The sequence below is a fragment of the Schistocerca gregaria genome, chromosome 2 (assembly GCF_023897955.1).
Source record: "Schistocerca gregaria isolate iqSchGreg1 chromosome 2, iqSchGreg1.2, whole genome shotgun sequence".
NCBI lineage: Eukaryota > Metazoa > Arthropoda > Insecta > Orthoptera > Acrididae > Schistocerca > Schistocerca gregaria.
In genome coordinates, this window is record NC_064921.1 from 507,526,183 (window position 1) to 508,510,923 (window position 984,741).

General features: G+C 41.5%; 3 protein-coding genes across 8 annotated transcripts; 2 read left to right on the forward strand and 1 right to left on the reverse strand.

The window, feature by feature from the left end:
- Positions 1-27,205: 27,205 nt before the first annotated feature.
- Positions 27,206-92,144, forward strand: LOC126328994 (zinc finger protein 131-like). 5 transcript variants are annotated; one of them, XM_049996089.1, is made up of 5 exons: positions 27,208-27,511; positions 56,289-56,473; positions 60,006-60,651; positions 72,583-73,275; positions 89,382-92,138. In XM_049996089.1, exons 3-5 carry the CDS (start codon positions 60,025-60,027, stop codon positions 89,628-89,630), a joined length of 1,569 nt encoding a protein of 522 aa, XP_049852046.1. In that variant the 5' UTR covers positions 27,208-27,511; positions 56,289-56,473; positions 60,006-60,024; the 3' UTR covers positions 89,631-92,138. The 5 variants fall into 5 exon arrangements, with proteins under 5 accessions (XP_049852047.1, XP_049852046.1, XP_049852042.1 ...); XM_049996088.1 differs by lacking the exons at positions 27,208-27,511; positions 56,289-56,473 and adding exons at positions 27,583-27,641; positions 46,853-46,989; XM_049996090.1 differs by lacking the exon at positions 56,289-56,473 and having other exon boundaries at positions 27,206-27,511; positions 72,583-73,369; positions 89,382-89,468.
- A 75,196-nt stretch (positions 92,145-167,340) lies between these two features.
- LOC126329050 (uncharacterized) lies at positions 167,341-375,198 on the forward strand. Of its 2 annotated transcripts, XM_049996093.1 has the most exons (10): positions 167,341-167,668; positions 183,946-184,082; positions 194,247-194,386; positions 211,924-211,975; positions 216,287-216,427; positions 233,757-233,996; positions 257,656-258,009; positions 298,393-298,488; positions 335,479-335,636; positions 372,857-375,198. In XM_049996093.1, the coding sequence occupies exons 3-10, from the start codon at positions 194,264-194,266 to the stop codon at positions 373,640-373,642; spliced, it is 1,950 nt and encodes a 649-aa protein (XP_049852050.1). In that variant the 5' UTR covers positions 167,341-167,668; positions 183,946-184,082; positions 194,247-194,263; the 3' UTR covers positions 373,643-375,198. The 2 variants fall into 2 exon arrangements, with proteins under 2 accessions (XP_049852050.1, XP_049852048.1); XM_049996091.1 differs by lacking the exon at positions 183,946-184,082 and having other exon boundaries at positions 167,397-167,668.
- Positions 375,199-438,487: 63,289 nt separating this feature from the next.
- Positions 438,488-974,356, reverse strand: LOC126329072 (uncharacterized). Its single transcript, XM_049996104.1, has 20 exons — positions 973,944-974,356; positions 627,553-627,771; positions 618,303-618,436; positions 597,666-597,810; positions 586,979-587,190; positions 574,830-575,025; positions 566,880-566,998; positions 547,898-548,184; positions 541,419-541,607; positions 531,517-531,710; positions 520,452-520,661; positions 511,889-512,018; positions 501,290-501,413; positions 491,246-491,360; positions 466,349-466,538; positions 463,312-463,438; positions 457,822-457,951; positions 455,196-455,397; positions 440,942-441,120; positions 438,488-440,647 (listed from the first exon to the last, which is right to left on the reverse strand). Exons 1-20 carry the CDS (start codon positions 974,014-974,016, stop codon positions 440,256-440,258), a joined length of 3,567 nt encoding a protein of 1,188 aa, XP_049852061.1. The 5' UTR covers positions 974,017-974,356; the 3' UTR covers positions 438,488-440,255.
- Positions 974,357-984,741: the final 10,385 nt, after the last annotated feature.

Here is a 984,741-nt window from a genome sequence, read left to right on the forward strand (position 1 = left end):
CAATACTGACCCTGCGAGTTATCTTAGAATAAAGATTAAGGAAAGGCAAACCTACGTTTCTTGCATTTGTAGACTTAGAGAAAGCTTTTGACAATGTTGACTGGAATACTCTCTCTCAAATTCTAAAGGTGGCAGGGGTAAAATACAGGGAGCGAAAGGCTATTTACAATTTGTACAGAAACCAGATGGCAGTTATAAGAGTCGAGGGGCATGAAAGGGAAGCAGTGGTTGGGAAGGGAGTAAGACATGGTTGTAGCCTCTCCCCGATGTTATTCAATCTGTATATTGAGCAAGCAGTAAAGGAAACAAAAGAAAAATTCGGAGTAGGTATTAATATCCACGGAGAAGAAGTAAAAACTCTGAGGTTTGCCTATGACATTGTAATTCTGTCAGAGGCAGCAAAGGACTTGGAAGAGCAGTTGAATGGAATGGACAGTGTCTTGAAAGGAGGATATAAGATGAACATCAACAAAAGCAAAACGAGGATAGTGGAATGTAGTCGAATTAAGTCGGGTGATGCTGAGGGAATTAGATTAGGAAATGAGACACTTAAAGTAGTAAAGGAGTTTTGCTATTTGGGGAGCAAAATAAGTGATGATGGTCGAAGTAGAGAGGATATAAAATGTAGACTGGCAATGACAAGGGAAGCGTTTCTGAAGAAGAGAAATTTGTTAACATCGAGTATAGATTTAAGTGTCAGGAAGTCGTTTCTAAAAGTATTTGTATGGAATGTAGCCATGTATGGAAGTGAAACATGGACGATAAATAGTTTGGACAAGAAGAGAATAGAAGCTTTCGAAATGTGGTGCTACAGAAGAATGCTGAAGATTAGATGGGTAGATCACATAACTAATGAGGAAGTATTGAATAGGATTGGGTAGAAGAGAAGTTTGTGGCACAACTTGACCAGAAGAAGGGATCGGTTGGTAGGACATGTTCTGAGGCATCAAGGGATCACCAATTTAGTATTGGAGGGCAGCGTGGAGGGTAAAAATCGTAGAGGGAGACCAAGAGATGACTACACTACGCAGATTCAGAAGGATGTAGGTTGCAGTAGGTACTGGGAAATGAAGAAGCTTGCACAGGATAGAGTAGCATGGAGAGCTGCATCAAACCGGTCTCAGGGCTGAAGATCGCAACAACAACAACAAGCTGGAGAAGAATGCGCCCCTGCTCCCAGCGGGAGCGTGCAGCGGCGTGTGCAATAGCTGCAGGAGCGACAGCTGGGCGCGGCCGTGTAGCAGTTCCGCTGGGGAAAGGGTGCCACGCGTCCGAGAGCGATAGGAAGCAAGTAAAGTCCAGAGCTCGTGCTCGCCAGAGTGCGTGGCGCGCGACTTCCTCATCTGCGACTTAAACGTACGCACGAAGCGTTCAGCGTCAAGGTTCCACTGGGGTTGGAACGGGCCTGAGGTCAGATAGCGAATGCCATTAGCAACACAGAACGCTTCAAACTCTGAAGACTCGTATTGGGGGCCATTGTCGAAGACAATAACTTCAGGAAGACGTATATGTTCGAGTATAATGACTTTTCTGGAAAGTAGAAATCTACTCTGTAGGAATCAGCATGGGTTTCGAAAAAGACGGTCGTGAGAAACCCAGCTCGCGCTATTCGTCCACGAGACTCAGAGGGCTATAGACACGGGTTCCCAGGTAGATGCTGTGTTTCTTGACTTCCGCAAGGCGTTCGATACAGTTCCGCACAGTCGTTTAATGAACAAAGTAAGAGCATATGGACTATCAGACCAATTGTGTGATTGGATTGAGGAGTTCCTAGATAACAGAACGCAGCACGTCATTCTCAATGGAGAGATGTTTTCCGAAGTAAGACTGATTTCAGGTGTGCCGCAGGGGAGGGTCGTAGGACCGTTGCTATTCACAATACACATAAATGGCCTTGTGGATGACATCGGAAGTTCACTGAGGCTTTTTGCGGATGATGCTGTGGTATATCGAGAGGTTGTAACAATGGAAAATTGTACTGAAATGCAGGAAGATCTGCAGCGAATTGACGCATGGTGCAGGAAATGGCAATTGAATCTGAATGTAGACAAGTGTATTGTGTTGTGAATACATAGAAAGATCCCTCATCATTTAGCTACAAAATAGCAGGTCAGCAACTGGAAGCAGTTAATTCCATAAATTATCTGAGAGTACGCATTAGGAGTGATTTAAAATGGAATGATCATTTAAAATTGATCGTTGGTAAAGCGGATGCCAGACAGATTCATTGGAAGAATCCTAAGGAATTGTAACCCGAAAACAAAGGAAGTAGGTTACAGTACGCTTGTTCGCCCACTGCTTGAATACTGCTCAGCAGTGTGGGATCCGTACCAGATAGGGCTGATGGAAAAGATAGAGATGATCCAACGGGGAGCAGCGCGCTTCGTTACAGGATCATTTAGTAATCGCAAAAGCGTTACGGAGATGACAGATAAACTCCAGTGGAAGACTGCAGGAGAGACGCTCAGTAGCTCGGTACGGACTTTTGTTGAAGTTTCGAGAACTTACCTTTACAGAGGAATCAAGCAGTATATTGCTCCCTCCTACGTATATCTCGTGAAGAGACCATGAGGATAAAATCAGAGAGATTATAGCCCACACAGAGGCATACCGACAATCCTTTCCACGAACAATACGAGACTGGATTAGAAGGGAGAACCGATAGAGGTACTCAAGGTACCCTCCGCCACACACCGTGAGGTGGCGTGCGGAGTATGGATGTAGATGTAGATGTAGGTGTAGAGAAGGCCCTCAAAGCAAAAGATAGACATCAAAGCCAGAATTGTACTGACAGACGTAGTGGAAGACATAGGTACAACAAAAGGGAAGTTGCTGTGCGTATCAACGACTATTAACCAGCGGGTGTCCCAGAAAGGACCCGCAAAATCAATATGAACGCGCTACCAAGGTGCAGTAGGTGTCAGCCACGCAAAGAAGCGCTGGCTGGGAGCAGATTGATGCTCTGCACAAGAGCCACAGTTAGCATGCAAATTCTCAAATTTGCTATCAATGCCGACCCAAGTGCAGTGACGACGCGCTAATTGCTTCGTCCGCACTATACCCCAATGACTAGAGTGACCACATGCAATTGTTTAAAAGGGAGGACAAAGGAAAAGAAAAGAGGACACATCAAACGAGTCAACTGCATATGAGGATACTACCCGTCAGCTTTGGACAAGTCACGTGACTGCCGGGAATTACTGGTAAAACTAGTAGTTAGGTGGTGGTGGTTAAATGAGCAATGTAAAGAAAAAATTAAAAACATTGATTGTGGCGACAGTGTAGCGTCAATTGTTATGTCAACAACACGGAATTGTTTACAAAGCGAAGAACGGAAGACCATTCACCTTCCTTCATTCGATGCACTGCTACCAACTTCTACAATTCAAGCAGCAGCTGACGACATGTAAACTGCACTTTAACCTTCCGCATACAAATAAATCGAATGACTATGAAACAATGAAATAAAACCATGACAGTTAATCTGTCGAGTTATTTTTTACCTTTATTGGCCACAGAGACGTACGTTCCAGACCCATGTATCATACATTACCCTTCAAATTCATTTATCCCTTTCTTAAAGCCGGATATTTGCAGGAAAGGACATCAGAAAATGTACACTTTCGTTTAGGCATAGTCAAATATTTTCGTAACTCTGTTAAAAATTACACTCACAAATCACACGTGCACTACAGGAAGTCAAACCAATACAAAGCGAAGATAGGAAACGAAAATTTTAAATAATCGATATTTGCATTTGCTTATAGATAGAACAACGATAACGTCGACAATCCTGGTGCCACCTACTAACACCGCCTTCGTGCGTGTTTATCACAAAGGCTGTGTCAATAGTTAAACTATTTAAGAAAAGAGCAATAGAACGGGACGAATTGTAAATTTAACTGTATTACGCTCAACTTTGCGAAAAAGCCGGACACTGTAAAAATCAGCCCGGACCCAGGACAAAGGGCTAAAATCAGAGGACATGTCCGTATTAATCCGGATGTCTGATCACCGACCAATGACCAGCGTGCAGCAATCTGAAGATTTCCGACTGCAACGAACGAGGTACAAGCACACGAGACTGATCATTGTCAGTTTGTAACAAGATAACACCGTGGTTTACAGACAAACTGTGACGTTGCGCAAAGTAAAGTCGAGCAAGTTAACCTAACCTAACCTAACCTAACCGGATCTCGAATCTGCGTAGCATATGGAGGCCACTGAGTACGAATATACTGCAAAAGAATCTGCAAAGAAGCATCGGCGGCCGTTGCGGAAGCAATGCGACGAAAATCCACAGAAAAACCATCAGCTAATTCCTTATCTTGCGAATCAATAAACATGCAGGAAGAATCAAACACTTCGTCAGGACCGACAGGTAGACGAGACAAAGGATCAGCTTGCCGTGCTGGGCCCTAGGCCGAAACAAAATTTCGTAATTGTAGTTAGACAAAAACAAATACCAACCTTGCAACTTTTCGACAGTACAGGCCGGAACTGGCTTTGACGGGTGGAACAACGACTAAGGCTTATGGTAGGTGACCAAATAGAAATGCGACAAAAAAATCATGAAACTTAGTTACTCCATAGTTAATAGCTAAAGCTTCTTTCTCGATTTGAGAATAGTTTTGCTGGTCAGAATTGAGCAACTTAGACGCAAAAGCGATCGGGCAATCGACAGAATTAGTGCGGTGCGAGAGAACCGCTCCGATGCTGTGAGGAGATGCATCGACAGCCAAAACAACCAGTTTGGAGGAATCGAAAGGAATCAAACAGCGATCATTCAACAAAGCAGATTTGAGCTTGTGCAAAGCAGCGTCACATTCCGAAGACCAAATAAAAAGAACGTTCTTACGCCGAAGGCGATGCAAAGGCGATGCAAAGGCGATGCTATATGTGCTGCATTTGGTATAAACCGAATATAATATGAAATTTTGCCCAACACAGACTGAAGTTCTTTAAAGTTCCTGGGTGCTGGCAAGTCTCTAATGGCACTGAGATGTGACGGCGAGGGGTGAATACCCTGTCCGTTAATCATATGTCCTAAATACTGAATCTCAGTTTGAAAAAAATTGCACTTGGCTCTGTTACACTTTAGTCCTGCCTGCAAAAGTACAGTAAATAAGGCACGCAAATTCTGCAAATGTTCGTCAGGGGTACGACCTGATAACAACTATATCGGCCAGATAATTTGAGCAACCAGGGACAGTGGCACACAGCTGCTGCAAGTAAGACTGAAAAATAGCAGGAGCCAAAGCACAACCTAACGGAAGGCGGCGAAACTAACAAGCCAAGGTGGGTGTTGATCACAAAATAACGCCGCGACTGTTCGTCGAGCGGAATCTGAAAGTACGCGTCCAGCAAGTCAATCATGGAAAAGAATTTTCCCGCATCAAGCTTATCAAAAATGTCTTCAGGACGCGGTAAGGGAAACGTAGCTACCACTGTCTGGCGATTTACTGTAGACTTCCAGTCAGCACAAATACGGAGACGACCGTTTGATTTCTTCACACACACTATAGGCGAAGCCCATGGCAAAGCAGAAACAGGTTCAATGACACCAATGTCTTCAGAAGCTACGGCGTCGCGCAATGCATGCGGTATCGGGCGTGCCCGCCGGTAAACAGGCATGGAATTGTGTTAAACTACAACATGCGCTGCAAAGTCTGTGGCACAACCAAGGCCATCAGAAAAGAGTTCAGTAAAATCATCGCATAGTGCGCCAACACTGTCTCTGGTCACTAGCGTTGATGCAAAGTTCATTGTCCTGAATTGCGAGGCCAAAAAGTTCAAATGCGTCCATGCCAAAAATGTTCGTAGCATCACTAGAGCGGAGCACATGGAAAGACACTCACTGTACGGGTCGTTGCACCATACGTGGCTTGCAACCTACACACGCCGAGCACTGAGATTTCCTGTCCAGTAAATCCAGTCAGCGTGGAATGCGAACGACGAAGCGGGGGCGAACCAACCAAGTCATACGTTGATTTGTTCAGTAAAGAAACTGACGCACCAGTGTATAGCTGCAAGCGAACAGAACGTCCACAAATGTGCAAAGTGTCAAAAAGTTTCCTCACATAATGCTGAATGCGAGAGGCAGTGTCTGGCAAAACTTGATTCACACTACTAGCCGTTGACGTACGTGAAGCAGAAGGCTTTGAATAAATGGCATTAACGTCCATAGGCAAATGTGAATCATGATCATGGCGGTCGCCGTTGCAGTGACGCCCATGCGAGTCACGCGAACGGGAGACAAGTTGCGAAAGAGTGTTTCTGTTACTGCACACAGCTTGTACATGACCCTTCTTATTACAAAAATAGCACTGCGCTTGACGGGATGGGCAACTGTCCCGTGGGTTTGGCACTAAAACAGTTCGGACATGATTTCAGTTTCTTAGAGGGTGCCTGGTTTGAGCCATGTTTACGTGCGCGCGAGCGGCGCGGCGTGGTTGGCTTGGAGGGCACGTGTTGTGCCGCGCTAACAGTTCACACACCCGGGGTCAAGTCGAACGAGGAGGTAGCCAGTCTAATGTGTCTTGTCTAGCAAGTTCACTACTTCCTGCAAAGACAGGTTTTGAAATTTGAGGATTTGCTCACGGATGCGGTGATCCGCCACATTCTGCGCAATAGCGTCTCTAATCACTATACCCACATATGAGCGTCCATACGAGCAATTAAAGCCACAATCAGAAGTTAGTCCCTGAAGGTCCGCTAACCAAGATTTATTGGACTGAGTAGGGCCACGCCGGAGACGAAAGAATTTGTAGCGTGCAGCTACCACATTTACACTGTCACGGAAGTGGGAGTTCAAAGCGTCAATCACTTCGTCGTAAGTTTTAGTTTCTGGGCGGGTGGTGGGAAAATTTCACGAGCACACGGTACAACACAACACCCTCGTTGGCAATAAAAAAGACAAGCCGCTCTGTACGTGTTATGTCAGAATTGAATGCACGAAATATCAGTGCCGTCGGAGGCGCCAAAGTAGCTGCACTTTATAGTGTGACCAGTCAATTTATGGGAGCAAGCAGCTGTGTCATTTGCTGAGCCTGAAAACGTACAAGATCGGACAGCGAAGCCTGTTCCTGTGGCGAAGCCATGGTTTACACAATTGAAAGTCTTATACTGAGGCTAGCACGAAAAGAAAGCAGTACCGAGCAAAAAAGGAAATGAAAGGGAAACATCGTCGCCAACTTTTGCATGCCGCCTGGAAGGCGGCGCTTGGGAAGGAGCAGGAGCAGGAAAAATACGTCGGTACTACACGTAAGTAAAAGTGGTTTACTGGAGCCTGAATATATATACAGAGGCATGCAACAAGTTGTACAGATGAGCACAGTCTCAAGCTGAAGCTAAGTGTCCCGGCCGCCTACTCTTGATCAAATGGGCTGAAACTGGAGCTAGAGTGCGCTGTTGTCGGTGACTCGTAGTGCCAAATTATGAACCTATGCCGTGGTATCGTTGCTATCGATACCACATCTTTAACGTTGCGTTATGGGGCTCGGCGACCAAGGTCATAATGAAAGAGAAGTTCTGCCAATAGGGTCTCGTTGGCTCAGTGGGGCGGCCCATGTATTGCGATGCAAGGGCAGTGTGAGGTGTCACTTCTAATCGTGGTGTAGAACAGTGCCCTCCAGGTTCTCCCGATTTCGTTTTATTTAATGGTGCTGCACGTTTCTAGGTGAAATTCTATAACAAAATCTGATGGAAGCCTTTACACATTAAGTCGTCTTGCAAGCCCGACCCAGTAAGCTGTGTTATTGGTCATAGATGTCTGATTTGCGAATATCAAGCTGTTTCACTACACAAACGTCTCTGAAGAGGTTGGACTCTGCCCTCAACGATACTAACCGTTGGGTGGCTTGCGGAGTATGAATGTAGATGAATGTAAATGTAATCCGAGTGTTGTTCGTCACGTAGAAACCATACGTCAGGGGAATAGTTACAAAGTGAATATACAGATTAATACAAATTCTTTTGAAACAAGTCTCTGTAGCATCAATTCGGCACCCCTGTAGCCGTTCGCTAACACTGGTGTTAACAACTTTCTTCCACTCTGGGTAGCTGTAAAGCTGGGCAATTTTGTTGGTTTAAATCTAATTGAACACGTTAAAATCACTTTCAAAAATGGTTCAAATGGCTCTGCGCACTATGGGACTTAACATCTCAGGTCATCAGTCCCCTAGAACTTAGAACTACTTAAACCTGACTAACCTAAGGACATCACACACATCCATGCCCGAGGCAGGATTCGAACCTGCGACCGTAGCAGTCGCGCGGTTCCAGACTGAAGCGCCTAGAACCGCTCGGCCACAAAATCACTTTCGATCAGCCTTAAGTTTTCCATGAATCCATATGTCCAGACGTGCAGTGTGCCTGCATTGCTATAGAACATACACTGCAAAGTATTCACACAGTTTATGGCGTACATTTACCGTAAGAAATCAAACAACAGCCGCGCGTAATTAGCCGAGCGGTCTAAGGCGCTGCAGTCACGGACTGTGCGGCTGGTCCCGGCGGAGGTTCGAGTCCTCCCTCGGGCATGGGTGTGTGTCTTTGTACTTAGGATAATTTAGGTTAATTAGTGTGTAAGCTTAGGGACTGATGACCTAAGCAGTTAAGTCCCATAAGATTTCGCACACATTTGAACAAATCAAACAACGAAAGTGAAACACATTTCATCGTAGTTACTCATTATAGCTTGTCTGAAACATATGGATTCCATACGATAAAACTGCATGAATAATCGCTTCTAAAGAAAGAAACGAGATACAAAGCACTAATAAAATTAAGCAAAAATTAAGGTATTTTGATTCGATCACAAAATATAAAATTAATTTCGAATTAATTTGAATATCAGTGTAATGCAATATTCATGTGATTAGAAGAAGATATCTGCCTTCCTTGCTATCGTAGTCCTTTTCTGTGGAGAATCACTCAACATCATAAAGCATTTTATACCATCCAGAGTGATGACCGGTAGCTTACGTTTTCGAGAGTTAGCGTAGCGCAGACACGCGCAGTCACTGCGTTTCCAGTAAATGGGTCCCAAAGAGCTCTGGCACATGTCGTGTTAAAAGGCAGACAGTCTGATCAGAAATCTGTCGCAAAAATATTCTTGGGTGGAACTGGTATTACTAATGGGACAGAAAGTCAAATACACACTTCAAAAAAGGTTTTGCATCACATCGGTTCCGAGAGTTCCGGAACCTGTAGAGAAAAACTGGAGTAGAGATCAACATAAATATACTTTCCGGCCATTTTATTGGTCATGAAAACCACACATTGCATGTTTTACCACCATACAGCGAGACCTTCAGAGGTGATGGTCCAGATTGCTGTGCACACTGGTACCTCTAATACCTATCAGCACGTCGCATGCATTGATGCATGCCTGTATTAGTCGTGGCATACTATGTACAAGTTCATCAAGGCATTGTTGGTCCAGATTGTTCCACTCCTCTACGGCGATACGGCGTAGATCCCTCAGAAAGGTTGGTGGGTGATGTCGTCCATAAACAGCCCTTTCCAATCTATTCCAGGCATGTTCGTTAGGGTTCATGACTGGAGAACATGCTGGACACTATAGTCGAGCGATGTCGTTATCCTGAAGGAAGTCATTCGCAAGACGTGCACTATGGGGGCGTAAATTGTCGTCCATGAAGATTCGAATGCCTCTTCAATATGCTGCCGATGTGGTTGCACTATTGGTCGGAGAATGGCATTCACGTATCGTACAGCTGCTACAGCGCCTTCCATGACCACCAGCGGCGTACGTCGGCCCCACATAATGCCACCCCAAAACATCAGGGAACCTCCACCTTGCTGCACCCGCTGGACAGTGCGTCTAAGACGTTCAGCCTGACCGGGTTGCCTCCAAACACGTGTCCTACTATTATCTGGTTGAAGGTATATGCAATACTCATCGGTGGAGATAACGTGATGCCAATCCTGAGCGGACCATTCGGCATGTTGTTGGGATCTACAACACGCTGCATGGTGTAGTGGTTGCAAAGATGGACCTCGCCATGGACGTCAGGAGTGAAGTTGCGCATCATGCAGCCTATTCCGCACAGTTTGAGTAGTAACACGACGTCCTGTTGCTGCACGAAAGGCATTATTCAGCAAGGTGGCGTTGCTGTCAGGGTTCCTCCGAGCCATAAACCGTAGGCAGCGGTCATCCACTGCAGTAGTAGCCCTGGGCGGCCTTAACGAGGCATGTCATCGACAGTTCCTATCTCTCTGCATCTCCTCCATATCCGAATACAATAGCCACAGTCAACGTCTATCTTCAGGAGTTCCGGAATCCAGAATGATGCAAAACGTTTTTTGATATGTGTACATCGTAGCTGTGTTACTATGACAAACAGGACTTAAGCGTTCAGATGAAAGGTGCTATACAAAATTAGGCAGCGAGTGGTTTCAAGTGCCAGACTTTGCTTTGAGACGACGCTCGGCTTACTGCTAGGCCACCCTTGTTCGTCGATGTAGCATTTGGTCTCGAACAGAAAAGAAAGCTTCTTCCAGGAACTGCCACAACATACTCTGCTGCCAGTTTGTGCAGATAGTCGGACTTAAGTCGAATGTCAGCGTAGCCATGTTATTTGTCACATGTCGCGATCTGTGGGAACTTAGGAGCGGCCGGCTGTCAAAGAATGTACACATTTATGTACTTGATGTTCCTCACTTACTCTCACAGCCCTATTCAGATACACATGTAGTGAGTACACCTGTCATAATATTATGGTGTACAATAGGTGGTCTGGCCGCGTGGGGTAGCCGTGCGGTCTGAAGCGTCTTGTCATGGTTCGTGCGGCTCCCCCCGTCGGAGGTTCGAGTCCTCCCTCGGGCATGGGGCTGTGTGTTGTCCGTAACATAAAGTTAGTTTACGTTATATTAAGTAGTGCATAAGCCTAGGGACCAATGACCTCAGCAGTTTGGTCCCATAGTCCTTACCACAAATTTCCAAAAGGTTGTCTACAAGTCTGTCTGGGTAGTATTTTTGCTATACAACCACTGCTCTTTTCTGTATTGTAAATATTTTTTTTAAGTAGTGAGCTTGTACACTTCGCCACGTACACTGAACAGCCAACGAAACTGGCACATTTGACTAATATCGTGTAGAGCACGTAAAAGTGCCGCAGCACGACGTGGCATGGGCTCAACTAATGTCTGAAGTAGTGCTGGAGGGAACTGATACCATGAATCCTGGAGGACTGTCCATGAATCTGTAAGAGTGCGAGGGGGTGCAACGAGAGGGAGGTTCTGAACAGCACGTTGCAATGCATCCCAGATATAATGTTCATGTCTAGGGAGTCTGGTGACCAGCGGAATTGTTTAAAATCAAAAGAGTGTTCCTGGAGCCCTTCTGTAGTAATTCCTTAATTTGTGGGGGGGGGGGGGGGGGGGGGTTCGCATAGTCCTGCCAGAATTGCCCAAGTCCGTCGGAATGTAGAATGGACATGAATGGATGCAGGTGATCAGATGGGATGCTTAGATGCATGTCACCTGTCAGAGTCGTATCTAGACGTATCAGAGATCCCATATCACTCAACTGCACACGCCCCACACCAATACAGAGCCTCCACCAGCTTGAACAGCCCGCTGCTGACATGCAGGGTCCATGGATTCTGAATAGTGTCAGAATAGGTGGGTGACTAAATATTGGAAACTGATAAATAATTGCTGCTTGAATAATTAAAAAGAAGCTGAATGGAAAGAATAATTGAAGGAAGTTGGAAGGTAGTTTATAAATCTCTACACATATCCTGGGTGACCTTCAACTGGTACTAATATCAACAGACCTTCAATGTCAATACATTTAAGATCAGTATTCATTCTTTGAATTACATAGTGATTCACATTAGTCGTGATTATAACAATGCCGATGAAGGATAGCTCCTCCGCTGCTCGCGCAAGTTCCTGTTCTCTGCTCCGAACCTCCTGATGCAGGATACTCGGCACAGTTGAAATGATGCACAGACGGATGTGATAGATGTGAATATATAAATGAAACTACACTTTCCTAATAAATTTTATGGCATTTTTATGTATGCTTGAAATACACATTTTTAAACAATACTGGTATGACGGAGCCTTTCATACGTCCACCCGCTACCACTTGCAGAAACAAAGAGGTGTAGAGGCAGAAATGTATCAACTGAAGAGCGTATCTCTTCTCTTTTTTTGTATCAAAACATTATCTCTGTCAAAAGGCAAGTCATTAATTTACCTTTAGCTTTGTATATATATAACTTACATGTATAAAAAGAAAAGAACAAAGAAAGAAAAAAATAATATGATCTGTTGTAATTGCCCTCCACTGTGCACTGCCGTCATATGGAGGTGCCCAGTGTCCGACCTTATTTTCCTTTCTGAGGGTTGATAACTCTTACCGGTATGGGTCGAGCCTACATTTTCGATCATTGAAGTTATCCTGTATGATTACCTATTCATATGGGCATGCCAGCTCCTTTTAACACATACATACATAAGTTTCCTCTCCTAACAAAGTGCTTGCTGTAACCGCATAGTCCCATTGTTGTCAGTCAGTATCTTCACAGTGTTTAGCTTGCAAAGTATGCATGCGCAGCTCAACGTCTGTTATTGTCCCATTTCGCGCTTACATGCTCAATAAGAGGCCAGAGTGTCCGTGTCATTCATTTACAGCAACTTTCACTGCACAAATTTGTGAAGCTCGTGTTCAGCGGCGTGATTCTTGTGAAACCCTCGATATAGTGCAGCCCGACATACTGCAGCCCGAGGAATTTATTTCACCTCATTGCTCTCACTTGTTCAGTGGGGACAACATCTGTACATCCGACATCTGCCGACAAGGTAAGTTTCTTGCCGCTCTTACGATGTTGATGAGCACAGAAAATTCATCTTACACGAACTCTTGCCATCTTTAGTTTAACATGCGCACACCCACGTACATCACATGCACACTTAACACTTTGCAGCCAGGTTTCATATGTTTTTGCACTTTGATATTGAGTGTCTTTCATACAGTTACATTACATAAGGTTTCTGTAATATCCTTTCCACATACTATACACATAACAAAAAATGCAAATACAATTACAAAATACACTCACCCTATTCTTTTGCAGACATGCCATTATCATCGCTTACTTACATTATAGTCTGTAACACATTCTCTTCCCCCTTCTATATATATTTTCATTGCTCGTCGTTTTGTTTTAGTAGATTTTGTTAAATTACAATTTCCTTACATTATTCGATTCCAATTATATGAGTACACATATTACACTCATTTGGTTATACATTCTTCGTATAACACTCATACAATAATAGATTCTGTTTTCATTTATGGCCTAAATTGACATACTTTTCATTGCAGTTTACAATGACTACTTGTCAGAGCATATATACCAATTCCAAAGAATTAAAGAAGTAAACAATAGGTACTATGCGCCACTCAGATAACAACACATTGCCTCGCCTCTCTAGCATTCACCAGAAAGATTCTGCACACTACAGGAGTGAGGAAATTTCACAGAAAGGCATTTATGTGCTCAGTCCCACCTCTTTAATAGACTCTGCTGTGATCCCAAGAACAAAATAGGTTGTTGTTTATAAACACAACTCAAACCGGGCGATATCAATCATATCAAATACTTATTCAGTGTTTAAAAGTACAGCTCAGTATTTACTTGTTATGTTCATTGTATAAAGATAACAATTTCATATTCTGAGGTATACAGAGTCGTATCATCAATATGAATGTTACATACAATGAGTGTAAAACAGTGTTTACATATGTAACAAACATACATAAAAATTTCAATCTAAACCAGGTGTTAGATGCTTTCATGGGCAGTTAGATTTCGACTTCTTGATTATTTTGTAGCGCTCAACCTTACTTCAGCATTGTGATACGTGACGTACTACAACTTTTCTTCTTTACATACTTTCACACTATCACATACATACATATCAATAACTTATAAGTAGATTCATTTTGTGGTGTGGTCTTGTCTTATGTTTATATGGTACCTAACTCTCTACAAGCATTTATCTTTTTTCACTTTAGGACATGTCGATGCATCGTTCCCTGGAAGAGAAAAACTTAATAGTAAATTAAAACTAAATCTTCATAGATAAGTGTATAGTGGCTTGATGGCTACTAATAGCTTTTTCATATGTTTGAGCATGTATTAACTTCAGTGTGTAGTCGTGCTATCACAAAACTTATTTAATGTCATGTGTGCATTACTACTTACCTCATAAATCTGAAAGATAAAGTGTATTAGAGGTGTGGCACAACCTCTTAATCAGTTTGCTACTTATACTGCACTCGCTTGTTTACCTGCTGGAAGGCCTTTCCGGTCCATCAAGTGCACTTCCAATACTTATATTTATACATACTGTACATGTATAGATATAATGTATATGGTAGCATAGTTTAAGTAAATATCTCGTAGTCCAGCTGCCCTTTCATATGTAGGTAATCTGTTAACTTATCTTGTTATGTATGTACAGTGTAGGTAGTTGTAGTATAGACTCTCTCTCTTTAATTTTCCATGTTCCTATTTATGCAATAGGCTTTACTAATGCTAGTGCATGCTGTATCTCGTCGGGTTTGTTTGTTCTTGGCGCTCCAACACTCCCAGCTGTGCCTGTCTGGGGCGCACACGCTTGTGGTTTGTTGACTAGCTTGCTCCCCAATGCGCATGTGCTGCATCACTCTTATACCACTTGGAATGTAGATGTAGAGTTGTTTACTGAATTGCATGCTACTATGTGTTTCACAAGTTTGTTTATTTGTTTACAACTGGGCCACGCACAAGACGAAGCATTGTATTTAGAGTATCGTCTGTAGACACCTAAAAGTAAAATTCTTCCACGTTACAACCACTCATCCTAGCGTTTACACATTTGATATATAAGAAAAAACACAAACAAAAATTTTCCTTATCGACTAACAACATAAATTCTGAAATGTGACTTCCCAGCATCCTAAATCTATCATTATTATACATATATACAACTTAGGGGATATACAACCTTGTAATGTACCTGCAGCATGTACATAACGTGCCTACAACATATGTGGCCTATGTTTGTTTGTGAAAATGGACTCAATAAGAAATCTGTGAAATCAGTCATCCGAACCTAACCTGCATAACACTGTGTGTGTGTTGTATGAGTGTCACTTTCACTGCCATTTTAGCCCTCAACAGATCGTTACATGAAAAACTTGAAATTAATGTTTAAATAAGCTATCTGACCGCGTATTTGAATATGAAAAACTACAGGAGCAACAATGAATACCTAAGCTATCTGACTGCATTTTTGAATGAGAATTTTCATGTGATACAGAATCTAGCTTGTGCTACGGAATTTACTGGATTAGACTACATGACATGTTGTGGCGTGTCAGTATCTCTGTTTTGGTCCTAAGTTTTGCACTCACCTCTTTACACGACTTACCCTTTCCAAGTGGTTTACAGCCATTCGCAGCAGCAGCAACTGAAGCTTATTGTTGCTTAGAATGAATTTAATAAAATGGAGTTTGCTTGGATCCTGTTAACCACTAAATAACTTGTGAGAAGGGATTTCATAAATTAAGTCCGTTTAAAAATTTCATAAATCATCATGACAAGTATTAATAATGGCGAAGGCCTGACAATGAGTTTTATCATTATCAATAGTGGCTGAGTATCAGATTTAAAAATTATTTTAATTTCATTGACATTTATTAACCACAGAATATTTATTTGGAGGATAAGGAGGCTTCTTTAACTGACAAGCAAAACATGGAATTATTGCAAACTCGGAGTAACAATTACGAGGTCCCATGTTTCGCCCTCATATCGTTACTATCGATATCTGAGTGCTTATTTATTTCCAATCTTACACAACGCAAAGAATAGCCTTAAGTTGGCTACATTGTTTTCGATACTCAGTGTAATATTTAATCAATGTAATGGACAGTTATAACACACTCTTTACATGCTTCCTCAATATATAAACGTTCTCTGGTCTCTGTGTGGGTAAAAGCGCTTGCCTTTACCCGTGTTCATGTGTGCAATCTGTATGCCTCTGGGTAGGTGATTTTTGTAAATGTATGATACGGTGTATAATAATTTGCTACTAATGTTTCACTTCTCCAACTTTTGTGCATTTGGGATGAGTTCCAAGTAACACCTTTTGTCCTTTATATAAATGTGTTGTCGTTTCAGCTTTCTGTCATAAATTCCTTTGCTAGATTTAGCCCAGGTTTCAAGGCTTGTCGTATTTTATCATCCAGTGATAATTCTGGTATCAGTATCTTGGGCAAACGTTTTTTCCACTCGTCTACTTGTTTGCAATTGAACATCAGCTCACTTGCTGTAAATCGAGTTGATGTATGGGGAAGGCTGTTAATAACTTGTAAGAAGGGAGTGACATATTCGATCCACTTGGAATATTTACAAGGTATGTAGGTCCTCACAAACATGTTGAATTCCTCAAACACCCTTTCTATGGGGGATGCTTTGGGATGAAATTATGATGCTAAAATGTGTTTGATTTGGTTGGAATCTACAGATTCTTTCCATGTACATCCAACAAAATATGAAACATATCTGTTAACATGACATCTGGTTCTCCTACTCTTGCAAAATAATCCTCTTTCGTCTGCCTTATAACTGAACTGGCTGTAATGTTCTGTACCACATACAGTTTTATGTATTTGGTGAAAGTGTCATACAGACCTACTATATATTTTACTCCCTCCTTACCTCTGGGAAAGGGTTCAGCCACATCTAACGATACCTTTTCTAGATGTCTTTTAGCCACAATGGATGTAGTTCTATCTGTTTGGAGATGTTAGAATATTTTGCTTTCTGGCAAACAATACACTTTCTTACCACCTGTAGCACTCTTCATCTAAGGTTGGGGAAATAACAATATTTACCTATTTTGTCAGTGCATTTTGCAGTGTCATAGTAGCCACTAGTATTATGTGTGTATAAGATAAAACCATCTACATATTCCTCTGGCAAGCACATGCGCCTTTGATCTTGTTTGGGATGGTTCCTATGGAACAGAACACCTTTGTGAATAGTGATAAACCTTTTTAACTTTTCATCGCCGTTTTGTGTAAGTTTCCCTCTTACCTAACTCCAGCGTTTGTCCTCTTGCTGTACTTGCCCCATGTGTTTACCCATGTGGATATAGCATAGCTGTAGCGTTTTGTCCTCCGTCAACATAACTCTTATTTCACCTTCCTGACCTAAAAGATCGTTGAATTTCTCTATGCCTTGTAGTAGTCGTGAAAGAGCATCAGATATTATGTTTTGATTTCCTTCTATGTATACTATTTCAAAATCGAATTTTTGAAGATACATACACCACCTGGCTATCCATCAGTGTAGCAATTTACAAGTTAACAAAAACGCTTGGGACTGTTGCTTACAGTATACTTCTGTGTGTTTACCCCAAAGGAAATATCCAAACTTTTCAAAGGACCAAATTAAAGCCAAACCTTCCAACACCATAACTAAATGACCATTCAGCTTCGCATAAGGTGCAGCTGGCGAAGCTAATTACTTTCAGGACGAGATTTCTCTCTTCTTTTACCATTTGAAAAAGTCATGCACCCAGACCCTGAGAAGATGCATCGATGCATAAACAAAAATCCTTCTTCAAGTATGGTTGAGATAAAATATTAGCATTTAATAAGCCTTGCTTGATGTTCCCAAAATCCGTTTCACATTGCTCGTCCCATTACCAAGGTATATTTTTTCCAGGTAAGATGGAGTAAAGCATCACTGTTCATGAGTTGATTAGGGATGAATTTCCTGAAAAATGACACTAGGCCTAAGTATGCCTTTAATTGTCTCTTGTTTTGAGGAATAGGACAGTTCCTAATGGCATCAAGTTGTTTAGGATCTGGCAGTATGCCTTCCAAAGAGATTCTGTGTCCTAAAAATTTTATCTTTTCTTATCTGAAATTGGATTTCTTGAGATTTGCTGTCACTCCATATTCGGAAAAACGGCTCAATACTTGATCAATTAATCTTAAATGTTCTACCCAAGCAAGTGTAACGACTGCAAGGTCATCCATGTATACTGTTACCTTACTCAAAATTCGGGTACTAGCACTCTGTCAAGTGCAAAGATAAATACACCTACATTTACGTTCAATCCAAACAGTAATACTTGAAATTCGAAGCTCCTGCCCCCACATACGAAGGTGGTGTACTTCCCACTTTCTTCGTGTAGTTTTATTTGCCAATATGAAGACCGGAGGTTGATTATAGTAAGAAATTTAACATTGTGGACTTTCATAAGCTGTTCCTGTAAATTGTTCGGACGTGTTCGGTCTGGCACAATAATTTTATTAATGTTATGTGTATTGAGCACCAAGTGCACCTTGCTATTGGGCTTACTCACAGCTATGATAGGACTACAATAAGGGGAAAATGATGGTTGAAGTATGTCCCATTCAAGCATCCTGTTAGTATCTTTCCTTACTGCTTCCCTCTTTGTCCATGGTACAGTGTATGAGGTAGAACAAAAAGTTTGTGAGGATACACTTCCATTGTGTACACGAAATCCTTAGTAGTACCTGGTCTTTTTTTTTCAGATATGTGTATATCAGCAAGTATCAGTTCCCTAAGTTCCGCTTGCTGTTCTTTAGACAAGCACTTTGATTCACTTACCTTTGTGCTTATTGTGTCTACGATTATTTCTTCTGCTGATGGCTGTTCCTTATTGCATGTGTTGACAAATGTAACTATGGGATTTATCAATTGAACTTCAAGGTCGTGGGTAACTTTAGTTTTACATCTATTAGTGCTTCCCCTGATTAGGTCTGTTACAAATAATTGGTTATTTACAGTGAAATATAAATTTGTACTTGGTATGTCCTAAATGTATCCATACTGATTAAACAATCAACTATTAATTTCTCTACTATCAAAAAATTACAATGCACAGAAAATTGTACAGGAATTAAGGCTTGTATCTTGACTCCATTCGATTTCTGACCAGTGGTAGTTTGTACCTTGCAATTTTGCACTGGCAGTGTGGGTATATGTCCACGTTTCTTCAATTCTTGAAAGAATCCCTGTGACATCAAATTAGTTGTAGCACCTATGTCAAGCACAATTGGTAGATCAAGGTCAAATATTTTGTCTTTAATGGTAGTTTGTACCTTGCTCTCTGTCAAGTTTTTCTGTGTACCCTCATTATCTTGATCATCTCCCACATGATTACCATGATCATATCTGATAAAGCAAGTCTCGATTAAGCTCGTGCCCCTGCTCCCCTCCAAGGCCACAGAACGGGAGCCTACCATGATCAGTTCAAGTTTTCCAGCGTCGCGGTGGCATCGATTCTACGTTAGGCGTAACTTTCACTTTGTTGACCATTGGTGCTTGGTTACGAAAATTAGTGTCCTGAGAGGATCTTGACTGAAATTCTCTTTGCCTCTGCGTGTTATTCGGCATATGTGCGTTACTTTGCTGGCCGAATTCCGCTGTCTGTGGGTTATTCGGTTGTCTGTTATTTTTTTGCGTTTGCCAAGCAATCGGCTGGTTATTGCTGGTAGCTTGTGTCTGCACATATTGTACAGGCTGGCCATACGCTACTCGCCCATTGTAATTGTTTTTGCTAAATTTTTGCCCATTTCTTTTATATCCACCTTTGTATTTACAGCTTTATCCATTGTCATTAGGATTACTGTTACCATTGCCATAGGTCTGTATGGGGGTAAGGTTGCTATCCGTGTTGCACTACTAATCCGTTGTTTACTTGTTGTTCAGTAAATCTCTGTGTGGCTATCGGTGTATTAAAATGTTTCATTTGTACTGGTCTCTCTTCTTATATTAAATCTATTGAGTCCAGTACAGATAGGAAGTATTCGGTATCGTGTTCCGGGATGGTAATGAGTTTTTCCCTAATGTGGACAGGAAAACAGCTCTTTAAAACTTTCAGCACATCGACTTGAGATACCAGATTCGTCCAGTATCTGGTTTTATTCAAATATTGAAAATAGACCTTCAGGCTTCCATACTTGCTATTGAATGGTGCTGGGTTGAATACTTCATGTATGAGCCTCTCTTGTACAGCCTTAGACCAATACTTATCCAGAAATGCTCTCTCAAACTGATCATAATAGCGGCAACCTTCCGCCATGTCCATAGCCCATAGCAGAACGTCACCCTGCGTGTATCCAACAACAAATCTAATTTTCTGGGCTTCAGTCCTTGTATGAGCTAAAACATTTCGAAATGCTCTGATAAAGACCACAGGGTGTGTTCTGTTCCCTTCAGAAGTAAATATCGGAAATTGTCGATACCTAAATAATACCTCACCTGTAAGTAATGTTGACAAACACGCCGCACTGTCAGTGCCAGTCGTGTTTATGTTCACTTGTGGGGTAGCACATTGCAACTGCACTTGCTCAACAGGTGCAACTGCCAGCAAGGCTTGTTGCATTGTTGCTTCGCTATTTTCCTTTGATGGGTAACCCCATATTGTGGGTAACCAGTGAAGGTATCTAACATTCTCCGAAAACATAGGTTTGTTTTCTGTCATTATGTCGTTTTGGAATGGCAATAGTTATAGCAACACTGCCTCGTAGCCTTTTCTCTGATTGCTTTAAACCAGAGTCTATTTTAGCTAGGAGTTGACTTTTTTTCTCCTGTAGAGCTTATTCTACAGTATCTACATAAATTTTGTATTCTGACACTACCTTTTCAGCAAGGGTGGTGCTCTTGTCCAGCATCCCAGCTTCAGCTTTTTCAGTTATTTCCTTTACATATGCACATAACTTATCTATCTGTTTTTTGTCAAATTCTGACTCTAAACTTAACTGATCTAGTCTTAGACTCAGCTTGTTTATCTCTGTGCGTAGGTTTTTGCATAGATCTTGCTGTTCACTGACTGTGTTCGTCACATTTTTACCGATGCATCCACTTTGGATTGTGACTCCTTAATTTGAAAATATGTTCCACTAAGGTTTTGCAACTCACCTGCAAGCTGTTCCTGTTTATAATCTATCGATGTTACTTTTTCCATTAATGTATTTGTATTGCGGGACATGTCGGTAATTATTTCTTGATTTAGTTGTTTATCGAGCTCTGTAAACTTGCCAGATAACTCGTCAGATAATTCAGTGCATATAGTTTTGAACACCTCACTCAACTGTTGACTAATACCATTCTTCATATCGTTAAAGACCTGATTTTTCAGTGCAAACTGTTGTCCTCTATTTTTCTGAAATTCCTGTTGTTTTGTAAGCTGTTGTGCTATTAGCTGCACGAGTTGTGTCAAATTGTGTGTATCTCTAGTACTTAGAGTGATTTTTTGAACTGTTTCCTGCTCTAGTGTTCGCGATGTATAGAGCAAATAGAGGAAATTTCGCTGTCGTGCCCCTCAGTTTCACTATTTGGAAAAACGTTTCCTGGTGAGAACTGAGAAATTGTCTGATGGAGTGTCAGAAAAGTGACATCATGATTAATTATATCACCACTGTCATCATTTTTTAATTGTGGGCTGCTAACCTGGTTGTTTTGGTAGCCATTGCCCAGTTCACGATTTGGCACGTTACTTTCAGTTGTTGCCAAGTTCGGATTTCCGCCGTCTTGAAATGCATTTTGTCACGAATTTTCAACAGAGGCCATTTCCTTTGACTCCATTGTGAACAGTGTTTAACAAAATAATGCAAAGAAAAAAATTAAAGATGAAATTTTTTTGTATTGCTTCATTTCAGTTAAAGTAGATTTATATGCATATTCATTAATGAACCTGATATTCTCTGACACAGTCTTACAGAACTTGAATCAATTATGTTATACTTTAATGTTGACTTTACACACCTACCATGAGATGGTGCCAAGTGCGGGCATGTAAGCATACAGCGTAGTAACTTCCTACCTTAACCACTGAAATCCACATTCCCAGAGCATCTCGTTTGTAGGCAGAATTTAATTTTAATTTGCTCCTTCAAGTTTTTAATAGTTCCAATCTCACAGACATGTAACAAATGTAACAAAGGCCTCGTTAGTTTCTTAAACGATAAAATGGATCATTTGTCTCAAAACATTTTTATCTCAACAATTGAGAGGTCTGTTCATATTCTGCCCGGCGCCGTCCTGTCATGGTCGCCATTGAATAGTGGTGGGGGGAATAAAATGAATATATAATGGGAACTGATTAATAATTCCTGTTTGAATAATTAAAAAAATTGAAGGATAATTGAAAGAAACTGGAAGGTACACATATCCTGAGGGAACTTCAACTGGCATTAATGTCAACAGACCCTCAATATTCAATACACATATTGAGCATTTAAATTTAAGTTCTTCTTTTTCTTGTTACTGCCATTATACATAGAGTTTGGTATGACAATACTGGTTCCAGATCACCCCTCTTCTGCTCAGAAAAGACAAAACACAAATAATAATAATAATAATATGTTACATTACAAAAGTGTTCTAATATCGGTACATGGTAGCAGTCTATTATAGTCCAGGTGTTGAGGTGTCAGTAATCGCCACACAATCGCCATTATCCTTTTTGAGGACGAGTTTGATAGCATAAGGCCAGGGACTGATGGATGGCCAAACAGTACTAGCACACAAGAGTTTGTCCAAGACAGCTTCTGCCACTTGAGTTTGTGTGGAGGCAGGCAGAGGGAGCAGTGCAATGGCAAACCGGTGGGTCAGGAGTGGTGTTGATGTGATAAATTGTCCCACATCCCAGATGGTACAAACCGCTTGCAGCCAGATGGGCTGGCGTGGAGACCAAGGGAATAGCGATAGGTGTTATTGTAACACCATCGTCAATGAACAACTCCGTTGCAGAGGCACTGTTAATAACACTGGGTGCGGTCAGGTGAGCACAGTTAGGAAATGGCACTTGACTGACCTCTTCTGAAGTCGTCAGGCAGTGGGTGTAGCTGTTGCAAAAGTGGTGAACTGCTGTTGAGCAATACGAAGCTTGTTAGATATCTCAGCAGTGTGTGAGCCAAGGTCATTGGTTGCTTGCATATCCAAGCTGGAACACTACCGTTTCGAGTGTTAGCATATGTCATGCAGAGCTCATCTGGAATCGTTTACATTTCAAGATAAGATAAAGAGGCCTCTCTAGATGCAAAGTAGGCATGGCGGTATATCACTGGCAGGAAGAGAGTCGCAGATCTTGCTCCTGATAAGCTTTGGACCATTGTGGTGCAGAAGCACAGTGCATTTCGGGTCTGGCACTAAATGATTGAGCCTGAGCACCCAAGACAGGTTCCACCATCAGCCACCAAGAACATCCTGGGCATAGGTGTGTGGTTGCCAAAATCGAGAGTGATGAGGTTTGTGTCAACGACTGGTATCACGGAGTCATTAACTGTTTGCAGTTGCATGGATGAAGGTGAATGTGTAGTGAGAGCGAGAGACATCGGAATTGTGCTAACATAGGCAATGGTGTCGACAAGAAGGTAAGAATTCAGTTGTTACTCGTAAATGAAGAGGCGAGAGCCATTCAGTCGTAAGTTAGACTTGCAGATGCTATCTTTAAGTGGCGATTTGCTGCAACTTGCGGAGCATGAGCCACGAGACAAGTTTGGGTATGACCAAGGCAGTCTGCAACGTAGCATGTCAGAGTCAAAGCAAATGTGGAACCAGCAGAAGCGGTGCACGTGGATGGGTGTAGTGCCCAGCTGATTCACAGTGTTTTGGCTGGCAAGCACAGGTTGGTGAACGGGCGGAGGTGCATTAGTGCCAGTTCGCACTGAAGGTGTTTGTTTATGTTTGTCACCAGGGAGACCACACAGAGCAGTAGCGGGTAATGGCTCAGTGAATCCCGGTAGAAATCAGGTAGCTGGTATCTGCATGGTAGAAGGTGGCTGGGAACGTAGGTGGGGCATTGGCTAGATTCGGTTGGAGTTGTGTGTTGTCAGTAATATAGGTGGACATGCTGTCAGCTGTAGTGCGGTCATGATGAGAGTCAATCAACAAGCTGTGCTGTGCGTGACCTAGCATTTGGTCACCAGGCATAGTTTGAGATCTAGTGGGGTGTCTTCATATGCAAGCATCACTGTTTAAATGCTTTCCAGCAGTTTTAATAGTCATGAAGTCTACAGGGCATGATCGAGGAGAAGGCTCATGCCAATTTGCAGGCAAGGCTTGCACCACATTGCAAAAGGCTTACTGTGACTGAGAAGGTTTCTCTTATCATTAGATAAAGCTGTTGCTCTGGCAAGCAGGATAGAGGTTGAAGCAGAAGTGCCTTGACAGTCTCATACTCGTTAGTTTGCATGTGCACATCAAGCAGAAAATCGATAATGAGATTGGCGTTATCACTGAGGTGATCAAGAAGTACCAGTAATTTATCATTGTTCTCAGTGATGCCTGCAGATAGCATTTTTTACTCATTAACTGCGAACTACAGCGTATGCATATCCACAATTAACAGAGGGAGTTTTGGTTGAGGACATGCGGAATTGTAAGGGCCATGGTTATGTGAGGCTGGCACGATGAAGAAGTGGGCATTGCTCGGAGTGGTAGAAGAAGCAGATGAGGAGACGTTGTGGAGTGGCACTTATGTAAAACAGCAAAGGGCTGCGCCTTATGGTAGGCATGTCAGGTGCTGGAGTTTCGGGATGGAGTGTGCTCTGATCAGACAAAGGTATGTGCAGTGCATTAGACGTGGGCCAAGTATGAAGGTGGGCGTGACCGGCTGGTCCGTGGGAGCTGTCATATGCTGTGAGTACATGATATGCTCATGATGTAATGAATCTGGCAAGGCAGTTGTCCTGAATCCCAGTGCTACACATGCATGGAGGAGTTGCAGTGTGTGCACACTGAGCATAGCAATGGTAGTTACAAGTGAATGCGGGGCCGATGGTGGAGATGTGAAATAACTTAGGTGATGTGGCAGTGGTCGCAACATGATGACGGGGGCGAATGCAGCATGATGACATAGTTCGTGTTGGGTAGTTTACTTTTATGTCAAGGAAGACCATACAAACTCGTGTTCTTTTGTATGGTAGGGGGTAAATAGTCAGAAACTGTTTGAGGATTGTTTAGCAGGGGCTATTGTTGGCCAACTTTCATGGCACTCTTGATGGGTGCAGATAGTTTTGCAGAAATCTGAGAATGTCAATGCATGTAGATTCACTGTCACTAAAGGAGTGTCCAAAGAAATAAGTGTCATTATTTACTGCAAGGAACCTTGGAGCACTATATGTATGATGACTGGGACAGCAGGAAGCCAATGTTTGCCAGGAATCATATTTGTTGTCACTTCAGAATTGTTAGGCAAATAGTCACTCACCATCATTACAGTGCTGTCAGTGATAGGGTGACACTTAGAATTCAACACATCATTGGCCAGTTTGGTGTGAAGTGATGTGACTCTGGTGTCCTAGATGCAGAGGCACATGTAATCATTGTCGTTCGTTAACTACACACTGAGTCTGCAGCTCATGGTCTGGTGGCTAGCATTACTACCTCTGGATCACAGAGTCCTGGGTTCAATTCCCAGCCGGGTTGGGGATTTTCTCTGGCTGGGGACTGGGTCATTGTGTTGCCCCCAATCATTTCGTCATCCTCATTCGTGATAGTGGACTGCTTAAAAAAATGGAGTGTAAAAAAAATTTGGGATTTTGAATGGGTGCTAATGACCGTGCAGTTGAGTGACCCACAAACCAAATATCATCACCAACTACACACTGCTGGATTGGACACTTCATCCAGGTTTCGGCGAAATTGTACCAAACTGAGACCTGGAAAGATCGTGGAATTCACAGGTATTGACGAAGAGGTGAGGCTGCCATCCCTCCGAGCAGGAAATGGTAGACTTGGAGGTAGCTGTGGCATTGTAGGGCATTCGACAAGTGCGGGAAATTTTATTTTTAAATGCGGCGCAGCTGAACTTTCCAGGTCACCACTGTAGGAAGTACGGTACTTGGGATAGTAGTTACATATAACAACAACTAACAGTATATAGGATTCCATTCAAATATATTTTATGCACTACAATGTAAAAAACATGTTGTCACAAACATTGTTTAGAGCGAACTAACTGTAGGTCCAGAGAGGTTAGCTGAGCTACCTCAGGGCAGCAATATTGTTCCAGGAGAGTCCATGCAGCTACATATCCCACTTTTCTTTACACTTCTGCTTTTTATAGACAAGTTTCTACAACATTTTTTTTGCCATCACATCAGAAAAGTAAAACCATACACTAAGCACGAAAACTAAAAAATACCAGATCAATCCTCGAATTTTGGAGTAATAAATCAATGCTCGAATTCTGGAGTAATAAAAGAAGTGACAACCAAAGATATTTTTGTAGGTTTTCTATTGCACTGTTTCATATTGTTGAATTTCTTCTAATTAATTACGTTACAATGACGCTGTATAAAAATCTGCCGCATGCAGAAATACTTAGATACATGTGTGATTTTGAGAACCTGTATAAAGTGAAGGAAATTAATCAGACTTATATCCATATGAACATAGTACAGCCTGCCGATGTGTATACATTGACTGGGAATTTACTTAAACACACTTGAAAATTTATCTAGCACTTGTCTCAAAAACACACTGTCATAAAATTGCAGAAATTATCTTTACAACAAAAGACTATATAATACCATATCTCTATGTTTTTCAACATGTAGGCCTAAAGTGGCTCATACCAATATGACATTTACAATTATACATTTTTTGTATGTACCTATGAAAAGTAACTGGTCCTCCTTTCACATACTTCTCATTACATCCGTAGCGATGATAATACTACGACATAGCTGTTACTTAAACTCAAATATGAAGAAACAGTATAAAAAACAGGGCGAGTAGTATAATATTGAAGTTTCACTATTACCACGAGTTGTAGACACAAGAAGCGTCGTCCCAAAATCTCGAGACGAACCCGCTTTGATGTTGAGAAGATGCGCATAGATTTTGCTTACTCCATAGCTATACATACTCTATGAAGGTCAAAGGCATAGATGTCTGTGATTTACCTGGCTCGTTTATGGCATGAGCATAGACGTGAAGTACATACACCCATGGAGGTATACCTCCATGCAAACACCATAGATAACAGAGCATTTCCAACTCGCAGACATGTATGTCTATGGTCAATTATGTCTTGTATTGAGCCCCTCTATGACATCATTAATGTTAGCCAATCAGAAACCGCGATGCGTGCCTCTGCCCCGAAATCTATCTAACGAGATCACTGGATTTTTTACATCGTTGGCTCGTTACAAAAAAAATTGTTTCTGATCAATAATCTCGTCGTAAACAGTAAAGAAACACAAGTCGTGTATGTGTTGTTATACATGTTTGAAGAATTGTGTGTGACGAAAATAAAACATACGTCCAATGAAACGTTCATTAATTTTCTTTTAGTAATTGAAGTAGTAAATATTAAAGAACTCGCATCCATAAAATGTATTATTAGACCAACATGTGGAATATGTTGACCAACACTCGAAATTAAAGTAGCGGAGACAGTGTGCAGCACGATGTAGTTCTTTTCTAGCAGAAAGGTACAAAAATATTGATCACTAACGCATTATTTTGTATTGTCTAGGCCCGAGACTTCCGCAAAGCGAGGGGACTGCAAGTAATTCTGCTGATGCTAAACTGTTTGCGGGGAAATTCTAGTTTCCGATTCCAGTTTGTATATATTTGTTACGCAATTTTTTTTAAAATATGAACTCGTGTAGAGTTTTTATCCTTCGTATAGTGATCAAATCGTTGCAGTTTGGGAACTTGGTATAGTGTGGTTTTGTAAATACACAACTATCAGTAACGTAGCATTTCAGCGGAAACCATTACCAATGCTGCACGTTGAAGTTACTTATGAAAACACGTTTTAGCCTATGTTTCCCTTTTGATATTCAAATGCCACATGCCGCTTTTGAACGTGATACAAGAAAACGCTGTTTGAGAAAACAGCACAGACGCTAATTGTGGCTGGGAAACAAAACTCCTGACTGTGTTTTCTCATCACTAACATTTTCAGGTGCAGCACATGGCAGAATACCTACTTTACCCCAATTCATAAATTTATTATATAGATTTTATTTTTCATATACAATCCCACCAATTTTTTGTAAATCTGACTTACCTGACGGCACAGTTTATATGTATGCTTCTTTTTATATATTTATTAATCTATTCCTTGTTGCCAATCACGTATTTCGTAGCGTGGAGGAAAATATCCATGAGTAAACTATGTAATATTTTAGCTGACAGACCGTGCTATTAAATTCTCTGAACATGGGTTTCCATACTCTGCACTTTGTGTGGCCCATTGCTTCATGCAAGTCTTCCAAGTGAATGCCATTCCAGTTCTTTTCATACCAAGTATGTTTGGTGTGCAACTGGTGATGGTAGAGAAGAAAGAAGGTTGTATCCAGTACCAGTATTTAGCCCCTCTCCAGTCAAACATCAGAACACCATCTGGTGGGCTACAAACATCCATTTTATGGTCAAGCTCTCAGATGGATGGGCAGTGATAGTAAATGTCACATGCCTGCTCTCTTATAATATACAACATAAAGAAATGTTCTTGAATCCAGGACATTGTTTCATGATCATGAATTTTATGCAGCTACTTCTTGTTTCTTTGGCAGGCAAATATTGGTAATTCTAATTCCTTCATTCACTAAGAACCAAACCTCTGAGTTGAACAGCACTATTGATTTGTACTTCAGTGAGCTATACAATGGAGGTTTGTCATTATGTCAACTACTACAATTACTGATATTTTTATGTGATATCAGTCAGTGGTGTTTATTTTACTCAGTTTATGCTTCAAATCTGTGAAAATGAAATTGTCTGCTTAATTAATTGTATGCTTCGATACTTACTCTAACAAAAACAGGTTTTTATGTTTTAAGGAATAGACATTTCTGTGGTATTAGCACTACCTTTTAGGATAAGCTCTTTTAATTTGGTTGCTGAATATCCTTAACATACATTTTTTGAAATGTCCCAACCTCTTGGGGCAGTCTGACCAAATAAGAATCCTAAAATGAGGTACTGTAATAATACTGGGGGATAAGACACTTTGGGATTTTGTAAGTTTTCTCCTTTTTATAAATGCATGCTAGATCCTAGTGGAATCTCATCACTGAATTGTCACTACTGAGTAGTTTCACTTGTGAAAATCAGTTTTGCAGTACACTGACATCATATTGGGGAGTTGCACCTACCTGCCTGCATTCGTTTTCATTTGACTGTTACATTTAAAGAGAGCTGCCAAATTAAATGATAGTCATTGTCTGCAAATTATTGTACATGGCCAATGAATGTGACAAGAAATAAGTGGCAGCCTTGCCACCAGATAAGAAGCTGCTGCATCCAGCAGTGCCATTTTATATGGTAGTGGCAATTACTAGTATCATCCACTTCGTTATTTTCACGTCAGAAGTGTAACTCGGTCCAGGACACCAAGATGTCAATTTTGTTATTGTTCCAACCAGATTTTGGGAAGTATGTACACTGTATTGCTCAACAGACATTGTTCGAATATACACAGGAAGAAACTACTATAGTTTGATAAACACTGATCACATATGGTATAACTCCAAGTTAATAATTATTTTTTCATCTTGAATGATAAATTGTCCCAAAAAATATACATCCACATTACCAGTATATGTAAACCGGCAGTTATTGTTAACGGTAGATACTGACATTAGTTCAATTTCAGAAAGTCATTATGACGTGAGAGATGCTGTAGTGAGGTATATTTTCAATTGTTAATATGCATGCCCATCAGAGTAAGGAGTCTGCTGGCAGTGTGCACATAATTTTCTTGCATGAATATACAATTGTAATGATGTAACTGCAATCACTCTTCTGTGTATCAAAGCCAAGTCATAAAATATATTCTGAAATCTTTGTAGGAATTCCAAAGTTCTTTGAAGGGCTCTTGGCACGATATTCAATAGGTACTTGGTATTTTCAGAGTGCAGAACTGTGGAGTTAGTTTTAGCCAAGTCATCTTGATAGGCTAGTATGAAATTATCAAGAATTTGTTAACATTTTTCTTTTTAATTTGTCATTCATGCATTTACAAACATTTAATTAGCAATTGCCACTTAATTCATTTAGTTGTTCAGTAGGGTGTTGCCGTGCATTCTTTTCAGTTTCAAGCAGCATGGAATTTTGTAAATGTTCTGCTTACTAATGACTTGTAGACTTTTTTTAATTTGTCCCAATGTACCATACTAGTTTTTGTAATGCAAAGGATAAGTAAAATTGAATATGTACAGACTCAGATTTCCATAGCAGTAGTTGGGTCATTCGAGTGTAAAGGAATGGGAGATTTGCATAACATTTTAACAAGTTTCATATTTCAAAATCAAATTTCTGTTGAAAGACCTCTCTCTCTCTCTCTCACCCCCCCCCCCCCCTCTCTCTCTCTCTCTCTCTCTCTCTCTCTCTCTCTCTCTCTCTCTCTCTCTCTCTCTCTCTCTCTGGCCATAAAGTGGCATCGACCGTAATTGCTGTCTCTGACAGAATTACAGTGTCACTGGAAAAACTCAAGGTTTTTATTGCTTCTCCTAGGACTTTAATTCCTACTCCAAGTTTCCCTTCTCAACCACTGCTTCTGTTTCGTACCCCTTAGCTCACGAACTGTCATCTGGTTTCTTTACAAATCGTAAATAGCCTTTTGCTCTCTGTATTATACCCCTGCCACCTTCAGAATTTGAAAGAGGATATTCCAGACAACACTGTCAAGAGCTTTCTCTAAATCTACAAAAGGTATAAACACAAGTTTGCATTTCCGTAACTTATCTTCTAAGATAAGTCATAGGGTCAGTACTGCATTGCATGTGCCTAAATTTCTACAGAATCCAAATTGATCTCCTCCGAGGTCAGCTTCTACCAGTTTTTCGTGTCAGTATTTTGCATCAATGACTTATGACAGTGACAGTTAAGTAATTTTTGCACCTTTTAGCATCTGCTTTCTTTGGAATACAAATTATGATGTTCTCCTTGAAGTATGAGGGTATTTTGCCTGTCTCATTCATCTTGCTCACCATATGGAAGAGTCTTGTCACGGCTGGCTCTCCCAATGCTATCAGTAGTTGGTGTGCAATGTTGTCTACTCCCAGGGCGCTGTTTTGACTTTCAAATTTTACACATAGTATCATATCTCCCATCTCATCTTCATCTGTATCCTCTTCCATTTCCATAATAGTGCCCTCAATTACATTGCCCTGCTTTCCCTTCTTTGCTTAGGACTGGTTTTCCATCCGAGCTCTTGATAATCATACAGGTGCTTCTCTTTTCTCCAAAGTCTCTTTAATTTTCCTGTAGGCAGCATCAATCTTACCCCTAGTGATGTATGCTTCTATTTGTCCTCTAGCCATTCCTGCGTAGGTGTTTTACATTTCCTGTTCATCTCATTTTTGAGATGTCTGTATTCCTTTTTGCCTGCTTCATTTACTGCATTTTTATATTTTCTCCTATTCATCAGTTAAATTCAATATCTCTTGTGTTACCAAAGGGTTTCTACTAGCCCTCGACTTTATCCTCTGCTGCCTTCACTATTTCATCTCTCCAAGTTACCCATTCTTCTACTACTGTATTCCTTTCCCATGTTCTTGTCAATCGTTCCCTAATGCTGCCTCCAAAACTTTCTACAACCTGTGGTTTTTCAATTTATCCAGGTCTCATCTCCTTAAATACCTACCTTTTTGGACTTTCTTCAGTTTTAATCTACAGTTCATAACCAGTAAATTGTGGTCAGTGTCCACATCTGCCCCTGGAAATGTCTTACAATTTAAAATTTGGTTCCAAAATCTCTGTCTGACCGTTATATAATCTGAAACCTGATTTCTTCAGGCATTTTCCACATATATAGCCTTCTTTCATGATTCTTAAACCAAGTGTTAGCTGTGATCAAGTTATGCTCTGTGCAAAATTTTACTATGTGGCTTCCTCTTTCATTCCTTACTCCGAGGCCACATGCACCTGCTACTTCTCCTTCTCTTACTTTTCGTATTGTCAAATTCGAGTCCCTAATGACTAAAGATTTTCATCTCCTTTAACTGTCTGAATAATTTCTTTTATCACGTCATACATTTCTTCGATCTCTTCATCATCTGCAGAGCTAATTGGCAAATAAACTTGTACTACTGTGGTAGACATGGGCTTTGTGTCTGTCTTGGCTACAATAATGCATTCACTATTCTGATTTTAGCAGCTTATCTGCATTCCTAATTTTTTTATTCACTATAAAACCTACTCCTGCATTACCCATATTAGATTTCTTATTTATAACCCTGTATTCACCTGACCAAAAGCGTTGTTCCTCCTGTCATCATGCTTCACTAATTCCCGCTATATCTAACTTTAACCTATCCATTTCCCTTTTTGAATTTTATAGTCTACCTGCCTGAGGGATCTTACATTCCACACTCTGATTCATAGAATGCCAGTTTTGTTTCTCATGATAAAAATATCCTCGCCCAGAGATCCAAATGGGGGACTATTTTACCTGTGGAATATTTTACTCAAGAGGATGCCATACCATTTAATCATACAGTAAAGCTGCATGCCCTCGGGAAAAATTACACCTCTGGTTTCCCCTTGCTTTCAGCCATTGGCAATATCAGCACAGCAGTGCTGTTTTGGTTGATGTTACAAGGCCAGTTCAATCAATCATTCACATTGTTGCTCTTGCAAGTACTGAAAAGACTGCTGCCCCTCTTCAGGAACCACACATTTGTGTGGCCTCTCAAATAGATACCCCTCTGTTGTGTTTGCACCTACGGTATGGCTAACTGTATCACTGAGGCATGCAAGCCTCCCCGACCAGCCCCACCAGCGGCAAGGTATGTCATTCATACATGGGGGGGGGGGGGGGGGGGTGGCATACAGTATGACTTTGATTAGTATTTGTTTCTTATAAAACATAATGCATTGAAAATAACATTACTGTTTTGTAAATAATATGAACTTCTAGATTCCACTGTGATGGAATATGACAGTTAAGCATACATTTTTTTCTCTGCATTAAATGGTATGTTTCGATTATGAATTACTAATAGAAATACTACAGAATTTATAAAAACACAAATACAGAAAATTAATCATACTATACCTAAGAAAACTTGCCTTCTGAAATTGTTTATTTCTTATTAGAGGATATCTAGGTTTGCAGTCACTGTTTCAAGGTAGTTACTGATTCCCATGTATAATTTTTATAGTATAGGCAACCATAAACTCTGCTGCAACCTATTTATGTACAATAACCAAGTAATTAAAAAATGCTTTTTATGTGGTTAGTTTCACTTTTCATTGGATGGTACTGTTTCATGAATTATTTGTTTTGAATACTAAATTGAAACACCAATGGCAGAAGTAACCCTTTTCTTTTGAAGTTCACTGTCAACATGTGTACCTGTAAACCACTATGAAGTATAAGACAGAAGGTACTTTCCATTGTACTTGTACCAGTTATTAGGAGTGCTGTCATGTATGGAGTGTGAGAGGAATGATTACTTAAATGCTTGTGCGTGTTCTGTAATTAGTCTAATCATATTTTCATGATCCCTGTGAAAGCAATATGTAGTATATTCCTAGATTCCTTAGTTGTTGTAGCTAGCTGTTAGGATAGTTTACTACTGTATTCAGTACTCTGGTAGTTGAGGAGTACACGTAGTTTGGCATTTCCATGATGCTCTGCCATGGATAAAATATACCTGTTACTTTTTAAATGACTTTGTATCTGGGAGGACTTGGAAGAGCAGTTGAACAGAATGGATAGCGTCTTGAAAGGAGGATATAAGATGAACATCAACAAAAGCAAAACGAGGATAATGGAATGTAGTCGAATTAAGTCGGGTGATGTTGAGGGAATTAGGTTAGGAAATGAGACACTTAAAATAGTAAAGGAGTTTTGCTATTTGGGGAGCAAAATAACTGATGATGGTCGAAGTAGAGAGGATATAAAATGTAGATTGGCAATGGCAAGGAAAGCGTTTCCGAAGAAGAGAAATTTGTTAACATCGAGTTTAGGTTTAAGTGTCAGGAAGTTGTTTCTGAAAGTATTTGTATGGAGTGTAGCCATGTATGGAAGTGAAACATGGACGATAAATATTTTGGACAAGAAGAGAATAGAAGCTTTCGAAATGTGGTGCTACAGAAGAGTGCTGAAGATCAGATGGGTAGATCATGTAACTAATGAGGAAGTGTTGAATAGGATTGGGGGGAAGAGAAGATTGTGGCACAACTTGACTAGAAGAAAGGATCAGTTGGTAGGACATGTTCTGAGGCATCAAGGGATCACCAGTTTAGTATTGGAGGGCTGTGTGGAGGGTAAAAATCGTAGAGGGAGACCAAGAGATGAATACACTAAGCAGATTCTGAAGAATGTAGGTTGCAGTAGGTACTGGGAGATGAAGAAGCTTGCACATGATAGAGTAGCATGGGGAGCTGCATCAAACCAGTCTCAGGACTAAAGACCACAACAACAATGTCTGCCATTGACTATACTATTTATTACAATATCCACGTTGAATTTTTGACCTTATATCATTTTCAAGTCGTGGAGCTTAAAACACAATAGTAGTCATTATTAGTGAAAAGACTACAGCTGTCCTTTCAGTATCTATACCCACTTAAAAATAATTTAATGTTAAAAGTGGAATAGAGGATATTGTAATAAATAGTACAGTCAGTGGCTAATATGGAGTCATTTAAAAAATTATGCGAGACACAGAAAATACAATCATGTAAACGTGTGACTATTAATGTATCCCGTGTGTGTGTGTGTTTAATATTCTCTGTTAATCTTCTGCTGCAAGGAATCTCGTTTGTAGCCTCATTGCATTTACCCTGTATTTTATTAGTACCATGTTTTATCCCTACATATTTTTTGCTCTCTGTAATAAGCAGTAAAGGTAACAGCTCACTGAGTATGAGGCATTGGGTTGTTGAAAACCTCATAAATAAGACTGAAAAATTTGCTAGCTGTTTGGTGTGTAAGGCTATGGTTCATTATATAATAGTAGCTCTGCTCTACAGCTCGAGCAGTAGAACTTACGTGTGAAGCTAGAGTTTACTGTTTTACACATTGAAAGTGTTCTCAATCTGTACCAATGCCTTTCTACCGTATTGACCATATTATGAGACACACCAGATATGTATGTTTATTAATTTATTTTTCACTTCTGGTCAACTTATTATCATTTTGGAGCTTCTGTTTCTGCCTTTTATTCAGAAAAGGAAACACAGTGATGAGAAACAGTATATTGCCCATTGATTGAATTGAAATTCTCTGTTATATATCTCTGCAGCTTCACTACAGTTTATTTGCCCTCTCAAAGTAATCCACTTTTTTCACCCTCACTGAAAGAGAGAGACGTTTTTCCTCTTTCCCACTCCCCCACAGTTTTTCTCATTTGAAGTCTGATGTGCACTGCAACAGTTTAAATGTTTGCTATGTCTGTATATATCGACCTAATAATGCCATATAGTTTCTGTAGCAACAGGTATTTAATATATGATTTGATGATGGTAAGTGGATCACACACAAAAAGGTAATGCCTTTTCATATTACAGTACACTAGAACAAGTTTTACCGAAACAACTGTACGAGAGATTAGGTGTCAGAGCTGCATGCTGTACCTAGCTAGTTAACTAGCCAGTAAGAATTCTGATGTAGAAGAATGTGATTATAGTTTACCGGCCAGTTTGCTTGGAAGGTATAGGTTTGATTTCTGTATTTTCTGTACTTAATAGTTTTACATTGATAGAAACATTTACACATAGTTTTTGGTCAGACTTGAGTTGCTTTAATGAAGTAATTCAAGAACTGGTTTCAGTTGTGCTGGGCTTAATTGTGTTTGTATCAGAAACTGAAAAGGTATGACATACTTTTGTGTTTACCCTCTCTTTCTGAAAGAAGTTTCCCTGGCCCTAGTGACTTTACCAGTACTTACATCCCATTTTAGTCGACGTTCTTATTGTAAACCTTATTGGATGTAATCCATTAAGGTAAATAATATGGAAAACAGCTAAAATTATTTTTGAATTTTTCACCTAGTTTGACAGAATTGTCTCCCAGAGGACTAAGTGGGTCTATGAAATGGGCTGCATACACTATGCTTGATGTATAGATCACTGCTGCTGTGTGGGCAGCTTTGCTAGTCTCCACACACATCTGCCACTATACTCTGCAAACCATTGTGAAATGCATGCAGAGGAAATGTCCCATTGTACCAGTTGTGACGTATAATTTTATATATATACATTTTCGGTGCCTATAGTGTCACATCTTTCAGTGGCACACAAATTTTTATTTTTAAAGGGGATCACTTAAGACTATTTCCATGGGTTCGCCCCTCAAATTTTTCCCCTCATATCACAAAATTGTCGTCTGATGTAGTACAAACTGAAAAAAATAAATTCCTTTTAAAGCACAGTTTCGTATATAATTTATATTCAAAACCTTACGTCTGTGTCACAGAACAAATCCTACATCGAGAATACTTTACACAAGTTTAAGGGAAGAAATGCTTCTGATAATTATTACAGTATTTAAAGAACATCAAAACATGAACAGGCTGAAATGAACAAACAGTACATGAGACTATGTTAATCAATTCAACTGTGAAAAGCTAAGGAGCATTTCATTAGCAAAATGAGAAATATGCAAAAGTGAAATGCCAAAATGAGCACTTCTCAATTGGGATTAAATCAAAACAATCAGAGTGGCTGAAACAGAGCAGAATAACATGAGCCATAAATGAATAAGAGCTAAGCAACTAAGCAAATAAGAGAATAGGCAAAAATGAGATGCCAACAAAATGAGAGCTGGCCAAACTCCATTGGCACTTATATACAGTTGCGCTCGTGGCAGCACCTTGCGGGTCATACGCAACAAACGCGCCTGTGATCGAATGCACTCTTAGCGCTCACGGCGGCGTCTAGTGGTCCGTATGCAAGTTGTGCGATTGCTGTCGCAGGTCGAACCTTAATCTATGATGTTACAGTTATTAGGTCTTTTTCCCATTCCACTCTTTTACGGAGCACAGGAAGAATGATTGCGTAAATGTTTCTGTGTGCTCTGTTTTAAGTTTGTTTGACACACTTTCAAAGTTTGTTTTCAAGGAATACTTTGCATCTATCTTCCAAGTGTCCTACATTTCATGTCTTTCAGTATCTTCTTGGTTCTCTCTGATGGCTCAAACAAACCTGTGACCAATTGTGCTGCACATCTCTGTATCCATACAATATCCCCTGTTCTGTTTCATATGGGACCTACACACTTGAGCATTTAAAAGGCAGACATCTCATTAAACAGTGATGGATACTGTGTTTGATGAATCAAGAGCTGCTAAGTGAACAAAGATCATAACCTGATGTCATGAATCAGAAGGATTTGGTGGAAAACCTATGAGAGAAACATCAACCCTGTGTTGTGGTGCACTCTTAGGGGATGCGGGAGCATAAAGACAAAGCAATCATTACTGAGCATGCCCTGAGTCACCTGCCACACTTGAATTGAATTAGGCTTTTTCTGTGTGAATTTCAGTGGATCTATATATGCCATTCACTGATTTACATCTACATGAATAATCTGCAATTTACACTATTTACCTGGCAGTTTGTTCACCAAACCACATTCAGACTGTTTCTGTACTGTTCCACTCTCGAACATTGCATGGGAAAAATGAACACTTTAATCTTTCTGTTCCGATTTATTTTATTATTATCATTTCTCCCTCTGTATGTTGGTTTCAATTAAACATTTTTGCAGAGGAGAAAGTTGGTGATTGAAATTTCATGAAAATATTTCGCTAGAACAGAGAATGCCTTTGTATTCATGATTGTCATCCCAACTTGCTTATTATATTCATGACACTCCCTCCCTTATTTTGTGATAACACAAAGTGAGCTGCCCTTCTTTGGACTTTTTCGATGATGTCTGTCATTCCTTTCAGGTAAGCATCCCATATTACACAACAACACACGATCAGAGGGCAGACAAGTGTAGTGTAGGCAGTCTCTTCATTACACCTGTTGCATCTTCTAAGTGGTCTATCAGTAAAACGCAGTCTTTGGTTTGCTTATGCCACAACATTAACTATGTGATTGTACCAATTTTAGTTGTTTGCAATTGTAATTCCAGCCTTTAGATTTGTGTGATTTATTGTGTAACTGCAATTTAATGGATTCCTTGTAGTACTCGTGTGAGTGGCCTTACACTTTCGCTTATTTAGAGTCAATTGCCATTTTTTACACCTCGCAGACATGCCTTTACTAAGTGCCTGTCATTTTACAGTTGGCTCTGATCTTCTACTGACTTTACTAGATGGTAATGACAGCTCGTCTGCAAACAATCTAATAGGGTTGCTCAGATTGTCTCCTAATTTGTTTACATAGTTTAGGAGCAATGAAGTGGCTATAGCACTGCCTTGGGGAACACCAGATGACTCTTCTGTTTTACTTGATGACTTTTCATTTATTACTGTGAACTGTGTCTTTTCTGACGCTAAGTTGTGAATCCAGTTGCACAACTGAGACTATCCTCTATAGGCTTGCAATTTGATTAGAAGTCTCTTGTGAGGAATGGTGTCTGAGATGGTGTCATAAGCCCTCTGGAAATCTAGAAATATCGAATCAGTTCAAGATCTCCTGTTGAGAGTACACATTACTTCGTGTGAATAAAGAACTAGTTGTTTTTAACAAGAATGATATTTTCTGAATATGTGCTGACTGTATCATTAGACCATTTTCTTCGGCTTAATTCATTATGTTGGAACACGGTATATGTTCCAAAATTCTACTGCATGTAATGTCAGTGATATGTGTCTGCAATTCATTGGATTACTCCTATTTAATTTCTTGAGAATTGGCATGACCTGTGCAACTTTACAGTTTTTTTATGTATAAATCTTATATGTGATTTGTATATGATTGGTCATTATGGAATGATTGCATCAGCATACTCAGAAAGAGACCTAATTGGTATGCAATCTGGACTAGAAGATTTGCCTTTATTAAGTGATTTAAGCTGCTTTACTACACCAAAGGTATCTACTTAAAATTTACTCATTTCATCATACAGATTCTAGTAATTGATTTAACTGCCATGGAACAGCTGCATTAAAACAGTAATAAAGACTGAGTATTATGTTGTCATGGTTAAAATTTATTGACACTAAGAGAAAGTAATAATAATATAATACACATTGTTGCTTAGAACATAGTTATCATTACCATGAGAGAGAAGTGTAAGTTACACATCTGCTCTGGTACTCGGTAAACCTCTGTATGGCGTATGGCAGGAAGTTATGAAATATGTGGTAGCTGAGTGTTTCTTAGTGAGATATATGCCTGCATGGAAGTATAGTAATATGTTCATTGACAGTGGGAATGTCAAGAGTAAATCTTTCTCTAATGCAAATCATCTTTATAGTTTCTGTAATCAACTTTCTTTTGAAATTCAAAACTATTTCAGCAAAAAGCAGGCACCTCACACTCCACTAAGTTGTTATGCAGTAGTAATCTCAGAAGAGTGTGTTTATGGTAAATGTCTAATGTATGTGACAAAGCGGCCTTGCTGTGCTGGTACTGCGAACAGCTGAAAGCAAGGGGAAACTACAGCCGTAATTTTTCCTGAGGACATGCAGCTTTACTGTATGATTAAATGATGATGGCGTCCTCTTGGGTAAAATATTCCGCAGGTAAAATAGTCCCCCATTCGGATCTCCGGGTGGGAACTACTCAAGAGGACATCGTTATCAGGAGAAAGAAAACTGGCGTTCTGCGGATCGGAGCATGGAATGTCAGATCCCTTAATCGGGCAGGAAGGTTAGAAAATTTAAAAAGGGAAATGGATAGGTTAAAGTTAGATATAGTGGGAATTAGTGAAGTTCGGTGGCAGGAGGAACAAGACTTTTGGTCAGGTGAATTACAGGGTTATAAATACAAAATCAAAAAGGGGTAACGCAGGAGTAGGTTTAATAATGAATAAAAAATAGGAGAGCGGGTAAGCTACTACAAACAGTATAGTGAACACATTACTGTGGCTAAGATAGACACGAAGCCCACACGTACTACAGTAGTACAAGTTTATATGCCAACTAGCTCTGCAGATGATGAAGAAATTGATGAAATGTATGATGAGATAAAAGAAATCATTCACATAGTGAAGGGAGACGAAAATTAAATAGTCATGGGTGACTGGAATTCGAGAGTAGGAAAAGGGAGAGAGGGAGGCATAGTAGAAGAATATGGATTGGGGGTAAGAGATGAAAGAGGAAGCTGTCTGGTAGAATTTTGCACGGAGCATAACCTAATCATAGCTAACACTTGGTTCAAGAATCATAAAAGGAGGTTGTATACATGGAAGAATCCTGGAGATACTGGAAGGTATCAGACAGATTATATAATGCTAAGACAGAGATTTAGGAACCAAGTTTAAAATTGTAAGACATTTCCAGGGGCAGATGTGGACTCTGACCACAATCTATTGGTTATGAACTGTAGATTAAAACTGAAGAAACTGAAAGGTGGGAATTTAAGGAGATGGGACCTGGATAAACTGAAAGAACCAGAGGTTGTACAGAGTTTCAGGAAGAGCATAAGGGAACAATTGACAGGAATGGGGGAAAGAAATACAGTAGAAGAAGAATGGGTATCTTTGAGGAATGAGATAGTGAAGGCAGCAGAGGATCAAGTAGGTAAAAAGATGAGGTCTAGTAGAAATCCTTGGGTAACAGAAGAGATACTGAATTTAATTGATGAAAGGAGAAAATACAAAAATGCAGTAAGTGAAGCAGGCAAAAAGGAATACAAATGTCTCAAAAATGAGATCGGCAGGAAGTGCAAAATGGCTAAGCAGGGATGGCTAGAGGACAAATGTAAGGATGTAGAGGCTTATCTCACTTGGGGTAAGATAGATACTGCCTACAGGAAAATTAGAGAGACCTTTGGAGAAAAGAGAACCACTTGCATTAATGTCAAGAGCTCAGATGGAAACCCAGTTGTAAGCAAAGAAGGTAAAGCAGAAAAGTGGAAGGAGTATATAGAGGGTCTATACAGGGGCGATGTTCTTGAGGATAATATTATGCAAATGGAAGAGGAGGTAGATGAAGATGAAATGGGAGATATGATACTGCATGAAGAGTTTGACAGAGCACTGAAAGACCTAAGTCGAAACAAAGCACTGGGAGTAGACAATATTCCATTAGAACTACTGACAGGTGAAATTCCCTCAGACTTAGAGAAAAATATAATAATTCCAATCCCAAAGAAAGCAGGTCTTATCAGATGTGGAAATTACCGAACTATCAGTTTAATAAGTCACAGCTGCAAAATACTAACACGAATTCTTTGCAGACGAATGGAAAAACTGGTAGAAGCTGACCTCGGGAAAGGTCAGTTTGGATTCCGTAGAAATGTTGGAACACTTGAGGCAATACTGACCCTACAACTTATCTTAGAAGAAAGATTAAGGAAAGGCAAACCTACATTTCTAGCATTTGTACACTTAGAGAAAGGCAAACCTACATTTCTAGCATTTGTACACTTAGAGAAAGCTTTTGATAATGTTGACTGGAATACTCTTTCAAATTCTGAAGGTGGCAGGGGTAAAATACAGGGAGCGAAAAGCTATTTACAATTTGTAGAGAAACCAGATGGCAGTTATAAGAGTCGAGGGACATGAAAGGGAAGCAGTGGTTGGGAAGGGAGTGAGACCAGGGTTGTAGCCTCTCCCCGATGCTATTCAATCTGTATATTGAGCAAGCAGTGAAGGAAACAAAAGAAAAATTCGGAGTAGGTATTAAAATCCATGGAGAAGAAATAAAAACTTTGAGGTTCGCCGACGACATCATAATTCTGTCAGAGACAGCAAAGGACTTGAATGACCAGTTGAACGGAATGGACATGGTCTTGAAAGGAGGGTATAAGAGGAACATCAACAAAAGCAAAACAAGGATAATGGAATGTAGTCGTATTAAGTCAGGTGATGCTGAGGGAATTAGATCAGGAAATGAGACACTTAAAGTAGTAAAGGAGTTTTGCTATTTGGGGAGCAAAATAACTGATGATCATCGAAGTAGAGAGGATATAAAATGTAGACTGGCAATGGCAAGGAAAGCGTTTCTGAAGAAGGGAAATTTGTTAACATCGAGTATAGATTTAAGTGTCAGGAAGTCGTTTCTGAAAGTATTTGTATGGAAGTGAAACATGGATGATATATAGTTTATACAAAAAGAGAATAGAAGCTTTCGAAATGTGGTGCTACAAAAGAATGCTGAAGATTAGATGGGTAGATCAGATAACTATTGAGAAGGTAGGACATGTTCTGAGGCATCAAGGGATCACCAATTTAGTTCTGGAGGGCTGTGTGGAGGGTAAAAATCGTAGAGGGAGACCAAAAGATGAATACACTAAGCAGATTCAGAAGGATGTAGGGTGCAGTAAGTACTGGGAGATGAAGAAGCTTGCACAGAATAGAGTAGCATGGAGAGCTGCATCAAACCAGTCTCAGGACTGAAGACCACACCAGCATCAACATGTGACATGTTGTTGATTGACATTAATGATCTCATAGGGCAATAGAAAATAAAGAAGTGACTGAAAAACCATGTTGAGAAAAGTGATAGTGGAACTGTGAAGTACAGCATTGTTCATATGCACAATTAATTCGCAGTGCTACCAGAATACATCAAGAAGTGATGGAAAAACAATGTTGAGAAAAATGATTGTGGAACTATGAAGTACAGCATCATTCAGGCACACAATTAGTTCTAAATGCTACCAGAATACATCGCGTAAGGATTTCTTAATCTCAAAGTACAATCCTGCATTCCTAACTTCTTGCACAACTAGAAATGCTAGTATTGTTGCCATGTCACTTAGCTATGGAAAAGTATCTCAATTTGCTGCAAGTATGGTGAATCGTGAAATGAAGATGGAATGGATTACATATAACCTCTGCCTTTTGTTGACTGCTTAGATAAATGTATAGTGTGTAGAAGAGACTTATAGTTCCATGCTGTAGAATGCAGAACATAAGAACTAAGAATTTCAAATTGACTGCAATATATAATGATGAAGAAGCACCAACAGTTGCTAATTTTCTCGTCTGTTGCTTCTGTTATCACGAAGTCAGCATGCAAAATTGATCAGTACAGACAGATTCTTCCAAAACCATTTCTCGCCATGCTGACGGTGCTCAGTGAAAAGCTGGTGAAGAGCTGAGCAACCATGTGGCATTGAGGTTCTGCTATTAGAAAGAGCAGTCACCTGAAGGAAGCCACAAAAATTAATTGGTAGCAGGACTAGTTGGATACTATGCAATCAACAACTCAAGCTTGAACTTGTAGATAAAGTAGGGCTTGGTAGGTCATGTGAAGTGATGCTGAAGTATTCACATAAAAATCTCTTAGGTAGCTTACAAAATTATCAGTATTGTTGCAGTGAAAGTTATTGCTCTATCATGAGGGATAGGAGGTTACAATGTTCAAGTGAAGACAAGTCAGAGAGAACATCCCAGCATCTGAATTTACAATTCTAATAATTAAAGAAAGATAGTGGCAGGAATTTATATGTGTGAGGAGCACACTAATACCTATTTTTTTTAGGATATGGAAGCCTCATATTGACTACACTGACATTATACAGGCTGAAACAATACATTACATTGGTCTTATCAAAAGAACTAAATTGCACAAAATGTTTTGCACCTACCTCACGTTTTACACAGTTTTTTGTGTGTACTTTTTCAGTACCATTTTTGACCACTTCCGGTCACTATATACAGACACCTGTGTGCTGAAGGTAAAAGAAAACACTTCATTGTCAATGTAATTCAGTATAACATACTGTACCTCCAGTTATGAATGGGACAATTTGGCTTGCATATACTGCTCATTCTGACAACTTGTCTCATAGGCTTAGTTCATGCTTATACTGTGTGTACGTTGTCACTTCATGGTAAGGAGGACTTATTGATATGTGAAGCTGTTTACTGATTTGGTATATGTCACAGCAACATAATTTGAACAGTCAGCTGCTTTCATCAGATGCAAAACATTGAAAATATGCCTTGTAGTGGTTGCCCACTGTCTAAGCCACCAGCTGATAATTGCTACCTACAGATTATGTCTGAGAGGTGCCTAAAGTAGCTTACAAAAGAACTGTATGCTCCAGTTATGGAAGCCAAAGGGAGGGCTCTGTAAATGCATATAGTATGCAAGTCTTAAAACGATCAGTCTGTCCTTAGCCATCCACTATGAATAGCGGTACAAGCTCTCCAGCAGTGTGGTTCATGAAAAAAGGATGAACAAGGGAACATTTGGAATGGGTCCTGTATAGTGGCTTCAGGTTGTATTCGTTTACAAATGTAGGCTTTGTGTGACACTTGATCATTGTAGAAGTATGTGTGGATGGCCAGTGCAAGGGTTCATTTATATTTTAAGTTACTTCATTGTGATCTTCAGCTCAGAGTAGTCTGCAAACCCTTGATTTGTTGAATATTCTTATTATCTGTAGAACAACTTAATTTTTTCTAAAAACCAGAACTTGGCAATTATGATCTTTTGAGGCTTTAAATACAACACATATAAGATGATGAGTATCTTGTTGTAGGAGATCTTCTGGATAACAAATAAGAAGTGTTTTTTCAAGAAACACACACACACACACACACACACACACACACACACACACACACACACACACACACAGACTGGTGCAGAAGACTCTTTGCTGACCTTGATTGCTTTGCCTGTCAGGGCTCCAAAAACACCTTCAAGTCTCTTAGAACAGCATCGAAACCATGCGAAATACATCATGCGAATAATAAAATACACAAAATAGTACTTATCCCCTAATAAGTTTTCTTACATTAAATTAAAACTTTATATTCTGAATGATTATTATGGATAACAAAAATACATAAATTCTACTGGTAAAGCTTGTTCATTTATATTCGAAGTAAATATGAGATTTCATTTGCACGCAATGAAATTATTTATTTCTGAACTTTGGCTACAAAATATCTATAAGGAAAATCTTGTATGCTCACACCAGGTACCTGCAGTCTCATAGGTTCAGGAGAAATATGGGATTTGGTATCTTTAGCTGGTCTCATACACAGTTGTGGAGAGTGTCTCATCGCTGTTGAGAGTAATTTGCGGGCAGTACAGTATAGAGACAGGCAGGGCTGGTGATCTGGTGACAAAGTGTGTGCATTGAAAACTGAAGCTTGTGAAGTCGAATCATGTTCAGACTGTGGAAAATTTCAGTCCACCTTTAACCTAGCCTTCATATGTCAGTGATTTGCCAGAAATGACATATGATTTGAATTTCACATTAAACTGTAGGTGCTGTTTACCCGTAGGAATACAGGGGTTAATTAGGCAAGTATCAGGTGGCATTTAATTTAAAGATTTACAACGTGCAATTGAGCCACTGTGATTATCATCATCATTATCATTTTCTTCTTCTTCATGATCAAAACATCTTCCATCCAATTGTCTAGCCCTACAGTTAATGTTTTGATGTTGAGTTCATCTTTCAAGATGGCAATGGATGAGCACACTGTGCCCACCTCATGAACACCTTCCCCCAGGAGGGAGCAATCAACTTAATGAAAGGACCTGCATATGCAGTTGACATGAAACTACGAGGGTAATCCCAACTTACTTAGACCTGTTTATTTCTACAATGGCTGACATCAGTTTACAGCTTGAACATTTAGCTATTTTTCGACAAAATCGCCATTTCTGTCAATGCATTTTTGTAGATGCTGTTACAGTTTTTATATGCCCATGTCATACCAGCTGGCTGCCATGCTGTTCAGAAAGTAACGAACCTCTTCTTTCACCTCGTCATTGGAGCTGAATCACTGGGACCACAATTAACGCTGACAGGTACTGTGAGACTGAAAAAACTCAAACGGGCAATTCAGAACCGGAGAAGAGGAATGTTGAGCAGGGGCATACACATTCTCCATGACAATGCTCGCCCACACATGGCTTGGAAAACCATTGCTCTCCTGGAACGGTTTCAGTGGAACATAATCACCCACCCACCCTATAGTCCTGACTTAGTATCCAGTGACTATCACCTGTCCGCTAGATTAAAAGAACATTTGGCCAGAAAGCGATTCAGCCCCGACAACTAGGAGAAAGAAGAGGTTCATAACTTTGTGAACAGCACGTCAGCGAGCTGGTATGACATGGGTATACAAAAACAGCCACAGTGTCTAAAAATTGCATCGACAGAAATGGAGATTATGTGGCAAAATAGCTAGATGTTCAAGCTGTAAACTGATGTAAACCATTGTAGAAATAAACAGGTCTATGTACTTATAAAAAAATAGGAGACTTTACTTTTGGGATTACCCTCTTAATTGAACATGCTTGGGACCAGCTGAAACATGCAGTGTGCTGTTGCATGTATCATCCTCATTGACAGAATGACCTCAGTAGTGCAGCATCGAAGAACGGGCCATGTTCCAACAACAATGTGTTGATAATATTGTGAGCAGCATGCCAAGGGCAATCGAAACATGTTACATACATGTGGTGGAGCAACATGATACTGAATACTAGCCAACAGCACTTTTTATTTCACAGTTGTGCATTTTTGTAGAGACTGCATTAAGTTTGGTTATTGTTTTATTTTTATTTCACAGTAAAGTTATTTTTTTGGTTCCATAGGTAGGCTTATTATTTCATTCGTTGCTGTCCTTGAAGGATTGCAACTACGCAGAGGCTACTTTTTTTAGCTGCTTAGTTAGGATTCAGCCTCCCATTACAGCAAAGGGGCAATGAAACAAAGTTAGGATTTCATTTCCAACAGTGAAGAGGGGAATAACAGATATTTCTTCATTGCAGAGCTGGTGTCCACTCTGTCTGACACTGTAAACAAAGTACTTTGCAATAAGCAAGTTCATTACCCCGTATCAGACAAGGGTAACCTGTCTTGTTCTTTTAATATTCCATGGATTAAAAAAAATGACTTCTCAAACCAGGTAAGAACCTTAAATCACTAGCTAACTATTACAGTATTACTATTAGTTGCAGCCCAGAGGAGAACTAATGAATAATGTGCTTTCCAAAATTGAAAGGTCTCTTAGTTTCTTCCAGCATGGTTTCTGGAGAAATGTGAATCCTGATAACTGGCCCTACTGGAGACTGTTATATAACAGGATTTGCTATGTAGATAGTACATTTTAATTGTTTTATTCAGAATAAAGTTTATGATATTACAAAGAAGCATAGAATCTTCAAACATCTCGTAAAATATGTTCCCAGATGACCCTCTTCATAGAGCTCTTTCTGTCTAAGCATTTTTTTCCAGTTTTAGCATGAGCTGCCCAGCCAGTTAGAGTACCTACCTACCTACACACACACACACACACACACACACACACACACACACACACACACACACACACAGAATGGCTGATTTTGTATTTGGCAATCCCAGTTTTATTGAGCAGAACACTGGTACATGCTACTCATCACATGTAAACCATTAACTTTTCTGTGTGATTGAATATTCACCATGTGTCATGGCAGTGGAACATTGTGTGTCACAATGAATGGGAGCATGATTTAACCATCAAATTATATTGGCCTACCTCTTTTTTTATTTTTTAAGTTGTATTACATGCTGATGGTAGTAGAATGCTGTTGTGGTACAGTTGTTAGCTGGCAGCCTTTGGGGCACCTGCTGCAGACCAGGTGTAGAAGGCATATTCAAGTTCTGTCTAGTTTGATTATTACTATACATCCCTAGTTAATTGTGAGATTGCCATGGCATGTAATTCTACATATAATAAAAAAATCCAACATGATCGGATCAAGGAGCAATAAACCCACTCAACAAAAAGGGCTTCCAATTACTCAAGGCAACCTTCACCTCAGAAAAGAATGCCGATGAGTAGCTGGACGCATAACATGACTCAACTGTATTCTTAATTGTTAAGAAAAAGGAAGGTGGTTATGAAAATGTGTCACCTTGCTATAACAAAGGCTGCAGTAAATTAAAATATGTCAAGCTCTTGAGAAATGGCACACTGTTGGTAGAAACAGCCATTTCTAGCCGAACATATAGAGAAAGGAAAAGTGTTTTGTGAGTACATGATTGTGACCAAATTGTACAACACATTCAATTCTAGCAAGGGTGTCTTGTCATGGGAAGATTTAATGCATATATATTTTAAGGGAAATGTTGACATGAATAGAAATAAAGCACATTGTGAAGTTAGTAAATGAATGGTGAGCTTGAAAAGATAACAATGTTCGTTCTGATGATGTTTCTCCAGGCGAGGTTTGTTTGCCCTAAAGTGAGACCAGTTTTTCCTATTGGAATGCACTGGTCTCAAGTATCAGTATTATGGACACAGTTTGCCATGGATGTGCAATGTAGTAAAATGTGACCAAGCTGCTCGTGAAGATAGTAATCCTTGTTCTGTTCCTCTATTCTGTGTGAAGTGCAAAGGAACCTGTACTTTTTCGACTCTTATTTGTGTGAAAACAAAGTTCTGGAAATGAAAGTAACGAGGAGAATATCGTTTCCATAAACTACATAAAAAGTTTGACTCATGAACCATCAACCTCCGCAATGCCATTTGCTTCAGTGGCCAAAACGGCAGTTTAGAAAAGGGTTTTTCAACACATCTACTACTAACTGAAGCTGCCACAAGCACCTACACATGAATGTACACTTGCAATGATGAAGTTGCCATGGATACATATGATTGTGATTATGATGATGATGATGATGATGATGATTTGTAGCTGAGGGCACTAAAGAGCAAGGTCATCAGTGCCCTGCCATGGATACAGTTATTTTCCTTACATGGCCAGCAAAGCTCACAGAAAAAGCTGCAAAATCCTCTATTGATGCAGAACTATCAAAATTGAGCAGTTTGTCCACAGTGTTAGAAGTCATCTCCAGTGATTGAGAAAGGCATAGTGAAGAGACTGAGAACAAAAAGAAATAACTCAAAGCCATCTGTCTATCCATCCATGCTATTTGTGTAGTGAAGAACCTGATGAAGAGGAAACTACAAATGATGTAGAAATTCAGAGCTGCTGAAGAGAACTAACAAGTCTCACCATAAGACACCAAACATTTCCACCCCTTCAAGATAGGGGGAAAGATTGAGTGAGACGATGTTGTGGATAGCACACTTAACTCGCATTTGGAAGCATGGTTATTGTAATAGCCAGTCTGTACACTCCTGTAAAATTTTCTTTGCTCTAGAAAACTCTGGCAAATGCAGGGATAGTTCCTTCAAGAACACCAATTTTATTCTCCGCCCTTCTCCCAAGTGAAGCTGGTGCTCTGTGGTGTTAATACCTAGGCAAAGGAAATAAAAACCTCACTGATAAGATGTCTGCTATGTTAAAGTGGAATTTAAAATGGTTCGGGATACATGTGGAAGAAGTCAGCCTGATAGGATAGGTCAGATCTTTGTGCTTGCGTTTAGATGCAACAAATTTTACATTATTTGTAGCCCTGTGCTAAGGCGTTGTATCCATCATAGGAAGGACAGTCGCACTGGAGAGAGAGCTGAAGGAGAGAGAACTGGAAGAGGTGGAGCCATCTTTGTGTGCAATGTGTACAGCTTGTCAACTCTAACCTACAAATAGTTACTATTACAGCGTTTTTGCGTGCATCATAGAGTAGTTGTACATTTCCTCTACCTGCCTCAGTATATCATATGACCAAGAGTCCCTCTAATATTATTAAGAACTCTGCAGCCATTCCTCATTTCTCCACATGACATACTCTGTGGCTTTTCCACTATCTGCATCTGGGGTTGAGTTGTTGAGCATCGCTTGGCTGGAGAAGAACTGTGTCATCTGAATGTGGGACGGAACACACAGTTCAGCTCTGCTGGGTTCAAGTGATTGATCTTTTGTTATGGCTTCCATGTTTTGTACAATTTGCTCTGCTGGAAGTGGTCAGTGATCTACTCTCCAGCTACCATTTACTATCAGGACACCTCTGCTAGACAGAGCAGTTCTGTCACCAGTATGGCTGCTTAGCAATACAAACTGGATGTATAGCCAGCTGGTGTATTTCAATGTAGAGATCATTCAGAAATGTGATATTGTCACCAGTATGGCAAAGTTTTCAAGACAACTATGATGACATCCTGTACCGTGCTGGAGTGAAAAGTGCTGCTCCACAATCAGGGACAGGCACTTGGCATTGTGGAGGCTCAAGTGCAGGCCATCACTTGAGAATCTCACAGTCTTCGTGGAAGTGAGAGCAAAATGCCTTCGTATTATAAAATGAAGCAAGAGGAGAATGTGCAGGAATTCCTAAATTCCATATCACATTCTAATAAGCCAACAATTTTATCAGAGACCATCAATTTCTGTTTATCTTTTATCAGTTTCTGTTTATCTTTTATCAATTTCTGTTTATCTTATTGATATTGCTTAAGTTCCTTATGTATTCTATAGTTACATTGATAACTGTCTCTTCTTTCAATTGATTTGTGTATCACTCTTCATGTTTCATACCTCCTGATGTGGCCTTGTCTAGTACTAATTTTATTTTATTTTATTAGTTTTGTTTATTAATAGAAACTGTTATGTAGGCATGCTATTCCTATTTTGTTTTAGATGTTTTCCTGTCTACTCCATTGTTATTTATGTACTGTTCAATTTTTACTTTTTCATTGCATTACCACGACACTGCCAAAGATGTTACTTACTGTATGTTTCTACTTCAGTCTAGACGTGTTACTTCTCGTCCAATGTTGTTTGCAAACATTGTAACTTCTTTGCTGATAATACTCAGTAAATGTCTGAAGATGGCCTTGTAAGCCGAAAAATGGTTAACAATAAAAGTAATATCGTACAACAAAAGCAAACTGGTGCTTTTCATTTATTATAATGTTGTTCTACCAAGAACCGACAGAAGATTCTGTTAACCATCAAGAAGATTTCAGACAAAGGTACCTGGTGGAGAAACTAAAAGTTTCTTACTTTTAAATGTTAACTGGCAGTACTTGGAGTTGATTCTCCTGTAAATGAATTGTAGTCAGATAATTTTTATATTGATACAAAGAATTCAGTATGAAACAACGGAAAGTCCAGAATGGAATAACAACAATGTGAAAGGATAGATTGATAATCACCACATAGAGGAAGCATTGAGTTGCAGATTGGCACAATGAAGAAGATTGCTAAACACATAAGATTTCAGACAAAATAGTCCTTATTCCAAAATAGAAAAAGAACACACACACAAGCACAACTTGTGCATGTGTGGCCATGTCTACAGTTGTGTGGCCCAGACAAATTTTTCATTGTGCTTGTCTTCGACTCAGTGTCTCCTCCATGTGGTAAGTAGCAATCTATCCTTTTAATATTCTTGTTAAAAAAATTCAGCATGATTTTTTTTCTAGTCTGATCCATTCCATGCCTTATCTTAATTTAGTCTTATGATATTCTAAGTAGATGAGCAGTCACCAGAAGTGGTAACAGTTTTATTTTTTGTTTCATTCTCAGTCAAAATTCACACTTAACAATAAAAAAAAACAAAAAACACTGAGGCATGGAAACAAGAATTTTATGATGGGTGGATGCTAATGAATTTACTTATTTAATGATATAGCTACTCATTTCATTTGTTTTCATGAGTATAGTAATATTTTTAAATTCTGTTCTTGATTTTCCAGACAGGTAAGCTTGTCGAAATGTTGCAACTTTTTGATGAGCTTACCTGAATCGAAACTCAAGAAGTCAATATCAGACATGTATTTCTTTAGCTGAAAATAAGTATCACTTGATAAAATGAAAGGACATTGGACAATATACTTTGCAATCACATGGGCTGAGCTAAGTGGTGAGTAATGGAAAACAGATGCAGTGCTTCAATAGCCATGTTAGAATGCTATGACGTATTTAAATGAAGCCAAAGACCTGTTGATATAAAACACTGGAAGTGTAAACAGAGCAGGAGGAGGAGCATTCAGTGAATTCAAGAGTAAAAATCTTATCTACTGCTCTGATAAAAATTCCAAGGTATATTTAGTTTTACATAATTAGTAAATTGACAAAAATCATTTTTCCAATTGGTGTGAAAACAGAGGACAACAAAGAATGTAGAAGTACTTAAATATGTCATCCCCATTTTTTTCACTAAGAATGATCAATAGTATGGTTCCTGCTTCTGATTGTAAAATATATAACAAAATCGAAATGACAGGTATTGAGATCAATATTATCAGCAGAGATGCTGAGTCAAGGAACAACAAAAAGATTTTCACACTTAAAGCTTTAGGCCAATGGCTCTTGTCAACACACACACACACACACACACACACACACACACACACACACACACACCAGCAGCAGCAGCAGCAGCAGCGCCAGTGCATGTGGGAGTAGCGGACAAGGAGAGAAGTAGAGAGAAATAAAAAATATTATTTTATTTTATTTTTTTATTTATTTCTCACCTCTTTCTCTACTTCCCACCCCCTCCTCACCTCTCCTCTGCCTGTCGCCCAAAATACAGCACTTCACTGTCTGCCATCCCTGCCATACTATCCCCCCCCTCCCCACCTCAGCCTCCTCCTTTCCTCCACCCAATCACCACTCCCATCATGCATTGGTGCTGCTGCTTGCAGTGTGGTTTCAGTTGCCTGAGACTGCAGTCACATGTGTGAGTTGCATTTGTGTGAGAGTGTGTGTGTGTATGTGTGTGTGCCTATTGTTGACAAATGCCGTTGGCTGAAAGCTTTAAGTGTGAAAATCTTTTTGTTGTGCCTATCTGCAACTCAGCATCTCTGCTATATGGGAAGTAGCAACTTTCCTTCTCAGAATATTGTTACATTCCATCCTGGATTTACCATTGCTCGTTAGGTATTGAGTTCAGTGATTATGAAATGGTAACAACTAAAATTACCCAAGAGAGGAAAAGCCACTGTATCTAATAGGATACCTGTTTGGTTCAATGTAGATTATTTGCAATAACTGGCTCTTTTTGTGGTATGTGTTTGTCATAGGTTACTGGAGGCACTCAAAGTTGTTAAAAAAAAGTCACTGGCCATTTTCAACAAGAATTGTCAGACAAATGCGTGTAACTATAAATCTATATTGCTGACTCTGTTATAGGATTCTGGAAAACGTTTCATTCTAGCTTATTATGCATTTTTTATGACCAAACATCTCATCTGCAGTAAGCACCATGGTTTCCAGAAACACCAGTGTAGTAAAATTTATATTGCTTTGTTCATACATGAAACTGGAGAGGCAAAATGTACCTAGCTTGGGTTGATTGACTGTTACTTGGCGTGCGAAAGTGTGTAGTACTGTTCCACACTTGTGAGTAATAAACAAAATATTATCTTGTGGAATAATTTCTGAGATTTTTGTCTGGATTAAAAACCTCTTAGCAAATATAAATCAATGGATATGAAAGGAAGTTCATCAGTACTTGTAGTGGCAGTGGTGGTGGTGGTGGTGTTGGTGGTGGTGGTGGGGGAGGGGGGGGGGGGGGGAGGCTGTTACTGGATAATTTCTGCATATACATTAAAATGGTGATGTAGATAGCATCAAAAGCTCATAAAGGCTGCTTATGGATGATGCTGTTGTATATAGGAAAGCCAAAACACCAGTAATTTGAAGGGAAATGCAGGAAGACCTGCTAGAGTCTGGCTGGTGTGGGGTCGGAAAGTTGAACCTCTACATCAACATCTGTAATTTATTGTTTGATTGTATGGATATGTAATTCAGCCACAAAGAAGGCTTGTTATATCATTCTCATTCAACCAATTTAGCAACTGCTTTCCGTTCTGGAGCCCTAACCAGGTAATTCAGCGATATACTTCATCAAGGAATAATTTAGTAACAGCAAAAATGTTAAATCTTTCTGGCAGATTAAAACTGTGGCTGGACTGAAACTCAAACTCTGGACCTCTGTATTTTGTGGGCAAGTGCTGTGCTGACAGCTACTCGAGTGCGACTCATGACTGGTCCTCACTGCTTTAGTTCAACCAGTACCTCATCTCCTACTTTCCAGACTTCACAGAAATTCTCTTGTTCATCTTGCAAGAGTGGCACTCCTGGAACACAGGATATTGAGGAGATGTGGCTTAGCCAAAGTCTGGGAATGTTTCCACTGATATATATCAGTGCACATAATTCTGCAGAGTGAAAATCACATTCTGGAAACATGTCCAGCCTGTGGCTAAACGATGTTTCTGAAATATTCTGTGTTCCAGAAGTACCAGTTTTCCAGGAGAGCTTCTGTGCAGTATCGATGGTAGGAGATGAGATACTGATGTAAGTAAAAGTGTGAGGATGGATCATGAGTTGTGTATGGGTATCTCAGTCAGTGAAGCACTTACCCGTGAAAGACAAAGGTCCAAAATTTGAGTCTCAGTCTGGCACACAGGGCCAGGAAATTTCACATCAGCACACACTCTGCTGCAGAGTGGAAATATCATTCTGCGAAAGTTTTGTGGATAGCCTCATCCAACTGCAGTGGTAAAAGGGTATAGGAGAGGCAGTATGTAATAGGGAGGGACATACCATTATAATTCAGAGAGTGTATGTCCCAAGAAGACAAGAAGAGACAAACAGGTAATTCCTTTCTTCCACATATATCTCTTGAAAGATGGTAAAATCAGAGGTCACATGGAGGTATATAGGTCATATGGAGGTATAGACAGTTGTTCCTCTTAGGCATGATTATCTAATGGAATAGGAAACAGACAGGTATATATCGAACAAGGTGGCACAGTGGTTAGCACACTGGACTCACATTCGGGAGGACGACGGTTCAACCCCGCCTCTGGCCATCCTGATTTAGGTTTTCCGTGATTTCCCTAAGTTGCCCCAGGCAAATGCCAGGATGGTTCCTTTGAAAGGGCATGGCCGACTACCTTCCCCGTCCTTCCCTAATCTGATGAGACCAGTGACCTTGCAGTTCGGTTTCTTCCCCCAAACAACCCAACCACCCAGACAGATATGCAGAAAGTTATGGAAACTGCTATAAAGGTTAATTACATTCAGTGCTATGTGCTTAATTGTATGGAAGTTTCTTCTATACCAAATAATTTACCGTTTGTACAACTGTGTGGGGATTACTGAGTGTGAACCCATTGAAATAAAAATGAACATTCCAAGAGACAGGGTGTTAAGTCGGAGCTAAAAATGTTGCATGGCATTACAGAGGTCTTCAGATAGAGATGTGTACTGTAATTACTGAAATTAAACAATAATATTAGAAGAATTTTGTTTGGAAGAGTATAAGGGGTAGTCATATTTATTTTTTAATCATCAACTAAAAAAATAATTAATTTTTTGTTTATTGGCAAGTATATGTCTGCAGTCCTGGTACACACTGAAATCTCTGTCCCACAGTATTATCACATGATACGCTGCCAGAACAGAGAGATGCAGCGTGCTAATAAAGTGTCTCATTTTATTATGGCTCCTCTAGTGTTGTGCTGTGGTACTGTGGTGCAGGGATTTCAGTGTGTATCAGGACTGCTGATATATACACCTACACACAGATGTGAAATTAATTACATAAATATTATTTTTTGTAGTGGTAATTAATCCTTTATGACTAATCTTCTTATGAGTGTGTCACTCATTGATGAAAGGTATGTGTCAGCTAGGAATAACTGTCAGCAGAAAGATAGTGCAAAAAGTATCAAATTTTCTCCATTTTCAGGGTGAGAGTGAATCTGTGTTTGTGGGGTGATAATGATTGATCAAAAATACAGTTCCATTATTTGATAAAATAGGTTTTGATATTTCAGCAGACCACTGTTAAGTGACAAGAGTTGAAGACAGTAAGTTGGAGCTTATCAGATATATGATGGATATGGCAATAACCTTCTACAAGTTTGCAGTTAGAAATGACCTACAGCTGTGAGATGATAGATGTACTCGGAGTAGAATGTGAACAACACATTAATGTAATTGTTCGTATTAAAACTGAAAATACATAAATGGGAACACCATTTCTAACCTGTACATAAGCCAAAGACAGATACTGAAATAGAGAGTGTACAAGGGTATGTTGAAAAGTAATGATTAGAAATGTTTTATTCTGTTCTCAATATCAGTTGAGGTATTACATGTCATGTATATTAATTGATTGACTTTCCCACTATGCTGACACAAGTTGCAATCCTCTGCTGTTAGAGGACTCCAAAGTGTAGGGTGTAACATGGTGATGTGTAACATAACTGTGTCAGTGTATGAGAAACAGTTGGCTGTAATTGAGTTTCTGAAAGCACGAAATCGAAGAGTTCATCCACACATGGAGCACCCTCTCTTTTAGCATGACACTGCCAGACCATCCACGAGTACTGTGATTTCTGCAACAGTCTGACATCTTGGGTTCACTGTCATCAGTCATCGTCTGTACAGTACCAACTTGCCTCATTCAATTTTCATCTGTTTGTAAAACTTAAAGAATGCCTTCGAGGACTTCACTTTGATACTGATGAATTGGTGCAATCAGAGGTAAGATTGTGGCTCCATCAATAAAGTCAAATGTTCTACCATAATGGTATCAACAAGCTGTTCTCTTGTTGGGAGAAATGTGTTCGTTGCCAAGGTGACTATGTTGAGAAATAAACATGTATGCATGGAGAATAAAGATGACTGTCAAGAAAGTTTTTTTTATTTAAAAAGCTTTAAGAGTTTTAACATAAAAAATTTGGAGGCATTGCTTTTCAGCGCACCCTTGTATTTAAAGCAACTGAGCATTAATCAGTGTCATAAATGGGGATTAAAAACGAATGTGAGTAGGGCCGGAATAGGACAATAAGTACTGAAATGTACTGCACGTAAAGTGAGAAACTAATCCCAGGCTTAATAAAATTTTCATATTTTAGAATAAGTAAATACCCCAAAGTTTTTTTCATAACATCTTCATAGGGTGCTTTTAACCAGGCCGGAGCAAACATCTATTCTAAAGAAAAAAAGCACTTTGCAACAGATTCATTAAATACAGCTGATGTAGAAGAGTTTCAAATTGCAAGCTGTATTGTTCACTCCTTGTGGGCTTTAAATTATTTTGAATCTCTAAAACTTCATTCAATTGACAAAAAACTGCTTTCACATTCACAGATATTTTTATGCTTATGTACAAGAGGTTACATCAGTTTCCTTGCTATTTGTCAAGCATACTTTACGGCTTTTTTCAACAACACATATCACCCATCACCATTTACAGGTGAGTGAATGAACAGTTTCAGAATATGTTTTGAGACCTCAGAAACATGTAACCATGAAACATAGAGGCATATATTACCTAGTTGTTGTGTGTCATCAAAAATTTATATTCTTATTTATTTATGTGTCATCTGATGACAACAACAAATATTAAGAAATACTTGTAGTTTGCAATTAAACATTTATGAATTTAGGACCAAAGCTAATATGTTTAAATTGTGAAAATTAATAATTCAATAATACTAAAAAAAGTAGGACTGTTAATTAAAACAGTCAATTAGAATTCAACATCTATTGAATGAATCCAATTGATAGCAGCGGGAGCAGCATCAATAAAGACACTAATGGTCTGGGTTCTTTCTCAGAGAGCGGCCTCTGACAGTATGCCAGATGGTTTGTTGTTGGGTCCCACAATCGCAGGTTGGAGATTTTGGGGTCTCCACTTGCACATCATAGCATTGCACCTGGTGTGACTGGTTCTTATCCTGTTCAGTGTTGTCACTTCGCTTCTGATGAAACCCAGTAGACTGGCAGATGGATCTTGAACACCTTGATGTTGTTGTGTTGCCGCATTTCATCTCTTTTACCACTCTTCTTTAAGGTAAAACTTCCTGTTGTTTCTTTCATAGTGCCACAGTTTAGTGTGTGATATCAAGCAGTCTGGAGGAAGGTCATTTAAGACTGTATGAATCTGAAAGGTCTTGGGGGTAGTCAGGGTGATGCAGCTTCTTCCATTCTTCATTGGTTGCTTCTTGGTGTCACAATTCAGGTGGCAGAATGTTACTGATGGTCTGCAGCCAAGGAATTGGTGTGGATTTTAATATACTCATAATAATTTTCATTGATTCATTCACATGGATGTCTAGTTTCCTTGCATGAGCATTGTGTTGCTGTATTCAGGTACTTGGTATGTTAGTGACAAAGCTGCAGTCAAGAGACTGGATGCTTCAGCACCACAGGTTGTGTGCCTGCTAGTTTCTTTATGATGTTATTTTGTGTCTTACAAGGGGACTCTCTATACTGTAAATCATGGATTTTGATGCGCTTCAAATATGTGGTAGGTGCAGTGAATACCTGGCTATCCAGTGTTTTAGCAACAGGTCTTGGTTTTTGAGGAAGTCGATTTTGAAGATCATTGCATGCATTGTATATCCGTTACATTACATATATTTCGAGCAAGTCAGCGTAGCGCAGCGGTAAGGGTTTGTGGCCACCGCTGTGGAGGTACCATGTTCGAATCCTGCTCGTGTACTTTTTTTTTCAAAATTGACTGAAATTTTTCAATTTTATTTCAAAGGATATCAACAAACAGTGGAAGGTGTGCAAAATTATAAAGATATGTTCAGTTATCAATTTTTTCCAATATTCATTACGTTTGTGGTTTGCAGTTGGAGTTCCAAATGTTCGTACAATGGTCATTTCTTGTATTACCTGAAATCGATCTCCGCCCATTATCGTCCCTCTCACATGAATACCGTTATCCGTAATGGGAACCTCAGCTCCTAAAGTAATGAGGATGTGAGTTGCATTCCTTTAGGTTTGCTGGCATCAGCTGCTCGCAAAGCGTATCTAGTGCCGAGTGTTAGAAAATTTTTGTGAAATGGAAGAACCAAGTGTTCCTGCAGTAGTGCAGCCAGCAGAAGATCCGCAAGTAGAGGAGTTGAATGAAGAATCAAAAGGCGAAATCATGAATGCATTAAATACATCGAAAATCTACTCCATGATTTGAATCTCATAACAAATACACCGCCAAGCATGATCTCTGCCAATTCCGTTGCAATTGGCAGTGAGATATGTATCACATTACAGGATCTCTTGGCTGAAAGACAGATCATTATTGATTATGAATTGATAGATTTCAATGAAGAAGATGAATTGGGAGAATATGAAGCGAACCACAAGCAGAATGAATATTTGAAAAACATAATAACTGAATGTATCTTTATAATTTTACACTGTTTGCTTATATTTTTTGAAATGAAATTGAAAAATTTGGTCGGTTTTTGTGGGGGGGGGGGGGGGGGGGGGGGGAAGGTACATGAGCAGGCTTCGAACTTCGTACCTCCACAGCAGTAGCAACGAACGACATTACCACTGTGCTACACTGACTTACTCGAAATATACAACATGTGCAATGAACTTCAAACCGGCAATGAACCGGCTGCAAGCCTGAAATTTGTTTGAACAGTCAATTCGACAGTGAGATAGGTAACTTTGTAGTGGATCTGCCACCTCTGTGTTAGCACTCCACTTGTGCCGTAAGCTTGAGAGAGTCGTGTCCAACTTGAATATACATGGATGGTATGAGAATGTTATCAACTATGTGTATTTTATCAAGTGTGTGTTTTTTATCAAGATAGGTGTACATGTGGATCACCTTTTGTGCTTCCATAAGATCAGATGATGGCACTATAAGACTGTTGAAACTGGTCATCTTGGAACAGTAAGAGTTTCTATACTGCAGTCAAAGCATACAAAGTGTGCGCTTCATTTACAGCTGTAAAGATTGCCCCACAGCACAACATGAAGTCTTTACATAATATTTTAGAAGTTACAGTCTGCCAACAAAAATTTCCTTTTTAGTTCTTATTGTTGCAGTTTGGTGGTGATAGGTAAGATTTAAGACTTCATTGAAGTTGCTTAGAACGCTATGAAGCATAGCAAAAACTTCTGGTTTTGATGGGAATAAGTTTAATCCAGGATTATTTACTTATGCTTTTTGTATGTGAGTGTCTTAAAATAAAAAAAAATGCAATGTTTGTCACTTACATGCTTTTGGATTTCAGTGTAAATATAAAGCAGTTTCATTGTGTTACAGGTTTTGCTTCATCTAAAGCATGGGCAGCAGCCACTTGCATGTAGTTTGGGACAATCATATCTCCAATTTGCAAACAGTTCTCTACGAATTCTACAATCGTCATAGCTTAGCTGACGTCACAATATCATGCAAGGATGGTACTTTAAAAGCACACAAAATAATTTTATCTGCCTGCAGCCCGTACTTTGAGACTGTTTTTCAGGAAAATCCATGTGAACATCCTGTTGTTATACTAAAAGAAATATCATGTTATGAGATGCAAATATTACTTCAGCTTATGTACCGTGGGTCCACTGATATTCCGGAAGAAGATATTTCTGGTATCATACAAACAGCAAATGAACTTAAGGTAAAGGGATTTGTTCAAGCTGCAGTGAAGAATGTTACAGAAGACACAGACAGACTAGAAAACGATTCTGGAATGGATCAGCATAATTCATCTACCATGTTGCCCACTAATGATGATCATGAGTATCAAGATGAATCTGACTTACATGTTCTGAAAGACACAAGACAGAATGGAGAAAATTATGGTTTAGAGGATGATGTGGAAGGCAGCAATGGGCTTGTGGACACAAATGACCAGGTTGACAACTCTACAAGTGAGGTGGATCAGGAAATAATGGTATCTTCACCATATTCAGTGGTAAGCTATTCTTTTTTCTATTCTAGCTGAAAACATTTTGCTATATATGGTTTTTGATGCATACAGAAATGTCACCTGCAGAAAGTACACAGATAATTTGCAGAATTATTTTATTTGGTCTACAGTTTAGTCAATAATTAACATCCAAGCTTTCTGTTTATAGGAACGAGGAGAGAGAGAGAGAGAGAGAGAGAGAGAGAGAGAGAGAGAGAGAGAGTGAGTGAGTGAGTAAGTGAGTGGGAGGGGGGGAGGGAGGGGGGGGTTAACTTTGGAATACCATCAACAATTTTAACTACACAGGGTGTAGTGAAACATCAGGAAAAAATTCATTTATAGCCTTCTTAGTGAAAAGGGTGGGGAGAGTGGGATTAAGATAATAGAAAACAATCAGTGTTAGTGCTGAGTCCACATTTTTGCAATTACTATGCTGATTGGTGACAGTCCCAATGATATTTCTTCTCAAAGAATTTGGGTTATGATGGGAAGAGAATGACATATAAAAAAGAGGCATTTTTTAAAAATACTGTAGATTAAATTAGAGATCAACATGTTCTGCTACAGTTAACTTATGTTTCTTGCTAAAGCGTTAATTCATCCAAGAATTTATTCTTGCCACTGGATGGAAACTAAAAATGATCTTCACAACAGAGGTTTGTGCTGAGTTAATCTACATCTACAATGATAAACTACAAGTCACCGAACGGTTCATGGCGGAGGGTACCCTGTACATCACTAGTCATTTCCTTTCCTATTCCACTTGCAAACAGTGTGAGGGAAAAATGATTGTCTATATGCCTCTGTATGAGCCCTAGTTTCTTGTATCTTATCTTTGTGGTCCTTATGCACAATGTATGTTGGCAGTAATAGAATCATTCGGTAGTCAATTTTAGATGCCAGTTCTATAAATTTTTTCCTCAGTTTTTCTTGGAAAGAACATTGCCTTCCCCCCAGGGATTCCCATTTGAATTCCTGAAGCATCTCCGTAACACTTATGTGTTGCTCAAACCTATCGGCAACAAATCTAGCTGCCTGCTTTTGAATTGCTTCAATGTCTTCCTTCAAATTGACTTGGATGGATCCCAAACACTTGAGCAGTACTCAAGAATAGGTTGCACTAGTGTCTCATATGTAGTCTCCCTTACAGGTGAACCACTCTTTCCTAAAACTCTCCCAATAAACCGAAATTGACCATTTGCCTTCCCTACCACAGTTCTCACATGCTTATCCCATCTTATATTGATTTTCAATGTTATGCCCAGATATTTAAATGACTTTACTGTGTCAAGCAGGACACTAGTAATACTGTATCCAAACATGACATGTTTGTTCTCCCTACGCATCTGTGTTAACTTACACCACATTTAGGGCTAGCTGCTATTCATCACACCAACTGGATATTTTGTCTAAGACATCTTGTATATTAAGTGGGAAAGCGGCGGTAGACAGGCACAATAAATAAAACACACAAACACACACACAGAATTTCTAGCTTTCGCAACCGACGGTTGCTTCTTCAGGAAAGAGGGAAGGAGAGGGAAAGACGAAAGGATGTGGGTTTTAAGGGAGAGGGTAAGGAGTCATTCCAATCCCGGGAGAGGAAAGACTTACCTTAGGGGGAAAAAAGGACAGGTGTACACTCGCACATACATACACACACACACACACACACACACACACACACACACACACACACACACACACATATCCATCCGCACATACACAGACACATGCAGGTCTGAAGCAGGGCTGAAGCTCTCGAAGCCTCAGAAACCAACTGGTTGTACCTGTAGACACCAATAGAGCATGTTGACTAAAACTAACTCTCATGACTTTTTATTGAATGGAAGTTGTGACTATACCTCTGACAAATCCAGTTTAGACAAATGGTGTCCCCTAGCCATTTTGTCATCAGTTCTTCTGGATGTGGGATGTGGTATGTGTTGACCATAGACTGTGCATTAATAATAACCTTGAAATAGCCACATAGATGGAGCTTGCCAGTAAGTTTCTTGGTAATCCCTAACAGTGTAGCTTATTGGCTGGGCTATATAGGTTCAGTGAAATCCAAAGCAGTCAGCCTGTTGAGTTCTTCCCTGACTTGATCATGAAGTGCAAGTGGTACTTGCCTAGTCCTGAAGAAATGAGGTTGTGCTTTGGATTTGACAGTAATATGCACTGTAACATCTGTGGAATTACTTAACCCAAGTGAAAAGAAGTCCAGATATTCCTTGCACAGTTTATCCGATTCCTAATATGGCACAAGGTCAAAAACCAGGTTAATCGAACCAGCAACTGTGAGTCCCAATATTGTAAAAGCATCCAAGCCAAACAAAGTTTCTGTAAAAATACTGTTCACTACAAGGACGGACAGTTGCTGGATCACCGTCTTGTATACCATCTTCATTGTATACTGTCCAATAATAAAGATTTTTTTGTCTGTTATAATTGAAAGATGGAGCAAGGTAGAAGACAATGAAGGAGAGCAGAGGCAAATAATATATGTTACAATTAATAAGTGATCCTCTGTGCCCGTATCTACTTGTAACCATATGGTGATTAATTAATATGCACATTGATGAACAGCTTTTAGAAACAGAAGCAAGAATGTCACATTCAGGGCTAATGATGTCCATGTCCTTAGGTTGAAAGATTGAAACTGTAATCAGTCCTGGCTGTTCTTGGCGTACTGCCACATTGTGTCCTTTCTACAGTGGTGGCAAGAATACTGATACTTTGCGGAGCTGTTTGTCTGGAATGTGGAGTTTGGACATGCTGTACCACCACGATTTCCACTTGCAGAGCTGTACTGGAACATGAGTGCCTACCATTGTCTAAGTTGATAGCAGCTACGTCCATCCAGGAATCTGTCAGCCTGCTGCAAGAGTAATGTCATACAATTGTGAAATGGAGAGGACTTCTTATAAAATGGGGTCTTCAAATTACAGTGTCCATTGGTGGACCTCTTTATTGAGAGCTGATGGAATGATTGCACCCAGAATCATAGTATCAGCATAAGACTCCTTAGACTGGGCAGTAATGAAATGACTTGCAACTCTGCACCCCAAGTTTGATGTAATTGACAGGATTCCTTCCTGCATTGGTAAAATTCCCATGTCATGGAAATAACTTGGCTATGTTGGTGGTAATACGACATGAACAACTTACGCATTTCATTAAATGAAAAGAATGCAGGACACTGAAAAGTGGCTAACTTTCCTAGTAAGCAGTACATTTGGGAAAAGATCTACAACAGGAAGAGTGCTTTAATGAAATCATCATCCATTACCTTGAAGGCCATGAAGTGTTGTAGTGGACATTTTTCATGTGCCTCCCAACCCTCAATGGCCTCATCATAGGTGGGGAAAGGTGATGTGTAAGCTAGTGAGTGTTGAGGTCATGCTAACAGGCTGATCGAAACACTGTCCAACATGGCCACGTGCTCTTGATACTGCATTTCCAGCTGTTGCTGCAGTAAGTTTTGAAGTGCTACCTACAAGGATGTGCATGTCGAGGTCATCACTTTGGCAAAAATCTTGTGACCATTCAACTGAACTCATTGCCATTTGTGTAGTAACTACATCCACAAATAAGTACTCACAAGAATGAAAATCATGCCAACAAAAATTGTTTAAAGGTTCCATGCATATTCTGAGTGCAATGCCAGGTCGAATCTGATATTATATACTGAGAGTCCTGAGAGCAGGGTCAAGTGAACACACCTTAATAGAATGATGCCTGTGCCTACGGTGTGTGCCGCCAAGGTGCCGGGATGGTCCAAGTGTTACCACATTAATGAACTTCTCAAAAACATTAAAACAAATACATAGGCCAAAATCTGTACAAACTCTTTAAAGTTATATTTACGTCAACACTGCTCTTACTCCATTGAACAATATTTAACTGAAATGTAGTGTATATATGAGAATGACATGCAGTTTAAAAATGTAAGCTTAGAAAAGTAACTATTGTAATGTATTGACTTTTCCATAGTCTCGTACATTAACTGCTTTCGTAAACAAATGAACAATAAAAATACAATACAGTACAATGCTGGCATGTTTCCAAAATCATAGATAAGATTGCAAACAATAGTGTGTCCATTTGGTGTTTTTCAAAAACAAATCATATTTATGTGCAGATGTTTCACCTTAAAATATCTCACTGATACATTTTGTTTCACATGTTGCTGCCACAGTATTTTCTCTCATGCCCGTGTCTCTTAGTGTGGATTTCATTATATGGCTTCTTGTTCTTATTTCTTCAAAAATTGTCAGTGTGTCATCTTTTTTTCTTTCTGATGTCTTTTCTTCCCTATTACCAGCAAATATCTTGTGATTAAGATAGCATTTTATGTTTGTAGTCTTGCTACTCAGTCTTGTGCACCAACTGGATCAAATGTCATGTCTTGTCACTCACTGCTTCCTATGTCGTTGATATGTGTTCCATGTTTTTTGTGCTTTGTCCTCTCCCTGTGTGGTTTTTGGTGTCTTGTTTCCAAAGTTAATTATCTTGCAAAAGCTGATTTCAATTCTAGGTAGCTTGTTATATCCTTGATAGTATGTTCATCTCAGCTAGTCCTTCTAAATAACTGGGTTATGCACTGGATTGTTTTGCTTTTAAGTCACATTTATGGAAAAGTGCCTTTAAAGGTAGGTTAACTGTTTTCTAAATGTAGATTCCTCGTGGAATAAATTTGTAAAATCAGCACTTGGTTAAATAATATTAGTTAGATATTTAGATTTATGCTTACACTCCCATCACATTTTACACAATTCCTCAATCATATTTCTTTCTTAACCCCCTTCCTTATGACTGCCATTACTTCTATTTGTTCCTTAAATATGCTTTAAGTGTGGATTTTTTTGTTCTCACAGTGGTTCATGTATTTGGCATTATTCTATGTTGTCTTATGCCTAGATTTCTCTTTCTCTACTATTGTCATCTGCTCTTCCATTCTCACTTTCTGCTCTAGTTTAATCTGTTGTTGCCTCTTTCTATTGTGGTTATATGTTTTGTGTTATGCGATATTGCTTTTTTATTACTAGTTTGAGTTTTACGTCTTTTGTCATTCGTGCGTGAATTATGTCGTAGTTTTCACTCTTTATCTACACCTTTATCAATTTTATGAGCTTTCCTTGAATGTGAAATTGTTTTGATAGCATCTTCAATTCTGGTATTCTTGTCCATTACATTAATGCCCAACAATCCTGATTGCTGCGATTCTGATTCGATTTTGATAATACATATTGTTTTTTTCCCACTCTGATCTGACTGTTATAACTCAACATTTCTGCAACATTAGCTATAATTATCATCATAGATCCAAAAATATGGTTCATACAAACATCAGTAACTGCATAATTAACAATGTTATCCTCCCAAAGACAAAAAACAGTTCTATGCCAAAGTGCACATACTTTTCATAACGGTTTGTTCTTTCTGTGTTAACTGCACTGGCTTCTATTTAGTCTACTAATTCTGAGGCATGATGATTTTTCTAATATGCTTATGTGAGCTGTAACCTTTCAGTACTAATAATCCTATTTGATATTGTATCTCATATTACAGCATGTAGGCTCAACCACATAGTTTTTAACACACTTGCTGACTTGTTATTACTAATACAATCCAATCCAAATTTTCATACACTATAACTGATACCTAGCACAGCCTCCATCCCAGAGCTTTTGTTAAAATTTTGCCTCTCTTCCTTTGCATTTTCTCACCATAAAGTAAGTTTATAGCATGTTGCACTTACAGTAGTTTTACTACTTATTTCTTTATTCAAAGGAAACCATGGCAGTGACATCTTCCTTCTCTCTTCCTCCTCCCCCTTGTTTTCTATTTTGAATAATGGAAATGTACTCACATAGTCATACTACTAGGAAAGAAGCCTTATCTGTTATGGGCCATACCAGGTTGAAAATTAATGACTAATTGATCCAAAACTGTGGAGCTGTTCCACAGTACCATTAGGAGTGCGATGCTAGGCTAAAATCTGGTTCATGGCAGGCAATGTTGAAAGTGCTTTACAGATGTGTGACTCAAACTGTTTTCTCTGAAACAGACAATCCATTTGTGAAAGTGTGTCATGGGCACAGATGCTGCTGTTGCACCTTCCATTGGATAGGCCTCAGGTCAATGAGAGAAATGTCCAATCTATGTCAGGCAGTAAAATATCTTTCAATGCTTGTAAAGGTCTATTGATTTCAATATGAACATGCTCAAGTCATTGACTAGGTTCAGTGAAAATACTGAGTGGAGATGGTAACATGCTGAGTTATTTTGTTGTCCTGATAAACTGCTAGAACCAAGAGGCTCTGTTTACCCTGTCCAAATCTTTAGCTACTAAGGAGGCTGCCACGTATAGGCAAAAGTGTCAGAGCTCCCTGGCTACCACATCTAGCCCATTGTATCAAATCTTGCCTCTCACAAGTGGCATGATTTTTGGAGTTGATGTTATGCTTAATCCTGGTAAAAACTAGTACTATATCTCTGTCTCAACATACATACAGGGGCCAATATTACAGGCAAGCAGAAGATGTAACCTTGCCAGTACGTTCATGGAGAGATTTGAGGAGAAGTCATTAGAGATGGCTAGATACAAACCATATGTTTTGTCAGGAATGTGGATGATACCTTTGGTGATGTGGCCTCATGGTAGGGATAGGCTCACCACTGATTTTCTGGAATATCTAAACTCACATCACTCAAATATGGAACTGGAAAAGGATGGCCAGTTGCCATTTCTGAATGTATTTGTCAAGTGGGGCATAAATGCTTCATTTGGACACAGTGTGTATTACAAACCTACACACACTGATTTATACCTGCAAGCCAGCAGCTGTCACCACCCAGCACTGAAAAGTGGAGTTCTGAAGACATTGGTCCACTGGGCACACACCTTGTCAGACCCAGATAGTTTGCGAGTAAAAGTAGAACATGTACAGTCAGTGTTCTGCAAGAATGGATGCACAGGCAAACAGATTCAGAAGACTCTTCAACCAGCCATGCTGCCACATGATCTAGAAGAAGAACAAGATGAGGCAAAGACACTGGCATACCTGCCGTATGTGGTATCTATTTATGCAAAAATCAGAGGGATTCTCTGGAAGCATAACATCAAGTGTGTGTTCTGTCTACTTGCCAAAATAAGAGGACTACTGAGAAATGTGAAAGATGATCTGGGACTATGAAAACCAGGAATTTATAATACTTTGCCAGTGTAACATGCCTTACATTGGCCAAACAATAGGAAAGTGGACATCAGATGCACATCTGATTAAGACAGGCACCTAAATCAGCCATTCCTGAGCACTGGCTGAAACTCAGTCATTCCATGAACTATGATGAAACAAGGGTTCTGACATAGACCATCAGACACTGGGATAGTGTTATAAAAGAATCTATAGAGATAAATGTGATGAAGAAGACACTAGATACTCAATAGAGGTTTGGATCCTGCTCTGGAGTTGCTGAAAACTCAAAGGGAACAGCAACAGAACTCCACAAACAGAAGAACTGATGGCATGTACAGGAGGAATGAACCCCAGACAGAGCACCAGGTGCAGTGCACAGAAGATGGAATGTCGCAGGACACTTGTAGTGCGAGAGGGCCACATAGAGAACACTTAAAGCTGCACTGGACTATAGATGAAACACCAGCACACAGATGGGGGACACTGGACCAAAGACATAACAGCAGCACTCGGCCTGGTGCACCAGACCAAAGAGGAAACGCCGAAGAACATTTCTAATGGGAGCAGGTTGCAGAGAGAAGGCTTAGAACCACAATGGAACAAAAACGGAATGCCAATGTACAGATAGGTGTATCGGACTGAAGACCAAGGATGCTGCTAACAGTAGCTGATGGCAAACAGAATATATATATATATATATATATATATATATATATATATATATATATATATATATATATATATATATATAATGATGTAAATAGAATAGAAAGAAACTTCCACATGGGAAAAATATATTAAAAACAAAGATTCCAAGACTTACCAAGCGGGAAGCGCTGGTAGACAGGCACAATAAATAAAGCACACACACAGAATTTCTAGCTTTCGCAACCGACGGTTGCTTCTTCAGGAAAGAGGGAAGGAGAGGGAAAGACGAAAGGATGTGGGTTTTAAGGGAGAGGGTAAGGAGTCATTCCAATCCCGGGAGCGGAAAGACTTACCATAGGGGGGAAAAAGGACAGGTATACACTTGCACACACACACACACACACACACACACACACACACACACACACACACAGACACAAGCAGACATTTGTAAAGGCAAAGAGTTCGGACAGAGATGTCAGTCGAGGCGGAAGTACAGAGGCAAAGAAGTTGTTGAAAGACAGGTGAGGTATGAGCGGCGGCAACTTGAAATTAGCGGAGGTTGAGGCCTGGCGGATATCAAGAAGAGAGGATATACTGAAGGGCAAGTTCCCATCTCCGGAGTTCTGACAGGTTGGTGTTAGTCGGAAGTATCCAGATAACTCGGATGGTGTAACACTGTGCCAAGATGTGCTGGCCATGCACCAAGGCATGTTTAGCCACAGGGTGATCCTCATTACCAACAAACACTGTCTGCCTGTGTCCATTCATGCGAATGGACAGTTTGTTGCTGGTCGTTCCCACATAGAAAGCGTCACAGTGTAGGCAGGTCAGTTGGTAAATCACGTGGGTGCTTTCACACGTGGCTCTGCCTTTGATCGTGTACACCTTCTGGGTTACAGGACTGGAGTAGGTGGTGGTGGGAGAGTGCATAGGACAGGTTTTACACTGGGGGCGGTTACAAGGGTAGGAGCCAGAGGGTAGGAAAGGTGGTTTGGGGATTTCATAGGGATGAACCAAGAGGTTACGAAGGTTAGGCGGATGGCGGAAAGACACTCTTGGTGGAGTGGGGAGGATTTCATGAAGGATGGATCTCATTTCGGGGCAGGATTTTAGGAAGTCATATCCCTGCTGGAGAGCCACATTCAGAGTCTGATCCAGTCCCAGGAAGTATCCTGTCACAAGTGGGGCACTTTTGGGGTTCTTCTGTGAGAGGTTCTGGGTTTGAGGGGATGAGGAAGTGGCTCTGGTTATTTGCTTCTGTACCAGGTCGGGAGGGTAGTTGCGGGATGCGAAAGCTGTTTTCAGGTTGTTGGTGTAATGGTTCAGGGATTCAGGACTGGAGCAGATTCGTTTGCACACGAAGGCCTAGGCTGTAGGGAAGGGACCGTTTGATATGGAATGGGTGGCAGCTGTCATAATGGAGGTACTGTTGCTTGTTGGTGGGTTTGATGTGGACGGATGTGTGAAGCTGGCCATTGGACAGATGGAGGTCAACGTCAAGGAAAGGAGCATGGGATTTGGAGTAGGACCAGGTGAATCTGATGGAACCAAAGTAGTTGAGGTTGGAGAGGAAATTCTGGAGTTGTTCTTCACTGTGAGTCCAGATCATGAAGATATCATCAATAAATCTGTACCAAACTATGGGTTGGCAGGCTTGGGTAACCAAGAAGGCTTCCTCTAAGCGACCCATAAATAGGTTGGTATACGAGGGGGCCATCCTGGTACCCATGGCTGTTCCCTTTAATTGTTGGTATGTCTGGCCTTCAAAAGTGAAGAAGTTGTGGGTCAGGATGAAGCTGGCTAAGGTGATGAGGAAAGAGGTTTTAGGTAGGGTGGCAGGTGATCGGCGTGAAAGGAAGTGCTCCATTGCAGCGAGGCCCTGGACGTGCGGGATATTTGTGTATAGGGAAGTGGCATCCAATGGTTACAAGGATGGTTTCCAGGGGTAACAGACTAGGTAAGGATTCCAGGCGTTCGAGAAAGTGGTTGGTGTCTTTGATGAAGGATGGGAGACTGTATGTAATGGGTTGAAGGTGTTGATCTACGTAGGCAGAGATACGTTCAGTAGAACACCTTCAACCCATTACATGTTGTAAATTTGTTAGTGGCAATACGCATTGCTGATCCCTTACTCACTGACATAAGTCTGACATACGATGTAATGGTCCTCAGAGGTACGTTTAGAAAACACTTCACACACACACACACACACACACACACACACACCCTGGACAGTGAAATCTGAGTAGGAAAGGTTGCTAACATCTGAAAACCTAATGATAGCTAGAAAATAATGAAGGGAAGAAATGAAATGAATGGTCATCACATAGACAGAGTGAATACCAATTAAAATCTATTCAAATGTTTGCAGGCAGACACAAACACCTGTCAATTTTATTTTCAGCAAATTTTTGTCCTATTGGAGCTAAGTAGGCCAGCTGTTCATTCTCATTGACAGTTCCAGATTTTCTAACTTCATTTCTAATTTTTATCAGGTTTGCTGTAATCTACTGACTGAAAATGCCAACTATGTTCCTTTTTAATATGAAAAGCTGTCATGACACTAAATCTTAATAATATACCATTGAAAGTGGGAATTTATACTGTATGTTCTTCTGTACTATTATGGTGAGACATTCTCATCTTAATGTTACCTGTGCACCATTAAATCAAGACTTAAATTGATAATTTTTCCAATTCCTGTATAGCTTGTAAAGCTATCTAGAACTGGTTAAACTTCTATTGTGTAATATCATCTATTCACAGAAGCAATGTTTCATTTATGCCTCATCTTTATACACAAGGCTAAGTTGTAAGAGGCCATTGTAATAACATGCATTCTTTCTTTCTACACTGTGCCACATTACTTATTACACTTAAGTCTCCAGAAATCTGCAATGCATATTCAAATTTTTATGCTGCCCTGCAATTTTCCTCTCAGTTACTTCCTCCTTTATTGTAATAATTACCCAGAAATCTGCAATGCATATTCAAATTTTTATGCTGCCCTACAATTTTCTTCTCAGTTAATTCCTCCTTTATTATAATAATTAGCCCTGGATTCCGTTAGAGAAATTTTGCCCATCTATGCTTTCTACTGGCAGCAGTTTTCTAGCTTTCATTTTCAAGATGTTCTTTCTTCATATATTGTATCTAAAACATTTTCATTTAAAATTTAATATGCTTATCTAATTATTAACATGTTTCTGTACACCCTATTTTACATGCTTCCAGTTTTCTCTTTACTATCTTTTATGTCCATCCACTGTTGATTAATATCTACAGTTTCAGAAAGTCTTCAATTGGACTAGTTCTACAGGAAGAAACCAACTCTTAAGTACTGAAGAATGTAAAATACTCAACACTGTCTGGACCTTTTTATTTTATATCTTCAAAAATAGAATCGGCTTAATTCTGTATTTATAGACCAACAAAGACTAAGTGATAGGTAGTTGCACATGTTTGTACTTTCAGAAATAATTATTATGACTCAGGTTCATTTTAGCAAATTTCCAAGCCTTCATTGAAAGAATCTTTTCCCTAGAAAGAGCAACATTAAGTCATTCAAAACATCATTTTTTGCCCAAATATAGTTAATACATGGAGGTTTGTGTTCAAAAAAGGGAACATACATTTTGAAATTGTAATGTTGCGGCACACAGGTTAAAAGTACTGGCAGTGTGGCTTCTAGTGTTGATTGTTTAATTTCATTCAGCAATACTTTACATTTAGTACAGAGTACCTGGAATGTTCAATGGCTCTGCTTCATAATCAATTTTGTAGAGAAAGATGTGTGAATAAATAAGTGTCATGGTTGAGTAAACTGCTGAAAATAGGAAATTTGTATACATCATTGTAAAGTTAACTTAATTTCACTCAACAGGCTAACTGGTACAGCTATAGAAACTTTTCATTAGTATCACATCTGTATTATCAGATACTCTCTCCTTCATATATGTGCTCCTATTGAAGCGTATTTATTTCCTTCCAGGTTTAGTTGTACTGTTTGGAAATCTGCTGTTAGTTTTGCTTATTGTAACACATTAATATCATTAATGGATGTGCATTTCATTCTTGACAGGCAGAACTGAAATGTAAATCCATGAAGCGCCATCGGAGGAAAAATGGTTTGAAAACTCGCAGAAAGGCTGTAGAGATTCAGGATTCTCTGTCATGGAGTTCAGAAGATGAAAAGATGCTTTGTGATAGACAAAGATCTAGACTGCGAAGCAAAAATGATGACTCTACATTAAATGCTTTAAATGATGTTGATACTCCATTGCAACCACAGTCAAATTTTACTGATAAATCAGCTATGAAAGAATTGCGCTGTAAAACTGTTGATGACAAATTTATTCATACAATCCCTGAGATCCAAATAAAAGAAGAACAGCTAGGTGCAGTGGATTATAGTGTGATGTCAACACAATGTGATACAAGGAATTATAAGGATACCTATAAGGTGAAACAGAGTGTTTGTGACAATCCTGTCAGTACCTATCTCTCATGCAGTGATATTTCTGATGTTACAACATTAATAAGGAGAAGTGAGATTGCAGCAAAGCCACATGAATGTGAATACTGTGGTTTATCGTTCAGTCGTGCATCTCACCTTGCCAGACATCGCCGTGTCCATACTGGAGAAAGACCATTTATTTGTGTTTTGTGCCAACGAAAGTTTACTCGTCAAGATAAACTTAGGCTGCATGTGATGAAATACCATGCTTTGGATATAAAAGATAGGAAATATCAGAGTTACATATTAACACAAAAGGTACTGAGCTCTATTTGTATAATTTTTGGACAAAACTATTTTGTGTACCCAAACATGTGCATGTTTCTGAAGTTGTAAAATTAGAAATATTTAGGTATGTATGAAATTAATCATGTAATCTTTTAATTGTCATTTGTTACTTTATTCAGGTTTATTTTGATACAGCAAATACTGTTACTTGTTACATTCATCTGAACACATAACTGTGACCACTCATATTCTAGGCAAACACAAGATAAAATTTCTAATACACTGACCCAAACACATGCACATAATGTCCTAAATGCAATATACCACCTTGATAAGCAGCAGTATGATCTGCTGAACAATTTGTTACTTTTCTTTTAGTGATCCAGAGACACAGGTCGATGATGCAGAGTACTTTTCATACCTCCTAAACACTATTATGAATACCAGTTTTAAAAGTCTGAGTCATTATTAAATATTACAAGTAATTTTGTGCTACAAGTTTTGATGTGGAAATAAAAAGTGAAGCTTTATTTTTATTTGGATGTCATCGAAGGCACATTTCTGTCATCCTCCTGCTGGTTGAACCTTACTGATCCAGAATCATGTGTTCAACATTTTTTATAGGAGATTGCTGTGATAGGTGTGCTTTATTATAACAGCTTTTAGCTGGTGTTATCTGGTCTTTGCCTCTTGAAATATCCTACTTTAAATGATTAATTTACATAATGCAAATTGAAATACAGCAAAGAGAAAGAAAAGAAAATTCAAGCTTTGTGTCCTGTCAACTATGGCGGCATTAGGGATGGAGCACAAGCTTTGGCTGGGAAGGAAATTTGCTGTGTCCTTTTCAAAGGAACCATCATTGCATATGGCTAGGTGATTTAAGGAAACCACAGAAACCCAAATGTTGATGGCCAAACAGATATTTGACCCTCCTTTCTCCCATATGTGAATCTACTGTCATACCATTGCATCGCTTAACTCAGTGAAACATAGCAGTTTTCTTTGTGTTGTTTATGAACCAAATTAGCATTAAATGACTGAAAAATCCACATTAAAAAATTCTGATGCAGTGTTTGTAACAAGATAACCTTCGTGAAAAAGAATTGCAACACCAAGGAGCAATTGGGCAACATAACAACATAAAAAAAGAGTTAGTAAGTGTGTTTCTACATGTGAAAAATGATTTCTATTCCAATTTTGTGCCAGTCGCATAAGAGTGGTTCTAGCAGCACCACAATCGGAATGCCATTCAGGTTTGCTTTAAATACGTGCTGTAATGGTCATAACCTTTGAGATTGTATGTGGTGAGCAGATGTTGGTGAACAGTGCCTTTAATGTCACAAAGACACCATTATGAAAAGCTGGGTGTTCCTTCTACAATATTGCAGGAAGAGTTGGCAGGAATGTAGCCACTGTACATGATTGATAGCAGTGGTAATCATTAGAATGTACAGTTGCAAAAAGACCATGCTCCAGATCGCCATCTGGTACTACCACGAGGGAATACCATTGTGTTTGGTGTATGGCTCCAGAACATCGTACTGCATCTGCAGCAGCAATTTGAACAGCAGTTGGCGCCACAGTGGTACAACGATTACTTCAAGGACAACTCAAAGCCAGATGCCCTGCAGTGTGCATTCCACTGATCCAAAATTATCTCCATTTGCGACTTCAATAGTGTCAAGCAAGAGCTCAATGGAAAGCACAGTGAAGGTCTGTTGTGTTTTCTGATGAAAGCTGATTCTGCCTTGGTGCCAGTGATGGCTGTGTGTTGGTTAAAAGGAGGATAGCTGAGAGCCTGCAATCAACCTATCTGCATGCTGGACCTGCACCTGGAATTATAGTCTGGGGTGCGATTTCATATGACAACAGGAATGCTTTTGATTATCACATGCACCCTGACTGGGTATTTGTATATCAATATGGTAATTCAGCCTGATATGTTGTTGTTCATGAACAGCATTCCCTGTAGAATTTTTCAACAGGATATTGCCCATCCACATGTTGCTTTTGTAACACAACATCCACTACAGAGTATCGACATGTTGAATGGGCCTGCTCAATCACCAGATCTATCTTCAGTTGACCACATACGGGGCATCACCCAACAACAGCTCCAGCATCATTCACAAAACAAAATTAACTATCCTTATATTGACTGGCCAAGTGCAACAGGTATGGAGCTCCATGCCACAGACTAACATCCAGCACCTGTACAACACAAAGCATGCACATCTTCATGCTTGAATTCAACATTCTGGCAGTAACACTGGTTATTAATTACATTTGCAATGGCTTATCTTATGCATACATTAACCTATCTTCTTGCAATTTTAGTCACTTAAATATGATACCTAGACAAACATATTCCCAAAATTTCATTACTCTACATTAATTATTTTCTGGTGTTGTGTTTTTTTCCATCTGTGTATTTCTGATTGATGTAAATAATGAGAGTAGTGAGTGACAATATTTGTTGTACACCTTCAGGTCAAAAGAAACCTTAATTCTGAATTTTTATAACTCTATTGCACTTGTTTTCTTTTTCTCGAGTCCTGTGTTATCAATCCAAGGATTACCTCAGAGCCAGTGCAGAGTGTTTCTCTGCCAATATCAAAGTTTATAGTCTTGCACCAGCAAACTTGGTCCCTCAATTCCGACTGCAGTTCTAGTTAAGGTAATGTTACCACTATTGACAGAGTTAGTTAACTGTTCCTACAGCTGGGTATTTTCCTACGTGTTGTCAGTACAGATTACACATAAGGTACAATTATATGCTTAGTCACACTCATTACAGCAAAGCTGAACTTGTGGATCCATATTGGTGTAGTGACGTTGGCTGAGTCAAGAAGGGCTGAAATCCACATATGCCATCTAGTGGCAAAATGATGAGACACTAGCTCATCCCAACCTAGTCAAAATATCTGTATACATTGCGGAAAAATACACAGATCAGCCAGAACATTATGACCAGCTACCTAATAGCTGGTATGTCCACCTGTGGCACGGATAACAGTGGCAACGCATTGTGACGTGGAAGCAATGAGGCTTGGTAGGTCGCTGGAGGGAGTTGGCACCACATCTGCACACACAAGTCACCTAATTTGCTTAAATTCCAGGGTGGGGAATGATGAGCTCTGATGTCGTGTTCAGTCCCAACCCATATGTGTTCAATCAGGTTCAGGTATGGGTGGTTGGAGGGGGGGGGGGGGGGGGGGCACCTCATTAATTGGAACTTGCCACTTTGTTCCTCAAACCACTCCACACTCCTGGCCTCATGACTTAGCACATTATCTTATTGAAAAATTCCACTGCCATCGGGAAAAGTGATCGTAATGAAGGGGTGTATGTGGTCTGTAACCAGTGTCCAATACTCCTTTGCCATTCTGGTGCCTCACATGAGCTCCACTGGACCTATGGGTGCCGATGTGAATGTACCCCAGAGCATAATGCAGCCGCCGCTAGCTTGTCTCCAATCCACAGAACGGGTGTCAAGGAGCTGTTCTGATAAGTAAAGTTAAAGTTGTGCATTGTGACTCTAGACGGGCAATTGAGCCTGACTAGCTGCTGTGTTAGTCTCTGCCAGTGGTATCATTGGATGCAGTGTGGTGGGGTATATGGTCAGCACAACACTCTCAAAGGTGTTGACAGGTTTCTTGACCATGGAACTGCTAGTACATGCACGAGTAGCTCCTCAGTTGGGCTCATGAGGCTGAGTGGAACCTGTTACGTTCCTACAATGAAGGAAAAATTCTTGGCAGTATCAGTACTCGAACCTGGATCCCCCCATGGCAGTCAGCCACACTTAGCACTCATCCACAGAGGCAGCTTCCTCAGTTCCAATTGTGGCTGCTTAATACCAAAGGAATCTCATAAGGTCTCTGTCACCAAGACAAAAATGCTTTTAATAAAACTTGTGTGATATGTAGGATATTCTCAGAGTGTCACAAACAGAATTTATGAAGTACTACAGTTATGAGTGCAACCTGTTACTGTGCTACAACCAAAGAAAAATTCTTGCCAGTATCAAAAATTGAACCTGGACTCCCCCCCCCCCCCCCCCCCCCCCCTCCATGGCAGTCAGCGACACCTAGCACTCATATACAGAAGCACGTTCCTCAGTTCTAACTGTAGCAACTTAATACCAAAGGAATCTCGTAAGATCTCTGTTACCAAGACAAAAATGCTTTTAATAATGCTTGTGTGATATCTAGGATATTCTCAAAGTATCAAAAACATAATTTTAGAAGGTAACTGCAGTTACTTCAGAGAGAGATTAGATCCAGTTTGTGAGACAGCACTATGTGATGAGGCATCTTCTCTGTGCAAAAACTGTTGAGTATGACCTGCCATTTGGTGTTCCCTTGTTTCTCCTTCTTAACTGCTTAGTGGAGTAGATAAAAGATGCCTGTGGACATCTTAGTGGCAGCTACCTCAATGAGTTCGCCAAGCTAAGATGTGAGAATCGTTTCCACAAAGACTGACCCTTGTAATGTGCCTCTTTAATGCTGCATATTGAATGACTTATCCTTAGACCAGATGTTAGTCATCCGATCTGCATCGAAGGACACTTCCATGTGTAAAAATATGAAGTTGTACTTAGCTTACCTTAACGATGACTTTGTTGTCTTCTTTCAAGGTATTATAATTTCTGCAGGTTTATTTCCAGAAAGAAAATTATCTAATGAAAGGATTGTGAAAATCAGGCAATTCTCAAAATACTAAATGAAATGAAGTGTCTGAACATTTAGACGTTTCTGTTCTGCAACATGTCACGTTTTATAAAGGCACAGTTTAAAGAAACGAAACAAAAAATATGTCCACTTTCTGCAGCCTCAAAAAACAACTCACTTTTATAAATGTAGGCTTCCACAGCCATTGTCACATTCAATAAAAATTTTCTGGGTTTGTGACCACATTGTCAATATATATAAAAATTCTGACATTTTGGTTCCTGTTGTAAGCGACCTCCTCCAGGTTGCACCCTGAGGAAGGTCACTTGCAACAGGGACCGAAATGTTGGTAGTTTTATATATATTGACAATGCGGTCATGAATCCAGAAAATTTTTTATTGAACTCAATTTTATTTTACAACCACTTCCCACCAAATTTGTACACAAACAAGAAGAATTTAAATACTATGCAAAACAAAGAGTTTAGATCTTTGTTGGAGACAGTGGCTGGTACATACTTAGCAGAATTAATAAACTTGAATTAAAAAAAAAGTTATGCTATAACTTCAACATTATTTCAAATACATGGAATGTAAATATTTTGGCATTAAGCAATTGATTTTTAAGGACACACTTTCTTAGATGAATTTTTCTGTATGTATACATAGATACCGACACCCGCTGGTATCATAGGTTTTTAATGTATCATCAGCTCGAATCCATTACACAGTGTTGTGCTCCTAGGTGCTCCTAATCTGCATTGACTTCTACAGCTTCAAAATCCCAGAATTTTCAGTTAGCATCATCATATTTTGGCTATAAAGAAGCCAAATCGATGAGAATAACATAAGAGTCGTATTCTTTTTCTTGCTCATTTGTCTAACATTGGTGCAGTGTCGGTGTGGTTATGAATGGATTTGGCATGGTTAGTTTAAGAGATGGCTTCATGTCCTTCCTTACATCACTCCATTAACCCCTCCCCCCTAACCCCCCCCCCCTAACCCCCCCCCCCCCCCCACACACACACACACACACTCCTGGGATGGAATAAGTGCAACACAACTGTCTGCATGCAATGTTATCCTTGTGAAAGTGAACAAAAGTTTTCTAAATGTTTGCAAATAATGTAACTGAAGTGGGGCTTGGTTACCAGCCCAGTATTCACCTAGTAAGATGTGAGGAACTGCCTAAAAACCACATCCAGACTGGCCAGAACACTGATCCTCATTGTTAACCCACCAGGCAGATTCATTCTGAGGCTGGTGCACCTCCGTGTCCCATAAACAGAGCTGCAACGTGTACAGCTATGCAAGCGGTTAGATTAATGTAAGAGTGATTTTCTAAAAGCCCTAGGTGACTTTCTACTGAGTATCAAGAAGGATAATGAATGAGATATTGATTTGTAGAGGTATCATTAACTATTTTTCAATAACATGGTCAGCTCTTATAAGTGGCTCTTTGGAGAGGTCATTGTTTTATATTGAGTCTGTTTTTGGGGATAGTTGGATGTGTGAAACATCAATGTATGCACTCAAAGGCAGTGACAGTTCAGTGACTGTTATTACATGCACTTCTTAGCAACATCCATTGGACCAACAGAAGCCAAGAGTTGATCAGCTGTAATTTTAGACTGACAGTCAAGGTTTTCCTTATGTAAGTGAACCAAATCTTGGCATCTAGAATACAGCATGTTTGAAATCATAAAATAGTGTCCCATCAGAAAACATTTCAGATGTAGAAATACGTGAATTGCTTCTGTGGCAGAAGCATTTCTTTCTGTCACCCTCTTAAACACTTAGTGAGATGTTCAAGAACATTCATCTACACCAATCAATGCTTTCTTGCTGCCCCAGGCCCAAACACCATGAACTATCGATAGTGTTTACTTTGTTACATACAAGCCATAACATACACAGTCCAATTACTTTGTAATATGTTTATTTATTTATTTGTTAAGCATCCATTCATCAAATATATGATGTGGGATATAGCTTACTTTGTACGTTAGTACACAATTTTAAATACTGTTATGTAACAGTCAGATTGATTCAGTGACATAAATAATTTAAGCACATGATACAGTACAGTAAATAATTGAAATGAAATGCATTAATAGAATAGTACAACCTAATATGTAGTACAATAGATAATAAAAGCAGTTTGAGATACATAATATAAGAAAGGAAACAATTTAAATTTATGTCAACAGATATTCATTTACCAAAGGAAATTGTTTAAATTTATGTTAACAGGTATTCATTTATCATATAATAGCACCTGTCTTGTAAATATGTGCCACTTTGAATTTTTCTTGATGTTGTGAGGAAGTTTATTGTAAAGTTTTTTTGCCAGTTTGCAGTGGTCCACTTTGCCTGAGAGTTGTGCTTGCATGTTTGCTGTGGAAGTCTGATTTTTGCCTGATGCTGTGTGTGTGGACTGCTTGATGTGTACATACTAAGTGGTTTTTGGTTTCTGAAATTTTCTTTATGTATGAAATTATCTCAAGATCGTGCAGGAATAGTAGTGTTAGTATCTGGAGTGCTTTAAAAAGGGATTTGCAAAAATTTATGGGAGTGGCATTTTCAATTGTCCTCATGATCCTCTTCTGTGCTACGAAACAGCTTTTGCTTATTGGCGAATTTCCCCCAAAAATCATCCCATATCGCAGTAGTGATACTGCCTGGGCATAATACACATTTTGTAGTGTTTCTTTTGTTTACACCTAGCTAGTATTTTTATGTTATATGATACTGTGCTAAGCTTCTTGCTGATGTATTTGATGTATGTGTCCCACTTCATATTGTTCTGAGTCCATAATTCCAGAATTTTTTTGAGTTTACAGTTACTAAGTTTTTATGAAATAGATTTATGGTGAGGCTTGATGGATGTTTATTGTGTGTGGTATGAAGGTGCAGTGCAACAATTTTCTCTGTGTTATTAATAAGATTATTTGTAATGGAACATCTTGTAATGTGTGTGTGGTGCAATATTGTACAAAATATTGTAGTTCTGCAGCACTTTTGCCTTTTACCAATACATTTGCATCATCTGAAAATTTTGTATATTTTCTGGAATAGCTAGATGATTCTGTGCCATTGATAAATATTAAGAACAGCACTAGGCCCAAGATAGAACCTGGGGCACACCATACTTAATTTTTTTCTTTTAGATTGTTAGGTGTACATAATGTTTTCATCCTGATACATGATTACAACTATCTGCTCTCTGCTTTTCAGGTATGATGTCACGCACTCTTGTGCCAGGCCTCTCATTCCTATATACCCCAATTTTTCAAGTAGTAAGCTGTGGTTTATCACATTAAAAGCTATTGTGAAGTCCAAAAATATTGCTGATTTGTGTTCTTTCTGTTCTATTGCATCAAGGCTTCATTAACAAAGTGAAAAATGGCAGTTTCTGTTGATTTGAGTTTTTTTGAACCCATGTTGGGTATTTGATACAAAATTATTGTTTTCTATGAATGAAATCAGTCTTTTGTAAAAAACTTCTTCCAGTATTTTAGAAAAACCAGACAGCCAGAATATTGGTGTGTAGTTTCTTCATTTGTCTTGTCTCCCTTCTTGAAAAGAGGTCTTACCTGGCCATTTTTAGTTTTTCTGGGAAAATACCACTACACAATAAAGAGTTTGCAAAGACGAGTTATGGGCTTAGTCAGCGCTGTTGCACATTCTCTTATAGTTAAAAGAATGTGCAATGTAATCAGGAACATGGTCTGTACCTGAAAAAAATTTTGATTTTAATTCCGTTTTAATATTCATTATTTCCTTTTCATCTGTTGGATACAAAAAGATTGCTTTTTAATTTAAGTTAACTTTTTACCCATCTCTGTCTCCAGAAGCTGTTTTTGCTGTTGTTCTATCAATGTGTTCGCTGTTTCTGTGAAATATACATTAAATGCATCAGCTACTTTGTGTGGGGTCACAAATTTTGTCTTCGTTTTCAAGGGAATTAGTGTTACTGTGTCTTTCCTGTGTTTTGCCAGTTTCTGTCCTAACAGTGGCCCACATTGCTTTCATTTTATTTGTAGCTTTTTCCATGCAGACATAATTTGTTAGCTCTTTTGACTTTTTGGTAACTTTATTTAGGATCTGTTTGTCTCTTTTAAAATACGCATCAAATTTTGGAGTTGTTTTGGTTTGCTTGGCTATAGCAGCGAAATCTTTTTCCTATTGGTGAAACTTTTTTTGCCTGAAGTTGTACAACTACTTTTTGCATGTTTTCCCTGATTTTCTTTTTTCTGTTTGTGAAGCACAGTTCAAAGGAGTGCTGGAAGGTGCTTAGGAATTTATCAAATTTTTCATTATTGTTGCTACAGCTGTATACTTCCCCCATCTCTTTAGTTAAGCAGTTAATAAATGTATTTATGTTTTGTACACTGAAATTCCTAGCATTGGTTACTAATGGTTGGTTGGTTGATTGGGGGAGAGGACCAAACAGCGAGGTCGTTGATCTCATCAGGAGGATGGGGAAAGAAATCTACCATGCTCTGTCAATGGAACCATCCGGGCATTTGCTTGAAGTGATTGAGGGAAATCATGGAAAACCTAAATCAGGATGGCTGGACATGGGTTTGAACCACCTTCCTCCCAAATGTGAGTCCAGTGTGCTAACAACTGCACCACTTCGCTCGGTGGTTACTAATGTTTTGTTAGGATTTACAGGGTGATCTATTTTCACTTATATTATCTGTGCAATATGATCTCCAAAACCTGTGGTGAAACATTTTGCATTACATTTTGCAAGAATACCCGTAAATATTTGGTCTATTGTTGTGGCTGAAGTGTTTGTTATATATGTTGCTGTTTCCATTGTAGATTTCAAGTTAAATGTTAAGAGGTGGTTCAATATGTCAGTTTGTTGTTTTGATTCTACAAAAAAATCAATATTAAAATCACCACTAATTATCCGACCTCTGTTCTTTTTTCATAATTTATGAAAGAGGAATTCTAAATTTTGAGTAAAGTGTTCATGTCACTATCGGAGCCCCTGTACAAACAGATTATGTCCATATTTTCATTTAACAGTTCAATACCTGATATTTCCATATCTCTTTCTCTGGGGATATCTTCCGGGAACTGAATGGGCACAAATTTGATGTCACTTATAATGTATATACAATTGCCGCCACAACCTTTTGCTTTCCTGCAGAAAAAACTACCTCGTGTGATGTCTGGAAGATATACTATTTTCAGTGTGTCTTTCTGCAACCAGTGTTCAGATATACACAGGACTGAAACATCTTTAAGTTCATTCTCTTGAAGTACTTGAAATTCATCAAGTTTATTTGTTAGGGACTGCACATTTTGGTGAAACACTACAAGGTCACTACAAGGTCCTGAAATTTGGGGCCTACTTTCTTCCGCTGCTCCATTTTATGAATCTTGGATGAATGTGGTGCTGAGTCGGCATCCTCCTCCTTCTGAGATGCAGTAAAGTTCTCATACTTCATACAGGCTGTTTTCAATCTTCCACTGGGTTGCCAAGCAATGGGAGGTTCTTGTGTGCAAATGATGGCATCTCTGTCTTCTTTTCTGGGAGTGAATGTCTGAAAGGATTGTGGTTTCTTCTTCCTTGAGTCTGATCTTTTTAGCTGAGTGTTTTTGCGTAAGAAACACACACATTTTGTTTAGGTGTCCCTGTGTCTTCCTCCAATAGTTGATGCTGACTTTGGGGATATTTTCATTTCTTCTGCAGCAGCCAATTCTAATGTTAGTACTGGTTTCATATCTTGTTTGGGTTTTATACAGGGTGTTACAAAAAGGTACGGCCAAACTTTCAGGAAACATTCCTCACACACAAAGAAAGAAAATATGTTGTGTGGACATGTGTCCGGAAACGCTTACTTTCCATGTTAGAGCTCATTTTATTACTTCTCTTCAAATCACATTAATCATGGAATGGAAACACACAACAACAGAACCTACCAGCGGGACTTCTAACACTTTGTTACAGGAAATATTCAAAATGTCCTCCTTTAGCGAGGATACATGCATCCACCCTCCTTCGCATGGAATCCCTGATGCGCTGATGCAGCCCTGGAGAATGGCATATTGTATCACAGCCATCCACAATACAAGCACGAAGAGTCTCAACATTTGGTGCCAAGGTTGCGTAGACAAGAGCTTTCAAATGCCCCCATAAATGAAAGTCAAGAGAGGTCAGGAGAGCTTGGAGGCCATGGAATTGGTCCGCCTCTACCAATCCATCAGTCACCAAATCTGTTATTGAAAAGTGTACGAACACTTCGACTGAAATGTGCAGGAGCTCCATCGTACATGAACCACATGTTGTGTCATACTTGTAAAGGCACATGTTCTAGCAGCACAGGTAGAGTATCCCGTATGAAATCATGATAACGTGCCCCATTGAGCATAGGTGGAAGAACATGGGGTCCAATCAAGACATCACCAACAACGCCTGCCCAAACGTTCACAGAAAATCTGTGTTGATGACGTGATTGCACAATTGTGTGCGGATTCTTGTCAGCCCACACATGCTGATTGTGAAAATTTACAATTTGATCACATTGGAGTACATACTGACGAAACTAAAATGAGCTCTAACATGGAAATTAAGCATTTCCAGGCACATGTCCACATAACATCTTTTCTTTATTTGTGTGTGAGGAATGTTTCCTGAAAGTTATGCAGTACCTTTTTGTAACACCCTGTATATGCAGATTTCATTTGATTTATTGCACTTGGTTGATGAATTTTATCTTCTTCTGTGACTAGTTTTATCTGTGGTGGCTGGCTATAGTTACACTTTGTTTCCAATTGTATATGTCTACACAGCTTTTCTGTTCCCTTCATCACCACACACAAACCATGTTTTATATAATCACTTCATCTCAGGAATGTGTCCACATTTACAGTGTTGACATGACTGTGCTTTGGAGTCACATTTAACAAACAGTTGTTGATTTGATATAGTTTGTTGTTACAGTGTAACTCATCAAATTTCTATGGAATTGTACAGAGTATGACTTTAATATGTTTTGTTTTTTGTAATAAATCAGCAACACTCTCTGTGAAGTCTTGAATCTTGTTTTTGATATCATTTGCTCCACCCATGATGATCAAATAGTCATCTTTTGTGAAATTTGTGATCTTGCCTTTCACATTGTTCATGACTTCTCTAAATGGTGCATTTGGTTTTTTCAATGAAAACGTGTGAGAGTTGGGCTGTACTTTCTTGTTTAAGAGTCTCTCACGATGCCGCCTATGACTGTCGGCTAACAGAAGAATTTTCTATTTCGTACCTCCATTTGTCTTTTCCATTTTTTATTTTATTTATTTATTTATTTATTTATTTTTTTTGTGCTGTCCTCACCAGCTGAGCTTTGTTGACTTTTCGAATTTTTATCAAATAGTCAACTTCTACAAACTGTAGATTTTCACTGGAGTGTTTACAGTGTTTGATTGCTATTTCATTCCTCAATTTGTGTGTAACTTTGCACTGTTCATTGTATTCATTTTTGTGGATAACAAGTTCAAGTACACTAACTTTAGATTCCAGCATTTTGAGTTTCTTCAAAAGGCCACAGTTTTCTTTTTTAGGCACTCCTATAATTTCGCTTTTTCTTGAAATCTCATGCTGTAACTCAACAATGTTGTGTGATTCACTTTTATTACTGATACAAGCCTGCTTTGTTTCCAATCTTGTAGCAATTGGACTTATGTTTTTTAGTTTAAGTACACATGCACTGCAAGCACTTACACCTTTTTGGCACAACTTTTTGCACTTTACACATAAGATACTCACATTTACACAGTTGTTTTGAACACAATCTACTGACCATATTTTGCTCGTCATTGTTTGACATATCAGCATACTAGAAGCTGTATATAACAGGTTATAATAAGAGACTATTTAGATGATGTATTTTAATACCCATTGACTATATATGGTCTAGCTGAATATGATTGGCAATAATGTGCAAAACTGGTTCAGCAAAAAAGTTTGAGTAAATAAAAGAAAATAAATACATGCAGCTTAGGTTGACATTAAAATGTTAAAAATAACCTTTATCACATACATGTAAAAGCTGCACTGGACTCAAGATTCAAAGTTCTTCATCATTCATATATAGTTAGCAATTGATGAAATGATATAAGTTTTTAAAGGAATATTCAAATTTAGTGTATTGTGTGTTGTACACATGCTTGAGAAATTTGTTGACACTGTCAACACAACTGAAATTTGAGTTTATGTCAACAAAGTAAATTAAGATGAAAGTCTCAGACAAGAATGTGGGACTTATTGTTATAATATTGAGCCAAAGTGTAATTATGATAATGACCACTATGTCAAAAAAGGCATTAGTTACGCCCAAGTTTTAGTGACTTTTGAGGTATCCTTTACCTCATAAAATCTGGCCCAAAATCAATTGATAAGTTTAGAATGTTGTGTTAAACTAAAATTTATCATTTCAAACCACAATGAATATGAATGGAAACAAGATGCCTGAAAAGACAAGTGCCAAAGTTCATGACTATACTGAGAGGTTGATGAGATTGGCTTCTCCCTAGAGTAGAGGCACAGAGAGGGTACAAAACTGACTGAAAAAAAAGGTTTAAAAGTTACACTGGCATGATTTTCTGTTGACTCTGATATATTACTTATGAAAATGAAATAATTAAATTTCTAATGTAATGCAATACTACCTTAAAAGAAATAGCATTGCTTCATCTGTAGATTAGAGAAGTTATCATGGAAACGTATCCAATCTGGCGTTCTGTCCTTGATCTGTACTCTTTTCTCTCTGTGTATAAATGAAATTTTGTCTGTGTTGTAAATAATTTAGGAGTAAAGGTAACAACTCACTGAATAGTAGAGGCATTGAGTCTTTGACAGGCATGCAGGGCATCAGAGAAGACTGAGATCTTCACTAACTTTTGGACGATTTCTTTTTTGAGCTAGAGTACCATATGCACACATACACATGAGCATGTGTGTGTGCATACACCCATCCATCCATCTATCCATCCATCCATCCATCCATCCATGCACAATGCACACCCACCCACACCCACCCCCACCCCCACACCCACACCCACACCCACAATCACAATCACACACACACCCATTCTACCACCCAATCACACTCACCCACCCACACATATAGCCCCCGTCCTGCCCCCCCTCCTTTACACACACACACACACACACACACACACACACACACACACACACACACACAAACAAACAGAGAGAGAGAGAGAGAGAGAGAGAGAGAGAGAGAGAGAGAGAGAGAGAGAGAGAGAGGTGTAAATGCATTATGTCAGCCAAATACACAATGCTAGGATGGCAGTTTTGGTAGGTAACCAAGTGTAAGGAGTGAAGAGAGGTACGAAATTGGATGGAAGGTCAGGGAAGTTGAGGAAGGTTGGCTGACAGTTTAGATGGAGGCAGCAGATGTATGCGATAGGAATGCAGGAGGAAGAGGCAGCAATTGCCCAAAATAGAAGTGTGACACAAGGGCACTTTAACCACTAAAAACATGCAGTGCATGATGATGATGATGCTGTCAGCGAGTGGCTTGGGGTGAGATGACAGAACAGAGGAAGGGGACACTGAGAAGTGGGTGACTCGATCCATACTTCTGCCCATGTCAAGTCCACTAACAAGCATTACTATGGGAATTTTGACAGCTGTCATCTGTTTCACACCAAAACATCACCCCCATAAAGTCTTGCCACACCCATAGGCAACACATCTGTGATGATGAGAATTGCCTTGCTCAATATGTTGTAGGTCTCATTAAGTCCTTCACAGACAGGTACTATCCCTCAAATCTAGCCTATAAACTGATTTCTCACACCACATCTTCAAGCAGCCATAATCCTCCCTCCCCTTGGCAGAACCAGGTGCAAACAAACACCCCTCATCACCCAATACCATCCCAAACCATATGCTTTGCTATATTTTTATCTAGCAATTTGCTTGGAAATGAGAGACAGCCTACTCACCATCATTCCCACGCTTTCTAAAGATAGAGAGTGACTGAAGACTTTGCTAAAGATGAGGAAGTTGTTGGAGCAGTTGTTGGAACTAGAGTGTTTCATAACAGTATTAACTATGCAAAGAATTATATTGAAGACACATTGCCTGTTCATTGTTCTCTTGGGATAGTGTCTTATCCCAGAGATATCTCAACATAAATGTTCCCAGCTGGTAGATATCACTGACACAGAGCCATATGTTTCAGATCCTTCCATGTTATGACTTTGATGAGTTAGTACTTAATTTTCCTTGTTTATTTAATTATTTCTCTAAAGTGAAAGATGGGCCATGTTTTGAATTGTTTCTACCTCACTTCAACAACTGTATAGTGATTCAGACATTCCTGTTCAGTTACTGTTTGGTGTCTGTCAGGAGGCAGTTTGTTTTCTGAACCAATCATGAAAGGAAGTATAATCAGGTTATAGTTCCCACCCAGAATATACTACAAACACAGGAGAATTGTTTTTAGTGTCTTTCATATGCTAGTTCTTATAGTGAAGAAAGAGGCTTTCATTTCAGGGAAGCATGTTGTTCCAAATGTTCCTTGAACTTTTCAACAAACCATTCCTATCATGTAAACAGGTCTTTTATAATCACAACAACATACTTTTGAACTGCATCACAAGTACACACCTTTTGTACTTCTTCATTTTTAACAGAACTCACTACTCACTACATGTTATGGAAATAATATGTAGATCACTCAAGTTTCAGTGACACTTAGCCATGAGCAATAGAATTAGCAGTGATAAATTTGAATTTTTACCCTGATTTATAGACTGATGCATTACCTCTATTTCTGACAAACTCTCATTGCCCTATTTCCTAAACATAAGGAATTCTTTATGTCTTCACAGAAACTTAGGAAGTTCCTCCAAGTAATGGAACAGGAAAAAGACCCCAATAACTGGTACACTGGGATGTACTGTGTGCCATGTACTTCACAATGGTTTGCTGAGTATAGATGTAGATTTAGATGAAGTAATCAGGTGACTGTGTGATACTGTGTGGAATATCTTGGAGGAATCTATGCAGATTAAATGGGAGATAGATTTGAGACACACTATGAGTGTAGAAAGGCGGTGATGTAACACACAATTGATCTTCTTAGCACTTTTTGTGGTTATTGGGAGCAGAATCTTTTCTTTTTGAAAGAAATCATTATACTTGTATTTGAGTCCCTATTTACATATTTTCCCTATTCTGCCACTTGATATAGGATTAGTTTCCATCTTTTCATAATTTCACATAAATTTTTCCATCAGATTTCATTATTTAGTGTACTTTTGGTATTACCATTTATCTATGATTTGTTGGTTCTTCTTTTGCTTATTTGTTACCTTTATTTATGCTTAGATTATGAAAACGACTGTAGTAACATGAGTTACAGGTTTATTAGCACTTTCTGTGAAGACTGACACTGACTTATTTTTCAGGTTTCCAGTGGTGCAAATAATGCAGTAACAGAAGATGAACTGCGAGAAATAGGAAGAGGAGAGTCATCACTTCCATTTGGAGATACCAGCTATTTATCATCACTTTCATTTGGACAGCAGAAACATACTGATGCAACAGTCAGTGCAGCAGAAACTTTAGACTCAAATACAGATGAACTGTTATATTCTGTAAGACAACTTGGGGAGTGTACTATCCAGGCAGTGACTAAACAGGAAGTTAATTCTTAATGCATACTGTACTCTGAACTTTTCATATATTAAATGTGAATGTGGCAGTTAATACCAAAGATGATAGTGATAGTGAAAGATGTGATTTTCTTTTCTTTTGGTCATGGTTTAATTGTTTCTTAATTTTATTTGGCCTTTGGCAATGTAACACTATTTAGGCATGTTGTTATGGTTTGTCTTTATTTCCTTTGTACTGCTTCATTATTACCTTTGTGTGTGTGTGTGTGTGTGTGTGTGTGTGTGTGTGTGTGTGTGTGTGTGTGTGTGTGTGTGTGTGTGTGTCGAGACTGTCCATTTATCAGTACACTGAACCCAAATTTGGGAGGTGTGGAGTCAGATTCCCATCTTACCATCTAGTTGTAAGTTCTGCATGATTCCATTGTTCCATCTTAGCTTGTATCCCATCTCTAATGATCTCATCATCTTCAACCTTAGCCCTCTTTCCTTCTGCTTCTGTCTGCTCTGTAATGCTTTTTCTATGAAGTATTGTGACAAGAGGAGGTATCAAAAAGTAAAGGAAGTTAATGAAGGTTTTCCAGAAGATGTGTAATCAATACATAGAGGAATGTAAACAGTTTGGCAATGTATGAAACATGGTGGTGGCTTTAAAAATGAAAAGTGATTTAGATAAGGAAAACATGGACACTCACAGGTGCCATCAGCTCTAGTTGCATTGATGGACTTTTAGAGAGAAAGTCTGCAGACCATTAGAAATTTAGCAATTTAAGCAGTAGCCCAAGTGCTGTGACTGGTGAAACAGATGCCATTATTAGTAGATTATTTTTATTGTGTGTTTTATAAATATTGTGTTATGATATGTTTCCACATACTAAGCATTGTTCCCGAGCTGAATTAACTATGCCCTTGTCATCAAAAAAGCAAATTAGCGTTGTTTTGGTGTTTGATGTTACTTGACGACATTTTTTTGGATGGGCGATGGGGTGACCATGACATCTCCCTTTGACTTTGACTGTTGCTTTGTTTGTGGGTTGTAACCATAACACCATGACTCATTACCAGTAATGATGTTTGACAGAAAATCTGAATCAGTTTCATGTTGTTGTTTCCAAGCATGACAGGTTTCAACTCGACATTTGTTTTGATTGCCAGTCAGAATCTAAGGAATGAACTTGGCAGCAACCTTTTTCATTCCCAAATCTTCCATTAAAAACGGCTGAACCGACCTCCGAACTAGCCCACTAATCTCTGACAGTTGGTCAATTGTCTATTGATGGTCTGTGAGCACAGGCTCTTGAATTTTTTCAATATTTCTGGTGATTTGGGCAGTTGACGGGCGTCCAGAATGAGGTTTGTCATCAATCAACATGTTGCCATTTTTAAATTGAGCAAACACTTTTACACTTGAGTTTTCAGTAGCCTCATTTTGGTAAGCTGTTTCCTACAATAAAACAGTTTCAGCAGCATTTTTACCGTGTAGAAAAAGAAATTCACAGCTGCATGTTGTTCACTTAAACTTGCCATTATAAAAAATGAAACAAGAATGAAACAGTGCTAGCAAATAAAATCACTGCAGGTGAACAGAACAAGCCAGGTTGACAACACGGGGACACTGAACTGGCAATGAGTTGCACTATACACACCTAGTGGCAGAAATACATACTACACAAGCTCCACTAGTCTGTTTTTTGGATACCCCCAAGTTTATCAAGAGACCCTTCTGGCGAGCACAGTCAGTTAATATTTTTCTATTACCAACCAGCATGGCCTTGTCACTTCCTTCTTATACGGGTAGCCTAACGGGCATGACTGTAGCAGGCAGCCTGTGTGTTGGATAATACAACTGTAAAACAGTGTGTCTGAACCACCTACCAGGAAATTGTACCTCTACAAATTGGTTTTATATCACTTGCATATTTGCATTTACATTCTTTTAGCAGATGATGCTCTCTCAAAATTGTCATGTGTCACCAGTTTTCAAGTAGGAGTAAAATTTTAGTTCTCCAGTTCATTATTTCATTTTGTCAAGAACCATTCTTCCTTTATTCCCTTCATTGATTTCATGTTACTCAGGTTATAAGAATAGTCTCATGTATTCAGACTGAAAAGAGTCCCTCAAAATTAACTGTACAAAACGGTCTGCATTGCGTTTCTGAGATAATCTTTGCTTCATCCAAATACTGTGCCTCTACATCATAACATGAAAGTAAGACCTTTGCTATGACACAAAACTATTGTGCCTTGGAAAGCTTAGGTATTATGTCTGCTAAGGTGTACTCTTTTCTTTCTTACTTGTAAGGAAACTATAATTTGTTAATATGCCATAGTTAAACATAACATAAAATGCAAATTGAAATATTGTAACTTTTGAGAAAAATACTACTAATTTAGTATTGTCTTATTCATGAGTGTTTCTTCTTTATAAAAGATACTCATTTCTTTAAGGCATATATAGGTTTGTCTTGCTGTGGTTTAATGTTGAATTTTGTAAATTGTGGATTCCTTTCCTTGGATTCTAGATTAATGTTTTACACTAATAAATTAATTGAGAAAGTATTTACAATCTGATTTTAATAGCCTATCAATACTTTCCTTGAGAGACATTGGTTTTGATTGGTACTCAGATTTAAAATTTTTAATTACCATCATGTACATGCACATGTAAAGTTTTGCACTTCAAAAATGAAAAGACATAGAGCATCCTTTGACTATAATATCAGCGAGTCATTGTTGGAATTCGCCAACTCATACAAGTACTTGAGTGTAACACTTTGTAGGGGTATGAAATGGAATGATCACATGGGTTCAGTTGTGGGTAAAGCAGGTGCTAAACTTCAGTTTATTGGTAGAATACTGGGAAAGTGTAATCAGTCTACAAAGGAGATTCCCTACAAATCACTTGTGTGGGAAAATTCCATATGTGAATGGAACAGAAAGAAACTCTAATATCTGGTACAATGAGGCATACCCTCTGCCATGCATCTCACAGTGGTTTGCACAGTATAGATGTTAGTTAGTTACGTGTTCCATTGATCAATGTCATGATAACCATTATGTTGTGGAACTGTGGAACATGTCAAGTGCATAAAATATGCACACATGAATCAAGTTTTTTTTAAAAAAGCTTAAAATTTTTATTACTTACACCAGTCCCTTGTATGGAGAATGTATTTATTCCTATTCAAGAATTTATCTATGGTATAGAAGGAGTTGTCAAGGAGATATGATTTCAATTTGTTTTTGAAACTATTACTGCTGTCTGTCAGACATTTTATTTCATCTGATAATTTATCGAAAAGTCTTACAACAGCTTATTTTACCTCTTTCTGTGCCAAAGATAGGTTAAGTAGAGGATAGTGTAAGTCTTTCTTTCTTCTGGTATTATAATCAGGAATGTCACTGTTGTCTTTAAACTGGTCCATGTTTTTTTGTCTTTAAACTCATCCATGTTGTTGAGAGAACAAATTTCATTACTGAATAAATGTATTGTGAGGCTGTTATAAGAATTCCTAAGCTTTTAAACAGCTGCCTACAAGATGTGTGACTATGAGCCCCAAACATTATTCGAACCACTTTCTTTCCAGCAGCGAATACTTTATGCCTAAGTGTTGAGTTACCCCAGAATATTATTCTGTATGACATCAGAGAGTGAAAGTATGCAAAGAGTGTTACCTTGCTAATTTCTGTATTCTCAAAATCAGCAATTATTCTGATTGCAAAAGTTGCTGAACCTAGTCACTTTAGAAGATCCAAAATATGAATTTTCCGATTAAGATTCTCGTGTATGCACACCGAAAAACTTAGTATGCTCTACTCTGGCTTGACTTCTGTTGATGTGTTATATTTATTGAAGGAACTGTACTCCTACCAGTAGAAAACTGGATGTAATGTGTATATTCAAAGTTCAGAACAAGCAATCCACAGAAAACCAGTCAATAACTTTTCCAAAGACATTATTTGTATCATTTTCTGTTGCAGTTTCTTTTACTGGATTAATAATGATGCTTGTATCATCAGGAAACAGTTTCAGTTAGCTTTTTGTGTCAGATAAAAAAGGTCACTCACATGCATCCCAGTTAGATGAAGTGGGAAACTTCCTCAAATCATATAATCCATATAGAGAAACTTTTTGCTTCACAGAAAATTCCTATTGGTGACATTTTACTGTTTAAAGACTCTATTATGTGGGCAGTGAAAGTGTATTTTGCTGTTTCAGTAGAACAGCATTTTTGAAATACAAACTATGATTTACTGAGTATCCTAGTAATGTTGAGTAGAGCATACTAAGTTTTTCGGTGTGCATACACGAGAATCTTAATCGGAAAATTCATATTTTGGATCTTCTAAAGTGACTAGGTTCAGCAACTTTTGCAATCAGAATAACTGGTGATTTTGAGAATACAGAAATTAGCAAGGTAACACTCTTTGCATACTTTCACTCTCTGATGTCATACAGAATAATATTCTGAGGTAACTCAACACTTAGGCATAAAGTATTCGCTGCTGAAAAGAAAGCGGTTCGAATAATGTGTGGGGCTCATAGCCACACATCTTGTAGGCAGCTGTTTAAAAGCTTAGGAATTCTTATAACAGCCTCACAATACATTTATTCAGTAATGAAATTTGTTCTCCCAACAACATGGATGAGTTTAAAGACAAAACAACATGGACCAGTTTAAAGACAACAGTGACATTCCTGATTATAATACCAGAAGAAAGAAAGACTTACACTATCCTCTACTTAACCTATCTTTGGCACAGAAAGAGGTAAAATAAGCTGTTGTAAGACTTTTCGATCAATTATCAGATGATATAAAATGTCTGACAGACAGCAGTAATAGTTTCAAAAACAAATTGAGTGGTACTCTTGAGTAGATTACTTTCTCAACAATTTTTGAAAATGCTGTAAGCAAGGACACTGGCTGGTAGTTATTGACATCTGTGGTGTCTCCTTTTTTGTTGAGAGGCTTGACAGTGATATATTTTAACCTGTCTCGGAAAATATCTTGAACTAGTGATGCATTACAGATGTGACTCAGGACATCAGTGTAACTACTCCACATTGTTTAAATACATTGTTAGAGATGTCATCTACTCCAACAAACATTTATTTTTCAAAGATTTAATGATTTTTCTTATTTCACGAGAGGTTCTTAGATGAAAATTAATCTGACAAGGATTTCTCAAAACTATCTCTTACATGTACTAGTTGGCTTTTTATTTTGAACTATCTTCACCAATTTTTTCACCTACACTTAAGAAATGGTTGTTAAATACATTAGCTACTTGTGTACCTTACTTAAGATTGTCTCATTCTCTTAAATATGTATGGTACCTACCCCAGCAGTTACTTTTCCTGTCTCTCTTCTAACAACATTCCATATTGATTTGATTATATTGCCTGAGTTGTTAATTTCGTCTCTGATATACATATTTTTGGTTTTGTTTTGTGTAAATGGCTACTCCTCCTTTATCCATGCAAGATCTGCAAGTGTAAGATGCTAAATTATAACCATATATACTGACACTTTCTGTCCCCACAGTTATATGGTGTTCAGACAGACAAAGTATATCAATCTCATTCTTATTTTTGACAATGGAAAATCCAGGATGGAATGTAACAGTATTATGAAAAAGAAAGTTGCTACCCACCATACAGCGGAAAAGGTGAGTCGCAGATAGGCACAACAAAAAAGACTTTTGGCCATTGAGGCCTTCAGCAACAGTAGACACACACACACACACACACACACACACACACAAAACTACAGTCTCAGGCAACTGAAACATGCTGTGAGCAGCAGCAACAGTGCATGATGGGAGTAGCGACTGGGTGGGGGTAAGGAGGAGGCTGGGTTAGGGAGTGGAGAGGGGGATGGATAGTATCGTTGAGGGTGGTGGACAGTGAAGTGCTGCATGTTAGACAGAGGGCGGTGGAGAAGTGGGGTGGGGGGGGGGGGGGGGAGTAGCAGAAAAGGAGAGAAGTAAAAAGACTGAGTGTGACGGTGGAATGACAACTGTATAATGAAAGGGAAGGGGCTGGATGGATGATAACAGTGACTAATGAAGGTTGAAGCCAGGGGGGTTATGGGAACATAGCATGTATTGCAGGGAAAGTTCCCACCTGCGCAATTCAGAAAATCTGGTGTTGGTGGGAAGAATCCATATGGCACAGGCAGTAAAGCAGTCATTGAAATGAAGGCTGTCATGTTTGGCCACAGTTTGTCGGAGGCCATTCATATGGACAGACAGCTTGTTGGTTGTCATGCCCATGTAGAATGTAGCGCAGTGGTTGCAACTTAGCCCATAGATTAGCTCACATGACTGGTTTCACAGGTAGCCCTGCCTTTGATGGGATAGATTATGTTCATGACCGGAGTGGAGTAGGTGGTGGTTGGGGGATGTATGGGACAGGTTTTGCGTCTAGGTCTATTACAGGGGTATAAGCCATGTGAAAAGTAGTTGGGAGCAGGGGTTGTGTAAGGATGGACGAGTATATGGTATAGGTTCTGTGGATGCCAGAATACCACAGTGGGAGGGGTGGGAAGGATAGTTGGCAGGACATTTCTTATTTCAGGACATGGCAAAAGGTAGGTGAAACCCTGGCGGAGAGTGTAATTTGTTGCTCCAGCCCTGGGTGGTACTGAGTTGTGATGGGAATGCTTCTCTGCGCCAGACTGTGAGACTTTGGGAGGTGTTGAGAGACTAGGAAGATAAGGCATGAGAGATTTGTTTTTGTACAAGGTTGGGAGGATAATTACAGCCTGTGAAGACTTCAATGAGACCTTCGGTACATTTCAAGAGGGACCGCTCATCATTGCAGATGCAATGACCACAAGTGGCTAGGCTGTACACAAGGGACTTCTTGGTTTGAAACGGGTGGTAGCTGTCGAAGTGGGGGTATTGATGGTGGTTAGTAGGTTTGATATGGAAGGAGGTACTGATGTAGTCATCTTTTAGGTGTAGGTCAACATCTAGGAAGGTGGCTTGTTGGGTTGAGTAGGACCAGGTGAAGCAAATGGTGGAATGTGGAGGAGTGTCCTCATCTTTGATCCAGATTGCAAAGATGTCATCAGTGAATCTGAACCAGGGGAGGGGTTTAGGATTCTGGATTTTAGGAAGTATTCCTGTAGATGGCCTATTAATAAGTTGGCATAGGACAGTGCCATGGGGGTGCACAAAGCCATACTCTGGATTTGTTTATAGGTAATGCCTTCAAAGGAGAAGTAATTGTGGGTGAGCATATAGTTGGTATGGTGATTGGGAATGAGGTTTTCGGTTTCGAGTCTGTTGGGTGATGGGAAAGATGGAGCTCAGTAACACTAAGGCCATGGGCATTAGGAATGTTAGTGTACAGGGAGGTGGCATCTATGGTAACGAGCAGGGCATCATGTGATGAAGGCACAGGAACTGTGGAGACTCATTAGAGGAATTGGTTAGTATCTATTATGTAGAAGGGTTGGTTCCGAGTAACGGTTGAAGGTGGTGTTCTACAAGAGCAGAGATTCTCTCAGTGGGGGCACAGTAACTGGCCTTAATGGGGTGCCATGAGTGGTTAGGTTTATGGACTTTAAGAAGTATGTAGAAGGTAGGGGTGTGGGGAGTGGTAGGAGTGGGTAGAGAGATGGACTCTGGGAGAGGTTCTGGGGTGGGCCTGAGGATTTCTGTCCAGTAATCCAGCAGGATATCTGGTCACTACTCAAAACCTTCAGGAATTACACCCTATCTTCCTTGATGTTATGAAAAATGTTAAGAGGAATTTGTCATCCCATCAAAATACATCCAAGTAATTGTAGCTTGCTAATCTCTATCAACTTGGTAAGTTTGGTTCAGCAGCTAACTATCGCTACCACTGAATATTTGAAATGGTTTAAGCAAGGAGATCCATTGGTACCAATAATATTCAACTTTATCTTTTAAAAAGTAAGCCATGACACTGACTGAATCATAGAAATTGAGCTAGTGAAAGCAGATGCAATCCTGGCATTTGCTGGTAATCTTGTGATTGTAGGTGCCAGCCTTGATAAGTATGCGCTGTTCCTTCCCGATTTCTCCACAATGCGAAGAAAACTGAAATGGTTGTGAATGATAACAAAACTAGATATCTCATTGTATCACACTGTCAGGTTTTCATTTCTTCCATTGTTGTTGATGGTCGTACCTTTGAACAAGTTTAAAAATTCAAGTGCCTCGGATCCATTCTGGCAATAAAAGTGAAGTCACTAAATAAGTCCATCAACAAATATTGCTAACTGTAAATTCTTTAGCCTGGGCAGTTTATTCAAGTCATGACTGATGTCACAGAAGAATAAGATCCAGCTGTACATGACACTAGTACAGCTGGTACTTTTATAAGGTTGTGAAATGTGGCCAACATCAATAACAACTGAAGAAGCAATCTGTGCCATTGAGAGGAAGGTACTTTGAAAGATCTATATACCCTTGTACGAATACATAGAAAGTAATTTGTGAATGAAGAACGAATGAAGACTTGTCCCAGCAGTTAGGAAAGCCACACTAGGGCACAAGAGACTACAGTGGTTTGGCACATCCTTTGACCTGATAGATCATTCCCATACTGAGTCTTCCATTCTTAACATGCTGGAAAATTCCTTAGGGGACATCCAAGTACATGATGGAGGGATCGAGTATTAACAATCCATAAATAAGTGGAACTGGCAGCAGTGGAAGATGAAGCTAGAGTTCGCCAATGATGGATTACCACCTGCAGTAGGTATCTCCTTTGTTCTGACTGACCACCCTTTTTTATTGTGCATTTTGTGATGTGATTTTTCTTAATTATGTATAGTGCACTGTTTTTTTCCTTTTGTCCTGTATTTTGTTTTTGTTTTTCTATGTAGGCCTAAGTGCAATAATTGATGATGATGATGATTGTGATAACAGTGTATTCATAATAAAATTATCAATGCAGGAGAAATACATTGTAGGACTACAGTTGGCACAGAAGATATCATAGGGTCTTAACACGTTGACAAAATTAAACTTATAGTATATTAGCATTTTATTTTGACAAACCTCCATAACCTGCCATAACTTGTACCTACAGCAAGACACAGTAGTACATACAAAGACAGCTAAGTGGTGGTCCTCTCAAGCAATTGCAAGGTTTTGCTAAAACAACAGCATATCTAGAAGAATCACTGTATTTGAGTGACAATACTTGTGGTTATAAAATTATAGCTTGTTATCTGCCCTATTTAGAGGTCTCTCTTTCTGGAAAAATATTCAGTACTTTAATCCCACATGTTATGTGTCCCTAGCCCACTGCTTTTATTTAATTTTACCCATACTTATTTCAGACAGTAGTTTTAACTGTGAGTTCACAAGACATGTGTCTTTCCAGTAATAACTCAAATTAATTTTGCAATTTATTAGATATGAGTGACAAGTATGTACTATAGAAAAACAATTTGAAAGCATGTATTGATGCATTTTGAAATGAAAACGACAGAATAAACTAAAAATAACACTAAATAAATTAACTAATTAAAATAGAAACAAAAATATTTTTGAAAGCTTGTTCTTTATGAGTGGAGTGCTTATCTGTAATTACAGTAATCTATTAAAGTGTTATGCCCGACTGATTGTTTTTACTCATCTGATGCTGGATGGCCGAGCTGATTGTTTTTACTCATCTGATGCTTGATGTATTACATATCCATGATGATTATTTTGTGTCTCACACATGGAGTATGTATGCAAAACAGACAGTGTATACCACTGTAGGTATATTAAATAGAAATTGTGTCCATTCTCTTTTGGCACATGGAGTTTTTCAGTTGATAGGAGGACAACTCAGACCTGAAGGACTTGCAATAGGAATGTAATTTCACATACCTGTTTCTAAGAAATTTCTATTTATAAATAAGTAGAAAGCAGAAAACTTTAGTTTTTTGCTGAGAAAACAAATATTGAGGCAGTGATAAAATGAGATAAGATAACATTTCAGCAGTATTTCTGATAACTGTTATCTGCATATGTTTGTATATTTTGACAGATTATTTTATGCCAACAGTTTCTTAAAGGAGCTGCAGCAGTACTGTTGGATAATCTTATGGTAAGGAGCTCATTCCCCTCTGCACTAAAATAAGTGCTACATGTAGATCCTTTGCCCGGCTACTGTTTCATTGTTTGCAGTTTTTGTGAAGTTGTCTCTTTCCAATTTATTTAAGCAAATTAACTGTGAATTAAAACCAATATTATTCTTATTTTGCCATAATTTAACCACCAAAATTTATATTACTCTGCAAAAGATGTGAAATTGACAAATGTTGCAGTTTCTTTTGCCTGCAAATATATCTTTAAGAATAATATCTTTATCTGCTTCAAATTTTGGTATAACACAGTATTTAAATATCTTCCCATTCCTCTTCAACTGTGTGTTTGCATTATGTGTTAATTAACTAATTATTTTAACTATACTTCTAATTATTTAACTGATATTTGAAAATTAGTGTGGATGTTTACAGCTTGTTTGCCTGAACACATTTCACTTCTTCTCCAAATATTTATTTTTCATATTTCCTCTTTTTGAGTAACAACTGATGCAATCATCGGGAGATAGTATGGAACTGACTTAGTTGCCCTTATCCAAAGCACTCTCTGTGCATGAAAGCACAACATAGGTGGTCCTTTTTGTATATGATTTTTGCTGTAAGTAGTAAACTTACATAAGTGTCAAAAAGAGACACATATGAACAACACTTCAAAGGAAAAATAAATGCTGGCTTTCAAGTGCAGATTTTTTTGTTTTCCAGTGAGTGTAAGGAAAGACATAATAGGAACAAAACTGTTTCAACTTAAGAGACAAAACTTCTTGAGACCCAGAGCAAGGCCAGGCAGGCCAGGATTGGAATGGAGTAAAATTTTAGTTGTTTATTGCTAGGTACAAAATCCTTATTCACTTGTTGCAAGGAATTATTTGAGTTTACAGTTCAGGATGTGATACCCTTTTAATTTTTTTTTATTTTATTTTATTTTATTTTTTTTTTTTTTTTTTTTAATATACAGATGCACTACCAATAGGTAAATGTTTGTTTTAACCACAAGTCAAATGAAAAGAATAGCCATACTGCATGAAACCATGGAAAATCCAGGATGGAGTAATGACAATATTGTGAAAAGGATAGGCTGGTAATCACTTTACAGAGTAGATGGTGAGTTGCAGATAGGCACAGAAAAATACTGCTTTCAGCTGAAAAGCCTTCTTCTAAAGTAGAAAATACACACATTCACACAAACAGAACTCTCACACATATGACTACTGTCAGTGGCTGCTGAAGCTAGATTGCACTGTGCCAGAGGCCAGATACAGTGGTCATGTGTGTATGAGTTATGCTTCTGTAAATATATGTATGTCTTTTACTTTAGGCCTTTTGACTGAAAGCTTAAATGTATAGCAGCCCTTTTGTTGTGCCTGTCTGTGACTCAACATCTTCATTATATAGTGACAGAATCTATCCTTTTTATAATATTAGTGAATAATTTATATTTTTTCCAAAATTGTTGATATTCCAGACTGGAGTTCCCATTGTTTGATAGCTTCTTTTTGTAATATTGTACTACAAGAAAATATTATGTGAAACTTGCAGTCTTAAATGTTTTAGGACAATAAAATTATGTCAGCTCTGGACAAACCTCCAGTGCACTGATTTATTGTTTCCATTCTGGCCAGTAGTTTTGTATATGGAGAAATAAAAAAAAAATTTGAAGCAAATGTTTGGTGCAATGTTCTGAAAACTTTGAGATTAATAGAACCTTGAATGACAGTGGCACTATGCAGGCTTTCTTCTGTTCCATTTATCCTTCCTCCTGCCACGGTTATTTTGGATTTATGATAGTTTATAGTTGTATCAAAAATAATTATATGATGTGTTGTGCAGGTTACATCAGTTTTAACCCTAGCTATTCCATTAGTAATTGGTGCACTAAGAAAAACTGTTGGATTACCTCGATAGAAACTGAAACTTCTTTAATTTTACTGCTGTGATCGTTCTGTGAGAAAGACGTATTTGGGATCAAGTAATATGCATCATAAAATTTTAAGAATAAGCGTTCCTACTATGTACTGTGTTTTTCTTGTCATATATCTTTTTGCATACTGTCAGACGATTGTATTCATTAAACAACAAGAAGGCAGATGCTCACAGATAGTGACAAAATAACTCATTTTTGGAACCAGATATTCTTCCATCCAGCAATACAGACAAAAAGGCAAGGAGATGTGAGAATAATGAAAAATTAAGTATAAAAGTCATTCAAGGCTATAAATAATGGGAGGAAAACCAATCTATGGTGGGATGAAATTTTACTTCTCTCATTCTCTGTGCACTTTTAACTAATACCTTTTCACTCGCATCAAATCATTGTCTACCATTCTATTTAGTTCTTCCCTCTTCCACTCTCTTAAAAATTTTGCAAATTGTCATACTGTTTTTTTCTTGACGGTGCATTCTCTATCATTTGCTTCTAGTTCTGATTGACTTGCATCTGTTCATTGTCATTCCATAGTCGATTGTCTTCATGACATATAATATTCTCCCTTTTTCATTGTAACTCATTTTTCCAAATGTCATACATTAATTTTTGATAACCCTTCTTCCTGTCAAACTGGGGCTATGTACTCCAAAAATTGTGGACAAATTACATCTACATCTGCATTTACTTCTATACTCTACAAACCACCATGAGGTCCATTGTACCAGTTATTAGGGTTTTTTCCTATTAGATTAATGTATGGAAGAATGATTGTTTGAATGCCTCTGTGCATGCAGTAATTATTCTAATCTTGTCCTCATAATCCTTATGTGAGCAATGCATAGGGGTTGTAGTATGTTCTTGTATAATCGTTTAAAACTGACTATTGAAACTTTGGTAATAGATTTTCTCAGGATAGTTTATGTCTATCTTCAAGAGTCTTCCAGCACAGTTCCTTCAACACCTGTATGACACTCTCCCATGGATTAAACAAACCTGTGACAATTCATGCTGCCCTTCTCTGTATATGTTCAACACCCCATGTTAGTCCTATCTGTTTTGAGTCCCACACACATGAGAAACATTCTACAGCCAGTTGCAAAAGTGATTTGTAAGCAATCTCCTTTGTAGACTGATTACAGTTCCCCAGTATTCTACTAATAAACCAATCAACCATGACTGAACCTATATGATCATTCCATTTCATATCTCCATGTAAAGTGCTACACCCAGGTATTTGTATGAGTTGGCTGGTTACCACACTGACTCATTGATATTATATCATAGGATACTACATTTTTCATTTTGTGAAGTACAAAATTTTAAATTTCTGAACATTTAAAGCAAATTGCCAATTCCTGTACCACTTTAAAATCTTATTAAGATCTGATGACTCTCCATCCATGATAATATGTTGCATCTTCCTTACCAAAAAGGTCCTCAATCCAGTCACAAATTTCACCTGATACCCCATATGACAATAAGCATAGGTGTGGTACTGAGTCAAATGTTTTTCGGAAATCAAGAAATGCAGAATCTATGTGATTGCCTTGATCCAAAGCTTTCAGTATGTCATTTGAGAAAAACGCAAGTTTAGATTCACATGATCGATGTTTTCAAAATCTGTGTTGGTTGACATTGAGGAGGTCATTCTGTTCAAGATGCATCATTATGTTTGAGCTTAAAATATGTTCTAAGATTCTACAACAAATTGACGCCAAGGATATTGGGCATCAGTTTTGTGGAACACTTCTACTACCCTTCTTGTAAACAAGTGCAATCTGTGCCTTCCTCCAGAAAATGGGCACAGTTTTTCATTGTAGTTAGAAGAGAGGCTAACTCAGCCACAAATTCAGTGTAGTATCTGACAGGGATTCCATCTGGCTTTGTTCAATTTTAACGATTTTAGTTGTTTCTCAACACCTCTGATACTAATACTTATTTCATTCATCTTTACAGTGGTACGAGGGTTAAATTGAGGCAATTCTCCAGTGCTTTTCTTTGTAAAGGAGCATTTAAAATGGAGTTAAAAGATTTCAGCTTTTGCTTTGCTCCCTCAATTTCAGTTCTTGTCTCATTCACTGGGGACCGTACACTAACTTTGGTGCCACTAACAGCCTTTATGTACAACAAGAATTTCTTTGGGTTATTTAAAAGATCACTTGACAATATTCTATTAAAATAGTCATTGAAGGTATCATGCATTGCTCTCTTGACAGCCAAATGTGTATCTATCACCCTCTGAAATGTTTTACACCTATTATGCCATAATATCTGTTTCTTTAGAAGTTTCTCTACAGTAACTGCTTACCATGGAGGTTCCTTCCCATTGTGAACTGTTCTACTGGGTACACTGGTATCCAGTGTGTGGTCAACTATTCTTTTAAAAGAATTCCTCTACATGCTCCTGCCCTGTGCTGAAAGTTTCAAGTTCCTCATTGAGAGATGCCACAACCGATTTTTTTATCTAGTTTACTGAACATACATATCTTCCTGCTAGTTTTAGGTGTCCTTTGTACTTTGGTAATCATTGTTGCCTCAACCCTATCATGGCCACTGATACCGGTTTCAATGTGGACATCCTCAAAGAGGTCAGGTCTATTAGTTGCCATTAGATCCAATATATTTCCATCATGAGTGGGGTTCCAAACTATCTGTTCTAGGTAGTTTTCAGCGAAGGCTTTTAGTAAAGTTTCACAGAATGTTGTACGCCCACCACTAAAAAAAACTATAGTTTTCCCAGCTAATTGTTGGATGATTAAAGTCTCCACCAATGATTATTGTTAAGTTAGGGGACTCACATATGAATGTATGACCTGAGGATTTCTCTAAAGTTTTTGGTTACATCAGGAGATGAGTCCAGTGGGCAATAAAGGAGTCAAATAATCATTTTACGCCCACCCCTGATACTGAGTTTTGTCCAAACAGTCTCACATGCAGCTTCAGTTACTGTCTTGGTGGATTGGATTTTCTTGTATACTGTGACAAAAAACCCACTTTCGTATCCCATTTGCCTATCCTTTAGATATACAATTAAATTTTCCCCAAAACTCACTGCTACCAGTTTCAGGTTTCAACCAGCTTTCTGTACATAGTGTTATGTGAGCTTCACTGCTTTTCATGAGTTTTTCAAAGTGTTAGTTGCGTTTTGCATGTCCAAAGTTTTTGAAGTTTCAGCTTGTTCACAAGGAAGAAGTATTTCTGCTTGAAGCACTTTGTCATGTTAGAGCTCAGAATATGTTCAGTGATTCTAAAAAAAAATGGATGTCAGCGATATTGCATGGTAGCTTAGTATACAACTTCTACCACCCTTCTTGTAGGTGAGTGTGAGCTGTTCTTTCTTTCAAACAACTGGCCCCAGCTTTTTGTTTGAGGGCTCTGTGGTATATTATAGTTATGACAGGGGCTAACTCAGCTGCAAATTCTGAATAGAATCTGACAGGGATCTTGTCATCCCCTGGGGCCAGCTAGTAATTTAGTTATTCGATCCCTCATGCCCTCCCTGAAAAGTGTGCATGTGCACACTCGCACACATGTGAAAACAACACACACACACACACACACACACACACACACACACACACATGCTCTCTCTCTCTCTCTCTCTCTCTCTCTCTCTCTCTCTCTCTCTTCCTACTACACATTCAGAAATGCTGTATTCTGTTTTTTGATTGTTGACAACAAACTTGTGTAATAAGAGTGGTTTTAGCCATTGTTTTGCCATCTTTAATGTTAGTTCATTTGGGCACTAAATTTGATTCCCCTGACAGCCCTCGTGTATGACTAGAGTTTGTTCTGGTTTTGTGAGAGATATTTTGTGTGTTGATAAGAGTCTGATATGGTAGTCAATGAAGGATTCACACATTGTCCTTTTGAAAACACATTTATTTAACATTTCTTTGTCTATAACTCTATGCTAGAACTTTCAGAGCAATTATTGCTGCAACTCCTTCATGGGAACTGATACCAGTTTCCACTTGGACAGCATCAAAGAGGTTATTATGCTTGTTAACATTAGATCCATTATATTTCCGTCATCAGTGGGTCTTCAAAATATCTACTCTAAGCCATTTTCAGAGAAAGGTCTTAGAAATGTCTCACAGGGGGTCTGTTGTGTCCACCACTTATAAAACTCTAGTTATATCATTAAATTATTTGATGACTGAAGTCTCATCTAATGACTGGGGAAGGTGTATGTTTATATTTGGGGGTGAATGTGTGGTCAAAAGAAGGCTCCAGTTATAATAATTATAATTTTATTCTGAAACTTGATAGTAAATTGTACCCAAATAATCTCATATGCACTTGCAGTTTCCATGTCATTGGATTTGAGTTTCTTGTCTGGTGTCAACCTCTATTTTTCCAGCCAAGCTGTTTCTTTGTCCCCACAGATCTCAGCAGTGACAGGACATTTCATTCTTTTTCCACACTTTGTGATGCTCGCAACACACCAATTTTCTTAAGGCACATATTAATGTCGTGACATCCAGCTACATTTTAGCTCTTGAAGAACCAAATGTGAAAGATACCTATGAAATGATGTTCAAATTTCAGTGGGTGTGATTGCTTGAAGTAGAAATGTAGAGTTCCAAGGCATGTATGTCACTCTAAAACAGATTAATAACACTTGCAACTTCCATCTCTACATCCATACTCTGCAAATCACTGAGAAGCAAATGGCAGAGGATGCTTTCAATAGTATCTGCTTTACTGGCAGCTGAGCCTGTGGGATCATTCCACATCAGATCCCTGCAAAATGTTGCACCCAAGTATTTGTGCAGGATGACTCTGTGATGATGTTGCAAACTTTCAGTGTGATGTAGTTATCTATAATGAAGTCCTATCTGAAAACTGATACACTAATATGCAGTTGATCTTGAAAAGATTTTTAACTGGTGTAAAGGTCGGCAACTAATTTCAGAAATGTGAAAATATTCCGTCCACAAAACACAAAACTATATTACTGGTGTCCTATGACTACAATATCAGTGAGTCACAATTTAAATTAGTCAACACATGTAGAGTGATTTCATGATGGTAGAGAAGGGTAAATGTATCAGTTTAAGGCAAGGGACAGTGGTCAAGTTGAAAGTTAAAGTTATAACCAAAGATCGTTCTCATTCCTCTGACTGCAGAATACATGTACCATTACTGTTGTTGCTAAGACTGTAGGGTATCAACTTTCAGAGGTGGTAGTAAAGATCAAAACAAGGAAAAAACATTTAGTAAACATGGGCTCTAAAATGCAGTTGTTGATCTTTGTTACCGTGAAACACATCTCTTCTACCGACAGAAGTGCCATAGCTCTTACGTAATGCATTGTAGAGTCAATATTTACGATTTTTTTTATTTTTATTTTGTGGTCCATACTATGCCCACCAAAAATATGGAAACTAAAGAGCTCATAGCAGAAGAGATATGTTTCACAGTACTGAAGATGAATGAGTGCTCATAGTTATTAAGATATGCATTTTAGAGCATACATTCACTAGACATTTTTGTCTTGCTTTGGTCCATACCACCAACTCTGAAAGTTGCTTACCCTACAAACTTAGCAACAACAGTAGCAGCACACATATTATACTGTCAGAGGTATTAGAAAGATTTTCGCTTATATCTTTCAACTCTTGTTATTTCAGGCCATGGTTCCTCAAACTGATACATTTACCCTGCTCCTTCCTTATGAAATCACCCTATATGTATCGACTAATTTAAATTGTGACTCACTGATATCATACTTGTAGAATACCAGTACTACACTACTGGCCATTGAAATTGCTACACCAAGAAGAAATGCAGATGATGAACAGGTATTCATTGGACAAATATATTCTACTAGAACTGACATGTGATTACATTTTCATGCAATTTGGGTGCATAGATCCTGAGAAATCAGTATCCAGAACAACCACCTCTGGCCGTAATAACAGCCTTGATACGCCTGGGCATTGAGTCAAACAGTGCTACAGCTGCCCATGCAGCTTCAACACGATACACAGTTCATCAAGAGTAGTGACTGGCATATCAGCCACCATTGACCAGACATTTTCAATTGGTGAGAGATCTGGAGAATGTGCTGGCCAGGGCAGCAGTTGAACATTTTCTGTATCCAGAAAGGCCCGTACAGGACCTGCAACATGTGGTGGTGCATTATCCTGCTGAAATGTAGGGTTTCGCAGGGATCGAATGAAGGATAGAGCCACAGGTCATAATGCATCTGAAATGTAATATCCGCTGTTCAAAGTGACGTCAATGCAAACAAGAAGTGACCGAGACATGTAACCAATGGCACCCCATACCATCACGCCAGGTGATACGCCAGTATGGTGACAATGAATACATGCTTCCAATGTGCGTTCACTGCGATGTTGCCAAACACGCATGTGACCAGCGTGATGCTGTAAACAGAACCTGGATTCATCCGAAAAAATGACGTTTTGTCATTCGTGCACCCAGGTTCGTCGTTGAGTACACCATCGCAGGCGCTCCTGTCTGTGATGCAGCATCAAGGGTAACCGCAGCCTGGTCTCCGAGCTGATAGTCCATGCTGCTGCAAACGTTGTTGAACTGTTTGTGCAGATGGTTGTTGTCTTGCAAACGTCTCTGTCTGTTGACTCAGGGATCCAGACGTGGCTGCACAATCCGTTACAGCCATGCAGATAAGATGCCTGTCATCTAGACTGCTAGTGATACGAGGCTGTTGGGATCCAGCACGGCGTTCTGTATTACCCTCCTGAACCCACCAATTCCATATTCTGCTAACTGTCATTGGATCTCGATCAATGCGAGCAGCAATGTCACGATACAATAAACCGCAATCACGATAGGCTACAATATGACCTTTATCAAAGTCGGAAACGTGATGGTACACATTTCTCCTCCTTACACGAGGCATCACAACAATGTTTCACCAGGCAATGCTGGTCAACTGCTGTTTGTGCATGAGAAATCAGTTGGAAACTTTCCTAATGTCAGCATGTTGTAGGTGTTGCCACCAGCACCAGTGTTGTGTGAATGCTCTGAAAAGCTAATCATTCGCATATAACAGCATCTTCTTCCTGTTGGTTAAATTTTGTGCCTGTAAAACGTCATCTTCATGGTGTAACAATTTAATGGCCAGTAGTGTACATTCCTGTATTCTGTGAATTGCACAATTTTACATTTATGGACATTTAAAACCAGTTGCCAATCTGTAAACCACTTCAAAATCTTTTCACAATCATCTGAAAGTTAGTGCATCATTTTTCAAATAGTACTTCATTAGAGATAACTACATAACTACACACACCTCCCTGGGGGATGCCTGAAGTTAATTCCACAACTGTCAATGACCTACTTTGTAAGGTAACATACTGTTTTTGTGCTACCAAGAGGTTCTTAGTCCATACACTAATTCCATTTTATACGTCACATGATCATACTTTCATTAATATAAGTGTTGATGTACTACTGAGGCAAATACTTTTTGGAAGTTTAGAAAAAAATGTATCCATGTTGTTTCCCTGGGCCATAGCTTTTAAAATGCCCTCTAATAAAAGTAAAAGTTGGATTGTAGTTAACTGATGTTTCCCAATTCAATCATTCTGTTTTAAGATACCTCATTATGCTTGAGAAAGGAATATGTTTTAAGATTCAACATCAGATAGTTGTCATTTTTACTCAAATGATAGTTTTGTGGATTAATTCTGCTACCCTTCTTGTAGACATTTGTGAGCTGTGCTTTCTTCCAACTGCTGGGCTCAGTTTCTGTTTTGGGTTTTTATGGTATATTATGGTTAAAAGAGGGGGCTGGCTCGGCCACAAATTCTGTATAGAAACTGACAGGGATTCCACAGCATTTGGTGTTTCATTAACTTTTCTCAAATCGGTGTGGCAGTGGCCCTCACATAACATGAATAACAATCAAAGTTCTCTGTTAAAGCTTCTGGGCTGAGAGGCTGTGGTTGATTTATATAAAATTGTTTCCTGACTCCATTTGACTTCTTCAGAGGTAAAGCAGCAAAAAATTATTTTACAACATCATGTTATGACAGGACGAGATGTAGAATCTTTTAAACACTTATATGACATAGATAGCACATTGTCATATTTTGGCAAGCGGTATGCATCCACGGCGATCAGAAACAAAACATTAGGAAATAGTTTTTTGTATTGACTACAGCCTGTCAGCCCAGAAAATTTAACTGAAATAAACACCAGCTTTGAAAACATACTTTGCATGAATAATCACAGCCATTGTGTACATTGTTTTCACCAATACATTTGTAAATTTACATTAGCAAATTAAATGTTTAGATAATTCTTGGCACCCACCAACATGTTTTACATTATTTTCTAGAGTTCTATAATGCAAATTTTAGCTAAATATTTGTACTAAATAATTGAACTGACATTAAAATGAATAAATATACTGAAATGAAAAGTGTTTACTGAAAGAGTTGATTTCTACATTTTTGTGACTTACTATATGAAATGTTGCAGAGTTGTTAAACTGCTTTAAATGATCTTAAACAAAGATTAGTGTGTGGGCCTGTTAGAAACATAATGGCAAGTGTTGCTCAACAAAATAAAAATATAGTGTATCAAATACTCAAGCAATCTCAACTAACGCATAGTTCAACTGAAAAATATATTGCCTACTACTACTTGAATCCATTAACGGGTATTTTGTTATGTAAATCTCCTATTTTGGCTGTCTCATCTCGATGCCTCTTCCTGCCTTATAATCTTATGCATATGAGAAATAAGAGAGATTATGCCAGCATCAAGATGTAACAGTTATGAAAGTTAAATGAATTGATCCTCTTATGTCAAAACTGAAAACCTGTGTTTGCGTGCATTATAACATTTTGTCTTTAAAGAAGCAAAAATATTTTTTTGTTTCAAAAGAATAATTTTCTTGAAAATATATGTGTGATTTATAGACTAAATGTAATGATATTGAGAAAGTGAGATCCTTTATCTGAAATTTTACAACTTTTGAATCACATACATCTATGCATGTGCATATTCTTAGCCCCAATCCATATTCACCTACTATGTTTCCTTCTCTCCCTTTTCCTACACTCGAATTCCAGTCACCCATTACTATTAAATTTTTGTCTCCCTTCACTATCTGAATAATTTCTTTTATTTCATCGTACATTTCATTGTCAAAGCTTTTGACAATGTTGACTGGAATACTCTTTTTCAAATTCTAAAGGTGGCAGGGGTAAAATACAGGGAGCGAATGGCTATTTACAATTTGTACAGAAACCAGATGGCAGTCATAAGAGTCGATGGGCATGAAAGGGAAGCAGTGGTTGGGAAAGGAGTGAGACAGGGTTGTAGCCTCTCCCCGATGTTATTCAATCTGTATATTGAGCAAGCATTAAAGGAAACAAAAGAAAAATTTGGAGTAGGTATTAAAATTCATGGAGACGAAGTAAAAACTTTAAGGTTCGCCGATGACATTGTAATTCTGTCAGAGACGGCAAAGGACTTGGAAGAGCAGTTGAACGGAATGGACAGTGTCTTGAAAGGAGGATATAAGATGAACATCAACAAAAGCAAAACGAGGATAATGGAATGTAGTTAAATTAAATTGGGTGATTCTGAGGGAATTAGATTAGGAAATGAGACACTTAAAGTAGTAAAGGAGTTTTGCTATTTAGGAAGTAAAATAACTGATGATGGTCGAAGTAGAGAGGATATAAAATGTAGACTGGCAATGGCAAGGAAAGCGTTTCTGAAGAAGAGAAATTTGTTAACATCGAATGTAGATTTAAGTGTCAGGAAATCGTTTCTGAAAATATTTGTTTGGAGTGTAGCCATGTATGGAAGTGAAACATGGACGATAACTAGTCTGGACAAGAAGAGAATAGAAGCTTTTGAAATGTGGTGCTACAGAAGAATACTGAAGATAAGGTGGATAGATCACGTAACCAATGAGGGGGTATTGAATAGGATTGGGGAGAAGAGAAGTTTGTGGCACAACTTGACTAGAAGAAGGGATCAGTTGGTAGGACATGTTTTGAGGCATCAAGGGATCACAAATTTAGCATTGGAGGGCAGTGTGGAGGGTAAAAATCGTAGAGGGAGACCGAGAGATGAGTACACTAAGCAGATTCAGAAGGATGTAGGTTGTAGTAGGTACTGGGCGATGAAGCAGCTTGCACAGGATAGAGTAGCATGGAGAGCTGCATCAAACCAGTCTCAGGACTGAAGACAACAACAACAACAACAACAACATCTATGCAAATCTGTATATTGAACAAATATATTTTTTGTAGCCGTTTTAAACTAATATATAAGTACGAAATTAATGATCTTCACTAAATCTTTGCAATATATGTATAAATATACAGTTTCAGCTTCTCTGAAATTTGTGGCTTCTTAGTTTCAGCATAACATTCTATTATTGATTAGTCATCATATCTAGTTATGATAGTCTCTCTAGTATAATATGTTCATTACATTTGTCTTTTGTTCGAGTTATCAGCAGTTCCTATCAAAGTAACAGCCCTAATTAGCTCTGATACTCAGTTTTAGAACACAATCATCACACATCAGAGGTAAAATAAATGTCCAGCTGGGCATCAGGCATCTTAGATAAAATAAATGTTCAACTGGGTTCGGCAAGGTTTGAACAGCTTCTGTCTTTTCTTTCTGTATTATATGAAAGAAACTTATGTATATATCATATAACAAATTATGCATGGATACCAATTTCATCACACTCAAAATTCAGAATCAAACAGTGCCTATAAAGTATAATACATTTAGAACTTGCATTCTCTCATAATAATTGTGTTTTTGTCCTTGTAACCTTCATGGCATTTGTAATCATAGTCTAATAAACACTCGTAAATTCTCGCCATAGAGATGACACACTGAGTTGTAGACAGGTGCAACGAAAAGACTGTTACACAGTGATCTACCAGCCAGTCATCTTCAGAAAAGAGAAGAAAACACACACATTCACACAGGTAAGCACACTTCGTACACGCTTGGCTGCTCTCTCTTCAGCAGCCAGAGAGAGCTGTCTTGTGTGCGTGGGGTGTGCTTTCCTGTGAGAATGTGTGTGTGTGTGTGTGTGTGTGTGTGTGTGTGTGTGTGTGTGTGTGTGTGTGTGTGTGTCTTTTCTTTTCTTTTCTGAAGAAGGCTTTGCTGAAAGCTCTGTGTTTAACAATCTTTTCATTGTGCCTGTCTGCATCTCAACATGTTATCTTTGCAGAGAGCAGCAATCAGCAATCTATCCTTTTCATAATATTGTCTTATTCCAACCTGGACTTTCCATAGTCTAATGAAGTAGCATAATAAGTGTGTGCAAGTGTCATGTAACCTAGACATGTCTGAGAAAGCATCATGAAATTTTATCTTGGACTTAAAACATATGTGTCTCAGTATGATCAGTATCATTAGGATAGAAAATATTTTTGAATGAAATTAGGGAAAAATGATTATCAGTAATCAGACATGACTCATTCAAGAAAACATAAAATTAACAATCTTGAAAGTATGCTATTACAAAACTAGATACATGATCTTAGAATTTCCACTTGTGTTTTCAGACTAAAATTATACTACTACCTAAAGTCTAAATCATGTTGTAAATAAATGTTAACTAACAAAAATTTGATCATATTATCCACATTATTCCATGACAGTAAAAATTTTTCATTGGTACTGATGCCAAAATCCCAGTACTTAATGCACATTTCAGATAATATTTTTACTATGTCATTCCTCGTTATGAAAACAGATTTATCATTAACACATTGCATTTCATGTTGTCAATAAACAGACTTACAATTACATAAATTACTAATACACAACTTAGTGGATAGAATCCAATATGTTTCATGACTATTAGTCCCTGACTTCATCATTACATTCCTTATATACTTTAGTCTTTTCACAGTCTCCGACTATATAACGTAATCATAATCCACACAGAACCCTAACATTTCATCACAATAATCTACCAAGAGTTCTAGAATTTCATAACAATCCTATCACCTCACATTAATCATCATTACTTCAATTCTCAATTGCCTAAGTACGTCCTGAATCCCCCTAATCATGGCTTCTTCTGCAGACAAAGTATTCTCAACATCATAATGAACACATTTTTCAAAATTGGTTTATACAGTTCATGACAAAAGACATTCACTTTCCCAAAGATTTTCATTACATTACATTACATTGCCTGTTTTCACAACACCAGCCTGTGCGCTATGAAGAATCTCCACAATAATGTGGCAACAACCGGCAGCACCTCTTCAGCCCAATATTTGGGTGGGGATTGTTTGTGAATGCCTCATGAGACCAGTCATTTGCACACAGTGCCTTACAGGTGGGGCATACCTACTTTTCCTGTGCCTGGCCCTGCCTTCCCTGCTGGAAGACGTGTCTTCAGTGACATGTGGTTATTATGTGATGCTGCTCCAGCACACTGGCCTCTGTAGTGTGGAGCTAAAACACTAGTACAGGCATAACATTCCCACTTGATTGGTGTGTTCTCATGTATGCTTTCAATCATTGAAACATGCACTGTCAAAGACCTTTATATCCAACTTCAAGTGGGTATACCACCCTTGGAACATTTTTGTGACCATATTCCCATATGACTTTCCTTGGTCCTTACCCTCTCAGCGATCATTTCATGCTGTTTGTCCTCATTTAGTGAAATCAACTTGTATTGGCTACACAGAGCTATAACTTTACATGTGCCACCCCCCCCCCCTCCCCCCCCCCATACACACACATTTTAATACGTGTTTAACAAAAAAAGTGATAAAATGTTTACACCTAGCCAATAATCTCATCAAAATCTTACATCTAAGCATAGAAAATCATTGACATGAAAGAAGAAAAATTAGAGAAAGTCAGATTGTACAGGTCTTCTGTGTCCTAACTATTCAGGATGCTTTCAGTTGGGTTCATTCCCTACATGTCTTTTTAAGTTCTCATGCCCTCTGTGTTATATAAATGGTACTCATCGTGTCTTCACAATGCAATTCTCACTTCATCAGCTACTTTCTAAAATCTACCATTCTGAACACAATTCGGAATTGATACTTACCAGGTGTAGATGTATGAAACCAGAATTTGGTTGCAATAATTACACATCTGATATTTGAAACTGATAAGTAGTATTTTATTCAAAATAATCTCCATTGCTGTTTATACATTTCTCCTATCTGTCTGGCAGATTGTGAATGACACACCAAAAAAATAGTTCCTCTTTTGAAGCTAACCAGTCAGAGAGCCATTTTCATCTGAATTGAAGTGTTGTTCAGGGAGAGCATGTCCCAGTGATGCAAATAGATGATAATTGGAATTGGACAGAGCCAAGTCTGGAGAATAAGCCGCATGCCCTAGTATTTTCCAAATGAACACCTCAATCATTTCCCTCACCCATTTCTCTGTGTTTGATGGGGCATTATCATGGAGCAATATGACTTTGCATTGCCTTTTTCTGTACCCTGGTTGTTTTTCATGTAATGCTCAATTTAAATTGATCATTTGCTGTTGGCAGTGATCTTTATTAACGGTTTCATCAGGTTTTAGTAGTTCAAAAATAGATGACACCCTTCTGATCCCACCAAGCACAGAGCATTGTGTTCTTTCCAAAGTGATTTGGTCTTGCAGTGGATGTTGATGGTTTGCCTGGTTTCATCCATGATTTACGTTAGGATTCTCAAACTTTCATATCTAGCAAGCAGCACTTCACAAACGGTCTTTCAATTACCTTGCTGTCTTTCATTCAGTTCATGCAGAACCCTTTTCGCATTTTCAGCACCTTTCCCATAGCTTTCAGCTCAAGAGAAATGGTTTTCTGCATCACATTCAATTGTTCCGCAAGTTCTTGTTGAGTCTGAGTATCATCTTCATCCAATAAGGCCTGCAATTTGTCATCTTCAAACTTTTTCAGTGGTTTCCTTCACTCATAGTTTCTGATGTCCAAATCACTACTTTTGAATTTTTGGACCACATGAAACACTGTGTTTTCGCAAAAGCTTTGACAAGCAATCACATCTACATCTACATTTATACTCCGCAAGCCACCCAGTGGTGTGTGGCAGAGGGCACTTTACGTGCCACTGTCATTACCTCCCTTTTCTGTTCCAGTCACGTATGGTTCACAGGAAGAACGACTGTCTGAAAGCCTCCGTGCGCGCTCAAATCTCTCTAATTTTACATTTGTGATCTCCTCGGGAGGTGTAAGTAGGGGGAAGCAATATATTCGATACCTCATCCAGAAAAGCACCCTCTCGAAACCTGGCAAACAAGCTACACCGCGATGCAGAATGCCTCTCTTGCAGAGTCTGCCACTTGAGTTTGCTAAACATCTCCGTAACGTTATCATGGTTACCAAACAACCCTGTGACGAAATGCGCTGCTCTTCTTTGGATCTTCTCTATCTCCTCCGTCGAACCGATCTGGTACGGATCCCACACTGATGAGCAATACTCAAGTACAGGTGGAACGAGTGTTTTGTAAGCCACCTTCTTTGTTGATGGACTACATTTTCTAAGGACTCTCCTAATGAATCTCAACCTGGCACCCGCCTTAACAACAATTAATTTTATGTGATCATTCCACTTCAAATCATTCCGCACGCATACTCCCAGATATTTTACAGAAGTAACTGCTACCACTGTTTGTTCCGCTATCATATAATCATACAATAAAGGATCTTTCTTTCTATGTATTCACAATACATTACATTTATCTATGTTAAGGGTCAATTGCCACTCCCTGCACCAAGTGCCTATCCGCTGCAGATCTTCCTGCATTTCGCTACAATTCTCTAATGCTGCAACTTCTCTGTATACTACAGCATCATCCGCGAAAAGCCACATGGAACTTCTGACACTATCTTCTAGGTCATTTATATATATTGTAAAAAGCAATGGTCCCATAACACTCCCCTGTGGCACACCAGAGGTTACCTTAATGTCTGTAGACGTCTCTCCATTGATAACAACATGCTGTGTTCTGTTTGCTAAAAACTCTTCAATCCACTCACACAGCTGGTCTGATATTCCGTAGGCTCTTACTTTGTTTATCAGGCGACAGTGCGGAACTGTATTGAACGCCTTCCGGAAGTCAAGGAAAATAGCATCTACCTGGGAGCCTGTATCTAATATTTTCTGGGTCTCATGAACAAATAAAGTGAGTTGGGTCTCACACGATTGCTGTTTCCAGAATCCATGTTGATTCCTACAGAGTAGATTCTGGGTTTCCAAAACGACATGATACGCGAGCAAAAATATGTTCTAAAATTCTACAACAGATCGACGTCAGAGATATAGGTATATAGTTTTGCACATCTGTTCGACAACCCTTCTTGAAGACTGGGACTACCTGTGCTCTTTCCCAATCATTTGGAACCTTCCGTTCCTCTAGAGACTTGCGGTACACGGCTGTTAGAAGGGGGGCAAGTTCTTAAGCGTACTCTGTGTAGAATCGAATTGGTATCCCGTCAGGTCCAGTGTACTTTCCTCTGTTGAGTGATTCCAGTTGCTTTTCTATTCCTTGGACACTTATTTTGATGTCAGCCATTATTTCATTTGTGCGAGGATTTAGAGAAGGAACTGCATTGCGATCTTCCTCAATGAAACAGCTTTGGAAAAAGGTGTTTAGTATTTCAGCTTTACACGTGTCATCTTCTGTTTCAATGCCATCATCATCCCGGAGTGTCTGGATATGCTGTTTCGAGCCACTTACTGATTTAACGTAAGACAAGAACTTCCTAGGATTTTCTGTCAAGTCGGTACATAGAATTTTACTTTCGAATTCACTGAGCGCTTCACGCATAGCCCTCCTTATGCTAACTTTGACATCGTTTAGCTTCTGTTTGTCTGAGAGGTTTTGGCTGCGTTTAAACTTGGAGTGAAGCTCTCTGTGCTTTCACAGTAGTTTTTGTTGTTGAACCACGGTGGGTTTTTCCCGTCCCTCTTAGTTTTACTCATCACGTACCTGTGTTTCCGGAGATTATACTGTCTGTAACTTCTCGATCTTTAATTAGTTCATATTGTTCTTCCAAACTACTTACATTTATAATGTCAAATTTGGCTATTTTTCCTTTAAAGCTTCATCCTATATTATTCACTCATGAACTGACAACTTCTGTACTGACACCTGTAATTTGCAATTGGACTATAGGAATTAGTTTGTCCTGCTTTTCAACATTTCCTTTAAAGTGTGTAACCTTTGTTTTACAGCATCAAATGTAACACTATATATAAATTGAAACGATCCTAGTTTTTTGCTCAGTTCTATTTCTACATTGTTACATTTATCATCAATGTCAAATTCTAATTTTTTAGTTAAATCTTGAAGTTGCTCATCCTGTCTCCATTTAAATTCAGTAAATAGTTGATTAATGTGAGTATTCAAAGAACTAGTGAGTTCACTCTTTAAATCTAACTTCAGATTTTCTACCTTATCATTTTAAGAGTCAAATTCAGTCTTTAATAAAACTATATTTGTTGCTTGACTAATCAGGGTTTCACTTTGATTACTTAAAATTTCATTCTCAGCATCTAATTTTTCACTTAGCATTACATTTTGTGCTTCTAGTTTTTCACTTAAATTCACACTCAGTTCATCTCTCAAGGAATCATTTTGAGCATTTAACTCTGTTGTCTGGTCATATAATTTAGCATCTAATCTAGAATGTACTGAGCCTATCTCCTTTCTTAAAGCAGCAATTTGAGCAGTTGCACCTGCTGAATCTGCTCACTGGGCTTTAATTAAATTCACTAATTCAGACCAGTCTGGCATTTCCTTAGTCACTTCATCAAGGTCTGTCCTGTTTCTCTCTTTGTCCTAATGATTTCATACAATTTCTTTTTCCTTGCAAATGATGATTTGATTTCTTTTGTAATCTTAGTCTTTTCTGATATCGCAGTGATGCCATGTGCTGTTTTCTTGGGAAAGCAACTGTTAAAGATTGGTAGAAAATCATCTATACATTCATGAAATAGGGAACTGATATATGTCACATCATACACATTCCTTTAGTCAGCTTCCCACAAGGGTGTTTTGACATTTTCTCTTGTTTTTTCATTAATTACTATAAACATCAGAAAGATTATTCATTACATAATAACCATTTGATATCATTGATTAAATGTAACATTTTAACACTGTTGTGGATGTTTTTACATGCCTTCTGATTTCACCATGTAGAAGAGGCAACACTCTTGTCAAACTTCATCTTCCCTCTGGGGTATGTCTGGGTGTGTGTGTGTGTGTGTAGGGGGGGGGGGGGAGGGGGAGGGGGGAGGAGGAACATTTTCTTCATCTTTTGAAGGCACTATCATGATTGTATATAGCATCTCAGCAGTTTGAGATGTCGTAATATAGAGCAGGTCTCCTCTTTACTTATCCCTTACTTTGTTCTCACCCTGTCTCAAGCTCAGCTGTATATTCTCATTGTTATAAGCTTTAGCACAGGGAGATGTCCAAAGTTCAATCAGTTTGTGTTTGAAGTTTTCAGCAACATTAATCCTCTAAGCTCTGACACTTAACAAGTATACCACACAATTCTTTCATACTTTCATTTTATTTATCTATTTATTTTTAACTCCATGTCTCTTTAGGATACAGAGCATTCAGATTATCAGAGTAAATGGTCATAAGGCTTACAGTCAAAGTTATATGTAAATGTATGAACAAAAATTGAGGTTCAAGTGCTCAGATATTAAAACTGTAGTAATAATAGTAACACAAATAAATTATAGGTGTCAGTCAAGTCAAAACTGAGCATCCATCACAATGGGACAATGGGATGGTTACATTCAAAAGTATTTACCACATATGTTGAGATATTGATCCCACTGGGAGACGAGATGAACAATTCCTGTTTCATAGAATGTGGTCAGCCACAAATATGCCTACTCTTGCAATTTCTTGTATGACTGAAACTGATATCCACACTTGTCTTTCTTCATGTTGCCAAAGGTGTGCAAATCATATGGTGAAGGATCTCTGGGCTGTATGGAGGATGTTCCAGTGTTTGCCAACCAGATCACTGAAGCATAGCCTTCAACTATGTTCGAGGAACTCAATGAGCAGAGGGCCCCTGCAGTTGGACAAGGTGGTCATAATGACCTCACTAGAACTTGTTTGAGTAGCTCTGTTTTTTTTTGTTGGGGTAGATGTGGGATATTTCCACTGATGACTTTGCCATTTGCCCTCGGGCTGTTGGATGGAATCATTCTGTTGCATGATAATATCTGCCACCACACTGCCAACCAGACAAAGGCTACACATCAGCGATTTGGTTGGGAAGCAGTGCAATATCCTCCATACAGCCTGGATCTTTTCACCATGTGATTTTCAGTTCTGAAGTGGCCTGAAGAAAGAATAGTATGGACATTGGTTTCAGTCAAATGAGAAAGTGCAAGAGTGGATGCGGTTGTGGGTCCATCAGTGACCAACCACATTCTCCTTTAACCAGGAATTGACTGTGATGTCTCCCAGTGGGATAAATGTCTGAACATGATTGGTGACAAATTTTGAATGTAGCTGTTTCGTGGTCCTATTGTGGCGGACATTTTGTTTACATTTGACTGCTCCTCGTATAAGACTTACATTCTAATAATTGTATTAAACTTTCTGTCTGTACGTGAGATATTATGCTACATACTAAGTTCATATAGCAGTGCTTAAAATTAAACACACTTCAAAAACATTCCTATGCAGAATGGAAAGCAGGATCCAAAAGACAAAGTTTTAGCTGTTTTTTGAATTCAGAAGTTACTCAGTGATTGATTTGAAATGAACTGAAAATTTAATGTATATCTTTATGCTTGAATAATGTATTTCTTTCTGTACTATGCTTTGATTTTTTTAAATATCTTTGTGAAAGTCATGTTTACTTCTTCTATCATGCTAAAGATATAACATATTTATTTTGTAAATTGTATGATTCTCATTAAGAAATCTCATAAATGGAAAAAATGTACTTGAATGGCATGGTGAGAATCCCCTGCTGTTTGAATAAATTTCTGTGAGAACATATTTATGATGAGCGTCTTCTGTGACAGAAAGACATTATTTGCTTCAGAATCAGGATCAGTATTAGAATGTTATTGTCCCATGACGTACATACATAAATCATATATTTAAAGTACAGGACACTAGCTAATATAGATAATGTGCTGAGAGAGGAATACCAACAATATAGGGAAAGGCAGATTGCTACTTACCATAAAGAAGACACATCAAGTTGTAGACAGGCACAATTAAAAGAAACTTACATAAAGCTATCAGCCACAGCCTTCATCAATAAAAGAGGGATGCACACCATTCACATACACAACCAAGCACACCACATGCACACAAAGCCACCAACTCCAGCATTTCTGGCCTGAGATGCTGCAGTTGGCGGTCATCTGTGCATGAGAAGTGCTTGCTTGTGTGTATGAATGGTGTGTGTCTCTCTTTTACTGATGAAGGCTGTGGCCAAAAGCTTTATTTAGGTGTCTTTTAATTGTGCCTGTCTACAATTTGGCATGTCTACTTTATGGTAATTAGCAATCTGCCTTTCCCTACGTTGTTGATGTACCAGAGATACATACAGTGTGTCAAACAAAGAACGAAAACAATCCAATTTACAAAAATCATATAAAATTTGTTTATTATTCAACAAAGAAAATTTTGTAACCTTTTATAAATTTCATGAATGAATAATAACATTTATGCACTTGGATCACATGTTCTCTTATCTTTAGTAAACCTAGTTCCAGACTATGAAAGTTATTTATTTTTAATTTATTATAAATTTTCATAGCCATGTAATGAGGAGTTTGGGAGTAGACTTTTAGTCTATGTTAGTTAGTTAGTTACTTTCATGTTCCAGGGATCATTTTGCATGATAAGTCATCATGATGTGGAATGAGTCATTTTACATTCATACTGAAAATTAATTTGTACATCTATTTGTACTCTAAACATCACCATATAACTATTATTTTTTCCCCCTGAAATAGAATAAAAAAAAGAAATACAGGTTGAGTTAGGAATTCCTACCCACCACCTTTTATACATTACAAACATAGAAATTCTTCTATGGAATAGATGGAATTCTCAAGGAGAAACTTTTTCAGTTTATTTTCATGTTTGACTGTGCTGTCTTTTAGACATTTTATATCACTGGGTAAGTGGTCAAAAATTTTTGTTGCAGCATGCTGTGCTAGAGACATCCTTAATGCTGAGTAATGAATGCCATTTTTTCTTCTAGTATTCTGACTATGTATCTCATTGTTCCTTTTGAACTATAGTGGATTATTTACAAGAAACTTCATGAGGGAATAAATATACAGTGAAGCAGTAGTCTGAATGCCCAGTTCCTTAAACAGATGTTTACAAGATGATCACAAGTGAGCACCACATATTATCCTTAGAACATGTTTTTGGTCAATGAAGACCTTCTTTTTTAAATATGAGTTACCCCAGAACATAATTCCATGTGACATTAGTGAATGAAAATAAACAAAATATGTCAACTTACTGGTTTCTCTCTCCCCAAAATTTGTTATGATTCTAGTGCAAATGTGGCTGAACTAAGTTGTTGCAGGAGTTCCAAAATGTGTTTTTTCCAATTTAAATTCTCATCGATATGAACACCTAATAATTTTGTAGTTTCCACCCTGTGATGTCATGTGACTAGGGCCTCCTGTCGGGTAGACCATTCGCTGGATGCAAGTCTTTTGATTTGACGCCACTTCAGCGACTTGTGCATTGATGAGGATGAAATGATGGTGATTAGGACAACACAACACCCAGTCCCTGAGCGGAGAAAATCTCCGACCCAGCCAGGAATGAAACCCCGACCCAGCCAGGAATGAAACCCGGGCCCTTAGGATTGACATTCTGTTGCACTGACCACTCAGCTACTGGAGGCATATTATTTCATCACCATGTGTTACACTCATCACTGGTGCAGTATGCCTAGAGGTGCACAACTGAATATGATGTGTCTTTGTGAAATTCAGGGTGAGACCATTCACAGAAAAACAGTCAATGATACTTCTGAGAACTTAGTTCACCATATCTTCCATTTCTGTATTTATACTTGGAGTGATTACAATACTGGTGTCATCCACAAAAAGAACTAATTCCATTTGTTGTACATTAAATGTAGATCATTTAAATGTATAAGAAACAGTAGTGGCCTCAACTTTGAGCCTTGGGGAACCGAATATGTGATTCCTCCCCAGTCAGAATTGTGTCCCTGCTTGCATTGAAAATAATGTTTCAGCAGCATCTTTAAAGTCAAAGACAGTTGCATACATTGGAATTACATGGAATGATTTGATAGCTTTAGCTGATGGAATTCCTGAGGGAAGTACTGCTTGGCACAATGACCTGGCATCTTCTAGTGATGAATGTTTGAAACATTTGCTCAATGATTTGATACTTGGAAAAATGACACCTAGAATGTGTTACATTTCGAATCTTCATATCCACAAAGACGTTTCAAAAGTCATGCAATTGTAGAAAATGATGAGCATATCCAGTGCAGAAAAAGAAATATCTTATAATGACTTGGAAGTTCACACCTTGAGCTATCAATGGAATGAGTCACTTTCCTCTGACTTATTTGTTGAAAGACTGAAATGTACAATAATAGTACTGATTTGTAAAACTGGAAATAAGCATAAAATTTCCACTTACTGTCCCATTTCATGACTTCCAGATTTTCCTCCAGATCTGAAAAAAAGTTGAGCTATTATGGAATATGTCAACAGTCCCATTTTCCAGACAGTGACTTTAGTTAGCTCTCATTTTCATTTATTTATTTTTCATCCTTGGATCACTTTTGGTAGTGCTGTTGGATAAATGAGGATATACTTGGATATGTTACAAGGTATTTGGTAAGTGCATAAAAGCAATGATATATACAGTATTTTGAGACATTTCTAATGATATTAAGAGTTTACAACATACAAATAATATTACACATATCAGACAGAGTTAAAAAGAATACATACAGTTGTGCTTACTTACAGTGACAGAACAATGTCTTTATATTAGTTACATGGAGTCTGCAGAAGACTATTATTTAAGAATTTTGTGCTCTTGCATCTAAGAAACTCCTTTACACTATTATGCTTCCATCTAAGAACTCATTTACACTGTGACAATGAACTGAGACCAGATGGCCTTCTGGTTTTTGCTTGAAAACAGATACTGTTTTTTAAGTTTTTAATACTGTTTGGAAGTTTGAACACATGTGGTAATTATCATTACATCTAGTACTGTAGTTATGTATAATTGTGTTCATCAAAACTGTAGAGTTTATTTCTATGTATGTAACTATTTCATATATATACAGAGCAGGCACTGTCAATATTTGCAGTTCTTTTAATTTATTACTGCAGTACATTCTTGGTGACAGGTTTCCAATGTGCCTACTCACTTTCTTTCAGAGTTTAAGTAATGTGCTTATGTATATATTAGCTATACTACCCCATACAGGTATACAATAGAGATATGTGGATAACTTAGAGCATGATACATTTTTAGCGAAGTGTAGTGATCAGTTTGTGACAATTTTCTCATGAGAAATATATTTGTGCTAATTGTTGAGCATCTTTTATCTATATGTGTCTCCTATGTCATGAGACTGTCCACCATCAATACCAGAAATTTGTTGCAATGAACTTTTGAAATGCTGGAATCAGCAAGCATAATATCAAGATCATCTGCTTTGACAGCTCTATTTGCTTGCATTCTCATGTAAGTTGTTTTATGTCCATTTATGAAAAGGTTGCACCCCCAAAATATTTTTATGTCCTATCTCTCTCAAAATGCTTATTGATAGACAAAGCCATATTTCACCTCAAAAATGATATTATGATGTCAGTTGCAACCAAATTGCACACTCAAACAACAGATAATCGCATTTATGGCTTAAAAATCACTGCAAGCAGTACTCAATTTATGGAAAATTTAATGTTTTTCATTTAGAAACTTTAATGAGAATGATGATATCCTCAAAAGAAGTATTCTTTGTATCATCTTCCTGTCTGTTTTCTACATTGGAGGAGAATATGATGTGCGCAACAGCAATAAACAGCTTGTTTCCCCCCAAAGGCTGGCAGTGTAGTCAGATCCAGATAAACGCCTATGTGGCATCCCCTGAGACTTTTGACAAGAAATATGGAGCGGCCACACCCATCTGCCATAACCACTTTCCTGTATTACACTAATAAAATGCATGCTAATGACTTGCAGCAAAATTCTCACTGTGTTTGTTATGAATGTGCATGACTGGATCTCATCGTTATTGCAAGGGCCTGATGATAGATATTTTCTTACCTGCAGGAAAAAAAGTGAATTTTTTATAGACATGCAAAAGACAATATATTTGTGAAACTATCAGATATCAAGTATAAGAAATAGTATAGAAATGAACATATTACATATCTCCATAGAATAGAACTGAGTAACTACGCTTATTGTCAAAACTATGCTCATACGAGGCATCAACAGAAATTTGTGATTGGATTGAGGACTTTTCGGTAGAGAGGATGCAGCATGTTATCTTGAATAGAGAGTCATCATCAGATAGAGAAGTAACTACGGGTGTACCCCAGGTAAGTGTGTTGGGACCCTTGCAGTTCACGTTGTAGACTGATGACCTTGTAGACAATATTAATAGTAACCTCAGACTTTATGCAGATGATGCAGTTATCTATAATGAAGTACTGTCTGAAAGAAGCTAATAAATATTCAGTCAGCTCTTGATAAGATTTCAAAGTGGTGCAAAGACTGGCAACTTGCTTTAAGTTTTCAGAAATGTAAAATTTTGATCTTCACAAAATGAAAAAAAAATTTAGAATCCTATGAGTATAATATCAATGAGTCACTTTTGGAATTGGCCAACTCATACAAATCCATGGGTGTAACACTTTGTAGGGACATGAAAAGGGCTGATCGCATAGGCCCAGTCATGGGTAAAGCAGGTGGTAGACTTTGGTTTATTGGTAGAATACTGGGGAAGTGCAATCAGTCTACAAAGGAGATTGCTTAAAAATCACTCGTGCAACCTGCCCTAGAATATTCCTCATTATGTGGGACCTGTACCAAATAGGACTAACAGGAGATGTTGAATGTATACAGAGAATGGCGGCATGAATAGTCACAGTTTGTTTACTTCATAGGAGAGTGTTATGGAGATACTGAGGGAACTGAACTGGAAGACTCTTGAAGACAGATGTAAACTACCTTGACAAAGTCTATTATCAACTTCTTAAAACCATCTTTAAATGACAACTCTAGGAATATACTAAAATCCCCTATGTATTGCTCACATAGGAATTACAAGGGTAAGATTAGAATAATTTCTGCACTCAGAGACATTCAAACAATCATCATTCGTCCTGCTATCCACACATGAATGGAATGGGAAGAAACCCTAATAACTGGTACAAAAGGGCGTATCTCTGCCATGCACCTTACAGTGGTTTGCAGAGTATAGATTTAGATGTAGAGTAAACTAATTATTCACCTTTAAACATGTTCGCATGTAATTGGTGTTGTCATATGCAGTTTATATACATCTATAGTTACAATATGCTCCTTCTATGGCTCATTGTGGAATTAAGTTATAATTATGTTACAAGATGGCATTAACCATAGTTATTACTTTAGCAATGTACCTTGTTATACAAGCTGACCATTTTTTTACAAATCTAATGTTCACAAATCTAATACAGGGTGCCATGGTAAACCATCATATCACATTAAAAACTTTATAAACTATTACTAATTATAATTTCATATTGATACTTCGGATCAAAATTTCAAGTAATTTTTCAAATCTCGCATAAATTGCTGTACCTTTCACCCATTTGGTTATTATGTTTTTGAATTGGCTTGTCAGTTGCATGTCCATTTTTTGTTTTGTAGTGCTGCATTGACATCCTAAGGTCAAAGTTATCCAGGTTTTCTTTAGCGTATACTAGGCAACCATAAACATAAATACTTGGCACTGTCATATAATTCATTTTCTCAAAGTAATATCTACATTATTCTCATGTTGTTAGTCCTACTATGCATCTGATAGTCTCTTTTTGCTATTTAAGTACCTTCTTTGATCCAGCCCAGTTTCCCCATAACATAATTCCACATGTTAGATGGAAACTGAAGAAAGCAAAATATGCATACAGAAATTGTTTTACTAACATGGCTTCTTGGCTTTTGCAGCAGATAAATCACATATGAGCATCTGGTGCACAATTCAATTTTGGGGTATTTAAATTAAAAGTGTTTTTTTCCTGTTTGCTATTATTTATGTGTATTAGCCTGAAACCATGACATACACCTATCTATTGCTACTGCTACCATATGTTTAACTCATTCAGGTGGTATTCTGAGGAATTAGTGTGATCTTGTACTGTCTGACAGTGATAAACAGAAAGAGTGTAAGAAAGGAGCCTTGTGACACACATTTTCCAAGAGGTTATATATTTTATTATTTACTAATACTAACTGTTTCCTATTGCTTAGGTATGACTGCAATAGGAGGACAGTGTTCTCCCCTATTCCATAATACTGTAGCTTTCATATTAGGATATTGTGGAACACTGTATCAAAGGCTTCCTTAGATCCAGCAGTATCACACTGTTTAGTGACATATCCACAAAGCAGTTATATATATTTGTTATAATGTAGTCAACAACTGCTTTTGCAGTAGAAAGGGAAGATCTAAAGCCATATTGCACAGCACATATTACATTTCAATATTCAAAAGATTGGGTCATCTGCTGGTGCATCAGTTATCCTATAAATTAACAGGAGAAGTGAAATGGGTTGATAAACCATTCATTGTAAATGTATGGCCTCATCTCTCTATTGTACATTTAAGTAGAGTTCTTGCAGTTAATTAAATGTAAATTGCTTACTGTGGGACACTTTATTTAACTGTTACACCCAGTTTCTTCCATAATCATATATATTCCATCTGGGGTCATGTGTGACAGCAGCAATTTCCACATGTATTATGTTCTTAAAAATGAATGTATTTTATTTATTTAGTTGTTTTTATTTTATTGTTATTTCCTGTGTTTGCTGTAGTAAAATAATTAACAAGTTGATAAACAAAATCACTGGATTATTACATGAAGTCCAGATATTTTTAGCTGCATACTTATATGAATCATGAAAAGAACTTTGCAGGAAACACTGTACTACAGTGAAAGAAATCGTGGAACAATTATAGGATAAATATTAAAGGGAACATTCATCACTTTATCATCCTAGTGTTCATTTCAACTGCTCACAGTCCTAGTTCACAGAATGATCAGTATATTTATTACAAAGTGTTTTTTCGATTAAATGATCATTACATACAAAGTCATCACAGTTATCACATATTTGATTTGTTTTTCTAGATTTCTCATGTGGGCATGAAACACATCTAGATCTCTTCTTCCCCATTCTCTTCTCTGTGAGAATTCTTGCTTGAGATCCTATCAAATGATGAAATCCACATATTTTTATTGCATGTGTTATGGCCTTGGTTCTTTTCTGTGGGTTCTGTAACCTTGTTCTTATTTTGGGTGCTGTTATTTCATTATCAAGGTCTATTAGAAATTGTCTCCTTGTTCTGCTCTTTTTTCCATGTGTAGGGATTATGCTCATGTACAGAATATGAGCACTGATGCTTGCTATATCTATCATGTCATAAAAAAAAACTTCAGGCGGCCATTCCCTGTGCTTAGTTGAATACTGCTTTGCGATCGTGTCAATGGTGTCTACTCCAGACTTTATGCTGTTGTAGAATAAAATAACTCTTGGATTTTGCTGATAATTTGAACTGGTGTTGAATTTTTCATGCAGTGTAGACAGCAGAATGATGGCTTTATTTTTCCTTGGAACATATGATACCATCAGTGTATTTCTGGCAATCCAAAAGATACTGGAAAACTCTTCTCTAGCCCTGGGTGGTAACATTTCTTCTGGTATTTCTCCATCTTGACCAAGTTCACAGCTAGTGAAAAAATTATCAGTCATGATATTTCTTCCACTGCCTCTCAAGTGATCTATCAAGTTGTTTACAACTCTATTACCTTGCTGGGTCTCTCGAATGCTGCCTACAAGACCTGTGTACATTTATTATGTACTGTGCCTCACAGGCTACAGGAGCCTCTAATTTGATAACATGTTTTCCTGGTTTTGATGGTGTACACACTTTGAAGCCACACCTTCCTCTAAACATGCACAAATGCTCATCCAATGTAGTATTAGTCCCTGGTATGTGTGATGAAATACAAGTTTCAACAAACATCTCAAATATGGCTCATATACGCTCTTCTTTATTTTGTGAGATTTCTTTTTTTGTGCTGCATGTATTGTTATCATCAATTTCAGGCATGGTAGTAATCCCCAAATAAAGAGAGTTCATATTCAGGAGACCAAAACTCATGGAAGAGGCCTACCATTGTCTTTCTGTACACAGTACAAGATCAGAAGGCTGAGAAAAGCTGCCAATTCTGTGTCATCTATCTCTTGGCATATTTCAAGATAAGAATGTTTTGCCGTCAGCTTTTTTTCACAGTTATTGGTATTATCACATTAATTTTTCTCATCTCCACAGCAAAGAAGCATAACAAAAAAACTTTTGTCTGTTGTAATTATTTCTCTTATTCTTAGAAGCACTGAAGCACTCTGCCTAGGAATGTTTCTGGAACACTGTTTCTTACTTTTGAATGAATAGTACTGTATATTTCACCATTTGTACTGCAAGTGACATGTCTAAAATTTCAAATCCCTCACCCTTATTTTCAGCATTGGTAACATCATAGACTTCTTCCTGTATTTCAATGTGGTCACCCTATGCAGTACTCTTTGTAAATTCTTCATTTCTATTTCTCAATCGTCTACATATCATTTATCAGTAAATATTCAACATATCTAACAACAATTTTTGTAAGGAGAAAATACAGGAACTGAATGTAATCAACAATTTATTCTGCTCCCTGTTAATAAATTTGAATGCAATAGTCATGCCAACAATAACAGCAGAATTGGTAAAATAAAATACACTAAGAAATAAAAATATTGTAATTCTTGTAAGGGATACATTATGGCCCCAGTCTCATTAAATCTTGTGAGTGAACATAACATCAGTATTTATTCATGTACAGCATGTAAAATGTTTCCAGAAGGGCATATCTCTAGTGTGAAGATTTTATAAATAGAATTATTTTTTATTTATTGAGTTTCCTCTATACAAGGCTTTTTCTCCAACATAACAAATACCTGGAAATTATAAAATGTGGTACATAAGATCTTAATTTATCCCATCAGGATGTCCCTCCAGGTCTTTTGGTCTTACATACCTTCTTCCTCTGTGCCAAGTTTTCTTACTGTTAATTGTACATTTTGGAGCAAGGTGGTCATAGGGTGTCCTCTTCTCTTCTTTCTCTCCGTTTCCCATTCCAGGATCATTTTCAGAATTGTGGCTTCTTCCATTCTTCTTACATGCAAATACCATTGTAACTTCCTTCTATCCATCTTGTTATGTATTCCTTCCATTTTCTTTATTATTTCATCATTGCTTACTTTTTCTTTTCTAGAAGTTCTTGCTGATCTTCTCCAGAAGTCAATTTCTACTGCTTGCAGTTTCTCTATGTGTTTCAGAGCAGTCCATGTCTCCATTCTCTAGAAAACTATGCTCTCTCATATCAATTATATGTGATTTTTTTGGTTCAGTTTATTACAGTTTTGCTCCATAAGATTGAGTTGAACATCCCAGTGACCTTCCTTCCACTGCTAATTTTCTCATTAATTTCTACCTCTGATTTTATCCCCATCCCTAAAATGGGTCCTAAATAACAGAAAGTACTGACCTTCTTAATTTTCTTTGCCTCTATATACAAGGTGGTCCACTGATAGTGACCGGGCCAAATATCTCACGAAATAAGCATCAAACGAAAAAACTACAATGAACGAAACTCGTCTAGCTTGAAGGGGGAAACCAGATGGTACTATGGTTTTTCCCACTAGATGGCACTGCCATAGGTCAAATGGATATTAACTACATCTTCTTTTTAAATAGGAACCCCATTTTATATTACGTATTCGTGTAGTATGTAAAGAAATATGAATGTTTTAGTTAGACCACTTTTTCTGCTTTGTGATAGATGACGCTGTAATAGTCACAAACATGTAAGCACAAGGTATCACGTAACGCTCCACCAGTGTGGATGGTATTTGCTTTGTGATACATTACCCGTGTTAAAATGGACCATTTACCAATTGTGGAAAAGGTTGATATCATGTTGATGTATGGCTATTGTGATCAAAATGAACAACGGGTGTGTGCTATGTATGCTGCTCAGTATCCTGGATGACATCATCCAAGTATCGGGACCGTTTGCCAGATAGTTACGCTATTTAGGGAAACAGGAAGTGTTCAGCCACATGTGAAATGCCAACCACGACCTACAACAAATGATGATGCCCAAGTAGGTGTTTTAGCTGCTGTTGTGGCTAATCCACACATCAGTAGCAGACAAATTGTGTGAGAATCGGGAATCTCAAAAACGTCGGTGTTGAGAATGCTACAACAACATCGATGGCACCTGTACCATATTTCTATGCACCAGGAATTGCATGGAAATGATTTTGAACATTGTGTACAGTTCTGCCACTGGGCACAAGAGAAATTATGCGATGATGACAGATTTTTTGCACGTGTTCTATTTAGCGAAGAAGCATCAATCACCAACAGCAGTAACGTAAACCGGCATAATATGCACTATTGGGCAACAGAAAATCCACAATGGCTGCATCAGCAGGTGCAATGTGTGCTGATTTCCTATGTAATGTTCTACTGGTGTTACTACAAGATGTTTCACAGCATGACAGAATGGCGATGTACTTCCAACATGATGAATGTCCAGCACATAGCTCGCATGCGTTTGAAGCAGTATTGAATAGCATATTCCATGACAGGTGGATTGGTCGTTGAAGCACCATACCATGGCCCACACGTTGACTGGTTCTGATATCCCCAGATTTCTTTCTGTGGGGAAAGTTGAAGGATATTTGCTATCGTGATCCACCGACAATACCTGACAACATGCATCAGTGCATTGTCAATGCATGTGCGAACATTACTGAAGGAGAACTGCCCGCTGTTGAGAGGAATATCGTTACACGTGTTGCCAAATGCATTGAGGTTGATGGACATCATTTTGAGCATTTATTGCACGTAATCACGCTGTAACAGCATGCATTGTCAGAAATGATAAGTTCACAAAGGTACGTGTATCACATTGGAACAACCGAAATAATATGTTCAAATGTACCTATGTTCTGTACTTTAGTTTAAAAAACCTACCTGTTACCAACTGTTCGTCTGAAATTATGAGCCATATGTTTGTGACTATTACAATGCCATATATCACAAAGCGAAAAAAGTGGTCCAACTAAAACATTCATATTTCTTTACATACTACACGAATATGTAATAAAAAATGGGGGTTCCTACTTTAAAAAACACAGTTGATATCCGTTTGACCTATGGCAAGTCCATCTAGCAGGCCAACCATAGTGCCATCTGGTTTCGCCCTTCAAGCTAGACAACTTTCGTTCTTTGTAGTTTTTTCATTTGACGCATATTTCATGAGATATTTGGCCCAGTCACTATCAATGGACCACCCTGAATAAGTCATCTGGACCATTAGTGAGGTATTCTGTTTTCTGGTAATTAATTTTCAATCCCCAGTTTCTGTATTCCATTCCTAATTGGTTACATACATAATGCACACTCTCCCCATCTTGTGCTATAACTACTTGCTCATCAGCAAATAGTGGGTGATGTAAATTAACTCCGTCTTTATTTTCTAGTACCATCCCATTGCATTTACGAGACCATGTCTTAAGATTGATGTCCATATAGATTTTAAGCAATGTTGGTGACATGGGACAGCCTGGTAACAGACCCTCGTTTGTTCTAAATTTCTGTGAAAGTGTACTACCGATTTTCACATGACATATTTTATCTTTATTTATTTCTTGTATTATTTTAACTGAATGACCCCTTATGTTTGCCATATGTAATGCTCTCCAGAGTAGTTTTCTCAGGGCAGTATCATATGCTTTATCTAAATCTATGAATATCAATTGTATTTTATTTGATTTTTCCATATGTTTCTCTAAGATATGTCGTAATGTGAAAATATGGTCTACGCCTGATCTACCAGCTGTGAAGCCATATTGCTCTTCCTGGGTTTTGAAATTTATGACCAGCTTATTTTTAATTGTTGTTGTTGTTCTGGTCTTCAGTCCTGAGACTGGTTTGATGCAGCTCTCCATGCTACTCTATCCTGTGCAAGCCTCTTCATCTCCCAGTACCCACTGCAACCTACATCCTTCTGAATCTGTGTAGTGTAATCATCTCTTGGTCTCCCTCTATGATTTTTACCCTCCACGCTGCCCTCCAATACTAAATTGGTGATCCCTTGATGCCTCAGAACATGTCCTACCAACCGATCCCTTCTTCTGGTCAAGTTGTGCCACAAACTTCTCTTCTCCCCAATCCTATTCAGTGCTTCCTTATTAGTTATGTGATCTACCCATCTAATCTTCAGCATTATTCTGTATCACCACATTTCGAAAGCTTCTATTCTCTTCTTGTCCAAACTATTTATCATCCATGTTTCACTTCCATACATGGCTACACTCCATACAAATACTTTCAGAAATGTCTTCCTGACACTTAAATCTATACTCGATGTTAACAAATTTCTCTTCTTCAGAAATGCTTTCCTTGCCATTGCCAGTCTTCATTTTATATCCTCTCTACTTCGACCATCATCAGTTATTTTGCTCCCAAAATAGCAAAACTCCTTTACTACTTTAAGTGTCTCATTTCCTAATCTAATACCCTCAACATCACCCAACTTAATTCGACTAGATTCCATTGTCCTTGTTTTGCTTTTGTTGATGTTCATCTTATATCCTCCTTTCAAGACACTATCCATTCCTTTCAACTGCTATTCCAAGTCCTTTGCTGTCTCTGACAGAATTATGATGTCGTTGGCGAACCTCAAAGATTTTATTTCTTCTCCATGGATTTTAATACCTACTCCGAATTTTTCTTTTGTTTCCTTCACTGCTTGCTCAGTATACAGATTGAATAACATTGCGAAAGGCTACAACCCTGTCTCACTCCCTTCCCAATCACTGCTTCCCTTTCATGTCCCTCGACTCTTATAACTGCCATCTGGTTTCTGTACAAATTGTAAATAGCCTTTCGCTTCCTGTATTTTACCCCTGCAACCTTCAGAATTTGAAAAAGAGTATTCCAGTCAACATTGTCAAAAGCTTTCTCTAAGTCTACAAATGCTAGAAACATAGGTTTGCCCTTCCTTAATCTAGCTTCTAAGATAAGTCGTAGGGTCAGTATTGCCTCACGTGTTCCAACATTTCTACTAAATCCAAACTGATCTTCCCTGAGGTCGGATTCTACTAGTTTTTCCATTCGTCTGTAAGGAACTCGCGTTAGTATTTTGCAGCTGTGATTTATTAAACTGATAGTTCAGTAATTTTCACATCTGTCAACACCTGCTTTCTTTGGGATTGGAATTATCATATTCTTCTTGACGTCTGAGGGTATTTCGCCTGTCTCATACATCTTGCTCACCAGATGGTAGAGTTTTGTCAGGACTGGCTCTCCCAAGGCCGTCAGTAGTTCGAATGGAATGTTGTCTACTCCGGGGGCCTTGTTTCGACTCAGGTCTTTAAGTGCTCTGTCAAACTCTTCACGCAGTATTGTATCTCCCATTTCATCTTCATCTACATCCTCTTCCATTTCCATTGTCCTCAAGTACATCGCCCTTGTATAGACCCTCTATATATTCCTTCCACCTTTCTGCTTTCCCTTCTTTGCTTAGAACTGGGTTTCCATCTGAGCTCTTGATGTTCATACAAGTGGTTTTCTTATCTCCAAATGTCTCTTTAATTTTCCTGTAGGCAGTATCTATCTTACCTCCTAGTGAGATAAGCCTCTACATCTTTACATTTATCCTCTAGCCATCCCTGCTTAGCCATTTTGCACTTCCTGTCGATCTCATTTTGTTTGTATTCCTTTTTGCCTGATTCATTTACTGCATTTTTATATTTTCTCCTTTCATCAATTAAATTCAATATTTCTTCTGTTGCCCAAAGATTTCTACTAGCCCTCGCCTTTTTACATACATGATCCTCTGCTGCCTTCACTACTTCATCCCTCAAAGCTACCCATTCTTCTTCTACTGTATTTCTTTCCCCCCATTCCTGTCAATTGCTCCCTTATGCTCTCTCTGAAACTCTGTACAACCTCTGGTTTAGTCAGTTTATCCAGGTCCCATCTCCTTAAATTCCCACCTTTTTGCAGTTTCTTTTATTTTTAATTATTTTGTCAAAAATTCCCATTAATGTGTTTCTAACACAATTTCCTCAAAAGTTGGAGCAGCTTTTGAAATAACCTTTCTTAAATATAGTATTAATATAATCCATGTTCATTTCCTTGGGTACTGAATCTCCATGTATAATTTTATTGGATAACCATGTTATTAGTTTCACAATTTTGTCACCACCAACTTTTAAGTACTCCAGATTGATACTGTGTGGTCCAGGTGATTTACCATTTTTTTCTGTTCTTAATACCTTACTCACCTCATTTTCTAAAACTTGGATCTCCTCTCCTTCCTGTTCCTTTTCTTCCACTGTTCCTTTCTCCAGATACTCTTCTCTATTCCCATTTAATAATTTCTGGAAATATTCTTCCCATTCTTTTGCTGTTATCAGTCGAAGACTGATTTTGACTTCCATCTCTTGTCAAAGTCCTTTTAATACTGACTATGCTTCTTTCGCTCTCCCAAATCCTAGTTGTCATTGACATTGGAACATGTCCTTCCCTTGTTTCATTCTTTTATTTTTTATCACTTTATTCTTCTTTTTCTAGTAGATTGTTCTTGTTACTTTTGATTTATCATTCAACTACTGGTTGACTGTGTTTCCCTTTTCTTTAACTGCCACCTCTATTTCCTCTGACCGCCATTCTGCTGTATGGCTATGGTTGTTTCCCCTTATGCCCAGCACCTCTGTTGCTATACTTATAACACTGAATTTTGTGTATTCATATATTTTCTATGTACTGCCTTCGATTCTTCCAATGTCTTTTTTCCCATTCTGGCAGCAAAGAATGTTTGTATACTTTCATTTTGTAGGCTGTAAATACTGAAGTGTAGATTTTGGACTTTCTCAGCACAATTTGTTTTAATGTCATTAGAATCATTCTTTGATGGCCTAAAAGTCTTCATGTGTACTAAATAATGGTCTGATCCACACTGGTCTCCTCTATAAGATCTAACATCAGCTGCCTTGAAACTGCTGGTCTGTCTAATGATAAAATAATCTATTATTGGACAAAGTTCTCAAGTTTTCTATTGCCAATTATATTTGTGAATATACTTCTGTTTAAAAATGTGTTGGTGATTTTCAGATCAAACTGTTCACAAATTTCAATCAACCATTCTCCATTGTCATTATATTCTGTCTCTCCATGCTTCCCCACTGTTGAGACATGATTCTCTAATTCCTACTCCTCCACTCAAGCCCCCATGATAGTCAGTTCCTTCCTCCTTCAGATGTTTTCTATAGTCTCCCTAAGGATTGTCCAGTAATGGTCTCTTGTATCATTTGTGGGTGCATGCACACAAATAATTACAACTTTCCTGGCAAATGGAATCATATCTACCACAATAATACGTTCATTAAGAAAATTTCCAATTTGTGATTCTCTTTTTCCATGCTTTATTTATCATAATGGAGACTCCTGCTATGGCTCTTACCACCTTGGATACCCCACTTCAGATATGTTCATTATTACCGTGTTCATCTTCTTTGCATTTCCTCTTGGTCTCAGAGAGTACAACAACATCCATTTCAAATCTGCCAAATTCTGTCAGTAATATATTCAGTTTTGTGGAGATATCATGCACATGCAGCATCCAAATGCCATTTTCCTTTTTTCTTTTCCAGTTTGTCATCCAAGATTCCAGTTTTTCTGATGCATATTGTTAGGTTTTTTAGCATGTTAATTTTTTCATTGAGTGAGGAGCTGGCCCACTGCACAACTCCCAGCCTGGGGGACCAGATAATTTATTCTCAAGGTTTTCTTCCTTTAGACTCTGATAAGCCATTATCATGCTACAGGACAGCAGCCTCAAGTTTTGTTCCACCATGGGTATTTTATTTCCCCGATACCCACCATATCTGGTGAGCATTCCCCTATCTGTCACCTGGGGAGGCACCCAATGGGAGGCTAGCAATTCCACACAAGGTAAACAGAATTGAATACATTCATTAACTTTCCTATCGATGTTGGGTCAGAAATGACTCCAAACAGGGTACAAGTATTAAATGTAAGAAGGTGTTTGAGAGAGAGCAAGAATAACTTTTCAAAGATTAGCAGAAGTTTCTGAAGATGACTGATGCTGCCTTGCCTAATTACAGAACTGGGTGAGCATTTGTCTATAGCTATGTGGACATCATGTGCTTGTCTACAGGCATACAGATAACATGCACTTGCATTCATTTTTGATAGGCTGTGAATCTGCAGTGTTCACATGTATGGTGTTCTTCCACTACCACCAGAGCTGGGCAAAATTTATTTGAATGATGGAAAATGAAAATGAGCGTTTGGCGCCATTGGCCGGGAGGCCCCTTATGGGGCAGGTCTGGCCACCTTGGTGTAAGTCTTATTACATTCGACGCCACATTGGGCGACCTGCACACCAGAAGGGGATGAAATGATGATGAAGACAACACAACACTCAGTCCCTGAGCAGAGAAAATCTCCAACCCAGCCGGGAATCAAACCCGGGCCCCTTAGGACCGCAGTCCGTCACACTGCCAATTTTTTTTTTAATTGCTCTCATTTTGTTCTGGTTTGTTCAATGCAGATGTCCGATGACACCTGTTCAAGGTCAGTGTTGAGCCGTTGACTCAGTTTTTTTTATTGCAGAGGGCAGCTAACCATCTGATCGAACAGGCTGTGCTACCGTGCCGGCATGAATCAAGCTGTAGTTTGTAGTTTCAGTGTGAACGCCACATGGGATCGAAGCATGGGCCCCATGGGGGTTCCCAGCACGCTCCACATGTCCTAGGCTAGTGCAGAGAAATATGAAAATTCCAGCGAAAGCCAGGGATAGAACCTTGGCCTGGGGGGCCAATAGCCCCAGCCGAGGTGCTGGAACACCCAGACCCTCTGACTACTAGATCACCAAGGATTCCCAAATGCTATTCATTACACTTTTTTTCCCTGCATTGTTCATTGTTTATGGTCATAGTGGATGTCATGTGATCTCCCTTGAAGGTCATTGTTGATCGCTTCACTCAATTCTTTTATTACAGAGACCAACCTGCTCTTTGATCGAACATGCTGAGCTACCGTGCTGGCGCAATTCAGATATTGAGGCAGATATTTGAATGATGAATAATGGATACAGATAAAATTATTATTCATTGTTCATGAATAGCAAATAAAAGTATTGTTTCTAAACATTATTTATTTACACAAATAAAAATGTTTATTCATCATCTGCAAACAAAAGGAATTACAAAGGATAGGTACATTTGAAATCCATTTACATTTATTGCTTCAGTTATTCATCATTTATTAAGCAAATATACATTTTGTTGTTCTTAAATTAGTTGTCAGAACTGTTATATTCAAACATTTCATCAGCAAGTTTGTTTGCTGTTTGAAGTTTAACCATCTTCAAATAGGATACTTGTGTGTTATGTCTCCTAAAATTGTCTTTATTTCAGTATAATGATATAAGACTTCCAAATCACAATGTTGTTTAGCAAAAACTGAGAAATCAATTCCGCTGTAGATATTGGCAGATAATTTCACTGTGATTCCATGTTAGCTCCACCTCCTGTATCACATTCAAAATTAATTTACTTTCTACATTTTCTTTGATATATTTTTGGCTATTATATGACTTAAGTTTTTTGTAAGCCTCCCATGGCCTTGGAGAGCAAATACAGGTGAACTATTTGTTTGTAAATGCTATAGTTATGGTTGATGTAGAAAGATGAAAAAAGTTTTCCAACATCTGCAGACACTTTTTTTGACAGCAAAGTTGGCAGTGAGCTGCAATATGAACTCTATTTTGTATTTTTTTAAATGTTGTCTCTTCCAAAAGTTTTCAGTCCCAAAACTTTGTGTAGAGACATATTGGACCGAAGAACTATTGCATCTTCTAATGGAAAGCTTACTCAGAGTCAATCCTAAAAAACTTTCAGATGACTTTGAATATCCAAAAGTATTTCACAAACACTTTAGAAGACTTTAGATTTAGTCTGTTGCTGTTAGTCATTAGCAACAACTGAGTTCTTAACTACATACATAAATGGTTTGCATAATTATACCAATGAGACACCCATATGCAATAGTGTTAGCAAATTTGGTACAAATGAGAAAGGTTTTACAGATTAAAGAGTTTATGTTCATTGTATCCCCATATTTGGCTACTTAATGTTTTGCATGTTAGCAAGAGCAGGGGGAAGTAATTGCAAATGCATAGTCAGCTGAACTGGTCTGCATCGGTAGTGTAACTGCTAAAATAGGCCATCCACCAAAGCTGGCAACACACAAATAGACTTCTGTGCCAGACCAGAACAGTGGGCCATTTCTGTGGATATTTTTGACAGATCTGGCCCGCCCATCTCAGGCGTCACCAATGTGTAGGTCTGACTCATCAGGTCTTGTATCTCAGACCTGCCTGGAGGCTGAGTCTATCAGCTGGCTAGATATGAGGGGTTTTCTGTGATGAGCCAGGACTTTGGGCCAGGTATGCAGATATTTTTGATGGATCTGTCCTGCTGATCTCAGGCCCATCTTTTCCCACTAACATGCAGTCCCTGTCTGTTGGATCTAGTCCCTTGGATCTACTAGCAGACCACAGAAGAAGAGATTTCTGAAATTGGGAACAACTGTGGGCCAGGACCATGGAAATTTTTGGAGCTTCTGGACTGCCAGTACCGAGCCCATCATTTTCTACTAATGAGCGGGCACCACCTATTGGATCTAGACTCTCAGATCCATCTGGATGCAGGGTTTGTTCATGTGTGGAATAAATCAGCGGATTTTCATGATTTATCTGCAGACCCAGGACTGGGGGGCATTTTCAACTGGCCAGAAGCTACAGGCAATGGATTTCAGAAGTTGTGACTGTGTCTAGCTGAAAGTATGTTGTACAGTGCAATAATCATAGGGTTTATTATAGCATATTTTTAGATTTTGAAACTCATTTATAATTTCCACAGGAAGTTAGTATGGCTAATAGTAGGATGAAAACTGTGTTAGTTGCTGGCAATATATATGTTCTCCACTCATATATTTCTTGAAAGAAAAGTTCCACAAATTGGATAAGAAAATCGGTTGCCAAAAGGCAACATTCCAGGCATATGGAACTGGTTCAGAATCACGGGCATTCCTCTGAAAATTGTGGGCATTTGATATGGTAAGATGATGGCACTCTTGATTCTTTGTAAAGTATTGGTGCATTAATTCATAACGCCTGTAAAATAATGCACATAACAAAAAACACAGTTATGATGAGCACAATAATGAACATACTATAAGTAAATTGTTAATGACATTCACCACACTGTTTCTGTACGCCACTCATTGCCCCACCCCCCTGTCCTTCCCGCTTTTCTACCTCTTTGAAGAAAGTTGGACATTTCTGAGCTCTTTTCTGAAATTATTGGAGGTATTTTAAATTCGTCTTAAAAAAATAAATAAAAAAAATGCATATCTTTGTCACCAAACCATCAGTGGCCTGCAGTGAAACATATTTACAAGTTGGGTTGCTTTCTAGATCTAAAAACAGTTTGTTACAAAAGCTGTTGATTTAACTTATGATATTTTGTGTTTGACTTTCACTCTCATCAGGAAATGCCATCTGCTTGCATATTTTTGAGATTTCCCTCATTTGGTACTGTAGGCCTAGTTCTCCATCTAATCCCACATTGCTTTATGTAGGTATACATAATGCAAAGTGTTTCACATAGGCAAAAACAACTGTGCCAAACAAGGGTCTACCTCAGAAATGTGCAAATAGACTTGATGTGAGCAAGAATTGGACATAGAATGCTGTAAGTAAAATTAACATATTTTGTAACAAACTGTTTTTATATACAGAAAACAGGCCAGATTGCAGATAGTTTCTTTATGTTACACACATGATGTTTTATTTCAGTAACACAAAATGCATTTGATGATAAAAATATACACTTTCTTGTAGTTGCAAAGATGGATTTAAAATACTTTCAATGATTATAAAGCAACTACAGACAATATGATCGCACAAATGAAGAATTTCTTCACAATTTGTATATTTGATTTTATTACACTTTGTTCTACTGTTGGAATGCCATTCAGAAACATTTCAACCATCTTTCTGTATGCCCTATTTTTTACATACTTGTTCAAGTATGTTCATGTGCCAGTTTCCATGAATAAGTTCTTTTGCAGTACAGTTGTATAAGTTTTCGATTTGGACATTGGTCCACCTCTTCATTATAGTTGTAGTAACTAAAACTTGCTGTCTTCTAAAAACCACAGGAAAACTTACTGACTTTCTGAACATGGCCCATCACAGAAATCCACATGTGTGTGCCCAGCTGGGGATGTGAGATCATTGGCTCCAATAATTGCAGGCAACAGGCTGCAGTTCATGCCTCCATTTATGCACAGGCGTGTCCTACTGATTTTGCAGAAAGCATTAGAAACATACGTTGGCCATTGATAAAATCCTCTCATGTGTGACCAGCTTATGAAGTACTTTTATGTTGCATTTCTTACACTGCAATGCAAGTAATGCTGTGCTCAATCTGTAGATTGGTTGGAACAATACATTGCTTTATTAGGTGTGGTCATGTGCCTTTGATTTTTTCCTTCCTCTGAACTGACTTATACACTCAGCTAGAGGGGCACCTAAGACCAACACATACTCTTAAACTTGGTGGAACTTGATTTGATATTTTTCTCATTGTTAGAGGTCAAAAAAGTGACAAGTAACAGATAAAGTCACAAGACCAACAGGGGCTTGTACCTCTAACCTTTAATGTTGTATTCTTATTTGTAATCACATTTGTTTTATCAAAAACTTTATTTAACAAAATTAACATTACACAAACACATTACAGAAACACTGAGCTACTGATTTCCATTTCTGCACAACACAATGCGTTAATAAGTTATTTATCCAACAGAAAGTGCAATGAGTCAGGGAAACAAATACCAGTAACAGAAAACAAAACTTCCTGGTAGGTTAAAATTGTGTGCTGGACTGAGACTCAAGCTTGGGGTCTTTGCCTTTCACAGGCAAGTGCTCTACTGACTAAGATACCCAAGCATGACTCATGATGCATCCTCACAGCTTTGATTCCACCAGTACCTCATCTCCCGCTTTGCAAACTTCACAGGATCTGTTGTGTGAAGCCGGCCGCGGTGGTCTCGCGGTTCTAGGCGCGCAGTCCGGAGCCGTGCGACTGCTACGGTCGCAGGTTCGAATCCTGCCTCGGGCATGGATGTGTGTGATGTCCTTAGGTTAGTTAGGTTTAAGTAGTTCTAAGTTCTAGGGGACTAATGACCACAGCAGTTGAGTCCCACAGTGCTCAGAGCCATTTGTTGTGTGAAATTTGCAGGACTAGCACTCGTGGAAGAAGAGATACTGTGGGGATATGGCTTAACTGCAGCCCAGTGGAAGTTTCTAAAACATCCTCCATGCTGAGGCTAAGCCATGTCTCCACAGTATCCTTTCTTACAGGAGTTCTACTGACTACCTGATGGAAGGCTCCCACCAATTGTCTCACTCTTCCACCTATAAACTCTGCCACAGTGATTTCCTCCCAGAAGTCCAACATAACTGCTAGTCCCTGCTTAAAGCCTTGGTCTCTTCCCAAAAATTCATTCAATGGGAGCACCAACAACACCTCCAACTTTCTACCTGAAATCTAGACTCCCACATCAAAGATGCCAACCCCTTCCTTCACCAATTCTCTACTGTCCCCTACCCTTTACCTCCAGGATCCCTACTCAGCACTGTTAACATCCCTTCCCTATATGCTAACATCCCTCGTGCCCATGCTATTGCCACTTTTGAATGCTACATCTCCCAATGACCTTCACAATGTAGACCCACAGCCTCATTCCTCATACACCTTACTAGCTATAACCCAACACACAACTGTTTCTCCCTTGAAGGGAAATTATTCAAACAAATCAGCAACACAGCTGTGGGGCCAGTCATGGACTGTGCCAGTCATGGACTGTGCGGCTGGTCCCGGCAGAGGTTCGAGTCCTCCCTCGGCATGGGTGTGTGTGTTTGTCCTTAGGATAATTTAGGTTAACTAGTGTGTAAACTTAGGAACTGATGACCTTAGCAGTTAAGTCCCATAAGATTTCACACACAATTGAACAGCTGTGGGCACCCACATGGCAGCCTTCTGTGTCAATCTGTTTTTGGGCCATCTATAGGAAACCTTCTTGCCCCCTGTAACCCCAAAACACTTGGTACAACACTGGTTCATTGATGATATTGTAATGATCTAGCCTTAGGGCCAGTACACACTATTCTCATTCCATCACAACCTCAAATCCTTTTCTCCCATACATTTTACTTGGTCCTCCTCAACCCAGCATATGATCTTCCTGGATGTTGACCTCCTTCTCTCTGATGGTTCCATCCACACCTCTCTCCACATTAAACCCACCAACAACCAATAACACTTGCATTTTGACTGCTGCCATCCCTTCGACATCGAAAATTCCCTCCAATACAGACTGACCACCAATGTACAGTGTATCTCCAGTGTCAGGGGCTCCGTTGCACAATATATTGACGCTCTTACAAAAGCCTTCACAGACAGGCACTATATCACAGGCCTAGTGCACAAACAGATTTCCTGTGCCATATCCCCATACATCCCAAATCCTCCCACCAGCCCGAACAACTAGTTACAAAGGAGCACCTCCTTCATCACCCAGTACCAACCCAGACTGGAACAACTAAACCACATCCTTAGTCAGGGCTTTGATTATCTATTGCCATGCCTTGAAATAAGGTGTCCAAAATCCCTCCTAAAGTGGTGTCCCATCACCCACTCTTTCTCCACAACATGTTAGTCCATCCCTATGCTACTGCCAATCCCAACTCCTTGTAGCAGGGATCATATCACTGTGGAAGACCAGGTGCAAGACCTGCTCAATACACTACCCGATACTTGCTATTACAGTCCTATCAGAGGCTGAACCACTTGCAAAAGCTTTCATCTCATACACCAGATATGCTGCAATTACTGCTCACTTTTTATATATTGGTATGACTACCAACCAGCTATCCACCAGAATGAGTAGCCACTGCCAAGCTATGGCCAAGTGCAATGTGGTCCACCCTTTGGCACAATATGGAGCAGAACACAACGTGTTTGATTTGAATGGCTACTTCACTACCTGGGCCATGTGAATCCTCCATCTACCACTAGCTTTTCTGAATTATGCAGGTGGGAGTCGTCCCTACAACATATTCTCCAATCCTAAAGCAGTCTCGTCTAAATATTTGGTAACTTACTGTCCCCACACCTTTGACCTAACTATTTCCACCCTCTCTGTCCTGTCACCTCCACACAGTTCAGATTGTCTCACTGTTATGTTCCTCTTCTCATACCCTACCCTGCTATACCTCCCCTTTCTCTGTCCAACTACATATTGTTTCTCCCATTCCACAGATTTAAGTTGGATTCTGGCTGGAGACAGTGGTCATGCATGTGTCAGGTGTACTTGGTTATATGAATGTGTATGTGGTTTTTCCATTCTGAAGAAGGATTTGGCCAAAAGCTTATACATAATAGTCTTTTCATTGTGCCTGACTGGAACTCAATGTGTCACCTTTACAGTGAGTAGCAATCAATATTCATAATATTGTTGATATTCCAATGTGGACTGTCCATTGTTTGTTACAAATTTAGATGAAGTCACAGAGAGTGGTTTCATTATGTAACACATTAATTTTGCAAAGTATGTAAGTACTCAATGGTATAGACAAATTGTGTATGAACATAGTGAAGAAAAGACATAAATACATTAATTAGTAGCGGTAAGAGGTTTTGAGAGAATAATTCAACAAATTTTAAATTGTGTTTATATTACAGTATATACAATATGAGTTTTCGTAATCTACATTCAGGAAGTTGAAATAAAACTTTGAATAGTATAGTTTTGTATAAATTTTCAAGGATTAGTTACTGTATTTCTCATTTTACAATAAAGTGCAAGAATACCCTCAGCATGGCTTGTTTTCTCATTATTAATAATGGGCTGGTATTCTTGTTTCTATGTGCAATTTCTTTTCTTATAATTGTCTCATAGACAACCTCTCTTTCAGTTAGCCTTGCAACCATGTCTTCCGTTCATGAACAGAAAGTGCCACCATCGAGTGTCCCACTTCTCACAGATTCCGTCAAGAATCTTGTGGATTAAACTATTAGCAATTCCCTGAAATGATGCATGGTCCTCATTAGAAACATATCTAATCAGAGCACAAATAAAAATTGAAAGAAGTATCTGTCTAACAGTCAATGTGCAGTAGAACATGTGCTGTCACCTATTTGTAAAAGTTGTTGAGCAAAATGTGCTGTTGTTTCCACTTTCAATAGTTCAACTCTCATATTTTTTGTTAGTTACAGTATTTGTATGTGAGGTCAGAGAGATGTGATTTTTTAAAGCATGCATTGATCTCGTCTGCTCATTTTATCTTGGGAATAACTGGAAATGTTTGTCAAAAATCTCCTTAGAGTATGCGTGGAGCTCCTACCATTACTTCGGAGTGTCCTCACAAGTCTTATAATGTTCTGACCTAGGCATCATGTTATTTTTTTATATGCCATTATGCATTCATCCCAGGGGATAGTTTTAACTTGCTGTAGAAGTTCACCCCATCCAGGTACTCTTGAGATTTTACACCCTGGGAACTGTTCTTCTGCTACATTAAACAGTACTTGTAGTAGTTGTAAGGCAGAATGGGCCTTCCACAAGTGTGGCTGCAGTGCTGGCTGATACCAGTGCAAGTGTGTGTTGTTTAGCATGTATTTCTGCCAGCAGTAGATTTATTAGATACATTCTCCTGGGGCTGTCTAGTGTGTCAAGGTAAATAATTCACCCACGCTGTTTTTGATCCGGTCCATGATAACATTGTAAATTTCCTTTTCATTGTAACTGAGGAGTGGTTTGTTGTGAGCAACGTATTGAAGTAGTTTGTTGATGTTGTAGCTTTTTTCCTTTGTAATTTCAAGGTTTAGCATACTGATAGCATCTTTTCATGGTGCTTGCATCCCAACTTGTACAAGTTCTGATTGTTCACTTTTAATCATTTATTTTCTAGCTAAATGAGTGTTTTATCGAAGATGTCATACTCTATTTGAAGGAGTTCCATACTGTTTAGGATTTGATGGGTTACATATTGTTAGAATTACTGTGAATAAGTCTCTCATTTGTTCAACTGGGGCTGTGACTGATGCTTCCTGTAGTGTTAATTCCCATTGGAAGTCATTTTCCAGTAGTTACAAACATTGGCATGCTTCTGTGTGCATCTGGTATAAGCAACCATCAACAGTGTTGAGATCTGTGAAACTTGATGGGTCCCCTTACTTTGTATAGCAACATCTGGAGATAGAAACAATCAGCTTTGTTCATATGTAAGGTGTACATAAAGTGTACACTCAGCCTAGTAAACCAGTTTTTGTGTTTCCTGGACGATCTTCTACTGGAATTCCTTGTTTTCATCTTTGAAAGATTTTTCTTGTGTTGTTCCATGTAAAATAGGTAGGGACGTCGACATATAGCAATGTTTTTGCGAATGGATCCATTTGGCACAGTTGCTAAAAAGCTGTTAATGAAATGTTTTGAGTTGCTTCACTTGCAATTTTTCTGGTGGTATCTTTTGTGAAGTAAACTCTCTGTTGTTGCCCAAATGTACTTCACAGTTGGTCCATGTTTGCTTAAGGGAAACCAAAAATCCATCATGCAGCAGCATTACTGTTAGTGTGTCTTTCTATTTTGACAAGAGAATCTTGTCATTTCTGTTTTGTTGTTCGCTGTCTTTGGCTATTTGAAATTCTGCCATGTCACTACCTTTGTTCACATCTTTACAGACATATTTGATGGATTTCACTGAATTGCAGTATCTACATTTGTGTGTGCTTGGGACGTTTTGGAAAGTAGTGTGTTAGATGTTACTACCCATTGATTATCTATTTCCAGTTTGTTTCTGACTCATATTCGTATTTTTGCTGTGAAGCCACCATGTTTGGATGATTGTATCCTGAATTTGGGATAGGAATCAACTCTGGTTTGTGTGATGTCCAGGTATGGTTTTGGGTACTTTTTTTTGTACATTTTCCATCACTCAAACATGCAAATTGGGGCGTAGTGGCCCACATGATCTGTGAATAATTTTTTTCACTAATATGTCATACAGTTTCAGGTCTTCTTGTGGATTGGGAAATATGTGCGGAATGAAATCTATCATATGAGATTATGTGAGTGAGCCAGTCCTCATTTTTGCAATTCAGTTGTGTACATCCAGCATCGAATGATTCAAAATTTGTGGTATTTTGTGATGATTTCGATAAATCTCATTTATTTTTGTCAGAAAACTTGAGCTATTATGTCATGTCAATGCATGGTGATTTTTTTCACATCTTAGTTGCTCTTTGGTTTCTGGCCATGACAAATGAGTTGCATTTGAATGTTATGAAGAAGGCAGGCCATCCATATTTTCTTATATAGGTCATGACACCTTGAGTGTATTCATGTGTGATGTATTCATGTATGATGAGGGTAAGATTACCAGTGTTCCAATGTCATCAATGTTTCTGTCATTTATGATTGCATCTCAAAGATGGATGTATTCGTCCATGCATAGTTTTCTCTGATTCAGTCTCATGTAAGGCAGCCATTCTGCTTCTACTTTTGCATACATATCTACCAGGAATTGTTGTGTGGTGACGATAGGTCATATTGACCATGATTAACACTATTTTTCAACTCTTATTGCTCTGCCAAGCCTCCATGTTAGTTTTTAATTCTGTTCTGTATCTCAATCTGTGTACACATTTATGAATAACTACAAAATATATCTCTATGTGGAATTTAATAGGGATAGTTATTGCATTCGACTGATAATCGTATACTGTTCCCATACTGGTGACTGCGAAGTTTCTATGTCTTCTACGACTTCTGTGCTGGGTGTTGTAAATCAACAGGTTATGCACACGATGCCATGGCTACCTCACCCAATGCTTTGTTCGAAGATTTGGAGGGCCAACTACGACAACCAGGCCACTCCAATCCTTTGCCAATGGCCGGCTTTCCACTAATCAACAGTGATTCGCAATCTCCAACCAAGTTAACCTCAAACTTTGTTGTCCTACAATGGTCGAGTGCTGCACCGTTAACTCAAACAATGGATTCACTTTTGTGTCACTGGACTGTGCTCACCAACATGTGAAATGTGAAGTGGATAATTTTAAGAACTGTGTAACTACCAATCGATCATGTAGTGTTCAAAGTGATCTACATTTGCACTCGTACTTTGAGTCTCAATGGGCCGCAACGTTGGTTACAGTCTTGATATGTGCAATGCCATCATTTGTGCAAAAACACACACACTATCAACTGCTATCAACCTATTCTGGTTTTGCCTCACTCACAAACTAACGATGGACATTTTCATGCACCAAATTCCATTTGCTCACCTTCCAGACATGGGCTCGAGCACATCTTATGGTGCTTTGCCTCGCAGGAATGTTTTGCAACAATGTGATACTCAGCAAATTTCACCAGTAATTTATAGTCTGACCACAAAGGGTGTGTTCCCGATGTGCACAGAAAACTCACACTGTTGTCGTATGAAGTCCCCCCCCCCCACACGCACAGGGGGCCCTGAGTCCCACCGTTCAGGTGCTCGCCTCTCCCACAGTTCCGCCTGTGTCTGATGCGCTGGCCTTCCGCATCATTTCCAAGGTGAACAATTTCAAATCTGTACCTCTAACCTCCGGTCCAGTTTACGGAACCACCACACGTGTTGTGCATCTGCTCGTTCCCACAAAACAGACCGAACTCCATCACAACTCGGGCACCGGCTTCGATTACTTGTGAGTGAACATAAGATGCCGGACGTTACTCTGTGGATGGCATTGTCCACCAGTTTTCCTACCGACCTACAGATTTACCTGCTACTGCACTCCTTCGAGTCAATCACCTCTAATCTTCACATCGCAGACCAGCTGTATGCACTGCTATGACAACACCAACCAACACACCACTCACCCCTGGTTGGCACAACTGCTCCTGTTTACCGACTGTCTGCAGGCAGAGGAAGAGCTCACTCCACCTTCATGCCATCTACAGCGCCTGGCAGTATCCACTTGCTCTCTCCTCTGTCCGAGCACTCAAGAATCGCCCACGCACATACGTGGCAGTATACATCCTGGAACAAATCAACGACGATAAGCCTCCTCCACTGCTGCAGTCGCCGCTGCCACCACCACCACCACCACCACCACCACCAGATCTGGCTCATCCGTATTGTTGGAACCACAAGATTTTTGGCGATGATACCAAGAAGTGTCGATTACCTTGACAGCACCCAAACACCAACCACAGGATCTAGAAGATGACGAGTCCTGCAGGGAACCTCACAGGCATCCTCACACATTGCACCCCATCTACTCATCCACCCAGCCGAGCGGTTGTTTATACGTGACCAACATTTTGTCACGGCTCGTCTTCCTAGTCAACACAGGCACTGACGTGTCTATCATACCCACATCATTGGCTCCTCCCGGCTTTTCACTGATGAGGTCACTTCTACGAGCTGTCAACGCATCAACGTTACAAACCACAGGCTCTGTCAAAGTTATGGTGCACCTATCTCCTCTGTGTTTTCTGTGGACACTCTACATTGCTAACATCGATGAACCAGTTTTCAGTATGGATTTTTTGTCACATTACTAACTCTCTCTGAATGTGGTTCAGGGCTCAGTGCTACATCCTCCCACAAACACTCAGATACTGTGCTCCCACACTTACGTTCCATGTTCTGTTTCTCTTGCGACATGTGAGTTAGTACGCAAGTGCTCCACCCTCGCGGGTGACATTGTAGCCTGCGTCACTAACCTACTGTCAGAACACGACTCAGCGGCACAACTCTGTCGGGAAATGATGAGTGAAACAACGAATAGCACACACTTACAATGAGCTTGTCACGGCTCGCTACTTGAACTGCAGTCCACAGTGCCACCACCTAATCATGTTTCTCCAGCACACACCAGCTCGGACACTCAGCAGGTTAGTCCAAAAAGATTAATTGCGTGTGATGATTCACATCTGGTAGACACTGCACCCCTGATGCACTCACCAAGTTCAGTGCCACATGTTTCAAACAGTTCTTCTAATGAGTCGCGCACACAATACAACTATGCCCACTACGCATGCAGCCACCCTGCGTGTTGATAAACATTCCCCCTCTCTGATGCACCAGCCATGTGACTCGGCAGCCGTTGCTGTTCCCCTGTGCGATGCCAACGCCTCTGTTGCCCGCTCTGGTTACCCAAGGCAAGGCTGACAACAGAGAGTCGCTGCACGTCCTAACCCGCTACACAGTGCACGTGCAGCTGACCTCTCCAAACAAGTGCATGCCATTCACATTATGGGCATGTGCCTTCCGTGCTGCCTTTTCCCACTCACGCGAATGGTTACGTCTTGTTGCGAACCCACTCGTCCAAAAACTTCACATCAGGATGTTGCTCAGTCTCGTGTGTAGTTCTCAGATTCTTACGTCACTGACAAAATGACACACAAGATAGTTACCACTGCCACCCCTCGTATTAGGCACAAGGTTAGACGCCTCAATCCCATTAAGTTGCGCATGGCCCGGCAGCAAATTAACAAACTTTTGGAGGCAGGTATCCTGCAACCGTCGGACAGCAACTGGTCTTCACCGATTCACCTCATCACCAAACATGAGTGTTCTTTCTGAATGTTACAGATGCTTAAATGCTCGTACCGTCATGGACAATTACCCAGTGCTGATCATAAACGTTTTCACTCATATGTTATCGGGTGCCATAATCTTCTGTGCTATTGACCGTAAACATGCCTACGCCTCAATCCCATTAAGTTGCGCATGGCCCGGCAGCAAATTAACAAACTTTTGGAGGCAGGTATCCTGCAACCGTCGGACAGCAACTGGTCTTCACCGATTCACCTCATCACCAAACATGAGTGTTCTTTCTGAATGTTACAGATGCTTAAATGCTCGTACCGTCATGGACAATTACCCAGTGCTGATCATAAACGTTTTCACTCATATGTTATCGGGTGCCATAATCTTCTGTGCTATTGACCGTAAACATGCCTATCACCAGATTCCTGTAGCACCAGAAGACATTTCAAAGACAGCTTTTATCATGCCACTTGGTTTGTTCCAATACAACTTCATGCCATTCGGCTTCAAAAACGCGGCACGAACATGGCAACGTTTCATTGACTCAATCTTACGACAGTTCGAGTTTTGCTTTGCATATCTGGATGACATACTCATTTCCAGAAACATCCTCACTGATTTTTTTTCTCGTGGATCAATACTGTCTCACGCATCATCGACTTATCCAACATGGCCACTCTCCAGGCCTCTGACAAGGAATCTCAAACTCTCCTCACAGATCCTCAAATATATCTTGCATTTACCAAAATCAAGTTCCCTAGCATTTAGGATGAGATGTGGTGTGATTCTTCTACCAGCACCCTGCAGCTGTTGCTCCTGCCCACATTGCTCTGGCAAACATTTGACGCCCTGCATAACCTTGCGTACCCTGGCATCCATACCACCACATGGCTCGTATCTGAGCCTTTCGTTTGAAAAAATATTAAACGGGACTGTCAGACCTGGGCACACATCTCTGTCTCCTGTCAATGCAACAAAATTGGCAGCCACACCTCCCCTCCACTAGGCAAGTTTGACATTCCACAAGGAAGATTTTGTCATGTACATGTCGACCTTATCGGTTCACTACCACCATCGGAGGGCCACAGATATATTCTCTCCACAATCAATGGCATGCCTCCCTGGGTAGAAGCTTTTCCTTTATCCAACATCACCGCTGAAACCATGGCCAAAGGTTTTGTCTCCTGATGGATTTCCAGGTTCGGTTACCCGACCACCATCACCACCGACCAAGGTTGGCAGTTTGAGTATGCCCTGTTCACCATTTTATGTAACATATGCGGCATTAAAAAAATTTATACAACAGCCTACCACCTGCAAAGCAACGGGTTAGTTGAATGGTTGCACCGCACCCTCAAAACTGCCCTCAGGTGCCATGACTGCCTCTGGTCTGGGGTGCTTCCGTGGGTGTTACTCAGTCATTGTTCAACCTTTAAACCAGACTTACAGGGGACCATCCCTGAATTCGTTTTCGGGGAGAACCCAGTCCTACCAGGGGAACTTAACCTGCCTCAACGACCCGAGGATTTCCCCCCTCTCCAGATTTCATTAGTCGCATGTGCACTCACTTCAAACATGCACGACTACAACCAACTATCAGCCATTCCCCGCTGGACACTTACGTGCCAACCACACTCAACACTTGCTCCCATGTGATGCTCACGGATGAGTCCGTTAGACAGCCCCTGCAATCACCCAACCTTGGCCTGTTTAAAGTACTCTGGCGGAGCGCGACAATGTTCGACATTATGGTTAAAGATCATCCTCAAACTGTTTCATTGCACAGGCTCAAACCTGCTTTCGTGGACTCCGACACCCCTCTGCCATCTCAGTCAGACCCTCCTGACGACTTTTCCACCGTGGAGCCTGAAGATACTTTGTCTCATCCCACAGCGCTGTTTTCTCCAACACATGATTCATCATCACCATTTGCAGGTTTTCCAGGCACGTCGCCTTCCACCTCATGTGCGGGTTTTGTCGTTACTTCACTGACTGCAGAGACTCACTCACCCACATTCAACCTGTGCTGCAAAGTGCCACCACACTGCATGGACGATGTGTTGATCATCACCTTTGATGACTGTGTGCTCGTGCTCCTAACAGACACCGTGGCCTCACCCTCCAATGGGCAGTTAAATATCAGTGTAGTGCGTAGCCTGTCCCTCCGCTGTGAGTGAGACCCCATCAGAAATTTGCACGTTCATCTCCTCAGACTGCTCGATCTGCATTCAAGGCAGGCATGCCTGCACCGCACCACAGGCCATTCCACATGCCTGCGCTTGGGCCGGCCAACGCATCGTCCGCCCCCGCTGGTTGACTGACTATGAGGTGGACCTTCTGCCAATCACACCGCCTCTGCACTCAGCCTCGGCTGAGATGGAAATCCCGGTCGTGCGCCTGCTGCCTCACACCACTACTACTGACGCCGATGCCCACATGACCTCCACTCAAGCCTCAAAGGCGGTACTACGTACTGTGGAACTGTGGAAGGGGGGAGGGGGATGGGGTGGGGGGCCGGGCTGTGTGGCATCAATAGGTCATATCGACCACGATCAACACCATCTTTGGACTCTTATTGCTCTGCTGAGGCTCCATGTTAGTTTTTAGTTCTGTTCTGTCTTTCACACGAATATGTCAATCAAAATACTGTAGCACTTTTATGACCTCATTACGGGGTCTTGGAATTTCTGTCTGAGGAATGCAAAGTAGATGTCCTGGGCAGTTTTAACATAAAAAGATTTTTCATTTAAAACTGGAGTTATCCTGCAGGTCAGTCAGTTACATCTGCATTTGCATAGGAGTGCTTTCAACTGAAACAGTAAATGGTCTTGAAAACAGCTCAAAAACAGATCTAAGACTGACAGTGTTCTCAAAACTTTATAAAACTATCCTTGTAATTCTTTCAAGGCCACAATGAATTCTTGAAACCTTGTGTTTTCTTTAACACCAGTGAGCTTAGGGAACTGGACTGTCTTTGTCACAACATGTTCCTTTTACAAAATGATTTTCTTTTTAAATGGATCCCCAACAACCTGGAGAGAAGTTACCTTGCAATATGAACTGTAGGAGTGTGCAGCCAAGAGCACTTAAAATACAATACAAGGTCTGCAATTCATTCTGGACGTTCTAATTTTCGTTCTTGCACTGCTTTTTACTTCATAAATTAAACAATAGCAAGCTTCATATTGAAAGAACATTTGAGGCATACCCCATGACTCAACCATCATTCTTTGCTGTAATATATTAAGTCTCCATGCTTTTTGTGCAATCCTATTGAAACCTGTTGCAACTTATAATGAAATAATCTGTGCAACATCAGAAGTTTTCCTATTCATCCTACCAATTTCTTCACATGCTCCATGCCTGCAAATTTAGCACAAAGTGCTTCTTGATGTACAGAACAATCATATCCCTTCTGTCAATTGTAAATTTTTGCTTTTTCATCGTCAGCTAAATCTCTAAATTCTTTCTCCACAGTACTGTCAAGTCATTTCATAGCAAATATGCAGTACATTTTGCTTATACAAATTCAAAATTCTCATCCCTCTCTTCAGTCATTCCCATTTTTTTAAAGGATTGTGATGACAGATTGCTAAACAGTCTATTTTTTTTGCAAACAGCTATCGGACCTGTGAACGTCCTTCATACCACAAACAAATAGTGAAGGGTAAACAGCACTGACACCATGCTTCAGCCAAACCCAGAGAGATGTACTGATCAAAAATTGCTGCACTGCAATGCTAAACAAAATGTCACACTGTTCCGGGTACTTCCGGGAAGGCAGAGCATAGCTGAGTGACAGGATTAGATTAGATTACATTAGATTAGTTTTTCGTTCCATGGATCCGTGTTGAGGAGATCCTTGTGGATGTTGAACACGTCACCTCTTTTTTTTTTTAAAGAAAAGCTGAAATAACAATACTAACAGTATAAATATATACAATACATCATTTGTTTCTATTAAAAAATTGGTCAACGGAGTAGAAGGAGTTGGCCACTAGTAAGTCTTTCAGGCTCCTTTTAAACTGTTATTTACTTGTAACTAAATTTTTTATGTTTGCTGGCAAATTATTGAAGATGAGTGTTCTGGAGTAGTGGACCCCGTTTTGAACTAAAGTAAGTGCTTTTAAGTCCTTGTGCAGATCATTTTTGTTCCTGGTATTGTATGTATGAACTGAGCTGTTTGTTGGAAAAAGAGATATATTATTTTGGACAAATTTCATTAAGGAGTCAATATACTGAGAGGCAGTAGTTAGTATACCCAGTTCTTTGAAGAGGTTTCTACAGGATGTCCGTGACTTTACTCCACAAATAATACGTATTACATGCTTTTGTACTCTGAAAACTTTTGTTTGACTTCAAGAGTTACCCCAAAATATTATACCATATGACATTATGGAATGAAAGTAGGCAAAGTATGCAAGCTTTTTCATTTTTATGTCACCTATGTCTGTTAACACTCGAATTGCAAATACAGATTTGTTAAGGCGTTTCTGCAGTTCTGTGGTGTGCTCCTCCCAACTGAATTTATTATCAAGTTGTAATCCCAGGAATTTAAGACAGTCAACCTCTTCTATCTGCTCTTCTTCATACTTTATGCATATGCTGGGTGGAAACCTCTTACAGGTTCTAAATTGCATATAGTGAGTCTTTTGGAAGTTTAATGTCAGTGAGTTGGCTTTAAACCATTTATTAATATCCATGTAAATATCATTAGCAGATCGTTCTAGAACTACACTTGACATACTATTTATTGCAATACTTGTGTCATCTGCAAACAAAACGAACTCTGCTTCTGGCAGTGTAACTGATGAGAGATCATTAATGTACACAAGAAAAAGCAATGGCCCTAAGATGGATCCTTGTGGGACACCACATGTAATTTCTTCCCAGGCTGGGCCTTGGCCCACAAACGCCTCACACACACTGCACACGTGAAGTTTGGTTGACACCATAGCTGACCCTGTTGTACATGCTTTAAAGAATCTCAGTAGGCTATTGTCACCATTAATGAAACCATAAACCTGTCTATAAATTTCATCAACAAGGTAGTGTGGAAGCTTATTTACAAATGTGGCTGATAATGCCAGCTGTAATGAGTGGCATATACACTTTACTAAAATTAAATTTGGCATATCTTGTGTCAACTTCTGATATACTCCATTAACAATACCTACATTTACACTACTATTCTGTACTCCAAGTGCTTGTAGATTAAACAGTTGAAGACTCTATTTAGTTAGACTGTTCTTAATGCAAAATACATAAAAATTACATGCCTTTTTCAAAACCAGAAAGTTAAAAAAAAACTGAAAAATCATCCCATAGTTCTTACTGTAGTACTAAATAACTATCGCCAAATATTTGCTTATGCCAATGTCTGTTGACTCATCAATAAGTAAACTGAAGTGATTATAACCTATATCTTTGTGAGATTCTGAGTGAAATGACTTCCAAATAATAGCACTACATTTAGTGTGGTGCATATGAATCTGTTTGGCTGTGTTACTGTTTGGGAATTTTGAACAGCAAATTTTATCACGATGATCAATTGCTATTACAGCAGTATGTGTGCACATGAATAGTGCAAGAATACCCTCAGCATGGCTTGTTTTCTCATTATTAATAATGGGCTGGTATTCTTGTTTCCTTTGGAGAGCTACTGAGAATGGTATCATAGCAGCACAACATTTTTTTGTTTTAGCATGGTTCTGAGGAGCATATCTTTTTGCTACAGGTTCACAATAACACAATTAGCAGTAACCATTTGTTGTGTCACTCATAACATCATCAAGCTAATCTTTAACTTGTGCCTCTTTAAGGTATGACCTTTCATTTTATTGGTTTTAACAGTCAGAGAGAAAATATATAGATACTCAAAAAGCCAAACTTCTAGAAAGTGCAAATGCATAAAAATTTAGAAGTGAGCTTTGTGCATCTCATTAGGAAATAGTTTCTGAATGCACTTTTACACTGAATGCAGATGTAACAATTTGAGATTTTATTTCTACAATATGCATATAATAAATAATCCCATTTTTTAAACCTTAATATTCTGATGCAAGAATGTATTTAAGTAAAATACTTCATTTCACTTTCTTTCGTGCACAGCATTCTTTTTCTCACAATAAAATAATGTTTTTGATAGGTACTTAAAGGACAAGCTTCACAATATTTTGTTGTTGTTGTTGTTGTCTTCAGTCCAGAGACTGGTTTGATGCAGCTCTCCGTGCTACTCTATCCTGTGCAAGGTTATTCATCTCACAGTACCTACTGCAACCTACATCCTTCTGAATTTGTTTCGTGTATTCATCTCTTGGTCTCCCTCTGCGACTTTTACCCTCCATGCTGCCCTCCAATACTAAATTGGTGATCCCTTGATGCCTTAGATTATGCCCTACCAACTGATCCCTTCTTCTAGATAAGTTGTGCCACAAAAAGTTCTCTTCTCTCCAATTATATTCAATACCTCCTCATTAGTTATGTGATCTACCCATCTAATCTTCAGAATTTTTCTGTAGCACCACATTTCGAAAGCTTCTATTCTCTTCTGGTCCAAACTATTTATCATCCATGTTTCACTTCCATACATGGCTACACTCCATACAAATACTTTCAGAAACGACTTCCTGATCCTTAAATCAATACTCAATGTTAACAAATTTCTCTTCTTCAGAAATGCTTTCCTCGCCATTGCCAGTCTACATTTTATATCCTCTCTACTTTGACCATCATCAGTTATTTTGCTCCCCAAATAGCAAAACTCTTTCACTACTTTAAGCGTCTCATTTCCTAATCTAATTCCTGCAGCATCACCCAATTTACTTCGACAACATTCCATTATTCTCATTTTGCATTTTGTTGATGTTCATCTTATATCCTCCTTTCAAGACCATGTCCGTTCCATTCAGCTGCTTTTCCAGGTCCTTTGCTGTCTCTGACAGAATTACAATGTCATCGGCGAACCTCAAAGTTTTTATTTCTTCTCTGTGAATTTTAATTCCCAATCAAAATTTTTCTTTTTTTCCTTTAATGCTTGCTCAATATACAGATTGAATAATATCGGGTATAGGCTACAACCCTGTCTCACTCCCTTTCCAACCATTGCTTCCCTTTCACACCCCTCGACTCTTGTAACTGCCATCTGGTTTCCGTACAAATTGTAAATAGCCTTTTGCTCCTGTATTTTACCCCTGCCACCTTCAGAATTTGAAAGTGAGTATTCCACTCAACATTGTCAAAAGCTTTCTACAAGTCTACAAATGCTATAAACATAGGTTAGCCTTTCCTTAATCTATTTTCTAACAGTAGGGTTGTAGGGTCAGTATTGCCTCACGTGTTCCAACATTTCTACGGAATCTTCCCCTAGGTCGGCTTCTACCAGTTTTTCTTCGTCTGTAAAGAATTTGTGTTAGTACACTCCTGGAAATTGAAATAAGAACACCGTGAATTCATTGTCCCAGGAAGGGGAAACTTTATTGACACATTCCTGGGGTCAGATACATCACATGATCACACTGACAGAACCACAGGCACATAGACACAGGCAACAGAGCATGCACAATGTTGGCACTAGTACAGTGTATATTCACCTTTCGCAGCAATGCAGGCTGCTATTCTCCCATGGAGACGATCATAGAGATGCTGGATGTAGTCCTGTGGAACGGCTTGCCATGCCATTTCCACCTGGCGCCTCAGTTGGACCAGCGTTCGTGCTGGACATGCAGACCGCGTGAGACGACGCTTCATCCAGTCCCAAACATGCTCAATGGGGGACAGATCCGGAGATCTTGCTGGCCAGGGTAGTTGACTTACACCTTCTAGAGGACGTTGGGTGGCACGGGATACATATGGACGTGCATTGTCCTGTTGGAACAGCAAGTTCCCTTGCCGGTCTAGGAATGGTAGAACGACGGGTTCGATGACGGTTTGGATGTACTGTGCACTATTCAGTGTCCCCTCGATGATCACCAGAGGTGTACGGCCAGTGTAGGAGATCGCTCCCCACACCATGATGCCGGGTGTTGGACCTGTGTGCCTCGGTCGTATGCAGTCCTGATTGTGGCGCTCACCTGCACACCGCCAAACACGCATACGACCATCATTGGCACCAAGGAAGAAGCGACTCTCATCGCTGAAGACGACACGTCTCCATTCGTCCCTCCATTCACGCCTGTCGCGACACCACTGGAGGCGGGCTGCACGATGTTGAGGCGTGAGTGGAAGACGGCCTAACGGTGTGCGGGACCGTAGCCCAGTTTCATGGAGACGGTTGCGAATGGTCCTCGCCAATACCCCAGGAGCAACAGTGTCCCTAATTTGCTGTGAAGTGGCGGTGCAGTCCCCTACGGCACTGTGTAGGATCCTACGGTCTTGGCGTGCATCCGTGCGTCGCTGCGGTCCGGTCCCAGGTCCACGGGCACGTGCATCTTCCGCCGACCACTGGCGACAACATCGATGTACTGTGGAGACCTCACGCCCCACGTGTTGAGCAATTCGGCAGTACGTCCACCCGGCCTCCCGAATGCCCACTATACGCCCTCGCTCAAAGTCCATCAACTGCACATACGGTTCACGTCCACACTGTCGTGGCATGCTACCAGTGTTAAAGACCGCGATGGAGCTCCGTATGCCACGGCAAACTGGCTGACACTGACGGCGGCGGTGCACAAATGCTGCGCAGCTAGCGCCATTCGACGGCCAACACCACGGTTCCTGGTGTGTCCGCTGTGCCGTGCGTGTCATCATTGCTTGTACAGCCCTCTCGCAGTGTCCGGAGCAAGTATGGTGGGTCTGACACACCGGTGTCAATGTGTTCTTTTTTCCATTTCCAGGAGTGTATTTTGCAGCAGTGGCTAATTAAACTAGTAGTTCAGTAATTTTCACATCTGTCAACACCTGCTTTCTTTGGGATTGGAATTATTATATTCTTCCTGAAGTGATACATCTTGCTCACCACTCGATTTAGGTCTTTCAGTGCTCTATTAAACTCTTCATGCAGTATCATATCTCCCATTTCATCTTCATCTACATTCTCTTCCATTTCGATAATATTGTCCTCAAGAACATTGCCCTTGTATAGACCCTATCCCATGGTATGATGGATGATGATGCCACAAAAGTTACAGAAGGCACTCAAGAGTGAAGATTCAAAATGATGAACCTGAGCAGTTCTGACAGTATCTGGTCAACTGTCATGGGATATCCATGCCACCATAAAACTCGAGCCATGCCATGATGTATATGACCGGCACAGCTTCCAATTAGCATGAAACATAATCACTCAAAGAGAGTAGATACCTATGCCCCATTGACTCTGGAAGGGGTTCAATGAGATTCAAGTGTATGTAATGGAAGTCACTCCTAACGATAGGCCAAATGAAGCACTCGGTGACAAGCGAGATCATCGGTCAAACTTCCATATGAGTGAGGTTGTGGCGATGATGAAAGAATGGCCATCCTATGTGGGGAGAGGCAGTTGAAACCTGTGCTGAGATACAGTGCAGAGAATGCTGGCATCCGAACCAGTAATTGATCGACGTTTAACATTGAAGCTGGAAGAATTCCTGAAGACACAGATATTGTTGGGTCTCGTTCTTGTTCCTCAGACAGTCATCTGTATTTGTGAATAAGAGAGATCATGTGTATGTGTTAGAGCTAATTGGTGACAATGTTGTCCACTCCATGAAGAAGACAAAAGTCAGTGGAATACTGGGCAACAAGATTGAGATCACAAAAATGTGGTGGACTGACAAACAATGATGGGTGATGTACCGCAGCTCTCAGTGGTTTGTGGTCAGTGTAGATGATGACATGATGATACACGATGTGTTTCCAGAAGTTGCACACAACGTTGTATGTAGCAAGCGACTCTTGATTGAATGCAGACCATTTTGTTTGAGGGCCTATAAGTTTCTTGGAGAAGAAACGGAGGTTTGTGCATGTTGAATGCTACCTGTTGCTGGAGGACCACCCCATTGGCTGAATCACTCATGCCCATGGTGATGGTAAGCTAGATGTAGGAACAGCCATTGTGAGACATTCCTTAAAGTGGTTGAACATTGTTTGTATCACCACAGTCCAGACAAGTTTCCATTTCTCCTATGTGTGTGGCCCTGCAAGGTCATTGGTCAGGGGTGCTCAAACCTGACAATGTGTGGTAAGTGTTGATTATAGAAAGTGAGGATTCTGTGGAACCAGCAGTTGCAGCTGTTGACTGAGTTCACCATGGTCTGGCGTTGATTTGATCTCAGTAGCATTGAGGGTGTGTCCAAGAAATGTTGCTTGTCACTTCTGCAATTGCATTTTTCCTCACTGATCATCACACATGCATCACAGAAGGCTGTGAGAATGAGTCCAAGGTGTTGTTCATGGCTTTGAGAGTTGGCAGAGAAAATTAAGATATGGTAGAGGTACATGTAAGAATAATTGCTCTTGAAAAGCACTATGTCAATAAATTGTTGCTGCTTTTGAGCTGTGGTCTTTGGTCCATAGGACTTGATAAGGATCTCAAACAGGCCAACAGGTGTGATGATAGCAGTCTTGGCGACATTGTCTGTGTACATGGGGATTTGATAATAGGCCTTATGTCAATCGATCAAACTAAACATGTTATCCTCCAAAGGGGAGAATGTGTGTGCCTTGGATGTTCAGCATGGTGAAGCTATCTTGGTGAAGCTATCTTGAGTAGTGTGAGTCCTGTAAGCACCACAACTGTTTTTCTTAGGGGCCAGCTTTATAGGAGACCCCTGAGCACTGTCTGAAGGACAAATGATACTCGAGTGCAATAGTTTGTCTACCACTACCTTAGCTGCATGGAGGAGAGCAGATACAAGATACCATACCTTGTGACAAATAGTGGACCTCAGGTCATATTGATACAATGTGTCATGCTGTTCCTGATAGCATACTCACAGAACCTAACCTGGAATGTTTCATGCGGGAGATTGGAATGAATTTTCTGAACTGGGCAGGGTGACGAGCAATGCACTGTACTAATCTGTGGTGTGTGTCATCACAGCATGTCATGTGGTATGGTTTCACCTGGCCAGGACAAAGGGGTGTGGGCAAATATTGTGGCCATGGTCACATTGTTCAGGGTAGCATGTGAATGGCATCAGAGCTGCTCACAGACATACAGCAAAAAGCCCTGGGATGGCCTGGTGTGTTGCATTGTGGAATAAGGCAGCCTGGTTGGGATTGGTATAGAGATGAAATCTGTAGAAAACATCAACGATGAAGTAAGTCCAATGGCAGTCTAATTTACCTGTGAGTCCTATGATGTGATCTGCAGTGCTATGCCTGCAGATACTAGTGTAGTTAGCTGCAAACCAAGGGCTTCAGAGTGTGGTTTGAACATCTGTGAGGGCTCTGTGCCACACATCTGGACCTGTGTCAGTAACAAAGTACATGTTTGTAAATTGATCATGAATATATAGACATTCTTCAGCGGATGTCAACATTATGGAGGAGAGAAACTTTATGTTGTGCCATGAGCCATCACGCCTACTGTGACCCACGTTTGTTGTTTGGCAGTGAGCAGGGCTGGTGGAAGTGTGAGCAGTGGTGCTAAACTGCAAGTGCTATCAACAGTGGTGTGTCCACAAGGTGGTGGAACCAGCTGACATGGTATTGTCTGCTAACAGTGGGGTGCTGTGTGCATTCTGTGTTACAGCACTCGGTACAGGATCTGTGAGTCTGCTGTGTGAAATTAGGTGGGGCCAGGTTTGTTCAGCGTGTGTGCCAGCCAGTAGGGTGGCGGGAGCAGGTCCACTCACACTGATACGGTGCCTGTGCTACATAACCATAAACTATCTGTCTGTTAAGGTGAGTTTCTTGTCCAACGATTTCCACCCCTCATGCGTGTTCATTGCTAGCTTTTGGTGAGGTGGGAGTTTGAAGGTCTACAGCATCCAGAATGTCAAGTCTTGCATCAAAGCAGGTATCACCAGGGAATGTAGTTGGTGACACCAGTGAGAAGGAGACTCCCCCTGGAAAACTATTCATAGATCACTTGGCACACATGTTGCTCTGGGGTGCGAGCAACCTGTTGTAGCAAGGCTGCCTCACAGCATCGTACTTGTTACTACTGCAAGGGATGAGTGTGGTGTCACTAATTAGTTCAGAATATTTGGCAGTACAGTAGATTAGCACAACAAACTTCGAATTGTCCTCCATTACGCCCAAAAAAGAAAACACACACTCTACTGTTGCAAACTGTAATGTCACTTGATTGGGACGGAAAAGCAGATGTTTGGGTTGAGGTGTAGATTGGCACTGTGCTGTAGAGTCTGATGATGTTTGCCAAATAGTAGGGTGTGACCGGTGCCACCAACTGCTATGTGGTTGTAGCACCAAACATGGTGTTGACATTGCGCAACTGTTGTGCTTGTGAAGAGATTGTGTCAGACGACAACAATCGTGAAGCGGTAAGTGCAGAAGATGTGGTTGTGCAATATCTGTCTAAACGAATACTGAATGCAGAGTACCACTGATTCTTGCCAGAGTAAGTTCGAAGTATAAGTTCATTAATAATGGCTTCGTTGATGCCCACTGCTGTATTATGCTCACCATGTCTTGCCAATCACATATGCACTAGCATCCTAGTCAGTTCTTCACAATGGCTGGTGTTGAAGACAATGAGAACACTGAACGATGATTATGAAAAAGGAGCAGTAAAGCCGAGTGCGCGACCTAACAAAACAGGTTTCATGTCCAATGGCTTCATTTTTGTTATACAATATGGCATCTGTGGACGAAATTTCGTTATGTTCACAGTAGTCAGGGTCACCAAAGTATGAAGTTTCCCTCGTATAGGACAAGGGAATGCACCGATACCAGTAATACACTGTATGCGATACTAGAACATTAAACAACACACTGTGTACACCTTGTAACATGTTCTAAAGTGAACTGCCTGTCCCAGTCACAGATAATTCCACGCTTAGCTAGTGACCCTTTTTGTTACAGTGACCCCACAGATTTCTTTACTAAAAACGTAGCATAGCAATTAAAGCATCCAGTAGTTTACTTAGGTGATCCATGGATTCTTACACGCTACACTGTGAATAAACATTGCGAAGTGACCATGTATGAAGACTGCTGACAGGCAGGAGTGGGGGGTCAGCATTTCATTATTGTGAATGCAGAATTTAATTTCGTGTTCTCTTCCTCACTATGGCTGCAACAGGAAAACAACCTGCTATGTACATGGAGATGTGGACAGAAAAATAAAAACAATATGGAGTGACAAAGAAATTCCAACTCCTGCTTATTCTATAGTCAGATATATGAATGATGTCTGTTCGCACAACTCAAGATATGGACGGGGATTGCACTGTTTGCCAGTTTCAAGCGACGATTGCCATAAGCGCATACACGTGCTCTGTGCTAGAAAAAAGCGTGTTTGCTGCAAATTATGATTCTCACTTGCCTGTGCGGAATTTGTTGCTTATATCTACCATCAACTGTGACAATTACATAGGACAATATCCCACAATAACTAAAATGCAAAGGCAATTTAATGACGATTATATAACGCTTTTTAACTATCTGTTAAGGGCTGAAAACTGGGAAGGGGTCTATAAAGAAAATGATGTAAACTACATATTTAATTCCTTCCATGAAACATTTCTCCACCACTTCAATACTGCATTTCCAGCCAAAAAAAACGTGACTTAAAAAATCACATGAAACACCATGAGGTTGATGATCAGTTTAGGTCATATTGAAAGACCTATTTTGCAATCTACAGAAAAGTTATCCAACAAGCAAAAAAAAAAATATATATATACAATGATAAATTTATAAAGGAATCTAACAATAAAATGAAAGGCTTGTGGACAGTTGTAAAAAATGAAATAAACAGTATGCGGCATGTTATAAACAAAACATTAAAACTAAACATAAGAAATCACATCAGATCCCCAAAAATAGTAAATGGTATTAATGACTATTTTAGCAAAATAGCAGAAAACCAGATAAAGAACAACTGCCACAGACCAAATACTCAACACCAAACACTAATAGAAACCATACCAGTAAAGACATCAATGTTTCTTCACAAAGTCTCCAATACCGAAGTACTTACAGCTATAAAAGGACTAAAGAATAAGTACTCCAGTGGTAGTGACAACATTCCTGATGTAATTGTAAAGAAATGTGGAGAATCCATTGTAGAACCCCTAACCCGCATAATAAATGCATCCTTTACAAATGGAGTTTTCCCTGACCTACTAAAGACTTCTAAAATTACCCCACTTCACAAAAAGGGCTCTAAAAATGATGTAGCCAATTACAGGCCCATAGCACAACTCAGCTCATTCTCAAAAATATTTGAAAAATTATTTTACACCAGATTGGAAGATTTTACTAATAAACTATCCTTATTAACAAAACACCAGCATGGTTTTAGAAAGCAAAAGACAACTACCACAGCTATTTATGAGTATCTCAACAAAACCTTAAAAGCACTGGATAATAAGGATATCACTACTGGTATCTTTTTAGATTTATCCAAAGCCTTTGATGTAATTGACCATACCATACTCCTTAAGAAGTTAACAAATAAAGGTATAAGAGGAATTGCAAACAAATGGTTAGAATCTTACATGTCAAACAGATTTCAAAAAGTTGAAATTAATTTTGAAAAAAAGAATACAACCACCCATCAATCTACTGTCCACTCCTCTGACACAATGTCTATTAGATATGGTGTGCCACAAGGCTCAATCCTGGGACCCATACTGTTTCTGCTATACATTGATGATATAAGCATGAAGCTTGCTACAGGACATACCGCCAATGACACAAGTATACTAATAACAGGTACTGATACAGAGGACCACAACCAAAAAATTAAACCACTTATGCAACCACTCAGCAAATGGTTCAACGAGAACAAACTGATTATAAACATACAGAAAACAATGTACATCAACTTCAGACTCTCATCCCAAAAACAAGAAATCCCTGATGTGATTCCAAATAACCAAGAGCTTATGTGTGTGGACTCTGTCAAGTTTTTTGGCCTATGGCTTGAAGAAAATCTTAAGTGGGAGACACACACAAATTATATATCCAAGTTTCTTGGCCTATGGCTTGAAGAAAATCTTAAGTGGGAGACACACACAAATTATATCTCAAGAAAGCTCTCAACTGTGTGTTACATTTTAAGGATACTCAAAAAATCAGTCACAAAATCTGTTCTCATACATGTATATTATGCTTACTTCCATTCTACATTACAGTATGGAATCATATTTTGGGGGAACTCACCTGGAAGTAGATATATTTTCAAAATGCAAAAAAAGGTAATACACGTAATATGTAAGCTAAGACATAACGAATCATGCAGACAACATTTCAAAACAAATGGCATTATGACATTGCCCTCTGCTTACATTTATAATATCGTCTCATTTGTCAAGTCATACCTGTTAGACAATGACTGCACACTAAACTTCAATGGAGATATTCATAACTATGCAACAAGGCAGCAATCTGACCTACATATGATTCAGTCCAAAACTACCTGCTACCAAAGAAGTGTTTTAAAAGTTGGGATACAAATGTATAATAATTTACCCAATGAAATCAAAGCAACAAAGAACCCAAGAGCCTTCACACATAAGTTAAAAAAATATCTCTTGGACCACTGCTTTTATGCAGTTGATAATTTTTTTGAAAGCGGTTAAAAATGTAAACAATATGATAAATGTTCAGTTAGGTCTGAAAATTATATACTGTGCATGTCTATGAAATATACTGGATTATTATATACTGTGCATGTCTATGAAATACACTGGACTACTTTACTACTACATTTGTATTGGCTGTTTGTACTTTACCATACAACATTTGTATTTACTGTTTTGTTAAAGATAGCTAACTTCCTCATTGCAAAATAATGTAAAATCAATGTCTTAGAAATTACTTGCAAATATGTTCTCTTGACCTGTACAATATCGTATGTACAACCTTACAATTCTATGATTTGTATTAACTGTTTTGTTTAATATAGATAATTTCCTTGCTACAAAATAATGTAAAAATCAGTTTGTAAAAATTACTTGTAAATAGCTCTTTGACCTGTCCAATATCATATGTACAGCTGTACAAAAATGTGATTGCCTGGATCAATAAAAATACAATACAATACAACTGGCAAGAAATGGAATAAAAGTTCACTAAATAACTCGCTACGGTCGCGTTTAATGCTCACGTTGGCAACCACTTTCTCAGCAGAGATCTGAGAACAGGACTGAACGCATATTGGCAACGCCACACTATAGTGAAAAAATCTTGCAAGGAAAGGTTCCCTTCCTACTGTTCCTAGTTCTGCCACACAGTTTCTATCTAAATTCTATAGAACTGGTCTGGAATCTTGGAATGAGTAAGATCTGTAATTGTAATGCATAGAGCATCTCGCTCACTAACCCGAAAAAATAAAGGCTCATGCTTCTGCTGTTAAAAAATGTCACCTATCCTAAAGCAAGCCTTTCGGCGTAAACCGTTACGTCAGCGATTTGCGTGTCAGTTATGCTCCTTTTATATTCAAGTAGCTTTTCTGTTGGTTTCCCAAGGTAGAAGGAACCCCCTTCCAGATATTTCCACCACATAAAAAACTTAGGTGGGGTACTGGGAATTGAACCCAGAACCTTGGCATTACTAGCCAAAAACTACAATCGTTACACCACGACGTCGTCAAGAAACTTTCGAACAGTGTGACTATAACTAACAAGTATAATATGGATCAAGACCGTTACATACATAACAATGATGTGTGATAATTATTGGAGAAGAAATATTTTGACGGGCAAGGGAACTAAAACTATAACAAAATCACTCGGAATAGATTCAAGCAAAGTATCGGCAGTATCATTCGCGACGAAACAACATTCACAGCTATGAAAACTACATAACCAGAGAAGATAGGTTAACTGTGGTTTTGACGGATGGTGCCAGTGAAGACTCGCTAGCAGCTAAATTAAGGTATACTGTTATGAACTGTTTCTGTTGTCTTAAATGGGCACCTCTTTCTGTGGCGCATACAGACATGTAGCGTCTGGCAACACTCCAACTTCTCAGATCACTGAAGTGTAGGCTGTGATTATTAGAGATCAGAAATGCAGCGAACACCAGTCCGATCTCAGGGGTAGCATACATTAGAAATCAAGTCGGCGCTTTTACATTAAGTGCTGTACTGGCCGTGCAAACGTATATTCAATTTAGTTTGACGAGTACCGGTAATGGTAACGCAGGAGTTGCTTCCTACTCGTCGACAGTGGTAAACTGTTAAGGCCCCAGTAAACGATCAAACAATTTGTCAAATTTGGCCATGCTTGCCAAATATTTGACCGTATATAGTGGTGTTTGACTTGTTTGTCAATCATAGATGTTATGACGCGTTTGTAAGGAGCTCCGATTGACGAAAAGTTTGACTAGATAGCGGACGTTGTCTGTTTCGTTGTTTTATCGTATATGTTTAGCGGAAATTTGATTTATTAGAATTTATGTCATTGTTTCGCGAGTTTCCGCAACTGTGGAAACTACGATAAAGTATAACTACAAAATGCCACTGACAGTTACCAAAATTTGTAGAGGTATCGCAGCTTTTCCAGTCATGTATCACGCAAAAAGAGGTTATAGAATGAAATCAGTATTTTACGCAAACAGTAACATACAAGCGGGAGTGGACTGGATAATTTAGGGAGGGGATCAAACATTAAGGTAATCGCTCTTGGGAGTGGAATGAAATAAAATAATCGAACGATTCTTCCCTGGACGATGTGGGCTATGTGTTCCCAAGCTGTATTTTAATGAACTTTCATTAGCGACCGCGTAGAAGATAATAAATTTTCGTATGGTTGTGTCTTCTTTTTCAATGTGAATGCTCAGTAACGCTAAACAAGTTAATAAGCGTTTCACTGTCCATCAGCAGAAAGTTGATGTAATCATCAGGTTCTGAGTGAAACATTTCCATAAATAGGTTTTCAGTTGTATTTTTCTCTCTTATTTAAACCATTCGCTGGACCAACGTCGTATTTGCGTCTTCTTTTAAACAGTATGCCATACCGGTAGTCAATGTTGTTGTTGCGATCTTCAGTCCGAGGGATGGATTGAAACAGCTCTCCGTGCTACCAGGCTGTGGTGCTACTAGAAATGCTTTATCTGCATTTGTAGCCTTTTCCCACTAGTGCCCAAACATAGCATACACGAAAATCGTGTGCTTCCAAAGTAAGGTTCAACTGATAAGCATTCTTGCTACATGTACAGTCTTGTTTTGACACATCCGCAGCTAGGTAAGAGCGAACTTGACAGACAAGTTTGCCCTTCCAGGACGGCCTTAACAAGCTTTAAATGTTGCTTTGTCCATTCAAAGAAAGTTGATGTAATCATCGCGTTCTGAGAGTAATATTTCCTTTGGCAGATTTCCGTGGGTAAATCTCTCATTTTAATCATTCCCTGGACAAGGGTCATGTTTTCTTCTTCAAACACAGCGCCAAAATCAATGCCAGGGCTGCTTTGTGTGCATTTGTGACCGTTCTCACTACTGTCGAAATACTCATGAACACTAGCATCGTCTGTTTGAGAAGCTAAACTGACAAACATTGATGGAACGTGGCTAGATACAGGGTGTTTCAAAAATGACCGGTATATTTGAAACGGCAATAAAAACTAAACGAGCAGCGATAGAAATACACCGTTTGTTGCAATATGCTTGGGACAACAGTACATTTTCAGGCGGACAAACTTTCGAAATTACAGTAGTTACAATTTTCAACAACAGATGGCGCTACAAGTGATGTGAAAGATATAGAAGACAACGCAGTCTGTGGGTGCACCATTCTGTACGTCGTCTTTCTGCTGTAAGCGTGTGCTGTTCACAACGTGCAAGTGTGCTGTGGACAACATGGTTTATTCCTTACAACAGAGGATTTTGCTGGTGTTGGAATTCCACCGCCCAGAACACAGTGTTGTTGCAACAAGACGACGTTTTCAACGGAGGTTTAATGTAACCAAAGGACTGAAAAGCGATACAATAAAGGATCTGTTTGAAAAATTTGAACGGACTGGGAACGTGACGGATGAACGTGCTGGAAAGGTAGGGCGACTGCGTACGGCAACCACAGAGGGCAACGCGCAGCTAGTGCAGCAGGTGATCCAACAGCGGCCTCGGGTTTCCGTTCGCTGTGTTGCAGCTGCGGTTCAAATGACGCCAACGTCCATGTATCGTCTCATGCGCCAGAGTTTACACCTCTATCCATACAAAATTCAAACGCGGCAACCCCTCAGCGCCACTACCATTGCTGCACGAGAGACATTCGCTAACGATATAGTGCACAGGATTGATGACGGCGATATGCATGTGGGCAGCATTTGGTTTACTGACGAAGCTTATTTTTACCTGGACGGCTTCGTCAATAAACAGAACTGGCGCATATGGGGAACCGAAAAGCCCCATGTTGCAGTCCCATCGTCCCTGCATCCTCAAAAAGCACTGGTCTGGGCCGCCATTTCTTCCAAAGGAATCATTGGCCCATTTTTCAGATCCGAAACGATTACTGCATCACGCTATCTGGACATTCTTCGTGAATTTGTGGCGGTACAAACTGCCTTAGATGACACTGCGAACACCTCGTGGTTTATGCAAGATGGTGCCCGGCCACATCGCATGGCCGACATCTTTAATTTCCTGAATGAATATTTCAATGATCATGTGATTGCTTTGGGCTATCCGAAACATACAGGAAGCGGTGTGGATTGGCCTCCCTATTCGCCAGTCATGAACCCCTGTGACTTCATTCTGTGGGGACACTTGAAAGACCAGGTGTACCGTCAGAATCCAGAAACAATTGAACAGCTGAAGCAGTACATCTCATTTGCATGTGAAGCCATTCCACCAGATACGATGTCAAAGGTTTCGGGTAATTTCATTCAGAGATTACGCCATATTATTGCTACGCATGGTGGATATGTGGAAAATATCGTACTATAGAGTTTCCCAGACCGCAGCGCCATCTGTTGTTGACAAATGTAACTACTGTAATTTCGAAAGTTTGTCTGCCTGAAAATGTACTGTTGTCCCAAGCATATTGCAACAAACGGTGTATTTCTATCGCTGCTCGTTTACTTTGTATTGCCGTTACAAATATACTGGTCATTTTTGAAACACCCTGTAAGAGCGATTTTGTCAAACACGTTGGATCATTTACGGGGCATTTAGGATAACCGTGACGCAGAACGGAAGTTGAGTGCACGATCTTACCGTCCTAAAGTAGCACTGGCGGGACGAAAATGACCTATTGGAGGAATCAGATGGTCTCTAACGGATCTGTATTTTGTGAGACTGTGGAAGATGTGAGACAAAAAGTAAGGATGCAGAGTATAGGTCTACAGCTGCAAATGTTATCCAGAGGAGGAAGAGTGCTGTCTGAAAACAGAACCACGTTATACTCCTCACTTCAGATGAAAAACATACATGAACCGTCCAAAGCAAACAAAATGGGTGTATTCTTTATTACATTTGCACCATGAGAAAATATATGTGGTCTGTCAAATGAGAAAAGGGCATTAGAGAAACGTCACTGTGAAATCCTTGTGAGCCGAAAACGAACTGTAATGTGTATTGGTTATATGTCTAGGTATGGCGTATAAATGTCACCCAATGACGAGATTATCAATCAAAACTTGTTTCTGTCAATTAGTCAGTTTCACACATTCAATCGTGGACTGCTGAAGGTCTAGTACCTATTGTTATTTTGACCTAAACATGACTCAAGCTCTGAAAAATACTACAAATTTAAATAAATACTGCTTGTATCTGTTCATAGCTGTGCTGGAGTTACAGGCAAAACTATGGAAAAAACCTAATTAGTTAATCAATAAATGTGTTCTTATGTATGGTGAAACAGAAACAAAATGTGTGTAGGTACACCATATGGTAGATACAAACTGTGTAAAGATGTATGATGTTATTGCATTTAAAAATGATAGACCTTGTTAATAAAGCAGTGTATATGAAGATTAACATTATGAAAAGAATAAATTGTTACTCTCAGTATAGTGGAGACATTAAATTGCAGATTAGCACAACAAAAATACTGTCAGACAAGTAAGCTTTCGGCCAAAAAGGCCTTCATATGAATGAGATAACGTACACATGCAAACTCATGAAAACACAACTCAGATACACATGACCACAGTCTCTGGCTGCTGAGGCCAAACTGCCAGCTGCAGCACATAATGGGAGAAGCAATTTGGGTGGTGGGACTAAGGAGGAGTATGGGGTGAGGAGGGGGAGGGATAGCACAGTAGGGGTGAGGGATGATAAAGTGCTGCTTGAGGGAGCATGCAGTAATGAGGTAGAGAGAGGGTAGGGCAGCTTGGCGCAGTTGGGAGGTTACAAGGATGGCGGGGGATAGGGGGAAGGGCACAGAGAAGGAAAGAAGTAAAAAGACTGTGGCTGTGTTGGTGGAATAGAGGGCTGTGCAGTGATGGAGTGAGAACAGGGAAAGGAATAGGTGAGTGTATGACAATGACTAATGAAGGTTGAGGCCAGGAAGGTTGCTGGAACAAATGATGTATTGCAGGGAAAGTACTCACCTGCACAATTCAGGATCCAGATGGTAAAGGCTCTGGAGCAGTGATTAAAATAATGATTGTTGTGTTGGGCAATGTGCTCAGCAACTGGATGGTCCAACTGTTTCTTGGCCGCAGTTTGTCAGTGGTCATTCATGTGGACAGACAGCCTGATGGTTGTAATGCCAATGTAAAGCACAGCACAATGGTTGCTGGTTAGCTTGTAAGCCACATGACTGGATTCAAGGTAGCCCTGTTCTTGATGTGATAGGTGATGCTAGTGACTGTACCAGAGTAGTGGTGGTGGGAGGATGTATGGGACAGGTCTTGCATCTAGGTGTGTTACAGGAACATGAGCCATGGGGCATGGGATTGGGAGCAGGGATTGTGTAATGATGGATGATGATATTGTGTAGGTTTGGTTGGCAGTGGAAAACCGCTGTGGGAGAGGTGGGAAGGATAACGAGTGGGACATTCCTCATTACAGAGCATGACGAAAGGTAGTCAAACCCATGCTCCAGTCCTGGGTTGTACTGAGTCACAAGAGGAAAGTTTGAGAGGGCAATAATGATCTGTGAAGGCCTCAAACAGACTCTCGGCATATTTGGAGAGGGATCACTTGTCACTGCAGACATGGTGCCCATAGGTTGCTAATCTGTGTAGAAGGGGTTTCTTGATATGGAATGCATAGCAGCTGTCAAAGTGGAGGTGTTGCTAATGGTTGGTAGCTTTGATGTGGATGGAGGTACAGGTGAGTGTCCACACCAAGGAAGTTGACTCATTGGGTTGAGGAGGAACAGGTGAAATGAATGGGGGAGAAGGTGTTGAGGCTCTGGAGGAATGTGGATAGGGTTTTCTCTCACTCAGTCCAGATCATGAACATGTCATCAATGAATCTGACCAGGCGGGGGGTTTGGAATTCTATGTGGTTAGAAAGGATTCTTCTGTATGGCCCATAAATAGTTTGGCAGAGTATGGTGCCATGTGGGTGCTCATTGCCATACCCCAGATTTGTTTGTAGGCGATGCCTTCAGAGGAGAAGTAAGTGTGGGTGAGGATACAGTTGGGAATGGTGACCAGGAAGGAGGCTGTAGGTTTGAAGTTCATGAGGTGTTAGAGAAAGTTGTGTTCAATAGTGGCAAGGCCATAGGCATTAGGAAAGTTAGTGTAAAAGGAGGTGCCATCAGTATTGATGAGCAGGGCACTGGGTGGTAAAGGAAAGGGACCCTACAGAGTCATTGGAGGAAATGGTTGCTATCTTCTGTATAAGAGGGTAAGTTACAGAAAGCAGAGATTCTCTCAGTGAGGGCACAGTAACTGGCCAACACCTTCTGCCCCATTCACTTCATCTGGTCCACCCCTACCCAACAAGTCATGTTCCTTGATATTGATCTCCACCTCAAAGATGGCTGCATCAGTTTCATCGTCCATGTCAAATCTGCCAACCACCAGGAATACATTTGCTTTGACACCTGCCACCCATACCATCCCAAGAAGTCCTTTGCTTACAGCCTAACCACCTGTAGCTTTTGTATCTGTAGTGATGATCCCTCCTGAAACATACCAAGAGTCTCTCTGAGGCCTTCACAAATTGTAATTGCTCTCCCAACCTTATAGAGAAACAGATCTTCGATGCCTTATCTCTCCAGTCATCCTCCACCCCTCAAATTCACATTGTCCAGCCACTGAGGAGCATTCTCCTTGTGACTCAGTACCACTCAGGACTGGTGCAACTGAATCTCAATCTCCCCCAAGGTTTTCATACCTCTTGTCATGTTCTGAAATGAGAAATGTCCCATCCACTATCTTCCCCATCCCTTCCAAAGTGATTTTCTGCTATCCACAGAAACTACACAATATCTTCGCACATCCCTACACAATCCCTGCTCCCAACCTCTTGTGTCATGGCTTATATCTCTGTAACAGTCACAGATGAAAGACCAGTCCCATACATCCTCTCACCACTACCTACTCCATTCCGGTCACAACCATCACCTATCCCAGTCTCATGATTTACAAGCTAAGGTGCAACCACTGTGCTGCATTCTGTGTGGGCTTAGCAGCCAAAAAGCTGTCTGTCTCCATGAACACACCCACAGTCTTCTTACTTCTCTCCTTTTCTGCTGTGCTTTCTTCCCTCCACCCCCCTCCCCCTCCATCTGCCCAAAGTTTAACCTCCCTAGATGCCGTACCTTCTTTCCACCTCATCCCTGCATGCTCCCACAAGCAGCACTTTACTGTCCCCCACCCCACCCTGCCATCCTCTCCCTCCTCACCCCAGCCTCCTCTTTACCCCCACCACCCAAATTGATTCTCCTGTCACATGCTGCTGCTAGTAGTATGGCCCTGGCAGCTAGAGACTGTGGTCATGTGCATATAAATTGCATTTGCGAGTGTGTGCATATGTATGTTGTCTAATTTGGATGAAGTCCCTTTTGGCTGAAAGCCTATTGTTTGACTGTATTTTTGTCTTCCATATCTGTGACTCAGCATCTCTGCTATATGGTGAGTAGTAATCCATCCTTTTCAAAATTCTGTCATCATTCCATGTTGTATTTTCCATTGTTTGATTTTGCCTAATGGATTTTATTCCGTTTCCCCACACTTCGTCTATTCTGTTCTGCTCCTGAGTTTACCTATGTATTTTGGTGTATTTTATGAAATTTTTTCGCATGTATTTCTATGTTATTTACGCATTGTTTTGCATTTTTACCTCCACCGTGGATCCTCACTCCTTCCATCTGCACCAGTACAGAGGCATTTCCTTATTCTTAGCCAAAACCCAGTCCATGTACTGTTCCTGCATTGTTGCTTGGCTCTTGAAATCCCCCCAAATGGCCTTACCACTAAATTACCCCTTTCCAGCTGTAATTACTCCTTTCAAAATGACCTTCATCTGTTCAGATTCTGCCAGTCCTAAACCCTCAGCAACATAGTCCTGCAAAAGCATGTCAATCAGGCCCAAACCTCATTTGCAATACCTCCTCTCCATGCATAAAATTCTGCTGCTATGTAATCCCTAATTCCTGGATCCTATATCGCACATGGAAACTCTTGCTCTCCAGAAACTAGAGCAGCATGTACAACACCACCTCAAAAAACTCTCTACCCTGTTCACCTTCTACTCCCACATTGGACTATCACTATCCATCATCTCTACAACAACCTCCAAACCTGCCCACATCCCGCCCAAACTGACAAATCCTGCCTTGCAAACCTACTATAGTTATCCCACCCTCTAAAACTACCTCCATACAGAATCGAGAGTCTAAGCAGACCAAGAACACAGTCATGAACCTTTCCTTCAAAAGCCTTAGCCCCACAGAAGTATCAGTCCATTCCAAAGGCCTCACATTTTGACCCACTCCCAAATTCAGTCAAGCTGAACTTGCTAAAGACCTTCTCTCCTTCTCCCGATCAGTGCAATGGAAACACCAATGCTACAAAACAGACTCAACCACAGCCCATTGTTGAACCCTGCCCAACTCAGCTCACCCCACTATTTTTTTATTTATTTTATTTACATGTCAAGTTCCGTCAGACCAAATTGAGGAGCAAATCTCCAAGGTCATGGAACGTGTCAGTACATGAACTAACAACATAAAAGTAATAACAGATAAAAATAAATGTTCATGAACCTGAAAGAAAATCAGTCCATAAGTTTAAGCAAACACTATCAGCAATACAATGAGAATCAACTTAATTTTTCAAGGAACTCCTCAACAGAATAGAAGGAGTGACCCATAAGGAAACTCTCCAGTTTCGATTTGAAAGCACGTGGATTACTGCTAAGATTTTTGAATTCGAGTGGCAGCTTATTGAAAATGAATGCAGCAGTATACTATACACCTTTTTGCTACTCCCCTTATTCCGTAATGGTCGAACTTCTGGAGCAATACTGTGAGATCAACACAGTCAAATGCCTTTGTTAAATCAAAAAATACGCCAAACATTCGAAACTTTTTGTTTAGCCCATCCAGTACCTCACAGAGAAAAGAGAATATAGCATTTTCAGTTGTCAAACGCCTTCTAAAGCCGAACTGTACATTTGATAGCAAATCGTGTGATATAAAATGATCAATTAACCTTACATGCACAGCCTTTTCGATAACTTTTGGAAACACTGATGTCATAGAAATAGGTCTAAAATTATCTACATTATCCCTTTCTCCGTTTTTATAAAGCGGCTTTGCTACTGAGTACTTTAATCACTCAGGAAACTGACCATTCCTAAAGGAAAAATTACAAATAAGGCTAAATACAGGGATAACATGTGCAACACAGTACTTTAATATTCTGCTAGACACTCCATCATAACCCTGAGAGTCCTTAATCTTCAGTGATTTAATTATTGACTCAATCTCCCTCTTGTCTGTATCACATAGGAGTATTTCAGACGTCAATCTCGGAAAGGTATTTGCTAAGAAATTTATATGATTTCCTGTAGAAACTAAATTTTTATTTAATTCATCATCAATGCTCAGAAAATGGTTGTTAAATACTGTACATCTATCTGATTTATCAGTAACAGAAATATTATTACTGCGAACTGACTTTATATCATCAACCTTGTGCTGCTGACCAGACACTTCCTTCACAACTGACCATATGGCTTTAATTTTATCCTGTGAATTAGCTATTCTATTTGCATACCACATACTTTTTGCCTTGCTAATAACATTTTTAAGCACCTTACAATACTGTTTGTAATGGGCTACTGTAGTTTGATTGTGACTACTTCTAACATTTTGATATAATTCCCGCTTTGTTCTACATGATATTCTTATACTGCTAGTCAGCCAACCAGGGCCTGTCCATTACTGCTAGTACCCCATTTAGAATGTTCTAATGGAAAGCAACTCTGTAAGAGCATGAGAAATGTGTTATGGAAAGCATTGTATTTATCATCTATATTATCTGCACTATAAACATCTTGCCACTCTTGTTCCTTGACAAGTTTTGAAAAACTCTCTATTGCTGTTGGATTAACTTTCCTATGTAGTTTGTAATTAAATATGACATTGGTTTGAGTACAAAAACCTTTTAGTGTTAAAATTTGTGCATCATGGTCTGAAAGGCCATTCACCCTTTAACTAACAGAATGCCCATCTAGTAATGAAGAACGAATAAAAATATTGTCTATGACGGTGCTACTGTTCCCCTGCACCCTAGTGCCCCCAAATTACTCCTGTTGACTTTCCAGAGTTTCTTAACCTCGAACCTGGTCTCACCATCATTCCTCAAATCTCTCAACATGCAGGCTAACCTTACATTCTCAGAAAGAACCACAATCCACGACCTAAAAAGTCATATAAACGTACCTGCTGACAAAGACTCCACAACTGTTGTTTTGAACCACAAGGACTACCTCGCAGAAGGACTCTACCAGCTGTCAGATTCATCCACCTACAAAACTAGTCACAGTAACCCCAATTCAGAAATCCAGTAGGAACTCCAGTCTCTTCTCAAATCCTTAGGTCCATCCTAGAACCTCTCCCTAGAGTCCATCTCTCTCCTCACCCCTACCACTCCCTCCACTCCTACTATCTATGTGCTTCCTAACTCCACAAACACAACCACCCACGATGCCCCATTGTGGCTGGTTACTTGCCTTCACTGAGAAAATCTCTTCTTTCATAGAGCAACGGCTTCAGCCTGTCATCTGCAAAAGATACGAACCATTTCCTCCACTGACTGCACAGTTCCTGTTCCTTTATGACTTGGTACTCTGCTTGTCACTGTTCATGCCACCTTCCTTTAGACTAACATTCCTAAAGACCACAGCTTTGACACTATCGAACACTACCTTTCCCAATACCTGATAAATTCTAAACCTACCACCTCTTTCCTGGTTACTATGACCAACTGTATCCTCACCCCACAAGTGCTTCTCCTTTGAAGGCATCACCTACAAACAAATCCAGGTTACGGTAATGGGCACCTATATGGCATCATCCTGTAGCAGTTTATTCATGGGCCGTATAGAGGAATCCTTCCCAACCACCCAGAATCCATAACCCCTCACCTGGTTCAGATTCATTGATGACATCTTTGCAATCTGGATCGAGGATGAGGACACTCTATCTGCATTCCTCTACAATCTCAACAACCTTCATAAATATGTATATACATAAACATATCTAAAAACAAAGAAGATGTGACTTACCAAACGGAAGCGCTGGCAGGTTGATAGGCACACAAACAAACACAAACATACACACAAAATTCAAGCTTTTGCAAACCAACGGTTGCTTCATTAGGAAAGAGGGAAGGAGAGGGAAAGACGAAAGGATGTGGGTTTTAAGGGAGAGGTTAAGGAGTCATTCCAATCCCAAGAGCAGAAAGACTTACCTTATGGGGAAAAGAAGGACAGGTGTACACTCGCACACACACACATATCCATCCGCACATACACAGACACAAGCAGACATTTGTAAACATACGTACATACACCATACACAGACACATACATTCTCACATATATACATTCTCCCTCCTGCCCCCCTCCCCTTTCTCTCTCTTTCTCTCTTCATAATTCAGAAAAACTGGTGTTTGAGGGAGAATAGAGATGGCAAGCATTGTGAAGCAGCCATTGGATTCAAGCATGTTGTGCCATTGGATGGTCAACTTTGTTCTTGGCCACAATTTGCCTGTGGCCATTTGTTCTAATGGACAGCTGGCTGGTTGTCATGCTGACACAAAAAGCTGTACAGTGACTGCAGCAGGATGCTCCTTTCACAGGTGGCTCTGCCTCCGATGGGATAGGAAAAGCCTGCAACCAGACTGGAGTACAAAGTGTTGGGAGAGTGAACTGGCACATGTCCCTGGGTCTTCCAGGACGGTTATAACCCCTGTGGCACAGGGTTGGGAATGGGAGTGGTATGGGGATGGACCAGAAAATTGAGTAGGTTGGATAGACAGTGGAATACCACTTTAGAAGGGGTGGGAAAGATCTTGGGTAGGATATTCCTGTTTGTGCGCCTGTCTAAGACTCAGTTATATGATGATTTTTGCCTTTACTTATGCCATTATTTGTTTTCTGCCTGAGGGTTCCTATAATATTTTTAATGCTATAATTTTCAGCATGACTATGTTAGTTTCTCAACTAGCTTATATTTGTAAGGAAATTTAACTTTTAATCCAAAATGACATTTACATACTAAATGGAGAGTTATAATATTGCCAGGTAAGTGGAATATGCACCACCCCTTAAGCCTCGAGATGGCAAACCTGTGTATAAAGTGCGCCAACTGCAAATAAAATTGCTTTGCACCACTTCATTGTTGTTTCACAATTATGAGCCCATACCTATTCCTTCAATCCTTCAACATTGTTTCAGCTAACACAGTGATAAACTGTGTCATCATACATGGAAGTGGGCAGCAGTAACATAAAGAACAGTAGGCTACCAGTAGGTGAGAGAAAATTATCTTGTGTGGGGAAAAAAAAAAAAAAAATACAACAGAATACAAGCTTGCGGCACAAGCCCACAACAAGATAAGATAATTGGTAATCAAATAAGTAGTTATTTCATTACTGTTTAATTAAACAGTGTTTTATCTCATATTGTATTAGTTTATTTTATCATTGTTTAGTTAAACTAAGATTAAATAGTTTTGCTTATACATGTTTACCTTGGTAACATAAAGACAGCTATTCTTTACATGTGTACAAAGTATGCTGTGCACCTGCTAATGTTATGAAAAATGGCATGGCTGCTCAATGGCTAAACTTCTCTATAGTGTGGTTGACTGGGTAAGAGTTATGTTATAATGTACTGAATTTAGATGGTATAGAAAATTTTCTAATTTGTCTCTTTGTGTGACCAAATTGTAAATAGAAAAAGGGCAAGCTGTCTTCCAAATGACTGATTTCATTGCTTCATTTTTAAAATGTTCCATCTGCTGGTTGTGATGTCAGGGATAAGATGTTACCCTATTGGTCTTTTTATAAAGTAGCATTCACCACCCAAGAGAAAATACACATGGCTAAAAACATGCCTAAAGAGGTCTGTCATTAATTGTTCTAATGATTAGCTTTACAGATTCATCTGGTGTGCCAGGCAATTAGGACCATATCAAATGTTGGTGTATCAGTGTCATGAAGTTAAATTGACTAAGCCACAGTAGAAACACCTGTGAGCTATGGACATGGGGTTTGGATTGGGAACATACATAATGAGAATGTCCTTCTAGTACTTTGAAAGACCATATGTGGAGCCCCAAATTTGCTGATTATGGTACAAAGGAGTACACATTCTTTATGAATTTGAGAATACTTATGTGTTATTTGAGGCATAAGTCCTTAAAGACATAACTTCCTGGTTGCCTCTTTCAGCAGATCAGGCACCTGAAAAACTGTCAACATTCTCTTGTAGACATTCTTAGTGATATCTTACTTTGATGTGCCATTGATAGGGTTGGTCATAAAGTTTTTCATCTTTTCCTTGTAGAGCTCTTTTTGTAGCAATGTGGACTCATAGCACTGGTTTGCTGGAGGAATGATCATACATTGTCTTCCCTCAAATCCTCAAGGCTGCCTCCTCTGTTTCTTGACATGCTGATCTTTGTCAGTTAAGCATAAATGTAAGAGTTTTTTAGCTGCTTTAGGAGAATGTCTAGCCACAGCTTGTGTGCTTTTATTGCTGGGGACTGACAGGGAGTTGGTATGTGGTTCTTTGGTGGCTAAGTTGATGACCATCCTTGTGTGATTCTTTGAGTTGCATGGTAACCAGTATTCAAGAGATTTTTATGCTGTGGCTGTATTCTTAATGGACTTAGCTCTAGACCACACAGTGCTGTCCACCCACTCCCATGCACAGGGACTGAGTCTGCTGGTCAGGATGCTTAATTCTATCTGCTCTTGGTGTTTTAATGTGTGTTACTGATGCAAAGATTGGTACAACTTGTTTACCACAGCACATCAGGAGAAAGGAGAGAGTATTAAGCAGTCATTATTTCTTGTGGTGTAATTCATCAAGTTTTTTCAGGATGTAGCACACCTCCTTTACACAGTTGTTGCAGAAGTGAGTCTTCAGTTTTTCACAAGTTATATCATGAATGTTAATAGCAATGAAATTCCCAATTCTGAGTGGAATTTTTATTGCAAACATAGGCTGGACACTCATGACATTAGTTTCAAAGCTGTCAGAAATAGTTAGCAAATGCTTCTTGTGGAATCGCTTGAAGCTCCTTGGCCAATTGTTGTTGGATATCTCTATGTCTGCGAGGTGTAAGCCTTTCAGGGCTAATTTAAGGTGAAGAAACAAAAATAAGTCTGCTGATGCCCAAACTGGAGAATAAGGAGGCTGTACAAGAACAGTCACATTGAGTGAGAACGTAGACCACATGGATTGCACTGTGGGAATGAGTGTTTCCATGGAGGAAATTCCACTGTACACTCCTGCTCAGATCCTGTCAAAACTACCAGATGCATTGCTACAGTCATTTAAAAATTCCCTCATAAGCTTCTATTTGATAGTTTGACTCCCAGGTAGAAATTCATGATGGATCAAGCCCTTTGCTCTCAAAAAATGTATCAACATCATCTTAACCTTCTTGGATTTTACCAGTCGACTTTATTTTGGGGGCAGGGAAGATGATGATCACCATGCAATTGACTGTTATGCTCATCCATTACGGATATTTTAAAGCCATGACTGTATGTTGAATGTAAATAAGTTATACACAACTGCAACCAGTCACTTTTTTTAATAATAATGCTTTATTCCATAAACATGGAAACCACTTCAAATGGTTTCGGGAGGATCCGGGAAGTTACATCATTACTGGTAGTAGCATAATGCTGGGTGCTGGTTCTATGGCAGAAAGATGGGTCATACTTTAATGTATCGCCATGACTATAGCTTATCTGTCGATATGGATGTAAATTTAGTTTTTACTTACTGTGACAGTATAGGCGGCTTTTTTAGGATATGTCTGCCTCCATCGTGTGAAAGTGTTCTGGACATCAAAATGGAGGCAGACATATCCAAAAAAAAGCCGCCTATACTGTCAAAGTAAGCAAAAACTAAATTTACATCCATATCGACAGATGAGCTATAGTCATGGCGATACATTAAAGTATGACCCATATTTCTGCCATAGAACCAGCACCCATTATTATGCTACTACCAGTAATGATGTAACTTCCCGGATCCTCCCAAAACCATCTGAAGATGAACCTGAAAAGGTTTTAAAACCGGTTTATGGAATAAAGCATTATTATTCAAAAAAGGGACTGGTTGCAGTTGTGTATAACTTATTTACATTCAATTGACTGTTGCTTGGTCTCCATATTGTATTGGTAGCATCAGGTCTCATCTCCTATAATGATGGTATTCATAAACTGTGGATTACAGTCATGCATTTTTCCAGTTGGGTTTGTTTCAGCTCATCTGTCAGCATGTGTGATACAAACTGGGCACAAATATTCCACCTTTTTAGATTATCCTGAACAATAGTGCTTGCACTGTATTTCCTTATCTTCAATTCTTCTGCTATCATTCTCAAAGATTGATGCCCATCATCGACAAACATCCATAAAGTCTGTTCAATGCTGTCTGAGATTGTGCTTGTTGGTTGTTGACCCAAATGTGGCTCATCTTCGACAACTTCTTTTCCATATCTAAAGTGTGTAAACCACTCAGACACACACTCCTGCTCAAAGCATCAACACTGTATACTTGCACTAATATTTCATGAGTCTCCATCACCATTTTCCTTAACTTGAACCCAAAATCTGTATCAATGTGTTGCTCCATTTTGCACTCCATTTTGCAGTGACCTTAGTAATTACAATGACTCCATTAGTGACCAAGCTACTACTTTTCTTTGGTGATTTGCACACTTGCTGACATATCTCTCAATGGGTGCCTCATCTTAACAACTGAATTTTTTAACATATGGGACCATTCACCAAAGTTTTCAGACACATCTTATGTAATGCCTAGTGAGGTTTAGTATGGAGCTCAAATGTGAAATAATTTTGTTGGAGATAAGTGTTGAAGGTGGATTAAAAATGATAATTGAGTGCTTTTATGGATCACCTCTAACATTGCTTCACTTACCTGTTCTAATACCTTTTGGTTATGACCAAATTTTAGCACTAGTCTTCTATCTTAGTGTATCTCAATCTGGACAAAGTGAAGAAGGAGTAGCTGAATTAACTGTACTTTAATTACGATGTCGAAGTTTTGACAGTAATCTCCCACGCTGCTGCTTCTTCTTCATGTGCAAGATTGTAAAATGGGTCTGGTAGCAGGTTTATGTTTGACATTTGCCTTTAAATAAATAGTCTTGGCCATGTTGTCATTTTCCATCAGATGGTTTAATTCCAGATTATGATACACTTTTGCAAATGATTAGGATATTCACATATATTAGCGATGGTAACAGTTTATAGTGTGATCATCAACACTTTAGCATACATGACAATCAACTGCGTCATCTGCATCATTATGTCAAAGACCTCGTAAAACCTCCTGGTTCAGGCTGGAGTTGTTATTCTGGTTTTAGTTTACACACTTTTGAAGCAGGTTAATACCATTACAAAAACTAGAAAAATGTGAAACACACAGATTGAGAATAATGTCAATATTTATTTATAGGAATATGATGCTTATATCATATTGACAGTGTTATACTTAAATTGATTTCAGTATGTTTTCCATTCTGATTGTCAAACAGGTGTTTTGCAGTTTTGTGCTTTACTACGAATATTTCAAATCTAGCTATTTTCTGGTTGGGATAGAACTGACGAAAACTAGGAAGCATTTCACTGTTTCTGTCTCCCAAGTTTTCAGATGAGACATAAAGTTCCAAAGGTAATTTAATTAATAATTTAACATTTTGCACAATTTGTAACTTTTATCTTTTGTTTTGTTATTGAAATTAACATGGCTATTTCCATGATTTATTGCTCAGAGGTTTGTTTACATGTAATATGCATTGTGTCTGTTACAGAATTTATGTTTCTCAATAATTGTTTAGTTCCAAGTTTTGTTGTAAGCCTTCATTGAAGATATTTTTTGATAATCTGTAAAATCCATGTTATAGTTCTTGTATATAGAATTTATAGGGTGCTTACATACATTATCTTTCAAAATATTGTGTAAAGGGCACTGTATCCATACTGGTATACAACTGCCTCGGGGAGAATAGTGGCATAACGTTTCAGGGAAAATCTGAAGAAGCTTGGCTATAAATTTTCTGGTCATTTTATAGTATTAGGGTAAGATTTTAAACTTACCAGTGTAGACTGGGAGACTTGAGTGATTATGGCAGGTAGCAGGGACAGGGATTTGTGAACTTGTTCTCAACCTTCATCTGTTAATTCGCTTCAGCAGTTATTCAGAGAACTGACTCATTAGGGTAACATTTCAGTTGCCTTCATTACAAAAGGCTTGAACTATTTGACTCAGTTAGTGTAGAGCACAGAATGATTAATCATAAGGCCGTTATATCATCACTGGCTAGATGTTGTGTCTTTGGGAATGGAAATAAAAATTAGATGATATTTCTGCTTAGTAAGTGCAACAAGAATCAGATTGAAAATTGCTTGGGCAGTCAACATTAAGAATACATCTGTGAGTGAGGCTGAACAAGTTGAGTGTAAATGAACAAAGTTCAAGATTGTTGTATGATGCACTTTAGACAATGGAAAATCCAGGATAGTATGTAACAATATTATGAGAAGGAAAGTTGCTACTCACTATATAGCAGAGATGCGGAGCTACGGACAGGCACAACAAAAGGACTCTCACAATTAAAGCTATCAGCCATTAAGGCCTTCGTTAACAATAGATGCACATACGCCCACAGGCACACTCATGCAAATGCAGTGTGGTTTCAGTTGTCTGAGACTACAGTTTTGTGTGTGTGTGTGTGTGTGTGTGTGTGTGTGTGTGTGTGTGTGTGTGCATCTATTGTTGAGAAAGGCTTAATGGCCGAAAGCTTCAATTGTGAGAATCTTTTTGGTGTGCTTATCTGTGACTCAGCATCTCTGCTATGTGGTGAGTAGCAACTTTCTTTCTCATAATGTTGTTACACTTTAGACAAGTATGTACTGAGCAAGAGGATGGAAAATACCCACTGTCGTTTGACAGCAATGTTAGAAAACTGCACCAAAAACAAAGAGAGCTTCTCTACAGATTTAAATGCAGCTAAAGCCTCATTGATAAACAAAAACTGAATTTAGCAAAAATTAACATTTAACAAATTTGATAGTTAAATTCTGTCACCAGTCTGACAGAAAATCCTAAGAAATTATGGTGTTATATTGAATCCGTAAATGGATCAAAGAGATCTATCGAGACCCACAGTGACTATACTGGCACTGAAATGGAGGATGATAGAGAGAAGGCCACAATACAAAGTTCCTTTTTCCAGAATTGTTTCATTGAGGAAGAAGATACTGAGCTTCCTCCTTTAAATTGTCACACAAAGGCCAAAATAAAAGATGTTAAAATAAGTGACCATGAACTAGAAAATCAACTAATTCATCTTAACAAAGGAAAGGCATTTTTGCCTGTCAAAATATGTTTTATATAGAATATGCAAACTCTTGTAGCGTCTGTTTGCTGTAAGTCACTAGAGGAATGGGTGTTCTAAGTGATTTCAAAAATCCACAGGCTATTCCTGTTATCAGAGGCACACACACATACACACAAATATTGGCTTATATCATTGACACCAGTCCATTGCAGAATTTTAGACCATGTCTAATTCTTGTGTATTGTGACCTTGTGGTGACTGAAAATCTCTTCTGTTGTAATCAATATGGAGACCTAAAACAGTGATCATGTTGAGCACAGCTCACCCTGTTTGTACACAATACCCAGAACCCGGAAGGGGTAGATAGTGGTGCCGAAATTGAAGCCATGTACCTCAACTTGCAGAAGGTGTTCAGTTCAATTCTGCACAGTCACCTAATGAAAGAAATTGTGCTTAGTGTGGAATATGAGACCAGCTTTGTGATTAGATTGTAGAATTCCATGAAAATAGGAAAGAATATGTTATAGGACCATTACTGTTCACATAATATATAAATCCACTAGTAGATTACATCAGAAGCTAATGCACTAATAGATTATATCAGAGGCTCCATATGACTGTTCATTGGTGACACTGTTCTGTATAGAGATGTCACAACACTACGAAGTTGTTGCAAAATGCAGGAAGACCTGCAGAGGATCAACACTTGGTTCATGGAATTGCAGCTAACCCTAAACACAGGCAAATATAACTTATTGTAAATAAACAGGTGGAAATACCCGCTATTGGATGATTATGTGATTGTTGGACAGTCTTTGGAAGCAGTCGTTAAATGCCTAGGAGTATGCAATATGTGACAATTGCAAGTGATAGGACAGCATAAAACTATCACAGAAAAGGCTGATGCCAGACTGAAATTCATTGCAGCAGTACTTAGGAAGCATAGCAGTTGTGTGAGTAGCTGCACGGTTTGAGGCACCATGTCACGGATTGCATGGCCCCTCCCGCCAGAGGTTTGAGGCCTCCCTCAGGCATGTGTGTGTGTTGTTCTTAGCATAACTTAGTTTAAGTACTGTGTAAGCCTAGGGACCGATGACCTCAACAGTTTGGTCTCTTAGGAATTCATACATATTTGAACATTTTGAAACATAGTCCATCCATGAAAGATGTAGATTACAAAACACCTTTTCGTCCAGTACTTGAGTATTGCTCATAATTACTGGACCCTTACCAGATAGGATGGAGTGATGAAATAGAGAATATCCAAATAAGGTCATCATATTTTGTCACAGGTTTGTTTAGTAAGTACAAACGTGTAACAAAAATGCTCACTCAACTTAAGCCGCTGAGATTAAGAGAGAGACATTCTGCATTTCGATGCAGTTTACCATTAAAATTTGGAAATATATGATCCTAGAAGAGACAGCAAATAAATTGTTTCCTCCTGTGCATATTTTGTGGAAAGACCATGAAGGCAAAATTAGTGAGACTTACTAATGAACAGTCTTCATGCAAACAATTTGCAGCTGATACCACATGTATAGATATAAAATAAAAAGTTATTGGGCTGTAATTTTACCCTCTTTTTAATTTTTAGTGTGTAATCAGTTATTTAACAAATGCCTCAGTTGTGTTAAGAGGAAGAAAGGTGGGGGAAGGGAAAGTTTACAGTCAAGTCTCATTCTATATTTAATAAAAAAAATATACTGTGCATCTAACTTACTCTGGAAACATGTCTATAATAAAGTGCACCTCAATTTGCACATTATTTCTGAATAGGGTGAACAACATCCTGGTTTATAGGGAGATGTGTGAGGAATGTTTCCTGGAAGTTTGGCCATACCTTTTTGTAACACCCTGTATTGTGAGTGGTAACTATCCTTTTCAGAATATTGTTGTTATTCCATTGTCAAATGTTTTAAAATGTTTGGACAACACTTTTCCTATTTTTCTACCTCTCAACAGCGTAGAAAATTTACAATAGTACCTAGAATTAGCAGTGGTAATTTCTGTAAGAATACCTGTTATAAAACTTGGTTTGGGCATTATTACTCCACTATAACTGCTAGCTCCTTCAGTAATTTCTGTGGAGATGCATTCACCCCCCTCAGTCTGTAGTACTGTATATTCCACATATTTGTACAACAGGCACATTAGACTATAGTTATCTATGGTTAAGATGAATGGTTTCTCATAATATCCCATTCCCCATTCAGTATGGCATGACAGTCACTTCATAGCATCTACGGTATGTACAAATACAGTACTGTTAAGACTGCTAATGTTGGCTGGGGCCTGACACAAAGTTCCTATGGCCCAAAGTAAATACAGAACAAGCAAACCCTTGTTTGCTGTGAACAAACTGTATACTTTCATTTTCAATAAAGCACTCTAAAACAATGTCAAAATTACAAAAATAAAGAAAATACTGCACTTTAAAATTAGGCCTCAGAAACTAAAATGAAAACTGGCAGACATAACAATAGATCTGCAAAAATAAACATTAAATTGACAAAAAATAACAATGAAATTACATATAAATTAACACAATTTTTCATGTTATTAACAATGAGTAATTAAAAATTCTTTCTTTTGATCCTTGAAGATGTCTTTCTGGGTATTGCTTTATAATGTTTTCCTGTAATGACAAAGTGTTGCCTGCCAGGAAAATGTATAGTAGTGCCTTTGTTCCCTGAAGTAAGCATTGGTCTTCTGAAAAGTTCAGGTTTCTTAAATCTATTTTGAAGAACTATATATAGGGGGCTGAAAGATATCTCAAATATTTGTTCTTGACCTTTGGTAAGTAGTCTTATAGGGATGACTGGCATCTGTCTTCAAGCATCTGGCAATTCAAGATCTGGGTTTTTGTGTGCTCCCCTGTGAGTCGAACAAACTAGTGACCATTCATGCTACCCTTTGTTGTATCTTCATACCCTTTCAACGAGCCAGGTAGGGTGTTTATGAACTGTTTGCCTCCATTTTCCTCTGTCTTGATATATTTCTCGTCTTAATATTGTTTCCTATTTTTCACCTCTAGTCTTCAGATCTTCCTTCATATGATCCAGCCATATTTTTCTGATTTGTTCTATTGATATTTTTCCTGCATATTTCTTTCCAAGTATTGCTTTGGTAGGCAGTTATCCTTCATCACGTTCAAATATCCAAATGACATGAGCTGTGCAGTACTCAGTCCCTCTGCTATTGACAGATCCACTTGTATATCTCCTGTGATGTCTTCATTCCTAATTTAATCGTGTCTAGTCCTTTGCAAGGCTGATTACAGAAACTTCACTTTACATGTTTGCAACTTGCTCAAACCAGTCATGTTAATCACACGGCACTCCAAGCTGTATGTTGTAACCAGCAGGAAATGTGCTTAAATATGGACTGTTTGGTTCTCACCAGAACTCCCCTGCCATACACAAGATGTCTGCACTAGATAAAAGAATTTAGATCCCTATGAGGTCTGATCTGTACTTTTAGTTTGGCAGCTCCATTCCTTGGTATTGTACTTCCCAGGTAATTGGAAGCTTCCTCACATTCAGTTCTCTCTCCATCTGGACTGGTGTCTTCCTCATAATGATTACTATAGTTTTGCTCTTGCTCACTGTCAGCTGGTACTTTTACTCATTCATCTAATCTCCCCTGTATGTCTAGTTCTATTTCTCCCCACATAGCTACATCACCATAAATTTAATACATGTTGACATTTATACATTTTTGTATATCTATACGGTAGTGGATTTCTGGGTTTTGAGTCTTCAACTTGGGAATTGGTAATTTCATATGATCCAAGATTGGTTAGTACATTTGTCTCTACTAGAACCAGTTTTATTACAATATGGTCACTGGTACCAGCATCATTGCACAACTGATTCACCAGATCCAGCTTGAAACTTCCTGGCAGATTAAAACTTTGTACCAGACCGAGGCTCGAACTCGGGTCCTTTGCCTTTTGCGGGCTAGTGCTCTACCAACTGAGCTACCCAACCATGACTCATGACCCACTTTCACAGCTTCAGTTCTGCCAGTACATCATTTCCTACTTTCCAAACCTCACAGAAGAGCTTCATATCAGCACACACTACACTGCAGAGTGAAAATCTCATTCTAGATCCAACTTGTTTGGCAAATTCCTGAAGGCCACAATTTGATGCCTTTCAAACCTGCTCATTTGGCTGTAGGAAACATGAATACATCTCTGTGGCATGGTTGCCTGCTTGCTTAACATGTCTGCATCATAGTGAGTCTTTTGTCTGTGAGTGTTCACGATTAAAGGCTACACACAGACGGCACTGTGCCTTCTGTTGGTGGATGCTGTTGAAACCACTGTCAGAACACTACTGTCCCCTTGATGGCTTATGCTGTCATCAGTTCAAAATCAATGTCATCTGTCCAGGTATACTAACATTATTTCTAGCAAATATAGATGATCAAACAATGGATTGTCACAATGTTTGATCATCTATATTCTGTAACACACTTGCTTTGTTGGTGAAGTCCTATATTCATGACTTGCAGTTTCTTCACTTGTTGTATATGGCATTTTGGAATTTTTGAAACTCTATATACACATCAAAATGCTATTTCTTCTCCAGTGTCAGTCATTATTCCTCTCAGATGTGTCGGTATGTATTTCTGTTAAGTCATCATAGTATTTTTGCATGATGTTATCATGTAATATGCTTGCAAATGGTCCATTTTTCACTCCTATTACATTTTCATTAACCAGTGTTTTCTTTGACCAGTGTATAAAGTTAATTTACCTTTCTTTTGTGGCAACTTAATATTGTTCACTGGATTAATTGAATTCTGCCTATTGAAGTCTGTCATTATTTAATCAAATTCATTACCAAACAAAGCACCAGCCTTGCCTGTGCTGTGTGTTCTGCTGTAATGCATCAAGGCTAGTTCACCAACTTTCAGATGGTGCAAGCTGCTGCATATGTAATCTCTCAGGTTTCCTTAGCACGACAGATTAACTGTGTGCTTCTATGTATTCTGACAAGTTGTTTTTTCCATTCTGTACACAATATTTTTATGACTGACCCAGACATCTTCAAGTGCTGCAAGTTCTGCTGTTATGTCTAATTGCTGCCAGAACTCTAGAGATTCTGTGAATTATTGTTGGTCTTGTGGAACTGTTTATAGCCATGTTTGATTTCCCACACTCTCTGTGTGTTTTGATGCTCTTTGTTTTTCAGAGCTCAGACTGATAATATGTGAAACAGTAAATACATCTACATCTACATTTATACTGCGCAAGCCACCCAACGGTGTGTGGCGGAGGGCACTTTATGTGCCACTGTCATTACCTCCCTTTTCTGTTCCAGTCGTGTATGGTTGATGGGAAGAACGACTGTCTGAAAGACTCCGTGGTGTTCGAATCTCTCTAATTTTACATTCGTGATCTCCTCAGGAGGTATAAATGGGGGGAAGCAGTATATTCGATACCTCATCCAGAAACGCACCCTCTCGAAACCTGGCGAGCAAGCTACACCGCGATGCAGAGCGCCTCTCTTGCAGAGTCTGCCACTTGAGTTTGCTAAACATCTCTGTAACACTATCATGGTTACCAAATAACCCTGTGACTAAATGCGCCGCTCTTCTTTGGATCTTCTCTATCTCCTCCGTCAACCCGATCTGGTACGGATCCCACACTGATGAGCAATACTCAAGTATAGGTGGAACGATTGTTTTGTAAGCCACCTCCTTTGTTGATGGACTACATTTTCTAAGGACTCTCCCAATGAATCTCAACCTGGAACCCGCCTTACCAACAATTAATTTTATATGATCATTCCATTTCAAATCGTTCTGCACGCATACTCCCAGATATTTTACAGAAGTAACTGCTGCCAGTGTTTGTTCCGCTATCATATAATTATACAATAAAGGATCCCTCTTTCTATGTATTCGCAATACATTACATTTGTCTATGTTAAGGGTCAGTCGCCACTCCCTACACCAAGTGCCTATCCGCTGCAGATCTTCCTGCATTTCACTACAATTCTCTAATGCTGCAACTTCTCTGTATACTACAGCATCATCCACGAAAAGCTGCATGGAACTTCCGACACTATCTACTAGGTCATTTATATATATTGTGAAAAGCAATGGTCCCATAACACTCCCCTGTGGCACGCCAGAGGTTACTTTAATGTCTGTAGACGTCTCTTCATTGATAACAACATGCTGTGTTCTGTTTGCTAAAAACTCTTCAATCCAGCCACACAGCTGGTCTGATATTCCGTAGGCTCTTACTTTGTTTATCAGGCGACAGTGCGGAACTGTATCGAATGCCTTCAGGAAGTCTAGGAAAATAGCATCTACCTGGGAGCCTGTATCTAATATTTTGTGGGTCTTATGAACAAATAAAGTGAGTTGGGTCTCACATGAGTGCTGTTTTTGGAAATCCAGTGTTTTCTGCTGTGGTGGATCTGATGGCTGGTGAAAGTTTAATAAATTGAGTGATGGACCCTAAATTTCATTTAAGTAGAAACCTCTGTCCCTGTTTACTAATTCACTAATGTCTTTATTTTGATAGACTCCTTAATTATGCTGTCTCAGAAACTTGTCATTTGCTTCATGATACTGATTTCATCGTATTTAATTTCATAATTATATTGATAGCAGTGCTCAGTGCCAGCTGATTTATATGACTGTTTTAGTCACATGTATCACTGATGTTTCTTGCATCTCTCCTTGACTGTTCCAAAGGACTGCCTCACATAAAGACTTACCACAATCACAGGGAATGCAATAAACAACCTGATTTTGGAGACCTAGATCATTTTTAAGATTACAAAGAATATTTTTGTCTTAGTCGAAGGGAGTGAAATACACTGGATGCTATGTTTCTGTAGGAGTCTGCCTATCTTCCTGGATGTAGGGCCAGCGGACAGTAGAAAAGTGGTTTTGTAGCTTTTCTTCCTCACTCACAGTCTCAACTTCTTTCTAAAGTGTTTTGATTTTGATTTCATTATCCATTTAGTTTGACATCAAGTTATTTCCTATTCAAATGAAAATATTATAAACAAACTGATCATGTGGCAATAGGTGTTCTGTTATCACCTTTTGTGGAGAATCTCTACATGAAACACTTTGAAGGGAGGGTATTAGAACCTGCCAAATTGAAGCCAATGTTTCTGTTGTTATGTGGACAGCATGGTTGTGGTGTGGCCACGAGGAGTGTTCCTTGAACATTTAAACTCTATCTATCATGAAGGATCTTGAAAAACAGAGCCAACTACCTTTCCATAATGTGTTACTTAAGAGAGCAGCAGACAGATTCCTGTGTCACAAAATGTATGTAGAAAACCTACGCATAAAAATCTCTGTATCCATGCCTTGAGGCATCACTACCCATCACAAAGAAATTCAGTGTGGAAAACTCTAGTCTATAGAGCTTGAACACTTTCAGACAAGGATAGCCTTGCCAAAGAATTACAACACCTACAAATAGTGTTCGGAAGGAATGGGTACTCAGATCATCAAACTGAATGGATGATGAAATCAAAATCAAGAATATCTGAGAGAGAAGTCGAGATTGAGACAGAGGAAGAGAAGGCAAAAATTGCTTATCTATCTTCTGCTGTCCCAATATCTGGAAATGCCAGCAGTATCCTATGGAAATATAGCATTCAATGTATTTCACTCTTTTCAGCTAAGATGAAAAGTATTCTTTGCAATAGTAAAGGTGATCCGTGTCTCTGAAAGCTGGGTGTGTATCACATTCATGCAAATGTAGCATGTCTTGTGTTGGGCACTCTATCAGGACAATTTAGGAGAGATGTAAGAAACATCAGTGACACACTTGACTAAAACAACCAAGCAAATAAGTTGTTGGCAAGCACTGTCTCGAATATGATCATGAAACAAAATATGGTGAGACCAGTAATGTGGTGCAAATGCCAATTTTATGGTATAGTTTAGTTAATGAATCAATTGAAATAAAGATGTCAGTAAACATAGTGAATAGGGACATAGTTTTCAATTTAATTGACGCTTGGGGTCCGGCACAATTTAGAGCAGGAAAATACGGAGAGCATTTGTGTTTCATAGACTATCTGCGCAAGATCTGCAAAACAGAATACCCACACATCATTAAGCTGCTTATGTTGTTTTACAGATACAGATAGCCATTAGACCCAGTTTATTACACTGGAACAATGAGAATGATAAAAAGGAAGGTGAGAGTGTGGATGAATGATTAAAAATAAAGTATAATTTTTAGTACTTTGTTTAATTTTAGGAGTGTGCAATTCAGGATCAGAATGAATTTATCACTCCAGAGCAACAGAGAAACTTTCAGGCAGATTAAAACTGTGTACTCGACCAGGAATCTAACTAGAACCTAGTCTTTCACAGAAAGCTAGGATGGAGAACTGTTTGACACAGCCTAGGTTGAGATAACTTTTTCTTTTTTTTACTGTAACAAGAAAATTTATTACTGTGTTTAACATTCAATGACTTCTCTTATACATATGTTCCAGGTATTCCCATTGGAAAGATGGAATGGAAATTCATAGGAGCCTGTTTCTTTCTAATATGGATGGGTGAGACGAACAGCCTTGAGAGTAGAAGCAATTTATGTAGACCTCGACGCTCTTATACTTTAGACTGTACTCATCAGGTAAAGTGATATTTATATTTTGATTTGATTATCTGTTTATTATAAATACAGTGGAACTTTATAAAGTAACCTACAAATTACTGTGGCAGGCCAAGTAAATTTTACTGAATGCTGCACTACACTTTAGAATGACACATATGCATGACATTATTTTTCAGACAATGGTCACAATGACCTACCTGTCATTCAGTTCCTCAAAAATAGAAATCTGCTCCTTGGTCTTGGAGCCATTTAAGAACTGTTGTATGAGTGTCCTCATTGTTGGAAATCTCTTTCCTCACTATAAAATTCTCTCTTAATTTTCAGGGTTGCAAATGTCAGTTTTAAGTAGCATTGTTTTGAAATGTTAAACACTTTATGTGCAATAAAGGTAGACAATGTTTAAAAAAGAATCTTCACACATACTTTTAACTGTGTGCTGAACTTGCAAATGGTGTCAGCATCTAGGGGTTGTGAAAGTTGCATAGTCTTAATAAAAATTATCAGAACCATACTTGTTGAACAGATAAGGCTGGAATTTTTTAACTTGTTTCTACTGGTAAATTATTTCGTATTAATGTCACATGCCACAGAGTCAAAAGCACTGTTCATTTTCATGATATATCACAGAGCATTTTGCGAACAAATGTACTGCATAGTGATACCTGCCAAAGACCCTAACACAGTGTTCTTGGTGAGAGGCACAAAATGAGAGAGATGCCCACATCTCCAAAAAACAGTATATGGATTGCATTTTGCTCTAGAAACTTCCAACCACTCTCTAATACTTGTGAGTAGTGTCGCAGGTAGAATGGGTGTTATTGACTGAACATGGGGATTGATGACATCATTCACAGCATGCTCTGTGGTTTGTAGGGTCTGTATTGCTGCCAGAGGTGTCCACACCCCATACTGAGGGCATTATCAGTTGTCGGAATACCACTATGGTTGCAGGTTCAAATCCTGCCTCAAGCATGGATGTGTGTGATGTCCTTAGGTTAGTTAGGTTTAAGTAGTTCTATGTTTAGGGGACTGATGGCCTTAGAAGTTAAGTCCCATAGTGCTCAGAGCCATTTTGAGCCAGTTGTCGGAATGTGTGTATAAATCTGTTAAGTTGCAAAAAAACAAAGAACATTTTGTGTACCATTATGCATGTTGCAGTTGTTTACATTTGTTTCTACTTTACTATCACCTGATTATACTGATTTTTGACAACATAAATGCAAACTTGCAATATTTCAAATGTATATGAATCAAAGTTTTGCCCAAGTACTAACAAACTTCATAAACATCTAAAAACCATGAAATAGTTACTTTATAAATAAAAATAAGTTCAGACATGGCTAATAGTCAAGTTGTTGTTATGGTCTTCAGTCCTGAGACTGGTTTGATGCAGCTCTCTATGCTACTCTATCCTATGCAAGCTTCTTTATCTCCCAGTACTTACTGCAACCTACATCCTTCTGAATCTGCTTAGTGTATTCATCTCTTGGTCTCCCTGTACGATTTTTACCCTCCAAGCTGCCCTCCAATGCTAAATTTGTGATCCTAAAATTGTCAAGTAGTATCATAGATTTCCAGAATTAAAAGTAAATGCATCAATTTTTTATTTATCACAAAATCCCCCTCACACAATGTTGCACATAAAATCTGTACAAGATGTGTGACTTCGTGAAAAGGCATGAAAACTAGTTCTTTTTAAAAAACAACTTAACTATTTGTGAACTTTCTGGATGGGATTTGAATGTGGAAAACCCTTTTGTAGTGCTAAGTGATAATGTAATGTGAGTGGAAATATTTGTCATTGAAATACCAATTTTGCTCTAACTGTTGATTGATAAAATAACAATAAAAATAATCAGTTATTAGTGGATGGATAAAAAAATCTACTCACGAAGCAGCTGGAGGGGAACCTACACACAAAAGGGTTAATTTTTACAAGCGTTCAGAGCAAGTGGCTCCTTCTGGCAGAAGCATTGAAGGGGAATGAAGAGGGGTTAGAGATTAGATTAGATTATATTAGCACTTGTTCCATAGATCATGAATATGACACTTTGTAATGATGTGGAACGTGTCAGGTTAATGAAGGTCTCTACACAAGACATTACATTACACAAAATATTACATGACACTCAATATTTTTAATTTTTTTGTGGGGGTTGGGAAATTACCCACTTACTATATTCAAAAATTCATCTAATGAGTAAAAGGAGTTACCATTAAGAAACTCTTTTAACTTCCTTTTAAATACTATATGGCTATTTGTCAGACTTTTGATTCTATTAGGTAAGTGACCAAAGACTTTTGTGGCAGCATAATTTACCTCCTTCTGAGCTAAAGTTATATTTAACCTTGAGTACTGAAGATCATCTTTTCTCCTAGTGTTGTAGCCATGTACACTGCTATTACTTTTGAATTCGTTCGGATTGTTAACAACAAATTTCATAAGGGAATATGTGTATTGCGAGGCTACAGTGAAGATTTCTAGCTCTTTAAATAAGTGTCTACAGGATGATCTCCAGCAATTATTTTGATTACATGCTTTTATGCAATGAACACTGTTTTACTCAGTGATGAGTTACCCAAGAATATGATGCCATACGAAAGCAGAGAATGAAAATAGGCGTGGTAAGCTAATTTACTCAGATGTATATCATCAAAATTTGCAATGACCCTAATAGCATAAGTAGCTGAACTCAAACGTTTCAGCAGATCCTCAGTGTGTTTTTTCCAGTTCAACCCCTCATCAATGCATACACCTAGAAATTTTGAATATTCTATCTTAGCTACCAATTTATGATCGAAGTCTTATATTTATTAATGGTGTCATTACATTTACTGTGTGGAACTGTATATACTGTGTTTTGTCAAACTTTAATGAGAGCCCGTTTGCAGAGAACCACTTATTGATTTTCTGAAAAACATCATTTACAATTTCACCAGTTTATTCTTGACTGTTGGGTGTGATAGCTATACTTGTATCATCGGCAAAAAGTACCAGCTTTGCATCCTCGTGAATATAGAATGGCAAGTCATTAATATATATTAAAACATGAATGAAAAGGACTGGAGAAGCTTAGAGAAAGGTGTAAAGTTCAAAAAATTCACCCGGAACCCCAGGTTAGGGAAGGCTTATTGGATGGGATGAGAAGGAAACACTGATTGTTGGGGACTTGACCAGACAAGATTGGAAAATCTGAGAGCTTAAAGGTGGAAGACAAGGTAATATCCAAGACAGAGATTACTACTAAAACATTGTGCATGTGTTAATAAGAGTGAAAAGCTAAATGCATTGTACGTAACAGGGGTTGGAGGGGGGATAGTGAAAAATAGACAAGGCAGAAAATGAAAGAAGTAGAAAACTAAAATGGAGTGAAGAAAGGAGTAGTTCCTGTGAATAAAAGCTGGGATGGAAGGAATTAATGTTAATTAAGGGCAGGTGGGTGGCAAGAACCAAGGAGATGTTGTAGTGCAAGTTCCCACCTGCGGAATTCTGAGAAACTGGTGTCTGGGGAAAGAATCCAGATGGAATTTGTAGTGAAACAGGCACTGATGTCATGACTGCCGTGCAACAGGATATTGTGTGTTGCTGTATATAGCCACTTCCTATGTCCATTCTTCCTGACTGAAACCATTGTTAGCGGCATACATAGTAAATGTCTCCTCTGCTGTCTGCTATCACCATTAACCCTATAATTGCCTGTCTCCCACCTAGCATCTCCAGCTCCTTTCTCATTGACGATTTTGCCATCTATTGAGTTCTCCACAGACTTGTCTCCATGAGTGGTGTCTTCAGCATTGTCTCAGTTGTCTTTACTCATGCAGTATCAACAATCACTTTCACTTTTCCACTGACAAAACCATTTGTATGAATTTCTGGTGGCAGAATTAGTTTCTTCTTTACATCTTGGGCCTGTTGTCTTCTGCTAGTTGAAACTATTAAATTCCTGGGGCTCATGCTCAATAGGATACTTTCTTAATCCTCCAAGGTGTCTTACATGACTGCCCACTGTACCTGGTTCCTCAATGCCCTATGTGTCCTCAGTAGTACTTCCTGGAGGTCGGATTGGACTACCCTCCTCCACTTGTACTGGTCACTTATCTGTTTGAAACTAGTCTACAGGTGTTTTGTTCAAGCATCTGCACATCTGTCCCTCTTATGCTGTCTCAATACTATCCACCATTGTGGCATCCATTTGGCCACTGGTGTCTTTTTACACTAGCCCAGTTGAGAGTGTATGCAGAAGCTCTCGAACTACTGTCATACCACCTGATTTTCTCATCAGCCAATACTTATTCCTAACTGCCCATCCTACACCTCCTTCTTTGATGACTCTTTTGATTGCCAGTAAGGGTCACATCCCTCTTCTCTATTACCTCCTGGAGTTTGCTTTCAGCTATTGCTCCAACAGCTTAACTTCATGCTGCCTGCCACTTTCCCAGTGAGTGTGAACCCTACACCATCTTTGCTTCGTGTGGCAGCCTGTGTCCATCTTGGCCTACATTCTCTTTGTAACAATACTTTCTGAGCTTTGCTTTACCCCCATAAGTTTCTTGACCTTCACATAGAACTTCACAGTAGTACCTTTGTCCACACTAATGGCTCTCGGACTGACCACGGTGCTGGATGTGCCTTCATCACTACCACCAACATTTTTTGGTATCGGCTTCCAGAACACTACTCAGTATTTACTGTGGGGCTCTTTGATCTGCATCAGGCCACACAGTACATCTGGAGACACAGGCTTTTTAGTTCTGTCATCTGCTCCAACTCTCTCAGTGTCCTTCAGCACGTCTGTTCACTGTACGCTGTCCATCTCTTAATGCAACAGGTTCAGTAAAGCTGGCACTTGCTCACTGCAATTTAGGCATTTTGCCCCACAAGAATTTTACTCTTTCACATACTTCAGCTTTGAGTGTTTTCCTTTTTTTTTCCCCACTGCCACACTGTGATGAACGTATCATCCATATACCATAGCACCATAGCAGAACATTATCTGCAGGAAACCAAGGCATATACTCTCTTCTGGGTATGTGTCATTCTTGTTGCACAATGTTCTTTGCATGAGATACCATGTGTAACTTACTTTATGATGGCCATATGTAAATATCTTTCATTCAGAGAGAAGTGTTTTAATTAGTAGCATAGACATGGCATAACAGGAAATTGGAATAGCCACAAGTGTCCATGGAAGAGCCATAGCTCAGGTGAAGGGCCTTAACCTTTTGGCCTGCAACAAGAAAACTTTCATTGTGTTTAGTAATTAACACATGACCAAATTTTTGTGATGTCAGATGGCAGTAAATCAGAAACCCTAAAATTATGATATTGTAATCAGTGATAGTCTGATAAGAAATCCTGTAAAATTGTTTGTGATGTAGCACATGATGAATGATTAGACAATTTGATATGCCCTGGAGAGAGGTGGTTCAAATATTATCTGAGTAGGAATGCTTTATAGGACATAAAAATAAATGAAAAGCCCTATGGAAAATGGCTGGAATTTAATTTCAGGACGAGAGGAGGTTGGTTAAATATTTAAATGTTTAAATATTTTTGTAGTTTACTTCCAATAAAATTTTTAAAACAATTCCAATAAGCTTCTGTGACATAATAGTGTGATTGGATAATTCAGTTTACAATGAATCATTTAAATTGTACAGTTGTCCCATAAGGTGTGCTGGAAGATGTTAAGAAACTAAAAGATTTCGAGAAAGCAATTAAAAATAAATAGTTCTGGGACCTGCATCACATGATAGGCCAAAGTGGGCAGGAGACAGACTGTCTTTAGAGTGCTGCATTTTTACTAATGGAACTGTAGTGATAGCCAGCTCTCAATTTATCCATCAACTGATGGGGCACCAAGCAGCCAATATTAGCTCATCATTAATCTACGATTGATAACACATCCCTACAGTATACCGTTTGTTCAAATTGAACTACATCCAAGATGATAAGATATAAATTAACTTAGTACTGAGTGTTTCTGTCCAGGTTTATGTAATCTCCCACAGACACACAGCTTAGTCTTCAATTCAATAAAGCTTATGCTCATCCAAAAGCATATAAAAATTCTATACTTTTGAAACATAAATAAATTTTCCTTGGATGTTCAGTGTATGGAGAGCACAGTGTAATTTTTGTAATCACTGACTACAAGCAATATTAAGCAAGTCTATTTTCTCTAATGTCTACTGTTCGAGTAAAGTTCAGTGCTACCATACATAAACTAAAATTGTTCTGTGATGTTTACTGAAAATACTGTGATACTGTGATCTCTCCATTTGCTGTTTAAATCTTTATTTGTAATGCGGGAATTTAAGAAATTCAAGTTTTTGTTTGAAGGCTTTTACTTTTTTGGTATAGAGTAAGATACTACATAGTATTGGACATATTTCTCCAAGAGATTGTGAAATCAGTGCTTTCTAGGGAGACCAAAACATTCATCTGTGGTTGTCTTAAGACATCTGTGGGAATTAGCTAGAAAGATTTTGAGTTAGAAGCAAATACCCAAGTTCATACACATTTTCTATAAGAGACCACATACGGGAAAGATGAAATTATCATGAGCTTGAAATCAAAAGGCTTCAAAGGAGCCATTGTCAAGAGATAATTTTCTCTTTAAAAGTGCAGGCTAAAGGAATATGGATGCCAGTACTTATTTACAAGAATAATTAGACACAACTTAATGCTATATTCTTTAAGATTAGCATGCTGTGGAGCTAAAAAGTGTGTTCTTACCAATAGATAATTTTATTAAATCATACACTTGAACTAAAGAAGCTGTCAATGTTTGTTTGATTGCTCAGCATCTCAAATTGTTTAATATTTTACCGTATGTACTATGAGACATTGTAGCTGAAGATTTCTGTGGGCTTCTACATAGTAGCAGAGGTGCTATTTTAAATGCTTTTGTTGTCAGAACTAATGATTTAATTTTATTTTATTTATATGCTGTGCATAAGACTACAACACTTACTATGATTGGATTTTTATGAAGTGATAGTTTGCCAAACTGATCCATATGATGTGCACTAACCACCAACAGAGCTTCCTCTTTGACAGCTGTCACTTATTCCATGTCAGACAGTATCTTCCTTACAGCCTCACAATCCCTGATTCCCCCATCTGCAGCAGAAATCAGGAATTGTCGAAGTATACTAGTAATCTTACCAGTGCCTTTACTGACAGACATATCATACATAGCTAATCTGCCAAATCTCCTGTGCCATCTGCTCCTTTGATACCAGTAAATCTGTTAATCAGCTACCAGCTAGCACTCTTCTGATCACTGAGAATCACCCTGGCCTTGAAAAGCTCAACCACATCTGCCATCAGGGCTTTGACTACCTCACTTTGTGCTCTGAGATGAGGGCTATCCTACTCAAAATCCTACCAAGATCTCCCAGAGTAGTGTTCTGCCACCTATCCAACCTACAGAATATTGTTGTCCATCCATATTCCAATTCTATTCCCAATCCTGCACCAGATGGGTCATTCCCTTGTGGATTGCCAAGGTGCAAGACCTGTCCCATGCATCCAGCCGACACCTCCTGCTGCTGTCAAGTTACAGGCATTTCCTACCGAATAAAAGGCAGGATCACATCTTATGTAACTGCAATTACTCCTATGCACACATGACAAGTAACCAACTATGTACTTGCAATGAATGTCCCATCATCAAACTGTGTCAAATTGCAAACTTGACCATCCAGTTGACAAACATGGTATACACCACAGTGCAAAAGACTTCAACAGCTGCATCACTAAATATGCCATTTGGATACTCCCTTCCAGCTCAAATTTCTCTGAACTATGCAGAGGACTATTGTGTCTCCAACAAATCCTACACTGTCACAATCCCCTTAGCCTAAATCTCTGCTAACATGTTCCCACTGCCTTACCTTGCCTTTTCCCTTCCCTCTTTTACCTGTACCACACCTTCTCCACCCATGTCATGCTCTGCTATCTCCCACCACTCCTTCTTCTCTCCCTTCCCCCTTGTGGGCATTCTCCCTCTGTCTCCCTTCCTCTCTCCCCCCTCCCTCTCTCCTGCTCCCTTTTTCAACCCCTCTCCCTTCTCTCTCTCCTCCCTTTCTCCCTCCTCATCTTTACCCATCTGTATTCTTCCCCCTGCCCTCCCATCTTTTCCCATTTTCCCCCTCTCCCTCTTCCCTCATCTCTTTTTGTTGCACCCTCTGTATTTTTTTATATTGTTATATAACTGTAATATCATCTGTCCAAAGACCTGCCTCTTTCCCACCACCCCTTCCTTTTATCCTTCTCTACCATCCCCTCTCCCCTCCCCCCTTCCTCAGATCAGAAAACTGCTTTCAGTGATCAAGTATCAGTAACTAATGTTACTGTAGCTTTGGGAGTGTACATTTGAATTTCTGTGTGGTTGTGTATCTGAATATATGTGCTGTTGCTGGAGACAAGCTGTGCTGGAAAACTAGTATAAATGCTGTTTTTTGTTATATGTTACTATGCTCCACACAACAATCTGTTATGGTTGTCTTTCCATTGATTTACATACTGGGAAATATAAAACTAGACAACAATATACTCTGGGTGATTGCCAAGATTTTTTAGTTTTGTGAGATGTAAGCTACATTTTAAAATCAAGATACTATCTTCAGATGAAACTACCAGAGTACAGAATGAAGGAACTTGGTTGGCTATACCATACACACTGTGTGAATAACCATTTTAAGTCTGTGCAAATGGTCCAAGAGTTTGAGCTAATTTTAAATGACTTACAGTACCTCATTTCATCACAAGGACAGTGCCATTTGAAGTAATTTGTTGCCAGATAATAGGAGGGCTATTGCTAGGATGGATACAATGGTTTCAACTAGAAGGTATTAATACTGCTGCAATGAATAGTGTAGTAAAAAGCAATCTATTGTATTCTGGGAGGAGCAAAATAAGATGCATGGAAAAAACGTCTTGATCTTCACGTAGAAGAACAAGTATAGTTGAATATGCATCAGAGTATTAATAAAGAGGAAACACAAGTTTGGGGTTGCAGTAGTAGTTAACAGATTTTAATTTGTGTTTCCTTTGAAGGGAAATTAGGTTGCTGTCATAAGTAAGAGATTTACTACTTTCAGACACTTTTTGTTGGCATAAATATAATTTAAGTGTAGTTGCATTATTTGATGTGTTAGCATTTGTTTAAACAAAATGAAATGGTGCAAAGAGTGCACATTTCTTCTCATGTCAGCATATAGATTTCTAGACCCAGTATGACTCATGAGAAATGTTTGTAAACTGTCATATAATTTTTTATTTCACTAAATCTACTCTTTTCATGTGATGAAATCTTGTGTTAGTTTTATAAAAGCTATCAGCCAGGTGTTTCTGGGAAATGATGGTATGTAAAGGATGGAGGAATGGAAACTTTGTTAACAAATTTAGAATTTAGTAAACCTTATACAGATAGAGATGAATGTATGGAATATATAGTGCATGGTGCATAAAAATAGTGCTGAAATCTTTCAGAAGAGTTGGGGTAAGGAGGGAGAAATTAGGAAAAGACGAGTTCAGTTCTTGTGGCCATGGAAGAGATTTAGTCTGGCAGCTACAGGAAACGTTAGGTTCAGGATAGAAGGTGGTGAGTATTGTGAAACCTAGTGCTAATCTTAGTTACAGGAAACATAGAAAAAATCTGTAGAGGTTTAACAAAAGATAATTTGATACTGATATGTGGGGGAGCCAGAAACACTAAGGCTGAAAACTTCTATATCCTCTTCCATAATCTGCAACCCACCTGATGGTTTGTGGTGGAGGCTCTTCTGGTACCATTAATTGATCCTTCATTCCCTGGTCCACTCATGAATGCCACATGGATTGAATGATTGTGGATTGAATGATTGTCTGTAAGTGTCTGTATTATCTCTAGTTTCCTGAATTGTTTTCTCATGGTCATTTCATGAGATGTATGTGGGAGGAAGTAATGTGTTGTCTGACTCTTCCCAGAAACTGCTCACCCAAAATTTCAGTAGTAATCCTCTCTGTGATGCACAATGCCTCTCTTGTAGCATCTGCCACTGAAGTTTGTTGTGCATTTCTTTAAGGCTCTTGCAGTGACGTAATAATCCCGTGTTGAAATGCACTGCTTTTTGTTGGATATTCTCTATATTTTCTAACATTCGTACCTGGTAAGAATCTCAGATTTCTAAACAGTACTCAAGAGTCAGTTGAAAAAGTGCCTTATAAGCCACTTCTTTAGTGGTTGAGTTACATTTGTTTAAGATTCTTCCTATGAATCTCAGGCTGTCATCTGCTTTTCCTACTATTTGTTTTATGTGGTCATTCCACTTAAGATTGCTTTGGATAGTTACTCCTAGACATTTTACTTTATATTGGTTTCCAGCAATTTATCATCAGTAGTGTAATTGTGCAGTAGTGGATTTCCTTTACTATATGTCCACAATATCTTACATTTATTTATGTTCAGCATCAACTGCCAGAAACTGCAACATTCATCAGTCTTCTGTAGGTCATTTTTCAAATCAATACTGTCTACTGGGATTGCTAATTTCTTATGGAAAACCGTATCATCTGCAAAGAATCTTACAGAGCTTCCAACACTTTCTACTTGATCATTTGTATATTTTGTAATTAGTGACAGTACTATCACACTTCCCTTTGGTATCCCAGAAATTCCCTTTATATCTGTAAACTTTGTTCCATTAAGAATAACATGCTGAGTTCTGTCTGCAAGGAAGTCCTGAACCCAGTCACAAATTGGTCTGATACTTTGTGAGCTGTGTGGAGCGACCCAGTCACAAACTGGTCTGGTACTTTGTCAGCTCATTTTTATCATTAGACGGCTGTGTGGAATGGTGTCAGATTCCTTCCTGAAGTGAAGGAACATGGCATGAATCTGAGTGTGATTGTATACAGTGCTGTGGATCTCAAGGAAGAACAGAGCAAGTTGAGTTTCACAAAGCTCTGTATGCAAAATCCATGTTGATTTTTATAGATGAGATTTTTGTCATCCAATTCTTGAACATGAAACATGTTCCATAACTACAACAGAATGATGTCAATGATATAGGCCTATAATTATGTGCATCTGTTCTATGATCCTTCTTATCTCAATGATATAATCCTATAATTATGTGCATCAGGCCTAAGACTCTTCACAAAAATGGGAATGACATATGCTTTTTCCAAGTTGCCAGGAACATTTTATTTCTCCAGTGAACTATGGTAAATTGCTACTACAAGAGAAGCAAAGTTCTTCCACATAATCTTTGTAGAATATTACAGTACTAGGGCTGACCTGAAAAAAATGAGCAGCTACTGTTCACACAAATGTAAGTTTTTTTAAAAGGTCAGGTTGCGCCATGACCAATTTTAGGTTAACTCATGTGAAGTGAGTAAAAACATATGTGGGAATTCTCCTTTGAGTGGATATGAGACCTCATGTAGGTGCTGTTCCTGTGGGTGCTGTGAGGAGATTGGGATAACTCATCATGGACCACACCTCAATACAAGAGGTAATGACAAGTTAGAAGATCTATCATAAGAAAGCATGAGGGGGTCTAAGAGCATACAAAGGCAAATCCCTGTGGTTATTGGGGCCAGGTGAGAGGAACATTGTAGGTTATATTAAAGAGTCACACAAAAAGTATTAAGGGAAATTAATGTTACAGTGACTCTCATTTCATCAGATAAGGGCAGAGGGAATGAAATTGTTTCATCAGAATATTAGGTGTATAAAAAATAAATTAAATGAGTTGTTAGTTTGTTTGGAAGATAGTAGTTGGAAAGAAACTGATGTCCCTTGTCTGTCTGAACACCATATAACCAATGGGGGTTCAATCTTGTAATAAATGGTTACAAATTAACTGCATTGATTGATAAAGTAGGAGCTTCACTTTCATAAAAATGAATATAAATTCAAAAATATAGAAATCAGTAAATTTTATATGGGATAACAATGGGCACTGTAATCTTTTTTATTGTTCTAAATTTTCACTGGGTAATTGGGAAATTTTCATGATGGAATTTGATGTTTTATTGTGCTGTCTTTCAGAATGAAAGAACAGATTATTTGTTTGTGGCAACTTCATTGTAAATTTCTTAAAATAATCTCACAGAAAATGTACTTTAGATAGGTTCCTGGGCACATGTGGTTTAGTGTCAACCATAAATTTCCTTTCATGAAAAATCAAGAAAGTAGTATGAAAACTGGTTGATTTTATTCGGGGTGCTGGGGCATCTGTTATTCCTTGTTCTTTTGGCCACAAAACCCTATTTTTCAACAAAACTCTATTCAATGTGATGGCCTTAGACCAACTTACTGAGAGGGGCTCTATGTTTGCTTGATACCAGTCTAATTGTCATTGCTGGTGCCAACACCTTGCTGCACCACTAGTGTTCCCGTCATTCATGTTCTGCTTCCCATGGAGTGCATCCTTCATTGGGGCAAACAGATGGAAGTCTGAAGGTGCAAGGTATGAGCTGTAGGATGGATGAGGAAGAACAGTCCTATGAAGTTTTGTGAGTTCCTCTTCAGTGTGCAGACTTGTGTGTTGTCTTGCATTGTCAGGGAGAAGGAGAACTTCATTTGCATTTTTGTGATGACAGACATGTTGAAGTCATTTCTTCAATTTCTTGAGGGTAGCACAATGCCTTTCAAAGTTGATCATTCCACCATGAGGGAGGACATCAAACAAAATAACCCCTTCAGATTCCCAGAAGACCATCTTCATGACTTTACTGGCTGAGGCTGCAGCTTTGAACTTTTTCTTTGGAGGAGAGGTAGTGTGACACCAACCTATGGATTGCCATTTTGTTTCTGGTTCGAAATGGTGAACCCATTTTCATAACCTGTGATGATGTGTGACAAAAAATTGTCACAGTCAGCCTTGTAATGCACAAGAAATTCTGCACAGATGGTCCTTTCTTGCATTTTATGGTCTTCTGCTAGGCAGCAAGAAATATAGTGGTTACACACCTTTGAATACCCAGCTGGTGCACAAGTATATAAGCACCACCAACAGAGATATCCAGATGAGCAATGAAATGTTTAATTGTAATCAGTAGATCACCTCAAATGAGACTGTCCATACATTCCAACATTGCAGAAGTCACAGCTGTGCACAGCTGGCCAGCATCTTGGAGATCAGACAGGTTTGCTCAACCTGGTTTCAATGATGACAGACACCTCACTCAATGACTCACCATGGTCTCTGTAGACATTCTGCAAGCACCAATGAATATCTGTAATGCTCTGGTTTTCCTCCAAAAGAAACTCAATGACAGCTCTCTGCTTGGAATGAACCCTGTTACAGACTCCATTTTGGAGGCTACATATAGCACCGCCACCTATTAGAGCTTCATGAGACTGTAAGAACTGAAGTGGGAATATTACATGATGTCTCACAACTATTTCTGCATTTTTTCAACTGAAATTGGCTGAGAAGAGAAATGTGTTGCATTACTTATTGAATGGCCATTATACATTGGAAGATAATGTATTTGTACAAAAAGCAAAGTTAAACAATAACATGCTTACCTAGTTATAAATAGAATGACAGATAATGATACCCTGTTAATCACATTACATAACTTCATTACAAGTACATCCATAACACTTAATGTAAACAGTGAGGATGATTAATGACAAAACAGTGGAAAGTTTTAAGGTAGGCTTAAAAATGTTCACTAGGGTGAATTGTAAAGTGTACCTAATGCCAGTTATAAATTCAACCTTTTTTTAAAATAAGTTTGCAGCCATTTTTGAAAGCATTTTTCTGAAGAGAGTAATTTCTGTAGGTATTAAAGCATGTGTGAGATCAGACAACGAAATGAAATCTACGTGAAATGTTGTTCAAAGATAGCCAGGAAAATAAGTCTAAGAAGATAACACTACATCTATTAAAGAAACTGAGCATTACCTTTTTATATACACTTATATAATAATTTGATATTTTGTAGTGTTTTAGACAATATTTTGTTTTCCTTTAATCTGTGGCCTATTATTATAAAAGCCATGGTATTTTGGTAGTAATAACACATCAGTTTCTCCCAGTTGTTTTAAAGCATTTTGTACATTTTGTTGTAGTACTTTAGCCATGTGGTGCACTTGTCCACTTTAGTGGACAGCACTTAATGTTGCTTCTTTGGCATTTTTAATCAACCCTGAGCATGCACACTTCAGTGGGCAGCAGAAAGTGTTGCTTCTTTGGTGTTTTTAATCAATCCTGAGTTTGCAAATACAGACAGGGTGCAGTGCTAGTAGGGAGTATCCCCTGTAGCAGACTGCATACATTTGCAGCCTCAGGACTGATGAAGAATGCCAAAGAAGTGACAATATCAGGTGCCCACTGCAGTGGACAGCTGCATTATAGAGCTAAAGTTAGTGTCTTTATCAGTATTTCCCTGTAAACAACATAGATTATTTTAGTAGTAGTTTACTTTTGCAGGCTTGCATCACATAGAAATGATGTTCTTTTTAAGACACACACACACACACACACACACACACACACACTTATTGTGTGAACAATACGCTTGTGCAATGTAGACCAGAGATTAAGGGACTTCTGATTTTCCACCTGTGCAGGTACTTACTCTCACAAAGTTACTGCAGTCACTGTCCCACCCTGAAGAAACGTGTTGTCCCTTGGCTTTGTTCTCCACATGCAAATGAAAGAATAAAACTGTGCAATAGTTGTGCTGTCCACTAGAATAATTTGTTTTATAATTTTTCATTTGTAAGTATCATTTGTTGGTAAGAATGCACAGTGATACACACCACTCTTCCGGAGTGATATATAACACTGAGTCTTAACAGCTGTTGCCAAATTCTCGATGATTTTATGGCATACTGTAAGCAAACCTAACAAAATCATACCTAGCAACTACACAGGTTGAATGGCAGAAACAAATGTCACTTGGGAACTTTTCAAAATGCAATATTTCATAAATGACTCACAATAGGATCTGCAACAAACACTTCTGACATTCTAATTCACCCTACTTTTATTTTGTTAATGTTAATAGGCGTTGTTTCATTTAAAAAGTGTATGTTTGCACCAAAAATACACTTTCTAAGTATTATTACAATCTGTTTTTGGCTAACAATATGAGATCCTATCAATTGATTGTGTGAAAACTGCACAGTAATAGCGATTTCCATTTCCGTAATATCTGTGGTACAATTCTTAGGTGACTCATCTTGTATATTTCTTCCACCTTTCAATTTTGCCCTCTTTGCTTAGTACTAGTTTGCATCTGAACTTTTGGTTTATATACAGGTGCTATTTCTTTCTCCAGAGGTCTCTTTAATTTTCCTATAGGTGGATCTGTTTTCCCCTATTTATACATACTTCTGTAGTCTTGCATTTGTCCTCTAGCCATTTGTGCTTGGTCTTGCCATGTACCTGTTTCATAATGTGCTGCCTTAACTTCTTCATGTTTCAAAGCAGTTCGTCTGTCTTTTTCTGTATTCCTTTTGACTGTATCAGTCAATTCTTGGCTAATGCTCTCTTTGAAACTCTCAACAACCTCTGGTTCCTTTGACTTAGCCAGGTCTGATCTCCAAAATTCGTTACCTTTTTGCAGTTTCTTCAGTTTAATTGTAATTTATGGTCAGAGTTTAGATTTTCTCTTGTAAATATTTAACAGTTTAAAACATGCTCCAAAATTGCTAGTTATCATTATAAACCATCCAGTGTCTCCTGGTCGCTTCTCATATGCAGCCTTCTTCCATGATTCTCAAACCATATGTTTGTGTTGTGTAACTTATGCTTTGTGCAATATTCTGCTAAGTGGACTCCTCTGACATTCCTTTCCTAAAGCTTGTATTCTCCCACAATTTTTTGAAAGATTATATGGGATAAAGGAAATTATTCAGGTAGGAAAATTCAGTTGAGATCTGCAACTAAAATACAATAATAGTAGTAACAGTAATTCAATAAGTACATTCTATGTTCTATTCATCTCTTCCTTTTACTGTTATTGAATTTTAGTCCCACATCACAATATTCTATATTATATTATTCTCTTCCTTTTACTGTTATTGAATTTTAGTCCCCAATCACATCTGAATTTTCCTATCTGAATAATTTCCTTTATCCCATACATTCCATGAATCCTTTCTTCATTCATGGAGCCTGTAGGCGTACGAATTTGCATTGCTGCTGTAGGTTTCTGCCTTGGCTGTTATAATGAATTCATTATACTGTTCATAGTAGCTTACAAATATTCCTATTTTCTTATTCTTTGATAGACTTACTCCTGCATTACTCCTGTCTGATTTTGTATTTATAACAATTTACTCACCTGATCAGATGTCATGTTCATCCTACCACCAAACTTAATTAATTCCCAGTATATCAAACTTCAACATATTCATTTCCATTTTTAAATTTTCTGATCTACTTACCAGATTAAGTGATCTAAAATTCCATGCTCCGATCTGTAGAATGGTAGTTGTGTTACTCCTGATGATGACATTTACCTGGTAGCTCTTGTCCAGAGACCCAAATTGGGGACTGTTAACTTCTGGAATATTTTTACCAAGAAGATGCCATCATCATTTAACCATACAATAGAGGTACATGCATTTGCTTTCAGTCATTCACAATATCAGCACAGTAGGCACCTCCAGTATGGCTAACTGTATCAGTGAGGAGCACAACCACCCCATTTTGGTAAGATCTGTCGCTTGTGGGCAATACGTAATTTATTACTTCTTAGTTTGATACACTTCCCTGTTCATTAACAAATTTTCATAATCTTGAAGAATTGTTGAAACTGATAATTGTTGGTTGATATAACCATAAGATTTTAATGGTGAATGTTAATATAGGACAATAACTAAAGAATGTGTATTCTCTAACTCTAACAAGGATGCTGTGACTTACCAAACGAGAAAGCGCTGGCAAATAGACACAATAAAAAAACACACAAGCACGCACACAAATTTCAAGCTTTCGCAACCCACAGTTGCTTCATCAGGAAAGAGGGAAGGGGAGGGAAAGACAAAAGGATGTGGGTTTTAAGAGAGCGGAAAGACTTACCTTAGGGGGAAAAAGGGACAGGTATACACTCGCACACACACACATATCCATCCGCACATATACAGGCACAATATATATATATATATAAAAACAAAGATTCTAAGACTTACCAAGCGGGAAAGCGCCGGCAGACAGGCACATGAACAAAACACACAAACACACACACACAGAATTACGAGCTTTCGCAACTGGCAGTTGCTTCGTCAGGAAGGACTGACGAAGCAACTGCCAGTTGCGAAAGCTCGTAATTCTGTGTGTGTGTTTGTGTGTTTTGTTCATGTGCCTGTCTGCCGGCGCTTTCCCGCTTGGTAAGTCTTAGAATCTTTGTTTTTAATATATTTTCTCCATGTGGAAGTTTCTTTCTGTTATATATATATATATATATATATATATATATCTGTGTGTGTGTGTGTGTGTTGCCTTAATGCGATAGAATGTTATCATTATTAGATATAATTATGAAAATTGAGTGTACTGTGCCATTTCATTATGAGGTCTGTCTTTTATTTCAGATGGGCATAAGTCAAGGTGGATGCAGTGCTGTAATTGAAAGAAACAATACAGGTAAATAACAAATACTATGTACTTGAAAAGCCTAGAGATTCTCAGAACAGAAAAAACCTAGATGAGGCTGATAGAATGAAAACTGGAGATAACCTGCCATTGTTTGTGATGTCATCTTTTGCCTTGTATATTTTTGATCTAGAGGTGTGCGCAATGGATTGAGTCAAAATAATCAAAGTATGTATAGTGGAGACACTGAGTGATATTTAGTTACATACTCGGTAGCTGGAACATAGTAAACACCTCATAATCACTTGCAGTTGTTCAGCACACGTAAAGATACAGACGCACACTCTACTATGTTGTTCAATTATTGAAGCTCAGAAATTTGCAAGCTGAACAAGAACCTTCCAGCCGTTGTTTATGTGCTTATGCAAGCTAACCACTTCAGCTATATAGTTAGTGGTTACATTTACCTGTAGCATTGTAATACATGTAGAATTTCTAGCATCATGTAGGCTTAAATCATGACTTTCAGCACCTTCATTTTGTGTTTGAATATTTTAAAATAAATGCAGTTTGTTTGGTTCGCTGGAAGATGATTGCTAACAACTTGCCTGTCTCACTCTTTTTATTTATCCCTTAGTTTAGACAATGAAATGCTTAGAGTAGTTTATTTTTATTGGTAAAATAAAACAATAGAAATTCCAGGTTGAAATATCAACAATGCAGGAAAAGACAGAGTGCTATTTACCATAAAGATGACATCTTAAGTTGCAGACTGGCCTAATTAAAAGACACTTACACATTAGCTTTCAGACTTAATCAGAAGAAGAAAGAGAAACACACACCATTCATTCACACAAGCAAGCACACCTCACACACACATTACCGCCAACTCCAGCTGCTCGTACCAGAATTTATTGGTAAGTCATGTTTAAGATATAGACCTGTAAATAATACTGTGTGAGCAAAATAAATCTGTCCCAGGAAATATTTAGAAGACTGTGAGAAATTGATACATGTTAATGAACAGGAGAACTGCCTGTCAGAGAAAATACTGGAAATAGTGAGTTTAATATACCAATTGGATGCTGTCTTTTGTCTTTGTACATGCATTTTCTGCACACTCTGTCCCAAGAACTTCACTGTGTCATTATGTTTGAGTGATTGAGAGGAGCAGATATGTTTGTCAAACAGTTAAGTGTAACAGGGAAAGGTGCTCCTGATAAAACAGCACATGTTCATTGTCAGGTATTACACAAATCACAGTTACAGGAAAAGTGCATGATACTGTATGTGCAAGAGTCTAAGACTGGAAGTGTTTTGACAAAACCTCAAACACAAATATTAGTGGCAAAATGGTGTGAAATCGGCTTTGTAGTGAATAAAAACCATAACTACATGAAAAGGATTTGAACACAAGGTAACACTGTTCAAGTGCAGAAAATACTGGAACAAAATCTGATGGAATGCCAATGCCTTTTATCTATGCAAATGGGAATTAAGAGATTTTCCTGTCAAAATATTGTTAAAACAGTTCTGCTGTTCTTAAAACTTTACTGTTTTGCATTAGTTAAAGTATGCAGATGAACTTCCATCCATTTAACTATGTAAGTGGTTTTTTAGTGAAGTGGAATCAAGACTTTTGGATCCCCTGTTTCTCATTTTTTCAGATGAGGCCTGATTCAGCTTGTCAGTGTATATGAATTCACAGTATACGTGACATTAAAAATCTCCATCAGTGTGTGTGTGTGTGTGTGTGTGTGTGTGTGTGTGTGCTACAACAAGTGTCTGTTGCAGTTGTTACTGCTGCTACAATGGCAGGTTATCAAGATTTAAGTGAATTTGAATGCAGTGTTGTAGCCAGCACATGAGTGATGGCACACAGTATATCTGAGACAGTGATGAAGAGCAGATTTTCCCATACGGCCATTTCATGATGTACTGTGAGTATCGGGAATCTGATAAAATATCAAATTTCTGACATCGCTGCAGCAGGAAAAAGATCCTGCAAAAACGGGAACAATGATAACTGAAAAGAATCGCTCAACATGACAGTAGTGCCACCCTTCTGCAAATTTCTGCAGATTTCAGAGCTGGGTCATCAACAAGAGTCAGCATGCGAACCATTCAATGAAACAGCATCAAAATGGGCTTTTGGAGGTGAAGGCCCTCTCATGTGCTCTTGATGACTGCATGACACAGAGCTTTATGACTTGTCTGGGCCCATCAATACTGACAGTGGACTGTTGATGACTGGAAACATGTTGCCTGGTTGGATGAGTCTCATTTAAAATTGCATCAAGTGGACGAATGTGTATGGGTATTGAGACAACCTCATGAATCCATGGACCCTGCATGTCAGCAGGGAACTGTTCAAGCAGGTTGAGGCTCTGTAATGGTGAGGGGCGTGTGCAGTTGGAGTGATATGGCGCCCCTGATACATCTAGATATGACTCTAACAGGTGACACATACGTAAGAATCCTGTCTGATCACCTGCATCCATTCATATCCTTTGTGCATTAGGATGGACTTGGGCAATTCCAGCAGGACAATGCGACACCCCACACATCCAAATTTGCTACAGAGTGGCTTCAAAAACACTCTTCTGAGTTTAAACACTTCCAATTGTAACCTCCCTCTCACTTATCGACCTTAATGACAGTGAAAAATTAAACCGCGTGTACCTAATGGAAATTTGGGAAAAGCAATCATCACCGAAGTTAATCTGTCGGTAAAGAGGGAGGAAAGGGTTACATCTAAATGAATGGAAAAATGCAAATGAAACTGGTGGAAATTAATTTTGAAAAGAGGTAAAGTTAATAAAGAAAGTAAATGTGCGGCCGTTACGTTAACAATTAACTAGTGGTAATTAGATATTTGAGATTTGGGGAAAATTACGGTCGCCAGTCCTATGGACAATTACTATAGTAACTGAGAAAGACAGGTTATTGCACATATAATTGGCACTAGAAGTGTGGCAACTGAAGGTTGACATGTTTAGTGTGAAAACTGAAAGTTTGTCAGAAGTAATAAATTTCGCTACACTCTGACTTAATTTAGCAAAAGAATTAATAAAACTGGAAAATTGAAAGTTAATTTAGTGACTGTAATTAATAGTGAGCTTCGTTTCTGAAGAACATCAAAATTCAGTCAAATATGGTTAGTCTTGGGCTACCTCCACAATAATTTCAAAAGCTACTTGAATCTACGCAATTTAGAAATAAGAGATTTAACTTTGAACTTGAATTAAATGATTCTGAACAATTGACAATAGTAAAATTTAGTACGTACCAAGCTGAGCTGTAGTCAGAGGTAAGCTAAAACATGGTAACAAAACTCGCACTCATAATTTGTGCTTGTGTAATCTAAATATTGTAGACAGCTATGAATACTTTAACTGAACTTTGAAATTAAAGCAGTGAAATGGAATGATATTACTTTAATGCTGGCGTTTGAATTTCAACGACACTCGAGTTCATTTCGGAAAAGGAAGGGACCCTGCTTGGTAATGCAATTGGGACAATGTCGAGCACAATTACATGCTGCCAAACCCCGAAAGCGCGGCAACTCGCGGGAGCGTCACACAACACACCTGCTCTAGTGCACTACTCCAGCCAGCCCCCCCCCCCCACCCCCCCTTTGCCCACGCTCCACGTGACAGGTGACAGAGTTAACACTGCCAAAGATCCTAAACACTTTGGTTCTCCACATGACCTATTGATGTATTCGTTCGATAGCATAGTTTTCCCTAGGCCAGACCCAGTGTATAAATACAACTAATACTCACAAAACAAACCAACATACAAACAGTAAAACAATTACAATATATAAAGACAAAGAAATGTCCTATCTTCAGGTAACAAAATAAGGAAAAAGATTTATAGTGCAGCAAATGGAAATAGGAGGATATGCATTTCTGGCGTTACACACTGGCCACTAAACTCCACACACTTGAACATTATTGAGCATATCTGGGATGCCTCATAATGTGGTGTTCAGAGTAGATCTGCACCCCATCATACTCTTATGAATTTATGGACAGCCCTGCAGGATTCATGGTGTGAATTCCCTCCAGCACTACATCAGACATTAGTTTAGTCCATGCTACGTCGTGTTGCAGCACTTCTGCATGCTCACGGGGGCCCTACACGATATTTTTTTGGCTCTTCAGTGTGTGTGTGTGTGTGTGTGTGTGTGTGTGTGTGTGTGTGTGTGTGTGTGTGTGTGTGCCTGCATCACAACACAACACTTAAAAGTTTATGTGAGTGCAATCATTATTATGTTCTAAATTAATGAAAACTATATTTCCTTCTATAAAATGTAATTGCAGAACTGAAAATCAGCTCAACTAATGCTTTTTGCAGCATGCTGGGATATGAGTTTTCCTTCATGGAACAGTCCACCCTTTGATGGAAGACATTTCAAGCTAAAAACATACTGCTACAATAATGGTGCTTATCAACGGACAGGCCTTAATGCTACAATAAACTCAGGAAGTTGGACAGGTTTGTGCAATCTCATGTAGGGCATAACCATGACATTAAATTAATATTCTTTTATTATTAGGGTCTGAAGTGCTACTCACCTTTTTGATGCCTCAAAAGTCAAAAGAATTTATTTTTGTCTCCCCATTCTGTGATTATTTGATGTGGTGAACAGTTATTGAATAAATGTAAATGACACTGTAGAATTTACATTTTCATTCTTTTCCCATTTATTGACACAAAACTTGGTTCCAATGATCATCTTTATTGTAATATATTAACATCAATTTTGTGGAACAAACTTGATTATGAGTGGTCACACAAATTCAGTTGTGGGAAAGATTAACATAAGAAACATGAATCTTGAGTGTTCAGTCATGACTTAAAACCATATTTACAAAATACTTACTGCAGACTGATTAAAACAAATAACATAGTGTCAGAACTGTTTGAATACTTGCCCACCACTGATTGTGGGTTTTTGCGCAACAAGTTGTGCAGATGAGTGTGGTATATGATCATCATCATCATCATCATTTAAGACTGATTATGCCTTTCAGTGTTCAGTCTGGGGCATAGCCCCCTTATAAAATTCCTCCATGATCCCCTATTCAGTGCTAACATTGGTGCCTCTTCTGATGTTAAACCTATTACTTCAAAATCATTCTTAACCAAATCCAGATACCTTCTCCTTGGTCTGCCCCAACTCCTCCTACCCTCTACTGCTGAACCCATGAGTCTCTTGGGTAACCTTGCTTCTCTCATGCATGTAACATGACCCCACCATCTAAGCCTGTTCATCCTGACTGCTACATCTAGAGTTCATTCCCAGTTTTTCTTTGATTTTTTCATTGTGGATACCCTCCTGCCATTGTTCCCATCTGTTAGTACCTGCAATCATCCTAGCTACTTTCATATCCGTAACCTCAACCTTGTTGAGAAGGTAACCTGAATCCACCCAGCTTTCGCTCCCATACAACAAAGTTGGGCGAAAGATTGAACGGTGCACAGATAACTTAGTCTTGGTACTGACTTCCTTCTTGCAGAAGAGAGTAGATCGTAGCTGAGTGCTCACTGCATTAGATTTGCTACACCTCGCTTCCAGTTCTTTCACTATGTTGCCATCCTGTGAGAATATGCATCCTAAGTACTTGAAACTGTCCACCTGTTCTAACTTTGTTCCTCCTATTTGGCACTCAATCCGTTTATATTTCTTTCCCACTGACATTACTTTCGTTTTGGAGATGCTAATCTTCATACCATAGTCCTTACATTTCTGATCTAGCTCTGAAATATTACTTTGCAAACTTTCAATCGAATCTGCCATCACAACTAAGTCATCCGCATATGCAAGACTGCTTATTTTGTGTTCACATATCTTGATCTCACCCAGCCAGTCTATTCTTTTCAACATATGATCCATAAATAATATGAACAACAGTGGAGACAGGTTGCAGCCTTGTCTTACCCCTGAAACTACTCTGAACCATGAACTCAATTTACCGTCAACTCTATCTGCCACCTGACTATCCATGTAAAGACCTTTAACTGCTTGCAAAAGTTTGCCTCCTATTCCATAATCTCGTAGAACAGACAATAACTTCCTCCTAGGAAACCGGTCATATGCCTTTTCTAGATCTATAAAGCACAGATACAGTTCCCTGTTCCACTCATAACACTTCTCCATTATTTGCCATAAACTAAAGATCTGGTCCTGACAGCCTCTAAGAGGCCTAAACCCACACTGATTTTCATCCAATTGGTCCTCAACTAATACTCGCACTTTCCTTTCAACAATACCTGAGAAGATTTTACCCACAACGCTGATTAAAGAGATACCTCTGTAGTTGTTACAATCTTTTCTGTTTCCATGATGGTGTGATTACTGCTTTTGTCAAGTCTGATGGAACCGGTCCCAACTCACATGCCATTTCAATTATCCTGTGTAGCCATTTAAGACCTGATGTTCCACTGTATTTGATGAGTTCCGACTTATTTTCGTCCACACTAGCTGCTTTATTGCACTGCAATCTATTGACCATTTTCTCCACTTCCTCAAATGTGATACTATTTCCATCATCATTCCTATCCCATTCTACCTTGAAATCTGAAACATTGCTGATCATATTTTCACCTACATTTAGCAACTCTTCAAAATATTCCCTCCATCTGCCCAAGGCATCCACAGGATTCACCAGCAGTTTTCCTGACCTGTCCAAAATACTTGTCATTTCCTTCTTACCTCCCTTACAAAGACTGCTAATTACACTCCAGAATGGTTTTCCAGCAGCTTGACCCATAGTCTCCAATCTGTTTCCAAAGTCTTCCCAAGATTTCTTCTTGGATGCTGCAATTATCTGTTTGGCTTTGTTTCTTTCTTCAACATAACTTTCTCTGTCTACCTGAGTTCTAGTATGTAGCCATTTTTGATACACCTTCTTTTCCTTTTACAGGCTGCCATGACTGTGTCATTCCACCAAGCTGTTTGCTTCATCTTACTTTTACACACTACTGTTCCAAGACATTCTTTAGCCACTTCTAGTACTGTGTCCCTGTACCTTGTCCATTCCTTTTCCAATGACTGTAATTGGCTACATTCAACTAACTGGTACCTTTCTGAGATTGTTGTTATGTACTTGTGCCTGATTTCCTTATCCTGAAGTTTCTCCACTCTTATCCTCCTACATATGGACCTGACCTCCTGCACTTTGGGCCTCACAATTCCAATCTCACTGCAGATTAAATAATGATCAGTGTCATCAAAGAATCCCCTGAATACACATGTGTCCCTCACAGCCTTCCTGAATTCCTGATGTGTTATTATTTAGTCAATGACAGATCTGGTTCCCCTGCCTTCCCAAGTATACCGGTGAATGTTCTTATGTTTAAAAAAGGAGTTTGTGATTACTAAGCCCATACTGGCACAGAAATCCAAGAGTTGTTTCCCATTCCTGTTGGCCTCCATATCCTCACCAAATTTACCCATAACCTTTTCATACCCTTCTGTTCAATTTCCAATCCTGGCATTAAAATCACCCATGAGCAGAACACTGTCCTTGTCCTTTACTCTAACAACTACATCACTGAGTGCCTCATAAAATCTATCCATCTTATCTTGATCTGTCCCTTGACAATGCGAATATACTGACACAATCCTAATTTTCTTGCTAGACACTGTCAAATCTATCCACAACAGTCGTTCGTTTACATACCTTACTGCAACTACACTGGGTTCCATTTCTTTCCTGATGTAAAGCCCTACACCCCATTGTACTATTCCTGCTTTGACTCCTGACAGGTAGACCTTGTATTCTCCCACTTCCTCTTCTTTCTCACCCCTTACCTAAATGTCACTAACAGCTAAAACATCCAGCCCCATCTTACTTGCAGCCTCTGCCAGCTCTACCTTCTTCCCACGGTAGCCCCCATTGATATTAATAGCTCCCCATCTCATTACCATTTGTTTGCCACGTCATATGTCAGGAGTTCCTGGTTTGTCAGTTAGACGTGGGACTCCATCACCTCCAAAGGTTCGAGGCATTTTGCTCTGATTGTTGCCAGCATCATATTTAAAATATCAGGGAAGCAGGTTGCTAGCCTTACTTGCCTCAAGTCCCATTGTGGTATAAATATTAAAAAATATGAAAATACAGAGCTGTTACATTTGGATATTAACAGAAAAGACAGCAAAAGTAAAACATACAAACACAATCTAGAGAGGGAATTTATCTTGATTAGCTATTAGCTGTAGAATCTGAAACTGGGAAAGTTATAGGCACTGGGTATGCAGCTGGATAATGTAGTCATCTTGATACAATATTTCAACAGACAAACTGGCCAACATCTTTAGGTGAGTGTGCTGATGCACAGTCTTGCTGCTAATTCTCATAAAACACAGTTCCGGCAAGATTATGCATCAGCATACTCATATGAAGATAGAGGCCTGTTGGTCCATTGAAATACTGAGTCAAGATGACTACATTATCCAGCTGCATATCCCAGAAGAGTATTATCAGTTATTACACAGATAAATCTATTTAATCACATATAGATGTTGTTTACCATGATGTGGTAGTTGTAACATGTATTGGGATTTACAAAGCCTTTAAAGAATAGTTTAGAAAGGTAATTTCTATAATTTGAATATTTTATTAATTAATAAATTATTTTAGTGAAAGTATTCATATTTGGAATCAGAGTAATTGCAGCTAAAAGCTATTACAGTAGAATTTTGAGGTGACAACATTTGAAGTTTGGAGGAGCCTGGAAAATGAAAATGTTGACAATGAATAACTTATGAAATACTGAATAACAACAATGGAAATTCTTGGATGGAACAATACATAAAATAAGGGAAAAGCAACCACTCACCTTTAGCAGACTTTTGTGTGAAGTGTAAATACATTTAACAGTAAATGGTATTGACTAGCTTTCCAACTGTGGCTCTTTTTCCAGTAAAAGTACACAATTAATACACTCCAACATACGCTCTCACAGCTGCATAAGTAACAATTTTGCTGTTATATGTACATGTGGTGTATGAATTGCATTTGTAATGGACAAAAAATTATGTATTTAAGGAGCAGAACTGTAGCAAGATGGAGTTATTTCAGCTTGCTGCATCTCATTACCACTCATAGGATTATATAGATAGACATTGTAAATAGCTAGCTGAATAATCCATTTTTTAAAAAAAATCACAATAAATATTTAGTTCAGTTAAATCATAACGAACCACAGGTTGTCACAAAATATTAAATATACAGAAATTTTGACCAGGTTACCACTGACAGTTACATATATCATATATTTACATATTAGATGTTGCAAGATATGGCAAGCTAATCATGGTCATGCAAAATAAAATTTTAAAAAATGTTCAAAAGTGCAGAATTATCAATTGCAATTTGATGCATACATATAATCTGTTTGTTGAACATTTGAGGACTTCTGCAATTTTTTTTAAATTGTCGAAAACTTGGGAACAATTTTACACTGTCATTTTATATGAAGCCACTTTTTTCCACTGTTTTCATTAATTCACCATTTCTACTATCCTTGTCACTAACTATACTTAGTTTAGTTTCCTTCTCTGAGTCCATTTCTAAGATTGTCCCCAGCATTTACACGTCCTTGGATTGAGTCCCTTTTGCTACCACAATTCAGTGTCTATTTCCTCAATGACACGGAAAAAATAAAGAGAATTCTCCATCTGTAAATATATATAAACCATGCTAATTATTTTCTGTTGCTCGATAGTTGTTCATATTATATAAAAAATTACCTTTGAAATGCAATTAATTAATCTTTTCACGTCATTTAATGCCTACTATATTAATTCAATATTAATGTCAATCTATGTTCTTTAAGTTCAGTTTCCCATATGATTTTATACCAATAAGTCTTAAATACTTTATAAGATACACATAGAGAGTACAAAAATACCCAAATTACAAGGAAGATTATGTTCATGGTGTACTATTATTCTGAAAGAGGGTACATTCTAGTAATTTCAATGAAAGAAAATTAGTCCAAAATCATGCCATAATAAATATTTACTACTTTACATTATATTCATTTTATTGTCTTGATCTATCTGGTGATCTCTCATTCTGCCATGTCCTTGCTTCAATCTGATGTTTCTTAGCATATTTATCCAATTCTTTTTTGTGAGAAGTTCATTTTTAACTTGAGCAACCATTAAAATGAAAATGTGGACAGAGCATATTGAGGCTTTTCTTTTTTTTAATGAGTACTAATCTGGCTATTTTGCAAATTACCAAGTGTGTTAACTTGTTTGTGTGACAGCATACATAAGGATTTTACGTTGTTTACTCAGTTTTACCAGTTTCTGTGGTGCATAGTATATATTACTTTTAATGAGTTGACATATTTATATCATTTTACTTTTACTTAATACAACCCCACATTCTTATACCTTATGATTAACCACTGACAAGGTACCTAACAAAACCCTAACATTAAAAATTACATACTATTCCTTCATATTCTTCAATTATTATTTTGTTAATTCTGATATGATAGTTCTCATATTACATTATCTGTCAAAAATGTGAGGAACCCAGAGGACATGTACAGATGTTAATGTAACTTCAGAACTTAAATGTTTAGTGTTGCAGTTCTCTGTGGGAGGTAGCATGGGCCCCACAATGTATTAGTGCTGTTCATGGTTAGTGTTGTTACTAGGCTTGGTGGGGTGTGTAAGATATGAAAACAGCATCAGATGCTGAGTGATCACTATGAAGGACGCGGAGAAGATGTCTGTGCATTTGAGCTGTTTGCAGCACCTGACATAGTTTGAGAGGGGCCTCAGTGTTGGTCTCTGTTTGACTGGACTATTGAATTGTGTAGTTTCCAGATTTGTGGTGCATTTGGCTGTGACAGCTGTCTGATGTTGGTCAGCGTGGCAACATCAGGGCAAGCATACTCTAAAGAAAGAAAGGAAGGAAGATTAGTGTTTAATGTTCTGTCAACATCAAAGTCATTAAAGGTGGAGAACAAGTTCAGAATGTTTCAAAGACAAAGAAACGTCAGCTGTGCCCTTTCATAGGAACCATCCAAGCACTTGCTGAGGCAATTTAGGGAAATCAGGGGTAACCTGAATTCGGATGGACAGATGGGGATTTGAAGTAATGTCCCCCAAATGTGAGTCCAGTGATCTAACCACTGTGACACATTGCCTTGTGCAGGCACACCTGTCATCATTATTCTCATCAACTATGTCTGATCAGCACAAAGGAGAACAAGTAATGGTCTCCCTGCAAAATTCATTGTAACATGTTCCATTGGTTAAAGACTAGTAGCAACTGGACTGTGGAATTACCATCCCATGTGTAGGCTGCTGTTGACACCACAACAAAAATAGCTGCTTTTGGAGTGATGGTCTCACATTTTTGACAACTAAGAGTGTGTGAAGCAAACGTGCAAACTTCTCACTTCTCTTATACGAGTCGACTTACTTGGTGTATATAGCTGATCTTCTTCTCTGGATAGCTAGCTTCTGGAATCCCTCTTAAGTTCTTCTCTGAAGAAAGACGCTAGTTACAGGAACCTTCAAGACTCTCTCACCACTTGTGAAATAAATCGATACTCGAAGAATACTTTTCAATAACTATTGGTATATTTGAGCTTCATAAGAACACTTCGCACATAAACATTTAACTTCTCATAAGTAACTTGTACGTCTCGCATTAGAAACAGATTTAAGTCCATTTAGAAAAGAGTTGGATTTACAACCATGTCTCTACTATAAACATTTCATAAAAATATGTCTTGCCTCCAGCAAGTCGAAGATAAGAGTTATTTTCACAATTCAGAATCTCAATTGTTCTTTTGTCACCAACAAGAGTCACAATTACAAACAGCACTGAATGACACAGAAGTTTCTTGGTTCTTCTGTGTGTTTTCGCTACGACTTCCATGGATCGCCCAACAAGTCGGTGCTGTTCAGCCGCTGTGTCGACCTTTTGCTCGCAACTGATTTCGCACCTGCACACACAGACAGGTGATGCACAGTAGATAGGGTATCGTTCTCCCACTCACATCTAAAATATTGTATGTTCAAGATGGTGGAAAGCTGAGTGCTTCTAGAATCTCGAAACACTGAAACACTACATATCCCCTTCCCCCTCCCCCCCCCCCCTCCCATATCATAGCAATATACTCCTCATAAATGTTTCTACATGCATCTTTCACTTCAACAACAATCTTTTTTTTTCTCTAGAATGATCTTTAGCTGAGCATTCCTTTATTCTGTTCTTATTTCACCTTGATATCAAGACCTGAAATTTTTTTTTTAATTTTAGTCATCTTTTATAATATTTAAGAATTGTGAGGACTCTTTCCTTATTTCCAATCGTAAACTTCAGGTGTTCATGACAATTGAGTATTCTATTATTTCTATCCTTTGTACTACCTTTTCTGTAGTATGTACTAGCTTCATTATCAGTTGTAGTTTGGATGAACTCTGGGCAAAATGAAAGTGTGCTTTTTGACACCCGTGAACTTACATAAAACGTAATAATGCTCGTTGTGCCTAGAATTCAAATTTTCCAGAATAATCCCTACAAAATTTTGTGACTTTCATCATGATACTGCCCCTTTCCCCTAGGATCAGTACCAATACCGTGCTTGTGGGTTGACCTTATGAGAGCACTTCCTCTTTCTATTCCAGTAGGTATGCCCCTTTATAAAACATTCTTATTTTTTCAGGCCAAGGGTAATCCTGTCTCCAAGTAGCTACGCCTGCCTCATATACTTAGCAAATGCTAGGTATGCCCCTTTATCCTGTCTGAGTAGGCCTCATGGTTTATTTCCCCAGTTTATGTTTCTATGTATACTATAAATAAGTACTTTCCGGTAAAGTTACAAATCTTCTCTACACTCCGCATATACTTTTTAATACTTTGTCTAATCCCTAGAGTCCTCCTCTACTTATCAACTCCTATACTTCCAGTAGATACCATGTCTGTATACACTATTCAGTAGATAAAATGTCCCTGATGTTATTCAGTCTATATATTGAGCAAGCAGTAAAGGAAACACAAGAAAAAATTCCAGTAGGAATTAAAATCCCTGGAGAAGAAATAAAAGCTTTGAGATTCGCCGATGACATTGTAATTCTGTCAGAGACAGCAAGGGACCTGGAGGAGCAGCTGAATGGAATGGAGAGTGTCTTGAAAGGAGGATATATGATGAACATAAACTAAAGCAAATTGAGGATAATGGAATGTAGTCAAATTAAGTGGGGTGATGCTGAGGGAATTAGATTAGCAAATGAGACGCTTAAAGTAGTAAATGAGTTTTGCTATTTGTGGAGCAAAATAACTGATGATGGTCGAAGTAGAGAGGATGTAAAATGTAGACTGGCAATGGCAAGGAAAGCGTTTCTGAAAAAGAGAAATTTGTTAACATCAAGTATAGATTTAAGTGTCAGGAAGTTGTTTATGAAAGTATTTGTACAGAGCGTAGCCATGTATGAAAGTGAAACATGGATGATAAATAGTTTGGACAAGAAGGGAATAGAAGCTTTTGAAATGTGGTGCTACAGACTTCAGCAATAGAAGTTACTGAATATGGAAAGAGGGAAAAAATAGATAGGTCCTCAAATGAGAAGTAAGAAAGGAAAAAAAAAAAAAAAAAGAAATAGATATGATTGCTAAGATCGAAGAAGAGAAAGAAGACAGCCCCAAAGACAGGAAACCCTTCCCACCCCACTTCCCTAGGGTCCCTACCTCGCAGGTACAGACACCCAAGGAGCTTTGCTGTTAAATCATCTACTACAGAATGGGCATTCACACCTTCACCCTTGAGGTCCCTGAAGGAAATCTTAACAACCTTATGGAAACGGCAAATGGTGAAGAATCAGGGACGCTTGTTTGTGAGGGTTGTCTGAAAGGTGTGATGTGTGTTTTGTGTTAGCCATGTTTTATCTTTTTGTGTAAATGAACCTTTCATGTATATTAGTCACCCCTTTCAAACTTTATACAAACCCTCCCATCTAGATCACATCTCATAAAAGGTATAAAAAATTCTATACAAAGTAGAGAATTATACACTACAGTATAACATTTGTTCAGTTCGTCACATAATATTCTTATTTCATTTATTTAATCTAAATCGGTATTTGTTTTTTTGTCATATCCAGTTTACCAAGTAAAGAGTATAGGATAGTTTAAGATTTTAGAATAGAGTACAGTAAAGGTTACAGGATAGTTTAAGATTTTAGAATAGACTACAGAGTAGTTTAATATTTTAAAGGAATTCAGTGCAGGAAAACTATATTGGAAGTAACACCAAAAACACCTCGGGATCCGACGGTTGTCACTCCGCCCGTTAACTCAGAATGTTAACATCCCTGGGGGAGGGGGATTAGATGACTCCGCTTGGATCTCACAGATCTGATATTAACTTCACTTGAGCAAGTGCAGACCAGTACTTCTCTTTAAACTTCTTTTGAAAGTCTCCTAACTGCAAATCATTCACCACTTCACTAGTTAACACCACATTAGGTGAAGTTACTCGTTTTTCTACTTCCTCCTGTATAAGTTTGTTTTCTCTAGAGTTACTCATTTTTCTACTTCCTCCTGTATAAGTTTGAATTCTCTCCAGAGTTTGTCTATGTCCTTCCTGGTATCAGTAAGTTCAGGCGAAGCCATAGGCAACATATTTCCAGATGTTATTTTCTCTGTGACTTTTCAATCTATGAGCCCTTCAAATTGTTCTTCCATACTACTTACATTTATGATATCAGGGTTTGCTATTTTCTCTTTAAAGCTTCTTTCTTCATTATCCACTCGTGTACTTACACCTGTAATTTGCGATTGAATGACAGAATTAACTCGCTCTGCTTATCTACAAGTTCTTTTAAAGTACTCAGTCCCTGCTTTACAGCATTAAATTTAACATTACACACATTTTTGAAAGATCCTAATTTTTCATTGATTTCTGATTCTACATTATTACATTTTTCCTCAACATCAAGTTCTAATTTTTTTTGCTGAATTTTGTAATTGACAGTTCTGTTTTTACTAAAGTCAGTGAACAGTTTATTTGCATGAATGTCCAATGAATTGGTTAATTCTTTGTTTAAGTCTAATTTCAAATCCTCTACTTTACTGTTCAAGGTGTCAAATTCAGTCTTTAAAGCGCCCATGTCTTCGCATAGATTACCAAATTCTTTGCTCTGTGAGTCGACTTTAACATTTAACAATCCTAAATCCATTGTTTGGACATTCAATTGGGACTTCACTGGGTCCGGTTCTCTACTTAAAGTTGAACTCTGTGCACCTAGTTTAGAATTTAACCGCAGACTCTGAGCATTTAAAGCTTCAGTTAATTGAGCATTTACTGAGTCTAACTTAAGACTCTGGAACTTCAAAGATTCCCTCTGAGCATTTGAGCTAGAATGTGCTGAGCCTGTCTTAAGATTCTGAGCTTTAATTAGATTTACTGACTCAGACCAGTCAGGACCTTCTTTAGTAATTTTTATAGCCATGGCCGGTTCTGATTTCTCTCCAGCTTGCTGAACGTAATCCATAATTTTACAAGCTTTAGACCTTGTGAGCATTATACTTTAAGTATAATAACTACATTAATAAAGTTCATTAAAAGGCTTATACCACGTTGTTCTAGTCCTCCCTCGGGCATGGGTGTGCATGTTTGTCATTAGGATAATTTAGGTTAACTAGCGTGCCAGCTTAGGGACTGATGACCTTAGCAGTTAAGTCCCATAAGATTTCACTCACATTTTAACATTTTATACCACATTGTATTAAAACAATAAAGTTCTGTTTTACACTCACCCGGAGTAGAATCTGGGCTGCGTTGATGAGCGGATGTGTAATCAGCACCGGTGAACAACAACTGGCACCAGTGGCGTCAGTTGTTGGTTTCCACATAGGCGTCGGTTAGTGGAAGGGGAAACAGGTCATCACCAGTGAACAGCAACTGGTGCTGGCAGCGTTGGATGTTGGTTTTTACGTCTGTGTCTCAATGATGCATGTAGAGCTGTGTACTCCCTACACTATATCTTCTTAATCAGAGTGATCTCAGTGTATATCTTCTTAAAGAAACACACTGGAATCTTCTTCACTATTTCTCAATTCAAATTTTTTCTCTTTTGAATACTCGGTCATGTCGCAAAGTTTCAGAGAAAAATCTTTATTGCATTTTGTGTGGCTGCTATGGAAATATGCAACATACACCTTTCTCGTTTTTGGTCTTATAATTCCCATTTTTAAAGCCCTGTCATGGTCACCATGTTCTAACATTTTTGACGACTAAGAGTATGTGAAGTGTATGTGCACTTCTCTTATATGAGTTGACTTACTTGGTGTATAAAGGCGATTTTCTTCTCTGGATAGCTGGCTTTTGGAATCTCTATAAACTTCTTCCCCGAAGAATGATGGTAGTTACAGGAACCTTAAAGACTCTCTCACCACTTGTGAAATAATTTGGTACTTGAAGAACATGTTTCAATAACTATCGGTATATTTAGCTTCGTCAGAACAAAATTCGCACATCACACATAAACATTTAACTTCTCATAAGTAACTTTTATTGTCACACATTACAAACAGATTTAAGTCCATTTAGAAAAGAGTTGGCTTTACAACCATGTCTCTATCACAAACATATCATAAAAATATTTCTTGCCTCCAGCAAGTCCAAGATATGAGTTATTTTCTCAATTCAGAATTCAATTGTTCTTTTGGCACTAACAAAAGTCACAATTACAAACAGCACTGAATAACACAGAAGTTCCTTGGTTCTTCTGTGTGCTTTCACTACAACTTCCATGGGTCGCCCGACAAGTCAGTGCAGTTCAACCGCTGCGTCGACCTTTTGCTCGCGACTGATTTCACACCTGCGCACACAGGCAGGTAACACACAGTCAATAGGGTTCCTTTGTCCTGCTCACATCTAAAAGATCATGTGTTCGTGATAGTGGAAGGCCGAGTGATTCTAGAATTTATGCAGAAATTCTCAAAACACTACAGTGGTATGACAAGGAAGCATGAACTGCTGATGAATGGTATTAGATTATGCTCAGCAATAAATCATGATTCTGGACTGTTCTGCAAAACCATAATCAGAAAGTATGGCAGTGACCTGAGGATAGTTCTCAGTCTTCCAATGTTTTGGAGAGGCACGGTGTTGTTACAGCAGGCATCATTGTGTGAGGAGTTATCAAGTATGATGACAGGTCACAGCTGGTAGTAACTGAATGAACTCTGACAGCACATCAGTACATCATGGATGGCTTGCATCATCATGTGTTACTTTTAATGTTATGGCTTATGCAACAGCATTGTGGGAGTATTTTGCAAAAGGACAACGCTTACTGACATGTGACACATGTCTCTATGAGCTGTCAGTGTAAAGTTAAGACACTCTTATGACAAGCAAGAACCCCAGATCTGTCCCAGACAGAACATATGTGGGACCACCTCAGACATCAACATTGTTCTAATGCCATATCAACAACAGTTAAGAATACTGTGAGGCAGCTTATGTCAGAAGGGGATAGAACAGCTTTATGACTCCCTTCCCAACCAGATAAGATCATGTGGCCAGGCCAGAGGGGGTGCAACGTCATAATTATAAGTGGGTTCATACTTCTAGGTTCTTTGTAAATGTGACTTAATTTCATAATCACTTAAATAACAGTATGTACCCACTCAAACCATGAAGTTTCATTTCATGCCCTCCTCCCCTCCTAGTTGGGCATTGTAATAAATAATTTTCCTTCCACATTTCGCCAAAATTCATAGTGCCTTTTCAGCTGCCCTTAAAGCTTCAGCAGAACACACTATCATTAACTTTCACTCTTTCTTACAAAGAAAATGCATCTACTTTCAAAATGTATCTTACTAGATACTGGCGATAACAGTATTCCAAGATATCCCTCACAATTTCCATTTACCTCACTCCTTTGTGAGTGCTGAAGCCCTATCAAAGAGTGTGGTTCAGTTGTTCCACCATGAGTGGTACTGAGTTACAAGAGGAATATTCCTACTCTAGTCCTGTCACAGGCAGCTCCTATTCCATCAAGACAGGGCCACCTGTGTGAGCAGCCATGTGATCTACCACGTAAGTTGCAACCACTGTGTTGCATTTTACAACAACTTACAGGCTGTCTGTCTGTACAAATAGCCAGAGCCAGAATGTGACCAAGAGACTGCTGGACCAATCAGTTGCTGAACATGGTGCCTCTGACATGAGGTACTATAGAGAGAGTAGAGGTAAATGATTTTGGGCATGTGTGACATTTGGTTTACACACACAGTACTGCAGAGGTTGCTTGGAATTGCACTGACAGCGTGCAGGATGGGTGCAGCAGACCCATGCAGTGAGGCTGGGAGCATGTGGAATTACAAATTCCACTTGCCATTCAGACCTGATGTCATGTCCACCTGGCAACACCCACAAAGAAGTGTATAGCATTGTATGTGTTTGTGCACATGCAGCACAAACCATAGCACTTACTCTAAAGTGTGACTTACCATTTAAGGAGGAGAAAGAGACTATTCAACAGATTTGAAGATATACCATGAAAGTCAATCAATGGAAAACCCAGGCTGGAAAAGGATAGTTGCTACTCACCATATAGCAGAGATGCTGAGTTGCAGATAGGTACAAGAAAAAGACAGTCACAAAATAAGCTTTTAGCCAACAACACCTTTTTCAAAAATAGATGACACAAACACACACACACACACACACACACACACACACACACACACACACACACACACACACACCGATACTGACAAATGCAACTCACATACACGAATGCTGTCTCTGGCAGCTGAAGCCACATTGCAAGCAGCAGCAGCAGTGCATGATGGGAGAGGAAACGGGTTGGGGGTGAGGAGGAGGCTGGGGCAAAGAGGGGGAGGGATAGCAGGGTAGAGGTGGGGGACAGTGAAGTGCTGCCGGGGAGCATGCAGGGATGAGGTGGAGAGAGGATAGAACAGCTAGGTGCAGGGAGGAGGATAGACAATGGGCAGTGGTGAGGTGGGGAGGGGAGGGGGGGGGGGGGGGTAGATAGCAGGAAAGGTGAGAAGTAAAAAGACTGGGTGCTTTGGTGGAATAGAGGGCTGTGTAGTGCTGGAGTGGGAACAGGGAAGGGGGTGGATGGGTGATGACTAATGAAGGTTGAGGCCAGGAGGGTTACTGGAATGTAGGATATATTGCAGGGAGAGTTCTCACCTGCACAACTCAGAAAAGCTGGTGTTGGTGGGAAGTATCCATATGGCACAGAGTTTGAACCAGTCATTGAAATTAAGATTGTCGCATTGGGTGGTGTGCTCAGCACTAGGGTGGTCCAGTTGTTTCTTGGCCACAGCTTGTCGGTGGCCATTCATATGGACAGACAGCTTTTGGTTGTTATGCCCACATAGAATATGGCACAGTGATTACAGATTAGCTTGTAGATCACATGACTGGTTTTAAAGGTGGCCCTGCCTTTGATGGGATAGGTGATGTTTGTGACCAGACTGGTGTAGGTGGTGTTGCAAGGATGTATGGGACAGGTCTTGCATCTAGGTCTATTACAGCAACATGAGCCATGAGACGAGGGACTGGGAGCAGGTTGAGGATGTAGTTGATCATGGTGACGTGGTGACACCCAACAGATTCCAAACCAACTACCTCCTCCCTAGTTGCCATCTGGATCAAGGGTGAGGGCACCGTATCCACTTTCTTTCAGAATCTCAATTACTTCTTCCCCATTCACTTCACTTGGTCCTACGGAACCCAACAAGCCACCTTCCTAGATGTTAAGCTCTACCTCAAAGATGGCTTTATCAGTATCTCTGTCCATATCAAACCTTCTAACCACCAGCAATACTTCCACTTTGACAGCTGCCACCTGTTCCATACCAAGAAGTCTCTTCCTTCTCACCCCGTATGCTAAGTCTCCCCTGACCCACAGTTCTGGGTCACTTCCCCAAAATCTACCCCTTCTCCTAGACTTCTCCAGTCCTTTTCATTCATCCTTCTTCGTTCCCCTTCAACCCTTCTGTGTGAAGGAGGAGTCACTGGCTCTGAAAGTTTGCCAGTCACAACAGTCTTTTATGTGTGTGTTCTGCCATAACTTGGTGAGTAGATTTTATAACTCACAGAAAGGTACACAAAGCAAGAAAGTTAAACAACACACTGTAAAACAATTTTTACATTGATATAAAATGCCGTCAGTAGTATAGACTTATAAAATGAATTGTGTAAGATACACAAACTCATTATACTGAATCAAAATTATGGTTTTTAACTATATTTGGTGTCACGAATGGTGGCGGTTGAGCTTAGGCATGTTCTGCACAACTACGTCATGCATTCTCTGACAGCCAGTGAGCATTCAGGAGTGTTCTGAGCACTTTGCTCCGAATGCTGTAGCTAATGCAAGCATTAAACATGATTGTAGTGAATTGTTTAGTGAATTTTTATTCAATTTTTTATGACTTATCATTGCTGATAGTGATGGTAAGTGATACATTCCGCATAAGCAAGGGAGAGACATAATTTGTTGGATATATAGCTTTTTCAAGCAGAAAGTAAGCACATGCACCTACCACAATTGTTGCTTGGAATTGTCAACAATGCAGTCCTCGTCTGTGCTTTGACATGCGCAAACAGCCATTGTTCATAGATCTGACTATAGTGACATTTCATTTAGCAAGCAATTCAGCGATTTTGCAGCACTCATATTAATTTTGCAATAATGCTGCATTCTTCCTGCATGACTTCATGTCACAATTACAACACCTGGTATTTATTTTCAAAAATTCATTATTTTTATTCAGATATTAAATACCTGACAACACAAAGTATTATTTGTTTTGTTCTTAATTTCTGATATGTTTATTTATTCGAACTTGTGGCATGCTGGAACAGCTATTGGTTAACAACTTCTGTTCATCAGTTCTACAAAAACCAGTCCAAAGTTGCGAATTTCACTTTCACTCAATGACTAGTTTGGTCCCAGGACCCATTTACAAATTGCCATAACATGGTCAAAAATGATATTTCTGAAAATGCAAAAGCCAAGCACATTTTTGACATGGTTTTTGCATATTTTGAAATACCATTTTTGACTATGTTATGATGATTTGAAAATGTGTCATGGCCCGAACCCAGTCACCAAATGAATTAAAAAACTGAAATTTGCAACTGATGTTTGTTTTGGTTTGCTCTTAAGAATGATTTTTCTGTTGCAACAATTCTGTGCTAGTTTCATCAGTGAATCAGTCCCTTCATTAACACCTAAGCATAGTTTTAACTTCTTTATTATTGACCAATGCCTCACTTGATGCTTTATGCACTTGTATAAAACTGATAATTATAAGTTATCATAAAGTATATCATCATACACTAATATTTTGTTCTGTTAACATCTACAATAAGTTATAATGTAAACTCAACATATGAAGTGAAGTTGACCCATATATTTCTGAATACAGATCATGATTAATTGATGTAGCATTTAATGATTATTTTATGAGCAATAACTTCATATAAGTAAAACATTGTACAGCCACTCTTCCCACTTTTGAAGTCCTAGTAAAATTTTAAACAAAATAACTATTGTAAACCAAATTACAGTAATTTATGGTTAATAAATAAAATATGATTTTTTTTCAGCGACATTATTAATTAAAATTATAACAGTACTATATTATAAATCTCTGCTGAGGATTGTGTACTTTTTTAATTGTGTGAACAGTTGAGTACCAATAATTACAGTCTTTACATTTTATAAGAGAAATACATTTGAATGAACTCAGCTTGACCTATGTTCTATCCCTTATCATATGTTTCTTTTCAGAAGCAGCCTTTAGATTCAAAATTGAGGGGAAGAATTATGTTTCCTGCGTACAGTTTATCCATAATGCTAGTATAAATGACAACTTTATGTTGTTTTATGACTGCATATGGCATGAAAATGATCTTTATGGAGAACAAATGAAAGTAGACTACTTCTTGAAAGACCAGAACAGAGATACTATGGAATTTGGAAGTTTCCACTTTATTCTTCCTCAGTGTCACTTTAATGATATAGGAGATCGTATGTATGATTTTATTTTACTTTTCATTTATTCTAAGTATGGTGGTTAGTTCTCCTGCAAACATAGATAGTTAATCAGTTTTTGACAGGAGTATTTAAAATGGACATAATGCTATGCATCACTGCTGAATTGGTATTAACAGCAAATAGAATGGAAGTACTTACCAGAGGCTTGGAAAACACTCAGATTTATACCCAAGAAGGAGAGCACTGAATATTGCAACAGCAAGAGTTTTGTTGTTTTTGAAGCACAGCACTGTCACATGATACATTTCTAGCAATGTTTACACGGTGATCAGAACATTTATTCAACAATATACCCTGCACACCAATATTTTGTGACATTTATTTACATCAGTTTGTGCATCAATCAACATTTTATCTAAATGAACCAACAGCAGGTTTAATTCCAGTGCTTTGATCTTTTGTAGAATTCTGAGTCCTATATGTAACTTTTTTAATATGTTGCTTTAAAAATCTGTAACCACTAGATACAATAATTTTTTGTGATGTAATGTGGGCATACATGCACATTTAAGGTGGTGGCTGCTGACCACAATAATAAGGTGATGATTCTGGATTGTGTGGGTGCTCAACAGTTGTTGTTCAGGACTGAACTTTTGAATTATTTGTTGTATTGTCACTTATCTATTCTCTGTTACAATTCATGAGAATCAATGGCTAACCCCATTATAAACACATTGTTGCTCATGGAAGATGGACTTTTGTGGTGGTTGACTTACCGAAATCAAGCTACTCGTGGTACACTCTTGACATAGTGGCCCATGAAAATCCCAGTGGTACATGATTTCTGATACTGAGTCTTGCACAGTCTCATGATTGCTAATAATGTGTTTGTGGCATTGTGCGCTTACCTGCCGTGTTAATGACCACTTCATGGTGTAATTTATACATGTTTCAAATTTTCTGGTGGATGAGTTATTATACACCTCATAAGATAACTCCTAGGTTATGATGCTTAAGGTATCTGCATTTAGACTTGGACATTTGAAACATGTTTTGCACGTAATATATGTATACATAATCTATCCTAAACAGATGTTGTACAAAGTTAAACTTTAATCATTTTTTAATATCAGGTTCTCAAAATAAATCATGTATATTAAAGGGAACGTTAATTACTAATCTTATATGAGTGTATACAAAAATGAGGCACAAAAAGAAAAATCTACTGAACAGTATCTGAAATGAGAGAAATTAGATCACAGTTGATAAAAGAAGTTCAGAAACAGAACATGTTCAGAAACACAATTGAGTATGACACATTTTCTGTGTTCAAAAATGGCTCTGAGCACTATGGGACTTAACATCTTAGGTCATCAGTCCCCTAGAACTTAGAACTACTTAAACCTAACTAACCTAAGGACATCACACAACACCCAGCCATCACGAGGCAGAGAAAATCCCTGACCCCGCTGGGAATCGAACCCGGGAACTCGGGTGCGGGAAGCGAGAACGCTACCGCACGACCACGAGATGCGAGCCATTTTCTGTGTTAAGAAAAAAAGTCAGTGCTCTCTGCATTCTGTTGTGGATTATAGTAAATTAGGCTAGATGCATTGTTTGTTGAAGCAGGTGACTAACATGTGATGGATTATGCAGCTAAAGAAGTCACCTGGTTTAGACTGAGACAGCTGCAACATTTCAGCTTCTGCCTTGGTTTGGTGGTCTATGGTATCAACATATGTCATGTTCAAGAAATGGAAAACTTATCTGTGACTAATTTTCACCTTTTTCACTATTACCTAAATTGTGATGGACTGGTGTTCAAGTGTAAGGCCCTCCACTTCAATTCTGTTACTGGTTCTTCACATAGAGATGGTCTGATTCTTTATTCTTGATCAGTCAACTTGCCTGACCACACTGGAAGCATCTGCTGCCCCCCCCCCCCCTCGCCCCCCGCTACCCTTCACCCTCCACCCCGCTGCCCACCTTGCCAACTGTTGTGTCATGTGGTAGGGAATTGTTGCTGTATACTTGTACAAATTCATCATGAATTATTGCAGCATTTTTCCCTTCCAGATACAGAAAACAAATTACTGCCTGATACTCCACTGTATCAGTGATCTGTGCCATTTTGTTCTGGCTCTTCTAACAGTGTGATGTGGTATTGTGTCATGAAGATCTTAATGTTTACCAGCACCACAGACATGTATCAGCAAACAAAAAAATTGTAAACTATTTTTCAAGGTTATGATTATAGCTTAACAATTATGCCTCATGTGAGTATGCGTATTAAAACATCCTAGAGTGTGACGACAGACTAAAATAAAAATGTTCCAGACATTGGCTTTAGTTATCTTTCTCTCTCTGGAACCATGATTTGCATCACTGGGTACTCAGTCTAAACATTTCCTTTAGCCTCTCTAGCATACGTATTAGTTTTGCATATAGGCCCTATCAGTTCCTAATGATTGAGAAATGGGAACGCATGAATATTATGGAAATGCTAGATCAGTTCTCACCATATAGAGGAGGCGTTGAGTCATAGACAGGCACATGTAAAAGGGTGCTGAAATATTTTTGCTTTGGGAAAAAGCCTTGCTTCTGCATTAGAAAACATGCAGGTCTGTGGGTGGATACGTGTGAAGAAAAGCGGCAGCATGTATAATTCTATTAGAAGATGTCAATATGTGCGTGTTTGAATAAGGGGAGGTGGGACAGGGGGAAGGGCATGTTTATGTGAGGGATATAACAAAGTTTGTGTGGCCCAGGAAAGTATAGAAAAACATGTAAAAATTGTGAGGGTGAAGGGAGGTAGCATGATCAATTTGAAGCCCCAGAAATAGTTGTATCAGCAGGAAGAATGTGGGATATGAGATGCTGCACCAACAAGTGGTGTGGTCGCATAGCCTTGTGTTGTGCATGGATAAGATTGTTGATACTGGGTGTCATGGAAGTCAGTTCATGTGCAGATCAGAAGGCGACAATCAAACATAAGAAAGAAGGGAAAGGGAAGGACAGACATTAAGTAAAGTAAAATGTTAGAAAATAATAACAAAGAGAAACTGCACTGGGTAGTGGGATAGATGGAAAGCTATTTGACACATTCGATATTGAAACAAGATGTATCTGAAAATGTTAAACATAATACTTGTGAAGACAAAAAAAAGTAACAGTAAATTTACTACATCAAAATATCAGAGGTTTAAAAAACCAAATTGATGAATTTCAGATCTGTTTAGATGAGCTACAGTCTACAAATCCTTTTGATATTATTTGTATTTCTGAACATCATTTAGGTAGTGAAATTGAAATGCTTAATATGGAAGGGTATACCTTAGCTTCAAAGTATTGTAGAAAAGAGATGGAAAAGCAGGAGTTGCCACTTACATTAGAAAGGGTCACAATTATAAAAACATTGACATTCTTAAATATTGTAGTGATCAGCATTTTGAAGCATGTGCCGCACAAGTAGAAACACACAAAATACAAATAATTATAGTCACAATATACAGGGCTCCAACTGGTAATTTCCAGCTATTCACTAAACATCTTGATGCAGTATTAAAATTCTTAACTTTTAAAAATAATGAACTCATACTTAGTGGAGACTCTAATTTAAATATTCTGGAGGATAGTCACTCAAGATTCATACTAGACTTTCTTACCATTTCTTATAATCTCATTCTCTTAGTACAGTTTCCAATCAGGGTTATGGGTACCAGCAGCACTGCTATTGATAACATTTTCATAGATACTACTACACTAGCGAATCATTGTATAAGTCCAATATTTAATGGCCTTTCAGATCATGATGCCCAGTTGTTTCCATTTAATATAGTGGGGTCTGATGCAACTAATAACAGGAAGTGGGAAACTATATGAATAATAAATGAAACAAGAATTGAAGGTATAAAAAACTGTTTGAAGAATACAGTCTGGAAAGATGTATACAATTCACCCAGGATATATGATTGAAAACTGCTGTCCTAAGAAAGTAATCAAAGCAGATAGATTAAATGTTTCAAAACCCTGGATTACAAATGGAATAAAAGTATCTTGCAAAACAAAAAGAAGACCGTACTTAATGTCAAGGGAAAATGATGACTACAGAGCTAAATCACATTACAAATTATATTGTAAAATTCTAAACAAATTAATCAGAACCTCAAAATTTATTTATTTTCAAGAAAAAATAAATGCCTCTAATAACAAGATAAAAACTATACTGAACATAGTGAAATGTAAACAGGAGAAACAAATCAGGCAAATGAGGAAATTATGTTAAATGTAAATAATGAGTTGATTAGAGATACCTCCAAATTGCAGACACTTTCAACTATTTTTACCTTTCATTAGCAGACAACTTAGATTTTCTTAGTTCCTCAGAAGACAGCTTAAAATATTTAAAAAATGAAGTAGTTAGTTTATTTGGCCTACTTCTATTCACTAATGAGTTATGGAATCTTCTTTTGGTGAAACTCCTCTCACAAAGATAACATTTTCAAAATTCAGAAATGAGTCATTAGAATTATATCTGGTGTCAGTCCTAGATCATTTTGCAGAGACCTCTTTAAGAAACTTGGTATTCCAACTTCTTCTCAGTACATATACTCATTGATGTCCTTTGTCATTTCCAACATGTCTCTTTTGACACACAGTAGTGGAAAACATGACTATAATACCACAACCAAAACAATCTGTATAAGGACTATAAAAGCTTAACATTAGTACAAAAAGGAGTCAAATACATTGGTACTAATATATTCAGTAACTTACCAGAGCATATCAAAGGTTTTGTAAGTGATAAAGATCAGTTTCTGAGTGAATTAAACAGCTTCCTATTGGCCAACTCCTTCTACTCCATTGATGCATATTTTCACAAGGATTATAGCTCATAACTCTGATGGCATTAGAATTACACAATATCCATATATCTGAGTCAGGAAAAAAAATATAGCTTTGACTCTTTCCACATCCCTGAGACTCCTCTCCAAGGGATCCATGGAAAACGATAAACGTAATGTAATGTAAATGTCTGATGATGGGCTTGTAAGATGAAAACTGGTTAACACAATGAATTAATACTGTAGAACAAATGCAGATTAGTGCTTTTCATTTATTATAATGTTGTTCTAGCAAGAACCTGTGGAAGATCCAGTTGACATGATGTAAACTACAATATGGCAATAAAGGATTCAAATAAGAACAACTAAATGTAGTGAAACATTCTGAAGAGCTGTCTGGTAATTTTTCAATGTCTTAGGAGAACTGCTTTCTAACTTCAGTAATTATAAAACTGTATCTACAGATACGCAAATAAAATCCATCCCTTACAGCAAGAGTCAATATGCATGACATCTCCATAGATAATTTAAATGGCAAGTGTCCAAAAGCCATCCAACCTAACTACAGGTCAAAAGTATTTTAGAAATAATTATGGCCATTAAGTGTGTGAAATATAATGTAATCAACATTATTTGCAATTTACAGTAAATAATACTTGAAAACAATGAAAAAGTATGCATGTAAATGTAACTCTATCAAATCTGAAAACCAACAAAATGGTTTCATTTACAATGAAATCTTTTAAGCTTTTGGCAAAAAGGTCTTCTTCTTAAGCAGAAAACACACACACTTTCATGCAAGCACATATCAAAGTCACACATGAATACTGTCTCTGGCCACCGAGGCTGGCCTGCGAGTGACTGTGGTTGATGGCAGATGCAGTCCATGGGAAATGGGGGTAAAGAGAGGGCTGTGTGGTGAGGGGGAGGGGGAGCATACAAGGATGTGGTGGGGATGGGGTAGAGTTGTAGAGTTGCTAGATACAGCAGGAGGTTTGATTTTTTTTTGTTTTGGGGGGGGGGGGGAGGGGAGGGAGGTGGAAAAAAAGAGAAGTAGAGGAGGAGAAAAAGGCTAGTGGATGCTTTGGTGGAATGGAAAGTTGTGTAGTGCTGGAGTGGAAGCAGGGAATGTGGTGGGTGTGTGGAGGGCAGGGAATAGTGAAGGTTGAGACCAGGGCATTACAGCAGAGTTCCCACCTGTGCAGTTGAGAAAAGCTGGTGTTGGTAGGAAGGATCAAGATGGTGCAGGGACTGTGAAGAGTCAGTGGAGGAAATGGCTGATTTCTTTTATGCATGAGGGTAGGTTAAGAGCTATGGGCTGAAGGTTTTGGTTCACAAGAGCAAAGCTTCTCTCAGTGGGGGCACAGTACCCAGCCACCTTGGGGTACTCTGGGTGGATGGGTTTATGGACTTTCTGTCACACTTATAATGTAGAAGTGTGGGGAGTGGTAGGAGTGAGGAGAAAGACAGCCTCAGGGGAAAGATCCTGGGCCTAGGAATTTGAGGAGACACTAGGTATCCTATTGGATTTCTGGAATGGGGTCACTGTGGCAGTGGACGAATCTGACAACTGGTGAAGTTCTTCTATATCTACATCAACATCTATACTCAGCAAATCACCATGAAGTGCATGGCTGGGGGTACATCCCGTTTTCCCAGTTATTATAATTTCTTCCTGTTCCATTAACATATGGAGTGCAGGAATAATAATTGTTTGAATGTGAGCAGTAATTATTCTAATCTTACCCTCATAATCCCTATGTGAGTGATACATAGTGGGTTGTATATTCCTAGAGTAATCATTTAAAGCTGGTTCTTGAAATTCTGTTAATAGACTTTCTCAGTATAGTTTATGTCTATCTTCAAGAGTTTTTCAATTCAGTTCCTTCATTATCTCTGTGGCACTCTCCCATGGATTAAACCTGTGACTATTCATGCTGCCCTTCTTTGTATACATTCTATATCCCCTGCTAGTCCTATCTAGTATGAGTCCCACACACTTGAAGAAATTCTAGAATGGATCACATGAGTGATTTGTAAACTATTTCCTTTGCAGATTGATTGCATTCACCCACTATTCTACCAATAAATTGAAATTTACCACCTGCTTTATCCACGACTGCATGTATGTGATCATTCCATTCCGTATCCCTACAAAGTGTTACACCCAGGTATTTGTATGAGTTGGTTGATTCCAGCAGTGACTGATAGTCATAAGATACTACACATTTTTGCTTTGTGAAGTGCAAAATTTTACATTTCTGAACACTTACAGTAAACTGCCAATCTCTGCACTACTTCGAAATCTTATCAAGATCTGACTGAACTTATGCAGCTTCTTTCACACAGTACTTCATTGTAGATAACTGAATCATCTGTAAAAAGACTGATTGTACTATTAATATTATCTTCATGGTCATTAATATATGACTTGAACAGCAGGAATCCCAACACACTTTCCAGAGGCATACCCGAAGTTACTTCTACATCTAATGATGACTCCTCACTGCTAAAAAGTTCTCTGTCCTTGTCACAAATTTCACTTGATACCTCATATGATCATATATTTGACAATAAGTGGTAGTGAGCCAAATCAAGAAGTACAGCATCTACTTGATTTCCATGACCCAAAACTTTCAGTATGTCATGTGAGAAAAGTGTGAGTTGAGTTTCACATGATCAATATTTTCGGAATCCATGCTGGTTGGCATGGAGGAAGTCACTCTCTTCAAGATATCTCATTATGTTACAGCTCAAAATATGTTCTACGACTCTATAACACATTGATGGAAAGATACTGGACAGTAGTTTCGTGGACCACTCCTAATACTCTTCTTGCAGATGGGTGTGACCTGTGCCTCTTTCCAAGAACTGGGCATGGTTTTTTGTCCAGGGGATCTGCAATAGATTACAGTTAGAAGTGGGGCTAACTCAACCGCAGATTCAGTATAGAATATGGCATGGATTCCATCAGGGTCTGGAACTTTGTTCACTTTTAATGATTTCAGCTGTTTCTCGACACTACTGATACTAATACTTATTGCATTCATCTTTTCAGTGGTACAGTCATTAAATTGGGGTAATTCTCCTGGGTTTTCCTTTGCAAAGCAATATTTGAAAATCAAGTTAACCATATCTGCTTTTTCTTTGCTACCTTCAGTTCCAGTTCCTGTCTCATTCATTAGGAACTGGGCACTAACTTTGGTGCCACCAACAGCCTTTACATATGACCAGAATTTCTTTGGGTTCTGTAAAAGATCACTTAACAATATTCTGCTACAGCAGTCAATGAAGTCATCACACATTGCTCTCTTGACAGCCAACTGTGTTTCATTCAGCATCTCTCTATCTATGTCACTATGCTTTGTTTTAAATCTATTATGCAGTAACTTCTGTTTCTTTAGAAGTTTCTTTACAGTGAACGTGTACCAGGGAGGGTTGCTCCCATTATGAAGTTTTCTACTGGGTATGTATCTATCCAGTGCATGATCAACTATTCTTTTAAACTTGAGCCAAAGTTCCTTCACATGCTCCTGTCCAGTGCAGAAAGTATCAAGTACTTCATTGAGGTAATCCCTGTGACTTTTTAAATACAACATGACAAGAAGATATGACCCTTACTCCTCATCTTGTCATTTCACAATTTTAACATAATTGCAATCTTGTCTAAACACAATATAGCAAATATTCAACTGAAATTCAAATCACTACTATAACGTACTGTCAACCTTAACAAAGCATAATCCCAATCCAAATTAAGTGGGCTTACCACTTTGTGCACAAACATGTTCTAAAGAAAAACATAAGATGTGGGATGAATTTCAGGAACTAGTGAAAATTTTCATGGGGTACTCTAAATATAATTAAGGTCCTAGCACATGTGCAGTCATATAAATGTGAAGTGCTGCACATGTAGCTCATTCATTACCAGTGCCCAATAAACAGAGAATAGATGTGCAGTAAGAGACAGCTTGGAAACATGGACAGAAAAGATGATGAATGGATGCTGCACAGAAATCGAAAGGTATGAACATCACTGTATTGCTCTGAGCCCTGTAAGAGAGTATGCCCTCCTTGGGGCTGAAAAACTATGGCACATTTCAAACATCACTATTTTCAACATCATCTGCTTCTACTTCTAATTCAAGTTTTTTTTACAAGTATTTGTTATAAAGGCTCTTTAAAAAATGTGAAACTGGCAAACAAAAGACTTTTTTTAAACCATTATCAGTAAAATTGCACCCAGCAAGAGAATCTCTTATTTGGACATTACACAAATTCACTCCGTTATTTCAGGTTTCCCAAAAAAGATTGTTTTTATTAAACTCATTTGTAGAATAATCATTTTCATTACTAAATAAGACTGAGTCAAAATTTTAGTAGGACTTTTGAGTCAAACACATCAAACACATAAAATCAGCTCACATTTCACACTTGTTAATATTTTGTGTACTTTATATTCAGAAGTACTGGGGTAAGAAGTAGAGACAATATATAACATATTATTTTTGGACTCTGCTTGTGTGCTCATCAGGTGGCATCTGTGTCTACCAGAGTCAGTATCTTGGGGAAGGAGATGTTCTCCATCCTGGAAGTGATGGGTCAGTTTTTCCTTAATAGTCCTAAATGGGGCATGGCTAGAGCCTACATGGCTGGCTTTAACATTTGAGTGATTTACAAAGGAAACACTAATCACTGTTTCTTAATATCCATTGGGAAACAAACTTTGGAAACTGTCAGCGAGCCTACATTTTGTTCTGGAGGCTGATTGGCCCAAAATCTGCCTGCAAAAATAATTTCTACATCTACATCTACATACATACTCTACAAGCTACCATATGGTGAGTGGTGAACAGTACATTCTACCACTAATAGTCATTCCTTTTCTGTTCCACTTGCAATTAGAGTGAAGGAAAAATGACTATCTATGTACCTTCTCATGAGCCCTAAGTTCTCTTATGTTATATTTGTGATCTTTAAGTGAAATGAACGGTGGTGGCAAATTTTCCCAATAGCATTTCTCAAAAAGAACACCACCTTCCCTCCGGGGATTCCCATTTGAGATTCTGAAGCAACTCTGTCGAGCTTGCTTGTAGATTGAACCTACCAGTGACAAATCTAGCAGCTTGCCCTGAATTGCTATGATGTCTTCCTTTACTCTGACCTGATGGGAATCTCAAACAGTTGAACAGTACTCAAGAATGGGTCGCACTGGTGTTCTTTATGTGGTCTCCTTTACAGGTGAATGACACTTTCCTAAAATTCTCCCAATAAACCAAAGTTGACCGTTTTCTTCCCTATTTCAATCCTTGCATGCTCATTCCATTTCTTATTGCTTGGAAGCATTATGCCAAAATATTTAACCATTTGGCTGCTGCAGCTGCAAATCCAGTTGGCCTTGAGATTCCCAATTCATTTACCTGTGCTAACAACCATTTCTGTGGACTGCCGTCTGTGCCTGAGCTCTTTGTTCAGCCAACTTTGCCCTGTGATGAGTATTTCTGGAGTCAGGGTGAACACAGCTGTCTGGCAGTCTGAGTGTGACTGCCAACGATACAAATAAACACAATGTATCTGGATACTTATTCTATAGCTTCGAATCTGGGTAAGAAACGCTTGACAGACACACTTGACAGACACACTGAAACTGCTTATGCTGTGAACATGTAACTCCTCATGAGAGGCTTTCATTCATTTGCAAATAGTTCTTGCAAATATCATAGGGTCTCTGTACACATCTTAGTTTCATTTGACATACTGATACTTAATTATCAGCTTTTTGTACACACCTTATGATATAAACACTGGAGAATTCATAATGATTAAACATTGATGTTCATTTGTACTAGCACAATAATTCGACAGAAACAACTTTCAAGGGAAGCATCTGGACACCGAGACCCACTTTCGAAACTAATCACTATATTTTGATATGATTAATGCAATAAATTATACCCAGGGAAACTTCAAAACCAAAAAGCCAATATTTCTGAATTTGTTTTATACAGGACACAATTGTTGTTATACAGTAGAAATAAATGATTATGTATAACTATTATTTAAGAATCCCATAAGGAAATACTAAAGCATCTACACTACCTAATTAAACATTACCTTCCATTCCTAATGACTTTTTGTGCCTCATGTGTGCAACTGACCATCATGTAATGAAGTTAATCTTCATATAGTGCATAAAAGAAAAGTTCAGAAAAGTTGTCCAGAAAATTGGAAAATTCTGGAAATACTGAAAGAGCTTTTTTCTATGGGATTTTCATGATTTTCATTATTCATGATTGAAATGATCAATATGAAGAATACTCCTTTTGTTTTGTCCATTATGGTCTCAGAATTGAAGCATCCAGTCTGTATTTGTCAGCTCGGACTGGATGTTTCACATGTTCATACATAAGATGTTTGTCAGCAAAGTAATTCATCTGGGGAGGCTCTTCAAGCTCACATAATGTGTTTTTGGTTATTTATTTATTTCTTATAGTGTTATATTTCCCATCCTTCTTTCTCATTCTGGCTTCAGATCAGCAGTGGCAAAGTTAGAAAACAATTTTTTTTAAAAAAATTTGTACTTATTCTTCTTTTTTTAAAATTTTTTAATTTTTAATTAATTTTTTCAGAAGTAAGAGCTTAACTTCATCTTCCAGATGTAGCAACTTAGCTGTAAGTTCTTCTTTGTGTGGTATGTTTCCAAACATGGTACAACACACAAAAGTACATTGCATGTTTTGCATTCATTTTTCATTTCTTGCCGCATATACTGTTTTCAGCAGACAGCACATCTACATCATAGTCTACATTTCTTGGACTGGTCACTTGGAATGACATCTTACAGTAAAGTGCAGAGGATTCTTGTCATCAGAGCATCTTTCTTTCCTATCTCTTCTCCAATATGTAGCAAATTTTTCCACAAGTTCTTGTACCAGATGTAAATGAAAATCTGCTAATGGTATTTTTCTCCCTTTTGTCAATGATCTGTAAAGAGCATGAGCATTCAAAACACAAGGGTCCACAATGCACAAAAAAGAACTTTTTGTATCATTTAACAGATTTATCCACAGATCCAATCAAGCTTAATAGAATGTTCTACTGCATTCATACTTGCATTGTAGTCAACAACACATTGTAGCTTCATTACTTTCTCGCCAGTCTTCATGTCTGTCTTTCCCATGCCACACATATCTATAGTGTTACAGGTAGTCAACATCAACACTTCTCTCATGTCGCACCACTTGATGTCAAGCACTGTATCAGTTGACATAAACTTAACTTCTCCTCACCCATTGCTACATACAGTGTGCATACTGCTGTTCTGTGGTTGTCAGGCCAGAGGAACAAGTCTGGACCTGTGTGCCAATTGTTCTCATTCACTGTGTAGCTTCATTAGTGTTGTCATTATATCACCAGATTTCCTCAAATTATGGACTTCAATTTCTGTTATGCCTGTATATACAGTGAAATTCAAGATGTATTCAGTTTTACAATCGGACAGCACAAATGTTTTGATTCCAAATCTGCTTCGTTTCAAAGGAATGAATTGTTTAGAAGATAAGCAACCTTTGAACAATAATAGGCTTTCATCGACACAGAGCTTTTTGAAAAGATTAAACACGATGTTGAATGCCACACAAACTGTATTAATTATTTTCCTAATTTTAAACAAACTGTCATCACCACAAATGACCGAGTTGTCACTAAAATGCAACATTCTCAAAAGTAACAATACGATCATGGGACATAGCTTTGCTGAAAGGTTGAGTGCTCAGAAGTACAAAGTAATTATAACTAAAGTTAAACTTTCAAACTGCTTTAGAAGTAACACCACTGGTCACAATGACATCAAATTGCAACAAAATATTATCGGAGATGGGGGAAAACATATGGTAGAAGAAAAATAAATAGTTAGAAAATATAGCAATAGATGGTGCTTTTGCTGTAAGCATAATAATTTCATAGTGGTCAACTACAAATTACAAATAAATCATGCAACAATGCCTTAGGTATACATTTGACATTAAACAAACTGTACTACTCAGTGTGCATGGGTGTACAGGTGTGATACTGTTAGTTATTAAAGCTCATCTACTGTGGCAAGGTCATATCACATTGGATGGGAAAAATTAGTTTTAATTGTCCTGAGGCCAAAAACTGCATAAAAAACATCTATCACATCAGTTTTTAGTTGTCCTGATGCCAAAAACCACATTAACAGCATCAATCAAAATCAAATCTGAATATTGATTTCCATGTGACTGGTGCAAAACATATTCAATATTCTGTTCACAATTTCTGCAACAAGTTGCAACCGAGACACAGCATGTTCCACAACTGATCGAAGTGTTTCAGGGGTCACATTGAGAATGTGTTGAGCAATGCATGCCTTCTGTGCAGATAAGTTTGCAATCAGAACACTGAACAGTCTTTCAGATATCCACACAGCCAGAAGGCACACAGATGAAGATAAAGTGATCTGTAGGGAAATGGTGGCTGATAATTCTAGCATTTCCAAAATGGCAGAGCTGTTTAACTGGATTTGCAATGTACGGAGGTGTACCATCTTGCATAAAAATGTTCCCATCCACACATCCACGCTGTTGGAGAGCTGGAACGATGTGGCTGCACAAAAGACACTCATAGTGCTTACCAGTGACGGTACAGGTAACAGGATTGGGAGCACCTCTCTCTTTAAAACAATATGGCCCTATGATAAATAATGCCCTTAAACCTGCACCTCACAGTGACCTTTTTAGGGTGAAGTGGTACTGGTTGATTTACGTGTGAATTTTCCGTTGGCGATATTCGACAATTCTGTGTATTGACATATTCTGTCAGATGGAAGTGTGCTTTGTCTGTCCACAAAATCTTCCACAGCCAATCATTGTCCATTTACATGCAAGCAAGAAATTCTAAAGCAAAGGGCTCTCTTGCTGGCAGGTGAACAGGAAGCAACTCGTGCACATGTGTAATTTTGAATGGATAGCAAAAAAAGATGTTTCATACGATTTTACGCACTGTGTCCAAGAGTATGTCCTATGTTTGAGCAGTTCTCCATGCACTACACATTTGCACAACACCACTTGTTTCCTCCTGCATTGCTATGGTCTCTGCTTTCACTGACATTAAGTCAATTTGTTTCCTCCCTCTACCAGGTTGCACACCAAAAGAACCCATCTTTTCAAGTTCCCAAATCATTTTCTCCAGATCCACGGCAGTCATTGGGACCTATGCCTTTTTTTCAAACCTTTCAGTGTCTGGAACTTCTGCAGAGCAATGTTTGCTAAGTCACCATTCTTGTAATACAGCTTTACAAGCAGAGGAAAATCCTGCATTGAGACAGTCATGGCAAATGTCGCAGATGTGAAAGGAGGAAAAGCCATGTACCTGGCATGTTTATAGCAACTTCACTGGGTTGTGCACATGACAGGTGTTTTCATTTATCTATTGTGACACATACGGCACAATCTACTGATCAATTTTCACACAATTTTTTTTTCTTTTGCCATACGTTTTCCCTGTTCTCTGATAATATTCCTTTGCAATTTGAGATAATTCTGACCAGGGGTGTTATTTCTATGCATTTTGAAAGTTTAACTTTAATGATAATCACTCTGTACACACCTGGACCAATACTCCTTTATTCTCAACTTGGGCCATGAGAAGCCAAATACCAATGACACAATTCAGTTCCTCAAAACCAGTATCTTTCCTGGTGGGCATTTGAAAATGAACTGATTCTGATGTATTTTCTGTGGTGACAGTGTAAATTCAGTTCATTTCAAGTGCTATAAATTTCATCAGATTTTATGATTGAAAGAGCATGAAAAAGGATAGAATGCTTAAAGATGGCGCTAGTTGGCAATTTTGCCCTGAGGATGAGTCATCAAATCCTTGCAGAGCTGGACTGAAATTACGCTTTTGACAATGAAATCTGTTGCTAGGGCATGGCCTTTTATGGACTGATTTGTCTCCACTTTCAGAATCTGAAGAACTCTAATGGTGAGCTCTACTGGGTGAAGCACGTGGATGAATTTTACTATGAGATTTTTCTGAAGAATCGTCATCATCACTACAGTCATTGAAGATGCCACACTCACTGTCACTCTCATTCCTTGTGAGTACCTCCAGTATCTCTTCATTGGTGCAGTCATGCTGACATGTCAGTTGTCTGTGGAGCTCAAAAGTGATAGCACTCCAATTATCCTGATGAATAGGCAGTAAGCTAAATGACACCACAGAAACAGAATGCAGATGATCACACAAACTGGCTGTCATGAAAGTTGTAGAGCAAGTGCAAAATTTGATGGAAATACCGCTTTAACGACACCACAGAAGCAGAATGCAGATGATCACATGAACCAGCTAGCACGCATGTCAAACAGCAACTGTGAAATCTGATGAAAATACTGCTGAGGGGCTATGGATCTCTGTGAGACCGCAGGTAGTGGAACTGGCTAACAGTAAAAGCTGCCATTAGGATTCTGGTACTGGCCAGGCCGTGACAGTGAATGCCACGTGCAGCACACTTGGGAAACACCACTGCAGCAGCTAACGACAGCTGCAGCCCCATGGGATTTCTTGTCTGTGTGCTCAAAGGGTTAACTGAAGTGACTGTGTCAAGCAGCTCATTACCGATACTACATTCAAACAGTACGGGTTTATTCTTCCTACCCAAATGGATTAACTTACGTTTTTGTAGACTTAGAGCTAGATGCCACCAATTCACCAACTAGAAATTTTGTGTAAGTCAACTTATATCATCCTATAATGACTTAATGACAACATCTTCCCATAATCCACAGCATTATCAGCAAACAGCTGCAGGTTGCTGCTCACCCTCTCTGTCACATCATTTATGTATATAGAGAATAAGAGCATTCCTGTCACACTTCCCTGTTGATATCCTTGTCTCTGTTGAACACTTGCTGTCAGGAAAACATAATTGGTTCAATTATTTAAAGTCTTATCCACTCAGACATGTAAGATCATATTCTGTGTGCTCAAACATTTGTTGACAGTCTGCAGTGGGGCATTGTGTCAAATTGTTTTCGGAAATCTAGGAATATGGAATTTGCCTGTTGCCCTCCATCCATGGATATCATGTGAGAAAAGAACAAGCTGAGTTCTGCATGAGCGATGCTTTCTAAAGCCGTGCTAATTTTTGGATGAATGCTTTTCCATCCCCAAGGAATTTATTATATTCAAACTAAGAATATGTTTAAGAATTCTGCAGTAAACTTATATTAAAGATATTTGTCTGTTATTTTATGACTCTGAATAATTAATGGAAAATCTCATATAAAGATGTGAAACAAATACTAACAAAGAGATAGAGGGGCTGGCCAGTACTTACCTCAGCTCAGTACAGCTGATAGATACACAAAAACAACTGAAAATTTACGTTCCTAGCTTTCGGAATAAATTTTCCTTCATCAGGGAGGAGAGAGGAGAAAGAAAGGGAAGAAGGGAAAGTCGATTTAGTTACTCACAACCCAGGTTATGAAGCAACAGGGAAAGGAAAACAGGGAGGGTAGCAAGGATGGAGGCATGGTTGTCAGAGGGAAGCCAAAGATATTCTACTGTAAGTACTGAGACAGCTTCAAACCAAAGAGGATGCATACAGAAGTAAAGAGGTATATAGTATAAAGATGTAGGATGAAAAGATGCATGAATGGCTAAAGAGGAAAGGGAAAGAGGAGAAGACTGAAGAGTAAATGGGAGTGAGGTTGTTTAACGTAGGTTCAGTGCAGGGGGATGGCGGGATGAAAGGATGTGTTGGAGTGCAAGTTCCCATCTCCGCAGTTCAGAGGGACTGGTGTTGGGTGGGAGAAGGCAATTGGCACATACGGTGTGGCAGTTTCCTAGGTCCCTAGAATTATGCTGGAGGGCATGCTCCGCTACTGGGTATTGGACATCTCCTAGGCAGACAGTTCGTCTGTGTCCGTTCATGCGCTCAGCCAGTTTAGTCATTGTCATACCAATGTAAAAGGCTGTGCAGTGCAGGCATGTCAGCTGATAAATGACATGTGTAGTTCCACACGTGGCCCTGCCTTGAATTGTGTATGTTTTACCAGTAGCGGGGCTGGAGTAGGTGGTTGTGAGGGGATGCATGGAGCAGGTTTTGCAGCGGGGTCAGTTACAGGGGTAGGAACTGCTGGGTAGAGAAGGTAGTCTGGGAATATTGTAGGGTTTAACAAGGATGTTACGGAGGTTAGGGGGGCGACGAAAAGCAACTCTGGGTGGTGTGGGGAGAATTTTGTCAAGGGATGATCTCATTTCAGGGTTGACTTGAGAAAGTCATATCCCTGGCAGAGTAATTTATTGATGTATTCGAGGCCAGGATAATATTGGGTGACAAGGGGGATGCTTCTGTGTGGTCTGAGGGTAGGAACATTGTTGTTGGACGGGGAGGAATGTATTGCTTGGGAGATCTGTTTGTGGACAAGGTCTGCAGGATAGTTGCGGGAGAGGAAACCACTGGTCAGGTTATTGGTGTAATTGTTGAGGGATTCGTCACTGGAGCAGATACGTTTGCCGTGAATACCTAGGCTGTAGGGAAGGGAGCATTTGATGTGGAATGGATGGCAGCTATCAAAGTGAAGGTAATGTTGTTTGTTTGTGGGTCTGATATGGACAGAGGTGTGGATGTGAGTTTCAACAAGATGAAGGTCAACATCCAGGAAGGTGGCTTGGGTTTTGGAGAAGGACCAGGTGAAATTCAGATACGAAAAGGAGTTGAGGTTATGGAGGAAATTAAGGAGTGTTTCTTCACCATGAGTCTAGACCACAAAGATGTCATCTATAAACCTATACCAAGCCAGGGGAAGCAGCTGTTGGGTCTTCAGGAAAGCCTCCTCCATGTGGCCCATGAAGAGGTTGGCATAGGACGGAGCCATCCTGGTTCCCATGGCCGTTCCCCTGATTTGTTTGTAGGTCTGGCCTTCAAAAGTGAAGTAATTATGGGTGAGGATGAAGTTGGTAAGTGTGATAAGGAATGAGGTTTTTGGAAGATCTTCGGGTGGGCGTTGGGAGAGGTAGTGCTCAAGGGCAGAGAGACCATGGGTGTGTGGGATGTTTGTGTAAAGGGATGTAGCATCTATGGTGACAAGAAAGGTTTCAGGTGGGAGAGGAGTGGGAATGGATTTGAGGCATTCTAGGAAGTGGTTTGTGTCCTTGATGTAGGATGGGAGTCTGCGAGTGATAGGTTGGAGGTGTTGGTCTACCAGAGCTGAGATACGTTCTGTTGGGGCTTTGAAGCCTGCTACAATGGGACGGCCAGGATGGTTCTCATTGTGGATTTTGGGTAATAGGTAGAAGGTAGGGGTACGTGGCTCAGGTGGAGTGAGTAAGTCTATGGAAGCCGTTGTGAGGCCTTGTGAGGGACCTTGGATTTTTAGGATTTTCTGCAGCTCAGTCTGGATGGATCTCATTCCCTGCATCCAGACTGAGCTGCAGAAAATCTTAAAAATCCAAGGTCCCTCATAAGGCCTCACTAAATTATGAATATTTCAACAATTTGTAAATAAAATTGTGACAGATTCCCTGGAGGGTTTGGGGGGCGGGGGAGGAGGGGGGGGGGGGGTAGTGCTGTGGAGTGTATTTGGGAAGTTGCAGTGAGCAGTGAAGTAGATCCCCCCTCCCCCTGTGTGGAAAGTTTTTAAAGAGTTTGTTAATGTGTTCCTGCAGCAAGTTACCAATACAGATTGATTTGCTGAGGATGTGATTCATCATCTCGTTTACATTTATTATCAGGGAATGGAAACTCTGAAACTCATGATGATATTGATCATGCTTATGGAATCATTTCTTTTTTAAGGCAGTTCTACACAGTATTGGTTTACCTAGGATTTTACTTGGGCACTTCTATGGCTGTAAGCTGCTGATGGAGATGCATAACATAGCTACATCATGATGCCAATTTCTTAAGCCAGATCTGTGTGGCATGAATATCTTCAATGTAGTTTGGCTTGATGAGATGTGGGTCAGTTTTGGTCATGTTATCAAGCAAGGCTGGAAGGGTGACACAAGTAAAGGAACAATGATAATGCCTTATGGCAGTGCGGACAGACTTATTCTTTGTCATCCAGGCACCTACAAGGTTTTCTCTTGAAAGGTCTCCTGATTATTAAATCAAATGAGACAGGAGGTTATCATGAAGAAATGAGCCATGTTATGTTTACAAAGAGATTAATAGAATCACTAAATAAAATATCTGGAAAAATTATCATCAGTTATTCTAGATGATGCACCTTACCATTCAGTTTGTGAGGGTTCTCTCCTTCTTGATACAAGCTTCTTATTTGTTTCAGAGGGATCCCCACTTTCCACCAGATTTCTCCTGTGAAATGACTTAGTATAACAATAATGTCAAATTATGAGTTATATACCTCTCTTGTTGGATATATTGAGTCAGTTTTTGGTAAATAACTTGACACTAATATTCTTAACTTCAATTTATTTGAAAGAAAAATCAGTCACCATATAACCAGTCACCAATGGCCTCTGTCAGTATGCCTTTGTGTCTTTCAAGCAATTAGAATGTGATATTACATTATTAAATGCTCACTTGTCAGTTATAATTAACTTTACTACTTGAAAATGACTTTACATAATTTGTTACATTGGAACTTATTTAACTTTTTCTACCATATAAAATAATGGCATAATGTAATACTTTTCCTGCTGAAAATTAGTGCATTTTACGCTCCTTCTAATTTCAATTTTATATTATTTAATCCCACCCATGAACCATGGACCTTGCCGCTAGTGTGGAGGCTTGCGTGCCTCAGCGATACAGATGGCCGTACTGTAGGTGCTACCACAACGGAGGGGTATCTGTTGAGAGGCCAGACAAACATGTGGTTCCTGAAGAAGGGCAGCAGCGTTTTCAGTAGTTGCAGGGGCAACAGTCTGGATGATTGACTGATCTGGCCTTATAACAATAATCAAAGCGGCCTTACTGTGCTGATACTGCGAACAGCTGAAAGCAAGGGGAAAATACAGCCGTAATTTTTCCCGAGGGCATGCAGCTTTACTGTATGGTTAAATGATGATGGCGTCCTCTTGGGTAAAATATTATGGAGGTAAAATAGTCCCCCATTCGGATCTCCGGGCGGGGCCTACTCAGGAGGACGTTATTATCAGGAGAAAGAAAACTGGCGTTCAATGGATCGGAGCGTGGAATGCCAGATCCCTTAATCGGGCAGGTAGGTTAGAAAATTTGAAAATGGAAATGGATAGGTTAAAGTTAGATATAGTGGGAATTAGTGAAGTTGGGTGGCAGGAGGAACAAGACTTTTGGTCAGGTAATACAGGGTTATAAATACAAAATCAAATAGGGGTAATGCAGGAGTAGGTTTAATAATGAATTTAAAAAATATGAGTGCAAGTAAGCTACTACAAACGGCATAGTGACCGTATTATTGTGGCGAAGATAGACACAAAGCCCACGCCTACTACAGTAGTACAAGTTTATGTGCCAACTAGCTCTGCAGATGATGATGAAATTGATGAAATGTATGATGAGACAAAAGAAATTATTCAGATAGTGAAGGGAGACGAAAATTTAATAGTCATGGGTGACTGGAATTTGGGTGTAGGAAAAGGGAGAGAAGGAAACATAGTAGGTGAATATGGATTGGGGTTAAGAAATGAAAGAGGAAGCCGTCTGTTGGAATTTTGCACAGAGCATAACTTAATCGTAGCTAACACTTGGTTCAAGAATCATAATAGAAGGTTATATACATTGAAGAGCCCTGGAGATACTAAAAGGTATCAGATAGATTATATAATGGTAAGACAGAGATTTAGGAACCAGGTTTTAAATTGTAAGACATTTCCAGGGGCAGATGTGGACTCTCACCACAATCTATTGGTTATGAACTGTAGATTAAAATTGAAGAAACTGCAAAAAGGTGGGGATTTAAGGAGATGGTACCTGGATAAACTGACTAAACCAGATGTTGTGCAGAGTTTCAGGGAGAGCATAAGGGAGCAATTGACAGGAATGGGGGAAAGAAATACAGAAGAAGAAGAATGGGCAGCTTTGAGGAATGAAATAGTGAAGATAGCAGAGCATGAAGTAGGTAAAAAGACGAGGGCTAGTAGAAATCCTTGGGTAACAGAAGAAATACTGAATTTAATTGATGAAAGGAGAAAATACAAAAATGCAGTAAGTGAAGCAGGCAAAAAGGAATACAAACGTCTCAAAAATGAGATTGACAGAAAGTGCAAAATGGCTAAGCAGGGATGGCTAGAGGACAAATGTAAGGATGTAGAGGCTTATCTCACTAGGGGTAAGATAGATACTGCCTACAGGAAAATTAAAGAGATCTTTGGGGAAAAGAGAACCACTAGTATGAATATCAAGAGCTCAGATGGAAACCCAGTCCTACCAAAGAAGGGAAAGCAGAAAGTTGGAAGGAGTATACAGAGGGTCTATACAAGGGCGATGTACTTGAGGGCAATATTATGGAAATGGAAGAGGATGTAGATGAAGATGAAATGGGAGATACGATACTGCATGAAGTTTGACAGAGCACTGAAAGACCTGAGTCGAAACAAGGCCCCAGGAGTAAACAACATTCCATTAGAAGTACTGACAGCCTTGGGAGAGCCAGTCCTGACAAAACTCTACCATCTGGTGAGCAAGATGTAAGAGACAGGCAAAGTACCCTCAGACTTCAAGAAGAATATAATAATTCCAATCCCAAAGAAAGCAGGTGTTGACAGATGTGAAAATTACCGAACTATCAGTTTAATAAGTCACGGCTACAAAATACTAACAGACGAACTGGAAGAACTGGTAGAAGCCGACCTCGGGGAAGATCAGTTTGGATTCTGTAGAAATATCGGAACACATGAGGCAATACTGACCTTACGACTTATCTTAGAAGAAAGATTAAGGAAAGGTAACCTACATTTCTAGCATTTGTAGAGTCAGAGAAAGCTTTTGACAATGTTGACTGGAATACTCTCTTTCAAATTCTAAAGGTGGCAGGGGTAAAATACAGGCAGCGAACGGCTATTTACAATTTGTACAGAAACCAGATGGCAGCTATAAGAGTCGTGGGGCATGAAAAGGAAGCAGTGGTTGGGAAGGGAGTGAGACAGGGTTGTAGCCTATCCCCAATGCTATTCAATCTGTATATTGGGCAAGCAGTAAAGGAAACAAAAGAAAAATTTGGAGTAGGTATTAATATCCATGGAGAAGAAATAAAAACTTTGAGGTTCACCGATGACATTGTAATCCTGTCAGAGACAGCAAAGGACTTGGAAGAGCAGTTAAATGGAATGGACAGTTTCTTGAAAAGAGGATATAAGATGAACATTAACAAAAGCAAAACGAGGATAATGGAATGTAGTCGAATTAAGTCGGGTGTTGCTGTGGGAATTAGATTATGAAATCAGACACTTAAAGTAGTAAAGGAGTTTTGCTATCTGGGGAGCAAAATAACTGATGATGGTCGAAGTAGAGAGGATGTAAAATGTAGACTGGCAATGGCAAGGAAAGCGTTTCTGAAGAAGAGAAATTTGTTAAGATCGAGTATAGGTGCAAGTGTCAGGAAGTCGTTTCTGAAAGTATTTGTATGGAGTGTAGCCATCTATGGAAGTGAAACATGGACAATAAATACTTTGGACAGGAAGAGAATAGAAGCATTCAAAGTTTGGTGCTACAGAAGAATGCTGAAGATTAGATGGGTAGATCACATAACTAATGAGCAGGTATTGAACAGAATTGGGGAGAAGAGGAGTTTGTGGCACAACTTGACGAGAAGAAGGGACCGGTTGGTAGGACATGATCTGAGGCATCAAGGGATCACAAATTTAGCATTGGAGGGCAGTGTGGAGGGTAAAAATCGTAGAGGGAGACCAAGAGGTGAATACACTAAGCTGATTCAGAAGGATGTAGGTTGCAGTAGTTACTGGGAGATGAAGAAGATTGCACAGGATAGAGTAGCATGGAGAGCTGCATCAAACCAGTCTCAGGACTGATGACCACAACAACAACATTATTTAATCTTGGCCAGGAACAGGCTCCAACAGTTGCCCAAATGTATATAGTGATTCATCATATAAGTAAAATTCCAAACAATTCAGTTTTTTTTATAAACTAAACTTTGTATTGCAGAAACAGTGAAGTATCCTATACATGGATATTTTTAGCTTATTGTATACATGCATATTTTTGGCTTTCACCCTAAACTAGTACATTTATGGAAAATAATTTCAGAATAAAAAAATCTCATATTATCACTCACAATATGTTATTAAAAAACACAAAACCACGTTGATAAGCTAAAATACCAAAGAATGGAAATCCAGGATGGAATGTAACAATACTATGAAAAAAATAGTTACTACTCACCGTAGTAGAGTTGTCAGTTTACTGATAGGCACAACAGAAAGAGTGTCACAAAATGAACTTTCGGCCAACAAAGCCTTTGTCGAAAAAAGACAGCAGACGCTCGCACACACACACACACACACACACACACACACACACACACACACACACACACACACAATATGACCACAGTCTCTGGCAGTTGAAGCCAGTATCTGGCCTTGTTGGCCAAAAGCTCATTTTGTGACAGTCTTTATGTCTTGTGTATCTACAACTCAGCATCTCCGCTATATGGCGGGTAGCAACTATCCTTTTCGTAATACTGTTAAAATCCCAAAGAGACCTTCTCCTGACTCCTTTGGAAAATAATAAATATATGGATGTATCAACTACTTCACTAATCCATTGCATCAGTTTCTACATTAAACTGTAGTTATGACTAACGTTTCAAAGCATTTTATTTTTTTATGCTTTTTAATTTTTTTTTTTGTTACAGATGTTCTAGATATTTCAAGACATCAAACTTTTATCTATGTTGATGAAAAAGCATCATCATTTTCAACAATCCATCTTCAGAAAATGCCTGTGGACTACCAAGTCAGCTCTTACATTATAAAAAAATGTCACACTTGTCAAAGTAATTTAAACAAAACAGTTGAATGTTCAAAGGCATACTGTACTACTGAAGAAAAAATCAGGACAGATATAAATGAGGAAGAGATTGTGTTAAAAATACCAAATGGTAGAAATGAGACTTGCTTCTATGTCACTGTAGAAGCTGTTTGTCATAATTGCTCTACCAGTAACTGGTGTGTGGCTCGGTCTGTTTTGTTGATACCAAGCAAGACAGGTAAGTACCAGTAGAAGATGTGAAAGACAAAGGTGTAGAAGGCTGAGGCAAGAAATATAATCATTGGTCAATATTATAAATTTTACAGCTGTGATTTTAAAATGTTAAATTAGTGAGAAATATGCTCAACATGAGCCAAATTCCTTGTGGCCTATTTATACCATAAAGAAATGTTTAATCCTTATATATCATATTGAAATGTCAGATCTTTTTGAAGCATAGACAGTGTTAGACTGTCTGCCTAAATTTCTAAAAGAAGTTTTTAGGCATAAGATAATGAACCTCGCATGTACCACGTACTTTGCCATTGGAGGGGAGACCCACATGCCTCACTGATACAGATAGTCATATGGTAAGTGCAACCACAATGGAGGGGTATCTGTTGAGATACCATACAAACATCTGGTTCCTGAAGAGGGGCGCAGCCTATTGCAGGAGCAACAGTCAGATGATTAATTGATCTGGCTTTGTATCATCAACGAAAACAACCTTGCTGTACTGATGCTATGTATGGCTGAAAGCAAGTAGAACTACATCCTTAATTTTTTCCAAGGGCATGTAGATGAGCTTTATGGTTAAATGATGATGATAGCATCCTTGTGGGTAAAATGTTCCAGAGCTAAAATAGTCCCCCATTCTGATCTCAGGCGGGGACCACTCAGGAGTATGTCATTATCAGGAGAAAGAAAACTGGAGTTCTACAGATTGGAGTATGGAATGTCAGATCCCTTCATTGGGCAGGTAGGTTAGAAAATTTAAAAAGGGAAATGGATAGGTTAGAGTTGGATATAGTGGGAGTTAGTGGCAACAGGAACAGGACTTCTGGTCAGGTGACTACAGGGCTATAAATGCAAAATTAAATAGGGGTAATGCAGGAGTATGTTTAATAATGAATAAGAAAATAGGAACATTGATAAACTACTACAAACAGCATAATGAATGGACTCTTATAGTCAAGATAGACACAAAGGGCACATCCATCACAATAGTACAAGTTTATATGCTAGCTAGCTCCACAGATGATGAAGAGATTGGAGAAATGTATGATCAGAGAAAAGAAATTATTCAGATAGTTAAGGGAGATGAAAATTTGATAGTAAAGGGGGACTAGAATTCGATAGTAGGAAAAGGAAGGAAAGGAAGAATAGTAGTGAATATGGACTGGAGGAAAAGAACGAAACAGGGAACTGCCTGGTAGAATTTTGCACAGAGCATAATTTAATCATCACTAACACAGTTTAAGAATGATGAAAAAAAGTTGTATATGTGGAAGAGATATGGAGATGCTGGCAGATTTCAGACTGATTATATAATGGTCAGACACAGATTTGGGAATCAGATATTAAGACATTTCAAGGCACAGATGTGGACTCTGACCTCAATTTATTGGTAATGAACTGTAGATTAAAACTGAAGAGATTGCAAAAAGGTAGGAAATTAAAGAGATGGGACCTGGATAATCTGAAAGAACCAGAAGTTGGTGAGAGTTTCAGAGGGAGCATTAGGGATTGATCGACAAGAATGGGGGAAAGGAACACAGTAGAAGAAGTATGGGTAGCTTTGTGAGATGAAAGAATGAAGGCAGCAGAGGATCAAGTAAGCAAAACAACGAGGGCTAGTAGATATCCTTGGGTAACAAGAGGTATTGAATTTAATTGATGAAAGAAGAAAATACAAAAAGGCTGTAAATGAAGCAGGTGAAAGGGAGTACAAACATCTAAAAAATGAGATTGACAGAAAGTGCAAAATACCTAAACAGGGGTGGCTAGAGGACAAATATAAGCACTTAGAATCATATATTAGCAGTGAAAAGACAGATACTGCCTACAGGTAAATTAAAGAGAACCTTCTATATGAATATAAGGAGCTCAGGTGGAAAACAGAAAGCAGATTGGTGGTAGGAGTATATATAAGGTCTATACAAGGGAGCTGTACCTGAAGGTAATATTTTAGAAATGGAAGAGAACATAAATGAAGATGAGATAGGAGATATAGTAGTGCACAAAGAATTTGATAGAGTGCTGAAAGACCTAAGTTGAATCAAGATCCCAGGAGTAGACAACATTACCTTCGAAATAGCCTTGGGAGAGCAAGCCACAACAAGATTTATGAGACAGGAGACAGGTGAAATACCCTCAGACCTCAAGAAGAATATAAGAATTCCAATTCCAAAAGGAATCAGATGCTGACACGTGTGAATATGACCAAAATATCAGTTTAATAAGTCGTTGCTGCAAAATACTAACATGAACTCTTTAGAGAAGATTGGAAAAACTGGTAGAAGCCGACCTCGTGGAAGATCAGTTCAGATTCAGGTGAAATGTAAAACACGCGAGGTAGTACTGATGCTATGACTTCTCTTGAAAGTTAGGTGGAGCTAAGGCAAACCTGTGTATGTAGCATTTTTAGACTTAGAAAAAGATTTTCACAATGTTGTGTGGAATACTCTCTTTGAAATGGGAAATTTTTTATCTAGATTGTGGTTTATAATATATTTCAGCTTTAACCCTAACTATTCTGTGTTTGTCAAATCTGTGCCAAATGTTCTCAATTTGTCTTTTAAGCAAGTTGATAGTGACTGTCTATTAGTTCCACCAAATACAAATACTCTCCTATTTCTCTTGATGGCCTTTCTGCTGTTGGTGATCATAGCCCCCACAATATAATAATGGTAACCAACCTCTCTCTCATTGATGACACTCTTCAAAAGGCTAGTCTGTTTGTAACCAGAAGTTCTAAAAGATTTCCATTTCTTGTTGTCAGGCTAGTTGTTCAAAGCAGTTGTTAGATAATGTATTCAGTATAACATAAGAAGACTCTTTGTCCTTACCACCGATAAAGTGTACATAGTTTTCTCTCTCAATACTGTGCAAGTAAACTTGTGGAGATGCGGGTAAATAATCAAGATTGTCAGTGTTTCATTATGTCATTATGCAAAGACACTTAAATTGGGTATGCATGCTTTACAAATACTTTTGATGTTTACAAGAAGCTGAAAAACTATTTTTTCAGTCAGCAAGAAAGTGATGGAGAACATACTAAACATAATTTCCAGTCTGAAAAGTCCACATTACTCTTTATGCCCACTGAAAGAAAATAGTCCTGTTTGTTATCTACTCAGCAGGGTCAGGAACTATGACTATAAATAACAGCTTTAAGTTTTAACTGATTGATATATTTTGCATAAGTTCATACACTTGCAAAATATAATAATATCCCTAATAATAATAATAATAAACCCCGTGGAGGACCGGGAAAAGAATAGGCCTCCGGTATGTTCTGCCAGTCGTAAAAGGCGACAAAAAGAACAAACCACTAATAGGGACAACCACCCTTTTAGTGTGATTAGTTGGTTCAGTACAGAACTAATGAAGCCTCAGACAAGCGCTGTCATGGTTGGGGACGACGCTTGAACCCTGTGCCCGTCCACAATGTTAATGACGCTGCTAGCCACATGGAAAATGATTTAAATCCAAATAGAGGTGTTTTGCATTATATGCTTCCTGCAACCACTCTAGGAGGAATACAAAGACAGAGGATGAGATGGTCAGATGAAGTTAACCGACACCTCATGTTCTGTTATTACCAAGTAACAAACTTAGGAACCAGCACAACTGGATACAGATCACAAGTATACACAAAATTTATTACCAGATACCCAGAATTAAAATTTGTAACAGAACAATGACCAGCTGATTAGATCTGTATAATAATCAAAAATAACAGGATACCCCAGTCAGAATTAGAAAACATCAAACACCAAGTACAACAAATGCTGGAACAAAATAATGTGCAATCAGAAGAAGAAGAAAATACAGTAATGGACTCAAACATCTCAGAGTAAACAAACAAAGAACAGCACACGTCAATTAAACAATCAGAGGAAAACGAAATGTTAGGACAGCCACCAGAACAAGCACAAATAGAACACGAAGTGACACACATGTTAGATATAGAAGAAAAATTTCAGCTGACATATATAGAATACAAAGACACAAATACAGACATTAGACCATTCTTGCATAGACCCCCAAATAACCCACAAGTTGAAACAACAATAACAACTATCAACACAATCATACATAACAAAATAAATGAAAATACAACTATGGAAGAGTTACAACTACTGGTTTATATAGGAGCACTCACTACACTAGATATACACACTAGGCAGAGATCAGAACCAACCAACACACAGAAGAAACCCACAAAACCAGCATGGCTACAGATCAAAATAGAAAAACTGAGAAAAGACATTGGAAGCTAACACAATTTATAAGAAATATCAGACAAAAAAATGAAAAAGGCTAGGTAAAATCTCACAACAAGAAGCGATAGAGCAATTAGATGAAAAGAAGCAGAAGTTACAAGCATTGGCCAAACGACTTACAAGATACAAAAAAAGTGAATATAGAAGGAAACAAAACCAAACATTCAACGCAAACCCAAAGAAATTTTATCAAACAAAAGATAACACACACATTAAAATAGACAATCTACCAAACATAACAGACATGGATCACTTCTGGAGCAACAAATGGTCAAACCCGGTACAACATAACAGGCATGCACGGTGGATACAAGCAGAAACACACACATACAAAATGATACCACAAATGCCTGAAGTGATAATTTTGCAACATGAAGTCACCCAAGCAATTAATTTTACACACAATTGGAAAGCCCCTGGAAAAGATAAAATAGCAGATTTCTGGCTAAAGAAGTTCACCTCAACACATTCACATCTGACTAAATTGTTGTTGTTGTTGTTGTGGTCTTCAGTCCTGAGACTGGTATGATGCAGCTCTCCACGCTACTCTATCCAGTGCAAGCTTCTTCATCTCCCAGTACCTACTGCAACCTACATCCTTCTGAATCTGCTTAATGTATTCATCTATTGGTCTACCTCTATGATTTTTACCCTCCACGCTGCCTTCCAGTACTAAATTGGTGATCCCTTGATGCCTCAGAACATGTCCTACCAACTGATCCCTTCTTCTAGTCAAGTTGTGCCACAAACTCCTCTTTTCCCCAATTCTTTTCAATACCTCCTCATTAGTTATGTGATCTACCCATCTAATCATCAGCATTCTTCTGTATCACCACATTTCGGAAGATTCTATTCTCTTCTTGTCCAAGCTATTTATCGTCCATGTTTCACTTCCATACATGGCTACACTCCATACAAATACTTTCAGAAACGACTTCCTGACACTTAAATATATACTTGATGTTAACAAATTTCTCTTTTTCAGAAACGCTTTCCTTGCCATTGCCAGTCTACATTTTACATCCTCTCTACTTTGACCATCAGTTATTTTGCTCCACAAGTAGAAAAACTCATTTACTACCTTAAGCGTCTCATTTCCTAATCTAATTCCCTCAGCATCACCCCACTTAATTTGACTACATTTCATTATCCTCAATTTGCTTTAGTTGATGTTCATCATATATCCTCCTTTCAAGACACTCTTCATTCTATTCAGCTGCTCTTCCAGGTCCCTTGCTGTTTCTGACAATGTCATCGGCGAACCTCAAAGTTTTTATTTCTTCTCCATGGATTTTAATACCTACTCCAAATTTTTCTTTTGTTTCCTTCACTGCTTGCTAAATATAGAGATTGAATAGCATCGGGGATAGGCTACAACCCTGTCTCACTCCCTTCCCAACCATTGCTTCTCTTTGATGTACCTCGACTCTTATAGCTGCCATCTGGTTTCTGTACAAATTGTAAATAGCCGTTCGCTGCCTGTATTTTACCCCTGCCACCTTTAGAATTTGAAAGAGAGTATTCCAGTCAACATTGTCAAAAGCTTTCTCTGACTCTACAAATGCTAGAAATGTAGGTTACCTTTCCTTAATCTTTCTTCTAAGATAAGTCGTAAGGTCAGTATTGCCTCATGTGTTCTGATATTTCTACAGAATCCAAACTGATCTTCCCCGAGGTCGGCTTCTACCAGTTCTTCCAGTTCGTCTGTTAGTATTTTGTAGCCGTGACTTATTAAACTGATAGTTCGGTAATTTTCACATCTGTCAACACCTGCTTTCTTTGGGATTGGAATTATTATATTCTTCTTGAAGTCTGAGGGTACTTTGCCTGTCTCTTACATCTTGCTCACCAGATGGTAGAGTTTTGTCAGGACTGGCTCTCCCAAGGCTGTCAGTACTTCTAATGGAATGTTGTTTACTCCTGGGGCCTTGTTTCGACTCAGGTCTTTCAGTGCTCTGTCAAACTCTTCACGCAGTATCATATCTCCCATTTCATCTTCATCTACATCCTCTTACATTTCCATAATGTTGTCCTCAAGTATATTGCCCTTGTATAGACCCTCCATATACTACTTCCACCTTTCTGCTTTCCCTTCTTTGCTTAGAACTGGATTTCCATCTGAGCTCTTGATATTCATACAAGTGGTTTTCTTTTCTCCAAAGGTCTCTTTAATTTTCCTGTAGGCGGTATCTATCTTACCCCTAGTGAGATAAGCCTCTACATCATTACATTATTTAACACTTACATTGCAGACCCATACATAGTCCGTGATACACTTGCACAAGGAATAACTTATCTGAAACCTAAAGATCAAGCAGCAAGACAGCAAACCCAGCAAAATATTGCCCCATAACATGCCTACCAACAATATACAAAATATTAACTTCAGTCATTACACAGAAATTAATGACACATACAACAAAGAACAAAATTATAAATGAAGAACCAAAAGGCTGCTGCAAAGGAGCACGAGGATGTAAAGAGCAACCGATAACAGATGCAGAGGTGACATATCAAGCTAAAACTAAACAAAGGTCGCTACACTACGCATACATTGATTACCAAAAAGCTTTTGATAGTGTTCCCCACTCATGGTTACTACAAATATTGGAAATATACAAAGTAGATCCTGAACTGATACTGTTCCTAAACATAGCAATGAAAAATTGTAAAACCACACTTAATATCCACACAAATTCAAATAATATCACATCACAGCCAATACAGATTAAGTGTGGAATGTACAAAGTAGACTTATTAAGTCCTTTCTGGTTCTGCCTTGCTCTGAACCCACTATCAAACATGCTAAATGCTACAAAGTATGGATATAATATTACTGGAACATACCAACACAAAATCACACATTTGCTATACATGGACAATCTGAAACTACTGGCAGCAATGAATCAACAGCTCAACCAGTTACTAAAGATAACAGAAGTATTCAGCAATGATATTAATATGGCTGTCGGAACAGACAAATGTAAGAAAAATAGCATAGTTAAGGGAAAACACACTAAACAAGAAGATTACTTATTCGGTGACCACAGCGACTGCATAGAAGCGATGGAAGAAACAGATGCCTATAAATATCTAGGATACAGGCAAAAATTAGGAATAGATAATACAAATATTAAAGAACAACTAAAAGAAAAATATAGACAAAGACTAACAAAAATACTGAAAACAGAATTGTCAGCAAGAAACAAGAAAAATCTGTAAATACTTACGCTATACCAATATTGACCTATTCATTTGGAGTAGTGAACTGGAGTAACACAGAACTAGAAGCACTCAATACACTTACATGATCACAATGCCACAAATATAGAATATATCACATACATTCAGCAACAAAAAGATTCACATTAAGCAGAAAGGAAGGAGGAAGGGGATTTATCAACATAAAAAACCTACGTTTTGCACTGGTAGACAATTTAAGAAAATTCTTTATAGAACAAGCAGAAACTAGCAAAATACACAAAGCAATCACTCATATAAATACATCGGCTACACCATTGGAATTTCATAACCACTTCTACAACCCTTTAGATCACATGACATCAACAGATACAAAGAAAGTAAATTGGAAAAAGAAAACACTGCATGGCAAGCACCCATATCATCTATCACAGCCACACATCGATCAAGACACATCCAACACTTGGCTAAGAAAAGGCAATATATACAGTGAGACAGAAGGATTCATGATTGCAATACAGGATCAAACAATAAACACCAGATATTACAGGAAGCATATTATTAAAGATCCCAGTACCACAACAGATAAATGCAAACTTTGCAAACAACAAATAGAAACAGTAGATCACATTACAAGCGGATGTACAATGCTAGCAAATACAGAATACACCAGAAGACATGACAATGTAGCAAAAATAATGCATCAACAACTTGCCATACAACATAAACTAATAAAACAACACGTTCCCACATACAAGTATGCACCACAAAATGTACTGGAGAATGATGAATACAAATTACACTGGAACAGAACCATTATAACAGATAAAACAACACCACATAACAAACCTGACATCATACTTAACAAAAACAAGAAGAAATTAAAACAACTAATCGAAATATCCATACCAAATACAGTAAATATACAGAAGAAAACAGGAGAAAAAATTGAAAAATACATCCAACTGGCTGAGGAAGTCAAGGACATGTGGCATCAGGATAAAGTTGACATTATACCAATTATACTATCAACTACAGGAGTCATACCACACAATATCCACCAGTACATCAACGCAATACAGCTACATCCAAACGTATATACACAACTACAGAAATCTGTAATTATTGATACATGTTCCATTACTCGAAAGTTCCTAAATGCAATGTAATATATTAAAAACAAAGATTCCAAGACTTACCGAGCGGGAAAGCGCCGGTAGATAGGCACAATGAATAAAACACAAACACACACACAGAATTCGAGCTTTCACAACCGGCGGCTGCTTTGTCAGGAAAGAGAGAAGGAAAAGGAAAGATGAAAGGATGTGGGTTTTAAGGGAGAGGGTAAGGAGTCATTCCAATCCCGGGAGCGGAAAGACTTACCTCAGGGGGAAAAAGGATAGGTATATGCTCGCGCGCGCGCGCACACACACACACACACACACACACACACACACACACACACACACACATCCATCCAATATACACAGACACAAGAACAGCACATGCAGGTGTTTGACTTTTGGTTTTTAATAAATAAATTGTGAACTAATACAGGTAGTTTATTGGTGTCACACATAGCAGGTTTTACATGTAACTTAGGTTAAATATGAATTTTAATAGTTTTTAGTCTGATGTTAAGTGCCATCAATTTTTTGTAAAAACACAAATTTTGACCAAAATGTTGCTCTGATCAACTTGAGACTTGCAACTTTGAATTGCGACATAGTTTTGCATATTCTGATCAGTTTTAGCTTTCTGGTTTTATTATTTAGTGCCACTTATTTTTTCTTAATATCATATATTTTGCCTGACATATTCATTTGATCAGTCTGATACTTTAAAATGTTATTGTTAATATATCTAAGCATACACTGACAAAGTTTGGGATTTTTTTAAATTTTTAATTATGCCATTAGATTATGGTGCAATCCTTTGTATGTTAAGCACAGTTGCGTTATCATGCCGTGGTGCTGGTAGTAGTGAACTGGGGTTAAGCCCCAGCACATTCGCTGCCTCTGTACTTCTTCCGATGATACAGCACTTGTTTCACCTCCAACTATTATCATATGCTTGATGCATTTATATTCTATCTACTTTAAGATATATTCAGATGACTCTCTAAACTGATATGTCCCAATCTGGCTATCTGTAGAAATTTCCATCTACTACACTATGTCCTCTGACCCTGGTTATGCTTGCTCATGTTAGTTCACAGTCACCCAGATGGAACTACAGCTTCTACTTGTTACCATGAACACACCAACACACCAATACACCATCATTTAAAAGAGTGGACTGATTTCCACTCTAAAGTGCATACTTGATCTATCCAAGATGACTTTACAAATTTTATTATGTGGCATAGTTCAAGAAATCAATAGGTGCTCTCATTATAGAACTGAAGGAGCCTGTGGTTTAGACTATCCAATCAGCTGCAGGCCAGATGGCCTTCATCACTCCTGTACTAAGGCTGCACATCAACAGCTATGCAGAGACATCATGAGTGAGGCTAGCTGTCTTCACCATCTCCACCAGTCGCTAATACAGAACTGGAAAGGTCTCTGAACCCAGATGACAAATATCACAAGTGCTGACACAAGTGACAATCTGCCGCTGACTGTAAAATGTACTGTGTATTGCTCCAGAACACAATCCTCACACTAAGTGCACGTTTGGGTCTTCTCTCTCCTATGACACTATTTTCCTAAAAGATTCCATCATGTGCCTAGCAGTGAAGCTGCTTACATCTAACAAGCCCATCTTTCCCGACTGCAGGTTCCCAGACCACGTCAGAGAAGAGAATACTGCACAAGCTGGAAAGGCAAGACCTCTTGGCTACATCTAGCTGTCAGTGTGAGAAATACCTGACACCTGTTATCTAGAGGTATGGGTAGGGGCCTAGTCTTTTGGCCATTAGTCATAGACAACATCCCTCATGAAACAGGTCCAGATCTGAACACGTCTTGCTTGCCACCATCAGGTGACTGCTTGATGCTGGACTGGGTTCTCTGCAAACCATGACAGCAATGAGAGTAGCTTGCTACTTCTGTTGCACATCTGCAATTGGAGGCTGCAGTGCCATGCCATCCAGAGCACCATTGGCTTTGGCTATGTGAGTCAGGTCAACAGTGGTCAACACAGCTTCCAACTGTCCATGAACAAATGCCAACACCTTCATCACAGTCTTGCAGTGATCACAATTCCTGAAGATTCATACTTGAACTTAGATCTTTAAAGAGCAAATGAGTTAAGTCAAAGACTAGGATGTGCTTACATAAAAACTAAACCAGGAGCAGTGCACGAACTTCAGACTTTAGGTGTTCAAGAATCATTGTGCTTAGTGCTGTCACCATTGGCTATGAAGCACTACTGAGTGTTATTTTTTTATGCCGACTTTTTTGAATTGAATCAGTGGCATTAGTAATGGCATCCAAATACATTACTGTGTTACTGTGTCTAATATACATGAGACTGTTTCTGGTAAATACAAAAGCCAGTACATGTTGTAGTTGTTGTTGTGGTCTTCAGTCCTGTGACTGGTTTGATGCAGCTCTCCATGCTACTCTATCCTGTGCAAGCTTCTTCATCTCCCAGTACCTACTGCAGCCTACATCCTTCTGAATCTGCTTAGTGTATTCATCTCTTGGTCTCCCTCTACGATTTTTACCCTCCACGCTGCCCTCCATTACTAAATTGGCGGTCCCTTGATGCCTCAGAACATGTCCTACCAACCGATCCCTTCTTCTAGTCAAGTTGTGCCACAAACTCCTCTTACCAGTTTGTATATTTTAGTAATTTCAGCATCTATAAACAGGTGTCACACACAAAAACTTAGTCTATGAAGATCAACATTGAACTCAAACACAATCTATCTTTCATCATGCAATTTTTAGTTAGTGGTGAACAAACATTCAATGAGAATAGATGCCATGTTATTAGTTTGGGTCTGCTATTCAAAGTGTACAGTCATTATGTCATTAGTCAGTTAGCGCCAATCAATTAAAATGTGAAGTTAGTGTCTTAGTTCATTACATGTAATGAAAAAGTGTACATTTTGTGTGACACTATGTTATTCAGAGTTTGCAATTTCTGTTATAAAGTAACTATGTTCATTATCCATATTACCACTTAAAAACTCTACTAAGCCACTAATGGATTACTACTCTGCTAAGCCACTAATGGATTACTTGAAGTTCAGGCATGTAATATGTTACTAATTAAAAGCAGATCATCATTGGCTTAAAGCAATAAATTTAAACAAAATAGATGTTTACTTGACTGTGTTGTGATATTGAATCTGTATTTACTCTCAACAAGCCTGTTAATTAGCTGATGAAGATTTCTGAAAGTGAACTGTTCAATGAGGCACAGTAACAGGTCACTAACTTTACACCCTGATTTCTCATTTCTCGTCTTTGTGGTCATTACTCCAGGTACACACTAGTGGCAATAGAATATCTGTGCACTTTATTGCAAATTCTGATTGTCTAATCTTTCTCAATATAATCAAAATATCCACGGGTGTACTGCCGGCAGTACACCCGTGGATATTTTGATTATCAAATACGCTGGGAGAAACTCAAGAATCACATCATACACCTTTACGGGGAAGAGATGTATCGCAGCATGAAGAAATTTGAAAAGTTGCGCCACCGTAGATGTCGTTTGCTAAAAAAACCGGCAGTACACCCGTGGATATTTTGATTATCAAATACGCTGGGAGAAACTCAAGAATCATTTCTCAATATAGTTTCTTGAAAAGAGTGTCACCTTCTCTCCAAGAATTTCCATTTTAGTTCATGGAGCATATCTGTAAGACTTGTGTGTTTATCAAACTTATCGATAACAAATATAACAGCATCTTATCAAATTGCTTCAATGTCTTTCTTTAATCCAACATGGTGGGGATATCAAATTCCAAGCAATACTCAAGAATGGATTACACAAGAGTTCGTATGCAATCTCTTTCTGGATGATATGCATTTTCTGAGAATTTTCCCAATAAACTGAAGCCAATCATTCACATTCCCCACATGCTTGTCCCATTCCACACTGGTTTACAATGTTACACTTAGATATTTAGCAGAAGTGACTGTGTCAAGCTGCACACCATTAATACTGAATCTGAACATTATATGATTGTTTTTGTGCTCATCGGCCTTTTTCCACAATTGTAGCAAGCTGCCATTCATCACACCAAATAGAAACTCGATTAATTCATTCTGTATCCTCCTACAGTTTTCCATACATTACAGCATCATCAGCAAAGAGTCGCAAATTGTTGCCCACCCCATGTGTCTGATAGCTTATATATATAGTAGAGAACAACAGCTGGTCTGTCACACTTCCCTGGGCCTCTCCTGGTGATACCTTTGTGATGATGAACGATTGCCATCTAGGACAACATACTGTTATGTATTAGTTGAAAACTCTTTGAGTAACTCACATATCTGAGAATCTATGCTGGAACCTTCATTAACAGTCTACAGTGTGGCACTGTGTCAAATGCTTTCTGGAAATTTAAGAATATGAAGTATGCCCGTTGTCCTGCATCCATGATTTGTAGGATATTGTGTGAGATTGAGTTTCACATTTGTAATGCTTTCTAAGTCTGTGCTGATTTGTGGACAGAAACTTTTCTGCCTGAAGAAAATTTGTTATATTCAAACTCAGAATATGCTTGAGAATTTAACAGCAAAACAATGTTAAAGGTATTGCTTTGTACTTCTGTGGGTCTTCTATTTTACCCTTCTTATACATATGGATGCCACCCATGCCTTTTCCCAGTTGCTTTGGGCTTTTCTCTGGGCAACAAACTCATGACATGTGCAAAGATAGTAAGGGACCAATAGAAAAGAGTACTCTCTGTAAAACCAAATTGAGATTCCATTTGGCACTGGATACTTATTTTTTATCAAAATCTTTCAGCTATTTTTCAACACCAGGAATGTCTGTCTCTATATTGTTCATACAGTAGTTGCAGCCAAACAATAGTACGTCAATATGATCCTCCTGCAAGAATGATTTTCTTTAAAAGTGAAATTTAAAACTGATCTTTTCTTTTGCTGTCTTGTATTGACACACCAGATTCATCTGTGGGTGCCCAGATAGAAGTGTTCGAACCACTTAGCAATTTTAGGTAGGAGCAGATAATTCTAAGATTATTGGCAAGATCTTTCACAAATGTATGATAGTGGGAGTTGTTGTATGCTTTGAGCACTGATCTTTTTATAGATGCACACATTACTACTAACTTTTGCCTGTCACCAATTCTGTGTTTAGTTTTGAACTGAGAGTGCAACAACCTCTGTATCCTCAGAATTTTATTTGTACTGATCTAAACCACAGTGGGTCTTTTCTATCCTTAATCTATGCACTTGACACATACATCTCCAGAGCATGATTGACAATCAATTTAAACATTGCCCATATCTCCTCTATGTCTATCATATGCATTGAAACTAAATGATATTGCAATGTAATAGACTGAGATTTGCATATTGAACTACCCATTAAAGCTGTTTGCTGAAGATAATGGTATAATGTAATTTCTTTACATAAACATATATTTATGGTTATAGCTACATTTTCAACTCACTTTAATCATTCTATGATAGTGAAAGGAGTAATAATAAATTTATAAAAGACTGTAACTTAATTGAATTATATTTAATGATGAAATAGATTGATCATATTTATAAAAGACCGTAACTTAATTGAATTATATTTAATGATGAAATAGATTGTTCATAATGTAAACAATTTTTAATTTGCTGGCCTTCAGTACATATTGCAACCATATTTTTGTATAAAATTATAAAGCATTAGTGTATTACTGTTAAAGTTTCCATTATTGCACTGGCTAAATTACCACTTTCTTTTTAATGGAATCAGCATATTTCAGCATTAATTGACAAAGGAATTAACATTCCAAAATTCATCATAGAAAAACTATGCAAGACAGAAAACAGTATTTTGGAGATATGATTTTGTTCTCATTACATTTCATTTTTTATTTGTCTTTTTAATCATTTGCTGGACAAAGTATACAATATGTTATTGGACAAATTGTGATTTACAACACACATTTTAAAATTATACAAGAATATTTACATTGATTTAGGCTTAATGTCAACACAGCTGAAAATTTAGCTTTCATACATAATATTTAACACAAGTAATTCAATCAGTTTTTCAATGTAAAACTTTTGATTAGCATTTTGTTCATTCTTATTTTAATATTGGGAAACAAATTTTTATGTTTAAGGATATTCATCTATACTATGACAACACTATTGCAATAAATATTTATGGACAGCAGTTTTAAATTTTGAAGTAAGTTTTAGCATTTTAATGTTATTAGTAGCTTACTGCATAGTCTGTTTCCTGTTTGCAGTGCTCCATTCTGTTTTAGTGTTGTGCATACAACATAAAATATTCTGTTTTCTCCTTGTGTTATACAGATGGGTACCCTGGTTAGTTGATACAAGATTGTTACTATTTTATAAGATTTTCCTAACAATTATTATTGCTTGTAAGATACATAGATATGGTAGTGGAAGGATGTGAAGTTTATTAAATAAGGGCTTGCATGAACTTCTTGAGGCAGTATTTTCTATGGCTCTTACAATTTTCTTTTGGCATATAAAACAACTTTTGATGGCAGATGCATTTCCCCAAAAGATTATGCCATAACACAGTAAAGATTCTGCCTGTGCAAAGTATACATTTGTGGCAACTGGTTTAAATGCTTCTTCTGTGGATATACATTACTGACTATTAAAATTGCTACCCCAAGAAGAAATGCAGATGATAAACCGGTATTCATTGGACAAATATATTATACTAGAACTGACATGTGATTACATTTTCACTCAATTTGGGTGCATAGATCCCGAGAAATCAGTACCCAGAACAACCACCTCTGGCTGTAATAACTGCCTTGATATGCCTGGGCATTGAGTCAAACAGCTTGGATGGCGTGTACAGGTACAGCTGCCCATGCAACTTCAACACAATACCACAGTTCATCAAGAGTAGTGACTGGCATATTGTGATTAGCCAATTGCTTGGCCACCATTGACCAGACGCTTTCAATTGGTGAGAGATCTGGAGAATGAGCTGGCCAGGGCAGCAGTTGAACGTTTTCTGTATCCAGAAAGGCCCACACAGGACCTGCAACATGCGGTCGTGCATTATCCTGCTGATATGTAGGGTTTCACAGGGATCGAGTGAAGGGTAGAGCCATGGGTCGTAACACATCTGAAATGTAACGTCCATTGTTCAAAGTGGCGTCAATGCGAACAAGAGGTGACCAAGACGTGTAACCAATGGCACCTCATACCATCACGCCGGGTAATACGCCAGTATGAGGATGACGAATATACGCTTCTCATGTGCATTCACTGCGATGTTGCCACACTTGGATGTGACCATCATGATGCTGTAAACAGAACCTGGATTCATCCAAAAAAAATGAAGTTTTGCCATTCATGCACCCGGGTTCGTTGTTGAGTACACCATTGCAGGCGCTCCTGTCTGTGATGCAGCATCAAGGGTAACTGCAGCCATGGTCTCCGTGCTGATAGTCCATGCTGCTTCAAATGTTGTCAAACTGTTCTTGCAGATGGTGTTGTCTTCAAAAGGTCCCCATCTGTTGACTCAGGGATTGAGACGTGGCCGCACGATCCATTACAGCCATGTGGATAAGATGCCTGTCATCTTGACTGCTAGTGATACGAGGCCATTGGGATCTAGCATGGCATCCCGTATTGCCCTCCTGAACCCACCAATTCCATATTCTGCTAGCAGTTATTGGATCTCGACCAAGACGAGCAGCAGTGTTGTAATACAATAAACCACCATCATGATAGGCTACAATGCGACCTTTATCAAAGTTGGAAATGTGTTGGTATGCATTTCTCCTCTTTACACGAGGCATCACAACAACTTTTCACCAGGCAACGCTGGTCAACTGCTGTTTGTGTATGTGAAGTCAATTGGGAACTTTCCCCATGTGAGCATGTTGTAGGTGTCGCCACCAGCGCCAATCTTGTGTGAATGCTCTGAAAAGCTAAACATTTGCGTATCACAGCATGTTCTTCCTGTCAGTTAAATTTTGCATCTGCAGCACATCATCTTCATGGTGTAGCAATTTTAATGGCCAGTAGTGTATAAGTAGCATGTGGCATGCCATATGTGGTCAATGAAGACATTATCGATACTGCACAGTGGCTACCCAACAGAAAAGTGAATTTCAGAGATGTTGATGAAATGAATGAAAATCACAGATGGATTTGACACTGATATGTTTGCATGTTAATAACTAAATAGAAACTGACTGAATCATTGTTCAGTACAACTATTTATAGAACTGTGTAAGAATAACATTTGTAAACCGTTATTCTACATTACTTTATAGCAAGAAGCTACCAAATTAATTGATATGGAATTACAAAAAGCAAAAGAGTAACATAATTTAATTGTGGATTGGATAACTGAGAAATTGACAGTATTATGACGACTACATTTTGAATAAGATATGTATTTCCATGGGGATTCACAACTCCCAGAAAAACTGTTAAAATATGAAATTTTATAGATCAGGTAATTAGCAAAATAACATGTATCTCTCATACAAGTGGGCATTTTTGCAATCAAAAAATTTAGGGCTACAAAACAAGTCAACTGGTGTTCGGAAATAATTGCCAGTTAAAATTATGTCATTCTAGAAGATGAGAAATTTGATTGTGAATACTATTAGAAATTGGAGGTTTTTGAAAAAGTAAGCTATTTGCTGAAAATAGGGACCCAAGGACTTTCAGATGATGTACATTGATTCAATCAAAGCCACATATTAGCTTACTCCAAATTCTGTCTACATGCATTTGTGTTGATCTTGAAATTATGGATATTTATTCTTAAAAATCATTTCTATCTATATCTACATATATACTTTACAATCAGCCTTATGATGTGTGGGAGAGGGTATCCCATACCACTACTAGTCATTTCCTTTCATTTTTCACTAAGTAAAAATGGCTGTCTGTATGCCTCCTTATGAGCCCTAATTTCTTGTACCTTAGCCTTATGTGCAGTGTACGAGGCATGGTTTTTAAGTAACTACCATTTAAAAAAAAAAAAAAAAAAAAAAAAAAAAAAAAAAAAAAAAAGAGAGAGAGAGAGAGAGAGAGAGATACTAAGATATCTCAGTAATTTTATTTTTACATGAAAGCCTGTACCTTAGTCTACGCACTGACACCATTACAGTCTGATTCTTTCTTCTTTATGTTGTTTACTGAATAATTTAAGATGCCTCCGATAATCGTGAGTCCCACCGACTGTGAAGTACGGGCTGTTATAAGATTTCTTAGTGCTAAAGGCCTAAAAGTGATCAATATTCATCGTGAGATCTGTGCAGTTTACAGAGAAAACATTATTAGTAATGGAATGGTATGAAAGTGGGTGAGAGCATTTAAAGATGGCCGCACAAATGTGCATGATGAACAATGGAGTGGGTGTCCTTCGGTCGTTAATGAAAGTTTGGTGCGGGAAGTTGACAATAAGGTGACAGAAAACAGATGATTTACAATTTCCTCCTTGCATGATGACTTTACTAATGTTTCCCATAGTGTTTTGTATGGCATTGTGACCGAGCACTTGAATTACCGAAAATTTTGTGCACATTGGGTACCAAAAATGTTGACAGATGTGCACAAAACCAAACGTTTAGACAGTGCATTGACTTTCCTTGAGTGGTACCACAATCATGGTGATAATTTATTAAACCAAAGTGTTATGGGCAATGAAAAATGGTTGACCTATGTGACACAAGTATCAAATCAATAATCCATGGAAGTTGAGCAAGGCCATCGTTTTGCTGCAAGACTATGCCCGTCTGCATGTGGTGAATCAGACCAAAGATCTCATCACATCTTTTTGATGGGAAACTCTAGATCATCCTCTGTACAAGCCTGTTCTTGCATCCAGTGAGTACCATCTGTTCCTGCAATTGAAGAAACATGTGGTCAGTTGGCGTCTTCAAGATGATGATGAAGTCAAAACAGTGGTGATGCAGTGGTTAACAAGTCAGGCAGCAGACTTCTCTGAGGAGGGTATTCAAAAACTGGTACAACATTATGACAAGTGCCTCAATATTGACGGAAATTATGTAGAAAAGTAGATTAAGGTATAGGCTTTCATGTAAAAATAAAATTATTGAGATATCTTAGCACATCTTTTTTTAATTTCAAAATGGTACTTACTTAAAAAATACGCCTCGTATGTTGGATGTAGTAGCGTTACTCTGCAGTCAGCTTCAAATGCCATCTCAGTATTGTTCCTTGAAAAGAATGTCGCCTTCCCTCTGGGGTTCACCATTTGATTTTCCATAGCATCTCTGTAACACTTACATGTTGTTTGAACCTACCAGGAACAAATCTAGCAGCCCACCTCTGTATGGCCTCAGTGTCTTCCTTTAATCCAACACACTTGTGAAGTACTCAAGAATAGGTCACACTAGCAGGTATGTAATGTCCTTTACAGATGAACTGCACTTTCCTAGAATTCTACCAATAAACTGAAGTCGACCATTCACCTCACCTACCATAATCCTCACATGCTCTTTCCATTTAATATCACTTTGCAACATTATGCTCATATATTTAAACAATATGACTATGTCCAGCAGGACACTACTAATGGTGTATCTGAACATTATGGAATAGTTTTTCCTACTTATCCATATTAATTTCAATTTTTCTACATTTAGAGCTAGCTGCCAGTCATCACAACAACTAGAGATATTGTCTAAGTCATGTTGTATCTTACTAGAGTCACTGAGCTTTGACGCCTTAGTGTACACTACATCATCATCAGCAAACAACTGCAGATTGTTGCCCACTATGTCCATTACATCATTTCTGTATATAGAGGATAACAGAAGGCCTGTCACTTTTCCCTGGAGCACTCCTGGTGATACCCTTGCCTCTGATAAACAGTCACTATCAAGGACAATATACTGGGATGTATAACTTAAGAAGACTTTGAGGCATACACATATCTGTGAACCTATTCCAGATGCTTGTACCCACTTAAACAGCCTGCAATGTAGCACCAAGTCAAATGCGGTCAAGAACTCTAAAAATATGGAATATGCCTGTTGCACTTCATCTGTAGTTCTCAGAATATCATGTGAGAAAAGTGCAAACTGAGTTTTGCACAATCAATGCTTTCTAAAACCATGCTGATTTGTGGACATAAGCTTCTCAGTCTCAAGAAAATTGATTACATTCAAACTGAGAATATGTTCAAGGATTCTGCAGCAATCTGATGTTGGGGATATTGGCCTGTAATTTTGTGTGCCTGCTCTTTTGCCCTTCTTATATATAGGAGATACCTGCACTTTTTTCCAGTCACTTGGGACTTTGCCCTGGGTGAGAGATTCATGACAAATGGAAGGTGGGTAAGGTGCCAATGGCATAAAGTACTCTTTGCAAAACTGAATTGGGATTCCATTCAGACTAGGTGATTTATTTGTTTTCAACCCTTTCAGTTGTTTCTCTGTGCCAGGGATGCTTATTACTGTATCATCCATATGGCAGTCTGGTCGATGGTCAAATGACCGTATTTGTATGAATCTCATGAGTGGACTATTTCTTGAATGTGAAATTTAAAACTTGGACTTTCATTTCTCTGTGTTCAACTGCCACACCAAACTGGTCAATTAGTGACTGGATGGAAGCTTTAGACCGACTTAACGATTTTATGTAGGACCAGAATTTTCTCAGGATCTCTGCCAGATCTTTTGATAACTTATGACCGTGGTAGTTGTATGATTCTGCATAGATCTTTTCACAGACAGACACATCTCTACTAACTTTTTCTGTTTGTCATCATTTGTGCATTCTCTTTTGAACTAAGAGCACAACAACTTCTGGTTCCTCAGCATTTTCTGAATCCTGTTATTAAATCATGGTCTTTTCTGTCCTAAATCCACTTACTAGACATATAATTCTCCAGACCACGATTTACAAATTGATTAAACTTTGCCCATAATTAAGCTATAAGCATCAGTGATCATGAAATTATCTTCTAGACAATAAAACTTTAAGATTCTCTGCTTAAATAAGAAAATAGATAATTTATATAATAAGTGTACATCTGTTATTCATACAATAGGATCAAAGAAAGAAAAAAATAATACTACTGTCAACTGTGGTACTAGAACAGTTGGGATGTGTCCACCTTGCTCCTGTGCATTACCTCACGTTTGGTTATGCAGATAAATACTGAAAAAAATATTCAACTGAGTAAACCATTGTAAAAGAAACACCTACATACTACAGTCATTATCTTACCCAAAAATTTTGAAATAAGGAAATATTATGAGATAAAGCATACAAACATTCTTTATAATATACATAAATTAAATAATGTATGTAAAGCTCATCAGCATTTTACAAAAAGTTTAGTAAAAAATTTTAAAAGAACTACAAATTTCAGAATACAAATAAAAAAATTTTGTGTTTTCTAATTTGTAAATTTTTCAGCATTTTTATACAAACAATCTGAAATGACTCAGTTCATTCCTTGTTTGTTGTGAAGCTAAAACAATGAAGTTGACATTTTAATTATGTCTAGGTTCAGCTACCAAGGCAAGAGAGGAATATGCAACAGCTGGAGCAGCACCAGCAGTTTGTGTTGGTACACGATGTTTAGTTTGTGACTTTTTTTCTTGAGCCTCTGCCAAAAATTGAATATTATATGTGTTTTTATTTGATGGGCTAGTGTTTATTTAATTTAGAGCTTGCATATTTATTTCGTGCAGTAGCTTTTGTGTGAGATGAATCTGTTGTGTAGTTTCACACTGCAATTAGCACCACTGTAATTTGATTCACTTTGAAACTTTGAAAGTGCAACTATTGTAAACAGTACTAAATTGGTCAGTCTAAGTCCAGTTACCCAAATGAGGGGAAAATTCAGTAGCAGCACTGCCAGCAGTTTTTGTTAGTACACTCCTTTTACTTCAATTCAGTGCTTTTTTTCACAAGCTTCTGCCAAGAAGTGAATATTATCTTTGCTTTTATTTGATTGGCTAGTGTTTATTTTCAAGGGGAGTTAACTAGTAATGCACCACTTTTTTCCTGGGCAGTTTTTTTTTTAAAAAATGTGGAATTTTTTTGTGGAACATCATGGAATATTTCCACTTCAGTCCCTTTAGTTTCATGAAGTCCTATGCCTGTAATGGACATCTATGCTCAGGAAATTGAAGAAATGACTTCAGTGCATGAAAATGTGAATGAACTTCTCCTTTTCATAACAACGCAAAGCCTCATGCAAGGAGTCTCATGCAAGGGGTGCTTGCAAAACTTCACGAGACTGTTCTTCCTCATCCACTCTACAACTCTGGTATTGCAGTTTCTGATTTCCATTGGTTTGGCCCAAAGCAGTACACATGTGATGAACATGTTATTGCAACAGCAAGATGTTGAGTCCGCTGTCAACCATTAGAGTGGTACCATGTAGACAAATGGGCCCTCCCAGAAAGGTGGTACAAGGCCATCACATTGAATGAAGGTTATGTTAAAAAATATGGTTTTTTAGCTTTATTTTCTGCATTATCCTTCATGCACGCTGAGTTTCTTCTGAAAAATAACTACTGATACATCTGTTTTCAGTAGTTATATCTGTTTTAATAGCCTTAGCATATAGTGAGCAGATTTTCATGTTTGTTTGTTCTTTTCATTTATACTTCAGCAGTACCACTGTTTGGTAATTTTCTCTTTTTTGGTGGTCTATCTGTTCAATTACAATTAGTTCTGACTGCCTTGTTTGTAGACTTTGATATTTTATATAGTTTTTACACCATACTGTATGCATAGGGGTTGTACTAGTTGTGTGTGGACACAAAGGAGAATTGTCTGTAAAAGTCTGGAAGCTTTGTTGGCCAGAGTCAAGAGGCTTCATGCTACTGCCAAATGCTGCAGTGGCATGAGGGCACCAGTGATGACACCTGCAACACCTTTGATACCATTGGAATACCATGGTAACCCTCTGTTCCTGCATCTTTTGATATGCAACATCTGACTTGTCAGCCATTACATATGAGTGAGTGGTGGGTTTTCATGACTTTGCCAGAGGGCAAAAGTAGCAGTTAGTGTTTAACGTCCTGTCGACAATGAGGTCATTAGAGACGGAGCGCAAGCTCGGCTTAGGGAAGGATTGGGAAGGAAATCGGCCGTGCCCTTTCAAAGGAACCATCCCGGCATTTGCCTAGGGCAAAAGTGGGAACTGGCCATACTGCTGGTTCCTTAGCCTTAGCAACAGGTATGAAATGCTACTAAGTGTTGATAACACTTCTCAGATAGTATGGGATGTCTCTCCTGTTGGGCCAGTGGCTGATTCTCCTGCCCAATCCAAACAAGCACAGAGAGCAGGTATGCTAGCCATAGGGAACTCCAATGTTAAACAGATAATGTAGCCTCTCAGGGAAGTAGCAAGTAAGTCAGGAAATAATGCTAGTGTGCACTCAGTATATTTGCCACGGGTTCTTACCCAAGATGTGGACGAGGCTCTGATAGTAGTTATCAAATGCACTGGGTGCAGCTGGCTGCAAATCATGTTTCATTTGGTACAAATGACACCTGTCACTTGGGTTCTGAGGCCATCCTGATTTCCTATTGTTGGATGACTGATTTGGAGAAGGCAGCTAGCATTGCATGCAGGGAGGAAGCTAAGCTCACTATTTGTAGCATTGTACTTGGAGTTTACCATGGTCCTCTAGTTTGGAGTAAAGTGGAATATCTAAACCATAGGCTCAGATAATTCTGTGATGGTATCGGATGCAAATTTCTTGACTCCTGCTATCTGGTGGAGAATTATAGGGTTCCCCTTAATGGGTGAGGCATACACTGCCAGCAGGAAGTGTTGCAGAGTATGTATGGCATGCACGTGGAGGTCTCTTGGGTATTTAGTGATGAGTTGCCTGCCAATCTTGAAGATAAACCAGCACATTATTCTCAGAGAAATGTTCATCCTTGCAGGTTAGAAATAGAGATGTTGATAAGTTATTAGTAAACCACAGCAGCATCCATGATGGGGTCCCAGAATAAGTATCATTTATTAAAGGAAATGATGCCCAGATATTATTAGGAACAGGAAGGTGGTTGAAACCAGTACCAGACAGCAATTAAATTCAGGTTGGAATATGTGCTGCAAGGACTGGTTAGACATCAAAGGTAGTGGCATATTTATTGGAGTAAAGAATTTGATAATACCTAGTGAGGTTGGCATGAATTCTGAATGTGAATTAATTTAGGTGAAGCTATATATTAAAGGTGGGTCAAAAATGGTACAATGATGCATTTCTAGACAGCCTGCATTAGGAACTGTAGTGGCAGATTCCTTCAGTGAGAACTTGCTGAATTTTGTGAATAAGTTTACTGAACATTCTGTTGTAGTAGGTCAGCTATAGAATGTAGAGTCATGCAATCAAAACTGGTGCAAGAGACATGGATTTGTATTAAATTATTCTGAATGTGTTATATGATAGTTATTTTGAGCAGATAGTTACAGAACCAACTTATGGAAGTAATGTCGTAGACCTCCTAGCAACGAACAGACTTGAACTTTAAACTCAGTTATTGTAGACAGGATTTCAGTAATCATAAGGCTGTGATAGTATCAGTGATCAAGGTCTTATGACTGTTAAGAAAGATAGAAAATATTTTTTCTTAGCAAAAATGACAAAATGCAAATTACTAAGTATCTGGGAAGTTAACAACAAATATTCAGTGCTGAGGATGAGGATGTGAAGCAAAAATGAAAGATTTTTGTCAGGGTGCCTTAGATAAGTATGTTCTGAACAAGGCCTTAAGGGATGGGAAAGTCCCATGGTGGTTTAATTGCCATGTTAGTAAACTGCTACATAAATGAAGAGAGTTTCATTGCAGATTGAAGAGAAGTCAAAACCTAGCTGACAAACAAAAGCTGAATGAAGCACAAGTGAATGTAAGGAGATGAGTCAGAGAAGCATTGAATGACTTTGAAAGGAAATTTTGCCAATCAATCTGACCAAAAAACCCTAGAGGTTTTGCTCTTACCTAAAATCAAAATGGTTTGAAATCATCTATTCAGTCACTCAGTGACTACACTGGCATCAAAATGGAAAATGACAGAGAGAAGGCCAAAATACTGATCTGGTCTTCCAAAATTTTCTCACCAAGTCATATGATAATACAGTTCCTCCTTGTAATCACTGTATGAGTGCCAAACTGGCAAATATTGAAATAAGTGATCATGGAATAGGAAAACAACTATAGTGGAAAATAATCTGGAACAAATGAAACACTCATAAGATTCTATCGAGATGGTCAAAGAAACTTGCTCCTCCTATAGTAACAGTTTATCATAGGTCACTGTAGACACTCTAGTGACTTTAAAAAAGTGCCAGTTATTTCCATTTTCATGAAGTGTCATAAGACTGACACACATAATTGTAGGCCTATATCACTGATGTAAGTCTGCTGTAGGCTTATGGAACATGTTTTTTGCTCCTCTACAAAAATAAACGTTTGTGCCATAAACAAACACCTTGTGAATCAGCTCATTCTGTTCATTTATGAGATCCACAGCACAGTAGACATGGACATTTGGGTTGGTGCCATGTTTCTCTTCTTCAGATGGCATTTTATACTGTCCTGCAATGACAATAATTACAATAATAATAATAATTTCAAGATTTCCTTTCAAAGAGAACTCAACACATCACTCTTAAGAGAACAAAACTTACAAATGTGAAGGGAATTTCCAGAGTAAGTACCATAAGTAACTGTGATGGGTCCGTTGCTGTTTAAAGCATATATAAGTGATCTAGCAGAAAATGTCAAAAGCTTCATACAGCTGTTTGCAGATGATGCTGTTGACAATGTCAGGAGCCTGTAGTGATAACTGAATGGTGCAGGGACTTGACCTTGAATGTAAATAAATCTAACATATTGCACACAGATAGGAGAAGAAATCCACTGTGGTACAATTATGCTATTTATGACAAATTGCTGGAAATAATGTGTCCCTCAAAGTATCTAAGAATAGCCATCTGGAGATATATTAATTGGGATTACCACATAAAACAAATATTAGGACAAGCAGATGCCATAGATTCATAGGAAGAATCTCAAGGAAATGTAACTCATCCATGACAGAAGTGGTGTACAACACATTTGTTAGACCAAATCTTCAGTACTGCTCACCAGTCTTAGCAGCTAGGACTCAGAAGAGAGAGAGAGAGAGAGAGAGAGAGAGAGATCCAAAGAACAGTAGTGCACTTTATTTAGTCAATGTGAAGAGCATTCAGAGATGCTCATCAAACTCCATTAGCAGATAACACAAAAGAGCCATTGTGCATTACAGAGATGATTACTTGTGAGATTATGAGAGAGTACATTCCAGGAAGAGTCAGATAATGTGTTACTTCCTCCTACATATGTTGAAAAATAACCACAGTGAGGAAATTTGAGATATTAGAGCTAATGCAGAGGTTTACTGACAGTCTTTCATCCCATGATCTGATGGTGAATGGTGAAAAGTACACTGCCACACACCATCATGTGGTTTGCAGAGTATTGATGTAGTTTTAGATATTTCACACTCACTACAAAAGCGAGTTCCTTTTCAGAAATCCTCAACCACTGCCATGTGGTACCTCTTTGTAGATTGTCCTTTCTAGTTCTTCATGGCACTGTTATTATATTACTCAGTGTCCATATTGCTGGGTACTTGGTAAAACAGACAAATAAACATGTATCAGCAACCAGTGTTTTAAAATTACAGTTTACATGTGATAAATAGCAGTTCTTATCACACACAGATAGTAATAAAACACTGAAAAATCCAAGATGGAATAATGACAATATTCTGAAAATGATAGGTTGCTACTCACCATATAGTGGAGATGTTTAGTTGCAGACAGTGACAACAAAAAGAGTACTAAATAATTAAGCTTTTGGCCAAGAAGCCTTCTTCTGCATTAGACAACATACACACACAGTGACACAAAAACAGCACACACACACTCATGGCCACTGTCTCTTGCAGGCATATAGCTAGGATATGGCAAAAGGGGGGAGGGGAGAGGGGTAGGAATGATTTTGTTAAAGAGGACCTTAAAAAGACTCATGTTTTTCATTTATTCTGAAAATTTACATGAAGAATTACAAATAGTTTTATTTAACAATGATCTAGGAGTATTCAAAAAGCAGTGAAATAATCTCATTATTAGCGTTTCCATGCCTGGATGATACTGTTGATGCTGCAACTGCTGTGTAGTTGATGAAATGCCACTCCAGTTGCTGTTTTTACAATTTTGTTAAGTTCACATGACCAGTTTTGGCCATTATACTAGGCCATTATCAAATGTATGCTATAGAGAATCAAAGTCAAATGAGGTCATTTGACATTGCTTCTCTACAGCCTAACTTTCAGATAAAGTTAATAATGGCCTAAATTAAAGGCCAGAACCAGTCTTGTGAACTTAATAAAGGTCTAGAAAGTAAGCTGGTGCACTGTTTTGTTAGTGAAATAATCTTGTTACTTAGAAATACTGTGTTTTCACAAAACACTAAAAAGCTGTTATGCTCCAATCTCCATTCTCCTTCCAAGGTCATTTTACACTCTTCTTCCGTCAGTCTGGATATGAGCTGAGGAAGTAGTCAGGAATGGATGAGTGTGAATTTTTGGGACACTGTAATCATTACCAACAGTGTTGGAGTGTGTAGCTGTGGTTTGGAGGAAAGCCACTGACTCGCATAGCAGAAGGTGCAGAACCAATCTCTGAAACTGCTTTGCACCTCCCAAGGCTGTATTCAACTCATCTGATGCACAGAGACACTGGAATTCCCCTTTTGTAGTGCAGAATCCAGCCGAGTGCCCATGTCTTGTATGAAAAGTGGGTCGATCCCACAATTGCCTCAACATGGAACGGGGCCACCAACCATGCCACAGGCCAACAAAATTTTGGCCTGACCTGCTGTGAGAATAATTTTCTCTGCAGCAGCCTGAGGACAACTCACCTCCATATCATTAGAGGCCAATTGTGCTGTAGAAATAATTTACTCTACAGCAGCATTAGGACAATAACTCCAATCACCTGAGGCCAATCCAGCAAGTCAAGTAAAACATAGTACCACTCTTAGAGGTTCAGCAGGAATAACATTTTAGTGTTCAAGCTGTACACATTATGAGCAAAGAATGCTTGACAATAATTATGACTGTGACTGCCACAACTGTTACAGTGAAGAGATCTGTGTCCATCAGAGAGGCTAGAAAACTTTTTATGGCATAAATGCATAGGTTCTGGAATTATTCAGCCTTGCAATTTCCCACATTTCCTCATTTAAGTGTGCATCTATCACTTCCTACAATGTAGAAAGATCATTTTTTGCATTAAAGAATGTCTCGGCAGACAAACACAGGAGCCTATACAAGAAAAATTTGGATTGTTGTTTATTTATCTTATGGCCTTTAGTGCATGGTGTCTCCAAAGAGATGTTTGGGTTGCCTTCAATGCTGCTCTTGTCATTTAAGCAGAGAGGCTGTATCTTTAAGGGAATTGGAATCTGACAGGAAAGTAATGAATTCAGAAGGGATGCCTGTGACCTACAGTAGCGGACCAATCCCAGAATTTGCCTTAATTGAAAATGGCAAACCACACAAAACCATTTTCAAGGTTGCCAGCAGATGGGTACGAACCACCTTGTCTTCTGAATCCAGGGATTGCTAGCTCAGGGGCTCAGTGCACAGAGCCACTCCAGTCGGTGCAGAATTTGAAAAAAAACTGGTTGTTGTATATTGTTTTAAAGTAAAATAAAATGCATTACAAGAAAAGATGAAATTCTGATATTGTATGTTCTACCTTTAACTGTGCATGTTTGGTCATTTGCTAGTGCATGCATATTTTAAGAGTTAATTGTGCATGAAATTCCAGTCATCAGTTACTATAGTATTGAAACAGTGTAAATATATTGTGGGTGAAAGAAAAGGGGGGGGGGGGCATACATGCAGGATGCAGTTGGCTCAGATGATCTCAAGCAGCCACTGAAAAAATCTTTTAGAAACAAATGAACTATATATAGACTGTGCTGTCATCACCTACCCTTTTCACTCTCCACAAACCGCACCCCATTATTTTATATCAGAAATGGTTTTCATAACAGAGTACCACCCTGATGACCAGATTGGGCAGTATTTTCCATGTGGGCTTCTAATGATAGAATGTTTAGCAATTTCTTAAAAGAACTGCAGCTATTGCCATTTGGGCGATGTTTTTGTTGATCAATGTGAGTTTTGGGTGACACAGACAAACCCAAGTGCATTTTAGGCACTGATTTTAATTTAACATTATTTGTAATGATGACTCCAGTGATAATATTTAAACTACCATTAATAGGTAATTAGGCTGTTACTGTGGTGTGTACATATTTTTAAGTTATGATAACTCTAGTGGATGAATCAAAATTGGTTTTCCTCTTCTTCCTTGTTACAAACTTACACATGATTAGAAACAATAGTACACAGAACAAAAACAATAAATGGTAGCACTTAAATTGAATTAAATTCCAATTAAGAACTGATCCGATTAACAAAACAATAACTGAGGGCAAGTATGGCTAACAATGTACAGTAGTTTGTCTTGGCAGGGATGGGCAACAGGCAAGTGTGTTATTAATATACAGATATTTCGAATCTCTATTTGGCCTTTCATTGGATGATTGAAAACAAATATATCTTTCAGTTTCACTAGACAGCAGCTAGTTTGAGTGTACTTTTATTTAGGTGAAAGGGGAGTTCAGATTCCTTTGGCTGCATCCTTGTCTCTTGCTGCCAAACCGAGACTGTGAGCAACAGTGCCTGATGGGAGAAGCAGTCTGGATGGTGGGAATAAGGAGGAGGCTAGGATGGGGAGAGATAGTAAGGTTGGGTGGGGGATGGTAAAGTGCTTATTTATTTCATCTTCAAACATGTTGCCTGCTAATGATGTTAACAGCTTGTATACATTGACTAATACATAATGATACAAATGATTATAAAGGAAACAGTGAAATCAAACAATGGAAAATCCAGGATGGAATGTAACAATGTTGAGAAGGAAAGTTGTTATTCACCAATAGCAGAGATGCTGAGTCACGATAGGCACAACGAAGAGATTCACACAATTGTAGCTTTTGGCCATTAAGGTCTTTGTCAGCAATAGACACACATACACACATGCACACACTCAACCTCCAAACCTCCCCCACATCCCCTGTCTTGCAGACCTACTACACTTACCCCACCCTCCAAAACTCTCTCCCACCACCACACAGAACCCAGAACCTAAACAGACCCACAACACAGTCATGAACCTTCCCTCCAGTAGCCTTAGTCCCACAGAAATATCAGTCCTTTCCAAAGGCCTCACCTTTTGCCCCACTTCCAAATTCAATCAAGCAGGACTAGTTAAAGAACTTCTCTCCTTCTACTGGTCCCTACAGTGGAAACACTTTTACCACCAACCCGACCAATCAGACTCAACCAAAGACCAATATTGAACCTTGCCTAACTCATTTCACTGCTCTATCCAACCATGATCCACCCCCACTGCCTCCAAACCATCCCCTGTTAACTTTCTAGAATTTCTTAACCTTGAATCTTGCTTCACCATCATTCCCAAATCGCTCAACATGTAAACTGCCCTTACATCCATAGAAAGAACTGCAGTACACCATCTAAAAGCTGATCCTGACCTTTCAATCCTACCTGCAGACAAAGGCTTCACCACCATTGTTTTGAACCACAAGGATTACATGGTAGAAGGACTCTGTCAGCTGTCAGATACTTCCACCTACAAACCTTGCCACAGTGACCCCATTATTCCAGTAATCCAGCAGGATATTGTGTCACTGCTCAAATCCTCAGGCTCATACCAGAACCTCTCCCCAGAGCCCATCTCTCTACTTACTGCTATCACTCCACACACTTCCACCTTCTACATGCTTCCTAAAGTCCATAAACTCAACCACCTAGGACTCCCCTTTGTGACCAGTTACTATGTCCAATGAGAGAATCTCTGCTCTCTTAGACCAACACCTTTCAACCTATTACCCGGGACCTATCCTCTTATATAAAAGATACCAAACATTTCTTCCACCGACTCTCCACAGTTCCTGTCCCTTTACCAGACGGTGCCCTGCTCGTCACTATTGATGCCACTTCTCTGTACATTCCTAATGCCCATGGCCTTACTGCTATCAAATACTACCTTTCCAGATGCCCTATGGATTCCAAATTGACAACCTTTTTCCTACTCACTAACTATATCCTTACCCACAATTACTTCTCCTTTGAAGGTATTACCTACAAACCAATTCGGGGTATGGCTATAGGCACCCACATGGCACCACCTTATGCCAACCTATTCATGGGCCATCTAGAGGAATCCTTCCTACAAACCCAGAATCCTAAACCTCTCAACTGGTTCTGATTCATTGATGATATCTTTGCTATCTGGATTGAAGGTAAGGACACCCTATTCACATTCCTCCAGAACCTCAACAATTTCTCCCCCATTTGCTTCATCTGGTCTTACTCTACCCAACTTGCCACCTTCCTAGACATTGACCTCCACCTCAGAGATGGCTACATCAGTACCTCAGTCCATATCAAACCTACTAACCACCAGCAATACCTCCTCTTCAACAGCTGTCACCCATTCCATACCAAGAAGTCCCTTCGGTACAGCCTATCCACCTGTGGTTGTTGCATTTGCAGTGACTAGCAGTCCCTCTCAAAATATACCAAGGGTCTCACTGAAGCCTTGTACAAAAACCATTCTCTCGTGCCTTATCTTTCCGACCTCTCACCACCTCCCAAAGTTCCACAGTTGGGCCACAGAAGAGCATTCCCCTCGTAACTCAGTACCATCCATGACTGGAGCAACTGAATTACATTCTCTACCAGGGTTGTGATTACCTCTTGTCATGCCCTGAAATGAGAAATGTCCTGCCCACTATCCTTCCCACCCCCTCCTACAGTAGTATTCCGTGGTCCACTGAACCTACACAATATACTCGTCAATCCTTACACAACCCCTGCTCCCAGTCCCTTAACTCAAGGCTCATACCCCTGTAATAGACCTAGATGAAAGACCTGTCCCAGACATCCTCCTACCATCACCTACTCCAGTCAGGTCACTAACATCACCCATCCCATCAAAGGCAGGGCTACCTGTCAAACCAGTCATGTGATTTACAAGCTAAGCTGCACCCACTGTTCTGCATTCGATGTAGGCATGAGAACCAACAAGCTGTCTGTCAGCATGAATTTCCAACGTCAAACTGTCGCCAAAAAAACAAGTGGACTATCCTGTTGCTGAACATGCTGCCGAACACGATATGCCCTCATCTCAATGACTGCTTAACAGCCTGTGCCATATGGATCCTAACCACCAACACCAGCTTTTCTGAATTGCGCAGGTGGGAACTTTCCCTGCAATACATCCTCCTGATCTCAACCTTCATTCCTTCATTAGTCACTGTCCTCCCCCATACAACCCACTCCCTGTTCCCATTCCAGCACTACACAGCTGTCATTTCACCACCACACCCAGTATTTCTCTCCTTTCTACTACTTACCCCCCACCCCCCCCCCCCACCCTCACAACCTTCTCTCCTGCCCTCTGTCTAAACTGCAGCACTTCACTAATCACTACCCCCACACTACTATCCCTCCCACTCCTTCCCCCAGCCTCCCCTTTACCCCCCCCCCCCCCCTCTCCCAGTCGCCACTCCCATCATGCATCCTGCACTGGTGCTGCTGCTCGTATTGTGATTTTTGTTGTTCAGTTGCCTGAGACTGCAGACGTGTGTGCAAGTTGCATTTGTGTGAGTGTGTGTGTGCGTGTGTGTATGTGTGTCTATTGTTGACAAAGGTCTTAATGGCCAAAAACTATAATTGTGTTAATCGTTTTGTTGTGCCTATCACAACTCAACAGCTCCGCTGTATGGTAAACTGATAAATCATGTAGAAGTGCATACAAACATACAATGAGTATAAGTTAAAATTTTAGATCTTGCTTTACACAGTCAAAACATTCCCATATGGCAAAGAAAGCTTTTATTTAAACCCATTTTGTAGAACATTTTCAAAGACTTTTTAATGAGGTAGTGTGGGCTTCTGGTAGCAGTGCGTTGAACAATTTTACTCCAAGGTATGTAGAGCTATTGTGAATCTTGTTTAGTCTTGTAAAGGTATGATCAATCTTTTCTTTGTGATGTTTATTGTAACAATGGAATGATTGCATCAATCTGTAGCTCTCTTGGTTTTCTTTCATGTAGAATAGGTTGTTGTTGTTGTGGTCTTCAGTCCAGAGACTGGCTTGATGTAGCTCTCCATGCTACTCTATGCTGTGCAAGCTTCTTCATCTCCCAGTACCTACTGCAACCTACATCCTTCTGAATCTGTTTAGTGTATTCATCTCTTGGTCTCCCTGTATGATTTTTAAACTCTTCGCTGCCCTCCAATACTAAATTGGTGGTCCCTTGATGCCTCCAAATTGGCCTACCAACCATCCCTTCTTCTAGTCAAGTTGTGCCACAAATTTCTCTTCTCTCCAATTGTATTCAGTACCTGCCCATTAGTTATGTGATCTACCCATCTAATCTTCAGCATTCTTCTGTGGCACCACATTTTGAAAGCTTCTATTCTCTTTCTTTCTAAACTATTTATTGTCCACTTTTCATTTCAATACATGGTTACCCTACATACAAATAGTATCAGAAATGACTTCCTGACATTTAAATCTATACTCAATGTTAACAAACTTCTCTTCTTCATAAACGCTTTCCTTGCCATTGCCAGTCTACATTTTATATCCTCTCTACTTCGACCATCATCAGTTATTTTGCTCCCCAAATAGCAAAACTCATTTACTACTTTGAGCATCTCATTTCCTGATCTAGTTCCTGCAGCATCGCCCAATTTAATTAGACTACATTCCATTATCCTAATTTTGCTTTTGTTGATGTTCATCTTATATCTTCCTTTCAAGACACTGTCCATTCCATTCTGCTGCTCTTCCAGGTCCTTTGCTATCTCAAACAGAATTGCAATGTTGTCAGGAAACCTCAAAGTTTTTATTTCTTCTCCATGAATTTTATTTCCTACTCCGATTTTTTCTTTTGTTTCCTTTACTGCTTGCTCAATATACAGATTGAATAGCATCGGGGATAGGCTACAACCCAGTTTCACTCCCTTCCCAACCACTGCTTCCCTTTCATGCCCCTCGACTTTTATAATTGCCATCTGGTTTCTGTACAAATTGTAACTAATTTTGCTCCCTGTATTTTATCCCTGCCACCTTCAGAATTTGAAACAGAGTATTCCAGTCAACATTGACAAAAGCTATCTCCACGTCTACAAATGCTAGAAATGTAGGTTTGCCTATCCTTAATATATTTTCTAAGATAAGTGATAGGGTCAGTATTACCTCATATGTTCCAACATTTATACAGAATCCAAACTGATCTTCCCCGAGGTCAGCTTTTACCAGTTTTTCCATTCGTCTCTAAAGAATTCTTGTTAGTATTTTGCAGCCGTGGCTTATTAAACGGACAGTTCGGTAATTTTCACATCTGTCAACACCTGCAATCTATGGGATTGGAATTATTATATTCTTCTTGAAATCTGAGGGTATTTTTCCTATCTCATACATCTTACTCACTAGATGGTAGAGCTTTGTTAGGTCTGGCTCTCCCAAGGCTGTCAGTAGGTCTAATGTAACTACTCTGTCAAACTCTTCATGCGGTATTATATCTCATATTTTGTCTTCATCTACATTCTCTTCCATTTCTATAATATTGTCTTCAAGAACATCATCCTTGGATAAACCCCTCTGTATACTCCATCCACTTTTCTAGTTTCCCTTCTGTGCTTAGAGCTGGGCTCTTGATATTCATGCAAGTGGTTCTATTTTCTCCAAAAGTCTCTTTAATTTTGCTGTAGGCTGTATCTATCTTACCCCTAGTGATGTGTGGCTCTACATCCTTACATTTGTCCTCTAGCCATCCCTGCTTAGCCATTTTGCACTTCCTGTCGATCTCATTTTTGAGACATTTGTATTCCTATTTTTCTGCTTCATTTACTGCATTTTTTTTGTTTTTCTCCTTTCATAAATTAAATTCAAAATCTCTTCTGTTACCCAAGGATTTCTGTTACCCCTCATCTTTTTACCTACTTGATCCTCTGCTACCTTCACTATTTCATCTCTCAAAGCCACCCATTCTAATTGAACTGTATTTCTTTCTCCCATTCTTGTCAATCGTTCCCTAATGCTCTCCCTGAAGCTTTCTACAACCTCTCATTCTTTCAGTTTATCCAGGTCCCATCTCCTCATATTCCCACCTTTTTGCAGTTTCTTGAGTTTTAATCTACAGTTCATAACCAATAGATTGTGGTCAGAGTCCACATCTGCCCCTGGAAATATCTTACAATCTAAAACCTGATTCCTAAATCTCTGTCTTACCATTATATAATCTATCTGAGACCTTCCAGTATATCCAGGCTTATTCCATGTATACAACCTTCTTTCATGATTCTTGAACCAAGTGTTAGCTATGATTAAGTTATGCTCTGTGCAAAATTCTACCAGACGGCTTCCTCTTGCATTCCTTACTTCCATTCCATATTCACCTACTACGTTTCCTTCTCTTCCTTTTCCTACTATCAAGTTCCAGTCACTTATGACTATTAAATTTTCATCTTCCTTCACTATCTGAATAATTTATTTTATCTTGTCATTCATTTCATCAATCCCTTCGTCATTTGTGGAGCTAGTTGGCACATAAACTTGTACTATTGTGGTAGGCGTGGGCTTCGTATCTATCTTGGCCACAATAATGCGTTCACTATGCTGTTCATAGTAGCTTACCCATGCTCTTATTTTTTTTTATTCGTTATTAAACCTACTCCTGCATTATCCCTATTTGATTTTGTATTTATAACTCTGTATTCACCTGACCAGAAGTCTTGTTCCTCCTGCCACCATATTTAACTAATTCCCACTGTATCTAACTTTAACATATCCATTTCCCTTTTTAAATTTTCTGACCTGCCTGCCCTATTAAGGGATCTGACATTCCATGCTCCTATCTGTAGAACACCAGTTTTGTTTCTCCTGATAACAACGTCCTCCTGAGTAGTTCCCTCCTGGAGATCTAAATGGGGGGCTATTTTACCTCTGGAATATTTTACCCAAGAGGATGCCATCATCATTTAACCATACAGTAAAGCTGCATGCATCCAGGAAAAATTACAGATGTAGTTTCCCCTTGCTTTCAGCTGGTAGACTAGGTAACTAAGTATAAATAGTGATGAGACTGTCATGACAACCAGTTTATTGAAAACTGGCCTAGAAGAAACAGTGTTTTTGAAAATACTTGCTACACATCTGACAGCCTTTTTGTGCCACATAAAAACTCTTGTTGCCTCATTGGAGCTGCCCCAAAGCAGTACCATATGCAGTGTGCTATATGGCTATGAAAAAATGCTTACTAGGAGCTGAGCATCATGTTTCCACTCACCCATGCGCTAAGTCTGTGTAACAGGTACATGACTCTTGATAATTTAGTGCACAGAGAATCTATGTGAAGGCCAAGTTAATTTGGAATCCAAGTGTATACCAAGAAGTTTAAAAGACATTCAGTCTTTATTGGTATTGGTATTGCATTTCGGTTTTATTTTGATTCACAGTTTATTTGTTGTCTTTAAATCCATCCATTTCCCTTTTTAAATTTTCTAACTTACATGCCAGATTAAGGGATCTGACATTTCATGCTCCAATTCGCAGAGTGCCACTTTTGTTTCTCCTAATAACAACGCCCTGCTGAGTAGTCCCTGCCCGGAATTTTACCTCTAGAATATTTTACCAAAGAGGCCGACGTCCTTTGACCATACAGTAATGCTGCATGCCCTTGGGAAAAATTATGGTTGTAGTCTCCTCTTGCCCTCAGCTGTTCATGCTACCAGCACAGCAAGGCCAATTTGGTTAATGTTACAAAGCCTGATTAGTCAATCATCCAGACTGTTGCCCCTGAAACTACTGAAATGGCTGCTGTCCCTCTTCAGGAACCACATGTTTGTCTGGCCTCCATTGTGGTTGCACTTATGGAATGGCTATCTGTATCGCTGAGGCATGCAAGCCTACCCACCAACGGCAAGGCCGTTGGTTCATGGTTTTTGTATATAATACATAAAATCAGAGAAATCATTCACTCATGAATAGTAGGCATATGTGTGGAGCATGGAACGCATAATAGAAAACAGTGTTCACTAGGTTTTGCTCTCTGACTCTTTTTTTCATAGAAAGTACGCACAATGACATATACACCCAGATACACACTATCAAAGTCTCAGTGACACCGGCGTGATTATTGCTTATTGAGAGGTGTTGCTTGTGCTGATGGATATGTGGAAGTTGGAATTTACTGTAACCACAGATAAAGACTTTAATCATTCAACAATCAACTGGAAAAATTGCAGTTCTGTTAGTTGTGGCTGTTACAAGACATCTTGTGTAGCATTACTAAATGCCTTCTCTAGCACAAATAGTTTGGAACCCCAATCATGATGGAAATACTTAGAGATAATGAGAACAAAGAAACCTGAACTCTTTGAGGATGTCTCGATCACAACTGCTATCAATGGCCAAAGGAAGGTGTGGAAACAATGATTACCAAAGTACAAAGGGGAATTAAAACAAGTAGGAAGATATATATGTTCAGTAAACCAGATTAAAAATCATTAGTGTCACATCTCAATGAGGAACGTGAAAGTCTCAGCACTGGACAGGCACATATAGGGGAACTGTGGCTCAAGTTTAAAACAATAGTTAACCATGACCTGGACAGATATATACCCAGTAGAACAGTTCATAATGGTATGGAACCTCCATGGTATACTATCATTGTAAAGAAACTGGGACTCCTGCATAATGGGTGTAAAACAAAGCATATGGGTATAGATGGAGAAATGCCCTTAAATGAATTTCATTGAATGATCTTTCACAAAACACAAAGAAATTCTGGTCATATGTAAGGCCTGTTAGTGGTGCCAAAATTAGTGTACAGTTACTCATGACTGAGACATGAACTAAAAATGAGGGTAGCAAAACAAAAGATGAAATGATTAACCCCATTTTAAAAGGTTTCTTTACAAAGGTAAAACCCAGGAAAATTGCTCCAATTTGATCGTCATACCACTGAAAATATGAGTGAAACAAGCATTAGTGTCAGTTGTGTTGAGAAACAACTGATTTCATTAAAATTGATAAAAGCTCCAGGGTTTGAGGGAATCACTATCAGATTCAATACTGAATTTGCAGCTGAGTTAGCCTTTTTTTTATTTTTTTTATTTTCTATTTTTAACCATAATCTGTTTTAGATCCCTCAAACAAAAGACTGTGCTCAGTAGTTGGAAGAAAGTAAAGGTCATCACCTGTTACAAGATGTGATGTACCAAATTACTATCCAATACCTTTGGCATATATTTGTTATAGAATATTAGAGCTTATCCTGAGCTCAAAGATAATGAGATATCTTGAACAATATAACTTTGTCCATGTTGACCAGGATGAATTCTGAAAACTTCAGTCAAGCATAACCCAACTTGCACTTTTTTCTTGTGGCATACTGAAAGATTTAGATCAAGGCAGTCAGGTAGATGCAGTATTTTTTTGATTTTGTACAGAGCATTTGACTCAGTACCACATCTACACTTATTACCAAAAGTACAATGATATGGGGTATCAAACAAGATTTTTTAATAGTGAGGATGCAGCACTTTATCTTGGATGGAGAGTCATTGTCAGATGTGTAAATAACTTTATGTGTGCCACAGGGAAGTGTGTTGGGACTCTTGCTGTTCGTGTTGTACATTAATGACCTTGTGGACAATATTAATAGTAAATTAAGAAATTTTGCAGTTCATGCTGTTGTCAAAAACAAAGTACTGACTGAAAGAGCTGCATACATATTCAGTCAGATGTTCACAAGATTTCAAAGTGGTGCAATGATTGGCAACTTGCTTTAACTGTTCAGAAATGCAAAACTGTGCACTTCACAAAGTGAAAATAAATGTAGTGTTCTATGGCTATAATGTCAATGAGCCACAGATGGAGTTGGCCAACTCATACAAATATCTGGGTGTAATATGATGTCAGGGTATGACATGGAATGATCACGTAGGCTCAGTTGTGGGTAAAGGAGGTGGTAGTCTTCACAGCACACTTGCGAAATGCAATAAGTCTACAAAAGGAATTGCTTACAGATCACTCATGCGACACATTCTAGAATATTTCTTAGGTGTGTGGGATGCATACCAAATAAGACTAGCATTGAACATAAGCAAAACATGAACATTGAACATAAACAGAACATGAACATTGAACATAAAAGAGAAGTGCAGTACAGACTGTCACAGAGATGCTGAAGAAACTGAACATGAAGACTCTTGAAGATAGATGTAAACTATCCTGAGAAAGCCTACTCACGAAGTTACAAGAACCAGCTATAACTGATGACTCTTAGGAATACACAACAACCCCTACATATCACAGCTGTAGGGATTGTAGGACAAGATTAGATTAATTACAGCATTCCATATGTGAATGGAACATGAAGAAACCATAATAACTGGTACAATGGGACATGGTTTGTGCTGTGCATTTCACAGTGGTTTGCAGAGCATATATGTAGATGTAGAAATGACGAAACTTAAATTATGGAATTTTTGTGATTAGTGAGCTTCTGGAAAAGTTAGACTTGTTACTGTAAAGAAAATTGGGGCTGTCCAACAAACTGTCAGTTCCCTCAGATTTACTGATTAGCACATTACTTTTACAGCAGCATGGCATTATAACAACTTCAGAAGTTTCAGATGTTTGTATTCCATTTTGCTTCTTTGTCTGTTGCAGTTTTGTATTTTCTGTTTTTGTCAGTTAGGCTCAATATTTTCTGTGTTCTTCAAATATTTCTACTGTATCTTGTGTATCTGCCTATTTGATCCTCTGATGTCTTCATTATTTCATCTCTGACACTACCCATTCATCTCACATCATATTTGTTTCCCCTGTTTACACCAATTGTTGCCTAATTCTGTCTTTGAAACTCTCAATAACATAGGCTTCTTTCAGTTTATACAGATCCAACTTCTTTAATATCCCACCTTTGTGTGATTTATTAACTTTTAATCTGCAGGTCATACATAACTAACAAACTATGGTAAGAGTCCACATCTGCCTCCGGGAATGTTTTTATGTTTAAAACATGGTCTATAAAATCTCTGTCTTATCATTATGTAATCAGTCTGAAACCTTCTGGTGTCTCCTAGCCTCTCATACTTATACAACCTTTTTCATAGTTCTGAATGTAATGTATTAATCTACCGACCTGGTAACTGAGAGTAACTGGGTTCAATTTCTCCTTGACCATGTAGATGGTTCTCCTTAAATATTATATGTGAATGTCGGGATTATGTGTTGAGAGATGCTGTAGCTGAACTATTTCCACATCCCTGTTTCACTGAGAGAGTATTATGCTCTGTTACCAATGCCCTTAACATTACTGCAACATTAAATGACAACCTCCCTCTTACAATCTACTGTGTAGTGTGCAGTTTAGTTATTTGATATTGTCTAGAAACTGTACCATTTAAAAATGAAACAAATTAAGATGTTGTTTAAATATTTATTTATATACACACTTTAACTGTTGTACAGTTGTAACTTGTTTATTGAATTACAATAAGAATTAATAAATGAGCTTCAGTATTTATTGGAATGTGGTTCTTATTGTTTTGGTAATGAGCAACTTTTCTTGCAGGTCTCACAGCTCTTCCTTTCATTGTGGTTCCATTGTGTTTCTTAGTTGTGTTGGCATTGTCATACATATATTGCACCACAAAGCACAGAACAGTGGGTATGTTGCTACTGAATTATATTTTTAGCATTTAATATTTTGTGATGTACCTGAGTTTGTTGCCCCATACAGTCGTGTAAAATGTACAATAGCTTAATAGATTTGCCAGTTATTTGCTATTACATTTGCTGCACTCATATAAGATGACAAAACACACCTGTGTTACATGCAAATAATAGTGAATATGTACACGGTGGATTGTGAACTAGATCAGGTATAATAGCATAATGAGAAAATGTCTCATTATGAAATCAGGACTGTATAACTAATCAAGGCTTTGAATGAATAGGATTTTTGTGCATCAGTTTTTGAGGTTTCCAAAATATGTTCCTATTTAACATGATGTGACTGAAAACCTGCATAAGTGGCATGAGTGGGTATCACTAAGGACTACAGTTTGTTGGAAGGACTATAGGAGGTCTGTATTCAGCAGTAGATATCTTGATGATTGCAAAATAAATGTAAAGTATTAAAAAAAAAAAACCACTGAAAGTTGATTTCAGATGTCTCAACAAATGTCTAATCATCCTGTTCCTTCTAGTTAGTATTTCCACATACTCTTTCCTCACTGTTTCTGCAGGCAACATCATCATTTATTATCTTATCAGTCCATTTAAATTTGATGATACTTTTGTGATACCAATTCTTAAATACTTCTTCATCTCCAGTTTCCCAGTGATCAAGCTGCTGAGATCCATATAGATGTTCTCAGAAATTTCCTTTTCAAGTTAAGGCTTATGCCAATATTAGTATACTTCTTTTGGAAAAGAATGTTTCTTTTTCCTGTGATAGTCTGCTTCTTACATTCTGTATCATTACTAATGTGTGATTACTGGATTGCACTCCGGCAGAAGTTAATTGAATTGCTCCAAATTGGTTTTATGATAAAATCTCAAATATCATACTCAGCACTACATTTAAATACTTTAATTGCTTTGCACAATTATTAATATTCATAGCAATGCCAGGACCAGTCTCAGTTCTTACAAAAGTATATGATAGGAATCACAGGTAGACACATACAGTAACATCTAAATTATTCTGACAGTGGCTACTCAATGTTAATTATAATGTTAATGTGGATTTCTCACTGTCATGGTAACTGTAGATTATGGAGGTAGCATCACTTCCATATATGGTTGCCTTATTTAGTTTTCCTGGTTTTGGCAAGTGAGAGAACAGCTGGAGTCGCAATATGATAACAGGAATGACTGGAGTGGCCTTGACAATGGTACAACAAAGAGCTTCGTCCTACAGGTTATCTGTGCTACCTCTATGTGGCTGGGTTTAGCAAACTGCTGCCTCCTGTCAACTGCATTTGACATTAACAGATGCCATAAATCCTTGTATCTATTCTCTTAATATTTGCTGTATAAGTAGTGCTAGATCCTGGTACTCTCCCGTGACAGTCATCGGAATGACATTCAAAAGTATGTCTGTGTGTTTTTGTATGTCCTTTGCTGGTGCATTGCCACATTGTGCTGGTACCATTGCCCTGCTCGTTAACTCAAATACCATGGAACTTATTTCATTACTAGGCTTCTTGCACAATAACTTCCTGTTCTCTATTCCAAACTTACATGATATTATCCTTAATAATACACTTTGTGTGTTCATCTTCCTTCTCCTACTATATTCAGCAGCACAAGTGTCACTGAGGTGGTTGGTATGACAATAGTCATTGTCATGTCTTCCAATACTGATTTTCCTGATATAAATTTACATGAGGCAATAAGGTTTCCATGGAGACTCGTCCCTCATACTGATTAAGAAGCTTGTTTATAGACTACATAAATTCTGACCATAGAGATTGATTTAAGCTGGTTAGGTTTTGCAGCTCGTCTGTATTTTGAAAGCAATATATGAAGACTTCCCTACTGGCTTGCTAGGCCTAACGCAAGGAAGGATTTTCTGTTGGGGTTGTCTCCCTTAGCCTTTGGAGTTTCTCCTCCACCACAAGGCAGTGGTTCCCTTCTCATTTAATCCCCAGAAACGAGGGTTGCCTCATCTGCCAGGTATGCCATTCCGAAGTCTTCCTTCTCTGCCATCGCTGCCATTAAGGTCTTCACCCGTAACCCTGAGCATGGGTTCCGTGTTATACCCCACGGGATGGAAAAAAGTTGGGAGTATAACAAAAGGGTGATAATGGTTTTTATAGACATAGAAAAGGCATGTGACTCAGTTGACAGGGAAAGACTCTGGGAAGAACTGAAGAAGACAGATATAGAAGATGGATACAGTAATGTTATAAAGACAATGTACAGAGGCCACAATTGTAGAATTTGAACACCATTGGGGAACTCTGAATACTTCAAAATAAGACAAGGACTTAAGGAAGGAAGTATTCTATCTCCTGCACTTTTTAATGTTGTGATGGAGGGAATGAATAGGGCAGTTAAAGATATAGTAAAAGAACAAGACAAAAAGATGATTTTTGAAGATGATATGGTAATATGGGGTGATAAAGAGGTAGATGTACAGTTACAGCTTGATGCGTGGAAGGAAATAATGAAAAGGTATGGATTAAAAATAAATCAAGATAAGAGTAAAGTAATGGTATTTGGAAGAGAGAAAGGAATCAACGGAAATATTACCTTGAATTGATAACCCCTCAAAGTGGTAGAAAGTTTCACTTATTTAGGGAGTGAAATATCTAGGGATGGAAGAATAACTAACGAAATTAATAGGAGATTACAGAAGGGAGGCAATTTCTACCAAACAATAAAACATCTGATTTGGAATAATGAAGTTTCAGAAAGAGCAAAACTCCTTATGTATAAAAATTATTACATCCCTATTGTCACCTTTGGTGGAGAAACATGAACGATGACAGAAAGGGACTGGAGCAGACTGCAAGCAGTGGAAATGAAATTTCTAAGAGCAGTTAAGGGAAAAACAAGAATGGTCAGAGTAAGGAATGTAGAGATTAGAAAGGACCTCAAACAAGAAAGTATGAGAGAAGAAATTGAAAGAAAGAGATTAAGATGGTATGGGCATGTTAAGAGGATGCATGGGCAGAGACTCCCCAAAATTATGGAAGAACTAAGGATGGATGGGAAAAGACCTAGAGGGCACCCAAGAACACGGTGGAAAATGGGAGTGAGAGTATCTGTTGAAAGGAGAGGTGTGACCTGGCAGCAAGTGGAGGAAGAAAAGTGATGGGAGGATCGAGCCAAATGGAGAGGACTCGTCAGCACCCAGACCCGGCAGTAGCTGGAGCGGGATTCAGCCCCACTCCCAGGTTCAACCAAACTGCCCTTGTCAATGATTTACTGTCCTACACTCGTAGTCTCTGCTGGAAATATCACTTTGCCACGAAGAAAAACAATCCTGATCCCACTCCTAATGATCCAACTCCCCAAGACACTATCCAAATTGAACCTTGCCTGCAACAGTTCCGTCCTCCATCACAGCGGGACCCACCTCCTCTTCCTCAAAATCACCCTCTCCAAACCTTCCAGGAATTTCTCACTTCCAGCCTTGCCTCTCAATCTTTCTTGAAAAACCTTAATCCTACTCCCAACATCACCACAGCCGAATCCCAGGCTATCCGTGATCTGAAAGCTGACCGATCCATCATCATTCTTCCGGCTGACAAGGGTTCCACGACTGTGGTACTTGATCGTCGGGAGTATGTGGCTGAGGGACTGCGTCAGCTTTCAGACAACTCTACATACAAAGTTTGCCGAAGTAATCCCATTCCTGATGTCCAGGCGGAGCTTCAAGTAATCCTCAGAACCTTAGGCCCCCTACAAAACCTTTCACCTGACTCCATCAAACTCCTCACCCCACCATCACCTCGCACTCCTACCTTCTACCTACTTCCTAAAATTCACAAACCCAAACATCCTGGCCGCCCCATTGTAGCTGGTTACCAAGCCCCCACAGAACGTATCTCTGCCTACGTAGATCAACACCTTCAACCCATTACATGCAGTCTCCCATCCTTCATCAAAGACACCAACCACTTTCTCGAACGCCTGGAATCCGTACCCAGTCTGTTACCCCCGGAAACCATCCTTGTAACCATTGATGCCACTTCCCTATACACGAATATCCCGCACGTCCAGGGCCTCGCTGCAATGGAGCACTTCCTTTCACGCCGATCACCTGCCACCCTACCTAAAACCTCTTTCCTCGTCACCTTAGCCAGCTTCATCCTGACCCACAACTTCTTCACTTTTGAAGGCCAGACATACCAACAATTAAAGGGAACAGCCATGGGTACCAGGATGGCCCCCTCGTATGCAAACCTATTTATGGGTCGCTTAGAGGAAGCCTTCTTGGTTACCCAAGCCTGCCAACCCAAAGTTTGGTACAGATTTATTGATGACATCTTCATGATCTGGACTCACAGTGAAGAACAACTCCAGAATTTCCTCTCCAACCTCAACTCCTTTGGTTCCATCAGATTCACCTGGTCCTACTCCAAATCCCATGCCACTTTCCTAGATGTTGACCTCCATCTGTCCAATGGCCAGCTGCACACATCCGTCCACATCAAACCCACCAACAAGCAACAGTACCTCCATTATGACAGCTGCCACCCATTCCATATCAAACGGTCCCTTCCCTACAGCCTAGGCCTTCGTGGCAAACGAATCTGCTCCAGTCCTGAATCCCTCGACCATTACACCAACAACCTGAAAACAGCTTTCGCATCCCGCAACTACCCTCCCAACCTGGTACAGAAGCAGATAACCAGAGCCACTTCCTCATCCCCTCAAACCCAGAACCTCTCACAGAAGAACCCCAAAAGTGCCCCACTTGTAACAGAATACTTCCCGGGACTGGATCAGACTCTGAATGTGGCTCTCCAGCAGGGATACGACTTCCTAAAATCCTGCCCCGAAATGAGATCCATCCTTCATGAAATCCTCCCCACTCCACCAAGAGTGTCTTTCCGCCGTCCACCTAACCTACATAACCTCTTGGTTCATCCCTATGAAATCCCCAAACCACCTCCCCTACCCTCTGGCTCCTACCCTTGCAACCGCCCCCGGTGTAAAACCTGTCCTATGCACCCTCCCACCACCACCTACTCCAGTCCTGTAACCCGGAAGGTGTACACAATCAAAGGGAGAGCCACATGTGAAAGCACCCACGTGATTTACCAACTGACCTGCCTGCACTGTGATGCTTTCTATGTGGGAATGACCAGCAACAAACTGTCCATTCGCATGAATGGACACAGGCAGACAGTGTTTGTTGGTAATGAGGATCACCCTGTGGCTAAACATGCCTTGATGCACGGCCAGCACATCTTGGCACAGTGTTACACCGTCCGAGTTATCTGGATACTTCCCACCAACACCAACCTATCCGAACTCCGGAGATGGGAACTCGCCCTTCAGTATATCCTCTCTTCTCGATATCCGCCAGGCCTCAACCTCCGCTAATTTCAAGTTGCCGCCGCTCATACCTCACCTGTCTTTCAACAACTTCTTTGCCTCTGTACTTCCGCCTCGACTGACATCTCTGCCCTTAACTCTTTGCCTTTAAATATGTCTGCTTGTGTCTGTGTATGTGCGGATGGATATGTGTGTGTGTGTGTGTGTGTGTGTGCGTGCGAGTGTACACCTGTCCTTTTTTTCCCCTAAGGGAAGTCTTTCCGCTCCCGGGATTGGAATGACTCCTTACCCTCTCCCTTAAAACCCACACCCTTTCATTTTTCCCTCTCCTTCCTTCCTTCCTGACGAAGCAACTGCCAGTTGCGAAAGCTCGAATTCTGTGTGTGTGTTTGTGTGTTTTGTTCATGTGCCTGTCTGCCGGCGCTTTCCCGCTTGGTAAGTCTTGGAATCTTTGTTTTTAATATATTTTTCCCATGTGGAAGTTTCTTTCTGTTTTATTTACATCGTCATTAATTTGAACCCAACAATTACGTTTGTTATTGTCTCTGTTGCATTTCAAAATCTTCTCTATCGTCTTACTTTCTCTTTTCGTTTGTACAAGAAGTTCCACTTTGTATTCATCTTCCATTTTTCCGTAATCTACCATACATTTTATCCTGCCCAATTATACTCAATAATACGTAATTTACTTCCAAACCATAACCTAAAATTTTCAACGCTTTCAACATAACCGCTGCTTTAAAATCCATTGTTCCAAGTTTACAAACATTTCGTGTAAACTCGTGAATACTATTTCACAGCTTCAGTTCCTTTCACCCATTACACAACCATCTCAGTTTTTTTTTTTTTTCCAACAACTTTCGTTTTATTTCCATTCCCGTTTTTCCCACAAAACCGATCATTTTCTAGCAGCTTCCCACAGGTTTACACGTTATTATTTCTTCATCAAACAATTGTTAGCCTCATTATCATAACCTGCCAGTACATAACCAGTCCTTTGAATACATTTACACACATACTCTTCGAGATTTTATTCGAAAATTTTTTTCGAATTTTATTTTTTCGCAAATTATTTTTTCGAAACTTTTTTCGAAAAAATTTTTTTGTCGAAATTTTTTTGAATTTCTCGAAATTTTCTTGAATTTCCCCACCCTTTAACGTGATCTGGAGACAACATAACTACCCAACCTTTGCACCCATTGTTGTTCACCAACCTAAGTTCAGCACATGATCAACATAGCTCATCTCAAACCAACACTTTTTCGACTTTTTTCACACCTTTATCTCTCCCTATATAAATCTCTCTTTACTTTCACTTTAACCTCATATTACCCTTTCCACCTACCAATACCATGTCAACCTCACAACATCCCTACAACGACCCCATTAAATTTTATTTACATTCCCTCCGCAAACATGCCTTCACCCTAGCCAGATTACGCTCCCATATTTTATTTACTCAGGCTTGTCTGACATTTGGCATTACTCCCAAAGGCCTCACACTTAAAGTTCCCATCTCTGGCTGCAATCCTTCTTTCCATCAGTCCTTATACCAGTTCCAAACAGCACAATCCATAGCCCTCACCCGCCTAATCCTTCACCTATACATCGACTCGGCCAATGAACACACCCGTCAACTCCTATCCCAAATCAAAGTCCTCAATCTTTCCTCTCCCACATCCACACCGGCTGTACATAGCATCCTCCTACAGGCCAACCGCAAATTAGAACAACATGCCACCCTCCACCTCAAAAAACTATCCAATCTCCTGGTTTCCCACCTCCAGAAAGGCAACTCACTCACCCTCCACAACCTTTCCAACAAACCTCAACCTCCTCTCATTGCACACAGACCCAGTCTCTCCCATCTACTCAATCTCCCACTTCCAGCCCCACTCCCCCCAACACCTCAAAATTCTAGTCAACACAATCTGGAACCACAACACCCCAATTCAGTAGTTAACCTTTCCTCCAAACCCCTCTCCCAATCCGAAACCTCTGTCCTATCCAAAGGCCTCACCTTCAGCCCCACTCCCAGGTTCAACCAAACTGCCCTTGTCAAGGATTTACTGTCCTACACTCGTAGTCTCTGCTGGAAATATCACTTTGCCACGAAGAAAAACAATCCTGATCCCACTCCTAATGATCCAACTCCCCAAGACACTATCCAAATTGAACCTTGCCTGCAACAGTTCCGTCCTCCATCACAGCGGGACCCACCTCCTCTTCCTCAAAATCACCCTCTCCAAACCTTCCAGGAATTTCTCACTTCCAGCCTTGCCTCTCAATCTTTCTTGAAAAACCTTAATCCTACTCCCAACATCACCACAGCCGAATCCCAGGCTATCCGTGATCTGAAAGCTGACCGATCCATCATCATTCTTCCGGCTGACAAGGGTTCCACGACTGTGGTACTTGATCGTCGGGAGTATGTGGCTGAGGGACTGCGTCAGCTTTCAGACAACTCTACATACAAAGTTTGCCGAAGTAATCCCATTCCTGATGTCCAGGCGGAGCTTCAAGTAATCCTCAGAACCTTAGGCCCCCTACAAAACCTTTCACCTGACTCCATCAAACTCCTCACCCCACCATCACCTCGCACTCCTACCTTCTACCTACTTCCTAAAATTCACAAACCCAAACATCCTGGCCGCCCCATTGTAGCTGGTTACCAAGCCCCCACAGAACGTATCTCTGCCTACGTAGATCAACACCTTCAACCCATTACATGCAGTCTCCCATCCTTCATCAAAGACACCAACCACTTTCTCGAACGCCTGGAATCCGTACCCAGTCTGTTACCCCCGGAAACCATCCTTGTAACCATTGATGCCACTTCCCTATACACGAATATCCCGCACGTCCAGGGCCTCGCTGCAATGGAGCACTTCCTTTCACGCCGATCACCTGCCACCCTACCTAAAACCTCTTTCCTCGTCACCTTAGCCAGCTTCATCCTGACCCACAACTTCTTCACTTTTGAAGGCCAGACATACCAACAATTAAAGGGAACAGCCATGGGTACCAGGATGGCCCCCTCGTATGCAAACCTATTTATGGGTCGCTTAGAGGAAGCCTTCTTGGTTACCCAAGCCTGCCAACCCAAAGTTTGGTACAGATTTATTGATGACATCTTCATGATCTGGACTCACAGTGAAGAACAACTCCAGAATTTCCTCTCCAACCTCAACTCCTTTGGTTCCATCAGATTCACCTGGTCCTACTCCAAATCCCATGCCACTTTCCTAGATGTTGACCTCCATCTGTCCAATGGCCAGCTGCACACATCCGTCCACATCAAACCCACCAACAAGCAACAGTACCTCCATTATGACAGCTGCCACCCATTCCATATCAAACGGTCCCTTCCCTACAGCCTAGGCCTTCGTGGCAAACGAATCTGCTCCAGTCCTGAATCCCTCGACCATTACACCAACAACCTGAAAACAGCTTTCGCATCCCGCAACTACCCTCCCAACCTGGTACAGAAGCAGATAACCAGAGCCACTTCCTCATCCCCTCAAACCCAGAACCTCTCACAGAAGAACCCCAAAAGTGCCCCACTTGTAACAGAATACTTCCCGGGACTGGATCAGACTCTGAATGTGGCTCTCCAGCAGGGATACGACTTCCTAAAATCCTGCCCCGAAATGAGATCCATCCTTCATGAAATCCTCCCCACTCCACCAAGAGTGTCTTTCCGCCGTCCACCTAACCTACATAACCTCTTGGTTCATCCCTATGAAATCCCCAAACCACCTCCCCTACCCTCTGGCTCCTACCCTTGCAACCGCCCCCGGTGTAAAACCTGTCCTATGCACCCTCCCACCACCACCTACTCCAGTCCTGTAACCCGGAAGGTGTACACAATCAAAGGGAGAGCCACATGTGAAAGCACCCACGTGATTTACCAACTGACCTGCCTGCACTGTGATGCTTTCTATGTGGGAATGACCAGCAACAAACTGTCCATTCGCATGAATGGACACAGGCAGACAGTGTTTGTTGGTAATGAGGATCACCCTGTGGCTAAACATGCCTTGATGCACGGCCAGCACATCTTGGCACAGTGTTACACCGTCCGAGTTATCTGGATACTTCCCACCAACACCAACCTATCCGAACTCCGGAGATGGGAACTCGCCCTTCAGTATATCCTCTCTTCTCGATATCCGCCAGGCCTCAACCTCCGCTAATTTCAAGTTGCCGCCGCTCATACCTCACCTGTCTTTCAACAACTTCTTTGCCTCTGTACTTCCGCCTCGACTGACATCTCTGCCCTTAACTCTTTGCCTTTAAATATGTCTGCTTGTGTCTGTGTATGTGCGGATGGATATGTGTGTGTGTGTGTGTGTGTGTGTGCGTGCGAGTGTACACCTGTCCTTTTTTTCCCCTAAGGGAAGTCTTTCCGCTCCCGGGATTGGAATGACTCCTTACCCTCTCCCTTAAAACCCACACCCTTTCATTTTTCCCTCTCCTTCCTTCCTTCCTGACGAAGCAACTGCCAGTTGCGAAAGCTCGAATTCTGTGTGTGTGTTTGTGTGTTTTGTTCATGTGCCTGTCTGCCGGCGCTTTCCCGCTTGGTAAGTCTTGGAATCTTTGTTTTTAATATATTTTTCCCATGTGGAAGTTTCTTTCTGTTTTATTTACATCGTCATTAATTTGAACCCAACAATTACGTTTGTTATTGTCTCTGTTGCATTTCGAAATCTTCTCTATCGTCTTACTTTCTCTTTTCGTTTGTACAAGAAGTTCCACTTTGTATTCATCTTCCATTTTTCCGTAATCTACCATACATTTTATCCTGCCCAATTATACTCAATAATACGTAATTTACTTCCAAACCATAACCTAAAATTTTCAACGCTTTCAACATAACCGCTGCTTTAAAATCCATTGTTCCAAGTTTACAAACATTTCGTGTAAACTCGTGAATACTATTTCACAGCTTCAGTTCCTTTCACCCATTACACAACCATCTCAGTTTTTTTTTTTTTTCCAACAACTTTCGTTTTATTTCCATTCCCGTTTTTCCCACAAAACCGATCATTTTCTAGCAGCTTCCCACAGGTTTACACGTTATTATTTCTTCATCAAACAATTGTTAGCCTCATTATCATAACCTGCCAGTACATAACCAGTCCTTTGAATACATTTACACACATACTCTTCGAGATTTTATTCGAAAATTTTTTTCGAATTTTATTTTTTCGCAAATTATTTTTTCGAAACTTTTTTCGAAAAAATTTTTTTGTCGAAATTTTTTTGAATTTCTCGAAATTTTCTTGAATTTCCCCACCCTTTAACGTGATCTGGAGACAACATAACTACCCAACCTTTGCACCCATTGTTGTTCACCAACCTAAGTTCAGCACATGATCAACATAGCTCATCTCAAACCAACACTTTTTCGACTTTTTTCACACCTTTATCTCTCCCTATATAAATCTCTCTTTACTTTCACTTTAACCTCATATTACCCTTTCCACCTACCAATACCATGTCAACCTCACAACATCCCTACAACGACCCCATTAAATTTTATTTACATTCCCTCCGCAAACATGCCTTCACCCTAGCCAGATTACGCTCCCATATTTTATTTACTCAGGCTTGTCTGACATTTGGCATTACTCCCAAAGGCCTCACACTTAAAGTTCCCATCTCTGGCTGCAATCCTTCTTTCCATCAGTCCTTATACCAGTTCCAAACAGCACAATCCATAGCCCTCACCCGCCTAATCCTTCACCTATACATCGACTCGGCCAATGAACACACCCGTCAACTCCTATCCCAAATCAAAGTCCTCAATCTTTCCTCTCCCACATCCACACCGGCTGTACATAGCATCCTCCTACAGGCCAACCGCAAATTAGAACAACATGCCACCCTCCACCTCAAAAAACTATCCAATCTCCTGGTTTCCCACCTCCAGAAAGGCAACTCACTCACCCTCCACAACCTTTCCAACAAACCTCAACCTCCTCTCATTGCACACAGACCCAGTCTCTCCCATCTACTCAATCTCCCACTTCCAGCCCCACTCCCCCCAACACCTCAAAATTCTAGTCAACACAATCTGGAACCACAACACCCCAATTCAGTAGTTAACCTTTCCTCCAAACCCCTCTCCCAATCCGAAACCTCTGTCCTATCCAAAGGCCTCACCTTCAGCCCCACTCCCAGGTTCAACCAAACTGCCCTTGTCAAGGATTTACTGTCCTACACTCGTAGTCTCTGCTGGAAATATCACTTTGCCACGAAGAAAAACAATCCTGATCCCACTCCTAATGATCCAACTCCCCAAGACACTATCCAAATTGAACCTTGCCTGCAACAGTTCCGTCCTCCATCACAGCGGGACCCACCTCCTCTTCCTCAAAATCACCCTCTCCAAACCTTCCAGGAATTTCTCACTTCCAGCCTTGCCTCTCAATCTTTCTTGAAAAACCTTAATCCTACTCCCAACATCACCACAGCCGAATCCCAGGCTATCCGTGATCTGAAAGCTGACCGATCCATCATCATTCTTCCGGCTGACAAGGGTTCCACGACTGTGGTACTTGATCGTCGGGAGTATGTGGCTGAGGGACTGCGTCAGCTTTCAGACAACTCTACATACAAAGTTTGCCGAAGTAATCCCATTCCTGATGTCCAGGCGGAGCTTCAAGTAATCCTCAGAACCTTAGGCCCCCTACAAAACCTTTCACCTGACTCCATCAAACTCCTCACCCCACCATCACCTCGCACTCCTACCTTCTACCTACTTCCTAAAATTCACAAACCCAAACATCCTGGCCGCCCCATTGTAGCTGGTTACCAAGCCCCCACAGAACGTATCTCTGCCTACGTAGATCAACACCTTCAACCCATTACATGCAGTCTCCCATCCTTCATCAAAGACACCAACCACTTTCTCGAACGCCTGGAATCCGTACCCAGTCTGTTACCCCCGGAAACCATCCTTGTAACCATTGATGCCACTTCCCTATACACGAATATCCCGCACGTCCAGGGCCTCGCTGCAATGGAGCACTTCCTTTCACGCCGATCACCTGCCACCCTACCTAAAACCTCTTTCCTCGTCACCTTAGCCAGCTTCATCCTGACCCACAACTTCTTCACTTTTGAAGGCCAGACATACCAACAATTAAAGGGAACAGCCATGGGTACCAGGATGGCCCCCTCGTATGCAAACCTATTTATGGGTCGCTTAGAGGAAGCCTTCTTGGTTACCCAAGCCTGCCAACCCAAAGTTTGGTACAGATTTATTGATGACATCTTCATGATCTGGACTCACAGTGAAGAACAACTCCAGAATTTCCTCTCCAACCTCAACTCCTTTGGTTCCATCAGATTCACCTGGTCCTACTCCAAATCCCATGCCACTTTCCTAGATGTTGACCTCCATCTGTCCAATGGCCAGCTGCACACATCCGTCCACATCAAACCCACCAACAAGCAACAGTACCTCCATTATGACAGCTGCCACCCATTCCATATCAAACGGTCCCTTCCCTACAGCCTAGGCCTTCGTGGCAAACGAATCTGCTCCAGTCCTGAATCCCTCGACCATTACACCAACAACCTGAAAACAGCTTTCGCATCCCGCAACTACCCTCCCAACCTGGTACAGAAGCAGATAACCAGAGCCACTTCCTCATCCCCTCAAACCCAGAACCTCTCACAGAAGAACCCCAAAAGTGCCCCACTTGTAACAGAATACTTCCCGGGACTGGATCAGACTCTGAATGTGGCTCTCCAGCAGGGATACGACTTCCTAAAATCCTGCCCCGAAATGAGATCCATCCTTCATGAAATCCTCCCCACTCCACCAAGAGTGTCTTTCCGCCGTCCACCTAACCTACATAACCTCTTGGTTCATCCCTATGAAATCCCCAAACCACCTCCCCTACCCTCTGGCTCCTACCCTTGCAACCGCCCCCGGTGTAAAACCTGTCCTATGCACCCTCCCACCACCACCTACTCCAGTCCTGTAACCCGGAAGGTGTACACAATCAAAGGGAGAGCCACATGTGAAAGCACCCACGTGATTTACCAACTGACCTGCCTGCACTGTGATGCTTTCTATGTGGGAATGACCAGCAACAAACTGTCCATTCGCATGAATGGACACAGGCAGACAGTGTTTGTTGGTAATGAGGATCACCCTGTGGCTAAACATGCCTTGATGCACGGCCAGCACATCTTGGCACAGTGTTACACCGTCCGAGTTATCTGGATACTTCCCACCAACACCAACCTATCCGAACTCCGGAGATGGGAACTCGCCCTTCAGTATATCCTCTCTTCTCGATATCCGCCAGGCCTCAACCTCCGCTAATTTCAAGTTGCCGCCGCTCATACCTCACCTGTCTTTCAACAACTTCTTTGCCTCTGTACTTCCGCCTCGACTGACATCTCTGCCCTTAACTCTTTGCCTTTAAATATGTCTGCTTGTGTCTGTGTATGTGCGGATGGATATGTGTGTGTGTGTGTGTGTGTGTGTGCGTGCGAGTGTACACCTGTCCTTTTTTTCCCCTAAGGGAAGTCTTTCCGCTCCCGGGATTGGAATGACTCCTTACCCTCTCCCTTAAAACCCACACCCTTTCATTTTTCCCTCTCCTTCCTTCCTTCCTGACGAAGCAACTGCCAGTTGCGAAAGCTCGAATTCTGTGTGTGTGTTTGTGTGTTTTGTTCATGTGCCTGTCTGCCGGCGCTTTCCCGCTTGGTAAGTCTTGGAATCTTTGTTTTTAATATATTTTTCCCATGTGGAAGTTTCTTTCTGTTTTATTTACATCGTCATTAATTTGAACCCAACAATTACGTTTGTTATTGTCTCTGTTGCATTTCGAAATCTTCTCTATCGTCTTACTTTCTCTTTTCGTTTGTACAAGAAGTTCCACTTTGTATTCATCTTCCATTTTTCCGTAATCTACCATACATTTTATCCTGCCCAATTATACTCAATAATACGTAATTTACTTCCAAACCATAACCTAAAATTTTCAACGCTTTCAACATAACCGCTGCTTTAAAATCCATTGTTCCAAGTTTACAAACATTTCGTGTAAACTCGTGAATACTATTTCACAGCTTCAGTTCCTTTCACCCATTACACAACCATCTCAGTTTTTTTTTTTTTTCCAACAACTTTCGTTTTATTTCCATTCCCGTTTTTCCCACAAAACCGATCATTTTCTAGCAGCTTCCCACAGGTTTACACGTTATTATTTCTTCATCAAACAATTGTTAGCCTCATTATCATAACCTGCCAGTACATAACCAGTCCTTTGAATACATTTACACACATACTCTTCGAGATTTTATTCGAAAATTTTTTTCGAATTTTATTTTTTCGCAAATTATTTTTTCGAAACTTTTTTCGAAAAAATTTTTTTGTCGAAATTTTTTTGAATTTCTCGAAATTTTCTTGAATTTCCCCACCCTTTAACGTGATCTGGAGACAACATAACTACCCAACCTTTGCACCCATTGTTGTTCACCAACCTAAGTTCAGCACATGATCAACATAGCTCATCTCAAACCAACACTTTTTCGACTTTTTTCACACCTTTATCTCTCCCTATATAAATCTCTCTTTACTTTCACTTTAACCTCATATTACCCTTTCCACCTACCAATACCATGTCAACCTCACAACATCCCTACAACGACCCCATTAAATTTTATTTACATTCCCTCCGCAAACATGCCTTCACCCTAGCCAGATTACGCTCCCATATTTTATTTACTCAGGCTTGTCTGACATTTGGCATTACTCCCAAAGGCCTCACACTTAAAGTTCCCATCTCTGGCTGCAATCCTTCTTTCCATCAGTCCTTATACCAGTTCCAAACAGCACAATCCATAGCCCTCACCCGCCTAATCCTTCACCTATACATCGACTCGGCCAATGAACACACCCGTCAACTCCTATCCCAAATCAAAGTCCTCAATCTTTCCTCTCCCACATCCACACCGGCTGTACATAGCATCCTCCTACAGGCCAACCGCAAATTAGAACAACATGCCACCCTCCACCTCAAAAAACTATCCAATCTCCTGGTTTCCCACCTCCAGAAAGGCAACTCACTCACCCTCCACAACCTTTCCAACAAACCTCAACCTCCTCTCATTGCACACAGACCCAGTCTCTCCCATCTACTCAATCTCCCACTTCCAGCCCCACTCCCCCCAACACCTCAAAATTCTAGTCAACACAATCTGGAACCACAACACCCCAATTCAGTAGTTAACCTTTCCTCCAAACCCCTCTCCCAATCCGAAACCTCTGTCCTATCCAAAGGCCTCACCTTCAGCCCCACTCCCAGGTTCAACCAAACTGCCCTTGTCAAGGATTTACTGTCCTACACTCGTAGTCTCTGCTGGAAATATCACTTTGCCACGAAGAAAAACAATCCTGATCCCACTCCTAATGATCCAACTCCCCAAGACACTATCCAAATTGAACCTTGCCTGCAACAGTTCCGTCCTCCATCACAGCGGGACCCACCTCCTCTTCCTCAAAATCACCCTCTCCAAACCTTCCAGGAATTTCTCACTTCCAGCCTTGCCTCTCAATCTTTCTTGAAAAACCTTAATCCTACTCCCAACATCACCACAGCCGAATCCCAGGCTATCCGTGATCTGAAAGCTGACCGATCCATCATCATTCTTCCGGCTGACAAGGGTTCCACGACTGTGGTACTTGATCGTCGGGAGTATGTGGCTGAGGGACTGCGTCAGCTTTCAGACAACTCTACATACAAAGTTTGCCGAAGTAATCCCATTCCTGATGTCCAGGCGGAGCTTCAAGTAATCCTCAGAACCTTAGGCCCCCTACAAAACCTTTCACCTGACTCCATCAAACTCCTCACCCCACCATCACCTCGCACTCCTACCTTCTACCTACTTCCTAAAATTCACAAACCCAAACATCCTGGCCGCCCCATTGTAGCTGGTTACCAAGCCCCCACAGAACGTATCTCTGCCTACGTAGATCAACACCTTCAACCCATTACATGCAGTCTCCCATCCTTCATCAAAGACACCAACCACTTTCTCGAACGCCTGGAATCCGTACCCAGTCTGTTACCCCCGGAAACCATCCTTGTAACCATTGATGCCACTTCCCTATACACGAATATCCCGCACGTCCAGGGCCTCGCTGCAATGGAGCACTTCCTTTCACGCCGATCACCTGCCACCCTACCTAAAACCTCTTTCCTCGTCACCTTAGCCAGCTTCATCCTGACCCACAACTTCTTCACTTTTGAAGGCCAGACATACCAACAATTAAAGGGAACAGCCATGGGTACCAGGATGGCCCCCTCGTATGCAAACCTATTTATGGGTCGCTTAGAGGAAGCCTTCTTGGTTACCCAAGCCTGCCAACCCAAAGTTTGGTACAGATTTATTGATGACATCTTCATGATCTGGACTCACAGTGAAGAACAACTCCAGAATTTCCTCTCCAACCTCAACTCCTTTGGTTCCATCAGATTCACCTGGTCCTACTCCAAATCCCATGCCACTTTCCTAGATGTTGACCTCCATCTGTCCAATGGCCAGCTGCACACATCCGTCCACATCAAACCCACCAACAAGCAACAGTACCTCCATTATGACAGCTGCCACCCATTCCATATCAAACGGTCCCTTCCCTACAGCCTAGGCCTTCGTGGCAAACGAATCTGCTCCAGTCCTGAATCCCTCGACCATTACACCAACAACCTGAAAACAGCTTTCGCATCCCGCAACTACCCTCCCAACCTGGTACAGAAGCAGATAACCAGAGCCACTTCCTCATCCCCTCAAACCCAGAACCTCTCACAGAAGAACCCCAAAAGTGCCCCACTTGTAACAGAATACTTCCCGGGACTGGATCAGACTCTGAATGTGGCTCTCCAGCAGGGATACGACTTCCTAAAATCCTGCCCCGAAATGAGATCCATCCTTCATGAAATCCTCCCCACTCCACCAAGAGTGTCTTTCCGCCGTCCACCTAACCTACATAACCTCTTGGTTCATCCCTATGAAATCCCCAAACCACCTCCCCTACCCTCTGGCTCCTACCCTTGCAACCGCCCCCGGTGTAAAACCTGTCCTATGCACCCTCCCACCACCACCTACTCCAGTCCTGTAACCCGGAAGGTGTACACAATCAAAGGGAGAGCCACATGTGAAAGCACCCACGTGATTTACCAACTGACCTGCCTGCACTGTGATGCTTTCTATGTGGGAATGACCAGCAACAAACTGTCCATTCGCATGAATGGACACAGGCAGACAGTGTTTGTTGGTAATGAGGATCACCCTGTGGCTAAACATGCCTTGATGCACGGCCAGCACATCTTGGCACAGTGTTACACCGTCCGAGTTATCTGGATACTTCCCACCAACACCAACCTATCCGAACTCCGGAGATGGGAACTCGCCCTTCAGTATATCCTCTCTTCTCGATATCCGCCAGGCCTCAACCTCCGCTAATTTCAAGTTGCCGCCGCTCATACCTCACCTGTCTTTCAACAACTTCTTTGCCTCTGTACTTCCGCCTCGACTGACATCTCTGCCCTTAACTCTTTGCCTTTAAATATGTCTGCTTGTGTCTGTGTATGTGCGGATGGATATGTGTGTGTGTGTGTGTGTGTGTGTGCGTGCGAGTGTACACCTGTCCTTTTTTTCCCCTAAGGGAAGTCTTTCCGCTCCCGGGATTGGAATGACTCCTTACCCTCTCCCTTAAAACCCACACCCTTTCATTTTTCCCTCTCCTTCCTTCCTTCCTGACGAAGCAACTGCCAGTTGCGAAAGCTCGAATTCTGTGTGTGTGTTTGTGTGTTTTGTTCATGTGCCTGTCTGCCGGCGCTTTCCCGCTTGGTAAGTCTTGGAATCTTTGTTTTTAATATATTTTTCCCATGTGGAAGTTTCTTTCTGTTTTATTTACATCGTCATTAATTTGAACCCAACAATTACGTTTGTTATTGTCTCTGTTGCATTTCGAAATCTTCTCTATCGTCTTACTTTCTCTTTTCGTTTGTACAAGAAGTTCCACTTTGTATTCATCTTCCATTTTTCCGTAATCTACCATACATTTTATCCTGCCCAATTATACTCAATAATACGTAATTTACTTCCAAACCATAACCTAAAATTTTCAACGCTTTCAACATAACCGCTGCTTTAAAATCCATTGTTCCAAGTTTACAAACATTTCGTGTAAACTCGTGAATACTATTTCACAGCTTCAGTTCCTTTCACCCATTACACAACCATCTCAGTTTTTTTTTTTTTTCCAACAACTTTCGTTTTATTTCCATTCCCGTTTTTCCCACAAAACCGATCATTTTCTAGCAGCTTCCCACAGGTTTACACGTTATTATTTCTTCATCAAACAATTGTTAGCCTCATTATCATAACCTGCCAGTACATAACCAGTCCTTTGAATACATTTACACACATACTCTTCGAGATTTTATTCGAAAATTTTTTTCGAATTTTATTTTTTCGCAAATTATTTTTTCGAAACTTTTTTCGAAAAAATTTTTTTGTCGAAATTTTTTTGAATTTCTCGAAATTTTCTTGAATTTCCCCACCCTTTAACGTGATCTGGAGACAACATAACTACCCAACCTTTGCACCCATTGTTGTTCACCAACCTAAGTTCAGCACATGATCAACATAGCTCATCTCAAACCAACACTTTTTCGACTTTTTTCACACCTTTATCTCTCCCTATATAAATCTCTCTTTACTTTCACTTTAACCTCATATTACCCTTTCCACCTACCAATACCATGTCAACCTCACAACATCCCTACAACGACCCCATTAAATTTTATTTACATTCCCTCCGCAAACATGCCTTCACCCTAGCCAGATTACGCTCCCATATTTTATTTACTCAGGCTTGTCTGACATTTGGCATTACTCCCAAAGGCCTCACACTTAAAGTTCCCATCTCTGGCTGCAATCCTTCTTTCCATCAGTCCTTATACCAGTTCCAAACAGCACAATCCATAGCCCTCACCCGCCTAATCCTTCACCTATACATCGACTCGGCCAATGAACACACCCGTCAACTCCTATCCCAAATCAAAGTCCTCAATCTTTCCTCTCCCACATCCACACCGGCTGTACATAGCATCCTCCTACAGGCCAACCGCAAATTAGAACAACATGCCACCCTCCACCTCAAAAAACTATCCAATCTCCTGGTTTCCCACCTCCAGAAAGGCAACTCACTCACCCTCCACAACCTTTCCAACAAACCTCAACCTCCTCTCATTGCACACAGACCCAGTCTCTCCCATCTACTCAATCTCCCACTTCCAGCCCCACTCCCCCCAACACCTCAAAATTCTAGTCAACACAATCTGGAACCACAACACCCCAATTCAGTAGTTAACCTTTCCTCCAAACCCCTCTCCCAATCCGAAACCTCTGTCCTATCCAAAGGCCTCACCTTCAGCCCCACTCCCAGGTTCAACCAAACTGCCCTTGTCAAGGATTTACTGTCCTACACTCGTAGTCTCTGCTGGAAATATCACTTTGCCACGAAGAAAAACAATCCTGATCCCACTCCTAATGATCCAACTCCCCAAGACACTATCCAAATTGAACCTTGCCTGCAACAGTTCCGTCCTCCATCACAGCGGGACCCACCTCCTCTTCCTCAAAATCACCCTCTCCAAACCTTCCAGGAATTTCTCACTTCCAGCCTTGCCTCTCAATCTTTCTTGAAAAACCTTAATCCTACTCCCAACATCACCACAGCCGAATCCCAGGCTATCCGTGATCTGAAAGCTGACCGATCCATCATCATTCTTCCGGCTGACAAGGGTTCCACGACTGTGGTACTTGATCGTCGGGAGTATGTGGCTGAGGGACTGCGTCAGCTTTCAGACAACTCTACATACAAAGTTTGCCGAAGTAATCCCATTCCTGATGTCCAGGCGGAGCTTCAAGTAATCCTCAGAACCTTAGGCCCCCTACAAAACCTTTCACCTGACTCCATCAAACTCCTCACCCCACCATCACCTCGCACTCCTACCTTCTACCTACTTCCTAAAATTCACAAACCCAAACATCCTGGCCGCCCCATTGTAGCTGGTTACCAAGCCCCCACAGAACGTATCTCTGCCTACGTAGATCAACACCTTCAACCCATTACATGCAGTCTCCCATCCTTCATCAAAGACACCAACCACTTTCTCGAACGCCTGGAATCCGTACCCAGTCTGTTACCCCCGGAAACCATCCTTGTAACCATTGATGCCACTTCCCTATACACGAATATCCCGCACGTCCAGGGCCTCGCTGCAATGGAGCACTTCCTTTCACGCCGATCACCTGCCACCCTACCTAAAACCTCTTTCCTCGTCACCTTAGCCAGCTTCATCCTGACCCACAACTTCTTCACTTTTGAAGGCCAGACATACCAACAATTAAAGGGAACAGCCATGGGTACCAGGATGGCCCCCTCGTATGCAAACCTATTTATGGGTCGCTTAGAGGAAGCCTTCTTGGTTACCCAAGCCTGCCAACCCAAAGTTTGGTACAGATTTATTGATGACATCTTCATGATCTGGACTCACAGTGAAGAACAACTCCAGAATTTCCTCTCCAACCTCAACTCCTTTGGTTCCATCAGATTCACCTGGTCCTACTCCAAATCCCATGCCACTTTCCTAGATGTTGACCTCCATCTGTCCAATGGCCAGCTGCACACATCCGTCCACATCAAACCCACCAACAAGCAACAGTACCTCCATTATGACAGCTGCCACCCATTCCATATCAAACGGTCCCTTCCCTACAGCCTAGGCCTTCGTGGCAAACGAATCTGCTCCAGTCCTGAATCCCTCGACCATTACACCAACAACCTGAAAACAGCTTTCGCATCCCGCAACTACCCTCCCAACCTGGTACAGAAGCAGATAACCAGAGCCACTTCCTCATCCCCTCAAACCCAGAACCTCTCACAGAAGAACCCCAAAAGTGCCCCACTTGTAACAGAATACTTCCCGGGACTGGATCAGACTCTGAATGTGGCTCTCCAGCAGGGATACGACTTCCTAAAATCCTGCCCCGAAATGAGATCCATCCTTCATGAAATCCTCCCCACTCCACCAAGAGTGTCTTTCCGCCGTCCACCTAACCTACATAACCTCTTGGTTCATCCCTATGAAATCCCCAAACCACCTCCCCTACCCTCTGGCTCCTACCCTTGCAACCGCCCCCGGTGTAAAACCTGTCCTATGCACCCTCCCACCACCACCTACTCCAGTCCTGTAACCCGGAAGGTGTACACAATCAAAGGGAGAGCCACATGTGAAAGCACCCACGTGATTTACCAACTGACCTGCCTGCACTGTGATGCTTTCTATGTGGGAATGACCAGCAACAAACTGTCCATTCGCATGAATGGACACAGGCAGACAGTGTTTGTTGGTAATGAGGATCACCCTGTGGCCAAACATGCCTTGATGCACGGCCAGCACATCTTGGCACAGTGTTACACCGTCCGAGTTATCTGGATACTTCCCACCAACACCAACCTATCCGAACTCCGGAGATGGGAACTCGCCCTTCAGTATATCCTCTCTTCTCGATATCCGCCAGGCCTCAACCTCCGCTAATTTCAAGTTGCCGCCGCTCATACCTCACCTGTCTTTCAACAACTTCTTTGCCTCTGTACTTCCGCCTCGACTGACATCTCTGCCCTTAACTCTTTGCCTTTAAATATGTCTGCTTGTGTCTGTGTATGTGCGGATGGATATGTGTGTGTGTGTGTGTGTGTGTGTGCGTGCGAGTGTACACCTGTCCTTTTTTTCCCCTAAGGGAAGTCTTTCCGCTCCCGGGATTGGAATGACTCCTTACCCTCTCCCTTAAAACCCACACCCTTTCATTTTTCCCTCTCCTTCCTTCCTTCCTGACGAAGCAACTGCCAGTTGCGAAAGCTCGAATTCTGTGTGTGTGTTTGTGTGTTTTGTTCATGTGCCTGTCTGCCGGCGCTTTCCCGCTTGGTAAGTCTTGGAATCTTTGTTTTTAATATATTTTTCCCATGTGGAAGTTTCTTTCTGTTTTATTTAGATAGATAGATAGATAGATAGATAGGTTTTGCGGCAGGTAGTGCTCCCATAGGCTCCTCTGGCCAATGCAAATTAGGCTACAGAATATTCAGGTGAGTTATCCTTGAAATGATGGTGGGCAGATGGAAAGTAGGCTCCATTACCTCACATGCTGTTCCATTTAATAACAGACTGCTCCTGTTTAATTCTAGTCTCTTTGCAGACATAAGCTTCCCCTGCTAGAAACAACTTGCCACTACTACAATCTTGTCAAAAGTAGTGTACAACTAATGGGCCTTGACCTGCTGGAAGTGAAATTCTGGCTTAATCACTTCTTTATTACATTCTCTTACCTCCTTTTGTCTCATTAGCAATTTCACTGTGCAGGAATCCTGCCCCTCTCTTATTTCCATATTCAACAAACTGTTATTTGTCCTTGGTAGCATTTTTTGTAACTTTGCTTCTTTCATTTCTACATATCTTCCCTTGTCATTTACAATTAATAGTAGTCATTGTTTCTACTCTTAGAAATTTCTTCAATGTGCTCCACTTAACAGGATATGCATGAACTATGTAGCACTTGTGACATGCTTGTTTCCCTGCTACTGGTTTAGAAATGTAATTGTAAATTTTCACTCCATCACTTCTCAGTGATACTGTGGCTACCTCAAAATAAAAAGATAAATTTTTGTGCTCAGGTTCTAAAACAAACTCCAACTCTGGCAGAAGATCTTTCTGTGCTTTCCTTAGACCATCTAAATAGCTTACTGGATAGCCTCCTGTTGTTACTTTCCCTCATGCCTTCTAAACTCTATCTTCTACAGACTGCAATCATTTTGTCATTACTACTTTCCTATCTAAGACTTCTGCTTCAGGTTGTAGTGCCCTGATATTCTGATTAGCTGCTTGTTCTGTAGCTCTGATACACTGCATCACTTCTGCAGTCAGTTGTTGTAGTAGTCGCGTGTTATTTAATATGTCCTTCTCTAAATTTGCAATCTGCATAACGTGCCAATCACTCATGGCTTTGTTACCTTTTGCCCACAAGTTAACGTCTTCTATGGTGTGGTTCACCTTTCGAATGACTTCCTCATTAGCAGTGCCAAATATTGTTTTCATAAACGTCCAGCGTTGATCCAAACTCTCTTCCTTTGCATGTGTGTAATAACCCCCAGTACCTAGGTCATCTCACTCTGTAATTTCTCATTTGCCCCATGTATTCTCTCACATACCCTGCCAGTTGCTTTGAATATGCCATTCCTTTCCATTCCCTGATGGAATTTGTCGAATGCATCTTCCACTCTTCCCACCTCATTACGCATCTGATATGCACTGAATACCACCTGTATCATCCAGGGATGACTGGTGGCCACTACATCTTCCTGCTTGGCAAACTGCATTCCTCCTTCCAGGTGCTGGTTCTGCAATGTCCACCCTGCTGGAGTTCAGTAGCCCTCTATGAATCACATCATCTCGCCTTCTGTGCAACTCACCTAAGGACAGGAATACCTACTACTTTCCTCCCCCTTAAATTCATTGCTCCTCCACGGCTGCTTATATAAGGGCTCTTCAGAAAGTAGGGAACATTTCGGAATTAAAAAAAAAAAAACCGAATGCAAGAAATACATGTTATTATATACATCTGAAAGAGTGACTGACATACTACTTTTCCACATAGTCACCAAACACATTGAGGCAATTATCATAGCGGTGGACAAGATTTGAAATACCTTCATAATAAAATTCTGTTGCCTGAGACTTCAGCCAGTGAGTCACACCCTCCTAGCTTTTGAGTTCCAACATCAAACAACAAAGTCTGCAAAACTCGTGGAAAAGAAAGCGAAAGTTCCGTTATTGTGAAGCAAATTATTTCATCAACTTTTGTGACAAGATTGTCAGTCACAATGCTCAGGCATCCACTCTTCTCTTCATCATGAACATTGGTTCAGCCATTTTTAAACCGAATGCACCATTTATGGATGGAACATTCACTCATTACATTGTTGCCGTACACTTCGCACAGTTCACGATAAATTTCTATAGGTTTTAGGTTTTTTGCCAACAAAAACCCTATCACAGACTGCACCTCACAAGTGGCAGGATTTTCAATTGCAATGAACATTTCAAATTCAAATATTAAAAAAAAAAAAAAAAAAAAAAAAAAAAAAAAAAAAAAAAAGAAAACCAGACACACAGAGATGTTCCTGCTGTCATTGATGGATGCCGACCGAGCTGCCGAGCATGCACATACCAAAACATACGCGATTGGCGCGCACCTAGCGGCATCAGATGGAAATGTTCCCTACTTTCTGAATAGCCTTCATACTAATTACACTAAAGCGGTACCTAATCCAAAAAATATTAAATGACTATTTCCTAGGTCTTAATCCATGTGTGTTCCTCATTACCATTTTATTCACAACTCCTTGTTCATCTTTTAATACCTTCCTCCTCACTCTCCCTTTTTGTTCTGCATTCCTATCCCTGGAATAACTCCCAGACTTTCTTGAAAAGGTATCAACCACCCTACATGCACGATTGTTGTTCTTGTCAGCAATTGAATCTTGACATTTATGGCAACATAGTCTTTGCCACATGTACAGGCAATGTAGTCTCTACCACTTGGTATGGCCCCTAATACTTTGCAAAAAAACTTTTTTGTCTTTCCATTTGGCGTATATGAAGTTGATAGCATCACCCACTGACCAACCTTATATTGGGGCATTCTTGCCGCATGACCTACTGCTTCTTTCTGTTTCTCTAGTGCTTATGTATTTGCTTTCTGTACTCTCTTCCAAATTTCAGTAATCAATCTGGCAAATTCCTTAATAGTCTCTCCAGTCTCCCCTTTCTTCTCTTTCAAAACATTGAATGGTGGTGGTATTTTATGACCATATACTACTTCATAAGGTATTTTTTGCTGTTTTGCGTTGTAGGCGGAGACCACATACCTTCAAGTAGACATTGCAATTGGTGTGATGAGAATCAGTGTAATATCCAAGCATCTTCCCAATTGTACTATGCACTCTTTTGTCCTTCCATTGGCTTGTGAATGGTCAGGACTCATCCACAATTTCTTAACATTCAGTAGCTTACACAATTTCTTGAATAGATCTGACATGAAGTTTGTTCCCTGGTCCATTATTATTGTTTCAGGCACTCCAAATTTCAACATCCAATTATTCACTAGTTCTTGTTCCACTGTTGCTGCCTGATAGTTTGGCATCATGACCATCTCTAAGTTTCTCAAAAATTACCTATGATTGTGAGTACATACTTATCCTTTGCAGGCATAGGCGCCAACTTCTGAAAATCTTGGGATATGCTTATTATGTTACACTTTAAAACTCATAATTCCCCACTATATAGTTACAGTAAATGTAAATGTTGCAAAATTAACTTAAAATATGTGATCAATCGCCTGAATAGGGAGAGGCAGTTGTTTTGCTGATGAATTACTTAAAGGTTCCAGTTTCAGTTCCCTTGTGAGATTGGAATGAATGTTCACTGATGCTACATGATTTAAGTGTTCTTGGTTGATGATTGGCGTCAAACATACAGTTTGGTTTTAGAAGTGGTTTAACAGTTTAAATTGCTATATTCTCTTTTCTCTGAGAAACACTGGATGGATTAAACAAAAAGTTGCAAACATTAGGCATCTTCTGAGACTTAACTAAGGTGTTTGACTGTTTTGATCAGAAAATATTACTATAGGAGTTGGACCATTATGGAAAAGGAAGAGTAGCACACAATTGGTTTCTCTCATACTTAAAAGAACAGACAGCGTTATGTTATTCTCCACAATAATGAGAATGGCTGTGAGGTAGCATCTGATTGGGGCATGGTTAAGTGGAGTTACCTCAGGAAGTTGCCTCAGGTATTATTGTTGATAGAACAATGTGTGTGTGTGTGTGTGTGTGTGTGTGTGTGTGTGTGTGTGCAGAAAGTTCTGGTTGAGAATTATGAATTATTTAGGAATAAAGAAGATGACTCACCAAAAGGGAGAAGCACTGCATCATCAACAGGTACGCGAACAAAAGGTACAGAGCTTTGCTAGCCTTTGGAATAAACTTCCTTTCTCGAGCTTTTTGGAAAAACATGCACACAAACACACATACTCTCAGTCACTCATATGCACACACCTGTCTCCCTAGATTGCTTTAAACATGTATAATTCTTGGTGGGCTTATGTTATGCTATGATCATAAACAAAGCACAAGGCCAGATGCTGCATATTGCTGGCATGGGCTTTAGTATCAGATGCTTTTTGCATGGACAGTTCTATGTGGCTGTCTCCCATGTTGCTGAAGCAAACAATATCTTCATTCCTGTCCCCAATCATATTACTTCAAACATTGTTTATGTAGAAGCTTTGTAAGTAAAAAATAAATTCCATGTGTATGAAGTCTTGGGCACGTATATAAAAAAATACTCAGGAAGTACTGGGTTTCTCAGCTAGTAGAAAATAAATGTATGTTAAATCACATTAAGTTTCAGTTTCTAACACACATTTCAGCTAAAACTGACATTGTGATTACACAGAATGGGTATATGATTAGCGAGCCTGAACAATTCAAACTCATCAAACTCATAAGTGTTCAGATAGATGGTAAGCTGTCACGGAAAGCTCATGGTCAGGGTTTAGTTCAAAAACTAAATGTTGCTATACTTACCATCAGAGCGGTATCTGAAATAAGTGATAGCCCAATGCAAAAATTAGTCTACTTTGTTTATTTTTGTTCACTTATGACATAAGGTACTACAGTCTGGAGTAACTCATAAAAAGTATTATTGATTCAGAAATGGGCAGTTCGAGCAATATGTGGTGTAAATTCATGAACCTCTTGCTGAGCCCTGTACGACAGTCTGGGAATTCTGATATTGGACTCTCAAGAAGAATTATAAGCAGCTTTCACTCACTTAATAGTAGGAAGAAATCCAATCTGTGTTTGGACCATATATCATTGACTCCTGTGGACAAAGGCACATATTATTCTGCTGCAGCCATTTTCAATAACCTAGGACAAGAATTTAAAAAATATTAGTAGTAATGCCCATTTTCAATAACCTAGCACAAGAATTTAAAAAATCTTAGCAGTAATCCCCAAACTTTCCACTCTAACTTGAAGAATTTCCTCATGAGTCCCTCCTTCTATTCTGTCAGAGAGCTCCTGGAAAACATTTAAGGAAGTTACTGTCATATGTTGTTGATTATGCTAATATGTACTCAGCAGCTTGTCATCTCCACAGGACTCATATTTTATTTTATTTTGTAGTAAATTTTCTCATGTAATTTTATGTACTGACTTGTTCTATGATGATGGAGATTAGCTCATCAAATTGGTCCTATCAAACTAGAGGTATAAACAAATAAGTAAATATGTTAAAAACAAAGATTCCAAGACTTACCAAGCAGGAAAGCGCCGGCAGACAGGCACATGAACAAAACACACAAACACACACACAGAATTACTAGCTTTCGCAACCGATGGTTGCTTCTTCAGGAAGGAGAGGGAAAGACGAAAGGGTGTGGGTTTTAAGGGAGAGGGTAAGGAGTCATTCCAATCCCGGGAGCGGAAAGACTTCCCTTAGGGGAAAAAAAGGACAGGTGTACACTCGCACACACACACACACACATATCCATCCGCACATACATGGGAAAAAAAGGACAGGTGTACACTCGCACACACACACACACACACACATATCCATCCGCACATACACAGTGTATGTGCGGATGGATATGTGTGTGTGTGTGTGTGTGTGTGTGTGTGTGCGAGTGTACACCTGTCCTTTTTTTCCCCTAAGGGAAGTCTTTCCGCTCCCGGGATTGGAATGACTCCTTACCCTCTCCCTTAAAACCCACATCCTTTTGTCTTTCCCTCTCCTTCCTGAAGAAGCAGCCATCGGTTGCGAAAGCTAGTAATTCTGTGTGTGTGTTTGTGTGTTTTGTTCATGTGCCTGTCTGCCGGCACTTTCCCGCTTGGTAAGTCTTGGAATCTTTGTTTTTAATATATTTTTCCCATGTGGAAGTTTCTTTCTATTTTATTTACAAATAAGTAAATACCAACATAGTGTACATGTCTACACTCAGTAAGATCACCTAATGTGAACTCCATTATCTTAATTGTCTTGCCATTTTCTCCCCCCGCCCCCCCCCCCCCCCCTTTTTTTTACTGTCTCCAATTCTCACAAGACTTGCTTTTCTGCATCTTTTCATCCAAACTAACTTACCACTGTCTCGTCATCCTAATTTACTTCCTCCTTATCTGCTCATCAACTGCCCTGCTAAATTTCTTTTATTTTGAATCTCTCTACATTTGTTCTTAATTGACTTTTCTTCTCTTATTTTTGTGTTATTTCTGTTTTTGGATGCACCAGTCATGAAATTTTTCTGCCTTTTGCCTCCTCATACAGTAGCTTGTATCACATAACATCTGAGTTTTCCAGACAACTTAAATTATTACAACTGTACCTCCAGTTGACTGTAACTCCAGAGTGGCGAGGTGAAGGGTGCACCACAGGACTGACACAAAACAGCATTTTCAGTGTCCTGGGAATGCCATTCAGATTAAAAAATGCAACTGTAATATCTCAGAGAGTGTGGGATGGAGTACTCAGAGGGTTAAAACCATGATAACGCTTAGTGTATCTTGATGATATAATTGCCTATGGGAGTGTCATGGAACAGTATATGCAGTGATTAAGGAAAATATTCCTAAGGTTAAAGCCCCAAAGTTAATATTGAGTACAAAGAAGTGTAATTTTATGATGGAAGATGTAGCATACGTAGGTCGGGTTAAGACAGACCCCAAGATTAATTAGAGCTGTATTTGATTTTCCTGTGCCAGAATCTGTAAGAGAGTTGCAATCATTCTTGGGACTCTGAAACTATTACCAGTGAGTTGTATGAGGATTTGCAGATATTTCCAGACCATTGACACAATTGTTAAGAAAGGGTACTAAATTTATGTGATCATGGTTTTGAGGAGCTAAAAGAAGCTTTAACATTGAGTCTGATATTGGTATTTTAATTTGTGATTTTAATAGAGAATTTGCTTGATCATTTAAGGCATTAAACCATGCACTTGGCTGTATTTTGTCATCACAAGAGGTAGAAGGCACAGAGCATCCAGTAGTTTATGCTTCGAAACAACTAAATTATATGGAAAGAAATTATTTCATTAGAGTGAAAGAGATGTTAAGCTTTATTTATGGAATCATATATTTCAAATGTTATCTGCACAATAAAAAGTTTAGAATAATAACAGATCATATGACATTAAAATGATTGTTGGGGTTAAAGGATTCTTTTACTAGGTTTATGTAATGGGCAGAAAGACCAAGTGAATTTGATTTTGAAGTCGCACATAAATCTGAGAAGAGGTATGGAAATGCAGGTGGCTCAAATAGAAAAGTATCAGTATTACATATTGGGGGTGATGAACATATGGGATGGCAAACTGCTCAGAGAGTGGATGATGAATGTAAGCAGTATTTTAAGCAGACACAGTTTTGTTTGCAGGATGGGTTGCTATGAAGAGAAAGGAAATTGGGATCATTGGTAGTGGTACCAGTGAAGCTAAGGAATACATTGCAACAAGAAGCTCATTGTCACATATTAGTGGTTCATGAAGGTTGCAGATCTACCAATAGAAGAGTAGCAGAAAGGGATTGATAAAAGAGTAGGCAGACAGATGTAAACCTGTAGGCGGGAATTGCATACAATGCACACAGGGAGCAGAGTCATGTCAAACAAGGATACCACTGTAGAAGTTATCTGAAGCATTAACAGGATTCAAATTTCTAGGGATTGATGTTTTATGGCCATTCAATAAAACTACTGCAGGCATAGGCACTTGCTACGGGTATGCTCAGTTGCTCAAGCAATCCCCAAAATTTGAGTGGATCTGCACAGCATACCTCATTGAAAATTGCAGTATTCTTTTTTTTCTTTATGTTACAGTTCTTTAAATATATGTATATATATGTACACATTTTCATCTTACCCAACTGGACTGACACGATAGAGGTTTGCTTCTTGGCTGTAACTCACTCACTGCATTGATGAGTGGCTGGCTTTTGTAACACAGTTTTGTAAAAAGGTTATCTTAAAACAAACAGCTAATTGAATTTGTGTAGGAATTAAAATCCACATTGACATATAAGTTAAGTGACCATTTTCTAAAAAGTCGAAATATTAAGGGAATACTGCTTGTTAAGTCAATAGTGTAAATAGAAGGCACTAACATTTAATTATTATATTGCATTAAATAATTAGAAATGAAACTTGTTGGGTATGATATGATGAAAACGTTTATATTACAAAGTATGAATTTTATTTCTACTTTCTTTTGAGATAACATTTTGATTCAACCACATATATTACCAGTGAGCTGACTTACCTGCTGCAACGAGTACCCCATCCCTTATAGCTAAAAAATTCAGTAAATGGACAGCACTTACAATAACTTGGTGAAGTTCTTTGTGCTTTAATTGACAGCTCTGCAACAATCATGAAATGTGACATTCAGCAAGAGATTTTTTCCTTGTGAAATGTTGGATAAGGTGTAACTTATACTGAATTTGAATTTCCAGACTTCAACAAGCGAACAAACAATGAACTAGTCAGAAGTCAGAAAATGTAGATCACTAGATGTTAGTTTGTGTTCTGTTTGATATGTGCTTGAAATTATATTATATCTTTAGTCTTGCATGTCAAAATTGCTAAAATGGATAAATATATAGTGAAGTAAATAAAACAGAAAGAAACTTCCACATGGGAAAAATATATTAAAAACAAAGATTCCAAGACTTACCAAGCGGGAAAGCGCCGGCAGACAGGCTCATGAACAAAACACACAAACACACACACAGAATTACGAGCTTTCGCAACTGGCAGTTGCTTCGTCAGGAAAGAGGGAAGGAGAGGGAAAAATGAAAGGATGTGGGTTTTAAGGGAGAGGGTAAGGAGTCATTCCAATCCCGGGAGCGGAAAGACTTCCCTTAGGGGAAAAAAAGGACAGGTGTACACTCGCGCACACACACACACACATATATCCATGTGTGTATGTGCGGATGGATATATGTTTGTGTGTGTGTGTGCGCGAGTGTACACCTGTCCTTTTTTTCCCCTAAGGGAAGTCTTTCCGCTCCCGGGATTGGAATGACTCCTTACCCTCTCCCTTAAAACCCACATCCTTTCATTTTTCCCTCTCCTTCCCTCTTTCCTGACGAAGCAACTGCCAGTTACGAAAGCTCGTAATTCTCTGTGTGTGTTTGTGCGTTTTGTTCATGTGCCTGTCTGCCGGCGCTTTCCCGCTTGGTAAGTCTTGGAATCTTTGTTTTTAATAAATATATAGTGAAATACAAAAGGACTTTGACTGGTAATCATGATGGTGATAGTGATATTGAATCGACAGCATTTAGCAGTAAAAGTGACCCATCTTTGGTAGTCTGTGACAATGAAATCCCTGTTACTATTCCTGGTAACTCCACAAAAAATAATATCAGTACTGAAAATGGCAGCCTCAGAGGCAGAACTTTTTTAAAACATTGTGTAATAAAATATACATGTATTCAGTATGACAAAAAAGATGACAGAGTTTATTGTTTTGATGTGTATGTCTATGTGTGAAAACAAGAGATTGGCTTGAAAAACTGTTATATTACTGGTACTATTGTTCAAAAGAAATACTATTTTTCACATACAAGCACACGATGCAAAGAGGTCCTTGAAAAATAGCCAGCTAATCAGCATCTTGGTATAGGAAGTTTCTGAAACTTCCTGGCAGATGAAAACTGTGTGCCCGACCGAGACTCGAACTCGGGACCTTTGCCTTTCGCGGGCAAGTGCTCTACCAACTGAGCTACCGAAACACGACTCACGCCCGGTACTCACAGCTTTACTTCTGCCAGTATCCGTCTCCTACCTTCCAAACTTTACAGAAGCTCTTCTGCGAAACATGCAGAACTAGCACTCCTGAAAGAAAGGATACTGTGGAGACATGGGTTAGCCACAGCCTGGGGGATGTTTCCAGAATGAGATTTTCACTCTCCAGCGGAGTGTGCGCTGATATGAAACTTCCTGGCAGATTAAAACTGCGTGCCCGACCGAGACTCGAACTCGGGACCTTTGCCTTTCGCGGGCAAGTGCTCTACCAACTGAGCTACCGAAACACGACTCACGCCCGGTACTCACAGCTTTACTTCTGCCAGTATCCGTCTCCTACCTTCCAAACTTTACAGAAGCTCTTCTGTGAAACATGCAGAACTAGCACTCCTGAAAGAAAGGATACTGTGGAGACATGGCTTAGCCACAGCCTGGGGGATGTTTCCACAATGAGATTCTGCAGAGTGAAAATCTCATTCTGGAAACATCCCCCAGGCTGTGGCTAAGCCATGTCTCCACAGTATCCTTTCTTTCAGTAGTGCTAGTTCTGCATGTTTCGCAGAAGAGGTTCTGTAAAGTTTGGAAGGTAGGAGACGGATACTGGCAGAAGTAAAGCTGTGAGTACTGGGCGTGAGTCGTGTTTCGGTAGCTCAGTTGGTAGAGCACTTGCCCGTGAAAGGCAAAGGTCCCGAGTTCGAGTCTCGGTCGGGCACGCAGTTTTAATCTGCCAGGAACTTTCATATCAGTCCACCCTCTGCTGCAGAGTGAAAATCTCATTCAGGAAGTTTCTGAATTGGCACATTATTTAAATGGTACTGTGATATACCAATAATGCCAAGGCCAACATATTTAAGTTCCTTAACCTTATCTCCAGTACCTGTATGAGATGGAAATGTATGCTAATTCCTTCAGGATTTTGATGCCTGTCCTATTTTGAAGACAGAGACTTCCCTTAAGCAAGGATACCCATCAGCTGAATTTAGTCTAAAAGTATGCAGCTGTAATGCCAACTACTGCAGGAATTTTCCCGTGAGTGATCCCCCACATTCCAACTACACTATCAACAATAAACTATGCCAATGTCCTCTTCCCATACCTATTGAGCTACAAGCCGTGCCTAGTGGAATGCAAAATCCATTGATAGACTCAAATGGCACCACTGCAATGTGAGGCATACCTCTCACCATCAGTGCCTTATCAAGACTCATGTTAATATGCCTAACAACAGTATTAAGATGAGGATGATCATGATACTGAAACAGTTGGATGAGCTACACATCTGCCACCAACATGAGTAGCAGTCTTTTCCAGGGCAACACCTGTGCCCTACTCCCTGTACCTGTTAAGGCTATTCCCAGCTCCACCCACAATCACTATTTGATCCTCTTTTGTAAAATTCCTGCATGACTCCCATATGTTACCCACCATGTGAACCAACCCTGCAGTAGGCTTTACAGTGCTGGTGACCTGGTACTCACTGTCCAACATTTGCTGCAATTGATGGCCTCACCACTCCCATGAGAACTATCTAACAGCAGAGTCTTCTCCTTTCTATTTGAATTTATATCTAACTTCTTAACTGTGGATATCTGCTGCATTTTTCCTACACTTACAGCTGCAAGAGACTGCTCTGCACTAAACTGTAATGTTGGGCAAATACGTTGGTGATACACAAAATGAAATTGTCTGAATATGTCATTCTCTTAGCAGCCTTATAACCAACTGCCAGTTCCCAATCCCAGTCCCTTTCTCCCTTATAATCCTATCTAGTTCCTAACTTCCATTTCCTGAATGCACCTGATAGGCGCAGATCTCACACACTTCTGCTCCTCAATTTATTTATTTTTGCTGCATATCTTGCAATTCCAGGACAGGATCTCAACAGAATGCCCCTTGGATTCCTCACTGCATTCAGCTAAATAAAAATACTTTGCACAAATATCACATTATTACTACAGTAAAACAATTTTATAATCTAATGACAGTGATTACAAATTTTACTCTCTAGAAAGAATATAACTATTACTACTGAAGTGTTACTATTTGGTTGGTTGTGTGGTTACACTCCCTGCATGATCTGTCACACTGATGTGTGTGTGTTTGCTTTACCTCTTAAATAATTTCTGATTTCCTTTGTTGAAGTTTATTACTTTTATGATGATTTTACTGTGCAGTGCCACGGGGACATGCTGTCAGACTTCTTCACCTTTTTATGATGTACAGGTGCTAAAAGAGAGCTTGAATCTATGCAAGCTACTGAATGACAAATGCAGTTCTGCGTGAGCTCTTCTATATTTACAACAAAATCTTAAACTTTATTGCAATTTACAGCAAATAGTTCTTTCATAATGAATAGTCTTCAGGAAGTCACAACATGTGCATGTAATGCTTGTAATATAGATCACTAAATCAGAAGTAACAATTCTCAGAACTGATTTTCAGCCATTCTGTCATTTTCATTCTTGCCATCCTCTTTTCCTCTGAGACTTCCAAGACACCACCAATCCATGAAGACAAAGCACAATTGAGCCACCACAGCATGTTGAGACATGCAATCCCCATTATGCCTTGCCAGGTCTGGAACAGGTGGCTTTTGCACCCCATCTGTGCCCATTTTAAACCAAAGTATGTTTCCCACTTTCCCACTTAAAACTATCTAAAATATATTTTCAGTTACTGTGAACATGTATCGTCAGCCTAAGAGGATAAAGGTGTAACATGTATTCCGAAGAATACCATGTTACACCACACTAATACCACTACAACTCAATTACTAATGCTACTACAACTCAACTACTAATGCTATTACAACTCAACTAGTAATGCTATTACTACAAAGACTTCACATGAATACTTGTCTAAAACAAAAATTTCAAATGCCCACTGATGCACTCAGCAAAACAGATTACTACACAGTGGGTGAAGTTTTCAAAAGTTTTATCTATAGATATTTCACAAGAAACAGCAAGAAGTATCATTTGAAAACCTCTAAGATAAATAACTGACTGCAATACACTAAAAGATTTATCAGTACTTAGCTCTCAGATCTGCTCCAAGACTAACTGCTTGCCATGAGATGTAAACACATTCAGTTGAGAGACTTCAATGCAAAACATAAACACAAGGATAACCGACCATTCAAAACAGTAGCATCATAAGATCAAGATGAGTGTAAATCAACTAATAAATTACTTTTAGAACAAATATTATCACAAGCAATTGTTAAAAAAATGTATCTGGAACACGAAGTGCAAGTCAGAGGTGTAGATTTCTTTTAAAGTGATGTAGGCAGACTTTGTGGCATTTTCACTTCCACTATAAGTGTCTGATCTTAAGACTTCAGTTTGTCAATGCAGTAGCCTGAAAGATTTACAATAGTAAAGGCTAGAATATAGGATGGCAAAGTACTGCAGTAATGTTATGAACAAAATAAGAGATCAAAGTCAGGACTTGTGTCAGTGTCTTGAGAAGACCAAGGAGTTCTTCTGTTTGGTTGTAGTCATGGTTAGCTTATACCAAGTCATCATTATTTTGCACATGATCTACTGTAGAGTGAAATATTCTTTCTGGGTTTTAAGAAACAACAAATAACAATAAAATTCAAAGAGCACTTCTCATATTGAAACCAGTCACTGCAGAACAATAAACCACAACAAAAGAGAATCAAAAGTGCATAGAGGATATTTCAGGGCATTTCATAAACATTTGATTGGCTATTAAATGTAAACAAGTAATTGTAGCTTTAAAGCATTTTGTGGTTGGAAAAGAAGACCCTGGAGGTCATGTTGTGTCAGTCAGCTGTCTGTTTTGTTTGACAGTGTGTAGCAGCAAGTGACTGAATTGGATAATATTATAAGAGCCACCCACCAATTCTGAGATACTTTCTGCCATTTCCTTTCTGAAAGCAGTAGGAGCCAGTGCTATTGAGATTCATCATTAGTTGTGTTGTGTGTATGGGGATGGGGTTATGAGTGAGAGAGTGATGCAGAAAATTCAAGGCTGGTCACACGATATGGCTGATGAAAGTAGTTGAGGAAGACATTCAGATGTGGTTGATGAACACATGAAACAACTTGATGAAATTGTATGTGATATCAGTTTACAGTTTCTGAAATTTCTGAAGATTTGTCTCAGATTTTGATAACAACACTCTTTAATATTATCACATAAAATTAGGTTACTTTTAAGCCTTATGCAGGGTGTGTTATGAATTACAAACTCATTGGTAGTTTTCTTAAGATACAACAAACTTCATCAAATCTTGAATAAGCTTATCATGACATCGGAAGAGTATGACAAATGATAAGATAATGAAGGAGGTGATAGATTCCATTTGGTAGAATGAAAGGGTAACCAAACTGATGAATATATGCATTAACCTTGACAACATGCTTATCGAAGAATGGATCAGAAACTCAAGAAAATTGTTAGGGCATGGAGGGCTGGAAGAAGATAAGACATGAAGCAGTAATGTATGTTACCTAAATCAAAACATAAACAATCTGTACACCTGCAAATGAACATTAAACTGGGAGAAAACTGAAAGCTGTTATAATTTTCCGTGTTTGCTTAAGAGTCTTAATGGCTTTAGATACAAGTATCATAGCAATGATTTAGCATCAACAATTTCCTGTAGCTTTTTTCACAGATTAATATCTTTGTTTCAATTTTTTAGATGGTAACAGCTACAGGCGCCCAACAGTCCTACTTGTCTACAACCCAGTGCATGATATTCATGTCCAAATAATTATGGGTGTTGTGAAACTTATGACTCACTGTTGTGGAATTGATGTGTTGTTTGCTGACACTGATATAGCAAAATCAAAAGAAAAGGTGAGTATCAAATGGAAAATAATACTAGATCTGTACATGTCATTTCTGTGATACATATGAATGTTCACAACTGAAAACAATTGTACCTTCAGTTTGATTGTAGAAGAATAGTTTTAATGATAACTGACATTCTATATCACATGAGTTACTTAATGTTTTGTACCATCATTGCAGCTCCATTGCATTATTTGCAGTTAATTTGTTCATTAAAAAATTTAGAGTATTAAAAATATCAGTCAATCAAATTTTGCTTAATTTTCTAACTTCTTTTACCATGTATGCTATGGGTTCATCATCTGGAGACATTTACGAATACGAAGGTATTCTTTGTTGTCTGGATAACTATGTAGAGTGTCTCAGGGAAATCATGTCATAGTCTTTTAAAGCAAACTGAAGTACTGACAACTGCTTCCAAGAATATCATGAATCATTTACTTAGTTACAATTTTCATTACCAGATGCATGATTAGAGATTAGATTAGATTAGATTAATACTTGTTCCATAGATCATGAATACGACACTTTGTAATGATGTGGAGCGTGTCAGGTTAATGAAAGATGTCTGTACAAGATATTACATTACACAAAATATTGCATGACACTAATGCTTAAGTTAGTTTTTTTCCCTCCCTTAATTTATATCTAAAAATTCAGCCAATGAGTAGAAGGAGTTGTCATCTAGAAATTCTTTTAATTTATTTTTAAATGTTGGTTGACTATCTGTCAGGATTTTGATGCTGTTTGATAGGTGACCAAAGACTTTTGTGGCAGCATAATTTACCCCCTTCTGTGTCAAAGTCAGAGTTAACCCTGCATAATGAAGATCATCCTTTCTCCTGGTGTTATAGCTATGCACACTGCTATTACTTTTGAACTGGGCTGGATTATTAACAACAAATTTCATAAGTGAATATATATATACTGTGAGGATCCCTAGATCCTAAAATAGATGTCTGCAAGATTACCGTGGGTGGGCTCCAGCAATTATTCTGATTACACGTTTTTGAGCAATGAATACTTTTCTACTCAACGATGAATTACCCCAGAATATGATACCATATGAAAGCAGTGAATGAAAGTAGGCATAGTAAGCTAATTTATTGAGATTCTTATCACCAAAATTTGCAATAACCCTAATAGCATACGTAGCCAAACTCAGACGTTTCAGCAGACCATCAATGTGTTGCTTACAGTGTAACCTCTCATCAATGGACACACCTAAAATTTTTGAAAATTCTACCTTAGCTACAGACTTCTGTTCAAAGTCTATATTTATTACTGGAGTTGTGCCATTTACTGTATGGAACTGTATATACTGTGTTTTATCAAAATTTAAAGAGAGTCCGTTTGCTGAGAACCACTTAATAATTTTGTGAAAAACTTCATTTACAATGACATCACTTAGTTCTTGGTTTTTGGATGTTATTACTATACTTGTATCATCAGCAAAAAGAACTAACTTTGCATCTTCATCAATATGGAATGGTAAGTCATTAATGTATATCAAGAACAGTAAAGGACCTAAGACCGAACCCTGTGGGACCCCGTGCTTGATGAAAGGTGCCATGATCACTACACGTGATGAAACATGAGAGCTATATTTCATCCTATAGGATCTTCTACACAATATCAAATGTTGAAAAAATACTTCATTTAAAAATAATCTTTAAACACTTTTGGTTGGTAGTTCATCAACTACTAGGAGGTAGACTATGCTACATAATTTTTTCCATGTTTCTCATTCCAGTAGCACATTTGTTAAGCTATTTGAAAGATGAATTTCGCCGTGTGTAAATAAACATGTGCTCTGTACATTAATACTTCAATAATGTTCTATTATTTGTCATTCCACTTTGTATAATACTCATAATAATGGAATTATGGAACCTATATTCAATATAGGACAAAATTCAGATACCTAAATCATAAACAGTAATGTGCTGAGAATCCAGTGTGGCTATATATAAGGTTAACAACTTGCTCTGACACACGTTACAAGGAAACAAGTGTACAAGGGTAGGGACATATTAATTGTTGACAGTTTAAATGTACAGCAAATAACTTTCATTTATTTATTTACTCATTTCATCTTGTAAGATTAGGGACGTAAAGCCCTCTCTTATGTCTAACGAGACATCCTCAGTGAGTACCCGTTGCAGTTTCTGTGGTACGTGAGCAGTATATAATGATGATAGTAATAATAATAATAATAATAATAATAATAATTGTGACAAAATGTATAGTGATGTATATATGTAATTTATGAATATCAGTCTTATTACCAGTAAGCAATTTCCTCATTATATTTTGTCAAATATGAGTAGCCACATGTAGTAGAAGTAAATGACCAACAGTACAGAAGGAATCAGTGTGAAGAAGAAATTGACTGGTCAGAAGAAGAGCAAGAAATATTAGGGTAAAGTGGTCTCTCAGGTTTTCTTGGTGCAGTTCATTAGTAGTGCACTTCTGTATGTTCTGTAAAATTGTTGTTTCCATTTTACCAACAATATTGTGGTGGCAGATCCAGCTGTGCTCTACAGGTGCTGTGAGTATTGCTGTTTTATGTACTCGCTGTCTGGAATCCTCCAGTCTGTGAGCTATTGTTGGTCTCACACCATTATTTATAGTTGAATTTGATTCCTGACACCTATTTTGCCCTTTGATGTTCTTTTATTTTTCAGATCTCATACTGATATTATGTGTAACATAAATTCTCTCAGCATTTTCTGTCTCTGGTGAATATGATGGCTGGCCAGCTTTTATACCTAACATCATTAAAGGTCTTAAAACATGAGCTGCAGTGCCACTACAGCTGTACAGCCTTCCTAAGGTACAGAATGAAGCTATTCCTCTAAGACTCATAGTTAGTAATATTGGTGCACCTATATACCTGGAAAAATACCTGAAATAGGTTCTCAGAGTATACGTGGGGAAGTGCAAACACCACATCTGCTCCTCCACTGATTTTGTAAACTGCTGTAGTCAACTGCAGTCTGAGGATACAGATATTATACTCAATTTCAATTTAGTCTCCCTCTTTACAAGAGTTCGACTTTCTGATTCTTTGGAACTAACCTCAGAAAAATTTGATGATTGTGTAACAGAACACAATATATAGATCTATGGAACGAAAAACTAATCTAATCTTGTCTCTAATCTAATGTTTTAGACGTGTTGTGACATCTACTTATTTACCATTTGACAGAAAATATTATGAACAAACTGATGGCATGGGATTGGGTAGTTAGTTATTGCATGTTGTGATGAACCTATTCATGAACTGCTTTGAAGCACCTTAATCCACCAAGTTGAAACCAATGTGTTTCTATTGGTACACAGATGACACATAAAAAGTGTGGCCACATGGTGCAGAAAAGCTTAAAGAGTTCCTGGAGCATTTAAATTCCACACATTTTAATATTAAATTCATGAAGGGAGTTGAATCAGGAGGCTAAGTATCCTTGCTTCAATGCGTTAGTTAAGAGAAGAACAGTAGGATCCTTGTGTCACAATGTATAGAGATAACCTACACACATTGACCTCTGTCTCCATGTCTTGAGGCATCACCATCCATCACAAAAAAAATTCAATACTGAAAACACTGATCACCAAAGAATTACAACACCTAAATATAGTGTTACGGAAGAATGGGCACTCAGATCATCAAACTGAATAGGTGAGGCAGTCAAAATCAAGAATGCCTGAGAGAAGGGTTGAAACTGAGACCGAGGAAGAGAATTCAAAAATTGATTATCTGCTTTCTGCTGGCCTAATATCCAACAAAATTATAATTTGGTAGACTCCTACCGACACATGGCATCCATTGTATTTCACCCCCTTCAGATAAGACAAAAAGTGTTAAAGATGATCTATGTCTCCAAAAACTGGTTGTGTATTGCATTCCATATGAATGGACACATCTTTGCAGACTATCAGAACAGTCAAGCAGAGATGGAAGGAATGTCAAAGACATATTCAGCCAAGTAAATTAGCTGTCACCAAACACTGCCTTTTAATAGTCATGAAGTATGATGAGACCAATACTGCAGTGCAAATGCAAGCTTCTGGTACAGCATAATTAAGGAGTCTGTCAAAATAAAGAAAATAAATAGGGATGGAGGTTTCAGTTTAAATTTATTAAAATTTTGGCAGCCAACACATCCACTATAGTTGGAAAACACTGAATGAATTTACATTTCACAGAATGTCAGTATGAGCTCTTAAAAGCAAAAGAGAGCACAGGGTGTAGTGTGTATCAGAAATCAAGCTGAGCTATAGATAGTGGAGTAAGATCAATAGTCTGGTTGGAATCCAGACAGTGTGTACACATAATAACAAAACTCATAGTTCCTGAAAAAGATGGGTAGGTCACTTATCAAAATATTGAGCATGAAATGGAAACAACCATCTGGAAGAACAAAGGGAAGCATGCCAGGAATATTAGGGTAAAATTAACAGAAAGATGAAAAGAAGAAAATAGAAAGCATTGAGGAAAGCATAGTGAGGGAAGCTATACCAATTATTTAAAAAAATGAAGGTTTAATATTCCCTTGAATGCAGATATGTTCTGGATAAGACACAGGTTACAGGATAATTTGTTCCACAGGCGTGTGACTGAAAAGGAGAAGGAAATGGAGAAAGAGTTAGTGTTATGCAAACATGCAGCCAAGATGCTAGATGTATTTGATCTTTTATTGTACTTGTAGTATGATGACAGAAGTCTGATGTATTAGAAGACATTTTGAACACACCAATGACTAGGAAACTGATGAAGGAAATAGAGCATTTGAAAATCATGCCATCTACCAATTACCATCCATCCAACTGAGCATAGGAAGGACTGATATAATTCACAGATATCTTATGTGAGCATTCATTTCCGGATGGCGCCATGTGGAGTTTTCCTTATCAGTGCCATGTCGAACTATATCACAGTGGTAAATACTAAGCAAGATTAAAACTGGACATATTTTCCTAAATTTTTGTATTTTATAAAGATAGGAGAGAGATTTCTTTTACCTGCATAAATTTGGGCATTCCAGTTTAGATGCTCGTCCAAGATTATTCCTGTTTCTTGAAATGTTTACTGGCTACCATTGACAAGAATAGAAGGGACTTACACAAAAATATTGACTAATCAACTTTTGATGAGATGTGAGGATGACCTGTGACTTCTTAGGGTTTAGTTTAAGACCCATTCAAATAGAAAGATTGTGATTCACACTTGATCGAGTGGCAGTTTTTTTCTTAGTGCTGGCGCTTGTGTACAATTGGATACCACCAGCACTTGAGTAGTTAAGAGAGTAAAGCACTCATGAAATATTGGTATAGAATGAGAAAAGCAGTGGTCCAGAGTTTGAACTTTTAGCAATTCCAGTGACCACAGTTAGTGGGTTAGATTCATTTTCCATGGATCATTTTGCACGAATCATTATAAAGATGTTTTCCTGTGATGAGTCCTCTGACTGACAGATGACTCTTTGACATCTTCTTTTGAGGTACCTGTCAAAATATAGTATTGCACTGTTTGAGAAATTAAGTTGTTTCATTTTAATAAGTAATATGTCAAACTGAGCACATCAAATGCCTTCCTGAGATTAATCACTGTTAAAATTTTAAATTACGACTTTATATCTGTCAAAGACATTTTTGATGTCAGTCACTTTGATTGATGCAGGTGCCACACTGTGGTGGTTTCAAAGCCTGATAAGTATTTTTCATGGATGCTATAAGTTTTAAGGTAATCTCTCAGCTATTCATGAACAGTTTACTTCAAGGCTGGTAGTGTTTCTGAGTTATTGGCTGAATTAAGCTTTGCTTCCACTCAGTAGGAGGTGTACCACTAATAGGACAGAGACTGAAGATGTTTGTTAGAACTGAAATACCATAATAATGTAAAACAATGTTTTTAATCATGCGTGTGCTTTCTCCATATTTATCTAGTACCTCCAAAGGGATTCTCACATGGTTGCTTTCTATACTTTGTGTGTAGAAACATATTTTACAGAAAATATATCTGTTTAGATGATATTATTTTGCGATTGATATTTTATCACAACTTGAGAATTGACTGCTGTTGAGAAAAAGATAATTTAATTCAGCTGCAGAGGCTTGGGTGTTGCCTTTTCTATCCTGAAGGGAAATGACCTTAGGGAAATGGCAACAAGGGATGGGAAGGATTATCTGATATTCATTCAAAATATCGAATAGACTGTGCAGGCACTCATTGAGGAAAAGAGGTGCAACCTGCTACAGATTAAGGTATATGTTGGAAAACAAGATGCCCGTCATATAGAATCTGAAGTCCAACTTGGATCATTCCAATGACTGGCAAAGAAGATTGAGAAGATCAGCACATTCGTGGAATTTCAGTGAAGCTCACAATTTACACCATTGTCCCCAGAACTGATTGTGGCTCATTGGTTCTGAGTTAAATGGAAAGTTACCAGAGACGTCAAAACTTCTGTGACAAATTAGGCAATGAATTTTGTGAATGGAATAACAGAGGAGAAAATTGTAAAGTACCCCTAAATAGGCCGTGGTTGCACAACACGTCAGAAACTGCTAGCCGAGGAGCTGACTGTGTGTGGAGTGCACAGAAGGGTTTCTTAGATTTGAGCACTCTCTGTATGATCCAGAGCATGACAGTTGCAGGAACCTGAAATATTAGTGTAAGACCAAAAGAAATCCCTCCCCCCCCCCTTCCATAAACACACACACACACACACACACACACACACACACACACACACACACACACACACACACAAAAGAGACTATCATAATCCTTGTCATCAGCTACCAAAGCAGTTGCACCAAAGAACCAGACTTTGAAGCACCTGTAAAAAGCAGTGAAGCTGGCTAAAACTGAGAATTGACAGAAGTGACATTTTTGGTTTAAATATGAGTGCATATTGAAAGGATAGGATAGTGGAAAATAGGTATGATGTATTTGTTGCAGTGGACAGGTAAAACAAATACACCAAGACAGAAACTGAAGCTGCTTGCAAGATAATTTGGGCCAGATTCAGTATTGAGGGTGGGCAAATACTTACAATTCAGTTCTCTCATAGATCACTAAACAGACTCACAGAGGTAACAAGAAACCTTAGAAAAAAACTCAGCTTGCTAATACATAATTTCCCCAATCATATTGCGGTCGTTGAAGGAGACTTGAAGCTCCAACAGTTGATTGGGCCAATAAGATTTTTGTAAGTGATGAGTGTGACAAGATATTCTGCAATATAAAATGATACACTCTTTCTGAACACTATTTAGAGCACAATGTTCAGGAGCCCATCCATGTAAGAAATATATTACATCTTATATCCACAAATAAACTTGAACTCTTTGTAATGCTCACATTGCAAGTTGTATTATTTACCATGATTCAGTTGTAGCAGCAGTGACTACTAATATAAAAAGAACAACTCAAGGAGAAAGATTTACAAGTTCAGTAAACTAGATAAAAAGACAGCAATATCAAGTCCCATAGTGTAGTTTAAAAGACAGCTCTGGGTAAGAGCATGTAGAGAAACTCAATTCAAATTTATAAGAATATTTGACCAAGCTCTGGATAAATGTGTACCTAATAAAACAGTTAACAATTGGAGGGATCCTCCTGTATACAGTTTTCATAAATAAAATCCTAAAGATTAAGTGACTAGTCCACAAGCGGCATAAAACAAAGCTATATGTAGTAACACGGTTCACGTTTTCTGTCGCACTTCAAAGTAGACCAGGAACTGCCTCATACGCATGCCCAATGTGAACTCACTGGGCATGGCCTGTGCTGCCTGAGTTGTTGTTGTTGTTGTTGTTGTTGTTGTTGTTGTTGTTCCACTGGCAGAGGTCACGGCCGAATTCTCGCGTGCCCTCTGGTGGATGGGACTCTATTTGTGGCAACTACCGTTCATGACACACCGTGCCGATGTGCACCTCCCGCAATCTTTCTGGTGGCTACTGCACTCCTCCTCCTTTGGGGAGTGAAGCCACTATGATCCACTGCATTGGAAGGTGGAGCGTCGTGCAGGAGTGATGACCTACACGTCCATTGGAAGGCTGGAGTCGAGGGGATCTGCCAAACTTCGAGCAGGAACCTTCGAATACGGCTGGAAGTGACCCACATGAAGAGGCCCCCGTCATCCCACCACTGGAACCCAGGACAGAACGGGAGACAGGCCGTCGAACTCTGGATCCTGGTCCACCCCGGGAGGGGCAAGACCCAGTGGCAGGGACGATGGGGAAGGGACGACCACAGGTGAACCAGCCTGCTGAGAAACCGGGCCTGCGAGGGTGGCTGGTTCTCGCTGGGGCATCGCTAATGATAGCGATGCCAGTGCTGGAGCTACTGGAGGTTGCCAATGCTGAGAGCCATTGTTGTGCGGCGGAATCACAGGGGGGAGGGGTGGTAGTGTCCCCTGAGAAACCAACACAGGTGCTGGCAATGGGGAAGCCGGTGCCCGAGGGGTAGGAGGGTGGGTGCCCAAAAGTGGTGACGACATACCTCCCCCGTCTGCAAGGTATAGAGCCAGTGGCCATTTCGGCGCAGGACCACCGCCGGTATCCAATGTGGATTGCGACCAAACCCATGTGCCCAGACCGACATACCCAGTGGAAAGCCGGGTACTCTGTTTTGCGAAGACTGGTAAGGACTGGGCCGAAGGAGGTGCAGCAGAGTCCTAGGCTGGCGCCCGTGGAGGAGCTCTGCGGGGCTGCGTTCTTCCATAGGTGTGGTCTGGTATGCCATCAGGAAAAACGTCAATGCCTCCTCCGCAGGAAATTCATGCACATACTTTTTCATCTGTGTCTTAAATGTGCGCACCATGCGCTCATCTTCCCCATTAGATTGTGGGTGAAAGGGGAGAGAGCAAACGTGCCAAATACCGAAGCGCATACAAAAATCCTGGAAGGTCTGCGACAGAAACTGAGATCCATTGTCCGAGACCAGAGTGACTGGCAGACCTTCCACAGAAGAGATTTTTGCTAGTGCCTGGATTACAACCTCTGAAGTGGTTGAGGAGCAGCGAACCACATATGGAAATCGGGAATAAGCATCAATGACAATGAGCCAAAAGCCATTGAGAAACGGGCCCGCAAAATCGATGTGAACACGTTCCCATGCCTGGGTTGCAGGCAGCCATGAAGTGAACGCTGACCTGGGAGACGCCTGTTGGCTCACACACTGGGAACAGGCGGCCACCAAGTGCTCAATTTCTCTGTCAATACTGGGCCAGTGCACATGTCTGCGAGCCAAGGTTTTAGTATGGGAAACACCCAAGTCCCCCTCATGTAATAACGTGAGGACTTCCCTTTGCAAACTTGCAGGAACAACCACTCAAGGAGCTGTATCATTGGTAGCCAGAAGGAGAACTCCTTCCAAGACGGAGAGGCGGTCTCGTAGAACAAAATAATTACGAAGAGGGTCCGGGGCCCGGCCTGGAGGTCGGGATGATCTCCCCTGCTGAATGAGGCGAACTACTCGTCGGAGAACCGCGTCAGCTGCCATTTCCCTGGCGACTCTAGAACTAGTGATTGGGAAGCCATCAACTGCTTGGCGGGACGCCATATCCATATGAAAACACATAATCTCCTCTCAATCGAACTTAGGATCCAGTCCCACCGGAAGACGGGAAAGAGCGTCTGCATTGGCATGCTGTCTGGTAGGGCAAAAATGAATGTCATAATGGTACTTAGAGAAGAACAAGGCCCAGCACTGTAGTCTGTGGGCCACCCTATCCGGAATCTGAGAGGCGGGGCCAAATAACGAGATTAACGGCTTATGGTCAGTGATTAACTGAAACTTTGTGCCATACAAGAAAGGGTGAAACTTGGTAACAGCATAGACAATGGCCAAAGCCTCTTTTTCCACCTGGGAGTAATGGGCCTGTGTGGGACTAAGAGTTTTAGATGCAAACGCCAGTGGCTGCTCGGAACCATCTGCGTTGCGATGGGCCAGGACCGCCCCTACCCCATACTGCGAAGCATCTGTAGCCAGGACCAACGGCTTATGGGGGTCAAAAGTAGGAAGCACGGTGCTGACATGAGGAGGCCTTTCAATGAGGTGAATGCTCGCTCACATGCAGGTTACCAATCAAAAGGAACACCCTTGCGCAGAAGGCAGTACAGGGGGTGGGCGATGGTGGAAGCCCTGAGAATTAACCGGTGGTAATAGGCAATCTTGCCTAAAAAAGCTTGTAACTCCTTCAGTGAAGTGGGCCGTAGAAGGTCAACGATACCTTGGAGCAAACTTCCTAGTGGCTGGATGCCGTGCCGACAGATTGTGTAGCCCACATACTCAATGGACGGTTGGAAGAAGTTTGACTTACGCAGGTTGCAACGCAAGCACACGGACCTGAATTTGAGAAAGAGGGTGCGAAGGTTGTGCAAGTGATCCTTCGTGCTGTGGTCCGTGACAATTATGTCATCCAGGTAATTAATACAATGAGGGATTGTCGACGTGACGTGCTCCAGATAACGCTGGAATATTGCCGGGGCACTGGATATTCTGAAGGACAACCGCTGGTATTGGTAAAGGCCAAACGGGGTGTTGACAACCGCCAGCAGATTGGAGTCCTCATCAAGAGGTATCTGATGATAAGCCTCCAAAAGATCGATTTTCAAAAAATATTGGCCTCCCGCTATGGCAGAGAACGATTCATCAGCACGAGGCAAAGGATAGGTGTCCACCACCAATTGGGAATTAATGGTGGCCTTGAAATCGCCACAAAGACGTAATTTTCCCGAGGGTTTCCTGACAATAACGAGGGGCAAAGCCCACACACTAGAAGAAATGGGAAGAACGACCCCTACGGCTGTCAGCCGGTCTAGCTCTTCTTTTACCTGATGGTGGAGAGCCAAGGGGATCTGCCTCGCACGTAGAAAACGTGGGTGATCTGACGCCTTCAACATTAAGTGAGCTTCAAAGTCTGAAACACGTCTCTGTCCCTCCTCAAAGATATCTGGAAAGTCAGAGATCAAAGATTCTAATGATTGATCGGGAACGTCTTCGGAGACCAACTGTATAGTCTCAGTGATAGAAAACCCGAAAGCTTGAAAGGCATCCAAGCCAAAAAGGTTAGCGCAGCTTGCATCACTGACAACAATAAAAGTAATAGACTGAGTGACTGATTTGTAAGTCACGTTGGTAGTGAATTGACCCAGTAGGGGAACAAACTGTTTACCATAACCGCATAGACGCCGGTAAACTGGCGCCATCGGGGGCGACCCAAGGTTGGAGTAAGTTTGTGCATTCTACAAAGAAACTGCTGCGCCCGTGTCTACTTGCAGATGTAATCAGCATGACCGAACCAACACCTTGATAAAGAGTTTGTGGGCCAATGCGTCGGGAGCCTGGGTCGATGAAACTTCCTGAATGTCAACGTCCATGTCCACTGTAACTGCTTCCTTTGATTCTTTCGAGGCTGAGCAGCAAACTTTAGCAATGAGTCCTTTTTTATTACATTTGTGACAAATGGCCCAACACTGGGCTCTGTTTACGCGCTGTGCGGGAGCGGCCGTAACAGCCGGATTGTACCGCTCACACGTCGTCCACCCTGGACACAGTGGACCGGCCACACTGCCCTGAACCATCGCAACATCGCACCATGCTTCCAACTGTTGACTGGCGGTGTGAGAGACTTCATATGATTGAGGAATGGACAGGACTTCCTCGAGGGAAGGGCCTTCTAACTGCAGGCCCCGTTGCCAGAACGAACAATGACACAGCGCACCATAACGTGGGCATACAACTCTCGTGACTGCTGCGTGAGAAAATGACACTTGTCACTAAGACCGTGCAGGGTAGCGGCCCACGCCCGATAAGACTGATGGGGCTGCTTCTTGCATTGATAGAACTCGACCCTAGCCGCCACAACATGCGTGCGGCGGCGATAATATGAAGACAATAATGAATACAATGCGTCAAAAGACAAGGACGAGGGTTCCTGCAACAGCGCTAGCTGCCGCAAAACTTCATACAGCGAGGGAGATATCCAAGACAAGAAAAGAGCACGACATACCTCTGCATCGGCAACATGAAACGCTTGGAAATGCTGCCGAAGGCGATGTTCATATGCGTCCCAATCCTCCGCTGTCTCATCATACGGGAGAACGGCTCTGGAGCAGACAACATGGAGAGCAACGCCGGAACAACGACGCAACATGCGAAAGAACGACCCTGCTCGTCGCCAGTTGTGTAGTAACACGGTTCACGTTTTCCGTCGCACTTCAAAGTAGACCAGGAACTGCCTAATAGGCATGCCTGATGTGAACTCACTGGGCATGGCCCGTACTGCCTGAGTTGTTGTAGTTGTTCTGCTGGCAGAGGTCGTGGCCGAATTCTCGTGTGCCCTCTGATGGATGGGACTCTATTTGCGGCAACTACCGTCTGTGACGCACCGTGCTGATGTGCACCTCCCGCGATCTTTCTGGTGGCTACTGCACTATATGTTTGTCTGTCAGATGGACAATGTGTGAAGCCTTAAGTGACTAGTGGAGCAGAATCTTACAAAAAAAGCTCTAACAAAACCCAAAGAATGTGCAGTTATATGTTAAGGTGGTTCATAACCAGACACTCATAGATGACACAAGAAATAAAACTGAGGGCAGCAAAACAAACATTGTAATACTGAACTCCATTTATGTGTTCCTTTACAAAAGGAAATCTAGAAATACTGCCCCAATTTAATTCTTGAATCTTTGCAAAATGAGTTATATACAGAGTGAACTCTAAATCCACTGACAAAATGTCAGAGATTGTTTGGTATAGTTTTTGAGCTTTTGGTGATATGGGACCTGTGGTCTCCAGTGGCTTATGCAGGAGTAATTGCATTTTTTTTGCTGGAGTAATTGCATTTCATTTGATTTCTTACCTCCATCTCCAGTGTTTCACATAGAAACAGTAACTGTGATGAAGTATCATATAGTCTACACTTCTGGACTTCTTTCCCTGCATTTACCATATACAGGTGTTTCTTGAAATTCCCATGGCCACTCATTCAACCTGCCATGAGTTTAATTTGCCTCCTCTTCAAGCTCAGGATTATAAAAGTTCTCTTTAATCATGGTTGCAGCAATAATTAGCTTCTCACATTTATGTTTTGGGGTTTTAGTCCAATGTTCCGTTTGCTGTCTCCCAATCTGTCTACATAATTTAGATTTTACCATTACATTAACAATGATTTGGACAGCAGGTTCTGGTCCAACAAATACACTATACAGAATGAGATTTTCACTCTGCAGCAGTGTATGTGCTGATATGAAACTTCCTGGCAGATTGAAACTGTGTGCTGGACCAAGACTCGAACTCGGGACCTTTGCCTTTCGCGGGCTAGTGCTCTACCAACTGAGCTACCCAAGCGTGACTCACACCCCATCCTCACAGCTTTACTTCAGCCAGTGCCTCGTCTCCTACCTTACAAACTTTACAGAAGCTCTCCTGCGAACAGTTTCCAATACACTATAGTCATTCTCCTCACCCTAGCAGGTCCATCTATCATTCATTGCCACTAATTCCTGAGTTACTAGAGATCCATATCACATTTACCCTGTTGCTTTCCCCTAGCCACACAAGGATTTCACAGCACTCTGTGATGATCATTGAGCTCATTACAGGGGTAACAGAGATTTCAGAACTGCTTGGCTGTCTGAATTGTTGCGGTGAGATCATTCATACGAAAAATAAGGTACAAGATATTTCCAGTCAAAATAGTGTCATCACACAGTCCTTGGTACTGGAATCTCAGACCACGAGAACATACACATATAAGGTAAGCTCACAGACTACCACACAACTGAGTGTTACTAACAGGAAACTAGAAATTCTTGGCATGGCCAGACATTATTGCAAACATTGTACAACTTCCCATCAACCATATGCTTTCATAAGAGGTTACAGTTATAATGCAACTTCAACATATCTGTCCAATTCATCGATGGCAAAGGTAATCATACAACTGTCCAACATGCAGAGCATATTGCTGTATAGAACCAGAGGACAGAATGTACGATCAAGTCTGCAACACAGTTTAAATTACTCTGTCAGGACACGATCTGTAAATGGTAACTAGGAAATTTGGATGCTCTCACACCAAGACACAGCACCTGTTTCAATCAGAAACATATATGGGTTAATTCCGTGTTTCAGACTTGAGTAAACAGATTGTAGTCACTGCAGGCTGCATCTCCTCCAGCCTCCACACTGCTGCAGTCTCAGTGTATGTGAGTGGCCAATAAACATTGTAGTTAGTTGCATCAAATATTTTCCTAAGGCTGGTATTACACTATCAAATTTCTTTGTCAAATATCTCTGTCCAATGTCTTTGTCAAAGATATTTGATGGTGTAATAGGGAACTTTGTCAAATGTCGTCCAATACTTGATCAAATCTAGGGCCTCGTTGTAGATTTGATCAAAGAAGTTGCTTGTCTTCTGTTCACTGCAATGTGACATGTTACCACATGGAGCACTAGCATTGCTGTATTCTGTCATCTGTAGTGTTTTTATAAACATTTCGAGTAAATATAATTGGTGTGTGCCGACGACTACAAAATTAATAGAGATGTATGAAGCTGATGAGGCACTTTACAACGTGAGGCACGCTGAATACAAAAATAGATTATGAAGATTGGAGACCTGACCTGACCAAACCTAACCTAACCCTCTCCTGTAGCAAGGAATCGGAGTGTTACAGTGAGCCTGTCTTCTGCAGATGTAGCAGTTCTTAAGTGAATATTGTGCTTTGTGATATGAGGATACACTTCATTGAGCACATACAGAAATGTATGCTTATCCATTCTTAAGTAATCGATGTACGACTTGACGTCCTTCACTATAAGCTCATGTAACAAGTTTTGTTGAATGCTTTTTTTCGTGTCGTCATAAAACCCACAGCTTCACCCAGCTATGTTTCCTTTTTGTTCCCCTGCTTCTCTTCTGCATATGCACACAGTGCAATTGTGGTACATGCAACTGCTGTGGTTAATAACAAGTTGTTGTCAGCCATCTTGAACTTTGACGAAAAATATGACGACAGTGTAAAACCCCTTCTAGCGCTACATCAAAGATCTTGGTCAAATATATTTGACAGAATATTTGATCACATCTTTGATCAAATCTTTGACAAAGAAATTTGATAGTGTAATACCGGCCTAAGTATTTTCCGTTCTAGTTTTTCTAGTTGACTGATACATGTATGCCATAGGATTAGTGTGGCCTCTGCTGCATATAGTATCTTGGGGAGCTCCACCATTTCATAGTGGCATAATTTGGCTTTTTGTGAGATAGACTTCTTGTTGTAATGATGCCACACTACTTTGTATGCCTTGTCCAGTTTAGTTTTTCTTTCTTCATTTGAGTCTCTGTTATGTCCACTCGTTTGCAGTGTTTCACCAAGGTATTTGAAGTTTGCCATTTTGTAAATCATGCCGTACTTTGTGTTCAGAGATGAGAGTTTCTCTGTGCTCATAAACTGTGTCTTTTTGTAAGGGATCTGTAGTCCAGTTTTGGAAGCAATTTTGTTTAGTTTTTCAATAGCATCTTTTGTTTCATTTATACCTTTTGTGACAATTGCCAAATTGTCTGCAAAATCCAGGCATTTAATCTGTAGGTTTCCTAAACTTATACCCTGTTGTGATGTTTCCCATTCTTTTATTACATTATATAACACTAGATTGAAAAGGAGAAGTGAGAGGCCATTGCCTTGTCGGATACCTGTGCAAATTTCAAAGGGCTCTGATAGTTCCCCACAGATCTTTACTTTGGAGGTCGTATTGGTCAAGGTTTGGTCTATGATAGTCCATGTTTTGCTGTCTACTTTGTATTCTGCTAGAATTTTGAAGAGAATTTTCCAGTCAGTAGAGTCATATGGCTTTCTGAAGTTGACAAAGGTAATGATCAGGTTCTGTTTGTGTTGTAAAATTATTTTCAGGTTCCAATTTGTTCCACGCAAGACCGCCCTTTACGGAAGCCTGCTTGCTATTCCCCATTCAAGAGGTCAGTCTGGCATTCTAGTCTGTTTAGTAAAGCTTTATAGAGGGTCTTGTATGTGACCGGTAGTAGAGATATTCCTCCGTAGTTGTTCAGGTCAGTCTTGTCACTTTTTATGTGTAGTGGGTGTATCAGGGCAGTTTTCCAGTCATCAGGAATTTTCATGGTCTTCCAGATATCTTCCAAGATCCTGTGGATGTCTTTGGTGAGTTCTGGGTCTTGTAACTTCCAGATTTCCACGGTGATGCCATCTTTCCCTGGTGCCCTATGATTCTTGAGTGACTTGATTTCTTTAACTTCTTTTAGAGTTGGAGGTTCACTATCTGGATTGTACGTGCTTGTTTCTGTCATAATTTCTTCCATAGGGGGGTCTGTGTTGAGGACTTTTTCAAAGTACTTGCCAGAATGTCACAATTGTTTTTGGTATTGATTTCTATGGTTCCATCCGGTCTTCTGAAGCACAAGTTGGGTGGTTAATATTCAGTCATATTTTCTCTGAATGTTCTGTAGAAGTTTCTTGTATTGTTCTTCATGAAGTCCGATTTGATCTCCATCGGTCGCCATTTATCATATTGTCGTTTTTCACTGCGAATGATTTTGCTTGATTGTTTCTGTGTTTTCAGGAATTTCATACAATTCTCTTGGAATTTATGGCTACTAAATTTTTCCCATGCACTGATTCATCGCTCAATAGCTTGGTCACATGTGTGGTTTCACCAACAGTTTTTCCTTGTACACTATGCTTGTGCTAGTTTCATGGCCTCTCGGATTCTTACTGAAAGTTGTGTCCAGTCTGTCGTTTTCTCCATTTTAATTTTGTCTAATATTTATGTCTGGTTTAAAGTAAGGTATTCTGGATCTGGTCTAACAATTTTGTTCTTCTGGAGCTTTTTATTGGGCAAAAGACGAATCCTGATCTGTTGTAGGTGGTGGTCTGAGTTGAAGTAGCCTTTATGTGTGTCTATGTTCAAAATTTCGTTTTGTGAGTCTTTCTGGACTATTACATAGTCTATTTGTAGTTCATGCTTTCTACTGGGGAATTTCCATGTGGTAAGTTCCCGTGTTGGTTTCTTGAATTTTGTTGACATAATGCCGAGTTCATGGCTTTTGAAAAAGTCTATCAGGTGTTTTCCATTTTTGTTTGTGTCCTTGTGTGGAGTATGTTTTCCTGTGGTACATCTTTTCTTTTCTGAGTTTAGCATTGAAGTCTTCCAGTATTATTCTGACTCTATGTGCAGGAGTTTTCCTGATAGTTTCTTCCATTGTTGTGTCCGGAAGTCATCAATTTCGTCCAGGTTTGTCCTGTTGTAGTCATTAGTCAGTGCATGTGCATTGATTATTGTGTAGGATTTGTTGGCTGATTTCACTGTGATGGTGCTGATGTCCGTGATGGACTTGTGTACTGAAAATCCTGTGCGAAAAAGCCATATGTTTTTCAGTTCTCTCGATGGTTTTCCTTTGTATATTCTAAAGTTCTCCATGTTGAAATGGTCTTCGTCTGTGAATCGTGTTTGTCTGTGAATCGTGTTTCTTGCAGTGCACATATTTTGATTTGAAATTTTTCGAGAGTGTCTGTGATTTGTTTCATCTTTCCTGTCTTCATCAGTGTGTTCACATCGAGTGTGCCGATGTAGTGTTTGCATTTGGTCATGAGGGAGTTTGAGAAGCTCCGATTCTTCTCATGATGTCTGTGAGCCCCTGAAATCCGATGATCACGACGGTCCCAGTCTATTGACTGGGGCCCGGGTTAATGAGATTTTTCTTGTTGTACCATCATGATGTTTAGTAGTTAGATATATGACCTGCTGCCAAGTACAACCTGACTTTCCAGATCAGGAGGTTGGTTGAGGCTGCCACTGACATGTGGAGCAGATGCCTTATTATTATTATTATTACTATTATAGTTGTTTTAGTTGATGATGATGGAAATGTGGAAACATAATGTCCATTACTATTAGGAAAAAGAGTAATTCTTAAACGAGTGTTACACAATTGGCAGTGTCAATATGAGTCACACTTTACAAAAGCTGTAAGAGAGGTGATGCATGTTAGGTGGAACAGCCTGCTGTGACTAATGACAAGTTTAAACTGTATGTGCTGTTCACCAGACACAGACTAGCTGGTAATGGAGTAATGAACCTGTGACAGACTCCATGTACATCCATACACATATCGTATTTTCTTCTTCTGTAATCCTAAAACTGTGTGGCAGATGTATGGCATGCACAAACGATGAATATGTGAATATGTTTCTAGTCCTCAGCGCATTTGATAACTGGGCTGGTATTTCTGCTCATGATTTTTCTGCTAGCTATTCTTGTTGACATCATCCAGATAAAAATGTGTTTCATCATCTGGAGCTTCACCTTCAAGAGACAGGTCCTCTTCATTCACCATTGCGTGACGGAGGTCCTCCACAGACTCGCCGTACTCCAGCTTCTGAGGAAGCTATTCAGGAAGTCATACACAAAGAATCGCAGCAGAGTACATTTAGCATAGCAAGGCAGCTTGGTGTCTCACACCACATAGTCGTTGATGTGCTGTACGAGCATTGGCTGCACTCCTATAATTTTTTTTTAACACAACACCTGCGTCCTGTAGATGTTGTCTGTGGATGAAATTTTGTGAATGGTTCCAGCAATAATAGGAAGCCAACCACAACTTCATAAACAGTACAATATAGTCAGAAGAAGCAGCATTCACTTGTGACGGTGTCTTCAGTGTGCACAATGCCCACCATTGATATGACATTAACCCGCACGTCACCCGCGACTGTAAAGTTCACTTTGGCATTAACCTCTGGGGTGGAATATTGGGAGATGGGAATTTGGGTCCCTGCTCATTGCCTGACTGGTTGACTGATTGTGCATTCCACTCAAGCTGTTTGCCCAATGTACTGGAAGATGTACCACTTCATGTTTGACAGAGGTTCTTCCAACATGGTGGTGCACCTCCACACTTTGGAATTAATGTGTGATAGTATTTAGACAGAAAATTTCCAGGGAAATGGCTTGGATGGGGTGGTCCAGTTGTATGGCCTCCTTGTTCATCTGACCTAAATCACCCGGATTTCTTCCTGTGTGTTCTATTTCACTGACACGTGGAAGAACCAACAATGCATGTTTGTGCTGCTCTTGTATCTGTGGATGCAGCCATGTTGCGATGAGTCCGGAGCTGTATGATCCAGCAGACTGCACAATGTTTTGACATGCAGTAGGGGTTGCTTTGGGCATCTGCTCTGAGGACAACGTATTTATTTGTAAATGTCATGTGGTCATTAATATGGAAATTATTATTGTCACTCGTTGCTAGTGTGTGTTATATACGAGCAGATATACCGCATGTATTATAAGTGACTAGTAGATGTTAAGTTAGTTAACTGTGCAGTCATCTCTAGAACCTCCAAATTTATTTTGTTACTGTGTATTTCTGACTTGCCTGATCACATTTTCATTATCTTCAGCATTACAAAACACTGCACTATACAGATGTCAGATACAGGTTGCTTAAGAAATGGTATATACTACAGGATTAAATGGCAGAATGAACCTGAAAAATAAAGTCAAATATGCCATGATCCAGAGTCAAATTCTCAACCTCCTGCATGGTCACCCAAAACACTATCCATTGCACCAACTGCACAGTGCTGCTGCGATTTGCTAACAGAGATAACTACCATGTATGTGATTACAGTGTTGCCAAATTGTTTGTCTTTAACATCCATTTACCACCAGAAATATGTGCAGGATGAAATTTTATGAGAGGCATATTTGTGTTGCTAGTATGTGAGGAATCACCCTTCAAAGTCCGAGTGCATCCTGTATAGTTTAAAACTAATGCAATTAAAAATAGAAAAAAATCCAATTGCAATACAAGGGTAAGCATGAAATTGCTAAATATATCCTGTGTGCCCAACTCAATTTTGAAAAAAATTGTTTTACTAAAATGAAGGACATTTTGCAAACCACCGTGAGTTGCGTGGCAGAGGGTATATCCCATTGTACCATTTATTAGGGTTTCTTGCTGTTCCATTCACATATGGAGTGCAGGAAGAATGATTGTTTGAATGTCTCTGTGTGAGCACTAATTATTCTAATCTTATCCACACAATCCCTGAGCAAGTGATATGTAGAGGGTTGTAGTACATCCCTAGAGTAATCATTTAAAGCTGGTTAGTGAAACTTTGTTAACAGAGTTTCTTGGGATAGTTTACATCTGTCTTCAAGAGTCTGCCATTTCAGTTCCTTTGGTATCTCTGTGACACTCTCCCATTGATTAAACAAACATGTGACCATTCATGCTGCCCTTCTCTGTATACATTCAGTCCTATCTGGTATGGGCCTCATACACTTGATCCGTATTCTAGGATGGGTCACATGAGTGATTTGCGTGCAATCTATTGCACTTCATCAGTGTTCTACCAATAAACTGAAGATTATCACTTGCTTTACCCATGAGTGAACCTTTGTGATCATTCCATTTCATACCTCTACAAAGTGTTAACTCCAGGTTTGTATGAGTTGGCCAATTCCAACAGTGACTCATTGGTATTGTAATAGGATACTATGTTTTTTTCGTTTTGTGATGTGCACAGTTTTACATTTCTGAATGTTCAGAGCAAGTTGCCAATCTCTGCACCATTTTGAAATCTTATCAAGATCTGACTGAATATTTATGCATCTTCTCTCAGATAATACGTCAATATAGATAACTGCATCATCTGCATTTTACTATTAATACTGTCTCCAAGATCATTAATATACAACATGAACAGCAAGGGTCCCAACACACTTCCCTGGGGCATACTCGAAGTTACCTGTACATCTGACATTGACTCTCCATCCAAGATAACAAGCTGTGTCCTTGCTACCAAAAAGTCCTCAATCCAGTCATAAATTTCACTTGATACCATATATGACCATACCCTTGACAATGAGCATAGGTATAGCACTGAGACATTTTCTTTTTAGAAATCAGGAAACAATGCATCTACTTGGTTGCCTTGATCCAAAGCATTCAGCATGTCAAGTGAAAAAAGTGTAAGTTAGGTTTCACATGATCATTATTTTGGAAAACCATGCTACTGGCTTTGAGGAGGTAATTCTGTTCAAGATATCTCATTATGTTTGAGCTCAGCATATGTTCTAAGATTTTGCAACAAAACGATGTCGAGGATATTGCATGGTAGTGTTATGAATCACTTCTGCTACCCTTCTTGTAGATGACCTGTGTCTTTTTCCAAGCATTGGCCCCAGTTTTTTGTTTGAGGGATGTATGATAGATTATAGTGAGAACAGAGGCTAACTCAGCTGCAAATTCATTTTAGAATCTGACAGGGATTCCATCAGAACCTGGAGCTTTCATAAGTTTTAATGATTTCAATCATTTATCAACACCTTTGACACTAATACTTATTTCATTCAGTTTTCCAGTGGTATGAGGATTAAATTGGGGCAGCTCTCATGGGTTTTCATTTGTAAAGTAACATTTGAAAACTGGGTTAAACATTTCAGCCTTTACTTTGCTGCCCTCGATTTCAGTTCCTGTCTCATTCACTATGGACTGGACACTAACTTTGCTCCATCTTTATATATGGCCAGATTTTTTTTGTGATTTTTGTGAAATGGTATTTGACAGTATTGTGCTATGGCAGTCATTGAAGGCATTCATTGCTCTCTTGACAGCCAAATGCATTTCTTTCAGCATCCCCCTATCTATAGCCCTATGCTCTGTCTTACACCTATTATATAGTAATCTCTGCTTCTTTTGAAGTTTTCTTACAGTGACTGTATACCATGGAGGATCCCTCCCATTATGAACTGTTCTACTGGGTGCATACCAATCAGTGCGTGGTCAACTGTTTTCTTAAACTTGAGGCAGAGGTCCTCTACATGCTCATGACCTATGCTGAAAGTTTCAAGTTCCTCAATGAGATATGATGTTACTGATTTTTTATCTAGTCTGCTAAAGATGTATATCTTTCTGCTTGTTTCAGTTCTCCTTTGTACTTTGGTAATCATTGTTGCACAACCTTGTCATGGTCACTGACACTTGTTTCAATGTGGGGATCCTCGAAAAGGTCAGGTCCATTTGTTGACATTAGATCCAATATATTTCTACCATGAATAGGGTTCTTAACTGTCTGTTCAAGATAGTTTCCAGAGAAAGCATTTAGTAAAGTTTCAGAGGATGTCTTATCATGCCCATGACTAACAGAATTGTAATTTTCCCAATTAATTGTTGGATGATTTAAAGTTTTCACCAATGGTTATAGTGTGATTGGGGAACTTACATTCAAGTGAACTGAAGTTTTCTCTGAAGTTTTTGGTTACATCAGGAGATGAAACTGGTGGGTGATAGATGGATCCAATTATCTTTTTATACACACCCCTGGTGCCCCATTTAGGGGGATCCTACAGCTATTCTCAAAACTTATGGCACAAGCCCACAAAGTCACAGTCTAGCTTGTCACAGAACTTTCAAAGTCTCTGGTTCAGTCTTTCCACTCAACTCATATCCAAAAGCCCATGATCAGTTCTGGAGACAATGCTGCAAATTATGAGCTTTGTCGAAACTCTGTGCTCAAGGCTGGTATTCTGAACCTTCTCTGCCAGGCACTGGAATGACACAAGAATTACCTCAGAGCCCAGACGATAGGCATCATTTTTTCCAGTGTGTGCCACAATCTGCAGTTGGTTGCAGTTTGTTCCCTTAATGACTGCTGGAATAACCTCTTCTACATGTCAAATGAGGCCCCCAGGCATACACACTGAGTGCACGTGGTGCTCTTTTCTGTCATTTCCCTAAGAGATACCATCATTTATGATATGTTTAAACTGCCAATGATTAATAGACCCCTAAAAACACTTAAAGTGAGTCCCACGGGTAAGTTTCAGTTTAATTGAAAGACAGCACCACAGACTTGTTTGTTAGGGGGTTCGGTACAACACCCTGAGTCCTCCCTAGTCCCGGTCCACCTTGTACAGGACACATACATCAACAACTGACGTGCCTCTCACAGTCAAGAGGACAGGAATGACTGACCCTGTACTTCCCCCAGAGGAGACAGGATCCATGGCAGAGGATAGTACATTAGATATCTCCATATAGGCATCACAGGTACATGAGTCTCAAGAGTTCTTACAACACACCGGTTTGCAGGATCTGTCAGTCGTATGACAGTAGTCAGGGTGATTTAAAGTTACTTATGAAAGTCAACCAACTCATCCCATCTAGGAATGTTGTAGCTGTGGCCTCTCATAACATTTTGTGGTTCCTGGGTGGATGAGGAGAGGGTGGTATGAAAGGTGGGTGGCCGGTTTCCTCTCACTACAACCACTACAACACAAAATGCACATGTAGTTAAAATACACTTCATTGCGGGAACCAGATGGAGAACTTAACTTCAGTGATGTCCAATCTGAAGTTCTGTGGTTAACAGCAATTAAATAACCTGTACTAATTCTTGAATCTTGTCTGTATCCATATCACAACTGTATACAATGACTAACATTTCCTCACAGCTAGCTAAGGTGCAAGGTGATGACTGTCACTGTGGAAAACTAGAGCACTATTCAGATGCAATGCAGACTGAGTCCTGAAGTGGCGTACTGAGATTCTGAGATTAAGATATTGAGATATTAAGACAGTTCGTTTGGCAGTAGCAGCCTATATGCATGTGGCCCAGGGCATTATCGGCATGTAGCCTGGGGACATGTCTTGGTCTTCTCTTGTCATAAGTATGCTTAGTTTAGTGCCTGATATACAATTTTTCTTATTGCTGGCTAGTATGCTGGCAAAGGTGTACGCCAGCACATTCTTCCCCCTCAAAATGCCGCACCGTTGTGATGTACTGGAGATGTGAATGACAATGGCTGGGTGGGGGGAGAGAGAGGAGGCAGGAAGCTGGATGTAGTGATGAGCCGGGAGCCGTACTTGTGGAGGATGGTGTACTCCTGGCTGTATCCCGCCATCTGGCTTGTGAGAGCAGAGGAGCATCCTCCCAAAAACACTGCTCAGGAGACACGTTCAGTCCTGAGGGCATCTTCTGGGACAATGACAACAATGGCACATGCAGGTCCATTGATTCAGGTAGTAGTAAGAGCAGAGATGAGGATACAACAGCCACTGACTTGCTCTGTGGTGCCATGATGGCACCAGTGCATGGCTGCGAAGGATGGGTGGTCCCTAGAGGTCCTGAATCTGAGGAAGAAGAGCAGCAGAATCATGTGGCAAACAACAAATGCAAATTTGATTCTGGTGATGGTACTATGAACCATCAGGACTTGCAGTTAGATACATATTTGTGGCAATGTGTTTCTGGATCTCTACCCATTCCCATCACTGACGTTAGCCAAAAACACTATAGAGAATGTGGTGCAAAGTGATACTTGTGGACCATAGGCAATGCTGGATGCCATGGTGGGTGCAGCAAGTGAGGCTGTGTTTGATGACAGTGGCCATGCAGAAGGTCCACCAGTGATGGTCCGTCACATGAGTGGGAGTGATAGGAGGTGAGAAAGAGTTACAGTGCCTGTTCCCATGTGTGAAAGGTGTGAAGCCTACCATCTGTTGTTTAAAAGTGCGTACAAAGCATTCTGCTTCTCCATTAGACTGAGGTGAAACAGAGCACTTGTTAGATGATGAAAGCCATTTCGTTCACAAAACTGTTCAAAGTAATTGATGTGAACTGAGATCTGTTTTCCTAACAATAACTTCAGGCAATCCTTCAAATACAAAAAATTGAGAACAACACTTGCTTAATGCTATGTGAGATGATAGAGTTCATAGGCACTGCAAATGTAAACTTGCTAAAAGAGTCTACCACTATGAGCCAATGAGTGTTCCAAAATGGGCCAGCAAAGTCTATGTGCACTTGTTCCCATGGGAATTGAGTCTTAAGCCAAGCTGAGAATGTCTGTGATGGAGCAGATTGGTTTTCTGTGCATGTGCGACACTGTGACATCATCTGTTCAGTGTGGGTGTCCATGCCCTGCCAAGTACAGTGCCAGCGCAATAACTGTTTAGTGCGAACAGTTCCCCAGTGTCCTTGGTGAAGCAGCTGTAACACATCCTTTTGCAACATTGTGAGAAAGAGCAAATGTGATTGTCCACTGTCAAGAGTGTACTAAGAGCACACCTTTTTGTACTGAAAGGTTATGCCGATGAGCAAAGTATTGGCACACTGCTGAATTCTGAATACTGTTCAATGAGTGAGGCCAGGACATGTGAATGTAGTGTAACAGAATATTCAGATCAGGGTCCCCTTCCATGCCCTGTGCAATTTTTCTGTAATTCAGTGGAAAAGATTGCAGCAATTCAGAGGCCTGCATGTCAATCTGGCAACAAGATGCATCAGTGGAATCAATGCTGTGCTATAGATCTGTACACAAGTTCGTACTGATACTGGGGGAGAAGCAATGCCCACTGTTGCAGTTTTTGAGCAATATGTGAAGGAACTGGCTTTGATGGGTGAAACAAGGACTGCAAAGGCTTGTGATCTGTCACTAAATAGAACTTGAGACCATACAGATAGTGATGGAATTTTGTCGCACGATATATGGTAACAGGAGTTTCTTTTTCGGTTTGTGAATAATTGCCGTGAGTTTTAGTTAAAAACTTTGACGCAAAAGCAACAGATCTGTCTTTCACACCAATTCAGTGCAAAAGCACAGCACTGATCCCATAAGAGCAAGCATCTACTTGCAAAATCACTGGTTTGGCAGGATCAAAATGTACTAAACATCTGTCATTGAGCAAGGCATTTTTCAGTTTCTGAAATGCATTGTGACACTCTTTGGTCCACACAAAAGGAACATATTTCTGATGTAAGTGTTGCAATGGAGCCATGATATGTGAAGCATTCATAATGAAAGGTACATAGTATGCCAACTTGCCTAGCACTCACTGACTGCAGTTCAGATACATTGTGAGGAACAGCCAGGTCATAAACTGCAAGCAAATGAGATTGGATGGTAGTACTCACTCTGACTGTTGATCACTTGACCTAAGTATTGTAGTTCTGTCTGAATAAAGTAATGCTTTTCGAGATGACATTTGAGTCCTGCATCTGACGACACTCAGAAAAGAGTACGCAAATTGGCAATGTACTCCTCTGGCATATGACCTGAGATGACAATATTGTCCAGATAGTTCAAACAGAACAGAACTTGAGTAGTCAGCTGTACCAAGTAACATAAAGAATGGTGGGTGTGGAGGCACTGCTGAAGAGCAAACGCAAATACTTGAACAGGTCTAAGTGCGTCTTACTAACAAACACTTTCTGTGAGCCTTTATCTAGTGGTATCTGCAAATAAACATCATGCAAATCTGTCTTAGAAAAGTAATGGCCTGCGCCAAGCCTGTCCATAATTTCCTCAGGGTGAGGCAATCGATAAGTGTCAATTATTGACTGTGGATTGACTGTAGTTTTGCCAAGTCAATGCGAATTTGATCAGAAGGCTTGGGCATCAAAACCGATGGACTTGCCCAGTCATAGCTTGTGATGGAGCAATCACACAATTGTATTGCAGTTCTTTTAATTCAATGGGTACTTTGTCTTGTAAAGCAATGGGAATGGGCTGAGCCTATAAAAACTTAAGCTGTGTATTGTCTTTCAGGGTAATGTGGACTACAAAATTATTAGCTTTTCCAATTCCATGAGAAAAGAGTGCAGGAAATTCCTTAAACAATCTAGCTACACTGTCTTTTGGATTAAAAGCACTCACTGAGACTACATTGTCTTCGATGCGGCCAAACAAGTCAAATGAATCTAAGCCAAAAATAGTTTCACTGTCTCTTGATTGCAACACAGTAAATTTCGCTGCCCTACTGTGGGATTTGCTAGTGGCGTGCAAACTACACTGTCCAAGTACTTGGATTTCCTGTCTGTTGTATGCAGTGAGGTGCGTGCTAGATTTTGGTAGGTGTGGGGAACCTAACTGTTTGTATGTGGCATAATTAAGCAAAGCTACCGAAGCACATGTGTCCAATTGGAAGTCAACACGATGGCCAAACACTTAAAATGTTACAACTGGTTTGTTAGAATGGCATTGCACTCCACTGGGGTGAGATGAGGGCACCACCTTACTTGGATTACTGCTAGAAACTGTAGTTGGTTTTGAAAACACTGCACACGCAGAATAAGCATCAGACCTGTTGTGAGAGTGGACAGAATTGGCATTCTTCTGCCGTTGCAAGCAAACTGCCTGGACATGACCTTTCTTCTGAGTAATGTCATGTTGCATGACAAGGAATCTTGCCACTTATAGTGAGCAAAACAGTGATGACAAGACTTCACTAGATTTACAGGCCTGGCTGCTTGTTTACTAGGCTGTCTGCGCATCTGTGTGTGTACTCCTTCTGGCAGCTGAATAGGGCAGTCGCAGGCGAAATGCAACTCAAGCCGACAAATCAGGACCTGATCAAATGTATTGGCAGCTATGGCGCTGGAATCAATTTGTTCTAATATTTGCAACACTTGATGCAGCAAAGGATCTGAGTACTTGGGAATCTGTTCTCTAATGCTGCTGTCAGGGACATTGTATGTGATCACATCACAGATCATCATGTCACTTTAAAAGTTGCTACAACCACATTTGAATTTACACTTCAAAAAGAATGGGACAATGTAATCAGTATACTACTGATGGTACATCTCTTCCGGCTTTTTCTTAAGGCAAAACATCTGGCTGCCATGACCTGAATCTGTTGTTCCTAATACTGACTTAATGCACTCACCACTTCATCATAGGGGAGTGTGTCTGGAGATAATGTAGGGAAGAGCCTTTGAATTAAGCAAAACACAGGGGTTCCTGCAATAGACAGGAAATAATGAGATTTCACAGTGCCTTGAATTCAATGGACTTGACAGTGGGCCTGGAGCTGGATGAGATATTCAAGCTGTTCCTCTTCATTTTCATTGAAATGCTGAAATGGTGGGATGTTGTCTGGTGGCACTTGTTGAATCGGTTGGTTGGATGGTTGGGCAGCTAACATAGCTCATGCAGCAAGCAATTGCTGTACAGTAGACAGCAATGTGGTGATCTGCTGGTTCTGAGACTGAAAAATCTGATTTATTTCCAGAGCAGGGGGAAATGTAGCCATTCTAACACCAACAAATTACAGCAAAATATAAAAAGACAAATAGAAAAGCAATGTGAAAAGCCTTTAAAAATAGTAATAGATTAGTTCTGCAGCTCCCCTCCTTTAATACACGCAACAAAAGAACAAATGAGCAAATAGAATCAGTGTAACAACAGTTCTCCTGCAGCAACCTCGAACACATGAAAAGCAACAAAACTTGTTGATCAGACTCATTGCCATTTGTTGTGGTTGTGCTCTCGTGTAATGTTTTGCGGTTCCTGGCTGGATGGGGAGAGGGTGCTATTGTAGGTGGGTGGTCAGTTTCCTCACATTACAACACAAGATGCACATGTGGTTAAAATACACTTTATTACAGGAACCAAATGGAGTACTTAACTTCCATAATGTCCAATCTGAAATTCTGTGGTCGAATAACATGTACTAATTCTTGAATCTTGTCCATGTGCATATCACAACTATATACAATGGATAACATTCCCTAAGGTGTGAGGTGATGACTATCACTGTGGGAGACAGGAGCACAATGTGACGTATTGAAATGTAACGCAAACTGAGTCCCGATGTGACATACTTAGGTACTGAGATTAAGTTATTGACAGCTCGATCAGTGGTGGTGGCCTATATGCAATGCTGCCCAGGGGAATTATCAGCATGTGGCCTGGGGGCATGTTTGGTCTTCTCCTGTCGTAGGCATGCTTAGTTCAGCGCCTGGTTTACAATGTTTCGTAGTGCCAACCGGTGTGCTGGCGAAGGCATGCTCCAGCACAAGGAACATGCAAGGAACAATTTCTATTCTGTATTTTATGAATAATCCACTAAAATGTAATATGTATTGTTATAATTACATATCTGACTATTTTTATTCTGAATGAGACTGCTTTATAGTGAATTCCATACCTTATGTAATGTAATTTTATTTTATAATTTATTCACTGTTGTTTAATGTACTGTTATCTATCAATATTATTTTTAATTCTTTAAATTCTGGTTTTAACAATTAGAACATTGTAGCAAAACCTGTATAAAGCCCATATGGAGCCACTGTTGTATGCTCAGTTTTGCTTGAAGTATTCATGCAGCACCAGTGCCAATCAGTTAACATGTAATCAGTTCCAAATGGCACAGGCTGTGCCAACTTTGTACAGTTGTCCTCTGAAATAAACAAAACTTAAGCTCAAAACAAAGTGTGGCATGAATTAATGTGGGCATTACAAGAAACTTGGTCAGTATATGTACCTCCATGATGTAGATTTATTCTTGTTTTCTACAGCAACTGCTACAAGATAGCTATTCAAGCTAACAACGCTGCTTAAGTGTTTGATTTTATTTAGCAGCTTCTCAATGTACAGGGTTCTGTGGTGAAAGGAATTGCATAAGCAATTCAGTTTCTGTAAAAAGAGTTCAAAGTCTCCAGCATGAAGGTCAGGAAGAGGGGTGGGGGAAAAATTCATCTGGGACCCTCAGCAACTCTTCATAGACAAGCTGGGCCTTAGAGCAACTGATACCCTCTTTTTACAGGAGTGTGAAGGTGTTAAAGAACCATAGTTTAGGTGTGAGGCCAAGAAACATAATGGCATGTCAGGGCCATCTTTAAAGTATGGTGTAGGTGCCCTACTATCCCATTACTGGTGAAGTGGTAGCTCATAGTACCAATGTGACCACACTCATACACATGCATAATCTTGTCAAACAAAAGGCAGCCAAATTGACTACCTTTGTCAGTACCAATAATCTGAGGGGTGCCAAATCATGAAACCAAGAAGTAAGCAGGGTTTGGGCAATGGAGGGAGCAGAAATGTTTGTGACCAGAAAAGCCTCAGGCCACCTTATGAATCTATTATTGTCACTAGGTAGCAGAAACCATAAGAGGGGGGGGGGGGGGGGGGGAAGGAGGCCGACAATATCCAAGTGGATGTGTGAAAATCTTCCTGAAGGGGAAGGCAAAGAAGAGAGAGGAACAGAAACATGGCAAGCAGATTTTGAAGACTGACATTTGTGACAACCACTGCCAACAATCCCTTTGCAGCACAGCCTAGATGACCTTATCAGCCACTAATTTAGTGCTATCCATGATACCTGGGTGAGACAAGTTGTGAAAAATGTCAAAAATGTAGTGGTGCCATTTAGTCAGAATAAGGGAGTGAACACTTTTGCAGCCGTACCTTTCTGTGAGTACCTTGCAGAGAAAGGAGTTCAAGACCAAAATCAGTTGATTATGGATCCTGGTGACATTGATGAAGGGAGGGATCTGGATCTTGATCAACAGCCAAGGTATCCCAGTCCAGTCAATAGCTGCAATCAATGCAATAGTTGGTGGTGACGTTGTCCTGGCCAGAGGTGTGTCAGATGTCAGTGGTAAATTGTGCAATGAAATCTGCCTGCCGAGACACTGACACAGGGACCTGAACTGTATGACTTAGTGCAACATTGATGTGAGAGGCTTGTGATTCATGAACACAGTAAAACAAATGTCCCTCAAGCCACACCCAGAAATGCTTGATGGCCAAGTAGATAGCTGACAGCTCCATATCAAAAGCACTCCAACATTGCTGTTGTGATGACAGACCTTTTGAGAAAAATACCAGATGTTGCCAGGAAGAGGAAATACATTGCAGCAAAACATGGCAATCTGGCTTGTGTCAACCATTGAAGAAATGGCTGCCTTTGCAACTGCATTTATGAGCAATGTGGCATTAGCAAGTGCATTCTTCATGGAGTTGAAAGCAATTAAGCTTGTGGAAGTCCACAGGATATTTTGTTTGCCTGATGAGTTTTTGCTAGTAAGTAAGAGGTTAAGAAGATTTTGAGGCAAATGATGTTTGTAGGACATACTGGAGACCTTTGGAGATGGATGCCAGTGACAGCTACATAATGTCATTCACCTTTTCAGGCATCAGCTTAATACCAGCACGTGAGACTGTGTATCCAAGAAACTGAACCTGTTGTCTGGCAAATGTGTATTTCTCTATATTTATTACAAAACTGAATTCTGTAACCTCTTGAACACTTGATGAAAATGTTGGTGGTGCTCATCATGGCTCTTCAAGTAGATAAAAATATCACCCACACAGCAAAAGGTGGATAGCAACCCATGGATGACCTCATACATAAAGTGCTGTCAAGTTTGTGTGGCATTATGTAAATCAAAAGACATAGTGTTGTGCTCAAAAAGTCTGAATGATGTTGTAATTGGTAGTTTTATGTTTGTCCTACTTGGTCATTGGATTCCGAAAAAAGCTTTGGTGCAGTTGGCAACACTGAGGACACATGTCAACCACATTGCTGTTAAATCGGCTCTGTTTGGCACAGGGTATCCACCCAGGATGGCACGGGCATTTAACCCTCTGTAATCACCACACAAATGACAGGAACTATTCCTCTTTTTTTACCATGTATAGTGGCAAACTCCATGCACTGTGAGATTGAACCACGAAACCATTGGAAAGAATGTTATTAAATTCTGATTGACCTCAAGGCAGCTTATTTGGAGTAGGCATCTTGGCTTTGCAGTGACAGGATGACAAGGGTAGTGGGAATGAAATGTTTAGTTAAAAGGCAGCAGTTACACCTAGCCAAGTATGGGTCTGTAAGCACCAGAAATTCCCATAGCAGCCAGAGGCCAAGGTAATTGTCAACTATCACACTGTTAGCTGGAAGAGAGGGTGCATCAGCAACACACTTGTCTCATGTAGGGCCATACAGTGGAGGTCATGCAGCTGTTTGGAGGCCACTCTCAGTTGTTTGGAAATGGTGGAGATCAGCCAATACAATGAAGCATTGGCCTTATGCAACAGCATGATGGAACTCTGTTCCTCCTTGCAGAGAGCTTCGACCTCCAAGATTTGCACTGCCATCAACTGACAACTCCCCTGTAACCCAGTAACAGCGGTGGAAACATCTGTACAAGCATTGTAGCAATAGCATCAGCTTGGTGTCCAAGTTCATCTATTGGCAAGATCTGTGAAGGCTGATAAAATAGCCCTACATGCAGAAGTAAACAATGGAGCCATAACAGTTGAGAGATTGTTCTGACAGTAGGACCTGTCCAGCCAGCACACACAGTGAATGGAGCACTTGGGAGGGAGAACCACTGACATTTGCCTTACCATCAATGATCTTAAGCAGCTGTGATTCTGCCAGCTGATGCAAACTTGTTTCCTTTAGAACTGCAAAAGACTTCCGATGGAATATGTCTGCTAGTTGCCCACTAACACTTAAGTCAAATTATGCAGTAACTATTGTGAATTGTTCCATGCCGAACATAATGCCATGGAAACAGAAGATGGCTTCTACTTCCATTAACAACAATTAAGCACTTGTAGGCCAAAATGAGTAATCTTGATGTTCCTGTTGGCAATGTGATTACTGTTGCTTGCAATCATTGCAGATGTTATAGTAGAATCCTGCTGTTGAGTCTGAGTTTCTTCTTTTACAGAAGAGAAGTTGGTGGAAGCCATGTTGTGAACAGTTTGTAGCTATACGCTTGTATAAAATAATCTTACAGTTCTGGGTCACCATTGTGGGAAATTTATGATTTCCTGTTCAGTAAAAGAATGTATACTGGATGTGATGCACTGTACACTTTATTCTTACAATTAATACACATTAACTGAACACATGTATAGACTGCACAGAACAACACAAACAGAGAACCAAACTTGACTGTCAAAGAACAAAGGTACAAAGATAACACACACTTTACAAAAGATCCATAAAATTCAATGTTCACATAGTTTTGCTTACATTTTTCTTATTGTCTGAAGACACCACAATGTATGTAATACATGTTCCTAAAATCCATATTGAAGGAGACCTCAGGGATGTAGAACATGTCATAAAAACAAGAAATACATACTTAAAAGAAAGAGATGTTGAAACAACCACGTCGGATAATACCACTTGCACTAACGTAAATACTATTTTTTTCTTTTCATTTTTCTTATCTAATCCAAAAACCATATTTGCATAAAATCTTAAATTCTGTTACATGATTTATATTTTGGTCCTTATTCAAAGAGTAATTCACATTTGATTGATTATAATGTTTTAAATATTCTGTATATAAATATTTTTCTTGAGGAAATCTTCAAAATTTAATATACTGGAACAGTAAAATCATGTGCACTTATAAAATCTGACTCCACTAATAAATATTTTTTTTCAAGACTGACACATCTCAGCATAAATCCATGTTTTTCTTCTTGTTAAAAATATTTTATCTTCCTTCAATGTTCGGTAGTTCAGGAAATATTACTCTTCACAAATATTGTGATCTGAAGTAACAAAGATTTTTGGAATTTAAAATGTAGACCTTTAAAAGTCCATTACTGTCCTTTTGTATCCCTGATCTCTGTATACATAAAATATTTGGTATTACTGAGAAAACATGATGAGTTTTGCATACCTACAAATTTACTTCTAAAAATAGCAGTAGTTTAATGGACACAAAGCCAAAAATGAAACAGAATAACTTCATTGCCAAATATAAATTAGTATTGCAAACAATTCCTGTCTTTTGCCAACACCTGTATTTCAACATTATGTAAAAAAATTCTTTCACAAATCTTTAAATGGACATTGGGTATAGTACCACAATCAGACATTGATAAGCCACCTTTGATGTGTCAACAACCAGCAATAATCATCACTAAACATTTATTTCACATCAGTTGCTGGTAAGCTATAGCCATGTTCAACCAGATGTTGCCAAACACCTAGTAATTTTGTTTTATTAATCAGAATACAAATAGTTTTGGAACAGTCATTGTAAATTGACTCTAGCATAATCAGGTTATATTCCATGGAGACTATGTGAGTTACTGATCTCATTTTGAAGAAAAATGGTGATTATGTTTCTGTGTTTGAGAGAAAAAAATGTACATTGGTTGCAGTTTATACATTGAAAATGTCACCTTGGTCGTTGAAAATTTTATTTCACAAATGAACTACAGAGAAAACGTTTTGCATGAGGCACTTATAAACAATAACTTTACAACCTGCAAACTTTCCTTCCTTTGATCCTAACTGAACTGGTCCTCAAGCATGTGTAATAAGTAAAAAGACTTGAAATCTAATTCATTTAAAAGTTAAAATCAAACTTTTCACAAACATATAAATGTGTGTATACTATAACTACAAAAAAATTAATTATTGATGAAATGATGTGTCTGTTATGTGCAGATGGATGTGTGTGTGTGTGTGTGTGTGTGTGTGTGTGTGTGTGTGTGTGTGTGTGTGTGTATTGGAATGATTCCTTACCCTCTCCCTTAAAACCCACATCCTTTCATCTTTCCTTCTCCCTCTTTCCTGATGAAGCAACCGTGGGTAGCGAAAGCTCGAAATTTGTGTGTGTGTTTGTGTTTGTTATTGTTTCTATCAATGTACCAACGCTTTCCTTTAGTAAGTTACAGTATCTTTGTTTTTAGATATATTTTTCCCACATGGAATGTTTCCCCCTATTATATTCAAATTATTAAATTGGATAGATAAAAAATCTACTAACCAAGCAGCGGCAGAACACACACATAATAGACTGGGGACAAGCTTTTGGAGCCAGGGCTCCTTCTTCAGGCAAAAGGGTTGAAGGAGAAGGAAGAAGGGTGAAGGAAAAGGACTGGAGAGGTCTAGGAAAAGGAGTAGATTTTGGGAAAGTCACCCAGAACTGCAGGTCAGGGGAGACTTACCATACGGGATGAGAAGGAAAGACTGATAGCTGGGGACTGCATCAGATGAGATTTGAAAAACTGAGAGCTTAAAGGTGGAAGACAGGGTAATATACAGGTCAAAGATTACTACTAAAACATCGTGCACAAGTTAATAAGAGTTAGAAGCTAACTGCATTGTACATAATGGAGGTGGGAGGGGGCAATGAAAAATAGACGGGAAAGACAATGGAAGAAGTAGAAAACTAAAAGGGAGTGAAGCAAAGAGTAGTTACAGTGATGAAAAGTTGAGACAGAAGAAATTAACGTAAATTAAGGGCAAGTGGGTGGTGAGAACGAATGACATGTTGTAGTGCTAGTTCTCACCTGCAGAGTTCTGAGAAACTGGATATTGCTAGTTGCCAGTATATACCCTCTGCCTATTCATCATAATTGAGGGTATAGGCAGAGGGCATATACTGTCAACTCGCAGTATACTGTTGCAGAGCATGCTCTACAACAAGACTTTCATGACCTCGGCATCTGTTTCAGCACGTACGCCATCTGGATTCTTCCCCCAGACATGAGTTTCACAGAACTTTGCAGGTGGGAACTAGCACTACAACATATCCTTAGTTCTCGCCATCCACCTGGCCTTACTTTACGTTAATTTCTAAAATTCCAGCATTTTTTCACTGTAACTACTCTTTCCTTCACTCTGTTTTAGTTTTTTATATCTTTCATTGTCTTTCCTGTCTTTTTTCACCACCCCCTCCCATCTCCCTTATGTACAATTCAGTTAGCATCTCACTCTTATTAACTCTTGAATAATGTTTTAGTTGTAATCTCTGTCTTGCATATTACCCTGTCTTCAATCTTTAAGCTCTCAGGTTTTCAAATGTCATCTGATGCAGCCCTCAACAATCAGTCTTTCCTTCTCATCCTCTACGGTAAGTCTTCTCTGACCTGTGGTTCTGGGTGACTTTCCCAAAATCTACCCCTTTTTTTCCTAGATCTCCCAGTCCTTTTCTTTCACCCTTCTTCCTTCCCCTTCAACCCTTCTGCCCGAAGAAGAAGCCACTGGCTCCAAAAGCTTGCCAATCATAACAGTCTTTTAAGAATGTGTTCTGCCACTGCTTGGTGAGTAGATTTTTTCATCTATTCAATTAAATATGTATATACTATATTGCACTACATAATTCTTAGGTTGTTGTAGCCATGTATTGTCTAGTTGTAGTCTCAAGAATTTAACACCATCGATTTCCTTTATCTGCTTATCATTATATTTAAGTCATAAACTGGGAAGAAGCTTATTAGAAGATATGAAGTGCATATAATATATATTTCCAAATATTAACATGTTTTTAAAAACTAAACTTTTTGTGCTATTTATCTGCTTCATCTGCAAACAGAACACAGTTAGCACATGGCAGTGTTATTGATTGAAAGGTCTTTATTTCACACAAGAAGAAGTAAGGATCCTAAGATGGAATCTTGTGGTATAGCAGATATGATTAGTCGCCAATAGGATGCTCTAATAGCATAGTACAGAGAATTTTCCTAGTGACACAGTTGTTTCCTGTTAGTGAGAATGTTTTGAACAATTGAATGGCATTTCCTATCATACTATAGTATTTTAATCAACTTAAAAGACAGACCACATAAAATAGTACTAGATTGTAATTAATTATCTAATGAATTAAGTACATTCTTAATGTATATCTAAATAGGCTTCTGACTGTTTTCAGCGTCAGAACCCTGTAGGAATCCAAATTATACTTTTACAAAATTTTTGAGGATGCATACATAATTGACTTGGCAGAAGTTTGATGATGTTCTTTTATCTCCTTTATTATATAGGAACTTGATTTTGGCATATTTCAACCAAATGGGAAGCATTGTAGTGATGATCTATGGGTTACATAAATAACTTAATATCTCACTAAATCCAGAAGAACAGTTTTTATTTTCCTTTGTTGATATTTTGTCTTATCCACTAGACATTTTTCACTTTTTATAGATTTTGTGCTGGATATTACTTCTTCTGCCGCAGAAATAGTCACTTACATGTTACTGAAGCTATTTGTAATGACTGCTCTAAATTATTTTATGGCAGAATTAACTGAGCCTGAAAATTCCATTTTTTCAATGCTAGTGACAGGTAAAAAATGCTTGTTATAAAGTTTTACAGCACACAGCTCAACTGTTACCAATGTATCATTTACTTTTAAAGCTATTACTCCTCCTGTTCTCTGACTCTATCAGTGTCCTCTTTCACTGTATCCAATATTGCCTTTTTTTTGTTGCCTAGTGTATGTAATATTTTTGCTTGTAACGAATTTGTTTTTTTGTCTGTGTTAAATTCTTCAATATTTTCCAGTTTACCTTGAAACAACACTTCAGATGTTTCTGATTGTGATTTAATTGATTAAGAATGTTTTGACAACGATGCTGACCAATCTCAAGTTGCTGTTGTACTATGTTTCAGAATCCATTGGTTTGGTACAACAGGGCAGTTTCAGAGGTGGACTACATTGCAGTTGTTTCTGCACTGTCATCTCTAAATAAAAGCTGTTCTACTTATAACAATATTTTTCAAATTGGTATGACAGTTGTAGAGGAAACAATAAAGAAATGTCCTTCAGCTGTTAAATTTTTTAATATTAGTTTTCCATATAATTTGAAAAATGATGTCCCAATTAAAACAAAGTGTCATGAAAATTTCCATTTGATGAAACAGTTTGATGATATGGTTATATATGTACACAAAAGTGTGAGCAGTGTAAGAGGACAACCTTTAAACTTAAAAGTGCCTAAAAGAGTGAATAGATGGACAGGATACAAGTCTCTTCCAGATTATTTAGAGCTGTGTAAGAACATTGAGACCATGAAGAAACTAGTTGCACAAGAAGAAAGTGTTAGCTTAAATACTATAGAGGATAATTTTGTTATGAATGCTTTTCTTGAGAGAACAGTACCTGTTCATAATATTGCTGAACATATTAGTAATATCACAGAGGGATCAGTTTCTGCTCCTGCCCATAATATTGCTGAACATATTAGCAATATAACAGATGTTCCTGTGGAAGAATCAAGAAGTGATTTAGATCAAGAATACCAGAGCTTGCAAGAACTGCTTCAAAGAAATGAACACAGTACCCATTCCTCAAGAGAAACTGTCGATGGAGATTCTAAGCATCTTTCACATGCTTTCTCAAGAGATGCTTTTGTTACTTCTGTAGATAAATTTCTTGACCTGGATGGATTACTGTAAACTCCCATAACCCACAATCCATTCCATTTAAGGCCAGTACAATACCAAAGAAATGTTTCTCAAATTTAATGTTCACCATGTAGCTTAGAGTCATGTTAATTTCTTATTGTACATATCCTGATCACACATGTGGTTACTTCCACATTGTAGTGTTGCATGTAGATTTTGCATGGCTTTTAAAGAAAATTAATTTATATTTGTGTCCAATTATATCTCCTTTCATGTTCATTAATACAAAAGAGGAAGCCTGAACATTGTTTGCCACTAATAACAATCTCTATTTCGTCATTGTTTCATACTCATCAGCCATAGACTTTCTGGTTATACTTAGATGTCTAGTAGGCAATGTAACATGTTATTAATATCTCATGTGAATTATATCAACTATAGTTTTGAAATTACCATCAAATGTATGTTTCAGAGAGATTTTTAAATTTAAAAAATACAAATCTTTGAATTGTGATGGCATTTCTCCTATTTTTCAGTTTGTTTTTACTCTGTTATGGTTTTGGACTTTTTTCTTAAATGGTTTGTGCTTTTGCATTATTTTATTTATTTATTTTGCTCAGTTTGTTCAGTCACAATATCACACTAAAAATATAAACAAATTTTGTCTCAAATAAGTAACAGTTCAAACAAAGCACACCACATGCAAAACTTTAAGCACCACATACACATACAGAACTCTCCAACTTGAACAAATTTCTGTTAACTGTATTTTTTTAAAAGTATATAAAATATATTTTGCATCAATAGTAGAGTGATATAGTCACAGAAGCAAGGTGTTTTACTGGCTAAATGATAAAAAATAAAGTAGTAATTGTATTAACTTGTTGTTAAATGAGTTTGTTACTTTCTAGATGGAATATGGGAAAACATCAGCAACCTGGAGTCTGTTAGAATTAGCTTTACATTGGTAGGATAACATGATTTTAGCAGTTTGAGGTTAAAAAGTAATTTTTATGTATGTGGTTTATTCTTAAAGAAGGAAGTACATGATTTAAATTTTCCATTGAACTACTGTCACAACCAGAAGAACTGATGTTGTTTATGTTCAACTCATGAAAATGAACCAAAACAATGCTGTGATTGCACTGCATACTGATTATTGATATTATGATATTCCTAGTGCATCTATAGATCTGAGCTCTCTACGTACTTGTTACTGTATATCTGTTTTGGCATTTTGTATATGTTTTGTTCTTTATTATATTAAGAAAACTGTGGCATGAGAGTGTTATGTGAATAATGTTATTGTTTATGGTGATTGCTTGGCAAGATTATCAATTTCCTTGTCAAGTTCTTTACTATTGTGACCTTTTACCACAGGAAGTTTATTATTACATCTCTCCTATAATATTTTTCTAGTTTTTTTAGCAATATTTATGGTGTAAACAGCAGAATTGTTGTTTCATTTATGGTTCTGAAAAGCGAATTGTATGCAATAGTAATTTCTTATGCATATGTGTTTTTTGGGTACAAATTTCTTTCGCTGCAGCTGTAAATTCTGTAGTATACTTGTAAACAGATTGTGGAAATATATATTTTTCTTGTTATACAGGTGTAGTACAACTGTTGTAGATTACCAGTGGAATGCTCCCAATTTCTGTTTTATCATTGAAGGTGGCATAATTTGACCTGATATTGGGTTTCTAGGTATTATGTTCATTCATATAATTAACTGGAAGTAGTTTCAGAGAGTTTATATACTGTTGATCAAATACTGACACTAGTTTAATCAAAGAGAAAATATTTTCATGCTATATAACTATAGTATATCATGGGGTATTTGTGTCCTGCACTAAATATGTAATAGCTTAGTGCAGTTTTTATCACTTATAATGTCCTAAAAACATTTACCTGCTAGTATTTGGTTCTTTATATGCAGTGGTTTTTCTTTGACATCCACCAGCAGAGCATTTCCTGTGGTAAATCTCAAAGCTCCCACAAGTGTGTGCATAATCAAACTGTAATATATCCAGTTTTTCCAAAACATTTTGGTTTTTACTGTAGTGTAAGTACTGTAATGCAGAGTACATCCATATTACTTTTTGGAACTTATTACTGAGATGTAAAATATTATAATTTGGGGGTGTTTACCAAAGTCAAATTATTGATTTAATGAATTGCTGATTTTATTACAATTATTTATAAGGTTAAAAATATAAGGGATCTATCTCAAATGAGAGCCAAATATCACTCCCAGCAGATGGAAGTGAAATATTATACATAATTTGTCATCTCCAATCAACATATGACTTTGGGCGATAGTAAATGATTTGTCAAATACAACTGCTGTGGGTTTTATTGCTGGTATATTCAGACCAATATCCAAGAAGAGTTTGTGATGGGAAGATTATATTAGCTATAATACATGTTGTTGTAGATCTGTGTAGGGTGTGCCAAATTGTAGATAAGTTGATATATGAACAGTAATCAGTACAGGAACAGTAGACTACAGAAAAGTGGAGGGTTAGTGTTAGTATGTCACAGTAGGTGTTGATAACTTGCACTGATCATTTGTGATGATCACTTCCACAGATGGTGATACAGAGAACAGTGAAACAAATGTAATTCCATGTGGCTGGTCATGATATAGTTCAAAATAAAGTTCAGAATACAGTGGAATATATTGTAAATTCTGTACCGAGATAGTCATAATTGCGAAACAGAAACAAGAAGGGTCAGGCACTGAAAAACCATTTAGTACATAGAGAAAAGTAGCATGTACCAAATTAGAGAGTCACTGATGGGCAACCAGTCATTGTTTTTATCAGTGGTGCAGTGGTATTGTGTCAGTGCCCATATGCACCTCACATGCTGACTGCACTCTTCATGGGACTGCACCTTTACTCAATGGCTATACAGCCAGAGGTTCTTAAATTGGGTGACTGTAATGATACTTGGGTTCAGCAGAGAATCTGAACAACTATCAGATGAAAAGGACCGAGTTGGTAGATCATAATTTTGTCAACAGAGCACCACTGTCTTTTTCGAGTTGGATAGGGGGTTGTGACTGGAGCCTGAAGTGACTTATGGAGCAAAGATTTTTTCACCTCTATTGGCTCCCATCTTTGTGCACTGTTGACCTCCAGCTTGTAATGCAACTGGTCAGAGCCTTATTTTCACTAGAACTGGAATAAACAACACATGCAAACAACTAGAGTACTCCGCAAAAATAACTAGAGTACTCGACACATACAAATACTCAAAGTATCCAATACTCTAAGATGACTAGATCACACTATACACAGACATTTCCTTGCAATTATAAAAATATTTAGTTCTTATTTTTCTAGTAAAGAGGTCATAAAATACGTGGTCAGTAAGTATCACAACTAACTAACTATGTGTTTTCTAAGTTTTGGAAAGATATTTAAATTAATAATTATTATTATTATCATCATTATTTCTGTGATTTATTTTCGGTAATAATTTGAAAACATTAAGAAATTAAACATATATAAATTCCTATGAATGTAAAAATCTACGTAAGATTGCTGTGCTGACAATTTCGTATCTCTGTCTTCTTGGCTTAACATGTTTTAGTGCATGTTTATAGTATTAGCCTAGAGTCTATTCTATTGTTTTGTATGTTGACGTTGGAGTGTGTGCTTGATAGGAGAGTGTTGTGGTTGTTGTTGACAAGTATTTGTAATTTTGTCAGTATGGAAACATAAAAATATTACATTTTAAGCACCCAGTGTCCTCATCTCAGAGGCGAAAACCTGGATTAATCTGCATAGATGAAAATCATTCGTACAATGAGCCACATTGTTGCATAAAATGTAATTTATTACTGCATGACTTTCTTTCATACAGGTTTATTAGTTGCTCTATGCTAGTGTATCAGGTGCCAAAAAAATGTACTTTATATGATATTTTTCAGATTTGAAAATTTTAACAGTTATTCACAATAACAGGGAGTCAGTCATATGGGTGTTCTCTTCAGGATGTTTGCAGATCAAGAAAGAGAAATTATTCCATGGGAAGCAAAGTCAACGAAATTGCTGTGGATGGATTGATGCTAAATATAAAAATTAGTTGTAGTTGACAGTAATACAATGACCAATAGTCAACCTCTCCACTGGACTCTTGAGTGCTTGGACACATCAAGATAATACAATGATTTATTTATGTCATCTGGAAGTATAGGAACAATGACAATTGCCAAACACAGATCTGATGCAGCACTGGGTGGATGTGAGAATTTAACAGAGTTGTGAGACCTTACCAAAACAGTTAGATGAGATTTAGAAGATGGTGGTGATAGACCAGTGCTGTAAGGCATCAATATCCACAAAAAAACCTGTGTACTACGTTTCAGCATGTGAGGAATGTGAAAAATGTGTTCAGAACGGCGTCATTTGTCTGAAAAGTAACTTCTGGTGGCATGAAAGATGTGCAAAAGTTAATTTAAAATTTATTAATAAGGATTTTTTGTGGTTGTGTAATGACTGTGAATGTGAAAAAAAGTTGGAACTGATGAAATCTGTGAGCTCGAAAAACAAAACCATTACGCAATTAAATAGTGATATGCAAACTCTCATAAACGAAACTGCGTTATTAAAAGAAGAAAATGTGAAACTTTCAAGAGAGAAGAAAACATACTCTGAAGTTGTTAATGTAGGACTACAAGTGAAATTCATGAAGAAAATGAGAAATTCTGTTGTGAAAAATGAATGTATACTAAACCCTATAAACAAAATATTAACCATTCTCTGATGATGATGCAAAATGCAAAAAATAATCCTATGAATGCTGAAAATGAAGAAAAAAACGACTCAAAACATATGAAACCATCAAAGATATACAAATGGAAAAATGAAACAAACATAAAGAGAACCACTAATTATGAAGAGAAGCAGTGTATCGAAAACAAATTTCTGTTACTTGGCGATACTCTTATGAAATGAATCGATGTCTCGAAATGTAAAATCAGTGTTCAACATGGAACTGGGGTACATCAGATGACTAAACACCTGAAAAACAATTTCAGTACCAACAAAAAGTAAAGGAAGGTGAAACAACAGCCAGCACTGAAATATGTTTTTGTCCATGTGGGGATGGATTCTCTTCGCAGCTGCAGTGAAAGTGAGCTAATTAACAAACCAAGAAACATAATCAGAACAACCAAAAATACCTATCCTGGATCAAAGTGGAATTTTACTCAAAAGATCAGTGGGTGATACCTACATAGACAGGATAAATGACTGGGTGTGAAATCTGTGTGATACTTTAGGGACTGTAATTATAGATCTTAATCAGTTTGTTACCAAAAAGTGTCTAGGACAAGATGGACATCATCTGAAAAGATTAGGCACCCAAACTTTCAGTAAAGTGTAGGCTGATGTGTGTGCTTTCATAAGAAACAAGAGAGACTAAAGGGGGTGATAATTTACAAATAAGACTAAAAAATATGAGATGTATTTCCGCCAGTAAAACAGATCATCTAATGGCACTAAAAAAAAATGAAAAACAGAAGTCAGAAATACAATGTGGGCTTTCACGATCAGCATTGTCGTCACTTAAAACTTCTGGGCTGATAGGCCATGGTTGATGTATAAGTCTCTCCCATGACATTTCGTCTCCAACTGCAGGAGACATCCTCTGAGGTAAAGCACCCAACTGCAAAGAGAACTTAAGGAAGCGGTGATTATATAGGCACAGTCCATCACATGGTGTTGGCTATGAGACTGTCTCTGGTAATGCCAACGTTCCTGACTGAAAGTAATTGATTGTCATGCTTGCGGTGCAACCCTGACATTCAAATTTTATACATTTTAACACCTTAATCTTCCCTGTTAAAATTATTATGGTGTTTATCAATCTAAATAGCCTCTCTATACAAGCACACATAATAATGCTAGGTTTTAGATATGGTGCCCATCTTGCTGAATTTTATTTCGTGATCACCCTCCTGGTAAACATGTTCTGCTATGGCTGATTTATCTGTGTGACCTAGGCGGCAATTCCTCTATGTTCAACAAGATGTGTGTTCACACTTCTCTTTGTGGTACCAAAATAAACCTGTCCACAACTGCAAGCTATTTTATATACTGCCATTGTAGCCATAGGGTTTCGTACATCTTTTGTCAATCTTAAATATTCTTCTATTTTCCTGACAGGTCTGAAAAAAGTCTCCACCCCCCCCCCCCCCCTACTTGCTTAACACTTTTCCAATGTGATCTGTGACCTTACTAATGAATGGAAGAAAAACCATGTCTTTGGGCGATTGTTCGTCATTGCTCCTGATTCTCTGCTTAGAGTGAAGTGCTTGATTTATATGCTTGCTAGAATAGCCATTCTTCATGAAAGATGACTGTCTCATTTTTCAAATAAACAGGATCACAAATTTTGTACACTCTGCCTACCAAGGTTTTCATTACACCTCTTTTTTGTCTAGGGTGGTGGTGGAGTCTTTAAGCAGATAACCACCAGTATGTGTGGCCTTTCTATACACCTTATGGCCAAACATTCAGTCCTGTCATTTAATCACAAACACATCCAGGAAATTCAATTGCCCATTACTCTTTGCCTCTATAGTAAATAGGATTTTTGAATTAAAGCTATATAAATGTATCAGGAAAGAATCCAACTCATCTGCTCCATGTGTCCATACTACAAACGTGTCATCGACTTAGCGATACCATCTGGCTGGTCTCCTAGTGGCAGTGTGTAACGCCCATTGTTCAAAAGCCTCCATAAACAAGTTAGCCACAGTAGGACTAAGAGGACAGCCCATAGCCACCCCATCAATCTGTTTGTAAAAGTCAGTATTGTATTGAAAGTAGGTTGTGGTGAGGCAGGGTCTATTAGTAGGAAAAATATCCACTATGCATAAGATAGCTTTTTATATATGAAGTCTTCACAGGTTGTCAGCCAAGTATCATCATCGTTTCATAGCAACGTTTCGATGGAATGCATCTTCATCATCTTCAGGCGAAGATGATGGAGATGCATTCCATCGAAATGTTGCTACGAGGTGACGATGCTACTCGGCTGACAACCCGTGAAGACTTCATATATGAAATTTGCTCAGAAAGCCTGCACTTGCATATAAGATAGCTTTGTTTACAGGAGTCATGGTAAATAATGACACAGTATCAAAACTGATGAGGATATCATCTAGGCCCATGCTCATTTCCTTTAACTTGTCAATGAAATGAGCTGAATTTTTAATATGACTATCCATCCTACCAACATAAGGTTACAGCAATGAGGCAAGGTATTTAGCTAACTCATGTGTTGGTCCATCTATTTTCAGACCCACCAGGAAAATAAAAGAATATTTAAGATCGGCAAAAGATGCGTGACACCCTTTGGCTACACTGGCGATATATAAAATTCCTCGTGGGTGTGGACAGGTTTATATTGGTACCACAAAGAGAAGTGTGAACAACTGTCTTGTTGAACATAAGAGGAATTGCCGCCTGGGTCACATGGATAAATCGGCTGTAGCAGATCATGTTTACCAGGAAGGTGATCATGAAATAAAATTCAGTGAGATGAGCTTCATATCTAAAACCTCACATTATTATGCACAAATATATAGATAGGCTATCAAGATTGGTAAACACCATGATGATTTTAACAGGAAAGACGAAGATGTTAAACTGGATAAAATTTGGATTTCAGCATTGCATTGCAAGTGTGTTGGTCGATTACTTTCAGTTGAGAATAGTGGCATTACCAGAGACAGTCTCATAACCAACACCACATGATGGACAGTGGTGCCCTCTGTACTGCCTATATAATTACTGCTTCCTCAAGTTCTCATATCAGTCTGCCGCTTTAGCTTGGAGGATGTCTCCCACAGTCAGAGACAAAACATCAGGGGAGAGTTTTATACATTGACCACAGACTATCAGCCCAGAAGTTTTAAGTGAAGAAGTCAGAAAGCAAAGCAAAGGTAAGTGCTCAACCTAGTAACCCAGAAAAAAATGGCTCATAATTATATGCTGTTCCATCAGAAAGTTCAGTCTGTGTGCAATAAATTAACAGAATTGGAAATAATGCTTCAAATGAATTAAATGACACTTCTGTGCTATGTCTTAATGAGCACTGGTTAAGAGAGGATATGTTACAAACTATAAACATAACAAACTATGAACTGGGAGACTACACCTGTAAAAAGCAACTTCATTGTGGTGGAAACTGCATCTTTGTCAGAAAAGGAATAGCTTACAAAAATATGGAACAACTAAAGGCACTAAATAGGGAAAGGATTTTAAGATATCATCCATAGAATTACCATTACACAAATAACTGTAGTATGCTTTTACAGACCTCCTGATGAAGACATAAAAAACTTCCTTCAACATATGGAAAAAATGTTAATTCTAACTTTAAAAAATAAACAAACGCTCCTCATATGCAGTGATTTCAGTATAGACTTTAGCAAACCTCATAAAATAAGAACAGAACTATTGAATCTCTTAGTTCCTTATAACATGAAAATCACGATACATTCCCCAACATGAGGAACTTGCTCTACAAAATCCACAATAGACTAAATAATAATTAACCATAATCAACAACATTACAAAGCAGAAATAATAAACACTGGACTTGGAGACCACTATGGACGAACCATAAGTGTCAATATTGAATGACACATATAAGACCAGATCTTACAAAGATCAGAACATTTAAATATTTAGAAATCATTTAAAGAAAGAATCATGGGAACAAATTTATGGTGCTGGAAATATATCTGACAAATTTAATATCTTTATGGATACAATTAAATATCATTTTGATGTAGCATTTTGATTTAAAATTAGGAGGTCAAAAATCACTCACACAAACAAATGGATCACTACAGGTATCAGAAAATCATGTGCAGAGGAAGAATTCTGCTTCAAAGTTACAGAAACATGACACACAACACCAGAATTTGATAGGTATTCTATAAACTATAAAATAATTCCGAGGAACGTAATAAAAAGTGCCAAAATGATGGGAAATGACAGATAGATAAGAAATGCATCCAATAAAATGAAAGCTATTTGGAATATTATATAGAAAGAAACAGGAATAACAAAACAAAAACTAATAATATACAGTTGAATGAAAATTCTCACACTATTTGCAAACCAAAGGAGGTAGCTAATACATTTCACTGTTACTTAGTAAATGTGGCATAAAAATTTATTGAGCAAAAGGTCACCCATAAACATCCCTTACAAATAACATCAAAAATTGAATAGATAGAAAACACAATATTTCTCATACCAACTAATACACGAGAAGTACAACAAGAAATCAAGCTTCTAAAATCAAACCATTCATCAAGAGTAGATATCATACCAGATTGTGATGTAAAAAAATCTGTGGGCTTAATTTCTGAACCATTTATGTATCTTGTAAATGTGTCCTTCTCATCTGGCAGCTTGCCAACATGTTTAAAAATAGCTTTAGTGAAACCACTACACAAAAAAGGAAGCCAGGAAGAGATGTCAAACTATAGACCAGTTTCTCTACTGTCTGTGTTTTCAAAAATTCTTGAGAAACTCTTTTGTAAAAGACTGTCAAATCTCATAAATAAATATAATACACTAATGGCATTTCATTATGGTTTTAGCAGAAATCACTCTACTGAAACAGCAATTTTTTCTTTTCTGTGTGAAACTCTACAGGCCCTAGATAGGCAGGAACATACCGCAAACATGTTCCTAGGCTTGTCGAAAGCATTTGATACCATCAGTTATGATAAATTACTAGGTAAGATTCAGAACTGGGGTATTAGGGGAGCAGTGCATATCTGGATTAAATCATACCTCCATGAAAGAAAACAGCTCATAGAGATAACACATGAAGTACATGGAACAGTCAAACCTCACGAGTCAGATCTATTAGTGGTGAAACACGGAGTTCTACAAGATTCCATACTGGGCCCAGTACTCTTCTTACTATATGTAAACAGTTTACATACAAACAGTAAAAACAGGAGGCTATATCAATTTACAGATGACACCTGCATGTTAATTACAGGAAGTAGCAAAGAAAACTTTGAAAATGACATTCAGAACATCACAGGGAAGATAGTACAATTCTTTGATGAAAAGAGTTTGATCATAAATCTTGAAAAAACTGTTGAAATGAACATTTTCACCACCCAGAATAGGACACCACCAAATCATCCTGCAGAAATAAGTGGACAAAAATATTGAGAAAACAGGGAGTACAAAATTTCTCGGTATATAGATTCAACAAAACATGAACTGAGATACACATGTGGACTATGTGAACAGAAAACTGAGCAAAACATGTTATGCAGTGAGAGTAATAAGAAACTGTATATCACATGATAATCTCAGGACCATATATTTTGCTTGTGTTCATTCAACATTCAAATATGGTGCAGTGCTTTTGGAAAATTGAGGAGCTAGTCAGAAATAGTTTAGATTGCAGAAAAAGATTATTAGATTAATGGAAGGGTTAGGTCAAAGATCATCATGCAAGCCACTATTTACAAAAAATAAAATATTACTACTTCCATGTATTTATATACTTGATAATGTAATTATTATAAAAGAAAAACTAAACAGTGGCAGTCCGAGAAGCACCCATGATGAATCTGTACATAGCTACCATGCAAGACAAATAAAGATGTACATGTACAAAAGACAAACAGAGCACCATGACAGAAAGGCATACTCCACCCTGGCATCAAATTGTACAATGTGCTACCCAAATCCACAAAAATAATAATGGACTTAAACAATTCTAATCAACTGAAGGATTATTCAGTCGAACACTGCTTCTATACAGTAAGGGAATACCTAGAAAAACAAAACTGCCTCACTGATTAAGATTGTTGTTATAAAATGTGGAGAGTAAGAAAATATTGTCTAATTTTATCTTTTGTCAAAATGATATCTGAAAAAAAAGAAAAAATCAAGGAATGTGTATAGTAACTAATGAATGGTCAATATCTTTTGTACACTCTACAGTTGATGATTCGAAGGACCAAAAATAAAATAAAATAAAAATGAGGAAAAGAAATAATATTAAAAATAAAATAAATAAATAAATAAAATGAAACACATTATGTTTAAACCAGTTAGTTAGTTTCATGTTCCATGAGTCATTTGCATGATAAATTGTAATGATGTGGAATGAGTCATTCTATATTCACATTGCAAAGTAATGTGTAAATATGGCAATATGCTGAATATTTATAAGTTTTTTTTCTCTCCTACAGAATAGAATGAGTTGTCAAGGAGAAACTTTTTCAGTTTGTTTTCAAATTTTACTTTATTGGGCAGGAAGTGTTGAGTGCTATTGACAAGGGATTTCAGATTGATTCTGTATTTCTGGAAGGCTTTTGACACTGTACCACACAAACGGCTTGTAGTGAAATTGCTTGCTTATGGAATATCATCTCATTTATGTGACTGGATTCATGCTTTCCTGTCAGAGAGGTCACAGTTCTTAGTAACTGAGGAAAAGACATCAAGTAAAACAGAAGTGATTCCTGGCATTATAGGCACTTTGCTGTTGCTTATCTATATAAACGATTTGGGAGATGATCTGAGCAGTTGTCTTAGGTTGCTTGCAGATTATGCTGTCATTTATCAACTAATAAAGTCAGCAAAAGATTAAAAATAAAGAATGATTTAGAAAAGATAGCTGTATGGTGCAAAAATTGGCAATTAATCCTAAATAACAAAAAGTGTGCCGTCATCCACATAAGTGCTAAAAGGAATGCACTGAACTTTGGTTACATGATAATCAGTCAAATCTAATGGCCATTAATTCAACAAAATACCTTGGAATTACAAACAACTTAAATTGGAAAGAACACATAAAAAATGATGTGAGGAAGGCTAACCAGAGACTGCATTTTATTGGCAGGACACTTAGAAAATGTAACAGATCTTCTAAGGAGACTACCTACACAATGCTTGTCCATCCTCTTTTAGAATACTGCTGCATGGTGTGGTATCCTTGCCAGATAGGTTTGACAGAGTACATTCAAAAAGTTCAAAGAAGGGCAGCATGTTATGTATTATTGCAAACTATGGCAGAGAGTGTAACTGAAATGATACAGGATTTGGGGTGGACATAACTAAAACAATGGTGTTTTTTTGTTGCTGCAAATTCTTCTCACAAAATTCCAGTCACCAGCTTTCTCTTCCAAATGCGAAACTATTTTGTTGACACTGACCTACATAGGGAGAAACTATCACCATGATAAAAGAAGGGAAATCAGAGCTCGTACAGAAAGATATAGGTGTTTGCTCTTCCCGCTTTCCATTCAAGATTGTAATAGTAGAGAAATGAGAAGGTGGTTTGATGAACCATCTGCCAGACACTTAAAAGTGATTTGCAGAGTATCCATGTAGATGTAGATGTAGATATTGTATGTCAGACATTTTATATCACTGGATAGGTTATCAAAAATTTTAATTTCCACATTGTGCACCCCTTTTTGTACTAAAGACAACCTTAATGTGGAGTAATGAATGTCATTTTTTCTTCTGGTATTATGTACATTGTTGTTCCTTTTGAATTGCAGTGGGTTATTTACCACAATTGTTATGAGTGAATAAATGTACTGAGAAGCAGTGATCAGAATGGCCAGTCATGTTAAACAGATGTCTACGAAATGGTCATGTGTGAGAACTACATATTATTCTTACAAAACATTTTTGAGCAATGAACACTTTATTTCTTAAAGATGAGTTACCTCAGAACATTGTTACATTCATTATTATCAACTGAGCATCCATTTAGAACACTCATACAACACAGTACATAAAGAAAACTTTACACTTGCCTCATATTGCTTATATTTCAGTGCTCAAACTATTTAGTATATACCCATGAAAACTCGCAACACAACAAAAGGGTGTGATGTAATGAATATGAACACAAATATTTTAAAAAGCAAATTACATGATTTTCTGATTGGGAGGTGTTATTACTATGTGGAAGATTTCATGAAGAATGAAGTGATACTTTGATCTGGATCCCTAAAATGGAATACAAATTTGTGATAGTTATAGTGGTTGTAAATATTATAAACAGCATAAATTTTACAAATTTTAAATAAATAAATTCTTCACAAAGTAATATTATAAGTGTCACAAAATTTCAAATAAGTAGGTTGTAATCCTGACATGTCTACTGTACATCAGACATATGTTCTGAAGTGCTGTACATTATGAGATGAATAAAACACATTTCACATAGGATTTCATAGAAAATTTCTTCCCCAAGCAGTACTGAATGCACCACACTTTTTGAAGTTATTAAAAGCAAACATATCTTGAAGTTGAAATGGACACTGCACAAAGGCGTTTAACACTATAAAGGAAAATTTTAAAAAAATCACCTATACTATTTCACCCACACATCACATTACCATTCCACCTATCAGCAGATACATCCAACTACAGTCTGGGATTCTCTTTATTTCAAGAACATGTTGTGAAACAGACATTAGGGGACAGGCCAATAGATTTCACCAGTAGAATGCTCACAAACCATGAAAGGAATTATACTACCACAGAAAAAGAAGCGTTATTTCTAGTGCGGGCTTTCAGGATGTTTAAATACTTATTAGTGGGCAACGAAAATATAATACATAGTGACCTTAATGCAATAATATTTCTGCTAAAAAGCAAACTTTTACACAGTAGACTCACCAGATGGGCTCCCTTTTTGCAGGAATTTACGTTTTCTATTAGGTGCATTTGCCTCTCTTTTTGCAGGAATTTAAGTTTTCTATTAGGCATGTGAAAGGGAAAGACAACATAGAACCTGATGCCTTATTGAGAGTAGCTGTTAGTTTACAATCAAACAAAGATGTAAAGGAAAGAGGAACATTGGTATACATTACTTGAAAATTAATAAATATGAAAAAGATATTCGGTGTAATTGCATAGAAAAAAATCTGCTCACCAAGTGGTCGCAGAACACATACATAAAAGAAAGTCGTAATTATGCACATTTTTAGAGCCAATGGCTCCTTCTTCCAACAGAAGGGTTGAAGAAGAAGGAAGAGGAGTGAAGGAAAATGACTGGAGAGGTTTAGGAAAAGTCACTCAGAATTGTGGGTCTGAGGAGACTTACTGGACAGGATGAGAAGGAGAGACTGATTTTTGGCGACTACACTGGACTAGATTTGAAAACCTGAGAGCATAAAGGTGGATGACAGAATAATATGCAAGACAAAGATAACTGCTAAAATTATCATGGATAAGTTAACAAGAGTGAAAAGCTAAGTGCATTGTACATATCAGAGGTGGGAGGGGGATGGCGAAAAATAGACAGGTCAGAAAATGAAAGATTTAGAAAACTAAATCAGAGTGAAGAAAAGAGTAGGTGCTGTGAATAAACGCTGACATGGAAGAAATTAACATAAATGAAGGCCAGGTGGGTGGTGAGAACCAAGGGCATGTTGTAGTGCTAGTTCCCACCAATGGAGTTCTGAGAAACTGGTGTCTGGAGGAAGAATCCAGATGGCGCATTTGGTGAAACAGGTACTGAGGTCATGACTACCATGTTGTAGAGCTTGCTCTGCAACAGGACATTCTGTGTTGCCAGTAAACACCCTCTGCCTATGCCCATTTATCCTAACTGATAAACTGGTGGTACTCATGCCACTGTAAAAGGCTGAACAGTTTTTACAGAACAGCTGGTTTACGACATGTTGTTCCACAGGTGGCTCTTCCTTTGAAATTATATGTTTTGCCAGTTACATGGTTGGTAGAGGAGGGTGCATAGGACAAGTCACACAGCAGGGATGCTCACAGAGATAGGAGCCACAGGGTAGGGAAATAGTTGTGGAAGGAGCATAGGGTCTGCAAAGGATATTGCAGTGATTGGGAGGGTGACGAAAAGCTATTATAGGTGGGATGGGCAAAATCTCAGAGAAAATGTATCTCAATTTCAGGCATGATATTAGGAAATAATGGATCTGGTTATGATTGTTGGATGGATCAGTAGTACCAGGATTCTATGTGATGACCCAGGAAATCTGCTTTTGAACTAGGCTGTTGGGGTAATTATGTCCAGTGAAGACTGAGGAAAGAGTGATGTATTGCTGTAAACAGCCTGCATCCAAACAAATATATTTGCCTTGAATGTCAAGGCTGTATGGGAGGGAATATTTGGCATGGAAAGGATGGCAAGTGTCAAAATGTAAGTAATATTGTTTGTTAGTAAGTTTAATGTGGACAGAAGTGTGTTATTGACCTTCAGTGAGTACGAGGTCAAAATCAAGGAAAGAGGCATGGGATTAGGAACAGGACCATGTGAAATTTAATTGGGAGAAGGTATTTAGATATTCCAGAGATTTTAACATGTCAGCCTCACCACGAGTCCATATAGAAAAGAAATTAAAATGCTGAGTTGAATGTTAACAATGCTACAACACCAAGATAGTGGTTTAAATAGACACATTCAAAATGTGCAACAAAACAACTCAGATCAGGATGAAAATTGGAAGATACATGAAGAAATTTTGTTTCATAAGAACAATACTATGCATTCCTAAATACAATATAGAATTACTTACTTTGTGTGTAAACTTTGGATGAAATAAATGTATCATGCATATGAAAATGTACTGTGGCTTTAAAAACATGAATTAACAGGTGAAGAAAATATTATGCTCCTGTGAGATATGCCAAAAGGTAAAAATAAATACTTCGGGTGTACACACATTGCTGGGTACTATTATTCCAGGAGATATTTGGGAGTTGTTAGCAATGCATTTCTGTATCCCAGTGCATAAGGGCCATGAGGAATGGTATTCATCCTGGTCATTTTTAAGTGTTTCTTTAAGTTAATGAAGTTGTACCCTCTAAGAAAAGCCACAACAACAGCATAGTAAATTAGATCATTGTTTTAAACAAGTTGGAAAAACCTAAAAAACTTTTAATGGACAATGGGAGCCAGTTTACATCCAAGATATTCAAGAAGTTTTTGACTTGTGAGAATGCAAACCATATTTTGATTTCGCTCTACCATCCACAAAGTAATCCATCAGAATGTGTTGTACATTAAGTGGGGGTTTTGTACATTAATTGGAACATTTGCTCTGAACTTACTGCTCGACTGAATGCTCCAAGTGGACAGAATAATCCATCAGAAAGGGTTATAGGGTAACTGGGTCTGTTGGTCTGAACTTAATGCGCAACTGAACACTTGAAGTGGATAGAATTAGTAAGTGTATTGGAATTAGAATTCAATGAATTGTCACATTCAGCCTCTAAGATGTCACCAGTAGAGGTAATAGGACAACAAGTAGAAGGGGAACCCTTCTTGATATGGGTTAAGTGGCCAGAAGAAAACTCTGCCCTCCAGTCGATGCCAACAAAAACTTTTAAAGAAGAGATGACTAGGGAAGCTGTAAAATGGTAAAAGGGATGGGCAAAAGACACCCCTATATCATAGATCATGGGAGACATTGTCTTTGTTAAAAAGTTCCAAGAGAAGTGACAAATGTAGAAAGACAATGAGCAAATTTTTAGTATAAATTGACTCAACAACCAGCAAAGAAAAGTGTATATATAATAACCAGGATTTATGATCATTCATAAGAAATTAAAGAGTGATTAATTAACAGTCCATTTTTCAGAATTGTAAGGTGTAACAAGCTTATTAGGCACTTTATAATGAATTAATTAATTCAGAAATAGTATCTAGTTAGTTTAGCGGGGTTGATATAATGATGGTAACCCACTGATTATATCAGAGGTAAGGCTAATGTATGCTGGTATGCTATGGTATTAATGAAATGGTGTGAGTTTTAGATGCCCTCACTGAGTGGTAGCAAGAGGAAGGTGATTATGTTATAAGTACTGTTCTTGATTATGAAGTTGTTATGCATGCTTTAGGTATGCCAAGGGCATACAATATATTGAAAGAGGTGTATATTGTCTATGTTAGTATTAATACTGACAACATTGTGATGAGCAGAAACTAAACCTTCCTCAGTTTGTCCACTTATAACCATGTTATGAGTTGCTAAATATCATTTCTGACTTAGAGAAGTTTTATCAGGAATGGGTTATGAGAAATTAACATTCACATGACATAAATTGTTTATGATATGTTATTCCCTTTTGTATATGACTTTTTATTTGGTTTTGGGAGTGATTATACTGGATTTTAAAATGGAAACTAAGCTTCATAAGGACATCCCAAGAAGTGTTATGTGAGTCTTTGGATGCAAATACAAACTGAGATCCTTGGGTTCTGATATTTGTTTAATGTGTTTGCTAATGATAATTACCACATCTGCTGTACTAAGTGACTGAAGTATTTTAAGTGATACATTGACTGATAAACTTAAGGCTGTAGAGGTACAAACGTTTCAAACCACAAGTACAGGTGTTTACTACTCCTGTAAGACGTAAAAAAGTAAAACAAATAAATAAAAGGTTGACTTATCACCTCTGAAGACAAACTGAAAACCATAAAGGAAGAGTTCAATGTCTTCATAACTTGATTTATTGTTTCACAATATTGTAAAAGTATTTCTCTTTTATATATGTTGTTTTTTTTTTTTTTACTTCCTTTCCTGCTTGTTCATTTATTAGGGGTGACATAATTAAGAATACAAGGTCTCCCTTACATATGTTGATTTTATATCCATGTTGTGTAGCTTCAAATAAATGAACAAGTAGAATGAGTTGAGAAGTAGAATTTTTCTTGTTAAGGAGGTAATTAACTTAATTTTGTTTTTAGAATTGTTTCATTTTCATATTTTGCCGTTGCTGTATTCTTCTCTGAGGTATTCCTTTTGAGCTGTGTGTCACAAACAACAGGCAGGCAGCCTGTGACATCATTGCAAGTAGTATCATAGAGACCCCAGGCTGCTCACAGCTCCCAAGGAATGCTGAAGACCTAAACTCAGATGTCATGTCTTGTTATGTCTCACTTATTGACTTAATACCATTTTCATGTAACAATGGCAACTCCACGTAGGAATATCAGCAACATAGAAGAAGATCAATTGCTAATTACCATAAAGAAGACATATTAAGTTGCAGACAGGCATAATTAAAAGACACTTACATAAAGCTTTCACCCACAGTGTTTATCAGCAAAAGAGAAACACAAACCATTCATACACACAAGCAAGCATACCTCATGCACACATGAATGCCCATTCCAGCACCTCAGACCAGAATGCAGCATCATGTGGGATGCAAGCAGCAATCTGGAGCCAGCAAGGAAGTAGAAGGGATAGTAGTGTGTGAGTGGGGAGAGACAAAAACTGTCTGGCAGAGTGTACAGGCACAGTATCAAGAGGTTGTGGGGCAGGGAAGTGGAGAAAAAAAAGGAGAGAAGCAGGGAAATGTGTGGGTGCTTGGTGGCAGACAAGAATGGGGGAAGACAATAGAACAGAGGTGGTGGTAACAGTGTGTTACCACAAGTTAAGGTCAGGATAATAATGATAGTGTGTTGTAAGGATAACTCCCATCTGCACATTTCAGAAAATTTGGTGGGGTGGGGGGATGATCCAGGTAGTGTGGGTGGTGAAGCAGCCTTTGAGATCAGGCATGTTATGTTCAGCTGCATGTTGTGCCACAGGATGGTTTACTTTCCTCTTGGCCACAGTTTGGAGGTGGTCATTCAGCCCAGTGGACAGCTGGTTGGTGGTCATAACAGTAAAAAAATCTGTATAATGGTTGCAGCAGAGCTGGTACATGACATGGCTGCTTTCACAGGTGGCTCAGCTCCTGATGCAGTAGGATATACCTGTGACAGGACTGGAATAGGTAGTACTGGGTGGGTAGATGGGGCAGGTCTTGCACCCAGGTCTTCCACACAGATATGATCCTTGTGGCAAGGGGTTGGGATTGGGAGTGCCATAGGGATGGACTAGGATGTTGTGAAGGTTGGATGGGCAATGGAACACCACTTCAGGAGTGGTGGGAAGTATCTCAGGCAGGATGTGTCTCATTTCAGGGCATGATTATAGGTAATCAAAGCCCTGGTGAAGAATGCAGTTCAGTTATTCCAGTCTGGGGTCATACTGGTGCTGAAGGGGACGCTCCTTTGTTGCTGGTTCTTGGTTGCAGTGGGAGGATTAGATTATTGTGTAATTACTTCGCACTGTGAATTGTCATGACTGTGGTAAACTTTGGCAATAATGTACTGTTATAATAACAACCAAATATAGCAATAGACAGAGTTAATTAGTGGAAGCATACATTTATTGTACAATTCCCTTTAGTTGTGGTGTGTCATGGTGTGTCTGCTCAGCTTGGAAGACACTGTGTTATCCTAGTTGGGGATGTGTTGCCATTTTACATAGCATTTCAGTCTGTAATGATAATGGTAATTATTCTTATGCCACACCAAAACAATTACTAATTATCTTATTGAAGTTAGATCTACTGCTCTGTGACTGAACAGTAAGAACTATGAGTTATTGCAATTAGTTGCTACTCATTTATCTGTATTTATAGAAACTTATGAGGCTGGACCTGCCCATAATAGGTGACTTTCAGTTGTATAAATGTGGTACTAAAAGTAAATGAAATTGAACTCTTAATACTGTGTGGATTATGTTATTGAAGCTGTCCTTTCACCAATGGTTTTCAGTCAGTTTCAAAGATCTAGAAAAGAAGCACCAGCTACATAATGTAACTAAGCAGCTAATGTGAATTAGTTACAAGGTAACAACAAACAATAAATGAAAGAAACAATCATGAAGATAAAACAAATTACAGCACAGTATGTAATTTTTTTAAATGATGCACTGATTGGCACTTTTATAAAGGAAAAATTTAATTTTGTATATAATTAAATAGGTAAAGTGATATTGAATACTTTACAACATTTTGACATTTTTATGCACTTTGGGAATTTGTACTATATTGTTAAATGAAGGTATATTTGTGTTATGGAACTGTAGTTTGCTATGCAAGCTATAAATTAAAAAAATTTCCAGTTCTGGGGAACTGAAACAATTGTTGTGGAATGTTGTAATACTATTTTATGTAGTTTATATTTTGCTTCTGTGTCTGATTGATATCCATTTTTGCTGGTTTTGCATTACACTATTATGAAACATTGTGTTAAGTTTCGTGCACTTCCCTGCTGTATAAATGCAAAACTGATTATTTGACTTATTTTTATTTTTTCTTAATTTTCCTAGTAATGTAAACATAATGAAATTCTGCACAGAATTTTTAAAATTTTGCTGTACTTTTTGACAGATATTATGATAATATGCATGTAGTACTCATTTTATTGTGAGGAGCTTGCTTAATGTTTTTCAGTTTCCACCATTTGCAAAATTACTATTTAAATGTCTGAGGCCAAGGACTGTGAAGTTTACAAATGTAAATATAATCATTTTACAATAGAAAACTTGAAAATGTCCAGTTTTAAAGTTAGAACACTACTGAGCGAGTATACAACTCATGTCTTAGAGAAAAGGTACAAATGTTTCATGTAATTAGCCATTTCAGTATTTATGTAATTTTTTCGGTTCAGCTAAAATTATTGAAGACCCATTATTCTTGTGTTAGAATTTTGCCTCCATTTTCATGTGAGGTGCAACACCTTATAATCAGGAGTTCATTTATTCAGCTCTTCACACAAGTAAGGCTTACACAGAACTGGATGGCCGAACTACACAAAGATAATGTTTTGCTCAGTTCAAAGATGATGCTCAGATCGATCCCATTGGTACCACATAGCCCCCTCCCCCTCCAGTCAACCCTCCCCCCTGCCCGCAGTATGGAGTACTACTGAGAAGCTGGGGGTGGGGGTGGGGCCCGACTATGGTGTCGGCAGGGATGGTCTGCGGGAGCCGGATCATGGTCAGCTCGACAGCATCGTTGGGGAGCTGTGTGGGTAGATATCGTGAAGGAAGGTCCGGCCACCGAACCTGGATGTCGTCGAAGCGTGCCGGGCATCGCACTGGGTATGCTGGTCGTGCGGCAACAAGTAGGCTGGAGGTTTGTGGGAGGAACGGAGCTACGACAACGATGTCTCTGGTGGGCATGGCAAACACACAAAGCATGTCCAGGCCGACGTCGGGCGAGAGGGGAAGACACTTCACCAGGTGGCAGGGAATGGCGGAGGTTGTGTCATGAGCACCAGGTGAAGGGAAACACATGACGAACAGTGTGTCATTGCATAGTATTATAGAGATGTCATGGATTATGTCCAGGGGGACAAGCACAAACACCTGGAGCAAGGGCACGTTCAAGATGGGGGGGCGTGGGAAACCTCAACCGGGTGGGGCAGGTGATGGGGGAGAGGTCAAAGGGACTGGAGAAGGGCCAGGCGGCGAGGGCGTGATCGTAGGTACGCTCAACATGGGGAGCATGTGATCACTTGACGAAGTGTATGAGACCGGAGTAGAGGGTGATGTCGGAAAAGAGCTTGACAATTGGAGCTGGAAGTCACTCGACTGAGTGAGTAGGTCCATCATGGAGGTAGTGATCGGTGCATCGTGAGCCACGAGAGTGAGTGGCGTAGTCGTGACCTGAAGGGGTGTAGAAGTGGGGTCAACATGAGCAGGCTTAAGTCTGTTGAGAGAGACAGTAACAGCTGAATCTTTTATCTGGGTGTCATAGGCGTTGGCTGAGCGCTGAAGGACTTGGTATGGCCCAGTATATGGGGGTTGGAGGGGAGCACGGACAGTGTCATCTCAGAGCATGACATACTCACAATTGTTCTGAGATTTTGGGACGTGAACCTTAGGGCAGGAATGGCTGGTGGGCGGAGGGATGTGGAGGTTGATGAAGTGGTGTCTAACACAGTCCATGAAGGAAGGTAAGTCAGACTGAGGGAGAGAAGCAGAAGGACCTCACAAGTTCGCCAGGGAGAACAATGTTCAGACCGTATACAAACTCGGCTATTGTGCCTTTGAGGTCTTCCTTACAGATCACATGAATGCCGAATAGCACAAGGAGAAGGGCCTCTGTCCAAAGAGAGTTGTGGCATTGAAGAGCCGCCTTGAAAGTGCAGTGCCAGCACTCAACTAGCCCGTTACTTTGCGGGTGATATGCTGTGGTGCAGATGCGCCGGATGTCACAAATGTTATAAATCTCGTTGAACAGGGCTGACTCAAATTGTCTACCCTGGTCACTTGTGATGATAAGTGAACATCCGAAACGCGATACCCATGACTCGACGAAAGCTCGAGCAACAGTTTCTACTGTGATATTGGGGAGGGGGACAGCCTCGACCCAGACAAGAGATCATAACAAAAGCCATTAGAGGGGGATAGAGGGACGACAATGTCAATGTGAATATGCTGGAAATGCCCAGGAGGGAATAAAAAGGCGCAGAGGGGGGGTGAAGTGTGCTTGTGTACTTTGCAGTGTTGGCACACGACTCAGGAGCGTGTCCATTGCTGGCAATCCTTGTTGACATTTCTCCACACAAAACACTCCTCTATGAGGTGGGCAGATGGACAAACACCGGGATGGGCTAAATTATGCAGTGCATTGAAGACAGCTCGACGGAGTGTGGTTGGGATGATGGGGCGTAATGTACCCATACTGTCACCGCACCAGATCTCACCAGAAATGCCAGGGAAGGTGGCGCGGACAAAGTGTAGTGAAGAGGTAGAGTCTGAAATCAGGTTTTGTGTGTCCTTGTCAGTGGGTTGGAGGTAGGGTAGTTCAGAGAGGTCTAACAGCAAATGAACGGCATTGACTCGTGAAAGGAAATCAGCAACTATATTGTTAGCACCTTTTATATGTCTGATATCGGTGGTGAACTGAGATATGAAGTCCATGTATCTGAAACAGTGAGGAGGCGGGTCAGCTGGAAGATTTGAAATGGCTGCAGCCAGGGGTTTGTGGTCTGTTAAAACATAGAAAGGGCATCCCTCAACGTCGGTCTTAAAATGCTTGATCGCTTCATAGACCACGAGCAACTCCCTGTCAAATGCGGAATATTTCCATTGTGCATTGATAAGCTTGCGCAAAAAGAACTGCAGAGCCAAAGTTTGGCCATTGACTTTCTCGCTAAGGACAGTGCTGATGGCAGTATCACTTGCGTCTGTGGTGATGAAAAGCTGTGCATTGGGATGAGGATGTGTGATGGTGCAGGCCTTGGCAAGAAGATTTTTGAGGTCAGTGAAAGAGTCAGTCATAGCAGGGGTCCATGGAAGGGGATGAGATCCAGAAGTCTTGTTGCCTGCCAAGGCGTCTGTCAGTGGAGCCTGAATCTCCACAGCCCGAGGTAGGTGGCGGCAATGATAATTAACCGTCCCCAGAAAGCACCAGAACTCTTTGAAAGACGAAGGTCTGGGTAGGTTTAGTACTGTTTGTACTTTGTCAGGGGGCAGTGAAATGCCGTTGGCAGAGACCCGAAAACCAAGAAAAGTGACAGCGAGTTGATGTGGCTGCAATTTGTCTTGGTTGGTCTCCATGCCTGATGCAGCGAGAGTGTCCATAACAGTTTGCACATGTCGAATGTTGTCCTTGATGGAGGAGGTGAACACAAGAATATCATCAAGATATGCAAAGCAGAATTCTAGTCCGAATATCACTTCATTGATGAAGTGTTGCCAGGTCTTGGTTGCGTTTTTCAGGCCGAAGGGCATGAATCAAAACTGAAATAATGCGATTGAGGTGGTGATTGCTGTCTTCTCGATGTCTTCAGGAGCCATGGGGATCTGGTGGTAGGCCTGTTTGCAATCAGTGACAGGGAATGTGGTCGCACCTGTGAGGGAACTGGTAAAGTCGGCAATTTTGGTTATGGGGTAGGTGTCCATTATAGTCCATGCGTTTAGTCAATGGTTGTCTCCGCACGTGCGCCAGGACTCATCTTTCTTGGGAGTCATATGAATGGGCATAGACCAGCTGTTGGCAGAGGGTTCGATGATGCCAGAGGTTAGAAGCTCAGAAATCTGCATTTTAAGGTCGAAGAGGCACTCGGGACAAAGTCGACGTGGTTTACTGGAGATTGGGGGGCCTGGCGTGAGGCAAAGCTTGTGAACTGTGCCATTGGTGACGACGGAAATGTTGCCCCCGGCACCGGAGGCGGGTTATTTACAGTGTGAGGTGGGTGGGGCAGGTGAGGCGAAGTCGTGGTGTTCGGTGTCACTCGACGGGTCTGATGGGAGCTGAGGCAGTGAAGTGTCCCAGGAGATGGCCGCCGGCCCGAAGCAGTGGCACTGTGGTCGGGTGAGCTCGGTAGAGCTCGTGAAGCGTTAGTGAGTCCATTGCCCAAGTGCGTGGCCTGTGGCAGTACGGTCGTGGGCAAAGCGCTAGGTGCGAGTGCACTGTTTGTGTTGTCAGTGGCGGTCGCATGGTGGCATGCAGGAGCCAAAGTTGCATAGTTTGAGGTGTTGTCCGTGAGGGGAGGGGTAGGAGCTGTTAGTATGGGAATACGTGACACTCATCGCGGATCCGCACTCGTGTCCAGCCAAATGTCAAATGCTGCCATGTTAGGGGGGTGTGGTCCTGTGGAACTGTCAGTACACGTTATGGTAGACTTGATAGCACACTTGCGAGGGATAGCGGGAGGTAAGCACACGGAGGCTCGATTGCTGAGACTACAAGCAGATTCAGCACGCTTACTGACCTTGCTCTGTCCTTGCTGCAGTGTCAGTAATTCCTTTGCTGCATCAGATAGCTGGAGCTGAGTTTCATGGAGCGAGAGGGAGAGCTCAAAATTTGCCTTGCGTAGGTGAGTGACATTTTCAATCTCGACAAGGCACTTGTGCGTTGTTTCTTGTAACATTGTCGACAGAGCCGAGCATGTACAGATGAGATGAACCCGGACTGACATGTCACAGGAGGGTTTGATAGACGGAGCACAGGGGAAGTGAGTTTTGGATGGGTGATGGAACATGGTGTTTCCCACTAGGTCCGGTGAAAGTTTGTGGTGTCACAAGAAGTCAGTGCCTAGTATAGGTTCCTCAATATTGTACGCTCAAAAATTCCACTCAAGTTTGCAGAGAGTGAGACGATGTGGGAGGCTGAACCTGAGCATTGTAGTTTAGTAGAATTCACAGCTTGCAGTGAAGTAGGATAAGGGTGGATGTTTGACAACACTGAGGACGTAGGCAGCAGCGAAACATAGCCCCTGTGTCCACTAGAAAAAAGTATCCTGACAAAATGTCTTTAATATAAAATCGTCCGTAATTATCTGATTGTTCCCAGACAGAATGGAGCACTGGGAGGTGCCTTGCATGTTGTGCGCAGGAGGCGGCACCTGGACCTACCAGCAATTTGCATTTGGGAAGTAGCAGGGTGGTCTGCAGTTCCGTGCTGCCTCACCAAACCATGTATGGAAGTAACAGTATGGGTAGTGCGGTTGCATTTCCTGCAGAAAGTTTGTTGCCAGAGGCGGTGGCTGCAGCCAGTTCGGTTGCAGGAGGGGGCTTGACTGACGATGGAGCCAGTGACGCCCCAGCTGTTTGTATACTGCATCCTGGAGTGAGCAGAACAGTCGGTACAGTGTGGCCTCAGCCGTGTCCGGCCGCAGGACAAGGAGCCTGAACCTGAGACTTGGCAGGTCTTGCACCCGGGTCTTCCTCACAGACCTGTATCCTGACGAAATGATAGGCAGTGGCTGGCAAAATAAAGTAGTGATGAATCATGTAGTTCGTGAGCAATTGTCATTCGTTGCTCGACAGGTTCAGGAGACCTCTGAGCCAGAGCAAAGTGGACGTGGGGAGGTAGGTTATCTGTCCAGATGGCAAGGAGAGCTGTGTCAGAGAGTAGATCGTTGCTACCAGGGCTTGTAGCCATCTCCAAAGTTGTGAAGGTTTTGTCGTTGCCTATTTGCTTGACGTGGAGCACTTGCCATATTGTTGTCTCAGCTGAGTGCGCAAGCCGATGTAGAACTGTCTGTTTGGCTAGAGTGTACCGGGTAGCCAAGTCCGGGGCATCGGCAATCAAGTCCTCCTGGTTGTGCAGGTGGGTGATAAGGCACAGAAATCTGGTTGATTCATCGAGTTTCAAATGGTTGAACACTTCATCCACAATTTTAAACCAGGTTGTTGCCCTGTCGGGATTGAACGATGGCAGCATCGGTAAGTGTTGTAGAACATTCGGAAGAACAGGGTGAGTTGAATTCATCAGGGCACTGCCTGAAACGAGCTGTTGTTGCTGCAGTATTCCAGGAGAGTGTGTCTCGAGGGTATGTGACGACAATGGCTGGTCAGGTGGCAGTGTGAAGGTGACGCGTTGTGATTAAGCGCGATCCATTGCGCCACGCGGGTGTGACACCGTAATGTGTCAATTGCTGTTGCAGAAATTTGACAAATTGTGGATGTGTTTGGATTGACGTGTCATGGAAGACCAACGTGAATGAGGCACTGAGATGTGCTGAGAATGGGTGCGGAAGCTCGACTGGAACCGGCACGAGGGCGACAGGTGAGAAAAAGTTCAAAGTTTGAAAACGCGTGCCAGTCCATGGAAAACTCGACGTGCGATCAGAGTCGGAGCCACCTGTGTTTCAGGAAGGCTATGGAGGTGCAGGCTGTCCAGAAGCACAGTGAGGAAAATGATGTTGAACGTTGGGCGGAAAGTATGAATGTTCACTGTTCATAGACACTTCACTCAGAACGGTGTGCGGGTAAGGTGAATGATGTGGCACAATACACTGAGGCATACCAGTAGGACGGAGGTGGAGGTCAGGTACAGATAACAAGCCATTGTTCCTGTTGCAGGCCAAGGTATTGAAGCAGGAAGGCAAGTGCTGATGCTGAACCGAGGCAGGCACACACGTGGTCGAATGCTGAGGAGGTTGACATGTGAACAAAGCAGTTCCAGCCATGTGGCAGGAATCCGCATGGTACTGCACGGATTGTGGCATGGCAAACCGTTGTCCTGGAAGTGGTAGATCATCCAACAAAGCATTTGCAGAAATTGGCATTGATCCCACACTGCACGGAGATCCATAAGAGGTAACTGCACCGTCAATGAGGGAGGGCACATGTGGCGCGAACAAAGGCATTTGATAGCCAGAGTCATGCACACTCCTAACCTCACTTATTATTGCAGGCACGTCTGGCAAAATTGGTGTAATCGACGAGTGTGAGGCATCGTGTTGCAGTCCTGGCGGGTGTACATTGCCCGCAACATGATGCATGACGATCACATAATCCGGCGTTAGATGTTGGGCTGAAGCCTTTGTTCTAATATTGTGTTGATGTAATATATGTGAAAATAACTGCCGCAGAGGCCGCGGACACAGTAAAATGGCGAAAACAGAAGACATTACAATTTGGGCTCACCAGTGAGGTTGATGCTCGGGTGAGATACAGCAAACCACACCTTATAATCATGAGTTCATTTAATCACCTCTTCACACAAGTAAGGCTTATGCAGAACTGGATGGCAGAACTACACAAAGATAATGTTTTGCTCAGTTCAAAGATGATGCTCAGATCGATACTGGTGTCGATCTCATCAGCGCCACACATGCTTACAAAATAATTGGTGGGCTACTGCAATACAACTGGTCAGTGGCCCAGTTTCCACCATGGACTGGAATACTTTATACACACAAATAATTGTAGTACTCAATACACACAAATACTCAAAGTATCCATTACATTTATGCAAATAGATCACTCTATATACTGCAATTTTTCTGAAATTATAAAGACATTGCTTCTTTATTTGGTTAACAGATCATAAAATATTATTCACATTCTATTGCAAAAGTTTATCACCAGGAAATATCACAAATTTTAGTAATTACAATTTTCTAAATTTTGGAAATTTATTTAAATTAATTATTATATTTGTCATAATTGCTATTTCTATAATTTATTATTTGCACTAATTTGAAAGTATTTGTAAAAGAAATAACTAACCAGATATAAATTTGTCTGGATGTAAAAGTTGAGTCTTTGTAAGATTTCTATGCTGTGAGTTTTTGTATCTCTGATCTACGTGAGTAAGAAATTTTGGCATGTGTTTGGAGTAGCAGTCTGGAGCCTTTTCTGTCCTGCCATAAATTGAGTTTGGAGAATGTACTTGATGGAAGAGTGTTCTGGTTGCTGTTTGTGAACATCTCTAATTTCGTCACCATGGAAGCATAAAACTATTGCCCGCATCTTGTGGTCGTGTTGTAGCATTCTCGCTTCCCGCGTCCGGGTTCCCGGGTTCGATTCCCGGTGGGGTCAGGGATTTTCTCTGCCTCGTGATGGCTGGGTGTTGTGTGTTGTCCTTAGGTTAGTTAGGTTTAAGTAGTTCTAAGTTCTAGTGGACGGATAGTGCTCAGAGCCATAAAACTATTACTTTCCAGTGATGCAGTGTGCTTAACTCAGAGACAAAAAGTTGACCACCTTTCTGACGAGGAGCACAAGATGCAGTTGAGTAAAATGTAAAATGTGTAATCAGATTATAAATGTGGACTTAATTTGATATTTTTCCAATTTGAATATTTTAACAGTTTTTGTTTTGCTTTGCAATAACAGAGGGAGAGTCATTACAGCATGTCACCAGAGGAGAGAGTAAACCTCATAATGATAGTGGAAGATAGGCTGGTGGGTCGGTTCATTTAGATAATATTGGCATCTCAGAACCCAATTCATCTGTGGCCAAAGCTTACTTCAATTTTGGATCAGGTTCTCATCAGTTCACTCATTTATTACCCCTTAATGCTGATGAAGTTACTTTACATCCAGCCAAAATGATCATCAACACTTGGGGTCCCGTGTAATGATACTAACTGCAGCAGTCTAGAAAAATTGATGTGTACTGTTTGCCAGTGCTCAAGATGGGGCCAGGGGTTGAAATTTTATGTCATGGCTGCTTGGTTCTGGGTACTGCCCTGTCCTGGCAGTTCTGGAATGTATGCTCTATGACAGCATCAGCACTGGGTCAGTAAAAATGACACTGTGCTAGTCCCTTCACTCTGCACATCCTCAAGTGTCCTTTCTGTATTTTATCTTTGGAACTGTGTGACCTTAGTGTAATCTATACTAGATGTCTCTGGTGCTCACTGCTGCATATATGCCAAATGTATGACGCATCCACATAGTAGGTTCATGTGCGTAGGTGGGTGGGCATCCAAAACATCAATACATACCAGGGATGTCATAACTTTGCTGGTTATGTAGAGGAGATAGGCAGAAGAGTTGGAAACATGATGATCAAAATTCTAACGATTGCAAATAGAGATTTTCAGCTTCCCTTGAAAACAGTCGGAGTAAACCACCAATCAATACTAGTACCAGTCTAGGATATAGTGTAAAAATTTGGGGGATTGCATCTAGTGAAGCCAGCCTCATTGGTGAGAAGAATTCAACAAGGTGTGCTATTAAGATTAATGGGCCCCTACTGCATTATCCTGAGTCTTGCATTTTAGAATATGCCAATTGAACTTGAATACTAGGAAAAAGGGGCTCCCTTTATCAGTTAGAGAAAGGCAATCAAACGTAAGCATAAAAGATACTTGGAACTGAGGCCAATACAAAAATGTTAATAAAAGATCACAATTTACAACTGTGGTAAAATGTATGGGACACTTCAGGCACAGGCAGGAGAACATACAAATTTCTTCCTAACATCAGGGAGATACTAAAAATGAGATTTATTAACCAGTCTAGTGGACCAATACACTACCTGACTGCTACCTGACTGGTGATGGCCTGTATGCTATGTGTGTATTCAAAATCAAAAGACAGGTGAATGATAGTTGCATCTGGGCCGCGTAAGCACTCCAAAGCACATACTGTGGGAGCATACACTTTATGAAGATGCAGTAGGTAATGGTCGTCTGGCATTAAGAATGTTAGATCCAAAAGCAGCACCGAGGAATGAGAAAACCTGATGCATCTTGAATGCTACGGCAGCCTCAGTATCCAGGAAGGCCAATGAAAAACCTCATGAGGCATTCAACCACACATCAACATGCTACCATCCTGGCTAGACAACATACTTGAGAGAAGACAACTAAGGTTGGTGGCTGCTGAATGAAGTGGTTTCTCATGAATTGCATTTTATTGGTGCAAGTTATCACAAAATCATGTATTAGAAGATGCAACAGTCAATTGTGGAATTGTTTGTTGTAGTGGACATAATACTAATGTGCTGCCCTATGCTCAAGGAATCCAGAAGACAACGGGTGTTGACTGGGTTAATATGTGGGCAGATCCAGTAGAGAGAACAGCAGAAACACCCATCTACAGTTTAAATGCACCAAAATAGAAGAAGAAAAACAAAACAGATTCTGTAGTGCTAACAGTAGTATTAGTAGTTGGTTAACGGGTTAAGGTTTTGCTTTGTAATTTTGCAGCAGCATGAGCAGTTGTAGTATTATCATTTTTGTAGTACGGGATGGGAGATCTGGACAGTGTACAGTATGAAATTTGCACAAGAATTACTTTACTGAAGCACTGTATTAGGTTGTTGGAGAATGATAAATTGTTACTTAAATCCACATGGTGCTGCATGATTGTTAGCTCATTTTTACTCAACATGTGATCTAGGTATTTTATGCTCAATTAAAAAAAAAGTAATGTTATTGAGCCAGTCATTCAGAATATGGACTTCAAACTGCTTAAATAGCAATATTATGAAAAGGATAGCCTGCTACTCACCATATAACAGAGATGCTGATTCATAGATAGGCACAACAAAAATACTATCAAACAAGTAAGCTTTCCGCCAAAAAGGCTTTCATCAGAATTAGACAACACACACACACACACACACACACAAACTGTTGCAAATGCAGCTCACACACACATGACCAAAGTCTCTGGCTGCCAAGACCAGACTGTACGCAGTAGCACATGATAGGAGAACAATTGGGGTGATGATGATGCGGGGGGAGGAGTGGGATAGGGGTAGGGGTGGGGGATGGTAGAATGCAACCTTTGGGACTGTATAGAGATGAGTTGAAGAAAAAGTAGGGCAGCTAGGTGCAGTCAGGAGGTCATACAGACAATGGGGAAGTGGAAACAAAGAGAAGTAAAATGACTGTTGGTGTGTAGTGTTGGAATGGGAAAAGGGAAGGGGAGAGGTGAGTAAAGGACAATGGCTAATGAAGGTTGAGGTCAATAAGGTTATGGGAACATAGGGGATATTGCAAGGAGAGTTCCTACCTGTCAGTTGAGAATCAGAGAAAACCACCGATCTATATTAGCATCACTCTAGAATATGGTGTAAACATTTGGGTTCATAGATTGCAACCATTGTAGGGAGCCTCATTATTGAGAAGAGATCAACACCCTTCTTACAAGCTTTTGTGAAATGCATGGGTGGAAACTCTTCCTGCAATATGTCCTATGTTCCCATAACCCTCCTGGCCTGAAACTACATTTGTCATTGTCATCTACCTATCTATCTCCTTCTCTTCTCTGTTCGCATTCCAGCTCTACATAGCCATCTATTCCACCAACACACCATCAGTCTTTTTACTGCTCTCCTTTTCCATTGCCCCTTCTCCCTCCTTCTACACTCCTGGAAATTGAAATAAGAACACCGTGAATTCATTGTCCCAAGAAGGGGAAACTTTATTGACACATTCCTGGGGTCAGATACATCACATGATCACACTGACAGAACCACAGGCACATAGACACAGGCAACAGAGCATGCACAATGTTGGCACTAGTACAGTGTATAACCACCTTTCGCAGCAATGCAGGCTGCTATTCTCCCATGGAGACGATCGTAGAGATGCTGGATGTAGTCCTGTGGAACGGCTTGCCATGCCATTTCCACCTGGCGCCTCAGTTGGACCAGCGTTCGTGCTGGACGTGCAGACCGCGTGAGATGACGCTCCAGTCCCAAACATGCTCAATGGGGGACAGATCCGGAGATCTTGCTGGCCAGGGTAGTTGACTTACACCTTCTAGAGCACGTTGGGTGGCACGGGATACATGCGGAACAGCAAGTTCCCTTGCCGGTCTAGGAATGGTAGAACGATGGGTTCTATGACGGTTTGGATGTACCGTGCACTATTCAGTGTCCCCTCGACGATCACCAGAGGTGTACAGCCAGTGTAGGAGATCACTCCCCACACCATGATGCCGGGTGTTGGCCCTGTGTGCCTCGGTCGTATGCAGTCCCGATTGTGGCGCTCACCTGCACGGCGCCAAACACGCATACGACCATCATTGGCACCAAGGCAGAAGCGACTCTCATCGCTGAAGGCGACACGTCTCCATTCGTCCCTCCATTCACGCCTGTCGCGACACCACTGAAGGCGGGCTGCACGATGTTGGGGCGTGAGCGGAAGACGGCCTAACGGTGTACGGGACCGTAGCCCAGCTTCATGGAGACGGTTGCGAATGGTCCTCGCCGATACCCCAGGAGCAACAGTGTCCCTAATTTACTGGGAAGTGGTGGTGCGGTCCCCTATGGCACTGCGTAGGATCCTACGGACTTGGCGTGCATCCGTGCGTCGTTGCGGTCCGGGCCCAGGTTGACGGGCATGTGCACCTTCCGCCGACCACTGGCGACAACATCGATGTACTGTGGAAACGTCACGCCCCACGTGTTGAGCAATTAGGTTGTACGTCCACCCGGCTTCTCGCATGCCCACTATACGCCCTCGCTCAAAGTCCGTCAACTGCACATACGGTTCACGTCCACGCTGTCGCGGCATGCTACCAGTGTTAAAGACTGCGATGGAGCTCCGTATGCCACGGCAAACTGGCTGACACTGACGGCGGCGGTGCACAAATGCTGCGCGACTAGCGCCATTCGATGGCAAACACCTCAGTTCCTGGTGTGTCCGCTGTGCCGTGCATGTGATCATTGCTTGTACAGCCCTCTCGCAGTGTCCGGAGCAAGTATGGAGGGTCTGACACACCGGTGTCAATGTGTTCTTTTTTCCATTTCCAGGAGTGTACAATCCTGATTGCACATAGCTTCCCTACCCTCTCTCCATCACATCTCTGTACTCTCCCACAAGAAGCACTTCACCACAGATTGTTGCTCCCACCATGCGCTGCTGCTCACAGTCTTGCGTTGGCAGACAGTGACTGTGGTCATGTGTGTGTGAGTTGCTTTTGTGTTAGTGTGAGTGAGTGAGTGTGTGTGTGTGTGTGTGTGTGTGTGTGTGTGTGTGTGTTTTGTCTAATTCCAGTGGAGGCCTTTTTGGTGGAAAGCTTACTTATTTGACAATCTTTTTACTCTGCCTATCTGAAACTCAGCATCAGCACTATATATTGAGTAGCAATCTATCCTGTATTTTCCATTGTTTGCTCACAGAGTTTGGAGGTGTTGTTCCCACTTAGCACCTATTTCAGTTATATCATCTAAATATCAAAATATTATTTGTCCCCTGGAAACATCACATAATGCCATGTAACACTGCTCCACCCTTGATAACGTTCTCAATTTGATGAGGAAATGAGTTTATAATTTTATTCAGATATGCCACATCCAGCTGAAGCCACTCATTAACAATAATATCCTGTGAAGCTACCAGACTATGTGGATGTTTATTGCTATGTTTCACCTATTGTTCCAAATAATAGCAACCAGCCTGAGTGTTTGTCAAATCAGAAATGTATGTGTTGAGGCCTGTGAGCACATTTTGATCTTGAAAGTCTGGAGTGTCCACAGCACACCCATCATGAACATTTAGAAGGAAGGACAACGCTTGGTTGAAATGAACTTCTTGTTTCGTGTTCAAGTAACCTGAATGTCTGGACACAATTGTTTGTTTGCAAAACATCACAAAACCATCCCCAGCCTGAAATACATCTTCAGTGCACTGTGGATTAAATTATTGGACCATTAGTCCACTCCATGCTTTATATGTAAAAAATTCCATTGACTTACTTACAGGTGTAGTTTGTCAAGGATGGGACAGACAGTCAGCCAAGTTTTTGTAGTAGGAACCATTGCCAAGAATGTAGCCAAAAAGGAGGTCCAGGAGGGTCTGGACGCAGTCATTTTTATGAAATTACATGTCACCTATTTGCTGTGTAGTGAAACTGAAAGATATTTTGTTTTTTAATGATACAAAAAAGGGCTTTGTATTGAGCTAGTCAAGAATGCCCTCTTTAGAGGTAAATTATCAATACACAATCATTTATCACCCATTAATACCTTAGCCAAGACCAACTATGGCATATTGATGGCTGTTTTGTTGACTAGTTCAGTTATTACTGGCTGGAGTTTATTGCTTTTTTCCTGTGTGCTGCTGTGATAATTTCTAATTACAGCTAATTTTTTAATGAGAAAGTAGAGAAAAACCAATTTTGATTCCTCCACAAGGGTTTCTTAAAAAATAAAATTAAAAAAAAAAATGCTAACTCATTCAGCTTATCTTTAGTGTGCAATTCCAATTTGCAAGGAAACTATTTAACAATGTAAAAGGCTAGTGCATCACTCCCAGTCACTCTACACACACTATACACACATTGTTCCATGCTATAATACAACACAAACTTTCAGCTAACATAAGGACCATAGCAATGATATTTTTGTGTATCACAACTTCCCATTTAGTAGCCTGAGAAACTGAATCAGCATGTCTCTACAGTGAGTGAGATGCTGAGCTCAGAAAGATGATAAGGGGCTAGTATTACACATTAAATAGATTTGGAAGTAAGGTTTCTCTAGAGGCTTGTAGAGATGATTGAGAAGACCAGCATTCATCACAGAGTTTGAATGAGTTCATAATCTGCGCATTTTTCCTCGAAATGATGGGGTGCTCTGGTTCTGGGTTGAAGAGAAAGCTTGAACTAGACATTTTTGAAGGTTCTATGAGAAGCATAATTTAATGTACTGTGTTGTGTTTGCTGATAGGAGGAAGAATTTGTTCTACTGAGGGCCTTACTCTCCATTTTAGATGACAGCGAAACAATGGGCAACAATTGTTAACATTTTGTATGGCATCAGGACTCCTGCACTGTTTAATTGTTTGGAGGTATCAGTGTGGTTTTTAGGGGCTGGCCCAAGCTTTTAATTCCATGAACAAATGGTCTTCTTACTGTTTTATTAAATTTTTTACATGTGACAATGATACAACTAGAACTATTGGAACTTATATGTGATATTTTCTATTGCTGTGGCTGTCATTATATGACCTTTGCTTTTTGTTTTAACAACAGTGCTCCTCATTAACCAGTACAGCAGTAAGGGTGCAGGTGACCAAGCTGTTTCATGCCCAACAGTTTTAAATACATCCCTGTATCTACGACAAGCTAGCCTGTTGCTTCCTGGATTGTTTGTTTGATAATTGCAGAGCCCTCCTAAATGGGTTAGAGGTGTATTACACATCAGAGGCTGTAGCCCACATAGCTGAATGTATGGAGTGCACACAAGGACTTTTTTTTAGCTTAGATGCCTCCCCAAACATTTCAGATAATTATAGCAGTAGGATACCTTGAAATATTATGGTAAGATTCCAAGAAATGGTCCCCACAAATAAAATGATTAAAATACTAGTGATCAACTGCTGAAGTATTCACAACAAAGTCCCAGAGTTTTAAGTGCTCCTAAAAAGCAATGGGACTCATATAATATTAAGGTTAAAAACAAAACTGATAACAGTGAGATCTTTGGGGTAAATCTTAGTGTGAATTGAAAGCAAGAGCTAATCAAAAATGGAGATCATGTAATTCTCATTGTAGACAGGAAACTGTAATCCACTGATATAGAAACTGAAACACTATGTCAGACTGAAACTTCCTGGCAGATTAAAACTGTGTGCCAGACCAAGACTCAAACTCGGGACCTTGCCTTTCGCGGGCAAGCACTCTACCTCTGAGCTACCCAAGCATGGCTCACACCCCGTCTTCACAGCTTTACTTCTGCCAGTACCTCGCCTCCTACCTTCTGAACTTCAAGTCTGGGTCTGGCACACAGTTTTAATCTGCCAGGAATTTTCATATCAGCATACACTCTGCTGCAGAGTGAAAATCTCATCCTATGTCAGACTTTTTGGACCAGACTTAGTATGAAGGGTGGGCATAAACTTGTAATTGCTTCATTCAGCCAACAGATTAAATCCCTGATGTAATTGAAAACCTTAGAGGAAACCTCAGCCCACTCGCAGATCGTGCTTAAGCCATGTCTCTGCAATACCCTTTCGTCCAGGAGTGCTAGTCCTGAAAAACAGAACTTCTGTGAAGTTTGGAAGATATGAGATGAGGTAATGGCAGACGTACAGCTGTGAGGACAGGTTGTAAGTTGAGCTTGGGTAGCTCGGTCAGTAGAGTGTTTGCTCACAAAAGGCCCTGAGACTGAGTCTTTGTCTGGCGCACAGTTTTAACCTGGCAGGAAGTTTTGTATCAGCACACACTCTACTACAGAACAAAAATTTAATTCTGGAAACATCCCACAGGATGTGGCTAAGTTAGGTCTCCACACTATCCTTCCCCCCAGGAGTAGCAGTTCTTCAGTGTTTGCAGGAGAAATTCTGTGTAGGTTGAAAGGTGGCCGATGAGGTACTGGTGGAAATCACGCTGCAAGAATGGGCTGTAAGCCGTGCTTGGGTAGCTCAGTCAGTAGAGAATTTGCCCACAAATGGCAAAAGTCCTGAGTTCGAGTCTTAGTCCAGCACACAGTTTTAACCTGCCAGGAAGTTTCATATCAGTGCACACTCTGCTCCAGAATAAAAGTTTAATTCTGGAACCATCTCCAGGTAATGGCTAAGCCATGTCTCCCTAATATCCTTTCATCATCTTCTGTGAAGTTTGGAAGTTAGAGGATGAGGTACTGGTGGAAGTAAAGCTGTGTGGATGGGTTGTGTGTTGGGCTTGCATAGCTCAGACATTAGAGCACTTGTCTGTGAAAGACTAAGGTCCTGAATTCAAGTGTCAGACCAGCACACAGTTTTAATCTACTAGAAGATTTCATAGTGGTCCATACTCTGCTGCATAGTGAAAATTTAGTTCTGGAAACATCCTCCAGGCTGTAACTAAGCCATGTTCTCTGCAATACTCTTTCTTCCAGGAGTGCTAGTCCTGTAAATTTTGCAGAAGATCTGTGATGTTTAAAAGGTGGGAGATGAGGTACTGATTGAAGTATGACTGTGAAGAAAAGTCATGAGTCAAGCTTGTGTAGCTCAGTCAGTACAGCATTTCTTGTAAAAGGCAAAGGTTCCAAGGTAGAGCACTTATCTGTGAAAGACTAAGGTCCTGAATTCAAGTCTCAGTCCAGCAAACAGTTTTAATCTTCCAGAAAGTTTCACATCAGTGCACACTCTGCTACAGAGTGAAAACGTTATTCTGAGAACATCCCCCAAGCTCTGTCTAAGCCATTTTTCTGCAATATCCTTTCCTCTAGAAGTGCTAGACCAGCACATTTCACAGGAGAACTGTGAAGTTTGAAACGTAGGAGATAAGGTACTGCTTGCTTAGTGACAGATGTTTCACTGCCAGGCCAGAATAGGAACATGGTGTTAGGCATAAAGATCAGCTGTGTCCACTAGTGGTCACACAACAGTCAGTGTGTTAAGAATAGCAATTCAAAAATTGCTTTTGTGATTGCATATTTTCTCTGAAATTAAACATCATATCTTTCATGGCTTTAGAAGAAACATATTATTTGAATTACAGGGAAGCTAATATGCAGCAAAGCCACCTATTTTGTTACTCTCGTATTTGATTTCATAATTCAGATAAACAGTCCAAAATTTTGTTTATTGAAATGATTAAAAGAAATGGAAGCTTGTAGTTTTGAACTCTGCAACTTCATACCACTGCTCCACACTTCTAACCATTATGCAAAGAGAAGTAGATGTAAGAGTAATTGCTCATGAAGGGTGATGTTATGGCTTTAATCTTCATTCCAGAATCTTCAAAGCTATAATTTCAAGTTTAAAAACAAGAAGATAAGTGAATGTAGTAAAAAAAATCGTAGCTAAAGCTGGTGTTTCATTTGTAGTTACCTCTCATTAGTTAAATCTGAATGGGAGATAGTGAGCCCCTATAAGGTGCATTCTCAATGTTTTATAGCATCTGTGCCTCATTTTTGTTGGCATTTAGCTGTTGCCGCAACAATCAATCATCCAGTCTGTTCTGCGTGGTGAGTCTCTAACTATTGCCACCAAGAATAACTCTGAATCTATGATAGAAACTGAAAAGGTTGTGGGACAAATGATGCAAGGGTTTTTTGATTTTAGGTGGGGTCACTTCAGAGATGTGAAGGTCAACTTTTTTTTTAAATGGTATGCTGTGGTTTGGTACTTCTTTTCTGATAGCAGCTATAGAGATGAATCCAATGATGTGTAACAGTAAGCTCTTTGAAGGTCAATGAAGATCACAAAGGTGGCATGAACTTCCATTAACAGAATCTGTTTGAAGTGATGACCATTGGTACCAATGCAGTGCTGCAATCTTCTTATCATGGATTGAGTGGTATTCCTAATCACATGAGCACTTATCGAAGCACATTTTCTGACAATTCTCTCTCGCATATCTTCAGTTGTAGTTGGACTGTCTTTATAAACAATGTCTTTTATGAATCCCAACAATAAAAAATCCAGAGGTGTCAAGTCTGGTGAATGAGTTGGCTACGACACATCTCCTCCATGTTCAGTCCAATGATTTGCGAATTGTCTCTAAACCTAATTTCTAGCTATCAGCAAAAAACGTGCCGGACACCCATCTTGTTGATATCACATTCTGCTCCTTGTTCCTAAAGGTATTTCTTCCAATCACAGACCTGGTGTTTCTTACAGGAATGAGGTGTACTTCCTACCATTAAGATTTCCTTCGATGAAATATGGGCCTATAATTCTGTCCTCCAAAATCCCACACCATACATTCACCGACCACGGTATTTGGTGTGCAACTTACTGCAGCCAATATGGATTTTCAGTTGCCAAATTATGCATGTTATGCAAATTAACATTTCCATGGTTCATGTATGTAGCTTCATCAGTAAATAAAACCAAATTAATAAATGTGCCATCCCTCTCAATCTGAACTTGAGCCCCTCGGCAGAATTCAATGTGATGCATACAATTCATACCAGTTAATTCTTGGTGGAGACTGATATGGTAAGGATGATATTTATGGAGATGCAGAACATGAACAACACTACTCTGGCTCATGCCAGATTCCCTTCCGATCTGATGCGAACTAACAGAAGGATCTTGAACCACAGTGGCAAGAGTGCCAATTTCCGTTTCCTCATTAGTAACTTTCCTTTGCTAGAGATATTTCCGGTTATTCTCAAGTTATCATACACATATTTAAATGTATGATGTGTAGGGTGAATATGTTGAGGATATCTTTCAGTGTATAAGTCTCTAGCTCTCACTGAATTACATTGGAATTCTCCATAAATGAGAAGCATATCAACTTTTTCTTTGAAGGAATACATCATTCACATTCACTTGATTTGATGATACTAGTCTTACCATTGCTATTAGTGTTGTGTTGTGAAACCATTTAATGGTATTTACATGTCAATGGTACGTTAGATGGATAGGCCGTATTTGGTGAATATTTATTATTTGCATGATATATGAGAGAGAATTGTCAGAACATCTGCTTCGATAAGTGCCGAAGTGATAATTGATAATGAATACCACTCAATGCATGATAAGAATATTGCAGCACTGCATTGATACCATTGGTCATCACTCTGAAGGCCTTCTATTAATGGATGTTCTTGCCAGCTTTCTGACCTTTGTTGACCTTCAAAGACCTTACTGTTACACATCACTGAATTCATCTTAATAGCCACTATTAGAAAATAAGTGCCAAACTATAGCATCCCATTTTAAAAAATAAAGTTGATCTTCATATCTCATTCCCCATGAACCATGGACCTTGCTGTTGGTGGGGACGCTTGCGTGCTTCAGCGATACAGATAGTCGTATCGTAGGTGCAACCACAACGGAGGTGTATCTGTTGAGAGGCCAGACAAACGTGTGGTTCCTGAAGAGGAGCAGCAGCCTTTTCAGTAGTTGCATGGGCAACAGTCTGGATGATTGACAGATCTGGCCTTGTAACACTGACCAAAATGGCCTTGCTGTGCTGGTACTGTGAACAGCTGAAAGCAAGAGGAAACTACAGTCGTAATTTTTCCCAAGGGCATGCAGCTATTCTGTATGGTTCCTGTACTTTATTGTATGTTTAAATGATGATGGTGTCCTCTTGGGTAAAATAATCTCCCATTTGGATCTGCGGGCGGGGACTACTAAGGAGGATGTTGTTTTCAGGAGAAAGAAAACTGACGTTCTACGGATCGTAGCATGGAATGTCAGATCCCTTAATTGGGCAGGTAGGTTAGAAAATTTAAAAAGGGAAATGGATAGGTTAAAATTAGATATAGTGGGAATTAATGAAGTTCGGTGGCAGGAGGAACAAGACTTTTGGTCAGGTGAATACAGGGTTATAAATACAAAATCAAACAGGTTGTAGGAAAGGGAGGAGAAGGACATGTAGAAGGTGAATATGGAATGGGATTAATGAATGAAAGAGGAGGCCGCCTGGTAGAATTTTGCACAGAGCATAACTTAATCATAGGTAACACTTGGTTCCCGAATCATAAAAGAAGGTTGTATACATCGAAGAAGCCTGGAGATACAGGAAGGTTTCAGATAGATTATATAATGGGAAGACAGAGATACAGGAATGAGGTTTTAAACTGTAAGACATTTCCAGGGGCAGATGTGGACTCTGACCACAATCTATTTGTTATGAACTGTAGATTATAACTGAAGAAACTGTAAAAAGGTGGGAATTTGAGGAGATGGGACCTGGATAAACTGAAAGAACCAGAGGTTGTAGAGAGCTTCAGGAAGAGTATTAGGGAACCATTGACAAGAATGGGGGAAAGAAATACAGTAGAAGAAGAATGGGTAGCTTTGAGAGATGAAATAGTGAAGGTAGCAGAGGATGAAGTAGGTAAAATGATGAGGGCTAGTAGAAATCCTTGGGTAACAGAAGAGATATTGAATTTAATTGATGAAAGGAGAAAATATAAAAATGCAGTAAATGAAGCAGGCAAAAAGGAATACAAACATCTCAAAAGTGAGATTGACAGGAGGTGCAAAATGGCTAAGCAGGGATGGCTAGAGGACAAATGTAAGGATGTAAAGGCATTGTTGATAATTCTTCTGGGTTATATGGCTGTGGTCCATATAACCGGGAAGAATTATCAACAACAGTACCATCGGGTCATGAAAGCCTTCATTGTATCATGTAGAGGCACATATCACTAGGGGTAAGATAGATACTGCCTACAGCAAAATTAAAGGGACCTTTGGAGAAAAGAGAACCACTTGCATGAATATCAAGAGCTCAGATGGAAACCCAGTTCTAAGCATAGAAGGGAAAGGAGAAAGGTGGAAGGAGTATATAGAGGGTCTACACAAGGGCAATGTTCTTGAGGACAATATTATAGAAATGGAAGAGAATGTAGATGAAGATGAAATAGAAGATTTCATACTGCGTGAAGAGTTTGACAGAGCACTGAAAGACCTAAGTCGAAATAAGGTGTAGACAACATTCCATTAGAACTACTGACAGCCTTGGGAGGGCCAGGCCTAATGAAACTCTACCATCTAGTGAGCAAGATGTATGAGACAGGCGAAATACCCTCAGACTTCAAGAAGAATATAATAATTCCAATCCCAAAGAAAGCAGGTGTTGACAGATGTGAAAATTACCTAACTGTCAGTTTAATAAGCCACAGCTGCAAAATACTAACACAAATTCTTTACAGACAAATGGAAAAACTGGTAGAAGCCTACCTCAGGGAAGATCAGTTTGGATTCCATAGAAATGTTGGAACATGTGAGGCAATACTGACCCTACGACTCATCTTAGAAAATAGATTAAGGAAAGGCAGACCTACGCTTCTTGCATTTGTAGACTTAGAGAAAGCTTTTGACAATGTTGACTGGAATACTCTCTTTCAAAGTCTAAAGGTGGCAGGGGTAAAATCCAGGGAGCGAGGAGGCTATTTACAATTTGTACAGAAACCAGATGGCAGTTATAAGAGTCGAGGGACATAAAAGGGAAGCAGTGGTTGGGAAGGGAGTGAAACAGGGTTGTATCCCATCATCGATGTTATTCATTCTGTATATTGAGCAAGCAGTAAAGGAAACAAAAGAAAAATTCAGATTAGGAAATAAAATCCATGGAGAAGAAATAAAAACTTTGAGGTTTGCCAATGACATTGTAATTCTGTCAAAGACAGCAAAGGACCTGGAAGAGCAGCTGAACGGAATGGACAGTGTCTTGAAAGGAGGATATAAGATGACATTCAACAAAAGCAAAACAAGGATAATGGAATGTAGTCAAATTAAATCGGGTGATGCTGAGGGAATTAGATTAGGAAATGAGAGGCTTAAAGTAGTAAAGGACTTTTGCTATTGGTGGAGCAGTATAACTGATGATAGTTGAAGTAGAGAGAATATAAAATGTAAACTGCCAATGGCTGGGAAAGTGTTTCTGATGAAGAGAAATTTATTAACATCAAGTATAGATTTTAGTGTCGGGAAGTCGTTTCTGAAAGTATTAGTATGGAGTGTAGCCATATATGGAAGTGAATCTTGGGCAATAAATAGTTTAGATGAAAAGAGAATAGAAGCTTTTGAAATGTGGTGCTACAAAAGAATGCTGAAGATTAGGTGGGTAGATCACATAACTAATGAGGAAGTATTGAATATAATTGGAGAGAAGAGAAATTTGTGGCACAACCTGACTAGGAGAAGGGATCAGTTGGTGGGGCATATTCTGAGGCATCAAGGGATCACCAATTTAGTATTGGAGGGCAGCGTGGAGTATAAAAACCATAGAGGGAGACCAAAAGATGAATACACTAAACAGATTCAGAAGGATGTAGGTTGCAGTAGGTACTGGGAAATGAAGAAGCTTGCACACGATAGAGTAGCATGGAGAGCTGCATCAAACCAGTCTCAGGACTGAAGACCACAACAACAACAACTTCATATGTCTGACATGACCCCACCGAGCAAGAAAAAAACCATCATATTGTGGCCCCTGTTGTCACATCCAACATTTGTCCCACAAACTTTTCAACTACTATCATTCTCTCAGCTTATTCTAGGTGGCAATAGTTTATGACTCAACCTATAGAGTATGTACCTTAACCCCTCAAAGAGCACTTTTTTCCAGTCAGTCAAGTAAACAATCCTTAGCACATGTGGCATAGGTGAATACAGAGTGAGCACCAGATATCTCGTATTTTCTTAATCAATGACCAGCTTCCTTTGTCTGGCGTCACACCTTGGCCCAGTTTTTCTCCTGATATTTCCAGATAGTCTGATTCACTGCCTTTTTGTCTACAATGGCACAATGTTTTTTGCTGTTGAGTATGCAGTAACAAAAGAGGAGCATCTGTTAGAAACTAAATCAGTATGGTGTATGTATGATGTAAATAAAAACTTTGCATATGTGAAAAAATGCAAAAGGTATGCTCACACTGAAATCAATCATCCCAAGTGACAAATTGGACATGAAACACATTTAAATGGAAATAAATTAAGATGAGATAGCATGGATAATGAAGCAATAGATATTCTCTTCTGTTCAGTTAGTAATGGAAGAGGCTGAGCTAAAACAGCATGATATCAGGAAGGATACAGAGCTACAGGTGTCATCAAACAGGGTACCTGTATGAAAGAAATTTTAAAATACTATAATTATAGTAACTAGGTGCTGCAAAATCAGTGCACAGTATTTTCAGTGGTGCAAATGGTATATATAAAAACAAGCTTATTGAAGCTGTGCAAACACTGAAGACTGTCTTCAACAGAATACAAGATCAAAATTCACAAGCATGACCTAATGGAATGGTCTTGTGTAAAAAACAAAACCCAGAATGGCAACAAGGCTTACCAAAAAATGTTTTCTTTCTTGATACAATTGGTTTGGAAACAATGTGCTACAGAATATATAAAATGCATTTAAACAAGAAATGCAAATCCTGGTTATGTAAAAACAAAAACCCTTCATGAATTAATGAAAACTATTTACATAAACAGTGAAATAAATCATCCAATTCCACTGGAAGGAACAGAAGGTTCAGACAGAAGATGCTCCACTCAAAAATGCAACCAACAACATACAATTGAAGATAAGCCTGCCCTGCTAAATGTAGATGCCACAGAAGCCACAGCTGCAAATGAAGCAACTTTAATAACAGTGGCAGAAGTGGAATCCATGTCAGCATCACTAGCTACAACAACAGCAGTAACAACAAGGAATGTAAACTGAGAGCAACAGAAAATCTAGGATATGGTGAAGTGGACAAAAGGAGAAGAATGGTGGTGATGGAGCAGCATCATTACTACAAATAGGGCAGAAATCAACAGCTACAGCAGCAGTAACATTAGCGGCAGCAAAAGTAGAACTAGCAAGTAGCAGTGTGAGTACGAGGACTGTGGCTCCTTCCTACTTAAAGGATTTTTAATGGAAGAAAGGAAGGAAGAAAAAGTGCCCCACATAAGGAACTTATGTAACATTGTTTCACCAGGATGTTCAGTTAAGAGGAAAGAGTGTGCAACTATTAGAAACTGAACTGGAAGCCACAGATAGCTAGTTTGTCAGTGTTACTCAACACTGGTGCAAAGGATCTGGAATTGAATAAACAGTTATACTTTCTTATAAATTAACTTGTTACTATGGCAGAACATTAATGGAGGGTGTAAGATCATGTATTTATATTAAAAGAGGACTTCAGTTCATAGTTAGAACTGATATTATTTCTTTGAGTGAAGAAAAACATTTTGAACTCTCAGTAGTAGTGTTAAAAGAACAGTTAGAAGTGATATTATTTCTTTGAGTGAAGAAAAACATTTTGAACTCTCAGTAGTAGTGGTTAAAGAACAAAATAACTTAAAAAACTATTTATACTGTACTTATATAGGTGCTCTAATGGTGACATTAAAACATTTTTCATTAAGTTAATACAAGTGATGGACAAGATATGTAATCTTAAAAGGTATATTATTATTTGTGAAGCTTTAAATATTAATATGATGAGAGTGGATGAAATCAGCAACAGATTGTTGAATATCCTGTGCAGTTATGCCATCTAACAATGGGTAACAAATGCTGCAAGATTAACCAAACACTCATCCTCAGTTATTGATCATATTCTAACAGACATCAACCACAAATGTTGTATGGTAGCTGTTAAAAACCTTAGATTATCAGACCATTTTGGTAAAACTGCAGAACTTAAAAATCTACAAAGAAACAAAAAAAGTGATTAGCTAGAGAAGAGTGTTTTCAGAATCAAAAAGGTACGAATTTGCAATGCAGATGACCAGCCAGACATGGCCAGTAGTATATTCAGGAAAATATGTAAATGAAAAATTCAACAAATTCATGAAGCAAAAGCAAACAATGGAAACTCCTGATAGTAATGTATCTATTCAAAAAGTAACATTTGAGGAGGCATTGTCTAGTACATTCTGTTGAGGAATCTAGTTGAAAGAACTGGGTAACAAAAGGTATTGGAAAAACCCCAAAAACTTCCGACCATCTAAGTTATATTAAAGAAAACAAGAGTGATCCAGCCTGCCTACAGTTCTTTCTCAAATACAAAAGGACATACAGAAAACTGCTGCAGGAACCAAAAAGAATACAAAATGATAAGACCATGCAATACTCAAACAATAAAAGTAAAACCATATGCAATATAGTAAAACAAGAAACTGGTAACACGAAGTCAAAGCAGATGAAGATAAAAAATTAAAAATAAACATCTACATCCACAGCTATACTTTGCAAACCACTCTGAGATGAATGGCAGAGGGTATGTCCCATTGTAGCAATTATTAGGGGTTCTTCTTGTTCCATTCACGTATGGAGTGCGGGAAGAATGAATGTTTTATTGCCTTAGTGTGTGCAGTAATTATTCCAATCTCATTCTCACAATCCCTGTGTGAGTGATGTGTAGGAGGTTCTAGTATAATCCTCGTGTAATCATTTAAAGCCAGTTCTTGATACTTTGTTAGTAGACTTTCTTGGAATAGTTCACATGTCTGTTTGAGAGTCTTCCAGTTCATTCCTTCAGTATTTCAGTGACACTCTTCCAAGGATTAAACAAACCTGTGACCATTCATGCTGCCCTTTTCTGTATACATTCAGCATCCCCTGTTCTATCCGGTACAGGTCCCACACACTTGAGCATCATTCTAGAATTGGTTGCAATGAGTGATTTGTAAGTGATCTCCTATGTAGATTGTTTGCACTTCCCCAATATTCTACCAACAAAACTGATGTCTTTAACCTGATTTACCCATGATTGAACATATGTGATCATTATATTTAATTCCCACACAGTGTTATACCCAGGTATTCACATGAGTTGGCCAATTCCAACACTGATTCACTGATATTATAGTCAAAGGATACTACATTTTTCTCATTTTGTGTGATACACAGTTTTACACTTTTGAATGTTTAAAACAATTTGCCAATCTCTGCACCACTTCAAAACCTTATCAAGGTGTGACTATGGAGCTTCTCTCAGATAGTACTTCATTACAGATAACCACATCATCTCCAAAAAGTCTGATTTTACTATTAATATTGTCTGAAGCATCATTAATATAAAACATGAACAACAAAGGTCACAACATGCTTCCCTGGGGTACACACGTAGTTACTTCTACATCTGATTATGACTCTCCATACGAGATAACATGCTATGTCCTCCTTACCAAAAAATCCTCAATCCAACCACAGATTTCACATGATAACCCTTATGCTCAAACTTTTGACAATAAGCATAGGTGTGATACTGAGTGAAATGTTTTTCAGAAATAAAAGAATACTGCATCATGTGAGAAAAGTGAGAACTGGGTTTCATGTGACCAATGTTTTTGAAATCCATGGTGGCTCGCATTCAGGAGGTCATTCCATTCAAGATACCTCATTATGTTTAAACTCAGAGTATGTTATAAGATTCCACAGAAAATTGATGTCAAGGATGAAACTTTCTGGCAGATTGAAACTGTGTGCGAGCCTGAGACTCAAACTCGGGACCTTATATCCTTTCTTCTGGGAGTGCTAGTTGTGCAAGTTTTAAAGGAGAGCTTCTCTGAAGTTTGGAAGGTAGGAGATGAGGTACTGGTGGAAATGGAGCTTTGGGGACAGGTTGTGAGTCATGCTTGGATAGTTCAACTGCCTGTGAAAGCCAAAGCTCCTGAGTTCGAGTCTCGATCCGGCACACAGTTTTAATCCTGCAGGAAGTTTCGTATCAGTGTACACTCCATGGCAGAGTGAAAATTTCATTCTCATGTTAAGGATATCGGACAGTAGCCTCAGATCCAGTTCCTGTCTCATTAGCTAGGGACTGGACGCTAACTTTGGTGCCATTAACAGCCTTTACATACAACCAGAATTTCTTTGAGTTCTGTGAACGATCGCTTGACAATATTCTGCTATGCTAGGCACTGAAGGCATCATGCATTGCTCTCTTGACAGCCAAATGTGTTTCATTTAGCTTCTCTCTATCTATAGCAGATTGTGGTAGCAAATTAAGTTGACATAAGGTAAAGGAAATTTATAGCTGTATGCTTTGTTGTACACCTATTATGCAGTAATCTCTGTTTCTGTAGGAGTTTCTTTACAGTGACTATGTACCATGGAGGTTCCCCTCCATTATGAGCTGTTCTACTGGGCAGACATCTATCCAGTGCATGGTCAACTATTCATTTACACTTGAGCCATAATTCCTCTACATCTCCACCCCTGTGTTGAAAGTTCAAGTTCCTCATTCAGATATGACATTACTGATTTTTTAACCAGCCTGCTGAACATATATATATTTTTGCTTGTTTCAGTTGTCTTTTGTACTTTGGTAATCATTGTTGCCACAAACGTGTCATGGTCACTGATACTAGTTTTGATGTGGATATCCTCAAACAGGTCAGGTCCATTTGATACCATTAGATCCAATATCTTTCCATCATGAGTAGTGTTCCTAACAATCTGTTCTAGGTAGTTCTCAGAAAAGGGATTTAGTAAAGTTTCAGAGTATGTCTTATCACACCGACCACTAACAAAACTGTAATGTTCCCTACTAATTGTTGGATGTTTAGTTTCCACCAATGAGTACAGTATGACTGGGGAACTTGTGTACAAGTGAACTGAGGTTCTATCCAAAATTTTCAGTTACTTCAGGAGATGAGTCTGGTGGGTGATAGAAGGATCCAATCATGAGGGTGGTTTGAAAAGTTCCCGGAATCACCATAAGAGGTCAGTGCTATTGCAACGAACTGTTCATGTGATATTCATTGGACTGTTTCCTGTAAACATGTGCCACGTCAGATGGAGAGCTGTGGCAGTGACATGGCTCTGTTGTTGTTCATGCATAATGATCTATAAAGATGAAAAAAATCGAGATTTGAGTAGTGATTAAGTACTTCATAAAGAAAAGTATGAAAGCAAAGGACATTCATGCCGATTCCCAGAATACACTGGTGGACTCTGCACCTTCATATTCAACTAGTGCCAAGTGAACAAATGAATTTAAATTTGGTCAGGAGAGCTTAGATGATGATCTGCATTGTGGTCGGCAAAGATGTGTCACTACTCCAGAAATCATTGCAAAAGTGCACAAAATGGTTATGAAGAATCACCAATTGAAAGTGCATAAAATTTCTCATGATTGTGAGATGTCATCTGAAAGGTTATATCGCATTTTAATTGAAGAATTATAAATGAAAAAAATATGTACAAGACAGTTGCGAAAACTCTTGACTCTGGATTGAAAACGCATGGGAATGGACATGTCGGAACAATGTTTGGCACATTTTAGGAGAAACGAACAAGAATTTTTGCCCCAGTTTGTGACCATAGATAAAACTTGGGTGTATTACTATATCCCAGAGACAAAACAACAGTCAAAGCAGCGGAAACATGCTGATTCTCTGCGAGCAAAGAAAGCAAAGACAGTTTCTTTGGCAGGAAAGGTCATGGCATCAGTGTTCTGGGAAGCAAAGGGGATTCTGTTTGTAGATTACCTCCCCACTGGGCACACAATTACTGGATAATACTATGCTAACCTCCTGGACAAATTTCAACAAATGGTACACCAAAATAGACCAGGTTTAGCAAGGAAGAAAGTCATCTTCCATCAAGACAATGTGTGCCCACACACTTGTGCCATTGGCATGTCAAAATTACATGAACTAAGGTGTGAATTGTTGCCACACCTACCTTATTCACCTGATGTGGCTCCATAAGATTTACATCTCTTCCAAAAACTGAAAATTTTTCTTGATTCACTTCAAACAAAGAATTGATGACCAGAGTTGACGACTATTTTGCAGGCATGGAGGAAACTCCTTTTCGAGATGAGATCAAGGCACTGGGACATCATTGGACCAAGTGCATTAATCTACAAGGACACTACACTAAAAAATAAAAAAGTCAGTGATGTAAGTACTTTTTTTCTATTCCATTCCAAGAACTTTTCAAACCACTCTGTATTATTCTGTCCCCATCCCTGATATTGAATCTTGCCCAGATAATCTCACATGCAGCTTCAGTTTCTACCTCAGTGGATCTGAGTTTTCTCATTTTGCCTATCATTTTGATATACACTTAAATTTTCACCATAAATCTCACTGCTATCAACTTCAGGTTTCCGCGAGCTTTCTGTACCTAGTATAATGGGAGCTTCACTGGTTTTCACGATTCCTTCAAACTGTGACACTTTGTTGTGAATGCTTCAGCAGTTAATCATTAGGATTTTAGTACTATCACCTGTGGGAGGCATTTCTTTCAATCTTACACTGACACTTCTGGGTTTCCTACAGCTATCGTTATCTGTATTTGATGGAGTGTTGTCTAATCTTAAAAAGCCGTTGTGTGCACTCTGTAAACAGTCAGCTACCTGAGTAGCAGCCTCTGATGTGTAGTGCACACCTGATCCATTTAGGGGGACCCTACAGTTCTCAAGCCTATGGCGCAAGCCCAGGAAGTTGCAGGTTAACTTTTCACAGAACTTTTGAAGTCTCTGGTTCAGTCCTTCCACATGACTTAGAACCAAAGGGCCACAATCATTTCTGGGGACAGTGCTGCAAATTGTGAGCTTAACTGAAACTCCACGTGGAAGGCTGGTCTTCTCAGCTATCTCTGTTAGTCACTGGAATGACCCAACGGTGATTTCTGAGCCTGGATGACAGGCATCATTTGTTCTAGTGTGTGCCACAGTCTGCAGTTGGTTGCATGCTGATCCCTCAATGGCTGCTGGAATAATCTCTTCAACATGTTGAATGAGCCCTGAAGGCATACACACTGAGTGCACCTGGTGTCCTTTTCTGCTCCTTACTGCCATTTTCCTAATGGTACCATCATTTTCCATGTGTTTGAACAGTCAACAATTCATAAATTCATTTTTTTGCATTTGTCTCCTCCTGAGACCAAACAAAGAAAGTTTCCCCAAAACAGGTGAGCTGAGTATCACTGGCTCATTTTCAGTTTTGGTAAAAGACAGCACCTTAGACTTGTTGGTTAGAGGGCTCAGTACAACACCCCGAGGCCTCCCCAGTCGTTGTCCACCCTGTACAGGACACCTTAGATTTACCATCGACGCACTCCTCACAGTCAAGAGGACGATTGATGACAGATGTTGTACTTTCTTGAGATGAAATGGGTTCTGTAGGAGAAGATAGTAACTGACATACATCTGGTTAGGCATCATAAGTACATGACTTTTGGGAGCTCTGTGAACACACCAATTCATAGCAGTTGGTAATAATTTGACAATAGTGAAGGCAATTTCCAACTGCTTATGAATATCAACAAACTCATCCTGTGTTCAAGAACAGCATTCACAGTGGGGCTGCATTTTGGCTGGTATTGTATTACAAGGCAGTAAACAAATAACTCTAAATTAAGTCGTCTGATTATCTTTTAACCTGTTGAGCTAAAAAGTTATACTTAGTTTAACAGACAACATTTAGGATCTGGCCAACTTTGTAAACAGCTACCTTAGTAATATAGCTACCAAACTGTAAGAAAGCTTCTTAAAATGCAATATACACCTACAAATAACTATGTACCTTACAAAATGCGTCTGCTTCACACCACTGTGGAGGAAACCAGTAGGATTATGCATATATTTGAGAGTAAAATGTCCAAAGGTCTAGATGAAGTTCCAATGTGTCTACCAAAAGACTGCAGTAGCAGCATAAAAGTTCCCATAACAGATATTATAAATGAGTCAATCTTATCAGGTTGCTTCCCTGATTACTCAAAGCATGCAAAAATTCTTCACGTACATAAAAAAGTGATAATGAAAATATAAGGAATTACAGACCATTTTCATTACTGTTTTCTTATTCAAACATAATCAAAATTGTTATGAAGAACAAAGTTATGGGTTATTTAAATAAATAATAACTGATATGCAAAGAACAGTTTAATTTCAGATCTGGGAAACAACAGACAGGCATTTTCCTAGATCTTAGTAAAGCGTTTGACACAGCTGATCATGAAATACTAGGTAAACTTGAAGCACTAGGAATAAGAGGAGTGGTAAATAAGTAGTTTAGGTTTTACCTAGCAGAAAAAGCGCAGAGGGTAGAGATATCCCAAATTTCAAGTGGCTCAAATTATGATCAAGAACGTTTGAACACCGGAGTCCCTTAAGGGAGCATGTTAGGCCAAATACTGTTTCTCATTTACATTAATGACTTACCACTGTGGGTTACACAAGGAGAAACTGTGTTATTTACTGTTGACATGAATATAATTATTATATATAGGACATCATAAATGTTGGAAGCAAAAGCTGAAAGGCACTTATGGCAGTATGCAATTGGTCAAATAAAAACTAAGTACCTCTTAATGTAAAAGAGACAAGTAACATGAACTTCTACATAAAAGAAAAACCTAATATAACAAAACCTGAAGTACACAATGAAACCAAAACAAAAGTTTTAGGTATTTATGTTAATCAACTGTTAAAATGGGATGAACGTATCAGGGTACTTGAAAAAAGAATTAGCACGGAATGCTGTGCCTTACGAAGAATAACCACAGTGTGTAATAACTCATGCCTGGAAGCAACATACTATGCACACATACATTCTATGCCATAATATTCTGGGGTGCAAATGCTCAGAATGTGGAAAATGTGTTCAAACTGCAAATAATAAGCCATCAGAATAATGAACAAGAGTTACAAAAGGGCCAATCAAAAAATGAGGTATTCTGAGAGTCCCTAGTCAATTCATACTTCAAACTGCAGTTTTTACACAAAAAGAAACATTGAGTAATATGCAGCAGACAGCTCCACACATGATCATCAAACCAGATACAGCAATTACTTTTATGCAGATAGAATGAACAGAGCAAAAGACTCAAACCACTATGACTTCTGAAATTTTCCCAGTGTATTTGTTCTTCTAATAATTTCCGGGTATGCAGCTGGATCCCATCGACATTCTGCCACGATATTTCAGCCCAGAGACGTCCGGCCATCATCAGGTTAGTACACATCTACTGAAGAGCCCAGGTGCAGTCGCGGTATTTATGCCGAATCTTGTTCATGCGAAATGTACTGGCATCCTACAGCTCATGCGTCACGTGTTGACATGCGTGGCATAGCTGAGTTGTGCGTGCTGCCCTCGGTGGTGAAAGTAAAAGATCATCTAGTCATTGAGTATCGAATGACACTGCCTATTCCACTGTGAATGTATAATTTTAATAACAGGATTTCAATTTTCATCCAGTTGAAAGCCATTGTCACGATTTATAAGATTATTGACAAGACGTATTTCCACTGATTCCTTGATTACGGAATCCCAAAATCCGGAAACCGGAGCTAAATTTTTTGTTCCATTGTATTCCATTGAATGTCCCGATCCGTGGTGAACGTTACAGAGAAATCGTTTGATGATGCGATGATGTCAGTGCTTGCGAAAGGTTTAAACTTCGCCCCTACTCCTGCTTCACTGCCTTTAATGGATTTCATCTGTTCCATTGAGGAAGCCATTAGATGTCTCCCTGCGGATACTGCAGACGAAATTCGACGTGAATCTTGCCGAACGTTGTTGAAATGTGCGTCACAAAGGAGTAACATCTCGCCAGCTGAAAGAGCTGCTCTCTGCAGCCTCAGAGAAGATACTAGCACAGTCGTACTGCCTGTGGATAAGGGTAACGCCACAGTTCTTCTGACAAGGGAAGCCTACAACGAGAAGATATATTGTCAGCTAAATGATATCACGTACCGCAGAATTGAAAATGACCCAACAAGCTGAATATCAAGGAAAACTGCTACCCTTTTGAATGAGTGTTCTCTACCTGAACAAGTTATCAAGAGATTGAGACCACACAATGCAGTACCACCAAGACTCTACGGTCTTCCCAAGATACACAAGGATGGTGCCCCACCACGATTAATAGTGAGTAATATTGGTGCTGCCACCTATTCTACAGCAAAATATCTGGCCTCACTACTAAAGCCGTATGTGGGTAAGTGTTGCCACCATATACGTAATTCCGAGGATTATGTCAGTCGCTTGAAGGAAGTTAAGCTTAGCAGCTCGGATTTATTAGTCAGCTTTGATGTGGTCTCACTATTTACCAAAGTGCCTTTAATGGAATCGTTACATATTATTGGTAACTTATTCAGTGGAGAAATGATGGCCTTGTTTGAACATATACTCTCCTCAACATACTTTTTATTCAATGACGAATTCTTTGAACAAACAGACGGCATCGCCATGGGGAGCCCTTTGTCCCCTGTGGTAGCTAATCTCTTTATGGAGGACTCTGAGGAGAAAGCACTTGAGTCTGCTGTCTTAAAGCCTATGGTCTTCTGGTGGTACGTAGATGATACTTTTGTTGTATGGCCTCATGGCAGACAGGAACTGAAGAAATTCCTTCATCATTTAAACTCTTTACATGAGAACATCAAATTGACGATGGCGATTGAAAAAGATGGCACTTTACCATTTCTGGACGTGCTAGTACGCTGTAAAAATGATGGGTCATTAGGACATTCTGTGTACAGGAAACCAACTCACACAGATCTGTATCTCCAGGCATCAAGCTGCCACCACCCAGCACAAACAGCTGGTGTTCTCAGTACCTTAATACATCGAGCGCATGTAATATCGGATGATGAAAACCTCCACGCAGAATTAGAACACTTGGAGAAGGTTTTTTAAAGATAATGGCTACACTTCACACCATATAAGAAAGGCCATGCACAACTGCCATAACAGGAAGCAGCGCACTGAGGACGCTGATGACGACTTTAAATCAACTGCGTTTCTTCCATATGCCGGGAATGTGTCGTCAAAAATAGCCCGATTACTGAAGAAGAATAAAATCAAGGTTATCTTCCGTCCACCAGCAAAGAACTGGGCCCTGGCAGGATCTGTTAAAGACGATTTACAAGTAAAGAAAGCAGGCGTCTACAAAATTCTCTGTGAATGTGGCTCTGCATATATTGGCCAGACGACAAGAACTGTCCATGAACGATGTACAGAACATGAAAGATACACTCGTCTCTGGCAACCGTCAAAATTGGCAGTAGCAGAGCACTGTATTTCATTAGGACATTCAATGGAATACAATGGAACAAAACTTTTAGCTCTGGTTTCCGGATTTTGGGATTCCGTAATCAAGGAATCAGTGGAAATACGTCTTGCCGATAATCTTATAAATCGTGACAGCGGCTTTCAACTGGATAAAAATTGGAATCCTGTTATTAAAATTATACATTCACAGCAGAATAGACAGCATCATTCAATACTCAATGACTAGATGATCTTTTACTTTCACCACCGAGGCAGCACTCGGCTATGCCACACATGTCAACATGTGATGCATGCGCTGTAGGATACTAGTACATTTCGCATACGCGAGATTCGGCATAAATACTGAGACTGCACCTGGGCGCTTCAGTAGTTGTGTACTCACCTGATGATGGCCGGACATCTCTGGGCTGAAATATCGTGGCAGAATGTCAACGGGATCCGGCTGCATACCCGGAAATTATTAGAAGATCAAACCACTATGTTTTACCAAGGAGTCAAGATATATAATTAACTGCCAAAAGATATCAAAAACATATAGGAACTCTATAAATTTAAAACATATCTTAAAGAATGTTTGCTAAAAAACAGTTTTTACCCCATTGAAGAGTTCATATAACATAAAATTATTACCATAAAATTATTACAAACAAATAATCAGGTGGACCAATTACAAAGAGGATGGAGTAAGTTTTAAGCAACATTGCATGCAGTCTGAGACCCATGTATATTGTCAGAAGAGTCTTATGATGATTCATTTCTCTTGTTTGAAGCAGGCTCTTTCTGCCTTATGTAATTCAGTGATAACAGTAAGAATACTGTGTAATTTGGGCAATGTCTGTATCTTTTTCCATGTACATAATGACGACTTGAATGAAATACTTCCTTAATGGAACCTTACTATTGAGAATACTTAAAAATCACATACAAACTGTTAGTTCCAGTTATTTCACTGGAATTACTTCATGAATGGATATTGACTGCCCTTTATACCTACAAAGGTATAAAAAAAAGTTGATGATCTGACATGTTGCTAATTTCATCTTGCTGTATGACATAGGTATTCAGTTACTGAGCTCTGTAATACTTGTGTGAGTGTGAACTTGATTTGTGTAATAACAATCATCCATTTCATTATTTTAAACCTCATGATGGTGAACATCATCTTTCCAATTTTTGTCTAAATTTATTTAAAAGCTAGTTTTTTCACAAGTTACTGTTGTGGCATTTTTTTTTTTTTTTGTAATGTCACCTATAATACAATACTGTGTATCTAAAACAAATGTGAAACTTTGTGCTGCAAAATGTTGGCTACTTCTACAAGTAGAAATATTATTTTGATAAGTGCACATTGCTGAGTACCACAGATAAAAGTTTCAAGGACCATACTGTGAATGTTTACATTATTAGACTATTAATCATGCTAGATGAGTGAAAACATTTACTTTCATTTTTACTCTAGTAAAATTATAATTTTGGCAATATTCAAGGGAGAAAATACTGTCTCTTCTAATGTACAAAATATTTAATCATTTATAAAATACAAGTATATGTAGCTGTTATAAATATGAATGTCCTATACAGTCTTCATGAAACACTTAAGATACTGACAATATTGCAACAGTACTGAGCTACTCACTTTACAGCAGTGCTAAATACACCAGCTGCTTACAACAGTATTTATTAATATTATGATAAATGATATATTTGCAATGAATGGGACGATGAGCATAATAAACATTATCACTATATTACATTTGATGAATATTGCTGGTATTATTGTAACTGATGTCAGATTCATATTCTGGTGATTGATACTATATAATTTAAATACACTGATACAGTAAATGACCATAGTTAATATTTCACTTGACAGTTTAGGTAAAGGATGCAGAATGTTGAAAGATTTCTTTTGTGTGAATTTACTTCACAGAAACGTAAACATAACCTAAAGCACATGATAAAATATATAGTATGAACCAGTTCTATAAAAGTATAGGTACATGAATGTTTGTGGCTGTTGGGTGTGACCACCTATACATGATACAGTGCTGACAGATATAAAAATGAAGAATATTCTATAATTACACACACACACACACACACACACACACACACACACACACACACACACACACACACACAGATCTCTGCCCATACTCTTTGCCTTTAAATAAGTCTGCTTGTGTCTGTGAATGTATGGATGGATATGTGTGTGTGTGTGTGTGTGTGTGTGTGTGTGTGTGTGTGTGTGTGTGTGTGCTCGTGAGTATATACCTATCCTTTCCCCCCCTAAGGCAAGTCTTTCCACTCCTGGGATTGGAATGACTCCTTACCCTCTCCCTTAAAACCCACATCCTTTCATCTTTCCTTTTCCTTTCCTCTTTCCTGACGAAGCAGCCGCCAGTTGCGAAAGCTCAAATTCTATGTGTGTGTTTGTGTGTTTTATTCATTGTGCCTATTTACTGGCGCTTTCCCGCTTGGTAAGTCTTGGAATCTTTGTTTTTGACAATAGAATGAGAAGGATAATTCAGAAACCAAAAGAGGATGAAGGAAAATGTTGGGAAGAACTCAAGGATGGAAAGACTAGTATAAAGTAAGAACAGGCAGATGACTGGAGCCCACTAGATGTTCAAACACTAATCCCCATCAGTTTACTCACAACAGTCTTCTTCAGTCTCTCAGGAGCATATGATAGTACATAAATTCTTATACCAATATACAAACTGTTGCTCTAAGAACTGCAAATACCTTCATCACAGATGTGTATGGGGCATCTCATACTCAATGGGCATAGATTTGTTTCAGAAATGAGCTGGTGAGCTCATGCGCAACATTGCTAGGATTCCTTTATAAGGCAGTCCTTTGTTCCTCATCATACACCATATATAAAATCTGTTCATTTCAGATTGGGTACTTGGTGAACCATTATTATCTGTGGAAAACATGCTCTTTTCCAGATAACAATATAATGAAAAGGAAAATTACAAGGTCTTCATCAACAATAGATGTACACACACACACACACACACACACACACACACACACACACATACACAACTCACACACACGACCGCAGTCTCAGGCAACTGAAACCACACTCTGTGATTGTGTGTGTGTGTGTGTGTGTGTGTGTGTGTCTATGTCTATTGTTGACAAGGGCCTTAATGGCCGAAAGCTTTATTTATTTGTAACAGTCTGTTTGTTGTGCCTATCTGCGATTCAGCATCTCCACAATATGTTGAGTAGCAGCTTTCCTTTCCATAATATTGTTACATTCCATCCTGGATTTTCCATACTTTGATTTTTCCATATGTCATATATACTGATATAATATAACATTTATTCCACTAAAATATCAAGTGAGGTGGCTCAGTAGTTACCACTTTCGACTCATATTTTTATGGATGATGGTTCAAATCTGTGTCTGGCCTTGAGATTTAGGTTTCCCATGATTTCCCTAAATCACTCCAGGCAAATGCCAGAATGGTTCCTCTGAAATTAGACAAAATACACTCTCATTACTTTAGAATATTGGTTGTAGTGGCTCTTTCAACACTGGCCAGTTCTGTGCTCCTGGAATCAGTGGACATGCCTCTCCTCAGAAACATGTGTTCTTAGCAGATAAATTTATAAATGTATGCTACATTGATCAAACTCTAGATGCTCAGTTTCTAAAATTAAAAAATGCTGATCTATAGGAGCATTTTCCAATCAGTAATTAATTCCCCATTGGAAAAAAAAGTGCTGCTCAATAGTAACTTCTATGTAACTGGAATGCCTCCTTACTGCCCAGTTTACCAGATGAATCAGCACTTTGAAATTCCTTTTTTTCTTACCTCTTCAATACTAGCTACATCCATCTGCTTCCCAGACATAAAACACCAAATTGGCAACATATTCATGAAAATGACGTAAGTGCAGTGGCCAGAGATGATTATAATATTAACTGTTGTGTTGTAAATAACTGATCAACCATGTGTAGGTAACACTTTCTTTGTTCTGGTCTCCCACCAGAACAATCATAGTGTCTTGCTCAGGACATATTAGTGTTAACAACAGAGGCAATGTCCATTTTTTGCCCCTTGGTTTGTCATGCCAATTGCACTTAACAAGATCCTGATCATATCTGATTTTTTACATGTACTATTGACTCTCAGCACTCCAGAAACATGGGAGAACAAAAATATTCTTCTTACAAATGTAATGTAGAAGATAGTTGAGCTACAGTGTTATGCTACTTTAATAATCTTTCTGTGGACACAGGTGCTCTAAGGCATACTGTGAATTGGTCAATGGACCTCCTTCCAAAGAATGTAATGTACAATGTGTACTTGCTTATCACGAGCTCCAGTGCATCAAGCCACGTTCCTGAAGTTAAAACAATAGTAGAGTCTGTGAAAGAAGATCCCTGAGAGCTTGCAGTTCTGTTACCAGCTTTCAACTGCACAGTGCAAATGACCGCAGGTGAAAACAAGGGTGTATACAAAATTGCATTGTGAGATTGGCAGTTCCTGACTGTACTATAGGGTGTACAGCACAAGGAAAGAAGAGTGAGAAGAAACATAGTGACACTGAAGATACTCCCAGTGTTACAATCTACAATCTGCTTCTCCTACAAGATCATGGTTTGAGGACTAGATACATGGTACATTGCACCTAACCTCCTCCGAAGGTTTACTCTGCCATTAACAAAACTTCCCCAGTCAGCTTCAAAGAATAAGTGCCAGATAAATCCTTTGTTCAACTAATTTGACATCAGGAAGTGAATTAAATCGCCTATTAATTTCATATGAGTGACATCATGATCAACAAATTACTTTGTGCAAGACATCAAACAAGCTGACATAGCAGTTTCTAATTCTATCACCACTATCTTTACATTCAGAACAAAAACATCATGGCCTTTTTAATAGATTATTTCTTTTATTCCAGTCCCAAAAAATGGTCCTCAGACCATTTATTTTGGTCAGTGGTGAGCATCATCAGATTTCCAGAAAAGCTAAATGCAACTAATTGACAGTCTACAATTTGTAAACATAAAGCATGGCACAATGAAAAGTATTACTTTCATACATGTAGAATATATGTGTTTATAAATTTGATGAGGCACACATGTTTAAAATTTATCATAAAATAATAAAGACACAGTGGTATCAACAAGAGATACAAACAAAATCAGCTAGACATCATCAAACATAACTAAAAATATGAAGTGTACTAGGCCACAATGCCAGCAGAGTCATCATGTGAATGGTGATGCTGTTCACAGCAAACTGGAGTCAGTTGTTACAAAAAATATATTTGTGACATAAGTTCGTTATATGTAGCTATTGTATGCATATTTGACCAACATATAATTAAACAAAAGTATAATTAAATAAAAACAAGCAATTAGGAAAAAATCTATTCTGGGATTACAACATGTTGAGTGAAGTTAAACTTTAAAATACTACAAAAGGAAAAAAAAAAATTGATTCTGAAATAATATTGTGATAATTCTAGATAACCATTAATAACATATCCAAGTGTCAAGCTTAAAGATTTAACAAAATTACATAATATGATAAAAGAACTAGTGAAAAGAAGTAAGTAATCAGTGTCATCTGTTGGTGTATCTGCTGAATGCAAGACAGCCAAATATTGACCAAAGATATACAGCCATCAAAGGGCATAACAAATCATCATGCCAGTCAATTAATAAGATCACTTAGCCAATGAAATATATTATACAAACAGAGAAGAGATGTCAAACAAGAGGGAGACATGAGCACTACAAAAAAATAAAACATATATGTGATGCACTCTATACTACGTATTTACAAGGGAAGGTATATGTAGCAGATGTGTGAGATGACTAATGCAGTTCATTGTCAAACAAAGCAATGCAGGCATTGGGCACAAAATTACTTTGTCCACTGAGCAATTTTCGTGGATCTTGCTTCTTGCTTTCATAAATTTCAAGTTCTCCAACTTATTGAGAACATGACCTTTCAGTGCTCTATGTAGAATATGCTTACTATTCTCAACACTTTCTACAGTATAGTTGGTCTGCAATAATGTAACTCTAAGACAGTTTTGTTACATAGTGTAAATGCTCCTTAAGCCTTACATTAAAAGAGTGGTAAGTTTAGCCAATATAATACTTATGAAAATTATTGGACGCATTGTGCCAATTGTTTGAGCAAATGCATGAACGTCATTAGTGTCACTTTCTATCAATAATAAAATATTGTTAATATAACATTTATAATGAAAAGCTCTTTTTATCTTTTAGCCATGTAAACGTGGCAAAAAATTTACATTCTACATCATTCACAAAAATGTTTGATAAATTACCAGCCAGACTATTATCCATTCAAAAACTGTCTTTTTGATAATATATTTGGTCATTAAAGGTAAAAGATTGTAGTCTAAAACAAATTATAAAAATTCAATTAGCTCTGTACATCCTGCAGTATTAATCTTCTTATGGGTTAGCAGGTTACATCTAATAATTTCATGCTTTTCCTTTATTGTAGTGTTACTGTAGAAGTAGTTTTTTTTTACATTGGGAGATATTAGCATCACATTATCTGGTATAGGTATAACCTTGACTGGATATGCAAGCTCACAACTGTTGTTAATCCCAAAATATGTACTGATCTTGGAAACCAATTTAAGTATTTTGTTACTTAGTCTCTAGCTGGGAGATGACATGTTGCTCACAGTCAGTTGAATAAGCATATTGCTTTTGTGTATTTTAACTTGAAATTTATGCTGGAGAAGTTTTTCAGTCATAACTTTAAGCAATTTCTTTTTGTATTTGTTAAGAAGAAACTGGGAGCTGTTTATGTATTTATGCAGGATGGTTTGGAACTTCACAGAGAGAACTTCTCAGTTGGCTCTCAGTGAACTTCTATTGTTACATTTTCTGCAAATAACTGTTCTGTCTCCCTAGATTCTCATCTTCATACACTGTTATGGTACTGCTGTATTCCCCCTATCTGCTCTAATTTAAGAGATGGTTACCTGTACATGCTATTGCAAGTATTCCCACAGAGTTTCTGTACCATCCAAATAGTGTCATGTGAAAATACTTTATCTATGTGTTTCTTAATATTTATTTAATGGAAGCTACAATATAATCAGAAAATTATGTTACAATATTACTCAGAACAAATTAGTGTAGTTGTACTATGATTTACCATTTTTCTTCATTAATCTAAAAATAATTGTATTTGTTGCTCGTTGCCATGATATGGTCTATTAAAAACAACTAAGTGATCTGAACATTCTTGCACATTCTTTAATCCTTGGGTGTAATGGTAGTAATTTAATAAGATACTGGCTGCATGGTGCAAGCACTGAAAACCAATAAAAAATCGTAAAATAAAAAATATATTCCACAGGTATTGGGTGTTGCCTATGTGGTGTGAAATGTCTCACCTGCAATGACGTTATTAGAGACAGAGCACTAGCTCAGACTGGGGAATGATGGGATACATAATTGACTGTATCCTTTCAAAAAAATCATCATGGCATTTGCCTTGAGTGATTTAAGTAGACATCTTGGTTAGTGGTGTTGCTATTTACACAGTTTGCCTGGGGCAATACATTATCTATGCTAGATAAATGGCAATTTTTCCAGCATTACATACAAGACAGAATTCACAGACCAGTTCACAGATCATGTTTTCTCTTGTTTGTTTCTCACTGGTAGAAATATTGTACACAATACTAATAGTTTCTATAGACTGGGGTTTACAATTGTCCCATTCACATATCATGGGATACGGCGACTTGATTAAAAGTGACAGAAAGCCTAACAGGTATGTTGCAGTAGTTGGCTGGATGGTGAAATTTCGTTCTGGGATGATATGGGGGAGATGATGGATTTCAGACAGTGGCAATGTCTGAACAATGTGTAGCTTCATAAAGTCTAATCTTGACATAGAAATTAAATGACTCCAATCTGGAGCTCAAATGTGTAATGAGACAAATAACTTTTACTGATTTTGATTTGAGTTGCAGTACAGGTGTAGAGTGTTTAAGCATGAACAAATAATTGGAAATGAGCATATGGCATTGCTGGCCGAGAGGCCCCATTCGGGGAAGTTCAGCCACAAAGTGCAAGTCTTATTTCATTCGACACCACACTGGGAGACTTGTGCACTGATGATGAGGATGAAATGATGATGAGAACTACACAACACCTAGTCCACGAGCACAGAAAATCTCCAACCCGGCCGGGAAAACAAACCCGGGCACACTTGTATGGGAGGCAAGCTCGTTACCACCCAGCTAAGCAGGCAGACTCAGCATGCACAGTAATTGTAAGATAATCTTGTGTAGGCTAAATTGGCTAAGAAGGTGTTGCCTTCTAGTTGGGCAAGACCAGTCCCTCGGCTACATACAATCTATGATCTGAAAGAAGTGTAGTGAATGTCTTTTTTGCTGAGGGGATCATAATGGTATGAACTCTTTTCAGTGTCTAAATGCTACTGCTTTGGCAAAACTTAAAATGTTGGGATTCTGAACTAATATGAGAAAGACTAGAATTGCGGGTAGTAAGGAAATCCTGAAAGACAATTTCTGGATGTTTCTGGGAATGTGGCAGGGACCACAAACTGATGTCAAAGACATTGTTCAGTAAATGTTTCTATCTGTTATTTTGATTGCATACTGTGTATGGGTTCAACTTTAGTCATGTTTTGTTCTAATATTTGAGTTTTCAGTCAGCTACAGCTTGTTATTAATAACACTTAAGATTTTAATAAAGGCTGTGATTAATTCCATTGCTACCTCATAGTAATTTCCTACATTTTAAGATTTTGCTAATCCAGACTGTGGAGAGTGTTGCCTTTCTCTTAATTTTTTTTATGTATGCAAGGTGTTTCAAAATGTTTGTGAGTAGCATATGGGGTGATAGGTCACATTAGGGGGACAACTTTTGTTAGAGACAAAATGTTTGTTGATACTTTCTGGTAATGATAGGCATCATTTAAGACTGGTTATGCTCCTGAAAGGCAGTAGGGCAGAAGTATTCTGCGGCTTGTGTGTGCCTTTTGTGATGCCTGTCATCCAGTCATCTGCTCCATATGAAATGTGGTAGTCCAAGCCAATTAAAATTCCCGATTTACTTCTAAAATTTCTTTTGTTAAAAGTCACTATCAGTTTACTGGGGTACATAATATGTTGCACAACTGGTTAGTAGGCACTGCTAGTTTGGTGAAATCTCATCATAGAAGGTCCAGCAAACACTAAAGTATTTGTAGCATTGCTGGAAGAGGCATAAAGGAACATTTTGTCTCTAACAAAAGTTGTTCCACATGACATGACCTATCACCCATACATGTTTGTTGCACATACTGTGACACAGGCTTTATGCCTTTACCTACACTACCTTGTGTCCATCATATTGTGGGGCAACAGGCAGCAGGTTAGGATGTATGCTGCAGAGACAATGGTCTGAGACAGTTTCTAGCCCACCCCCAAGATATGAAATATGTGGCACACTGTTCAATGTGACGGGGCTCTTTGAGTACCCAGTGAGTGTGGCATGAGGCATTGTACTGAGCACAAGAGAAATATTAAATGAAGGGAACTCGAGAAGTCAACCATAGCTGAGAAATGCCTGGAAAATGAACAGAAATTACAATTTGAAAAGATGAGAGTCTTGGCTCATGTGTCACCATTTTGAGATTACATTATAGAGGATGAAACCAATGCTAGATTAACCAACAACAATTTTAGCAGAGAACAGGGGTATACAGTAGGGAACTAGGGTATGCTTTGAATATCTAGCAAAAGCAAATATTGATGCTTGACACTTGTAGGGAGGAGGGAGCAGCAATTTCAAATGTGGTGCTGATCCCTCATTGATTTCACAAGCAACTGGAGCTGCTGCAAGCTGCGCAACTTGCCTTCCACACATGCATCACTTTGGTCGTCTTTGATTGATTCCAGATGCTGTAGCCATCCCTATATAAGCAAAACACCCTGGTAGCCATAGAAGTCAGTGGCTTTTTACTCCTGATGATGATGATGACAGAGATAGCGATAAAAATGTGTGTGTTTTTAATTGAGATGAAGCAGCTTGTAAACTGAGTTCATTCTGCTGCATCTTGTTGTGACACACAAATTTCATAAATTACATAAAGCTACAATCCCAACAGATACCTACTTTTTGTGTCATTCCTTCACTTCCTGTTTCAATGATTGCTGTGTAATCACTTCTCTTTGGTTGCAAATGAACTAAAAACTAATGAACTCCATGATCCAGCCCTAACCAACTGCAACATCACAGCATTTGGATGTCATTTGGAGTGATTCATTGCTCTCCAAGCCATTATCAGGTTTCAGATATTGGAACTGCTATCTCCCATTCTAATAGATTCTCCGTTAGCCTTACCAGTCTGAACTCAGGCAGTACAAGTCCTCCCCCCCCCTCCTCACCCCCTCACCCCCACTTCCCCCACTTCTTGAGAGAGTGCCAGGAATCTGATACAGTACCTTGCTTCAACCACTGAACTGTTAGAGGCAGTCAGTAGACAAACATTATTTATGACCATATTTTAATTTTGAATAGGTATGTACCTATTAAGATATGGACAGTGTCTTTCATACTTGATCAAATATTCTCTAGCTTTATGTGATGACAAGTACAAGGCTTCTGTTAATTCTTGACCCTCTTATTGCCAATGGGCTGACTGTTTGTTGCAGTTTGTTGAATACATCATTTATCACCACTGTCTTTATGGTTACTGCACATGAAATATTGGAATATATGTAAACTGATATTTCTTCTTCCTGTTTACTTCATAATGCCTTATAAAAGTAACAAGTGGTAAGACATTTCTACGTTGAAGAAACACATATGTAGCATTTGCCTCAAAAACCACCAAGTTCACAAAATGATCAGAAAAGTCATCTTGTGATGGCAGTTATCTGCAACTATGCATACAATTTTTGTATGACAGAAGCTGTCACAAGCAGTCATGTTTTTGTTGAGTCAGGATTTCAGGTGATGGGGCACAGCAACACTATTGTAAGCACAACTCCCATACAAGACTGTGGGAACCTCTTTTGTGTGAACTTACCAACAGCTTTGGTTTATAAGATTACATTAATATATATTAGAACTTATTTGTTAATTTTTGTTACTGTATTTACCTGTGAAAGGTGTGTTTTGGGAAAATCAACAATGGCAGACTGCTGGCATCTTACATTTCATAGCTGATTTCACTTTTGTTCTGCCCTAATGTTCCTCCTTAAATTTTACTTCATGAGTGGATTCCCTATTTTATTCCATATCTGTGTTGTTTCCTTCAAGCTTTTCCCTCTTTTTCTGGGTGAAAAAAACTGTTTAGAAAACTCTAAGCTTTGCAACTGTACATTGATATCTATCTGTGCTGCTGCTTAATAGGAAAGAGAAATATTTATCTATGTTTTCAATTTGGTGCTTATTTTACTAATGAGTAGAATTGAAATTTAGAAATTTTTGAATAAACAGTTTACTGTTTTATAATTCAGCAAGGTATCTTGTTGCAACAAAGGTTTATATAATTCATAATTATAACTATGAAGCTGTATTTGATTACTGTGATGCATTTGCCTCCATATAACCATCTGTCAGGTATTTTCCATGGTGTATTAAGTGCCTCACGTGCATTTAAAATTTATATCTGTGAATGAGTTCAGCCTCATATACTGGTGTGGACTATTTTCTGCTACAGCTCTCTTAGGTTGAATGTGTTATTTGCTTAAACTTCAGTTCATATTCTCATGCCAAAACAATGATTTTGGTCTTCAATTTTTGATGCAAGAAGTGTGGTAACACATATAATTAATAGTGTAACAAAGATATGGTTCTGTTAACTTGTTGTTGGTCATTATTTGAATTTTCACAGATAACTAATGATAAAAAATAAATGAAACAATATTACTTCAGACTTTAAAAAAAAGAGGTAAATAAAAACTTGAATATTAAAAATTTGTCTATGCTACATATATGTAAAGTAGGCAGTAAAAAATTTTTCCATAGGAAGAAGGTATGCTACATTATTATTTAATTTAAATTACCTCAACTTCCTAAACAGGAAATAAGTTTAACATTTATAATTCAGTGCTTGAAATCAAGATATTAAATATAAATGCTGTGCCTTGCACAGTCTAAGTTCAAAGTTTCACAGGGCTTCTCATGATCCTCAAGAGAAAACCCCCTGAAAAGTCAAATAACTTATGTTTCCTGTATTCATACTCATAATGGTGTCACTTTTGAGGAACAGGAAGCAGAGCAACTGCTGGAAGAACTACAAAACATAATGTTATTTGTTGTTCCAGACTGTAGCTGTTCCGGATATACACTGTCAGTCATGTTGACATATGCTAGCATTTGTCCCTTGCTGCTGTGCACTTGTATTGGACTCAAGTAACTGTTTTGTTCTGTAGGAACTAAAGATAAACATTCTTCTTTGCTTGAATTGTTTGTCAGTATTTTCTGATTGTCTCCCGTTATGTGCCATAATTGTTGTCTTCGAGACAGGCCTGATTGTGCTGTGGACATTAGGTAATTTATAGAGTCTGTTGGTAGAATGTTTAGGTTTCCATATCCAATGTCATTATCACCATCATCACTACCATCACCATAATCTGAAAATAAAGACAGAAAAGGAAATTCTGTGTTACAAGTATAAAGTTTAGTCCCAGAAAAGTAACTTTGGCATGAATTCAATATTAACTTATTTCTACAAAGACAATAATAGTGGTAGGCTAAATACAATATTATAATATATTACAAGGTATCATAGTTGCAAGACACTGAGAACAACTTACATGTGTTAAATATTTGCAAGACTTTGAGCAAGTTCAACATATTGCTGTAACACAGGTATCCATTATTCCTACTTCAACAAAATGTGTGATTTTGATTCAAAAGAAACTTACTTAATTTCTCTTGAGAGTTTGATCTTGAACCAAAGTAGCCAGGATTTTGTACAATACTGGGATTTAAATCCAAATACTCAGCACTGTCTTTTAGCATGCTCTCAAATATGGCTGTTAGTTGCTTGAAACTTGGTCTTTCAGAAGGTTCCTCCTGCCAGCATTGTCTCATCACTTTATACCTACATACCAAAAGTAAAATGTATAACTAATGTCATCTTTTACAAATGTCTTATAAAGATCTGTAATGCTATGAATTATTAAACATTTACCACAATCTTAAATTTCAAAAGTATGTGCAAAGAGATAAAAAGGTGGAATAATTTGAAAGAGTGCAAATAAACATTACAAAAAATGAAGTAGATGAAGATATGTGAAACAACATCTACATTGTGATTAAGCCATTTCCCCACAATATGCATATAATCATTCCCACAAATTACAAGATGTTGAGATTAAAAAATAAAAAAAAGAAACAAAAATAAAAATTAAAAAATTAAAAAAGGGATTGTATCATGGCAACACTGTACAGACTACATCATGATTGGATCACCTTGAGGGTCATCATATGTAGGGAAATCAGTATGATTGTGGTCAATTATCTTGGATATAATGATTCTGATTGTACATTGTATGCATTTGATACAGCATCTGAGTAATACGTAAGAAGATTGGCACAACAAACACATCTGGATAACATTAGGTTGGTCAGATTCAAAACTGATCTAATCAGCACAATATAGGTCGGAAACTGAATATCACTAATAGTGTAATTTCACAGTCTTGTTAAAGATTCCTGGAGAGAACAAACAAACAATGGCAGTCTAAGCAAGTTTGACTACCTGCTACATTACCCTGCCTTAGGTACCTGGTAGAGATGCACAGCACCTGCCCCAGCTATGCATATTTTAGTAGCTTTATCTCCAGTTAGATTGCATATTGTTGTCTTGAAGAAGCTGTTGTGTATGCTTGGTGTCCTAATAGATATGGTCTTGTTACACAAAGGCATGAATGTGGTGTCTTACCTACCCTGGGGATATGGGAAGTGACAATGATAATAAGGGTAACAGTCACGCCGGAGAAGCTTAAGAAAAGATCGGGCCCAGGGCGATGCTTTAACTGCCTGGAGTGACACAGGAAAAGTACATAGACCAGTTGTGACTAACATGGACTGTAATTCTCATCTATGGCAGTGCCATCTAGCAGGTCAACCATGGTGACATCTGGTTTCCCCCTTCAAGTTAGACAAGTTTCGTTCTTTGTATTTTTTCGTTTGACATTTATTTCGTGAGATATTTGGCCCAGTCACAATCAGTGGACCACCCTGTATAATGACACCTAGTGGTGAACTTGCTCTCAGTTACTGCTATGTGACTATGCTTTACAAGTGAATTTTGACCACCATTACTGCCTACAGGGTCTGATTTAGACTTGCAATAAATAGTGTTCCAACTAATGAATGCATGATTTCCACAACAGCCTCACTTGAGTGAAACTTGGCTTACTATTATAATGTCAGTATGCATGTATAATGAAGTACTAATGTTTGGACTTAAATAAAACTCACTCAGGAATGATTGCTTACGTTAGTTCCTATCAATAACTATTATTACTTGGTTTCATAAACTAGCAGACATATTTCATTTGTTGTTACAGAACTTTATTTGTGTTCAATAAATGTTGTTGTCCCAAAGTGAGAGTTATAACAGTCTGCATGTGTTTTGGTTTGGTGACTGCTGGAAGTCTATTGACTTTAAATAATTATTCAAAACTGAAACTCTGAAATTATTCGTTAAAAATATCAAAAAATTTAAAGATTCTGCCCTGTTTTAAAATGAGGAAATAAAATGAAAGGATATAGCTGAATAATTGTATCCAGTTGCCTAAATACTAAAAAAATGTATTTTTTCAACAGCAGTGTGCACATTACATAGATTCATTACAAAAAAGTCAACGATACTCATGATAGAATGATGAAAGATTATAATACAACATGTATGTGTTGATTAAAAATGAATCACCAGTTCAAATTGGATTGGGATGATGATGTAAATTGTCTTTGGCCTTTTCAAAAGATCCACTCAGGCAATTACCTCAAGTGACTGAAGAAAGCTGTGAAAACTCTATATTTAAAGAATCAAATGAGGATTTGTAGCTCCACTGCTCCTGAATGTGTGGCTGTTGAATGTAAGATGTCTAGAAGAAATTAACTAACTTACTTTTCTTGGATGTACTGACTCTACAGTGTTCACCTTTAACATGATAGTACAATAAGTGACACAAAACCTGTTAAGTACAAATTCCATGCAATAAACTTTTATGTATGCATCAACTTCTGGTATTCCTTCATGTCTGACAAGGGAATGGTCCAATAAGACATGCTGAAACTTACTCTTAAATTTTACACAGGAAGAAGACAATGAAAGAAATGCACTGTCAAAACTTTAGCTGCTAAGAGGCACTGCAAGCATTAAAAAAAAAATAATAATAAATAAATAAATAAATATATATATATGCTAAATTCATAGTGCATTAGGCAGGGGTTGAAATGTACACTGGCACTGGAGTAACTGTCCATGTGTAACTAAACATACACACAGCCAAGGTCAGTGGCACATTTATAAACAGGAAACATGACACAACCCGATCGTAATTTGTAAAGGGTGTTTCAAGTTACTATTCGTTGATAGTTTCTCTGACACTCAGTTACTATTCTCTCGAATTAGCCACTCAAGCAACATCTATTACAAATTGTCAGTTGCTTTTTGCAGTATTGGTAAGTATTGACAATATAGATGAAGCTGAATTAATATTTATTGTGATTTTGTAAGGCATGCCTGCTAATAGTACTTTTTTTTCTTCCAGTTTCACAGTAATGTGGAATCCATTTAACATTCTCAATTTATCAATGATGAAATATGAAGCATGTAGTTTGCAGCCAAAATCATCTACTTCTCCTGAGGACATTTGTTAGTTGATTATCTTGACATTCATTCGAATGCTATAGACATTTCATTTGAAATTGTGGGTACGTTAGAAGAAATAGGAAAAAGCTGTGACATTTCCATGAACTGTGGTTTGGATAATCTCACAAATGTACTGCAACAGCTTTCAGTGGTAAAGAAAAGGCAGTGAAATATTGATTAAATGAAGGAGGCAAGAAATGCTTGAAGATACACAGTGTGCAAGGGCATTTTCGTTTTGTAAAATCAGAGCATGAACTGTACAAATGGAAGAATGAATTACATGAAGCAAAAAATATGCACCAAGAGGAAACCTGAAACCATTTGAATGAAAAACTGTTTGAAAGATTTAGAACTGCTTGTGAGAGGCTATGCACTGTTGCCGACAGAGATCTATGAGATTGGGCCCTCCAAATTGCATCTGACATGAACATTGCTAATTTTGAGGCTTCATCAACCTGGCTACACAGGTTCAAGAAATTGTGCAGAATAGGAAGTCACTAAATTACCAAGTTTACATCATGTAAACATGTAGAGCACTTGCCAGTGATAGAAAATGGTATAGAGAAATTCACTGCTGACATAAAGACAAGACTTGCTGTTATACCCGCAACTGATGTTTATAATGCTGATCAGAAAGGGTTTGTGAAAGAACTGCATGCTCACCGCACTTTATCATTTCGGGGTGAAAGAAAGATGGAGTCATTTGCCCAATCAATGAATTTAATGACACATTCATATACAATAATGCCAATGATAAGTATGAATGGTTTACTGTTTCTGCAGCTGTATATCTGTCTTCAAGAATCACAAGGCAAATTACAACCATAAATAAAAAAAAAATAATTGTTTAGTTGCAAAACTCTTGTTATTGATGCATCAAAATCTGGAAAAATGAGAAAGAATAATTTTCAACATCTAGTTCAAAATGTATTCCTACCAGCTACAGAAACTAATGCATTGCTTTTGTTGGATTCATGGTCTGGACATAACGATGCCTCTGTTTTTGTGGAGGACGACGAAAAATCTGTAGATGTAATATGGATTCCACTTGGAGCTGCCAGTGTGATTCAGCCTCTCGCTAAAGAATTTTTTGACAGTGGAAAGCATTTTTCAGGAATTTATCAGACAACATAATTACCAGTACCTCTCTCTCATTTCAGATTTGTTAGTGGAATAGATTCTTAAGCTCCAGTCATTTGTGGATTACCAGTTTTCTTCACCACTCTTTATGAATTTGATCAAGTACGCCTGGTATGCAGTGCAATAAGCAGAACAACTGCTGGGGCTTTTTCTGACCCCATCCCAGTTCTGTATAAATAAAATTTCTGTGAAGTGCCTGACTGCATCAATTTTTCCTTTGTCCGGTGTGCCTGGTGCAAGAAAAATGTTAGTTTTTGTCATTCAGCAGACACTTAACATTTTTGTGATGACTACAGAAATTGAACAAAGACCTGTTTGACAGATAGTCAAATGTACAATGTTCAGACATTATTATAAGAAATCGCTGACAGGAATTGTTATAAAATCTAGTACTGCATGACACATTTTATTTCAACAAACTACAAGTCCTCATTGACGGAAGTTGTCTGTGACATGAAACACTGCCATGATTTTATTTTTTCTGCTTTCCACTTTTATCAGAATTACTTGTACATGTGCAAGAATTGAACTGTTGATATGTAGTTATTTAAATAATGTTTGTGTAGTTTAAGCCAGGTTTCACCTGACGAACAAGCTAACATGTATGACCAAAAGAAAATTCTTTCTGGTATACCCGGGAGGCCTCTTGCAGGTCTTTCAACTAGACACAACTGCAGCTATTTACATGTCCCTAACCTTTCCCAGTTACCTAACTGGAGAATGGAGACCTGCTGTTTAATGTGGAACCATGTGTGTTTCATAGCCACTCCAACATCTGTGAGAAGTGAATGCTCAGTTAAAAATCACAGTGAAAAAGTTTTGGTCTGAAAAGGTGCTTTTTTTAAAATGTCCATTTTCGCTAAGAAAAAGAACATGTCCATTACATCTTACTACACACATAGTGGAAATGCTATCTGTGTAACCTCTTGAGATGATGCTCGAGATTGTTAATTTGTGTTCTGTTTATAAATTTTCCCTCAATGGTAATGAGAAGCCAGAGAAAAATGGCAGCTGACATGCAAGGAAAATTTTGGACCAGTGCTAAGGAGAGATGGAGATACAATTCCATGCAAAGTGTATAGTCTCAGTTGTGCGACTGGATTCATGATTTCCTGTCAGGAAGGTCGCAGTTCGTAGTAATAGACGGCAACTCATTGAGTAAAACTGAAGTGATATCAGGTGTTCCCCAGGGAAGCGTCCTGGGACCTCTACTGTTCCTGATCTATATAAATGACCTGGGTGACAATCTGAGCAGTTCTCTTAGACTGTTCGCAGATGATGCTGTAATTTACCGTCTACTAAGGTCATCTTAAGACTAGTATCAGTTGCAAAGCGATTTAGAAAAGATTGCTGTATAGTGTGTCAGGTGGCAATTGACGCTAAATAACGAAAAGTGTGAGATGATCCACATGAGTTCCAAAAGAAATCCGTTGGAATTCGATTACTCGATAAATAGTACAATTCTCAAGGCTGTCAATTCAACAAAGTACCTGGGTGTTAAAATTATGAACAACTTCAGTTGGAAGGACCACATAGATAATATTGTCGGGAAGGCGAGCCAAAGGTTGCGTTTCATTGGCAGGACACTTAGAAGATGCAACAAGTCCACTAAAGAGACAGCTTACACTACACTCGTTCGTCCTCTGTTAGAATATTGCTGCGCGGTGTGGGATCCTTACCAGGTGGGATTGACGGAGGACATTGAAAGGGTGCAAAAAAGGGCAGCTCGTTTTGTATTATCACGTTATAGGGGAGAGAGTGTGGCAGATATGATACACGAGTTGGGATGGAAGTCATTACAGCATAGACTTTTTCGTCGTGGCGAGACCTTTTTACGAAATTTCAGTCACCAACTTTCTCTTCCGAATGCGAAAATATTTTGTTGAGCCCAACCTACATAGGTAGGAATGATCATCAAAATAAAATAAGAGAAATCAGAGCTCGAACAGAAAGGTTTAGGTGTTCGTTTTTCCCGCTCGCTGTTCGGGAGTGGAATAGTAGAGAGATAGTATGATTGTGGTTCGATGAACCCTCTGCCAAGCACTTAAATGTGAATTGCAGAGTAGTCATGTAGATGTAGATGTATGATCTCCACACATGTCGTGCTTCCATACAAACTGAGATGCTTGAATTCTTCCTTCCCTGTGCCATTTCATCTACTTCATCAAGAACAGTGCACTCACCATACAAAATAATCCTCACTGAATAGCAAACATTCACATTGTGGCTCTACCAAGCTAGAGTTGTATCCTGCCTACCATTTAGCTCCAAAAACCAAAAACTAATAACACAGCATTCATAGGGAATGTTTGCTACCTCATGTTCTGTCCTATTCCCTCTTGTGCAAATGATTCTGCCCATGTACAAGTGAATGGCAATGAATTTTCCACAAATGCTCATGCACACATGTTTGCTTCCATTCACTCCATTGTAAACCAGGCTTTAGGTGCTTAAATTTGGTGTCTTTGAACTCCAGATAATTCTGCTATACAGCGCTGCATGAGTGATTCACTGAGTCATGCACTAGGTAGACAGGGCTGTACAAACTGCTGTTATAAGCTGTTTTCCGCATGGCAAAAAGTGTAGCTCCAACATTTTTTTACAAAATACTTGCAGTGCCTCTTAGCAGCTAAAATTTTGGCAGTGCATTTCTTTCGTTGTCTTCTTCCTGTGTAAAAAAATTTCAGGGTAGGTCTCGACATGTCTTATGGGACCATTCCCTCGTGAGTAAAATCATGCCAGATAAAGTTGTCTGAAAAACTTAAGTCCAGAAACTTCACATAAAATTTAGAAGTGATTTTTGTACTGAATTTTTGAAAAATTATGCATGTTTTTTGATATGTTGCATACTTTTGTATGTTGTGTATGGCAAAAACATATTTTGTGCTATATATTCAGATGTAATCAACAATTGTCCTATGTACAACTTTAGTGTTAGTCTCCTCATTCAAAGAATTGTTCATCCCAAATTTCAGTGTATATCAGTATGAATAAATGTACTTTTTTGCTAATTTTGGAGGTAATGAGTTGTGCATAACATATTTCACAGTAAATTGACATTTGACATTTTGTTACTGTAGCACATATTATCACTAGCTTATCGTGTTGCATTTAGTTTTCCCTTTTAACAGTAGTGTGTATTGTCTTCATTTACCAGATATTAATACTGATTTAGTTTACTAGTGACTACAACCTCAAAAAAACCTGAGTTAGCTGACATTCATAAGCAAATGGAAATCACTCTGATTAGTGATTGCTGCTGCTGCTGTGAATAGGTATGTTAGAAGTTATCTCAAGAGACATGTACCAGAGATAATAAATGTATCTCACATGCCATCCTCACCTGTGGAACCTGTCTCATCTACAGGAAGTTTGGGGTCTATCACTACAGGTACACTGGACTGTGGATGGTGTGTATGTAGTAGGGCTAGGTACTCTGTAAAGAGGACACAGAGACTGGTGAGAAATCAAGGTGTTATACTTATCTCCTAAACCAACGAGTTTGAAGTGCTCTCTTCTACCAAAACTGAAACTGAACCATTAACTCTCACTTCACTTGTTAGAAAACCTGCTATGTTCTGTGTCAAGAGGGTCAAGAGGGGTCAAACACAAGAGGATTAAGTGTCATCAGTTCAAATAAACAGTAAATAATGGCACTTAATGTGTACACCTGGGGGTCTCATTCAATATGCTGAAGAGGCACACGTTGAGAGAACAATATGGTACAACTGCAGAGTGTGGAGCACTTTTGAACAAACTATGCCTGCCATCTGGGCTTGGAGGTCATACTTGGATAAATCCACTGAGTGGCAAAGAAGGTTGAAAAGATGGGTATAGCTCATGAAGTTTCAACCAAGTTCACAGAATGTATCATGGTCCAACAGTTCTGAGTTGAGTGAAAGGACTGAAGGAGAGACTTTGAGGGTTTTGTTGCCAAGACTGCAAATTGCTGGATTTGTACCATAGATTTGAGAACTATAGGATCCCCTAAATGGGTCTCGTATAAGAGGCTTCTATCCGGGTAACTGACTGTCTGTGATGGACATGAAAGGATTTTTTTTCTTTTTTTAACTAGGCAACTCTCCTTCCAATCCAGATAAAGACAGTTGTAGGACATCTGGAAGTGTCAGTATAAGATCCAATGAAACACCCCCTGATTATCTGGTGAAGCATTTGCAACAAAGTGCCTGAGTTTGGAGCCTCCCTAAAATTCAGTTGAGCTCACATAATACCAGGTACAGAAAGCTGGTTGAAACCTAAAATTGATAACAGTAAGATTTTTGAGGAAAATTTAAGCACATATCAAAAGAAGAGGCTAATTGTAAATGGAGGTGGCGCATTTATCATAGAAGACAAGAACCTAAAATCCCTTGAGATGGAAATTGAAACTGTGTGCAAGACTGTCTGAGCAAGACTCTGCATAAACATATAATTGGAACCTTCTATTGATTGGCAGTAAGTTTCCCAACCATATTGTCATCTTTGGAGGAAACATTAATCATCAAAAAATCAACTGGAAAATTACAGTTTTGTAAGTAGTGAGTATTACAAGACATCCTGCAAAAGATTACTAACTATCTTTTATGGAACTATTTGGAACAGATTGACAGATTGATTTTAATAACAACAAACACACCTGGCCTCTTTGAAGATGTCAACATAGAAACTGGTGTCAATGATCATGAGGCTGTTATGGTACCCATTATTACCAAAGTACAAGGGGCATCTAAAACCAGCAGTAGGATTTATATGTTCAACAAAATAGATAAAGAGTAAACTGTTCCCAGGAACCATGCTTTAGTGATTCATACAGTTTGATTTGTCATCTCATTTGTGGTCCATCAGTGTCAATGAAATTCAAAAAAATTTTTCCTTGTCAGGAAAATGAAGCCTGAAATTTATGTTAGAATTGGCATAAAGAGTAGAAAGTTCATGTAAGAAGTCAATTACAGTCAGTTACCAGCTTACACATTCTGAAGCATGTTCAACAATATGATCCATTTCTTTATTGTAACTGTATCAGTAGTTGTTCAGTCTTTATTGTAGATGGTTAACTGATGTTTATGATTATCTGTATTCAATTTTCCTCATAAAATGGCTAGTAATAAAAGAAAACTGAGTGATGTAGAACTTGAACGGCTAGCTAACATGAATGAACCGGAATATGGTGAGTTCATGGATGAATTCTCAGGTGGTGGAAGTCTCTACAAACCATCTTCATGTGAACATTTAAGTGGGGATTCAGATGCAGACAACAGTGAACACAATGAAGAAGATGAGCAGGTTGGTCCAACAGCAAGCACAATGAATAACAGTGATGAGTGGAGTGACTTCCTCAAGAGCCATCAGTATTTGTATTCAACATGAATGTGGGATTGAAATCAGACTTTTAAAATTCTGGTGTCAATGAACTTGTTGCTCTTTTTCTGAAGCATTCCTAATGCCATTGTGTGAATAAGCAAATGTAAATGTGAACCAGGAAGCAGAAAAATGCAGGAGGAGAAGATCAACAAGCCTTTCAAGATGGAGGGATACAGATTTTGTGGAAATGAAAGTATTTCTGGGGCTGTTGCTGTCAATGGGACCTTGATGTTTTCCATCAATAGAACATTATTGGAGTATAAGTCTGGAGACATGTTATGAGTAGAAACAGATTTCAGTTGTTACTGAGATATCTACATTTCTCATACAGCTCATTGCAATCCAGTGACCATCTCTACAAAATTAAACCAGTTTTTGACCATTTCAGTAGCATCACAAGTAATAATTACATTCCAGATAAGAGTCTTTGCAGTGGAAAATCTATTCTTTTGTGGCACAACCATATGTTTTTCAGACAGGAGATATCAAAAACAACAAAGACAACTCTAGTGTAAAATTATCTGTGAATGTAATAATGTGGTTCTCAAAATAAAAATCTACTGTGGCAAGTCACAGGAGCAGGCTAAGTTGGGTCATACATCTGAAGTTGTTTTACATGTGAGGGAGGCTTTCTTGAACAAAGGATATCATGCTTCATATGGTCAATTTTCATAATTCTATATCACTTATAAAACTGTTGTTGACTTATAAAACCTATGTGTCTGAACATTATATAACAACAGAAAGAGAATCCTGAATTTATTAGTCTCTGTCAAAGTAAAGAAGGGTCAGATGGTGTTGAAAAGAGAGGACAATGCCATCGTTTGCAAATGGAAGAGCAAAAGGGCAGTTCTGATCATTTCTAATATGCACTGTGCTGAAATGGTGTCAGTTCACAATCGAAATAGCAAAGCTGCCTTGAAACCAGATGCAGTCAGAGTCTGCAACAGCAGCATGGCAGGTGTTGATCAGTAAGATGAAATGGTGCCACATTATTTAGGATTTTAAAAAACTATTAAACTGCTGAAAAAGTTTGCCCTACATGTAATGGAAATTTATCTGCACAATGCCTACTGGTCTTATAATCAAACAGCAAGAAGGAGTCTTAAGTCTCTAGCTTTTAGAGAAAAATGTATTTAGGCATTGATTGGGGATAAGATGAAAAACATTTAGTAGAAAATCAAGAAAGATGGCAGCTTTAATTATTTAGAAGGCAATACCTGCAACTGAGAAAAAAGTGTGAGCAACAAAGCTGTGCAGAGTATGCACACAACAAAAGAAACACTGTGAATCATGGTACTTTTGTCTTATGTGTGAAGAAAAGCTGATTCTTTGCATGGAAGAATGCTTCAAGACATATCATAAAAAAAACTTTATTTTCATTACCATTGGTAGCACTACATACACATTTTAAGTCTAAAGATAAAATATTTGTATGACCTTTTGTATACACTTTTCTGCTAGGTTATTCCAAGTCTGCAAATAAAAATTAAGTTCCACCAAGCCCAGATGATTTACTATTCCTATCCTTGGTGCCAAAGACCTGTAAATCACATGTATTTGCTACAAATGTTTTGGTATCTGACTTTTTGGAGAAACACATTTCCTATGAATTAACTTGTAGTGGACGCCAGTGGCCAGGTCATCAGGTATGAGATAATTCATAGTTGGCAGTCAACAAGTTAATTGTAACCTCAGACTTTTCATGAATGTTGCAGTTATCTGTAATGAAGTACTGGACCAAAAAATCTTCACAAATATTCAGTCAGAACTTGGTAAGATTTCAATGTGATGAAAAGTTTGGGAATATACACTACTGGAAATTGAAATAAGAACACCATGAATTCATTGTCCCAGGAAGGGGAAACTTTATTGACACATTCCTGGGGTCAGATACATCACATAATCACACTGACAGAACCACAGGAACATAGACACAGGCAACAGAGCATGTACAATGTCGGCACTAGTACAGTGTATATCCACCTTACACAGCAATGCAGGCTGCTATTCTCCCATGAAGACGATCGTAGAGATGCTGGATGTAGTCCTGTGGAACGGCTTGCCATGCCATTTCTACCTGGCGCCTTAGTTGGACCAGCGTTCTTGCTGGACGTGCAGACCATGTGAGACGACGCTTCATCCAGTCCCAAACATGCTCAATGGGGGACAGATCCGGAGATCTTGCTGGCCAGGGTAGTTGACTTACACCTTCTAGAGCACGTTGGGTGGCACGGGATACATGCGGACGTGCATTGTCCTGTTGGAACAGCAAGTTCCCTTGCCGGTCTAGGAATGGTAGAACGATGGGTTCGATGATGGTTTGGATGTACTGTGCACTATTCAGTGTCCTCTCGACGATCACCAGAGGTGTACAGCCAGTGTAGGAGATCGCTCCCCACACCATGATGCCGGGTGTTGGCCCTGTGTGCCTCGGTCGTATGCAGTCCTGATTGTGGCGCTCACCTGCACGGCGCCAAACACGCATACGACCATCATTGGCACCAAGGCAAAAGCGACTCTCATCGCTGAAGACGACACGTCTCCATTCGTCCCTCCATTCACGCCTGTCGCGACACCACTGGAGGTGGGCTGCACGATGTTGGGGCGTGAGCGGAAGACGGCCTAACGGTGTGCGGGACCGTAGGCCAGCTTCATGGAGACGGTTGCGAATGGTCCTCGCCGATACCCCAGGAGCAACAGTGTCCCTAATTTGCTGGGAAGTGGCGGTGCGGTCCCCTACGGCACTGCGTAGGATCCTACGGTCTTGGCGTGCATCCGTGTGTCGCTGCGGTCTGGTCCCAGGTCGACGGGCACGAGCACCTTCCGCCGACCACTGGCGACAACATCGATGTAGTGTGGAGACCTCACGCCCCACGTGTTGAGCAATTCGGCAGTATGTCCACCCGGCCTCCCGCATGCCCACTATACGCCCTCGCTCAAAGTCCATCAACTGCACATCCGGTTCACGTCCACACTGTCGCGGCATGCTACCAGTGTTAAAGACTGCGATGGAGCTCCGTATGCCATGGCAAATTGGCTGACACTGATGGCGGCGGTGCACAAATGCTGTGCAGCTAGCGCCATTCGATGGCCAACACCGCGGTTCCTGGTGTGTCCGCTGTGCCGTGCGTGTGATCATTGCTTGTACAGCCCTCTCGCAGTGTCCGGAGCAAGTATGGTGGGTCTGACACACCGGTGTCAATGTGTTCTTTTTTCCATTTCCAGGAGTGTACTTCAGATGTTCAGAAATGTGAAATTGAGCATTTTCCCAAAAACAAAAACAAAATAAAATAAAATAAAAAATAGTGTCCCATGTCTGCAGTATTAATGAGCTATAGTTGGAATCAGTGAAATAATGCAAAAACCTGTGTGTAATAATTTGCAGGGATATGAAATGGAATGATCACATAGGCTCAGTCATAGGTAAAGCAGATGACAGATTTCAGCTCATTGGTGTAAGGGGTGATCAAAACGTTTCCATTCAAATACTATACAGCCAAGAATGAGTATGCCAATAATGCAAAATCACCATGAGCATTGAGACAATCATCTGACTGATTCACTAGGTTGAAGATACCTGTTTGGTAAAACACTGTGTCCTCCAGTGCAAAGAAGTCCACATCTGCCTACTGCACATCCTCATCTGACAGGAATCATTGATACTTCATAGCCTTTTTTAAGGGACTGGAGGCTGATAAGCACATGGGGATCAAGACTGTCGCCAGGACTTCAGTGTCTCCCATTTGAGTTCATGTAACATTTGTGATATGGGACATGTGTTATGATGAAGCAGCAGCACCCCTTGGTGCACCATTCCACAGTAGTGGTTTTCAACAGACATGCTACTCCATATATATTCCTCTTGGATGTCTACCAGTGTTTGTCATTCAGTGTCCAAGAAAAGAATATCAGTATGTCGTCCCTGTTTGGATGCATTAGGTAATAATGTCACAATAGTTCATGTTCGTGCATTTACAGTATGCAGATACAAATGCCACACTAATGCCTTGCCTACTGTCAGTGCTTATATACCCACATCAGAGTTGTGCTATGTTGCATATACACTACAGAAACACCCTCAAATGGAAACCTTTTGATTGTGCCTTATAAAACACTGAGCAAATGCAATCAGTCTACAGTGGAGATTACTTACAAATCACCCACGTTGCCTATCCTACAATATTGCTCAAGTGTTACAAATCACCGTGTGACTTATCCTACAATATTGCTCAAGTGTGTGGGACCAGTACAAAAAAGGATTAACAGAGGATATTGAATATTAACAGAGGAGGATGGCATGAATGGTCACAGGTTTGTTTGACATAGATGAGAGTGTCACAGAGAGGCTGTGAAATCTGAAGTGGAAGACACTTGAAGATAGACACTAACTGTCCCAAAAAAGTATATTTAAAAATGTTCAAGAACCAGCTTTAAACCATGAATCTTGGAATGAACAATATATTGCTCCCATAGAGAATGTGAGAAAAAGATTAGATCAATTACAGCATGCTGAGAGACATCTGGACAACCCTTCTTCTTGTGCTCCATACATGAATGAAATGGGAAAAAGCCATCATAAATGACATGGTGGGAAGCATCCTCTCCCATAAACATCACTGTGGTTTGCAGAATATGGATATAGATGTAGCTGTATAACACGTTCCACACCATAATGGTTTTCCATGCTATTGATCAATGGAACACATAACTGACTCATTGAAAACACAAACAAAAATGATAAATAATTTTACAATAAAGTCTATGCTTAAGGAAACCAGTTTACGTACAGTGCTGTTGAACAATTTTCAGGACACTCCATACGGTAGCCAGCTTGCAGAAGGTGGAACAGATTGTGAACAGCTACACCAGGGTAAGGTGAGGCACCAAGAGTGACCAGCTCCCAAAGCACAACACCAAAACTCCATACATCAGATTTGCTGGTGTACACATGATCCATGAGTGATTCTAAGGCCATCCACTTTACAGGCACTGTAAAGTAAGAGAATGCTCCAGCAAGGATATTCAGTAACAAAAGTTTACAATCACATATTTGCTGCAACTTTATCCCAGATATGATACACTAGGAAATAAAACAAAAACATTTTCCTGTTATCATTTGAATCTATTTGATTGAAAGTGTAAGAAGCATGATTCATGGCCTTCAAATGCACTGAGTGATGTGTATATTATTTATTTTCAGTATAAGAAAAAGCAAAGTTACAGTTTAATGACCTGCAAATATCAGTACCATTAGATGGGGAGCAGTAGTAGAGTTTATAAGGATACAGGTGAGCTATGGGTTCAGAGCTGGAACTGCTCAAAAGTTGACTGAAGTTATTTGAGTTAACAATAAGAAACCATAAGTAGTTGGATCAGATTAAAATTTGACTGAGCTCCTTGTGAATATGGACCTAATATCAATGTGTCTATATCCATGAAATACTCTGATGATACTTGGCACAAACAGTTATTCTATTAGTTTACATGAGTATTATCTTCAATGGTTGCACTGAAAAACTATACAAAGGTTTTCCTTTACATGCGCTGTTCTTAAAGGTAAAAGATAAAATCAGTCAATCAAAGTAACTTTATAAGCTGCTTAGATATGCCCTAATCATCTGTTTACTTTGATAGTGACATGTTAACTTTCCTGACATTAAATATGAACTTCATTTCCTGAAATACAGAATAAAATGTAAGTGTAATACAGTACTGAAACCATTCTTTAACAACATTAAAACTGGAAAGAGAACAAGCACATGTTTGTGTCACGTATATTATCCAAACAATCCTTCTGTAAGTGTACCTTTGATGTGACCAGAGAAAAAGAAAAAGACTTTTATTATTAACATTTGTGGACAGTAATCACGTCATTAACCATTGGCCATATTGCTAAGGAATAGACTTCATTATTTGTGCCAAAAAATACAACACATAATATGTACTGTACATGGTAATACAACATATTACAACAACAAAGCATTGCTTCTATTCAATGCAAGAATTTTGAAAATGAAAAATTTTAAAAATCATTAATTAAGTACTGACAATAAAATGTAACCTGAGTTGCCAAACATGAAACATCTGCTTCCTTGGAAAATACGGTGATTGAGTGTAGAATATTTGTAAGCAAAATAGTAATCTATAATTCTACAGTACACAAGTATGTTTCAGTTACACTTCTCAAAATTTTTAAAATACTTTTTATGTAAGTACACCTTTTATTACTAGTAAATTTTGTTGTCAGTGCATTTTCAGTGGTTAATTTCATGTTTCATGTATTTTTAAATTTTATTATCCTTCTACCGCATTTCCAGTGGTCATTTTCATTATTTCCGTATATAAGTAAATATTTGTGTAATTTATTGAGTAGCAATCCATTACCTACAAATTTCTTAGTTGCTCATATTCATTTGTCTGTATACTCTTTGTGTTACTACATTCATCAGTGAGCATTTTTTCTGTTTCCATACTCACTTTGTGATTTTTTTTAGAGAGAATAGTGTTCTGAAACTGCGTGTTTCTTATTGAAAAATGACTTGTCCTATATTGTCAATACTTTTGGTGCAACATGTTATCCAGAGGGTAAATAAAACAATACTAATATAAGTACAAAACATTTTAAAAGATAATTACACTGTCATGGTAATTATATTGTCATGCATATCAAAACCTTGTCATTGTTGTTTACAAGGTTGTCTAAAAGTCTGTTGTGTAAACTTATTTTTAACAGATTTTAGCAGTATGAATCAATGAGACCAGACTGATAATTTGTTGCAGATTATGAGTGGGTTTGCTTTGCAAGAATTTTCTGTTCTCTGTAAATTCAAACTAACCTTTGAAATTGATGGAATTTTTCCTTGACAACAAGTTTACAATTATTATTTTGAACAATAAGAAATGAAAACATGGATGTACAAATTTACAATTGTAAATACTGGTAGAAAGGAGATGTCAGTGCTCCAGGCAATTCCTTTTATATATTACACAGAAAATCATTTTTATGTTTTTCAAATGTTAATAATATGAGGGGAATTTTACAATAAAATCTGGCCACATGAAATACATGATGGGAATTGTCTGAAATACAACACTCGAACATCATCGTTGCCCACCATATCTTTTAGTTTACACATAAGCCACAATATCAACCATATCTTTTTCACAGACAGTTTTTTTTCCAATACAGGTTGCTGTCAAAATGTTATATGGATTAAGTGAACTATCTTTTTGAAAGTGACTGTGGTAGGTGTGATAGTTTCCGAGTAAAACCCATGATGAATCAACAGTGCAGCTCTGAGAAAATGTTTTTTTATTTCTTTAACAGAGGTTATAAAGGGATGATTTAATTCCTCAATGTCAAGCAGAGCCATGAAAGAATAACAGTGTTTATAATTGTGATAATAATTTTACCTCTGCCTTTGCTCTTCTTTAAATAAGTATCGTCTTCATAGACATCTCTAGTAAGCCCAAAATCCGATACTTTACAGATTCCACCAGCAGCTACAAGGATGTTTCTTGCTGCAAGATCTCTGTGAACCAGCTGGGGAAAAAACAACCCTGATTATTATGCGTTAGCTATTCTTATCTCAAAGATTATTAATAATTTTGTTACCTAATATAAAAATTAAATAAGAATTCATAATTCACATTTTATTTCTTTTTTGACCTACCTCTGTATAAAGGTCACTTTCTTAGATGTGTAATGTTTTCCTATCTGTTCACTGCTAGCTTATGAATCCTTTCACTGAACACTTCCCCAAGCATTCCATATGCATCTAAGGTAGCATTAAAGCTGATATAGAAGGGGTATACAATGCATAAGTGCAGTGCTCTTTTGTGTGTTCATCACATTTTCATGTCTGTGTGATTTGTTTTGCAGCATAAATGAAAGACAAGTCCTAGATTTCCATCAGTTCAATGTGGAATGAAAAATTACAGGACTAGAAAAATTTAAACTGATCACAGTGAACACTTGTGGTGTAATAATAGAGTTCTCATTCTGTGGGTGTTGTCTCTGCCACAGTGTCCAACAACTTCTGTTTTAGTATGTGCAGTATCTAGCAGATGACAGCTCACTAGACTGTCTGTTTGTGTAAAAGAAAACAAGGAATGCATAGTTAAAAGATTAAAAAATTAAATATTTTATGTAAAATTTGAAAGTTAATGGAGATATTTCCACTATATGTAAATTATGCTTCAGGGAACTGTGTGTATGTGTGTGAGTAAGGGAAGTGAGAGGGGCATTAAATTCACAATCATCAAGATTTGTACCAACATATTGGCTCAAATTTCATATCTCTTCACAGAGGCTGATGAAGTGAGGGCACTTGACATTATTGATCATAATTAACCCTTTGAGTGGGGATGTTAAACTTAGTGACCTCCTTGTTGCTGTTTGACAGGAGTAGACAGTTTATTGGCACTGTGTTTCACTCTCACTTTCTCTCATTGTCAACTCATAAATACAGTCATTATGGTCACTTAAGAAAAGCAGCTCCAGTTTAGTTGCCTGACATGCAACTCAAACAAGTAGCATCAACTAGAAAGGTTAGTTGCAGGATATGACCCACTTAAATAAATAATGTAGTAATTAAATGTTAAGAGTGTAAATGTCAAAAATTATAGAGCAGCCAAGGTGTAAGAGTATGTGTATCATTTACTTATAAAATTTTATTGCCACTGGAAAATTTCCACATATTCTAGCAACCGGTTCCTCACTCTGAGGGGTTAAATACATCAAAATGCCCTGATTTAAGGCCTGTGCTCTAACTTGAAATTACATGTAGCTATAAGATGTCCATGCAGTCTCACCTCTGATGAGCAAATGATGCTCAAAAATATGTGGTGCCCTATTATAAAAAGTAACACACTTCCACAACCCTACCACTGTTGATCCCAAGCTCTGGACCTAATCTTGCAAGTGATAAGGAAGGAGGAAGGGGAGGGAAAAAAAACTGGGTCCATCTGGCTCTTGAAGGTATCACCCTGTGAGGACCTTTGCCTGTGGTTGTGGGTGAAACCCTAAAATTCAGACATGTTTGTGTCATAGCCACAAGTACTCTGGTCAGCATCTGTTGGTTCTGTGGGCTCAGCTGTGATTAAACCATCTGGAGCTCAAAACTCATGTCAAAGTTATGTGAGATCCTTTAACTTTCACCATCAATACCTCAACACAAACCAATAATCATGACAGAACAATGGGAAAGAATCCACTAAACTGGGTTCCAGTCTGTAAGACCGGGTAATAGACATAGTAATCAGATTCCAGGGGATTGGGCATGTCATGAAGAGAAGAACTGTAGTTTCTTAAAGATCCTCAAGACTCAGAGAATATTTTGCATGGGAACACTCAGTAAGAACACACTAATGAAAGTAGGATAACTGAAACAACTGATGAACGCCGAAGATAAATGCAATATAAAAATTCTGGCAATACATGACACACAGTTCTCAGATGAAAACTACTTTGACTTAGAAAAGTATAGAATATACAAGAGGAAACCAGCCACTACCTTTACAGGAAGGAATATCAAACTCTTTGGAATAGGATTTGTGACACAAAAATTGATGCTGGATTCTGTAATAAATTTCATTTCAAAATCATAAAAAAATGTGAACAATCAGAGTCTGATCTGGAAACAAAGCCTCTATCAATGTACATGCCCCCACAAAAAACTACAACAAGAAAAACACACAGCTGATAGAAGATTTTTGGTAAGATATGGAAGAAACCACCAATAAAATCCCCCAAAACATGTGAAAGTGTTACTAGGAGTTTTTGATGTCCAATTAGGCAGGGAAAATAAATCAAAGTCACAACAGGGAAACACACAGCCTAAAAGAGGACAAACAAGAATGGTGAAAACTGGTGAACTTCTGCAGGAATTTTGACCTCAAAATCATGTTAGTGCAACTCCAGGAACCATACAAGAAACTACAAACTTGGAAATTCCCCAACAATGTCCAGAGAGAATTTCAGATAGACCACATACATGAAAACCATCAGAAAAATTCTGAATGTAAGAAATGAAAATATTTTTCAAGTATGATCATGACCTACTCCTAATCAAAACAAAATTTGTACCCAGCAGACAAATCAAAAGGGTCAACATGGCTTTCAAACAGACCCAGAGTACATATGATTAAACAAGAAAGACTTAACAGAAAAAGTAAGAAAATTGACAGTAATGACTAGAACGAACTGCCACAAAAAATGAAGGAACTGATATAATTGGAGCAGCAACTCGGAAGAAATGGAACACACAGTGGAACACACCTTGTGAGAAGGTAATGGAAGACAGAATGCAAGCCTGGAAAAATGTAACAGTTATAGTCACATAACATCCAAAAAATGGGAGTAATTCAACAGGATACAGAAGAACATTGTAAAAATAATCTATAGAGAGAAAAAGAGCTTACGAAGACCACAGATTGAAGGAAGTAGAAGAGGACTTCAGCAAAAACATTGCATAAAGTTTTTACAGAACATTCAGAGAAAATATGACAGAGCATCATCCACAAGCTTATGCTTAAAAAGATAAAACAGAACACTGCAGACAAACACAAAAAAGAACTGTGAAATATTTGCACAATACTTCAACACACTACTAAACATTGATAAACTGGCACAGAGCCTACAGTTCTAGAAGCCAGAACCTAATCTTAATTCCAAACCCCCAACACATGAGGAGATCATGAAAATAATAAAATTACTGAAAAATAATGGAGAACATGAAGAAGATGGATTGATTTCAGAAATCTGGAAATTAGACCACAGAAACATTATATTCAAAATACCCAGAATCATCAAAAACATCTGGGAAACAAAAAAGATGTTATAAGAATGAAAATCAGACCTAATACACTTCCCCCTCCCCCACAAGAAAGTAGACACAACAGACCGTAATAACTACTGCCTGTGACATACAAAGGTTTCCCCAAAGCCCTGTTATACAGGCTAGAGCCTCAGATAGATCCATATGTAGGTGGATACCAAAGAGAGTTCAGATACAGAAGATCATGGAGTGAACAGATCTGGTGCCTGAGAACAGTATTAACAATGTGAAAGGGTAAAATAACATTCATCACCTTCATGAAGGCCTACAACTCCGTAGGTGGAGAAACGATGGAAGAAATGAAGATAGACAACAAGATCAGAAACTTAATACAGGAAACATTAAAAAATGCAACATCTATAATGAAGTTTATGGGTGAGATCTCAGAAGCTTTCAGACTTAAAACTTGAATGAGACATGGAGATTGCCTGTCATCCTTTCTATTGAGCTTGCTTCTGGAGAAAATAATCAGGACATGGTATAAAGAAGGCAATGGGGTAAAGGTGGGGAGACATAAGGACAGAACAATGAAAATAAAATGTCTGGGCTTTGCTAATGGTATAGCCTTCATAATAAACAAAAGAAGTTAAAGAAACTCTATAGACACTATAGGAAATCTTGGCCAAAACAGAACTACAAATCTCATATCAAAAAATACAGTACATAGACACAGAAACCACAGACAGGCACACACTGGTAATTAAATATGGAAAGATGAGATGAGCAGGAAGTTCAAAATACCTAGGACAGATTACACAGAAAACAGGAATGAATTCAACATGCAATGAAGAAAGGATCATATAGCTACAAAAAGCACACAGATTTACACAGAACCATTACAAGAAAAGAAGTATATCCATCAATGCCAAATTAAAACACTACAGTACAGTAGTCTTACCAGGGGTCTTGTATGCCCCAAAAACAGCAGTAATCAAGGGAAAAATGAAAATCAAGATAGTGGGAAAAAAAGAGAATGAAATCCTGAGACAAATCTAGTTCAGAAAGAGGGGATCTGGATAAACAGAATAACAAAAGAACTGTGAGATGATATCAAACAACATCAGGAAAAGAAGGGCACAGGATGCATGAAAATAGACTGACCAAGAGGACTTTTAACATAGTGATGACTAATACAGTGAAGACCAACTGGATAAAGAAAATTGTGGAAGACCACAATAAACTGAACATCTCCACAGAAGATGTGACAGGCAGGGAAAAATACTGAAAAAAAATCAGAAAAAAAATTTCAGCAAACAGCCAAAGAGAAGAAAACAGGAAAGAAGTGGATAGAAGAGAGGCAGAAGAAATGCAATGAATATTGTGAGAGGTTTCTGGGAAACAAACAAAAAAGAGACAGAAAAATGCCTTTAAAATCAATCATGTTTTAGTGCTCTCACAATGGAGGAATTGATGATATGACAACAACAATAATAATAATAATAATAATAGTAATACACTTTCATATAGGCATGTTGAATACATTTTACTCATGTTAAAACAATAAACATATAAGAGTATACTATTATGAACTGTCAGCCTGTATTTAAAATTTTGTATAACAAGGATTTCAAAATAAAGTCTGCAGCACAGTGCTTTATGTTCTCCAGTCGTCCTGATATTGCTTGTTTCTACTAATTAGTAGCAAATATGGTTATCCAGACAGGAAATAAAATAAGATTACAATTTAGTTTCTTGTAGAGGTCATTACAGATGGAACACAAGCACCACTTGTAAAAGGCTGGAGAAAGAAATTGTGCATGATATTGCCCTTTTTAAGGTATCATCCTAGCATTTGCCTTAAAATGGGTGACAAAAAACATTAAATTTAAATGCTATTTTTTAACTGAGAAACTCTCAAACTAAATTTCAGAAGCTGGGTGCAACTCTTCTGTGGCAGTTTTTCTTCCCTCTATATGACAAACAATCCTTTGTCGTGATGTGATATTGAACTTAATGTATAATAAAAGAGATACCAACACTTTAAAGAAGTTTGAACGTACTGAATATTAATACATTGCAATTATTATGAGCAAATCACAGTGATCATATAAGCTTAGTGACATACCTTCATATCACTGAGATAAGCCATCCCCTTACAGATCTGCCATGCAAAACTGAGAATTTTATGAGGAGTTGTTGGTGTGACAGGTAATGCACTTGGCTCAATATGTCGACTTCTGCGCAAATAATTTCTGTAAAGAACAAAGTGTGAACCATAATTGAAAATCTCCAAAATACAGTGTTGGCAGTGGCTCAATGACTTAATATGAAAACATAACTATCACATGCACTGATGTAGATATTATGTACATTTCATTTTCACATAAATGTGTATTATTGCAAGCACATTGAAAGGTGTTCCCTGTTCTATATGGAGTAGATAAATCCGATACAGGATAAACGAAAAATTCACAAACTTTATAAAAATAGTGCTACAAGGATGTGCTAGAAATTCTGAAAGGCCAATTGAAATAATGAAATGATAGAAAATTGTCACACCTGAGCCTAACATTCTTGAATCAATGGCTCTGTAATATTTCATTTTTTAAAGTTGTCTCTTTTATTGTGGCCTTTACCACAATTTTTTTTACTAATTTAGCAGTAATGAAAGCTGCGAATGGAGACACTTAAAATGACCTTTTAAAAATTAATTTCTTAATGCATGAGAGATTATTATGTTCTAATCTGAGAAGCTTACTTCACAATTAATCACCTTTTCCTTTCTATCTCTGACAGCATTTTACCATGTGGCTTCACAATGGTAAATACTTTTTCCCATTTTACTATGAGGGAAATATCTTCTGACTTGACATAATTTGTATCCTAGATCTTCATACAAATATTACAAAATATTTCTGAAGATTACCCATTCACAAGGCATACCGTTAATAATTACTATCCATAGGAGAGAAGCAAAACCATTATTTAGAGGGAAAAGTAGAAGATTTGCAAATGCAATATCAATTTCAAGTAATGTACTAATATGAGAGTTATTTATCGCTAAAAAATAACATGAGTGTATGTGTGAACACCAGTGTTGTTATGAATCAATGCTTTTGGCGAGGTGACACTAAAACATACTTCTGTACACATTATATGTTTCACCTCACTGAAAATCAGTGTAAGATAACTACCAAAGAGTGTACCAAAAAGTGAAACTAAGTGTGATTGATGCTGATGGCATTTAATAGGTTTTAATTGGCATCCCTAATTATTTTATGGACCTCTGGTCACTCCTTTGTCATTTTTGAATTGATAAATGAGAAGCACAATTTTTTACATGTGCTAATAACTATAGGAGGAAGATCAGAGTATGAGTCTTGGAGGCTTGTCAATTATGAGAGATAGTTTTGTTATGCTTCAGAAGTGTGTGATTTTCAAAATACCACATGTATTCAGCCATCACATGATCATAATCAATGCTAAGAAAGTTTGGTGTGTGAGGCTATAAGCAGACCAGTCACAATCAGCTTCTGTTTAAGTCAATACCAATCCAAATACAAGTATTGCAGCCAAGAACTTGAGCATAAGTCCTGCAGTAGCTTCTTCTCACTAAACACCAAGAGACATTGTAGTGGAAGAAAATGAGTGGGGAACAGTTTGGCAGCCCCACTCTTGTCTAAGGTTGACAGTGCATCATTGTTTTGTGATCTTCAGTCTAAATGCTGGTTTGATGGACTTTTCCACACTAGTCTTTCCTTTACATGGCTATCCTCCCCAAATACTTTGATCAACCCAGATTGACAAGTCCTTGATGATAAATTCAGTTAAATTGAACAATTAAATGGAAAGTGCTCCATTACTCTACTGGTAATTAAAACTGGAACAACATGAAGGTGGCATGTGACAAACATCTCTTTCTCTCAAACAAGTTAACTGATGCTTTTATCTAATACTCACAACAAACCATATAGGTAACTGTACATGGAACACTATTAGCTGTCTATATATATGACTGATCAAGATCTTTTTGACACTAACAATGGAATCAAGCAGAATTTACATGCCTAAATATTCTGATAAGTTGTAAAATGAGTTTCTAGTAACATTTTCTTCTATGGTATGTCATTTTTGAATATTGGACAATTTTCAGTATCTCCTTATGTCTATGCTAACATGTTACAATGTTCTCTAACAGAATATAAAACTTTATTCTGAATCCTAGATAGAGATGTACAGTATGCATGGAAATTATTTTTAGTTTTGTGATTACAATGTGCACAGTTCATCCTAAATTCCCTCTTCTTGCTAACTGCAAATACTATCATGAAATAAATGTATTAGCACATAAACATGTAAGGGTACAAAAGCTTGGCATTGACATTTTTGTCATCAGTTGTAAGAGTTATTGGATGAGGCCTGTTGGATATTTTACAATCTGTCTTCCCCACATTTTTTTCCTGCTATTGCTCCTTGTAGAATCACAGAAATTATTCCATGATTTAAAGCATGTCAAGTACAACTAATGTCTTATTGTACTAAGCAGCAACGTGTGATATGTGTTTACAGGCCATTGTCGGTCAACCAGGAGGGAGCCACTGAGAAGGACTTAGTAGTGTGTAATATCATAAGGTTCTTGAATGATGTCACAACTAATTATCAATGTTGAATCTTGCATATTGTTTTAATGAAAGTTCACAGTTTTTCATGAGAGTTCAATATGAGCACAATTGTACATTGCATATATTATGTGTTCATAAATGATGAATAAAATCTGAACTGCTGGTGAATGTTAGTTAAAGAGGAAATATTTACTATATATGCTAATGTCTGTTGTCACCATTTAAAAGGAAGTGACAGACTGACGCAGACATGAAAAGAAGGGAAGCTACATACAAGTCTGATGCTCAGTACATAGTTGTTAAATAAGTTTGATAGAAAAAAAATTCTCAAGTAAATAATATTTAATAAAGAAAAATAACAGGAAGTGTTAATCTCTCAGAAGAGTAAGAGTTGTAAAGTCAAGGTCACTGCATGATGTTTAGTAATAAACTATACATAATATGCTCACTCCAAGCATCTATAACGTAAATACTTATTTGATCATACAGCAAAACTGGTAAATGTGTCAGCAGGAGAAGTTTTCGTAGGGGAGCACGAACCTGAGGGAGCCGTGCTCAGCAAACTCTATGATTAGGTAGAGTGGGCCACCAGGCGAAGTGCAGGCACCCAGCAGGCGCACCACATGAGGGTGTGACACAGTCTTGAGCAGTTCGTATTCAGATAGCAGGTCCTGCTGCTCACTCGAGCCAGCACCCTCCTTCAGCGTTTTCACTGCCACTGTTGTCGCACCTGCAAACACCACAAGTGCAGCAAGTTCATAATTTATTGTACTGTGTTCATAATTGCATATCCAAAACCAAAGAATATGTGACTGAACACCATAGATATGGCCAAGCTTAGTCACCCTATGTACACACATATGGCACCCCCCCCCCCTCCTCCACCCTCGCCCCATCACACGGACACCTACCTCATCTCTGTAGCTTCACATCTGATATAATAGACTTAAATCCAGTAGCTAGCACCTGCTATTAGCTTCTGGTGATACACTACTATTTAAGACCCAGTAGCTAACATCTACTACACATCCAGACTAGCTTCTAGTGAGACACTACTATATATGATCTAGTAGCTGACATCCATACTATTTAAGATCTAGTTAAACCTAATGCCTAATGCCATATAAATTGATTTACTTGCTTACAATTGGTTATGTTGTGACTCTGCATTGTGCTTGTCAACATGCCTCTCATGTCCTGGGTGTAAGAGCTGTTTTAATGGCCAGACGTTGAAATCTCAAGGAAATATCTGGAGGAAACTGACACTGATACTAAAATGCAGAGGGTGCACCCTACTTACGTTGTGTAGCAGACAGTGAGTTATGGCAGTGTTGTATGGCAGAAAATGCTTCACATCACTGTTGCATGGCAGAAGGTACTTCATACTAAGTTGTGTGGTGGAGGGTGCTTTGTATCATGTTGCAAGTCCGAAGGGCGGTTTTACAATGTTGTGGGGTGGAGGCCGCTCCTTACCAATTAACTATGGCAGAGGGTGCTTGGCAACTATGTTTTTTGGCAGAGGGTGCTTTTTACCAGTGTTGTGTGGCAGGGGGTGCTGTGTACTGGTAACGTATCATGGAGGGAATCACTCATTTCAAATTGGCTTGACAGTTGCGCATAGTGGGTGGCACTGTAGCTCTCAGTTCCCATCAATGCTATTTGATGACACTTCAAGTGCCTAATAAATATGGAACAATAACATCTGTGCCTCCTGAGAATTTTCCTCATGAGCATTGCTTAAATCATTTAAGTTCTCTGAAAGTGACGATATTCAGGTATGTAACATTCTTCCATGAATTGCTATAATAACCCTACATAGTGGCCTGAAAACAAAATTACTGTTATATCAAACAAGTCATTTGGCTGTACATATTTTGAGTTACTTTTACAAAGCTGCAACGGGTTGCTAGAATATAATAAGAAATATTTGTCCATTCCACACATCCCAGACACTGCTACAAAGTAATCAAATATGAAATATTGTAATCAAGTGGAATTCTTACATTCCATACAGAAGGTGATGAGGAAAGCATACTGAAGGAACAACACAAAATTGCTAGGAAAATATTTGACCCGAAGTTGACAGAAGAGGGATTAAGACTGTATGCTCAGAAAAACAGAGAGAAGACATAAAACCTAGCAGCAGATATCAGGAAAAGAACACCATGGGTCACACAAGTCAAACCTGAACTAGAAGGAGTACAAATTGATCCAACAGAAACTGAAGACAGACATATCGAGACAATATACAGAATTGGAATGTGATGTCAGAGACTGAAGCATTTCAGGGACAAAGTGGACTGAAGATAGAAAGAGCCCCTATGAAAAAAAGGAGAATCACTGAAGATCAGTTAAGATCAGAAAGAATGCTTGAATAAGGCTTTTTTTATTGTTTTCAGACTGGTTTGATGCATATCTCCATGCTGGTTTACCCTGTGCAACCCTCATCATCTCAGGATAACTATTGCAACCTGCATCCATTTGAATCTGCTTACTCTATACATGCCTTGATCTTCCTCCACCTATTTTAACCCCCCACACTCACTTCCACTATCAAACTGATTATTTCCTGATGTCCCAGGATGTGTTTCATCAAACAACCCCTTTATTGGGTTCAGTTGTGTCACAAACTTCTTCTTACTTCAGTTGGATTTAATATCTCTCACTAGCACTCTATCTATACCAGCACATTTTAAAGCTTCTATTCTCTACAAATAACTTCAAAAAAGACTGCCTAACACTTAAATTTATATTTGATGTTGACAAATTCCTCTGTTTTATATTTGTTTTTCTTTCTATTGCCAGTGTGCATTTTATGTACTCTCTATTTTGTCCACTATCAGTTAATTTGGTGTCCAAAACGAAAAATTTGTATATTACTTTTACTATTCATTTTCCTAATCTATTTCCCTGAGCATCACCTGATTTAATCTGACTACATTAAACTACCCTTGCGTTACTTTTAATGATGTTCATCTTATGCACTCTCTTCAAGACACTATCCATTACATTAAACTTCTCTTCCAAGTCCTTTGCAGTCTTTGGCAGAATTATGTACAACGCCATTGGCAAACTTCAATGTTTTTGTATCTTCTTCCTGAAATTTAATTCTCTTATGAAACTTCTCTGTGGCTTCTTTTACCGCTTGGTCATTGTACAGATGGAACAACATCCTCACTCCTTTCTCAGTTACTACTTCCCTTTCACATTCTTTGACTCCTAGAACTGTAGTCTGACTTCTACACAAATTGTAAATAACCTTTCATTCCCTGTATTTTATCTCTGTTGCCCTCAAAATTTCAAAGAATGTGCTCCAGTTATCATTGTAAAAAGCTTTATCTATACTTACAAATGCTATAAATGTAGCGGTAAGCCATAGAGATAGTGTCGCCTCATGAGTTCCTACATTTATTCAGAACCCAAACAAATCTCCCCCAAGATTGGTCTCTATAAGTTTTTTCCCTTCCTCTGTAAATAATTCATGTCGATATTTTGCAGCAGCAAAGTATTAAAGTGAAATTGGAATTATTACATTCTTTATGAAGTCTGAGGATATCTCCCCTGTGAAATACATTTTGTTCAGCATTTTCATGGCTGGCTCTCTGAAGCATCTCAGGCTACATTGTTTGCTCCTGGGTCTTGTTTATACTTAGGACTTTTCAGTGCTTTGTCAAGTTCTTCTCTCAGCATCAAACCTCCCATATTATGTTCACCTACTTCCTCTTCTCATTCAGTAGCACTGTCCTCAGGTTTATTTCCAATATATGAATCCTCTATGTGTTCCTTTCAACTTTCAACTTTTTTCTCTTTGACTGTTACTGACTTGTAATCTGAACTTTCCGTATTCTTGAAGGTGCTTTTGCTCCAAAGGTCTCTGTCTTTCCCCTAGATGTGTATGTTTCTATAGCTTTGCATTTGTCCTCAAGCCATTCCTGCTTAGCCATTTTGCATTTCCTGACAATTTCATTTTTTTAGATGTCTGCATTCACTTTTGACTGCTTTTTACTGCATTTTTATATTTTCTCCTTCCATCAATAAAATTCAATATTTCCTGTGTTATCCAAGGATTTCTAGCAGATCTTGGCCTTTTATGTATGTGGTTCTCTGCTGCCTTTACTACTTCATTTCTCACTACACACATTTGTCATCTATTGTACTGCTTCCCTCTGTATCCATCCAGTTCTACCTAATGCTTCCTCTGAATCTCTCAACAGCCTCTGGTTCTTTCAGTTTATCCAGGTGCTATCTTTTAAACTGATACCTTTTTTGTAATTTCTTCAGTTTTAATCTGTGATTGATAATCAAAAAAGTATGTTCAGAGTCCACATCTGCCTGTGGAAACATATTACAGTTTGAAATCTGATTTCAAAAGCTCTATATTACAATTATATAATCAGTTCAAAATCACCCAGTTCCTCTGATCACTTTCACCTTCACATGATTCTTTCATTTCTAACCAAGTGTCAGCAACAATTAAACTATTTTTTGTGCAAAATTCTATTGGTGGCTTCCTCTTTTATTCCTTTCCTCCAGTACACATTCTCGTACTACTTTTTGTTCTTTTCCTCTTCTATCATTGAATTCCAGTCACCCATTATAATTAAAAAAACTCCAGAAAGAAAGTAAGAAAAAAGTTGTTATAGCAGCAGCCTTCAACTTAAATGTCTTAATTGAAAGCAATGTTTCCACAAAATTTTGTGACTTTTCTGAAGGCACTAGAGAAAACAGCAGTCAGTGACCTGCATTGATAGTATTATTACCAACAACAAATTTGCCAATAGAAATAAACACAAATACTGCTTAGAATGGGTATTTCAGATCACTCAGCTCTGTTTATTGAGCACCCAAAAGCAAATAACTTAAAGCCTACAGAAGTGTATATAAAAAGGGATCTCAGTAAAAGTAAAATTGATTTATTCCACAGTAAATTAAGTATAATAAGCTGGTCTGTAGACCACAATAGTTCAAGCTCGATAAACTATGACAAATTCTTAAATTGTTTCTTAGAGATATTTAATGAGTCATTTCCTCATAAATCTAAGCGAAAGAAAGTAAATGGTAAACTCAAATGGATTGCAACAGGAATAAAAATTTCTAGTGCCAGAAAGAGATAGCTCCACAATGAGTTAAAATCAAACAGAAATCTGGATTTTGTTACTTATGTCAAACAGCATAAAGTTGTATTTAGGAAACCTGTAGTGGCAGCTAAGAAAATGGCAAATAATAAATTCATAAGAGAACACAATAATAATTCAAAAACAGTTAGGAGCCAAGGTAAAAATTTATGAGATTTTGAGAATTAGATGTAAAAATGAAATTATAGTATACCCTGTTCAGATGTCAAGTTGTTTCAACGAATTCTTCCTAAATGTAGTACGGTCAGATGTGGATATGACATTCTAACAAGGCATCACATCTTTTAAATAATTTGAAAAAAAAAAAAAAAAATTGCTCAAAGGGATGTGGAAAAGTAAATATTGTCTCTAAAACACAAAACCTCACATGGGTAAGATGAAATAACCACATCTGTAATCAAGTGTGTGTATGATATTATTTCTCAACCACTGTCAATTATTATAAATCACTCTTTGAACAGAGATGCTTTCCAAATGTATTGAAATATGCTAAGATCAACAGAAGATATGGGGAATTACCTCCCTATCTCTCTTTTGCTGGTCATCTCTCAAGTGTTTAAAAAGATTGCAGCAAAACAAATTAATAAATTTCTTCCTGTAAATGATATAATTTTTTAAAACCAGTTTGGATTCCAACAGGGTAAAAGCATTGTGAATGTTATAAATGAGTTTATTCAAAAAATATGCTCCACATAAGATAAGGGTAGAAAGGTCACAGGAATATTCTGTGATGTGACTAAAGCTTCCGATTCAGTGAACCATGCATTACTCCTCCACAAATTACAGATGTATGGAATTGGGGACACTACTTTAAAATGGAAACAGATAGGAAACAAAGAGTAATTTTGACTTCAAATGGAACCAATAATTCCTCAGACTGGAAAACAGTTCTCCAAGGAGTCCCAGAAGGTTCAATATTGGGTCCCTATCTGTTTCTTTTTTAACACTTTCTGTTTTGACCACAACTACAGCACTCACCACAGAGATAATTTCAAACTTCCAATGCATCATTTAAAATGTTATGACCAAATGCCAGAGTAAATGGGGTTAAAAATTTTCAGTAAAATAAAAGCCAGTAATATACACTCCTGGAAATTGAAATAAGAACACCGTGAATTCATTGTCCCAGGAAGGGGAAACTTTATTGACACATTCCTGGGGTCAGATACATCACATGATCACACTGACAGAACCACAGGCACATACACACAGGCAACAGAGCATGCACAATGTCGGCACTATCCACCTTTCGCAGCAATGCAGGCTGCTATTCTCCCATGGAGACGATAGTACAGATGCTGGATGTAGTCCTGTGGAACAGCTTGAAATGCCATTTCCACCTGGCGCCTCAGTTGGACCAGCGTTCATGCTGGACGTGCAGACCACGTGAGACGATGCTTCATCCAGTCCCAAACATGCTCAATGGGGGACAGATCTGGAGATCTTGCTGGCCAGGGTAGTTGACTTACACCTTCTAGAGCACGTTGGGTGGCACGGGATACATGCAGATGTGCAGTGTCCTGTTGGAACAGGAAGTTCCCTTGCCGGTCTAGGAATGGTAGAACAATGGGTTCGATGACGGTTTGGATGTACCGTGCACTATTCAGTGTCCCCTCGACGATCACCAGAGGTGTACGGCCAGTGTAGGAGATCGCTCCCCACACCATGATGCCGGGTGTTGGCCCTGTGTGCCTTGGTTGTATGCAGTCCTGATTGTGGCGCTCACCTGCACGGTGCCAAACACGCATACGACCATCATTGGCACCAAGGCAGAAGTGACTCTCATCGCTGAAGACGACACGTCTCCATTCGTCCCTCCATTCACGCCTGTCGCGACACCACTGGAGGCGGGCTACACGATGTTGGGGCGTGAGCGTAAGATGGCCTAACGGTGTGCGGGACCATAGCCCAGCTTCATGGAGACAGTTGCGAATGGTCCTCGCCGATACCCCAGGATCAACAGTGTCCCTAATTTGCTGGAAAGTGGCAGTGCGGTCCCCTACGGCACTGCGTAGGATCCTACGGTCTTGGCGTGCATCCGTGTGTCGCTGCGGTCTGGTCCCAGGTCGACGGGCATGTGCACCTTCCGCCGACCAGTGGCGACAACATCGATGTACTGTGGAGACCTCACGCCCCACGTGTTGAGCAATTCGGCGGTACGTCCACCCGGCCTCCCGCATGCCCACTATACGCCCTCGCTCAAAGTCTGTCAACTGCACATACGGTTCATGTCCACGCTGTCGCGGCATGCTACTGGTGTTAAAGACTGCGATGGAGCTCCGTATGCCACGGCAAACTGGCTGACACTGACGGCGGCGGTGTACAAATGCTGCGCAGCTAGCGCCATTCGACGGCCAACGCCGTGGTTCCTGGTGTGTCCGCTGTGCCGTGCGTGTGATCATTGCTTGTACAGCCCTCTCGCAGTGTCCGGAGCAAGTATGGTGGGTCTGACACACCGGTGTCAATGTGTTCTTTTTTCCATTTCCAGGAGTGTATTTAAGATGGAGGTTGGTCCACTGAAAAGATTGCTCTTTAGTCTTCTGGTGGAAAAGTGTTATTATTCTGTCAAAGAATTCATTGAGGACACCTTCACAGTCTGAACACAGGGATTGTATTACATGTATTATTATATGTACTTGTGTAGCTGTAACTTAGAAATGTAAAATATAATGTAAACTTTTGTACTTCTACTTAAAAAGAGAAAAAAGTTTCTTTTTGTAAACCTTGATATGTCTGCTGTACATTAAGTCAAATGATTTGAAAATTCTACATAAAGAGATGAATAAATCACATATCACATAAATTTACATCTCTTTCTTCTATCTGGATGATTTCCTTTACCACATAATACGTTCTTCTGTGGAGCTAGTGGGCATGTGAACTTGTATTAATGTGATTCAAAATGTTTCAAATGGCTCTGAGCACTATGGGACTTAACATTTGTGGTCATCAGTCCCCTAGAACTTAGAACTACTTAAACCTAACTAACCTATGGACATCACACACATCCATGCCCGAGGCAGGATTCGAACCTGCGACCGTAGCAGTCGCGGGGTTCCGGACTGAGCGCCTAGAACCGCGAGACCACCGCAGCCGGCATTATTGTGGTGGGTGTTGGTTTGATGACAGTCTTAGCTATGACAATTCATTCACAATACTATTCATATCAACTTACCTGCATTCTCACTTTATTATATTTTAGACCTACTACTGAATTAATCCCTATTTAATTTTGTGCTGATAACTCCATACTTATCTGACCAAAATTTCTGTTCTTTCTGCCACTATACATCACTAATTTCCACTATAACTTCAAGCAGTCCATTTTTAATTTTAAATTCTCTAACCCATTCACCCATCAAGGGATCTAACGTGCCAGGCAATGACTTTTAGAGTGCCAGTTTTGTTTTTTCTGATGACAAAACCTTCTTGAGTCTCAGGAATTTTTTACACTAGACATTGTCATTAAGCTATATAGTAGAGCTGCATGCCCTCAAGGGGAAAAATAATGCTTCCAACTGTTCACAGCACCAGCATAGCAAAACTATATCAGCTACTGTTACAAGGTCAGATTAGTCAGTCAAGTGGACTGTTGTCTCTGCAATGGGGTCAGGAGGACCATACTCAGTGCGGTGCAAGATCTCAGCTAATGCTCATGCAATGAAGTCTGAATGACAGGCACAATGTGCATGTTTGTTCAGCCATGTCACCTACAGGGGTTGGACAAAAATATGGAAACAATAAAAACACAACACATTGTGATGCCAAATACGGTATAGGAAACCATTTGGCATTCAAAATAGCTTTCAGCCATCTCTGAATGTATAAATACAAGCCCTAAGCGGTTTTCAAGAGAATCTTATACCATTCTTCTTGCAAAATAATGACAATATTGGATAACGAAGATGGAGATGGACAGCAAGCATGCACCCTTCTCTCCAAAGTAGACCACAAAGGCTCAATAATATTCAGATCTGGTGACTATGGTGACCAGGAGAAATGTGAGAATTCATCCTTGTGCTAGTAAAACTAGTCCTGGATGATGCAAGTTGTATGAACAGGGGCCCTGTCATCTTAGGAAAAAAGCATCAGCATTGAGGTACAAACATTTTACCAAGGGATTGACCTGATCAGCCATAATGGTCATATGACCCTTGGCAGGGATGCAACTCTGCAGAGTAATGACAGGGCTCATGGAATACCATGAAATGGCTGCCCAAATCATGACTGAACCCACGCCATATTTCACTCTTGGGATGTAAACTCAGCCAGAGGTTGGAAAGAGTATGAAGCAAGACTCATCTGGGCAAATGACAGTCTTCCAGTGCTTCATAGTCAAGGTGTCCGCCCCGATAGCTGAATGGTCAGTGTGACGGACTGCCGTCCTCAGGGGCTTGGGTTCGATTATCAGCTGGGTCGGAGATTTTCTCTGCTCAGGGACTGGGTGTTGTGTTTTCTTCATTATCATTTCATCCCCATCTGGTGCGCAGGTAACCCAATGTTGCATCGAATATAATAATACCTGCACCAAGGCAGATGGACCTGCCCCGTAAGGGGCCTCCTGGCCAATGACACCAAACATTTGTTTCCATTTTTCTTTCAGAGTCAAGGTTTTATGGCTTTGGAATCACGTTTCCTGTTACAGGTATTTGGATCATAGATGAGCAGTTTTGGAATTCCAGCTCACCTTGCAGTTCCCTGATTATTAATTTATTTATTCATGTTCTATTGATCCAGTATACAAGAGAGCTGCACAGATATGGAACGAGTCATACTTATATATGAAAATGTACTTATAGATGCCAATAAACACAAATTATAATATGTGTATAGAAACAAAACATGCTAATAATTACAGGCTTAGGCATTTCCTACAGTTAAGGGAGGTATAAACCAATCAAATAATAAATTACAATTATTCCAAGTTACAAATTACAAGTTTGATGGAACTGAAGTACATCATTAGCCTGAGTGAAAATTTCCATGCTAATGTAGATTGTTGTATTCTGTTAGAAAGTGGTAATAACAAATATTACAAGTACAATGTGTCATATCTAAGTTACAGTGTAGAAACGTCTACACTAAAGAGTTCATTAAGAGAGTGAAAAGAGTTTTCCAGGAGATAATCATTTAATTAACTTTTAACCTGTGGCATTACACTGGTAAGATTTTTTATGTACAATGGGAGAGCATTAAGCAGCGTTATGCTTGAGTAGTGTACCCCCTTTTGTACTAAACTCAAGACTCAAGTTTTTTTCTGTCACCATGCAAGGTGTATTTTGATCTTGTGTCATACAGTGAAGAGCCAAAGAAACTGGTACATCTGCCTAATATCATGTAGGGCTCCCACAAGCATGCACAAGTGCCACAAAACAACATGGCATGGATTCGACTAATGTCTGAAGTAGTGCTGGAGGGAATTGACACCATGAACCCTGCAGGGCTGTCCATAAATCTGTAAAAGTACGAGGGAGTGGAGATCTCTTCTGAACAGCACATTAAAAGGCATCACAGGCTCAATAATGTCCATGTCTAGGGAGTTTGGTAGTCAGCAGAAGTGTTTAAACTCAGAAGGGTGTTTCTGGCACCACTATGTAGCAATTCTGGAAGTGTGGGCTGTGACACTGTTCTGCTGGAATTGCCCCTTGGAATGCACATGAATGGGTACAGGTGATCAGACAGGATGCTTATGTACATGTCACCAATCAGAGTCGTATCTAGAGATATCAGGGGTCCCATATTAACTCCAACTGCTCTTGCCCCACCTTATTAGAGAGCCTCCATTAGCCTGACCATTCCCCTGCTGACATGCAGGGTCCATGGATTCATGAGGTTGTCTGCATGCCAGTACACATACATCCACTTGATAAAATTTGAAACGGGACTTGTTCGACTGGCAACATGTTTCCAGTCATCAACAGTCCAGGGTCAGTATTAGTAGGGATAGGTGAGGTGTAAAGCTTTGTCTCATGCAGTCATCAAGGGTACTTTAGTGGGCATTCATCCCCAAAAGCCCATATCAATGATATTTTGATGAATGGTTCCCTTGCTGACACTTGTTGATGGCCCAGAATTGAAATCTACAGCAATTTGTGGAAGGGTAGCACTTCTGTCATGTTGAATGATTCTCTTCAGTTGTCTTTGGTCCTGTTCTTGAAGAATCTATTTCTGGTCACAGTGATGTCAAAGAGTTGATGTTCTACTGGATTCCTGATATTCATATTATACTCGTGAAAATTCCCACTTCATCGCTACCTCAGAGATGCCACGTCCCACTGATAGTGCACCGACTGTAACGCCATGTTCAGACCCACTTAAATCTTGATAACACATCATTTTAGCAGCAGTGACTGATCTAAAAAATGTGCCAGACACTTGTTTTATATAGGCTTTGCTGACCACAGTGTCGTATTCTGTCTGTTTACATATTTCTGCAATTAAATACACATGCCTATACCAATTTCTTTGGTGTTTCATTCTAGTTATGAAATGTACTAGTGCTTTGTGCATAGGAAGGTTGTTAATTAAGAAGCACATAAGGGATAGGATGTATTGTGAGGTCATTGTTAATATCTTATGTATTTTAAAAAGATTTCTGCATGTATGATATCTGTTAACTCTGCTTAGAATTTGGATTGCTCTTTTCTGAGTGACAAATATTGTTGGGAGGACTCGAACCTGCAACAGGGTGCGCCACGCGAACCGTGGCGAAGCACCTCAGACCCCATGGATACCCCGCACGTCTTTGCATACTACATTCTATTTGGGATGATATCTTGTTGATGAGTTTGATTAAACATATGACAAAGAGTTAAACAATTGGCATTATGACAACCTTGGTGGAAATATTTCCAGAGCCAGATATTTTTTTTTTTTTTTTGCATTTTAGCGATGATCCTTTTTACCTCAATGAATATAACAGAGGCTTTGTTCAGTTGACTTATTTTGCATAATCCATTAGTTGTTAGAGAATGCTTATCAAGGGAACTTGCAACTGCATCTGTTTCCTTGATCAAATTACCACAATATTTTTATTTCTATGCTGGATACACTATCATCTTTTTTCTGCAGTACTCCTTTGATGACACTCCATATGGTTTCTGTTTTGTTATTTGAGTTGTTTGTTTAAGATTTAATGTGTAAGATTTTAGAGCACTTTATAATTGTTTTTATGATTTCACAATATAATCAATAATTTTCTCTTACTGTATGTTCATCAGAAGTACTTTGTGATATGTAACTCTTTTTTGTCTTACATGAAATTTTTATCTCTTTTGTGATCTCGAGTTTCATTTTGAAAGCCTGGGGATTAGTTTTTATAGTTGTTTTTTAATACTGCTTCATCTGGGTATGTGAGTTCATCTGTGAATAGGTTAAATTTAATATTTGTGTTTCTTTCTTTATATACGGGGCTCTGCTCAGTTTGGTAATGAGCTGACTGAAATTTTCTAATGTGTCATTCTAAAAAAAAGTAAAAACTGCTTTAGGTTTAGTGTTTCCTTCCTGTCATGCTAACAGGAATTGAGAGTGTGACATTCAGTTCTACAGTGACTTTGCAGCTGTCGACCTGTTATTTTTCAATTATTTTCTTGTAGTATCTGGGGTCCACAGCTTCTACAAACTTTTTAACGGATTTCAGTCTGCTGTCAGCCGATACAATTTTGTTTTGCGATTGAAATTTTGACATTAGGCCATTTTCAAACATCTAAAAAACATAATACAATTTAATGAGAATGATTTACAAAGCGATTAACAGAAGGTACAGCCAGTTTTTAGTTTTTTGGCATTCATGTACAGCATTTACAAGATTTTTGGAATACATAAAAACGTAATACGCACAACTGCACATCAAAGAATGTCCAGTCAGCGATACTAGTCAGTGTTACATTCTATGTGTTGCAATTTTGACTGGATCGTACGTACCACACAATTACAGGTCTGAACTTGCAATACATTAGAGTAAATATCTAAAACAGCCGATAAAACTTATATTTCTGAAGTCTATTTGCTCACTGACTATGTATTGTGGCTGTTCTTTAGAATTGCTACAAATTTCAATTTGTTCTAGAGTGTCCATTAATCTGCCTTTACCTTCATTGTGTAGTATCTTCAAAGATTCCTCTATGACGTTTCGTAGATGTGCACTTTCACCATATCTTATTTTATAAATCCTTGGCTGTGCAAATGGTTTTGTTTTGTGGGTTGTGTGTCTGGTTATCGTCCCTACTTTGTTATTTGTGCAAAACCCAATTCGTACATTAAATTGAACAAAATTATCGGCTATTGTGTCTGATAGGGCACTATAATAAGGTAAAGCAACGTATCCCATTTTTCTGGTTCTCTTGTTAATGTCATTTTTCATCTCTATTATTGCTTTTGTCATGTAATTTGATAGTATACATTTTGTCTACCTCATCAGCACTGTAGCAATATTTTTCGCCACAGTCCACTGTAATAACCATCTGTCCTGATCACTCAACACATTTTGGTCGTGTTGTGAATTACTGGATGATCTTTGATACGATGCCTTTTGGAACACCAAATGCTTCGGTTATGTTGGTTACAGGAGCGCCTACCATATGAGCACCATATTTGCCCATGATCGAAACCACTGAGCTTCGACATAACGTACTCACAACTACACAGAACACTGTTATGACCACGACGGACAACACTTGTAATGTTTTCAGGGCATTTGCCAGGTGCTGTTTGTGGAGAAATACAAAAGTGCATCCCACAAGCTTGGGTGGAATCTGCACTTATGCCCAAGCATGCAATCGCGGTGTTTCCATATTTTTGTCCAACTCTACTTGTTTGTGGCAAAACTAGTATCCACATGGATAGGATGAAGATTGCCTGCAAGTGACCACTGTTCTGACTTCCCTCGATGCATCAGCAGTACTGGACGGACAGCAGGCGTCACATCGTTCCAAGCCTGCAACCCCTGAAAGATTTTCTGTGTTATTTTGATATACTAGGCGTATACAGTTTGCCTTCTTATCCCGATCACTTAATCTTACACATTTATATAGTGTTCTTGCCCTTCTCCTTAACTCAAACACCATGGAACTTATATTCGTTACTAGGCTTGTTGCACAAAACTTCTAACTTTTTGTACCAAAATTACGAACTCTTGACTATGGTGCTCAAGGCATGTACTCCAAACACTTGTGACGAAAGGCTTCCGTCCTTCTGCACCAAACTGCAGTGTCCGCTATTATTGTACGCTCATTTCCACGAACAAAGAGTGACAAGAGGGCAATCAGTGTGTCCTGTCTGTCCGTCACTGCCATTGTCTTCATCCATCTCTCTCTCTTTCACTGACATTTCTCTCTCCCACCATCACTGTCTCCTCTCTCTTTCTCTCCCACTGGCACTGTTTCCTTTCTCTTCCATCGTCACTGTCTCTCTGCCATTCTCTTTCAGTACAAAAAAGCGACAACATGTTCGAATGCCACAATTTTTGTCGATGATGACTGAATGGGTATTGAGGCAACTGGTTCCAAACTTATTTGACAGTCTTTAAAAGGGAAACATACTCGCTTTTTGTGCTCCAACAGATACATTTTTCCACTGTTTCCTTTCTTTTCCCTGCGACAGCTTATATGAAACGAATTATATTGGTCAATTAAGTTTAACAATTTATACACTTCGATACATTTATTTACTTTGACATATATAAGCAACAAATAGATACATATAATGAAAGGTTATCAGAAAATCGTGTGCTTTACGTTTTTTCTCAATACTTTGCTTATCGATCACAATTCATCGGAAACGCCGAATTATGACATGTATTATAAAAGCGTAAAAACGTTATGAGACATATTTCACTGAATTTGCTGTCTTTCCAGTTTTACATAATTTTTTCCAGTCATTTAAAGTTTTTTCTAGGCATATTAAGATCTTTTAGCCCGTTTTTTGTTACTGCAATATCACTTTGGGTGTATTTATATAGGCGTGAAGTGCCCATTATACAGATGCAGTGCACCATACTGGAGAACAAATGCTGACTAAAAACGTAATACGATGACGTAAGAACCCTTCTGATCACCCTAGAATCCATGCCACGTATTCACAATGTCAGCGAAAATTATATTTACGCATCAGACTGGATATTACGCGCATATTTGACTGCTTAAGTACGACAACTACGAAGCCTGGATCTTGGTAACGGTTAACTATATCGAAAAAGGTTTCGAAGTTCCAAGAGAATATCGTCTTAAGAACATATCGTAAGGTTGACGATCTGCCATCAACAGATATTATAGAAGTGGCCATCGCCACAGTTGGTACCTTTCTCGCTTGAAAAAATCGTGGGTTCGGGGATTTTCTCAGGAATCGTCCATGAACAAATGTTGCTTTCATAAGCCGCATAAAGTCCGTCCTAGAACACACTTAATGCAGAAGGACCAACTGATTTGTTCCATTTGCCTGGGCTGGAGAAAGTGTGTAATGTTTAAATTTTGGCCTTGTGCTGCAATGATAGCTATAGTATGCTAGTTCTTCCCACAGGTAAACAGTTACTAACCAAAGTCTATTCAAAACAATTGACCTCTTATCTCTGTGATCAGTAGAACCCAAGATACGACCCCCTGAAAAGTCACATTTTCACGCGCGGCTTTGTGGAACATGTTACCGTGAACGAACCTATTACATTTGTGAAGGTATGTTTGGTGTTTAATAAGAAGTTATATTTTTTCTGAATTTCATACCAATGCGTATTTTTGTGTAGGCCCAATATTCCCCGAATTGCGTTGTGTTTAAATCATGTCAAATCTTATATAAAAAAACGATAAAACTGGATTGCTATATTTGGAGATGGGACCCAGTCACACATCTTGCCCCGGGACCAGTCTTGGCTCACAGCGCCCCTGCAGATCGCTCACGACCGAGATTTTCTTCTAAGAAAAATTCACTTCAGCAGTACATGTGAGAAGAGTGTTTGCTGTTCAGTAGTACAAGATAATGCTCACAATGTGAACCTGATCCATTACAGACTCTCTGATCCTCAATGTAAAGAAAAATTTCGCGCTATTGTTACGATGTATACGTGCAGTTCTTCAATGACGCGGTAGTCGCTGTGGATGTCCACCATGTGCAGTGGATACTGCTGTGGTGCGCCCTCCGTCAAGCGCCGACAGCCGACCGTTCGCGAGCCCCATCATTTAAACTCACGCACTACCCAGCAGCCGACCTTCGGACCGCAAGAAGTCGGCAGAAGGCCGTCAGAGGAGGGTACGAGCGGCCACAACCAGGCCAAGCAATCTATGTGCGCACCAGCCAGACTGCGTTATGCACCCACCGACAAGGGAATTAGCCAATAAGAAAGTTGTTGTCATACGCGCGGTCAGTATTTTAAGACCGCGTTCTGGCCGTAACCGGTAGTTCGTCCACCCGCTGAAGACTATGTTCGTCTCCGAAGTCGCCGCCGGCGCCGTCCGCTTTCGACGTCGCACTTCTGGGGACGGGTGCTGCTTAACACGACACTTTCGGACTTGGAGAAGTTTTGAGTGGTGATTATTGAGCTTATACTTTGATCGAAATTACTCGATAGTTGACACTCCATGCGTTGGAGCTGGTTTTCTCCAATGAGACCACTCAACGTCACGCCGGAACCGTTCGCTATTGCCAGACTGTCACAACAATTGGTCAGTTCATCTCCAGTTCCTTGAGAGGCTTTCTTCCTTGATGTGTTCGGATCCAGAATTACAGGTATCGCACTTTTATTTTGTATTTTATCAGCCATGATTAACACACCACAAACAACACATACACGCACACACACAGTCACACATGCTAATGAAATACAAACGTTTCATACACAGCACAAACTAAACACTACTGGATACGTCCGCACAAGATGTGATTCAAGGTCACATGTGCCGTTATCATACTCACAGAGATCGTTTTACATGAGATAAGCTTCGCACGACATTGCATGAAACTGAGTTTTTGAAGGCTGTAGTTCATCACTGCGACTCGGTGATCACAGTCAACAAAATAACAATTTGCAATGGTTAGGATATTAACAAACCATGCTGAAGGTCTTAGCTTCGAATGTCGTGAATTTTTTTATTTCTAAATGTAATTAAAAGATATTGATTACTATATTTATTCAATTAATTGATTATATATAATTTTTTATTTCTAATTCTTTGACACGTCATTTTGATCATCGTATTGACTTTTTTATCTGCTCTCATTTTTATACCTTTCATTCTTTTTTGTCTGGAATCTGCATGTGTCGCTCATAATCTGCAACCAAGAACCAACGAGGACTGCCCATCGGCTGGTAAGGGGCAGCTCGTGTGGCCAGTGAGAGGATAGTTTTAGGTAACCAGTGATAGCGAGAAATTACAGTTGCTTTTATCGCTGAAACTGAACTTTTTGCGTCTTGAGTTTTCTCGTACGGATTAGCGTTAATAGCTGTGAAGAAAACTATCGAGAGTTTAGCTCTGTTGCTGATTGTCGACCATCGCCTTTCCGGATACATTACACATCACGAGATTGTGGTAAGCTTAGGATATGGGTTTAAATTCACGACTACAAAACGCGTCTGCTGCCATAGTTTTGTCATTGTGTAATTAAAATGAGATGCCAACAGAGAATTTCGTATTTTCCGACATACCTTGCGGCGGCCGCTTCCAACACAGCTCCGGGTTACAATTTAATAGCATTTGTGAAGTGACTTTCCATGTTTCCATGTTACGTTTAACAGAGCGGCAGTCGGTGGCCGATTTGGGAACGCCGTAGCGGCAAGTGACAAACGTCAGCTAACAAATAATTTTAAGCGGACTGTAGATAGATTTTCATATCCTGTGCTGGACACGGACTTTCGCTCAGCACCAAGACAGGACATAATAAGCGTTACGGTACTGACCATGCCTGTTTTTGTTTCCAAGTGTTGGTTGAGTCTTCTGCTAGGAACTGACAGATTTTGTTCTTTGGATCTGGACACTTCAAGAAGATATGATGATGGTATCCAACTTACTGCCCGCACACTACATTTGTAGTGCCCATGTCCACTATACTTATTATTCGCGGCAGGCAGTCTACCGATTCCCGTAAGAGTTCGGGTAATGTGAGTGCAGACGCATTGAAGAAGATCATTGGCCGGTAAGCCTTATCTATATGAAGATGGTATCTGTTATTTCGGACAATGGATCTTGCTGCTTTGGTCAGCACTACTACGGGGTTTTCTATTACTGTTTCTGATCACTGATCTCCCAATATTTGAACTGATAGGACCTGCTATCAGTGTGATGAGTTTTTTAAGACCGCTGTCGACGTTAGACTTCTGACAATGGCAATAACAACTGTAGGCACCCGTATGGAGGACATGGTAATAAAACACTGCTGGTGTAGAGGAACTGAAAGACTAGAAAACCAATAAGTCAGCAAGTTCTGATGGAATCCCAGTTCGGTTTTACAAAGAGTACTCTACAGCATTGGTCCCTTTGTTAGTTTGCACTTATAGCAAGTCTCTCGCCCAGTCCAAAGTCCCAAGGGACTGGGAAAAAGCGCATGTGACTCCTGCATATAAGAAGGATAAGCGAACGGACTCGTAAAACTACAGACGAATATCAGAAACATCGGTTTGCTGCAGAATTCTTGAGCATATTCTCATCTCAAATACGATAAATTACCATGAGAGGTTTTAGAAAGCATCGCTCATGCGAAACTCAGCTTGCCCTTCTCTCACGTGAGATCCTGCGTACCATGGATGAAGGGCAACAGGCGGATTCCATATTACTAGACTTCGGTGAAGCGTGTGACACGATGCGCCGCTGGCAACTGTAAACAAAGGTATAAGTATACGGAATAGATTCCCATGTATATGAGTGGTTCGAAGTTTTCTTAAGAAGCAGAACCCAGAATGTTGTCCTCGACGGCGTGTATTCTTCGGAGACAGGGGTATCGTCAGGAGTGCCTCAGGGAAGTGTGACAGGACCGCTGTTACTTCTCATACGTGTAAACGATATGGCAGCAGCGTTCGTTTGTTTGGTGGTGATGCTGTAGTGTACAGGAAGGTGACGAAGTTGTGTGACTAGAAGAATATAAGATGACTCAGACAACATTTTTAGTTGATGTGATGAATGGCAGCTAGCTCTAAATGTAGAAAGATGAAAGTTAATGGGGATGAGTGTGGAGAACAACCTCATAATGTTCGAATAGTGTGTTAGTAGTGCTTGACACTATCACGTCGTTTAAATATCTGGGCGTAACGTTGCAGAGCGATGTGATGTCGAGGGGTAGACTTGGGTTCACTGAGAGGATTCTAGGAAAGTGTGATTCATCTGGAAAGGAGATTGCGTATGGGACTTTAGTACGACCTCTTCTTGAGTACTGCTCTAGCGTTTGGGATTTTCACCAAGGCGGATGAAATGAAGACACTGAACCAGTTCAGAGTCAGGCTGCTAGATTTGTTACCAGTAGGTTCAATCAATACAAATGTATTATGGAGGTGCTTCGGGAACTCAAATGAGGATCAGTGGAGGGAATGCGACCTTTTACTCGTGTAACACTATTGAGAAAATTTAGAGAACTGGCGTTTGAGGCTGACCGCAGGGCGATTCTGCTGTCACGAACGCGCATTTCGCGTAAGGACCATGAAGATAAGATTAAAGAGATTAGGGCTCCTTCGGAGGCTTACAGACAGTCTTTTTCCTTCGCTCTATTTGCGAGTTGAACAGAAACGGAAATGACTAGTTGTGGTACAGGGTACCTCCGCCACGCATCATACGGTGACTTGCGGAGTATGTATGTAGACGCAGAACTGTAACCACTGCAATGGGTATTGCTGCGGCGTCAACCCTGTTTGACTCAAACTGTGTGATGAAACTGTTAACAGCCCATCACGGGAGCTGCATATAATTCCTCAGAGGAACTTTTTTGGCAGTGTGTAGTCAAGTTAGAAAAAAAAAATTAACAATGTCGACTTGTTGTTGTTGTTGTGGTCTTCAGTCCTGAGACTGGTTTGATGCAGCTCTCCATGCTACTCTATCTTGTGCAAGCTTCTTCATCTCCCAGTACCTAATGCAACCTACATCCTTCTGAATCTGCTTAGTGTATTCATCTCTTGGTCTCCATCTACGATTTTTACCCTCCACGCTGCCCTCCAATACTAAATTGGTGATCCCTTGATGCCTCAGAACATGTCCTACCAACCGAGCCCTTCTTCTGGTCAAGTTGTGCCACAAACTTCTCTTCTCTCCAACCCTGTTCAATACTTCCTCATTAATTATGTGATCTACCCATCTAATCTTCAGCATTCTTCTGTAGCACCACATTTCGAAAGCTTCTATTCTTTTCTTGTCCAAACTATTTATGGTCCATGTTTCACTTCAATACATGGCTAAACTCCATACAAATACTTTCAGAAATGACTTCCTGATACTTAAATCTATACTCGATGTTAACAAATTTCTCTTCTTCAGAAACGGTTTCCTTGCCATTGCCAGTCTACATTTTATATCCTCTCTACTTCGACCATCATCAGTTATTTTGCTCCCCAAATAGCAAAACTCCTTTACTACTTTAAATGTCTCATTTCCTAATCTAATTCCCTCAGCATCACTTGACTTAATTTGACTGCATTCCATTATCCTCGTTTTGCTTTTGTTGATGTTCATCTTATACCCTCCTTTCAAGACACTATCCATTCCGTTCAACTGCTCTTCCAAGTCCTTTTGCTGTCTCTGACAGAATTACGATATTATCGGCGAACCTCAACATTTTTATTTCTTCTCCATGGATTTTAATACCTACTCCGAATTTTTCTTTTGTTTTCTTCATTGCTTGCTCAATATACAGATTGAATAACATCGGGGAGAGACTACAACCCTGTCTCACTCCCTTCCCAACCACTGCTTCCCTTTCATGTCCCTCGACTCTAATAACTGCCATCTGGTTTCTGCACAAATTGTAAATAGCCTTTCGCTCCCTGTATTTTACCCTTGCTACCTTCAGAATTTGAAAGAGAGTATTCCAATCAACATTGTCAAAAGCTTTCTCTAAGTTTACAAATGCTAGAAACGTAGGTTTGCCCTTCCCTAATCTAGCTTCTAAGGTAAATCGTAGGGACAGTATTGCCTCACGTGTTCCAACATTTCTACGGAATCCAAACTGATCTTCCCCGAGGTCGGTTTCTACCAGTTTTTCCATTCGTCTGTAAAGAATTCGCATTAGTATTCTGCAGCTGTGACTTATTAAACTGATAGTTCGACTTATGAGAAGTGATACAGAATTTGTATTAATCAGTAGCATAACTGAAAACAAAATCTGACAAAAAATACTCACGAGGCATGAAATAGGCGGAGCCAGTTTCCTCCCCCCTCTTTCCCCCCACATAAGCGAAATTCCTCTATCTATAAGGAAATTTCGAGGAAAAGTGATTTTCAGTGCCAGTTTGAGCTTTCTTTTAAACGATTAGCCGTGTCATGTTCCTCTGCTGGCAGCCTCATTTCAAATTCGCTATTTATGACGATTATTTACCTGTGATTGTGATAGATACGAGAGCAGCAACACGTGTGAGGTGTGTTGGAACGTGACTCTTTGATGAATGAAGTGGACCGATTGTATCAGTTAAGGTACTGCCCGTCGAACAGGATGAGGCGCCGTCAGCAGTGGGCGAGGTTGACAAACAGGACCACACATTCTCTCTCTTATTCTTTTCCTTATTTGTTATTTCAACTCCCTGCGAGGAAGCGTGTAAGACGTCTGTTAAGCCTAAGTGTTACAAGTTTTACAAAACTGTACAGTATACTGCAAGGCGACAAATTTACATTTTAAAGCACAGATAGTAATTTGGTGAATTTTTGGCTAATACCGACGACTTACATAATGTTTGCAGCATACACAGATCATGACGTTTGTGGTTGGTGCCATGATGTGATGATGGTGCTGGTGATGAAGAGAAAAATTAGTTCATGATAGAGATGAAAAGATGTTTGCAGTAGTGAAGAAGTACAAGAGGCGTGGAATACTGAAGTGGCGGAGGGGGGATGGAGGGCTGATGGCACGAGAGAGAAACGATAGGAAACGTTAGGATACGACTGGTATGGAGTATTTCACACTACAGTTGACTATATACTGGGAAACAGCAGCAAAAGGGATAGCATACTGTAAGCTAAAGTTGGTTATTGATCGAGATGGATTTCAGGGTTGGATAGCGGGAGTCGTTTGAAGTTCTTGCGGGAGAGGATGGACAAGGCATAACGGTGCATGAAAGTTGCAGTATGAGTGTAATGGTGCGGCAGAGTACCTGGATGAAAGTGAGAAGGTAGGATATGTAATGTTGGTATTGGATTTTCGGGTTTGAAGTTTCCCTGGGAAGAGAAGAAGTGAAGAAGTTGTGGGGAACTGGACGAGTCGATGCAGGATGCAAGTTGAAGAAGGCAGGAAAGTGAGGAGAAATGCATATCTGTCGAGGCTTTCAAAGGGTCTGCCAAATTTGGGGTCAACGGAAATCCAGGGAGAGTCGGCGTACATTAGGATAGGGTGGATGAGGAATTTATAAGTGAGGACGTAGGCAGGAGGATGTAGCCCACATGAATGCCTGGTAGTAGTTTTAATAGGCTTCAGGCTTTATCCCTTCGGCTGCTACAGACGTGCTTTTGAATTTCGTGCTGAGGGCGGCTTCTCTAAGGGCTGTACTGGTTGCCAAATGTTGGTGCATAGAGCTGGTGCTGTTGGTGCTGAGAGCATAAAATTTTTATCGTCCGATTTTCCGAAAAATATTAGGTGAAAAACTTGCACATCTTACAACTTGGTATCTTCACCCGATAAAGAACTGAATATCGTTTCGTTGTCCGACATACTTAGTGCACTGCACCAAATTAAGTAAAACATTTCGCCGAATTTTAAAGAGTTTGCAAAGATAAAAACGCACTGCATAAACTTTGCGTATGGTTGATTTTAGCTCATATTTTACAGTGAATGAAATGTAAATAAGATATTTAAATACACTCCTGGAAATTGAAATAAGAACACCGTGAATTCATTGTCCCAGGAAGGGGAAACTTTATTGACACATTCCTGGGGTCAGATACATCAAATGATCACACTGACAGAACCACAGGCACATAGACACAGGCAACAGAGCATGCACAATGTCGGCACTAGTACAGTGTATATCCACCTTTCGCAGCAATGCAGGCTGCTATTCTCCCATGGAGACGATAGTACAGATGCTGGATGTAGTCCTGTGGAACGGCTTGCCATGCCATTTCCACCTGGCGCCTCAGTTGGACCAGCATTCGTGCTGGACGTGCAGACCGCGTGAGACAACGCTTCATCCAGTCCCAAACATGCTCAATGGGGGACAGATCCGGAGACCTTGCTGGCCAGGGTAGTTGACTTACACCTTCTAGAGCACGTTGGGTGGCACGGGATACATGCGGACGTGCATTGTCCTGTTGGAACAGCAAGTTCCCTTGCCGGTCTAGGAATGGTAGAACGATGGGTTCGATGATGGTTTGGATGTACCGTGCACTATTCAGTGTCCCCTCGACGATCACCAGAGGTGTACGGCCAGTGTAGGAGATCGCTCCCCACACCATGATGCCGGGTGTTGGCCCTGTGTGCCTCGGTCGTATGCAGTCCTGATTGTGGCGCTCACCTGCACGGCGCCAAACACGCAATCGACCATCATTGGCACCAAGGCAGAAGCGACTCTCATCGCTGAAGACGACACGTCTCCATTCGCCCCTCCATTCACGCCTGTCGCGACACCACTGGAGGCGGGCTGCACGATGTTGGGGCGTGAGCGGAAGACGGCCTAACGGTGTGCGGGACCGTAGCCCAGCTTCATGGAGACGGTTGCGAATGGTCCTCGCCGATACCCCAGGAGCAACAGTGTCCCTAATTTACTGGGAAGTGGCAGTGCTGTCCCCTACGGCACTGCGTAGGATCCTACGGTCTTGGCGTGCATCCGTGCGTCGCTCCGGTCCGGTCCCAGGTCGACGGGCACGTGTTGAGCAATTCGGCGGTACGTCCACCCGGCCTCCAGCATGCCCACTATACGCCCTTCGCTCAAAGTCCGTCAACTGCACATACGGTTCACGTCCACGTTGTCGCGGCATGCTACCAGTGTTAAAGACTGCGATGGAGCTCCGTATGCCACGGCAAACTGGCTGACACTGACGGCGGCGGTGCACAAATGCTGCGCAGCTAGCGCCATTCGACGGCGAACACCGCGGTTCCTGGTGTGTCCGCTGTGCCGTGCGTGTGATCATTGCTTGTACAGCCCTCTCGCAGTGTCCGGAGCAAGTATGGTGGGTCTGACACACCAGTGTCAATGTGTTCTTTTTTCCGTTTCCAGGAGTGTATTATTTAGTTGAGAGCAGAGTGATGGGCGACCATTCAGGTCCCTGCGCATCGCAAATCATGTGCGAGTCAAGGTATCGAAGCTAGGGTCCTTTTTTTTCCCTTCAAATGATAGCACACAATGAGGCACATATGTTCTGTGATGAATACTCGAAACTTTTCATTCACCGAGGTATTGAAATAATTAGTCAACAGCAGTGAGAGGTCAACGGCTCAGAACCCATAAACATGACCATACCACTGTAGGAAAACCCAAACGGTGCATGTCTACACATCCACAGCACCCGAGGAAAGACGTAGTAGGATGTGTATACGCGTCCACAACAGCGGAAAGGATGACTTATTGTAGGCTAAAGTGGGTATATATTGAGACGGGTTTCAGGGTTTGGGGCGGGTAGTTGGGTGAAGTTCTCGTGGAATTGATGGACAAGGCAGGTAAGGTGCAGTATGACAGCAATGGTGAGGCAGAGCATCTGGATTGAAAATAAGGAGGTAGGATACGTAATACTGGTACTGGATTTTCAGGTCTGACGTTTTACTAGGTAGTGGAGAAGTTGTTGCAACTATACGAGTCGGTATGGGATGCAAGTTGGTGACGGCAGGAAAGCGAGGAAGAACGCATATCTGTCGAGGATTTCAGGGGAGCTGTAAAATTTTGGAGCGGGGAAGATTCAGGAAGCACTGGTATAGGTTAGGATGGGGTGCATGGTGATTTATTGGTAAGGATATGGGTAAGAGGACGTAGCACCAAGGTATTGCCTGTAGAAGTTTTAATAAGCTTCAGGCTTTATGCTGAATAGTGATGGGGTCAAACGATCTTTGTTGGTTTTACATTTGGGTACTGCAGATTGTTCGTTTTGTTTCTGAACTGTAATTCGATCGTTTTGGTGACGATTATTTGTGTTCCCCTCCACGCTGTCAGGGGCTTACTCTAGGCGAGCGCTTAGATGGTGCGCTGGCTGGCGGTCCTCACCCGTGACGCCAGCGATGTCGATGGCTCTGGCGCGCAGCACGCGGCCGAACTCTCCCTCCCCCAGCGTCTTCTCCAGCAGAAGGCGAGAGCGCGGAAACTCCCACTGCGGGTCCACCTGCAGCACAGCCGTCACACCCCGCGTCGCCAACTCTAAACTCCGTTACAGGAAGCAGGAAGACACATAATTTGTTGCACTAATTATAAGGCATACTTATTTATACTTTGCCGGAAAAATCCTCAAGGAGGTGTTCAGTGACACCAGGGTATAATATGTGTGTATTGAGGGGTTTTAGTGCTGGTGATTCATTCGTCACAGTCATCGCTTATGAGAAGGCTCTCAGGAGGCCTATCTGAACACCATTTTTTGACTGAGTAGGCAGTAACTGTGCTGAATTTAGAGGTGAACAGTTTTTGCAACATTGATTCTAGGTTACACTCATGCCCCACCGACGAGTAAGTACTCCTGTTGGACAGATCCAGCCATTTGAATGGAGTCGCACTGTGGGCCTACGGGAAGGGGGATGGATGTGTGGACGGATTGCTCTTCATGTTGGCTGCAATGTATCGGTGGTCTGTTGCTGCCTGTGGAACACTCCCACAACTGTAGATCAGGTTCTGGACGTCTGTGGCAGCACAGATGCACGTGAAGATCGACGCATTGTGCGAGCAGCGGTGGCCGAGTATAATCGAGGGACAAATCCGGGCACATGTTGCACCCACTGTGCCATCAGCGACCGTTGGGAACCGTCTGACTGCAGCTGGATTACGATCACTTGTGCCAATGGCCAGGCTACAACTCACTCTATGATGCTGCCAAGTATGGCTACTCTCGTGTCATGAAAGAGTTGACTGCAGAGTGCAGTGGCGCTCTGATGTCTTCAGTGATGAGAGCAGGATCTGTCTGTATCTGAGTGACGGACATACACTTGCATGGCGCAGCACTGGTGAGCTGCTTATGCCAAAGTACATTCGCCTATAGCACACACACCAAACTCATCCCATCCCAGGTGGTATGTGTGTGTGTGTGTGGGGGGGGGGGGGGGGGGGACGTTGAGGCATCAGTTACAACTCACCTTTGGTTTGTCTGCCGGGTACTGTAAGCAGTGCCCACTACATAGCACAAACTATTATCCCTTTTGTACTGACATATCTTTGACAGGAAGTTGAAGCGCTTTTTCATCAGGACAGCGCAAAACAGCTGCTGCGATGACATGCACTCTTTGTGATGTAGAACAACTTTACTCTCCAGCAAAATAACCAGATCTCATGTCGATTGTACTCGTTTGGGACATGATGAAACGGAACTAGCTCTCCATGGCCTGCAAGAACCATTGCGTATTGCAATAAAAGGCACGATATGCTTGGGATAATTTGTCGTGGAGTGCCATTCGGCAACATTACGATCGTTTTCGTGCGAGAATACACGCTTGCGTTGCGCCAGAGCGGGGATAAACTATGTATTGGTGAGAAAGTTTGGGTACGCTTTCCTGTGAGGTGTGTTTTTCATTTGGTCTGAATTTGTTATCATATACTCCTACAGTGATGAACTACCTGTCACCTCACTTGTCAATCAAATGACCTTGGTTTTGAGGGTGCTGCACTTTTTCCGACACTGTATGCTTTAGAGTTTCCTAGGTAGTAAACGTTACAATTTATATGGTACGCGGGCAGTATATAATAATAATAATGTTAAAACGTATGGTAACGAATATTTGGAATTTAAGAAATGTCTTTCGTATTAACATAGATACACAGTGTCTCATCAGTCTTAATGTCTTAACATGTAAGTGCAAACTCTTTAGAATGTACTCAGGTGAGTAATCGGTTTGCACTTACATCTCACGATATTAAGACTGACACGATACGGCGCATCTATGGGGGCGTGCTGAATAGCAATGCTTTCCATTTTTTATGTGAAAATTCTTTAGGATTTCTAAATAAAACAAACGTTATTAACATTCTACATTTTTATTCCTCATGTACACATTTTTGCAGCTCTCTGTCGCTAGAACGCTCCGAATTGTAGCGTGTAACATGCTGGTGTGCAGTATGCCGGCGTGCAATGTAATTATGTCTGTGCATCAGAAACAGCGTGCTGTAATCGAGTTTCGAATTTGAAGGTTTCGTCGACACACGGCGTACCCACTCCATCAGTAAGACAGCGCCACACCACAGGTGAGTGCTGCGGCATTTGCAGCAATGCAATTTCTTGGTTTCACTCTCATCAGTTATCCTCCATATGGTCCCAACTTGACTCATCCGATTTACATCTGTTTCCTTCTCCGCTGAAGACGAACTCCTTAACCTCGTTCAACTTCTCTCCCTCCAGCTCAACTCCTGTTCTGCCATTTTTGTTTCCCTTGACCTACAAAATGCCTATGGCCGTGTATGGCATCCCAGTCTCCTCTTTAAACTCCAAACCTACGCCCTGCCTATCAATTTTGCCCGTGTGGTCGCTTCCTTCCTCTCGCGCCATACTTCCTATGTCACCCCCCACAACACCAACTCCCGTATCATTTATCCCACTGCTGGCGTCCCCCAGGCCTCTGTCCTCTCCCCTTTGCTTTATCTCTTGTATATGGCTGATATGCCCAAGCCAACCCCACCTGTCCACCTTCTCCAGTGTGCTGATGACACTGCCTTCCTGGCTCTCTATCCTACCCTTCAACAGTCCCAACGCACCCTCCAAACCAACCTCAACCAGGTCAACGCTTGGTGTAACCAGTGGTTCCTCCATCTCAACCCCTCCAAAACTAAGGCAATCATCATAGGCCGCACCACCCGCTTCTTTCGTCTCCATGATTTCTACCTCCCCCTTTATGATCATCCCATTCAGCTCACCTCCACCCTGAGATACCTTGGCCTCACCCTCGACCGTCACCTCACCTGGACCCCTCACCTCCAGACCATCCAGCAGAAAGCCCATTCCTGCCTCTGCCTCCTGAAACTCCTGTCTGGCCAGACATGGGGATTGCATCCTTCCACCATCCTCCACAACTACAAATCCCTCATCCTCTGTTATGCCAGCATTGCCTGGATCTCCACACCCAACCGCTTTTACAAGGCCCTCCAAATCCTCGAACGCCATGCACTCCGCCTTGCCTTCTGTATCTGCCTTCCTTCCCCCACATGGCTCTCGCATGAACTCATCCCCTTCCCCCACCTCCTCCTGTTCCCCCTACATCTCTGCATCCTTTACATTGTCCACAGGCTTCATCCCCCCTCCCCCACCCTCTGGTTTCCTCCTTCCTCTCCACCCCTCATCAGTTGCTGCACCTCTATTGCTGTATCCCTCCCTCTCTCCACCTTCACACCCTCCATCTCCTTCATCAGGGCAATTTCCAGCACCTCCCCCTCCCGGAAAATGAATTTCATCATGCCATATACTCTTCCTTCCAACTATAACCAGGCCTTGTTCCCCCTCCCCTCCCCAGGGCTTCCTTTTTCCTCTCCCCTCCTTCTCCCAGAGCGAATTTTTCTCTGTCTCCCCTGAGACCCTGCACCCCATCCTTGCCTCTTTCCCACCCACATCCCTCCCTACTTGGCCCTCTTCGGCGCCCTCCCGCTCATCTCCCCCCTCTCTCTCTTATTCCAGTCTCCCTGATCTCCTTACGCCTAGCAGCTCCTCCGTTTTGAAATCATCAGTGTGCCATGTCAGTGTTGTGTTTATTGCTGTTTCTTCTGTGCGTCGAGAGGTGTGATTTTAATTGTGTGCTGGCCTTGTACTTAGTGTTACTGTCAGTGATTGTTATGTGCTACACCATCCATCAATACTTTTATGCTCCGGTCATACTGTGCCTTGTGTTCTTTTAACTGTCCCAGTGCATGGTTTTTTGTGTGCGCTACTTTTTTGCCGTTTTTTATCTCCTTTTTACAGTCACCCCTTTTTTTCTATTGTCTTCCATGATGTTCCCCCTTTTTTATATCTATGTTCATCATGCTTCCTCCTTCTATTGTTTGTTCTATGTCTTCTATTGTTTGTTCTGTCTTTCGGCTGAAGAGCACTGCATATGCTACAGAAGTGAGTTTGTGACTTCGTCAACAAAACCAAACATTGTACACTGACGGTATCAACAAACTGGTCTCTCATTGGGAGAAATGTGTTCGTCACCAGAGTGATTTCGTTGAGAAATAAATATGTAGACATGACGAATAAAGATGCAGAGTGTCAGTACCGTCAGTTTTTTTTAAAAAATCTACATAAGAAATTCGAAGGCATTGCTTTTAGCACGATCTCTTATATATGTTAGCCCAGTCAACAAAGGCAAAGTAGGGAAAAAATTCATGTAGTCGCAATTATTTGTATAGTTGTAGGAGGTAGAGTCATAAACAACATACTAATAATCCTGACCAATTATCACTTTTTATGTTTTTATTGAATTACTCGAAAACCGAAGCTTATAGCGAAAATATTTCCTAGTCCAAAATTGAACTGCATTGAACTTCCTACAAAACATGTCCTATTCAATTTACTGTAGGACTTACAGTTTCCTCATTGCATGGAATGGAAGTAACGCAAATTATTAAAACTATTGTTTTAACTGTATAAAGTTAGTGTTTATTTTTAAATGAAGTGGGTAAAAACCAATATTAAATGTATGTCCAACATATAAGTGCAATACAGCCGTATTAAGGGATAAATTGTGTTCTGGGGAGTAACAGGGTGGAGGAGGAGGGGGGGATGTGTGCGGCAGAAGCTCGAGGGAAGGCTGGTCGCCGGATTGTGTTCCCTCTCCATAGGCCTACAAACTGAAGACGGAGCAGGTGATTCCCCATTCTGTGTACCCTACTACGTCCCAGTAAACTACTAAAGGGTGTTTCACAAAGTTACAACGACCCTCCACAGCGTGCCTCATGAGTCACTTGCGACACAGTGCTTATTTGCCACAAAACGCGTTAACGCTACATGGAATGCAGACAGGACTCACTAATAACACTAAGGCTAGAAACGCGCACGGACTAAATCTATGTAAATCTCTGCACACTGTCCTACAGCAGTTGTAGTGTTCTTGTGCGAAAAACCTGTTCCTCCATTACGAGCGCTGCTCGCTTTCCGATTTACAGACAGACTATTACCCCTCCCCCCCCCTCCTACCAGTATTTCATGCTCAGTTCTCTTACGCGAGAAAACAAAGCAACTGCATTGGGCACGTGGGTAAGCAGTGGAGTTGCAGATTATTAAATAAGTACTTATTTGCAGTTGTTAAGTGAGCATTTATGTAAAATACACTCCTGTAAACAATAACTGAGAAGTGTTTCTTGGAAGTGTGATGTTGTCAGTGACCTATGAAGTGTTGGTGGGAAAGAGATTGGATTGGTAAATGTGGCACCTTGCCGCTGTCTACCGTTGAAATCGTATTGTTAAGTCATGTAATCCGTTGGCGGGGTATTAATGAATCACCATAAAGCTACTGCACTTCACTCACCATTAATCGTGTGACTGGTAGAATGCATATATTTTTCAATTCAGAAATTACTGACACTTATAGTGTGGGATGTACTGTGTGGATCCACTTAACAAACATCCACAATGTATCTTCAAAGATGGGTGTGAATATGTCTGATGGAATCGGACTGATCATGTTCAAGTGTGGAGCGGTAATCTACTGTAATGTGCTGCTTGACTTATGATGAAATATCAGAAGTTCTGTAACACCTAAAGACCTTGTTCTGTTGCAGAGGGAGACAGTTTAAATCTCTGGGCTTCTTCAGATGTCGAGAGAGCTGAGGCAGGGGTGATGCATTGGATACTCCTCATGTTGCGAAAAATATTCTAGATACTGAGAGTGCAGACATTAAAGTCGACGTTGTCGAATACATATTGACAGCATGTTCCACTTCGGACAGGCTCTTCAGTGTGGCAGTCAGCTCCAGCTGTTAAGCCCACTTAAAAACTCCAAATAAGTAGTCATTTAAAACAATGGAAAATATATCTGTAATATACACATGTGCTCAGTGCAGTTATTTTGCCTGCTCATACAAGAGAATTGGAGACGAAATATTAGGGAAGTATAGTCTGTCTGTAAACTGAAAAGCGAGCAGCGTTCATGGTGGGGGGAAGTGGTCAGTCCCAGAGGAACACTACAGCTGTCGTACAGGATGAACGAGAATCAGTTTCCTCTCTAGCAATGTACAGAAATGTACAGAGGGTTACGTATTTCCTGCACACATGTATTTCTTGCGTTAGTGTTATTAGTAACTCATAAGTGAAATCAATGTAATGTCAACGCATTTTATGGGAAATAAACATTGTGTCGCCAGCGAGTCATAAGACACCCTGTGTAAGTTCGGTGTAGCTTTAAGAAACACACTGTAGTTGCTTCTTGGGACGAAGTGGTGTTGACAAAGTATGGAATCACCTGCTCCAGTCTTCAGGTCTTGTGTTACGCCGTCGCCAAGGTAGCCCCTGCAGGCCGGCAACACATCTAACATCACACAGGACTGAGGTTATCCATGCCCAAGGCGTAAGCAATGGTAAACATCGGCTGTTCTGGAAACAGACCTCCCGCACACTACTTCCTGCAGAGGGAGTTCGAGATGGCCTGCAGGTAGTATTACTACAGCAACATCTGACTGGCTGGCCAATACTGTTTACAGGCTAGAACTAGCACTGGACGTCAGTTCACGTCGAATACCGACCTCAAGGACGTCTCCACGGAAGATTACGTCTTCGTCATCCGAATAGGACTTGGCATTTAGTGTATGTGTGCTACCTCGGACTCTTGCGGGAAATTTAGTTGTTATCTTTTGTTGCCTCTAGTAGGAAATTCTTACTGGCTTTGTGATTGTGACTTTTCGTTGTTATTCAGTCATTTCCATGTAGACTCACGCAAATAAAAGTTGTGTTGTAAAAACTTGCAAAGCGTCAGTTACAACACAACCTTCCCCCGCGCTTCTACGACACACATCCCCTCCCCCCCCCCCCCATCCTATTAAGCACCTGGAACACAATTTATCCTTTAATAGGGCTCTATTGCACTTCCAAGTGATACACACATTTAATATTTGTTTTTACTCATTTCATTAAAAGATAAATATTAATTTTATGTATTGAAACAAGATTTTCAACGCTCTGCGGTTTTTCCATCTCCTGCAACATGAAAAAATTACTAGCCCTACAGAAAAATGAATAGGACCTTTTTTACGGGACAGTTTCGAAGTGGGAAACATTTAAAAAAAGTGACATTTGAACGGCCACCTCAACCACCACCGGAGCTACGATATTACCAAACCGGTGCAAAAACGTGACAGTGGCGTCAATCTCTTCCCCCGCCCTCTCCCCCACCCCCTCCCCCTCGAGCGTTTGAGACATGAGGTCAAAAATTAAAAAAATTGGTTTATCTTAAATGTGTTCATTTTGTAGCTCACTTCTTTCTGTAGAGTTTGATGTACATGACATATATATTCGAGTAAATGTAAGACATGTTATTTGGTCTTAAAAGTGTGCCAAGGCGCAGTGCCACGCCTCTTCACACAGCATTCTTCTGTCGCATGCCAATGTATTTCGCTCTGTGTATATTTTATAATGGACGCCATCAAACCTATATTCAAGACAGTGGAAATTAAAATGTTCTGTAATGCCTCTGCTGCTCCTGGTCGGACGGTATGTTATCCTACCCCCTACCTCCCCTCTTTAAAAAACTCACAATTAATATTGAGTGGGATTATTTGTAACCGGGAGGATAAGAAATCTTCAGAAAATCTGCACTCTTTGTTGCCTGTTAGCTAATAACTTTCTCTTTTGTGTGACATAAAATAAAATACAGGAAACATTAAACCAGTAAAGACAAGAGACAAGCAAAACACTACACATTCCTTCAATCCTTAGGTCCCAACATTTTTTTTCTTTCTACTCTCGCTACAGCTTTACACTGCGTGCTTTCCTTTGTGCGAAAGAATGTATTACCTCATCAAAGTTCGTCAGAAGTTATGCTAAATGAAAAATCAAAATGTCGTTGTCTAATACTGAAAAAGCTTTTATATGAATAGTACTCAATACCGGTGTGGTTCTCGATTTGATTACATTTATTTTTTCATTGTCTGCTGGATAAAACGAAGTACGCCTTTCTAATATTGCACAGTTGTAGCATACACCAAATAAGCGAGACTGTTTTTGCGCAAATGGTCATTTTTATCTACCACATTTACAGAAATAACACGACAGAATATAATTCATAAAGCATCAATACCAAATGCCTATTAGCCCTACTACAAGCGAAAAGTTTTGTCTTAGAAAATAGTTTCATATTTATTCGTACGACCCGGTTTCTCAAGCATGAGATCGAAAAGCAGTAGTACGAAATTTTTATATAAATTTGGAAACGTCATATTCTTCCATATAATTTGGTGATGTCTTCGTTTCCTCTCGTTCCTCGTTTTCGCAAAAAATCTTGTCATCGCTAATTCTGTAACTATTCTTGAAAGTGAAAAAACGTATTCCAGTTAACTTCACTAATTCGCGAATCACAGGTTCAGTTATCCAGTGTCTATCACTCCGGTTACGCGTTATTACGTGTTCGTAGAATGCGTTTCCCATGCTATTTCGAGAATAGAACTTAAGTGGCTGCTAACCGGGAACTGTACAACTGTCCCTTAGAAGTGCAGCGATCTAGCAAAATTTTCAGTCAAAATTTAATTTTCTTGGATACACTGACAAGATTGATATGTAACCTTTCTTACCTGTTATTCCTGTTAGTCGTTTATTTCCAGTCTGGCAATCTCAATCTATTGGTTACGCTAATAATTGCGACAAGGCTGATCATTCGCGCACCCAGTTAACCACATAAACAAACAGCGATTGACGTTGATTCGTTCGGGTTTATTCACGTCAGCTCGTACAGCCCCATACCCTTTTGTCTTCGGAAAAGTTTTTTATTTATTGTCGGGTATTCCCTGGCAGAGATATCACGCACACCATGCACAAATTCAAAAATCGCCTGATGATTCGTTCAGAAATCAGCTTATAATGTGTTCAAAAATGTTTAAAGACCAACTGGGATGCGTTTCAAAATCACATGAATAATCGTTAGCCCAACGTGCGCTGGATGATAAGCACTTTGTGAAACAAGATTTTTTTTCTTCACGAATATGAATTTGGCGCCCCTTGAAATTCTCGCCCGGGGAAGATACCCCGGTTTGCCCCCCCCCCCCCCCCGCCCCCTCATGCCCCCCTTCCTAGACCCAGGCCTGACATCAACGCTCAGAGTCCATTGGTCAGGATTGTCAGTTTGTTATTCATGGCACTCCTTCCTACTATTGCACACAAATTAGTGACTACACGAATTTTTCTCTCCAAAACAAACTTTTTTGCTCTGCGTTATGTTGGACTGATTCATTTTCGCTGCGTGAGCCCTAAGACATTGTGTGGCATATTCCCTCGCTCACTACCACCAAACTGTTAGTAGTCCGACATAAATTATGAACACAGCCTTTTTGTAGTAACTTTAATGTTGTTAAATTTTGTACTGGATTACGTTTCCGCTAGAGGCCGTAGTTTAAGAATTATTCCAGAAAAACGTACAAAAGCTACCTTCAAGCGCGTTTTTCTTGAATAACTCGAAAACTGTGGCCTTCAGCAAAAACATATCCCAGGACAAAACTTAACTTTGTTACATTTTCCACAAAAAGGCCCTGTCCATTTTTTTTAATTCTAGGATTAAAAGTTTGGGCGTAGCGAGGGAGAAAGTATGAAAATCCCATGCATGGTTTTTGTATGCGTTGCGGGTTACATAAAACCTATCGGTAGTGGTGGTTCAATCACCCTGTACATCCACTTTATTATAGAACCTTTGAAAACAGTGTAACGCCGAAACGCGTAAGATGTACCAAAGTCAATAAAAGCTGTGCCCCGACTTTGGTGTTGCTGTAGTGCAACTACATGACGGCGATATCTCAGAAAGCATTTATACAAAATATCTCTAGGACTGTGATCTCTTTGAACCGAGCGAGAGTGTACGGAAGGCATTACTCCAGTTAGTGACATTGTGCCGAACACGGATATGGTGCCGAAGACGTGGTGGTGACAGGAGAGTATCTCTCACTCACCGGCGGGCGCGCCTCGTGCGCCAAGAGGCGTGCGTCGTGCTGCGCAGCGCTCTGCACGTAGTCGGAGGCCGTGGTCCCGCCAGCCGCCGCCAGTTTGCGCTCACGCTGCAGCCGGCCGCACCTCCTGCAACACAGGCCGTCGCGTCGCTGCGGTCATCTCGTAGCCAGTGTTGTAAGTTCTTCAAATAACTCACAGGAATGTAGCAACGCAGCATTGTCCTCGCCTAACGCCGATACTTCGACAGGTGATCATAACTTCATTTTAGACGCACAAAACTAAAAGTCATGGCAACACATTTACCAGTCAGTTGTACACATCAAAAGTAACATTGGCAATTACTGCACAAACAGCTCTGTCCATGACCATGCAACAAGAGATAGACTCAACTTACATTTACCAAGAAAAAATAAACATAAAACTCAAAACAGCATTTTCTACCAAGGAATAAAACTGTACAATAAATTACCAAAAGAGATTAAAGAAATTTCAAAAATACACTTATTTAAGAAGGCAGCTAAAAAGTACCTGTTATGCAATACATTTTATACATTGAAGGATTACTTAGATAAAGCAGAGTAGGGGTTTGATAAAAAAATGTTATACAAACAAATAATAATAATAATGATGATTATAAAACATCCAATATTCCACATAACACCTTCACTTTATTATTTTTCTTCTTTTTTCCTTTCTAGAGACACTCTCCCCTCAAGCTATGCATAGCACAATACTAACACCTCTTCCTCTTTATGAGCTCAACATCTCACTCATTATGAAGGGATGCTGACTCAGTTTTTCAGGATAGCAAATGGGAACTTGCAGTACAGAAAATGGCCCAAGGATCACCTGTGTGTGTGTGTGTGTGTGTGTGTGTGTGTGTGTGTGTGTGTGTGTATGTAGTGAGTGAAGTGTTATGAAACAATGTGTGTATAGTGTGTGCAGTGACTGATAGTGAAATATGAGTGAATAGTGTGGCATTACATTATTTAATGAGTTATTTGTAAATAAATTATTGTATACCAGGAGTAAAATCTAATGATTGTCTCTAACTAGAAGTCTGTAAATATATGTGTATACGAATTAGCTTATTGTAAATTGATCTAAGATTGTAAATACTTTGACATGTCCTATATCCTTGTAAAAAGAGATCTACGGATGAATAAAACTACTACTACTACTACTACTACTACTAACTTAAAAGTCTCAGTGGGCAGGCCAACTGCAATCAGGAAACAGAAGCCGGCGTAATAAGAAGACAAATGTACACAATAAACAACTAGCACAACGACGCAGCCGGCCGAAGTGGCCGAGCGGTTCTAGGCGCTACAGTCTGAAACCGCACTACCGTTACGGTCGCAGGTTCGAATCCTGCCTCGGGCATGGACGTGCGTGATGTCCATAGGTTAGTTAGGTTTAAGTAGTTCTAAGTTCTAGGGGACTGATGACCTCAGAAGCTAAGTCGCATAGTGCTCAGAGCCATTTGAACCATTTTGAACAACGACGCAACAAAAATGACCAACGTCAGACGTTATCGATAGTGAAATAACAATATATAACCCAATACCGCTAATTCTGCCCCTCTGCTGTTTGACCTGGGCGAATAGAATTCCTAGCAAAATTTAAGTAACAAATTTCTCAACAACATTATCCTAATAACTAGTAGTGCACGCCAGAATCACTTTGTTGTTACATTCCATCAAATGACAGGTACCGAGCTAATTTTCTGCAATCGGTGAACTGCGCGACTTTTGTAAGCGAGTGTGTCGCTTCTGCTCTACGCGTCTGTCTCCCACGGGCCTGATGGTCTGACTGATATGTAACATGTGACCACTGCAGGGGATACGGTGAACATGCGCTTTACACAAATAGATAACTTTCCTTACACTCCATAATAGGGCTTTAGTCCTATACTCCATCCAATCAAAAATTCCAGCCACTCCTATGAAATGCGGAATCGATCGCCAAATTCTCGAGAAGCTGTTCCACCAGTACGAAACGAGGAGAGGAATATTTTGCTGTGATCCCAGTTAACTATATACGCCTTCAACAGCATCCTACTTACGTCACAATCAAGCATGCCTGACCTCCCATCTTTCACCCCACTGCAGGTGTGCCTCAGGGCTCTGTCCTTTCACCCCTTCCCTTTCCATGATTTACACTGCAGACATTCCCGAATCGCCATTCCTAACATACCTCCTGCAATATTCTGACGACACCCCCTACCTAGGCACTCACAACATCCTTTAAGTCTCCCATGCCTCCCTCCGACGCCACGTGAATCTTCTAGTCGAGTGGTGTAATATATGGAAACTTTTCTGTAAATCTACCGAAAATCCAAGCCACCATCTTTGGTCGAACCACTCGGCTTTTCTATCGTCCACATCCTTACCAACCAACACAAAGCCCGAAACCGAATAAAACTACTAAAACAGGCCGCAGCTGGGATCTACACTCATGCTCATAAATTAAGGATAATTGCAGAATGTGGTGCCACACAACGTGTCACTACACAAAACTGGCGCTAATAGCATAGGCACATAGGGAACACACACGACACAGATCTGTAAGTCCACGGTATTGGTGATAAGTTGAGAAAGCCGTCCTACACATGTGCTACAAAACGCCACTGTTTTCTGCGCATGTACCCGACATCAATATGCGATGTGTTCACCATGCAAACGTACACAGGCCACACAACGGGTTGGCATACTCTGGATTAGGTGGTCGAGCAGCTGGTGGGGTATAGCCTCCCATTCTTGCAGCAGTGCGAGTCGGAGTTCCTGAAATTTCGTACGGGTTTGAAGACGTGCAGCGATATGTCGAAAAAGAGCATCCCAGACGTGCTCGATGGGGTTTAGGTCTGGAGAACAGGCAGGCCACTCCATTCGACTGATATCTTTTGTTTCAAGGTACTCCTCCACGATGGCACATCTGTGGGGCCGTGCGTTATCATCCATCAGGAGGAAGGAGGGACCCTCTGCACCCCTGAAAAGGCGGACATACTGGTGCAAAATGACGTCCCGATACACCTGACGTTATAGTTCCTCTGTCAAAGACATGCAGGGGTGTACGTGCACCAATCATAATCCCACCCCACACCATCAAACTACGACCTCCATATAGGTCCCTTTCAAGGACATTAAGGGGTTGATATGTGGTTCCTGGTTCACGCCAAATGAAAGCCCGGCGAGAATCACTGTTCAGACTATACCTGGACTCGTCCGTGAACATAACCTGGGACCACTGTTCCAGTGACCATGTACTGTGTTCTTGACTCCGGGCTTTATGGCCTCTCCTGTGACAAGGGGTCAGTGGAATGCACCTTGCAGGTCTCCGGACGAATAAACCATGCTTGTTCAGTCGTCTGTAGACTGTGTGTCTGGAGAGAACTGTTCCAGTGGCTGCGGAAATGTCCCGCGCAAGGCTACCTGCAGTACTCTGTGGCCGTCTGCGGCCACTGATGGTGAGATATCGGTCTCCTTGTGGTGTTGTACACTGTGGACGTCCCGTACTTTAGCGCCTGGACACGTTTGCTGTCTGCTGGAATTGTTGCCATAACCGTGATATGACACTTTGTAGCACACGGAGGGCCCGTGCTATGATTTTCTGTGTTTGACCAGCCTCCAGTCGCCCTAGTATTCTACCCCTCATAACGTCATCAATATGTGTTCTTCGAGCCATTTTCAACACACAGTCACCATTAGCACGTCTGAAAACGTCTGCACACTTACTCGCTGCACCGTACTCTGACATGCACCAACACACCTCTGCGTATGTGGACTGCTGCCAGCGCCACCGTGCGACGACCGCAGGTCAAATGCACCGCATGGTCATACGTCGAGGTGCTTTAATCCCCAAAACCGCCCACCAGAGCGTTGTTTCACTATGTACCAGCATTATCCTTAATTTATGAGCATAAGTGTACATCCCTCTACCATTACCCTCACCTATAAGTCCCTCATCCGCCCCATCATAACCTACACCAACGTCGCCTGGATCTCTGCCTCGCCTAAGTTCTGAAAGTCCCCTGAAAACCTGGAAAGACATGCACTCCGCCTCGCCTTCAGCATCCTCCTATCTTCCCCAACTCACATCCTGTTCCAACTTATCCATCTTTCCACACTTTCTTCTCTTCCTAGAGCACGTTCGGACCCGACACACTGGTCACAAAACCCAGCTCCAGCACCCAATTTCCCGCCCACCAATCACCAATGCAGATACCCTGCAGCACCATTACATCCACCTTCCATGGACCTCCACGCCTCTTCCATCCTCTCTCTCCGGAATTTTAACCAACTCCGACTCCCCAACGATGAAATCTATCGCGATATATATATCTCTTTCCAGCTGTAATCACTACGCTTTACCTCACACCATCCCTTCATCCACTTTGCTTACTTCTAGTCGCTACCTGCAGTTCTACAGGGTCCCTTAGTCATACTCACCTTTGTACCTTCATCATGAAAATTTTTTCATGTGTCGCCCAGCTTCACCATTATACCATGGCATCACTAACATTCATCAGTGATTATATTTTAACTGCAATATAAAATAATCAAACGAGTTTTAAAAACCATCAATAATTTTCATGTATATGTATTTTACAGAATACTATTTGATTGTCACTCGTTTTCACGTAAAAATCGTCAGTATCGTCCACCTAAGTATTTTTTACAAAATCATCAGTTGTTGTCACCTTTTATATACAACGATCTTTAAACACAATTTATGCAACCTTCGGTTGAAGAGCGGTTTTTATCTGCTGTCAGCCCGTCCCCGTTGTAGGGAACTGAAATAACAGAAAGGAAAAAAATCGTGTTGCCAGCAGAGCTCAGTTAGTTGAACATACAATGACACAGCGACAAACTTGCTGTTTACGTGCACAGCTGAGGCAGCTGTCTCGATCACACCGGAGTCGAGACATCGCCCCACCAGTGACCTGATCGGCCGCTACACCGGAGAAGGACTTGACAAAGTCAGTAGGAACATCGGAAAGGATGACTGGCGCGCGAAACCGGATTTCGAAAACGATTGCAACACGGATTCAGTCAAAGAACACATGGAAATAGAGGTCTCTGCCACGACCTCCAGATACAAACGGAGTGACGCATTTACCGTCAGCAAGGCACTTCACACTGCTGCAGCAAGCGACGGAGGATTTACAAAACTGCCACGGATGAAGCAGGCGAAACAGAGAAGAAGTGTGCAAACACAGTCGACAGAGACAATAAATACCTTCGTCACATTGTAAGATGGTGACTCTGGTCCAGTTAGCAACGTAGCAGTGCTACAGCTACAGCAGTATTCACGACAACAAACACAACAGCAGCTGCCAGCAACACCAGCAGCGCCACCAGAAGATACCGTCTATCGTTCTCCTATATGCGGAAAACTGCCAGACCTTGTATAATTGGCTAAAACAGAATCTTCAACAACCTCTGCCAAACAAGCTGAGGGTGAAAGGTTGAAGCTATTCTGTACTTTTACCGTCGATTACGTAACACTGATGATCATTGCGGAAATGAATGGCATCCTCACTTCCCGCCACGAAACCGAAGATAATTAAAGAAGCTATAAGAGACGTTCTAATAGAAATGGGTCATGTCGAGGTGAAGGAAGCACTTAAATACATGGGCTTCACCACATCAGTCGTCGACTATCAAAGGTCTCCAGGGTCACAGAAGCAAACTCCCTTACACTAAGACCGAAAGGAAAATCTTCGCCGCGCGGGATTAGCCGAGCGGTCTCAGGCGGTGCAGTCATGGACTGTGCGGCTGCTCCCGGCGGAGGTTCGAGTCCTCCCTTGGGCATCGGTGTGTGTGTTTGTCCTCAGGATACTTTAGGGTAAGTAGTGTGTAAGCTTAGCGACTGATGACCTTAGCATTTAAATCCCATAAGATTTCAAACGTATTTCAACATTTTGAAAATCTTCGACGTGGGGTGACTCTGCGCATTCACTGTCGGCGTGGAGGAGTTACAGCATGCGCAGCACCATCGTAGTGCTTCGGGTGCCAGGGAACCTACCATGTAGCCCGGCACTCCGTTGCTTGATTGGTTGGTTGATCGAGAGAGGCGGCCAAACAGCGAGGTCATCGGTCCCATCGGATTAGGGAAGGAAGTTGGCCGTGCCTTTTCAAAGGGACCATCTCGGAATTTTTCTGAAGCAGTTGAGGGAAATCACGGAAAACCTAAATCAGGATGTCCGGACGCTGGTTTGAAACGTCATCCTTCAGCGTGTGAGTCCAGTGTGCTAACCATTTTGCCACCTCGCTCGGAGCAAACACTCCGCCATGCCACCGAAGTGCGTGAAATGTAGCGGCGACTACGACAGTCGGGTATGACCACAGTCAGAGGAAACTGCCACCAAGTACTGCAACTGCGGCGCCACGCGGCACAACTAGCTGCATAGACTACATCGCGTACAAAAACACACGCCAGAGGGGCCTCGATCCGATGACCTTGCAGGCCCGCGAACAGGCACGGCAAGCATCTACTCCGCAGCCCAGCCTCCAGCGGGAATTACAACCGGATCGTTCACCTCTCCTGGAAGTTCAAGCCGTCATAAAGGTGAAGGGCGGACATGCCCCATATTAATGTTCACTAATAGGTGTCCAGATGCTTTTGAACGGACAGTGTATGGTGTTCTAACTACACAATTTATATCTGGTTGCCTCAGTAACAGGCCAGTCCTGTAGAAAATGCTACCTGCATAAATACAAAATTGTCACTCACTCGATTTAATATTTGTAAAAGCGCAATACGCTTGTGCTCTGTCTCCCTCTATACTCATTGGAGAGAGCAGACTTCAAAGTTGGCTAACTCAGGTGACAAACTTTCATGCTGACAAACTTTAAAAATCAGAAGATTCTGTCTAAGGCGACTTGGCGAGGGCATTTAGAGCACGCTCCCCTTATATCTATCTCAGAAAAGCCCAACTGTCTTGTCCACGTCATTTATGGACAGAATAAACAAACCACATTCTGTAAATAGCCTTCACGGGTGTGCCACCGGATGACGTCGTGCAAATCCAACAATATTTCTTCGGAGCAACTGTCCGACATCATCAGGTGGTTGAACCTCGCTGGAGCCTAGGTACGACTGACAAGATCTGCATGTCGACGCCGCTGTGTATGGAGCACGCGCGTGAAGATTGCGCAGGCGCGTGAACCACTCATGCGCAAAAAATTGCAGATACACGGCGCCAACATCAAACGCCCTCTGTCGGAAGTCGCAGAGCGGTCGTTCTGCGCGTGCGCTGATGCTGTGTTTACTAACATGCTGTCGAAGCTATGACGGGTCTATTATCGAAAGCTCTTTGCTTTCTCGTCGTGATTTAACAGTAGCCAATGCAGGGTTCCAGGCTGCACTCAATTGAAATCCCGCATCCCTGTTGATAAGGTTATCAGCTGTACGTATATGTATTGCCTCCTTAATGACGCAATCCCAGAAAGAGGATGCTGGGGATAAAACTTCCGTCTTTTCATAAATCATGAGGTGTCCTGTGTTCAGACAGTGTTCTGCAGTTGCCGACTTCTCCGGTTGGCGTAGGCGTGTATGACGCTGATGTTCATCGCAACGGTCTTGTACTGTGCGACATGTCTGACCTATATATGCCGCCCCACATTGACAAGGAATCCTGTACACACCACGTTTCCTCAGACCGAGGTCATCCTTAACCGAACCTAACAGGTTCTTCAGTTTTGCAGCTCGTCAGAAAACACACTTGATGTCATATTTTTCGAGGACTCTTCAGATTCTTGACGACATGGCACCAAAGTACGGCAAGAAGGCCAAGGTGGTGGGTGTCTTCGTATCTTCATTCTGCTCCATAGATTGAACTCGCTTGGGCCTGAATGCATTACGTATTTCTCTCTCAGAATAACCGTTTTGACGAAAGACCGTCCTCAAATGTTGCATCTCACTCGGCAGGCTTTCAGAGTCAGATACCACACGCGCTCTATGAACTAGCGTACGTAATGCACTACCGCATTGTGCTGGATGATGGCAGCTTGTGGCCTGCAAATATAGATCTGTATGCGTTGGCTTGCGTTATACGCTGTGTCCCACGGTTCCATCTGCTTTCCTTCGTAACAAAGCATCAAGAAAAGGTAGAGTGCCTTCTTTTTCCACTTCCATAGTGAAGTTAATATTTGGATGGAGCGAATTTAGATGTTGAAGAAACGTAGGTAGAGTATCCAGTCCATGTGGCCACACCACAAACGTATTGTCAACATACCGCAGAAAACAAGAGGGTTTGAGAGTGGCTGACTGTAGTGCTTTATCTTCAAAGTCCTCCATAAAATAATTGTCCACTACAGGAGAAAGAGGGCTCCCCATGGCGACACCGTCCACTTATTCAAAATATTGATCTTGAAATAATTAGTATGTTGAAGTAAGCACATGTTTAAATAGTGCCACTATGTCCTCCTCAAACTTGTTACTAATGAGCTCTAAAGAGTCCTGCAAGGGCGCCTTCGTAAATAAAGACACAACATCGAAACTTACTAAGAGATCCGATGACTGCAGTCTAAGAGTTTTCAAGCGACTTATGAAATCCTCAGAGTTGCGAATATGATGGTCGCACTTGCCTACGAGAGGTCCCAATAGTGAAGTCAGATATTTGGCAACAAAATAAGTAGGTGCTCCAATATTGCTCACGATAGGGCGCAGAGTCACCCTATTCTTATGGATCTTGGGTAGGTCATAGAGTCTAGGAGGAACTGCAGTTTGTTGACGTAAACCCTTAGCAACTTGCACTGAGATCGAGCTCTTCCTGATGAGTTCCAGTCTTCCTCTGGATCCTACCCGTCGGATCACTTTTTAATTTACTGTATGCAGGATCGTCGAGCAGTTTGTGCATCTTGCTGTTATATTCTGTACGTGAGAGGGGAACAGTAGCGTTTCCTTTGTCAGCAGGTAAGATGACGATGTTTTGGTCTCTTCTCAGATCTTGTAGTGCAGTTCTTTCAGCTGCGGTAATGTTAAAGCTGGTCTTCTTAGGTGGCACCCGAGTCAGGATGCGGCAGGAATCACGCCTAATCTCTTCGGCAGCTTCCTTAGGAAGTTTCAAAACAGCCTGTTCTATTCCACTAATCAGGTCTCGGATAGGAATGGTCCCAGGTGTAGCAGCAAAATTCAGACCTTTCTCTAGCACCGAAACCGCAGCGTCGTCCAGCGTCTTTTCGGTGAGATTAAACACGGTGCGTCTTCTTGGCATGTTTTCTTGCATTCGGGCTTCGAGTCGATCGAATTTTGCCATTTGACGAACCTTGGCTTGCTGTTCAGTCCAATCAGGTTGCGTCCAAGTGGCGCTATCTACCCAGTTCCAGGATACCGCTGAAAGGTTCGCTGAGATTTTCAGATGGAGTGATAGTATCGTCTGGACACCAAGCACAATTCCTGACGTGTATAGCGTACCCTTTCTCTCACAAGTGCTGCACTCGCCCGTCGTTTGATTCTAACGGCAGCCTCAGAATTTATATGGTGCTTAAATTTTGCAAACGCAGGGATGGTTTGCTTGTCACGGCATCTCAGTAAAAACGCGAAGGTGCTTAGCAGTCTGCCTCTCTTCAGACGTAACTTGTCAAATTCACATACGTTTCCTGCCATCTCCTCTCCGTAGAGGTGCCAGTGTTCTGACCTCGGTCTGACGAAACGTGGTGTGTACCGGTTTCCTTGTCAGTGTGGAGCGGCATATATAGGTCAGACATGTCGCACAGTAGAACAACGTTGCAATGAACATCAGCGTCATACACGCCTACGCCAACCGGAGAAGTCGGCAATTGCAGAACACTGAACACAGGACACCTCATGATTTATGAAAAGACGGAAGTTTTATCCCCAGCATCCTCTTTCTGGGATTTCGTCATTAAGGAGGCAATACATACATGTACAGATGATAACCTTATCAACAGGGATGCGGGATTTCAATTGAGTACAGCCTGGAACCCTGCATTGGCTGCTGTTAAATCACGACGGAAAGGAAAGAGCTTTCGATAATAGACCCGTCATAGCTTCGGCAGCATGTTAGTAAACACAGCATCAGCGCAAGCGCAGAACGACTGCTCTACGACTCCTGGCAGAGGGCGTTTGAGTTTGGCGCCGTCTATCTGCAAATTTTTGCGCATGCGTGGTTCCCGCGCCTGCGCTATCTTCACGCGCGTGCTCTACATACAGCGGCGTCAACATGCGGATCTTGTCAGTCGTACCTAGCCACCAGCGAGGTTCAACCACCTGATGATGTCGGATAGTTGCTCCGAAGAAATATTGTGGAATTTGCACGACGTCATCCGGTGGCACACCCGTGAAGACTATTTACAACATATCCGCCGGGAAAGCCTGAAGAGTCACAAACCTCATTCTGTTCAATAAGAATCCCCTTTTCAAATTTAAATGGGTGGACACTCCTCGCTTGGTGCGGCGCTGCCTGGTCAGAAAGGTTGAATTGCTGCAGCGTACATCAGCACCAATAGCTGCTTTCAGATTAACATGCAAACCTACAGTGCACGATGACAGGCAGGTACAGTCTGCTTCCAATGTTAGTGTGTACTGAGTGCGATAGCAACTGAAGTGAGCTCTGTGTCCAATGGTGCACTGACCTGTACCTCCAGTAGAGGGTGGCGACGGCGGCGGACAGCAGCAGGGCGCTGCCCGCCACGACGGCCATCACGCAGACGGCGCCGCAGCTGGCGCGGCTGCCGGTCGCAGACACCAGCGCCACCGGGGACTCTGCAACCACACAACGCTCCCGTCACAGCGTGCAGGCCATCCGAGTGCGAGCAGAAACAGCACACCAATCTAACACGTTCATAGGGGAAAAAGGAGCTGGGCAAAATGATGCGATACTAAAGTAAAATCGTTTAGCATGATTGTATGGGAGTCCCCAGAGGGCAGGGTCAGCCAACTGAATTGGAAAGGTGTTTTCTGTCCTTAGGCACCTTTCGTTCGTGAAGTGTGAAGTGTAGGTGATGTTAATGTGCGTGTGCGTGTAATGCGGTGTCAATCATTTGCTGGAAGATAATAAGAGGTCATAAGATAATAAGAACAGCAGCGATAGGGTAGCAAATTTAACGCTGCGGTCACAGTGGCTGTTGCCGAACGTTACCTGATAACATCGGCCGACAGCTTGCTCACTGTGCGTCCGATCTCATTCGTCAGTTTTTGATGGGATCGAGGTGGATGGGTTAGGTCGGAATCTATTTTATGTATGAAATAGGTTATATTTTAACCTCCAAGAACGGGAGGGAATCCACGACGCCTCTGTGCTTGGAGACGAGTGCTGCAATGCGGCTTTAGCTATTATGAGAGGCATGTAAATGAGCTGCATCTGTACCGGAACGAACGTGGCGAGTACCGTACACTGTCCTCAGTTACTGAAATTACCAGTCAACTTTTACGAATATACGAGATTCGGAAAAACACCACGCCACAAAAGTTTAAAATGTTTAAACGTTGTGGCGTCACTTTCCTTCTCTCACCAGCGATTACCTTCAGAAGGGATCACCACCTTAGAAACTAACAGGCAGTAATTGATGTTTTTGTTATTTACTAATGATCTCTCCAAAACACATTGTTCAGAGTGTGATTTTTTATGCTACAGTGGCGGAATGTGCGACTTTGGTCTGTAAAGTTTTTACCAATGAGGTTATGAGCACATAATGCTTAATTGGTAAAAGTACGTGTTTCTATTATATGACGCAAAGATAAAATTTGTACGTAAGTATTATCTAATTAATGAAAGGTAAATTTGTGGTTTCACAGCAGCTCAGTTAATGCTAAAAATGGTAAAAATTAATGCACTACCGGGTGGATATTCAGGTGGATTTGAGAAAGGAAGTAACAATATTCCTAGTGGCAGTATTATTTCAGATTGAGTGTTACTTTTAACAAAGAAAATCAATATTAAAGCGTCAAAATTCGGTTTACAAAAAATAAAAAATTTCGTAGAACAGGCATTTGAGGTACAAGAGTGAAAATATTAGATTTTAAATTAATATTTACAGCATCGTAAGAACATGTAACATATCACATAAAAATTTTGAAACTGTACTTTTCAGAATGTGGTATAGGCCTAATTATTAGAGAGATGTAATCCATACATGTCAAACATCAAAGTGTCACCTCTTGTTTTACTTGAATCAGAACTGCATCTTTATTGTGAGAACTGGATTTCGTAATAGATTTAGAATCACACCGCTACAAGTAAGGGCTTACTCGAAATCTGTTGAATGACTGTCATTCAGTATACGTGTGAACGAGAAAGTTTAGTGTCAGATACTCATAACACTGAAGCACTGAAAAGTCGAAACACATACGTACACCATATTTGCAAACCACTTAACGTAACAGAACTTCTTCCTACTGCCACAAAAACAACGCCAGTAGGCAGTAATAATAATTTGTAAACAGCTGGTGTCCATCTACCAAAACCCAAAAGGATCCACTACAGTAACTTCAAGCAGAAGATAAGCCATCCTTGTTACCTGAAAAAATTATTTTTCCAGTCTATAATCCCACATCTATAAAAGATTTCCTGTCCCGTAGAGACCGTGGCGAGTACTCTACACTCTATCCTCAGTTAGCGAAATAATCAGACACGTTTTACGAAAATATGAGATGACGCCAGAAACGTTCTGTTACATAGTCGAGATAATTCGTGGTGACCTTGAAATGTAAGTTATAAACACTCTGTTTCGCTGTATTTATTTAAAGTTGTGCCGACAGTGCAATTAAACATCAGAGACTGTCGTTTACCACACAAGTGAAAGACAAACAAAGTGTAGCATAAGGTACTCTGAAAACCTAATGCACTTAAAAGTGGAAAAACATACCGTACACCACATTTGCAAACCACTTCATATTAATAGTATCAGTACCTACTGGCGTAAAATGCCAGTAAACAGTAATAATAATTTGCAGACAACTAATGACAACGTCCTACTAAAAAGACCCAGTAAAGTAGCTATAAGCATATAAGATAAGCCACCCTCTTCACTGGAACAAACTAATTTTTGAGGTTATAATCTATACGTAAAATTTCCAATAAAGATTTTGCCTGTTTGAGGTCTCGAATAAACCTGCGATTTCAGTCAGTAGACTCCAAACTATATCCCGATTATGATATTTTGATCCTCAGGATGCCACAAACTCACTCTTTTCTTCGACGAAACTTATCAGTTTCTCACGCTCCATATTTTGTGTGCGAGAACGTCGGTCGATTTGACCGACGAAACCAAACTGATTTGAATTCCACCGATTGTTATCCGAAGTCTGTGCGTTCGGGAGACAGGATCGGCTATAGTGTGACCGCACACGTAGTAGCGTACTGATTTGACAAGATCGGCCGTCTCCGGCGGATGTCGGTCGTCGGTGGAATCAACCGATATCGGAGCCACTGTGACCGCAGCCTAACGGACCACCATCAACAGTGTCGCATGCCATCACCTCATGAGACACTGCAACTTAACCCAGGACAATGACGCAAAGACTGGCGATCATGGAGTTTACGCCGCCGTTCCTCCTCACCACTAAGCCAAAAAGGCAATGTCAACAGAAGCCGCGTGGCCCGACAGTGGTTAACTTCAGTGATCTGACGCGAATTGGTGTATCCTTCTCGACACGGACACTGACAATGGTGTGGTAAACACTGTGTCCAAGGCCAATTCAGCAAACGCAGCGGATTACGGTATGTTGATAATTTTTGCTTGTAGGCCGTCTAATTACGACCAAGACACAACATGTAGAACAAAATCCACGGAATTTGCCGCTGAACACGCCTTGCAAGGAATGAAGGCGAAATGCGTATGGCACGAAAATTGTGTTTCATTCAGTCGTAATTAGACGATCCAAAAGTAAAAAAAAAAAAAAAAAAAAAAAAAAAAAAAAAAAAAAAAAAAAAAAAAGAAATCGACGTACCGTAATACTACACTCAACTGAAGACGGCAGGACTACAAAATTTGAAGATGTAAGTCCAGTGGATACACGTTTATCTGGATAAGGTGGGATTGTACGTCATCAAGATAATCGAAAATTCGGATAAACTGGAATTTCATGAAAAGTAATTAGAATAACTCGAGTTAAACGCCATGAAGACAAACGCGTTAGTTATACGCAAATTACTCGCTATTTTGGCAGGTATTTTGATCATATATTGAAAGAAAACTGTGAGTTTTCTACACTTAAATAATCAGTAGGTTTCTTTTGAGATAGCTTATTGCACCATTTCTGTGCAGTACAGACAAACCGGCATCTACATCTACATCTACATTTATACTTCGCAAGCCACCCATCGGTGTGTAGCGGAGGGCACTTTACGTGCCACTGTCATTACCTCCCTTTCCTGTTCCAGTCGCGTATGGTTCGCGGGAAGAACGACTGACGGAAAGCCTCCGTGCGCGCTCGAATCTCTCTAATTTTACATTCGTGATCTCCTCGGGAGGTATAAGTAGGGGGAAGCAATATATTCGATACCTCATCCAGAAACGCACCCTCTCGAAACCTGGACAGCAAGCTACACCGCGATGCAGAGCGCCTCTCTTGCAGAGTCTGCCACTTGAGTTTGCTAAACATCTCCGTAACGCTATCACGCTTACTAAATAACCCTGTGACGAAACGCGACGCTCTTCTTTGGTACTTCTCTATCTCCTCTCTCAACCCGACCTGGTACGGATCCCACACTGATGAGCAATACTCAAGTATAGGTCGAACGAGTGTTTTGTAAGCCACCTCCTTTGTTGATGAACTACATTTTCTGAGGACTCTCCCAATGAGTCTCAACCTGGCATCCTCCTTACCAACAATTAATTTTATATGATCATTCCACTTCAAATCGTTCCGCACGCATACTTCCAGATATTTTACAGAAGTAACTGCTACCAGTGTTTGTTCCGCTATCATATAATCATACAATAAAGGATCCTTCTTTCTATGTATTCGTAATGCATTACATTTGTCTGTGTTAAGCATTTCACAAACAGGCATTTCACAAGCATTATTTCGACCAAAGTTTTTACCACCTCGTTGCCTCTGTACGTTTCATAACGTCTTCATATAGAAATAAAACTTCGTCAACTAATCCACAATCACTGTGGTTATTGTACACTGAAGTGATAAATTCGTCTACATCTGCATCTACATAGAGAATCCGAAGCCGTCGTACGGTGGGTCCTCGTACCGTAGGGTCGGAGGGCCTCGATCACAACGTCCGCATGTTGTTCGAACGGTAGTCCGAAGACTTTCGTTTTGAGACCAGTATGGCCAACGGTGACAGGTCCTACGATGCCTTCAGAGGGACAGAAGCATAGACCACGGTGGGCCTTTCGTATAATTTTGTCACATGCCGCGTCGTCAAGTATTTTCACATAGACGGTACTACTGACTATGGACAGATGGATTACTATGATATCGTTCGGCAGTATCTTCGCTTCGTAGCGCAGGAATCATTCAACATCGAGCGCCTGGGGGCGGGCGAAATCGGGGCAAAATGTGAATCGCAGAATCGTTTTACGGTAGTTGCACTCTGTGATGTGATGTTTTGAACGGCGACACGCGGTTACGACCGCAGTAAACGCAAACACCGGCTAGCTGCGCCTCGCTGCGGAAGACAAGACACGTATCCGCAATGTAGCACCGCCTAAGGCAGAATGAGGCGGGCATTTGGTAGCTGGCTGTGGAGATATAGCCGATAAACTTATTTTTGATAGCCGTGGCAGCATAATTCCGATCAGTAAATGTCGCAGTCCTCCTCGAAAGTTCGTTTTTGTACACTAACGAAACATAACCACAGATAGTTCCTTGATAGAAAGTAATAAAAAGCCGTATTAGGCAATCAATAACCTTAATTATATTTTTCCTGATGCATTATCATCTTCCTCCTGCATTCTGAAACACATTTAAGATGTAATAGTTTAAGATTCACTAGTACTGTCAATCTCTTTATGTAGTTTTGTTTAGAAATGGAAATAACATTGACATAAACATTGTGTGTTACTGATGAAGCATACATAGTGTGTGTGTGTGTGTGTGTGTGTGTGTGTGTGTGTGTGTGTGTGTGTGTGTGTGTGTGTGTTGTATGCTTTAGTATTTTTTAATAAATGACACAGACGTTTTAGATGTCGAGAAACTGTGAGCTACAAAAGTATTGCCAATATCTTCCCATATTTTAAAGTGGAAATAATATTTATGTAAACATTGTGTGTCGCTGATGAAGCTCACATATTTTTGATAAATAACACAGACATTTTATAGATGTAGAAATACTACAGGCTACAGCAGGTCTGCCAATATCATTACGTATTTTACCCAAGGAAATAGCAATGACAAAGGTTAAGTGTGAGTTTACAGATTTTTGATGAGGCACATACGTTTTAGAGTTGGAAACAGTGTAAGCTGCACAAGTGTTTTCATTATCATAATATATTTCTAATAAATAATACAGGTCGCTCAGACACTTTGGAACATGGCGCCAATTTCTGCAGTTCAGATCGTTCGGATACTTTTGAACGTTACCATGATGGTGGCTCGTTTTAATGGCTGTGATTGGGACCTCTACGTGTGTGTGTGTGTGTGTGTGTGTGTGTGTGTGTGTGTGTGTGGTTCTCTCTTTGGCCAATTGGTGTGGCTTAAGATGGAATTGAAAAAAAAAAAAAAGAATTTGATTGGACACTAAAATACTAGGCTGACGTTGGAAGATCTGATTGGCCTGCCTCCAAGAAATGGGAGTGACTTATGAGGGATTAGGGATGTGATGATACCATAGAGGGGCACGCCATGAGTACCGTACAGTAAACATATCCATACCGAAAAATACTTGAGGATAAGCTTGACAATACTATGATATGTACTATAAGCTGAAATGTTTTAAAAAAGAAGAATCTAAAAGCTATATGAATTTTCATTATGTATGGAAAACGCGAATGAACTTCTATCCCAACAGATAGATCAGTAATAGTAAACTAAGACACTAACGAAAAAACGGAAATGCACTCTAAACACTCTTGTAATGACAAACTATATTTTTATAGTAAATGCAAAAATTCAATTGTGGTATCGGTAGTAGGCGACTTTGTTATTTCGATTGAAATTCCTTCCCAATGTTTCAGAAAAAATATCAGTGTTTCCTCCATAAAATAAGAAAATCGTTATTTCCAGAAGCTTCATACTTGTCTCACTACACTGACAATTTTGTTGCCTTGGGGTTCGATTCTCATTACGTTTTTGCCAGGACTTATGGATTTATGAGTACCTGTAATGGTGGTGTACGTCTTCAAAAGCAATTTTTCAAGGAAAAATCTGAAACCGCCACACCATTTAATCACGTGAGTTTGCAAGATTTTATTTTTTACTTTTCACTTAAAGTTTTCTGTGAAAAACCAATTATATTGCCTGCTGACATTTTTTATTTAATTGTATCCCAAATCAGAGCGATTGCTTGTCGGTCAAAATGTTAGGAGGTAATAACACAGAAAACCGCTTCTCTGTTTGAATATTACCACAGAGTGGACAGTTGACGCAGAAGCTTAGGAAAGACAGCGAGACTCAACTGAAATGGGAAGCTCAAGATAGACAGAAAGGGAAGAAGCTGCTGGAATCCTATACCGCATGCCGACCCAAAGTCTTCACATCACCAAGTGACTGAACTGACTTTGTTTATATCATACACTAGGTAAGTACCCGGCGGTGCCCAGGTATGTGTTCTATTAGTACACCTCCTGCTTCCCTACTCTGCCCATCTGCTGTGCCCTCTCAGTCTGTCCATTCCTCCTCTGTTTTTCCTGTGTCTATCTTCTGTTCTCACTTCAGTCTCTGTCCATTTCGTTATGTTCCTTTTCTCTTTCTTCCCCTCCCCTCTTTATGTCCATCTCCTCCTACCTGATACCCGTGTCCATATCTTCCTTCCCTCTCTTGGTCTGTCCGTCTGTTCCTCCCCTTCTCTCTCCACGTTATAACTCCCCCAACCCAACAGACTGATACTGGTACTTGCTTCCACTTTATTTCCGTCCGGATAGTAAATTTTGTGTGTGGCAAGTTTGGCTGAACTCATTACAATGGTTTTGGGGAAATGTGGAACCTACACACTTTTTTTTGCTTTATTGAGATTCGATTCACCCCGAAGGGGGTAGGCTGGCAGCAGCTTAGTATGCTGCTCTTCAGCCTACAGAATATTTTTTTTTTTTTTTACAAAATGAAGCTAGTAAATAATAAAAGCAGGCGATAAAATTGGTGACTTAAATGGTAAAATTGGGGAACTTAAAAAATAAAACAAATGGTTGGCGATGCTAATAAAATACAGAGGAAGCAGACAGGTAAAATAATAGACAGGTAATTAAAAAACACGGCGACAGTCTGGTTTCTGTTTGGAAGAGATAAAAAATTCACACCCAGCGACAGCAAGATTTCTGTTCGCAACACTTTAGAAAAGACGCACAACACTGTACACTTACTTGAACACTGCACTAAAAAGTTCGCACAAATATGACACACAACAGCCGACTGCAGATGGGGGGAACCTGGACAGATGACGGAGAAGAAATGGGGAAAGGAGAGGAAAAACGAAGTGGGGGGGGGGGGGGGACGGGGGAAAGGACGTGGACTCATAAGAGGGGAAGGGGGAGGGGTCGGGGAAGAAGGGAGAGGGAGTGGAGAAAGGCAGAGGAGGTGAATCCAAAAGGATTCGGGGCAGGTGGGGGGGGGGGGGGAGGGGGAAGAGACGGGAGGCAGAGAGAGGGCAGGCGGGAAAAAAACAGGATGGAAAGGGGGGGGGGAGGGAACCTACACACGTACACTCTTGCACTTCATTTGGATACATGATGTTTCACAATATCTATTACGATATGGGTTTCTAGCGCTTGTAGAGGATATTCAGTAGATAGTTTTGGTAAGGGACCCATGTCCGGGAAATTACCATTTGGGTGTAAAATACGAGGGGCCTTCAATAAGTAATGCAGCACGTTGTTTTCTCGGCCAGTTTCGGTTGAAGAAATGTGGGATTTGTTGTGGTACATCGTGGAATATTCCCGCTTCAGCCACTACAGTTTCACCAAGTTCCGAAAGATGTCAGCACTATACGTAACCTTCAAAACGGCAGCGAAAGCATTAATTACTGAACACCCCTCGTAGTTTAAAGATAGGAAAGGCTGTGAGTTGGCGCGGCCAGCTGCTCACCTGAGGACGGCGCGGCGGTGGTGGGGGAGTCGGTGGGGGCGGCGGTGGGGCGGGCGCCGGCGGCCGCCCCCGCGGTGCCGGCCTGCTGCGGCCTGCCGGCGTCCGTCTTGCACTTGCAGGACTCGGGGCGCGCGCCCCAGCACACGCCCACGCCGGCGCAGCTGTAGAGCCCACGGCCCTGGCCGCCGATGCCGCTGGCGAACGACCGCCCTGCACACCGCACAGCCGGCGCTCACTTTCGTACTCTACCGTACCCTGTCCAAAAGGTGGTGAAAGGAAGCCGTGGCATAGGGTTTACGAGGAATGCATGGCAGACATTCAGCCAATCCTACGGCTCCTGCAACCACAGCAAACACCAGCAGTTGCCAAACTGTCACCCCAACCATTACTGCACTTGTCATTTGCACTAGGCTGTCCTGTCGTATAATTTACTCCGTAGTGAGATCTTTGTTTTTGCTATTTCTTACAGCAGGGGTTCCAAACAAAATTTTCTCGAGGACCCCGTCATCGAGCATGATTCGTACCTTGTCATATCACAGTATCAAGTACCTAAAAAAGCCAAATGAATCTTTTTGTCCGTTTTCTATTTTTGGTACTTAGAAAAATCATTGACATATTCATTATTGAAAAAATATTGAGATTAAAACTTTTTCAATTTAGCCATCATTGTTATTGTTAAATTTTTGATTACTGCCCAAAATCTTTGTCTTCAAATCTAGGTGTTTGGTATAACAAACTCTTTAAAAAAATAAAAATTGAGTTGTTGTGGTCTTCAGTCCTGAGACTGGTTTGGTGCAGCTCTCCATGCTACTCTATCCTGTGCAAGCTTCTTCATCTCCCAGTACCTACTGCAACCTACACCTTTCTGAATCTGTTTAGTGTATTCATCTCTTGGTCTCCCGCTACGATTTTTACCCTCCACGCTGCCATCCAATACTAAATTGGTGCTCCCTTGATGGCTCAGAACATGTCCTACCAACCGATCCCTTCTTCTGGTCAAGTTGTGCCACAAACTTCTCTTCTCCCCAATCCTATTCAATACTTCCTCATTAGTTATGTAAAAATTGAGTATGAAATCAAAATTACAGGAAAAATTAAAACTTGAGTGTATTGGTCTTTCAAGTGTACTACACTTGAGATTGCATTGAGTAGACATGCGTGAAAAATAAGAAAACACTAATTTCATACAAGGTATTATTTATTAGAAAAAATACAGTTACAACAGAGTACTCCATCAGTATACAGTTAGTTTTAATTTTCGGTTCTTAATGAGATGAGTTCAATCTGACCTTTGAGTCCATTATTTCTGAATTATTAGGTTCCAAACTTAAAACTTTCACTCTGAAATCCGACCGCATGTCGAGCCGATTCCTATATTTGTTTTCCATGAAACACATGGAAGAAAATACTTGCTCACATCCATATGTGGTTGAAAATGGAAGGATCTTTTTCATAGCCTTATCCCCAAGTTTCTTGTAGTCCTTGCGGGCTTATGCCCAGAAGTCAGTAATTTTATCACCGATGTGTAAAGTGACTGTCAGTTGTCAGCTGCAAAGAGGCAGCGCGCGCAGTCTAACGGCATACAGCAGAACTATTTGCCTCTATCTAATTCTAGTTTTGCACCAGCGTGTGCTAGCTTCAGTTGGCTCTAGGAAGACGCTAGACGCAGAAGTTAGCTTTCGTTAAAGCTCTGCTCATTCACGAAGCGGCCAAAACAAAAAATCTGTTATCATACGAAATATATTTAATACATTTTTAATTCTAATAGCATGTTGCGGAGCCCTGTGGCATAGCTCGCGGACCCCTGGCAGTCCGCGGACCACCTGTTGGGAACCACTGCCTTACAGTGTTGACGTTAATGTTTTGTTTGTAAAATGTAAGCTTACACTGCCGGACGTACCACAGTTAATCAGATGTTCCAGGCTGTTATGCCCTGGTCGAATGAATTTCACACTTACAGACAACGTTTCGGCTCCATCTGTGGAGGACAATTTCATGGGGGATCGTAGCTTATTTGAGTGTTCGATTCAAACCCTGGCTCGCTACTGACCGTGGTGTAACGCCATATGCTTTGAATACCTCAGCACAATTGGCCGTTGTCAGTTGCTGTCGTGCGCTGTTGCTGTCACCCTATGATGGAAGACAGGTACACATCTTTTTCAGCAGCGGGTTCCAGATGTCATTCAATTTCCCGCCCTCCTGTTTCCTATTAAAATTCATAGGCGTTTAACGATCTCTATGGCATTTTTGTATATCCTTTCATGGTATCCGCTTGTGGCTACCGATACTCGAGTCTTACCAGTTCTACTGTAGTCAGTATCTAGCCAGGGTGTGAATCCCTCACTCAAAGAAGCTGCGATCCCCCATCAAAATGTCCACCGCAGATGGGGATGAAACATTGGGTATTAATGTGAAACACATTCGACCATGGAATAAGAGTCAGGAACATTTTAATCAGTGTGACATTTCCGGCCGTAAAAGTTTACATTTTACAAGGAGAATTTTTCCTCTAATAATTTTCCTATGAAGGTCGATTTTGTACCTATTTTATGACTGACATTTTATCCGTGTACCAGTCTTAAACCACAGGGCGATAGCAACAGCAGATAACGGCAATCGACAACGGCCATTTGCACTCGGGTATTCAAAATACGTGATGTCACACCACTGTGTGGGAGCACGCGTAAACGGAATGTCGCTGCAGTCAGTAGCGAGTCAGTGTGTGTATCGGACACTCAAAGAAGCTACGACCTATCTTGGAAATGTCATCCGCAGATGGGGACGAAACTTTGGGTTTCAGATGGTTCAATTGGTTCTGAGCACTATGGGACTTAACATCTGAGGTCATCAGTCCCCTAGAACTTAGAACTACTTAAACCTAACTAACCTAAGGACATCACACACATCCATGCCCGAGGCAGGATTCGAACCTGCGACCGTAGCGGTCGCGCGGTTCCAGACTGTAGCGCTTAGAACCGCTCGGACACTGCGTCCGGTGAAACTTTGGGTTTAAATGTGAAATCCAATAGACCGTGGCATAGTAGGTTGGAACATTTTATTAATTGTGAATATTTTCTTCATTATTATTGTTGTTGTATGACAGTGAACAATATCAGAAGGCACTTCGTCAATTTCTCTGCCTCGTGATGGCTGGGTGTTGTGTGATGTCCTTAGGTTAGTTAGGTTTAAGTAGTTCTAAGTTCTGGGGGACTGATGACCATAGATGTTAAGTCCCATAGTGCTCAGAGCCATTTGAACCACTTCGTCAACTGCTATTCAGTGGTGAAGTTCCATGTCGCTCTCTTAGCCAGGGCATTGTCGTATGAGGCCAGTCGAGAGAAATGGTCTGGCCATTACGTGCCCACACCGCCAACAATTGTTCATGCTAATGCTTTCAACTATTTTTTTTTTTTCATACTCCGCAAGCCACCTGACGGTGTGTGGCGGAGGGTACCCTGAGTACCTCTATCGGTTCTGCCTTCTATTCCAGTCTCGTATTGTACGTGGAAAGAAGGATTGTCGGTATGCTTCTGTGTGGGCTCTAATCTCTCTGATTTTATCCTCATGGTCTCTTCGCGAGATATACGTAGGAGGGAGCAATATACTGCTTGACTCTTCGGTGAAGGTATGTTCTCGAAACTTTAACAAAAGCCCGTACCGAGCTACTGAGCGTCTCTCCTGCAGAGTCTTCCACTGGAGTTTATCTATCATCTCCGTAACGCTTTCGCGATTACTTAATGATCCTGTAACGAAGCGCGCTGCTCTCCGTTGGATCTTCTCTATCTCTTCTATCAACCCTATCTGGTACGGATCCCACACTGCTGAGCAGTATTCAAGCAGTGGGCGAACAAGCGTACTGTAACCTACTTCCTTTGTTGTCGGATTGCATTTCCTTAGGATTCTTCCAATGAATCTCAGTCTGGCATCTGCTTTACTGACGATCAACTTTATATGATCATTCCATTTTAAATCACTCCTAATGCGTACTCCCTGATAATTTATGGAATTAACTGCTTCCAGTTGCTGACCTGGTATTTTGTAGCTAAATGATAAGGGACCTATCTTTCTATGTATTCGCATCACATTACACTTGTCTACATTGAGATTCAATTGCCATTCCGTGCACCATGCGTTAATTCGCTGCAGATCCTCCTGCATTTCAGTACAATTTTCCATTGTTGCAACCTCTCGATACACCACAGCATCATCTGCAAAAAGCCTCAGTGAACTTCCGATGTCATCCACAAGGTCATTTATGTATATTGTGAATAGCAACAGTCCTATGACACTCCCCTGCGGCACACCTGAAATCACTCTTACTTCGGAAGACTTCTCTCCATTGAGAATGACATGCTGCGTTCTGTTATCTAGGAACTCCTCAATTCAATCACACAATTGATGTGATAGTCCGTATGCTCTTACTTTGTTCATTAAACGACTGTGGGGAACTGTGTCAAAAGCCTTGCGGAAGTCAAGAAACACGACATCTACCTGTGAACCCGTGTCTATGGCCCTCTGAGTCTCGTGGACGAATAGCGCGAGCTGGGTTTCACACGACCGTCTTTTTCGAAACCCATGCTGATTCCTACAGAGTAGATTTCTAGTCTCCAGAAAAGACATTATACAGCAGATTTCTAGTCTCCAGAAAAGACGTTATACTCGAACATAATACGTGTTCCAAAATTCTGTTATTGTTGATCAGAGGCCTACCATGGTAAAAGGAAAATGGGGGACGATTGGTTAGCATCACACGTACGCCACAGTAGTACTGATAAGGACTTAAATTTTACTTTGCCAATAATAATTATAGGTACGCTGTCTGCAATCAAACCATACACCAACTCAGCTCTTTGTAAAGTCAAATCAGGGAAGTGCGAGGAAGCCGTCAGCCATATGCACCGCATCATGGGCAAAGCTTCGCACAATTAAATTAATTTACAGAAATCGTCATAAGAAATGATCATGTCATTAAAAAAGGACAGTGCCAGTGTGGCAACTGTGATAGAGTCAGTAGAGCTTTTCCATTGTTATATTAGAAAAGATGCTTAAGAAGATTGAACTGAATATTTGGTGTGAGCTTTTGATGTACGTGATTAGAAAACTTATGTTTTCACAAGTTTTGACTATTAATTGCAAGACTGTGACTAGCGACTGATTCCGAATGAAATTATCTCGGGAACTCAGTATTAGTTACACAAAGAAATCCCACTCACAGTTTGAATTATAAATATTGTAATACTGAGGTAATCTGTTTTCCATTCTGCCTTCCAAATAGACGACAAGGTTTCTTTTTTACCTCGATTTTTCGTTATGTTACAAATAAGTAGAAAGTTTGATCATAAAACGGCGAGCGACCACTGAGATTTTCACCCGCGAAAGCAGCATTATTCCTGAAATATTTAACTCAAATTATCTCGTCCTAGAGATCTTCAACAGAATTCTAGTTTGGAGCGAATGATAATATGATGATGTATTGTTAAGATAACGTATGCATTATACCTTGACTTAAATTCCACAATAAAAGATTTCCCCATAAGTCCAAAAGTATAATCTTAAAATTTTGCTACCGCAAATAGAACCGAAAAGAAATGTAGTAGAGCTCTTCGAGAAGACACTTGATCTCTGTACATCAAATAGCTTCCGAGTTTGATTGAGTGGAATGAAGTGTTAGGTTATGTTCATATTCTGGCCAGGACGTGGCATGTGGCCGAGCGGTTCTAGGCGCTACAGTCTGGAACCGCGCGGGAGCTACGATCGCAGGTTCGAATCCTGACTCGGGCATGGATGTGTGTGATGTCCTTAGGTTAGTTAGGTTTAAGTAGTTCTAAGTTATAGGTGACTGATAACCTCAGAAGTTAAGTCCCATAATGCTGACAGCCATTTTAGCCATTTTGAACCACGGCGTGGCATATGGTCCACGCCCCCACGTCACTGCTAAAGTAATCTCGAACACACTGTAGAGACTGTCCGACGGGGAACGGTCAGTATTAACCGATATAGAGGAACGATCATTGGAGGCAAAAAGGTCTCGTAAACATGTGCTCTAACGTGCATAGCTTAAGAGCTATGCGTACTTGTACAGTATAATAGATGTGTTTCACAGGAGCGAAGATGAACAAGTTCTCATAGCTCATAAGGTATTCATTTTAGAGCCCAATGTGTATAGGAACTTTTTGCTTCCATGATCGTTCCCGTCATATCCCTGAATATTGACCGTTCTTCCTGTAGAATGCACAGTGCGCCATTTTGGACGCATTCCAAATTCCTGACCTTTTACCTTTCCCACACATTGGTTTACGTATTCTAAATTTACCAAGGAGACGAGATAACCGTGGCGAGCCACGGGACAGGAAGGAATGAACACAGAGTTACCAAAATGTATAAGATCACTGCAGGAAATACACTTACTGAAAGCAATTAATACACTTCTGGAAATGGAAAAAAGAACACATTGACACCGGTGTGTCAGACCCACCATACTTGCTCCGGACACTGCGAGAGGGCTGTACAAGCAATGATCACACGCACGGCACAGCGGACACACCAGGAACCGCGGTGTTGGCCGTCGAATGGCGCTAGCTGCGCAGCATTTGTGCACCGCCACCGTCAGTGTCAGCCAGTGGCATACGGAGCTCCATCGCAGTCTTTAACACTGGTAGCATGCCGCGACAGCGTGGACGTGAACCGTATGTGCAGTTGACGGACTTTGAGCGAGGGCGTATAGTGGGCATGCGGGAGGCCGGGTGGACGTACCGCCGAATTGCTCAACACGTGGGGCGTGAGGTCTCCACAATACATCGATGTTGTCGCCAGTGGTCGGCGGAAGGTGCACGTGCCCGTCGGCCTGGGACCGGACCGCAGCGACGCACGGATGCACGCCAAGACCGTAGGATCCTACGCAGTGCCGTAGGGGACCGCACCGCCACTTCCCAGCAAATTAGGGACACTGTTCCTCCTGGGGTATCGGCGAGGACCATTCGCAACCGTCTCCATGAAGCTGGGCTACGGTCCCGCACACCGTTAGGCCGTCTTCCGCTCACGCCCCAACATCGTGCAGCCCGCCTCCAGTGGTGTCGCGACAGGCGTGAATGGAGGGACGAGTGGAGACGTGTCGTCTTCAGCGATGAGAGTCGCTTCTGCCTTGGTGCCAATGATGGTCGTATGCGTGTTTGGCGCCGTGCAGATGAGCGCCACAGTCAGGACTGCATACGACCGAGGCACACAGGGCCAACACCCGACATCATGGTGTGGGGAGCGATCTCCTACACTGGCCGTACACCTCTGGTGATCGTCGAGGGGACACTGAATAGTGCACCGTACATCCAAACCGTAATCGAACCCATCGTTCTACCATTCCTAGACCGGCAAGGGAACTTGCTGTTCCAACAGGACAACGCATGTCCGCATGTATCCCGTGCCAGCCAACGTGCTCTAGAAGGTGTAAGTCAACTACCCTGGCCAGCAAGATCTCCGGATCTGTCCCCCATTGAGCATGTTTGGGACTGGATGAAGCGTCGTCTCACGCGGTCTGCACGTCCAGCACGAACGCTGGTCCAACTGAGGCGCCAGGTGGAAATGGGCTGGCAAGCCGTTCCACAGGACTACATCCAGCATCTCTACGATCGTCTCCATGGGAGAATAGCAGCCTGCATTGCTGCGAAAGGTGGATATACACTGTACTAGTGCCGACATTATGCATGCTCTGTTGCCTGTGTCTATGTGCCTGTGGTTCTGTCAGTGTGATCATGTGATGTATCTGACCCCAGGAATGTGTCAATAAAGTTTCCCTTCCTGGGACAATGAATTCACGGTGTTCTTATTTCAATTTCCAGGAGTGTACTTGGTAGAAAACGATAGCAATGATATACTCCAGACCAACAGAGGAAGTAATACCGCCTTACAACAAAGCGTATACCAATAAAAGGAAAACTACTAAGGAATAAGCTTTCTTAAACACTATTATTAATTATTCATACAAAAAACCTACAATTGTCTTAAAAACATAGTTGAATCACTACTATTAGAGCAGCAAAGTGGATTTCGGAAGGAAAAGTCTTGTAGTGGCAATATTATAGTAATAATTCAGGTGATGTTGAAGGAATTAGATTAGAAAAATTGAACACTGAAAGAATTAGATGAGTTTTGCTATTTTTGCAGCCAAATAACTTGCGGTAGCCGAATTAGAGAGCATACAAAATTAAAACTTGCTAAACCAGAAAAACAGTTTCTGAAACCGGTTTTTATTCATATCCAATACAAATTTATGTGTTAGGAAGTATCTTCTGAAGTTATTTGTTTTCAGTGAAGCTCTTAGGGAAGTGAAGCGTAGACGATAAATTCAAAAAATGGCTCTGAGCACTATGGGACTCAACTGCTGTGGTCATTAGTCCCCTAGAACTTAGAACTACTTAAACCTAACTAACCCTAAGGACATCACACACATCCATGCCTGAGGCAGGATTCGAACCTGCGACCGTAGCAGTCGCACGGTTCCGGACTGCGCGCCTAGAACCTCGAGACCACCGCGGCCGGCGACGATAAATTGTTTGCACAGTAAGCGAATAGAATAGTTGAATCGTGGTGCTACAAAAGAACGCTGAAGATTAGATTGGTGGATCGAGTAACTAATAAGCAGGTACTGAAACACATTGGGGAAAAAAAGAAGTTATGGTTCAATTGGACTAAAATAAGGGATCAGTTGGCAGACATACTCTGAGGCATCAATGAATCATCAGTTTGCTAATAGACGGAAGTGTGGGAGGTAAAAATTGTAGAGGGAGACCAAGAAGGTGAGTAGTGTAAACGTGTTCAAATGTATGCACATTGAATCATCTACACAGAATGAAGAGGCTTCAACAGGATAAAGTAGCGTGCAGAATATCGAACATAGGTCCCGACTAGGAATGTTAATATTTTTAAAAATATCGGGAATCCGCTACATCGATATTTAAGATGTATCGTTACTGGTTCACTGCGTGTCGGATGAAGAATAGATATGTCGACGGTAGAAAATATTGACCTATAGGCCTATAAAAACAATGGCTGCACACTTTAAATATGTATGTTAAAAATTGTTTTTTAACGCAACTGGTGTGTTGTTTCTTTAGATCGGAAACCTTGTTGTTCCATTCACACCACCACCCCCCAGCACAGTCGGACTTCTGCTTTGTGCCATCTATACTTGCTTCACACAGTCAAAGAGAGAGACTAGACTTAATGAAAGTTCAAAAAGTAGTAAGACACCTTTTTCGTTTGTGGTAAGTTCCTATGGGATCAAACTGTTGAGGTCATCGATCCCTAGGCTTGCACACTACTTAGTATATCTAACTTAAACTAACTTACGCTAAGGACAACACACACACCCATGCCCGAGGGAGGACACCACCTTCCGACGGGGGGAGCCGCGCGAACCGTGGCAAGGTGCCACAGACCGCGCAGCTACCTCTCGCGGCTAAGACACCTTCCCACAATGCAGGTAAAATTATGTTACACTACAATTTGAAAAGAACAATTTCAAATATTTACCGAAAATAGAAAATATATATATTGTGAAATAAATATATCGGCCCTCAGTATTGCAATTTCGATAACGATGTATCAGGAAAACTAATGTCTCTGAAATACATCGGTACTTTTTGGAGAAAATATCGATGTATTGATATTTTATCGTCAGCCCTATTTCCGACTGGAAACCACAACAACAACAACAACAACAACGAAAGAAAGTATACAAAAGAGGAAGGCGTTGAAAATTTTCGACGAGTCAGCCAACATATTTTATGCAGTATTTTAGCAAGACAAGTGTACCCCAGGCACTTAATACGAATTGTTGAAAGCCTATATAAACAAACAAAAATCATAAGATACACGAGAAGAAGGAAGACTGGCGCCTAACAATTAATAGGAGTAGCTCATCGTCTACGCTTTAGTATTGACGTAGCCAAAGAAAATCAAAGCCAACCAGGAAACAAAAATAGGATCAGATAACTGGGTAAACGTCAAGATGCAAGTTGACGACCAAATAATTTTACAATAGGTGGAGGATGATCAACAAAGAGCAATTCTTTGCCTAGGCTAGATACGCAAGGGTTACAGTTTCAGTATTTCTCACAGAACTACTAACAAAAAATTATGGCTCTTAAGGGAAATAATGTTAAATGGTAATGCTTTAGGGAAAGTTTTCGGTTTTAACTTCTTAGGTTGTGAGGTTAGCTACCACCTGAAAATGACATGCACAATAAATTTAATAAATATCAAATTATTCGTGCTACAGTACAAAGAATGCTAGGCAGACAAGTGCGGAAGGAAACGAAAATAAAATTTGCTAAAGTGATGGGTACAACTGTCTTGATATACGGCTCAGAATCGTGGAAAATAAGAACGCAAAATAAAACAACAGGCGATTATAATTAAAGTGCAGCTACTCACGAAGGTCCAGTATGGGCTGTAATTACTATATTGTAGCGGAATTTGGTAGGTATGCTAATAGGTTAATACCGATTAGGCTGGAAAAAATTAGTTCCAGTTTTGGCCACCAGATGCAAACCTGGTGTTGTACAGCACCTCGTCAACGTTTCCGTTGCTCGTACTGAGCAAATTGTGTAAATGGCAGTTAGTATAAAATCAATATTACGCCTTTCTCTCTTGTTTGATCTTTTCTGCCTGCATCCCATTCCTAATCACTTACATATGGAAACATTCCTGTACGTCTTCCTTGCATCCACAAAGACAAAACTGCGCCTGGTGGCCAAAATATGAACAAATTTTTTTCAATAGAAATCAGTTCCGCGTCAACGCATTAAAATATCTACCAAGTTTCGCTGCCGTACGATAATTACAGCGCACACTGGCTCTCTGTGAGTAACTGCACTTTGATTATACCCACGTGGTACGTGTACAAGCCACTGGAATGAAATCTTTGAGATAAACGAAATGTTGCAGTCGAAGGGACCACATAAGAAATGAACCATCACTAAGTTCTTGCTCGCAGCTCGATATTTTCTCAGAGGTGATGGTCAACACTTTGGTACGTCTTCGTGGCAAAGCGCGTGGCGGCTGTACTCACGGACGCAGTCCTGAGGACAGAGGGCAGAGATGTTCTCCAGCGGGTCGCAGAAGCCGTCCGGACAGTGGTGGACATCAGGTGTGCAGGTGGCGTAGTGGGGGATCAGCTCCGTCGAGAAGTTGGCCTTTGCGCCCCGCCACGCGCAACCGCCAAGCGGCGCCACCTCGGGACGCCCCGTAGAGTTCCTGCCCTCGCTGTAACAGGGAGCGGCACGCTGCACTGGCGGTCAGGCAGGGAAGGCAGCAGACACAATGCAAAATGTGTGGTGATGTTCACATGGAACACTCCGCAGCACCCGACCTCAAAACAAGTTTGAGAGGCTTCTTGTTACGGGCCATAAAGTGATATTTTAATTCTGTTGTCGTCATGGTAGCCTTTGAGTTTTAACCTATTGGTGTAGTAGCGCAAATTGATGATACTATGGGTTAAATATTTATTGTTTTTTATTGTAATGTCACTTACACTGAGGTAAGAAAAGACGTGGGATACCTCCTAATACTGTATCTGACCTCCTTTTGCCCGGCATTGTGCAAAGCTCGACGTGAAATGGACTAGACAAGTCGAAGGTCACCTGAAGAAATATTGAGCCATGCTGCTTCTAAGCTGTCCATAAATGCAAAAGTATTGCCGGCGCAGGGAGCTGTGTACGAATTGGCCTCTCTGTTCTGTAACGTAAATGTTTTTGGGTCTCATGTTGGATACCTGGGTGGCCAAATCATTCGCTGAACTGTCCAGAATGTTCTTCAAATCAATCGCGAACAACTGTGGCTGGTGACATCGCTCAATGTTATCCATAAAAATTCCATCGTTGTTTGGAAACATGAAGTCCATGAATGGCTGCAAATGGTCTCCAAGTAACCGAAAATAACCATTTCCAGTCAATGATCAGTTTAGTTGGATCAGAGGACCCAGTCCATTCCATGTAAAGACAGGCCACGCCATTACGGAGCTATCACCAGCTTGTACAGGTTCCATGGCTTCGTGTGATCTACGCCATACTAGAGCCGTGTGTTTGCGATGGTGACTTTTAAGAGTTGCACACACTGAGAGGAGAGTGTTGTTGGTATGAAGAAGTGGAATGTTATACCGCTTTGAGTAACGGTCACTCAATTTGCAATATTAGACACTGAACTGCTACTAGAAAATTACGGAACATAACTATTTATTGATTGTACAGTGATGATAACCTGTAAACTGTCCTTATCATCCCCGTGACTATAAACAGTAATCGACGGGAACCATTTATACACGCAAGTAATTGCATTGTCATTACTTTCGTCTGCCTAAGTGGCAAGTGACCATTCACTTAGGTAAAGACAGTGCGTGGCGGTTTGCTAACTGCTGAAGACGCTTAAATTTCGCTCTGATTGTATAGATTCAGGACCTAAAGTGGTGGTGGCAAGTAGGCTTTTTGTTTTTACTCGCATATTTGCAAACATGAAATCGCTTCACTGTGGGACAAATTTTTTATGACATTCGTCTACTATCGTCGACTTCTTTGATGTGAGAACGCTATAGTGCCTATAAGGAAAATGAAATTATCTCCAAACCATACTAGTTTAATGCCAGAGGAATGAAAAGAGTGAAGACAATATTTAAAACAATGGACATTTACTCTAGAAGATAACAAATATCGAAAGGAGTACTTCATGGGAAAATCTTTTTGAAAGAAAATGAAGACATAATAGGGAATAAAATATTTGTTTTGCATCAACTCAAAATAGATCGAAACGTTGTCGAGAAAAATTGCATCGTTGGCTAAGGATTCAGTTATTTCTTTGGTCTGAAATGGTCGGCATTTATTCACAAACTGAGGAGAAGCTGTACCATTACGTAACATGCGAGTAATGTACTGTCAGAAAAGGTAATTGACTAAGCGGTAGGCATGCTCTGAATCAATATCGTGAAAAGGCTGCATAAATCTCATTCATAAAATCTTTGGTTGAGGACAAATGGTAGATAATGCGTAGCAATTATTTCACGTATCTTCTTGCATTTCTTACAGTACATTACTCGCATGTTACGAGAAAAGGGGCTACAATTTGGGCTGTCACATCTGCATGACTGTCCTTCAATTCACACTTAAGTGTCTCGGAGAGAGTTCACGAACCACCTTCAGCCCATTTCTCTACCATTCCAGTCTAGAACAGCGTATGAGGAAAAGGAACACTTAGATGTTTCCATGCGAGCTTTGATGTCTCTTATTTTATTATAATGATTACTTTTTCCTATGTAGGTTGGAGTCAATAACATATTTTCGCATTAGGAAGAGAAAGTCGGTAACTGTAATTTCGTGAGAAGATCCCTCCGCAGTCAAAAAACGTCTTTGTTTCAATGGTTGCCACCCCACCTCGCTTATCGTATCAGTGACACTGTCTCCCCTACTTCGGGAAGCTGCCCTTCTTTGGACTTTTTCGATGAGCTCCGTCAACCCTGCCTGGTAAGCATTCCATACCACACTGCAGTACTCTAGCAGAGGTGTCGTGCAGGCAGTCCCTTTACTAGAGCTGTTGCATATTTTTCGAATAAAACGCAACCCTTGGTTTGCCATCACCACAACGTTTTCTATGTGGTCTTCCCAGTTTTAATGGTTCATAATTGTATTTCTTAGGTATTTAGTTGAACTGACAGCTTTTAGATTTGCTTGAATTATCGTGTAACTGAAATTAAAGGGACTCCTTTTAATACTCATGTGGATGACCTCAAATTTTTCCTCACTTAGAGTCAACTCCTACTTTTCGCGCCAAGCAGTCATCGCTTCTAAGTTATTTTGCAATTTGTTTTGATCTTCTGATAAGAATATAACGTTTGCCGGCAGACTGACGCCAGGGACATGCAACTGTTAGCTGTACTATGGGGCTGCGACTTGCCAACTACGGAAGGTGCTTTGGCACCCCGACATGGACAGGTAACCACAGCCAGGTGGTGCGGGACGTATTTGTGGAGCGACTTTAAAGAAAACCGCCAACGTCTCGTTGTCAAAGAAGGCACTTGCTTAGTCGCTCTTACTCCTTCTCGATCGTCACCGCTGGATTTCGTTGGAACCACGATAACATACAGGAAGCATTACCACATGAGGTGTGCCCGTTTCATCATTGACATCCTTCCAGCGTTATCCTTTCCCTTGTTTCCTGTTAGGCCCCTGCTAAATTACGCTTTTGTTGACTACCTGCTGATGAGCATCGTTTTTTCAGTAATTCCCTAAAAATTTCCGTCTGTGTGCATCCAGTATTTTTTGTACGAATGTAAGGCAACGTTTTACCTAACCTAAAGTACGTGGTTCTGGTAGGCCAAACTGCTCTGTGCTCTCACTAACAAAGGCGTCAGTAAATTTGTTTTCTGTTATAAATATAAGTTTTTATGTAGGCTCATTGCAGAAGAGAAGAGATAGAACTATTATATTACACGGTCAATAGGAAATACGCTGGCCGAACGAAATTTTGATTGCCTCCACCTATCCGGCTACGAGATGTGCCCAGAGGTCCACCCATCCCACTAGCTTCAACAGAAAACTACTACGCACTGCAGGCACGACCGTAAAAAAGAGAAGTTTGGAAAATTTTCATTTGGGTCACATTTCACGCACACCTTTTGCGTAACGTGGGGAGTGCGGTTCATGCATGATGGGGAGCACGGCACATTTTGCTGCTGACGTAAGACGACATGTCGTTACAGTATGGCCAAAGGTGGATAGGTCGCCCATCTCGATTTTTCTGTCTGGGACTGTCTCAAAAATGAAGTGCACAACACTCCCGTTGGTAAGCTTGAAGAAATGGAGCAGTGAACTGTCTTATAGATGTTTACGAGATGGTCTGGCGGAATTTTGAAAGAATTCGTAACTCACTGCTGAGCCGGGATCCGTATTGCATTCAAATACCTGGATGAAGCATTGAACACTACTTTGAAAAACATACGAGTGTACACTAATTTGGAACACGAAACTTGCTGAAGTATTCATTGTTAAGGTAGGCTATGGATGAAATCTGAAACTAATTAGATGGCGAATTAATTGAAAAGCTTGCATTTAAAATAAATGTTTACTAACTAGGTCAATATTTCATGCTGAAATCAGTGGCAGCTTGCAACCACACATTCACAGACATCTTCGAAACGGCTCGTCTGCGGACCCATGGTTTCTGGAACCTTTCTCTTCTATTATTGTCTGCTTTCACGTGACTCAGTTTCAGCTATTAATTATGATACATCCTGTTATTGCTGGCATCCCAGTGTCCGCCAGATCGGGCGAGCGAAATGAAATAATAACGAGGAACGTCATGAGGCATTACTCGTCCTTTGCGCTTCCAGTGTTGCAGCAGCTCGTTATAGCCGTTGTTCGGGTTCAAACTTGGCGCGCGCTGTCATTTTGTAGTATTGGTAGACTGAGTATCTGAGGCTGGACAGGTGCGACGGACTCTAGTTAACGTTAATAGCTGTAATGATGACCAGAGGGAGAGATGACATATTGTCGCAGGAAAAGGTGATGCAGTGTCGCAGGAAAAGATGATGGAGTGTTGTTACAAGAGATTAAATGTTACAAGACGACGGTGGGTACAACACAGGGCCTGGTAATAAGTGGAATATCAGTTTTCTCTCTCTGTAGGAGAAATAAGATAAAAAGTTTACTGCTCAAGCCGTATTATAACTACTCTTTGCCACATGTTAACGATAGTTAGTAGTGCTATAAATATCCACGTAGCACTAGGAACAGAATCTGTAACATTTCATTGGACTGGTTATCTCATTAATCGTTGCAGTGAGTGCCAATTATGTTCCAAAAACTGGGAAGTGTCTACATCTAAACGCCGGGCTGTTTGCGTTTCTCCCAAACCGTGCATTAGTGGCACGCGGCAACCCGCAATACCTTCGCGCGCCGCCTGCACACCGTTAGGCACCTCGCCGCCGTGGACGCTAAGAAACGAGTGCTTTTGCGAACATCATTTCTTACGCCAGGATCCAGGTTACGGTTGTGGGGCGGTGGCGGAGGGGGTCGCAATTTTTTATGCCGTCCTTCATCCTCTCCCGAAAATATAATTTGCCTTCGTCACCACGCTTAACCTGACGCAGATGACTGGGATTTTAATTACCTTATCTTCTTTTCCCTAGAAGACTCGTGTATCACAGGGTGGGAATCTTGTTCTGGATCTGGATCTGGATCTGGACCATCCAGTCGCCATCCCCCCCCCCCCCACTCCTCAGCCATCACAAGGATGGATTGTGTACACCCCATCTGTTGCGACTAGCGTTAAAAGTTTCATATTGTTTGCGAATCCTGTAACTGATACTGGACGTGGGTACCTGTCCGATAGTTGTCTAGTCCGATGTGGGAAACGACTTAAAAACCACACCCATGATCGCCAGCACACCGGACCCCATCGTTAATTCGGTGGGCGGAATCGATCATGGCCGGCGCTGCACCCAGAGTCCTGGAAACAGTGTGTTAACGGGCGTGGCTATCTGGGTGCGCTGCTTAGAATTTTAATAATGATAATAAAACGCTAGACGCGCCTTCGCTGGTCATCTGGCTCAATTCGAACCGAGACTCACCACTAAGAAAGTTCTACTCCAGTCAATGAGATTCCAGACTGGGTATGCCCCGGACAGTGGTGGGATACCAACCAGAATTTCGTCCACCGTAATCCCCTACAGCCATGAGTGATAGTCCGGCATGCCATTTTCTTTTATAGCAGGACACCTTTTGCTGAGCCCAACCTACATAGGTAGGAATGATCATCAAAATAAAATAAGAGAAATCAGAACTCGAACAGAAAGGTTTAGGTGTTCGTTTTTCCCGCTCGCTGTTCGGGAGTGGAATAGTAGAGAGATAGTATGATTGTGGTTCGATGAACCCTCTGCCAAGCACTTAAATGTGAATTGCAGAGTAGTCATGTAGATGTAGATGTTGTCAACGGTGGCACAGCGGTACGTCAACGATATTCTACACCCCGTCATGTTGCTCTCCATGGCAAGCCATCCTGGGCTTGCATTTCGGCAAGATAATGCCCGCTGGCAGGGCGAGAGTTTATACTGCTCGTCTTCTTGCTTACAAAATCCTACCTTGGTCAGCGAGATCGCCGGATCTCTCACCAGTTGGGAACATTTGGAGCATTGTGGTCAACAAGGACCAGCACGGGGTTTTGACGATCCAACGCGCCAATTCACAATTTGGCACGATATTGCTGAAGAGGACACCCAACAACTCTGTCAATCAGTACCAAGCCGAAAAACTGCTCGCAAAAGGGCCAGAGGTGGGCCATCGCGTAACTGACTTGCATAGTTTGTGAAGCTCATTCTCTTGAATTAATTATTCAATTTTTCTGAAACTGTAAGCATTTGTTTGTCTGTACATCTACATCACATCTACTCATTTCCGTCCCATTCGGATAATTCCTTCGTTGGGCGCTGTTTTCTTTTGCCTTAGAATACATGTCATACTTGGAGATGGCGTCAGTGCACATTCAGAGCATTAGGAAGTCATATTTACGTATAATCTAAATATGCAGTTGAAGGGATACCAAGTTGAGTTGTACGAGAATATACAGTTTAAGGGATACAAAGCATTAAAGACATCATGAAAACGTCTTCTTCCATGCCAAAATGTTGCTTTGTCAGTTCACATGTCTTTGTCTTTTTATGTATTTACATCTTGAATTCAGAGCTTTACGATTATATTTTGGTATTATTTAGTAGCTGACTATGGTAAATGCAGACTGTAAACGATTTACAGAGTCATGGCACCATAGGTCCAATCAGTAAATGTAGCAACCTTCCTCGAAAGTTCTTTTCTGTGCATAACCTCGAATAGTCCTACATTAAATGTAATTAAAACAGTATTAGCCTGTCAACATCATCTGTTATATTTCTCTAGTATAGAACATGATGCAGTACTTTTTCTCTCTTAAAATGATACTTGGTGAAATGACGCACTACTGACAAACTTGCAAAAATGTCAGTTGTTCATAGTTTGATTTTTCTACTATGACTTACATAACCTCATGTAAAGCTATGATACTTTAGACGTGAAGAAAGCATTGTAACACATGACTTAAACATTGTGTGTGTTATTATCTTCTTACCTCTTAAAACAGCGCTTGTTCAAGTTTGTTTTTGTTCATAGTCTGATTTAGGTTCAAATGGTTCAAATGGCTCTGAGCACTATGGGACTTAACATCTGAGGTCATCAGTCCCCTAGAATTTAGAACTACTTAAACCTAACTAACCTAAACACATCACACACATCCATACCCGAGGCAGGATTCGAACCTGCGACCGTAGCAATCACGCGGTTCCGGACTGAAGAGCCTAGAACCGCATGGCCACCTCGGCCGGCTCTGATTTAGGCATATGATGGATATGTCAACTGGCTGCTTAGCATGCTACAAATGTTTTGTACACTTATAGAACAGTTTAGACGTGGAGTTAGCATTATGGTAATTAATTTAAGAATTCACTGGTTATCACAGTATTTTAGCCACTATGCGTTTTGAGAAGTTAGAGGCTTTGGTCAGGTGCGTTTTTGTACATAGCCATATGGATGACTAAAAATGAAAAGTCAGATGCCTGCTTAGCATGTTATTTTATGCCCACATGTGACAGCATTTTAGATGTGGAAATAACATTTAATATGAGGGTCCATTGTTCTGTACACAAAATGTGGTTTGGAGATTAAACATGACTGTTCACAAGTGATATGAAATTTAATGAAATATGATATGATATGATATGAAATTTAATGGTGACGCAGAATTTCAGGTGCTATGTGTTTCTGTTGGTAATACTGTAAGAGAGAATACTCATCAAAATTTTGGAAAATTCAGGTATGCGCGCGCGCTTGTGTGTGTGTGGTTTTACGTTGTGTGTGTGCCTGTGAGCTGATTGGTATGGTATTTGACATAAAAATTCTGATAAATATTGCAGATCATTTCACTTCTTTTAAACATTGCGCTATCATGGCAGCTAGAACACCTTGGCCAGTTCCACCATCTTAAATTCTGTTAAAATTCCTACCAGAGCCTTTTTGCATGTTTTAAAATTTTCTCATCAAAGTCATTTCGCAAGTATTAAAATTTCTTACAAATACTATTCTGGATTTTTCAAATTCTAACTCTCACCATGTTGCACTTTTTTAAATTTCATACCAACACAATTTTAATCTTTTGAATTTCTCGCAGCACCATGTTGCATTTCTGAATTTTCTGGAACCATCATCTTGGTTTTTTCGGCGGCTGCAGTGAAAATTAGTGGTGGGCGCTTCAACTGTGGTCTGTAAGAGCCATGGATATGACCATCTATCTGATTCATGAATACAACTGTAGTCCAGTATTTCACATGCAGAAACATGCATACAGTCCTAAACATCTTTAAATGACGTAGAAGCGAATGGTACAACGATAAAATGGTACAGTAAGATCAGTTTCAGATTCTTTTCCCAAAAATATTACACATAAAGATTACTACACGAATGTTTCCAATATATATTGAAAGAACGTTGTCCCTATTCCTCTATTAGTTGTTTGCCCTTTTGGAGGGCAGCGAAATTATGTCTAAAAGTAAATTACAGGATACGACTCCCATTAATGATAAAACTAATTACACTTTGTCTGATATAAAAACGCTAAATACCTTAGGAAAAGTCACGACTTGTAGAAGAGAAATAATACTGGATCAAACTATGAATATAATATAACTCTATTAATGACTGTTTTTATAGCCAGTCAATCAGAGAAATTCCCTCATTCAGAGGCTGCTCATTGACGACTAACGAGGAGAATATAGCAAGTGCCATAACCTGATTTTCTAGAAACTTTGTTCAGTGGAAGAGGAGTCAAAATAAACGAACATGTCTCGGCTTATCCGTAGGTACTCGACCGTTTCTGAGAAAACGACCGTCGAAATTTTCGAGGTATTGTATGTGACTTTTAGCGCCGAAATGGAGCCATTGCATCCTCTCAGTTTGGCGCTCCGTCTTTGAAACCCGACTATTGTTTTTATTTATTTTTGTTCATTTCTCTGCCCATGCACGTAGAAGATTTCTAAACGATTGTCTCTTTTCAAGTTAAAGGATACAAGGGCGCTAAATTGATTGTCAAATTACAACTGTGTCTCATAATGAATGCCATATATTTATTAGATAATACATCTGTGTATGGTTTTCTTGAAAGTTACAATCTTTTTAAATTATCATAGCTTATGTTTAAGTCTTATATTTTATTCTTATGTTTGTTCTTGAGGAAGATTTTGTGAATTCCCTTGGACGACACTGACCGTAGAATCTTTCAAAATATAAAAATTCTGGACACCATGAATATCGTGCGAAGGTAGGGTTCCCACACTGACATTTCTTCGTACGAATCTGACTAGGGAAAGAAACGATGTTAACATTTTTGGTGACTTCACACGCCGTCAATAATTTCGCGCTTATCTATGCATAACGAATCAGTTAACCGAAAACTGGTTCTTGCAGCTGATTATGAATCAAGATACACCAGGAATTTAATTAAAATAAGTTTCAAATAATTTTCTCATGCCGTTACTTATTTTTTTTATTAATTCACAGGGCAAACAACTAATAGAGGAATAAGGACAACGTTCTTTCAATATATATTGGAAACATTCGTGTAGTAATCTTCTACAGACGTGGGGAGGTAAATGAAAATAAAAAAATTAAAATTCTGATTCGTAGAAATTGTGCCACCGCTTCGGTTGTACTGTTTATTCGCTGAAAGGCTCGAAACCTTTGGCCGTCGTTTTCTCAGAAACGATCGAGTATCTACGGATAAGCCGAGACACGCCTTCTCTTAATTTGGCCCCTTTTCCACTGAACGAAGTTGTTGGGAAATCGCGTTGTGTCACTTTCGGCGTTACCCTCGTCGGTGAGGTGGAACGGCAGCGCGTGGTGTACTCACTGCACGTGGTTGACGGTGACGTTTCGCGCGCCCGTGCCGAGTCCGCAGAAGGCGTTGCAGTCGGCCAGGGACTCCATGTTGGCGCACGGCCGGCGCTTCCTGCTGCCCGCCTGGCAGGCTTCGGAGGCGCCGTCCAGCACGCGCACCCTGATGCCGGCGCGGCCCCTGGACCCCCACGTCACCGTCACACTGCAACGTCGCACACACTGTGACCCAGCAGCTACACCGCATTAAATGAATGCAAGCACAGATACCGCGTCAACGTTTTTGGCGTTTCACTCATTTTTAGTGATATTCTTTGTGATATCTAGCATAAATTATAGAGAAAAATAACCAGATAATACACTGAACTGCCAAAGATATTTGTACACCCATCTACTATAGTGCAGGGCCCCCTCCGACGCTGGGAGCCGCGCGAACCGTGGCAAAGCGCCCTAGACCACACAGCTATCTTACCTTTAGGTAAATAATTTTTTTAGTTTCAATTTTTGTATAGGAAGCATGAAATATAATATACACAGACAGAAACGAATCGCAACTCGAAGAAGGATTTGTGCGACATAAACTGAAGTTGGTAGGCGTGTTTCTACGTCTGAAAGATCACGTCTGTTCCGATTTCGTACCAGTCGCATAAGAGTGGAGCTAGTAGCCTCGCTATGAGGATACAAACCGGGTTTGCTTTAAATACACGCTTCGACGGCCGTGAACGTTAGTAATCTTTGAGACTGGACGCGGTGAGTTGGTGCCTGTTAAGAATGCCCTTAAGGCGACAAAGACGCCATTACCAGTACCTCACTGAGTTTGAACGAGGTCGTGTAACACGGCTACGAGAAACTGGATGTTTCTTCAGTGACATTGCAGAAAGACTTGGCAGGAATGTAGCCGCTGTACTCGATTGCTGGCAGCAATGGTCAAGAGAATGTACGGTCGCAAGAAAACCGGGCACCGGACGGCCACATGGCACTATCGAGAGGGAAGACCGTCGTCTTCGCCGTATGACCATGGCGCATTGTACTCCGTCTGCAGCAGCAGCCGGCACTACAGTGATACAGCCTACTGTTACAAATCGGTTACTTCGAGGGCAGCTCCGAGCCACCGCGCCCTGTAGGGGTTCCACTGATACCAAAATACAGCCATTTACAGCCTCAATGGTGTCAGCCGAGAGTGCACTGGAGGGCACGGTGGAGATCTGTTGCGTTTTCTGATGGAAATTGGTTCTGCATCGGTGCCAGAGATGTCCTTGAAGTAAACGATTTGTACCAGTTTGCTGTGTCACTGTGGGGCCTAACGCTTCTAAAATTGCTGCCGCAGATGCAGTATGACGCGTCAGAGCCGTACGCCGAAAACGATGGTGTCCCTTCTCAGCAGTGCCGCGTGGCTGTCCACAGCACGGTTCTCTTGCGACGTACATTTCTGTAACCATCGCTGCCAGTAATAATGTACAGAGGTTACGTTCCTGGCAAGTCTTCCTGCAGTATCGCAGAAAGAACATCCAGCTTCTCGTAGCCCTATTGCAAGATCTCGTTTTGTCATTCAGAAAACGAATTTTAATGTTGGTGATTTGTGTGAAGATCGTGTTCTACGTAGTACAACCATGAACAGTCACAATCAGGTTATTTCAAGGACAGTTCCGAGGCTGACCCACTGAAGCGCCCGTTTCACTGATCCTAACCACCACCGTTTGCGACTTCAATGGTGTCAAGCGAGAGTTGATTGGGGGACAGGGTGGAGGTCTGTTGCATTTTCTTATGAAAGCTGGTTCTGCTTCGATGTCAGTGATAGCCGTTTGTTGATTAGAAGAAGGGCAACTGAAAATGGTTCAAATGGCTCTGAGCACTATGGGACTCAACTGCTGTGTTCATCAGCCCCTACTTAAACCTAACTAACCTAAGGACATCACACACATCCATGCCCGAGGCAGGATTCGAACCTGCGACCGTAGCAGTCGCACGGTTCCGGACTGCGCGCCTAGAACCGCGAGACCACCGCGGCCGGCTAAGGGCAACTGAGGATGTGCAACCAATCTCTCTTTGTGCTTAACACACTGGACCTGCTTCTGGAGTTGTGATCTGGGGTGCGATTAAGTATAACAGCAGGAGCACTCTCCTGGTTATCTCACGCACACTGACCGCAAAACTATGCGTTAGTTTGGTGATTAGACTTCTTGTGCTGCCACACATAAACAGCATTCTAGAGGCGATTTTCAAAAGAGTAACGCTCCCCCACACACCACGGTTTTAGTCCAATATGCTCTACGGAGTGTCTACGTGTTGCCGTGACTTGCTTGATCACCAGATCTGTCTCCATTTGAGCACATATGGAACATCACTGGACAACTCAAACGTCATCCTCAAACAGCATTAACCGTCCCTGTACTGACCAGCCAAGTGAAACAGGCATGGAACTCCATCCCACTAACTGACACCCAGCACCTGTATGACACAATGCGTGCATGTTTGCATGCCTGCATTCAACATTCTGGCGGTTACATCGGTTATTAATGTACCTCCAGTTCAAATTTGTAATGGTGTATCTCGTGCATGCATTAGCCTGTGATCTTGCAATTTTAATCACTTAAATGTGTTATCCAGACAAAAATGTAGTCACGAAATTTCATCACCCTACATTAATTATTTTTTGGTTTTGCGATTTTTTGTCGGTGTATTTATTACGCTGATTATTTTCAAGCAACAAATTATTTGTTTTTCAGAACTGTATCTGTTGCTTATCAATTTGATTCCTCATTTCTCCATTTCTCGCTCTTCATAAGGCTATGAGAATGCGGTCATAAAATTCCCTTAAATTATTAGTTAAATTGTTCTTAATTACCCTGATTACTTTCAAGCAACTCCAAACTCCAAGTTTTTGCAGAACTAGACCTTATGCTAACCAGTTTGGTATCCCGCTTCCCACTCTTCGTTTGGTTATGAAAATTCAAACAAAAATCCATTGTGTAGTTTCTAGTAACTTGTGTTTTCGCTTCGCTCACTGATTTGTTGACAGTGAAAATCACACAAACGTAAGTGTTTATCCATAAAATAGCTAAGCCTTGAAGATATGAACTTCTTGACACTTCATTTACATAGCTAGCAGCAATTGGTAGTGGAATATTACGGTTTTTCCTCAAGTCACTAACTAAGTTTTCTGTACTAACCCTGATTACTTTCAAGCAAATAAATACTTTTTCATGAAATTAGATCTCACGCTGGTAAATTTAAAACCTCATTTGGTCATTTCATATTCTTCATTTTTATGTGAAAGTTCGGATAAAAGTTTTCCCCAATCACTAATTAAGCTTTTTTTAAATTAGTTTGTTTACTTTCAAGTAACTGAATATTGTTTTGAAGTACTAGACTCACGCTGATCAGTTTGATACCCAATTTGACCATTTACAGCTCTTCGCTTGGCTATGGAAATTGGAACAATAACCCATTGTTTAATTTCTAAAGAGTTGCCAATAAACACTGGGAAAAAACAGATATCAGCCAGAGATTTACTGGAACTGTAATTGTTACACGGGAGAAATGGTTTACAAAGCATTTGCTCGATTGATTCACGATTATTGTTAGTCATCAGTCTGGGATCCTCACCAAGTAGGATTTATAAAAGACATAGACAAGGTCCAACGCAGAGCGACGCGTTTGTGTCTCAGGTTCGTATACTCTGCGCAGGAGCGTTGCAATGGAGGCAGTGAGCCTCACGGAGAGGTTTACTGTTCGAATTTCCAGAGCGTACGTTTCAAGAAGACTCACGTACACAGTCCTTTCTTCTACGTACGTTTAGCGAAGTAACCAGAGAGATTAGAAGTTACCAGAGGGATTAGTAATTCGTGAATTAACTGGTGAAGGGGGAGAAATTAATAGATCCAGAAGCATTCTTCCTCTCAAACCGTAAGATATTTACATTTATATCTACATATATACTTTGAAAACCGCTGTGAACTGTATTGCAAAGGATACGTCTCATTTTACCAGTTATTAGAGTTATTTCCTGTTCGATTCATTTGGATAAAATAGTTGTTTAAACGCCTCATGCGTGCTGTAATTAAATTAATATTGTTCTCATTATCCCTATGGGAGCGATACGTAAGGGGGCTGCAGAATATTCTAGTCATAATTTAAAGCCGCTTCTTGAAATTTTATAAATAGGTTTTCTCGGGATTGTTTACAACTATCTTCAAGTATCTGCCAATTCAGTTTCTCCAGCGTCTATGTGAATCTCTCCTATGTTTCCAACAAACCTGTGACTATTCGTGCTGCCCTTCTCTGTATACGTTCAGTATCGACTGTTAGTCCTCTTTGGTATGGATCCCAGATCCTTAAACAATATTGAAGGATGGGTCGCACGAGTAATTTGTAAACAATCTCATTTGAAGACTGATTGCACCTCCCCAGTATTCTACTAATAAACCGAAGTCTACGACCTGAGCCTATGTGCCAATTCCATTTCATATGCGTAAAAACTGCTGCAACCAGGCAGGAGTTGCCCCTTTCCATCCGAGACTCAGTGACGTTATAGTTGGGGGATACTACGTTTTTGTGTTTTGGAAAGTGCATAAATTAACGTATAAGAACATTTAAAGCAAGATGCCAATCTTTGCACACCTTTGAAATATTATGAAGATCAGACTAGATATTTATGCAGCTCCTTTCAGACAGTACTTCATTATAAATAACTCTGAGTGCCCTAACACACTTCTCTGGGGCACACCTGAAGTTGCTTCGATATTCGTTGATGACTCTCCATCCAAGGTAACGTACTGTGTCCTCCGTACCAAAAATTCCTCAGATCACAAATTTCGCTTGATACTCTATATGACAATAAGCGTAGATGCGGTACAAAGTCAAATGCTTTTCGGAAATCAAGAAATATTTCATTGAACTTTATCCAAAGCTTTCAGTACGTCAGATGAAAGAAAGTGTAAGTTGGATTTCACGTGATCGATGATTTCGGAATCCATGGTCGTTGGCAGAGAGAGGGTCATTCTATTCGTTGCATTTCATTATGTTTGAGCTCGGAACATGGTCTAAGGCTCTACACCAAATCGATGTCAAGGATATTGGACGGAAGTTTTATGGATCACTTCTACTACGCTTCTTTGTAAATGGCTCTGATCTGTGCTTTCTTCCAACTATTGGTCACGGTTTTTTGTTCAAAGGGTCTACGATAGATTACATTTAAAAGAGGGGCTACTGAGCCGGAAATTTAGCATAGAATCTCATAGGGATTTGATCGAGCCATGAATCTTTGTCCAGTTTTTCTAGGCGCTACAGTCTGGGGCTGCGCGACCGCTACGGTCGCAGGTTCGAATCCTGCCTCGGGCATGGATGTGCGTGATGTCCTTAGGTTAGTAAGGTTTCAGTAGTTCTAAGTTCTAGGGGACTGATGACCTCAGATGTTAAGTCCCATAGTGCTCAGAGCCATTTGAACCATTAAGCGAAACCTAGCAATACCAACGCATTTTTCATAATGTTCGTAACCAAGGTGGGGTGGGGGGAGGGTCGCAAGTTACGCCAACCAAAAGAATCTAACAAACTATCTAACTTCGCTAACTGTTATCGGCTTAAATTAAACATAATCTCTTAAAGAGATCCTAATATGTTAGCAAGATTCACAACGCGAAAATATCTTCTAACACACTCTTAGGAAAATCAACACATTTTCAGTTACTTGTACTACCAGGAAAAAAGGGAGGACGTCTTTATGCCAAACCTAAAAACATTTAAAAATGCAAATTTCGCTAGTTGTTGACTTTTACTCACGATATAATTGTGACGGAGATACTCATGTGCAAGTACGATCCGGAAACTAAAAATATTAAATATGACATGCACTACGGAAAGTGACATCTACTGCTGACACTTATAATTTTTGGAATAAATTTAAATGAAGAACATTTATTGAATCAGGTAGAAGAATTAAGAAGAAACAATATAAAGGGTAGTCCATTGATCATGACCGGGCCAGATATGTCACGAAATAAGCGTCGAACGAAATAACTACAAAGAACGAATATGTAATAAAAAGTGGGGGTTCCTATTTAGAAAAACGCAGTTGATATCCGTTTGACGTATGGCAGCGCCATCTAGCGGGCCAACCACGGCGCCATCTGGTTTCCCCCTTTAAGCTAGACGAGTTCCGTTCTTCGTAATTTTTTCGTTTGATGCTTATTTCGTGAGATATTTGGCCCGGTCACTATAAATGGTCCACCCTGTATATGTTATCCAAAATTTTAGATACAATGTAATTGGTCAGATTAAAATATTTTGTGAAGGAGCATCTCAAAATGGAGTTAGGCATATCTACTTTCGCTTTCCTACCTGAGTGTCAGTTGCTATCTCATCTGGGAGTGATATTAGGTCGTTAAGTTGTTGGCTATAATGACCGGCTCCTCCGCCATAGTGAGAGTTGTTACCCACAAACACTCGAAAATTTGAGGACGAGTGGCTTCTCGTGATGTTTTACCAGAATGTGCTTACTTGTAGAGAGTGACATTAGGATCCAGCTGCTTGTGGCCCTTGAGGTAGAGGATCCCGCCGACTGGAGTGACGGCGAAGGGGTGGACGGGCGGCGACACTTCGGCCAGCTGGAAGACGAGTCCGCTGGCTCTGTCGAGTTCCGCCATACGGTCCGGCTGCGCCACGCGGCTGTACGGCATGGCGCCGCTCAGCAGCGTCGCCTCGCCTGGGTAGGAGACGGCGGGAGGCGCACCGCGCTGCGCCGCCGGCTGTGGGCCCGCCACGTTCAGCCGCACCTCGGCGTCCGCCTGCGCAACACAAGAGGGCGCCGCTGCTCAGCGGTCCGGACAGAGCGGCAGGAGGCGCTGGGAAGGCAGGCGCGGGTCGGCAACCCGCAGCGCGCAGAACGCAGCCCGGAGTGGCAGATCTTGGGACGATTGGTAGTGGTGGGGTTATGGATAGGTGGACAGCGTGCTATAAGGGAGAAGTTGAGGACTGGAGGAGAACTGCTGTTCTAAACTGAAGCCTAGGCTCACATTTGTTGTAAATATTAAATGGAGCCTCTCCATACTCACACATGCTTGGTAACCATCCAAAAAGGTCTACTGCTACCTCTGTTTTGGTCAGTATCTAAAAAAAGAAACACTGAAAGTGAAACAAAAGCAGTGATTTATTTTCGTCTGACTTTCAGAGAAGTGTCATGAGTGGCAAATTTCGAATAAAACCTACATTTAGCGTGATACCGTGTTAAAATTTGCTTCTTTGGCAAAATACGGAGGAGTTTACGTCACTAACATATTGTGCAGACGTAATTGCGCCAGAACAGTGGCTTACTAAGTTTATTAAGTGAGAAAGTGAGGAGAAGTAAGGTCAGTAGCTTATGAAAAAACATATCTTCGGTTCGAAAATAATCGTTTAAGGGGGCTAGGACGTCAAACAGACCGACTTGGGGCAGGAGAGGCAGCAGAGGACATTTTAATTTCTACTGTCTATACTTTTACAAATAAATTCATAAAACTTTGTCGCCAGCTGGGTGGCCCAGCGGATCTAGGCGCTACAGTTGGAACTGTGCGATCGCTACGGTCGCAGGTTCGAATCCTGCCCCGGGCATGATTGTGTGTGATGTCCTTAGGTTAGGTAGGTTTAAGTAGTTCTAAGTTTTAGGGGACTGATAACCTCAGAAGTTAAGTACTATAGTGCTCAGAGCCATTTGACTTTGAACCAAAACTTTATTAGCATGACCAGGAAGGATTGAGGACTCACACTCATAGCAGTGGAAGTTCAAAAACGTAGCAAAATACCTTTTTTTTTCATGTGAAATTTCATCATTTTTCAGTTACTACTGGCTGAATTTGTTTCTGTAGGTACACTTTTCTCCCTAAGTAAGAGAGATTCTTCGATGAATTTTGCACAGCATACAAGCAGTACTTACAGGTGTTTGAAACTCTAGAATTTTCCAAATCTATTAAAAACTGTGGTAAAAATTGAGACAATTAACTATAAAATTTTAGTTTTTTCTAAACATGAAGTTTAAAATGTCACAGTTCATTCATTTTTCATAAATTAAATAAACTCTAGAGTTTCATACGCATGTAACTATAGTTTGTATGCTGTGCAAAATTCACCGAAGAATCTCTCTTACTTAGGAAGAAAAGTGTACCTATAGCAACAAATGCAGCCAGTAGTAAGTCAAAAAAATGATGAAATTTCACATGTAAAAAAATGTATTTGGTTACGTTTTTGAGCTTCCACTCCTATGAGTATGAATCCTGAATCCTTCCTGATCATGCTTTCAAAGTTTTGTGAACTTATTTGTAAAAGTATAGACAGTGGAAATTAAAATGTCCTGTGGTGCCTCTCCTGCTCCAAGTCTGCCCGTCTGACGTCCTACCTCCCATAATGTAGTCATTTATGATATTTAACCAACCATAGACTTAAAAATTAAATTCTTTCATCGAAAAAATCTATAGACAATAAGACTAAGATAATAATCTATAAATAGATTATAAGACAATGATCTATAAATAGTAAAACAGATAAAGAAGTTTCACGTAATAGCTGCACGCCCGCCGGGCTAGAGGTCTAACGCGCTGCTTTCATCTACATCTACATGACTACTCTGCAATTCACATTTAAGTGCTTGGCAGAGGGTTCATCGAACCACAATCATACTATCTCTCTACTATTCCACTCCCGAACAGCGAGCGGGAAAAACGAACACCTAAACCTTTCTGTTCGAGCTCTGATTTCTCTTATTTTATTTTGATGATCATTCCTACCTATGTAGGTTGGGCTCAACAAAATATTTTCGCATTCGGAAGAGAAAGTTGGTGACTGAAATTTCGTAAGAAGGTCTCGCCGCGACGAAAAACGTCTATGCTGTAATGACTTCCATCCCAACTCGCTTACCATATCTGCCACACTCTCTCCCCTATAACGCGATAATACAAAACGAGCTGCCCTTTTTTGCACCCTTTCGATGTCCTCCGTCAATCCCACCTGGTAAGGATCCCACACCGCGCAGCAATATTCTAACAGAGGACGAACGAGTGTAGTGTAAGCTGTCTCTTTAGTGGACTTGTTGCATCTGCTAAGTGTCCTGCCAATGAAACGCAACCTTTGGCTCGCCTTCCCGACAATATTATCTATGTGGTCCTTCCAACTGAAGTTGTTCGTAATTTTAACACCCAGGTACTTAGTTGAATTGACAGCCTTGAGAATTGTACTATTTATCGAGTAATCGAATTCCAACGGATTTCTTTTGGAACTCATGTGGATCATCTCACACTTTTCGTTATTTAGCGTCAACTGCCACCTGACACACCATACAGCAATCTTTTCTAAATCGCTTTGCAGCTGATACTGGTCTTCGGATGACCTTACTAGACGGTAAATTACAGCATCATCTGCGAACAGTCTAAGAGAACTGCTCAGATTGTCACCCAGGTCATTTATATAGATCAGGAACAGTAGAGGTCCCAGGACGCTTCCCTGGGGAACACCTGATATCACTTCAGTTTTACTCGATGAGTTGCCGTCTATTACTACGAACTGCGACCTTCCTGACAGGAAATCACGAATCCAGTCGCACAACTGAGACGATACCCCATAGCTCCGCAGCTTGATTAGAAGTCGCTTGTGAGGAACGGTGTCAAAAGCTTTCCGGAAATCTAGAAATACGGAATCAACTTGAGATCCCCTGTCGATAGCGGCCATTACTTCGTGCGAATAAAGAGCTAGCTGCGTTGCACAAGAGCGATGTTTTCTGAAGCCATGCTGATTACGTGTCAATAGATCGTTCCCTTCGAGGTGGTTCATAATGTTTGAATACAGTATATGCTCCAAAATCCTACTGCAAACCGACGTCAATGATATAGGTCTGTAGTTAAATGGATTACTCCTACTACCCTTCTTAAACACTGGTGCGACCTGCGCAATTTTCCAATCTGTAGGTACAGATCTATCGGTGAGCGAGCGGTTGTATATGAGTGCTAAGTAGGGAGCCGGAAGGCGTGCCGGTCTCTGGCACGAATCCTCCTGGTGGATTAGTGTCGAGGACCAATGTGCCGGTCAGCATGTGGATGGATTTTTAAGGCGATTTTCCACCTATATCGGCGAATGCGAGCTGGTTCCCCTTATTTCACCTCACTTACACTACGTCGGCGACTGCTGCGCAAACACTGTCTCATCGTAAGTGTACACCATAATTACTCTACCACACAAACATCTTGTATTACACTTGTCTGGTACGAGACTTTCCCGGGGGAGGGGGGGGGGGGGTCTACTGTGGGCCGAACCGCACAATAACCCTGGGTTGGTTCGCTGTGTGGTGGCGGAGGGGTGGGTGGACTGCTGTAGCCTGTTAACCACTGAGGGCTACAATGGGACAAAGCCTCCCCGTCGTTTCTAGTCCGAGGTTTAAATGCACAGTACTCAGTACAATAACTATATGGCAAAATACTCTTCTCTTTCATGCTATCTTTTCCAAAACTCTTTTCGATATCTCAAATGGTGTATGATGTTTGAGAAGTGTTACGGATATTTTATCCTGACGTTATCGCAGGGGTGACGCTATAGCAAATGAGTACGCTACATACAATCAATTTTTTCGAGATAGAGACCTCCACCTAAATAAAAAAAAATTCAATATGTTAACTAAATTTCATATTCAACAAAATACAATGTAGTATTCGCCAAACGACAAATCATAGTGAGTTCTATTTTTCATTGCACACTTTTTCGAATGTCGTGGTGTGTCTTACTTAAAAGTAAATATCACAATAATTATGACTGTTAACGAAATGATGGGCACGTCGTAATCAGACTCACATACAAAGTCGTAAGCAACGCAGAAACGAAAGTGTTTTTTTTTTTTTTTTTTTTTTTTTTTTTTTTTTTTTTTTTACCAGTCAGCTTATGCAAAATCGTTTGAGAAAGATACCAGGGCGTGCGCCTAGATTCTATCAGCGCAGCATCCCCAACCGAGCGAAAGCTACCAGATAATGTTGGCCTTCCGTTTCGAACAAACGAATGAACTCGTCCAGCGCTTTGGACGAAAATTGGTCAGTGTGCACTGCCCACCATATCCTGTGACAAAACTTCAGTTTTAAATCGTAACTGATAACACAGGTATTACAATAATGTTTTTAAAAAATAAGTTAAAGTTAATATTTATTTCAAATGTTCAACGCCATGGTTTTTCCGAGCACTTATTCACTTCCCACGGAACACCAGCGTTCCCCAGAACACTGTTTGGTAAATGCTGCCTTAGACGGCCAGTAACACTACACATTTCCAGAAGTCCACTAATAATGAACGCTTAGGGGTGAGACTGAGACGTCCTGCAGTAATATTGAGAACATAAAAAAATTTTGAAATATACTGTGCTGCCCGGGAATATTGTTATTCACATCTTTGCGGATATCATTGTGTGCACTGTTATTTGTTGTTGTGGTGTTGAAAATATTCTCGAAACAAGAGGAAGGAGTGTTATGATTAGAATGCATTTAAATGTATAAATGATTGTCGTCATTGTGGGATGTTAGGGCAGATGAGTAGCGAAACAGAAATTTTATGAATGAATCGTACTATTTATTGCTCAGAAAATGCGAGAGAAGGCTACGGAAGACGATATTTTAAAAATTAAAGCCTTCGAAAGAATGCTAGTGGCAAGGTATCGTAGCATAACAGTTTAACGCTGACTTCGTGAAATTACGTCTCTCACTGTAGTATTTTGTGTTTAATCGTCTGGTGGCAAGGGATGGAGCTGAGGTAAACTCAAAAAATTGTCATTTCTTGAAGTAAATGAGTTGGTCTGTTTTGAGACGTATCATCACACAAGAACTAAATAGACGAGACAATGAACATTTTAGCCAAAGGAACTACTGGTTATCCAGGCAGTATTTTTTTTACACATACAAGAGTTCGCTAACGAATTTAAAACAACAAACAAACTGTTATACAGCATATGCTAAAGCCATAGTATCGTCTCACTGCGATCAGCGAAGCAGTACTACATTTGGCTAAATGAGAAGTTCAGCGGTATCATGGGAAACACTTCGTAAAGTGTATAAGGATTTTGTAATCAATAGATACACCGTACTGTAGAGTCCAAGGGATGGGGGAGGGGGCAGGCAAGGGCCTCTGTATGGGGACGCCTATGTACGCTGACAACCATTTCCAGTAATGTCTCAGACGTTGAGCCATCAACAAGTAAGAGATTATGAACATCTATTTTTTTTCAGTCAACTGAAAATCCATCAACAAATTTTAGTGAGTGATCTTTGAAGCTCCTTGACCCAATTTTCCATTAATCTTTTTTTCTGTTTGGAGAAATGTAGAAAAATCACATCGCTACCGTCAGTATTCCAAACCACAATATTATTGTGAAATAATATTGATCTTCTATGAGACACTTAAGGTTGGTCGATGATTTACTATATTTAGAAAATATCAATGTGGTCGATGTTGGCAGTTCACAATTTTATGTTTCATCATCGAAAATGAAGTCTTTCAAACGTCATCACATTGATGTTAAAGACACAATATCGACCTTCGATCGTGGAGAAGCGGGTTACTTATTGCCACTGTCAATACTTTTTCGTCATTTAAAATGTTCAAATGTGTATGAAATCTTATGGGACTTAACTGCTAAGGTCATCAGTCCCTAAGCTTACACACTACTTAACCTAAATTATCCTAAGGACAAACACACACACCCATGCTCGAGGGAGGACTCGAACCTCCGCCGGGACCAGCCGCACAGTCCAGGACTGCAGCGCCTTAGACCGTCATTTAAACTTGTTTCATAACAACACTAGTGCGACACATCTACAATTTGTCAACCGCGGCCATGGAGGTGTGAAAAGGGTGGGGGCAATATTTTTGAACGAACTAAGACAAGAATATTGGTTGCTGTCGTAGCTAAGCGTGGACTAATGAGTTTCATTTTCGTTCAATTCACGCTTACGTGGCGTACAGTATTTTTAGTTTAACTGATAAAACTGATACTTCGGCTCGTGAAAGTGCATTTTCCATTTATGGTACGTAATATGAGATGTTAGCCACTTAAATATTAGAGTTTTAATAAACAAACCAACACATTCCAACAATTTCTCAGATTTTTGTATTGTGTCAGGTCTCGAATAGATTTGCTCTTTTGGTTTGTTATTTCGAAAGTCAATTATTACGAATAACAAAAGCATTCAAGAATTTTTCACTCAAAAGAGGTCTGTGTAAACATTGAAGATTATTAAGAAATCATACGGCGACGAGCGATGTCAAATAGTCATTGATACTTTGTTTTCTATTTTTTGACGTTTACATCGTTACTAAAAGCATTACAACATCGGTGAGCGTGACATGTCACGCTAGATGTAAAGTGAGCGGTAGTACTTACTCGGCAATTGAATCTCAATGTAGACAAGTGTAATATGTTTCGAATACATATAAAGATAGACCTTTATCATTTAGCTACAATATAGCAGGTCAGCAACTGGAAGCAGTTTATTGCACAAATTGTCAGGGAGTAGGCATTAGGAGTGATTTAAAGTTGATCATCGGTAAAGCAAATGCCAGACAGATTCATTGGAAGAATCCTAAGGAAATGCAATCCGAAAACAAAGGAAGTAGGTAGGTTACAGTACACTTGTTCGTCCACTGCTTGAATACTGCTCACCGGTGTGGGATCCGTACCAGATAGGGTTGATAGAAGAGATAGAGAAGATCCAACGGAGAGTAGCGCGCTTCGTTACAGGATCATTTAGTAAGCGCGAAGGCGTTACGGAGATGATAGATGAACTCCTGTGGAAGACCCTGCAAGAGAGACGCTCAGTAGCTCGGTACGGGCTTTTGCTGAAGTTTCGTGAACATACCTTCACCGAGGAGTCAAGCAGTATATTGCTCCCTCCTCTCGAAGAGACCATGAGGCTCAAATCAGAGAGATTAGAGCCCACACAGAGGCAAACCGACAATCTTTCTTTCCACGAACAATACGAGACTGGAATAGAAGGGAGAGCCGATAGAGGTACTCAAAGTACCCCCCGATACACACCGTCAGGTGGCTTGCGGAGTATGGATATAGATGCAGGTGTCGATACCTGTATCATTACTACAAATAGGCCTGCCAACAGGTGATAAAAGATTAAGAAAGGCCCACTCAGGTTTAGACCACAGTATATGTCTCAATCAATAACGAAGTGCTTCGAGAGAGCGTTGCATTTTAAAAATTTGTTAATGTCATAACGAACAAAACAATAATAGACGTTGCGAGTGAATGTGTTAATGATACACTCACTTGATGATTATTTTATCAGTTTATCGTATCTAGAATTGATTTATAGCTTCAACTGAAAATCTAAATTGTCTATGAGAAGCAGCTAGAAAGCGAGGTTCGCCTCAAACACCATAACAAATTTGCACTTGCTGAGTGTGAGAGGATGTCAGGGTCGTCGGCAGCGCCTCCTGCCCCCGCAAGAAATTAACTCCGGCCCCTGGCTGGCGCTGAGGGTGGAGCGCCGGCTTGCGTCGGGAGGGACGGAGACTGCCGGCAGATTAACGGATTCCCCGGGGGATTAATCGCAGCACTGCGGCGACGCGGGCCCACCTAATAAGCAGTTAGTCGACAACGCTTCCCTCTTCCTGTAACAAACTATTATCGCCGGCGATTTGTCTCAGTTAAGTGTGTGCATTCACTGGGGTCATTCTTTCCCTGCTGTGGAACTGCGTGGGATTCTAATGAGTTGAGCCTGCGAGGGAGCTTCCTGCAGCATTCAGAGTCGTGCGGTTTCTGTTCCCCTGCTTCCTGCAGAGTGCCGCTGGCCGTAGCGGGAGAGTGCGAGTCGAGTGATTGGCTCCTGATAGCACCCCCGCAGCTGTTGTAGTGGTATCGAGTAATTTACGACATTTTTACATTTCCTTACTGCTTAATAGGATGCTAACTTGATTTATCTCGTTATCAACGGGAAATACCGAATTAAAGATGATACGAATGATTAGACGAGCGTCAAGCAGATGCTCAAGATCTAAGAGAATAGCAAACTGACATTCGTCTGATGAAAGTACTTCCGTTGCGTATTTTTGTCCTACGGAATAGTCTGTGTGATGCTCTTACGTTATTGTAGTGAGATCGCTTTTCACAAGGGCTTGGGCTTCAAGCACGTGCGAACGAGAACTGAATGAGTTTATCCATTAAATCTGCTACATAAATTTCTGGCCCTCTTTTCTACGTTCAGTGATTTCGCTAATCTGAAGAATAACCTCGTACTGTGTCACGCAAAAACAGAACATGTGTCATTGTCTTTTTCCTGAAATGTGATAGCGTGCTTAACTTAGAAAAGGGACAGAAATATCATGTAAGATCATTATCTCATGCCTCTATAGACTAAAAAAACTGTCAAGATCATTATAAAAGCGAATAAGATTGCTTTGAGGAGAATATTACTTGTGTATCGACCTCCAAGGGGATTTATGCATCAATTTAAAAGTGAGTAAGCAGGAGTTACGAAACTTAAGTGCACATGCATGTGAGAAATTTATACCAGATTTATCATTTCATCACGATGTATTAGTCGTCCAGCAAAGTGCATGCATATGCATGAGCTAAGACATCTTCGAGATCCACGACACAGGCTGAGACGCAGTGATAAAAGATGCCCTGAATCCACTGTGACTCGCTGCACGGCGGTGTGGACACAACGTATGCTCAGCAGTAAATGTGCTGTGTCCGCCTGCTTAGCTGAGAGTTAACATGTTTGCCTATCATGCAGAGGGCCTGGGTTGGGCATTTTCTCCGCTAGTGGACTAGGTATTGTGTTGTCCTCGTCGTCCTTTCACCATCATCATCATCATCGACGCGCAAGTCACCCAATGTGCCGTCACGTCAAGACTACCACCCGGCGGCCGAACTTCCCCGGATGAAGCTTCCCGGCCAACGCTTCCACGCGGTCATTTAATCATGTGCTCTGTCCCACTGCGAATATGATGCTCTATGCAGAGTGTTTCAAACAGATTGATCTGATTTCATGGGATTCATATTTTGCAAGTATGCACATACAACCTTGCGGACGTTTTAAGCAGTGTGCCTGTAAGTACCGCATTTAGTTCTGTTGTTATTCGGCGTCGTACTGCAACGAAAGTTTCTCAAAGGAGAGCTTCATAGACGAAGTCTTTCACAAGTGCCGCCCACAAAAAAAGGAACTGTAGGGGTGGTGAGCGAGTTGCATTTCTCTGTGGACTGGCAGTATTCGCAGCTTAAGACAAAGTGACAAAGGGAGGAATGAAATCCAGCCTTGTGGGCTTCTTTTTTCTTTTGCTGGAAGTAGTTGCAACGAGAGGTTGGGGGCTCTAACTCTGTTTTTGAGACTTGTATGAGCCATATGCACCAAAGTGAGTACTGTGTTCAAACGGCTCTAATCACTATGGGACTGAAAATATGAGATCATCAGTCCCCTAGACTCAGAACCACTTAAACCTAACTAACCTAAGGACATCACACACATCCATGCCCGAGGTAGGATTCGAACCTGCGACCGTAGCAGCAGCGGGGTTCCACACTGAAGCGCCTACAACCGCTCGGCCACCGCGGCCGGCTGAGTATTGTGTCAGATACTGTGTTCAATACTAAAACTATTAACTTGTTGCTATAAATAAAATAGTTCCTCACCTAATTTCTATTTGCGTTTCCTCATCGGTAGTTCATCTTTTTTTCGGATGGGTTTCCAGGTCTTTAGATGTAGTAGCTGTGTTCTAATATGGACATAGTCTTTATGTGTGCTGTAGTTACACACGGATGGAAGAAGTCAGGCTTATCATTCAGTACTGTTTATTAAATGTGTATGTTTAAATCAATTTGTTGCCGTCAGTTTTCCGACGTCGATATCCCTTTATTGAACAGATCCTTCGAACCACTGCTTTGTCCTCGACATATGGGCAATCGGAGGGCCCTGGTGACTTCTTCTTAAGAGATTACCCTTGTCTTACGGAGTGAGTGTTTTACAGTGAGAGAGTTCGCTGAATTGGTTCGTGGTGTTTTAGGCAGCTGAACGTGTATACATTACTTAGGTCACTGTAAGATGACGTAGTACTACACAAAACCACATGTTAAAATGAAAATGTTAGTTACAACACACACAAGCTAGTTTCTACAGAATATAGTGAAGTCACTAAAAATGGCAGCAGTTCGAGAATAGATGAAACAAATAGTAAATGCCATGGAAGTTCAATATATCGTTACAAATGAAATGTTCTGTACGAAACTACCAAATGCAAACATGCGGTACTGCAGTCTATTTGCTGGATTTTTTTTTCAGCACACAAATTCATGTTTGTGAGTGAGGCTGCTAAATGATTCTGTATGAACGAGAAAAGGCATGTGAGATTTCCTAGTTGGTCGAATTTCGAATATCGGGGAGCTATTACGTAGTGGTGGGATACCGGCCAGTTCGAAGCAGCTCAAAATTGGTAAAGAGATAACATGAGAAGGTTCGGAAAGCCGTTAAAAATTCAGTACCGCTATCCTCATTTTTTTGCTCAGAACATGTTCGTATTTAAGTTTGCGAATAGGTATTTAAACCACCTCCAATAGGTCAAATTTATTTCCTCTCTGAACACGCAAACAAGGGTTATAAATATTTGAGTTCTTAACGGATTTTCAGGCCCTCTATAACGCAAATCTAAAACAACGCCCCTTTGTAATTTGTAGTTATAATAGATAACAGAAGTATTTATAGAACTTCAAATTCTCTAGTGGTATATCTAAAATAAAATAAAGCGTAAGTAACCAAATGACAGCATTTCTACTCATTCGAATGTGTCTCACACGTAGTTTTACTGGAGACATAGAAAAGTACACTTCACTGCTCTCGGGTTGGAACAGGATCAAGTTAAGATTGATTAACAATGGAAGTGGGCCATTGAGAAATAAGACGATGACTTTTTGTGCAAAATGTTTTGTATTATGCGTGTTTCAGTGGATTTCTGAGAAAGTTTGAATATCTGTAGTTCAATAATGAAAGCCTTGACTTTCGAAAGCGCGTTGCTACGTTATGTGTACATTGCTTTAACGCTTTAACATGCTTTACTAAGGTATAACGAACGAGCAAGAACAATTCTCTCCTCGGATGAATCTCGATTTAGATCACATAGCAACAGAAGACATACATTGTCCATCAGTGATTCGTCAAAGGGGAGGCTTTCGGAAGAAGCGATGTGTATCGATGGTAAATCCTAAGATGAACGCACAGACGTACTGCGACTCGCCACGTCTGTACAGATATCCTTGGTGTTCAGACACGTCTCCACGCTAGTGAAACAGACACTACAGGAGAACGACGTTCGGTCACTGAGGCCTATGTCTTAAACAGCAAAAACATTTCTACGTGAACTTCGCAGCACAACTATGGCGGTGCAGTTGAATGATCTGTCATTGTTAAAAATCTCGGCTTTATTCTGAGGATCTTACACTGATTTCTAGGAAGTAAAATAACCTGCAGATAGCTGTTTATGAATTGAATAAAACAAGTTACGAATACAGCTTGAAAATTTCTGTGCTGGAAACTAAAACTATAATTTTTATGGGCAAATACCCATAACAGATTAATATTTCCATTAACCATAAAATAATGGAATAAATGAAATGCTTGGAATATGTCGGCAGTGGTATAACAAATGATTACGATGAAGTCACACAAAACTGAAGTGAATATGTTAAGTAATATATACGCTACAATCAGCAGGAATCGAAAAATAAAATTTTGAAACAAGTTTGATTTAAGTTTTGTAAGACTGTTACTCTGGCGGCACTGTCGTATGGAAGTGAATCACGGATGAGAAATCAGAAGCAAGAAATGTGTAATAAAGAGTGAAGATTAGATTTCTACTCGTAAATAGTCTGAAGAGAAGTAAAAGAAGAAACAGTATCACAAATGTTAACATCAGAAACTGATTAAACACATGTAGCACGAAAGAAAAGTTAGAAAAAAATCGAAAAAGTGCTCTCCAAATTTCTACAAAGAATACATCATAAACGATTACTTATAATAATAAAGAATTACAAATCAAAAGGGACGTAAGGCCCTAGAGGCCTGCGGAAAAATTGGGAACCTCAACAAACAGTGAGAGAATAAGTTGAAACCCTACTGTAATTTCAGTTGTTGAAATAAGATGACATATCTGGCGCTGATAGTTATTCTCTTCTTATTAGCAGGAAAACGTTCTTAAAATCGAGAAACTCTTGGAGTATTGCCACTGCTGATTCTAGAATTCATAATAATATTTGTCTAATAATTAATAATGAAAATTAATTTATTGCTATTTATGGTTTTGTTGTTCCTAACAGTGTTAATAATAAGCATCTTGCTATATATTTCCTGCGAGCTTCACAAATAATTTATTGGAATTAAATAACAGCATAAATGTACTTTTATTTTCGATCCTCACGACCGATTTTGGCCACCAAGGCGATTTTCTTGTGGTTATCTGACGTCATTGCGGAACAAAGAACAATGGAAGAGGTTATATGAAAGACGTAACAACAAACATCATCAAAACACGCTTATTAAAATAAATAATGATGTATAACTACTCGTCTACAAACACAAGTAAAGCAGCATAGCAAAATAAAGAACTTTGTAATGACTCAAGCACAAGTTAAGAAATATGGAAACATAACATGAACTTAAAAGTCAAGATTCATGGAACTACGTAGACATATCGGTGAGGCATGTGAAGAGGCAATACTTAAATAGGGGATGGGTGGGCTGTTGAGACGTTCTGCAAAGGACGGGGAAGGTGGATAGGGAGAAGCAAATAATAATAAAACAAGTGCATTGCTTTAAAAGTAAGACAAAACACATAAATACATGTTGTTTAAAAGATTTACATTTTACTGTTGCTGTTATTTGCTTGCAAGTAATTACTAAGGTGCAGATCTTGTACCATCATGTTTCACAGCTGAACAAGAAATCTGCAGACAATGCTTCTAACTGAATAATATTTCTAATTGTTTCAATTAATTCTGTAAAAGGTATTAATGGAAGTTGTGTTCCTTGAGGTACTAAGAGTGGAAATATAGGATTTGCATGATTAATTCAAATAATACTAATCTTAGTCATATTTGTAAATCAGTGCCAAATGCTAATCCTAAATGATTACTTCTTAAGAGAATGTAAGAGTATAAGCTTAAGAAGTTTGAAAGGGGTCAGCTATTCACATAGACTTCTTACACAACGCGCTGCTCTCCAGTCTTCTGTTCCCTTTCAAAGTACGGTACAACTCACGCGCTGAAATGCCTGGCTCTGTGCAGCATTTATCTATGCGTAGCAATACGTGAGATTTCTCGTGGAGGTCAGGGGCTTCTGAAGTGCGGGAACGAATCAGGTGCTCGCCGCAAAAAATTCAGTTTGTCAAGCTGGTCGCAACAGGAAACCACACTCTGGACTCAGCTTTCGTGCTGTGGGAACACATTGGTGCTAGTTTTTTGGTGAATGCTGCAGATCTTCAGTTTCAGCATGCTGTTTCATAGACTTGGGTAAGGTCACTGCAAGTTCTTGGATGAATCTGCGCACTCCAATGTTATCACTCTCGCTTCTCGTTATATCGTATTGGTTTTGAGTCTTGTTTATAAAGATTAAATTTTCGCGACACATATTTGTTCAGATCATAAAGAAAATTAGCATTTTTAGTGATCACTTCGGAACCATGTGCCCAAGTAGGTGGCGACATCCAATCGTGATTAAAACATCCGTGAATACTAGCGCCACTCAAACTCTCTCTCTCTTCCTCCCCCCTATCTCTCTCTCTTTCAACTACAAATAGGAAGAACGACTAAATTACATTATATTACATTAATTGTTGTTAAATAACTACACCATTGATGATTATTGTGCGGTAGTGATACGAACTGTAATCGGCCATGAGGGTTACCTATCGTGTGAACAAAATTTTGGAACTTTAGAATATCTTTCTATCACAATTTTCGTTCATCTTTTCGTTGCATTAAATGGTTTCCATAGTTTGAAATTACAACCATATAACGATTTAAAACAGCACTGTGTTTCGTCATGGTAACTAGCCCCTTTCAACTGTTTTGCTTCGATAAGAAATGCACCTTCTTTACTCGGTCACGAACTCTTCTGTTTTCCGTAACATTTGCAGCTATCAGCTAAGTCGACGTGATGCCGTTTGTTGGTGTATTCAGTTTGGAGCTGAGGTTTAGTCAGATGAGTGTATTAAACATAAATTTCGTCACTGTTTGTTAAGATTAGAAATTTCTTGTTCAGGCGCTTAGTTTCAGATCGTAAAGGCTGTAAATACATTGTCTTGCATGATTTAAGTCTACAAGATGAAGCTCATTATACATCTATTCATTAATGCCATAGGATTCCTGGTTGAAACTTATTAATCTGTTCCCTTCAGAAGCTTTTAATGAATTTTTCCAATGAGCTTGAGAAAGCGCTACCGTCGTTATTAAAAAATTTCCGAGTCAGATTGCGTTATTAGGGAACTGAGCTCTAAAACTACCTGAAGATGAGAGTAACATTTGGTTTAAAATGTTAATTAAATATGTAGCATAATTTTTCAAGGCGACCGCAGGTTTTCAAGCTATTAATTGATAATATTGCAATAAAAATTCAAATGAACAAGAATGTTGTTGCATTAAATGAGTGTTGCCCTAGTGGTGTTTTAAATATATAATGCAAGGTTAAACTTAATTTGTTTCCAGTGGTTTTAACTTGCGCTGGTGTTACTCAAAATAGTGAAGGAATTAATAGCAATCCTAAGAATATTCTAGTTTAGTCTAAAAGAAAATTGAAGGTATTAACTGAAGGACCAAACATTGAGAATAAATGAATCTTTTCAAGTTAAATTCTTTCTTTGAATTATTCCTAGATCTAAGCTACACGGGAAAATATTCGATTAAACAACATTAGTACAAAGCAAATCTTTACTAAAATTATGAAACTGAAAGGACATCAACAAGATTTTCACCAGTGGTTCCGAACATTTCTCAGACCATTACCTCCCCCCCCCCCCCGCCCACTCCTTACACACACACACAATATCATTCGGACCCCGTCCCCCATCATCATAATTAGTGCCTAACGTAACGTTAGAATAAAAGAAAACTTTTTTGAACTCTCTCATTTCTGAAATGACGAAAGATACGGAAATCATATTTAGTTTTTGTAAAGATTTTACTAAACAACGGACTAATAAGTCAATGATACAACAGGTACTGCTTATTTCTGACAACCTTTTTTAGATAATGACGACGCAATTGTCAGTGCATTGCGAGAGCTTCGTGCAGCTCCTTTGTACCGCTCCTCTCCCTACCGACAATTTCTTCACGTACAGCGCGCGCCCTATTTAAAATAAACCAAATTAAAATGAGAGCTCAATGGCAAGGCCTACTGCTTGTAAAGCAGTACCCCTGAACTGCCAAAAATAGGAAGACTTTAAGCTGCCAATGCTTTGTGCGATAATAATAATAATATTAAAAATAGTAATATTAATGCAGTGTACATACTACGTAAGTGTAGCACTTATTACTTAATTACTGTTGTGTTGTCAGTTGCTTTTTTTACTGCAGCAATATCTGAAAAACTGTGAAAACTACGTAAAAATTGGAGAAGGCATATTTATACATGGTACAGAGTCCTGTGTAGATGATGTACTCTGCGAGGAAGATGTTGTTCATACATTTATTAGACAAACTGCAACCTGCACCACATTGTGCCACACATTAATGTTAGTATAAAAATGCAATTATTGGTAACTTTTGTAATTAGTACTACAGTCTAATAAAACAGTGATAGCAATAATGATACATTAAAAATAATTTAGTCTCGTGACTGAAATTTGTTAAAAGCTTTATTTTTAGCCCTTCAGAAAATAACATTTTAGCTGTCACGGGGTAGTCACCGCCATGTTGGGAAACATTGATCTACACAGACAGTAATTGATCTCAGAGAAGTAAACATCCACATAATGGACACACTTAACAGGAATTTTTTTAGGAACAAAGTTCAGAACATGGACCTCAGGGACGAATAAGAAAGAGAAAGAAAACAGCCTCACAACATCAAACAGCTACCGAAGCAGAGATCAGATCATATGAAACGAATTTCGGCGACGAGAAAAAAGAATGAACACAGCAAGAATTGAAAATTGTTTTAACGTGTTGTGGAAGAAGTTATTCGAATAAATCAATAAATAAAAATTAGTACAATAAAAATACAACAAATAGAGAACATCACATAAGAAGTCGTATTGGAGGGGTTTGGATTTAGTTCTCCATTAGAAGGAAGCTTTAAGTATTGTTTTTTATATTATTAATAGACATTACATTGTGGGCTGTCTGTGACCATAACTTCTATTAGGGATGATTAAGTAACAATATTGCGTCGTCAGTCACAATTTTTTTGATTTAGCACATTCTGTCCAATTCATTTCGGGGCTTCAACTCCATTTTCAAGAACTGTATGGATATACTAGTCGTTACATCTACATCAGTTTTTTACCAACGTTTGACCAAGTGACTTTCGTCTTATGCATTAGTGAAAAACTTAGTGATTACTGTGGTTGAATTAAAATGCTAAATAGTTTCAAAATGTAAATGCATTAATGTTTTTGTCTGCAAAACTGTAATTGTTAGTAACTTTTGTAATCAGCACTGCAGTCTTACGAAACAGTCATAGCAGTAATGATATATTAAAAATAATTTACGATCATGAGTGAATTACTGTTCAAAACATTTGTTTTTACTCCTCAGAATATTACATTTTGCCCTTGAGGGGGCAATTACAGTATTGTAATAGCTGACTCTTTTGCCACTGCAGAAGACGAAAGTCATGTGGTCGAACGCAGGTGAAAAACAGAAGCAGATGTGTCGGCCAGTATATCCATGGAGTCCTTGAAAATGGAGTTGTACTCCGAAATCCAATTAGAAAATAAAAAATTCTGACTGAGGAATAATATTATTGTAATAATCACTAACCTACTGTTTTTTGATAAAACAGAAAGTTATTTTTAGCCAAACCTGACGTTCAAAGTGTATTAGTATTTCAGTAATTTCCTTTTTATCAATTCTCTGATGTTATATTATTGACTGTGTCATTAAATTATGTTAATCCGTTAATAAATTTATTTACTGCATTTCTACAAATATTAGTTTAGTATAAATCTATAGTTTGTTCCACAAATTTCTCAACATTGACCAAGGAATAATCCAAAACAATTTATTGTAAATGTTCCTTGGTTTAATCTTACTCGTGTAGCATCAGTCTTAGATCCTAGTGCTGCTACAGTTCACGAATTGTACGAAGCCTTTGGCTTCGGTACTCTATAGAACGAAACTTCTGTGGAAAATAATCATCTTGGGGTTGAAGCACCTTTTTCCCGTGTTTGCTTTAACAATACATATGTTTTTGGATAGGATCCGCCTTTAGCAAAACACAGTTTTGTTTTTAACCCAAACATGATTCACTGCAGCTGCAGCATCATGAGTGGACTTTTTATTTTATGGCTGTTAAAGATAAGGAATGTTCTTTATTGTTTGTAGACATGTGACTATTAGTTTTTAAATCATAATTACAGATACTTGAGAAAACACATAAAATTATGAATTCATACCTTTTTGCCACATGGTGTGATTTTTCTGATGTTTTGTTTTTCTACAGTGACTGATTTGTCCCACAGTTTTGTCATCTGCAACCACTTACACCTTAAAGTAGATAAATTGTTTAAGCCAAAATTACGATTTGAACACTCTTATTTCTGTGCCTGAAATTAATTAATTCTATGTGTGTGTGTATTTACATTATGTTTCACTTACATTTTCTTTTTCCTCATCTTCATCACTGTCAAACATATACATTGAGCTGTCACTGTTTCACTGTTTACCAGCTGTAAAAACAAAAATGGCGGACAGTGAACAGTTGAAAGTGTAAAAACAAGATGGCTGATGATGGAACAGTGGAAGGTGTTACTGGCAGTTGTTCTGAATCTTTCAGAGGTGTCTGTGCATAAATTTTGAGTGTGTGTGTGTGTGTGTGTGTGTGTGTGTGTGTGTGAGAGAGAGAGAGTGAGAGAGAGAGAGAGAGAGAGAGAGAGAGAGCGACAGAGACAGAGCAGGTTTGGGGATTTTTCATTATCATTATTATTACAGGAAATTTTTTTCTGTGTGTTTAGTGTGTGAAAAGGGGGAGAGAGAAAGAGAGAGAGAGAGAGAGAGAGAGAGAGAGAGAGAGAGAGAGAGAGAGAGTGACATTAGGTTTGAGGGTGTGGGCGGGTGGGTGTGTATGTGTGGTGCAGGGAGGGGGGGGGGGGGGTGAGGGCGCTATGGGTTGGTCTTGTCAAATAATTCTTTGAGGGCAGAGAACAGAGTTCCATTGAAGAGAGGCGTGGCAAACGTAAGTAATGGCTTGGGGATGTTAAGAACCTCACGATTGGAGTGGCCGGTCGTGTCCGCAGATATGAGTAGGACGGGCACAGCTGCAGTACTCACGTGCGCGCTGTCGCTGTCGCTGTTGCTGCCGCCGCCGCCCTGCAGGCCAATGTCACTGAGGCGCAGCAGCGCGCCGTAGCCGTCCCTGGGCAGCTCTGCATCCCGCGCTGCAAACACTCCTGCCGACACACGGACCACGTTGCGTTCTGTGCATCACTTTTCGGCCGCTGCATAGAGCAACCTTTGGGACGTAGAAGCTGATGAAGGGTATGTTTGCATTTCACATTACAATAACTTTGTCTACGCAGCAGTTTCACTTGCATGAACTTGTATTTATTATCGAACAATGAAGGCTTTCACAAGTGGATGCCATGGTTGCCGATGAACCTTCCGGACTAGGTGGCCGCGATGAAAACAGCTTTTCAGTTGCTGACGTTTCGTCCAGAGCTGCACTGGACATCTTCGGAGGATCTCCTCACGACGCTGACACTTGGCGACTGACGAGTCAGGCCTCTTAGAGTTACAAAGATGCTGTGTAAAGCAGGCGTGTTCGAGTTAACACTTAATCATCAGAGATAATCTTTTTCAGAGATAATACTTAACTATCGATTGTCGCCTATCAAGGATAAAAACTTTTCTATCCATTCTGCAGAGCCAGTGTTTATATATTATTGAGTTTCATGGCTTTTTCCTTTCTGTTAAAATTATCACGATGCTTATATTGTATATTTCGATGGCTTCTCTATGTAGCTTTGGATAAGAAATTGTGACAGTAGATAAAATTTTGGTTGAGGAAAACTTCACTTCATGACTTCCTGACTGAGGACCACGCTTTGCTACTGCTCATTTTTCTGTTTTCTCTTGTCTGCAAAGAGTTTTATGTTCTTTGAGTCTTGTATTCATGCTTCTCCTAGTAGTTCCAATGCTCTCCTTTCGATGAGTGCACGGAATCTTGTATACTCCACTTCCTGACAGTGGATTGCGTTTTGCTTTACAGACCGGAGTGCTTCACAAACTTTCTTCACTAGCATCAAAACCGTTCCGATGCCATGTTTCTGTAAAATCTTGCCGACCTCCTCAATTACATTTTTTATAAAACGGAGAGAAAGTGTGTACTTCCATCGCTCGGTTTATCGTTATCCTTTCTCTTAGTGTTACTCGGTCGCAGAATCCCATTAATTCTTTTTCTGAATAACTGCTCTTCCCAAAAGCCTGTTTCATATGTTTTAATTCTAGGTCCAGGAGATATAAAAAGACAACGCAGTAACCTTCTTGGATGTTTTAGTTATGAGGGAGGCTGATGTTGAAACATAAGATTTTTCGGGAAACCGCACATACTGGTAGATATTTGTATAAGGACAGCCATCGTGTGCAACGAAAGAGTGGTGACATTAAAAGTCTTACTGACAGGGTCAAAAGAATTTGCACAATGGAAAACCTGGACGTAGAATTAAATCGTGTGAAGCAATCTTTTGAGAAGAATGGCTGCCGGCAGGAGTGGCCGAGCGGTTCTAGGCGCTTCAGTCTGGAACCGCTCGACCGCTACGGTCGCAGGTTCGAATCTTGCCTCGGGCATGGATGTATGTGTCGTCCTTAGGTTGAGTTAGGTTTAAGTAGTTCTAAGTTATAGGGGACTGATGACCTTAGATGTTAAGTCCCATAGTGCTCAGAGCCATTTGAAGAATGGCTATTCAGGCAAAAAAAGAAAATAGGATCCTGCGGCCGAATAACAGTAGGAAAAAGAATTACGATAAAACGCTGCGACGGAAGAACACGATTTCTGTCCGTTTTGTTATGACATAAGATCGGTTTCAGACCACCTAAGAAAATATGCCTGGCACTCCGATCTGTAAAGGAAAAATTCCATCCTCTGTCAGCAAGTGGAGTATACAAGTTTCCGTGTACTCATCGAAAAGTATACATTGTAACTACCAGGAGAGGCATGAATACAAGATTCATAGAACATAATAGTCGTTGCTGGCTAGGGGAAACGGAAAAATCAGCAATATCAAAGCATGCTTTCAGTCAGGAAATCATGAGTTTTCCGGAAGCAAAATTTTATCCACTACCACAAACTATTATCTAGAACTATACACAGAAATTATCGTAATATATAAACACATTGATAATTTTAACAGAAAAAAGAAGTCATGAAACTCAATAATTTATGGTCAGTTTTATCTTTGGCAAAGATTATCTCTGCTGGCTACAAGTAAACTCGACCACGCCCGGTTTACTTAGTATTTACGTCGCTCTCCGACGTCCGACTCATCAATCGCAAAACTCAGAGCCGCCAAGGGCACCTCCGAAGTTGTCCAGCGCTGCTCTGGCGGAAACGTCAGGAACCGGAAAGTTTCTTCGACCACAACTATACAGTCCGGAAGATTCATTAGCAACTATGTATTTACCATCCCAAAAATACACCGCTGTCTATTTCTTAGGTTTTATTGTTTGTATACATTATAGTCTTGTATACCGGTATTTTGTGAGAAGTGCTTGAAATGAACCAGAACTACACCCGCAAACTTTCAGAGATTCTTCAGAGATACCTTCTGTATACGAGGGTCACTCCAAAAGAAATGCACACTTTTTTGTTGTTGTAAAAATACAGTTTTCATTCTGCATGTGTGACAGTTTTACAGTGTGTAGATACATCCTTCCCGCTTGATTTCAAACTTAGTTCAACCTGTTCCCGTGAGTGGCGCCGTCGCAGCATATCTTCACGATGAGTGCTACACTTGACGTTCGTCAGAAGCAACGTGCTGTCGTAGAATTCCTGTGCTGTGAAAACGAGACAGTGGGAAACATCTACAAGAGGTTGAAAAAGGTGTATGGATCGCAGTACAGTTAGTCTGTGGGCAAGCAGGTTACGTGATGAAAGCGGGCACGGCAATATTGAGGATTGTCCTCGCAGTGGCAGGCCTCGTACTGCACACACTCCAGACAATGTGCAGAGAGTTAACGAATTGGTGACTGCTGACAGACGCATCACAGTGAACTAATTGTCACGCTGTGTTGGGATAGGGGAAGGAAGTGTTTGCAGAATACTGAAAGTGTTGGCATTAAAAAAAGGTTTGTGATAGGTGGGTTACCAGTATGTTGACAGTGGCTCACAAAGAAACACGAGAAATGGTACGCAGCGAACTTCTGGAACAGTACGAGAATGGTGGAGATGAATTTCTTGTGACAGGTGATGAAACATGGCTCCATCATTTTTCACCAGAGACGAAGAGCCAATCAATGGAGTGGCATCACGCAAATTCACCCAAGAAAAAAAAATCAAAACCACACCTTGTGCTGGAAAAGTTATGGCTACGGTGTTTTTCAGTTCCGAAGGACTCATGCTTGTGGACATCATGCCAAGTGGAACCACCATAAATTCTGATGCATATGTGACGACACTGAAGAAACTTCAAGCTCGGCTGAGTTGTGTTCGACTACATCGGCAAAAGCAGGATGTTTTGCTGTTGCACGACAATGCACGGCCACATGTCAGTCAAAAAACCATGGAAGCGATCACAAAACTCGGATGGACTACACTAAAACACCCACATTTCAGTCCTGACCTGGCTCCATTTGGCTATTATCTCTTTGGGAAACTGAAAGACACTCTTCGTGGAACAAGGTTAGAAGATGATGACTCCTTTGTGCACGCTACCAAACAGTGGCTCAACAGGATGGTCCAGAATTTTACTGTGCGGGTATACAGGCGCCAGTTCCAAGACGGCGTAAGGTAGTTGAGAGGGATGGAAATTAGGCGGAGAAATGAAAATATTGTTCCTAAAGTATGTATCTACATACTGTAAAACTTTCAAACATGTAGAATAAAAGATGACTTTTAAAAAAAATAGTGTGCATTTCTTTTGGAGTGATCCTCGTATTTTGGTGCAAGGGATCCACGGCCTCCAGCAGGTCGTTTAGAGTGATAACGTAATTATGACTTATTCGGTTTCCTTCCGCAGTCCCCATTGTTTCTGTGAAAATACCTCCACAACAGTGAAGAAACCTGTGACTTGCAATAACCAAAACGTAGAGTACACAACAAAAGCACAGAGTGATGCAACAACCCTTAGACGCAAAACTACTGTGACGCGGTTGCCGTCGGTGCAGGAACAGCGCAGCGTAGCGCCGTGGTACCGCTCCTACACTGTATTCAGTGAACCCGTTCACAATATGCATGTTGGACAGCTCCTGGTCGGTAAAGTTATTCATAGTCCTGCAGCGTATCACGCACAACTAACACTGCCGGGAAACACCACCCTAGATAGAACTGTACTGTATTGAATGCAAACTTGAGAGTAACAACTTAAAGACGGCATTGCTGTTGCAAACAACAGGTAGCGTGAGCGAATGGAAACAAGACACACAGTGCTTACCGTCGACCATGACGCTGTTGTGCACTCTCTTCAATGTAACACTGATACAACGCTAACTGGAGCAATCACTGTGTAACGAACTGCCGGGACGAGGGCTCTTTCTATCAAATACTCAGAAGGTATCACAGATCAACCTCTGAAAATGTGTCAGTGGAGTTCTGGTTTATCCTGTATGTAGAGTGTTTGCTTTAACTTGAGACAATCAAACATCTCGGAAACTACGTATCGTACGAAAAAAAAGTTCTAGGTGAGAAATTAATATAAGTGAAGTGAACATCTGTATGTGGTTCAACTGGCCACAACCTAAGCACCCCTCCTCCGTGGGTAAGGTCAACTTTATAATTTCAAATGACGCCCCCCCCCCCCCCATTTTATTGCACATTCGGATTCTACGACAGGAAATACGTACGGTTTACTTAAACCAATGTTTCCTATTCTTGCTTCCCATGGCGACATAATCGGCAAACTCAAGTGCGCCTGTTTTTGAAAATTGAGAACCGACGCTTCTGATTCTACATTTAATTAACGATGCACATGTAAACCTTTGCGTTCTAACGATTGATACTGATATTGAAACACTACTTGAGTGTCGTAAATGTGATTGTACAGTGTAAATAATAAAGCTAGACATTGGCATTTGTGGCAAATAAGCCAGAAGAATGGTAAGAAAACTGAGGATGCGTTAGATGAAGACCAGTCGCTTTAGGAAAGTTAAAGGCAGTAGGGGGACAATTCTGACGTTGCGGTTGATGGAAACAAGATTAAAGAAAAAGACACGATCATAGGGTCTTTCGACCTGGAAAAAGCTTTCGACAATGTAAAATCGTGCAAGACATTCGAAATTCTGAGAAAAATAGGAGTAAGCCTTAGAGAGAGACGGGTAATATACAGCATGCACAAGAGCCAAAAGAGAGTAATAAGAGTGGACGACAAAGAACGAAGTGCTCGGATTAAAAAGGGTGTAAGACCGGGTTGTGGTCTTTCGCCCCTACTGTTCAATCTGTAGATCCAAGAAGCAATGATGGAAGTAAAAGAAAGGTTCAGAAGTGGAATTAAAATTCAAGGTGAAAGGATATCAATGATAAGATTCGCTGATGACATTGATATCCTGAGTGAAAGGGAAGAAGAATTACATGATCTGCTGAACGGAATGAACAGTTTAATGAGTACAGAGTATGGATTGCGAGTAAATCGAAGAAAGACGAAGGTAATGAGAAGTAGTAGAAATGAGAACAGCAAGAAACTTAACATCAGGATTGATGGTCACGAAGTAGATGAAGTTAAGGAATTCTGCTACCTAGCAATTGCTAATAGTAAAGTTCAGAACTCCACCACAGAACACTGATGGACCATGCAGGACGACTTGTGCACCGACATAGCTCTCCGTATTCATAGCAATATTGTCTATTGCTTTACATACTGTGAGGCGCGTACGAGTTCTTCTCCTATAATATTTTGGCATCTTCTGTGTGAGCGGTCCTATGCTGTTGCACGAGCGGCTGCACGAAGACTGACGCCTTCTTACCAAATTCATTCCTTATATAGGAGAAACTGTTGCCTCCTTGAGCCCGTGGTTCTCGATGTACGCTTAGCGGTTCTCGGCTGACGCTGTGGATCCGAAATTTTCATAGTCCAAAGTCGGGTGGATATCCTGGACGCATGCTGTAGTCATCCTAGCAGCACGCGTCTCATTTGGCTTCTCATGTTTGTAAACACAGAGCGATAAGCGGTTGCGTAATGACCAAGGTCAACGCTCACACAGAGTATCTCGCATATGGTTTGTTTGTTTGATATTGTTATTTTTTGTAAGGAATAGGGAAAGGAAATACTTTATTTAATTTCTATAATAATGGTTAAGATCACCCACGAGTTTAATTTTTGTGCAATTGTCAGCACCTTTAACCCACACTGGCACAGATTCGGATTCATTTATTTTCCGACGATACCTGGTCCTGATAACGAAAGGCATTGTCGACAGGTAATTTGATTTACCCATATCCCCAATGACGGACGGAGAAAAGAGGACATGAAAAGCAGACTAGCACTGGCAGAAAGGGCATTCATGGCCAGGAGAAGTCTTATAATGTCAAACATAGTTCTTAACTTGGGGAAGAAATTTCTGAGAATGTACGTTTGGAGAACAGCATTGTATTGTTGTCAAACGTGGACTGCGTAAAAACCGGAACAGAAGAGAAACGAAGCATTTGAGATGTGGTGCTATAGACGAATGTTGAACATTATGTAGACTGATAAGGTAAGAAATATGGAGGGCTGATGTGGGCATCCTGATCACATTGATTTTCTCTGGTAAGCGACTGTGCTATCTTATTTTTGGGTAAGGCATGTCAGAGTACGGTGCAGCGAGCAAGTGTGCAGACGTTTTCAGATGTGCTAATGGTGACTGTGTGTTGAAAATGGCTCGAAGAACACAAATTGATGGCGTTATGAGGGGTAGAATACTAGGGCGAGTGGAGGCTGGTCAAACACAGCAGGTCGTAGCACGGGCCATCCGTGTGCCACAAAGTGTAATCTCAAGGTTATGGCAACGATTCCAGCAGACAGGAAACGTGTCCAGGCGCTAAAGTACGGGACGTCCACAGTGTACAACGCCACAAGAAGACCGATATCTTACCATCAGTGCCAGCAGACGGCCACGGAGTACTGCAGGTAGCCTTGCTCGGGACCTTGGGACCCTGGTCACATGAGAGCCCGTAAAGCCTGGTGTCAAGAACACAGCACTTGGTCATTGGAACAGTGGTCCTAGATTATGTTCATGGACGAGTCCAGGTATAGTCTGAACAGTGATTCTCATCGGGATTTCGTCTAGCGTGAAGCAAGAACCAGATACCAACCCCTTAATGTCTTTGAAAGGGACCTGTATGGAGGTTGTGGTTTTATGGTGTGGGGTGGGACTATGATTGGTGCAGGTAGACCGCTGCATGTCTTCGACAGAGGAACTGTAACAGGTCAGTTGTATCGGGACGTCATTTTGCACCAGTATGTCCGCCTTTTCAGGGGTGCAGTGGGTCCCACCTTCCTCCTAATGGATGATAACGCACGGCCCCACCGAGCTGCCATCGTGGAGGAGTACTTTGAAGCAGGAGATATCAGGCGATGGAGTGGCCTGCCAGTTCTGCGGACCTAAACCCCACAGAGCACGTCTGTGATGCTCTCGATCGACGTATCGGTGCACGTCTCAAACCCCGACTACATTTCAGAAGCTCCGACAGGCAGTGTTGCAAGAATGGGAGGCTATACCCCAGCAGCTGCTCGACCACCTGTTCCACAGTATGCCAACCCGTTATGCGGACTGTGTACGTGTGCACGGTGATAATATCCCATATTGATGTCGGGGTACATGGGCAGGAAACAGTGGTGTTTTGTAGCAAACGTGTTTCGGGACGGTTTTCTCAACTTATCACCAATACCGTGGACTTACAGATCTGTGTCGTGTGTGTTCCCTATGTGCCTATGCTATTAGGAGCCCTCACCCGAGCTTGCGCTCCGTCTCTAATGACCTCGTTGTCGACGGGACGTTAAACACTAATCTCCTCCTCCTCCTCCTCCTCCAAGAAATGTTCTCTGCCGGCATTGCAGCGGGCAGGTGAGTGCGGCCGACTAGCTGCATACGCACCGCATCTGATGACCGTCATGACGGCGTCGGGCTTGAGCGAGGCGCGGCCCGCGGCGCCGTCGCCGTCTGCGCCGACCGCCTCGGCGGAGCAGTTGGCGGCCAGCAGGCGGCGCGAGTCGTTGAGGAAGCGCCAGCGGTAGCGGTTGGCCGCCGGAGAGTCGGCGTCCTGCAGCACCACCGTGCCCAGCGGCTCGCCCTGCCGGCCACACCACACTCGCTGCACATCACACTGAGTAATGGATGTCTAGTCAAACAGCTTTCAGTCGTCTAGTTTCCAAACATATTTCATTTGGCTATCAGTTTCGACGATTTACTACGCCATCTTCAGGCCCCCGACCGACGTGTAGGAAGATTCCACCACGGTTCTGGTCAAAACAGGGGCCAGCAATACTGGTATCAGTAGACTTCGGCTTGCTGTAGCGATCACTTCCACTCTCACCTGACGACCAGTGATGATTTGAAGTGCTCGCCACAGTAAGCAGAAATATACTGATACCAGTATGGCTGGCCCCTGTTTTGACCAGAACAGAGGTGGAATCTTCCTACACTCGGTCGGGGGCATGAAGATGGCGAAGTGAATCGTCGAAAGCGGTAGAGAAAAAAGGTTTTGGAAAGTAGACGGCTGAAAGGTGTTTGATTTGACATCCTGTGTCGAACAGCTCAGTCCCGCAACCATTTCTGGAAAAATGAACTTACGGAAAACTGAATAGTGCATTCATAGTAGATGGTCCTAATCCTGGCACGGGGCAAATTTTCGTCGTTACTATTTGGTCCGCGAGGAGAGGACGTGGCAGGTATAACATTACTATAACGTCTATGTATGTGGCAGACGACATCCTAGAGACTCTCTGAAAATAACTGAAAGATTTTATTGCCACATATCGATTGTTTTTACTGGAAATCTATACTCTTAGATGTTGTTTCCTTACGCTGCATGTCTTCAAGAATTTTTCTATGTACGTAAAACTAAGTAACGATATTTCCTTAAGAACAGCGAAATTTCCAGTTAAACAATAATATTAGAATGCCAGAATGCGCGAAACTCTTAGATATTGTTGTTATTTTGGGGAGAGTAGTTTGTATGATGACAGTGTGGTCGAAGCAGAGCAAGTGGTGAGGGGTACAGACACATGTTTCTCGTTCTTTTTCCGTTGGAGCAGTGCTGGAATGTGGATGTGATGGCCCTACCCGCTGCAATCAATTAACAAATCGATAAATAATGTTAATACCGGCAAGGAACTAAGTGATATCATCTCTAGAGAGCCAACATGTTAACCGAAAGCGTCGATGAGATTTTAGCAGTGACCAGGGCCAATTAAAGTTACAAACAGCAAACAGACACAAGTATTGCAAATTTTGCTGTCAAATGTTGGAACGGAGCAAAACCAAGACTCCGTAGAAATTACCAAACGGATTTTTGTCTAAATATTCATAGTGGAAACTTCACAGATGGCGAATCGGATTGACCAGCTGAGGTCTAGTTAAAAAAATCGTCTTAATGTAATCAGAGTAATTGAGGAAAAAGCAATTAATGATCTGAGGCTAAACTGAATGTTTCACAGACAGCCACTGTTAGCTATGTAAATAAAATGTAAAAAATGTCAATAACGACCGATATTTAAATGTAGACAGACGGAAAATAAAATCCTAGAACCGAGATGTAATTTATGTAGAGCAACGACATTTCTGAAATATGCTTGTGTAGGTAAATTATTTAAGTAATTAACGTTGCACGTTCACAGGTTACTATATTTAAGTGAGAAACCACTACAAATGTGAAATGCTGGTACACTAATAACGGGTGTGGTGTGTCGTTCAGGTGCCTAATGTTAATTTTTGCAATGGAGATTCATGTCTGTTGCCCTTGGTCGGCCAATACACGGACAGTTAATGGTGGTTGAGGATGATGCTGCAGTTGCCGTTCGATGATGCTCCATTTGTGTTCGAATGGAGACAAATCTGGTGATCGAGTAGGATCTGGTGATCTGGTGATCTGTAGGGAATATTGGGTTACAACAGCGGTATTTGGGTGAGCGTTATCCTTTTGGAAAACACCCCTTGGAATGGTGTTCATGAATGGCAGCACAACAGGTCGAATCACCAGACTGACGTACAAATTTGCTGCCAGGATGCGTGGCTTAAGCACGGGAGTGCTCCTGCGATCATATGAAATCGTAGCCCAGACCATAACTCTAGAATCAGGTTCAGTGTGTCTAGGTCGCAGACAGAGTGAATGCAGGTGCTCACCTTGCAACCAACACAAGCCATCACTGGCACTGAAGGAGAACCGGCTTTCATCAGAAAACGCAAAAGACCTCCACCCTGCCTTCCAATGAGCTCTCGTTTGACACCACTGACGTTGCAAACGACGGTGGTTTGAGGACAGTGGAATGTACGTTACAGTGGTTCTGCCTCGGAACTGTCGTGTAACAGTTCGTTGAGCCACTGCGTGGCCAACTGGTGCTCAAATTGCTGCTGTGGCTGAGCGATATGCCAAACACGACGACGGTCTTCCTTCCGAGACTACATAAACAAAAAAAGAGGGCTGCTCACCCTCTAATAAAAAAAGTGAGTAAAGGAGTCAACGATCAACTTGAATGGATGTCTTGTGACGTCCGCCCAGACCAAACGCAACGAACAATACCGAACAAAACGAAGAGATGAAAAAAAAAGCGGTCTAGGGGGGCTGCAGTCATAGACTGTGCGGCTGGTCCCAGGGAGGTTCGAAGCCTCCCGGGGGCATGGGTGTGTGTGTTTGTCCTTAGGATAATTTAGGTTAAGTAGTGTGTAAGCTTAGGGACTGATGACCTTAGCAGTAAAGTCCCATAAGATTTCACACATATCTGAACATTTTTTTCTTCTGCAGCGTCTTGGAAGGAACATCCAGCTTCTCATGGCCCTGTTACACTACCTCATTCAAACTCGGTAAGCTGTTGATAATGGCGTCTTTGTCGTCTTCTTGACTAACATTAACTCACTACATTTAATCTAAAAGCTCACTACTGCTCACAACGCCACAACTCGTGTTTAAAGCAAACCTGATTTGCCTCCTGATAGTGACGCTTCTGGCGCCACTCCAATGAGAATGACGCGAAATTTGAGTAGACGTCATCTTTCAGATGTAGAAACACGCCTAACAACTTTCATTTATTTTCCAGAGCTCTTTCTTGGTTGTGTGATATTTTTCTGTCTGTAATTCATGATTTCTGAACAAAACTTGAAAACAAATAAATAAATTTTTTTTTTGAAAAAAAAGTCAAATGTTTTGTGGAATGATTTACCTAAAAGTAAGAAATAAAATACATTAGAAAAAGATTTGACGCGCCTTTCAGTTATGCTCAGAATCGTGTACAGAAACTGAGGAGGGGAATGAGAATTTAAAGTCCAACGTGTAACTCAGAATGTTAGAATTTTACGTAATTACGAGCATCATTCGAAGGCAAATCAAAAGTTTTTCTAGTCTATTTTATTTCTTACTTTTAGAAAATTCATTTCACAAAACATTTGACCGGTTTCGTTTCGAAAATTTTGTATTACCTTCGTTTGTATACACTGTTGGCCAATAAAACTGTGATACTACGAAGGACTGTAAACATCGAAATTTTACTTTTTGTGTGTTGTCAGTACAGCAGGTGATTCGGGGCTTACGTGCTGCGAAATGTGGTTTCGAACTCAACAGAGTTTCTATCTCTTGAGAAAATTATTAGTATTCTCTGTCGAATCGAAGACAGAATTTCATCTTTGAATTTCTTGTACGGTTCATGGAAGGCAGGAACAGTTGCGGTGCGGCGAGCAGGAAACTAGGAATTTTCATCTGACAGAAAGCGTGTCCGGATGGCTACGCGCTATCCGAGGCCCGCTTACTCACCAAATCTCTCTCCAATCTGACACATATGGGACGACAACTTCAGCGTCATCCACAAACAGCGTTAACCATTCCTGTATTGACCAACCAAGTGCAGTGGGCATGGAAGTCACAAACTGGCATCTGGCACCTGTACAACACAATGCGTGCCTAGTACTCGAACTCGTCCAAACTGCACGGTGTGTTAATAACAGCGACTTTGTCACCTTAAAGGCATTCTTGACTGACATTAACTAACCAAGTTTAATCTCAAAGGTAACTAACGCTCACGATCCTTACAGCATGTATTTAAAGCAAACCTGACTTGCATCCTTATAGTGGCACTACTGGCGCCACTCTTTTGCCACTGGCGCGAAATATGAGTAGACGTCATCTTTCAGAAGTAGAAACACGGCTACCAACCTTTGTTTATGTCGCAAAACTCCTTCTCGGTGTCGCTATTTTTTTCCGTCATTGTGTGTCTGTAAATTGCAGTTGCACGTAGAAAGCAGAAGGGAAGTATTGTAAGGTTAGGTGATGTTATTTAACAGTTCCGTCCCGTCTTTAGGAATATGTTGCGCCACAGAATAATGTTTAAGGTGGATATTAAGAAATGATCGAAGTTCTTCCCTGGCAATGCCACAGGCAGAACGCAATGGGTCAACGACCAGGCAAAATACCAGCAAGACACAAATGCTGAGTTGCAGCAAATACGGAAGATACTGTAATACTCTGGACGGGCTGAGTGCTCAAGAAAACAACGTAGCACAATGACATCATGGCGACAGAGGGATATCATTATAATGTTGACTGTGCAAAGTGTCGCAAGAAAGCTCAGATTCAACATAAGATAACCTATTCAGTTACTGACATGGTAAAAAAGAGCTTCTGAAAGGCGAAGCTGCAACATCCTGGAGTGAGAAAGAGTGCTGACGAGCTCAGAAAATTACATCACATTTAGTCAATCCCACCAAAGTATAATGTCATTCGCACCGCCCGACAAGTACTTATACCCTCATTTCTACAGCTTAGTTCTCTGTTGTAGCTCGGTGTTGTAGCCACAACAGAACCAAGGCAGAACCTGTGATCCTTCACGCACCGCCTACTGAAAAGACTACAGTCTGTGTGCTACCACATACCGCAAGGTGCTATGCTCAAGTCTGTAGAGGTCAAAGTCCTGTCCGTCTGTAATACATCTAAATATACAAGGCTTAAAAAGAAAACTACATATACAAAATTTCGGAACGTTTAAGAGGTGGTCAAAATAAATACTTTGTATGACCCCACAGGGCCCTATATGAAGGTTTCGACGCTAGTGATGTTCAGAGGCAGTGTACAGCCTGCTGTGTAATGAATATTCTTATAGAGATGCTGCAATATTTATAAAGTGATTATTAAAAATACTTGCGACTTGTGAATTATCAGTCACAACATTGTCATTCAGTTTAACTGTTTTGTTATCTTGTACGCTGACTAGTTATCCTGCCTCCCATTTCACTGAGAAACAACTGTTAAGAAAAGGAAATCGTTAAGTTGCGTAGTTTTCGAGTTATTTAGCATTATGTTACCCAATCTGGTCGTCGTGCATGCAGATTCAAGCAGCATGCCAGAGGCACTGTCGCCCATCGTGTCCCTTGTTTGGTTTCCTCAAACCGAACAAAGGTAGCTTTTTCCCAACTAGCTTAAACGGTTCAAATGGCTCTGAGCACTATGGGACTTAACTTCTGAGATCATCAGTCCCCTAGAACTTAGAACTACTTAAACCTAATTAACCTAAGGACATCACACACACCGATGGCCGAGGCAGGATTCGAACCTGCCACCGTAGCGGTAGCACGGTTCCCGATTGTAGCGCCTAGAACCGCTCGGCCACCAATGCCGGCCAAACTAGCTTAAATTTATCATTTTCGTAGCTGCGGTTGCACAATAAAAATTTCTTCAACTGTATGAAGCCGTCACTTAACATTTAATTTAGGGTCGCCTTGTGAAGTTTACCGAAATGTTTTTTTTTCAACCTACGTTAACTCATAATTTTTCGTTTATTAAATGGTTTATTGGCTGTATTTCATGTTGTATCGCTTTCTACCAGCTGTGTCATTCACCCCTTCCTGTATTTTATATAATGACGTTTTTATGCTTCAAACTGTACTTCTAAGCTCTGATGCAGACAAAATGTTACTTTATCTGTTGGTGTTAAAGAAAATATTGCTTTTTACATTACGCATTGAACAATATTCATTATAATTTTCGTCTGTCTACACTTGAATGCTAAGCAGCTAAGTTGTACCTGCGGCTACTAGATGGCGCTCTCGATGCAGTGTAATGTTCACCTGCCCGCACTTGTTAACGCGGGCGCCTCAGTCCGTTGCAACCTGTGGCTGTACAGGTACCAGCAGCCCATAGTGGCTGACCTTCAAGCATTCCTTTTTATATATTTTGTGACTAAAGCCCTCCTGGCCTCTAAATTATTTTATATGTGACATGTAAATACTGCGTCTGTCTTTTATTGGTAGTCAGTACTTACACATTTAGTACAAAAAATATCTTTTCCTATAAATTTGTAACTATGGTATAGGCCATTTTAATTGTTTGAATTATGATAAGGCACTCTTGGAAGTGTTGAAACCTGGTCAATAAGACTAAAAATAATAGTGACCGTGGGCTGCTTTGTTTCAATTTTAATTTAGCCATGTTTAAAACTTAAAGTATGTGTATTTTTGCATTTGCTTCGTTTCTTAGAGTGTGTGGGAAGGAAGTGTTGCTCAGATTGGAGTGCTGAAGGTGCGGCCAGTGCTAGGAGCCCGTATCGGAACACGGAACATTCCTGGTATAGAAGCGGGGTCGCGGATGCCAGCTGCTAACAGACATTGCGCGCATACCCAAACCGTGCACCCCAATCGATTATAATGCGTGCCACTGCATCCAACTCAGACCTCATAACGGTTGACTCTGAGCAAATAAAACGTATGTTAGTCTCACATTTTCAATTTGAGAGTTATTCAGTTTTGTTTGTCTTTTGGTGGCAGGGGAAATTGTTCTCTGGAAACCGCAACAGATTTTCGAAGATATGATAATGTTTAGTTCTAGGATAGAGCACGAAACGTAATTAATTGATCAGTATCATATTTCAGTACTGGAGGCTTATAGCAGTTTACATTACTTATATAATATTTAGTAACTGTTTGCATGTTGAGACGCACCCTTTGATGCAGCGTGGCATGAGACCAAATGAGAGTAATAAAGACAACAATCCAGGATTATTACACCTCTCATAATTATGTTTGGCAAAAGCTAATATTTACGTGAAAACTATCCATAATATTCGAAGCAACAACAGTGTGGATATACGAAATTCTGCCTAGTAGCAAGAATCTGGTGACGACGTGATCAGGAAAAGGATTAGAGACAGGACTGAAAAACAAAATACAGGAAATAAGAAAACGAGATGGAAGTTTATGGAGAAACGTTCGCTGGCGACGTTGTCGCTACAGATGGAATGCGAAGGAAGTCGAGGAAGTCAACAGCGTCTTTTACAAAGGTACTATCTCAGTATTTGCCTAAAGAAACTACGAGAAACTTATATACGGATGATTGGGCGTGAATTTGAACCACTACCCTCTACAATACGGGCCAGGCACCATCTCTGTCGGTAATAGTAGGAAAGCAAAACTAGACATAAGGTCAGCTGAAAATAATGATACAACGAAATAAAGAAGAAATAGAACTGCTTTAGAAGAGGGACAGCAAATGAGGGGAGATGTTTTATAACGCTGTAAATCGGAACGTAAAGATTAGAGCTAATGGAGTAGAAAATAGATTTTTGGTTTTAGCATCGCTATAGCCAAAACACTATTATACACATTGTGTTATAACTTCTACAAGCTGACGTACATCTATCATCTCAAGAGTGGTATGCAACAGTATGCAGCTTGCCAAACCGCTTACGAAGACAATTTGATAGCAGTATCATTTCTGTCTTATCTTTCACCGTTCTTGGACGTAAGTGGCTGTGTCATGATCAACTAAATAAACATAGCACACCCATGTGCCGATTTCACATACATTTAGAGCTAAATTTTAATCGTCTGGTGTTTTCAATATTTGTAGCATGTTTGCTAGATAGAAATACGTTAATAATTTGGAGTTTCTTTGTAAAGGTTGTATTGTGGAAAGTTTTATGTACAGTCATGCTGGGGATTGATAGTAGTGTGGTACAGAAGTTTGACGTTGATCGCGTCGGTTGCTTCTTGCTGTGTGCGTGAGGAGGTACAATGGGCACTAGCCAAGCACTGTGGTGGGAGGCCTGTCAGGAGGAAACGTAACAGCAATCTCTCAGCATGGGAATAATGCTGTATCGTGCACTAGTATGGGGGTCGAGAAGTTAAAAATGGGCGACAAGACGAAATCCACGGAGGGGAAACAGAAAGTGCATTAATCTTGACAACGGACGAGAGGACTCGACGACCTTGAGACATGTACTCAGAACCAGTGATGGTCCTCGAAGATGCAGTGGGTTACCTGAATTAACTAGTCATGATACTACCAATCAAATAAGTCGTGACAAGCTAGTTTATACGAAGTCTGTACAAGTTCAGTGTTTAGGGTATAGAGCTTAGGGTAGAACATGTGACTAACATATTGAGATCTAGACTGAATTTTCACTCTGTTGCGGAGTGTGGGCTGAATTGAAACTTTCTGGCAGCTTCATATTATGTGAAGGACCGTCACTCAAAGCCGGAACCTCTGCTTTTCGCGGGAAAATGCTCCATCACTGAGCTATCCAAACATGCTCCAAGCTTACAGCTCTACTTTCAACAGTATCTGTGTTCACAATCGTTCTCTCGTGTATCTTGCGGGACCAACATTCATTTCCTTCAGGAACGCAGTCCACATTTTTCTATCGCTTTGTAATGGTTAAACTGCAGCTGATATTAATAATTAACTTTCTAACAGTAAATGTTACCTAAATCACGAAAATGAAAAACTGCTGGCTAAAATGTTTCTTAATACTGGCGAAGCTACCAGATATTAGAATTTGTACACTCGTGACTTATTGCACTTCATAGTCGTATTTGATTAATGTTTCTATCATGTTTCTGTTTGTGCGAAGTGTGCTTGTGGCACTGATGCGAAGGTGCGCGTTTGAGTGTGATTTTATTCCACTTTTCTCTACGTACTATTCGTGGTTTTCGTTGTCGTCATCAGCTTGATTTGTAACCGATGTCGTTATCATCCCTGTTGTATCAGGATATTCCATACTAATGCTTGTCTTGCCAAATAAGTAAGGGAGAAGAACATTTATTCTTTTGTTTTGGGTTATAAACTTTGATTCAGTAAACGCTACTCAGATTCGTCGCTATGGGTTCTGCTACCGATTGTGATGAAGAATTTGAATTAGTGAGAACAGCAGTGGAGATTTATTCGTCAAATGATATTTTACATCCGACTACTGCAAATAAGTATTGTAGCTGATACGGACTGCTGCCTTGGCCTATTCACAAGCCTGCCATCCTCTACATTTCGTGTTAAATGTATGCAGATTGAAAGTGCAGTGGGAACGTTGACGGGAATGACTCAGCTAGACAGAGCACGTGTATTTTTACCAAACAGCGACTTCAAAATTGTTGAAGTTTTCGTGGCCAACTTGTTGACGCACTGTTTGTTGGAATTTGTTTCGGGATCTTTGGCCGACGTTTGTTCTGACTTTTTCCGATAGCACGAGTAGTTGCCATTGCCAAACGTTCGCTTTCCATGGCTGGTGAACGCATGACTTACGTAACAAGGAGTAGATAAGAAGCAGACTAGCATAGGCAAAGAGGGATTTCCTAGCCAAAAGAAGTACTAATTCAAGCATCCGCCTTCATCTATGGAAGAAATTTTTGGGAATGTACTTTTGGAGCACAGCAATGTATGGCAGTAAAAGTTAGACATTGGAAAAATCAGCAAATAAGATAATCGAAGCATTTGAAAAGTGAAAATTTAGGTAGACTCTCAAGATAAGGAATGAGGAAGCTCTCCGCAAAATTACCGGAGAACTTAGAAGAAGGGGCAGGATGACAGGAGATATGTTAAGACGTCAAGTGATAAACTCCGTGGTACCAGAGGGAACTGTAGAGAGTAGAAACTGTAGATGAGGGCAGAGACTGAAATTTGTCCAACGGACTAATTCCGGATATAGGGTGCAAATGCCACTCTGAGATGGAGAGGATGGTACAGGAGAGGCATTCGTGACGAGTCGCATCAAACCAGTCAAAAGGCTTAAAACATACTGTTCGAGAGATATCTTTTGTTAGTAACTTAGCCAATAGGTATCAGTTGGCATCGACCGGTATTGTTGCTGTCTGGTAGCGTCAACAGTACTAGGTAGCTGAAAACATCGTATTTAGTGCGGCTATTTCTCTGTGTCGTTTACTTTTATATTATCTTATTTATGGACACTATTACATCACAAAGGTAAGTATTTACAGGTCCCTTATTTATCTACGTTGGCTTGCTGGGATTATTACAGCTTCACCAGAGGCCCCATTTGCCGCCACCCATCCGTAGGGCCTTCGCAGTTACAATAACAGTCATGGGGCAGAGTTCCACATTGCACCTCACGCCTACAAAAACAGCCCTACTTGAGACCGTAACTAATCTCCCAAAGAATTTACAGGGGATTGGACTTCCGTAGAAGAGCAGGAATTGAGAGTATGAAGAGAGAGAAGAGGATGATTGACATGGGGAAATGGTCAGAAATAAGGAAGTAACTTTTCATAGTGGTGATGGATGGTATAGTTACACAAGTAGAAAGAGAGGTAGGAAACAGGATGTCAGTGTCGTTTGCTGATTATTTGATGGCATGGTGCAGCAACGAGGAAGAAGTACACAAGCAATTACATGTCTGTGAAGAAAGTGAGTAACATTATGGATTAAAATTTAGTGCATTTATGACTACACACTGGTATTCATGATCCAAGGTTTTTTCCTTACTTTTAAATTCCCACGACGCGTTTTGGGTTACTCCATGATCAGACCCGTGACATAAATATATAATCTAAGACGAAATAGCGAAATGTAAAGTACCATGAAGCAATGAAGCTTAGAACATAGCTGTAACATCGATACATGGCATCTTATCACTTACAATCATTCCATTACAATATCAGTGCACAAACTGGCTCAGGAAATACACAAATTAGAAGGTAAACAATCTTCGCCATTAGGTGGCGTTAGTGATAATATCAATACGCCTACGGCAAGAGGCATATTACATTGTTTTCTTATGTCACAGATATGATTACGGGGTAAATGGGAACGTTGCAGGAGAAGCTAAAAATAAAAAAAAGTTTTGGCGACCAAGACAAGTGTTCAGTACAATCATTAGGTCAATATGGCCCAGATCAGCTCGAAGACTAATTGTCTAAGGTAATAAAATATAATGCTATGAAGTGTGAACAGTTGGTCACAACAAGAGAACGGAAGAGACTTAAAGTGGACTCTGGCTGGTACCAACAGACAACAATAGAAGCTTTAAGTACGTAAGGAATATAATAAGGAAAATGGAGGGAATGACAAAGAGATAAGTGAATAACTTCGTAAAAATGTGATCAAAGAAGTACCCCAAAGTAGTCAGGACACCAAATGTGTTATCCACCAGGACTGTTACACTGCACGAGCGTTCTAAGGCGCTACGGTCATGGACTGTGCGTCTGGTCCCGGCGGAGGTTCGAGTCCTCCCTCGGGCATGGGTGTGTGTGCTTGTCCTTAGGATAATTTAGGTTAAGTGGTGTGTAAGTTTAGGGACTGATGACCTTAGCAATTAAGTCCCATAAGATTTCACACACATTTGAACATTTGTTACACTGCAGAAATCTGGATCACGAATGAAAGGGAAAAACGTAAGGTGCGAGCAGGTAAAATGAAGTTTTTGAGAAGATGGACCTGATAGAAACGGAAAAGATGAGATAACAGTTAGGGAGATAAGACAGGAGAGAAACTTCAAGAGAAGTTTAAAGAAAAATATGAAAATGGTATGTGTGTGTAAAAATGAATGAGACAAAAGTGCCTAGGGAGCAGGACAAAGGGAAGTTAGACATCACGAGATCAAGAGAAAGGCCACGGGAGAAGTAGCTGAAGAGAGAGGAAGAAAACGGTCGGCCAGAGTAGAGACAGGAGGTGGCGGAAAGCACGGAGAAGATGGAAACGTTTGTCTTCCAAGCAGACCCTACCAGAGGCTGGAAACTACACATGGCGGTGGTGATGATGATGGCGTTACAAAGTGTGGCATCGGTGGTCTGTGCGGCAGCTGCATGCGCTCGCCCACCTTGCGCAGGAGCCCGGTTGGCTCGTGCCTGCTGAGGTGTCCCTCGCTGATGATGACGGGAGGGCTGTCGTCCGCGTCCAGCACCTCCACGTGGAGGCGGTGGCGCGCGTCGCCCAGCGGCAGCCAAGGCTGCCTCTCGCGGTCCAGCGGCCTGCTGGACCACGCCTGCAGCGCGCCGCCAGAAAACTCCACCCGCACCGCCTCGGACGACTCTGCGGTGAAACCACGCGCAGTACAGACACTGAGTGATCTGGCAAAACTTCTAGGAAACACACAGGGGATTATTTTGGAACACGCTATTGAGAGAAGATTTAAAGTACACCGGAGAGACAGAGGAGGAGAGAATAATGGTGATGAAGAATTAGGCGATGAGAAAAAGCAGATAAAATTGGCTCGCTGGACAAAATATGAGTTATCTCTATAAAATAGCCCACTGGTCGGATTTCTACGCTGTGGACGATCTACATCTGCAAATCACATTTAAGTGCCTGGTAGAAGGTTCATCGAACCACCTTCACAATTCTCTATTATTCCAATCTCGTACAGCGCGCGGAAAGAATGAACACCTATATGTTTTCGTACGGGCTCTATTTCCCTTATTTTATCGTGGCGATCGTTCCTCCCTATGTAAGTCGGTGTCAACAAAATACATCTACATCTACATACATACTCCGCAATCCACCATATGGTGCGTGGCGGAGGGTACCTCGTACCACAACTAGCATCTCCTCTTTCCTTTCCACTCCCAAACAGAACGAGGGAAAAATGACTGCCTATATGCCTCTGTACGAGCCCTAACCCCTCTTATCTTATCTCAGTGGTCTTTTCGCGAAATATAAGTTGGCGGCAGTAAAACTGTACTGCATTCAGCCTTAAATGCTGGTTCTCTAAATTTCCTCAGTAGCGATTCACGAAAATAACGTCTCCTTTCCTCTAGAGACTCCCACCCGAGTTCCTGAAGCATTTCCGTAACACTCGTGTGATTATCAAACCTAACAGTAACAAATTTAGCAGCCCGCCTCTTAATTGCTTCTATGTCCTCCCTCAATCCGACCTGATAGGGATCCCAAACGCTCGAGCAGTACCCAAGAATAGGTCGTATTAGTGTTTTATAAGCGGTCTCCTTTACAGATGAACCACATCTTCCCAAAATTCTACCAATGAACCGAAGACGACTATCCGCCTTCCCCACAACGGCCATTACATGCTTGTCCCACTTCACATCACTCTGCAATGTTACGCCCAAATATTTAATCGACGTGACTGTGTCAAGCGCTATGCTACTAATGGAGTATTTAAACATTACAGGATTCTTTTTGCTATTCATCTACATTAATTTAGATTCATCTATATTTAGAGTTAGCTGCCATTCTTACATCAATAGCAAATCCTGTCCAAGTCATCTTGTATCCTCCGACAGTCACTCTACGACGACACCTTCCCGTATACCACAGCACCATCAGCAAACAGCCGCACTTTGCTGTCCACCCTATCCAAAAGATCATTTATGTAGATAGAAAACAACAGCGGACCTACCACACTTCCCTGGGGCACTCCAAATGATACCCTCAACTCCAATGAACACTCACCGTCGAGGACAACGTACTGGGTTCTATTACTTAAGAAGTCTTCGAGCCGCTCACATATTTGGGAACCAGTCCTATATGCCCGTACCTTAGTTAGGAGTCTGCAGTGGGGCACCGAGTCAAACGCTTTCCGAAAGTCAAGGAATATGGCATCCGTCTGATACCCTTCATCCATGGTTCCCGAGGTATCATGTGAGAAAAGGGCGAGTTGCGTTTCGCAGGCGCGATGCTTTCTAAAGCCGTGCTGATGCATGGACAGCAACTTCTCTGTCTCAAGGAAATTCATTATATTCGAACTGAGAATATGTTTGAGATTCCTGCAACGAAACGAGGTTAAGGATATTGGTCTGTAATTTTTTCGCATTCGGAGGAGAGAGCTGGTGATTGGAATTTCGTGAGAAGATTCCGTCGCAACGAAAAACGCCTTTCTTTTAACGATTTCAAGCCCAAATCCTGTATCATTTCTGTGACACTTTCTCCCATATTTCGCGATAATACAAAACGTGCTGCCTTTCGTTGAACTTTTTCGATGTACTCCGTCAGTCGTACCGCGCAGCAGTATTGTAAAAAAGGACGGACAAGACTAGTGTAGGCAGTCTCCTTAGTAGTCTTTGATTAGCCTTCCCCACAACGTTTTCTATGTGTTCCTTCAAATTTAAGTTGTAGGTAAATATAATAGCTAGGTATTTAGTTGAATTGACGGCTTTTAGATTAGACTGCTTTATCGTGTAACCGAAGTTTGAGTTCCTTGTGGCACTCATGTGGATGACCTCATTTTTCTCGTTATTCATGGTCAACTGCCACTTTTCGCACCTTTCAGATATTTTTTCTAAATCGTTTGCAGTTTGTTTTGATCTTCTGATGACTTTATTAGTCGATAAACGACAGCGTCATCTGCAAACAACCGAAGACGGCTGCTGATTGTCTCCCAAATCGTTTATATAGATAAAGAACAGCAAATGGCCTATAACACTACCTTGGGGAACGCCACAAATCACTTCTGTTTTACGCGATGACTTTCCGTCAGTTACTACGAACTGTGACCTCTCTGACAGGAAATCACAAATCCAGTCACATAACTGAGACGATATTCCATAAGCACGCAATTTCACTACGAGCGGCTTGTGTGGTACAGTGTCAAAAGCCTTCCGGAAATCCAGAAATATGGAATCGATCTGAAATCCCTTGTCAATAACACTCAACACGTCATGTGAATTAAGAGCTAGTTGTGTTTCACAGGAACGATGTTTTCTAAACCCATGTTGACTGTGTGTTAATAGACAGTTTTCTTCGAGGTAATTCATAGTTTTCGTACAAAATAGATGTTCTAAACTCCTGCTACATATCGACGTTAACGATATGGGCCTGTAATGTAGTGGATTACTCCTACAACCTTTTTTGAATATTGGTGTGACCTGTGCAACTTTCCAGTCTTTGGGTACAGATCTTTCGTCCAGCGAACGGTTGTATATGATTGTTAAGTATGGAGATAATGCATCAGCATACTCCGAAAGGAACCTAATTGGGATATAATCTGGACCAGAAGACTTGGTTTTATTAAGTGATTTAAGTTGTTTCACTACTCCGAGGATATTTACTTCTACGTTACTTATGTAGGGAGCTGTTCTTGATTCGAATTCTGGAGTATTTTTAAAGGCGTTTCGGAAGACTGTGTTTAGTAACTCTGCTTTGGCAGCACTGTCTCCGATAGTATCTCCATTGCCAACGCGCAGAAAAGACATTGATTGTTTCTTGCCGCTAACATACTTCACATACGACCAGAATCTCTTTGGATTTTCTGCCAGATTTGGAGCCAAAGTTTCGTTGTGGAAACTGTTATAGATGTCTCGCATTGAAGTCTGCGCTAAATTTCTTCTGTAAAAAGATAGTCAATCTTGGGGATTTTGCGTCTGTTTAAATTTGGCATGTTTCTTTCGTTGTTTCTGCAACAGTGTTCTAATCCGTTTTGTGTACCAAGGAGGATCAGCTCCGTCATTTGATAATTTATTTGGTATAAATCTCTCAATTGCTGCCGATACTATTTCTTTGAATGTAAGACACATGTGGTCTACACTTATATTATTAATTCGGAATGAGTGGAGATTGTCTCTCTGGAAGGCGCCGAGTGAATTTTTATCTACTTTTTTGAATAGGTATATTTTTCCCCTATTTTACTGGGATTTGGGGTTTACAATATTCAATCTCGCTACGACAACCCTGAGTTCACTAATCCCTGAATCGGTTTTGATGCTCGTTATTAACTTAGGATTATTTGTTGCTAAGAGGTCAAGTGTGTTTTCACAATGGTTTGCTATTCGCGTGGGCTCATGAACTAACTGCTCGAAATAATTTCCAGAGAATGCGTTTAGCACACGTTCGGATGACATTTTATGCGTACCTCCGGAATTAAATATGTATTTCCGCCAACATATCCAGGGTAAATTAAAGTCACCACCAATTATTATCGTATGAGTCGGATACGTGTATGAAATAAAACTCAAGTTTTCTTTGAACCTTTCGGCAACTGTATCATCTGAATCGGGAGGTCGGTAAAAGCATCCAATTATTATTTAATTCCGGTTTCCAACAATGACCTCTGCCCATACTAACTCACAGGAAGTATCTAATTCAATTTCGCGGCAAGTTAAACTACTTCTGACAGCAACAAACACGCCACTACCAACCGTGTTTAGCCTATCCTTTCGGAACATCGTTAGGTTTTTCGCAAAATTTTTCGGCTGAGCTTATATCCGGCTTTAACCAGCTCTCAGTGCCTATAACGATTTGAGTATCAGTACTTTCTATTAGCGTTTGGAACTCTGGTACTTTCCCAACACTGCTACGACAATTTACAACTGTTATGCCAATGGTTTCTGTATCTACGTTCTCCTTGTGTTAAGCCTCCACCCTTTGTGACTGAAGCCCTTCTTGTGTTTTTCCGAGACCCTCTAACCTAAAAAAACTGCCCAGTCCACGCCACACAGGCCCTGCAACCCGTGTAGCCGCCTCCTGCGTATAGTGGACATCTGATCTATTCAGTGGAACCCGAAACCCAACCACCGTTTGGCGCAAGTCGAGTAACGTGTAGTCTACGCGGTCGCAGAACCGTCTGAGCCTCTGATTCGGAACCTTCACTCGGCTCTGTACCAGAGGTCCGCAATCGGTCCTGTCGACTATGGTGCAAATGTTCAGCTCTGCTTTCATCTTGCAAGCAAGACTGGCAGCCTTTACCACTTCTGTTAGCTGCTCGAAACCACAGAGAATCTCTTCAGACCCAAAGCGACACACATCATTGGTACCGACGTGAGCCACCACCTGCAGTTGGCTGCACCCTGTGCTCTTCATGGCATCCGGGAGGACCCTTTCCACATCTGGAATGATTCCACCCGGTATGAACACGGAGTGAACATTGGTTTTCTTACCCTTCTTGTCATCCAAGTCTCTAAGGGGCCCCACAACGCGCCTAGCGTTGGAGCTCCCAACTACCAATAATCCCACCCTCTGCGATTGCCCAGATCTTGCAGGCTGAGTGATTTCCTCTGAAACAGGACAGGCGACGATGTAGAACCAATGCCAAGTGGTCATCTGATCCTCTACCGCTGACGTAAGTCATGAGAGTGCAGTGATGTGAAGTGTACGTAACACTTAGATGCACGGAGTCATTAGAGCTTGAAGACGTGACAGAATGCCAGAAAGGAGCCATCGTTTTTCGACGTGCGCTTGACCATACCGTGAATTACCTGATTTGTTGCTGAATCTACGCTGATTATCCGACTTGTCAGCAAGGAATGGTGTACCGCTCTCAGTTACGTAGCACGATTTACGAATAGAAGTTGGGAAAAAAGGACAGTCATGAATGGCTACTGTCAGTGAATGCTGCTCCATAAGTCAGTTCCCGAGTGATCATTGCTACAGGAACGGCATGCAACTGTAGTTTCTAGTCGGGTATCAGCAGAAGGCCTCTGCTTACAGCGGCGCATAAAACTTCAGTGGGGTAAATAACCTAGAAACTGTAGTCACTCGAGGAGTGTAGTGTGGTCTGACGAGTTGATATTTTGCCTGTTTTCAAATATAGCAACATGTCGAGTGCACCGACAGTGCAGAGCAAGTCAGTGGCTTGTTGGCTCACCTCTGGCCGTTGCGCAAGCAAGTATTCGGCTTGGCATTAATTGATAGAGTTATTGGATGTCTTCGACAGAGAAAATTACATGGGAAACAGCAACTAGGAAAGAGAAGGAATTAATATGTTAGTAGGTAGCCTACTTCTGGCGATCACTCACGTTATTAATCGCAAGTGTTAACAGTTCTGTTAACTGATTGGAATGAAGTTCAGGTAGTAACCGGAAATGCACATCATAACGTGCCAGTCCAGCAATAGACTGACGTGTATCAATAGCTACTGCAACCAGCATTCGCTTCAGCCTCATAACTTTAATCGGGCCTTGATCTACCTTCACATTACCAAAACGAAAATTCTTTGATGCCTCAGTAAGCACCCCATCAATTCTTTTACTCAGGCTGTCCATTAAATTTCATTTTTCCCCTGTTGGATTTAGTATTTCTTCCTTAGTTGTTAAGCCTACCCTACTAACCTTCAGCATTCTTCTGTAAAGCGTATTTCAAAAGCTAAAGTTCTCTTCTTGTGTAAAGTGCTCATCTTCCACGTTCCAGTGCATTACTGAGAAGCTCAAACTACGAAGTTTATTCGTGTTGATGCTAGTCAGAACCTCCTAACTCTAAAAAAAAGTAAAAATGGGAGGGAAATCGGTGAATGTGATGTACATGTACACACAAACAAATGATTACAATTTCAGAAAAAAAAGGATAATTTATTTAAGAGAGCTTCACAAATTGAGTAAGTCAATAACACGTCGGTCCACCTCTGGCCCTTATGCAATCAGTTACTCGGCTTGTTATTGACGATAGAGTTGTTGTATGTCCTCCTGGGATTACATCGTGATAAATTACGTCCAAGTGACATATCAGATCGTCGAAATTCTCATATGGTTGGAGGGCACTTCTCATAATGCTTTAAGCGTTCTCAGTTGGAGAGAGATCCGGCGACCAAGGCCAAGGTAGGGTTTGGGAAGTACAGAGACAAGTAGTAGAAACTCTCGCCATGTGCAGGGGGTTTTTATCTTGCTGAAATTTAAGCTCTGGATGGCTTGGCTTGACGGCCAGCAAAACGGAGCGTAGACTACCGTCGACGTAGCGCTTTCTGTAAGGGTGCCGCGGATGACAATCAAAGAGGTCCTGCTGTGAACCTCAGACCATCACTTCTGGTCGTAGTTCTTTATGGCGGGCGACAGTCAAGTTGGTGTTCCACAACTGTTTGGGCGCCTCCAGACACGTCTTTGCTGGCCGTCGGAGCTCAGTTCGATGCGAGACTCATCCACGAAGACATTCCACTCCAGTGAATAAGATTCCTGGCCGAATAAGAGTCTCGAGACGCTCTGGACAGCAGTTGGATACGAAAGTGATTGCCGCCTACTAAAGGGCCCGACAACCAGGAGTTATTGCCTGAGGCGCCATTTCTTTTCATAAGAAGACGCTTTGGTTGTCATCCGCGGCACCCTTACAGCACAGTAGTACGACGATATTCTACGCCCTGCTTTGTTGCCCTTCGTGGCAAACCATTCTGGATCTGCATTTCAGCAAGATAACGTCCGCCCACACACGGCGAGAGTTTCTATCGCTTGTCTTCGTGCTCGGCAAAACATGTCTTGGCCAGCAAAGTCGTCGAATCACTGCGCAGTTGAGAAAGTTTGGAGCTTTATGTGCAGGCCCTCTTACCAGGTCGGGATTTTGACAATTTAACGCACCATTCGGACAGTATTTGCACGATTGGCAGGATTTGGCACGTGATAAGCCGGGCTCGGTACAATGGGCCAGACCGGTGACCTGATGATCGGACCAATCCCCGTGGGGGCTGCGTCCCGCCTTTTAAGAGGAAAGGGCGAGGCGAGGCGACTGCACAGAACAGGTAGCAGACGGTGCCCTGAGAGACGTGACCATTATGAATGATGACTTCTGCGAGTTGCGTTCTTGCAGTTTTTCGCTACTATCACAGAAATCATTAACGTAGCTTGACAAGGACACGCACTCACAGAGAATCTCAGTTTTTGCAAGCAACGCCATCTATCCAATACACACTTCAAAGAAACCTTTTTTTGTGACAAAATGTTCCATTCTGGAAAGGCTATGTGAGAGGCAGTCAACAGTAGATAAATATCTCGTCACTCTGTGAGAAGCGTCTGTGCTCTATGTGAACGAAATTTCTTTTCTCTTTGTAAAACGGTAGCCCGACTTTCTGTCGCTCCTTTACGAGTGATGAATAAGTTGTTGCCCAATCTATAAAAAAATTTAAAAAAATGTAAAGGAGGAGCAATCATGACACCAATTTCGAGGTGTGTAGGCTTGGAGGCATGTATATTGAGGAGTCTTAGAATTGCTTAAGAATTGCCCTCGTAGGTGTGTAACGATTGGTTGATGTAATTTTTTTCAATGCGGGGAGGCAATTGTCTTCGTAACAAAGTAACCACTGGTCAGCATCTTTGAGGGTCTTTTCACTGGCGCAAGTGAATTGTGTGTACTTGCAGAGTGGTGAAGCGTATCTGTGTTGGTAGAAAATGCACTTCAGGATAAGATAAGGAAGAGAACACTCTTCGGCTTGAGGCACGGTGGATAAAATTGCGTCTGGGGAGCCAATGGAGAGCTGATGCGTCTCAGTTTGTTGCAGGTCGCGGCGCTCACTGTTTTACACGTATCCGAGTCCCGAATGTGTTGAGAGATCGCGGCTTAGGCAAGAAGGGTACAAGAATTACCGCGCATTTGTAGGCGTCCTGTAAAGATGAACCACATTCTGCGAATCTAATACTTTTCTCAAGTGTTTGTACACTCATTCGTCAAAAATGATCAATATTAGTTGCATGCGAAGTTTTTCATTCTTTTGGGGAATTCGGGAAATCACTGCACGACCACCGCGGATTTATCTTCCCATGGTTGCAGTATATATCACGGTATAGTCCCATTCATCTAACCCATACAATCTTCGACGGGATATTCCAGCGTTAGATTAATACTTTCTCATGTCAACAATTGTCAATTCGTTAGTTTGTGATCGAACAGAAGGTGTAACGATTTATTATTTATGTATGTGAGTAGCACTCCGTCTTCAGGCCACAAGTGGCCCACCGGGACCATCCGACCGCCGTGTCATCCTCAGATGAGGATGCGGATAGGAGGGCGTGTGGTCAGCACACCGCTCTCCCGGTCGTTATGATGGTTTTCTTTGACCGGAACCGCTACTATTCGGTCGACTAGCTCCTCAATTGGCATCGCGAGCCTGAGTGCACTCCGAAAAATGGCAACAGCGCATAGCGGTCCGGATGGTCATCCATTCAAGTGCCGGCCACGCCCGACAGCGCGTTAACTTCGATGATATGACGGGAACCGGAGTATCCACTGCGGCAAGGCCGTTGCCTGTATGTGAGTAGGGCACTTTGAAATACGCGGAAGTGAAAAGTCATGGGATAGCGTTATGCACACATACAGACGGCGATAGTATCACGTACACGTGATATGAAAGGGCACTGCATTGGAGGAGCTGTCATTTGTACTCAGATGATTCATGTGGAAAGGTTTCCGACGTGATTATATCCGCACGACGGGAATTAACAGACTTTGAGCTTGGAATGGTAGTTGGAGCTAGATGCATATGGCATTCCATTTCGGAAATCGTTAGGGAATTCACTATTCCGAGATCCAAAGTGTCAAGAGTATGCGAAGAATACCAAAATCCAGGTGTTACCTCCCACCACGGACAACACAGTGTCCAACGGCTTCACTTAAGGTCCGAGAGCAACTGCATTTTCGTATAGTTGTCAGTGCTAACAGGCAAGCAACACTGCGTCAAATAACCGCAGAAGTCGATGTGGGAAGTAGGACGAACGTTCCATTGGGACAGTGAGGCGAAATTTGGCGTTAATGGGCTATGGCAGCAGACCAGCGACGCAAGTACCTTTGCTAACAGCACGACATCGGCTGTAGCGGTTCTCCTCGGCTCGTGACCGTATCGGTTGAACCCTAGACGAGTGGTAAACAGTGGTCTGGTCCGATGAGTCCTGATTTCAATTGGTAAGAGCTGACTGTAGGGTTCGAGTGTGGCGCAGACCCAACGAAGCCATGATGTTGGCTGTGTTCAGTTGGAATGGAAGGAGTCCTGTGGTCCAACTGAACGGATCATTGACTGGAAATGGTCATGGTGGACAACTTTGAGACGATTTTCAGTCATTCAACAACTGAATTTGTATGCATGACAATACCCCACGTCAACGGGCCACAGTTGTTCGCGATTGGTCTGAAGAACATTCTGGACGATTCGAGCAAATGCTTTCTCCATCCAGTTTGCTCGATATGAATCGCGTCGAGTCTTTATGGGACATAACGTAGACGTCAGTTTGTGCACAGAATAATGGGACACCTTCGCAGCTGTGCGTGGCTATAGTGGCAGCGTGGCCCAATGTTTGTGCAGAGTGCTTCCGACGACTTGTTGAGTTAATGCCACGTCGAGCTGCTGCACTACGCCGGGCAAAAGGATGTCGGACACGATACTGAGAAGCATCCTATGATTTTTGTCACGGCGGTGTAAGCAGGGACGTGGAACATTGTTTCGTTTCATAATTTTGAACAACCTGTTTCTTTGCGTTGGTTGGGATACAACAGCCATGTGTCATGTTTGCTAGGGTCGCTCATGAGCCGTTAGTTTTCCATTGTGCGACAGTTTTTCCGCTTAATCAAACTAGTCGATGGGGGGGGGGGGGGGCGGCCTGACTATAGTGCAATCCAATCGACGTGGATTATTCCGACATCCTCTGGAGTATGTCGAAGGTTCGTTTGTAGCCTCACAGTGTGCAGAATGCAGAGATGAAGATGGTTGCACGGGACAGACTAGCGTGAAAAGCTGCAACAAACCAGTCTCTGAACTGAAGACCTCTACTACTAAACTTTTTTTTGTTTTTGTGGCGCGGTAGTAAGTCTTAAGAGACCTGCAGGGTGGGTATTTTGTTGCATAACGATGATTAATGAGAGGGCGTGCTTACCGGTGAGGTGGGCGGCGACGGCGTCGCAGTGGTGGGCGGGCAGCCCGCTGGCGGGGCACGGCGGCGGCCCCAGCGCGCCCAGCGGCGTGCCGGCCGGCGCGTTCTCTCGCACCCGCAGCACCGCCCTGCGCCACAGGCACCGCTCCTGCAACCACACAGCCCGTACTCGGACACTCTCCTCGCAACGCGCTGCTAGCATCTGCAGATGGCGTGCTGTTCCTTGTAAGTGGTGACTCCAGAAGATTTTATGCGGCGCTCTACGGACTTGAAGGCTGATATCAAAGTGTTGTCACTAGCACCTCGCCGGCCGGTGTGGCCAAGCGGTTCTAGGCGCTACCGTCTGGAACCGTGAGACCGCTACGGTCGCAGGTTCGAATCCTGCCTCGGGCATGGATGTGTGTGATGTCCTTAGGTTAGTTAGGTTTAAGTTAAGTCCCATAGTGCTCAGAGCCATTTGAACCATTTGAACTAGCACCTCACAAAACAACGTACCTCCTGCTGAAGGGAATCCTAGCAAGAAACAGTAAAATAAAATGAAATGAGTAACGGCTAAGAAACATTTGGAAATTTCTTGTACGTTACTATCATAACGGCCGGTAGAGCGGTGTGCTGACCCCACGCCCCTCCTATTCGATCCTCTACTGAGGATGACACGGAGGTCGGATGGTGCCGGTAGGCCACTCGTGGCCTGAAGACGAAGCTGTAAGTTCCTATGGGACCAAACTGCTGAGGTCATCGGTGTATAGGCTTACACACTACTTAATTTAACTTAAACTAACTTACGCTAAGGACGACACACACACACCCATGCCCGAGGGAGGACTCGAATCTCCGACGGGGGGAGCCGCGCGAACCGTGGCAAGGCGCCCAAGACCACGCAGCTACTCCGCGCTGCAGCGACTAGAAGAAGAGCAGTAACGAGAAATCTAGGGGTATTTCTGGACAAACGTCGTAACTTTGCACATCATATAGAGGAAGCATGCAGAAAAGGTATAAGCGTGATGAATAAAATTATAACTAAATGAAATAGGTTGGTTTGTGGGATTTAAGGGACCAGACTGCTACGGTCATCGGTCCCACCAAATGAAATAACACAATTTCACAGACTTTATTGGTCTCTACAGATATGATACCACGTTCGATGCTGAGGTACTACTCCATTACATAGAGAGCCTCGGAAATTCTTTCCGTGTATAAGGTGGAATTAAAGTAGACTGGGGTGGCAGTGAGAATCTGGATCGAGGAGGGAGGCGTGCCACGGTAATTCGTGTAGGCACGTCAACCACTGTGCCAAGGTAGCTTGTTGGCTAGCGCACCTGCCTAGTAAGTCAGTCCGCTGTTAGCAGCGGTGGGGCAAGGTCGTCGTGCCCGTGTCCCCCTGTTAGCGCACCGCGCGCCAGTGTTTACTGTTTACCTCCCGCTGCGGCGAGTGTCACACGTCCGTGTCTCGGTAGTGCCATGGCGCACTCGTATCGCAAATCCACAAATAAGATCACATTTCAAGCGGTCTACGCAAGACCTCGAGCACTTGACGTTGAACGTTTCATCCGAGAAGAACTGCATATTGCACCTCAAGACATCATTGGGATCCACTTTTCTATAACACAAAGTTTCGTCTACGTAAAAATGATCAATGAAAAGGCGTGCACTGATGTTGTGTGCCGACACGCTCATGGACTTAAATTTAAGCATTCTGATGGTCACATAGGAACTGTCACGATCGACCACGCTGGATTAGGCCTTCGAGCTGCCATTCGAAGTCCCGCCAGATGTTGTGATGACAGCTTTCAAACCGTACGGCAACGTGCTAAGCCACTTGGCTGAAAAATGGCAAACGTTTGAGACGTACCCCGTCTTAAATGGAATGCGACAAATTAAAATTGAACTAACGAAGCATGTGCCATCCTATCTAGTAATTGACGGCTGCAGAGCCATTGTCATGTACGACGGACAACCGCGTACTTGCGCCGGCTGTGGCCAGGAGGGACATGTCCGATCGGCCTGCATTCAACGCCGACTGACTCAGATACCGGTTGGTGAAGTTCCATCCTCAGCGATGCCTACTTCACTCCCCATCACGTATGCAGCGGCTGCAACCGCAACAGCTGTTCCTACCCAGGATCGTAACACCATATTGCAGTCAGTGGTCGATAACAGTGTGGCGGACAGCATATCCCCCTCTACGACGTCATCGGCAGACTTGCCTCAAGAGGGTGATCAACTGTGCCAACTGTGCCACCAAGACGAGCCTAAAGAGAAGATGGAAGTAGAAACTGAAATTGTCCCGACCTCTGCCTTCCTACCAATGGAGACCGCATCAGATGATTGTCGCCCGCACTCTGACACAGAACAACATGTCCGGAAACAACGGTCCCCTCGAAAACGCAAGAAACGGCGCCATACGCCATCCGATGATTGCCTGCTTCTGATGTGACCCGGACGAATATCCGGCGTCGGACGACACTCAGGACTCTAACACCACAACTCAACCTTCCCATCACGATTCTACGGCGGATACAATTTGTGAGCCTCGGTCTGACAACATCACTTCTGCTACTGAACATACGCGCAAGCGCTCGACTGACAGCACTAATCAACAGTTACCAATTGCTGCATCTGATTCTTGGGCGGATGATGTCGAGGATGAGCCACAGCACCAGGAGGATGCTGAAGGCAGAGATGCTCCCTCGGCTGTACCCAGCACCAGCCAACAACAGTAACTACGGCTGTATCGTCAGCCTCTGTGGGGCCGCCCCTGCCGCCCACACCTGGCCTCCTACACAACCCAGCTGCCGACCTGGCTGACCAAACATACCGTCTAGCGACGATTAACATCAACAACATACGTTCCCGACATAAACTAGCGATGCTACAGGATCTACTCAACGCAGCAGACATCGACATTGCGCTCCTTCAAGAGGTGTATGTCGCCGACTTCAAGGGACCCTATGGCTACCAGACTTGGGTCTCACGTGCGTCTGCCAATGGCAGTGGTGTGGCGATCCTCCTCCGCGAAGGTATATCCGCAGAAGACGTCGAATATCTCCCTGACGCCAGAGGCATGGCTCTTACTATCCAAGGAGTCAAACTTATTAACATCTATGCACCGTCAGGATCTGGTCGGCGTCGCGAACGATCCACCTTTTTCGCTCTTACAATCACGCCCCTCTTAATGGGCCGTCAGGACGCCTTGATAATGGGAGGGGACTTGAACTGTAGCCAAGCACCTAAGGATCAGTTACCACATCATTCTCTCTGCGCAGAACTTACGACAATTATAAATAACCTTCAATTGGTGGACTCGTGGGAACATGTTTGTGGCGATCGGCCCGGATTTACTCACTACACCAGCCATTCCTCCAGCCGCATCGACCGGATTTACATCTCGCGCTCCATAGCTGTGGGGACAAGCGCTGCCAAAGTTTGGCCCACAGCTTTTTCTGACCACGAGGCCTACATGTGCGCTATTACCCTCGGCCGCCACAAGGTATTGCACAGCCGTGGTCCTTGGAAGTTGAACGTCGCCCACCTAGCTTCTCAGGAATGCCGGCGTCTTATAGAGAACACGTGGGACTCTTGTAGCCACCGGCGTGGCACCTACCGGTCTACACTGTCGTGGTGGTTACTCTGCGCCAAACCAGCCCTCCGGAAGACCATGATAGGCTACGGCCGAGATGTTGCAGCATGGAAGAGACATACCATGGACTTTTACTACAGCATCTTAAGGGAATGTACAACACTGCCGTACTCACCTGCACGGCAGGTGACGGTGAACCGTGCCAAGGCACAGATCATCAGATTAACACGTTGCCACCTTGAGGGTGCGATCGTCAGAGCGCGCACTCAAGACAGAGTGGCCCAGGAGGAACCGTCTATGTACCACGTCATTGCAGAACGACGGCGCCGACGCAGGACACTGATCCAAGCTATCAGGACGGAAGACGGACGACGCCTTGATACCCAGCGCGACATAGGAAACGCCCTTCATGCTCACTACACCAGGCTGTACTCGGAACATCGACATCCCCCTGAGGTGATCGCCGAAGTCTCTCAACTCACTTATGGCTCGATCTCTCCGACAGCGGCGGCGGATTTGACTGCAAATGTAACGGAAGAGGAAATCATTGAAGCAATACAGGCTGGGGCTGCTCATACGTCCCCGGGACCTGATGGCCTTCCTCTGGAATTTTACCGGACGTATCAACAATTGTTGGCACCAGCATGGACCGATATTTGCCGCGATCTTATGTCTCCCACGACGCAGATACCTGGGGCCTTCCTAGAAGGACTGATTGTGCCCATACACAAACCACGAGGCGGATCCAGGATCAGTCACTATCGGCCCTTGACCTCACTCAACAGTGACTTGAAGATTTTCACCCGGCTTCTGGCGGCACGCCTAAAGCGATCAGTACGATGTGTTGTGTCGCAGGACCAGGCATCGTTAGGTGGTGACCATAATATTCGCACTGCATTGTGCCGATATAGAGATATGATCGCGCTAGCCAAAGCTCGCCAACTGCCAGGAGTTTTGGCCTCGCTCGACTTTAGCCAGGCCTTTGACAGAGTCGACCACACATTTTTGATGGAGGTACTGCGACACATGGGGTATCCGGACGTCATAGTTAATGTACTGATGCGTCTCCTACGCGGCGCGGCGTCCAAGTTGTTATATAATGGCCGTCTTACGTCGCCGATACAGATCCAGCGATCGGTGCGAAAATGCTGCCCTCTTTCGGCTATATTGTACGCCCTCGTCTTGGAACCACTGCTCTGCGGCCTCCGACAACGCCTGACTGGGATGCCCCTTGGTGGACACACTTTTTGCTGTACTGACTATGCGGATGATCTGGTAATCCTTCTTCGCAATAATGACGATGTTCGTGCAGCGCTGGCGTGGGTGGTGACCTACGGCGCGGCATCGGGGAGCCATCTGAATCACAAATCACACGCTCTGTCTATAGGCAGAGGCCTACACGACGAGAGCGTCGCACCGCTACGAATCAGTGACACAATCCGCTGTCTTGGCATTGATTTCACATCTGACATGAAGCGTTCAACAGCCCTTAACTACAGGCGTTTATTGAATCAGATGAGGGCAGGAATAAGTGACCACCGTCTGAGACATCTAGACCTCCTGCAACGGACACGATATGCTAACGTCTATTTGGCGTCACGTATCCCTCATTTTGCACAGGTACTCCCCATACCACCTACCCTGGCTCACCGCATGTTGGCGGTTTTGGGATCCTTTGTTAATACGGGCATGTTATTTAAGATTCGTTACGAGTCCCTAACCCTCCCGAGGAGCAGAGGGGGTTTAGGCCTTTGTCATGTTCAGAACAGAGCGAAGACCCTGTTCGTCAGCTGTGACCTGCAACTGTGGCGACGAAGTCCGACGTGCCTCACAAGTCTCTTACTGGAAGCTTTACGACCAATCTCACTCGCACCCCCTGTGATGATATCGGACATCCCAGCACCTTTCTTCTACATTAGCCAATTCTTCCGTGAATTAAGCTACATCCGCACCGCACTACTACCCACACGCTTGATGATGACGAGGGCGATATATGCTGCCATGCAAATGAACAGGATGCCGAATGTGACTGAAAGCAAACACCCCAATAGAAAGTGGCGCGCTGTGTGGCAGGCAGTGAATGCCACCACCCTTGATACTGACGTGCAATCTGAATGGTACGTAACTGTTAATGGGAAACAGTTGTGCCAGTCCCGCCTACATCACATCCACCTCGCTGATTCACCCTTGTGTGCCACATGCCAAGTGACTGACGCGGAGGAACATCGTTTCGAATGCGGGTCGGCAAAGGACGTTTGGTATTTGGTGCGTCAGATATTGGCTTTTCTCCCACGCACGACTCCCGACAGGATAACTACCCGATCACTTCTTTTCCCCGGTAAGATTTATTTCCCAAGAGCAAAATCGAACTCTGTGACGTGGATCAGAGGCCACGCTGTTCACTACCTCTTCGGTAATGGTGAAAAGACAGTACCCGATTTTTGGTATTACCTCAACGGACAACATTGTGCGATCGTCAAGAACCCTAAATATAGGCAATATTTTTCTAATTTCCTTTGGAGCGCATTCCATAATCCGCCTCGCACCTGGATTATCGATGACATGAGACCATAGCACCTCTTCCCAGTTCCTTTTTTTATGAGATTGAACAAACAACGGAGACAACACAGCAACGAGAAGACAGTCATCGAAAAATTCGCAGCGGGCTATAGTATGGAGCATCCTTTGTCGTAACGGGACGACTTCCTATTATTCTGTTTATGTAGCCGAAGAGGAACTGCCTTCCTTTTATCCATTTCTATAAAAATAAAATAAAATAAAAAAGTAAGCAGGAAACCAAGGTTCGATTCCCGGCCTTGGTACAAATTTTCTCTCGTCGCTGCAGTCCATCTACATAAAATAGTAACCATATCAAAAAGACAATTTCGGCTTCCCTTGAAAACAATCGGAGAGAATATCACCAGTCTGTATTAACATCAGTTGTAGGATATGGCGCGAGCATTTGGTCTCGTAGATTGCAACTACTGAACCCAATAGTGAGAAATGTTCAACGAGGAGTGCTATTAAGATTAACGTGCGCCTACTGCACTAACCCCCCCCCCCCCCCCCAAATAATGCTTTGTTGATAATTCTGAGAATATGCCCTTTGGATTTGGAAATGAGCAAAAGAGCAGCCTTTTATTAAAGCACAAACCAAATGGTCAAATGGAAGTACGATGGATGCTTGAAACGAGGCTATTCGAAAAAGTTAATAAAAGAACTCATATTACAACTATGGCAGAATCAATAAGGCACTTCGCGCGCGGGCAGGGGAACATACGAATTTCTTCCTAACATCAGGTAGGGGCTAAAAAGATATTTCTTGACCCATCGAGTGGATTGACACGTACCTTGACTGGCCATTGCGCGTATGATACGTATCTATACAAAATCAGAAGACTGATGAATGGTACTTCTTGGCAGATTAAAACTTCGTCAGACATTTCGGATGTTGGATCCCGAAGCCGATCTAAGGAGCCGCAGTATCCAGGGAGGCCAAGGAAGGCTTCAGGAGGCATTCAACCACGCATCAGCAACCTGCCATCACGGCTACGCGAAACACTCGGGGGGAAAAAAAAGAAGTTTCAAATGGCTCTGACCAGTATTGGAATTAACTTCTCAGGTCATCAGTCCCCTAAAACTTAGAACTACTTAAACCTAACTAACCTAAGGACATCACACACATCCATGACCGAGGTAGGATTCAAACCTGCGACCGTAGCGGTCGCGCGGTTCCAGACTGTATCGTCTAGAACCGCTCGGCCACTTCGGCCGCCAACACTCTGCAGATGGAGACAAAACAACTGTGGTCGGCCCCTACCGAATGAAATAGTTTCTCAAGGATCTACACTGCGCTGGTGCCAGTGATCATGGAAGTGTGGAGTCTACGAGGTAACAGCGACTAGTGGAATTGCTTGTTATAGTGGCAACGCTGCAGACGTGCTCCCCAGGGCCGAAGGAATCCAATAGAAAAAAAATGAACTAACACAGAATAGATTCTGTAGTGGTCATCGTACTATTAATAGCTGGGTAACTGTTGAAGACTTTTATTGTAGTTTTGAAGTAGTACTACTAGTTGTAGTATTAAAAACATTGAGTATCAGAAATAAATAGTTAACGTATAAATTTACCACTACCCAAGAAAATATGATTTGCGTGGCCTATTTTAGCTTTTCAGATAAGAGGCTATTATTATGAAGAATAAATAAATAAATAAATAATCTCACGACACATGTCTGATATTCATCTAGTTGTCGTGCTACAAGATGCTGTGCTCATGATGATGTTCTTATCAGCTCCGGAACTAGAGCCCTACTTGGCTCAGTTAAAGATTACCTAGGACTGAGCAAGTTTGGCGATTAAAAAAGTCGTCAGCCATTGTGGGAAAACGTATATTGGCCAGATAGTTCACACCCTTCATGAGATGTGTTGAGCACCATCGCCACACACGAGTAATACAACCTGAGGAATCTGCGGTGGTGGAGCGCTGTCTAGTCGAGGGAAATAGAATGATGCATGATGAGACGCGCCAGTCTAGTAGGATGCCCCTTCTACATCTACATCTACATTCACACTCCGCAAGCCACCCAACGGTGTGTGGCGGAGGGCACTTTACGTGGCACTGTCATTACCTCCCTTTTCTGTTCCAGTCGCTTATGGTTCGCTGGAAGAACGACTGTCTGAAAGCCTCCGTGCGCGCTCGAATCTCTCTAATTTTACATTCGTGATCTCCTCGAGAGGTATAAGTAGGGGGAAGCAGTATATTCGATACCTCATCCAGAAACGCACCCTCTCGAAACCTGGCGAGCAAGCTACACCACGATGAAGAGCGCCTCTCTTGCAGAGTCTGCCACTTGAGTTTGTTAAACATCTCCGTAACGCTATCACGGTTACCAAATAACCCTGTGACGAAACGCGCCGCTCTTCTTTGGATCTTCTCTGTCTCCTCCGTCAACCCGATCTGGTACGGATCCCACACTGATGAGCAATACTCAAGTATAGGTCGAACGAGTGTTTTGTAAGCCACCTCCTTTGTTGATGGACTACATTTTCTAAGGACTCTCCCAATGAATCTCAACCTGGTACCCGCCTTACCAACAATTAATTTTATATGATCGTTCCATTTCAAATCGTTCCGCGCGCATACTCCCAGATATTTAACAGAAGTAACTGCTACCAGTGTTTGTTTCGCTATCATATAATCATACAATAAAGGATCCTTCTTTCTATATATTCGCAATACATTACATTTGTCTATTTTAAGGGTCAGTTGCCACTCCCTACACCAAGTACCTATCCGCTGCAGATCTTCCCGCATTTCGCTACAATTTTCTAATGCTACAACTTCTCTGCATACTACAGCATCATCCGCGAAAAGCCGCATGGAACTTCCGACACTATCTACTAGGTCATTTATAAATATTGTGAAAAGCAATGGTCCCATAACACTCCCCTGTGGCACGCCAGAGGTTACTTTATCGTCTGTAGACGTCTCCCAATTGATAACAACATGCTGTGTTCTATTTGCTAAAAAACTCTTCAATCCAGCCACACAGCTGGTCTGATATTCCGTAGGATCTCAGCCCGCATCTCGTGGTCGTGCGGTAGCGTTCTCGCTTCCCGCGCCCAAGTTTCCGGGATCGATTCCCGGCGGGGTCAGGGATTTTCTCTGCCTCGTGATGGCTGGGTGTTGTGTGTTGTCCTTAGGTTAGTTAGGTTTAAATATTTCTACGTTCTAGGGGACTGATGACCATAGATGTTAAGTCCCATAGTGCTCAGAGCCATTTGAACCATTTAAACCGTAGGCTCTTACTTTGTTTATCAGGCGACAGTGCGGAACTGTATCGTACGCCTTCCGGAAGTCAAGGAAAGTAGCATCTACCTGGGAGCCTGCATCTAATAATTTCTGGGTCTCATGAACAAATAAAGCGAGTTGGGCCTCACACGATCGTTGTTTCCGGAATCCATGTTGATTCCTACAGAGTAGATTCTGGGTTTCCAAAAACGACATGATACTCGAGCATAAAACGTGTTCTAAAATTCTACAACAGATCGACGTCAGAGATATAGGTCTATAGTTTTGCGCATCTGTTCGACGACCCTTCCTTCAAGGAATCAATTGCAATGAGACTGACAGATAATACGAGGGCTATTCGGAAAGTAAGTTCCGATCGGTCACGAAATGGAAACCACTGTCAAATGAAAAAAGTTTTATTTGCGACAGTTAACTATACCTCCCAGCCATTTCTCTACATAGTCACCGTTCTGACACAGACATTGGTCGTATCGCTGTACCTATTTTCCAATACTCTCGTCATAGAAGGCAGCCACCTGTGCTTTCCGTCAATTCTCTACGCTGATTTACCGCTTCTTGCCTGTGCCAAAGTATTGTCTTCATAGTCAGCAGTTCATGTGAGCAGAGATGAAACTCGGTGGGAGCGTATTACGGGCTGTATTGTGGGTGCTCAATCACTTCCCGTCGAAAACGCTGGAGAAGCATCTTAATTAGCCATGTAGAGTGCGACCGGCAGTTGTCAAGAACAAGGAATAGTATGACTTATATTATGTGGGCTGCATGACATCTGGCGAAATATCTCACCAGACTCTCGTACTCGGCGGGAGACACTATTTATTAGGCACCGTGCGTTCAGAACTGAAACGTGCGATGTGACTCGATCGACAAGCATGCTAGAGACACTGCCCAACACATATATGCGAAACTTAATGCTCACAATGGTTTCTATTTTGTGACCGATCGGAACTTACTTTCCTAATACCCCTGGTATTATAAACACAGATGAAATTAAATTGCTTGGGATTCGCATATGACTTAACAATACTAGCTAATAACATTCAGGAAGTCATAATTCAAACAACAGACCTAAAAGGTATAACACAAAAACTGAGTCTCGAGATATTTTCTGAAAAGACTGAGATAATGCAAATTCACTAGTAAATAGCCACATAAAAGTGAGTAAGAGGAAAGTAAAAACAGTGGAACAATTTAAATAGATAGGAGATATTAAAGGATACAGCTTGGACGAGAAACCCGCATGGCAAGAAAGAACCAATAAAATGACGAAAGCTCAAAAATTAATGTGGTCAGAATACAATAAAAATAACTATCGGTCAAACCTAAATTGAAATATTACAAGGCGGTGCTGCAGCCGCAGTACGTTGCAGAGATAATGTGCACTACGCAACGGGCACTGTACTTGCACCCTGCACTAGGTTGCTCTCTTCAGAGTTAATTTGTCTCATGCCTACTCTATGAATAATAAAAAAATACCATACGGGTGTTCTCGCCCACGCTGTGGAAATATCTGTTCCAACACTGAATCAGAAAATGCTTCAGGTAGAAAATATTTGAAATATGCTGGGTACATGTTATTAGCTGTGAGAGAAGTGAATGTGGTGAATTGTACAGACAATATCGGGAGTTTCAAGACAAATTTTGTGGTTGTTTGCGAATGAATAAAGTCGTTCGACGTCCTCCTCACAGCTATTACAGAAAAGCTACAGAAACAAAATTATTTAATTACAGAGCCAGTGTATCTCCTGAGTATATCTCTACGAAGTGGAGACGAAGGTGATTGTATCACCAGCTCTTCGAACTTTACTGAACAGTTGCATTTTAAAAAAAAGTGCTATAATGATCTCCGAATACAGAGACTGTAGTAGTTTAGAAAGTGAAATCCAACTGACAGCAGATGAAAATGGTACGCTGTTTCAACCTCCGCAGTCGGCAGTTTTCTTTTATTTATTTTTTTTTTTTTTAAAAGGAAGACATCGACAGAAGCTAAAATTACGATCTTGACGATCTTTCGTTCTTCCAGAGTTTAACATATGTGCCTGAAATTGCAACTTTGTAAAACCTTATCGATGGTAGACAATGAAAACCTCCTAAATGCATCTGTTTCTGAAAACTCATAATTCTAGTAACCAGTTACTCCATAATCACAGTTAGGTATGAAAGTGTATGTGGTTGTCTAACCTATCAGTAACTAGGCTTCTAATTAACAGTTACACATGTAGCAACTTTCTTCACCACTTTATATTATTTATTTAAGAAACCGTTTTTGCTTCACCTGCAAAATATAACAAAATGGAATGGAATGGAGGTTTTCGTTGCCTACCATCGTTATACTGCGAAGAAAAATTCAAAATTTAATTGCTGCAGAACTTCAGTCGGCTCAAGATGTTATTTTCCTGTCGAAAATTGCCGATATTAATGCATCGTCATCCATGGTAGAGAAGGAACAAAGGAAATTACGTAATCAGTAGCGTTTGTGATGTAGTATAATCTTCGAAGCTACTAGACGATACGCCAGATAGAACCAACATGATCGTTCCTCTAAACACACGCCAGGTGACTAGCTTAGTCTCCTAGTGCTGAGTGTGAGGACTCGAACCTCCGGCAGGAGGTGCCGCGCAATCCGTGACATGAAGTCTCTAACCCCGCGGCCACTCCGGGCGGCTTTCTGACGAGTCGTGAGGTACCGAAGCGCCAAGCGAAGCGCGTCCGGTATGGGGCTAGCATAAGACAAACGCTACATTAGCATTGCACAAGCAAACACTGAACTTACATACAATTATATTCGACAGATATGTGATAAAAGCTCGAAAGATTTGTGTTACTTATTTCATCTGAATCCACGTTCATTCTTCTTGTTTATTAGCTACTAAAGCAACTATCAGCTAATCAGCTAATACAGCTAGGTTTTTTTTACAAATGGTAAATCGTCTGAACAGCTTATCAAGCGATGAATAAAGAAAAGTCCACTTCATTAGCCCACGTTTGATTCCCGGCCGGGTCAGAGATTCTTCCGCTCGAGGACCGAGTGTTGTGTTTTCCTCACATTCGTATCGTCATAATTGACATTACTATTGAGGTGACTGCATGGTTACAGCCCGAAAGCCAATAAATTGGAAAAAATTCTCTGTCTACATGTACAACACTACATACCTGAAGGTCAAACTGCCTCTAAAATCCCCGACGTTGATGAAACATCAAACTATTCTTTCCTCCACTGTCAGCCTGCTGCAACTCCTTCGGACGGGAACTGATGCGAGTACTATTCCAGTTCCTGTTTCTGGCTCTGGCGGACCACTGAGTGCCGACAGTCACCTGGTTACCCTCTAACAACGGCATGATTCGCGGACGGCACGGGGTTGTGCGGTCAGCACTCCGCCCTTTTCTCCGTTGTCAACTTCCCACACCCTGCAGTCGCCACTTCTTATACGTGTAGCTTTTCAGCCGGTATTACAAGGCTGAGTGCATCTCAGACCAGTCCTCCCTCCAAGGAAAAACTCCTGGCAGTACTGTACGGCACGGCAGTCAGACACGGCAATACGAGAAATAAAGGAAAAAGCTGAAAATTGATTTGGGATCGCTTTCAAACAGAATCTAAATCTAATTTACATGTTGAAATCTTTGCCTGCCCATAAAATGTTTCCCAAATGTTCCTTACAATATCCAGGTAATTATCCTCGGGAGATGTAGCAGATGTCAAACTAACCCGTAGCTCTTTCTAGTAACTTCATTTCATATTGTGTAGCCATTTCAGATTGTTCTACTTTTCCCTATACTAATTTCCCTACGCTTAATTTCTGTACAATGACGTGGCCGTGCGGAGTGGCAGCGCAGTTTGAGGCGCCATGTCACAGACTGCGCCGCCCCTCCCGAACGAGGTTCGAGTCTTCCCTCTGGCATGGCTGTGTGTGTTGTTCTTAGTATAAGTTAGTTTAAGTAGTGTGTAAGTCTAGGGACCGATGACCTCAGCGGTTTGGTCCCTTAGGAATTCACACACATTTGAAAATTTTCTGTACAATGATGTACTCCAGACGTACAGTTTTCACAATATTTTCCTTAGTTCCATGTCAATATTGGTCAATGCTCGTTTGTGAAACCTTTCTATGCCTGCATCAGTCTGCCTGCGATGTTTACCTTGCTTCCGTCATCTTGTATAATATTCCGTCTTCGATATAGCATTTTATTAAATTTTACCGCCTACTGAATCTCTGTTACCATTTTTACTACTTTTCGCCTTTTCTGCCCTCGCTATTTTACCTGTAATACATTCCACGATAAAAGAAAGAAAAAATACGACGCATCACGAAGGAGTTATGCAAGTTGGTCACAAATTGCTATTCATACATGCATCGACGTAAAATGCAAAACTGTAAAGTTTGTCGTCCAATGGATGAATGTGTGACGCTGCATCGCAATTTCACTGCACAGCTGACAAGGATAGTAAACAGGGACAAGACAATACCAGGGCAGAAAGCCTTTGTGAATTTCATTTCTTGTACTCAATAGGACAGTAACTATGACTCGCAGACAGACAAGTGAACAGCATTTGAGCGAAAGCGTGTAGTTCGGCTGAAAGAAGCCGGCTGGAGTAGTCGATGAATCGCTCGACATTTGAATAGGAGAGATGCTACTATTCGACGATGTTGGCAGCAACTGGTGAACCATGGCCGAAGATAGCGTCAAGAAGGAAGCGGTCGACCTCGACAGACGACAGAACGAGAGTATCTATCAATCGTCTGAGAGGCACTCAGAGCCCCGGATTCATCACTACCCTCGATCCGACGTGCAACTCCTGTTTCGTTGGAGGCTAAACTCACGGCACCCCTTGTGTGACTACATTAACCTCTGTACACTAACAAGCCTATTTGCAGTGGTGTCGGGCACATTCGGCCTAGGATCTCATTGACTGGAGTAGAATTGCCTCCAGTCATGAACTGAGCCCCGATTTATTGCGAAGAAGTGTCTGGAAACGCCCCAGAGAGCGCCAAGATACAAGCCTAAATGTTGCCCACCATATGGCCCGACAATCAGGTGTGATGCTCTGGGGGGACATTTCATTTCATAGTAGGACCCCTTTGGTTGTCATCTGTGGCACACGTACAGTAAGGCGCTTCGTCAACGACATTCTACAAACTGTTTTGTTGCCCTTCGTGGCGACCAATCCTGAGCTTACATTTGAGAAACACAATGCCCGCCCGCACACGGGAAGAATTTCTGCTGTTTGTCTTCGTATTTATCAAACCCTACCTTGGCCAGTAACGTCGTGGGACCTCTCCACAATTGAGAAAGTTTGGAGCATTATGGGCAGAGCACTCCAACCAGTTCGAGATTTTGACGATGCAACGCGCCAATTGATCGGAATTTGGAACTTTGCTCCTCAGGACATCTAACAATTCTGTCAATCAATGCGAAGCCGAATAACTGTTTACAGAAGGACCAGAGGAAGACCAATTGAAAGAAAGGCAGCACATTTTGTATTATCGTGAAATATGGGAGTGTCACAGAAATGATACGGGATTTGGGCTGGAAATCATTAAAAGGAAGGCGTTTTTCGTTGCGACGGAATCTTCGCACGAAATTCCAATCATCAACTTTCTCCTCCGAATGCGAAAATATTTTGTTGACACCGACCTACATAGGGAGGAACGATAACCACGATAAAATAAGGGAAATGAGAGCTCGTACGGAAAGATATAGGTGTTCATTCTTTCCGCCCGCTATACAAGATTGGAATAATAGAGAATTGTGAAGGTGGTTCAAAAAAAAAAAAATGGTTCAAATGGCTCTGAGCACTATGGGACTTAACATCTGTGGTCATCAGTCCCCTAGAACTTAGAACTACTTAAACCTAACTATCCTAAGGACAACACACACATCCATGCCCGAGGCAGGATTCGAACCTGCGACCGTAGCAGTCGCGCGGTTCCGGACTGAGCGCCTAGAACCGCTATACCACCGTGGCCGGCAAAGGTGGTTCGATGAACCCTGTGTCAGGCACTCAAATGTGTTTTGCGGAGTATCCATGTAGATGTAGATGTAGCGCGTTACTGATATGCTGAATTTGTGAAGCTGTTCCTTTTGAATAAACCATTCAGTTTTTCCGAAAATGTAATCATTTGTTTGTTCGCACTTGTACATCACATGTACCGATTTCCATCCCACTCGGATAATTCTTTTGTGGGTCGGCTTTTATTTTATTATTTTTTTTATTCTATAGTGTACATCGTCTGTGATAATTGACTCGTACTGTCCAGTGGGTACTTCTTCTCCACTGGGAGCTACGTCACTTTTGGTCAGTAGCGTCGGCAACATATCTACTTACATTTTTATTGTCTGTGTGAATTTTTTTTAACTTCTTCAGCTCTCCAAAGGTTTCATTTTAACCATGTGTTATTGGTGGTATTGTTTTGATGTAAAGTCGTAGATAAATATATGATGACTTTAGCATCGTAGGAATTAAAATCGGAGCTAATTACTACGTTGAAGTGAAATACGAAGCTGCACTAGCACATTGTTACCCGTATGAAAAAGTGTCGACGGAAGTATTTTGAGGACACGGTTGCAGTGCTAGTTATTATAAGAGAGATTAAGCTAGCAGTAAAATGCAAACGAAAAGTTGTGGTGCAATTGGCGGAAAAGGACTGTGACTGACGGAAAGGCTGTGCTCCTTCGCTGGTACTGATCACAGGGAGTGCTGGAGCAAGTGCGAATCCGAATCAGCAGCGGGCCGGCGTGAAGGCAGCGTAGCGTCTGCGGCCCTGCTAATGGCGTGTCAGCCGACGGCAACCAACTTACTCGCGTTGCCACTTAGTGTAATGGCTGCTGCTAATTACGAGACCAATTTTGTTTCTAATTAATGGGCTCCCTCGGCCAGGTGGGCGGCGGGCCGGTGTCTTAGCCGGCTGTTGTCAGAGGGCGGGTCATTAGCGGACTGACGCCGCAGCGCCGCCGCCGAACCTCACCCGGCACGACGCGGAGCTGAAGGCCCTGCCGTGTACTGTGTTACTTACGTCCGTACCGCCGTTTCAGGGAAGTTCCCTCAACCTGCGCAGTCATTTTCCTTACGTATGACAGTCGCGATTTACTGCAGCACGAGTAAATGTAGCAGCAGTATCTCTTCTGTACGGAGAATCTAAGCGTTATTTTGAGAGCACGCTCACCTCTCCCCGACCTCCTGGTGTTATTAGATCGCTTAGGTTACGGATATGAATTCAAGGAGCGGCGTCGTACGAAAGCCATCTGCTGTTTGCAGTAAGCGTGTGGGAGGCCCTGGCAAGATTGGTAGTTAGTTAGGACCCAAAGACCACTATAATAGCCGGCCGGTGTGGCCGTGCGGTTCTAGGTGCTTCAGTCTGGAACCGCGTGACCGCTACGGTTGCAGGTTCGAATCCTGCCTCGGGCATGGATGTGTGTGATGTCCTTAGGTTATTTAGGTTTAAGTAGTTCTAAGTTCTGGGGAACTGATGACCTTAGATGTTAAGTCCCATAGTGCTCAGAGCCATTTGAACCACTATAATATATGGAAAATGACGTACAAACAATGTTGCGGTGTATGCTTCTAGAAGGACGGCTACTGAGTTTCTCAAGTCCTCCACAGAGATCTGTTCTGCATCCTGAGGAGAGCATAGTACTGAAAACTCAAGAGTGATCATAGAAAGACCGAAAGCTTCTCCTCTCTAGAGGCCCTGTTTCCCACTAAAGAGCAGGCGACTTTAAAGAACTGCACTAGCAGACCATCTACGGTGTGCAAGAACCAAAGAGAGAGAAAAGAAAAGCAGTATCGGAGTCCCGATTATAATGAGGATTCCCGTGTTTGCGGTAGTATCACAGACAGACGAGTAAATCTGGGATCAAGTAACATACAAACCTCATGAAATGTTTTCACAGAGTAACGTACCCAACACGATCCAATCTGTGACTGTTGTACTGACCTTAGGTTTAAGTGAAAGTGTGAATGATTATGTAATTAGCAGATTGGTAATGTACCACAACCGTTTGCATCACCCACGCTATTACGACCTTCTCCTGTGGCCTCTACCGCTATCCATTGAGATGTCGGCAGCGGTGATTGCATACAGATTGGCATCTCAACGCTTACATATTTCTTAAAAAACTGTCGTATAGGCCTTCTGTGTACTACATGCCACTTATTTCTCAGTATTCTATTGTTTTCAGGACTTACCTTCCAGTAGTCCTTCACTCTTCATTGTGTTGCTTGTCCCTCTTCTCTGTACATTTTGAAACAGTTTTGTTTTCTTTTTGGCCTTGGAGTCTTTCCGTGTTTGTAGGTCTTTCTCGGCCTCTTGAATATATTTTGCAGTTGACTTCTTTTGCCAAAGGTGTCTCAAGATCTGTTTAATTTATCTGTTATCGTGAATTCCATATAAATTACAGAAGACTATCAGTATCCTCGTTTTAATTGTTTGGGTTACATTTTGCACCTTCTGATATATTCCGGCTTTACGTCTTAATTTCCAGGAGCCTGTCGTTCTTAATAGACCCAGCATTTTTCTTACAATTCTTTTCACCAATAATTGTATTATATCTAACAAACTGTAATTCAATGTTTAGCGTTCACTGGCATATAGGCCTCTGGTTTCATCACTGTACTATATTTTAAGATTCTTCAACGAGCTTTTTTCTTAGTTGTAAACGGTCTTCATTATACTATAAACTTTTTACAATTTGTAGATCTGTTCCCCCAAAACAAATTTTTCTAAACGATTCTCTCCGATTATTTTTCATATACATTTGATATTTTCTTTACTTTTTCTGTTCGACGAATATAATATACAATTTTGCTTACCTTTAATATACAAAATTTCCAAAATACTATTAGATTTGGATTGTTTAAGATAATGAAACGATTTGGATAATGTATTTCTGAAGCGCATTGTGTCGAGTATCTTAAATATGTAGCGGCGCGGGCAAGCACGAGTCACCACTGCAATAATTTGCTGACTGCAGTAATCAGCTGACATAGCATTTTGACACTGTACCCGCCCTAACGGGCATGAATGTGTGTGATGTCCTTAGGTTAGTTAGGTTTAAGTAGTTTTAAGTTCTAGGGGACTGATGCCCTCAAATGTTAAGTCCCATAGTGCTCAGACTCATTTGAACAATTTTTTGCTACTGTATGTATCACCTGGGGCATCTGCATGTCAACACGCCTGCACGTGGTGCGTGGAGGTACTGGGTGCCGTGTGGCCTGGCAGAACATCATCGTTTTACTACAGTCTGCTAATGTAGTCGTCATCGTCCATCATACTCTATGGCCAACTGACAAACGGTTCAGCTTCAGCTCCATTGGGCTGAGGGTTGAACTAGGAGCCTTCTAGCCACTCCAATCCACTTGGCATCTACAGTCGCCAGGTGCAGCCAACCACACGTCGGGGGCTGAGATTTGCCCCCCAAATAGAATCGTTTCTGTCAGCAGCCACTTCTGGGACAGGCAGCTGCAGACCCAGGTCGCACAATGGGGTGATCTGCATAGCCAGCAACTTGTGAAGCTCCGACCGCTGACTGAGAATGCTCACAGTCATTCTGATCTGGGGGCGCGTAAAGCGGTACATCGGAATCAAGGACCTTGGTTTCGATGACACCCACGCCTCTGCCCCCTCTCCCCCTTTCCTTCGCTTACTGGAATTGGGCATTGGATCTCTGACTTACGTAAATGAATCACCTAGTCCGAACCTGAATGTGACTGGATTTGCTCCCGCGCCCAATAGAGAACCTGCATGGATGGAGTGAGGTTTGTTAAAGGAGGAAGATACGGAGGGTTAAAATTGTAAAAGGAGCCCTAGCCTTGAATACTTGAATACCGTAAGAACGGATGTGGGTTCCAGTATTTCTTTTCTTTATTGTTATTTCATTGCTCTGTGCCACATATTGGGGGGGGGGGGGGGGGGGAGGGAGGTGGACTGTCGCCGGGACAGTCAACCCACTCTTCAGCCAAGTGACAACAAAAATAAATGAACAGAAAAGCAGGAAACAGGAAGCTGAAATATTTACAATGAGTTTGAAGATTTTTGAAGGTGAAAAAAAAATGTAAGTTTTTATACATAAGAGAGATATAACTTTTTGCGCCTGTAGTTTAAAACGGTAATAATAGTAGATAAAACAAAACACAATGAGAGTAATTTAAAAACATTTGAAGCCCAAACACTGATATTTAACAGTAGCATTTTCGTGGCACTAAAACTGGAAGGACCTAGCCTGGGTTAGGTAGGGGAAAAAGTTGGCCAGTGAGGAGGGTAAGAGTGTTGCAGCATAAGAGTGGACGACAGTGCATAGTATCGATGGGATAGGAGTGGCTGTTGTGGCAGAAGAGGGGTAGACTAGAGGGGGCGGGGGTATTGGTGAGACTAATAGTTAATGGGGAAAGGACGGCAGGAAAGAGAAGCAGAGTTGGGAAAAAAGGGGGAAAGTAAACTTGGGGAGGGGAAGTAGTCCTGATGAGGTGGAGTGAGTGGGGTAGACTTACAGCTGGTAGAATGGGTAAATGCTGGGGTGGAGTTCATGAGATCATTGAAGTTTCTTTGGTAGAGTATGTGGAGGGTATGTAGGCGTGGGGTTGATGGGATGTGTTCGTAAAGGCACGAGCATTGTAAAGTAGAGAGGAATCTATAGGATTATTGGCGTCGAGTTTGCGGACGATGCAGATTATTCACAGGTGTTCAATGTGGTGAGGAAAGGAGGGAATTTGATGAGTTGGTAAAGGACCCCTGTGAGGGAAGGCAAACGACTGCAGTTAGCGAGGCGGAATGCATGGCGTTCCAGGATCTTAATAGGACTTGGCCTTCTAGAACTTTGGCGGGGCGGAGATCCATGGAAAATTCGCATAGCAAAGGATGAGTCTGATCAAGGTTTTGTAGGTGTAGAGAATGTGGAGGATTGCAATCCCCAAGTTCAGCCAGTTAGTAGTTTAAGTCTGTTTTAGACTTTTCATTAGATGGGGAGTGGATGCTGTTTCCACATTAGTTGCCAGTCGATTGTTGGTCCAAGATATTTTAGCGTATTATGTAGCTGCGTAGGACGATCGTAAATCGTAAGGCAGAAGTCATGAAGACGGAAGGTGCAGGTGGTGCGTTCCATAATCATTACCTGGGTTTTACTAGGTTCCAGTAGTTTTTGGAAGTAAAAGAGGAGAACTGCAACAAACCAGTCCTGGGACTGAACAACACTGAGTCAGGCGTTATTTGGCAATGGTGCGGAGCGCAGCAGACGCACCGCGAGGCGCGCGGCTGACCTGTGGCGGGCGGTCGCAGGCGCCGCCGCCGTCCTCCTGGGGTAGCAGCCGCAGCCGCAGCGTGGCCGCGTCCCGCACAGAGCCGCGGGCTCCCTCCTGCACGGCCTGCACCACCACCTCCACGCCAGGCTCACCTGCAACCGCAGACCACGCTCACATCCACTATTGTCCACTTCAAATTATATGACGTCAATCAGTTGCCGCTAGCCGGCCTGTGTGGCCGTGCGGTTCTAGGCACTACAGTCTCGAACCGAGCGACCGCTACGATCGCAGGTTCGAATCCTGCCTCGGGCATGGATGTGTGTGATGTCCTTAGGTTAGTTAGGTTTAAGTAGTTCTAAGTTCTAGGGAACTAATGACCTCAGACGTTAAGTCGCATAGTGCTCAGAGCCATTTGAACCATTTTTGAACCAGTTTCCGCTACAGTGTTGCCACATCGGCTGCCGGCTACCGCCCGATTACGGGCCAAACACAAATACGGCGGGTCACTTAATAAGCGCTGATACTTAATGTATAACGCGGAGCGATGCTGGACGCGGCAAACGTCAGGTCTGTCAATAGGTGATTTTAAGTGACCCATAACTGTACTGCAGCGAACGACACCTTATCGTGTAGGACATACAGAAAAGGTACAGAAGACCCAGCGAAGAGCGGCGCGTTTCGTCAAGGGATCGTTCAGTTGGCGCGAGTGCGTTACCGAGATGTTCAACAAACACGTTGTGCGTCACGGACAGATTTACTATTGAAATTTCGAGAGAGCATTTACCGGGAAGAGTCCGACAACATACACTCGATGGGGGAAAAAAGTGGCACACCACGAAGGAATTATTCGATTCGTACAGAAATTTGTAGAAGTGATGTACATGCACAGACAAACAAATTATTAATACGGTTTCAGAAAATTTCGATGATTTAGTCACAAGACATAGCTTCAAAATTGAGCAGTGACCCTTATGCAAGCCGTTATTTGGCTTGCCATTTATTGATAGATTTGTTGGATGTCCTCCCAAGAGATATCGCTCAAATTCTGTCCAACTGGCTCGTTAGATCGGTAAAATCCCCATCTGGTTGGAGGGCCTTGCCCGTAATGCTCCAGACGCTCTCATCTGGGAGAGAGCCGGCGACGTCCCAGGCAGAAATTAACAAGTACGTACAGGACCAGCGGAAACTCTCGACTTGTGAGTGCGGACATTATCTTGCTGAAATGTAAGCTCAGGATGGCTTGCCTAGTAGTGCAATAAAGCGCGGCATTGATTACAGCCGAATACCGGTGTCCTGTACAAGGATGTCGCGGATGACAATCGAACGGATCCTACTATGAAATGGAATGGGAGCCCAGTCCATCACTCCTGGGTGTCGAACCGTACGACAGGCGGCAGTCGGGTTATTACTCCACCTCTATCCGGGACGTCACCGGACGCGCCTTCGGCCTCAAATCTCATCGACTGTAGTAGAATTATCTTCAGTAACGAGTCCCGCTTCGAACTGAGTCCTAATGACCAGCAAAGAAACGACCCAGACAGCGGTGCGATACCAACCCGTCTGTCGCCCGACAAACAGGAATGAGTGGGGTGTGATTTCTTTTCACACCAGCACATATTTGAGTGTCATCCACGGTACCCTTAAAGCACACGTCGACGATGTTTTCCCCCATGTTTTGTTGCTCCTCCATGGCAAGCTATCCTGAGCTTACGTGTCAGCAAGTTACTGGCGGCCCACACACGGCGAGAGTTTCCGCTGCTTGTCTTCGTGGTTCTCAAAACTTACCTTGGCCAGAAAGTTCGCCAGACCTCTTCCCAGTTGAGACCGTCTGGAGCACTGTAGGCAGCGCCTACCAACCAGCTCGGGGTTTTGGTGGTCTAACATGCTAATATGGCAGAAATTGACACGACATTCCTCGGGAGGACATTCGGCCAAATAACGGCTTGCGTAAGGGCCGGAGGTGGACCAAGGGGTTATTTATTTACTCAGGTTATGGAGGTCTTTCTTTTGGATAAATAATCAAAATTTTCTGAAACTTTAGCCATTTGTTTGCGGTCTGTCCTTTTTTCGTCTTAATGTGTATTTTTCCTCTCACAAGCATCTCGCGTAATGACCACAACGAGTAAATTCGAGAAATTAGAACTAATACAGAGGCTTAGCGACAATCATTCTTTCCAAGTGTCGTTCGCGAATGGAACAGGGGAGGGAGGATCAGTTAGTGGTAGCAGAAGTTTCCTCCGCCACATACCATTTGGTGACTTGCGGAGTATGATGTAGATGCGGATGCCGACTCTAACCATGAAATGAAATTCATATCCTAACCGAGTCACAACCTAGTGATGTGTAAACGTATCCGAGAAAACGACGGTCCACAATGAGCGGCAGAACTATTAAACACGCTTGCTTTGTTCACTGCGATTGAAGCTAACACCTATGAGCAGGCTTAAAAAAAATTAGAAATTAAAATAAAAAAAATACAGATTGAGCTCTTATAGCAAACTGAAATTTCTCGCATTCATCATTTCTTACTTGAAACAACGATCACACTGGATAGACGAGGTGCCGTGTCACCAACCGATCAGCAGTCCTGGTTACAAGTTATAGGCAACATATACAGGGTCCATACGAAAAAAGAATGATAAGAACAAGTAATACGAGCAATAAAAATAAAAAAGTCGATAAGATGATTAAAATGCCACGACAAAGTGCTAGAAATAAAAAAATACGTTTTAACCAATTAATTGAATAAAAGTATTAACAAAACACATTTTGGTAACATTTACAAAAAAAATTTCAACGTCTATGATGAAATTCGAACCCGCACCCCTTCACGCGTTAGGACCATATCCTAGCCACTATACTACACCACTAGCCCGCGGAGCTGTGTTACATTTATGAGGTTACAGAACCAGTAGCAAGAATGATTTGTTGCCTTCAAAAAGTTTGCCCACGTCCGAAGCTTATCTGTCGTAGATGATCCCTGTGATGGTATATGTGACGCCAAATCGCGTCTTGGCGAAAGAATCCAGTAGTGGTTGTTTAATGCTGTGTATGAAAGGTGAATACTTCGTTGGCATCGTTGTATATACATGTGTATGTGTATGTGTGTGTGTGTATGTGTGTGTGTGTGTGTATATCAAGTCTGATGAAATGCGGAAAAAACGTGCATGCGCAGAAATCCGGGTCCAAAATTGCAAACTCATCAAGAAGGAAAGCTGACCAATTGTTGTGGCAGTTTGGCAACGGTGAACAGTTCAATCGTGAGGTTGAACGCTCTGATTAGAAGGAACCTCTAACGCATGAAGTGTCAACTAATAAAGTAATTTTAATCAGACTATAGGCTCGTTTCAATAACACATTAACACATAACCATCCAAATTCAACCATAACTTCTGCCTAAAAACTGGAGAGAAATTCCTCTTCGTGTAAAGCACCATTTTTTTTATTTTCGCACTGTCGAAACAGGTGTCAACCTTTCTGTCCTATCTTAAGTGAGTTTTTATTTATTATTCACACTTAAATTTATTATATATTATTTTGTGCATGTTATATTCTATCCAATAAAGACAGGCCGCCGCGCTTACGTCACGAAGGTCGGCCTGAACTCGCTCGCTCGCTCAGCTCAGCAGGCAAAATGCGTTTCTAGACCTGTTAACTCGCAGCTGGGCGTGCACGTACTAACGAGAGCTGCATCTTCTACTGGAATCTGCTATTATGAAGTCTTACTGACTAACAGTATTACATCAAAATTTAGATAATACGCTTATTGTATATATAAAAAGAAACATGTATTTCAGGCCACTGATGATGCTTCCCAAATAAATGAAGCGAAACGCGTATGGCAACAAACAAACTGCCTTCATTTAGTTGCATAGACGGCACATACCTCCACGAATTTAATTTAAGATCAATACTCGATATAAATGGTGTAGAAGCTTGTTTGTAGCACTTACTCTCATCTGCTTGGCAGTCTCCATTTCAAACAAGAAGAGGTGCCTTATGTAACTGTAATCACTTTGGCGTGATTTTAATTTTACTGTCCTCCAGTACAACCGTAACAAATTATAAGTACGCCTATGGACTTCCAATCATTGTAGGACTAATAACAGTAAGACTCTGTAATATTGGATTCCAGTAGAAGATGCAATTCTCATTTGTACCTACACATCTAGTTACGGGTTAACAGGTGTAGAAACGTAGTTTGTATGCTGAGTTGAGCGAGCGAGTGCAGGCCTGCCTTCGTGACGTACGCGCGGCGGCCTGTCTTTCTCTTAGGCCCCGACGTCCGTCACACTTTCCCGTTTCGCGCAAACGGCGTAATATTACGTCAACCGCACGCTAAGTATGAATAAACCTTATGTTAACAAGCACAAATGCGATGATTGGTAAACAGCCGTAGTACATGTACGCTGGTGCTGTTACGCTCTTGCCGTCCGGTGGGGCCGAATGGTTCTAGGCGCTTCAGTCTGGAACCGCACGACCGCTACGGTCGCAGGTTCGAAAACTGCCTCGAGCACTGATGTGTGTGATGCCCTTAGGTTAGTTAGGTTTAAGTAGTTATAAGTTCTATGGGACTGATGACCTCAGATGTTAAGTCCTATAGCGCTCAGAGCCATTTGAACCATTTATTACGCTCTTGGAGGCAAGTCCTACTTATCTATTACATATCGTTTACTATGTTACAGCAAATAAAACTTTACGATATTCTAGCGCATTAGCAACCACAACGATTTTCTTACTCATACTTTAGCTATGTAGTTTTTATTTCAAAAGTCGTTGTGCTCTGACTGTCGCGCTGTTAATACGTAGTGCGAAAATGACTGACTGCTGCTGCTGGTGCTCCTAAGTGAAACACGCACGTGGCACCCTGTTAGAAAGTGGTGAAAAACAGGTTGTTCTTAATGTTTTTTCACAAGTTTACAGGAAAAGGTATCAACTTCGAACTTTTTCGTATTTACTTATGAAATGGCTGTGTAGAAGATGGGATGGATAAATGAATCGGTAGAGTTGGAGCCTGGTGCGCCACTGTAAATCATTGAACGAGGGTGAAAAACTCGTTCCAGCCGTTCTTTTTTTCGTTCAAGTTGGAATACCTACATTTTTGAAATGTAAAATTTATCAAATACATGGGAATTAAATTATATCTAATCATAATTTTAATTAAAAATACACATATTCTTATTTATAATTACATACTGCAGGTAAAATTCCAATTTCAATTGCAGTTCAATGAACTGTCGACAAAGCCCGACCAACAGGCGTTACATACATTGACCAAAGATGATAGTGCATTGAGAATGGCGAGTTTCTAGCTGAAATCTTGATCTGCCAATAAAAATTCCAAAGGACGACTGATAGCTGAAATCTATTATTTACATTTGAAAATAATTTATTTTGCCTGATGCACCACAGCTTCCCTTATAATCTCTGGTCCTGCAGTGGAAAAGTACACCGTCAACAGCGCTTACGTTACGAGTCTGCTCTGCTGTCTGGCATCTCGGAAACTGGAGAAAGGACCACATTATGCTAAGCTAGAGGATGTGAGCATTGTCCTAGTATGACCCAGAGTATGAGACTTCTTGTTTTAATATGAGTAACGATGAAGATAGGGTGAAATAATCCTCAAGGAAAAGGACTAAAATGTGTGTTTACCGTCCAGGTTGGGAAGAAACATATTCCTGGATTCGTCCAGTGAGAGATAATCATTTCAAAGTCTTCTGTTCTACCTGCAGAGGTGCACAGGTGCGCAAAAAATGTGCCATCGTCCATATAAGAGCAATTTGCTAGTAACAGTGTAAGTAGTCTGTATGTTGGCAGCGCTATAGACTGCATTAATATCACTGACAGCGGTCTGCGTCCTCGCTAAGAGATTCTGTGGCTGGAAGGAATGGCAGTTGAGAGTTAATAGTTAGCAAGGATGGAGGTGAGCAGTGTTAGCACGAGTGGACTGTTTGGTCGTGTGTCCGTCATGGAGATTTAATAATGGTTGGACATGGGTTGTAAAATGATGATTGATGTATTTGCTAGTGTTTAGGAAATGGAATTATTGACGATTTTATAATTTTGAAACTAGATGTCACATGATTAGGGTAAAATCTGCTAAATACATTGTTTGCTCTGCAACATCTTTCCTTTGGTAATGACATGTCTACTAGTAGTTAGAGCCTATGGTAGTTAGAAAAAATTTTATTTAGCTGGCTGTTTGCTTGCTGTATTTGCTGTAGTTCGTGTCATGAAGATTTTCTGTGAGGTAAGTGAGTCATGAAAAAGTGTAGATTACTGTTAGGATTTCTTCTAATTCAGGGCAATTTTTGTGTTAATTATTTGCAGTTACATTGCGCTGCGCTTTTATACTGCGTGTCATAAATGAATAAGATAAGTTTGAGTGGTATTTGTCAGAGAAAATTCTGTACGTCAGTGTTGAAATGTAATGATAAAAATTAAGCAAAGAGACAGTACGTCCCGTTGCACTCAGCAGCATTCAGTAGGCCCAGTTGCATTCAGCAGTTTATGTAAAAACGTAGAAGTTTCAACAGTGAATTTTAATTTTAATTGTAGAGAAGTCTTTATATATGCAAAACCGAATGATCCTTTGCAAAAAGAAGCAAACTTTATAAATAAATACACGCAATAACGTAAAATATAGTATGTACTCACATTTTAATTATATTCCTACTGCTGTCTATAGAAAACACTATTTCAAATGTTTACGAAGTGCTATCCAAAATTTTCGGGCCTGGTGCTGTCATCTGTTCAAAACCTGACCTTTGGACTAATGGTCACCATCACCCTCGAAGTAGTTCCTATCCGCATGTACACGCCGGTCCCAGTGCTTCTGCCATTGGTCAAACGTTTTCTGGAAGTCCTGTTCTTTGAGGGTGTTTATCACCGGCAGAGATGCTTTTTGAATCCTCTCTACAGTGTCGAACCGACGGCCTTTCAACTCGCGTTTCAGTTTTGGGAATAGCGCGAAGTCGCAAGGTGCCAAATCTGGCGAGTACGGTGGGTGGTGTACAAACGCCATGTTGTTTTTTTTTTTTTTGCCGAAAAGGTCCTGGTGAGCAAGGACGTGTGACAGGGCGCGTTGTCGTGATGCAGCAGTCAGTTCCCTTGACGCCAAAGTTCGGGCCGTCGTCGCCGCACGTTTTCACGGAGCCCTCGCAAAACGTCACAGTAGTACGCGGAATTCACTGTTTGGTTGGGTGGGACGAATTCTTTGTGCACAATCGCCTTGGTATCAAAGAAAACGGTGACCATGTTCTTCACTTTGCTCTTCACCTTTCTCGTTCTTTTATGTCTTGGAGAGCCCTGGCTCTTCCATTGGGACGATTGTTGCTTTATCCCCCAAACACTTGTTGAATCATTGCAAGGTCTCCGTAGCACTTTTCCCGAGATACGCACAGAATTTGATACACACGCGCTGTTCTGTTCGCGGATCCATCGTAAAATCGACACACACCAAACACAGAGTATTGCGGAAAGCACTGTGGACACGCAACACGTCATCCCAGCTGAATGACTCTTCGCACACTGACTCATCAGATATGCAGCTCTCGCCACGTAGCGGTGCAAAGATCTATTACTCCTACTTTCCAGATGGCAGCACCAGTCCCGAAAATTTTGGATTCCACCTTGTATTTTGTTGAGTTTCTCCTCGATAACTTATCTTCTCTGTAGAAAGCGTGTAAGCCTATTCTTATGGCGAACATAGTATATTATACGGTGTTCAGTTTTTTGTAGTATGAAATTGAGTGAGCTTTATTTTCTGTACTAATGCTTCTTGAGAATACTACCTTTATAATACGCAAAAGACCTAATTGTACCACCTGATTCAAATAAAACGGCAGCTTCTCCCTTACCGCCTGCGCCCGTCCAGACCGCCTCACCCCCACCCTCACCTACCTTGGCCTCACCATTGACCGTCACCTCACCTGGATCCCTCATCTCCGCTCCATCCAATCCAAAGCCCACAACCGCCTCTGACTCCTCAAACTCCTCTCTGGCTGGACTTGGGGGTTGCACCCCTCTGCCATCCTCCACACCTACAAATCCTTAATCCATCCCATCCTCTGTTATGCCAGTCCAACCTGGATACCTGCCCTCCCCCCCCCCCCCCTCCGAAATTCTATAAGTCCCTCCAGATCCTTGAGCATCATGCACTCCGCCTTGTCTTCCGTATACGCCTCCTGTCCCCCACGCGGATCCTCTATGACCTCACTCCTTTCCCCCATCTGCTCCTATTCCTCGAACATATCCGCATCCTCTAAACCTCCCGCCGCCTTGATCCACCTCACCCCCTGGTTGCTCCTCTTCTCTTGCATTCCCACCCCCTGCCACGTCTTCACTGTTGTGTCCCGCCTACATCTCTACACCCTTCATCTCCTTTCCCAAGGTGACTTCCATCAACTCCCCCTCCCAGATGATGCCCTCTCTCCCTCCATTTATCCCTCCTAACAACTCTGATCTTCATCCCCCCCCCCCCCTGCTTTCCTCCATCCTTTTCCTGGGCTCCCTCTGCCCCCCTTCCATCCTCTTTTTCCCCACCTACCCTCTCTCTGCTCCCCTTCTCTACCCCGAGTCCTTTTGCATTTCCCTCCTCTGTCTTTTCCCATTGCCTCTCGTGTCTGCCCTGCCCCTCCCCCTTATGAGTCCTCCCCCTCCTTGTTTTCCCCCTCACCTGTCCAGGTCCACCCCCATCCCATGCACCTCCCCACCCCCTCAATCTGCCCTCGGCTATGGTGTGTCCTCTTTGTGCCGACATTTTAGTGCAGTGTTGGTGAGTGTTCAGTGTTGTGTGTCTTTTCCGAAGTGTTGCGAACGGCCATCATACTGTCGCTGGATGTGTTTTTTATATCTCTTGCGAATAGAAACCAGACTGTCGGCATGTTTTTTAATTGTCTGTCTACTATGTTACCTGTCTGCATCCTGTGTATTTTATTCGCTTTGCCAACTCTTTGCTTTATGTTTTAACTTTCCACAAATTTCCGGCGTTTTACAATTTAAGTCTAAGCTTTATCGCCTGCTTTTATTGTTTCTTAACTTCTCATTACGTTTTAAAACGTCTGTGGGCTGCAGAGAGCGTAATAAGCTGCTGCTAGCCCGCCCCCTTCGGGGGAAATCGAAATACAATATAGGAAAAAAAAATTGGCAGCGGTGGACTACGAATTGAGCCCAGTGGAACAACTACTGTAATTCCTTTTCACCCAGAAGGTGTGGCGTCCCCCTGCGAATTGAAACGAGCACTGAGGATTGTGTGTGGGATGCCCACCTGTGGATGAGAAATCGGGCGCTCCGACGAGCGAGATGTGGCCGGTGAGCGCGTCCAGACGCATCCAGGGCGGCAGTGGGGAGGCGGCGCGGAAGCGCACGGCCGTGCCTGCGGGAAGCGCTCGCACCTGCAGCAGCGCCAGGGGCAGCGCAGGCGGCGCCAGGGCCCGCGGCAGCGACGCCGTCACCTCCGCCGGCGTCACGTACACCTGCGGCGCTCCTGCAAACCACACGCTCGGCGTCAACCAACTCCACAACACGCGCGTAGTACAGTGCGCCCATACAAAAACCTGAACCAGTCGTCGGAAACATTTGCAGTTTTGGGACCTCATAATACACTGTTGGGAGATTACATACACTACTGGCCATTAAAATTGCTACACCACGAACATGACGTGCTACAGACGCGAAATTTAACCGACAGGAAGAAGATCCTGTGATATGGAAATGATTAGCTTTTCAGAGCATTCACTGAAGGTTGGCGCCGGTGGCGACGTCTACAACGTGCTGACACGAGGAAAGTTTCCAACCGATTTCTCATACACAAACAGCAGTTGACCGGCGTTGCCTGGTGAAACGTTGTTGTGATGCCTCGTGTAAGGAGGAGAAATGCGTACCATCACGTTTCCGACTTTGATAAAGGTCGCATTGTAGCCTGTCGCGATTGCGGTTTATCGTATCGCGACATTTTGGTCAAGATCCAATGACTGTTAGCAGAATATGGAATCGGTGGGTTCAGGAGGGTAATACGGAACGCCGTGCTGGATCCCAACGGCCTCGTATCACTAGCAGTCGAGATGACAGGCATCTTACCCGCATGGCTGTAACGGATCCTGCAGCCACGTATCGATCCCTGAGTCAACAGATGGGGACGTTTGCAAGACAACAACCATCTGCACGAACAGTTCGACGACGTGTGCAGCAGCATGGACTATCAGCTCGGAGACCGTGACTGCGGTTACCCTTGACGCTGCATCACAGACAGGAGCCCCTGAGATGGTGTACTCAACGCCGAACCTGGGTGCAAGAATGGCAAAACGTTATGTTTTCGGATGAGTCCAGGATCTGTTTACACCATCATGATGGTCGCATCCGTGTTTGGCGACATCGCGGTGAGCGCACATTGGAAGCGTGTATTCGTCATCGCCATACTGGCGTATCACCTGTCGTGATGGTATGGGGTGCCATTGGTTACACGCCTTAGTCACCTCTTGTTCGCATTGACGGCACTTTGAACAGTGGACGTTACATTTAAGATGTTATACGACCCGTGTCTCTACCCTTCATTCGATCTCTGCGAAACCGTACATTTCAGCAGGATAATGCACGAGCGCATGTTGCAGATCCTGTACGGGCCTTTCTGGATACAGAAAATGTTCGACTGCTGCTCTGGACAGCACATTCTCCAGATCTCTCACCGACTGAAATGGTGGTCATTGGCGTCTGAGCTAATGCCTCTCCACAATACGGCAGTCACTACTCTTGATGAACTGTGATATCATGTTGAAGCTACATGGGCAGCTGTACCTGTACACGCCATCCAAGCTCTGTTTGACTCAACGCCCAGGCGTATCAAGGCCGTTATTACGGCCAGAGGTGGTTGTTCTGGATACTGATTTCTCAGGATCCAAGCACTCAAATTGCGTGAAAATGTAGTCACATGTCAGTTATAGTATATTTGTCCAATGAATATCCGTTTATCATCTGCATTTCTTCTTGGTGTAGCAGTTTTAATGGCCAGTAGTTTACATACGAAATCCTCACAGAAAATGTTGTAAAAGCCCTATTTCAGCATTGATACACAACTATATTCCTTTCACCATATCCCGTGAAATGTATTCTCAACAATTTTGCTTGTTTCGTGTGTAATGGTTTGTGTTCTACAGTTGTCCGTGGTCTATTCTCGTACGCTCGACGCATAAGACACCCTTACAAGAAATAGTCCGGAGGATTAGGTCAGTTCGTTGAGAGGGGGGGGGGGGGCTAAAATGTTTTTGAAAGTTTGAGGTCACCAAAGAAACTGGTTAAAAGTTGCATGAAAGCATTAGTCGTGAGACACATTGCTCCACCCTGTTGGAAATAACCTTCCGTAAATTCGACGGCATCCAACTGCTTCACAAATGTACTGAAGGTGTCCTATAAACTTCTTCGTTTACAGTCATGTCAAAGAAAATGGGACCAATATCCTGGAAGCTGCCCACACTTCAACGTTTCCATTATAGAGTGCTATTTCGTGATTGATATGGGGACTTACACCTGCTCAGTATCTGTTGTTTTGTGTATTGATGTAACCTGATAGGTGGAACTATTCCTCATCCGTAAACCAAGTTACAGAGAGAATATCTGGATACTGAATAAGAAACACCTGAAGCCATCGATGGTAGCGCATTCTTTTCTCATTGGTGTTTCTTGCAAGGCTTGCGTCATGTGTACGCTGTATGGTTGCAGCGCGATTTCTTCTCTGCTCTCTGACGTGTGCCATATGAAATGCCTGTCTCGTGGCTCAATCGACGCAACGAATTGCTTGGAGAGTTCTCGAAGCGTCTTCGAATATTTTGAATAATCTCTGCATTGAGCGATTGTGTATGTCTACCACAATCACTGTTTCATACACCAGTTGTCTCCAGCTTCCTTACAATCAATGAAATTGTTGCCTTTGTTGGAACGTCGTGCATCTAAATTCTCTCCGGCATGCCCACTGTGTTTTAACTAATGAGAGTAGCTTCCAATAAAAATTCGTTCTCGAAGTGTGTACTGCATGTTTCCGACAGCTAAGGACTACGAACGTATCATTAATTTGCTCGTTATTGTCACCCGGTCCGAACTACAGACTCCGGACTCCACAAAAGGCGACCGACGTGGCCACGAATGAATTAACACGTGCCGAATTATAGCGGACAAAGGTCCTCATGCGCAGAGACAACTTGCCAACAACTTCAGATTCTCCCAGAGCTATTGAGATCATTAAAACAACTTCCCCGTTTCTATGAACTTTCGGAGGGAAATTGCGACCCACTCAAGTAGTTTGAATTTAATGGCTCACCCTGTAGTTACAATTGCACAAGCTGTGCATTTGGACACCTACACCAGCCATACATTTCCACGCGGCGTACAGACGCCACACTCACCAGTGGAGAGAAACACCCACGCAGACCGAAAACCGGCGGTATGTCTCCGGTAAAATGCCTGACAGCAGATGCTTAAGAAAAGGAAATAAGGAAGGAAAGTTGACGTCCCCAGAAAAAGATCATAAGACACAGAACACGATCTCGGAATAAGGAAAGAAATCGGTCGTGTGAAAATGGTTCAAATGGCTCTGAGCACTATGGGACTTAACATTTTAGGTCATCAGTCCCCTAGAACTTAGAACTACCTAAACCTAACTATCCTAAGGACATCACACACATCCATGCCCGAGGCAGGATTCGAACCTGCGACCGTAGCTGTCGCGCGGTCGGTCGTGTCCTTATCAAAAAAGGTCCGTGCACGTGCATAAACTTTAGGCGATCTACGGAAACCGAATACGATTTGAGAAATCTCGATGACTGGGGGGGGGGGGGGGGGGGGAGAGAGACCTGAACTGATGGATATGATGTGTATACAGTTTCTTATTATTGCGCAACTTCGCTCGACGCAGCGACACAAAAACTGGACCAAACCCCAGGACGCTTCAATAAATCCAGAAAATTTTTACGAGATAGAAGCGGAAAATCATAGGTAATTATAATTTTAAAAAATGCTCAGATAAGTTTACGCAATTAACTTTGGGCACCAATAGTCAGTCAGTTTCCTCGGTAAATCAGAATTAAATTCCTTTAGTGTGTACTTATATTGCGTGAAACTAAGTTTCATGATTATGCATCACAGTGGCCGATTCAGATGAAACGTACGACGCGAACCTGGCAATGCAAGTTTTCCGAGCCTATCACTAATGTCTCTGTTATGGTGCGCTACTGATTAATAACGAATTTTTATTATGAATCACTTCTCCATTCCATATGTGACTGAATGATCAATACGAGGGATATTAGGAAATTAAGGAACGATAGGTTCAAAATGGTTCACATTGCTCTGAGCACTATGCAACTTAACTTCTGAGGTCATCAGCCGCCTAGAACTTAGAACTAATTAAACCTAACTAATCTAAGGACATCACACACACCTATGCCCGAGGTAGGATTCGAACCTGCGACCGTAGCGGAAGGAACGATAGGTCGCGAAACGGAAACCACAGTGAAAAACAAAACTGTTTTATTTGCAACAGTTAGCTACAACTTCAAGCTACTTATCTCCATAGTCGCTGATCCGACTTAGACATCTGTCGTAGCGTTGTACCAACTTTCCAATACCCTCGTTGTAGAGGGCAGCCGCCAGTGATTTCCGCCAATTCTCTACGCTGGCCTACAGCTCGTTGTCTGTGCCAAAACGTTGTTTTCATAGCCAGCGGTTCATGTGAGCAGAGGTGAAACTCAGAGGGAGAAAATTACGGGCTGTATTGTGGGTAATCAAACATTAGGAAATGAAAGCGAGGCAGGAACATTTTCATTGCCTCTGCTTAATGTGGCTGAGAAATGTCTTGAAGAAGAAAGCCCACGACAGTTATGTAATGTTGGCTGCATAGCTTCAGGCGAAATTTATCACGAGCCCCTCGTACTTGGAGGGAGACACTACTGTTCTAGGTATCTTTATGTGCTCCCTGTCTGCTCAGAACTAAAAAGAACGATGTAACGCGATCGACGGGTATACTAGAGACACTGCCCAACACACCTGTGCAAAACTACATCGGATTTTCACTGTGGTTTCCATTTCGCGACCGATCGTTCCTTACTTTCCGAATAACCCGCGTATTTCATACGAAAATGTGACTATAAGGCGTCAGCATTTCGCAGTGGGAAACAGGCTCACTGCGGCTCTTAGCTACCGGGACGAATCGGTTTATTTACGATCGACTTAAGAAAGTGGAGAAGAACAAAATAAATACATTTTGAAAAAATTGTGACTAGAAAAGTCACAGCACATTTTTTAAAAATGGACGAAGATAAGTACCTGGTAGCGAAGAAGCATTTTATTTTATAAAAGCAAACTATGTCCCCGGAGCAAACTGAGATTAAGAGAGTTTATGTACCACCGTTGAGAAATTTTAGTACTGGATAACTGAATTTAAGCTGGGTCGCATTAGAACACTGCAAATACTCCGGCGGAAAAAAATGCAACACCCTGCAAGACTACGTTCAGTGGCGCCAGTGTATAATATGTGCGTACTCACTGATTGTAGTGTTAGTGATTCATTTGTGACGGTCATCGGCGATATCAGGTGGCCCGCCTGTGCACCCTCTGTTTTGACTCTGTCGGCAGTAATTGTGCTGGGTTTAGAAGTGCACAGCGTTTGCAACATTTATTCTAGGGTATAACCGGGCCCCACCGACGAATACGTGCTCCTGTTGAAGAGCTGCTGCCATTCGAACACGGTTACACTGTGGGCTGCACGGACGTATGGACAGATTACACGTAGTGTATCGGTGGTGTGCCGCTGTTTTCAACAGTGGTTTGTCGAATGTTTCTACACTTGCAGACGACGTTCTGGACGTCGACAACTTCGGTACATTGTAGGAGCAGCGATGTTGCATCTGGTGTGTCGTCGGGGACCATGAGAACCGCTTGCTCTTAGCGCGAATATGATCACGTGTGCCTCTGACCAGACCGTCTCTGGCACCACGACACCGCCGAGCATGTCTGTTCTGGTGTCGTGGAAGAGTTGACTGGAGAGTGGAGTGGCTCTCTGTTGGCTTCAGTGATGAGAATAAGTTTTGTCTGTATGCGACTGATGGACGTACACGTGTATTGGGGTAGATCTTGTGTGCCGCCTATGCCAGAGTACTTTCTCCCACGATACACACATCCCAGGCTCCATCGTATGTGTTTGTATAAGCGGAGACGGGGGATGGTGGTGGTGGTGGGGGGGATAGGAGGGGGGGGGGGACATCAGCTATAACTCGCGGTCACATTTGATGTTACTGCAGGATAAAGTAAATAGTGCCCGCTTCATCGCAATGGCTTTTATCCCCGTGCCACAGCCATTTCTTCCAAGGACGGGAATGTTCTTTTTCAACAGAACAGTGCACGTTCACATACGGTTGGGGCGACGAAACGTGTACTTCCTGCTCCGGCCAGCAAGATCACAAAATCTCTCTATTATTGATCACATGTGGCACATAATGTACGGCAACTTACTTGTTCTCCCGGTCTTTGTAAGAACCACTGCCGAATGGCAACAAGGCGCAAGGCGCTTTGGACACTCTATCGCAGGATGTCGTTCGGCACCTTTAGTATCGTTTTCATGTGAGAATATAAACATACGTTGCCGCCAGAGGGGCGGGAGCACTTTGTATTGAAGTCACTGTTTGGGCATACTTTACTGTGAAATATGTTTTTCATTTGGTCTGAATTCCTTATGATATACTCCCACAGGGACTAACTACCTGCTACCTCACTTGTCAATAAAATGACCTTGCTTTTGATGGCGTAACATTTTCTTTCCGGCAGTGTACATCGCGCCCAGGTAGCTACAACGAAGTTTATTCTGAGGATGGCTCGAATGGCTCTGAGCACTATGGGACTTAACATCTATGGTCATCAGTCCCCTAGAACTTAGAACTACTTAAACCTAACTAACCTAAAGACATCACACATCACTCAGTCATCACGAGGCAGAGAAAATCACTGACCCCGCCGGAAATCGAACCAGGGAACCCAGGTGCGGGAAGCGAGAGCGCTACCGTACGACCACGAGCTGCGGAGTTTCTCTGAGGAAATATCGATGTTATTAATACTACTGTGATCTTAAATCCCGCGGTTTAAGATTAATGAGAATTTTGAGATGGCAGGCATCGCGTACGCTAGAGGTGCAAAATATACCATGTGATATTCTACAAATGAAATTTGCCGTACTCGCTGGTTGCGCATGTAGAATCCAGACCAAAGCTTGGCGATAGTCTATCTTATTTATGTGATTGTAGACAAGCAAATATACCCCAGCAGGAAAACTAATAAGACCAGTGGATTGACGAAGGAGAGTGTACCGAAAAAGCGAAGGCGTTTTGTGCGAGAAAAGGCCGCTGTTATTTAGAATTTATAGTTTATTTTCCTGTCTAAGTTGCACGTGTGCATTCGTGATATGACTAGTTCCAATTAGAGTTGATCAGTATCAGATTTATATACACTACTGGCCATTAAAATTGCTACACTAAGAAGAAATGCAGATGATACACTGGTATTCTTTGGACAAATATAGTATACTAGAACTGACATGTGATTACATTTTCACGCAATTTGGGTGCATAGATTCTGAGAAATTAGTACCCAGAACAACCACCTCTGGCCGTAATAACGGCCTTGATACGTCTGGGCATTGAGTCAAACAGAGCTTGGATGGCGTGTACAGGTACAGCTACCCATGCAGCTTCAACACGATACCACAGACCATCAAGAGTAGTGACTGGCGTATCGTGACGAGCAACTTGCTCAGCCACCATTGACAAGACGTTTTGAATTAGTGAAAGATCTGGAGAATGTGCTGTCCAGAGCAGCAGTCGAACATTTTCTGTATCCAGAAAGGCCCGTACAGGATGTGCGGTCGTGCTTTATCCTTTTGAAGTGTAAGATTTCGCAGGGATCGAATGAAGAGTAGAGACACGGGTCGTATAACATCTTAAATGTAACGTCCACTGTTCAAAGTGCCGTCAATGCGAACAAGAGGTGACTAAGGCGTGTAACCAATGGCACCCCATACCATCACGACAGGTGATACGCCAGTATGGCGATGACGAATACACGCTTCCAATGTGCGCTCACCGCGATGTCGCCAAACACGGATGCGACCATCATGATGGTGTAAACAGATCCTGGACTCATCCGAAAACATAACGTTTTGCCATTCTTGCACCCAGGTTCGGCGTTGAGTACACCATCTCAGGGGCTCCTGTCTGTGATGCAGCGTCAAGGGTAACCGCAGTCACGGTCTCCGAGCTGATCGTCCATGCTGCTGCACACGTCGTCGAACTGTTCGTGCAGATGGTTGTTGTCTTGCAAACGTCCCCATCTGTTGACTCAGGGATCGATACGTGGCTGCACGATCCGTTACAGCCATGGGGATAGGATGCCTGTCATCTCGACTGCTAGTGATACGAGGCCATTGGGAACCAGCACGGCGTTCCGTATTACCCTCCTGAACCCACCGAATCCATATTCTGCCAACAGTCATTGGATCTCGACCAACGCGAGTAGCAATATCGCCATACGATAAACCGCAATCACGATAGGCTACAATCCGACCTTTATCACAGTCGGAAACGTGATGGTACGCATTTCTCCTTCTTACACGAGGCATCACAACAACGTTTCAACAGGCAACACCGGTAAACTGCTGTTTATGTATGAGAAATTTTCCTCATGTCAGCACTTTGTAGGTGTTGCCACTGGCGCCAACCTTGTGTGAATGCTCTGAAAAGCTAATGATTTTCATACCACAGCATCTTCTTCCTGTCGGTTAAATTTCGCGTCTGTAGCACGTCATCTTTGTGGTGTAACAATTTTAATGGGCAGTAATGTAGTTGCGCAAGCTACCCGTCCTATCTTTCTGGACCTACACGTCGAAATAAAATTTTATGATGTGTGATCCCATCTAGATAGATTGGATTTCTTACGTAACTACACATATATGAGGATGGTCATCTTCCATCGAAAGTAGTCATATCATAAAGGCAACGGCCTTGCTGCCGTAGCTACACCGCTTCCCGTCAGATCATCGACGTTAAGCGCTATCGGGCGTGGCTGGCACTTGGATGGATGACTGTACGGCCGCCATTCGCTGTTGCCATTTTTCGGGGTGCACTGAGACTCGTGAAGCCAATTAAGGAGCTACTCGTCCGAATAGTAGCGGCTCCGGTCAAAGAAAACCGTCGTAACGATTAGGTGAACTGTGGGCTGACCACACGCCCCTCCTATCCGCATACTCAGCTAAGGATGACACGGCGGTCTGATGGTTCCGATGGGCCACTTGTGGTCTGAAGACGGAGTGCTAATAATAAATGTTATATCATAAAAGTAAACGTGCAACTGAAACTGCAAAATAAAGGATAAATTTAAAATAAAAACACAGTTGTAGAATCTTCGCAATGAATATTTCGGCAATAGTGAATGTGACAGCTAGTTTGGAACCATGGGGAGTAATTATGACTGAGTTTTTGAAAACTGCAACTGTACCATCTTACGCAAAATTATCTCGGAAGTTGATTTAGAAGCTACCAAGATTAACACCAAGGAAACAGCTCTTTCACGAATGTAATGCAGCTGATGACACACTGCCGTTTGCGATGGAAAAATGAAGCTGTACTTCGAAAGAGTTCACTTCGAAATAGTCATCCACCCCCCACCCCCACTCCCGCAATCCTATTTTTTCAGGTTTGGCTCTATGTGACCTTACACATTTCCTAACTTCAAGTAATGGCTAGGAGGACTGAAATTTTCCTCGACTGAAGAAGTTGTCAATATATTTATTTATCGCAAATTTAGAGATCTGTTACCAGATGTTTTGAAACAGGTCATGCATATTTCAATTTTCGTTTGTCATCTTATTTGTAGTTTTTTGTTTTGTTTTTATCTGCAGTACTTGACACGGAATAAATACTTAAAAATACAAATAATTTGAGGTGGAATTATAAATAAAATTTTGTTGTTTTAAGAAGAATATAAAAAATGGTAGTATAGAGGAGAGATTTGGTAGTGCCGTCACCTATTGTGACTGGTGGTGAAAACCTCGGAATTGTTTCTTCGAGGTGTTGACCACCAGTCACAAAAAAATAGTTTATTGTTAGCGGTAGAGAAATAGTTTTATTAATCCATTGCATTAACATTAAGTATTAATCCATGTACACCCGCTAGATTGGCTAGACTTACAGCACCTTACACAACATGTATTCTATTATAGGTAATCCGTAACTGTTATTTGACTGATATGTACAATTTCACGGAGTATTTTAGAAAGTTATGTTTGATGTTTACTGCTGTCGGAGTATATTAGAAAGTTATGTGTGCTCCTCCTCCTCCTCGCACTCTTCAGTGTCACTGCTTTCGTTGCAACTGTGGGTGTCGCTGTACACCCTCTGAAGATTGTTGTTACGTTTTACACAGGCGAGTCTGTTCTGTTATGTCCTCAGGTACTCTTCATGTTTTGTTTTTAAAATACTGTCTGTTAATGAATTTCATCGTGTCCATTGTTTTTGATCACTTATGACTGTGTATATATGTATTTTTATTTCTGTGTTGTATAAGTGTAGTGTGCCTATGTCTATTATTCTCGTATTGCCCGCAAAGGAAGACAATGTGTAGTGGGGAATCTTCTTCACCGCATGTGCATGTAAGTGCCTGTCTAACTACTTCCACATGAGTGAAAGTAGGATGAGGTCTGTATCCAGTTAAGAAATGTATCAAACCGCAACTCGCATCGACAAGTTTTATTCTCAAACGCTCCCTAATGTCAGGGAGGAAGCCGTGCAGTCTACGTCCCTATCACTTACGTCCCACTCACTTTGCCATTCATCCAAAAGCCAACTTTTAAGCAAGGTGTCGTCTGTATCGACACACCAGTTACTGTGTGTGCTTTATCTAGGCTCCCAATCTTTACCCAGTACCCTGCAGCTCTGTATTTGATCGTAACATCTGTTGGGGATGTTCGTAACCCCACAGGCAGTGCATTCACTGCGTGATGCCGAAGGCTCTAGATAGCCTAAGTAGGACACTTCTCGGCCGTCTTCTAACTGATGCTTTGTTGGTGACCAAGTTCAGCCTGTGTGCGAACGGGCTAGCTGCGAAGCTGAGTACCAATTTGAAGAGTGCACACTGGTGTATGACTGATGGAGGAAATCTGTACTGTTTTTTGCCGTTATAACAAACGACTATTATATAGAATGAAATTTCATTCCGCAGCGGTGTGTCTAGTTATTTGAAATTTCCTGACAGATTAAAACTGTGTACCGGGCCGGGACTCGAAACTGGGAATCTGTTGCGACAAATATGTCTGCAGTGATGAAACTGACTGTTATTTGGGATCCATAGTGCACAATTACGACTGAGTTTAGGGAAACGGCAGGTGGACATGTGTAAGATAATAGATGAGAAACTCGTAGGAATAAGTGTGTGATAGTGTGCCATGGGTCGCTAATGGATAGCCCCGTCGGTAAAGCACTTATCAGCACCGGCCGCTGTGGCCGAGCGGTTCGAAGTGCTTCAGTCCGGAACCGCGCTGCAGCTACGGTCGCAGGTTCGAGTCCTGCGTCGGGCATGGATGTGTGCGATGTCCTTAGGTTAGTTAGGTTTAAGTAGTTGTAAGTCTAGGGGACTGATGACCTCGTATGTTAAGTCCCACAGTGCTCAGAGCCATTTGAACCATTTTTTGAACTTATCCACGAAAGGCCACGGTCGCGGGTTAAAGACATGGGCCGGCACTGAGTTTTAATTCGCCAGGAAGTGTGTTACATAGATTTACAAAACAAACGTCTGTTCTGAGAGAATAAAAACAAAATCTATGTATTATTGCAAAACTGTTACGAAGGGAATTTTCATAATTTCACGATGATTCGTTGGAAGAGAGAACATTTTTAATGCGTTATGTACCTTCAAAAAGAATCGTTTTTTTTTTAAGAAATCTCTTTTTTCTCAGTGACTCTGACATTTCGATTGCTACGCGCTTAGATATTCTCTTAAATTTTGTAATCAATAGCTTTACTCAAATTTTAGTGAGTCGTGGAGTTAGAAGTAGCTGGTAAGGATAGTGGAAAGGAACTGATGTCAACTGCGAAATATACGTTTTATACGTGAGCTTAATAGGTTACTACACGAATTTATGGAGCTCTGTAGTATTGCACAAATCGTGTACTTCGAAACATGGGAAGTGACAGATATCCACCAAAGCACGAGTAAAGAGTTTCATCTGAAATCTAAGACCATCCGGCCAAAAGTTCCCAGAATGACTTTATTCCTGACGCATAAGCGACTTCATCTTAGTAACTACAGAGGCAGCTTGAACTAACAACTGTATGTGTATTCGACAAGTAAGTTGAGAGCAGGCAGTGGTACAGTCAGTTCCACAAGACAGTGTACGCCGTTATCTGTATGAAATAAAAGGCACTATTATAAATATACGTTTACATGAAAATACATGTTATTACGAATTGCACAATCAACTTATAGTTAATACAATCGCTACCATTGACGATTATAACCTGGCACCTTTTTGGCACGCTTTTTACGAGATTTTCTGCATATTCTCTAGGTCCTGATTTTATATGACAGCCGCTCAAAAGTAGATACTGGCTTTCCTGTAAGCTGTATCTTAATATATGACCAAACATTTTCGATCAGATTTGTGTCTGGATACACAGCAGGCCAATCCATCCTGGACACACTATTGTCTTGTTTCCACAGAGAATACTGCGATGTTTCGGATCATTATCCTCTTCAGGCACACAGTTTGCCTCTTTCGAACCTAATAGCTTCTTAACGGACCTCAGAGGCATTTAAATAAATATTGCACATATTTTCATCGTTTAAATTGGCTATAAATAAGTGCAATATCCAAAACTGCAACCGACGGAACAAAACATTCAACTCTCACACTGTTTAACTATACATTGTCCAAAAGCGCATTGAGTACAGATTCGAGACCACTACCAGAGATGTCGCTGCAGACGTCGCATTTAAAATTATGGCGTACACTTTCTTGTGGAACTGAGTGTAAGTAGTGAGCGTGAGGACGTAGTGTGCCGACACTGTTGTGTCACAAATTGCAATGGAGCAACATCTCTGCATCAAGTATCAAAGACATTCTCCACAATATTTTGAAGAAGAGAAAAGTGTGTCCAAAGTTTGTACTTCACGCCTTGACTCCAGAACAAAAACAGGGAGCTGGGACACCTGCCGTGACTAGTTAGTAAAGCAAAACGCGGACAGTTCTTTTCTAGAAAACATCATCCTGGGTACGAGACTCGATGTTATCAATACGGAGCTATTACAAATCGACGAAGTGCATAGATACATACGAAGGGTCAACTCTTTACGACATAACCAACATTCAAGCAGATATGACGCACTAGATCAACTACGAAAAAAACGACTTTTCTGACAGATAATTACATGGTTGAATGAACGTTCTGGGAGTTGCACTCAAGAGGGAGGGGTAGCGGGATGAGCCTATGTAGAGCACGTGAAGCGTTTTATAATAGTTGCTGATTTAATACTTTCGTGAGTGAATTAATTAAAATTTGGAGTATTAGTGTAAAAATTTGTTTCCTGATTCTGAAATAGATACTCAGTCAGGCCACGTTTTTAAATTTTGATTCTTGTCTATTCTTTAATAATTATTTTAACTGGGATTTGTATGCTCTACTGAACTCGAGGAAGAATAAATGGTTCCCTAAATTTATTCCTCCTCGAGTACTGCGGAACGTTATGTTCCCCTAAAATAATTTTTCGACCAGCGATTAGGATCTGTAAAAAGAGGAAAGTAAATACCATTAGTATGTCAAAAAAATTTGTTTACACACAGCTGAATATTTTCATGAAACCTTTCCAAACATGGCTCAATATAAAGTGGTGCTACTCCCGAGTAGCTATATATGAAATTAGTCCGCATCTCTTGCTTCCGTGGGCTGTGTTGGTTGTCTGCATGGCATCCTTGTGCACCTCGCTGGAAAATGTTATTCAGCGGCATACAAGCGCACAGCATCATTCGTGTGTCTGCACTAAAATGACCAGATAATAGGCCAGTTACAGTTTTGTCGACTGCTCATCACCCGAAATATATAAGGTTCGTCACAAGGAAAAAAATAGAGATCGTACAACCGCAGCTATAACGTGCCCTGTATTCACAGCATAGTACATAGCTGTAGTGGGAGCTGTATACCGGTTCGACCTGCAGAGCGAAAGATATGCTATTGGTAGAAAGTCACCCAAATGATGGCATCGTCTTTTTTATTTTCTTTTGTACGTCGCAGTAGTAACCAGTTTCATCATGCGGAACTTTCTCTTCACTTTGCTTTTGTAAGGCAGCTTTCAACTGGGAGGAACATAAAGAAAAGGGGAAGGCAAGCACTCATCGCAAAAAACAAACCAACAATTTATGGAGTTCTCCGTTTCGTATCAAATCAAGGGAACTAAAATAAGATTACAGCGCCGAATAATATACATAATTGTAAAAGCTCTGACTCAAAAATGAACGAAAGGCACAAATTTAAATTCTCTACATACACTGGCCCAAGACAAAACCATTGAACGAATTTAAGTCTTTTATTAATAAATATGTGGACAAACCTGTATATTTGTAGCAAACAATGTAGAAAAAGGCATTAAATGCCCTTACTAAGCTTATCTATTGATGACAGGAAAAAAATTCCATAAAACAATTAAATGATATCTCGCACATTAAGTGCCAAACAAAGAGCCCGCCCATTCCAGACAGTTGATAAGCTGGATCGCAGTTCCAACCAAATGTGGATTTTCATATTCCTTTGGACTCAGGGAAATAAATTTGTATATGGGACTCACATGGCCCTCTGTTCATGAAGCGGTTAAACATCTATACGTTACTAGTAGTGTACTGGGTAATTACGTGAATTTCCAACAAATTTTCTGTTACCAGTTTCCAGCGAGAGAATAAACACGACATGTTAAAATCGTAAAATTCTCTCTGAGAAACGATAATGAAGGTGAGCTTTGTATTAGACCGGTACCACGTGACGCTATGTTTCCTCTGCAAGAGATGTTTTTGTGATATCGAGGCATGGTTACTTTTGAGGTTGGTACTTCGGCAAAAAGTTGTCGTTCAACGCAAAGTCAGGTATCGATCTCCTCTAGTGCATTTAATGTGATTACAACTCCCACCTCTGAGGGTGTCACGTGGCGCCGATGGAGGGAGGGGAGGGGGGCGGGGAGCAGACTAAACATGGCCCTGCTGCAGTTTGTTTCGGAAGTGCGGCGGTCAAGGCAGATTTGGTGTCCACGAGAGACGCGTTGGCGGTCGATACGGGGTCACGCGAGTGCGAGAGGTCTGCCCGCCACGTGCGACGCATGCCTCATCGATCCCCCCACGTGGCCACAGCCGGACGCGTTCTGCACCTTCGCGGCGTCACCGGTCTTAGAACTCACGCCTGCCATCTTTTCTTAGACTAGTTTTCGGCTGCTCGACGTCATTAGGTCCTCACAGTTGTTTAATGTTCCCCACAGTCTTTTAATGAACAAAGTAAGAGCAGATGGACTATAAGACCAATTGTGTGATTGGATTGAAGAGTTCCTAGATAACAGAACGCAGCATGTCATTCTCAATGGAGAGAAGTCTTCCGAAGTAAGAGTGATTTCAGGGGTGCTGTAGGGGAGTGTCATAGCACCGTTCCTATTCACAATATACATAAATGACCTTGTGGATGACATCGGAAGTTCACTGAGGCTTTTTGCAGATGATGCTGTGGTGTATCGAGAGGTTGTAACTATGGAAAATTGTACTGAAATGCAGGAGGATCTGCAGCGAATTGACGCATGGTGCAGGGAGATGCAATTCAATCTCAATGTAGACAAGTGTAATGTGCTGCGAATACATAGAAAGATAGATCCCTTATCATTTAGCTACAAAATAGATCAGCAACTGAAAGCAATTAATTCCATAAATTATCTGGGAGTACGCATTAGGAGTGATTTAAAATGGAATGATCATATAAAGTTGATCGTCGGTAAAGCAGATGCCAGACTGAGATTCATTGGAAGAATCCTAAGGAAATGCAATCCGAAAACAAAGGAAGTAGGTTACAGTACGCTTGTTCACCCACTGCTTGAATACTGCTCAGCAGTGTGGGATCCATACCAGATAGGGTTGATAGAAGAGATAGAGAAGATCCAACAGAGAGCAGCGCGCTTCGTTACAGGATCATTCAGTAATCGCGAAAGCGTTACGATGATAGATAAACTCCAGTGGGAGACACTGCAGGAGAGACACTCAGTAGCTCGGTACGGGCTTTTGTTAAAGTTTCGAGAACATACTTTCACCGAAGAGTCAAGCAGTATATTGCTCCCTCCTACGTATATCTCGCGAAGAGACCATGAGGATAAAATCAGAGAGATTAGAGCCCACACAGAAGCATACCGACAATCCTTCTTTCCTCGAACAATACGAGACTGGAATAGAAGGGAGAACAGATAGAGGTGCTCAGGGTACCCTTCGCCACACACTGTCAGGTGGCTTGCGGAGTATGGATGTAGATGTAGATGTAGATGTAGGACAGTGAGCTATTTTATCAGTATTACGGTAAAGTATGTAGGAGAAGGAATCAATTAGCGACGTTCACAATGTGAAACAAACCCATTTGCCACGACCGCTAACGTTAAGACAGCGAAAACTGTGCCGGAGGAGTCAGGTGATGCGCTGCTGTGAGGGGAAGTCCGTCAGCTGCCCGAAAAATACGCCGCACAGTGGGCCAGAATCTTGAAAACGAGACAAAAATTGCAAAATCTGCTCCGATATGGACAAAAATAGACATGGAACGTTTCTGTATCTACATGACTACTGTATCCACATGACTTCTGTATCTACATGGCTACTTTAGAATTCACACTTAGGGAATGACCCTTCTGATAACGATTTTTATAACAAAACTGAAATATTCAAAATGGCGGATCCAATATGGCGAAAAGAATCTGGAAAGCATGAATGAAGTACGCACAAAAATATTTTTGGCGAACAATTATAATGTTGATGGGAATTTTATTACAAAACTGCGTCTATTGCTGTTTTTGTTAGAGAAACTATGTATATTAATGACAAAAATTGAAAGTTTTGTAAGTACTATCTTCTTCCTCTTGTGCTTCTTGTTCCTCATCTTCATTGCCTTCTTTATCTTCTTCTTCACCGACATTCGTCTCTTCTTCACAATTCCCACTATTTGATTCCTTGTAATTCTCTGCATCAGGAACCAAGGGGGCAACAGCTTCCGACGACAAGGTTTTCTCTATCTTCAGAGATGGTTTCCGCAAAGAAGAAATATGTAGTAATAAAATGTAATTTAACAAAATCAAGGTTGTCAAGAAAAATCTTATGGTTATGAAATAATGCAATTATTTTATAAAGAGTTCTTTTTATATTTCTAATATATTGCAAATATGATTATATGATTATATGTGTATGTGAGTTTTATTCGTCTTTTAGTAAAAATTTCAATAATATTTTCTCGGAATAAACAACGGCATTTTGAACTTGTCGCTTAAAAAATGGCTCAGAGCTGGCGTTGAGGGTATTAGCTGGAGTTTAAGGCTGATTTGCGAAGATAATAGTACATACTTAAGGACGGAATGAAAATAAAGGCGGACTCTTGTGGTATCTAAAACGTATCTCTTTTTTTGCTCGAGTTTGGGTAAGAAGTTAACTAACAAAAACCACCTGATAATTAACGTTTTAAATAATGAAATAAGTGGCCGCAATTAAGCACATACTTTCTGGAAGTGTGTCCATTTAAAAAAAATATTCGGCCTGTTTTCGCTGAACAAATATATTTCATCCGCACGAAATTCAACCTTCGGAAGAAACAGCTGGGCGCATCTAAGATCGAGTTTCTATTGTCCCAACTTTACACTAGCCAACCTATTAAATGAAACTTCTTGTCTCCAAAAATTATGGCCATTTTTCCGGGATTCCATCTAATTTGCTCTGGTGAGCGATCATCTCGCTTCAGAGCCTGACTAGCGGTTCTGTTCCGCCGCTGGGTTCTTAGCACGCAGATCATTCGAAATACAGCTCTTACAGTTAGGCGACGAGCACTGGCTAGTTGCAATAAAAACAGCTCGGGTTTCTGCCTATGTCGATTTGCACTGTGTTCGCTACTTCTTTCAATTTCAAGACACTTAATCTTCTTCCATCTTCTGGCGAAGTGGCGAGGTCTCCATTTGAGAAGGAATCCTTCCTAGGTCGAGTAGATGGCACGATTACAGCTGAGTGATCGGGCGACGAGGTGGTGTTTTGAGCCGAAGAACGTGCCTGCTGTCTACTGCAGGAAATAGTGTTGAGTGTCCAGCTCATTGAATACTTGCTATACAAAAAGCTGCAAAGTTTTCCAACGCCACAAGCTTAGTGCACAAAGCGGCTCTTTCCATATATTGCCGAGACAAGGAAGCTAGCGATGTACCGGCACCCTAGCGCTGTTCTGCGCTCGAACGTCGCAAAAGCTCGCATTCTTTTCGAAACAGCGTCCAATGTTATCAAAGTTTGAACGTCTGCCACAGGACTAGACTGGGCACTGACCAGAACAAGAACTTGTTCAGGACCTGGCGTCCTAACCTCATTAACTACGTGCAGGAGTGCAGATGTTTTAAAAGTAGTTGTCGATAGATGTAAGGCAGGGGTTCTCAATAAACGGACTCGCGGAACAGGTTGTGAGCTGCAAGGTAGGCCTACGACCACGGAGCACGGTTCCTCCACTGTCTGCACATCTCACACTGAGTGGGAGATGTATGGAGACTCGAGAGGAGGACACAACAGCTGCCGTCGCTCGTTCATCAGTCAAATTCATCCCGCGACCAGCTGCATAGAAATCACTATATGAAATACTATTGTTACAAATGAAACAAATAAACAAAAATGCACACATGCCACATTATCTTCTTAACGTATATTTATATGATTTTCTTAATTTACTTCCTTAGTTGTTTTACAAAAAATGAAGTCCTTAAAGTATGAGATTTTCAGTTCTCTTGCACTTTTCCCCCTTAACAATTGCTTCTTTGTTCGGAGTAATTGTTCCTCTGCATTATAGACGCAGCGAGCAGTTTAAATCGCAACCAGACAGCGAATTTCTCTGGTGTATCTTATTACTTTTCATTGAACAATTGTTCAATTGGAACGAAACATTATTATTGTAGTCGCTTGTTTGCAGAAACGTGGATATCACGTCCTGAGGGACACGTCTGTACATTTCCTAGAAGTTTCTGTTGTACTGGCATTTGTCATTGTATTCTCTGTCACACCATACGTCAGTAATTTCTAGTTGCAGTTCAGGACGAATCTTCTCAATATTCGCTGAATACGTAGAGGCGCACACTGTTGGCGCATCTTCCGTGTCGTCGCGACTGCACGTTGCGCGCGCATTCCCCCCACTTCCCACTAGCCGCAGCTGCTCCGCTCGCGAGTTAAAAGAGCGTCAGCAGGCGCGAGTGCTCACACTCAAAATCTGCGAGTTGTTAAGCCCTCTAGTGAGGGAACAGATGCCCGCCTGGTTAGCCGAGCGGTCTAACGCACGGCTTCCCGGACTGCGAAAGAGCGCCTGCTCCCCGACACGAATCCGCCCGGCGGACTTGTGTCGAGGTCCGGTGAGCCGGCCCGTCTGTGGTTGGTTTTTAGGCGGTTTTCCATCTGCCTCGGCGAATGCGGGCTGGTTCCCCTTTTTCCGCCTCATCTACACTATGTCGGCGATTGTTGCGCAAACACGTTCTCCACGTACGCGTACACCACCATTACTCGACCACGCAAACATACAGCTTACACTCGTCTGGTGTGAGATGTTCCCCGGGGGGGGGGGGGGGGGGGGTGAAGTGGACTGCGATTGTCGTCGTGGGGTTGTGGACCACTGTGGCTGCGGCGGGGACGGAGCCTCACCGTCGTTTTTAGGCTCCCGGTTAACATATAATACAATACAATACAAGGGAACAGATACCAGTCCTGTTCCTAGCGGGTCGAATCTACCCTTACTCATCTTTGCTCTACTGAGGTATCGTCGCTGAAGAAAAGTCCCGTTATACGGACATTGGTGGTTTTGGCGCCTGTAGACATCCGGATGGGCGACTGAGCCAGCCACTCCGGAGTGAGTAGGGGTTCAATTGCCCAGGAAAATTTCACAATTTCCAGAACTGACTGTATTACATTACTCCAGAGATTACATTTAATTCAACGGCGACCGTAAAGTACCGAATAGACTGACTGTGGCTGTAGAACGAGTGATAATTAATACCTAGGGGCATTTACATGCGACTAAAATACGAGAAATCGAGTGCTTTTCAAATCAATGTTAAGATCACTTAATACACCATTTTAATGCTAGTATTTTGGCGATAATTCTGGACAGAGTTTTAGAAGAGAGAGATAGGATACATGCCTGTAGGCTCACTGTCAGGGACTTCCATGGCCTGGCACGTGTACCGTGGATATGAGTTCGTCCTATCTGCTGTCAGGTTGTCTGACGCCCATAGATTTCAGACAGCCAAATTATTGCAAGCATTTTCAGTCAAAAAGGAGGAGCAGTTTACGTGTAACAATTAGTAAGATGTGCCATGGATCGGCACACTGTCTAATTGGTTAACTGATCAATGGTTTCATTAATTCTTGCAGACATAATCAAATTAAATTTGATGCATAATCGTGCGCACTGAATGTTAGAGTGATGAAAGTTGACCTCAATCATGACGGATTAGACGCACAGTTGATACAAGGCATTTTATGTCCTTCGTAAGCTACATAATATTACATGCTTAAAAGCATGGATGACAGCAGAAACTGTATACAAAGTTTCATTAAGTGATTAATACAGTCAACTGGTTACATAAAGTTTAGGAAGCAAAAAGCCTTGATCCGTTTTCAGTACCACAAGGGTAGCTCTTTCAGAAGATATAAAGTCACCTATTGTAAAGTTAACATCTAAAATACCAAATATATAACGAGTACATAAATTACATTACGTTAGAAATGTGAGCATACGAGAGTTATTCGGAAAGTAAGGACCAATCGGTCGCGAAATGGAAACCACAGTGAAAATCCGATGACGTTTTGCACAGGTGTGTTGGGCAGTGTCTCTAGTATGCCCGTCGATCGCGTTACGTCGTTCGTTTTAGTTCTGAGCACACAGGGCGCACTTAAAGATACCTAGAACAATAGTGTCTCCCGACAAATAAGAGGGGCTGATGAGAAATTTCACCTGAAGCTAACATTACATAACTGTCGTGCGTTTTCTTCTTCAACACAATTCTCAGCCACATTCTGCAGTGGCAATGAAGATGCTCCTCCGTCGTTTTTATTTGGTAATGTTTGATTACCCACAATACAGCCCGTAATTGTCTCCCTCTGAGTTTCATCTCTGCTCACATGAACCGCTGGCTATGAAGACAACATTTTGGCACAGACAAGGAGCCGTAGGCCAGCGTAGGGAATTGGTGGAAAGCACTGGCGACTCCCTTCTATATCAAGGGTCTGGGAATGTTGGTACAACGCTACGACAAACGTTCAAGTCGGAAAGGCGACTATGGAAATAAGTAGCTGGAAGTTGTAGCTAACTGTTGCAAATAAAACAGTTTTGACTTTCAATGTGGTTTCCATTTCGTGACTTATCGTTCCTAGAGCACTTGCCCGCGAAAGGCCAAGGTCCCGAGTTCGAGTCTCGGTCGGGCACACAGTTTTAATCTGCCAGGAAGTTTTCTATAGTTCCTGTTTGCGTTCGACAGAGGGATTGCAACGAAAGAAAGAAGTTACATGTTTAGAAAATTTCTACGATAACACAGGGAATGGGCTACAAAAATACATTCTCTTAAGGAAAAGAACAGGTCGTATATGGCTTAGGGCCCTAAAATGGAATTATTAAAACTGCAATCTCATATAAGAACTCGTGCATCACACCGCGAGTGGATGGGATGATCATCAAGATATAGAGAATGAAATAAGGGAAGTTAGGGTCATAATTATCACCTACATCGAGTATTATGGAATGATAGCATCTTCAGAGATTTTAGTACAAAGAAGAAGGAGCATGAGACATTTTATGGAAAACGACATATCATATGGGGGTAGATGAGGACACTGACAAATAAAATTATGGAGAACATTCCACGCATTGGAAGTGACATATTGGACAAAGTGTTGGAAAACTGTAAAAATCGTTTGGTATGTAATAAAGTGATCAAGCAAATGATGAGGACGGATACAACATTGGTATAGTGGCCGAACAGGAAACAAGTAGAATGGCATGCCCGTATGAGACGTATGGTATGTAATAGAATACAAATAAAAACGCGCTAATGGAGACGTTCTGAAAGGCAACAAATACCCAGGATGCACCGGACTGCAGAAATTGCAAAAGCCATCCAGGAAAGAGAAATATCAAAAGGTAGAGTGGCTTGAAGATTGGATTGCGGCACGCTACCAGCCTAGCTGCAAAACAAACCTGTAACACGATCGAATAATAATCTCAATCACTATACAGCGCTTACCTGATGTAGTCTATAAAGAAACATCTGAACAATAACACTGAAGCCGGCCGCGGTGGTCTCGCGGTTCTAGGCGCGCAGTCCGGAACCGCGCGACTGCTACGGTCGCAGGTTCGAATCCTGTCTCGGGCATGGATGTGTGTGATGTCCTTAGGTTAGTTAGGTTTAAGTAGTTCTAAGTTCTAGGGGACTGATGACCTCAGATGTTAAGTTCCGCAGTGCTCAGAGCCATTTGAACCAATAACGCTGACGAAAAAAAAAAAAAAAAAAAAAAAAAAAAAAATCCGAAGCCAAGAAATAATTGATGTAGAGTAGTGAAATTTTCGGAATATGTTTGTCTAAATAAAATATATAACTGATTAACGTTGCAAGTTCACAGGCTAATACAAGAGCGAGAAAAGCCATTGAAAATGTGAAATGCTGATAATTAATAACTGACGTAACTTCCAGGATGTTGAATGCAAGCATACAAATGTGCATGCATTGTGTCGTACAGGTGCAGGACGTAAGTTTATGGGATGCAGTTTCATGCCTGTTGCACTTGGTCGGTGAATACAGGAAGAGTTAAAAGTGGTTGAGGATGACGGTGCAGTTGTCATCCAACGATGTTCCATACTTGCTCTGTTAGAGATAGGTCTCGCTATCGCGCAGGACGAGACAACATGTCGACGCTCTGTAGAGCATGTCGGGTCATAACAGCCGTTTGTGGGCGAGCGTTATCGTGGTGGAAAACATCCCTTAGAATGCTGTTTATGAATGGCAGCACAACAGATGACCTCACCCGACTGACGTACAAATCTGCAGTCAGGGTGCATGGGATAAGGAAAAGGGTGCTCCTGCTGTTAAATGAAGTCGCATCCCAGACCATAACTCAATATGGAGGTCAAATGTATCTAGGTCACAGATATGTTGGTTGCAGACGCTCATCTGGCCTCCTTTTAACCAACACACATCCATCACTGGCACCGAAGCAACCAGCTTTCATAAAAAAACACGACAGACATACACTCCACCCCATAATGAGCTCTCGCTTGATACCACTGTAGTCACCACACCAGCTGTCCCCACATCCAAACATGGATAGGCACATCCAGGGCCTAACCGTTTGTGTGTGGAATGCGAACAGCATCAGAACCCAAGCGGGAGAATTCCGCCAGTTCCTGCGTGATGAGCACGTGGACGTTTGCCTCGTCACCGAGACCTGGCTGAAGCCAGGCGTGGACGTGAGGGCTCCAAATTTCCGCTGCTACCGCACGGACCGGGCAACCCATGGAGGCGGAACGGCGGTGTACGTCAAAACGTCGTTGCGCCATCACCAGGTTCTACTCCCAGAGACGCCGACTCTGGAAACCACGGGCGTCGTCGTCTGCACTTCCGCAGGCCACGTCACGTTCGTGGCAGCGTACCGACAACCGTCGGGACACCTGCAATCCAGGGACATCGAGACGCTGCTGTCGATGCGCGGGCACCTCTTCATCGGCGGCGATCTCAATGCTAAACACCCGGAGTGGAACTCCAGGGTCACCACCATCAGCGGCAGACGACTACTCCGGGTCGCAAACCTCCACGACGCCATAGTGCTGGGTCCCTTCGACCCCACGCACTACCCGAAGCGTGGCCGTCCCGATGTTCTAGACATCGCGATCGTGAAAGGGGCAGCTCACAACGCGATCGCGACCACGCGCTGTGCCCTGTCCTCAGATCACCTGCCAGTGATCTTTGACATGGACACAGACGGGATGGCCCCACCTGAGCACCGCAGCGCCCGCCTCAACACCAATTGGGCGCACTTCCAACAGCACCTAGCAGAGACGGTCACCGCCACACCCGATCCGGACGTGGAGGGGGTGGACGCCGCGCTAGCTGCGTTCACCCACTACACACTCGCGGCGGCAGATGCGGCGGCGCCACAGCGACCAAGGAAGCCGATGGATAAATCCAAGCAGCTTCCGCCGGATATCTTGATGTCCATCCGTGAGAAGAACCGGGTCTTCCGTGAGTGGCAGATCACGAGAAGCCCCGCCACCAAACGCCTGCTAAATCGCCTGCGCCGCGAGATATCGGCGGCCGTCAGCCACCACCGAAATCGGGACTGGGCTGGCAAAATAGCCACGCTCAGAATCGATGACGGAAGCGCCTGGGCCGTAACTAAGAGCTTCCTGAGGAAGGGCCAACGCATCCCGCCGCTGCAAGTTGGCAGAGACGTCGTCGCGGAACCAGATGCCAAGGCGAGCGTCCTTGCGGACGCCTTCGCGGAAAACTTTACACCGGTGGACGACGTCGTCGATGACGACATGATCCGCGAGGTGGACGAGCGCCTCCCACTGTACCTGACCCAGCAGGAAGAGGACGACATCCTCACAGAGACAACAGAAGAAGAGGTCCAACATCACCTCAACTTCCTGCAGCCCAGGAAGGCAGGGGGATGTGACAAGATGGGTAACGCACTGCTGAAGAAGCTGCCGCCGGAAGCAGTGCGTGTCGTCACAGCGATATTCAACGCCATCCTTCGCACTGGCGTCTACCCTGCTGCGTGGAAACACGCAGAGGTGGTCGCCATCCCGAAGGCTGGCAAAGATCCTAGGCTGGCGCAAAGCTATCGCCCAATAAGCCTCCTGCCTTCCCTCTCGAAAACCTTCGAGAGGATTTACTCGATCCGACTGCAGCGCCACGTCAGTGAAGAAGGCCTGCTTCCTGACGAGCAGTTCGGATTCCGCCGCGGTCATGCTACGCAGCATCAGCTACTACGACTGGTGGAGCAGGCAATGGGGGCCCTGGAACATCGCGAGTACCTCGGGGCGGTTTTCCTTGATGTTTCTAGGGCCTTCGATAGCGTGTGGCACGACGGCCTCCTGTACAAGCTGCTGGTACAGGGGGTTCCTGTGTCGCACGTCCGCCTTCTCCAGTCGTACCTGCGCGGGCGCACCTTCCATGTGCGCGCTGACGGTGGCGTGTCAACGGCGCGCCACATCCGAGCAGGAGTACCGCAGGGGTCCGTGCTTGGCCCACTGCTGTACTCTCTGTACACCGCCGACGTGCCAAAGACGACGCCGAGGGTGCACCTGGCGCTCTACGCGGACGACACCGCCATCTACACTCGCAGCAAGGACGCGCAGCTAATGCGCCGCCGGCTGCAGCTCTCCTGCAACGAGATTGGAGCCTGGGCCACCAAATGGCGGCTCAAGTTCAACGCCGGGAAAAGCCAGGCGGTGATATTCACGCGCCGCCGCATTCCCGACGCGCTGCTGCAAGTGCGGATCATGGGAGGCCCCATCCCGTGGTCGCGCACAGGAAAATACCTCGGCGTCACCCTCGATCGACGCCTGACGTGGGGTCCACACATCCGGGAGCTGAGGGGCCGAGCGCTCGGCAGGTTGCGCCTGCTGTACCCGCTCCTCAACCCAACGACGACACTGCCCCCCCACTGCGGCCTCTCGCTGTACCTAGCACTCATCAGGCCAGTGCTAGAGTACGCGGCCGTGGTGTGGGGAAACGCGGCAGAAATGCACATCCAGACGCTGCAGCGTGTGCAGAATAAAGCCCTTCGGCTGGCTCTACACCTGCCGAGGGACTACGGCACACGCAGGCTGCACGACGCCGCTGGAGTCCAGATGTTGGAGCGCCGCTTCCGCGCGCTCGCTACACCATTTTATGAGTTGACGAGGACCTCCGAAAACCCGCTGGTCAGGGGGCTGGGAAACCAACCCCACTGGCGCCCAGCGACCAGATGGCCAGACCTGCTGCTGGAGTAATCCAAGCAGCAAGAGAAGAAAAATTACGAAGCGTGAAGACGTGAAGACGAACAAAACGTGAGGACCACAACGACAAACTGCGATCTCTGACGCAGGAACAGCAGGCCCTGCTTAACCTGCCCAAAACGTGCAGTGAATGCACGAGATGTCACGCACGACGACGACACTGTAGTCGAAAACGCCGGTGGTTCGGGATCTGTGGAATGCACGCTGTAGGGCGTTTGGATCGGAGCTGTCCTTGAAATAACCATTTTGTAACGGTTCGTTATCTCACCGTAGTGAAAACTGTTGTTTGAATTACTGCTGCAGACGCAGTACGACGCGCCACAGCCATACGCCAAACTTGACGATCTTCACTCTCGGCAGTGCCACGTGTGTGCCCAGAGCCCGGTCGTCTTGCAACCGTACCTTCCTGTGACCAAGCTGCCAGCGATCGTGTATAGTTGCTACATTCCTGCCAAGTCTTTCTGCAGTATCCCGGAATTCCAGCTTCTCGTAGCCATATTACACGACCTCGTCCAAACTGAATGAGCTGCTGATAATGGCATCTTCGTCGTCTTACAGGTATTCTTGACTACCGTCAATTCACCATGTCCAATCTGAAAGTTAACTAACGTTCACGACTGTTATACCGCGTATTTAAAGCAGACCTCATTTGCATCGTCATAGTGGTATTGTTAGCGCCACTCTACTGCCATTGGAGTGAAATCTGAAGAGACGTCATCTTTCAGATGTAGAAATGCCTACCTGCTTTAATTTATCTCGCGCAACTCCTTCTTGATGTTGCGATATTTTTTTCTGTCAATCTACATACGCCACCTGTGCTATTCAAAATTCAATGTATATTAAAAATGAAGAAATTCCTCCAGCTGTATTGAAGGTGTCGATTTTATTGTGGGAATTAGTTTCAACGTAGTAACAACGTCATCTTCAGGCCGGAATAAAATCGACACCTTAAATACAGCTGGAGGAATTTTTTCATTTTTAATATAAATTTATGCCAGCTGACGTCTCACTGTCCTCCATGTCAACTATGAATGTACGAAGACAAAATAAAAGGAAGTTATACTATTTCAGTATTATCCCTCATTATACAAACAAATATGAGCAATCTTAGTATGAACAATATTGACAATTTGTGATACCTGTGAAGCAATGTGGTAACGCCTATCATTAAACCGTTTCTGTCGTTTTAGGTCGCAGCTTTCTCGTGGGAAATGAAGCTAAGGTTCTTCTCTTGTGTCGTCTGTCACCAAGTGATCGCAGAATATTAATTCATCGCACAGTATAAAGTGAGCGAATGCTTCCGGTAGGCACGTGTTTGTGTTTGGGGGCTCATATATACATCTAAATTTTGGAGTAGTTGGGAGAAACTATTCTCCAGCTTGAAAAGAATTATCGTCGTCCAGTTAGGCAATTGTATTATGTTCCTCCGGATGCAAATTTCGTAAGTAAACTGTAGAACCGTAATCAGTAACGTATTCACTTGTGGCAGTGTAAATATGTAGTGTATGCAGACGTTTCGGCTGTTGTTACAGGCAGCCATTGGAGGGGCTAGTGTTTATGGCGTCTGACTGCAGCCATCTTTATTCTACTAGGCTCCTGTCCATCTAGTTATCATACGAAAAGTTCAACTCGGCAGCTTGGCTGAAAGAATCGGTGAGTTGGAAGGCCAAGTAATTTCTTCTTTAAAACGTTTTGATTTTAATTTCTATTAGTTATCAATGAATGATAAGTTCTTGAACTCTCTCCTGCAATAATCATTTAGGAAACCAAGGATTATACGGAGTCGCTCTGCTGGGTAGAGACTAGAAACGACTGTACAGTCCCCTTTACCTAATAAAGAAAAGCGATTATGTGAGACTAAATAGAAGCAGAAGTAATAAGGAGAGTACGTAACGGAAAACTAAAACCCAGTGTGTATCTCGAAGGTGGAAAAGTCGCCGCTTTCTGTTATTGCGGGTGCTACATTCGACAACCGAAGTACAGTAGATACAGAAACCAGTCTAACCACGACAAAATAAAACAGTTAGAGAAGAGATTAATGTTCGGTATGTAAAAGAATTGTTGACAGTCAGAAGCACTTTTCCAAAGGCTTCATTCGAAAGGTAAATGTATAATGCACACAAATTTTGATAGAGGAGATTGAATGCCAGTTGACTTATAGAGGTTAGTCACTACTAAAGAAAAGACTTGGAAGCGAGTGCTGATATTTCAACTATCTCAGAGAGATAGCCGTAACTGTAAATGCACTAAAAAGAATCACGAAGAAAATTTAACTGACTCTCAAGCCGTCATGGAGAAATACCTACAACAAGTAAATCTATATGTTGAAGACATCAGAAAGAAAGAATACCCGATGCATCCAAAATAATGGCGAAATGCGGTGCTGGCGGAAGCTTGTGAAGATGTGTAAGAGTAACAAACAAGGAAGTGCTGAAATGAACTGATGCCGTTCTGTATAAAGCGGAAAACTATGAACGACGATAATGAGATTTTGGGAATTTTTTTTATGTTGGAGAGGTTCTCAACTTCCAAACATTATTTCCCTTCCGCATACGTGGAACAAGACACCTAAACGTGGCGCCGTGAAGTTCTTTGCGGTGAGCTGGCATGGAACGCCATGGAAGTTGGTGGTTTTGTGCAAAGCCTGTCGCCTTAACGTCTGCTATCAGCAGCGGCGCCTGGTGGGCAGACTTCCTGCGTCACACGCGATAAGTGCCGGAGCCGAGGCCCTCCGCCTAAGTCTCTGAAACTTGTACCTCACGTCGAAGTCACGCTCCCACCGTCACTCTCGCCGAAACCCAGCACACAAGCGAACGGTCGTTGCATCGTTGGCAACACATGCATAAGGCTATGTTCATCGAATAGATAACTTTATATGAGCACATTATTTAATGGAGTACTTGCTATGTAGCCAGCTTCATACTTAAATATAATATTGGACATATTCAGTACAGCAGTAAAACTAAACAAACAGATTTCTCAATTTTCATTGTCTTGGGCATGCGTACAACTACATAATTTGTAAATATGGGTACATGCGAAACATTTACATTTTTTTTGAATAAACATACCGATGTCTGTTAGTAATTTGCTACCCGCCACCTTTTAGACACTACAATATCAGAAATTGCTGCTGCTGCTGCTGTCTGAAAGATTCCATAGAAAGGAATTCAAATTCCTCATAAACATTTCAAAACATTACAAAACCTACATGACTCAACATTTTTGAACTTGTTTTCTGTCCTAATATACGTAACAACTCCTCCTTTTCCCATATTAGTTCTGCATGAGTAAGGTACTAGAATGTAATTCTTTATACGTAACTTATCTAACCCTGCGGTTAAGTGGTGCTCAGATAGACTCAGGACATCTATCTTTTCAAAGTTCTCTAAATTTTCGAGACAGACGAAAAGCTCTTCTGCTTTATTACTCAGTCTTCTAATATTTTGATTCAATAAGCTAACCTTATTTTCCTGTGTATTCTTAAGTATTTTATGGGGCTCTTCTGTTATTTTGGCTTCTTTCAAAACAGGATGCTTGCTACAGCTACATTCTGAAGCTGAGAAAAGCCGTCACAAAATAATTATGAAAAATCCACCTCGATTGCACAAACTATCTAGTGTTTACCTAGGTTTCAGCGTGGGTAACCACGCCTTCTTCAGAACAAATGTAAAACAGCTTGCCTTAGGCAAGAAAGCGTGGTTACCCGCGCTGAAACCTAGGTAAACACTAGGTAGTTTGTGCAATCGAGACGGATTTTTCATAATTATTTCGATACTTACGACTGCTGTCGCACTGCAATGCTGAAAGTTCTTAAAAGCCGTCACACCTGTCGCAGTTCTAGATGCATAAAGTATTCTGACGTAATATATAAAACCTTAGCTTTCTGATAGTTTCAAGAAAGTAACTTCAGTGTTCGGCGAAGTCGATCGCGGAAAACTCATTTTCGGTAAGACATACTTGCAATATGGATTGGTGCGTGAAATGGATATATTTACATAAATATTTTTTAGATAACTTGTCTCGTAATTCCATATGTGGTAAAAAGGTCAAGTTTGGGGTGCAAGCCTGTGACCAGACTGTTGTCTGACTGCACGTATAGCGCAGCCTTTCTTCCTCACAGCACTTCGATGGAGAGGGTGGAGGGCACATCGCCCCGGCCGCTTTTTATCCCAGGAATGATCACCAATACAGGCTGAGTGGACCTGGGATCGCCCTGGAGGTAGTGGTACGAGGATAAATTTCCACCCCCATTCGAGTTTCAACACGCGATCTCCGGGGCTGGAGTCTGCTTCTCTAACGAGGGACTACCAAGGTCACTCCATACGAAGTAACGAATAACACAAAATTCAAAGCCAAAAGTAACGCTCAAATGATATGTCACTGCCAAGTAACACGGGTTGATGAAACTTGGAGCATACATAGCAACATCTGCTACACTATAGTACAGAGAGAAACTAAAAACAATACTCCATGAAACGAACAGAAATGACACTTTTATTCAAAGAAAATAATTACACTGAATTCACCGCGATTCATAATGGTCTCCTGGACACGGGAAAAGTCGGGACGTGGTTCTTAATAGAGTGTCTGGTCACCACTGACGGCAACGCATACTCTGCAATGTGGACCCCTGCGACCACAAGTTGTACATGTGGACGTGCTGAAATACGTCTCCCCAATACATCGTACAAGGTCTCAATGGAACGAGCAAGCGAGTCCATTCGCCGAATGGCCTCTCCATCTAAGATATCTTCCACTTGCGTTGTGCTATGCGGTCGCTGTCGCGCATTATCGTCCATAAAAATGAAGTCAGTGCGGAATGCACCTCTGAAAAGACGCACGGGGGGAAAGACTAGTGTCACAATAACGCTGACTGGTGAACGTACCGTGTTTAAAGATCTGGAGGTCCCCACACCATAAACCGGGATCACCAAACCGATCGTGTTCGGCAATTCTGGACATACCGTCAAGAGGCGAAAGGTGGGAACATGTAAGCCGCATTGGAACATAGTCGAACATGATCGTTTTGGTGGTTTAGGTGTTATGATGTGAGAAGACATCACACTGCATGAGTGTACATCAACCACGGTCTACCCAGCTGTCAGCTTTATTGTGACGCTGTACTCCTTTCTCACGTATGTCTTTTTAGGGGTGCATTCAGCCCTTGCTTCATTTTTATAGACGTAAATGCGCGACCGTATCGAACAGTGGAGATGGAAGAGTCTCGGAACGAGAAGATATTCGACCAATGGGCTGGCCCGCCCGTTCCCCCGACTTAAATCCCGTCGACCCCTTATGGGACGTGTTAGGAAGATGTACTGCTGCAATTCCACATGCACCGACGACCATCTGGCAGTTGTCATCCATGCTGGCGAAGGAATGGAAGGCTACAGCACTCGAACTTTTCACCAAAATGAAATTTTGTGATCTACCAACTTGCCCGCAGAAGGCAAAGGTCCCGATTTCGAGTCTCGGTCCAGCACAAAGTTTTAATCTGCCAGAAAGTTTCAAATCAGCGCACACTCCGCTACAGGGTGAAAATTTCATTCTGGAAACATCCCGCAGGCTGTGGCGAAGCCATGTCTCCGCAACATCCTTTCTTCCAGTAATGGTAGTTCTGCAAGTTTCGCAGGGGAACTTCTGTGAGTTTGAAAGATAGGAGCCGACGTACTGGCGGAAGCAAAGTTGTGGGAGCAGGTAGTGAGTCGTGCTTGGGTAACTCAGTTGGTAGAGCACATACCCGCGAAAGGCAAAGGTCCCGAGTTCGAGCCTCGGTCCGGCACGCACTCTTTACCAACCTTGTGGCCAGAGTGGGGCCACGTTCCAGAGCGTGTATTGCCGTTCGTGGTGGTCACACTTTGTCATTTCTGTTCGTCTCACTGTGTATTTCTTTCAGTCACCTTATGTACTATACTACAGCAGTTCTTTCTATGTACACTCCTAGTTTGATCGAGCTACCTGTATGTTACTTGGTAATGACACATCATACTATAGTTACTTCCGTCATTATGTTTTGTACACCGGTTTATACTCTACAGATATGTAGTGATCAATGAATTTTATAACTACATTTGAGCTTTCACAATTAAATAATTTTGGTACGTCCCCTTCTTTAAATTGGTGTCTTGGTGTAGCAACACACAATATATAAGGGGGAGATAAGATTTCCTATGGATGGTACAAGTATTTCTACTCGTTAGTTTAGTTCAAAAATAGTACGTTTAGGTGTCTAGGTTTTACAAGCCTATAACCAAGCTTTAACCTTGTCTTAAACTTGTGCTACGGGTCTACGAAGGATCATAAGTTAAAAATAACATATCAGGATACAATGCAGGTGAAATTCAGTTGATCAGAACAGTATGCTTTGTATTCACTTCATATGGAATATTGTCGCTTGCGCTGTGGCAATTCGGAATTGTGTCCTGTATCCCCCAGTAGAAATATGCCGACTGCTGTACAAAGAGAGTCATAAAACACTAACGATAATGGCTTTCCGGAGAGTGACAGCAAGACGGATGTTTGCTTGGTGCCGCAGTAGGGTAGCAGCTTAACAAAGCGAATCGATTTCTGATCGTCGTAACTGTAGACTCGCGTGACTCCCTAAAATAAAGTCTCACGAGGTCCGTGCAACCGTAGACACCCAGTCAGACGGAATTATTAACTCCCTTTCTGAACACACGATACCACGTCTATATTTGACATTAACACACAGTCAGAGAGATTTAGCCTTCTGGTAGTTACTACGAACGTGCTGTCATTTCCGGCTCTTGTCTCGAAAAAAACATGAAAAAGAAAGATTATTCTTTAACGTCCCATCGTTTGTTTTGAAGAAACTACAAGAGAAATTTAAATATTTTCCTTTGCCTAACGGTTATTGGAATACTGATTACGTTTCACGACCACATGCCCTCGTTATATACATAATATTATACATTAACGTTGCAGCAATAAAGCCGTAAGCCGTATCGTCCAGAGTTTTGGGAAGATACCAGATTTGGGATTTCAGTTATACTCTTAACAGTCAGTCACGTAATTATTTCAACAAAGCCATCCTCAACTGCAATATATTTTTCTTGATATCTGATTTCAAGATCCGAATTTCTGAGAAAAATAAATAGACTACACTTAATTTTATAAATATCTGTAAGTGGTACAAAATTAAGAATCTAGTTCCCTAAATTGAACCAGCGGGTAAATAAATTGTGCTCACTCTTACAAACTATATCCCAGCGCTTAAAGATATGTACTATTATCCATTTCATAATACTTGACCCCTGAGTTTTAGCTCATATTCTGTCACATCGCTTGACGATGTCATAGAAGTCGGACCACAATTAGGAGAAAAATTTCCTTTGCACTGTTTAAAGCAATAACCATACACAACTTCCAAACGAATTGTCGTTGCTTTCCAATCAGCCGTTTTGTCCTAATAATGCTGGGTGTAAATTGCTATCATTCGTCTAATGGTGACACATATTATTAAAAAGACGAAAATTGGAAATGGAGGTTCTGTCGTTGCCTCTCACCACTTATGTTTTTATCTACCTAAAGCGCTAAAATCACATGTTTACCTGCTTTTGCGTTTCGATGCGCAGCGTGCTCGCGTGTTCTTTGTTGCCGGACCTCTGAACAGTATTTCCTCTTCATTGCTCATTGCTGCAGTTCTTACATCGCGGTTTCCCGTAAGATAGGAAACAATTGTACTTTGATTCGTTGTTATGTATTGGTGTGAGACAGTGCTCTTAACATAATTGGTTGCCATGTACTTGTGTGAAAGCATGCATCATTTACGGATTTGTGAAAAATCTATGGTGATCACTGTGTATTCTTATTTGAGACTGGAAAGGAATAGGGCGCGAGCAGTTCCGAGTCACAACCAGTAATAAAGACATTTCTGAATGTATCGATATTAGTGAACTTACAGTGAACCGAATTTCGAGAGAATATGAAAAAACTTCATGTCTTTTATCACCATAAAAGAGTTCTGGCAGGTGAAAGACGTTTGTATTGGACGAGTCATAAGAGAAACAATCCACGACTTCTATGTGGAAAAGCAGTTTCCAGCAGACGCATCCGTGTTGGAAAAGTTGAAGATCAAAGTGGAAGATATCAATACATAAGTGAAAAAAAAAGTTTCTGCGTATTATTCGAAAATTGGGATTCAATTACAAAAATTCAACAAAAACCTGTGGTGATGGAAAATAACCAAGTAGCAGGAAAAAAAGACGAGTTCTTGCGGGAAATAAGACACTTGCACACCTCTAGACTGACTATGGTGTGGTGCAAATCATTCCGGAAACTTTGGTTGACAGGAACGAAACATGTCTTATGCATCAGAAAATGTATACGATTATCACATAGGAAGTGTTCAAGAGTGGAATGGCTGGAAAGGAGGAATCAAGCAACGACCGGTTCTGGAAAAAGGATTATAATAAGCCACATTGGGAACGAAGATGGTTTCATACAAAATGCTGGCTTATGTTTTATTGGGCAATAAGGAGTTGCAGGTTATCGTTCTAGAAGAACGCCACATACTGCAAAAAGTTGTTTAGGCGCGTTCTCGAAAAATTGCGAAACAGATCTGCGATTATTTGAGATCAGGCTCCAATCACACGATGATGAATCCATTTTAACGAAATCCATCAAGGGCATGGAGAAAGGATTCTATTATTGAATGAATCAAAAGCAGTAATGTAGAGCTTCCATCTAGTGGCACATCATATGAGGAATTACTGAAACTGGTCTACTGGACACGATTGGCCGTACTTCAGGGCGCATTAAACCTTTCGGAAAGTATAATGCGATCAGTGGACAAGGGTATTAAACTTCTGTGATTGCCCGTAGTGCACTGCAAATTAAAAGTCAATGAACGTATCTGAGCATTTGTCAACAGGTAGGAAAGCAGAACAAAAACTTTAAAATAAATAATACTTTACAGTTCTGTCACTCCGTTCTGGCATGTGTTCTTCAAAGTGTCTCGATGAATTCAGTGAGTCATGTACACAAGCTTGAAAACAGTTATGCACAAAGAGCCCACGGTATTGACATTGCAATAGAACCGTTGCTGAGCCAAATAACGAGACCTCAGCCAGCGGCGAAAAGCATTTAAGATAGGTTTTATTTCAGTCATCATTCTTTACTGCAAAAAGTATTCGAGCTAGTTGACTTTTCCATTAACTGTTGAAATGTGCTATACCAATGTTCATTTATTGTGAGTTGGTTGCATATCGAGCATTATTTGCAATGTCTAATATTATTTCTCTCTGAACACAACAAAAACGGAAGGCAGCAGTGCTGTACTGGAATGCGACTACGAAGTTGCCGTTCTTCGCAGATGAAAAAGCGCTTGTGGCGCATTATATCAGTGGCGGCGCGCTGGTGTGACAACTACGCTCGACCACAGCCTCGCATATATTGCAGCTACCAACACAACTGCTTCATAAACTCTTAACTAACAAACACGAGAAGTATTCATTAGTAAAACACATATGAAGTAACCAACAAAAGTTCAAGCTTAACACCAGTGCCTTCTCCGTCACAACAGCTACAATGATACGCTCAGTCGTCGCGTCTTCCTTTGGCATTATAGCGATGAAACGAGTAATCAGAAGATAACGAAAATCCACCTGTAAGTAGGACAAGGCTGTATTCTTAAACTGCTCAAAGGAAATTTTTCTCCTAATTGCGGTCTAATTTTTGTGCGTTCTTGTGGTTGACACTCGCCGGAAAAAGCTAGAAAAAGCACAGTTTCTCATAAATATTACCACATTTATCGCCCCATTTCAACTAAGATGTAATATTCACACACCAAATAAAAGTAAAGCTCTCCACGATTCCGGCGAGGTCTAATATATCGATGTTCGTAAAGCAATGTGACGAGAATATGAATTAAGACAGGGGTCAATCATTATGTAAAAAATAATAGTCAAAGTTTAACGAAATGTTCCTTGTTTGAGATCTTATATCACTATCCACAGGTATTTCAATATAATTTTTTGACTTATTTTTCCATACATGAATACTCTGCATGAATCCACAGTTCATGCAACTGATAATTGGTAACAGTTCTAAAACACTCCATTTCCACAGGTGGAGATGGAACTGTAGGTTTCTTATCCTTTCCTTCGTTTTTATTTTCTCCGTTTGGGTTGCTCGTCATCTCACAGTCTCCTTGGTTGGGCCTTGACCTTTTGGTTGGAGCCTCCACCATTCTCCTCCAACTCGGCGACATGTCTTGGATGAACAAATTCAGCCCACTTTGTGCCTGACATAGATTCTCCTGTATTCAAATTATGAGGCAATCCGTTTCATTTCCCAATGTCACGCGCAGGTTCTCATGGTACGAAATACTTAAATCGAACATCTACTGTTAAAGTGTAAAAACATGCGCTTCGTTGGAAAACACATTATTGTAGCTAAAAGTTTTTATATCTCCGTTTGAATTTTTTATTTTCAGCTTGCCTCTAAGTTGTCAGCTTAGGCACATGGTATATGCGTGCACCTATTTCATCAATGATCTCCATTTAGGTGCACTGTTACAGCTGAATGAAATTCACTTGTGCTCCACTTTCCATAGAGCGTTTCTGAGGCCTCTCTCTAATATAAAATAATTATTTAATTAATAATTTACGAAAAAGAACACATTAGAAATTCCGTCACATCGTTTCTAAACATTACGTTACGCTAAAAGCCTATTTAAAGCCCACAAGCGAGCAAATTTCTTAAATTGTTCAGATGCAATAACGAAAATTTACAACGGTACATTATGAATGGTTCAAATGGCTCTGAGCACTATGGGACTAAATTCTAAAGTCATCAGTCCCCTAGAACTTGAAAGTACTTAAACCTAACGAACCTAAGGACGTCACACACATCCATGCCCGTAGCGGTCGCGCGGTTCCAGACTGTAGCGCCTAGAACCGCTCGGCCACCCCGGCCGGCGGTATATTATGAGCAAATGTCGCCATTTTCTCTTTGTGATTTTCGTACAAAAGAACAACAAGGGACAAAGTCTTATGACTGTCTGAAAACTTACGTTAGTTCATGTATATTCGCCCATAAAACAACATTATGTTGCCCCTTAGCTCATAAAAATAATTCTCTTCGCCATGCACCCAAAAAGTTAGTTGAAAATTACAACAAAATCAACAGTATCTCCAGCATGTTTCTCAACATACAGAACTGGCAGCAGACAAGATGGCTCCAAGAAGCACATAGCTGAAACTGAGCTCACTAAACTTCGGATAGCGCAAGAAACGAATTCTGTAGTCGCGGTATACTCTAGGAGCCAGTACGATACAGGCAACCGTCTCTGTATTTTTTCTTTATTTGTGCCACCTGCTAACGTTTTAGACACCTTATTTGTTATGGCACTTCATAAAAGTTGGCCAAGCGCAAATAAGAACGGCGCACTGCAGGTTTGCACAAACTTAATTATGTATACAGAAGGTTCATCCAATCCGGGAATCGAGCATCTCGACCATTTTTGCCTGTTAACGACATAGGTACTGCTGAAATATTGTTCCCAGGGATCCCAAGACTTTCGAGAATGTTTAATTTCAATCATATAAAAGGTGGCATAGTCATACAGGAGAAAACGACCATTATTATAATTATCAATAGTCCTACAGTTTGGTTAAATGGGTCACAATGCTAAAAGGCGAGCACCAGGCAAGGAATGCGCATGAAGCGTTTCGGAATTTATCATCCGATTTCCGGGAGCGACTGCTCCACGTAGATATGACGTTTGAAGATGTATGTGAAACAAACATTCGCAGATTAATCTGCTAATATTTGTTTCACATACAGCTTCAAACACCATTTCGACGCCGCGCGGGTTGGCCGCGTGGTCTTAGGTGCCTTGCCACGGTTCGCGCGGCTCCCCCCGTCGGAGATTCGAGTCCTCCCTCGGGCACGGGTGCGCGTGTTGTCCTTAGAGTAAGTTAACGTTAGATGAAGCAGTGTGTAAGCCTACGGACCGATGACTACCCACATCGTATCTACGTGCAGCAAACAAACATTCGCAGACTAGTCTGCTACTGGGAATCTGATGATGGATACATCCCGAGACGCGTCATATGAGCAATAAAGTCATTCCTTACCTGATGTTTGGCTTTTTCCATTGCGACCCAGTCAGTCAGAGTGCAGAAATACTGACTGTTTTAATTTCAAGTTCGACCTCGAATAACAAATGACAAAAGAATTTTTTTCGTGTGACATAACTACAAATTAACCACTTTCGGATATTTTTCCTTTACTTGTACAATGAAACCTTGCTTCTTTCACGATTATAGGTCAACAGGAAATATCCTATAGGTTTCTACGAGCGAGTTTGGAAGTGTCAAAATAGGTGACATAAGTAGCCGTATTTTTTCGCTGCATTGGCTTAAAAACCGCCAACGGACCATTGTATTCAATATGTGATATAAATTTCACCTCGATACGTTCAGTCATTCCTGAGGAAAAGTGTTTTTAACAGTCGTACGAACAGGCAGACAGACTTTTTGACTTCAGTGTTATCCTATAAGGGTTCCGTTTTACAGATTGAGCTACGGAGCTCTAAAAAAAGTGAGCCAATGTGTGTAAAATACGCGAGAGTCGTGTAACATGCGTTTTACGGAACCCAAACCTCCATATTCGACACTCAGTTGTTAGATGAATCGATAAATGAAGAGAATAAATAATATCTCTTTTTTGAGAACGTAAATGCACTGACTCAATACATTGTTTCGGGACGAACTTTAGAGACTTTTACCAATAAACGACTGTTGCGACAGATGCTGTTGTCAGCTAATAGCTTATCACCTCCTATGGTGTCATTCTGTACTGTCTTTGATTTACTGAAAGAAGAAGTAAATTAAGTAGAATTGCATGTACTTGGAATATTCACAAGTAGGAATTATTAAAAAATGATCGAGAGAAGTGACACAAGGATTACATCAGTGGACTCGTATTCGGGAGATTAACTTCAAACTAATGTTCGGCGATTCAGCTTTAGATTTCCCTGTGATTTTTCCAAGACAATTCAAGCGGATTCTTCACTGAGGCTACGTCACGTTTCCGCTCAGTCATTGTGCAACGGTACTACTATTCTGTTCCAAGTGGTGACGTCCACTGAAATCAAACTCAACGCACCACAAATAAAAAACAAGATATTTTATCACTGCAGTTCATATACCATAAATAGAGGCACAATCAAAAATTTTACATAATTTGAGGAGTACAGATGTGAGGTCCACACTATACGAGTTGTCGAAAAGACCAGAGTTCTCTCCGCACAACTTTGAAAGGGCACGGCATATAGCACTGCAGCACGGGGATGGCCTACAATGGATGACTTACCCATCTGGAACAAAGAGTGCAATGGAGCGAATTTATGGTGGCCTGTCACATTGGAGGTCGACAGCGACAGGCAGATCAAGAGTGATAAAAAGCATGCCAGACGAGTAGCGGATGAGCTGCGAGGAAGACACGCCTTCATGTTTTATTCAGTCGCTGAGCCAGGGTGTATGAGATAACGACCGCCATTAGCGCCCCAGTGACCCGGCATCTAATCTTCGCATCTGAGAACATGGATGCGTGTTAAGCCAGGCTCTTTAAGAAGTCAGTTCCGCACTAGATTCCAGACTTAGAGAGAGAAAGCCTCTGACGACGATAACTTCTCAGTGTTTTCAGTACTTAATGTTAGTCACTTGGCCACAAATTAGTAAAGGTTTTAACCACTTCAAATAAATTTCAGATTTAAATGTCAGTAAAACAACATTAATTGGAACCTTGTCTTCGATTTTTACAGGAACCATTTAGAAATTTTGAATTATTCCTGGAAGAAGTGGCTGTGTAACTTTCTTGTGACAAATGGACGTATTTGTCAGATGTATAAGTGAAGCTTAAATGTGATGAATATGTCGTGAATAAAGATATATGTCAGACCTGTCAGTACATTGCATTGTCACAATATATTTACAACACTACGAGTTCAGCATTTCTGACCGATACCGACATCACTTCATGTCACTGAATCTGCGACATCTGCATCTACATCTCCATCTTGCGGTGTGTTGCGGAGGGTCCTTTGTGTACCTCTGTCACTCTCCCCCTTCCCTGGCCGAGTGCTGAATGGGTATGGGACAGACTCTCTAATTTTTTCTTCACGATCTTTTCGCGAGATTTTCGTAGGAGAAAACAACATATTGGTTGGCCCTTCTAGGGACGTACGCTCTTAGGGATCTGTGAGAAAACCATACCGCCATGCGGTACGCTTCCCTTGCAACGTTTCCCACTGGAGTTAGTTGATCATCTCTGTTTCGCTTTCGTTCTTACTAAGTGATACTGTAACGACACGGGCTGCTCTTCTTCGGATATTCTCTAGATCCTCCATCAATACTATGTGGTACGGATTCCATACTGACGAGTAATTTTCGAGTATTGGGCGGATGAGAGTTTTGTAAGGTACGTCCTTTGTTGACAGACTACATTTCCTGTAGATTTTTCCAACGAATCTCAGTCTGTCAAACGTCTTTCCTAAAATTTCCTGTAGATTTTTCCAACGAATCTTAGTCTGTCAGACGTCTTACCTAAAATTACAATACTGTCCATTAAAATTGCTACACCAAGAAGAAATGCAGATGATAAACGGGTATTCATTGGACAAATATATTATACTAGAACTGACATGTGATTACATTTTGACGCAATTTGGGTGCGTAGATCCTGAGAAATCAGTACCCAGAACAACCACCTCTGGCAGTAATGACGGCCTTGATACGCCTGGGCAATGAGTCAAACAGAGCTTGGATGGCGTGTACAGGTACAACTGCCCATGCAGCTTCAACACGATACCACAGTTCATAAAAAGTAGTGGCTGGCCTATTGTGACGAGCCAGTTGCTCGGTCACCATTGACCAGACGTTTTCAGTCGGTGAGAGATCTGGAGAATGTGCTGGCCAGGGCAGCAGTCGAACATTTCCTGTATCCAGAAAGGCCCGTACAGGACCTACAACACGTGGTCGTACATTTTTCTGCTGAAATGTAGAGTTTCGCAGGGATCGAATGAAGGGTAGAACCACGGATCGTAACACATATGAAATGTAACGTCCACGGTTAAAAGTGCCGTCAATACGAACAAGAGGTGACCGAGACGTGTAACCAATGGCACCCCATACAATCAGGCCGGGTGACACGCCAGTATCGCGATGTCGAATACACGCTTCCAATGTGCGTTCACCGCGATGTCGCCAAACACGGATGCGACCATCATGTTGCTGTAAACAGAACCTTGATTCATCCGAAAAAATGACGTTTTGCCATTGGTGCACCGAGGTTCGTCGTTGAGTACCATCGCAGGCGCTCCTGTCTCTGATGCAGCGTCGAGGGTAACCGCAGCCATTGCCTCCGAGCTGATAGTCCATGCTGCTCCAAACGCCGTCGAACTGTTCGTGCAGATGGTTGTTGTTTTGTAAACGTCCCCATCTGTTGACTCAGGGATCGAGACGTGGCTGCACGATCTGTTACAGCCATGCGGATAAGATGCCTGTCATCTCGACTGCTAGTGATACGAGGCTGTTGGGATCCAGCACGGCGTTCCGTATTACCCTCCTCATGCCACCGATTCCGTATTCTGCTAACAGTCACTGGATCTCGACCAACGTGAGCAGCAATGTCGCGATACGATTAACCGCAATCGCGATAGGCTACAATCCGACCTTTATCGAAGTCGGAAACGTGACGGTAGGCATTTCTCCTCCTTACACGAGGCATCATAACAACGTTTCACCAGGCAACGCCGGTCAACTGCTGTTTGTGTATGAGAAATCGGTTGGAAAGCTTCCTTATGTAAGCACGTTTTAGGTGTCGCCACCGGCGCCAACCTTGTGTGAATGCTGTGATATTTCCATATCACAGCATGTTCTTCCTGTCGGCTAAAATTCACGTCTGTATCACGTCATCTTCGCGGTGTAGCAATTCTAATGGCCAGTAGTGTAGTTTCGTGTTGTCGTCCCACTGTAAATAGTTCCGTATCTTCATTTATTTTATTCCGATCGATCCATTCATTTCATTTCAGAGTAACTAATTCAGCTGATACACATCCCTGTGGTAGACACGGGAACGCCCGTCACCAGCGCTGTTCCCCCAGTGGTGCTAGTCCCACATACCTCTGGTTCTAGTGATGGGATAGCATAGGTGCAAACATAAGTGACATCGAAGGATTGAGTACGACTTGGAGGCGCGCTCATATAGCACGCAGTGAGCAGGCGTGGGGCTCCGACACTGAGGCGTACCGCCGGGCCGTGTTCAGCGTCACCCAATGGCCCGTTATCATTTTAAGATTCAGTACTTCGAGGAATAATGTAGGTAGAGAAGTACAAATTGACAATCATAGATGAAATGGCATGTGGTTTTACTGAAACAAAAAAGTGCACTAAATGACCAACAGATGGCGTTCCATATGATACAAAGGTAATAATTAGCTTAACAATTGGTTTTTAGCAAAGACGATGTTCCTTAATAAATGCTCAACATGTCGGCTGTCATACATCGGTAATATCTGTAGTCGAGAGGGAACGTTGCGAACAGCACTATCAGTAGATATGGTGAGAAATTAGCGTCGGATGTTATCTTTCAGTATCCCTAATAAGGTTCGCCGATCTTGCTAGAGTTGCTATTTCAGGTAACACCACAACTAATAATAACGAGGACTCATCACGCGATCCTCACCAAACGACCTGCACATGAGATCTTTCGCACATGTGGTAATATGGGGTGGAGGGCCATCCTACATAAAAATCGTACCTTTCAGCAGGTGTTTATCAGTCAGGCTAGGGATGATGCGATCCCGTAACATTTCGGCGTACCGGTGTACCTCGGGCTCGTCACGCTGACAGTCTGAAAAGCACCACACCGATGTTCAGAGCCATCTGTTGGTCATTTTTTGCACTCGATTGTGGTCTCAATGAAACTCCATGTCATTCCAGGATTGTGTGTCAATTTTTACATCTTAGCCTAGATTGTTCTGTGAATTAGTGCATTTTCATTTTGAGTCATCCTATATATCAAGTTCACAGATACGATCACAGTGGAACCCAAGACTGCACCATCATAAGAATTGTTGAAGAAGTCAGGCCACTCGCCATGAGACCTCCGGTCAGTTAAGCACTGCCTAGCGGGCAGATTACATACTAGCGCAATGTTACCCAGAAGTAGCTACATAAAGAAGGAAGACATGACATGTGCCATCCTATGAAATTACGATATCTGTCAACGCGATTACGTACACAAGCAAACATAAAAGAAGTATCCAGCACAGGACTGGAGAAATATTTGGCAAACTACGTATAACAGATCTTAACGACCCTTGTCACAGCGACTTGATAAGACGTATTAATAGTAATAATTCACACAGGCGAAAGACTTCACATTATCAAACAACGAAGTAGCCCAGATCATCCATCTTCCTTGCCTCACGCCTTTGCCTGAAAAGGGCTAGTCCGGGTTTGAAATGAACGCAATAAAAACTTGCAGTCCCGAACAGAACCACTCAGCTTACTGTCAGACACACAGACATAGAGCGCGTTGCTTATGTTTCCAATAGCAAAGTACAACAGTTACACTAGGCCAGTCCTATATTTTCTCTAGTACACAGTAACCACCAACTACCCTACGACATGCAGCTATACCGCGACGAAGAACGCCAGAGGCTCGAGTAAAAGTGCAAGGGAGACTACAGGAAAATAACCAAATGTCAGATAGGTCACGAACCAAAGCGTCATGGTATACTTGAAATAGAAATCACCTACAAAACAAACCTGAATGGAAGTTGCCTTCTTTTTTTGGACCCGCAGCATGACATGAAATATGAGATTCTGCGGTGTATCAGCACAGATAGCTAAGCCACTCCAAAGCATGGGAATAATGTTACTTTTATTTTGTTTCAGAGGTCGGGCGCAGCGAGTGATAATTATGTTGTACTCATCTTATTTTGGAAAATAGAATTTCACACTTGTCTTTTTCTTGGAATGCAGTTGAATTAAACCAAGCGATGTTTAGGGATTTGGGTAAGGAGATGAGACATTAAAAGTGGTAGTGAGTTTTGCTATTTGTGCAGCAAAATAAATGAACATGGCCAAAGTAGAGAGAATATAAAATGTAGTTTGGCTATAGCAAGAAAAACATTTACGAAAAAGAGTAACTTGTTAACAGTGAACATAAATTTAAGCGTTATGAGGTCTTTTCTGAAGATATTTTTTCGAGTATTGCCTTGGACGGGAGGAAAACGTGCGTGGACTCTGCTAACCCAGTTCAGATAAGAAGAGACCAGAAGCTCTTAAAATGTGAAGCTGCAGTAGAATGCTAAACACTAGATGGCTATATCTAGTAACTAGCGACGGTCTACTGCATGGGATTGGGGGAAAAAGACATTTTACAGCATAACCTGAATAAAAGAAGAGATAGGCTGATAGGACACATCCTGAGGCATCAGGGGATCATAAATTTGGTAATGGAGGGCAAAACCAGTGGAAGGGGAGGAGGGGGTCGGGCCATGAGTACAGTAAGCAGCTTCAAATAGATGTAGCTTGCAGCAGCTATTCATAGAGGCCTGCAAATCATTTATTATCGTGGAAAGTTACTTCAAAGCAGTTTTAGTACTGAATAAAAAACAATTTTTTTATTTGCATTGCATTTCTTCGCGACTTGTTTCGGAGTCGCTGCCCCATTTCAAGTGCTCGTTCTTCTAATCAGCTAATGTATCGAGCTGGAACAGGGCATCATATCACGTCACAGATACTCATTGTGACCAGTGGTGATGTCAAATACTAGTTCGACAGATTATAAGGATTTAGCTTAACTAGTCGCAAAGAAATGAAGTATAAATAAATAAAATGAAAACAATGTAGTATAGTTGTTGAACATCTATACCGAAAAAAATACTTTAACAACGACAGTCTTGCAAATAGTACTTTCTTTCTAAATAATGGAGAACGTCATGAAATATTCCAGAGAAAATTATTATTTTAATAGTTATAGATTTCGAATATTTAACCACGAGCAACACTAACCCAAACCATTTGTTAGAGAAGCAATTTGTTACTCGTTCGCAGAGTGACGCGTTATTTATTTTTTGTTATTTTATGTACAGGAGGAGTGCAGAGACAAGCAGACTTCGATGTGGCACCGTGTAGAAAGAGAGCAGGGAGCAGGGCAGGAAGATGAGCATACCATTAAAAGGCTGACGCATAAGGCATTTTGGTGAACGAAAGTAAGGGATGGAAGGGAGAGAAAATAGACCATAAAAACAAATAAGCCGTATAAGATGCGGTGAGCAACACTAAGGAAAAAAAGTTTGACTTCTTCCCGTGACAAAAAGAAAATCCGTGTTTGAACCCCGCATCCATGAGCGAAACTTCACTGATGTTATTTCATTACCCATTGAATTTTCATTGATTAAATCCACTTCGACACATTCATTTCATTTCAATGAATCTAATTCAAAACACGTAAAATAGCTTTGTTTTATTTTCCCTCCGAATTCAAACGTACACAATTATTGTTTTCTGCTTCAGTTCCGAGTTATATCTCACTTGTCAGTGAAGAACCCACTTCCCTTAGACTTGGGTAAATTCGGAAAGCAGTGTCCTGACAACAGGTAAGCTATAATATGTCGTTGCTATTTCATTACATTCAGTTTATTTCTGTTGATAATCACGAATGAAACAAATTTTTCGTTATACGTGTTCAAAGGCTCTAGAATCGCCACCTCACAGCATGTCTGACTACCGAAATTCCCACGCTCTGCATAATATGCTTGGTGGCAGAGGCATTTCTTATATCTCCACATACTGCAAAACTCACAAAAAATGTAAAGAAAGGAATCAATAATTCTGATAGCTTAGGATGTGCAGAACTAATTTCTTTTCGTAAGTACTTAACAGATTTTAAACTTCTACCCCTTCGGTATCCGTGTAGGAAGTCTTTGTTATGTAAGTATCAGTTTTAATCAAGAAACTAATTTATTCAACCTGTAGATTCTTCGGTTACAAAAATCATGCCGGTTCGAGGTTTGTATCACTGTTCGTAGCAATGAAGCAGAACTTTGTTTTGCTTGTAACTTCTCTTTTTGTGCATGTCTCACGTAAACGACAGCTTATCGACTTTTCTTTTCTTTTTTCTTTTCTTTTCTTTTTTTGCTGTTTTCAGTAATAAATTATACGTTCCACGAAAAGGATGTCAGCTATAGAAGTGAGTTATTTAATTTCCCACCGCCACAAACATTTCCGGGAATAGGTAGGTTTTGGTGCTGTCTTTTTTTCCCTGGGAATACATTAGTGAGATTTGGATGGAGAATGAGCGAACAGCGACGCATTGATGCCCGACTCATCACAGAGCTTTTCTTAAAACGCCGATATTCGCAGCAACGGCGTTGTATGTGAACAGCTGGCGTCCTTCTCAAAGCAGCTCCTGCGTGATACACATTACGGAAACAGCTCTCGACCATGACTGCCTTTTCTTCAGCCGTCGATAAATAAAAGGAGCGGAAACTTAGAAAATGAATGAAAGTTCTTTTGTTACTCTTTGGTGCAGTTGGGCGCAGTTGCCATCAGAAAATAACTGTTGTTCACCACAGTCACTTTTATGCGACCTCCCTATCAGTTTATCAAAACAAGGATTTTTCGCTGTGCAAGAGTAGGTCAACTCCTGGTCTCTTGCACTTGCTTCTTGTGCTCTTTGATAATGTAAATCCCTTTTCCTTTTACCGGACAGAAGCTATGAACTCTTCGTTGTGGGTACGACCTTATTTCTCCAGCATAACAGAATAGGAAGAAGTCCAAAAAAATGTCAAAAAGTCCGAAAAAATGTCATGATCTCCCCTCCCCTCATCACCTTTCCCATTCTACAGGCTCAGAAGATTCCTTAAACCATGTGGTCGTCGTTAGTTTGAAGAAAGAGTCGGCATGTAGTACTAACACAATGTGACAGTATGCATCGTATGATACCTAACAGTTTCACCTCAAAAATCATTAGGCAGATTACAGATATCAGTAACCTGTAGACGCTTGTAAAATAATGACCACCATGTTTCGGTAACCTTATTGGCCACCGAGAAAAAGCATCAGTTTCGCTTTTTCAGTGGAACTATGGTGTTCATAACAGTCCAATATTTCCGTTCTCGACTAGGTGAATTTCGAGACGGCAAAGTAGTACGTCTTCCAACCTATACTCCCGATAAAAGGAAGTTAGTATACCGTTTTAGAGGTTTCCAATGCACTCAAGATTTATTGTTGCAGCAGTGCATATTGAGAACATGAAATGATTACGTTTATAGATCAGTAGCACCAGCGGTTCTGAGGTACCTAGTATCGACCAATATTGAGGCACCCATATGAGTACGTGATGTAGCCTCCACGGACGGCAGTGCAGCGCTGACTCTGATATCCAGTCGATGGTACAGATGGCGAATACTGTTCTGGGATACGTTATGCGACGCCTGCTCGAGCTGTTCACATCTATGACAGTTGCACGAGTCATTTCTCATCCCACCATATCCCACACGTGCTCGATTGGAGACAAGTCCAGAGATCGTGCTGGGCAGGGAAGCAGCTGCACATCTGTTAGAGCTCGTTGACTTTCATGGGCGGTGTGTGGGCGATCATTATCCTGTTGAAACAACACATCCCCTTCCTGTTACAAGAACGGCAAAAGAACGGGTCTAACAATATTCTGCTCATACCGAGCGTAAGTTAACGTCCTTTCCAGAAACACCAAAGGTGAACGAGAGTTGTAGCTTTCTCACTACAGAGCGTAAGGCCAGGACGAGTGCACTCTACGGGACAGCGCTCAGCAGGTCTACGGGGTAGGCGCAAATGACCATCACTTACGTGAAGGCAGAATCTGCTCTCACCAGACTCGGTCAGCCAGCTGTACGAAGCACGAGTTAGTCTCCATGGCCTGGCTTCCTGGCTGCTTCACACGTCTGCACCATACTGACACTTCTGGCTGTGAATATATCCTATTAAGTGGTAGACACAGATAGCGCTATGGTAGCTAAGCCACTACGCTATTTATTGGCGTAAGACGTTGAAACCATTACGAGCATATACTATCTCCTAGGTGGCACATGTCGTCATCAGATTCAAAATTGACGTCGTGTTTCCAGAGATACTAATGTTTTTTTATGGAGTGAAAATGGATTTACTATTAGCAGTCTCCGCTGTTGTTTAACAAGATTTCAACGTCACACCGCCGGTAATTGTATGCTACTCCCAACAGAAATGTACGTCACTAGAAGCAGCTTGATGAAATATGTTTGGCCTGTTAGATGACATACATGTAGAGCAGTCGAACCATTATCTACGAAGTTGTAAAATATTCCAGAATCGTGGAAAGGAAAACGATTCGTATGTGCTCCACAAACATTTATTGTTTCTTCCTTTCTCCTGTTTAGGGGCCTGAAAATTACCTACGGGGTTTCTGGGAACAGTTATAGTGCTGTGGAATCTACAAGACTGACTTCTCACTTGATTGTGAATTTCCTATACTTCTGGTGTAGTCTAACGGCAGCTGTAGCGTAATTCAACATATTGTTTATCGTACTGACATAGGCTGAACCCGTACGGGTTCTGGAAGCAGTGAGTTTCTAGTGGTGCAGTCGTCTGAGTAGGCATTATCGCTCGCACTCAGTGCCTGCCGTACGGATGTGCGCTCTATGGTGCTCCGACGGATGAGTTCAAGTCGTACAGAAACTACCTGGTGGGTCAACACTGTGCGCTGGACTGAGACTCGGGCCAGGGGCGTTTCTGCGGCAGTGAGCCCACCACCTGAGTAACGCGGGAACGTCTGTAGGTGGTTGTCCAGCGAAGACTGCAGGGGAGCCTTTGGAGAGTTTAACAGTAGACTCTACGTACCTACAATTGGTACCCTGAACTAGGTGGTTTTTCGACTAGTCAGTTGGATAACGAGTGCCACGTTAAAGGAAAGGATTCTGTTTCAATTTCCAATGTTGCTGATAGTTTTTCTAAACGAGAAAATTTATTTACAGCCAATGTTGCACTGTCGACTAAATGATTCGTGCTTGACACTGTGTTTATTGTTCGAAGAGATTTCGGGATTGCAGCAGGCCGTCGCATATTTTACTCCACGATATTTCAAATGGACACCTGCCAGTCATCTTCAAGTGAGCCATCGAAGACTGACAAAGACTTTCTCCACTCCATCTTATAGACCGTGCTTATAGTATTGCCACGCATTCGTCAGAGTCACGTGACAGAAGGACCACACCACCCTGTGGCAGCGCCTTCGCTGGTGGAACTGCAAGGATCAGCTGTCTTCGGGGTTGCCTCTCGCCTCAGTCATCGGAATATTCTGATCTTTTCGTCGGGAACAAATCTCGGAGATGACGGAATTCCATGCATTATCAAATTATCCGCGAAGACTATTTCAATGAATTCTTTTATAATGGAGTCCCAAAAAATGATGCTGTGGTCAAAATTAATGCTTTCTCACAATCCACTAGGGACATTGCGGGCTCGCTCTGCTCTTTATCCACTTCCCGGTTCTTAGTTTTAGCTGACTGTACGTTACATGGCTGCACCTAGATTTACCAAAAATATCTTTTTTTTTTAAATTTCCTCTCCCCCAAAATTTTGTTTTTCATTTAGACATCTAACAGCAAAACATATGACATCGAAAACCAAATTCATCCGTATATGATGAAGTGGTATTCAAAGGATGCATTTCTATATCAGTGTATGCACATCCACATATGATCTGTGTCAGCTCCAGCACCTACTGTCATGTTGGGTTGTTTAATAAGTTTTTTCATATATATATATATATATATATATATATATATATATATATATATATATATATATATATCATCTCTCGCTTGTGAAGCCCACCTCTTTATACCCAGAATATATGTCAGTGCGGTACTGATATGTCCACATCAATTTGTGATTTATGCAATACACAAACAATGGGAAAGAAAACGATCAGTTTAGTTTTAGAATGGAGATATTATGAGAATAAAAATATTTGATATGTATACAGATTTTCAATATTAGTGTTCTTTAATTTTAAACTATTTCACCACTGCCACTGAGATTATAGGTTTTGAAGAAACTTGCCAGCGTAAAGACACAGCTACAGAATCGAAAAATATTTGCGCGGTGAAACATGGCGGAAGTTTATTACTTAACAGTGAGAGTATTCTGTTCCTTGTTCACTAATCAGTGCATTAACTCGCTCACCTACCACTGTTTGCTTAACATACTCGAGCATACTGATAATTGTTACCATTGACTACATGACGTAGACTTCGAGGTCTATTTGCCATCATCATTGTTAACTATGTCATCATTTCTTGAATCTAAGAAAATAGGAAATTTTTCTTTCCTTTTCTTCTGAATTTGTAATGATTCGCAGTATCCTACCTATTGCCTGCAGCCAGTTTGTTTACAGAATGTTGCGCCAGAACAGGGAACCCCAAAATGACCCAAAACGAGCACGCAAAGTCTATGTGTACAGCATTTATGTGCCTCCTGCAGGGGATCTCAGATCGTGTGAAACAGACATTTATTACTAACCTTAGATACCAATAACGAGTACAAGAACTGAGAAGCGAGTGTAAGAGAGTAATATTTTAATAGATTTAAGCAGGGACTGTTTTAATTAAATATTTCTTATTATTCGATATTTCCTAAAAAAAAATCTTATATAGCCCGCCATGCGGTTCTGGCGCTGCAGTCCGGAACCGCGGGACTGCTACGGTCGCAGGTTCGAATCCTGCTTAGGGCATGGGTGTGTGTGATGTCCTTAGGTTAGTTAGGTTTAAGTAGTTCTAAGTCTAGGGGACTTATGACCTACGATGTTGAGTCCCATAGTGCTCAGAGCCAAACATCTTATATACACCAATGTCCATGAAAAGTGAAACATGTCAAATGAACATTTGTGTTTGCAAATCAACAAAACACTCAAGAAAATATCGCGCAGAGCTTACTCCTTCTTCGATGTACAAATTGAACAGTGTCGGTGGGAAAGACCGCATCCTTGCCTTACGATATTTTTATCGGAAACACTTCTCTCTTGTTTTTCCACGTTTATTGGTCTATATTGTTTATTGTACATAATGTATATTACCTGTTTTTCTCTACAGCTTAGCACTACTTTTTTGAAAATTTCAAATATAATGCACCATTTTACGTTGTCGAGTGACTCTTCAAGATCAGCAAACACAATGAAAGTGTCTTGGGTCTCCGTAACACTTGTGTCTGTTATCAATTGCAACGTCAGAATTGCCTCTCTGGGCCCTTTGTCTGATCTAAAGCGAAACTGATCGTTATCTAACAGACCCTTAATTTTCTTTTCCATTCTTCTGTATATTATTCGAGTTAGCGAGTTACACGTATGAGCTGGAAAGCTGATTGCGCGATACCTCTCATATTTATTTGAATTTCATATCTTCGGCAGCGTGTAGATTTTCTCCGGTAGTTCTTTATCGTCTTTCAATGATCAATTATGTACGACAAGAACAGCCCTGTACCCGAAGCCGGAGGTCATTTCACACCGCATTATGAGATTCTCTATGTTTTATTTAGCTTTGCTTCTATGACGCACTTTTCCTGATATGTAGGTTGAACTACATCTTTTGAAGGCACGTCGCATTAATGAATCAATATTTTTTATACACTACACACAATAGTGAACCGAACGTTCACGGAAAATTCATTATTGCGAACACAAAAATTATAGGTTTCTACTCAGTTCTTTTCGCCTTATGCCTTTAAATTTCAGATACAATACTTCTGTTATGAAATGTAAACAATAGAAAACTTATATATCTCAAGCACTGTCTCTAACTAGTACACATGTTTCACCTTGCTTCTTCGATTTTTTAATGCTTCTCAGGCGCCGACGACGACAGACAACGATTCCTTTAGCGCTCACTCTCCTTGTAACATCCGAGCACTCTACTCCCTGAGTGCTGAGTGCGGCAGCTGATGGCCTAAGCCCGAGCAGCTGATAGTGGCTCTGCACGTGTCAGGGGGGGAACAGGCGGAGATGGAGAGAGACAACTAGTATCGCGCAACTCGGCGTTTTCCGTTCGTGGTGAGTAACCTTCCTCATTTAAATTATTCCAACAACACTGAGGATGCTCTAGTCACTCAATGGCTGTTAATGTTCGTTTACAAAACTAGGACATAAAATCTATATGCACACGGCACGAATCGTTCTAGAATTACATTCTGGAAACAGTCCCCTCGGTTATCGCTAAGACATTTAACTGCAACTAGCTGAGTATCCGGCTCGTTGCTCGGGTATGTATTCAATTAGTCCATCTCCTCCTTCCCCCTTGTCTGTCTATCACCACTTTCCCCCACCCCTCTCTCTGTTCACCTGCTCCACCGCCTCCGCGCTTTGTCCACCTCCTCATACCATTCTCTCTGTCCACATGCTCCTTCCCCTCTGTCCATCTCCTCATCCTTTTTCCAATTCCATCTACTCCTCTCCCTCTCTTTGCCCATCTCCTGCTCTCCCCTTCTTTCTGCACATTATCACTCCTACCCAACTACGAGTCTAGTGGTTCTTACTGCAAAGTATTTTTTTTTCCATTCGATTAAAACAACAGTCCGACCGCAATAACATCTGTTTATTATTACCGGTTTTGGCTTATGTTAAAGCCATCACCAGATTTTTAGGTCCCCATGGCAAATACGTATAATATTCAAGTTTCGCTATTATCGCAAATTGTAGACGAGCAGCGTCGTCCCAGAATCACGTGACTGGCCCTGTTTGATGTTGAGAACATGTGCGGTAGACTATGCTCACTCCGTACATATACGTACTCCATAGCGTGGACGCGACCACAGGACCAAGGGCGACGGTTCCCTCCTCTAGCGTACGTTACGATCACCATCACAGAGGTGAGACCTCGTTTCGCATTTGCGTGAAGCTTAAAATTCTGCCAAATCGGCGCCCGGGCCTCTCACGACGAGGAGAACAACCTACTCCTTGAGCCGATGAAATCGACTCGGGTAGAAATCGATACACACATACCAAAATCCAACATCAAAAATCGAATTTCTCCACAAGTTAACACGAAGGACGTTGGCACACGGGCACTGTATATAATGCTATGTGGTATATTGCTCATTTATGGAGCGGCAGCTCCTTGGTTCTTCACGTGTCACCACGATCGTACACATTTTTTGCCAGATCGTAACTAATATTTATCCCGGATTTGGTTGAAATCGTTTCAAGAGCTTAGGATGAGCTTCTTTCCAGTGATTTTTCCCGACCTGCAATTTCATTTTCACGCTGCTCAATGTCTATGACGTCATATCCCCTGCACTATGTTTTCTTACAATGATATGTTTTTGTAGGTACTTTCATCGACATATTTGGATACTGTGTGCGAAATGTGTTGCGGATGGAGTTAATAGCAAGGACGTAATAAATTGATGGTGCGGCAGTTTTTCACACACATCAGTGATTATGACTTCATATCTCCCTGAACTATGTGACGTACAATGATATAATTTTGCTGGTGCTATCAATGGTGTACGTGAATACTGTGTGCAAAATGTGTCGTGAGTACAGTACGTAGCAGAGAAGTAATAAATTAAAACGTCATGCTTCATGTGATAGTTTTACCGTAGGCGATAAACTTTTTTTTTCCTTTCATCTTTTTGTGGGGATTGTCAGTGAGAACAAGTTTCGTAAAGGTTTGAAATTATGTGAAAAGTTTGTTGTGAGTCACTAAGTGCTCATACTATCAAATACAGAACGAATGAAGTGCGGATATTGCCAAGTCATAGGCTATTCTGCTTTTCCTCCCCCATACCACCCTTTTGATAGATAGGTGGTTGTTACCTCCACAATGATTTGCAGACCGTAAGTGGTACGTGTACCAACTTTTGCTGAAATTGGCACCGTGGTTTAGGAGATATAGAACATACATACATACATAAATACTTACATAATACATAATACATACATACATTCTTTATAATATATCCTGATACCGGTTCTTTCGGGAGTGCCATTCCAGCGAGCTGTGCATGAGAAGTCCTGTAAAGTCTGGAAGGTGAGGAAGAAGTACTTGTGGAAATAAAACTGTGGCGTTGGATCGTGAGATGTACCTGGATTGCTCAGCTAGTTGCCCGCGAAAGGCATAGGTCCCGGGTTCCCTTCCAGCACACGTTTTTAATCTTCCAGAAAGTTTCCGTTGTAGACTGGTCTGCATACCTCCATGCTGGGAGACAGCTGTTTATTCGTCTCTCATACATATGCATGCATTCGTTCGCTTTTGCTTCATGCGTGTTGTTTCTTTCAGATCTCTCATTCTTGTTCGAACAAGCTCTACAGCAATTCATTTCCAGGTAACTGATTTCCGTTATTAATAGAGAAGACACTACTAGGAACCACAATGAAGCAAAGCTACAGTTTTGCATTGCAACCATCAGGCTGCCTGGTATGTTTGTCTTCAAGGAATAGCTTATCACTTGCAACAATGTAGCACCTTGTAATTCGGGAGGAACGGGCTTGAAATACCAGCCTGCGTCCTTTTATTTACGTCTTCCTTAGATGTAAATCACCTCACGTGAATGTACGAATGACTACTTCCAATATACTTTAGCAACTCGCCTAGATTTTCCGTTCCTAATAACAAATTTCGCCAGGACGCTAAACAGCAACCTTTCTCATCCTGATTCTATTTGTGCGGTATAACAAGAACGTGTTTAGCAAGTGGAAAGATTCTCCACAAAGGAGCAATAAACCACATAGCATTATATACAGTGCTCGTGTGCCAACGTCCTTTGTATTAATTTGTGGAGAAATGTGTTTTTTGTTATTGGCTTTTGATATGTGCGTATCGATTTTTACCCGGGTCGATTTCACCGGCGCAAGGAGTAGGTTGTTCTCCTCGCGATGAGCGGCCCGCGCGCCGGTTTGGTAGAATTTTAAGCTGCACTCAAGTGCGAAACGAGGTCTCGCCTATGTAGTAGTGAGCGTAATGTACGCTGGAGCAGGAAACCGGCGCTCATGGTCTTGTGGTCGCGTCCACGCCATAGAGTACGTATATGTATGGAGTCAGCATAGTCTACTGCACATGTTCTCAACATCAAACCGGCCAGTCACGTGATTTTGGGACTATGCTGCTTGTCTACAATATGCTATAATAGCGAAACTTGAATATTACACGTATTTTCCTTGTTTTATATGCGTTTCTGCACGTTTTAATGTAAGTAACAGCTGTGGTGCAGTATTGTCGTTGTTACGGATGAAAAGGGAGTTGCTTTTCATAGGTACGTACAACAGATGTATAATTGTAAATGTCATATTGAAATGAGGCACTTTATATGTTGAAAAATATTGAGACACAGTATAATAAAGTCTTCTATTTTAGAGATAACTTCCGCGATTTTGTGTCCATGTGTTTACGAGACAATTGCTAGATAAATTCGCAAGTATGTTTGAACAAGCTACCAGTCAGTGTATACAGAATGGTGCTACATTAATATGCAGATAAAATTTATATATGACAGTCTGATTAATTTCTTCCAAGGTACGCAGGTTCTCAAATTCTTGTACCTCAGAATTTCTGCATGGGACAGTTTCCTAGGCAGTGTCAGTGTAACGCAATTAATTAGAACAGTTTCGGCAATATGAATTACTGCCAATAGAAAATGACTGAAAAATCTTGTTGGCTTTCACTTCTTTTATTACTCCAAGTTGATCTTGCATTTTTTATTTTTTCATGTATGGTGCATGGTTTTACTTTTCTGAGGAGATGTCGAAACAATGTTATAGATATTTTACTTGTACATTAAAAGTAGAAGGGTAAATAAAGAAAAATTGAAAATGACAATGGACAAGCAGATGGCGCAAATCGTTTACCACATTTTCTGTAACAACTTCATAGTTCCAAATACGTTATTTCTCGTGACACTTCGGTGCCGTCTGCAATCTCATTGTACCGTAATCAATTGGAACAGAAATTCGACAGTATGATTACCCGTTACCGAAAACTAGTAAATAAAGTGGAATCTGAGCTACGATAATGTGTCAAAAAATCACAGTACCACTGCTCTTCACATCTTTAAGCCAACTTTAGTTCCTGGAACCAAATTATCAAAATTTCTGTGAAACCCGTACACAGAGTTTCGTGGTACTTCTGAAGATGTTCTGCCAAAAAGCACTAAGCTCTACATGGGCTAAAATGCGCCGTCCGAAAATCGCGTGTCTTGAGCTGCAGACACTTTGGCGCCGTCTGCAATGTCATTGTACCGTAATAAATTGGAACAGAAATTCGACAGTATGAGTGTAATAGAAAAGGTAAAAAAGGAACATTGTTGGCTGTCACATCTTACCCGTTACCGAATTCTCGTCCTGCGCATCCGAATGGTCACTCGGTAGACACACATACTCTACAGTCCACGTTCGAGGCCGATAGTTAGTGTGTCATGCGGTCTTAGAATGGCCTCTGTGCGGAGGATACACGACAGAGAGAGAGAGAGAGAGAGAGAGAGAGGGAGAGAGAAGAGCGCAGCGGGTTGTCCTTTGTCTCTGGTCCAATGGGCCCTGGCGCAAGGAGTGTAAGACGCATTGGAGTGAAAGCCGAATTTTCGCTCTGGTGCCCTACCTCTGCTCAACGAAAGGAATGCGCTGTATATAGCAGTCAAGTTAAGGTTTCAAAATTTTCTTGACACTTAAACTCACTTGGCTGTTAGAGCGTCGCATATTAGTGACTAGACAGGCAATTATTCTGAGCCTTTGATTAAAGCACGGTCTTACAGATTGCGTCCAGCGAATATTTAGGTATCAGTGCGCGCTCTGTGAGCATTGAGCTATAAATACTCATTCCATTTCTATTGACGAGCTGTTGACCAATGCGATCGTGATTTGTTTCATTGTCAATCGTTCTCGCAGCCTGCTGCACCCATTTGCTCGCTTGGGCGAGCCGATAGTGTTAACCCTCGCGTAATTAACTTGTTTTATTATGTGTAATTTAACTGTGCTTCTCTTTCAGTTTCACAAACCTTCTAGTATTTGTGAACATTAAATTAATTTGGGACGGCGCATGACACACTGGTGGACGACGCAAGTGGTTGTCGGAAAATGTTACTTTGGCTAGGCTTGACAGTGCAGGCGCCATTTTCCTGAACGTGTGCCCCTGAATGATTATTTGTGCAGCCGTGTAAAACGCAGTGTCGGATGTCAATTCAGCAACATATTGTATTTATGAATGTTGTTGTTTATTAATGTTGTTATTTGCCAGAGCTTTAGGTTAATATCTAATCTGTAAACTGGCAAAGTTTGGTTAAATAATGGGAAGTAAAGCGTGGCCGCGGACCACGGACCATTGCTCTAAGTTCTCTAGTGAGCAGGGATGGCGGTTATCAGTGAAATCACAGGTTTTCTGTTATATAATTTTTTCCACTTCAGTTAACCTGACTGTTAAAACCGATCAAAATAACAGGTCTCTGAAATAATCAATGTTCGATTTTTTATTCCTGCTATTTCCTGTAACAAAAGTAGAAACCGACCACAGACTGAAAAATTTTGACTCTGTCAGTGTCAAACTACACAGAATCAAAACATTAAAAGGCAGATAACAGAGAACTTAATCCGTCCGCCGTCCGCTACTTTTCTGGAAAACTTAAGTGGCTGAATACCACAAAAAATCACCAGCGTTCTCCTACTGACTAACTTTTTGAAACTCTACTCAAAAATCGTGTTGTAATAGGGCATCATGCAACTATTTGGGTATTACGAATAGTCAGTGCTAAATGGTGAAAACTCAGGTTGAAGAATGAGTGGTGTTTCATTAGAGGTTAGTTTTGTCGGCTAAAAATTACGACAAACAGTATTTTCCACTCGGTGACACATAAAAGGGTGCAAAGGAGTACCAAAGGAATCAATCCTATGGCGGTGGACATAAAACTTTTCTCCAGTCAGTATCTTCAGTTTTCTGAAAAAAGGAAAACTCCTCCCGAACTGGCCATGAAGGCCCAACGCTACCGGCCGGCCACCGTGTCATCCTCAGCCTACAGGCGCCACTCGATGCTAATACAGAGGCGCCTGTGATCAGCACACCGCTCTCTCGGCCCTATGTCAGTTTAAGAGACCGACTTTTCTGGAAATCCTCATAGCTGAAGGGCAGTGAACTTAGGTATTGCTTTATAGGGGGAAAAACTAAGAATAGCTGTACAAGACAATCTACTACTGTTTCTGTTTTTCCTCTTTTTCTTCTTCAATATTCGAATCTAACTGTGAAACCCAGCGCTGCGATATTATTTACGGTCATGTTCAGAAAATACAGAACACTTTGAACGTCTAGAGATAGCGCGTTCGTATTCACAGCACCTGTACATTAGTATGTTCTGCAGAAGTGATTAGCATGTCAGTCACCTCGGTTCAGCATGTTCCTGTTGCCTAGTAGGCCTGACACCTTGTTGCATGCATGACAGCATCAACGCGTATATGGCGCGAATGGCGTCCTGTCGTATGGCCATCCATACTCCATTCACATAGTTCCAAAGTTTATCTGTGGTGGTTAGTTGGCATTAGTTGCACCCGTCGTTCCTCACATCCCACACATTTTTTATTGGCGACGAGTCTAGTCATCTGGCAGGCCAGGGAAAAAGCTGACATCCTGTGACACCAAGAAGGCACGTGAACATGCAGCAACATTTGGTATTGCATTGTCGTGCTGAAAAATGGTGTCTGGACAGCTGTGCAGAAAGGGTATGGTTATGAGTCGCAGGACGTTATTCACTTAGGTCACACTGGTCGCACTGCCATGAACACAAACCAACTGCGATTTGTGGTTGTAGCCAGTGGCACTTTACATCATAAGGCCTTGAGTTGGCGCTGAATGGCTAGTGCGAATGCAGTCGCTGTGAGCCTGAGGCCCCTGTCCAAAATGCGGCCCTTATTTTCAAACAAACAGAACCTGGATTCGTCCGGAAACACTATCTGATGCCATTCCTGTCCCCAGCGATGTCGTTCCATACATCATTGCCGCCTAGTATGTTTCTGCACATTTATCGAAAGTAGGCAGAGAAGTGAACGACGCGCACACAACCCACCCCTTAGTTAACGGCGACAGACTGACACCCCTGACAATGTACCACGTGTTCCACTGTTGCGCAAGAGCCAAGGAGGATGCAGATCTGCCATGCATTGCCATTCGGATGAGATGTCGATCTTCTCAGGTAGTGGTCTGGGTGGTGCGACCTGACCCTATCGTCGTGTTCTGTGCCATTCTGTGAACCATTCTGCACAATGGAGGTGCACTGCCGAAACACTTCGTCCCACATGTGCAGTAATTTCCCGGATGGATGCATTACATTCTCTCATGCCAATAACTGCCGTCTTTCAAAGTCACTGATTTGACGGTACGGTTCGCGCATACGTCTGCAAGGCGTCCTGCATCTCTGCTCAAGTCACGCTGATCTATCATCTTCGATTTACAGCTACATCGAGAGCCGCAGGCACATTTTACCAGTACGTGGTACTGCGCCGCGATATCGGTGTTGACTTTGAACCTGACCGCCGACATGGTTCAAATGTTAATCATTTCCGCACAACATGCTAATGTACATGTCTTGTGACTATGAACAGCCTATCTCTAGTCTCTCAAGGTGTTCTGTTTAGCCTGAACATGAGTCTAGTTACCTCTACTAAACAAATTAGTATCTGCGCTCTTTCAAACCTCATGTTTTAAATGGGTCAGATTACGTTAAATGCTCACACTTTTTCATTCTCATCGCTCACTGCCTACCGTTATTTGGCCATATCTCCATATACATGCCGATCTGCCCTACGGTTATCTGGTCAGTTTTGTTCGATTCGACACTCCCCTACCCTGATCTAATCTTATAATCAGAATATGAATGTTCTGTCTCTAGTAAATCACAGTGTTCTATTTTTTCTGAACATGGGTGTATTTATAGCAATATTATCAGTTCATCTGCTCCTCCCTGTTTGAGTTGTGCACGGTTCGCATTTATCCCATTTATTGTGTCATCTTTTATTGCGGTACTGCTGCCTCGTTTTTTTATTCCATTTACTGGCGTCACTAACTTCCTGACTTACTTTCCCGTGAGTGGCAGCAGCAGTGCGTATCGATAAGTGCACTGTCGTACCATCTCTGGAGCGACTGATAGTATTTCTGGGTCGTCGTGTGTGTAGCAGTCAGTTGGAGACGGACCAGCAGTGCAGTCCGGACGCGGCAGCAGTGAAGTCAGGGTGAAGGCACCGGCGAGGCGCCGACAGCCAGTGCTCACCGACCGCTGGCGACACACATCAACTGTGCGACAGAGGGAGAGTGGAAGGGCACGACCGCTGGTTGGTCGTTCGGTCGGTCGTCTCATCGGGTCACGTATACTTGGTCCTTTCACCGTTTCTGGGCCTGGGCAGTTGGTCGGTTGGTGTGGAGCAGCGAGGAAATCTCCACGGCGTTTAGATTGGCCGGGCCCGCTGACGGCCTCTATGTGGTGTCGTTGTGTGGGGTGCTGTTCCCATTACTACGAGGTTCGTGGCTCACCGATCCTGGACATGAAAGTTGAGTTTTGACTTAATCTACCAGTAAGTCACGACTGTCCACATTGCGTCGTTTGGAGTTCGTTGTCCGCTGTTGGGGTATTCCCGTGAACAACAATGTGTGTTTTCAAGTTGGAAAATTTTAGCCACCCTCCGGTGGAGTTTCACTGTATTTGGTTATTTGAATTGAAGTGCACCAGCGGATTCTTCTGCCTTGTGGCCGTTATCGTTCCGATTACATGCCCTGGCCGTTGACGTAAATTCAGGCAGTGTATTTTCCTCACCGTGTTGTCGCTGTCCAGCACGCTGTGTAGTTTGACAGCTCACTGTATAATTGGTTGTAGGCGCCAGTACCTTCTACGTTGTTCCATAGAACTCCCTGTTGTGTGTTGGTCGGGTGAAGCGGAGGTTAGCTTGCCGGTGGGTCCGTTGACTGACTGTCTGTTGGGTTGACGTCGGATCGACAATGGTTGGGCCGACTGCCTGTCTCGCCTAAGCGAGCGTTAGTGTTTGAATACCAGGCCGACCCTCGGAACTTCTGAGCGACCTTGGTAGTACTGCATTTTCTTATTTTTTCTTGTTGTTTGTACTCGATGGCTTCTAGCCGATTTTTAGATTAAGGTTGTTTTGCCCTTAAGGCGTCAGATGGTTTGGGCCTTCGGCCTAATTTAAGAACCGTTTTACATAAAGCCTTTGGCATTTTTAAATTTAATATTATTGAGTCTAAAGTGCTGAGCAATCACCGATTTTGAATTTAAGTCGTTTGCTCTTAAAGTGTCAGATTCTTTAGGCCTTCAGCCTAATTAAGGAAGTGTTTTAAGATAAGCTTTGCCTTTTAAATTTCTGATTTTTGGTTCAGCTTTAAGTTAGGCTTTCAGCCGTTTTAAAATTAAAGTGGTCTTGTCCTTCAGGCATGATATTGTACGGCGCATTCAGCCGATAATTAAGTTCCAAAACTAAAGCTGTGTGTTTTTCTTTAAATTTTTCCTGGCTCTTGTTTGATCAAATAAAAGGTTGTATGTTTGAGTGTGATTGAGAGCCGCTTATTTTGGCCCATTTCCACAGCTTAAACTACCTGTCCTGTCCTGTGGGTTTAACAGGGCGTCTCACTATTCTCTATGTTCATTTTCTCCTCCCCCCTTTCTCTGTCAATCTTCTGCTCCCCCTCTATTTAGCCCTCCTCCTCCCTTCTCTCTATCCATTCCCCCTGTCTTTGGCCATCTTCTCCTTCCCCTGTGTGCATCTCCTCCCACCTCACTCATCAATCTTCTCCTCCCCCTCTTTCTGTCCATCTCCTTCTTTCTTCTTTATCTGTCGATCTCCTTTTCCCTCTTCTATGTACCTGCCCATCCTCCCTTCTCTAACTACAAATTAAAACTTCATGCCTCATGTGACCACCAAAACTATCATTTTCGACGGTGTTCCAGGATGCGTTACGTGTTCCCAGATCTCGCCATTGAAGGGTGCGTAATGCGACCAGGAAAATTGTCGAACATGATAGTTTTGGTGACCGAGGTGCTATGGCGTGAGCAGACGTAATGTTGCAAGGCGCACTGACCTCCAAATCTTTGAATACGGTACACTCACCGCTCAGTGTTATTGTGGCACTGTACTCTTCCCCCATGTACGTCTTTTCGAGTGTGTCCAGGGGACCATTATAAACACCGATGACTTAAGTGTAACTGATGTCTTTCTGTTCCTCTCATTGCGTAGTTCTCTTACTATACTGTAGGAGTTCTCTCTATGTATGGTCCAACTTTAATTGAGCTATGTTTCTTAGCAGTGACACATCATGCGAAAGTTACTTTCGTCCTTTAGTTACGCACACCAGTGTATACAGATATGTTGGTGGTGCCACGTTTATTGACACGTAGGGCAGCTACTTCTAGATACAGATTTTAACTACTTACAATATTTTTTTATAGACGAAATTAATCTTATAAATGCTAAGAAATTAATCGGAGAAAGCTGTTAGATTATTTCGAAAAGAAATCAACACCAGTAAAAAGTATTTGATGAGTCCACCAAAACTATGGATCGTTTATAAGGAAGTCAATTTTGGAATGACAGATGATTCATTCGGGAGAGTCGGAAGGCAGTTTCACCGCTAAGTGGATGAAATTTAGTATAGGTACACGGTTCAAACGACACAGTCATTGAAGTTACTAAACATGAAAGCGAAAGTTTTACCGTGTGACGAGTGTCTTCCGGAAACATTATCTGTTAACATAATATTTAAATACAAACGTTGAGATTTACGGAGGTGAATAGTACTGCGACAAATACGGTTGTGCGAGCACCAAACACGAGAGGAGTAGGCGTACTAAAATAGCTACTATAAAAAGCCCTGTACATATGGGGATGTGTAAGTTTTAAATGAAATTGTGCTTGTTCCACAGTTTTAAAGAGAAACTGTGATTTTATTGCGGGACATGCAAGTAACCTTTAAATGAAATAACAAAAGGTATTTCAAACTGGCAGTAAATAATAGCAATATCATTACAGATAATGCTACACAGACAACTGATATCTCTTTCGCAGGTAACTTGCCAAATATGACCAGAATGTAGCAGACCCAGAACTGACCTGTTCCTGTTCCTGATCTACATAAATCATTTAAGAGACGATCTGAGTAGCACTCTTAGATTGTTTACAGATGATGCTGTCATTTACCGTCGCATAAAGTCATCAGACGATCAAAACAAATTGCAAACGATTTAGACAAGAAATCGGTTTGGTACGATAAGTGGCAATTGATTCTAAGTAATAAAAGTGCGAAGTCATCCACATGAGTGTTAAAAGCAATTCGCAAAATTTCGGTTACATGGAGATTCAACTAAATACTTTGATTACAATTATGAGTAACTTAAGTTGAATCTATCTCATAGATAGTTTTGTGACTAAAGCAAGCCAGATGCTAAGATTTATTGGCAGAACACTGAGAAAAAGCAACTGATCTACTCAAGAGACTGCTTACACTGCGCTTATACGTCTTCTGGAGTTTTGCTGTGTGATGTGGGATTCGCATCAGATACAATCGACGCAGGAAACCGAAAAAGTTCAAAGGAGGGCTGCTCATTTTGTATTATCGCGGTATAGGGGAGAGAGTACCACGGATATGATACATGAATTATCATGGCAATCATTAATCTTGTACCAGGATCTTCTTGTGAAATTTCAATCACCAACTTTCTCCTCAGAGTGTGAAAATATTTTGCTGGCGCCCACTTACATAAGGAGGAAAGATCATCATAATAAAATAAGAGAAATCAGATCTCGCTCAGAAACACTGAAGTGTTTGTTTTTCCTATGCGCTGTTAGAGAGTGGAACGGTAGATAAATACCTTGAAGGCGATTTGATGAACCCTCTACCGGGCACTTAATTGTGAATTGCAGAGTGATCATTTGGATGTAGATGTAGAGTTTCGAGAGACAAACATCGACAACCTTAAGTTTTCAATTAGAATGGCAAGATCTAGATAAGAAAAATGATACAGTATACACAACTGCCACCAGCGTTCGAAGGAAACCAAGATCTGCGTACACCAGTACCTGATGAAGAAAAGAAATAAGAATTGTGAAGATTTCATCAAACTATCTCCTAAAGACCAGATATGTGTTACAACGAGCTATGAATCTCTGTTTGATACTTAAGATACTGGCAAGAAATTGCGTTTAGTTACATCTGCGCTTCAATAGGAAAGCTGTCTGCGAGAATCGAGGAAAAACAAATATTTTGTCAATTAAAAACCCGTTGTTGACAGGTACTTTGCCATAATTGTTAATGTGAACACAGAAGCAGTTAGAAACTGACAACGCAAACGTCAATGAACTCAACCGCTGGTGTACAGGAAGGCATACTTTGATGATACGAAATGCGGTTGTTTTATGCACTGACGACAGAGCATAGAACAAGGAATTGTCACAGAACTCTTATTGTGAACAATGTCGATATTATTATCAATCACGCTGTTTGTTCTCCAAATGTAGACTCACATGTGCAGAGTTTAGAAGAGCAACGGAAATGAAATTTCAAAAGAAATTTCCTTTGTGGTTATGCAAAGCCTTTATGTAAGTGACAGTAAGTCTGTATGTCCTACTGGTCATTAAATCTGCAATTCCACGTAGATTATAAAATTACAAAATTTTACTTATCGTTCGGATACAGGTGCAGCATAGAAGGAAGAATACATGAATCAAGTCGTGAGTGATGTGGTGCTACACCAGATGTGAAATATAGTACACAACGCTGCCACCTGTGACAGCAGCAGCCGCTCCAGTCTGGATGAATGTCGGATCAAACTGACCTTGGATGTCACTCTATGATGCTTCTGCCATTTGCTAAGGTTTATCAGTCCTAGTGGCTGGCGGCTGATGGCGTTCTAGACACTCATAAACTCACGACCTGATCTATACAATGACCTACAGAGACCTAGAGAACGAGTTAAGAAGGGCAACAAACGAGCACCCTCTATACCGAAGTAGCTCTGTTCTTTCGTTATTTTGTTGAAAGATGACATCATAGATATCTCGAAGAACAGCCAATAGCCTTAAGACGTGAGAAATGTAATGCTTGCAATCTAATGTGCCGGCTATGAGAGCCAGAGGTTCCCCTGTGTGACCCAACGGAGCACCATCCCAATGTGCCATATGCCGTATCACAATAACGATTTCGACGTGACACGTTCTCTCTCGGAGCCTCCACAAATGGATACGTTCATCGTGATGCTTTATTTTGAACCGGAACTCCTCTGAAAATAAAACGTGGTGCCGTTTCTGCATCCATTGATGTCATTGGGCGCATTGTCAGTGTGCCTCCATCTGCTGTCGCCTCAAGGAAAGCCGCAACAATGATCACCGCGCTGATGTCCTTAGTGTTCCAGATATTGCAAAACTGTCACTTTGGCTACTAGTATTGTTACAGTCAAGCCAATTTCCGGACTCAGCGTATGTATCATGGCTGCACGGTCTGTTCTCTCGGGCTCTAGACTTTGGGGCCTTTGGAATAATTTTTCCTTCGTGGTGCGTCTTTCTTTCCGTAGAGAATGTAATCGTCGGATTTAGTAAGTCTATACTAAATGTCATGTGGGCATGACGGAAAGAAAGACGCACCTCTATGGAATAATTATCCGAATGATTACAATTTCTGAAGAATTTGATGATTTATGAGGAAGAGCTTCACAAATTGAGCAAGTCACGGACGCATTGGTCTACCTCTGGCCCCTATGCAAGCAGTTACACGGCTTGGCATTATTGATGGTGTTGTTGGATTTCTTCTGGGGGATATCGTGCCGAATTCTGCCGAACTGGCGGACTACGTCATCAAAATCTCGAGATGATTGGAGGGCCTGCCCAATATGCCCCAAACGTTCTCACTGGGAGAGAGATTTGACCATCTTGCTGGCCAAGGTAGGGTTCGGCAAGCACGAAGACAAGCAGTAGAAACTCTCACCGTGTGCGGGAGGGCAATATATTCTTCAAATGTACGCCCAAGATGGCTTACCGTGAAGGGTAAACAAAGAAAAGTGAGAGGTCATCCACATGGGTACCAAAAGAAATCCGATAAATTTTGGGTATACGATAAATAGCACAAATCTAAGGGCTGTCAATTCTACTAAATACCTAGGAATTACAATGGCAATCAACTTGAATTGGAAAGACCACATAGCTAACATTGTTGGGAAGGCGAAACAAAGACTGCGCTTTGTTAGCAGAAGACTTAGAAGATGCAACAAACCCATTACAGAGACAGCCTACATTACAATTGTCCGTAATATTGCTGCGCGGTGTGGGATCCTTACCAGGATGGATTAACGGAGGACATCGAAAAAGTGCAAAGAAGGGCAGCTCATTTCGTGTTATCGCGCAGTAGGGGTGAGAGTGTCACTGATATGATACGCGAGTTGGGGTGGTTATCACTGAAACAAAAGTGGTTTTCTTTGCCGCGAGATCTATTTACAAACTTTCAATCACCAACTTTCTCTTCCGAATGCGAAAATATTTTGTTGACACCCACCTACGTAGGGAGAAATGATCATCATAATAAAATAAGAGAAATCAGAGCTCGAACGGAAAGATTTAGGTGTTCATTTTTCCCACGCGCCGTTCGAGAGCGGAATGGTAGAGAAGTAGTATGAAAAGGGTTCGATGAGCCCTCTGCCAAGCACTTAAGTGTGAATTGCAGAGTAACCATGTAGATGTAGATGTACTATGAGTGTGCGCGCATGATAACCAAGGAGGTTTTGCTATGAAAAGAAACGGACCCCAGACCATCACTCGTGGTTGTCTATCCGTATGGAGGGAGACAATCAGGTTGGTATCTCAACGCTGTCCGGGGCGTTTCTAAAGACGTCTTTGGCCTGGAATCTCATTAAAGGGAGTAGAATTGTCTTTGGCGATGAGTCCCACTTCGAACTCAGCCCCATGACCGGCGAAGACGCGTTTTGCGAAACCCCCGACACTGGTGGTATACCAACCTGACTGTTGCCTCCCACACTATCCGACAACCAGGAATGTTGGTCAGAAGTGCCATTGCATTTCATAGCAGAACTCCTTCAGTGGTCATCCACGGCACTCTTACAGCACAGAGGTAGGTCGACGACATTATAGGCCCCGTTTTGTTGCCCTTCATGGCAAACCATCCTTGGCTTACATTTCAGCAAGACGACGCTTGCCCACACATAGTGAGAATTTCTGCTGCTTGTCCTCGTGCTTGCCAAACCCTACATTGACCAGCAAGGTCACCCTACCTATCCCCAATTGGGAACGTTTGGAGTGTTATGAGCAGGGTCCTCCAACCATCTCGTGATTTTGCCGATCCGACATTGCAATTCGACAGATTTTGGAACGACATTCTTCCGGAGGACATCCGAGAACTCTCAAAACCAGTGCCAAGCCGTATAACTGATTGCATAAGGACCAGAGAGTACTTGCTGAATCAATGAAGCTCATTATCTTGAATAAATCGTCCAATTTTTCTGAAACTGTAATCATTGGCTTGTCTGTACACGTACATCACATCTGCCGGTTTCCGTCTCATTCGGATAATTCCTTCGTGGTGTGTCGTTTTTTACTTATAGTGTATACAAAATGTAGATGCCATTGCTCATTTGCTCATCCATTTGACGTTAATGTCATGTTTGTTGCATGCCGCCTTTATAGTGTTGTAGCTTTAATCGCCTGCACCGTACTTCAGAAAGCGATATTCCGTCCACAGCGAAATGAAGATAATCTAGTGTACGTTAATTATTATATTATTCCAGCGCCGAAGCACGCTGTGCAGAAACAGCGCCTATCGCAAGGCGGCCCACCAGAGGCGCCCCTCGCGCACGAGTGCAGGGCTTATCGTTATCAGCGGCTCCGTGGCACGCAGACCAGAGCCCAACGTCAGTCCTACGATACCGCGGCCCTGCCGTGCTCCCCACCTACGGATTCACTCAAAGCCTCTCGTCAGTAGTCTCGTGATACAAAATGAATTTTTCAATAAAGGAAGAAAATGAAACAACAAAGAAACAGGGAAATAGATATGTCGTCAGTAAATCACTTGTGTTTGATGCGTTACGCAATCAGGCAAAGTGAATGAAAACACCTCCATGAAAAGTTCCGATGGGACATTATCGACAAGTACCAGTGTTATCACGGAGAAAGAATAACGAAAAAGAATGAAAAGAATAAGGACAGAGGTTAACATCTCGAGAAATCTTCATTATTCTAAGGTGTAAACTAGGTTTTCCTGAATGAGCCCTGTTTTTAGCTGTCTCGGTGCCGAAGTTGTTGTACGTTTCAGGAAAATCCCAAAGTTTTTGTGTAAGAAAGTGTGATTTCAGTGTTCACTTTTAGAATCACTAATTTTCTACAGCTGGTGGACGTTAATAATCTTGTTAATACGTTTCCCTCGCATTTCAGGAATATTATATGGAGCAACTAAACAAAACAAAAAAATGCACATTTTAGATTACTTGGCGACAAACTGATTCCAAATTCTTACAAAACTGATTCTGAGGTAGCAGTGAAGAAGACACTGCAATGTAATACAGTTGTGAAGTCAGAATTCAAGAAAGAAAAAAAAAGCAAAGGCTCAAGGAAAGGAAACGGCAAGCAGACAGACAAATCATTACACAATGGGAAATAATTATTTTTGTTACTTCAAGTCAACCACAACACCGAAACAAATATAGTTTAGCAAAAGTATAAAATTATCCAAATAATAAACCTTTTTAATATAACACGTTTTTAAAATAATTTCTCTTAGCTCTATACGGATTCCTAACCGCATACAGATAGTCCTGAAAATTTGTGCTTGTGAATTTTTAGAAACTATAAAAATGCTTGTAGAATTTAAAACGAAAAACTTGGAGCGCATGAAATAGATAATAATAAAGAAGTGACCTTTCATGCTTCAGTTAGGTATTCGATTTAAATTATACAAATATTTTCATATCTATTAAAAAGCAGGAGTGTATGTACGGGTTTAGGAATCTGTATGGTGATAGGAGAAATTATTTTTACTTTTTAGTACAATACATTGCTTTCTTCTACCTCGACGGTAAAAATTAGAGAGAATCGTGCTTACACGGATACTTACCAGCAAACGTTCTTAACGCGAAAGATCTGTAAGTGGAAGAGGGAAACGGGGAGACAGCAGTGGTACACAAAGCACCCTCCGCCATACACCAGATACGAAAGCTGATCAGTATTGCTTTGTCAACGAGTTCTGAGCTACGTTGAAAGTTTCAAGTTCCCGGAAGTACTATCGGTCGCTCCAGAGATGGTACGACATTGTGCTTATCGATACGCGCTGCTGCTGCCACTCACGGGCACGTGAAGCAGGAAGTTAGTGACGCCAGTAAATAGAATAAGAAATCGAGACGGCACTACGGTAATAGAAGATGACAAACAATTAATCTGATACACAAGATCCGTGCACGGCTCAATCCTATGCCGAAACATACTGTAAAAACCAAATAGTCCATCATATTATATTACATCATATTACTTTACACATTCAGGTTCAGAAACTCGTGCTGAATATATATGTTGATGTGGTCTTCAGTCCAGAGACGGGTTTGAAGCAGCTATCCATGCTACTCTATCCCGTGCAAGCTTCTTCATCTCCCAGTACCTACTGCAACCTACACCCTTCTGAATCTGTTTAGTGTATTCGTCTCTTGGTCTCCCTCTACGATTTTTACCCACCACGCTGCCCTCCAGTACTAAATCGGTGATCCCTTGATGCCTCAGAATATGTCCTACCAACCGATCCCTTCTTCTGGTCAAGTTGTGCCACAAACTCCTCCCCAATTCTGTTCAATACCTCCTCATTAGTTATGTGATCTACCCATATAATCTTCAGCATTCTTCTGTTGCACCACATTTCGAAAGCTTCTTTTCTCTTGTTATCTATACTATTTATCGTCCACGTTTCACTTCCATACCTGGCTACACTCCATACAAATACTTCCAGAAAAGACTTCCTCACACTATATATATATATATATATATATATATATATATATATATATATATATATATATATATATATAATGAAACAAATAGAAGCCCACCGGGGTCCGGGGTGGCCGAGCAGTTCTAGGCGCTACAGTCTGAAACCGCGCGACCGCTACGGTCGTAGGTTTGAATCCTGCCTCGGGCATGGATGTGTGTGATGTCCTTACGTTAGTTAGGTTTAAGTAGTTCTAAGTTCTAGGGGACTGATGACCTCAGCAGTTAAGTCCCATAGTGCTCAGAGCCATTTGAACTACTTTTTACGTGAACAACAAAAGGGAGAAACAAACATTAACGAGATGACTAATTGTGCACTGCCGTAAATAACAGCTACGTTCTCTAAAGTAAGTAATTTTCTATCACATGCAAAAGAATTCGTTTCTCTAGCAACCGCTGCTCATCACTCTCCTCTGTAAAAATTTAGCGCTGCACCTGACTGGAAAAACAGATCAGTTGTTTGACGCATAAATTACGTCGCTCCAAAACTATACAGATCTAGAAGTGGTTTTTAGAGCCTTAAACAAGGAAAGCAGAGGAATATGTGTCAACTGAGCGTATCTTAATGAAAGTGGCCGTGCTAATCACAAAGAAGTGCTTGTTTCTTCTATAACTACATTTCTTTAATCACTGGAGAAACTGAACACAGCAATTTTGCAAATAGGACTGGAAATCAAAATAATGTACGCTAAACACATCGAAAATAAAATAGTAGACACCAACAACGCATTCATAGATCAGGCTGAGAGATTTTTGAATTTGTGAACGTTGAAGACAATGATTGGACGCACAGAAAAAGAAATCAGTACGAAATTGTTAAGGCTTTCGTCGTCATTTGTTGGCATTGCCTTTTGGCTTCTGTCTCGGATTCTTCAGCTGATGTCTGTTTGATGATTTTTATGACGTTTTGCCAGCTCCAGCGGCTGGCATTGTCAAGACTCCTTCGTCACTTGCTGGTGGCGGTCCGCAGTTCGTCAAATAAACAGGTTCTTTACGTTAACTAAGACGATTTTAAAACCGAGATGGTAGTGTACCTGAGGCAGAAAGTTTAAATCGGTGTGTTTTACCAGGTTTCACTAACGGCAATGAGCCATGGACTTTAAATGTGAAATCCATTTAAAACCTGAGGCTTGCTCAGCAACAAGTCAGGAGATGCGTGTTGAAAATTACGAGAATACAGGCGGCGGCAAGCAAATGGATCAAGTGACAAACTGGACTGAGATGACAATGAAATGGAGTGCTGGAACTGTAGCCAGGCGAACGGACAGCACTGAAGCTTACAGCTCATGTTCTGAAATAGCGATTCATGGTATAGCCATTTTTCTGCCTCGCTTGGCTATTGGCACAAACACTAGTGTTGTCTTCAATCACAGCAGAGCGCGCTTGTAATAGCAAAGTAGCCGCTCACAGCGCCACAGCAAGGCATAGAGAGGTGTGCTGTTGCAGCAAGCAGCACTCTAGTGTACGGAAGTGAACTGGCGACATCAAACTGGTGCCAGCGCCGTTGCGATCGTGGACTGGGGCAGACAAGTTTTCGTGTTCAGTGTCAGGCCGTGCATGCCGTGCCGGACGAGTTTGTTTGTGTACCAGTGACAGCACAGCTCTGTGTTAACGGGGGACGAGGCAGTCACTGACATCATCAGTGATGGGGGCTTGGTGGGCCACAGAAAGAGTTTCAAAACGGCGAATTAGAAGGCAAGACAACTACCGAGTTCCGAAGAGAGCCGCCTACTGGAGGTGGCGAAGAGGGAAGTCATGTAGCAAAGCATCGAGGCAGCCTGGTGGACTTGTAGTTGGGGCTGGCGGTGGTTTGCAATCAATACGGCGCACCGCTCTAGTGTCGAGCAGCTTATGATGCTTCGCTTCGTCGACTTACGGAGTGCAGCACAGCCAAAATTCAAGTGTTGCTAGGCGTCATGTGATTCTGGCTACACAGTTACAGGAAATTGTGCCGGTAGTGATCAGTGCAACCTTGTAGTGCAGACGAATGTATCTGGGTTGGCTAAACTGACTTACCAAGAGATCACAATTTTTAACTACGACGAAGCAGCTGTAGGATCTAGTGTATTAAAGATGCAAAAGTTTATTTTATTGCTCTCGTTTTCGGTGAAGCTGTAATCTGTCATTCTTCCTGACATTCAATATTTTGTTGTTTGATGTATTGTGCCCTGCAGAGTGTAACTTGGGCTTATGTATCCCACTATTGATTATCACTCTCCTGTTAATTGTTGTTTAATGTTAAACAGGATATCGGTGATTGGCTGGTATAATATTTCTTGTCGCGTTTATTGTAAAGTGGGTGAAATTCAAAATGGCTGTTTATTTTATCACGTGTTCTACTGTGTTAAATATGAAGTATTAAATGTTGGTGAAAGAGCACTGAACCCTTTATCACTCGCATCTTGTATGTGCACTCAGATTTGTAGAAGTTTGTTAATAAATATAATTAAATAATGTCAAGGATTTAAGCCCAAACAGTCTCCACCCACTTTCCTTTCCCACAGTCCCTTGCGCCACAAGCTGAAGATAGTAGTGCAGAGGAAAGTCTACAGGAGGCCGTTACCAAACGTCAGATGTCACATTATTGCCGTTGCTGCTGACGATAGCAGTAGGCTGCTGATGGTAGCTTTCTTGTGCAGCTGCGTTAGGTGGCGCAGTGGTAAGACACAGCACTCCTATGCGGAAGGGCGGCAATTCGAAGCACTGCCCGGCCATCCGGGCATGCACTTGTGCTACTGATTGCCGCACTTCGGTACGCAAATCAGCATCGCAATGTTGTTGACACCTGCTGAGAAACGTGTCTGAGTTTTGGGATGACTCTCGCATGCTGTGACGTAACAGGAAGTAGTAAGGCTGCGTTGAGCGCTGAGTGATCATAATTTTAAAGCTTTTATTTAATAACATGGCAGAGATTTCATATTAGAAGCAATATTAAAAGTACTTATAAGAGAAAAACAAAAGTGGCTGCATAACAACAAATGTTCAGTAATAAACTGATATTCTCCCAATTAAGGCAATATGCAAAAACCATGAGAATTATTTGAAATAAAAAATAGGTACAAACCCCAATGGTACTGATGTAAGCGTCTACGGGTCTGCACGCAGCCGTACAGTACATAACATGCGCTCGCCAAGCGACCTATCTTGGAACGCTGACAATCTGCTCGGTCAGCAGACGTACGTCCGACCGCAGTGCGCCACCGTACAGTAAGCCACTGGCCGCCGCCCGCAGCGCGCCGTATAAGTAACGCGCGTGGCCTCGGGCGCCAATATGTCTCTTTTCTTAGCTCACCAAGGAGCCTTTCGCTTCGACCGTAATTGACCGGTGTTGGGATGTCAGACATAGTGATGATGTGTGCGCGTAGAGTGCGTGTTTTATAATCAGTCTTTTGTTAAGAAACTGTTTAAACTTACTTCTCGGTGTTCGCGTATTCTGTACATCAGGGACCCACTGCTTACGAATCCTGACAAATATTTCATGTAATTATCATCCGGAGGTAACAACACAAACGACCTTCTTATACTAACTATAATATCAAATTAAACAATGTAATGAAATTGCATTGGGGCAATCTACGAAATGAGAAGAATTTAAACATGCGTAACATATTCAAAAATGAATCGCCTGCACATGGGTCAAAACGAGAAATACAAGCTTACGATAACAGAGAGGACATAGACATTGATGTCTGTTTGAATAATAGTGCCCACAGTCTCTGCCAAAAAACACAGGACAAGAAAGCAGACGTATCACAAGGTGTGAGGAAACTCGTTACAATTAAAAGTATCAACAGGGTGAAAGAATGCTTCCAAATAACTTCCCAAAATAGTTTTATACCTTGTACTCCAAACCGGCGCCATGCGGTACAACATTAACAAGAATATACAGACAGATTGCGAAAGGAACTACAGCAGTAATAACAGCAATACTATGTTGAAGGACCAATGTATACCAAGGGTTTGCTTTCCTTGGACATGCTTGTATCGCCTGGCAAAAGCTACAATAACATAACATGGTGGTCCACTGTGAACCACTACACAAATGCTCACAAATGATTACAGTATTCAGAACTGGGGTAAATAACACTGCCTGCTCTTTCCTATAAGCATGATACCGGTCATGTAAGGGTGGGAGTTGACAACACCTTGCACCAGACATAAGAGGAGCACTGTATGATAAAACACTCTCACAGGTCAAGACGCTGACCTACGTTGCGCTTTCCAGGAACCGCCAGGACTGCTGTAAAGCAAACAGACTGCTCTATGGCAAACAGCACTGGGCGTGCCATGCTTTCACTGTTCGAGCGGCACACTAGACCATGGCTACCCAGGCGTCCGCTCACACCGGCCCTGTTCGGCTGTTCCGCAGTAGTCCAGGCTTCCCTCTCAAGTTACTCGCTCAGTCGCACTCCCAGTTGTGCCTGGCGTGTCCAGCCGGTCTCACATGTGGACTCGCGCCAGCACTGGTGTATGGGGGCTCTCGCTCGCAGCGCCCTCACGGAGGCGCGCTGCTGCAGAATCAACTCTGTTTGTGCGGATTTTTTAAGTGCCGCAATTGAATGATCACTCCTGACTGCACACAAACCTTTCAGGAGGGACAGTAACAAATATTTCTTGTGTTGTGTTGGTAGAAGGGCCAACACCGTGTTACTAGAGGATGCCGAAATGCACGCGTCTTAGCTCACGCAGGCTGGTGTGAGGAGGGAAGAACTGTACTGACGTGAGCTCTGGAACATGACAAGGAATTATGTAAGGTGTCAGACAAATCCAACACCTTCCATGAAAACCCTGACATGATAAGCAAATCCAGCAGTAGGCCACATAGCTCAGAATAAATCGTGACATTAAATTAACCAATGTAATACGATTAACGAGTGAGCAAATGGAATACCACAGACTCACACAAGAATGCCTAAATGCATGTCATACCTTCCCACCGTGAAACAGACGCAGTTACGAGAGGAGAAACGAGAACAGAAGCCAAGAGCACAACCGTGTTAAGCTAGAAGGCCCTATGGTAAGGGACGCACACCCACGTTGCCAGCCAAGCGCCAGTACCACATTGTCAAAAGCTCTCCCTAAGTCTACAAATCCTAGAAATGTAGGTTTGCCTTTCCTTAATCTGTTTTCTAAGATAAGTCGTAGGATCAGTGTTGCCTCACATGTTCCAACATTTCTACACAATCCAAACTGATCTTCGCCGAATTCGGTTTCTAACAGTTTTTCCATTCGTCTGTAAATAATTCGCGTTAGTATTTTGCAGCTGTGACTTATTAAACTGATAGTTCGATTATTTTCACATCTGTCAACACCTGCTTTCTTTGGGATTGGAATTATTATATTCTTCTTGAAGTCTGAGGGTATTTCGTCTGTCTCATACATCTTGCTCACCAGATGGTAGAGTTTTGTCAGGACTGGCTCTCCCAAGGCCGTCAGTAGTTCAAATGGAATGTTGTCTACTCCCGGGGCCTTGTTTCAGCGCTCTGTCAAACTCTTCACGCAGAATCGTATCTCCCATTTCATCTTCATCTACATCCTCTTCCATTTCCATAATATTGTCCTCAAGTACACCGCCCTTGTATAGACCCTCTATATACTCCTTCCACATTTCTGCTTTCTCTTCTTTGCTTAGAACTGGGTTTCCATCAGAGCTCTTGATCTTCATACAAGTGGTTCTCTTTTCTCCAAAGGTCTCTTTAATTTTCCTGTAGGTAGTATCTATCTTACCCCTAGTGAGATAAGCCTCTGCATCCTTACATTTGTCCTCTAGCCATCCCTGCTTAGCCATTTTGCACTTCCTGTCGATCTCATTTTTGAGACGTTTGTATTCCCTTTTGCCTGCTTCATTTACTGCGTTTTTATATTTTCTCCTTTCATCAATTAAATTCAATATTTCTTCTGTTACCCAAGGATTTCTACTAGCCCTCGTCTTTTTACCTACTTGATCCTCTGCTGCCTTCACTACTTCATCCCTCAAAGCTACCCATTCTTCTTCTACTGTATTTCTTTCCCCCATTCCTGTCAATTGTTTCCTTGTGCTCTCCCTGAAACTCTGTACAACCTCTGGTTCTTTCAGTTTATCCAGGTCCCATCTCCTTAAATCCCCACCTTTTTGCAGTTTCTTCTGTTTTAATCTACAGTTCGTAACCAATAGATTGTGGTCAGAGTCTACATCTGCCCCTGGAAATGTCTTACAATTAGAAAACCTGGTTCCTAAATCTCTGTCTTACCATTATATAATCTATCTGATACCTTCTACTATCTCCAGGATTCTTCCATACATACAACCTTCTTTTATGATTCTTGAACCAAGTGTTAGTTATGATTAAGTTATGGTCTGTGCAAAATTCCACCAGACGGCTTCCTCTTTCATTTCTCTCCCCCAATCCATATTCACCCACTATGCTTCCTTCTCTCCTTTTTCCTACTCTCGAATTTCAATCACCCATGATTGTTAAATTTTCGTCTCCCTTCACTACCTGAATAATTTCTTTTATCTCATCATACATTTCTTGAATTTCTTCTTCATCTGCAGAGCTAGTTGGCATATAAACTTGAACTACTGTAGTATGCCTGGGCTTTGCGTCTATCTTGGCCATAATAATGCGTTCACTATGCTGTTGATAGTAGCTTCATTATTAAACCTACTCCTGCATTACCCCTATTTGATTTTGTATTTATAACCCTGTATTCACCTGACCAAAAGTCTTGATCCTCCTGCCACCGAACGTCACTAATTCTCACTATATCTAACTTCAACCTATCCATTTCCCTTTTTAAATTTTCTAACCTACCTGCCTGATTAAGGGATCTGACATTCCACGCTCCAGTCCGTAGAACGCCAGTTTTCTTTCTCCTGATAACGACGTCCTCTTGAGTAGTTCCCGCCCGAAGATCCAAATGGGGGACTATTTTACCTCTGGAATATTTTACCCAAGAGGACGGCATCATCATTTAACCATACAGTAAAGCTGCATGCCTTCGGAAAAAATTATGGCTATAGTTTCCCCTTGCTTTCAGCCGTTCGCAGTACCAGCACAGCAAGGCCGTTTTGGTTAGTGTTGAAAGGCCAGATCAGTCAGTCACCCAAACTGGTGCACCTGCAACTACTGAAAAGGCTGCTGCCCGTCTTCAGGAACCACATGTTTGTCTCGCCTCTCAACAGATACCCCTCCGTTGTGGTTGCACCTACGGCACAGCCATCTGTGTTGCTGAGGCACGCAAGCCTCCCCATCAACGACAAGGTCCATGGTTCATGGGGATAGGAAATTGTAGTAAGGAGAAGTTAGAAGAGAGTTGCTTCTGAGACGTCGAGCTGTACGGAGCTGCGCCGCCCGCCGCCCTCTGACGCTGCCTAACGAACGGCAAGGTAATGAACGCACGCGATGCCGCATAACAGCGCATAAAGCTTCACTCAGAACTGCAGAAGTCTCATCTGTTACACCCCCTTTTTACGTAATACTAGTGTCGGTCGTCAATTAAATCTCATGGTGCTCACATTTGCTACTTGAAGTAGAAATCTGAAATGCGATGATTTTTCTGTTATATAATTCTTGAGAAGCCACATCAGCCACTGTAATTTACGACAAGTTAGATAAGTAATTAAAGATAACTGAGGGTCACTGTAGACCATTTTCATAGTTTTCTCTTTTGTGAAATTTAATTTACCCCTAGATTATAGATGTAATATGGCATAGGTCATCCTTCGATCCATTGTAGAACTTGGAAACCCATTCAGGGAATATTCGTTCACATTTTTGTTGAACGCATTTTGTTTTTATCATCCTGTATTAAATCATTTCCTTTTATCAATAGTGCAATATATAAACAATGTTTTGTGAGTAGAATAAAATATCTAGTAGTAAACTTAACTGATTTTCGACGTTATTTTAAAAAAAATGGTTGAAATGGCTCTGAGCACTATGGGACTCAACTGCTGTGGTCATTAGTCCCCTAGAACTTAGAACTACTTAAACCTAACTAACCTAAGGACATCACACACATCCATGCCCGAGGCAGGATTCGAACCTGCGACCATAGCAGTCACACGGTTCCGGACTGCGCGCCTAGAACCGCGAGACCAGCGCGGCCGGCGACGTTATTTTACCAGATAACTAAAAACAGGAAAGCCTTGAACCCTTTCCCCTAAATTTAGTTAGTATTAAGATTCTTTTACAAGGAGTGCAGTGGAGCTGATTCTGAAATCATTAAGTATTTGGTTATATCATCGCTAGTCTTACTGAGCTCTTCTGAACTCTACATGTCATGTGTGGTCTGACGTCTCCTTACTAGCAACAGGTCCCAGGTTCAAACAAGTCAATTCCCTAAAAACCACGCTCAGAGCGTCGTTGCGCGAAAGTGGTAGGGAGACACGACTTAGAACAAACAGACACCACGCAGAATGTTAAAATTAAAATTCAGAAAGCGGACGTAAGTAGTTTGATACTTAACTTTAATCCATTAATGATGAACGTCGCACTTGACGGTACATGATTCACAATATTATCTGTTCAGATTATTGTAACTGAATATGGCGCCTTGCTAGGTCGTAGCAAATGACGTAGCTTAAGACTATGCTAAACTGTCATCTCGGCAAATGAGATCGTATGTAGACAGTGAACCATCGCTAGCAAAGTCGGCTGTACAACTGGGGCGAGTGTGGCGGCGCTCGGTCTGCAGTCACTGATAGTGGCGACGCGCAGGTCCGACGTATACTAACGGACCGCGGCCGATTTAAAGGCTACCACCTAGCAAGTGTGGTGTCTGGCGGTGACACCACATCTTGTATAGCACATGATGCAGGAAATTACTGCCAGTATTTTCTGGACACAACTTAGGGAAGAAACTAAAAACTGCTGTACTTCTTTTCACACGTTTTGTGCAATGGTCGCAGTACTAAACGGAGAGGAACGTTTGCTATTACGGCAACATTTAACACTCTTTTACACCACTTCCTTTCGTGTGGCATTTGGGACAGTTGTTTCGGACAAAGCAGGTAACGTATGATTAGATACAATTTCCTAACGCAAGACACAGCTCATTAATTTTTCTCTTATCCAATCATGCTCCAACATTTTGTACGCCATCCTCAATGGATCTTTAACTATTATACCCAAAAATTTTTTTTCTTGCTGCTTCTATGGAAGTTTCTGTGAACCTCTTGACCAAATGGCCACGGGATGCAAACGGGAGCGTAGACAATATTGTGTAACTTGCAAGGACCTGGTCATGAGTGTTACTGTCTGATACACTCCAAAATATTCCGCTCTCAAAATAGACGCTTCTCCAGATTGACACCAGAATCTAATCTTATCATCGAGGACACTTTTGCGCCACTAACCCTTATACTTTTATCCTTCGTTACACCAACGAAGTTGTGTAAAGAAGTGAGTAGATGTGAAGAAAGCTGAGATTACAACGAACAGCTGCTGATGCTCCTAGCCGACATCTCGGCTGCCACATTAATGTTGCGGTCAAATAACGATCAGCAGCGGCTACTCTTTTGATGCAGGGGTCCAGGCCTCAGTGTACGAGCCGCTGCTGCCTGGAACCGAGACGATGTACATGTGCGCATTCTTTGGACCACCGGCAGCAACGTGGATGTGCAGTACAGTTATTCATTTGCAGTTTGTATGGCAGTTCTTCAAATAGACCATTCAGCAGTTGGTAGATGCACAATACCATTTACGCTGAAATTACATTGTATGTACAAACAGTGCTAGACGATACCATTATGGCGTATCTACAGCGTCCATTAGTCCAGTTCAGGGCTCGAAACTGCAAGCGACTCTTTCAGTTTCTTTGTTAAACTTTTACGCACTAAGCGTTTTCATCTTTAGGCCCTTTCAAGGACTGCTCGGAGGCAGGCTGTTGGCTGGAGGAAAATCTCATCGTTGAGTAAACGGAAGGAAATGCAGAAAAGCTTGCACAGAATTTCCATTTGGTTTAATAAATAGTAGTTCTGCTTAAATACAGGATAATTCCAAGAACAAAAAGAACCCGATAGTATCCGGTTAAATGAATAGTGACAAACATTTGCAGCACGCCACACCGACTAACTGTTCAGGAGCGATACTAGGAAGCGGTACGAAATACGACGGCAGTGAAATTCAGTACAGAGGGACGTCAATGGAAGGGTTGTGGTGAACTAAGTTACAAGAAAGACTCTAGTGCACCAATTCTAGAGTACTGTTCCTGCCAATCAGACAATGCAGCAGACATCGGTGAAGTCGGAGGCACGCTGCTTGGATACTAAAAGATCGGCAGAGCTCATATGTAAAAGTAACAGGAACACTCGGCCAGTTTAATAATGGTTATTAGTAGAAAAGCGACGTAGTAATCGTGAAAGCTTGTTGGAGAAACTTAGAGAACCGATTAAAGCAATACTACCCGACACTTCTGTTCCAACCATGATATATCTAGCGTAGGATTGTAAGACAGGAGATAATAGGGCACTTTCAGAGGCACACGGACGAATGCTGCTCCCGCTGGATAGATGAATGGAACGTCACAGAAATTCCTTAATTTGTTATTCGTTAATTCGTTATTTGTACGAAGTATTCTCTGCTACGCACTGTAAAGTATCTTGTGGAGCATACAGGGGCCACCTCAGCTCTATTTACAAGATTGCTGTGGTTATTCAGCGACATTTTCTGAGTATTTTGGTGTAGAACAGCAGGGGTCACCGGCCGCTTGTTACAGAGTAATTCCATTTCGCTGGATTTATTACTTCCATTTTTCGTTACTCATGTATCACACTGCAAATAACTTAACCAGTTATGTCACCTTTAATCTTCGATCTCAAGACTGCATACTTCGGCTCCCTTGGTTGCGGAAGTACCAGTCATACGAGCACCAACAGCGTGCCACGATCAAATTCGTTAGCTCAAACATAATGAACGGACAACTGTGCAGAGCGCTGTTCTGCTCACTGTTGACACTTGTAACGTACTGCGGACAATGCACAGTTTTTTTTGCTGGTCAGATACAACAGCACAGTCACCAAGCCAGGCTAGCACCTGCATTTACTCTAAGGTGACAAAAGTCATGGGACAGAGACATGTACATATGCAGATGTATCACATATACAATGTATAGAAGGGCAGTGCGTTGGCGGAGCTGTCGTTTATGGTCAGGTGATTCACGTGAAAAGGTTTACGCCGTGATTATGACCGCACGACTAGAATTAACAGAGTTTGAACAAGGAATGGTAATTGGAGTAGACATATGGGACATTCGATTTCGGTTATCATTAGAGTATTCAATATTCCGAGATCCCTAATGTCTCAGTATCCCGAGAACACCAAATTTCCGGCATTGCCTCTCACCACAGAGAACGCAGAGGCCGACGACCTTCACTTAACTGTCGAGGGCAGCGGAGTTTGCGTAGAGTTGTCAGTACTAACAGACAAGCAACACTGCGTGAAATAAACGCAGAAATCAATGTGGTACGTACGACGAACGTGCTCTTCAGGACACTGCAAAGATATTTGGCGTGAATGAGCTATGGAAGCACATGACCGATTCGAGTGCCTTTCCTAACAACACGACATCGCCTACAGCGTCTTTCCTCGGCTCGTGACCGTATCACTTGGACCCTAGATGACTGGGAAATCGTGGCTTGGTCAGATGAGTCCCCATTTTAGTTGGTAAGAGCTGATGGTAGGGGTCGAGTGTGGCGCAGAGCCGACGAAGCCATGGACCCAAGTTGTGAACAAGGTGCTGTGCAAGCTGTTGGTGACTCTGTAATGGCATGGGCTGTTTTTACTTGGTATGGGCGGGGTCCTCTGGAAACCATTTGCAGCCATTCAAGAAATCCATGTTCATAGACAACGATGGAATTTTAATGGCTAATAATGTGTGATTTCATCGGGACACACTTATTCGTGACTGATTTTAAGAGCGTTCTGGACGTTTCGAGCGACTGATTTAGCCTCCCAGATCGCCAAACATGAATGCCATCGAATATTTATGGCACATAATCGCGAGATGAGTTCGTGCATAAAATCCTGCACTGGAAACAATTTCGTGATTATGGACGCCTATAGAGGTAGCATGACTCAGTAATCCTGTTCAGGACTTCCACTGACTTGCTGAACCCACGCCACGTGGGCTAAAACGAGATATCCCATGACTTTTTTATATATATGTGTGAAATTTATGGGACTTAACTGCTAAGGTCATCAGCCCCTAAGCTTACACACTACTTAACCTAAATTATCCTAAGGACATACACACACACACACATGTCCGAGGGAGGACTCGAACTTCCGCCGGGATCAGCCTCACAGTCCAGACCTGCAGCGCGTGAGACCGCTGGCTAGTCCCGCGCGGCTAATGTCAGATCAGTGTATGTCAAGCATGAATTTCTTCCAGTGTTTCCATTTTTTTCCACCTTCTGGTTTTTCAGATACGAATTTCCTTCCTTGACCTGTTTTAGTATTGTGTGTTGGCGTGATGCTCGAACGGTATGACTTTATAACTGCGGATCGTTAATTTTTGAAATTAACACTACACAGCTTCAGAGAGCAAATCTCTTGTCTCGCTTGTGGGAGTTGCAGCGTGGTGCAGCACGTGGCGCAACGCGGCCCGCAGTGGGTCGCTGTTTGCAGAGCAGCGCCGGCCGCGTGGGAGGCAGCGGCTGGCTTGCGTCACGCGGCGCAAACAGAGCGGCTGTGCCGCCCCGCCTATCGACTGCCCGCCTAAATGACTCGCGCCACTCACCGATAAACGACGTGCCGCGCTAGCTGTCCGGTTTGCCGCAAACAGCATCGCCTACTGTCTTACCTGCCGCGTCAGACGTCGAGCTGCCACATTTTTCCGCCGGGAAAAAAATTAGTACATCTGGAAAGATGGCGTCTGTTTTGATCCTATGACGGCATATGGCTCCCGGGGGCTAGTAGATGTAATTACTGAACATATGTGGCTACCCTTTAATAGGGAATGCTCACAGGTAGAAGGCTCAGTGTGGTGCAGACGTGTGAAGTATGAAGGCAACCATGACACAGGCGCACTCGTGTTTCCTACAGCCAACTGAGCGAGTCTAAAAGGAGTCGGATTGTAGCCTTCCGGGTGACGGGATGGTCCTTTTGGAGATTTGCCACACAAGAGGGACGTGTTGCGTCAGTTGTGCAATATGCTGGAATCAATGGTCACTTACACATTGTCACGTCCGTAGATGAAGTTCTGGACGTCCACGCAACACAGATGCTCGCCAGGATGGTCGTATTGTAAGGGCAGCATTGTCAGACCGTGCAGCTACCACAGCAGAGATAAGAGCGCTTATGAGCCCAGACGTGTCAACGCAAACTGTTGTGAACCGGGAATTAGCAGTGGGACTACCGGCACGCACACCTTTAGCCCGCCTTCCACTCACGCCACAACATCGACGTGCTCGGCTCGCCTCGTGTCGTCAGATCAGTCAGATAGAATGGAGCACTGTGGTATTCAGCGATAAAAGCAGACTCTGCCTGACCGCAAGTGATGGGCATTTCCGTCTACGATGTAGACATGGTGAGCGCTATCTCATAGAGTGCATTCGTCCAAGACATACTGGTCCCTGGCCCAACCCAAGGCCCTATGGTGTGGGGTGGGATAAGCAACTCTCGTTCATCTTTGGTGTTTCTATAGGGGACACTGACTAGCCCTCGGTACATGCAGAATGTTGTTAGTTCCATTCTTTTGCCATTCTTGCAACGGGAAGGCGATGTGTTGTTCCAACAGGATAATGCTCGCCTGTACACTGCCCGTAAAACTCAACGCGCTCTGCAAGATGTGTGCAGCAACTTCCCTGGCCAGCATGATCTCTGGACTTGTGGGGTATGATGGGACAAGAAGTGACTCCTGTCCCTCCAGGTCGAGCAGGCGTGGCATAACGTGTCCCAGAACAGTATTCGACATCTACTCGTATTTACGAGTCAGCGGCTGAATTGCTGCCCATGGAGGCTGCACCACGTACTACTAAGTGTGCCTCAGCATCGCTCAATGCCTGGTACCTCAGAACCGCTTGTACTATTGATCTGTAAATGTAATCATTTCATGTATTCCATATGTACTGTTGCAACAATAAATCTCGAGTGAACTGGTAACCTCTAAAAGGGTGTAGCAATTTCTTTTCAGCAGTGTATTTCTCCTTCCCTCCGGAACTGGAGGAAAATTCTTCAAGAAAGAAAACAATTAGTTGGTCAAATGTTTGGGAATTGGTTCATGTGTAAAAGCAAGAAATAGAATACAATAGAGTACCATTTGACGTGCCATTGAATGATGCTCGAAATCTCGTACAGCAAATGTGATAGTACGGTCTATATAATGCAGCAGAATAATATCCCCATCGGCCGGGCCGTCTAGATGGACCATGACCATGGACGATGGAAATTCGGTGACGACGACCCAGGCTACGGACGCGGCATGATATTGAATGAGGCGAACGGAAAAAGGGTAGGGCCTGGGCCCCAGCGGTGGTTGGTAATCCCAATTCCCCTAAATCAACGATCGAGGTCTGGAATCCGCTACAGTTCCACAGGAAAGAGAGACACACAAGGAACACACACCACACCATCTTCCAACATTCCACGGACTGTAGACCAGGGAGAACAGCAAATAACAAACAAGGATCGAAGAACACGAGGTCAACTGGAGCGTAATGGTTCAAATGGCTCTGAGCATTAGGGGACTTAACATCTGAGGTCATCAGTCCCCTAGAACTTAGAACTACTTAAACGTAACTAACCTAAGTACATCACACACATCCATGTCAGAGGCAGGATTCGAACCTGGAGCGTGGTATGGCAAGACGAAATCACGACATGACATCACCATGATGAGTTTTCTGGTTCTGACCACGAACCAACACCAGCTACTGAATCTGATTAGGAACTTCCCCAGCTGTCGGGCAACGTCGAACGCGAACGATTTTAACTTGTCCGAACAAACCAACCAGACGAAAGAGGAATAACTCACAAGACATCTCTAACGCCACCAAGTGGTAAACTCCACTGCCAACTTCTAACCTATTCGCCCCGGTGCATTTTGAGGGAACTAATTTAACTAAGTTGTGAACTAATGGAAGTGACGCCTCAACTAGGAACGGAAGATGCACGACAACCTACCACCTCTGGCGCAAACCAGCTACCTAAACTCCCAACAACGGAAATTCATCCAATAGCTGTACAGCACACAGGCAAATACTTTTCATTAAACTCCGAACTGGAGAGACATGTAGCTGGATCAATGAAGAACATCTATAAAGGGGAATCAATCAAGTAGCACATTAACGATGGCGGAGCAACGGAAGGCACTACAGTTCTTCAATAACGTAAAAATTCCGTTCTACACACCAACCTCCAAGTGAGAAGATGCTCAAGATCGTCTTCAGATACCTCCATACCGAAATTACGGCGGACGAAGTCGAGACAGAGTTACATGCCAATGGTTTCAAGCTGTGATGCACCTAGACTAGACAAAGGACGCCAAGACGAATAGATTAATAACCTAACCAATCTACTGAGTGTCAGTTCCTGCTGGTCCAACATGTGCATCGATTTACGACATCCGTCATATCATGGAAAAGTAAAGGTGTAAATTTACAAACCTAAGCAGGGTCCTCCATGATGAAAACGCTGTCAGCATTATTTGCATACTGCAAACTACTGTTCACTTCCCGCCAAGTGCCTCAGACATGGAGGCCCCACAGCAGTCACAAAATTGCATTAAATATCCAACTCAAAAGCCAACATGCACAGATTGCAGCAATGAAAACCCAGCCACTTGGAGAGGTTGCGGCATGTTTCAACAAGCTCTGCACGTCTACGCGACCCAAAGCCAACACGCACGGGTACGAAAACAGCAAGTGGCGAAAGCAACTCCACCACTAGCTCCCAATAGTACAAAGGTCTTCTCAGGACTCCTGAACCGACAGGCTCCATTGGCCTCCTCATCCCGACTACACAGAACTTCTGAAGGCTTTCTCAAGCATTTCTTACTTCCTCTCTAAGTTACAACAACGGAACATCTTTACCATAGTTCGGACTGTGTTGAATAAATTTAACGAAGCATCATCCATTATCTCCAAACTGATGCTATTCTACGAAGGAACCATGGCATTGTTCGCACGTAGCTACGGTCCGTAGGCCCACGATAGCAAGAGACCTTTCACTTTGTGTATTTAACGCCATTTGATACCACTGGAGCTTTAAATAAGAGGAATGAGTTGGATTAATTTATGCTCCATTATCTCGTGGACTTTCCATGTGTCACTGAAACACACATGTGCCCCACAAAACCATTCAAGTTATGCAACGTATCTGCTGTACGACAAACCGAGCCAACAGTCGCGGCTACTTTTATCAAGAATCCCATCACGCGTGCACAGACGACTCTCCCAGAGCAGGAACCCTTGAAGCCACAGCCATCACCATTTCTACTGGCTGCTGCACCATCACATTTATCTTTACATACTTCAGTCTCAATAGGAAATTCGCTGAAGAGAATTTTCTAGAGATATTTGACCGATATCAGAAAATCTTGATGTATGGTGATCTCAACGGAAAGCACTTCGCTTGGTGCTCTCGACTCAACAACCCGTGGGTAAGAGGATCTGTGCCTTGTAAGAAAGACTTGATGCTATAACGTTCGCACGTGAGGACTCAACGCATATTCCGTCGAACTCATATCATAGACCAGATGTCCTAGACGTCGCGATGCTTAAGCATCTGAGACTGGATTTGCAAATGGGGACAATTTAACGACTTGACCTCCAACCACCAACCCCTTCCTGGGCTTGATCACAAAGGCTTTGCACACGATGTGACATCCTTCGAAAATATCCACACACTGGGGTCAATTTGAGTGGTACAAAATAATGTCCGAACCACTGCAGACATTTCGTCTGCAGCCCGTATTGATGAATCAATTGACAGACTAACTGGGAAAGTTCGACGAGCATACAAACAGACACCACTCACCACCAAATATCCTGTGCTTTATCCAGAGTACCTCTCTCCACTCATCCAAGATTTGAAAACTCTCAAGAACAGGGAGGGGCATTGGTGACAGTGCAATGACAGCCCAGAAGATTGGAAGAAAATGAGACGCTTCTCACGTGAACTTCACCGAAGTGTCTTAGAACATTGAACTGAGGTGTGGGAAGTCAAAATGTCCACCTTCTTGCTCCATTCCCAGAACTAGTGGAGTCTTGTCCGCACCGTACGGAATCCACGACCTCTGAATCCGGCGCTTCAGGCTGCCACATGACCGATGTACGACCTGCTCGCCGAAGCAGAACTTTTCGCTTCGACTTACGAAGCTCAGAACGTTTTGGATACCCCAGAAGGTGATGGTGGTGCAAATGGGATAAGCTAGAGAGCTTGGATAATCAGGGAGAGTATCCAGCAAGCAGAAAACTTCTCACAACTAAAGAGGAAATCCACCGAATTTTCAACCTTGACGTTCACTCTGCTGGGGACCAGATAGAATCACTCATGACCAAAGTGATGCACATCCCGTGGAAGCCATTGGTTTTGCTCACATGCGTCTGCAACGGCTACATGTCATTGGGGTACTCCTCAGAACCTTGGAAGATTGCTCAGGCGGTGTCTATTCCTAAGGGTGCATCAGATCTAAGCCAGCCCTCCAATTATCGACCAATTAGTCTCTTGCCGACAATGTCCAAAATTCTTTAATGACTGTTACTCTACCGTATACGAACTTTAATCTGCGATCAGGACGCAACAAGGCCGGCGATAGTTCACCTTTCAACTTCGGCTTTCTCTGAATTACAACCTCTACGCATCTCGAAGTATATCGCCTACAATATGAATGAGTTTAACTTCACCACCACCGTTTTTTTCGATGTAAAAAAGACGCACGACCTGTTCTGACATGACAAGTAAATCACCGAACTGCAACACCTTCTCGTCCTTCCTGACTATGCATCAAGTCGATCCTCAGCTTTTTTCAGGACAGGAAGATAATAGTCAAGGTAAAAAGACAGCACTCCAGTTCTAAACACTTTTCGGAATGCATTCTACTGTTATCGATTTTTTTCACCAATTCTCTTTGTCATACACTCCTGGAAATTGAAATAAGAACATCGTGAATTCATTGTCCCAGGAAGGGGGAACTTTATTGACACATTCCAGGGGTCAGATACATCACATGATCACACTGACAGAACCACAGGCACATAGACACAGGCAACAGAACATGCACAATGTCGGCACTAGTACAGTGTATATCCACCTTTCGCAGCAATGCAGGCTGCTATTCTCCCATGGAGACGATCGTAGAGATGCTGGATGTAGTTCTGTGGAACGGCTTGCCATGCCATTTCCACCTGGCGCCTCAGTTGGACCAGCGTTCGTGCTGGATGTGCAGACCGCGTGAGACGACGCTTCATCCAGTCCCAAACATGCTCAATGGGGGACAGATCCGGAGATCTTGCTGGCCAGGGTAGCTGACTTACACCTTCTAGAGCATGTTGGGTGGCACGGGATACATGCGGACGTGCATTGTCCTGTTGGAACAGCAAGTTCCCTTGCCGGTCTAGCAATGGTAGAATGATGGGTTCGATGACGCTTTGGATGTACCGTTCACTATTCAGTGTCCCCTCGACGATCACCAGAGGTGTACGGCCAAGTGTAGGAGATCGCTCCCCACACCATGATGCTGGATGTTGGCCCTGTGTGCCTCAGTCATATGCAGTCCTGATTGTAGCGCTCACTTGCACGGCACCAAACACGCATACGACCATCATTGGCACCAAGGCAGAAGCGACTCTCATCGCTGAAGACGACACGTCTCCATTCGTCCCTCCATTCACGCCTGTCGCGACACCACTGGAGGCGGGCTGCACGATGTTGGGGCGTGAGCGGAAGACGGCCTAACGGTGTGCGGCACCATAGCCCAGCTTCATGGAGACGGTTGCGAATGATCCTCGCCGATACCGCAGGAGCAACAGTGTCCCTAATTTGCTGGGAAGTGGCGGTGCGGTCCCCTACGGCACTGCGTAGGATCCTACGGTCTTGGCGTGCATCCGTGCGTCGCTGCGGTCCGGTCCCAGGTCGACGGGCACGTGCACCTTCCGCCGACCACTGGCGACAACATCGATGTACTGTGGAGACCTCACGCCCCACGTGTTGAGCAATTCGGCGGTACGTCCACCCGGCCTCCCGCATGCCCACTATACGCCCTCGCTCAAAGTCCGTCAACTGCACATACGGTTCACGTCCACGCTGTCGCGGCATGCTACCAGTGTTAAAGACTGCGATGGAGCTCCGTATGCCACGGCAAACTGGCTGAAACTGACGGCGGCGGTGCACAAATACTGCGCAGCTAGCGCCATTCGACGGCCAACACCGCGGTTCCTGATGTGTCCGCTGTGCCGTGCGTGTGATCATTGCTTGTACAGCCCTCTCGCAGTGTCCGGAGAAAGTATGGTGGGTCTAACACACCAGTGTCAATGTGTTCTTTTTTCCATTTCCAGGAGTGTATATGTTGACGACCTTCCTGTTCTGCTGCGAGTGGTGCTTGCTATGTTTGCTGATCATACGGCTTTGTTGACCAACAGCGGACCAGCTAATGCCGTCATCGACCGCCTCCGGCGACAACCCACGTTAACTGAACAATAGGCGGCGCAAAACTGTATTCAACTCAATGCAGAGAAGACGAAGGCCACAATGTTTACATGTCGATACTCCCATCCCTGTAATCGCCTAATTCTGCTCAATCGACCACTCCACTGGACGAACAGAGTTTAATATCTTGGGATTATCCTGGGCCATAAGCTACTGTGTAACACACATGGGCGAGAGAAGCGAATCACGTTGCTACGCCTTCTCCACCAGATCTACTGTATGCTTGCCAGCACAGAACTACGGACCAGCTCCGTGTATACTCTGCAAAAATCCTCCCGGCGCTACTTTGCAGCTGCTCGACACGGCCCACAGTTTGCCCCTCAACCTTAGGTCTCCTCCAGGTAGTGCAGGATCGGTTCTTTAGCGGGATACTCGACGTGCCTCGGTGGGCACCGATCCAGGACCTACAGCGTGAACTTAGCATGCCGCTTCTCAATGAGCAGATTCGGTTATCCATTATGAAACTCCCCAGCAAGATCGATGCTTTATGCAAGACGTCCAGACAGCTTGAGGATGGAGGCTCTGTAGCACGCGCATGGTGGTGCAGGGTCAATGTACCCGGAGTAATAGTGGAAGGTTCTCCATAATGACATCGACTCGAAACCAAGTTAAGACACGGAAAACGAAATAAAAAGCAAATAAATAAGGAACTACCACTTTACTAGGGTCCACACACACACACACACACACACACACACACACACAAAGACACACAAAAGTGTTGAGCTCGTGAAATCTGAAGCTATCCTAGGTGTAGGAGAAATGTGGGGGACCCTTTGCAATGGACGTCATGTTCACTTGTAATGTGCCATAGGAATGAGTGAAGGACGACATCGGGAACAGTGATCCTACAGTTTTCCCCGGTTTTTGTAAGCGAATTTGCTGCTTAGTACGTGCTCACTGGTCTGATCGATGGGAGCTTTGCATTAGACAGTGAAATTCGTAGCTAGCTTAACGAAGTGCAGAGGGAAGTAGACGGACTTCATGAGATTCAGTTAAAGTCGATATACTGTATTTTTTGCCGTAGAGAATTTGAATTCTTTCGATTCTGTTGTGATTCGTTGTATACATAGCTTTAATTGTAAATCGATTCTGAATTCGAGGAGAGTCCTGTGGCAGGAAGAAGTTGAAGGTGACGCGTTCACTGTTAACAGTGTGATTTTTCTAATCCAGTTGTCTTAGAATCCTTCCAAATGCAGTTAGATTACTAGGAGACTTATATCTCTGGTGACAGCTAGCTGAAAATTGTCTCGGGGCGAAAGGGAGCCTGCGATTAAATCAAGTCTGTTTTACAGATGTTCGAATTCTGAGAATATCGGTGCAAAAAGTACCTTAATTAATTAGTGGTTCAGTACGTGGCATAGGGTGGTTCGCGCTCCACAAATGCTAGGCACGTGTTGTAAGGCAGCGAATGAGAGGCGCGAGACCGCGGGAAACGCCACGCGACTACGAAGAGCGAGGGAAAGAGCGCTTCAGCACAAACCAGCAGTTCCTAACTGCACTCTCGACATTTTTTCTGAATCACTATCCACTGTCCATTTGTCCAAGTTGAAGATCCACTCTACAGTCGCACTGCCTACTCGAAGTATAGCAAGGATACCAGTAGTAACGCAGGGGAGGACTCTGGTGGAAGGAACTGGCCGCTGATCAATGTCTTCGAATGACTGGTCCACAGCCCGCCCCTGTTTCTCAAAGGAAAACCATGTGGGGTCTCCGTGTTCCGTTACAAACGCCATCTTCATTTCCTAATGGCACACTCACAGATAAATCATGTGATAAAGGTCTGTCACGCCTTCCACAATGAATTTCCTCTTTACAGAGCAATGCGCGCTAGTGTGAAACTTCCTGGCAGGTTAAAACCCTGAACTGGCCCTGGCCTCGAACCTGGGACCTTTGCCTTTTGCGGGCAGGTGCTTCACCAACTGAGCTACCGAAACAAGAGTCCGATCTGTCCTCATAGCTTTCCTTCCGTCTGTCCCTCGTGTCCTGCCTTCCATGCTTCACGGAATACTCCTGCGTAACTTCCAGGACTAGCCCTCCTGGAAGAAAGGAAGCTACAGCCTGGGAAAAGGTTTCCAGAATGAAATTTTACTTTGCAGCGGAGTGTGCGCCGATGTTAATTATGCTCTTATAAGTGCGTATTAATCAACGTCAGCAGCATCATCACGAGCAGCACTTGCTTCACAAAGGCCGCCTTTAGCTGTACTCATTCATGTTGCTCCTGCGCGGGACGGTAAACCTTAATCGTCTTCTCAGCAGCTGCACTCGGACAGCTGGTTCCAAATCCTTGTGCAGTGCTGCTGTGTACTAGACGCCGAAAGTCAGCTATGTATTGCCTGCTGCACTGGACACTAATCGTAGTGCATCATTTCGATTTTATACAACACTTACGCGACATTTCACATTGCTGTTTATTCGTCAGTTAACATAAAATATGCTGCAGTATATCTTTAACTCTCTATTAGAGAGCGTACTAATGAAGAGTAAATGAATCATTTTTTCAATGATGTTGAATAACATACTTTTTAAATTGGTGCCGTGGAGGTAATTTACTCTACATTTCAAACCAAGGAACCGAATGCTTACTGACACTTAGTAAACACTTCAAAATCACATCCCTAGATATAATAACATAACAACACTTATTCAAAATTAAGCTTTTAAGATTGGTTGTTTTAATTACAAAATAACAACCGCTTCTCAGAGTTCAAAGACTCTGGTCAACAAGCATTCTTTGAACACTTACTTAACCAAAAGAAAATTATAAAAGTTCTTACACCAGGTTACATCAGTAACCAAATATACAGAAACGGAAGCAACATAGGCCCCCTCAGTTACACCACATGAGCGTAACTACCCCGAACGCAGTGACAACAAGCAGGTAATCACAAAAATCTTGCCCGACACATGGACACTTCACGCGCACCGTCACAGCTCAGACTTCGGCAAGCACGTCCTTTGCTGTTGCCGCTAGGTGGTCCCCCATCCAATTGCCAGTGACGTCCACCGCTTCGGGCCCTCTCGCAATTGACTGTAAAAGTTAATCAATAAATGGATCCACATTTGATGTCGCTATGCGAAAGAACAAGTGTCTGCACGAAGTCCTTTGTAAAATATAAGTTCTGTAAATAAAAACCGCCATTTTCCTGCTGCAGTGTATTTTACTTACTCTGGACGCGTTTTGTTTTGATATGAGATATTTGTAGGATATAAAAAAATATCACATCTTGCTTTCCAAGTAAATAAGTAAATGATTAATTACAGTTATTCGAGTATTTGGCTAGCAACTGCGTTTGCTGTCGTTTAGTCACATGCTATAGGTCGAATTATGACTTCACTTACGAAAACATTAGCTCATGTTCAAAATGGTTTAAATGGCTCTGAGCACTATGGGACTTCACTTCTGAGGTCATCAGTCCCGTAGAACTTACTACTTAAACCTAATTGACCTAAGGACATCACACACATCCATGCCCGAGGCAGGATTCGAACATGCGACCGTAGCGGTCGCGCGGTTCCAGACTGTAGCGCCTAGAACCGCTCGGACACCTCGGCCGGCCTCATGTTCACATTACGAACTTTTTTCTTCGCAGTTTTCATGTTCTTTGTTTGTAAAACTTTCCACGTGGTCTGCCTGCTGGAGCATCATCATTCATGTCTGTCATGTTTGTCATGTAGAGAAGAATAAATGTCATCCGTCTTTTGCGGAGTACGTTTGTTACTACCTACATGATAAATATAATTAAAGTAGCAGCTGAGGTAGAATATTTGCAAATAATAATATCATGCAGTTCTTTACGCAACAAAATCAAAACACAATGCCTGAAAAAAAAATACTGAAGCGCCTAGAACATATGTATCTTTGGACACGTACGCACCACCGACGGGACGTAAATGATTATAACTGTAATTCTCTGTGATAGGTAGAAAGACCCCCAGAATGCGTTAGTGTTGATCTTGTTGGGTGTTGCTGGTGTTTAGTGTTGTTACTAGGCAAGGAAAGGCATGCAATGAGCATGAACAGCGTCCAAGATTGAGCGATCGCTGTGGAGCACAGGGAAATGATGGGTACTCGTGTAGACCACACGTGACCACCACAAGGGAGGGCCGCTTCACTGTGCATCATGCACACACTAACCCCGACACCTGCCACCCGAGATCAAGTAAATCACTCCCTGAACCATACTAACGGCAAGCACGGGCTGCTGATGAATGACGTCACACTTTCTCCAGTGACCGCCGTCGACGAGTGTCTCGGAAACCTGAGGAATGATCCTATTCTTCCAGTATTTTGGAAAGGCACAGCGATGTTCCTACTGGCGGCCTTTATGAAGCAAGTGCTGCTCGTGATGGTGCTGCTGACGTTGATTAATACGCACTTATAAGAGCATAATGAACATCGGCGCACACTCCGCTGCAAAGTGTAAATTCATTCTGGAAACCATCTCCCAGGCTGCGACTTCCTTCCTTACAGGAGGGCTAGTGCTGGAAGTGTTCTGTGAAGCATGGACGGTAGACTGATGGTGATTGAGAGAACTTTGACAGTACAATGGTTCGTCGGCACATCGTGGGTCTTCAAGTATTACCTTTATGCTCTGTATCGTACCATTTTTCAACATGGTAACTATCTCTATGAACTGTCTGTGTGATTTCAAGTTACTTCCATAGCCAGCACGATTCCCAGACCTGTTCTCGATAAACATATGAGAGACCAGCTGGGATGGCAACTACGTCCCAGTTCCACTATCCAGGATATATAGGATCAGTTGTGTGCCAGTTGTCCACGGATTGGATACAACGGGTTTACGACACCATTACAAACGGAATCATTTGATGCATCGAGAACAGAGCCGGTGTAACGTTATAGTGATAAATAGAGGCATACTGCCAAGTTGTTTATCAATCTGACTCGATTTTGTAATGACTGAAATAACGTTATGTACCTCTTCAAACAGTAATGTTTCATTCCGTTTCGTCCTCCCCTCCTGTACGCTTCACTTTTCTTGTCAGGTACCGGGTGGTTATAATTGAAGTGGAGCTACTCACGGAGATTCAGTGTGGGTTGTAATTATCATAGGGCAGCTAAACTTGGTAGATATGATAATGCATTACTGCGGATCTGGTTTAAGCCGGAAAAAAATTAGTTTCAGTTGTGGCCATCAGGTGCAAATCTGGCGCTGTACTCTTTTTGTAAGACGGTATGACATCCACGCTGTCATTTGAGACGCCATTACGTGACCGAACAATATAGCTATCGAGAAGAGAGACAATTCGCTGTTAGTGAAGCTGTGTTATGTGGACTGCAGCAATTACTTGGGTGAACTTGGTGCCGCACGTGGTAGAGGAAGGCGCCCTATCCCAGTGTGAGTTTTTGACGAGGTTGCTGTTGCTGTAATTAACCGTGTGCAGCATGTGTCCCGGGGTAGCTCTAGTGCTCGTGCAATGCCACGAGAATTGTCCATCCCGTGGTCAATAGTACGGAAAGTTTTGCCTTCTATTTTGCACTGGTATAATATCCGGACCGCGCAGTAACTCAAACCTCAAGATCTGTAACAACGTCCTGAATTCTTTTTTTTTTTTTTTTTTTTGGTTTCTGACCGATTCAGAATTAATGACATGTGGCCAGGCAATATTCTATGATGTGATTATACACTTTTTACACTTAGGGTGCTGTGAACATACAGAAATGTTGAATTTCAGGTGCTGTTACACCGCGTATTGTTGACGATGAGCCATTGTACGTGCCGTATTTGACTGTGTGCTGTGGCTTCACAAGCATCTTCATTCTCGGAACGATCTTCTTTGAAGAGAATACACCCACAGGGCCTGTCACATATACTGCCATGTCTGCACCTTACCGAGACTTCCTTGTACAGCACGTGATTCCTGCTTCGGAAGGGCGCGTGCTTTCTAGATGTTACTGGTTTCTTGCAAGATGGTGCATTATCTCATGTTGCTCACACGGTGAAAGATCAGCTTAATGCATCCTTAACATCTCCTGAGGTTTACCAGATGCATGGCCTGCCAGATCACCTGATATGAATACGTGTGATTCTTGGCTCTGATGAATCTAAAAGAATGTACACTCCTGGAAATTGAAATAAGAACACCGTGAATTCATTGTCCCAGGAAGGGGAAACTTTATTGACACATTCCTGGTGTCAGATACATCACATGATCACACTGACAGAACCACAGGCACATAGACACAGGAAACAGAGCATGCACAATGTCGGCACTAGTACAGTGTATATCCACCTTTCGCAGCAATGCAGGCTGCTATTCTCCCATGGAGACGATCGTAGAGATGATGGATGTAGTCCTGTGAAACGGCTTCCCATGCCATTTCCACCTGGCGCCTCAGTTGGACCAGCGTTCGTGCTGGACGTGCAGACCGCGTGAGATGACGCTTCATCCACTCCCAAACATGCTCAATGGGGGACAGATCCGGACATATTGCTGGCCAAGGTAGTTGACTTACACCTTCTAGAGCACGTTGGGTGGCACGGGATACATGCGGACGTGCATTGTCCTGTTGGAACAGCGAGTTCCCTTGCCGGTCTAGGAATGGTAGAACGATGGGTTCGATGACGGTTTGGATGTACCGTGCACTATTCAGTGCAAAGGTGTACGGCCAGTGTAGGAGATCGCTCCCCACACCATGATGCCGGGTGTTGGCCCTGTGTGCCTCGGTCGTATGCAGTCCTGATTGTGGCGCTCACCTGCACGGCGCCAAACACGCATACGACCATCATTGGCACCAAGGCAGAAGCGACTCTCATCGCTGAAGACGACACGTCTCCATTCGTCCCTCCATTCACGCCTGTCGCGACACCACTGGAGGCGGGCTGCACGATGTTGGGGCGTGAGCGGAAGACGGCCTAACGGTGTGCGGGACCGTAGCCCGGCTTCATGGAGACGGTTGCGAATGGTCCTCGCCGATACCCCAGGAGCAACAGTGTCCCTAATTTGCTGGGAAGTGGCGGTGCGGTCCCCTACGGCACTGCGTAGGATCCTACGGTCTTGGCGTGCATCCGTGCGTCGCTGCGGTCCGGTCCCAGGTCGACGGGCACGTGCACCTTCCGCCGACCACTGACGACAACATCGATGTACTGTGGAGACCTCACGCCCCACGTGTTGAGCAATTCGGCGGTACGTCCACCCGGCCTCCCGCATGCCCACTATACGCCCTCGCTCAAAGTCCGTCAACTGCACATACGGTTCACGTCCACGCTGTCGCGGCATGCTACCAGTATTAAAGACTGCGATGGAGCTCCGTATGCCACGGCAAACTGGCTGACACTGACGGTGGCGGTGCACAAATGCTGCGCAGCTAGCGCCATTCGACGGCCATCACCGCGGTTCCTGGTGTGTCCGCTGTGCCGTGCGTGTGATCATTGCTTGTACAGCCCTCTCGCAGTGTCCGGAGCAAGTATGGTGGGTCTGACACACCGTTGTCAATGTGTTCTTTTTTCCATTTCCAGGAGTGTATTTACCAGGTACACCTTCCGTCTCTACCTGATCTGAAGGCGAGTATACTGTAACTGTTCAGATTCCACCAGAACTGATGCGAGCAACTGTTGATCACATTTTTTTTTCGCATGCTGCAGCTCGGCGATATCGACATTTCTATGCGTCCCCCTTGCATTTAAAGCAACAGATTTGCTCCTGATGGTCAAAAATGAAACTAATTGTTTTTCCAGCGTTATTGCTTCTGTATTAACGAATAACAATCTCTACCGAGTTTCACTGCATATGATAATTACAGACTACACTGTACCTCTGTGAGTAGCTGCACTTTAATTGTAACGACCTGGTAGCTTACATGTTTACGATGAGTTTTATTTCGTTGCATCCTGCCAGTTTATGCCACACTATATGAGCACGCTTCATTTCGTTCGGGTTCGCATTCGTCAGTAATGGTAAATTTGAGTGCAACGTTACAACGTAATTACTATTGATCCGGTTCCAGCAACAACAGACAATGACATCAAGATGGCCACAGTGTGTCCCGGCCCTTTATCAGCAGTCTGCATGCTGCGCTCCGCGGAGTCTCTTTATAGGTGGCAGCACGCACGCACTCACGTCACCACACACGCTCGCTGCCACTCTGGGAATAAATGAAAGTCCTAATTACAAACTAAACTGACATCGAGCCGGAGGCATTGGACGGTTAGAGTACAGCATACCATCGCTGTCTACCTAATTAGAGACGCCCTAACTCAACCGGACAAGTATAGAGCATTTATTGGTCGAAGCTTTTTTAAGTTACTAAACCAGCCTAAAGTGATTTAGGAAACGCAAGAAATTCATGATCAGTGTGGTTGCACTGGTATTTAGTCATGCAGCTTTTAAATACAAGTCCTTTGTCTGAACTACCACGTGAATTTTTGACACTGATACTATGGAGCTGTATTAAGTTATCTCTATTTACATATGTTTTCTTTGTACTGGAGCATTTCATGGCATATATCTCTGGTCTGACACTCGTTGGCTTGTTTATGATTTATCCGACGAACAGATGTAACTCAGCCTCTACACCTAATACGCTACCATTATCCTCCCTCTTGATTACGGATTGGCTGTTGGATATCCCTCTTTTTGTGGGTGTACCAGATGACCTGTAATAAAGTATGGACGTCTTATAATCACTTTATAAGTTGAAACATAACAATGAGTTTTTTCGCTTCCATATTCATAAGTACTGATGAGTTACAAGGTAGTATTAATAACCTTTAACTGACGGAGACTGACATGATATGTAATTAACATATAATTTTTTGGAAGTACTCGTTTACAGCCCCAAATTTGAGCTGAATGATTTCTGTGCACTTCTGTTCGTTTTATGCCAGTTTTTGCCATTTACAGACACCGTGGAGGCAGTTGATAACCGAAATTGGTTGTTATAATAAACATAGTCTGCTGCGTGTGATGCGCTTCCTAAAATACAGGTATGCAACAGCTGCTGGCAACAACCCACTAACAACTGATTGCTACCTCGCCCATCCTGAAAATTTCAAGTGTTGTCGTAATTCCTCTGTTCCACGTGCCTTCTTCGTCGCATTCCTTTAGCGGCATCGCGAGATTCCTCCTTGTCGGCTTTATTAGGTGGGTACCTGACTCTTTTCGACTTCGTTGTACTAGATATTCCACTCATATTAGTTGATAATGCTTATGTTATAGTCTGCTTATAAATAATATGCTTCCAATGGCTCTTTTATTTATTTATGATTTTTTCGTAAATTCGAAATTAAAATCCAAGGGACAGTCTCCTATTGATACAACTTCACAGCGTCTTCAATCATTTACGCCGCTCTTAATCCGTTTCTCTTACCGATCTGTTGGGGTGTAACGTTTCAGCTTCACGATCTCTTTAGAAACTCAAAATAAAAGTAAGAAATCGAAAATATTAAGAAAGAAATTCACACTTCCTGAACACTAACCACATAGAAAGACTGTGTATATAGGTTATGATTAAGAATATTTAGTGAAATTTATTGCTTGTTATATTACTGATGTGATATTACCGGGGTGCTTTCTGTTCACAGAGGCAGAAAACGAAAAACTCTAAAAAGAACAAAATATTCGGTATTTATGAGATAAAGTGAACAGATCCCCACATAGTTTCTTGCACTTGCTTATTTCGCTTCCTTAATGACGGACGGAACAATGAAATGAACATAATAAATTAAATATCCATCCAGCCGACGTCGTGTGTTGGAACATTTTATAAACATATTTGTAGGCAAAATATTTCTTCTCATAAAATTTTAACTGTCGCTATCGTGTGATCCTCGTTTGAACATAAACTCTTCTTTATTTTCCTTCCTTACCACATATTCCTGTTGTTTTTAGAGCTGTACAGTTTGATTTCTTAGAAACGCTAAATGTTCAAGAACATTTTATTCGCCATAATATGGAACCAAGCCGATTTCCCACGTTTACGTGTACTCGTTCCCTCTACTATGCATTTTTGGTGCATCATACAAATTTATACCATCATTAACTTCAAGTTAAAGTTGCCATGATAATTCTTTTAGAATTAGGACGAGCGAAGCATTTTAGGTGGACGTTCTGCAATACGCTTGTCCATTCAGGCTACAGAAATGTTGCCTGTGTTTTCATGAATTATTTTCGATCGATTTGTTTATGTGGATATTAAACAAGTGTAGAAAGGGAATATTAGAAAACTCTTCCATTCATTGCCTGTATATATTGCTTCGCATGAACGAGAACACACTTGAAAAATAATGAAACCGAATTTTTTACGTGAAAACTCTTAAAGCATTTTAAATAAAACTTTTTAAAATTCTGCGTCTTTAATCTACATGTTTACATATTTATTTCTCAATAGTCACTCTGGCGAAGAACACATTTCTCCCAAGGAGAGACCAGTTTGTTGATATCGTCATTGTAGAATGTTTGGCTTTGTTGACGGAGCCGCAGTCTCGCCTCTGCTTGCGCTGCTTCGTCATTATCAAAGTGAAGTCCTTGAAGGTGTTCTTTAAGTTCTGGGAACAGATGAAAATCGGATGGGGTCAATTGGAGACCTATGAAGATGATCTGCGACAGTGAACCTAAGCTGTATGATTGTTGCAGATGTCTCGTCGCTCTTACGTGGTCCGTCATTGTCAATCTGAAGGAGAGAGAGAGAGCTCCATGTGTGTACGAACGTTATCTGCGGTTAGAAACTCGATTACGACATGCGCTGTGTAACCCCCCCACCCCACCCCGTCACTTATCTGGTTTTCGTGTGCGTTCACCCCAAGTAATTGGCTAACAGATCAACAGAGAGTGCAAAACTGCCGCAATATCGGATAACGCAAAAAAGGAATATGGCCCTCTGACTCCTGATTGAACTGCAGTGGCAGTGTTGACATTAATTTATTCAGCTATTGAACACCAGATGCAAATGTTGAACATAAAATTAATTAAGAAAGTGACTTGGGATTTCAACTACTTGATTGAAAACAGATGCAGTCGATTAGCACAAATTTATTTTAACTCCTGACCTTCAATCATCATATTACAAGACTCTCCTATCAGGCAGTGGTAATAAATTGCGCTTGCATGGAGTAAAGCACGATAACTCAAAAGTAATTCCTGTCGATTGACCCAGGCATAATGCGAAGTGCGAGAAGAATTCTACAATACACGGCCCATGAAACCCTCGTGGAAACTTTGGCGACGTGATCCAACAAATTAATCAGTGGCCGGAGTGGGAGCAATATCACCGAATACAGCGTAGCAGAGCGGCATCGTTGTGTGGACGTCGGCCGACCTCGTGGTGCTGCAAGGCTGAGCTCGTCTATTCACTCCTAGCTATCTTGCTCAGTACATAGCTGAACCAAAACTTTCTATCTCCAAGCTCAATCGTTCCATTTGCTAAGTCCTAAACTACAGAGATGCTCACTCTTTCTCAGGCAAGCTGAGTAAAGAACGCCACGACCGCACTCTAGGCAAGCTGGGAACGGAAGACCACTATGGAGACTTCTCACAGTCTGCTCTTTTCGTTCGGTTTCCTCTCCAGTAAAATCACTTACACCAATTGCAGCGCAAGTCGCGTTAATTATGCATCACTTCCCAGTGCCGACCAATGCCTGCACTGGGAAGTGAACAAATTCCCACAAAATTTCCCTTCCTCTCAACTTCTGTTATTTAGCTGCTCCCAGGCCACCCATCAAGGTTAGCGGCTGCACAACACCAAGTTACCCGGAATTGTGACTCGCAGCAGAGTACTTCAAATTCCTTGGTCCTATGTTCCCATCGAAGGCCGGCATATTTCATTCTGTCGCTCTTCACCTGATTTGCTTAAGACTCTAAGGACCGTGAATTCAGCGTAAAGTTGCTATAGTCACGAACACGCATATTTTGACCTCTGTTGACTGCTCCACCATAGCTTTGCATGGCTTTCTCACATGTTTCACAGAAAACGGGACGACAGACATTTATCAACAGGCATACAAGTTCTCCGTCTGTTTCCTGGTACACCAGCAACCACCCACTCACTGTCACTCGTCTTAAGGCAGCTGGAGGCCGTGCACCATTACCGCTTTCTCAGAGCTTGAGCCACCCTAAGCTGCCTATTGTCGCTTCCTTAGCCACTCCCTCGGCGGCCACGGCCAATTCTAAGTACTTCCCTGGGGTAAACTAGCCTCCAGTAAATCGATGCATTTCCACAAAGTTTTCATGTCGTGTGACGTAGTTACGTACATTACACACTGCCATGTTCCGGACGTAAGTCAGTTTGAATCCTGGTGGTGATAGTATCTCATGAAGTGAGGGTGATTGACACTTGATGGTGGTTGGACAGACCACCATCAACAGTGTCAATCGCCTTGGATGGGATCGTTAAACTCGACGGTCCAGTTGCAGCTATTCGCAAGAAGTAGGCTACGAGTCGGCCTTGGGTTTCATTCTCTCCCTTCTGTCATAATCATCATTATTATCATCACACAGAACTGCCTTACACTACACACACACACACACACACACACACACACAGACAGACAAATGTTGTAATGGATGTTACACGCTACAATTCGGAGCCCTCTACCAGTAGTTTATTGGAACCTGCGTCAGCGAGGCGGGAAATTAATATGTAATACGCGTGACATGCCATATCATCTTAACCGATATTGAGAACAGAATAATATTAGTGCCAGATACTGTAGCATATTTGGCCTGACATTGTCTAACTTCCAACAATTTTGGTGTAATTGTGCAATGTGACCATTTTATTTTGTGAAGATTAATGTTTCGTCATGTAATTTTTGTTGAAGGAAGACAATTGGTCATTGCCTCAAACGGACATCTGTTGTAGTTGAAAACGGTGTTCCAAAATAACACATTCAGATTTTTCAATATTAATTGACTATTCCGTAATTTTTGATGGAATCTTTTATTCATTACGAATGAAAAAACATATGACGCGAGTGTAATATTCTATAACATTTATTATTTTACAACTGGTATTTCACTGTTATGCTGTCGTCAGGTGAAACTTTTGTACGATCAAAGAATTTAGTTTCCAAAGACGACAATTGTAAATGTTTGACTTAGGATTGAAACGAGAGTGATTGTTTTAGTAAAAATGTTATTCAAAATTATTTAGCTTGGTGAAACGTGTGACCCACTCAATAATGAGCTGCACTATAAACGATAAAAAAATTCTGAGAGGTAAAAATTATTGGAGCAATGAACAATATATAATAAAATTTAATGACATTTACCGAGTGGGCGACTGGACAAGATAATCTCTGCCCTGAAAAGGTCCAAAATTACAAATTGGTCCTATATGAAAAATAAGACGAAACGGAACTGTAGTTATATAAAGTAAAATTGAACAGGGCATGTGAAAGTAGAGTAACTGAAATAAAAATCCGCTTCAGTTTCCAGTAATTTCTTAATTTATCCCACTACCGGTTTCAAAGTATAAAGCTTACTTTCTGGTGCCACCAAATAATTATGGGAATACGAATGTGTGACGGTTGGACCAGTCACACATGGGGGTCACACACAGTGACTAGCCACTTCTGCGTCGTAGTGTCCTGGCGGGCGCTGTGGTTGCTGGTTCTACGCCCCCATACGTTTGTTTGATGTGAATGTGACTCCCTTGACTGACTGGCCCGCCAGACACATATTTATGTCTCGATATTTATTTGGTGGCGCCTGAAGATGAAGTTTTATGCTTCGAAACCGGTCGTGGAATAAAAGAAGACATTGCTGGCAACTGAAGCTAATTTTTATCCTACAAATGTATTCTTCAATTGCGGATGTACACGCAATCAATTTTTTTAATGAAGGAAACAGTAGGGCTTATGACTAGGAGGGGTAATTTACAAAGTAGTCTGGATAGCACTGTTAGCAGTATTCTGCATTTAGAAGCGGCGAGGAAGGAGACTGTCTGATCATTCCGTACTAAGCCTGGGAAAGTGATACTATGTTTATTTATTTCCAGTGTTTCAAGATAGCTCATCTTCAGTTGCAAGGTGCAGCATTAAGTCTTGCATAACATCCACAGAAGAAGGACCGTTTTCGGTAAGTTTATTTTCAAATAAAAAGGAAGATGTTTATTTCTGAAGGACCTGAGTTGCTGCCTGGTATTTGCTTTTAAAATTGTTACGTGAAAGCCATTTTCGGGAAGCGAAATTATCTCCTTGGTAACTAGGCGATAAACGGTAAGTTGACATTGACAATCGGGAAATAAAGCGGCCTCCGCTCTATTTTATTCGAAAATCTTGGCGATCGCCTAAAGTCGAGTGCTAAAACTGTTCAGCCAAGGTTCACCAGAAAAACAGAGAGTTAAAAAAAGGTTCAAATGGCTCTGAGCATTATGAGATTTTACTTCTGAGGTCATCAGTCCCCTAGAACTTAGAACTACTTAAACCTAACTAACCTAATAACATCACACACATCCATGCCCGAGGCAGGATTCGAACCGGCGACCGTAGCGGTAGCGCGGTTCCAGACTGTAGCGCGTAGAACCGCTCGGCCACGCCGGCCAGCAGAGAGTTACAGTATCAGCCATTGCGCCGTGTGCAGATTACAACAGCCATTTGCAGTAGAGATATCATACAACAGTATTTGAAACGGTGAGTCGATGCACTGTCGTTACTTCGTAAGATTTCCTTTTGAATTCGCTCACGTCTTTGCCAGCCACTGTTACTGACACACCTCTGTGAAACGCTAATGGCGCAACTATTTTTTTCGAATTTCTTTCCAAGGCTGGTCCTGTTTCATCAAGTTCGGTTCAAACCGATACGACGCCAGTTAGAATCCGAGGAACGGGAGGCAGTGCATGCGGCTGTCGCAGCCTTCCGCCCCGCTAATAGTTCCCGCGTGACGCTGTTCTTGTGTCTTGCACGAAACACTTTGTTTCGTTAAAATCACTAACACTGATTTTTGTCAAATGAAACTGTACGGTTCCAGAGACCTTTTCAGGTCTCAAACATCTATGAAGCATATATCCAAAGTGAAGTAACGAATGAAAATTTGTACCGAGGTTGGGATTCGAACCCAGGCTGCTGCTCACTAGGCAGATGTGCGATCCACTACACCACAATGGCACAGTGGCTTTGCATGGCTCCACGGATTACCCTAGAATGCCTCCCACCTCAATGGGAATTTGGATGCAGGAGGGACGCTAGGGTAATCCGTGGAGCCGTGCAAAGCCACTGTGCCAGTGTGGTGTAGTGGTCAGCACATCTGCCTAGTGAGCCGCGATATAGGAAACGCCCTTAATGCTCACTATACTAGGCTGTACTCGGAACACCGACATCCCCCAGAGGTGATCGCCGCAGTCTTTCAACTCACTTGTGGCACGGTCTCTCCGACAGCGGCAGCGGATTTGACTGAAGATGTAACGGAGGAGGAAATTATTAAAGCAATACAAGCGGGTGCTGCTCGTAAGTCCCCGGCACCTGATGACCTTCCTCTGGAATTTTATCGGACATATCAGCAATTGCTGGCACCAGTATGGACTGATATTTGCTGCGGTTTTATGTCTCCCACGACGCAGATCCATGGAGCGTCCCAAGAAGGACTGATTGTGCCCATACACAAACCAAGAGGCGGATCCAGGATCAGTGATTATCGCCCGTTGACTTTACTCAACAGTGACTTGAAGATTTTCAGCCGGCTTCTGGCAGCATGCCTAAAGTGATCGGTCCATTGTGTTGTATCGCAGGGCCAGGCATCGTTAGGAGGTGAACACAATATTCGCACTGCACTAAGCCGATATCGAGATGTGATCGCGCTAGCCAACCCTCGCCAAATGCCAAGAGTTTTGGCCTCACTCGATTTTACCAAGGCTTTTGACAGAGTCGACCACACTTTTTTGATGGAGGTACTGCGGACACATGGGGTATCCGGACATAATAGTTGCGGTGGTGATGCGTCTCCTACGCGGCGCGACATCCAAGGTGTTATATAATGGCGGTCTCACGCCGCCGATACAGATCCAGCGCTCGTTGCGACAAGGGTGCCCTCTTCCGGCGATATTGTAAGCCCTCGTCCTACAACCACTACTCTGTGGCCTCCTACAACGCCTAATTGGGATGTCCCTTGGTGGACACACTTTTTGCTGCACTGCCTATGCTGATGATTTGGTACTCCTTCTTCGCAATAATGACGATATTCATGCAGTGAGAGCAGGAATAAGTGACCACCGTCTTAGAAATCTAGACCTCCTGCAACGGACGTGATATGCTAACGTCTATTTGCGCCACGCATCCCCTATTTTGCACAGATACTCCCGATACCACCTCCTCTGGCTCACCGTATGTTGTCGGTTTTGGAATCCTTTGTTAATACGGGCATGTTATGTAAGATTCGTTACGAGTCCCTAACCGTCCCGAGGAGAAGAGGGGGTTTAGGCCTTTGTCATTTCAGAAAAGAGCTAAGACTCTGTTCGTCAGCTGTCACCTGCACCTGTGGCGACGAAGCTCAAAGCGCCTCACAAGTCTATTATTGGAGGCCTTACTTCACTCACACCCCCTGTGATGATATACGACATCCCAGCACCTTTCCTCTACATTAGCCAATTCTTCCTTGAATTAAGCTACATCCACACCGCACTACTACCCACACGCTTGGTGACGACGAGGACGATATGTACTGCCTTACAACTGAACAGGACGCCGAATGTGATTCAAAGCAAACACCCCAATACAAAGTGGCGCGCTGTGTGGCAGGCAGTAAATGCCACCACCCTTGATACCGAGGTGCAATCTGCTTCGTATATAATTGTTAACGGGAAACTGTTGTGCCAGTCCCGCCTACATCACATCGACCTCGCCGATTCACTCTTGTGTGCCACATGCCAAGTGACTGACACGGATGAACACCGTTTCGAATGCGGGTCGGCGAAGGACGTTTGGTATTTGGTGCGTCAGATATTGGATTTTCTCCCACGCACGACTCCCGTCAGGATAACTACACTATCACTTCTTTTCCCAGATGGGGTGTATTTCCCAAGAGCAAAAACGAAAGCTGTGACGTGGATTAGCGGCCAAGCTGTTGACTGCCTATTCGGCAATGGCGACAAGACAGTTACCCGATTTTTGGTAGTACCTCAACGAAGGACATTGTGCGATCGTCCAGAACCCTAAATACAGACAATATTTTTCTAATTTTCTTTGGAGCGCCTCGCAGCTGGATTATCCATGACATGAGAAGATAACCTTCTAACCTCTTTCGAGTTCTTTTTATTAATGACCTTGAACAAACAACGGAAACAACTCAGCGACGAGACTACAGTCATCGGAAAATCCGCAGCACGGAGTCTCCTTATGTCGTGAGGGGACGACCTCTATTATTTTGGTTTTGTCGCCGAAGAGGAACGGCATTCCTTCATCCATCTGTGGAAACAAAATTTAATAAATAAAATAAAAAAGACATAAAAATTTTTAAAGAATGGTCACGGTGACCAGCTGAGGGATTGCTGGCTCCGGTTCGATTGCAACTCCTGCCAACACTCTTTTTCATTTCAGTTTATTCCTCGTGTTATTAAACAGTTAACTACAAAATTTAAATACATATAAACAGTTCAATTAGTTATTCAATTTAAGTATGCTGCTACCCAGTTAGCCAAAAGTTGTAGATGGTCATAAAAAAATGAAAAAATAAAAAAAAGTGGTCAGCGCGAAAAAGAAGGTGGTAATCGTCGCGAATTCTAAACTTAGAGTCGCGTATTCCCGTCCAACTGTACTTTTTTTTCTCTTTTTGTCACATTTTAACCCTCGTAATAAAAAGAAAAGGGGTAGGATAAAATAATAGTGTAGTGTTTATGATGGTAGATTAAACAGAAGAAAACCGCTGGCCACACAAATCTAAAAAAAAAAAAAAATGAGTAGGTGGCCCGGGTTCGAACTCCAAATCTTGGTACAAATTTTCATTCGTCACTTCAGTTTGCATATATATATGTAATGTTTTTATCTTTCGTATTGAGTGTTAATCACTAAGAAATAGTGGGTGACGCTATTTTTTGTTATCATATTAGAGTTCAGCACGCCAAAAAGCACAAGAATAAACCACTTTCATTACGAAAGTATTTTCGTAGTTGGAGTGTTTAATGTATAAAATGAAAGGAAAACAGCACACGGAGTTTGTCATCTGCGTCAGGTTGGCATCAGTGAAGTACTTACCCATAGGAGGCCGTAACAGAATACGTCTAAGGGATTGAGGCCTGCTGCTGCGACGGCATTGCTGCATCGTACATGACGTTGTTCCCTGCGTCGGCGTCTGACGCAAGGAGACGGGGGGTGGTTCCGCGAGTACGTCGGCAGGGGCGGCGGCGGGCGCTGAGTCACGCGCCGCCTGCGGCGTGGGCGTGACGGATGGCGTGCGGCGGCCGTGCGCTGCCGTGGCAAAGGTCAGCCGTCGGCCCGCCGCCACCCCGGCCGATCCTATTATCAACACGGCGGGCCGCCTCCTCAACCGGAAGCGGCAGCGCCTGCCGCACGCCAACGCACCGCTGCGTTTGCGCTGTCTGGAACGGAACAGCTGATTCATTCACGACCTCGCCTGCTTTCTCCTTATGCGAATCCCATTACCCAGTTTCTCACATTAGAATGTTATCAAACGTTTGTAGAAACGTGTTTCCCAGAAATTACGGTATTTATTTCACGGACAGCGCATTCCTTGAATGTTTAATGGTCTTTTCAGTAAAAGACTTCCGTACTGCCGTATTTCTGGGTTCCCTGACTTTCTTTTAGAATTTTTGGAAGCTTTTAAGAACCTATTAGCGTTTAGGGCTTCCAGTTTACTTAATTATTACACTAGTTTTTATGATCTGCCTGCATATCCGCGCGCGTTACCACGCCGTTTCCTGGATTCGGGGAGGCGCTGTGACCTCGGATCGAATCAGTCCAGCAGATTAATGACGAGGGCCAGTGTGGCAGCCATCCTTCATGTAGTTTTCAGGCGGTTTCCCACGTCCCAACGGGTCAGTGCAGGGTTGGTACCCATGCCCCTCCACAGTTACACGACCCGCAGTCACTTCGAAAATGTTCTCAGACTTTCACATGGATAAAGCTAGACAGACACAGATGGGGCACACAAATTCGGTCCTGAAGAGGGAACGTGTAGCGACAGGAAGAGCATGCAGCCATGACCTTTGACATTGCCCAATCTAGGTTAACATGTTGACACCTGGAAGATACGGCATAAGGCTAGGGAAAAATGCTTGTACTAGTTTTTATAAATTAGCCTGAAGCAGGGGCATTGATCCACTTTCGTCATATGTTATATATACAAAGAACAGTGTATGTGTGTACTACTGGAATCTCCTCAGACTCCTAGATCGATTTCAACCAATGGCAAAGAAACACCAGACCTCAGGAGTTTGAGGACTGTGATGTTTATAGCCTTCTAGCTCCCGTACGGAGAGATATGAAGGGAAAATTTTGTTTTTTCCCGCCCCTGACGTTAAGGCTGCCCTGCGCGACAGGCATGTAGTGTGGGAACACTAAAGGCCAGCCAAATAAACCTGCTTCACATGTGAGAGGCCCGACAAGTAGGCTGCCCTCTGTGACAGGTGTGTCGTGTTGGAACAGTATAGGCCCCATTTTAGAGACCTGATTTGTATTGCAGCTTGTACATCAGGAGCAAATAAATGATTTTCAAGCCCTAATGTGTAGCCTGCCCTGCATGTCAGGCGTTTTGCTGGTGTAGTATCAGCCTTGTTTACTGACGGTATTGCAGGGGCTATATGTGCTGATGAGAATATCTGGGGACAGGTTGAGATGTGCACAGGAGGGGATGGGCAGAGCAAGGGGGAGGAGGAAAAAGACACAGAGAGAGTATGAGGATGAGATGAAAGAGTCATGTGGAAGGTGTAGAGGGATAGTGGGTTGGAGGAAAAGGAAGAGGGGGATGTGGATATGGAAAGGGATGTGGGGAGGAGAATATGGTCAGAGGGACAGGGGAGGAATATATGGTCAGAGACAGGAGTGGAATAAATTGACAGTGGGAGGGGAAGAGGAGATAACGAGACAGGGAGGGTGAGGAGGAGGAGATGGATAAAGGTGAGACGATGAGGTGGACGCAGGGAGGGGGAGGAGGAAGAGGTGTTGGTTGCATACAGGCAAAACTGTGTAGGAAAGACTAGTTTCTAAAAATACACAAATATACAAATTCACGTTTGAGAATGAGACAGCTGTTGCAAGTGCGAGAATTGTTTTAGACACCTGGTATAGCCGTCCTAGACAAATAATGTCAAGCCTCATTTATCTGTGGAACTGACGCGGAGTGCCGTCGGCTTACTGGACGGGGATGGGCAGGCATGGGCCTGTGTTTAATGTTTATCAAATGATGCAACAATTACGGATTCGAGTATCAGTCCACCACTCACACTTTATCTGGCCCTGGATTTCATTGCATAACTATCTTCAGTTTCTCATATTATTATTCATCAAAACTAGAAAAAAATCCTTATAAATATGTATGCGGAAGCGAATACTTGTTGAGATATGGGCCATCGTACTTGAGGCGAGAACGGTCAGTAGCCAGTGGTGTGGGCTGTCTAGCTGATGACGTTCAATGCTCTTTTCCTGCTGGTTGCGTCTCCTTCTCTCTCTCACTCACACACACACTCACTCTGTTTTCAATTTCCTGTCAGATGTAACACTCCTTTTTCAGACAATCTATATACTTGTAACACTGTGCTGACACCAGAACAAAATGGCTAATTCTGTACAGTACGAATGAAGTAAGCAATGAAATGGAGTCCTTTTATTCAATGTCGGAAATGCAGACGTGGTATTCTATTATGCACTGTCGGAAAGCAACGTAGTACCATCGACAACAAGGTCATTTTATTGATAAGTGAAGTGACAGATAGTCCAGCTGAATACATGGTGTAACCCTTTCCCCCTCGCCTCCTTGTATTCTCGCATGCAAATGAGTAGAAAGAAGCCAAATGACATCCCTCGATAGACTGTCCAAGCATCTTGCGCCTTTTATTGTAATTCAGTAAAGGTTCTTGCGAGACCTGGGGAATGAATAAGGTCCCCCTTCATCAAGTTCAATACGTGTTTTATTAGCGAGGGATCTGATAATCTTGCTGTCTATGGAAGTTGTGGTACATAAGGAAGAGACCCCGCATCTCGTGGTAGTGCGGTAGCGTTCTCGCTTCCCACGCCCGGGTTCCCGGGTTCGATTCCCGGCGAGGTCAGGGATTTTCTCTGCCTCGTGATGGCTGGGTGTTGTGTGACGTCCTTAGGTTAGTTAGGTTTAAGTAGTTCTAAGTTCTAGGGGACTGATGACCATAGATGTTAAGTCCCATAGTGCTCAGAGCCATTTGAACCATTTGACATAAGGAAGAGCACATTGCGTGACAGTAGTCGTATGTTGACGCGCGTTGTCGTCTGAAAAAGCACGTCACCTTCCTGTCGAAGAAAAGGCACTAGCACAGCCTGTGCAGTGTAACGGAGACTGATGACTGTAACCTGTAGAAACAGTGGATGGAACCGCTAGTTGTAACTAATGGCACCCCATATCATGATGCGTGGGAAAGGACCTGTGTGTCGCGGGCGAATGCAGCCTGGAATAAGTACTTACCTCATCTACACCATATACTCGTACGTACATTATTTGCATATAGACAAAAGCTACTCCCATCACTGAAGACAAAAGAGCGCTTTCCACTCTCCAGTCAACTTTTTCACGACACCAGATTAGCCATTCGTCGCGACGTCGTGATTTCAGTGTATCCTGCGAAGAGACATACTTCCTCTGCAATCAGACGATTTCCAATGGTCCCTGATGGCACAGCAGACACGACATCATTCCGAATTTCGTCCCTGGATGTCGTTCGGCCAGCCACCGGTGCTCGCACAATGCGTCCATATTCATGAGTGTCTGTACTACGTGGACGCTCAGAACCTAATCTACAGTTGTGGGAATGTTCCACAGACCACTGCTGAAAGCGAAACAGTGCCGATACATTGTCACCAACAGAGGTCCCATGTACACCCCTGTAAAAAAGAAGCCAGAAGAAGCTGTAGCAAAGAGGAATCTATTGAATAAGAAATAAAAGCAACTGAGTGGACTGAAGAGCAAGAATGGAAAAGCTGTACGAAGGAGCTTTACTGAGAAAACAGAAAAGCTGGAAAAGAAATCCAGAAGTAAGGAGGAAACACCAGAGTCATTAGAGTCATCGAATGTTTCCAATACTTGTGATGATGACGATGACGACGATTGCGACCACCTGTTTACTGGCTCGTTGAAATCACTACCTACACGTAGTAAAGGATCTTATGAGCTAAATTGTTTCTGTTCAGTAGCAGGCAGAGCCACTGGACTGTGGTACAGGTAAGTTGGGCGCTCTGGAGAAATGTTGCATTTACTGCAGAAGACGTCTCAGATGTTTGTGATGACGGCTTACCCAAGAAATTAACATTCTAAAAGTTAGTGGAATGTGAAAATGAAGGTGATTACACATTTAATGTTACTATTTCAAAACACTGCAATAATCTGTTTTGCTAGCATGAAATGACAAGTAGAAAAATGCTCCATTCGGAGGACAAATAAAGCTAATATGACCCTGTTTCAAAAGACATTGACTGAAAACTGGGGTTCTAGCTGCCTCATTCTGCCTTCTGCAGCACCTTTGAAAATTTTCGAAAAAGTTTTGGCATGCGAACATATTGACCACTTTACAGCATGCAACTCCCGAGAACTCCCGCTAACTGTAACTCGCTCACACTCACTAGCCCATACCTGTAAGTCGCTCATACCTATCCACTCACAGTTGTTCTTTCCCACTCACTCATTCCTCCCCCCATGAACCATGGACCTTGCCGTTGGTGGGGAGGCTTGCGTGCCTCAGCGATACAGATGGCCGTACCGTAGGTGCAACCACAACGGAGGGGTATCTGTTGAGAGGCCAGACAAACGTGTGGTTCCTGAAGAGGGGCAGCAGCCTTTTCAGTAGTTGCAGGGGCAACAGTCTGGATGATTGACTGATCTGGCCTTGCAACATTAACCAAAACGGCCTTGCTGTGCTGGTACTGCGAACGGCTGAAAGCAAGGGGAAACTACAGCCGTAATTTTTCCCGAGGACATGCAGCTTTACTGTATGACTAAATGATGATGGCATCCTCTTGGGTAAAATATTCCGGAGGTAAAATAGTCCCCCATTCGGATCTCCGGGCGGGGACTACTCAGGAGGATGTCGTTATCAGGAGAAAGAAAACTGGCGTTCTACGGATCGGAGCGTGGAATGTCAGATCCCTTAATCGGGCAGGTAGGTTAGAAAATTTAAAAAGGGAAATAGATAGGTTAAAGTTAGATATAGTGGGAATTAGTGAAGTTCGGTGGCAGGAGGAACAAGACTTCTGGCCAGGTGCCTACAGGGTTATAAACACAAAATCAAATAGGAGTAATGCAGGAGTAGGTTTAATAATGAATAGGAAAATAGGAATGCGGGTAAGCTACTACAAACAGCATAGTGAACGCATTATTGTGGCCAAGATAGATACGAAGCCCACACCTACTACAGTAGTACAAGTTTATATGCCAACTAGCTCTGCAGATGACGAAGAAATTGAAGAAATGTATGATGAGATAAAAGAAATTATTCAGGTAGTGAAGGGAGACGAAAATTTAATAATCATGGGTGACTGAAATTCGACAGTAGGAAAAGGGAGAGAAGGAAGCATAGTGGGTGAATATGGATGGGGATAGAGAAATGAAAGAGGAAGCCGCCTAGTAGAATTTTGCACAGAGCACAACTTAATCATAGCTAACACTTGGTTTAAGAATCATGAAAGAAGGTTGTATACGTGGAAGAACCCTGCAGATACTAAAAGGTATCAGATAGATTATATAATGGTAAGACAGAGATTTAGGAACCAGGTTTTAAGTTGTAAGACATTTCCAGGGGCAGATGTGGACTCTGACCACAATCTATTGGTTATGACCTGTAGATTAAAACTGAAGAAACTGCAAAAATGTGGGAAATTAAGGAGATGGGACCTGGATAAACTGAAAGAACCAGGGGTTGTACAGAGTTTCAGAGAGAGCATAAGGGAACAATTGACAGGAATAGGGGAAAGAAATACAGTAGAAGAAGAATGGGTAGCTCTGAGGGATGTAGTAGTGAAGGCAGCAGAGGATAAAGTAGGTACAAAGACGAGGGCTGCTAGAAATCCTTGGGTAACAGAAGAAATATTGAATTTAATTGATGAAAGGAGAAAATATAAAAATGCAGTAAATGAAGCAGGCAAAAAGGAATACAAACGTCTCAAAAATGAGATCGACAGGAAGTGCAAAATGGCTAAACAGGGATGGCTAGAGGACAAATGTAAGGATGTAGAAGCTTATCTCACTAGGGGTAAGATAGATACTGCCTACAGGAAAATTAAAGAGACCTTTGGAGAGAAGAGAACCACGTGTATGAATATCAAGAGCTCAGATGGCAGCCCAGTTCTAAGCAAAGAAGGGAAGGCAGAAAGGTGGAAGGAGTATATAGAAGGTTTATACAAGGGCGATGTACTTGAGGACAATATTATGGAAATGGAAGAGGATGTAGATGAAGACGAAATGGGAGATACGATACTGCGTGAAGAGTTTGACAGAGCACTGAAAGACCTGAGTCGAAACAAGGCCCCCGGAGTAGACAACATTCCATTAGAACTACTGACGGCCTTGGGAGAGCCAGTCATGACAAAACTCTACCAGCTGGTGAGCAAGATGTATGAGACAGGCGAAATACCCTCAGACTTCAAGAAGAATATAATAATTCCAATCCCAAAGAAAGCAGGTGCTGACAGATGTGAAAATTACCGAACTATCAGTTTAATAAGTCACAGCTGCAAAATACTAACGCGAATTCTTTACAGACGAATGGAAAAACTGGTAGATGCGGACCTCGGGGAGGATCAGTTTGGATTCCGTCGAAATGTTGGAACACGTGAGGCAATACTGACCTTACGACTTATCTTAGAAGAAAGATTAAGAAAAGGCAAACCTACGTTTCTAGCATTTGTAGACTTAGAGAAAGCTTTTGACAATGTTGACTGGAATACTCTTTTTCAAATTCTGAAGGTGGCAGGGGTAAAATACAGGGAGCGAAAGGCTATTTATAATTTGTACAGAAACCAGATGGCAGTAATAAGAGTCGAGGGGCATGAAAGGGAAGCAGTGGTTGGGAAAGGAGTGAGACAGGGTTGTAGCCTCTCCCCGATGTTATTCAATCTGTATATTGAGCAAGCAGTAAAGGAAACAAAAGAAAAATTTGGAGTAGGTATTAAAATTCATGGAGACGAAGTAAAAACTTTGAGGTTCGCCGATGACATTGTAATTCTGTCAGAGACGGCAAAGGACTTGGAAGAGCAGTTGAACGGAATGGACAGTGTCTTGAAAGGAGGATATAAGATGAACATTAACAAAAGCAAAACGGGGATAATGGAATGTAGTCAAATTAAATCGGGTGATGCTGAGGGAATTAGATTAGGAAATGAGACACTTAAAGTAGTAAAGGAGTTTTGCTATTTAGGAAGTAAAATAACTGATGATGGTCGAAGTAGAGAGGATATAAAATGTAGACTGGCAATGGAAAGGAAAGCGTTTCTCAAGAAGAGAAATTTGTTAACATCGAATATAGATTTATGTATCAGGAAGTCGTTTCTGAAAGTATTTGTTTGGAGTGTAGCCATGTATGGAAGTGAAACATGGACGATAACTAGTTTGGACAAGAAGAGAATAGAAGCTTTCGAAATGTGGTGCTACAGAAGAATACTGAAGATAAGGTGGATAGATCACGTAACTAATGAGGAGGTATTGAATAGGATTGGGGAGAAGAGAAGTTTGTGGCACAACTTGACTAGAAGAAGGGATCGGTTGGTAGGACATGTTTTGAGGCATCAAGGGATCACAAATTTAGCATTGGAGGGCTGCGTGGAGGGTAAAAATCGTAGAGGGAGACCGAGAGATGAGTACACTAAGCAGATTCAGAAGGATGTAGGTTGCAGTAGGTACTGGGAGATGAAGAGGCTTGCATAGGATAGAGTAGCATGGAGAGCTGCATCAAACCAGTCTCAGGACTGAAGACAACAACAACTCACTCATTCAGCCCAACTCCCTGTCATTAGGTCTTTGTGCCTCTCTGTCACCACCTCCTGTCTCACAGCCTCAGTTTCCTTTGTTCAGTCCTACTACACTACCTCCTTCACTCTTTTTTCTAGCACTGTTCTGTCAGTGTCAGCTATGTTCCACTGGCACTTTCTCTCGCATTGCCATTGTCTGTTTCGCTCTTTCTGTATCACAACGATTGTCCACCATCTACCAGTATTTATTTCTTTACCGTCTCTCCCCCACTGCCACTGTTTCCTTTTCTCTCAACATAAAAAAAAACGCAAATACGTTCGCATACCAAAATTTTTGGGAAAATTTTCAGAGATGCTGAGAAAGGTAGAATGAGGCAGCTGGTACCGTGATTTTCAGTCAGAGTATTTGAAAAAGGAACATATTACCCTTCTTTGTTCTCCAATTGGAGCATTTTTCTGCTGGGTCCCTTCCTTTCCCTGCGACAGGAGAGCATGTCACTCACATGAAAAGAACTTGATGGGTCAGTGAATTTTTGATAGTTCATTTATGTGGAATTGAAATAACGCAATTTCACATCTCAGACCGGATTTTACGTGCACAAAAATTTAGCGTGTGCTTCAATACTACGATATGGAGTTCCCAGAACCCTTCTGACGATAACTGAGACACTTTGCAGCATATTTCTTCGTGCTACGTCACCTTATAAACCACATCTTCCCCTCACATCGGATATTACGTGGGTATTTTACGTGTACAAGTAGGGTAACTTTGAACCTCTGTATCTCACGAAGGGATAAAGGAATCAAGACAATTTTCAAGGAAACTGGGATCTTAGGAACACATTGTAAAAATTCCAACCACTTATTGCGCATAGCCGACTTGGCTCGTTTTGGTGCCCAAAAACCATGAACTAAATGGTCTTCTATAAGCCTCTTAAGATACACCATAGACCACATATAACGCAGAAAGAAACAACCGATTTGTGCCATTTACCTTAGCTGCAGGAAGTGTGTAATATTCAAACTTTGATCCTGTACTGTGAGATAGTTACAGTAATATGATCCTTCTGTTGGGTATACAAATGGTCCCTAGCCCACGGGCTGTCGAAAACACCTAATCCTGCCTTTCCGTCACCAATAGAAACCCTGTAAAAACCCCTTTTTTGCGCAGCGTTTTGGAATATATTAGGTAGCTCATGATGTCGTATGCATAGCAATAAGCTTCCCTTGTCAAGTACACAATTCCCAAACCACTGCAGATACTTGAAACATGGAGTCGAGAATCCTGCACTGTTACATCTTTGTGATATTCGCATTTAAACTTCATTACGCTGTTTTTTAGCAATGAATTTGTTTCGTACAGTAGCCTCAGAAAAATTACAACAATTTTACATCCAACTGGAAAATTAAAAAAAAAATTGCTTAAAAACTGCGACCTTTTCCCCGACTTTTCTTGACACTGAATGTACCAATGTCAGTGACGGATCTCATAAAAATTTTGGTACTGGTGACGACGCATAAAGTCAAGTTGCGGATGTCCGTCGTGTGGCGACCCGCAGTGGCGACCGCTGTCCGCTGCAGGCGCCAGGAAGCAGCGGCGCAGCCGCACACCAGGCGTGACGTGCGGCGCCTATCAGCACAGACGGCCACCCAGTCCTATTTCTGACCCTGTCCGCTGACTCGCGAGGATAACGCTAACATATCGTCGCCCTACCCATAACGGTCTCATTTCATCTCCAAACGCTGCCGTGCACGTCGTGGTCCGACAAGAGAGCTACACATCCGCGTGACCCCTTATCTCGCTGCAAGTTAACAACTGTAACTACAATTCACAGTACCGCAGTCGGTTTCCCGAGGTTGGAACGTGCGCAGAGGGGCATGTTCCTCAGACTGACTGGAGTCTTTGGCACCAAGCCAATCGATGTTTTACTGCTGATCCTCGAAATCTGCCGAGTAGATATTAGAAACTGGCCAACAACTATAGGAACTTTTAATATACAGGGTGTTACAAACAGGTACGGCCAAACTTATAGGAAACATACTTCACACCCAAAGAAAAGATGTTATGTGGACATGTGTCCGGAAACGCTAAATTTCCATGTTAGAGCTCATTTCAATTTCGTCAGTATGTACTGTACTTCCTCGATTCACCGCCAGTTGGCCCAATTGAAGGAAGGTAATGTTGACTTCGGTGCTTGTGTTGACATGCGACTCATTGCTCTACAGTACTAGCATCAAGCACATCAGTACGTAGCATCAACAGGTTAGTGTTCATCACGAACGTGGTTTTGCAGTCAGTGTAATGTTTACAAATGCGGAGTTGGCAGATGCCCATTTGATGTATGGATTAGAACGGGGCAACAGCCGTGGCGCGGTACGTTTGTACCGAGACAGATTTCCAGAACGAAGGTGTCCCGACAGGAAGACGTTCGAAGCAATTGATCGGCGTTTTAGGGAGCACGGAATATTCCAGCCTGTGACTCGCGACTGGGGAAGACCTAGAACGACGATGACACCTGCAATGGACGAGGCAATTCTTCGTGCAGTTGACGATAACCCTAATGTCAGCGTCAGAGAAGTTGCTGCTGTACAAGTTAACGTTGACCACGTCACTGTATGGAGAGTGCTACGGGAGAACCAGTTGTTTCCGTACCATATACAGCGTGTGTAGGCACTATCAGCAGCTGATTAGCCTCCACGGGTACACTTATGCGAATGGTTCATCCAACAATGTGTCAATCCTCATTTCAGTTAAAATGTTCTCTTTACGGATGAGGCTTCATTCCAACGTGATCAAATTGTAAATTTTCACAATCAACATGTGTGGGCTGACGAGAATCCGCACGCAATTGTGCAATCACATCATCAACACATATTTTCTGTGAACGTTTGGGCAGGCATTGTTGGTGATGTCTTGATTGGGCCCCATGTTCTTCCACCTACGCTCAATGGAGCACGTTATCACGATTTCATACGGGATACTCTACCTATGCTGCCAGAACATGTGCCTTTACAAATACGACACAACATGTGGTTCATGCACGATGGAGCTCCTGCACATTTCAGTTGAAGTGTTCGTACGCTTCTCAACAACAGATTCGGTGACTGATGGATTGGTAGAGGCGGACCAATTCCATGGCCTCCACGCTCTCCTCACTTCAACCCTCTTGACTTCCATTTATGGGGGCATTTGAAAGCTCTTGTCTACGCAACCCCGGTACCAAATGCAGAGGCTCTTCGTGCTCGTATTGTGGACGGCTGTGATACAATACGCCATTCTCCAGGGCTGCATCAGCGCATCAGGGATTCCATACGACGGAGGGTGGCTGCATGTATCCTCGCTAACGGAGGACATTTTGAACATTTCCTGTAACAAAGTGTTTGAAGCCACGCTGGTACCTTATGTTGCTGTGTGTTTCCATTCCATGATTAATGTGCATTGAAGAGAAGTAATAAAATGAGCACTAATATGGAAAGTAAGCGTTTCCGGACACATGTCCACATAACATATTTTCTTTCTTTGTGTGTGAGGAATGTTTCCTGTAAGTTTGGCCGTACCTTTTTGTAACACCCTGTATTACGAGCAGGGGAAAATAATACACTGTCCTTTTGCAGCGCGAGACGTGCAGGAAGCGAGTCACTGAAGGTTCGGACGGTACCAACAGAGATGCGGAGCTACGCCGCCGACGGTGACGTGGCCAGCTGCGTTAGGTCACTCGGATGAGGAGCCACAGTGTGAACAGCCCGATCGAGGTGAATCTAGAGATTCTCGACTTGCTTTAAATCCGAGAGTTTGGTGACCAGGGAGACTCTCGGTCAACTCTCCTGTGCTATTCTAACCACGCACGAAAGTGCTAGCTGTGTGACACTTTACGTTGTCCTTCAGGTATATATAGTCGTGCGAAACGCACTGTATGTATGGATGGACATGGTCCTGAAAGATAAATACATACTTGTGATAATCCATTGTGCCTTCTAGAATGACGAGTTCATCCAGGGAATGCCACGAATACATTCTCCAGACCAAAATTTTCCATCCTGGTTGCAGAGTGTTCGCTTTCAGGCGTTTCACGCCGTACACGCCAACGGCCATACGTTCAGTGGAGCATAAAACGTGACACATCTGAAACGGCCATCTGTCGTCACTCACTGCGCTTCCAGTTGCGGTATCGCCGTGCAAACCGGCCTTCGTCGCCGATGAAAAGCAGTAAGTAATGGTACATGAACCAGGCATCTGCTGCGACCGCTCATACGCAGCAACATTCGCTGAACGATCATTGAGGAGACACTGTTGGTAGCCCCTTGGTTCATCTGGGGATTCAGTTGCTCAACTGTTGCACGTCTATCAGCCCGTAAGAATCTCCGCAACCGTAGTTCACACCTCTCATTTATGACCTTTTGTGCATCACAGTTTCTGCGGCGCCGCTTTTGGAGAGCACTGTTTTCCCATGCATGATATACTTAAACTACAGCGGCACGCCAACAGTTTACAAAGGCAGCCGTTTCGGAAACGCTTCCATCGTTGGCCCGGAAGCAATGATCATGTCCTTTTGTACGTTAGAAATATCGCTCCGTTTCCGCATCATGACAACAACTGCACTATTTTCCGCGGCCCCCGACACGCTTTATATATCCTCCACTGTTAGCGGTACCACCCGCCATCTGTGAGTGGTCATTGCACGATGACGTCGAACAATGGCATTGGTCGCATTAACGTGACTGGACAGTGTACACAACGATTCTAACGTCATTTCCCGGCATGAAAAAGACAAATTTGCCACGGTAAGGCAATTGAAATTCTCTCCATTCCCACACGGCATCATTATAAGAGCGTAAGTGACAATAACGAAGTCCTGGTGAGTGTTGTGAAGGATGTGAATTCGAGTTTTGCGCTACAGAATGTGCGAGTGCAACACCATAGGAGATAGAACCCACAGTACAATATCAGCACCACGTCGGCACAGCACCCATTTCCACTTCAGCGACGGTGACCGGGGAGGTGCGCGAAGGAGGGAGGTGCGTAACACATGAAGTGTAATACAGTGCCGTAAACAGTCCAAATGCTTTTGCGATGCTCTGTTCAAGTACAAAAAACTGTTACGGGAAAGATAGAACGGTGATGTGCTCTGTCGTCATCCCAGAGTATATACACATCTATATAGCAGCTGAAAAATACTCCTGCAAGCGCAAAAAAATGTCGTATACGCTCCTCATTAAAGTACTCGGACAGAAAAACGAGGAAGCAGATGCCTCTCTACTCATTCCGACTTCCTCACAAAAAATTTGGCATGCGAGCATATTCTAGCTCTCACAGAACATACCAAATCCTTTTTCCCCTGTCTGTCAGCAGCTCCCTCTCACTCGTACTGTCTCATTTTCTCCCATTGCCACTTTCTCCTGACTCTCTCTCTCACTGTCACTGTCTTCAGTCTCCTTTTCTACCAATTTTACTGCCGGCCGCGGTGGTCTCGCGGTTCTAGGCGCGCAGTCCGGAACCGTGCGACTGCTACGGTCGCAGGTTCGAATCCTGCCTCGGGCATGGATGTGTGTGATGTCCTTAGGTTAGTTAGGTTTAAGTAGTTCTGAGTTCTAGGGGACTAATGACCACAGCAGTTAAGTCCCATAGTGCTCAGAGCCATTTGAACCATTTTGAACCAATTTTACTGTCTCTCTGTCCCACTGACAGTACCTCTCTCATTCTTTTTCTATCCCATTGCAACTGCCTCTGTTTTCCTCTCGTTTTCAGTCTGCTGTCTTTCTCTTAAACAACGGTTGTGTCCAGAATGAGATTTTCACTCTGCAGCGGAGTGTGCGCTGATATTAAACTTCCTGGCAGATTAAAACTGTGTGGCCGACCGAGACTCAAACTCTGGACCTTTGTCTTTTGCGGACAAGTGCTCTACCATCTGACCTACCGAAGCACGACTCACGCCCGGTACTCAGAGGCAGGAGACGAGATACTGGCACAAGTAAAGCTGTGAGGACCGCGCGTGAGTCGTGCTTCGATAGCTCAGACGGTAGAGCACTTGCCCGCGAAAGGCAAAGGTCCCGAGTTCGAGTCACGGCACACAGTTTTAATCTGCTAGGAAGTACCGTTGTGTCCTCTCCACACATGTCCCTGAGGATTGTTTACTCCGATTTTTTCCCCTAGACCTTGAAAATTTAACATGAGGGAAAGTAGGTAAATTTTTTCGTGTTAAAGTTCGCTTGTCTGGGAAGCGAGACGGGGAGAGGGAGGAGGTGGGGTAGAGTCCAGACGACTTACCCTCTTCCCCTTCCCCCCAACCGATGCATGGTCTCCCATCATCTTTATTTTTCATTTCCACTGTCTCCTCGATCCTTTGTTCCCACTACTACTGTCTCCATCAATCTTTTTCTCTCTTTTACTGTCACTGACTGCCACTGGTCAGCACTATCTCCTCTCTCTTTGGCAGTTGCTATTGTCTAAACCCATCTCTTTTCCCCCTTCATTATTACTTTCCCTCTCCCACCATCACTGCTTCCTTTCGCCTTCTCTCCCACAGGCACCGTCTCCTTCCTTTTCCAGAGACACTTTCTTTCTGCTTCTCTCTTTCAGCACAAAAATATATGAATAAGTTCTCATGCCAAAATTTTTGGTGAGATATGGAACGAGAATTGAGAAGGAGGAGGAGATTAGTGTTTAACGTCCAGTCGACAACGAGGTCATTAGAGACATAGCGCAAGCTCGGGTGAGGGAAGGAAATCGCCCGTGCCCTTTCAAAGGAACCATCCCGGCATTTGCCTGAAGCGATTTAGGGAAATCACGGAAAACCTAAATCAGGATGGCCGAAGACGGGATTGAACCGTCGTCCTCCCGAATCCGAGTCCAGTGTGCTAACCACTGCGCCACGAACGAGAATTGAGGTAGTTGGTTACCCATTCTTTTGTCAGTGTTTTAAAGAGCAGCATATTCGTCTTTTTTGTCACATTTTTCAACTGGTTCCCTTTTGTAACCTTTTGCACCGGAGTCTGCTGCTTATGTAAAACGAATTCTGTAGGTCTGTAAAATTTTGACGGTTAATTTGTATACTTCAGCACATTTGCATATCGTACTCTCGTTTTTTGTGACTGTATACGGAACACTGGACAAGTATAGTTTTAAAATTTTTCCATCTTTGTTTTCCCGACGCTGGTTCGGAAAAGTAGGCAGACATGAATTTAATGCAACTTTAGAATAGTTACTTGAAATATAAGATGAACTCCGAAGTTGAACTGGAACATATTCAGCAATGGAGACCTCATCTAGAGAAGAACGTTTTATGCTGTAATTTCACCTTAAGAACACTGTTTTTTTTTCAGACTGTACGAAACATGTAGCGATATGTGTTTTATATACTGCACTTGAGAGCGTAGAGACAATCTCAAAGTCTATCAGCCATTCAAGAATTCAGAATCCAGAATTATTCTTTAAGAGATTAATATTTAACGAAGAGTAAAGAATGCGCTTCTTCTCTCTTTCCACTTTTCAAGCGAAAAATTGTAGCCTCAGTTTTCTAGATGGCTATCGATTTGGTATTTTTGGCATAACATCGCCCTGTTAGCGCATCAGTCTGCCTCCGTAGTCGTGCTCTCTTATGGCCCGGTACCGAGTAGGAGGTCGACACGCCACTACCTAGCCCTGTTCCAAGGTAAAATATTATTCAATTCTTTGTTGTATGGAGTTAGAACAGTCAGCAGAAGAGTCGGCCTGAAGACGCGACAGAATGTCAGAAAGGAGCTGTCGTATATGGACGTGCCCAGAATCATATCCTTAATGAAATTGCCCGATTTGTTGTTGTATCAACGCGTACTGCCCAACCTGTCTACAAAGATTGTTATACAACATGCAGCTATGTACGGCGGCGTAAGAACAGCGACTGTAAAAACATTCTAACCGACAGGGAACAGACGCAAGTGTCTCACCTTATCAATTACAATCGGTTTCAGACCATACATGAATTGCTGCTTTCTGTAATGAAGGTCCATGTAAAATCTCCGAACAAACATTCCGTAGTGAATTGCATGCAGTACAATTTTTTGAGTCAGTTGACAGTGGAACATGAAACTGCACCTCTTCAGTGTGCCAAACGACACAGAAAGTGATTGACTGGAGGCATGTGGTGTGACAAGTCGCAATTTTTCCTCCTTTCGGATTATACAGTGTATTGAGATCACCGACGGCGCCATGATGTGTTTAACGCACAGTGAGTGGTTGGTGTAAGTCAGACCGGATGAGATTCTACGGTATTTTTGGGATTTTCTACGTACCGTGGCTATTCTTCACTTATTCAGATCACAGTGAATATGAACCGTCGGCATTCTCTGACCAAGTGTTGCCTGTCGTTCTACTACTTGATGATGATTATGCTACTAATACTTTACTTTCCAAGGATAACAACAGATCTGTTCACAGAGTTGCACCCATTCGTTTTTGATTTGACTAACATTCAGGCGCCTTGTCGCGTCCTGGTTGTCTTCCTAAGTTTCCCGATCTCAACTCCCCCTCCCCCCCCTCCCCCATCCCCTACCCCACTCCCTCCCACCTCTCCCACCCCCTCCCTCCCCCCCTCCCCCCACAAAATATTTGGGATAATTTGAAGCAGTGGCTGCGATGCAGAAGTCAACATACTCGCAGTTTATATGAATATATGGAGATGGTAAATCTATAAGAAGATACCATCTTCATTTAGATAAGGCTTACCGGCCAATGATCTTCTTCAGCCGGCCGGTGTGGCCATGCGGTTCTATGCGCTTCAGTCTGGAACCGCGTGACCACTACAGTCGCAGGTTCGAATCCTGCCTCGGGCATAGATGTGTGTGATGTCCTTAGGTTAGTTATGTTTAAGTAGTTCTAAGTTTTAGGGGACTGATGAGGTCAGAAGTTAAGTCCCATAGTGCTCAGAGCCATTTGAAGCCATTTTTGATCTTTTTCAGTGAGGATGCACTCACATTGTTCAAACTCTTACGGGAATCAGTAGATTGACTACCGCGAGTAGTGAGTATAGTGGGCAGGGACACTACGAATGGAGTGTGTGGACAGTAATCTGGAAGTGTTGGTCTCACGAGGAGCGTGCCAGAGATAATTCCCTGCAGTCGCACTACCCTCTGTGTCCTCGGTGGCTCAGTCGGATAGAGCATCTGCCATGTAAGCAGGTGATCCCGGGTTCGAGTGCTGATTGGGGCACACATTTTCAACTGCCCCCTTGATATTTATCAACCCCTGTAAGCAGCTAATGGCCTGGATTTCACTGTAATTTCATACTTGCAGTGTGGCTGCTCTAGGGGGTATAATCATCAGTGAGTGGCTTCAGAAGTATACGGCATGCATGAACGATCTTATATACTAGAGTCGGCGCTGAATGGTATTAGCGTGGTACCTCCTAGGGTTGCCAATTTTTTGTCCACTGTGTTTATAATTTTCTCCAGTGTTTGCCCCTGAGGAGCAGGAGAAGTCGGAACACTCATACATTTTCTTACCATCAGACTGCGGGCGAGTGTCATGACCTGCATCCGAATTTCTCACAGTTATCGTTCGATCGTTGATATTGACTGCCTGTCGTACGGACACCTTGCCTTCGGCCATTTTCTGCTGGTTCTTAGGAAGAGGAGACTGAGACCCGGTACCGCTTTTTACTGTATCCTTCAGTTTCATTTCTGTTATCAATTACAACAACAAAAACGTAACATTAGACTGCAAAACTGCTCACCGCAGTCTCTAGACAATACTGTGAGGAGGACCTTTTTCTAACGGGCTACCAAAAGGCTTCCGTTTGCAGGCGTTGCTGCAGCATATATGCAACCCGGCGCGAGATGTAGGCAAGGAGTTAGTGTGTCATTCGAAGGGAAACTTTTTGATCGCCCCTTATGCATTAAAGCGCCAAAGAAACTGGTATAGACATGTCTATTCAAATACAGATATATGTAACCAGGTAGAATACGGCGCTGCGATCGGCGACGCCTATATAAGACGACAAGCATCTGCCGCAGTGTTTAGATAGGTTACTACTGCTACAATGGCAGTTTTATCAACATTTAAGTGAGTCTGAACGTGATGTATAGCCGGCGCACGAGGGATGGGACACAGCATCTCCGAGGTAGTGATGAAGTGCGGATTTTCCCGTACGACCGTTTCACGAGTGTACCGTGAATATCAAGAATCCGGCAAAATATCACATCTCCCACATCGTTGTGGTTGGAAAAAGATCCTGCAAGAACGGGACTAACGACGACTGAAGAGAATCGTTGAACGTGACAGAAGTGCAACACTTCCGCAGATTGTTGCAGATTTAAATGCTGGGCCATCTACAAGTGTCAGCGTGCGAACCATTCAACGAAACATCATCGATATGGGCTTTCGGAGCCGAAGGCCCATTAGTGTACCCTTAAAGACCGCACGACACACAGCTTTACGCTCCCTGGGCCCGTCAACACCGAAATTGGACTCTTGATGACTGGAGACATGTTGCCTGGGCGGACGACTCTCGTTTTACATTGTATCAAGCGGATGGACCCGGCATGTCAGTAGGGGAGTGTTCAAGCGGGTAGAGGCTCTGTAATGGTGTTGGGCGTTTGGAGTTGGAGTGATATGGGACCCCCGGAACGTCTAGATACGACTGTGACAGCTGACACGCACGTAAGCTTCCTGTCTCATCACTTGGAGCCATTCATGCCCACTGTGCATTCCGATGGACTTGGGCATTTCTATCAGGACAATGCGACACCTCACACGTCCAGAATAGCTACATAGAGGCTCCAGGAACAATAATCTGAGTTTAAACACTTCCGCTGCCCACCAAACACCCCAGACATGAACATTATTGAGCATTTCTGGGATGCCTTGCAGTGCGCTGTTATACCCCTCATACTCTTACGGAATTATGGGCAGTCCTGCAGGATTCATGGTGTCGGCACTTCTGCGTCCTTTTGTGGACTCTACACCATATTAGGCAGGTCTACCAATTTCTTTGGCTCTTCATTGTAGGATGTCCCACGAATACCTACGAAAATAAATGGATCCCGCACTGATGGAGTTCAGTACTAGAACCAAATAAGGAATAAGTCCGATATATTCACGGACACACTATAACTTGTTAAAGAAATGAAACGAGATTCTGTGCATAACAACACACGCAGTGAATTTCCGATTCTTATTGCTGAATCTTTTCTTAAAGTTAAGAAAAAACTAGACAAATATAGGTGGAGATACGCATAACAAACCGAACTAAGGAAACAATACATTGATATTCTTTTGCATTATTACCGGATGAAGTAAGAAAACACTTTTTTTAAATCGCCTTTCCGACATCCTGGAAGGTTTTCTGTCACCATGGAGAGCGGGTAATTTGTTGTAATACTGAACGTATGCGTGGTCTTTACACTCACAGTACCATCTTTGACGGAATAAAGAAGCATCCAACTCTGGGCTGGATATAGAAATTTCGTCACGCCTCGAAAGACAGTAATACTAGCTGTGCCTTTCGGTCAGGTAAAGGGAAGGATTGTCTTCTATCCCCAGAATTCTTGGAAACGCCGAATAACGGTTACCTTGAACCAAAGAGACTTTAAGAAAATTCAAAATTTAATTAGCGTATCCGCTTTGTCACTGCACAAAAGGCTTACAGCCTCCTCCCTTAGCTTTAATTGACGGGGAAGCAGAGACAGGAGCCACCCAGAATATAATCCATTACAGGAACAAAAGGGAAATTTACTTCCCTATTAGGAACTTTTGCAGCAATTTCAGGGAACATTTACTGGCGTCTTATGTCTAACGGTGGTCTTGGAACCATGAAACTGGTGTAAAACAGCACTTTATGATTGAGCTAATTATTTTCAACTTCGTTTGCAAAATGATGCTTTGTAACGATGAAGAGGGTGTGGTGAAATTTCTTTCAGATTAAAACTCTGTGCCAGATCGATATTCGAACACAACTTTTCTCTTTCGTTGCCTTTTTTTTATTCGTATGTTTTATATCATAACTCTTTAGTTTTTACTTCACGTGCCAATTAATTTTTGAAAGTTGTTCCGTAAAAGAAAGTCTCAGATCATGTTTTGCCACAACTGATGTATAACGTCCTCTCATCGTACCGAGTGAGGAGTCCCTGAGGTGAAGGCACGTGAATCGTGTTTGGGACGACCACGTTTCGGGTCTTCTTTCAGTCGCCCACATTTAGGGTTGCTGTGGTGCCCCCAAATTACTGAATGCAAATGCCGGGATGGTTCCTTTCTAACTAGTCATGGATGAATTCCTTCCTTGAGCGTGCCCATTTTGAACTTGTGCTTCGTCCCTTATGAAGTCTTCGTAAACGGGACATTTAAGCCTTATCTTCCTGCTACTGCATTATCTCTAACCTAGTTAGAAGTCAGCTTTTTCCTCTTGTGGAGGGACATACATTTTTTTGTAATCATTCTTGAATTTATGTGACAGGAAATAATTTGTTGTTTCCTGAGTTTCATGTCCTTTTATGTGTTTCATTGAACTCAGGTGAAATGATCGACAATCAAGTGTACAAGATATCTATTGCGATCAAAAGAGCGAAATTGGCAAGTGGCAGCTGAGTTGGCCATATTGAAGAACTAAGTTCTGATTGTCACTTACAGTTTTAAGCGAGATTAGGAAATCAATCAGCCCGTCACACACTCTCCTGAAAATCTATGTCGTTGTTGCGCAAGAATCGGTTCCCAATCAGATTTGTATGAAATGTGCCATTATTACATATGCAGTTCGTTATAATAGAGTACTTGATTGTGTGGAATTTGCAGGTGAATTGAATTTATAAAAGAATGTCTTGTTTTAATACATTTGACTTTTCCAGGAAAATATTCGCCGGTAAATTTGTGTCAACTCTTAGCACAATTTCGCTTGTACGTCACGAAACATAGATGTAAGAGTCCTAAATTACAGCGTTTCAGATGGATTTACTCTGCAAAAATAAGTTCAATTTGCATTCACGAAAGACCATTTCGCTGTTGAATATGAATTAACTAAATCAGTCATCAAGAGGAAATTAGTAAACAAAATATATTCTTCTAAAAGTATTTTTAGATTAAGAAACAAACTTGAGACGTACAACCAACCACTGCTGTACTATAAGTTCTGCCGTTCTGGACGACACTCTGGAATTTTGCTGTTTTCATAGGGTTATCATTTATTAAACTCTATCTTCCTACCGGTTCCATGTTGCACTACTCTTTCCATCTTCCAATTCTTTATACTGAAGTAGGTTTCACTACATCTGTGGACGTTCATCGGGATCGTGTATTCGTAAATACCGTCTTTGCCATAACCGATAATCTATATTTTGCTTCTGGATTTGTAAAATAATCCTTTCAAGGGAATGTATGCCACTTTGCTTTCGAATCATTACCAAGATCTAATTTATTCTCATAAGAAATTGGAAAGGTTGTGATAGAACGTAGAATTTATTTTCTTCCGAAACCAGAAGTGAAAATGAAGGTTACCATTTGTGGTGATGCACAGTCTCAAATATTCATACATATTTACTACAAGACACCATACACAGACTATACTCTGTTATAAACGTTTAAGTTTTGTGCTAGCTCTCAGAGTGTGCCGGTAGTTTACTTCTTCCAGAGCTAAAGTAACTATCGCAGATGCCATACGCCGTACGCAAATAAACTGTTCGTTCTTTTGACAAGAGTTTTCTAGGGATTTTTTCCTCTCTTATTGTTTTTAGTATCTATTTCCCTCTTTTATCAACTCAGTTAATTTTTGACAAGTTTTGTTCGATTCACTACTAGCGATCCGTTGCGTTAAACAGTCTCAACCACAAAATATCTAGCAGTATGGATCTGGAGTAATTATCTAAAACTAGCTGTTGTTGTTGTTGTGGTCTTCAGTCCTGAGACTGGTTTGATGCAGCTCTCCATGCTACTCTATCCCGTGCAAGCTTCTTCATCTCCCAGTACTTACTGCAACCTACATCCTTCTGAATCTGCTTAGTGTAGTCATCTCTTGGTCTCCCTCTACGATTTTTACCTTCCACGCTGCCGTCCAATACTAAATTGGTGACCCCTTGATGCCTCAGAACATGTCAGAAAACATGGCTCTGAGCACTATGGGACTTAACATCTATGGTCATCAGTCCCCTAGAACGTAGAACTATTTAAACCTAACTAACCTAAGAACAACACACAACACCCAGCCATCACGAGGCAGAGAAAATCCCTGACCCCGCCGGGAATCGAAACCGAGAACCCGTGCGCGTAAAGCGACAACGCTACCGCACGACCACGGGATGCGGGCCTTCTGAACATGTCCTACCAACCGATCCCTTCTTCTGGTCAAGTTGTGCCACAAACTTCTCTTCTCCCCAATCCTATTCAATACTTCCTCATTAGTGATGTGATCTACCCATCTAATCTTCAGTATTCTTCTGTAGCACCACATTTCAAAAGCTTCTATTCTCTTCTTGCCCAAACTATTTATCGTCCATGTTTCACTTCCCTACATCGCTACACTCCATACAAATACTTTCAGAAATGACTTCCTGACACTTAAATCTATACTCGATGTTAACAAATTTCTCTTCTTCAGAAACGCTTTCCTTGCCATTGCCAGTCTACATTTTATATCCTCTCTACTTCGACCATCATCAGTTATTTTGCTCCCCAAATAGCAAAACTCCTTTACTACTTTAAGTGTCTCATTTCCTAATCTAATTCCCTCAAAATCACCCGACTTAATTCGACTACATTCCATTATCCTCGTTTTGCTTTTGTTGATGTTCATCTTATACCCTCCATTCAAGACACTATCCATTCCGTTCAACTGCTCTTCCAAGTCCTTTGCTGTCTCTGACTGAATTACGATGTCAACGGCGAACCTCAAAGTAATTATTTCTTCTCCTTGGATTTTAATACCTACTCCGAATTTTTCTTTGTTTTCTTCACTGCTTGCTCAAAAGGAACAAACATTAGACTGACATACTGTTGTTGTGGGCTTCAGTCCAGGTGCTGGTGTGGTGCAGCTGTCCACTACACATTGTTCAGCGGAGCCTCATCAGCTCCACATAAATACTGCGACCTGCATTCAATTAATCCTGCTTCTTGTAGCCAAGTCTTGATCTCCCTCTGTAATTATACCACGCAAAACTTCCTTCCATTACAAAATTGACCAGTCCTTCACACTTCAGAGAGCACTCAGACAGCTGATCCCTATTTTTTACTCAAGCTGTGCAATAAATTTCTTTTTCTCCAGTGCGATTCAGTACCTATTAATGAGTTATCCGATCATCTTGTAGATATCTATTTAATGAGTTGGGCATTCTGATTGCTGCTTCACAGTATATCTATTTCCTGACGAAATATGTTGTAAATAATCCACTACAGTTTAAAACGAACAATGACATTCATTACTCCATATTAACTGTTTCGGCTACTGCCATCTTCAGATTATGAAATTTTATGATGTATTATCAACGTCGAACTAAATATGCACCTACATATTTAGTTTGACGTTGATACTACATCAGAATATTTTATGATCTGTAGATGGCAGTAGTCGAAACCGGTAATAGTAAAATATACAAAATTGTATGATAAAGACGGACCTGTAAAGTAAAGTGCCAAAAACATGATCACGGACTCATTTTCAGACTTTATGTCTTCAACTGATATTCCATATTAAGGTTCTGCTTAGCAGAAAAACAGTTCCACAATGCTGCAACAAAATTTTTGATCACTTACCCAATGATATAAAATGTCTGACTGACAACAAAGTAAAATTCAAAAACAAACTGACAAAGTTTATCCTTGACAACTCCCATTCGATAGAAGAATTTGTGCTATTGTTATGTGTAAAATGTGTAAAAGGTGGTCGGTCGGAACTACACTCCTGGAAATGGAAAAAAGAACACATTGATACCGGTGTGTCGACCCACCATACTTGCTCCGGACACTGCGAGAGGTCAGTACAAGCAATGATCACAAGCACGGCGCAGCGGACACACCAGGAACCGCGGTGTTGGCCGTCGAATGGCGCTAGCTGCGCAGCATTTGTGCACCGCCGCCGTCAGTGTCAGCCAGTTTGCCGTGGCATACGGAGCTCCATCGCAGTCTTTAACACTGGTAGCATGCCGCGACAGCGTGGACGTGAACCGTATGTGCAGTTGACGGACTTTGAGCGAGGGCGTATAGTGGGCATGCGGGAGGCCTGGTGGACGTACCGCCGAATTGCTCAACACGTGGGGCGTGAGGTCTCCACAGTACATCGATGTTGTCGTCAGTGGTCGGCGGAAGGTGCACGTGCCCGTCGACCTGGGACCGGACCGCAGCGACGCACGGATGCACGCCAAGACCGTAGGATCCTACGCAGTGCCATAGGGGACCGCACCGCCACTTCCCAGCAAATTAGGGACACTGTTGCTCCTGGGGTATCGGCGAGGACCATTCGCAACCGTCTCCATGAAGCTGGGCTACGGTCCAGCACACCGTTAGGCCGTCTTCCACTCACGCCCCAACATCGTGCAGCCCGCCTCCAGTGGTGTCGCAACAGGCGTGAATGGAGGGACGAATGGAGACGTGTCGTCTTCAGCGATGAGAGTCGCTTCTGCCTTGGTGCCAATGATGGTCGTATGCGTGTTTGGCGCCGTGCAGGTGAGCGCCACAATCAGGACTGCATACGACCGAGGCACACAGGGCCAACACCCGGCATCATGGTGTGGGGAGCGATCTCCTACACAGGCCGTACACCTCTGGTGATCGACGAGGGGACACTGAATAGTGCACGGTACATCCAAAGCGTCTTCGAACCCATCGTTCTACCATTCCTAGACCGGCAAGGGAACTTGCTGTTCCAACAGGACAATGCACGTACGCATGTATACCGTGCCACCCAACGTGCTCAAGAAGGTGTAAGTCAACTACCCTGGCCAGCAAGATCTCCGGATCTGTCCCCCATTGAGCATGTTTGGGACTGGATGAAGCGTCGTCTCACGCGGTGTGCAGGTCCAGCACGAACGCTGGTCCAACTGAGGCGCCAGGTGGAAATGGCATGGCAAGCCGTTCCACAGGACTACATCCAGCATCTCTACGATCGTCTCCATGGGAGAATAGCAGCCTGCATTGCTGCGAAAGGTGGATATACACTGCACTAGTGCCGACATTGTGCATGCTCTGTTGCCTGTGTCTATGTGCCTGTGGTTCTGTCAGTGTGATCATGTGATGTATCTGACCCCATGAATGTGTCAATAAAGTTTCCCCTTCCTGGGACAATGAATTCACGGTGTTCTTATTTGAATTTCCAGGAGTGTACTAACACACATCTGTACATGTCTTTTTCGTTTTTCTTGAGAAAAATAAAATTAAAAAAGTAGCTTAGAAATGTTCATCATGTAACCATATGTACAAATACACATTTCTTCGCGATGTGATTGTAAAATGACTGTTTCCAAATCATTACGATTCATCGAGCAAAATGCTCCATGGAACATGAAACTAACTCACTGTACCCGTCTAATCCCCTGCACTCTTCCGTAGTATCGCATCTCAAAACCGACTATTGTCTACTTGTCTGTACACCTTATCGTTTACACTTCATTTAATTACAATGTTGCACTCCTAACAAATACCTTTAGAAAAGAGCTCCTAATATTTAAATTTACAATCGATGTTAACGAATTACTGAATTTCTGAAATTATTTTCTTGCTGTTACCAATCTTCATTTTATATCGTTTCTGCTTCGGCCATCGTCACTTATTTTGTTATCCAAATAGCAAAACTCATCTACTATTAGTGTCTCATTTTTTAATCTGATACCCTTAGCAGCTCTTAAATGATTCGACAACACTCTTTTATCCTTATATACTTTTGTTGATTTCATCATAGAGTTTGTTTTATTGAAATAATCATGAGGACTTGTAATACATCACCAACTTGAACAACTCGTGAATATAGCCCGTTCAACTGGTCCATTGCCAGGGAGGGTTAACCAGTAAACACTCGATTCTTTAAAGTATGGCTGGCCGTTGTGGCAGAGCGGTTCTAGACGCTCCAGTCTGGAACTGCGCGACCGCTACGGTCGCAAATTCGAATCCTGCCTCGGGCATGGATGTGTGCGATGCCATTAGGTTAGTTAGGTTTAAGTAGTTCTACGTTCTAGGGAACTGTTGACCTCAGATGTTAAGTCCCATAGTGCTCAGAGCCAGTTGAACATTTAAAGTATCCAATTACGATGTACAAAACAGCTTGAAACATCTGATTACTTTATATATGAGTTTCTGTATTAACTATTGGACGTTAAGCGTATCAGCGACTAAAAATCTACGAAAGGTTTGAAATTACGTTTAACGCTTGTTGGGAGTCGCTAAGTGGTCTTATTACCAAACACTAGATGAGTAGAATTTTGTAATCTGCGCTCCGTTTTGAGCGAAAGTTACTTTTGACGCATCTCCATATTTGTGATGTTATATCTATATATTGAGCAAGCAGTAAACGAAACGAAAGAAAAGTTCGGAGTAGGTATTAAAATCGATGGAGAAGAAATAAAGACTTTGAGGTTCGCCGATGACATTGTCATTCTGCCAGAGACAGCAAAGGACTTGGAAGAGCAGTTGAACGGAATGGACAGTGTCTTGATAGGAGGGTATAAGATGAACATCAACAAAAGGAAAACGAGGATAATGGAATGTACTCGAATTGTCTGGTGATGCTGCGGGAATTAGATTAGGAAATGAGACACTTAAAGTAGTAAAGGAATTTTTGCTGTTTGGGGAGCAAAATAACTGATGATGGTCGAAGTAGAGAGGATATAAGGTGTAGACTGGCAATGGCAAAGAAAGCGTTTCTGAAGAAGAGAAATTTGTTAACATCGAGTATATATTTAAGTGTCAGGAGGTCGTTTCTGAAGGTATTTGTATGGAGTGTAGCCATGTAGGGAAGTGAAACATGGACGATAAATAGTTTAGACAAGAAGAGAATATAAGTTTTCGAAATGTGGTGCTACAGAAGAATGCTGAAGATTGGATGGGCAGTTGAATAGAATTGGGGAGGGGTTTGTGGCACAACTTGACTAGAAGAAGGGATCGGTTGGTAGGACATGTTCTGAGGCATCAAGGGATCACCAATTTAGTAGTGGAGGGCAGCGTGGAGAGTAAAAATCGTATAGGGAGACCAAGAGATGAATACACTAAGCAGATTCAGAAGGATGGAGGCTGCAGTAGGTACTGGGAGATGAAGAGGCTTGCATAGGATAGAGTAGCATGGAGAGCTGCATCAAACCAGTCTCAGGACAGAAGACCCCAACAACAACGTATCTGCCGAATTGCAATGCCGGAAAAAAAAATTAATACACCTGGAAAGGCGACATGGATTTTGATCTGATGACGGCATATGCCACTAGAGGGATAGCAGATGTACTGGTAATGGTTTCAGAGTCGTCCACCAACAGATAGCTTAATAGCATAGCTACGAGAGCGCCATCTGTGTCAACCCTTTGCCGGCCACGCTGGCCGAGCTGTTCTAGGCGCTTCAGTCTGGAACCGCGCGACCGCTACGGTCGCAGGTTCGAATGCTGCCGCAGGCATGGATGTGTGTGATGCCCTTAGGTTAGTTAGGTTTAAGTAGTTCTAAGTTCTAGAGGACTGATGACGTTAGAAGTTAAGTCCCATAGTGCTCAGAGCCATTTGAACTTTTGTCAACCCTTTAATAGGGAATGCTCACAGCCAGAAGGCACAGTATGGTGCAACCATGTTAAGCAAGCAGGCAACCAAGCCACGGAGACGCCGTCGTGCTTCCTACACCTAACTGAGTGAGTCGGAAAGGGGCCGAGTTGTGGCCTCCGAGTCGCAGGACTGTCTTTCCGCAGAGTTGACTCACGTGATGGGCGTACTGCGTCAAATGTGTAACGATGCTCATATCAGTAGTCACGTGAACATTATTACACCCGTAGAGGTTCTGGACGTCCACGCAGCATAGATACCCGTCACGATCCCCGTATTGTAAGGGCAGCTGTCGCAGATCGCACAGCTACCACAGCACACCTAATATAGCTTGTGAGTCCAAACGTGTTAACACAAACTGTTGCGAACCTGTTGTTAGCAGAGCACCCATGCGCACGCATCCCTCTGGCCAGTCTCGAACTCACGCCACAGCATCAACGTGCACGGCTCGACGGGTGTTGTCAGAGTACCACTTGGAAGATGGAACGGTGCGCCGTGGTCTTCAGCGATGACAGCGGATTCTGTTGCACGCAAGTGATGGTCGTTTGCGCATACGACGTAGACCTGGTGAGCGCTGCCTCGCAGAAGACACACTGGCCCCAGCCCAGGCCCGATGCTGTGGAGTGCGGTATTCTCGTTCACCTTTGGCGCTGTTGGAGGAAGCCGTTAGAGCCCTTCTTTTGCCGTTCTTGCGACAGGCAGCTGATGTGTTGTTGCAGCAGGTTAAAGCTCGCCCGCACACTGTCCACGACACTCAATGTGCTCCTCAAGACGCGCAACAACTTCCCTGGCCAGCATTGTCTCCGCCAGCGCGTGTGGGATGTGATGGCACGAGTAGTGACTCGTCAGCCAAATGGTCTTACAGAACTACATGAACAGGTCAAATAGGCTTGGCACAACGTATTCCAGGGCAGTATTCGCCATCTGTACGATCGGTTGGACGCTAGTGTCAGCACATCCATTGCCGACCGCGGGCGCTGCACCACGTACTGCTATGGGTGTTTCAGCCTTGGCGTTTCAGAATTGCATTGTGCTACTGATCTGTACATTTAATCATTTCATATACTCTATGTGTATTGTTAAACAATAAACTCTGAGTAAATTGGAAACCTCTAAAAGGACGCACTAGTTTTTTCCGGCAATTTATGTGTCGTACAAAGATTTAATTTTGCAGATACTTTCTGTGGTATGTGTCGATAGGACCGAAAAATGTGTTGCGTTTAGAATAAGTAGTAAATAAATAATCAATTAAAACTTCATAATTTACTGCTCGAACAGCGAAAATGTAGCAAGCGATAAACCTTTTTCTTTTCATGATTTTTTTTGGTGTTGTTAACAAGCGAACGTTTCGTAAAGGTTTTAAATTATGTCTAAAGTTTATTGGAAGTCGTCAAGTGCCCCCATTTTCAAATACCGGATGAATATTGTCCGGGTAAATTGCGCATCCTGAGCTATGCTGCCTCAAGAATTATACATAATTTATAACACTTATCCTTGACTTATTGGGTTAAACCAGAGCTCGTACGGAAAGATGTAAGTGCTCGTTCTTTCCGCTCGCTATACGAGATTGGAATAATAGAGAATTGTGAAGGTGGTTTGATTAACTCTCTGCCAGGCACTTGAATGTGATTTGCACTGTAGCCATGTAGGTGTGGATTTAGATATTATCATACCTGTTAATGAATAAATAAAATTTAAGTTGCCCCTGGAAGCCATCAGATAGCCAACCTGTAACTGAGTCTCTGTACCAGAGCCGCTCAGTAACATAGATAAGAGAGCCGAAGAAGATCCAAAGAGGAGCAACACGTTTTTTGACGGGTTTGTTTAGTAAGCACGAGATGCTTATCCAATTTCAACGGCAGACGGTGCTACAGAGGCGATGAGTGAGACGGACGGGTTCATTGTTGCATTTTTGGGAGCACCTGTTCCAAGGAGAGTCAAAAAAGATATTATATCCTGCCACATATGTCTCACTAAATCACTGTGGATGTGAAACAAGGTAAATTAGAGAGAAACGTAGCTGTAATTAAATTTTAAGAGTGTACGATTTATATCTAAACTTTTTGTGAAAATTGAGGCAGACGACAGATCTGCACCGAGCGCCTTCACGTAGGAACCCATAGCATAAGTACACTACAAGGGCAGTGAGAACTTGAATGAGCAACAACATGGAATAATAATATTGTGGAGGCTGCACGGCTGCACAATAGACAATTCAACGAGGTAGCTGCTCGTTACCTCCAGGTGATTACAGACGTGTCGCTTTTTTTTTTTTGTTTTTTTTTTTTTTTGCAGGTTACTAATACACAGCGTCACCGCTGCAGAAAGCAACGGCTGAATAACAGCCGAGCATAGCACTTTGAAGGTGAGGTGGTGGAACTTTAAGTTCCGTGCCACCCTACGATGGTGGATGGACAGAGAAGGGGTGCAGTAACGCACCAACTCTATAATCAAAGAGAAAAGTGGCTGGACGTGAACGGGCCACTGCTAGTGACGCACTAAACGGGCAGAAAAACGTGGTCGTATTGGGCCTATCATAGCCCGAATCCGAGTCCTCCAGGAAGGTGAGCGAAATGGGGTGTCGGTGCCAGCGACGTGGAACTGTAGTACCGATGGTTTGGAGGCCAGCGATTGTCTCACGGAGGACGTCCACTTTTCTGCACAGTTGGCGAGCCTAACGGCGGATGGTCGTCTTGAGATGGGCCGTATTTGTCTCCTCATGCAGAGTGACAATCCTTGACGTGTTGCTGTAGAGGCCCACCAATGTGTAAACTGGCTCGCAACAAAGAGCAAGCTCCAAGGGGTGGGACTGTAATGTCCCCGTAGACGAATCATAGAGCACGGCGACATCCAGCGCCAACTAGCGGAGAAACGGGCACTGTCTTCGCGTGCCGGACGCGGGAAATGCGCGGCCTCAAATCGCGGCCCTGTGCACGCGCGGTCAAAGTGTTGGCACCCGCTAAGTGTACGGACTCCGATTCTCCTTCTCTGTTGACTCAAATTTCTTCGTCTGTGGCTGGTGATGCCTTAGTACCACCAGTTCTGGTTCCCATGTCTTGCTGAGTTGAAATCCCGTGTCTCTATTGATCAGTTCATTACTTATACTTATTTCGACTGCTTCTTTAATGATGGAGTCCCAATACCTGGAAGCGGACGGAAGGATCTTTGTTCGTAATTTGCTGTGTCCCGTGTCAAGAGAGGGTTCATCCACAGCAGACTTATCTGGCTGACCCAGTCTGGTTTGACGCCTATGTACAACGCGTCTATCCTCAACAGTGCGAGGCGTCTGGTCAGTGTGCGATTTCCCACAATGGCTCGTGATTTTATATATCCCTGGTCTCAGTAGACTCGAGTTGTCTGTAACGAAACACTGCTTGGTTTTCAATCGCACTCGAGGGAGCAAGACAAATTTTATTTCATGTTTCTTGAACAGCCTGCCAACCTTAAGCACATTATCCGACGCGACGCCAGTGTGCCAGTTTAGCAGTTCTTACGTCAGGAAAATCTCAAACAGCGGAACATGAAAAACTGACCACGGATACAAGCAACAGCATCGATCTTCGTTACTCCTAGCCGCCACTGTAAAACAGCTCACCACATGGATTAATATCAATTGCTACATTCAAGGAGAAATCGAACCCGTAACGCATTGGGTATCGACTAACCACATTTTTGAACACCGGTACGGTATAGGAAGAGACTAAAATATACATTACAATTGCTTGCAGTGTTTATAGCCGAGAAGAGGAGAACCACATCCACCAGCCAGCCTTTCACTTGCGGTACCCATCCTTTCGCTGTTTTCGTGTAAATCATTTATTGTGTCTCTTCTGTCTTACAGTGACACTAAGGTTCCAATGGAGTCACTCTCACCACGACAGCAGTCGACATGTTTCGTTATAGATTTAGTAATGCTTGTATCTTAGGAATCAAAATGTAACTCTACCCATCTCTTGCGATACACCCCGAATTCAATTGCAATATCCTCATTTTCGTAAGGTTACTAGATGTTAAATTTTTAAAGCAGGACATTTATTATTGAAAAGGAAGACAATTTTTAAAAAGGGGGACGTTCTAATACTATGTGAAGGAATACAAATTCTAATTAGCTTCTCAGCTTAAAGGAAAAATCTGCACTCCTAGTGTCACTCGAGAACCCCACTGACAGCTGGTGCGGTGTTACATTTCCTTGTATATCCGTCATTGGCGCCCACTTTGGTAACAAGTGGTGAATTTGTTTCCAGCAATATGTAATCACAAAACTCTTCACAAGTATGTCTTTGAAATAGAATTTCACCATTACTGGCCCTTAAGCCATCTGTTAAAAAAAGCGGTTTCGTTTTTTAGCCCACTGAGAAAAAAAACCTTTTAACGTTTGCTTTGTGACTTCGAATAGGGAAACAGAATCGCAAATATTCAAAAGATTCAGTCCTTTTACCCCATAAATATGTTTCACTTACAGCAAATAATAGCAAATAGAAAGAAACATGACGTTACGTTTTTTAATAATAAATACATTGTCCTTTGTAGCCTATAAAGTGCTTTATTAAAGTTGTTCTATTAGCAAATTTCTGCCGTGAACTATTATCAAGCACTTTTGGTAGGACATGTATTACATACAGTGCTCATAACATTCTTTTATGTCACATACATAAAACCAGAAGCACGATTTTAATAAAACACAAGGATATTTTTGCCATAGTTTATCTGAATGTATATGCTTCTTCTTCTTTTAACTGTTAGAAGCACTGCTCAGAGGTACCGAAATATTTTAATTCACTACAGATAGTAATTATGTGACATACGGTACACATGTATGTCACACACTTAAAATCAGAAGTTCTGGTCTTATGTGTGTGACATAAAATAATGTGATGAGCACCATACGTAATATACGAGGGTTGCACAGAAAGTAATGCACTGCGTTGTTTTTCTTCAACAATGCTTTATTGCATATAAAATTACACACACGAAAGAATAGTGTTTTATCTACACCCCATTATTTTTCCACGTAATACCCATCGCTTTCTATGCCTTCCTCCAGCGCGAAACAAGGGTATGTAAGCCCTTTCTGTAACAATATCCAAAGTGCGGATCATTGCGTCCACACTTCCATTGCTGATTGGCAGACGCGGCGCCAACTGCCGAGTCGTTAAAGCTTCTGTTCTCGCGAATGACAGCATCCGCTCGCTGCACCATGTCACGTGTGACAGCCGGGGATGGTCTCCCCGAACGCTGCAAATCATGGAACTCCGTCGATTCGCCTTCTGATGACTTCACCCAACGTGCCCAGCGACTAACTGTACTTCTGTCGACAGCAGATGCTTAATACACTTTGCACAAGCGTTTGTGAATATTCTGCCTCGGGCATGGATGTTTGTGATGTCCTTTCTGTAACAATATCCAAAGTGCGGATCATTGCGTCCACACTTCCATTGCTGATTGGCAGACGCGGCGCCAACTGCCGAGTCGTTAAAGCTTCTGTTCTCGCGAATGACAGCATCCGCTCGCTGCACCATGTCATGTGTGACAGCCGGGGATGGTCTCCCCGAACGTTGCAAATCATGGAACTCCGTCGATTCGCCTTCTGATGACTTCACCCAACGTGCCCAGCGACTAACTGTACTTCTGTCGACAGCAGATGCTTAATACACTTTGCACAAGCGTTTGTGAATATTCTGCCTCGGGCATGGATGTTTGAGGTTAGTTAGCTTTAAGTAGTTCTAAGTTCTACGGGACTGATGACCTCAGAAGTTAAGTCTCATAGTGCTCAGTGCCATTTGAACTATTTTTGTTTGTTTGCGAAGATTCCCCACAGTTTCTTCCTCTACAGTGAGAAATTTAATGACGGAACGTTGCTTGTAACGTACATCTCTTACAGACGCAATTTTAAAACTATCCTGCAGCTACGCTATCTGTCGGAAGTGGCAGGAACTTATCGCGCTCACTCAGGAGACTTCAAATAATACGTACGTAACGTTTCGCATTCATAGCATTGTTTTCGGCCGAGAACATTACTTTGTGGGCGCCCCTCGTAAGACGTATAAGACGTGCATGACAATGCTCATGGCCAAAATTAACTAATAACACGATTTTAATAAAGCACAGTACAGTCTACAACGGATAAAGCATTCTTTTATTAAACATTTAGAAGCTGTGGATCCCCACGGAAGCAAAAACTGCAAGCCTTTTTTCTTCTACTTCACACCACAGTCTGACTCCAAAGATGGATCAGGTCTCTAACATTGAAAATCTACCGTTTGGAAACGGTGCTTCCACACTTCAAGCAGTCCTGGCTAGAATCCCACAATAATAAATGAAAATTATATGTCATTGTTAAAAAATAAGAAGATTATGGTCGTAATATGAAATAAACTAAATAAAACTATTAAAAATTAACCCAAATATTTTAACTACTTTCATATACGCGTACTATGTTTCGCAATTAAATCGTTGCAGCCGCGCGGGATTAGCCGAGCGGTCTTTGCGCTGCAGCCATGGACTGTGCGGCTGCTCCCGGCGGAGGTTCGAGTCCTCCCTCGGGCATGGGTGTGTGTGTTTGTCCTTAGGATAATTTAGGTTAAGTAGTGTGTAATCGTAGGGACTGATGACCTTAGCAGTTAAGTTCCATAAGATTTCACACACATTTGAACATTTGAACAAATCGTTGCAGGCAGATATATCTTTAGTTACAGCGCCGGGCCACACTACCTATGAAACGCAATTTTATGTATAAATGTCACAGTTTTTCTAGATAAGTAATGCTGCAAGCCGTTACGGATTTGGTTAAACGGCAAATTTTTCCGTGACGCCAGTTTCTCGGGCTGGCTGCCTGCGCATGCAGCCGGACAGAAGCGCAGCGCTGCTGACGTCACGGCGACTTGGTGGACGTTCCGTGACTCGCCACTGTTCTCGCGTTTCTGGCCGCCCCTTTAGTGAGACCCTGGCTGGTCACGATAGCCCAAAATAAAGCCAGGCCTGCGTGTTTCTCGAGCCCGGAATTAATTTGCTTCGGCGCGGGAATAGCTGTAGTTAGCCTGCTTCTTGTGAACACTGCAGCGATACCATATCTGCTTTCTTATCCTGACGGTGCATCACAAAACCGACGAGAAAATACTGCTGAATTTTGCCCAGTCAGTTCCCAGAAGTACTTCTACCTATTTTCATTGCATAAAACTATCGACTGGCCAGCGGTCCTTGTTTTGAGGAACTGTATTCGGGGAACAATCACATTATTTTCTTTGCGTGTGTAGAAAAGTAATAACATAATGGACTGTTTTTACCTGGCAGCTCTCTCAGCAACGACTGTAGTTCCTTAATATTACCTCTGTTTCGTTCCAAGAATACACAGGGGATGAGGAATTATGGTTCTCAGTGCTGACTAAATGAAGAAACCATGAATCGATAGTCTTCAAATTGGATCATTGTCATTCCAACCAGCCGAAAAAATGCTCAGAGAGTAAAAAATCACGGAATTCTTATGGAAACAGCTATAAACTACATGATTCAAACTCTGTTATTGTGTGATTCATTCCTGAAAATTTAAAAACTACATTTTGTAAGCTTATAAAATCATTACAAATTATTGGTTGATATCAAATAAAGATGCATTTCCACCAACACTGACGCAAAGTACTTATATAGTTGTCTACGAATCAGGGAGACAAGCTCGTTGTTTCGATTGTGACATTTGATAGCACGTGCCGTCTAAAGTATGCACGTCGAGACAAGATTCCTGACAGTTCAAAGTGCACCTTGAGCGGACGCTTAGCGAGTCTACCACGACTAGAGCTGCACTCTACCAAAACGACGGTTCATTAGTTTTGGTACAGTACATAAGCGACGTGGCAAGTGGTACAATTACCGGTATTATCGGCGTCATTGGTTCTGAGCACTATGGGACTTAGCATCTTAGGTCATCAGTCCCCTAGAACTTAGAACTACTTAAAAGTAACTAACTCAAGGACATCACACACATCCATGCCCCAGGCGGTCTCGCAGTTCCAGACTGAAGCGCCTAAAACCGCTCGGCCACTTCGGCCGGCCTCGGCGTCATTAGCAGGGAAGAAACATTAACGAGTACGTGTGAGAGAAACTGCGAGCCGACGACCTTTTGTTTCTACTTTGTTTTGCACATAATTAGAAATGATTCAGTGTTAGTCCATTGTGTATTTTATATCCTTACAAAATACAAACTGAATTTTATATGCAGTAAAAATTAGTTAACCAGCGAAACTCTGCACTTTTGTGTAATCAAAGCAGTTACTTTTGATGCAAGTACAGTTTACGTGCATAAACATAAAAAACATCTGTATAACTGTTGTTATTTTGTACTCAATAGGACGTTCTTGATCAGAGTCAAAGTCAAAGTTTCCTGTTACAGTTGATAAGTACTAACGTTGTTTATGATTAACGGAAACATGTTTTATATAAGCTCGATGAAGTACTGAGATGATGTTTGATGTGTTTTTCTTCCGAGAATTATTTAAAATTTTACCCTTTTTTGTGGAAATGCGTCCGTTAGCGCTATATGACAAATCTGTAGGTTTCTTCTATTTTTACTGCAGCATCCCTCTGCAAAATTTTCGAATAAAACCTGAACTGAATACATTAATTTCAAGTTTGTTTTAAATTCTGTTTATTTTTAAGTGATAAATCGGAGGCCAACTATGTACAACAAAGATGTTCCGTAAGTTGCACGGCTGTTTGTATATCCTCATTCAGTTTCTAGACAATTCAACACTTCCAGTTTCTAGGCGAATCTAGTACGGCACTGACTGCACGCACAAACAAAGTGGTCGGAATGTTTATTTTTAAGTGATAAATCGGTGGCCAACTATGTACAACAAAAATGTTCCGTGAGTTACGCGGCTGTTTGTATATCCTCATTCAGTTTCTAGACAATTCAACACTTCCGGTTTCTAGGCGAATCTAGTACGGCACTGACTGCACGCACAAACAAAGTGGTCGGAATGAGGCAACGCTCGATAGAAATGCAACACACCTAACGTACTGTAATGCAGATACCGTCTTAACTGACAAAGACTATTAGAAGAACTAATTGTGTTGGTCTACGGCAAACTACGAACTCTAACCACGACCAGGTAACGTACCGCGAATTTGTTTACGTTTCCATGGAACATCTCAATGCTGACGCAACTATAGGGGAATTAGTTAAGTTCGATGGCAGGAGGAACAAGACTTCTGGTCAGGTGAATTCAGGGTTGGCATGAGTTGGGTTGTCTGGGGAAGGAGACCAGACACCGAGGTCATCGGTCTCATCGGATTAGGGAAGGATGGGGAAGGAAGTCGGCCGTGCCCTTTCAAAGGAACCATCCTGGCATTTGCCTGGAGCGATTTAGGGAAATCACGGAAAACCTAAATCAGGATGGCCAGACGCCGGATTGAACCGTCATCCTCCCGAATGCGAGTCCAGTGTCTAACCAATACGCCACTTCGCTCGGTGCAGCTTTAGGCAAATGTGGCCGTCACACAACACCACTGTCAGTTGTCACGGACCTTCTCTCGCCGTACAGAACGCAGTAGTAGCAAGTGTCTACGTTCTTTCTTCTTGAATATAGGAACGATACCGAAAGACCAATTAAATTCGTAGGAAGCTGAGTTATGCCATTTTGATGTGCATCCATATGTAAATAAAGCGTCTTGCTTGTCCTGGAAAGTTGTTTGGTCGATTGCGGGACAGAAAATGGAGTCAGAATGAGTGCGTCAAAGCTTAATAAGAAGAAATTAGTGCAGAGATGCATTTATAAGTTTTTGTTACTAACAAATTAGCAAGAATGATGCTACGACAGAAATTCCTATGCATCCCATACAGACATAAAATAACACATAAATTGCAGTTTGATGTTCGTATCAAGAGGTACGCGTTTTCTTAGAATGATTGATTACTGTAACGCAATGGTATATTTTTGAGCGTTGAGGTACAAGTGCATTAGAGACAGCCAGAGAAAAATCAAGAGGCTTTAGAATCGTGTGAGTCCTACAGCACGCACGGCTGGAAAGGCCATAAAGCGTTGCCAGGCAAACTGGAGGGAATGCAAATTATCCAAATTAATTTGATTTTACTCCAGAGATTTCTGAGCAGTCCGTGCCGGCTTTAGAAAGGAGGAACTCCGAGGCATGCCTTAGCTACTGAAAACAGGCTACAGCGAATTGCTGTCCATGGATTATGAGTGTGCGGCGATGCGCAGAAGGTCTGATAAATGACTATATTGATGTTATTCTAATTATATTATGAAGTAAGTGACTGCACTGAAACTTTTTCGTTGAACACAGAACGTCCTAATTTTGGCAGAGGTAGTCAACGTAAAGGGACGATAAGATATTTGGTGTTGTATGGTAGCCTGAACATGACGTACAACGTGTGACAATAAAGTAATCAGACTGATGTGAAAAAAAATTTTGCTTGCCGCTTTAGTCAAGTTTAGTGTTGTCTCCTTCAAAGTAGTTCCTTTCTGATTGCACACACTTTTCCCAGCGCTTCTACCCTTGACAGTAACATTTCTGGAACTCATCTTTTGTAATATCCTCCAATACCCTCGTCACAGCTTTTTGGACATCTTGTGTTGTTTAAAAATTGTGTCCCTTGACAGCCGTTTTGACTTTTGGAAATAGAAAAAAGTCGCACAGAGTGATATCCGGTGAATAAGGTGGCTGTGGTAGTACTGAAATTTGTTTTGAGGTTAAAAATTGCTGTACTGACAGAACAGTATGGGATAGCGCATTATCATGATTTTTGCACAAATCTTTCTCGTACGAAGATGTTCAGTTATTATTAGACGAACTGTTTCTCGATTGATGTTCAGTTCTTCTGCAATCATTTTCACGGATAATCTTCGATCAGATCGTACGAGCTCACGCACTCTGGGCAAGTTGACATCCATCCGTAGTGTTGATGGACGTCCAATGCGGTCTTCATCTTCAACATTCGTTCTGCCTTCACTAAACATTTTATGCCAACGAAAAACTTGAGCTCTTGACATAACCTCCTCTTCAAAAGCCTTCTGAAGCTTACCGTAAGTTGTCGTCGCGTTTTCGTCCAATTTAACACAAAAACAAATGGCATACCGTTGCGCAATATTATGCTGTTCCATTTTCGCGACGAGACACAAATACGTGTTAACTTATACAGCACAACACACGACTGAGCAGTTGCATCGATGTACCGCTTGGACTAGAAGCAGCTTATAGACCAAGGTCAAAGATATTGTGCCTATGCAAGCCTGCAGGGTTGCCACATCTTGCAAAGAAAATCAGTATCATTACTTTATTGTGGCACCTTGTATATGTGGTCTCTCAAGGAACCCCTTGAGTGTGAAGTAGCATGTTTAATCTTTAGTAAGGTTCATTTGAAAGTGTTATGTTAACAACTACGACAGGAAAAATATTAGCATCAGGAGGGCAACAGAAAATGAGTGTCCAGGAGGTGCAGAGATCGACATTCTATGACCGTTAACTTGCACCATGAACACTGAATGAAAAATGGCGGCCCTTAGTGATTTCAAAGATCGAAGGCGAACTCCTTGCGAGCTACAAGCCATACAGGACGTTCAGCTTGGTATCCACTATTAAAGAATGCATACTGAATCATGTTGGTGTAATGGGCTAATAAGAATTGGCGAAATGTGATGGTATGCAACGGAATGCTAAACAGTCTGTTGTAGAGCTTATCGTGAAACTGCTATCCTTTAAGGCGTAACTGCAGGTAGTGCGATAATATGTATTGAAGGCACGGAAGACACAAACATCCAAAAGCTGAATTTGTGCAACGGTTGCAAGTAGTATGAATTGCAATGCCACATACTCTTAAAGAGTATGATTTTATACGCACCTGGAATCAAACAAAAGCATGTTATTTCGACCAGCTATTGGCCAAAAACAGTGCTCATACCACAGTTATAGTTCTCTTATATCCTTTGTCCCTCTCTTGATTGCTGTGAAGTAAATATTCCTAACTGACCTTGGAAGATCACGCAAGAATCGTATTAGACAGAGCACCTTCCACTTCTCGCAGCAGACTAAATAACTTCCCAGCCAATTTATCATATAGATTAGGAAGTCGGCATAATTGTATACGAATGTGACAGGGCACTGACGTTAGTTGACCTTGATATAACTCTCTTGATACCTCTAATTTCCAGGGTTCATTTCGTATGTATTTCCTCTTAAAACATCGATAAAGAATTGCAATATAACTCCAATAACAACGCACTTTCTAGAGTGCGCAGAAATCCTTCCGTCAAGAGTTTTACGAACGTGGATCAACAATTTAACGGTTTGAACAATTTCGAAAAAGGATCTCTCCTTTAATTAATGGAAACTAAGGTCACGGTACAAAATGTCTGCCAGCCACTTAAACGAGTACTCTATTCGCTTCGCAGCACCGTGGAACTGCCACCAGGCAGTCCCCATGTAAGTATCTGCCAGACTGCGGCATGGAATTCGTCCAGTAAGTCGGAACGACGTGGAGTCATGAACTACAGCGTTTGGATGTATTTGCTGTGTCCTGCCTGGTAGCACACATTCAATAACTGATTGTCTCAAGTCTTAGACAATTGGCTTTTATTCTCAGTCCACACAAAAATAGCAAAAGTACAAACGAACTTTTTCAGCACTGACTTAATGTACCGACCGGATTTAACCACAAATTAATGACTGATATACGATAAAGATTATTTAGTCTCTGTCCACGAACGCGCTCGAAAGGTTAAAAGTTCCGCAGAACGAATCACGATGGTGGGAGTCGTTGAACTAGTTTACGACAGAGGTAGTAAGTCTTACGTTCAGTTAGCGCTAGTCCCTACTCAGGTAGTGCGAGAAAGTCAGTGTCCGTTTGGTAGTGCAGGGACGGCAGTGACAGAGCACAGTTGACAGTGTAGGTTCCACGAAAGCGTACAAGTGTTGGAGCGACAGGTCCACAAAAGGTCAAGTCGGAGGATGAGAAGTTCGCTGGGTGGCGGCTGATCGCGCTGCTTGGAGACTGCTTTCAGCGGACTGAACTGCGGACAGTGGCCAAGTACCATCATAAATACACGTCCGATGCTTGGCTAACTCGTGAATCGCAGAGGCGAACTCGAGCTTCTGACAGTGGCGCTGTTGCCCGGGATGCGTGTGCTGGTGGCCTCGAGGCTGGCGCTCAAAAGCAGGTGACAGTCAGGGCTGTCAGTAAGGAAACGGAGGAGGCTGCCAAAGAAGCGTCTCCCATGGGGCCGGAGCACGGGCAACTAGCAGACCGTGGGTTTAATGCGGTTAGCTGTGGTCAAGGGCGAAGGTCTCGGATATATCAGTATTCTCGACTACAAGATCAACGAAGCTGCTCCATTTGTCTGTGTATCGACAGACACTATCCAACGTGCCTTCTAGGAATGGTGTACCACTCACAGCCACGTAACACAGTAAAAATATCATAACTGAGAACGACTGGTGACAAGTGTCACAACTTGTTAACAGGTTTGAAAGGGACTGCTCTTATCAGTTGATGCAGTTCAGTTTCCGAGCAGCCATTACGTCAAACTGCATGAAATGGGCACTTATTAACGGTTACTTCGCAGAAGCGCCATTTAATGGTGCACGTCTTCAATGAGTCAAACAATACAGAAGCCGGAAAGCAGTTGAATGAAGTATCGCTATTTCGTCTCTTTTCAAGTGATGCAATGCACCAAGTTCTCCAGCGGCTAAATAAAGCGTTTGACCAACAGTGAGTGACAGGTGAAGTGGTCATTTTGTGGTATTTCAAGGTTGCTTTTCGTTCTACGGATTGGGCCCAATCATTCAAGTCAGCGTAAATATGATCGAAGATCTTTATTTCGACATTCTCGGTGGCCAAGTGCTGCCCTTTCTTTTGCGCTCCCGCCTGCAAAAAGGGTAACAGCCGTATAAACAGCGCTACCTGCGTACGTTCCCGGTTTGATGACCACCCAGTCACCCTATCGCACCTCGCTAAATCACTCCACCGTAATACTACAAAAAATGTCTGGTGCCATTTGGAACAGTGGATGGACCGTACCACTCAACATCCTCGTGACTTGATACCTCTATCGGATTTAATCATAAAGAGTGGCTTTAGCTGGACGAGACGTACATGAATAAGGCAGGGGACGCCCAGTGAACTGAGTCTGTTGCCAAAGTTACAGGCGGTGTTACACTGTACAGTCAACCTGTATCCTGCAAATGCTAATGTTTTGTCTCATGTATTCACATTACTTCCAAGTATTGTTATCAGATGGCTGCGACTGCAGGATGAAGCTCGTTGTGGACTGACACGGTGGATGGCGGAGAAAGCGTCGGGGTATTATCGTCAGATGAGGTTATGTCTCACGTTAGCAGTGTTTTCAGTAGACATAACTGCCATTATTGGGTTACTGAAAATCTGCGAATTTCTAGTGAAAACGAGCAAGAACATCTGGAGGTAGCATTCGTTTGTGGGGCTACAGCATAATCGATTGCTGATTCTTTTCTTCAGTTTATTTGATTTTACGTCACAACGAAATATACCGAGAAAGATCGCATGTCCATTGGTTGACATCTACTTCACTCAGCATTGAGCACCTTCACAATTCTCGAATGTTTACATAATCGTTTTCCCGGTATATAGATTGGCAGACGTGGCCTACATGAATATGCGCTTGGTAATTATAACAAACCAAGATTATGGGCGTTCCTATGTTGACTAAACAATCCTTAGTTTCTGAAAACTGCGATCTTGTCTCTTGCTTTCGGTAATTTTCATTATAAATTGCAGTTACAAAGTACAGGATTCATGCCTGTTGGACAAATACGTTTTGCTAAACTATTTACGAAAATTAATTACTTCTCCAAATTATTTCGAAACATTTAGAAACTCTATTTATATCTTTCAATGTAAAAGTTTTATTCATAAAAATTAGGTACCCAATAGGCCTCAGATATCCAATAGACCTCACTTTATTTGAGCTATAGAAAATGCCACCTGGATCGAATATTTTTCTAAATATTATTTGCTAAACAGAAAACTTATGTTACGTTGCAAAAATACGCTTAAAGTTTTCGTAAATAATCCATTGTGTTGTTAAAACTAACTGTTACTACCCTTTACACGTGGCATGCTTTAGAATCCCTAAATTTCTATTTTGGAAATTTACAAAATAGCTTTCACGTTATTCTATTCCTTTAATTTTTCCGTTTACATAAAATTTTTAATAACACAGAAACCGGATTTATGTCACTCTCCAGTCTGATGTACTAAAGCTTCGAAAAACTTCTGGATGCAGTTGGTGTGTGACGATCAGACTATTTATGTATTGCACATATGGAAGAATCAGGCAGAGAAAGAGTTTTGTGTGCTAGAATTTGTTCGTTGCCAACCGGCAGTGATTGTACGAAGAGCTTTCCCTGACGAGTTTCGGAAGATACCACCAGCATAATACAGCATAGTGAAGCGATACAATAAATTGGAGGAATATGGTTGTTAGTGCTATGCAAAATATTTGGGCAGAAATGGCGTATCAGAACAGACAGAGGACTGTGTGAAAGACGCGATGTTGCCAAGTGCTACAATGTCTACCTATGGAGCTAGTGCAGAGAGGAACATCCCTCAGCCACCACCTTGAAAAATCCGTCGAAAGCGATTGAGAGTGAAGCCTTAAAAGTGCAGCTTCTGCAAATCATAAGCCACGACAACAAATTGCGCCGTGTGCAGTTCTGCATTAATATGCAGAACCATCTTGAAAAGGACGACTTCGCAAACAAAGTAATCTTCAAGAACGTGTTTTGTGGCGTGTCCAACAAGACAGACCTTTCTTCTTCATTGAGAGAATTGTGTGTTGTCCTTAGGTTAGTTAGGTTTAAGTAGTTCTAAGTTCTAGGGGACTGACTGCAGACACATAGTCGACACATATACCACCGGATGTACCTGCAAAATTATATCATTGTACAGCACATAGTTCAGGAGATACGACGTAATAAACATTGAGCTGCGTGAAAAAGAAATTGCAGGACGAAATTTTGTTGACTTACAAGTGAATAATGTGTACAAATATGAGTGAAATATGTTAAAAACTTGTGAAATATATGTGACAGGTGCGTACGGGGGCAAGGCCATGGAGAAGATTTTACTCATAACCCCTGGATTAGTTTCAGCCACACGTGGTACACATACACACTAAAAAAAAGGGGGTAAATTTGATGTATGATGGTACCATGTGTCAGCGTTTGTTCTGGTTCTAGATGCATGGTACACGGGAAGAATGACTGTTTAGGTGCCTCTGTGAGTGCTTTTTATTTTTTATTCTTCTAGTTTAATGTAGTCTAATTTCGTCTTCACGGTCCCTACGTGAGCCGTGTGTAGGAGGCAGAAGAATACATCTGTAGGGTGTTAACATAATATTGGTTTTTGAATTTTTAATAATATGCTTCCTCACTATAATTTGTTTCTATTTTAAAGAGTCTGCTAATTCTGTTTTTTCAACTTTTCCGTGACGCTACCACCAGTCACCGTTTGTGCTGCCCTTCTTAGTATACATACAATATCACCTGTTAGTTCTATTCGATATGGGTCCCACACACGTAAAAAGTACTGTAGTGATTGTTTTGTAGTAGACAGTATACATATGACAAGTAACGAAATGTACCTAGGCTACTAGCGACGGCTGTCGGTACCTGTCAGCGAAACGTAATGGCAGAGCGCGCCGTCTCGGTGCCCTGATTAAAGTGCGTTGCGGCTCGGCTCGGCTCGGCTCGCGTCACTCTGCAAACAGCCGGCGCCCCGCCCCGCCCCGAATTACGCCGGCGTAACACCTCGGCTGACTCACGACTCGTTACGTTACGTTACAGCGCCTCACAGCCCGGAGCACAGGCCGTATAACCGCCGTAAGTGCTCGTTTTGTCGTTGATTGAAAAGCTACGGGTATCACCTCGGAGGTTGTCGGTGTCAGAGAAACTGTGCTATCTGAATCACGAATAGCTAACAAACGACCTTGTCTTGGATTGGCAGTTAAGTTGTTACCCGCCTGTTCAGGGATGAAACAAACGAGTTGGTTCAAATGGCCCTGAGCACTATGGGACTTAACAGCTGAGGTCATCAGTCCACTAGAACTTACTTAAACCTAACTAACTTAAGGACATCACACACATCCATGCCCGAGGCATGGACCGTAGCGGTCGCGCGGTTCCAGACTGAAGCTCCTTGCTGACTTCAGACAAGCGAACTGCACTAAACAGCGCTGGCAAATCAATTGCTTTCTGTCATATATATCCATCTAGACTCAAATTAGTAAGGAGATTTAACATATAGTACATGTTTTCTGGTATAGTAGTAAGTTATCAATAGTAAACTATTCTTTTGTGTCCCTAAGTGCATTTGGTATTTGTAATATAGACTGAAATTTGGAGCAGCTTGAGGCAGTATTCTAGTAGGAAAGTAAAACATTTATCTTCAACTTTTGTAGTACTGTCTTCCCCAGTTGCGTGTAATATTACGGTATATTGATAATTTTTACTTATGGACCGTCTAACAGCAACTGAATAAAACACAGTTTTAGTGCCATACGCGTTTCGCCTTTATTTTCTGCAAGGTATCATCAGTGGCAAGTTGGGTGGACAATTTCTTACATATCACTATCCTGTTGCATTTTTTGTGTTGTTCTTCTTCTTATGAATGCCAATTTGCGGTTTTTTCCCACATTCCACAGCACTACGAACTGAACGCTTGTTTCAATGCAACGTTTTGGCATTGCCGATCCCGCAGTTCAACAGAAGCCAATACATTGCATTGAAACAAGCGTTCAGTTCATAGTGCTGTGGAATGTGGGGAAAAAACGCAAATTAGCATTCATAAGAAGAAGAACAACACAAAAAACGCAACAAGAGCGTAATATGTAAGAAATTGTCCACGCAACTTGCCACTGATGATACCTTGCAAAAAATTGTGTTTTATTCAGTTGCTGTCAGACGGTCCATAAGTAAAAATTATCAAAATACCGTAATAAAACATTTATTTTCTGAGAAAAAACGCTCTATCTGCAAAACCCGTATAGTAACTGATTATGAAGAAAAAAAGCACAGATGGCGTTAAAACACCAGTATGTCAAATTTGTATATGTAACAATGACGTTGACCCAGCTGGCATTAAGGAGAGGAACACTTTCAGCCTTTTTTGAAGATCAACATCAACGCTGTCTCATTGTTTCTATACTGAGCGACAGCAGATAATCGTGCATTAATGTATCCATAGTCGTGACTGAATTAATTAAAAATGAAAGGTAGCAATCCTTTAATTAATTAATAACAGTAGGAGACATGCCTTCATTACTTGCTGTCTTTAAAGCCATTAGTTTCTATGGATGAACTGCAAGCCACTGAAAGTGCAATATCATACGACATGACTACAGTGGCTAACCGTATCATAGCACTCTATACAAGGTGGCGGCCAGTCAGGTTTTTACAAGTTTTCTCCCCCAGTAGCTTCGGCTGTGCCTACACGACACAAGCTGCATGTCTTTCAGAACTGAGGCAGTTCTGTTCGGTTAAAGTTACTAATAAGAGGCATCTCCAGCCCTCTGCAGAAGGTGTTAGTGAATTCGTGTCATCGGGTCAGACAATAGCGTGCGTGAGAGGCAGGTCACTTGTGTAGCCTCTGGATGATTCTGGGGTGCAGAACACAGCTGTCTCTATCTCTTGTGATCCAGACTTCGAGTAAAACAGACGTCTTTCTCGGGAGGCCTCAAGACCAGCCAACAACTGACAAAGTCCGCCACCTCGCCTACTGCCCACGTTTTTCAGTTGTTCCGTCTCCTAAACTGGCACTTGGTAACTTCCTGCCCTAGGCGCGCCCTGTGTTGTCCCATTTATTTGGATTAATTTCCTGTTCCATCATTTAATATCAGCTCTGGACGCCCACCTGATAAGTCCGGACCGCTCGACTACATGTTTAGCCGGCCGGAGTGGCCAAACGGTTCCAGGCGCTACACTCTGGAACCGCGCGACCGCTACGGTCGCAGGTTCGAATCCTGCCTCGGGCATGGATGTGTGTGATGTCCTTAGGTTAGTTAGGTTTAAGTAGTTCTGAGTTCTAGGGGACTGATGGCCTCAGAAGTTAAGTCCCATAGTGCTCAGAGCCATTTGAACTACATGTTTATTGTCGTCAAAAATGGGGTGTACCAACATAACTCTCTTCGCACGTGTACAGCTCAAAGACTCGCTCTCCATGACGTAAAAACTGATATCAGTTGGTAAGGACAAAGACATACATTGTCTACTATACTGCATAGCTGCTGCTGTATCACAGCTGCACAGAACTAACATAGAATAACCATTTGTGTGGATCAAGGGCCATGCATGGGTGGTGGGTAATGAGAAAGCTAGCCAATTACCTAACGACACGACGATTGGTATACAAGAGTAATGCATTCCATCGGATGATCTAATTACTGTAGTTAGAGACATGGTCAAAAGCGAATGGAACAAGGCATGGGAGACTAAAGATCTGCACAAGGGTACCTGATGCAAACAAATCCACCTGAATTGACTAAAGGCCCAATAGTATGCTGAAAAATGGTCTCTGAAACGTAATTCAACTGACACAGTTAACGAAAGACAGTTTGGAAGAATTATTTCCAGGTTGAAATTTAACCACGGCTTTTACAGACAACAGCTCCATAGACTCCACATCATACCATCCCATCGCCATACTGCCACTGTGTGGAGAACCAAGGCGTCAGCCACCTTTACTTTGGCTCTTGACACAAAAGAGAATCAGGATGGCTAATTATGAAACTGGTCCACATGTGTCTAGAATTTCCTTCGCATATGTTAACACTCTGTTATTATGAATATATACAAACTGCTCGTAGAATTCATGTTAGACGTTGGAATTTAATTTTAACCATTAAGAGTGTGTGTGTGTGTTTACGTAGAGACCATCGTATTTTTTTTTACATGTTGCTCACCATGTCACTGAAGTTTCTTTTAAATTTCTCAGGAGCTGCAGCTACGATAGACTAATGGGTTTAAAGTGTAAGCAGCAACGTGAGTTTGGACTGGCTGTATGGGTGTTCAAATGTTCAAACGTGTGTGATCTCCTAAGGGACCAAACTGCTTAGGTCATCGGTCCCTTGAGTTTCACACTACTTAAACTAACTTATGCTAAGAACAACGCACACACCCATGCCCAAGGGAGGACTCAAACCTCCGGCAGGATGTATGGGTGTACCCAAAGGTCAACAAATATCTCAAAAATCTTAAAACCTTTGGTGCTACATGTAAATAAGGCAGAGGAATGAGTCGCGTGGACATAACGTCTTGGGTCCAATGGGACACGAAACACTGGCGGTGCAAGTAATAAGTACAATCTGAACGAACCTTAAGCAAGCTAATATTTTGAACATTACATAACAGAGAAGGTTCATATCGTATGCGAATAATTACTATGAAGAGCTGCAAAAAAAGAAATACAAACATAGGGATGAAGATTTTTAGAGCCCGTGTTTTTCTTCTTCTATGTGTGAGTATGTGTCCTGAAGGCTGGCCTTACTTTTTCTTTTTTTTCCAACTCTGGATTTATCTATAATACCACTGACCAATCCTTTTATTGTTTCCGCCACAGGACGGTGATGTGCTGTCGCAACAGAGCACCATTCACCAGCCCTTGGGCTATGTGGAAGACTCCCGTTGCTGTTGGGGCTACGTCCTTAGCAAAATGTGTGCGATACATGATACTATACACCCAGCCACTCAGCTCAGTGACACACCAATTTCAGAGTTGGACAGAATGGTCAACAATCGGAGTGGGGTAAGATATTCATGGATAACATTCGCAACCTACAAAACTACAGAACAGAATGAGTGTCTTCCTCCTGAAAAGGCAATGAACAATATTAATATAGTTTCAGAATGTGTAATAGCTATATGCCATATGACATATAATGCACACAATATCCTATACATAAGGTCGTTTAATGTTGCGCAGTGGTAGCGACTTGGCTTACTGCAGAAGGGTCTGATATAATTTTCGGTGATGTCGCACTATGCATGTTACAGGCAGGTGAGGTGAAATTGAGCGTTTATGTCTCATTGGCTGAGAGGAGCCCTACCATATATTGAAACGAAGCTAATGCCAGACCATGATTGGTCTAAAGGATTTTTTGCGGCTATCAGCCAAAGAACTCGATTGCATGGCCACAGTGAGTCGAATGGGGGGGGGGGGGGGGGCGCCCCATCCTTATGGATGCATGACGAACGCGGTCTTCACAGACTTCTAAGTAGCAGTTAAAGATTAAAAGACGACGCGGTAAATTGCAATCGAATCGCGATAATGTCGAGAGAATCTATTACGAGTGTGTATCAATGACTGTACGATCTTAATGTAGTGTTCAATTTGTATGCTGGATTGTGGCAAATGGTGCAACGTCTTTCTGCAGTCAGATCTGCAGTACATCTGGGTTAGCACCCAGCATTAGATGTGTGGCATCCCTAAAATGATTTTGTTTCGTTACATCGGAGCGAGTAGTACGTTCCTCTTTGTTCGATTTCACAATCTGCAGGATCTTAAGTGCCACGAGTCAGTGTCTTGCGCTACCTACTGCGACGGAGGGACAACTGGTAGAAGCTTATACAGAAACACCTTATGGGAAGTCTGACGGACTTTTACACTTACGCTCAGACTAGCAGAAACAGACACCATAGCACGTCATACTAACATAGGGGAGGATCGCAAGTGCTGTTCCCACTCCTCTCATTGTTGCGGCACCAGTCTCAGGCAGACCACAACAGACATCAACGGGGTATGTGGGCTAGACACCGGCGTGACTTTGCAGCTGGGCGGGCGTAGTATTCTATAGCGCAGCGATGTACAGTAACAGCAGTAGCGGCGGGCTGGATTTGCTACGTGTTGTAGCGCAAAGCAACGTTTCACTGCCAGCCACGGGACGTGAACCGAGCCTCTGTCACAACAAAGCTGGCTCGGGCAAGTACACTGAGATGTCAAAAGTAATGGTATAGTGATATGCATTGATACAGATAGCGGAAGTATCGCGTATGTGAGGTATAAAAGGGCAGTGCCTTGGCGGAGCTGCCACTTTTACCAAGAAGATTCATGTGGAAAGGTTTCCGACGTGATCATGGCCGCACTGCAGGAATTAACAGACTCTGAATGCGGAATGGTAGTTGAAGCTGGACTCATGGGACATTGCATTTTGGAAATAGTTAAAGAATTCAGTATCCCTAAATACCAAGTGTTAAAAGGGTGTCGAGAGCACCAAATTTCATGCATTCCCCCTCACTACGGGCGACGCTGTGGCCGACGGCCTCCACTTAACAACCGAAAGTAGCGGCGTTTGTCTAGAGTTGTCTGTGTTAACAGTCAAAAAGCTCTGCGTGAAATAACCATAAAAATCGATGTGGGACATACGACGATCGCATCCGTTGGGTCAGTGAGGAGAAATTTGACGTTAGTGGGCTTGGCAGCAGACGACTGACGCGAGTGCCTTTGCTAACTACATATCGCCTGCAGCGCCTCGCCGACCGGAGTGGCCGTGCGGTTCTAGGCGCTACAGTCTTGGCCGAGCGGTTCTAGGCGCTACAGTCTGGAGCCGCGAGACCGCTGCGGTCGCAGGTTCGAATCCTGCCTCGGGCATGGATGTTTGTGATGTCCTTAGGTTAGTTAGGTTTAAGCAGTTCTAAGTTCTAGGGGAGTGATGGCCTCAGAAGTTGAGTCCCATAGTGCTCAGATCCATTTTAACCATTGTTGCAGCGCCTCTCCTGGGCTGGTGACCATATCGGCTGGACCCTAGACGACCAAAAAACCGTGGCCTGCTCAGATGAATTCAGATTTCGTTGATAAGAGCTGTTGGCAGGTTTCGATTGTGGCGCCGTCCAACGAAGCCATGGACCCAAGTTGTTCAAATGGTTCAAATGGCTCTGAGCACTATGGGACTTAACTGCTGTGGTCATCAGTCCCCTAGAACATAGAACTACTTAAACCTAACTAACCTAAGGACATCACACAACACCCAGCCATCACGAGGCAGAGAAAATCTCTGACCCCGCCGGGAATCGAACCCGCGAACCCGGGCGCGGGAAGCGAGAACGCTACCACACGACCACGAGATGCGGGCGGACCCAAGTTGTCAACAAGGTATTGTGCAAGCTACTGATAGCTCCATAAGGGTGTGGTTTGTGTTCACGTGGAATGAACTGGGTCCTCGGTCCAGCTGAACTGGTCATTGACGGCAAATAGTTATGTTCTACTACTTGGAGATTATTGGCAGCCATTCATGGACCTCATTTTTATGGATGACAGTTTGCCATGTCACCTGGATACAGCTGTTCACGTGATCATAGAATGAAGGCTTTCAGGGCAGGTGTTGTCATCACTTAACACTTCCGGGCTGAGATGTCGTGGTACATACATAAAGCTGTCCCCTGACGTTTCGTCTTAGACTACGGAAGGAATCCTTGGAGGATGCCTTCCGCAGTCGAAGGCGAAACCTCATGGGAATGTTTTATGTATGGACCACGGCATCTAAGCCCGGAAGTAATGACAGCTGTTCGCGGTTGGTTAGATGAACGTTCTGGACAGTTCGAGCAAATGATATGGCCACCCAGATCTCCCGACATGAATCCCATCGAACATCTATAGAACGTAACTTAGAGGTCAGTTCGTGCACAAAATCTTGTTCCGGCAACAGTTTCGCAATCATGGACGGTTATATAGGCAATGTGACTCAATTTTTCTGCCTGGTGCTTTCAACGCACATTGGGGTATTTCATCCAAGAAGCTGGCCAAAATTAGTGTTTGGTATTTTCTGTACTATGAGACGGAAGAGAATATATTTGCGGGGTAAAACTGTATGTATATATAGTTTAAACATGAAATAAAGCAAAATTTACTTATTCTTAATAGATTCTTTGTATCTTAGCTACAATATTATACCGATGACGCCTCACAGACTGGTTCATCTGAGCAGACTGTTCTATTAGGGGCTTCTCTTCATCGTCTTTTTCAGCATGATGGATTATCTTTTTCAGCTAATCCATCCTTTGCTTGAGAGCAGTAAAAGCAAATACCTCTTTTAGGAAAGATTTGCTGGTTTTCTTTGGCTTCCGTTTCATACCTGTTATTAATGGATCGGATGTCAGTAATAGCCTGTTTATTACGTCCAAATTGTACTCTTCTGGTGAGAATTTGCTGGAAAACGTTTCTCTGCACAGACAAAAGTGGTTATTGTGAGCCTCGGCTGCTCTTCTGATAAACTGCCTCTGGGTGAGAGGATATGTTCAATGTCAGTTGGGCCATGCGCGAAAATTTTGTGTGCAGATGGTGGCACAGGATGTCACGGATATAAACCAATATTCAGTTTTACTGTTTCACCAGTAATAGCAGCAAAATTGTCTATGTCTATCTTATGATCACTGGAAATAGCTTCTAGAATAATTCAGAACAGATGAGTTGCAGACCTACACGTGTTATTTCAGCTGATGTTTTAGGATCTGGAAAAAATCTTCTGCTATCATCTCTCTTTCCACAGCCTTGCTTGGCAACATCTACAATTAACGTCAATCGTTTTCGAAACATTTCTTGTGTCGCTTTTTTCCTGTCTTGAACAAATTCCTTTTCCTCTTTTGAATGGTTTTGCGGCTTCATGTTGTTAAGTCCATGTGAAAAAGCAACAAAAATTCGAAACATGTGATTCTGGCGTGGAGCGTAGACAGACCGAAGTGAAGAGTTTCTGTATTTACTGCTTTGGTTTTGGACAATCCATTGAAGTCCTTTGAGGTAGACTTGCAAACGTAGCATCTCACTGCCGATGCTGTCTCTCTTGCTCCATTGCAGACCTTTGCATCTACCATAGTCATCATCAATTTGTGTTTTATGGATAAATTTCATAATGTTTCAATTTGCCTGTTGATATAACTAATTTCTCATTAGTAACTTCAGCTGTTTCATGAATAATCTAATTCTTAGCGGTTTGCAATAGCATGGATATGATGTGCGATTTCTCCAAACAATTAGGTCTTTATTAGTGCGAATAGATACTTGGAGAAACACTAGACATGGCTGAAATATATTCGGATCAGAACCATGACTGTTTTCAGATTTTGGTCTAAACTAAATTCGTTCTGAACCATCACAGTCCATTTATAGGTAAGTTCCAATAAGTTTATGTCGTCATTTGGAAGACCATTTAAAACCTCTTCCGAATATAGTATTAATCGCTCAAATATTTGATTAAGCAATGCTTGAAGTTGAATCTCCGCACATGTGGCAGTCACCTCATAGGACTCAGTCATAGGTTAGCACTGCTTTTTTGCCTCTTGAAGGAAACTGTAACAGGGATAGACCTTCTTATCAGATGTTCCTATTTTTCTGTATTGTTTCCTTGTTGGCGAGGCTTCCACAAAGATTGACAAAGCTCGGATGTATGAAAGTAGTTTTTGTGCTTGGAAGTCTCTGCGGTTCCGATCTAATGACCGTCTGTATTTAGCTCACCGTGTAGGAGGTCAATAATATCTTTTAATCATTTGGAACCTTCAACATTTCGAGAGCGTCGACATGCGTCAATTCTGTGGCTCCAAACTTAATTCTCAATAGCTGTGTCTTACGCCTCTTACTGCGTTCTCTTAACTCTACGAACGACTTTGGTGACCTATCATCCTGAGTTTCGCAACATGGAATTTTAATAGTACTTTGCAGCCAACTATGGCTATTTTTAAGAAGGTATTTTGAACTTTGTGAAAACCAGGCTACCATTTCTTTAATTGTGACTTTATGTAAGACGGTTTTTGTTTAAAAGCTTTTATTTTCTTCATCAGGGGAGGTAGGACGCGATAACACATAATTTTCCAAACATCTCTTCGTAAAGCCAGAAAGGACTTTTCTTGTCATAATTTTGACTTTCAAAGGACCTAGCAGAAAACTAAAATGCTTTCAGAATTTCAGAATTCATTTCCAAAATTACATTATTTATAGCTGACAGCTCATTAACGTAAAACAATCATTTGCGGTATCCAGCGGCTACGTTTTTAAATTTCCAGTGGGGGAACGATTTTTCTATCATGCTGTATTAACAAATATGTAGGGAAACACCCCAATATAACAAAAAGAATGGTTGCTAGTGAAAGTAGTAAATAAGATGAACGAAAGTAATTGTAAATAACGGTACATACCCGGGTCTTAGGAATCCTAATTGATTTTCCCCATACTTCAAGTAAAAAACACAATTTAACACATTCACCAACGCAGAGTGATTTGAAGGCAGTTAGGAAGACTCAGATGCACGACAAGCGAGACCTACATGCAGACTAGCTCTGGCGCATGTTAGCGCAGATGACACACTGCCTTAGCGGTGTTCCATCTATCAGACTATTACAGGAAGTTATGCGTTCCGGGAATCACTCCCATTTGAAAAATGGACTGTTGGTCAGATTTTATGGAAAGACACTCATATGTGCAACGACTTGTTGAATCCATACTACGTCGAGCTGCTGTACATATTGGCAAAAACACGTCCATCGGGCGAGGTGGCGCAGTGGTTAGCACACTGGTCTCGCATTCTGGAGGACGATGGTTCAAACCCGAGTCTAGCCATCCTGATTTATGTTTTCTGTGAGTTCCCTAAATCGCTTCAGGCAAATGTTGGGATGGTTCCTTTGAAAGGGCACAGTGGACTTTCTTCCCCACCCTTCCCTAATCCAATGGGACCAATGACCTCGCTGTTTGGTCACCTCCCCCAACCAAGCAACCAAAGGGGGTCCGACACAGTATTAGAAGATATCCCATGACGTCACCTCAGTGCTCATACACCCCCTCCCTCCCAGTACAGCCAGTAAAGGCAGATTACATGAGGTATTTGATCGACATAGTCCTTATTAGTCGAATGCGCAGCCCAATAGCTACAGCTTCATCAAGCAGCACCATCAACTAGACAAAGCCACTAGTCTACGAGCTGTCAGCTGGCCTCTTCTTGAGTACCATCGTGTGACGCTCTAGTCGGCCTTAGAGACTTCTGGCTACGACTAGGCGCGTCTGCACATACCTGCCACCGCCTGTGCATGTGGCCAGAGTATGTTAGCCCAGCCGCTAGCGAACTGTGCTGTGGAGTGGACTCCTTTCGTGCGTCAGCTACGCCGCGATCGCCGCCTGCTACTATTATACTGTCTCGGCGGATTCATTCGCTCCCGCTGGTCACGGTAAGCACGTGGGCTGCAGCTGTCCACCAACTGTACGAGCAATGTCGAATAATAAAGAATGTTTTATGGGACCAGCACAGCACAGCACTGGAAGCTTCCAACCCAGCAGTTTCCCTTCACATGCCATTCTGTGGGCAGAACTGGCCATGGTATCACCGTAGTGGTCAACCCAAGTACCATAAAAGGGCCGGCTACGGCATTCCGAACGGAACGCGAGTGCGATGTGCGGACCGCGAGCGAACGTGACCTCGGCCTGTCTCAGCTGTGCTCGGTCCTTCAGGGAAGTATTCGACGCAGCATTGGGATGTGGCATTTTTTGTTCGGCACGACTGTCTACAGTTTGGCGGAACCGCTGTGTCACGCTGTTAAGCTTTCGCTATTTGTTCGTGGAATTACAGGTGTTCCCAGGTCCAGAAGCTTTTCGCACAAAAAGAGGCAGTCTAGCGATCTATTGTCATAATTCTTTAAAAATCAGTGTGAATGACTGAAGAGATGGATGAGAATTCTTAGCATCTTTTATGCAGTTGCGTTATCGATGTTGTTGTTGTTGTTGTAGTCTTCAGTCCTGAGACTGGTCTGATGCAGCTCTCCATGCTACTCTATCCTGTGCAACCCTCTTCAACTCCCAATACTTACTGCAACCTAAATCCTTCTGAACCTGCTTAGTGTATTCATCTCTTGGTCTCCCTCCACGATTTTTACCCTCCACGCTGTCCTCCAACACTAAATTGGTGATCCCTTGATGCCACAGAACATTTCCTACCAACCGATCCATTCTTTTGGTAAAGTTGTGCCACAAACTTCTCTTCTCCCCAATCCTATTCAATACTTCCTCATTAGTTATGTGATCTACCCATCTAATCTTCAGCATTCTTCTGTAGCACCACATTTCAAAAGCTTCTATTCTCTTCTTGCCCAAACTATTTATCGTCCATGTTTCACTTCCCTACATGGCTACACTCCATACAAATACTTTCAGAAATGACTTACTGACACTTAAATCTATACTCGATGTTAACAAATTTCTCTTCTTCAGAAACGCTTTCCTTGCCATTGCCAGTCTACATTTTATATCCTCTCTACTTCGACCATCATCAGTTATTTTGCTCCCCAAATAGCAAAATTCGTTTACTACTTTAAGTGTCTCATTCCCTAATCTAATTCCCTCAGCGTCACCTGACTGTTAGACAATATTCCATTAACCTCGCTTTGCTTTTGTTGATGTTCATCTTATATGCTTCTTTCAAGATACTGTCCATTCCGTTCAATCGCTCTTCCAAGTCCTTTGCTGTCTCTGACAGAATTACAATGTCATCGGCGAATCTCAAAGTTTTTATTTCTTCTCCATGGATTTTAATACCTACTCCGAATTTTTCTTTTGTTTCCTTTACTGCTTGCTCAATATACAAATTGAATAACATCGAGGAAAGGCTCCCTTCCCAACCGCTGCTTCCCTTTCATGTCCCTCGACTCATAACTGCCATCTGGTTTCTGTACAAATTGTAAATGGCCTTTCGTTCCCTTTATTTTACCTCTGCCACCTTTAGAATTTGAAAGAGAGTATCCCAGTCAACATAGTTAAAAGCTTTCTCTAAGTCTACAAATGCTAGAAACAAAGGTTTGCCTTTCCTTAATCTAGCTTCTAAGATAAGTCGTAGGGTCAGTATCGCCTCACGTGTTCCAATATTTCTACGGCATCCAAACTGATCTTCCCCGAGGTCGGCTTCTACCAGTTTTCCATTCGTCTGTAAAGAATTCGCGTTAGTATTTTGCATCCGTGACTTATTAAACTGATAGTTCGGTAATTTCCACATCTGTCAGCACCTGCTTTCTTTGGGATTGGAATTATTCTATTCTTCTTTAAGTCTGAGGGTATTTCGCCTGTTTCATACATCTTGCTCACCAGATGGTAGAGTTTTGCCAGCACTGACTCTCCCATGGCTGTCAGTAGTTCTAATGGAATGTTGTCTACTCCCGGGGCCTTGCTTCGACTCAGGTCTTTCAGTGCTCTGTCAAACTCTTCACTCAGTATAATATCTCCCATTTCATCTTCATCTACATCCTCTTCCATTTCCATGATATTGTCCTCAAGAACGTCCCCCCTGTATAGACTCTCTATAAACTCCTTCCACCTTTCTGCTTTCCCTTCTTTGCGTAGAACTGGGTTTCCATCTGAGCTCTTGATATTCATCCAAGTGGTTCTTTTCCTCCAAAGGTCTCTTTAATTTTCCTGTAGGCAGTATCTATCTTACCCCTCTTGAGATAAGCCTCTACATCCTTACATTTGTCCTCTAGCCATCCCTGCTTAGCCATTTTGCACTTACCGTAAATCTCATTTTTGAGACGTTTGTATTCCTTTTTGCCTGCTTCACTTGCTGCATTTTTGTATTTTATCCTTTCATCAATTAAATTCAGTATCTTTTCTGTTACCCAAGGATTTCTACTAGCCCTCGTCTTTTTACCTACTTTATCCTCTGTTTTCTTCGCTATTTCATTCCTCAAAGCTACCCATTCTTCTTCTGCTGTATTTCTTTGCCCCATTCCTGTCAATTGTTCCCTTATGCTCTCCCTGAAACTCTGTACAACCTCTGGTTCTTCTAGTATATCCAGATCCCATCTCCTTAAATTCCCACCTTTTTGCAGTTTCTTCAGTTTTAATCTACAGTTCATAACCAATAGATTGTGATCAGAGTCCACATCTGCTCCTGGAAATGTCTTACAATTTAATACCTGGTTCCTAAATCTCTGTCTTACCATTATATAATCTGTCTGACACCTTCTAGTATTTCCAGGATTCTTTTATGATTCTTGAACCAAGTGTTACCTATGATTAAGTTATGCTCTGTACAAAATTCTACCAGACGGCTTCCTCTTCATTTCTTTCCCCCAATCCATATTCACCTACTATGTTTCCTTCTATCCCTTTTCCTACTCTCGAATTCCAGTCACCCATGACTATTAAATTTCCGTCTCCCTTCACTACCTGAATAATTTCTTTTATCGCATCATACATTTCATCAATTTCTTCATCATCTGCAGAGCTAATTGGCATATAAACTTGTACTACTGTAGTAGGTGTTGGCTTCGTGTCTATATTGGCCACAGTAATGCGTTCACTATGCTGTTTGTAGTAGCTTACCCGCACTCCTATCTTTTTATTCATTGTTAAACCTACTCCTGCATTACCCCTATTTGATTTTGTAATTTTAACCCTGTATTCACCTGACCAAAAGTCTTGTTCCTCCCGCCACCGAACTTCACTAATTCCCACTATATCTAACTTTAACCTATCCATTTCCCTTTTTAAGTTTTCTAACCTACCTGCCCAATTAAGGGATCTGACATTCCACGCTCCAGTCCGCAGAACGCCAGTTTTCTTTCTCCTGATAACGACGTCCTCTTGAGTAGTCCCCGCCCGGAGATCCAAATGGGGGACTATTTTACCTCTGGAATATTTTACCCAAGAGGACGCCATCATCATTTAACCATACAGTAAAGCTGCATGCCCTCGGGAAAAATTACGGCTGTAGTTTCCCCTTGCTTTCAGTCGTTCGCAGTACCAGCACAGCAAGGCCGTTTTGGTTAGTGTTACAAGACCAGATCAGTCAATCATCCAGACTGTTGCCCCTGCAACTACTGAAAAGGCTGCTGCCACTCTTCAGCAACCACACGTTTGTCTGGCCTCTCAACAGATACCCCTCCGTTGTGGTTGCACCTACGGTACGGCCATCTGTATCGCTGAGGCACGCAAGACTTCCCACCAACGGTCCATGGTTCATGGGAGGGGGGGGGGGGGGGGGCGTTATCGAAGGGCACTGGAAATTTGGTACGGAACGACGTTGGAACACCACGCAGCAAAAATTAAAAGACTTATTTGAGAATGACAAAGCAGAAAATTACAAAGATCGACAGAGTGAGTTCATTGCTTTGTACACAAGAAGCACTTTGTGCTAAATTAGCAGGCATGGTGCATGTGATGAAACGTAACTAAATTTCTTCAGTGGCATGAGTTACTCCGCTTTCTGTTGCAGCAGCTGTCAGTGGATTCGAATGAATAGTGCGCAGACTTCGTACATTACTGCAAAGTACGTTGGTTAAATCAAGGAGCTTGCCTGGAACGATTTTTCGAGTTAAAGACCGCTGTTATTTAATTATGCGGGAAAACGGAGTGCAGGAACGAAAATCTGAACATCCGGAATGGTTTGCAGTCCTTGCATTTTAAGTAAGATTGACTGCCGATTGCCGACAAGAAGACATTGCAATGTGAGAAACAACTTACTTCTGATTTGATGCAAGTCTTTTTCCAAAAAGTCGGCCGTGTGGAAGAGCGGTTCTAGGCGCTTCAGTGTGGAACCGCGTGACCGCTACGGTCGCAGGTTCGAATCCTGCCTCGGGGGTGGATGTGTGTGATGTCCTTAGGTTAGTTAGGTTTAAGTAGTTCTAAGTCCTAGGGGACTGATGACCTCAGATGTTAAGTCCCATAGTGCTCAGAGCCATTCGAACCATTTTTTCCCATAAACTCACAGGCGTTAAAGGAATCATGGGATTTGAGGAATTAATTGTGGCCTTTAAATAACGAAAAGGTCAGTCCTCTACTCTTTTTTGGGGACACTGCCAGTCTTACAGCAGTTTTTGAACTGTTTTTGAGACCGCTTACCGTTTTAGTTGAAAGCGCTCCTGTGTACGTGCAAATGTAACTGATAGAACTGCTGTGTAATTCGCATTTTAAAGGCAAAACGTTTTTCCTAAAAAGTGTCTAGGTCGTGCGCATTGTTTTCCTCAGATACGCATCTCGATAATGAGTTTGGAAATGTAGCAAAATATTTCGATCAGATACGTGCGTGAAAGTGTTTTTTTTTCTTTTTCCATTATTAAACCAAGTAAGCCATGATTACGTCACAACCTGAGTGGGAAAATTTCTGGAACTTTCTCTGTCTGCTGTACGCCGACAGTTTGTGCCCGATGAAAGTTGTGTCTTCAGTGCATGAAAAATAATTAAGTAGAGCGGACAGTTTTTTTCGTCTGTGATCTATATCGCTGAGAAATTTGAAATATGTAACCAAGTCGAATGCAGTACGATTACATTGCTATTTAAACACCGCGCGTTCTCACCCCCCGCACTCTTCCCTCTCTTCCAACTCAGACAGCGTGGCGTGGTGGTCTGACTGCGGCACGAGGGGCAAAGCATGGCTCTCGAGCTGAATTTTAGGCCACCCCTGCACTGCACCGTTATGTTATGGGAGTGGTTCCCACATGGAACTAAAATTGGAGTCAACTCATATGCGCACCTACAGTGTTGAGTAAGGTCTTTTTCTCCTGTTGTTGTGGCTTGCGGAAAGCGAGAGTGAAGACGAAGAGAGTGTTATGTGTTTTGACAACACGCAGCTTGTTGACGGAAAGAGCAGAGGCGACGGAAGAAAGCGAGATTACCGCCAACGAGGGAAGTGGGATTTCAAAGGCCCTTGTGGCGAAGGGCGGCCATGCCATTACCCATGACAAAAGGGCCGGGAACAATACGCACGCACCCCACCTTGCGCCTGCCAAGCTGCCGGAGCTGCCGGCTACAGCAGTGAGAAAAGGTCGTCGCGGCGCCTCTTGCTGTATGGCTGTAAGCCCTAACTTAAAAAGGGGGAGTCGAAAACGTTTTCAAGGCGCCGATGGTACAGCAGAATGCTGTCACTAGAACATCCCCAGGTCTTCAGGCTATAAATGAGGAGTGCATGTGGGAAACGATGTAGTGGCAAATCTCACATGTGTCAGGAAAATGAGAAAAAGTTGGCTAGGTGCGAGTAGGACTCGCGAGCTGAGTTTTCTGTACAAACTTAGTTATGTATAGAACAGTCCATCCGGGAATCGAGGATCTCTAAGATTTTTCCCAGTTACCGACAGTGATATTGGTGCCAGGGACTCCAAGACTTACCAGGATGCTTTAATGTCAAGTTTTGAGTCAAATAGTAAACGACAAAAGAAATGTTTTTTGTGTGGTATAGTTACAAATTAAACATTTATCGGATTTTTTCGTTGGTTGTAGTGTGAAACCTTGCTTCTTGGTAAATGTCATGATTCTAGATTAATGGGAAGTACCTTATAGGTTTTGATGAGTGAGTTAGCGAGTATCAAAGTATGTGACACAAATAGGGGTACCTTTTCATTACGTTGACGTAGAAGCTTCTTATAAGCTTCTTCTTCTTTTTTTTTTCATCCTCAGGGGCAAAAGGCCATAATATGTGACATAAACTTCAACTTGATACATCTAGCTGTACCGGAGAGAAAGGCTTTTGAAAAGTCGGACAGAGAGACAGACAGACGGACAACAAAGTGATCCTATAAGGGTTCCGGTTTTACTGACTGCGGTACGGAACCCTACAAACAATGTATCTCTGTCTGAACATAATTTATTTGTATCTACGAAAAGTGAGAAAATATTATTATAGCAAACAATTATCCCGTTCGCCGCATCATTGAAAAATATGAGACACATTAAAAGATAAATATATTATTAAGAAAGCTCTAAAAGCCATAAGCTGTCTGGTTGTACGCGTCAATAACAACGTTTTTACAAACTGATTCTTGCAAAGAAGAAAACAACAGCCAGCCACTACACTACTGGCTATTAAAATTGCTACACCAAGAAGAAATGCAGATGATAAACGGGTATTCATTGGACAAATATATTATTCTAGAACTGACATGCGATTGCATATTCTCGTAATTTGGGTGCATAGATCCTGAGAAATCAGTACCCAGAACAACCACCTCTGGCCGTAATAAAGGCATTGATACGCCTGGGCATTGAGTCAAACAGAGCTTGGATGGAGTGTACAGGTACAGTTGCCCATGCAGCTTCGACACGATACCACAGTTCATTACGAGTACTGACTGGCGTATTGTGACGAGTCAGTTGCTCGGTCACCATTGACCAGACATTTTCAGTTGGTGAGAGATCCGGAGAATGTGCTGGCCAGGGCAGCAGTCGAACATTTTCTGTATCCAGAAAAGCCAGCACAGGTCCTGCAACATGCGGTTGTGCACTTTCCTGCTGAAATGTAGGGGTTCGCAGGGATCGAATGAAGGGTAGAGCCACGGGTCGTAACACATCTGAAATGATACGTCCACTGTTCAAAGTGCCGTCACTGCTAACAAGAGGTGACCGAGACGTGTAACCAATGGCACCCCATACCATCACGCGATGACGAATACACGCTTCCAATGTGCGTTCACCGCGATGTCGCCAAACACGGATGCGACCATCATGATGCTGTAAACAGAACCTGGATTCATCCGACTAAGTGTCGTTCTGCCATTCGTGCACCCAGGTTCGTCGTTTAGTAGACCATCGCAGGCGCTCCTGTCTGAGATGCAGCGTCAAGGGTAATCGCAGCCATGGTCTCCGAGCTGATAGTCCATGCTGGTGCAAACGCCGTCGAACTGTTCGTGCCGATGGTTGTTGTCTTGCAAACGTCCCCATCTTTTGACTCAGGGATCGAGACGTGGCTGCACGATCCGTTACAGCCATGCGGATAAGATGCCTGTCATCTCGACTACTAGTGATACGAGGCCGTTGGGATCCAGCACGGCGTTCCGTATTACCCTCCTGAACCCACCGATTCCATATTCTGCTAACAGTCATTGGATCTCGACCAACGCGAGCAGCAATGTCGCGATACGATAAACCGCAATCGCAATAGTTTACAATCTGACCTTTCTCAAAGTCGGAAACGTGATGGTACGCATTTCTCCTCCTTACACGAGGCATCATAACAATGCTTCACCAGGCAACACCGGTCAACTGCTGTTTGTGAATGAGAAATCGGTTGGAAACTATCCTTATGTCAGCACGTTGTAGGTGTCGCCGCCGGCGCCAACCTTGTGTGAATGCTCTGAAAAGCTAATCATTTACATATCACAGCGTTTTCTTCCTGTCGGTTAAATTTCGGGTCTGTAGCACGTCATCTTCGTGGTGTAGCAATTTTAATGTCAGTAGTGTATTAATAATGTTCTTAATTTACACAAATAGCGTCGTTACCAGTTTCGAACGGACAGGTTGAGCTCCACATTGCTGTTTACGTTAGTTGCTGGAAAGGAAAACAGAAAGCAAATGATGTTAACAAGAAGTAATGTAATACAAACGACAGCAGCCGTGTGAAGATGAACCTGTCGGTTCGAAATCGATAACAGCGCCATTTGTGTAAATAAACAACATTACTAGCAGTGACTGGTTTTGTTTTCTTCTTTGCGAGAACCAGTTTGTCTTTTGTAGCTAACCACGCTCTCAATTTAGTTTTCAGCATAATAGTAGGAAGCCAGTTTTTCTTCCGAGGTTCAGTAATACTGAAACACTACATTTTATTTGTGATAACACAAGTACAGCAATACAGCATTATGTACTGTAGACAACAAAAACAACTTCTCATATCTTTTCAATTTTGGAACTCCAGAGGGAAGCACGGTTTGGCACAAAGACGATGCACCATCCCCTAATGCATGTTTGAATGACTCCCTTCATGGTCTGGCACCTAGATCTAGTCTAAAGACATGCAACAAAGTACCGAGAACACGACAGCATTGAAAACGTGTTGATCGAAATTACTTATCAATCAAGAGTACTCTCTGCATCTACATCTACATGACTACTCTGCAATTCACATTTAAGTGCTTGACAGAGGGTTCATCGAACCACAATCATACTATCTCTCTACTATTCCACTCCCGAACAGCGAGCGGGAAAAACGAACACCTAAACCTTTCTGTTCGAGCTCTGATTTCTCTTATTTTATTTTGTTGATCATTCCTACCTAGGTAGGTTGGGCTCAACAAAATATTTTCGCATTCGGAAGAGAAAGTTGGTGACTTAAATTTCGTAAAAAGGTCTCGCCGCGACGAAAATCGTCTATGCTGTAATGACTTCCATCCCAACTCGTGTATCATATCTGCCACACTCTCTCCCATATAACGCGATAATACAAAACGAGCTGCCCTTTTTTGCACCCTTTCGATGTCCTCCGTCAATCCCACCTGGTAAGGATCCCACACCGCGCAGCAATATTCTAACAGAGGACGAACGAGTGTAGTGTAAGCTGTCTCTTTAGTGGACTTGTTGCATCTTCTAAGTGTCCTGCCAATGAAACACAACCTTTGGCTCGCCTTCCCGACAATATTATCTATGTGGTCCTTCCAACTGAAGTTGTTCGTAATTTTAACACCCATGTACTTAGTTGAATTGACAGCCTTGAGAATTGTACTATTTATCGAGTAATCGAATTCCAACGGATTTCTTTTGGAACTCATGTGGATCATCTCACACTTTTCGTTATTTAGCGTCAACTGCCACCTGACACACCATACAGCAATCTTTTCTAAATCTCTTTGCAGCTGATACTGGTCTTCGGATGACCTTACTAGACGGTAAATTACAGCATCATCTGCGACCAGTCTAAGAGAACTGCTCAGATTGTCACCCAGGTCATTTATATAGATCAGGAACAGTAGAGGTCCCAGGACGCTTCCCTGGGGAACACCTGATATCACCAACTGAGACGATACCCCATAGCTCCGCAGCTTGATTAGAAGTCGCTTGTGAGGAACGGTGTCAAAAGCTTTCCGGAAATCTAGAAATACGGAATCAACTTGAGATTCCTTGTCGATAGCGGCCATTACTTCGTGCGAATAAAGAGCTAGCTGCGTTGCACAAGAGCGATGTTTTCTGAAGCCATGCTGATTACGTGTCAATAGATCGTTCCCTTCGACGTTTTTGTTTCATGCCGATATATTTCACACTGAAGGATTTGTTTAGCGAGCTGTACGCTTCCCATTGGAAACTCGCTAGTTAAATCAATGCATCTGATTAGTGTGTGCAGCTGTACGACAATGTATTTATCGCCGTTTCGTCCGTCTTGTTGAAAATGTGCCCACTGAGAGCCTGAGTATAGAGGTGGTTTCAGTTAGCGTACGGGCACTGGAACTTCACTGTGCAGTCTTCAAGGTTTGAACATTTTCAGACTATTTTGAAATGTTTTTTGTAGCATGTGTTACGGCAATAGTATTATTGCTTTCAGGAACTATCGAATGCCTTAACAACTAAGTCGTATTGATATCCAACATAGTTGGTACGATACCTAGGCACATAACACAGTTGCGTGATGCCCCGTTCGTGTATTCTCCCTTCTCTAAAATTTATTCATATGTCTTACACGAGTCGCGGAATATTAGTTCAGTGAGACCATGGTACTGGGAATGTCACATATGCGAAAATTGTTTTACACCCAGAAGATTTTTGCAAGTCTTCAGGAGCATAAACGGTCGACCGAGCGAGGTGGCGCAGTGGTTAGCACACTGGACTCGCATTCGGGAGGACGACGGTTCAATCCCGTCTCCAGCCATCCTGATTTAGGTTTTCTATGATTTCCCTAAATCGTTTCAGGCAAATGCCGGGATGGTTCCTTTGAAAGGGCACGGCCGATTTCCGTCCCAATCCTTCCCTAACCCGAGCTTGCGCTCCGTCTCTAATGACCTCGTTGTCGACGGGACACTAACCACCACCACCACCACCATAAACGGTCGAGATTAAAACAACAAAGGGAAGGGTGAAATTTGAACAACATGAATTCACATGGTGGTGGTCAAGTGAATTCTCTGTTTATGGTGGGACAATTACTTTCCGGAGAGAGTCGTACAACATATAACTTCCCCCGCACATACATCCCATGAAACGGCCAAGAAGAAACAGTTTGAGAAATTAGTGCTAATATAGAGGCTTGTCGACAGTCGTTCTTCCCACATGCCATACGCGAGCGGAACAGAAAAGGGAAGAACAGTTCGTTGTACAAGTACCCTCCACCACACACCGTCAAGTGCCTTGCGGAGCATTGATGTAGATGTAGATCATCCACTAGCGCGTAGAGAAACAAAGCACGTAAAATGGATGACATCTGAACGTGCGCTAAACTGTCGTAGTCTAGGACAGATTAACTCTGTGTATTTAAGAGTAAATCAGTGTTACCATTCATTACAAAGAGTATACAAAAAAGGATACGAAACTAAATTTCATTTAGTATCTGAACACCTAGCGAGGTAGAACAATGTATAAGTCAGCGGACTTGTATTCGGAAGATTGGTAGTTCAAATTCCCGTCTGGCCATCCATACTTAGCTTTTCTGTGCTTTCACTAAATCGCTAAAGGAAAATGCAAGGAAGGTCCATTGAAATAACTTGGTCGATTTGCTTCCCCATCCTTCTCCTATCACGGCTTGAACAGCGTCTCTAATGACCTAGTCATACACGACACGCTAAACCTAAATCTTCCTTCCTGCTTTTCTTTTAGTGTCTCATCATTTTGTCCCTTCTGAAGAGGGAAAAAGAGTATTTTCTTATATTTTTTATAGTTACTTGTCAAACATCATCTGACTACAAAATGATATAAATTCTGCGACAGAAAAAATACGACGCACCACGAAGGAATTACCCGAATAGGACGGAAATCGGTAGATGTGATGTACATGTACAGACAAATAAATTGTTAGAATTTCAGAATAAGTTGGATGATTTATTCAAGATGTCCACAGCTCGTGGTCTCGCGGCGCGGTCTCGCTTCCCAATCACGGGGTCACTGGTTCGATTCTCGACGGGGCCAAGGATTTTCACCCCGCCTCGAGATGACTGGGTGTTTGTATTGCCCTCATCATTTCATCATCATTCATGGAAGTGGCGAGATTGTACCGAGCAAAGGTGGGAATTTGTACGGGCGCTGATAACCGCGCAGTTGAGCTCCCCACAAACCAAACATCATCATCATTTATACAAGAGAAAGATCTTCGCAAAGTGATCAAGTCAAGAACGCATTGATCCAACTCTGGCACTTATGCAAGCAATTATATGCCTTATCATTGACAGATAGAGTTTTTGGATGTCCTTCTGAGGGATATCGCGCCACATTCTGTCCAATTAGCGCGTTTGTCAAACTCTCGAGCTTCTTGAAGGGCCTTGGCCATAATGCTCCAAACTTTCTCGATTTGGGAGAAATTCGGCGACGTTTCTGGCCAAGGTAGGGTTTGGTAAGCAAGAAGACAAGCAACTAAAATTCTCGTCGTCTGTGGGCGGACGTGGTCTCTCTGAAATGTAAGCCCAGAGTGGTTTGCCATGAAAGGCACAGAATGTCGTCGAAGTACCGCTGTTCTGTAAATATGTCTTAGATGACAACCAGAGAGATCCTACTGTGAAATGCAATGGCAGCCCAGACCATCACTCCCGATTGTCGGGCCGTCAGGCGGACTAGAGAGAGGTTGGTATACCAAAGCTGTACGGATAATCTCCAGCCACGTCTTCGGCCTGTATTCCCATTGAATAGAGTAGAATTGTCTTTAGTGGTGGCTCCCGCTTCAGACTGAGCTCCGACGACCAGCGAAGTCGTGTCTGGAGGCGCCCCAGACAGCGACGGCACACCAGCCTGACTGTCGCCCGCCTGAAGGCCTAACAACCATGAGAGGTTGTCTCGTTGTATTCCTAGGAGGTCCCCTTCGGTTGACATCCGCGGCACCCTTACAGCACAGGAGTACTATCGATGACATTGTATGCCGAGCTATGTTGCCGTTCATGGGAAAACGTTCTGGGCTTATGTTTCAGCAAGGTAAGCGCGCTCACACACGACGAGAGTTCCTACTGCTTGTCTGAGTGCTTTCCAACCCTACCACGGCCGGAAAGCTCGTCGGATCTCTTTCCATTCGAGAACGTTTGGAACACTATTGGCAGGATGCTCCAACCATCTACGGATTTTGACGATCTAACGAGGCAGTTGGACAGGATTTGGGACATTATTACCCAGGATGGCATCCTGCGCCGGCCGGAGTGGCCGAGCGGTTCTAGACGCTTCTGTCTGGAAACGCGCGACCGCTACGGTCACAGTTTTGAATCCTGCCTCGGGCATGGATGTTTATGATGTCCTTAGGTTAGTTAAGTTTAAGTAGTTCTAAGTTCTAGGGGACTGATGACCTCAGAACTTAAGTTCCCTAGCGCTCAGAGCCATTTGAACCATTTGAAGACATCTTGCAACTCCATCAATCAATGCCAAGACGAATAACTGCTCCCATAAGGGCCAGAGATGGACCAACGCGTTATACTAAAAATAAATGTGTGTGAATTCCTAAGGGACCAAACTGCTAAGGTCATCGATGCCTAGACTTACACACTACATAAACTAACTTATGCTAAGAACAACACACACACACACACACGCCCGAAGGAGGACTGGAACCTCCGGTGGCAGCAGCCACGCAATCCGTGACATGGCGCCTCTAACCGAGCGGCCACTCCGCGCGGCAAACACGTTATTGAATTGCTCAATTTGTGAAACTCTTTCCCTTGAATAAATCATTCATTTTTCTCTGAAACTATAAAAAATTTGCTTCTTTTTACATGTGCATCGCATTTACCGATTTACATCGCTGTCGAGTAATTCCTTCGTGGTGCGACGTTACTTTCTTTTATTTTTTTTAATTTTGTTTATTTTTTGTCTTAGGCTGTACAGGATAGATAGTTACAAAGGAACAGCTTCGGGGAATATCATTCAAATACTGTTTTTTTATGGAACAGGAAGCAAAGCCTTCGCGATATATGAGCGACATGTCTGCCCCAGCCGTCCTGACAATGGAGGTGAGCCGCTGCCGCGAGCAGGACAGCAGAGCAGAGCTTTGCCAGCTGGCTCTCAGCATTCCCCGCTGTTTAACCCGTGAACCGCAGAATCTCATTTACATCTATAACATCGGCCCATTTCACACTGAAGCGCGGTAATTACTACAGGCCGTTTGACGACGTCTCTGATGGCCGTCGCTTGCCATCGACACAGCAATCGAGCGAAAGCAACGCACTCCCGTCTACTTTGTGCTTTGCTTTCCACTACTTTCCAAACCTGTGACAATTAATTTAGGCCGTGTGCGAGTAATCCTTAGCATGTATCGTTACTCTGCAAAACACTGGTGGATACTAAAACTGACCACAATCAAATCTCTAAGGCTGCACACAAATCCTGCACAGAATGAACGCGGCTCAGCGGTTTTCAATAAACGTGTTGTAAGAAACACGAATGAATCAAAACAACGCAAGAAAACCTGAAGCTTCGTTTTGACCCGCCGCTTCAGTGATAGGTATTGTGCTACTGGAGGTTACGTGTCTTTTCTTTCTTCGAACTTGACTTGTCAGTCACTTATACAGTGAACTACAGTTTAATGTGGAATATGAGCCATGGAATAATTTAGTTTTTTACATATACTAGTATTGTAAATGCTGAAATTCATGAAAGTGTCTGAAAGTATTCCAATATGGACGAATTATCAAATCCCAGACTTATAAATGACAGAATAGCAAGTAATTGTAGGCGTGTAAACACTTTAGAACTTCAGAGGGTTGCTCTTAAAATTAATTTAGAACAAAAGCTATGATACGCAGAAGGAGGTAACGTCAGGCAAGAGGTGAAATGGGGAAAATTAATTTAGAACAAAAGCTATGATAAGGAGAAGTGGATAAACAAATGAAAGAGTGCAACGAATGACAAAATGCGAGCAATATGAACAGAACCAGGAAGCAAAGCTACACTTGCCAGATGGGTGATGGGGTGTAATTCGAAAAAGAAGTAGAAGCTGTTGTGAGAGTACCAACGGATTGAAAACGATACAGTAGGATTAGAATCAGTAAATATACGCATAAATGTGTGTAGGAAGACAAATTATCTATGAAAATGAAATCCTCCTCCAGAAAGTTACATGTAAGTTTCATAAGGAAACGAGTGAATTAATAACTTATTTTTATTTGATGAATGTGTGAAAGTTTTGTTTTCTGTCGTCTATTTCTAAGTATACTCGCTTGTAAGATAAATAGTAATGAACATAATTATCCCATAAATTCAGGTATCTCCATCAGTAGTTCAGTACCATCTGTGCGTAAGAATTGTATGAGGTATGCTCTACATTCGCCACACATCTGTTGTTCAACGAATATTATTAATTTATTTCTATTCGGCAGTGTAGCAATGAAGGTAAAGTAGACAGTATCACAGGACTAAACATATACCAAAACCGTACTCCTCTAATCCGTAAAGCTATCTGAGGCAAAGGAAACATTATAACTAGAAACTTCCTTATAAAAAATAAATATTTGAGACGATTTTATATGACCTTTCTCTTCGTCAGGTTCACGTTTGTAAAAACTTTTGAAATTAACACTTTACAGGAAACATCGTACGTGGAATTAAATAGTCCAGGCTTCTACTATCCCATGCGCTCAACGTAGTGTTGTTGCTGAGATTGGGAATGGCCGTCGTAAGACAGAGTACGCTTGCAGTACAAGAATAGCACAGGCGGAAGGCAGTGCTGAAATTTTTCTGTGCCTGGCATAACAATCTAACATAAGAATTTAAGATCACTGTGATAGGTAGCTGCAAATTCTTGCACAAACTGATAATAATTCCTTTCCGATCACGGCGGACTTTAATTATATTGATCAACATATACATAGACAGTCCCACATGACGTGATGACCCTGATAAAGTTCTCTGATGTGCACTTGGCGACTGTTCAGTTTTTGTTTACTTTCTTTATTGAAGAACGCTTTAACTGGCACAACCAAGAGGTTCAAATGGTTCAAATGGCTCTGAAAGCTATGGGACTTCACATCTGAGGTCATCAGTCCCCTAGACTTAGAACTACTTAAACCTAACTAACCTAAGGACATCACACACATCCATGCCAGAGGCAGGATTCGAACCTGCGGCCGCAGCAGCAGCGCGGTTTTGGACTGAAGCGCCTAGAACCGCTCGGCCACAACGGCCGGTATTTATTGAAAGTACAATAAAATCATTAAGCTATACAAACCAGGACCAAACATAACTTGTTACAGAAGACATTACACGTGATTGGTTTGTTTGCGTGGCCATCGTCCACAGCATGTATATAAATATTCGCTTTACACATGTAAACTCCTTTTTCTTACCTAAATGTATTTTTCTTGCTCCAGACGTGTCTTGCCTTCTACGCTAAGGCGTCTTCAGTGTATTTAATCCGGAATACTACAGTTTTTTTATGTGCTATGTTTGTAGGTTAGAAAACAGTTAACGTCCTCCTTTTTACACAGATAAATTACTGCTTACAGCTACTCATTTTTCTAGCTAAAACCTGCGTTTCCTCCCATTTGGTCTATAGGTTAGAGGTCGCACTGTCACTTCACTTCTGTAAAATCGACACATTTTCACGTCACGATCTTTATGTTTCATAGTTTTCATACTTTTTAAGCTGACTTCTGTAGAAAACTGTTACTGGTCTTCCACTGACTGCAATTTTTTTTAGGGGAACTGTGATTTTTGTCGTAACTATGTGTGTTCACTTGATGTCTCTTTTCTTAGTACGTGTTGCCAACCTAACGAAGTACTTGATGAAAACATAATGACTACTTTCTCTCTGCTCTCTTTTTCTTTCCATCTCTGTACGTTTGTGTGGATTGAGGTTAGTCAGTGCGCCGGTTATAGAAAGTAGAATGTGGATTTCACAGTCGTACTCATCAGATAGAAAGCATATAAATAGATCTCTATGAGAACGATACCTCTTCACCTCACAGACTTACGTATTTGTTAGGTACGCAGTACCCCAACGCTGCAGTCTCATTTTAGTACCGAACAGGGTACAGACAAACCATACATTTAGGAAATTGTTCAGGTTCATTTTATGAGTAGTTTTGTAAGACGGCAAGAACTATGCCCCTTACATGAAGTCATTGAAGATCGCTTAACTCACCTTGAGCAAACAGTAGGGCTGAACAAAAACGACTGACAAGGCACAATGCATCTTGTAGAGGATATAGTATGGACTTATTGCAATAATTAATCTCGGATGATGGTTTTAAAGTGATTCACATGACATGAAAACTTTGTGAAAACGCGTTGATTTACTGAAGGCTAGTTTATCCCAGGGAAGTACCCAGAATTGACCGTGGCCGCTGGGGCAGCGGCTAAGGGAAGTGACAATAGGCAGCTTAGGGCTGCTCAAGCTCTGAGAAAGTGGTAACGGGGCGCGGCCTCCAGCTGCCTTGAGATGAGTGACAGTGAGTTGGTGGTTGACCCCATGCTAGCTTACCGGGAAGCAGACGGAGAACTTGTACACCTGTTGATAAATGTCCGTCGTCCCGTTTTCAGTGAAACATTCGAGAAAGCCGGACAAAGCTATGGTGGAGTGCTCAACAGAGGTCAAAATATGTGTGTTCGTGACTATAGCAACTTTACGCTGAATTCACAGTCCGCAGAGTCTGACATAAATCAGGTGAAGAGTGACAGAATGAAATACGCCGGCCTCCAATGGGAATGTAGGCCAAGATATTTGAAGTACTCTCCTGGGAGTCAGAATTCTGGAAAAATTGGTGTTTGTGCAGACGCTAACCTTGGTGGGTGGCCTGGGAGGAGCTAAATAGCAGAAGTTGGGAAGAAGGGAAATTTTGTGGGAATTTGTTCACTTCCCAGAGCAGGCATTGGTCGGCGCTGGGAAGTGACGCATAATTCACGCGACTTGCGCTGCAATTCGCGTAAGTGATTTTGCTGGAGGGGAAACTGAGGCGAAGAGCGGACTGGTAGAAGTCTCAGTAGAGGTCTTCCGTTCCCATCTTGCCTAGAGTGCGGACGTGGCGTGCTTTACTCAGCTTGCCTGAGAAAGAGTGAGCATCTCTGCAGTTTAGGACTTAGCAAATGGAACGATTGAGCTTGGAGATAGAAAGTGTTGGTTCAGCTATGTACTGAGCAAGATAGGTAGGAGTGAATAGACGAGCGCAGCCTTGCAGCACCACGAGGTCGGCCGACGCCCACACAACGATGTGGCTCCGCCATGCTGTATTCGGTGATATTGCGCCCGCTCCGGCCACTGATTAATTTGTTGGATCATGTTGACAAAGTTTCCACGAGGGTTTCATGGGCCGTGTATTGTAGAATTCTTCTCGCCCTTTGCATTACGCCTGAATCAATCGATAGGAATTACTTTTGAGTTATCGTGCTTTACTCCACGCAAACGCAATTTATTATCACTGCCTGATAGGAGAGTCTTGTAATGTGATGATTGAAGGTCGGGAGTAAAAATAAAGTTGTGCTAATCGACAGCATCTGTTTTCAATCAAGTAGTTGAAATCCCAAGTCACTTTCTTAATTAATTTTGTGTTCAACATTTGCATCTGGTGTTCAATAGCTGAATATAACATCAATGTGCACCCCTTTTTAATTAAAAGTGATCAATTCTGAATAAATTAATGTCAACACTGCCACCGCAGTTCAATCAGGAGTCACAGGGCCATATTTTTTTTTTTTTTTTTTTTTGCGTTATCCGATATTGCGGCAGTTTTGTCCTCTCTGTTGATCTTTTAGTCAATTAGTTAGGGTGAACACACACCAAAACCAACTAAGTGACGGGTGGGGTGTTACAGTTTGATAATAGGGACCAGTTGTCTCCAGTGATTCGTTACAGAGTAATTTAATTTGATTTCTTATCCTCCAGTATCTTTGAATGTGTACTGCACTGAACATATCTGAAGAAGAGTGCAAATGTCGATGGTGTGTGCTGTTTGTATTGCTTGAGAGCAAACGTATTCCATTCCATCACGGCTGGCGAGAGTGACGGCGGCTTTACTCTTCGCCCTCAAGCTCACAGTCAGTACTACTCAGTTGCGTCTCAAGTTTGTTTTCCTTGGAGTGTTGGTTATACGTCAACAGTGATAAACGGGTGTTGGAAAACGGTATTCCATATTTCTAAAGGGGCCAAAACAAGATAAATGTACGTATCTAATAAACGCGGGCTCTAAAATCCATTCCTTAAGAGTTATGAGCAATTGTTCAATTTACTTCTGTGGAACACATGGCTTCTACTTTGCTATTGCGAACGACCTAAAGAACGCAATTCACAAACGAGTAAATAAATGACAATAATATTATTCAGTTATTGTGAAACAGGAAAGTTTTTAGTGTAGTCTCCTTTTATTACATAGAATCTGCATTTGTGAGCCATCTCCAGAGGAGGTGCTCAATATGGTGTCCATTCATTGTAAGGCTTGCTTGTATCCGACGTCTCAGGAAACCATGCATTTTATGAAAAACTTCAAGTTGATCGCAGATGTGCTGATACGCATTGATGACGCTTTCCTCTAGTGTTTTTTCATCATTACAATAGCGCTTGCACAGACCAAAGATGTCAAGAATCCCCAACTCCCCACAACAAAAAATCCATGGGATTAATAGGGGGGGGGGGGGGGGCAATTGCCACAGGTATTGACCATTAAATGGGTTAGTGCTCCAAAGCGCACGAACCACATCTCCAGATGTCGTTGCCGCGGTACCTTGTCTAGCATGACAGACAAGTAGTTTTATAGAAAATGTAGATGCCTTGAACCAAGCAACCTGTTGGAATGTATATAGGCCGTTCGTAGAGCTTGCTTGGAAGTAAGGTGTTTTCACAGTAGCGAAGGTGAACAAGTGCTCATTGCTCTTAAGATACGCATTTTCGGGACCATATTTAGTGGACGTATTTTTCTTCTATCGGTCCATAATATCATCTCTCAAAATACACAACATCTTTTTAAAACCCTGAATTAAGAGGTGGCCAATGTGCACATCGTGTCTGGATTCACTGAATGGAACGGAAGAGCAGAGCCTGTGTAGGCACGGTAGCTCAGCGTGTTGGGTCAGGGGTCTGGCAACCGTTTGTAGTAAATGGTGCAATAAGAAAAATGTCATGTGACATCCGCACAGAACCGCCGACGAAAAAATGCCGAAGACACAGATCGAAAAAAAGTCAGTAGAGCACTTGGGCGCGAAAGGCAAAGGTTCCAGTCATGCGAGAGTCCCTATACGATACAGAGTTTTAATGTGCCAGGAAGTTTCAGTTTATTTCACTGATGTGAAGATATTTTCAAAGCAACAAACATATTAGTGTAACAGTCCGAAAAGTTAAAAGTTATAATTACGTCTACTCTGTAATGAGCCATCGGAGATCAAGGGTCCCTTGTATCACAATACGCCGGGGGGGGGGGGGGGGGGGGAGGGGGTTGGGAGGGGAGGTGGCAGCAGTGAAAGGCCGACCTGTGCCGAGGTGTAAGCGAGCTTCCCTCCAATTAGGTTTCGAAATTTTGTCGATGGAGTCATGCTTGACCCTGTAAACACTGTCACTGAGACCTTTCAACTAGCGACCTTATAAATTCATCACACCAGTTTACAATTGAGACGAACACGCACCGGTGATGCTTCTGTGAAAGGAAAACAGACGTTCTAGTCTGTGGCATTTATTTCGGCTATGGCCTAAAGGTCGATGACATACTAAAGAAACTGCTCTGTGGTAGTGCGTGAATCTGTTGCCATACCAGAGAGATAACTCAAGTTCAGGAGAAGAGACGATAAGGGAGAGGAAAGGGGGGAGGGGGAAACAATCGTTGGGAGGGGAGGTGGCAGCAGTGAAAGGCCGACCTGAGCCGAGGTGTAAGCGAGCTGTCCTCCAATTAGCAGAGTCAACAGCCGCCCCTCCCAGCACTCGCCGTCCGGCTCCCGTGAGTGCCAGAGCGGGTAGTTTACCGTCAACACCACAACACCACCACAAGAGGGAACAGAGCTCTCGGCGTAGCAGTCGGACAATGGGTTACGTAGGCCCCCCTTTAGGTCACTGCACCATCGGCAACGTTTTTGCAGCTAGCACATTACATTCGTGATGTGCAGTTCTGATCAACTTCAAAATAATCATCTACGACTGTCATATCACTTCATTACACGCGGAACATATATCACCCACCAATTTCTTTAGCTGTCGGAATATGTGCAAGTAAGAAAGCGCAAAATTTGTTAACTGGATGTTACAGTTTCTGGACCCTCCAGCTCTCTTCTGCCAAACACTATTTCAGTAAGCTGTTGTGATAGTTTTCTTTTGAAATGTATTTTTTTATCATTTTTCTAAATGCTCCAGAAGACATGCATGGTATTTGTGAATTACTGTTCCTCTCTTTGCAATGTATCCGATAAGGATAATGTCTTTTGCATCCCCAACGATGCTTGTCTCACAATATATCCAGTGGATGAAGTCTATTTCATATTCATTGGTGTAGAGTCGAAACAAGGCCCCCGGAGTAGACAACATTCCATTAGAAGTACTGACGGCCTTGGGAGAGCCAGTCATGACAAAACTCTACCAGCTGGTGAGCAAGATGTATGAGACAGGCGAAATACCCTCAGACTTCAAGAAGAATATAATAATTCCAATCTGTGGCGATACCTGTAAGACACCGCTAGCCCACGCCTCTCGCGGTGTGCGTTTAACCCCATTTAAATGACGCGCCAAGCGCGCGCCCAGCGGCAGTACGATTAATTAAATAATCGGCGTGCTAATCACAGTTGAAATCTCTGGTCCAGAGGGATGTGAAGAGGCTGTGGTCCAGAGAGAGAGTAGAGTCAGTCGAGTCTTGTTCAGTCTTAAGAGTCAGTCGAGCTAGAAAGTGTCTTGTGAAACGATCATTCTGTGGATAATATTAGTGTGATGATTTCTTTTATATGTGTTGTGTTGTCTTCTTCGATGAGTAAAAAAAAAAAAATATAGGTAAAATAAATTTTTGTGATGTCCATCAATAAGTTCATTCCAGTAAAAATAGAACCACTTCCCTTCACCTTTATTCACCCTTTTTTCTTTCTTTCCTTTCAACAAAAATAAAAACAAAAAATTATCACCCCCCTTTTTTTTTAATTCCGGACATCACAAATCCCAAAGAAAGCAGGTGCTGACAGATGTGAAAATTACCGAACTATCAGTTTAATAAGTCACAGCTGCAAAATACTAACGCGAATTCTTTACAGACGAATGGAAAAACTGGTAGATGCGGACCTCGGGGAGGATCAGTTTGCATTCCGTCGAAATGTTGGAACACGTGAGGCAATACTGACCTTACGACTTATCTTAGAAGAAAGATTAAGGAAAGGCAAACCTACGTTTGTAGCATTTGTAGACTTATAGAAAGCTTTTGACAATGTTGACTGGAATACTCTTTTTCAAATTCTAAAGGTGGCAGGGGTAAAATACAGGGAGCGAAAGGCTATTTACAATTTGTACAGAAACCAGATGGCAGTCATAAATGTCGAGGGGCATGAAAGGGAAGCAGTGGTTGGGAAAGGAGTCAGACAGGGTTGTAGCCTCTCCCCGATGTTATTCAATCTGTATATTGAGCAAGCAGTAAAGGAAACAAAAGAAAAATTTGGAGTAGGTATTAAAATTCATGGAGACGAAGTAAAAACTTTGAGGTTCGCCGATGACATCGTAATTCTGTCAGAGACGGCAAAGGACTTGGAAGAGCAGTTGAACGGAATGGACAGTGTCTTGAAAGGAGGATATAAGATGTATATTGAGCAAGCAGTAAAGGAAACAAAAGAAAAATTTGGAGTAGGTATTAAAATTCATGGAGACGAAGTAAAAACTTTGAGGTTCGCCGATGACATCGTAATTCTGTCAGAGACGGCAAAGGACTTGGAAGAGCAGTTGAACGGAATGGACAGTGTCTTGAAAGGAGGATATAAGATGAACATCAACAAAAGCAAAACGAGGATAATGGAATGTAGTCCAATTAAATCGGGTGATGCTGAGGGTATTAGATTAGGAAATGAGACACTTAAAGTAGTAAAAGAGTTTTGCTATTTGGGGAGCAAAATAACTTGATGGTCGAAGTAGAGAGGATATAAAATGTAGACTAGCAATGGCAAGGAAAGCGTTTCTGAAGAAGAGAAATTTGTTAACATCGAATACAGATTTATGTATCAGGAAGTCGTTTCTGAAAGTATTTGTTTGGAGTGTAGCCATGTATGGAAGTGAAACATGGACAATAACTAGTTTGGACAAGAAGAGAATAGAAGCTTTCGAAATGTGGTGCTACAGAAGAATACTGAAGATAAGGTGGATAGATCACGTAACTAATGAGGCGGTATTGAATATGATTGGGGAGAAGAGAAGTTTGTGGCACAACTTGACTAGAAGAAGGGATCGGTTGGTAGGACATGTTTTGAGGCATCAAGGGATCACAAATTTAGCGTTGGAGGGCAGCGTGGAGGGTAAAAATCGTAGAGGGAGACCGAGAGATAAGTACACTAAGCAGATTCAGAAGGATGTAGGTTGCAGTAGGTACTGGGAGATGAAGCAGCTTGCACAGGATAGAGTAGCATGGAGAGCTGCATCAGACCAGTCTCAGGACTGAAGACAACAACAACAACAGAGTTAGACGACTGACTGCGGTTTCGTTTTCGACGCCCCTTATTCTATTACAAATTATCTCAAGAATGCCGAACCTTTTTTCTTAAAAGGCCCAGGTATCACTGAAAAATTCGGTTCTGTAGTATTATTACTGTCGTAAACCGACAAATGAACGAAACTGTCTCATCGCGAATTCTTCGTTCCGCCGATATGTCACGCCTTCAGGTATTTAACACATCTTTATCAGCTGATTGCCCATTAGCATACTGTGCGCTGTCAAGGTGGTTTCATCTGAAATTGCAGTTTTGAGACTCACTTCAGGAGGACGCCTTCAAAGCAATACGGCTACTTTTAAATTCAACAGCTTATGAAGGAGAAAACTCCGAAAGAGATTTGCAAACTGTGGTTTAATCGCTACAGGTAATATAGTGTTCATAAGAAATAGCAAAAAGGTGATGCACGGCATTTTAGTTAACCCATTTAAACGAAGTATTCACAACACAACTTGAAAGCCGTAAAGGTGAAACTGTTTTAGAAAGCAAGTTCACAATTGACCTATATTGTTGTGCAATACGAACCGGCATAACAACAATAATTGCGCCAATGTCAACGCCATGTCTACCTCCCGCGGGACGCTAGTTTACGTAGCCACTTTCAGAACCGAACGGGTCTGAGGGGTTGGGGGCTTGCGCTCCTCAGTGAACCTGAGGGCTATGCCGCCGACAGCGTAGCTACTGATAGGGCCAACCAAACGAGACTGGTTTTAGCACAGGGTCCTGACGAAATGTGTCCCATACTTTAGGGACGAACGGTAGAGACTGCTGATCATAAGGGGGGAAAAAAGCGTGTACTTAGGCCAAAGGTGGTATCCCTATCAAGCACTCGGAAATGTGGACACACAATGCGCACGCCTTAAACCACATTGTTAAAGAAACTTAGGACAAACGCCATCGGTGTGCTGGGCCAAATGCTTTTCGCTTTTCTCTCACACGAACACAGTACTCAGCATAATAGCACTCAACTTACAAATGGCTCTGAGCACTATGGGACTTAGCTTCTGAGGTCATCACTCCCCTAGAACTTAGAACTACTTAAACTAACTAACCTAAGAACATCACACACATCCATGCCCGAGGCAGAATTCGAACCTGCGACCGTAGCGGTGGCGCGGTTCCAGATTGTAACGCCTAGAACCGCTCGGCCATCTCGGCCGGCCTGTACTTATACTGAGGTGCCAGAAGTCGTGGTATATCTCCAATATCACGTCGTACCTTCTCTTTCTCGGTGTAATGCATCCAATTGATGTGACATGGACTCAGAAAGACATTGAAGTCCAATGCAGAAATATTGAGCTACGCTGCTTCTATAGCAGTCCATAATTGCGAAAGTGTTGCCGGGCAGGATATTGTCCACGAACTGATCTCCCGATTATGTCTCATTAACCTTCGATGGGATTCATGATGAGCGATCTGGGTGGCCAAACATTCGCTTGAATTGCCTAGAATGTTCTTCAAACCAATGGCGAACAGCTGCGGCCTGGTGACAATTCCACCGTTGTTTGGAAACGTGAAGTCCACGAATGGTTGCAAATGGTCCTCCATCTAGCCAAAAGTAACTATTTACAGTTAATGATTGGTTCAGCTGGACCAGAGAACCCAGTCCATGCCCATTCTGTATAAACATAATGCACTCCATTATAGAGCCTGAACCAGCTTGCACAGAGCCTTCTTGAAAACTTGGGTCCATAGCTTCGACAGGTCTGTGTAACACTCTAACCCTACCCTACCATCAGCTCTTACCAGTCGAAATTGGGACTTGTATGACTAGGGCACGGTTTTCAGTCGTCGAGGGTCCAACGGATACAATCACCAGCCCAGGATAGGCGCTGTAGGCGATGTGTTGTCAGCAAACGCACTCGCGTCGGTAATCTGCTGCCACAGCCCATTAACGCCAAATGTTGCCGCACACTCGTAACGCTTACGTTCACAGTACGTCCCACATTAATTTCTGCGGTTATTTCACGCAGCGTTGCTTCTCTGTTAACACTGACATCTCTACGCCGAAGCTGCTTCTCTGGGTCGTTAAGTGAAGTCCGTCGGCCACTGCGTTGTCCGTGGCGAGTGCGATAAGCCAAGTAGCAGCGCATACTTTCGTACAGAACGCCTGGGACTTCGGCTGAAGATTTCTTCCATCCTTGCAACATTCCCTGGTGTGCACACGCATTTTGCGCTCGCCCTTTTTTTTCGCTCCGCACCACCTTTTTCCTCGAAGTTTTGTAGGGAAACTTAGATAGCTTCTGAAGTGAATGAGTGTAATGAGCAGGAGATAAACGCTGCGCGGCCACATAGCTGTCGCTGCTGTCGGTGTTTTTGTAAAACGCCTTCGCGTCAAAAGCGCGTTGTTTACCGTTGCACGACGCCATCTACATTGAACATGGATGTCAGGGTCAATATAAAAGGTTTTGGTATCCCGATAGCATCACTCCAATTTCCTGATTCCTAACAAAACATGCTGTTTCAAGGGTCGCCAAATCACCTATTTCACTACCGCGCCTGATACTATGGAGAACACTATTTAACAGACAGATTGGGTGTCTTATGTCATGAGGACGTGGGACTAATTAAAAAACGGATGGTGAGTTTCTCAACCGCCGTGTTGCGACACATTGGTGTGTAGCAAATACGTGCCAGGTGTGTCGCGAGATTTTTAATGTCTTTTAATCTTCCGCAGACAAAATTTCTGGAAGATAAATTTATCGCCAAATTGTTTCTTGGAGTAGCTAATTTTGCAAGAAATCGCCCTTAATTTCCATTATTATACGTGATTGTACGCATAATAAAAAATGCGTTGTATGTACTTTGTATATTTGCTTTTTTACGTCTAGGGAAAAAATCATATGGAGGGTGTCGTGAAAGTGTGAAACGTGCTTTGGTGCGTCCCAAAGAAAAAAAGGTTCAGAAACGCGGATACAGACTATTGATAAACATCAGCTATGCCAATTTGGTTGGCTGATGTCACAGCAAATTTTTCAGAAATGTATGGTCTACAGGTTTTCGGGTATTTGAGAATGCCCTATGGCATAACTTGTACAATTGTACAATAAACAAAGTAAAACAGATAGTTGCAAGTGGGATGTTATCATTTAAACAATTTATCGCAAGTGTGGACCCAAGCTGAATGAAAATGATTATTATATTGGATAATAGTAAGATATATTTGGAAGAACTGAGGAAATAATTAAGCGCCACAGAAGCTCAGAAGGCAAAATATAATTAAAGAAATACTTTAAAGACGGGGAGCATCGTAAAATGCAAAAAGACTTCTCACCATATTTCGTCCTGGACTGAAATATATAGTTTCTAAAAGCATTCCTGTACAAATGTTAAAAAAATCGCTGTTCTTTAAGACTAACTTGCCTGCCTGAAGTTTCAACAGAGCACTTCCTCCAGTAGCGACAGCTAGATTAATTCATCACTGCAGGGCGCGGTGGTCGGGACAATAAACGGTGATCGCGAGCTCTTGGAGTTGCGGCGTGGCGTGTGTACCGCAGTGAAATTGTTTCCTCTCCGTGCGCGAGAGAGCTTGCGTCACGGGCCCCGAGGGGGGGGGGGGGGGGGGGGTAGACGCGTCCCTCGCTGCGTTTTGCAGACCCGAGCGCGTGGAACTCCACTGGGCCGTTACTCAGCGGCCGGTCTGTGATTGGCGGCTGTTTGGTCTGCGGCGCGTAGCCGCCTGTGTATTTGTTCGCCGATCGTTTGCTGATCCATGAATCACTGTCCGCTGCATCCCCGAAAGGAAGGCCTCTCGCAATTACTCTGACTCGTTCACAGTTGCTGATTCATCCGACAATAAGAGTGCTGGCGCCTGCCAACAATGCTGTTTATTGAATCAGCAACACAGTTTCTGATAGCCAGCTTGCTTTGCATCATAGACTCTACGCTTAATACAATATAACACAGGAGGCGTTGGTGTAAAAATAAAATGTTACCGTCTTTTGTGTCTTGCACTGTTGCACTGTACATCAGTTCGCATTTATATGTTTTCTAGGAAAACTAGTACAAGTGTCTCAGCGGGGCTGCTTCAACTGTTCGTTGTGTCACTCAAGCGCAGTGTCGGTGACTTTTGGGGAGGGGCCGTTTGTCAAACAGTTGTCGTGAAGTCCTCAACTGTACTGTCCAGTTTTATGGGTAAAAATTAATTGCAACTAGTTTTTAAAGACATATAGTAATACTTGTAAGCTGCCCCATCGTTTGGACGATTTTTATAAACTTCATTTGCTTCGGTTGTTGGATGTCGTACTGCTACGGCGTCGGGCTACTTGTAGACATTATTACGGGATAAATTGCTCACGAGGTATACTTTTCACTGTAATAGTCTCTATAAATGAGTGTCTGTTACTATTGCCACTCTTAAATACACCCAAAGAAAAGAAAGGACGGCATGCCACTAATGAATTATCGGAATGGAAAGGAAATCGATTGATGTCAAGTACAGACAAACAAATGATGACAATTTCAGAAAAAATAGATAATTTATTCAAGAGAGAGAGCTTCACGAACTGAGTGAGTTAATAACGCATTGGTCCACCTCTGGCCCTTATGCAAGCTATGAAATGAAATGACACCCGAGACCATCACTCCTGCTTGTCTGGCTCTATGGCGAACGACAGTCAAGTCCACTGTCTGGGCCATCTCCAGACACGTCTTCGCTGGTCATCAGGGCTCATCTCGAAGTGGGACTCATCACTGAAAACAATTCTACTCCAGTCAGTGAGATTCCAGGCCGAATACGTGTCTGAAGTCACCCTGGACAGCGGTGGGATAACAGCCTCACTGTCATACGGTCCGGCAATGAGGAGAGATGGTCTGGGGTGCTATTTCATGTGCTAGTGTCTGTCATCCACGCCAACCGTGCACTATAGCGGTACGTTGACGATATTCTATGCCTCGTTTCTTGCCTTTCATGGCAAGCCATCCTGGGCTTACATTTCAGCAAAGTAACGCCCTCCCGCATGCGCCGAGAGTTTCTACTGTTTGTGTTCGTGCTTGTCAAACCCTACCTTGGCGAGCAAGACCTCCGGATGTCTCCCCAATTGAGAACGTTTGAAGCATAATAGGCAGGGCTTAACTACCAGCTCGGGATTTTGACCATTTAACGTGCCAGTAGGCAGAACTTGGTAGGGTATCCCTCAAGAGGTCATCCAACAACTCTATCAATCAATTATAAGCCGAATAATGACTTACATAATGAACAGAGATGGACCAACGCGTTGTTGAATAATTCAATTTGTGAAGCTATTTCTCTGGAATAAGTCATTCCAAAATATGGAAACCGAAGAGCTTGCTGTGGAAGAGATGTGTTTCACATAATCGAAGATGAAGGAGGAGCTACATCTTAGAGTCCATGTTTACTACACTTTCTTCTTTTTTTCCCATGCTGCCACCCCTGAAGCATGTCTACCCTACAAATTTAGCAGCAATAGTACCGCTACATGTATTCGAATGTCAGAGGTATCAGCACGATATTCGGTAATGACTTTCGACTCGGTCGTTTCCGAACCGGGGGGTCTCTTACCTCTAATTGGTACATTTACCCTGCTCTATTATCTCTGAATGTTGGTTACATCACAGAATAGCCCCGTGTAAGTATAGAGAGAGTCTATGCAAATCAGAGCCTGCACTAGAGAGCAACTATCAGTTCTGCTTACTATAACTCAAGTGCATCGAGGGTATGACGAAATAGACTACCTCTAAGGGGACAGACATAGAGGGAGCGCAAAACTGATCGCAACAAAAAGATCTAGGAAAGAAATCTAATTTGAGAAATAAGCAGGAAGTCCACAGATTATCACGAAGAAGTGACTACTACCGAACAGCCGTCTATCTCTAGAAATAGTATAGGTGGATACAGTGCGTTTCGTTCACACAATTATCGATTACGCAGTTCATTCGTATTCAACAATGGAGTTTTTGTTGCTATGTCTTTTTCTTTGGGGGGGGGGGGGGGGCGGGTAATCAGGCTTCTGACTCTTTTGATGCGGCCCGCCACGAATTCCTGTCCTGTGCTAACCTCTTCATGTCAGAATAGCACTTGAAACCTACATCCTCTATTATTTGCTGGATATATTCCAATCTCTGTCGTCCTCTACAGTTTTTGCCTTCTACAGCTCCCTCTAGTACCATGTAAGTCGTTCCCTCATGTCTTAACAGATCTAATATCATCCTGTCCCTTGCCAGCCGGTGTGGCCGTGCGGTTCCAGGCGCTTCAGTCTACGGTCGCAGGTACGAATCCTGCCTCGGGCATGGATGTGTGTGATGTCCTTAGGTTAGTTAGGTTTCAGTAGTTCTAAGTTCTAGGGGACTGATGACCACAGATGTCAAGTCCCATAGTGCTCAGAGCCATTTGCCCCATCCTGTCCCTTATGCTTGTCAGTGTTTTTCACATATTCCTTTCCTCTCAGATTCTGCACAGAACCTTCTCATTCCTTACCTTATCAGTCCACCTAATTTTCAACATTCGTCAGTAGCAGCACATCTCAAATGCTTCGATTCTCTTCTGTTCCGGTTTTCTCACAGTCCATGTTTCACTACCATACAATGCTGTACACAAGACGTATATTATCAGAAATTTCTTTCTCAAATATTTTGATATTAGTAGACTGCTCTTGGCCAGGAATGCCCTTTTTGCCGTTGCTAATCTGCTTTTGATGTCCTCCTTGCTCCGTCCGTCACTTGTTACCTTACTGTCTAGGTAGCAGAATTCTTTAACTTCATCTAGTTAGTGACAATCGATCCTGATATTAAGTTTCTCGCTGTTCTCATTTCTACTACTTCTCATTACCTTCGTCTTTCTTCGATTTACTCTCAGTCCATACTCTGTACTCATTAGACTGTTCATTCCATTCAGCAAATCATGTAATTTTTCTTCACTTTCACTCAGGATAGCAATTTCATCAGCGAATCGCATCATTGATATTATTTCACCGCGAATTTTAATTCCTGTCCTGAACCTTTCATTTATTTCCATCATTGCTTCCTCGATGTTCAGATTGAACAGTAGGGGCGAAAGGTTACAGCCTTGTCTTACAGCCTTCCATTATTAACCGCATCGTCAGAATTGCCTCTCTTGTGCCTTTATCTTTCCTAAAGCCAAGAGGAGATAGTAAAAGTGGACGACTAAGAGCGAAGATTGACATTTAGCGCATTCTCAATTTTATTTTCCAGTCTTCTGTATATTATTCTTGTCAGTAACTTGATGCATGCTCATGGAATTCTGATGGAATGCTATATGTATCTTGAGTCCTCCAAATTTATTTTAAATGCTGATTGTAATACTGGATCCCCTGTCTCTCCTAAATCGACTCTTGTTTCTTCTTCTGTCACATCAAACAAATCTTCCCCCTCGTAGAGGCTTTCAGTGTATTCTTTCCACCTATCTGCTCTTTTGTCTGCATTTAAAACTGGAATTCCGTTGCACTCTTAATGTTATCAATCTTGCTTTTAATGTCACTGAAGGTTGTTTTGACTTTCCTATATACTGAGTCAGTCCTACGGACAATCATTTCTTTTTCGATTTCTTCACATTTTTCATGCAGCCATTCCGTATTAGCTTCCCTGCACTTCCTTTTTATTTCATTCCTCAGCGACTTGTATTTCTGTATTCCTGAGTCTCCGAAACATTTTTGTTCTTCCTCTTTTCATCGATCAATTGAAGTATTTCTTCTGTTACCCATTACGGTATTACAGAATCTCAAAGCTCCGCAGGCAGATGCCAAGGTAAAACGCATTTTGATCGAAGGGCGCCGATTTCTGCCGACTGGTAATTGGAGCCAGAGGCGACATAGGAGGAAGCAAGCAGAAAAAGTTGGAGGGTATATGTAGTTCCTAGATAGACTGACCACATTTCAAAGAGAAAAAACCGGGACACTTGCGTTTATATTTTATACATAACTTCATTACTGGACTTACGCTTACCTTTCTTGTCAATTATCGATATATTCTGAAATCGATATTATGCCTATGACGATGCAGCAGCTGATAAATGTATCTTCATTTTATGAATAGGGAAGTAAAATGTAGGTATATTACAAATAAATAAAATTATTTTCTCCAGAAATAAAAGACTGATATATACTTTTTAACAACCTAACAACCTGGATATATTTTCTGCAATGTTTAGTTGCTTGCTAGGTACATGTTGCAATTTGTGAATCCTAAAGACTATGTACTACTATTAACCAGGTATCAGATACAAATTAATCGTTTCATACTAAAATTTAAGATTTCGTTTGACTGCAAACTGTTAGGGCAAGAGTGCATATTTGCCAAACAATATTTAACATTCACTGTTAACAGACGCCGTATCATTCACATTCTTCATACAGTTACGTCCATATGGCTGCAGTCCCGTTAGGAAAAATAATCTAAGTAATGCTTCATTGCAATTCCTCTAGTTATGGTTTTACTGGTGTCGAGGGCTATAAAGTGGAAGTTTGCAAGTTAGAGACGGGGTAGGTAATATCTGCTTTTCTGTTCAACATATCTGTAGGCAAAAGACAAGTTAAAGCAAATGCGGTAGGCCTATATATTGTTAAAAGATATATTTCTTTGACGTTCTCCTTCTATGAAACTTATTTCTCACAAATATTTAATTAAATGAGAAATATTATTGCACTCAGTTAGTTTCTCGTTAAAAAAAACCAGGGCAGTTACGTATCCCGAATGGTTTTCTGGGGACATCAGGACATTTTTGTGAAAACCGAACTGTCTCGTCGAAAGTGTGTCTGACCAGTTTGTTCCCAGACCCTCTAGGCGAGTGCCTCTCAACCGTTCTGAGAGCATTACACCTGAGTGCAGTCAGATAGTGGCTAGTCCCGCATCTCCTCACTGCCCTTCCCTCACTATCATCAAAGTTAGAACCTAACTAAACGCTAGAAGGAAAAAGAATTTTCTTTGAAAATTTGTGTTTTTAAAATAAAGAAAGATAAATGATCATTAATTTTTGTAGGCGTTTTATTAAATCACTAAATAACTGGTCAATGAGACAATTGGTACCATACTACATATTTCTTATAACCTTTTTCCATAGTCTGACGAAGCAATTCTTAGTGAATTGTAAGTGGTACCTACAAACGTTCCTCAGAAAAGCAAGCTAGCTACCCTCATAGAGCATAGGCACTTGTTACAAAACATTCTTCCTCTGTACCATTCCTCTTTCTAGCGACACTTGCTTCACCCACAACACGCTTCCGCATTTAAAATCAACCAAGTGAAAACGCGTGCACTGCTTTCGCTGTTTGTCACATGGTCGCTGGTCTCCTTACTTGTGAAGGCAGAAATGAAAAGATTCCTGGCTGACAATGCATTGAGTATGACCACTGCCAATAACAATAATACTGTGAGGCCCGGCAATAATTTACTAGCAATTAAATAGTTACTGTTGTGTTGTGCTGTCAGTTACTTCGTTTATGAGTTGCTAAATGAATAATGAAAGAGTTTCTCGTCCATTGCGAGAACTAGCTATAACTCGGAGGAGGCATAAAATTTTTCGCTTTGACTGCCAGTCGCATTTACAAAGTTACACAGTACTAAATTGGTAGTGGGTGGACTATATGGGGAAGAAGGAAGATGTTGTTAATACATTTGTTTCTAATCTCTACTATACTGCATCAGGCCGTCAGGTGGTAATTCTACTATCTGAAAAAATTCAGTTATTGCTAATCTATGTAATCATTATTACAGTGTTTTGAAACAGTGATAGTAGCAATGATCTTTTGAAAATTATTTAGATCTGTGAACGAAACACAACCAAACGCTTTGGTTTTATCACTCGGGGGGTGATTACCCCCACATTGGAAACTACTGTTCTACACAGTACCTTTGCTTTGAAACTTAACCTCCCGGGGTTCAAATGTTCGAATAACGTAGGTGAATGCCACCAGACAACATCCTCGACAAACACTGATATTTCGACAAGTCAGTACCCGTCACTTTCAAGGTATAAATGAAACGAGAGGTTGCCGTGCAAAACTACGCTATTACTGTGGTAATAGCAGATTACAGACACAAAACAATTACTTTCTTAAGCCAAGAGGAGCTGCCATAAGTCAATACTAGAGACAAGATGTTGAGCTCGAAAACCTCTCATTTGTCCTTGAGCTAGTGTTTGCTTGTGTACTTCGCAAAAATGTCCACAGGACGGGATACTGGCTTTGGGAAACGCGGTTGCTCTAAGCTGTGTTGGAAGGTTTGTTGCAGCACGGCTGGCCCATTACAGATCTTCTCAGTAGGCTATTGGTGTCCTCACTAGGCGGCAGCTATAAAAATAAAGTCGGTATATGGCTTTGATTATAAACTGTTAGCACCAAAAGGGATATTATTATTTAAAAGGTTATGAATATTCTTAATTGTTAAAACGTCCCATCCGTAGAAGCATGTGAACTGAACTTGCTACTTCCTCTTCATGAGCCATTGAAAACAGATTGTTCTGTTTGGCGTTGATTGAGGCTAACTGAATAAAATGAGTCATTGTTTGTAAAGCACGACACTAAGTCGCCATACAGAAGTTTACAATAACTTGGTTATTAAATATGTATTCAACCGAGAAAATCTTAAAACTGTTGCACTTGTAAGTAGGCTGTTTAGATTTTTTTATTGGTAACGCCGCCGCCACGTAGCGCTCTGTATAAAAAAAACACTGGCTGTGCTGTGTGCAGTCAGTGGCTGGTTAGCATTGTTGCAATACTCGCCATTGCAGTGTTGGGCAGCTGGAAGCTAACAGCGCGTAGCGTTGCGCAGTTGGAGGTGAGACGCCAGCAGTGGTGGACGTGGGGAGAGAGATGGCGGAGTTTTGAAATTTGTAAGACTGGATGTCATGAACTGCTATATATATTATGACTATTAAGGTAAATACATTGTTTGTTCTGTATTAAAATCTTTCATTTGCTAACTATGCCTATCAGTAGTTAGTGCCTTCAGTAGTTTGAAACTTTTATTTAGCTGGCAGTAGTGGCGCACGCTGTATTGCAGTAGTTCGAGTAACGAAGATTTTTGTGAGGTAAGTGATTTGTGAAACGTATAGGTTAATGTTAGTCAGGGCCATTCTTTCGTAGAGATTTTTGGAAGTCAGATTGCGTTGCGCCAAAAATATTGTGTTTCAGTTTAAGCACAGTCTTGTACAATATTTCGAAGGGGACGTTTCACACTGTGTTAACCACAATCAAGGGCGCCCATACGAAACCTTGTAGCGTGGAGGCAAGACCTCAGGGTATTGAGAACTTTTAACATTTTGGAAGATGAATGACGACTTTTAAGTAGCTACAAAAGAGTTCCAGTTCCGCCCTGCTAAAAACCTGCGTAATACCGACTTCAAAACTTTTTATTGAAAGAAAAACATTTGGCTACATTTTTTTTTCCTTCTCCTGAGAGCTAGGGACGTGGACATTCTTGCCTCAAAGTTTAGTTCTCATGTGGCGGATACTGTTGTTGTGGTCTTCAGTCCAAACACAGGTTCGATGGAGCTCTCCCTGCTGCTGTATACTGTGCAAAGCCTCTTCATCTCCAGTAACTACTGAAATCTACATTGCTTTCTATATTCATTTCTTGGTCACCCTCTACGAATTTTATCCCGCACACTTCCCGCCAATACTAAATTCGTGATCCTTTGCTGTCTCAGAATGTGTCCTATCAACCAATCCCTTCTTCTAGTCAGGCTGTGCCACAAATTTCTTTTCTCATCAGTTCCATTTAGTACCTCCTCATCAGTTATGTGATCTACTCATCTAATCTTCAGCATTCTTCTGTAGCACCACATTTCGATAGCTCCTATTCTCTTTTTGTCTAAACTGTTTATCGTCCACATTTCACTTCCATACATGGTACACTCTACACAAATACCTTCAGAAAAGACTTCATAATACTTAAATCTATATTCGACGTTAGTAAATTTCTCTTCTTCTGAAACGATTTTCTTGCCATTGCCCATCCACATTTTATAGCTTCTCTACTTTGGCCATCATCAGTTATTTTGCTGCCTAAATAGCAAAACTCATCGATGTCTGACAGAATTACAATGTCACCCGCAAACCTCAAAGCTTTTATTTCCTTCCCCTGAACTTTAATTCTTACTCCAAATTTTTCTATGGTCCTTTACTGCTTGCTTAATGTACATATTAAATATCATCGAGGATATGCCATAATCCTATCCCACTCGCTTCTTAACAACTGTTTCCCTTTCGGGCCCTTCGACTATTATATCTGTCGTCTGGTTTCTGCGCAAGTTGGAAACAGCCTTTCTCTAGCCGTCCTTTACCCAGCCTACTTTCATAAATTTAAGAATGCATTCCAGTCAACATTGTCAAAACCCTTCCTTAAGTCTATAAATGCTATAAACGTACGTTTTCCTTCCGTTAACGTATCTTCTAAAGTAAGTAGTAGGGTCTATCGGTTAGCCTATTCCTACATTTCTCTGAAATCCAAAATGAACTTCCCCAAAATCGGCTTCTGCCAATTTTTCCATTCTTCTGTACACAATTCACACCGCTTAGCACTCGCGTTCTTTGTAACTGCAGTTATTACATTCTTCTTGAAGTCTGATGATATTTCGCCTGACTTATACATCTTGCACTCCAGATGGAATAATTTTGTCATGACTGACTCTCTCAATGCTATCAGTTGGACGTAGTACATCGCAATAATTTTTTTATACGGCCATATTATATGTACCATACGATTATGGTTGCTAGTAAAACCCATCAGCTCTACCGTTCATTCACGCTCCAGGCTGTATGATGAAACGTGGATGTCAGGAAGAGAAAATATCAGGAACACAAATAAATATTTCTTGTACTCAAGCCAGACATGCTAGTCATATGATGTAGTGTGAAGAGTGATCAGCTTTGGGTAACGTTCCATAGTTTGAAACTCTTTACATGTACTATGGAAAAAAATTGCTACACCCAGAAGAAGTTGTGCGGGATAAACGAAAGTTGGTAGGAGGATGCAAATCAGACTGCATCAAATATACAATGTAACTGGCATGGGCGTTAGTTACCTTTGACAGTGGATGTGGTGAGTTGACGCTAGTCAAGAATGCATTTAATGTGACAAAGACGCCATTATCAGGACCGCACTGAGTTTGAACGAGGTCGTGCAATAGGACTGCGATACTACAGGAAGACTTCACAGGAATGTGACGGCTGTACATGATGCCGTAACGGTGGTCACGAAAAGTACCGGGCCCCGGGCGGACAGGTGGCACTACCGAGAGGGAAGACCATCGTGTTTGGAGTATGGCGCTGGCGCATCGTACTGCATCTGCAGCAGCAATCTGAACAGCACTTGCCACCACAGTAATACAACGAACTGTTGCAAATCGGTCACTTCAAGGACAACTCCAAGCCAGACGACCTCTAGCGTGCTTCCATTGGCCCCAAACCACCACCATTTGCGACTTCAGTGACGTCCAGCGAGGGCTCACTGGACGGCAGGATGGTGGTATGTTGTGTTTTCTGGTGAAAGCTGGTTCTGCCTAGCTGCCAGTGTTGGCCGTGTGTTGGTTAGAAGGAGGCCCGTGGGGAGCGTGAAACCAACCTGTCTGCACGCTAGACGCACTGATCCTGCACCTGGACTTGCGGTCTGGGGTGTGATTTCGTGTGACAGCAAGAGCGCTCTCGTGGTTATTCCACGCACCCTAAATGCAAATTTGTACGTCAGTTTGGTGAATGGGCCTGTTGTGTTGCCATTCATGAATAGCATTCCAGGGGATGTTTTCCAACAGAAAACGCTAGCCAACATACCGCTATTGTAATCCAATATGCTCTACAGAGGCCGGCCGCGGTGGTCTCACGGTTCTAGGCGCGCAGTCTGGAACCGTGCGACTGCTACGGTCGCAGGTTGGAATCCTGCCTCGGGCATGGATGTGTGTGATGTCCTTAGGTTAGTTAGGTTTATGTAGTTCTAAGTTCTAGGGGACTAATGACCGCAGCAGTTGAGTCCCATAGTGCTCAGAGCCAGTTGCTCTACAGAGTTTCGACATGTTGCGTTAGTCTGCCTACCACTAGGTCTTTCTTCACTCGAGTACATAGGGGACATCATCGCACGACAGATCATCCACAAACAAAAGTAAACGTCCTTTTACTGATCGACCAAGTGCAACAGGCACGGAGCTCCAACCCCCAAACCGACTCACATCCGACACCTGTACAACACAATGCATGCATCTTTGCATGTTTGCATTCAACATTTTGGCTGTTATCCGATTACTAGCATTGCGCATTTGCAATGACTAATCTGTGATGTCCTTAGGTTAGTTAGGTTTAAGTAGTTCTAAGTTCTAGGGGACTAATGACCGCAGCAGTTGAGTCCCGTAGTGCTCAGAGCCAGTTGCTCTACAGAGTTTCGACATGTTGCGTTAGTCTGCCTACCACTAGGTCTTTCTTCACTCGAGTACATAGGGGACATCATCGCACGACAGATCATCCACAAACAAAAGTAAACGTCCTTTTACTGATCGACCAAGTGCAACAGGCACGGAGCTCCAACCCCCAAACCGACTCACATCCGACACCTGTACAACACAATGCATGCATCTTTGCATGTTTGCATTCAACATTTTGGCTGTTATCCGATTACTAGCATTGCGCATTTGCAATGACTAATCTGTGATTTTGCAATCTTAATCACTTACATGTTAACTAGACAAACGTATTCCGAAATTTTACTACTACACATTAATTATTTTTTGGTGTTTCAATCTTTTTCCGTCATTGTAGAACGCATGATAGATGTGATATTGTAACAACAATATGAGCTGTGGGTGGCAATAACAGACCGCCGCATCAAGAAAGTCGTAAGGATAACAAATCATAGCTTTTCATTCTGGTTACCATGATACTGCAGAGAAATGGCAATGTTTCCCCTGACGGTGCAGCTTCCTCCACGGCAAAACAGGACCCACTATTTCTACGGGGTCTCCGTCCAGGGTGGTTGAATACGTGTAAGTGGCGTATTCATAACTCCGCAAAATTATTCAACAGTGAGTCTGGATACGACGTTCACTGTGTGCAAAACAGCGTCGTCCGCTCTGTACTATGACACGACCTAATGACGTAGATACGCTGTTAGCGAAGCAAGTCGCATACTTTCAAAGTAGTACCTATAGCTCGGTTTTATTGGTGGTAAAGAATGTGCTTTTATTTGCATCGCTATTAAACACATTAAGATACTATTTCAGATTTCCAAATTTTTAGGTTAGTGTTTGTGACACAAGAGTATCGATCATACATACCTGCTGTTAGCTCTTTTTGCAAGCTTGTGAATGTACTGAAAACAGAAATTGTCTAATCCAAAAGTAAGAGTATAGTGGAGGAGGTTTTGATGTGGATGGCACATGAGACTTAGAAAAAAGGCGTCAACAGTAACGGAAATGGAACTGAAAGATGTAAACGAATTCACAGGAACATTCTGATCGCAGAAATTGTCGCAGTATTCCTCAGCCAACGGATAGAAGTGGGAGATGTCGATGAACAACATATAATCTGTTTCTGCTGGTAATACGAATGCCTATGAAGCAAATCCGAGGCAACTTTTTCCGCAGATGCTTATTACTCGAGTATTTCCCGTGATCTTTTTCAGAAACCATTTGTCCTTACAGTCTCTGTAGAAGTTCTCAGACAAATTAGGCTCCTCGAATTCTTCTCACACACGCTTTGAATAAAGTTACAGATCTCGTAGGAAACATATCTACAAGTTGATTTGACGCTCGTGTAAGTTTGAATTTTGCATCATTTTTACTCTATTATTTGCTCTCATGCACTATGTTTTTCTTTAAGCGTCACACTTAAAAATGAAAATGGGGTTAATTGTTTTCGGATCTTGACTAATGTGCTTGGTAAGAGTTATTTCTTTATCGACAGGGAAATTTCATCTATAGACGTATGTTCTGTTTCAAAGTTATGGTTAATGAAATATAGTAAGTTTTCTCGTAAACCTCTGGACTGAAACTGATGGTAATTGGTCAGCTTATTCATTATAAAGACTGATTCAAAAAGAAAGAACAGATTCAATTGTTTATTACACACAAACATTGAAAGGTAGAGCAAAAAATGGTTCAAATGGCTCTGAGCACTATGGGACTTAACTGCTGTGGTCATCAGTCCCCTAGAACTTAGAATTACTTAAACCTAACTAACCTAAGGACTTCACACACAACCATGCCCGAGGCAGCATTCGAACCTGCGACCGTAGCGGTCGCGCGGTTCTAGACTGTAGCACCTTGAACCGGTCGGCCACCGCGGCCGGCAAAGGTAGAGACACACTGCGCATGTCACTGGTCAGAGGAAGCTTCGTAGCTCTGTGTTTGTACAGACATGTACCACACACTCAGTGTGAGCACCACGCGTTGCAGGAGAAACGTCGAAACGATACTCCATTTCATGACTCACACGAATCAGTAGGTCATTGTTTATTGAATTGAAAGCTTGAAAAATTCGATTTCTCAGATCTTGAAAAGTAGCTGCCACAGGAGAGACAAACACCGTTTTATATAACTCCAGGAATAAAAATCACAGAGAGTGACGTTTGGTGCCATTGTAAGCAGGCTGTTTAGTTTTTTATGTTGGTAACGCCACGTAGCGCTCTGCATGATATCACTGACTGTGCTGTATGCAGTCTGTGGCTGGTTGGACTCATTGTTGGAATATTCACTTGTGTAGTGTTGGGTAGTTGGATGTGAACAGCGCGTAGCGTTGCGCAGTTGGAGGTGAGCTGCCAGCCGTGGTGGTCGTGGGGAGAGAGATGCCAGAGTTTTGAGATCTGACGATCTGGACGTGTGTCCGTCAGAAAAAGGAAATTTGTAAGACTGGATGTCATGAACTTATATATATATATATATATATATATATATATATATATATATATATATATATATATATATATATACTCCTGGAAATGGAAAAAAGAACACATTGACACCGGTGTGTCAGACCCACCATACTTGCTCCGGACACTGCGAGAGGGCTGTACACCCACCATACTTGCTCCGGACACTGCGAGAGGGCTGTACAAGCAATGATCACACGCACGGCACAGCGGACACACCAGGAACCGCGGTGTTGGCCGTCGAATGGCGCTAGCTGCGCAGCATTTGTGCACCGCCGCCGTCAGTGTCAGCCAGTTTGCCGTGGCATACGGAGCTCCATCGCAGTCTTTAACACTGGTAGCATGCCGCGACAGCGTGGACGTGAACCGTATGTGCAGTTGACGGACTTTGAGCGAGGGCGTATAGTGGGCATGCGGGAGGCCGGGTGGACGTACCGCCGAATTGCTCAACACGTGGGGCGTGAGGTCTCCACAGTACATCGATGTTGTCGCCAGTGGTCGGTGGAAGGTGCACGTGCCCGTCGACCTGGGACCGGACCGCAGCGACGCACGGATGCACGCCAAGACCGAAGGATCCTACGCAGTGCCGTAGGGAACCGCACCGCCACTTCCCAGCAAATTAGGGACACTGTTTCTCCTGGGGTATCGGCGAGGACCATTCGCAACCGCCTCCATGAAGCTGGGCTACGGTCCCGCACACCGTTAGGCCGTCTTCCGCTCACGCCCCATCATCGTGCAGCCCGCCTCCAGTGGTGAGGCGATAGGCGTGAATGGACGGACGAATGGAGACGTGTCGTCTTCAGCGATGAGAGTCGCTTCTGCCTTGGTGCAATGATGGTCGTACGCGTGTTTGGCGCCGTGCAGGTGAGCGCCACAATCAGGACTGCATACGACCGAGGCACACAGGGCCAACACCCGGCATCATGGTGTGGGGAGCGATCTCGTACACTGGCCGTACACCTCTAGTGATCGTCGAGGGGCACTGAATAGTGCACGGTACATCCAAACCGTCATCGAACCCATCGTTCTACCATTCCTAGACCGGCAAGGGAACTTGCTGTTCCAACAGGACAATGCACGTCCGCATGTATCCCGTGCCACCCAACGTGCTCTAGAAGGTGTAAGTCAACTACCCTGGCCAGCAAGATCTCCGGATCTGTCCCCCATTGAGCATGTTTGGGACTGGATGAAGCGTCGTCTCACGCGGTCTGCACGTCCAGCACGAACGCTGGTCCAGCTGAGGCGCCAGGTGGAAATGGCACAGCAAGCCGTTCCACAGGACTACATCCAGCATCTCTACGATCGTCTCCATGGGAGAATAGCAGCCTGCATTGCTGCGAAAGGTGGATATACACTGTACTAGTGCCGACATTGTGCATGCTCTGTTGCCTGTGTCTATGTGCCTGTGGTTCTGTCAGTGTGATCATGTGATGTATCTGACCCCAGGAATGTGTCAATAAAGTTTCCCCTTCCAGGGACAATGAATTCACGGTGTTCTTATTTCAATTTCCAGGAGTGTATATTAAAAACAAAGATTCCAAGACTTACCAAGCGGGAAAGCGGAAAGACTTACCTTAGGGGGAAAAAAGGACAAGTGTACACTCGCACACACACACATATCCATCCGCACATACACAGACAGAAGCAGACATTTGTAAAGGCAAAGAGTTCGGCAAAGATGTCAGTCGAGGCGGAAGAACAGAGGCAAAGAAGTTTTGAAAGACAGGTGAGGTATGAGCGGCGGCAACTTGAAATTAGCGGAGGTTGAGGCCTGGCGGATATCGAGAAGAGAGGATATACTGAAGGGCAAGTTCCCATCTCCCGAGTTCGGATAGGTTGGTGTTGGTGGGAAGTATCCAGATAACCCGGACGGTGTAACACTGTGCCAAGATGTGCTGGCCGTGCACCAAGGCATGTTTAGCCACAGGGTGATCCTCATTACCAACAAACACTGTCTGCCTGTGTCCATTAATGCGAATGGACAGTTTGTTGCTGGTCATTCCCACATAGAAAGCGTCACAGTGTAGGCAGGTCAGTTGGTAAATCACGTGGGTGCTATCACACGTGGCTCTGCCTTTGATCGTGTACACCTTCCGGGTTACAGGACTGGAGTAGGTGGTGGTGGGAGGTTGCATAGGACAGGTTTTACACCGAGGGCGGTTACAAGGGTAGGAGCCAGAGGGTAGGGAACGTGGTTTGGGGATTTCATAGGGATCAACCAAGAGGTTACGAAGGTTAGGTGGACGGCGGAAAGACACTCTTGGTGGAGTGGGGAGGATTTCATGAAGGATGGATCTCATTTCGGGGCAGGATTTTAGGAAGTCGTATCCCTGCTGGAGAGCCACATTCAGAGTCTGATCCAGTTCCGGGAAGTATCCTGTCACAAGTGGGGCACTTTTAGGGTTCTTCTGTGAGAGGTTCTGGGTTTGAGGGGACGAGGAAGTGGCTCTGGTTATTTGCTTCTGTACCAGGTCGGGAGGGTAGTTGCGGGATGCGAAAGCTGTTTTCAGGTTGTTGGTGTAATGGTTCAGGGATTCAGGACTGGAGCAGATTCGTTTGCCACGAAGGCCTAGGCTGTAGGGAAGGGACCGTTTGATATGGAATGGATGGCAGCTGTCATAATGGAGGTACTGTTGCTTGTTGGTGGGTTTGATGTGGACGGATGTGTGAAGCTGGCCATTGGACAGATGGAGGTCAACGTCAAGGAAAGTGGCATGGGATTTGGAGTAGGACCAGGTGAATCTGATGGAACCAAAGGAGTTGAGGTTGGAGAGGAAATTCAAGAGTTGTTCTTCACTGTGAGTCCAGATCATGAAGATGTCGTCAATAAATCTGTACCAAACTTTGGGTTGGCAGGCTTGGGTAACCAAGAAGGCTTCCTCTAAGCGACCCATAAATAGGTTGGTATACGAGGGGGGCATCCTGGTACCCATGGCCGTTCCCTTTAATTGTTGGTATGTCTGGCCTTCAAAAGTGAAGAAGTTGTGGGTCAGGACGAAGCTGGCTAAGGTGACGAGGAAAGAGGTTTTAGGTAGGGTGGCAGGTGATCGGCGTGAAAGGAAGTGCTCCATTGCAGCGAGGCCCTGGACGTGCGGGATATTTGTGTATAGGGAAGTGGCATCAATGGTGTGTGCGAGTGTACACCAGTCCTTTTTTCCCCCTAAGGCAAGTCTTTCCACTCCCGGGATTGGAATGACTCCTTACCCTCTCCCTTAACCGTCGGCTGCGAAAGCTAGAAATTCTGTGTGTGTGTTTGTGTGTTTTATTTATTGTGCCTGCCTACCGGCGCTTTCCCGCTTGGTAAGTCTTGGAATCTTTGTTTTTAATATATTTTTCCCATGTGGAAGTTTCTTTCTATTTTATAATGACTTCTGAACACTATTAAGGTAAATACATTGTTTGTTCTCTATCAAAATCTTTCATTTGCCAACTATGCCCATCAGTAGTTAGAATCTTTTATTTGGCTGGCAGTATTGGCGCTCGCTGTATTGCAGTAGTTCGAGTAATTAAGATTTTTGTGAGGTAAGTGATTCATGAAAGGTAAAGGTTATTGTTAGTCAAGGCCATTCTTTTGTAGGCACTACTGAAAGTCAGATTGCGTTGCGCTAAAATATTGTGCGTCAGTTTAGTGATGATCAGAATAAGTAAGGAGAAAACTGTCTGAGTACGTTGAGTTTTGCTCAGCTGTTTGTAAATCAAATAACGTAAGAAGTTTACCAGCACAGTAATTCATAATTATCCTAAGGGGACATTTCATAACATATGAGGTCAAAAACAATAAACAGTGTCTTGTTGCCCACCCCTTTCAAACCAACGTTGTGCGGTGGTGTTAAAATAACGCCACAACGCAAGCTGAAAGTGAGACGGGACTCTGCCACACATAAAAATGTTGAGGAAACAACCAGTTTTGCAGCATGTCTAGATATGACATTCCTGTCAGAGTTTTCTCCTCAAAAACGGAAAGCCCATAAACTTTAAAAGATTATAAATATTACTAATGAACTCGAAGTAATTGTTAAAGTGTTCTATCCATAGAAGCATGTGAACTAAACTTGCTAATTCCGCTTCATAAGCCATTAAAAACGGACAGTTCTTTTTGGTGTTGCTTGAGGCTGACTGAATAATACGAGCATTTGCATAATGTCCAGATAAGAAATTCCTGTCACAGTTTCCTCCTCAAAAAAAAGGAAGGCCTATAAACTTTGTGAACAGAAACGGCACAAAACACATTCAGTTTCGGTGAGTCTCATCATGTTCGACAATGACGCCAGGATTTTGTGACCTCCCAAATTCTTACATTATAGCGGTTTACTATACTATACTATAGATGAAACGTGACTCGTCTGAATAGACAAGTCGTTCGGAAAAAGTGTGTTCTGCCGTATCCTGGACAGTTGAAATCCAACGTTCGTATCTTCTGTTATGGTCGTCGGGACGAAATTGCTTCTTAACTGCATCCTGTTGAAGTTCAAGTTCCCGGTCTGGACATCTTTTGGGCTTCCGAGAGCTCCGTGTGAAGGCATCTCTGATACGCCCATCAGATGCGCTTCGTCGAGCAGTGCTCTTTCCTTTTCTTATGCGACCAGCTTCCACGGAATTTTTATGCTAGTCATAAATCTGTTTGTGTAGAGGCGGCTTCTTGCCGAATCGGGCAGAGTGCACGTCGAACTTGATTCAATGGATTGACTTCGCGCAAATTCCAACTCACAAAATGATTTCTTTTGTGGCGTAGTCGCCATGTTGCTGGAAACGAACAACAGCTTAACGGTGTCAAAACTTCGAAACTTTCTCTATCCAGTGACATGCGCAGTGTGCTTCTATCTTCCATTGTCTGTCTGCAATAAACAACTTAAATGTGCGCTTTTTTTGAGTCACCCTGTATATCAGTCTGGGCTTCAGTACTAGCTCATATACTTTAACGAATTAAATTATGAGAAGTGTTTCTTCAGGGCGGCAAATCGACTGTCAGCCTGCTTTGAATTTTGTGAGTAGAGAGAATGTAGAGGATGATCTGTAGTCCTTACATCACTTAGTACTATTTTCATATAAAAATTTTTCTGTATCGTCTCTATCAAAAATGGTTGAAATGGCTCTGAGCACTATGGGACTTAACTGCTGAGGTCATCAGTCCCCTAGAACTTAGAACTACTGTAACCTAACTAACCTAAAGACATCACACACATCCATGCCCGAGGCAGGATTCGAACTTGCGACCGTAGCGGTCGCTTCTATCCCTACTATATTTACTCTGCTAAAGTAGTGTTCTGTGAGTCTAGCGAAGCTTGTAAGTACAGCCTCTTGGGGATGGAACTGAGCGACGTGCTGCAGTGATGAGAAGTGCACTCTCATTCCGAAGGACGGCGGTTCAGATCCTCGTTCAGCGATCTCATTTCCTTCCTCAGCCTACCCCCTACCGCAACGCGATCTTTCTCTCTTTCTCTAATGACACACAAGAGACATTAAAGTCTAATACTCCTTTGTTCCTTCCGTATTCTAAGGACAGCAGTAGGCTTGTCGCTCGGGAACTTCTGAAGAACAGTGATGTTTTGAGAGCTCCGTAGATAACATTGAATCGATAGGCGTCTTAGGATGTCGTTCCACCAGTAATAATGAAGCAAAGCCAAGAGGAGGGGGATCAATAACTGGTCCCGACCCTCCCACGGATTATAGGCTCAACCTTTTGGCGTTTCGCCAGTGCTCAGTTATCAAGAGGTGAGTTACGACGGAGTTGTCAGTCGATTCCTGGGAGGCACAATATCGCAGGCCACGAAATTACACTGTCTCCTAAATATCCACACAAACAAAGTTTATTCTCAGAAAAAGGAAGGCCGCAGGATCTGCTGGCTTGTCCTTTAGCTTCTGTATTGAATTTACGGAGGAAATAGGCTCTCTATTAGCATTAGTTCACCGGAGGCTGTTGGGACAACGCTGCTTACTAAGCGACGGGCGATGCAGGGGTGAGGGGAGGGGGGGGGGGGGGGGGGGAGTGCAGGTCATTCCAGTATGTAAGAAGGCTAAGACCATCGAATTGCACCTCTAGCATGGAGAGCAAATAACGAAATTTTACTTATGTGTATTTACGAGGGGCGTTCAATAAATAATGCAAAACATTTTTTCTCTGTCACTTCCTGACGAAAATATGCGAAATTTTTTGTAGGACATTGTGGAATATGCTCGCTTCAATTCCTATAGTTCGATGACGTTTCGATTATTCGTTGCAACTGACTGACACAATCTGCGACAACGGACACATAGGCTAAAATAAACGATGGTACTTGGTGCCCACTGTATACTTCGCTGTACAGAAGCTATTCATGGCTTTTGACATCATATTGTATGAATAATTACGATTAATAGAAAGGTGTGTGGTTTGAGAATGGGTGTGTCAGTCCGAAACCGGTAAGCACTACAGCTGCATTTCATATCAAGGCAGCTGAGACGGAAGAAGCAAAAAATTATCCAATTTCCTCAGCACTGGACAGTAGCAGATTTATCATCCCGTGGTAGCATTCCTGGAATAACCAAGGGCGTGAAGGCTGACTTACGCTGCAAGACAATTTGTAAAATCTGACGACGACAAACGCTACGGTCGCAAGTTCGAATCCTGCCTCGAGCGTGGATATGTCTGATGTCCTTAGGTTAATTAGGTTTAAATAGTTCTAAGTTCTAGGTGACTGATGACCTCGGCAGTTATGTCCTATAGTGCTCAGAGTCATTTTTCTGACGACGACAAAGCTTTGCTAACGTGAGTCGCAATGATGTGACGGAAAATTGGAGGGTGGTTTTCTGTAAATAATCACGTACAACAGCTTATTTATTCAACAGATATTGTGGTATTTTAATTGTGTAGTTGTTGTATATATGATTGTAAATGTCTTATAAAAGCAGTAATTGTTGATTAATTCGGTAGTAATTCTTAATTCTCGTGGAAAATAATTTGGATTCCAATATAAATATTAAGGTGCAATAAACAATATACCAGAATTGTTCTGAATCAATAAATGTCTGTTTTAAAAGGAATTTCTCTCTCTCTCTCTCTCTCTCTCTCTCTCTCTCTCTCTCTCTCTCTCCGTCCGTCTCTCCCATTTTCTTACATTCAGATTTTAGTACTAATATTTATGAGCTACGTGTATGTTTCGGCATGTATCAAAGACAAGTAGTTGTGGGGAAAAAGAAAACAGATTTAACTGAATTAAAACCGATATTGAAAATTATGCCACATTCATAGGCAAATGGATTTTTAATATTCCAGATAGAATGTCTCGAAAACTGGTAATCTTGATTAAAACATGCATATAATATTCTGTGAGTAGAAGAATATCATTCGCAATATTTTTTGTCATAATAAATATCTTCGGAAAATGAATATTTTTGTAAAAATTGAAATAAAAAGGTAACAAAATTGAATTAAAGAGGGGGGGGGGGGGTAGGGATGCTGATAGACTAGGGGAGAGTACTTATCTGTTTCTTACTACTACTGCCTCTAGAAGTGTTACCGAAAAGTTTCCAAAATTATAAATTATATCTCTCATTTTTCCTAATTTGGCGGGGGTGTACGCAGTCAATTGTGCGAGCTGGACAGCTGCTAGCACTTTGGAACTCACGAGTGATTCTTTCCGCTGATTACTTGCGATGTTTTACAACCACTCACCGCAATGATCGGCGGTCCCTCTCCATCAGTATGTAAGGTCTACCTGATCTTCGTTTAGCTGTGTCTGTTCCTTTGCGTTATTCCCACTTCACAGTCACGTCACCAAAGTCGACTTGATCAGTTTTAGGAAGGTTGAAGTGAATCTGATGAATTTGTTCCACAGGAGACATCCAGCAACTAGTCCACGCTGGAAGTCATCGACGCCTCCAGACCGACCCGTCCTGTCACTGCTTCTCTACAGACAGCGCAACACTCCCCGTCTCTTTTTATACTGGCGGGTCCGCCTCTCCTGATATCTCGGGGTCAGTTCCGCGTTGCTGGACGCTGTCTGAATGCATCTGATCGGACAGTGTATAGCTCGCTTAACGAGCAAGAAGAAAAAAATTAATGTAACACGGGGCAATACATAAGGGTACCGGCAATCTTACACGGAGCGCAGCGTACGGAAGAGGAAGGTGAGAAAATACACTACTGGCCAGTAAAATTGCTACACCAAGAAGAAATGCAGATGATAAACGGGTATTCATTGGACAAATATATTATACTAGAACTGACATGTGATTACATTTTCACGCAGTTTGGGTGCATAGGTCCTGAGAAATCAGTACCCAGAACCACCACCTCTGGCCGTAATAACGGCCTTGGTACGCTTGGGAACTGAGTCAAACAGAGCTTGTATGGAGTGTACAGGTACAGCTGCCCATGCAACTTCAGCACGATACCACAGTTCATCACTAGTAGTGACTGGCGTATTGTGACGAGCCAGTTGCTCGGCCACCATTGGCCAGACGTTTTCAGTTGGTGAGAGATCTGGAGGATGTGCTGGCCAGGGTAGCAGTCGAAAATTTTCTGTATCCAGAAAGGCCCGTACAGGACCTGCAACATGCGGCCGTGCATTATCCTGCTAAACGTAGGGTTTTGCAGGGATCGAACGAAGGATAGAGCCACGGGTAGTAACACATCTGAAATGTAACGTCCACTGTTCAAAGCGCCGTCAGTGCGAACAAGAGGTGACCGATAAGTGTAACCAATGGCACCCCATGCCATGCCGCTGGATGATACGCCAGTATGGTGATAACGAACACACGCTTCCAATGTGCGTTGACCGCGATGGTCCAAACACGGATGCGACCATCATGTTGCTGTAAACAGAACCTGGATTTATCCAAGCAAATGTCGTTTAGCCATTCGTGCACCCAGGTTCGTCGTTGAGTACACCATCGCAGGCGCTCCTGTCTGTGATGCAGCGTCAAGGGTGACCGCAGCCATGGTCTCCGAGCTGATAGTCCATGATGGTGCAAATGCCGTCGAACTGTTCGTGCAGATGGTTGTTGTCTTGCAAACGTCCCCATCTTTTGACTCAGGGATCGAGACGTGGCTGCACGATCTGTTACAGCCATGCGGATAAGATGCCTGTTATCTCGACTGTTAGTGATACGAGGCCATTGGGATCCAGCACGGCGTTCCGTATTACCCTCCTGAACCCACCGATTCCATATTCTGCTAACAGTCATTGGATCTCGACCGACGCGAGCAGCAATGTCGCGATACGATTAACCGCAATCGCGATAGGCTACAATCCTACCTTTATCAAAGTCGGAAACGTGTTGATACGCATTTATCCTCCTTACAAGAGGCATCACAAGAACGTTTTACTAGGCAACGCCCGTCAACTGCTGTTTGTGTATGAGAAATCGGTTTTCCTCATGTCAGCACGTTGTAAGTGTCGCCACCGACGCCAACCTTGTGTGAATGCTCTGAAAAGCTAATCATTTGCATATCACAGCATCTTCTTCCTGTCGGTTAAATTTGTCTGTAGCACATCATCTTCGTGGTGTAGCAATTTTAATGGCCAGTAGTGTAGTACTGGTGCACTAGCTACTCTCTGCCATACAGCCGCGCGGCTGCCCCCATCGGAGGTTCGAATCCCCACTCGGGCATGGATGTGTGTGTTGTCCTTAGCGTAAGTTAGTTGAAGTTAGATCAAGTAGTGAGTAAGCCCAGGGACCAGTGACCTCAGCAGTTTGGTCCCATAGGAACTTACCACAGCCGGCCGGTGTGGCCGTGCGGTTCTAGGCGCTTCAGTCTGGAACCGCGTGACCGCTACGGTCGCAGGTTCGAATCCTGCCTCGGGCATGGATGTGTGTGATGTCCTTAGGTTAGTTAGGTTTAAGTACTTCTAAGTTCTGATGACTATAGATGTTAAGTCCCATAGTGCTGAGAGCCATTTGAACCATTGAACTTACCACAATTTTCCAATTTTCCTGCGATACATCGTGTGTGGCTGGCCGAGTGCAGATGCAGATGCAGGTACAGGAGCAGAGAGTTCAACAATAAGTACTAGGTAAGAATAATATAGACGTAGACGAACGTAAGCAGTTAAGGGATGATAGTAGCGCTTCGCAGAGGTCTTTCCTATTATTAGTCACCACGAAAATAAATTTTGCTGCTTATAGTTTTAGCTACTCAAGACAGCTTTTTAATAAGCCACAGGTGTTCGCTGATTCAGCATAGTAAGCGGAACTCTCCCGTTCAGACAGTTTTGGTTCTTACTGTGCCTTACTCGCAGCTGCTCTATATGCATTGATTTATGTTGAAGTGCCTTTCCGGACAGATACACAATGAAGTGTCGTTCGAAGTTTTCAGTGTTGTTGGGCGTTCTGTACGATGAAATTTATCTTCCACTGACATGTTAAACGCTTTGCATTGTGGTGTCCATTATGCGTCCATACGGCAGTTAATAACTAATTACCGAGCAAGGTGGCGCAGTTGTTAGCACATTGGACTCGCGCTCGGGGGGGAAAACGGCTCAAACCCGCGTCCGGCCATCCTGATTTAAATTTTGCATGATTTCTCTAAATCACTTCAGACAAATGCCGTGATGGTTCCTTTGAAAGGGCGCGGCCGACTTCCTTCCCCATCCTTCCCTAATACAATGGGACCGATTACCTCACGCCGCGCGGAGTGGCCACGCGGTTTGTGGCGCCGTATCATGGATTACTCGGCCCCTCCCGCCGGAGGTTCGAGTCCTCCCTCGGGCATGGGTTAGTGTGTTGTTCTTAGCATAAATTAGTTTAAGTAGTGTTAAAGTCTAGGGACCGACGACCTCAGCAGTTAAGTCACTTAGGAATTCATAGACATTTAAACTTTTTGATGACCTCGCTGTTGGTCCCCTCCCCCGAATCAACAAACAAACCATAACTAATGAAACTGGTAGTCCTTGGAAAACTCAGAATTTCACTTAAGGGCCTTCCACTCGAATACGGCGTTTTTGCTATCCTATTCATTGTTGTACTCCATAGGATATTGAAATTAAATTAAATTTCATTGAATTAAATTTCATTATTAACAGGTTTTTCAATGTACTTTATTGTCAAATAAAGTTTCTGAATACGTACTGAATAGACGGATAACAAAGTATAAATATAAATATCGTATGGAAGAAAATCATCTGCAATAAAGGATAACGCATATGAGGCGGTCAAAATAGTGCAGAGAGGAATGCGGCATGAATGCCGTTTAGCGGTCTTTGTCATGGTTTCCAGTGGACAGCTCTTTCTTAACGGTAATCCGTAAAGTTAGATGCTGGTTTTATATGTTAGTGCAAAAGTGCACTTTTGTGTTCCTCACTGCTTTGGATATCGACTTCATTCTCTCTGTTTTTGCCGCATACCACAGAAAGTTAAAGTGCAGTCCAAAAGTTTAAGAATACGCACGGGAGTAAGAAATGTGTCAGTCCAACAATCCAACCAGTGGTCTGCATCCTTTAGAGAGAAACTCTGAGACCTATAACCTCTGTAGAGGATGTAAACCACGCTGCCTGTAAACTTGCAAAGAAATTACTTCTGCTCGGTTCAAAGACTTTGCAAGACGCCACTTGATTACTGCTAAACACAAATAGTGGCTTTGATCTGAATCGAATGAACCTATTCGATTGTAGCTTACCCCTCCCCCCTCCTACTGCCCAGGTTTATGTAATAAATTGTTCGCAAAGGAAACGGAAAGAGAATGGGTGGCCCTGACAAGTCAATCGAGGGTGTGATTCTTGTTGAAGTTAATAGTGATAAGTAGGATCAAGTCTCTCTACCGGAGTGAAGGGGCGGTAACATAGACCGCCGTTTATTACAAAATATTCTACTCGACAAACAGGAGGGCTTCATCTCTAAATGCCAAAGTGAAGGGATGGTAACTTAGACCATCGTTTATTACAAAATATTCCACTCGAGGAACAGTACATGAAAAACAAACGTAAAAGTTCATTCACACATTGGAGATCAGTACAAATCGTAACGTGAAATCAGTAGAATTAAACAGTTGCTATCAACTTACTGGTAAAGTCAGCAGGGAAGTGAACAATATAGGCTGGTAACGAACTCACGAGGTCACTCAAGTAAATGAAGTATGTGGTTTCGCCTCGGACAGGATGTTTGCGTCGCTCAGGTGGTATTAGGAAGACACATGCAAAAACCAAAATAAATGAATCATGGTTAATCTATCGAATGCTAGAGCATGTTTTAAAGCAAGATCTCCCGTGATTTCACTGAAAACGTGCCTTATCCTGCCCCATCACTGACATATTACCTTCCGTTGGTACGAGAATTTACCAACTTTAAGTGGCAAAAAAGACGAATTGCGACCTCAGTGCGCTGCAAATGCTGGCACGACCCATGCAGAAGATGAATTGACGTATTTTGTCTAATTTACTGCTTACTAGGTGGCACTGAGGTAAAACACAGCATCCCAATCTAATTATCTATCGACACGGCAAGCGTTATAGCGGGTTGTATGCCACATGAAAACGGGCCAACGTATTGAAGAAGATGATTGATATGGACGTACCACGTCTGCCGTCGCGCAGTCCAGTTTACTCACGTCGTATGTCTCCGAAACTTTTCCCGTAGAGCAAGCTATTGTACAAGTTTTTGCGTAAACAGCAAACATCAGGAAACATATGTATCGTACACAATATTTGGCTAAGGGCTGGCACTTTTATATCTGGCGTGGGGTCGCCATTAAAGTGTTCAAATAAATGCAGTCCCAATGGTTGCGACGCAGCCCAAAGATATCTGCGTTCAATGTATGTGGATTTATAAAAGCACGAAACTTACGCGTTAGTATGTGACTTTCGGATGTTATCTTACCCAATAACGAAGAAGACTTTGCCGAGTAAGCTGTGGCACAAGATGTGAGCAAAAAGTCAGTCGTTAATGTCACGTGATTGTCATAAATTCCTGTTTCTTTTCTGAAGCCATTTTCGGTGCCTGGCAGTAAGTAAATGTATTCCAGCCTCCATTCCAGAGTTTTGCTCAATCAAGAGCTTAGAGCAATTGACCTATAAATCTAGTGCGTGAACAAACACTTGTTATCAAAGTGATAAAAAAGAGATAACAATATCATCCTATTGAGTTTGTGCTGACTTTCCAGTCACATATCGGAGTGAAAGATGAAGGACGGACAGATCACCAGTTGAGGTTATTGGGTAAGGAGAAGGTTCTGTCGTGGGTGAAATGTCGTTCAACAAAATCAGGTTTCGGTCTCCGATAAGATTAAGAATAGCTGTACCATGCTATAACAAGAGCACTTATGTCATCGAAAACTGTGTAAGTTGGCTGGGTATTTTCGAAAATTTCCTGCCGTACATCATTTAATACGACTAATTTAACATTTGCAGTTCCGCTGAACCACCAATGAAGACAAATTAAAATGTAAAGCTCACCATCTTGTACGAACTGCTTTGTACCTTAGTTTGTCGTGAAAGGGTCGTGTCTAAGTCCCTTCCATGTAATTGTTATCTGGAATATTTAATTTACTTTCAGTTGTTCTAGATAGCTAAGAAAGAGTACTGCGTAGGGAACCATCGTTTATATATTTTATTTTTCTCTAGTTCACATCAGCAACCTATCCAAAGCTCTCTCCATAGTAAGAGGATTGCGTTGGGAACCATCGTTTACATATTTTATTTTTCTCTAGCTCACAAAAGCAACCTGTGCGGTTCTCATGACGGATAAGCTCTATAACGTGTGGATGAGCAAGTAATGCGATGTGCTCTTGTAACTGGAGAATCAGCGTAGTTTTGTCTTTTTTTTTTTTTTTTTACTGTACGATGGTAACTTTCCGTTGAATTTTGTTTTAAAACCTGTCTTGTGGCATGGGCGGCCAGGGACAACATGCGTCTTGATTATTTTAGAAGTACGGCTTACGACTGGTCACGGGAAAACCCACGCAGGAAGCTGAGGAAGTTTGCACCGCAGACTTTGTCCAGCAAACTTGATTGGGAAGAAGGCCGTCTGCTGGCCCCCACCCCACTGGACACGCGGCTGCCGCCTCATGAGCGTTTCGCCGAATGGGTGGCCAAAGTCGCCACTCTGTCGAAACGAGCTGCTCATGGCCGCTAACGTACACTTATAAAAAGTTGGAACACAGTGCTCTTACTGTGTCGCCGTTGTGTTTAGGCCGTGAATGTACGAGCTCATACAGTGTAAGTCCTTTTCGGTTGGATCCGTTAGTTATTTCGTAATTAAATATAGGTCATCATTGCGTCATTTAAATTTAACCACCGAGAGAATAAATGGTCTTTCGTAACGTATAAAGCCACGATTTTTCTAAGACCTCTTGCGTTTCTGTATGAAAAGTGTGAGGATAATCTCATCGACCAAATCGTCATGATAACAATTAATCAGAACATTCTTAGCTGAGTAAAACGAACATATGGATCGATATCCATGTTAGTGTGTGCCGATTTTTACCAGTTTTCCTATGATTTTGACGGATCGAACTTAAAGTGACGGATCATCCACAGTAATGCCATACCATTGTCTTCCACGCAAATTCTTGATCATAACGAATTCTTGAAAGCCAGGGGAAATGTTAGTAATTTAGGATTTGTCAGAATTGTCGGAATTTTATCCAACATTGTGAACTTAGTTTCTGCCCTCTTTTTGATCCACCTGTAATGATGTTGCTTATTTTTGTAATATCCTATGTACCTTCCTCCTGTAGTTCCTTTTAGCTGGTATATATGCTTGGCTGTTTTTTAGATGTTAGAGCTTATTACATCCCAAAGTTCATCCACGAATCATTTCCTGTGGGCGAAGATCCCTTGCTGACGATGATATTTTCTAGTAAAACCGCACTGCTTTAAGGAACCCTATCAACAAATTTATTTTGTTTTTGGTACATGACGAGAAAGTTAAGAAAGAAAGCTTACCGAGCTAATAAATGTTTGTCATAGAACATAGTACGATTTTCGTTTTCCCCCATGTGCACTCTCCCATCTTCCTACATCCCCAGTGCAGTCAATAACAATAGCACTCCTTATATGAGAAATTATTATTTAAAGGTTTGATATAATCCATTCCCTGGAACGCCATGTCTGAATCATTAGATAAATTTTCATTGGCCACTTGACGAAACTTCGTGGGCCGTATTCCTTTGAAGATTTCACACGACATTGACTCAGTTGAATCAGGTTATAACGATGCTTTCCCGACTCTTAGCGGTTCAAAAAAGACTAAGTGGACACCTTATAGTTTATGTTCTGATTACTGGTAATTCTTTGACCCTGAAGACTGAACTTTGCTCTCCGGTGATTAGATTTTAATGTGATTAACAATGTAAGTATAGGCCATTTTAAAGTGATTAAGATTATAAATATAGGCCAGTTCAGTATACTCTTTGAAATGCTAGATCACAATCGCACCTTAGGCCATCGAGCCCTACGCCTAAAATTAAAATGATATAACTGATCTAGGTAAGCAGTGAAATGGTATGACTGTAAGTGATCCATCAGCTCGGATGGTGATCGTGGCGCATGCAGACTCATTAACAGATGGTACGCTATAGTTTCATTGACAGAATTATGTCGAATCTTAAGGATCCAGCCTAGAAGCTGGACTTTAACGGTGTCTCCGTGTCTCAGAAATTGGCAAAATCGTGGATAACTGGTGAGCATCGTACGGAGTAGCGGTTTAGCGCAGTTGTTCTTCTCGGCTCGGGCCGATCTCGCCGATCGTAGAATGACATGGCGTGACATCGACCTGTGCGACGAACACTGGTTCACTGACAGCCTGTCCTGTTTCGTGAAATTCTTCCGGTACGGATTTCTAAAAGTTGATGCCAGAGATAGTAGTTGCGGGATTGCAGAAACGTTCATATAGGGTTGGCACCCCGACTCCGATATTCCACCCTCGGCGCGTATGCTACCATACACCGTGTGTTACTGATGGAATCGAAATCCTAAAATCCTAAAACTTAGGTGCGAGTGATGAAATGCCGCTTACTGAAGCAAAAGCACTCACTTTTTCGGAATCGATGAGAACTGACTAAGGGTCTGTGCCTGCAAACGATGCGTACTCGATTACTTCTACGCAGAATTGACCCTAAATAATTCCGAAGATTAGAGCAGCGAATTTCGATAGTAACATACAAATAACGACTGTTACTAGGCAACTGAATGCAGTTTTTCCCGCATACTATATATTAACTTCTGTTTCATAGTCTTAACCTTCGACTCATTCTGAAGATGACTGAAAGGAATGCAGCCGAAAATATCAGTGGTAACAAAGGCCGGTGCTACGGTCGCAGGTTCGAATCCTGCCTCGGGAATGGATGTGTGTGATGTCCTTAGGTTAGTTAGGTTAAAGTAGTTCTAACTTCTAGGGGACTGATGACCACAGATGTTAAGTCCCATAGTGCTCAGAGCCAACAAAGGCCGGTTACGGTTCTGAAAGCTCGTCAATCACCAGGAAACACTAAAGTTCACTACGTAAGCTGATTTTTACTTTTATGGAAGCAATAGCAGACTACGTAGATCGCACTTTATGCAGAGGATTACGATCACATTGCAAGTGTTTGGTAGATATCACGTGGTTAATGGCCCAGATAACACGGTATATTATACTCTAACAGTCCTCTCCGCCTCCCACACTCCCACTCCGAAGGGGCAGCGGGATGGGAAATCCCTCGTCCGCTCATCACATGGTCAGCTACCTTTCGCCCCTCCCTACTGTTCATCCTCCCTCTCCATACCCTCCCACCCCCCTCCCCCCACACACACACCAACGTGCACACGTTGAAAATTCCTACACAAATACTTAAACAGTGGTCTCTGAGTTGTCCTTCCTTGATGTGCGTCACATCCTATTCGGATACAGAAGCAAAGTACACGTATGGGCCAGTTTTACTATATTTTCAAGCTCTGTAGCTAATTATCGCATATACTCAACAAGGGCATTGGCTGTAGAATTTCTTGTCTATTTCAGAGAAATATGCGTGGCTGTAAGTTCCAAATATTGGTTTTAGTGCTTCATGGAACTCCCGTTCGCTTAAATGAATATAGTCATAAACTTTCCTAGCACTTTTATCAACCTCCTGCATGATGCAGGAAAAATGGGTCAGAAAATTACTTTTATCAAGACTATTATTTGTAATTCTGTCTAATTTACGGTGAGAAAAAGCCTTTATTTGAATCGACTAGTTTTGGACTTGATGTCCATTATCAAACCGTGACCTTCATCATAAGAGTTGACACATAATACAATCAGTATATTTGCAAACAGCAATAATCGGCAAGCATGAGTAACAATTACAAAATCATCTACAGTGTATTATTAATGCTAGTTGCCAGACAGCACCAGGATAATTGGTGCCGAGTTTTTACATGTCACTCATGATTTCCGATTGCGGCTGTTTGCAAATGTTCTGGTTGTATTACGTGCCAATACTACGATGGTTCGATAATGAACGTCATGTTCGAAACTAGTCACTGCATATAAAAAGCTTTTTTCACCACATCTGGGACAGAATTACAAGTAATAGTTTTAATATATTCAGAATGCCGCATCTCATTCATCGACTGCGTTTATAGGGTCATATGTCCCCACGTCCTCCCAAGATATAAATGAAATCGCCTAGAGCAGTGTTTTTCATTCTTTTTGAATACGCGACCCCTTTCCAAATAAAAATATTCTAAAAATATTCTGGCGACTCTCAGAACCATAACACAAGTATGCCAGCGATTTCAAAGGCAAGGTATTTAATTTTCTTTCTATTGATACTGTACTGATAGAGAAATCAAGTGCAATGTGAAAACAGGTCGCAGTGCTTTGTGGGCAGAGATATAACTATCTATATTCTTTGCCGCGGTAGAGGCGTGGGTGTGAGAAGGCGTCAGCGGGGGCGTAGTCGCGCGTTTTCTGTCGCTACAATCAGTTGTTCGAGTACGCCATCAAGTACGGACGTGATTATTGTCTTCGCACTTCGCTCTGAGCGATCACAAAATTGAAAAGTTTCTTAAAAGATCTGTGCAGCCCTCAACGTCGGGTATATGTGGTAGTGGCGGAAGCGAATCAAAATTGAAAAAAATAGACTTTATGAGGATGTGGTCCATTCCGTCTCCCTGCAAACCTCTCAGAAATAAATACTGTCTATAAAAGATTTAGCGACTCTCGCCGCTGTAGTTCCATTCTGCAGAAGTTGGATGAGATCGATAGACATCGTGTTGCTTCTCGCTGCTGCAAGTGTTTGCGTATTTGAACTCCTCCAACAGGTTTAAATTAAATTCTTATTCATTATTATAAAGAATACCAGATCTGAACGTGAGAGAATTTGTAGGGGGCTTTCACAAAACCTTACGTGTGACATTTATACCATAGCAGATGATCGTCATGAAACATACGTTAGAAGCCATGCTGCAACTGCTTCTCCTACGACCGCGCCCCTCTGAGCAAGACTGCGATCGCCCAGGGGTCACGACCCACAGGTTGAAAAACACTGGCCTAGAGGATCATGGGAACTCAACAGTTTAATTTGGAATCTGAATCACCCAGCTACCCCATATCCACACACACAAAACTTTTGAGATAGATGAATTCATTTCAAAGAAAATGGAAAATTACTTTTGTCGAATATGAATTTATATAGAGATTATTGAACTACTGTTTACCATCTTAATTCTTTGAGCTATTAAAATATATAGGGTGTTACAGTCAACATCGTTGTTGTTCGGGGCCTTATGTGTTTCAATTTTGCGTATATTAACTCTTAATTGTTGGTATAGGGACTAGAAAGCAGCAATGCTCTACGCATTGTGCATTTTGGAAGTTAGTGTTATTCTGGTTAAGAATGAAAAAGAACTTAAAGAATAAGGTGTTAGATGAAGCCAAAATTGGCAGACGAACTTGATGTTGCCGCATCGTAGAAAAGCCATTTTCAGTGTTGTGTGAGGTCTGCAAATCATAAACACTGTGGACAGATTACGGATTTAATAAGAGTTATTTGTACATACGCAAGCTCTTGGAAACTGTACGTTATATTTTCTCCTGGACCGATGGTACAGCAAGTGGAGACAAAAATCACTTACACCAATAAAACTCGGACTGACTGCCTCAACAGCGAATGTCAGTAATGGTGCTGTACGTTTTGGTTTACAGCAGCCATATTCTGTAGCTTCCGACGATGAAATGTGCACGTGTTGTTTGCTGACCTATCCTCAGGCTCACATAGGATATGATCTACTAACACCTTGCTACTGTAACATGTTTCTGTATTCTGTTAATGTATCACTTCCTCCAGTTTTTTCAGGTACAATAATCTCTAATCCCTTGTTTCACTGATAATTACATTGACAGTCACCAGTTTGTTAACAAAGAACTTCATTTGTATAATTTCCGGAATCTAGCTTGCTTTACTTCCAATTTTTCAGAGATTACTAATTTATGAGACTTGTTTTGTTGTCAACAGCATTCTTCCACAACTTAGTTCGTAGTCCATGCTACTGATGAATACGTACAGCCTTTAAGACATACCAGCATAGATTTCAGAATAAAACCTGTTAAAATGATAATAGAAAAAAGCTATAAGTGAGTTTCATCAGGACTGTCTTTTAAATATTTTCAATTAACTTTTCTGTAACACCTGCGTATGCAGCTTTGCAACAGAAGTGATACGCTGTCTGTTGTAGCTTTCGTTCTACGGATACAGATCGTTTCAGAATTGATAGCGTATAATTGTGCTACGGAGAAACAGTGAAATCTTTCGGCTTCTAATGCAGTTTCCCAGCCTCATATATTTCCTTTGTTTGATGTGCTCCGGCAATTTACATTAATTTTTGGTATTGTAATGAAATAGATTACTATCAGTCGACTTCTGAAGTATATGGCTCTCACTGTCTATGTAAAGCGTATTTATAGGTTGTGTTTTATAAATTAATAATAAACCGACTGTTGATTTTATTTTTATGGGCGCTGCGGTGGGTATTGCGGTGAAGCGCGGAGTCTTTTTCTTTTTTTACGGGAATAGACAGAGGGGAGAGAGGGACGGAGAGCAACGGTTATGGGCACTGCAGAACGAACAAACGTGCAATAATTTATTGTCTCACAGAAAAAAACGCGAAAAAGGCTTTCGCAACTGTCCCAGCGACCTGTTTGGTATTATATTAATCTCTTTTGAAAGTTATTCATGGCAAAAACGACTAGAGCGAATGTTTTCACTTATGCAGAACTTGTGGAATGGGGTGGCAGGAAAAGTATGGTTGATGCTGTAAATAGCCAATGGCCGTGGTTCTCAGTTGGTACGAGATTTTCAGACTGTCATAGTCACGAAAGTATGCCCCTATGCGGAAGCACCATACAAGGTAGCATGGATTTAACACTAGACGGAATAAGTGTGTCTTACAAAACAATCAGAATTCAGACATATAGATTTACATTTAATTTACTCACTGGCAATATAACTGTTATGTTTAAGCGACTTTTATGCTTGCATTATTTAATGATACAAAAATATTTAAATAGTGTAATCAGAACTAGGTGGTCGGACACTTTTATTCATTGTTGCTAATAAGGTAGTCTGCCTATTTATCTTCTTGTGATAGACAACCGACTTTTATGCTTGCATTATTTAATGATAGAAAAATATCTAAATAGTGTAATGAGAACTAGGTGGTCGGACACTTTTATTCATTGTTGCTAATAAGGTAGTCTGCCTATTTATCTTCTTGTGATAGACAACCTCTACCTTCTGGTTTGAAATGTTTGTGACGTACGTGAGGTATCTTATATACACTCCTGGAAATTAAAATAAGAACACCGTGAATTTATTGTCCCAGGAAGGGGAAACTTTATTGACACATTCCTGGGGTCAGATACATCACATGATCACACTGACTGAACCACAGGCACATAGACACAGGCAACAGAGCATGCACAATGTCGGCACTAGTACAGTGTATAGCCACCTTTCGCAGCAATGCAGGCTGCTATTCTCCCATGGAGACGATCGTAGAGATGCTGGATGTAGTCCTGTGGAACGGCTTGCCATGCCATTTCCACCTGGCGCCTCAGTTGGACCAGCGTTCGTGCTGGACGTGCAGACCGCGTGAGACGACGCTTCATCCAGTCCCAAACATGCTCAATGGGGGACAGATCCGGAGATCTTGCTGGCCAGGGTAGTTGACTTACACCTTCTAGAGCACGTTGGGTGGCACGGGATACATGCGGACGTGCATTGTCCTGTTGGAACAACAAGTTCCCTTGCCGGTCTAGGAATGGTAGAACGATGGGTTCGATGACGGTTTGGATGTACCGTGCACTATTCAGTGTCCCCTCGTCGATCACCAGAGGTGTACGGCCAGTGTACGAGATCGCTCCCCACACCATGATGCCTGCTGTGTGCCTCGGTCGTATTCAGTCTTGATTGTGGCGCTCACCTGCACGGCGCCAAACACGCATACGACCATCATTGGCACTAAGGCAGAAGCGACTCTCATCGCTGAACACGACACGTCTCCATTCGTCCCTCCATTCACGCCTGTCGCGACACCACTGGAGGCGGGCTGCACGATGTTTGGGCGTGAGCGGAGACGGCCTAACGGTGTGCGGGACCGTAGCCCAGCTTCATGGAGACGGTTGCGAATGGTCCTCGCCGATACCCCAGGAGCAACAGTGTCCCGAATTTGCTGGGAAGTGGCGGTGCGGTCCCCTACGGCACTGCGTAGGATCCTACGGTCTTGGCGTGTATCCGTGCGTCGCTGCGGTCCGGTCCCAGGTCGACGGGCACGCGCACCTTCCGCCGACCACTGGCGACAACATCGATGTACTGTGGAGACCTCACGCCCCACGTGTTGAGCAATTCGGCGGTACGTCCACCCGGCCTCCCGCATGCCCACTATACGCCCTCGCTCAAAGTCCGTCATCTGCACATACGGTTCCCGTCCACGCTGTCGCGGCATGCTACCAGTGTTAAAGACTGCGATGGAGCTCCGTATGCCACGGCAAACTGGCTGATACTGACGGCGGCGGTGCACAAATGCTGCGCAGCTAGCGCCATTCGACGGCCAACACCGCGGTTCCTGGTGTGTCCGCTGTGCCATGCGTGTGATCATTGCTTGTACAGCCCTCTCGCAGTGTCCGGAGCAAGTATGGTGGGTCTGACACACCGGTGTCAATGTGTTCTTTTTTCCATTTCCAGGAGTGTATAATGGTAAGACAGAGATTTAGGAACCAGTTTTTAAATTGTAAGACATTTCCAGGGGTAGATGTGGACTCTGACCACAATCTATTGGTTATGAACGGTAGATTAAAACTAAAGAAACTGCAAAAGGTGGGAATTTAAGGAGATGGGATCTGGATAAACTGACAGAACCAGAGGTTGTAGAGAGTTTCAGGGAGAGCAGTAGGGAACGATTGACAAGAATGGGGGAAAGAAATACAGTAGAAGAAGAATGGGTAGCTCTGAAAGATGAAATAGTGAAGGCAGCAGAGGATAAAGTAGGTAAAAAGCGAGGGCTAATATAAATCCTTGGGTAACAGAAGAGATATTGAATCTAATTGATGAAAGGGGAAAATACAAAAATGCAGTAATTGCAGCAGGCAAAAAGGAATACGAACGTCTCATAAATGAGATCGACAGGAAGCGTAAAATGGCTAAGTAGGGATGGCTAGAGGACAAATGTAAGAATGTAGAGGCGTATATCACTAGGGGTAAGATAGATACTGCCTACAGGAAAATTAAAGAGACCTTTGGAGAAAAGAGAACCACTTGCATGAATATCAAGAGCTCAGATGGAAACCCAGTTCTAATCAAAGAAGGGAAAGAAGAGAGGTGGGAGGAGTATAGAGGGTCTATACAAGGGCGATGTTCTTGAGGACAATATTAGGGACATGGAAGAGGAGGTAGATGAAGATGAAATGGGAGATATGACACTGCGTGAAGAGTTTGACAGAGCACTGGAGTGTAGCTAGCGAGCGCAGAGGTTAAATGGTCTTAGACACTAAATACCTATTTGAAAGTTGAAATTCTCTTTACAGTTTTCTTTGTTTCCGGGTGAATGTTGGAATGAGTTGGTCAACAAGATCACAGTTGATTCTCTTCCCTATTCGTTTCCATTGAATGATCTCTTGTCTTGCCTCCTTTCTTCGTGTAATAGTCCGTGTGAGGCGCTGTTTGAGCTGGCCGGTAGGAATGCCTCATAAGTAGGGTGACCAGATGCAATTGTTTAAAAAGGAGGACAAACAGTTTCAAAAGTGAGGACAAAGGAAGAAAAAAGAGGACACATCAAACGTTTCAACCGCTGATGAGGATACCACCCGTCATCTTTGGACAAGTCACGTGACCCCCGGGAATTACCGGTAAAACAAGTAGTTAATTTTTACTGATGGTCAGGTGGTAGTTAACTGAGCAATATAAAAAATTTGAAAACATTGACTGTGGTGACAGTGTGGCGTCAATTGTTTTGTTATGTCAACAACACGGAATTGTTTACAAAGTGAAAAACGTAAGACCATTCACCTCCCTTCATTCGACGCACCGCTACCAAAATATACAGTTCAAGCAGCAGCTGATAACTGCACTTTAACCTTCCGAATACAAATAAATTGAATGACTATGAAACAATGAAATAAAACCATGATAGTTAATCTGCGAGTTATTTCTTACCTTTATTGGCCCCTGAGACGTACGTTCCAGCTCTACATATCTTACATTCCACTTCAGATTCATTTCTCCCTTTCTTAAAGCCGGATATTTGTAGGAAAGGATATCAGAAAATGTACACTTTCGTTTAGGCATAGCCAAATATTTAACATAACTCACTCGGTTAAAAATTAGACTCACAAATCACACCTGCACTCCAGGAAGCCAAACCAATACAAAGAGAAGATACGAAACGAAAATTTTTAAATAATCGATTTTTGCTTTCGCTTATAGGTAGATCAACGATAACATCGACGATCCTGGTGCCACCTACCAACACCGCCTTCGTACATGTTTATCAAGAAGGCTGTGCCAATAGTTAAAGTATTTAAGAAAAGAGCCAATAGAACGGGACGAATTGTAAATTTAACTGTATTGCGCTCAACGTTGCGAAAAAGCCGGACACTGTAAAAATCCGCCCGGACCCCGGACAAAGAGTTAAAAAGGAGGACATGTCCGGATTAATCCGGACGTCTGGTCACCCTACTCATAAGGAAAACTCCGTGTAGCGCTTGGAAACTTAGAAGGGCTTGGCGTCTGAATTTGAGACTCCATCAAAGTGAAGCAGGAGTCAGCGTCCCACAAGCATGCACAGACGGCAGAAGACGGTTGATGGACTCGTTCGCCATTATAGCACATCTCAAAGTAAATGTCGTAGCGTCCACAGCCCAATGGAAGAAGAAAAACTTGTGGAAAGCTAATATGAGCGAACATGTGAATGGTGATTGTAGACTTTCCCGTCGTATACTGCTGACGGCATCTTCTCGGGCATCAATCTGGGTGATTACACTAGAATTCCGAAACATTTCGATGAATGTTAATCTCTTCATCTTCTGGCCAAGTATCAAGATTGAAGGGGCCTTCCATATATAAATATCTAATTGGCTCCCCTGTAGTCTCGACACCACAGTAATCAGATTGACCACTCGTCGAAACTTTTCTGAATATCAATGCAGCCATCCGGATCGAAGGTCGAAATGATATCAAAAATTTAAGTCAAGATGCTACTGTTCATAGAACCTGCTGATTCTTAACACTAAATTGCATTAATTTTTTTTCTTAGAATGAAACAAATAAACAGTAAAATTACTCTGTGGTGACAAAAGTCATGGGATACCTCCTAATATAGTGTCGGACCATCTTTTGCTCGGTATAATGCAGCAGTTAGACGTGGCATGGATTGGATTTAACAAGTCTGGAAATGAAACTTCCTGGCAGATTAAAACTGTGTGCCCGACCGAGACTCGAACTCGGGACCTTTTCCTTTCGCCGGCAAGTGCTGTACCATCTGAGCTACCGAAGCACGACTCACGCCCGGTACTCACAACTTTACTTCTGCCAGTATCTCGTCTCCTACTTTCCAAACTTTACAGAAGCTCTCCTGCGAATCTTGCAGAACTAGCTCTCCTGAAAGAAAGGATACTGCGGAGACATGGCTTAGCCACAGCCTGGGGGATGTTTTCAGAATGAGATTTTCACTCTGCCAGGAAATTTCATATCAGCGCACACTCCGCTGCAGAGTGAAAATCTCATTCTGGAAACATCCCCCAGGCTGTGGCTAAGCCATGTCTCCGCATCCAAAAAAATGAAGTTTTGCCATTCGTGCACCCAGATTCGTCGTTGAGTACACCATCGCAGGCGCTCCTGTCTGTGATGCAGCGTCAAGGGTAACCGCAGCCATGGCCTCCGAGCTCATACTCCATGCTGCTGCAAACGTCGTCGAACTGTTCGTGCAGATGGTTGTTGTCTTGCAAACGTCCCCATCTGGTGACTCAGGGATCGAAACGTGGCTGCATGATCCGTTACAGCCATGCGGATTAGATGCCTGTCATCTCGAGTGCTAGTGATACGAGGCCGTTGGGATCCAGCACGGCGTTCCGTATTACCCTCCGAACCCACCGATTCCATATTCTGCTAACAGTCATTGGATCTCGACCAACGCGAGCAGCAATGTCGCGATACGATAAGCCGCAATCGTGATAGGCTACAATCCGACCTTTATCAAAGTCGGAAACGTGGTGGTACGCATTTCTCCTCCTTACACGAGGCATCACAAGAACGTTTCACCAGGCAACGCCGGTCAACTGCTGTTTGTGTATGAGAAATCGGTTGGAAACTTTCCTCATGTCAGCACGTTGTAGGTGTCGCCGCCGGCGCCAACCTTGTGTGAATGCTCTGAGAAGCTAATCATTTGCATATCACAGCATCATCTTCCTGTCGGTTAAATTTGTCTGTAACACGTCATCTTCGGGGTGTAGCAATTTTAATGGCCAGTAGTATATGTTAATTCCTGTCGAGCGGGTATAATCACGTCGGAAATCTTTCCACATGTATCACCTGAATACAAATGACAGCTCCGCCAATGCACTGCCCTTTTATGTACGTGACACTACCGCCATGTGCATATGTGCATATCGCTATCCCATGACTTATCGCCTTAGTGTGTAGCATTTTTACTGGTTAAGAAATCCATGTTACTGCACTGTTGTACTTATTGCATTCTGGTGTTATGATGAAATTTTCTCGAAACTGTCGATGGCCTTTCGATACCGAGGAACAACTAGTTACGTGAATGGATGGTTGATAGATCAGTGTATGGATCAGTGAAAGAAAGCCAGAGCAGAGACGACGACCAACATCTACATCTATAACATCTATACTCCGCAAGCCACGTTGCGGGCTACGGGCTCTGGTGGAAGGTACTTCTGGTAGCGCTATTGTCAGGTGTCTTTTTTTTTCTTTTTTAAGCTGTCATCTGCCGATGGTTGGTTTACAAACTTTAGTGGACATGGTCTTATAAAAGGTGTCTGGCTGTGCTGAGCTGAGCCGTCAGGGGGCACAACTACCATGCCGCGCATTTCTAGGCGCTTCAGTCCGGAACCGCGCTGCTGCTATGGTCGCAGGTTCGAATCCTGCCTCAGACATGGGTGTGTATGGTGTCCTTCGGTTAGTTAGATTTAAGTAGTTGTAAGGCTAGGGAACTGAGGACCTCAGATGTTAAGTCCCATAGTGCTCAGAGCCATTTGAACAACTGCCATGCTTGCTTCAATTCCCTGCACTGCGAGGGATTTTGTTTTGTTGAGTGGACTGGAACATGGTCCACTGGTGTGCAGCAAGCTTATGAGAACAATTCGCCGCCACCATGCATGGATGGTACGAGTATTTCATCAACTGTGTGTGTTTTATCGAATGTATTTTTATAAAGATACGCATATGTGGGGAGTGCCTTTTATGCTTTGACTGCATGCAACGTAACGTGGCAGTTTTATAATAAGTTACATAAGAAGAGATGAGGGCAGCATAAGACTGTCGAAACCGCTAATCTTGGAAAAATAAAAGCGTATACACTGCTATCGCGGCATACGTAGTGTGTTCATTTCGAAGGTCCACTCAGCCTCGTGATGCCAGCTGAGGAGCGACTTTCAATGAGAAGTAGCGGCTGGAAGGTCAAGAAAGGCGAGAGCGGTGTGACGCCCCCACTGCCCTCCGTACCGCATCCAAATGACGCCACAGGCAGAGGGTGACACTGCTCTCTGCTGGTCCCGATTAGCGCCGGCTAGCTCGTCTGAGGCCAACAAGGCGGAGCTCTCCTTCTTGCTGAGGGTGGTCTGTGCTTGCCTTGCTCTGACATTCTTACGCAGCACCGCACCGTATGGTGGATTGCGGAGTATCTATGTAGATGTAGATGTAGGGAGATTTAAGGCTTAATGTATTGTCAGAGCCATCGTACGACCCGGCAGTTTTCACATTAACAAACACTGCCAGGTGTGAACGAAACGACGAGTGACAGATAAAAATGCCGAGAGTGGTCGTGGAACGAACCCCAGACCTCAGCGTCAGTAGTCGGCAACTTATAACATTTTAAAACGCATTTTAATTAATAAACAAATAATTTACGCAACAACTAAGCTATTTCACAAATTCTATACATTTTAAATATTTTCACATCAGTATTTAGGTTTTTTTAAGAAACTTAGCTCTATTTTCGATTGAGCTTTTTAGTGGCTGGTTTCAATGCGACACCTAAAAATATACTTGGAAATTTCAACGCGCGCTTTACAGACAGGGACTTCGAAACGATAATATAAATTTAGTTCAGAATAGGATAAAATTCTTTCATGACCTACTGATCTGTTGCATTGTTACAGGGACCGTGCGAGGAGTACGCCCTAACCACTTTTTTCAGATATTATACTGCATATAGCTTACACATTTATCGGCCAAAATTCACATAAAATTCATTAGCTCGTGGTGTCCTTCATTGTTCAACAGTAATTGTAGCTTCCTATTACTTCAATTGGAGATCTTTCTTGTTCATGAAATATTCTTTTTAACAGTCATTTATAGTTCAAAAGATTAACACTGTTGCCCTAGAGCCGCGTAATAATGTTGTTCTTTTTGGTCCAATCATTTCCGCCGAAGTGAAGTGTCTGCTGTCATTTTTTGTTATAGATGTATGTGTTCCATCATAATGTTCCATACTGTGCTGTAACTCTTATACATTTACTGGTGTAATAATTCCACGCATATCGATATATTGACGAATGAACGAATCAACATCTGAGATACATGACGGTATCACTTGCATTTCGTATTCTGGAATACAACCTGTCATTTATTGGCCACATTACTGCACCACCTTGTATCAATTCGACCTTATTGATATAGTTTAAATTTTGTTGTTAACGTTATTCAATACATTTTCTCATTTGTTTGCAGATTATTTGTCTCCATTCTGTTCTTTGTTTCGTTAGTTTATGATGCTTTATGGACAGATAACTTGATTACATTCCTTTTATTCTTATTTATTTTCTGAGTATAATTTATTTCAACAAAATATATATACCTACCGGCACGTTTTAAGATAAAATTTGCGGCCCCAATGTCTAAGAAGAATCAAGTCTCCTAGACTATGTTGTATTGAATAATAATGTGCTAGCATTCCCAGGGTATACCTGGAGAGTTTTCCGAGCCCTGTTGATGAATTCGTCCCCAGCCTTCCTTTGAATCTACACGAGGCCTAATGCAAACCTTCTTCATTGTACTACAAGGCTGTTTTACTAGAGCACATTTTGACTTTATTCTTATCGGTATGTATTGACAAATAACTATTCTAATACTCTTGGCAATTAGTAAAGGTATAGGGAGACACTGACTTAGAATTGCTTCGACAAAATACAGTTTCTGTTTCCTTTCGTTATACCTCTGTTTTACCCAAGAATTTACTTCCAACTTGGTCCGAACGCCTTGGGAGAACGTTTATGAAAGGCTGTTCCCACTGATTTATGGTGATACGTAGCGTTAGCCCATTCTGATCCTGAGTTTTGAAAATAATTCATACCGAAGAGCAACATTTCTCTTCTGTTTACATCAGCATCTACAGCAGTGCATTTTTAAATGGAGTCTATTATTTAACTGTATAAGATCGTCATCATTTCTAATTGTAGCTTCTAAGTTGTATGCATATAAATTGGATACCTTTTCTACATCTACATCTACATCTACATCCATACCCCGCAAGCCACCTGACGGTGTGTAGCGGAGGATACCTTTAGTACCTCTATCGGTTCTCCCTTCTATCCCAGTCTCGTATTGTTCGTGGAAAGAAGGATTGTCGGTATGCCTCTGTGTGGGCTCTAATCTCTCTGATTTTATCCTCGTGGTCTCTTCGCGAGATATACGTAGGAGGGAGCAATATACTGCTTGACTCCTCGGCGAAGGTATGTTGTTGAAACTTCAACAAAAGCCCGTACCGAGCTACTGAGCGTCTCTCCTGCAGATTCTTCCACTGGAGATTATCTATCATCTCCGTAACGCTTTCGCGATTACTAAATGATCCTGTAACGATGCGCACTGCTCTCCGTTGGATCTTCTCTATCTCTTCTATCAACCCTATCTGGTGCAGATCTCACACTGCTGAGCAGTATTCGAGCAGCGGGAGAACAAGCGTACTGTAACCTACTTCCTTTGTTTTCGGATTGCATTTCCTTAGGATTCTTCCAATGAATCTCAGTCTGGCATCTGCTTTTCCGACGATTAACTTTATATGCTCATTCCATTTTAAAACACTCCTAATGCGTACTCCCAGATAATTTATGGAATTAACTGCTTCCAGATGCTCACCTGCTATATTGTAGCTAAATGATAAGGGATCTTTCTTTCTATGTATTTGCAGCACATTGCATTTGTCTACATTGAGATTCAATTGCCACTCCCTGCACCATGCGTCAATTCGCTGCAGATCCTCCTGCATTTCAGTACAATTTTCCATTGTTACAGCCTCTCGATATACCACAGCATCATCCGCAAAAAGCCTCAGTGAACTTCCGATGTTATCCACAAGGTAATTTATGTATATTGTGAATAGCAAACGGTCCTACGACACTCCCTTGCGGTACACCTGAAATCACTCTTACTTCGGAAGACTTCTCTCCATTGTGAATGACATGCTGCGTTGTGTTATCTAGGAACTCTTCAATCCAATCACACAATTGGTCTGATAGTCTCGGTCTGGCACAGAGTTTTAATCTGCCAGGAAGTTTCATATCAGCGCACACTCCGCTGTAGAGTGAAAATTTCATTCTAGAATAGAACAGAAATTTAGTATTCGTGTTTGAGAGAACACAGGAGTTTCCTTCTGTTCTTCATTGTCGTCTTCTTAAGATCTTTCAGTTCTGAGACTGTCAATCAATGGTTCCATCACTGTCACATACAGCAACATGGAGAGTGGGCTAATATGGGGGCCGTTCTTTAGAAATTAGATGTCACTGGTGCATTAGCGGTTAATCGAACTTTCGTAACTGTGATCAAGTCTCTTAGTATTTTAAAAAATTGTTCTCCAGACTGACGGGGTAGAATGTTTTATGCAGGGTCGATAAACGCTAAGGAACAGTTAGCTGTAGCCGCTCAAAAATCATTTGTCTGTATTCCTTGAGAATTTTGATAATATTACATGAGCCGAGGTAGGGCAGTTTGATCGCTTCGTAACACATTCCGCATTATTGTGGTCATGCATTCTTTATGCTGGTACTGCTCTTTTGTAAATTGAAACCAACATGTGTCTCATTTGGCTCAGTTGCTTTGTTTTTCTTTATTTATTTACGGATAACATGACTCCTTCTTTGAACTCATGTGGTATAAAAGTACTATCGACTACCTCATTTATCAAAGCGGACAGCTTTTCTACGATTAGACTGCAAAACCTTATTAAAATTCCCTTTGGTATTCTATGTGGCTCTGGGATCTAACTGAACAGAGACGTTTTAACAATATCAGTCAGCTAATCACTAGAAAACGTTCTCAGCTACGGTATATTGTCATCCGCGGTAAACACACAATCTGTACCTTCAAGTAACAGATCTATCGACTGTTCCTTGTAACATGTTCCAGTACATACTTACTTGTAAATGTGATGAATTTCATTGGCTATTTCTTTTTTCTGTAATAATTTATCCGTTTGCAGCAAGCGGTTTATTCACAGGAGTTTCCTTCTGTTCCTTATTTGTTTGAGTAAATGATATAGAGAGGAATTTTCGTTTTCTGCGTTTGATTTCTATCTTTTATCTGCAAATCTTCTAACATCTTCGTTCCTAACTTTGTTAGGAGAGCTTTTATTTTCTTCATAACTGCTACTCAAATTGGGCTAATATACAGTTCTCTCAAACACGAATAGCAAATTTATGTTCTATTCTAGAATGAAATTTTCGCTCTACAGCAGAGTGTGCGCTGATATGAAACTTCCTGGCAGATTAAAACTGTGTGCCGGACCCAGACTCGAACTCGGGACCTTTGCCATTCGCGGGTAAGTGCTCTACCAACTGAGCTACCCAAGCACTAGTCACGCCCCGTCCTCACAGCTTTCATTTCGCCAGTACCTCGTCTTCTACCTTCCAAACTTCACAGAAGCTCTCCTGCGAACCTTGCAGAACTTGCCCGCGAAAGGCAAAGGTCCCGAGTTCGAGCCAGGAAGTTCCTATTCTATTTTTATTAATCTCGCTTCTTCTTTCGAAAATACAATCAGTGCGCACCTTAGTTTCTTCTTTGCGTATTTGATCCACTGTTCAAAACTAGATTAATATCTCCTTTGTGATTACTCCACGTCTACTGCATGTTTTCACGGTCCATGCTCGAATACACTAATATTTAAGTTCCAAACGTTATCCACTATATCATTCATAGACAGGGTGTTTTAAAGTATTTGAGACAAACGTCTAGGTGATCGTGTCATGGGCATAAATTTTTGTTTGAGACAAAATGCTTCCCGGCAACGCTAAGCGTCTTTTACTATCGCTTATACGCCCGAGACGCGGAAGGACGTAGGCACTCTGCAAAGTGCGTATGCAATGTGTGTTGCCTAAAATTCAGATATGTACTCCACGTGAAAGTTCCTGATTCACTTCTAAAACATCCTTCTCCATTTAGAGACTGTCATTCCTAACGTCTTCTTATAGAAAATCACTCTATCAGTTCGCTGGGGTAGGTAGCATGCAGCACACCTGGTTATCAGACCCTGTTAATTCGGTGAGATCTCGTCGTCTAGCGACCGATGAATTCGGATACAGACGTCTAGAGACGCTGAGAAGCGTCATCGAAAATTCTGTCTGTAACAAAAGCTGAGCCCTATGGCGTGATCTATCGCCCTTAGACGTCTGATGCATAGGCTTTAAAACACCTGTATCCAGTGTAAACAAAACGGCCCTGTACACTCCGTTAGGATTATCCTAAAATTAGCATTACATTTATCTGTCTTTTTCTGTTACGAACAACGTGATGAGTTCTGTCAGTCAGAAAGTCCTGAGTCCAGTCACAAATCAGATGCGTTGCTGCGTTAGCTCTAGTTTGTTCACTAAACGACACTGCGGAACTGTATAGAATGCCTTCCAGAAGTCAAGGAGCGTGTAGTGGCGCCGCGTTTTGGGTCTCCCCGAATCGAAAGTGCTTGGATGCGTTGATGACGTCATAAAAATGGAGATACAACAATATGCAAATGGCTGATGGCTGCACGTCAAGGACAGGTCTGAAGGCGGCGTTTGTTGAGCAGTGGATTTCAAATTTAAGTTCATGGTGAAACGAATGAAACTTAGCTTCGTGTATAGGACGCAATGAGCCTAGCCTCAAAAATTGTGTATGTTCTCAGAAATACGTACTGGTAGAAGTAAGGTAATATGAGAAGGCAACTGCCCTAATTTCACTTGTGGTGGGTGGCCTTCAAATTGTTTATTCAGAATCAGAGATTTTCCAGATATTTCAAAGTAATTTTTGCAGGTTTTTCAGTTCACACATTGAACCTATAGATTATCTTTTCATAGCCGGCATGAGAAATGGTTCGGAGAGGAATCAGTGTTTTGCGTTTTGACCATGCTTAGCTGAAGGCCAAGCTTGTTACCAATTTACAGAGATAAAACGACAGAAATAAAAGTGTTTTAGGCAGCGCCGTCACTTATTACAGGGAAGAAACAGCCATTGTCCGCAATGACATGACACACTGGACTGTCCGAATCAGGGGACGTTGAACAATACTCAACTGATCTGTAAGCACGGATGTGAAAAGTCGCTCCGATATGTACTCCAACTAGACGCACCCTCTAGTTTCCAGATTCACAGAGAATCGTGAGCATGCCCTCAGCACAAAGACGCCCAGCCACCCAGCTGCACATATTTTTCTGAAAGCCTTGAACACTGCCAAACGGAAAGTCTTACGCTGCACTACATTCATTAACACAGTATAGAGTCTGTTACTGATCGTAGATGTCAGAAGCACACGTTTGAGACAATTATCAATGAAGGAGCTCCGAAGTAGTTATGTGCCATCATTTAAAACCAAGAAAATGTCAATGGAATGGGAAGTGCTGTTGCAGTCACAGGTTTAGGTCTACTTCACGCAAAGCATGGAAAGTATTCTTCATTAATACTAACGCTTAGCAGTGGAAAGGCGTCAGGACCAGATGAGATACCTATAAGACTTTATAAAGATATGCTAAAGAACTTACTCCCCTTCTAGCAGTAATATTTCTCGTAGATTGCTTGAGCAACGAAAAGTACCTGACTGGAGAAAAGCGCAGGTCATTCCTGTTTTTAAGAAGGCCGTAAGACAGATCCACACAATTATAGACCTATATCGTTGACGTAAATCTGTTGTAGAATTATGGAACATGTTTCATGCTCAAGAATTATGACTTTTTGGAAAGTGAACATCTCCTCTATAAAAATCAACATGGGTTTCGCAAACAGAGATCCCGCGGAACTCAGTTCGCTCTGTTCCTCCATGAGATCCACAGCGGAGTGGACAACGGCGCTCAGGCGGATTACGGGTTCCTTGATTTCAGAAAGGCATTTGACACCGTCCCGCATTACCGTTTAATGAAAATAATACTATCTTACGGAGTATCGGAGCAGACTTGCTATTGCATTCAAGACTTTCTTGCAGATAGAAGTCAACAAGTCGCTCTTAACGGAACAAAGTCGACAGATGTAAAGGCAATATTCGGAGTACCAGAGGGAAGTGTGGTAGGACCGCTTCTGTTTACAAAATACGTAAATGATCTAGTAGAAAGCGTCGGATGCTCTTTAAATATATTCGCAGATGATGCAGTTCTCTGTACCAAAGTAGCAGCGCCAGAAGATAATAAGAATTTGCAGAAATACTTTCAAGACTCTGGCAGTTGACATTGAACGTAAATCAATGTAACTTATTGCGCATACATAGGAAAAGAAATCCAATACTTTACAGTTACACTATTGATAACAAAAAGCTAGAGACAGCGTCTGCCGTAAAATATATAGGCATGACTATTCAGAGCGACCTTAAGTGGAATGACCACGTAAAACATATAGTGGGAAAAGCAGACACCAGATTCAGATTCATCGGAAGAATCTTAAGGAAATGTAGCTCATCCATGAAAGAAGTGCTTTAAGGTGCTTGTTCGCCCAATTCTTGAGTATTGTTCATCTGTCTGGGATCCCTGTCAGGTAGGACTGATAGAGGAGATAGAGAAGATCCAACGAAGAGCGGAGCGTTTCGTCACGGGATCGTTTAGCTGGCGAGAGCGTTACTGAGATGCTAAACGAACTCCACTGGCAGATGTTACAAGAGAGGCGTTGTGCATCACCGAGAGATTTACTATTGAAATTTCGGGAGAGCACTTTTCAGGAGTCGGGCGACACATTACTTCCCCACACAAACATCTCGAGTATTGATCACAATAAGAAAATGGAGAAATTAGAGCCAATACAGAGGCTTGCTGACCATTGTTCTTCCCGCACATTATTCGCGAGTGGAACAGGGTTGGGGGGATCAGATAGTGGTACCGAAAGTACCCTCTGCCACACACCACTAGGTGGCTTGCGGAGTATGACGTAGCTGTAGATGTAATTATACCAGCACGACTGGCCAGCACCTTATTACCAAACAATGGTTGGAACAGTATGAGTCTCCTACTGACACTCCAGGTAGAAGCTCTCTCTGGCCGTCGATTTGCTTCAGCCGAAGAGCTGCACGCCTGGTTACAATCATGATGCTGTAGACAATCGCAGACACTTTCCGTGAAGGTACTGACTGTTTTGTCTCACAGCGGGATAAATGTATTAATAGTTATGACGGATGCTTTGGAAACAATAAGCAGTTTATTTACATCTCAGGAATCTGTAGCTCAATCGGTAAAAACGTAACCCTTATGGATCACTTTCTTGCACGTCCGTCCGTCTGTCTGTCCATCCCTTTATCTCAGAGACGAGTAGACGTTTCACGTTGAAGTTTATGTTACACACTAAGGTCGGCAGACCCTTGGCGGTGTAAAATACTTAAGCATCTAAGTCAACGCAGTCAAAACATTCGGTCATTCATGTGACGTATTTTGATATTCGCCAACTCTCTCATCAAAACCTATAGTGCACTTCTCGCTGATCTAGGTTCATGAAATCTGGCAAACAGCAAGGTTTAACAGTAATAGGAAAGAGAAAATCCAGGAAGTTTATTTCGTAATTGTATAACAAGAATTTTTTTCTTTGCTATCCAAACTTAAAATTAGAATATTCTCGAAAGTTTTGGAATTCCTGGGACCGACATCATGCCAGTACGAATATCGATAACAGGCAAAGATCGTCAGGATCGATTCCCAGGATGGACTGACTGTCTATACACATAATTAAGTCTCGTTGTCGTTTGACTGCCCCTTGTATATACAGCTCCTGAAGTGAACAATCTCCACCTTTTTTTTACGGAATGACTGGATATAGGTTTTACTAACTGTTAATGATAAAAGAAGATATCAGAATATTTTGACATTATTGGCCATCTCTTCTTACTAGAGAGTAGAATTGTTGTAGAATGAAAAAGAAAAAGTAAGAACTAGGAACCACTCTATCTTAGAGAAGAGGAAGAAGGCGTACTGAGCTAAACTTTACATCGGAAGTGACCACACTAATACTTTTACATTTATGATTATCACAGTTTGCGAAAATGTTACTTCAGGAAAAATTCTATAGTTTTTTTAATTACTGGGAATGTGTGTTCCTGAGCAGTATCTGTTATTCTGATAAGACTTTCAATTCAAGAGACTTGTTATTCATAAGATCATTGTTGAAGTAGCTAGTCAGTCATTCGTGTTCGAAACTTATCATCTATTTGAATACGTCTCCGAATGACACATCTTGCTTTCGATTTGATATTTATTCAATAAACCAAAAAAGTCTGTTTTTAAAGCAAATCAGACCGTTCAAGAAAAAACTGTTGTCTTAAGTGGAGTTCAAATACCCAATTTGCAAACGGTAAGTCCATCCTCGAACCTTTTTCTGAGTCTATAGTAACCACGACTCAACAGCACTATACTTCAGAACGATTTATATCCTATCAACTTTTCCAATAGCGTCCGCGCAGTTTGTTCTCTCGAAAAACTAAGAAGACTGAACTAGAACTAAACTGCAAGTTATACGTTAGTGGAAAATGAAAAAAAATACTCTAAATGGCATGACATACAAAGGCCTTACTTGCGTGAGCAGCAAAGACAATGGTTCTAAGCAACGTGCTGCGGAAGGAAAAGGAAACTCATACTGAGCGTGAAATTACTACGCCTTTAATGACTGCTCTGTTTGTTGAAAGAGTGCTCTGTAATTTGCAGCGTAGAACTGGATGATTAAACGGCGTAGACCTTGCTACGACTTTGTCGACGAGAACAATCCCTTTTGTCGTCTTTCTCAAAAATATGTGAAAAGGTTGTGTTCAAGCGTCTCCTCGAGCATCTGACTACAGGTAATACTTTATCGAGGTCACAGTTTGTGTTTGTTAAGGGATCTGATATAGAGGAAGCTATTTACACTTACAGTCAGAACGTAATTAATTCATTAGGTAATAAATTTGAGGCCATTGGCATTTTCTATGACCTGTCCAAAGCCTTTGACTGTGTGAACCACAGCATTCTCTAAAGTACATTAGAATATTGTGGTGGCACCGGCAATGCCACGAAATGGTTTGAGTCTTATTTAACTAACAGGAAACAAAGGGTGTCATTGCGAAATACCTGTGCAGTAAGCAGTAAGTCTTCATCTGATTGGAAATAATGACAAGTGGTGTTCCTCAAAATTCCGTCTTGAGGCCGTTGCTTTTCCTTGCGTACGTTAATGACTCCTCGTCTGTTGCATTACCAGATGCCAAGTTTGTTTTGTGTGCAGATGATACAAACATTGCAATAAGTAGCAAGTCAAGTACAGACTTAGAAATAGTTGCTAATCAAATTTTCACTGACATTAATAAATGGATTAGAGCCAATTCACTGTCATTAAACTTTGAAAAGACCCACTATATGCAGTTCAGTACCTGTAAGAGATTTATTTCTAGCATGTGTATAGCACATGGACATGCAGATCGAAGTGATTGACAGTGTTAAATTTCTGGAATTACAACTCGATAATAAATTCAGTTGGCAAAGGCTTACCAAAGAATTGCTTAAGCACCTAAACAAGTCTGTATTTCCAGTGAGAATGATGTCGGATGTAGATATAAACATAAAATAACTTGCACACTTTTCTTACTTTCATTCTATTATGTCAGGTAGGAACATATTAACATATTCTGGGGTAGCTCATCAAACCGAGAAAAATTTTTTAGCGTGCAAAAGCGTGTTATAAGAACCATTTGTGGCGTAAATTCAAGAACATCATGTAGAAATCTGTTCAAGGAACACGGTATTGTAACCACTGATTCTCAGTATATTTATTCCTTAATGAAATTTGTTGCAAGTAATATATCCCTATTTCCAACCAATAGCTCAATACATAGTATCAATACTAGGAATAAGAACAATCTACAAAAGACCTAAAATCACTTACCTTGTTGCAAAAAGGAGTCCAATACTCAGGAACACACATTTTCAATAAATTGCCAGCAACCATTAAAAGCTTGGTTTCAGATAAAACACGGTTTAAACAGAGTTTGAAAGACATTTTGACAGCCAACTCTATAGATGAATATCGTAGCACGGGCTGTTAGATCAGCTTAAGTTAAAATGTTTCTTAGATTTCAGTTTTGACAACACCTGGTTACAACAGTCGAGATTAAGTACTTTTTGTATTTAGTGTAATCACCTATTTTGACAAGCTCCTGACAAATGACCAGGGTAATAAGTATTGCACTCAAATGTTTTATATTTTTTATTTTATACTTTTTGACATAATCCACACTAACGAGAATCCTCTCAATTTTTGATCTATGGAACTAAAACTGAATCTAATCCAATTGTCTGAGCATGAACGAGTTCGCATTGTGAACCTACGGGAGGTGTAACTTTTTCCAACACGTAGGGCGATACTGGGAAATGTGGTTTAGAATTTGGGCTGGTGGTTTAAGGTGTTTTTCATCCTCGTTTCGGAGTACCAAGACAACAAAGATGAACTGCCATTTCTGACCGCTGAGCGACCGCAGCAGAAATCAGAGCAGTGTGCCAGTATAAGAATCAAATAGGGTCATCAGGAACGGTAGTTGTAGTTGGGCTACGAGTAAAGGTGGCCCTCTTCTTTGTCTCACACATAACGAGGCCAGCAGACCTGGGATTATGTGGTGACAAACACAAATGGAGGATTAAGTGATGTAAAGTGGTATTTGGAGGAGGGAACAATTTCTGATGTTTGGTATCAATGACGGGTGGCAAGAATATTTATCAGGAAAATGATGAACATGTTTCTATTTATACCATAGCTCGGTTCCCAAAGTCGACCAAGCCCCTTTTTGTGTATACGCTGCGACGCAGTAAAACCTCAAAAGTACGCCATATCTTGTTTCCTCACCCCTTCTAGACAAAGAAAAAAAGTTGTGTCCAGCAGCGTATGGTTTCTGAGCACTCTCGGTAACAGTATAGGTTAATGTTCCTGTACCGATTCCAAAAAAATGTTTCTGTGAGTCATTTAACTTCCCCGTTAAAATACATTGGAAGAAGATAAATGGATGGTCCGGGCTACCTACCGTGATAGCCGTGACCAGTAGATCCGTCAACGTGAAATCGACACGTTGAACGAAGTGGACAGAAGCAGCACACATGTCGGACGCATGGATCATGCGGAACGCCAATGCAGCAATATGTATCCGTCACTCTGACAGCGCCGAGACAGCAGGTGTCCTGGGATTGTGAGTGCGGACGGGAGGTGGCGTAACGCATTTGTTTGGCAGCGCAGCGTCCACTTGCCTGTGATTGCCGACTGTACCACGTACTCATTCCAGTCGCAATAAAGTATTTGAAAATATTCGCCATTCTTTTTTAATGCATTTCGGTTGATCAAGAATAATAATAACAGAGATAGCAACAATCACAATACAAATGTACCGTGTTTCCATGCTTATCAAATCAATAATATTATGTACTTGAGTCGTGACCAATATAATACTGTGAGGTTATATTGCGCAATAATTCCACTGGTTAGGACAGCACACCGGCCACTTACTGAACAGCTTTCTACGCCAAAAGGTTTGGTTGAGTGTGCACTGCCCAACAACCAATCCTATGTGAAAGCATGAGAACATGTGCACGTAGTGGAGGGGTGTGTGGACTCATTGCCTCATTTGCGATTCTGGACTGAGCAGCGACTTCATCGCCTCAGTCACCCCGCGCCATCGATCTCGTTCACAAACAATCCCAAAGAACGAGTTAAATATAACAATCAATTATCTCGTCTTTTCCTGCTGTGAGTGGGCCGAAGTGGCCGAGCGGTTCTAGGCGCTACAGTCTGGAACCGCGCGACCGCTACGGTCGCAGGTTCGAATCCTGCCTCGGGCATGGATGTGTGTGACGTCCTTAGGTTAGTTAGGTTTAAGTAGTTCTAAGTTCTAGGGGACTGATGACCTCAGAAGTTAAGTCCCATAGGGCTCAGAGCCATTTTTTCCTGCTGTGAATAAAGCTCACATCCAGTCGAGGACGTTTCACTTGAGCAGTTCCTATGCAAACATGCCTTGAAATAAATATACCATAGGTCTTAAAACAAGATACCGGAAACGAGCATTTTAACTACATCCACGTTCCCTTCCTGTGGTATACTGTCTGGCAAAAAAGTGAAGCACTCGGAAGACACGGTCGGATGTCAATGTAGCTTCGGGCGCGTACACACCGTCGGCGGGTATGTAAATGATAAAAGAGTTGCAAGACTCTGTGACAGGTAGGAGGGCCACCAGACTACATTCATGTCATTCGTGTTTGGTGTTGTAGTGCAAACAAGCAGCGTCAGCAGCTTTAGATGTCGAACCATCACTGTGAAGGACACGCAGATGCAGCGCACTCATGTGAGACAGCGTTATCACTACTAGACATACGAGGCTTGCCCAGAAAGAAATGCACCGCATTTTTTCTTCAACAGTTCTTTAGTGAAGATAATGAGAATTAAACACAAGAAAGAATGGCGTTCTATCTACGCACCGTATTTTTCCACGTAATCTCCATCCCATTCTATGGCCTTCCTCCAGCGTGAAACAAGGGCGTGTGTGCCCTCTCGGTGCGAATCCTTGTCCTGGTGGCGGAGCCAGTGCTTCACTGTTTCAATCACCTCCTCATCGTCCTCAACGAATGGCATCCTTTACTGGACCAAACAAACGGAAGTCCGAGGGGTTAGGTGAGGGCTGTAGGGTGGATGTCGTAACAGTGTCCAACGCTGTTTTGGGGTGTGTTCAGCAGTCCTCACACTTGTGTGGGGCCGAGCGTTATCGTGTTGCAGCAAAACATCTCTTGGGTTGCTGTGGCGCAGAAGTCGCCGGAGGTACGTCTCGAGTTTTGTTAATGTGGTGACATACGATTCTGAAATAATGGTACTGCCTCTTGGCATCAAATCAGTGAAAATCACACCTTCGCAGTCTCAGAACACGGTGATCATGACCTTACTGGCGTAAGCAGTTCCTTTGAATTTTTTTTTTGTTGGGAATGGGAATGGCGCCATTTCATCGCCGTTTTGTTTCAGGCTCAAAATGGGGAACCAAGGTTTCATCATCTGTCACAATCTGGGGCAAGAAAGCCATCACCTCATCTACAAAACGTTACAACAAATCAAGACAAACCTTTTTTTCTGTGCGTATTGTGATCCATCATTAGACACCGCGGGACGCATCTTGCACGCACTTTTGAATATCCAAGAGTTCAAAGTTGCATCCACTCTTCCTTTGCTGATTGACAGACGCAGCGCCACCTGCCGAGTCGTAATGCGTGTGTCCTCGCGAGTGACATCAGCAGCTCGCAACATGTCAAGTGGGACAGCCGTGGATGGTCTCCTCAACCTTCTGCAAATCGTGGAGCCTTGTGATGACTCCCCCTGCGTTCCCAGCGTCTAAGTGTACTTCTGTCGACAGCAAATGCTCCACAGACTGCACAAGCGTTTGTGAATATTCGCCACAGTTTCTTTTTCTGCAGTGCGAAATTCAATGACAGCACGTTGCTTGTAACGTACATCAGCTACAGCCACCATTTAGAAATTGTTCTGCAGCTACGCTATCTGTCGAAAGTGACGGAAACATAGCGCGCTCGCTCAGGAGACTTCAAATAAAACATAAGTAACGTTCCTCCGCAGTCGTTGCAATGATTTCCACTGAGGAAGAAAAGAAAAAAAAGGAAAAAAAATGCGGTGCTTTACTTTCTGAGCAACCCTCGAATGTTTGAATGGGGCCTTCCTGTGGGTCTCCGTTTTTCATATTTATGGGTCATTCGGATGTGACAGAACACGTGACAGACTTCCTGCTACATTCTATGTCATCCCGTATCGTAGATGGGGGACAAGCAGCAGCTGGACTAAGGGATTACCTTCCCATACGAAGGCTACCCTTAACGCCACAATACAAACCACTATATTGGTGCTGTAAACAGGAAGAGACTTCTGACGAATGGCGGTTCTGTGCTACCCCTGATGACCATCAATGGCCAGTATTGTGGTGACCTGCGGAGCGGTCTGACTCTCCCAAAGATTGGAGAAAGACAGCGGTGTTACTCCTGGCGTTATGGTGCGGAAAGCCATCGGGTTTAAGTTCAGGTTTAGGGCTGACAGTGACTGAGGGAACACTGTCGGCACAACGACACGTCACGGACGTCCCGCATCCTCGTGCGTTGCCTCTCATGCGACGCGTATCAGGTGCAACGGGAAAACTATTGTGCACACCTAACTCGATTCAAATGAAACTAAACGAAGTAGTTTCCACATGTAGAGTTTTACGACTCATGTATCGTATCGGCACTCAGGCATACAAGACATACTCTTTTAAGTACATGTTTGTTGATTACGTCATCTGGCAACCGAATATTGGTGTCGTGGTGTCGCAAGTCATGTATCTCACCTGCGCCGTTGGAACCGGTATCGAGAGACGAAGAACTGCAAGTCTGAGGAAAAGTCTACCAGAAGACGTTGCGTGTTAATGATGAATGTCATTGTGCTAATACTGTGACTGGCCCCCAGAGAATATCTGTCATATTTTGTTTCGGTATGCACGGGATTAGACCTATTATCAGTCTAACTACACGATTTCCTTATTTTCACACTACAGTATTGTTGTAGAGACCTACTTGTGAAGAACAGTTTTAATGTACAAGATTGACAGCACAAACAGCTAATACTTTGGAAAGTGTTTGCCTTTAACAGTATGTCAAGGCAACAGCTTTTGATGACAAAATTCATAGATGTATCCAGAATGAGATTTTCACTCTGCAGCGGAGTGTGCGCTGATATGAAACTTCCTGGCGGATTAAAACTGTGTGCCCAACCGAGACTCGAACACGGCACCTTTGTCTTTCGCGGGCAAGTGCTCTACCATCTGAGCTACCGAAGCACGACTCACACCCGGTACTCACACCTTTCTTCTGCCAGTATCCGTCTCCTACCTTCCAAACTTTACAGAAGCTCTCCTGCGAACCTTGCAGAACTAGCACTCCTGAAAGAAAGGATATTGCGGAGACATGACTTAGCCACAGCCTGGGGGATGTACATCGTGAAGTTGAGTGACATGATGTAGAACCATGTCATTTCCGAATTGTTATGTAGGGGGAATAACATATTGTATTCAACCAACTTTTCAAATGTATATGACAAGTTCTTGTGGTGCTCGTATGTCTCCAGAAGAAACTATTTAAAATTAAGGGAGACTACCTGGAGAGTAAGAAGCTTTGCATAGTCTTCTCGGTCTAGAAATGTGAGAATTCAAATATATATCTTTAATTTCACTTGACGATGTACAGGGCGTGTCATTTAACTCCATCTCAAATATCTACTAAGACTTTGAACATATTGATGTTCTAGATTCACCTAGACGAATAATCACAAGGGGATCGTGCAATACCACTTTCATTACCTCGTTAACAAGTACGTAACACGTCGATTGTCATATTTTTTTTTTCATTTGACCTTCGCTGCTTTAAAAAGAGTCTTTTCGATGTATCTGTGAATATTCTTTGCATGACGTTAGTCACAAGGATAATATCATCTGTTCATCTGATCACACTGTTTTGACTTTACGCCATTATTTGGCCTTTCTGTCTTACGTGTGCACACTCAAGAAAAACGCAGTGTTATTAGTTCCATATTAACTTTCAAAATAAATTAAATTTGATAGTGTACATGTACGCGTCCTGAAATGAACACCATATGATGAATGAAAATATAATCCGCGTTTTGTTGTATTCCCAGATAAATACTGTCGACTGGACGAATCCGTTTGCTCAGCTTACGAGGTATTGTTGGTCACACATCTCGATCTCAAGCAGGAAGATGGCTGTGTAGCATAGGAAACAAAGAAAGAAAATTAAGCGTTAAATAGTACCCATGCATATACGAGTAAATGCAGGCGCTGAATTGATGGCGGATTAGTGCAGGATGTACTAATGCCTCTATAGCTGCAACCGTTTATCCTGGGGATTCGCTCTTGACATAAATGGGTAACAGGTCGAAAGACGTAGCTGAATCTATTTAATTACTAAATCTTTTCGATTTACGATCAGTGTGCTCCATTTCTCACCTTCAGTTACAAAGGTTGTTCTACTTGTCTGATGCGGCGAGTAGGTGGAGGATTAGCGAAGATACATTAGCCATTTACGTGTGAGCCAAAGCAGCACTTTGCCGTTCGTCGCCTTTCCGACGCTGACCTGTTTTTCATTGGAAAAGCGTTTTACAAGTAGTTTGGAATGGATATGTTCTTATTTTTCCTGTCCAGCCTTTAATCACAGCCAATAAAAAAGTCGCATCTTTCCGATATCTCGTTATAAGGTAAATGGTATGTTTATTTAAGTCGAGATTTGAATAGGAACTGCACAAATTAAATGCGCTCTGCTGGACCTCAGGTTCGGAAGGGCCTGAAACCATTCCACGTCGAGGTTTTAGCCTTTTGAAAATTCGTGACACACAGTTGACATGAAAGAAGAAATCTTGGCAATAATCACGTAACGGTATTTAAGGATGTGGGGTTTATTTGAGAAATTTATCGAGGATCAGTTTGGCCACCATTTCTATTCCATCAAGAAGCGAAATAAGACAAGTAATATATGGTCCGGCTGGACTTAACCAGCATGATCCACAGACAACATTCGTGTAGTCTGATAAAAAATGGCATGGTGGACTAATTCTGATACGGCGCATATGTTGTAATTTGGTTCATGTATGATCATTTGACCATTTCCTTTGTAGTTCTCGCAACGGCTTCAACAGCAAATCAGAAGATAGTACCTACTAAAAATATGGTGGACGCCCTGAGAGCAAATTGGATTGTCACCATGACATAATTAATTCTAAACTTTCCTAAGGCAGACTGAACACTAGACCATAACAACAGTAAAAGGAGGAAAAGAGTGGAAATTGTAAGTTGTGTACAGTGTAGTGATTAATCTACTTCCATGAGCAAGTAGATAAAAGCCTGATCTATGAAGATACTCTTCAAAATATGTCAAATATGAATGTTAATGCCCCTGAATTCAACTGATAACGCTATTTGAACACAAGTAATCAGAGAAATTGTCACAGTAACATGCAAACTTCCGTACGTGTGTGCAAATTAAGATGAATTTCACAGCAATGTACTTGAGCATCAATAGTAAGTGAATACTCATAAGTCCTAGCCAAAAATCATATAATGTGGATTCTTTCAGGTTATAGCCGAAAGTATTGTTTTGGTGACGTTTCGTCATGATTGTACTGAATTTGGAGTCGAAAAGATGAATCACTGAAATGCTTCGTCAAAATAATAGGATGATGATGCAATACAAAAGTGAAACCCGCACATACCATTGAAAATGGGAGATACCACAAAATACCTCACTATTATACGAAAAAAGACACTGCATAGCCTCCCACAGAAATCTGCATTTCAGAACAGCGTCCAAAACGTACCTTGATGCACCTGCAGACTGCTCATTGACAAAGTGGGAGCTTTAATATTAATGAACTGAAATCGTTGTGTACGATTGAAACATTTAATTATTCGCACACTCACTCACCACTTATGGAAGAAAGGCTTCAGTAGCAGGTCTCGACAAGATAGCGAGACACCAGCATATACAATATATGATCAAAAGTATCCAGACACTCCCCAAAAAATACGTTTTTCACATTAGGTGCATTGTGCTGCCACCTACTGCCAGGTACTCCATATCAACTACTTCAGTAGTCATTACACATCGTGAGAGAACAGAATGGGGCGCTCTGGGGAACTCACGGACTTCGAACGTGGTCAGGTGTTGGGTGTCACTTGTGTCACACTTCTATACTCGAGATTTCCATACTCATCCCTAGGTCCATTGTTTCCGATGTGATAGAGAAATGGAAACGTGAATGGACACGTACAGCACAAAAGCGTACAAGCCGACCTCGTATGTTGACTGACAAAGATCGCCAACAGTTGAAGAGGGTCGTAGTGTGTAGTAGGCAGACATATATCCAGACCATCTCACAGGAATTCCAACCTGCATCAAGATACACTGCAAGTATTATGACAGTTTGGCGGGAGATGAGAAAACTTGGATTTCCTGGTCGATCGGCTGCTCATAAGCCACACATAAGGCCGGTAAATGCCAAACGACGCCTCGCTTGGGGTAAGGAGCGCAATCATTGGTCGATTGAACAGTGGAAAAACGTTGTGTGAAGTGGCGATCCAATGGCAGGGTGTGGGTATGGCGAATGCCCAGTGAACGTCATCTGCCAGCGTGAGTGGTGCTAACAGTAAAATTCGGAGACGGTGGTGTTATGGTGTGGTCGTGTTTTTCATGAAGGGTCTTGCACCAATCACAGCAATGGCTTACATTGATGTTTTTAGCACCTTCCTGCTTCCCACTGTTGAGCAATTCGGGGATGGCGATTGCATCTTTCAACACGATCGATCACCTGTTCATAATGCACAGTCTGTGGCGGAGTGGTTACACGACAGTAGCATCCCTGTAATGGAGTGGCCTGCACAGAGTCCTGACATGAAGCCTATAGAACACCTTTGAGACGTTTTGGAACGCCGTCGTGCCAGGCCTCACCAACTGACATCGATACCTCTCCACAGTGCAGCACTCCGTGAAGAATGGGCTGCCATTCCCCAAGAAACCTTCCAGCACCTGATTGAACTTCTGTCTGCGAGATTGGAAGCTGTCATCAAGGCTAATGGTGGGCCAACACCATACTCCGTTCCAGCATTACCGATGGAGGGCGCCACGAACTTGTAAGTCATTTTCAGCCAGGTGTCAGGATACATTTGATCACATAGTGTAGCTGCCCTAAGTTAGAAAATAAATGACTGGCTTAGGAAGAGCAAAGTGAATTATAGGATTACTGAATATTTTTACTATATTGTTTTCATACCGTGGAGACGGACAAGAAACATCACATGGATTCCCAGTATGTGTAAGAAGAATTGAAGTTTTACTAAAAAGTGACAAAATATATGAATAAATAATGCGACGAATTGGATTGATACTACTCGATCCCGTAAATCAGCCTCCATTTACAAAAAAATTAGCGACCTGAGCCTTTGTTATAACGAGCGTGAATACTACTTTATATTACAACTCACTGGAAGTACTTTACTCGGAATGACTGCAGAATAACCTTGTGAATATTTATGTCACACAGCTGAAATGTATTAGCCGTTATGTATTAACCACCGCAGCAAAATAATTGGAAAGACCTCACCCAAAATCTCAAAACTACAAATTACCATTCCGCCGCGCGTCGACTCCAGAAAACACAGTACAATGTAATGTTCATTGATATCTACACGGCTTCGTTGCGCCTAGAAACGCCAATGTTTCTCATTGGCCGAAGACCAGAGCAGCACATCACGGATACACCACGCTTCAGTAGTGCCACGAAGACATAACTCAAAGAGTTTGCATGGCTAATCGAAGCCAATCAGATCCTTGCAGAGTATTGCAAAGATATTTCGTGCGTTTAGAAGGTAAAAAAAAAATTGTGGGCAAAAAACGGAAGTTACAATTTAACAAGTAACTTTCGAAATGTAAAACAGCTTATTGATGATGCTGTGTGTGAAGACAACGAAATGATACAGGATTAGAGAGGAACGAATAATTGTATCGCACCAGCCGAAGGAGGGCTGACCAAGAGAAAACTGCTCAGGTGCGAGTGTCACTCGCGCTCCGAGAGTTCTGTACAAACTGAATTACGTATATAGACAGTCCATAAATGACAGAAACAGAGAAACTCGACATTTTTTGCCTGGTGTTGACATTGAAATTGATTAAGATGTAGGGCATGGGAATTCCAAGACTTTCGAGAATGTTTCAAGTTTGAACCTGGATAACAAAAAAATTCGTTTTATGTAATTACAAATTAACACTTCCCAGAATTTTCCTTATACTATTAAACTTTGAGTCTTGCCAAATTTCATGAGTCTATGTCAACGAGAAGTGTCCTACAAGTTTTGAGGGATGCGTTTGCGAGTATCAAAATAGGTGACAAAAACGGCCGTATCTTTTGATTGTATTGACTTAGGCTTAAATTATTCACTTCGGCAAGGAAGCATAGATCTTAGGATGAGACATAATCTCAACATGCTACGTCTACTCGTTCCTGAGCAAACGGGGTCTTAACAGACCGACCGGCAGTGTGAGAATACGATATTTGCCTGATGTTTTATAGCTGTAGATTCTTAGAAATTAATCATTTCGTGGACTGAGGGTGAAATCTCGTACCAATTTTGAATATAAATGAACAAGCTTTATTAGCAGAAGCTCTGTTTGTTTATGAGAACAATTCGTCCAGAACTTAAAAGTTTGTTATGTAAGACGGTTGGTTATAGAGCAATTCTTGTGTAGCATGTTTTTATTACTTTTGTCTGAAGCTCAGTGCCGTCCCAAGAAGATTAAAGCTGTAGGTTGTATCATGGCGTGTGAAGTGATTGGAAGCGGCAAAGAATCTTCTGCAACGACCAGAAGGCAAGTATAATAATGTAAATACTGCTGTATTGATACTCCCCCTTTTTTTTTTTTTTGGAAACTGGGAGTTTCGTTAAAAACAAAACATATCAGTTGATTAACCTCTGATCATTTTTTGTGATTAAATAAATAATAAAAGCCTTCTTATCATTGATGAGCCCTGGTTTTGGTAGAAGTTGAATTCTTGTGCAGATGTAAGAAGAATTAAAAGCGAGTCGGGGGTTCGCAGATTTCTCGGAGCTGAAGACCGGCGACGAGGTAATTTATAAATTAACTGAACTCTCGAAATAGACATACAGTCAGATTGCACATGACAATTTTTTTTGTGATATGCTTACAAATTAACATTTTTCAGATTTTTTTCCTTTAGTTATACGATGAAACATTGGTTCTTGCCAAATTTCATGATTCTACGTCAACGGAACTACCCTATTGGGTTTGATGAGTGCTTTTGCGAGTATCAAAACATATGACATAAATGGTTACATCTTTTGTGTGTATTGGCTTCGAAAATTCATTTTTTTACACTGTCAACGGACTGCAGAACTTGGTATGTGGCATAAATTTCAACTTGATACCTCAACTCGTTCCTGAAGAAAAGCGTTTTTAACGGGCAGACAGACACATGGACAACAAATTGCTCCTACAAGTGTTCCGTTTTTATAGACTGATGTACGGAACGCTGAAAATGAGAGAGATTGTGCATTGATTAACGGAATGGACTCACATTTTGGACCAATGCGGTTTAAATATCGCTATGGATATAGATATTTGGGTTTTCTGTGCTTTCTTTAAATAAGTTATGACGAAATTGAAGGTAGCTATTTTGAAAGGACACGCCTACTCCTTGTCGCATACTTGTCTTATCTGAGCCTGTGCTGCGTTTCATACAGCGTCGATGGAACGTTAGGTTTTAATCTTTCTTTTCTTTTCTGATTAAAAAAGAAAATGACAAAAGCTGTCACGGCCAGAGGAACGGCAGACGAGTCAGCAGAGCTTTGCGTTTATTGCTTGAGGAGGCAGTCATTCAGATGGAAACAACGCCGTGAGTCGCAATAATCAGTTCTCATCGCCGCCGAGACAACAGCAGGAAGCTGCCTTCTGCCGGCGCTATCGCGCAGGATTGCAGCTGTGTTTCTTCGAGGGGCCGAAAGCAATATCGCGCCGCGCAAGACCCGCGGCAGGGGACGCAGCTATTCGCCGCGTTGCGCAGGTGGTGTAACTTTATACATCGTGCTTATTTGTTTCCTAAAACGAGAAGGACAACGTTCACGGCATCACGACACACAATGTGGAACAACTTCCGAACAATGCGATGTGTGGAGGTGTATGCCTCTCATAAAAAATTCGAAACATGCTCTAAAAGCTTAACGCAGCAGTGGTAACAGTTCACGTAAATCAGCAGAAATACTGCAGACGAGGGACAGGCGGCGACGTGATTTTACGAGAAACCCTTAGCACGTATCCAAATTGTTGCTTGTTTCCAAAGTAGATGCGTAGATGCCATGTCACTCTGTGGTTTCGATGCTTGATGCCCTGTGTACTGGTTTTCGTGCATATAGAACAATCGAGGAAGTAACGACAGCCGTGTCGAATGTTGTGAAAGTTAGCCAAAGCGTAGAACAGACGTAATTGCAAAACTCATCGAGAAAAACGAAAACACGCTTCCAGTGAAATATGTATGTTCGAATTTTAAACGCGCTTTAAATATGTGAAATGACTGTGTATATTTAACATAGCACAAACAGCGTACCTCGTGAGAGTAGGTATCACTAAAGTCAGCAATGCGCCGTACTACAAATGATAGCGTGTACAGTGGTTGGACAAAAATATGGAAACGCCAAAGCACAACACATTACATCTCGCATCGACAAATATAGGTCCTGTGTAGTTTTCAAGGGGCTATTATACCTTTCTTCTTGCAGAATAGCTGCAAATCCAGCTTACAATGATGGAGGTAGATAGTGACCACGCACGGTTCTCTCCAAAATAACCCACAAAGACTCGATATTATTATGAGCTGGTGATTTGATGGTCATGGGAGACGTGACAGTTCGTGCTTGTCACAAAACCAGTCCTGTACGATGCGTCATGTCGTCCAGGGACACATCGTCGCTACTGATGAACAGACATTATACTATGGTAAGGACCTGATCAGCTAAGATGGTCACATAAACCCTGCAGAGTAATCATGGGGGTCTATGGCGCTTCACGATATGGCTGCCCAGATTATCACCTGAAACCCGCCTTGTTTCACTCTTGGAACGTCATCTCAGCCAGAAGCTAGAAACGCTGTGAAACAATACTCATCCGACCAACTGACAGTCCTCCATCGCTCCAAAGTCCACGTTTTATGACGTCAGCGCAATGTCTTCCTGTTACGGGCATTTGTATCACTGATGAGTGGCTTTCTAATTCCAGCTCACACTGCAGTTCTCCGCTTATGGAACCTCTTTCGTGTTGTTCTGATGCTGACAGGATTCGCAAGTGCGACGTTCGGTTCTGCAGTGACTTTCGCAGTTGTCGTCCTCTTATTTTTCGTCACATTCCTTTTATTCCTTTTCAAGGACCGCCTGCCACGATCACTCAAAACACACTCTCGTCCGCGTTGTAACTTAGCGGATGATATTTTTTCGCTTTTTCTGTACGCGATGCAAATGTTCGATACTGTGTCTCTTGAAACACCAAACACTTCGGCTCCATTGGTTACGACGAGAGCACCAACAATTTGTCCTCGTACGCATTCACTTAACTCCTATATAACGTACTAACAACTACACAGAACACTGTTCTGACCACTAATGACACTTGCCTTCTATTAAGTACATCGCACAGGCGTCGTTCGTGGTCAAATTCAACAGCGCAGCCTGCAGACTTGGCTAGCGGTCGCGTTTATGTTCACGTATGCATTTCTCGCTGTGTTTTTATGTTTTTGTCCAACTCCTGCATGTCGTCGACGGGAAGTGAACACCATTATAGTTCCGCAGCTGCTATCATCGTGACAAGACATTTCACGGAAAGACTACAAACAAGACATCTGAAACTATTCCGGACATTATGTAGGGCTTTTAGACAGAAAAATATAAGTTACCACTCCGTGTGCTGAGCTGTAGGTTATTTTAAAGTATGCGTGAACGAGAAACCCTGTGTGATCGTGCTCTGTTGCAGGATGGAATCATGATTTTCTGTACTGGCATACAGTCGTGCATGACCATCAAGGATATCGTCTTCACAGACTTGGTTAGTCGCTGTCCCATCCGGGAAGACGATGGTGTATGAACGTCCACCGTAGGATAAACGCAGAGACTGCCTCATGCGGAGGCATCCTTTTGACAGGTGTTCCTTTGATGGCTGATTACGGGTCTCCGCTTTTCGCGTAAGCAAAACACGTCCTCTATTATTCACCCCGCCCCTACAAAAGACCTTCAACTGAACTCACTGCCAGTCTCGTCGAACAAAGAGATATATCAGTTCAGTAGGTTTGTAGAAAACCAGGATATTTATTAGATAGTATACAGTAGTAAATGTATCCAGATTTTTTTATTGTGAAATGTCAAAACACGGCATAACTGCGAGGCTAAGACTAGCGTGCTCGCTTCTCCTGCCACCTAGCTCAGATCGTGGGTGCAGTCTTGCTCCCTCTTGAGGTGACCGGTTAGCGACATACACGTGGCTAGTTACCTGGCATACGCAGTGCCTTTACGTGAGATTCCAGCCCCTATAATCGGTGGCGTCACGCTGCTGGAGGCTAGAATAAATGCGGTAACTTTGCAATCTTATCTCTCGAGTACATATAAGCAAATATCGATAATTGCATCCCCCGACCATTCGTTTTTGGGAACTTCTAGTCGTGGAAACCATATTCGGATTTGGTTGCCGCAGATTAGATAACAGAAAGGCAGACATTTAACCGCATGATAACCTGTATCTAACCTACACCTGTACGAAAGCTGTTAACAGCCGCCGGCCGGCGTGGCACAGCGGTTCTAGGCGCTACAGTCTGGGACCGCGCGACCGCTACGGTCGCAGGTTCGAATCCTGCCTCGGGCATGGATGTATGTGATGTCCTTAGGTGAATTAGGTTTAGGTAGTTCTGAGTTCTAGGGAACTGCTGACCTCAGATGTTAGTAAGTCCCATTGTGCGCAGAGCCATTTGAACCATTTTGTTAACAGCCGCCGTCGCAAATACTCCGGTAAATACTGCGTAAGGGCAGGCTTAGCGCAGTACAACAAAAATCGCCTTTTCACGGACGCAGTCCAGTTCCGTAGCAACAAACACGCGTGTGTCAACCGACACGTGATCCGCGACTTGAGCGACGACTCATCCCCCTACACCGGCTGAGAGGCGAGTCGGACTTAGAATTTGTAACACCAAACACCGACTGCCGGAAGTGACGCGTGTCTCGCAGTTCTTTTAAGTTCCTCATTTCGTTGCAGACTTTCTATTGGTTTTCCTTCACAAAAGAAGAAAGTGCTACACGGTATGTATTTGTTATGGAAGTTAAAACTGTAAAGAACAGCACAGAATCAGAATCAGAAGAACGTGTAAAATGGCTTAGCTATTATTTCTTTGTTGATACAATTGAAATACAATTGAAACAAGAGGTAGAGACCTAAGTGCCGAATAGAAGGTGGGGATGTTCCAGTAAGTACGAGACCCAGATTTTCAATGTGGTGTTGCGGAATATATCTGTGTTAGTCAGAATACAGCATCAAACGACTTTTCGGTTGTAGCGACCGCCGTTTAAAAGAAAGGTAGTACTGGACCAAATTACCTACAACTACGATTGTCCTTCAACTAGCCTAGGCCACACGGCAAGGAAGCTATGAATTCCCCATGCTAACGGGCAGTCGACAGTACACATCTATTAATTAAAATGCGGCATCAGATAGCGGTGACTACAGGAGCGGGAAACGTGCTGACAATCTTAACATTTATGCTACTTACAGTGTAGCAGCATCGTTCACTACTGTTCGTGTAAACTGGCCTGAATCGGTACATGTTTCGAGGTTTTGGAAAATGTTGCAATGTGTGTGAATTCCTAAGGGACCAAACTGCTGAGGTCATCGGTCAAATGGTCTGAGCACTATGGGACTTAACATTGGAGGTCATCAGTCCCCTAGAACTTTGAACTAGTTAAACCTAACTAACCTTAGGACATCACACACATCCATGCCCGAGGCAGGATTCGAACCTGCGACCTTAGATGTCGCGCGGTTCCGGACTGAAGCGCCTAGAACTGCTCGGCCACATCCAATGGCCGGTTATCGGTCCTAGACTTACACACTACTTAAACTAACTTATGCTAAGAACAACACACACACACACACACACACACACACCCATGCCCGTGGGAGGACTCGAACTACCGGCCGGAGGGGCCGCGCAATCCGTGACATGGGGCTGTGGACCGCGCGGCCATTTCGCCCTGCGAGGTTGTGGAGAAATTCCGATGTACGCAGAGTTATGGCTCGAAATACAGCGCATGCATGTATATGTGGTATTTGTTATTTGGAACATGTCCGAAAGAACAGTCACTTCATACATGTAATTAAGGCGACGGCGACCAATGATCCCTTCACTGCAGATGCACACCAAGCTCGGCTCTTACGGAAATCGGCGCGACGCCGCGAATAATGTCTTTAATTCCTTTAGCGGCTGCATGCCTACTCCGAGATGGTGGTTATGGAATTGCACCATGTCTTACGGGATATTACACGGTTATGGAATTGCACCATATCTTATGGGATTACCACACTGCCCGATTCCACCCGTCTGCATTGTTCCATTACGTCATATTTGGAACAAACAGCAGAATTTAAACGAATTACTAAGACGACCACAGTTAACATTTAATAACAGGCCAATAACGCCTTTCAAGGTGACGACCACAAGGTAAACAACTGCGCAAACTAACACAGAAACATGTGAAATATTCCAGTTACCAAACAAACGGGACACCCGCGGGATTTTTTGGCGAGGACAGGCTAAAAATACGATGATAAAACTAACATAATTCCAAGACACCCTCATTACCCCCCCCCCCCCATCCACCATCCACGGAACCATAATAACCAGCATCGCATATCATATTTAACATGACAACAACACATCTCCTACAAAAATAATCCATTTCATATACGCGTCCGCTCCACGATGGTTTGTTCGATAAATGAGCCAAATGTTTGTAAGAACTAAGATTACAGATGTGATCACTATTCGCTTCACTCGGAAAACAGCCAAATATTTGTGAGCAAGAAGATTATAAATATAATCACTAATCGTTTCACTCTCGACAACTTAAGTTTGCTCTTTGGTTCCTACCTAATCCTATCCTCGGAAATGGAGCCACATAAATAAAAAGAAAATTATATACGTGATAGTTACTTGTTTCTCTATAAGCAATTTAATGTGTGCTCTCAGGTTCCTGGTTAACAAAACACTTATAAATCACGACATATTTTACACGAGTTACTGAGATAAGCACAGATACAATTTAATAACAGACCGCTTACATCCTTCTCGTCGTTAATTCATGACGTCACACACGACGTCACTGATCAAAGCGGACGGGCTGAATCGCACCTTGCGCTTGATCCCAGCTTATATCTTCTTTTCAATTGTCCTACATCTATAAAACAATCGGATTACAAGAAATACATCATAAAGGAACGTACTGTAACTGAACACCATTTCGAGCAAGTGAAACAGCGTTATCCTATCCTCAAATCAGAAACACTATAAGTGACAGGGGAAGTGTATTCTGTTGCTTTGTAGAGTAGAATTCTGTATAATGTCCCTAAACATATTAACGATGAAGATTTCGGAAGTCGGGAAAGAATGGATGACGAGGAGAAAAATGGACCAGCGCTTGGGTTGCAGGACGCAAACCCTGTCGGACACAAGTGGGAATAAAGAAGGACGGAAGGAAAGTTAGATTTAACATCCCGTCGACATAGAGGTCATTAGAGAAGGAGCACAAGCTCGTATTGTGTCAAGGATGGCAAGGAAATCAACCGTACCCGTTCAAGGAAACCATCCTGGCTTTTGCCTCGAGCGATTTGAGGAAATCCTGGAAAACCTAAATGAGAACCTAAATCTGGATGGCCTGTGGCGAGTTTGAGCTGTCGTCCTCCCAGATGTGAGTCGAGTGTGCTAAGCATTGCGTCACCTCACTCGGTCAAGCGAGAATAAAGAAGAGATATAATTGCAAGCATGATACGAGACCATCAAAGTTTGTGTATTCGCTGCTTTGATTCTACAATAGGAAGTACATCACTCTTCAACCACTTTTCACTCGTTGAAATATGTAGATTGATTTTCAGAACTTGTCCTCCTGTTTACCATACATTTTATTACTATTACGTAATCAGTAATATATATTATTTATGATTATTTCCTAAGTTTCAAGAATTAACGTAACAACTGTAATAGTTCTTTAGGTAGTCGATAAAGCAAACTGGAGATGAACTTACAGATTACGGCGTTCTTGATATTAATTACTTGCTCTTTTTGCTGACATTCTTCTTCTTCTTGGTTAATGTTAGTTTTAGAGGATGGCTGGATGCCCTTCCTGTCGCTAACGAAAAAGAACAGCAGCTGGTGAGAGAATTGCAACCAACATTTTATCAGTGGCAGCACGCGATCTTTACAGCACTCCTGGCACTTCTGAAAGGAAGAGTAATCTGGAAATATTACATCCCTTCGCATTTAATCTTTTATAAATTTCTCTCTGTCAACATCTCCACTGCAGTTCCGTTCAAAATGAGTTCCAATTCTAAGAAAACTAGAGATTTTGTTTTCAGGTGAATTGTCCCCTACAAAACATGAACAAATCAAACTACGCTATACGCACTACTGGTTAGTCGAAAACTCCTGTTGGGTAAGACAACTAAATAGACAAGAACCTTCATCTGACAAAATGTGAAGCGGGCTTGTCAAGAATCCCACCGCAGATCTTTGCTTCATTGATGTGCTTCTAAGTAGTCACACGTATCTACTGCTCCTAACAGCTATGGAATAAATCCAACTGGTCATAAAGCGTACCAACACGATGGACGTGCCGGCCATTCTACTCAAATAGCTATAGACCTTCTTAACAGAACATTTTGAGGTACCCAGAATGAAATTTTCAGTCTGCACATTAAAACTGTGTGCCGGACCGAGACTCAAACTCGGGATCTTTGCCTTTCACGGGCAAGTGCTCTACGAACTGAGCTACCCAAGCGTGAATCACGACCCGACCTTACAGCTTATATTCCGCCAGTATCTCGTTTCCTACTTTCCAAACCTCACAGAAGCTTCTTTGTGCATTACAGGTCCCGAGTTCAGAACTCGGTCCGGCACACAGTTTTAATCTGCCACGAAATTTCATTTGGAGATATGGTGGGTCATGTGGGGAAACATAAAATGGTTAGCAGATTCACCAGCCTTATGACATCTGACTTCTATCTGAGAAAAACATAGTAGAAAGAAGTTTGCAAGGAAACACTGACGACTGTCGAACATATGAAATGACGTAAGTCACAGAGCTGAGCTAAGATATGTCCAGCTGAAATTCACAGTGCAGTATTATCTACATGTAATAGCTTTATAGTTTCATCGGTCAACGTGAACATTTTGAGCACTTGGTGTGTCAGTCATGATAATAAACACACGAACCGTACCTGAGCTACGGGTCTGCTCACATTTTGTACAAGGGGCGCAGACTTTTGGAAGACCTCTTCTGGTGTAGCGGTACACTGGTTTGTGGTTCAGCTATCTTGTTACTGTTTGATCAAGTTACACACATGTTATGTCACTGAAGTTCTCTTCGAAGGCTATTTCCAATGCAACAGAAAAAAGTATATAGTTAAATTAAACAAAGATTGTTTCATGTTTCCGCAGCTATAAACTTAGCAATTACTTACGTATATCAACAGATTGCTCACGTTTCCCGCTATAACTTAGCAAAACCACTCCTCGATATATTTAGTCGTTCTGGATACACAGGATAGCGCAAAAGTCGTTAAAAACTTAGAGAATGCATGTATCTAGATTGGTACTACGTAAGTCGATGTGGAGCGTGTGTAGTAGTCTCAAGATGTCAGCGATGTATTCAGCGAACGAAGCTAGTATCGATTGATCGCAGCAGACGTCATATCTATGCCAGCTAGGCGGCATAACGTTGCTAAGCGACGGCAGCGTCAACGATGTCTTTTAATACTGCAGACAAGCCAGCGTATTCTCGTGGCGTCGGTTGTTACGCGACGACGGCTACCTTGGGCTGCACAACGGCAGTACAATGTTCACTTGGCGAGAAAATAACTTAGCGATGGAAAAGCGATCTATGCACACTATAGTTGAGCGGTTTAAGGCATTCTTATAACAGTAATGGTAAAACGTGAACGTTCACAGGTTTGTGAAATGAATGACAGTCATTGTAATGTAAATCCTCGAATTCTTGAAGAGCTAACTGTTTACAGTGAGGACCGAGATGCGTACCACAGTGTTTCAGATAAACTTCAATAACGGGTATCGTCAGGAGTGCCGAAGGGAAGTGCTATTAGACCGTTCTTACTGTCTGTACACATCAGTGATCTTACGCAGTGGCTGTTTGCTGATGATGCTGTGGTGTACGAGAGGATGTCGTCATTGAGCGACTGTAACGGTATAAAATATGACTTAGACAAAATTTCTAGTTAATGTGATGAGCGGCAACTTGCTCTAAATGCACAAAAGTATTAGGTAATGGATACGAGTAGGGAAAAAATCCAATAATTTTCGAATATAGCTTTAGTAGAGTGTTGCTTGACACGGTCACGGAGATTAAATATCTATGTGTAACGTTGCAAAGCAGTATGAAATGGAACGACCACGTAAGGGAGGTAGTAGGGAAGGCGAATGGTCGTATTCTGTTTATTGGGAGGCTTTTAGTAAAGTGTGGTTCATCTGTAAAGGAAGTCTGTATAGAACACTAGTGTCCATTGAGTCTTTCGCGGGGACATGTCTAAATAAAATCTACTTGGTTTCCAAGCAGTGTTATTTCGAATGAAATACTCGAGCTTTTTCGACGGCAATCACCATCCACCATCATCGCCCGGAATAAAAACCACTGACTGTTGGGGCTGGAATGATTTTCCCCTTATCTAGTAATCTGGTTGTAATCAAAGAGAGCCGAAACGATGCGTGCCCGGAAGGTGAATTGGGCAGCTGATAGCATCTGTGGTCCGTCACGGGATTGCTCCCACGATCTACTAAGCGTCTACCTGTCTCTGTTAAAACTGGGAATGAAAACTTGATCCACGTTGGCTGTAACTAACTCCCTACTCCGTCCAAACAGGCCTTGTAGGCCCAACGGTACCGATCGGCCGCCGTGTCATCCTCAGCCGACAGGAGTCGCTGGATGCCGATACGGAGGGGCATGTGGTCAGCGCACCACTCTCCCGGCCTTATGTCAGTAAGTAGCTCCTCAGTTTGCCTCACAAGGGCTGAGTTCACACCAATTGCCAACAGCGCTCGACAGACTAGATGGTCATCCATCAAAGCACTAGCCCAGACCGACAACGCTTAACTTCGGTGATCTGACGGGAACCGGTGTTACCACTGCGATAAGTAGATGGCTGTAGTTTTTTTGTTATTTTCGTGCTATTGGTCAGTTTCAGCCGTAGGTCATTTTCAAATACATGTCTTAATCTTCATACATGTCTTAATCTCCACCCATGAAAGTGACCAACTGCAAGAAAATAAAAAGATTGCAGGTAACTGAGACCATGTTTTCATTCTCAAAACATGTTGACTCTAAGGGGGCTTGACAAGTCGGCCGTAGCTGTGCATTGCCTTGAAAACGGGCACAAAACAGTCTGAAAGACGAGAAGCTTCGTTCATGCCTCAGTATATTAAGATTCCGTTGTAAAACAGACGGCCGGCCGAGATGAGAATAAACAGTCCCATGGCACCCTCCCCCACCCCATCCCCCTCACATTTAGTGGTAAGATAGCCCAGTAGATAATCCGTCAAAAATTGAACACAGATCAAGCACGAAATCAGAAAGAAGGTGTACTGAACTGAGAAAAAAAAGCAAAATAAAAACAATGAATGCTCCAAGGACAAAAAGTGAAATATAGAGCAGCATATAACAGCAACGGTGTCGGGTTTAAGAAGCCACGGTGTTGGACTGCCCAGCGGGCTAGCCGTGTTCATTACTCGTCCCATTTATTTATATTTCATTTTTTCACAACATTATGAACTGTCCGTCCGGTCATTGTAATGGCTATTCTCCTTCTGTAGAATTAACAGTTATATTGTACCTTGCTTGTAGAAATATTAGTCATGTGGTAAGAATACGTTACCATCGCAAGTAAAAGTGATGAATACTGAAAGTAGGCGATATGCCACATAGACGTCTCACAGAAATGAAAACAACAAATAATATAATAATGGCGTGTGATGAAGGCCTCCCGTCGGGTAGACCGCTCGCCTGGTGCAAGTCTTTCGATTTGACACCACTTCGGCGACTTGCGCGTCGAAAAGCAACAAATAAACAGGTGTGAACTATGGTACAACGAAGGAATTCAAGAGTGAAAACTTCCTAAACGTAATGCAACTTCAGAAACGTGTTTTGACAGTGCACAGAGAAACCGTGTAACTGTGAACTGTGTGGCTGCAAAACTTTTGCGTCCATTTTTTGCAGCTTATGTGACAAACTTATGTTTTCATCATTTCCTTGAGAGTGATCACATTCACATTCATACGAACACCTAAATCGGACAAGGAGGCACATCTCAATCACTTACCAGGCGTACAAGTTAGGTGCGTCGGTAAGAGATTCCTGTCATATGACAAACGTACTGTCAATAATACCGTGTATAACACACCAGATGTGTTTTCTTGTAGGGAATTCGGTTGACGTGTCGAATTGACATCAAATTTTTGTGGTTCCCATTCGAATGCCACTTCCTTTCGGCCGCTAATAGAGTAGTTTTGTAGAATCAGGTGTCACTGTAGATCCCTACCCTACACCTAGCTGTTGCAAACGGACGTTGCAGCGCGACACAGAAACAAATTTAAATACAGCGAACAGCGAAGGAAAAAAAAAAGAAGGGTTCAAAAGAGATTAGAACTCGGCTCGCCCGCAGGCAGTCCTACAGCGTGACTACTTAACCACGACGCCGTTGCTATTTGAGGCTGTTCTACATTGCACTTCTTGTCCTTGGACCGTTCATTGTTTCTGTGTTCTTTTTTTTTTCACGGTTAAATACACCTTCTTCCTGTTGTCATGCTTGATCGGTGTTCAGTTTTTGACGGGCTGTCTACTGGGTCCTCTTAGCACTATATCTGAGTGGGGTGGGATGGGGAGTTTCCCTTGTTAGTGGGGAGTGATGGCAGGCTTTGGATATCGAAACAAACCAAAGTGCCTGTCCCTTGTCGTGAGGCGGCAGAAGTAATTTCAAACGTGCCGCCAAACCCTCGCCCCACTTGACGTCAATGGTCCCGTGGCGGGCTGGAGACGCTGTGAGCTGCCCAACAGATCTTCCAGGCACGTATCGTTTCGGCCCTCTCTGATCCGAAACGTTGCAATCGAGCCTATATAAGCGGAAAATCGTGCCAGCCCTGGCAGTTAGTGATTTTTACTCCTGGCGACGATGGTGCAGATAGCCGTCGAAATTTCGGATGTTTTGCTCTAAATGACGCTGCTTGAGAACATAGAAGATTTTATACTTCTTTAGTGTTTGGGATCCTCGAAACGAAAGGTATCGAAGAAATTCAGAGGTGGGTTGCTAGACTGGTTGTCAGTAGCTTCAATAAACAAGTGAGTATTATGGAGATACTTCGTGAATCCAAATAACAATCCCTGGAGGGAAGACGACGTTCTTTTCAAGACACACTATTGAGGAAATTTAGAAAACTGCCATTTGAAGTTGACTGCAGAACGATTGTACTACCACCAACGCAGATTTCGCGTAAGGGTCACGAAGATAAGACAAAATATGGTTCGTGCGGATTCATTATATACAGCTGTTTTCCCTAGCTTTCCTGCGTGTGGGACAGGAAACGAAATAACTGTATGGAAGTTGCTCTCCATCATGCACTCTTTTGTATCCCGCCTGGAAGGCGGCGCGTAGGTCTGCTCCTGAGATCTGCAAAATAGGTCGAATGGATGAATCTAGTAGGAACAGGCGAAGTAAAGCACTTCGGTACTGCAAGTAAAGTTAAAGCACCTTTACTGGTGTATAAACATATAAAAACAGATTACTTAACTTTTGGTACAGATGAGCACGCAGGTGCGAAGCCGTTCATGTACCAAAGCTAACAGTTTCTAGAAGTTACAAAGGCAAAGTCTGTAATGGCTAGCCCCCCCCCCCCCCCTACAAGTAGAAGCTAAGTTGCACCTACGCTCTGGCATCGGAACTATCGATACCACATGCACGATATGGTGGCTTGCGGTGTATGTATGCACAAGTAGATACCTGTATTAATGAAGAAGTGAAACTGTTAGAATATAAAAAAGAGTTGGTAAGCCTGCATCGTGTTCTAATGTTTAAAATTTGTGTAAGTTAAGTAAATTAAATAAGAATGCAGTGACTTTTGCGCCGCTCTTCGTGTATGCGGGGGTGTGCGTGTTATATGCCTCATCCTGTGTACGAAGGTGTATGTGTGTATTCCTTCGTCGTTTGTGTACAGTCATTGTGTAGTAATTCTATACTCGTATAATGCGAGACGCAACAGAAGTTACCAGCAGAACAACAAACAAGCGGGCCCGGCTTCTTGTACTTCCGGCGACCTGGCGGCGGACTTGCGCGGGCCGGAAGTTCCGGCACCAACTGTGCCCAGCTGCGCCCGGAGGCTGCCGTATTTACGGCGCGGCGCTGCATACTCGCAGTGTCGCCTTCCCGCGCTCGCCACCGCTACAAACAAACGCGCCGCGCTCCCTGCACGGCCACCTGCCACAGCACGGCAGCACAGCGGGGGTGGGGGCTACTGTAAGCCAGTGCGCCGTCGCGGTCTGGGGGAAGCTGAAACCGAGCACCTGGAGCTCCTTGCCTACAGTCTGATGTTAATAACAATTGACTGGGAAAGATGACACAACTGGTCGAATAGTCCACTCGTATTTGGCTGGAAGAAGGCAATCAATAGAGATGGAGCAGTAGCCCTGATTGGGGATGGGTGGTGAAGGAAATCGGTCGTATCCTTTTAAAAGACACTATCTCACTATTGACCTGGGTCGACTTAGCAAAACCACGGAAAACATAAACCAGAATGGCTGGACAGGGATTTAAATTGCCACCGCCGGCCGCCGTGGCCGAGCGGTTCTAGGCGCTTCAGTCCGGAGCCGCGCTCCTTCTATGGATGCAGGTTCGAATCCTGCCTCGGTCATGGCTGTGTGTAATGCCCATAAGTTAGATAGGTATAAGTAGTTCTAAGTCTAGGGGACTGATGACCCCAGATGTTAAGTCCCATAGTGCTTAGAGCCATCTTTCCGAATTAGAGCCCAGTACCTCGTCGTTGCACCACTTCTCCCTCTGTATTTGTTCGGAACGGGCTACAGATCTTTTATCGGCGGTCTTGGTTTAGGTTTTCCATCATTAATCTCCGAACGTTGTGTTTCTAAACCTTAATCTTCGTTTCTTCCTTCGGGGAGGTGCTAGATAACTACAGTTTCTCCACTGCGAACGTTGCTCACAAAATATGTCCGACCTATATTCAAATTCTGTTCGAATTCGCTCAATACTGGGCACATCGGACGAACAAGAAATCGAAAATATAGGAAGAAGAAAACAAAATGACACATGTTTGTTTGACTCACCAAGGAATGTGAACTAGGAGACTCGATGAAAAAAATCTACTTATTCGAATCTAATAACGTGTAAGTATAGAGTGGGAATCGATTATAATTCTCATGGTGGGAGAAAATTCCATTATCATCGGTTTGGCCTCAAGTGGATGATGATGGGGGGTTTGGTTTGTGAGGCGCTCAACTGAGCGGTTATCAGCGCCCGTACAAATTCCCAACCTTTGCTCAGTCCAATCTCGCCACTTTCATGAACGATGGTGAAATGACGAGGACAACACAAACATTCAGTCGTCTCGAGGGAGGTGATAATCCCCGACGCCGCCGGGAATCGAACCCGGGACCCCGTGCTCGGGAAGCGAGAACGCAACCGCGAGTCCACGAGCTGCGGACTCGTCAAGGGGAGGAGACTTGCTTTGTTTTGTTTCTTACACTGAAGCGCCAAAGAAGCGGGTACAAGCATGCGTATTCAAATGCAGTAATATGCAAACAGGTAGATTACGGCGCTCCGGTCGGCAACACCTATTAAAGGCAACAAGTGTCTGGCGCAATTGTTAGATTGGTTACTTCTGCTACAATGGCAGGTTATCAAGATTTATGTGGGTTTGAACGTGGTGATATAGTCGGCGCACGAGGGATGGGACACAGCATCTCCGAGGTAGCGATGAAGTTGGGAATTTTCCCGTAGGACCATTTCACGAGTGTACCTTCAACATCAGGAATCCGGTAAAACAGCAAATCTGCGACACTACTGCGGCCGGAAAAAATCCTGCAAGAACGGAACCAACGGCGACTGAAGAGAATCGTTCAAGGTGGCAGAAGTGCAACCCGGCGGCAGACTGCTGCAGATTTCAGTGCTGGGCCATCAATAAGGTCAGCGTGCGAACCATTCTACGAAGCATCATCGATATGGGCTTTCGGAGCAGAGGTCCCGCTCTTGTACCCTTGATAACACAAGGCCTTACGCCTCACCTGGGCCCGTCAACACCGACACTCGACTGTTTAGGACTGCAAACATGTCGCCTGTTCAGACAAGTCTCGTTTCAAATTGTATCGATCGGATGGACGTGTACAGGTATGGAGACAACCTCATGAATCCATGGACCCTGCATGTCAGCGGATACTGCTCAAACTAGTGGAGGCTCTGTAATGGCGTCGGGCATGTTAATTCGGAGTGATATGGGAAACCCGATACGTCTAGAGACGACTCTGGCAGCTGATACGTACGTAAGCATCCTGTCTGATCACCTGCATATATTCATGTCCTTTGTGCGTTCCACGAACTTGGGCAATTCCAGCAGAACAATGCGACTCTCCACACGTCCAGAATTGCTACAGAGTGGCTGAAGGAACGCTGTTCTGAGTTTGAACACTTTCGCCGGTCACCAGATTCCCCAAATATGAACATTATTGAGCATATACGGGATGCCTTGCAATGTGCTGTTCAAAAGAGATCTCCACCCCTCGTACTCTTACGTATTTATTGACAACTCTACAGTGTTCATAGTGTCAGTTCCCTCCAGCACTACTTCAGACATTAGTCGAATCCATGCCATGTTGTGTTGCGGCACTTAAGCATACTCGTGGGGGACGTAGATGATGTTAGACAGGTGTACCATTTTCTTTGTCTGTTCAGTGTATGACACTAGATCAAAATACAACTCGCATGTTGACAGAAAAAGACTTGAGTCTTGAGTTTAGTACAAAAGGGGTACACTACTCAAGCACAAAAGTGTTTAATGCTCTTCCATTGGACATAAAATATCTTGCCAGTGTAATGCCACAGGATAAAACTAAATTAAGTGACTATCTTCTGGAAAACTCTTTCCACTCCCTTAATGAACTCTTTAGTGTGAACATTTTTACACTGTAACTTAGATATGACACATTGTACTTGTAATATTTGCTATTACCACTTTCTAACGGAACGTGACAAGCTACGTTAGCATGGAAATTTTCACTCAGTCGAGTCCATGCCACGCCGTGATGCGGCACTTCTGCGTGCTCCCGGGCTTCCGATGGGCAGGTGTACCAATTTCTTTGGTTCTTCAGTGTAATTTTGGTCGACAAGACTTTAGAGTCACCCAGGTTATTTATTGACTGCTGCACATTAGAATTAGCCTTTTTATGTTTATAATGGGTTACATTATATTTTTAACAGTGAAGCCCGACATAGTCAGCGGTGGGCGGGGGGTTGGGTAGCGTGGGGGGGGGGGGGGGGGGGGGGGGGGGGGGGGGAGAGGACGGCGGTCTTCATGTGGCTTATTGAACAATTGTTTTGTTCGGTAACTAGTTTCGTTTGCTATCTGCAATCATCTCCAGATCGTTCAAAATATGAAAAGGCGGTGAGTGACCATTGGAAAGCATCGTTAGTTGTAGTCATGCAACAACATTCATTAGTAAGTAAACCAGGTTGTAGACGGTTAATTTCGCAGGCTGACGGTCATGTAGAATTTTTTCCAGTTGCATATAATTGTCAGTCTGCGAAGTTACAGTCTACAACTTGGCATGTTCACCGTGACGTCTTCAACTACGTACTGTTATTGTTTTGGTATTTACAAACGCATGTTGTTGCATGACTACAGCTAACGATGCTTACCAATGCTCATTCACAGCCTATTCATATTTTGAACGATCTACAGGTGATTGCAGATAGTAGCCAAAACTAGTGATCAAATTTTAATTGTGAGAGGAAAATTGCGGTCTACGCATTAAAAGCTTTACCTTTCAAATATTTTTTAAAAATAAATTATATTTTTAAGTTGAAATCTTCGTGACAAACCTCTATTAGCGAACCAGGTTTATTGCTCAACAGGCGTTAAGACCTGTTAATACAGTGATCTTTTGAGACAGTGCAGCATGTCATACCCCAAGGTGTTGTATTTGTGCCGACCAGAGTGGCCGAGCGGTTCTAGGTGCTACAGTCTGGAGCCGAGCGACCGCTACGGTCGCAGGTTCGAATCCTGTCTCGGGCATGGATGTGTGTGATGTCCTTAGGTTAGTTAGGTTTAAGTAGTTCTAAGTTCTAGGGGACTGATGACCTTAGCAGTTAAGTCCCATAGTGCTCAGAGCCATTTGAACCTTTTTTTTTTTTTTTTTTTTTGTACTTGCAGCTAGAAACTAATCACAAAGAAATTCCAATTACAGCAGTGATTTGTGGTATGAATTCACTGATTGATGTAGGAGCTGTCAGGTGTATTGTATTGTATTTTAACCGAGGACCTAGAAACGACAGAGAGGCTCCGTCCCCGCTGCAGCCACAGTGGTCCACAACGCCACGACGATTACCGCAGTCTATTTCACACGTCCGCCGTCCCACACCGAACCCAGGGTTATTGTGCGGTTATGCCCCCAGTGGACCCCCCCCCCCTCCCCCCCCCCCCCTCCCCCCCCCCCCCCCCAGGGAACTTCTCACACCAGATGAGTGTAACCCCTATGTTTGCCTGGTAGAGTAATGGTGGTGTACGTGTACGAGGAGAACTTGTTTGCACAACAATAGTGTAGCTGAGGCGGAATAAGGGGAACCAGCCCGAATTCGCCGTGGCTGATGGAAAGCCGCCTAAAAACCATCCACAGACTGGCCGGCTCACCGGACCTCGACACGAGTCCTCAGGGCGGATTCGTGCCGGGGACCAGGTGCTCCTTCCCGCTCCGGAAAGTCGTTCGTTCGACCGCTCGGCTAACTGGGCGGGCAAGACCTTTCAGATTGTTGTCACTGGAAAATGAAATAATATTATCTGGGAACTGGATATGTAATGAATTTAACTGCTGCATAAGTTTTTTCCTTGTATTTTCGTGCTTGCACAGGAAGACTTCAGTTGGATCTCCAACTGAGTAATCGTTACTCTCACAAGATGTCGTTACGTTGACATTGATTCTATACAGGTGAAATGGAAAATATCCACATCTAAATCTCATCTTGCAAAATATTATGATGGTTCGCTCCGAGAAGTTACAATTTTTAAACTAGATTCTGATCGCCATTGTAGATAATTCCTCTGCATGGTACCGCAAAAGCGTTTGGACATGTTTCTTTGATATTGCCACTTGGTCAGTAGTTTCGATGCTTGACAGATATTTTTCTTTATATGGAAGTTTAATAAGTTTAATATCAACACGCAACCAATAAGAAATTGCCTCGCATTATCTGTTAAAGCGCAGCGTTGTAGAAGTATTCGTTGCATCAATGCAAATGGTTCAAATGGCTCTGAGCACTATGGGACTTAACTTCTGAGGTCATCAGTGCCCCAGAACTTAGAACTACTTAAACCTAAGGACATCACACACATCCATGCCCGAGGCAGGATTCGAACCTGCGACCGTAGCGGTCGCGCGGTTCCGGACTGTAGTGCCTAGAACCGCTCGGCCACTCCGACCGGCTGCATCAATGCCTTGGGCTAAACTTGGAAGCTCCCTGTAGTGCTTTTAGCGTACGCACTTGTAGTACAGTTGTTAACTTCTTGACGCATGGGAAGCGCAGGATTTGTGCCGGCATCAGATCACATTCCCTTCCTTCTCTCATTATCATCGCCATTATCATAGTCAGCAACAACAAAAACCTAACAAGTCACTACACTCGAAAATATATTGCATACTCACATGTCTGACACGCCCGCCACACACACTCCTCGAAGGGTACACAGGAAGTTTCAATAAAAATGCCTTCAGTCGAATTTTTCGCATTTTGAAATTAAACGATGCATTTCGGACCTTGTGGGTTCATCTTCAGATGCAAATCGGCTAACATATTATATAATTTACCTTTTTTTTCTTAAATGGGGTGAACTGCATTTTCTTGCTATAGGAAAATTAGATTTTAGGTTTTGTATTTCCAGAATCGACTGCGGAGATATGTGAGAAACATTGGGAAAAAACTTACCGAACATAGAAGGAAGAACATTTTCAACTATTTTAAGTCAGCATACGTTGGATTACTCATACTGCCGTTGCACATCACGTCACTCAAGGCGCACATGTGTTTAGAGGGATGAAGTTTATCACATAGTATCAGAAATATGAGTTTTGAGGAGTTGAGATACATAAAGAATAAATTTTAAAAGAAGTGTTTAAAATTGTTAAAATAATTATGGATTTATGGACCGCCGTACAGGATTCATTGTGTCAGTTCCCTCCAGAACTACTCGAGACATTAGTGGAGTCCAAGCCAAGTCGTGTTGCGGTACTTCTGCGTGCTATCGGGGGCCCTACAAGATATTAGGCAGGTGTATCACTTTCTTTGGCTCTTTAGTGAAAATCAAACGAGTGTGCTCTGTGTAGCATGCACCTACAGGCAAATGAGCCAAATGGAAACTAATTTAGAGAAACATCACAAAGCGGCAATCAGAAAGATCACATCGATGTCTGATTGACATTTAGTCCGACTATAATTTAAAAAAAAAAATATATAACGCGGAAACTGTTACACATAGGGAATGTTGAATTGTTGTAAAACGTTTAGCAACTCTCAGACTATTCTTCCTTTATCCTTTGCTGCAGATTTGATTTGGACTGCATCAAAATGGCGACAGGACAGGATAAGGCGCAATGTGTTTCATCTAGTATGCAGAATGCAAATCTGTGACAAACGTACTGCTGAGGTATCGTCGTCAATATGGGAGGGTTGGTAAAAACAAGCGTATTAGTGCGGTTCGAGAACTTTAAAGAGACAGACAATATCAAAGAGCTTCCTCAAAGTGGACGACCCCGTGTGTCTCTAGCACATGTTGACAGAGCGCAAGCTGCATTACAACGTAGCCGCTAGAAGTCAGCACGTTCGAACGCGCAGGGTGTGCTGAAAGGCACATTTCCTCGCGATGGCCGCAGTGCACGGTCCGGGCGCTCTCCCGTTGCCACGGCATTAGACTTATTTTTGTGGCGTTACGTCAACGATCGTTGTTCGCAATACCAATGAATGATATTGTTATCCTTCGTGCATAAATCAATGAAGCGATCAGACTTGTTGATGCTGCGATGCTGATGCGTACGTGGACGGGATTCGAAAACAGCTTTAATGTTCTACGAACGACGATGGTGCACAAAATTAAATTCTGGTATAAGATAAAGATCTGAGTGTTGCTAAACGTTTTACAACAAACCACGATGGTCTGTCTCCGATACACTAGTTTCAAATAGCTCTGAGCACTATGGGACTTAACATGTGAGGTCATCAGTCCCCTAGAACTTGGAACTACTTAAACCTAACTGACCTAAGGACATCACTAGTTGTGTGAAATTCCGAACTGCAGTGCTACGTCGTGGCAACTTGCGGTGTTACGATCCTTGAAGTTTCAGTAACACTCGCGTGGAAGGTCAAAGTGCTAGCGAGCAATTCTGCAGCCGGCGTCCTGCCCGCGAATATAACAGTATGCGTCTGACACCTGTCGGAAAACGCCGATGGAGCAGCGAGGCAACATCAAGTTTCTTGAGTCCTCCAGCGTTTGTGGGCGAGAGTTAGTCGAATTCGAACCGAATACGAGAGGCAGGTTTCTGCCTGTTCCTCCAAAAGCGCACCCCAGCCTACAAAACGAAGATCATGTGTGAGTTTTTGCGCCACAAATGAAGCACAGTCCTGGAGCATTCACCGTATTCGCCAGATTTGCCCCATTCGATTGCTGGTTGAACGCCAAATTGAAGTTGGCATTGATAAAAGACTGTTATGACGCACTTAAGGACACCTAAGAAAATTGTACTGGAGCATTAAATGCAACTCAAAAAAAGGACTGCGGGTGACTGTATCAAATCAACTTTAAAACGACTTCAGCTGTGTATCGGTTCGGGGGGGGGGGGGGGGGAAACTATTTTGAATACATACTTTTTATAGCCATAGTCCTAAGGGATCTGAGACACATGTGTAGTTTCCAAGTTACACTATTCTGAAACGAGAGCACAACTTCGTGGACATCCTGTACTTCACGAACTCATTAGCGTACTGTTTAATACGCATCAGGACGCCGCTGACTGCAGCCACCGGCCGGGGTGGCCGAACGGTTCTAGGCGCTGCAGTCAGGAACCGCACGACCGCTACGGTCGCAGGTTCGAATCCCACCTCTGCCATGGCTCTGCCATGGGTGTGTATGATGTCCTTAGGTTAGTTAGGTTTAAGTAGTTCTAAGTTCTAGGGGATGTTGAGTCCCATACTGTTGAGTCCCATACTGATCAGAACCATTTGACTGCACCCTTCCGTGCGACCGTGCAGCAGCACGCTACAGCATGCTCCTGGCGACGCCTTTTTCGTTACGACCGCCATTTTAAGAGAGGAGCGTCTGCAGTCGGCGCATTTCACGTTCTTGGCATATTTTACGTTCGCAAAGCAGACTCAGACAGAAATGAAGCATAAAGAGACTTCATTAACGTTGGTACGCGAGTTAATACGACTTACGGAGTCTGCAGGCGCAGGGAACCGCGTCAGTAGTCGCTGCACTGAAAGAGACGACGCAGACATGCATAGACCATTTCATTTATTTTCGAGAGGAGCCGAATTTATTCATCGTCCCCAGTTCCCTAGCATCCGATCAGATCGCCGTCACGGTTCTGTCACTCACCCATCGGGGAGCAAACGAAATAGTTTCGATGATTTCGGTGTTTATGGGAATATGGACCCAGCCAATGATAAATAGACTTTTTCAATAGATAGACGCGTGTTGAACCGAAAAGACCACACAGTTTACGAAAATATAGCAAAACATCTCTAGAAAAATGAAACCAAGTAACTGATTAGTTAATGTTTAACAAGTATTTTACGAAAATAGTTACATGAAAAACAGTGAGCAACGGAAATAAAATATTACTTGGGAACTAAAGAAATACACAGAAATATCTAAAATGTAGCGGTGGTAACGGCAAAATGACAACGTAGGCCTATCTTTCACTGACGATTTTTTAATAATGAATGGATTTCAAGAAACAGAAGAAATGTTCCACAATTTCTAGGAAAATTATTCGAGGAAATTACACCTGAAACAACATTCAATAATCAGAAATTTCTTATCATAGTGAATATTTCTTCATACTGGGCCATAGGAAAAAGTGAAACGCTCTGTAAAGATTTTCATGTGGAGTATGAGGAAAATTCGAGTAACAGATGTCAGACAGGCGAGTGGCATATCCCTGCATGAAAAACAAGGCCGTGGTGTGGCTTTGCTGGTATTATTTCAATTATATCATTAACGAAAAAGAAGATAACAGCCTCCAAAAATTCCAAACGTATATCGTAAAAGAATATTAACGAGCCCACTCGCTAAAAGGTCACAAAGCACATTTTGAGATTGTTATAAACACCCTTTTCCAAATTTTTATTGTTAAACAGAACAGAGGTAATGGCAATAAGTACGGAAACGTACGGTGGCGTCTTCGTGGGCTCTAAAGTCACTACGCTAAGCGTGAAAGCTCAAAGGAACCCTGAAGTGTCAGCCATCATACAAGTGTCATAAAGTACTGAGAAAGATATTAAAGCCCCAATTAAGGAGTGAAGAATTCAATAAATGATACATATATACATTATGAAGAAGCAATTTTTAGTTTGCATTCTCTTGATGATTTTATTTGTGTTTAACATTATCATATAAAAAGAAGAAAATAACTTTTTTCTTCAAATTAAAGAAGTTAATTTGATTTGATTTTATTTTATTACATTAATGTCACAACAAAGTGTTATAATAGTTTTTGAAGTAATTGAAAAAGGCCGGCCGGGGTTGGCCTTGCGGTTCTAGGCGCTACAGTCTGGAACCGCAGGACCGCTACGGTCGCAGATTCGAATCCTGCCTCGGGCATGGATGTGTGTAATGTCCTTAGGCTAGTCAGGTTTAAGTAGTTCAAGTTCTAGGGGACTAATGACCTTAGAAGTTAAGTCTTATATTGCTCAGAGCCATTTGAACCATTTTTGAATTGAAAAAGATTAGTTTTTAAGGAAAGGTGATTCAATACTTTCTCAAAAATGTAAGTTTCAATTACGCAACTGAGAACACAATAACTGAAAAAGAAACAAATTTTTAATTTAATGATGCACAAAGAACAGTATTTTATTAAAAAAGTGTTTAATAAAATGAACTCGCAAACTAGCTATTAGGCAGTCTGGGATCGATTCCTGTTGATTCCAAATTTTTTTATTACATTTTATTCCTCCAAATGTTAAGTGATTAGTTATAAAATTTAAATATACTCAAACAGTTCAATTCATATACGCAAAATTAATAATTCAATACGGCAACGATTACTACCTTAGTAAGTTAAAAGGCTATAGGCCACCACATTGTAGCACATTGGTGAAATTTTGCACACAATTTTACTACACACAACCATACATGACTTCGTGAACGTTTAAGCAGTCAGTGCTATGCAATATTTAAACTCACATTATGCCACAAACTAAAGAATGAAATTTTTTTAGAAAAGTGTAGTGCGCTCTATTTGTCGTGTTATCAGACAATATCAGATAGACGTCTGCAGTCCTGGTATACATTGAAATCTCCGCACCACAGAACCGCAGTACGCCGATAGAAGAGCCAAAACAAAATTGCACACCCCACTGATAAAGTGCAGTAAGATGCAACGCCGGCAGAAGTCCCAAGACTGCTTGCAGCACATCACTGCTTTACTAACCTAAACTAATCCAACCTAACCTCGTTGGAGGTGCTATACCATGCACTTATCGTACGGTAATTCGTTTTCTGATTTTGAGAGTGCACAAGTTGCAGCGATCCATATTAGTGGAAATGCACGTCAAGACTGCACTATCCTATGACACAGTGATTAAGGTGGTGCAGAGGCTACCAGTGTGGCCAGACAAGTCTGAATGAGTAGAGACGAAGTAGTCAACCATCTCTCTCTGAAGAACCGAGAAACTCAAGATAAATGGAGGTCCTGCAATTCAAAGAAAGGCGTTTCACAAACGAGGCAATAGTGGAAGCACTGAAAATCAGTTATGGAGCAGTTTTCAAGGGCTTGCGCTACGTTTTGAACGTGGCAAAGTTTCCGGGGCTGACCGCAGCCATTCAGAAAGCCCAGAAAAACTAAACAACAGGAGAAACGTATCAAGTTAATGCACTGACTTCTGTAGTCGTTTAATCACCGTGAACAAGTGCTGGGTGCATCACTTTGACCCAGAGACAAGCGGTAGTAGATGTGGTTTCACCAGCGCCGAAACAAAGACCCAACAGTTGTATATGACATAAATACACTCCTGGAAATTGAAATAAGAACACCGTGAATTCAGTGTCCCAGGAAGGGGAAACTTTATTGACACATTCCTGGGGTCAGATACATCACATGATCACACTGACAGAACCACAGGCACATAGACACAGGCAACAGAGCATGTACAATGTCGGCACTAGTACAGTGTATATCCACCTTTCGCAGCAATGCAGGCTGCTATTCTCCCATGGAGACGATCGTAGAGATGCTGGATGTAGTCCTGTGGAACGGCTTGCCATGCCATTTCCACCTGGCGCCTCAGTTGGACCAGCGTTCGTGCTGGACGTGCAGACCGCGTGAGATGACGCTCATCCAGTCCCAAACATGCTCAATGGGGGACAGATCCGGAGATCTTGCTGGCCAGGGTAGTTGACTTACACCTTCTAGAGCACGTTGGGTGGCACGGGATACATGCGGACGTGCATTGTCCTGTTGGAACAGCGAGTTCCCTTGCCGGTCTAGGAATGGTAGAACGATGGGTTCGATGACGGTTTGGATGTACCGTGCACTATTCAGTGTCCCCTCGACGATCACCAGAGGTGTACGGCCAGTGTAGGAGATCGCTCCCCACACCATGATGCCGGGTGTTGGCCCTGTGTGCCTCGGTCGTATGCAGTCCTGATTGTGGCGCTCACGTGCACGGCGCCAAACACGCATACGACCATCATTGGCACCAAGGCAGAAGCGACTCTCATCGCTGAAGACGACACGTCTCCATTCGTCCGTCCATTCACGCCTGTCGCGACACCACTGGAGGCGGGCTGCACGATGTTGGGTAGTGAGCGGAAGACGGCCTAACGGTGTGCGGGACCGTAGCCCAGCTTCATGGAGACGGTTGCGAATGGTCCTCGCCGATACCCCAGGAGCAACAGTCTCCCTAATTTGCTGGGAAGTGGCGGTGCGGGCGCCTACGGTACTGCGTAGGATCCTACGGTCTTGGCGTGCATCCGTGCGTCGCTGCGGTCCGGTCCCAGGTCGACGCCCTCGCTCAAAGTCCGTCAACTGCACATACGGTTCACGTCCACGCTGTCGCGGCATGTTACCAGTGTTAAAGACTGCGATGGAGCTCCGTATGCCACGGCAAACTGGCTGACACTGACGGCGGCGGTGCACAAATACTGCGCAGCTAGCGCCATTCGACGGCCAACACCGCGGTTCCTGGTGTGTCCGCTGTGCCGTGCGTGTGATCATTGCTTGTACAGCCCTCTCGCAGTGTCCGGAGCAAGTATGGTGGGTCTGACACACCGGTGTCAATGTGTTCTTTTTTCCATTTCCAGGAGTGTACAATCGTGAGTACAACTTTTCAGCAGACGTTTTATCCGGCGGAGAAAAATACGAACCGTTCTATTCTGCTGTGGGTCTGTGCATGGACAGTAGAAGAGGTGTTTGCGTGCATGAGCAGAACACGGCACTTCGAGCGGTCTTTCTGCTTCTTGCTGTTTTTATGTGTGGTCAGCAGACGACATATAAGTGAGTTCTTGTTGGTTATTGTGCGAGATATTCCACACGTTCTGCAGTGAGTAATCTTTATAAATACAGTAGTAAAATGAAAATTCTCTTTTCTGTATTGCTGTATGGCAAAGCTTTATTTGTAATTATAGCTTCTTATTGAAGGAAAGAAAAGAAACAAAGAAACTATAAGCGTGCTTATTGAGGCATATAGCAAGACAAAATGTCTACATCATCCGTCTTGATAGGCTCTACCAAAATACAGTACGTCTACTAATGTTTAATTCTGCATTTATATGTTTTACGTAAATGTTCATATAATTTAGTTTTCGATGTGTGTACGTATCACCGTAACTGGTGAAAGTAATGCACGTGTTCTATTTGATTGCACCTTTTGTATTGTTTCAGCATGCCAGGAACTATAATGTTGAGAGAATAGCCACAAGAATGAGCAGTTGTGCCGGTCCCGACCTGTGAGGACTGTAAAAGCCGTTTGGTGTCTTTGTGGTCGCACCATTGCGAAATAGCTTCCCTCACTGCAGTGTCACCTGTGTACCATCGACAGCAGCTCGTCAAAACAAGGCAAATCCATTCTGAAGCAATTCCTAAATTCCTGTGGCTGTTGGAGCCTCAACTCCTTCGTTAACAGGAGGTAAATGTCCTTGCCTTCACCCTTTCTCCCTAGCCAGGGTTGAGTCCAATTCCTACTCCGGTCATCACATCGTCGCTCCACCCTTCTCCTAGCGACTTTGGTGGACACTGTCACGGCAAATACTGCACACATAATTTCGTCCTCCATGCACAAAGCGCCGTGAAACGTAAACTTAATCATTTACTGGTAGCAGCATGACGTACAGCGAACTCAATAGTCCGTCATTCATTACATAAATAACGTTATTTCATTCTGGTTGCAAAAGATAAACTGCTTAATAAATTCGAACCTAGACCTCTCAGAAGTTTCAGTACATGAAGCAGCTTTACAAAAGTATCAACTTCCACATTCAGCGACATAAACAAGCGTGCAATTCCGAAAGTGTACCCGTTAAGTGGATCGTTGAACAGGTCTAACGAAAACGTTGGCAGTTCCAGATTTGTACCCTTGAGGCGATGGTGCAGACTTATATACGATAGGTGTGTCGTGTAACACCGGCTTTAGTTCATTTTATTACTGAATCCATTTCCACAGAAGTGTTCTGTGTATTTACAACTGTCTCTGAATATTAAAGTGTCACGTGATACTGATAATTTTACAAGACTCTTCACTTGCAGTAAATTGACATGAAGTTCACAGTTTAGGTTCAACGTAAGACCTAACATGCATTTGTACCCTGTCTAAGACGATGCTGTCGTCTTAATCGTTGATCTCGAACTGGCCTAGCTGCTGCTGCTGCCTGACAGGGACAGATGGGCCCCTGTGGGTCGGTGGAGTCCAAGCCGGAAGGCTATTCCCCCAAACTGACGTTGCGTGTGAGGTGTCCTTACATCTTGTTTTATGTCCTGTCAGCCTGCTGGGACGGTGTTCTGGATGTGCTGGCAACTTATTGGTCGCGAAGCAGGTGGGGCTATCTGGTTGCGTTAAGACGTCGCAACCGGTGGCCCAGTGCTCGAAGGAGCGGATTTTCGGACCGCCCGTTCTTCTCGTAAAAGAGCCGTGCAGCCTGACGAAACATGTCTCGAACAGTTGGGATGTTGGAAACTCGGTTAAGGTCGTCCGGTGGAAAGTCCAGAGGGAGGTACAATGCCAGACGTAGAATCCGGTTCTGAAGTGTCTGGAGTCGGTCGACGTGGGTCGCTGCAGCATTGCCTCAAACCACAGCGGCGTAGTCAATGAGCTGGCGTATGAGTGGGAGCGCAGGTGTCGGATTTAGGAAGGGGTAGAGCTGAGTTATTCTACCCCTGACCTTTTTGACGATGTTGTCGATATGGTGTCTCCATGTGAGCCCCCTATCCAGCGTCACACTCAGGTACTTGGCTGTATTGCCCAAGGTACGGCGGTTCCCCTGATGGTGATCTGCGGTAGGTTGGCTGGGATATGCTTCTTGGTGATGAGGAGGGCTTGCGTCTTAGCCCCATTGAAGTTGAGGCGTCACCTCCTGTTCCACTGACGAAGTGTGTCAGCTGCTGCCTGCATGAGTCGTTGGAGCAGAGCTGCATTCATGCTTCGCGTGTACATCGCCGTATCATCCGCGTAGAGGGCGAGGTGGACTGTGTCCACTCGCGTCATGTCTGCGGTATACAGGACGTAGAGTAAGGGACCGAGGACGGAGCCTTGGGGAACTCCAGCCCTAACCTGGCGTGTTGACAGGTCCTCCGTGCGTACATGAAGAGACGGACGTGTGGCAGGGGCACACCAAGGTCCAGGAGCTTGAAGAGAAGCCCCTCATGCCATATAGAATCGAACATCCGTGAGACATCCAGGAAGATGGTCCAGAAATACTCCTGTCGTTCTATGGCATCAAGGGCCTCTTCAATGAGTCGAAACAGTTGGTAAGTTGTTGCGTGTCCAGGACGAAAACCACATTTTTTTGTCAGGTAGGAGACGTTCCTCCCTGAATTGTCGCAGGAGGCGTCTGAGATGCAGCCTTTCAAAGACTTTGCTGACTGCTGGTAGCAAACTGATGGGCCTGTAGCTGCTCGGTAGACGAGGGTTCTTCCCAGGCTTCCGGATGGGGATTACCTCGGCGTGTTTCCACTCCCGATAGGGGCCAGTGCGGAGGATGCTGTTGAAAAGTCGGGGCCAAGTGTTCAGTGGCTGTTGGTTGCATCCGTCGCAGCATTTCATTTGTAAGCTGGTCAGGGCCTCCCGCCTTGCGTTTGTTGAGCAGCCGAAGTTGATCGGAGACTTCATCAGCACCCACCTCTTCTATAAGTTCGTCACCCGTAGCATTGAGGAACACTGGGAGATGTTGAACAACTAGTCGAACGTGACCCGGATCCATGGGGTCCATGATGGGCTGGAAATTTTATTCAAAAACATCGATTCTACACAGAGTACGCGAAAGAACTTGCCCCCTTCTAACAGCCGTGTACCACAAGTCTAGAGGAACGGAAGGTTCCAAATGATTGGAAAAGAGCACAGGTAGTACCAGTCTTCGAAAAGGGTCGTCGAGCAGATGCGCAAAACTATAGACCTATATCTCTGACGTCGATCTGTTGTAAAATTTTAGAACATGTTTTTTGCTCGAGTATCATGTCGTTTTTGGAAACCCAGAATCTACTCTGTAGGAATCAACATGGATTCCGGAAACGGCGATCGTGTGAGACCCAACTCGCTTTATTTGTTCATGAGACCCAAAAATTATTAGATACATGCTCCCAGGTAGATGCTATTTTCCTAGACTTCCCGAAGGCGGGTGGCCAGTGGTCTAGTGGATAGCTCTGAGCACTATGGGACTTAACATCTATGGTCATCAGTTGCCTATAACTTAGAACTACTTAAACCTAACTAACCTAAGGACAACACACAACACCCAGTCATCACGAGGCAGAGAAAATCCGTCACCCCGCTGGGAATGGTCCGGTGGAGATTGCCTGAATGGCTTCACTGACAACGACAACGAGTTGCCGTGGGATATCTTTAAGAAGCTCCCGAAGTTCATGCAGGAGGAGCTTCATTTCGTTCATGCTGGAATCAGTCGCCTGGGATGGTACAGGTGCAGCTCGTGAGTGTTGAGCCGGGCTTGCCACGACGTCAGCCTGTCGTCCCTGGTGGGAGTGGTCTTCACCCCGCTGCTGTCCAGAGCGCTGCGCTGGTAGTCGCGCTGTGGCCCGTGGACGGCGGTCCATCTCGGCGTTGGTAGCTTTTGCAACAGTGGCCGGCTTCGTCGCAGGTACTGACGCCTGCGGTGAGGAGCCAGACGTAGTAGCAGCAGCAAAACTGACTCCAGGTCTGACTGGTCCAGGTCGCTTTATTGAGCCAGGTCGTTGACCACGGCTTCGTGCCGCAGCCCGTTGGAAGCTGGAACAGCCGCAGTAGGAGGCCACATATTGCCCACCACATCCAGCGCATTTGGGCGGTCCATCTGTCCGCTGCCGTGTGCAGTCTCGACTGGCGTGTTCCCCGCACACTTAACACAGTGTGGGGAAATCGTGCAGAACCGCGCTACATGCCCAACCATTTGACAGTTGTAGTACTGTGGTTCGCCCCTCTTCGAGCGCAGTTTTTCCGTAGTGACAGGTGTGGCCACGATCTTCGCGACCTGCCACAGCCCGCGGTTGTGTGGGATATCACAGGTGAACACGAGGACCAGCGGAGTCTCCTTTCGGGTGCGGCGAGAGCGTAGGCGGGTTATCGACCGGAGACCAAATCCATAGCCCATATCCTCCACTTGTCGTCGGTTGTGAACCAGGCTGTAGTTTCGAGGGAGCCCTCGAAAGACGATCTTTAGTGTCTAGTGGTTGCAGATGGATAAGTGTAGAACGGCTTGTCTTGTTCTCCGAACTTCTGTAATCTTCTGCCGTTTTAAAGGTGACCTTATATAGGTCATAACGACGTTATCTTGGCCGACAAGGCGAAGTAGCAGCCTGTAGAGGCCGTCGTAGTCCTCCTTGTGTTGGACCACAATGGGCGGAGGTTTGGGTTGTTCTTCTGAGCAGGCTTCTCCACACCTTCAGCGATCTCATCAAAGGCGTTTGTCGTCTGAACCGGCGGCGCTGAGGAGAGGTGAGCCTTCCTGGCCGGTCGTTTGACGAGTTGAAATCCTTCGTCATCGACGACGAAATATGCCTGTATCGCCTTCTTGCCCTTAGGAGGGGCGCGGGTTGTTCCTGTGGCAGTGGTCGCTCGCCTTTTCTTCGTCCTGGCGTCGATGGAAGCGTCGTTTCTTGCCGTCGACTCGTCGTACGGATCGGGCAGCGGAACTTGCAGTGCGTCCGAAACGTATTCCATTTACGTATCGATATTCGTTGCCACGGTCATCGTAGGTGGGGGGCCGGATGGGGCCGCCGGCAATGCGGGCTTTGCCGGACGGCGGTCCGCCACACCCTTCGCTGTACGGACATCCTCTTGCGGCGACATCTCAACGCTGCGTGCGTTCGTGCGTGTGCGTAAACTGGGCGAGCATTGCTCTGCTCGACTTTATATCGACATCTCGCCGCGGTGGCGCTGCGAAGATGATAGAGGATGTGTCTTCGCCAGCGCTTTCCATTCGTCGTTGCAATATGCAGCGAGATATTATTATCTTTTGTGGTATCGATGTGGGGTGCTGACTACGTTAGGGCACGGCGATCTGTGGATAATACCACAAAAACCGTCATCTGGCAAGGTAGTGCCGAGCATCTTATGGGACTACTATGGAGTTGTCCTAATGTAGTATGCTCTTATGGGGTAAACTGACAGCAATGTTTCCTGAGGAGATTTCGGGAAGCTGTCAAGAGGAAGCGGTGAGGAATACTGTTCAGGGGGGGGGGGGGGGGGGAAGGGGTGCTTCACAACAAAGCCATAGACTATTCCGCCCAGGACACACATGCTACTACTCTGGGCTATCAAATGTTACCTCACCCCCTTATTCTTCTGACATGGCAGCAATTTTTTTTTCTTTTACCTTGGATGATGAAAACATTGTGTATTCCAGAATTACGATTAGCTGATTTTCGTGGTGGAATATTTACTGAAATACCAAAAAGGCAACTTATGCAACCTATTACTCCACCAAGTCATTCACCGTTCGGAAATATGTGTCGCATTTGAGAGTGATGGTTCAAATGGCTCTGAGAACTATGGGACTTAACTTCTCAGGTCATCAGTCCCCTACAACTTAGAACTACTTAAACCTAACCAACCTAAGGACATCACACACATCCATGCCGGAGGCAGGATTCGAACCTGCGACCGTATCGGTCTCGCGGTTCCAGACTGTAGCGCCTAGAACCGGTCGGCCACGACCGGCCGGCTTTGAGAGTGAATTTGTAAAGAATGACCAACACTACGACCACGTTCCATATCCGCAGCTTGATTTTTGCGAGTTGACTGTCAAAATTGTAAGACACGTCCCCGTACTGATCAGTTCGCCGGCCACAAATGATACCCAGCTGCGACCTCGCCGATCGTTAATCCTCTCGTTCGTTGTGAAATGCGGACCTACGTTCTAAGCGAGATTCGGAAACAATGAACAAAGAAAAGACATGACATTATTTTTTTTAAGGAAAACGATAAGGAGCTTGTGGGGCGTGTAACAGCCCACAGGTGACTCACCACTACGTTAATAGCGACAGACTCGAGCATACGGTACGCAGAACGGCGTGGGTTGCGTAGCGTATCTGCAGCTGCCGGCGCACTAATTAGTTTCGGAAACAAGTGTTCCAGACCGCAGCAGGCTTCCGCAGCGCGCAGTAATCCTCCCACGTGGACAGAGGAGCACGGGTTTCATCTGCACAGGCTGTTATGCAAATGAGGAGGTCCACTGTACGGAGGCGGCAGGGGCCTTCGACTCGTGAGCTGTACGTGCGTGCTGACGACAGTCTATCGGTCTGTTGCAGCTCGTACCTCATCTAAATTGCCCACTGGAAGATAAACTAGTTTTCGCAGTTGGTCTACTTGAAACATGTAACACTGCGACCCAAATTTGGATGCTGTAATTTATAGGATATCACAGAAAATGATGATTTATACACAACGAACGAGAGAAATTATATTTTTCTGCTGAATATCCTGGCATATGATCTTTTCTGTTTTCTTCCGTACTTTTGGTCATTAATTCACCACATACTCTTTGTCTGAGTAGTAAGGTAGCTCTGCACACTTCGCTGGAACGCCAAAGGAGGTTAAGGAATTTTAGACTTAATCTTCCGAAACTGAGTGAATTACTTGTTGAAAATATTGTCAACTATTATGTGGTACACATTAGGCGTCAGAAGATTTCGCCATTAACAAATAAATTAAAAGCTGATAACTATTTATCAAAACTCACTTCCAAATTAAAACTGCCTGTTGCGCCGGAATTCGTAGACAGACCTTTAGTTTCTGCGGGCAATGCCCTAACCGACTCATCTTGCTCATCCTGATACGCCCTCAACCTGCCACTATCTGTCCTATTTTCCGCAAATGTGCTCCTGTTTACCGTACTGCTCGAGTGCTCCTGGGAGAAAGAATAGTTTCATTTGTAATAAGAACTTAGTCTTTTTCAGCTACCACCAGTTTTATTCACACCGTACTATCGATGTCACTACAGCGAGAAGAATGTGCTTGATTTGCTGCACAAGCCGCGTTCGTTAAGGAGAGATACGTGGCCCTTTGGTATCTCATTACACATTATAAATACGGCAAAAGCTACCGGTACAGACAGCTATTTTCCTATTAACACTACTGACATTTACACACGATTTAGCAAAGCAAATATTTGAACGGTTTCTAGACACACAAAGAACTGCGTTGTATAAAATGAACAGATGTCATCGCCAGAAGATTATACGCTACTTTGCGCTGACGCATTTCATCTCAATGAGTGGCTGTTTATACAATGAAATGATGGTAATTACACCAGCAAGTTGTTTTACAAACGCATTACATAAGCATTTATTGCTGTCAGGAGTTAGTTCGTGTAGAAAAATCCAACTGACTGTATGTCACTAATTTCAAACAGTAGAAAAACAACAGCTAATGTAAGGAATCCTGGACCAATAGGCATTTCGAACTTTGAGAGCTATACGTGACAAGAGAATAATCTATCTAGAAAGGCTATGGTTTTGTTGACGAAGAATTACTTATCTAAATTAGAGGAATCCAAGTGCGATATTGGCGATGATGAACCTCAGATTATAGGATCAGCAAGCCAAGTAAGCGTGTTAAACGCTAGTATAGTAGAGACAAAAGATGCAGAACATCTATAGATGAAGAGATATTGGGTGTAGAATGAGACATGTGTGCAATATACATTTGGTTTGTCCTTTTGAGTAGGGTTTATCGCTTCAAATTAGTTGATCATAAATACAGTAATCAGTACCCAAAAATTTTAAGCCTAAATAAGCATATAGTTAGCAGTTATGAAGCAAGACAGGCTATTACCAGCAGTTTACAACTGAAATATCTTTTATGACAATACATTCTAAATGAGAAAAAATTGTTCGATTTTCTTCAAAACGTTTTGCAAAAATATTTTGGCTGTCGGCCTGACTATTTTTCGTTTGTTATTTCACTATTAGATTTCTTAAAAGAACATTACTACCTACAGCCTATTTTTGAAACTTATAAAAGTGTGACATTTATTTTTACGAGATTCACGCACATTCTTGCGTAAGGAATCAATGTCTTATTAAAGTATATAATTCATAAATCGAATAGATAATTCTAATTTTGATGTAACTGCAAAAGATCGATATTTTTATTTATTCGAATGCTTGTAGTTCTTTTAGTCTAATATTATACGAGTCTGTTATATGGATGTTTTATGAAAACTAAATTTTTGTGATCAACTTCTATACCATAATGTTTTATGCTACAATAATTACATAAACTGAGTAACAGTTTGCCAGATACATTTATAATCACAAAAATAATTTGAAATATACAGAATTTAGCTATGTTTGCAAATGTGATTAGTCATATACAACTGTTTATGAAACACTGTGACAGCTTAAAACTGTGCCGGACCGAGACACGAACTCTGGATATTTGGCTTTTGCGGGAAAGTGCCCACCAACCGAGCTGCCCAAGTACGACTCGGTCTCACAGCTTTAAATCCGCCAGTTCCTCGTTCCCTGCCTTTGTAACTTCAGAGAAGTTCTTCTGCGATACTTGCGGGACTAGCACTCCTGGAAGTAAGTGTTGCGGAGACGTGGTTTAGCCACAGTCTGGGACTGGGCGCTGACATGAAACTTTCGGTCAGATGAAAACTCTGTGCCCGGCCGACACCACAACTCAAGACCTTTGCCTTTCGCAAGCTATGGCTAAGCCATGTCTCCGCAGTGTACTCTCTTCCAGGAGTACTAGTCCCCAAGTTTCGTTGGAGAACTTCTGTGAACTTTCGAACGTATGAGACGTGGTACAGGAGGAAGTAAGGCTGTAAGAACGTGTGGTGAGTCTTGCCTGGGGAGCTCAGTTGACATAGCACCTATCTACAAAAGGCAAAGGTCCCGATTTCGAGTTTCGTTCCGGTAAACAGTTTTAATCTTCCGGGAAGTTTCGTATCATCGCACGCCCCACTGCAAACTGAAAATTTCATTCTATTGTTGTGAATGTTCTAGGTGTAACAAAGCACCACCAGAATTAATACATACACCAAAAATAGTTTTACATCACCCTGGTTCCCAGAACGCCTGAAGATACACTTTGACTGTGGATATTGTATCACAGACACAGTCCCTATGGCTGTTTAGACATGTCACTAAACCCGCCCAAAGATGTAAACAACCAGGCATGAGCAGCGCCTGTTAGACGGAGGGAGTCCGACAGCCGATCAGTTCCAGTCATTCCACCAGGAAGGAGGTACTCAGCTCGTGTTGTCTGTAGTTCAACCATGTCTAGACGGTCAGTACCGCGGTTCGATAGCGTCCGCATTGTTACTTTGTGGCAGGAAGGGCTCTCAACGAGGGAAGTGTCCAGGCATCTCGAAGCGAACCAAACCGATGTTGTACGGACATGGAGGAGATACAGAGAGATAGGGTCGATGACATGCCTCGCTCAGGCCGCCAAAGGGCTACTACTGCAGCGGATGACCGATACATACGGATTATGGCTCGGAGGAACCCTGACAGCAACGCCACCATGTTGAATAATGCTTTTCGTGCAGCCTCAGGAGGTCGTGTTACGAGTCAAACTGTGCGCAGTAAGCTGCATGATACGGAACTTCTCTCCCTGAGTTCATGGCGTTGTCCATCTTTGCAACCACGACACAAAGCAGCGCGAAACACTTGAGGGGGCCTTACATGCAGTAAGCTGCATGATACGGAACTTCTCTCCCTGAGTCCATGGCGTTGTCCATCTTTGCAACCACGACACAAAGCAGCGCGAAACACTTGAGGGGGCCTAGAAACATGCCGAATGGACCGCTCAGGATTAGCATCACGTTCTCTTCACCGATGAGTGTCGCATATAGCTTCAACCATACAATCGTCGGAGACGTGTTTGGAGGCAACCCGGTCAGGCTGAACGCCTTAGACACACTGTACAGCGCGTGCACCAAGGTGAAGGTTCCCTGATGTTTTCGGGTGGCATTATATGGGGCCGACGTACGCCACTGGTGGTCATGGAAGGCGACCGATAGTGCAACCATACCGGCAGCATATTGGCGAGGCATTCGTCTTCATGGACGATAATTCGCGTCCCCATCGTGCACATCTTGTGAATGACTTCCTTCAGTATAGCGACGTCGCTTGACTAGAGTGGCCAGCATGTTCTCCAGACATGAACCCTATCGAAAATGCCTGGGATAGATTGAAAAGGGCTGTTTATGGACGACGTGATCCACCAACCACTCTGAGGGATCTACGCCGAATCGCCGTTGAGGAGTGGGACAATCTGGAGCAACAGTGCCTTGATGAACTTGTGGATAATATGCCACGACGAATACAGGCATGCATCAGTGCAAGAGGACTCGCTACTGGGCATTAGAGGTACCGGTGTGTACAGCAATCTGGACCACCTCCTCTGAAAATCTCGCTGTATGGTGATACAATATGCCATGTGTGGTTTTCATGAGCAATAAAAAACGGCGGAAATGATTTTTATGTTGATCTCTATTCCAATTTTCTGTTCAGGTTCCGGAACTCTCGGAACCGAGGTGATGCAAAACTTTTTTTAATGTGTGTATTTACCAGTGTGCATGTTACACACTTTCAAATTTTTGTCATTTTCAACTGCATTAATTTTATTTGGGTACAAATCACTATGAATATTAACTTTACCTACACATTATATCGTGAACAGATTAAATTTTGATTTAAATAGTACATCTACTAAAGTATTCAAAATTTAATATCATATTTAAGTCAACCAATTATATATGAAACACAATACATTTATTTCAGGTTAAATACTGTTTATAATTTAATAACATGAACACTTTTATTTTATTCATTTACTAAGCCCTACACAAACTTTTATAAACTGTAATATGAGTTTCATTCATTTCAATTTTGAATATGTACTATCATTGTTTGGATACAGAAATGTAGTCTATTACTAAGAAATATATAATCTATATCTACGTCTGCATAGATACTCCGCAGGCCACCGTACTGTGCATGCTGGAGGGTACCCTGTACCACTTCTAGTCATTTCCTTTCCTGTTCCACTCACGAATAGAGCGATGGAAAAACAACTGTTTGTATCTCTTCGTATGAGCCCTAATTTATCATATCTTCGTGGTCCTCACGAGCAAGTATATTGGCGGCAGTAGAATAATTCGACAGTCAGCTTCAAACTCTAAATTTTCTCAATGGTTTTTTTATCGGATAGAACATCGCCTTCCCTCTAGGGATTTCCGTTAGAGTTCCCGACGCATTTCCGTAACACGTGTTATGCGAACCTACCTGTAACAAATCTAGCATCCCGCGTCTGAATTTTTCGATGTCTGCATTCTGTTGACCTGGTACGGATCCCAAACACTTGAACAGTACTCAAGAATAGATCGCACCAGCGTCCTATAAGCGGCATTCCTTACAGATGGACCACAGATTCGTAAAATTCTCCAAATAAACCGAAAACGACAATTCGTCACTCCTTCCTCAATCCTCAAATAGCTCTGAGCACTATGATACTTAACATCTGAGGTCATCAGTCCCCTAGAACTTAGAACTACTTAAATCTAACTAACCTAAGGGAATCACACACATCCATGCCCGAGGCAGGATTCCAACCTGCGACCATAGTGGTCGCGGGGTTCCAGACTGAAGCGCCTAGAACCGCTCGGCCACTACGATCGGTCCCTCAATCCTTACATCCTCGTTCCATTTGATATCACTTTGCAACGTTACTCTCAGATATTTAAAAGCCTTGACTATGACAACCAGGATACTATTAACACTGAATCCGAACATTACGGGATTGTTTGTCCTACTCATCGGCATTAGCTTGCATTTTTCCGTACTTAAAGCTAGGTGTCACTCATCACATCAATTAGAAATTTTGTCTGTGTCGTACTGTATCTTTGTACAGTCACTCAACTTCGACACCTTACCGTACACCACAACATCATCAGCAAAGACCCTGTACGCCAAATCATTTATGTATACAGCGGACAGCAGCGGTCCTATCACGCTTCCCTGGGTGCTCCAGGGACGATACTCTTGTCTCTGATGAACACTCGTCGTCGATGATAAGGTACTGGATTCTATTACTTAGAAGTCTTCGAGCAGCGCTCAAATCTGTGGATTTATTCCATACGTCCGTACCTTCGTTAACAGCCTGCAATGTGGCACCGTGTCAAATGCTTTCCGAAAATCTATAAATATGGAATCTGCCTGTTGCCCTTCGTCCATAGTTCGCAGTATATCATGTGAGAAAGGGCATACCCACTTTCTCACGAGCGATACTCTCTGAAACCTTACTGATTCGTGGACATAAGCTTCTCAGCCGAGAAAGTTTATTATATTTGAACTATGAATATGTTCAAAGATTCTGCAGGAAACCGACTTTGGGGATATTAGTATGTAATTTTGGCGGTCCTTTCTATTGCCCCTATTATACACTGGAGTCACCTGCGCTTTTTTACAGTCACTTAGGATTTTGTGTTGGGCGAGAGATTCACGATAAATGCAATCTAGGTAAGGGGCCAATGCTGTAGAGTACTCTCTACAAAGCCGAAATGGTGTTCCATCAGGACCCGGTGGATTATTTGCTATCAAATCTGTCAGCTGTTTCTCTACGCCGGGGATGCTTATTACTATGTTGTCCATACGGGAGTCTGTCAGAGGGTCAAATGACACTCATGTGTGAACGATTTCTTCAGCGTGAAATTTGATACTTCCGCTTTTGTTTTGCTACCCTCAACTGCCACACCAGACTGGTCAAGAAGAGACTGAATGGAAGCTTCAGATCCACTTAACGAGCGATTTTACACAGTACTAGAATTTTCTCGGGTTCTCTGCCAGATCTTTTGGTAAAGTGTGACGGTAGTAGTTGTTGTATGCTTCAAGCATACATATTTTGAAAGACGCACCAATCTCAGCCAACCTTTGCTTGTTTTCATTTGTGTGTTCTCCTTTGAACCGAAAGTGCGACAGGCTCTACTTCCTCAGCATAATGCGACATTCGTTATTAAACGTGGTGGATTTTTTCCATCCATTATCTCTTACTATGGGCATTACTATCCAGATCAACATTTACTGTCTGCTTAAAGTTAGCCCGTAATTCCTCTTCGTCCATCTTAGTGGAAATAAGTGAATTCAGTTTACTGTCAAACCCAGATGCTAGTTACTGCTTCTGCTCTGTCTAGCAGAGACACTCTCCTAGCCTTCTTGACTGATTTATTAACTTCCGTTACCATTGTTGCCATAATGACATCATGATCGCTAATCCCCGTTTCTATGCTGACAACAACCTGTAGCATCAAATTCTTCTAAAATATAACCTGTTGGTACTCATTTTATGTGAACATTTCACAAGAATAATACCCTGCCTTAGAACCGCTCTTAAATTTGCGAGTAAAAGTAACGAAACATATGGTGCTTGAAGTCTTGATAGGTAAGTTGCTTAAGTATGAAAACCTTAATAACGGAAATTTTCACACCGGACAGCTCAAACAGTAATTTCTTACATCCTGGAACAGTTTCTCGGGATCCTCTTGTTCCGACATCACTGCATTGCGTCCTTGATAGTGACTAATGGTGAAGCAGTTGTTCCTGGTGTAGGGCATGCATGAAGTTTTGCAACACAAGGTGGCTGACAGTATTACATCAGTGAGTTCGTGCATGATGAAATCCGTTCTAATTCAAAATGCAGCAGATGAGAGAAAGATCCGCACAGACGTTACTGTAGGCTTTGGAACAATGGAGTGAATATGCTATGCAGGATATGTGTCCATCTCAGTGAGGAAATACGGGGAAATAATTGAAGGAGTATGGTACTTAATATCATAATGTCATCACATATATCAACATCAGAAAGAATGTACACACATTAGTTAAGTTCATCTGTAGAGCAACAGCTAAACGTAAAACTTGCGACACTATTACTCTGTTCAGTGCACATCTTGATTTGCAGAGATATAAATCTCAATTTACAAATTTAATGTAACGACTTATTTATTGGGACAACATGTTCGTGAACTGTGTTCTCGTAATCTGTTTGTCGACATCTGCTACTGTTAGAAAATAATCCAATTTGACGATGGTCGTCTGAAGAGCTTGTTTAAATAACTGACCAAAAATTATAATAAAATTTACGTATATTGTCTCCTCAGCTCAGGAGGGATACTCGTATATGGGATTTAATTCTTATTTTCCATGTTCACTGTGAGAGGCAAAACTTATTTTGCTGTTCATCAGACTCCAGGGATAACATGTCAGCTTCCTGAAGGGACTACATATCACCTGTTGCTCTTGTAAATTTCTTCATCCTAAAAGGTAAAAAGAAATAGGTAGAAACCTGAATAACCATGGACTACTGACAACTGAGAGAGCATGTAAAGAAACCATGTAAACCATTCAAGACTATATCAACGAAATAAAGTGTTTTCGTTCCTTTTGTTGGCTTTCTCTCTGTAATTTTTCTTTGCTGGCATCAACAGAATGTTATGATTAAGAAAAGCATTTCATTGTTAGTGCGGGACAAATAATTCTGCTTGATGGCAGAATTTCGACTAAGAGTCATAGCTACTGTATACCAAAGACCTCACCGCAAGCGTTGGTGATTCGAATCCCGATTATGCAAGTTGGAGCTGCAGGTGTAGGGAGACAGTTCATGATGTAGTATCTTTGTCATGGTTTATCATCCAACTCTATACACATAAAATGTTGGTGGAGAGCAATATCGAATTTCCTTCAGGACGATGTCCATACTGTGGGCGTTTCGAGCCTCAGCACTGCAACGACTTCAAATATATTTCTAAAACGTGTCAGACCTTTTGAAACACGTGTACATTTCTTCGATATACGAAAGGAGCTATTTAGCTATGGGTTCATTATCTTTTATAGCATTTCAGAAATGTTACAAAAAAAATTGGAGCTTTTTGACACACGTAATAATTTTCTGTTCCTTATTTGTTGTCGCTAATAGTCAGGGTGCCTTCATTTCTAGCGAAATTAATATGAACAATTTTCTAAGCCTGAAAACAAAATATGTCAAACCACAGAATTTTTGCACAGTATATCTCACAGAAATAAATTCGATAGCTAATGCATTTCGGGAGAAGATCGAAAATGTTCGTATTCAGCACGATTATCGTGAAAGATTAAAAATTGATTCCTTTCAATATTTTTTTCTTTCTTTCACTATTCTTGTTTCATCGACACACTCATTAAGTATTCCCGATCTCTACTAAAATCATTGTTACAGATTAGCTGAGTGGTCAGAGCGACGGCATGTCGTACCTAACGGCCCGGGTTCGATTCCCGGCTGGGTCGGAGATCTTCTCCGCTCAGGGACTGAGTGTTGTGTTGTCCTTATCATCATCATTTCGTCTCCATCGACACGCAAGTTGCCGCAGTGGCATCAACTCGAAAGTCTTGCACCAGGCGAACGGTCTACCCGATGGGAGGCCCTAGCCACACGGCATTTCCATTTCCATTGCTACAGATACGAATTTTGCAATTTTGCAGGCTTTTTCACTCATAGCGCCTCAGACGCTGGCTGTGCGTCATAAATATTATTATTCTCAAAATTTATGTTGTAACCGTTAGTACTAAGCTGTACTATTTTGCACTAGGAGGTCCGATTCTGCAATACCTGCTGTTGGTTTATAAATAAAATGTCAGAAGCAGAGCATTACTGGTTTTGCAGATTTGTAACGTAGTGATTCATTCCGCCCCGTTATGAGTGCAGAGTCTCTCTAGAATGATGGCACAATAAAGCAATGCAACTGAATTTACTTTACAAATATATAGGTGCGATACCTCTGATTAATTTTGAGGCCTTTCACGAATCTGTTTTCTTTCGAACAAAAACGCTTCATAGCTACTTCGAAAATGAGGCAGCTATAGCTTTCTGTTCTACACAAGTGAAGAATGAGCGCGTTCCGCAGGGAGGAAAAGACGAACGCGGCTATTGCTGCAGTCGCTGGCTGCAGAGGTCTGACACTGCTACAGTTAATTTTCTTTACAATCCACGCCTCACTTAAGGTTGTGTTCAGGGCTACGCTTTACCAAAACTATGGTTTAGTAATTTTGGTACACTACCTAAGTGACGTAGTGAATTGTAAGGTTACGGGTATTATTGGTACAATTAGTAGGAAAAGAAACATAAGTGAATGTGTATGAGACAAAATGGAAGATGTGTTCTATCAGTTTTTTTGTTTGTTTATTTGTATGTTCTGCAAATAATTAGAACCGAACGTCATTCGGAGTTAGCCCTTACATTTAGGTTTTGTTTGTTTGGTTTGCAAATAATTAGAACCGAACATCATTCGGTGTTAACCCTTAAAGAATATGAATTATATAAGTAATAACAATTTATTGATCGCGTAATTTCTGCGCTTTTGTGTAATCAAAGTAATTACTTCTGTTGTAAGTACAGTTTCCATGCACAAACATAAAAAATATACATGATTATTATTGTTACTTTGTACCCAGAAAAACGTTCTTCATCGTAATCAAAGGCAAGAATTTTCTGTTATCATTGATAAATGTGAAAGTTCTTTATGAATAAGAGAAACATGTTTGATGTAAGTTCAATGAAATAGTGAAGCGATGATTGATGTATTTTTGACCTGCGTTGTTTTATTTAACTTTTTGTTGAGGATATAGCGCTTTATAGGGATATTTGTTTCCTTACTTTTAATACAGTATCCCCCTGTTTCACGTTACAAATCAACAATTTTCGAATAATATCTGATTTAAACATTGCCAATTACAGTTGCGCCATAAATACTGTTTATTCTTCAGTAACAGACAGGATATAGAAGTAAACTATCCTGAGTAAGTCTATTAACAAAGTTTCAAGAACTGGCCTTAAATGGTTACTCTAGGAATGTACTAGAACCCCAAATGTAAATTTACAGGAAGAAATCCTAATAACTGGTACAATGGGAAGTACCCTGTGCAACGCACCTCACGGTGGTGTGCAGAGTATATTTGCGTAAAACAAAAAATAGCCTTTTACATCCTCGCTCAGTTTCTAGATGACTAATCACTTACGTTTTTTTAGGGGACTCTAGTAAGAGAATGATCACATAGTATAGAAAGCGATCGTTGAGAGGTAACGCCTGATAGGTATGCAATACACCCAACGTACAAGTAGTGGGGGACGACTTTCACTGACCAAAGCTGCTTGGTGCAGTCAATGGAATGCACGTTAAAGGGCGCCTGACCGGGGCTGTGATTGAAGTAACCGATTTGTAACATTTCGTTGTGTCACTGTTTTGCCAACTGCAGTTCAGATTGCTGCTTCAAATGCAGTAAGATGAGCCAGAGCCATAAGCCGAACACGATGGCCGTCCGGAGCCGGATCTTCTTGAGACCGTATATGCTCGTGATCACCGACGCAAGATAGTCATGTACAGTGTCTACATTCCCGCCAAGTCTTTCTGTAATATCGCAGAAGGAACATCCAGCTTCTCGTAACCCTGTTATACGACCTTGTCCGGATTTAGTGAGGTGTTGATAAAGACATCTTTGAGCGTTGAAAGGCACTCCGACTAATATCAGCTCACCACGTCCAATCTCAAAGGTAACAAGCACTCACGACCATTACAACGTGTAGTTAAAGCAAAACTGATTTGCATTCTCGTAGCAGCGTTGTTAGCACCACTGTTAAGTGACTGGCGCGAAATGTGAATAAACATCATCTTTCAGACGTAGAAACACGACTGCCAGCTTTAGTTTATGTAGCACAAGTCCTTCTTGGCGTGGAGATTTTTTTCGGTAAGCCTACGTAGGGAGTTTCACATCTCCGTTGGAGGCTGGATAAATGCTGTTAACCCCAAGAGTGTATAGACGAAACTCTGAACCCATCTGAGCGCCTTAACATTTTGTTAAGTATTTCTCGTAATGCTCAGACGTATCTAGCTGCTGTAGTTTTTTTTATGACACGTACAGTAAATAGTGTTGTTTTGACGACAGACTGTATATTGAGCATCGTTTTCAGTTTGTATCTGATGATGGTTGTGTGCGGAAATGTGTTAAATAACTGGAACAAAAAAAAAGTGCCAGCTGGACTAAAAACATTGGAAGAAACTGTGACACTGACGGCCAACAGAATTAAGTAACAGGCAAACGTATGGAGCAGCTACACGTAATGGTATTTCCTGTTTACTGCTTTATTGTCATAGAACAGATTTTGTTGCTTCGCTACTTTTTTAAGTATAATAAATTCCGCAAATGTAAGGTTCTCACTTCAACTGAATACGTAGGGTTTACAATTTTGAACAACTTACACTGGAAATATCATATACATAATGCTGTGGTAAATGCGAACCGAAGGAAACTTAAAAAGATGGAACAGAACTACCAGAGACTGCCTACACCACGCTTGTCCGACCTCTTCCAGAGTATTGCAGTGCGATATGGGATCCGTATCAGATGGGATTGACGGACGACATCGAATAAGTTCAAAGAAGGACAGCTCGTTTTGTAATACAGTGAAATCGTGGAAACAATGTCGCGGGGACGATACGCAAGTTGGGGTGGCAATCATTAAAACAGGCGTTTTTTGTTGTGGAGAGATTTCTTACTTAATTTAGGTCATCAACTTTCTTGTGCAAATGCGAAAATATTTTGTTGACGCCAACATTCGTGGGGAGGAATGACGATCGTAATAAAATAAGAGAAATAAGAGCTCGTTTCTCCCTGGCTGTCCGAGAGTAGAACGGTAGAAAGAATATGAAGCTGATCCGGTGAACCCTGTACTATGCAATTCAGTGTGAAACACAGAGTAGTAGTGTGTATGTAGAATATTTCGTTATATATATATCTTCTTTTTCTATGTTTTGACACTGATTTGTGCCAAATGTCCTGCGAACTGGGATAACTTTGTTGTGTAACCGTTCGGCCTTTTGTTTGAGGACATACGCTGGATTATGCTTAACTTGCTGATACTTGCGTATGCCTGTATAGGAACTTATACTTCACTCGCGGTATACGAGTCTTACGGATCGACTGAAGTGTTGTGACAAAAATACTAACATAGTGCAGAGAAGCCTGTATCATGCCTGAGGAGTGTACGAATGCTGAACAGCTTCTAGGTACCATTAATATGAGCCGGCCAGAGTGGCCGAGCGGTTCTAGGCGCTTCAGTCTGGTACCGCGCGACTTCTACGGTCGCAGGTTCGAATCCTGCCTTTGGAATGGATGGTGTGATCTCCTTAGTTTAGTAAGGTTTAAGTAGTTCCAAGTTCTAGGGGACTGATTACCTCAGATGTTAAGTCCCGTAGTGCTCAGAGCCATTTGAACATTTTGAACCAGCTACATGTACTATCTTGCGCAAAAATATCCGAAGGACCTGAATTGTGATCCGTCTCATTTGCATGCAACAAACGTAACGTAGCTGTCTAGTGGGTCCTCTAATCGCTAAGCGGTACAGTCGTTCGACCTTACAAAATGGATACCAAGAGAGACCACTAGACAACACTGTTGTATAAGGCAATCAGTGCGATGTAACATCAGACCATGATACTGTAAAAACTAGAAAAACACGTAATTATAGATGAATTAATCCCTAACGCTTGTGCCCGCATCTCGTGGTCGTGCGGTAGCGTTCTCACTTCCCGCGCCCGGTTTCCCGGGTTCGATTCCCGGCAGGGTTAGGGATTTTCTTTGCCTCGTGATGGCTGGGTGTTGTGTGTTGTCCTTAGGTTAGTTAGGTTTAAGTAGTTATAAGTTCTAGGGGACTGATGACCATAGATGTTAAGTCCCATAGTGCTCAGAGCCATTTGAGAGCCTAACGCTTGTACAGGTTACAATGATTTTCAAAAGCGTTACCATCTCATTACAATCTGAAACAACTAACTATGGCACGTAAACTATGTAGCAATCCTTAAAAAAAGTAAATGTTTGCATGAAGAAGAGACAATGTCTGGACTAATAAAGGCAAATATGGAGCTATCCATAACAGGTACCGAGGCAACGGTGGTGTAAAACAGGCTATTATGACAGGGATGAACGACAGCTGGGAGGATGTGTTGGGACGAATAGACGTACAACTGTTGAGCAGCTGACCGTGCAGGTTAACCAAGGGGCTACCAACAGTGTCTCCTCAACGGCCGTTCAGCGAACGTTGCTGCGTATGGGCCTCCGCAGCAGGTGCCTGATTCATTCGCCCATGCTGACTGCCGTGACTGCCGCACATCGGCGACGAATGGTGGAATGTGCACGCCAATACCGCTACTGGTCGCTCAATGAGTGGCACAGGTAGCCTTTTCAGATGTATCAGGTCTTATCCTCCATCGGACAGATGGCAGTTGGCGTGCAGGGCGTGAGAGGTCGGACAGCAAACACCCTGCAGGCAGGAGGAATCGTTATGGCATGGTGAATGTTTTCGGGGCATTCCCTGTGTGACCTCGTCATTCTGGAAGGCGCTGTGGATGAACCGAAGTAAGCATCGATCCTTGGAGAGCGTGTTAACCCCTATCTGCCGTTTATTTTTCCTCGGAAAAATGACGTCTACCAACAGGATAGTACAACGTGTCGCACATCTCACTGTGTATGTGCGTGATTCGAAGAGTACCAGAATGAGTTAATGGTACTCCCCTCGACACCAAACTCCCCGAATTAAAACCCAGTCTAGAATCTGTGGGACCAACTCGACTGGGCTTTTCGTGCCGCGAATCATCAGTTGAGAAACATAGTGCAACTGGGAATGCACTGGATTCGGCATGGCTGCACGTCCGTGTCTGTACCTCTCTGGACCTCACTGATTCTTCCTGCAAGACTCGCGCTGCAAAAGTTGGTTATTTTGGCTAGTCACTCTTCTGACAGGTGTTAACTTTAATGTGAGTGGATAGTGTATTTGCTATTAGTCCCTCACATTAGAGCAATATTCCAGCTTGGGTAGCACGAGTGTGAATAAAATTTATTAATCGATTGTAAATTCTGTTGTGGGATCCGTTTGTGATCCCACCTGTATAGCCCCATGTGCGTATGCTGTTCACCGAATTTTACTAACACTAATTTTCTCTATTATTTTTAAAACTAATCGCGACTGATCCGAGAACATCAGTAAATTTTTCTTGCAGCAGAGGACACGATAATACTAACGGAATACTATTTTCCTCTTACCTCTCTTATATTACCATGGCCTTAATAAGGTAAATCTGCCGCTTTAGGTTTAGCGGATTGTTTTGTGATGCATGAATTTAATTCGACATTCTTTGTAAAGCGAGGAGGCTTGAAATAACTCCAAGGACTGCCGCAGTTAAGTTTTTGTTACACACTGCGCGTCTATTAGAGTTCGGTTGTGTCATGAATAATTATTGCTATAAGCACATGTTGTGGTTGACAGGAGAGCCAACACCGCGTTACTAGAGGAGCCCGAAAGGCACGCGTTTTATCTCACGCAGGCTGGCGTGAGGTCTGGAACAGGACAAGAAAATTAGGCTTCAGAAAAACGGACGTAGCTGGTAGAATACTTAACTTTAATCCATTAATGGTGAACATCGCTCTTGACATTACACGATTCACAATATCAATAATAACTGATAATGGCGCATTGCTGGGTCGTATCAAATAACGTAGCTGAAGGCTATGCTAACTATCGTCTCGGCAAATGAGAGCGTAGAAGTCAGTGAACCATCGCTAGAAAATTCGGCTGTACAACTGGGGCGAGTGCTAGGAAGTCTCTCTAGACCTGCCGTGTGGCGGCGCTCTGTCTGCAATCACTGATAGTGGCGACACGAGGGTCCGACGTACACTACCGGACCGCGGCCGATTTAAAGGTACCACCTAGCAAGTGTGGTGTCTGGCGGTGACACCACAGCACAAATTCTCTCTCTTCCTAAGAAACATCTACGTTTTTCGAATCTTTTTAGCTTTCACGAATTTTCCCATCGCTTCATTCCGATAATGTAGAATTGACGTTGGCCAGAAAATTGCCTTCCGTCTTGGGAAATTGTAAAGAAATTGTAAATATTGCATCCGTACATAATCAATTATCTATGCCATGCAATCTTTCCGGGTTTTGCTTCCAGGAACATGCAGTTACAAGGGGATAATTGCCTCAACAATACATGATCTTTCTGCCGCAGCTAATTTTTCGCTCACTTATTTTGAATAACAATTGTCTATTAAATTTATCTGCTGTTATATTTCATCAGCAGGGTTACAGTTTCCGGTAAAAGAATTCCATTGCGACAGCAGTGGGTGTAAAAGTCAGGCACCGGCGTTTTCTGTTGTGCTGTTTTAATGTTATCTGCCTATGTATTTCCAGTACACTGAAGTTTTCTGTCACGCTAAATGTCTGAAAAAAATTGACACAGCTGCTTCACTGTAGCAACGAAATGAATAGCTGACGTAGTTTACAGTAACCGCGTTTGGGTTGATTCATTGTACTTATATAATACGATCTCCGGTCTACACTGATCGACTAGCGTGTTCTGTAGACAGAAGAGGATATCTTCTGCAATGACTTCTTCATGTCTTATTGTCTGAATAAAAGGTAACTATTTGAACCGATATTCTCTATCTGCGAAGAGTCTACTTATCACGATGACTGGATAGAAGTTACTGAAGAAATTCGCTGAATTCTGCTGCTTTCGCACTTTTTTTTTCAGGGAAAGTAACTTCCTGCAGTGCAGTTGTTTGTAAATTTTCGTCATATATGTGAAGACACCGTTCTTCAAAAATAGTTCAAATGGCTGTGAGCGCTGTGGGACTTAACATCTGTGGTCATCAGTTCTCAAGAACTTAGAACTACTTAAACCTAACTAACCTAAGGACATCACACACATCCATGCCCGAGGCAGGATTCGAACCTGCGACCGTAGCGGTCACGCGGTTCCAGACTGTAGCGCCTAGAACCGCACGGCCACCCCGGCCGGGACCGTTCTTCCCTAATAGACGGCTGAAATATACCCACCTAGACAACATGATCTCATTCATTCAGTATCTCTGCCTCGCTGTTGCTAGTCCTCTGGTCATCCTTCCGTCATCAGTCTGTTTATTTGAATTTAAAATCATTAAAGCATGAACAGCAAGTAAATATTTGTTAAGTTTGAATCTTCCTACCACGATTTATTGGTGAATCCTCCTGGTTGGATGGTCATGGGCCGTGAAATTTCTTTGTTTTTCCCGAACCATTCGATCAGAGCTCCGTTGGGTATCTTTAGAGGTTCTCCTGGTTCCGTTGAATCTTGCCAACTGTTGACGGAACTATGAGCTTCCCTTAAGATGTCCAACACGGTTTTGAACAAAAGTCAGGCATAAAAAGTTCCATGGACCACGAACATACAGCCCGGAAGATTCACCAGCAACTATGACAAGAGGCCCTGGAAACCTTCATTTTATCTTTCCTAGAAATGCTTTTAAATTGTCTAAATCTTTCTGGAGAAATCTTTTGATGTCGGGACCACTATTGTTAATTCGTCGCGAAAGACGAAATTGTTTTGAAATTATGTGACTCCGGACATATTCTATACCTGTGAAAATGAATCCCATGTTGCTTTCTTCAAATTTATGCTTCACCGATTGTCTGTCTGCCTGTAGGGTGTGGCAGGATGTTGTTCCGTATGGCAAAACAATTATTTCTGTTTGTGGCGAGCGCCGCTCTCTGTTGTTACTCGCCGTGTGCCCCATTGTCTCGGCTCTAGTCGCTGCACCAGATTCTAGCAAACTTCTACAAGTTACCACTACTTTTGGCCACAACAGTTTGCGTTTCCCTAATCGTCCGCTAATGGCTCGCCCTTCGATCTGCCAGTATCCCTTTCTTACCTTACAAACATCATTGGCGCTTTCTCTGAATGTATGGCTGAAGAAGCAACGTTGAAACAATGAATATGATAGAGAACGCCTTAGTCATAGCATAAGAGTTGTTTCCGGAAAGAAAATATCATACCACAACAGGGTACACGTTCAAATGGAACTTGCTGAGGTTAAAGCAATGTGTTATTACCAAATGTGCCTGATGATGAGGCATCTATCACTAGTTCATACGATAAGAGAACTTTCGACATACACTCTATACAGTGTACAACTATAATTTTTCAGGAAATTTAAATGTAGTGCACGTTGATGAGCTTGTGTCCACAAAGAAGTGATGTTCAAACAGTCATTTCTCTCTTTCTCCCTCACACCGCTGACAAGCTCACACACACTTTCCTGCATCCGCTCGATGTACCAGTCTGTGGAGCGGTAGAGAGAAATAGGCTGACACTCGCACAGGCATCTTCGGAAAACTGAACTCCAAGTCAGACCAGTAGTCGTTAGAGTCGTTAATGTGGCGCGCACTAATCTGTCCATTTCCTGGTGACTGTTCTGCATCGAAATCAAATTCTTAAGTCAATGCGTGATTACAATATTATACGGAAATGCACAAGGAGATGAAGAGGAAAGAGAAGAGGGAAAAATGACGGATATAACCAGGTTGCTTTGCAGAACGTTCTTTCACATGAAGTGGAGGTGTTGTTCTGATAGCAATGAAGGGCGTGCCCAGGAGCAGGACGAGAATCGCGCACTGCCAAATGCACACGTGCAGGTCCTTTCATCCACAGGGCAGTAAGACGGGCGAGAGGTGTGATTACCATCCCCAGTACGTCTGTTTAGATAGTTACGACCGTGAGATCTGTATTTTGTAGAATCGGTCACCACGACTGTTTATCTTTTAATATCATCTTGCTTTCAAAGTCGGTACACGGACAACAGTGACCCTTACAACGAACAGAACGCAAGAGGATGGCTTCAGATTTTTCCTCGAGGCTTCCGTGATATCCATACGGAGACACGTGGTGCAGTCTAAGACACAAAAAGAAAATTGCAAATTTCTTGTGTAATATTTCTCAAATTCTATGAAAAATTCTGAGCCCATATTTAAATTCTACTCTTTAGCTAATTCGAAGGAATATACACGTGTTTGCAAGTATATGACATGTTTCATAAATACTTTTCTATTCACTGCAGTGCTGAAGCATAAAACACATTATGTACGTCATCCTGGGGGAGATCTGATGTTACTCTCCTTGAATCTTTAAGTTTGCCTGACAGGATGAGAAATCATAACAAAGGAACTACTTCGTAAACTGTCATCCTACACTTGAAAGTCGCAGATTAATCGGCATTTCAATATCAACACTTGAGGTGACTGCCTCTAGTATAAAATAACCACTGCCCTTAGTGGTAATTCTGTCACCAAGCAAAATGATTTGTCCAACGTTAGTAACTGAAATGGTTTTCTTAAAAGACACACTACGAAGTAGTTATCCAAATGGAGTGGAAATCGGTAGTTGCGTTGCACATGTCCAGACAAAGAAGTGGTTACAGTTTTGAAATTGGATGACTTATTAAAGAGAAAGTGTTTCACAGATCGAGCGAGTCAGTAACACATTGTCCACCTCTGGCCTTTATGCAGCAGCTGTGTGGCTTGTCATTAATTGGTATAGTTGTTGGGTGTCCTCCTGAGGGATATCGTGCCAAATTCTGTCTAACTGGCGCATTAGATTGTCAAAATCCCGAAATGGTGCTCCTAGGGAGAGATCCGGCGACTTTTCTGGCCAAGGCAGCGTTTGGCAAGCACGAAGACAAGCTGAAGAAACCCTCACCATATGCGAACGGGGCTTATCACGCCAAAATGAAAGACCAGGATGGTTTGCCATGAAGGGTAACAAAGTAGGTCGAGTTACCGCTGTGCTGTTGTGGTGCCGCAGATAACGACCAAAGGGGTTCTGCTATGAAATAAAATGACACCACTCACCATCACCACCAGTTGTAGGGGCCGTACGGCAGGCGACAGTGAGAATGATACCCCACCGCTGTCCTGGGCGTCTCCAGACGCGTCTTCCGCGTCCTCAGTGATGATTTCCGCTTGGAACTGAGCCCCGATAATCAACGAAGACGTGTCTGCAGACGCCCCGGACAGCGGTGGGATATCAACTGTAAGGTGTTAGGCAACTCCAACACCTTCCATGAAAAGCCTGACATGATAAGAAAATCCAGTAGTATGTCACATAGCTCAGAATAAATCGTTACATTAAATTAACCAAAGTAACACCAGTAACGAGTGAGCAAATGGAATACCACAGACTAACACAAGAACGCCTAAATGCATGTCATACCTTCCTACCTTGAGACAGACGCAGTTAATAGGGGAGAAACGAGAACAGAAGCCGAGACCAGAACCATGTTAAGCTGAAGGCCCTACGATAAGGGACGGACACCCACTTCGCCAGCTAACCGCTAGGTCCACCCCCCAGCCCATGTTGAAAGCTAGAGCCCTCCAGAAGAACAGTATAGATCTTACGATAACACTAAAAGGACCACACCAGCCGCAAGTTTTAGCGTGAGACTTTTTCGCGTCTCTGTTACGTTGCAAACTTTAAGAACATTGCCCCACCACGAAACGTATAACGTTTCTCATTGGATAGACAGATTTTTTGTAGGCGGAGCTTAAGGTTAACGTTGAGACCCTGATTGGTCAGATGAAAACACAGCCAGATAGTTTTTTTAAACCAACTTCGGTAAATGGTAGTAAGGAGAAGTTAGAAGAAGAGTTGCTTCGGAGACGGCGAGGTGAGCGGAGCTGTGCTGCGCTCTGCCCCCTGACGAACACCAACAAGGTAATGAACGCACGCGATGCCGCATAACAGCGCATAAAGCTTCACTCAGAACTGCAGAAGTCTCATGTGTTACACCCCCTTTTTTGCGTAATACTAATGTCGATCGTAAATTAAAGCTCATGGTGTTCACATTTGCCACTTGAAGCAAAAATCTGAAACGCGATCATTTTTCTGTTATATAGTTATTGAGAAGCCACAACAGCCACTGAAATTTACGACAAATTAGATAAGTAATTAAAGATAATTGAGGGTCACTGTAGACCATTTTGATAGTTTTTCTCTTTTGTGAAACTTAATTTAAACCTAGATTACAGATGTGATATGGCATAGGTCATCCTTCGATCCATTGTAGAACTTGGAAACCCATTCAGGGAATATTCGTTCACTTTTTTGTTGAACGCAGTTGGTTTTTACCATCCTGTATTAAAACATTTCCTTTTATCAATAGTGCAATTTATAAACAATGTTTTGTGAGTAGAGTAAAATTTCCAATGGTAAACTTAACTGCTTTTTCGACGTCATTTTACCAGCTAACTAAAATTAGAGAAGCCTTGAACCCCTTCCACTAAATTTAGTTAGTATTAAGATTCTTTTACAGGGAGTGCAGTGGAGCTGACGCTGAAATCATTAAGTATTTGGTTATATCATCGCTTGTCTCACTGAACTCTTCTGAATTCTACACGTCATGTGTGGTCTGGCACCCCCTTACCAGCAACAGGTCCCAGGTTCAAACTAGTCAATTCCCTAAAAAACAAGCTCAGAGCGTCGTTTCGCGAAAGTGGTAGGGAGACACGATATAGAACAAACAGACACCACCAGACACACGCAGAATGTTAGACAACATGACTGTCACCCACCATACGTCTCAGCAACCAGGAATGATGGTCTGGACATAAGGCAGAATGTGAGACAATGTGAGTCACATAGCGCTGTGCGTGCGTAAGTCGAGCATTGTTGTCTACACGTCAATGTTGACGTTGACGTATTAACACTAATGAACCAAAACATTATAATCACCTGATTAGTAGCGTGTTGATGCACTTACGGAACGCAATAGAGCAGCGAGTCTCTATGGTATGGATTCGACAAGTCTTTGGTACACTTCAAGAGGTATGCGGCACTTAAGAGTCGTAAGACTGCCATAGGCTAACCAGACTAGTGTAAGTAAGCGTAGACTACGGTAGTTTTCCTTGTAGCTTTGGTCAGTTAAGATCACAACCACGTTACCTGTACGTTTGGTGGTTTGCATACCTATCGGACGTTACCTCCGTTCGATTGCCTTGTTTGTATGTGCGTTCGGTCTCTTACTATGTTCCCCTATTCCCCTAGAAAGCAGCAGCCGTGAGCACTTTAGAAACTGAATGAGGATGTATAAAGGGCTGTGTAACTTACGAAACTTTTTTGTTCTATGCACGAACAGTCCACGGTATACTGCCGGTTCATAATGTCCAACGGGCGACCAGGCCGGACGTAGCAAGCACATCGACGCCACGACAGATTCCGACGCCCACGTCTTCGCGACCACTGGACGACGCGGGCGCGGACGGCGAAGAGAGCGGCCTGCGGGGGGTGAGGGGGGGGGGGGGGGGAATTTAAATCGGCCACCCGCCCTCAGGAACTCAGTTCGTCAGCGCACCTGACGATGACGACATGCCTGATCGCCGAAATATTGTGCCCGTTGGACACTATGAACCGGCAGTATACCCGTGGACTGTTCGAGCAACAAATACGCCGGGAGAAACTGAAGAATCACATTTTTGTTTTATGTTCTTATATTCCTGTTCGTTATTTAAAAATAAACAGTATTTATGGAAGAATTGAAACTGTGTGTTCAGTTGTGGCTTTATTCGAAAACTGTTGATTCGTAACCTGGAACAGAGGGATGTTACAGTAAAATAAAAAAAAATAAATAAAAAAATACAGATTTATCATATAGCTCTAGAAAATGCAATTTCCTCGAAAAAAGGTAAAATAAGAAACTCCGAAAAACAAAAACATATCAAACATCGCTTGAAGATTTCGTCAAGCTTATATAAAACATCATCCGTTGTTCGTAAACAACTTTCGCACTTATCGATAATAACAGCAAACTCTTGCCTTTGATCATGATGACTGTTCTGTCGAGTACAAAATAAGAGCAATAATTAGATAGATTCTTTTATGTTTGTGTATACAAACTGTACTTGCATTAAGAGTAATTTTTTTGGTTACATAAACGTGCGGAAGTTAAGCGCTCACCTAATTTTTGTTATCTATTTTTGTAGGATAAAATAGACTCAAGTAACTAACACTGAATGTTATGCCGCTCTAATTATGTCCAAAACAAACAAAAAACAAAGAGAGATTGTCGACTCCCAGTCTCTCTCTCAAACATTCATTTACGTTCCTTTCCCTAGAAAGACTAGTAATACTAACGGTAATCATACCATTTACTTCGTCATTTATATACTCTAATGACATTAAATGTCTACGGACACGTCATGCAATTACTGGAAATTACGGGGCGATAGTTTATGGCCGCTGAGCTGGCGCCCGATAATGTCGCAGAAGTGTCCCGTTGTGTTCAGATAAGCTGAATTTGGTGGCTAAGACATCAACGTGACATAACTATCACGTTAGTCAAACCACTGTAGCACGAATCTGGCCTTGTGACATGGAGAGTTATCACGCTGAAAGATGCCATCGGGAAAGACATTAGGCATGGAGGGATAAACGTGATCCTCAATGACTTACAAAGCCCACAGCTGTCGTCATCCTTTCTATTGTTACGACAAGTGTCACATAATCCCAATTAATTCCCCCCTTAACATAATAATGTCTCCGTCGGCCAGTGGCCATGCAGCGCTATATTTCGAGTACCCGTTCGCCTCTATCACGGACTATACGAACACGATCATTGATCTGGTGTAACGAGAAACGAGAGTCATCCGAACGGGCATCACGTTTCCACTGATCCACGGACCATTCTCGACGGCCCCGTGCCCAGTGCATTCGTAATTTACGATGTTGTTGAATCAATACGGGAACTGGTACGTGTCCTCTGCTGTGGACTCCCAAGTTCAACAATGTGCGCTGATCCGTGTGCACCAAAATACTTGTGCTTGTATCAGCATTGTACTTTGTCGACCGCTCTGTCACAAATAGCCGTTCAGCTTGTTTTATAGCGGTGGAAAATTTCTGTATGGCTTGTTCTTGTGCAGCCATCATCTGAAACCCTAGAGGTACTGTTAAATGTTCCTCACCATAATAGAGATCTCCCAACTCAGAAACGTTATGGCACATTAAATTGTCTAGAAATAACTATAACAGGAATATAAAGAGTAGCAATAGCTATAGACGTATTTTGAATTTTTCTCGCTCGCTGCCCTTCTTAACGTTTATGATTAGGAAGAACATTTGCTCTGTCTATATTGTCTCGTACTTAGTATGTGAAAGCAACACTGCCACTAACTGAGAGAATTGTGACACTTCATAAAAGTTTGGACGACGAGAGAACACACCACCCCCAAGGCAAAGCATCTTTAATGGTCAGGAATCCCCTACTCTGGCGCAGAAATAATGCAATAGAATTGACAACGTGGAGAAATAAGGATGAGGACATGTAGCATAAAGATTAACTGCTACCATTAATGACAAAAAAAAAATAATTTTGCTTTATAAAATTTTTAGATTTCAGGCTTCTATTGAAAGTATGTAAACTGTTACGTTACAGTGCATTTAAATTCTTGTGTTACACAAGTTGCATCTATACGACTGTTAATAAAAACAGAACGACATAATGCACCTGGCATTAGTTTTCAACTGGTGAAATGCTCGTCCATGGCCACAAAGTTCCCTGATAGTTGGAGTAAGCTATTTTCTACCGTTTACATTCGCCTAGCGCAACAAAACTGGCAGCAGTGCGGGTGGACTTGTAGCAGATACAAAAAAATAAAAAGCACGCCAGGACTCAAGTTTTTACGATAGTTCAGTCTGTGGAGTATTACGCTCGAACTGCAGATCCGGATTTGGTTCCGAGGCCAGCTTATGGTTTTAACTTTTCATGTTCGATGTATTTCTTTAGCTCATTTCAAGTCGATACGTCGGTGTTCAGCAGCTCAAAAATGTTCAAACGTGTGTGAAATCTTATGGGACTCAACTGCTAAGGTCGTCAGTCCCTAAACTTACACACTACTTAACCTAAATTATCCTAAGGACAAACACACACACCCATGCCCGAGGGAGGACTCGAACCTCCGTCAGGACCAGCCGCACAGTCCATCACTGCAGCGCCCCAGACCGCTCGGCTAATCCCGCGCTGCGTTCAGCAGGTGCTGCCCTTGAACATGTGGTGCAATGGAGCACTTGCTGGTGTAGCGTAGCGTTTATTACCAGCTGATGCTTTATTTGCACTCTGTACAACACTAGGTATAGGTAGTTTCTGACCGAAAACCTATGAACACTTTGTACCTCATTAGGTTTCCAGTACCAACCATGTACAAAAAAATTTACACATAGAATGCTGAAATAACATTTGATATCGGTAAGTGCTTATGTTTACAGTAAAAAACTAGAGCACTCTTTCCTGTTCTGAAATGATTTTCCAAATTGACTGTCAAAGACAGGACAAAAAAAATTAAGTCAATGAGAAAAAGTGGAGGGATTTGGGATGGATATTGCAGTTCACATACGGAATGCTATTTGAGTTCTCTTCCGTGGCTGAGTGGTCAGTAGAGGTGCGTGTCATGTGGAGGAACCGGGTTCGATTCCTTTTACTACGAAGTATTTTTCCTTGGTTGGAAGACTGAGGCTGAAGTTAAAATCATTAGTCATAAAGAATCAATGTGCAAAAATTTGGCATATGGAAGTACTAAGGAATGAAGAATGTGCTTGAAGTTCTCTGAGACTATAGAGAAGACGATAATGAATCTCTCACTAGGCAGTTCAGTTGAAGAGAAATTGACGTCTCTGGAAAGGGCAATCACAGATGTTGGGAAAAAAGGAAAATACAAGGAAGAAATCATGGGTATCAGATGAAATACTTTGGATAGTCTAAGAAAGAAGGAAATAAAAAAATGTGCAGAGGAAGTCAGGGATCCAAAATATAAGTCACATACGACGGAAATAAATAGGAAGAGCACGAAGGGTAAGGGGAAATAGCTGCATGAAAAATGCTAAGAAATCAAAAAAGAAATGATAGCAGGAAGGACAGACTCAACAGACAGATACATCAAAACAACCGCCTATGAAATTACAAGAAAAACTGTATAAAAATCAAGGCACTTTCATACGATTTGTCGACCTGGAAAAAGTGCTCGACAGTGTTAAATGGTTCGGGATATTTGACATTCAGAGAAAATTAGGCGAAAGCTATGAAGGAAGACGGGTAAAATACAATATATACGAGAATCAAGAGGGAATAAAAAGACTTGAAGAACAACAACTAAGAACTCGAAAAACTTCATGCTGAAAGGATATCAGTGATAAGATTCGCCGATGACATTGCTGACCTCAGTGACAATGAAGAAGAATTACAGGATGCGTTGAATGAATGAACAGTCTAATCTGTACGGAGTAATTAAACTGAGAGCAAAACGAAGGAAAGCGAAAGTAATGAGAAGTAGCGAAAACAAGAACAAAGAGAAAATTATCATCAGAATTGGGGATACTGAAGAAGACGAAATTAAGGAATTTTCTACTTAGCCAGCAAAACAACCCATTACGGAGGGAGCAAAGATATTATAAAAAGTAGACTACCACTGGCTAAAAGGGCATCCGTGGCTAAGAGAAGTCTAGTAGTATCCAACATAGATCTTAGTTTGAGGAAAAGATTTCTAAATATGTACGTTTGGAGCACAGCATTGTATTGGGAAAACCGAAACGGAAGAGAATGGAAGAATCTGACTGTGGTACTACGAAAGAATGTTGAAAATTAGATGGATTGATAAGCTATAGAGCTGTAGAGAGTAAGAGGAAGACAGAGACTGGAGCACAGCCCGTAGAAATGCTAGTATGTGATGGAGAGGTGGGCGCAGGAGACTGATGACTCAAACAAAAAGGGTAACTGGACGGCCGGCCAGAGTGGCCGAGCGCTGCTAGGCACTACTACTTCGAGATCGCTACGGTCGCAGGTTCGGATCCTGCCTCTGGCATGGATGTGTGTGATGTCCTTAGGTTAGTTATGTTTAAGTAGTTGCAAGTTCTAGGGGACTGATGACCTCCGAAGTTAAGTCCCATAGTGCTAAAAAAATAAAAAAAAAGAATAACTGGGCGGGATTCAGCCTCGTGTAGCCCATTGAGAGCTACCCGACTGAGAGGTCTAAACGCCGACAACACCCACGAGACAAACGGGCTAACGTTATGTCTCTTCACAACGCATCCGCATGGCGCAGAGGATGACACGGAGGCCGGTCAGCATCGCTTGGTCTTCAGTGTCTCCTCACGGAGTATCGTTTTGTAGATATACGTGGTTTATAACGATAGTGAACGGGCGATGGATAGTGCAGTTCATAACCACCATAACAGGAGTAAAAATAACATCAACGTGAAGTATGGAGCCCTATTTGATGTTCGTTACAGAACTTTGTAAATTAAATTGGCTCAATAGTCTGTAACAGTTAACTAACAGATAGGCAGGAAACCGAATATCCAATATAGGTTAATATCAACTTCTCCTGCAATTTATCAGATTGTTGCAACTAAGGGATGTAACTTCCGCATAATTCTAATGTGTTAGGCAGATCTTGATTTTGGAATTATTAAGTGTTGTTATGCATGAGGTTAGATTATTGTTTTATTTAAATCATTAGATTAACAAAGCAGATGGGTAATTTAAAGGGCAGAGCCGTGACGTTTTTGAAAATAGCTGGTTTTTTTTTTCTCCTGATACGTAGGCTGCACATATCAACCACTCTAGCCGCACGGGATTAGCCGAGTGGTCTATGGCGCTGCAGTCATGGACTGTGCGGCTGGTCCCGGCGGAGGTTCGAGTCCTCCCTCGGGCGTGTGTGTGTGTGTTTGTGTGTGTGTTTATCCTTAGGATAATTTAGGTTAAGTAGTGTGTAATCTTCGAGACTGATGACCTTAGCAGTTAAATCCCATAAGATTTCACACACATTTGAACATTTCCACCACTCTAGAAGTAACACTCATAACTGTCAGTGAGAGAAAATTATCATTGGTCATAATTTGTTGTTCGTATATTTATCAGAAGTGCCTGCAGTGGCTACTTTTTCCTGTTAACGCACGATTTCAGTCGTTCGAGATCCCTGGCAGCCCTCTGTGGAATCCACCACTACTAATTTCCGCACCGAGCAGCGGAGCGCGGCCGAGAACGCACCGTTGGCCGTTCTTCTCCGTGCGCGGTCAGCTGCTAGCATTGCACGCCGCCTTCGTGCACGTGCGCTTCAAACTACAGCGATTGTCCACCCATAAGACTCAGCGATTGGCCGTCCAGAATATACAGCTAACCTAGATGCCCGCTCCATTAACTATGGAGACTTATTTAACGCCGCTACTAACGTCTACAGGTTAGTTCTCATCGTACTATGTTCTACTCAACAACTAGGAAGTGCTACGCTGCTGTGGATCTGCTGTTCGATGTTGATCAGGCTGCGCTCTGGACTGAGAATCCGAAATTAGACTTCAACGTTCACTAGGATTACTATGTCAATGTACTTGTGATTTACGCCAGAATTCTGCATTTTCTTGCATTCCATGGGCATTGGTATAACCACCATCAATTTATATAGTTTCCACAAAGTGTTCATGTGCAACTTGGCACTTGGTAACAGAACTATTTTGTGTCTGTGTTGTGTCAATAAACTGTAGAATGGTGACATATTTATTGTGTTATTCTTGTTTATAACATTCTTCCTCGATACAGCATTTACGGAACACGATTTCTCTACCTCGTGATGACTGGGTGTTGTGTGATTTCCTTAGGTTAGTTTGCTTCAATTACTTCTAAGTTCTGGGGGACTGATAACCATAAATGTTAAGTCCCATAGTGCTCAGAGCCATTTGAACCATTTTTGAACGGAACATGATGTGTGAGTGTATGATTGATTGAGTGTGATTGAGTGAGAGAGTGTGCCCGACTTCGGGACGCAGCAGTCAACACGCAAAGGAAGCGATATGTGTCTCTGGCATCACCAGAGTATTTTCCTCAGGGGATAGACCGGGACGAGATCCTGTTTTGTTATCTATAGTGGTAGATAAATGCACTTTGTACATCACTAATCATACCGTCACCAAATACCGGGTGATCAAAGTGTAGCTACTCACAGAGGTGTAATTATCGTGTGCCAGCCAGCGAAGTTTTGTTGTTACTCCAATGCATTAATGCGGAACCGGTTTACGCAGGAAGAAAATTAGCTCCAATTTTGGCTACCAGCTGAAAAATCTGACGCGGTGAATGCAAGAAGTACAGAAATTTTCCCATGTGATGGAACAGGAATGGGACATGGGCAAATATGTCAAACAAGTAAGAATATCATAATTTTGCTTTATTATTAACAGTCGCTTACATATTTTGATCAGTATGAGCACCGGAGACATCGAGGAGGTGCTGCATCAGTAAGACGACGTGATCAACAGCTGTGAGGAGCAGTTCTGGGGAAATCTGAGCCACGTGTTCCTGTGCACTAGTTTTCAGATCAGGCAGAGACCGAAAGCGTCAACGGTAAAGGCGTCCTTTTAGATATCACCAGAACCAAAAGCCACATTGAATAACATCAGCTGATCTGTCAGACAATGCATCTGAAAAACATCTGAAGTTACCACGTTGGTGGGAGATTGCTTTAAGTAGGTCCTTCACTGGGCGAGCTGCATGAAGTGTAGCTCCATCTTGCATGAATTCAGCGGTGCCCAGAAAGTTGCACTCTTCCGAAGCAGGAATCACATGTTTTGTCAGGAGGTCTCGATAACGCGGAGACGTCACGGTACACATGACAGGCTATCTGGGTGTGAGCGCTACAAAGAAGGAGGGACCTAGAATGAAGGTGCTTGTTAATCCACACCACACAGTGACGTACAGGGAGTGAAATGGCTCTACGTACTAAACACACGTGTTAACAGTACCCCAAATTTTACAGTTCTTTGCATTAACTGCAAAGTTTATTGCAAAATGAGCCTTGTCGTTCCAGAGAATATTGCCCGGCCACATGTCATCAACATCGATCCGTGCCAGAAATGAAGAGCAAATTAAGACCGTTGCTGCGGATTATGAAATTTCAGTTGCTGCACCGTCTGGCCATTGTACAGGCTCCAGTGTAAAATTGACGGTAAAAGATTCCGTACTATTGACTATGGGATGGGAAATTCTCGTGACACTGCACGACCACTAGCACGATCTGGGACTGGTGCTGCACGATCAGTTACATCGATATCAACCGATACAACATCACCCTACACCGAGACAGGACGCATTGCTCTTGCAGGTTCCACACCAAGCTCATTATCATTTTCTTTCAACCATTTAATGACAATGGGCCTCTCTCCAGACCTTTCAGTCGGTGATACTCTCTCAATGCAGCGCTGTAATTCGTGCCATTCACATAAGACAGTTTAAATAACAACACAAGATCTCTCTTCTCGACAGCCTTACTTTTTACTCACGTTATTGTTGTTGTGGTCTTCAGAGACTGGTTTGAGGCAGCTCTCCATGCTGCCCTATCCTGTGCAAGCCTCTTCATCTCCCAGTACCTACTGCAACCTACATCCTTCTGAATCTGCTAAGTGTATTCTTCTCTTAGTCTCGCTCTACGATTTTTACCCTCCACGCTGCCCTCCAGTACTAAACTGGTGATCCCTTGATGCCTCAGAACATGTCCTACCAACCGAACCCTTCTTGTAGTCGAGTTATGCCACAAACTCCTCTTCTCCCCAATTCTGTTCAATACCTCCTCATTAGTTACGTGATCTACCCACCTAATCTTCAGCATTCTTCTGTAGCACAACATTTCGAAAGCTTTTATTCTCTTCTTGTCTAAACTATTCATCGTACATGTTTCACTTCCATACATAGCTACACCATACGAATACTTTCAGAAACGAGTTCCTGACACTTAAATCTATACTCGATGTTAACAAATTTCACATCTTAAGAAACGCTTTCCTTTCCAATACCAGTCTACTCGACCATCTACTTCGACCATCATGGGTTATTTTTCTCCCCAAATTGCGAAACTCAATTACTACTTTAAGCGTGTCATTTCCTAACCTAATTCCCTCAGCATCACCTGATTTAATTCGACTACATTCCATTATCATCGTTTTGCTTTTGTTGATGTTCATCTTATATCTTCCTTTCAAGACAATGTCCATTCAGCTCAGCTGTTCTTCCAGGTCCTTTGCTGTCTCTGACAGAATTACTATGTCATCGGCGAACCTCAAAGCTTTTATTTCTTCTCCATGGATTTGAATACCTACTCCGAATTTTTCTTTTGTTTCCTTTACTGCTTGTTCAATATACAGATTGAATATCATTGGGGATAGGCTACAACCTTGTCTCACCCCCTTCTCACGTTATGGCTTGTCAAATGACAGCGTAGAAGTCATACCGTAGTAAAAACGCCGTACAGCGCCAGATTTTCACCTTGCGGCCAAAATTAGAACTAATTTTTTCCCGTGTAAAGCGGTCCCACATTAACGCAATAGCATATCTACCAAGTTTCGCTGCCATATGACTACAGCTCACATTGAACTTCCGTGAGTAGCTGTGTTTTAATTATAGCCACCCAGTAATTCTTGTCAAATTTGTGTTCTAACAAGGTCTAAGCTGTTCAGCCGTCGATTCATTGGGTCAGTTATCTCTAGCTTTCGACTGTTAATGGCGATGGGTGACTTGATTTCCACAGTCTTGTCCACGGAGAGTGCAGGAGGGCGCCTGGGAGCTGCCCCCCTTCTTGCAGCGCGCGGCCCACCGTAGGCGCCCCACCTCACGCGGGCGCCAAGTGCCCTCAGGGCGCCACTAGAGACCGCCCTCGCCCTTCATTGCCATTCTGCGGCTTAGCCGCCCGAATAATTCGCTGGTTCGCTCTGTACCTCTTGTTAACACAACGCAGTGCGGTGGCCCCTACAGGCGCGGTACGGAGCTTGTGTCGTTACCGAGGAGCTCGCACTAATGTCATCGGAGCATGCTGGAAATCTCTGCAAGGGATTATCTCATTTTGAAAACTGCCATCAGCATTGTAGTCAATGGAAATAATACAGATATTCAGACCTTTACAGCATTGAGCTGAAGAACAAAATGGGGGAGTATTATGGGAAGTAAAGATGAAAGTGAAAGAGCTGAAGGTTTTTTCACAGTGAAAACAATTTACTCAGTACCACAACAATGCTTATTAACGAAAGTACGACAATATGAAGCACGAAAATACGATTGTGATTCGATTGAGGATTTATTTCGGATGAATAGTCAACAGATGCAGAAGAATGAAATTTTCACTCTGCAGCGGAGTGTGCGCTGATATGAAACTTCCTGGCAGATTAAAACTGTGTGCCGGGCCGAGACTCGAACTCGGGATCTTTGCCTTTCGCGGGCAAGTGCTCTACCAACTGTTTCCAGAATTCCGGAAACATCCCTTTTTTAATTAATAACTGAATATATCTTTATAATTTCGCACACCATACACTGTTTATTGACATTCTTTGAAATAAAATTGAAAAATTGGGTCGAGTTTAAAAAAAAAAAAAAACAAAAAAACACGGTACCACCACCGCGGTAGCTGTGAAACTTTAGCTTTTATTTGTTTTTTTTTCACTTTTTTTGCGAGCAAATGCTCTAACACCTTTTTTCCTTTGTTTTTTTTTTTTTTTTATTTAAGAGTGTTCAGTTATGAGTAGGTGGAGACAAGGCGGGCAGGGGTCGGAACTCGAGGCCTGGCCGCGATGTCTCCCCCCTCCCGTCCCTCAATCACTCCCTCAAAGAAGCTTTGTTATTTATTTTTGTTTTATTTTATTATTTTTATTATGTTTTTTCTTCACCAGGAACAGGGTAAATGAACAAAAGAGCTTTATTGGTACAAACTTAAATGCAACAAAAATGCCATCCTTCCGGCGAAAATAACACAAGACACGATACTCGTACAAGGCGAGCAATTTTTTTTTATGAACAAGGTGTAGGAAAAAAAACTAATAATACTGATGGAAGCTAAGAGGTATAAAGCAATATACAGTGTAGTGGGGGAAAAACCAGTGTTTTCTGGTGTAGTGCATAAAAGAAAGGAGGCGCGTGTCCATTCGCCTACTCCACTGTGGGTTACAATGTAGAAAGCAGCACGAGGAGTCTCGGATGTCAGCAGGGGGGGCGGGAGTCCTGTCTGCGTGTGGCACCATCTAACTGAGCGGAGGTGACGTAAAGATCGCGTGTAGGTAATTGGCGAAGAAGGCGCGGTAGCGCGGTCACTGTTCGACTTCACTGTGGGCGGTTTGTAAGTACTGCCGGAAATCAAGGCGTGATTTGTCGCCATCATTATACATGTAGGTGATGGTCCATCCCTTGACCCAAGCAGTCGCATCATTTTTGGTGGCGGGGAAATAAGTATTCTCAGGATGGATAAAAGTCCATGGGTCAATCGAGTCCGGCGGAACACGGAGGTAACAGGCAACGAACTGTCGGGCAAGTTTCCAGACGTAACTGGTGGCAGCACAAGTCAGTTGATGGACATCGTCATCCATGAGGTGGCAGATGGAGCAGAGTGGAGAGTCCTTTAGTCCGATGGCGTGAAGACGATGATTTGTGGCGAATTTTTCATTTGCGACTTGGTACCATGTTGCCCGGACGTTGGAGGGAAGAAAAGGCTGGTGGATGTGACGCCAAACCGTGGGCCACTGCGTGGACGGATGTCGCAGTCCGATATTGTTGCTGGATGTGGAACGAAGGAGTGGCGTGTAAAAATCTTTAGGTCGAGGAGAACGCGTGGTCGGTAAGTGTGTGTGAGCATAACTGAAATCGACGATGAAATCAGAAATGTGCGTCAGATGGTGCTTGATGTGTCCGACTGGTACTGGTGGTGTTATGGTCGCGGGCACAAGAATTTCCAGCAAGCTCCGCGTAAGGTAGGTGCCCCCGTGCCACTGCTTGTGCATGGTGGACATATACGAGGACGCCGCGCGGAGTCGCACATTGACAAGGCCGAGGCCCCCCGCTCGTGGGAGAAGGGTGAGCGTGTCATAGCGGACCTTAAAGAGCGACCGGGCGTAAGGAAGTATCCGAAGGCAGCCTGGAGGCTGCGTCCAATAGTTGATGGCAGCGGGAGGACCTGTGCAATGTGGACCATTCTGGACGCCACACGTTGGTTGAGGTATTGGACACGTTGTAAAGAATCTAGTCGTCGGAGAAGATTTTGTGGCACCGTCGTGCGGATAGTTTGGAGGGCACGCCGAAAATTGATGGCACCGGAGCGGCGCACGGTGGAGGTGAAAATGATACCAAGGTATCGTAGTTTTTGTACACACGGGAGAGGTGCTAAGTCGTCGGGTGAGAGGCCGCGTCCAATGGGCATCGCCGCGGATTTAGCCACATTCATGTTACTGCCCGCTGCAGTGCCGTACGTTGATAGCAAATCAAGTACCGTGTGTGTTTCACTCCGTGAGCGGATCAAGAAAAGGAGGTCGTCCGCATACGCACGACATCGAAAACAGTGCTGTCGCAAAGTGAGACCAGAAAGGTGGCTCGTCAGACTCCCGATGAGTGGCTCCAGGCTGATGGCATAGAATAGGGTCGAAAGTGGGCAGCCCTGCCGTACGGAACGTCGGATCGCCACTGGTCCCGCCACACGGCCATTAACCTGAATCAGCGATTCGGCGGTGCCGTATAGGCGCCGGATTACGTCGATAAAGGCTGGTGGAAAACCCATGCGGTTCATCACTGAGAACAGAAAAAGATGCCGCACTTTGTCGAATGCGGTGTCAAAATCAATGGCAACCACTGCGGCGCGGAGTCTGCACGCCGCTGCCAATGCAATTAAATCGCGACATTCTCCTGTGGCCGTTTGTATATTAACTCAGCCGCCCGGAGTTGTCTGTTCCGGGGATAGAATGTTAGGCAGGACCTACCGGCATCGCGTTGCCAGGACGCGTGTAAAAGTTTTACAGTCTGCGTTAAGCAGAGTCAGGGGACGGTAATGTGCTGTCGTCACACCTGGTGTCGGGTTGTGGATGGGTATAATAATTCCCGTGACGAAGGACGACGGTACGGCGTTCCCCATCGTCAGCCGTTCATGAAACATCGTTGTCCACCGTGACGCCATTAGTGTGAAGAAAGCGCGATAAAATTCTATCGACAATCCGTCGACACCAGGTGACTTATTCAGAGCAGCGTTTTTGATTGCATCGTGGGTTTCGTCACGCGGAATGGGCTCCATCAGCTCGTCCGCTTCGTCGCTGGTGAGGGTGCGAGTTACGTGTGGTAACACAGACTCCTCACCGTGGTTGTTGGTAGTCTCCTCCTGGTACATTGTGCGGCAGTGGCCGACAAAGGCACTGACGATTTCGGCCTGGCAAGTGACGTGCTGGCCGCGACAGGTGGTGATCTCGGTGATGAGTTGTTGTCGCCGATGTTTCCTATTGGAGGCGACATGATGCATGGTCGGATGTTCCTGTTCCGCCGAATCTTGATATCGGGTTCGCACCATAGCCCCTTGCAGTCGACGGCGTGTCAAAGCTACAATTTGCGCCTTAATCCTGCTGTGTTCCCTCTGGGTGTCGGGGGTGGGCGGTTGGGCGTCCAGGTCGTGGAGAACGGCGTAGAAATAGTCGGTAGTGTTCCGGCGCCACATAGCAACTTCCTTTCCATACTGAATCAAAGTACGTCGAATGGCAGGTTTGGCACATTCCAGCCACCAGGTCAAGGTCGTGCAGTGTTTAGGTAAGCGACGCTCACAGGTGGCCCATGTCTCGGTAACACGTTGAAGACATTCGGGATCATGAAGATGGGAGGTGTTTAGCTTCCACGGTGCACGGCTGCGCCAGACCACTTGCTTGGGGAAGAGAATGTTGCAGATGTAGGCACAGTGGTCCGAAAAGGCCAGGGGCCAAAGTTCTGCACCTTGGACAGCAGGTGTGGGTTCCCGAGAGACGTAAATTCTGTCCAGGCGGCTCGCGGAGTGACTCGTCTGGGAAGTATGTCCAGGCGCGTTGCCGTGCTGAATTTCGCAAGTGTCGCGGAGCAACAGATCTCGGACGACAAGACGCAGTTCTTGACAGGTGTTGTAGTGGGGCACTTGATCTTCAGGGTGCAAGACACAATTAAGATCACCCCGAAGCAAGTAATGGTCGCAGCGTCCAAGAAACAAAGGAGCGATTTCTTCTGAATAGAAGAGTGCCCTGTCGCGCCTGCGGGTGGAGCCTGACGGAGCGTAAATGTTGACGGTACGCGTCCCCATGACGGTGACGGCCATGCCTCTGGCAGATGGAAGGTATGTGATATCGGTCACTGGAATGCCTTCTCTGGCGTAGAGGGCTACGCCGCGTCCCAAGTGGTCACCAGGAGACGGATAAGTATTACATCCCGCGACGTCTGGAAGTGTGGCCAAGTGTACGTCCTGTAGTAGTGCGATATCGACGTCCGACGCCCATATCATCTCTCGCAGCAGTTGAAGTTTCACGTGTGATCTAATGGTGTTAGTGTTGATCGTCGCTATTCGGTAGGTTTGGAGCCGTACCCCGCCGTGGAGGGGAACTCCACCGGCGGAGGATGAAGAGGGGCGAGGCAACGGCGAGTCGTGCCATGTGCCACCTGACGGCGTTATGAGCGGCGTAACGATGCTTCCGTCTGGGGTAACTCTGTCCCCAGCGTGTGGTCCCGGTCCTCGTCGACGTCCTCACTCAAGACCATTGAGGGCGCTGTCGTTGTGATGGTCGTACGTTCCACTTCGGTCGTATGGGCGGAGGACGTCTCGGTGGCAGTCGCATCGGTGGAGTTCATTGGTTCAGGAACATCTGAGCGAGCCAGTACAGTTGGCATCGGCACATCCACAGTCGGCGTCATGTTGTCGTCATTCGTATCGTCGTGTATGTTCTCTGAGGCCTCGTCGGGTCGGACGGCCTCTGGAGCATCAGGGGGATTGTCATCCGTCTCTTGCGCCTCTTTGGTGAACGTTGTTTGCGGGTTCGTCCCTCCGCGTCGGAAGACGGAAGGGAGCCGCGTCGCTCTGAGAGGAAGGCCGTCGCGGAAACGTCAAATGAAGGGGCGTCCATATGTTTAGGCGGATGGGTGTCGGAAGTCGTCGCTGTTGGTAGTGGCGCCGTAGTAGCGTCTGGCTTTGAGCGCGACGTGTCGGCCCCGGCGGTATCCATAGCAGCTGGAAGGGTCACCGGTACGTGGTCCGATGAGCGGCGGCCGGTGGGAGGAGAAGAGAGTGCCGATGCGTAGGTGATCGGTAAAACCGTCGTCGGAGCCGGAGGTGCCACGGCAGCGGCTAGCAATTGTGTGATCCGTCGCTGAAGACACTCAGATCTGAGGTGGCCTTCTTTTCCGCACCCGGAACAGGTCTTGGGTTGGCCGTCGTATATGACAACCGCGCGGCACCCGCTATTTTGCAGGTAAGATGGCACGTGCGCGATGGAGGTCGATGGTGATCTGCCGTACACCGTTAAGAACGGGGTACGTTTGGAATTGCGCCCAGCGTTCGGCAGTGTGGCCATGTACAGTGCCATAGGGGCGGAAAGCCGCGATAACGTCTTCCGCCGGTAGCTCGAACGGGAGTTCGAAAACTCGTATGGTGCGCATTCCTAAGCCGGCGTGGTCGACAGTGACCGCTCCGACATTGCCGTCGGCGTGGCAAAAGCGTAATCCATGGTTGGTGTCACCAAGTATTCTTTCACATACCGCGTCATTGACGACTTTCACGTACACAGTACTGCTTAATATGGACAAATGGATACCCAAGATGTCGGAAGCTGGGATCTTAGCAACGTCGCGTAGGAAGTGTTCCACTTCCATTGCCTTTGGTCGTACGTATTCGTTGCAGAAGTTGAATTGTAAAGTTGATTTTCGAAAACGGTTGGCCATGGTTCTAGTGCACGTAAGCGACACGTAAGTGACGGCCGCTGAAATGTGAACAACAGCGAGCGCGCGCGCTGCGCAGGCGGAAACAACAACACGTCCGCACTGCACGGCGGCGAAAGCCGGACTGTGACTCGAACTCGAGACCTTTGCCTTTCGCGGGCAAGTGCTCTACCAACTGTTTCCAGAATTCCGGAAACATCCCCTCAGCTGTGGCGAAGCCATGTATCCGCAATATCCTTTCTTCCGGGAGTGCTAGTTCAGCAATGTACACAGGAGAGCTTCTGCGAAGTTTGGAAGTTAGGAGACGAGGTAATGGCGGATTTGAAGATGTGGGGACGGGGCGTGAGTTGTGCTTGGGTAGCTCAGTTGGTAGAGCACTTGCCCCCGAAAGGCAAAAGTCCTGAGTTCGAGTCTCGGCCCGGCACACAGTTTTAATCTGCCAGGAAGTTTCAGATGCAGAAGAAACTTTAGGCGTTCACCACGGACGTGCTTTCGTATTATTGCTACTCCGATTGTTTGTTAATGATCTATCGTACAATGTTAATAGAATCCACAGATGTTTTCCAGCTATCTGAAAAAACTGCTTAAATATTCGTCAGATCTTGATAACTTTTCAAAGTGATGACAAGACTGGCAAAGTTTTAAATGTTCTAAAGCATATATAAAACAATGCATTTTGCAAAACTCGAAAACGTCGTATCCCATGACTACAATACCTTTGAGTCACAGTTGGAATCACTCAACTCACACAAACAAATGTGTGAAACAATTTCTAGGTATCTGAAATGGGATGATTACGTAAGCTCAGAGGCAAGTAAAGCAGGCGACAGACTTAGGTTCATTGGTAGGGAACTGGAAGAGCGCAGTCGGTCTACGAAGCAGATTGCTTACAAAACACTCGTGTGACACATCCTACATTATAGCTCAGTTGTGTGCGACTCATACAAAGTAGGACGAACACAGGGCATTTAACGTACACTACAAAGCGCAATACTAACAGTCACTGGTTTTGTTTTACCTGTGAAGGTGCTCCTTGAAATGCTGAAAAACGTCACCTGACGGTCGCCAATTACCCCGCCAAAGTCTATGTTCTAAATTTCAAGAAGGATCATTATGTGGCGAATCTTGGAATATATTACAATACTCTGCGTATCCCTCCGGTGTGGAGTCCGAAGATGAGATTCGGTTAATTACTGCGTGAACAGAAGCATTTAAGCAGCCCATCCGCACTCCATGTACGAATGGAACAGAAATAACTCCCGATACATGGTAGAGTCCGAAGGACCCTCACTCATATGCTTAACGCTAGTTCGCGGAGTGTGGATGTATATGTAGAGGAGGCATTGTTGTTTGTTTCTTGACCCATTTGAACAGTTCACTGGCCTCAGTTATAGAACTTTATAAACACAAGTTTACAACACCCACGAGGATTCGGTGTTCCACATAATGTGTGGTTAGTGATTTATGCTCTGATAGAAAAAGTGGAAGCAAATGCTGCGATTAATGGGTAGCTGATGATATGAAAATACGGAAAAATGTTTTCGTGCATTTCACGAGACACGGTGTACAACACCAGGAGAAGCCACGAATTTTCCGAAACATACAAGTTAATATCCCGGTTGATAGGCGTCTAACCGCCAGTGAGTTTCATAAATAATTGCCAGAGCTCACGAAAAGTATTCTTCTTGGAACTGTTACAGACGGTGTGAGTTAACCAAAAGTGTACGCACTCTATTTGCCAAGAATATCAACTGGAGATCACAAACAAACTAACTGCAGCACAGGCATTTATCGCGAATTATGAAGAACAAGAGACGATTTTGATTGGTATTTGAGACTCGATGAAAGTAAGATGGGTTACCACGTGTTTTAAAATGAACTCGGTTAATTCTGTTGTCTACTTATAGACGTTACAAAAAAGTGTCTAATCATAAGCAAAGATCAGAGAGGAATCTACACGCAGCATAGTTGCACACATTACTCGTGGATAGCAATAAATGATTCCGTTCTCGTGTGAAATGTTTTTGGCACATACACGGTGTAGTTAAATTGTCACAACAGGTGGATGCTGCTACCTATTCGACGATGAAGTAACTAAGTTAGGTCGTAATGTGCCGTTATCGACGCATTTCTTATTCATTATAGATATTTTGAACAAATTAACGGGAGTCCCTTTTCCCCGTAGTCACCAATTTATTTATGGAAGTCTTTGAAGACATGGCACTCAGGACTTCGTTTCTTACATCCACCTGTTTTTGAAGATAGTTTGTTGATACTTTTATGGTCTGGCATCGTGGGAATGATGCTTCGAATCGTGTTTTTCATCATTTTAATTGTGTCCATCCTCGCATACAAATAGGATGGTAGTTAGAAAGGATGGAAAACTTTTTTTCCTTAACCTTTTGGTTCACAGAAATGATTGGAACTTTGGTGCGTAGTGTATGTCGTAAACCCATGCATGCTGATCCTTATCTTCCTACGACTAGCTGTCATCCACCACACGACGCAGAAAATTTGATACAGGAACTGGATCACCTTAAAGTTTTTTTTTTTAAGCGGAATAGTTATATTTACCGACAAATACGTCGTGCTCTTCATTTCGGACCTCCAGGGAAACCATCAGAGGACATTTGCAAATCTGTTCCTGTTTATCTCTTCCAGGGAGTATATCCTCAAAAATTTCAAGAACTTTAAGAAGAATGACATTAAAAGTGCTTTTTTACGACCGGTCAAGATCAGTAAAGGACGACTTGTAATGGAGGAGACCCAGAGTATACAAAATTCCTAGTCGTTGTGGGATAGCTTACATTGGCTAAAATATTCAAACTAATCGGGACTGATGTGCAAACCACCATTATCACACTCATCTGCTCCAGCGACAGAAATCCGTGATGGCAGAACACTGTCTTAATGAGGAACATAAGATGTGTAATGTGACGCAAATGATCTCTCTTGCTTCCCGCTACTGGGAATGTGTTCAAAGGAACCTACTGAAATTCGATTATCTGATAATATTGCCAAATAGGGATAACGGTTTCCGTTTAAGTAAGATAAGGAATTTAACAACAATCGTTTTCATTTCCCCAGTGGATTGTTTTAATTAGTGTTCTAGTAGAGATACATCGTTTTGCCAATTTATACCACCGGTGCACTATTTTCACTTGTTTGAGGGCAGCAGGGCTGCTGCTCTCACACACACAGTGGACCGGCCGCGATGTACAGAGAAGCCGCCGATTCCGCCGGAATTGTTCATCAGCATACTCACATGAAGATAGCAGCCAGTTTGTCCGTTGAAAAACTGTGTCAAGATTACTACATTATCGGGATGCATACCCAAGAAGAGTATCTTTCTAAATCACGTTGTAGATAGCAAAGCAGGTCCCATATTATAATGTGGTGGTGAACAGGCGAATAAAAGTTACTAGAATAAAAAGAGAATAGGAGAAAATAGGAATCTAAAACTAGCTAGTAAATAATTAGATGAATTCTAGACGTCATTAAAATAATTAACAGCGTGATGTTTAATCCAGTGAAATCGAAGTGGAATAAATAAAGAAGCAAATAACTAAATCCAGAAAGATAACAATTATTAGAGCGGGACAGAGGGGAAAGCCTTGATTAAGTCTGAAAGCACTTTGGATTACGCCGAGTACTCCCTAAAGCGCTGTACATAGCCTGACGTTGGGTGCTTGTGATTTACGGACGTACGCCTAGCACGCACTGGAGAGGCACGTGGCTGACTACGGAACTTGTTGCTAGGAACGCGGCCTTTGACATTCTGACGTTGATAGTCAATAAGTGGCCAAGACGGCGGTCGCGGCAGCGCCGGAGCCAAATACGGCAGCCTGTCCCGCATTCCTTGGCTCCTAGAGGCCTACTCAGCGCGTTTCTGAACTGAGGTAATAATTACTGCCGGGATAACTCGATCAAAGATTATAATCTGAATTAATGTGCGGGATATGTACACGGAAGGTAAACCACTCTAGGAACTACTCTTGTAATGAAAAGCACTTCGTACCCTTGATTTTTAAAGCCTTTTCCTAATCTTCTTCAACATAGTACTTTTACAACTAATTACTGGTAAGAAAGGATCACATATGTCTAATCCTTCAAAATAAAATTAATATAAAAAAAAGCGTTGCTGGAACCTCTGTTCTACTACCCATTATACGTCCTTTTGTTGTCATTCGTCGAATGATAGAAATGATAAACATGTTGTAGTACCCCAACAATGGTTTCACTGAATCATCCTAATGATAACGGAGACACTTTCTAGCGTATTTCTTTGTGCCGCTTCACTTTATTATCTACGTTTTCGCCTCACATCGGATTTTACGTGTGTATTTTACTTGTACAAGTAGGGTAACTTTGAACCTCTGATCTCGGGAACAGATAAACATATTAAGAAAATTTCGAAGTTTCTACGAGATATTGACCTTAGGAATATATCGTACATAATACAACCGCTTTCTGTGTACAGCCGTCTTGTAACCTGCGGCTTGGTTTTGATACCCCAACACCCTATTATTGGGATATTTCGCGATAACGGTTAAAGATTTTTAAAACCAGGGAGGTAGAACTTCTAGATAAATATCTGCTGAATACACTTAACATTTGTTTGTTGCGATTAGTTACTTAAATATCCGCTTCTGACGATAAAAAATGGTGAAAAACGTTTTTTTCGAATTTTTTCAGGAACTGTCCAAGAACTAAATGGTGCGTCCAAGTGCCCCTTAAGGTGCATCGCAGATCACATCTAATGCAAAAATAAAAAGCAAAGAAAAAAAGAGAACTGATTTGCTCCATTTGCCTAAGCTAGAGTAAGTGTGTAATATTCAAAAATGGCTCTGAGCACTATGCGACTTAACTTCTGAGGTCATCAGTCGCCTAGAACTTAGAACTACTTAAACCTAACTAACCTAAGGACATCACAAACATCCACGCCCGAGGCAGGATTCCAACCTGCGACCGTAGCGGTCGCTCGGTTCCAAGCTATAGCGCCTAGAGTCGCACGGCCACTGCGGCAGGCAGTGTCTAACCTCCTAAGTTTTACTTTCTACTGTAGGATAGTTACAGTAAGATGATCGGTCAGCTGGGTAAAAAATGATCTCCAGCCCAAGGGTTATCCAAAATACTTGACACTACCTTTCTATCACCAATATGACCCGAGGTGTGTGTCTGTACGGTGGTTTGGAGCATATTTGCTAGGCATGCTGCCGCATGCGTACCGATAGTTCTCAACTGAATGATTTTCACTAAAGCGATATGAAGGGGATAAAATCAGTGCAGTGAGATCAAGTCAAGTAATGTGCAGAAATGCTATACCCTCGTATAATAAAAATATTATGAGTCATAAAAATTTGTGAATTAATAAACATTTGCGCCTTAGCATTACCAGTCTACCAGCCATGACTCAAATTTTCATTATTCAGGATTTTATTCCTACTAATTTCTGTTCTCCATTCCAGAATAGAACCGCCGGAGGCACGGATATGAATAACGGCTGTGGCTTACCCTGAAACGAGAGATAAATGTGTATTGAGTTAATTTAACTGATACGTAATGAATGATGGTAATGGAAATGAAGTAAATTAATATTAGGCGACTGGCTCAAAAGTGCTGAACTTCATTGTAAGGATAATGTAACAGGCGCAATACTGTGATAATGAAAGTTTGAGTCACGTCTCAGATATCCTTGTAACTGAGCCTACGGTTCAAGAAAAGCACAAAATCTGCATTCGGGTCCCGGTAACGCATGTTATGTTAAATTCCCAGCATGTTATGATCAAATATGGAGGCTTATCGACCAGAAAACAAACTGTACGTGACAGAATAGGAACAGTTCATTTATAGAAATGGAAGTAGAGAATTCATTCTGTAAACGTAGAAGTGTATGTTAGACGAGTCAACCTGAAAGAGAAGTATATTGTATTTCTAAATCCGTCTACTCCTCTGAGACATTTGAGGCGCAAAAAATGCTTAATAGGCACTAATGGAGTATGTCGCCTGAAGTATTGTTTTATATTTACTTTTACTTCTATTACTGACCAAGAGCAGAAGTGATGAATGAAGACAACTTTAACATTCAGATAGAGTGAAGTTACTGAAATAGTATAGAGGACAACAGATTCATATTGCTGCAAGTAAAATAAATATCGAAAGTAACATTGCTGTTACAACTTTGTAAGTACCAAGTACACGTCCTTCTGTTGGCATTCGTCAAATGATGAAGAGGACGCAAGTCATCTTCGAATGTTTGAGTAATAGCTAGACATCACTGTACACGTGTCGGTAAGGGGGTATTTTTGTAAGGCCTAGATGTCGTAGATATGGCGATGTTACTAGTAAAAGCGCTCCAGTGAGCCAGTAACGTATTTACAAGTATATGTAGCTTGGCAGGACGTTATTATCACAGAAAACCGCAAGTCATTGCGTGAGGTATAAGATGCCGCAGGGGTGATCCAAAACTGAAGAACTATAGTGCAAGATCGAAACTACAGTCAGAGACGAGACCGCCTCTTGCTATCAGACGGTACATTGCACATTAACTACATCGAGCCTTGGAAGTATCAACAGAGAAGAACATAGAAACTCATACAATCAGTAACTGTCTTCGTAGCTACAGTTTAAAGATGCAGTAATTTAGGGCTTTAACTGGATATCTTAGAGAAGGACTGTGTTACGCAAAATTCGTACAATTAGAAAATTATAAATCAACGACAAATTCCAGTCAGTGCTGTTAATTAGTAGTAAGATATACGTTTACTTGCAACTCATTATCGGGAAAAAGTACAAGGAAAAAAATCATACACTAGATCGTCATCAGCTGAAATTATATCATGGTAAGGCCGATGGACTTCATACGGAGTATTCTGTAGATCTTCGATATTTATTAAATGTCAGAATACATAAACTTCATGTTAGGATATTCTTATGGAGACAGATAAAAACAACGATAATAAGAAGAGAGGACTACCTGCATTATCGTGTCATGAGAAAAAATTCTGTCTATGAAGCCAAGAGATCTTAGTGATCTTATACATCTGCAACTATTTCATTCCAAAGGCTACAACTGAACTCACATGCCAATTAAAGATTCAATATACACTCCTGGAAATTGAAATAAGAACACCATGAATTCATTGTCCCAGGAAGGGGAAACTTTATTGACACATTCCTGGAGTCAGATACATCACATGATCACACTGACAGAACCACAGGCACATAGACACAGGCAACAGAGCATGCACAATGTCGTCACTAGTACAGTGTATATCCACCTTTCGCAGCAATGCAGGCTGCTATTCTCCCATGGAGACGATCGTAGAGATGCTGGATGTAGTCCTGTGGAACGGCTTGCCATGCCATTTCCACCTGGCACCTCAGTTGGACCAGCGTTCGTGCTGGACGTGCAGACCGCGTGAGACGACGCTTCATCCAGTCCCAGACATGCTCAATGGGGGACAGATCCGGAGATCTTGCTGGCCAGGCTAGTTGACTTACACCTTCTAGAGCACGTTGGGTGGCACGGGATACATGCGGACGTGCATTGTCCTGTTGGAACAGCAAGTTCCTTTGCCGGTATAGGGATGGTAGAACGATGGGTTCGATGACGGTTTGGATGTACCGTGCACTATTCAGTGTCCCCTCGACGATCACCAGAGGTGTACGGCCAGTGTAGGAGATCGCTCCCCACACCATGATGCCGGGTGTTGGCCCTGTGTGCCTCGGTCGTATGCAGTCCTGATTATGGCGCTCACCTGCACGACGCTAAACACGCATACGACCATCATTGGCACCAAGGCAGAAGCGACTCTCATCGCTGAAGACGACACGCCTCCATTCGTCCCTCCATTCACGCCTGTCGCGACACCACTGGAGGCGGGCTGCACGATGTTGGGGCGTGAGCGGAAGACGGCCTACCGGTGTGCGGGACCGTAGCCCAGCTTCATGGAGACGGTTGCGAATGGTCCTCGCCGATACCCCAGGAGCAACAGTGTCCCTAATTTGCTGGGAAGTGGCGGTGCGGTCCCCTACGGCACTGCGTAGGATCCTACGGTCTTGGCGTGCATCCGTGCGTCGCTGCGGTCCGGTCCCAGGTCGACGGGCACGTGCACCTTCCGCCGACCACTGGCGACAACGTCGATGTACTGTGGAGATCCCACGCCCCACGTGTTGAGCAATTCGGCGGTACGTCCACCCGGTCTCCCGCATGCCCACTATACGCCCTCGCTCAAAGTCCGTCAACTGCACATACGGTTCACGTCCACGCTGTCGCGGCATGCTACCAGTGTTAAAGACTGCGATGGAGCTCCGTATGCCACGGAAAACTGGCTGAAACTGACAGCGGCGGTGCACAAATGCTGCGCAGCTAGCGCCATTCGACGGCCAACACCACGGTTCCTGGTGTGTCCGCTGTGCCGTGCGTGCGATCATTGCTTGTACAGCCCTCTCGCAGTGTCCGGAGCAAGTATGGTGGGTCTGACACACCGGTGTCAATGTGTTCTATTTTCCATTTCCAGGAGTGTATATTAAAACGCTAAGGGGTTGTATTCTCTTCTTATTTTAAGACTAAAACATGGTCATTAGCCAGGACTCATCGATTTTAAATAAACGTAATCTAGTTGGCGGCAGACCTAAAGTTAATTAGCAGCTCGAAGTTTTTGTGTGTACCATCTTCTGATAAAGAGTCGCACACCAGCCGACACCAGTACAGTGTTTCGTTGTTAAATTTGAAGATGGCAAAATTCTGCCAAAATCGGCGGTGCGAGTTAATAAAAGATGATTTACACTGTTATGTTAGTTAAACGATATAAAAGGTCACTGATTTCTCCAGCTATAAATTTTACGTTTTTGTTAGTCATCTTAATGACACGAAAACGATGTCAAATAACATTAGCGTGGTTGTCGATTTTTACTTATCAAAACCAACGGTATGAACTGCTGTGCAATGGCTCAAGCTATTGTCACTGCTCTGTATAAAAACTGCATACTTATCTCTGCATTTTTATAGCAATGCTCTACCGTTACAGGTGGGAGTCCGGCTATCAACGTGGCTGGTTGTTTCTCGTGTTCCTGTTGTGCTCACAATATTCGTCGGGTACGAGGGAAAAGGATATGTAGACGTAAACCTAACGTCTTTGGTATAATGTAGGAACCATATGATCTGTCCCTCCTTATTTTTGTTGCGATCGCATAGCTGGAATTGCAGCACCTGAAAAGCTCTTGAAACTTATTAAATCTTCTCCTGAATTCACCTTTCAAAGAAGATTGTTGTTAGTAATGTATTCATTGCAGCACTCCTGAGATGAATACGATTAGTAATCAGTTTCAGAATTTGATTAAAAAGTCTGAAGTGATTTACGTTGGTTCCTCTTATTACAGCGTACGTGCTAAGAAATATCTGTCCTACAGCCGTGCTGTTGTTGATACTCGTATTTAATTATTCCATTGGTAAATAATTTGTGACAGAAGTCTAATAACTAAACTGAAGGAAGTAATAAAAAATGAGGCAAAGAAGTATAAAAGATAAAACAGAGGTAATATATATGTCACAGCTAACCAGTTTTCCAATGTTGGTCTCGTTCCAGACAGCTATTGCAAAACGACGAGCGCGTCTTAATATGCATGGAAAGGAACTGGCAAGGAAACGAATACATTGCCGTCGGTGAAATTTGCATGTGGACGGAGTGCGCCTTCGAATGTTAAATTTATAAGGGCAAATTCTATCATTAGAATCCGCAAGCGGTTACTCTGGAAGTGAAGCAAAAATATCACTAGAAAGAAGTGAAGAAATTCGAATGTGTTGCGAATGATCGCTAGGCTGCATAACGCTACCGCCAGGACGGCTGGAACCCATTGAATGCGTTCGGTACCTTGTTGCCTTGGAAGCATCTGATTCGATCTTCTAACAGGCATGAATCAAACAATCAATTTGAACAACGACTGATTGAAGATTATCATTGGGATGTCGGTGAACAGGAATAGCCGCAGCATAATCATAACTACGGGAGAGGTCCAAATATGAGTAATTAACTGAAATGAGATTCAAGGAAAGAGTGCACTAGTATTCGATATCAGGTTTAGCATGTGATGGAGCGCCTATTAAAAATAAAAGTTAAAAAAATACCAAGGAAGCAACGTTGGGGTTGACACGAGTGAGAGAGAGAAATACTAGCTATAACGAGCAACAGCAGAGCATAATGACGTATTGCTTAGCCTGTTGGTCTTCAAACTGTGGCCTGCTGTTGTCAGCCATATTTTATAACAATATGGATCTAAAAACAAACAGCCGAATCCAAAAACTTCAGCTAACGTTAAGACCTTAAGAATGGAGTTTTACTCTCAGTGCCAAAAATAATCACAGAGGTAGAAATATTTTAAGACGTGCTTAATTTTAATTGATGTTTGTTGATTAGGCCGTGAGATGAACGAAGTTGGTCGCTTACCTCAGGGGCAGAGGTGTACGTAGCGCGCCCACTGTGGGGTGACAAGACGCGAGAGGTGGGAGGTTTCGCTGCTTTGTTATAATTCCAGTCTTGTAATCAAGTTTTTAATTTCGGTCGGTAATGACCATTTGCGACCTTAGTAAAAAAGTGTTGTTTCTGCTCAGGTCTGAAGACGGTCATTACCCACCGAAATTAATAACCAGATTACAAATAAATATGGTGATCGAAGACTACAATTATAATTATCGAAATATTTTCCTCGACCACTATAAACTTTTTCGTGACTCTGCCACAATTTGTAGAATTTATTTATTTATTTATTTATTGTTTTTTTTTGTTTGTAGATGTAGATTTCTTCCAGTATCGACGACTCACGTACGTGTGTGGTTCGTACCGCTCAGCTACTACGGTATAAATTTTGAGACGGATGTAGCATGGAATCGTGAAAGCACATTATAGAGGTTGTTATCTTGAAATGTGATACGTATTTGTAACAAGGAATATGAAATTAAGTTAAAAATGTTGCAGTACAGCGCAATGAATGTAAGAAAAATGACATTCATAACTTTTGGTAAACTTTTTTGATCATGTCTCATAATGCATAATGCAATTAAACATGAGTACAAATACTGTTGTTAATCATTTAATTATCCACTAGCATAGACAACACAACAACACTTTCTCACGCAATGATAATGTCGCAACTCTGGGGTCGCTGGGGATGGCAAAAGTTTGAAACACAGAAGTTATTGAATAGTGCCGACTTCTAACGGTCTAGGCCGGCGGCCAACTTATCGCGCCCTTACTATAGGATATCTATTACGGCTCGCAATACACTAACTTAAGTATGTTTCCAATTAATCATACATCGGTACATATGGGAACTGGGATGCCACCCCAAGGGTACAGTATTGGCTCTAGAGCAAATAAGTTTGACGTCCACTGCTTTCGCCCGTAGGTGGTGTCAACTAACCGTGCTACGCAGTCTGCGGCCGGCGGTTGTCTTCCGATTGCTTGTGTCACGTAAATCATTTACTTCTCGCGGAAAGTACAGGCCATACTCGACTTTCAAAGGCTCTCAATAGCCATCTAGGTGCGCAGTGCCTTAGAGCCAGACTTCCGCAAACACTGCGCGTACCGGGTGTCCTCTGTGACGGACTCTGACAACGCGGCCGCTGCGTGTTAACAGCCACGAGACACAGATAAAAGTCAGGCTGCGTGACACTGCTGGGACCTCTTTAAACTCTCGTTTCCAGCAACAAAACAGCAGACTGTGAATGTAGGCCTTATTTTCTATTGCCATGCTGAACGGCCTCCGCTACAGAAGGTTATGTCCATCTGATAAGTGAGTTCTGAGATTTGTTAAGCTGCGATTATCTGACTGGTCATAACAGCCTAATACCTTTCAGAAAGGTGTCCCTGAGCTCTCGCCGTCCTTCAAGCGAAGCAGCTCTTCCGACGGTCACCGCCATCGCAGGGACTGCTCTCGACCGGAGGGCAGACATGAAATCGAGAGGCACGGCCTTTCACTTTGATTTAAGATTTAATTCCATAACAAAAGAAATGTAGTACCTCATGTTCTTTCTGGATGAGTCTCACTCTAGATTACCGGACTGCTACGATCATATACGAGAGAAGTGGCACGGTGATTAATAGGCTTGCATTCAGGAAGAAAAGGCAGCTAGTTCCCACCACGATATCCGAATATAGGGTTCCAGTACTACACATAACTCATTCAACTGAACAGTGTAATAGTTTGCTTCATTCTTGTCCAATACAATTTCGTACTTTACCGCCGGCCGCTGTGGTCGAGCGGTTTTGGGTGCTTCAGTTCGGAACCATGCGGCTGCTACGGTTGCAGGTTCGAATCCTGTCTCGGGCATAGATGTGTGTGATGTCCTTAGGTTAAAAAATGTTTCAAATGGTTCTGAGCAGTATGCGACTTAACTTCTGAGGTCATCAGTCGACTACAACTTAGAACTAATTAAACCTAACTAACGTAAGGACATCACGAACATCCATCCCCTAGACAGGATTCGAACCTGCGACCGTAGCGGTCTCTCGGTTCCAGACTGTAGCGCCTGGAACCGCACGGCTACTCCGGCCGGCGTCCTTAGCATAGTCAGGTTTAAGTAGTTCTAAGTCTAGGGGACTGATGACATCGGATGTTAAGTCCCATAGTGCTTAGAGTCGTTTGAACCATTTTTCGTACTGTATCTCCATTTGACTTATTCGTCACCAAAACTTTAAACCCAATGCTTTATTTACATTCGATACCGTCACTCTACATGTCATTTACAAAAATACGTTCGTCAGACTCGTACCAAACAACGGCCCACTGTTTGGGATGGTATTCAGTACCAATTTAAATTTCACTTAATCCTAATTAATATAGCGTAGGGCAAATAAAAGCGGGCCAGCCGGTGTGGCCGTGCGGTTCTAGGCGCTTCAGTCCGGAACCGCGTGACCGCTATGGTCGCAGGTTCGAATCGTGCCTCGGGCATGGATGTGTGTGATGTCCTTAGGTTAGTTAAGTTTAAGTAGTTCTAAGTTCTATGGCGCTGATGATCACAGATGTTAAGTCCCATAGTGCTCAGAGCCATTTGAACCATTTTTGAAATAAAAGCGGCCCTGACGAGTGGATACGATTGCATATGAATGTACGCATATACAATAACAACACCCCGTGACTGGCACACCACATGTACGACCGCCACGTGATCAAAACCGGTTCAGAGCGTAGTGCGGGTGCGTCGGTGCGAGTGGGGCAGTGAAAAGGGGACGATGATACTCACTGTGGAGCAGGCGGTATTCACTGTGCAAACCTACGTGACAGTAAGGTCGTGGAAACGGTGTGCTCAGTTGTTTGCTGAGAAGATTAACGGTGGCAAAGTCCCAGCATAGATTGCGATGCAGCACTTAGTCCGATAATAGCGTCAGACAGGATCTGTTCTGAAAAAGTCAACAGAACAGAAAACGCGGCTGCATTTCACCAAAAACTGCTTTAGTCCTTCCAAATTAACCCGACGCCTGTCGCAAGAGACCACCATATCACGCCGATCATGCAGACGAATACTCCAATTGGACCAGCACATTCATCCCTACCAAATGTCTGTTGTTCATACATTAAAACCAGCAGATGGTCCTCAGCGCCTCCAGTTTTGTGAGATGACAATGAATGACTTGGAAATGGATCTGTTCTGTTTTTCTGATGCAGCGTGGTCTCGCCTGAGTTGTTATGTCAATTTACAGATTCATAGATTCTGGACAGAAGAAAATCCGCATAACTTCCGCGAAACACCACTGCATCATAAGAAGGTTGGGGTTTGGTGTGCATTGTCTGCCTATACAGTCGTCTGAACCTTGGAGTGCATTAGCACGATCTCCACGTCCGACCGACTCTTTAGCAGATGTCAGTCTGGCCTCCCGGGTCACCTGATCTATCAGGATGCAATTACGTTGTGTGCGGAGCCTTAGGAGTCTAAGGTGTTGCAACCTTCATAATCTTCTAGAACTGCAGCAGAACATTTCGGATGAGACTGCAGCAATTCTAGCAGTCCACCGTCGATCCGCCTGCAGTAACTCGCTGACCAGGCCCAAAAGCGTCAAGAGACGAATGGTGGTCACTTTCAACAATTGCTATAGTCAGGTTGGAACTGTATTTCCTTTCCTCCGCATTATTTATTTGTGCACTGGAAGCTGTTCTCCGCGCCACTTTTATTTGCCCCACCCTGTATATATGTGACATACAGAGAATCGTCTCAGTGATTCTGTTGTCGATTATAGATATGAGAAATTCAGTTGCCTAATCACTAATTCAAAATCTTCATGCGAAGGTGTGCGGCAGTGAAGGGGAAGGAAGGTTAGCTTCTAACGTCCGTCGACTAAAAAATCGCTAGTGGTGCAGCATAAGCTCAGTTTGGGGAACGACACGGAACGAAATCGGCCGTTCCCTTTAAAAATAATCATCCGATTTGGAGATTTGAATTGCATTCCGAGTGAGAGTTGAGAGTCTTAACGCTGTACCACGTTGCTCAACATCTTGAAGTGGCTGTTATGTACCGCCACTGTGTCGCAGATGGAACCAGCGATTGTACTTAACAATTTCTTCTCAGCGTCATCAATAATATTTACCTGAAATTCTATCCACACTAATTTCCGTTTGCTCTACAGATGCGGCGTCCGTCCCCCTGCGTCGCTGAGTGGTCAGCGCAGCTGACTACAATGGAGAGGGCTCGGATTCGATACCCGGTACTGCCTGGTCATTTTGTTTCGTGAAAGGTCTGGTGCGGGGTGGACTGAGCCTCAAAATGTCAACTGAGGACCCACTCGATCGATAAGTAGCGCTTCCAACGCGAAGAAACCGGACAATGACCGAGAAAGCGGTGTGCTGCCGCTCATATCGTATCCAACGATGCCATTGGCAGAGGATGACACGGCATCAGATACAATTCATCTACATCTACGTCTACATCCATATTCCGCAAGCCATCTGACGGTGTGTGGCGGAGGGTACCTTGAGTACCTCTATCGGTTCTCCCTTCTATTCCAGTCTCGTATTGTTCGCGGAAAGAAGGATTGTCGGTATGCCTCTGCGTGGGCTCTAATCTCTCTGATTTTATCCTCATGGTCTCTTCGCGAGATATACGTAGGAGGGAGAAATATACTGCTTGACTCCTCGGTGAAGGTATGTTCTCGAAACTTCAACAAAAGCCCATGCCGAGCTACTGAGCGTCTCTCCTGCAGAGTCTTCCACTGGAGTTTATCTATCATCTCCGTAACGCTTTTGCGATTACTGAATGACCCTGTAACGAAGCGCGCAGCTCTCCGTTGGATCTTCTCTATCTCTTCTATCAACCCTATCTGGTACGGATCCCACATTGGCCCATCTAGGGCCAGGACGCCGAAATTTAAACTCTTTTTATCTACAGATGGGGCGACAGTGCGCTTCGTTGATGTGCTTCACTGATGTCCAACAGTGGAGTTCCTGCTGCTACTTTGCCACGATATTGTGGGATCTCAAAGTTCGGTGACATGGTGCTGGTAGCAAATAACGTTCGGCATTTTCGCACTCAACTCCTTAGCCGCATGTGCGGTGGCGATCGACTCGGAGGCAAGCCGATTAGAATCCTGGTGGTAGATGAAATTTTCACTGTCATTATTTGGCCGACATCGGGAGGAGAGGTGGCTGCTTAAAGTGCCTGGTCACCGGTCTTTGTGCTAACACCCTCCATTATGTTCCAAACCTCTCCGCGGTTCACATGAAGAGAAGCTATGTGACACCATTTTCGGATGGATATGTTAATCTTGCTCCTTGGTGCTGTTCGAAAGGATTCGGTTGTGTACCAGCATCTCCTTTCTCTCATCATCATCATCATCATTACAGAACACAAACATAGCACTACACCACACATGGTGCCATTACTCTCACCTGCACTTCACAGATACTCACACAACTCTCATATACTGCAAGGAATGGTGTCACTAGGCTGCTAAACCTACCCCGTGGAATATCCCAGCCAACAATGCCATACGACATTTAATCTACCTCGGTAAGCTTTTGCAAAGAGCCTACCTAGGATGTTCCCTCTTCCCCCTCACCACCCCGTACTCCCCTTGTCGCGACTCTTCTTTATAATAAATTGTCACTGAACAGTAATCGATGACAAAATGATCAACGAGAAATCTGTCAGGCAGTGCTCTTCCTCAGTTTGTCCAAGTGTAACATGTATCTCGAGAAGGGAATTGGACGTATGCCGCGCAGCCGAAGACAGCAGAGTAATGGAGCGCGAGCGGCCGGCCTGGGAGGCTGCCAGAGGGACCGACGCCACAGCAAGTGGTTCCCGGTCCCCACTCGCCCCTGCGCGGGACTCCATTTGTTTACTGCGGCCGGGGAGATTACGCGCGTCATCCCTCACTCCCTGTATCGATTTTATTGACATAAAACGTCTGCAGGAAAGTCAACATCGGCTCCCGACGCCTTTCCTCAGTCGCCGTCACCGTCTTAAAGCTCTTCTTAATAATAAGACGACAGAGAAATTCAAAATGTCAGAGAAAGAATGTGTGTGCAAGTTCACCGAACTTGACTCTCAGCCTTTCTAACTGAGTCAGGGGATACGCTTGTAAAGGGACTGAGTCACATTCCATACGAGTGGTCTTTAAATCTCCGTTCAGCAGTAATGAATGATACAAGTTTTCTGGAGTTTTGTTGCACCATTTAACGCAGATGGAAAGACCTTGGCAGGTTTCCTGCTGACTCCATCTCTAATGATTTCGGCGATAAGACGTTAACAATTACCGCTTGTTCTTCTCTTCGTCCGCAACTCGTGGTCTAGTGGCTAGCGTTGCTGCCTCTGGAGCATAGGGCCCCGGGTTCGATTCCCGGCCGGGTTGGAGACTTTCTCTGCCCAGTGAATGGGTGTTTGTGTTGTCCTTATCATTTCATCATCATCATCATTCTTGATAGTGTCTATATTGGACTGTGAAAAAAATTGGACTGCATAAAAATTGGGACTTTGTACGGGCGCTGGTGACGGCGCAGTTCAGCGCCTCATAAACCAAACATCATCATCATTCTTGTTCTCTTCTTCAGAAACACTAAGGAGTAAAACCTACTTTGTATGTTAGGTCAATCTCTATTCCCCTTAACAGATCGCCTTTATTCAGGCAGTACGAATGAGCCTACTACCATAAAAAGAAAACTACCTAGAACGCCTCTGCGTATCTCCACGTATGTTCCCAGGAAAGTGCCCATGACTTTCCGTGCCGTGGAAGTGTTAGTTAGTAAAATTTTATGGCAAAGGAAGTGGATCAGTTGTAGCCACGGGCATTCTATCAATTAATGATGACATAACTTTTAACTTGCATTAGGCGTTGTGTCTTCTTGCGCTTGAAGTCACATTTACCTAACAGGAATAGCACCCTCGTAAAATAACAGTATGTAATGCAAATATGTACATGAAAAATACTACAGCAAGCGTAATGTTCAGTAACATGCCAGACCAAATGTAATTGAAAAGTCAGCAGCTCGTGGTCGTGCGGCATTTTACTCGCTTCCACGCCCGGGTTCCCGGGTTCGATTTCCGGCGGGGTCAGGGATTTTCTCTGCCTCATGATGACTGGGTGTTGTGTGATGTCCTTAGGTTGGTTAGGTTTAAGTAGTTCTAAATTCTAGGGGACGCCGGCACGGTAGCTCAGCGTGTTCGGTCAGAAGGATAGCTGCGCTCTGTAATAAAAAAAAATAAAATAAAATAAAAATAAAAAACTGAGTTAATCGATCAACAACGACCTTGAACGGATGTCCTACGACGTCCGCCCCGAACAGAAGCAACGAACAAAAGCGAACAAAATGAGATTAAAAAAAAGTGACTGATGACCATAGATGTTAAGTCCCATAGGGCTCAGAGCCATTTGAACCATTTTTTTGCAATTTCAAACGTTAGCAATTCTAGCACATATCACAGAGAACTAGTTTCTGTCCACATCTTTAGTGCACGCCATATCTGGAATATTTTTACGTTACTTGACACGCACGCGCTTGAAAATACTTACTTTTTAAACGACCTCGGCCAGTCATAGAACGGTTATAGGCGCTACAGTGTGGAACTGCGCGACCGCTACGGTCGCAGGTTCGAATCCTGCCTCGGGCATGGATGTGTGTGATGTCCTTAGGTTTAAGTAGTTCCAAGTTCTAGGGGACTGATGACCTCAGAATTTAAGTCCCATAGTGCTCAGAGCCATTTTTCAACTTAATATCCACGTTCGGATGTCATTACGATAATGCTTTTCCATATTGCATCATCAGTTTCGTCTGCATTTGTATTATTAGTAAATAATTAATCACATATCTGACTTTAGCAGACCAAAGTGTGTAACTACAAAAGCTTCAAAATAATTAACTTAATGTAAGGCATTAGACCTGTGTAATCATTCGGAATGCAGAGTGAATTACGGGCTATAATGACAATGACGACAAGAAACAACAGAATAACGTCTCATTATTATAAGTTGTAAATGCCAACAAATATTAAGTCTACAATGATCTAAAGAGTGAACTCCAGGGAAATGGTCTAGCACCATACCGATCAGCTGAAACTTTGCTGTTTGTAGTAATTCAAATGGGTACCAGTGTGTTCAGTACCAACTTACCTGCTAATTTATGCTCTTAATTCGCTCTTTGGCTTCAAGAAATTTAAGTCTATCATGGCAGAGTATACGACTATAATGTTTTGAAACAAAAGTAGGCTTCATTGTTGAGGGCTTCTAACTTCAACAATTTCTTGCACGGAAAAGTCAGCGACTAGAAAGGATAATTTAAATCAGGTAAAACAAACATGCATCTTACATGTTATTTTACAAGAATCATTCACGAGTCGCTTTCAGAATAATACATTTTTCGAGATGCGTGTCGAAACTTAAGTTTTCAGTTCGGATTTTCTGCTATTTTGCGTCCGTGCATCTGTGAAAATGCTTCTATGTACGAGAGATCGTTTCACAAAAGATAAAGAGTTGCCACAGAAAATACCTTCTTAAATCTCCCACACTTGTCACAGTACTAAACTGTTATAATACTGAGCAGAAATGGACAACGCAGTGGAAACGTATTTGCAACGCTGTGCCCCTATTTCCACATAGCTATATTGAACAGAATGCCCACCAGGGTACTACTAATTCCAAGACATCTCTGACGACGTACAAGAACGCCAATCTGCGTGCTCTTATTACAGTGTCACCTTCTTGTAAAATCATAGATCAATCGTTTGAAACCCACTTTAGGCAAACAAGTGGTATGTAAATGAGCACGTTTCTGCTAAAGTGTTATATTAATTATAACATTTCCCCGAAACTTAACGTATAAGTTCTTCCCAGTGTCAAAAAGTAAAGCAAATGCTTCCACCTTTCCCTAGTTACGCATCTTGTTGCTTAAATTTCGCAATCAGTGACGTAACTTCGTTTTCCCCTTTGTCTACCTTTTTTTAACTCTTATCTCAAGCCCCACTACTGCTAGCCTTCATAGTTTAAACCTGCGTTCCTCTAAATTGTCCATATTATTGTACTCACGGACAAATGTAGTGTGTTTGGCTTGTTTAATGTTTCTGTATTATAGTAATTACTAATTCTTTCATAATGTTGTAGGTTTCAGGGATGATGAGGACGGTGAATGTGACAATTTGTGGTAAGGGACGCTGGTCCGGAAACCACCGAGTCGAAAGCTATTGGCGAAAATCTTTCTGATACTTCGGACAGTGGAATACAAGCACAGTTGTTGCTAAGGTTAGGCAAGTTTCGGAGGCGGTATTTTGGACAAAAACAAGAAAAAATGTCTAGGAAACATGGGCTCTAAATTGCATACGGTAAGATCTATGAGCATCTTCGCTACAGTAAAACATCTCCTGTACTGAACAAGAGCCCATATTTACTGGACTGTTTTCATGTCTTGGCCCAAACTACCATCTTTGAAGTTGCCTGCCCTACATTCTTCGCAAAAACAGTACCGAAACAAGATTTCCACTGTCAAAGGTATAAGAACGATTCGGTACCCCAAATTGATACATTTCTCCTTCTCCGTCATCCCCGAACGTTAGAAACATCATCACGGTTCAAATGGTTCAAATGGCTCTGAGCACTATGAGACTTAACATCTGAGGTCATCAGTCCCGTAGAACTTAGAACTACTTAAACCTAACTAACCTAAGGACATCACACACATCCATGCCCGAGGCAGGATTCGAACCTGCGATCGTAGCGGTCACGCGGTTCCAGACTGAAGCGCCTAGAACCGCACGGCCACGCAGGCCGGCTCATCATCAGGGAATCAGTCTGTACGTAATTTACAATACACTTACCTCAGTGAATTAAATGCAAAATATGTAGACTGCCTGGTTAGATATAATGAAAGAACTTGATGGTCCTGATCTTGTTCGATTAAATAAACAAATCATAGAAATGAATGTAGTATGTTTTTCCAAAAGATAGTCACGATCACCATGCCCTAATTAGTTACTCTACAAGCTCTATATTTAGCGGAACATTTTCTATGGGATTTTTTTCATGAAATCAACACCATAACTCACGATTCGAACGATGGATATGCTAATTCATTTTTGCTTTGTTCACTGTAGTGCCGGAAAAGTTTTCAGCACAAAAATGTTTGAACAATTACAAAGGAAAGTTGGAAAATTCGGGAAGACTGCAAAAGTTGCAATTTTTGTATGCATTTTCGATCATAATCGACGATAGGAACGTCATATTTGGTTGACTCCATTTTTATTTTGTTAGTTATTCTCCCGGGATGGAAATACTCAATTGCACGTTTTTAATGAAAAATAAAATCTGGAAGCTCTGGAGAAAAATCTGAAAATTACTTTTTCTTTTATTTTTGTATTGTTTCGTGAACTGTCCGACAAATGTAATGATTTTATCTCGCTACTACGTGCGCAAATGTCGTTTGACGGGTGACTGTCAAATTGTGAAACAAGCCAGTTGGTTACATATTGACGAAATATTGATCTTTTTATTTATTTTCAGTTCAATTGTGACTCTGTTTTAAGTTTACCACCTTGAGATACATAAAGATTCCAAATTTAATGGAATAAAATAAATCACTTGTTGACATGGAACTGTGACTTAATTCAACTGAGACTTAAATTTTGGAACAAACCCGCGTGGTGCCGTCTTATCACATTCCAGGCACATCAACATTTCCAGCATTTCAGCTTTGTAATGCAAATAAAATTCATCTCGCATGTAAAATTCCCCATATGCGTGCTTCTGAATGTACTCTTATTCAAACTGAATATCCATGGCCAGGTTCGTTAGCAAATACAACTATCACAAATTCACAAAGCGACCACAAATAAATTTGTTGAAATTTGAACAGGACAACGTCTGTCTGGTCAGTAAGTAATCTACATCTACACCTACATGGTTACCCTGCAGTTCACAGTAAGTGCCTGGCAGAGGCTCATCGAACCACCTTCAAGCTACTTCTCTAACGTTCCACTCTCGAAGAACGCGAGGGAGAAACGAGCAATTAAATCCTTCCACGCGAGCTCCAATTTCTCTTTTTTTATTATGATGGTCATTTCTCCCTGTGTAGGTGGGACCAACAAAATATTTTCACATTCTGAGAAGAAAGTTGGTTGTTGAAATGTCACGAGAAGCTCCTGCCGCGATGAAAAATGCCTTTGTCTTAATGATATCCGCCCCAATTCGTGTATCATATCCGTGGCAGCGTCTCCCCTATTTCGCGATAATACAAAACGAGCTACCCCTCTTTGAACTTTTCCGACGTCCTCCGTCAATCCTATCTGATGCGACCCCACACCACACAGCAGTACCCCAAAAGAGAGCGACAAGCGTGATGTAAGCAGTTTCTTTAGTAGACCAGTTGCTCTTTCTGTGTCCTGCCAATAAATCGCACTCTTTGGCTTTCTTTCCCTCACAACATTATCTATTGAGTTTTCCAATTTAAGTTATTGGTAATTGTAATCCCTAAGTATTTAATCGAAATTACAGGCTTAAAATTTATGTAATTTACTGTGTAACTGAAATTTAGCTGATTCGTTTTAGTGCACATGTGTATGACTCTACACTTGTAATGATTTAGAGTCTATTGCCACTTTTCGCGCCATACAGATATCTTGTTTAAATCATTTTCCAGTTCGTTTTGATTATATGATGTCTGTACATGACGGTAAATAGCAGCATCGTCTGTAAACAATGTAAGAGGACTGCTCAGATTATCTCCTAAATCGTTGTGTAGATCAGGAAGAAAAAGTTTCCTATAACACTTCATTGGAGAACGTCAGATTTTACTTCTGTTTTACTCGATGACTTTCCGTCAGTTATTACGAACTCTGACCTTCCTGACAAGAAATCACGAATCCAGTCTCAAGAGTGAGACTAACTCCACAGGCACGTAATTTGATTAAAAGTCGCCTGTGAGGAAGGTTGTCGAAAGCCTCTTGGAAACCTAAATATGTGGAATCAATCTGACGTCCCTTGTCGGTAGCATTCAATACTAGGTGGGAATAAGGAGCTGGTTGTGTTTCACAAGAGCGATACTTTCTGAATTCGTGTTGGCTATTTGTCAGTACATTGTTTTCTTTCAGGTGATACATAATATTCCAGGACAGAACATGTTCCCAAATCCTACTTCAAATCGACAATAGTGATATGGGCCTGTAACTAAGCAGATTACATCTTGCATATTGGTGTGACTTGCGCAACTTCAGAGTTTCTGTACTGAACAAGAGCCCATATTTACTAGACTTTTTAATTGTTTTGTTCCATACTAACACCTTTGAAACTTGCCTACCCTACAATCGTAGCAACATCAGTAGCGATACATGTATTCCACTGCCAGAACGAATTTCGTTTATAACTTGCGACTGGACGTAAGTGTACTGAAAAATATGTATAATGCCTACTTAAACATAAAAAAGGGCTTTGTCTCTCTAATATTCCCATGTTAAATAAATAAATCGTAGAAATGAGTTTTTTGCGGTCCTGTAAAGGTTTTCAGGAAAGAAAGTTGGGACAATTACACGGAAAATACGGACAAACTACAAAAATCATGCTTTTTGTTTGCAGTCTCTATCAAACTCACGATATGAACGACAGATTTGATTGATTCTTTTTTTGTTTTGTTCGTTATGCTCCGGGAATGGAAATAATTGAATTGAATGTATTCAATTGAAAAAAATCTGGAATTTCTGGAGAAAAATCTGGAAAAGTCACTATCAGTTTAAATTGAAGTAAAGTTACATTTGTTTTTACTTTTGTGTTGTTTCGCGATCTATTCAACAAATGTCGTTATTTTATTTGTATAGCAATTCCAGTTTATATCGCTACTACACGCGCAAATGTGATGTGTCAGATGATTGTCAAACCATGAATCAAGCCGATCAGTTACGTTCCGACGAAAAATTGATCTAATTATTTATTTCCAATTGAATTATAATTCTGTTGTAGCTTCATGAGCTTGAAATTCATTGTGCTTCCAAATTTAATGGAAGAAACAAAATCATTTGGTTAACATGAATATCTGACTTATTTCAACTGATGCTTAAATTCCAGGCACATCACACATTGCCAACATTTCAGCGTTGTAATGCGTATGGAATTCATCGCGCACGTAAAATTTCCCACTGGCGTAGTTGTGAATGTACTCCTCCTCAAACTGAGTATCCACGGCCACAATCGTTAACAGATGCAACCTCCACTCAAAAATACGTTTTTTCCCCTCGCTTTTACTTTGTTTACGCATTTCCAATAGTTTTTTTACAAATACACGAAAGACCATAAAGGGATTTATGGAAATCTGGACAGGACAGTATGTGTCAGGTCAGTTAGTATTAATAATAACAATAATAATAGGAGCAAGGAGTCGAAACAAAATATATAAACATATTGTGAAACATCTATGACACGTTTGTAGCATCTATCAACAGAGAAAAAAACAAGTGCGAATTTCCCATTGGAAAAGGAGTAAAGCAGGGCGATCCTATATCCCCGAAGTTATTTATAGCAGTTCTTAAGATGACTATGTCCAAAATTCTTTGAAACAACGGAGGAATAAGGATAAATGTTAAAAGGCTTACCAACCTCAGATTTGCTGACGATATAGTGGTCCTAGCTAACAGTAACATGGAAATGCAGTCCTCTATAAAAGTCTTAACAGATCTGTGTCAGAAAGTTGGACTTGAAATAAATCACTGTAAGACTAAGTTTATGCATAGTAAGTCGGCAGCTGAAGGACAAGTAACACTGAACAGCAAAATCTTATATAATGTTACAGAATACGTTTATCTGGGGCAATTAATTGACACAAAAGGGGATTTGAAACCTGAAATTTTTCGTCGAATTAAACTGGGATGGAGGGCTTACGGAAGGAATGAAACAGTTTTCAAATCCAACATGCCAGTCTACTTAAAGAAGATAGTCTTTGATCAGTGTGTCCTACCGGTTTTAACGTATGGGTGTGAAACTTGGACTTTAAATGAATTTTTGAAAAAGAAACTTAGAACTGCTCAGAGAGCTATGGAAATGTTAGATCTCACTAAGAAAGATCGACAGTAAAGTAAAGACATTCGAGCAATAACAAGAGTAAAAGATATTATAGAACGGGTTAAGACTCTAAAATGACAGTGGGCAGGACATATTGCAAGAACGAAGGATGGAAGATGGACAAAATCAGTTTTAGAGTGGAGTCCCAGAGAAAAACGAAGAGCACCAGGGAGATCACCTAGTCGCTGGGATAAGGAACTCAGGAAAGCTGCGGGCTTCAACTGGCAGAAGACAGCAGCGTACAGAGGTGCATGGAAAAACTTAAAAATGTTTTTAATGACTTAAAGAGGCTACATCTTGTATAGATTGAATTAGCTGAACAATAAATAAATAAATAAAATAGTAACAGAAACATTAATGCAATCGTACAATGATCGTCTTTGAACGATGTGATTGGTTAGGTAAGCGTTTAACGTGCGACCTTGGCTGCAGTGCAGTGGTCGGGCGCAGCAACAGGTGACGCAGCCGGGAGCTCACCTGCTGGCGAGCCGAGCGCGGCGTCCGCGGCCAGCAGCAGCAGCAGCGGCAGCGGCGGCGGCAGGCCGGGCATCCCGCTTCGCGTCGCGGCTCAGCACGCGTCCATCGCCGGCCTGACAGCTGCCGCGCGCCCGTCGCCTCCTCCGCCGTTCGCGTCCCCGCAACTGCGCGCCAGCTGCCCGAATATATTCTACTGTAATAACGCGGAACCCGAGCGGCGGCGCAGAAATAGTAAAGAGGTCGCCGCGAACTAGAATATTTCTTTCTCCGCGGAGATTAATGCCGGCGAATATGCGAGGGGTCCCGCCAGCTGGCAGAGCGCGGAGTGGAGTGCGTAAAAATACCGGCGGTCCGCGGGCCGGTGGAGCGCAGCTGCCGCGGCGCCTATTGTCGCGGACGCCGGTGGAGCGTCTGCCGGCGCCGCGGCGGCCCTCGCGCAGGTGGCTCCCCCCCCTCCCGGCACGCGGCGTCGCGTCCGCGCCTGCGCCTCGCCAGCCGCGTCGTCCGAACACACGCCGTGCCGCGCCTCCCTCTCGGCCGTGCCTCCCTATTGTTATAGCCGTCGCGTGTGGACTAATCGTTCGGCGGGACCGTCATTATGTCACCCCTGCACTCACATAGGTGCCACCTTCCGCGGCACTTGCACGTGGAGTCATACTGCCGCGGAACATTACACACTTATCTCCATCCACATCTGTACTCTGCAGATCACCTTAAAGTGTGTGGCGGACGGAACTCAGTGTCCCGTGGTCACTTGCTCACTTTCCCGCTCCTGCCACAAATGGTTCGCGGGGAGAACGATTGCTGGTAAACCTCCTTGTGAACTCGAATATCTATAATTTAACCGTCATTTCTTTTTGCTTCAGATAGACAGGCAATTATTGATTCACTCGTCTATGAATGTACACGTGTACACTCTCGGAGATATATATATATATATATATATATATATATATATATATATATATATATATATATATATATATATATATATACTGGGTGATCAAAAAGTCAGTATAAATTTGAAAACTGAATAAATCACGGAATAATGTATATAGCGAGGTACAAATTGACACATATGCTTGGAATGACATGTCTTTCAGCATCCCTAGAGATGTCGGTCGATCACGATACACTTGCGACCTCAGTTAACCCCAAAGCCAATAATCGCACGGACTGAGGTCTGGGGACCTGGGAGGCCAAGCATGACGAAAGTGGCGGCTGAGCACACAATCATCATCAAACGATTCGTGCAAGAGATCTTTCGCGCGTCTTGCAATATGAGGTGGAGCGCCATCCTGCATTTTGGTTCTAATAAAACCCCGTGTCATTCCAAGCATGTGTGTCAATTTTTACCTCTCTATCTACATTATTCTGTGGTTTATTAAGTTTTCAAATTTATACTGACTTTTTGATCACCCGGTATATTAATGTACGAGCATTTCACATTTGCACTTAAATTAACCTGTAATCTTGCAATGTTAATCACTTAAATATCTTAGCTAGACAAATTACGGAAATTTCATTTGTGTGTGTGCCGCAACACCAGACAACAGTTAATACAGGGTAATGAAATTTCTGGAATGCATTTGTCTAGCTAACATATTTAAGTAATTAACATTGCATGATTACGGGTTAACTTAAATGCGAGATAAGCTACTGCAAACGTAAATGCTCGTACATTAATAACCGGTGCAACTGCTAGAATCCTGAATGTAAGCACGCAGACGTGCGTGCACTGTACTGTGCTGGTGCCAGATGTCAGTTTGCAGGATGGAGTTCCACGCTGGTTCAAATGGTTCAAATGGCTCTGAGCACTATGGTACTTAACATCTGAGGTCATCAGTCCCCTAGAACTTACAACTATTTAAACCTAACTAACCTAAGGACATCACACACATCCATGCCCGAGGCAGGATTCGATCCTGCGACCGTAGCAGCAGTGCGGTTCCGGACTGAAGCGCCTAGAACCACTCGGACACAGAGGCCGGCTAGTTCCATGATGTTGGTCGGTCAATACAGGAACGGTTAATACAGTCTGAGGATATAGCTGGAGTTATGGTCCGATGTGCTGGACTGGAGACAGATCTGGTAATCGAGCAGGCCAAGACAGCATGTCGATACTCTGTGGGCGAGCGTTACCCTGTTGGAAAACACCCCCTGGAATGCTGTTTATTAATGACAGCACAACAGGTAGAACCTCCAGACTGACGTACAAACCGGAATTCAGGGTGCGTGAGATATGCATGACAGTGCTTCATACGAAATTGCACCAAAGACCATTAATCCAGGTGTAAGTCTAGTGTACTAGCAAACAGTTTGGTTGCAGGCCCTCAACTGCCATCCTCCTAACCAACACCCGGCTATCATTGCCACAGAGGCAGAAGCAGGTTTCACCATAAAACACAACAGACCTTCACCATGCCCTCCAATGAGCTCTTGCTTGACACTGCTGAATTTGCAAATGGCAGTGGTTTGCGGTCAGTGGGATTTACGGTGCAGGGCATCGGCATCAGAACTGTCCTTGAAGTAATCGATTTCTAACAAGTCACTATGTCACTGTGGTGCCAGCTGCTGCTCAAACTGCTGCTGCAGACGCAGTTTGAAACATGATGGCCTATCCTCTCAGCGATTCCATAGGCCCGTCCAGAGCCCAGACTGGCCATACATTTCCGTGACCATCGCTGTCAGCAATTATATAGAGTGGCAACATTTCTGTCAAGTCCTTCTGCAGTATAACATACGGAACATCCAGTTTCTCATGGACCTATTACACTACCCCACTCAAACTCAGTGAGGTGTTGATGATGGCATCTTTCTTGCCTTAAAGGCATTCTTGACTAACATCAACTTATCAAGCCCAATGTCAGAGGTAACTAACCCTCACGACCGTTACAGCATGTGTTTAAAACAAACCTGATTTGCACAATACTAGCGGCACTCTTATTCGATCGGTACGAAATCTGTATAGACTTCATCTTTAAGATGTGGGTCCGCAGCTCGTGGTCTTGCAGTAGCATTCTCGCTTCCCGCGCACGGTATCCCGGGTTCGATTCCAGGCGGAGTCAGGGATTTTCCCTGCCTCGAGATGACTGAGTGTTGTTGTGTTGTCTTCATCATTCATTCCCATTACGGTCGGAGGAAAGCAATGGCAAACCACCTCCGCTACGACCTTGCCTAGTCGGCGGTGCGAGTCTCCCGCGTCGTTCCCTACGCTCCTCAGACTATGGGACCTCATCATCGTCATTAATACACCTACAAAATTTCGTTTGTGTACCACAAGTCCATCTTGGTGCTGCAATATTTTACATCATTGTATATAACACTGAGAGTGTATGTGTAGATGTCTGGGATATCCTTCCAAACAGCTGGATCGATTTCAACCAAATTTGGCACGGATACAGTAGCCCTCATGAGTATCAGCGGTGAGGGGTTTCTAACATCCTAGTTGCAATAGGGCCAGAGACACAGGTAAGAATGTTGTTGTTTTTTTTTTTCAGCGCCTCTCGTATAATTTGCCATGCAGGATGGGCATTTTGTGTGGGAACAGATAGGCAAAGATAGAGGAGGTGGGGGACATGCATGAGGCAGTGGTATGTATAGAGGGGAGGAGATGTGGAAAGAGAAAGGGGCAGAAAGATACAGAGGAGTGGAAGATATGGAGAGGTGTTGGAGGAAATGGACAAAAAAAGGGGGAGGAGGAGATAGAGAGTCGTAGAGAGTGGGAAGGAGGATATACACAGAGAGAGGTAGATGACATGGACAGATGAAGAGAGGAAGAGGTGGACACACGAAGGTAAGGAGGAGCCGGAGGTGTGTTCAATAAATGTGCTCAACACATATGCAGGAGAAGCTGCAGGGAAGGGTACACAGTGATGCAGAATGCCTCTCTTGTAGCACCTGCCACCAGATTTGTCTCAGCAGCCTCGCAACATTTTTGCACTTACTAAATTAATTACTAACGAAATGTGCCGTTCTTCTTAGGATCTTCTATAATTTCTCTATGAACCCTGTCTGCTACATATCCCACACTGAGTTGCAATAATCAAGTATTGGTCTAACGAGGGTTCTGCAAGCGGCCTCCTTTGTTTCTTCCAAAGAATCTTACAGTCTGGCATCTGTCTTATCTGTGATTAGTTAAATCGCTCCGAGCCCACACTACTACATCATTTATGGGTGTGATTGCTTCCAACGATTACTCTACAATCGTGTAATCATACAATAACGGATCTCTGTATCTTTTTATGCGTGGTGTGCAACTTTTGTTTACGTAGAGGGTCAATTTCAAATCCCTGCTCCAAGAGTCTATTGTCTGCAGGTCTTCCTGCCTTACGACTTCCCTGTAAACAATAGCATTATCCACAAAACGTATCACGGACCTTCTGACGTTATGCACTCAGTCATTTATATGCATTGCGAAAAATAATGGTTCACTCTAAACTAATGGTCCACAACCAAAAGGAGCCAAAACACAACGACCTCCTCTTTATCAGCGTGTTGGTTCGTCTTTGGAACGCAAAACAGCAGCAGTTCTTAGTGGGATGAACTCGTGAACCACTTATTAGGTTTCTGGAACCAGATGTCTACCTCGCAGGTCACACAGTTCCCGCACGTAACGAGCCAGTGGATTGCGGCCGCCGAGCTGATGACCGATAGCATCCCAGACGTGTTCCAGCGGGTTGAGGTCAGGAGAATTTTGTGGCCCACTGTAACACCAGTCTGTCCTGTTGACACGGATACATATCCTTTTGGAAGATGCTATCACTGTAGGTCAAGCCTTTGGACATTTATGCTTGCTCGAATTGCTCCATGCATGTAGTTCCTCTAAATCCGCCAGATGTTAATACAGTCGCTTTGGACTGAGGGGCAACCGCACTCTCCTTCATGACGCTCGTTCGACCGTCGCACTCTCGAACTGCCCGGCCGACTGCTAATGTCGTCCGAGCGTCTCTCAGTCGTCCGCTGTAGGATCACGGCGCGTGAACTTGGGATGAAGGAGAGCGCGAAAGCGAAACTTAATTCAAAGTAATATGTCCCGAGTGCGAAATACGGTGATTGTAGCTATGTTTGGGACAGATTTTCGTTCATGACCGACAAGGATTTCGGCTACATGCACTGTAGCAAGTGATCTGCTCTCCTGTATTGCAGGTCAGCCACCACACATCTGAAGACACATGTCTGCAGAACACGACGAAGTGTATGTTCTGAAGCATTAGCAGTTTTAATGAAAGCTTCAGTAATTAAAAAAGTGAGTAGAAATATGTGACGTGGACCTTCGTCTGTTTATATTAACATTAGGTGCAGAATGTCTCGCTTTATGTCAGGAAATTGTAAATGTCGGTCCAGAATTGGGGCACGCAGACGTTTCCAGCACTTAGCTTCATCGTAGGATGGCAGCACGAAACTCTGAAAGACAAGACGATGAAATAGGAGCGAATATGACGCCCAGCATTATCCAGGACATAGGCACGAATGCATGATGATGTACAGCTGATATACGGTCCGATACATGTCGGAAAATGTGTTACCTATCTAGTACTGCGCACTTTGCTTATCAAGATGAGGCACTGTGAAATGTGGTATTGGTGACAACTCACTTTACTGAGAAGGAAAAAAATGGCCACTTCATTAAGGGCCACATCGAGAAACGTTATTCAAATTTTTAGGAATAAATACCCAGGATATCGATAGGATTTCATAAGCCACTGTCCAAGGCGCTAACATGTGAAAGACACTGCAATCCTTTCAGCATTGTGCTTGCGTCATACATGTGTTGAATACATTCCAGAAACACATGCTGGATGACGATTATTTGATAAACGGGGATGGCGTTGGCTTATTCCACGACTTATGCTGATAAAGATGTGTACCTTTCATGATGAAAACTGGTGACGTGAATTCGATGCAGACAAGCTTGAAGCAAGAATTGGAGAATAAGTGGAACAGCTTATTTAGAATGCTACAGTGTGTCGTAAGACAGTGCGACAAAATCATCGAACTGCTTTCGGAGAGAGGCGTTTGTGAAAAACTTGCTGGTTACGACAACAACACTGCAAAAGAACTCGTGACCTTTTTAGAGCCATTCAAAGATGCAATAAAAATGCTTAAACACGACAGGTTTCCACCAATTCAGTTGGTTTTTTTATGAGTGCACAAACAGAAAAGTCATTGTAATACAGGACCCTAAGATACAGAGGTGCATAAATTTAAATTACTGTTTACACGCTGCATTTCCAGCAAAATTAAAATGCGCTTACTTGCAAAACGCTGGTTTCAGTGTCACTGGTATTTTGGCAGTGCAGTACAAAGATCGCATTATCATCTATTCAAAAATGGTTCAAATGGCTCTGAGCACTATGGGACTCAACTGCTGTGGTCATCAGTCCCCTAGAACTTAGAACTACTTAAACCTAACTAACCTAAGGACATCACACACATCCATGCCCGAGGCAGGATTCGAACCTGCGACCCTAGCAGTCGCACGGTTCCGGACTGCGCGCCTAGAACCGCGAGACCACAGCGGCCGGCTATCATCTATTAACTGCAGATAGTACGAGTACTGAAACATCGCTGTCTCTGTCTCGCAGATGCAAATTCCGGCGTTGCATAGAATAGTAACAATTCTGTGGTCGGCCTTCCGGTTATTGGAAATGACGTCTGTTTCTGGTAGAGATGGGTCGTTAAACACTGTGCGTCAAATGTGTGATGAAATATCAGTTTCTGGTAAGCTAGAACAAAATTATAATTTAGGAGTAATATCTTAATCTGTTTTTGTTATATCTGTAAAAATTTATTTATGACCGTTGAGAGAATGTCATGTGCACTAAGAAGCCTAAAAACTGAACTCCATGTTTACGGTGTGACTAAATTCAGACTTAATCAACAGATGAAGTTGACTTGAATTTAACCTGAATGGATAGTAGTGACGACGGAGATCCGCTTGACAGGTGAAATAATAAACGTAGTCTCTTTGTCAAATTATCAAATGTAGCGAGAAGAATGTTGTGTATTCGAACCTCAAATTTGAACAGCGAAAGAAATTTCAGTGCGATTTTGGAACGTTATCCCAGATGGACGAAGGAAACTTGATCCGGATAGAGTTGGTTCATCTACATCTACTTGATTACTATGCTATTCACAATAGCTTGGTGCCTGGCAGAGGGTTCAATGAACCACCTTCAAGCTGTCTCTCTACCGTTCCACTCTCGAACGGCGCGCGGAGGAAACGAGCACTTACATTTTTCTGTGCGAACCCTGATTTCTGTTAATTTATCGCGGTGATCATTTCTCCCTGTGTAGGTGGGTGCCAACAGAATGTTTTCGCAATCGGAGGAGAAAACTGGTGATTGAAATTTTATGAGAAGATCCTGTCGCGGCGGAAAACGCCTTTGTTTCAATGATTGCTTCTCCAATTAACGAATCATGTCTGTGGCACTATCCCCCCTATTTCACGATAATACAAAACGAGTCACCCTTCTTTGAATTTTTTCAATGTCATCCGTCAGTCCCACCTGATGCGGATCCCACACCGCACAGCAATACTCCACAAGAGGGAGGACAAGCGTGGAGTAAGCAGTCTCTTTAGTAGACTTGTTGGATCTTCTAAGTGTTCTGTCTATGAATAGCAGTCTTTGGTTTGCTCTACCCACAACATTATCTATGAGATCGTTCCAGTTTAGGTTATTTGTAACTGTAATACCTGAGTATTTAGTTGAATTTACAGCCTTCAGATTTGTGTGACTTATCGCGTAATCGAAATTTAGCAGATCTCTTTTAGTTCTCGCATGAATAACTTCACACTTTTCTTTATTCAAGATCAATTGCCACTTGTTTTCATTATAATTACGCCAACGGGGAATAATTGGGGAATAATTGCGATCTTCTTAGAATTCTGATTTTTTTACGTGGTCAGGTTCATATATGCACAAATGAATCAATGAAGGAGATGTTCTTATAAAAAGAGCAATGTGATTTTTCATTACGAGACTGATGAAAATTGGTAGTTACGCAGTTTTCCTGTGAAGCTCCAAACTGTTTACAAATTTTCGTTATCGCGCAGAGCACGCTATTTTCTGTACTGGATCATAACGGTGTCGCTGTTAGACAGTACCACACAAGAATATAAGTCTATAGCATAACTAAGGTGATGTGCGTGCAGCTCCACCAGCTGCCGGGAGTCTGGCAGAAGCGACAGCAGCCAGCAGACGCACACAGCTGCCACTGCGTGGTAACGGCCGCAGCAGCAGCGCGCAGGGCTCTGCCCTGCCCTGTCCTCCCCGCGGCACCCACGCACGACCACAGCCTGCCGCTTCAAGCGTTCGCAATCGGGCAAGCCGTGACCGGGCGCGGCGGGTTCGAGCTATTACGAGCGAGCGAAACGCCCTACTTGCAGACCTATAGCGTGGAAGCCCAAATGAATGTCCCGCACAGCGTAATTCTATCCCACGAGCACACAGCATGCTTCGAACAGCTGTTAGCATACTGCCGACATGGTCTAACGAGAAATGTGATTCATCCGAACAGATGACTCGTCTTCACTGACCCGCGGTAGAATTTTTATGATCCCGTGGCCAATGCAAGCGTTACTGATAATGCCGTTCGATCGACGTGGGAACGCTTAGGTGTCGTCTGCTGCAGAGGCTCTTGTGCAACAGTGTGTGCCCGACAATGTGCTTCGAAACACCTTTTCTTACTGTAAAGAAATTTTTATAAAATCTCCAAAATAGTTTTAAAATGTTTTATTTTTATTTAATTTTTTTAAATGAATGAAAATTCTTCAACGCTGCACCAGCTGTATACAGGTTTCCTTATCACGCTACACAACAGGTTTCACACCTTTATACATGCATCTTCGAGTGATAATCTGTACTAAATGCCAAAATGTTTTTATAAAATGTTGATAATATATGGTACACAAAAGCAAGAAAAAGAAGCAGGTATTTACTCACAACTTTTCACTTCGTAAGGCTAGCGGAAATCTACGATACACGAACGTTCAAGCCGTAACTGATTGATTGCGTAATCTCTTAAAAGGTTGATCATCGGATGGCACCACTTGGAATTTACACACCGTGACGTGAACATCGAAAGCGCAAAATATTCGAAAACGTCAAAAGTTATTCCCCAATAAAATACCTAGGGTACGAGAGCAAATAACTGTAAATTAAACAATATAGGCAGGTACAGTAGTGATGGACACCGTGTAGTGAAGGACGTCAGTCACCAGAACTGAGTTAGAGTCTGTATTGAAAGAGAAAGTGCAGTTAGCACACACAAGACCTCTACTAGGCGGGTAAAACCGTAGCTCATATAGATCACCTACAGACAAGGACCAGTTTTGACGCTTTCGACGTTCACCTTAAGGTGTATAAATTCCAAGCGGAGCCATTCGACGATCTACCTCTTAGGACGTTACGCAATTAATCACCTTACAACTTGAATGTTCTGACATCGTACATTCCTTATGAAGTGAAAGTCGCGAGTAAAAATCTGCTTATTTTTCTCGCTGTTATTAAATTTGTACTAACAGTACTTCGTAAAAACATTTTGGGGTTCAGTACACATTATCGCTTAAAGACGCACCTATCATGATGTGAAACCAGTTGTGTTGCCTAATAAAAGAACCTTTATCAACTAATGTGATGTTGAAGAATTTGAATCATTTTACAATTAAAAGATTTTTAACATTGTTTTGAAATTTTTTAAAAGTTTCCTTACATGAACAATTTGTAATTTAACCTGAGACTGACGTAACTAGAACACTTCTGTTTGCACCAGCACTGTACTCTGCTGTCATATATGCCACAAATCGCCGCTTTGCAGAGCGCGCGAGGCTCTGACGGTCACACTCTGCAATAACTTTACACAGATGCTCACGACAGTAGCACGTCAACAGCCGACCAGCTTTGTCATTATTGAGATGCTTGCTCCCAGTCGCCGGCGATTAGAATGTATCTTTCCTCAATTTGCTTATGTCAGAGGATTTCCGCCTTTTCGTCTTGTATCGTTACAACAATGATTCCCCATTGGTCTATGGTCCAATTATCCCCTGAGGTAACAAAATTCGTGGGATGGCTCCTAATATTGTGTCAGGCCTAATTTTCCCCGGCGTATTGCAGCAGCTCGAAGTGGCATGGACTCAACAAGTTGTTGGAAGTCCCCTGCAGAAACACGGAGCCATGCTGCCTCTATAGCCGTCCGTAAATGTTGCCGGCGCAGGATGTTGCACAGAAACTGATCTCTCGATTACGTCCCATAAATATTCCATGGGATTCATGTCGGGCGATCTGGTGGCCAACTCATTCGCTCGAATTGTCCACAATGTTCTTCAAACCAACCGCGAACAACTGTAGCTTGGTGACATGACATCGTTGCTTGGAAAAAGGAAGGCCATGTATGGCTGCAAATGGTCTCCATGGAGCCAAATACCCATTTCCAGTCAATCATGGGTTCAAATTGACCATAGGACCCGGTCCATTCCACGTAAACACAGCCCACACCATTATTGAGATATCACCAGCTTTCCCAGTGCAATGTTAATAATTTGAGTCCATGGCTTCGTAGGGTGTGCACCACACTCCAACCCTACCATCAGCTCTTACCAACTGGCCGGCCGCTGTGACCGAGCGGTTCAAGGCGCATCAGTCCGGAACTGCGCAGCTGCTACAGCCGCAGGTACGAATCCTGCCTCGGGCATGGATGTGTGTGATGTCCTTAGGTCCTTAGGTCTAGGTAGTTCTAAGTCTAGGTGACTGATTACCTCAGATGTTAAGTCCCATAGTGCTTAGAGCCATTTGAA

Bases quoted from the DNA above. Each gene is read 5' to 3' on its own strand.
- LOC126328994 (XM_049996089.1), top strand. From the start codon at position 60,025: ATGGGCAGCAGCCACTTGCATGTAGTTTGGGACAATCATATCTCCAAT. The intron at 60,652-72,582 runs GTAAGCTATTCT...CATTCTTGACAG, and splicing joins TATCTTCACCATATTCAGTG to GCAGAACTGAAATGTAAATC. The intron at 73,276-89,381 runs GTACTGAGCTCT...CTTATTTTTCAG, and splicing joins GTTACATATTAACACAAAAG to GTTTCCAGTGGTGCAAATAA.
- LOC126329050 (XM_049996093.1), top strand. From the start codon at position 194,264: ATGGAATGGAAATTCATAGGAGCCTGTTTCTTTCTAATATGGATGGGT. The intron at 233,997-257,655 runs GTATGTATGATT...TTTTTGTTACAG, and splicing joins CTTTAATGATATAGGAGATC to ATGTTCTAGATATTTCAAGA. The intron at 258,010-298,392 runs GTAAGTACCAGT...CTTTTCTTGCAG, and splicing joins GTTGATACCAAGCAAGACAG to GTCTCACAGCTCTTCCTTTC.
- LOC126329072 (XM_049996104.1), bottom strand. From the start codon at position 974,016: ATGCCCGGCCTGCCGCCGCCGCTGCCGCTGCTGCTGCTGCTGGCCGCG. The intron at 618,437-627,552 runs GTGGGCATCCCA...CTGCGGTTGCAG, and splicing joins GCCCGATTTCTCATCCACAG to GTGAGCCTGGCGTGGAGGTG. The intron at 457,952-463,311 runs GTATGTCACTAA...TTTTTTCCCCAG, and splicing joins CTTATCTCAGTGATATGAAG to CTGGTTCACAGAGATCTTGC.